Here is a 1,153,433-nt window from a genome sequence, read left to right on the forward strand (position 1 = left end):
AGATTAATAAGATGATTCAGTAGGATATGTTATAATTAAAACAACAGTTTAATTACAGATTAAAAAATGACAAGATTCACACTAACTTACTACAAGCTATCCTAAATCAAAATATATATGTACATAGGTATAAAATATAAAGCACATAGACAAAAATATTTGTATCCAGTGAAATAGACACTCTCACTAATGAAGGCAAATGTGTATACTCAACACATAGGTAAGTAGAGAGGTGGATTGAAGAGGCTACCCTATAGGTAAAATTTCCCTCGAGTTTAGAATAAATACAAAGTGCATCAGCATTCCTCAATGGGTGATAATTGAGATTTGAGAAGGATAACTCCCCTTGTCCTTCTGTCAGCTTTGTTGGCAGACAGTCTGTGAATCTGGTGTCTGAGAGGGGTTCCAGCTCAGAGGAGACACTAGTCACAGCCCACTGTGATCCAGGAGAGCTCAAAGGGTCTTGCTTAGAATTGCTATTTATAGGGTCTGAGATAATTGACTTTTGTCAGGTACTTTTCCATTTCGGACATAATTCGTGTTGGGTAGTCTTGACAACTTTCAGAGTGACTTTCTGTCCAGGCAGGAGGGGTTTCAGAAATTTTTTCCAGGCCACAGGAGTTCCTGGTGCTGTTAGGGAAACCCTATCTGTCTCAACTCATTATACTTGTACCTAGAACAAAAAGGTATCAGACTATTTCAACTCACTGCTCCAGTAGATGACATCAGAAAGTGCCAGAAGGTCCCAGCCCACTGCACTTGCAATTGAAACAAGAACAATGTTGAGTAGTGCTGATTTCTCAATACAGCCCTAGTGGGGTTAGCAACACCAAAAGAGTCACAGAATCATGGAATCATAGAATGGTTTGAGTTGGTAGGGACCTTTAAAGATTACCTAGTCCAACCCTCCTGTCATGAGCAGGGACACTTTCACTAGATCAGGTTGACCAAAACCCCATTCAACTTGACCTTGGACACTTACAACGATGGGTCACCCACAACTTCTCTGGGCAACCTGTTCAGTGTCTCTCCATTGTCATCATAAAAATTTTCTTCCTTAGATCCAGTCTACATCTACCCTCTTTCAATTTAAAAATCTTGACCCTTGTTCTGTCACTACAGGCGTTGGTAAAATGACAGTCTCTGTTTGTCTTATAAGCCACCTTTACGCTCCCTTATAAGCCCTCTGGGAGAATGAAGAACCGCCCACTGTCAGAGAAGATAAGGTTCGAGATCATCTAAAGAACCTGAACATGGACAAGTCCATGGGACCTGATGAGGTGCATCCGTGGGTCCAGAGGGAACTGGAAGATGAAGTTGCTAAGCCACCATCCATCATAGTTCAGAAGTCGTGGCAGTCTAGTGAAGTTCCCACTGACTGGAAAAGGGGAAATACAGCCCCCATCCTTAAAAAGGGAAAAAAAGAAGACCCAGGGAGCTACAGGCCAGTCAGTCTCAGTCAGTCACCTCTGTGCCTGGCAAGATCATGGAGCAGATCCTCCTGGCGACTATGCTAAGGCACACAGAAAATAAGGAGGTGATTGGTGACAGCCAAAATGGCTTCACTAAGGGCAAATCGTGCCTGACTAATTTGGTGTCCTTCTATGATGAGGTTACAGCATTGATAGATAGGGGAAGAGCAACTGACATCATCTACCTGGACTTATCCAAAGCATTTGATACTGTCCCACATGACATCCTTGTCTCTAAACTGGAAAGATGTGGTTTTGATGGATGGACCACTCGGTGGATAAGGAATTGGCTGGATGGTCGCACTCAAAGAGTTGTGGTCAACGGTTCAATGCCTCCTCAAATGCCTGGAGGCCTGTGACGAGTGGTGTTCCTCAGGAGTCAGTACTGGGACCAGAGCTATTTAACATCTTTGTTGGCAACACGGACAGTGGGATCGAGTGCACCCTCAGCAAGTTTGCAGATGACACCAAGTTGTGTGGTGTTGTGGACACGCTGGAGGGAAGGGATGCCATCCAGAGGGACCTTGACAGGCTAGAGAGGTGGGCCTGTAAGAACCTCCTGAAGTTCAACAAGGCCAAGTGCAAGGTCCTGCATGTGGGTCGGGACAATCCCAAGTACAAGTAGAGGCTGGGCAGAGAATGGATTGAGAGCAGCCCTGAGGAGAAGGACTTGGGAATGCTGGTCGATGAGACATGGAGCTGCTGGAGTGGGTCCAGAAGAGTGCCACAAAAATGATCCGAGGTTTGGAGCATGTCTCCTATGAAGACAGGCTGAGGGAGTTGGGGCTGTTCAGCCTGGAGAAGAGAAGGCTCCGGGGTGATCTTCTAGCAGCCTTCCAGTACTTAAAGGGGGCCTACAGGAAAGCTGGAGAGGGACTTTTTCCAAGGGCATGTAGTGATAGGACAAGGGGCAATGGCTTTAAACTGAAAGAGGGGAGATTTTGATTAGATCTAAGGAAGAAATTTTTCACTCAGAGGGTGATGAGGCAGTGGAACAGGTTGCCCAGAGAAGCTGTAGATGCCCCATGCCTGGAGGTGTTCAAGGCCAGGTTGGATGAGGCTTTGGGCAGCCTGTTGTAGTGGAGGGTTTCCCTGCCCATGGCAGGGGGTTTGGAACTAGAAGATCTTTGAGGTCTCTTCCAACCCTAACCATTCTATGATTCTATGGTTCTATGCATTGAAAAGCTTCTTTGGTTACCCTGGAGCCTTCTCTTCTGGCTGAACAACTCCAACTCTCTCAATCTTTCTTCACGGGAGAGGTTCTCCAGCCCTCACCTTATCTTTGTGGCTCTCCTGTGGACCAGCTCTGGTAAGTCCATGCCTTTCTTGTGTTGGGAACCCCAGAGCTGGATGCAGTACTCCAGGTGGGGTGTCAAGAGTGTGAACAGGATGGAAAGAAGAGCAGAGTAGAGAAATAAGGCCCTGTTTTTTGATTATCTAGGCTTTTACAAGAAGATAGGCTATTTTTTGCCTCAAATACTAGTGTCTCAGCTTATTGTAGCTTGTAGGTTCTACTGAAATACAAATAAATAACAACCAAGTTACTAAAATTTTAAAACTTTGCTCAAATCTTTCATTGACGCAGGTAGTAACACATGAAGCAGTACAACAGCTTAAAGGTATGTTTATACAACAAATTAGTCATCTTGTTAACATAATCCCTGCAGCCACCTTTCCCTGCAGCAGCTGTGCCATCACAGAGTTTCTTTAGTTATATAGATTGTAGCAGTAATAACAGGTAGCCGCTGACAAAGACACTCATAGAGAACAATGAACCTCTGAGGTTATGGAAAAGTGGCTAGCTGCTTAACAGGAAATTTGGATGCCAAATGGAAACTGAAGTTACATTTCTGCCTTTAATCTGGTAAAGCATCACCAGCAAACGTTAGATTTATGACTTGTTCTTTCCTGATTTGTTTTTGGGTTTGTGTTGTGGGTCGTTTTTTTTTTTTTTAATTTTCTCTTCACTTCTGTATTTTTTCTTTCTTCTATCATTAATGTGGATACTATCACCTAAACAAACTGTGATATGAATGTATGTTCAAAGCTGTAGTAATGAAATATATTTGTAAAAATACTTTAAAACATATAAAAAAAAAAACAACTGGATTTTATTTGGAAACTTTGACCTTAAGCTAGTGTCATTTCCTTGCAGTCTAGTTTCTGTTTTTAAACTGAAAATGTTGCAGCCTTCTCCTCTTGAGCTGTGAGTTCCTGCTGTTGTCAGAGGACGTACTCAGGACAGGTACAGGGACATGACTTTTACATTAGGGAAAGCTGTTTTGAAGTGTAGCCACCTTTTTACAAGGTCCAACTCCTTCTCATTATGCAAGGACATATTTTAGGCTAGAGTGTCCAGTCCTTCCCTATTATCATTAGGCAGAAGACAACTCTCACCTGGCTGCTTCCCAAGATAATGCTTTATTGTGCCAAAGAGTCGATACAAGCCTTACATGACAGGATGAAGTGGAATTATGACTCTCATCATAGTTAATAGGAGTTTTTGCCATTTTCCTGACTAGACATAACATTTCATCCAAAGATTTGGGGGATTTTCTTTTTTTTCTTGATATCTTGGGGTTTTTTAAACAACGATATATCTTGATTCCATACATTTTCCTGTGTGAAGACGCACATTTCATTAAACTTAGTAAAACAACAACAACAACAAGTTTTAACGGCTACTTTAAAAATATACTTAGGGCTTTCAAGGTGGAATTAAGAAGTATTCGTGTGTGTGTGTGTGTGTGTGTTTTGCTTGGTTTGAGTTTGGTAAAACAAGGGGTAAGTACGAAAAGCATGAAATATTTTTTTTTAAAAATCAGTTTTTTGAATTCTGAAATCAAAATGGTGTTAATATGCCGCAGGGCTCAGTCCTGTGAGAAAATATCCCTCATAAACTGGTGGCTGCAGCTTTCTTCGCAGCCTCCCAACAGATGTGGTGCCCTGAGCAACAGCACAGGTTGGGGTGGGCTGGCTGGGGTGGACTGTACTGAAAAGGACCTGGGTGTGCTGATGGGCAGTGAGATGAGCGTGAACAAGTGGTGCCTTGGAAGTAAAGGTGGCCAAGAAAAAACTTAGGAGGAAAGTAAACCGTAGCCTCCTGATACCAACAAGTAGATAACCAAAGTGATAGAGCCAGGCTTTTTCTTCTTTTTTTAAGATACCCAGTGAAAGAATGAGAAACAGTGGACACAAATTGAAACAGAAGAGGTTCCGACAGCCTAACTGGGGAAAAAAAACCAAAACCAGAACAAAATTAAACCCACTTCACTAGCAGAATGATTAAGCATTTGCATAGGTTGTGCAGAAAAGCTGAGGTTTTTAAGTATTTCAAGGATTTACTGAAAAAAGCCCTAAATATCTTGTCTAAATTCAGTGCTGACTCTGTTTTGAGTAGGAAGGCGGGCTGAGTGACTTCCCAAGGTCCCTTCCAGTGTGAATGATTCAGTGATTGTACAGTTTTTACGGATGTTCAATAAGGCCAATTTGACTCCGTAGCATGAAATGTCAGGAAGTACTGGTACTCTGAATGATTATCAAAATATAAGCTGAAGGAAATCAATGAAAGTTGTATGTGTATATCTTCAGGAATAGCTGAGCCTAATAAAGCAGCATTTATCAATAAGCTCCAGGCAACATGGCATTTTTTTTAATATAAACCTTTTATCTATTCTGTCACCTTTGCCTAAGATGTTTCAATTCAACTAGAATGGAGAATTTGATTTTCATTTCCTCTTCTCACAAAGATTATATACGACTTCCTTCAAGTTTAAAATCATTTCTTATGGTCTGTTTAGATGTAAGGTGACTCATTCTTGACGTTGTAGAAACTAAATTAAATTTATGTTGCCAGTAATCTTTGAAGTGTCAATTTTACTAATACCTCCATATATTTGTAGAATAAGTTTTTTGATTAATTTTTGAATCCTGAGTAAACCTATATCAATGCCAAATGCTACTATGATTTCATACCTGTCTATACTCTTACGATGTTAAGTTAAATACTTAACATATGAACATTGCAAGACTGAAAAACAGTCTTTTGTTCTTTTATGGACTCTACATATAGCAGAGTGAAACACATAAATATGTAAACCCAAAGGGCTGAGTTGAGATCAAGACCCAAAACTTGTGAACATGCTATAAGTTCCCATCTATCTCATCTGAACCAGGAGATAAATTGGCATTGCTTGAAGTTCTTTCACTCAAGTTCATTGAGTCACATTACCTCATGTTCAAGTCCCTGACCTCATTTCCTTTGCTCCCAACTCAGCTCCCTGGACAACCTCTGGACCTGGCTTATCACTTGCCATGTTTGAACCTGTTAATGGGCCCTGTTACCAGTACCTGACACTGCCTGCTGTATCCAGACCCCATGAGACTGTGCTCCTCAGTGAGGGCATGGTCTGAGCTGGGGTTGTCCAGCCCTTGTGGAGCTGCTGGCCCTTGCTACTCCCCAACAACTAAATGCTTAATTAAGTAGCATTTAAGCTTATATCCTGGGTGGCGGCTAAAAACACCCATGAGGTCAGTTCTCAACAGGTAGCACAGTGCAGCCAATTCACAGTTGAACACATAAAAATAGAACATATTTCTGATATCACAGGCTTTCTTCTTTTTTTTTTTTCTTCTATTGGAGACAGTGCCTGATATTTTTGACAGTCGTTAAGTAGACGTCTTGGAAAAAGTGCAGGACAAGGAAGCAGACTGTTACTCTTCTCCTGTTATATCCATGTAAAATTTCTGTTTGACATGCTTGAGACAAAAGTTTCTCTTGAACTTCCTCTGTGAATTTGTTCAATCAATTTTTGAACTCATGTAAACTTTATATGTCTACAATGTCTTGTCATAATGAATTCCATAGTTGAAGAATGTGCACTTTTTGTTTTCAACCTATCACTTGAAAATATGATTTGACTCCTTCCTATTCTTTGAGAAATAGGGAATAATTAATTTCTCTTCACCTTCTCTATGTAACTCAGACTTCAATACATCTGTTTTGTGATAAACAACGAGGTCAAAGAGCTACAGTCTGTGTAACTTCTATTTTCATGAAACCTGCTCTATAGCCCTAGTCATCCCAGCTCCTTCCAGTTACAGCCCTCCACAGTTATACCTTTCTAACAATATTCTGTACTTTCAGAGATTAACTGTCAGAACTGAGCCAAATATTTACTCTGTGATTAATTTATGTACTGGCATAAAGATGTTGTATATTTTATTCTCTGTCCTGTTGTAATAACTGCACAGTATTTACAGGTTCGTTTTTTTTTCTTGTTGTTTGTTTGTTTATTTGTTTTTATTTATTGGGTATTGAACAGTCTTCAAAGAATTATCATAATTTTTCTTTCCTTTTTTCCGTAAGGAGGCAATATCTAGTTCAGAGTATTCTTTCCTCATACACTTTATGTATATTTTTTGGGCACTGAATCATAGAATCATAGAATCATAGAATGGTTAGGGTTGGAAGGAACCTCAAAGATCTTCTAGTTCCAAACCCCCTGCTATGGGCAGGGAAACCCTCCACTACACTAGGTAGCTCAAAGCCTCATCCAGCCGGGCCTTGAACACTTCCAGGGATGGGGCATCCACAACTTCTCTGGGCAACCTGTTCCACTGTCTCACCACCCTCTGAGTAAAAAATTTCTTCCTTAGATCTAATCGAAATCTCCCCTCTTTCAGTTTAAAGCCGTTGCCCCTTGTCCTATCACTACATGCCCTTGGAAAAAGTCCCTCTCCAGCTTTCCTGTAGGCCCCCTTTAAGTACTGGAAGGCTGCTAGAAGATCACCCCGGAGCCTTCTCTTCTCCAGGCTGAACAATGCCAACTCTCTCCGTCTGTCTTCATAGGAGAGGTGCTCCAGCCCTCGGATCATCTTTGTGGCCCTCCTCTGGACCTGCTCAAGCAGCTCCATGTCCTTCTTGTGTTGGGGACTCCAGAGCTGAACGCAGTATTCCAGGTGAGGTCTCACAAGAGTAGAGTAGAGGGGCAGAATCACCTCCCTCGACCTGCTGGCCACACTGCTTTTGATGCAGCCCAGGATACGGTTGGCTTTCTGGGCTGCTAGCGCATATTGCGGGCTCATGTTGAGCTTCTCATCCACCAGCACTCCCAAGTCCTTTTCCTCAGGGCTGCTCTCAATCCATTCTCTGCCCAGCCTCTACTTGTGCTTGGGATTGCCCCGACCCACATGCAGGACCTTGCACTTGGCCTTGTTGAACTTCATGAGGTTCTTAGAGGCCCACCTCTCCAGCATATCAAGGTCCCTCTGGATGGCATCCCTTCCCTCCAGCATGTCCACAACACCACACAACTTGGTGTCATCTGCAAACTTGCTGAGGGTGCACTCGATCCCACTGTCCATGTTGCCAACAAAGATGTTAAATAGCTCTGGTCCCAGTACTGAGTCCTGAGGAGCACCACTCGTCACAGGCCTCCAGGCATTTGAGGAGGCATTGAACCGTTGACCACAATCCTTTGAGTGCGACCATCCAGCCAATTCCTTATCCATCGAGTGGTCCATCCGTCAAATCCATGTCTCTCCAGATTAGAGACAAGGATGTCATGTGGAACAGTATCAAATGCTTTGATAAGTCCAGGTAGATGATGTCAGTTGCTTTTCCCTCATCCATCAATGCTGTAACCTCATATGCTTGATGTTACAACCATCAATGCTTGTAACCTCAAGAATAACCTCAGAATGTCATCTGCTATTTTATTAGTGATAATTATTAGAAGACCTTTCTGCAGCTCCTTATGGCCACCATCAAACTTTATAAACTTGTTATTCCTCACCATTTGCTGGTCCATTTATGAATTTTGTGAATAAATATACTATTCCGTTCTATGAAATGCTTCTTGAACCAGGCATAGTATGAAAATGATAAGAATTTTCCTAAGCCTATTTTTTATGGGTTAAAAAAAATTAACAGTGAGGACTGGCATGAATTTAAACTGAGAGTAAATAGAGTAGGTCTATAACAGGTTATTTTAATTAGTGTTAGTGTTTTAATTAGTATGAGAAGTAGATTAAAATAATTAAAATTATGATAGACTGATTCACAGAAGTCCTTCATTAAATATTTCCCACCGTGAGAAGTACTAATAATTATTGAGAAGTTTTCCAAATACAGTATCAAAAGTTACTTTGTGAGTAAAAATCATTGTTATCAGAAGATGGTGGATTTGGACAGTTCACACTTATTCTGACCACTTTCTCCTTCTGGGTGAGAGGACTTCTCTGCCTTGTGAAGGACTTCAACGAACACTTCTTAATCAGCAGACAGTTCGTCTCATTGAATGGATGAAAGCATGTAAACCTGCATGGAAGTTTAGCTCATTCTTAAAGACTGAAATGCAGTGGGCACATTTCTTAAAAGTGTAAGACTTCTTACTCATATAAGATATGTTACTCATCTTCTCAACAATTCTTATTGTTTAGTATAAAGCCCAATTTGTTTATGTCAGTGACTGCTTAATGGCAGTATCTAATTCTTCAAATACATTGTATTGAGATCCTAGCCACCTAATTCAGTGCTTGTTATTGTAAAACCCAAGCCCTTTAGTACCCCAAGCCTTAAATTTCTTAAGGGTTTTGCGTAGAAAAGAACTTCTAAAACAGAATAATAGCAAGTATTTCCACAGTGGGACATTCAGTATCCTCGTTAAAGAGAAGATACTGTTACAGAATACATTGAGATTATTTTAATCCTCAAGTGGTCCAATTATGGTTGTAATAATTACAATGTTAAAGAAAAATAAAAGAACTTACTGAAAACAACCATAATGAACAAGTATCCCATTTATGAATTTTGAGAATCATAGAATTATTTATGTAGGAAAAAACCTTTAAGATCATTAAGTCTAAACACTAATGTAGCACTGCCAAGTCCACCACTATGCCATGGCCCTAGATGCAACATTTATAAATCTTTTAAATACCTCCAGGGATGGTCACTCCCTGGGTAGCCTGTTCCAGTGCTTAATAACCCTTTCAGTGAAGAAATTTTTCCTTATATCCAGTCTAAACCTCCCCTGGCACAACCTGAGGCCACTTTCTCTCATCTTGTTACTTCGGAGAACAGACTGACAACCACCTCGCTACAACCTCCTTTCAGGTCTCCCCTCAGCCTCATTTTCTCCAGGCTAAACAACCTCAGTTCCCTCAGCAGCTCCTCATAAGACTTGTTTTCTAGACCTCTCACCAGCTTCGTTGCTCTTCTTTGGACATGCTTCAGCACCGCAATGTCTTTCTCATGCTGAGCAGTCCAAAACTAAACACAATATTTGAGGTGTGGCCTTACCAGTGCCAAGTACAGGGGGACAATCACTTCCCTGGTCCTGCTGGCCACTTTATTTCCGATACAAGCTAGGATGCTATATTCCTTCTTGGCCACCTGGGCACACTGCTGGCTCATATTTAGCTGGCTGTCGACCAATACCCCCAGGTCCTTTTCTGCTGGGCAGCTTTCCAGCTTTTCTTCCCCAACTCTGTAGCGTCACATCGGGTTGTTGTGATCCAAGTGCCGGACTTGGCACTTAGCCTTGTTGAACCTCATGCAGTTGGCCTCAACCCATTGATCCAGCCTGTCCATTTGCATTTTGCATTGTTTTATTTCCAGAGTAAATATAAGAGATGATGAAAGTGTGTGAATGTAGGGAGATGTATATAGAAACTAACAGTCATTTGCAAATGCATGAAGGTAGAATCATAGAATGGTTTGAGTTAGAAGGGACCTTAAAGATAATTTAGTTCCAACCCCCTGCCATGGGCAGGGACACCTTCCACTACACTAGGTTGCCCAAAGCCTCATCCAACCTGACCTTCAATACTTCCAGGGATGGGGCATCCACAACTTCTCTGGGCAATCTTTTCCAGTGTTTTATCACACTCATTGTAAAAACTTTCTTCCTTAGATCTAATTAAAATCTACCCTCTTTCACTTTAAAACCATTAGCCCTTTTCCTATCACTACATGTCCTTGTATAAAGTCCATTTCCAGCTTTCTTGTAGGCCCCATCTATGTACTGGAAGGCTGCTAGAAGGTGTCTCCAGAGCCTTCTGTTCTGCAGGTTGAACAACTCCAATGCTCTCAGCCTGTCTTCATAGGAGAGATGCTCCAAACCTTGGATCATCTTTGTGGCGCTCCTCTGGACCCACTCCAGCAGCTCCATGTCCTTCTTGTGTTGGGGACTCCAGAGCTGAACGCAGTATTCCAAGTGGGGTCTCGCGAGAGCAGAGTAGAGGGGCAGAACCACCTCTTTCAACCTGCTGGCCACGCTTCTTTTGATACAGCCCAGGATACGGTTGGCTTTCTGGGCTGCCAGCACACATTGCCGTCTCATGTTGAGCTTCTCATCCACCAGCACTCCCAAGTCCTTTTCCTCAGGGCTGCTCTCAATCCATTCTCTGCCCAGCCTGTACTCACGCTTGGGATTGCCCTGACCCACGTGCAGGACCTTGCACTTGGCCTTGTTGAAGTTCATGAGGTTCTCACAGGTCCACCTCTCAATAATAATAATTATAATCCTGTTGCAATACCAGAAGGAAGTGAAGATCATGTCGATTTGTCTTGTTGGGGTTAAAATTAGCTTCATTATAGAACTGTTTCTGTATTTTGATTTTTTGTAAGATATAGCTTCCTTAAAGTGTCTCTTTCCAGTAATTTTTTGTTATCTTCCTCTAGCGTAATTTTTCTTGGATTGGCAAAATGTATTAGTGGATAACATGCCATATTTCTTACCTTTCTATCTGTTATGGTTTGAAGTGGGGGGAGGAGGTCCGGGTGGCAGAAGCTGCCCATCACACCGGACTCCCATCCCCCTCGGGGCTTGAGCCAATCGGCGCCTCTGCGAATTGCCCTATTTACGTCGGACAAAGGAACCGGAAAGGTGTCCCGGTGCCCAGGAGCAAGGAGAAGGGAGAGGGGGGCACGGCCCCCGCTCCCGGCTCCCGGCCAGGCCGGCGGCCTGGGCCGGGCTGGGCCGGTGCCCGCTCCGTGCCGATGCCCGCCCCGTTGAGGATGGCGGCGGCGGAGCCGCTTGGGGAACTCGGGGAGAGCCCCGCTGCCGGGGCGCCCACCGGGCCGAGTACACCCGGAAAGGACTGAAATCTGAGAAACGGCCACACAGATACAGGAACAACGTGTGCCGCGGCTGAGTCCCCCTTGCAAGCGGCCCCTTATAACAAGTCCTCGGTGGAGCAAGCAGAGACCCACTCGCAGCCCGTGGAGGACCCACGTCGAGAAGAGATGCCAGAGCCTGAGCACAGTACGCATCTAGAGTCCGTGGGATGACCCCCGCCGATGGGGAGGGGTTTCGTTAAAGGAGATGCCTGAGCCTGAGACTGTTGTGAATCATGGGCACAGGTCGAGGCGCATTTTGCATTTACGCATCTAAGTCTGTATGGAGGCGCATTTAAGGTCGATATGCCGACCCACGCCGGAGAGCATTTAAAGTCTGTATGATGACCCACGTCAGAGTGAGTGGCTACAGCTCCTTAAAAGCCCAGGACTGGTAAAGCCCACACTTGGGCAAAGCCGATGGGGTAAGGATTTGCCCCCCAGCGGGCAGGATTCACGCTTTCGCTGTGAGTAGGGGATCCACTGGAGCAAGGGACAATGGTGTAAGGACTCCTTTTCCTTTAAGAGAAGCGGCAGTAACAACATGGAATGAACTGACCTGCGCTCCCCCATTCCCTGCCCCCCTGCGCCGCTGGGGGGAGGAGGTACAGCCGGGAAGAAGAGGCAAAGGAGGGGAGTGGTGTTGTTTTTAAGACCTGGCCTTGTTTTCTTGTTATTCTCTTAAGTAACCGTTTTTGTTTGCTTTTCTCTTTGTAGGTAGTTGTTAATAAATAGTTTTGCATTAAGAAAACAGCCTCTTTTGCCCGGGACTGTGGTTGGTGGGTGCTCCTCTGTTCCTGTCTCGACCCTCAGCTCTTTTATTACATTTTTCTCCTCTCCATTTTACTGGGGTGGGAGAGCTGCGTGGGGTTTAGTTGCCAGATCGGCCCTAACCCACGACACTATCTTTGTAAATATGTGTGTTAAAACCAATTTAACAAGAATAACAACTTAAATTTCATCCATAAATCAAATAACATCCAATGCTTTGATAAATTCAGAGTTATGCAACTTCTTTTTACAATTATCATGTAATGTGATATTGATGCATCATCAGGGTACTCGTCCTTCTTTGCAACTTGCAGCTGCTGCTAGAGCAATCCACAGAGGGCCTGATGACAGAGCACAATTTTCTGTATTTTTGAAGCTAGCTTAGGAACAGGACTCTCCGCTCTCAAAGACCATTTCTCTTTAAACGCCTTTCATTAGCCAATCCCAACATTACCGGCTTCTCCACCATCAACCTGAATTCCTCTCCATCTAGGTGGTTACTGACACTAATGGCTGTTCGTTTACAGTGATAGCTCTCTTTTTCCTGAGTCACTGTCTGGAAAGTGCTTGCAATGCAAAGGTTGCTAATAACGATATTTATTCTCCACTTACCTTTACTCTGTCATGAATGTCTCAGATGAAACCTGAAGAACTAACTGTTAACTTCGAGCTTTTTCACTTTTTGTATTTTATTCATTTTTAACTTATTTTTCTCTCACTTTGTAATTTCCTATTTCCATACGTTTTCCCAGAAATGGAATAATGATCACTTTGAAGTGCTGACTTCTTAGATCCATTTAGCTGACAATGTATAAACATGAGAAACTGTTTGAATTTATCTTTTCACATGATAATTAGGAAAGAAAAGCAGGACTTTTCAATTTTTTTTTAGAGATAATGCCAAACCATTTTAAAAGAGAGAGCGCAGCAGTCTGATTAGTCTTATTACTTCCTTTAAACAGATTTATATTGTGATGTACTGGTAGCCTTTGGTGTTAGCATCAGTCCTTACTCTCAGCAGATGTACAAAGGACACCCTTTGGATTTTCAGATCTTTTTTTTTTTTCTATGGGCATCTATTTTTAGCTTCCAAAGACAGAACTGTTTGTGCAAAAGCTCTTTTAACAACTTTAATGAGAGATGTCAAAATGAAAGGATATATGTGGTGCTCCCTTCTGATAAAGGTTTGACTTCTCTGATACAGAAGTTGTAAAACATCTTTAGAAAACAGACAGGAAAAAAACCTGTTAAGCCAAAGGCAGCATATCATGGACCAATTAAAAACTAAGCTAGAAAAGGAAACCTGAGTTTGGTTGTACAGAAAAACTTAGAGACAGTAGAAAACTGATTTTTATATATGTAATGTGATTTTATTAAAGTGTACATGTGATTTAAATTAGAATGTTAGGTTTGTAACATCCAGCCTATAACATTCAGGAATATGAAAAATCATTTTATCAAATTTACGCTTAGGAGCAAACTTTAACAAGATTATAATTAGTAGTTTCTAGAAACACAAAGAAGAACTTACATAATCTGAGTGGAGAATCAGAGAATCACAATTCAAATAAAAATAAATGTAAGAATGTTCAAAATATTAAATCAGATGAAGGTCTCAATTTTGATATTTGAATACTTTTTTTACTTGGACATTAATTGACAAGTTTTACATCTCTGCTGCCTTGATGATCCTGGAAACAGTCCAATGCTAATATCATGAGTATCGCATAGACAACTCCTGACTTAAGAACACATTTAGAAAACTAGCTCTTGCTAGACAGTTATAAAATTGAGAAAGAAAAAAGCCACAACAAACCTACACTTGAATAATTTTATAAGCTTTCAGGACCTTCAGTTTATCTCATGCCTGCACATATTGTTTCTTCTATATAGTCTGATTTGAGCTTTCCTGGAAAGCAAGAATCTTTTCATTAGCTTTTGTGGGCTTTGATCACTTGGATCCATAGTGATGTTAAAATCAGTTCAGTGTCTTTTAGATTGTTTACTGTAAAAGCTGAATTGCCTATATATGATTTTTTAAAATAAAAACAGTGAAACTGATTTCTTAGAACCTGCAAGTTCAGGAGTTAATTAACATGGAATATTGTCACAACATTCTATAATGTTCCATGTGAGTACACTTACTATTCATACATATTGATTTAATAATCTAGACAAACTGTTCTCAGGGTCTGTTGCATGTGAACTGTTTTTAAATTGTACAAGTTGACTCTGTGTTAGTGATTGTCTTTGCCATATTTTTTCTGCTTTTCTAGAGAATAAATTAACATTTTTAAAGGATCATATATTTCAGAGGATAAACAAAATGGGAAAAATACTTTACCCTGGTGTAAAGCTGAAAGTGTTCTTCCGATCATCATTTCTTTTTGACCACCATATGTTTGAACATTCAGTAACAATTGAGTCAATACTTTTAATAACAATAAGCACAATTTTATTTGTTTCCGATGTATAAATTTTGTTTGCTCATCCAGAAACCTGACTACTTTAATAAACTTAGTCTATTGAATTCCTGAATTGCATTATTTATTTTTTTAATTAATTCTCTGCAAACTCTTTTTCTTCTTGCTATGTAGATCTTTCCATGGATGTCAGCAGATTAGTCTGCAGAGGTATTTTAACAGCAAGGCAGACACATGTCAGTTATTACAATCTGCTGAAAAAATCTTATTTACCCATTTTGTCCCTTAGAAAAAAAAGATCGGGTGTGGCTGAAGCTATCTGAGTACCTACATTAAGTTGGTTAATATTTGGTTCAAAAATGGTGAAGAAGCACAAATGAGTCCATTCTTTAACAAGGCAGAATTTTCAAATATTTCTTTTCAAAGAAATATTTTTCACCATTTTTGTCAAAATGCAATTTATTTTTAAGGAAGATTACCAACAATATAAACCCTCTTTTTAAATCCAGAATATTTCCAGTTAACCAGCAAACCATTTATAACAGAGTACAAACTGCTGTAAGAACAGTCATACATGTATATTGGGTATAACTTGTCTTCATATAAACCCGTACATTTTTGATCTGCTATCTTTTTCAAAGCATAAATCACTGAAGACAAATGTCCACATTTTCTGCTTGGAACTTGGTCTATTGCTTTACATTTCCTACTCAATCAATGCTCCTTTCATCTTCCTTTCACAAAAGTCTCTCCAGTGAGTAGTAAATGTTGTTGATATTATAACACCTGCGTTATACACTGAGCAAATAATAAAACATTTCTGTGGTTCTCAGCTGCCACTATAAGAGCAAAACTACTGAGGAAAATGTGCTTGGATAACCTGAATGTCTCAAATAATTAAAATATACAAAATACACTAGAGAATCAGAACAGTCCAACTGAATAAATACTATCCTTCATAATCAAGACTCGAAAATGCAGGTGATCTTCCAAAAAATGATATTGTGCCGGAACACTTGGAGATAACACAGGAAAGTTAAATAACAGTTCTTTTATGGCACCAAGGGGAGCTTCAAGCCTTGATTGCAAGGCTCATTTTTCTGTGTGTAGGTCCATATGTCATTGACTTAAATTCAGCTTGAGCTCTATCAATTCAGCTATCCATTCTGATGAACGAACATGCACAGAAGCTCTCTATTTTTTGGTGATGATTCATCTGTGCCATCTCACACAGCGTCTCAGTGCCACTTTATTTCCTGTCAACAATTTTGTCATGTTTGCTCTTAGGTGAACTGTGATTCATGGATGTCTTTTTTTTTTTCTTTTTTTTTCCTTTTAGCGTTGTTACTTGCACCTTTGAAAAGCATGGCTATAGCACAGTTTGTTCAGGCAGAGCAGTTTATTGCTGTAGTGTGAGAGTATTCCAGCAAATACAGATAAAGAGTTTCACCTGTTTTTAAAAGAAATAAATAACATACAACAAATTAGTGAAAACTGGCCTCAGGTCCATAAATTTTTCTCCCTGAAAATCAAGATTCTTGAGTATATAATTAGAAGAAGGGCTGTGCTGCAGTTATTTGCCAGTGGAAATACTTTAAACTGAAATTTCTATTGAGTAAAAAATGAAGATTTTTATTCAACAAAATAAAGACATTCACTTGGCCAGAGTTTAAAACTAGAATTTACACAGCAATTATTATATTATGTGTCTTCAGATGCTGGTAACAAAATTTTCTTTCTTCAAATTGGAAAATGAAAGCACAGTTTATGCCTATATATTCAAACTGGGCAATGGTATTTTACATAAATAAACAGAACATGTGAGTCTAAATCAGTACATGTCCTGTACAATAAACAGTATAAATTTAAACTTTAAAGAGCAACAGCGGTGTAATAACATTGTATCTTCAACTTAATTTTTAAACCAAATGAAATCACTTAACATAAGCAAGGCTGCTAACAGAAAAAAGTTTGCAAACCACTATTTCGTGTTTAAAATACAAAAAGGAGAAATTGTATCACTAGGCTACTGAATTCCTAGATATTCTGTTCGTGCTTCTGTTACCACAGGATTGGGTAACACAGAACAAGACATAATTTTTTTACTGTAGCACTTCTGTCTACAAATTGAACATATTCATCTACATCATGGGTGATCTAAGATAATATTTAAAAGGTCAATTGGTGGTGAAAGGCTTATGAATAGCACGGCATTAATAATTCTTTGTTACAGTGTGCAACTAACTCAGCTATGGCTTTCCAAGACCACTTCCGAAACATAAATTAAATGATCAACTTTCTATCTGGAAATCAAGAAAATTCAGTAACAACATATATAAAAAAACTAATTATCTGAGCATTCATGCATATATCATTAATTTGTAATGATTTTGCATATTTCATTGTTTACATTCAGTGATAGCTCTGTAATTAATTAGGATTTCTCTCCAAGAGATGATCTATCTGATTAAATAAATTTCCTATTACCTATAAAAGTAATTAAGGAATGTTTATTGTTTTCATGTTGATATTGTCCAGTTTCAAGAAAGTAAGATGTAGTGTAATATAGGACAACCATTAAAAAACCCCATACGATTCAAGCAGAGAGAAAGAATTGCAAACTAAAAAGAATAAATTTCATTACCATTCCAGGCTGTTATGACTACTCTTGTCTGCTTTTGACGGGAGATTGAAGGCCCCGAGTTAATACCTGCTGGAGTCATCAGAGAGATGTTAAGCAAATCCTGCCTTAAATGTATAACCCATTTTGAAAAAACTAGACCTTTAGGTTGTTTTGTTTTGTTTTGTTTTCCTATAAACTAAAAATGAGAAATTTGTGCACTGTAAAAAGAGCACATACAACTGTAGGCCTTTCATTGAGGGAACTAACTGGATTGCTTCTTCATTTTCTTCTTAAGTGTGGAGATAGGAAGAAAGTAGCAGCACAAAATATTGACTGAAGAGGAATATTCTGTTATTCATCTGTTTTTTTCTCCAGGACAGAACTCAGAGGAGATAACAGAAAAAGATTTTTGGTGTTTCCCTCGCACCGTTGTAGGGGAACTGTCTACACACCACAAACACAGGCTTGTGCCTCATAGCTGCATGGACATTCTCTTTAAATCAATATATTTGTACTAGGAGATTTGAGTTATTTCCTGAGTAAATCTCTATTACTAAACAAAACTAGACTTTGAGTAACAGGACTTGATACTACAAAAGCGAACAAAATCCACGTGGCCAGCCAGAGAATTTTGATGCACAACAAAGCGGTGGTTTACAGTGAAAGGATGCAAATGAGGAGTCTGTTGTGGGGGTCCTCGGATAAACATGCCCAGTGCTTAGAACAAGAATGTGAGTATGTTGGGAAGAGCAGATCCAAAACTGTCTGAAAACACTTTTGCCTCAAATTGGTCATGCTAAAGAAGGTGGTCATCAACTAGATTAAACATTAACTAGGGAATTACAAGGAGACTTCTGAAACAGAGAGGGGTTCACCTTGGAAAGTGATATAAAAGAACTGTAAATATTTTTAATGGGAGAGAGACACAGAGGGAAACAGAAAGGATGAGGGGTGGGTGCTACTGGGCAGTGATGCTGCACCCCTGTGCGGGCTGGGCAGCGCTGCCTCCCTCGGGGTGCCCTGGGACCTGCCTCCATAGGCAGGGACTCATACCGATGTGTGCCCAGCACAGCTGTTGCTGACTCTGCCTGGTGCACCCCTGGAGCCAGAACACCCACATCTCCCGCAGGAGGGAGTGCAACAGGACAACTGCATGCTCAGGGAATTTATTAGTGGTCTTTGAAAGTGAAAGTTGAACTTATTCCATTTACACCTGTGGTGCAATATTTATACTTATGGTAATGCTATAGAGACACAAATACACAAATACTACACAGAAAGTTATATATATAAACCTATGGTTTTCTTACTATTCTGTTTGAAGATATTACCACAAATAACAAGTATTTGGGTAATTTGACTGCATTTCTAAAAATTGAATTAATTTGTGTTACATCATTTTATAACTTAGTTTATTTAAATCAGCTTCCTAGTTTTCTATGATTATTTATGGTTGAGGAGTAGAACAAAACCAAATTTTTAAAGTCAAGAAGATAACATAGTGCAAATATGTTATTAATCAATTACAGATGTTGGTTCAAATGCTGGAGATTCCTATTGATTGCAGGGCCAGAACAGAAAGGTGATTTTTTGAAAAAAGTTATCCTAGGAATACACAAGCGATTAAAAAAAAAAGACAATTAATCGTGACTTAAAAATTTCCTTGAGCTCCCCAAGTGGCACTAATGGTTATTACTTACCTGCTCAGCATTCATTCTAAGCATTATAAGATATGTGTAAGAACTGGTAGGCTAACTTTTTACTCTTTGCAAAGGAGTTCAAGAGCAAGACTAGAACAAGGTAACACTCTGTCCCTGTAAGAATTAAAAACCCTGTGAAATTATATTTTCTGAGTAAATTTTCCCAGATGAAAAGAGAGGCTGTAATTCGTTATATGAACATTATGCAGTGTGATTGTGATGATACTCTATACAATGAAGGACTGGCTCTCAGTTAAGTTAGCAACTTTTAGTCAGGCTATCAGGATAAAATCTAGTTGTTTTTCTGCAATTACTGTGTACAGATAAGTGCTCATAACATCCTCTCACTGCCCCTAACTAAACTGTTAGTAGATGCTGGCAGAATTCTTTGTTCATGTAAAACATATATCTTCCTTAATGGAAGAGAAGAATGACCCCACAGAAGCACAGTGAACAGTACTGGTTTGCATTACTTTCAATTATATTACTCTATTAGTAATTGCCTGCTTCCTAAAATATCATTAGATCTGACTACCAAAGTGTAACTTGAAATTCAGTGAAGATGTATGTTGTTGACGTTTCTAATCATGATGTTCCTTTTGATGATTAAACCTAGAGAAAGGCTTTCTAGTATGTTCTGAAAGGAGATTTTGTTTCCTTATGGATTGGCCTAAGATCTCCAGACATAGAGCTAATAGAATCATAGAATCATAGAATTGTTTGGATTGGAAGGGACCTTAAAGATCATCTAGTCCAGAAATCATGCCATGGGCAGGGATCTCTTCCTTATATCTAATCTAAACCTATAATCTTTCAGTTTAAAGCCATTACCCCTTCTCCTATCACTACATGTCCTTGTAAAAAGGCCCTCTCCAGATTTCTTGTAGGCCCCCTTTAGGTACTGCAAGGCTGCTAGAAGGACTCCCCAGAGCCTTCTCTTCTCCAGGCTGAACAATCCCAACTCTCTCAGGCTGTCTTCATAGCAGAGGTGCTCCAGCCCTTGGATCATCTTCATGGCTCTCCTCTGGACTTGCTTCAACAGCTCCATGTCCTTCTTATGTTGCGGGCCCCAGATCTGAATGCAGTACTCCAGGTGGGATCTCACAGGAGCAGAGTAGTGGAGAGGAATCAATTCCCTTGACCTGCTGGCCACGCTTCTTTGATTACAGCCCAATATACAGTTGACTTTCTGGGCTGCAAACATACATTACCATCTCATGTTGAGCTTCTCATCAACCATCATCTCCTAGTCCTTTTCCTCAGGACTGTTTTCAATCCATTCTGTACCCAGTTTATATTGTGCTTGGGATTGCATTGACCCATGTGCAGGACCTTGCACTTGGCCTTGTTGAACTTCATGAGGTTTTCATGGACCCACCCCTTAAGCCTGTCAAGGCCCCTCTGGATGACTTCCCTTCCCTCCAGCATGTTGACTATAGCACACAGCTTGGTGTCATCAGCAAACTTGCAGAGAATGCACTCGATCCCACTATCCATGTTGCCTTCAAATATGTTAAACTGTGCCGGACTCAATACTGATCCCTGAGGAACACCGATTGTCATTGGTCTCCACATTGACCACAACTCTTTGAGTGTGACCATCCAGAAAATTCCTCATCCACTGAGTGGTCCATCCGTCAAATCCATGTCTCTCCAGTTTAGAGACAAGGATGTCATGTGGGACAGTGTTAAACGCTTTGCACAATTCCAGGCAGATGACATCAATTGCTCTTCCCTTATCCATCAATGCTGTAACCTCATCATAGAAGACCGCTATATTTGACAGGCAGGATTTGCCCTTAGTGAAGCCATGTTGACTGTCACCAATCACCTCCTTTTTCTCCATGTGCCTTAGCCTAGTTGCCAGGAAGATCTGCTCCACGATCTTGTCAGTCACAGAGGTTTCATAGATTTCATAGATTTCTAGGTTGGAAAAGACCTTAGAGATCATCGAGTCCAACCATCCCTAATCCCCATTAAACCATATTCTCAAGTAGCTCATCCACCCTATTCTTAAACACATCCAGGGATGGGGACTCAACCACTTCCCTGGGCAGCCTATTCCAGTGGCTGACAACCCTTTCAGAGAAGAAATACTTCCTAACATCCAACCTGAATCTCCCCTGACTAAGCTTATGCCCATTTCCTCTTGTTCTATCTCCCATCACTAATGTAAAGAGCCCTTCCCCTAACTCCCCACCATCTTTTCTCAAGTATTTATAGGCCGTAATCAGGTCTCCCCTCAGCCTCCTCTTCTCCAGGCTAAACAGCCCCAACTCCCTCAGCCGCTCCTCATAAGTTTTATTTTCCAGCCCCTTGACCAGTTTAGTTGCCCTTCTTTGGACTCGCTCCAGGAGCTCAATATCTCTCTTAAAGCGAGGGGCCCAAAACTGGACACAATATTCCAGGTGCGGCCTCACCAGTGCCGAGTACAGGGGCAGGATCACTTCCCTGCTCCTGCTGGTCACACTATTCTTGATACATGCCAGTATCCCATTGGCCTTTTTGGCCACCTGGGCACACTGCTGGCTCATATCAAGCCGGTAGTCAACCAACACCCCCAGGTCCTTTTCCGCCAGGCAGCTCTCCAGCCACTCCTCCCCGAGCCTATAGCGATGCTTGGGGTTTTTATACCCCAAGTGAAGGACTCTGCACTTGGCCTTATTAAAGCTCATGCCATTGGCCTCAGCCCAACGATCCAGTCTGTTCAAATCCCTCTGAAGGGCCTCCCTACCCTCGAGCAGATCGACACAGCCTCCCAGCTTGGTGTCGTCCGCAAATTTACTGAGGGTACATTCAATCCCCTCATCCAGGTCATTGATAAAGATGTTAAACAGAACTGGACCCAGCACTGAGCCCTGGGGAACCCCACTGGTGACCGGCCTCCAGCCGGATTTAGCCCCATTTACCACCACTCTTTGGGCCCGGCCATCCAGCCAGTTTTTAACCCAAAGGAGGGTGTGCCTATCCAGGCCAGCAGTTACCAGTTTCTCCACCAGAACACTATGAGAAACTGTATCAAAGGCTTTACTGAGGTCCAGGAAAACTACATCCACAGCCCTTCCCTCGTCAACCAGGCGGGTCACCCTGTCATAGAAGGTGATCAGGTTTGATTGGCAAGACCTGCCTTTCATAAACCCATGTTGACTGGGCCTGATCACCCGGTTAACCTGTATGTGCTCATTAATAGCACTCAAGATAACCTGTTCCATGACTTTGCCCGTCACCGAGGTCAGACTGACAGGCCTGTAGTTCCCCGGATCCTCCTTCCGCCCTTTTTTGTAAATGGGGGTAACATCCGCCAGCCTCCAGTCCAGCGGAACTTCCCCAGTGAGCCAAGACTGCCCAAAGATAATGGACAGGGGTTTGGCAATGACATCCGCCAGCTCTCTCAGGACTCTCGGGTGGATACCATCAGGCCCCATAGACTTGTGGGCATCCAGCCGAAGGAGCAGATCCTTGACCCGTTCCTCTTGGATCACAGGAGCTTCGATCTGCTCTCCCTCCCTGCACTCAGATACCGAAGGCCAGCTCACCTGGGAACTGCTGACCTTATTATTAAAGACTGAGGCAAAGAAGGCATTAAGGACCTCAGCCTTGTCTTCATCCCTAGTGACTAACGTACCCCCTGAGTCCAGTAGGGGCTGGAGGTGATCTTTAGCCCTCCTTTTGTTATTAATGTATTCATAGAAAGACTTTTTGTTGTCCCTTACGGAGCAGGCTAGTCTAAGTTCCAATTGGGCTTTTGCCTCCCTGATTATCTCCCTACATGCCCTAACTTCCTCCCTGTATTGATTCCTGGATGCCTGCCCATTCTTCCAAGACTTGTAGACATCCCTTTTTCTTTTGAGATGTTCCCAAATCTCCTTTGTCATCCAAGCTGGTTTTCTACCCCGGCGGCTCGACTTCCGGCACACAGGGACAGCTCGCTCCTGTGCCTCCAGAATTTCCTTTTTGAATAGTAACCATCCCTCCTGCGCCCCCTTACCCTTGAGAGCTGTCTCCCATTGGACTTTGTTAACCAGACTTCTAAACAGCCCAAAGTCAGCTCGCCCAAAGTCCAGCTTGGCCGTTTTAGTGTTCCCCCTCCTAACTTCCCCTAGAATTGAGAATTCTATTATCTCGTGGTCACTAAGCCCCAGGCGTCCTCCAACCTTCACATCTCCCACAAGACCTTCTCTGTTCACAAACAGCAGGTCTAGGGGAGCTCCTTCTCTAGTCGGTTCACTAACCAGTTGTGAGAGGAAGTTGTCCTCCACACTCTGCAGGAACCGCCTAGACTGTTTCCTGACTGCCATGTTATACTTCCAACAGACATCAGGCAGGTTAAAGTCACCCATAAGGACAAGGGCTAGTGAGCGCGAGACTTCCCCCAGTTGTTTAAAGAATAGCTCATCAGTCTCACTGTCCTGATAGGGTGGCCTGTAGCAGATACCCACTACAATATCCGCCTTCATAGGCCCCTCTTTGATTTTCACCCACAGACATTCCACTAGGTCATCCCCAACATTTAACTCTAAACAGTTTAGATCTTCCCTTACATACAGGGCAACCCCACCACCCCTTCTACCTCTCCTATCCCTCCTGAAGAGTTTGTAGCCATCCATGGTAGCACTCCAGTTATACGAGTCATCCCACCATGTTTCAGTGATGGCAACTATGTCGTAGTTTCCCCGGATAGCAAGAGCTTCCAGTTCCTCTTGTTTATTGCCCATACTGCGTGCATTCGTATAGAAGCACGTAAGTTGGGCTTTCGACCCCACGGCACCCCTAGGGGGGGAAGTTTTATTACCTGAGCTGTTATTTTTGGGATTCTCTTTAACCTCTAGGCAACTTGTGTGTTGCTCTTGACTACACATATCACCCCCTAGTATCACTGAGGCAGCAGGCCGAAGGCACCTGCCTACACTCCCTTCATCAGACAATGGAGGGCCGTCCTCGGCTGTTAATCCTCTAAGTCTGATAATACCCCCCACCCCCTTCACATCTAGTTTAAAGGTGAGATTGACTGGCCTGTAGTTCCCTGGGTCTTCTTTTTTTTCCCTTTTGAAAATGGGTCTGTCTTTTCCCTTTTCCAGTCAATGGGAACTTCACTAGACTGCCACAACTCCTCAAATAGTATGGATAGTGGCTCAGCAACTTCATCTGCCAGTTCCTTCAGGATCCACAGATGCACCTCATCAGGTCCCATGGATTTGTTCACCTTCAGATGAAGGAGACCCTTCAGTTCTCAAAATTGACCTCCTACAGTGAGTGGTTCTTCATTCTCCCAGTCTCTTCCTTTGCTTTCTGTCACTTGGGCAGTGCAGCTAGAGCACTTGTCAGTGAAGACTGAGGCAAATCATCTTTGAATACTTCAGTCTCCTCCATGTCCTGGGTAGCCAGGTCTTCCATTTCCTTCTGGAGAGGGCCCACATTTTCTATAATCCTCCTTTTATCAATATAACAAGCATTGTCAAATTTGTATTGATCTGTACATATATCATGGTTTGATGTGGGGGGGGAGGTTCTGGTGGCAGAAGCTGCCCATCAGATTGGACTCCCATCCCCATCGGGGCTTGAGCCAATTGACTCCTCTGCAAATTGCCCTATTTACATTGGGACAAAGGAACCGGAAAGGTGTGTCTTTGCCCAGGAGCGAGGAGAGGGGACGGGGACGCTGCCCCCACTCCCTGGTACCCGCCTGGGCGGCTGCCCGTGCCTGGCCAGTGCCACCCGCTGAGGATAGCGGCAGCAGAGCCACTTGGGGAACTCGGGAAGAGCCCTGCTCCCGGGGTGCCCACTGGGCCGAGTTCACCCAGAGAGGACTAAGATCTGAGAGAAATGGCCACACAGACACCAGGTCAGTGAAGATGGAACGGGACGAGGTGTGCCAGAGCTGAGTTTCCCCTGCAACTGGTGACGAGATGGCAAGCGGACCCCTTGCAGCCATGGCAGTCTTTGGTGGAGCAGGGACCCACTCGCAGTCCGTGGAAAATCCACGTCGAGAAGAGATGCCAGAGCCTGAGGACGGTACGGATCTAGAGTCCGTGGGATGCTTCCTGTCGGAGGGGAGGTGTTTTGTTTAAAGGAGATGCCTGAGCCCAAGGACAGTTGTGACGCATGGGCATGGGTAGAGATGCATTTATGCCTTTACGCATTTAAAGTCGATATGACGACCCACGCCGAAGCGAGTGGCAACAACTCCCTAAGAATCCGAGACTGTGGTAAAGCCCACACCGGAGCAATCTGTTGGGGAAGGATTGCATCCTGCAGGTAGGACTCGCGCTGGAGAAGTTTGTGGATTTTCCTCGTGAGTAGGGGATCCACTGGAGCAAGGGAAAATGGTGTAAGGACTCCTTCTCCTTTAAGAGGAGTGGCAGTAACAACATGGATGAACTGACCTGCCCTCCCCCATTCCCTGCCCCGCTGCGCCACTGGGGGGAGGAGGTAGAGCCGGGAAGAAAAGGAAAGAGGGGTGGAAAGGTGTTGTTTTTAAGATCTGGCCTTGTTTTCTTTTTATCCTTTTAAGTAACTGGTTTTGTTTGTCTTTATTCTTTAAGTAACTGTTAATAAATTGTTTTGCTTTAAGAAAGCTGAGTCTGTTTTGCCCGGGACCACGGTTGGTGGGTGCTCTCTCTGTTCTTGTCTCGACCCTCAGTCCTTTTATTATATTTTTCTTCCCTCCACTTTACTGGAGTGAGAGACCAGCTGCGTGGAGTTTAGTTGCGGGAGTGGCCTAACGCACGACAACATGGAAGGATAAAATACTTGGAGCCATAACAAGGAAGGAAGTAGAGTGCCTGATCAGAGGCACTGAAGCCTTCCAACTCTGCATGAAATGTTTAACTTAAGATATCCGAACTTTGCTTTATTGACTACTTCCCACCTTATCTAACATTGAAGATAAAACTTGCTGGGAGTGCAACGCATGTGCTTAGTCCTTCAAGGCTACAAAAGAGAATTTGCATGTGAGGGCTTGCTGCATGATAGTTTAAAAACAAAACCAAAGCGTTTCTCCCTTTATTCCAGACATAAGAACAGATGAAATAGAAGTAGGGTACCTGGTTAGATGTTTTCCTTAGCCAATGTTTTTGCTTGCCATTTTTTTTGGTGTTCTCCCTAATACTGTGCCTGACAACAGTGTAATGTTTGTTTGGTAGTTGGTAAATACATTAGTAACAAAAGCAATAAAGACGCCACAAAACTGACTAGGTCATGATCATATAAATTGTAAGTTCATGGCAGCAGAATTAAATCAAGAATTGATTTTCCTGAACAAATCAATGAACCAGCTTGAGATAGTAAGGCCTTCCTCAAAACAAAACGGAAGCAAAATATAGAGATGAATCTCATTAAAGGTCCGAAAGATATTTTCTCTTAGGGATCCATTCTCTTCTAGAAGAATAGTCTCAGAAGCTGGATGGAAGCCTGGTTGAGGAAGGTTTCATAGAGAAATAACTTATCTCTCTGATATCAGAAATTTTGTCTATGCTTGTGTTGGATGCAAGAATGATAAACAGAACTAAACATACAGGCTTTTAAATTCAATTAGCAAAGCTACAGTCCAAACCGTTGATCCAAACCAAAGCATTTTCATATTCATTTGTATGAGTTTTATTTTTCCCAGAAAAATAAAGAAAAATACCAATTACTTACATAACATGAATAACTTAGCAAATCACATCTGTGAGAAATTAGGCTGTACTTTTTAGAAATGTATAATTAAGATCTGAAAAACCATCAACTAAATAGTTCAGTTTGGTTTGCCATCAGGAACACATCCTTGTTGCACAGTATCTATTCTTGTTGGATAAGATGTATTTGTTAATGTATAGCAAAATGGAGTCCTACTCTATAACTGAGATGCTAGGCTCTATCAGAAAACAAGTTTCCAAATAAAATCAGAATTAATAGTGCAGAAGACAATAAGGAGGATGTAAAGATGTGATTAGAACTCTGATTTGTTTTGATTTTTCTTTTTTTTTTGTTAATGCATAAGAAAATAAAGAAATGTCGTGTGATGAACTGTTTTACTTCATGTGAAGGGAGATGTTTCTGCTGTTAAATAAAGAAAATTTTGTCATTGCAATTTTTGCTGACTTCTTTGGTTTTTCCTCCTGAGTGACTGATAATTCATCATTTTCCCTTGATGCAATCTACTGCATCTTCCAGAAACTGAAAATTATTTTGCAATTCTATGTTATTATAATCCAGGAACTTTCAGCAGATTTCATGTAAATTCAGAAATAGAAACCTGATTATAAACAAAATTAGTCACAAGTAAATCACCAGTGACTACCAATATATTTAAGGCTTGGCTTGTGTAAGCTGTTTTCTGGTCAATTTTATAAGAAGACAAATGCATGCACTGATAAAGATAGTAATTCATAATTGGAGTCAGTATAATGAAGAGGCAAGATATAGCATGATCATGTCACAGATAGCTTTGTAGAAAAACTCTCCAGATTAAAATGGAGAAAAATGCATTTGTGAAAGCGAAGTCTAATATGGGAAAAAAAAAATCTTTTTCCCGGAAGAAAGTATTCATGTTACTACCAGGTATAAAAAAAACATTGAAAAGAACATTTAGGTATTTCTCTAATGCATACTCTATCATATAGTAGTTCACAACCTGGAAGGCTGAACGTTTAATATCTGATCAGAATTAGTTGTTTAAGAACAATTTGGCTGAAGCAGAAGTTAGCAATTAATTGTTCTCCAACTTTAGAAGGGAAGGATAACACCCCACATACCACCCATCTCCCACTGAATAGCAGAATTATTTTTCTCAATCTTTTTGTGATGATTTGATGTGGGGGAGGGGGTTCTGGTGGCAGGCAAGGGGATTTGCTCCCTGTGCCACCAGATCGGACTCCCATCCCCCTCGGGGTTGAGCCAATCGGCGCCTCTGCGAATTGCCCTATTCAAGTTGGGACAAAGGAACTGGAAAGGTGTGCCTTTTGCCCAGGAGCGAGGAGAGGGGAGGAGAGGGGGGCACTGCCCTCACTGCTGCGCTGGGCCGGCACCACCCACTCAAGATGGCAGCGATGGAGCTGCTTGGGGAACTCGGGGAGCACTCCGCTCCCGGGGTGCCCGCTGGACCGAGTTCACCCAGAGAGGACTAAGACCTGAGAGAAACAGCCACACTGACACCAGGTCAGTGAAGATGGAACGGGACGAGGTGTGCCGGAGCTGAGTTTCCCTTGCAACCGGTGGCAAGACGGCAGGTGGCCCCCCTGCAGCCAGGAATGGACTCGGTGGAGCAGGGACCCGCTCACAGCCCGTGGAGAAGCCCACGTCAGGGAAGAGATGCCTGAGCCTGAGAGATCATGGAGCGTGGGATGCACGACGAGTAACTGTTAATAATGGAGCATGGGATACACGACGAGGTAGTGAGGCATCTAGAGTCCGTGGGACGACCCACGACGAAGCGAGTGGCCACAATTCCCTAAGAATCTAAGACTGTGGTAAAGCCCACACTGGAGCAACCTGATGGGAAAGGATTGCGTCCTGCAGGTAGGACCCACGCTGGAGAAGTTTGTGGATTTTCCTTGTGAGTAGGGGATCCACTGGAACATGGGGAAATGGTGTAAGGACTCCTCTTCCTTTAAGAAAGGAGCGGCAGTAACAACATGGATGAACTGACCTGCACTCCCCCATTCCCTGTCCCCCTGCGCTGCTCGGGGGGAGGTAGAGCCAGGAACAAAAGGAAAGGGGGGGGGGAGGTGTTGTTTTTAAGATCTGGCCTTGTTTTCTCTTTATCCTCTCAAGTAAATCCGAGTCTGCTTTGCCCAGGACCATGGTTGGTGGGTGCTCCCTCTCTGTTCTTGTCTCGACCCTCAGTCCTTTTATTATAAAACCAAGAAACCTTTTTATACAATTGGCCTAAAGCATCTGGCAGATTAAATAAAATATGATGGAAAGTGGAGCAGTGTTGTAAGAGCACTCCAACTATTTTATTAAAATACTCTGGATTTTTTTTTTTTAAATCATGGTAATTATAGAAATGGTTGAGGCAGTTTTGCAAAGGTAATATATCTTTACTGTTTGATATATGGGAAACACAGCACTTCTGTCATTGCAGAATGAGAGCAATTTTTTGTTTAACCAGGCGTTCAGTAACAGGTTTGTTCAAACCTGCCTGTGGCAATCTAGATTTCAAAGTTTCTCTGCCTTTAACAGAACACAGAAAATAACACCACTGTTAAGAACAACCTATGCATTTTTTTTCCTTTGGCATATAATGCAGAATAATGTGAAATGAAACATCATAAAAGGATAAAAAATGACACTTAGAGTAGGACTGTATAATGTGTCTGTCTTCACTTTGCTTTAGAAATCGTTACCGAAAAATCATCATATTTACACTAGGTTGTCTAAATGATGGAACTCAGCACTGCAGTTGAATCTGAAATACTGAAATATTTAAATATCACTATTTCTTTTTGAAACTATTCAAGTGATTCTGACAGAAGATTCTGCATTTAGTGCTGTAACTTTCAGTTACTGTTGTTTGAACTCATATTGTTTGTTTGTTTTCAGGTTTTAGTGAATCAAGTAATGAATAAGCAATGCTTGCATTTTCTTTTGCTTTTAATGCTATTGTCATGCATAATAATAACTCATCAATTCTCTTAACTCCAAATCCAATCCTATTACTCAATTAAGGGAACATATTTTTATTAGCAACACTACATGATGTTTTGCGTGATTAGTAAAGACATTATTTGATTGTCACTTGAAAACAGCACCCATTCCCACATGCTTTTCCAGTTGTACTTATAAAATATACCCAAAATGATTTCCAAATGGATTATTATTGAGTGATCTGGGGCACCGTGTTTTGTAAAAACATGGATCAGAAAGCCTTATAACATTACTTGAAAAGAGAACAGAGTGAAATGTTTGTTGCATACAAGGACTTCCAAACATTACTCACAGTTCAGCTTTAAAGCATGTTTACGCTTATCTCCAATCTACAATATTTTCTGCTGCTTATGGTAAAGATTAATTTTTTCCTAACCTTTGAAGAAAACTGTAGCTTTTCTGTTAGATCAAAATTAGATATCAGAATTAAATTATTATTTACCTCGTGGCATTTGCATGGCATTTTTCCCCCAGTACCTATAAAGGTTTAACACCCGCAGAAAATAATATTTGTTAAAACTGCCTGAGGCAACTTTATACAAAAGTCTGAACTCTAGGAAAGTGTAGACTCAGTTCTCAAATGATTTTTAAAAGTAGGATCTTGGAACAAAGCGACTGATGTCTGCAAAAACGAATCTTAGCAAGAATGCTTCCTCGCTCTGAAGTTTTGCCATTTCTTTTTAACTTTCTGTAAGCCACATCACACACATTATGCCAGGTAGTGTGGATGTCTCAGTGTTTCCATATTTTCAGAATATACAAGAGAGCTTACCTATATAGTCAGATACATAGCAGGAATAAAATGTAGAAAATATTGCACATTTTGGTTTGGCCTTCAAAGTTTTACTTTGGTTTGGTCTTCAAGTTTTACTCCAAATTATTAACTGCATTGCAGTAAACAGGGAAGAGTGAAGGACAGAACAAAATGAAAGATAATCGTGTCCAGTGTTTTCTACATACACATTTAAAATACCTAGGTGACAGCGACATGACTTTTTCATAGACTTGTGAAGGCAGGTAATTTAACCCGCCCATTCAAGAAAATGGATGGATCTGTTAACTGACTGTGAAATATAGTCACTTGAGCTGAGATGGCAGGAATTTTTATTTTTTTTTGTGAACTATTTCAATACTTGGGCAATTTCTTTTACTGAAAATTCCAAAACTGTAAGTTTTTGGAACCTCAGTCAGGTTAGGCTGTTCTAGAGCCATGGATCTTGGTACACTAAAGATCCTATGAGTGCAGAAACACTGACTGTCCATCATCATTTGAATTAATTTATAAAGGAATCAAAAAAATGAATTATTTCACCAGTACTGTTTCAAAGATCTCTAGGCCGTGATGATCATGCAGAAACATCACTAATGCATACCCCTGTGAAATTCTACTATGTCTGATATCCAGGATTCAACAGGCAGAAATACTTCAATGGGCTGAACTTAGTCCTATCAAGTTGTATTCCAATGTAAATTATGTTAGAGCTAGAAACAAAAGGAGAATAGGTTTACAGCCGGTACTTGCGATAGTGTAAATAAGTCACCTTTCCCCTTAAACTCCTTCCTGTCTTCAAATAATACTAGATTAATAAAATGAAATGTTTGCGTCAAATGTTTAAGCAGATGAGTTGTCTCCATCGAAACCAATATCTTGAGCCTGAATTAAGTGGATGAATGTCTTACCTTGTCTCCAACTCTTCAACATTGCATTACTATGCAATCCCTCTGTTTTATGGTAACATCCTTCAGTATATCCATAAGAAATGCTGAAATTCTCTCTAAAGTATGATACTGATTAAGTATGAGACAAAATTTTACTTCTTTGTGCCAAATCTATAGTTTAAATATTTTTTGTCAAATCCAAGAGTTGTATCCTTATTTTTATACTTGTTTTTATGCTGTTTTTTTTTTTTAAACATAATAATCCACTCCGTACATGTCAGTTCATTTATCCTCATCCAGAAAGAGTATAACTTTTGATTCACTACAAGTAATTTCATTCTGAATCCAAAGTTAAGCTTGTTCCTCATGAACTTGGGAGTTTGGAGATTCATAGTATTTAAGGTTAGATGATTAACAACAAGTTTCTTATTTTTATCTCTGCCATTGACTAAATTTTTCTCATTAAAAACTCCAAGTCCTGTCAATGCGTAGCACTTAAACATCTTTTTCACAATTGAGAAAGTTAGAATCTCTAAGTCAGTGAACTTAAAATCAAATAAATATTGATTTTTTACTGAGTGGGACAATTATTCACCAGCTTCAGTTATACGGACGCTGAAACAGATATACGAAATAATGCTGGGCAATTGATACAGACTATTGTTGTGGGTTAGGCCACCCCGGCAACCAAACCGCCCCCCCCACAGTTGTTGCCTCACCCTCCCCTAGCCCCAGGGATGAAGGAGAGAATTAAAGGATAAATGGGATACCCGTGGGTTGAGATAAGAACAATTTAATACAGATGATTTAATACACAGTGTAGATGCTCACCACCCCGTTGTATGCGAAGCCCGTCTTGTCCCGAAGCTGCAATCCCGGACGAACGCGAAGCCCCGAAATAGAGGGGGGGAGAGAGAGAGAGAGAGTACTCCGACAGTGGGAGTACTGGGAGAGAGAGGAAAAAAAAAAAAGGCAATAGAGCAAAAGCGCAGCAAGCGCAAAAGAGCAAAAGCGGCGAAAGAGCCAAAGCGCAAAAGCCCTTCTGTCCACCTGACCCTCACCTTTATACTGGGCATGACGCTTCATGATATGGAATACTAATTGGCCAGTTTGGCCCTCAATCTTAAGTTCCACCACAAATCACAAGGGGAATCGTGACCCCCTTGTCCCGCTGTGCTTCTGCACTCCGGCACACTGAAAAGTCCTTGGAGTCTCACGTCCAACCACAAACAACAGCTTGCTATCAACATTCTTCTCAGAGCGAGCCTCTGAGTAAAACCAAAACACGGAGCTCTTCTGGCTGCTAAAAAGAAGAGCTAACTCTGTCCCAGCTAAAACCAGGACAACTATGTAGATGACTATATATCTATTCAATAAACTATTATATTTTGCAAAGATAACATATTTCTAAACAGAATTTTGCTAAAGAAAATCTACATTATTGGGGAAATACACTGCAAGACAGATGTTCACTCAGTTTGATCAAGAACACGTGCGCTACTTGGCTGATTGAATACTGAAAAAAAATGATTTTCATATAAAATGTATGGCACCTCAATGGTAACACAGAAATTTCCTAGATAAACTCTTAGCTTATAGCTGGGTATGGTTTACTTAAAAAAATGGAATAGTTTCTCTTCAGCATTATAGCTTTAAAAAATATACCTGAATTGTGATGCTTTACAGCATCATTTGAAAAATGTTTAATTTAATTGACTTAAAAATGCAGAGTTCAACCTTTTCCATATTTTGACAGCTAGTCGATTCTGAACTCTTCCATGTGGGGTACTGCCACTGTAAAGCAAGATAGACCCACTGAATAAAACTGTTGAACACTGGAAAAATCAGAGTTTGCTATTAACTGTCAAACAGTAGATGGGACAAGACATTAACATTCTAATACAACACTTCTCTGGCAAACTGTCATGTGGACATGAGGCAGAACAACATCAGCCTATTGTCAGGATAATTAGAATAATGAAAATGGGAAATAATACAAATGTAACTATCATCCATTATAATTCTTATAATGAACTTATAATTTGTCTCATCCTCACTGAGCAGTGTAAAATGTTTAGGGAGATTAAAAAAAAGAAAAAAGAACAATTCACAGCTGTATTTTGTAATGTTTAGTTAGATTGGCATTAAATTTAGAAAACCTTTAATATCATAAGCTCGCACCATGAAATTGCATTTATCAACCTTGTTGTTAGTACTTAATACTGGTATTATATGATATGTAAATAAATTAGCATGCAAGTAAAGAAAATATTTTGCTAATGTTGCAGTAGCTGTAACCATTGGATAGAGTAAAAATGCAGTAATTGTGGGAAAGTTAGAACATTTAAAAATAAAATATTAGTTCAATTTGAAAATACTTGCTGTAGCATTTAAATGAAAACATTGTTAAGACACAGCATCTTTAAGACATTTTTTAAAGAACATCTGTCTATTGTCCAGGGCATAGCTCTGTGTTTCAGTCTTTGTAAAAATTTTTCCCTACTTCAGTACTCCAAATTAATTCCTTCATGATTTTATTATCTGGATAATAAACCCACAGAAATAGCAGAAATTGAGGCTGAAAGACATTTTACAAGAGTTTCTACTCCCTCCTTTGCAAAGATTGAGTCAGCTATATTTGTGCATTTCTGAACAAACATCTTTACAACCTGCTCTGAGAAGCTAGAGCTGAGAGAGTTGCCACAGCCTCCCAACAGACTGCTGTAGTATTCCATATTCCTCTTTGTTATGCACTCTAGCATAGACCATCCTTTCTGTTATTTAAACTCACTAGTCTGATCTGCAGTGAGTTTTGAGAAGGGAATAAACTCCTTAAAAGCTATGTTTTACATATAAGAACACTGCTACTGTCTTTTCCTTTCCTTAATCTAAACATATTTAAATGTTTCATCTTCCCTTTGATGTCTGATTTTCCACACCTTTGAAAAGCTGCTTGGTCTCCTTGGGACTCTCTGTAGTTGAATGACTCCTTTTAACTTGCATTGCTCCAAACTGGAAATGCTATGGATTTATCAGCTCTGGACACACTAAAATCATTGTTTTATACTCAACATTCTTATTTATAGACCCAAGAACGATGTTTGCTGACTAATGCCGTAACCTACCACCCTAGAAACACCTATTCTCTGAATATAGTCAGCTGTTTGGAAGTACCCTGTTTTATGTGGCTACTATCAATAGTATTAATGACAACAAGGGGAAATCTGTTCAGATTTGAATTTCTGTTTTGCTTGCAATAAAATTCTTAGTGGATATGTACGTCCAAACCAGTATTGACTTCTTTTCAAAGCATTTATTAGAAGACGTTAAACTTTCTGTGGCTTTTAAAGCAGTTAATCTATTTAGGTAAGGTATTCTACAAAATAGAATTTTCCTTTAATTTCAAAGGATATGAACAATACAGCAAATAAGTGTGATGTCACAGAGAAGATAACATCAATTTCTGTGCAACATTATTGATTTATTCATATTGTGTCTTTTCAAAGTTGTAGTTGTGAAGGAAAAGAAATTTTATTTAATGTTTTGTAAAAGTTTTCCTCTTTTGAACAGTGGGTGTATTTGCTGAAACCTGTAATGTTTTCTAGTATTAATTCTAGCTGATTTAATCCAAACTAGAAATAATCCTCTTCTGTGTTAACCAAAATTTTGGAATCAAAACTCCAAAGATATAATACCAACACTTGAATGTGTCCCCTTTGTAAATGGTGTAAAAGGCACAGCATAATGAAGAAACACTATCTTCATAAGATAGAGATGTACTCAAATGAGTTCAAACACTATTTATTAAAATATATAGCTAAAATGAGAAGAAAGAAAAGAGAAAAGAAAGCTCCTGGAAACAATATATTAAGTTTCTCTTCATAGTGAGCAAGAAGTGAAATCTTGGATAGAAAAATTTAAAGTGGAGTCACTGACTGGATTGATAGCTTACAGGAACCATTTTACTACAAAAGTCCCAGAGATAATTAAGCTAAAATAGCTGCTATCAAGTGAAATAAGAAAACCTCTGTCATTTACATTCAAGGGACAGGGATTACAGAATGACTCAGCTATCTCTCCATGCCAAACTCATCTTTTTCAGTTCTTTGTTTACAAACTGATTCATCTTCAGGAAAACACACCATAGCAGATCTCATTTTTTAAATTAATGCATGTGGACAGGAAAAGTGATCCCAAGTAGCTACTTTTACAGCAGGAGATGTAAGAAGTGTCATAATTAAGCTTTTCGGAGCAGTGAAAGAGCACTGTGCAGAAGAGGCAGTAGGGATTGCTGCTGATTGTCATCTGACTAATTGAAATTCCTCTGCAATGCCGCTGCTGTTATACTGCTGTGGAGCTGGCCAGCCTCCACTCTTGTTGGTCTAGTAAATACTGCATCTGTCAGTCCGAATCCAAGGGAAGGAAGTTCCCATGAGCCACATCCCAACAGTGCTGCGAGGGCTCAGTGCACTGAAGTCACGGCAGGTATCAGTCTATCGGCCTCGGCCGGGACGATGCTGCTTGTCATACCGGCTGTCTGCCCTGTGACTCAGGGGTTCACTGTCATTGCACGGTCTTCACCTGAGCTGGAAATAGTTGATCTTGCATATCCAGAGATGCAATATAAATATATTTATCTATGTAAGACGCACATGAAACGTTTGGAGTGTTTTACATAAATAGGTTTCACATTTTTATTTATAAATGTCACACGAGCTGACATAGATGAGGAGTCCACTCTAGAAAAGCAAGTGAAAATTTCAAAAGGGGGTTGAAAATAAGTCATCAGCACCACCGGCTTAGAGTTTGTCTTTCATTTGTTTTGATTTAATTCCTTTTCCTTTTTTAACGACTGAATGCTCTGATTTGTTGAATTATAAAAAAGAGAAGACATATTTTGTCTGTTTTAGATTTTGTTCACTTAAAGATGTTAACTGAGACATCAATAAGCATTCATCTCAGTGCTTCTCAAGCATTAATTCTTCGTATTGGTCACAGAAAATAGGCAAGATTTCCTCTTTTCAAAGCTGAGCTCAAGGATGTTCTTGGAAATGGCATTCTATTCAAACATCAAAATTTCATGGAAATTAGTATTGAAATTTTTGCATTATGAAAATTACATTTTAATTTCAAGCATCTGTGAATAAAAGTTATTGACAATGATGTCAAACTATTTTGGATTATAAATCTATACATTCAGCTAGTGTTAATAAAAGTTGCAAACCTGGCTATTTCAATGCAAAATCTGCAAATGTTATTAAAAATATCAGTACTTTGAATAACAGTTTTAGTGTTAAAACGTGTTATTTATTTGAAATAGCAGTAACACTGAATAAATTAATGGGAAAATAAAGATAACGGAATTAGAATTTATATAACTCAATACTATAAAATAATCTAGAACTTGCATCTGAACTTCAGACACCAGGAGACCAAATTCAACATCTTCCTCTGCCAGGAGGAAAATAGAAGCTCTATCCTTCACGGAGGTGCCCTAACAACCAGATTTAGAGCTAAAGAGAGGGCATAAACGTAACACACCATTGAAGCAAACACATTTAAGGATTCATATGACCACAGAGAAGAGATAGGCAAAGAATAATTTTCTATGATCATGCTTAGGGCATTATTTTAGAAATTATGTAATCTTTAGTCTCATCCTAGATAAAAGGAGAGATACATTCTTTAGGACATTGTCACTGGATATAGATATACATATTTGAAATTGGGACAAAACTTACATCTTCACTTTCACAGATTAATATAGTCTAGAAACTGTCTTCTTATCTCTCCTTTTCCTCTGTCTTTCCATATATTTTCCTGGTTTTGGGTTTTTTTTTCCAGATGTTAACCTTTTCCTAAGGAGTTCCAGTCACAGAGACTATAACTTTGCCAGGCAGTCTGTTTAATGGTTACCATCCTTATTATTAGCAAGACTTTAACTGTCTTGCTGCAGTTAAAGCTATTTCTTATTTCCCATCTGCCATGAGAGATTATTGTCTTACTTTTTGAAAGCCTTTTATGTTCTTGAAGATTGAGCATCTTCAGGACTGGAAGTCATCTCTCTGTGTATGTACAATGAAATTTTTGCTTTCTTTTTCTTTCTCCTTCCTTCCTTCTCTCTCTTTTTCTCTCTTTTTTTCTCTCTTTCTTTTCTTTCTTTCTTTTCTTTCTTTTCTTTCATTTTTTCTTCTTTTTTTTCTTCATGATGGGTTCCTGTTCATATGCATGTGTGTGATGCTTGTTTTATTTCTAAACAGCATGACACTGTTGACTCATGACCTAAATTATTTTCTGAAGAACTGCTACCAAGCCAGTTATTTCCTATCCTGTATTTATGCAGTCAGCGCTTCCTGAGGACATCTGTGAGCTGTGAACCCTGTTCGATGGACCACCTGCCAGTAAATTATGTGTTGTAATGTCAAGAATACCAACGCCAAAGCCCTTTTTGGAACTCTGCATGGATTTTTTTTTAACCTCTCCAGATCAACATTGAATTGAATTGTAGTGACAGTATCATTCTGGACCTGATATTTTTCTGTTTAACACGATTTACAAAAGTGTGAGAAAATGAGGCAAAGTGAGATGAATGTCTTTCCTGGAGATATATAGCAGATCCAGAAAATTAGTCACGTTTCAAGTTCTTACTTTTCTAATAGCTCAATTTCCTTCCTACAGAAAAAAAACCTGTGATTTTACAGGTGCAGATTGAGAAGACTAATGCATCACCAGTCACTGGTTAAGGCTGATGCACTCTACTGAATTGTGTAACATGACTCAGTGGCTAAATAGCTTCAGAAGCTCCAGAATCTCCACTAAGGCGGGGCTTTGTAAACTCCTGATGTTTTTTTTTCCATTTTATTTACCATGAAATCATCTTAGTTCTCCCAGAATTTGGGACAGGATATCTGCTCAGTCAGTCTCTGTATATGCAGTGAGACAGAGCAGAATTTCCTGGCTTATGATCACAGATCCAAAACTGGATCATTAGCACGTTCTGACTCCATGATAGTATCCAATTCTTCTGCAAGCAAAAACCATGAGCAGGAAGAGGCTGATGAGACCTCAGTGTTTTCCAAGGGCATGCTGCTTTGCATACCTTCTCCACAGTCTGAACACACCCTGAGCAAAAAATCCAGTCTTTCATTTCTATCGTCACTTCAATAAATGGTATGGATCAGCTCCTTCTACACTCTTCTACTCACTCGGAAACCCAGAAATCCTTTCCCTCTTCATGATTTCATTTGCTCAAGCCTCGACCTTATGCCCAGAAGTACTTGTGACAAAATTGAGAGCACAGCAGGTAGTGACAAGACTAATGCTGGCAAAATAAAACCATAATTACAATTTCACACACAAAAATACAACCTATCTATCTATCTATCAAGATAGATACAATATAGATTGTAACATAGTGCCCTAAGTGTGTGAACATGAAATAATAAGAGCAGCTTTGAGAATACAGGCACAGATAATACCAGGAGCACTGGGGATGTAGCCACAAATCAAAAACAGTCAATTACTGGTTGCTAAAGGAATACAACCTTGAAAGTTGGACAGAGCTGGATTATAGTGTGACAAAGAGAACAAAAATCATAAATGCAGCATATGTAAATCATTCCATGTATGCTGCCAAAACAAAGGTACTAACAAGGAAGTTAAATGATGGTCACAATCTCTACAAGAAAAGGGATGGAGGAAGGAATGAAAGAAGGAAATGCTCTGATATTGCCCCTGGTGTAAGGATGTTATGCCTGATCAATGCCACTACTTGTCTGCAGCAATTCTTCTGTTTCTTTTGGTAGACAAAGATCATTGCTTTTGCATTTGCATGGGACATAGTAGTAGGGGTCTGCTACAGACCACCTGACCAGGAGGACCGGGTGGATGAGGCCCTCTACAGACAGATAGGAGCAGCCTCACGTTCACAAGCCCTGGTCCTCATGGGGGACTTCAACCACACCGATATCTGTTGGAGGGACAGCACAGCAGGGCATGGGCAATCCAGGAGGCTCCTGGAATGCATGGATGATAACATCCTTCTCCAAGTGGTAGAGGAACCAAGAAGGAGAGGTGCTTCGCTGGACCTTGTTCTCACCCACAATGAAAGGCTGGTGGGGAACGAGATGCTCAAGGACAGTCTTGGCTGCAGTGATCATGAAATGGTGGAATTCAAGATTCTTAGGGAAGCCAGGAGGGTGCACAGCAAGCTCACTACCCTGGATTTCAGGAGAGCAGACTTTGGCCACTTCAGGGATCTCCTCAGTAGAGTACAATGGGATGAAGCCCTGAAGGGAAGAGGGGCCCAAGAAAGCTGGATAATATTCAAGGATCACCTCCTCCAAGCTCAGGAGCGGTGCATCCCAACAAAGAGAAAGTCAGGTAGGAACACCAGAAGGCCTGCATGGATGAACAAGGAGCTCCTGGACCAACTCAGGCACAAAAAGAAGGCCTGTAGAGGGTGGAAGCAAGGACAGGTAGCCTGGGAAGAATACAGAGTGATTGTCCGAGCAACCAGAGACCAGGTTAGGAAAGCTAAAGCCCTGATAGAGTTAAATCTAGCCAGGGACATCAAGGGCAACAAGAAAAGCTTCTATAGATATGTCAGTGATAAAAAGAGATCTAGGGAAAATGTAGGCCCTCTCCAGAAGGGAATGGAGGACCTGGCTACCCAGGATATGGAGAAGGCTGAGGTACTCAATGACTTCTTTGCCTCAGTCTTCACTGGCAAGAGCTCCAGCTGCACAGCCCAAGTCACAGAAGGCAAAGGCAGGGACTGGGAGAATGAAGAATCGCCCATTGTAGGAGAAGATCTTGTTCGAGACCATCTAAAGAACCTGAAGGTGGACAAGTTCATGGGACTTGATGAGTTGCATCCGTGAGTCCTGGGCCAACCGTATCCTGGGCTACATCAAAAGAAGCGTGGTCAGCAGGTCGAGGGAGGTGATTCTGCCCCTCTACTCTGCTCTCGTGAGACCTCACCTGGAATACTGCATTCAGCTCTGGAGTCCGCAACACAAGGACATGGAGCTGCTGGAGTGGGTCCAGAGGAGGGCCACGAAGATGATCCGAGAGCTGGAGCACCTCTCCTATGAAGACAGGCTGAGAGAGTTGGGGCTGTTCAGCCTGGAGAAGAGAAGGCTCCGGGGTGATCTTCTAGCAGCCTTCCAGTACTTAAAGGGGGCCTGCAGAAAAGCTGTAGAGGGACTTTTTCAAAGGGCATGTAGTGACAGGATGAGGGGCAATGAAAGAGGGGAGATTTAGATTAGATCTAAGGAAAAAATTCTTCATTCTGATGGTAGTGAGGCACTGGAACAGGTTGCCTAGAGAAGTTGTGGATGCCCCATCCCTGGAAGTGTTCAAAGCCAGGTTAGATGAGGCTTTGGGCAACCTGGTGTAGTGGAGGGTGTCCCTGCCCATGGCAGGGGACGTTGGAACTACATGATCTTTAAGGTCCCTTCCAACCCATACTGTTCTATGATTCTATGATTTGCATTCACTGTATTTTGCTACAGTAGTTATATGCATTGTGGTATTTTACAATACAACTGGATGAAGTAAAGAAGAATTTTTAAAAGATGTATGTGTGTTTTCTACTCCAATTTTCCCACATGACAAGGTGATTGATGCCATAGGACTGAACCAGAATATATTTGGGTGCTGTCCTACAGATAGCTAGATAGATCAATAGCTAGATCGGTAGGTAGATTGATATTCCCTTATGTTTTTGTATTTATTTACTGAAATAGAATCCTACTCTCTATAATTGATGAGCATATCTTCATTGATTTAATAGAGCTAGGGGAGTTTATTAAATGTTGTAGACAAGGAATGAAAACGTAAAACTCAGATATTGTAAAGATATAATAAACATATATCAATAAGAAAATATTATAAATGTTACTTATTCATTATTATAAAAAAACATCCTCAGTATGTATCTTCTTTTAAGACTGTAAACAAACAAAATTTGTTGGAAAATACAAATCACTAACACACCGAAAGTTCATAATAATAAATACAATTTCAAGGATTAACAAGTTCCTAGGAATAAGATATTGCTTTTGCTGCATGAGTATTAATTTGATATATATCATTATCATGTCCAAAAGAATTCAATAGAGAGTGCTAATAAAACCTGAAACATGAAAACACTAACCTGATGGAGCTCGCACTTTGTGAAATACAGCTCTTGCTGCTTATGAAATAATTGTGCAAGATGTTGCTACTGTAAAGTGTGTCCACATATGCTTTCAGTGAGAAATTTAGTATGTAATACTTCCCTCAGCTGCCTTCTCAGGAACACATTGAAACAGAATAGAATAATAGAATCACTTAGCTTGAAAAAGACCCTTAAGATCACTGAGTTCAACCATTAACCTAACACTACCAAATCCACTACTAAATCATGTCTTAAATACATAAGACAATATTTTGATAAATTTGGTATTCTTATGTTTGTAAGATGGGCAGGTACTAATTGATAATGACATAGAATTTCTAATATAAATAAACATTTTATTCTATCATAAGTAATCTGTGTACATATATATGCATACATACTTACATGCTCATGTAAAACAGTGGACATACGCAAGGTACTGATCAACAACAATGACAGACTTCGGTTCCTTACCTCCTTCCTTCATTACAGTACTGCATTCCTTAGAAAACAAACAATTAGGTAGAAAATGCTAGTATGAAATACTAGCAATAAGCATACATTCTCACAAGGGAATGAAACATAAGTAAAAGAAAAGTTTTATGGAAATGTATTTCAACATGTTGCAGAAGACAACATTGTAAACAAGTATGTTAAGGTTTCAAGCAACAGAGATGTTATAGTTACCTGAAGGAATACTGTAACTGTAGGATGGAAAGTTATTGATGCTAACACAAGGTACTTCTTCCAGTATTCACTAGGCATCAACCAAAAAGCAGCAGCAGAACTGATTTATTCATAACACAACTATCAGAGAGAGAAAAAACTCGTATATGAGACATTGGTAACAGACCATCACTTTTTGGACTGTGAAACATCCAAATGAAGTCACTGACTTTTGAACCAACCCTGATTAGAATGCGAAGTGAGCAGAACCTACACCAGTAAATGGGCAATCTGATGCTTATAACTCCTCTTCATTTGATTATTCGAGAGGATTTGAACCCCAGCAAACACATCCTGAGTGATACCAGTGCTTCTGAGGAATTTGAGAATCAAAATGCACAAATTACTTCAAAGGCTATTTTGGTTGCCAAACACTACTTTGGTTGCCAAATTAGCTGTAAAGCTCCGGCCTAAGTAGGAGCTGATTTTCTCAGGTGAGGAAGATCGCTCATTAGAAATACACTTTTTCCATTCCAAACCTGCTGTCTGGAACCGGCTGTGATGTGTGACAACTTCCAACAGAGAGATGTCCATCACCCCCCTGAGTTTTATCATTTCTGAATGATTTCCCCTGTACTTAATATTTCCCATACATCGTATTTTCATATCCATGTGATTAAACTAGCACAAATTGAAAATTATTTATATTCAGATTGTGTTATTTCACTCACTTGTAATTCCTATGTGAAGTAAACAAAGCACTGAAACCATAATTTACCTGTTTGAGCTGGTGTGTTTCACAAAGCCATTCTCTATCTACTGTTTTCAGTTTCACATTTAAGTTAGTTCTTGAGGGCTCCTACAAGCAAATATCTAGATGAGAGCTACAGAAATATTAGCATTAACTTTGGATGTTTTAACTTTTTATGATGTTATTTACAAAAATGGGTAAGTTCAGATTCATCCAAGGTTTTGGCAGAGCTTAGGTAGCAAGAAGAGTATGTATGATCCTATAATATGAGCTACAAAAAATACACTGTGTCGGTCTGAGGATTCTGAGTTGTTTTCTATTCAAAGAAACATACCCTGACCTTTAGCAAGAGCTAAACTAAAACTGATCAAAAACCCTGGAGTACAAATGGTTTTGCAACAATCGTATTATTTGAGCCTGTCTATTCCAATGACTGAATCACTGTCAGAAAGGAAAGCTCTGCAATCTGTCTATGTCTCACAGTCTTCTCTTCACTTGAGTTTAGCATCATTATGATGGTAATAGAGAAATACAAATCAAATGGAGGCGACTACTGCTAGTCTCATTAAACTCTCGCAATAAAATAAAATAAATTTAAATACAATTTGAGTACTAATTGGAAAAAACATTACCAAAACCATAGCCGGTTTTGGGCTGAAACATCAGAACAGCTGCTGGCAATTGCACATTTGAGTTAAGTTAAATAATAGTACAACTCTTTCATGATTTAGAAGGGAAGGAAGAATCTCATGTCTTATTAACTGCCTAAGATCCCTTACGGTTTAATAAAGTGTAACTATCTTTTTTTTTAATTGTTCAATAAAGTGTAACTATATTTTTTACTTTTTTTATAAGATCAAAATATTTTTCTTTGAAACAGATTGATAGGTAAAATAAAACAAATCTGTCTAGTTTCATTTTTTTATTGGAATTGGGAAGACTGATTCACTTTTATTGAAGATGAACTTACGATATAAACTGTATTTCCTGACTGAACCATGGGTCTCACTTTAGAAACCGAACGCTTGAAAAGGCGTCACTGACCTTCTGCCTGCTCTCACATTTGTCTTGGCTTGGATCCACCGTTCATCCTGGAATACGGCCAGATGGCAGAGCAGAAAGCAGAGGTCTAGGTATAAAATAGAGTAAATTTGTACAAATCTAGACCAATTTTGACATCTCTTCTGCTAGTAACATAGAAATTTCTTATTCTTGTCATGCCATTGTTTAGGATCCTGTTAATTTCCTTAGGAATCCATCCCAAGTTTGGGAAAGCCACAGAGGAGGAGACACACTGACAACAGACACTTCCAGCACTTTTGGAATCACATTTTCACTGACTCAAGAAAGATAAACGCTGCCTGCAGTACCCATGCTCTATGCTCATCACCAGTTTCACACTGTCGTTCCAGCCTCTTGGAGCCAAGCTACTGGATTACAGCTAAAGTGAGCTCCAGGTCTGCCATTTGCCTGAAGCCATCCGTACAACTCTTCAGTAGGCTCCTTTTGTCATTCTCTCCTGCTTTTCTCTGAAACACTCTTCTCCAAAAAGAAACAACTAAAATCTTAATTTCCTAGTACTCTTCTTAAAGGCACTATGAAAACTAGAGCCATGCATGATGGCTCTTCTTAATTTCTCTGTGTGTCAGAAATTAATCCAGCAGAATTAATAATGTAAATGTAGTTTAAATGAGCCAGGATCAGGGTTTGTGAACAGGAGGCGTTTCCTGTGTGAGATAAGACCAACTAATGAGGACAATCTTAAACTTGCTACAAGCTACGTGTAAGTTTATGATCCAATACACTTGGATTCACTGTTAACCTGTTCCCAAGTACATACACACATTTTTTTAATAAATTGATTATAACTATAGGGCTATTTTTACGATAATGTCAAAAAAAAAGCAGGATGAACTTTATAGTCTTGCATTCAAAGGTATATTAGCTCAAAAATTCCTGTAACTACATCAAAAGAGAGATGCTTTGCCTATTTCTTTCAGAAACCAACTTTTGGCTTAGACGTCCAAAGGCAGACAAAGCTTAAGAATGTCTGTCAGGAACTACCATTTCTATGGCTGAAACTAGCTAAAATTGCATGTGCTGCCATCCATTGACTCCCAGGTTTTCCTCCTTCACTGTTATAATCTGTCCAGCTTTGCAGTTATTTTAGTACATCTGGAAAAAACAATAAAATTACTATATCATTTTTATGTTTCCCTAGATAACTATAGGGCTGGCAATTTAAAGATGACAATTTTCTTCTTCTTCTCATATTTTCCATCTCACTTCCATTTATCTCTATGAGGATACATATATTCAATCTTATTTTGCTACCACATTCTTTTGCTTTTGAATCAATGGCTTATTTTTCCCTCCAAGATGATCAATTTTGTGAAGCACCTTTGTTCCTGAAAAATAATTTGTTCCATTTTAGTTCTGCCTATTTCCTCAGCTTTTTTTCTATCCCATCTTTCTTACTTTGCATCTATTTTTCCTCAATATTTTTTTTTCTTCTACATCATTCAGCGGCACGATACCCCTGGTTAATTAGTGCTATTGGTACACTGCTTTTATTAACTATTACTCTCCCATGGATTGCAAGCTACATAGTGTTAGCACCATCTGTGATAGTTTGATGTGTGGGGGGTGTTCTGGTGGCAGGAGAGGGGATTTGCTGCCTGTGCCACCAGATCTGAGTCCCATCCCCCTCGGAGGGTTGAGCCAAATCAGCGCCTCTGCGAATTGCCCTATTTAAGTTGAGACAAAGGGACGGGAAAAGGTCTTTTGCCCAGGAGCGAGGAGAGGGGAGGAGAGCGCTGCCCTCGCTCCCGGCTCCCGGCCGGGCGGCCGCTCGGGCCCGGGCCGGTGCCACATGCTCAAGATGGCGCCAGGGGAGCCGCATGGGGGGCTCGGGAAGCACCTCTCTCCCGGGGTGCCCGCCGGGCCGAGCTCCCCCAGAGAGGATTAAGATCTAAGAGAAAATAACCACAACGACCAGGTCAGTCAAGATGGAGCAGGAGGAGGTGTGCTGGGGCTGAAATTTTCCCTTGCAAATCGGTGTGAAGATGGCAGGCGGCCCCCCTGCAGCCAGGGTGTACTCGGTGGAGCAGAGACCCACTCGTGGCCCGTGGAGAAACCCACGTCGGGGAAGAGATGCCTGAGCCCAGGAGAGGTCGTGGAGCATGGGGATGCACGACGAGGTACTGTTAATAATGGGCATGGGATGCACGACGAGGTCGTGGAGGCATCTGGAGTCCGTGGGACGACCCATGCCGACACTAGTGGCAGCAGCTCCCTAAGAGGCCGAGACTGGTAAAGCCCGAACTGGTGCAATCCATGGGGAAGGATTGCAATCCTGCAGGTAGGACTTACGCTGGAAAAGTTAGGAGATTTTTTTCCTCGTGAGTAGGGGATCCACCGAAGCAAGGGAAAAATGGTGTAAGGACTCCTCCTCCTTTAAGAAAGGAGCGGTAGTTAACATCATGGATGAACTGACCTGCACTCCCCCATTCCCTGTCCCCCTGCGCTGTCAGGGGGGAGGTAGAGCCAGGAACGAAAGGAAATAGGGGTTGGGGAGGTGTTGTTTTAAGATCTGTCCTTGTTTTCTCTCTCTCAAGTAACCGGTTTCGTTCCCTTATGTCTCTTGTTAAGTAGCTGTTAATAAATTGTTTTTGTTTTAAGAAGAAAGCCGGAGTCATGTTTTGCCCGGGACCGTAGTTGGTGGGAGCTCCCTCTCGGTTCTTGTCTCGACCCGCAGTCCAAAAACCACGACACTATCCCATCCTGTTTCTTTCTGCTTCTTGTAACGTCACATGGAATGGCTGTTTCATAAGGTCTCTGTCCAGGTAGTGTTAATCATACTTTGCAAGTTTCCACTGTTTGGGGAGAAATTCTGCCAGTTCTTCAGGTGATTAAAAGTATTTTGGCTGAGTCCTGAGACTGTAAGGACCTAGTTCTGTCAGGAACTTACTTGCTTTCAGATGATAAATTCCCATTGATTCCAAAGGGACTTAAGATCAGGGTCCTTGATGCTAACATATTCATCTCTCTGTGTAGTGCCAACAGTTCATGCTCACACCACACAGTTTAAAAGCAGTCACCCAATGAGCTCAATCATCAAGTCAGATCATAGAAAGAACAAAAAAGTGCATCGTACACCAGCAGAGATGTCTAATATTAATGTCTGTATAGAAGTGAATACAATAGGGGATAACAGTAACAGTTTAGAGATAACTAATCTCTGGTGCTACAATACTGGCAAGATCAAAACCTACTTATTCTAATCAGGTTTCTTCAGTGTAAATACCTGATTTATAGACTTTCAAATACCTGTTGTCTATAAGTATATGAATAAAGTAGACAGTATAATGTCACACTGTGAAGAATCAATGTAATGTGATTTCCCAAATCTATTTCGCCTATTAAAATCTAAAAAGAAAAAATTTCATGCCTCGGAAGATTTCAGCTATGAGTGAACGATACATACTATCATCCCAATTTTAGTAGAGATACCAACTCACAGCCCATAGGAGTCACAGACTTTATATTACTAATGTGTAATAATTCTTTTTGCTTCCATATTCATTATTTTGCAGCACAGTAGGCTTGGAGACAGTGATACAGTGTGAGAAAACTGGGAGATGAGAATGCAAGTATCTTTGGAGTACAAGGGAAGACTACATACTACGGACTACATAATTCTAAGAACCAGAGTGTATACACTGTATAGCAACCTTAGTGGAATGATAGAGAAAAAAGTACCAGTTGTGGAAGCAAAAGTGGTTGTAAAGAAACACTAATATGCTGATCTTTATGCACAGAGCTAGAAAGGTATTTACTGACATCATTTGTAAACAGTAAGTTGCTTCTTTTATAAGGAACGGAGTATCATAGAGTATTTTAGGTTACAGAGATGCCTGAAGGTCTTCTAGTCTGACCCTCCACTCACAAGTCTAATTAGATCAGGTTACTCAGGGACCTGTACAGTTGAGTTTTGAATATCTTCAAGGATTGAGATGCCACAACATCTTTGGGCAATCTATTCTAGTGTTTGACAATTCTTGTGGGGGAAAAAAATAATTCCTTTTGTGCCTAATTAGAATTTCCTTGCTCCAATTTGTATTCACTGCCTCTCTTCCTGTCCCTGTGCACCTTGGAGCAGAGTCTGGCTCTGTCTTCCCTTAACCCTCTCATTGGTCGCCTTGTTTTCTTGAGATTGGATAAACCCAGTTCTCTCAACCTTTTCTTCCATGTTGTGAGCCTCAGTCATCTTGTTGGTCTTCCATCGGACTTCTTCCAATCTGTCAATGTCTTTCTTGTGTAGGAGAGACCAAAACTGTACACAATACTCCAGATGTGGTCTAACAAGTTTTGAATAGAGGTGAAGGTTCACCTTCCTGAAGCTGCTGGCAACACTCTTGCTAATACAGCTGGGAGGATGTTGGCCACCTTTGCTGTAAGGGTTCAACTCATCCAACTTGTTGTCTATCAACTCCTTTTCCCTGTCACTTACTTCTATTCACCTGGTGCCCACTCTGAACTGTTCATGTGGTTACTCCACCCCAGATGCAAGACTTTGCACTTGCCTCTATTGGACATCACAAGTTTTCTGCCAACCCATTTCTTCAGCCTGGTGAAGCCATTCTGAATATCCAGCATAGTGGTCACTCCACTCAGTCAGGTTTTCAGTCTCACTTCATCCCATCATCCAAGCAGTTAATGAAGACACATTATTATGTAGGACAAAATATAAAAAACAGTGGTTTGCCACAAATAAACTGATTTAAAAAAAAAACTAGCTATGAAAAGTAAGATTTCCACTTCTGTTCAACCAACAGATTCATTTTACCTGATAGGTATTCCAATGATACTAATATATACAAGATCCAGCAGACAAGCCCAGATAACTGAAACCTTATAATCCATTTGCATAATTAGCAAATAGTTGAAGAAAAATGGAAAAAGAGAAGGGCTTTAATAAGAACCAGCAGTTGTTCTCTGTAGTGAATAATTCTCAAGGATTTATGGACTTTAATTGCCATTTTTTTCATATTGAAAAATTATTAGAGTGTTTAGCCAGCACTGCTCTGATGTACTATGAAAGATAAACACCAGACAGTATTATTACTGTGAAATGGCTGTTTTAATTTAAGTTAAATTTTTGTACTAGGCTTTAACAAAATGTATTAAAACTGCAGAGACAAAGACTGAAAAAGTTCCAGGTGACTTTCAGCCTTACACGTATGACCAGTGAGATACTGCATACTGTTTAGACTTTGTCATCATCCATCATCTTAATCTCCTTATATCAGCTTCCAAAGAACATCTTACTGAGGAAAGGAAATGTTTTTGTGACAGGTCATCAGCTAGTGTTTTTATCCAGTGCTCCCAAGATTTTGTCTGCCTTCTTTCAAGCTGGTTATGTACAAAGCTCTGGAAGATACAGAAATGCCATTCATGTTAGACAGCAGTTAATTTCACTTTTTTTTCTCTCAGTACAAAATCCATAACTTCTATCTAGTTAAATCAAAGAATAGTTGTTGTTTTTTTTTTTTTTGTGAACCAATTCCTTAAACATGAAATAAAGAAAGAATGTCGTAGTGCAGCTCATTCTTGCTGAAAGACACAATTCTACTGATTGCAAATTTACATGTTATATATCTAAAATTAAATGAAATCTATAAGAAAAATAATGAAACATTGACATATCAGTATGTCTTCTCTCTGCACTGCTTTCCTGCTACTAGGCAGGTGCTGTAACCAGGAACTGCAGTTAGAGATTCAGAGGATTAGTGAACACTGAGTTTTCCCAATACTTCCTGGGAAAGCACTGGATCCCAGTGCTTGCTGGGACATATGATTAGAGAGTCATATTTCCTAACTTGTGTGTATTCTGATAAGCTTTGAAGAGTGATTGTTTTGTGATTTTTCCAATGAGATAACTATAAATTCTTATCAGCTATATTTTTCTACGATGTAGAGCGTTTACCCAAGTAATTCTAAAATACGTTTAAACTGCCTGAATAATGCATTAATAGTTATTTATTAATAGAATGAAAAATAAACGATAACTTTCTTTTATATTATAATAAAACCTTGAGAAGAACACAGTTTTCTAAAAAGTATTATATGAAAATAGTATAGTTTCAAAATTCTAATAACTTCAGCTTCATATATGTATGTGTTCACAAATGCCTGTATGGAGAGAGAGAGAGAAGGGAAGAGAAAGAAAGCAAAAATAGTTACTTATTATTTTGATTTAGATGTTTGACCTGAATCAGAATATTTTGCTACATGGATATAGCCTAAACATGCAGTTTAAGAAAATACCTCCAGTTCTGCAAAGGAATAAAAATGGTTAAAATATATTTTTCAAGACCTTATGTCATAGGAGGTCTAATTCAGTTCACTGGTCTTCTATAAATTGTGCTTTTTGAAAGACTAGAATTCCCAAATGTAACATAACTGAGTTAGCAACAAAAAAGATATGAATAGGGTAGCAAAAACAATGTCACACAGCTCTCCCTGTGTTATGGGAAATATAACAGATATGGAGAATTCTTCTTTTGCACTTCTGAATTCTGTTGTTTTGCTATAGCAAAATTATAATCATAACATTTTTTTTGTTCTTTCTATAGATAGTAATAAAAGTTGAGTGAGACAGAATTTTCTTTTTTTTTTTTTCTCAGAAATTCTTTTTGCCCCAAGAAAATCCATTGTTAAAATTACTGAATTTAATAACACAAAGGAAAACCGTGTCTCTAGCCTTACACTGTGATGAATATCCAGAGGGTGGTGATGTGGTCCCTGAGATTACCCATGTTCTAGTCCCAAATATAAACACAAGTACCACTATCTATATACTCTATATCTTAGTATCAAGATCTATCAAAGAATACTTTCACATGGAAAATTCAAGAAGACTGGAAATAGTACAGTAAATAAATACACTAACCTATACAACATATAATGGTGTATTTTGTGTAGCAATCAATCACTTTTGTGGCTGCTCTTCAGGTGCTACTATTCAGGTAAAATTAACTTCCCTCAATTTCTCTAAAAGCTTGCCAACATTTTAAATACCTATTTATACGATATCACTGGCTATCTTTTTCCTAGTATTGTAAGTTGCTTTTGTGGCTGAGCTGGTGTGACACCAAGTAACTCAAACTTCAGGTAAACTAAAATAAACTGAGCTATTTAATAAATAAAAAATAATTAATTAAAAAAATGGATAAAATTGAACCTCTCAAAAGGAAAAAGGAGGAAAGAAATAAAGCAAAAATGAAATGACAAAACCTCAAACCAAAACCAAACTGAAAACCAAGAAGACTCCTTTATTGTAAATAATATACCTTATTATTTACTTATCATAGGTATAAGTGACTTTTTAATCAATAATAACTCAAACAACATTTCTAAGTCAGAAGCAAATTTTTAATAAAATATCTCAATAATAGGGACATTTAGGAGATAACAAAAGATTTTCATAACACCAATTGGAAAAATCAAGCAGTCTTTCTGAATCTTATCATTGAAACCTTTCATTGGGTATAATTTCTCTTCAAAAATTTGTAGGAAATAGGTTATTTGGAAAACTTAAAAAATGACACAGTAATAATATTCTAACAGTATATCTAATAGGATGTCTAAAGTTATTGTACTAATAAATCACCTTTTTACTGGAGTAGTAAGGAAAGGAATTTCAAGTGGTGTTAAATGAACACTCACAGGTGACACTCACCCTTAATGGTACCAAGAAAGATGCTTCTTTGCCTGTCTGGAAGTGTGATAATTTTTGTGGCCCTCCTCTGGACCTGCTGCAATAGGTCCATGTCTTTCCTGTGCTGACGACTGCAGAGCTGAACACAGTACGCCAGGTGGGGTTTCATGAGAGTAGAGTAGAGGGGGGGAATCATCTCCCTTGACCTGCTGGTGACACTTCTTTTGATGCAGACAAGGATGCAGTTGGCTTTCTGGGCTGCAAGTGCACATTGCCAGGTCATGTCCAGCTTTTCATTCACCAGTACCCCCAAGTCCTTCTCCACAGGGTTGCTCTCAAACCCTTCATCTTCCAGCCTGTATTAATATCGAGGGTTGCCCTGACCCATGTGCAGGACCTTGCACTTGGCATTGCATGGTAGAAGTGTCATCTCCAATAAAAGCCAGGGCTTTTAACATGGCACTTGCTGGCTCTTTCACACCCTTATTCTCATGCCTCTGGTGTCACACCCTGGTCGTTCTCACGTCGATCAGATGCTGACCAGCACGTACTCCCCCTGGTGGCTGAATTAAGAAAGGTGGCACCCCTGAGTCAAGAGACAGAGTCCTCAGCCAATGGGACACATTGGCCCAGAGGAGCCTTTGGAACACGACCAATAGAAGACGACAGTTCAGATACGACTGGCTATAAAATGGGGCCCCTTCCAGAGTTCCGCTTGGAGTGGTTCTCCTCAGAGCAGCAGGTCTGTGATCAGAAACTCTCCTCTTGGAATTAAGAGACCATCCAAGGAAACTTCCGAGGACTGAATACCCTCACCTTTCTTTCAGTAAGTGATTATTCCTTTTGGATATATCATTGAGTGAGCCCTCATCCCTTCGGGTGAGTGATTCTATCTCTGGGTACCCCTAAGTGAGAGGTTTCTTTGTGTGTGAGTGAGCGCATGCATACTTTGAGGTCATCACTTTCGTGCATTGTCATGTAGTAATAACATCCCCAATTGATGTGCCAAACCTATAATTTGTTAAATGTTATCAGAGTGTTGTTTAAGTTACCCTCACTGTCTCATTGGTTTTGGCTGTTTAGTTTTAGTTATAAATTAAAGTTTTCTTGAATTTATTATCTGTGTGGAGGACTGTGTCAAAGGACTTAGAGAAGTCCAGATAGATGACATCTGTAGCTCTTCCCTTGTCCACAGATATAGTTGCTCCATCATAGGAGGCCACTAGGTTGATCTGGCAGGACTTACCCCTGGTGAAGCCATGCTGACAGTCTTCGGTCTTGAATCACCTCCGTGTCCTCCCTGTACCTTAGCATAACTTCTAGGAAGATCTGTTCCATGATCTTCCCAGGCACAGAGGTGAGGCTGATAGGTTAGTAGTTCCCAGAGTCCTCCTTTCTACCCTTTTTAAAAATGAGTGCAATGTTTCCCTTTTTCCAGTCACCAGGGACTTTACCTGACTGTCAGGGATTTTCAAATATCCTGGAGAGTGGCTTGGCAACTGATCAGACAATTCCCTCAGGGCTCTGGAATGCATCTTGTCACATCCCATAGACTAACATATATTCGGGTTCCCCAGGCAGTTATGAACCCAATCTTCTCTTACAGCAGGAGGGACTTTGCTCTCCCAGTTTCTGTCTTGCAGTCCACCTATTTGAGAGATGTGAGAAGAGAAACTGTCAGTGAAGACTGAGGTTAAAAATTTGTTGAGTATGTCAGCATTCTCCTAGTCCATTGTTTGCCAGTCTTGTTCATCAGGCAGGGTACACTTTCTTTGACCTTCTTTTTCTGGCTGACATACCTGTAGAAGCCCTTCTTATTATTTACATCCCTTGCCAAGTTCAGCTCTGTCCACACCTTGGCATTTCCTGATCCCATCCCTGCACAACTGGACAGTGTCCCTGTACTCTTACCAGGATATTTGTCCCTGCTTCCACTGCCTGTGTGTTTCCTTCTTGCCCCTTAGTTTGACCAGAAGGTCTTAACTTATCCATCCTGGTATCTTGCCTTCCTTGCCTGATTTCTTATACCTGGGGATTGAGAACTCTATCTCTCTACGGAAAGTGTCCTTAAAGCTCTGTTCTGCTCCCTTGTCCCTGAGGACAGTTTCTCCGGGAGTCCTCTTGACTAATTCCTTGAACAGCTGGAATTTCGCTTTACTAAAATTCAGGATTCTGACTTTACTTTTAGCTTGACCTATATCTGTCAGGACTGTAAACTCCACCAGTGCATGATCACTGCAGCCCAAGCTGCTTCCAGTTTGGAGGTCACTAATTAGCTCACTTGTTTTGGTGACTGACTGTTCCAGTATCACATCCCCTCTGGTAGGACTGTCTGTTACCTCGCATAAGAAGTTATTCTCAATGCATTCCAGGAGTCTCCTGGATTGCCTACAGCTTTCCATGCTACTTTTCCAGCAGACGTTGGGCGGTTGAAGTCCGCCAGGAGGACGAGAGCCCATGAGTGCGATGCCTCCCATAGTTGGAGTAAGGCAGCTTTGTCAACAGACTTCCCTTGATTGGGTGGCCTGTCGTAGACATCAGCCACAAGGTTCCCTTTGTTGCCTTGGTCTCTAATTCTTACCCATAAGCTTTCATCCTGGTCATGGCTATTCTTCAGAGAAAGCTCTTCACACTCTAACCGTTTGTTGATGTAGAGGGCAACCTCTTCGACTCTCCTTCCTTGTCTGTCCATTCTGAATCAATGCATAGCTGCACTGCAGTCATGGGATTTGTCCCACTGAGTTTCAGTAATGGCAGGTAGGTCATAGCTTTCCAGTAGCCTGGTGGCTTCCAACACGAATGACCTAGTGAACTGGATTCTATTACTTACTGTACCATGAACCTTCATGTGATGCTAAGAAAAACAGTTAACTGAATTTTTCTGGGGCCTTACAGTCTGTATGCTGGTTTTTTTTTTTCTGTCAGAAATTCTGAAAAAGCTTGGAGTTGTATAAATTAATCAGAATTGGGCTTTTAACTTACAGATTATATTTAAAGAAAAGTAAGGTGCAAAAAACCCCATGCATAAATTCTTTAAATAGGGACAGAGCCTTGCTGTGTTCATTCTAGCATCTTTTTGCTTACTTTACCTACTGGAGAGATAATGGAAGAGTAGTGTTATGAAAACTGATGCATTGACATCTTCAAAAAACTTCAGCACTCTAGCAAGTGATGAATGATATAAAGGTACATAAGGAAATTCTTATTCCTTTCTTCAAAGCAGAGTTTGGATAACTGACAACAGAAAAAAGCTAGAGTTAAAAACTGATTACTAATAAAATGTAATCAAACATTAATCAGTGGTCTATGTCTCAAGAGCTTTCTATCATGTTAAGTGAATAGGAGATAGGCTTTGTGGAAAAAAAAATGGGACAAAATGTGATCATATAAGAGATGGCTATATCAAATTGTAAGCACATAAGAATTAAGGTGTTTTGTCTGCCATATATATGACATTTCGTAACTTTTGAAAACTTTTGATTATGTTATTTCAATATAGGGCTTTCATGTCTATGACAGGTATTTTTATAAGACAGTATTTTTATAAGAATCTAGTAATAGGCATACTGATCATAAATGAAAGAAGGGGTTAGCTGTTGGTAATGCCTTCCCATGTAGATTCACAGTTCCCCTCTAATAATTTCTCACTTGTTATTTTCAGTATTGTTGCATGTTTACAGATTCATACTAGCTGTTCTGTGCAGAGTTCCTTATGACATAGTGCAAAACATTCTGAAAATGCCTGTTTTGGAGCTGACTGGACGTCAGTGAAAAATAGAGATTTCACATATAAAGTGTTTTTCATATTGTCAAAGCTGTGAGGGAGTAGAAAGTGCTTGTAAGGGAATATGGAAAGCCAGAATAACAGTAACAAACAGACGATGCCTGGCACAGCAACATCTCAAATTTTATCCTTATTTGAGCTTAGATAATAACTATCTCTGTCCATACACTATGCAGAGCATTAAAACCTCTTTGGAAAGTAAATGTCTTTTTAAACAGACCATGATAACACTCATTTTTTACTTAACAGTCATCCAAGAAACAGGAAATTTGGGTTCTTCAAATGAACCATGAACTGTATTCCAGGATAGTATTACAGTATGTTATTTGCAGATATAAAACATAAAAGGAGGAGAACAGGATATTTTTACTGTATAAGAAGGACTACAAGACGAAAAACAGGGAAACAAGATCTTGATTCTGGGAACTAGCTATTCAGACAGCAAATGGCAACTAGGCTTCAATCCCAGGTCTCACAATACTTAACATATTTAACATCATGTGAAAATAGATATATTCAAGTTATCAAGGACTCACAGATTATTATTTCCATCGCAAAGCTAAAGCTTTAAGACTAAGTGATCAGCCTACCTTAATTAACTTATTGAAGGAGATCATTGTCTCAGGAAATGTAGTTTTGAATTCTTTTTGTGCTTAAGAATTTTTATTGCTTGATTCCCAGGAGAGAGTGCTAACCCCGAGGCTGTTGTCCAACAGGTCTATATCGTTCATCCAGCTTAATGAAATCGGCCACATCCCCTGTTCTTTGTGCTGAACTTTCTACTGCTGCTTTGCCATAGGGAAGGATAGGAAAAAACTAATAAATTGTCCATTACAAGGAATTATGGTGTGTTTAGATTAGTTAGGGCGTTGGCAAGGAGCAGAAGTGTTCCTGTTTAGATCAGGATTTTCAGTAGTCACAAGCAGTTAAGTTCTGAGCTCTCAGGTTGACAAGCTAGCATCCTGGTCAGTTTTAGGTGCCTCCAGAATTAGGCAGCAATGCAAATGTGTAAATAAGCATGACATTTTTTCTAGAGATCATAAAAGTTGTAGCCAAAGCCATTGCTACGTCCAGTTTCTGTTCTCAGATTACAACGGTTTGGTGATTATGCTGACTCTCTAAAATATCTATCTATCTATCTATCTATCTATCTATCTATCTATCTATCTATCTATCTATCCATCCATCCATCCATCTATCTATCTACTTATTTATCTATCTATCTATTTCAGTGGGGAATTCATTAATTGACAATGGTATTGAGTATTTTCCCAAATATATAAACCTTCAGCTACTGATAATGCACAAGAAGAAAATGCAAATGAATATTATTCCACTGGCTCTTATTTCTGACTTTTTACTCTGCTATTACAATTCTAACAAGATTTAATTGTTTTGCTTAATTTTTCTTCGTGTGTTCTAATTGGAACTTATTCTGCTGAAAATAATTAATGTCTGCGTTACTTGGAGACATATTTATCTGCATTCATGTAAGAATCTAATGAGTAGATGTTCTAGGCTAAGCAAGTCACCCAACAATCCCTTTGTACTTAGGAGAGAGGAAAAGATACCTTTAAAGTGTGATTCATCTGATCCTAAAAAAACCATCCAAAATAGATTAGATGACTTTTCCTAAAATTATTCTTCTTCCAAGGCCTTTAAAGTGCAAAGTAATGTTGGTTTTCTGAAAATCTGAGCATCAGGAAAAAAGCAAAGAGAAAGTTCTAAAAGCAAATTACACACATACACACACATATCAGTATACAAATATACTAGACTTGAACATGGGCTCGTATTTTTTTCTCTTAGGGAAAAAAAACACTGGTATATTTGTGCATATAATGATATATAGTGATATATATATACACACATATAAAGCCGTATCTCTATTTACAGCTGTACTTTGTGGGTTGTAGGGTTTTTTTGTTTGTTTTAGTCTGCTTGTGTATATATATATACACACTATATAAAATAGTTGCCAAATAATACAGTCTGAGGTATCTCAGTAATAACTAATAACATCACTCATTTAGTCTATAAATTGATATAATCTCACAGCTATGCTATTTCTTCAGACAATAGCATGCTGTGCTCATTACATTTTGGAGAGCGTATAAAGTAAGTTCCTATAGTTGTACACATATTGCTTCTCCCCAGATTCTCACTGTGTAACACCAGTGACTTCAGCTTATTTTAACTGATGTAAATGAAGTTAGAATCAGGGTAATAGTTGAAGTGCAGTTTAGATTGTGTTGTACCTTTCTTAGGTAAGTAATTATCTGCTTCTTTCCCAAAATCTATTTTTAGTGATTGAAGGAGGCAGTTTTACTCTCAACTATATGATAAAATGGTTTCTAAATTCTGAACATGAATAAGGTTGGTGATCACATCTTCCTCAAAGTAGGCTATAAAAATGGTTGTATTTGTTTACTCTTAGCTCTGTGCTGTGGTACACGTCAGAGTCCTAAAATTCTACATAACTTTGAAAGTGCTTTGTCCTCAAAATCAAAAAGAACAAAGGTTGATTTCTATTTTCTTCTATTTAATTTCTGAGTTTCTCATTCAACAAGCTAGTCAAATAGACTCTGCTGCATGAGAAAAACAGATGACAGGGGAACACATCACACTCGATATCCTTGGGCATATTTTGTGGACTTTAAATAGTATCTAGCACTTCATGACAGAAAATCATTTCTATTTCAGAACTTTAACAACTTAAATACCACAGTGATAGGTAGCCTTATACTAGTTCACTAAATATAGAGTTAGAAACACTTCAAAATATGTCCTTGACCAAAGTCTTGCCTGCATCGTTTAATAAGCTGAAAGTCTGACTGAATTACAGTTACTAGTAAACTCTTTTACTTTTATTATCTAGAAATGTCTTGTGTTTCCTCTCCCTTTGAACTATACAGTACCCTTCTAGTTAGGATTATTCACATTTCTTTGGTCTGAGAGAATAACTACAAGAGTTTTCCACAGCATATTGCTCTAAAACTAACTGTAATTCATTCAGTACTCAAATCACATGCATAATCTACATATATATATATATTTGGCTATCAGGGTTATAGTAGGATGGAATTTTCATTCCTTTTTTCTTTTCAGCAAATTTCTTACAATGTGAGATATTTTATCTGATTAAGAGTTAGAAGGATAGTCTTTCCTATGTGACATATGAAATATGTTGTATGTCATCACAAAATGCTATACTTATAATGGTTTTACTACAATTATACCACTTTCAGCCATTAAAGAAATATTTTTTTCCTCCCCATGTTGTCAGTCTTCAAACAAAGACCTTATCTCACCTAGATTTAGAAGATGTCTATATCTAAGACAGACACTTTTGATGCCCTTTAAAGTCACTGGAGAGAACCAGCTCTTTTAAGGTGTGACTCATCTGATAGATGAGTACATTCAGATGACATTACATTAATTTCATCCTAAAGTGTCTTCCTGTTCCTGTTGACTATAAAGGAAGTTTAGATGACTAGTTCAGACACAGCAGCCTATTTTTTAGACTCTACATTTGGTCAGATTAATCCTATTAAAAATGTCCCTTTTCCATCTGTAGAGTCAGTCACAAAGAGCCAGTACTGGAAAAGGACGACAAAGATGTTTGCTGAGAATGGAGCTCGTGATAACGACCTGGCATTCTCTGCCCTGCTTGTTGGTGGAAACTGTTTAAAAAGTGTACACAGCTTTGGAATATCTGTCCTATCACCAGCCGAGACGTTTGCAAATATTCATGTGACTAGATTGCAATGTTTTGAATCCTCACAGACAGAACAGTTTAAAGCTTTGCCCTTTATGACCAATGAGCAGTGAATTCTCAATGTGCTTTTCCTAGATAATGCTTATCTCATTACGGATTAGAAACAATGTCACATGTGATGTGCAAGGGGAGAAATAGTGACTGAGAATGAAGAAAAGACTGAGGCACTCAATGCCTTCTTTGCTTCAGTCTTTAATAGTCAGACTAACTCACTGGGTGATATGCCTCTAGAACCAAATGGTGGAGATGGAGAGCTTTATCAAGGTTTCTTTCAAGAGGAAACAGTAAGCGAACTACTGCACAGCTTAAATGTGCAGAAGTCTATGGGGCCAGATGAGAACCACCCAAGAGTTCTGAAGGAGCTGTCGGAAGTGCTTACCAAGCCACTTTCCATCATTTACCAACAATCCTGGCTAACAGGGGTGGTACCAGCTGACTGGAGGTTGCAAACGTGACGCCGATCTACAAGAAAGGTAAGAGGGAAGACCCAGGGAACTACAGGCCTGTCAGTCTGACCTCAGTGCCAGGTAAACTCATGGAACAGATCATCCTTAGTGTTATTATGCATCATGTACAAGACAGTCAGATGATGAGGCCCTGTCAACATGGATTTATGAAGGGCAGGTCTTGTTTGACAAACCTGATCTCTTTCTATGATAAAATGACCCGTTTAGTGGATGAGGGAGGAACTGTGGATGTTGTGTACCTCGATTTTAGCAAAGCCTTTGACACTGTTTCCGTAACATTCTGCAGAAGCTGGCTGCCTATGGCTTGGACGGGTGTACGCTTCGCTGGATCAAAAACTGGCTGGACGGCCGGGCCCAGAGAGTGGTGGTGAATGGAGTTAAATCCAGCTGGTGGCCGGTCACCAGTGGTGTTCCGCGGGGCTCAGTGTTGGGGCCTGTTCTCTTTAACATCTTTATCAATGATCTGGATGAGGAGATTCAGTGCACCCTCAGCAAGTTTGCAGATGACACTAAATTGGGAGGTAATGTTGATCTGCCTGAGGGTCGGGAGACTCTACAGAGGGACCTGGACAGACTGGATCGATGGGCCAAGGCTAACTGTATGAAATTCAACAAGACCAAGTGCCGGGTCCTGCATTTGGGCCACAACAACCCCCTGCAGCGTTCCAGGCTTGGGAAAGTGTGGCTGGAAAGCTGCACAGCAGAGAAGGACCTGGGGGTGCTGGTCGATCGCCGATTGAACATGAGCCAGCAGTGTGCCCAAGCAGCCAAGAAAGCCAATGGAATCCTGGCATGTGTCAGAAACAGAGTGGCCAGCAGGAGCAGGGAAGTGATTGCCCCCCTATAGTCAGCACTGGTGAGGCCAAACCTTGAATACTGTGTCCATTTTTGTGCCCATCACTTCAAGAAGGACGTTGAGGTGCTGGAGCGGGTTCAGAGAAGGGCAACGAAACTAGTGAAGGGTTTAGAGAACTTGTCCTATGAGGAGCAGCTGAGGGAGCTGGGACTGTTTAGTCTGGAGAAGAGGAGGTTCAGGGGGGACCTTATCGTTCTCTACAATTGCCTGAAAGGAAGTTGTAGGGAGATGGGAGTTGGTCTCTTCTCCCACATTACGAATGACAGGACGAGAGGGAATGGCCTCAAGTTGTGCCAGGGGAAATTTAGGTTAGATATCAGGAAGAATTTCTTTACAGAGAGGGTTGTGAAGTGTTGGAACAGGCTGCCTAGGGAGGTGGTGGAGTCCTCATCTCTGGAAGTGTTTAAAAAATGTGTAGATTTTGTGTTGAGCAACATGGTTTAGGGACCCTGACAGTGCAGGGCGAATGGTTGGACTCAATGATCTTGAAGGTCTCTTCCAACCAGATGATTTTATGATTCTATGATTCTGTATAGGTATACATGTATAACAAATGTATTTATGTATATGGATATGTATATATATACATATAGAAGGAAACTGTTTTTTTTTTGTCTAAATGTAAGGACACACTCAAAACATGAGAGGGAATATTTCTTAACTTCATGTGTTTTAAACCCAGACATAGGCTAAATTTTGCTCATTTAGATCACCTCAGTCCTAATGTCAAAACCTAAACCTGTCCAATACCCCTACTTACTCCTCCCCTCATTTCAGTACTTCTTTTTCTAAGTTGGTGTAAGTCCACTTAACACAGTCCATATGACATGCAAAACTAAAACAGGAAAGAGGGGACAGACTCTAGGTCATCTGCTTTCCACTGCTAATGTTTCATTCTAGCTCTAGAGAACCCGGCCATCAAAATTTCTGAAATCTTTTTTCAAAATAAATAAGAGTGTTCAAGTGTATGAGAAGACAATCTAGTAGAAATAAAGAGACAAATAGTGAAGGACTACATTGTGGTCGCAGTGGGACAAATAGTGTACGACTACATTGTACTACTGAACACCCACACTTTCAACCTCCAGAATTCCTGTTACAAAATGTACAAAGAAGCTTTGCAAAATAACTGTTTCTGTCAGTAGTGGAACCAAAAAGGTTTTGGTTACTGAAGATTTTGGTTCTTCATACAGAGGTTTTGAGTGGATTCTCAAAAGCCTAAAGAACTTTTTCTGTCTTTCACCATTGGCTGTGGGCATTAGTGGATGTCTTCTAAGTATTCAGTTGCTAGTTCTCATAAAACTTATTTAGAATCTAGTCTTTTTCCTTTTTTTCTGTGACCTCTACTCATCTGACAAAACTGGTTCAAACTGGTGCAAAGTTCTGAAGGAAATGGTTTTGTGTGTGTGTGTGTTTTGTGGGGTTTTTGATTTTCTTGGGGTTTTTTATTTTGTGGTTGGTTGGTTTTTTTTTTCAGTGAAAGAATATACCAATGGGTTTTACTATTACACAATATTTTATTTACCAAAGGGAGGGAGGGAGGGAGGGGGACAGATATCCAACCCCCCTGAAACCAGAAAAAATACTCACTGTTATTACTGATGTTCTAAGAGCACTACTACTTTTCTTAAAAGTCTAGTGTGCTGATAGCATAAAGATGCATTTAGAGATCTAACTTCTAGAAACTGCGGAGAATTCTCAGTCATCAGTAAAATTTCTTAAATTGCATAGATACACATGAATCTTTTTTTTCTAAAAACCTTTGACAATATTGTGAGGCTCATTATAATAAATGTAATTTTATTACAGGATGACTTCTACCAAAGGTCCAAATAAAGACAATCACAATGTTGCATGCCTTGAGACCCTTGCCTATCTAACTTTCTCATCTTAAAATAATTTCCCATGCAGTCCTCAGTTAATTCTTATTTTATTTTATAGACAATACCAAAAAGTTTGAAATTTGTAATTAGACTTCTTTAGAAAATTGTTTAGAGTTGGACTCTCCAGAGATGTGACCTAGATATAGGTCATAACATATGGCAAAATGGGATGAGTTGCTAATGCTGTGTCTATTGAGGCTGAAAAAATAAGTAAAGAAGCACTGCCTATCTGTCTGCATCTACTCTTCCCTTCCGAAACTACCGTGAAAGAGACTAGGGAATATTCATACCACAAATGGGACATTGTATAATCACTTTCCACCTGGATCCCTAACATTGGGGACTTTCTTGAATGAGGAGGCAGCAATCCCGTAAGATTAATATAGCATGCATCAGTTGCCAGATTCATTGATGCTATACAGCTGTGCTGTATCATATCTCAAAAATAAGATGAATTAACTTAATTAGTGAGTTAAAGCCGTGTGTAAATGTAAACATACAGTGACATGACAGAGAAAAGTACACAGGGAAGTGGTTAGGGTCATCTGTAGACTGCATCTAGACCCCATTCCATAGCCCAGTTATACTTATGATGCTTTAAGGAAATTTTCAGCTGGCAGAGGTCTCCCCTAAAAATATTGTTTGAACCTAGGAATAGTCGGTGGATTCCTAGAAAACAGAAGACACTGACTTGTGTTCACACAATTACTTAGACTTGGATACTGATTATCTTCACTAGCAGTACTTAGAGTCATCTCTGTGAATCTCTGACCCAATTCATTATTAAAACCAATTGCAATAGGTGTAAGGGAGAGGGACACAGAGGTTGATTCCATAAACTTGCAACTGACTCAGAGAAGGAATCTAAATCTGTTTTCCCATTTTGATTTACCCATAACACAGTGGAGTGTTTGAGTTTGGGGTTTTTTTGTTTGATTTGTTTGTAGGTTTTTTTAGTGTTTTGTTGTTGATGTTATTTGGGTTTTTGTTTGGTTTTTTTTTTGTAAGAATAAAGGGGATATGAAAACCAGAATGTTTCAGGAAACAGTTGACTTTGATAAAACAAAAAATTTTCAAAAGGAGAGAATTTTCTACCCTCTCCAGACCAATGTAGTCATGCGATTGTGCAGACCAATGCAGGCATTAAATGCAGGACTGGCACAAGGAGGACTGGAGTTTTTCGTGCTAGCCATGAACGTGAATATGTGCAGTCCTTAGTCTTTTATAAAAGGCTTTGTGCAATCTAGCACAACCTGTTCTTTAAAGTTATGGTGGTTTCCAAGTTACTGATTAGCTACTCACTGAACCTAAAACTGAATAAAAAAAATATACAGAAAGCTTGTCATCCTTAACTTGGATCTAAACCAAGCTGCAAAACTCTACCTATTTGCTTTGGTCATGCTCCTTTTTTATTTTTTACTTTACCACATGATCTGTAAAATGACAGAAAGCCTAACTCTATTTATAAATAAACAAACCAGTAAATAAAATAAAACAAAACTAGAAAAAACCTTCAGGGCATACCGACCAATGCATGTGAAAGTACGGCAACAGGTCCATTAATATTGAGCAGTGAAATTTTTGGTACTGTTAAATTTTACCCACATTTAGTTGTTGAGTTTTTCAAACATCCCTTTCTAACTCTTGTGACAATGCCAAGACAAACAGGAACAAAATTAATTCCAAATTAAAGTGTTCCAAACCGAAGAGTTTTTTAGACTTAAACTAGAAACACCTAAAAAATAGAAGATATTTTTTCAAGATACATACATATATCAATTGTGTAATTGAACTAAATAAGTAGAATCATAGAATCATAGAATCATAGAATGGTTAGGGTTGGAAGGGACCTTAAAGACCATGTAGTTCCAACCCCCCTGCCATGGGCAGGGAAACCCTCCACTACAACAGGTCGCCCAAAGACTCATCCAACCTGGCCTTGAACACTTCCAGGGATGGGGCATCCATAACTTCTCTGGGTAACCTGTTCCACTGTCTCACCACTCTCAGAGTGAAAAATTTCTTTCTTATATCTAACCTCAATCTGCCCTTTTTCAGTTTAAATCCATTGCCCCTTGTCCTATCACTACACGCCCTTGGAAAAAGTCCCTCTCCAGCTTTCCTGTAGGCCCCCTTTAGGTACTGGAAAGCTGCGATAAGATCACCCCAGAGCCTTCTCTTCTCCAGGCTGAACAGCCCCAAATCTCTCAGCCTGTCTTCATAGCAGAGGTGCTCCAGCCCTCGGATCATCTTTGTGGCCTTCCTCTGGACCCCCTCCAGTAGCTCCATGTCCTTCTTGTGTTGGGGACTCCAGAGCTGAACACAGTATTCCAGGTGGAGTATCATGAGAGCAGAGTAGAGGGGCAGAATCACTTCCCTCAACCTGCTGACCATGCTCCTTTTGATGCAGCCCAGGATATGGTTGGCTTTCTGCCAGTGCACATTGCTGGCTCATGTTGAGCTTCTCATCCACCAGCACTCCCAAGTCCTTTTCCTCAGGGCTGTTCTCAATCCATTCTCCGCCCAGCCTCTACTTGTGCATGGGATTGCCCTGACCCACGTGCAGGACCTTGCACTTGGCCTTGTTGAACTTCATGAAGTTCTCACAGGCCCACCTCTCCAGCCTGTCAAGGTCCCTCTGGATGGCATCCCTTCCCTCCAGCGTGTCCACAACATCACACAGCTTGGTGTCATCTGCAAACTTACTGAGGGTGCATTCAATCCCACTGTCCATGTCTCCAACAAGTAAGACAAATGTTATATGAAATATGCCAATTCTTGTGTCCCAGATAATTTATTCATATCTTATTTGTAACTGCCTTAAATATAAACAAAATATTTAAAAAGTCATTTTGCAATATGGTAGTCTGGATTCACAAAAAAATACACTGGTAGAAAAGCTTGGAGAACAAGAACCATGTGTGTTTTTCTAGAAATATGTTCCTGTAAGACTGTCCAGCATTTTAGAATACTAGGAAGAGAAGTTTCTTTAAAAATATTTATTAAATTTTAATATGAACCCAGAGCATCTTGAAACAACAGTAAGGAAATTCAGGGAACAGAGCTGATAAATAAGTGCTGAGTTCTGTACATAATTCACAATCATAATTTGATTTAAATTCCTAGGGCTATAAGAAACTTCTTACAGGCCTCTCAAACTACAGGTATAAAATAATCTAACTAGATAACCAAAAAGTTATTTGTCTTATTTGACTGTTTTTCATACACACTTCTCGAAACAGCATGATACTCTTCTCGAAAGAAATGTTATCATAGTTCAGGCTGTAATTTTTCCAATTGAAAAACACATTGCAAACTATTTGCTCCAGAAATCAAATAATATTATTTTCATAATGTCATTAATAAATTAGAAACAAATCACTTAGTAACTGTTAATATAAACGTACTAATTAAACCATTAGAAAATACTTTCTTCAGGGTACATTGTACGTTGTCTTCCCTATTGCCTTGATTTCAGCTGGGACAGAGTTAGGGGTTTTTTTTAGCAGCTAGAATAGCTCTTGTGTTTTGGATTTAGTATGGGGTTTGTTATGAGAAGAATATTGATAACACATTGATGTTTATAGTTGGTGCTGAGACATCAAGAATCTTTCAGCTTCCCATGTTTTGCCGGTGTGCAGGAGCACAACAGGCTGGGGGGGAACAGAGCAGGGACAAAGGGTCCTCAACTCCTCTTATGATTTGAACTTAGATTTAGGATTGAGGGCCAAATGGGACACTGGAATATTCCATATCATGCAACGTCATACCCCGTATACAGATGAGGGTTGGCTGGGAAGTTGAGTTCTCTCTCTTCTGGGGAGACTCTCTTGTTCTCTCAGAGTTCCATCTCTCTCTTGCTCTCTTTTTGTCTGTCCTTTCTCTCACTTGTCTGGGATTGCAGTGATGGGACTTACCTGTTTCAGGATTGCTTGCTGGGACAGGACAGGCATTGATCACTGGGTAGTGAACAATTATACTTGCATCACTTGTTTGTATATACTATTATATATATTTGTATATTATGATTTTATTGTTACTTCCTCTTCTTCTTCTTCTTCTTCTTCTTCTTCTTCTTCTTCTTCTTCTTCTTCTTCTTCTTCTTCTTCAATTGTTCTTATCTCAATCCACAGGTCTTCTTCCCTTTTCCCCTTTAATTCTCTTCACTGCCTCTGTGTGGCATTTAGTTACCAGTCAGGTTAAACCATGACACCTATTCCAACTGATCGACAGTTCTTTCTGTAAGAAACTGTTTAAGGGGACTGATTTAATAGTAAAGGGTTTTGTTTTTTTTTTAAAAAAAAACGTTTATCTTGATGTTAAGTTGTTAATTTAAGCATCTAAACTTGATGCATGGGGTATGTCTTGCAGTAACAGAAATCAGTCTCTGCTGTCATTAAATGTATGCAAAGGTTTCACATTCCTGGGAAATGAAAAATAAATATTGATATTTTGTGTCACATTAATCATAGAGTTGATGTATGAAAACTCTTTATAAAAAATATACTATCATATACTGTGTTTCTATTTAATCTTACAGGCATCCCCAGAATCTCCTCAGATTTCAGTTCACTGTTCAGTGTCATGCTAAGGCAAAAGTAAATTGTAATAGGAAGATGCTGAATATGAATTCTGCACCAACATATGCTTGTGGGTTTTTTTTTTAATATAGACAGTGTGAACTAGAATAGTTCCTTTCTGAAAATCTAAAATTTGTTGCCTTGCTTAACTAAAAATCCTTGATCTAAAACATAAGAAAGTTTAATACTCTGAATGTCCCTGTATTACAGATATATCAGTGTCATGGTTTGATGTGGAGGGGGGGTGGTTCTGGTGGCAGGAGAGGGGTTTTGCTCCCTGCGACCTCCCCGGTTTTGGAACCGGGTTAGGCTTAGTTCTGGCCACCAGATCAGACTGCCATCCCCCTTGAGGTTGAGCCAATAGGGCGCCTCTGCGAATTGCCCTATTTAAGTCAGGACAAAGGAACCGGAAAAGGTGCTTCTCCCAGGATCGAGCAGAGAAGGGAGGAGGGCACTGCCCCCGCTCCCTGGCTCCCGGCCGGGCAGCTGCCTGCGTCGGGCCGGCGCCGCCACGGAGAATGGCGGCGGCAGAGCCAGCTGGGGAACTCAGGGGCACCCCACTCTCGGGGTGCCCACTGGGCTGAGTTCACCTGGAGAGGACTGAGATCTGAGAGAAGCAGCCGCATCGACACCAGGTCAGTGAGGATGGAGCGGGAGGAGGTGTGCCGGAGCCGAGTTTCCCCTGCGGCTGATGGTGAGATGGCAGGCGGCCCCCCTGCAACCAGGACGGCCTCGGTGAAGCAGAGACCCACTTGTAGCCCGTGGGGAGAAGATGCCTGAGCCTGAGGATGGTCGTGTTGGGGTGTACGACAAGGCAGAGAGGCATCTGGAGTCTGCGTGACGACCCACGCCGGAGCGAGTGGCTACAGCTCCCTAAGTACCCGAGACTGTGGTAAAGCCCACACCGGAGCAATCTGTGGGGAAGGATTGTTTCCAGTGGGCTGGACTCACACTGGAGAAGTTTGTGGATTTTTCCTCGTGGGTAGGGGATCCATTGGAGCAGGGGAAAAAGGTGTAAGGACTCCTTCTCCTTTAAGAAAGAAGCAGCAGTAACAGCACGGAATGAACTGACCTGCACCCCCCCAGTCCCTGCCCCCTGTGCTGCTGGGGGGAGGAGGTAGAGCCGGGAGGTAAAGGAAAGGGCGGGGGGAAGGTGTCGGTTTTAAGATCTGGTTTTGTTTCTTTCTGTCCTCTCGAGTAATCAGTTTTTGTTTCCCTTTGTCCTTCTAAGTAATCATTAATAAACTCTTTTGCTTTGAGAAAGCCCTGTCTGTTTTGCCAAGGACCATGGTTGGTGGGTGCTCCCTCTGTTCTTGTCTCAACCATCAGTCCCTTTGTTTTTTTTTTTTTCTCTCCTCTCTACTTTACTGGAGAAGGAGAGACTGTGTGAGTTTTAGTTGCTGGATCAGCCTAAACCCACGACAATCAGAAAACAGACTGTGATTTAAGAGTGTTAATTAAGCAAAACTCTTAAGACAAGGAAGTTTATTCACAGCGGTCAAGTTGCTGGCTCTAGAAGGAACAACATTTTAGTGATCAAAAAGTTTCACAAAAGGTGGTTTACAGAATGTATGTTAAATCCTTCTGCACCTGAATACGGAGCCAGAGAATATAATAGATATAAAAGACATCTCAGGTTCATTTATACAGGAATGTTCCTCAGGGGTCAGTACTGGGACCAGTGCTATTTAACATCTTTGTCAGTGACATGGACAGTGGGATTGAGTGCATCCTCAGCAAGTTTGCAGATGACATCAAGTTGTGTGGTGTTGTGGACATGCTGGAGGGAAGGGATGCCATCCAGAGGGACCTTGACAGGCTGGAGAGGTGGGCCTGTGCCACCCTCATGAAGTTCAACAAGGCCAAGTGCAAGGTCCTGCACGTGGGTCGGGGCAATCCCAAGCACAAGTAGAGGCTGGGAGGAGAATGGATTGAGAACAGCCCTGAGGAAAAGGACTTGGGAGTGCTGGTGGATGAGAAGCTCAACATGAGCCTGCAATGTGCACTGGCAGCCCAGAAAGCCAACCGTATCCTGGGCTGCATCAAAAGAAGCATGGCCAGCAGGTCGAGGCAGGTGATTCTGCCCCTCTACTCTGCTCTCGTGAGACCCCACCTGGAATACTGCATTCAGCTCTGGAGTCCCCAACACAAGAAGGGCATGGAGCTGCTGGAGTGGGTCCAGAGGAGGGCCACGAAGATGATCCGAGGGCTGGAGCACCTCTGCTATGAAGACAGGCTCAGAAACTTGGGGCTATTCAGCCTAGAGAAGAGAAGGCTCCGGGGTGATCTTATCACAGCCTTCCAGTACTTAAAGGGGGCCTGCGGGAAAGCTGGAGAGGGACTTTTTACAAGGGCTTGTAGTGATAAGACAAGGGGCAATGGATTTAAACTGAAAGAGGGGAGATTTAGATTGGATCTAATGAAGAAATTTTTCACTCAGAGGGTGGTGAGACACTGGAACAGGTTGCCCAGAGAAATTGTAGATGCCCCATCCCTGGAAGTGTTCAAGGCCAGGTTGGATGAGGCTTTGGGTGACCTGTTGTACTGGAGGATTTCCCTGCCCATAGCAGAGGGGTTGGAACTAGATGATCTTTGAGGTCTCTTCTAACCCTAACCATTCTATGATTCTGTGATTCTGTAAAGCATCATGAAAATTCTTCAAGTTAAAGCTGTAGATTCAAACTAAAAAAGCATTTATTTTTTGACTTCAAAAAAGAGGAAGGTACTGAATATAAAAGAAAAAGTAAGTTGACTAATGGAAATAAATGTATAGAATGGAAATAATCATAACTCAGATGAAGCAAAAATAATTTAATTCATTTTAGTCAAGAAATTTAGATGTTGCTCTCTGAGAATCAGAGATTTATTCAGAATGTCTCTGACTTCTATATTTTGAACAGTCTTAGACGGAAGTATTAAGAATATGTAAAGAATTAATAAATAATAAATTAAATGTGTAGTCTTGTTTGCCAGTCATAACATATGCCAAAATAAATAGCAAATATTTTGGGGTTTTTTTTAGATAGATCAGACTCACAGTGCTTCCTGTATTTGGACTAGAGCAGAGCATTTCTTTCAATTCTTTATGGAAAAAAAATAGTAAGATGAGATTATAGATGAATTAAAAAGCAAAAGAGGAACAACAGCCTGAAGAGAAGATGACAATGGAGTTTGAAAGATCAGCTATCAGTCGAGTGCTGTTTCACACAAAAAATTTTTAGGACAGATGATTTTTAGTATTTTTAACTAAAACAGAAGAGATAGGATTTGACTTAGAGAATTTATGATGAAATAAAGTTGGAAAGTGCTGTCCACAATAAAATAATTAATATATACAGGAAGAATTAACTATTGTGATGACAAGAACTTGAAGATGTAATGCGATTGATAAAGATACAGGATCATGTTTCATATCTAATAAGATAAACTTCTGTGACATCCGTCTAGGAGCTTATCTGTAGAACACCACGTGAAAGGACTTTGATCTGATTGTTGATCACAGAACAATTTCCAGCTGCTCACTTGATGTAGCTGTGTAAAAGACAAATGATATTTTAATACATCAGAACAGAGACTTCCAGCAGAGGCAAAAAGAAATCAATCCCAATCTACAATTCAGGCCAGGTTAGCCTTCTTGCAGAACACATATATTACTGGTTACTCATGTTTATGAAAGAAGAACTCATAATGGGACAAACACAGGAAGGCCTAGGAGGGTATTCAGAGAATGAAGCAGCTACTACTTGACAGGAAGCTAAAGAATGTGAGTTGTTTAATCCATCTAAGGAAGACTAAGAAGTTACTCAGTTGCTCTCTCTTACTATCAAAGAAGTATTTTTAGGCATGAGTGTATCTCATAAGAAAAACTAAATGTAGTGACTAGGGAAGAACTGTCATCTATTGCAGCTTATACAGGGCTGAGAAATGCTAGATAATGTGTACCTTGACAGATCAATCGAAAAAAAAAACCCATGCAATTCACCTGCCCTAAACTGGACTTAGGGAAAACCATGTCCATGTGCCTACATCTAGTTCAAAAGACCGTGTCCAAACTGTGTCCAAGAAGTCAAAGTTAAAACTCCTGATCTGGATTCCTACTGGGCTGTGTAAATACAGTTTGAAGTCTCAAATCTGCAGGCATCTGTTTATATAAAATAGATTGGAACACACGCTGTAAAGAAAGGAAAAATTGGCTAGCCACATTCAGATTATCCTCTCTAAATAGTTATGTGACATTTTTTATCATTTGTCCGGCATTTTGCCAATGCTTAGCTTCGTCATTCTGGCCACATTGCCCCAGTGAAAAAAAACAGAGTGACATTTCTGGTGTCCAGTCCAGTTTGCAGTTCTGGAATTCAAGGTCCTTAACTACTAACTATTGAAACCAGCAGACCCTGCATAAAAGTCAAGCAGTATTTAAGCTGATGAACCATCACATCTCACAGAAGCACAAACTGGTGATGAAAAATTTAATTCGGGGTGAGATGAAAGTTCTTAATGATCCAATCAAAGGTGTTCAGGAACAGCTTGTTGGGGGTGAGAGGAGGCTAAAACTTCACCACTTATGAGATAGAGCTCAGTATGTTCATGAAAGTGATTGTGAGTTGAAGCGGCTAGAATAGCAGGGCACAGATTAACCCATATTTTTTTTTCCTCAGCCTTGCATTTTTTTTTTAAGGAATGAAAGGATGCATTACTTACTGGCAAATGTAAGTTTTCATGCAGTCTCTTCTCCCACCTCCATTTCACATACTGATACATTAATTCTTGTCATGTCCCATTAGACTAGCTAATTTTACTATATTATTAATGCTTCATCACTTTATATATCAATAGACCCTTCAGTTACATCTCTGTCATCACTGAAGTCATCTGCACTTCCTATTTAGAACAAATGAACAGTTCTAAATAGGGGGGGGGAAGAATCTCCCCACAGACCAGCTGTGTAGCTGGAGAAGCAACTCCCGCTTCCCAACCCAAATCATAGGGCTTTTATCCCCTGATTTACATGACTGTGTAGGTACTAAGCCTGAGGGGATCTTTGGGGGTGTGACAGGGAGTTTCCCCTTATCGATCGTCTGAATACACAAAGTTGTCTGAGTACATAAAGTTGTCGGCTGAAGCAGAAACCTTCCAGCTTCCCTTTACCTTATCTCAGGCAACTGGACAATGGTTGGATCGAGACTCAGGGCATACTCTTTGTTGAGGGATTTCAAGGCTCAAATCAAGTTTTGGTTCTTTGTATAATGCAGCACTGACTCATCGAACAACTCAGGGCTGAGCGATCTACACAGCTCCCCGTGGGTCGTCTCTGCCTCAATGCAATACAAAGCTGGGTTGCTTCTACAACCCACCCTGTGTCACCTGTGTGCTGGGCATTGCCGAGAAACTTGATTTGGATCTATGAGCCAGATGATCCATACAAGGCCATATCCAATTTTTAGCAACTCTGTTTAAAATGAGCAATTCTGATATTATTTCTAGCTCAAACTCATTTCCAACAGCAAACTAAAATTCAAACCCTTGGACATCATTCATAGTTGTATAATATGATTTTATAGTCTTCATTTTGGTAAAAAGATTCCTTGTGCTAAAGACAATAGCAAAAACTCAGATAAAGAATTAAATAACATGTTTCTTACAAGTGGATGGACACGCAGGTTCAGCATCAGTTTCCCTTCCTGTGTCTGATACCGTGAATCTTTTTAACTTTCTCTAATTACTTTCTGATATTTGCTAAGCCTGTACAGACTATTGAGACAAGTGCAGTAGGTCTACTAAATCACAGGTTATTTAAGTCCATAATAGGTTAATCTATTTGATCTGTTTGCATTCAGCAAACATTACTGAATCCTAGAAAACTTACAGCTCTGATAAGGACTGTGGGGTAAAAATCTATATGAAAGTTGAAAGTTCCAAATCCCAACTGGTGAAGAATTCCAAGAGCCATAAGCCATGCCCAAAGAGAAGAAAAGAATGGTATTCCAGTATCAGATAGTGCTGACAGATGTTTTATAGTCCTCTTAGTACCTCTCTGCCTCCTCTAAATCTTTACCTTTAATGTGCTATTAACTTAAAAGACTAACAAAGTGTAAAGTAATGGGATAACCAGCTGGAAGAGAATCATGTGGAAAACACATCTAAATCTTATTTCTGCATTAGACCTCACCTTAGCTGGACATCATAGTTCCTGTCACCTCAGAACTTGCATGAAACCACTGTTGATTAATTTTTTCCATGTGATGCATCTGGTGTCACTTAGTTCTCATCTTACCTTCCAGCGCTCACCGAGGGTCTGCAAGTACTCTCATGTCAGTTCCCACACTGTCACCCTCATCTGATCCCAAACTGAGCTCTGAATGTTTGGATGGAGCTTTTCACGTATTGGGCAAGAAGAATCACAAAAAACTTATTGAATACTTTTCATCAGAAAACTTTGAAGAATTCCCAAGGTAAGAAAATATACTCTTTAAACAGACGTTTTACAATATTTTGACTTAGCTACCCATTCTTTTTGACTTCTAATAAGGGAATAAAATAATTTGATCTGTTTTCAGCACTGGATAAAGTAGTTTGTTACTTTGACACGTAGGGAGGAAACCTGAAAATTAAGAGCTCTGGACATTCTGTGACACTACCAATGGACCTGAAAATACATATCTGCCAGCATGTATGAAATGCATAATTTGTTCTTGCAAGGCAAAAGCACCACATGCAAGTTAACCAAATAGCAGACAGGAATACCTAGTCATAAAATAATTTTTAAACTACTAATGAAGCAAAAGAATTTATGTTTCTATGAAGTCTTGTTTGGTTTTACATTCAGGTAAGATGAGATAATATCATTTTGTGCTCTAAATCCTACATGTGTCATATATGCACCTGAAGCATGACACCTGAGTTTATGGACAGATCTGTTGTAAAGCAATTTCATTACTTCTGAGATCTTAGAAAATACACAATAGTTGTGAGTAACACAGGTAAGAAATGCCTCTCGGTATGGCTGGAATGCCCTGAGAATGAATGAGAGAAAGAAGCTGCGAGAAAAGTTTCAGTGATGACTCTTTAATCCCAAAAAGTAACACAGAAGGACTGCAGTTTGCTATCAAATTACAAAGCAGTTAATTCCTGTGTCATACAGTTTGGTTCTGGGGAGCTGACCATGAACAGAAAGAGCACACTAAACACAAAGGAGGTACCATAGCTGTCTTGTACTATTCCTAATTTTCACAGGTCTTTATCTGTAGGGTGTTTACCAAAGGAGACTTTGTAAGGCAAAATCAGTTTAGGAGGCTACTGACCCTCAATTATTCTAGCACAGCAGGTCATAGGGCTTTGCTGTAAGGTCAATCACAGGAAAGGATCATATTTGTCCAAAGCTTGTTTACTGATGCAGTTCGTTACCACACAAAGAGCTAAACTGCTACAGATGAAGGAGATACATGTTGTGACACGTAGGACAGAAACACAAAGGCTGACGTGTTGAGACAAAGTCTGCAATATCATTGTCCATTGCACATTGTATCTACTTCATTTTTTGGTTCACTTTCTACTACTGTTTCTGCTGCAGAAACTTCATGTTCTGCTAAATACAAATGATTTCCATAGTTGCATCAAAGGTCAGAAAAAAATTCTCTGCAGTGAGGGGTCCTCTCCTGACAGTACGTCCTGAAACAGACAGTAAATCTTCTTCACTGGCAGAAATATCTTGAGTTCAAGTAATGACCATCAAGGAATGGAACATATAGCAATAATAAAAACAAAATGGAAGAATCCCCGAAAGAGAAGGGAACAGACAGTCTCAGTTTTGATGGAAATAAAGCTGTTTTCTCTAGAGACCGAGCAGAGTCTACATGGTCCTTGATGTAACCCATGAAGACATCAAAACCTGATGACTAGAGAACAATATCTTAGGGAAGGACTTGCACAACAAAAAAGTGTGGGAAGGTGAAAAGTTTGGGGTTTTTATCCTTTTATTCTAATCATGTGGAAGGGCTGAATCTTCTTTGTTTAAAGAGTTCATAGAATCATAGAATGGTTTGGATTGGAAGTGGCCTTAAAGATCATCTAGTTCCAACTCTCCTGCGATGGGCAGGGAAACCCTCCACTACACCAAGTTGCTCAAAGCCTCAAGTTACTTGTTCGATTTTTGTTTTAATAAAAGCAAACATTAGAATTTCAAAACTCTTTTGATATTTTGAGGTACTCATTACAAAACAACAGTACAGGTAGTTCTGCTCCAGAGATCTGGTCATTTCAGTACTCAGGAAAACATAGCATGAAGCTTTGGAGAGAATAACTATGATACTGAAAATCCTCAATACTGAGAGTCATAGGGTTCCTCTGTAATGCTAAGCATCAGTAACAACAAAACAGAGTACAAGCTTATCAGCAACAGAAATCTCTAAGGAAACATAAATAGAGAAAAAGGAGTTCAAATTAAAAGAAAATCGGAGATGGAAACGCAGATCATTCAGGTGTCAGTCATGGAGAGGCTGCCCAAAGGCATAGACAGCCTGCTCTCACCCTCAGTATTACTGAGAACAGTGTTTCTGATTCTTTCTGCCATTCGTTCATCAAAGAAGGTACATTTTCACAACAGTCTTTCTAGTTTAGTGAAATTACTTTTAAGGGCAAACCTCAGTTTTATTGGAAAATTTCTGGCATTAGTCACAAAGGATTCTCTGTATCTCATGCCTCTAGGAGGCCGAATGCTTGTTGTAGCCTCTACAATTACTGAAACTCAGCCCACTTTTGCTCTCTAAATTCCCAGATTCTCGAACATTTAAATACATACATTTGCCTCTTCTATGCAAAGACTCCCTCCAGTCTGAAAGAGGTGTTGCAAATGAGTTAGCTTTAACTCAATCTGGAAATTTTTGTTGAACTAAAGAGTTATTTGATGACAAATGTAATATCTAATATCCACTTGAAGTCAGATAAATCTTCAATATAGTCAAGTTAATGTGAGTGAAATCACATTTGGATCAAATTATTAGCTCTATGTCTAACAACGATGGCAACAGTCAAAAGCTGACAAAAGGCTTGCAAAATGTTTGGATTTTCAAAGTTTGCTGACTAGACCACAATTTGATAATCATTTCTTGTCATTGTAGCTTGAGTTTACATCTCCCATGCCCTGTGTTCTCATTTCTCTGCTAAACTGTTAGCTCGCCTGGAAAAAAATTTTTGTGAGTGAGACAGACAAGGTGAACTGAATGGAGGAACTGATGGTGGTTGAAAATAGCGCTGTCAAACAAACACTTGCACTGGCACAACCAAGTGTGTGGTTCATGGATGAGTGCAGGATGGCTGCTTTGACAGGCCTTTCTGCCAGAGGTTCATAGCCATCCTTTGCCCTAAGTAAAATTCAAACCCATATTTGTTTGGGTTTTTTATTTGTTTCCCAGCACAAAAAAAAAAAAAGAGCAAATTTTACAGCCAACTTAATTTCCTGCTAGGGAAGTCAATAAAACTAAAGCTAACATTACAGATAGCTAGAGGAAAGAGAAAGCTGTATGTTGTTCATGGATAAAACAAATAAAAATAATCCAGGTTGGGGTAAATGGTGATCTTATTTTTTTCCCCTTTTTCCATTAGATTGTATTTTACTTCCTTATCTAATCCTTTATTTGGTCTAATTTTACATTGATGTTCAGTGCTTTTTATCTTTTGTCTTTTTTCCTCCCCAGATTTTTTTCCATTCTCTTTTCTGCTCTCGTTTCCTCCTCTTTCAATCCAGCTTAAAATGAATACAAAAACATGTAAGACTGAAGCAAGTTCAGGATAGTTTGAAGTCAGAAAAACTAATTCCTGTTTTATTTATGTTCTCTGTTGTCTTTATGATTAGTTATTTGAAATGAACAGTGATTTTTTCCAATAGCACAACCTGCTAAAAGAAAACTTTTCTATAATCATATTTCTCACTGTGAGAGAGTGATAATTCAAAAATCACTAAATTTGATCTGACTCCCTGCCTGTAAATAGCATGAACAGATTTTGATCCATTGCTCTGTTTTTGTAGGAAGAAAAGGAAAACTAGTTATTACGTTGCAATGTTTAATAAAAGCTATCTAAAATTATGTGCATGCATATTTCCAGATTCTGTTTTGTAGCTTGATGCTACTGAACTTCTCATGTCAGTATTTGGTATAAATATGTATAGAATTCACCTTAGAAAAATGGTCTTTATTTACGTAAGTGATTTTGACATAGCTTACAACATAAGATTCTTCGTGAAAGATGAAGCAGAATCTGTGCATCAGGATTGAAATGATCTTTCAGCCAGATAAATGTACAGTGGATGCTATATCTGATACAATAAAACATAGTTTTCAAAATTCTTTCTAAGACTGGAAAGTCAATCTGAACCTAGTACATAAACTGGGAGGGGGAGGAAGTTTTAGTAGTTGAATTGCATTTAACTGAAAAAAACCCAAACAACTTACAATAGCAACCCAAGCCAGATGCACACATTTTATACAGGTCCAACTTCTCAGTCGTTGAATGGTCATGGATTTTCATAAAGAGTTCATTAGCTTCACAGTTTCTGAATTATTATGTCACTGTTTCTTGATCAGTTAGGAAAATAAATATCAAAAGAAAACCAACACACTCACAAAACTCAAAGGTGGACTAGAAAATTCAGCAGTTTTTTAATGGTGCTTTTAGATCCTGACTAAGTAGCTTTTCAAAGAAGCTTAGTGTTGAACACGCAGCCAGTTTCGATTGATGAGGGTTACTAAGTCCTTTAGAGAAATCCAGTCACTTACTGAATGTTTAAGCATGAGTGAGTGTCTTCTGAAATGTGACCTAATTTGTGTATGTTGAAAAGTCAGTGTTCAGTGCCACAGATGTGTTTCAGTCTTCAAAACGGTCACTAGCTAGATATTTAGCCCTATAATTTTGTAAACCTGAAATGTATGAACCTAAGAGATGCCATTTCATAGGATGACACACTTTTAGTTCTCCTAGATTATGTAGATTCACTAGGTGATAGACAAATGGATTTACAATCAATGAGATAAATCTCAATAGCAGATATGGAATTCCTTAGCTATACTTGCATCATTTTTAGAGCTCTCCAGAAAGCTCTTCTTCACGAAAGTCAAACCATGCATCCTTTCTCATGTGAAGTCTTGTATCAGGTATTTCTTCAGCTAGGGAAGGAAGAGTTTCCTCAATTTAACTCAGCTTTGTCAGTTAGAGTGGAGAATGAGAAATAAAATGGACAGGGACAGCAACAACAGATAGTGTCTGTGAGAGAAGATTGAAATAAAACCTCCTTTCACATCATTGTCTGGCTATGAGAGCAGTGGAAACTATAGGCAAAGAACAAATTTATGACAAGGTTATAAGAACACTTTAAATGATGCAAGGATGTTTGGGTAGATTCCTATAATCTGTTAAACCTACATCAGAAGACTAACCACAAAACCTGGTTTGTCTCCTGTTCATACCATTCAAATCCTAAAACTAGACGTGAACTTTCATAGACTAACAAAAAATATGAAAGAGACTGAGGTTGTTTAGTTTAGTAAGGAGATGATTTGGCAGGATGAAGGAAAGCGGGGACAGAAAAAAGTAATAACAGCTTGAACTAAAAACCCAAATCTCACAAATGAAGTTTTTTATTGAAGAATACATGAGTATTTAATGACACATTCAGGTAAAAGCTTTTAGCAAATTCTTACATAGTACAATCTGTGAAACTTATTGACAAAAGTTGCCAGTGTGGTGGAGTCAGAAAAGTATTAAGAAATCTATAAAAAAATGAAATTGATAATTAAGGAGATATTTTTTTCATAACTCTTTTGAGGGTGGCAATGCAAATTTTCTTTCTTGGTAACTGAAAAAGCAGTTGATAAGAGATAGGAAGGAGGTTTCCTCTAAGTGACCATGCAACACCTTGAATTTTTCTTGAAAGTAGAAAAAGGGAAAAACAATGGAAAAACCCTGTCTGCGGCTCTGGCCCTGTAATGGGAATTCCCTCTATTACTGCCTATAGTAAACTCAGTTTTGTCTGTACATTGAGATTTGAAATTAGTACCCTTGTTCCACATTCAAAACCTATTAGTCATACTTGATGAAATATTCTCTGGATTAAATTAAAATTGAAACTAGAAAGAAATTAAATTTTTTTTTGCCTGCACAGACAATTTCTCACTGTTCAAAGATCAAACAAAGAATGAGGAGATTGTCTGATCAGAAGGTACCATTTGCTACAGAATGCCTGTTGAAACTTTTTATTTCTTACAGCAATCAATTTGAACTTTTCTCCCTTGCGGTGACTTTCCTCATAACAGCATTGTACAAGAGCATAACAGCCCAATTCTATCTCTGTTCCCCATGAAACAAGGTCAATATGTCTGTATTACCCAACACACACCTTCTCCTCTTTTCCCTTCTTTCCTCCTTCATTTTTCTTCTTATTATTTCAGGAGATGCAAGAAGCTAACATCCTGGTAGCCATATATCAAACTGATGCCTCAATTTCTGCAGCATGTTTGCACAGTATTTATGATCTTTTCAGAGTTTAATCCAAAGTGTTACATTCTCAGGGAAGAGTGCTTTGAACCATGAAAGAAAGGTCTAAATACTTGGAATATCCAGGCTATTTGGCTGCCCTCTTGAAATGGACAGTCTACACTAGTTGAAAAGTAAATGTGATCCATAGCCACTATTGACAAAAAAAACCTAGAGTAAAACATTAATTTTTAGTAAGTATAGGCACTTAAAAGTTATGTAAGTGTATGGTGATTTTTAGCAACAGGGAAGATTGATACACCCCTCATTGTTATAAATGATAGCATTCCTGGTGATTGTTGAAATAAAACAAATTAATCTGTGCCTTTTTCGGTGCCTCTTTCTAGATGACTGCCGTCATCTCTGTTGTCTGACACATGATTAATACATTTTGAAAGAAACCAATCAATTTATTATCACAGCATTTGATGATTAGAAAATAAGGATGATGGGATTTCCAAATTCCTAGATACAGATTAGAAAGACAAATTACTGTGAGTTAATAGGAACAATTTTGAAGGACCTGATGTTATCACATAAAACATTTAGGAATCAAAAAATTAACATCTAGCTCAGACATTGATAACTCATTAAAGCTTCACTGATATGCGTCTTTACCACTTTGCTATAATTTTTCCAATGTTATTGATTAAAAAAAAATAGGTGGGGCATCTAAAAGAACTCTGTACAACTGTACAGTGCCTATAAAATCTAGTCTCACATCAATTTTATGGCAAATGGAAGCGTAGTAAAATCTAAATTAGACCAAATGACGAAACTTAAACCAAACCAAACCAAACTTCAAACCACAAAACCTCAACAAAACAAATCCCTACAGAAATATAGAAACTTCTATAGATATGTCAGTGATAAAAAGAGGTCTAGGGAAAATGTAGGCCCTCTCTGGAAAGAAAAGGAGGACCTGGCTACCCGGAATATGGAGAAGGCTGAGGTTCTCAATGACCTCTTTGCCTCAGTCTTCACTGGCAAGAGCTCCAGCTACACCGCCCAAGTCACAAAAGGCAAAGGCAGGGACTGGGAGAATGAAGAACTGCCCACTGTAGGAGAAGATCTGGTTCGAGACCATCTAAAGATCTTGAAGGTGGACAAGTCCATGGGACCTGATGAGGTGCATCCGTGGGTCCTGAGGGAACTGGCAGATGAAGTTGCTAAACCACTATCCATCATAGTTGAGAAGTCTAATTTGGTGGCCTTCTATGATGAGGTTACAGCATTGGTGGATAGGGGAAGAGCAACTGACATCGTCTACCTGGACTTATCAAAGCATTTGATACTGTCCCACACGACAGCCTTGTCTCTAAACTGGAAAGACATGGTTTTGATGGATGGACCACTCGGTGGATAAGGAATTGGCTGGATGGTCGCACTCAAAGAGACGTGGTCAACAGTTCAATGTCCAAGTGGAGGCCTGTGACAAGTCGTGTTCCTCAGGGGTCAGTACTGGGACCAGTGCTATTTAACGTCTTTGTTGGTGACATGGACAGTGAGATCGAGTGCACCCTCAGCAAGTTTTCTGATAACACCAAGTTGTGTGATGTTGTGGACACGCTGGAGGGAAGGAATGCCATCCAGAGGGACCTTGACAGGCTGGAGAGGTGGGCCTGTGAGAACCTCATGAAGTTCAACAAGGCCAAGTGCAAGGTCCTGCATGTGGGTCGGGGCAATCCCAAGCACAAGTAGAGGCTGGGTGGAGAATGGATTGAGAGCAGCCCTGAAGAAAAGGACTTGGGAGTGCTGGTGGATGAGAAACTCAACATGAGCCAGCAATGTGCGCTGGCAGCCCAGAAAGCCAACTGTATCCTGGGCTGCATCAAAAGGAGCGTGGCCAGCAGATCAAGGCATGTGATTCTGCCCCTCTATTCAGCTCTCGTGAGACCTCGCCTGGAATACTGCATTCAGCTCTGGAGTCCCCAGCAGAAGAAGGGCATGGAGTTGCTGGAGCGGGTCCAGAGGAGGGCCACAAAGATGATCTGAGGGCTGGAGCACCTCTGCTATGAAGATAGGCTGAGAGAGTTGGGGCTGTTCAGCCTGGAGAAGAGAAGACTCCAGGGTGATCTTCTAGCAGCCTTCCAGTACCTAAAGGGGGCCTACAGGAAAACTGGAGAGGGACTTTTTACAAGGGCATGTAGTGACAGGACAAGGGGCAATGGATTTAAACTGAAAAAGGGCAGATTGAGGTTAGATATAAGAAAGAAATTTTTCACTCTGAGAGTGAAATTGTGGATGCCCCATCCCTGGAAGTGTTCAAGGCCAGGTTGGATGAGTCTTTGGGCAACCTGTTGTAGTGGAGGGTTTCCCTGCCCACGGCAGGGGGCTTGGAACTAGATGATCTTTGAGGTCACTTCCAACCCAAACCATTCTATGATTCTATGAAATGATATCTTAAAAAAAAAAATAAATAAAACCTTCAAATATATGTTAAAAAAAGACAAATAACCAGTTCTTACTGGCTTTGATTTCAGTTCCTTTATTCCTTTGAAATTCACAGTCATAAGAAATGAATAACAAACAGTACTTTTGAAATCCAAAGGATCTAACAATTGCTAATGGAGTTAGGTTACATTTGTGTGAAAGTTATTCTTGGAAACTGCAGAACCTCTGCTGAAGTAACAATATTGTATTATCTATTTTCATTAATGTTCTTGTGAACTATCTGAAATTTATTATACAGCTATAGAATATTTCTTTTAAGTAGTATTTTAAGAGACCAGAGATGAAACCCCCACAAAAATCTCAATGTCTTTAAATGATTTATCATTATGTTGTTCACTATTATATATTATTCTTTGTTTAAAAAGCAAGGTTTATTAAATGAAGGGCAGGAAAAACATATGAAACTTTTGTTGAAAAAGTTATCCTAATAATATGAAAATTCAAAAAGTATAATACTTTACTAACAATCTTCAATTCTTTACACTTGGTCCTTCAAATCATAGAACTATTTGATTACATAAAAATGAATATAGATTATACAAACCCTGAATGTATGTAGACTATTTTTAAAAAGGAAAATTATATATTAAAGTGCTTCAACTTCCCTTTTTCAGTATCAGATTTATATGTAGATATACCAACATTTTAATGACGTAGTCATTAGCTGAGTTACTTCACTAACGTATTCTATTACTGTCATCCCATTCTAAAATAATATTAAGAACAGAAAAATATCTGAAAAATAAATATACAAGCAAGTGACAGTATTCTCCATCTCAAAAGTACAGCTGAGCAATCCAACAAACCAAAAATGTTAAAAAGAGACCAGGCAAACAAGAAGATTTCATTTGTCATGCATGAAGGAATATTTCAATTAGGTTAGTGTGGATTTGTGTTTGCCAATTGTATAAAACTGTATGTGTTTCCCAAGAACATTTGTTTGCCTAGTGAAAAGCCTTACTTCCCAAATGGCAGGTTCCAGATTCAGAGTGTTTTGGAAATTGTCATATGGAGCAGAGACTACAAATTCATCAAATCCAAAGTGTTTCAGGAGACAGTTCTATTTTGACAAAGTTGTGACAGAAAGAAGACAGGTTTCCAATAGTCGTCTGCAATGCTAGCTCACCCACCTGCCTTTTATGAAGGCTGTTGGTGGACTTCCAGGCTCTCAAATATTCAGCAGTCCACCTGGCAGGCTGTTGAGGAGCTGTGCATCCTGGTTCCCAGGTCACTCTGCTTAGCCAAGGCTTCAAGGCTCTTGGCTTGCTTTAGGCTTGCCTGGTAGAGAGTAGAGAAGCCCCCCAAAATTTCATTTCCAACTCCAAGTGCCCAGCTGCTCAGCAGACCAAGCTTTCATGGACTCTGATCTGGGTGTACCTTTCCATATAAGATATTGAAACCTTTATAACTTTTAGGATCCATAGCATGCCACCCATAGAACTTTTATACAGCTGAAACATTTTGCCTTCCAACTCAAACTGAAAAATTCAAAGACATTTATTATTAACAGAAATTTAAGAGCTATAAAACAGAATTAATTTTCTATCCTCAGCTCTTCTGAAATAATGGTGAAAAATATGCTTTTTAAGTTTTTACTTTCCAAAATACAGTTAGTTTTCAGATACATCCACACATAAGATGTTAGAACAGGGGTCTAGAGAATAAAGTAGTTTGCTGAGTTTACAGGCTGCCACTACGGTTTATCATTGGACACTCATCATTTCACTTGTAGCTACTTCACTGGTGTAAAATAGTTCTAAAAAAATGATTAGGCTCTTTTGTAATAGCTCTTCTGTGTCTGCAGTTCATTTTTAAGGGAACACTAAAACATTTTTAGAATGAGAAAGTCTTATACAGAACCTGCATGCGCTGCAGTCAGTGGGAGATTTAATGAGGGCAGCAGCATGTTCATAACGTGAATGCTATGTTGTACAAGGAAGAGAAGTTCTGTGTTTTTCACTGTTATAAAATACTAAAAAAAACCCACTAAAATGCCGTGTGTTCACAAATTCAGAAGTTCTTGGCAACTGAGAATGCTAAAGAGTAAGTGAGTGCAGAAGAAGGTAGGAAGAAAGACAGAGAAGAGGAGTAAATCGGGAGCATGATAAAGTGAATCAAAATGCATAGGATACAAAAGATAATCACAAAATAGAATATTTACAAAATAAATATTTGAACTAGATTCTATCCTAATCTGACATAAAGCAATAAAAACTGTGCTCTTACATAACCTTTAGATGTCATTACCAGATTTTTTTTTTTTAACTTTGTCACTTTAGAAGACGTCAGATCAACAGTTTGGCGTAAGGAAGTGTAACAAGGAATCATCGGAAGGCATAATCAGGAACCAAAGAAATGAAGTGCTTCATGCAGCTGGTACTACTGAGAAGACATCCATGTGTTTTGGCTGAGGGTTTGTGTAATGTAAAAATAGATTTGTGGGTGAATGAAATCAGTCAGGAATAGAAAAATGCTGTGGAGCTAACAATTCAAGTCAGGAAGAGAAAAGAAGTAAGAAAATTAGTCAAGAAATCACTAAGTCCTAAAATAATTAATCAAATATGGCCAAAATCATTAGCATCCCAGCAACGTGGCATAAAAATTGCATTTTCAAATTTAGACTGTTTCAAAATTTTGATTGATTACATGGTCTCTCTGACTGGTAACTGTATATTGGCCACTGTGAAACATATTCGTCTTGCGCATTGAGATTATTTCCAACTTTTCACCTGTATGATATGTGCTATTAAAAAAAAAAAAAAAGGATTCCAGTAATATTTCTCTGGTTTCTGATTTTACTGATTTTTCTCCAGGAACAATTTCTTGTGTTTACAGGAAAAGTTAAAATATTCACCTGTTAAATGGACTATTTTTTGAATGAATGAATGAATGAATGAAAGAAACTGTGGACTGGTTAAATCATACGGGTTTCCATCTCTGAATCTGGAAGTTTAATTGTTTCATCTGATAAGCAAAATAGGCAAGATGAAGATTATACACTTCACAGTTTAGGTCACATTTTACTTCTACTTTATTTTGGGAAGACATACCACAAACCTTCTCTCAGGACCTCATGTTGGGATCTTACCACTTTTCCCGTTCTGTCAAGTATTAAAGGAATATTATTGCTCCCCAGGCGCTGGACTTTTATTTCCCTTTATTGAACTTCATGAGGTTCCCAACAGCCCATTTGTCCAGCCTTTTGACATCCCTCTAGATGGCAGCACAACCCTCTAGTGTATCAGTCACTTCTCCCAGACTTGCCTCACCAGCAAACTTGCTGAGTGTACATTGTGCCCATTTATCTGGATCGTTAACGAAGACGTCAAACAGAATTGGACCCTATATTGAACCCTGGGGTGCACAACTAGTTACAAGCCTCCAATTTGACTTAGTGTCATTGATCGCCAACATTCCTAGCCATTCAGTCAGTTTTCAATCCACCTCACTGCCGGTTCATTCAGCCTGTATTTCACCAGCTTCTCTATGGGAGTTTTATGGGAAACACGTTGAACACCTTTCTGGGGAATCACTTTTCCCAATTTAGAGCTCCACTTCACTATGGATAGGTGCTGGGGTCATTTATTTGCCACCCATCAAAAGTGCATTTTCTCACAGCTGTGCTTTTATTAATAATGCCCCAGTGGATGTGTCCCAGTGACATCACAGAACATCAAAGGCTTAAAATTGCTTGTTGTCATAGCTATATGATTCAGTACAAATATTCCCAGAAATATCTCTCCTGATCTTTTCCATTGTCTGAATAATAGCTTATGACTTTGTCACAATTCTTAGTGACTTTGAAAAATCAAGATTTTATTTAAGGTTTTAAAGAAACCAGCTTCTCTAATCAACAGCATATTCTTGCGCTATAAGTTGTTTTTGCAGTACCAGTCTTTGTCTTAATGACAAGAGAAAAAGCAAACCAAAAACCTCAATTTGTGTTTAGAATTTCATTAAGATTTGGCTTTTTTTTTAAAAAAAAAAAAACAACGAAAACACACCATAATTTAATACTCACATTCTCTGCTGTCTTCAGAGGAGTATCAATTGTGTAGTAATGACACAAAAACTTTTTTACCTCAAATTTGTTTCAAGACTTTTTTCAATTAAAGAACTCACAGTCTGTGAAAGTTACATCTGTGTGTTTAAGTGAAAATAATTTGTGCCTCAAAGCCATATGACAGAAGAAGAAAAAAAAAGCCTCTGATCATTTTCAAATGCCATTGTGGAAAAAAAGTCAAAGGGAAAGAACAGACCTGCTTTCTCAAGTTATGTACATGTACAGTTCTTTTACTCTCGCCCCGCTCCCAATGCCCCTGCAAAAAGGAATGGAGTTGGGACTCCATGCTCTTTCATTTCTGCTCTAGGTATGATGAGAGGGACTGAAGTCTACAAAAGGTTGCAAAAATAAATGGATGCCATAGTGACTAGTTTCTTTTTATCTCCAACAAGGAAAGAAGCATGCCAGGGAAGGGAAAGGAAAGGATTTGGAAAACAAAACAAATCAGAATGTACCCAAAATTAATATCAGATGCTCCTATGTGAACTTCTCTGCAGCAAAAAGCAAAACAGTAACAGCTTACCTGAAAGGAGGGGAAGCCTCAGGTAAGCTGTGGAAAAAAGTAAAGACCATAAACCCCTGCCAGTCCAGAGAACTCACTTGCTCAGTCTTGCATATGGGGAAACCTTCAACTGACCTCAGTTATCAACAGCCAGAGATATAGAGGTTTCAAGAGACTAACACTAATCAGTGATTGCAGCATTCCTGGGTAAAGAGAGTAAACCGTGAATTAATCACAAGGTGTTAACTTCTGCTATAATAATTAAGTAATGGAAAATTTTTATTCCACATCCATTTTCTATTCGTATATATCAAGAACACTTCTTTAGCACACATGATTATACTTCTGCTCTGTGCAATTTTTCTTGCTTCTCATTTTAACTCTTTGCTGAATCAAAAACCAGATTTCTGTTAAAAATAATCTGTCTTCAGGATTATATAGCTATAACTTCTTGACAAATGTGATTATCAAGTCTTTTCAAAACACTTCTTTTTCTTAGTAAGTAAAGATTTAATACAGAAAGAAAATATCGTAAGTATGATTTGGAACACAATGAATCACTTTTAAATTAAAAAATGTTAGGAAGCAAATTTAGTAATGTTCTTTCCTGCACTGCTTCTTTGAAATAAACGACTGACATAATATTTACAATTGCTCACTTCAGCACAAATATTCATTAACTCAGGTCTTTCTCTCTGCCCTCTTTTCAGAAATGGCTTCTGAGTCTTCATAGTCTAAGTAAAATATGTAAAAGTTGTCAACTGGATTCTTCAAAGCTTAAATAAAAATGTGATGGCTTAGTTCTTTTCAGAAGTCAAGCAAACAAATAATCCATCTGGGAATATTCAGATTTAGAAGCATTAACACCTGAAGACAACACACTGTTCAGGTTGCTTGGCTGATATCAGTACAATTCATTAGCAGCCATTTCTGCTGGAACCGGTAAGCTATTTTAATTAGACTGGAAAACTGAAATCTTGGCTATGTTTAGTTATCTAAACATAGGCATCCAGGGCTATTTGAGGTATACAAGGATATCTTGGCTGAGTTCTAGCTGCTTCTCTGGAAGGAGATGGTCATATATCCAATCATATTAATGTACTGCACTATATTTTCTGATATAGTATCTTGGCTACTGTATGGCATCTCAGACAGCATGAGATGATGACATTTAGACAGCTGAACTTAGCTTAAGGAGAATAATTAAGTGCAAGAATATACAGTTACATTTGAGCATCCATCTGTACATATCTGCGTGAGATAGGTTACACCTCTTGGAGACCAAGTCAATACAGTCCATGGAGTCTGCAGTAGTGTTGGATCAGTCTAATGTGAAAACCTAAAACTTGATTCGATAGATCACACAGAAATGTTTAATGTAATTTGAGTTGGCCTGGGGTATTCTCTCTGCTGCCCATTTACCATTCCAGAAGGAAACCAGTCTCCTGCTGCTGGACCCTTGCAGATGTCTCAGATATCCTAGGGTGTCTCAAATGTTGTTAGAAGCTTATATATGCTGTTAGGAAGTATTTCTTCTCTGAAAGGGTTGTCAGCCACTGGAATAGGCTGCCCAGGGAGGTGGTTGAGTCCCCATCCCTGGATGTGTTTAAGAATAGGGTGGATGATCTACTTAGCGATATGGTTTAATGGGGATTAGGGACGGTTGGACTCGATGATCTCTAAGGTCTTTTCCAACCTAGAAATCTATGAATCTATGATATAAGCAGACTAATTAAGGTGCCATTGACTAACTGACTCTTTTTCCACTGACTATAATAGTAGCTCAGATATCTAACTCATACATAGACTTTTACTTGAAGACACCTAAAACTAGTAACTTAATCTCAAATATAATATCACTTGTGGTTTATTTGGGTGCACAGGTGTATGCCTTTGCTAATACTAGTTTTCTCTTCTCAGTTAACTGTTATACAGTACAGAGATAATGATGCTTTCCTCTATTGCATTGGATTATGTTTACAATAAACGATAATTCATAAATCTCCTGCTTCCCAAAATTTTTCAGAAGAAAAGGTGCTATACATATACAATTAAGGTTTTATCTCTCAAAAAGTTTTTCATCACTGCATACTATGATTTATATTTGATTGAAATGGTGAATTTAAATCTAGTCAGCATTTTTCTTACAGGCAAATTTTTAGTTTGTCACTAAAGGGTTTTTACTATGCAGTTTCTAGTTGTTCAGTAGAGGGAAAGCAAAGCATGAACTTAGATTTTTTGGAAATTACTTTAAAAAACATTAACAATTAAATGAAAGACAATCTTAGTCAAACATTTTAAACTCCTATTAAAATGAAATACTGCATTAAGGTGGCACCCACAAAAATCTCCTATAGGAAACAATTTTTTTTAAAATAACAAGATAACTGAGGACTCCAATTAGATCACTTCTGTCTATCACTTTCATTTGGGAAAGTACTTTAACATGTCTTCCTTAAAACAGTCAGATGACAAAATAAAGTGATTAACCTTCTTCACTGTAAAAAGAATAACTCAGTGCAAGGCTTGACAGTATTTTTATTGCTATGGCCTTCATTCTTCAAGGCAGTAAAACTAGAAAAAGTCAGGAAGAACTTATCAGGTCAGCTTTGCAGATCTTAGCAAAACCAACTTTTTGTCAGTATTTGAATTGAAACTGGGAATTTTTCCAAAATACAAGGACTTGAGTTTGCCTGTTCTACCAGCAAGTGCTACAGCTGTTTTCCTCTTTATTCCTTAAGCCCACAAGTGTTTCTTCCATGAACAGTGAGTCCATGGAAAGCTATAGAAGTATATCTCAAAATACTTAGGTAAGTAGACCTCTCAACGTAATGGCACCACTGCATGGCAAAAGTCCCCAGAATATGGTGATAGGCTGTTCTCAAACACATTAAAAGTTATTCAATAAAGATGTACCTGAATGTTGTTCTTTACGTTGGAGCTTTGTGTAACACATTCAATATGACAGGTTTTGACGGCTTTCTTGCTCAGGTGGGACTTGAAATCAGAGAGAATAATGTGAATTATATCAGTCGATGTTCATTTAGTCTCTGGTATCATGACAATAGCTTTCTGTGTTTCAGCGCTTGTGTACTGGATGATATATCTGGATATCATGGATATGACAAAATTCTGTAGGCCAGAATCAGCCTGCCTACTTTTATTCATCACCGCAAAATTTTTTAGAAAGCATGTTTTCTTCATATTAATCATCCATTATTCTGTTTAGCAGTTAGTGTCTAGGGAACAGATGTTACCAAAATGTAGATGAGTTTGCATGAGGAAGTCAGAATTCTCAAGTCACTACAGTAGAGATTTTTAGTTTGTTCAAAAACATTAATTACCTTTATAATATTCAGTAAAATATTTCATAAATAACAAAAATCTTACAGAGAAAACGGCGAAAATCTTGATAAAAAACATAAAAACATATTGTTGCTTTTGCTAGCATTATGTAAAAACTTACTTTTGCAACATTAGAATTACAGAAATGCAAAAGGGGATCCACTGAGCCTGATTGAGACATCGAAGTCAGACATGATATGCCAGTTTTTGGCACCTAAGATGGGCTTTTAGGAATGGATCTTGCTTATTTTCAAGATGAGTGCAATTGGGTGTTTATACCTGAGGTAGTCATCTAGCCTCCTTGTACAGGAGTTGGAGAGCTGTAAGCATTTGAAATACTCGTATGTAGAACACACTTTATCTTACTTGTTTTAAATGTAAGTTGTAGGAATGCACTTGAGTTCCAGGATTCCCTATTACTTTCTATTGACCATGAAAAAGATCCTTGAGTTTAGCTCAAATATAGACCTCTACACTGCAGTCATCGAAATTTGACATACAGAAATGGACATTTGGTTCTCCTAAGGTAAGTACCTAAATTCTTATAAAATACATGAAAAGAAAGTGGGGTTTATGAAGATTTCCAAAGACAGTTCATATCTTTCTTTTCTTTTGGTTGTCTAAGGAAATAAGTGTGAACGGTCATAGAGGAACTTCTTTTTATACATCTACCCAACAGATTTCCTTCTAACAGCACTATGCAACACCCATGAGGTGTTGTAAGCAAGCCATTTATTCTCTGTAAAAGAACATAACTTATAAATTTGAGATTGGCCCTTAATAGCTTCTTTTCTTTCTGAGCTGTCTTCACAAACACACTCACATGTGATAATTGTGACACCATTATTGTTGGTCATAATTATTAATAGTCTTAAAACAAAGTTATGTAAATTTTATTTAAAATGTTATGATTGCTGTGGGAAACAGGGAGACTAGTTTCTACCGTATCGTTCTAAGATTCTCCTCCCCAGTGCACACTGTCATATCTTTGGGAAATGTGGGTTTGTAACAGTAAGAAATGCTGGATACCTTCTGAGAATAGACATCTAAGGAAGATGAAGTAGAGATTTCTTTTTTTTTTTTAATAAAACAAACAAGCTAAAAAAGTCTTCACATTCTGAATTCTGTCTTGCAAACACCTCAAATCCAAGGCATTACATCCCAAAACTCCTATGTATGTAAGGACAAATTAATCAACAACCCCTGTGGGCACTCTGGGAGTGAACCTTTATCAAATGCGACATCTGGACCACTATGTAGCCAGGAATGAGAGAGTCCTGTATCCAAATGTTGAGCAAGCAAGAAAGACAATTTTCACAAAGAGAAGGCATGGTTGTCTAGCCATCCCCAGCTTTTGCTATCTGTAGATGTTTTATATTAGACTGTCTCTGTCTAATCTAAGAGGTGGAAGAAGGTCTTTGCTCATGAGCTAGTGGGATTCATTGACTGAGCTTTAAACAAGACTTGAAAGCGGAGGGGAATAATATCAGGCTTGATCATGACAAGCTGAGAGCACCTGAAGAGCGGCAGAAATGAATTCCAGACACTCCAGTCAGTAAGGCAGCTTCATTGGGGGCCCAACTTGAATGCTTCTATGCAAATGCACGTAACATGGGAAATAAACAAGAAGAGTTAGAAATGTGTACACACCTGCAGAGCTATGATTTTATTGGCATCACAGACACATGGTGGGATGGCTCCTACGACTGGAGGATTGGAATGGAAGGATATAGGCAGGGAAGTCAAGAAGGAGGTGTTTCCCTCTACGTCTAAAAACAGCGGGAGTGCATCGAGATCTGTCTGGGGATGGATGAGGACCTGACCGACAGTTTATCGGTCAGGATTAAAGGGAGGGCAGGGGCAGGTGATGTTATAGTGGGGATCTGCAAGAGGCCACCTGACCAGGAAGACCGAGCAGATGAGGCTTTCTACAGACAGATAGGAGCAGCCTCGTGTTCACAAGCCCTGGTCCTCATGGAAGACTTTAACCACCCCAATATCAGTTGGAGGGAACACACAGCAGGGGATAAGCAATGCAGGAGGTTCCTGGAGTGCATTGACGATAACTTCCTTCTCTAAGCAATCAACGAGGAGAGGTGCTATACTGGACGTTGTTCTGATCAACAAGGAGGAGCTGGTGGGGAATGTGAAGCTCAAGGGCAGCCTTGGCTGCAGTGACCATGAAATGGTGTAGTTCAAGATCCTCAGGGCAGTGAGGAGAAAACAGAGTAAGCTCAATACCCTGGCCTTCAAGAGAGCAGATTTTAGCCTCTTCAGGGATCTGCTTTATACAGTACCATGGAATAAAGCTCTAGAGGGAAGAGGGGCCCAAGAAAGCTGGTTGATATTGAAGGATCATCTCCTCCAAGCTCAGGAGTGACACATCTCAACAAATAGGAAGTCAAGAAGAAAAATCAGGAGGCCTGCAAGGGTGAACAAGGAGACTGTGGACAACTCAATCACAAAAAGGAAGCTTACAGAGGGTGGAAGATGGGACACATAGCCTGGGAGGAATTCAGAGAAATTGTCCAAGGAGCCAGACATCAGGTTAGGAAAGCTGAAGCCCTGATAGAATTCAATCTGACCAAGGACATAAGGGCGACAAGAAAAAATTCTACAGGTAAGTTAGCGATAAAAGGAGGACTAGGGAAAATGTGGGACCTCTCCAAGAGGAAATGGGGGATCTCATTACCCAGGATACAGAGAAGGCTGAGGTACTCAGTGACTTTTTTGCCTCAGTCTTCACTGGCAAGAGCTCCAGCTGCACTGCTCAAGTCCCAGAAGGTAAATGTTGCTCATCAGCCTGGGCTGCGGCACCAGGGACACTGTTGCATCTTCCGCAGCCAGGAGGAAATGGCCTGCCTCTTGTAGGCAGGATAGGTACCTTGAGTTGAGTAGTTAATTAGTAGTTCATTATCTCAACTCAGTCCAGCTGGATAAGAATGATTGGTGCCATAATTCCCCCTTTTTGTTTTACTGTTTTTTGTTTTCACAAAAGGCTTTATGGGTGAGCAGAGACCCGGCTCATTCATCCAACTCCAGCATGCTTCCCTCCCGCAAATACCACGTCAGGGCTTGCGGCTTTACCTTCTTCTCCGAAGGACTCTCGCTCGAGCTCCCGGCTCCGGCTCTTTTGGCTCGGGCTCCTTTGCAGCCAGGGCTCTCGGCTCGGCAAGGGAGTCGGGGCTTCCCAGGGTCTCATGGATGTATCACATCGGGGTCACCAGTTGTTGCTCACCAGCCTGGGCTGCAGCACCAGGGACGCTGTTGCATCTTCCGCAGCCAGGAGGAAATGGCCTGCCTCTTGTAGGCAGGATAGGTACCTTGAGTTGAGTAGTTAATTAGTAGTTCATTATCTCAACTCAGTCCAGCTGGATAAGAATGATTGGTGCCATAGGTAAAGACAGAAATTGGGAGAACGAAGAACTGCCCACTGTAGGAGAAGATCAAGTTTGAGACTAAGGAACCTGAAGGTACACAAGTCCATGGGACCTGATGAGATGCATTCGCAGGTCCTGAGGGAACTGGCAGATGAAGTTGCTAAGCAAATATCCATCTTATTTCAGAAGTCATGGCAGTCTGGTGAAATTCCCACCAACTGGAAAAGAGAAAACATAACCCCTATTTTTAAAAAGGGAAGAAAGAAAAACCCGGGAACTCCAGGCCAGTCAGTCTTGCCTCTGTGTCTGGTAAGATCGTGGAGCAGATGTTCTTGGAAGCTATGTTAAGGCATATGAAAAAAATGGAGGTGATTGGTGACAGCCAACATGGTTTCACTAAGGCCAAATCGTGCCTGACAAATTTGGTGGCTTTCTATGACGGGGCTACGGTGTTGGTGGATAAGGAAAAAGCAACTGACATCGTCTACCTGGACTTGCATAAAGCATTTGACACTGACCCACACAGCATCCTTGCCTCTAAATTGGAGTGATATGGATTTTACAGATGGACCACTCGGTGGATAAGGAATTGGCTGGATGTTCGCACTCAAAGAGATGTGGTCAATGGATCAATGTACAAGTGGAGGCCATGGATCAGTGTTTAATGTCTTTGTTGACAGCATGGACAGTGGAATTGAGTGCACCAATAAGTGCAATAAGTAAGTTTATCGTTTACCAATAAGTAAGTTTGCTGATTACACCAAGTTGTGTGATGTTGTGGACACGCTGGAGGGAAGGGATGCCATCCAGAAGGACTTTGATAAACTTGAGAGATGGGCCTGTAAGAACCTCATGAAGTTCAACAAGGCCAAGTGCAAGGTCCTGCACATGGGTCAGGGCAATCTCAAGCACAAATACAGGCTGGGCAGAGAATGGATCGAGAGCAGCATGGAGGAGAAGGTCTTAAGGGTGCTTTTGATGAGAAACTCAACATGAGCTGGCAATGTGCGCTTGCAGCCCAGAAAGCCAACCATATCCTGGGCTGCATCAAAAGACTCAGCTGCCAGCAAGTTGAGAGAGGTGTTTCTGTCCCTCTACTCTGCTTTCATGAGATCCTACCCAGAGTATTGTGTTCAATTCTGGGGCCCCAAACATAAGAAGGACATGGACCTGTTGGAGCAGGTCCGGAGGAAGGCCACGAAGATGATCCAATGGGTGAAGCACCTCTCCTGTGAAAACAGGCTGAGAGAGTTGGGGTTGTTCAGCCTGGAGAAGAGAAGGCTTCGGGAAGACCTTCTAGCAGTCTTCCAGTACCTGAAGGGGGCCTACAAGAAAGCTGGAGAGGGACTTTTTACAAGGGTGTGTAGTAATAGGACAAGGGGTAATGGTGAAAGAGGGTAGATTTAGATTAGATCTAAGGAAGAAATTCTTCACTCTGAGGGTGGTGGGTCATTGGAACAGGTTGCCCAGAGAAGTTGTGGCTGCCCCATTCCTGGAAGTGTTCAAGTCCAGGTGGAATGAGGCTTTGAGCAACCTGGTCTAGTAAAAGGTGTTCCTGCCCATGGTAGGGGAGTTTGGAACTAGATGATCTTTAAGGTCCATCCCAACCCAAACCATTCTACGATTCTGTGATTCTATATATACTCTAAAAAGTGAAACAAAACAATTTTTTCCATCTGGAGTAGAAAAAATTATGTCTCGTTTTCTATGGCAGATCTATATCTACCCTTGCTCCTCCCAGCTCTTCATTATGTCAGTATGTCCATTTGGCATATCTTTCCCCACAGTGCTGAGTGTTTTCTTACAACAGCTTTTAGCTCCTTTGTTCTCAAACAACCTCTAGTGGTCTCCTGTTCTCAGTATGTAAGGAGTTTCTAAAATCTTAAAAATCAAATTTCTATTATGAATTGTTAGCAGATACACATACTTTAAAGATATGTGGACTGCAAATGTTGAGTGGACAGGCAGATGTTGTCTAAAAAACATGGGAAATCTCTGAATTTTCCCAAAATGAGGTCATAGAAACATATAGATCAAATGGATCTCCAGGGGTTAGCTAGTCCCACTTCCTGCTCGAAGCAGGAGTTATAGCATGTTGCCCAGGGTCTTACCCAGTTAATATTAAAGTATGTCGAAGGATTAAAATTCCTCAGCATCTCTAGAACTCTTTTTTTTGTAATCTTTGACCAGCTTCAGAGAATAAATATTTCCATTCTATTAAGTCAGAAATCCCCTTGTTCCAGCCTGTGACCATTGCCTCTCACCTTACACTGTGAACTTCCGAATGTTTAGTTCTGTCTTTTTCAGTTATGCAGTTGTAGAAGTTGAAGATCACTAATAGAGCTTCTGCTCAAAACTAGAGTTCATTTTTGAAGTCACCAAGTCATTGTCAAAAACTTGGTGAAAAATGCATAAATGCTGAAGTATTTTAAGAGATGGGAAACATGCAGTGTAGCCTTTTTTGTTTAGGAAATCATCACTGTAGATAGGATGAGTGCCAACTAAATATCCTAATCAGTAAGCTGAAGTCAAGTTGTACTTTTTTGGCTTTCATTCTGGCCTCATGTTTCCCAGGTTATTCAGCAGCCAACCTTCACCAAAAGGGTTAACACTTTATTTTTAGGAAGATATATTTCAGGAAGTGGGTTCAAAAATGTCAAAACCAAAGAAGGTCTACTTCTCACATGACTCTTTTCATCACCGGGTTATTACATAAAAGATATACACCATAACTACAAAAGTACGTATATGCTTCATACATTTTATCCTAACCTAAAGGTCTTTAAGACTCTATTTAAATGAATCTGTATTCTGGTTCAGATGTTATGATGAGACAGTCAACATTCAAAGTCCAGATTCAATGAAAAATATAGTTTGTGTAAAAATCTGCAAAGAACTCTCAGAATTAGCCAGTTTTGTAAGCCAATATGAGTATATTCCAGTTGAACCACTGAATCATCACTGCAAGTGTGAATGTCACTGCAAATGACTCAGCCAGCCTTACAGACAGTGGTGTATAGATTAATGAGATTTATAAGGAAAGATTCCATCAGCTTTTGAGTAAAGTGAAAAAGTGATCTCAAAAGCCATGGGTGATTTTAGGATAAAGATATGCAATTTATATTATGGGACCACATACCAACACCATGTACATATTCACAAGCAGACTTCAACATGGTGAAAATAAACACTGCAGCAACTATAAACCAGACTCTTAAGCTCTGAAGGGAAATTCAGAATGATAGGGTAAGTGCCAAAGTTCCTCTTAGATGGAACAAGAGGAGACCTGGAAATCTCAGAGCAGTGTTTTTAACACCACATGGGATACACATGAGCCACCTGATAGGAAAAACTTAAGGCAAGAGCAAAGTTTCTGAAACTTAAGGCAAGAGCAAAGTCTCTGAAATTGCATTGCTTTCCTGGACCTCTATGCCTATTTGACATCCTAGGCAAGAATTTCTTTTAGAATGAGAATGAAAATCCAAAATCTTCTGCTGGACTTAGGGTAATGAGTATAACCCATATGAAATCAGAAAGGAGTGATTTTTTTCTTTCTGAAACAGAAAACAAAGCTTTTAAATGTACTTTAGTGTTCACTTTGGAAATGATGATTTCTTTCTCCTGATTATTTTTCTTTTTGTGTTGGAGGGAATGACCACAGAGGTTTCGTGCCTAACATTATATTATAATAGATTGTCTAAATATGTTATCAAGAGATAAAGCTATGATATATTCTTTCATCTAGTCACACTTTCCTACCTATAAGGAAAAAAAAAAAGTCTAGGGCCATTTAAAAAAAAAAAAAGAGAAAGAACACTAGTCATGTAAGTATTACATATATGAAATTTGATGGCAAGAGGTACAGGCAAGTATTCACAGGCCTGCTTGCTGAAAGAAACAATTCATGCTGCTTGCTGAAAGAAACAATTTCTCTCTTTCAGGAAAACTCAATGATACACAGTCTATGAATAATTCTGAATAAGGACACTTAGGAATATTTTCTATATGAGACTCTCATCTCAATTGTTCTTTATAGGCATCACAGCCAAGGTGACTCTGTTTTAGAGGCAGAAGAGGCAGAACTTCGAAGTCATCATTGGTAAGTTGCTGGAAGGTATGCAGGGCCACAAGCTAATCAATTTAGAGGGGCAAGATCACAAAAGACAGTAAAATAAAGAAAAGAAAAGCTATGGGTTTAAAAACTTACAACAAAGAAAATGTGATTCCTCTTTTCAATAGTTAGAACAAATGCCTCAATCAGCCACTGGGCGTTCTCTTGGAAGCTTGTCCCAAAATGCACTCTAAACTATGTAATTTAGGTGTTCTTTGCTGGAAATTCATAGACTCGTGCTTTTTTCCTATGAAATTTTTTACAAAGTTAGTATCAGGAATAACCATTAATCTCTGAAATAAGGCAATATTCAATCATGAATAAAGAAAAAGATGGTGTTCTTTAGGAATGTTATTGTCAGACACACAGAGGAATATTTTCAGTTCTATGGGAAAAAGACAAGCTGGTGTTTTATCATTTTCACTACCTCCATGTGGGTTTCCTGTGAACTGCTTCTTCCTTTATTCTGTTTTTACAGAAATATAAAGCAAGCAAATGAGGAGTGACAGAAGGTCAGAAGGACAGAGGAGAATGCAGGTGATCGTTTCTGATCACTTTCTGCTTCTCAGCAGATTATCAAAGAATGTAGAATTTAATCAGATTTACTTATTTTCACTAAAAGTTTATTAGGAATTGTTAACACTGCAGTTTTTCTTCTCTTACCATTAATATTAATAATAATACTTTGCTTATTTACTTGCTTGTCTTTAATATTCAGAAATGTTTTGTGGATTCATTGTTTGTGGGATACAATATGTCTGTAGAATATTTATCCCACCTGTTATTTATATCTGTGATTGTTTCTAGCACAGTTTCGAAAAGAATGTACAGATGTAAAAGTTGTAATCTTCTGAGTTCAAATTTAATAAATTATTACAGGCATAAAAATATATAAAAAATTTCAAGGGTTCATGGAAGAATTGTGCACCAAAGAGAAGATGTCTCTAGCTTAATTTTAAATATCTATGATATATACATCCAGAGCATAGCTAATCAGAGAGGCTGTTTTTATAGAAGAAGAAAGAGGAGCTAGTGCTTTTTAGGTTGTGATTAATCTAATCTCTTTTAAGTATTTGTTTTATAATGATGATGAGATATTTATAATAATGATGCAATGAATTAGATGTTTTGATTTATATGCATTTACAGCAAAGGGAACTGTAGGTGACCAGCTAAGCTCTAAAAGTCAGCTCTTTAAATTTTACATCAGATGAAATTCTGCCTCAATTTCTAGTTTCTCTAGTTTCTAACAGGAATGAAATATTTTTTGAACAGAATGGCTTTGAAAAATAGAATTCTGATGATTTTCTATGATCTTCCTATACTCAATATTTTACACCAAGTATGGAACCTACTTTTAAGGTTATATTTGCAGCATCTAATCTACTAGAATCCAAACCATAGTCTTCCTAGCTGAAAAGGAACATTGCTTATCCCTGACTTCTGAGCAGCACTCAAGTCTATATGATAGAAACATATCCAGGATACTTATAGCCCACTTCAGAAATATTATCCTGTCCTTGTGTTCAGAATGTTTTAGGCTACCATGTGAAAATATAAGGATGAGCAGGAAGAGTAAAGTTGCCCCATCTTTATTTTGTTTTGCACATCCATTGAGCCTAAATCTCCCAAATTTACCTTTAGCTATTGTTATACTCCTGTGGGATACATCATTATATTTCCCTTTTAACTTCATACTGAACATCATATAAAACTCTCTCTCAGTTTCCAGGTATCTGTCTATGTGCAATATGAGTCATTTTTCATTGCAACAAAGCAGGTGGCTACATCTTCAGAGACTAGAAGATAAAACTTGGTAATCATAGTGTCTGAGCCGCCTTCATGTTGCTGACTCAACAGCTGGCATTACCTAGTGCTGCGGAAGTTAAAATATAAATGGAGGATCAAATAATGGAGGATAGCGGAATAAAATGCAAATCAAAGACTATATTTCATGGGAAGTAATTTCACAGGACAGAAAATGTCTGCATGCTCTAAGTCTGTAATAACAACTTTAAAGCCATATGCTGCGCTGAATCTGTACCTCTTATATCTTGCAGTAGGGCTGAAATTTGAGATACTGAAAGTTTGAAGATTCTCCTTTTTAAAAAGTCAATATATTTCCTTCTTACAATTTTAATATCAAGGCTCGTGAAGGGCTGAGTTAGTGGGACCCTTCTGGAGTACAGGGATGTATATTTTTGGATCCTTGCCTATAGTTCCTGTATAGTCAGTAAGACTTTATAAAGCTCTTTTCTTATTGTCTGTGACCAGAAAATACCCAGAAAGTAAGATCTCTGCAGTTGCCTTAATGTTCTTTGACATTCATAAACACAGATCACTGAAAATCATCCATGACACACCAAAAAAATAGTGAAAAAGGGGTTAAAAAAAGAGGGAAAAATACACAATATGAAATAACCTGACTTCTCTAAGAAGTTCAGAGTAAGAGGAGAGAGAAGGAAGATAAGAAAAACAGTGTCAAATAGTCATGGCGAACCACAAAGTAATCACAGCAGGTTGCCTTGATATTGCTTTGCAATATTTTCACTGTGATGTTGCATCAATACAAGAGTACATTGGGTCATGTCAGGGTGACATGTTGCAATTATTTTGTAGTTCTCTGTGACTTTATTCATTGACTTCATCATCTCTTCAGCTCTTCGCTGTTGAATACCACTCAGTTAGGTATTCAAAGCACTGAATGCTTCCTAATATGCTTTAGAATCTGGCATTTCTGTGCTCTCAGTTATTTTTCAGACCATTCTTACAGGACTAGTTTTGGAAGAAATTAGCTTGAAGCTTGGGTGAAAAAAAAGATCATCTCATGTCGTGTAGTATAAATCCATGGACACATGAGAAAAAAGGCAAGTATTGGAAGAACAAGGGAAAAGTTATTGAATGGAGTTTTAAAAATTATTTTTTTTTGTCAAAAGGCAGCTCTAGATTAGAGACACTCATAAGAAAAAAAATAACTGGTGGCATTAAGCATAATACACTCTTTTTAAATCTCTTATACTTGCTTTAAATAGAATTTTCAGTCCTAATAGAAAAAATGTGCTTGTGAAGTCCATGAATCAAACCCCTAGTGATCGTATTGATCCATGAGAATCATTTATACCTTATAAGCATTTTGAAATCAAGAAGCCTTTCAGCAGCAAAATAAAGTGAAACAGGTCTAACTGATGACAGACAACGGAACTATACGCTCAACATAATAACTCAGGCAGAATCTTTCCTGACAATGACTTATCCATTCCCTCATTTGCAATGATGATCTTGGCAGGAAACAGAAATTGGGTAACATCCAAACTAAGAGATGTCTCTCAAGAAGTGGCCTTTCTTATACTTAGTAGATCTACAGTTTAGAGCACCGTAATTCCTCTGGAAGTTATGGAGAAATATGATACCTACTGTGTTTTGTTGCACAGACACAACCAATGGCACAACAGGTAAATATCTTTTTTGTCACTCATCAATAGTCCTCTTCAAAATTACATACCGCTGCTATTCCAGCTTCTAGAAGAGAAGGGAGAAAATTTGCTCTTTTCTGCAAATTACTTGGTTAAGACAACCCCTTGATTACATTTTTCTCTTCATAGTGGAAGATATAACTTAGCCATTGCTGCCATAAAATAGATCTAATCAGTGCAAATTATATCAACACAAAGATTTCTATTTTTATTATAGCAGAACTTTCCAAATTGATATTTAGGCTCCTGAAGCAAATATCCTGACTTTTCAAAATGCTAAATAGTAAGCTTAAAGTCACGTTTTTAAGAATTTATTAAGTATTATGGACGACATGACTCACATAACAGATATACATAGAAGTGTTAATAGAAAGTCATTGTTAGAGAGGTTTATAACAGTTAGGTTTATGATTTTTATTGTAATAGAAATATAGGTTCTTATACTGAGAATATAGTGTGAATTTTAATGACAAGATGAATTCCAGGTAGAGAAAAACTGTAAGTTTCAAGACAGGTTAACAGTATATATACAGAGTGCAGGAAAACCTCACGTGCATTAGAAGATCTGTCACACTGCTGAAATATTGAATTTTGCGTATGGAGTGAATAAAAGAAGAGATAAATTAAGTTTCTGGGAGCCATTCACATATGTTCCATCACAGAAATTTTATATCTAATTTATTTTTAAAACCATTAAAAATGACAAATTATAATAAATGTAGCTTTCCCATAGACAATCCTTAACAGGAAAAACTACAATGCAAATTACAATGAAAAACCAAATCAGCTATGCTTATCCTTCAGTGCATGTAACTAAATCCTTTTAACAGTCATGAAAGTGTTGTACCCATGTAAATGAGAGAATTCAAACCTTATAATTTTTTTTAAATTGTCTTCAACATTTCTGTAAATTTTAATGGGGATGCATAATTATAAAAGCAATTTTCTCTTCAATAGTAAATACCCCAGTGAACCAATTCTCTTGCATTATGTTGCACTATTATTAGAGTAGAAATGCAGCAAATCCAGGCCTATAATCTGCCAAAGTTGGCTTTAAGTATGCCCCAAACTGCCAAGATATATTTAATCAACTAACTTACTAGAGATGTTGGGTTTTTTTTTGTTGTTATGTCCCTTTATTGTCTACTTTTTTTTTACTTATCTGAGAAATGGGATTTTGCTTTGGTTTGTATACCACAAGCTGGGACAAATCATTATCAAATTTTCTTTACATTAATTCTGAATTCATTCAACTATGATACATGATCGAATTTGTACTTTTAAAAACAATTTCCCGTATTTTATGTCACAACAACTATTACTTTTTTTCATGTGGTAATTAATAGTAATTGCTGTTAGGCATAGAGAATATTCTGAATACAGAAATAGAAAACCTGTAAATTACTTTGTCAAGCCTCATAAATCATCTGCTGTCCAAAGCATGTAACTCGTGCACTGTCATCTCTTTGTGCTTTGAAACTTCATGTTTCCTTAAAAAAAAAAAAAAAAAAAAAAGACAGTTAGACATAGTACTCATTGATGCAGTCAATTAAAATTATTTAAGGAAGTCATGGATAATCAGACATGAGACACAGACAAGGACAAGGGAAACCGAATATATTCACTGTCTGGACTGAACTGATCAACTGTGTTGGATTTAGCATCAATATAACACTTCAGGAATTTTCCCTAATTGTCCTATGAATTTTGTCACCATTCAACCTCTATGTGTGTCACATATACCTGATTACGTTCATATATGGCTATTTTAATTCTGCTCCAAAATCACCCCTCTGACAGGCAGAAATCATCAGAATGTCAGGATGTGCAAAGGGCATGCTCATTTATTTAGGAAGAATCCCTGTACCACAAACTTTGAAAGATGTTGCACAACTTACCATGCCAATTATCAGGTCCTGCTGGATCTTTTTTAAGAAAGGAGAACATTCAAGGTAAATTCATCCTTAACTGGGCTTTGGTAATGACAAGGGCACAGTTAAGTTTCAGTGGTAATCATAAAACACATTGCCACTGAGTGTGAAATTTCAATTTACATTTTGATCATTCCACATTCTTCTAATTTCAGTGTAAAGTTTCACCTTATAAAAATATTAGTACTTCATATTTACTCTATGCAGGGCATCTGGCTGCAGGAAAGACAGACAGTGAAATGCAAAGCCTTAGGGGAATATTTTGCTACAGGAAATCTGTTGATATCTGATTTTTCCTCAGACCAATGTAAATGTGAATTAACAATACTAGTATAAATAGTTGCGTGATAATATAAAACAACCCTCAGTAAAAGAACAAAGAGGTTCCAGAAAGGCAACTCAGCCTGATTTCTTTAGGAAATTAATCTTACGTACCCTGTTTGTGTATGTGCCGGGTGTCAGGAAATCAACATGTCTGGTCCATCCCTTCTTAACATTCCCTTGCCAGTCTTAGTGAGAGCAGCTCAGGTACCTGAGCCAAAGGGAGAAATCAGATGCAAACATCAAAGAAATGACAGGTTTCTTGTTCTGCTGCAAATTCCGCTGATCTGGTGCAGGGCTGCTCAACAGGGATACCCTACAATCCCAATCACATCATTTACTTTTTTCTCCTCCCAAGTTCACTCTGCTTTACCACCCTCATTCCCTCTCAAATAACAGCCAACCTCTATTTATCCTTTCTCCATTTGCCTCAGTTTTGTCGACTTCATATCTTTATTTGCTATTTATCATATAATTGCCCAGGTAAGCTTTATTCTGATTAAAAAAAAAGTGCACAGGCTTTCTGAATGGATTCATTGCCTGTGCAAGCACTGAATGTGCTTAGGACAAGAACTAATAAGAGCCTGATCCTTAGGCAGCCCACTGCTATTATAAGCTACCTTTTAGACAACAGAGTGCAGCTGGGCCCTAAGCATATGGCAGATGGTGTGGTTTGTGGGAGGGGGCAGCAATGAGGTAGAAAAAGCAGCTGGCTGGAAAGCCCCTTGTTGGATATTGAGCACACAATGCTGAGCTGACCGGACCAGAGGGAGGTCTACAGCTGACAGGGTGGAAGCTACAGAGTACACCTGCTCACTGAGAAATTTTTACTGCCATGAGGCAAATCACCATTCCCATTGAGGGAGGCTGTGTTTAGAAAGGACTCACATTCCCCTCTGTGCACCATGCAGGAGAGGCTTGAGGAAAATGTGATCGTACAAATAATAGACTGCCGTGATCCTTTCTCTTGGTCTCAACAGGAATAAATCTTCAGAGTAATTTTGTTTGTAGAGTAACTGGAGCTCAGCAGTTATGTGTCACATAGTTTGAGCCCTCCTACTGTTAAATATCTAGTACAATACAGTAGTATAGGATTCTTCTACTATTAAGAGGAACATATAGGCAACTCCAGAGAGGGATTCATCTCATTCTAAAACAGGTTTCTGAAATCAATAGGGTGAATAATCCTATGGAAGTACACTTCCCTCTTCATGGGCTAGCTTTAGCTCAGTTTCCTACCACTTACTTAGCTAAAGTTCGTTAAGAAGAAACTTACCCAATGTTTCTTATATCAGTGCAACTGCGTCTATGCCAGAACTTCATATTATAACAACTCCTAAGATGTAGGTAAACATAAAAATAAACATGAATTTGAAAAACAGAGACTGTCAAAAGGAGTGATTAAAATAAGGCAATTATATGGGAATAGATAAAAGAAAGCATGCAAAATTGTAAATAATAGAAAATAACCTCTTACATGAGCAAAGATGTGTTTAATAATGACTAAAAACATTGTTACCCCTTCAAGACTAAATATAATTTCAGCTTGATAAGAAAATAACATTTTTTAAGTGATAAAACCGAGATGTTAAAGAGCTTACATTTCCTTTGCAAACTAGAAAATGAGTTTACATCAATACTTTTTACAAAGAAAAAATATTCATTATTTTAGTAAGGTTAGATTTAACTCCTTTCCTTATACTACATAGTCATTCGTATTTCATGACTGATTACACTGCAGCCTTCAGTTCAGATTGGCTGGTGTCACTGAACCTCACAAAACCAAGCCAGACTGACTAACAAACTAGAGAAGGGATTTATTTTTTGCAAGATGGTAACAAAATCAAACTAAGTTTTATCCTAATCAAAACTGCTTTGAAGCTCCAACAAACATTAACAATCCACAGATTCACATTGTTGTTTGGAAGTTAATACTACACAACTGACTTTAGAATTCTTAAGGTTTATGACCAATGACCCAAAATGCACAATCACTCACCTAAAAAAGGGAGGGCACTCAAACTTGAGGAGTTTCCTTGGGCAGTGTCTTGACCCAAGGGGAGAGTCCCCAACTGCAGATCTGCTGCTCTGAGGAGGGCCAACTCAAAATGGTTCTTGAGCAGGGCTCCTTTTATACCCTAGTTGAATCTGATCTGTGGTCAAATATGGTCATGAAATCCCCATATTGGCTTAGGGTCCCAACTTCCTCACCTTTCAACTGGAATGTGTACATGCTGACCACCACCAGATGGGCATAACAAGACGTGTCAGGAAGTTTTCATGGACTTTTGTCAGGTCTTTGTCAGGGCGGGTGCATCTGCCACAGCTGGTTCTGTCACTATATTATTCATATTAAAATAGAACTTAAGCTTACTGACAACAATGGATTAAGTCATAATCACTCCACACTTTGGAGTTGACCAAGATAAACAGAACCTCTAGATTTAGCTTATCTGTGGAAGAGATTCCGTTGAAAAAAAACAATAGGAATGTCTGGATTACCTTGAAATTTTCAACCACAAATTGTACATGAATGTTGAAAGATTTAAGTATTTATAATTTACTTTTATACTTTTGCACTATTTCTCAATTACTGTTGAATATATTTTATTATTTTATTCTCTAGCTGGAAAAAAATAAATCTGCCACATTTTTAATTTTCACCTTTATTTAGACTGAAAGAACATTTAAAGCATTTGACTTGTCCTATAAAATACGAGATTCAGATATTTTAGTGAGATCTAATTAAGATATAAATACTACCTCCTTATTTTCATTTGCAACTGGTCTTTATTCTCTTTTCTGAGAAGCAGAGGGTAATGTAAGAGGACATAACTTGTTGCTGATTGCAGTTCCTTAATTCTTTGGCCCAAAACATGTAAATATTAATATCTTTATCAAAGTAGCAGCAACTAGTTTTTAATGATGTTTTAATGATGTTGATATAACTAGTTCATAATGATGTTTTAATGTCCTGGACCAACTCAGATACAAAAAGAAGGCCTACAGAGGGTGGAAGCAAGGACAGGTAGCCTGGGAAGAATACAGAGCGATTGTCCGAGCAACCAGAGATCAGGTTAGGAAAGCTAAAGCCCTGATAGAGTTAAATCTGGCCAGGGACATCAAGGGCAACAAGAAAAACTTCTATAGGTATGTTAGTGATAAAAAGAGATCTAGGGAAAATGTAGGCCCTCTCCGGAAGGAAACGGGGGACCTGGCCACCCAGGATATGGAGAAGGCTGAGGTTCTCAATGACTTCTTTGCCTCAGTCTTCACTGGCAAGAGCTCTAGCAGCATGGCCCAAGTCATGGAAGGCAAAGGCAGGGACTGTGAGAATGAAGAACCACCCACTGTAGGAGAAGATAAGGTTCGAGACCATCTAAAGAACCTGAAGGTGGACAAGTCCATGGGACCTGATGAGGTGCATCCGCGGGTCCTGAGGGAACTGGTAGATGAACTTGCTAAGCCACTATCCATCATATTTCAGAAGTCATGGCAATCTGGTGAAGTTCCCAATGACTGGAAAAAGGGAAACATAGCCCCCATCTTTAAAAAAGGGAAAAAAGAAGACCCAGGGAACTACAGTCCAGTCAGTCTCACCTCTGTGCCCGGCAAGATCATGGAGCAGATCCTTCCGGCGGCTATGCTAAGGCACATAGAAAACAAGGAGGTGATTGGTGACAGTCAACATGGCTTCACTAAGGGCAAATCCTGCCTGACTAATTTGGTGGCCTTCTATGATGAGGTTACAGCATTGATGGATAAGGGAAGAGCAACTGACATCATCTACCTGGACTTATCCAAAGCATTTGATACTGTCCCACACGACATCCTTGTCTCTAAACTGGAAAGACATGATTTTGATGGATGGACCACTCGGTGGATAAGGAATTGGCTCGATAGTCGGACTCAAAGAGATGTGGTCAATGGTTCAATGTACAAGTGGAGGCCTGTGACGAGTGGTGTTCCTCAGGGGTCAGTACTGGGACCAGTGCTATTTAACGTCTTTGTTGGTGACATGGACAGTGGGATCTAGTGCACCCTCAGCAAGTTTGCTGATGACACCAAATTGTGTGATGTTGTGGACACGCTGGAGGGAAGGGATGCCATCCAGAGGGACCTTGACAGGCTGGAGAGGTGGGCCTGTGAGAACCTCATGAAGTTCAACAAGGCCAAATGCAAGGTCTTGCACATGGGTCGGGGCAATCTCAAGCTCAAGTACAGGCTGGGCGGAGAATGGATTGAGAGCAGCCCTGAGGAAAAGGACTTGGGAGTGCTGGTGGATGAGAAACTCAACATGAGCCAGCAATGTGCGCTGGCAGCCCAGAAAGCCAACTGTATCCTGGGCTGCATCAAAAGAAGTGTGGCCAGCAGGTTGAGGGGAGTGATTCTGCCCCTCTACTCAGCTCTCATGAGACCCCACCTGGAATACTGCATTCAGCTCTGGAGTCCCCAGCAGAAGAAGGGCATGGAGTTGCTGGAGCGGGTCCAGAGGAGGGCCACAAAGATGATCCGAGGGCTGGAACACTTCTGCTATGAAGACAGACTGAGACAGTTGGTGTTGTTCAGCCTGGAGAAGAGAAGGCTCCAGGGTGATCTTCTAGCAGCCTTCCAGTACTTAAAGGGGGCCTGCAGGAAAGCTGGAGAGGGACTTTTTACAAGGGCGTGTAGTGATAGGACAAGGGGCAATGGCTTTAAACTGGAAGAGGGGAGATTTACATTGGATATACAGAAGAAATTTTCCACTGAGGGTGGTGAGGCACTGGAACAGATTGCTCAGAGAAGTTGTGGATGCCCCATCCCTGGAAGCGTTCAAGGCCAGGTTGGATGAGGCTTTGGGCAACCTGTTGTAGTGGAGGGTTTCCCTGCCCATGGCAGGGGGGTTGGAACTAGATGATCTTTGAGGTCCCTGCCAACCCTAACCATTCCATGATTCTATTATTCTATGATAACATAATGATAAATTTTCTTACATCATATTTACTTGTTATTAGATGTTATTATAAATAAGTCACATTATTATCTACTTATTTTAGAATAATAAGAATCTACAGGAATAGACTCAATCTGCAACCAGGGCGTTTGACTTGTCTAAGTCTTGCATTAGTTTAAGTGTAAATGTGATACATTAATTGCACCAGATTATTTTTCCTTGAAAAATTTGTCCTAGTGGCTCATATTTGAAGTGGCTGCAAATAACGCTGGCAAGGGTGTATTTCATTTGTCAGTATCTGCAAAGACATTTCTTTAGACACAAAAGTATGGGGAGGCAACATCTGTTTTTCAAAATAATTCCTTAACATTTGATTTTACTAAGTATTGGAGATCTAGGGAGGAAGAGAATTTAAAATGGGATGACTATGGTATGAGGAAAACGCATAATTTTTTTCTTCCATACTGTATTCTTCGTGCAAGTTTGTTTTGAATGCACATAACATTGTGTGCAATTTGTGTTGTAAATATGCGGTTGTTAGTATTTTCTATGCTCCAGAGCTGGAGTTTACTGATACATCTTAGTAAGCAGCAACACGATAATAAGATGACAGTGAGAGGAGTCAGACCATATTTTTATTGCTGCTAGGCCTATGTTCTCTTGTAATGAATAAGGATGTACCAACAGAGACTGAAGCTATGTTGAATTAATCTTGTCCGTATTTATGTGCTTAAATGAGGATCTAGATTAGCAGCACTGTACTGACATTTTACAGTCCACCTAACAGAAAGCAACAGACTATCATCTAAAATCCGTGTATCTAAGATCTACTTGGAATACGAGATCCATGTGAATAGTCTATAAGCATTTATAGGATTATAAATCTTATGCTCAAGCATCAATACTCCATGAATATTCCATTTTAGGTAAAGCTAGTGCCCATGAGAAAAATTCTCTTGATTTGACTGGGTTGATGCAACCTTCTGTGTAGAGACACTTCTATTCCAATTTTATTAATTTTAGTGACATTGATAATGAGTTTTCTTAAACAAAATCACTATTAGGCATTCTTTAGCAAAACTGACAGTTCCTACACCCATGCTGTTTCAATGAGTACAATTTTGAAACTCAAACGAGGTTACTTTTTAAATAAGCATACACTGTAAAGTTACGATTTAGAAAATTTGGCACAAAGAGCAAAATGTTTCCCTGCACAAAGCTGTGGATTTCTGTTTTCATGTGCATGCCAAGGCTGAAAGGCAGACCCAGAGTACTCAGTTAAAACAAAGAGATAATTGTAAATTTTCCACTATAATGACAGGTGCAGAGGTGGCGAATGATTAAGGAAAAAACAAAGTTATCAGTGATAATAAAACACAGATAAACCAAAACAACCAAATTCTGGTATTACCCATCACCTTTCCCTGTATAGTTCCCTTATATATTTCTGCTTGAGCTTTTTTTTCTTTTAATCTTTATTAACCTTTTTCAGTAGCTTCTATATTAAAAGAGGAAAAGACTGGCCTATCCCCAATCCCCCTTAAATTATTTCATATATGACCTTTGTCGTGGGTTAGGCTGATCCGGCAACCAAACCCACGCAGCTCTCCCACTCCAGTAAAATGGAGAGGAGAGAAAAATGTAATAAAAGAGCTGAGAATCGAGACAGGAACAGAGGAGCACCCACCAACCACGGTCCCGGGCAAAAGAGGCTGTTTTCTTAAAGCAAAACTATTTATTAACAGCTACCTACAAAGAGAAAAGCAAACAAAAACGGTTACTTGAGAGAATAACAAGAAAACAAGGCCAGGTCTTAAAAACAACACCACTCCCCCTCCCTTTGCCTCTTCTTCCCTGCTCTACCTCCTCCCCCCAGCGGCGCAGGGGGCAGGGAATGGGGGAGTGCAGGTCAGTTCATTCCATGTTGTTACTGCCGCTTCTCTTAAAGGAAAAGGAGTCCTTACACCATTGTCCCTTGCTCCAGTGGATCCCCTACTCACGGCGAAAGCGTGAATCCTACCCGCTGGGGGGCAAATCCGTACCCCATCGGATTTGCCCCAAGTGTGGGCTTTACCAGTCCTGGGCTTTTAAGGAGCTGTAGCCACTCGCTCTGGCGTGGGTCATCAACAAACTTTAAATGCGCTCCAGCATCGGTCGTCATGTCGACCTTAAATGCGTCTCCATACAGACTCTGAATGTGTAAAATGCGTAAAATGCGTAAATGCGTCTCTACCTGTGCCCATGATTCACAATAGTCTCAGGCTTAGGCATCTCTTCCCGACGTGGGTCATCCACTGGTTGCGAGTGGGTCTCTGCTTGCTCCACCGAGGACTTGTTTGCAAAGGGGCTGCTGGCAAGGGGGACTCAGCCGCGGCACACGTTGTTCCGTTTCATCTTCACTGACCTCTTATCTGTGTGGCCGTTTCTCTTAGATTTCAGTCCTGTCTGGGTGAACTCGGCCCGGTGGGCGCCCTGGCAGTGGGGCTATCCCCGAGTTCCCCAAGCGGCTCCGCTGCCGCCATCCTCGACGGGGCGGGCATTGGGCCCAGCCCGGGCCGCCGTCCCGGCCGGGAGCCGGGAGCGGGGGCCGTGCCCCCCTCCCGTCTCCTTGCTCCTGGGCACAGGCACACCTTTCCGGTTCCTTTGTCCGACGTCAATAGGGCAATTCGCAGAGGCGCCGATTGGCTCAAGCCCCGAGGGGGACGGGAGTCCAGTCTGATGGGCAGCTTCTGCCACCCGGACCTCCCCCCCGACTTCAAACCATAACACCTTGAATTTGATTGCAAAAAAGACAAGATCAAATTCCTGATAATTTCTATAAATAGTACTGTATATTATATTCTGAGATATCTGCCCTTCTTTGGATATAGGTGACTGTATTCAGACCTGAAATGATCAATGGGATACCCGTTTTCAGTTTAATATCTGATTTTCTTTCTGTAACAAAAAGGATTTTTTTAAAAGATTAATAAAGGTAAATTGTTCTTCCTTTAGCAGCAAATTCTTTCTGTACAAAATTCTATAGATTCTTTTACATGTGCTTAGGCATTATTTTTCTTATCCATTCAAGATAAGGGACTTTTTTTGAAACAAGTCTAACTGCTGCACAATGTCTTAATTTAAAAAATGTTAATATTTTTTCGCTTCTCTTATTCTTCAGTTATTATGTTTTGTAGTTCATTGGCTCTGTTTATCTAAAGATGTTTTTAATTCCTGAAGCCTCATTTTATCCCTCAGTTTAATGGACTTTTAATAAGTTCTTATACCTTTCCACTTGAAATTCTGTGATAATCAAAAACTTCACCTTTACATTCTTTTTTTTTTTCACGTTATATTTTGTCTAGTACCAGAAGAGACGAGAGAATTAGATCCATTAATTTTCTTACTTTCCCCCCCTCCTCTAACTTTGTACTGATAAAGGCATTAATAAATTATCGTTCCTGCACTCATCCTCGTCAGGAAATATTTGTTTATTCTTCTGGATTTTTCAATTAAGGTATTATCTTAAGTCAAGCACCGAATGCAAAACAAAAATTTAGGTCTTTCTTTTCTGAAAAAGGACAGCTAGTTACTTCTCATATGAATAACCAACTGTCAATATACTTTTCATTTTTACCCTCAGTATTTTTCGTGTCAGCAGACAATGCAATGTAATTGCTGATGCTAAGACTGTGACTTGTTTCTGTGCTTAGCATCTCTACTTAGCAAGAGTAGAAATCCACACTTGACAATATTTTGAAGTAGTGATATCACCTGTAGGATTTAAAAGCTTTTTATACAGAGTAATAGGAACGTTTTCTAATGAAAAGTTACTGCATATGCAAAGTTTTTAATTTTGGTTTGTTTTATTTCCTATTGATACGAATTAATAAAGTCTTATAGTTGTTGATATTGGTTGTACCCTTACAGGTCAATATATTGTAGAAATGTAGAAGATGGATTAAAGGTTTAAAATCAAGTTTTTTGAAGACTCTGTATGCTGAAGGAAGACTCCAACTGATTACAGTAACAAGGTCTTTTAGACCACAGAGCACTTATATGTGACAAGTGGTATTTTAAGAGGTTTTTTTCTCTTTTTCTCTCATTATTCTTACAGATTCTTTCCTTAGCAATTGAGATTTGTGGAGGAATTTTTCTTCTTTCTTTGAGAGCTATTTGTCCAATGAAAAAGCAGTTTCTTTCATAGTCTTCATGGGTACGCTTTGTGAACAAGAAGATTTTTGAATCAATACAATGTCTGATCTTCTGACTTCCAACAACCTGTTGAAATCCAGTATGAAACTCATTTAATCATTTCTGGTGCTCAGGAAATGTTCTTACCTCTTTCAACCCCTCTAGAAGTGGTGCTTATCACAAAGGGCACAATTTATCTAGGTATCTAGGTTGCCCAGAGAGGTGATAGATGCCCCATCCCTGGAAACGTTCAAGGTCAGGTTGGACACAGCTCTGTGCAACCTGATCTAGTGGAAGATATCCTTGCTCATTGTAGTGGGAGTTGGACTAGATGACCTTTAAGGTCCCTTCCAACCCAAACTATTCTGTGATTCTATGATTTGTCTGGTGTCTGTTCTGTGTCAGCACTGAACAGTCACTAATGACGCACACTATAACATCACATTATATTTATCATCCTATTTATTTATGTCTTGCTACAGCTCTTTTCCACAAATATTCTAAGTTTGTACGAAGGGCTTACTATAACATAGTTGAGACCTTTTGGTTCATAGGTTTAAATCCATTGTTCTTCATCTTATTGAGGACACACCAACTATATTTTTTAAAACATAATTTGTTACTTTCTCAGACCATTTCTTCTTACATCTTTCTTCAGGTCTGTTAATCTCACCTGCAAGTATTTTAGGTTTTACCCATATAATAGTAGATGTTTTTTCCTGATAAAGTCCAGGCAACATTTTTTCAAAGGGGAGTCAAAATACAAATACTAAAGAATAAAGGGGAAAAAATGCTTCCTTGAAGGATCTCCAGTTGATATCAAGAATAGCTATATACTAGTCTTTACTGATGATTAGTAAAACTCTAAAATTTGCTGTGTTTTTTGCAGTGAGGTACAGTCTCAATATTTTTAACATTTCTAAACACAAGCCTGAATAAAAAGTGTTGTTGTAATCCATTCACACTACCCCAGAAGTTCCTCTTCATGGATTTGACAGTATTCATAACTAGCTTTACAGTCAGAATTTGAACCTTGGTACCTCTCTTTTTTTGTTTGCATCTCACAGGAAATATCTTTGCCTAAATAGATCATCGAAGATATGTTCTGATACAAACAGAGTGAGCAGATTCCTCATGGTGGTTAGGCATGAGATAGGGTAGTAGTTTGAAAAGTGATAATTAGCATTGCCCTGGCATGCAGCATTCGCTCATGGAGTTCTGATAAAACCATCAGGAGCTGTACTGGTTTTGATAAGGGTACCATCTTTTGATAAGGGTCCCAGCACTTGCTACTTCTGTGTTTCTTTTCAAATGCTGATGTTGAAAACATAATCAAGTGGCATTCACTAATCTCTCCTTCTACTAATTTCTTTTTTTCTGGAGTTTAGTCGTCTCTTGTAGAAAGAGTAGCTCTATATTTACCCACCTTCCAATGATAGCCTTGATAAATATTACTTTGTTACTTGGTATTTTAATTTAACAACCTTTTTCTGTTTTCTCCAAACCCAGAAAATATTCCTTCTTAATTTTACATGACTGCTTTAAGATGATGTACAGATTTTGGCTAGGATAGAGTTAATTTTCTTCACAGTAGCTTGTCTGGGGCTGCGTTTCATGTTTGTGATCAAAACAGTGTTGATAACACAAGGATGTTTTAGTTATTGCTGATCAGTGCTTACACAGAGTCAAGACCTTCTCTGCTTCTCTCTCCACCCCACCAGCGAGTGGGCAGGAGGTGCACAAGAAGCTGGGAGGGGACACAGCTGGGACAGCCGACCCTAACTGACCAAAGGGATATTCCATACTGTATGACGTCATATGCATATAAAGCTGAGGGAAGAAGGAAGAGGGGGATGATCAGAGTGATGACATTTGTCTTCCAAGTAGCTATTATGTGTGATGGAGCCCTGCTTACCTGAAGGTGGCTGAACACCTGCCTGCCAATGGGAAGTAGTGAATGAATTCCTTGTGTTGCTTTGCTTGAAGCATGTTTTTTGCTTTACCTATTAAACTGTCTTTATCTCAACTCGCAAATTTTCTTCCTTTTACCTTTTTTCCTCCCCCTCATCCTCATGCGGGAGGGAGGGGCGCGTCAGGCAGTGAGAGAGCAGCTGCGTGGTGCTTAGCAGTCTACCGGAGTTAACTCACAACAGGTGATTAACTGATACATTTACTGTGTTTCTTCCAAGTTTTTGTTTATTTCCCTCAAAACAATTTTAAATTATCTTTGTTTCCTTCCTATACCTGTTCTCTAAGTTTCTGGTGTGAAAACTTTTCTCTCCATCCTATTGATTTTCTAATGTTATTTTGCTATGTTATGTTACATGTTGTGGTTTTTTTTCCTTAGGATTTGATAGATGATAATGCATCATTATTTTGATCAGATCTAATAACTGTATCCAAGGAGTATAGGTATCTATATACTTATACTGCATAGTTTTAGTCTAGTAAGTAATACCTGTCTAATTCTTTGTGTCTTAACCTAGCACAATTTCTGATTTTTAAGGAAGAAATCTTCATATTATTATTACTGCTTACATTTTCTCTGAGTTATTCTTGAATCACTCTCATGTCTTCAAAGATTTTAGGAAAAACATTGCTTTTTCATTTGAAAGTACTGATAGCTACTCATTCAGGGCTTGTTTTGAAAGAAAGCTTTGAGATTCACACTCTGTGAACACAGTCATTGCCTGGGGCAAAATTTTTGGTTTAAATTGATTGTTTGAGTTTTAATTTCCCTACTTTTCTTTTTCCTGAGTACATTACCATATCTTTGTTTTCTCTTTTTTGCTTGCATTGGTATTGCTGTGTTTATGTAAATCCAGTTATAAAGCGTAGGAGTTGGTTTGTGCTTATCTTTCGGTCAAAAAAAATTTAGCTAGAAAAAACACCTTAGTTTTCATTTATCATCTATCAAGATCTTCATGATGATGCTTGGTATCTGAATGAAAAGTCATTCTACCTACCAGTCCATCTGACTAATTGTATTAATGATTATGTTATATTTATAAGTGATCTCTAGAGGTTTTATCATATATCATAAGATGATCTCTGAAAAGACAACAAAGAAAAATAACAAACGCCAAACATTTAAAGAAAAATGAAGAAAACATAAAATGGGGAAAACAGAGGTAATAGACAATTACTCCAAACATAGGATAAATTTTCTTTTCTTGTTAATAAAAACTACCAAGATGAATAAGATTGTTCTTGTTTTTCTTTCTTTTTATTTTTTCCCTCAAAACCATGATGATCTTCTATTTAAACATTTGAAAAGCGTGATATCATGTATTTGGAATTTCATACACTATGTATCTTTAAAGTGAAAAGCAAACTAAGAGACTGGTGATTCTCAAGATTTTTTGCAAAAGTTTCTAAAATAAAAGTAATCCTGGTGAGTTCAATAACTCTGTTGTCCTTAACTCAAAACTAACAATTTGAAGAATGAATGTCCAAAGATCATAGCTATTTATAATGATCAAGAGAATTTTAGGTATTAAGAAAGGTATTTAGAACCAGGATAGAGAATCAGAAGAGGAAAGATGAACAAAAATATGGTAATAGTGATGATGCTGACAGAGATGGGAAACTAAACAGTAAGAGGTAGAGAAGCAATGGATCCTGAAGAGAAGAGAAGGTTTAAACTTCTTTTCATGAAGTAGAACTAGGCAGGAGGAAGGTAGAAGATAGAGCATGATCTGGGAGTGGACGTGCACAGAAAAGGAACAGAAGCATCCTAGGGGCCTGGTCTGTGAGTCTGAGTGGCAATGTCAATGTTTCTATCACCAGCATAGATCGATATCAAAACAAGGAGTATAGAGATCTTGACAGAGAAAAAAGCAAGTTCAGATTTGACCACATTATGTTTAAACTGAAGAGAGAATAGTATCACATTTTCTGGTGAAAACAATACAAGGATACCAAAGGCTATACAGTGGTCATGCAGGAACACTGCAGGTAGAAAAAATGGTGTGAATGACCAGTGGAATAGACTGTTTAATGAGGCAGAGATCACCTTTTGGTTATGCTAATATATTGTGCCTAGTACAGTTACCTATGGTGGGAGGCAAGACACTATCACAGAAAAAAATAAAATATCTATTTAAAATAAAATTAATTTAAATGGAAAACCCTGCACTTATTTCAAATGTATTGGAGGTACTAAAGAGTGTTTCTTGTAGCCTGTGGTAAAGTCATTAAAGAACATCCTCACAGTTACAGCCTAGGGATTTTGTGGAAGATTTAAAACATATTAATTTCTCTTCTACATTTACAGCTTTATTCTAAAAGTGCATTAATGTCCATTGTGGTACTACTTTCACTTATTGCTATAATGTCTTAAAAGATAACAAAATGCTGTAACAGAATGCCAATAAATCAATACCTAGGCACTCATACTCCAAATAAATAGTAATGTTCTACAAACCTTTCTTTTCGTTTCCTTCATTGCCTGTAAAGCTTAGATGACATACTAGGACTTTTGCTATCACTAAAAACACTAATCAGGAGAAAAGAAAACTTCCAAGACAAGTAGAGGGCAGTTTAGTTGCTGATTTTTTGGACTTTGTTACTTTCGTTCATTCTCCCTGGAGACAATTTATATAATCTTATTTCAATTACTCAGAGGTGTTTCATAAAAAAAACCTATTCTTGATAAAATACATATTTTTCTACCATGTGATATACATCTGTCAAAATCCTGTAGATCTTTCTTCTGACCTGATCTCTTTACTACCTGGCAAAACTTTGTATGTGTCACTGTGAAACGATCAGAAAATGCCCTACATTATTTGTGACTGTGTAACACTTCCTGTATGTAAAGATCTTACATCTGAAAGTGTCATAGCTTAAGATCAAAGTGACTGTATGGAGAATAAGTGGATGAGGATACTAAAACACTTGAATCACAGGTCTATGCAATTTCACAATTCACAAGACTTGCCTGTCCTGTAGGAGATATTATGCAGTCCAGAAGTTGTTCAGGTTAGTGCAGTGATTCCTTGTACGATTTTCCTGTCCCATGGGGCATTAGTCTGGTAGGTCTGCACAGCTCTTCCAACCTTGCAGTGCTTAGTCCAGGACCAGGGCTTTGAGTTTCCCTGAGGTCTTTTGTTCTTTGTTTCTCTCTTCTCTAGTTTCCAGGGCTCTTTTGGGTTTTTCTCCCTGGCATCTCTCTCATATATCCCAGAAATCTCTCCCTATGTGACTGTGGACACTCAGTTACAGGACTGGGTAGAGAATAACTAGATAGAGAAACAGTATTTGGGGTAGTACCAAAAATGTGAAATTAATATAATCAGGTAATTTTCACAGGTAAGGCTGATATATTTACTAAAGCCCACCTTTAGTCTTTTGCCATTGAAATCTGGGTTTGTTACACACACAGGACTTCATTCTTTAAATCAGTACTCAAATTATTACCATTGTTCTAGTTTTGTTTTCCAAGATATTTTTCACTAAGTTTATTAAAACACACATTCTGCCACATTGTATGGATACACATTACAGCTCGATGTTCCAGCATTAATTATAGTCTCAAAGGTTCCATAAAAATATTTTCAAAAATAATGTTTTTGTTACTGAAAAAAAAAAAAAGGAAAAAAAAAAAAAGAGGAAAAAAGAAAAAAGAAAAAAGAAAAAAAAAAGAAAAAAGAAAAAAAAAAGAAAAAAAAAAGAAATAAATCCACAGAGGAGACATTTCAATGCTGCGTAAAATGACTCTTTTAATTATTTGAAGAAATGAAAGAACATTTGAGTACTACAGAATAACACTAAAGGGTGTACATAGATAAAATTCAAGGCTGTATGAACAGTTAGTCATTTGCAGCAAGTATGTTGTTTTTGTGCCTTTTCTTCTTTCTTTCTTATTTTACTTACTGTTCAATGTTTACTTTCAATTATTGCTGCCTACAGAAGACCAGCTTATCCATGCCAACAGCTTTGCTGCAACAAATTGAATAATCAGTTTTCAGAGCAAAAAACAGTTTGACCCAACACTTTTTTCTCAGAGGCTTCAGAGGACTAAACTAGAGTTTAAAAAAGCAGCAAAATAATAATAAGAAAGTCTCCTCAGATCATTATTTGGAATCTAGAGAAAGAGGTATGTCTGTCTCCAGTAGCAATGAACTATGTGTGTAATTATCAAACAGTAATTGATTTGTGCTTAAGGCATTGAAAAAATGAAATATGGATACAAAATAGGTGATATGCCCAATTACAGAGGAAGTTCATGACACAGACTTGAGTTGAACCTAGGTCTTCTGAATCCAAACCTTTTGCCTAATGCAATGACTTACTTGCACAAATGAACCAAATGACACTTGTGCCTAGTTTCTTTATTTCAGTACTCTTATTGTCATAAATAGGCAATCAAATATCTGATCATAATCGAGTAGCTACATCTCTCCTATTTTTCTTCCAAAATATTTCTGGTGTCTACTAACAAAATGCAGATAAGTAAAGATATATTTCCATACTCTGTATAAAAGTTTTCATTATGGAAAACATGGTTATGTGTTTATTTTATTTTATTTTATTTTATTTTACCAAGGTAGCTACAAAACTTAATATTTATTGCATTTGGATGGATCTTTTTATGCCTCTCACTACTTCGGATCTCAGTTTCTTGAAGGTAAGGTGCAAATTCACACAAATTATTAATGATAACCATAACTATTATTAACACAAATAGTGGGTTTGTACTACATTTATAAAATCAGGTTCGGGAACACGTGGGTTATTGAGGTCATTTCATGCATAATGTATCAAGTGATTGTGAAACTAAGTTACATGTAACTGATTTGTTTCACTGTATTAAAGCTGAAGTATTACAACCTAGACAAATATATATGATACTTTTGGCAATGGAAAGTGAGTTTCTTTTCCATCATGAATCAATTTTAAGTTACAACCTTTTATAAACTAGCATCCTTGTATACAGTTCAAACCATTTATCTTTTTTTATTAGCAATATTTTCTCAATAAATTAATTTTATATAACATCCAAGGTGACATGAAATTATTGGCTGTAGCCTGTTGAATTACAGCTCTGTTATTTGGTATAGCTTATTAAAGATTAATAACAGAGACATTTTCTCTTCTTAGACCACAGTTCAGTGGTTAAATCATGCCAATAAAAATGTAGTTTTAAGTAAAGGTAACATACCACTTCACATATATTTTCCTTTCAGAGCGTGTTCTTGAACAAAAGGTGAATTAATTATTCATGTGATCCTGATGTGAAACTACTTCTGTTCTCTATCATAGAGATGAACTAGGTCATGCTTTGTAATGCCAGGTTCATTTAGTGTGAGCTTTCCCTGCTTATCTATTTGTTTTTCATTCACTATTGCAATCTAAATTCTGAGGCAGATTTGAGATTCATGAACCTCTATGAAGTCTAAGGCTATGACAGTACAAATTCCTTGTAATAATATTTAGTTCAGATTGTATATATAAACATATATTTATATATATCATATGGAAAGTTCCTGAATTGTTAGGTATTGATTGTCTAGGTTACTTTTAAAGTGCAGTAATAGAAAGGCAGCTGACTCATTACAGTTGCTCAATAATAATACTATATTCAGCTAGAACTCTTGATGTTTTCTAATTATCAGCTAACTGTCTGATCCAGCTATTGTGTTCACTGGAATACAATGGATCTTGGCTCAGCTTTAAAGTTCTGATGAAGAGGAATATGAAGTATTAATCTATTTCTCTGAATCACATCGATTCAGCAATTAGTACTTTTTCAGGTATAGATGAGCTGTGTTTTCTTGCATTGCAAATCCTTTTCTCACAATTTTCTATTTTACAGAGAACATTTCACACAGATGTCACAGATATATTTGCCAAGATTTAAGTACTTTGAAATATGCACATGTACTTTTTATATGGATTGCTAATTGTGACCATGATAATCATTTTCATTCCCACTCTCTGACTTTTCTGATTCCAGGCTTTCTGCTTGCACATTTGGAATTCTTGGTCTGAGGTGGCTTCTGATTACCTGTTGCTGATTCCCACATTTCAGAAGATCCTCCTATCCCCACCATACCTTGTCACCTGATGCCATCTGACATGCATGTTGTTCAGTAGAGCAGTTCTGGAGCTGTGGAGATGAGGGAGGAGACTTCTTTGGTTCACTTCATCAAATGTTTCTAAACAACATATGTATAAATTACTAAAAATATGTGACTGTTTTGCATGGAACTACATCAGATCTTTCATTCAAAGCTCAAAGACTGTGACTGGATATGGTCCATAGTGTTTTCTTTGAACAGCCAACTGCTAAAATGGTGTGAGGAATGCAGAGAGAGGACAGAAACATGTAAGTATTGAAAAAAAAGCACGTAAGAAAAGAATCAAACCCACAGTCATTACTGGTGTTACTACCTCTAAAAAAGGTGGGTATTTCCACAATGACTTTAAGGGAATATGGCTATACCTTCTCTTTATCATTAAGCAGCGCATGAAAGAACATTTCTTTTGCATTCTTTTAAGACTGAGACAGAGTTTAATCTAAGACATAAATCTTAAAAGGTGGAAGACATCTTTAGACTGAATCAATCACAGTTTCTTCCAGTGTTTCTTGCTGTGTCACTTCGAGTCCCTGTGAGACCTCATATGGCTTCACTCTTTATCCGGCCTTACAGTGTATGATTCAGATTTAGGGTGCAGGTTAGAAACAAGACAATATCAGGGTTAATAGTATAGAAATAGCTAAGTAAGTAGCAATAACAAAAGAAAAAGCCTGCAAAATGCAGAAAATACTAAACTGTTGTGTGCGGGTTTGCTGTAATGGCTTCCAGATCTACGATTTTCTTACTATCTCCTAACCACATAACCACTGTTGAGATCCTACTTTTTACAGTTTACTTTCAACCTTCAGTATTGCATTGCAGTAATTATCTGTTAATCTCTTTACTATCGAGATCCATTTTCCTATTGTAGATTGCTGCTGTGCCAGAGTAGGACAAGAAATGACTGAGATACAGGAAAGCTCATAGGAAGTCAGCTCTTCATGGGAAAAGGCCACCCTTTCCTGGGAATTTGTGGCTGACTCCACTTCAATCCTTAATTTAGGGTCTTTCACTGTTTCATTTTTACATTAATATAGCCCAGGCAGCAGATCTATAGACAATGAGAACAGATACAAAAATGCATACTGCTCAATTTTTTTTTCTCCTGTTTTGGAGTTTCGGTTTTTAAACTTTCTTCCCCAAAATGTACATGAATTTAAAACAAAATAACTCAAAACCAAAATAACTTTGTAGAAAATAATCATAGAGTCATAGAATGATATGATCATAGAATGGGTTGGGTTGGAAGGACCTTTAAAGATCAACTAGTCCAATCCCCTGTGATGGGCAAGGACGTTTTTCACTAGATCAGAATGCTGAAAGTCCCATACAAACTGATCTTGAACACTCCCAGGGATGGGGCATCCACAACCTCCTGGGCAACCTGTCCCAGTGTCTCACCACCCTCATCATAAAGATGTCTTCCTTATGTCCCATCTAAATCTACTCTCTTTCAGTTTAAAACCTTGTTCCTTGTCCTGACACTACGGAACCTCTTCTGGGCCTGCTCTAACAGGTCCATGTCTTTCTTTTACTGGAGACCCCCAAGCAAAACACATTACTCCAGGTGGCATTTAACAAGAGTGGAGTAGAGGAGAAGAATCACCTCCCTTGAGCTGCTGGTCACTCTTCTTTTTGTGCAGCCCAGGGTTGCTCTCAATCCATTCATCCTCCACTCTGCAATGATATTGGGGATTGCTCCAGCCCAGGTGCAGGACCTTGCACTTGGCTTTGCTGAACTTAATGAGGTGCATATAGGCCCACTCCTCAAGCCTGCCAAGGTCCCTCTGGATCGCATCCTCTCCCTCAGGCGTGTCAGCCACACCACTCAGCTTGGCATAATCTGCCAACTTGCTGAGGGTGCTCTCAACCTCACTGCCTATGTCATTGTTGGAGATATTAAATGGTATTGTCCTAGTACAGACTTTTAAGGGAAATTGCTCATTATTGGTTTTGACATCAACATTGAGCCTTTGAATGTAACTCTTTGGATGTGGCCATCCAGCCAATTCCTTATCCGTCTTACAGACGATCCATGAAACCCATATCTCTCCAATTTAGTGGCAAGAGTATTGTGGGAGACCATATCAAAGGCCTTACAGAAGTCCAGGTACATGACATTTATAGCTCTTCTCTTGTCCACTGCTGCAGTCATAGAATCATAAAAGGTCACTAGATCAGATGGGTGTGATTTGCCCTCGGTGAAGGTATGTTGGCTGCCTCTAATCATCTCCCTTTCTTCTGTATTTTTTGACGTATCTTCCAGGAGGATCTGTTCCCTGATCTTAGCAGGTACTGAGGTGAGGGTGACCCGTCAGTAGTTTCCACGGTCCTCCTTTCAAACTTCTTAAAAATGAGTACAATATTCCCTTTTCTCCAGTCACTGGAGACTTAATAGGGCTATTTGAATGCAGGTCTGTTTTGCTTCCTGCCATGTAAACACTAATAATTTGGATAAAATGCAGGTTTTATGTAATGGGAAAATGAGTGCTCATAGCAAAGGTATAGCTTCAAATATTCACCTAGCACAGCAGTAAATTCAGCCGAGTTTTACATGATTTACAGTCTACTTAGCCTAAGACAGTAGGCTAGAAAACCAATGACAGTGGCCATCTAATGGAGAGAGAACATAAAAAGCAAAGAGGATACTCCTTCATTCTTAGATTCCAAAGAAGAAACTCAGATATTCCAGTCTGTGGAGTGTCAGAATAGTCTGAGAAGTTCAAACTTGTCACGGTCACAGAGTGTGCATGACGCTTGTCATACTCTTAAGTGAACATTAGAAAAAAAGTAGTATCATTAGACTAGCCTACTGATAAAGTGCCCTGGAAGATAATAAAATATCTACATTCATACATGTATGTACTTTTTTTTTCTGATTGATCATCTGGTTAATAGTTGGCTGGCATAAAATTTAAACATACCTCTGTGATTCCAATACTGGAAATTAGTGAGAAATTGCCATTAGAGGGAAACTGAAAAAAAAAAACCCAAACACCAATCAAAAACCTTTGTAATATAACTAACTAACCATTAGTATCACTGAATCAATGACATACTCAGAGTAGGAGGCAGCAAAGGTGGTGACTATTGTGTTATAAGGGAAAAATTCTCTAAAATACAGATTTATTTTAAGTTAAAATGCTGTCCTACTAGTTATAAGCACTTCTGGCATGCTGTGTAGAAGCAAATACAAGAAATTGAAAAGCAGAGAAGACAGGAGGTAGATTCAGAAAGAAGACAAGGAAGAAGAATATAATTTCTTACCTCAGATTTTCACCTCCTCCTTTCAGTGAACATAATCTTAATAAAACAAAGAATATGAAGCTGAAAAAAGTTTGTAAGCAAGATACATATTTCTACAGGAAACATATTTGGGCAGACAGTTACACCACCTACTTGCAGGTACTTTTTCTAGCTGCAACAAACTCAGAAGCTCTTCTCCTACATTATTCTCTTCTTATCAGTGGAGAAAGAGGATCCTCCCAGAGATCAAACATTATCCCCAGTCTGGAGGAGTGTTTTCCATCATCAGCAAGATACACATGTTCAAAGCCCAAACGTTACTGTTAGAAGCCTACATATAGGGGATGTGAACATTCTTTTCCTTATATTAGAGGTATTTTCATGATTGAAGCAAGCAGGTAGAATGTTGAAGGGAAGTATCATAATTTTATCATCTCTTCTTCAGTTTAAAATTAATGTAAAGGAGGTACAGCCTTTCAGTGTTCTTTCTCCTTAAGAAATTGATGCACTTGGGGAAAATCTTGTTTCTGTCTTTCACCTTAGTCACCTCAACTGCAATTACAGAGTCAGAACAGTATTTTTGAAGCAGAAAATATTTTACATTTTTTTGTTTTCTGGACTTCCAGTCACATTTAAAAAAACAACTAAACAAACAAAATTCTCATCTTATAGAATCACGGATTTGGTATTGCACAGACCAGATTTTGAAGCCCGTGAGAGACTTTTTAATGGGTAGTGAATATCTGCAATGTTAAAAACTGCTGTGTAAAGGGCACAATCTCATGCCCAAGTAAAACTGTGATTCTATCCACAAATCAAGAAACATGGAGTAATGTTCTTCAGATCAGTTACTTGTATTTCTGCAGTAAAGCAATGACAGGAAATAGAAAAAGTGTATGGAACAATGTTTGCTTTAGAGTATTGAATTTCCTGCCTGATGGAGCTTGAAATTACACGTGCAGAAGTTCCTGCTATGTTCCAGTGAACAAAACTGCAAAGGAATAAATATATTGACATTACTGATAAATAAGTAAATACACAAACATACAAATACAGCATAACATTGGATGTGTCACTCATTGCCTGTTTTGTGGTTACAGATAGCATGTTCTTGTATGTTAGGAATTTGACATATAAGTGAAATAAATACCTATGTCTGCTCTCATCTCAAAAACTGGTTATAGAAAAAATCCTGCTGTTTTCTCCTAGCGAGACTCTTCAAGCTTCACTCAAGATGAGAAATGTTTGCCCACCTAAGTGATCCTATTAAAGTCTATACAGGCAGTTGTGAAGGGCCTTGAAAGCAACCATCTTGGAAAATTAAACTTAGTAGAATAGTAAAGATTTTCCAGCAAGGGGATCTGGAGAGAGGAGTGAGTAGTAAGTAAATGTTGGCTGCAGCTTTGCTGCTAGATTACCAAGCTGGTCTGAATAGCTGACTAAGGCAGGAAGGATTGCTTCTGCTAGGAGGATGAATTGGTTACATACCAAAGACACATTCTCTGCATACATAGTCTTGTTTATTTACAACAGAAATATGAACCAAATTACTCTTTTCTGAAACGCAACTGAAATAAATGAGGACACCATTTCTTTGCTTCTCAGTCTGAGAAGTAAACAACTGTTTACTCAAAAAGCTTTGCACCTCTGAACACTGATGTTGATAGTTACTTCTTCAGGTCTTTCCCAGCTTCCTGTGTCTAAACTCCATCTTTTTGCCATCCAAATGCCTAACGCCTGCAAGTTGGAACAGGCAATTATCACACTTTATCAGACTCATAGTTATATAGAGAGACAGTATTTAGAGCATTAAAAGTGACATAGGTTACACCATGTCAAGTTGTTATGGTTTGAAGTGGGGGGGGAGGTCCGGGTGGCAGAAGCTGCCCATCAGACCGGACTCCCGTCCCCCTCGGGGCTTGAGCCAATCGGCGCCTCTGCGAATTGCCCTATTTACGTCGGACAAAGGAACCGGAAAGGTGTGCCGGTGCCCAGGAGCAAGGAGACAGGAGGGGGGCACGGCCCCCGCTCCCGGCCGGGCTGGCGGCCTGGGCCGGGCCGGGCCGGGCCCGCTCCGTCGAGGATGGCGGCAGCGGAGCCGCTTGGGGAACTCGGGGAGAGCCCCGCTGCCGGGGCGCCCACCGGGCCGAGTTCACCCAGACAGGACTGAAATCTAAGAGAAACGACCACACAGATAAGAGGTCAGTGAAGATGGAACGGAACAACGAGTGCCGTGGCTGAGTCCCCCTTGCCAGCAGCCCCTTTCTAACAGTCCTCGGTGGAGCAAGCAGAGACCCACTCGCAACCAGTGGATGACCCACGTCGGGAAGAGATGCCTAAGCCTGAGACTACTGTGAATCATGGGCACAGGTAGAGACACATTTACGCATTTTACGCATTCAGAGTCTGTACGGAGACGCATTTAAGGTCGACATGACGACCCACGCCGGAGCACATTTAAAGTTCATTGATGACCCACGCCAGAGCGAGTGGCTGCGGCTCCTTAAAAGCCCAGGACTGGTAAAGCCCGCACTTGGGGCAAATCCGATGGGGTAAGGATTTGCCCCCCCAGCGGGTAGGATTCACGCTTTCGCCGTGAGTAGGGGATCCACTGGATCAAGGGACAATGGTGTAAGGACTCCTTTTCCTTTAAGAGAAGCGGCAGTAACAACTTGGAATGAACTGACCTGCACTCCCCCATTCCCTGCCCCCTGCGCCGCTGGGGGGAGGAGGTAGAGCCGGGAAGAAGAGGCAAAGAGGGGGGGAGTGGTGTTGTTTTTAAGACCTGGCCTTGTTTTCTTGTTATTCTCTTAAGTAACCGTTTTTGTGTGCTTTTCTCTTTCTAGGTAGCTGTTAATAAATAGTTTTGCATTAAGAAAAAGCCTCTTTTGCCCGGGACCGTGGTTGGTGGGTGCTCCTCTGTTCCTGTCTTGATCCTCAGCTCTTTTATTACATTTTTCTCTCCTCTCCATTTCACTGGACTGGGAGAGCTGCGTGGGTTTGGTTGCCGGACTCAGCCTAACCCACAACACAAGTCTGTAAAACTAAGCAGACAGTGCATTGAGAAGTATGAGGTGTGTGCTAACTATTCACTAAGAAATGAGCTTTTAAAATCAAGATGCTTAGCCCTCATTTACCTAGAAGTGGTGACATAACTTTTTATATTTTTCACATGTTCATATGTTAACAATCAGGACAACTAAAATTGACATAAATTAATCTATTCATATGTCCAAAGCCTGTGTTAAAACTAACTCTGATCTGCTGTTTGCCTTGGATGATTATTCCATTGCTTCCAGCTATCTTTGATGCATAAAAAGACTTAATTGTTCCTTTCATTGAGCTTGAAACTGTGTTTGACAATCCCATTGACTTCAACAGGTTCTGTGGCTGTCTTTTGGACACTGACTGACTTGCTGACAGCAATTAGGACTCCCAAAAGATATCTGAATAAGCCAAAACCCCAAGAGTTCCATAAGGTTTAAAAAAAATAGGTCCTGAAATTTATTTTTGCTGCAATGAAGCTTAAAATTTCCTGAAAAACAAATCAATCTGAAATAATTAAAACCTGTATTCTTTCACTCCAATGAAGCTACTATTCTGTTGTTAAGAACCTGATTTGAACAGAAAAATTCTGGATTCTATCTCCCTCAGTTAAGTGGGTATTTCTCCTTGGTCACAAATAGTTACATGCTTATTAGGTTAGAGAAAGAGACAGGAAAACTGACGATAAAGTCGCTTTCTTGGACTACATATCTGCATTCATGTATTTGCTCATAATGAATACACAATCCATAGGTTAATTCTGTTATTTCTCTATCAATTTGAGCAGATAAAATGCCTTAAATCCAGAATCTTCCCTTTGAAAGCTTTTAAGTCCAATAAATTCAACTATAAGGTTGTTTCCTCTTTAAAAATTGTGATTAGTTTTGTATACATTGCAGAAGAATGATATGAGAACTAGATAGAAAAAATAAACTGAGAAGGAATAGCAATAATCTCATCAAATTAAGATTAAGAACTCAGGTAGAAGCTCTTAGTAAATGGAAAGAAATAAAAACTTCCGCATCATAATTCTTAGTATCATAGAGTAGGTGTCTAAATAGATTAGATTAATCTAATCCTAATTTCTTTCCACTGTAAGATTGTTTATCCCTGACCAAAAAGGGAGCATGGGATAAATAACACGGAAATACAGCCCTGTGTAAAGAAAGCAGCACCTGAGATGGCTACAATCCAGTGAGCTTTATCCTCAAAACATGAATGGCAGTGAAGATTGCTTTGGCTATCTGTGCGTAAAAGAAGTGAGAGACAAGTTTTGATACGGAGAAAAAGATTGTGTGCACAAAGGAAAAGAGAGATTAGGGTCTAAGACAGTACAGTGTAATTAATTATTACTGCGGGGGCAAGTGTTTTGAAGTGAAGTAATAAAGACTGTTCTGTTTATAGTGAACTTCAATTGTTTACAGACCAGTTGAAGTCTGACGTTAATATATAAAGTTAAAGGTTTGAAGAAATATATCTGACGTAGAGGAAATAATTTAGTTTCATGTTTGTGTTTAAACCTTGTAGAGAGATGCCTAAACATAGATTGCTGTAGTGCAAGTCTTTCTATAGCTGTGTAAGGGCTGGGACTAAGGTTTTTTTCTCTGTTGCTGCATAGATCAAACTCTCAATCATGTCACAGTCTTTTTTGAAAATACTAAAATGTATTCAGTGTTATGAGAAAATGTCAAAATAAATGTTTAGCTACTGTACATTCAACACAAAACTAAGTGCTCTTAAAGTCTGGTATGAGTCTGACTGGGTAAGAATGTTATAAACAGCATTTTTTTCAGGGCTTCAGAACTGTTTTTGCAATTCAACATACTTTTTTTTTTTTTTTTTTTTTTTTTTTAAATGAGCAAGACCTGGCATGTATAATATTTAAGGCTTTGCTCTTAGCATTAAAAAAACAGTTTTCCAAACTCACTGAAGCAAGAACCATCAAAGCATTTGGAAGCTACTCACTAAGGCTACCTCAGAAAATTGAAAAAGACCTGTAAATAAAATTAACAAAGCAATCATTGTGTTTGAAAAGTGTTAACATTTATATAGAACGCACAACACAGTGTTCAGTAATTGAAATAATTGCTTGGAATTAATGGTAATAACCACATATAACAACTGCCAATTATCTACATTCTGTGATATCTGCAATATTAACAGCTTAAAATTACTAAACTATGGTGCTGAAAAACTTAAAAAATAAATAGCTTTTGTAGGTATAATTTTAAAATAAAAACATATGTAAAGATGGAAGGAAATGATGAGCATATAAAAATAATTTACTGTTCCTGAAATAAGCTATACCACAATTAGCAGTCTTCTCTTTCTTCCATTAAATAAAAAAAAAAAAAAATCAGTTATTTCTATTCAGGATCCTAAGGCCACCTGCATAGCAAATTTTCTTTAAAAACATGTTTGTACTGAGTCAAAGACTACCAGTCAGGCATTTTATGTCATCACTGGATGAGCAAGCCTAATTGATGGCTGAGGGATGGTAAGCATTGAACACACATTACGAGTAGAATCAGTAGAAATACTTCTTGCACCTACTGTAAACTATGTAATCAGTGTTTGGTTACAAAGAATGCTGTAGGTATTGCTGGAAAAAAATTCCATTTTGCTCATGAGCTGAATTTGGTAACTGAGGAGATAAGGACAAGTATTTTTATCCTGTATTCATGCACAGAATCATGATTTGTTTCAATTTCTAGCAGAATAGCAAGTATATTTGATTAATGTCACAAAAAAGCAGTGGATATAACACCTTCTGAAAAGAAAGATATCTACACTCTCTTTAAAGGCTTGATGAAATAAAACTATAAATATCTCTATTCACTCTGTACATGGCAGCTTCAAAGTGGAAATAATTATAATTAAAAGAAATAGATTCTATGACTTTCCACTCTGTTTTATAACTGAAGATTTTTGGTCACACTTAACTCCTCATATGATTCAAGTTAAGTGAATGTTTGAAGATTTGAAGTTCTCTGGCAAACGTGTTTAGTAGGAAGGCAACTTTAAATGTCATATACATGAGATATTATATGCTAAAAACACATAGAGAAGCAATCATGAATCATAGTATATGGCATGAGCACCAGAAACACATGATACAATGTGATTCCAGGTGATCAGTCACAGCTAACCAATACCCTTCAAAATAATGTCAGAGTTCTGAATTCTTGAATATGTTTAACAGCCAGAGAGGTAAACCACAAAGAAATTGAAAACATTAAAATAATCTATGGAAGCCTACACGATCTAGTGCACATTAAATAATAAGACATGCAAATCTATTAAATTTGCCAAGCAGCACTGTAACGGTGGTCCTTTGTGATGTATCTCAGCATGTTTACATCTAGGAGTAGATAAATTGTGACAAATTAAACAGTTGGCTTTGAAAGAAGTCACACTCTCAGCATCTGATATGTTGTGGAAAAGAATACCCCCAAATCTCAAGCCTAACGGCTGCTGAAGTGATTTCATTTTGTCTTTTTAATTTTCTTTTGTTGTAGCCATGACATTGTGACGTGGTTCCAAATAGTTCATATTGACAGTCGATGAGAGAATCAAATCTTTCTCTTTAGAGGACAAAATTGCTCATATCAGCCAGTGGTTGATCTGTGAGGACCCAACTGCAATAGTTTTGCTGATAATCTTTAGTCATCTGACACTCTTTTTTTTTTTTCTTTTATACCTTTCATAAGAAAGATATTTAAAATATAAACACCAACACACACGCATGCATGTGCACATATAAAGTGGCATTTATCTTAGAATTTTTGCTTCTAAGTAGTGGCTTCTGATTAGCAGAACTATCACTCCAGACTATATAGGAGATGAAGAGAAGCAGTTCCTCCTAGGATATGACTACGAAACACTTGATCAACTCTGACTGTAAATTATGTCTTAAGTATGAGCTTAGATGAAAAGAGCTGGATTTGATGAGGTAAATCCAACCACTAAAAGCCAAAGATGATGAACAAGATCGTCTCTTCAAATTAATATTGTCCAAGTCAATAAAAAATATACACTGAAGACATCAGAGGATCAAAACAACACATGGGAATAGACATGGAGATAGTCACCCACTGTTACATCACAGAATTCATCACAGTCATTTAGATTCTGATTTCCCAACTCTTACACTTTTCTCGCAGTGAGTAAGATTCTTGTGTAAACACTCATGAGAGTGCTTATGGAAAAAAAAGATGTTGTTCAATGTGATTAGGTGTATAAAAGCTGGCTCTTAAAAATAATTAATGTCAATAACACAATAATCACCCTGTTAACTAACTCTGCAGTTGGCACTGATCAGTAATTTCCAATTAACATCAAAACAGTAATTTCAACTAAAGATATGGTTTCTGTAAACTAACTTCATTATTGGAAAACCATAAGCAAAATATTTAATTTTGATCCAAACAGAGGCGCTCATATTACTTGTAATAATCTTTTCCTGAGTTTGATCTTAACTGCTGCATAACAGTGTTATCACACAATATAGACACTACAGCCCAACAACAACCTACCCCTCTGCTTGTGCAAACCTATCTTTCTTAGGCTGAGAGGTTATATTCAGCACAGACAGTGTAGCCATAATGCTCTCAAGAAACAGTGACAGCAAGTTGTATTTACACTATATTTTGCAGAAGACACTCTGGCCCCACAAAGTTTGACTGATTCAAAATTAAGTGCTTACTATTGCTTAATCCATGATTTCTTTTGTTCTTCCTTCAGCTCTTCACTTTCAAGAACATTTTTCACATTTCATTATTTTCTATTATTTCCCTATCAAGACAGAGGTTGGGGAAAAATGTCAAAATACTAGTATTCCTTGCAGAATTACATTCATTGTAATGTTTCCACTATTGTCTTATATTAAATTGCTTTTATACTTATAAAATGATAACATTTGTTGAAAGAAATTATAAAACATTTAGGGAATTATTTATGAGATGAAAAAGTAAACAAATATTACAAAACAAACTTTGGGAAAGTTTATATGAAGTAATTGCTCTGATCTATAAGCTTTCCTCTACTATAAGTATTATTTTGAGTTTTGCAATATATTTTACAAACAAGGAAATGAAAGAGTGAGACAATGATGGTAACATTCCTTGAAGCAGTATTTAATGGAATGTCAAAAACATGATTTGGTGGTAAGTCATAGATCATAGCAGATCATACAGATTGTTTGAGGTGTAATACATACTTTTGCAAAGAGAGAATTCATATTTTATTTCAAAGTGTCTTGAGTGCACCAATGAAGCAGCCTGATATTCACATAAGTTAACTGACATTTAAGGAAATTCAATGAACATTAATTGGCATTCTAATGTGTAACCAGATAAACTGTCCACTAACAGCCTGCATAACATTTCTAGTTTTACACAAGATATACCAAATCTCATGATGCCAAGCTTGTTTTCAACAGAACAATGGCTTAAACTAATATGCTTGACTCCTTTCAGCTGCTTCAGAAATATCACAATTAAAACATTTTATTAGTCAGCAATTGGCTTGAAATATCAACAGACACCAATTTAAAATTGCTTTAAAACAAAATCAAGCAGAAATAGAAAATTAATTACAATTTATAGCTTCTAATTGGTTTTAATATATATTTTATAGACTAGACTCTCACTGGGGCTGTTGGCAGCTAAATACCTCATTAGACAATGAATATGACCCCTAGGAACAGTGGCAGTCACAGAGACACCACAAACTGCTTTATGTCTTTGTTTTCACCTGTAAAATCCTTTGGATACGCAAGTTAATACATCTGCAGATGTGTGTGACAGCCTTTGTGTCTACACTGTTAGGTGCTCCAAAGGCTGGTCTCCTGCTCTCAGGCCAAGAGGTGCAGGAAGTGAGGGTATTATTATTTCCCAAACATAAGCTTCAAAAGAAATGGTCATCATCTCAACCAGAAGTCACTTTTCATTCTCATATAGTGGAGGCTAAACTCATTAATAATTACAGGATGACTTTTTCTGCTCTAATTTTCAGCAGCTGGGTACTCAAATCATTTGGAGATTGATTCTGAGGCTTTCATTTCTCGTGTCAAGTCCAGCATTCTAAATTTGTGTGCCTGAAGCTAGTCACCTGTTCCTGTATGAATGACCTGGTTTCAGAGAGTTTGGAGACAACTGTCTGAAATATAAAGAAAAATGCTATGACATACTAGAAAGAACGTGCGTTTTCACTACTTTCTGTACTGAGTCTTATAATTTAGGTCGAGGACATTGTATCTGAAAGAACATACTATGTTGCATTTCTCTCAACCATCTTGACCTCCAAGCTAGTTGTCTAGAATAGCTTTGCAATCAGTGCAGTTCATTTGACCTGTATTGGACTTTGCCTTATAAGAGATAAATTGTACTAGAAATGCAAACAGTCTTGACTAGATATGGAAATCATGTAGGGAGTACTAGGTAAAATTAACTCCCTCTCTCTTCTCCTCCAAGGTCTAAAAATTTATTCAGGCATGCCTGGTTTTAGTTGTTGCTGAGAAATAAGGCACTTCTCAACTTCCCTTGCTTTGCTAGTGTGAGGTGCACAAGAAGCTGGGAGGGAGCATAGCCAGAGCAAGAGACCCAAATTGGCCAATGGGATATTCCACACCATACGACATCATGCTCAGCATATAAAGCAGGGGGAAGAAGAAGGAAAGGGGGGATGTTCAGAGTGATGGTATTTGTCCTCCCAAGTAGCTGTTACGTGCGATGGAGCTTCTCTGGAGATGGAATCCTGGAGATCCACTGCCTGCCCATGGGAAGCAGTGAATGAATGCCTTGTGTTGCTTTGCTTGCGTGCATGGTTCTTGCTTTACCTATTAAACTGGTTTTATATCAATTCATGAGTTTTCTCACTTTTACCCTTCTGATTCTCTCCCCTATCTCACCAGGGGGGAGTGAGGGAATGGCCATGTGAAGCTTAGTTGTCAGCTGGGGTTAAACCACAACAGTATTAAACCAAATCTACTGCTTAATTTTCACTTTTAAGGTCACGTGAGCCTGACAGTAAACAACAGCTCCTCAATAACAGTAATAGCGTTTCACACTGAAGCCCAGTGAACAATTTAAGTATAAAATAACACTGGTATAAAACGATGTTCTTACTAGGAGAAACAGTTTGCCTCACCTTTCACTGACAGTTGTTCACTCCCACCTCTGCTTTTCCTGCTTCTCTGTACTGCAACAAGCATTTCAGTGCTATCAAGTGAATTATTCAAAGAATAGATCCAGATGAAAACTGTCCCAGCAAAAACAGAGTTGTTATTCTTTTGCATCAGTCATCCTGATGTGGTTTGCCACAAAGTAAATCAAATATCTGTGGTGGTGTTAATCTGAGGCTAGGAGTAGTAAGATTTAAAATACTTAAAATGTTTATTAAATTACAAGAAAAAAGAACAGTTGCAGAGCTTAGTTATGACATTATACAAAAGATTTTGGTTAGGAAGGTGTGATTGACCTTAATTCTATAAAAGAGTATAATGCTTTCATGGTCACTTCAATAGGAACTTTTTTTTTTTAAGAAACTAATTATTTGTATGGGATAAAAAGAGTGAGTTAAAGTGAATTAAAACATCAAATAAGGCAAATAGTTGATCACAACTACTTTATAATAATCTGAAATAGATTTTTAAAATGTTTTTCTGTTTTGCCCTGCGTACTGTCACATTAAAATTACTGTCACCCATCAGGTTAAACTATAGCAGGAATAGCAGACAAAGTACCTTACTGGTTTTGATCCCGTGACATTTGAGTTATAACTTACTAATAGAAAAAGTAATGCTTTTGGAATGAATGTCCTAAAGAAAATGACAGGAACAGTAGCACGTAACCCAAAGATGCAATGAAAATTAACCAATGTATCATGAGTTTTAAATATGAAAAGTTTTTAAAATCTGCTGCTAGGCTTACCTGCACTTCAATAATTATTCATGGAAGATCTGTGCTTTATATTATAATCTGACAGGGGATATCTTCAAACAAATGAAAAGTCAAAATGTGTCAAATAAATTAAGTTATAAATTATTTTTTTAACTTTAATTTTACTTTACTAATGTAACTTAAAATATGCAAGAATTCTCAATTTATAAAAGCAAATTGAACATACAGGTAATAATTTATCTGATATAAATAAATCAGCTCAAGTGCTATGATGTAGAAAAAGATCTTTTAACAAAGTCATTAACACATCAGAAGGTTATCTGTGTTTTAGACTATGCTTTAATCCATTGTGTAAATCCACATTCAGCAGACACATTATGTGTACTTTATAAGGCCCTTAACAAAGAATTTCGACATTTTCATTGTGAAAAGCATTCTCAGCATAGCAGCTACCTGTTTTAACCTAAGAGTTTTAAAAATAGATATTATTATTATTATTTCTTCTAAACTTTTTAATTTATTTTTATATTCACTGAAAAGAAATATACATTTCTTATAGATACTCTATCACTTCCTAAAAAAAGGATTCTAAGATAAGTGAGAGGACTTATAATTGTTTCTGTCAATTCTCGTTCAGAAAGGGAGTGTACGGGGAATAACTCAGACATTGAGATCTAACTTTAGGAATTCTGAATTTGGGTGAAATGAAACTCATACTTACTTTTCACTGGCATGAATAAAATATAAACATCGCTTCAGGTGTCTCCATCAAAAATCTCAAATAAAACGTATTCATCATTCTCCAGGACAGTTTGACAACATAACCGTTAACATAAGTCATTGAACTTATAACAATCTATTTAGATTAGTCATTTGCAGGTAATATGAGGTGATTTTCTAACATGATATTGCTATTGTTACTCCTTCATATATATATCTGTTATGCATAGCATTTTTTAATTATTATTGATTAATTATGGTTAAAAAAAACCAAAATTCCCTGTGAAATAAAGAAAAGAAAAAACAGTATCATTGTGCTAGAGATTTGCCTTCCAGACACAAAAGATCTTAAAAAAATCATCCTGTTTTAATGGACAAGGCATACAAAATGGACTAGCTACTACTGGAGTACAATAATTTACATAAAGCCTTAGAAAGCTTAATGTCTTGCAATAAACTATTTGTTACAAGGTTACAAAATCTGAATATTAGGCTGTCATGTGCAATCTTGGTAGGCAGCCTTTATTTTGAAACTTCTGTTTCTTAATGGAGACCACGCTGTCACTGACAGTGACTGAGATATTCTCACAGTGGACTCTGTGTCTTTAGAAAACCATGGCAAGACAAAGGTGTTTACAGCAGAACCCCTGAAGTATTTTTACTGTGGCTCTGTTTTTTGAAGGGGGGGGGAAAGAAAAAAAAAAAGAAAGAGATTTCAGCATAAATTCACTGGAAGAGATATTGAAGGAATAATGGTCGTGGTTTAACCCAGATGACCACACAGCCACTTGGTCAACCTCCCCTGATCCCTGGGGAATGGGAAAGAGACTTAAAGAGGAAAAGGGAAGGCGACTCGTGGGTTAAGATAAGAACATTTTTATAATAATAACAATGGTAAACTTTAAACATAATAACTATAAAACAATAATATAAGATTAAAAGTAATGATGAAGTGATATATAATGACAATAATATATACGAACAAGTGATGTACAGTATAATTGCTTATCACCTGGTGACCAATGCCTATCCCATCCCAGTAAACAATTCCAAAATAAGTAAGTCCCGATACCACAATCCTAGATGAGTGAGTGGCCCAAAAAGAAGGTGAGAGGGAGATGGAACTCTGAAAGATCGAGATTCCAAGAAGGGTTCTCAGAAGAGAGTGCCCAACTTCCCGGTCAACTCTCATCTATATACTGGGCATGACATTGCATGATATGGAATATTCCTTTGGCCAGATTGGCCCTCCAAATCATAAAGGGAGTTGTAGGCCCCTTATCTTGTCTGTGCTCCCCCCCAGTGTGTTGTGCTCCTGTACACTGGCAAAACATGGAAAGCTGAAAGGTTTTTGATGTCTCAGCACCAACTATAAACATCAGTGTGTTATCAACATTCTTCTCATAACAAATTCCATACTGAATCCAAAACACAGCGATATTCGAACTGCTTAAAAAGAAAAACTAACTCTGTCCCAGTCAAAACCAGGACAATAATATAAATGTCATTTACAAGCAAAACATTTGAATTTAGTTTATATTAATTTTTAACAAGCACTGCTTTATATATTCATTTTGTAATATAGTAGATGCAGAGAGAAGCTAAAGTCAAAGACAAACCAAGTTAACCTATAGTTTGGTTGAATTTGATCAGATTGTGAGCTTTTAATGAACAAAACAAGGCTGGGTGCAAATGTTACAGGAACAGAATTGAATATAACCTTTGCATGGATGCTGCAAGCCAAAGCAAATGAATATTTAACAACTCTGCTTAAGAATTTGTTTTCTAACAATTCTTCTGGAAGATCATCCGGTTTGAAAGATATTCAAAGCCCTCCTAAATAGTATGTGTGAATTCAAGTCAACAAAGGATCTGCTATCTACTATGTAGTACATTATTTATCTCCTCCTTTAGAAGACTGTTTTCATGCACATGCCTCAGGAGAGGTTTTATATGAGATCAATAATAGTTTTGAATTTCTGAGTGACCGAGAAATCTGCCTGAGTTACTCTCAGGGACAGATAATAAATATAACACTTACGGGAAGAAAGGCATTAAAATAATAGATACGAAGTGAAACATAGCATCTTGAAAAAAACTCTGTCAAGGTCGATATGCCTATATTTAGACTTACCAGCTGTATTTTGGTTTATGGGAGCATGTGTATGCTGCGCTCACCTCAGTCTCCAGCACACATACATACAGACACATTATGCTTTTTTACTCCGTTCTTGAATAGAGTGAAAATGCAGAGGAAAATGATTTCAGACACACCACAGGAAGAGCGGGTAAACAGACTATGAGGAGTGGTGCCTGCCATACTCACAGATCCACTGCCATCCATACAAACCCAGCCTCCTCCATCCAGATCCTCCTGAGCAACTGTCTTGAAAACATACTTGGCAGCTTTACGGTTTGAAATGAGCAAAGTGACAACACTTTTGTGCGTGGTTGTATGGTTCATCTGGCTCATAGATCTTAAACAAGTTTCGCAATGTCTAGCACATAGGTGGCTCATGGGTTGTAAAAGCAACCCAGCCTTGTATTGCCTTGAGGCCCTATCTCTGCAGAGATGGCCCATGAGGAGCTGTGTAGATAGCTCAATTCTGAGATGTCCAATAAGCTTTAGACTAAACAGGGCAGTGTTGCATTATTCAAAGAACCAAAACTTGGACTGAATCTTGAAATCTCTCAGCAAATATTAAGTCTCAATTTAATCATATTTCCTTTGCCTGATAGAGTAAGATAAAGAGAACCTGAGGGTTTCGGTATCAATCAACAACTTTCTGTATTCAGACAACCACAGATCAGCAAAGAGAAGTAAAAAGTAGAGCATGCAAAGTTGAACCTAAGAAAGATAAGGAGTGGCCACACACTTTGGCCACACCACCAAAGATAATGTTATAATCCACTCAGGCATAGCCCTACACACAGTTAGGTAAATCAGAGGATAAAAATCCTAAGATTTGGGTTGGGAATTGGGAGTCGCTTCTCCAACAATGCAGCTGGCCTGTGAGGAGATCCTTCCTCCCTTTACTGGGATGCCAACCAAGGTAATCTCTCTGGGATTGAGAGCCCTTACCTGGAGAGGTAAGTGAATATCTAGCATGCTTTGAGTTTGTAATCACCACATTAACTTAACCACATGATTAACTAACACACGTATAATATCTAGAGCATTTGTGTGTTGTAATAGTGTAATAGTTTAAATTGCAATAGTGCATTCCTGCATTGTATCCGCAAAAGCTGCAATAGTGGCGTATTACTGCAAGTATAGTTCAAATAAACTGTTGGCTTCAACCCTGCAGTTAAATCTGTAAGTGTAGTTCAAATAAATAATTTGCTTGAACCTTGTAGTCAAGTCTCTTTCTGCCACAATGGTTTAAAAGCAATCCCCTCTCCGCTCCCAAGGTGACTTGTTCTTGGATTAATGAATATATGCAAAATGGAGTTGGCTGAAAACAGAAACAAACAAAAGGTCATCAGGAAATGTTAATACTGAAAACACCATTGATCATTTCTACCCATTCCAGGTGTTGGCCACAATGCTGAGTGATGTTAATAGCAAATACATTGAAGAAGAAAGTAATTCAATTTGTCCAGGAGAAAAATGAGGAATGATAACAAATGGATGAGGAATAGGGATTTCTGTGCCTGCTCCACACTGCTCTTTAAGAGTAGTCTTCATAAGAGATGGAAACATGGATTGGCTCCCAGAAAAGTTACTTCCCTTCTGTAGTCTCCAGGACACTAATGTCCTGGTAGCAACAGTATGTTAGAAGTACACTGACCAGTGTGGCCTGTCCCAGAAGGTTGACTCTAACTGCTCTTGCACAATCACTCTGAAGCAAAAGAAAAAAGTATGTGATTTTTAAGAAACTTAAGGGATGCTACTCCAAATGTCAAACAGATAGATTCTCTGATTTAAGATATACGTTTTAGAAAGTTTCTCCTTGAAAATAATGTGGGGACAATAGTGTCTATATAGCTTTAAACTCTAAACAAATTCTTGTTACTTTGTGATCAACTCATGCTACTAGTGCTGAGTCCCAATTATTTCAAGGAGCCAGCACAGTGTGCTCCAACCTCATTGTCGTGGGTTAGGCCGTTCCGGCAACCAAAACCTACACAGTCGTTCAGTCACCCTCCCCCAGCCCCAGGGATGAGGGCGGGAATTAAAGGAGAAAACGGGAAAACAGTGGTTTGAGATAAGAGCAATTTAGTACAGGTGAGTAGTACACAGTGTAGATGCTCACCACCCCCTCTTATCCAAAGCCTGTCTCATCCCAAAACTGCAATCCTGGATGAACGCGAAGCCCCAAAATAGAGAGGGGGAGAGAGAGAGAAAGCACTCTAAGAGTCTGAAAGTGAGAGTCCCGGAAGGGCAAAAGCCCTTCTTTCCGGCTGACCCTCACTTTTATACTGGGCATGACGCTGCATGATATGGAATACTAATTGGCCAGTTTGGCCCTCAATCTTAAATTCCACCACAAATCACAAGGGGAATCGTGGCCCCCTTGTCCCGGCCATGCTCCCCCCTTATCCTGTTGTGCTCCTGCACACTGGCAAGAACCCGGCAAGCTGAAAAGTCCTTGAGACCCCAGTGCCAACTATAAACATCAGCTTGCTATCAACATTCTTCTCAGAGCAAGCCTCTGAGTAAAACCAAAACACGGAGCTCTTCTAGCTGCTAAAAAGAAGAGCTAACTCTGTCCCAGCTAAAACCAGGACACTCATTAATGGGTCTCTCTGCAGAAAGCTACAGGCAGGGTATTATAATTAACTTGTCTGGATGATTCCAGTCTAGTTCATGACAATCCCACAATCAGGCCCCAGATTAAGAAAGTAGTGAATACGTATTCAGAAAGTAAATTTTAAAGCAAAATAAAATTATATTTTTAAAAGGAATTTCATAAGTGGAAAAATGACTTCAGGTTGGTTTGCTGTAACACTTGAGAGGAAATTTTCTAGGGTTTTTTCCTGAGTTTTTAACAAACATTCAATTCACTTTTTCCATTTGCCACATAGATTAGGCTATTGAAAGACATAAAAAGAAAAGTCTTCAATGCAAATGTCAGTTCTGCCTAATGCTTTGCTGATGAAGTCTTGTTTAATTCTAAATTAAATGAGCAACCACAGTAAATCAAGCCAAATATTCATGTCCTCTTCCCTACAGACATAATTATATGTCCCTTATGAGATCACTCCACCCATTGCCAGAATAGGAAATGTTTAAGTGAGTGGGGAAGTGGAAGACTTCTTAACCAATCACAACATTTTGAAGAAAAAGCTTAGTGTCTTAGAAGAAAAAAAGTGAAAATTTACTGAAGATGGTTATGCAATTCCACCCATATCTAGTCTAAATGATTCATGAGCCTGCTAGGCTTTATAAGACAATCTCTTCAGCCATATCATTTACTCTGAATTCACTTAGAGGTTTTGTTGGGTTGTGGTTTTTTTCCCCTGAAAGAGAGTACCATCTTCAAACTAGCACAGCAGCAGATTTCTTGCGAAAGCTATAAAATAGTCTCTGGCACAGTCAGTCCTTTTCTTGGGAAATCAGAGGAAGGAAAAGTAATTCTGCTCAGTTAGTAATTCTGAAGTACAAAGAATTGGAATAAGAGGTTTAGAAGTCTATGTAAATGTGGCCATGTTGATTCTGAATGTGCAACATGCTCAATTAGAAGAAATTAGTGTAACTGTTAGACTTCCCCCTATTCTCTTCCTTAATTGATTTACTTCTGTTTGGTCTGAAACACAAATTTGAATGTACTATGTCCTTGAAGAGTCAGCTGTCGTTCAGTAGAGAGAACAGATCATCATACTTTGGGTAATAATGGCAAAACTGAACAAAACCCTAGGCTATAAACAGGGATGTGCTAAGTGTGCATTCTGAAAGGGATGAAAACCGGGGTGAATAGAAAATTTAAGCTTTCTTACCTAATCTTGAATTTATTTTTTATACTGATGCACTCCACAGTCATTCAATAGCATGACTTGCTGGCTAGGCACAGCACCTGGGAGCTCTTTTTGGAAACAGAAGGCCAGGAAAAATGAGTTGCAAAATTATGAGAAAAAGTTTTAAAAAGAAAGAAGAAATAAAACAATTGCGGTTGATTATTACACTGAATGTTAATTTGCAGCTTTAAATCATTGCTGTCAGGTTAACACTGTGGAAAATAAGAAGAAAAAACACCTCACATGAGTTTATTTGGTTACTTTATCTGGCTGTCGTATTTTAATCCATTTGTAAACATGTACTGTGATTTGGGTGTGCTCATACATGTGCACACTAAATATTTCTAAGTGGTATATTTGAGAATAAGGGAAAATAATAAAATAAAGAGTAAATGTAATAAGAACAACAGTATCTTTTGGATCTCATTTTACCTGAATGAAAACAAGTCCGGGTAGAGAGTGTACGAATGAAAGGTATAGCACAGACAAAAAACCCCAATAAAAATCAAACAAACAAAAAAATCTCAATAAAGTAAAAAAAATCTGAAATCTCAACAATGAGCAAAATTTTCAAGAGTAGCTAACAAACTTAAGAGCCTGGGTCCTGTTTTCAAATATGACATAAATTGTGAGGACAGGCTTGCAATGAGACCTAGGGCTCAGAAATTCCATGGCATTAATATTTCTTTTGTCAGCAAAAATCTCAGTCCACCAGAGACCTAATGTGTGTGTATTAATGAAAGACACAAAGGAACAGATTATCCAAGGTCTTACAACATGTGATAGTTTGCCAATTTGCAGTGGCATAATTAAACGTCTGAGCCCAGTTCCTTCAGTATTTCTGAAAACGTAAATTAGGTTTGTAACTCACTTAGGGCTTCTGAAGATTTTACTCTTTTAAGACTTCTGAAAAAATCACCTTTTTTTCACCTTTCTTACATAATATAATTACAGACTGTTGCATCAGCTACCAACTGTTTCTCAGAATTCAAAATCATGCCTAACAAAACCCTGAAATCACATTAAAGGCACATTCTCTTACATTACTGATTGCTTCATTATTCAGATGAACAGTCTTGCACTTTAGATGTCTCCTTAAATGTAGGACTGTGTAAATAGAAGTGCATGCTTCAGTATTTATGGTTTGTCTAATGTGTCACAGGCTCACTGTAAGTTACGGTGATTCACTTCACATTAGAATGTCTCTCTGAGAAAGCTTATTGAAAAAGATACTTTACATGTCTTGTAGTTCTACTTAACAATCCTATTCTCCTGAGTTGCAAAACTAATACAGATTTTCACACAAAAATCAAAATGATGGTCACTTCCTTGCTTCTAACTTAGAACATGGAATGCATGGATGATAACTTCCTTCTTCAAGTGGTAGAGGAATCAATGAGAAGAGGTGCTTTGCTGGACCTTGTTCTCACCAACAAAGAAGGGCTGGTGGGGAATGTGACGCTCAAGGACAGCCTTGGCTGCAGTGATCATGAAATGGTGGAATTCAAGATACTTAGGGAAGTAAGGAGGGTTCACAGCAGGCTCACTACCCTGGATTTCAGGAGAGCAGACTTTGGCCTCTTCAAGGATCTCCTCGCTAGAGTACAATGGAATGAAACCCTGAAGGGAAGAGGGGCACAAGAAAGTTGGTTAATATTCATAGATTCATAGATTCATAGATTTCTAGGTTGGAAAAGACCTTAGAGATCATCGAGTCCAACCATCCCTAATCCCCATTAAACCATATTCTCAAGTAGATCATCCACCCTATTCTTAAACACATCCAGGGATGGGGACTCAACCACCTCCCTGGGCAGCCTATTCCAGTGGCTGACAACCCTTTCAGAGAAGAAATACTTCCTAACATCCAACCTGAATCTCCCCTGACTAAGCTTATGCCCATTTCCTCTTGTTCTATCACCCGTCACTAATGTAAAGAGCCCTTCCCCTAACTCCCCACCATCTTTTCTCAAGTATTTATAGGCCGTAATCAGGTCTCCCCTCAGCCTCCTCTTCTCCAGGCTAAACAGCCCCAACTCCCTCAGCCGCTCCTCATAAGTTTTATTTTCCAGCCCCTTGACCAGTTTAGTCGCCCTTCTTTGGACTCGCTCCAGGAGCTCAATATCTCTCTTAAAGCGAGGGGCCCAAAACTGGACACAATATTCCAGGTGAGGCCTCACCAGTGCCGAGTACAGTGGCAGGATCACTTCCCTGCTCCTGCTGGTTACACTATTCTTGATACACGCCAGTATCCCATTGGCCTTTTTGGCCACCTGGGCACACTGCTGGCTCATATCAAGCCGGTAGTCAACAAAGACCCCCAGGTCCTTCTCCGCCAGGCAGCTCTCCAGCCACTCTTCCCTGAGCCTATAGCGATGCTTGGGGTTTTTATACCCCAAGTGAAGGACTCTGCACTTGGCCTTATTAAAGCTCATGCCATTGGCCTCAGCCCAACGATCCAGTCTGTTCAAATCCCTCTGAAGGGCCTCCCTACCCTCGAGCAGATCGACACAGCCTCCTAGCTTGGTGTCGTCCGCAAATTTACTGAGGGTACATTCAATCCCCTCATCCAGGTCATTGAAAAAGATGTTAAACAGAACTGGACCCAGCACTGAGCCGTGGGGAACCCCACTGGTGACTGGCCTCCAGCCGGATTTAGCCCCATTTACCACCACTCTTTGGGCCCAGCCATCCAGCCAGTTTTTAACCCAAAGGAGGGTGTGCCTATCCAGGCCAGCAGTTTTCAGTTTCTCAACCAGAACACTATGAGAAACTGTATCAAAGGCTTTACTGAGGTCTAGGAAAACTACATCCACAGCCCTTCCCTCGTCAACCAGGCGGGTCACCCTGTCATAGAAGGTGATCAGGTTTGATTGGCAAGACCTGCCTTTCATAAACCCATGTTGACTGGGCTTGATCACCCGGTTAACCTGTATGTGCTCATTAATAGCACTCAAGATAACCTGTTCCATGACTTTGCCCGTCACCGAGGTCAAACTGACAGGCCTGTAGTTCCCCGGATCCTCCTTCCGCCCTTTTTTGTAAATGGGGGTAACATCCGCCAGCCTCCAGTCCAGCGTAACTTCCCCAGTGAGCCAAGACTGCCCAAAGATAATGGACAGGGGTTTGGCAATGACATCCGCCAGCTCTCTCAGGACTCTCGGGTGGATACCATCAGGCCCCATAGACTTGTGGGCATCCAGCCGAAGGAGCAGATCCTTGACCCGTTCCTCTTGGATCACAGGAGCTTCGATTTGCTCTCCCTCCCTGCACTCAGACACCGAAGGCCAGCTCACCTGGGAACTGCTGACCTTATTATTAAAGACTGAGGCAAAGAAGGCATTAAGGACCTCAGCCTTGTCCTCATCCCTAGTGACTAACGTACCCCCTGAGTCCAGTAGGGGCTGGAGGTGATCTTTAGCCCTCCTTTTGTTATTAATATATTTATAGAAAGACTTTTTGTTGTCCCTTACGGAGCAGGCTAGTCTAAGTTCCAATTGGGCTTTTGCCCCCCTGATTATCTCCCTACATGTCCTAACTTCCTCCCTGTATTGATTCCTGGATGCCTGCCCATTCTTCCAAGACTTGTAGACATCCCTTTTTCTTTTGAGATGTTCCCAAATCTCCTTTGTCATCCAAGCTGGTTTTCTACCCCGGTGGCTTGACTTCCGGCACACAGGGACAGCTCGCTCCTGTGCCTCCAGAATTTCCTTTTTGAATAGTAACCATCCCTCCTGCGCCCCTTTACCCTTGAGAGCTGTCTCCCATTGGACTTTGTTAACCAGACTTCTAAGCAGCCCAAAGTCAGCTCTCCCAAAGTCCAGCTTGGCCGTTTTAGTGTTCCCCCTCCTAACTTCCCCTAGAATTGAGAACTCTATTATCTCGTGGTCACTATGCCCCAGGCGTCCTCCAACCTTCACATCTCCCACAAGACCTTCTCTGTTCACAAACAGCAGGTCTAGGGGAGCACCTTCTCTAGTCGGTTCACTGACCAGTTGTGATAGGAAGTTGTCCTCCACACTCTGCAGGAACCGCCTAGACTGTTTCCTGACTGCCATGTTATACTTCCAACAGACATCAGGTAGGTTAAAGTCACCCATAAGGACAAGGGCTAGTGAGCGCGAGACTTCCCCCAGTTGTTTAAAGAATAGCTCATCAGTCTCACTGTCCTGATAGGGTGGCCTGTAGCAGATTCCCACTACAATATCCGCCTTCATAGGCCCCCCTTTGATTTTCACCCACAGACATTCTACCAAGTCATCCCCAACATTTAACTCTAAACAGTTTAGACTTTCCCTTACATACAGGGCAACCCCACCACCCCTTCTACCTCTCCTATCCCTCCTGAAGAGCTTGTAGCCATCCATGGTAGCACTCCAGTTATATGAGTCATCCCACCATGTTTCAGTGATGGCAACTATGTCATAGTTTCCCCGGATAACAAGAGCTTCCAGTTCCTCTTGTTTATTGCCCATACTGCATGCGTTCGTATAGAAGCACGTAAGTTGGGCTTTCGACCCCACTGCACCCCTAGGGGGGGAAGTTTTATTACCTGAGCTCTTATTTTTGGGAATCTCTTTTACCTCTAGGCAACTTGTGTGTTGCTCCTGACTACACATATCACCCCCTACTATCACTGAGGCAGCAGGCCGAAGGCACCTGCCTACACTCCTTTCATCAGACAATGGAGGGCCGTCCTCGGCTGTTAATCCTCTAAGTCTGACAATACCCCTCACCCCCTTCACATCTAGTTTAAAGCCCTGTTGATGATCCCAGCTAGTTCTGTAGCGAGCAGCCTTTTCCCCTGTGGAGACAAACCCGCTCCATCCCTAGATAGAAGATCTGGCATTAAGGTCAGCCCGTGGTTAAAGAAGCCTAGGTTGTTTTCCTCACACCACTTTTGCAGCCAATTATTTAAATCCTCGATCTTTGTTTTCCATCCCGTGTCACGTCCCAGAGTCGGTATGATAGAAGAGAATATTACTTGGGCCCCCGATCCCTTCAACATTCTTCCCAAAACCCTGAGATCTTTCTTAATAGTCCGGATCACCTCCTTTCTTAATATTCAAGGATCACCTCCTCCAAGCTCAGGAGCGGTGCATCCCAACAAAGAGAAAGTCAGGTAGGAACACCAGGAGGCCTGCATGGATGAACAAGGAGCTCCTGGACCAACTTGGGCACAAAAAGAAGGCCTACAGAGGGTGGAAACAAGGACAGGTAGCCTGGGAAGAATACAGAGCAATTGTCCAAGAAACTGGAGATCAGGTTAGGAAAGCTAAAGCCCTGATAGAGTTAAATCTGGCCAGGGACATCAAAGGCAACAAGAAAAACTTCTATAGATATGTCAGTGATGAAAAGAGATCTAGGGAAAATGTAGGCCCTCTCCGGAAGGAAATGGGAGACGTGGCTACCCAGGATATGGAGAAGGCTGAGATTCTCAATGATTTCTTTGCCTCAGTCTTCGCTGGCAAGAGCTCCAGCAGCATAGACCAAGTCACAGAAGGCAAAGGCAGGGACTGGGAGAACGAAGAACTGCCCACTGTAGGAGAAGATCTGGTTCGAGACCATCTAAAGAACCTGAAGGTGGACAAGTCCATGGGACCTGATGAGGTGCATCTGCAGGTCCTGAGGGAACTGGCAGATGAACTTGCTAAGCCACTATCCATAATAGTTCTGAAGTCGTGGCAGTCTGGAGAAGTTCCCCCTGACTGGAAAAGGGGAAACATAGCCCCCATCTTTAAAAAGGGGAAAAAAATAAGAAGACCCGGGGAACTCCAGGCCAGTCAGTCTCACCTCTGTGCCCAGCAAGATCATGGAGCAGATCCTCCTGGTGACTATGCTAAGGCACATAGAAAATAAGGAGGTGATTGGTGACAGCCAACACGGCTTCACTAAGGGCAAATCCTACCTGACTAATTTGGTGGCCTTCTATGATGAGGTTACAGCATTGGTGGATAGGGGAAGAGCAACTGACATCGTCTACCTGGACTTATCCAAAGCATTTGATACTGTCCCACACGACAGCCTTGTCTCTAAACTGGAAAGACATGGTTTTGATGGATGGACCACTTGGTGGATAAGGAATTGGCTGGATGGTCGCACTCAAAGAGTTGTGGTCAACCGTTCAATGTCCAAGTGGAGGCCTGTGACGAGTGGTGTTCCTCAGGGGTCGGTACTGGGACTAGTGCTATTTAACATCTTTGTTGGAGACATGGACAGTGGGATCTAGTGCACCCTCAGCAAGTTTGCTGATGACACCAAGTTGTGTGATGTTGTGGACACGCTGGAGGGAAGAGATGCCATCCAGAGGGACCTTGAGAGGCTGGAGAGGTGGGCCTATGAGAACCTCATGAAGTTCAACAAGGCCAAATGCAAGGTCCTGCACGTGGGTCGGGGCAATCCCAAGCACAAGTAGAGGCTGGGCGGAGAATGCATTGAGAGCAGCCCTGAGGAAAAGGACTTGGGAGTGCTGGTGGATGAGAAGCTCAACATGAGCCAGCAATGTGCGCTGGCAGTCCAGAAAATCAACCGTATCCTGGGCTGTATCAAAACAAGCGTGGCCAGCAGGTCAAGGGAGGTGATTCTGCCCCTCTACTCAGCTCTCGTGAGACTCCACCTGGAATACTGCATTCAGCTCTGGAGTCCCCAACACAAGAAGGACATGGAGCTGCTGGAGCGAGTCCAGAGAAGGGCCACAAAGATGATCCGAGGGCTGGAACACCTCTGCTATGAAGACAGGCTGAGAGAGTTGGGGCTGTTCAGCCTGGAGAAAGGAAGGCTCTGGGGTGATCTTCTAGCAGCTTTCCAGTACTTAAAGGGGGCCTACAGGAAAGCTAGAGAGGGACTTTTTACAAGGGCATGTAGTGATAGAACAAGGGGCAATGGCTTTAAACTGAAAGAGAGGAGATTTAGATTAGATATAAAGAAGAAATTTTTCACTCAGAGGTTGGTGAAGCACGGGAACAGGTTGCCCAGAGAAGTTGTTGATCCCCCATCCCTGGAGGTGTTCAAGGCCAGGTTGGATGAGGCTTTGGGCAACCTGGTGTAGTGGAGGATTTCCCTGCCCATGGCAGGGGGGTTGGAACTAGATGATCTTTGAGGTCCCTTCCAACCCTAACCATTCTATGATTCTATATATTTGTAGGGAAAAATCAACCGTCCAGAGTATCGTCAAACAGGAGAAGAATCAGATGATTTGAAATGTATGATACCTTGTGTTGAAGCTAGTCCTTATTTTAATGTGTTATAATGCAATTAAAATATACATACATAGCTTTTAAAAAGAATTGGCATTCATTTAGTTTTCTGTTACATTATTTCTCTAATCTCGGAGAAAGATGTTTTTCTATGAGAATTGTGGGTAAATGCTGCATGTGATTAAATGATGATATTTTAACAATTGTCCAATATTTTTCATTTTCAATGGAGGATGTTCAATTCTGTCAGTGATTTATTGTTTCTAGCCATGCTTACAAATACAATACTGTTATCCTTTGAATCATATGCAACATTTCATACACCTGCATCTGTATGCTAGCCATGATAAATGTTCAGTACAAAATAAGACAAAATATTAATCCTGCGAGTATGTAATTGAAACTTCATTTACAGTTCTTTAAAAAATCCAAGCCGTTTTAGGCCTAGGAGAGAAGAGTTTGGTTGCAAAGTAAACGATCCCATATAGTCCTTGGAAGAACAGAAATGATGATCTGCTACAATTTATCTCTGTAGTTTCAATGTAGTATATTACCACCCGACTCAATACCCTTCTCCAGACTTATGACATTGTTCAGATTAACTGTGAATCTCCTCCATATTGTTCACTCTTGCACTTACAAGTCATTTGGGCTGTACAGACAAAAAATAGTTTTGGTTTGGTCAAGCCAATATCTTAAATCACACTTCAAAATCAGTTAAAAAAGTGTAAATTAAAAAAATATTGGTTTAGAGTGTTTAGTCCCTGCAATATATTCAAATGATCTGACCCTCAGGAAATCAGATTTGTAGGCTAAAATCTCAGCAATTAGTCCAAAGTAAAAGCTAGGCACCGGTTTTCAGTTCAAATCTCCTTCATGGTTAAAGAAAAGTCAGAGAAATGTCAAAGAGAGATGGTATGGATCATCCTCTGGAGATATTTATCTCTCTCCATTATTCATGGAGGAGTGCAAGTGACTAAATTAAAGTTCCTAATTGTCAGGAAACTAAAGTTTAAACAAGATGAATCAAACTCTAAACACAAATATTTGCGAAGAAAGAAGGAAGGAAGAAGAAACATGTATGTAAAGTTTTTATTATTGCTTTTGCAGGGACCCTTGTCATCCATCTTCCACGTGTCATTATACCTACCACATCTAAAATACACTAATTATTTAAAAATGATTTTTTTTAAAACACTGATTTATTTCAAACCTGTTCTATTTCTTTTTTCCTGTCTTTAACTACATACAGGTGGAAATGGGGATCATGGGAAAAAATAAGAGCAAGAGTAGTGGTGAGATTTCCTGAGCTTATTGGTTTTACACACTACTTCTCTTATTTGGTTCATTGATTGGTTGATTTATTATCCATTTTATTCCAGTCTTGCTTTAATCCTGCACATACTGAAGACTGAAGTGATTTAATTTTTCTAACTCCATGTTTAGAAAGCCTAAAGCCATGTTACACTATGCTTAAAAATTTTTTCATATTTCTGAGGAAAGACTAGGTCAGAATTCCACACATCAGAATAAGAGCAAGATTTCTGAGATATCTACACTCTGTATGTTTATTTCCATTGTTTGAGATGAACTTAGTGCACAGGCACAACAAAAACTGCTCTATCACAGAATGACACATAAGGTTGTTTTGTAGTATCATCCTAAGATTCTTGTATCACTTCCACCAAAAATAATAACATTTGTGTGAGGCTATCTTCCTGGTAATGCATGAACCTTGACTTCTAGGAAATAGGGATAACTTATCTGATATGCAGCCAATCTGTATATTTCAACCCATTTTATCATCTCTGGAGAGTTAAAACTCTTGTCTTTTTTAAAGTACATCTCGTTTTACTCTGCTAAACTGATTACCAAATAATTGCTGTGTGGATATGAGAAACATGAGTAATTGCTGCTAGAGATATGTTTTTAGCAATTAGAAAAATTTATGTCATTCTTTAGCAGTTTGTCAAAGCAGACTTGAAAAAAAACGACACTGTGAGGATTATTTTAAAGGAGGGAACAGTAGACAGTTGTAAATACGCAATAAATGTATCCTTTTCGTCAGCATTGCTACATGCCTCTTATGATGTGTCTTCACAATGTGGAAATTAATTATTCTCTCAAATTTAACATTTTTAGGGGAATGCTTACTCTTGTTGGCATAATACAAAATAATGCCCAAGGAAGAAATGAACAGGAAAATTTTGCACAAAATCCTGTTATTAGGAATTTGATTGAACTATTGTTACAATACTTTCACTACATATGAGGCTTACTAGTATATGCACAGAATTTGATTCTGAAGATATTAAAAATTCACAATGTTCCATACCTTCAATATTGAAAGAAAAAAGCAACTTGATATTTGTAAGATACATATTTAAAACACATTTGATTAAACTGAAAGGTCAAAATAAACTATAGAACATCTGAAAACACAGAGATCATACCTGAAAGATTTATATGGATTTTGAAACGTAAAACAGTGATAGAGTATGTAAATGCTATAGCATTGCTAATTACAGTAAGAAAATTATGGTCTCCAGAACATTAAACCTGTACACCTTGTTTTCTTCAATGTGTTGGGCTTTGCTACTTCTTCCTTTTGTGAGAAAGAAGTATAGCAAATTTTAAGAATGTAAATGTCAACACAGCACAATTAGGGACCAATACTAGGATCCCATCTATATTTAACAGGATACAGAAATATTTTTAAAAATTTTATGAAGAAATATTACACTTGAATGATTTTTACAGAAAAGGAAATGTTTCCTTCATAGGGTTAGTATTTTATCCTAAAGTGCTTTTTTACTGTTAAAGTTATTTAAACTCTGGCTATCCAAAGATTAATGAATATGTATAATTAGATTTTAGAGATAGCTGGTATTTCACATTTTCACTTGAACTTCTGTTTTATTGCTTTTTTACTCTAATGGGTCAAAAGGCAAAAAAGAAAAATTGTATTTCTTTTTCTTTGGTTGAGAAAAGTCTTGCTTTTTGAAAAAAAAAATACCAAACCACAAACCAACAAAAAACTAAAACACAAAACCACCTCACAACAGAAAAAACACCAAAAAGGAAAAGGAAATTTTCAGTATCTTTTGCTACTCTGGCTTTTCTAGTTCTTTTCCATTTCTTAAATGAGTATTGGATTTGCATGGCAAGTTTTCATAGCAGGTGGGTTACAGCGGTGACTTCTGTGACAAACTGCTAGAAGCTTCCTGAATGTCAGATAGAGTCAATGCCAACCAGCTCCAAGATGGACCCACTGCTGGCCAAGGCTGAGCCAATCAACAACGGTGGTAGTGCCTCTGTGATAACATACTTAAGGGGAAAATATTGCTGCACAACAGCAACTGCAGCCAGAGACGGGAGTGAGAATATACGAGAAACATCTCTGCAGACACCAAGAGCAGTGTAGAAAGAGAGGGAGGAGATGTCAGAGCAGAGATTCCCCTGCAGCGGGTGATGGAGACCATGGTGAGACAAGTTGTCCCCCTGCAGCCCATGGAGGTCCACTGTGGAGCAGACATCCACATGCAGCTCCATGGAGAACCCCATGTCGGAGCAGGTGGATGCCCAAAGGAGGCTGTGACCATGTGGGAAGCCTGCACTGAGGTAGGCTCCTGGCGGAATATGTGGACCTGTGGAGTGACCCTGGAGGGGATCCACGCTGAAGCAGTCTGTTCCTGAAGGACTGAACCCCATGGAAAAGAACTCACGCTGGAGCAGTTTGTGAAGAACTGCAGCCCATGGGAAGGACTCACATTGGAGAAGATTGTGGAGGACTGTCTCCCATGGGAGGGACCCCACACTAGAGCAGGGGAAGAGTGTGAGGAGTCCTTCCCCTGAGGAGGAAAGAGCAGCAGCAACAACGTGTGATGAACCGACCACAACACCCATTCTCCATCCCCCTGCATTTGTTGGGGGAGGAGGTACAGAAAATCAGGAGTAACGTTACTCCTGAGAAGAAGGGAGGGGTAGGGAGAAGATGTTTTAAGAGTTAGGTTCTTTATTTTCTCATTATCCTACTCTGACTTGATTGGTAATAAATTAATTTTCCCCAAGTTGAGTCTATTTTGCCCATGACGATAATTGGTGAGTGATCTGTCCCTCTCCTTATCTCAACTCATGAGCCTTTCATTGTATTTTCTCTCCCCTGTTCAGCTGAGGAGGGCAGGCATAGAGAGGCTTTGGTGGGCACCTAGCATCCGGCCAAGGTCAACCACCCACAAAATGACATCAGACTATTACAAATATGGTAACATTCAATTTAGAGAGTGCTACGTAAAGCACAAAACCAAATAAAAATAAGCAGACAAGATGATAAAATGTAAACATGATACCTGTTTTAAAGCACTCAATCACTCTTACAATAAATGCATATCACCGATGAAAAATGAAAAGCATCACAAACACCTCAAAAAGCACAGAAATCTGGCATTATTAATTGGTAAAATAAAGACAACTATTAGATGTTGAGGAAACTGTTTCCAACAGTGGAAAAATAATATTTAAATAAAGGAAACAAAAAAAAAGCATACCATTTGGAAAGTTAAATATAAGACCATAGTAAAACAGTACAAAAATAGTCTGAAGGACAACTAACAAAATAAATACCAGTGAAAACATTTTTGAACCTGTCAGAAATAGGAAGTCTGCCAGAAAGTCCACTGGGCTTATAGATGATTGTTGAATACATAGGAGTTTTCAAACAAGACAAGGTCCAACCAGAAAAAAACACGTTTACTATTCCCATCAGTGTTCACTACAGAGAAGCCTTAAGAGACATCTGTCATGGTTTAACCCCAGCTGGCAACTAAGCACCACCCAGCTGCTCACTCTCTCTCTCCCGGTAGGATGGAGGAGAAAATCAGAAGGGTAAAAGTGAGAAAACTCATGGGTTGAGATAAAAACAGTTTAATAGGTAAAGCAAAAGCCACACACACACGCAAAACAAAACAAGGAATTTATTCACTGCTTCCCATCAGCAGGCAGGTGTTCAGCCATCTCCAGGAAAGCAGGGCTACATCACGCATAATGGCTACTTAGGAAGATAAATACCATCACTCTGAACGTCCCTCCTTCCTTCTTCTTCCCTCAGCTTTATATGCAGAGCATGATGTCATATAGTATGGAATATCGCTTTGGTCATTTGGGTTTAGGTCTCCCATCTTCTTGTGCACCCCCAGCCTACTCACTGGTGGGGTGGAGTGAGAAGCAGAAAGGCCTTGACTCTGTGTAAGCACTGATCAGCAATAATGAAAACATTTATGCATTATCAACACTATTTTCAGCACCAATTCAAAACTTAGCCCCATACTAGCTACTATGAAGAAAATTAACTCTATCTCAGCCAAAACCAGCACAAAGTCTCATGCCAGAACCCTTCCTTTGGAAGCAGTTCTAAGAAATCTTGACATACCAAAGGTATAGGTCTTAAAACTCATTAATAAAGGAGCAGAAAAAATAGCCAGACTAGATGGTATTCATGAAAACATTCTATGAAGGCGTAATAGTCAAACTAATAAATTATTAGCAGAAGCTTGAAATAGGCATTAAAAATAATCTTGATGCTAAGGAATATCGAGTAGTAAGGTAACACCAATTTGTCTCAAGGCAGATAAGAAGAATTACAGATTGAAAACTCTTACTCCCATACTAGCCAAACAGGTTAATTAAATTGGTAGATGCATGGATGTTGTTCTAATAAAGGGACAATGTAAACATGGACATAGTGGATTCCAGTCATGTCTCACATACAAAAAATTCTCTGAAACTGTCCGTAAATGTGTGAATAAGATTTGATACTGTAAACTTAGTTATTCAGGAAAATTTGTGACAATGCATTTCAGAGAACTTTAATTCCCATGAGTCATAAGAATCTGAATTGTTGTGGGTACATCAAAACAGAAGGTTATCTATCTCAGTGATTAATAATGGAATGAATGGTTAGAAAAGAACATGTAGAAAGAGTTGATCCATTTTCACAGTGAAGGACAAGTCACAGTGAATTTCCAAACATATCTGTAGATACACTGTTCATAAATGATCACATATATATGTAGACACACGAATGTCCATGTGTTTAAGTATTATATTGGAAATTCTGGTGGATTGACACTGGCTGCTGCCAGGCACCCACCCAGCTGCTCTGTCATTCCCTGTCCTCAACAGGACAGGGAGAGAAAATGAGATGAAAAAACCTGTGGGTTGAGATGAAGACAGGGAGGTCACTTACCACTTATGATCACGGGCAAAACAGACTTCATTTGGGGAAGATTAACTGGCGGATAAAATAGAGTTGAATGGTGAGAAACAAAGACAAAATTTAAAACATCTTCCCTGCACCCCCTTTTTCCCAGGCTGAACTTCACTGCTTCATTCCTGACTCATCTTCCTTCCCCTACCCTCAGGGGTGCAGGAGGATGAGGAATGGGTGTCTGTGGTCGGTCCATAACAGGTCCTCTCCCACCACTCCTTCATACTCACAGTTTCTGTCATTTTTGCCCTTTTGTTAATACATGTAAGTATGTTTCCCAGAGGCAACAGCATTGTGGCCGAGAGTCTCAGCTCTGCCCTGGGGTGGGTCAGCTGGAGCTGCAGCCCCCGCTGCCAGCACTGGGGCACCAGCACCAGCCTACAGAAACATATCGTGAAAATGCGCATATTTACAGCAATATTCAAGACTAAAATAAAATTCTGATAGTAGTAACACAGTCCATAGAACAGATGAGTTTTTAAAAGGGAGCCTGATCTGTATTCGATGTTTGGACAAAAAGGTTACCCAGCTCATCATGCCCTGAAACAGCAGAGGTCCTTTTGAGGACACTCTGCTCCTCCCTTCCGTCCTTCCTGGCTCCATGCTAGCACGGGGCTGCGCTGCAGGTCTTGTGGCTCTCAGAACAAGGCCTTTCCCACACTTTGGTGGGATGGCTAAGATTTAAAACTGTAAAAAATATCTAGTGAAAGAACATAAAATCAGTATGTTCGTTTTGCAAGAGAAAACACAGATTGTTATTTCTAGGCGGCTGCAGAAGCTGTTCTGGAAGTAACTGTGACATCATTCCCAAGATTTGTTACCAAGGTTTGTTGTCTCTACTGCCTCTTACATAGTCATTTGCCTCTTCAAACACTTCTCCCAGCTTTAATGTCTTCTCATACATTTTTAAGTTGAAGGAGAACAGTTTTAGATTAGATTTTAGGAAGAAATTCTTCAGTACGAGGGTGGTAAGACTTTGGAATAAATTGCCCAGAGAAGTTGTGGATGCCCCTCCCTGGAGGTGTTCAAGGCCAGGTTGGACGGAGCCTTGAGTAGCCTGGTCTAGTTGAGAGGCGTCCCTGCCCATGACAGGGAGGTTGGATCAGATGATCTCTGAGGTCCCTTCCAGCCTATGCCATTCTATGATTTTTGTGTTGCTTTTGTTTTAGGATTTCCTCTTCACAGGCACCTCTTTGGATACGATTTTTCTCACAGTGCACTCACTCAGGAAAAAAAACATTACCATTAAGTAGATATTTCCGCAATGTCTATCTCTTTAGAACATATGTTCAGTATCTTATTTATTTATGTCATATAAGTTTGTTGCTTTATAACTATTTACTGCATGATCATGATGTGTCATGCTGCAAAGTGTTTCTTAGAATAATTATGGTTAATTATTGCTTGAGGCAAGAAATAAACTTCTTTTCATAAACTATATAATAAAATGATTTACTTAAGTGTTTCTGCCCACTTTCTACGTAATGAATTCATCACAGATAGAGGATCGATAGCTGAAAGGATTCAGAACAGAAAGATCTCTTCACTCAGGCCATGGGTATGAACCACCCACTGAATGGTAAATTTATGATTTGATACCGCTAAAGTTTCCTAACAAAACTGTCTTTATTTTTACGCTATTAAAATTTCAGCCTTACTAGCATCTTTTCATTTTTTTTATTACACAGTTAATGACATTTTGCTCCATATGGTATTAAAAAAGCAGTGAATGTTAAATACATTTTAATATGAAATTTGAGGGATCAAATTGATAACATTATAAAAAGCACAGAGATGTTACTACCTATAATGTGCTTTTTACCAAAGTCTATAGACCATTTCACTTCAGAAACAAGTAATGTATTTCACTGATTTAGAAATTCTAAAGTTGTCTTTTCAAATTCCTAATTTATAAACATTTTAGAAGTTTTAAACCAGTTTTATCACTGGATCATCATAGTTGTTTATATCAGTGTCACATTAAACTGAAGTTTGAAAGTTAGATTAAGTGTTTTTCTGATAAATGCTTTTGTATGAGAAATTCCTCCAGCAATATAAAAATAGCAGAGTAGCTTCGCAGTACATAATTTCCAGGACCATTTGTGAATAAGTAGGTCCCAGAAGGAAAAAGGTATTGCCTTACTATTACATCTTCAGGAGCTATCAAATAAGTACCTTAAGTGTTAGGACATGCACACATAGTACAAACTAGGCTTGCAATTTCTCTAAATTATGCTTCATATCATCCTTCTCTAAGTGCCTAAGGAGGACAAAATGCAAACATGGATATAGCAGAGCTCCCCAAAGTGAGAGTATTTCAGTGGCAGCTAAAGATCTGGGACCAGATCCAAAAAGTACTAGGCACCATTGAAATCAACAGGAATTAGGTACTTTGTGCTTTTCTTCTGAAGTTCACAATATTTGATCTCTGATATTCTACTCTGTGGTGTTTCTAACACTTCCTTTATGTAACAGAATAATTTCTGCTCTTAAAGTAAATTTATAATTAGACAACTTACTAACTGTTGCCTTTTCATGGCCAACAGAAGAATTTTTTCTCCTTGCGCTGTACTTTTCTTCTTCCTTTTGTATTCAAGAACTATTTGCCTTCTTTATGATCTTTACTATATGTCAAACACAATTGTGGAATACATAACATTTTTCAAGCTTTGACAATTATGATTAATGCCATCATTCCTGAGAATTACTTAATACTGATATATCATTGTGTCTGATTCTGGAATGCTGACAATTTGACAGGGTATTGCTCTGAAGCTCTATGGTGTCTGCTACTGAAATCTGTATACAGACATGCAAGTAGTTTTGTTGCTTCAAGGTAAGACCACATCTAATTAACTCCACGCTGAAGTATAAGAAATATTCTCTGAGGTAAAGGGAAGTATAAAATAGGAAACAAAAAACTAGACATGAAACTCTTTCAGAACATGTTACTTTGGGGGAAGAAAACATGTAAGTAAATAGTTTAATTTTTGCAATTGCTCCTTGAGTTTCCCATTATCAAAATCAGAAAAAACAGTTTGGATAACATGCAGCATATCTTGGAACAGCATAGGAACATTGACTTCTTATGGAAGAATAAGGCATAAATATGGACTTAAATGATAAAAAGTTTAAATTAATTTCTTCACAATTTAAAAGTAGATATATATTCATCATTTAATGGACATCCATTATAACAACTTTAAGGCAAAATATTTAGCATTAAATTGAGCTCTCTTTTTATCACCTTATCCTCTTCCTTGCTCTGCTTCGCTGAAGATTACAACCACAGAAAAAATAAAATAAAATAGATTCACATGGGATATCTAAATTATATATTACTGAAGATGACTGCCACTGGACCAGTTATTCACTTTCATTACTTCCTCAGATACCGTGTAAAAGAACAGCACTGTTTCTTTGTTGTAATGCGGAAATGCCATAAAAGTTCTCATAAAATTCATAGTGAATTAGCAGCTACTATCAGATATAAATTGATGTACAGTAGAAAAGTTGATTTATATCCTGTGCTCATGCACTGCAGCTGCCAATAATTTGGCTGGGTTTCTTTCAGGACATTTTTAACATTATATAAAAGAATCTTTTCTTTGTAGTGTATATGTATTGTTTGTTTGAAGATAAATCATATTTCATTGTATGGTTCATTCTCATTTTGTTTTCTTGTCAAAATGAAGTTTGAGAACTGTGTAGTATTCTTTCATATAAGACTCATATACCACAGCTAAATACTTCATCACACAGTACTACTACATGTTTAACACAGGAATTTCCACAGTCATCCAAGAAGAAAGCGTTGGCATCAAAAGAATGTATACATGAACTAAATACCACTGCTTTAGTTGACAAACGATAATCTAGACTAATCACCTTTTAACAGCTGTATATCCTGGGCTAATATGTTAGTTTAAAATCCATTGACATAGGTAAGCAAAGCTCTTCTGTTTATTGTGTTTGAATATTAACTGAAAGCCATGACCCAGCAAACTGAATTTATGGATGATGTCGAAAAAAAGGTACAAGTACTTTGAAAATTGGTAAAAGTACTGTCAGGCAATAACTTACATTTATCTCCAATAATACTGAATGAGAAATGTCACTTCATGATGATTTGCCTTATTGTTTGTTTGAGATTTTTTTTTTGCCCTGGGAAAGCATAAGCAATGAAGAAAAAAAGAGCAGATGACAAGAGATGGAATGATGTAGTAAATCTGTCTTGCTCTTTCCCTTGCTACTTGATGCAGAGTGTCTGTTAGACTAGGCAGAATAAATAAGTTTGTGGGAGAAGGAAAGAACTATGAGAATAAAAAGGAGCAGTGGGTTGTGCTCTACTTATACTCACCTAAGTCCTTGTAAAGAAATTTCAACAGCAGAAGCATTTTTAATTCATTTCTATTTATTTCTAAACATTCCTATTATATTTTTCTTTCTGCGTTTTTAATTAAAGATAGTCTCAATTTACTATGAAAGCAATTAATAAGAGTTGAAAAGTAGAATATTTTTGAGAAGCGTGTTTTGGGATGTTCTCTGTGTTTTCAGTCTGTAACTGAAAGGAGATGGTTGATACTTAAAATGGAAGGATAACGTTGAACTATAAAATTAACAAAGACAATTCTAAGGATTCTTTTCTGTAGAGCTATATGAGAAGTTCCTTTAAATACAAGAAATACCACAAGTACTTTACAATAGAATGACTAGTAAACTATGTGTGAATAAAAAATGGCTGATAACTTTGGTCTTGGATTTAACTGTATAATGTTTCCTTGATATATTATGATATCAGCAATAATCAGTGAACATTGCATATAAGCAGAAATAATTTTGCTTTGTCTAAAATGAATGAAGGATATTTGAGTGAAGATCTTGCAGATCATTGCTACTCTGCCTTGAGAGGTCACCTTCAGAGTTATTTTTGTATAACTTTCGGTCAAAAAGAAATAATTTGATCTCTTTTTGCCATGATTCCCTTCCATTCCTCCCTTTTTTAGAGAAGAGGCAGCATCTAAGGACATCCAGAAGCCTTTATTGGCCGTGATGAAGGCCATATGTTAAGCTATAGAAATCCTTTCCAGCTTTTAGCATTCGGTTCCTTGGCATATCTCCAAGGAAACAGTGTAACAGCTTTGGAGTTGCCTCCAGAACTGTCCTGTGATTTGTCTGTGATATAGCTGGATTTAGCTATATATAGCTGATACAGCACTGTTTTCTTGTTTCTCTGAAAACTAGCTTATTTTCATTTATCTGATCCTCAAGAAAATGTAAAGCAAAAGGTTTTATTTTGTTTCTAGTGTTTTTTCTAAGGTCCCAAATAAAAATATTTTATTTGGTGTAAACCCATGAATGAAGAGAGTAGAGATAAGTGAGGAGAATGGTTACATTATTTCATTTTAAAATTTCCATTGTGTAGAAAGAGTTTTCCTTCCCTATGTTTGTAAGAAATTCTGCAGTTTTAAAACTTTAGATTTTGGGTATTATTTCCCTTTTCAATGAGTGTTGAAGTAGTAGGCATTATTACAAATGACTAAAGGAAATTAATGGAAACTGAGAAAGTAGCTAAAGAAAGGGATCTGGGGAGAATGAACAAACATATTCTTAACATATGAACAAACTGTAGAAAAAAGAACATCAGGAAAGTCTCTACATGCATTTGCTTTTGTCAGTGTTTGGTTTCATGTTTCATCCATTGCAATCAATGTCCTGTATTTTTAATCAAGATTTCATAGGAAGATATACCAATAATTGAATCAGAAAGATTATCTAGTCTTCTTCAGATGGTATCAGCATGTAATACAGAATTTTGGTGTAAGTACACATTTTTTGCTCATACTAAACCTTTGTGAATCATTCTCCTTCAAAAAAAAACCTGCTTAATCTACACTGATCAAACTTCATTTTACAGACAATTGAGGAGAAAGAAAGGAAAGTAAGTTCCCATCTTGTAGTTCAGGATGATTAAAATGAGAAAAAAATCATTAGAATCAAAAATTGATCTTGAACCTCCCCTAAAGTTCAGAATATTGTTTCCTTCATTTATGTCTTCATTCTTTCTGAATCCAGGTAAAAGTGAAAAGACTGTAATATAAAAAGACATATGGTTCCTCTAGTGTTTTGAGAAGTCCAGTAGCTAGAAAATGTGAGGAATTTTGTCAGTAAATAATATTTCCTTTAGGTAATGCACAGTTATCAGGAAAGCATGTGCCTACAACTGGCAGTTGGTGCACACTTTGTTCATAAGGCCAGCACATAGAGCAAACACATTATGTGCAGGCGAATGTAATGTGGCTGTAGGATCACAACAAATCAAACCCTAGTCCTTCCTTCTGTGCCTCATTGGTTAATGACATAGAGGTACATAATAAAAATGAGAAAAAGCAAGATTCAGCTCAGTTGTCTGACCAGAAAGAAGAGTCAAGCAGACCAAAATCAGGATGCTACACTTCCTATACTCAACTGTCTATATTTTCCTCCTGTGCAGACTGTCTTCCTCCAAGTGCTGGATTCTGCACTTGGGTCACAACAACTCCATGCAACTCTATAGGCTTGGGGAAGAGTGACTGGAAGGTTGCCTGACAGAAAAGGGCATGGGGGTGCGTTGCTCACCAGCCTGGGCTGCAGCTCCAAGGATGCCATTGCATCTTCCACAGCCAGGAGGAAATGGCCCACCTTTTGTAGGCAGGGTCTCAACCATAGTTAATTAATTACATTCAGCTTCAATTCAAGCCAGCTGGGTAATAATAATTGGATACCACAATTCCCCCTTTTTGTTTTACCAGTTTTTTTTTTTAGAGGAAAGTAAAGGCTTTACAGTGAGCAGAGACCCAGTCCATTCGTTCCAACTCCAGCACACTTCCCTCCCGTGAATATCACATCAGGGTTTGCGGGTTTACCTTCTTTACCAAAAGACTCTCGCTCCGGCCCTGGCTCCAGCGAGGGAGTCACAGTCTTCAGGGTCTCTCAGACATATCACGTTGGGGTCACCAGATGCTGCTCACCAGCCTGGGCTACAGCCCCAAAGATACCATTTCATTTTCTACAGTTAGGAGGAAATGGCCTGCCTTTTGTAGGCAGGGTCTCAACCTTAGTTAATTAGTTAATTACATTCAGCTTGAATTCAAGCCAGCTGGGTAATAATAAATGGACGTCACAGGGGCATTGGTGGATAGTCAGCTGAATATGAGCCAGCAGTGTGCCCAGGTGGCTAAGAAGGTCAATAGCATCCTGGCTTATATCAGAAACAGTGTGACCAGTAGGACCAGGGAAGTGATTGCTCCCCTGTACTCGGCACTGGTGAGGCTGCATCTTCGAATACAGTGTTCAGTTTTGAGCCTCTCACTGCAAGAAAGACATTGAGGTGCTGGAGTGTGTCCAGAGAATGGTAACGAAACTGATGAAGGTTTAGAGAACAAGCCTTACGAGGAGCAGCTGAAGGAACTGGGGTTGTTTAGTCTGGAGAAAACAAAGCTGAGGGGAAACTTTGTCACTCTCTACAACTACCTGAAAGGAGGTTTTAGCGAGGTGGGTGTCGATCTCTTCTCTCAAGTAAGAAGTGATAAGACAAGAAGAAATGACCTTAAGTTGTGACAGGAGAGCTTTAGTTTGGATATTAGGAAAAATTTCTTCACCAAATGGGTTATCAAGCATTGGAACAGGCCACTCAGGGGAGTGGTGCAGTCACCATCTCTGGAGTTATGTAAAAGACTTGTAGATGTGGTGCTTAGGGATGTGGTTTAGTGGTGGACTTGGCAGTGCTAGGTTAATGGTTGAACTTGATGATATTAAGAGTCTTTTCCAACATAAATGATTCTATGATTCTATAAACAAGAGAAATTAAACACACAGTCTTCACCATGAAAAATGTAAAACATTCTTTGGGCTGTTAATAACATATTCAAAGTTAATGTACTGATTACTGACCAAACGGCAAGCAGCGCAAACTTCAGTGAATGCAGAGCAACTGGATGGGAGAATGGTAGCTACTGTTATTGAGTTTTGAGAATTTCCTTCGTGGAATTATTTTAAATTGAATTTTTTACACACTTACAGACAATCTAATGAATTTAATTTGTATGGCAACTACTAGATACTCAGCATAAATAATACCTTCAGGTGTAGCACACAGCTTCAACAATCAAATTTAGAAACTTAAAACTGTCTTAGATAAGTAAATAACATGACCTCAACATCTCCAATATTTCTATTTTAAGCACAGACTGCTATTTCTCTTTACATATATGTGAATCTCTACAAAGGAAGACTGTTAAATGTTCCAGCCTAGAATTGTCACATATTTGTAGAAGAACTGTTTAATTGATGCATGTATGAGGAATTTGTATGGGGACGCTGTATTGTTTTCCCATTTTACTTAAGCAGCGAGGTACACTGAGGTGTACTCTGAGGTACAGACTTTGATGAGTGACTGTGTATTGCTTTGTTTACAAAGAACCCTTAAATGTTCGTAATGATTGATGTAATAGGGAAGAAATTTGCATACCGAATGATAAGTAGATTTTAAAAAGCTGAGTTTTTGTATATTAGTTTTTTAATTTTTTTAAAAAAAGCTAAATATATAAAAATGTTAAAATATAAATGAAATGAAAAACAAAAAAAATTTGGGAAAAAATGTCCAAAGATGGCAGTTGATGTAAACTTTTCATGTTAATCAGTTTTTAAATACTTAACATCCAATGGATTCACTAGGATTTATTGCCTTTACAGTTTTGTGTTATTGCTACTACAATTTATGTTTAAAAGTGAAAAGTGATTTTGAACTGAAAAATGAAATTTTAAATAACAAAACTAATTTCAATCTCTATATTCTGTAACAAAAATTAAAACTGTCATATTTTTTGCAAGAAATTTACAGCACTGATAAATTTCTTCAAAAGAGTTTTGAGAATTTCCCTAAACAAGTTTACATCTCAGAATACCAGAAAAGTGGTACTGTGTAATTATCTGACAAGTCATGGTCTAGAAACTACATTTCCAAAGAGGGAAGAATTGTCAGGGTAACTAGTTCATGAAAATACACTACTATTATAAATGTAACTGAGTTCTGCTGAGTATGCATTTGTAAGTCTATGTTGTGACGAAGAAAAAAAATACAACTGTCAGTGGGGAGTTTTCTCCAAGGTGTTCAGAGAGGATATCTATAACACACACAGAGAAAAAAACAAACAAACAAGCAACAAACAAAAAATCCACAATCAAACAACAAAACCTGAAAACCTTTTCTGAAGACTTTGAATGGATTTGTCCCATCTAATCTTAGGCTTCCATACAGAACTCCAGATTTGGACTAGCCTGTCCTGAATTCAATTTGTAGTCAAGAAAAAAATAAACACTTTGGAGGTCAACATCTATCGTAAAATGAGAATATGCACACTCCAGAGGTTTCTTTTTCCCTTCACTAAACGTAAAGGGTGGCTAAACAACTAGCATGGATGTAGATGTCTCAGGTATCTATAGTAAGTTGGATCAAGTGTCTCTATTTGTTATTTAGACCTATTTTTGTAAATCCTCTGTCCTTAAAGTCCACAAATGTTCATGGGTAAATATGTAGTGCCTTCACTGAGATCATACGGTTTGTCTTGTTTCCCTGACGCATTTCTAATTTGATCTCATGCCATCTTCATGAGACCTGTCTTCTATTTGATCATTTGCATAAGAATAAGACATCTGTTAGTCAAGTCACCAGGAAACCTCTTTACTCACATTTTTTGCAAGTCAACAGAAATGCTGCCCTTTGAACATTATGGTTTGGGGAAAGTTTGCTACCAGAAGTTTGTTTGCTCAGTATCAAAAAGATCATGTCTGCAAGGAAGGAAATGGTAGTGACACTGAAGATTCAGAGAATAATGGCATACATTACAATGTTCAAAACGTAGAGAGTATCAGCGAAGACCATTCTAACTAGAAAACACTGGTGTTCAATCACAGAGCACTGATAATCATGTTAATCTTCTCTCCATCTTCTCCAAAATCTGCACAGAAAAGAAGTTGAAGGGAAAAAAAAAAAACACAACAAACTTAAACTAAACCAAACCAAACCAAAAAACCAAAACTAAATCAAACCAAACTAAACAACAAAACCCCTTCTGAAACTTAATCCCACAGTCCAAACAGCTGTTGAATGGAAAACTGTCATGAGAGTCCAGGTTTGCAACCTCATAAAAATACCTATGGAGACAGGTCTTTTTATATATTCCAGAAAAAGAAAGATTTTTCTGTCAGTATTTTTATTTTTCTATTTTAGAATATTTACCTGAGTTTATTCCTTTCAAGTTAATTCAGAATGTACTTTGGTGCTCTGAGTGCATATAATTAATTTTGTTATAGGACTATTTCCCTAGATGTTATCACTTCGCTAATTCTAATGAAACATTTATTAAACTTGATATGCCCAGAATCATGCAAACAGATCATTAGCGTTTAGCAGTCTTATTTTATTGAAATTCATGCTTCACACCTTCATTGCATAGATGAAGTGGCCACATCTTTGAACAGAATGTGAAAACCCCTTCAAAATCAAAGGAGGTTACAGAATGTTGATTGAATGAAAGGGTGAGAAAAAAATCCAAAATCAACCACAACTTGACAAATAAATCAGTTTACTATCCATGTTTAGTAAAGATTGTTTCCTTTGCAAAACACTGATCTCAGTGATTCATGTGTCGTTTTGAATTTGCCCCTTAGTTCTAAGACTTCAATCATAGATGAACATCATCTTACACATGCAAGTATAGAACTACTCACAGCTTCTGAGGCTTTGAAAAAAGAATAGTTAATAATTCCCTTTTTTGACAGCAGTTTTGGAAATTGTAACTATTTACAAAAGTATTGCATTATCTATTGTTCAAACTGGCATACTGTATAAAACCACTTTGAGGGGAGAAGAAAGAGAAAGGGAGGTTAGTGAAAGAATTCACAGACCAACGTTCTGCAAAACTGAGTATCAAGGCTTTGGAATAAACAGACTACCAGTAAGGTATCTGGAAAAAACTTATTTTGTTTATTTAGAGAGTAAAAATGATAGTAAATTTTCTGCATAGACAGTGGATAAATAATGTTTTGACTTACTGTAAAATAATATTTTGAGTGGATTACAGAGGTAGAAAAAAGTTATTAAAATATGAAGATCTATTAAAACGAAAGAGTATTTCATAGATCTACAATAGCAATCTAATTATAACTGAAAGCTGTTTCACTATATTGAATTTGTCTTCACAGTAAATATAGCAGCTGACCATAGTGTACTGATGTTACAGGAATGTTCCTATTTAATAAATTTGATTTAAAGCTGGACTTACAAAGTCATGGTAGTACAGACTCTTTAAGATGATAATACAGAAGTTCCACTAAATTAGCTTTTGCGTTTGCTCTGGTCGAGTGTTGACTTTTTGTTCTTGTGAAAGATTGATCCAGAACTGTGCTTCAGCTAGAAAAAATGGTGTCATTGTTTCCATCCATATGCTGTGCAAGCAAATCCAATTGTTTACAATTACCTTTCCAAGCCATTACGATATGGAAAACAATTTGCCGGCATTTACCAAAAGCCTTAGGTCAGTCTGTTACTTCTGACAAGAAGAAATTTATGATGGGAGATTTTGCAAAGAAACTGGCTAGGAATGAATATAAGAGTGAATTAGTATGTACCATAGTAACAAAGGAGAAATAATACAAGATTTCTTGTCACTCAGAAGCAGAATCTACCACTCAATAGCAGAAATTCACTGAGGTACTGGACGCATAAAATCAAACATAAGATTTGTTCTTGTCAGCTCAGCTATCAGAAGTGATGAAAATGTGTTATGTAAAGTGCCCTACAGATGAAAAACACAAAAGGTAATACAGAAAGGGAACAAAAAAAAGGAAACAGTCTTTATGTGGGTGAAAGAGGAGAAAGGAGGCATGGTGTCTGGAGCATTTGCAGAATAGTTTATAATAAAAGATATAAATCCTGTGTTCTGAACAACTGAACAACAAGGACTTGATCTGGCTCCTGTCCTCACAGTGTATTCTATGTAGATACTGACAGAATGACTTTAGCAAAAAATTCTATTTTCTGAGGCAGTTTGTGAGAATGGTTTTAGAGATATAGAATGGAGCATCTAGGTCAGCAGAGCAGAGTTTTGATGTTAATTTACCCTTATTTCAGATGAGATATTTCTGGGTTTTATTATCTGTGATCTGTTATCTATTACCTATCTATAATCATTACTATCTGCTTGCCACCTTGCTTGATCTACTTGTTTGCTATTACAAAGTACATAGATGGAAAATAAAACAACCTGGAATTCAATGTGGTGTTTTACGTAAAAATTTTTGATACATTCAAGAGAAATTTAGAAACCAACTTCCTATAAACAGTTAGAGCTGCATTCACTTTCATGTAGCAGAAATCTGAACTCAGAAGTTTATGAAACTGTAGATATGTTTTAATTTCCTCTTGAGATTTAATTTGATTGTTCGGATTGAGGGACATGTAGAAATTGCATGTAGGATTTGTTAATTGCAATGAGTTGAATTTTGCCTTCATTTCACAGACTGGGGACAGTTGTGGCCTTGTTAAAATTGGCTTCCTGAGGGAAAGTAATGTTTCCTGACAGTTATCCTCACAGAAGATATTAGAGTCAACAGAGGCAGGATTAATGTCTCCCAACAGCTGGCCAAGAAAATACGAGGTCTCTAGACCTAATATAATATTTTATGTATCAGATTGGCTTCCAAGAGTGCGATCTCCCAGTTTCTCAGAGGGGGAGAAGTAATATCTTGTTTATAAAAAACCCCAAATAAGAATATTCTGGCTGTGTTTCCTTGTGAACACTTACTTTAAAGGGAATTTAAATTGTTTGTATGACTAGTTCATTACCAATAACCTGTATTAAGTGCACTATTTTTCCTATTTCCTTTTTAGTATAACGGTCAGAATTGTAATTGCAAGGAGGATTGAATGTCCCACATTATTAAAGAAAAGTTACATGTAATTAAGAAGTTACATTTAATTAAATAACAGAGCTCCATCTTCTCTCAAATTGTCTGCATATTCAGGGCTTAAATGTGATGTAGAATTTTTCTTTTAGGTTTTTTCTCATAGTGTAAATCGAGAATTAGCCAAAAAGGTGCTTAACATTTATCTTCTGTTTACGCAAAAATCATATCCTGGCTTATAACAAGCATGCTGGATTCCTGTCTATTGCCTTGTGGAGCTGCCTAGACAAGACTCCTAAATCAGTATTTACCATGGAGAAGACAAGAAAATCTTCACCTTTGTTCTTGACAAGGAGACACATGACATTTGCAATATGCAATACTGAGTACTACAATAACACCATTCATTCACTGATGTTTGTGCCTTTCTCTCCTGTCCGGAAGCATGTTCATACACAGCAGCAGATGAAGTTAACAACAGCTATGAGGACTCAGAAAGACCTGCAACATGTCTGCAGCCTGGAACACTCCTTTTTAAAGAAAATTCTGGACTCACTGGTTGCACTTTAAAATTATTTTACAGTTATTAGAAAGTTGATATACCGAAACCTATTTGCTTTTAAACTCATCATGTGAATGTGTTAGGATGGATGTTAGAAAGGTTGCTTTGGGCAATCTGGTGTAGTGGAGGGTTTCCCTGCCCATGGCAGGGGGGTTGGAACTAGATGATCTTTAAGGTCCCTTCCAACCCTAACCATTCTATGATTCTATTCTAAGATTCCTGCATTTCTGAGGTACCATGTATGTTTATAAAATTCTTACGCTCTTGATCTGACCTCAGTGAAGAATTCACCTGACTCTGAATCATGATAATAAATGTAGTTACATTTGCTGAAGTGTCTTCTTCTCTTTGTTTTCAGGCCTTCTTCATACTACCCAGTTTCTCAAGTTGGGTTATGATGGCAATGTGCATCCACAATTTAGTTTTTCATCTGCAAAGGCTGCTAGTAACCGAACCAACATTCTTTGATTATGTGTGATGTTCTTTTTCTGTCTGTCCTTCACTGTACCCTGAGCCAGTTCTTAACCATCACATGAGCCAGCTTCACTTAATATGTAATTACTTGTTGATCTGAAAATGCAGGCTTTTATCTCCATCTTGTCTTGTAGGAAATCTCTGTTTTTATTTGGTTGTCCTGTTTTATTGAAATGAGAAGTAAAACACAGAAATGTCAGGCAGATCCTCAGTCAGAGTAAGTTTTTGGAGCTACATCAAATTCCCGCTGTTTTTTCTGCCTTATATAGCTGTTTATGGTCATACAATATTCCCCTCTTAAATCAATTTCATTTCTTTGACAGAGAAAGCTCCACATCCATATTACTGATGTACCAAAGCGACTGGTACTGATTTTCCACTTTATGATGCATTTACATTACTGACACAGAATTTCTACTCCATACCATGCTGTACTTTGTGATTATTGTTCATCAATTGCCTGAAAGTCATTGTCCTCAAGGAATAGTATAACTAAAATCAGATCTGATTTTATTATGGTGTCCTCAAATGGCAGCCAGGAAAATAACCTGTGTCTCCACTTGCAATAAAATTGTGATTTCATGATCTCATTTTATTAGCTAGACTAAATACATACTTCCAGGTTCAATTCTATCTATGGTACATCCATCCATCAAAAAACATGCCTCCTTATATATAAAGGTGTCTTAATCCATTCCACTGAGAACTGTTGCCAACATAGTATCTGAACCCTTAAGGTATTTTTTTCTTTCTTGTACAGTACTTTATACATGAAAGGACTAGCAAATATCTTGAAATTCATGACTTTAAATTATTTTTTCTTTTGACATGGAAGTTTCAAAATATGCACAAGTATCAGCATTCATTCTTCTTCTCTCCATTCCTTTTTTTTTATGGCCACAGATGCTATTTGCTATCTATTTAATAATCATGCATACATGAAATGCAAAAGTAGAAATAAAAAATTATGATATCTTTAAAAGAAAATATTTTATTTGTACATCTACATTTATGATATTTTCCTGAAAATTATGATAAAATTTAATAATTGATATGAAGTTGTTCTTACAATGGGGAGATGAAGAGCTGTATGTTGGAAGTCTAAGATCAACTGCTTTTAAATATTTTCGATCTGAGTCCAGGAAAATGCTGAGCTTGTCTCTCTAAAGAAAAATTGAAGCACTAAAAAATATTGCTCACTGTGTGGATATGAGAAACCTTCGTGTATGAGGTTGGGTAAAAGAATGGATAAAAGTTATTAAATATTAATTGTTCTTTCTTCCTCTTCCTCTTCTTTCTGTTTGTTTGCTTATTTGTTTGTTTATTTGTGAGATTTTAAATATTTAGCCATTCGGGCATAGAAATGAAAGACTGGAAAGAGGTAAAAATCATTAATGCCTTGTCTTCAGTCACCATCAAAAATCAGTGGTTTTCTCCATGTATACTCTTACACTGCCATTTTGTCATTTTAGCCCAAATTCAGTTTGGATTACACTAGCTTGGTTCTAAGAGTGGATTCTTCCTCTGTGTTCCAGATTGAATGAGAAAAGTGAAGTAGAGTATAGATATTTCTTTTGGATTCTAGGTCTTTTGTCATTTTAATTTTCCTCATATAACAGAAACTATGGTTAACATACCTCCTTATCCAGCTGTGATGACTCATCCTCTAGCACAGGAAACAAAACCCCTGGATCCTCAAGTAATAATATGACAGGAGTTGATATGAATTCTTTCATCTATACAATTCCAGAAGTAAAAATCTAAATGTGGGTGAAATATATTAGCTGATTTTAGACAAGGATATTATCAGAAACCCAATAGGAAGAGGATAACCAAGAGAATAAGAACAGGTACTGATCACACAGAATTCTTTCTTCAGGAACCCAGTGTGTCCCTTCAGAAGACTGACACATTTCAGCAGTGTCATGTATCACTAAAGCATAGAGTCAAACAAGACAATTCCTTAATGAATCAGCAAGTAAGACAAACATATGGACCGTATGCATAAGCAGGAATAAAACCAGTGGACAACTTCACTCTCAGGCACGTAAATGGCATGGCATATGCCTACGATGTGTTAAGCAAATCACAGACGCTGTAAGAACAGCAAGCACAGTACTAATAGGAAATCTCAGTGTTTCCATAGAAATGGGGTAATCTCATGATGAGACATAATGCAGAGATTAAATAATCATAAATTATAAGAGGTTTCTTTGTGGAGCAACTAATGAGAAAGTCTGCAGATCTCAATGTACTTAAACTTAGGAGCAGAAAAAGAAATCCAGAGAACCCAACACTGTAATTCTTAACTTCAAAAAGAGTATCTATAATGAATGGGAAAGATGATTGAATAATAATTTAAAATGGGTGCTAAAAGATTAAAAATCCTGCCATCACTCTGGACACTTCAAAATTAATAATTTGCCCAGCATACATAAATATGACAAACTAAAATGGACTTCAAAATGACAACTAGCTGAACTCCCCAAAAGGCTTCTTGACTGAAAAACAAGTTAAAGGACATTGTTACAATTAAAACTACTCCCTTTTTTTAAAAAAAAATGAGATAATATGAAAATTAACAAATAGCATAAATTCTGACAGGTTAAATATAAAATGATAAAAAGGCAGACCAGGAAATGTTTAGCTGTCTGTATTAGGTAAATAAGAACTAAGTATAATAAAAAATAAAAGAAGCTGAAAAATGGATAAATATAATACGAAGAAAAATACTTCATAACAAGGAAGACCAAGAAGGGTTTTATAGAAAGAACCTTTTTCCCCAAAAAATTCCTAAATTTCTTTGAAGAAAGATGATATTGTAAACAGAAATGATCCAATTATTGTGGAACCCTGTTTAAGTGTGTAGTTTAGGGTAAGATGAAAAGCCCTTCGGACTCTAAGATTTGCTCTTCACTGACTATAACAGAAGATCTCATGTAGGTTTGTGAATTTCTGTGTTTTAATGTATGAATTATCCCCTTCAATTTAATGTAATGTTAATCATATCATAAACTGCTGGGAAATTAGACTTCTTGGGTAATTTCCATCAATATATTTGAAAAGATAACATCAGAAAATCTAGAATAGCATTTTCCAGTTGACAAATATAGGGAATAAATCCCACCATACCCTTCTATGAGATTTCTGATATTCAATAGGTTTTTTAATAATAGTGAAGCTGTGAATAACAATGACACAAAAATATCCAGACGTCTTAAATGAAATGTTGACCATAAAGAACAGATAGAAGGATTTAATTGTAATAGACCTCATAATATTGCAGGAGTGGGAAATAAAGTCACAGTCGAAATCTAAATAGTGCATACGGGGAGAAGCAAACTAAAGAAAGACACAAAGCAATCCTAAATATGCCACTTTGTGATGCACTCTAAATAAAACTATTCCAGTACAGAAGGTTTTTCTTTGCCTAATTTTTGATTCTTTACTGACAAACTGATCAATGTTCAGCAGAAATCTTAAGATCAGGAATTATCAACAATAGAATAAAAAATGAAGCAGAAAGCATGATACTTTAGAAATCTCTAGACTATCTGCATTTTAACTGCTATGCAGTTCTGCTTCCCCCATCTGAAATAATTTCTTCTTTGGTAAAAGTAAAAGCAGGCATGGGAAAATTGATAAAAAACTTATAATTGCTGTGGATTAATTTATGTGTTGGAGAAATTGATTAATATTATTTACTGTGAAAACGGGAAGAAAGATGAATCATGGTAACAGTATCAAAACCACAGTTAACAAAGAAAAGGTGAGTATGCAGTGATTATTCATAATTTCTAACAGTGATCAAAAGGTCATCAAATTAAACTTTTTGGTGCAGACTCACACAAAAGTTGGTACATACTTAAGCTGTGGAACTCTTTGCCTTGCAGTATTGGTGAATGCCAAAAGCACAAATGGACTCAGAAAGAAATTATGCATATTAATAGAACAGGATTCCACCAAAGGCTTCACACAGAGATAGATGTAAAACTTTGTCTCTGAATCATGGATTGCTAGAAGCTAGGAAGCTGTTGCTGTATGCTTATCTGTTATGCTCTCTTGCTAGATGTTCGCTATTGGTCATTGCCAGGGACAGGGTATTTGACTGAGTGGATTTACCATTGCCATGCTTTTTATCTTTTAGTTTATTACTTGGAAGAGCGTGATAATCTTACTAGAACTCAATTTAATCATCCTGTTTTGAAGAAAATATCAAGGCAAAATTCAGTGATCTGAATTTAAAGAATCTTTACTATTACTTAAAGATGATTCCTCCAGAATGAAGTTAATGACTTCTATTTTCAGCTGTCTGTTTTTTTTTATTCAGAAATTGTCTATTGTTTAAAGCTATACTCTGACAAGCTGTCTTGGATGCTGTTGAGTTGAAAGAAAAGGCTACTGTCTTCAACACATTGACAGCTGTTCAACCATGTATTGCTGACAGAGGTTACTGTTCTTGCAGACACGCCAAAATGAAGTGTTTTCCTCATTTTGTTGCATCAGAATTATCTGTGTTGGGAAACCCTGATATCACAATGTTTAAATCCGCTTGAAACATTTTGGCACAATTGAAAGAGTCAACATGCACACAGTTATATTGGAGACCTACATGATAAATAATCTAGCAGATACACTGGCACAATCATTTTTGTCTCCTTTCAAGCTACAAGAAAACTTTTGTATTCTAGACCATTTTGGGGAAAGGAAGATGGAGGAAAGAAGGAAGGGAGAGGATAATTTTGTGACAGAAAATAAGTACAGCTAAATTACTGTGTGAATTTATCACTATAAGTTCATCTGAGGGCTCACTCCACATTTTTTGAAACGTCCACTAAAGGTAGTTGTCACGGCAAAAACATTTTTAAATGCCATCTGTAGTACGGGGCTGCAAAGAGTTTTCAATAGCACCTTCTACACCACTGTAGTTAAGTCAAGACAGTGTCTGTGCAGATCAGCCCTTATTAAAAGGGAATTTTGAAACCAGGGTTATTTTCTTCTCTGTGTTTTATGGCATATTCTTTTTGCTTTACTTTTATAATCTACTTAGAACACAGGATCTTCAGGATACAGATAATCCATCACTTTGTGCTTGAATAGCTCTAAGCATCTAAAGATTTTGTTCTCAGCTCTTAGGCGTCTCCACAGTACAAATTACAGTGAGAATAAAATTGCTGATATACTTAAACCAAATAAGATTCTCTTAAACAGAACCTCTGAATGAATGAGGTGATTTTACTAACATCACAAACTGCAGCCCCACAGGAGCTATTAATTCAGTAAATGTACTAAATTAGCAGAAGATGACCCTCCATGACTTTATCCATGGTAATGTTTAATAGACATCTGTTTTGAGGCTCACATTAATCACACTGTGTAAAATTCAGAGGTTTCAAGTGCAGAGGGACCTATTACTCACTTGATTCACCTCCTTCAAAAGTGCAACATGGACTTAAAGCACTTAAGTCTGGAGACGTAAATCTATTTTTATATGACAAGAAATTAAAGAGATTTTTGAGGTTTAGGTTAGAAAAGCATGCAGGACATGATTAAGAAATAAAATGGCTAGAGGTGTGAGGGTTACACAGGAGGTTGATTTTAAAACTCTCTTTAGTGAAATAAGAGGATAAAGCGAAAGGCAAGTACATGTGGAAATGAATTAAGCAGTGCTTTTCATCATAATATAGAGGAATCTGTGTCATTTGCTGCCATAAACCAAAATTATTTTCAAAATCTAAAAAAGTAATAAAAAGTAATTAAAATAAATTCGTATAGCTACTAATAAAAGGTATTTTATTATATCTTTAATTTCATAATGGGGGATAAATCTTTCTATTTTAATGTAAAGGATAGTCAATTAGACAGCCCTTTTTAAGAAAACGATTATTCCACATGTTGTGGTTTAGAGAATCTATGAAAATATGATGTGCTTTTTATTCGCTATCCTTATGTTCATGTCTTCTTGCTCTCTCTTACAGTATTCTTACCTAAAATTCTTTTCCTTATGAGGAACAGGAAGATTTCCAGAGAAAGAAGGACCAACCAAAGCTTAAAGGAATTGCCTGGGGGAGACAGACAGAAAAAAATGGATAAGAGATCTAAGGATTGTGTCTTTGTGGAAGGAAATACCACATGCAGTTAAAGACCATGTACATATGATTCTGAAGTACACTTGACTTCAGAGTGTCAACAGGAAACAGAGGAGAACATCATAAGTGAATGTAACAGTTTTTGTGTACATTAATATATTCTCTCAAGAATTCAATCCAGAACAATAACAATAGTTGCAAACTCCATATAGGTGGCACTCCCAAAACCTTTAAATGTTATGATTTATGAAGAGGAACTTGACATCGTAATTACCTGTTGCAAAGGCTCCACCATTGTCTGCAGTGACTGCTCTGCTCTGTGCTTCCGTGATATACCGGACTGGATAGGGCACCAGTCTGATTCTGTGTCGTACTTTTAACAAAGTCCCAGGACCAAAATGAGTCTAAATTTCACACAGTTCATTCTGTGCGAACAGAAGCTGCTCTCAGATGGTGTTTGGTGATAAAATAGAAAAATAACAAGATCCTTGTTAGATAGACCCTGACACATACTTACAAAAGGCTTATGTCTCTCATCTACCATTATGCAATAGTGCCAAATGTCATGAGGTCAGTGTCAGACAGAGCTGTCTGCCACAACTTTCTAAGACAGGCTTGGTATCAGGCGTTATCAAAATAAACAACTTTTGCAGGTTGAGATTAGGCTGTCTTTACAGCCTTGTAGAGCCCTTAAAGCAAGCGAGATGAGTCCTTTTTCCACTGACGTATATGCTTTCGGGTCTGATCTTGTATGCACCAAATGTGTACACATCCTCCTATCGCTAATCTGCCTTGCAAGACATATGATGAGATACCCATATTGACTACTCCCAAATTTAATGTAGGACTAGAATCACCATGAATCATATTGTAGGGACGCACAGTCAGCTGTACATCAGTGTAAATTCAGAAACAGCGTAGTCCAGTTTACAAACCCTCTTCATTCTGGCCTTGCATGTGAACATTACACTTGCGTAAGACTTGTGTTACTTCATAAGAACTTGCTGGCTTGCTTGTCTGAATCTCTTGTAAGTTCAATGATCTTTTCTTACTGCATTCAGCTCTGGGATCCCTGACACAAGAAGGACATGGACCTGTTGGAGTGAGTCCAGAGGTGGGCCACCAAGATAATCCGAGGGCTGGAGCACCTCTCCTATGAAGACAGGCTGAGAGATTTGGAGTTGTTCAGCCTGGAGAAGAGAAGGCTCCAGGGAGATCTAGCAGTCTTCCCATACCTAAATGAGGTCTACAAGAAAGTTGGAGAAGGGCTTTTTACAAGGGCATGTAGTGATAAGACAAGGGGTGATGGCCTTAAACTGGAAGAGGGTAGATTTTGATTAGATATAAGGAAGAAAATTTTACAATGAGAGTGGTGAGGCACTGGAACAGATTGCCCAGAGAAGTTGTGGATGCCCCATCTCTGGAAGTGTTGAAGGCCAGGTTGGATGAGGCTTTGAGCATCCTGGTCTAGCGGACGGTGTTTCTGCCTGTGTCAGAGGGGTTGGAACTAGATGATCTTTAAGGTCCCTTCCAACCCAAACTATTCTATGATTCTATGATTCTATGCCCTCTATTGCAAAATACTCATGTTCTGAACAGTTCTGTTCCAGGTCTTATTAGGCACTATTTTGATTACTTGATTCTTTATTAATTCACCTGATGTGAATAAGTTGAATAAGTTAATTGTCCATACATGATTCACAGGGTCAAGTATTTCTGTCAGCTCTCTCAGTGATCCACTCAAACTGTTGATCAGAACAGCCATGTGGTTCTTTTCACTATGAACAGACCTAAAGCATTTGAGTTAGTCACTTAGCAATATTTGATGAGAAGCTCTCAGAACGAAAGAAACAGAGCCATACTAAAATAATTTTAGTTATCTGATTAAGGTCAGTAAGAGAGGTAGTCTGAATGTGGTCAATGGAATCTAAGGTCTCTATGTAGGTCTTGTGTAAAAAAATTGCCGAATGTAATACATTGAATAAAGATCATGACTATTTCCTGTGTTTCAAACAGCTATTTCTTCCCCACAAATACTAATTAAAAAATCTTTCTATAAAACTTTTTAAAAAGAAGTAGAGGTTTCAATCTTATGCTCTGTTTAGGAAGCAGCCACAGTGGCACATTTATAAACGATATAGTCAGATTTGCCACTATATTCTGCATGAGATATAAATTAAAACTAGACTGACTAATGATTCTAGTAGCAGACTTTTCTACATCTAATCTAATAGAAAAGTGGGGAAAATGGAAGTATTTTACTATTATTTTGTTAAGTATGCAGTGTATTTCTTTAACATATTTCATAAACATAAAACACGTAAGCCAGCTAGGTCCTCAATCACATAGGATTTTGCAGATAAAGATCAGTATTTGTGACGAAAAGAGACTCGACTACAAGGTCCAAGCAAACGGTCTATTTGCACTGCACTTACAGGTTTAACTGTAAGGTCCAAGATAACAATTTACTCAAACTGCACTTGCAGATTCAATACGCCACTATTGCAGGTTTTTATGGATACAATGGAGGAATGCACTATTGCAATTTAAAACCAAAATATACACTATTGCAATACACTATCACAGCACACAAGAGAGTCATGGAGTATACTATTGCAGCACCGCAGAGTCACAGAATACACTATTACACACACAAGAGCGATAGAACACACAAACGCACTAGACTTAGAGCATGCTAAAAAGAGAATAAAAACGAAATCACTTACCCCCTCAGGTAAGAGCTCTTGATCCCAGGGAAGTTACCTTGGCCGGCGTCCTGATCAAGGGCGGAAAGAATCTCCTCACAGACTAGCTGTGTAGTTGGAGAATCAAGTCCCGATTTCCAACCCAAATCGTAGGACTTTTATTCCCTGGTGTATGTGACTGTGTAGGTACCATGATTAAGGAGGGTCTTTAAGGGTGTGAGAGGGAGTTTCCCCTTATCGATTGTGCCTGAATACCTTATCTCAGGCAACTGGACAATGGTTAGATTGAGACTCAGGGCATATTCTTTGTTGAGGGATTTCAAGGCTCAAATCAAGTTTTGGTTCTTTGTATAACGCAGCACTGACTCATCAGACAACTCAGGGCTGAGCTATCTACACAGCTCCCCATGGGTCATCTCTGCCTCAATGCAATACAAAGCTGGATTGCTTCTACAACCCCCCTGTGTCACCTGTGTGCTGGGCATTGCCGAGAAACTTGATTTGTATTTATGAGTTGGATGATCCATACAGTATTTTAAAAGTATTTACAAAAATGATATTCAGCCAATGTATATCATAAACCAGACTAGGAAATCATACATATGACCAAAAGTAGTGTCAAAATTTTCTGGACACTATTCAGCATAAAGGACCAGCTTTATATAGGTTTTGGAGTATAACTTTGTGGGAAACTATGGCTGGTCCGTGGATCCCAGGACAGAAGATGAAGAAACTGACCTTGGAGAGATTGCTGTGTACTCCTCCAGATCTAAAAACTCCCTGGACAGAAGAAATGGAAAACAACTTGCAGATGCTGGGAGAGCCAGGGAACCGTAAGATAGGGAGGAACTGTAAGATAAGAAACTGGACTGTGTTTCTGCACTAATTGTCTGATGTAATGAATTTGACTTGGATTACATTGAGCGCGTGATCACCAGTCACGTATTAGGCTAGGGCGCGTGAACAGCTGTCATTAACCAATCACCTAATCGCTTATGTTGTGTGCACTGATAGAATTAGTATAAAAGTGTGCTGGAACCTGCAAGAGTTAGATGGAATTAATTATACAATAAATGAATACTACTTGAACCTGTGTATGTCGTGTCCATCTCAACAGTGACATACAGCAACATCACTTGAATAAAATTTGTTATTCTCAAAGAGAAATGTTCATTTGTGAGGTAAGAGAAACTTGAACTAACTTTAGAACTACTTCCTATATATAATGAATGTGAACAAAAATGTAGAAAGATATTCTCAGATATCAAGCCAGATGAAATGGGGATACTCACAATAATTGATCTTGAAATTGTAGAGGAAATTAAAAAAATGTCAGTTTTATGGCTGTCTTCTTAACTCAGCAGCAATGCTATGGAGCCATATTATCAGCCCAGCATTTCAGAGAATATCTGATACTCTGTTCTGAATAGACTAGTGTAGTCTGTCAGCATATTTGTTCACAGAATAGTTCCAAATTCTTAACAAACTTTTGTCTAATAACTACAAAATATTGCCTTGTCCTGGAAAAAGGAACAAATCTTAGTGACATAGGTATCAAAATACAAAGATTTTTTCAAAGTGAAGTTTTTTAGGAAAATAACAGCTTTTTGCTATGGTGATATAGCATAAAGTTAAATCAAGGCAAAATATTATAATTAATATAACATATTCATAATTCAGATCAATGTTGTAACTTCAAAAATCTGGGGAAGACAGCCATTGAAGAAAAGGTAGATTGTATCTATAGTGGTAGACAAAGTACATAAGTAGCAGCTGAAAGTCATTTTAATCAGTTGTAAAGACACTGTTACTTTTTTCAGTTCCATTTCTTTGAAGTGATTGGGCCAAAATCTACTCTCATTCGCACAAACACAATTTTGAGTACTTGGCGCTGAGCTGAAGCCAGTTAGTGAAGTCAGTAAAGCTGGGGATATACTTTAGTTTAATACCCTTAAAAAGCGGGTATCAAAAAAGTTTAGACTTTTAAAAAATTTTTTTATATGCATGGTGATTAGAAGCTTCTATGCAATAAAACTTCACTGCAGAGTTAAAGTGAAAAGAAAGAAACTGTGCAGATTTCTGGTTCAGAAATGCTGAGCATTCCAGGGCAGCAGAAGTCTACTTACTATAATAAATATAAAAATCTGCTTTTAAAAGAAAAAAATATTTAGAAAGGTAAATTTGAAATATGCGCTTTTTACTAAGCCAATATACCCAATAGTGAATTAAGGAAAATTTTACATATTCTCTTCTATGAAAGAACTAATTCTTTTAGATCTTGGTGGGATTTCTCTTCACTGCACACTGCCATAACAATCTGAGGTGTAAATGTGACATAGATTAGAATATAAGTAGAAACTCTCTTGAAACATTTAAAACAGGAGTGGAAGTAGAGTACAGTTAGAGTTGGAAAGTTTAGCAGAAGAAGAATTCCTGCTTTGGAAGAAATATTTTCTGGATGACCTAACATGTCTTATCCCTTCTAAGATTCTGCAAAATGGCAAAATAAAGTTGTCTCTGGTGTGCAGAGTTTTTTAAAGCTCACATTAAAGATATACAGACCTAGAGTCAGAGTACATTTCTGAAACATTTTAGCCAACATGATAAGTACTTTAACAATAAAACCCAGAGGGATGTGGTGTTACCCATGTTAAAATACACGCAGAGGTCGTTTCTTTGAACAGACCTACCTTTGAGGTGATACCAGGACAATTTGAAAGAGAGGTCACCTTTGCAAAGTAACATGTATTTTGACAGGTACACAAAATCTGTCTTTATATAGCCAGATTATAAACTTTTGGCAAATTGCAATTCTGATGTGCTCACTTCTCAGGAACCCCTGCAAATGCCATGGCTTCCCTTCCTTCAAATGGGGGTCACTCACACAAAAAAGAGCAAAGAAGGGTGAAGCCACAGCATTGGCACACGTCACTGTGTCAGGAACATCTGCTCCCAAATTAACAAATATTCCGTCTCCCAAACTCACAAATGCGTATGCCTTAAGCATGTGAAATAGTCTTAGGAGGAAGAGCAACGTCATTCCCTGTGACCCCACTCAGCTGACTTGGGGTACACGTTTTGCCACAGCAGTACTAACGTGAGAGCTAGACTGCTCTTTTTTTTTTTCCAATAAATGAGCTTTATTATTTGCACAGATAGAGAGACTGCGTCTTATGCTAGTAACACATGCAGATTAATACATTTGTATAGTACAAAAATTACTTGACACTTTGCTTGTTTCTCCTCCTTCCCAAGTGAGAATTTTACAGTAATTAGAATAAGCACTATTTTGTCATTTTGAGTGTGTGTTTCTTATTGTTTTGTATATTCTAAAGCCATGTCATCCAAAAGATATTCAGAAAATAAAATCTCAGGTAAAAAATCCCTGTTTAAAAATACTGAGCTTGATTTACTACATACACTAAGCGTAGGAACAGAGACTACTAAGCTCTTCCCTTGAGACTGCTATTCAAGACCTCAATCACTTACACTCACAGGCTCACATAGAGCTTCCATGTGACACATGTTCTAATTTTTAAGTTATAGATATAAACAATTTTACCTGTTATCAAATCTGACATATAAAAAAAACCTCATTAATCTCATTTTTATGTGCTTTAATGAGATTCCTGGGTGCATACGAAATAGTATGACATATATGGCCTATTATGACCTATTTAGATTACAGTGCCTCTGGTAATAATTAGTAAATGCACCTTGAATTTTAAATAAATAGACATTTGAATAGTAGCCAAGGAAGGAAAGGGGAAAAAAAAGCACATATGTCATTTCCTAAAGCAAATAGAAAAGTTCAGTCTGATTATAAACACTTAACATTTGATATGAATGTCAACAGGAATAACAAAATATCTGTACTGGAGTGTGTGTGTCCTTACCTCTCTATACATAAAAATACCCGCCATAGGCATAGACATAATTATTTGAATAAGCCTATTGCACTGAAAGTATTTTTTTTAGCTCTCCAATTCATTATGCTACATTACACACTTAAAATACAACACAAATCATTCACCATCTATACTAGCATGACAGTTTAGAAGAAAAAAAATATCTTAAAATGATTGTGCATGAATACAACAGTCACTAGTTCAGGGCCTGATTAAAGAGAATAGAAAAGATGAGGTTGTTTCTTATATAATTTTTAATATGTGTTTTAATTATGTTGTCATTTTTTTCCTGTTAAAGACATAGACACAGAACAGCAGAGAAAGAAACCCACAAAACCAACACATCAGTCGGTCCTGAAAAGTGATTTAAGGACCAAGAGGAATTAAGTATGGATCTTACATGCTCAAATGTAAAACTGAGATCCAGACTTATCTCTCTTAGCCACTGCCTTACTGTAAAGAAGCCTAAGTAACTTAGGAAGCTCCTCTCTTTACCTCCGTATTCTCTTGACACCTGCAATGTTGCAGTTTGTTCAGACCTGATCAGACCTGCTCAAATCCCAACCCTTTGGCTTCAAAAACCTAGACAGAATAATATTTATGTCTTTAAATTGTAGTCAGTCATGAAAAATAGAAGACACTTGATCAAGTGAGCTGGAGGTCAGCCCCCAGTGTTTCCTTCACTTTATGGGTGAAGACAACTGGCATTTCAATGGCTTATTCCATAGCATCTTCAAACAGCACTTTTAAAGTAGATGAGATACCTTAAAAATGTCTTTTCCTCTCTATTGCCTTTAAAGACGTTCTGCCATGATTAGTACCGAAGTAGCCATCTAAACCTGTTGTAGGTGATAAAAGTAGCTTAAACTGTAAATGCTACAGGCTGCAGATAATTGTCTGTTTTTGTGTGTATGGGCAAATGTCTGAAATTGAATTTTTGTATTTTCAAGCAGAAGCTTTCTACTTTCTAGCTGCAACCGGTGTGAACTGGTTGTAAATTCTGATAACACTTGGACCGAACAAAAGTGTCACATTCCGAATCCTGTAATTAATAGAGACACATGAGCAAGAACCACCAATTAGGAAGCTATGGTTGTGCACATACACTATTTAGATGGGAAAGCTCAGGGTTTGGGCTTCTGGAAAGAAAGCTAGTGTTCAAAAGAAAGGCTCCTGAGAAGTGGTCTCAGAAAGAAAAAAAGGTCTGAAAAGAAGTTGGTGAACGTCCTGACTGAAGAAAAAATACTGAAAGTGGGAGATGAACCTGGAGATCAAAGAGCTGAGTAGAGTTGAATGCTGGGGGATGTCCAGGGACTTGGGCTGAAACTGGCAGCTGCAAGCAGCTGTGTGGCACAAACTGACACAACTTTCTGCCTGACCTTCTTGGGCAGCAGGGACCTCCCTGTGGGGAAGGGAAATTGAGAGCTAGGGAACATAGCACTTTGTAGAGCAAGTGAGTAGGTGTGTGAGACAATCTAACAGGGTAAAAGCCCTAGTATTGAAGGTTCTTAAATAAATCCCAGCATCCAGCTCCACTGCAGGTTGTTGATTATTCTGTCTTACCTGTGATGAAACCTTATGTGTCTGAATTTGGGCAAGGTAAATTGCGTCTAAAATGATGTGACTGAGTCTATCATGAAAAGCAGATGTAACCAGATTATTTTATGTTATACAATCACGAGAAGAAGAGATTACCCATAATAAAAGGGCGTGGACCTCTTCAGGTTGCTGAGCAACCACATCTCAGTACTTTTAGCCTGACAATACTCCCTCCTGTCAGAAAACACCAGCTGCTGTGCAGTTGAGTGTGGGAACACCTACACTTCTTCCTCAAGCTCATGAAAACTGTCATCACATAACAAAGAATGCAACAAAGAAAGCTGGTGACAGAAATCAAACACAGCAGCAAAGATGCATTAGCAAGTGTTCAGGAGAAGGATCCCTATTTCTAGCATCAATCTGGGGTTTTATCTGGAAACTACACAAAAAATTCAAATAGTATTGTAGGAAGAGACAGATGTCACAGATAGGATGTAGCCTGTAAGACTAACTGCAGCTCATCTTTTTTGTCAGGATCCAGAGAACTATATTCCAGAAGATGAATGAGATACCTCAAATGACTGAAGTGGAATTCAAGTGCTTCATTTCTCAGTTATGACACTATTCTCTTTCTGTCTCACCTACTGCTTCATTCCAAACCAGCCAAAAACTTTCATCCTTTGCATTTTCAATGTCAGCATTTCCTTCACACCTGAAGTTCTGTTTATGAGGCTGGTGAGATATGCTTCAGTTTGCACAGTTTTAAATGGATCCATGCCTAAACCATGTCAATGTCCAACAGCTACTTAGAAATTACTTGGTCCTTGTCCATGACATTTAATGAGCTTCACTTTGTGGATAATTACAGAGTATTTTGCATACATTACAGTCCATATCAATCACAATGACAGTGACCTCTGCTATTTACTTAGGAAGTTTTTGAGCAAAAGATTTTGTAAGGACCATGAGAGCATACCCAGGAGCTCCTGGAGATTTGGCTGACAGGGCTCAGGGCCAGCTTGTAGCCAGTGCATCCGAGGGTGTCCCCTTCCCAGTGGTGAGCCTGGGGAGAGGCTGCCAGGTGCCGTGAGGCTGAACTCTGGCCCAGGGAAGTGCTTTCAGTTGAGGCTCTCACCATGGTCCTGCCAGAGCTCCAGCTCCAGCTCCTGCTGTCCTGTAGCCATGTACCTGATCACAGGTCCTGCTGAGCCACAACTACTTGCAGGCCAACATCCCAGTCTTTGAGCCCAGACAGGTGCCTGATGACCTGGGCCAGCCTTGCATTTACTACAAAGACTTCATTGTGAACCTAACTTAAAACACAGAAATAAAAACCAAAAATTCAGATTTGAGTTTGCCTCGTCAGTTGCTGTAAGTAGGGTTAAAATTTCAGATAGAACTCCAAGCTTGTTTTGTCTTAACCCTTTAACTTTTTATAGTTGTGATATCTTATTTATTTCCCTTTCTACTCCAGATGAGTTATTTTTCATCTGATCATTTACTTTCTTATTATTTCATACTCACTTTTTTGTGATAATACATCTTAATGTAATATCCCATAACTTTCATCAGGAAAAGTTCCTTGGATTCAGTAAAGAGTGTATTGTATAAACCAGAGAAAGAACAAGGCTTTCCTTAAAAGGGTGACTTTTCCAGTAGCCAGGGAATTTACCTTGAATGATGGTTACTCTTGTTGGAATCCCTACATTACCTCTGGAAATGCTCAGATGAATGCTCTGCTCACTGGGCTGAGTCAAGTGGATGTTCATACAAGAGGTAGAGCATCCTTAATAGACAAGGGAGATAAATTCAGAGTACCTCAGGTAGTCTTTTCCACAACTTATTTGTCTTGAATATCGAGCAATTCTATTAAATTTAACCTCCTTTCAGTCTGCCTTACTTTGGAACGATTTTATTTTGTATAAATAATTAGCCATTCCCAGGGGAACATGGAGAGGCTACCTTGAATATTTAAATCTTTCCTTCAGTGAACTGTTTACACAGTGGAAGAGCTCCAAGAGAAGTCACTGGGGGATAATGAATACAATAAAATCCAGATCAAAATTAGGAAAGTCACTAGGCATAAAAGAATCTTGGGATCTTGTCAGAGATTGTGGATCAGACACAACTGGAATTTGAATATGGTTAGTGAAAAACAATGAAAAATCTTTGTGTATAAAGTAATAGGTTGATAGCTGACAATCATTAAAGAAAAATGAGATCTCTGAATCATAACAGATAGCTCTACGGAAATGTCACGTCAGTGCAGGAGCAGACAAGAAAACAGATGTAATTCTAGGAATTATTTTGAAAGAAATGGAAAATAAAATAGGAATCCTCTTTATGCTCTTTTTGTAGAAATCCATGGTATGTGTACATCTGAATTTCGTGTACAGTTCTTACTGGTGAAAATTTATAGTAGAACTGGAAAAGCTCTGGAAAAGTGTGACAAAAGTGTTTAAAAGTATCAAACAGTAGAAGAAATTATTGAATAGATTACAGCTTTCCAGCCCAGAAAAAAGGCAAGTGAGGGAGTTACATAAAGATGTGTAAAGTCATGTATGTCATGAATAAAATGCATAGGAGATGAATATTATAAGAACTAAAGAACGTCCCAAAAGAGATAAAGGTTGTATATAAACAATTTCTTCATTCAGTGTATATCCTTGTTACAGAATATTGTTGACGCTAAAAACTTACATGAGTTCAAGCATAGAGTGTGTGAATTCATAGAATCAAAGAACAGCAACTGAGGAGTATTAAGAACAGATTTCCATCTTGTTCAGAATAGGCTTACCCATCTCCTCTTACTAAGCATTGCTGGAAACTGCAGGAGGCACCGGTATAACCTAGTTGCGTTTTTATGTTCTTTTCAATATCTCACATAAACATCTACCAATAGCCATGTTTCAGGTTTGCTGTTTTTTTTTAGTTTTCAATGTTACAAACTGAGGCCCAGAGAGAGAAGGTGAATTCTCCAAGGTAACACACTCAATCAACATCAGAGATAGAGAAAAGAAATAACTGTCTCTTGACTGTCATCCTTGTGCTTCACTGAGACAGAGAGCAAGCCTTGCGTGTTTAGTGGATCTCTAAAGCATGACTAGATATATTCAATTTTCAAAAAAAAGAAATTTAAAAATCACTAATAAAATCTGTATGCAATAAAATGAGTTTTAAAAAATAATACATTGCAGAGGGGAGAAAATCTGACAGCAGGCACTATGTCTCATATCATGTCTTGGAGTGTGTGTATTCTGCACACAAACACTACCATGCATTTCTCTCTGTTTGATTAGGCTCAGCTGGATGCAGTATTCTTGATGGAGGCACAATACAAAGAAATGCTCTTTTCTCTCCCTGAGAAAGTGTCTCTTTTTTTTACTTCTTTTCTTTGCAGCAGGTTCCTAAGTGGTCTGAGCAAAGCCAAAGGTCTTTGTTTCCTACTGTCTTGACATATCAAGGGCACATGAGTATTTATCTCAGCATACTCGGGTATGAAAAAATGCAGTCATAATCTTTCAAGAAGATTTCCACATTTCTTACTTTGCAAGAAACAATTTTACATAGCCCTAAGTGGGAGAAAAGGAAGATAGTGACTATCTATACAAAAATCGAAATCCTAGTTTCCATGATTTGAATGAGAATGTTTGCACCTTACTTTTACCTAATTTCACTCCAGTGAGCACTGAAAGGGCTGCGTTCATGCTAATGTGAAAGAGAATGCAATTGCCTAGTAGTATGAAGGGAAAGGAAAGCCCTTTGCTAATGCTATCAGAGACTGCTTTCTCTTGAGACATCACCAAACAGGATGGCACTCCAAGAAGGAAGAAAGGAATGAAGACATGTAAATGGAGCAGGCTTCATTTTCCTACTAACTTACATACTCGTGTAAATGTTAAGGTCTTTCTGAACGAAACATCCTGTTGTTAAATGATCAAGACCATGTAAAAAAATGTTCTCACATTAAGGTGAGAACATTCACAATAAGGTGAACCATTACTATATCATTTATATAACTAGAACACTTGTCATTGAAGACTGAGGCAAAAAAAAGTGATTGAGTACCTCAGCCTTCTCCATATCCTGGGTAATCAGGTCTCCCATTTCCTTCTGGAGAGGGCCCACATTTTTTCTAGTCCTCCTTTTATCACTGACATACCTATAGAAGCTTTTCTTGTTGCCCTTGATGTCCCTGGCCAGATTTAATTCTATCAGGGCTTTATCTTTCTTAACCTGATCCCTGGTTGCTCAGACAATTTTTCTGTACTCCTAGCAGGCTACCTGTCCTTGCTTCCACCCTCTTCTTCTAACCCTCTTTTGTGCTTGAGTTTGTTCAGGATCTTCTTGTTCATCCATGCAGGCCTCCTAGTGTTTCTGCCTGACTTACTCTTTGTTGGGATGCACCACTCCTGAGCTTGGAGGAGGTGATCCTTCGATATCAACCAGCTTTAATGCGCCCCTCTTCACTCCAGAGCTTTATCCCATGGTACTCTATAAAGCAGATCCCTGAAGAAGCCAAAATCTGTTCTCCAGAGTAGTGAGCTTGCTGTGCTCCCTTCTCACTGCCCTAAGGATCTTGAATTCCACCATTTCATGGCCACTATAGCCAAGGCTGCCCTTGAGCTTCACATTCCTCACCAGCTCCTCTGTGTTAGTGAGAACAAGGTCCAGCATAGCACCTCTCCTCGTTGATTGTTCTGTCACTTGGAGAAGGAAGTTATCATCAATGCCTTCCAAGAACATCCTTGTTTGCATTTCATTGTGTTTGGGAATATTTACAACTCATTCACAAATAAAAATGTTCATCCATCCCTCTACTTCTGCTTTCATATTTTGCTATTCAATTTTGAAAGATAGGCAGGAGTTAATATTTTCATTTCGTAAGACATTTTTAAGAAAAAAACCCAAACTTTGACCTGAAAGAAAAATTCAAAGTTTCCTGAGAAAATTAGATATGCATGATATGATAAAATGACAGAATAACTACATGCATAATACTAACCTAACCTTGAATTTTTCATATTTAAGTAATGAAAACATATTTATAAAATTAGTCAAAACATTATTAAAATTATAAACTCAGATTTCTCCCATTCAAAAAACTTACTTAACTATGTTCCTTTAAATATTCCTTAAGATTAAACTGCATTTGTTCACTCAATTTGTTTCACTCATTCAGTGAAAAACAGTTCTGTCTAAAATATCTCAACAAAAATTGATTGTATCTTCCACAGAATTAGCAACAGAATTGTAGGAAGAAGAGCTTCATTCAGGAGATCTGTATACCATGGAGATGTACAAGAGTTTTCTCTCATATGTGGGAAAAAACACATAGAAGCTAAAACTCAGATAAAAAGTAACCTAAATCAGAGACTATCAGAAGAACAACACAAAAGAAGAATGTAACTCACTGGCAGAATACATGAAATATCCGTCAATATCTGCTGAGGTTTTACATGACCTTCAAGCCAGAAATAGGACTGGCCTGGAATAGTGACAGGTGGCAAAGCATAACTAGCCAAGAAAACAAAAATATCTTATTGCTTGTTTTTGTCCTCACTGATCTGAGAGTAAAGACACTTATGTACTTCACTATGTTTAAGAATATCTCCTCTAAAAGGGAAAAATCAGATTGTCGATTTCTTCCACTACACTTTTGCTTAACTTTTAGTCACATTCTCAATATGCATCTCAATATCTCTTTCTGTATTTTAGAATTTAATAAAAATACACAATGAATAAAAAGACTGGTTATGCAACCATTCATGCAAAAGACTCTCCATTTGTCTTCATTTTAAAAAGCTGTGGAAGAAGTACACTCTGAGCACATACTAGTCTTCAACTACCCCTCTAGACAGAGGCTACTGAAGGAGTCAGTGCCAAATATCCACAAATCACACTCACATTCTATTCTGAGAGTGGAAGCAGAATGATCACTGCTTTTGACAGGAAACCCCTAGAAACAGTAATTTTCCTAGAAGAAGGTATTCTTCTCAGAGGAAAGGCCTTGCTGAGGACCAATTTGTTACCCATCTCAAAGACAATTACATACAAGAGCATACGTGCTTTAATGATAGTAAATTCTGTAATCCTTCTGCGAAATGTTGGGAAGAGGTTGGAATTACCTTTTCAGTCAGAACTGTCCAACCTGGATTTATATATCACTGTAGCGCACTCAAATTGTTTGTGGAGACTGGAAAATTCAGTTGAAATAGATTCATTTTCATGAAAATTTACAGTTTCAAAGAATATCTGTTTTATTGTAGAGTTTCCAGGCGGTTCCGAGAAGAGTAGCGTTCATTTGGGAAAGGCCTACCATAATTATATTTCTTTATTACAAGGCAATATTTGAAGAGTGTTTGGGCTACTATATCACACTTCAGTAGAATATTACTGCACATAATGTTTCTAAACAATAACAGGCACTCTTGGAATGTTTGACACCTCTCTTTCACCTGAACTAGAACTTCTAGTCCCAGAATTACTGGCAGCGTTATTTGACCCTGATCCAAGAGAGTCATTTTGAAACAAGATGAAATGTAATGCAGACTCACAGAGGAAGGAAGTGAGAAGCTGGGGTAATCCTCCCCAGCCCATTTACTGGTGAGTATAATCCCTCTGAGGTTTTGGCAATGTTGCTTCACTGGTACTATATGTTACAATATCTCAGACTAACAGTTTATGTTGAGTGAATAATAGCTTGACTCCAAACTTTTTCATGTACTTTACAATGAAGTTAAACTCTGTAGACTTGTCAAAGTTTTAGTTCATTTCATGACATTAATACCTGCTACTGTCTGTACCAACTGCTTAGCTTAAGATATTTGTCCTGTTCTTGGAGTTTTCAGTTCTGAATTTCTTATCATTATACGTCAAATCATAGAATCATAGAATCATAGAATGGTTAGGGCTGGAAGGGACCTTCAAAGGTCATCTAGTCCAACCCCCCTGCAACAAACAGGGATATCTCCAACTAGATCAGGTTGCTCAGGGCCTCGTCCAACCTGGCCTTGAATGTCTCCAGGGATTGGGAGCATCCACCACCTCTCTGGGAAACCTGTTCCAGTGTTCTACCACTCTCATGGTAAAAAATTTTTTCCTAATATCCAATCTGAATCTACCTCCCTCTATTTTAAAACCATTACCCCTTGTCCTGTCACAACAGGCCCTCCTGAACAACCTCTCCCCATCTTTCTTGTAGGCCCCCTTGAGGTACTGGAAGACCACTATAAGGTCACCCCGGAGCCTCCTCTTCTCCAGGCTGAACAGCCCCAACTCTTTCAGCCTGTCCTCATAGGAAAGGTGCTCCAGCCCTCTTATCATCTTCGTGGCCCTCCTCTGGACCCTCTCCAACTGGTCCATGTCCTTCTTGTGTTGGGCGCTCCAGAACTGGACGCAGTACTCCAGGTGAGGTCTCACGAGGGCAGAGTAGAGGGGGAGAATCACCTCCCTCGACCTGCTGGCCACGCTCCTCTTGATGCAGCCCAGGATGCGGTTGGCCTTCTGGGCCGCAAGAGCACATTGCCGGCTCATATTGAGCTTCTCGTCCACCAGTACTCCCAAGTCCTTCTCCTCAGGGCTGCTCTCGATCCATTCTCTGCCCAGTCTGTATTTGTGCCTGGGATTGCCATGACCCAGATGTAGGACCTTGCACTTGGCCTGGTTGAACTTCAGGAGGTTGGCACGGGCCCACCTCTCCAGCCTGTCGAGGTCCCTCTGGACTAGCTGCCTGCTTACTATCACATAATCTTAATATTTCATTGCGCTGCTTTCTCTTTTAAAAACTCGTATGTATGTTTACATAAAGAGATTCAATATATACTATACATATCATGTCTTTGTATAAATGCAAAATTAAATGAAATATTTTTGTTCTTCCAATCAGTATTTCTGATAGAAATGTTTCTCACAGCAGTAATGTGAAATAATTTCATATCTAGAGAAGAAATTGGAATGGCTGAAGTCCATTCTGGAACTGAGCTTTTGTGCTGTTGGTATTGCTGCCAATGCTTTTTGCAGCAGCTGCCTAGCTTCACTGTACAGTCCTGATACCATCTGAGCATGCTGAATAATTTTTTTTTCTTCTCTCTTTTTTAATGCATTGCTGAAGTACAGGAGTAATTTCACTGGGCTTAGTTTGAAGGATTACTGAGCTTCTCAAATTGAGGTGGACAAATAGACTGCATTGATTTCACAACTGAAAGTTAAAAATATAGAAACGTTTACTCAAGCATCAAGACATTTTGAAGCAGAGCAACAGTTCATGTGGACACATAAGAATAGGAAGAAACCTTTACTCTGCAAACAAGGACAATTTTGTTTGATCACAATCTGTTGTTCTTACCATTCATGAGGGAAATAAAACTGCCACATGCCTCATAAGTGTGTGATATGAGCACATATATAGAAAATAATTTTATCAGTGAATACCAGAGGAGGATTTTTCATTTCCCAGCCATTCTTCTATTTGGTCTTCAGCAGAGACAATTAATGTTAAGTTTGGAGGCAATAAAAATAGTTTCATAAATAAATATTGTGTGTGATGCAAAAAGAAATGGCTAAACCAGATAAAACCCTGAAGTTCTTAAAATAAATCTGTTTAGCCTCAAGAATACAAGGAGCAGGGGGACGACAGCAACAGTGACAGTGACAGTGATGACTTATCCATCTGTATGAATGTCTGATTAGGAGGCATCAAAGAAGGTGGAGTCAGACTTTTTTCAGTCATAGAATCATAGAATCATAGAATGGTTTGGGTTGGAAGGGACCTCAAAGATCATCTAGTTCCAACCCCCCTGACATGGGCAGGGAAACCCTCCACTACACCAGGTTGCTCAAAGCCTCATCCAGCCTGGCCTTGAACACTTCCAGGGATGGGGGATCTACAACTTCTCGGTCATGTCCGTTGAAAGAACAAGAGACAATGGGTAAGAAAGTTTTACTCTATGGGTGGTTGAACATTGTAACGGGTAGCTCAGAGGTGTTCAGGAGTTTGGATTTGGAATCTTCCATTCTTGCAGCTATTCGAAACCTAACTGGAAGCATGTCTCAGTAACTTGCTTTAGATGACCCTGTTCTGAACAAGAGAGGCTAGACTAGACAACCTCTAGAGGTATCTCTGCCAACATCAAGTATTCTATGATTCCTGTGGAAACATCTGAACTATTTTTTCAACTTTATTCTCCTAGAGGTAGACCTTTGCATATGCTCAGAGCTTCACCTGCCTTGACATGCTGAGAAACTCAATAATAACAAGCTTGGGCCAGGATGTAGGTGTTACGCTCCTGTGGCTTGTCTGGCACTCTCTTGAGATCAGTACTAGCAAGTGCATTGGCAATGCTGTTTTCTTTTAAAATACTCTGGAAGACTGCTTTTTTACTCCTTCCTATGGATGCCCCATCCCTGGAAGCATTCAAGGCCAGGTTGGATGAGGATTTGAGCAACCTAATGTAGTGGAAGGTGTCACTGACCATGGCAAGGGGAGTGGAACTAAACGATCTTTAAGGTCCCTGTAAGGTGTCTGTGCTGTGAGCACTGCCCTGAGAGAGGGTTGAGTTATGGGGAAGGGCAAAGTGTCTCTTCTCTTGTCTCAACCACTCCTGGAGCAGGGATAAGGAAAGGTTCCAGAACTCCAGGAACAGAGGGCAATAAATAGGGACAACTCTCCCCCCAACCAATTAGGAACTCTCTTCCCCCATTAGCAAGTCAAATCTTGGATCCAGGATTGGTGATCCTTCTTTCTTTCTCTCTTTCTTTCTCTCTTTCTTTCTTTCTTTTTCTTTTTTCTTTCTTCCTCTCTTCCTCTCTTCCCCTCTCTCCCTCCCTCCCTCCCTCCCTCCCTTCCTTCCTTCCTTCCTTCCTTCCTTCCTTCCTTCCTTCCTTCCTTCCTTCCTTCCTTCCTTCCTTCCTTCCTTCCTTCCTTCCTTCCTTCCTTCCTTCCTTCCTTCCTTCCTCCCTTCCTTCCTTCCTTCCTTCCTTCCTTCCTTCCTCCCTTCCTTCCTTCCTTCCTTCCTTCCTTCCTTCCTTCCTTCCTTCCTTCCTTCCTTCCCTTCCTTTCTCCCCTATCTTTCTTCTTTTCTCTCTTTCATTCTTTCTCCCTCTCTTTCTTCCTTCCTTCTCTCTCTCCTCTCCCTGTGTCTCCCCCTTTCCTTCTCTCCTCTTCTCTCATTCTTCCTCCCTTCCTCTCTCTCCCCCCTCTCTCTTTTCCCCTCTCCCCCTCTCTCCCCACCCCTTTCCTCTCTATGTCTCTCTCCTCCCGCCCTTTTCTCTTAAAGCTGTTAAGTCACATAAGGGTTACCTTGGTTTTCTGTAAAGCTGCATGGCTCCTGCACTAGAGGGCTACTGCACAAGCACATGAGCTTGCAAGAACCCCGTAATGTTTTTATGTGTTAGTAAAAAAACCCAAAAATAAAAGCAAAAGCAAAAGCAAAAACAAAAACAGAAACAAAAACAAAACCAAAACCAAAACCAAAACCAAAACCAAAACCAAAAACAAAAACAAAACCAAAAACAAACCAACCCAAAACACCACTAACAAAAAAACCCCACCACAACTATGGAAATTTGTTGCCAACTATACCTCATTAAAAGCTGTAATTCAGAGGGGATTTTGCTAAGCATTGCCAACAGGAATGTGGCAATTTAAGATGATGACACAAAGTTCACAAATGTTACAAGGTTCTTTACAAGGTCAAGACCATTTTTTCCAATTTCATAGGTACAGCAACTAACTATTCTCGTGTTGTTAGTCTTATCTGGATAGTGAATAATATGTACAGTATTTGTTTTGAACAATCTTGTTCCCTTAAATCTCCATTCATTATGTTGTCACTACATGTCACTGCCAAAAAAATTACGCAGAAAAATTTTATTGAAATCTATATAACGGGCACTGTTTTCCTGAAGAGAAGCACACTTTTATTGTTGCAGGTTTTATTTGCTTTGTTTTGAGCAGTTTAATTAATTCTATGTTAAACAAAATCACTGTGTAAAATATAGAAGTGATAGAGAAATGTAAGCCATTTGGAAGAATGAAAAATTCTACCCTCCTTTGAATGTCCTAATCATTAAGCTTTATAATACGTTACTTCTAGAACAGTTTTTGAGACTCATTACATCTTGAATTATTTCTGTAGTGTAGCCCACAGTCAACAGGAGATAGGAAGGGCTCTATCACACAGAATAGTTTGTGACTGGTGATTCACTCTTCTCAGAAAAGTAAAATAGGTACGTTTTAATTCTCTTACACTGGAAGAACTACATGTGAAATGAATGCTCTAACAGCTAAGGCACTACACAAAAATTGGCCAGTAGCACTGTTTCTCTCGTTCAGCTGTGAACGCAGATAAAAAGCTTGAGTTGCACTTAGCTACTCAGTGCAATTGTAAAGGGCCTTATTTTGAGGAAATATTATGGATATTGCTGTCGTGCATAGAAACAATTGCTTGCAACCTTATTGAAATGTTTCTGCTCTTAACACTTAAATTTTAATACATCTCTGTTGATTAGTTCTAGCATTCTTAAAACAAGGTAAATTTTTTTAATATGAGTTTTCTATCTTTTTTTTTTTTAATTACTTTATCCTTCTCTGGCATTATCAAGACAGCAAGTTCAAAGTTAGGGATTCCACTCATGTACTTAAGTGCTATAAAACATGCAAAGTGTTTGATTGACTGAGGATGTGTCTCTGTGAAAGGATTCAGACAATAACGTTTCTGTCTTATCTTCAAGAAGGTGTGCTTATCTTCAAGAAGGACAAGGAACTGCGTGAGAGAGTCCAGCACAGGGCCACAAAGATGATTAAGGCAGTGGAGCATCTCCCTTATGAGGAAAGGCTGAGGGAGCTGGGTCTCTTTAGCTTGGAGAAGAGGAGACTGAGGGGGGACCTCATTAATGTTTATAAATATGTGAAGAGTGACTGTCATGAGGATGGAGCCAGGCTCTTCTCACTGGCATCCAATGACAGGACAAGGGGAAATGGATATAAGCTGGAACATAGGAGGTTCCGCTCAAACATGAGGAAGAAATTCTTCCCAGTAAGGGTACCAGAACACTGGAACAGGCTGCCCAGAGAGGTTGTGGAGTCTCTTTCTCTGGACATGTTCGAAACCCGCCTGGACACGTTCTTGTGTGATCTAATCTAGGTGGTCCTGCTCCTTCAGGGTCATTGGACTAGATGATCCTTTGAGGTCCCTTCCAACCCCTAACATTCTGTGATTCTGTGATTCTGTGATTCTGTGATTCTGTCTTGGTTCTAAATCAACGTCCCAGGAATTGACATAAATCTACAAGTCATAAAAATCTATAAACTTCAGAGCAAACCCAGGGAAATGATGCCTAAGTAAGGATTATATTTCTTCTGAACTGGAATAAAGTAATACCTGGTCTAGAACATGGGTACAGGGATTGCCAGGCTCTGTCTTCCTCATATTTGTAGACACAACCTTTCCTTTCTCATTTCATAAGGTGCTTATTGTGAATTTCCTGTCCTCTTAAAAAGGTGTGTTTTACTTGTCTGCATCGGTTGAACGTTTATATTTATTACATATGTCATGATTTGATGTGGGGGGGGAGGTCCAGGTGGCAGAAGCTGCCCATCACACTGGACTCCCATCCCCCTCGGGGCTTGAGCCAATCGGCACCTCTGCGAATTGCCCTATTTACATTGGGACAAAGGAACCAGAAAGGTGTCCCTTTGCCCAGGAGCAAGGAGAAGGGAGGGGGGCATGGCCCCCTCTCCCCGGCACCCGGCTGGGCGGCGGCCCATGCCGGGCTGGGGCGATGGAGACGCTTGGGGAACTCAGGGAGAGCCCCGCTCCTGGGGTGCCCACCGGGCTGAGTTCACCCAGAAAAGACTGAGATCTGAGAGAAACAACCACACCAACACTAAGATCAGTAAAGATGGAATGGAACAACGTGTGCCGCACCTGAGTCCCCCTTGCAAGTGGCCCCTTTGCAACCAGTCTTTGGTGGAGCAAGCAGAGACTCACTTGCAGCCCATGGAGGATCCACGTGGAGAAGAGATGCCAGAGCCTGAGTACGGTACGCATCTAAAGTCTGTGGGACAGCCCCCACCGATGGGGAGGTGTTTTGTTAAAGGAGATGCCTGAGCCTAAGACTATTGTGAATTATGGACACAGGTCGAGACGCATTTGCGCATTTATGCATTTAAAGTCTGTATGGAGACGCATTTAAAGTCGATGTGACGACCCACGCCAGAGCACATTTAAAGACTGTATGACGACCCACGCCAGAGCGAGTGGCTACAGCTCCTTAAAAGTCCAGGACTGGTAAAGCCCGCACTTGGGGCAATCCGATGGGGTAAGGATTTGCCCCCCCAGCGGGTAGGATTCACGCTTTCGCCGTGAGTAGGGGATCCACTGGAGCAAGGGACAATGGTGTAAGGACTCCTTCTCCTTTAAGAGAAGCGGCAGTAACAACATGGAATGAACTGACCTGCACTCCCCCATTCCCTGCCCCCTGCGCCTCTGGAGGGAGGAAGTAGAGCCGGGAAGAAAAGGCAAAGGGATGGGAGTGGTGTTTTTTTAGATCTGACCTTGTTTTCTTGTTATCCTCTCAAGTAACCATTTTTGTCTGCTTTTCTCTTTGTAGGTAGCTGTTAATAAACTGTTTTGCTTTAAGAAAACAGCCTCTTTTGCCCGGGACCGTGGTTGGTGGCTGCTCCTCTGTTCCTGTCTTGACCCTCAGCTCTTTTATTACATTTTTCTCCTCTCCACTTTACCGGAGTGGGAGAGCTGCGTGGAGTTTAGTTGTCAGATCGGCCTAACTCTCGACAACATGTGATACATATTCAGAGTACATAAATATAGAAAACAGACAGGAAATACTCTAAATAAGCATAGCGTATCTATGAATAACTAGTGAGCAATAAACAGCAATATAACAGAAATTTAGGCAGATCTGCTATTTAGGTATTAAAGAAGTGCGACTATCTGTCACAATGATGTACTATAAATATGACACATACTGTAGAAATATTAATTTTAGAAATGTTATAAAGGTTCTTTTCTAACTTGAAGGTTAATTATTTTATCTTTAAGCTACTAGGTTTCTAATTTTGCACCCAAACTAATACACAAAAATGCACGAAACTTTACCAAAGGAAATGTCACATCCTGAAATAGTAAAAAGGAGAAAAAACAGAAGTGGCAACTATTGAAAAAAGGGCAGATAAAGAGGCTGCAGGCATTTGTCAAATTTAGTTATCCAGGACCTTTCAAATATATTGTAGTGTTCCAAAATTCAGATTTTTGTACACTTCTGTGATCCTGCTATGTTGTTTGGATCGCACTTTTATTTGAACTAGACATGAGTAGGAAGGCAGTGCTTGAACCTGTAAGGAGTGAAGAAATAATCTCAATAAGCATCCCTTTAAATCTCCTCACTCTACATAAATGATGCCTGATGCCTGTTATGGACTCAGTGACAATTTTGCCTAATTAAGCTGAACTACAATTGTCACAGGGAGACCTGCTCTTTCAAATGTGTTAGGAAAACTGTCTTTCATGATAAAAGAGGCAGCTTTTTTCTTATTTGTAAATAAGCAAGTGCAGCACTGCTGGTAGGATCAAATTTTGAGTGCTTTACCAAAGCTGAAGGATACCTGTGCACCACAATGTGTTTTGATACAAAAGAGAAAAAGTAGAAGCAGTAGTTCAGATACAATAATGGCATAAAAGACTGTGTGAATATGTGTGTGTGTACATGTGCATTTATTTCTGATGCTTATCTATTGATATATACACATTCATATGAAATGTGTATATTTACTATGTACACATAGAAATATCATTCCAGAAAGAAAAAAAACACTAATACTTATCTGAGTTTTCCTTAACAAGAAACACTAAAGGAATCTATGTAAGGAATTATCACATGTGACAGTGACACTTTTTGTTTTCTAATATTCATTCTGATATCTTAGTATCTTTTCCCTTCGTTATCTGTCCATCTCTGTCCGTATCTACTATGGTGCAAAACTGTAAATAAGAATGAAAACACACTTTTTAGTAGCTGCTGTATCAATTACTCTGTGATTTATATATTTTAACATCCAGACATTCCTATCAAATAAGGAAGGACACACATAGTCGCTGATAATTCATTAGACAAGACTCATGAATATCACAAATATTACAAAGCTAGTAATATTTTACAGTCAGGATTAGCATATGTAAAGTATCAGATTTTTAAAGACTGTATAATTATGGTAGATAGTCTCAGCAGATATTCCTTGTCTACTGGAAAACAAACAAGAACATCCTAGTGTAACATCAGTTGAGTATAAAAATCGATTGTATTTCAGCCTAAAGCATAACCTTTGCCTTTTAGCAAAGACATCTTTGAGTCTAATAATAGCGAATCAGTGACATTTTATATACCTAATCACTTACCATGTTAAAACCCACAATATTTTCATAGCTGCAGTTGCAATGTTTATTTCTTTGTTTTCTTCCTGGGTTTACTATCAGTGGAAATACAGGAGTATGGATTCTAGATATCCTCTGACATCTGAACTGGATCTCTTACAGCAGTCATTGCAGAAGGAAGTATCCGTACTCAATTATAATCTTCAAAATAACAAGCTGCAACTTGATTCTTAGCAAACTCTCCCTCTACTCTTAGCTTTGAATCAGGGATGTTTGAACAACATGTAAGTAAATTTGCTGCCTAGCAAGATCAACTGGTGTTGGTTCAGCCCTTGATTATGCAGCCTGACTTTGCGATACACTTCCTTTGATAGAAAAGAAAAAGTGACGTTAAGATAGCTCTGGGCATTAAAGATTCTCTCTCCTACCTGAGGAACACACCTGTTTCATTAAAGGAAAATATAAAAGCACATTCAGCTGCCTGCAGGAAGTAATTTTAAGTGCTCTTTGAGCTATTTCAGTATCGCAAGGCACACCTATTCTGGTGCGTGTAGGGCCATACTATATGTGAATTTTTAGCGTTACAGTTCTATTTAAGAGACTGAGCCAAGTTTGGTTGCCCATTTTGCTGTGCTCGCTTGGGCTTATGTAAAAATCTTTTATGTTGCTCTGCAGCTGTGAAAGAAGGATATATAGAGACACCATAATTTTACTCTTAGAGCTGCCTCATGTTTTGTTGACTGTCAATTGCTAGTTCCACAAAATATTTCTAAGGTTATTGTTAAAATAAGTGTGCATGTTTTTGAGAAATATATCAGTGCACACAAATGTCACAAAGGGCTTGGATGATTATAAAGTCCAAACAAAGCACTGGATGTAGCAACCCTCCCCACTGTTCTTTAGAGCCGAAATTATATCTTACATCTGTATGATATTAATAACTTTGTATAGAAAATGATAATTTTTCTAGTAATGGTATTCCCAAAGGACTAATCAAAGCTAGTGGTTTTCTTCTAAAATATAACAAGAAGAAATTATGTCAGTGCCTTCTTCCTTCTCTTTTTATAAGTATCAGATGGATGCAGCTTTTCTCAAGCACTCAGAGGCTTGGATTCCAAGTCCTTCTCACCCTCATGGTCAACACATGTCCTGGGAGGAAGAGAGCATCCTAACATCATTCAACAGAATGTTGTGTAGCCTTCTTGTCAAAATTGGTGTGCTGTTTAGAAAAGAATGTGTGATTCATGGACTGAAAGGAAAGAACACCAGCAGGAATATAATTCTCTAGCTTGGATGTTCAGTTGGCAAAGTGGAGTCCTGGCTTTTGTCTCTGCTACCACATTTACTTGTGATGTTTATCTGGCAGTTGCTTACTGTAAAATTCAAAGAAAAGAACAGCTACAGTGCATTTAATCAGTGGCCCAATCCTACCAATGTGCATTTGGAAGGACTACTAAACTGGAATAATTTTGATATAGGGAAGAGTGAGTAGCCAGATACTGCAGGATATAGCCATTTAATGACTGTTTAGAAGCAGATCAACAGATACGCAAAGACCTTTCTATGGAGATATACTTGTAAATGGAAAATAATTTTTTTTTTTATTCAAAAAGGGATATGAACGCATTCAAAATAAGACCTATCAATCATTAAGTGCATAAGTATTCATTTTTGGGGCTGTGGCTTTTCAAGTTTTTTTTAACCACATTTATTAACAATGATTCCATTCATTGACTTATTTGTCAGGCTATTTGTTTTGGGTTTTTTTTGTAACAACCATGAAGTCCTGTAAACGATTCAGTCTTATGATGATGATTTGCGTGCATACTCGGGCTAGTTGTACCTGTGATTCAGGTTCTCATTTTATGAGTGTCATCTACTTCTAGTATGCAACAATTTCAACACCCATCAATTTTTAATAAAAAGACTTGTTTATGAGCTTAATAAACACACAAAACACTATGGAATCATGAAACAGCTAATTAACTTAGTGAATTTAAAGTCCTGTCCTTGCACATGAAAACTAATTAGTGATTGTATGGATTCCCGAATCACACTTCCATTCTTTATCTCTTCATGTGGTTGTTAACTTAAGCTCAAGAGATTTGTAGTATTTTTCCCTAACTTTTCTAAAAACGATATTGGATTTTGTAGTTAATAAAAAGATGTATTGTCTACACACTCTGAATCTGCTCATGTTTCATTGTCACCTGTTTGTTTCACACAGTTGGAAACAACTTATTCACATTTTATCTTAGAGTTACACACTCATCTCAGCTTTATTCAGGAGGCTGAATTCAAGCACAACTCAAGCAATAGTTTCTTAGAATTTAAAGCTAGACTGTGCCTAGTCTTGGGACAACCATGTGGGAAAATAGGTCAGGACTCTTCCTTCCCTGACTTTGAATTAAACACAACAGTGGCTTATGCTGAACAGAGCATAATTATGCCTGTCAGAGCGGTGGGAAGTCTGGGCACTGATAGATGCTCCATGCCTTGAGTAAGTGAGTGAGGAACGGTGAGACAGATTTCCCATTTCCTACTGACGTCAATAACTGGGAGTGCACGCTCGAAGTTAGTAGTAAACTGAAAGCATCGATCTATGGCAGCATATTATGACAACTTCAGGAATGGTTGTGCTCCAATAATTTTCTGAAGTTTCCTCATTCCCTCTCATGGATTGCTTTGTTGCCATATCACACTTTATTTGGTACTATGCTTATAATCACAATTAAATCAATTGTGGAGGGATCCCTGCCCCAGACATCGGTATGGAAGTGTGGAAAGTACATTATGATGGCAAGGAATACAGATTCTAGCCAGTGCCATTAAATGGAACAAAGGCATTTGTGAATGTTGGGAAGATAACTGGCACAACACAGGTCCAGACTGCAGTTCTGCCACAAGCTGATGTGGCACAAAATTCAGCAAGGCACATGGAGAGAGACACATGGAGGCCATTCCATACAGGAGCTGCACAAAGGAACGCTGCTACTCTCTGAGGTGGCAAAAGTGCTCATTATGGACAGACATTTGCTGTGGCATTATTTCCAGCTGTATGTTTCTTTATTGCCTCAACAGCTGTTGGGAAAACAGTATGACATGGGAAGCAAAGGTAGAGAAGGTAAATTCAGCCTTCGAATGAGCTCAATTAGAAAGATGTAATTACACATTGAAATTACAGTGAGACACAAGGGTCCTTCATGTAGCTATGTCAAGAGACATGAAGACATGGATCAGCAATATCAAAACAGAGCGAAGATCAGTGGTCCTACTCCTTACAAAATGTCTGTTGCTCCTCAATTCTTGAACAAGAACTTTCATCATAATTTTTTTTCCTTTATTTTTTCTTCAATAAGGTAATGATACACGACAAGTTCGGTGACTTCTTTTTTAAAACGCTATTGGTTCATAAGGAAGATGAAATCATTTCAGCTGGTGGAAATTAAAGGAAACTGAATATGAGTTAGTTGTGTAACTACTGCAGAAAAAGAGACTGCGACAATGGCTGGTCTTAATAGAAGTGAATATAAAGTACAGAAAACAATTATACTTCTCTACTTCAGCCCTGAAGTGAAACATTACATTGAACCAGCAACCAGCAATTGCTGTATAGAGGGGAAAAAAACAAAGTTAACAGTTTTAGAATATAAAACCTTTGAAGTAGAAAGTATAAGAAAACTAAGAATACTCTGCCAAAATGATAACCAACAGAGTATGTGATAACTCTCCTTGGAAATATGTACAGGAGAATCTCAAGAAAGACTCATTAATCAGAGAACAGAAAAGTAGTAAAGAGCTTGAGCTGTGGAAAGACAATCTTAGATTGGATATTAGACAGATCTGCCGAAGTACAAGCTCAGTTAAAGAAAAATCTTCCAGCATGCTTAACACTACTTCAAAAGCCTCCCCACTTTTTTCATCTTATTAGTTGTGATATCTCACTGGTTTTCTTTTTTTTTTCCCCTCCTTTTTTTCTTTTTAATTTCCTTCATTTGCTACTTATGTATTTTATTAATTGTGGGCTCTGCTTTTTGCTTGTTTACTTTAACCTGAGATTCCAAACCTGCCTGCTTACCCAGACCACCACCAATCTTCACTATCATATAGACTGGGATTGGGAGGTCCAGACCAGTCGATACATTAACCTGCTTTTACTGATCCAACCCTATATCCAGTCCTCTCCCTTCCCCTCTCAGCAGCAGGCTTCTCTTTGCTCAGACTGAACAGACAATTTGATACTTTGCACTCATGAATGTCCTTATTGCTCTAACTGTCTTTAAAATATACTGGGCCTTTAATGCATGACTCTGGTAAAAGAGAAAAGTAGAGATTCATCACCTCAGTAGAAGGTTCCAAAAATCATATAGGCAAAGTTATTTCAGAAGATCATCTTCTGAATTTTCTTCCAGGAAGCTGCAAAAGCAGTCACACAGATGGTGATAATAATTCTAAATGAAATGTGAAAACTTGATTTAGAGACTTTATTGATAGTTAGCCATTCTGGTGAATCCTTATAGTGGCAGAGGTATTCCTACATGTTCCTCGTTTATGACGAGTACAAGGATTCATTTGGGTACAGGCCTTGCCTAGAAGAGCACTATATATCTTTGCCCCTCACATCATGAGACACAGCAGAGCACAGTCAGACCTACAAAGTTGAAGGCTGAGGGGCTAAATCTCAAAATCCACCATGAAGTTCTGATTTTGCACTTACTTGAGATCATTCCACATTTTTCTGATCATAGAACTTTATGCTGTAAAGACATAATCCTGTATGCTGCAGTGGGTCGTTTACTAGGCTCTATTGCACTACAGCTCAAGACCTCGGCTGTCCGAGAATAACCTGAAGAATAATATTACTGAGGTGACTGGGAAAATGAGTTTAGCAGTCTGGATAGCACAGAGGACTCTGGAAACCATAGGAAGTTATGGTAAATTATAGTAAATGATGGTGTTTAGTGATGTCCCACTTCTGGAATAGGCTTTTAGATTATTCAGTACCCAACATCTGCTAATACATAAAAGAAACAAACAGGGAAAGTTATAATGAGGCATGTCAGCATATTTATACAGTCTCCTCTGGGTAGTGGGAATTTATCAACAAAAAATTTTTCATCTTTGAAATTATTTCAGTAGCAAAGTTGTATCAATGTTGAAAGAGATTTTTAACTGTTATTTTACAAGATGAACAGTATCTCTCCTCTAACTGTGAAATTAATAGGGAAGGTAGCACTGTAGAAATCTGCTGTATGCTAGGGCTGCTGACATGAGTGGAAAAAAAATTATTGTGATATTGCACTCAGAAGAAATCATACGAGAAAACAGATTTTGTAGCTACAAAACACTAAATGCCAGGTGAACATGACTAGATTCTTAATTGCTTCTCAAAAAGTTTGTTCACTAGACAATAAATTACATTAAAAGCCTTCACAGAAAAAAAAGTCTGCTATGAAAGAATACTAATTTTTCTCCTAATAAAAGCTGTATTTCATTATTAATCTGTAAGTTTTGTAAAATCCGAATAAATTCAGTCCTAAATAAATCAGGAATATCCAGCATTAGAGCTGGAGCTTAGTTATGAAACTGTGTGTTATAAATAGCTTTTAAATAATTTGATCTATGGGTTGAATGACCTACCGATGATTCAATATTAGGTAGTTCAGAAAAGGTCATCTTAGATGTAACAGATTTCAAGATTCTTTTTAAATTTTGAGATGAAAGCAAGGCAGTTTCAGAGCAGACACAATGACAGCAGACACGGATAAGCCTGATGTACTCCTTGCCTTCTTTGTCTCTGTCTTCACCAACAAGATCTCCCAGGCCTCTGTATTTAGAAGCAGGGTTCAAGGAGAAGAATACACAGCAGTGGCTAAAGATCAACTACTTGATCCATGCCAATCCACACGCTGCATTCAAGGAAGCTGAGATAAATGATTCTTGCAAAGCTGTTTTCTATTATTTTGGAAAGGTCATGGAGATCAAAAGAGTTCCTGGATGACTGAAGAAAGCAAATGTTGCACTCATCAAAAAAGGCCAATCACTCCAGGATCTGTGATTGAGAGCAGCAGGTGCCATTCATCATGATTTCAGCAAGGCTTTCAACACTGACTCCTACATTATTCCTCTATCCAAGTTAGAATGCGACTGTCTGGATGGGTGAAAAACTACATGGGAAAAACTGGTTGGATGATTGGGCTCAGGAGGTCATGGTTAATCATCTACCTGGAGGCTAGTAACATGTGAAGTAGTGCAGAGGTCTGTCCTGGGAACCGTCCTCCTTAATATCTTTATCAATGGAGGAAGTGATGAAGCTACTCTTGTCAGATCTGCAGATGGCACCAAGTTAGAGGCAGCAGATGATATGAGGGAGGGTAGTACTGCTATTGAGAGGGACCTAGGCAGGCTGGAAGAATGGGCTAACAAGGAGCTTGTTAAATTCAGGAAGGTCAGATGTGCATCACTGTACCTTGGGAGGAAAAGCCCCTTGCAACAGACACAGGCTTGACTAGATGGGGAGCAGCTCTGTAGAAAAGCCCCTGGAGCTCTGGCAGACAGTACCTGAACATGAGCTAGTAGTAACCTGGCAGCAAAGAGATGTTAACAAGAGCAGAACCTGTAGATCAAGGGAAGGGATTACCCTCCTCTACTCAGCACACTTGGGACAGTGTCTCAAGTACCGCATCCAGTTTTGAGCTCCCAGTATCAGACAAACATCAGATAACTGGACAGAGTTCAGTGTAGGGCCACAATGGCTTGATGTTGGAGCACTTGTCCCGTGAGGAAAGACTGAAGGAGCTGGGCTTGTTCAGCCTGGAGAAGACAATTTCAGGGGGACAGAGCAGTGGTGCCCTATCACATAATGGGAGAAATATTATTTTAATATCTGCGTTGTTTATTTAGTTTTCCTTAATTTCATTTATTTAATAATTGCAAGGATTTTGCAATCTAAATATGCTATCTTTAGAACACAGTTAAGAAAGGGAGGGGAACAAAGTTGTAAAAATAACGACAGCAAATTCTACTCATTCTATTAGATTAAAACAAGGTTTTGTCATATGTTGATTTATTGAATTAGAATGTGAAAGTGGTAAGTAGTAATACTGTTTTGACAGTGAGTGATAAGGAGATTTTTGATAAAATATTTATGAGGTTGTGGGTTTTTGACACCAATGATTGTGATTGAATATTTTTAAGGTCACAATGACACTGAAGAATTTTGACAAGATATTTGTGAAGGCATTGTGGTCCTAAAGATGGATGTAGATAAGGAAGTGATGTAAATTAAATGAATTCATGAAAGACAAATATATCAAGGGCTATTAAGCACAAAGATATCCATTCTGACTCAAGAAGTCAGACAGCTTAAAGCTGGAAGGTTATACCAGAGAAGTATTGTATCTGTTTATGCTTTTCTTAAACTCTTTTTATAAGCACCACAGAATATTTACAGATGAAGAGAGGATATTGTGTTAACTGGAACTTTGATCTGACCTGATATGCATAAGGTAGAAAGGTACCATATTCTGAAATTCTCTAAACCTAAATGAAGACATGGATTGGTTGAGGAAGGTTACAAAAGGGTATGTAAAAGCAATTTATCTTTAGAGCTTTCCTGAAAATGTTACTTTTAAAATCAGAGAATCATAGAATAATTAGAGTTGAAAGGGACCTTAAAGATCATCTAGTTCCAACTCCCTGCCATGGGCAAAGACATCTCCCACTAGATCAAACTACTCAAAGTCTCATCCAACCCTGCCTTGAACACTCCTAGGGATGGGAATCTGTAACTTCTCTGGGCAACCTATTCCAGTCCTTCATCATCCTCATAGTGCAGAATTTGTTCCTTGGATCTAATCTAAATCTTCCCTTATTCACTTTGAAGCCATTGTCCCTTGTTCTGTCACTACATGCCCTCGTAAAAAGTCCCTCGGCAGCTTTCTTGTAGGACCCCTTTAGGTATAGAATCATAGAATCATAGAATGGTTAGGGTTGGAAGGGACCTCAAAGATCATCTAGTTCCAAGCCCCCTGCCATGGGCAGGGAAACCCTCCACTACACCAGGTTGCCCGAAGCCTCATCCAACCTGGCCTTGAACACTTCCAGAGATGGGGAATCTACAGCTTCTCTGGGCAATCTGTTCCAGTGCCTCACCACCCTCTGAGTGAAAAATTTTTTCTAAATCTAATCTAAATCTACCCTCTTTCAGTTTAAAGCCATTGCCCCTTGTCCTATCACTACACGCCCTTGTAAAAAGTCCCTCTCCAGCTTTCCTGTAGGCCCCCTTTAAGTACTGGAAGGCTGCTAGAAGATCACCCCGGAGCCTTCTCTTCTCCAGGCTGAACAGCCCCAACTCTCTCAGCCTGTCTTCATGGCACAGGTGTTCAGCCCTCGGATCATCTTCGTGGCCCTCCATTGTACCCGCTCAAGCAGCATCATGTCCTTCTTGTGTTGGGGACTTCAGAGCTGAACACAGTATTTCAGGTGGGGTCTCACGAGAGCAGAGTAGAGGGGCAGAATCACTTCCCTCGACCTGCTGGCCACGCTCCTTTTGATGCAGCCCAGGATACGGTTGGTTTTCTGGGCTGCCAGCGCACATTGCTGGCTCATGTTGAGTTTCTCATCCACCAGCACTCCCAAGTCCTTTTCCTCAGGGCTTCTCTCAATGCTTTCTCATAGAATCATAGAATCGTAGACTCATAGAATCATTTGGTTGGAAGAGACCCTCAAGATCATTGAGTCCAACCATTCACCCTGAATTGTCAGGGTTCCTAAACCATGTTCCTCAACACCAAATCCACACGGTTTTTAAACACCTCCAGGGATGGGGACTCTACCACCTCCCTGGGCAGCCTGTTCCAATACTTCATAACCCTCTCTGTAAAGAAATTTTTCCTGATATCTAACCTAAATTTCCCCTGGCGTAACTTGAGGCCATTCCCTCTCGTCCTGTCTTTCATAACATGGGAAGTGAGGGGCCCAAAACTGGACACAGTACTCACGGTGTCACCTCACCATTGCTGAGTATAGAGGGACAATCACTTCCCTGCTCCTGCTGGCCTTGTATGTTTCTGATACATGCCAGGATTCTGTTGGCTTTCTTGGCTGCTTGGGCACACTGCTGGCTCATGTTCAATCGGCGATCGACCAGCACCCCCAGGTCCTTCTCTGTTGTGCAGCTTTCCAGCCACACTTCCCCAAGCCTGGAACGCTGCAGGGGGTTGTTGTGGCCCAAGTGCAGGACCCGGCACTTGGTCTTGTTGAATTTAATACAGTTAGCCTCAGCCCATCGATCCAGTCTGTCCAGGTCCCTCTGTAGAGCCTCCTGACCCTCAGGCAGATCAACACTACCTCCCAATTTAGTGTCATCTGCAAACTTGATGAGGGTGCACTCGATCCCCTCATCCAGATCATTGATAAAGATGTTAGAGAGAACAGACCTCAACACTGAGTCCTGTGGAACACCACTGGTGACCGGCCGCCTGCTAGATTTAACTCCATTCACCACCACTCTCTGGGCCCGGCCGTCCAACCAGTTTTTGATCCAGCGAAGCGTACACCCATCCAAGCCATAGGCAGCTAGGTTCTGCAGAAGAATGTTATGGGAAACAGTGTCAAAGGCTTTGCTAAAATCGAGGTAAACAACATCCACAGTTCTTCCCTCATCCACTAAACGGGTTATTTTATCATAGAAGGAGATCAGGTTGGTCAAACAAGACTTGCCCTGCATAAATCCATGTTGACCGGGCCTCATAATGTGACTGTCTTGTACATGTTCCATGATAACACTAAGGATGATCTGCTCCATGAGTTTACCTGTCACTGAGGTCAGACTGACAGGCTGTAGTTCCCTGGGTCTTCCCTCTTACCTTTCTTGTAGATCGGCGTCATGTTTGCCAAACTCCAGTCAGCTGGCAACTCCCCTGTTAGCCAGGAGGGGAGGTGCCCTGACTCATGTGCAAGACCTTGCATTTGGCCTTGTTGAACTTCATGAGGTTCTCACAGGCCCACCTCTCAAGCCTGTCAGGGTCCCTCTGGATGGCATCCCTTCCTTCCAGCACGCCCACAACACCACACAACTTGGTGTCATCTGCAAACTTGCTGAGGGTGCACTCGATCCCACTGTCCATGTCACCAACAAAGATATTAAATAGCACTGGACCCATTATCAACCCCTGAGGAATGCCAGTTGTCACTGATCTCCACTTGGACATCGAGCTGTTGACTGCAACTCTTTGAAGGTGATCATTCAGCCAATTCCTTATCCATCAAGTGGTCCATCAGTCAAATCCATCTCTCTCCAACACAGAAACCAAGACGTCATGCGGGACAATGTTGAATGCTTTGCCCAAGTCCAGGTAGATGATAGGTTAAACATTTTCTTTGGCCAAGATAAAAAAATTGGAGCTCTGACACTGCCAATAAGTAGATAACAAGATTTTGTTTTTCAATTCTTTTTTTAAAATTTCAGTTATAGAAATGCCTGCTTCTCCTCTTCATTTGTGTGACTTTCTGTAGCAATTAAAATGTGACTGGCCAGAACCTCAGCTTAACCTATGGAAAATATTAAATTGAAAAATATCACAATAAAATATTTTATTTCAATAAATACAGTAATAGAGACTTTAACTTCTTTTAAATAGTGTAATACAAATTATTCCACTAAAAAATTGAATCTAAGGAACTCACTTTCTAAAATAACACAAAATATTCTAGATTTTAGGATTGATTTTATTTTGATATTTGGTCTTTTTTAAGACTGTAAAGTGTTTTTTTTTTTTATAATCAACTGTTTTAAATAATCTTTCACCACTAGTATTTTTAAGGAAAGAAATAACAAACTAGTGATGATACTTATTGCAATGTAAAGAACTTGCCTCAAAGAAAGGTAATAGTGTGCAAAAAAATCATGAACTTTTAACTGTGACAGGAAAGCAAGGATGAGGTATGAGGAGATTAATGAACGTGTCCAGAAAGCAGTGTGGAAGAATGGCTTTAAAAATATCCGCTTCTAATATGTGGCAATGTGCTCTGGTGAACTTATGATTAATATCTTGACCCCACAGAAATTAATAACAAAGGTTTTACCAATTCAAATGGAAAATAGATTCCAGCTTCATTGTGATGTCCTAATGTCTATGTTGTTGGCACAGACCACTCCTGCCTTGGCAATATATGAGCTTGTCCCAGTAGTGGAAATCCATTACAGAGTAATGTGTTCATATAAAGTATCTTGGGATTAAAAGCAGCCTAACTGTACTATCACATCATTGTATCTGAGCACTGAAGCCACGCTAAGAGGGCTATGCCAAATCGTATGAAGCTAAAAAAAACCCAAAGAGATTCTCTGCATTGCACTCCAATGCTCAGTTTAGTCATGTCTTACACATGAACTCTTAACTGCTATATTGATCTTTACAAACTCCTCATATCTCTTTTAACTGTAGTGAAAACTGAAATAAATTTTTAGAAATTGCTGACTGTGCTTATACGCTTTGGCAAGTACGTCACTCAGAAAATAGGCCTTCATGAATCACAGAATTTTTGAGGTTGGGAAGGACCTCTGGAGATCATGTAGTCCAATCCCTATGCAGATGCAGGATTTTGTTCTGCTACATGAGGTTCCTGTCAGCCCACTTCTCCAGCCTGTCAGGGTCCCTCTGAATAGCAGCACAACCATCAGCTCCATCGGCCACTCCTCTCAGTTTTGTGTCATCTGCAAACTTCTGTGGGTGTACTCTGTCTCACTATTGAGGGGAAAGGTGATTAACGAGGATGTCAAACATGACTGGACTCAGTATTGACTCTCGAGGTACACCACTAGCGGCTAGCTTCCAGTTGGGCTTTGTGCTCCTGATCACAACACTTTTGGACTGGCAGTTCAGCCGGTTTTCAGCCCACCTCATCGTACATTACCCTAGCCCATACTTCATCAGTTCGTCCATGAGGGTGTTATGGAAAACAGTATCAAAAGCCTGCCCGAAGTCAAGATATACAATACCTGCTGCTCTTCCCTCTTCCACCAAACTAGTCATTTTGTTGTAGAAAGCTACCAAGTTGGTCAAGCATGTTTTCCCCTTTGTAAATCTATGCTAACTGCTCCAAATCACCTTCTTCTATGTACTATATTTGGACATCACTTCCAGGCGAATTTGCTCTATTGCTTTCCCAGGGACTGAGATGAAGTTTACTGACCTATACTTCCTCTGGTCTTCTTTTTCTTGAAGACCAGATTGAAAAAAATAATTTAGGATGAGGATTTGGAGCTCTGAATGAACCGTTACTCCCAAATCTAAAGCAGATTTCAACTTAAAAAGCATGTGGCTAAGCCTGAAACTTCTGCTTCTCTTTTAATTGTAATATATTAGTAATTTCAGCTGAATAATCTAACAGTCAACATGAATGGCCCCTAATTACATAACTATTTCAAATCCCTTATATTGCACAAATAATCCAACAAATGTTAAGTATATGTATTATATAAGCAAATATTTTTTTTTTTTTACGATCATAAGAGTAATTTAATTTAGTGTCACGGTTTGATGAGGGGGGGGGAGGTTCTGGTGGCAGAAGCTGCCCATCAGATCGGACTCCCATCCCCCTTGGGGCTCGAGCCAATCGGTGCCTCTGCGAACTGCCCTATTTACGTCGGGACAAAGGAACCGGAAAGGTGTCCCGGTGCCCAGGATCAAGGAGAAGGGAGGGAGGCACGGCCCCCGCTCCTCAGTGCCCGGCCGGGCAGCGGCCCGCACCGGGCCGGTGCCACCCGCTGAGGATGGCAGTGGCAGAGCTGCTTGGGAACTTGGGAAGAGTCCCGCTCCAGGGCTGCCCACCGGGACGAGTTCAGCCAGAGAGGACTAAGATCTGAGAGAAACAGCCACACAGACACCAGGTCAGTGAAGATGGAACGGGACAAGGTGTGCCATAGCTGAGCTTCCCTTGCAAGCGGTGGCTAGATGGCAAGCGGCCCCCTTGCAGCCAGACAGTCCCGGGGGAGCAGAGACCCACTCACAGCCCGTGGAAAACCCACGTCAGAGAAGAGATGCCAGAGCCTGAGTACGGTACGCATCTAGAGTCCGTGGGACAACCCGTGTCGATGGGGAGGTGTTTTGTTTAAAGGAGATGCCTGAGCCCAAGGACTATTGTGAAGCATGGGCACAGGTAGAGACGCATTTACGCATTTACGCATTTAAAGTCTGTATGACAACCCACAGCAGAGCGAGTGGCAACAACTCCCTAAGAATCCAAGACTGTGGTAAAGCCCACTCTGGAGCAATCTGATGGGGAAAGGATTGCATCCTGCAGGTAGGACTCACGCTGGAGAAGTTTGTGGATTTTTCCCCGTGAGTAGGGGATCCACCCGAGCAAGGGAAAATGGTGTAAGGACTCCTTCTCCTTTAAGAGGAGCAGCAGTAACAACATGGAATGAACTGACCTGTACTCCCCCATTCCCTGTCCCCCTGCGCCGCTGGGGGGAGGAGGTAGAGCCTGGAAGAAAAGGCAAAGGGGGGTGGAGAGGTATTGATTTTAAGATCTGGCCTAGTTTTCTTTTTAGCCTTTTAAGTAACAGGTTTTGCTTGTCTTATTGTTTTAAGTAACTGTTAATAAATAGTTTTGCTTTAAGAGAGCTGAGTCTGTTTTGCCCAGGACCGTGGTTGGTGGGTGCTCCCTCTGTTCTTGTCTCAACCCTCAGTCCTTTTATTATATTTTTCTCCTCTCCATTTACTGGAGTGAGAGACCGGCTGCGTGGAGTTTAGTTGCCGGATCGGCCTAAACCCATGACAAATGTTAAGTATATGTATTGTATAAGCAAATATTCTTTTTTACTTTTGAAGATCATAAGAGTAATTTAATTTAGTACCATCAAGAATAACTTAGTCTTGTAATGTTACTGAGTTCTTTTTTTAAGCAGAGGAAATTTTTGCCAAGAAGAATATGCCTCACAGATAGAGAAGATATGTAGGTCCTGGAAGACTACTGTCCTGTAGCAACAATCATTATTTCAAAGTAATACTTTGATAGTGAAGACAAAAGCCAACATTGTAAGATAATATATATAAATGGACTGAAAATACTGACTCATTTGTACCCTAGTGACAGCAAACAGCAAGATGACAAGACAATCCAGGAACTAAGGCACAACCTTCCAAAATATTAATCTCATCCAGTTTTAGGCATCTGAAAGTTAGGTGTATAGTCTAGCAAACTGTCTAGGCTTTAGATTCAGGAAAAAAATAATTCTCTTTGTCACAGACCCATCTGTTTTAGAGTGGTATCAATCACCTTCTAGCTGAAGTTGAAAGATATAAATCTCAACCATCTTCTGAAACTTTAGAGAATTCTTTGGCATTTCCTTATATTAGATTTAGAGCTATACAGTCAGGATAATATATATTTTATCTTTAAAGATCAGGGGAAAATATGTTAAAATGTGTGAAATATTAGTATAAATATACTAATAATCCCAAGTCGAAATGAGAGCTGTTGTTAACACAATCTGGATCAGCCATTTGGTCTGTGCCAGCAGATCCAAATGCAGGAATAAAATTAATATCAGAGGATGTGATGATACCAGCTGTGTTTTCAACATTTTTGTGGTTACACATACGCAAAATGAGTGAACTCTACCAAGGCAAAAAGTAAACTTTTACGTTCATAACAGGCAACCAAGCGCTCGGACTGCCTAAGGAAACATGAAGTTGACGGATTATGTAGATATTTGACGACAGATGAATTGTCTACATTTCCATTCTAGATTATCCTTCTTAAGTAAATGAGTACTGTCATTGACTTGTCTTATCAATCCTGTTAGTGTGATGGAACCAGACACAGCAGGAACTAACTTGTTGAAATTTTAAAGTTACACCTGAAGCAGGTCGTGCTCTGAGATATATAATTCCCACTGAGTTCTGTGCTGGTTGCTTTTGTGCTTTTGAGGAAAGAATTTTGTCAAGAAGATTTTTCATGAATTGTCTGTGAAGATACAAGTTAATTTACCTGTGTCTTTTATATACCTTTTCAGTGTGTGATATAATCAGATAACATCTAATTCAGAAGACTGTTAGAAAGTTGAAAAAGGTTTGAGAAAGTGTAGACATGGTACATACTAGTGCTTTATTTGAATCTTCTTTTTATCTTAGTGCTCTTTTGGATTTAATTTTAGTAAGCAAGACATGAGCATCAGAAATCTGAAGGGAATCACAGGCACCTTCTAGAGTGACCTTCTCAATAACGTATTTCTAGGTACATCATATATTCATTCTTTCAGAAGAAGCAAAACCAAAACAAAAAGAGCAAGTAATCAAAGCTATACTATACAGTGAAGCAAGTCTCCCAATACCTTCATGTGACTAGCTGAAGCCCTAAGGTGTCATTGCTTAAACACAGAATTTGAAGATAGCTGTGTTATTAGTATGCCCAGGCCCAAAAAGCAAGAGAATACACAGGGGAATTCAGAGAGATAATGAGTCAGCTACATTAAACAAAGAGATTAAAAAATTTATTCCAAAAGTTGGTCTAAAGTATTTTATATTTAGAAAATATATATCTAAGCAGTCCATCCTGATGTGTTATTTCAGTGTTTAACCAGCCTCCTCGCGAGGAAGGTATATTTTGTTTTGAAGTTGAATATTTTTAGACTCTTTTACAAGTCCTTGAAATTTATTTTTAATCCTTTTTCAGTAGTGCTGAAAATCAACAAAGGGCTGCTATCTGCCCCAAAGCAAATATAAAATCTGTGTTCTCCTTCACAAGATCTCAGATTATCTTCTTTCTTCCCCATGTTGCATATCTGCTTCACTTTGTATTTTCTGCTGAAAGTCCTTTCCCTCTGCTCCCTATGTAAGCCTCAGCAGGTAAATCAACCCAAAGTAGATGTTCAAAAGATCAGACAAGCTGGAAAGAGGAAAGGAAACTGTAGGCTGAGTAGATAAATTTTCTTGGAACTGCAGTCCATTATCACTGTTGGTCCCCAAATGACTTGCCTTATTTCCACTGTCAAAACATTTTCTCCATTTTAAGTACCATACCAACAACTGTAATGATTAGTTCTATTATCTTTCCTTTCTTCAGTAAGGTGAATAGGGCCAACTCCTTAAATTCTCCATGATGGAGTCTGTCTTTCATCTCCTTTGTTTCGTGGTCCCTGAACTTGCTTTTGTATTCTGTATCTTTTCATGTCTGTATTGGGTTTACATGGCAAGGTTTTGGTAGTGGAGGGGCTGCAGGAGTGGCTTCTGTGATAAGACACCAGAAGCTGCCCCACATCAGACAGAGATGGTTTCAGCCAGCTCCAAGGCAGACCCACTGCTGGCTAAGGTTTGAGCCAATCTGGAATGTTGGTAGTGCCTCTATGATAATATATTTAAGAAAGGATAAAAAATGCTGTGCAACAGCAGAGTAGAGAAAGGAGTGAGAACATGCGAGAGAAGCAACTCTGCAGACACCAAGAAGGAAGAGAGGGGGTGCTCCAGGTGCCAGAATAGAGATTCTTTGCCTCAGTCTTCACTGGCAAGAGCTCCAGCTGCACAGCCCAAGTCACAGAAGGCAAAGGCAGGGACTGGGAGAATGAAGAACCGCCCACTGTAGGAGAAGATCAGGTTCGAGACCATCTAAAGAACCTGAAGGTGGACAAGTCCATGGGACCAGATGAGGTGCATCCGCAGATCCTGAGGGAACTGGCGGATGAAGTTGCTAAGCCACTATCCATCATGTTTCAGAAGTTGTGGCAGTCTGGAGAAGTTCCCAACGACTGGAAAAGGGGAATCATAGCCCCCATTTTTAAAAAGGGAAAAAAAAGAAGACCCAAGTAGCTACAGGCCAGTCAGTCTCACCTCTGTGCCCGGCAAGATCATGGAGAAGATCCTCCTGGCGACTATGCTAAGGCACATAGAAAATAAGGAGGTGATTAGTGACAGTCAACATAGTTTCACTAAGGGCAAATCCTGCCTGACTAATTTGGTGGCCTTCTATGATGAGGTTACAGCATTGATGGATAGGGGAAGAGCAACTGACATCGTCTACCTGGACTTATCCAAAGCATTTGATACTGTCCCACACGACAGCCTTGTCTCTAAACTGGAAAGACATGGTTTTGATGGATGGACCACTCGGTGGATAAGGAATTGGCTGGATGGTCGCACTCAAAGGGTTGTGGTCAACGGTTCAATGTTCAAGTGGAGCCAGTGATGAGTGGTGTTCCTCAGGGGTCAGTACTGGGGATAGTGCTATTTAACATCTTTGTTGGTGACCTGGACAATGGGATCGAGTGCACCCTCAGCAAGTTTGCTGATGACACCAAGTTGTGTGGTGTTGTGGACACACTGGAGGGAAGGGATGCCATCCAGAGGGACCTTGAGAGGCTGAAGAGGTGGGCCTGTGAGAACCTCATGAAGTTCAACAAGGCAAAATGCAAGGTCCTGCATGTGGGTCGGGACAATCCCAAGCACAAGTAGAGGCTGGGAAGAGAATGGATTGAGAGCAGCCCTGAGGAAAAGGACTTGGGAGTGCTGGTCAATGAGAAGCTCAACATGAGCCAGCAATGTGCGCTGGCAGCCCAGAAAGCAAATCATATCTTGGGCTGTATCAAAAGGAGCGTGGCCAGCAGGTCGAGGGAAGTGATTCTGCCCCTCTACTCTGCTCTCGTGAGACCCCACCTGGAATACTGCGTTCAGCTCTGGAGTCCCCAACACAAGAAGGGCATGATGCTGCTGGAGCGAGTCCAGAGGAGGGCCACGAAGATGATCAGAGGGCTGGAACACCTGTGCCATGAAGACAGGCTGAGAGAGTTGGGATTGCTCAGCCTGGAGAAGAGAAGGCTCCAGGGTGATCTTCTAGCAGCCTTCCAGTACTTAAAGGAGACCTACAGGAAAGCTGGAGAGGGACTTTTTACAAGGGCGTGTAGTGATAGGACAAGGGGCAATGGCTTTAACCTGAAAGAGGGGAGATTTAGATTAGATCTAAGGAAGATATTTTTCACTCAGAGGGTGGCGTGGCACTGGAACAGGTTGCCCAGAGAAGCTGTAGATTCCCCATCTCTGGAAGTGTTCAAGGCCAGGCTGGATGAGTCTTTGGGCGACCTGGTGTAGTGGAGGGTTTCCCTGCCCATGGCAGGGGGCTTGGAACTAGATGATCTTTGAGGTCCCTTCCAACTCTAACCATTCTATGATTCTATGATTCTCCTGCAGCCTGTGGTGAAGACCATGGTGGTGCAGGTTGTCCCCTTGAGCCCATGGAGATCCATGGTGCAGCAGATATCCATCCTACGGTCCATAAGAATTCTGTACTGAAGCAGATGTATGTGCCTTGAAGGAAGCTGCAGCCTGGGAAAAACCCACAGTAGAGCAGGCTTCTGCTCCAGGTCCATATAAAGGACTCCACACAGGAGCAAGACCTGTGACCCAGTGGGGGACCCCTGCTGGAGTAGTCTGTTCCTGAGAGACTGAACACTGTGGAAAGGACTCATGCTGGAGTAGTTCTTGAAGAACTGCAGCCCATGGGAAGGACTCATGTTGTAGAAGTTCATGAAGGACTATCTTGTGTGAGGGATCTCACTTTGGAGCAGAGGAAGAGTGTGAGAAGGAAGGAGTGACAGAGATGAAGTGTTATGAACTGACCACAAGCCCCATTCCCTGTATCCCTACGCCTCTCAGGGGGAGGAGATAGAAGAGTCAAGAGTGAGTTGAGCCTGGGAAGAAGGGAGGGGTGAGGGGAAAGTGTTTTTAAATTTGTCCCTATTTCTCAATATCCTACTCTGTTTAATTGGCAATAAATTAAATTAAATTACTTTCCCCAAGCCAAGTCTGTTTTGTCCCAGACAATAATTGGTGAGTGATCTCCCTGTCCTTATCTTGACCTATGAACTTTCCATCATATTTTCTCCTCTTGTCCTTGTTGAGGAGGGCTTCATGGGCACCTGGTGGCTAGTCAAGATCAAACTAACACAATATATTAAGATTTAAAAAATGCTTTATGACTGCAGACATTCCTGAGTGGAAAAAAGACACTTAGATGTAAGTTGACCTGTATCACATAATCAGAAAACGAAAGAAGGGTGGAGGTTGAAAGGGACCTCTGGAGGTCATCTGGCTGAACTCCTCAAGTAGAATCACCTATCGGTTGTCCGTGACCATGTACAGTCACCTTTTGTGCATCTCCAAGGATGAAGACTCCACAGCCTGCCTGGGCAACTTATGCTAACGGTCAACCACCCTCACAACAAAAGCATTTTTCCTCATGTTCATAGAAAACCTGCAGCTTGTGCCCATTGCCTCTTGCCTGTCACTGGGCACCACTGAAAGGAGCCTGGCTCCATCTTTTTTAGACCTTCCCTTCATGTTTTTGTACGCTTTGATGAAATTGCCCTTGAGCCTTCTCTCCTCCAGGCTAAAAAGTTCCAGCTGTCTCAGCCTTTCCTTGTGTAAGAAATGCTCCAATCCCTTAGTCACTGTAGTGACCCTTCTTTGGAGTCTCCTGTAGCTCAATATATCTCTCTTGTACTGTACAGTAGTTTTTCAAGAAGCCATTAAGAAATCTTGGAACAATTTCCATCTTCTGCTTACAAACAGTCTCTAGGCTCTGAAAATGGGAAAGAAAGTCCTCTAAAGATATCACTGGCATCGTGACCTGATAGTTTGAATCAATAAAAGGCAAGAATAAAATGTCCTTAGTCTTAGGGAACACTATCCCATGCACCCACATTATAAAGCTCTTCTATATACTGTATTCAAGCAATACATGTCTTATAAACCTCTGTTATTACCATTTTCTATGCAGTTTATCTTTCAACTATTAGCTGGTTATAAGTACGAGATGCACTTTCATTTATCTTTTTGTTTTTCTTTTCTTATCTTACTCTTGTACCTGTTCCTATCAATGTTAGGTCCATTCCATCATCTGACTGACTGTTTACTGTAAAATATTCCCTCCCATTGTATGCATTCTGAGAATGTCTCAAGTCTCCAATATCAATCTTCCATCTCCATTTCTGTTAGTAACTTCCTTTACTTGCATTTTGCAAGTGAAAATGAGCACTTCCCCCCTCTTCTTGTTGTTTGGTTTTTTTTTTTTAAATAAATAAATAAATACTAAATACATAAATACTATACACTAGTTTAATCTGTGGCAATTAATCTTCCTTCAGTATATTTCATGTCCTTTAGTAGCAAACTGTACCAGTATTATTTAGTCTGGATCCTTAAAGTTCAGAGGCATTTCTCAGCATGATTAAACAGTGAAATGTATTTCAAACTAATTGCTTCTGACAACTGCCATGAGACACAAATTCACAAATACATTTTATAACTCCTTAATAGTGAGAATTTTTTGTTCTCTTTCTAGCTATTTGGCTCTGTTATGAGCTAAAAAGAAAAAAGGACAATTTTGTTTTAACTATTCAAGCACTACGTAAGAGAACAAGTCATGGTTATAAACTATTGCTATCAAAGGAAGTAGTACAGGTCAAGCAGTGTGCTGATTGTATACATTGATGTTAACTAGACAACAAGAGGTGGGAAGAAATTACATCTACATTTTTACAAAAGGCTGTTTAAAGACTTGCTCAATAAACAAGTCTAGAAATCTCATTTTTAATATTGTACATGTAAGATAAACTGTTTTGCTACTTTTTAGAAAACTAATAATTCATAATACATTATATTCTGATTTCTTGTGAAATAATTACACACCTTTTGTCAGGTGACACAGCAGACCACAGAAAGCATTATGGCAAACATACAGGACAATTAAATCACCAAATGCTTTTTCTCAAATGAAACAATCATGCACTGTATTTTCTGATATGGAATTTTTGTACTTTCCTAATCTCCTGAACTGATCCTATAGAACACTAATTGGTACAGTTACTTTATGACCTCCTCATATTTACCAGTTAAGGTTTGTTGACATAAAGTAGAAAGCATTGAAAAATGCCAACAGCTATCTTGCCTCAAGTTCAAAAATCTAACCAGAAAAGCAGACAAGAGATAGAAAAAAGGGAGAATTGCAATTCCTATTTGAATTATTTGATCTAATGCTGAGAAAGAAATGTCAACATTTGAGATAGAAATAATGAATCACTCTTTTCAGGTGCTTTTCTCTGTCTATTGAGTCTAGACAGCTTTGATTAGATGTCTTACTTTTAGATGGTATTCATTAACTGGGATGCATCTCATTGAGTCATTTCCTCTAAATCAGGAAGTTTCTGGTTTTACCAAGACTTGGTTCAATATCTGATGCAGTCTAGTTCCTTACTCACAGGACTATGAGTCCTACTTTATACAGTGATGAGGGAACGGAATGTCCTTCATCACAACTCCTACTGACGCTAAATTACTCTACAGGCAGTGTAAAGATCATTATATAAAGAGTAATGGTGCCAAAAGAACGTAAAGTGGACCCTTTTGTCAATGTGTACATTATAAGCCTAGTTAAAATAAAGTGAGCATCCTTGCTTCCTGATTTTCAGAGGCTTTTAGCTAGGTCATGTGAAAACTAATTTTCTTTGGAACAAGCAAAGATGACCCCCAATGGGGAGAAATCTATTTCAATTCCAAGGTTCAAGTTCTATCTACAGATATCTAGGCTATTCAAATAAAGTGAAGATTTCAACAGGAAAGATTTATCTCCCTTCCTCTGCATGGGCAGTACTTTAAGTAGCAACTGTAATGAACTTGATGAAGAGATATTTCATACCCCCGTTATGCCCTCATTTTCTATGGCTTTCCAATTCCTATATAGAGGAAAATAAGTTAATATAATGCTAACACTAATACCAGAATCTACTTAAAACTACTTTTCACTTTTAGACTTTCATTAAATAAGCTGTTAACATTTTGGATAAAATGTTAATGTCATCACCACTAAAATGTTTTTGTCCTGTATAAATCTGAATTTATTGTGTGTAGATGTGAATTTTCCAAATGGCCAGTCTCTGATTACTGATTCTAGAATGTAATGTTGTTGAGTAGAGAAAGTTTTCTGTAGGAACTGGAACTAGTAAAGCCCAAAGTATTTACATAGTTATGCCTTTTTTCATCTCATTGGATCACAATATCCAAATACTCATTCCTCTAAAATTTTTTCTAAACCTCTGAATTTTCTCACATGATATTTCCACACCCTCCTTCATCCCAGATTAATTTCTCTTCCTCCCTCATTCCTGGCTTCTATAGCTTATCTCAATTCCATATCTGTCTTTGTTTCAGCAAACAAGTAAAAAAATATGGTATGGCTCCTGTGGAGACATGTGTGAGCTAACTGGTCAGCTAGTATTCTGGCAAAGATCACCAACCTTCCACCTGCATTAGCAGGTGGAATAACAGCTGAGTTCTTTGGACTGTTTCTTCGTAGAAATGTTAATAAAATCTTTTCTTTCTAGCCAGATGCTGACTTTTACGAAATGTATGGGAACTGATATCTCTGAAACTTACACACTAGTTTATTTGAAATTGAAAACAGGTCAAGTGACAGACAAACAGATACTAGTAATGCAATCAGACTAAACTAGTTTATATGTTACATACAAACTAGTAACACATGGGCAACCAAGCTACAAAAAAATACCCGAAAACTCACCAACAAACAAAACCCACAAAACCTCCATAAAACAAAAAGAAAACCCCCCGAAGAATTCCCTGCTAAGAAGACAGTTAGAAGTCAACTTAGCAAAACATAAATGAGGTTTTGAAAATTGTTATGGATCTAGAGAAAAAGATTTCTGTGATTGTTTCAACAGAACCTAATCATTAAAAATATGAAATATTGCTTGGAAGGTTCCCTGGGATAAGACCCTGGCTAGAAGAGGTGCCTAAGAAAGCTGGTTAATATTCAAGGATCACCTCCTCCAAGCTTGAGAGCAGTCCGTCTCAAGAAGTAGGAAGGAAGTCAAACAAAAATGACAGAAGGCCTGCATGGATGATCAAGGAGCTGACTAACTTATGTTTGAGTTGGACAAAGCTTGGACATAAAAAGGAAAATATAGAATGTGCACACCAGGGGGAAAGTCTGGAGCAAGGAAAATGTACTCTTGGTGGAAGATAATCAGGTGCAAGAATACTCAAGCAAACTGGATATATGTAACTCTGATGGGATGTACCTAGGAATGCTGAGAAAGCTGGCTGTAGGATAAAAAGATGATCAGCAGTAGTCAGCATGGATTCACAAAAGTAGACACATGAATGTGTACAAATATCTGAAGGAAGGTTGTAAAGAAGATGGAGCCAGGCTCTTTTCAGTGGTGCACGCCAACGGGACTAGAGACAATGGGCACAAATTGAAATACGTAGGTTCCCTATGAACATCAGAAAATGCTTTTTTTACTGTGAGGGTGACTGAGCACTGGCGCAGGTTGCCCAGGGATGTTGTAGAGTCTCCATCCTTGTAGATATATAAAAGCCATCTGGACTTGTCTTTAGACAATCAGCTCTAGTTGATCCTGTTTGAGCAGAGCTGCTGGTCAAGATGACCTCTAGAGGTCCCTTCTACCTTCAACCATTCTGTGAGTCTAAGATTTCTGAGTAAATTCACAAAGAATGACCAACTGCTTTCTAGCTAGACTGATGTTTTTTCACTTTGTGTGTCTAAGAGTTTTTTTAGCAGAGCTACGATTATGCATGCATTGTAGAAGAGATGTTCAATAAGAGGATTTTAGGGGATTATTTTCTTGTTGTAAAAATAGAATTTTCTCTTCATTACTATATGTTATTCACAGTTCTTAATTGGCACTGAGAGATGGAAACATACCGTCAATGCAAAATGGCCTACAAGCTGAAACAAAGCATATGATTTGATATCTGCGATAGCCAGAGTGGAAACGTCATTTAATGATGACTACCATGTGATAGCCCCTCAGTAACAGACATACATCATATTAGTGTCTGTATCTTGCTGACCAAACAGAATTCTTATTATACTGTCATTAGACTATAAGGATTAGGATCCACATAAAAAGGAGGCGGAAATATCTGATATAATGAAGCCCCAAAAATATGCAATTAAACTTGTAAAATTGAAGAGAAAGTATCACTAGCACAAAAATAACATTTTATCAGAGAGATTCCCATACTTGGCATTTTCATTAATACTTTACTGTCCAAGCATATGAACTTTGTTAACTACACACAGTACTTGTGTGCACAGTCACATATTTGGTGAAAGCAGGAGACAGCCTGGCCTGTGAAATCAGGCATTTGCCTTTATCTAAGGTGCAGAATATTTATCAAGCAGTTCAGCAAAACTAATCTGAAAAAGAGACTAAAAGTCTGTAAACAAGAATAGTAAATGTCACTGTGGGCTTTGAACTACCTGTCCAGTAAAAGATCATGAATGTTTCTTTCTATCAATGACTGTGTTTAGTCAGAATTTATCAGCAAAGTGCTAAGCCAGTCTCCTTTCTCAACATGGAGCCTCAAAGGTGATGGCATCTACAATCTGCCATTTTGTGTGCCTCAGCAACGGTTCCTCTGGGAACCTCCTCACTTTATTTTTCATTCTTAGTTTCCCCTCTTTCTAAGACACTGTTTTGTACTGCTGTCTTATTTTTCACTCCATCATTTTCTGTGAAAATCTTGTCCAAATGTGGTATACAAAACTTTTGTCTCTTTGCTGGCTGTTTCTCTTCAAGTCACACTGGCATTTCGCCTCTCGCTTGTTTTTCTTGCTCATATCCAGTCCTTTTTTCCGACTCTTCTTCCTTCAGCATCCCTTTTTTTCTTTAAGACAGGTTTGCTGGTTTTTGTTTTGTTTTGTTTTCCCCAGGTTTTATTCCCCACATTTCTTCCTGTGTTATTATGATTCTCTTTATTGTTTGCTTCTCTTTAATGATTTCAAGCTGTAGTTGTGTTGCCCCCTCATCAGTCTTCCTGGAATACTCTTGTTTGTCAGTTTACTTCCTTGCTTCCTTCTATCCTTATTATCAAATAGAATTAACATAACAGACAGCCATGTGTATCCATCCTCGTCTTGTCTCTTATTTTTGACATATTTATTCCAGAAGACAAGTAGTAGTTCTATGTCAGTGCATTCTTGCCTTTGTTAAGAATATGCCTTTTCAAGGAATAGCAAATCTGACAGCCTGCTCTAAAATAATCAATCAGATCTATCCTCCTCCAGATATATATTTATTATTCAAATAGAAACAGTGCTCAAGGGCCCAGAATCCTCAGTCTTGACTGTACTGGGTTGATTTTTAAGCAACATAGTATGAAAATACAGTCCTGGTACCTTCTGTGAAGACGCATGAATATTAGCATCACGGGAAATTAAAGGACATGGAAACGTATTACAGGCATATATAAAAGCAGGTACATATACACTAAGGGTTAGTGCCAAATAAAGGTCAGAGATAACAGACCCTGTCAGCACAGTCAGAATTTATCTCAGAGACACCTTGTGCCCTTTACACATTGTATACAATAGCAAGAACTTGCAGTTCTTACATTCCTAGCTCACTGAAACTGTGTCTAGAGTAACAGTAGGTAACCATTGGGCAGCAGGCTATTTGCTGCCATGTGACAAAAAGTGCCAATGCTCCCACTTCTCTGCTTTTCTGAGTAAGGGCTTCCCATTCAAACAGTACCGTAAGCGAGGATATTAACACTACAAGACAGTGATATTAATGCTAGTAAAAATAACTGTACTGCCAGAACTAGGACATATCATGGTAGGCACTCTACAGAATGAGAGAAAACAAGCTGTTTCCTGATCCCAAAAGTATTCATCTAAACATGAAGGGCTGATGAGCAGAAACTAAAGGAAAAACAGAAACAGAGAAATAACAAAAGCCAAATTAGCAGGTAGTTGAAGAAAACAGCAACTGTTTTGCTGAGGGAATACAGTAAATTAGCTTTGTGGATGCATTACCTTGTAAAACGAATGGGTCAGAGGTGAAAATCAGACTCCTGATGATGGATAATAATTGTCAGATTTTTTCTTATTTCTTTCTTTAATTCGTGACTAAGAAAAAGGGGCCTTTCTCCTTTAAAACACAAAGCTATTTTTTAAATCACAATATTCCTAGATAAACCAGATTTTTTTCAAGATAATCTAAAATTGCCCCTTCTCCTTCCATCACAGCCTTGCTTACATCACATCCACATTTACCCTAGAGTTTTGCTGTGTTGTGTTGTTTGTGTGACAGATAGGCATATATCCCAGGTGTTAGCAAAGGTAGCGAAGGTGCTTTAAACAAATATTGCACCTGAGTTAGCCAAAACTCCTTAGGGATCTGCTACCATAATGTGTTTAAAGGTATACTTATGACTCTTAAAGGTTTTCATGATTTCACAAAAATTTGTTTGTGCTGTTCTAATGCTGTTTGGTATTTGTGGTATGTTGATCTGTCTCATACAGGCACTGTTTAGTAGTCTTCCTTTAACACAAAAATAAAAGAATATTTACTTTTATCCCTCAGTTACTCACCAGCAGACATATTGTAAACTGCAGCTGTCTTATAAATTAATAAATAAATAAATAAACAAACCCAAGTAATACTTAAAAAAATTAATCTAATTATATTCTTCTAAGCAGCACATCCAGCTAATCAAGATCATAGTGCTATACTGTAGAATATTAGGGCTGTCATATAGACCTTTAAAATAGAGACTCATGTTTAAACAATAAAACAAGGTAATGTAGAAGATAAACAGTAGATACCTCTTTTCTATGTGCTGTTTAAATGAATTAAAGATGATTTGACCTAACCTCATATCTGCCTTGACCCAAGTTTAGTGGGAGTTCGGAACTGAAATCCAGATGCAAGTTATCAAAAGGATCTCTATTTTTAACAGGCCATTTTCAGACCTGAATATTACCTTTTTAAATTTAATAACTTTTCTCCTCAGGGCAACCGAAGCTATAGTTCACGCAAGTACGACAGATCTACTTACAACAGGAATAGTGCCCCTGAAATATGATGTTCTTCATATAACAAGAATAAGGTCCTCAAGGGGCTATATGATAGCCCATACCTCAAACAAATTCTGGTCTTCATTAACTATTCTCTTTACAAAACACCTAAAGAAGGCAAGTTTCTGAGTAAAACAGCGAATGAATGAACTGAATCAAAACATCTCAGAAGATGCAAGTCTTACTGTTATAACCTAACATTCCAGTCCTTCACATATCCCTCTTTCACCCACTGAATGCAAGTTACCAAACCTCATTCCCCTTTGTTTTCAGGCAGGGCTGAATTCTCTCTATGCCAGGAAAAGTGGCTGCACGTATAGACCCGACTGCATGTATGTACTCAGTAGGAAAGATGGCAACAAGGGGAAAGGAAAGGAGAAAATAAGGCTAACTCTGCTTCCACAACAGCATCATATTCATCAATGTACATTCCCAGTACAGTGTTGTATTTCCCCTACTCATCTCCTTTATGTTCAGAGAGAGGCTGTAACATTAGAGATTTTTCGAAGAGGATGCAACTCTGTTGTTAAAAGGCCACAGCAGAGCCTTGTCCTCATTGCAAGGGCAATACAAAACAGGACAAAGCTCTTTCATTCACAGCAAGGCAAGTATGCTGTCAGGTTTAAAACCTTACGTGAGAAATCTGATGCAATAACATACTGTTAGGCTACAATGTTCTGGAATGACAGGGAAAAAGAACAAAAGAATTAGATGCAAAAGTAGTACTGTGCACTGTTTAGCAGAAAGCTATCACAAACGTATCTAGAGAGAAGGGCATGGTAAAATGACTGTTGATGAAACTGCCTCAATTGCTTCTCTACCCGAAACTGAAACCTATTAAAGAAACGTAAAAGGAAACAAAAATTACTGAGGAGGAAATCCTGTCTTCTCCAACTCATTTCTGATTCTGAGTGCCAGTAGATTGCCATTAGGACATTTCTTGATGTTTCCAAACTGAAATGAGCACATATATAGTACGACCAGAAACTGAAACGAGCACATATATACTACAATCGAGAGGAGTTTGTGAGATTTAGAGGACATTTCTGGAAAGGGGGATAGACAGTATGCCTTCACAGTTTTTCAGTTTTGATCACCAAACACAAACCAAGACGTAGGACCATTACTAAAACAAATTATTCTAGTTCACAGGTTCCTAGCTGGAAAAACATAGAGGCACTTCGTATCAGTGAAGAACTCTTTTCAAAGGCACTCTTACAAGCCGGGTGACTGCAAAATATATACCTGAACAGGGAAGAGAAAGCTCTAGGGAGACCATATTTCAGCTTTTCTATATATAAAGGAGGCTTATAATAAAGACAGAGAAAGACTTTTTTCCAAGGCCTGTAGTGACAGGATAAACTGCAATGGTTTTAAACTGAAGGAGGGTAAGTTTAGATTGGACATAAGGAAGAAATTTTTTACAATGAGGATGGTGAGGCAATGGAACAGGTTGCTCGGAGAAGTTGTGAATGCCCCATCCATTGGAAGTGTTCAAGGTTGGATGAGGCTTTGAGCAACCTGATCTAGTGTAAGATGTCCCTGCCCCAGAGTTGAACTAGATGATCTTCAAAAGTCCCTTCCAAACCAAACCGTTCTATGACGCTATGACAACCATTCCTTTTGCTATTTCTCCTTTGTAAAGCCCATTGTTAGATCTGGTGTAAAGTGAAAACAGACTTAAGTGTGTACAGTACCTGCATATACGTCTTCAGATCTTGGTGTGCTCTAATCACGTCTTAAAACAGGATTTTCCTGCTAACTCTTATCTATTTTAGCTTTATCTACTTAATATTTTATGCCTTGACATAGCAAGCTACCACTGGAATTTGCTTCATGACCTTCCCTGACATCTTTATCCATATAACTGACTCATTCTGTATTTACTACTTATAACTCATTAGAAAATTTCATATTACATTTAGCAAATGTCATGGAGACATTCTCATAGTCCTTCACCAGTCAACAGAAACAACTGAGCCTCAGAATTTTTTCCTGCAATTCAGGTAGCCAACACAATGAAAGAGTCAGTTTGAACTTCAAGGATCACAACTGTAATGCTTGAGAATGGAATGTTTATGGACGGAAAGGCGGTATGTTCAGGTAAACTCTGTGGTGTTTTGGAAAAACAAAGCATGTGAAGAAAACATTTCAATGGAGGAGTGTATCTTTGTGAATGGTTCTTTCAATTGATCCTTAATACACTCTTAAACTTGAGTTACTTGATTAACTGATACCAGTTGTATACAAAACAGAGAGATCAATGATGCATTTAACAGGACTGAAGTTGAACATCTGTGCTTTTTAATTTTAGCTCTCAGTCTCTACAATTTGGGGTCAGCATTTGTGATACAGTAACCCAGGTTGCTGATGCATCATTTCCAAAGACTTCTGAGATTTCATTAAATACTATTTTATTGGTATTCTGCACAGTAGAACTGCTAATAGATAAATGATGAAAAACCACAGAAATAGAAGGAGAGAAGATAAAAGAGAAAGCAATGAGCATGAAAACATTTCTTAAGTCTGCGCTGCAGATTCTGTCTCAATCTCTGATGGATTCCTTTTCTCAGCCCGCCCTAGGGCAAGTGGAATTTATACTTACTCTGTAATCAGCAGTCCTGTGCATTTTTCTCTACCTATCCGGTACAGAAATGTTGAAGCAAGTATTCCCTATTTAGTCAGAAGTAGGAATTTCAGAAATTAATGCCTCAAAAAAGCAGAGAACAGAGGAGAGACATAACAAAAAAGGGCTGTTCTAGAATCTAACGTTAATTTTTCAATACTATACAATAATTGTTTAGACAGCACTTTAAATATACAAGTATCCTAAGATGTCTTAAAATAAAATCAATAACACCAGCCACAAAAATACAGCTTAGCCTTAAGGTAAAATTAAAGGGAAAACTTCAGACTGAATTATCCCTTTGAGAAAATGTGTTTAAAGATTTCTGAAGCAAATAGAAACTCAGCTTTCATAAATAAAAAAAGACCTTACAAAGAACTTTTGAGAGGCACTATTGTCAAGACATACTTGTATGTAACACATGTAGGCGAAAATGTTTGTCTAACAGGAATAATGCATACTAAGCCATAAAGGTGCTCTACAAAATTGTAAAATCAATCTGCAAAATAGCTTAGAGACAAGAATGCAATATGGTAAAACCCCATTAGTCAACCATTGTTTACTGACAGTCTCTGTTTTCCAAAATCAAAACATCACGTCTCAGTCTACACCGTATATATGTTGTGTTTTTTTTTCTTTTATCTCAGCTCCTTATCTCCTGTAGATATTAAGAGTTAAAATATTTCTGTGGTCTTTAATCTTATTATTGCAAAGACACAATCAGTCAATGCATAACTATTTTGATGTGAATACTATTATCTCAGCGAACAGGTGGATGAGTGACTTTCCAGGACAATAATTGCATTTCAGCAGTAAAAGAAAAAAGATGAAATAAGAATAATAATTAAAATGGCTGCCAGACTGGCTGACTGGCTAGATGGATGGATGGATTTTAAATTTTAAAAATTAATCTTAAATTTAAAAAAAATGTAATTTAAAAGGATTTTTTTTTGATTCTGTCAACTTTTTGTTCTGTTCCCTGTTATGTTTGAATAGCAAAGTTTTCAGTCTTAAAATATACAATTTCATTGCTTAAAACAATAAGTATTCGTTCTTGTACAAACTGACAAGCAGTCTCTGTCTTCTGTTCATGGTCATATTGTATTATTCTGAAGGTAAAAGAAATGAAAGGTTTGGCACAATATACCCTGTTATTAATGTAGTTAATTCTATGCAACTGTACTTGAATGATGTTATTTTATATCCATTGTAACATAAGGAATACAGAAGCTCACAGCATGACCTTATGAAAGTATTTCTCAAGTTTATAAAATTCATTAATCAAACACCTTTCCTTTGAAATCACTTTGTAAAATAATTTATTAGACTTTCTGTAACAGTCACATATGATAAGCTCAGCTGTCACAGGTGCTTCCACTACCTACTCTGATTGCTGTTTTTTGTCACAACATGACCTTCTTTCTCCAAAGAGCCAAAGCATGCTAATTAGACCTATGAAAGGGAAATAAATCCTCACTTTAAAAGCTCATAATTTTTACTCTGTCTGCAAACTTAATGTAGCTTTTGTGCTAACCATGTTGCATAAATCTCATAATTTTCATTAAAAAAATGTTGTTTAACTATCAGTAAAAATATGTCTGTATTTTGTTTAGGTTTGTTTGTTTGCTTGTTTTAATACTATGCTGCATGCATGGCATTTCACTCATTATTCAGTGTCTCACTTTTTGAAATGGATGTATTTGTCTTTTTACTCTAAAATCTCTTAAATGGTTAGTATTAATGAATTTGCAATAAAATAGCTTGAAATGACACCTAAATAGGCTGTAATTGGCATGTACAAATGTCTTTTGTAGGAGTGGCAAATTCTACAAGACTGAGATATTGATCATTAGCACAATGTTCCAAGTCACAAGCATCTCAGTTTATCATAATCTCATTTCCTTAATGACATAAGTAAGCATTTTAATTCAGGAGATACTCCAATAAATCAGCATGATGTTGCATCTGAATGCCATCAGAAAGAACATTACTTTGTTGGATGAAAAGGTAAAATATTTTCAGCAAACACTGTGAGAACAGCAGAAAACTGTGTCATGATCTTGACAACATGGTTACTAAGTTAACCCCTAAATTACCTACCCTAGCCAAGGACTTCAGGAAATTTCCCTGATGGTATAACCTAGTTTGTGAGTTTCTTCATCTTGTTTACTTTTTTACTCTTCAGAGAACTTAAAGTTGTATGAATTGGTGCATTTAAATGATAATAGCAAAGTTGTGTGTAAATAACTTTTTTTTTTCTGCTAAAATTGCTGCTCAGACAGTCCTTTTGTATACTGGCTTTGTGTATTCGGTAAAAAAAAAGAGCTGGGTGCAAACAAGCTATCACTAAGAATCAAGAGTGCTGAAAAGTAGCAGCTGCACAAGGGAAAAAAAATCCCTTGTTCTGAGTCACTACACACTATGACTATAACATTGAGTAAAAAGTTGTACTGTAAGAAAGAACAGTCAAACTGACAACACAGAAATGTGTACACCGAGGTGTATGACTGATCAAAATGAAGATTTTTCACCAATGATTCTCTGACAAGCTTCCATCATCCAAGAGATGAGAAACATTAGCCCTGCCAATAGGGAATACTTGGACTGAACTAAGACAAGAGAGGTTAAGAGATGGTATGAGAGAGTGGAAACCACTGTGAGCATAAAAGACATGACTGGGGTAAAAATGACCCAAAAAGCAGATCAAAGAGAATTCTTTTCCTGTTGCAAAGTGATAGTTCTCTGAAAACACTCACTTTCACATAGGTACACAGATTTTGAGATTGGATCTTTCAGAAAGTAAAATTGGTTAAAAATATGATAAAGAGAAAAAGATCTCATTTCAGCGTTTTGAGGGAATATCTTTGGATTCTCCCTTTTTGCATGATTTTTTTTCATTGATTACAATACAATGATACAGTATAATTTGTATTACTTTTTCTTTGTATTGTATGCCACATAACAAAAAAAAAAACAACTGATGGACCTCAAACAATTTTCCAGTCCCTCTTCACTAACTTCATGTATTTTTCATATTTTTTAAAATTTTGAAATTGTAGATTATTTGCATATGAAAGCAAACAAACAATCAATTCACCTTTTCCAGGCAATCCTAAATCTTCTGGTCACTGCTGTTATATATATCACCAAAATATTACTTTTTTATGAGAATCATAAAATCATTTGTATGTTTCTCTTGCTTGAAAAAGTATTAAAATTTGGATTCAAAATTAAAATCAGAGCATACGTATTAAATTAGTCTGCCATTAATATCAAATGACACCTTCCAAACTGCAGAGGAAATCTTGGCTTGAATTGTTGTTGGCCAGTCAAGACCAAAATTTTACTTGAAATAATCTTCCTAGGGTGGATATCTCAACAGTGGGCCCAAATACGGCTAAGAAGTTTTCTAAAATACAGCTCATGAACCATTTAAACATAACATGCTTAGTTGCATGGTAAGTTGTGAAGAGCTGAAAGTCTATTCATTGAATTGTTTCCAATGAGCAGCTCAATAAGCTCTCCTTATGGACTCTCAGCTGTATTATCAACAAGAAAAATCTTTGTGAAGTAGATTTCAGAAAGAAGATAGGTTTTGTAATCTTACACAGTTGAGGGCACACATTTTCAATTTTCTGCATTATATTAACCTCTTTCCTTCAAACAGGCTTTGCGTTTAGGCTTGGAAGATACATGAGCACCAACTGTTTAATGCTTAGAAACTGGAGTTTTAATAATAGAGCTTAAACAATACCTGTTTTCCTTGCTGTTGATCTCTGTGCACTTACACACTCAGACTTCAAGAGTACCTATGAGCTATTGTCATCCAAAGTTCTTTGTACGATTTTGGTGCTTTGCAAGAAGCCCTTTTTAAAATGAAAACCATGAACTTTTGTGGGTAATATTTGTCAGAAACTTGTTAACCTTAAGGGAGAATAATTTGTTTCTCAAAATGTATGAAAAATAAAGTGTAGTTCAAGTACATATTTTAAGTGCCTGGGAAGGACTTGGAACACCATTAAAGTCATGCTTCTGTTGTAAAATGAAAATGGAAATGAGAGACCTCTATTTTCAATTGAGCTTAATTTAAAGATTTGTGTTTTTCTCTGTGTAGGAGATATTTATCTGACTTGACTAAAGGTTGATTCAATTGACTAAAGGTCAATTCAGCATGCTTTTTTTCCTAAGCACGTGAAAAGCAGTAAGTTATATTTGGTAGTATTGCTTTTCAATTAGCCAGTTATTTTGTCTATATTTTTAAAATGGCTTAGATACATTGCTTCTATCAAAGGCTAAATCTTAATTTCTTGAGGTAGATCTTGCTCAATACATTCTTGTTACTCTGCACAAAAATATTTGCTACAAACTTATACAAAGTCTGTTGGAAATGGAATATAGATAAAACGTTCACAGTACAAAAATAGGAATGACCAAGCTACTACAATGACATAAAGAAGAAAAAATGTCTCATTTTTAAAGCTCTTCTAGATCTTGGGAAATATAACAATTTCCTGTTACTCTACTTTGTGTATACATGGGATAAGTAGGATTGGAAATAAGATGTGATCTAAACATTGAAAAGTTTTTCTCCACAGTGCAAGGTAGATCAATGCATTAAGTCTCAAGATTTTAATGGAAAGAAGAGGATACCTCAAAACTGAAGCCCAAAGAGTCCAGCTCGTGTGGAAAGCTAGAGCTGGATATTGGCAAAAAGTAAATCCTGATATTTTAAAATAGGATTATATGCTTAAAATCTCTCAGGATTCAAAGTCTCAGTATTATTCTATTAGTGTGTGCCTACACTTCTTTCAAAAGTGAAGCAGATTGCTGTTTTCTTTAAAATAAGCTTTAATATAAACATTTTTTCTGAATATACACGTGTTCAGACCACTACTCCACAGCACAGGAAACCAGGGTGTTCAGTACTTCACTGCCCTCACTAGTGGCTCTGGGCTGCAGAGGTTAGTTCTTGCAGAGGAAAAAATGTTCAGTTCACATCCTTCAATCCTTCCGGACTGAAGATTTGTATTGATTTATTAACAGCCTACAATTAACAGGTAATAATTAATCAGAGAACTACGCACTTAGGAGAAAAATAAAATATTCAAAGTATAAACCAAAATACTGCACACTTGCAGCACTGATACACATCTGCAAATTTTTGAACACCTTTTGCTAACCAATCCCAAACTGTTCTGATACACACGTGTGCACACACGCACAGACACACACCCAGCTCTCCCTGGCTGCAAGGGTTGCAGCCAACTGAACCCATCTGCCTCACCCACACCCTTTCCTCCCCGGGGTTTCAAATGGTTCTCTAGATCACTTTACTGGGGTGGTCCAGTTGGGATCACAGATAAATGTGAATCTTACCTGCAATACTCATTTGACATGAAGAAGACATTAGAACTAGCTTCAGTTCTCAAGACTCTTATATATTTTATATTAATCACTGACAGACCAGAATAAAAATAATAGCTCCAACAAAAGTTATTGAGACTACATGCACTTAGAATGACTCTCTCAGGGTGAGAGTTTAGCTTGGACACTTCTGTAAAATAAACCCACATGGTTTCAAGGACCATGGAGAAAGGATTTGAATCTGGGTTTCCAACATCCTGGCTAATCACTCTAATATTTGAGCTATTGAGAAGGAAAAGTAGAGTTTCATTTATCCTGTGAAAAAAGTTAGAAACTCTTACTGAATTCCATGCAGTGCGCAATCTCTTAGGCATGCTTGGAGAATGCCTGCATAGATTGCTCCTCTGAGTGTGCACAGGAACAGGACTTAGTGACTGAGTGACTGAAATATCAAAAGCTATAGTGCCTATGGAACTTAGTTTTGTCCAGCATTAGACAGTATATGGAGTACTTTAGTAATGAAATGAAATTCTGCTGAAAATTAATTTTACAATAGATATTAAGGGCTTTCTTTGTTTGTTTTCTGTTTTACAAATGTGGTCTTCAGCCTCTGTGTCCTTTGGGACAACATCTTGAAAATACCATGTGTTTAGAAAATCTAAATCGTTTTGAGTTCTGTAAATACAGTAGGAATGCCCCTTATACTTTTGGGAGATTACATAGAGATTTCAAGGTGAAATATAAATTAATTAATAAAATAAAATTAAAAACTGCTATATATTTTATATTAATTAAGACCACCTGCTGAGGCTATAATTTCAGTACACTCTACTTAAAAATGTAATAGTTATCTATTGGCATTGCCTTGATCAGCATTATAACTGAGATTGGTAGTAATATTCTATACGGATTTTTAGTCATATTTCACAGTTAAATAACACAATAATTTCACTTCATTTGTCAAATTTTCTGTCGAGTTCTTTCATAACATCATGTAGATTAGTGCAGATTATCCTATGTTTGTCTGGATGTATTTTTTCTGAGGTCAGCTGTGGGTGAAATTGTCAGCTTTCAATGTCTATTGCTCTTTATTCTTATGAAATTAAAAAGTTCATAAGACTACTGAAATTATAAAATAAGAGTAGCAAGTATAAAATAATCTGAAACAAAACAAAAACTTTATGAAAAGACAAATTATGCTGTACTCCTAGACTGCTGCTTCCATAAATTAAAAAGTACTGAAAATCAAAGAATTCCAGTTTAACTGATGATCCTCTCTACTCATCTTTTTAACCTCTTTGTTGTAGACCAACTGGTAGCAAAATGTTGAATCCACTCTATCTGGCTTTAGAAGTCTAATCATAGCACGAAATTAAGAGGCTAGTCAGCCTACAAAAGAGACAATCTAGAGGAAACTTATGTCACCTGAAGTTTGAAGCATGCTGTCTCTTTCCTTTGATGACTAGGCTCTTTGATCATTTGTTGCAGTCAAAGGTCTACGTTTAGATAGGGAGAATCTGTGCCGAAGAGCTCCCTAAGTCATTATGGAATAAGCAGTCAAGGATACTTCTTCCCTGGAAAATCTGCCTGCAGCTCTTCAAGAAGTAGCATCAAATAATACATTGACTATTGAAGGTTTCCCTTAGAATATTTCTTAGAAAAAACCTTTCCTGCCTGTGGGAGACAATGAGGACACCTGACACGATCAATGTGATCAAACAAGTGAACCTATCTTTATTTACATTCAGCGTGTTTTATAACCTTGCAAGCAAATAGCCCGCCTCTTAGTGTGATTGGTTGTATCGAAGGAAGCAGCATCACTATAGTGTCCATTTTCAGTTCTGAATCCGGGGGTTGTCCAGTCTCTGCAGCTCTTCCGCATTCCAGCATACGTCATCAGGAAAGGCTGGATTGTTTACCTGTCCGTTAACCCTTAGATGTCCTCCGACACCTGCCTTACAGTCCTCTGCAGTCCACAAAGTCATAAAATATAATTGCATCTCTGTTTAGATCAAAAATAATATATTTGATAAATTATTTCTGTTTTTTTTTTTTTTTTATTTAGGAAATGGGAGGATATCAGACAAGAAGTATTGGGATATAAGCAGCACATTCACAGAGATGCCTGAGATCTTGTTCGAGGAGCTGGATATGTGCAGTCAGCATTAAGGAAGACCTATCTCTTTTACAGTTACTGTAAGTCTGCCTTTTGTCAAGCAAGTATGTCTCCTTTCCTAAAGTGTTTTCCCTAGCTCCAGACGTATTTCCATATGACACCCAAACCCATGAACATTTCATTTTCAATTAGTAAACTTAACTTCACATGAATTTGCTGTGGTCACATGGGCAAACCAGGTGAGATTAAGCCATTTATCTCATAATAGCTTATTTGTTATAAACACACAAACAAGTTACCACATTAGGTAAATTACAAAACTGCAGTTTGGTAAGTATCCTACAATAACAGATTGTAATGGTGTCTCAAAGGAAAAACAAAGTAGAAAACTCTTTTTTTCCCTTGAACTATTTTACTGTCAAGTGGATATAATTCCTATAGACTGGCTGATGTGTTGTAAACTGCCATACTTCTTGATCACAATGTAATTTGTTTATATGCCCATTCTCTTAATTACACTTGGAAAATTTTCAGTACAATTCAAAATCTACTGTTGCCGAAAAAATAGAGAATAGGCTGCTTCTGAGTGAGAACTTTCTTATTATACTTAGCTATAAAACTGTCGCCTTTGAGACTTTGTGACATTGCTGTTGGCACAAGAAAGGAAGTTAAAACTGGGCCAGAGAAAGAGAAGTATGATACTGCCAATGGCATATTTCTTCCTCAACATGTGGCTCATACACCAAGAAAAGGACTCTAGAGAGTCTCTTTTGCTAATCTAACTGATTTTAACTTTCTGTTCTAACACTAGCCCATTTTGTTCTTGACCTCGTTCTCACTCATTAGACTTAGCTGTGAAGATCTCTTAAATAATTCTCCAATGTCAAATAGCACTAGTAGTCTATGGTTTATAGATGTCCAGAAAAACACCAGATGGTTGATTCTGGTCATTTCATTAATCTATATCATATCTGAACTGTCTTACTACAGAGATGCCTTTAGTTTTTTTCTACTTGCTACTGTTCTATTGAATAAACAGATGTTTCGTTTTCAGTAACTCCAGACAAAAATCCATGGCCTGTGCTCAATGAATTCAACTAAATCAAGAAGTTAATAGAAGTCTTTAGGCTCTAACTGCAAAATGTCTGGACGTTAACCCAGCCAGTTTGCTTACCAGAATTCATCCCACTTAAATGGAAATGTTTGAAAGCATCACCTTAACTTGCAACATCATGTATGTCTTGTCAAGCAGAATCCTCAGATATTAACTTGGTTATTTCCTTCTCAATAACTTTGCTAAATCAAATACAACTACTATAACAAAAAAAAATTGCAAACTATCTAACAAACTGTAAGAAACGTTCATTTTCAAGAAGAAAATCTTTCATCAGGTTCCAACACTGAAAGCAAAAGATTTAAATCCTGTAGATACACAACATTTAACACCTGTAATAAACCACTGTAATCCCTTTTCCCCATGAATACTCCTTACCTACTGTTCTGGGGATGTATAATATAAAAACAAGTTTCAAGTCAAGTGGACTAGAAAGATAAACCTGTCCTTAAGTCCCATGGATTTTGAAGTTATTGGCCTAGAACAAAGTCTCATGTCTTGATTCTAGAAAGAAGTCTCATATCTTGACTCTACTTCATCATCAGTTGAAAAACCAGAATGAGCCTTTGCCTCCAGCAGTAACTGACAGTGAAGAACTATGGAGGGAAAGTGGGTAGGGGGAAGGATCATGTGTTTTATGTTATCTAATTCCTAACTTTTTTGCCTGGCCATTACTATTCTGTTCATCACCGGTTTCAGCCCTTCTAATTTACCTCTCTCTCCCTCTCCCTTTGTTTTTCCTTCTTTAATCCCTGCACTAATGAGTCTAACCAAATTTTTTGGTTATTATATTGTTGTTTTTTTTTTCTTAAACTTTACAAGCATTTTAGCCTCCTGATCCCTGTAAGAATATCTGCTTGAAATCTCTTTGCTTGTTCCTTTTCTCTCTCATGCCTGAGGCAGTGCATAAAACAAAACTGAACATAGTTCAATAGTCAACCAGTACAAAAACTTTAAATTCTGACAGGTTTGGACCACATGGAATTATTAGAATCCATGTATCTTCTTTCTACTCTCTCCTGTAATTTCTGATTGAGAGAAATTTAAATTGTTTTGAACAAGAACTGACCCTCCTCTACAAAAAAATGCCAGTAAGTTTATTTTTCCTTCTTTTATTAAATTCTTCTGAGACTACTGTTTTTTTTAACTTTTATTTCCTAAGCTCCTATTTCATATTTGTGAGCTCCCATCACAATGATCAGTTCATAGTTAGTACTTGTTTGTTAAGCAATATCAATCCTTTTGTACATTTCTTTCCTTACAACCATGGCCTATACTTGATCTCATAATTTTAAAACAATAAACACTATTTAAAATTTATGCTTCAGCAGTCTTTAAAATCTGTCCAGAATCATCAGAAGCTTTTAAAAAAGAGGAAAGCTCCTTTTGTGACAACTAATAGGATCTTTTTCTTTTTTTTTTTGTACACCTGAAAGAAGATCCTTTATGTTTTCATAATATTCACCTATTGCTAGCAATATTTTCTTTCCTTTGGACTGCTTCTCCTGAGAACCAAGGGAGAGTTTTTGGTTTGATTTGCTTTGGTTTTAATTATTTTGTTTTTCTAAAATGTTATTAGGAACTACGGACATCAACTGGAAAAAATGGAATAAAATCCAAAAGACATCCTCTGCAGAATGACCAGAATTTTCTTAATAGTAAATATAACTTTTTGTGTTTTGTGGAGCTCCATACTAACTTGTACACATTGATCCCATTTTTGTTTGCAAATATCAAGTACTTGCGAAAAACTATGTAGCAGTTTAAAAAAAAAAAATCTTTTTTGATAGATAAGACGTGCCTAATCTAGTTAAATTCCTCTTTTCTTCCTTAGACTGTATTTTGTATCATTACCTTAAGGTCAGAAAATACCCAGAAAAATTTTAGATGTTTGTTCTAGTCAATAGAACTGTTTCATAGTTTTGTTGAAGGACTGCTTGCTTTCTTTCTTTTTCTTCTGTTTGTTTGTTTGTTTGTTTCTTTCTTTCTTTCTTTCTTTCTTTTTTGGAACCAATCTGTACAATTTCAAAAGATTAAAATTCTCCTCAACAGATAACATCCAGAGCTGACGTCAATCACTGCAGTTAAGTGTGTTTTAACAATTTGGACCTGGTGAAAAGATCCCACTACAATAACATTAAGAAAAACTTCATTCCCTCACTCTGTGCCTTGTATTTCCACTAACAGCAATAAGGATATTGCAAGCATGCTATACTTGTTCTGTCTTAATCTTAACTGACAAGAGTTTGAAATGCTGTTTTGAGGCCAGTGAAGATTTTTTATTTCCTTTTCAAAAAGAAAAATATAAAGATGCCATACAGTGTTCTCTAACTTTAGATTTTTTTGTCTTCTTTCGACTAAAGTTCCGTTCTATTATTTCAACAAGTACCCCACATCCCACTGCATAGTATGAACATTGTGAGGCAGAGGATTGTTAGGATGTTTTCTTTTGAGTTAATGACACATGTCTGCTTAGTTGAGATAATAAAACTCTTTGTATTAGCAGTGAAATCAGTTTCTGGCTGACAGTCTAGTATTAGCTACTTTTTTTTTTCTTAGCAAGTGGATCCATTTCTTCTAGGGCTGCAGCAATCCTGTTCCTGTATGGGTAGTTAAGCAAACCTGCCTTTGCGCTATTAACATTATGCAAATGAGGCTAAAATTCTTAATGCAATGACACTGGCTATAAAATGTGCTGTGGAGAGAAAAAAAGCTGATAATGAAACAAGCATATTCACAGAAAAGAGAGAGAAACAGCTAAATTCACATTTATTTTTGCATACTTCATAACCATTCTGCATAAACTTCCAAACAGCCCTTTGAAGTTATGCATTAGCACAATTACACTATAATAAGTTTTCATGTTGTTTTTGTTTTTCATTAATTTCTCATTGTCTTACACAAAGTTGAAATACACTGGCAGTAAGCACTTTGCTTAGGGTTAGTCCCTCTCCTCACTCCCTGCACTCACATCAAAACAATTTGAGTTCAAAGGATGGTCCTTAAGAGCAGTATGAACAGAAGAATTCTTCCTTCCTTCCTCCTGTGCCTGGCGTGTCTGCTGTGCCGGCGCCTGACTCCCTGCAGAGCCTGCTGCATCCCCCATGCTGGAGGAGGCTCTGACACACTTCTAAGGGGCAGTGGTGATGAGTCTGTGTAGTGGTGTCACAAGCCTCACTCAAGTCCAAGTTTCCTGCTAGAAATAAAGTGCAAAGAATTTCTCATAAAGATTTCCTTCATCAGTCCCATTAGTGCCATTTCATAGACAAAGTTAGTTTTAGCTTTTTCAGTAGTATAATTTTAATGGAACAATTTTACCCTTATCAATCTTGGGGCCTTACGCTCTCTCTATAAAGCAGTGTGTATGGAATAGCAGAATAAGTCAGATTGTGGTATGTGGTATTATCTCTGATGCTGACTGACCAGCCATCTAGTGCTGGTTGCCCTCTGGCTCTTTCTGAAACTTTATAAGATGAAGGCCGTTAGGACTTTGCTCTACCTTTCAACTTCTTCCTGTTTAACAATATCTTGTCTGCATTCAACTGACCAAAACTGGATGTCATCCCTCTATGTGCTGGCTCTGCTCATGTTAACACAGCCCAGGAGGCTGCTGGCTCTCCTTGCTCCTAGAGAGCTCTCTAGGTCCCTCTGCCCTTCCCTTTAGCATACTGACTGATGACCCCAGTTTGGTGTCATCAGCAAACTTGGTGAGAGTGCATTTCATCACCTCATCAATTATGAAGTTGTTATTTAAGACTGATCCCCCGAGGTAGATCCCTGCATTACTCCACTTACTACTGGTCTCTGGGTAGAATAGAACTCATTAACCACTGCCCTCTGAGTCCAGTCATCCAAACAGATGGGTCATGCAACCCATCTGGTCCGTCAGTTGAAGTCTTGAATGGGCCATTCTAACTTGGATATATGAATATTGCAGGTGCTAGTGTTGAAAGACCTATAAAGTTGAGGTAAATGACATCCCCTGCTCTCCCTTCAATCACAGTTCCAGTCCATTTATAGTAAAAGTAAATCAGGTTCATCAGATGCAATTCACTGCTGGAAAATCCATGATTTTCCAAGGGACTGAAATAAAACTGATTCACATCTGGTTTCCCAGATTGGCCAGCTTGCATTTTTTGAAACTTGGTAAAACATTTGCCTTTCTCCAGTCAGCAGAGACTTACCCAGTCTCTACACTCCTCTCATTCAGAAACTATAGAATGGCTTTGCAAGGACCTTGTTCAATTCCCTTGGTTTTCTTGGATGCAGTCCATCAAATCCTGTGTTCCTGTAATAGTCCATGTGAATCTTGCCATCAAAAGCATTTACTATAACGTTAAAGTGGAAACATCCTTCTGAATATTTTCTCAGAAATGTTAAATGATAACATTTTTCTAGATAACAGCGGACGTAAATCCTGACCTGTGAAGCTCTGATATTATTTCTCCATTAGAGCTGGAAGTGAACCCCAGAATGAAACATCGACTGAGGATTATTATTCTGTTTTCCTTGTATCGTAAGAACCTGTGATATGAAATTCGTAGTTTATGTTCTGTACTCACTTTCTGTTATTTTCTAGTTCTTGGTTACAGGTATCAAAATACAGATAGTTCTGTGAGTCTGGAAATACTGTACAGTGTAAGAGTCTGGTTTCACTGAACCATGAACTGATACAGTATTCTGGAACTGACGATTCTCTGTAAAAATCATCACATGAGGTAGAGAGCTCGACAGAAAAAGAACTTTCAAAACCTTAAATTTTGTTTCTGTTCCACTTTGAAATGGCCACAAATGTTCTTTTGAGAGTGGAATTTTGTTGAAAAAGATTTTTTTTTTCAATATAATATCTGAAGTATTTAATTCATCTCTTTTGCTCTCTCTTCCTCATTAGAGGTGACCAGAGAGCATTGGACTGCAGAAAACTTTACTTTGAAAAACTCTTTGAAACCAATAAGCCTCTCAGGAAACATTGTGGTTTCCATAAAATTGCATTTAGTCACAGCTGTTCTAGCCAGGTTTAATTTTGTAAGAATAATCATAATACAAAAGAGCTGCCTAGACCTTCTAGCATAATGGAACTCTTATTTAAAAAAAGTGAATTTCTCAGATTAATGAAAGCACTACAAGTTAGGACAGCAAGAAAAGTAGGTGGACTAAATCTCAAGATTTTCCAGATGCAACTGGATAGGGTGCTAGATAATCCTGTTTGGGCTCCCTTTCCCACAAAAGGATGGACCAGATGATCTTTCAAGGAGCCTTCCAACCTGGGTTATTCTAGGATACCATCGACAGGTTTATATAATCTAACTTAATTTTTTCCTGAAATGTTCCACCTGTGAAGCTCTTTCAGCACTGAAGATTCTGCTTTATTTTTTAAATTAAATAAAAATGAAAAAGTGAGGAACAAAGTCATTACAAGTTTCTTCACATAAATGATAATAGCATTTGAATCATTTGTCAATCTGTTGCATATTGAGAGGTCTGTACACCAAAATACCAATACTCTTCATGATCATATCTGTAAAAGATGTAGGAATGCTCACTTGAGCATTATTACCACATAGCATAACATGTTATCAAATCATACTGATTGTATCACTGGGAGTCTTCTCTCTTATGTGTGTGTTGGAATACAAGTTCATACATTTGAATGTAATTAAAATTTGTTTTTTGTTTTCCTTTCTATATCCACAAAAGAAATCAAATTCAACCCATCTTCAGTTAATGTTGTTTTGGGAAGCATAACTTTCATTTGTTTGCTTGTTTGTTTGTTTGTTTTTGTTTTTTTTTTCCCCCAATTATAATCCTAGTTAAATATTACAATGATTTGAAACAGTTTGTTTTGAAAATATTCCACCTGGATAATAAGCTCATATAGTCACAGCTCTAGCAGTGCAAAACAATGCTGTACTTATGAAGGATTTCTAATTCTTACTTGCTACAGATTTTGGCAAAATTACTTTTTGGTAGGAGACTTCTTACATAAGAAATGAGATGTGACTTTCTTCTATGAAATGTTCAATCAAATCCACTTCCAATTATATGTTAGCCAGTAAACGTGGAGAGTGAGATAAATGTTAACGCATCTTGAAAATGTCAGTGAAATATCTAGGTTATATTATCCATTAGTCTACAACTTATAACAAGAAAAGTACAAATCACTGCTAAAATAGAATACCACTACTAGTGATGATTTTTTTATTCAGTTTTCTCTAAGACTACGGTAATAGAAATTCTGACCCTTAAGACCATTGTATGTAACTCTGTGGTCCCTTTGCATGATATAGTTTTGTCTAGATCCACTCTCCAGATAATATAGGTCTTTTTCAACTCTGAATTATGGTCTCTGGATAAAACTATTGTAAGTTACATATTTAGCTATAACCTTAGTCATAGAAGTTCCTGTTTGACCAAAACAGTGATTTTAACACCTGCATTTACTGATTTACTGTTGTCTTCTGCTTAAAATAATTGAAGTTTGAATTGGCAGTAACACCGATGAAACTATATGTGCTAATACAAGGTTTCATACCAATAAAATTAAAAAATCTATTTAATGTATTTTCTGCATACTTGTAGGTCTGCTGCTCTCGAACTCTGCATCATACAACATGCGACTTTTTTAGGAAAGAGATCCTCCCTGTTGCTGTCTGGCAGACTCTACAGTAAGTAGACATTGTGAAATGATGAAATATTTATCTTGCAATATTCCTATGAATGCTCCCCTTCATTTAGTAAACAGCACTCCTCTTTCAATTAGTAAACAGCAGTTATTTCTTTATTTCTGTCATTTGCTTATTGGCAGAAACGTACAGTTCTTTGCTAGTTGCATATTCAAATACATGTATCTAGAGTAAGCAAATTCAATAAGCATTAGGGCAGTGCATGAGTTCTTGGAGATCAAGAAAAATGATCAGCTTATAATGGTGTATTTTTATATAGAAATAGAGGCCATCAAAAATATAATTTGGGGCAGATTCAAACAAACCGAAGAAGGCTTTTCTTCTAATGACACTACAAAGACTTTATGGCAGTCAGAATTTTACATTGAGTCTGCAGGAATATTGGAAAAATACCACCCATTGTGGAGTTACTAAGTAACAAATGATATCACGCTTAGAAAATCTCCAGAGCAGAAAATAATTGCAGCCTGGAAAATTTGAGGGATAAATATAACATATTTTCTTATTATTTGCTAGACAATTAATAATGATCACCGTTGAGGGAAGAAGTCTTGGCTAGAAGTGTCTTGATCTGAACCACTAAAACCATTTTCGTGTACTTGTGTTCTAAATTAAAAAACTCATTTTCAATTTTTGCTTCTAAGAAATTTGTGAATCTCAGTTTTACAAATCCTGATCAAATACATTTCAGTTTGGGAATTTTTCATGGAGTGGAAAATTCTGAATTACACTCCATGACTTTTTCATTTCACACAATGTTGGGGCTATTTCTGAACAGAAGGCTGAAATAGGCAGATAAATGTTGACAATAGCAACAAAAATGAAATTATTACTTATTACAGGATGCTGTGCAGATAGTGTCACATTGCCACACAGTAAGAGGTCCAAAATCGTAAATATAGTCTACTGAATCTATCTGTTCGTCAGAACAGAGCCAGAGAAAAAACTTGGCTTGGCCAGGCTTGTGTATTTAAATCCAAATAAAGAAGTGAATTAAAATTACAGTAAATAAAGAAAACAGATGCAAAAGAGGCACCTGGATCCTATGAGATTGCTGATTGTTGACTGGATGAGGTTGATGCAAATCTGCAGGACAGAAATAGGTAAATTTTTAGTTGCAAATTGGCTTTTAAATATTTTTTTAATTTATTATTTGTACATCACAACATATAGCAGTGTTGTAACATACTTTAAATTGTGTTTCTGTGTTTAAATTGTGGTTTCTGACATGTTTGCATGTTTACATGTTAAACTGATAACAAATAAAGGCCTGTGTTTTCTTTTTTCCCCTCAGTTATTCATTTCAACAACTCCCTTTGACTTTCAATGAAATTGTGCTGTGTTATACTCCTGCAGTGAACAGACTGGTAAATCTGGTGATCTCTATGAATTCATGAGAAATTTATGTAGTATAACTAGCATATTTCATGACATGTCAGTGACTAAGTACGGCAAAGAGTTCAGAAGAATAGCAAGATGAAAATTTATGTTCTTAATATCTAACATACTTCCTACACTAGAGACAATCAATGTGACTGGGGTAGAGAAAGATGTAAACGAGTACTTGAGGAGAAAGATTATTAAGCTCATTACTAGAAATGTATCAATTTGCTGAAATCACATTCACAGCTATTTCTCCGTTACCTTTGGATCACTGAAGACTTTTCTCATACAGACATCTTAAGTGGTAGGGGGAGGAGAAACTGATGTCAGTCTGAGTCTCTGAGACACCAATAATGCCATGCCCAGGGAGGAGACAGGTCAGCTACCAGTATTCCAAGTTATTTTCTCTCCTCCATGAAATATTGGTTCTTTTCTCCAACAGAAACTGGATATAGGATATGCCATAATCACACCATTTCTTGGAGAATGGAAAGCATGAGGACATCCACCACAGACTCAAGAAAACATCCATAAAATATAGCTGAATTACCTTTACTATGCATTGCAGAAATCGTGTTGGATAGTTTAAATCTTTCCAAGTAAATACTCTCTGGCCTAATTACTCCCGAATCAATGTTAGTTCTTCTTCTTGATAGTAATCGTAGAGAAAAGTTTGTCCTACTTGAATATATAACATCGAAATTTACCTGCCTTTGGACTTGTGAATCTTTAAAATGCATTTCTTCTATTCCTGTTGTTTTTCTCCCAGTTGGGGATACATTAGTGCAGTAGTAGTAGCATTTAAATGTAAATATAGAATTAATTAATGTTGAAAAATGGTTTTGGACACTTAAAAACTTTCAAAAGGCTAAGTAAAATACTACTCTATCCTAGAAGTATCTAAAACAAGCAATCAACATTTCTAACACAGCCTTCATAGGTGATAAAATAAGCTGTCTAAATCATTCTACTTGAGTACATCCCCTTTTTTTATCACCATATTTCTGGAATCTCGCTTTGACATAGATATGCTGTTTTATGTGTATAGCACTTCTTTGTAAGTGGTAGGAAGCAATGCATTTTTTATGTAGTCTGAAATCCTTGCACTAGAGATTAGTTGTAAGGAGTGTGGAGAGAGAGAACTGTGTAGTATGACTACGCTCTTTTCCTAAATATCATCACTAGAATTTGGTGCAGTTGCGTAAAAGAAGTGGAGGATCTTCAACAGGACCTGTAGCATAATCCCTTATAACAGTAGACCCCAAGTAACGTATTGCATGCCAGAAGAAATTAGCATTAGATTTCTCAGCTGCCAGAAGTGAATGTTAACCAGTGTGCTTCAAAACATTACTACAGATTCTCATGATGATAAATTGATTTAATAAGGAGGAACGGCTGACATCTTAACATACTTAAATTCCAATAATTACTCATTGGTTAATGCAATGTAAATACAGCCATCAATCTTTATCTTTCATTAGCTTACTTTTAGGATGATATTGCATTTTAGAAATGTTGTGAATTTCCCCCATATTATCACAAAAAAAAAAACAAACGCCCAACACCACTGTTGTCTTACTTTGTGCACCTGAAAAAAAAGCAGGGAGCAGAATAGCTTCTGTGTCACTGAGCTTATAATGTGATAGTGAAATAACATGATCAGACTGATTTGAATAATAAGATTGTAGGTTTCATGCTGTGAGAAAAACTCTTGCTGTATTCTGCCTTAACATTTTCCATGAAAGATTTTATCGTAAGAATTATTTCTACTCATAAAAAAGAAATGGCAGGGGACAGAGGTAAAAGGATTTTTCTGTACATTTTGCTACTGATTTAATGATAGGCTGCATATTTGACAAAAGCTTTTGAGTAGTACATGAATTTTTTAATGATTCATTTATGAGATTGTTTTTAATTTCTGGATTATTTAATTGCCAATAAGTCACTTGCACAGAGGAAGAGGGATCAATAATAAGACAAGAGCAGAAAACCCACTGTGTTTTAAAGGCCTTGGTGTAACTCAGCTTTCAGGAGAGTGTTGAAAGTGGTGGTTACATTTCCCACCCAAGGAATACCATCCTTTTAAATTATTAATTAGCGTTTCAATTGTTTGGTGTAACTGATACACGCTTTACCCACCAAGGAGCTACAAAAAGCCTTTTGGTCGACATTAAATCAACTGTACTGTCTGGACCTGAGTTTCAAACCAGATTTTTTTTGTCTTTATTTCTTTTACTCTGTAAGTGTATAATACACAATAATGACATGCACATTCTGTGCTTTTCTTACAAATGAGCTTAAAATTTTAATGACCTCCAAAAGCCATTAGAGGACTTTTTTATTAAGCAGCATTTAAATAATACATTAATTCTTATCTTGAGGAAGTTTCAAGGGAAAATTTGGTCTCAAATCTCTTCTACCTCTCCAAGATAGTTTGTCACAATCTAGGATAAACAGTGTCACTATTTCTGAACTTCAGACATAGTAAAGAAGGGTGGGTGAGTGAATCAGATTTCAAAGACAAATTTAGAAATAAAAATAAAATAGTCTTAACTTAAAAAGAAAGGCATAAAACCTTTCTCCCTTTCAAGTCCCCCTCCCCACTAAAAAAAAAAAAAAAAAAAAGAAAGAATATTCCAAGTTGTGTATTTTTAAAAGCAATCTCTATATAGCTGAATTCCTTACTGCGACAAATCCTTTTTAGTATGAGCTGTGTTGAACAGAGGAAGGTGCTAACAGTGGTTTCCTTACAGGCTTTAGTTCTCTTTCCTGTAAATGTCTAAAAGCCATTAATTTAAAAATCTTACTAAACTTACAACATTGTGACTTTCTTTTGGAGTGTTTATTGAATTCTTTTAGGTAGACACAGACTAGTTAGAAAATCTGTCCTACTTTTCTGTAATCTTTTGTCACTTCACAGAAATAGCCTTGCCAAGAATTTAAATCATTCTCCTATTTATTTAATATCTCTAATTATTAGAGGTTTTTTAATAAACACAATTGAAAATCACCTTTCCTGGCATCCTTGTTTGTTCAAGGAGGACCTGTAGCCAGTGGTTTCTCTGGGAAGGTCAATGAGGCACACTGCATCCTGCAAGGCCAGTCTTGTTCTAGACACACAGTGAAATGTGTCACTGGTCTCTGGTCGTGCTCACCCTGTGTGCAGAACTGCAGTAAAACCTCGGCACCTATTCTTCATTTATACCAAAGCAGCCAGTTTAAGAGACAGCACTGCTCACCTTACTTGAGGAAGGAGTTAAAACCACATTAAACATAACTCTATACTTAATCTATTTGCTAGATGATTGACTCTAATGAAAAATGTTCAGTAAATAAAAAGTAGTTAAACAAACAATTCATTAGATATAGCTTTGAGGAACAACTCTGCCTTTTTCTGACTGTGATGGTACATAGATGAGCAAGGTATTTAGTGAAAAGAATTTGCAAAATGTTGTATCTATATAAAGACAATACGTGGAACATTCCTTTGAAGAAAATTCGGTGTGAAGAAAGCTGGTGTTAGATACACTTTTCACTGAATTGACAGAAAAACATCTGTTTGGTTTGGGTTTTGCAGTTCAAATGTCAACTACTTGCTAGGGGAAATAAACAAGTAACTCATAACCTTTACTTAAGTTCAGCACTAGCTTGTTATAAAACCATTTTCATTTTGTTACGTCGTCATCCACAGTTGTATATGCAGAGAAATTAAAATTAGGAAAGCCTAGATAAAAAAGTAAAGATGGTTCCTGCAAACAAGCTTAAATTGTGGATTATAGTACAAGCAGATGTGATCTTTGGAAAAGGTAGCAGAAAATTTCTCTGCACTAACATTTTCTGGGAAAAAGGAATGTAAGTAGAAATATTGTATGGTGGGTTTTTTTTTGGTAAACCATCTGATTATTAATCCTTACTATGAACTAGCAACAAAATAGGAAACTATATGGATAAAACAATGATCAAGTAATTGTCATGTTCTTTTTATATCAGAATATACACAGTATATTCTTTCCATGAGACTACCTTCTTGATCACGATAGTGTCTATGTTAATTAACCTTTAAAATTCTAACTATAAAATGTGGCTTTGAGTTTGTATCTGATTTTGTTTGTCAAGTTAGCTATCTAATCTCACAAACACCCTAATTTACTGTAATTTCGTGATGTGAAGGATATTGAGTCATTCCATCATTTTACAGAGATGCTTCTAACACTCATGCAGTAGTTCTTGTTTCTGTGAAGAGAAAAAGAAACAAAAAAGGTTTGCTGAAGCAATGGTGAGACAAGCCTTCTTCTGACATCTACAACAGTTCAGTATCTGCAAAAAAAAAAATCCATCTGTCTAAAGAAAATTGAAATAATTCTTCTTGGAACAATCATTGTCATAGTTTGCTCTCAGCTACATCTAGGAAGATATTTGTTAGACATTTGCTAAGTTACTGAACTGATGAATTTGTAAAGAATGCATTACATAGAAATTAATATGTTTTCATTCCGAACATTGTTGTGATTTTTCTGTATGTCTGCGTATCCAGGAAAAATGCTGTGAGTATGATCAAGACCTACATACAGTGGGTTTTGATCTCATTAAAGCTTCAGTAAGTCAAAATATTTCAAGGGTACTGCTTCCTAAATTAGTCTATAATAACCATGACAACTTCATTGCTTCTCTTCATACAGGAATGAAGGTTCATGTTCTCAATCACAGAGATGCTTTTCAAGAGCTTCTGCTGCAATAAATAAAGTTAAAGATGGTATGCAATGACTCCCTTCAATTTTCTATAAGTATTCATTAGTATATTTAAAGATATGGATTGTGACATCTACACTGAAATACAAAGCAGACAGAACTTAAACTTGCAATAGGCAGAAAAAATAATTAAAATACAAAGAAAAGCAACACACACCCAGAGCAGTCTATAAGGAATTTGATCAGCCCTGGAAACCTTTGAAAATACTGAATTGAACAACAAGGTTGGAAGAAAGACTTTTCTCTTCAGGACAGTGAGGATGGGGAAGAATTATCTTTCCTTGTCTACCAGCAGGAAAACCTTGTATGTTAACAACCTGAGCAGTTAAACACTTAAGGAGTTATCTTATTCCACTGTGCCACTTTATTTCAATAAAAGATTAGCTTTATAAATTGGATGTCTTTGCTGTCTTCTGTTCACACTTGAAGACTCGACTCAATACTTTCAAACTGAGTGCAGATTATTTTTGGATACGGTGTTTTTCTTGAAGTGAATTGATTTTGAATGTTGTAACATGATTAGCAGTGCTTATGATACTGTGTATGGAAGAGCTACCGGTTGAGTCTGCAAGCAAGATTGCTATTTACCACACTGTTATTGGCATCACTTAATTTTATGACTACAAGACTGGAACAGTGTATTGTCAATATAATAAACATCACAATCCATACAGTCCACATTTTTCAGGAACCAGATAGTCAGTGACAAAATATAATATTTAACATTGAAATATTACAGCATTATAACATCACTGTCATGACAATCAAAGCACAGATCAGATCATGAGATTTTGTAGACAATAAGCCATAAAACAGAATCTTGATGATCAGTAGTTAACGACAGGTCAAAATAAAGCAGGAAATCATTTAAAGGATAAAAACTTGAACATAATAAAAGAAAGAATTTGCTTACGATGACAAAAAAAATTATTGAGCAACAGAGACTAGGAATATTTTCTTTTTTTTTTTAATTTTAAGAAATTATATATTTAAATATACACAATAGAGAATGAGTAGAGATGAAGAAATTTTTTTTAAAAGCCTTTATTCTGGTATCGCCTGATTTCAATTTTGGTACATATGTCTGGTATTGTATAACTCGTGCTAGACTCTGCTCACATCTTAAAGTTCATCTGCTCTGCTCCATTGAGGTGTAAATATACAAGTATCAGAAAAAGTCATCATAGCTTGGAATGATCACCAGCCTTCACCTCCCTGAAACAGTATTTAGTGTCGGGGACTCTAAAACTGAAAGACTTTCTGGATCACTGAGTTCTGTTCTTTTTCTTATTTCTAACATTATATTTCTTAATTTCTCTTATAAATCGCTGATGCATCATCTTAAAAGTAAAAATACATTTTTTTTCCTGCTGAATCATGGCGTGGATCCTTTCTGCTTTAGTAAGTAAAAGCCTTTTTTCACTGTCCTTGATTAAATGTATGCATTCTCATTTTATATATTTTTACTCTTTTACTGATATTTATTTAATTGACATTTAAATAGAGCATTAATATTTCAATATAAACATTATTCTCAGATCACTTCTTAAGGCATGTGCTGAAATAATACCTATTTTTTCAGCATTCACATCTCTTCTCAACATTCACTGTCATAGATTTGAAAGACCAATGTCTTCTATACCACAAAAAGCTCTTCATTGCCTATGTCATTCAAAAAGAACATATTGAATGTGTTTTGAACAGCTTGAGTGAATGATCATGATGACCAGGAAAACAGGCAATGTTCCGGCTGACATCCTATAATACTTTGTTCAAAGAACAAAGACATTGGCACTTCTTTATCTATATTGGAGACTCCTGTAGAACGTCAGGTTTGTCTACTGCATAATTACCACACTTTGGCAACAGATAAACATCTTCCAAGGAGATTGTAGTCACATAAGTTTCTCCTTATTGATCTCCATCTTAAAGATTTCTCAGGTTATAGTCGCTGGAATTAATACAAAGACATTAATGACAGTGAAAATATTTGAGTCAGTTCATTTCTGGCTTATACTCATTAACAAAACTGCTCCCAGGAAACTGACAACTGTCCTCCTAATTCTCTTGCTATTTGCCAAGGAACTGGCAGAGAACTGAACTCTGTTCCAGGCTTCTCAAGACATACATACATTTTTTGTCTATTTGAATGTTCATTTTACATGCAATAGAATTATTAAATTATTTTGAAGGAAATAGGAAAGAAAAAAGAAATAATTGATGGATTTATTTCATAGAAACATAGAATGGTTTTGATTGGAAAGAATCTTAAAGATCACCTAGTTCCAACCCCTCTGCCATGGGCAGAGCCACCTTCTAGTAGATCAGGTTGCTCAAAGCCTCATTCAACCTGGCCTTGAACACTTCCAGGGATGGGGCATCCATAACTTCTCTGGGCAACCTGTTGCAGTGCCTCACCACTCTCAATGTGAAAAATTTCTTCCTTATATCTAATCGAAATCTATCCTCTTTCAGTTTAAAGCCATTGCCCCTTCTCCTGTCACTACACACTTTTGTAAACAGTCCCTTTCCATTTCTTGTAAGCCCCCTTTGAGTATTGGAAGGCTGGTAGAAGGTCTTCCTGGAGCCTTCTCTTCTCCAGGCTGAACAACCCAACTCTCTCAGCCTCTCTTCATAGGAGAGATGCTCCAGCCCTCGGATCATCTTTGTGGCCCTCCTCTGGACTCACTCTAACAGCTTAGAGTCCTTATTCACTTGAAGGCCCCAGAGCTGAGCACAGTACTCTAGATGGGATCTTATGAGAGCAGAGTAGAGGGGCAGAATCCCCTCCCTCGACCTGCTGGCTATGCTCCTTAGGATGTAGCTCAGGATACGATCGGCTTTCTGGGCTGCAAACGCGCATTGCCAACTCATGTTGAGCTTCTCATCAACCAATACCCCCAGGTCCATCTCCTCTGGGTTGCTCTCAATCCATTCTCCTCCCAGCCTGTACTTGTGCACGGGATTGCCCCGACGCACGTACACGACCTTGCACTTGGCCTTGTTGAACTTCATGAGGTTCTCACAGGCCCACCTCTCAAGCCTGTCAAGATCCCTCTGGATGGCATCCCTTCCCTCAGCGTGTTGACGCACCACACAGCTTGCCATCATTGGCAAACTTGCTGAGGGTGCTCTCAATTCTGCTGTCCATGTCACTGACAAAGATGTTAAAGAGCCTTGTAGTTCAGTGTAGTGAGCTTGCTGTGCAGCCTCCTTGCCGTCCTAAGGATCTTGAACTCCGCCATTTCATGGTCACTACAGCCAAGGTTGCCCTTGAGCTTCACATTCCCCACCAGCCTCTCAGTGTCTGTGAGAACAAGGTTCAGCATAGCATCTCTCCTGGTTGGCTCCTCTATCACTTGGAGAAGAAAGTTATCATCAAGACATTCCAGTAATCTCCTGCATTACTTATGCTCCGCTGTGGTGTCCTTCCAACAGATATTGGGGTGGTTGAAGTCCCCCATGACAACCAGGGCTTGTCAATGTGAGGCTGCTCCTATCTATCTATCTATCTCATCCACTCAGTCTTCCTGGTCAGGTGGACTGTAGTAAACTCTCACTATAATGTCACTTGTCCCTGCCCTCCCTTTAATCTTGAACCATAAGCTCTTGGTTGGCTCCTCATCCATCCCCAGGTGGAGTTCCATGCACCCCAGCTGATCACGGACATAGAGGACATCTCCTTCTTGTCTCCCCTGCCTGTATCCTTCCTAAAGAGCCTGTATCCTTCCATTCCAACATTCCAGTCATAGGATTCATCCCCACATCTCCGTGATGCCAAGAAGATCGTAGCCTTGCAGGAGGCATGCACACATCTCTAACTCCTCTTTTTTATCCCCCACGCTGTGTGCGTTTGCACAGAGGCATTTAAGTGGGGCCCCTGATGAAGCTGCCTTACTGGCTGGAGTGGCTGGAATTCCTTTCTTCTGCTCTTTAGCAAGTCTGATATTATCCCACTCTCTTTTCAAGTCTAGCTTAAAGCCCTGTGCATTTTACATGCTGGTCAATGCATAAAAATAAGTAGGAAGGCTTGTCTTGTATATTTAGCATGACTTTGTGTACATCTATATTCACAGGTTAGATAGTGAGAATTCTAGGATCCTAATTTTAAAGATTAGAAAGTAAGTTCTTGTCTAATAGATTTCAATTAGCAATGTAAAATTGGTGACACATTTTTATTCTGACTTTTCCAAATTTTCGAGAAAGTGATGAATGATACAGTGATTCAGGAAAAATAATGTTCCTATGACCTCTTTTGAGGGATAAAAATGCCTAGAGAGTGAAGTCAACAGGCCTTTGCAGACAAAACAGTGAGAATTTAATAATATGGCAGCATAAACAATTACAGGTTAGCTGGGCTGTGATTTAACTATATCTATCCTGAATGCACAGCATTATATAAAACAATAGTCGATGAGAGTCAATGTCTTTCTGTTCTTTTTCTTCATGTCAATGATGATAAACTCCTCTGTAAATTTGATTTAGAGCAAGTTTTGGCTTCATTTGAGACAGCAGCCAGACAAAAAGACATCATAATCCATCAAAACTTGATTTAAGAAGCCACAGTAACACTCAATTCTAGTTGTGTAAAAAGACTTTTTGAAAGACAGACAATACAGTAACAGTACAAACCTCTTGAGACAGTAATTACACAGAGCTGGTAATAAGAATCAGATTTATATGGACAGAATTGGAAACAAGGGCAGACGAGAGGCTGAATGCCTTTCAGTAAAAGGAAATCCTGATCTCCTGATCCTGAGGTTGGAAATAAGGACATCAGAAAAAAACTTTTCTGATGTGCAGTTATAAAAGCTATTAATAGAACTGAATTCAATTAAAATAAGTTCTAAAACAGCAAGTCTGACTCATACTCTGAATCCACATTGAATAGATTTCATCCATATAACTGTATACGGAGGTGAATTCTCTTTTGTGTTATTCAGTAGATGATCTTGAAAATGTATCTGTCTGGGTATTAACGACAACTCAACAAGACATTTCTCAGCCTGAAGAAAATTCTGATACACTTAATAGTGTGCAAAGCTGCCTTATTAAAGCACCTTCTGGAGCAAAAAGGGTGGAATCAAAAACTTGTAACTTCCTGACGTTGCTTCCTCAGATCACCATTGCTAAAAAAAGTGTTGAACTGATCACAGAATCGTAGAATACTTTGGGTTGAAAGACACCTCTGAAGATCATCTAGTCCAATAACCCTGCCCTGGTGAACATCTTTCACTGGATGAGGTTGCACAAAACGCCATCCAACTGGGCCTTGAACACTACCAGTAATGGGACATCCACAGCTTCTCTGGAAATCCTGTTCCAGTGTCTCACCACTATCATAGTAAAGAATTTCTTCCTTATGTCCAATCTAAATCTACTATCTTTCCATTGTAGTTTAGCCCAGCTGGCAGCAAAGCTACCATGCAGCTGCTCACTCACTCACTCACTCACTCACTCACTCACTCACTCACTCACTCACTCACTCACTCACTCACCTCTCCACCCCAGCAGGGAAGGAGAGATGTGACTGAGACATTAAGTCTACCTTAGGCTGTTCTGCAGCACAGGAAGCCAGAGGCACCGGAATTGGTTCTTATGCCTATCTATAAACGTAATACACATTTGTAACAACAGGATTAGAAGTATCCAAAAGTGATTTCAAACCGCTTTGATCACACAACTGACTTCTGTAATCCTGTATGCTCAGTTCAGAGTCATTCCACTGAGTGTTATCTGCCATTGGCAGGTAAGGAAGAGCATCCTTTCCGTTTGCCAACTACAGTAATTATTTACATAAAACAGATTGAGACAGTCTCGCTCTTCAGTAATTACTGTTAAATAACAGACAAATTACGGTATACCTACTACAGATCAGGGAATGGTTGGGTGTGGCCAGAGGCAAGCTGTTTATTTGAGCAGGTAGCTGTATTTTCAATGTTATTGGTAACCTAATTATACATGTATATTTTTTTAATGTATTGGACATATAAGTAATAATGATTTCTTTCCAAACACCCTTTAGTATGTTTTGTTTTGAATTTTCTCCCAAGCCAATTATTGATTGCTACAGTGATTAGAAAGTGTCCCGGTTTCAGCTGAGATAGAGTTAGCTCTTTTTAGCAGCTAGAAGAGCTCCATGCTTCGGTTTTAGTCTGAGACTTGCTCTGAGAAGAATGCTGACAGCGCACTGATGTTTATAGTTGACACTGAGGCCTCAAGGACCTTTCAGCTTCCCGTGTTCTTGCCAGTGTGCAGGAGTACAACAGGCTGGGGGGAGTGTAGCTGGGACAAAGATTCCAAAACTCCCCTTATGATGTGAATTTAGACTTAGGATGGAGGGTTAAAATGGCCAATGAAGCATTTCATATCATGCAATATCATGCCAAATGTAGAGATGAGGGCTGATCAGAAAAAAGAACTTTTGCTCTTATGGGGACTCTCACTCTCAGACCCTTGGAGTGCTCTTGCTCTCTCTTAATCAGATTTATTTTATTATTTATTTCATGTTTAATTACAAACAACATTTCTATTTCTTTTTCTACCATTAGGTTAAGGAATGTGTTTTAGTCTTATGTTTTTACCTTATTTAAGGATAAAAATCAATTTTATCCATTCTCTGTTTGCTTTCACAATTATCATTCCAAAGTGTTTGTCATACGGATTTAGCCTATTCATCTTTTCTCACTTCCAAAAGTGGCTGTATCATGCAAGAAATACTTCACCAGAATTTCTTTGTTTAGAAAATGCTGGTTTATGAGAAGCAAACTCTTTTTTTGTAAGAATCACTTTGGTGTATTTACCGATTACTCAGAACTAAATTTTTAAGTAAATCAATGGTGAAATGTTGACAGTGCCAACATAGCTTCAAGGTCTTTCTGTATTTGACTGACACTGTGATGTGGAATTCTCACTTCCTTCTGAATACCAGCAGAGGCAAACAAAGAAATAAATAATGAAATGTAACTTTTTAAAAAGAAAATTATGAAAATAACCTGAGGAGTAAAAGCCTCAAAAATGTTATGAGACCAAAAAGTCATCTTGGAACCCAAAATGACTTTTATAAAGTGAGGAATTGTCTGCCTGTCAATTTAGTGTCAATGTACCAGCATATGCAAGAAAATATTCTTCTTCTCAGTAGATGTACAGTCACATTACACAAATACACACCAGTAAGTTCAGTAAAGAGGATTGAAAAAGGCCAGGAAGTTTTCAGTAGATTTTTTTTTCTCTAAAAATATCAATTTGTCAAAACCCAAATAATTTGTAAGAGAAGATTTCTTTTTGTGAATTTTCTGTTTAAAATTTGTTCTCAAATTAATTTTGACTTGCTGAAACATCACACCTTATCTGTTTGATAAAGTGTGATTTAGAAAGAGTTTTGATTTTGGAACAAAAATATACATTAAAACATTTATTAAACATTAAAAACATACATTATTTTTAGTGAGGATGAAAAAATTTAAACAAATTAAGTTTCTTTTAAATTAATAAAATAAAATAAATTAATAAAATAAATGTTTTCATTTATCTGAGAGGATGACAGAAGACCACAAAAAGTAGAACTGAACCATGAACTGAATCATAATGGGAAAAAATCTCATGAGATAGGAGCCACTTTTCATTTAGTCTATGATGAACAATATTATGATTCTCAGAATTGCCACTTGATGCGATTGCTGCCTTAGCTTTGGATTAGACATGGAGAATTGACACAATTCATAATTCAATTAGTTGATTTATTTATGTATTGATATACTGATTTTTTTAAAAAAGGGAAATGCATGAAGGTCACAGTTCACTACCTCCAATAAATCCATGAGCTTTTTAAGTAATGATAGATCTGTATAGCCGATATGCATGTTTCCAGGACTTTGGCTTACTAACATCTGGATAAATTGTTGCTACTGATAATAATAGTGGTAGAAAAAGGACAATGAACTTCTCTGGCTTTGACAGCAGCAGAACTACTCGGTCTCTGCAACAGGAATCCAAAAGTTATTCTGCCAATGAAACATTTAAGGAGTTGCAAATGTATGAGAAGAATGAAGCTAAGTGAATGGGAAAATGCTGGGAACTGTAGATTATAAACATTTTGTCATGCTCAGCTACATAATGTTCACAATGGTTCATTTCACTCTTCTCTGTTTATAAGAAATGAATATTGTATGAACTCTGCAATATTTAAAAAAAGGATTTTTAAGAGAGCAATTATCAAGATAGAGTTCCTTAGCCTGTCTTATACACTCAGTGAAAATGTAAACCCTCACTGTTGAAGATTCTGCTTAGTAGGAGTTATCTGCATGAATCATGTATGTAGGATACCTGTGGCTTTCAGTCTTGTATCATTTTGAACACAGAGACCAAAGATTCCACCTGTCCTTTTCACATAAAAAAAACCTCAACAGATATGAAGTCATCAATTTAAAAGAAAACAGTAAATACTGTGAATAAAAAGTTGAAAGATTCCTCTTGAGAGGGTTAGGAGTGAATTGAAGTCAAGAAAATTTTGACAGCTAGGATTACAGGTCAGTAAATAATCCAGAGATTTTATGTAACTATTTCCTAAAATTCTAAGTCAAATGTAACTTAAAGTGAAATCCATACCTCTGGCCAATAAGTCATTTGATTCAGAATTACAGTTATCTAAGAGATAACATTTCCATTTCAAACTTCCATGTTGAATATTAAAACAGATAAAATGTTAACCTAACACACATAAATATTTGTGCATCTTCATGTACAAATATACATATTTTATTTGCATCCAGTCAGAGGAGAGGAATGATGCAAATTATCCATCAAAGTTGAAAGCCAAGGCCTTCTCCTCTCACCTTCATGTTACTTCTGGGTTTTCTCCCTCTTTTTGTTCCCTCCTCCTCCTCTCTGACTCTCTGATTTTTTTTCTTTTTGCCCTTTTTCAGATATGCTTTCCCAGAGGCATCACCATTGTGGCCAAGGGGCTCAGCTGTGCCCTGCAGTGGGTCAGTTGGAACAAAGGTGGCCCTGCAGCCCCTGCTGCTGGCACCAGGACAGGGACACGTAACACAAAGTCTGATAACCTGATTGATTCATGAAAGAGCAATCACTGCCGTTAATTCAGTGTGTCATACTGCAAACATACCCTACTACACACTTATTTTAAAATCACACTGACAGTCACATCTAATTTGCTGCAGAACATTGCACAGAGCTCTGCTATGAGTAACACTTCAACCTTGTGATCTAAATCGCCGTCTGCTGGGACAAAAGTGGCCACTTGCCCTTTTGAAAATGGCTCAATTGTAATCAGCTTGTTAATTTGTTTGTAAACTTTAGATATAAACATTGCTGCTATTAATTTTTTCCAGGAGTAAGAAAGTTTCCATGTCTCCAGCAGGGAGGTTTGTGATAAACCTTTTATAACTCTTGTCCATTGTTATTCTGTGTCTAATCTGGTACGAGAATCAGTAGCCAAGGCGATCTGTTGTTTTTTCAGCAGAATCAGAGATTTTTCCAGAAAAAACACGCCTCCATGGTAATAGTAAGGGGAGGTTTATGTACGTTTTTTCCAAGAACATGTATGATTTTTCAGTTAAATTAACTTTTCTGTTAAGAAATATTTCTTTCTGGTGGAAAATTTCAGTCGTTCATGAAGCTAGAATGTTTTTGGTTGCAAAACAAATCACTTGAAAAAAAACCCTAAAATACTCATTTTGGAAATAGTCTTATTGCATTACTCACTAGACTGCTGGTTATTTTGGGGTGACACTGCAACTTCTCTCTCTTTTAGTTATCACATGATAAATATTAGCTAAATATTAGCTGGTGTACACAATTGAATGATACATTTGAACCTACATTAGTGCAGGGTGCAAAGAAACGTGTCTCAAAGCTGTCCAGATTTGCAGCTCACCACATATGAATGCAGAGATATTGTTATTGCCCTGAGATTTCGGTTTCACTTACTAGGAATTTGATAACAATGTTTATGTAGAAACATAGAATGGTTTGGGTTGGAAGAGACCTCAAAGATCATCTAGTTCCAACCCCCCTGCCATGGGCAGGGACACCCTCCACTACCCCAGGTTGCCCAAAGCCTCATCCAACCTGGCCTTGAACACTTCCAGGGATTGGGTATCCACAACTCCTCTAGGTAACCTCTTCCAGTGTTTCACACCCTCATTGTAAAAATTTCTTCCTTATATCAAATCTAAATCTACCCTCTTTCAGTTTAAAGCCATTGCCCCTTGTCCTATCACTATACGCCCTTGTAAATAGTCCCTCTCCAGCTTTCTTGTAGGCCCCCTTTACTTACTGGAAGCCTGCTGTAAGATCTCCCCGGAGCCTTCTCTTCTTCAGGCTTAGAGAACAATTAAATTGTTCACACCTGTCACGTTTTGAGGTCAAAACGACCAGTCTATCAGCTCCCAAGTCAGGCGAGACCCTTGGGTCCGACTCCCCCTGCCCTCTCTTGGCAGCTCAGCAGGTTGGAGGGTGATTCGTCTGACTTATCGTGGGATCTGTCACTAATAGATGAACAGGAGGTAATTTGGCCAGTATACCAGCTCCCAAGTTAGACGAGACCCTTGGGCCCGACTCCCCCTGCCTTCTCTTAGCAGCTCAGTGAGTCGGAGGGTGAGTCGCCCACTTATTAAGGGATCGTCACTAGTAGTACTATGGGCCAACTCCTTATAATAATTCAAAAGTTTCCGGAAACATGCATATATATTTTATTTGTGACAGAATACAGGTTCGAGGATAGCCGGTGATAGTGACTGACTACAAAAACAACTTTAATTGAAATACTGCAGTGATAATATAAAACGATTACTGATCAGTGATAATACTAAATAGCTAGCAAGATGTTAGTAAGTAATTAAGTAAGTGCACATAACACAGAGTTCTTACCCAATAGGCGTCCCTATGGGGGGGAGAAGAGAGGTTCAGCCCGTCAACTGATCCCAGGCATTCCGATGGGGGGGGCTTCTCCCTAACATCCCCTTTGTTTGTTGCTATTTTATACTTTTTTCATATCTTTTAGGTGGAGCTCGAGTGACTCTAGTCATACATAACTTTTATTAGGATTGGTGAAAATTTCTCTCGTGAGGGGTGTTCACGAATTAGGATTGGTGTAAATTGCTCGTTTGAGGGGTGGTCGCAGCTCGGAGGCGGGTGGAGGTGTGACTTAGTAGCTGAAGGGCGCAATTTCGCCATCACTGCTGAGACAGCGGTTGTGATTCACTTCCCTCAATGGCATTTTTATGGTTATCTTTACCAGGCGCCTCTCATCCCTGATAACAGGGATGAGCCGTGATACCTCCGTACCACTCTACTCCCCATTTCAAGGGTATTGCGTGGGCCTTGTTCGTTGTTTCTCATCCCCGATAACAGGGATGAGCCATGATACCTTCGTATCACTCTACTCCCCATTTCAAGGATATTGAGGCCTTGTTTGTTCCTGAGAGCAGCAGCTGTGTTTCATGTCAGAGCTGCTCTAATATTAGCTGAACTCTGGGGAAAAATATTCTCCCATTCCCCTCCAATTTCAGTCATTTTCCCACATAATCCACCCCGTGACTATAGTCACTCGAGTTTCACAATGCCTGAATAGGTTTGGGGATGCCTATAGTGTGTGGGACATCAACTGTGTTATGCGCACTAGATATGGATTCTAAATAGGTTAAGCTCTTCATCATTGTCCAAATTCTCACGTACACCACTGTCAGTAAAACAAAACAAAGCATAGTTAGGATTAAAAGAACAACAACAGGGTGAAGCATTCTGTCGAGAACTCCTGTAACAGTGGGTGACCATCCAAAAAGGGTATCCCACCATCGGTGTTCTGATGTTGTAGTAGCTTCATTCCAACAGGCACTGGTGACTGCTCCCGAATCAGGGTAAGCTTTGCTTGCAGTAGTTGAGAAGATATGACTGGTGCTAAATAGGTAAAGTCGCATCCTACAATCTCAACAAAATTACACACACAAAGATTTGAATAGATTTTCATATCTACTCCATTTTTCCAGGTCCATACTCTATGCTCTAGAGGATAGAGTATAGTTCCGTTGTGATTTAATTTTAATACAATAATGGGGTGTACCGTGAATACTGAAGCATTGTATATAGTTAGCACAAAGGCTGTGGCTTTGCTGGTGGTGAAGTCATAAGTGAAATTTCCCAAATCACTTTCCTAATTTGAGTGGGTAAGGTGCCTTTTTCACCTTCCCTTATAAAAACTATTGATTAGTTCCCGAAGCCAATAGGGGAAATCATAAAGAATGCTCCAATTTATTCAAGTCACTGATTGTGGTGACTAGTTTGTTCATCAATACTTCAGAATCCATGATATTTAGATGCCGTGTATACAGTCAATGTTTGTGTAGGTGTATCCACTTGTCCACGTGCAGATCATTCAAAATACCTGTAAAAGAAAAAGAAAAACACGCGCTCGGTTGCTAATACAACTGGCAAATTTAGTTAAAATGTTCTGAGCAATGCCAGCAGGTAGTGGTGTGCCTTTGTGGCTACCCACTTCTCTGCTTGCACCAGAGACAACAGGTCTTTGTGGCAATGGGAACCATGTTCACTGAACTCCCATTCTACACAGATAGGATCCATCAGATGGATGAGACCGAGTTGTTGAAATAATCTCAGTCCTTTTATCAGGACCTCTAATGCATCTCCACGCTGGTTGGTCCAGCCCCATGATCTGCCTTTTTTGAGCAAATCATACAAGGGACGAGCAACAATGGAAAAATTGGGGATGCGTTTACGCCAGTAACTTAAAGTTCCCAGGGTTTGCTGCAGCTCTTTTTTGTTGGAAGGATTTTGTCCGTGCTCTATTTTTTCCAGAGCATCCGGAGGGACAGAAGTAGCTCCTTGAATTTGAGTCACTACTTCTGTGATGTTTGGTACGGCTGCTGTTAGAGGCGCAGTGTTGGCATTTACTTGCCCGTAACCAATGGTGAGCCTCCACTGTCCGTTTGGCTTTTCAAGCAGCCAGACAGGAGAATTGTAGGGGGAGTGAGCGTGAGCAATAATAGCTCGCTCCTCTTTCATCACCCCGTCAATTCCTGCCTGCGCTGCAGCTGGCAGAGGATTTTGTTTTGTATTTGTGACTCGGGATGGGGGCAGGGGAATAGACACTTCTAACAGTTTCAGTTTTACAAAATCAGAATCGACCCACAGCCGATCTTCATTACCCCGCCCTGCAAAACTCTTTAAGGAACTATCAGGCAATTTCCATGACCAGCCATATAGCAAATCAAAGCTTAATATGTTAGTGCAGGCAGCACCGACTGGCACTTCAGCACGGGTTAGTTTTTTATCTCCAGGAAGCCACAGAGCTGTTTTTGCTGTTGGTTGTTCTCCTTTAGTCTCAACAACCTTCACTTTGTGGCGACTGGGTGTTATGTTTAGATTCTCAGCAGCTTTTTCAGTTACTACTGATGTTTTTAAACTATCAGGGAGACCACGATTTAGAGGTGTTAATTGTGCTCGATCAATGGGAGCCAACACTGAGGATTTTCTTGTCGGGTCTCTCTCATGCATTGCTTGTGTGCATGCCACCTTTGGCACTGAGGAAGCCAAATCAGAGAACCCCATAGTGGTAATTCTCAACAGATCACCTTTTTTCTGAGGATCTATACCACCTGCCCAGTATGGCACTCGTGTAGTTAAAGAACAATAATGGTTTCCAGGTATAGTAGTTAAAAACACATCAGGACCCCAAAAACCTTCTGCCTCCTCCTCACTTAGTAAAATCCGATCTCCCCCTGTAAGGGAGACTCGCCACACATATTCCGTTTCTGACTCCTTGAGATGTTTGGAGTATTTTTGTTTTAGTTTTGCCAATTCAGCAGGGGACCGGGGGACTGTTTGCACAGTGGCGTGAATTTCTTCACTGTTATCAACAGCAGTTTCGATCTTAATTAACAGTCTTAAAGAAAGTGGCTGAGAGTTGGGATCGGGGGTCCCTGTGATTTCTCCGTCCCAAGTCTCAGCGCCTGTGTACTGAACAGACTTACGGACTTGTTCGACCGAAACAGAGGACTGTTTTTCCAGCACCTCTCTCTCTCTGCGCTGTGCTTCAGCGAGCAGAGTTTTAAGGTGGTCCAATTATGATTTAAGATGATCATTTTCAGTCTTAAGTTTATCATTTTGGTTTTCCAGTTTTTCTTTTGTCTCCCTCTCAAAAGCTAATGATGATTTCAATATCTCATTTTCTGATTTTAAAGCAGTGTATTCTACATCTGCAATTTGTGTGGAGGGGGCAGAAAAATCTTTAGCTTCTTGCTGTACACAAGACAAACAGGCTCCAAGCACTGCACAAACAACTGCTTTACCCTCTTTAAATTGCTGCTCAGCCTGACATTTTTCAATGCATTCTACCACTTTCTTTTTATCCTTCCAATACTTTTGAGCCCACTCCTTCCCAACTGGGGAAGGGGCACATTTATGTTTTCGTAGCAGTTTATCCATGGCTGAGAGCAGCAGCTGTGTTTCATGTCAGAGCTGCTCTAATATTAGCTGAATTCTGGGGAACAATATTCTCCCATTCCCCTCCAATTTCAGTCATTTTCCCACAACACCTTTGTGGTATCACCTGTTATTGTGTTTGCCACATGGTACTAGGAGGACGCAAAAGGGAAACACAGTCATATTTCAGGCCATTATTGTTTTAGCAGTATTTCAAATATGTTGTAATGCGAAACATGTCCTGAGGGCTACATGTCTTGGCTACGTCCATTCTGCAGTATAAAGATACACACAGAGGATAATTTAAGACATATGTACTTTTTGTCACATGAAAAAGGTGAGCTAATAAACCATTATTTTTTTTTTTTGATGGAGCTAGATAAGTTGTCTGCCTATTTAAGTGAGGTTAGTCGTCAACCTAAAGAATTTGCCAATGCAGCTCTACTAGGGTCTTTTATTGAGAGCTGATCAATCAAGGAAAAATGATGAAGTTTGATACCACATTTTTTCTTCAAGTATAACCAAAGTATAATTGTATATTGGAAATGTTCCCAAAAGACATTATTTATTAAAAAGTGAATGTTGATTACTGGAGTAAAAAGATAGAAATCGTTTTCAGCCTCAACTATAGACTCTTACTGTGAAATACATAAAAAGAACATGGAAGATAAAAAGTAAATTTAGCAGCCATTGCAACTCATTAAAAAAAAATAGATATTTTTGCAATCCTGTGATCCATTATTTCTTTTTCATTGTTTGCTATTATACTCATAATCAGAAATAATCAGCTTGTTTTGTTGAAATACACCATATACTACATAGCCAGGACTATAATTTGTTTTCAATCAGTGTTTTTTAACTGCAGCTAATAAAGAATTGTTAATAAAAACAATCTAAGAAAAGATGAGCACTCAACCAGGTTTCGTAATATTCATGAATAATGTGATTACAATTATAGAGACTGATAATCTCCTTTTCCTCTGCAGAGAGAGTGATGGATTGTACCAGTGGTGATTCTTTAAAACTCTAAAGCAGCTTTGTGAAGGACTCATAAAATGTGCTTTCAATAGCTTTATCTATGACCTAAATTATCTGAGTTCCCAGCTGAAACCTCATTGAAACACTACAGGGCCCCCAATGATTACCTGCAAAGAGTAACAATTCTGCAGGGGAAGAATTGTGTGATATGGAAATGTAATTTGCTTAACAATGGTTTAAGATTACTAAGTCATTACAAAATTAGGTAATAGTAGCCATTTCAGTCACACAATATTTGAAGTAGGCAGCTGGACATACCAGTAGTGGGATTCATCTGTTAAAATGTATGTGTTTACATCTCATTAAATAATCTAAGTTGCAACAGAAAGAAAAATAGATCCTTCTACGAAGTGATTGTTCTCACCAAGATGAAAGAGGTTCAGTCAGTTATGCCCTAAGGTTATTTATTTATCTCAGTTGATTATAGCGTGTCTTCAATTAAGTGAGATGAACCTTGCCATTGCTATCACATATCCTGTAATAGTTCAACACCTTTCTAGCAAGAACCGTTTTTGTGGTTTTTTTTCCACTGCTTTTAGATGTCGCATATTTAATGAGTGCTGCTGATGCAGAGGAACCACCGGTTTGCACAAGGGCAAACAGTTCATTGCAGGAGCTCTTACTGTCTTCGAAGCTTGGAATTGCAGGGCAGCTCAGCACATAAAGGCTGGTTACCACCTCTCTGAAGGAGTGACAACTTGGCCTGCAGAATTTCAGCAGGAGCTGGGAGGTGGTGGTCTTGGCTTTTTACCTTATGGGCAATGCCTTTTTCATTTTCATAAAATAGCTGCCTGTTTCACAGTGCCTGCAAGACTTCTGTCTTTGTTTTGCCAGTGTGATAAGCAATGGTTACCAGTGGTTCCTGCATCTTTGTCCGAAATATTGTATGTTACCATTGTACTCCAAATAAAATGCATCAGTGTGAAGAATTGTATTATTCAACTCTAGTTACTGATGGACCCTGCTGAAACTGATAGGACTTTTTTTTTTTTTCAGTTGAGCTTAACGTGCTTTCTATCAGTTGTAGCCAACAGCCAGTTTGTACAGGAAATCAGCTGAGGTCTAAAAGAGATAGCAAAAGCCAGTAAATAGATCACATTTTGCTCATATACCCAGGAAGAAACTGTTGTCAGATTCCTGGTTTTGGCAAAGGTAAGGTCAATGCATGTGACTCATCATAGTTTTAATGCAATTTGTATCTGTATCATCCTTACAAAACTGATGAATTTACAACAGTGCAGAACTGGATTATTGCTGTAACGAATCATCCTCTTAATTATATATAACAACCTATGAAGAATCAGCTCCCTGTTATAGCAGCCACTAGATGAAACTAAAAATTAAACTTCTGCATTAAAGGAAGTAAAAGGAAGTCTCTGCCTTAATTAATAATTCTTTTTTTTTTTTTCTTGGATCTAATTAGTATTTCATTTGAAGAGACAATAGCTTCAAGACAAAAAATAGTATACAGCAGACTAAGGCAGGACTCTGTTTTAATATTTTAGAATTTTTCTTCCTCTTCTAGTTTCATATTTATTACTTAATTCATAATGGAATAAAATAAGATAAAGTGCTAGAGATGGTTACTCGGCCTTCATCATGATGAACACAAGCTTGATTCACTCTCAAGTTGGACTTTTATTCTCTGCTCTTCACCTGACTGCAGGAGAAACACCTGAACTCTGAAGTCACTGAGATGTGGAGCTATGAAATCTGGTCACTTGAGGTAGCTTAAGATAAAAGATTCACCTAAGCCACTTAAAAGATTGAATCTGAATTTATAAGTAAAATCAAATTTTTAATGGAATGGTTGTGTCTTAAATATCCAATGAAATGAAATGCACATTTGGAAACACATGAAATTAATTTTATCAGAGCAGGTAGTGTTTTATTTCTACCATGTTGATTTATTATCATATAGTCTGTTGTCTGATCACAATCAGCAGTTAACTTATAAATAATTTTGGCTATATTAACATAAATATTTAACCAGAATTACTACTGACTTTTGATGCAGAAAGTTGCTAAAACAGGAGCTAAATTATATTTTCAAAGGCAGTTTACATAACGTAGACATTGAGATGTCTGGATATTGTTTCTGCACGTTTCACAATTAAGAAACAATGGCATGCCATGTAGAAAACAGCTTTTACTTGGCTGTAGAGAGTAACATGTACTATCAAGAAAAAAGAAAATCAATAATACATGCTTGAAGCCAGCATGAAAGGCCTCTTTGAAAGTGGTGAACACCATCTATAGAGGTCAAGAAACATACACTTAAAGAAGGAAAAATAACCTTTCGGTGCAGAATCTTAAGAATGCTTAAGACAACAACAGCTGCATAGTCAAGAATAACTCCTAATGAGAGGTTACAAGGTGAGTAACAGAGATCTTCAGAATCTAGAATAAGCATCAGATTAGTGTTTTTTTACACATGTACACCCATGACATAAGCCATCGCTTTTACAGCAGAAAAGACTGAAAAGGGATGAAGGGTGCTCAATTCCCCTCCTTTAAACACAAAATTGCACAGAAATTGTAGATTTTGATATACAACTTTAAGAAGAATAAACTACTTTTAAGTATAATACTTTTAAGTTTATTCGAAGCAGTCTGAGAACATACACAAGCAAATGAGAAAGGTGCAATTAAATTCCTGCTATTTAAATCTGAAAATTTCAGAGTCTGCATATGTAGATAACTTGATTCATATTTGCTCACATTGGTTGTATTTATTCATTGTTCCTATCATTCCAAATCTTGTTTTCTGTGAAATCATGAAGAGGCTTAAAACTGTTATCCCATTTTAAGGCGATTCTTTTTATAATTGTTATTATTTGTATATTTTGATGATTTCAGTATATTATTGTTCCAATTCCTTGTATTGTCTTTTTTTCCTATTAGGTAGGCTTTTGGAAACATTTACTGTGACATATGATCTTATAATCAAATGGTTAGAAAGACTGAAATTACTTTGTGTCACCTGAGACACTACAAAAAGCCTCACGTTATCAAATAGGCATAGTCTATTCTTTAAATATATTTAATAGAATAAATACTAACCAGAATCTTGATTTTAATCAACATGGTGAACTGTTACTTCAGTGCATAGTGCTGTGAAAATGAAATAAATATGAGTTAATTGTACATCATTCATGACATCAGGGTGTGTATATATAGACTCACGCAACACTGAATTTGGCCTAAAGTTTGAATGTAGATTAGGTAGTGTGAATAGTAGTGCAGAATATCACTTTCAGTAACTGGTTCTTAACTTGCAAAAATTGATTCTGAAAAGCAACTTGCTGAATGGAAATCCTCAGTTCAGTTCATTTAGATTTGATGTCTCATATTATTTCTGAGTATTCAGAAGGGCTGTTAAAATTAATTTTAAAGAAAATAGAGTTCTATTTAAAATATTCCATGAAAACAACTGACAAGAATATAAAATCTCAGCTGGTAATAAAAATTAGTTAGAAAACCATGTTGTGTGTTGCAGGCAGTAAACTTTTAAAACCCTTGCTAAAAAAAATTCTGACCACTACTCCCAAAAAGAACAAAACTATTCTGTATAGTTTAAATTTATTGCAGGTAAAAAATAATGTTCTACTGGAGGTCAGATTCAGAATAATCTTATGTAAAAATTGATAAATCCTATAATTTTAAAAAATATTATAATTTTTTTAAAAAAAAATTAAAAAATATTATAATTTTAAAATTATATTATTTTTTTAGAGAGAATGAAACAAAAAAAACTCCACAAAAATAACCATCATCAACTTCCATTGGCCTCTGCTTCAAAACAAAAATAAGTGCCAAAGACAAATTAGTTGATATAGGAATATGAATTATAAAAAGCTTCTAAGGATACAAGATAATTTTGGAACATCAAAAACAGTCAAGAAATGTAATGAGCACCTCAGAAAAGATGTCTACCACTTGTGATATCATATTTAAGCAACGATTCTGTTACTTAGTTCCTTACAGAACAGAGTTCTGTTGACAATGCCCATAATGCATTGTCTGTCCCCTCCTTAAATATATTTTTGATTTACTATTATCTACTGTGCAAGTCTTATACACTAAGCAAGTCTAGTATACTGTGCAAGTATTGTATAATTCTGTCTTTTTTATGGAATATTTCCTTTTAATTTTCCTAACTCACATTTAGTCTTTCCTTATTTTTCCTTCTTTTGTTTTCATTCATTTTTAATTTCAATTTTTAATACTGATCTTTGGCTTATCTCAGACTACCAATGTTTAATTCTGCTGCCAGAAGTGCAGCAAGGATCAGTGACTAGGTCACATGCTATGATGTTCGTATTCAACTGGCAGATTAAAGGTCAGCTTCTTTTTGCCTTTTGGTCTTGTGAAAATGTCGTTCAAATAAATAAATTTTTGGCCTACTAATAGTGCCTCCATATCAACTTAAAATATCGCTGCTTCGATTATAACTTCTAATTCTTTCCTTGTTTAATTTTCCATTATTTAAAAGGGAAGAAATATTTAAATGTTATAAACAGAAATAGTGTTTCTAAGCATTTTTTAATAATATAGTATTTTTATAATATTAATGTATGTATTATAGATGTGAATGTTAGAAAGTTTGCAGAAGCATCATTATACATCTTTGCCATATGTAATATTTTATATGTATATATAAACACACGTGTATATATGTATACATAACCACTCATTGCCAACATTTGTCATAAATGACCACTCGTAATTAATGGCTCAGAGTCTAAATTTTTTACTTAAGTTAGGTTACTGTAAAGTATGTTTCGTGACAAAAAAGTGTTAACAGAACATATTTTAAATGAAATAAAAATTCTGTCTTCTTATCCTAGTGCTGCCATGTTTATGTTCAATTTTCATCATTGTGAATAGTTTCCAAAATCAGGCAAGATTTTCCTCTTTCTTTTCTGTAATTGTTTGGGGAAAAAAAAAAAAAAAAGCCTTTCTAATGGGAAACAAAATGAAGACTCATGGCTGTTTCTGACTTGAGGTACATCACTGGCTGCCTAGCAGGTGCAGGGAAAGAACCACTGGAAGTTATTTTAATCATAGCAGTGTGTGCAGGCATTAAGTAATGTTAAGTAATTAATTAAGTAATTAATCTGCTGTTTGTTGATTGTTTCAAAAGTTTGTCTCAGTTCAGTAAAGGGTTACAAGGTATACATCACCTAACCAAAAACCTGAGGTAAGCCTACAACTGTGTTTCCCAAGTCTCACACCATTTCTCACTGCTAGAAGCTGCTGAACCCAGCAGTGCAACAGATGTGTGATGGTGGCTGGTCTATGTTCCCAGGTCCAGCCAAGAGGGAGGCTGAGCATGCATTCCCAGCAGGCACACACATCCACACAGTATGTAACATATACATTGTCAGACACACAGATCAACACAGAAAGCAGAGCACTCACAAACACTGATTATATACACAAGGTCCATCACTCCAACAACTGGTCTGGGTAGACGGTTTATCTGGCAGTCGCTGGTCACTGGCCACTGGATCTCACAGCTGTCTCACGCACAGACACAAACAAACAAATTCTTCTTTCTGTAGCTGGTCTCAACTTCTGGTCTTACCAGTAGGCAGCTTCCAGAGCCTGTGGTCTCTCCAGGAGCTGGCTTGAACCTCCCTGTCTCTCCGGTAGCCAGCTCTCAAGATTCATCCAGTCTCTCCAGGATCCCATTCAGACTTATGGCTGCTTCAAAACTTGGCTTCCAAGTCTTTTGTTCTACTTTAAAGCTAGTCTGGCTTGATATTTGCTAGCTGTTACATGCTGATAACATGGTAGACGTGCTCCAGTTTCTCCAGCTGCTGACACCCCAGACCCATGGGCCCCTATGTCCTACTGAAGTTGCCAGTACTTAGATCTTTATTCACACATGTGCACACAGAATAGCAAGTTCCTCACCTAAGAAAATAGAAATAGAGTTTAAACAGGATAGACTGCAGTAAATAGGAGCAGGGAACTGTGATACAAGTACACTGTCTAGCAACCTGTTTACACACAACTTACTACCTCTACTCCCCTTTTTCTCTACTTGCCATTCTTGTTTCTCTTACTTTTGGTCCTTCTCCTCATAATAAAAGTCTTGTATAATGCCAAAATATTTTTCCCTTAAAAGTCTCAACCCCCACTCCTGAGACTAGAAGGTGATGGAGTATCTGCTGTTGGCTTGTGTTGGTGAGTGTCACTCCAGGGCCATGGGCTGAAACTCTCCTGGGATCACCTGGTGAGGAGCCAGCTCAGGGGCTCCATTTGATCTGATGGGGTTGTTGGGATTCCCCTGCCTGTTGTTGTTCCTCTGGTCTCCTTTGAGTTGAAGCAGATAGGCATGATAGGCATGTATCCTGACACTCAGACCTCAGACTTTTTTTGCAGAGGAATAGTAGAGTCGGAACGTGTTAAGTTGTCCATCCTGCCTGCAAGATTTCTGGATTTTCTTTCAGGGATCTATTTGTGCAACAATAGTCCTATGTCATGCTTGCTTATTGGAGTAAGGATGCATGGCCTTCCTGGCCCTCGACATGAACTGCAAGTTGCTAGATTGACTCATTCTTTCCTTTCTTTATCTTGCAGCTACTTTTAAGGGCATGGATATACATCTGTATCTACAAGTCAATGTGTGCATATATGTATATTTATACAGCTGGACATATAGCTGTATAAATATACACACACCCACATACATACACTTGAAATGTACTAGGATATATAAGTCTGATGCGTACTATGAATTCAACTGTTCCTGAACAATGTTGCAAGGAAGTTTTAGAAAATGATACTGGCATTTCTTGACGCTGTGGAATGGGTGATTAGTGAAATCCACAGTATTTTGCAAATGTGACTCACCATCTACAACTGTAGGAAGGGAGATTAAGGCAGCTGAAGCGGGAAGAATCTGGTGCGTCTTAGGAAAAAGCAAAGAGATTAGGTGCGGAGCATGACAACAATGTGATAACCATTCTGAGGCAGTTGGCTGATGGAAAACAGTGAAACACATTTAAGTTGAAGTGGCTTTCCATTTTCTTCTTTTGTCTCCTTTTTCTTCTGAGTGGTAAAAATAATGAACAATATTACAGCAGAGAGATATATATTGGGCACTGGCTCACTTTCTCAAGTTATAAATTAAAAAAATCAGAAAATATTTTAAAATTCATTCTCTTTTTGATTCAAATCACTGTCTTTTATTTCCAGTTAGCCAGGACCTGACAATCTTCTAACTGCAGAACATTTTAGTTTAAAAGTCGTAGTCTGGTTCATTCTCCTTTGCTGACCCTTGTCTCTTTGTATAAAGAACTTGAGAGCGATACAGGAACTGTAATGAAATGAAGAAGAGTGAGAGAATGTAGAAACTGGATGTTCTACATCCGAATTGAGTGGCCTAACCCATAGGATGTGCAATCATCCTTAAGCTTGCTCTCCAGATCAGACATACACATAACATTCTAACATGAACTTGCAGTGTTGCCTTTCTATACTCTCTGTTAGTGTTTCCAGCCAATCACACTCGTTTCATCTGTGCTCATATGTTGCTTGTCAGAGTGGGCTATCAGATGTACTTTCCTAGCTTGACCTTTAATTTGGTACATTTCTACACTGACAGTGTTTTTTCTTACAATATTCTGGATATTTTTCCCGTTGCACTCTCCATTCTTTATGAGTTTTATTCTAGGGTTTCTCAAGTTCCATTTCATCTACATTTAATTTTGCATCACCCAGTAATGATATCTCACGTCACTCATGTCATATCTCATCAGACATTTTAATTGCTCGACATCTTCACTCAGACTAAGTATTTTATTTTGTATTGTTCCTGATATTTTAAGGGGTATAAGAATTGCTGTGACTTCAAGCTGCCTGAAATAAATCCTCTTCACTGAACACATTAGGGAAAAGCAGGACATAGATTTCTGATTCCTCTTTGCAGATGTTCTGTCTCCAAGGCAAACCACTAGGAATGGAGTTCACAGTCCGTATCAAATAAAATTTAGTGAAAAATCGACTGGTAAATATTAAAGATAGAAGACATCTGTCCTTACTCAACATCTGGATACCCACGTCTGAGCTAGTCATCTTCATGGTCAAAGAGGAAAAAGCTTGTGGTTAGAAAGTGACACATCTCTTCTGAAAACAGACAAGGAAGAGCTGTTTGAAAAGTTCTATTTATTTCTATTAGCCGTTCAAAGCACCCAAACAGCTAATTCATTTGAAATGTCTAGATTTATAAAGTTAGGTGAGTTAATATTAATCTGAAGAACCTGATGCCAGAGACATTTATGAATATTTGATCCTAACTACAGAAAATAAACTAGCTTCCTATATTTAAAATTTTGCATAATTAACTTTTCTGTATCTATTCATACTGTCTAGCTATTCATGCAGTTCTAATGACCTCCTCCATATTTTTTGAAGTTAGACCTGCCCTTGCTGACCTGCCTGAATTTAGTTCCAGTGATCTAGTAAAAGTGACACTGACAAAAATGTGTCCTCTGAATACATCTCATATTTTAGCCTTCTGTTTGAGGGAAAAGAATTGATATCACAAAGAAAACATTTAGGTAATGCAAATGCAAGATGCTTTGACCTAAGCAAAAATTTTCCTCAAAAGTGTTTATGAATGATAAAATTAATTATAACACTTTTGTAGTCTAACCACAAATGTTTGCAGGGATATGCAACTCTTTGGGGAAAGAGTGGTGGAGGGGAAGGAATACTGTTGATCGCATATAATTTCATAGTAAAATACTCTAAAAGTAGAATGGTCGCAGTAGAAAAATATCTTTTGGGAATTACAAAATTATTACTAGATTTAACATAAGAATAGAAGACAGTGTCTTGATTTTTCCTTTGCCTATGTGTTTATTTACATATTGTTCTATGTTATTCCTATATTATTTTGTGATAACGCTCAATATGTCACTAAATAAATTTTATCTATTTTTTAAAAAATAAGCAGAAAAAATAATAAAAGACAGCTTCTGATGGGTAATGATTGAACATATTAGGTTTTCTACATCAGAAAGTTTTTACTGTTTGATATAATGAGACAATTTCACTGTTCAACAAAAAATAAATAATATTTTTATCTAATTACCATATTTTTCATACAGCAAGCTGTAAATTATTTGAGATAGGAAAGATATTTAAGTTGATATTAAACAATGGCTGGTCTTTCACTATTTTAAAAGATTATGATATTTGAGCAAATATGTATCTCCATATATACTATTTAATGTACTACTATGAAATAGTGTAAAAATAATCATGCAACATAAATAAAAACCATAACATTCAATTGCAATTAAAATACAAAATAATAGTTTGGAAATAAAGACACTTCATAATTTTATTATTTGAAATGTTCATGTTATAGGAAATTTGGAAAGTATCTGTTATGATCCTTGAAAAGAAGAAAAATAAATTTTGAAATATAAAAATTTTCCATGGAGTGAAAACTTCTAGTATTAACATGCTCCGCTTTCTGCTTGTAAAGTAACTTAGAAACAATTTAATATTTTTCACTAGCAAAAGAAGTGAATTAAAAATATATTATGTAAGCCATCTCTATAGTGACTAATCCATGAAAAATTCTTTTACTCTTGTGAGGGTTTTTCCACAGATTTTGAAAATTAACAATATCATCTGTTGACATTCCTGTCATAAGGTACCAGAAGGTTAGTTTGCATCAAAATGTTTAACATGATATTGATTGAAAACTGAATTTCTATACTGGTTGGGCCAGCCTCACTGGAAAGTGGGAAATATAATTTCAGTTTCAGCAAGAAAGAGGATAGAAAATAATCTTACTCTGACCTATCCCATGTAATTTACAACTTTAGCTTAACTGAAGGGCTAATTTTACTAGCACAGTGACTTGAGGTTTTCATATTGTTGGTAAAGGAACGGGTGCTGCTTGTCACTTGCTAGTTGAACTATTCTTTGGAGAGGCTAGCTTTTCTCCATAAGCTCTCTGGGTACCAAAGGGTTAATTTAGCACCTAGAGCTTAACCCCCTCAGCTAAATGCTTTACAGTTAGGTGGGAGGGAAACAGAATGCCTTTTTATCTATCTATGCTGTATTTTGATTGTAAAATAATTGACAGTTAACTATTAAAGATTAAAAAAACCTCTTGCACTTTTTTTTTTTTTAAATAAGAAGGACTAATCATTGTGAACTTTCATGACAGAAGGGAAATGAGAAAGAGATATTATAGGAGATACTGAATTTACTTCTAATCAAAAGACCAAAGAGAATTCTTTTTTTTTTATGTGAAGAAGAAAGAGATGTATGTATAAATTGACATATAAATTGTCCAAAGTCTTTTCCCTTCTTTCTCTTTCCCAGTGGACTTAACAAGCAAATAGAATTAAGAAATCTAAACACATTCCCCAATGATTTGCAAAAGGAAGACATTTTACCAGAAGAACGTTTGAATGCTTGCCAAACTAGTCAGCAGCTTTTTTGTTTTAACATCCTTCACAAAATGTGGCAAGTAATGTCTTTCAAGGATTTTATCAACAAGTGCCTGCATCAAATGGATTAGCAACAGCAATAAATTCAAAACACTCAGAAGTACAGCATGAAGCATAAGGAAGGAATTTCTAGATTTTTGAAATACTCATAAATAAGACTGGTTTTACATTAGTATCCAATTAGCTGAAAAAAAAATTTAAGGGAATGTAAAATTTTAATCTGAGCATTAATTAGACCTGATGTAATCACTTAACGATGAAAGATATTACTGTGGTCATCATGCTCAATTTATGTGTTCTAATGGCCACACAGAGTAAAACATTAATTTAGCTGCAACAGCAGCTAGGCCTGCAAATGGTATCACAAATTACAGTTGTCTGCATTCAGAAACCCTGGTTTGATGCATCATATTGTACTTCTTAGGAACTTGCAGGCAGTTTAATTTTCATGGTTAGCATGAAGGAAAGCTGTATTCTCAAGCAGTCATCATGTTTGTTTGGTGCATAATTTCTGAAAATGACTTCTGATGTTTATTAGTCATCTGAACTTGCTCTGAGTCCAGACTTAATTTTCTGCAAAATGATAGTCAACCAACATGCCTTACTTGTCAAGTAAAGACTGAGATGGTCTTCATAGTGGCAGTTTTTGTAAAAAAAAATTATCTTCCCATCATATTGTGTATTTCCCTGGTGGTAATATTATCAGCATTAAAATACAACAAGTGCCAAATCATACTAATCACATAATTCTCAAAAAATCATATAATGCCTGTAAATACATATTTATAGCCCAGAAAACAGACTGTAGGAGTTCATGTCCACCAAGTGAGATCTATCCCTTCATTCCTAAAATTTTATGAAGAGGCTTGAAAAGAAAAATTAGGAGGTAACACTAAAACTAAGAATAAAAATCTTTAAAGACTGAAGCTTTCTTTTTAAAAGGAAACCTTTTCTCCTTTACATTCATCTCTCCCCTATTACACATAAAAAAGCCACGGCCACATAGTGAACAACAGTGAAACCCATTTTATAAGCTACTCTTCCGGCTCTTCCAGTGTACTGCTTTACAATTTGGTAAACGAGATCATCAAAACACACTTTGTACACTTTGAAATACACCAATGACTGAATCAAACAGATTGTTCAGAGATTCAAATAAGTTCATAGTGCACCAAAAGTGGATAATAAGAATACTGCTCTTCATATAAGATATAATATGACTTTACACATATCAGAGAGAAAAAAAAAAATATTTTGGAAATTAAAAAGTTTTATTTTAAACTATGAAAAAAGTAAAACTATGATTAAGCATTTTAAAATCTTATAGATGTCAGAGTACTCCTCAGTTGCAACATGGATGGGTTTCCTGTAAAATATTCTGTCAGAGTTTTTTGGGGAAGGGAGAAATTGGTAACTTTGGTTTAGGCCTGTAATGTACTGTGCAACTGGGGAGCTGTTTTGAAGCAAACAATATTGTCATTGTCTATAACACTGCAGTGAAAACACTGCCCAAAATATGAGCTGCACCCAAGCAACGGTGAGAATGGTAGAGGTAAAAACAAACAGGCCAAGAGGAAAAGAACAGGCAGTATTGCAGTTTTCAAAAGAATTTCAGTTGGCTTCCTATGGACTTAAAAATATATTCTAACATGAACTTATCCCCCAGGTACTTTCTTTTATCTCTGTGTGTCATCAAGGAGTTCCCCTTAAAAGGTAAAGCTGTTGGGTAACATGAGACTATTTGCTAGCTTGCTTGAACCATGTGATTAGCAAGCAGGGCTGGGATTGAGCAGCTGGTTCCAATTTCTGATTTTCAGGTCAGCTTTCTTGCAGTTCATCAAATCTTCATTTCAGATGCAGACTCAGATTCCAAATATTAATGTCTCCTCCTAGTCAAAAAGGAGAGATGAATGGCGGTCTTTTCTTTTTCTTCTTTCTTTTAAGAGCAGCTGAGTGGTTCATTGTTATATGAGAGTTACATGAAGCCTTTAAAAATCCCGTGGCTGAAAATCAAATTTTGTGCCCATATATGGCTGTATTTAAGGTATACAAATGTTAAACACATTCTTAATTTTTATTTCTCTGGGCAGTTAAAACCTCATTTCTTCTTATTCTCCAATTCCTGAATGTAGTAGAAGAACGAGATGAAGATCAGCATTTAGGTTTATTTCAGTTTCTCTAACAGCTCTCTGAAAATATGTAGAAATATTGTGACTTGCTGTTCAAGAACTTATCTTGTTTCCATTTATTATGCTAATATCCAAACCACCTGGTACAGATTAATTTTTAAGTGAAAATTGACAGCATGGGAGTCAGAAATCCTGAGTGTATGTGTGTGGAGGAAGAGGCAAAACCAGAAGGCAGACAGGCATTTATTTGGGATGAGGGACCACAGTTTCTTTTTGAGCTCTATTCACCGAGCATGACACAATATCATGACACCAATATAGTAGCAGCTGACTAAAGTGTGTTTCCTCTTCTTCCCTCTGCCCCTGAATCTTGTTGCAAACAAATTATGCCTGTAGGGCAGGAGATGCAGATTTGAATCAAGATTCTTGGTTGCTTGCATATATTTGAATCTTCAGTGAAATGGTCTGTTACGTTTTTGTTACTGAAAAGCTCATGTAAATTATACGACGCTTATTTATTTTTTGATAAATGCTTTCCTAGGGTGGTTCAGGGAACCCATCCAGGTAGATGGGGAGTGTTGCACTAAGCATTATATAAAAAGGATAAGAGCTTGATAACTAAGTCTCTCTGGGTTGAAAAGCAAAGACTTTCCAGATCAAGATATGTCAGGTGAAGTAGGAACCATTCAGAATGATTTACTGTCATTTGAAAAGCCAGTTTTTGGATCTCAGCCACTCTGCTATGAGTTCCTTTGAGAGATGAAGGGAAAACGTGTTTCTAAACCTATTTTGTCTACTGAAAGAAAACAAAATCTGTAGCATCATAATCAGCACAGCTCTGCGTTCAGCAATGGTGAGGCTTCCAGTTTATCAGCTCTGCTCACATGAATAAGTATCACTTCAGTCAATGGGAATTCTTATAAAGGCAATCTGCAGGTTTGGAGATAAATCAAGCAGCTAAAGAGGCATTAAAAATGTGCAAGGATGGCAGAAGGATACAAGCAGTTTAGAATACATTTAGCTAGCATATAAAAGAACAGAGCTTGAAGCTGTCATGGTTTTAACGTAATGAATGCTACAAGCATCCCTCTTACACCATCACCTCAGTGATATGGACAGGGAGATTTAAAAAATGATGTTGAAAATAAAACCCTTTTTTTATTATTTGTTTGGGGTTTTTTTAAGTCTGCTATTGTCATTTATGAGATGGCAGGTAAAGCACAGGGGGTTACTAAAAATATAAACAAACCTCTTGTCCTTTTGAAACGGAGTCGGATTTTGACATCAGCGCCACTGTTGGAAATGAATAAGAACTGTGATTTTGTTACAGGTATGAGCAGCAAAAATAAAACCCCCATAATAAAATTAGTGAGTTCCTGTGTATTCCAGTGAAAATATTTAAAAGGATATTTAATAATAATGTACCGCATGAGTACCAAACATGCACAAATTGATCTCCTCTTACTGTATTTAAAGTTATGATTTCTTGTTTGTTTAGGAAAATAAAGAGCTAATCAAAGGAGTTATTGTTCCATTTTTCCCAATATGTTCTTACAGTTTAACTAGAAAGGAAATAAAAAATTGGAAAAAGAGGATGATTTTGTTTTCCACATTAAAGTTCATCTGGTTGGGAACTGTGACTTGTGCTAAAGTGAAGGATCTGAGTAGACCCCGGAGAGTTGTAGGGGTGAGTCACTTTCCAAACCTGATGATGGAAATGTCCCAAGTGATTAGAGGCATTAGCGAATGCTAGTATGAAAAGTAGTTAACAAAAGTTTTTGTTTAGTCTTGATTCTTCCATTGTTGATAGCTTCATATACTGCTCCAGATAGAACCATTTAAAAAAATAAATAAATAAATTTCTAGCTATAATGCACACTTGACAGCATTGTTAAATGTCATAGGGCAATAAAAATAGATTAGTGAGCCAAATAAATTCCCAGTGCAGCTGTACAACCTTTGATAGTTAAACCAGGACTATATTCTTCCAGTTCGCATCTAGAGAAAGATTTATTTTAACTGAAGTAAGCACAAATGAGGCTTAAGCCAAATATCTAGAAGGATGCTTCTGGAGAGTTAGCTATGAGCCACACTGTTAGGCCATGCCTAAAGAAATCATAGAAATGATACCAAAACAGAGATGCAGAAAAACCCACAGCAGTTTAAATAGATGAGCAGTGTCCTCTATAACACCCTCATGGACAAACTGATGTAAAGACTAGGTAAGTGAAAAGTGGAGTTCACTGAAAACTGATTGAACGGCCAGACTTAGAGGGCTGTGGTCAGTGGCACAAAGTTCGGTTAGAGGTCAGTCACTACTTGTTTAACCAGGGGTCCGTACTGGGACCAATACTGTATAACATAGAATCATTGAATCATAGAATGGTTTGGGTTGGAAGGGACCTCAAATATCATCTAGTTCTAACTCCTCTGCCATGGGCAGGGAAGCCCTCCACTACACCAGGTTGCCCAAAGCCTCATCCAACCTGGCCTTGAACACTGCCAGGGATGGAGCATCTACAACTTCTCTGGGAAACCTGTTCCAGTGCCTCACCACCCTCAGAGTGTAAAATTTCTTTCTTATATGTAATCAAAATCTACCCTTTTTCAGTTTAAAGCCATTGCCCCTTGTCCTATCACTACATGCTTTTGTAAAAAGTCCCTCTCCAGCTTTCCTGTAGGCCCCCTTTAAGTACTGGAAGGCTGCTATGAGATCACCCCTGCGCCTTCTCTTCTCCAGGCTGAACAACTCCAACTTTCTCAGCCTGTCTTCATTAATTCTTCATTGATTAAACATCTTCATGAATGTCTTGGATGATGGGACAGGGTACACCTTCAACAATTTTATAAATGATACAGAACCGGAAGAAGTGATTAATACACCAGAAGGTTCAGAGGGACCTCAACAGGCTGGAGAAATATTATGACAGGAGTGTTATGAGGATCAAGTGGAAAAGCCAAGTCCTGCACTTAGGGAGGAATAATCTGATGCACCCGTGCAGGCCAGGACTGGAAAGGAGCTCTTCAGCAAAGGACCTGTGGGTCATGGCAGACAACAGGTTGAACATGAGACAGAATTATGCTGTTAGATCAAAGAAGGCAAACAATATTCTCAAGTACACCGAGAAGAGTGTTGCCAGAGTGTCGAAGGAGATGATCGTCATCTACTCAGCACTGATGAGGGCCACACCTGGAGTAATGTGCCCAGTACCGGGCTCCCCAGTACAAGAAAGAAACACACATACTGGTGAGAGTCATGAATAAGAGATTGGAGCATCCAATCTACATCTCTAATGCATGGAGGGGCTGAGAGCTGGGATTGTTCAGTCTGGTGAACAGAAAACTCAGGGTGAGCTTATCCATGTGTATAAACACCTGATGGAAGATATTAAAGAAGACAGAGCCAGACTCTTCTCAGTGGCATCCAGTGACAGGACCGCAGGCAATGGCCAGAAATTGAAGCATAGGAAATTCATTTTAAACATAATGAAAAAATAAGTCTGAGGATGGTTGAACACTGGAAGACTTTGCCCAGAGAAGCTAGGGAGTCTGCGTCTTTAGAGCTATTCAAAGCCCAACTGGACGTGGTCTTGGGCAATCTGCTCCAACTTGACTTGCTTTGAACAGAGGGTTGAAGCAAAGAATCTCGAGGTACCTACTGGCCTCAACTTTTCTGTTATTCTATGTCCATCTTCAGAGGAACCCTTTCTTCTAGCACATTTTTCTCTGTTACCAGCATGCCTTTGAATATGCTTTATGATGTGTACAAGCCAGCAGGTTTTTTCAGCTAGCATGAATTTTTTTTTTCAACCACAACTGCTCGATCTTCACCAAGACTTTTGAAGAAAAATAAACATAAAACAAGTCTTTTAGAAGGTATAGATGAGTATTTCCTTCTGGGAGTTTGAAAGATCACTCTTTTACCCCTATGTGGGAGAGCTAAGGATAACATGTATTTGCAGTCTTAGAAGTCCAGGGGCTGTTCTTTCATGTGACACTGGGCAAAATCACATTGAATAGGATGATAAAGAGGTAAAATTCCTTGCTATTGCTGTCTTACAGGCAAATTTCAAGAAACAGTAGCTTCCGCCTTTGATGACCTCTAAGAAATCAGTTCAGATAAGTTTTTGCTGAGAGCAAATTCCAGATAGATGGTAGAAATTAGTGAACACTGATAAGTGAAGACCAGTGAGAGGCTGAAGAGGTGCTGAGAGGTACTTAGGAAGAACTACTCTAAGGCAAGTGGACTTATTTGAGAGAATGTAAAGTTTTCTGTTCTTACAATCATTAAGTCAAACCTGAAGAAACTATGTTGTTGTTCTTTTCAGACTGTTATGCTACTTTATATTACTTTTCTCTTTGGTTCTTGTGCTTGGGAAAGCAAAATAAATTCCCTCATAAAAAGAAAATAATGAAAAAAGAAATTTAAACACCTTTACTGTTTTAGACCATTTAGTTTCTCTATGCATGGACAGCAGTTGAATAATGTCTATTGATGTGAATATTATCCTACCATAAAGCCAGTCACAAAGGAAATCAAGATATAAATTATAAATGAATTACAACCCTACTCTAAAAGCATGATTTTGGATTTTTATTTTTTCTTTTTTTTTGTGCGTGGGCAAATGAGTTGGTTATAAAGTGTTTCTGGCTCATATATGCATTATTTCAGATTTAATGTGCCTACCTGATAGAAAGAGAAATGTATGTTAATACAGACTAAAGCTCCTGAATAAATCGTCGCATTCAAAGATACATAAATTCCATTAGAGTACTATGATATTTTTACTTTCAAAATATTTCTTCTTTCTTCTCTTTATAAAACTAAATTATCACCAAATCCCCAAAAAAGTCCTGCATAAAAAAGATCAGTCTCCAATGAGGTGGAATTCCACACAATAAACTACAGCATCTTTCTAACTTTTGCCTGCTCCTAATTAAATTTATATTTATCCTACTTTTGACCTTTTTCATGTTCTACTGTTTTTAAACTTCCTTTTAAAAAGTAGCTTGCTACAGCATGCAATAAATTATTATAATGATATTTTAAAAATACTGTAAAATAATTAATTGTTAAAAATTAAAACTCCTTATTAAAATGGTGGAAAACAATAAAAATTTTCCTTCATATTAAAAAATATTTAATTATTCTATGCAACTTTAAAAAATCATTGGATTCTATCATACTGCATTGTTAAGTCTGGGACTTTATTTTACATAAAGTGAGAATGTACAGGGATTCAGAACTTTGGCAGAATAAATTGAAAAAAAACTTCAGTCAACAATGTGCATAACCTGAGTGCCAACTTCAGGAATTTTATGAACAATTGAGATAACCATTAGTTCCCTTAGCTTATAAGTTGTGTTAAAAATATAAATGAAAGGGTTTATGCTACCTTCCTGAGAGACTGACAGAGAAAGGAAAGCTAAATTTGCTGGTGGAATTTCTAGGACATCATAGACTTTGTATTCAGTGAGATTACTAGACAAGTGATTGATGAAAGATGAAACACGCTGTCAGATACACGTGGTAACCAAGCATGTAAATAAGCGGCTAGGCTTCTTCTGTTTGGACTATGTTTTCTTCCTTCTCTCTAAGCTGAACTGAGATATAGATTGAGGATACTCCATTATTTAAGTGGGCTGCTTGTCTTGTGTCATGTAGGATGAAGGAAAACAAAATATTTTTCTTTCACTTCTGCCCCTATCATTTTAAATTGTCAGTGACTTAAAATATTGTGTTTGTGCCATTAAGAAAATTCGAAGTTTTCAGTTCAAAAGACAGTTTCAGAAGAGCAGCTCTTCTTTATTATCTTTCAGCCGCTTTCTTACCTCTTCCCATTCCCAAAGTTATACTCTTCTTCCTTTGTGTCCACTATTTCATTCTAGCAACTGAAGCCTCTACCTACTCCCTTGAGTTAAACTTCAGCAATAGCATGCACAAGGTATGTGACATTATACTATTAAAAGTGGTAATATTAAACAGTTGTCTCTGTATATAAACTCAGTTCTACTTGGACTCTTTTCCTCCATTCCTTTATATGTTTAATAGCCACTTCTGGTCACTATTTGTATTTCCTTCTCTCAAAGATATATTAGTGATGACAGTTATTATTTTAATCTTTCACAATAGCAAGAAGAAGGATCATATCCACAACCATTGTACTATTATTAAACTTTTGGTCAGGATAGCTCTGGAGGTCTGAGTAGCAATTCCCAGGAACCTTTCCAGTTCCCCAGCTGTATTGTTCTCCTTAGGAAACAAAGACCTCCCTGGAACACTTCATTTCATATTGGAGACAACATCATAAGTTGATGCCAAGGCTTTCTCTTCCTCCACAGTCATCTTTGGATGCTGCAGTCTTTAAGCTGTACAAATTCCCTGTGTACTTCCTTGTCTCTTGAGACACAGTTCAATATGGAGCTTATTGCAAAGAGGAACGGTAGGAGCTGATGGAAGAGACACACCTTAATTTTTCACTTAGTAATTGATATTCAGAAATGCCTGTACTCCTCTGAGTAAGATGAAGTCTGAGGAATGTTCTCTCCTTTCCTTCTCCCCACAGCTGCTTCTGGCCTTCAGGGAATGGCATGTCAGCCTCATGCAGGCTCTTTTCCAGCAGGCACTCAGCTGCCGCTTCCCCTGCTCCCTAATGAATGCATTTCTCAGTTTCTACAGCAGCCAGCTCCAGTCTCATCCCCGAACAGCTGAGAGAAAGTCACAGCAGGGAAAAGATAAAGTCAGCTGCTGCTGGCGCTAAGACCATCCAGGCAATGGGACATGGAGAAAGATGAAAAATGCTATCTCAGTTTAGGACAGCTGTTACTTGCTGGCATGCAGAGTAGCAGGACCATGGGATGTTGTACGCTCCATGATGACTCTGGGATACTAAATGTATTCCAGCCAAACTAGCCGTTTTACAAATGTTAACGCTGTTTTTTTTAGTCTGTGAATAAAGTTAAAGGACATTGACTTTATTCCACCACCCTATGCTGTGTTTCACTGTCATCTGGAAGCAAAAAAAACCCCATTATTTTGCAATTTTAAAAAAGATAAGCATTTTTCAATAAACTCCCAACCCTACCACCCCCCATCACTATATTCTAACTACTTTATTGCATTTATTCCAAGTATTATGCTAAACATCTTAAAACTCCCCCCTTGAGCAGGGCTGGCCTATACTACTCTCAGTTTTTATGTTAGATCTGGGTGTTCTAACTTTAAAATTTTCTGTGGAGGCTGTTATATTCAGGAAGTTTCTGAGTTACTCCTTATCTTGTTTTCATACGTTTTTGTACATCTCTGTGGAAATAGAAAGCATTACAATGTAATCACTTGGTCAAAATGGAGAACAATTTCAAAAGCAATGTACAATCCTGTTTATGTCTACAGCTATTCAATATTCAAGCAGCAAACAGTGTTAAATAACATAAAATAAATACTTGAGAAAAAATAACAAACCTATTTTTTTGATCAAGTGATTAGTGATTTAGAACATTATATTTGAGCTCATAATAGCAAAAGGGGGAATTAACATACAAAGCCTAAATTTGAAGTGTATAGTATGGTACATTCATTTTTGCTACTCAATGCCTGTAATGGTAAAAAGTTGCAGTTCACGTTCCAAACTCCCATTCTTTGATTTTATGAGTCTGAAGGAGAATAATGCTGAGCACAAATAAAATACACTGAAATCTTGTTAGGATTACATTTTATCTCTTACACTTCGGCATCTTCTTTTACATGAAGTTTAACCTAATGACTTAGGGCTAAGCTTTCAAAAAATGTGAATGCCTCCAGATCTAAACTGAGAATTTCTGGAGTTTCCACAAATGATATACATTGGCCATAATTATTCCTGCTTCACTTGACACCAAGCTGTGTGGTGCCGTCGACACGCTGGAAGGGAGGGATGCCATCCAGAGGGACCTCAACAGGCTGGAGAGGTGGGCCCGTACCAACCTCATGAAGTTTAACCAGGCCAAGTGCAAGGTCCTACATCTGGGTCATGGCAATCCCAGGCACAAATACAGACTGGGCGGAGAATGGATCGTGAGCAGCCCTGAGGAGAAGGACTTGGGAGTACTGGTGGACGAGAAGCTCAATATGAGCCGGCAATGTGCTCTTGCGGCCCAGAAGGCCAACCGCGTCCTGGACTGCATCAAGAGGAGCGTGGCCAGCAGGTCGAGGGAGGTGATTCTCCCTCTCTACTCTGCCCTCATGAGACCTCACCTGGAGTATTGCGTCCAGTTCTGGAGCCCCCAACATAAGAAGGACATGGACCAGTTGGAGAGGGTCCAGAGGAGGGCCACGAAGATGATAAGAGGGCTGGAGCACCTTTCCTATGAGGACAGGCTGAAAGAGTTGGGGCTGTTCAGCCTGGAGAAGAGGAGGCTCCGGGGTGACCTTATAGCGGTCTTCCAGTACCTCAAGGGGGCCTACAAGAAAGATGGGGAGAGGCTGTTCAGGAGGGCCTGTTGTGATAGGACAAGGGGTAATGGTTTTAAAATAGAGGGAGGTAGATTCAGGTTGGATATTAGGAAAAAATTTTTTACCACGAGAGTTGTAGAACACTGGAACAGGTTGCCCAGAGAGGTGGTGGATGCTCCATCCCTGGAGACGTTCAAGGCCTGGTTGGATGAGGCCCTGAGCAACCTGATCTAGTTGGAGATATCCCTGTTTGTTGCAGGGGGGTTGGACTAGATGACCTTTGAAGGTCCCTTCCAGCCCTAACCATTCTATGATTCTATGATTCTATGATTCACTTAAAATCTGAGAGCTACTTTAGATAAGCATTGGTGTGATGCATTTTCTGAACGTAGTCTCAAGAGATGGAGCAAAGGAGAAAGAAAAACAAAAAAACAAACAAGTAAGGAAATCTGGCTGATTATGAGAACAAATTATAGTACTTACCAACATACGTATACAAAAAAGCGATAAACAAGCAAGTGTTCTACTGTAACATATTAGATAGGTTTCTCTGAAAACAAAACGTATCATGCAATATTTCAACATTCAATAAATTGTTTTTAGAATTTGCTAAATTGTGCATGAGCTTCTGCATGACACATTGTCACATGAAGTCTTAGTTGAAAAGCTTTGTTCCACAAGGGCTGCTGTCTTGTGGACTATAAACCTTAAGAAAGACTGTAGGGCAATAGTCACCTGTAGTACATGTGGTGGGAGGCTTGTGTGTATTGGAGCAGCTCTGGAGATCAGTCCCAAGCCTTGTTTGGCATATCCATCAATGACTGAACAGAGAGAGAGTAAGTGAAATATTAATGAATTCACACACAACATTGAATTAGGGGGAGTTTTGAATATCAGTGAAGGGAGAAAGGGATACAACAAAATGTAGAGCTGTTGGTACTACGTTGTGGATTCCACTGGTTCACCGGCAAAATTTGGCTCACTGGGTCTTGGTATTTGTTGCAAAAAGTTGTCCAGAGAAAGGCTAAGAGAGGACAAAGAAGCTGTAAGAACTAGAAAAAGAGACAGATAAGGAGAAAGAAAGTGCAATATATATGGGAGGGAAACGATTTATGGACACAATCACAAAAGGTAAGAAATGTCCTGAACAACTCATGTGGAAAAGGCCTGGGTTGGACATGGCAGGAGGATGAAAGGGGAAATAACCTCTAGTTCCATACTAATATGTGGTTCCCTTTCCCTTTCCTCTTGACTACTATCCATCAGGTGGAGTAGAGACCACTGATTATTAAAGTATCTATAACAAAACATGAATAGATAATAACTAGTTCTTCTATATTGTTGAATATGGATATAACAGGAGGAAGAAGAGTTATAAAGGGATGGCCATACAATGGTAGTATAAGAGACCTTAGATGATATCATACAAGAGTGGGGGCTGCACCGACAGGAACTTAACTGTGAAGTACAAAAGGATATTAATTGTGAATCAGTAACGTATTCACTGCAGCTTAGAAGAGCTTTGGTTTCTTTTCCCCCTATTCCAGCCAAACACAACAGGGCAACTGCCATCTGGTTGGTTCAGGACTTAGAATCATAGAATCATAGAATGGTTAGGGCTGGAAGGGACCTTCAAAGGTCATCTAGTCCAACCCCCCTGCAACAAACAGGGATATCTCCAACTAGATCAGGTTGCTCAGGGCCTCGTCCAACCTGGCCTTGAATGTCTCCAGGGATGGAGCATCCACCACCTCTCTGGGCAACCTGTTCCAGTGTTCTACAACTCTCATGGTAAAAAATTTTTTCCTAATATCCAATCTGAATCTACCTCCCTCTATTTTAAAACCATTACCCCTTGTCCTATCACAACTGGCCCTCCTGAACAGCCTCTCCCCATCTTTCTTGACTTAGTCGATGCCTGTGAAGTCAGAGGGAATCACCAACTTCCACTGTCTTTGGAAGAAGTAATTTAATGAAGTCACAAGCAGGGAAAACTGAGGCTCCAGGCAAAAATTTGTTATCCATTGAACACTGTGCAACCTCTCCTCATACTCAGCTAATTTCCCTCAGGTTTGTTCTGAGAACTTTGCAGGTTTCACATGTATCAGCCAGCACACTGTGCTTTTCCATGGCAATATCATAATCTCAACTTCTTTATCAGTATGTTAGATTATGATGTTATCTACTTCTCAGATGATTACACTGACGCAACTGAGAAACGGGTCAGTTTTAATTCCTGTATAATTTCCTACATGGTAATTGTGGTCTTATCTACAGTAATCACTCCTCATTTCTTTTCGTGTAATAAGTTTTGGTATTCATTGTAACTTGATTCTATAACTAAAGATAATGCTTCTATAAAAACAAAATCCTAGAATCATATTAATTTCACAATATCTAATTTAGTTACTTCTGTTTCTCATTCCCATCTTAAATTTTCTTTTCAAAACTGTTGTGTTAAAGAAAAAATCTCTTCTTCAAACTGAATACCAATTATGAGTAAAATAGAATCTATCTAGACTGCTTGATGCTTCTGATTTTTAAATATAGAGTGTAGAATACTAATAAGACCGTGAATGGTCTGAGAATCTCAAGGGATCATGTCTGAACAAAGTAGGATAAGTGTGAAACCTGGCCTTTACAAAGATGACCGCTCTGATGCTAGTAAAAGCAATTAATATTGCATCTCCCACAGGAGTGGAAAAAACTTTCTCCTGAACATCCTCAAAAAACCTTCATGGCCTACTCAACTATTCATGCAGCTGAGCTTTTCACATCCTCCTTTAAGGAGACTTAGATTGACAGATTTTTGCCTCAGATCAATCACCTGGCTGTAGAACAGAGAATTCTGTTCACCTATGCATGGTTTCATGGCTTATGACTTAACATATATGTGGCTGATTCATGGTTATCTAGTTTGTCAGGAAAGGAAAGGAAAAAAAATTCCTTGAGGTTCACAGTATAAGATATTTTAACATGAAGGAATTGCAATGACGCCCAGCAGACAAGCTGAAATATCTAGAGGAATTCTAAGTGATGCAGAGAAGGTATGAAACAGCTCATTGCATTGGGTTTTTTGCTGGGCATGTGGTATCCTACCAAAAGGTGTCCTTTTTGAAAACTCCAAGTTTTGTGCGGTGGGGGAAGGTATTGGCTTTTCAAGACAGGAAAAAAAAATGGAAAAAATGATTTTGCACAGGGAAGAATCAACATGACTGCTCTGAGACTACTTTCCTGGAAGGCTGTTGGCTAAGAAAATCTTACATCTCTAGCAGTTCCCCAAATCTAGTAGCTGAAGAATAATTCTACCCCTGAGTCAAGCAGAAATAGCTGCAGCCTGCAGGATTGCTAACAGACCATAATACTCTCACTAAGGTCATTATCTTTAAATAGATATCTTTTGTTTGTTTGTTTTAATGAAAACTCCTTCCATGGAAGAAAAAAAAAATCACATTGGCTATTTTATTCTCCTGATTAATGATGAAAATAATTTTTAAGTGGTTTAGGAAAGGACACTGCCTCCATTGATCCTACGTTTTAAAATATTTTCAAATTAAGCTGCTAATCTATTAGACGGAAATTTTTTTCAGTTTAAAGAAGAAATAACAAATGCAATGAAAGAGAAAATAACAAAATTAGTACACAAACTTTCTTTTATTTTGACCTAGCTCCAAGATTTTCAACTGAGCTTTTCTGATCTGATGGATTTTTAGCTGAATTTTAAAAAAATTTTTTCGACCTTTTATTGAACGAGAAATCTGTATCAGAGGAAATACATTGTTTAGGGCAAGAGTAATGTTTTAGACTATGGGAGCCAAATCATACTTAACTAGGTCAAACTTAAATTTGTCTTTGACAAAAAAAAAAAAGGCAACTGGAAAGTTATCATTGCTGAAATCTAAGTATATCCATATAAGTATCCTTCTTCTCTAAGACTATAGGGAATGAATCTAGAAAAGAATACATTCATAGTATCAAACTATTCTGTTTATTAAAAACCCAACAAACAATGCAAACCTGGGCCAACTGTCTGCATTTCAAAGTGCGAACACGTCATACATAACCATTCTGCACTGAGAGGCTTACACCACAAATGAATGCACTGTTCTGATTTATTTCATAAACATTTGAGATAATTAAATGAGTAAAAAGATATGCTGTTAACTTTACCCTACAAAAAGGACAAGGCTTAAGTGTCCTAGAACAAATAACATTTACAAATTTAACTCTTTTTTTTTTTTTTTTTTTTTCCCTTGGGAAAAGTAAGAACATCATTTTCTTTGGCCGCCAGCCAAAATTCTAAAACAAAATTCATCATGTTCAAGTTGTAAAACAATAAAGCTTTATTATTACTGAAAAATATGTGGATACAACAGTAACAGTAAAATTAGAAAAAAAAAACAACAGTGGACTTCAATTTTGTTCCTTCTTACACTTATTGTATTGAAGAAATAAAATAGGGTAGGATCTTATTGGAATAGTAATACTCTACTTCTGAAAAAGTCTAATTTTAGATATTTTGGCCAGCTGATTTATAAATTCAATTTCTAAACCAATTTCCTTTCAATTGTGAATAATATGAAATTCCTGACTAAAAGGAGAGACTTTCACTCAGATCACATTGAATTAAAGCGTAGCATTTGTCAAAAAGTGAATCATCAGCAGACAGCAGAAAGCAAGAGCTCACATTTAAAAAAAAAAAAAAAGGAATAATGAATCTTGTGCTCTGTGGTTTAAACTAATCTCTAGTCATTAAAGCCAGAGGCTTACGTCTTGCTGCATGATCTAATAATGGTTTTTTGCACTGGCAAAATTAGTATTCTCAGCTAAATGGATTTGAGATTTGATCCTTATGATAATTTCCAGGGTTTATTTTTTTCAGTTCTGTGTGTATGTATTTTTTTACCTCTGCAGCCAAGACCTGTGCAGATAGACATTAAATGAAATAATTCTTTTCAAAACAGTTATTTAAACCCACAAAGAGAGTTTCAGAGCTCTATGGACAGAATATGAGTTTATAATATATATCACACCACTGTCACTTGCTTATAAAAACTGTAGAACCTTCCTGCCTGTCTTCCATGATGACAGGTGAATGGAGGGATGGTGACACAAAGAAAGTGATTAAGAAGAACTAGTGCTGCTGATTCTCCATTCTTCAGACTTTGACACTTACATATTCATTCACTCAACTGAGTAACCAACCTAGGAAATTCTTACTCCACATACCTTGCTTTCAGCAGCTTTACTTGCAAAGTCTTTACTATAACACAAACACGTTCCCACTTGACTTCTATATTTCTTGTTGAGACTTGGTGCAAGGGAAGAGCTGAATGTTATCAGGTATGACAATGGGTTCTCATATGTACAGAAATGTGACTTTTGTTTGCATTTGGAAACTTAACACACCTAAGCAAGATTTGTCTCTGAAAAGGTAAAATTGTTTTAGGGTTTTTATAAGTATACCTGTGATCAATTCATGGATTTGCAATGCACCTTTAGCACCATTTCACTGGACAGTCTGTTTCTGACCAGAAGCAGCGTTAGACTAGAAGTTCTGACCATGAACAATACCCATTCAAGACTTAGGTGACTGACTGAAAAGGTGCACTGAAGCTTTTTCTCCTTTAGTGAAGACAGTAAGTGGTGTACCTTGTACTACACAGGTAATAAGCCACATTCCTGTGACACTCTCCATTCTCTTTCTCTATCTCAGAATAGATACAAGAGCACCTGGAGACTGTACCCATGGAAACATTGTCACAACATAAGGCAAGATCATTTATTTTATCTTTGATTTTTCTGATCTTGCTTGGATTTTTGACTTGTAGTTGGATACAGTGATATTTTAAGTGATGTGGTAGGTTTTCATTCCTTCAGAAATAAATACTTTGAGGCTTACAAAAGTATGACACTACTGTAAAGGAATAAGGATTTTTAATACACTACACAAAGTGGAATTTAAGATTCTATTTCAGAAAGTTTATTCAAACAGATGAAATTGCTCTTTTTATTCAATTTCTTACCAGAATACTTTTTGTTTGGTGCTTAAAAGAAAATCAGTTAAGTAGAGGGTTACAAACGTTCAAAGTCCATGAAAGTAGAATGTGGGTTTTTTTCAGCCTGGAAGCTCAGCAGAAATACTTTCTACATGAAGTCTCAGATTCACTTCTTTACAAAGTATTTTTTGCTTCAATTCCTAAAGAATACTACAGTGAAAAAAGTGCTAACCTGGTAGGCCTTAGGCACTCCTCAAGCCAAATAACCTGGGCGGAGGAGATTAAAAATGGTTGGTTATTAGAAAGTTCACATGAAACAAGAATTGCTGAAATAAATGTTGCCCAAAGCACTGTTAAACTTTAATGCTTTATATGTGCATGCAGCCTAAGACAAGATTAAAACTCCTGAGACTATCTTTTAGGTAACCAGCATTGACAGCCTAGCACAGCAGACCTCGGGTTCAAAGCCGGCCTTAGAAGCTGAGAAAATAGCCCTTCGCTGAGATCTGCTGTGCCATGGGAACACAACTATTAGTATTTCACACAACCAGGATGAACCTGTCTTAAAATACACCAGATATCTTTAGTATACCATATATAAACTATTAATCAGAAATAATGTCTCACAGGAGAGGAATCATATTACCTAACTGTAAATCTCTGCATTTGAGCTAGCTACCTCATGCTGTCTTTGTAGTAAAATGTAGACAATTAGGGTACAATTAATCAGATTATTTTAGAAGTCTGCTTTAGAATGAAATGAATCTCTGTCCTGAAGTGCCCATTCCTTTCTGTTTTATCAGGGAGACTCGCAGGGTGCCCATGAATGCTGAATGACATGTCCTCATCGAATATGTCTGCACGTAGTTCAGTGACTCCCATCATATCTAGCAGCTGAGAACAGCAGACAGTAAGAGAGAATACAGAAAAGTAATAAAATACAAACCTTGACATATTTTTTATCCCTGGAGATGACCAGGTATTTCAGGAATACTTTTTGACAGATACATTTTGCTTTCTTTCCTGAGGAAGTATAAAATAAAGAGAATCTGCACCCGAATTTATTTATGGTGCAATCTAACATAATCATATTTTTGAGAGGTATTTGCATATTCATTTGCAAGTTCAATGTCTAATCTGACCTACCCATCTTGATGTCCTCTTTAATCAAAGGAAAGAAATAAGTGCATTTGGAAGACAGTTACTCCCACAAATATAAGACAAGTTTCCAAAGGTCTCTGTCGTCTGTAGAGAGCCTAGTCAAATAACTCGTATCAGAATATTACATTTTAGGTAGCTAGATTTGGGGAAGATTCATTCTTCACCTCTTTTTTTTTTAACTACACAAGATTTTATCTGACCTCTAATTTTTTGGTTTTGGACATAAAGTTTCCTTAAGCACATAAAGTGACAAAGAAAAATCTTTACTTATTTATAGCATTCCTTTAATAGCTTTGCAAGTTACATCAAAAAATGCTTGTTTAAACATGTGGACATTATGATGTACCTGTAAATCTTTTGTTTCTGTTGTCAATAATTCAACAGTTTCAGCATTCACTATTCTTTAGAACAGTGTATTAGCAACTGAGCACTGAAAAAAAAGGATCTGATCATTCGCACTCCAATCTTCAAGGACCTAGTAAACCTCTGGATAGCTCTGATTGTGCTTTTATTTTTTTTTTAGAGCTGATCAATACCTATGGTTAAAGATAAAAAAAAGAAGAAAAAGAACTTCAAGGTATTAAACAAAGGGGATGAAATGATTTATTACTCTGTTTATTTGTATCAAATCAATTTCCCACTCAAGAAACAGATAGTGATTCAACATTAAGAGATTCAATAAGCATATAAATGCCTAAGCTTTAGTGACTCTGAAGAGCCAAAGAAATTAAATGGGGGGAAAAAAAAAGGCAGTATTGAAGCTGTTGTCTTAAACATCCTATTAGGAATATTCGTGAATAAGAGTCCAGCAGCAACAAACTTAATGACTAAAATGTCTGAGGTGGTCTATTTCAGACACTCTAGAAGGTCTTTATAGTTGCTATTCATGCTATAAGGCATGACAACAAAGAAATCAACACTGACGTTTCTTTACATTCATTTAGAATATAACTACATTATTTAGAAGAAGGCAGTTAGAAACAGCATGACGCTGCCTTAAAACATTATGCATATGAGAAACAACCAGAGAGGATTGGAAAGTTTATATTAAAATTATTTTCCCCAAATATGTACTATTTAGATAAATCCATTTATTCTAATGAAAACTCATTTGACTAAAGGAACCCGAATGAAATATTTTGAAAACGTCAAAATATTCTACTTTAATAAACATGGAATTAAAGGTTTCTATCTGAAAAAGAGAGAACTAGGAATTATAGGAATGAAGAATTTTTCTGGCTGATCTTAAACATCTACTTTAGATCAAGATTAGTGAAGCCTCAGAGACACCTAATTTTTACCATTGATTACAGAAGCAAGGTAGATGAAAAAGTCAGAGGTACGTATTTATAGCTGTCTAGGTGAATCACTCTCTTATTTTGGATGTCCTAGGACACTGAATTTTTTTTTAAAATGTTACCTGGAGTAGCATCCAAACAAAACTTTGTCTTCAAATACTGAGAATCTTGAAGCAATCCAATGACAGAAGTTAAAAACTGAAAGCTGAAGAATGCAGAATTGGTCATTTTCACACTGTTCTAATTCTTAATTTCTGCTTAGACATAGATTAGGGGGATATTTTCGGTATCTTGTCAAACCTGCAGCTAATTTCTCATTCTTTGTGCTTTGGAGAAATAAACTCTAATCATTTAGTTATATCTGGAATTTTCTCTAGACAGTCCATATGTTTCTTCTAATGCATGTCCATTGCTTACTGAAAACAGTGATTAAAATAGAGTCTGATATTATTTGCATGCTCATTAACAGTTCTTGAGATTATTATGCTACAAATTAATACCCAATTTTAGAAAAAAACAAACTGGAAATTTTGAAAGCAACTATAGAATCCTTGCAGGAACTAGTCAATGAAGATTCCTAAAAACATCTGTATAAAGAAAAATCTGAAAAAGAAAGTACAACAGCAAAAAGTTAAGTGAGTAAGTGATTGCAGCAGAAAGCCACAGCAGGAAGATATTCAAACAAGCAGTTTGCAAAGGTTAAGCTGTATATCAGCATCATTTAGTCTCCTTATTTCCACTTATCCAGGAACATTTGGCATACATCTTGATCTTGAGTAGTTATCTCAGATCCTTTCATTTAATATCATCTGCATGCTTTATTAACATTCTTCTCTTTCTTCCAGTTTATCAATGAGCATATTAAATGGAGGTCAGGACTCTGGCCTCTAGAGTCACCACAAGATACCTCCCATCTACTTATTTCATTATTACTTTTCATTACTCTTTGTTATAGGCATTTAGTCAGATTTCAGTCCATTGACTGTGTTCTCTGCAGGATAATTTAAATGAATTTTTCAAGTGAAATGTGATAGAGTCAATGTCTCTTTTATTGCATGAGTTTATATCTGCAAAAGCTCTTCTAAGATCAACATATACTAGGAAATTAGAACTAACTGTGTCAAACAGTGAATAGAAATGTTAAAGAAAATAATATATGCATATGATGTTAAAATTCATAACATAATTAAAATAATTAACAAGATAGGATGCTTAGTTCTTAAAAGTTCATTGCTTTCTAGGCATTGGTCCTGCATATACTGAGATTCTTCAGCCTGAATTAACCTCCATCGAATTGAAAGTGCTAAGTACCGTATGTTATTAAGCTTTCCACATTTAATGATTTTTCTTTTGGATTTTAATGTAGGAAATAATTTAATCATGTGTGAAATGAAAGAACCATCCAAGAAATGAAAGAAACACCCCCACAGTCTCACTAAAGTTAAGATTCCCAGTTACAAGTATTAAGTTGCACATACAGGTTACAGTCCTGATCTTCACCTGACATAAATCAGTGTGGCTTCATTTAATTCAATAGAACTGGGCCAGTTCACCTCATGTAATAATCTACCAGCTCACACTTTTTTGCTAAGAATATGAGCTAGATCTAAGAGGTTCTACTTTAAGAATCATTCCATTCTTCTTTTTGAAAAATGAATTCATGTATTTGAAAGTCTATGCCATTTTCTTTGATTCTTCAAATCGTGGTATTTGTTTCTTTGTACCTGTTGCAAATACAGTGTTACAAAGTAAATATTTAGTTACAAAAAACCCCAAGCATGCATATTAGTCCTTTTCACAGCATTCTCATTGAGCATTGTGATGAGTTTGTTACATACACTGGGCAGGTTGGATCTGATCCTAACACACAGCACGTGTGACTTTGACATGGATAGATGCCTAACACAGTTAGGATGTGCAGAGGCAAGAGTATCGTCAGTTGGGAAGTGATCAACACTCTCAGCTAGCAGGAAAGAATGGAGAGCATTATCTTCCACAGTCTTGCTCTGACATACTGTTTTTTCCAGATACTTGGTAGTTGCAGTACTTGAGGACCCAAATGAAAAGGATCTTAAATATGTGAATGGATAATGAACTAAAGTACAAATTCTGGCTAAAATATCTGATTCTTGTGGGTTAATGACAAATAAGGAGAAAGTGAAAAGCTAGAAATATATGTCAGATTATATACTTCTGCTGGACATCGCTAAAGAACAGCAGGAAGAGATCTTTTAGTGATTTACACATCTTTCTTTTTACAATGTCGGTTATTTTTTCCTCTCAGCTCTTTTGTTCTGTTTCACTTGCACATCTATGACATCAAAGTTTTGTTTACTGTTTATATGGTGATCATTAAATTAAAAGCAATTTTTTTTTAATGTGCAAATGTGTTCTGTAATTCTCAATTTCTTTTGTGAACTGTGATCTCATGAAGAGTGACTGCACGCAGAAGCTTGGGAAACAAAACTCTAATATGAAGACAGAAAGAAACATTCTTCTTCAATGAAATGGAAGGACATTATAAAATGATATAAAACTGCTCTGAATTTACACAGATGTCTAACAAAATGCAGCTGTCTCCTGATAAGTAAAGCTATGTTTAAACCAGGTAAAACATTTAAGCTTTAGGAAACTCATGCTTCAGATTACAAAGTAATGCTGGCATTAGTTGCAATTTATTTATTTATCTATTTATTTACTCATTCATTCATTTATTTAAGTGTGCTTCTCAGCTTTATCAAGATATCTGGTCTAAACATCTCATGATGCCTTCAGTAGCTTGGCTAGAGCACATTTTCATCACAAACAGGAAGAAAAACTGCTCAGACAATTAAGTACTTGGTCAACACACCTAAATCCTCAAATAGCAGGATCATATCACGAAGTGAATTATAAATAGGATATTTATTAAGTAGCAACAGAATTAAGGAATCAAAAATGCTATAAATGTTCCATAGAATCACAGAATTTCAGACTGGTTTGGGTCAGAAAGGACAATTAAAAATCATCTAGTTCCAACCTCCCTGCTGTGGGCAGGGACATCTTCAACTAGATTAGGTTGCTCAAAGCCCCATTCAAATAGACTTTTAACACTTCCAGGGATATGACATCCACAAATTCTCTGAGCAATCTGTTCCAGTGTCTCACCACCCCCATTGTAAAGAATTTCTTCCTTATGTCCAATCTAAACCTATCCTCTTTTCATTTGAACCGTTACTTCTGTTGGCAGAATCCCATTTCTGCTGGACATGCATGGAAATAGATGGTGCTACTGAAAGGCCAAATGCCTGTTGAAACTTCCTACTGCATAAGTATCATGCATGTAACTTTTTTCAGAGAAATCAACACATTGCTCCCGCATCCTTCCTGATACATGTGGAAGAGTAGGAATTGAATTCTAAATCCTTTCTCGTTGAAAAATGATATTCATTTTACTGATTGCAGAGCTTCCTTTGCTCTTGATCAAAGTCTGGGGAGGTTGCTAGTTGTGATGACATTTATCTTCTCTTCAAGGAGACTCAGAAAGTAGAATACGTGCATAATAGATACAGGAAAATAAACTTCAGTGTGTTCTTCCAGTCACATGTCTGAATGTATTTAAACTAGTGTTCTAGGTGATGAGCTGGCATCTCCATAAATTAATATGATGAGGTCTTCTGCCTATGTATGTGAGGAGCACAAAGTTTTAGTAGCTTTGTAATGTCTCAGATCTGGTGACAAAGATAGGGAGGATGATAAAAGGCCAGAGTCATATTTTTTTATTTCCTCTTGAAGACATATTATATATTGATCTAGAAATCCAATTAAGAGTTAATATAGAAGTCAAGGTTCTACTTAAGAGCAGTGTTATGAAAAGAGCTGAATAAGATATAGTCATCAGCTACTTCACTAGTGCTGTACCTGGTCTTTATTTTTCCTCTACATTTCATCCGTATGGTACTACCCGCTAGAGCAGATAGAAACAAGTATCTAACAGCATGTTAGCCACTTCCCCAGTGCAAATGATCAAATTCTCAAGTTGAATCATCCATTGGCAGTCTATGAAATAAATGACTAACAAGGTTTGAAATCACTTTGCTGCCAGTAAACAGTCAAAAAGCTCTGGTTTTATGCCTTCAAGAACTGTGCGACAGTACTATAATTTTCATACTTTAGTATGAAGGAGCCATACAACTGCATGAAGCACATGCTTCAGTCAATGTATCAGTACCTCTAATTATTGTGTACTGACACCTCTAAAACTGGTGGGGGGGCAGGCAAAATGAAAGAGAAAATGAATTATTTAGGATGGTAGTACAGCTGGTTTAATAGAAATAACCAATATGCATAACATTATTATTAAATGGCATTGTTACAAAAAGATATATTGCCTTACCCATCTGTTGAGAACATCCAATGAGGATATTCCATCATGGATCTTACTAACTTTGTCACTATCCAGGATTTTTCCATTCAAATACTGTTGCTCACCAGATCAGGGGCTGCAACTCCAAAGCAGGTTGCTACATCTTCCACAGCCAGGGGCAAATAGCCTACCTTTTGTAGGAAGGGCCTTCACCTTAGTTAGTTACATAATTACAAATTCATAGCAGCTGGCTTCATATCCCTTTGTTGTTTACTAGTTCAATTCCCCCTTTGTTGTTTACTAGTTTAAGACTTTACAGTGAGCAGAGACCCAGATAAACAGCTTTCCTCTTTCACAAGGTAGCTTTACCTTCTTTGTTGTAGGAATTCTCACTCTGGCTCTTCTGACTCTGGCAGGGTCTCTTTATAAGGAATCACATCAGGGTCACCAGATGTTGCTCACCACATCAGAGGCTGCAGCCCCAAAACAAGTTGTTGCATCTTCCATAGCCAGAAAGGAATGGCCCACCTTTTGTAGGAAGGGCCTTCACCTTAATTAGTTATGTAATTACGAATTCATAGCAGCTGGCTTCATATCCACAAATTACTTCTTACTTGATTTCCCATTCATAATAGACTTACCTTACAGTTCCAGTTACTGTTAGATTAGTTTTGCTCTTACTTAAATACATTTGCTGGCAAGAAGTTGGGTTCAGAAGTTTAGTTTAGAAGTAGAGATATTTTTCCTCTCTACTAAACGTTTTCGTAAAGCTTTCAATAGTTTGTTACCAATAGTTTGTTTTGTGTGTTTCTTATACTTGCAATGACAGTGACCCCTTTGTTTAATGAGATAAAATCTGATAAATTGACCAAAATGTAAAGGTAGTTATTTATATACAGATGAAGGGATGTCAAGTCAGGATGAAGCTAAAAGAGTTCTTAATATATAGAGACTGATCACAAATAATTATTTTGAGAAGAAACTTACAGCTTACGGCTTACATGGTGACATGCTCCAGTATTAGAGAATCCTCTGCTAGAAGACTCATAAAAAGACGTGCCTTTTGGGCTTATTATGTACTCCCAATGACACATCAGTCTCATTCCCAATCAGAAAAGAAGGAATAAAATTCTATAAAACCACATCTTTTCCATTTTTGCAGCTTTTTGTTTGAATAAACTATTTAGAATGCAAACATCAATAATTTGTCCCCACTAGATTTAGACTGCAGAAGGGTACATGTCTTGACAAACTGTCAAACAATAGAGAATCAAACACCTTTCATTTCAATGTATAAAGTTTTTTCCTTTTTTTTTCCCCTCCTTTATCTAGTGATCTTCAGACCGTTGATCCCAGACCAATACAGCAAGTTGCTGTAGAAAATGTTTGAAAATTATTTAGAAAAACATTTGCAAACTCTCGCTTATGTTCCTACAGCCCAGAGAAATGTATGGGCACATTTTCACAAACACTGAGAACATTCGTTCAAAAACTGGAATGTCAGGAGAAAGAAAGTAAATCTTAGGGAATTACTTTGATTTATTCTATGCTGGGAAGTGAACAACAAATTTCACAGAACTGGAAGTGATTCAAACAAAAGAGTTTCATTGGTATAAGAAACTGATGGATGTTGCTCACTCTGTATATTATGATTTATAGATAGCTAGTAGACATATATTTTGAATGTTGAATTTACATTGTCAAAAAATAATCTTAAACTATTGTAGCTGGGAATGGAAATCAAGTAAGGTTACGATCTAACAAAATGACAGTGAAACAACGTCTATGTAATGTAGCACCCAGCAAGCAAAATCCGCAGTTTTACTCTATACACTGACAGATTTTAAGAGCACCTAAACAACATTTTCATGCATGAGAGGAGGAACGGACATACTTTCAATGCTCAGTTTTGACATCAAATACTTATCCTGCTTTTTACACATTGCCATCTTTTATACTTGATTTTTCTCTGTTTGCATGACAACAAGCATTTGTGCATATGCAATTCCATGACACATTTAGCCATCAACAAAGCTTATTTTGATCCATTTATAGAGAAGTGGTATTGCTGTAAGAGCACTAAAGGCAGTGTGGAATAGTTTAAATGAAAATTGTACTTCCGAAGTCACAAAAACTGCTCCCGAGTGGCCAGTAGCTTTTATAAGCCCTTGCAAATAGGCAGCAGGACTGTTAACAGACCATGATGACATGAGAAACATATTGTGTAGTACACTTACTTTATGTTAAAACAATGATAATTCATTTTAATAACAAAACACAATATACTTCTAATTGATAGTTCATTAGCTTTTATAGGCTGTGAAATATAGAAGTGATGAGAACAAATCAAGTATATGCTATTTTGCTGTACACTAGCTTCTGCTTAGCATGTAGGAAAGTGTATAAATAAAAGCTCTCAATTATAGTAAAAATGTCAATACTGCTTCTGAAAAGACTGTGAAATTTAAAATATCTTTTTAGTTCATCTGATTTTATCATATTTTTTTAAAAAAACCTACTGTGTTAATTCTGAAGTTCTTGAAATACTTTTATAGTTATTATAAATAGCTAGTCTCTCGTTTTTGTACTGGGAAAGTATACACTCTTAACAAGGGCGTGTGCTCAAAAGGAGGACTTGCAGTAAATCAGACTGGTATTACATATGGCCAAAACTTAAGTTGAAGTTTATACATCAAGTTTCTTGAAGCCTAGTAAAATGACTTACTGGTTTGAAATAACTGTCTCTGAAATACCAACTTGTCTGTCACATTTAAGTTTTAATAACCAAGTGCAACAGCTACATAACAAGTGGCATAAACAGATATGTAGAAAAACATACTAAATATTATGGAATTAAAATTATGGCTGCATTATAAATAAATGAACTAATCTTGCAGTTCTTTAAAGGTAATCTTTTTAAAATAAAGCCTGTGATCTCATGTATTTCTTTATTCAGGACTGAAAAGAGTGGGAGCACTGGGAAATGAATGTTCCTTGGCTCTGCAACAATTTGTCCTTGTCTCAAGTTACCAGAATTTACATGTGTCTTTTCGTGTAATAGGGTCTCTTCAATTTAATGTACTTGTTGCTTTTAGACACTATGACTCCTCTCATTTAACCATACGGTATTTACAACTGTAGAATCTGAACACACTCTGCATTTGGATACACTTAGCCTGCTTTCCTGTGCAAAGTAGGGAAATACCATGACACCCCTTTAAAAATACAAGGAAATTCAGCTGAGAGAGAAAGGCTAAAGGAGGATTTTTAGCATAGCTTTGCCATGCAGAGATGACTTGTATGATTCAATCAATGTCTTTGCACTGCGCTCCTCCTAGCTCCTTGTTCAGGGATTGTTATGGACAAAACCTGATGGGTTGCCTCTGCACCCACCATTGGAGACGTGTGTGAAAATCTAATGCGGGAGGGAAGTGGATAGAATTTTAGGTATTCAACCATATCATATAATGCAGTAAAGACACTATTCATCAAGATCATCTAAACCTGAAAAAGCATACGCTGGTTAACCTCTCCCTTTGCCTTCTGAGGGACGAGTCCCTCCTCACTGTTACTTTACCATACCCTGATCTTTCTTCATGAACTTAGCTCCATTTCTCCTCATGCCCTTCACCCACCATTAGAAAATATTGCTTGGATTACTGAGTGCAGTGCCGAAGTTTTAGATGTCCAGCCCTGTTGCAGAACCTGGAACCCGGGTTTAGGTGGCTATATTACATAGTGCTTTTTATTTAATAGTAAGGTGATCAGCTTCATGAATACTTAGGTCTATATAAAAAGCCAGTGGCACAGTTCAGCACAGAACAGACTAGTTGCTCAAGTCTAAATGTATTAGCTGCATTGTCCTGGTAGTAGCGTGATATTCTTTTTAAATTAAAAAGCCCTGGCTTTCAGCTTTATTACATTGAATGCAGTAAAGCATTGATATGGCTAGATTGGAAGGGTAGTTGTGGTGTTAAAATTTGCACTCTACAGTCACAAGGATTACTTGGGAGGTGCTTTCTCCCCTTACGTGTCTGTCTCCTAAAAATACAGAAGTAGTTTTATGAACCAAAAAAATTAAAAAAGATGCCTATACTAGGGCGACATAACTGCTAAACTGAGATTTTCAGGGTTACAGCTTCTGATTTAGGCATTTAGTATCTAAGTTTCAATTCACTAGTTTGAATTCTGGTTTGGTTTTTTTGTTTTTTGTTTTTTTTTTTTTTTAAATCTAGTCCTAGAAGAGATTGTAACGTACAGCTTGCAAGAAAGTTAGTGTAATTATTGATGGGCATAAGTTGCTAATTTTTCCTGACATAAGCCTGCTGCACAACATCAAAGGCAACAAATAAATGAAAAAGTTGGAAAAAAAAAAAGATTAATGAGGATGTCACTGCATCAATCTTGTTTGCAACCAACTGAGCTTCACACAGACAGGAAAATTCATTTTAGGATTTGGCATATGCGGCCCGTGAATTCATCTGGATCCCAAATAAGAACCTGCAATTTACTGCTTCATCTGATCCTGACTTTTCGGGAAATGATTAGATTTTCCTGACCCTTCCTGCCAGATCTTAATTGTGTGGTCGTTAGAGGGATAAATGTTAATTATGAGTGCTGTCTGCCATCCTCATTTCCCTCTTCCCCTCCTCCTGTTCTGCTTAATCAAGCTTTAACTCTGGTTTAATTATTTTGTTACCCATTTTGGCACTACTTCACTGTGAAGAAAACCCAACAAAACACACCTTAAAAAAATCATATACTTAGCCTGCCTTAGTAAAGTAATACTATCAATTTAAAATGTATTCACTTTGAAAGTTAAATAGAATTTCAAAAACTAGGAAATATGGACATAATTACTGAAGTGATACAGTCACAGTTTCCAATTTTATTTTTCTTTCTCCTGTGATAGAACCTTGAAACTCACCTTCCCGCACTCAATAAGCTAGGTATAACTCAACCATCTGTACGTGGCAGTAGATGCAGTCAGTTGCAGCATGCCATTGTTGCAACTGAGTCCTTGTAAGTCAAGATGTTAATTTGCAGTAGTTGCAGGGAATGAATAGGTAAGAATAACATGGATATTGAAAGAGATATACACTTTAGAAGTAGTAGTAGTAGTAGTAGTAGCAGTAGTATCTGCTTAATCAGATATTGGTGCCAAACCTTGTTGTAAAATCAGGATAAAAATGTCCAGAAAAAAAATATTTATGCAGTTTGAAGTTTACCTTAGTCACTACTGATTCAGAAATTGTTTATTAATATTTTGAGGTTAGTAGCCTTCTGACAGTCTCATTGTCATGGTTTTGGACTGAGGGTCAAGACAAGAACCGAGAGGGAGCACCCACCAACCATGGTCCCGGGCAAAACATGACTCAGGCTTTTTCTTAAAACAAAACAATTTATTAACAGTTACTTAACAAGAGGCAAAAGGGAACGAAACCGGTTACTTGAGAAGAGAAAGAGAAAACAAGGCCAGATCTTAAACACAACAACCTCCCCACCCCCTATTTCCTTTTGTTCCTGGCTCTACCTCCCCCCCAGCGGCGCAGGGGGACAGGGAACGGGGGAGTGCAGGTCAGTTCATCCATGTTGTTACTGTCGCTCCTTTCTTAAAGGAGGAGGAGTCCTTACACCATTTTTCCCTTGATTCAGTGGATCCCCTACTCACGAGGAAAAATCCCCAAACTTTTCCAGCGTAAGTCCTACCCGCAGGATTGCAATCCTTCCCCATGGATCGCACCAGTTCGGGCTTTACCAGTCTCGGCCTCTTAGGGAGCTGCTGCCACTCGCGTTGGCGTGGGTCGTCCCACGGACTCCAGATGCCTCCACGACCTCGTCGCGCATTCCATGCCCATTATTAACAGTACCTCGTCGTGCATCCCCATGCTCCACGACCTCTCCTGGGCTCAGGCATCTCTTCCCCAACGTGGGTTTCTCCACGGGCCACGAGTGGGTCTCTGCTCCACTGAGTACATCCTGGCTGCAGGAGGGCCACCTGCCATCTTCACACCAATTTGCAAGGGAAAACTTCAGCTCCAGTACACCTCCTCCTGCTCCTTTCTTAACTGATCTGGTCGTTGTGGTTGTTTTCTCTTAGATCTTAATCCTCTCTGGGAAAGCTCAGTCCGGCGGGCACCCCAGGAGTGGGGCGCTTCCCGAGTGCCCCATGCGGCTCCCCCGGCGCCATCTTGAGCACATGGCGCCGGCCCGGGCCCGAGCAGCCGCCTGGCCGGGAGCCAGGAGCGAGGGCAGCGCCGTCCTCCCCTCTTCTTGTTCCTGGGCAAAAGACCTTTTCCCGTCCCTTTGTCTCCCTTAAATAGGGCAATTCGCAGAGGCGCCGATTTGGCTCAAACCCCCGAGGGGGATGGGACTCAGATCTGGTGGCACAGGGAGCAAATCCCCTCTCCTGCCACCAGAACAGCCCCCCACATCAAACTATCACACTCATGAATCTCTTTGCTCCATGTTTTAATGAAGTTAAGAACTAGCAGTGTGATTGTAGAGTAAGAGTGGTCGTGAGCTCTGATTTCAAAAATAAGTTGTCGTGGTTTAGCCCAGCTGGCTAAACTCACTCACTTCTCTCCCTCCCTGCTGAGGTAGAGAGGAGAAAAATGTAACGAAAGGCCTGAGGGTGGAGATAAGAACAGGGAGGGATCACCCATCAACCACCACCCCAGGAAAAATGGACTCAGCTCGGGGACAAATCAATTTCATTTGTTAACAGTTACTTCAGAGAGGATAATGAGAAACAAAGCCAAATCCTAAAAACACCTTCCCCCCACCACTCCCTTCTTCCCGCTCTACCTCCTCCCTTCAGTGGCCCAGTGGGATGGGAATAGGGGTTGCAGGTCAACCTGTCACATGTTGTTTCTGCAGCTCCTTCCTTAAGGGGGAGGACTCTTCACACTCTTCCTCTCGTCCAATGTGAGCCCCCTCCTCAATAAAGACAGTCCTCCAAGATCTTCTCCAACGTAAATCTTTCCACAGGATGCAATCCTTACCCATCAGATTGCTCCAGCACAGACTTCTCTCACAGAGTCATGGCTTCTTATGGTGCATCCACCAGCTCCGGCATGGAGTCCCTCCTCAGGAACTTCAGATGCATCTCTGCTCCACTGTCAGTCTCCAGCAGCTTTAGGGGTCCTTCCCACAGAGACATTCCTCTAGAACTCCTCCAGGCACAGGCATCTCTGCTCCAGTGAGGAGTTCTCCACGGGCTGTGGGGGCATCTCTGTTCCACTGTTAATCTCCATGGGCGGCAGAGGGGCCGCCTGCTATCTCACCACCAGTTTCAGGGGAATCTCGGCTCCAGCACATCTCCTCCCACTCCATCGTCACTGACCTGGTGTCTGTGTGGCCGTTTCTCTCAGATCTCAGTCCTCTCTCTGCTGCAGCTGCGCCGGGCCCTGCCGGCCTGGCGAACCCCACAGCTGCCTGCCCAGTAGCCCAGGTCGGGAGGCTGCTCACCCACCTCACCCCTTTCTTCACTGCAGGTCCCACTTGGCTCAGATTGCTTTGTCCCTTCTTAGATATGGCATTTTCAGAGCTGCTGATCATCTCAGCCCTGGCCAGAGACCAGTCTGACCAGTTTTGGAGCCCGGGAAGCTTCTCGCAGCTCCTTACAGGGACCACCTCTGCAACCCCTCCCCTGCTACCAAAATTCCACCACACAAACCCAGCACATGAGGCCATACCATTTGCTGTGCAGCGAAAAAGACTGAACCAAAATTCCAGGTAGGATTGGAAGACTATGAGTTTTCACACAACCAGCCAAGAGCTGACAGGCATGAAGGCATAGCTATCTAAATCACACCTCAGCAGTAACTGGTAATGTGAGCATTCCCAAGAAAATGAAGTAGTAGAGTTAAAATCAAACTTATTTATTTGAAGTCTGAATTCACACGCTTAGCTGCGTTCTAAAGTGAAGTCTCTCGCACTGTCTCCTGTTTAGCAAATCTTTTTTGCTGCTTCACCGCTGCTATGTGTCAAATGGCAGCTAAGACCCGGTGTCCTCCACCATCGGTGTTCTGTCTCCTCCAGAAAATCAGCCATTTCAGCTGAGGCAGAGAGCACTACCTGACCTATTATTTATTGATGTTACTTAGTTCACTTTTTCCTACCTGAGATCCTTGTATAAACAAGACATTTTCCTTCATTCCATTGCAATATAGGCTGTTAGCAGAGTGGTGAACAAGAACTTCCCTATGTATGTAATTAATCCTGACAGGGGAGAGGCAACACACAGTAGCAATGTTATCTGCCTGTCCCTACTACCATGTATCGGGGATTAATGTCTGACTTTATGGTTTATGCTGGAAAAGAATATATACATGTAGCTAGAATTTCTGACCTGGTACCTAAGCATCAGAACATTTTAAAAACATGTTCTCTACCACTCTTCTGCTGTTAGTGACTGTATCACAGCTTAGTTATAGGAGAGGCTTACTGTGTGCTAACTTACTGAATGCAGGAGAAAATTCGACATTTCAGGAACAGTTCTAGAGCATCAGTCCAGCATCTCAATCCCAGAACTGTCTGTGTTCCCATCCTGAAGAAGATGTCTTGAATGCTCCTATGATTTCATGGTGCTATGAGTTCTCCTGCCTTGCAGATAATAGTTATTAAAAAACCTTACAATATTAATCTCTTAACTGTATAAGCTAAGCATCACTTCATTGGACAAGGTTTTGTACCGGAAAGAAACAGGAAAGAAAAATCTGATGCATAGATGTAAGACGCCTTGAAATAATAGTCAAACAAATTGATCAGCTCCATCCTAATACACAATATGTCCTTCAGTCAGCATTTTAAGCATTAGCAGAAATTTACTCCGAAGAAAATCCCAATAATCTCATATAACGCACTTCCACTGTAGTGTTACAATTTGTTCAAACTCCACAGAGTTTAGGGGTTTTGCACTGAGGTTAGCCTTAAACATAATCTCAAACATCTGCTTGCCAACATCTCAGTGACCCAAGCTAGCTTTCCGTATCCTGTCAAAGTACCCCTAATTAACCTCTCCTCATTGTAGACTGACATGATGCAAGACACATCATAACTACTGAGAAGACATGGTAAGGTGCTTGACTCTGCTTCATAGTTCATGATAAAAATACTGAATGATGTCAATTAGGTCTGTCTAGAGATCGTTGTTTCAATTTAGACTGGTGCCAAGGGACTCCTGACCATGAGTAAACAATTGTTCTGATGAGGTTATGCTAGTGACATAGTTTAGACTGTATCATCACCCAGCATTCTACATGAGACAAATATATGTACATTCAAATCCTGCAAGTAGTTGTTCTTTAGCCTTTCTGTGCTTCCACAGACGGGATAGTGAGTGATATTGGGGAACCAATTGTTAAAGAAAGCAGAAAACTACAGAGTGTTCGGTTAAAAGAAGTGTTTAAAAATAAATATATGTGCATTAAGCAAGATTAATAAATATTTCCAGCCTATGCCATTCTATGATTCTATGATTCTATGATTTAGTGAGCCATTTATGGAATTGTTACATAGAAAACTGAGAATACATTCTTCCTTGATGGTAAGTGCCATCTAGGTTTGAAATTAGATCATCTGTTTTATTACTAATCTTGTCACTATTCTAATTCTGTAATAGTTTTAAATAATTTCAGAATAGTGCATTTCAATGATGTAAACTCAAATTAAAACACCTATCTTGAGTATATACTCTCTTATGCTTCTCTACAGTTTGGGTTTTTTTTTTCTTCTTTCTCCTTTGGCGTCTTTTATTCAGCTTCCTAGTTCAGCATTTTTCTGTCTCCTTTATTGACAAACCCTGACTTTTCCGTCCTTGTCAAATGGAACCAGCACTTTTTCTTCATTTCTTCACCGCCATTTTCCTTTGTTGCTTGTGTTCTTCAACTGCAGATGGACAGTTGTATAGTTCCTCAATTAGGGGCTATCAGTACCAAAGCAGGTAAAATACATTTTAGGACTGCACAGCAAAATATGCTGTCACCTAAATTCTTACGTAGTTCTGAGACATTTAAGAGACAAAGCAGTGCTGATGAACTGAAAGCAAATTACTTTTGTCTTAAAATTGAAAAAACTTCAGCAGAAACTTTTTCCTTAACTTTTCTTGCACACTGACATCTTAAAAATAGCATTTCCATAAGTAGGTACAATTTCATATGTATATGAATACGTGTTTTAGCAAACATTAACGAAGATGAAACTTCAAATCTTAAGCTGAAATGACAAATGAAAAACAGTGATTACAATTTGTAGTTGTAAGACTGGAAGCAGATGGACAGCCATGTGGTATATTTCACATTGTTCGTTGTAACACATTTTCTACCAGCATTTGTTTTGGCAACAGCACAGATGACACACTAATAATATTTGGAATATTTCACACGATGTGCAAGAAAAGGTGTCACTTGATTGTGAGGACAAGACTGTCCTTCACAGATTGTCATAGAAATCTTAATCTTCCTTTCCTAAGTATCTCAAGACATTTAAGAGTATGCATCTTTATTTTCCTCTCACTTATCTTGATGTCTACTCTGCACATAATTCATTTATGAAGTTCTTCAGGGATAGTACCTAAACTGTGGCTTCAAAGCTTGAAGGAAAAAATGAAGAGAAGCTTGCATCTTCCCAGTAGTATTTCCTGCCTTGACCAACTGAATTAACTTAGTTATAAGAAATACATCTTTTGTTTTCCTCTAAACTCTCTAGGTGTATCAAAACTGGTCCAGATATGACAGAATAAATGGATTCTGCATGCTGCTTACCCAGGAGTGGGAAGCAGAAGTGAGAAATCAGAAGTGAGTGAACTGACTAACTGAGCTGAACTGGGATCTGAGGGTAAAGATTTGTCACTTATAATTGTCATGTTCTCTGCTAACGTGACAGAGGGAGAGATACTGGTGCTTCTGGGAGAAAGGAATATTGCACCACACATTTCAATTTGTGTTATCTATAGGTTGATATATCTAAAGTCTTCAATTTGAAATGTTTCATACATTAAAAAGTCAATGGCCTGGTCACATGATGAAGCCTACCTGAAAGCACAGCTCAGATATAAAACGAAGGCTATCTCTACATCTGGCATGCACTGGAAATACAAAGAAGCACAGATGATTATCACGAGGGAGGCTTACCTGAAAGCACTGCTAGATGAGATCTGAATTACATCTGCCCTCCTGTAATGGTTTAGACATGCACTGGAAAGAATCAGAGATAAGTTCTTAACCACTTTGCATCCTGGTAATGCATTTTGGGCAGGAGATCAGAAGGCAATGCTACCCCAGGCAACTGCTAATATACTTTAAACAGAGTGCAAGTAAAACAAACTGGGGATATATGACCAAGAAGGTTATTGATGGGTACTGCTGACAGTTCAACTTAAAAAATAATAGTGTAAACAGCAGTAGTCCTTCGGTGAGGACATGTTCACAGAGGTCCACCACCCTACAGCAGGCTGAGGACAGCAATCCTGGGGTGAGACAGTAACACACAGCAGTGATACCCTCTCCCTCAACTCAGGGACCCAAATGGTTGGACGCTGCCCCTTTCCTATGCATCAAGGGACACGGGCGCACTTAGGCCCCATAGCAGGGGCCTTGACTGGTGCGCGTCCGGTGCGTGTAGCAGGACAGATCTCCAGACCAAAATCCATACTCACCTGCTACACATATCCCCCTTAGAAAATTAACTTCAGGTTTTATCACTACGTTGACTGATTCTGCTCTTGCCGTTTCCCTCACCCCACTCACACCCCTCCAATGACAAGCCTAAATAAAAACAATGTCTCTGCTGATAAATATGATTTTGTTGAAACAGAGGGGAAATGGGTTTAAGTTGAAGGAGAACAGGTTTAGATTAGATCTTAGGAAGAAATTCTTCAGTACGAGGGTGGTAAGACTTTGGAATACATTGCCTAGAGAAGTTGTGGATGCCCCCTCCCTGGAGGTGATCAAGGCCAGGTTGGACGGAGCCTTGAGTAGCCTGGTCTAGTTGAGAGGCGTCCCTGCCCATGACAGGGAGGTTGGATTAGATGATCTCTAAGGTCCCTTCCAGCCTATGCCATTCTATGATTCTATGATTCTATGATTCTTATATTTTTACCTCTCTTAATCTTTCACCTGGAGAGAAGGACAGAAAAGACAATTCAAGTGGAGTTTTTAATATATTGCCATTGTGACTGTGAGCTCAGTGTTGCAAACAGGTCCACCAACCTCTCCTAATTTAGCATTCAGTATCATATCCTGCATATTTCCATGCAGTAAAGAGGACTCGGGTATTAGTGAAGCTTCTACAATATTTGTTTAGTAAAACTCCACAAAAATCTTTCTCACATCTTCAGTAACAGAAATTGCATTGAAGTGGAAGGGTGACCCAGGTTTCAGGCTTAGCCTGCTTTAGTTCCTCAGGATTCCTGAAGCTTCAGAGACGAGCTATGCCACAGAAATGCATAGTTACATACATCTTTGTTAGGAACCTCTGGATGTTGTCTCTATTGCTAGCTACAGCTTGGGAAGTGGGTGTGAGTTCAAAAGTGCAGGCAGAGTATAATAAACTAAGGAGGAGAAAGATTTTTTTTTTCAAAAATACAAACAGAAGCATAAAAACTTCTAAAAATCTGAACTAAACAAATAATTGGTCATCAACCAAAATACAAAGAGATCTTCACCTGGCATTTTCCGGGAAGAAGCTGTGCATGACTATCATAATATTATGTCAATCTGTATTCATTTCCTGTATTCATGAAACAAGCATTTTCTCACCGTTATCCAAGCCTCAGTGATCCAAACAAATCTAAACATTCCAGGTATGAGAAGAGGGCATTGGCGAAGCCAACATATGGAAAGATATTGATGCCCACAGAAGAAGAAAGAAAATCTGAGAACATTTCTACACTGCACGTGGGCAATAGCACTGACATATCTGAACTAGCTCTAGAACCGAAAACAAATGTCTTGATGCTGTATTCGAGGTAATATTTGGGTGCTGTATTGTGCTAATATAACCTTATTTCTTGCAGGACTGAGCTATGGTCTCAATACAGCATTAGTCTAGCTTGAACAAAGCTTGAACAGTTCTTTATTTCTTAGTATAGACATATCCTTAGGAGCATTATTGGAACAAGAAAGAGGCTATTTCACAGAATAAAGACACTATATAACAGACACAGCCCTGCATAATTGTTACGTACAATCTTTTCCACCACATTATAAAAGTGTATGAGGGCAAGACGTAAAGCAGCATTTAGAGGACGCAACATGGCACTTATGACACCACTTCACGCATTTCCATCTCTAAAAACTCTTTGTAATCCACTACCAGTTTAGCTCCAGAACACACAAAAGACATAATTACATGTTACTTCCAAACACAAAAATTCCGAAAAGTGAGTAATTAAAGGATAGACATTCCTTCCCAATCGCAATTAGACTGCTCTTTGTTTATAGCAATAGCAGATTCTTTCACTTCTCTGCAACACTTACCTGACACATCAGAAAAGTTAGATTTATTCATTTTTCTCCCACCTTGAGTGAAACTCTCATCCCATGATTCCTACTCTCTGCTGTCTTCCTTGATACTGTGGTCTGACTAAATTTATCTTAATCTACGGTGTCATAAATGCAGTTGCTGTCCTGATTATAGGTCCAGGTTCATCTCCATCATTTAAGTAAGAAATATGGGTGTTACTGGCTCTCGTCATAGCGAAAGAAGAGAGGCAGGCACTTCTGTGGGCAATTCATCCTGTCTAAAATCAGAATCACACTGAATAAGTACTGGAACAGGACCTCAGATGCATACATTTCCAGCTTAGCCACTGCCATTGCATGTCTGAAATTAGATTTGATTAATATCAGTCTTAAAGTGATGTTTGTCAAAAGTCTAAAAGAAAAATTCTGTTGGAGCTAAAGGAAAGACCTCAGCTAAATTGATCTGAAACTTGGAATTTACATTCCAAGGGAAAAATTAGTTTCTTAAAATGTGTTTTTGTTGTGTATTGGAACAACACAAGAAGATTCTCCCTTCTAATTTAATTACATGTAAACAATTACCTAATTTCTTCAGCCAGAGTTCCCATGTTCACATTTTTTTCTTCTTCAGCAGCAGCTCACTACAAGCATCTAATGTCTATATTATGTTTTACATTATTTGTTGCATTATCAAATTGAGATTAGAAACTCCCTGAGATAGAAGGTTTGTCATTTTATGTTTTAGGAAACAGATGGTGGACCTGTCAGATTGTCACTTCCTCTGAATCACTGAGGATGTCTCTTTACAGTGAGGACTATTAAAAGAGAGAATTTGCTACTTACAGGAGGTGCCTTTACTGTGACTGTGTGGCATTCTCCATTTCTGTATTGTGAAAGAAGCCAAACAAGCAATGGCACAGCAAAAAGTGATTTTTTTTTTTTTCACCCAACAGCAATTTCACAATGGTAAGAGCAATAATATATAATTCAAATTAAAATTGTCCAAATAAGAGTCTTCAGTTTATTTGAAGTCCATTTTCTTGCTACTGATCACACTTATACATGATGTGCAGACTATATACTATTATTACATGTCTAGTCTCATTTAACAAGTGAAGTAACCTTGTTGATTATTTTATTTGTAAATCATTTCAGGAGGAATCTTCTGGTGTCATCTACAAGTCACGAGGACTAGTCAAATGGATGCAATATGTTGCTGAAACTTTCAAAGTAATTATCATCAACACTTGATCTTACTCCATTACTCTGTAAAATATTAACATATTAAATCTAAATCTAAATTAGATGTCAATATAACTCCAAATTTAATCATCATGAGGGCTTCATCTGATTTCACTGATATGTTCTTGTTTTATAAGTAGTAATAGCATTCTACTGCTGCTTCTGATTAGCATAAATAAATTAAAATCAGCTTTCAGAAAATATTCTTATCATTCAGATTATAGGGAAAAGCCACAAAAATTGTAATGTAATCATATTGACTTCCAAAAAACAGCAGCTATTGTTTGAAATTAAAATATTAAAAAATATGTTTGTTACACCTTGTATATGTGTAGTATGATGTAATCATATTTTGAATACAATGTGGTTATTTCCTTACTTTACTTGATTATTGTCTGAGACAAAATTTGCCACATCAATATCTATTTAACTTATACAAATATTTTTATTTGTTTATATGAATATTTATTTGGGTTCTTTTAATTGCAGCACAATTTGGGTTTATGATCAGCTTTCAAGCCGACTGCCAATAGGAATGAATCACAAATATGTCACAAGATGTAGCCCATTTAAACGTTTAACAAATATGTAAAGATGCAATGTTTCAAAATATTTATTTTATTTATTTTCTCAGTATTCTCTTCCATTCTTCATTCTATATGTCTGACAGGATCTTGTATGCTGCTTGCTACTTGCTATGTTTATTATAGTTCATCCAATTGTTAGGAAGTTATTTTTTGTAACTGTTCAAAATACTAGAAAAATGGATTTTTTTCTGCCTATTCTTTCAGAACTTTCACCAGGTTCAAGATGACTGCTTACATGACCAAAGTTTGACTGTAAAGGCTGCCTGTCCTTCTATAAAAAAAAACAACCAAACAAAAAAACCCCGACCAACAGAAAACAAATCCCAGGCTGTAGGAGCAGGATAGTTCAAGCAAGGAACAACACTTCCCTCTATATCTCAATCTTCAAAATGTAATAGGATAAATTATCTCCAAAAAGACAAGTAGCAAGGTAGTGGTGATGGTAGGGAAACTTCAGAGAAACATATGTTTATATGAATTTAAATTCAGTTCCTCAGTAGTCAGTTCTATAAATGAGGAGACACTGAGTAATTTTGTTTGCTAAGATTTCAATTTAGCACACTAATCTATCTGCTTTAATATGCAAGACACCAAAGCCCAGTGAGGCAATTCTGTAGTAATGAAAGAAATCTCCTGCTTGTGAAAGTTTCCATTAGGGCTGGAGGAGCTGGAGGAAGCAGCTAAGACAGTTATTTTGGAGGAGAGTCATCCACGTGTGTTTAAAGTTTCTGCTACCAAAATGCAGAAACTGTAAACACACCTCAATGGTTAGGTGCAAGTGTTACCCCAGAAGTAAAGCATAATAAAGCCTTAAACCTCTGAGGTAATTTTTAAGTGCGAAGTCCAATCAATTGAATTAGAGTCATTCAACTATGGATAAGACCTGTCGTTCTGTCAGAACTCACTAATTCATAATGGAGCAGAAGATGACTGTTGTAAGTCAGGGGAACACATCTGTCTGGTGAACTGCAGTGAACACAGAGCCTCTAATTTAACAGCTAAAAAGCGATAGACTCTCAAATGTGACTCTGGGTTGCATGGATAAGGAGGCTGCTTGCACAGTGAGACAGAGGGAGGGGACTGGACGGATAGATATCACAAAATACAGGATTGTTGCTGTTTTCTCAGGTTTCTTTAAAGAGGACACCTTCAAGCTTTGTTCCTAATCTTGAAGCCCTTGCTCTTACTGAATAAAAATAATACTCTTCCACAAGATCATCAACCCAATCTGCCACAGTAGTTGTGGTTCTACATCAGTCCAGTATAAAACTGTGTTATGTCTCCAGGTCAGTTATCTGCCTTCTAGAAAGTAACAAAGCAGTAATTTGCAAAATATTCAAACCGATTCTGTCTTCAGTCCTCAGTTACCTACATATGTGACAACCATGTATGATCAGATTTCTTGTCCTGCTGAGACATCACTAGCAGGACATATGATACAAAAAGTAAGTATCAGCTATGTAGATATGCTGACCTGAGAAGGCCTCTAACAAGCCTGTTTGCTATGAATATATTCAATCCCTTTTTTGAATGTTTGGACTTCTAAACACCCCGTGGTAATGAATATACAGTGCAGAGATATGCATCTGACTACCTATCCACACTTCTGCCATAGCAATATTATTTAGAATGCAATACAACTCAGTCTGAACCAGGTTTCTAAAACAAATTCCTATTTCTCCCCACTGGTAAGCGAAGATGGGAAAGGAATCCTAGGAGATATCATAGAATCATAAAACGGTTTGGGTTGGAAGGGACCTTAAAGATCATCTCATTGCAATCTCCCTGCCATAAATCCAGGGTTATTTTTGTAAGGTTCTGACGCACCTCATTTAGCACAAAATGCTTTTGAGGCTGCTGTCATCCTATGATACAAGAGGACTGAAGTGCCAAGAAATTTGTCTTCAAGATGGGCATAGATGAACTCGTCCTTCTTGAACGTATGTCTTCCCTTTCCGATCTTTTGGTTTCCACAGCATCGTCCTTCTTGAACGTATGTCTTCCTTTTCCGATCTTTTGGTTTCCACAGCAGCCTGTGAAACTGTATTCCAAATATTCATTAGAGAAAAAAAAATCCAGACAATGAACCAAACAAAATCAAAAGCCCCTCACTTAAAAATTCTTCCTCTTTTTAGGAGAGCTTGTGCCCTAATTATTTCACTTGGTGCCCCCACTGCCTGTATAGGGAGTTAGAACATACGTATATATTCAAATTGGTTTTAAATAGAGTGACCAGAACTGCACACCATTACATTAGCTGTAGGTGCTTCAGGGATTTACGCAGTAAAATAAAACAACCTGTTTTGTCTCCATTTCTTTTCTAGTAATTTGAAATATCTCTGCCATTTTCAACTGTTAATGTTCAGAGAACAGACGTTTTCAGGGAAGCATTCACAGTGGCTGAAAGACCTTCTTCCCAAGAGGTACTAGTTAATTTAGAGCCTGCTGATGTGTAAACGTGGCTAAGGTCGGTTTTTCCCCCTGCACATTCCTTTGCATTGCTGACGTTGTTGCATCCATCATTTTATTGCAAGTCATTCTGGTTGAAGTTTTAGATCTGACTGTCCTGAACATTTTATATCATTTACAGACCCTTTACAGTTCACTGCCATTTTCAAACTGATTAAGGAAAATAGGAAGAAAATGAATAAAAACACTGCCTCTTCCTACAACTGTTAAATAGCAACTGGTTCACTGACAATAATCACTTTGAAAAAAACAATAGTTTTACCTCTTCATTGTTGTTTTATGACGTTCCTGAAAGTGTTATCACATAGACACTTTTTATGCACTGTTTTTTCCCCCTCTCCAAAAGAGGAGCTTATTTCTCTGGAGGTCAAGAGTTTTCACACAAGAACAGATTCTCCATGTAGCATAGATGTATCCCTATTTCAATCCCTTATTTCCACATCTCCAGAATTCTTGGAGGGATTTAACTGTTCTTGGACTCTTGTAAGGAGTTACTTACAGCCCTGTGAGGTAATATAACATTATTCCCCATACATATTTTTTTTCTGCTTCTTTTTCTTAACATGCACAGTTCAATTAAATATATTCCAGGGTTTCCAAACCAATGCTGCTTTAATATTGACTTGTGTTTGCATGAGTTTATATATACAGGTGGAGAGGATACATCACAGGTAAATTTCAAGAGCATATTAGAGATCTTTGATTTTTATATTTCATCCCAGACATGAGTCACTTTTAACAAGTAAGGAAAAATAGAAGAAACAATTCCACTGCTGGAGTTTAATGTTACATTTTTCCTTCCTATTGTCTTAAAACAGTCTTGCCATAGGATGGTGACTCATGGGATTTTCTCCTATTCACCCACAGGAGCTAATCCTCCCCTAAGCTGCTTCATATCTTCTTACACCTACTACCTGTCAGACCTCTCCCTTCCTAAGCCTGCCATCCTCTCTTTCACTCGCCTTCTCAGCTTTCCTGCTACCTTCAGCTACTTCCTTTGGTGTGCTATCTTTGGTGACCCTATCATCTTCATGACCTCCCATAACATATTTTTTCAATTCTCTTTAAACATCTGATAATTCTTACCAGTCCCATTGCAGAGTCTGCATTTTGTTTGGGAGGTCTATGCCTTTAAAGAAAAACAGAGAAAATATCCCTTCATTCCAAACGTGAATTTAACACCCTATCTCTCCATAAAAAACTTGTTTATGTGTCTGTACATTCAGATCTTTTGAAACTAGAGAACAAATATGAAAATGGAGATGTGAAATAAAATAAAATTTATTTCTCTGTATTTGAATTACAAACACAAAGACTATTTAGATCCTTTAGGTCCCTGCTCATGATCAGAATATAGTAATTTTAAGGTGTTACCTAAAGAGATGGTCATTCCTACTATTTATTTTGACCTTCTCTATTACCTACAAATTCACCCTCTAACATGCTGATAACAGTAGATGATGCTAACTCCAATCCTGGTTCATTGTCTCCAAAATTAATACTCATGGACAGATGTAATTTTTTTGCCAAACAGTACTATTTAATACTGTACTATTGTCTATTTAGTAACCATAATCAAGGGCCAGAGTATGCTTGAACTGGAAAATAGGTTGCTTTCTGTTCTTTTCCCTTCTCTGTATGCTTTTAATGGAATGAAAATTCTCTTCAAATAAAGGAGAAAAGCTTCAGGGATGTTTTAATCTGTTTCCACAGATAATAGCTGACATGAAATTGCTGTGCCAGACAGTATCACTGGTGTAAATTTACAAGCAGTCAAGAAATATCCCAAGGAATTCAAGACAGCACATTATTAGAATATAAACTGCCCAAATGAAGTAAACATACTATTTCTGGGCCTCCAAAACCCTTCTGATCTACTGTCATATTTAAAATCTGGTAGTCAAACAAGATGATCGTTTTTACTTCAGGATTATTACCGTTATTGCTACGGTAATGCAAAACATATGGAAATTTTACCACTGAAAATCAAATATTTTCAAGTGCTTTCATGTAGAAATGGACTGGGCTTTCTGGACACATGCAGTATGTAATGTTCTTAAATTATTTGCATATGTCAAACTGTAGCAATAAACTATTTAGTAAGGAGGAAAAAAGAGACTTTTTTCAAAAGGTGGTTCAAACATTTAAAAATTAGTTCAATTCAGAATTCCAGCAAGAAAAAGACACCTCTTCAATATACCCTTCACAGGATGATCACTGGAACATTGTTCCTCTGTAAATATTTCTTCTGAGGTGATAAAGAGGATGTTTTATCAAGCCAGAAAGAAAAAAAAAACCCAAAGGATCCTGGGAAGGCCAAGTCTACATACTTTTAACTCCTAAAGGAGGATCCAAAAGGGAACTGAATCTTAAATTAGATGAAAAATAGCTGGTACTTGATTTGAGTTACATGGTTTGAGGTACAACTAAGTATGTGATATTTTATAAAGAGGTTAAGGAATGGGTTAGGTAATATATGTTGCTTTTTTCTTCCATCTATATTCTACACATACACTCTTATATGTCTGGATCTGACTCTTTCCCTTGGTAGATCTGACAGAAAAAAATCTGCTTTTATAAACAACATTAGTAAGATAAACTCTACTCAGCTGCCCCCAGAGTTTTCTTAGAATTGCATAGCAACATATTTCCCAGTGTCACAAAATACTTTCTGCATTCTAAGCCCTGGAGTGAGCACATCAAATCAATAATTGCTTAAGCATATGCTTAATTAGGCTAAAAAGCATATGCATTTTGAAACTGCTGCATGAATTCTTTAAAAAACTGTTTAGTGGTTTTTAAGAGCATTACCTCCCCCTGTCTCTCCCCTACGCTGTTTTCTGAAGCACAAAAACTGTTCATCTTAAAATTAACCAATGCATCTGAGTCTAAACATATTCATTGTCTGGATTGCAGCATATTTTTCTCTGTGGTAAGGACAGGGTTTTTTTTGTTCTATGTTTATGTAGCACCTGATAAAATAGTAGATGAAAAGTTTTGTCTTCTGGCCTTCAAATCCATCACAGCAAGTTGTGAAAGAGATTAAGAGACTATATGGGTATTATCTGCTCGCCACCTCTTCCACTACAAGAAAAAGACATCAAACGAATTCACCAGATTATGAACACCAAAAGAAAGTGGATCCTCAAGCAAACGTTTTCATTAAATGGTTATGATCTGATTTCAGAATTTTTCAGGCCTTCCTAGACACTGAGGAAAAAAAAAGAAAGAATAAAAATCAGTTATTCATATCTACCAACATATAACAGAATTTAGCTAAAAGAAATCACTACAGAAGCACTATTTCTAAAATATGATCTGAATTGCATAGATTGATTGTTTTTTCTTTTGTTCCAGGGTCTGAAAACCATAGAAGCTAATCTGAGTTTCTCTCTAGCTCTGTATTATAGTCCAATGTGAGGGAGATTTCAGCTTCCTATGACCTGCTTCATTATGTTACTTCAGATTTTCTCTAGGGTGTACATCTTATTTTAGGGGGTTCTAGGAGTAAGAATCAGATTTTTTTTCTTCTGGCTCCTATTTTATTAAGGTTGTTACTGTAATTTACTTGCACTTGACTTGTGGCTTGAAGCTTATGGCGATCACAGTTTTGTTGGCCAGGCTCTCGGTTTTGGCAATCAAGAAGGCGCTAGGGGATACCAAGTGGAATAGTCTGCATGCTACTTATCAGCCTGAATAGATCTTCATGTTCTTTAGCAAAATTAACGATTTCTGACTTATGACCATTGTACCATGTTGAATGGAACATCTTTGTGAAAAGACTAAAGCAATTTATGATCTCACTTTTTCTCTCTCAGTCTGACTTGTGGTCTGCCCTAGATGTTGGATTTGCTGCACTATCTCAGTGTCTTTGCAGAAACCATTTTTTTCCCTTAGATCGTTCCTCAGTTACCTGTATCATATCTAGAAACAATACACATACTGATAATGTAAACTGTTGATTCTTTCAATTGCTCTGAAATCTATTCTTAATTAACTTTCTATTAGAGGCAATTTAAAAAAGACAATCATGTTGTATCTGGAAATTATACTCTAAGAGCAATATTCTGATTATAGGTATTATATATTTATTTCTTCATGCTTGAACTTCTAAATACATGTGCTAATAAGAATGAAGTTGTATACTGAACCGGTCTCGGATGGAGATCCTAGAAATAAAGACTCCCATTATTGACCTTCATATCCTTCGGGTCTACTTTGAAGATGGTCCTGGTTTGAGCAGGGATTTGGACTAGGTGGCCTCCAGAGGTCTTTTCCAACTTAAATTATTCTGTGATTCTATTTTGTCTTTATAGAGCTTCTGGACAAGAGTCTCATGAATCACAATTGTAAATAAAATGTCATAGAAGACATAAACTGTCTTCCATTGTTCATGGTACAGAGGTGAAAGTGGAAATAAACACCTCTAGCAAAAAACTCTTGAAAACAATAAATACCAACACTGTCAACAGCTCGACTCTTGTCATTTTTCAGGCCATTACATAGATTTTCTTTTTTTTTTTTTCCTTTTGAAAGTTTTCTCATCAAATGTAAAATCGTCCTGGTTAGGTCTTGTGAATAGGTTTACTTACTTGATTCTTCATGTTAAACCATTTTCTAACATCAGAGGAAAAAGTCTAGCCCGGTATTTTGTGCCTCAGAGGAACCAAATTGTAACAGCTCTCAAGAAAAGATAGAGTGTCTTTGAAGAAGATATAAAAATAATTTATAATCATAATTGACATTCCACTCTCCACTGACTAGAAGAAGTGGAACACAAGGAATTTCACAGATTGTGTTGCATCTCGAACCAGGAAATTTGATTAGTGCAGCAGCATAACTAATTAGAACTGGACAAAATATTTTTCATCTGAAAATGCCAATTCATCAGTAAGAAGTACTTTTACAAAATTAAAAGTTTTTGAAGAAACTTTATTTGAGGAAAGGAAATCCATTTTTCTTGAACCTTAATGCTAAAATAAAATAAAATAAAATATATATGTATCTCCTCATACTCTCCTTCTTATATAAACTTAAAATTATCTTTAAACCTTCTAGTCAGCCCTAGATATCAGTTTGAATATGAGTTCAATTATGACTATAGGATGAATTAAAATTAAGACCTTTTCTATTAACCAAGGAAAACAAATTGAATGCAGTAATTCATTTTAACTAATCCCCACTCATAAAGACTACATATAAAGCTGTCAGATGTAACTGTCGCACAATCAATTTACTCATTCATTCAAAAACATCAAGTCCAAAAGTTAATTCTTTTTTTCCCTTGATAAGAAGCAAAACCTAAATTTGGTCTTCCCTAAACTCAGCTGTATCTAGACCTGAGAGATATTCTCTGCTGGGAGAAGGACGTGAGAAGCTCAACATGAGCTGGCAGTGTGCACTTGGAGCCCAGAAAGCCAACTGTATCCTGGGCTGCATCCAAAGAAGCGTGGTCAGCAGGTCGAGAGAGGTGATTTCAGTATTCCCATCTGGAATACTGCATTCAGCTCTGGAGTCCACAACACAAGAAGGACATGAAGCTACTGTAGCAGGTCCAGAGGAGGGCCACAAAGATGATCCAAGGGCTGGAGCACCTCTCCTATGAAGACAGGCTGAGAGAGTTGGAGTTGTTGAGCCTGGAGAAGCGAAGGCTCCAGGGTGATCTTCTAGCAGCCTTCCAGTACTTAAAGGGGGCCTACAGGAAAGCTGGAGAGGGACTTCCTACAAGGGCATGGAGTGATAGGACAAGGGGCAATGGCTTTAAACTGAAAGAGGGTAGATTTAGGAAGAAATTCTTCACTCTGAGGGTGGTGAGGCACTGGAACAGGTTGCCTAGAAAAGTTGTGTCTGCCCCATCCCTGGAATTGTTCAAGGCCAGGTTGGATGAGGCTTTGAGCAACCTAGTGTAGTAGTGGAGGATTTCCCTGCCCATGGCAGGGGGGTTGGAACTAGATGATCTTTGAGGTCCCTTCCAACCCAAACCATTCTATGATTCTATGGTTCTATGAATTGTCTCTGAACTTATAAAAAGAAAGCCTTTGCAAAATGTGTGCTTTGGAAGGATGAGGAAGTCCACCTGAGTGCTATGGGAATGTGGCAAGTTTGTCTGAACATAAGATCATGTTGGTAGATTTTATGATTCTACATTGGGTTTGACTTGCATATGCATACAAACACCACATGGTCCAGAAGAAATTGCAATATGCTCACACTATGATTAGGATTTTTGGTAATATCATTAAGCCATTTCAGAAAAACATTGGAACATTTATTGGTCAGATATTTTGTTTTAAATGACAGAAAGATGGAAACCACGTTAGAATATTTTCAAGTGTCTAACAATATGTTTTTCCTTAATTTAAAATAACTGTTTCTTTTTTCTTCTGTTGTCTGAGGCATTTATTACCCTACTGCTGATTAGTCATGGCATCTCCTTTGCTGTCAATATAATTCTGTCAATTGCAATTGGGGACAAATCAGTTTAATTCATTAATGGCTCATTCAGAGAGGATAACAAGAAACAAAGCCAGATCTCAAAAACATCTTCCCCTCACCCCTCCCTTCTTCCCGGCTCTGTCTCCTCCACCAGCAGCACAGGGAGATAGGGTGGTGGTGTTGTAGGTCAGTTCATCACACATTATTTCTGCCTCTCCTTTCTTAAAGGAGGAGGACTCCTTACACTCTTTTCCCCCTGCTCCAATGGATCACCTCCTCACAGGACAGTCCACAGACTTCTACAATGTGAGTCCTTCCCACAGGAAGCAATCCTTACCCATCGGATTGCTCCAGCGTCGGCTTCTTCCCCACAGAGTCACAGCTTCTTAGGGAGCTGCCACCCACTCTGGCATAGGGTTCTCCACGGGCTTCAGATGTCTCTCTGTCTCGTCGTCAGTCTCCAGCAGCTCACGGAAACCATTCTCTATGACCTCCTTCATAGACTGCTCTTTCAACAGATACATTGCTATGTATAACACTGCAAAAAGAAACGATGCGGTTTCCAAGCTTTTCACTGACCATCAGAGAAGATGGGAGTGATCCATTTTTTTATCATACTATTTCCTGCAGTACTTCTTTAGCTAAAAATTAAAAAAAAAGGCTAAGTAAATTTCTTCATGTATAAAACTACTGATATGCCAAAGGTTTGAAGACAGTGTTCCTGTCTCGAGTGTTCCATACACAAAACTCTCCAGAAAACTATCCAGTGTTCCATACATGAAATAACAGAATCCATGTGAAGATAAGATTTGTTTTTCATTAGTTTATTTTTCATCTATTAATACTGTGGAACAGAAAGATCACCAAACTAATTAAAATGGAAAGCAAAAAAATGCAAAGAAGCATTTAATTTTTATCATGTTTGAATTGCATTGTATGTGTGTTGCTGAAGATCTTTAATAATTTAGAGGAATTGTTATCTGTGAATTTTCTAAAGCTGCCACATTAATACTTCCTTCGCAAAATAATGGAGTGTTTTTTGCCATGACGAATATGTAATTTTTTTTTTTCCAAGATAAACCGCTATTTGACCTCTTTACCTCAAGAATTGAAGGTAATAGTGTACTTATTCAAGATTTCAAAGACCTATACAGATAATGTGTTAGTAGCCACATGCTTGACAATTTTCTGCATCCTTCCCACTGCATACTAAATTCTATTCATAGTTTCATCAATGTCATGATCCAGTTTTGGCTGTTTCCCTCTCTTATTCCCTCATCTCTTCAAGTATTACCTTATTTACCAGAAAATATTTTCTTTTTTTTTTCTTCCCACACGTCACCTTCCTTCTCCTTTCTCCCTCTCCTTTATCTCTTTTGGGGGGAAAGTAAGAGGAGGCACAAGAAAGAGAGAAGAGAAATTATAGTACTACTAAATAATAAAACTTATTTATAATTTTTTTTTTCTATATTTTCCCTGTGTGTTATATTGTATAAATACAGCAGACTGGGAGATAGTTTTGAACAGTTTGTTAGTCGTTTATGTTTATGAACTTTGGTACAGTGCAGGGGCATTCAAAATGCCTGCAGAAGTCTTTATGGAAGACCTATGAACAGCGTAAAAAGGAGGAAGAATCTGGCACAATACAGTTTGAGGGGAAGCTCTATACAACTGAAACACCTATAAAGCCATAGGATATAGGTCTGGACAGGGACTCATCTAATTTCAAAACTCTAAGAATTAATCATGACAGAGTATCCCTTAAGCAATCTGTAGAAGCAAGGGACAAAAATAAGCAGTTCCAGCCAGCAGCTCATCTGCCTACACACCTATTCTAAGGCAAAATAAATTATTTCCTACTTGTACCTTCTGTTAGTTTTATCAGTCAATTACAATGGACTCTAGCTAAGGAACAGAAATCTAAAATTTTAGACATCTAAATGACAGCAGATGAACCCTTCTCTAAGCCTCAACTTCCCAACACAAGCAGAACTAACTTACTAAAGCATTAGCTGAAAATATTTTTCCCAAAATCCTGTATTTTCTCTCAGCATTTTTCCCAATGTTTGATCATCGTGGCCTTCAGGAAGATTCTGCCACTTTCCAGTCTGTATTTCTTTATTTGAAGTCCTCTGTTACAGTCTAAATTATTTTTTATTGTTTTGCTCCTGCCTCAGTCTAAATTAATTTTAATGTTTCTTCTGGTACTTATGAGCTTTTCTTATTGAACAGAGTGGACCATAGATAAGACATGCGCTCATTGTATTGCGTACACAGTATTTTGCAAGCATATCAAACATACCAAGCCCCATCCCTGGAAGTGTTCAAGGCCACGTTGGATGGGGCTTTGAGCAACCTGCTGTAGTGGAGGGTGTCCCTGCCCATGGCAGGGGGGTTGGAACTAGATGATCTTTGAGGTCCCTTCCAACCCTAACCATTCTCTGATTCTGTGATTCTATAGGTCAAATATGAAATCACCTTGCCGGACAATGTGATAGCATTTTTCCAGAATTAATTAATAACTATATTTTAAAACACTTGTTTTCAAATGCTGGTGTTTCCTTATCTGTGAGCACAATCAGATCATATTTCCACAAGTTGTTCATAAGAATGCCACGTGAGACAGTGTTAAAAGCCTTACAGAAGTCAAGAAAAATTATCTACTGCTCATAACTATTCATATGGCTTTAACTTGCCATGAAAATAAATTCAGACTACCTTGACATGACTTGCTCTTGATAAACTATGGTGACCGTAACACGTTTCCTTGTTATGTTGCAAGTGCGTTCAGATTCCTTCTTTAATTATTTGCTCTGTTCTTTTGTTGTTGTCGTTGTTCTTAAAACTGAAGTAGGCAGTCAAATCTATAATTGCCTGAGCTTGTCTTTCTTTACATCTGCCTTCTCAACGAACAGAGTGAACACAACATTTATCCTACTGCAATTTCAATGAGAAATAAATAATATTAACTGTAGTTGTACAGAACCCTGGAGCACACTCTTACCAAACCTTTTTTGTTTTTTTTAATAAAAAGAGAAAAGGGAAATCCATCTGTCAGAATAGTCTGGAGCATTCACCTGAAATTTTAAAGAAAGTTTCATGTAACTCAGATTTTTGCCATAATCAACAGGTTATTGGTTCTTGGACAGTTTGAATTTTTCTTTTCTTCCGCGTTGTGCCAAGTAAAGTTCTCTTTCGCACCGGGATCTCAAACAAGTGCCTCACAAAACAGGTAAATTAGAACAGAGCCCTCCTACTTCACTGGAATGATATTGACTTGTATCAATTGAGGATCTAGATCAGTCAAGTTATGCATTGATTACTAGTGGTCCTCAGAGGTCTCCATATCATGAAGTATTTTTCAAACAATTATATCTAATCTTCTCTGTCATTTAGCAACACAAAAAGTATAGGATAATTGTGTATCCTTGATGTTTATTTACAGCCTGAAGGTTGAACCTAGGTTTTGTAAATATTTGTGGTTATGAGAAGAGTCAGAACTTAGATCACTTCAAAGATATTTTGGTCTTAGTAGAAAGGCCACAAGGTAGCTTCAACAGAAGTAGTCATTCACCTGACATATAAAGCTTAAGCTGATGAAAATCTCTGACTAGTTTTCCTTTTTAATTATACTTTTCAATATAGTAAGTAACTGAAAAAAAAGACATTTTTACATTTATAAATATTACTATGTGTGACTAACTCTGTACTGAAGGAAAAAAATCTCCATTTTGTTTAAGAGAATACATAATGTCAAAAAAAAATTAAAACTGACTAATTTTGGGAATGTTTTTTTTTCTGGCCTTGGAAAACCTCTTATCCCTGCTAAATATTATTTATATCCTTTAACTGATTTGCTAGAAATGTCAAATAAGTGTAAACTTTTCATCTTAAGTTCTTTTTGCTCGTCAACTTCCAAGCTTCTTCTATTTCAGCAATTCACACAATTCCGTAAAAGTGTAAATTGGGGAAAAAGGCTGAACTGTTCAAGCAGCAGGAAATTGCCTGAGAAATATGATGTCTCACAGGTGAAGACAATACAATTTTTCCCCCTTCTGCGCTTTGATAGAATTGAAATTGATATCACAGACTGCATATGCCCTTACAAAATGCAAGTTATTATGTCACTATTTTAGTATCAAATGTTATATTTCATTGTCTTAGTGAAAGAGCAGCGATCACCACTGAAACTAGAACAGTCCAAGAAGTCATAACTTGTTCAGAAAAACAATTTCCAACTTGATTTGGCTTCTGACCTTAACATAAAAATAAAGCTTTTGTGTCTTTGGAATAATGTGCAATGTAAGTGTGGTGGGTTGACTTCTGCTGGCTGCCAGGTGCTCATCAAGGTGCTCTATGGCTCCCCCTCCTCAGCAGAAGAGGAGGAGAAAATACAATGGAAAAACTGAAGAACAGGGAGATCACTCACTGGTTTCTGCTATTGGCAAACAGACTTGATTTGGGGAAATTAATTTAATTTATTGCCAATTAATAACAGACTACTACAGTCACAGACAAAAGAGACAAGAGCTTCTTCATCCCCTCGATCGAAAAGTCTGTTCCTCAAACTTTCTAAAATATTGTTGGATGTATTTTTTGTTTCTCCATTCCTTTGTATATGAGTAACCATGTAGTTACATTCTCTTTTTGTCACCAAGTCCCATGCTTTAGATCTTATTAATATTTCAGAAATTAATTTATCCCAAATAAAACTTGGTTTATGGATTGCAGATGATTGCAAAAAGACATGGCTCTGATTTCATTTCTTCCTTTTTGTCCTAACCTTAAGACACTCAGTAGATCAGAACACATCATCCTCTCTTAGCATGTAAAAAAATTTTTTTTTTTCACCTGCTTCATTCTCATTGAATAAACAGCAATTTTCTATATCAATGTTCTGGTTTCATGAATGAATCAATCACAACTCAGTTACAAAAGATAGTAAATAATTCCAATCATGTACTGAAACTCCTTTCTTCTTTTTTCATTACTTTTAGAAGTCATACATCTAAAATACTTAAGTTGATTTGACTCACCTTTTTCTCTATTTGATTTAGTTTGTGAGTTGAGTATTAGGACCCATCCACACCCTCCAGGTCATTTAAAAAGTGTCATTATTTATACATCTCTGTGAGCTACATGATGCCTCCTGCCTATCCTATTGCAAGGTTCTCCTGAAGGTTCTCACAGAGAGTGTCAGTGACCAGGACCGTTCCTTCCTTGCTCCTGTTCCTGGGTGCCAAAACTGCACAATAATCTTTTTTCCCAGAAAAAGTGTTCTGGAGACATGCATTCATTTTTTTTTTTTCTGCAAGTTTCTACTTTCATCTTTGAGATAGTATTTTATTTGGGTTGTTTGGGTGGAGTGTTTTCTCTTCTAAGAAATTTTCTGTGAAATTTGAGTGAGAACATTAACATCTACTTATCAGAGTTTTAAACACAGTAGGTTTGAGATTTAATGTTCTATAATCCACTTTGAAAAAACAGATTCTTGACTTGTGTCTTTTGACATTTCCATATATTTAAATCTTACAAAGGAAATTTTGTTTCCCACAGAACCCTTGCCTGTCTTTCAGTGTATTACTCAAGTACAATCATGACTATGTGTAGAATTCTTATCACATGGATACATCAGTTATTTTATATCAGTGAAAAAGGAGCAAGTTCTTAAGTAATGCATAAAATAAGACAAATTTAAGTGGATGCAAATATCAGAAAATAGCAGTTTTTCACTTAAAATAATTGAGAGTGCAGAAATCAATGAAATACTGCCATCAAGTATATTGGAAACTCTTTTTATATATCAACTAATATATTCATATGTATATCAGGTCCTAACTTGTTTTAAAAAACTAATGAGAGGACACAGAGAAACTCGGACAGCAGACAATCAACAAATTGTGATAATTCAGATGGTATTAGGACAAAGCTTCCTGAAATTATTCATTAGGAACATGAATTTGCAAAGTAAGCTTTTCCAAAGTATGATCAAATAAATGGAAAGCCTTGATAATTTGTAAAGTATTAGGCATTAACATAAATTGAATTAGAGGATTCAAGACACCTAATAATTCCTTTAATATTAAAAACTTTTCAAGTATCAATAGACTTTTTTACAGTATATGTTGATTAAATTATAATGTTTTTCATTATATAATTTTTCATTGTCTTCACCTCCCCAAGAAATTTAAACAGATTATTAAATTAATACATAATGAAAACCTCTTTAAAAATCATACAATGAATCTGAGACTGAGTTGAGAAGAGAAACTGCATCTATGCTTGCATGTCATTATATAGTATTTCCAGAAACCTCAGTCAAAAACTTGAATTAGAGAACTGAGGAAATAAGTATGAGTTGAAATGACTTTTGTACTTTCTTCTAAAAGAAATAGCTTATATATCTAGAAGCATTGTTCTTTTTGGCTGGTGGCTGGTGAGTGAAAAGAAGTTGTTTAAAAAGTAAGTTTAACTTGAATAAAAGGTAATAATTTAAAATTAGTCCTTTGATGTTTTAATATGAATCCATTGGAAAGAAAAATAGTATTTCAGTTGAAAGGCCTGATGACAGGAAATATTTGACCATTTGTTCTGAAAATTGACACAATTACTAACAGATATTGAATAGTTGCAAGCTCTTCAAAAATAGATAAAGTTTTCTGAAATAGTATGTATTATTTGTTAGAGAATTATAACATTTTGTTTCATGTTTTTAACAAATTTAAAAGCAGCAGCCAGAGGAGAGGTGTGAGAATATGTGAAAGAAACAGCTCTGCAGACACCAAGGTCAGTGAAGGGAGAGGAGGTGCCCCAGGCACCAGAGCAGAGATTCTTGTGCAGCCTGTGCTGAAGACCATGGCGAGATGGCAGGCTGTCTTTCTGCATCCCATGGAGGTTAATGGTGGAGTAGATATCCACCTGCATCCTGTGGAGGACCCCATGCTGCAGCAGGTGGATACCTGAAAGAGGCTGTGACCCCATGGAAAGCCCACACAGAAGCAGGCTTCTGGTAGGACCTGTGGACCTGTGGAGAGAAGAATTTATGACAGAAGAGAGAGCTGGTTTGCTGACAGGACTTGTGACCTTGTGGGGAACCCATGCTAGAGCAGTCTGTTCCTGAAGGACTGTACCCCATGGAAAGGACCTGTGCTGGAGCAGTTCGTGGAGAACCATCTGCCGTAGGAAGGAGTCATGTTGGAGAAGTTCATGGTGAATCATCTCCCGTGAGAGAGACTCCATGCTGGAGCAGGGGAAGAGCGTAAGGAGGAAGGAGTGGCAGAAAGCGTGTAATGAACAGACCACAACCCCCATTTCCTGTCTCCCTAAGCCACTCAGAGGGAGGAGGTAGAGAAAATCTGGAGTGAAATTAAACCCTGGAAGAAGGGAACAGTGGAGGGAAGGTGGTTTTTAAGATTTGATTCTATTTCTTAATACTCTGATTTGATTGGTAATAGAATAATTTCCCCAAGTTGAGTCTGTTTTTCCTGTGATAGTACTTGTTGAGTGATTTCTCCTTGTCCTTACCTCAACATGAGCCTTTTATTGTATTTTTCTCCCCCTCTCCAGGTGAGGAAGGGAGTGATAGAGGGGCTTGTTGGGCACCTGGCATCCAGACAGGGTCAATCCACAAAATGTTCATTTTTTGGGGAGTGAATCATATCATATTCAGAAGGGCCTGGCCGTCTCCTGTCTTTTTTTAATTTCTCAGGGGGTCTTCATACTTAGGATGAGAAAGAACGAAGAAGATTTTAGATTCAGAAAATCAGAAAGTATTTTGTCTTCTGCAATAGGGTAAGGGAAAAAGTTAAGTGAGCTACAGTACATAAATTACTTTCTATTTCAGTTTTACAATGAAAACTGAGAACAAATGCTGTATTTCTTACAAGTAACAGGTGGGAATATCTTCGTATATTTAGCTACAATTTTTCTTATCATAAAAATCTCCTGAAGGTCATTTTAATGTTTTCCATTTAATGAAATGCAATTGGGCTATATTTTAGCTCATTTTTTTCTCCTTTACTATATGTCATTTCAATAATGAATATGAGATTATTAAGTACAAAGATATAAAATATCAGTTACTTTCTGTTAAAAGCTGCTATCAGCTGAAAGGAGACTTCTGTATCAACCAAATAATGTAGTCCTTTTCTCATTTTCCCGAAGAGTCATTCTCCTCTGTGAATATAGTGTGTGCGTTCTGTGTGAATATAGCCTTTAATGTCACGTAGGATGTCCTGAGACTTATTTGAACATTGCCATCTTAATTATGCTATTATGCTTTCCTACTCTTGTTTTCCACTTTTGACAGTATCACCTGCTCTGCCTTTTCACCATCTTTGTGATTATCCTTGAGAGATGATTAGTAAAATGTGATTATTTCTTGATTCTCCTTCATAAAATTAGTTTCATTGTTCTTTGGTTTATCAGCTTTTCTCTCCTTGGTATTTTTAGCATCTATATGGGAAATTTCACAACCATGGTCAGCAATAAGCAAAATTCATGTTTGCAACTGCCTTTTGTGGTGTGGTAACTAAATATTTTTCATTTTTTCTCTCTCCAAATGATATTCAATTTCAAACTATAAAATACTTTTTTTTTTCTTTTCTTTTTTTTTTTTTTTAAAGAATCTGTCTCCATCATGTTTTTGACCATCTCCCGGCCAGGCAACAATGACTTATATGCATTCTTAAATACCCACTACTTTGCCGTCTGGGTTTTTTAGATCATGATCAGATTCCATGAAACTACTTTAGTTCCAGTCATCTGTCATTCAATAGCTCTGAAACAGATGTCTCAAGTTTTCTACTAAAATTTAATTATCACTGTAACAGCTTTCAGGATCTCTTTCCAGGTACTATGATCTATACTATTTAAAATATTCTATGGTATTGATCCTTTTGTCTTTCCAATGCAACATATAATATCTTCAGTTAGATATGCTTTTGTTATCTTGTCCTACTGATAACATTCATTTTGACCACATTCCTTGATGATGAGATTATTTCTGCAATTCTCATTCATGGAATATACCCAAAGACTTCCTAGGGAATTATGTCTAGAGAAAATAAAGTATGTTAAAAATGCTAGTAATACATCTAATTCTAAAAGTTTAATGAAGAAAAAGGCAGGAGCATTCAGAAAATATAGACTCCTACTCAAAAGATTATAGCAAATGAATTATTTGGTTCTATTTTTATCATTGTGTTAGAATTAAGCCCTTTGTGAACCATGCCAGATAAGTAATCAATAAGGTCAATGACTTTCAGAGTGAACACTGGAATCGTAAGTTTCTTTGTAGTTCATCCTTTTTGCTCTATATTTTGAAAGTAACAAGGCATCTGATATTGTTATCCGTTAACATAATAAATGAATATGAATCAGAGAAAAAAATCAGTGATAAATAAAACTACCTCATACTAGAATAATAATTCCTGTGAGATTTCTATACTGGAAAAAAAAGTGTTATTCTCTGGAATTAGTGTCTTGGTACATAGATTGTTTGATATTCTTATTATCGATCTAGACGGGATAAAAAGTCAGCTTTGATTAAATTTGTTAATGACAACTGACTCTTACGTGAAATACATCAGCATACTCGTAAATTCCTGAATGCAAAATAAGACAGATCCACACTGCAAATGATCTGAAGATATGAAAGTAATAATTATTTGCATTTGAGAAAATGCAATGTAGTAGTATTGCATGTTAAATCCTAATCCTGAAGGTGGGAGAAAAGATATAACAAAATTAATGAAGAAGAGAGAAAAACCTTGGAAAATAGCAAGTTACAATAAAAAGGAGTCTGTCAATGACAACAAACTAAAGATGTAGTTTGCAACATGACATCATGATAGAGAGGGTAATGGTATTGAAAACACATTTATAATCTGAATGCAGATCTAATATTAATCCGTGAGATATTTATGCATTTTATACAGCCTTGCTGGAAGATTATCAGAAAAATTATACTGAATTGTCATTCCTTTAGTATAAACTCTGAAACTAAACCAAAGCAAACCAGAAAACTACATCAAAGGATAGACGAAGCTATGTAAGGAAGGGAATATCAGATATAGGAGTAAAGGTTAAGTAAAACTTATTTATAATCTAGGAAAGAAAAACAATCACTAGAGGTTTAATTATCCATCTGTCTCATTCTTCAGTTTTAAGTACTTCTGAGGATTTGATTGTTGTGGTATCCAAGGACTGTATAAGCCTTTATGATCGCATATCAGTGCTTTCAAAGAAATTATAAATGAAAGAAAAAGATGTTGTAAAAACTTCCCTGACACCGTTTTGTAAATCTAGGTAAGCCCATTTTGAGTAGTGTCAGCAGAGCTGATATGTCTCCCATTACAAGCCCAGTCGGAGCTGCTTTGGAGTCCCACCACATATTCAGCATACGGTTTCTGTGGTTACTTGCATTTTGTATTTGGAATGCTTGCCCTTAGAAACTGACCATTGTTTAGGGCCCAACCACGTTTTAATAAAGTCCATAGTTTACCACATGCTTTACAGGTTGCTGTATCAAATACTTAACAGTAAACTATCAGCAATCCATTTCTGGATTTATTGTACTGTATTAATAATTCCGTGACTAATTTTCCATCTATCATTTCTGGTAGCAGGCAGTTGTTATTCACCATATGCAATTTATCATGGAATTTCATATTATTCTTTAGTTGTAGCATCACAGAATTCAACGATTCCCACCAGATCAGAATCCATTTGCATTGTAAAACACAGAAGAAGGACAACCTCTGCCCTGATTAACCTATTAAAGGTGAAAAAGTCAAACACAGAAAGATGATTGAAAAGTTAGAGTGTAAGTTTTGGGAAATTTAACATCAGCAACAACAAATCAAAAACCAAGAGTTCTATTAGCATTATTTTTGCTCAATATCTTCTTTTAATGATGAGATTGATTACATCTAGCCTAGGTATAAACCCTCCATATTAACTATTACAGTTCACAATTACATTTTCATGTGTTACTACTGGCCGGCACAATAATGTCTGCAACTTGTTCAGGCTGCCAAAAGCACTTCAGAGGCCTGCTCAACCTATAACAATAGAAAGAATATTTTTTCATCCTTGCTGTATATTATGCTCTAGCGGTCACGATGCATATGTCCAAAACTTTCTTCTTCCTAACAGTCTTTTTCTTCTATCTTCCTTTGTTCTTCTTGCACTTTTTTACAGGCTGTAAAATTTTATCTGATATCAGTTGTTTTTATTTCTACTCATGGTTTCCTTGGAATGTAAGTCCTTGTAACAGCAGTGATTCACACTCCATCTGTTCCCAAGGCTCATTTGCTAGCTTTTGTTTCTGACATTTGTCTATGTCATCTCTTTCATCTACTTGCTCATTTTGGTGCCTCTTGTGCCTCTTGATAACATACTCAACACTATCGAAGATTTACATGGTTGGATAATGGAATTCAGTTACATATTTGAGCAATGATCAATCTACTTGTGATCTGTACTATATCAGCATCTAGCCATGTTCTTGATTTGTTAAAACTGGATTTCCATCCTGTTTTTATAAAAGGATGTTAGCAATGTGATTCAAGTGAGGCTGATCTAGAAAGCGCCACATATGCTTTCTCATGCTATGGTATTGTAACACACTCGTTTCAAGGACGAACTGAACTGAATTGCATGAGCTCATTGATTGCTCTCGAGTTATGTCTTTCTATTCCATTCCAGTCAATAACCTATTTTCCCACTTTAGCACTGTAATCTGTAAAACATGTTTTTAACACAGCGTTAGTTAATTCTTTCTGTTGCAGTTAGCACTCTTCAATGTCAATATTCATGACTGTAGTGCATTTACACAATTGGGTGATCACGAGGGGGATTGAAACAAAAAGCAATGGCTGAATTATTTTATTCTTTTGTCAAAAGGAGTTCAGATCACAACTTTCCTCATCAAATGTTTGCCTTTTTTGGATACAGGAAATCCTTTCTTGGAGATCAGGTAGTGAGAGCTTGAAGAGGAGTGCAGAAGTCCATGCTTTTTGGTCTGTCTCCACAACAATGAGGTACAGTTATTGCACAAGTAATTGTACATTAATTTAGTATAGATCAATGAGGAGGCTAGGCTTCCTAGGCTATTAGTGTAATTTTCATCACACTCACATCTAGAGAACAGAGAGATCCAACTACATAAATTTGGCTTCTTAAAATGACACACATGAATACACTACTGTGATTTGTATTTGGGCATTACAGATTTTAGTTATTATTGCTTCTGACATTCATAGAATCATAGAATGGCTTAGGTTGGAAGGGACGTTAAGCATCATCATCTTGGTGGCCCTCCTCTGGACTCACTCCAACAGGTCCATGTCTTTCCTGTGCTGAGGATTCTGGAGTCAAACGCAGTACTCCAGGTAGGTCTCATGAGAGCAGAGGAGAAGAATTTCCTCCCTCAATCTCCTGGCCACGTTTCTTTGGATGCAGCCCAGGACATGGTTGGCTTTCTGGGCTGCAAACGCACACTGCCGGCTCATGTTGAGCTTCTCATCAACCAGCACCCCACCAAGTCCTTCTCCTCAAGGCAGCTCTCAATCCATTCTCCACCCAGCCTGTATTTGTGCTTGGGATCGCCCCGACTCATGTGCAGGACCTTGCACTTGGCCTTGCTGAACTTCATGAGGTTTACATAGGCCTACCTCTCAAGACTGTCAGGGTCCCTCTGGATGGCATCCCTTCCCTCCAGCGTGTCCATCACACCACACAGCTTGGTGTCATCAGCAAACTTGCTGAGTGTGCATTCAATTGCACTGTCCATGTTGCCAGTAAAAATGTTATAACAGTCATAGAAGGCCACCACATGTGCCAGGCATGATTTGCCCTTAGTGAAGCCATGTTGGCTGTCACTAATCACATCCTTTTTTCCTATATGCCTTAGCCTAGGTACCAGGAGAATCTGCTCCATGATCTTGCTGGACACAGAGATGAGACTAACTGGACTGTAGTTCCCTAGGTCTTCCATTTTTCCCATTTTAAAAATGCAATATATTCCCTCTTTTTCCAGTCAGTAGGAACTTCACTGGACTGCCACGGCTTCTGAAATATGATGATAGAGGCTTAGAATCCTTAGATGAAGGAGAAGTGAAAGAAGGTAATGTCTACATCTGCATGCAAGACTGTAAGTAGATGTATTTTATCAGCACTTTAACACAAAATAAACTTGTATCTTTTTGGCTCAAAGACACATATTTCCTTATTTAATGTCCCTCTAAGTCTTACACTCCCAGTTGCATAGCAGCCCATATCAAATAAGAGTGATGAAAAGCCCAGTGCAGTTTAACTCTTGGGCTTTAGAGCATTTTGCTAGGAGGTAAAGAATGTATGCTGGACCATTCTGCTGCCAAAGGTGTCTGTCCATGCTTCCACTTTTTTTTCAATGCAGTGAAACCAATAAACTCAACCAGTGATGAAACCAGTGGAGATGGCAACCATCACTTTCCTGTCCTCATTTAATTAAATATTTTTGCACATATCCAGGTAAACACCTACAGAGGATCTGTGCCTAAATCCATATTGTTTATCTAAGTCCAATCAGTTTAATCTTGGTATAATTTTGTTTATTTAATCTAATTTATCAGAAGAAAATGAGTCAAACAATAAATCACATTTTGATTCATGGATTTGGATGATAGGGATTATTATGAGTTCTGTTTTGAATAAATATATCTTTATATGGTTGATCGCCAACTGGAAAAAGCTTTGTCCACTGACAAGAATATTTTGTGCATCTTGAGGCACTATTTAGCCCAGTATCTCTAAGTACTCATGCTGAAGTTGTGCATGTGTGTTTTAAGCAATTTTTGTGTGTCTGAGTGTAACATTTTTCAAAGGACAAAATCTGGCAATGTAATAACAAAAAATCAATCTTTTGTTACCCAGACACTGAAAAAAAGGCATGTTAAAGAAATATTAACAGCATTCTTGATCTTGAGAGTTTAAATTGATTTTTCCACGGTGAATTAATATCCAAAGTGCTGGAGAATGGAATATATGGTTATGGTTTTTACTTACTTTTTAATATTTAACATACAGTCCATTTTACCAGCTTTCTGCATGCATAATAACAAGACTATTTCCTTCTAAAGGCACAATATATTATAGACTTTCTCTTTTTTTTTTGTCCTTTAATGTAAGTCACTCTTCTAAGTAAGCACACAGACTTGCTCACCAGAAGTCCTATGGATCTATCTAGAAGACCAGTTTGAACTTCAGTAGTATTGATTTATGTCAGTAGTCCGATTTCAAGGTCTAGTCAGTGACGTGGCATTACAATAGAAACACTGGACCAGTATCCAGCAATTCTTGAAAGTATCACAATGGGTAGGAGGACCCTAAATATACCACCTGATTTTTCCTATTCTTATTTATTATAAAGAGACAGGCGACAGTTTGGTATAGCTGCAATCACGTTTAGAGTGTTGCAGAATATTGAAGTAGATGAGGTTGATTTTCCATCATTCACAAGACAGAAATAATTTAGTTTGAATGCAAAGATAGTAGCCATGTGCTCCTTGCACAGGTGCAAACAGACTGAAGAAGTTGAAAGTTAGTTATTGTCACCCAGACAGTGCTCTACCTCCAGGATCTGTCAGAAGTTTCTTTTTACTGAAATAGTTCAGCCTGCATTACCTACATTCTCCGCTTTCAGTCCATGGAGTTGTTTCTCCATATTAGAATCACTGGATAATTCAGGAAGGACCTGAAGATATGTCTAGGCTAACTGCTTGCTCAAAGCAGGGTCAGCTGTAAGGTCAGACAGGTTGCTCAGGGCTATGCAGCTGGGTCTTGAAAGCCCTGAAGGATGGAAAGAGACAGCAGAAATTCTCTGGGCTACCTCTTCCGCTGCCTCACGATCCTCCAGGAGAAAAAGTTTCCCATTGTTTCAGCCTGAAAGCACTTTTTTTCACGCCCATTGTTTCTCAGTCTCCTGTTGTGCATCACTGTGAAGAGTTTGCTCCTGTTTCCTCGATGACCTCCCCATAGGTAAGGGAGGCTGTTGTGCTCTTCTCTAAGCTGAACAAGTCCAGTTCCTTCCGTCTCTCTTCATAGGTGAAAGTACTGAAAGTACTCTGGCTCCTGACCGTCCTGTCCTGGTGATTTTATGCTGAACTTGCTCTGGTTTATCAATGTCTTTCTTGTACTGGGACGGGGCGGGGGGTGTGTGCAAAACTCTAGATGTAGTCTAACAGATGTTGCTTAGAGGGGATAATCACTTCCCTTGACCTATTGGCTGTGCTCCTATTAATAAAGCCCAGGACTGACCTTACTTGCTGCCCAATGGAGGATGCATGCAAGCACGTTGCCTGCTGGCTCATTCCCAGCTGCTGTCAGCCAGGACCCCCTGGGCCTTTTCTGCAAAGCTCCTCCCCAGGCAGTCAGTTCCCAGTCTGGGTTTTCGCAAGGTATTGCTCGAAGTCATGGAACAGACTGAAGAGCTTCTCAAGTTCTGTATGTATTTAGGCAGTGTTTCTATATTGGGCATAGAAATTAGTTACAAAGGAGATGAGATTGCTACTCAGCTGGCTGTTGACAATGGAACAAATAATCCAATATATGGCATCTGGTAGAAAAGCTGAATAAGAAGGCAAGATTTTATAGTGAAAAAGTGTGACACTTCTACAAGCAGCCAGTAGCTGGATGAGCAAAGTAGGCAATGTAGTTATCTTTTTTAAGCCCCACCACGAGCTCACAGTAAAAGGAGCATTCTCTTTGAATTCTTCAAATACAAAACATGCAAAGATCTGTGAGGCTGTCCAGGGACTTACTCATTTGCTTGGCATTTGTTTATTGTTCTGTAGTATGTAGGTGCTCATTCTTACAAATTTTGCAGAAGTTCAATGTCATCTGTCAGTCACACAAACCAATATTGCACAGTTAACTGATAATGTTCATGTAGAAACATATTCTCTATTCAGACTGTTACTAAGTAGGCACAGTATCCATCATATTATGGTCTGTGATGTTACAATCATTATATTTAAAATTTCGAATAGAAAAGGCAATGGTTACACTTGGTGAAAAAGAGAGCTATGAATAAAAGCAAAAACCACAAGGCCATTCACATCTACAAACAGTACGATGGGTCCTGAAAGTTGAATAAAAAAGAATTAATTTGCTTTGAATAAAAAATTAATAGTTTGACAGAATTGTTTCATAGTAGAAAGCAAGTCTTGCAGGATATATTCTTTACAGTGCTAAAAATACAATAAAAACAGGAATGAGTTTGTGTTAGAGCTAGATGGAAAGTAATCACAGCAATCCACAGGTTATATTTTCGTATCAAAAATGCAGCAGTGTTCTACACACATAGCATAACTAATTGCTCAAGACTGTTAAGCTAATTATTATGATGATAACAGATACCATATATGTAACAATCTGGTTAAAAAAAACCAAACCAAACCAAAAAAAAAACCCAACAAAACATCAAAAGAGTGAAATTTTGCTGTCTTCCAAAAGACAAAATGCTGAAAAGCTGAAATCTAAGAAAATTAGGAAAACTACTGACTTTACCACAGACAGTCATTGTTTCAGCTTATTTTGTGATTCTGATAAACTGTATAATCTTACAGCATTTTTTTTCCTTTCCTGTAAAAATGGAAATAATAGGTCCATCCTATCTATTCAGATTTGGTACTTGGAGTGGTACAGGATTTGCCCTTTAGCACGCTTTAACATACGGCTGGTGATATTTTTACTATGATACGCACAATGACATAGTAGTTATTAATAATCATCATTCTCAGCATCTCCTAAAAAAGAAAACAGTTCTGTATAGCCTCAGAAAGGTAAGTAGTTAAGGCGTACGGGTTGATAAACTCCTTACAACTCCTTTTGAGAGGAGATAAAACAAGTTAAAGGAGCATAGGTTCCAGGGATTCTGATCTAAGCTTTCCTTGCCATAAGGCATTCACTGCCGTGGGGTAAAGGTCCTTGTGTAGCAATTACAATAGCAAGCTGGATGACCTCTGGGTGGATAAGAATAATCCCATGTAAGCCTGTATTGCAGTGAATAACACATATCTACAGTATTAAAATGCTGGTTTAAGTTTGCTGGTCTGGAATTGCCCCTCTGCATAAAATTTGCTTTCAGTTCTTATGTACCTTATATAATGATGTCAAGTTTTATTTCCTGCCTCATACTCATGATTTCAGGTTTCATTACAGGGATTCAGTTTCTGCTCTATTGAATAATCAAAGCTAAGAAAAACTGAGATAAAAGATTTTGCACGAGAGAAAAAAACGTGAATGTGAAACTAACAAGCTTTGAAGTGTTGACATTAGGATGACTGCTGAAAGAATCCCTGAATTCTTCAAGCCACAATAAAACTTGTGCTGTCTATGCCATAGGATTTTAAGTCTTTTTCAGGTTTAAAATATTAAATCTTTTGTCCTGTTACAAATGTAGCAAGAAAGAAAGTGATGGTGTCCAGATTATAAGTACATCATTGCTCTATTCATCCCAAATGCCTTTTATAAATGCTCTAGACTTGATCAGACTGAACTGATGTTATCTGAGAGCTTGACTTCCACAGTCAGTGCTGGGATAGAACGACAATGCAGACAGATTGGGATAAAATAAGGCAACTACTTTGACTATTTTACAGTCTTCCATCATCAAAACATTAGAATTCCTCAGCATTTTAATACATGTATTAAAACAATCCTAGTTGGTGGTTGAGCAAATTTTGTTATGTACAAATCGTTAGCTAGAAAACTGAGGCCAAAATGTACAAAGTAATTTTATGCTGCCACACAAAATGTCTATGACAGAGGGGGGAAATGGAGTTCGTCAAAGAAGCTAGTAAGGATAATAATCATTATCTTATCCTTTCTCTCTGCTGTAAATGCTGGTGAGAAGAATCAGCTACTGTTCTGGAGAGAGGACAGCAACTGTAACAGATCAGCTCCTGCAGGTTTCAGATGACTGTCTTTATGACCCTTCTCCTGTTTAATGAGACACATTCTGGGGATGAATCAGGAACTGAGAGAATATCTGTACTGTACCTCGGTGAGCAGACCTGAGAGTGCCCCTAATAAAAAACATGATTAATCATTTGCATTGCACAGCTCCTCCACAGGTATGGCAGACTAGATCCTCTCCATCACGCATTTGATTCACAATCTTGTTATTGAGATACACAGCTACTTCGTGGCAGCAAGATAAATCTGACAGATAAGACTAAGTAAGCATAAAGGTTTCTAAGCTTCTGTAAAATTCATACCTCTTCCTAGCTATCCTCAGTAGGTGAGCAGTACTAAAACCTCTCATTTCCAAGGAGCGTTGTGTTTGTCCAGGCATTATGTTAATGTGAATTGAGACTATGAAAAGCTACATGTAATCAGTCTTTACCAGACTGCATTTTACTGAAAAGGCTTGGAAAAGAATATCACCCGTGAGAGGAAAACACTGGAACATAAAAAGGTTAACTGCGTTGTTGCAGGGATGTTTCCTACCTGCTGCATGCACGCTTATATGTAGCATTAACTTGCTCCATGCTACACCTAGACAGCTATCTTGAGAAGCAGCATTCCTGTTGGCATGCTGTTAACTAGTTAGGTATGATTCCTGGGAAAATGCTGGCACCCCCATAGCATTATAGCACAGCCCCCTGTATCTGATCACACAATGGTGTGATCTCCCTCACTACTACATGGGTTCAGGTTTGGCAGCCAAGGAGAGAAAGAGAGCATTTCATTTTGTCTCACCTCATCAAAGACTGAATATCCCAGCACTGCTAGGGACAGAGGACAAAGCAAAGAAGGTAGAAAACTACATATAACAGTAAAGACAGTAGAGACTGATAAATATATTTGAGTGCCAACTTACTCGATACTGTTTTCTACAGGATTGATCATGGTAGCTGTAAAGTTCTCAAATTGCATGGGTATAATATAAATTTGTAGAACAAAGAGCAGATTGAGGAAGAGTTTGCACCGTGATAATTTTACTCACCTCCAGTAGGTTCTACAACTACTAAACCTGAAATGTTAAATTTAACAGTAGCTCTGAGGTTATGAAGTCTATGTGAGCTGAATTTGTTTATAACCAAATTGAACAGGTATCGAGGAGAATTTCCCTCTAATAATTTACTTCAGTAAATCTTTCCATAATGGTGTTTCTCATATATAGAGATAATCCATGAATTTTGGTCTGAAGAAGCAAATATTAGTAAAGATTGTTATTATAATAGTTATACTTGATTTTTCCATGTGTTCTACAATCTTAATGATGTGATTGCAAAATGTTAAGATTGGGATAATTTTATAACAGAGAAGAAATTCCATTAGGTATACTTTCCCATCTGTAATTGTTTTAGAAATATCTACTTTGCAAGAAAACCACTTATAAAGCATGTTTTATGTTGTTAATTACTGGCTGTATTTCTATAAAGCGAAAAGCCAAGAAAGCAAAGTGCAGAAACAAAATCAAACTATGTCCTGAAAAAAGCCTATATCTTTTTCTAGCTACCTTTAACATACAGAAAGAAACAAGATTGTATTTCAGGGACTCAAATTAATTATTTATCAATACCTACATCTGCTCTTCTGTCTGCCTATCAAGACAAGATTTTGTTGTTTTTATTTTCCCATTCGGTTATTGCCTTCAAGTGATGAATTCATTTCAGTGTTGTTACTTTCAATGTATATATTTCCTTTGAATTTATAAATCCAGGAAGCTTTTTAAACAAATAAACCCTTATGATTCAGATGAGTCTTGTATTTTTTTTTACAGCTTTGTGAACTTAAGGATTTTATTTTTCAGAGCTGATGCTAAATAGAGGGGATTTTTAAAATTAATTTAATTAAAATATAATTAAGTATTATCAAATGAGCTAACTAGGAATTACAGTTTGGAATTTGTTAATGAGCCAAAGTCAAGTCAGAATGGATTCTGTGCCCCTCAAAATGCAGAATTTCAGTCAAAGTTAATATAAATCCAGAGTGATTTTTAACTTGAATTTATCTTAAAGTATTAGAGAAAAGTAAAAGGCAAAAGGCTTGAAGCAATGTTAAACATATCAAATAACTGCAAATGGCGTTATGAACAAACCCGCTCTGAAAAGTGCATGTTTCTTTAAAAACTCAAAAAGTAACAACTATTTTAACATTTGCTGTTATTACTAACATTGAAAAAAAAAAAGAAAAAATTAGTATATTTGGTTGTCCAATTAAATATAAAAATGAAGTTATAATTTGCAAATTCAGTCAACTTGGTTAAAGCAAAATTATGTATCCTACTTTCTGGTTCCTTAGTGTCAGGCAGTAATCTATGTTCCCCTTGAGACATGATGCATAGGCATGGCTCTTTGAAGAAATGCTGTATGGTACATTATACTTTTTCTAATGCTCAGAGGGTCCTTTCTTGATAATGTAGGACATTCGTATTTGACAATAAGCATGAGCCCCATTTTGAATTCAGAATATCTGACTTTGCCTTTTCCAATATTCATTTCTCAGAGTTCTAAGAAAAAAAGGTATTTTTGTCTCTACGGACCATGAAAATTCACCTACAGACAAGTGAAACTGATGGTTCGTAGAAGCATAGAATCATAGAACGGTTTGGTTTGGAAAAGACCTTAAAGATCACCTAGTTCCAACCTCCCTAACATGAGCAGGGACACCTTTCCCTAGATCAGGCTGCTCAAAGTCTCATCCAACCTGGCCTTAAACACTTCCAGAGATGGGGTTCTAGAAGAACTAATGGGAACAATACAGGAAGGGGACAAAACACACAGATAGTCAGTGCAGGTTATGAACTGGATCATGTGATATGGTTGCTTAAAATAGCACAAGTCTAGATCTTAAAGTCTCAGGATCATTTTTCAGCCTTTGTTGCTAGGATGTCTAGCTGGTTTATGTTCATGCTGATGCTATCAGGACTGGGCTTAATGGAAACCAACAGATTCAGTTTCCAAATTATTTTTCTACTCCATGCAGGTATCTATTGATGACACCTACATCTGGTCGGATGAATACTTTTTTTGACTCCATCGGTTGTGTTCGTGGTGTATTGACTTTAATGACTCACTTGGCTCCCGTACGGACACCCATCTGTGAACACCTAGACATCAATATTTTAAGATGCAGCTTGAATTTCAGTCCTATGGTCACAGAGTGAATTTGACATGAAGGAGCCATGGGATAGGCTGTGCAAATCTCAAGTGTAACTTGTTTAACAACTTGGCTAGTCTGTTTAGGATCAGGGTACGACAGCAGTGCAAAGTGTAACTGCAGCTCATATAGAAGTATTCTGAACTAGCTAGACCTGATTGCAGGAGCTGTGTTACTAAAGCAGTGAAAAATCACACTACTCTTCTGACTTAGCCTGAGTAGCCTCTCTGAAGTATACAGTTTCATAACTTTACATGAGAGAATGGAAAAAAAAGACGTGAGGAGACACAGAAAGGGCATAACCCATATTACTATGTAACCAGCTGACTCAGATGTTTCCAGTATTTCACTAGAAATACTAGAAATATAGCAGGTGCACCTTTGCCAAATTTGATGAGACAATTTCTTCTCAGAACTGGTTTGCTTTAGCTACTTTTGACCAGAAGTTGTGTAGGGTAATTTGAAACAGTATATTGGAGAGCCTGGAGACACTTTTATTGCTAATTAGAAAACATTTCTAGTTTTTAACATCCTTCTGACCTCTCTTTTCGGTTTTATAATACTAATCCTCTTTCTTCTATTGTCAGCTAAATTAGAATATTTTTTCCCTCCTGCTTTTCATCCAACATACACAAATACACTTGACCGCAAACAAAAGTATGCTTGACCAAACTTACTAGTGCTTTTAAAAAACTGATTACTTTAAGTTAACATTAGAGCCTCAATTAAATCTTGCCCTCAGATAATTTGACCTAGTTCTATAGTTCAGTGATTCTAATGATGATAACAAGAGCCTTTGTTTAATTTTGACTGTTCTCACAGCAATGACAAAACAACCCATCTAAACAATCCCTCTACAGGAATGTTCAGTCAATTGAATGCCAGCACTGAATGTGTTCTAAAGCTTCTGTTTCTTTGTGGTTTTATTTATTCCTGACACCTTAATTTTGCTTTGTTTTGTTGTTGTTATTTACGGTAATATTTATCTATCTCATTTTATTTGTTTTTCAGAAAAACATTCTGTTTTCAAATTTAAACTGACTCAAACCTCTTTTCCTACTTCTATGTTCTTCGATAGATACAGTTAAATCATCACATAGTAAAAATTCTTAGTGTAATAACACTAACAATGTTCATACTAATATTCTGAGATAAATTACTTGAAGGCTAAAATAATAATTATTTTATTATTTTAAGAGTAGCTTAAGCAAAAATACACAGTTCAGCATATACTATATTTGTATCCGCTTCTCCGAATAAGTTATTGGTACCAGCTAGCCATTGATCTGTTGAATCTTGCAGATTCAGGGAATCGACTTTAAAAAAAAAAAAAGCAAACACAACAATAGCAGATCTTGTTCTTGTCTAACATGCTTGGTTTCTACTCCAAGTGTTTGAAGAAACTCACTATTACATTTTTTTTTCTAAGCTAAGTTGCTTACATTCTTTAGATCATACATTTTTTAGAACATAAAATCTTTATTTCTTGATCGAATAATAATAGAATGGATCATATATTTATTCAAATTGAGTACATATCCTTGAGAACATTCTTATCATTAATTATAAATGCTGAATACACAGCAAAGTGCATATTCAAAAGTGACTGATTCAGTCCAACTAGGAATTTCCTTTCCTCAATGTCAGTAAAATTTTACTAAAAGCAATCACTATTAATAGTCAGTTCTATTAATGTCTTTTTTATTTTCCAGTCAGTCTGCACTGATGAAGTATGCTTGGGCATTAAGTATTCAGAATGGGAAAAATCCAGTTAGAAGGGACTACTGAGGCATATCTTCTTGTTAACACATGCAATTACTGAAATATTTGTCTTCCATTGTTTAGACTGGCTTCACAAACATTCGGTATAGATCAAGATCTTAGTTCTTTTCCTCAGAGCATTTGATAACCTGGATCTTACTTACCTAACATCTTCAAAGAAGAAACAGAAGGTAAGAATTTTACTTCTCTAGTGGTACAACACTGTATGCAGTAAAGGAACATTAATCTCTTCAGCCAACAGGATTTCGGAGTAACTCTGAGATTCTGGAAAAGGAAAGATGGACCATTACGGATGACATTGCCTTCTGCTCCTGGACAAAAACGTATTTATTCATGGATCATAGGACAATTCAGGTTGGAAGTGACATCAGAAGATTTCGAGTCCAACTTCCTATTCAAAGTAGAGTCAGCTATGAGATCAGACCAGATTTCTCAGGGTTTGATTCAGATCTTGAAAACCTCCAAGAATGGAGAGACCCCGTCACCTCCCTGAACAGCATGTTGCACTGCCTGACTGTCCTCATCAGGAAGAAGTTTCTCCTTATAGCAGCCTGAACCTCTCTTATTTCAATTTATGTCTGTTGTCTCTCATCCTTCTGCCATGCCTCACTGTAAAGATGCTGCCTCCGGCTTCTTGATAACCTTCCCATAGGTTCTGATGTGTTGCTCTTTGGTACACAAGAAGTCATCTCTACTCCAGGCTGAACAAGCTCAACTTCCTCAGCCTTCCCTCACAGGGCAAGTGCTTCAACTCCCAAACATCACTATTGCCCAGTGCTGAACTTGCTCCATTTTATTACAGAATGATAGAATGGTTCAGGTTGGAAGGGACCTTCAAAGATCATCTAGTTCCCATCCTCTGCTGTGGGCAGAGACATCTTCCACTCAATCAGGTGGCTAAAAATCCCATCTTGAACACTTCCAATGATGAGACACCCATAGCTCCTCTGGGCAACTAATTCCAGTGTCTCACCACCATTATAGTAAAGAATTTCTTCCTTATGTCCAATCTAAATCTCTATTTCAGTTTAAAACTGTTACTGCTTTTCCTGTCACTACCAGCTCCGGTAAAAAGTCTTTCTCTTTTTTTCATATAAGTGTCCTAACATGAAGCCTTCTCTTCTCCAGGCTACACAACCCCAACTCTTTCAGCTTCTGTTCATAGGAGAATATCTATCTTTTACTGGGGGGCCCAAAACTGAGTGCAGTACTCATGCTGTGGACATCTGGCAGTTATTTAGAGGGAGGTAACTACTTCTGTCTACTCAGCTTAGCTTTTTCTAATATTCTTGAGCAGGTATTCTTTACCCAGTGACACTAAAAAAGATGTGTCCTTTGACTGTATGTACTACATCTCCTAAATTTTCTCATGTAGTGATAAATATATGTTCTGTCCCCTACCTTTTTAACTAAGGAAATGGCAACACAAGCTGTGGTTAGTTTGGAGATATGTATAAACTAATTGACCATATTTTAGATTATTGTTGGCTTAATCTCAGCACATCCTAGGTCACACTCTAAGGTGATAGTACCATCTTTAACAGATTTAACAAAACCAGATATGCATAGCTGCTGAAAAAGCAGACGCAGAATGTAACAAGAAAAGCAGCAGGGAATAAGAAAAAGAGATCCTAGCTGTATAAGCTTCAGTTCTAGAAAAGTGCATAATTCACCCTTCCAGCACAAGGAAGAAAGCTTAGTGTGATCTTCCTGTTCATTGTCAGAGCCGATCATGAGATACATCCCATTCCTAACCGAGAAAATCACTGAGACATTTATAAAAGCTGAAGCTACTGTTAAGACATAAGACCTCCTACCTTTTGGTCACTGTATAATGTACTGATAGCATAGTTCTTGTCAAAAGCTGTATTTCAGCATCAGATGAAATAGTAGGATATCTAAACCAGCAACAACCTTGCTTCTCCTCAGTGTCTCCACCAAGTGCATTATAGATAAATAGCATATTCAGCTACACAGGGAGAGGGGAGGCTGGAAACTTAAAATTAACTCAAGTTTCTGGAAAAAAAGTGGGGTGCAAACCAATCAAATTTCACCTCAGGAGTTTGTTTCATCACCATAAAATCTGCCTATTAACTGATTTCTGTTGTGCAGTTGGACATAATTTGTTATTCACACAGTTGAATTTAACACAGAAGCGCAGGGTAAGATATGTTATTATAGTATAAAAATCTGTTGTGAATAACTATGAAGTATGTCTTGCCACACTTTTTTTGTTTTTTCATATATAAATAAACAACTCCTATTTTTGTTCACCATATCAAAAAAAAAATGGTTTAAGTTGTATAAAATTACTTAAGAAAAAATGTTTTTTAAACTCAGAGCATTTATTTTTATAATGAACAACTGTTTATCACTAAAGAACAGAAAGATTTTGTTTGACCCAAACTTCAATATTTCCTTTAGTTATCAAGCTTTAACAAAAAAAAAGTTAAAATGCAAAGTCCATTTAGAAGCTTCAAAATTCTTCAAATTCTGTAGAAGGTAACGTATGCTTTGCTCATTTCCTTGCTACTTTCTTAGGATATGCCAAACTGTTTAGTCAGTTCCTAAATCCAGAGTGAAAACAAATGTTTAATACCTACATTTAGAAGTATTCGTCAGTTCCTGATTGATATTCATTTTTCTATTTTGTCATTTCTATATCTTCCAATAAACAAAAGAGTCATGTTGTGATAGATCATTAAATCTCTTTAATTTTCATGTACAAAAACAGCAGTATTCACTCTGAAAAAAATCTCACTTCTTGGCATAGGCTATGGTTGATAGACTTCCTCTTTATACACAATGGGAGAGTTAAAAACGATTGAAGTCGGAGATAATACTATCTGCTCTTGATTGAAGATTGTGAAGATCTAAGGACATCAGTAGTAAAATTACATAGGAAAGTGGACATAAAACAGAAATTTGAACTGAAAAATAATATATTTTAACAATATTTTCCTGTTGATGAAAGGATGAGAGCAGAATCAGGCATGATAATTTATGTATTTTAGAAAGTACATAGAAATCATTTTATACTAATTTAATTTTTTACTATTTTTAACTAGAACAAAACATTATAGCTGATTTTGAGACATGCTGGAGAGCCTCTTCTACTATATACTGTTAATTCTACACCACACAAACAGATTTAAGAGATTTTTATTCTGGATCAATTTCTTTTCCTCTTCTTCAAATTTCTCTAATTTATTTCAAATAGTGCGAAATTAACTCCCACTGCTCAAGACTGCAGTAAAAACATGTCATTCCAAACTACAGCATGTGTCTTCTGAGACACATATTTTTATGAACCTGTAGCTGATGGGCTGTAACAGACAATAATTGACACACTTTTTTGTGGTTTTACATTTGGAACATAGGGCATAGAATTTAATTGGCCTCCTGCATTGCTCTTTGTAGATATCTATTATGACAGAAAGCCACATTATATAAATGTACATACATTTATGAAGCTAAGTACTGCAGAGAGTTCTATAATTTTGTCCTGTTGTTGGACTGACATGGTGAAGTTGTACTGCTCTAGTGGTTAGAACCTTTTTTTCTAACTTTCAATCTAACACATTTATATTTCTTTCGGTTTAAGGATAATATTAATACTAACCAATACTGCTGTTTAGAATTTCTGCTTTCTTGGTATTTACCTTTATGGTTTTAGAGAGACCATCCATTTGAATAGATGTATTGGGTTTGTGTGACAACGTTGTGCTGGCGGGGGTGCTACAGAGGTGGCTTCTGTCAGAAGCTGGTAGAAGCTTCCTCCGTGTCTGATAGAGCCAATGCCAACTGGCTACAAAACCGACTGGCCACTGGGCAAGGCCGAGCCAATCAATGATGGTGGCAGCACCTCTGGGATAACAGATTTCAGGAGGAAAATAAAAAACAACTGCACTCGAGAAGCTGCAGCTGAAGAAAAGAATGAGAATATGTGAGAGAACAACCCTGCAGACACCAAGGTCAGTGAAGAAGGAGGGAGAGGAGGTGCTCCAGGCACCGGAGCAGAGATTCCTCTGCTGAAGACTGTGGTGAGGCAGGCTGTCCCCCTGCAGCCGATGGAGGTTAATGGTGGAGCAGATATTCACTTGTAGCCCGTAGAGGACCCCACGTCAGAGTAGGTGGATGCCCAAAGGAGGCTGTGACCCCATGGAAAGCCCACATAGGACCAGGCTCCTGGCAGGACCTGTGGTCTCACAGAGAGAAGAACTTACACTGGAGCAGGTTTGCTGACAGGACTTGTGACCACATGGGGGGACTCACACTGGAGTAGTCTGTTCCTGAAGGACAGAGAAGTTTGTGGAGTACTGTCTTCCATGGGAGAGACCCCATGCTGGAGCAGGAGAAGCGTGTGAGGAGTCCTCCTCCTGAAGAGGAAGGAGTGGCAGAAATAACATGTAATGAACTGACTGCAACCCCCATTCCCCATTGCCCTGCACCACTCAGAGGGAGGAGGTAGAGAATGTGGGAGTAAAGTTAAGCCCAGGAAGAAGGGAGAGGTAGGGGGAAGGTGTTTTAAGATTTGATTTAATTTCTTACTTTCCTACTCTGATGTGATTAGTAATAAATTGAACTAAATTCCCCAAGCTGAGTCTGTTTTGCCTGTGACGGTAATAAGTGAATGATCTCTTCATCATTTTATTGTATTTTCTCTCCCCTGACCAGCTGAGGAGGTAAATGATAAAGTGGCTTTGTTGGGCACCTGGCACCCAGCCAGGGTCAACCCACCACAGCAGGCTAGACGAAGCAAAGTTTTTTTCAGATTTTTTTCATTTGACATGTTTTCCAGTACTGATAATATAGTAATTTCCCTTGCAATTGATGTCATTTTTGTTTTGCTCAAAAGAATATATATTCCAACTGAAGCTTGCTCAATCACAACTCAATCACATTTCCATTTGCCTACTGGTAATAACTTGAATGATACAGGCTAGGATTACATCTGCCTTTTTAGACTTTTTTTTTCTTTTTTTTCAAATTGCCTTTATAATTGCAATATTTCCATCATGTCTTTCGTGACAAGACAGAAAAGTCAACAACACATTATTCTTCTGTTGAAGATGAGAAATTAAAAATGAAGTTGTTTTGTATACAAAAGTGTGTATAGTTCTGTGCTTATATGTATATATATGATATCTGTGAACATATTCACAGGAGAAAACTGACATTAGTATTCAATTTTACTTTTATGTTTTAAACAAATTGCCATATTCTGATTTATTTTACAGAATGCAATACTCGTGCCAAAGCCAAAGAGATTCCAATTTTATTCTGATTCTATAATCTGTTTTTTGAAATGTTGCAGAATGTGTATATATATTTATATCTATAGAGCTTGTTTCATAGTATTATCCAAAATGAAATAATTTTACAAAAAGTATTATATAGCAATTATATAAAACATAAAATAAAGGTCCATCTTAGATGTGCACTTCACTGTTTCGAAAAAACTGAAGGGACTGTACTAAAACATATGTGCAGTTCTGAAGGGCAAACGAGTCCAGGAAGACTGGACATTCCTCAAGAAGAAAATCTTAAGGTGCAGGAGCAGGCTGTCCCTACATGCTAAAAGATGAGTTGGCAGGGAAGAAGACTGGCCTGGCTAAACAGAGAGCTTTGACTGGAACTCAGGGGAAAAAGGAGAGGTTATGATCTTTGGAAGAATGGGCAAGCAACTTAGAAAGACTATAAAGATGTCACAACGTTATGCAGGGAGAAAATTAGGAGGGCTAAAGCCCAATTAGAACTTAATTTGGCTACTGCAGTAAAAGACAACAAAAAATGTTTCTATAAATACATTAACAACAGAAGGAGAGCTAAGGAGAATCTCCATCCTCTGTTGGATGGGAGGTGGGAACATAGTGACAAAGGATGAGGAAAAGGCTGAGATTCTTTATGTCTTCTTTGCCTCAGTCTTTAATAGTAAGACCAGTTGTTCTCTGGGAACCCAGTCCTCTGAGCTGGAAGACAGGGAGCCGAATGAAGCCCTCATAATCCAGAGGGAAATATTTAGTGACCTGCTACACCACTTAGACACACACAAGACTATGGGAGCAGATAGGATCCACCCAAGAGTACTGAGGGAGCTGACAGAAGTGCTCACCAAGCCACTTTCCATAATTTATCAGCAGTCCTGGCTAACCGGGGAGGTCGCGGTTGACTGGAGGTTAGCAAATGTGACATCCATCTACAAGGAGGGCTGGAAGGAGGATCTGGGGAACTACAGGGCTGTCAGTCTGATCTTACTTCCAGGGAATTTATGGAGCAGATCATCTTGAGTGCCATCACACGGCACATACAGAACAACCAAGCAATCAGGCCCAGTCAGCATGGGTTTATGAAAGGCAGGTCCTGCTTGACTAACATGATCTCCTTCTATGAGAGGCTTACTTAGTGCATGAGAGAAAGGCTGTGGATGTTGTTTTCCTAGACTTTAGTAAAGCCTTTGGCACAGTTTCCCATAACATTCTCCTGGAGAAACTGGATGTTCATGGCTTGGATGGGCATACTCTTTGCTAGGTAGAAAACTGGTTGAGTGGCTAGGGCTGAAGTGTTGTGGTGAAAGGAGTTAAATCCAGTTGGTAGAAGGTCACAAGTGGTGTTCCCTGGAATTCCGTATTGGGGCCAGTTCTGTTTAATATCTTTATCAATGATCTGGAGCAAGGGATTGAGTGCCTCCTCAGTAAGTTTGTAGGTGACACCAAGTTGGGTGGGAGTATTGATCTGTTTGAGGGAAGGAAGGCTCTACAGAGGGATCTGGACAGGCTGAATAAATGTGCTGAGGACACAGAATCACAGAATGTTAGGGATTGGAAGGGATCTCAAAAGATCATCTAGTCCAATCCCCTTGCCAGAGCAGGACCACCTAGATCAGTTCACACAAGAACGCGTCCAGGCAGGTTTTGAACATCTCCAGAGAAGGAGACTCCACAACTTCTCTGGGCAGCCTGTTCCAGTGTTCTGGTACCCTTACTGGGAAGAAGTTCTTCCTCATGTTTAAGTGGAACCTCCTATGTTCCAGCTTATATCCATTTCTCCTTGTCCTATCATTGGACACCAGTGAGAAGAGCCTGGCTCCATCCTCATGACAGTCACCCTTTACATATTTATAAACATTAATGAGGTCCCCCCTCAGTCTCCTCTTCTCCAAGCTAAAGAGACCCAGCTCCCTCAGCCTTTCCTCATAAGGGAGATGCTCCACTCCCTTGATCATCTTTGTGGCCCCGTGCTGGACTCTCTCAAGCAGTTCCTTGTCCTTCTTGAACTGAGGGGCCCAGAACTGGACACAATATTCCAGATGCGGCCTCACCAGGGCAGAGTAGAGGGGGAGGAGCCTTCATTCTCTGCCCAGCCTGTACATCTGCTTGGGATTGCCTCGACTCATGTGCAGGACCTTGTAATTGGCCTTGTTGAACTTCATGAGGTTCACACAGGCCCACCTCTCTAGCCTGTCAAGGTTCTTCTGGGTAGCATCTCTTCCATCCAGCATGTCAACCACACCACATAGCTTTGTGTTACCTGTAAACTTGCCAAGATTGCACTAAATCTCACTGGCCATGTCACGGACAAAGATGTTAAACATCACTGGTCCCAGTAACGACCCCTGAGGAACACCACTCGTCACTGGTCTCCACTTGGACATCGAGCTGTTTTCCACAACTTTTTGAGCGTGACCATCCAGCCAATTCCTTATCCACTGAGTGACTCATCTGTCAAATCCATGTTTCTTCAATTTAGTAACAAGGATGTCATGCAGGACAGTGTCAAATGTTTTGCACAAATCCATGCTGCACAATATTGTACAAGTCCAATAATGATACATTATTTCTATTTCTATAAAATTCTCCACTCATTGCCCATTCATTTAGCATTTTTTCTTTGAATTCTATGGGAGATTTAGCTGTACATTCTCAGCAAAGACATTCTGTATTTTATTATTATACTGTAAGATATCCTTCATGGATATAATGACTGTAAAAAAATATTTACTATGTATACTAAGATTCTTCTTCACTTACAGTTCTGAGAGGTTTCCAACTCAATATAATATACAGTGTTTCTATGTGTATAGGGCAAATAATTCTGTAAGAAAAGTGTCATTCCAAGAACTTCAGGTGTTAGAACAAAACATAAATTTCTGTCAACAGTAAATCTCTGAAATCTTCTGTTAAGACTAGAAAATATGTACTTTAAACCAATTTTTTTCTGACTGTACAATTTTTTCTCTATTGAAAATTTTGTTGATTTATTATTTCTGTATTTTCTTTCTTTAACTTTCTTTATAAGCAAGTCAGCAGTAAGCATTAAAATACAATTGGATTTCCAAGTAGATCTCAGTTCACTTTACCAATATTATGGCTGGGCACAGAACATCTGGACATGGAGAGGTTAGATGACAGAGAAGTCTCTGAACAAAATAAAAGGTAACTTTATCCTTTAAAATGTGATACAACCTTACTTTACTGACTATTGAAATTTAGTATATCTATTTCAGAAGTGGATGCAAAAGATGTGCAGACACTATGGAATATGGAAAGGAAATGACATACAGAATCTGACACCAGTTTCTTAACTAGCAAAGAAGTAAGAAAGTTGCTCTGAATGAGATTTTGTTCTTATTCTCCTAGCAACTTCGTTGCAGCAACTGAAGCTGAACAAAGCTGGAACTGAAAACAAGCATGCTCCAAAATATCAGAGAAAACCAATTAAAAAATGAAATCAATGAGACTTACAGTCATGAACAGAGACAGCTCAAGGCTATGCAGATGTGTAGAAAAAGATGACACTTTCTTTCCACCAAATGAAAATGTAGGGGTAGACTATATGGGGAGGGATGAGGAGCTAAGATGGAGTGAAAAGATGAGTAAATGGAGGAAGGGGACAGCGATTGATACCACCTTTTCCTGACTCCAGTACCCATTGCTCCATCGCTCTCCAGAGTAACAGCTTCTTCTCCAGGATGCAAGCATAGGTAAAGTAGACTGTAGGGGTGTGGTGTTTTGCCTCTCAGTAATAACATATTCTAGACAAGGGATTATTTTGCCTGTGCTTAGAGCTGCTTTAGTCTCGAAGACAGTGACATGCAAATAACGAACAGTTCAGAATGCATTTCTAATAGCTGCATGTGAGAAAATGAAAGAATCATTAAAAAGACCTCATCTGTGGAGGGTACATAGAGAGGAAGGTGGTCAGCAAAATTAGATGGGAAAATTACCTTCCTTCTTTAGCTTTAACTGGTCTAAAAAATCATTTATAGCTATATCATCCAAAATGTTATATTTTCATATTTTAGGATGCAGCCTAACATTCACCAAATTCTGGATAAAATCAAAGCATGAATTACTTTAAAAAACTTGAAATGCTAAAACTTAAACAAATTTTTACAGTATTGAGACTTTCCAGGGACTGTGTAAGGACAGGTTGGTCAGAAGGGAATCAAGTTCAGTAAAGTCTTGAATCTGGTGGCAGCTGCTATAGGTGAACTACCCAATCTCAAACATTAGGTCACTGTTTCCTTTTTTTTTTTTTTCCCTTTGCATATTCTTCAACATTAAAGAAATCAGCCTAGATGAACTGAATTTTTAATATGATTCTTCTCTTTTTATTAATGTGCTGATAGGAAACCTTTGCAAACTATACTTGAAAGACTGAGAAGGAGACCCAAACGAAAAAGGGAACAACCTCCACACAATGCACTACTGTCAAGTGCTCTGAAAGAGAAACCAGCATCAATGATATGACATTTTTTTCTCCTCTCTGTAGTCCAAAAAGACAACAATAGTGCAATTCTGTACTCACTTAGAAGGAAAAAACAATGAAGGTACTAGAGAGAGTACATACGGAAAAACTCTCTGATGGCAGTTGTCACAATGAGATACGATGTTGGGTTGATAGACGATAGATAGGGGAGCTACCTCGAACGACCATCCTACCAGTTTCCCAAGAAAGACAAGACCCTTGTATCCAACTAGCCTGCCACTCTCCATTTAAGGAGAAGGGGAGTTTCCTTAAACCCCTTGCAATTTGACCAGCCTGTCAGGCTTACGCTGACAGTGTCACTGGGACAAATGCCTCTAGACAGCCCGTCAGGTTGGTGAGTGGTTGTGTAACCTGTTCAGGGACTCTTATGGGCAGCGACACTGAGACAGATCTCTTATATCCGCTGTATCAATTGTTGAAGTTTCCAGAAACTCATATTTATAGATGAACCAGTTTAATTATATATGTTCGTGACAAGATAAAGATTCCAAGATAGCTGGTGATAAGATACTGACTGCAAAAATGGATTTGGAACGATATAGAAACAGAATCATAGACAAATGATCATAGACAAATCACACAAATGATCAGTGATAATTTTAAATAGCTAGCAAGATATTAGTAACTAAGTGCACATATCACAGAGCTCTTACCAAATATGTGTCCCTACAGGGAGGAGAAGAGAGGTCCAGCCTGTTGACTGTCTTCCCCAACACTTCCTTCTCTTAAGCCATTTTTATGCTGTTTTTTACTCTCAGGTGGAGCTTGGGTGACTTTAGTCATACACACCTTTGTTAGGATTGAGGTACATTTTCTCACTTTCTTTTAAAGGTATAGACTTGAAGAATTTCAGAACACATGCTCAGTGAGGGGTGGTCGCAGCCCAGAGGAGGTTAGCTTTTGAGATGGAGATGCGTTTTGGTATTATAATGAGCAAAGTTCACCTAAAGGACAAGAATTTTGCAGCTAGTTAAACATTTGCATGGCCAAATTGCCTAGATCTTGGTACAGTAGGATGTGTGGCTCCTTGTTTCTGAAATTCAAATACTTTGCTAGGTCTTGGTGACCTGACTCCATCATCAATCTGGCAATCCAGAACAAGTTCAGCTACAGGACACAATTTCACTGTCATTGCTGAGGCAGCAGTTGCGATCCATCCTCCTTGATAACAGCTATGAGATTATCTTTGCCAGTCATTCCATGCCAACTGCATTCCATTCCTGGGAACAGCAACTGTGTCTTGCCTCAAAGCTGCTCTAATATTACAGCTTATGTTAAGATGTAAGCTGAACTTTGGAGAAGTGTTCATCCATTTCCCCCCCACCCCTGTTTTCTGTGATTTTTCCATAGCAGTTGAAAAAACAGAAATGAATTATGTACTGTAACTACAAGGATTCAGCCTTCTCCAGAGGATGCCTTTGAAAAAGATCATAAGGATCACAGAAGAGACAAAAGTGGGTTCCATGTAGAAACTCAGCCATAGTGTCTTACTTTGAAAATGTTCTTAAATATTTAGCAAAAAAGTGATGTCCAAATACATACAGGGTATGACCTTATCGAAATTGGTCTAGTACTTTTATGCCACCAGAGTCTTAACAGTAATCAAAGCTGTTCTAAGATATTCTTCAGGGTCAGAGGACTGTGACTTGAAAAACACATTTGAATTTGGAACTGGTATATTAAAACAATACGATACTATGTGAACATAACACATGCTTGTTTGGAGTTTAGTTTTGGCTTTTAGAACCAAGTACATTTGTCACCCACTAGAAAATGCCTTTCATCAAAGACACTTGGCTTTGAACAAAGCCCGACTGCCCTGGAAATGTCATCAGAAAACATAACAGCTATGTTGTTTCCCTTTGCTCTGTTTCTCTTTTATGTTTATTTGGGAAATAACCACATTAGATGAGAAAGCAAGTGATTCTACTGATCATGGCTACAATATCAGTTTGTTCCTTCTCAACTACCTCTTAAGCCCTCTCTCTCTTTCTGAGTGCAATATTCACTTTTCTCTTGCATCCCAAAAGCTATCACAGACCTGTGAAGCATTTCAATATGATCCAACTTTTGGTTTTCTGGACTGAAATAACATTTGTGTAAGTTTTAGAAGTTGATTTTGGCCTCCTTCTCAACACAGAAGTCCACTTGCTAATCTTTCCTAAAACATCACTTGTGACACATCTTCTTTAAGCAATTATTCAGAATTAAACCAAGTAACTGACAAAAATAGCATGTTCCTTATTTTCCTGAAGAATCATGTGATTCCTTCTTTATAATTCTAGCCTAGGTCACTTTTACTTCCATCTTTAATACCTTATTTTGTCAAACTGCATAAGATTCACTGAACTTAGCTGAAGGTTTCTACAGTAATTATTTCCACATATGAGATATAATATAGGTTCACTTCATAGATGTAGAAAAGTAGGCAGAGATAATAAAATATTCAGGGTACAATTCATCTGCCTGAGATTGAAATTACTCATACTTTAAAAGTGTCTATTTCTCTCTTTCTGCAATTATGGCTACTTAGACAACTATATAGCTTGTACTATAAAGGCATCAATTAGATTTTAAGATCTATGAGGTCTATGTCACAATATCATGAAATAAAATGAAATAACATTAAATATTGATAAAACTTCTGACATGTTGCTCCTCTCAGTTAATCTGGATCAGATAGTCGTATACACACACTTTTTCTTTGGAATCAGATCCAAATTCTAAATAATCTTTGCCATATCTAGGTGAAAAGTCAGGCCTTAATGAAATCCATAGTAAAACTTTCCCAGCTATATAATTAGGGAATAACTAGGTATGACCTAATCCTTCAAAGCATCTAAGCACCTTTTTCAATCATAGGACAGTAACAAGGGTACAATTAGTCTGACCTACATAGCAAAGGTGATTTTTCTTTCGTGTTTGTTTTTCTTTTTTTTTTCCCTCTTTTTGAGCCTGATTCTAGTATAAACTACTTCTAATTTGAATAAATAAACTCTCATTAGTCTCAGCTTTAGACTGCAACTTCTTAACAGGATTCATTTTGCTCCTAAATGCAGTCTTCTATTTATGATCTAATAGTTTTTTTTCAATGTTTTGTCATACATTTTCCATCTTCTTTTCTTCTCCAATTCCTCACTTTATATCCGAACGACATATTTCTACGTCTGATACACATTTTTAAAAATCATCTGAGCGTTTATATTCCAATATTTTTGCCTGTTTCCTTTAATGTAGTCATCTTTTATTCACTGCAGTTTATCCTTCAAGGAAATCAAAACAGAGGGTACCGTTCAGGTGCTGCATTCTCAAATGTCTTTGTGAACAGCACAGTCATTAATGATTTTGCAATTCTGTAGAAACATAATAGGTCAGTGGCTGTATGCAGCATCTGCTCATTGGAGTGTTGTAAAAACTTATGATCCGTCCTGAGACATATTTTAGGTGGCTATGCAAGGGGCTAGATAAGATATAGGTATTCTCAAATAGGTTATCCTCACTGGTACCAAAATAAAATACCTCAAAAATAATGTACTCAAATCTACCTCTGCAGTTTCATCGCTATGATTTAATACAGATGTTTTTCAACCCGCTACACAAAATTCAACTTTAAAAAAAAACTTTCTAAAAGGCACATTGTTAACTCACTTTCTTCTGTTTCCACTCCTTGGAGATACAGCATGACGGGGAAAGAAAGAAAGAACTTCACCTCTTCTCCTTCTCTCACCTACTGTTTGAGATGATAGGTATATTCTCAATATTGTGAAGAACTGACATTGAATGAATTCTGACAGGAAATTAGATTTAAAAAAAAAATTAGACTCAGATTTTAAGGTTTCAAGTGAAACTTGAAACATGCACAGAGTTTTGGAAATAGCCATTTTACAGACAAGTAACAGAGAGCTGTTTTCCTTCTGCACAAAAGATCAAGTCTCTTCCAAGATGATTAATCAGTCACATGCTGTGCATGTGTCCATGAAGTCTCTGTGATGACTGCAGACACCTCCTTGCATAAAGAATAACTCTGAAAGTTGATTATTCTGAAATTGGTCTCTATCTCTCTCTTCCATCAGTAGTTCCATACTTGGAAAGTTCTTCCAGTTCATCACAGACAGTCTTGACTTAAAAAGAAGACATCAGATGAAGCAGTTGTTCATTTGGTTCATTTTACAAACTCCTTCATTGAAAGATTTCTGTGTGGTTTTGCATTTAAATGTTAAGGCAAGTAGGAAAAGTTTCCCACTGGATATATTTCCTCTTTTATCAAGATGGTTCATTTCAAAGATATTCATAAGAAGAAAAAGATATTGGGTTGTTGCTAAAATATTGTAACTCAAAAGAGGCAGTTGCAGAACATTTCTTTTAAAATTCTGTGTGCTATGAAACTGGTAACAGCTGAATGAATGAAGCATTACAGAATTGTGGTTTTCAAAGGGCCGTACTTCAGAAGTTCTTCCTTCTCAAATCCCTATTCCTACAGCGCTTTCATGGAAAGGACTGTAACACAGACAATATTTTTTTATTCTGTGTTACAGATCATATTTACCACGATTTATAGGACAATTTATTCTCACTGGTCTGGTTACAATACTGCAATTTTCAGAGTAAGTATCCTTAAAAACGTCTGATCATTTAGATAAGTAATAATCACTTAGACCAACATTCTGCTTAAGATGTAGCATATTAATATACCCTCAAAGAAATTTTCTTCTTATCGACATCTACCATTTTAGTGAGGCAAAGCCATACAAGTAATTTACTAGAGCAAAAAGTTGTGTCTCTGCATCCTTAAGGATTAATTCCTCCACTTAACTTCAGCTTTCTAATAAGGAAAACAAAACAATGTGTTTATCTTGTTTTTCAATACACTTACACACATTAATAATATCCAGCAAGTATTACTGCAATGAGACATGGAGGGTCAGCAGTTACTACGTATTTTATTTCAGTAGAAATAGACTAATTTTTTGTTGTTTTGCTATGGCAGTTGTTGAAAACAATTATGGAAAAGTATTGGTTTATACTTCCTAAGAATCAATCCAGCAAACCTGTTTCTGTGGCCTTCAAACAACTAAAATCAGTAAAACATATTAAGGTACCAAAGTCAAACACACTGTATGAGACTTCAAAAATTACGCTTGTGATAAGAGAAAGACTCAAATCACAGATTCCAAGGTGGTTAAAGAATGACAGATACTACTGTACAATGAAGTCTTAACTATGTCTTTTGTTGTTGCTGTTGTATAAGATCTATATAATTGCTTTTTTCAGTGACTTCACTGATGTTTTAGTGTATATCTCATAGTGACAGTTCAATTCTGATACTGAAATCAAACTATCTGAACCAAGTTTCCTTGTGTTACTTAAATTCAGCTAATTTATTATCAATATTTATGGTTTAGTTTAATTAAATATATATTATGTACTATATTGATATGATTGATATGATATGATATGATATGATATGATATGATATGATATGATATGATATGATATGATATATACACTTTTTCTCATAAAACCTCTGTCTTAGGACAAAATGGTCAGTGCTCACAGAATAAGCACAGAATAAGCAACTTCTTAATATTTTTTTTTTTAGACTCACATTATTTATAATTTGCTTTTTGTTTCACTATATTATCGGAATAGTCATTATTGTCACATATGGAGTGAGGTGATGGTATTATAACCACTGAAGCATGGAGTCATTACTGTAACTAGCATTAGTTATTCAATTTAAGATGCCTATGTCCTGATAGTTCAGAGGACTCACAGTTTTTACAATATTTTACAATGAAAGAATGCATTTTTAGCGAACACATAGGGAAAAAACCACTACACTTCCCCAGGTTACAAAGAAATTTAATAAAACAGGCAGAGACAGAACTGATTTTACCAGGGCCATTAGAGTTTCCAAGTCATCAGATCATTCCTCTTCATCAAATCAGTTCTTTTTGTTTCCTGATTTTTTTATCACTCTACTTCCTGTCATCTCACATTAAGAAAGAGGCTGAGCCCTTGTCCTGTACAACCTTGTTTCATTCCCTGGCTATATTTTGTCCTATGTAATGAAGAAGGCACAGATTCTGTAGGAAAAATGAAATATTTAAATCATTAAAGATTGCTACACAGGACCTAGGTATGTGGGATATTTTAAGTGCTTGATTAATAATGTCAAAATTGTTTATTTTGAACATAGTTTCTAGACTGTTTTTAAAGAAGAAATGTAACTTTCTCTCTCTGCAAAAATGCTATTGTTGATTTCCCTCTGTCGTTAATCATCTGAGTTCCTTAAATATGGAGCAGAGATCATTCAGTAATTAGTAGATGAAACAGTTGAATACCTTTCTTTCTTTCTTTAGGGCTAGATAGTAAAGGAAGAAAGGGAGGGCTGGAGAATTTCCCATTTGCCCCTTTAAAAAAGACATTCTGTGTACCCTGAGCTCTAATGTAGGTTTTGATCCTAATATTATAGAAGGAAAGACTACAGACATTTGTGTCCCTCTCCCCCTACAACCGATGCCTTTTAGATCTTGAAGCACACACATTGAGAATGAATCAAAACTCACTGACAGACGGATTTCACATCTGACTAAGTCAGATTCTGAGTACAGTCATTCTCACTTTACTATCAAGTGAAAACAGTGCTTCACCATGAGAAGTATCAGGCCACCTTTAAGTACAGAAGGTCATGACAAGGCTGATAATAAACACCAATCCTAATAATTTCTTCTACTTGTTTCCTCTGTCTGCTAAAATCGTATGAAAAAAAAAAATGGTTTATTGAAAACTACACACTACTATGGCAATAAACCAGCAGCCTATTCCCTGCTAAGTAGCCTCCAATCTTGATAAGAAACCCAGTCCAGGTGAATTCTTCAATGCCTTTAATTTTAAGTTCTCGTATAACATGAGACGTGCATTCTGCCGCTTTGCCCTGATGCATAGCTGTTTTTCTTGGTATAAAACTGCTTTATTTATCTGTTTATTTTAATTTTTCATATTTTACAGTTTTACTAATTTTCCAGACTGCAAAATTAAAAAGTCCTTCTTACATTAAATTTCGATGTAGAAATTCTGCTGTAACCATAAGAAAATGTTTTAAGGAATCATAAATTGAATGCAAGCTTTTTTCCCCTTGTACTTACTTGCTTTTGACTGAAGAAATCATTAGTGTTTCTTTCAAGAAATTGAGTTGTTTGTCTCTCATTTTATACACACACCATGCTATAAAAAAGGATATAGAAACTTAAATCCTCCTAAAATTCTAATTCTCTTTTTTTTTTTTGTCAACCAGACTTTAGGTAGTACTTTCACAACTGCATCTTGATATATAAAATATTTTCTAAGTTTTAACTTTATTTCTTTGCCAGCTCAGGGTTTTTTTGTCCTAGTATCTTATCAGTTTCAAGATGCACTCCAATGTATCATTCACTTACCTTTTCTCTAAGGCAGTATGTCTAGAGAAATCCTGTCCAGTTTTTGTATTTCACTATAAATCAAAACCGAAGACCCACTTATTTCTGATTTGCTTTCAGACTTATAGAATTTGACACTGGAGACTATGTCACAAAACAATTTTTTAAAATGTTCTTTCAGATATCTTACCTTGAGAAAAAAATGACATAAGTCAAGATGATGAGGTAGGAATTGAATAAACAGAAATTTTCCATGTGTGATCTCAAATTAAAATTTAAATGCTACCAAAAGCTATACTGATAAAAACTATTAAAAACTTTGAATGTCAAGCATAAAACCTGCACTTATTTTCCTTTATTTTTGAAAATATAGTTGACATATTTTTGTTGCCAATGTCATTAGACTTTTCAGAAGCAGGAAAACATTATATGCCCTAAAAAGTAAATTGAATTTTCAGATATGTTTTCCACAGAAACTTTTTTACTAAACCTCTATTTCTACTCTATACTTTGACTATCGGTAGCACACACTCTCTATGACATATTTTCTCTCTGGTTTTTGAGGTAACTTAGTTTTCAAATCAGGTAGTTTTAAACAAAATATGTTAGTTAAAGGCTGCTCTTCTCCTTCCCTATGATCTGTCCTTGACTTCACAGTTCCACTTCTGCCTCAGAACTAGAACATCTTCTCAGCCTCCATGAAGAATCAGTGTCCTGTTGCATTGGGCATAGTCTTGAGTTAACTCTTCAATAACTCCATGGTCATAAGGAACCTCAGGTGCATGCTATAAATCTCAGAAGACATGCAAAACACACATCTGTTTGCAACTGTAGAATGCATGATGATGTTTAAATGAATTATCATTTACATTTAAATGAGTATCTGCTCATGTTTTTCTTGTATTTATCTTTTTTTGCTTTTGACTGAACAAACGAATAGAAGTTGTTACAAGTAATGAACTGACAGATCATCTTAACATGGAGATTGCAGGACAAAATTTTCATCCTACTGCAAAAAACAACATAACCATAAAATACATTTTAAAATCCTGTGTCCATTCTGTCTTTAGCCTGCTGTTTACTGCTGTTAATAGAATAACACCTAAGCAGGTCTGTGTGAACAGATTTGCACTTTTTGTTCTCTAGATCATTTTGAGTTATAAAATACACACGTTGGCTGGAAGCACTCTGCCAGCATGTCTTCAAGCACAAGAGCGCTACATGTTTTCATACAAAACTGTGTGTTGGCCTATGTCCTTTGAAGAATGGCAAATGACAAATTCATGTTACTGTAGTGGACCACTTGTCTCTATGGTCATCCAATGCAATTTACAGTTCTCAAAGTAAAGCACTCTTAAAAATGACGCAAGCTCGTATACTAAAAACAAAGGATGAAGTAGAACAGCAGAGAATTAATTTAGTCCTTTTAACACTTAGAAAGAAACTACTCTTTACAGTCATACCTATAAAAGGAAAATTAACAAAAGTAATCAGCTTGCACTGACAAGCTCAAAAGCTGTGAAATAATATTGCCTTAGTGTGCAAGGAAAGTCAGATACAATTGATATGTACCATGCACATGGTATGGATTGGCAAACAAATAGAAATAAAAACATCTAAGAGAATAGTTAGGAGAATGGCTGATTATACATTTTTTTTAGACATGTGCAAGCTATTTTACGATTGATATCACGTTTCATTCTAACCAAAACAGTATTATAAAATTGAAGTACAGTTTAATTTGACACAGCCTATCAATTCCTAAATCAAAACAGTTAGACATATTTTATTGTAAGTGGAAGGAAGTTCTTCCAATTTTCTCACTACCTAAAAAAAGGATACAAAAATGTTCTTCGAATTTTGCTTCTTTTATTAGAAATTTCATTAGTATGTCCAGAATTATTCTGTCTGGCTTAGGTAGACATTTATTAAGACTCATTCTTCAAAAACTGTTAGTGACAGTAAAGCAGCAGTACACCTATTTTGCAGATAAGATTCTCCATTCAACAACTGAACAACCGCAACTGTTTAATAGGTTTTCTTCTTTTAAAGAATTCGCTTGTAAGAGCTACAAATGTGTTCAGCTTTTGACTAAAACAACCTTTTACAAGATTTAAAAAACCAGACAAAAGACAGAAAACTTTATATAGGAGCCAAAAGAAATGTTTATGGTCTTCAGTTTCTGCTTGGGGTCTTCTGAGATCTTCATTTAATCTCTCATCCATTCTTCTCTAAGGTAATGTAGAGTTCCCTTTTCAAGATATTTTTCTCTTTTTTTTCTTTTTTTTTTCTTTTTTTTTAAAAAAAGAGAATTGTGTAATGATAATTTATGCCTAACTACCATAAGACTAAGCAAGAACAATATGCTCTAAATTTATGGGATTCGTTTTACTCCTCTGGAAAAATGCTATTAAAATATACAGGTTTGGAACGTACAGACATAAAATAAAAATACCACTTTACTAATCTTCCATGGTATAGATAATTACATATCTTAAATATGTCATTGTTATGCATCTGATATTTGTGTAATCTGAAATAATGTCATCAGTTATAACTGTGAAGTACGTACAAATTTGTTGGGATGAACTGCTTCTGAGCTTGGAGGAGGCGATTTTTGAATATTAGCCAGCTTTCTTGAGCCTCTTTTCCCTCAAGGAATTTATCCCAAAGCATACTCTCCCGAAGTCTAGGGCAGTGAGCTTGCTGCGCACCCTCCTCATCACCCTAAAGATCTTGAACTCCATCATTTTATGATCACTACAGCCAAGGCTGCCCTTAAGCTTCACATTCCCCACCAGTTCCTCCTTGTTGGTGAGAACAAGGTCCAGCATAGCACCTCTCCTTGATGGCTCCTCTATCACTTGGAGGAGGAAGTTATCATCAATGCATTCCAGGAACCTCCTGCATTGCTTCTGCCCGGCTATGTTGTCCCTCCAACAGATTTTGGGATGGCTGAAGTCCTCCATGAGGACCAGGGCTCATGAATGTGAGGCTGCTCCCCACACGTCTGTAGAGGGCCTCATCCACTTGGTCTTCCTGGTCAGCTGGCCTGTAGCATATTCCCACTGTAACTTCACCTTTCCCTGCCGTCCCTTTAATCATGACCCATGAGCTCTCAGTTGGCTCCTCATCCATCCCCAGGTGAAGCTCCATGCACTCCAGTTGGTCATGGACATAGTGGGCAACACCTCCCCGTCTCCCCTGCCTATCCTTCCATTCCAACACTCCAGTCATAGGAGTCATTCCACCACATCTCCGTGATGCCAATAAGATCATAGCCTCGCAGGTGCACACAGATCTCTAACTCCTGTTGTTTACTCCCCATGCGGTGTGTGTTTGTGCAGAGGCATTTAATTTGGGCCCTCAATGAAGCTGCCTGACTGGCTGGAGTGGCTGAAATTCCTTTCTGCTGCTCTTCAGGTGCTCCCATCTTGTCTTGATCAAGCCTGATATTATCCTCTTTCCCCTTCAAGTCTAGTTTTATGTGATGATATGTAGGCTGATCCTGCCCAGTTACATCATCTTAGAAAGTTGAAGTGACTGACTTTATCACTTCTAGGAGACTACCATCATCTGAAGCAATAACAACCTGCATACTCAAAATCATACAGTCAAGCTTATCACTTCGGTTTGTTTTGCATGTGGTTTACATTATTTTACTGAGATGGAAGTTTACTTATTAATGGAAGTTAAAATCCTTTGGAAGTCATCTTTCAAGTCATAATAGTTGTTGAGTGGAGAATATATAGATGAAGAAATACGTTGGGAAAGAAATTAACCCAGGGTCTACTTTATTTAATGGCTACATATTTTGCTGTAAAAAGTACTTCTCTCAGCCAACGGGGACTCTAGCGTCTCAATATTCATTAAAACAAAAAGAAAACTCATTTTTGTTTCTAGCCTTCCTTGCTATAACCTTTAAAGCATGAGCATCGCCTGTAACCAATAGAAGGTGTCAGAGTGTAACCAAATGTATTCTTGAGATGAAGAAAACTTGAAATTATATCTCTGAGAGCTGTGAACTTTCCCATTTATCTCACCCAGGGCTTTGTGGACTCCACATTCCCATATCTACAGATCATGTCATTTTTTCATAATATTATAGAATATATCATTTTATTGTAGCCAGTCACCTGGCTGGTTTTCTGTTTTTTTTTTCTGCCCATCTGGGAGATTCTGTTTAGCTGTTTCTTATTCTGCAAATTCTCCAGAAGGGGGAGTTAATCAGATTTCATGCACATTCACTGTTCTGTTTTATAGTATATTTCTCTTTTACCTTGTTCTTATGCCATCATATTTAAAAAAAAAAAAATGCTATTTCTGATAATATAGGCTTCCAGCAAATTTCAGTTTTCCCACTCATATGTCAAGGATTTTCTCCACACTTAAATGCTCAAGGAAACCCCTAAATGCTCAAGGAATAAGACAGTCACCAAATCTCACTCAGGAAGCTTTAATACTACCCAGAGAGCAGTCCTGAGTCCTTATCCTACAGCCATCTGGGACTCTTTAGAATAGGCCAGTTAAGAAGCTACTGCCTGGAGTAAATTGATTACGAGCTCCATCACTGACCATGAAGCTGACTTACCCTCAGATAAATATCACAAGCTCTCAAGTGTTTTTAAAATGAATACTATCGTGCAGCAATTACTATAGTCCTTCTACACATGAAACATAAGAAAATCAGTCAGGATAATAAAACTGATCATAATTGTTGATTAAAAATATAGCCTCCCCTCCCCTCTCCTCATATTACTGAACAGACAAAATCTCTGACTTCTCAGATTCTCCTGAATCTTCTGCCTATTAGAATATGCATGTGTTTTTCACTTTTAATTTCCTTGCACATTCCTATACTTGAATAGCTAAAACTAATTCATCAGTAGAAGGTATTTTGGACAACTCATTCTGTGAATACTAACGTGATCATGTGTCCAAACTTCATCACTGTTTTACCAGTGTAAGAATGAGGTTCAGATCTGTCCTGAATTTCTGATTCACTCAGTACACTTGGTTAGTATCTGCATAATATGAAAAATAATTTTTCTTGTGGCTTAACTACTTTTAACTTTGTTGATAAGTTCTTTTGAATTTTTTAAACTATTTTTTAGGTTTATTTTTTCAAAGAAGTATTTACATTGAAGATTTAAAGTAACAATTACATTATATGGTAGAGTAACAACTACATTATATGGCAAAATCACATACAAAGACAGCAGTGTACAAATTCAGTTGATGACTCTTAAATTTTGCGCCAAAGAAAATACAAACTGCCACGTACCTGTGAACATAGAATCATAGAATCGTTAGGGCTGGAAGGGACCTTCAAAGGTCATCTAGTCCAACCCCCCTGCAAGGAACAGGGATATCTCCAACTAGATCAGGTTGCTCAGGGCCTCATCCAACCGGGCCTTGAACGTCTCCAGGGATGGAGCATCCACCACCTCTCTGGGCAACCTGTTCCAGTGTTCTACAACTCTCATGGTAAAAAATTTCTTCTCATGGTAAACATCGCTACATAATACGCTACAGTAAACTGAAGATTCAGACATTTCGGCCCACATAATTTTATTCTACTTCTCTCTACAGGAGCATTGGTAAGGTTGATGTTTCAAAGCACTGTCAAGAAAGACAACAATGTAATTCAAACCACTAGATATTAAACTGCTCAAATTAGTTCTTTTTGCCAACAGCGGGGTGCATGCTTTTCTCTCTGCCTGTCTTATCATTTATGGAAGAATAGTTTTCACGGGAATTCAAGCAGATTATACATTACAAATAGGACCGCTATCCACATAAATTTTGCAAATCACTTTCACTCAGAGAATAAAAAGATTGGACACAACATGCAGATAAGACACATGAAGGAAAACTTACAAAAACTTACACTGCAGTAGAAATGCTGAAGAGAGGAAACTCCATTAAAACCATGTCCTCCTATCTTGTGAGAAAGAGTTGTGCTGAAAGCTTTGTGGAAATCTTCTTCAAAGGCCACCTCCTGAGGGCTCGCACAGAGCACCACCCTTGCTGGCACCCATCCTCGTGAAGCACTATGGGTGCACAAATCAAAATATGCAGTACTCACCAGTAAGGCAAGACCATTTACCTTTGAAATGTCATAAACTCTTATCAAATTCCAGTACCTTTCTTATAATCTGGTCCATGACATTGCAAACCCATCAAAACTCTGCCAGTTTGGCTTCCCATATCTGCAACAACTGCCTAAAAGGGAGTTTCTGTAGAACAGAAACCTTTTATGATGAAATAACACAGTTTCAGCTTGGAAGGAAAATCTTCTGACTATGGGGTAAAAAGACGTATCCCAACTGTACTGAAGTACTTCCCATGTCATATGGAATGCATGGTCCCTGTTGCAGATGTGGGGAATGGGAGTAGAAGATAATACTCTCTGTTACAGGACAGCCTGAGACACTGTCTTCTGTCTCTGAAATATGATCTGTTCCAGAACTACAAAATTTATCTTATTCCAATGGTCATTAAAAACTGACAACAGTTTTCAAATTATTGTCAGCACACTCTTAAATGGTATCAGCAATATACTGTTTAAAGTGTTTATGTGAAATTCATCTTCATGTAGATCTAAGACAGAACGACATTAACAGTAGTTAGACTAGGAAACATAACACTTTTTAAAAAACCACAAACTTCTCTTTTTCTGCATTTAACCAAATAATGTACTGTAGATATATTTTAAAAAATATGTAAATTTTTTCATACTAAAATATTGCAATTTTGCCAAGAGTAATACACTTCTTGGGCAGAAGATGAGACATATTTTAGTAAAAGATATTAAGAAGTTACAATTTTTTTCCCAAAACTATTATAATTTCTTTTCTTTTGGGTGGATTTTTCTCAACTACTCAGTTTAAGTTAGATCATCAATACAACAGCACTTTGAAATATAGAAAATGTAAATTTTAAGGACAATTTTTAAAATGTCACTATTTTATTCTTTTACTACTTAATATGAATTGAGAGCAGCATGGAGGAAGAGGACTTGGGAGTGCTGGTCGATGAGAAGCTCAACATGAGCCGGCAATGTGCACTTGCAGTCCAGAAAGCCAACCGTATCCTGGGCTGCATCAAAAGAAGTGTGGCCAGCAGGTCGAGGGAGGTGATTCTGCCCCTCTACTCAGCTCTTGTGAGACCCCACCTGGAATACTGCATTCAGCTCTGGAGTCCACTACACAAGAAGGACATGGAGCTGCTGGAGTGAGTCCAGAGGAGGGCCACAAAGATGATCTGAGGGCTGGAGAACTTCTCCTCTGAAGACAGGCTGAGAGAGTTGGGGCTGTTCAGCCTGGAGAAGAGAAGGCTCTGCGGTGATCTTATTGCAGCCTTCCAGTACTTAAACGGGCCCTACAAGAAAAGTGTAGAGGAGCTTTTTATAAGGGCGTGTAGTGATAAGACAAGGGGCAATGGCTTTGAACTGAAAGAGGGTAGATTTAGATTAGATATAAGGAAGAAATTCTTCACTCAGAGGGTGGTGAGGCACTGGAACAGGTTTCCCAGAGAAGTTGTGGATGCCCCATCCCTGAAAGTGTTCAAGGCCAGGCTGGATGAGGCTTTGAGCAACCTGATCTAGTGGAAGGTGTCCCTGCCCGTGGCAGGGCGGTTGGAACTAGATGATCTTTAAGGTCCCCTTCCAACCCAAACCATTCTATGATTACAAATTTATTTTTTTTAGAAAGAGATCATATTTATTTTATTAACTTGCCATTACAAAACTCCACTGTAAAAAGGTTTACATAAATCTATTTTTGAACTTCACTGTAATGAAGTTGGAAGCAACTTATTTTTAAATTATAAATATACTTTACAGACATATATTCTTATTGATAATGATAACTAGATAGGCAAATGAGAAGAGAAAGAAGCATAAAGAAATATTCATTTAAGAATGATCTTCCTAAAAATGCAGAATAAAATCAGATTTACCTTCTTTCTGATCCTTCCAGAACTTTTGAGCTTCAAATTTGTACCAAATTTCTCACTGAAAAGCCTATGGCAACTTAACAAAACAATTTGTCTTCATTGTGCTTATGATTCTGTTATAAAACCACCGAGCACAAAGGTCTTAATCTTCCTCTTGAAATTAATTTAGGAATATAGTAGAAACTATTCTGACTTGGTTAGGGAAATTAACTATTGTTGATCCTTCTGGAAAAAAAAAACACAACAACATAAAATACAAATAAAATCCTACTTAATTATTGCACTGCTTGCAGCTGATACTTTCTGGGTAAAGACCAGGTAATACATACACAACTAAAATATCCGGACTCAGTATCCTAGTCCACCATAGCTGTCTGATCAATGCATCAATGGCCAGTACTTGGAAATTCAGGAGGTTAGCCTCAGAGCATGTACACTGCTGAGGCTTATATTCAGGCACGAAACTGCAGCATTGAAAGTTCTCGATTTCGGCTCCATTCCCACATGACAATACAAGTTAATACCCACATAACCATGAGAACAGTGCTCCATTTCGTTGCTTAGTCTTATTTCTCTGATTTCAACCTGGTGTGTCTGAATGTTGTTTGATCTAAACCTGATCTTGTTTTCATGAAACAGGCAGAAAACCTTTATGCAAGCAAAAAGAACTTATGCTTATACTCCCCCTAGGGCCATTCAATTAAATTTCTCAATTCTTGAAATCATGCAACACACAATCACTAACAAAATGTGAAGGAGGGGTGAAACTCAGTTTGAGATTGAGGATGCAGAAACTAACTCCTGAATTTTAATCTCATCCTAAGGCCTCCTAAATTTATATCAGCATTCTACAAACCCTCCCAGCTCTCACATCTCCTCCCAACCACATAACACCTGTCATTCATTTTCACTCTACTTCTCTTTTGACTTCGTACTCTACCCTTGTATTCAAGCCACACAGTTCTTGGGTGAAATTTCCTTAGAGCAGGAACAGAAAAATATACAGCATCTGAAGGGCTAAATCTCTTGTGCCTTGCCACTCTACTCCCAAAGCACTAGAGGAGCGTAAAGAAAGGGAGATCGACACAAAGAAGAGGACAAAGGAGACATCTGCTTGGGGGAAATAGTAATAGATTGGAGGCAATCCTTTAAACTAGGGAGGATTGCTCTGAGCCCAGTGAATCATGCAGTGATGTCTGTGAGGAGGGGTCTTCCTCCAGCTATGGACGAGATAACTCATGGAGATGTTCATCGCATTCTTCTGCAGCTTCCATCTCATGACAGCTTCCCTATGGGACTTTTCTTACTGTCTATATGGTATTTTGCTCTTCAGGCCTTATTTAGAAGAGCATTATTTGAAAACACGTAACATGAACTGAACCTAAGCAATTGACATCGCAAATGATTGACCAAGTTTCTTGGAGTCCTTTGCCAGACCTAATTGTTTGTGCTTTGGTTTATGGTTTATCCTGATTCTTTTCTTGCAATCGTTCAGAGTAATTGTGCTGGTTGTGGCTGGGATAGAGTTAATTTTCTTCATAGTAGCTAGTATGGGGCTATGTTTTGCATGTGTACTGAAAACAGTGTTGATAATGTAGAGATGTTTACATTATTGCTGATCAGTGCTTACACAGAGCAAAGGCCTTTTCTGCTTCTCACACCATCCCACCAGCGAGTAGGCTGGGGGTGCACAAGAAGCTGGGAGGGGACACAGCTGACCAACTGACCAATACCATATGACATCATGCTCAGCATATAAAGTTGGAGGAATAAGAAGGAAACGGGGGATGTTCGGAGTGATGGCATTTGTCTTCCCAAGCAACTGTTACATGTGATGGAGCCCTGCTTTTCTGGAGATGGCTGAACACCTGCCTGCCGATGGGAAGCAGTGAATGAATTCCTTGCTTTGCTTTGCTTAAGTGTGTGGCTTTTGCTTTACATATTAAACTGTCTTCATCTCAACCCACAAGTTTTCTCACTTTTACTCTTACAATTTTCTCCTCCATCCTACCAAGGAGGAGTGAGCAAACAGCTGCATGGTGCTTAGTGGCTGGCTGGGGTTAAACCACAACAGTAATCTACAGTTCCCACCTTATCTTTGTTTATTTATGACCTTTTTACCTCAGGTAGGAGGATACAATGACTTTTATTAGATATTTTAACAATTTACTTGCTGAACTATCACTGTTGTTCACTGAATTTTCTAAATATATGAATACAAAAATAAAATCAGATAATACAAGCAAACAAGAAAAATAGGAAAGAAGATTAATATTCACTTATCAGACAAAACAGCACCCGTACCACTTTCCAGTCTTCCAGGGATCGTTTTTCTGCAAGTTTTCTCCGCCTTGTAATTCCATAGTGCTAAGTCAACCACTTATAATAAGCTGTCCTGGTTTTAGCTAACCCGGTCCCAGCTAAAACCAGGACATAAGCAAAGTTTAGATTTGAGAAAACATCATCTATCTGTGTTCTACAGCTGGAATAAACATGGAAGCATTAACATTTCAACCTGGGCCAGAAAATGTACCTTTTCAATACTGAAAAGTAAACGTTGGCCCTTGTGTCTAAAAACAATGTAAATTTCCTGAGGTGGCAAAAAAGTAAGGACAATTAATAACCCAGTCTTTTTTTTTTATTTTTAAAGAAAAATCTTATTATAAAATTTTCTTTTTTTTCCTCCTAGAATTTCATGGTCTATTTATTTTCAGTTTCATATCACATCTTTCTACTACTAAAATTACTGTATTCAAATAAGATCTTTAAATGTATTAGGACATTTTCTGAAAAGATAACAGTCCCATTTCAAATGAATATAGAAATGAATTTAAATAGGCTTAGACAATTCAGATTAGAATGCATTTTACATCAAATTGAATGTAATATTAAACAGTTTGCAAAATAAAGTAAAAATGATAGAAACATGATTTTTAAAAAAATACATAAACATATCTAAATCATCCTTTCTAAGGTGATAATCATCTTAAAGGATTTTAAAAGCAATTATCATAAAAACAGTGTTAAAGAAAGACCATTATTAAGCATTCTAATACAGATATCCTCCAGTCAAGTAGTATTTTTTTTTTTTTTAAAAAAAAGAAAAAATAGAAAAGACGGTTGTACTTTTCTTAATCAGGATTTAGGAGATATTAAGAATAGAGTCCTGTGCATTCACAAACTGTCACATTGAAGGTGATCTTACAAGACATCTCCATTTTCTATAGATGCATTTTTTTCTCATTTCTTTCCCACGTGAATTTATATGGCAGGCATGAACTATGCATTTCAACAAAGGCTTTTATTATCTGGAAATCAGAAATGAAAATATATTTTTTTAAGAAATTAGATATTGATATTCTGTTGACTGCCATAGTTGCTGATGGAGAAATATATACAAATATATCCACTTTATGGCTAGTGTACAGAGAAATAACATTAGCTCAAACAAATAAATGTGGGCAATAGTTTTTCATAACTGCACTAGGATTGCTGTGGAGTAACATATCTTGGTAAAAAACGTAACTTGAGGAAAGGCTTATGTAAAATATAAAAATATCACTTTTTTTTTTGTCCAATATTGGCAGAAATATGGGCAAGCTCATGTTCCCAGACCCATTTTATATTCCATTTTCACATGTTTCTTTGTACACATACAAAGGCTGGGGATATAGGGAAGGATTCTCTCTTTTTTCGCTCGTGCCTTTTATATGTCACTCAAATTCAGCAAAGACAAGACTTTTTTCCTGGCTTAGCTTTTATACAAATCCAGGGGAAAGCATGTTGCCACACTGTGTCTACTGCAAACTCCGCCGGGAGTCTTGCTTCCGCTCCTTAGCAACATCTATTTTTGTATCCATTGACTACCTAACATGAACCACATAAACAGTCCACCAAGGCAAAAATCTTATTAGTAATCATCTAGAAGGACTAGGACACAACATGATGCAATTTCAAGCACTGAATCCCATTTCATTGAGGTGTGTGACTGTATGTACCCTACTAGAAATCTGAGCTCAGGCAAGTGACAGAGACTCTTCTCTCTAGATCTTTTGACTGGTCTAGGAGTTCCCATGCTGAGCACACCAGATGCTATAAAAATAGATGTGTAAACAAGCATCAGAACAGCTACAATGTTTTAGAACAGAGTTCTGTCCATCCAGTTTCCTGGTTCCAACAACAGCTGTAAATGAATACTCAGACAAAACCAAGGAAAGCATATAGGATGTTTCCTGTCAGCAATCTCCCAGTTAGTTATATTCAACTTCTAATCTATTCTCTAGTACCCTAATGTTTCAACAAAATGTTTGGAAACCTGAGTACTGAGTTTCTATTCCAGTCTTACCGACTTTTAGACAATGCAATTGGAAGCAACATTCTATTTAAGCCTCTTTGTTTGAATGAAATTAATAATATTTAATGGATTGTAAAAAGTTGTTATCCATATGGAACCAAGGACAAATTTCTAAAATATGGTGTCACTTTAGAATCATTTAGGATATACTGAAGAAAATGTTGACTCAGAAATTGTTGTTCATTGATTTCCTTTAAGACAACGTGGCCTGAGAAAAGAGCTTGGGGCCAAAAACTCCATGCTAGAATGAAGATGGGCACATCAGGTTCTGCTGGAAAATTCCTGAGTCCAGCTTTTACCATGAGTTCCATCTGAATATCGCTCACTAGAGTTTGGTTTCACAATGATTCTTTGAAAAATCCTGTCTTAATATTTCATTGTTCTAAAAATTATCATTTAAAACATGCTGTTTAAAATTATTCTTCCAACTATTCAAGTCAGATTAGCCAGTAAGTACGACCAGAAGTCTGACATCCATTTACAGGAGGGATCATAGGTCTTGGCCACCTACTAGCGAGATCTGCAGGTGTGAGATTTGTGTGTGAGAGATCTGCTAGTAAGCTTTGAGCCTCATTAGCAGGATTAGGCTTTTTGCATAGTTCATGTTTATAAGTGCTGTGTGTGGGGTTGTGGTGCCAATGTTGGCTTGTTGATTGAGAATGTCTGCATACTGTACGTGTGCATGTGTATACATGTGTGTGCACATCTGTGGGATGACATGCTCAGTTTCACTGCTGACTGGATCTGGGAAGAGAAAACCACAGCAGCCTCATATCTGACAGGCTGGGAAAGCAGAAACCCCTTGGGTATTGGAGGCTGTCAAATTTGGCTCCATTGGCCTGGGAAAAAGAACTTCCCTGGGTCCTGGAGTGAACTGAATCCAGCTTCCCCTAGTTACATATGCACATGCATCTTTTTCATTTCATAATTGAATATTGTGTATAACTGATGCTAGCTATTCTCATAGTCAAGAACCACATTTTGTGCGTTTGTTTTCAGAGATTTTTCTGTCTAAAAGCAAATAAATATTTATGGTGAATTCATTTATTTGAACAAAAGACAACTAGTGTATTTGAAGGTTCTTCCAAATTGTTTTAACACCAAGCCAATAACATAACCTCAAATTTTACAAGGGAAAAAACTACTATATAGATTGACTCCAAATCTCTGTCCATCTCCCAGCTGCTGATGTTTCTTTCTCTGGCTTCCTATTGATTTTCCACTTAGGTACAACAGCCTTTTTAACTAAAAGCAAAAAATTTCAAAAAGAGACAGTACAGTTAAAGTGGGCCTATTTGGGGACTCTAAACTCAGTAAATTTAATTACAATTTTTCTGTTTGAATATAACAAAGAATGATTTGATTAATGATATATTTAACTAAAGAATTAAACAGATTTGGTTTAGCCCAGAAGAAAAAGAGAGAAAGCAGTCACTATGGGAAAGATTTCTATATTTTCTCTGCACTGAGGATCAAGAGTGGGAGTATGAATGGCTTAAGAAATTGAAACAGATATTCAGCTCCAGTATCATTCTTTTGCTCAGATCTGTTTACACAAAAAGATAGTCAAATTTTCAATTGTTTGGTTAAAAATATGTAAAATGTCTAATACATGAAACTATAGTTGTTACCACACAAAGAATATTTTTTTTTTTAAAGTAGCAGTTTAGATATAGACACATGGTCAATTAGATTGCTCTCACGGCTAAAAGTAAAACAAAGCCAGGAAAAGAAAAGCTTAGATAGAGCAGACCTGACAAGTCTCAGCCCTGCCTGAGGCCTCACAAATTCAGTACGAAGCTTATGGCCTGTTACGAGAAATGTTAATATATCACAGGGCCTGGGGTTACAATTTCTAGTAAAAAATGATCTTGAAAAGTGAAGTAAAGAAGTGTTAATTCAATTTAAATAACCATAGGAAATGTATAAAGGCAAAATGTAACTACTGCTTTGGAATTTGGTCTTACGTTCCTATTCTTGTAAAAATGATTTAACATTCTGCAAATTAATCTACAGAAGCACAACTACTTCTTCTTGACCATAGCCTATGTCTCTACTGTCTTCATAGACCTTTTTTCAATCAGACTGTCACAATCTATGCAGAAAGAATGTACTCTTATAATGTAATAATATGGCAAAGCCATAGCACATCTGTTCAGAGAAGCACCTCTTTTTTTGGAAAGAAAAAAAATCTTTTTTGGAAATACATTCAGAATATTTACCAATGCACTGGAACTAATCTTAGAAACACATTAGAAACACTAGACAATATCTAGGGAAAAATTAAAATCTTTGTTGTTTCATATCTTAGACCTATTCCCACTGTGGGGTAGTAGATTAGAACTGATCTCTCTGCAAACCATACACGAAATATGATATTCTCCACTCTAGACCTGCATGTGACTCATATAATAATTAATGTGTCAAATTCTAATGTACCTGTCAATAGACCCCTCCTCTGTAGTCAGATTTCCCTATGCTACAGAAACCTGCAATTTATTCTGCTTACGTTGTTGCCTTTAAATCCTAATTAATATTTAGATTCACATTTAATTGAATTCAGTAATGGTTGTCTATATGCTAATTTGTTTGTAGTTGCAGGCCATCTGTTGTGGTGTAGTAGCTTCCCATCTGTATTTAATAATTTACAGACAAGTAGACTTTCCTTTACTTTTAATTTCCCTCCTTTCCATTTCTTTGCTTTAACTCATAAAATCTGAACTAAAATTAAGTGACTGAGGTACAACTTTACTTTCTTACAGAGTACATATATAGTTCCATAATATTCAAATAAAAAGAATAATCTACATTGGAAATATTATCTAGTTATTTTAAAAATTATTATAAATATTCTCTTTATATTGTACAATTTACTGCTGATTTTGTGATCTAGATTACATGATTTTTATAGCTTTACCAAATGTTTTAATGATAAAATTTCAAAAGAATTAAACAGGTGTATCCCAATTTCTTGATGAGGAGGTGCTTTTTTGAGTTACCACCAGTATTTATATCTTTACTGATTGAAGTTATACAGAGTTCACTCATACTTCACATGTGTTCTCTCCTTTCTTAAATTTCTGTACATTTATCTCTTAAATGAAGAGCCTTTGGGGTGACAGGGCAACCATGGGAAAAGTAAATGCAGCTTCAGCTTCAGGTTCACTGAGCCCATATTAGTTATGGTGCAGATAGCATGCGAAGTGCTTTATAAAGAACTAGAGGAAAACATAATTCAGAATCTATTTTTATCCACATAGGACCTAAGCCCTAATTTATTTAACCTTGCTTCTATTCCACTGTGCCATATTACCCACCACCTCTGGGTGTGCACTCTGCCCAGTTAGATATCCACAGACTAGAATAAATAGGGACACAAAAGTCACTTCCAGATGCCCTGTTTCTTTCACAGAAAAGAAATTTAGGCACGTGGTTGGGCAGGAATTACCAAATACTGTGAATAAGCACTCGTCCAAAAGATCAAGGAATCAAGACCTGAAAGTGTGGTAAAAAGTGGGTAGGTGTATCCTTAGGAAGAAACTGTTCCCACATTCTTGAATAGGCTCAATCACTCTTGAGGAGTTCCTCTCTCTCTCTCTCTCTCTGAACTCTAGGTAAATAAAGATAAATAAAGATACTATCCTAATGAAGGACCTAAAGTGAGATGGGAGTAATTTTGGCCTAAAATGGTTCTTTATTTGTTTTCCATTATCTCTTGGCCTCACTCATTTAAAATTTCCAATTTTAATTGATCTGCAAGGACTAATTTAAATGCCATGGACCGTTTTTTGGTGTCTTATATACTGCCCTTCATAATTGGTCCTAGATTTAATTTGAGGCTCCTGGACACTGTTGTCATGCAAATGAAGAATCATGATAATAACTATGACTCAAGGATTTGGCCAGTTATTAGAACAGCTCACGAAGCTTAGAATGACAGAATGGTCAGGGGAATCACTCTGGCTACCAGATCTTCACTCTACATCCATGGAGCAATATGGTCTTTCTCCAGTAGAGAATTTGGCTGTTTATTTTGAATATTTATGTTTCTATCAGACAATATGTTTTAAGGAAACTCTTGGAAAAGGTTAGAAGATACATTTTTCCTGAAATGACATTCTATTATCTTCTGTCTGTGTGACACTGGATCACTCATGATCCCTTCGAAGGCAATGCAGAGGAACAAAGCTATCTACAAGAAAATAAACAAAACAACAGGTCCTTGTTCTCAGCCTTGTACTTGCAGGATTAAAATGTTTAATCAACTGCTTATTTTCTTTCCCAACTTTCAAGGTAGAATAAAACTTCTTTTTAATCAGATATCTCACTTTTATCTTTATTTTTATGTATATCTTCAAGTTATTTAATAGGATAAAATACATCACATTTGTATTTTACCTTCATTTTAATTTAATGCCACTTTATGATATTTTATTTGTTGGTTTTAATTTTTCGGTATTTTATGTGATACACTTTGACCCATCAGTAGAGGCTAGGCACCACAGAAATGAAATTTGTTCTTATTAATACCTTTTCTTGCACATTACAGTGGCACTTCATAAGCTTCAGGAGGTGATGGCAAAGAAACCTAACCTTCAAGAAAATATCACAGCAAGAATGAGAAGCATAAAAACATGACATGTGACTCTGCTCACCTAACACATTCACTGACCTTGCACCTATATCTCAGTTAGTTCTGCAGACTTAGTTTTGAGTTAATGCACTAGTTTGATTTCTAGTCTATGGAAAGTTTTAAGTGATTTTCAGCTCTCCAAAGAAAGATCTGTCCATCAAACATAAAGCACCCTAGAAACCTTTAGAAGTTTCTGCTTCTTCCTGTTGGCTGGAGTCTCATGACAAGGCTCATTGTTATGCATTTCAGCCCCAATAGACCAGAATAGCTATTTGGCCTAAATGTAAGCTTCCTGTTTTTCACTTCCTCCACAACCCTGCTGGTTGGAGAAAGTACTATGTTCATGGGCAAGTGCAGCTGTTGAATGGCAGCAGCCCTTAAGTTTTGTGTAACAAGAAGGGCTACTTCAGCTTCACCTAAACTACAAACAAAAGTTCACTGTCTACAGTGATGATGACTGTCTACAGTGATAAAACAAACAATGCCAAGATGCACTAAGAGAATACAGCGTGATAAGAGACAGAAAAGACTTCATGATTAACTTAGACAAGGAACTTGACAACGAACAAAACAATGCACGTTGTAGATAAGATATATTCTGGCACCAGCCTTTCTCATTGTATTAGATCCAGTGAAGCTGACAGGAAGTAACTGTTTTATACTCCATATGTTTAAGTTTTGTAAATTGCTTTCAAAATCTACCATGAAAGGAAAATCCTAATGAGAGCAAAAGTAAATGCATGTTTGTGCAAATTGTAAAAACACCTACAGTGGCATTTGAAAGAAGCCCACGCAATATGCTTGCACAGACAAACAAGATACCATAATTTTCTATTATGTGAAAGGGTAAAACCCTGATTTATCCAGAAAAGACATCGGAAATGTGACAGCACAATTCTCAGGCTCTTACTCCATCACGCTCCATACCAAGACACAATTGGTATGTCTGTTAATCTCATGAGGGTAAAGCAGAGAGTTGTCCCAAACCTAGAGCCTTTCTTGAGCATTATCTACTTCTGCGTCATTACATCAATGTTGTGTCTGTCTCAGTGGCCTTCCCTATCACATAAGTTAGTGGTATTACAGTTGATCATTCCATTAATTTAATACTTTATTTTACCTCTATCAAAATTTCTTCTGTATCTGCTTTATGTTGTTCATGAAATGACATATCTTCAGGTTGCTGGGCATAAGGTAACATTAACCGGAAAAGATTAGGAATTATTGTTGAAGTTATAATGATTATTCAATAATGGATTTTTTTTTGCTCTACTTTGAACAACGATGTTCAGTCATTCTCCGAGACAGGTTGAAGACCTAGAAATGCATCAGCACTGTTACGAACTTACTGTGATTTCCATATGCTCAATCCTTCAGCACTGAAGCCAATAGGAAAGTTTCCCACAGACTTCATAGAGGAATTTGGTCATACCATTTAAATGCTATGCATGTTCATTATTCATAAAGCACAAATTTAAGCACTTACACGAACCTTAAAGCTTAACTAAATTTTAGCTGAGTGTTAAAACTGTCTTTGAAAAGATAAAAAGTAAATGTGTGTAAAGCAGTAATCAAGAGTCAGAAATAAATCTCTCTGTTTTCTTCGTGTTTTTCCATAACAGTCATCTTTCAGAGTATTAATTAACTTTTCTATGGGACTCAAAGATGAGACTTAAATATCATCTGATAACAAATATCAGTTAAATACTTGCCAAATCATTGTATTCTGAAGATCACTGGATATTCTATGAGTGAAAACATGCACTATTTAGCACTGCTTCTGGTTTAATTGACGCTTCTGATAGTTTCAAATTATGCTTATGTTCATGCTAGCATTTATAGCCACATTTCTTACCAAAAGAGGAGAAAGGGAAGGAAATCAGTTACTGATTATTATTTTATTTTATTTCCTCAGGGAATGCAGACTTCTCCTTCTGATTAGCCCATTATTTTAACTTAACTTTCTCTGCTTTAGGAATAGATTCTTGCTTGGCTGACTAGCACAGCTGAGCCCTTACTGCTACTCTGAGCCTCAGCACTAGCTCCTGTGTAGCTGGCAGGAGCAGGAAGTGATGACAGTCTTTTAATGCTTTCTGCCAATAGGATAAACAGCATGCTCATCTTGAGAGCTTCATCAGATTAACCCTGGCGTAGCAGCTTCAATAAGATGTATCAATATCTCTGCATTACCAGCTGTACCTAGTAAATACTGTTATCTCAATTTTTTTTTCCATTTCCATCCAGATGTATTTTGATTGGTATACAGACAGAAATCAGATGTGAAAAGAAATGACACCATGCTTGTTCCCAATATTATTTTTCGCTACAAAAATTAGACAGTAATTAAAAATAAATAGATCAGTTAAAGTAGTAATTAAGCCTCAGACCCAGGAAGCTTACACAAACAATGATCACTTGGGGTTTACTGGCAATGACGTCATGCATAGGAGACTTTTCAGAATTGTGCTCTAGCTGCAATTACCATGCATGTACATAAAGATGTCACATTAGTAAAGACTATGGTATAGAGCTTCGGATGGTGTAAATAATGAGGATAACAGTGAACTCAAATCCACTGATTTACACCAGCAAAGATTCTGATCTGATGTGCTTCAAAGCCCTTATGGAAAGAAAAATTTCCACAGAAAACTTCTGCTGTGATACAGCTTTTGTGTACTTTAAAGCTAGATTGATTTCACCAAGCTTTAACATTACTTAATAGCCAGTAAGTGTCTAGCCTAAATGAATCAAGGTGTCTGATTAGAACCTGGCTTAATACAGTGTTTGGTCAGATAGGCGCACAGTACAAGCTACCCTTTAGCCATAGTCAACTGAGAGAGAAGAACCATCTGTCTCTGTCTATATTAAGATGGAATAAATCAATTTATGAAAAATATGTATTTCCTTCCCTCCACTGAATTTGGAGGTTTACACTAAAAATCTAATTTTTGACACCTCAAATCATATCACATGAATCTTGTTAATGTGGCAAAACATTAACACCATACAGTGTACATATGCTGTACTTCATATAACACATTGATCTACATATATTTAACCACTGATGTGTACATGTTGTTAAGTACATTGCTGAAGGCTGATATTCAGTAGATTGTAAGGTAACTATTAGAGAAATTGCAAATATTTTCAAGAAGGAACAGTATTGATGCACACTCCAGTATCTGAACAATGAATCTGTTGTGTTTCTATTACTTTTACTTATTATGCTTTTTATATTCAGAGTACTGAGAAACTAATCTTTATCCATTAGTGGTTTTAAATGTGTGCCTAGACTGGCACTCAAATATTGAGTTGCTCAAAATCATTATTTACACAATATTTCAGATTATCTCCAGTCTCTTCTTACGTCACTGTTACCTCTTCAGAGGTCTGTTTTGGCTCAAAATCAACATTTCCACGGATGGACAATGAAATTTATGTCCTGTAAATGTGGCTTTTTATTAAAGGAGAAAAGGATCCCTTTCAACTAACACAAAGCTTGAGAATCCTTATTATCATTAGAACTAATCTTGCTTCTCCTTCCACCTTGTGCATTCTGAGGACCCAGACAGCAATACTGATTGAAAAGGCAGGAGCCCATGCAATGGTTTTACGTGCAATGAAGCATACAGCCATTAAGTCTCCTCTATAAGTCATACTTATGCTGTACAGGGACTACTTAACAATATTATAGGAAGTATTTTTTAGAAACTGACATAAGGTTTGGAATTTATAATATGGCATTGATCAGTTGATGCTGTGAAATCTTTGAAGAAGATTCTCTGTCTCCTTGAGACATCCTTTGCACATGCTGTCTGCTGAAGGAGAAAGAATGATCACAGTCTTCAAATATGGCAAAGATTTTTTCTCCATGTCCATTGCTGCTTGACTATTATGGAGGTGAGAAAATTCATCAGTCAATTACTTCTTCATCTTTATTTTAGCAATTGTACAAAAATTGCTCTTACAATTTTCCTTGATCAAAGAAAAAAATGTGAATTATTCTTTTTTTTTTTTAATTATATACAAGCCAAGGATATTGTAAATTTTTTTTCAAGGATTTCTCTAAGAACTTACTTCCCCTGATGTCTTGTTGAAAATTAAGTTCTAAAAAAGTTGAGACCTACTTCTTCCACCAAAGATCTTTATAAAGTTCCCTTCAACATTTGTGCGTCTTTCATCAGTTGTCTTGTCATACTGCTCAAAAGCAGAGGAAATCTATACCCTGCTATTATTCTAATTCCTTTTCCTTTACACCTGACTGTAGGTATACAAGTGTATATAGGCCTACCATGCTAGGAAATACTATTAGAATGTCAGAAACTAGCATCTATCACTTCACCACATGAATGGTGATGTAATTATGATTAGAAATCATGTTCTAAATAGATCATAGAATCATAGAATCATAGAATGGTTAGGGTTGGAAGGGACCTTAAAGATCATCTAGTTCCAACCCCCCTGCCATAGGCAGATGTTTCATATCTGCCAGGTTTTCATTTGAGTTGAGACCATCATCTGAACTGCGCACACTGCTGTATCTTCATGTCTCTTAGAGAAAGTGCAGATACCATTGATGGATATATGTGGCAAGTTTATACAGGCTGTTAGAATGATTCCCTTACTCATGTCTTGCTCTTCCAGGTCCTGCACTTTGGTCATAACAACCCCATATAATGCTACAGGCTTGAGAAAGAGTGGCTGCAAAGCTGCCTGACAGAAAAGGACATGGGGGTGTTGGTGGACAGCCAGGTGAATATCAGCCAGCAGTGTGCCCAAGTGGCCAGGAAGGCCAATAGCATCCTGGCTTGTATCAGAAATAGTGTGGCCAGCAGGACTATGGAAGTGATCATCCTCCTGTACTCAGCACTGGTGAGGCCATACCTTGAATACTGTGTTCAGTTTTGGACTCCTCACTACAAGAAAGACATTGAGGTGCTGGAGCAGGTCCAGAGAAGGGCAATGAAGCTGGTGAAGGGTCTAGGGAACAAGTCCTATGAGAAGCAACTTAGGGAACTGGGGTTGTTTAGCCTGGAGTAAAGGAGGCTGAGGGGAGCCTTATCACTCTTGACAACTATCTGAAAGGAGGTTGTAGTGAGGTGGGTGACGGTCTCTTCTCCCAAGTAACAAGTGATAGGATGAGAGGAAATGATCTCAAGTTGAGCCAGGGGAGGTTTAGATTGGATATGAGAAAAAATTTCTTCACTGAAAGGGTTGTCAGGCATTGAAACAGGCTGCCCAGGGAAGTAGTGGAGTCACCATCCCTGGAGGTACTTAAAAGACTTGTAAATGTTGTACTTAGAGACGTAGTACAGTGGTGGACTTGGCAGTGTTAAGTTGATGGTTGGACTCGATGATCTTAAGGGTCTTTTCCAACCTAAATGATTCTATGATTCTCATTTTGCATTTCCAGAGTCAAGGTAAAAGATGTAAGGATGCTCCAAGTACAGTACCTACATAATGATACAATACACAGCTATGTAGCCATATGTGATCTTTTTATATTCTCCATAGGCAAGATATAAATCATTTCAAGCAATATCTGGTTTAAATAATTGTCATGTTAAACACTCTGCCTGAAGATCAAAAGCAAATTAGTTACTCTCTATGCTGACCAGAGTATTCTATACCCCTAGGAGCATTGCAGATACAAGACACCAAATATTGGGTTGCAGATCTTCCATGAGGCTTTGTGCTGTTAATCATTACATAATGAATGTCTGACAGTGCAGTAGGGATTCACAATCAGAATCTATACATCTAAAGAAAGTATGTAGAAAAAATCAGATGTCTGTCAAAGGCACAGGTGCTACATTGACATTATTAAAGTAACAGCCCTGCTCTCGGTCTCCAGGTCTGCACATAATCATTTACATTGTCTGTTGGAGTCTGGTGTGTTTCCAGTCTGCACCAATTAGTGATCCCCCAGACATTGCTCAACCACAACCCAGAGACTGTTTCCAACAGACAGTATAATTGAGGTCATTCTTAGCAAATTGAATATTATCGTATACTTTTCTCAAGGTGAAAGAGTAGATCCAAGTCCATTTTATTTACAAGCACAGTCATAGCATAGCACAGTATAGCAGCTGACATGATGAGCAGTAGGATATCTACATCAATTAATAAGGATCACTGAGAGAGGGTGATGTTATTTGCCTATTTGCATTCCCCACTGAAGTGAATTTTGGGACAGAGTTTGTCAGCCAAAAAACCACATTAATTTGATGCTTTTTAATAACTTTGTTCTTGCTAGAGACTATTTTATTTTCCTAGTTCCTGGTACCACTGCCCAAAAGCACATCTAAAAATAAGTGTCCTATTAAAAAAAACCCCAACATTTTGGTGCTTGATTGATCAAGCAATCTTTCAGGAGGAAAAAGTTAAAAATATCACTTTCAAAGTAAAAGGAGAAAACTAAATTTACTGCTAACTTTATGCAAAGTCATATACAGTTTTCTGCTTGTATTACTTTATGCATATTATGTGAGAAACATAAGTATTAATTCATTTCCTCCTTAAAGATGATAGAATTTGGAAGTTTCTCTGATTTCTGTCATCTTTCTTCTATCATTTGTTACAGCAGCTGTTAGAACATAACCATTGCGAGAAAATATACTGAAGGAAAAAGGAAGTAGACATTCTGAGGCAGTTATTATGCATGTGAATTCCTAATGGCATCCTCCAAAGGGAAGTACATTATGAAGGTCTGCGAAATGGAAATTCTACCATTAATTCCTACACATAAAGAAAATGTTTATGTTCAGATCTCCCTTTCCACATTTTGTTTCTTCCTGAAACCTGCTCCAAACACGTCTTTCCAATAGTCTATGCAGTAATTTATCACCAGCTTCAAGGTGTCAGTATTTCACCGTATGTCCTGTGCTGTTTTATCTAAGAAATGCCAAATTCCAAGTATGTACCTCTTTGAGTAGAGCACAAACTTAGGTGGCAACATCCCTTTCCTACAGTAGATTTTAGGTGCCTAAAATATCCCTCTTTTTGATATAATAAACTCATTACTTACACTACATTACATTACAGCCTTGCTGTAAATGAATTTCACCCTTTTGTGGAGTGTACCAGCTGAGTTCTATTTAAGCTCTCGGAACAAGGTGTAGGTATCAGATCTCCAGTCTGAATTAAATTAGTCTTTTCCTATTACTTTCAGAGGGCCTCAAATCACACTTTGAATAGTAGTGAATATTCCTTGAAATTGTCACTCTGGATTATTTCTCTCTTATGCTACATCATAGCATTACATTTCATCCTTCTCTTCAAAGTACTCACGAGACAATAGTTTTACAGTAACAAATAACAAGAATTAGCTGTCTGACTAATAAAGATAAACAAGGTATATTCTAAACACGGTCCTCACAAACACTATTGCATTTTAATCAGATTCTGTGGCATCTATTTGTTCTGTGGTTCAGTGAATCACGTTATACACGATGTGCTTCTCAGTCTGCACAAATGACAACTCAGGCCTCCTCCACTTTGTTAGTGGTAATATAATTGCATAGGAGAGCTAAAAAATCAAGGTGACTTTTGTACTCTGAATACAAACCATGTAATTTTAAACTCCTCAACCATTCTGCATTATGTCACTATGTGCAGCACAACTGTGGAGCACAATGGGTGGTACTCATGAAAGATAATGGACGTGATACTGTTTTGACTAGTCTGATTTTCTTTACGTTCTTGACAAAAGTCATCCAAAGAATTCATTTTGATATGCTCAGAATAATTTTCAACCTTCAGAGTTTGATGTAAGGTTTTCAAAGTCTGGGGCAAATACATTAACAAACCTTAGAACCAGCTAAATTACTTTAAAGAACAATATTTCATAGAAATATATTATTTACATATAAATATATAAATATAATGTCTCGAAGTATCATGTCGATTTCCATTAATTATGTGAATATATATATATATGACTTATTTCCTCTTTATTCTGATGAGGTCAAAGCAATCTTCTAAAGTATTCATTTGTATATTCTAAATAGATAGATAGATAAATAGATGTATACATATATACACAGATATATATAGTATTTGATATATTATGCAATATATATCTGAAAATTAAATTCATATTTAAATGACATTATATTAATTGACATTCAGTTTCATTAAATTAATAAAACACAAAGTGATAATATTTAGCTTGGAAGGGACCTCTAAAGGTCCAACACCCTGCTCAAAGCAAAGACATTTGGATAATGTTGCTCAGAGCCATGTCCAGCCAAGGCTGGATTATGTCCAGAGATATAGATTCCACAATTTCTCCAGGTCACCTATCAAAATATTTGACTACCCTCTCTACAGAAATGCTTTCCTGCATGGGGACTGCAGAATGGGAGATTAAGAATAACACTGCACGTAGAAAGGTACTCTTACTCTTACATATACTAAATAAATTTTTAACAACTTGAGACAATTTTAAGATGGACCACAAATATTTTTAATTTAGATTTTAGAAGTAGCAGGAAAAAAAAAAGGACTTTAAAAAATATTCAATCAAGGAGAACCTAAATGTTCCAGCACTGAAGGAGATACATGGCCTGAAAAATCTGAAAATGTTTTCCTTAACAAAATGCTACATACCTAACAAGAAGGTACAGAGTAATAAGTGCATTTTCTTGTCATCATTTAGGTAAGCAAAGGGTTAGAAAGCCTTCAATGAGAACTTGTTCTAAGTAGAAAAAAGACAAATGTGAACTTACCATCCAGTCTCTTATCTCTTCTGAGAAGAAGAGGACTAAAGGTAAATCTCACCAGAAAATGGAGAACTTAAGAAAAAAAATGTTTTCCTTAATTTAGAAAAAATATTTTGAAAATTTACTAGTGCCTCATTCTTTCTCAGTCACTTCTTTAGCCAGAATGCTCAGAAACTAATGTATGTTTCAGATTACAGATTCACCCAGGGTATGCAACTTTCATTATTTTGCAGACATCTAAGTTTTGAGCTGTCATGTTTTATCTATGACAAATTAATGATAATTTAGATTTATCCATCAAATCCAAGCATGGCTAACGTCTTCAATAAAAGTGGGGACTATGTTATGTGTCTCTCTGTAACCGTGACTATAATTCAAAAATGATTTGGTCTACTGAAGCCATTTTCTCCTTTAATACTGGCTGTAGTAGCTCACTATAACTATAGAAAACACTAGAAACTTGAGAAATATGTGAATTTCCTTCTAAGAAGTATCTAACTACTTCAATAATGAGATTTGACTTTTCTTTCCATTTCTCCCATGTGTACATGTTGTCATCTGGGAAGTAAGAGGCTTCACTACTATGCTACTGAAAGGTAAACTTCTGCAGATGTCTGACATTTCTCTAGACAATGATCCCTCCAAACCTATGGATCAGATACTGGGGAGCTTCCAGAGACACTTCAAAAGGGATGGAGCTTAGTACTAATGTGACATTCCAGCCCTCCAGCCCTTAGACCCAGAGCTGTCATCCTGCTCACCTGCAATGTGTTTTCTTAGGTACATGAATTGATCCCAGCACTACAAACCCTAGGGAGCAGCCACAGCACTTGAGAAATGCACCAGTAGACGCACTGGTAAATAGATGAAAATATTAGTATACTCATCCTATATGTTTCTCTTCTTTTCACTGTTTTGTTAGTTTGCCTTCATTTTTCTCCTGTAATTACAAAACGGTAGTTTTTCTTCAAAGGAACCCAGTCCACCAAGAACGGTCTAAGCTTGCCTGCCATTTCATATATTCTGTTGTAGTGATATTTTCCCTCAGAGTAAGGAACTGGCTACTCAGTGAGCAGTGCCACTGTGTTTATGTCAAGTTTAGGCAGAGAATACTGTTAAACGTGAAACTGGCTGACTGACAAGACATCTGGCACACCCAAAATTACAACAGTTTCTTTAGCAGTAAGTGGGACACAGTAAAAAAGCATTGTGCATTGCTAAGGAGCCCATATGGTCTGTCTGCTTTAAAATACCATGCCAAGTGTTTTGGCGTGTCTGTGCATGTGCGTGGCTTAATTTAACTGTAACATTTGGGCACTTTTTTCATGCATTTCTTCTGTGTCCAATATAATTGAACTGTCTCCCTGTGTATGTATCTCCTTCTCTCTGACATTTTAAAAAGGGTCACACAGAGCTTAGCAGTGTCCCTGTGTGCAAGTCTAGACTTTCTGATGATCCTTGCTACCTGTAACTCTTTTGTCAATTGAAGTACGTCTAACATTAAATGTAACTCTTGCCTGTATGAGCCAATGCCATTCGAACAAAAAGAGACCTCCTCATTTTATATACAATTTAAGTATCAGACATGAAGTCTGAAGGCTGCAATCTGTCTGTCATCCTTACCCAAACAGAACAAGAGGTGCTGTGATGTGCTCCTGTATGTATATAACCTGGAGCAATACATGTCCCCAGCAGAACGCCCATCCTATACCAGTCATGCTTCATGGACATATGTATTGCTTTATAATACTCCTTCTCTTCAGCAGCGTTTAAATCATCAGCAGAAATGTCTTGGCTACAAGAATTCACAGAAAATTTTTCCACTTCAGGAGTTAAAGGACAGAAAGAGGAACAGAGGGATGGTCTGAAAGAAGGCTCAAACTCTCACAGGAAAATCCTAGAGAAGCATTGCTATGCCCAGAACAACCACTCTGTTCTTTTTACACGATATAAAAGACCAAAAGTGCAACATGAACCAGCCATAGCAAAGCCAAGAAAGCTGAGCTCTTTGTCACACGTATCTACAACTTAGGTCAGGCAGGTTTTACCCGCCTGTGTGCCACTTCACTGCTGGTTGAGGACACACTTTCAAACCTCAAGGATGTTACAAACTGTTCTCATCAAAGAGAATACTTGGGAGGCGTGAGGCTTTTTAGAAATGTCACTAAAATAAATGGGCTTGTTAAGTAATTTTAAAATCACATGTTTTTTAAAAATCTGAAATTTTAGGCAGGCTGTGCTTGAAGAGTCCTTTTATTCTAGAAGAAACAGTAGGAGAGATTTTCACTATATCTTCCAAAAACCAAGATGGAGAATTTTAAGCCTAAAACACTGCAGCTTTTTTTAAAATTCATTTCATATTACACTCTCATCCATCTCTAAGTAATATTGTTTTGCCATTCTCTCTGCTTTGTATTTCATTTTTCATCCTGACTTTGTTTATTTGTTTGTTTTCTAGCTGTTTTTTTTCTCCTTTCTGCTTCATTATCTATAGCAATCTTAAGTGCAGCATAAAAGACAGAATTTGAGTCTAATTTTCAAACCCATTGTGGGAAAGTAATTAAGCAAAATATGTTTCTGCATTCCTAACAGTATAACTCTACAGACATTAACAACACACTGATATTGGAGAGTGACACCTACGCATAATGGGAGAAAGCAAATCATATCACAAAACCTTTGTGTCTGAAGCACAAGACTAGCAGAGTCAGACCTTGAGGGCAAGCTAAGCTTCAAAGATCACAAGCAGAACTGATCAATACTGTAGCCACACCACTTTACCCTTTAAGTTTATAGTGTGAGTGGGTAACCCAGGGAGGTGCTACTGGAAGCAGAAAAAATTGTGGCTAAAGAGAATACAGAGAGTCTGGCATTTCCACAAGAATGCTACATTTTTATTAAGAGTGTACAGGACATTATATGTTTGTGTATTTGTATATTTGTTCCAACAGTAAAAATTATTAAACAATATGTGAAGAAGAATGGAAACAGAACAAAAACTTTCAGGACTTAGGTGGGGAGAGGGCATTCTGTGTCATAAAGTTCTAGTTTTCTTCTGTCTCATGTAATCAAATAATGTAATCCAGTTCTGCAGACCCATATCAGATTTCTTTTCAAGACTGTTAAGGTTTATTTCCCCTTATTATTCTTTTGGAAAATCACATTCTTCCAAAACTTATAAATTTTCTTCTAATTTTCATAATTATTCCTGATTTATACTTGTACTTCTGTTCGTGTTTCGGTATCTTTTTTAGATTACATACCTCCTTTATTTCCCTGGAGTTGGCCTACGTGATGTATTTATACAGGAAAATCCTCTTTACTGTCAGTCTTTATTTTGTTCAGCTAAACAAGCCATGATCTTTTAATCTTCTTTTTTTTAAGATGCTACAAGCAATGGTTCTTCTAGCAATATTTCAATGCTGGTACTGCTGGTATTTTTAGTAGTCTTACCAAGACATGTTTGTTATTCAAGAGAAACTGAAACCCCAAAATTCAAACAAGGAGGCCAAATTCATTACTGACTTTATAGAGTGCATTCTTAAACCTTCAGATCTATTGCTTCAAGTTGCTACAGTTTAGATGCCAATTTGTTTTAATTTTAGTAAAAAAATATAGGTATCGTAGTAATTTCTTTCTATATATGTCTATATTGTCTATATTTACATATATATATAATTCATATATTATGTGCAGAATTACATAGATATGTGAATGTTAAATATACATATACATAGCCATATGTGTATGTACTTGTACGCATAGATGCATACATAAACACATATATAACTATAAACTCTCTCATATCATTTGCATTCTGTAATCCATGAGGAACGACTGGCAAGGACTTGTCCTAAAGGTCAGCGCCCTGTCAGTGCCACATGTTGCTTCATAGCAAGGGTCAAAGCAAAATATCATGCTGTGTCTTCTCAAGGATGGCTTCTGCCAAGAAAAGGGGATGTGCTTTTTATATGAAAATGGATCCTGGGAGAGTAAGCCCCTGGAGAGTCATGCAGAAGGTTACTCCAGTCCCCACTAGAAGTAGGTATCCAACAGAGCTAACAAGGTAAGGGTCCTTAAGCTGTTAACCACTCTTAGATTTCAGGTTAAATCATAAGGAATGAGAGCACTGAGCACACTATCACAGTGAAATGTTAGGCATGCTTTACTGCAGAGTATTACTGTTGTCCACAGTAACTATCATTCTCTTAGAGATTACCTGTAGGACTCTGGGAGCAAAAAAATGAATCATGAGTAAAACTCATGAACTTTTATAATCATGTAAGAATTTAGAGAATCCTTATGAGATTCTCCCAGTAAACAGATGCTGTTTAAAAACATATATCATCTTCTCCATATTAGCATGTCTGCACTCCTATGTAGAGTCACTGGGCACATTTGTGACAAATAACAATTTAACTTAGTATATATAGAATCATAGAATCATAGAATCGTTAGGGCTGGAAGGGACCTTCAAAGGTCATCTAGTCCAACCCCCCTGCAAGGAACAGGGATATCTCCAACTAGATCAGGTTGCTCAGGGCCTCATCCAACCTGGCCTTGAACGTCTCCAGGGATGGAGCATCCACCACCTCTCTGGGCAACCTGTTCCAGTGTTCTACAACTCTCATGGTAAAAAATTTTTTCCTAATATCCAATCTGAATCTACCTCCCTCTATTTTAAAACCATTACCCCTTGCCTATCACAACAGGCCCTCCTGAACAGCCTCTCCCCATGTTTCTTGTAGGCCCCCTTGAGGTACTGGAAGACCGCTATAAGGTCACCCCGGAGCCTCTTCTTCTCCAGGCTGAACAGCCCCAACTCTTTCAGCCTGTCCTCATAGGAAAGGTGCTCACCTATCCTGCTTACATTAACTTCTGAGCTTATAAGTAAGGTGCATGCAAGTATTAGAGAAGGAGTTTATATAAAAATTTTGGATTCTGACCTTTTGGAAAACTCATTGCTATTTTTCCATACAATATTTTGACCTCCTACAATTGATTAACTTCTACTTCATAGGAGTGCATCATTTCTGGACAAAAGTTCTGTGTGAATACATGTTCACAGTAATCCTTTGACGCTTGTTCTATTCTGGAAAAATAAAAAGGGCTATTCAAACATTCATGCAAATATTTCAGGAAAGAATTCTGCCATAATGATTCTTTCATTATAGTGACAGAACCTCTTCTATCCAGGAACATTCTTTGGTATCAAATTTAATTCGAATAAATTTAAAGACCGGGGTCAAGAATTACACAGAAGCATTAGGCTGGTTTTATTTGCTGCAATATTGACATTCCATAAGAATAACCAAAATTTAACCAAGTACTTCCATGGACACTTCAATATCTTTAAAGGTACTCTATTTTTCCTACCAGAGAATTTAGCCTGTTTGTCCACACCTTTGTAACACTGCTAGTCTTATTTCTTGTCTAAGTTTTCCAGACTTCTTTTCTAAACAATAGGAAAAAGAGAAGCACTTGTATCACATGGCACAGAAGAAATGTACTCTTTGTTTGAGTAATATTTCCTGTCCTTTCTATCCTTTCTCTGCACAGTATAGCATTTTTATATTTTTTCTATACTGTTACAATATACAGTTCCTCTAGTGCTAAATGGTTCAGTTGTAAAAGCTAAGACTATGCAACATCTTCTTATAAAGAGCAGCTTGCATCCAGAACAGGGCAAAGTTGATAGAGCTGGCAACCATGGAAACATGCTTTGCTGGAAGAGTCCTGCTACCAGTGACACAATTCTATGTCCAAACTCAACTGTGCAATTAGCAGTGCTGCACATAACTCATCTGTTCATATATCTATTGCTGACAGGAATGTAAACCTCTAATCAGAAAATTCTCCTTTACTTTTGGAAAAAAGCCCTAGAAAAACTCCCTAGGTACTGACAGGCAGCTTGTTGGCTGAGTTTAGCAGGAAAGAAGCCTACATTTAATCAGTTCTGCCCTCATTACTGCATTCGGTGCAAATTATTATAGTTGGCTGCAGGGGACAAGAGGATAATTTGTCCAGCCAAAAAAAGAAATTAAGCACTGAAACCCCCAAAATTGTAAAATTGCAATATGATTATATGAGAAGATTAACCATCTCAAAAATAGGACAGAAAAATTTAGTAGGACTGAAAAGAAGCAAAACAAAACACAAAGGAGTGGAAAAAATACTGGGTTTTATGTACCATTTCCCAGTTCTGAGGCCAAATCCTTTGAAGGAATACCTATTATGAACTTGCATGTATATTTTGCTATAATTCTCCATATGCTTTATATTCCTTTATGTTAACGTTTACACACACTGTTCAGCACTCCATTAAAAAAAGCATTTACAAAACAGATATTGTTTGTACCACTTTCTGACAAGCTGAAATGCCTGAAGCACTGCACTCCATTTGGTAGATACATAATAATGTGTTTTAATTTTTACCTGAAATAGATAACCCAAAGAATTAAAATGCCATTGGGATCAATCTATTGTTGAAATGTACTTTTAAGATAGGACCAATTAAGAAGAGTCATGCCATATAAACTCAAGGATTTCTGAAATAATATTAAATCATAAAAGCTGTCTTTGGATTCTTTTACGGACTTTGGCAAAAACAAGTCATTTCAGAGTTAAGATGGAAACTATGAAATTCTGTAGTACTACATGTTCATGTTAAGATCACTTGAAGAGTCCTTGGTTCTCAGAGACATAGATGTCTACAAGGGCAAAGTGATGATAAATAGAAAAGAGAGTGCCTTAAGAGCGTAAGGTAGGTAACAAGATTTTTTTTTAAAAGCGGTATTCATGTACTTAAGTATATACATACAAATGCAAGGTATTTGGGCCATATGATGCGCTACCAGTAGTGATTGCTTTGAGGTGTAAAAATCATATTCAGATGCTACATGCGCCAAAGTTGAGGAGTCTTCAGATGTTACTTCTGGGGTGAGCTTCATCAGTAACAGCAGATGAGCTAAATGACAGATGGCCTGAGCTAACTGAGCCCAGATGAGAAAGTTTAACTAAAAATATGTCTTTAAGAAGATATTGTATAGAAGAAACAGAGGATAGACAAAGAAGGAGAGTGTTGCTAAGTTACCTTGAAGGCTATTCAGACAGTTTTTTCTCTGCAACGAACACAGTATTATTGCAAAAATATCTCTTTTATGAATCCTTTGGTCTGTCGAAACTGTTTAAGCTTCCCTCTTGGTATGGAACATAGATCGCCTGCTGCTAAACACCGCCTAACTCCTCAATGTCAGGTAAAGGGCTATGCCTTCATGTTCATGGAATGACCTGGTGCTCTACCCCCCCAGCCAAGGCTAGCCACCTTGGCTACCTCTGTCCCCATGGCTGCCCATTATTAATTGTAATTGGCTTTTATTATTGTCCATTATTATTGTAATTAGAGTATTGCAATACTCTGAATGGCCACCTCCAGAGCCTGCCTCCTCTTCAGAGATTTATCCACATGTCCCCTCAGTGACAGCTGCCAGACAGCTCACTGAATTGTGCTCAGGCAGCCAGTCTCCTAAGTCCTCGAGAAGACTGTTTCCCCTGTGGCTGCACTGATAGGTTTTTGGTCTGCAGTCCAGACAGGCTGGTATTAAGTGAAATACAAATCTGCTCAGGGGTGAGTAGATTTTCCTGGAAGTTTCTTTTAGCTAGCCTGGTGCCAAGATTTTTTTCAACATGTTCTGGTGCCACTGCATTTAGACACGATCCTGTGCATAGATGATTAATCATTTACAGGGTGGCAGAGAAGCTGTGTTAAGGATGTGCACTTGCAGTCAGTTACAGCATGAGTTCCTTCAACTATACAGTTTCTGTTTCCGTGTCTAGTGGGCCATTCTGCTCTTGCTAGCCCTCTTGACAGTGAACTCCCTGTACCTGCAAGATGAGCACCTAGACTAACTCCTGACATGGTACTTACCCTACAGACATTTGGGACTAGTCATCCAGAGGCCTCCTGACAGACATACATTTTTCCACTTACTAATTTCTGCAAGATTTGTCTACTTATTCATTTCTTCTAGAGGAGTAAGCTGATTCTTCTCATATGAATTTATTTTGGGATTTCTCTTGCTGACTACATAATGATATCAGGGGATACTCGTTATTCCTGCAATGCAAAGCACTCTGCCTTAGCTCTTTAGATGATCAGATTCTTCTCATGAAACCAGTCCTTTCTCTGCCCCTACCTTAACTCCATCTGTAAGACATGAGATACCTCAAAGTGTCTATGACTCCTCTGGGTTCCATGTGGGTATCTTTGGATGAGGTTTATTTTACAGACTTGATTAAGATGCCTCCTTATCTGTTCATAACACACCCAAGATAATGAAAAGTTTCGCATAAGCTGCAGTAGCTGTGCTCTTACAGTTTGATACTGAAGCTACAAACGTTGTTCAGAGGGTGTAGCAGAAGGGTATATGGTCTGTTGGAATGCTGCAGGAGCATCGGAACAAGCAATGCGAGTACAACCTCTAAGAAATCCAACTCCTTCCAGGGTTAGTCTGCAGTGAGACTTTGCCATCCACTCCAGATGGGAGCCCAGGAGTGATCCTACAGACATGCAGAATTAACACAGAATTTTGATGTGCAACAGAGACTGTTCCAAGCTAAACGTCAACCTGCGCATAGTCTATAATGGGCTGCAAAACTCTAGCTGAAATTTGTAATGCAAGATGAACACAGAAGAGGCTTTTCTCCCTAATGCTTTTTTCTATTCTTTTTTTTTTTCCATATGTGTTTAGGTAAATATTTTAAGGATATAACCCAAAACTTCATCATGGCTAAAACTGTAACAGAACTCCTTATTCTGTGGCTCAAACCTAGATAAATGGCCTTGATCAATGCCTTTGGTTACTTCACCATTGTGCATTTTTGTTTTGCCAGAAAAAATCTCAAGAAACTCACAAGTGAAGACACTGAAAAGTAAAAGGCATGATGCTTAATAGCGTAACTGAAGAAGGCAAATGCTCTCTGATTTCAGTGACCTTTGAGCATCTTCTATCTATTTTGACATAAAATATTATTTTAATTAATGGTCTAAGTGAAAAGCTAAATGCAAACAGGTTACATTCTAAAACAGTACAAAACTGGGAGGCATTACAGACATCAGCAAGCAGAAAGAAAAAAAACAGCAACAAATTGACAAGAGAGTTTTTAACTCTAAAATGTCTGCAGGTAACAAACAGAAATTTTTTCAACCTTTAAAAATGCAAGCTAATGTGTCTGAGAAAAATAAACTCAGATACAAGTATTCAGTAAAAGGAAATAGCATATTTGAAGACCAATAAAGCATAATATTCTTTAGGGAGGCAGTGGACAGCAAAATAGACATCATCATGCAATCTAATATACCGAAAAAGGAAGACCAGACAGTTTGAGGCTAGATTTGCAAGTACAGAAAACCTGTAGACAATGCAGCAGGACTCAAAACAGCTGAACTAGCCAAGGGAGTATAATTAATGGAGGTTGTTTCTCTACCCCAGGGCGTTCCATCCTGCCTTCACTGTGGCAGTGAGTATGTTGCGGCATGCCACAAGAGAGAAGGCACATGTCAGCCCCTGGAAAGAGATGCCAGACCAACAACTTGCCAATGGTACAGGTTTGAACCACACCTACCCTGCTCTCAGCTGTCTTTTCTACGACTGGTGGTAAAATTTGTAAAAGTATAAAATAAATCCGAAAGTGAAATAGCAAAGCACTAAATCTTTTGTTAAAAAGTACTAAATGTTGAATATCAAATATTGAATATCAAAGTATGGGCATAGTATGCATTGTTGGCATGATGCAGCTCATTTAGTGCTAGCCAACTGATAGGCTACAGTAATGTAGTTTAATAATCAGGTTTCCACTAAAATCAATGCTAGGAGACAGGAATGTGCAGAATGTGACTCATAGTCTGAAAAAGTTTCTTACAGAGGTGAAATGAATTGCACAGTGGAGGAACACTACGTATAAAAATTATTGCCAAAGAAGTTTGGAGAAATTAGAAACCCACTTCAGCAAGTCTAAGTTAAGGTAAATTATTCATATTCTAAGAACATTCCCATACTAAACAGTATTTACTCCAGAACATATTAATTCTGTATTTCATTTAAACAAAAGTTTTAATATGTATCCATCCATCCCTTTTGAAGCAAACAATAAACTACAGAGAAAAATAAAGAAATCGGTTTTTAATATACAAGTCTGGAAAATTGTGCAATAAAAACAGTTCTCTTAAGTTTAAAAAGGGACCTGCCATACACTGAAAATATGTATTTCCACAAAAGTATATGTGGCTTTGCTAGAAATTCAGGTACTTTCAAGTTGTACAGCATAACTTGATGCATTGAAGTCAGTATTCGCAGTCTCTTAAGTCTATCTGTTTTAACTAGCAATGAGATATTATAAAGATGGGGAGGAGAGGGAAGGTAGAAGAAAAAGAAGCTATTCTGGCAAGGCAGTCAATGTCAGAAGATCATCTAAAGCCAGTTTCAGAAAAAATAGAACAAAGTGCTTGCTTGACTAAACCACACAACAATATGTAGCCAGTTGAATGACCTGAAAAGATGCTTTAATTAGTTGCTGAACTGTTTCAGACTAAGATATACAGAACAGTCAGATGTGCCTTGTTGTAAGAAAATACAACAATACGAACTTTACAAAGGTAATAAAAAATTACCTATCTGTAGAACTGTGCTGAGTGCTCACCATGCTGGCTCTGATCCTGAAGAGCATTTAAGCATGTAATTGATTTTAATCATGCAGGTCTCCATTCTTGTGTAACATGGCTTGAGTCTCAAGCTCGTGTCTTTCAATGCTTTATGGAATCAAGGTCTTAAGTAACATCTCTAAGTAAATGACAGTAAAACATCACATGCTTTTGTTTACATTAAAACAAATACAGTTTTGGTAACGAATCAAATTCAACATTATTATGAGACTTTCATTAAGTGCAATTGCTTTCAGATCACATCCAAGGAACTTTAGGGAAGTGTCAAACTAGCATTTGGGATAAAACTGCGTGGCAACCAAAGGCTCTCAGATTGTCAAAGCATATTACGTCTGGTAAACCATTCAAAAAAAAAAAAAGAAGTTTTTATTGAAGCCTTGGGGAAGTGTCTTTAAAATATCTCAGCTTTCCTTTTTGTGAATACTTTGGTAAATGCCAGCTGAAATTATTACATATTTGAAATTGCATTTGTTAACCCAGGCATGGCTTTTAACTTTTTTTCCTCCCCATGGGCATATGATCTACATCCTCAGGCATCTTATAGTCTACCATGGGTTCAGTAAGTTCTACTTACGAGAGTCATAGTTAAAAAAGGATAGCTTCAGTCTCATACTTAGCTACAAATGCTGATTTTTACCTCTCAGATGAAATGGAGGTGGGATAGTCTCTCTTCAACAACTTCAAAGTCTCCTTCTTCTGACACAGCTCCTTGGAAAAAAAGAGAAAATACCTCCTTTTAAAAGGTTACGCTCTTGAGCATTGAATGTATACATATATGTATGTACGTATGTGTGCATCAACTGATTTTCTTTTCTCTTTTCCTACCAAATTTTTTGTCTCTTGTTTTTAAGCCTAGCATATGAAATAACAGATGTTTTTAACGGAAAAAGAAGAAAGAGCATACATATATAGAAGTCTGTAATTTAGAAACAACAAAACAGCATACGTAGCGAAAAAGACAAAATAGTTGAAAATAACAGAAAATGCTATTGCTTTTATTTTCTAGTGGTAGAAACATGTTTTCAGAAAAAAAAAATCAACGATTTTCTGAGATTGGCAGCTGTATGTTTGAAAAATGGTTAATAAAGAAGATTGTTGCTTTCATTCAAACAATGCTTAGGCATATTTAAATGACTAAGTAGACACACTTCAATGAAAAAGTCTATTAAAAGGTATGTGGTCAATAACAAAAATCCTCAGGTCAAGTAATTAACTTGTTTCAGAACATTCTAAGCCATTAATGCATTACAATTCTTATTCATTCTATTATTTTAGACATTATGAAAACCATATGCAATTTCATAAGCCACTTATGGTTATTTGCAAATCATACATTGCTACAGAATTAGCAAATAGACATTGCTAGGGAGCCAAATTTCAAACTATTTATCAGGTAGACTTGCTCCACCCTGCTGTCTTTACATGCAGGCATTTAAATCAGATACTTCTGTCAGATTCCCCTGAACATTTTTTATATCACAGGGAGGTGGATATAATTGATTAACTGTTTCAGCCTAACCCTCACAATCAGATGCTCTGGGTGAAGAAGTATATTTTCTATAATTTCAACAGCCAGTCCTTTTCCTTTCCCTTATTCTTTTCTTAATTAGTGACAGCTCTCATTCCTAGTTCTGTGAGGTATCCAAGCAAAAGTAACATGTCATTTATTACTATCTTTCTTGTAAAAATGTGGAAACTTTAAGCACTGAAGATCAATCTTCCTTCTTTATGTTCTAGTGGGTTTAAATCAACATCTTCAAAGACCCAACAGGATTCAGATAATTGTGGAGACAATTTGTCCTGATTACCATACAATAAAATGTGTCTCTGAATTTATTTGTTCTTACATGTTTTCATTGAGGTCAGTTACATATGTTCATTTCACTTATTAAAATTTGATCAGTTTTCTCAAAAAATTCCCCCTCAAACTGAAGCTGTAAACAATTTTTTCATGGAATCATAGAATGGTTTGGGTTAGAAGGGACCTTAAAGATCATTTAGTTCCCACCCCAATGCCATAGGCAGGGATACCTTCCACTAGATCAGGTTGCTCAAAGCCTCGTCCAGCCTGATCTTGAACATTCCCAAGGATGGGGTAGCCACAGCTTCTTTGGGCAACCTCTTCCAGTGCTTCACCACTCTCACAGTGAAAAATTTCTTCCTTATATCTAATCTAAATCTATCCTCTTTCAGTTTAAAGCCATTACTTCTTATCCTATCACTACACGTCAGTGTAAAAAGTCCCTCTCCAGCTTTCTTGTAGGTCCCCTTTAGGTACTGGAAGGTTGCTAGAAGGTCTTCCCGGAGCCTTCTCTTCTCCAGGCTCTCCAACTCTCTCAGCCTGTCTTCATATGAGAGGTGCTCCAGCCCTCGAATCATCTTTGTAGCCCTCCTCTGGACCTACTCCAACAGGTCCATGCCTTTCTTATGTTGGGGACCCTAGAGCTGAACGCAATACTACAGGTGGAGTCTCATGAGAGCTGAGTAGTGGGGTAGAATCACCTCCTTTAAACTGCTGGTAATGCTTTTTTTTTTCCTACATATTACTTGTTGTTGAAAGTAATAGCTAAAATGGATGTCGTAGACTCATTTGGCCCTTAAAAATCTGAGGTCAAAGAAACTGAACAGCAGCTTTTAACTCCATATAATATGACTGATATGTATAGGGATCTGAAAAAAAAGCAGATTTTGGTATGTTTAGTATAATAAACATCAGCTTGTATCATATGTCTATAGACATTACCACCCAGATCCTACTTTCAGCATCAGTTTGCAGTTACACTAGGTTATATGTAATGTTAAACTGCAAGCCCAAGCCAAAGTTTCGGAGTTCCTTTAAGCACGCAACCAAGACTATGAAAAATGAGAAGAAGCATTGGTCCTCAACCACTGCCAACACAGGTCCTCAGGCAACCACTCAGAGACCTCACTCAGAAAACTTTTTCTAGGTAAAAAATACAATTATTTAATAACAATAATAACAACAACAACAACAACAACTACTACTACTACAACAACAACAACTACTACTACTACTACAACAACTACTACTACTACTACTACTTCAACTCAGTTCCTCCAGCTTGTTCACCACACTGTCACATTAATTCCTGCATCAAGAAGGAGGAGGAAATCCGTAGTTCAGAAACATCAACATGGAAAAGTACACAGTCTTCTAACAGCCCATTCAGTTCTTAATACTATAGCACTAGTTACTACATTAGCTTTCATTTAGAGGAACCGTAATGAAAACATTGAGAACAACCCATATTAATACTAGTTCAAGTGACCAAAAATGGTCTCAAAATCATACACTCTCCAAGAAAAAATTGATCTTCATTTTAGAAGGTAAATAATACCAGTGTTTTATTGTTTTTTTGACCTCTAAGCCAATTTTCAAGGATTTAATCTCTCTTTTGTTCATATTACATAGACCTGCTCAGAGAACAGATATTTATCTTGTCCTGAAAGCTACTATGTCTTTAGAAAAACAACAATCTATTAGAAAATCTCAGTACTTTTTGAAAAGATCTGTTCACAGATGATTTGACAAGACAATTCATGCTTTAAATTTTTTGTCTTTGGCTCCCCTTTATATACAGTCATATTATTTTTTTTTTTTGACAGTTAAATAAGTGTCCTCATTTAACACACAAAAAAATAATCCAGAGCACATATTACTTAACAATTTTTAAAATAATTTTAAAAGATAGTAGGTGTGATCATAAGTGTTCAAGAATTATCCTGTGACACAGGCTGAACATAGTGTGTTAACTGAATTGTGCACAAAGGAGTGAAGACAGAATTGAAATTTTAGCATATCTTATATTTCCTGTCAGAATTGAGAGGTTTTTCCATGTGGCTTGTATGGGTTTTTTTAAACCTGTCTGAGATGTTTAGGTGTCCCAGAATCCCTGTGACAATCATATGACAGTTAATCAGCTTCATAAGTTTCATCTTTGGGTTTCCTTTTGATCTTCGGATTTCCTCCTAGCTAACAGCTCTTTGGGGAGCATTTCCCTTAAATACTGAAGACAGAAACCTAAATTTTCTTTAAGGATTCCTCCTTTATCTGTTTTCTGTAGGCCTTCTGCTAACATAGATTAAACTCAGTAATCTAATTTATGGGATTTCTACAGACTCACAGGGAGGAAGACTATAATAGGATATTAATGTTTTCCTCATATGCAAATGCAGTAAAATGAGAAGATTGATTTTCTTTCTTTATTCCCCTTTTTTTCCAGTGTCTGCTGTAGGAGGAAAGCTATTTGATACTATAGTTTTGTATGATTCAGGGCTATGACTCACCTGGAACTGAACTCCTTAAAAAGCTTCTTATTCATGAGACTACTGTTGTTTATACACCCAGAGAAATCTCTAGATTTGAGGTATACATAAAAAAAAAAAATCTTTATGGTGGACTCAAGGGATTTTTTCATTTTATTTATATATTTATCTTTGTTTCAGAACATTATTTTTCACTTCTGCTACCATTTTCCATAACAGCCATTGCTGTGACAGGATGCTAAACCAGTTAATATTGAAGAAACAGAAAGCACACTATACATTAACACATAAAACCCATAAAATGTCGCAATTAGAAAAAGACCAGGCAATAAAATCCCTTTTTGTTGCCTCTTTCTGTAAATGTATGTGCAGTTTACTTTTTCTTCCTCAGGAAAAGCTAGTCACTAATCTTAATTACATTCCTTAAAAAGACTGTTATGGAAAACCAGAGTGTATTAAATGAAGCAGACTATCACATTCTTTCATAGGAACAAAGAAGGATTATCCACACTTCATCACAATGTTCTTCTCTGTACCATATTATGTTGTAATGATTAAAATAAATTTCAGTATGCGCTTGATAGAACCTTAGAGGTTGTGTTAAGGGTAACAGTAGGAAAAAAATCCTGATAGCCAGATTAAGGGGAAGTATAATCTCATAGATCAGGCACTGAAATGAGATTTGGAAGACTGCTTCCATATACCTTTATTCTTCCGCGTAAAACTGGGCTCAAAAGCAAAATCATCTCCATATCCTTTTCCATTTTGTTTGTGTTTTCTTTGACACAAAAGCTATTTGCATTTAAAATCTTAGCAAAGACTGAGCGAGCATCAGGCACTAAACTTAAACGACTGTCCATATTTTTAATTATAAATTTGAATTGTTAGATGGCCTTTTGTATTACTGTTGTCCATTATATGTGCTGCACGAATGTGAACTGGTTGTATATTGTGCTCTTCAGCAGGATTTTAATAAGTTCTCATTTAGTTTAACTACACAGACTGTGGGCTATCTGAAAACTGGACTTCACTTCTTAAAACTGAATTCAAGAGAAGCCTGTCTAAATTCTTTCATAGTGTGAACTTAGGTGAGGGTGAGGTCCCTATTCCACTGTAGTTATAAATCACAGGAGAGAGAAGCAGCCCTCTATGGATGAACTCCAATGCAGAGAGCTCATTTTCTATACCCTGGTCCTGCTGACTTTGGAATAAACAAGTGGGAGTAGGATGGGGTAGGACTGGAAGGTGTCATGGCAGGTAAAGGATGTGAAGAAGATACAGGGGCGACAGAGACTCTGAACAGAGGTTTCTTTCTTCTTTCTTTCCTACAGCTCACTCCACTCAGTTCTCCTGCCCTCAGTCATCCCAGGGCATGTGGGAGCAGTCATAAATTCCAGGAACTACCCAGCTGATGCTACATAAGTGAAAATACTGCAGTTTATTCGCCTATGTCTTGAAAACAATGCTGGCTGATAGACAATACTGGGCTTTGAGCACTATGGTCTGTACGGAAGTTACAGCAAGATCTGAAAACACTACTGGAGGCAGAATATAAGGAATGAAGATTATAATAAAGCACTGTGTTTGCTGGCGTGGCTGTGAAACTTCATTCTTACTTTTTTTTCTCCAATTAGAACAAACAATCCTACTCCTACAGAGTCCATGCACTCTGACTTCACACAGAATCCAGAATTTTTCCCTCTGAGAAATCTCTAAACTAATGCAGTTATTTATTTTATGTTCTGTGAAGCAGTAGCTACTTTTTAATGTGTTACATTGATATTTTTTTCATCAACATATATGTGATAAAAAATAAAAACACTTCCTTTTTCTTTGGCCACAATGAGGTATTTTAATGATAATTTTGGAAGTCCGATGTTACAGCAAACTTCCAGAAATGTCTATTAATGCAGAAGTTCCATTAATGTGATTTCTTTAAAACCATTTGACCAACACCTGCTTTAAGATTTAGACCTATGACTTTACCACAAAAACATTTTTTAATTCTGCATTCTTATTCATGATGACATGGAAACAATAGGAAAAGTAATTTCATAGATAGATTTCATAGATTTTCTAGGTTGGAAAAGACCTTAGAGATCATCCAGTCCAACCGTCCCTAATCTCCCATTAAACCATATCCTTAAGTAGTCCATCCACCCTTTTCTTAAACACATCCAGGGATGGGGGCTCAACCACCTCCCTGGGCAGCCTATTCCAGTGGCTGACAACCCTTTCAGAGAAGAAATTCTTTCTAACATCCAACCTGAATCTCCCCTGACTAAGCTTATACCCATTTCCTCTTGTCCTATCACCCATCACTAATGTAAAGAGCCCTTCCCCTACCTCCCCACCATCCCTTCTCAAGTATTTGTAGGCCGTAATCAGGTCTCCCCTCAGCCTCCTCTTCTTTAGACTAAACAGTCCCAACTCCCTCAGCTGCTCCCCATAAGTTTTATTTTCCAGCCCCTTGACCAGTTTAGTCGCCAATGATGAGAGGCCCTCGACTAGAAATCTTCAGAGAATCCACGTTTTTTCAGTGAGTTATCCACATCACATCCCTGAGAGCGTACCAAAACTGACAAATATGAATGAATAATATCTGTGTGTTACTAAGCAATGTAGTAAGAATTCAGGAGACAAGTGTCTTGTAAAATTAAAGCTCCAAAACTCATCTGTAAACTATGTAGACAAACTTTCAATTTGATATGACTGAAGGCAGTCTGGAGTTTACTCTGGAATAGCATATTTTGATTTATTACATTTGCAGAATTCATTGGAGTTAAAAAAAAATGAGATTTGGGTTATTTTTGATTCTTGGTTTATTCAGAACTGTTATGAATGGTTGATAAAATTGAAATTTTGCTTACTGATGATGCAAAATCCTTTACAGTGCTGTATAGAGGATTAAAAACATTATATATAATTTATTGTGAGGATATGGCATGTGAGGTTTGGGACTTATTCAGGACAGTAATATCACCTGTTCGAGAAGCCACAACAGGAGGCAATGAACAGGTTGAAAGCTATGGGTAAAAAAAGAGACCAAGACAACAAGGAAACCTTGAGTTGGTGTTTACTAAAGGATACCTCATCAAGGGGGTTCTGCTGACAAAGCATTCTTGCTTCAGTTTTAGGAAGCATCATGCTTGCAGGCCCTGATCCTGGTAGGGGACTTCAGTCACCCTGACATCTGCTGGAAAAGCAGCACAGCAAACTGTAAACAATACAGGAGACTCTTGGAATGCATCAAGGATAACTTCTTAATTCAGGTGATAGGCAGTCCAACCAGAGAAGCGTTACTAGAACTGTTGCTCACCAACACAGATGAAGGAATTAGAGGTCAAGATTGGTGGCAACCTGGGCTGCGGTGATCATGCCCTGGTGGAATTCACAGTCTTGAGGAATATGGGCGAGGTGAAGAGTAAAGTAGTCAAGACCCTGAATTTTAGGAGACAGAACCTCCAGTTCTCTAAGCAATTAACGGATGGGACCCCCTGGGAAACCGTCCTCAGGAATAATGGAGCTGAACAGACCTGACAGCTCTTTAACAACTTTTTTCCTAGCGTTTTAAGAGCTCTCAATTTCCATGTGTCAAAAGTCAGGCAAGTGTGGTAGGAGACCAGGACAGCCGACTAAATACCTCCTGGTCAAAGTAAAGTGTAGAAAGAAATGCACAGGCAGTGGAACCAGGGACATGCATATTGGGAAGAATATAGAAACATTGCCCAGACGTGTAGGGATGAGATCAGAAAAGCTGAGGCACAGCTGGAGCTGAATTTGGCAAGGGATATGAAGAATAATAAGAAGGGCTTCTACAGAGACGTTGGTAAGGAAAGTAAGATTAAAGAAAATGCACTCCCCCAATAAATAAGACAGGAGAACCAGTGACAACCGAGATAGAGAAGGCTGTTACTCAACTATAATTTTTTTTGGCCTCAGTTTTCAATGGTAGTCACTCTTCCCACATGTCTCAAGCCCTGGAACCTCAAGGCAGGGATTGGAGGACTGTAGTCCCTCCCATCCTAACCTATCAGGTTCGAGACCACCTGAGCAACCTGAACATACATGGGATGTGACAAGATGCACCTCAGGGTCCTAAGAGAATTGGCTGATGTCACTCAGATGCTCTCTATTATATTTTAAAAGTCTTTGCAGTCAGGCCAAGTCCTCAGTGAGTGGAGGAAAGGGAATATTGCACCAATTTTCAAAAAGGCTAATAAAGACTACCCTGGAAACTACTGACTGGTCAGCCTCACCTCCATGCCCAGTAAGGTCGTAGATCAGATCCTCCTGCAAGATATGTCAAAACATAGGGGAAAAAGAGAGATTATTAGAGGCAGCCAGCATAGCTTCACCAAGGGCAAATTATGCCCCACTAATCTAGTGGTCTCCTATGGAGTAACTACATCAGTGGATAAGGGAAGAGCTAAGGATGTTATCTACTTGGACTTCTGCAGGGCCTTTGATGTGGTCCCCCACAACATTCTTGCTGCTACATTGGAGAGGTGTGGGTTTGATGGATGAACTGTTAGATGGATAAGGAATAGGTTGGATGGCTGCTTCCAAAGAGTTGCAGTCAATAATTCAATGTCCAAGTGGAAACCAGTAATGAGTGGTGTCCCTCAAGGGTCCATACTAGAACCAATACTATTTAATATCTTCATCAACAACATAGTGAAATTGAGTGCACCCTCAGCAAGTTTGCAGATGACACTAAGCTGAGTAGTGCAGTTGATCCATTTGAGGGAAGGGATGCTATCCAGTGAGACTTTGACAGGCTTGAGGAGTGGGTCTGTGTGAACCTCATGGAGTTCAACAGGCGCAGTGCAAGGTCCTACACCTGGGTCAGGGCATGACACAGTATCAATAAAGACTGGGAGATAAATGCGTTGAGAGGAGCTTTGCTGAGAAGGATTTGGGGATACTGACAGATGAGCCAAGAATGTGCATCTGCAGCCCAGAAAGCCAATTGAATACTGTGCTGCATCAAAAGAAGTGATGCGAGCAGGTTGAGGGAGGTGATTCTCTGCTTTATTCTGCTCTTGGAGACCTTACTTGGAGTACTGCATCCAGCCCTTAGGTGCCCAGCACAGGAGGACGTTGACCTGCTGTTAGACTGGGTCCAAAAGAGGGCCACAAAAATAACCAGAGGGCTGAAGCACTTCTCCAATGAGAAAAAGTAGAGAGAGGATTCAGCCTTTGTTCAACCTAGAGAAGAGAAGGCTTCAAGGAGACCTTATTGCAGCCTTTCACTGTATAAAGAAGGCTCATAAGAAAGGATAAAGACTTTTTAGCGAGGCCCATTATGACAGGACAAGAGGCAATGGCTCTGAAGTGAAAGAGGGTAGATTTAAGTAAATCTAAGAAAGAAATTCTTTCCTCTTAGGGTGGTGAGACACTGGAACAGGTTGCCCAGAGAAGTTGTGGCTACCCCATTCATGGAAGTGTCCAAGGCCGAGTCAAATGGGACTTTGAGCAACGTGATCTAGTGAAAGTTATCCCTGTCCATGGCAGTGTGGTTGGACTAGATGATCTTTAGAGGTCCCTTCCAACTCAAACCGTTCTATGATTCTATGATATTAGCACAAATTATAACAACAGTATTGTCATTCACCTTATGAAAGGAAAATTCCCCTTCCTTTCTAGGAAGGGGGCAAACATCAGAAACAAATCACTGTTCATGAAAATGGTGATCCAATTTTGGTACAAAAACATACAAGGGTTAAGAAGGAAAAGTGCCAACTGAAGAAGAATGTTTGATCTGTAAGTTGAGAAATAAAAAACAACTGAAATAAAAAGCGGTTCAGTGAATCAAGCAAAACTGAGATTACACTGCATGTAGCCTGTAGCTAACATGTCTAAATGCACTTCTATGGTAAATGGATGTAGCTTTCCATATTCTCATCCTTTAAGTCCAAGTCTATCAGTTTTGTTCTCCACCCAAAACTGTCTTTTTTATTGTTTGTTTTGGTTAAGTTTGCATTCCTTCTTAAATTTCAGAAGAAAAAAAAAATCTTTCATAAGATTATTTAGCATAGAAAGTGCAACAAGAAATAATCTTGTAATAAGATGTTGAATAAGTTAAAGAATTCCTAAAACCAGTGCTTATTGCAAATACAAGCACATATACTACTTTCACTTTTTTTGCTTTTTAAAAGCACTTTCAATTTGAACGGAAGTGTAAAGTTGCAGTCGTTGCAGGATCTCCGTTGGACCGTAGTAGAAAAATTAAGATTGACCTGGCAATTGAATTGGACTAGTAGAAGATCTCTCTTTGTATTGGACTTGAGTGGGACAGTCTTTTCTCACAAGAGATTTAAAAATCTTTATTCTTCTGCACTGAAAAAAAAACAAAGATCTTGTGATGTTTTTTTAACACTTGCTTCACTCTGCATCTGCAGCTGTTCTACGAATTACACAATTTAGCTAAAGATCATAATGTTTTATTTATCATGGTATTTTTGTCCTGTGAGACATTTCCCAGGATCTATTTCCTTAAAAACAGGAGATGTCAGGGCTATTTATCACTGATTATTCATAATTAATTAGTTTTAATAACATGACCACACATTTATTAAGTCACTGTCAGCTCCATACATAGGAAACTTCTAAATAAACTGAGGAAGAAATTCTTCAGTACGAGGGTGGTAAGACTTTGGAATAAATTGCCCAGAGAAGTTGTGGATGCCCCTCCCTGGAGGTGTTCAAGGCCAGGTTGGACAGAGCCTTGAGTAGCCTGGTCTAGTTGAGAGGCGTCCCTGCCCATGACAGGGAGGTTGGATTAGATGATCTCTAAGGTCCCTTCCAGCCTATGCCATTCTATGATTCTATGATCCTATGATAAATATTGCTTATTCAAAAAAACCCAGTCCATTTCTCAGGTGGCAAGAAGATTGTTTTCTGAAAGTTTAACAGAATATTGTTGTTTATCTCATATGAAAATTATTCTAATGTGCTTGCAAATGGAAATCTATTTTTCCATAGAATAAGTGAAATTCACACCATCATTTCCCTCTAAAGTTCCAAAAATATCATGAGCAACTTCACAGTAAGAGTTGAATTTGACATTAATAGAATGCATAGCATTTTATTTCTAAAATTTTAAATTGAATTTTGTTTTGATTTGTTACTAACTTGAGTCTTTAAATGCTATCTCAGAAGTAAATAATGACAAGCATAATAAAAGCAATAGTGTTTTATGTCTTGGTTTAATATTAAAATTCTCTTCTCAAATTAATCTTTTACTGCTTTAACACTATGCATCTTCTAAACATTAAAGTATGGAGAGCTGAACAAATCTGAATATGTTGTGCTATAATTTAACAGGCACAGTGAGTACAAAAATCAGAAAAATAACGTAAATGTTTCACGTATGCATTATAAATATTTATTTCACTATCTCTGAATCTCTGCTTGCATTCTCTTCTCTAATGCCCCACATCTTTCAGGTCGCCAGAACATTTACCCCACTTACTAGGCCAATACACTACTCTCATATACTAATAGCAAGAGGGGTTTTTTACCCGACCATGGCCTTTTTTCCAATATATTATCTTTAAATAATGCCAGATTGTGGAGGAGTCCTCTGGTTGCTATGTGTGAAGAAGCCTTCCGGTTGCTATGAAGGCTAGATAAGAAACACCTGTGGCTTGTTAAACAGGTGTGGTAAATTGGGGAGGTGGATGGTCAAGTGGCCAATAGCCTTGACCCATCCGGCAACCCACATGACTTGTGGATGGTTAAAAGAGAGGCACCACCTCCCAGGGGTGCGGCATTTCCTTCTTGGATGTTGGAGAAGTGTTAGCCTGCTGAGAGCAGTGGTCTGAAGCTCTCTTGTGACATCCAAAACCTTCTGATTGCAATACATTGTGACATCTGGTGACCCTGATGTGATCCATCAGGACACAAGCTTCTGGACTGCAGGGTAAAGTGCGGTGGATATGGAGCCCAGTGTACCTTGAGAGCAGCAGGGAAGCTCTGATGTGATCCAACTTCAACCAGTACCAGAAGGTATGTGCTTTCTTGTGCTCACATGGGGCTCCAAAGACAGAGCTTAGTGGAAAAAATGGGACAAAACCTGGCAAAAGAAAATCAGACCTTTGCCACCCTTAAATCTGTGATAATGGCTGCAGGAGCTGGTATAAGTGATGAGGCTCTTTATAAATTACTGAATTGGGCAGTGGAGCATGAAGGCCTAGTGGATCTTAACACTGCCTTCAGCCTAAAAACCTGGAAAAAGCTAGGAGATAAGTTATTCCTTGAAGCTGTAGTTGAAAACAAGGATCTGACCAACCTGCTGTGTACATGGGGGACCCTGGATGATATAATACAAAAATGGGCAACAGAAGAAGAAGAAAATGAATTCTTGGATTCTGATGCATCTGTGGGTAAAGGTTTTGAGGGGGATGATGAGCTATCGGAAGGCGGATTGGCCCCAGATAGCATAGACAGTGCATCTCTCATATCTCTACTGTCCTCAGAAACTGAGAAAGTCGCAGGGACTCTATCCCTCCCTGTGAGATTATCTCTCTTCGTGCGATATACCAGAACACCCCTCCGCAGAGGGTGAAGCATTGAAGTGTCCCCCACCCTCTACCCCAACAGCCCCCCCTTTCCTCCTCAGTTACTGCGGCAGGATCTGTCTTGCCTACGGCTCCGCCACTCGAGCAAACAGCCCCATTATTGGCAACCTCGTATGGCTCAGCATCCAGTTATCCAGTACAGGTACAGATGGTGCAGCTGCCAATAATGATACATCAGATTATGACAATGCTGCAAGGAGTTTCCCAGGAACTAGCAGTAGTGATGCAAATGTTGCAGCAGGCTATTGCTACTGGACAACCTGGACTGGCTGTGCCAACTGATCCATAGAACATAAAATGACCATGCTGACCACCGCCCTAACTGCCTCACATGTTAAGAAGCAGAGACGTTATAGATGTGGGAAAGTAGGTCATCTCGCCAAACATTGTAGATCAAAGGTTTATACTAACGGCCGGTCAAATTCCAGAAAGAGCAAAAGAAGAACGAGGAGGCGCATGTCCTACAGTCCTGACAGACCCTTTGCGGGAACAATATGACACCCACAAACCAATCCTCAGACCAATCCCCAAACAGATCATCAGGAAAAACAATCGGAGCAGCCAGGATGGATGTATCCATCTCCAATGCAGGAATGAATATATCCACCACCGACATGGTATCATAAGTAAGAAGGCTCTTCCATAGTTCTGCTTCAAAGGCATTTGACAAGTGGTGACTGAATCTGGAAACAGAATGGTAGAACCCTTAAGGCTATTTGGGTTCTCAAAACAAAAAAGGGGAATTTTTGGAGGAGTCCTCTGGTTGCTATATGTGAAGAAGCCTTCTGGTTGCTATGAAGGCTAGATAAGAAACACCTGTGGCTTGTTAAACAGGTGTGGTAAATTGGGGAGGTGGATGGTCAAGTGGCCAATAGTCTTGACCCATCCGGCAAGTCATGTGACTTGTGGATGATTAAAAGAGAGGCACTTCCTCCCAGAGGTGGGGTATTTCCCTCCTGGATGTTGGAGAAGTGTTAGCCTGCTCACAGCAGTGGTCTGAAGCTCTCTTGTGACATCCAAAACCTTCTGATTGCGATACATCGTGATTCTGACAACTTTTTGTTGCAATTCATTGCGACACCAGATATTCAAGCATAGTGTCACTATAAATAATAAAGCAAAAAATTTACAATTTGCTGTGCTATTTACCTTCCTGATAGCAACCCTTGCAAGATACAGTTACCTCCTCCTCTCAGATGCATCTAAAAGTTGTTTTTCCAAAAACAATTACAATATAAAGAGCTCTAAAATAGAGCAGAGAAGAGCTGACCACTACAAGCATCAGCCTGTGATGAATACCAACTAGGGGTAGAAAGGCCTTTATATTCCCAGCTCTTATTGTTACTGCCAAGAGAAAGAAGCTGTAGGTCAGCATGGTCAGAGGAATAGGACACAGAAAGAGCATTAATGACTTAGCAGGAGAAACGAGATTACCCTGGAACCCAAATGTCTCTCTTGGTAAATGTTGGACATTAACTTTTTCTGTTGTACAATAATTTAATTCCAGTTGTTAAAGATCACAGAACAAATGAGATGCCTTTGCAAGTAAGGAAAAAAAAATAATTGTGTGTATTCCTCTTTCTGCCCTTTACAGGAAATTCCCACAGCTGCAGCATTATGTTAATAAGAGCCACAGGGCCATTAGGAGAGCAAATCAGAGGAAGGTAACTCTAGGGCTTTGTGATTAGGGAAATTACCCAGGAATAGCAACATCTTGCTTCTGCTTTCTGGTCTTCAGGCAATGAAACTCTGTGATTGGCATAAGGCCTGAATGCTGCCATTTCTCAACTTTCTGTTGTCTTTTAAGCTTAATTGTAATCACATAAAAAAGTCAATCCTTCTCAAGATATAGTGCAAGCATTCCACTTATTCCCACTGCTCTGCAGAATCCAATACTTTTACCACACAGAGGATATGCTCTTCCTCTGTGTATCGTTTAAAAAGGAGAGGGCCTGCTAATGACTGCCAAAAAAGACTCAATGGTAGTTGCAAGCCACTTACTTTATTTTGTTGGGAAGCATTCAATTGTCTTAAATGTTTTTTTCTCATGTAGGAAACTTCAGAACCTAGTTTCTTGCATTACCCTAGTAGGAGCTGATCTCTGTGCTTTAGGCATGAGGTGTTGTAAACTGGAAAAAATACATCACTTTTCCTCCTGGATAATCACTTTAGAATGAATCTTGACTCTCAAGGTATTTCCCTAGATTGGCATAAAATATATTTCATCATCAAATATAAGATCTTACTCAAAACAAGCTAAGTCAGTGAGACATATTTCATTTACTTCATCTGGCTCATTACTTGACTGCTGGTAACAACAACTGACAATCAGAAATAGTATAACATGTCAATTTAAAAAAAAACAACACTTTTCAAACTTTTTAAATATCTGTTCATTCTGTTCTGCCCATCATGGCTGTCAAGTTCAGTAGACTTCTCTCAGCCTTAAAGCACAAATTATAAATAGCTGATAATGTATAAAGCTCTCTTATTTTTCAGTTATTCTGTCAAATTATATTTAATCTTTATTGACCAAGAGCTCTTCAGCCAGCAGAAGAAAATTTGCTTATAAAATTATCATAGCGATGCTAAGCTCAAAGGTATTTCTGAAGTATACATCCAAGCTCATGGAATGCCTCCTTTTTGTTTTGAAAACTTAATGGGAAGCCTACGTCATCAGTGAGCCCAGCATGGCCCCAAGCAATAATACTTGCTTGTAAAAGTCACTGCCTGTTTCTATCTCATCATCAGGAAAGGTAAATATTCTGTGCCACAGAGAAACATAACTAATGGGAACGGACTTTACCTTGTGAAGCTAAAGTTCAGTAATATGATTCTTAAAAATAAGATCCTCTTTGGCTTTCCTGTAATGATCTCAATTTGTAATGCCCAATACAGAGCTACAAAGCCATCTCTACGCTGTTAGAAATATCTTCTGATCACTACATATGGAATCAGAAACATGTAACTTATGTTGACTCAACTATCTTAAACAATCAGTTTAAATGACCATGAGTCTAATAGCTTCTTCAAATGCAATATTTGCAAAAAAAACGTCATTATCATGAAAACATGATAAACAAAATGCATAAACTCTAATATGATTCAGATGGTGTACAAATGCAGCTCAAATATAGTCTTTTTAAAATACTTCTGAAGATAAATCAGTCACAGGGCTCTCAAAATTATGTCAAAACTCTCATAACAACTGTGTCTAGTCTCATCATTAAAAGCCTGTGGCTTCACGAGAGGCAAAAGGATCATAATAAAAGCCTGAGGTTGCTTCATAATGTTCATACAAAAACTAGGAAACCTGTCAGAATGATCAGCTCAAAAAGCTATTAGCATGTTGTGTCAATCTGGATTCATGAAATATTGTTACCTGAAAAAGTCAGACCAGATAACTTATAATATTCGTGTGACAAACTATAGCTCTAGGTCTCAGACTGTCTTGTGCATAGCCTCAGCACATCTTTATACAAATGATAGCCAAAGTCCCAGACATCAGTGTCAGACTTCTGTTCAAATGAATATGATACCAGAAACAAAATGCATGTGAAATATTCTCAGGTAAAATGTAAACAAATAATATTCATATATAGATCAAATTGAAATTATGATAATTGCATAAATAGTTTTTCTTCATTCCAGTAAAAACATCATTAGGTCATAAGTGTTTTATAAACAAGAGAAAGCAATTTCAAGTCTCTGTTTTTGCCAATATATATCTGCCAATTCTATTTCACCTAACAAATACGCATAGCAATATTAAAGAATCATGCAAATTCCACTATAATGTTAGCATACATAGCAAGCATTGTAGAACAAGACTCGACAAGTGCCAAAGACTGTTATTATTAGACAGAGATTCACAACAGAGACTTGTTAACGTATGTAAAAATCTTACAACCTTAGGCAAATGTTATCAACACATAACTTTTTTAATATACAAACTATTGAATCGCATGGCTTACTGTGGCACAATTCCAAAAAATATTGTCCAAGGTTATTCTTCATGAGAATGTATATTAGATTTTCAAAGGGATTTTGATAGCTAAATTGCATAACAGCATTTTGAAAAGGAGACTCATCTACAAGAAGACTATCAGATTTTTCTTTTAAATAAGGAAGATTTAGTGAAAGCTGCTATAAGGCCTTGAGTAAATAAAATATACTATTTCACAAGAAGATAACGCCATATAAGAACTAAATAATGCAAAGTCTATGCTTAAGACTGAAAAACATACTGTTCAAACCCTTGCTATTTTAAATACATGAAGTTTAATGAAAAAATCCTTATCTTTAGAATTGCTTCATTTGTTTTAAAATTATCATCTGTCATTCAAAGTATAGCAATATGCTAAGTAGTAGTTAATAACATCACAACGAAAAAGCCATAAACAATATTAAAAAGTGTATTCAAACAGGCAAATGGGTATGTCCATTAAAATAGCATAAATAATCCTGTTCCTCCAAAGTGCTAGATTTGCAGTTGCCAAGGTACTCAAGATCTCAGTTTTATCTTTCATCTAAAAATGGCAGCCACACAGAATTCGGACGGATAAACAAAGACATAAAATTAAGTTCATTGTAAACTAGACTTCTCAATTATCTATATAAATCAAATATGTTAATTTTTCACTAGAACTAAACTTAGCTTAACTTCTAGTGAATGCTATATTCACATTGTCCTCCGAGATCTACCACCCAAATACTGCACATTGTCTTCCAAGATCTACCACTCAAATACTGCATACGACCAAGTGAGAACATTTTGAGCACTTAGAAAATAAAACAAAAAATCTCTATGCCATTTAGCTTGCGAGATGAAACAAAATCACAGTGTGTGGTGATGCTGAAAAAAAATCCATAAACTATCTATAATTCAGCAATAGAACAGCAGGAATACCTAAAGCAGGATTTTCAAAAGAAAACAGCTCAATATTTTCCTATTTAAGATAGAGGAGACATATGAAAGAGAGAGAGAAAAGGAAGAAGCTAACCTTCAGAAAAAAATGTATCAGTGTGACAGATGGGAACATTTAAAATGTGAGAGAACTTGTGGGGCAGAAAGTAAATTCATCTCCCATGTTGCAGGAATGTTGCAAAAAGGAAAAAAGTTGTTTGAAGCTTTTATACTCTGAAAGCTTCTGTAGTAAAAGCAAGAAAGTTCGAGAAAATGTGATGCCTATATTTCAAGCTGCTAAACATATGTTGGGTGAACTTTTCAACCTTAAAATAGTGTTCTAAAAACTAGAAAACTACTGGATAAGTAACTCCCACATACACAGCCCACCAAAACACCCACATCTTGCTTTTCTAGCAGACACAGTGCTTACAGCTCCTGTTCTGATGGAGAGAAATAGGGATTTAGACAATTTCTTAATGACAGAACATTTGGTAATGGTGGTTTAACAGATGAGGTTTGTTGAGGTTTTTTTTAAAGTGCTTTCAGAGGGTCTTTTTTTTCCCCCCATTCTCCTATTGCCTGTAGAAATTTGCAGCAACACTCAGAGAAAATAGAACAATAATGCAATGAGAGTATCAACTATAACATAATTTTAATTACAACAGAACTGCAAAAATAACAAAGAATTAGAATAGTTTAAAAGTTTATTTAAATTAGACTATGCTTTGGCTTTAATATTATGTAGTCAAAATATGTCATCTATGTGCTCTATGACAACGACCAAGACAGAGCACAGGGAATATCATGTGACGGTGGACCTCTCAGTCATGGGATAGAGCACTGAAAGGAAAATAAACTATGGACATAAGTATAGATGTTGTGGTATAGCCTAGCCGGCAACTAAGCATCACTCGCTCACTGCTCTCCCCGCTTCAGTAGGATTGGGAGGAGAAAATGTAGCAAAAGACTCAAGGGTTGAGACAAGGTCAGGGAGGGATCACTCGCCAATTATGGTCACAGCAAAACAGACTCATCTTGGGGAAAAAAATAATTTTCATTTGTTACCAATTACATCAGAGAGGATAATGAGAAACAAAGCCAGATCTTAAAAACACCTTCCTCCTACCCCTTCCTTCTTCCCAGCTCTACATCCTCCCCTGCAGCGGCACAGGGGGATGGCGAACGGGGGTTGTGATCAGTTCGTCACACGTTGTTTCTGTTGCTCCCTCCTCCTCAGGGGCAGGACTCCTCATACTTTTCCCCTGCTCCAGTGTGGGGTCCCTTCTCATAGGAGACAGTTCTCCCTGAACTTCTCTGATGTGAGTCCTTCCCACAGGCTACAGTCCTTCAGCAACAATGCTCCTGCATAGGCTTCCCAAAGAGTCACAGCCTTTTTTGGGAGAGCCACCTGCTCTGGCACGGACTGCTCCACCATTAATCTCCATAAGCTGCAGGAGAGCAGCCTGCCTTCTCACCATGGGCTGCAGGGGAATCTCAGCTCTGGTACACCTCCTCCCACTCCCTCTTCGCTGACCGTGGTGTCTGCAGAGCTCTTTCTCTCACATCTCACTCCTTTCTTCACTGCAGCTGCACCAGGCACAACCAGCCTGACAATCTCAGGAGGCCCTGGCAGGACGAGCTCAGCCCTGCGGACACCCTGGGAGCAAGGAGCTATGGAGAGCTCCAAGCCATGGCCATCACTCACCACCCCTGCAAGGAAAGAGGGAGTGGGAGGGTGACCCAGTGCAGACAGCCATCCACACCTCCCTCCTCTCTCTGCTGCAGGTCCCCCATGATGAAGGTTTCTCTGTCCCTTGTTAAATAAGTTTATTCACAAGGGCACTAATGGGCTCAGCCTTGCCCAGAGGCGGGTCTGACTTGGAGCCAGGGAAGCTTCCAGCAGCTTCTTACAGTGGCTACCTCTGTATCCCCTCCCTCACTACCAAAACTCCACCACATAAACCCAACACAATAGACAATGTTGGAATTGCAACAGTGATGACTGCAATTCTTCCTCAGATGTGTAACCAAAGTACAGAAAGCTTTAATGAATCCTCTTATTGAATCCCACGATTAAATCAGACAACTTTTGTTCACATTATATAAATTGGGAAAAAATATAAGATGATGAGAAGGTAGGAATTTATCCTTAAGAGGGAGCTGTGATACCCTAGAGTAGCTGTGCTGTACTTCTAGTACCTAAACAAGCTCACTCGGAGTTGCCCATGTGTCACAGCTTTGTGCTATGACATACAACCTTGCAGGATTCCTCCATCAAACATACTCCCTCTGTTCTGGAGGTTGCTGATATTCCCTGGTCAAGAAATGTGGAGCCCCTGCACCTCCAGCAACAATGCAAGGACTAATCATGTATGAAAGCTTTGAAAGAAAAATTCTGAAACTGAGCCTAAATTTAGTGTTTTCACTTAAGTTGTGCTCAACAGCACAAATGCAGAACAGAGTCAAGTGAGATGCTGCCTTGTTGGCATGGCATTTACACTAACATCAGTGTGATGCATAAATATCTGCATTCTCCATGCTAATTGCACTATTGTTATAACAGAAAAAAAAACTGTCAAAGAAAATTTTGAAGAAAACATGGGGAAGAAAAGGGTGAAGGACAGGAAAAAATAATGACAATGTTTAGCAGAGCAGGGTATTTAATGATCAGTGAAGGAACACCAAAACAATTGAGAGGTAAGTGATGGATAGTCTTGCATTACCGTATAAAATAATCAGAAAGGGAAAAGTAATGGACATGGTTGTTAAGGATTTAACATCCTAGCAATGACGTTGTAATTGCCTGTAGATAATAGAACTTTCTAATGGCCCATCACCTTCTCGAGGAAATTTAAAACACTGGTATCCTAAATGACTCTGCCTGGGTAGAAAGAATAGTAGAATAAGAGAAATGAAGGTTTCACAGAGCCAATGGTAGATGCTGGAAAGGGAAGATGAAGGAGGTAAGAAGAAGCAGTTTTTGAAGAGTTTTTTCCAGAGCTGGGAAATAAGGGAGCTTGGGAAAGGGGGAGGGAAAACATGCACAACTTCTTATGGAAGGAAAACCTAGAAAAATTGGCAAGAGGCTGGTCCAGATTCCTAATTTCAAAAGGCAAAGAGATTAGGAAAGAAAAAAAAAAAAAAACGAAATGGAAGGAGAGATCCAGAGAATGCTGAATAGAAAATATAGGGGGAAAATGTCCTCAGGGAGTCTTTCATAGGAGACTATAAAACAATGGAGAGTGATAGGGGTCAAAGATAAAGCTCTGGTATAAAAACAAACATGGGAATTGAAAGGATCCTATCACTAAAGCATGGGAAGGAAACACATGAGGAGCCATTGGGAAAATAATAGACCAGCAGCCAGGATGTGTACTGAGCCTGGCTGGCAGGAGCGGCAGATTGCTCTCACCAGCATGGCTGGTTAATGACGTGGCTGTAGAGCTTGTCTTCAGTTCTCTCTGGGAGAGTCTACTGGTCACAGACTCTATAACTGGAAATACTAGGCTTCCTAACCACATGTTTTAAAGCTGGAAAGGAGTCTACTGCTCTGGAAATCATGGGGAGGGGATTTAGAAGTGAAAATTAAGGACATCACCCAGTTCCAACGGATTTTCAGAAACAGCTTTGAAAGTAAAATTCCCCAAAATAAACAATGTGAAAAGCACATAGATTTATTTTCTTCATTCTATCTCCCTTCTGCCCCAAACAAAAAGAAAAAAAAAGATATAAAATCAAAGTAAAAGTTCATTGTTCAAGCCAAAAGATACTCTGAAATCTAATAGTGCAGAATGATCATGATTCAGAGCTGATGAAGAAAAAAAAGGTATAGATGTAATTTCAGCTTTGTACCTATGTAGTCACCACACTGAAACTTAAAAGTCTTATTGCCATGTCACTATTCATGCTACATTTGTATCTCTTGCTTCCATGCAGTGCATTACAGCACTCCAAGTCTGTCTCCTTTAAGTTCTAAAAATCTGTTTATTTTTTCATTGTAAACTGCGCAGTAATCTTAGGATCTGAGCTGCCTCCCTGAAAGCAATTACTTCTCTAACTTCATTTCTCAGCCTACACACTAGTCTTTGTCTTAGAACATCTCCCTTGAAAGCTTCAGCCTGGTTTATAAGAGTAGCTGCCATAAGTTTCTTTTTTTTAAAAAAAAAGTAAAACCAAAAAATCATAAAATAAAAAAATCTCAGCAATAAACACAAAGTTAGGAGAAAAACAATAATATAAAACCACCTAGAAGTTTTCTCTCATGTACTTTTCTTGGAACTGCTGGAGAGGAGGGGAAAGTTGTTTCCATGTAACAAGCAAATTTTCCTCAAACATGATAAAAGCATTTTGCAGTTAGTTGTCCATAAATTCTGCAATGGAAGACTTTCCCACATTAAAACATTTATTTGCTAAAACTTAAACACTAGGGAATGTTATGATATCTTTGATTTAAAAATGAAATACTCAAGATCTCATTAGATAAGATCCAGATGCTTTGTCTTAAAACATGTTATAAAGCAAAATCCTTTCCTTCTGAATGTCATTTTATCGCCCTTTCCAAAATTTTCCTATTTTATTCTGAACCCATACAAAAGAAAAATTTGAAACTGAAATCCACTTACTTTCTGAAATAGCTTTAGTATTTTAATTTGTCCTTATAAACTGAAAATTGCCTTTTCCATCAGGCAAAGAGCATTGGATCAACTAGCGGGCTTTGTTTTATTTCTCCAGAAAATATGTAATGTACTCAGCCAATGCAGTGATATATTAAAAAATATTCTCACTTTGTCATGCAGTATGAATAAGGCTTTAACTACCAAAAATTAGAGCCCCAAGTATTTATTACGTTAACTCAAATCAGAAAAAAATAATTCATTCAATCTGTTGGTATACAGCGCTAATGCTATTTTATGCAAAAGTAAAAGCGAAGATGCAGAACTTAAAATACCGAAACATAGAAAGAAGAAATTAAGCAAGCAGTCAGTAGCCACTGTATTATCTGCTAGCTGCAGCCCAGCTCTTAAAGACACTTGACTGAGAATAAGTGAAAAGCAAAGATGATCTTTTACTACACCAGTAGGATTCAATTCTTTTAAAAAGTAGGCCCCATAGACTTCAGCTGGGAAAAGGAAGATTTCTCCTGAATTTGAAGGATACTTAAAACCTCACTGGGAGGACATGGGAAGCAACTTTGACTATTTTATACATGAATGAATCTTTTAATGATATCTAATAATTGCTGAAAGAGCATATAAAAAATTTGCATTAGCAACAATCTAGAAATAAATATTACCTTTCTAGGATACTTTCACATATTTATAACTGATTGCTTGTGGACTGGTCAATTTGATTACCAAAAAAAAAAAGAAATTAGGCATAGAGAGAAAAAGATCTACTTGAGAATTTTGAAAACTGCTTCTCAGGGGTGTTTGAGCCATATACTATTTACTTTTAATGACAGTCATTTAACTGGAGTGAGATTGAATGTAAATAGGATGTAAAATATAAATAGAAAACTGAATGAAGAACATATTGGCAAAAGCAATGTTTCTAAGTGCTACTTAGTTACCTTAATTTCTGCATTTTAGTTTGGGTTGAGTATAGCCAGGAAATTGTGTATGAGTCCACAGTGAACTCAGCTCGTATTGCAGGAGTTGTTGTGTCTCCATTTAATTCTTCTAGTAGAAATTTAAAAGGTACTTCAACATTCATCTTGGGAAACATAAAGTACTACAAATTCCTATTGCCTTCCTTAGAAATTCAGAGCAGACAGCTACTTGCTCAATCCAGCTGTCTATACACAGTGTTTATGATTCTAGAAAGTTAATACCCACTTTTAATAATTTTGTACAAAAAGTTAATAGGTGAATATTTGCTAACTAGATTATTGATTCATTTAAGCAGCTATAACCTCTAAAAATCTGATGATCTCTTTTCCATCTGGTTCTTCAGCACAACCCTATTAGAAGCCACAGACATCATCCTTTCTTCTGTTTAAAACTCTCCCATGCCCACTTTCTTGGTTTTCCACTATAATCTGGATGTCTCCTGGATGAGCTTATTACTACATTCATAGTTCGTATAAACTCTTCACATTTCCATGCACACACTCACAAAGGAGACTGAGATTGAGGCTCTTAAATTATTGACCTGGCAATGATTTCAGTTTCCTGTTCCTCAATAAAATTCATATTTTGTAATCAGGCCAGTTAGTTAACTCATGGGAAATGTTGATACAGTCATGAATTTTGTACCTTTTAACCGTACCTGTTGTACTCTAGCACATGCCTGAGCTTTAAAAGCATAACATGGAGAAATTCAAGAATTTGGTAATCTGTGAAGAAAAACAATTGACATTAATTTTCATACAAAATGTTTTTTAAAAGGCAAAAACAGTTCTTTAGGTCTCATAATTAAAAAGAGTTAGAGTGAAACTTGGCAGGCTACAGCACTTAGATGGGAGCTCTCCAAGGAAGTGATACCCGAGTGATACACATCACTGCTAAGCCACCTACGTGTTCTACTCCTTTTGTGTGCAGTTTTACAGTAAAAATTACAGTAAGAGTCACAAAATATATGTAATTGACTGTGATTTTGTTGCCTTCCTTATATTAAGTAATTAAAACATAATGATGACATTTCTGTATTACTCCTACACATATACAATTTGAAAAATTATTGCAAGGTAGCTTTCAAAGAAACTATCACAACAGAAGTTAATTTTGCATGAATTATAGAGAATTAGTGGTAGTGCACATTGACTATAAATTAGGCTTTTGGTTTCCAATTAAACAGGAAAGGAGGAAAGAAATACTACAAAATATCCTTTGATACCTTGCTGTGCCCACAGCCCACAGCTATTACAGGGAAGGCCAAAATTCAGCAAGGTGTATTGATACATGCAATTTAACCATATTTCACCTCTGAATTTGGCTTTGTATCATTCCAATTTCACAGTTAGCAACATTATGTAACAGAGAAAGGAAAAAGACAGTGATCCAGCTCTCTCCAAGCACACCAAAACCAAAAATAACCAGTAATATCTAAAAGACACCACATCATACCCAAAAGAACTGCTGCAGAAAAATGCCCTCCTTATCTTTCTAGCACTTATGCTAAAATTGACTCAGCCAGTTCTGATTCACAGAGCTGTAATCTCTGTTTAGCTCTGAAACACATGCTGATGTTCGGTGGCAGTATGGTGTCTTTGGTTGCAGAGCAGCTTTTAAGAAGCACTGAACCACCTTATTTTAGACTAATTATCTTGTTCTGTACCCACACAGCAGCCATGCTGGTGTGAACTTTCAGGGTAACAAGAGAAAAGAAAAGACAGAAGTGAGGTAAGTTGGCTCCTTTTGAAACCACAGCCCACAGATATTTTTTTACATCTCATTTCAGCCTCATTAAAAAAATCTGTATCCTGTTAAACCACAGTGGTCTTTTTTTCTCAGTCAGCTTACTACAACTGAGTAACACAATGTATTTCACAACATAAAGTCCAGTTAACTAGCAATTAAAGAATCTTTGATTAATCTCCACTGCTGATACCTGATTAGCTAGTTTTGAAGGTTGAAGCAGCTCTTTTTAGCACATTTTATTTTTCTCTAATAGTAGGTTTTGTTATGTGGCATGAAACATATGTAGAATACATCAGGGTTAATTTGCATTTAAATCCCTTGAAGACATGTTCACAAAATTTTATAATTTTTTCTGTGTTAGGAATTGTTTCCAAACACAAAAAGTCATTTCTTCGCCCACAGTACAATAATTGTGTTCCTTTTCCTTCTACCATGCAATTAAAACAGGTTATTACCAAATCAATACCTATTTCACACCAATGTCTCTTTTGTCCTCCTCATCTTAAAAGTCTAACCTGTATATTTATTCAGCTTGTACCTTTGCAGTAAAAAGCAAAATTCTAAACCAAAATGAAGCTCAAGCACAATCTCTTAAGCACAGCTGCAGGCTGAAAATGAACAGAGCATATGCCAATCTGTCTCAAATACCACAGTGTGCTAAGGGCTTTGCAGTCTTTACAGGGATGTTAGGATGTGAAATACCTACCTTGTTTTGAGCAGGGATATAGAAATATGAGCAAGAAGTTGAATTTGTACTCAAACTCAGTGTGAAGTCTAGTACTCATTTTGTTATCTCCACAGGTTTTATTATTAATATTTACAGGAATTATGATATTTCTCGATCTCATGTTTATTTCTCTTGAAATTAATCAAGTATTGCAAAAGGTAAAAAATGTCAGGCAACTCTGATAAAAATGACAATAATTGCTCATGGTGAATGATAGTTATTCCTCTGTACTCTTCCTCCCTTTCTTTCTCCCTGCTATCTACTTGTGAGGAGTGCTGGAAGATGGACTTCCAAAAGGAATACTTGAAGGTCACTGAAATGGGGATACATGGACCTGTGTTGAATGAGTAAGTGCATACATCTGTAAGGAATCTCATGAAGGAGGACATGTGGGATGAGAGGAGGATCTGCAAAGGAAGATAAATTGTGTTAGTTGGGAAAGGTGAAAGTGAGAAGGACAGAAAATTAGGTAAATGCCAGTCTGAAAGACAGAATGAACTTTCGATTAACACAGAGAAAAGGAAGGACAATAAGCAAGTCTAAGGAGGAGAACGACTTGGTCGAGGTTGACACAATAAGTGATTTTGTGGTAGCATTTATGAGCTCAAAGTAACATGAGATAGAAAGCAAGATGTTTAAACAGTCATACAAGAAATATAGGCAAAATTTTCAGCAGAAACAGAGAACAGCAGATAATCTTTAAATGCACGCCAGAGAAAAAGAAAATTAGAAAAGTCTGGACTTTTTTTTTCTTTATCTACTGATTTCAGTTATTTCAAACTTCACAGTGTGTGAGCATGAAGTGGTTACAATCCTAGCTAACACACACTGAAAATTCAAAGTCCAAGCATTGGCTAAGAATAAAAGTAAAGGGAAGAGAATTTTCTAAAATACGATAGACTGATTAACTAAGAAAAAGTCAGCAAAGCCTATGTCATTGTGGCACCATATTCACTCTTACTCAGCACTTGTTGTGTTCTTTGTGATCGTTTGGCTTCAGAACCAAATCCTTTCTTCAGTTGACTTGATCTGATTAGATGACAGATGCTGTAAGTTTTTGGTGTATGTTTACATAATGATATAAGCTATTCCTACTGTCATTTAAGATATTTCATTAGTCTGCATAAACAAATTCTGATATACAAACTATGTGCGAGCATTGATCTTCTTTCCTTATTTTAAGGGAAGCCATTTATTTACATTTTTTAATGAAAAACTATAAGTTTAAAGGAAGTCCAAACCAGTCTTTGATTGCTTAAGTGTGTCATAAAAAGAGGTTGCAAATGTACAAACTCATAGGTCTTTGATATGATGAAATACATTTAATATAATAAAATTGGTGCTTGTTTTGCTTAGGTGGCAAATATTACAGAAAACCAGAGAATTCCTCGTCCCTAGAGATTTTCTTATAAGCCATTACCCAAATATTCTTCCTTTGATGTGTTGCTGGTATTTACACTCAGCATCTTCTTTTACTCTGAGTTGTCTCCCCTGTTTATCCAGAGGAGAAAACACACAATTTATTTTGCAAATTTAAAAATCTCTTTGTTGTCTTCCTGTCTTCTGGTATATACCTTGTACAAATTTGCAATTCATATGCACATTTAGATAATTCACAAGTATGAAGCTGTGAATCATTATCATGGATATTTTTTCCCCTTTGTGGTATTAAAGGTTGTTGGTTGATTTTTTTTTTTTAATTGGAAAATATCAGAACATTTAAAAAAAAGGAATTTTTCTGAGAAAACATATCAAGTGCCAAAAAAAAAGTGAAAGAAATTGGGAGGTTTTTTTAGATAAAGAAGTGTAGAAAGCCATGTACATAAGAACAACGATCTTCCATTGCTAGAGATCCAGATCCTAGTCTAGAGCCTGCAGTTCTGTCATGGTAAGTATTAGCTACACTGGAGAAGGAATTCCCTTGTGTGCTTTGGACCATATTTCCACAGGCTTTGACTTCACCTATAAGCACAATGGAAGCTCTTTTGTGTCGTGGTTTAGCCCAGTTGGCAGCTAAAATACCACACAGCTGCTCACTCATTCCTCCCTCTTGGTGGAATGAGGAGGAGAAAAATGTAATAAAAGGCCTGAGGGTCAAGATAAGAACAGGGAGGGATATCACTGACCAACCATGGCCCTGGGCAAAACAGACAAAAATGTTCTCTTGTAATTTTTAAGCAATTACCTTTTTTATGTGACTATCATTATGAATTGGGGCCACATTATTGTATGTTCTGAAACGGTAATTACACCTGCGTTTTTTGATGTAAAAGAGTAAGCAGTATTTAGCATATATTTAGTATAAAAGAACAAGCTCAGTTATTCTGTGATCTACTCTTAACATAATGAGTTCAGGAAAAAAAATATATATAGTAATACTCTTGTAAAACAAGGTCAGTTGTCTAATCAAAATTTCAAATTTCTGCTTCTAAAGATATAGCTGAATCAGCTTTGCTTCTTTATGACTATCACTGCCATTTATATTCTGTTGTCTCATTACTTGAAAATGTGTTCTGCTGAGTTTTTGTAACATTATTCTTCTTGTATAAGAACCATTGACAAGATTTCAGGGAGGAACAGTAGACTACAAATTTCTTCCAGGCTGCGACTGAGCATTAGTCTATGCTGTAAAAGATCCTGGTACAGATCTCTCCTTTGCCAGAATCAGCATTTCTTAGAGGAAAATTCAACTTTTTAAAGCAGGACATTGCATCTGGACATTCCATTTCCCAGCCTAATATGCCAATGGTAGGTACTCAGGAATTTTCTCAAATGAAAGAATAATCACAGAATTTGAGACGAAAGGAATATTCTCACCAAAAGAAAACAAAACAAAACAAAACAAAACAAACTGCAAAACTTTGAGTTTCCTTTTGATATCTTCTCTTTTTTTCCCTTTCTTTTTTCACCTTGATGTAAACCAAAAGATGAAAGAAAATAAAAACTAAGACCTTGGAAATTCTATAAATGGAATTGCTGTTGGCTGGCCATTTTAAATTTTACAAAAAGAAGTCAAATTGCTAAGAAATTATAAGCAGAAGTTTAGCATTAAATCTTTTGTATTTCGATTTACATGCATCAAAAAAACCTTCACCATCTTTCTAATATATACAGTTTATGCTAAAGATATTTTACTTATGAATAGAAAGAAATAGAACTGAGAGAATTTAATTACCTTCCTGTGCTTTCCAATATGACTTTTTTTGTCAAAAAGTACTATAAAATACATATTAGCATAATTTTGCAATTGATGGTCTATCTCACTATCAAATGAACATAGCTAGTTGAATATCTCACCAATAATTGGGATCTTTAAAACAATCATGTTTAAATTCATACATTGTGTTAGGAATTGCTAAGTGCTTGCACTGAAGAAACAAGTATATATATATTATATTTGAATACATGTCAGATCACATGAACTTTCTACCAGCTATCATTTTCATAATCCTTCTGGTGATCAAGAAAAAGACAAATGACAAAGTTTCAAAATCTCAAGCTCTCCTTTCCTGTCTTTTATCCCTTAAAGCTTTCACTGTTTAAGCACATTTATATCATTCTCGTTTTATATAATGATCAGAATAAAAATGGTGTCAAACATTAGTGTTTCAAGCATTTTCAAATCACAACCTTCTAATCATATATGAGACTAAAAGGTTTTTTCACAAATATTGCAAACTAGTAAGTTTATTGGCTAATACAGCAGAGAACATGTATTTTTTCCTATATTAAAATAAAATAATATACTCATGTTTTGTCTTTGTTTCTGCTTTACTAAATTCTTGTATCTGTCAAAAAAATAATAAAGCTTTTGATTTCCTTCAGTTCTTAGTTTTGTGTAAAAATAATATCACTAAACTCCATACTTTAAAGCCAAAAAGTACATGAATGCTCAGATAACCTAGGCGCTTGCTTGTTTTTATACCTCTAGAAACATCTTTGCTCAGAACTTTCATATAGAGAACAAATAGTAACACTGTCAAAGCAAGTTAACTTATTAACCCTATCTCCTTATCTTCTGCTCATTTTCAGAAACATCCTCAGCCCTTGCACTGGGATGATGTTTTCCTTTACAGTCAATGTCTGGTTATTCCAAAAGACCCTAACTCAAGGTAGTAATTTAAGAGAAGTATAAATATATACTCTGATTTACACCATTAGCTTTACTGTTTTGCTGATACTGTGTGCATACGCTTTAACTAGTAGGGAAAACTAGGACCTAACCAAGTCAGCTGCTGTCACATAAAACGCTAGTGACAATGCAAATGACATTAGAACAGTAATAGCAACAATGTAAAATTACGTCTCACCAGTTGATGCCTTGGCTGCTATTACTCCAAGAATCCTGTATCTTATCCAAGGCAAACTGTCAAAGGCAGAAAGAAAACTTAAGCTTCTTCTATTTGCTACTAGGGATCTAACTCTAAAAGGAAAATGAAATCTCCTTTCCCAAATCAGTTCAAAGCCACAAAAACAGCAAAAGGTGGAATCTCCATTGTCGCTATTTCCTCTAGTCTCCTGGCTCAGTAAGAGAAAATCTTAATATTATAGTTTATTTAACCAGCGACTTTCAGATGATCTAAATTAGTTTAAAATATAGCTCACAAAATTATTTTATCATGATTTTACATATTTTTGTTGTTTGTAGAAACATTATCCAGAAGTTCTAACCCTAGTATCTTAAGGAAATTGAAAAGAAATAATAGTCAAAACATAAAACTGAACTCTTACGTTAGTACTTTGGCTTTGCACCTTGTTAATAATAGTATAACTAATCATCAAATTTAAATGTACAGGTTCTGCATCAATGTCAACCACAACTTGCTACAGCTGTTGTCTTAAATTTGAGCAAGCTGACAAGTAGCTTCCAACTACAGTCAGAAAGACTTACATTGGAGGAACTTGTAAATTTTGATCACTGAGTTGAGTGCATTTCTGAAATAAAATTTACAATGACTCTGCACTGCACTAGGTCACCTTTCTTGGTGGTTAAAAAGCATGTTCAAAAGAAGAAATAGCATCCTCTTATTCCTTCTCTATGCATGTGGTGGTGAAAATATAGTAAGTATTATCAATACAGCAAATGCAGAGCCAAAGTTTACCAAGATTTATCCAGAATTATATCTACGGAATTGTGATATGGTTCTTGCATTTATATAAGCATTTGTGCCTGCTGTTGACGATACACAGACATGAAAACTGTCATCTTCATGATTAGCAAGAAAACATGTAGAAGGCGACCTTCTACATATTACTGCTCTTTCTAGAGATTATTAAAATTACAAGCAGTTTAAAACAAGTAATTAAACCAAAATTGTCTGTGATCTTCCTATTTCCTCTCCATCATCACACTGAGGCTCAGAGAGAGTGATTGTATTTTTCTCTAACTACTCCTAAGATAAAAGTGTAAATGCCACTCTTTGCTCTCTTCTCTTAAACTATTTCATTGTACCACATACGATCGAATGTACAGGATATATTACACATTAAGGTCAGAATTTAAAAATTATTCCATGACTATTACACCTGTTTTTGTCACGTCAAAAGACAACGTGGGATTATTTGACTTGATTTTTAAACATAGATTCTCTCTCAGTTCACTTCTACTTAAAAGCAAGAATATAACATTTTAAAAAATGCTTGCAATTTAAAAAGTATTAGTGACGAACAATCTGTACACAACCATCAGGGAGCAACACTCATTGTTATTTTATATATGATGGAGGAACTTGTCTTGGATTTTTTAGGTGCCTGTTTTTGCCATTTCTTTTTCCCTTAGACTGATACATCCTCTACTATAAAATAGGGAAATCCTTAAGTTACATATTCAAACAGAATTTAAGTGCCTAAAGTGGGACTTAGCATTTAAATGACCAGGTCCAGAAGACAGAGGGTATACTGGGGAAACATTGTTCAATATTATTTCAAACAGCACCTCTGTCAAAAGCGAACTCACAAATTAGTGGCCTGTAGCATGATCTCTGAGGACCATTTTTAACTCATGTTTATCCATGTAGCTATTGCTTTGCTCTAAAAGGGCTGACCTCTCTGCCTTTGTCTGTAAAGGTACATTAGACAATGCCAGGTAATATTGCAGCTGTCTATACTTTTTTTTTATTAGAACAAGTCCCATCAGTCTCCTAAACAATTTGCAGGCACAGTTTGGGACCTAACACAAGCAAAGGACCATTAATTTTCTTGACAACACACTGCTTTGGCAGCAAAAGTGTTCAAGTGCTGCAGAGAGAAGTCCATGATTGCATTTTTCCTCCTGTAAAAAAATATGGTTTTAATGATTCTTTAATATAAAATGAATAAATAAAGCTCTTTGTTCAGATGCTTCAGTGTTGGACGTTGTTGAGCTTAATTGACTGCCTAACTTGCAAGTACCTTTAAACCTTCTACTGGATCTTATTCTAGGTCATCTATAAATCAGGTCCTAAATATTACAGATCTGTTGAAACTTCCTAACACAAATAATTTTTGAGATATTCATGAAACAGGATGTGGACACAAGAAGGTGAGGAAGATGGAAGATATTTGATGACCATAGGTATTACTGTGAGAAAATAGAAGTGAATATTGAAATAACTTCCCTAAAAGAGCTTAAAAAAAAAATAATCTATTTTTCCAGTGAAATAAGGAATCTACATACTGCCATCAGGCACTGAATCACTTATTTCTTCTTTCAAAGAGGATATTCAATTCAGTAAGCAATGCTTAATTCAATCACAGATTCATAAAAAGACATCAAAGAGGTAATAATCCAAGTTGGGAAAGGAGTTTGAAATTGCTAATGTTAGAGTTGTGGAGGCTGAAAAATGAACAGGTTACACATGGGATAAAGTTGCACACTTCAGAAGAAAACATCTACCATCAGAAAATTTAGACAAGTAAGAAAGCAGAAACAACTGTAATAACGTTCAAATATTCACCCTCAAAAGACACACATTTCTTTTATTAAACAATTATTTGGGCCTTATTTTTATATGATCGTTAAAAATTCTTTCTAGGTCAGCTCTGTATCAGTTTTCACTGAAGCTACTTAGATATATATTAGAAATGGAAAAGGCGCTAGAAGATAAATCTGAAGGTTAAAAAAACTACACTGGCAGCAGAGTGAGTCAACTGACCTTATTAGAAACGTACACAGAAGTGTAAACTTTTTCAATATTTCTTTTTTAAATAAAAATCCTGATGGAAAAAAAAAAAACATTTCTGTAGGTATGAAACTAAGCACAGCAGAAGTCACTGTCAGAACAAAGCACAACTCAAATAATAGTTTGTGAAATCAAAATTAAGCATACACTTAGATTCCTCAGTGAAGTGGAGAAGAAAATTGTTGAAGAAAATGATCACGTTTACACTGATTTATGGCCTAACGATCATAGTCCTCCACTGGGAGTAAATGGGCGTCAAGAATGTTTCAGTACTCTTGTCCACTATGTGTAATGTAAAGTATATAATCTCCCTCTATATTGAAAACTAGAGTACAGATTTTGCCGTTCCCATTGGTGTCTTCTATCACTTCTGTTTTTGTCTCAACAGAACCATGCTTTTCTGTTTGTCCTCATGAATTTTTTTCTTTTTTTTTTTTTTTCTACAAAGTAAATCACTGTCCAAAGAGATGGGAAACATAATTATGCCTCTTTGCTGGGGAATCTTCCCCAGTGAGCACTGTACTCACAAAGCTAATGCATGAAGTTCTGAATAAAGTACCTAGGAGCTAAACGGAAATGAGATTTGTGCCATACTTTTGATCTCAACATTATATTGCTCTGCAGGTTCTCATTTGCATGATTTTTGATCTGTGTAGGTAACATGGAGCACTGAAAGTGTCAGGCATAGAAAAGTTTGTTACAGTGTGTTCTGTTGCTGAAGGAAGATTAAAATGGCTTTCTCTACACTTCTTAGTTGACCACTATAATATTTAGGTAATGAGTCTTTGCTGGATTACTTGAAATGCTGGGAATTGGTCTCTATACAGCCAACAGAGAGAGAGCACCTCTGAAGTGTTATTCAGAGAAACTAGACATATCTTCTCTCCTTCCAGATCCAATGGACAACTTTTGTAGGGTGATTCGGTAATCTTTGGGGTGAGTAGCCATCTACTTGGCTGATGGCTTCACAGTATACATCTCCACAACTTAGTTTTCAGAACGTAAAGGACTTCAGCAGAAACATAGAGTGAATGCAATTGGAGTAACCTTTTTTACAATAGTGAAGTAGCAAGGACCTTCTAAGGCCTCCTTGTCTGAGGGACTTCGATCTTTTCATGATCACTGTATCATAAGGCATTCTAAGACAATCATTTTTGCTTCCATTTGACAACTTATACAGTTTTGGGGCCACAGAAGTACTTAACTGGGCTGCCTGACTGCATAAACTGTAGAGAATACACATTCAGAAAGAAAGGAAGGGAGGTATGTTTTCTGCTTATGCATTGTCCTTTTAAGAGCTGTTAGATAAAATAGCAAGCTGTCACATGCGGATAGTAGTATTTCCCCAACTGCAACAGTATTTAAGAAAAAATGTTTTCAAATTATGACATCCTTAAAGATTACAGTTACATGAGCTATGTATTTCAGATAGCAACATCTGACACCAAGTCCCCAGAAGTTACTGCAGAGTAACTAAAAGAATTTAAACAGAGGGGAGATAATTTTATCTACAGGTAGACAAGTGTCATACGCCAAAATTCTTAAACCATGACTGATACATACGAAATCTCTGATCCTTTGAGATTTCTCAGTTATGGAGTCAATAATTTATTCCCCTTACTCCTCCTTCACACATGTTTCACACTTGAAATACACTTACCTCAGGTCTTATTAATATGCAGCTGCTGTATTCAACATCAGGTAATCAGAAAATCTTTAGGTGATTCACATTGATTCAGGTTACAATTTATAAAAAAGAGCACCTTTTAGTGATCAATAGTCTGAACTCTTTTAAGAAATACAGCTAAAAGTAACATCTAAATACTAAAGCATTTGCATGGCTTCAATTTTGTTTCTCAGCTTTTTGCGAGACAAGATCTTCAGAATTAGGAACCATGAGTCCTATTGATTTCTAAGTTTTGTGGTTTTAAAGTTTCCATGACTGAATATTTACAAATATTCCTTAAAATTATTAGTTTTGAGGTAGAAAATACAGGAGTTTATTGTTGTCTCAAAAATCTTATGAGAGCTCCATGATTCATTTATCTGGGTGGAGAAAAAGTAACAGTCATACTTCCAACACAATTAAAACTAAAAAAAAAAAAAAAAAATAACACAGTGAATACTAATGAAACAAAAAATAAAGGATTTTTTTCTACATTATATATCCAAGCTTTCTATAGGTACCAATATGATGGAAATAAAATATTAAGACTCATATGTACAATGTTTTCCACAGGAGGAAAGAGATTAAAAAAAATTATCAGGAATCTTTAGTTGCCTTCACTTACGTAGATAGTAAAATTTGCAGTTTCAATTATGAACCTTTAAATTGTAGCAGAATCTAATCTTACCGCTTATCTAGAAATAAAACTGTATCTTTGTAATTATATTCCTAGAATTCAAGTCCTGTTTTCCCCTTAGTAGGAAGCAGTTTTACAAATAGAGTGGTGACTTCATTTTATTATAATTAACACACTGCTTTCACCTAAACAGTTTTAGCACTTTATACAACCTGCTGCACAAAATAGAGAGAGGATTCTGGTCAGTCATGCTGCAGAACTACTATATTAATTATGTCTTATCTGAATACATGTATATCTAGAACTTTCAACCACAGGTGTACAATTGGATTTTTCAAAGCCTGATACGATACAGTTCAGCTCTCTTGTTCTTTTTATAAAACGTGCAGTGCAGATTGCCATAAAAATGCAATAACAGTTTTAAGAAATTGAGATCTGCTTATGGAGATCATATTTAAACAATTCTCGGATGCAAGAATATAATATATTTTATCAAAGACTTTAAACCTCAAATATTTTGTTACTTAAGTCCACTACAATTGCACCAAGGAAAAACTATTTAAAAACATAGTCTACAATCTGGAATTATTTTAGTGCAAGAAACCCCACTGATACTAAAAGAACATTTTCCATTAGGAGAAAGATAAAATGTGGCTACAGACAGAGAAACCTTTCTCTCTGCCTGGAAGATTATGATGAAAAAATCTTTTCTTGTCTGGAATCATTATCCATCCTCTTCAGTTACCAAATTTAGGATGAGATTGACCAAAGTTTTAGAGAACTCCTTTTCTTAACATGTTCACCCATAAAAGATATGAAACAAACTGCAGGTTATGAACGATCCATGTAGTTTAAACAATTTTTACCAACCCACGTCTTATTTCTTATTCTAGTGTAGTATTGTGATATTCAAATGCCAGTTTCAAGAGACATAATGGAAAAGTTACTCTGGGAAATTTCTTCAATGTTTAATAAAATCTGTCCCTAAATTGTACTTTTTAAGTCTTTTTAAGCACACAATTACACTGATCTTTGGTTTGAAAATACTGATCACTGTCAATTTGGAATTAGGTTTACTTAAACTCTTTCTAAACATGAGATTCTTAGTCAAAATAAGTACTTTCATTCTTTTCGGAGAAAAAAGCGAGGTACTATGACTTTTCAGTAAGGAACCTTTTAGCCTAAGACCATTCACAGCACTAATCAACAGAGATTTAACACTTTTCTCTGAATTCCCTGCCTGCCTCCTGCACAAATTCACCGTTAGAGCTGTGAAGCAGTAGGAGATTGACCACAGCTCCCACCATCCACAGGATTTGCTGAACCTAGTTTTTCAGACTTGCACAAACCACTGTGCGTTTCTACAAGTAAGTTTGTAAAGGTGCCCCATAGGGAAAAGTTTTATGAAAGATGAAAATTTTGCATCAATTCTGGTAGGACCAACAACTGCAACATTTGTAAGTCATACCATCAAACCAACCATCATTAATTAGAAAAGTGAGGTACTGATGTGTAGTTAATTGCATATATCAAAAGGTATGCACATTTTGTAGGGACACAAAATGGTAGGTAACATAACTGGTCTTGCACAAAAAGTCTACATTGGCAAAATTTTGGTCCGTGCTTCATACCACCTTCTTGTACTCTTTGGTTGATAGTTTTGTGCCCTTTCATTTACAGGGTATATCTTCCAAATTACACCTGTGTAGAAGGCGTAGCCACACAGTCTGTTTTAGGCGTGATCGTGAAAATCAGAGTAGGACACTCTATGTACGGTATGCAGACAGATGACTGGACCCTGGCCTGAGATTTAGCAAACTGAACAGAACATAATACACTAGTGAATGAGAATATAACAAATTGTATGTAATAAAAAAGAAAGTGCAAAGCTGTCAAAAGTTACAGTTAGTGCCATAGGGAATAGCTGGATTTCTCAAGTGATTAAAGGGGAGTTAGTGAGAAATAGCTGAAGTCCAGCTATGCAGTTCAAAGGGCAGTATTAGGGTCTTTTTGAGGAGCAGAATCTGAAGTAACAGTATCAGCAGTGACATTATAAGGCAAAGATTACTTTGGTAATCGCATGAGAAATGCCAATTTAGGGAATGGTGTTGCAAAACTTGGACCAAAGGGGAAAAATTAATTACTGGTGGGTTATGTGTCAGGGAGGAAACAAGTGCAAAGGAAAAAAGAGATCAAGGTGGATGGGGACAGGGAACACTGTCATAGTTTAGCCCAGGTGGCAGCTAAGCCACCACATGGCCACTTGCTCACTCCTCTATTTCGGTGGGGCCAGGAGGAGAAAAATGTAACAAAAGGCCTGAGGGTGGAGATAAGAACAGAGAAGGATCACCCACCAACCATGGCCCCAGGGCAAAACAGACTCAGTCTGGGGACAAGTCAATTTCATTTGTGACCAGTTATTTCAGAGAGGATAACAAGAAACAAATCCAGCTCTTAAAAACACCTTCCCGTTCCTTCTTCCTGGCTTTACCTCCTCCCCTCCAGAGATGCAGGGCAACAGGGAATAGGGGTTGAAGATCAGTTCACCATACGTTGCTTCTGCTGCTCCTTTCTAAAGGAGGAGAACTCCTCACGCTCTTCCCTTGCTCCAATGTAAGGTCCCTTACCACAGGAGACAGTTCTCGATAAACTTCTTTGCTGTCATCACACCATGGGCTGCAGGGGAATCCCAGCTCCGGCACACTTCCTCCCTCTGCATCTTCACTGGCCTTGTTATCTCGTAACTGTTTCTCTCAGGTCTCAGTCCTCTCTCTGCTGCAGCCACGCCAGGTCCCACCGGCCCGACGAATCCCAGCAGGATGAAGCCCGCCCAGCGAGCACCCTGGGAGCAGGGCGCTTTGGGGCTCTTCAAGCCATGTCACCACAGCCATCTCCTGTCGAGTGTTGGGCAGCTGCTCACTCGAGAGGCTGGGGGCTAGCCCCCAATCTGCCCCCTCTCTTCACTGCTGTCTCTTGTGGCATGGGTTTCTTTGTCCCCTTCATAAATATGTCATTCACAGAGGTGTTGGTTGGCTCACCTCTGACCAGAGGCGGGTCCAACCTGACCAGAGACAGGTCTGACCAGCTTTGAAGCCAGGGAAGCTTCTCACAGGGTCTTACAGGGGCCATCTCTGCAGCCCCCTACCCTGCTTCCAAAATCCCACTACGCAAAGCCAGCACAACCACCATGGTAAGTGGTCACATAGGTAGTGTACCGGGAAAAGAGAAAACCCCTTTATCCTGAAATGAATCAAATTCACCTTCCCTTAAGACCTGTAATTCTCTCCATGTCCTGCTGGCAGAAAAAAGGGCAGAGTGAACCTCACACATCCAAGTTAGACAGAGAAAGTACATGTTGTGAAAGGGACACTTCTATTAGAGAGCTGAACAAACAAATGTTCTGTTCCCAGGCATGCTGGTATATAGAAAAAAGTATTTCCTTCCTTTTACTTCAGCTATTTTAGGAGAAGATTATAAAAGATTTTTCTCTCTTTCATTCAAAACAGACAGATAGATAAATGCTAATCGAGAATATTGGAGGATATATTTACCCATCTTTCTCTGTGAAAACCTTTTGCAGCCTAAGATACATTTAGAATTTTGAAATAAACTTTTAAAGCCAGCAGACTCTTTAACTATTTTGAAGTCTTCTCAGTTAAGTTTTCCCAGTCAAATAGAAGGTGACATAAAATGATATTTAGCTGTTTCCTGAAGATAAAGCTTGTGTTGCTATCATGCATCAGTCTTGAAATTCCCTCTAGTAATTTACTGAAATTGTAATGTACAAGAACATGAAGACTAAGTGATAAATCTTTTGCAGAGAGCAACTATCATGGAATAGGGTAGGCTGTCATTTATTCTCGTTCATTTGGCATGAATAGCTCAATGCTCCTGCATAGCAAACAAATGTTTACAGTGTTTGGTGAGAAGCTATTCAAAGCCACTTTGGAGTAATTCAGCTAACATGCACTAAAGTTGCACTCGAAAAGCTAATCTGATTTTTAATGTGCATCTATTTCCAGTAGATCCCCACACGGACTCTCAAGTTGGGTATTTATTTGCTAACAATGAGGAAATGCTTATTTTCTGCTAATTAGTACATTTTTATATGATAGTGGGGTTTGATATGTATTAATCGCTTAGTTAGAGATTAAATAAGAGGACTGTCACACTAAGTTCACAGGAGGAGGAGGGTTCATAATACTAACAAATTGTGAGTGTGATGACACTGTTATCTCCATGATGAGACCAATTTGTATACCATCTGGCACCAGAGAGTTTAGCTACTTGCAGTTATAATGGAGATATTTTGGCTACAATACTAAATGGGCAGGATAATAGCTATTTGGTGAGTTAAGTGGTTAGTACAGATATCTTGATGGAATTCAGTGCCATTGGATAAGAGGAGACAGAGTAGTATCATTTTGTTAGTTGCAAATATTGGTGGCCTAACTGTTTGAAAAGATATAAATTGAAAATTCCTCCATCGTGACATGAAAAACTGATGTTTCTGGTTTACTTTTGTATTAGTCTTTCCAGTGGAGTCCATAATTTTTTGTCTAGTGATTAAAAATGCATGCAGCAAAACTCTGTCCCCTAGACAGAAAAACAGGGAAGAGACTATTTTAAAGGTGCAGCATACTGGGTCTCTAAGTAACAGCTTGAGAGAAAATTACAGTCATTAGGGTGCAATGGTAAATAGCTTTTATTTCTATTTAAATCAAATTAAATCTGATCCAGAATACATGTGGAATGGTGAATACTGTTGCCAAGAATGCTATTACAGCTTTTGCCTATCTTTTCGGCAGGCCTTTTATTAGAACGAAAGGGATGCTTTCTAGCATCACCATTATGAATTATTTTATTTTTGAAACATATTGAAAAAAATATCAATAGTGTAGAGAAGGCTTTATAATATTTGACAAATATGTTTACTTCCCTGTCCTATTATTTTAACATCTGGTCCACAAATCAGGGACATGGCACCAGCCTAAGCCCAATTCAATGGCTATCTAGTTGAATATATTTCAAGGAAGTATATTCCGCAATACATAGTAATCCAGGAAATTTTATTCAGTTCAATGATGACCTAGAAATATTATGATCTGAAATTATGTGACAGTTTATCTGAATTAGGCTGGTGGTGTGAAATACATCACTAAACAAATATCACAAAGATCTTCAGAACTATCACTGTTCGCAACTGAGAGTTGTCCACACTCATAAACAGAATCACAGAATCACACAATGTTAGGGATTGGAAGGAACCTTAAAGGATCATCTAGTCCAATACCCTTGACTGAGCAGGACCACATAGATCAGATCACACAAGAACACGTCCAGGTGGGTTTTGAACACCTCCAGAGAAGGTGACTCCACAACCTCTCTGAGCAGTCTGTTCCAGTGTTCTGTTACCCTTACTGGGAAGAAGTTCTTCCTCATGTTTAAGTGGAACCTCCTATGTTCCAGCTTATATCCATTTCCCCTTGTCCTATCATTGGATGCCACTGAGAAGAGCCTGGCTCCATCCTCATGACAGTCACCCTCTAGATATTTATAAAAAATTAATGAGGTCCCCCCTCAGTCTCCTCTTCTCCAAGCTAAAGAGACCCAGCTCCCTCAGCCTTTCCTCATAAGGGAGATGCTCCACTCCCTTAATCATCTTTGTGGCCCTGCACTGGACTCTTAGAAGCAGTTCCCTGTCCTTCTTGAACTGAGGGGCCCAGAACTGCACACAATATTCCAGATGTGGCCTCACCAGGGCAAAGTAGAGGGGGAGGAGAACATCTCTCGACCTACTAACCACACCCCTTCTCATACACCCCAGGATGCCATCGGCCTTCTTGGCCACAAGGGCACATTGAGGTTTATTAAATTGAGGTTTTCACAATAAATTGTCATTCCATTTCTACTGAAAATAGTAATTCAACAATATGAAACTAATATTCTTTCTGATCTAGTTTCCAATGGAAATGCACCTTATTCAGCTCCATGATGTATGTGCATGTGAACATGAAGGTCTAACTCTTCCCAATTAATTTTGTTGCTCTTGACTATGTGAAAAAAAGTTAAGTTCCTACAACTTCTGTGAAAATAAGCAGCCAGGTGACAAATAGCCCATACACAGGACAAACTTCAGTCCAGAGCTCACACATTTTTAGAAAATCTAACTACAGAACACAAATCCTTAAGAAGGTAAACTTTGTTAGTTTCATCAGTCTTGAAATGGTTTGTTTTTCTCTGCTTATTATCTTTTCTATTTGTCTTCCTTCGTGATAAATCTGAAGACAGTAAAATTGAATGATTTAAAGTAACTTAAGCCACAAATTTCTTTATAACAAAATACAATGTTTTTCTGTTAGCAGATGGCACAGGGAAGATAACAGGCAAACAGCTATTCTTAGTCTATGATGCTTTTCTCTCGAATGATAATCAAAGTTTTTTCTTTATTGTGAAAACTACTTATTAAGATTCTGCCATTGACTGTCACTATCTGACAGATCTTGATCCACTGCTTGCTGAACTAAAAGAAAGCACTCATAATTAATTACTCTTCAACAAGAATTCTAAATTCTTATTCTCATCAGCTAAGCCTTCTACTTCTGCCTTGGCTCAAGTGCCAGCTAGAAATATACGACTCCATAGGTTCTTCTTGCAGGTGCTGTGAATCATACAGGCTTATGAGTGAAGAAATATTGTGGTGGTGTTCCTGTATGAGTTAGCACTTGGTATGTTTGTACAACTAATACCCAGTAAAGTAGCTACTGAATACATGTAGATAAAAAGCAATTGTCAAGTTGGTTTGATGTCACCCTAGCTTCAGAAGGTCCTGCTTTGCACCTCTTGCGCTTGTACTTAATTTGGACTAATTCCAAACTGCACATGACCTGCAGAATAAGATCTGTCAACACAAGTATTTGAGACAGAAGAGTCTCATTTCCAGAGCTGATCAGTGTAACACTACTCACGAACAATGTTTTCAATATTTAAAACAACAAGAAGGAAACCACACATTATAGAAAACGAGTGATCAGAATAAGAAACATAAATTAACATCATTTTTTCAAATGCAATTCAGTGACACAACTGATCAGATGGTTAGCTATGCTAAATTACCACCATGCATGGAAAATGTAGACTTCTCAGGTAACAAGGACTTTCAGAAGCCTCTAGGAAAATCTGCAAAATTTTCTGCTAAGAGACCATCCTGATCCAAGAAAGAAAGTCTAATAGTATTGCTGTCCACCCTGTAAAGCTGTCCAAGTCCTGTAGGCTGTTGAATAGGTGGTGGCCAATGAGCCATTCATTTACTTAATGCCTGATCTCCCTGTGAACCTTTACAAACATTAAATTATTTTCAGAATAAACTGAAGAGTAGCTCTTTAGGTGTGATACTGGGTAGAATGTGAAAATATATTCACAAGGAAAAAAAGCGTTGATTAAATGTATTATTTTAACTATTTGTTATTACCATTCTAGATCAATATATTTACCCTCATCATCTGTTGCAGGTTACCCAACACTTTCCAAAATTTACCTAATTTTTAAAAAACTAGCAAGTTACTCAAATACTTTTAAAATACTAAAATACTCATTTCCTTCTGCATTACCATCCCATGAGATGTCAAAGGATAATGTATTTCCTTGACCAAATGTAAGAGACATTGTTCAACAGGGCTAACATGATAAAGGCTACAGAGCTACTACTTGGATTTTAGTATGCTGTAATTTTCTCCCTGAAACAGTAAACGACAAGATATAATTTTATCATTAAAAAAACCCATACCACTTTCTGAAAGACACAAAACTTTGCTCAGAAGAGCTGCTGTGATACTGAAAGCTATTGCTAGTACTGCATAGTAGTTACTAGCATCAGTACTCTGCAGTTATTTACCAATTTTCATTGCCAACGTATCACTCTATATAGCTCACAGTGCGTCCTCTCACCATGAGAAGGGAGGGGGGTAAAGAGGAGTGATTCTGTCACAATGGGCAATCTAGATTCTTAAGGTATTTTGGCATTAACAGTGAAGACTGGAAATTGTTCTGAGGACATGTTCTGTCCTGATGGTAAACTATTACTATATTCATTTCGGATAATAGAATCTAAATATTAAACTGTAACTTACAAATAACTTTCTTGTTACATACTCAAAACTGAAACTGTTAGGCTATTAAACTAATCTTATTTTAAGAAGCAAAATAAATTATAAAGGTAATAGTATTGTGTTAATATGTTATATTAATAGTATTGTGTTAATATTTCTGCAAGGTTACTTAGTCCCAACATAAAAGAAAGTAAATACAAAAGTATATTAAAACTGTGCTAGCATTTATAATACATGAGAAAATGCAACTGTGAACCAATACTTCCTGTATGTACTCACAATGACATTGCTTAGGAATTGGTTTTGGGCCCTATCCTCTCTGATATTTCTAGCAATAACATAGAAGAAAACACTAACTCATTGCTAACTAAGTCTGATGTGAAACAAGGATTAGAGGAGTGCTAAGTGGATAAGTGATGCTAAACATATCAAGATCATTAAACAAATAAGACAAAAAAAAAAACCAAACATGTTTTATTGCAATGAGGGTAATGTCCTACCCTCATGGGGAAAGAAATAGTGTACCTGTACTCACCAGCTAGGTGACTTCATGCGGCTGGATGTAGTGAGGAAAACATGTTCTACAGCCCAAATTAGCAAGGAAAACCTTCCCAACAATAATGCTTTTATAGAATAAAAATCCCAATATATTAGTATCTTTCATTTGAAAGAAAGGCAAATGTTCAGGATGAACCATCCGAATTGCATTAGCATCAACAGCGACAGCACATTCATAGGAAAGACAGGAAGAATGGGCTAAAAATATGAAGCTGTGGCTTCATTGTCCCATGTCCTGCTACCAAATGAGCAGGGCATACTACTGCAAAGGATTATACTTGTCATGGTTTGATTTGGAGGGGGGGTGGTTCTGGTGGCAGGAGAGGGGTTTTGCTCCCTGTGACCTCCCCGGTTTTGGAACCGGGTTAGGCTTAGTTCTGGCCACCGGATCAGACTGCCATCCCCCTCGGGGTTGAGCCAATAGGGCGCCTCTGCGAATTGCCCTATTTAAGTCAGGACAAAGGAACCGGAAAAGGTGCTTCGCCCAGGATGGAGCAGAGAAGGGAGGAGGGCACTGCCCCTGCTCCCTGGCTCCCGGCTTGGCAGCTGCCTGCGTCGGGCCGGCGCCGCCCACGGAGAATGGCGGCGGCGGAGCCAGCTGGGGAACTCGGGGGCACCCCACTCCCGGGGTGCCCACTGGGCTGAGTTCACCTGGAGAGGACTGAGATCTGAGAGAAACAGCCGCATCGACAGCAGGTCAGTGAGGATGGAGCGGGAGGAGGTGTGCCGGAGCCGAGTTTCCCCTGCGGCTGATGGTGAGATGGCAGGCGGCCCCCCTGCAACCAGGACGGCCTCGGTGGAGCAGAGACCCACTCGCAGCCCGTGGGGAGAAGATGCCTGAGCCTGAGGATGGTCGTGTGGGATGCACGACAAGGCAGAGAGGCATCTGGAGTCTGCGTGACGACCCACGCCGGAGCGAGTGGCTACAGCTCCCTAAGTATCCGAGACTGTGGTAAAGCCCACACCGGAGCAATCTGTGGGGAAGGATTGTTTCCAGTGGGCTGGACTCATGCTGGAGAAGTTTGTGGATTTTTCCTCGTGAGTAGGGGATCCACAGGAGCAGGGGAAAAGGGTGTAAGGACTCCTCCTCCTTTAAGAAAGAAGCAGCAGTAACAGCACGGAATGAACTGACCTGCACTCCCCCAGTCCCTGCCCCCTGTGCTGCTGGGGGGAGGAGGTAGAGCCGAGAGGAAAAGGAAAGGCGGGGGGAAGGTGTCGGGTTTAAGATCTGGTTTTGTTTCTTTCTGTCCTCTCGAGTAATCGGTTTTTGTTTCCCTTTGTCCTTCTAAGTAATCATTAATAAACTGTTTTGCTTTGAGAAAAGCCCTGTCTGTTTTGCCCAGGACCATGGTTGGTGGGTGCTCCCTCTGTTCTTGTCTCAACCCTCAGTCCCTTTGTTTTTTTTTTCTCTCCTCTCTACTTTACTGGAGAAGGAGAGACTGTGTGAGTTTTAGTTGCTGGATCAGCCTAAAACCACGACATACTGCATCCAGGATTCCTCACAATCATGTGGCATTGAGTCTTCAGAAGGTCTTGACACGCACCATGCATAAGAAACAGCACTCCTCACTAGCACCGGGCAAAATCCTCCTATGACCTTTCCTTTCACCTAGAAAAAAGGCCAGTTTTGTCAAAATCTACATATTCTGCAAGAGTATGTCAATTTCAATAAATTCTTATGGCAGTAAAACACTTGAGGGGAAGAAAGAACTTTGGTAAGGTCAAAACAGAGGCTTTTGTGTTTTTCTAGTTCAGATTTAACCAGAATGGAATTATTCTGATTTGGATATCCATTTTACAATTTATACAATATTTTAAGCTCCTTTTCAGAAAATAATGCTGCTGTTGTTTTTAAAAGCCTGAGGTGATTTTTAATGGATGTTTTTTTCCAGGGACCAAATGGAGTAAAAAACACAACAAAACATTAAGAAGGTGAAATTACTCCTATGGTGAAAATGAGACTTCAAGCACTTTTATACTCTGCTTCCCTAGACCATCTGAGGGTGGTCACTCAAATGACTTTTAAGGAATATTTCATTATGCAGTTCTAGCCAGTTCCTCTGCTGACTACACACATCATGCATAGCTGATACACTCTTGTAACATTCCTACTCAACTGACTTTAAAAGATCATTGCTGTCTCACCAGTAACGTTATCTATAGAACTACGCTTCATTTCTAATTAGTTGATTTGTTTAGGGCCTATCTCAGGAGCGGCCAAGCCCTTCTTCCTCATACTTTTATTTTTTTTAACCTACAGCTTGTATTTAAAAAATAGATCAAAACCCCAATTTCTGTTGGAGAGAGTGACAGAAGGGTAACTCTTCTATCTTTCTGAAAGCAGCTTAAAACTGCTGGGCCAATAGCATCCAATTCCACCACTATTCCAGACTAGATACATATTTTTCACTGCTCTTGGCTGAGATCTGGAGCATACAGGCCTGGTTTTCCTGGGATATTTTGTGCTTTGGGCAAGTTGCTGTATAAAATGTTTTCCCTCTTCTCAAGTCTGAGAATACGCCTTTCACACTTCTTTCATATTTGCTTTGGGTAATTCATTCCCTTTGCTCTTTCAGTTCTTGATCTTTGATCTTTAAAAGTGCCTACAAAGATACCAGCTCGGCAGAGTTTTGGGCATGTGTCTAATAGAAACCGGAATAAGTACAGCAATATCTTTTATGTAGTCCCTCAGTCATTCTTACAGTACCAATAGTTTCAGACAGAATTATGACAGACTATTAACTTCAGTCGAAGAGAAATTTGTTCCAGAATTATCATTCAGTTTTGTTTGCTTATATCTCACACATTTCACTTTAACATCAAGCAAATCTAAAATTTGTGACACTCTTGCAAAGGTACACATATCTTGGTTCTTCCTCAAATACTATATGAAAATCCTACATACATCTTCTTCCCAAAACACCTGTGAAAAAGAGCTGGTGTTTTAGTTTTGGGATTGTCTCAAAATGTATTTCTATGTAGCTTTACATGTCACAAATTTGATTGGCTTTGATTTAGGACAAGGGAGTCTGTAAGTGCTTATTTTTCCATCTAGTATTCTCCTGCCACCTATAAATTAATCAGAATAATTTTTACATTACTTTAAAAGAAGGCATCAGTTATGTGATATTCTCCCTGTAGTAGACCCAACGCTTGTTGCATTCCCTAATGGAGTCTGGCATACCCAATGGCATAGCAAGTGTTGCCCACAGGCTGCCACTACCTTCAACTGCCAGGTCCACCCAGTCTAAGGCAGCCCACTCAGGTGACCTTCAGATCCCCACTGCTCTCACCATAGGCAACACTGATAGCCCTCTTGGAAAGGCAGTGAATGTAGCTGGTTACTAAAAGAAGTGACACGTATCTGGCTCATTCTCACTGTACAAAGATAGCCATTTGGCCCCAAGCTAAAGGACACTGAGAACCCAAATGGGCTACTCAAATTTGTGTCTAAGGTACATAGTCAGTAACTGTACTTGAACACAGACCTGAATTCGAGCTCAATATAAAGTGTATATGCTGGATTACAAGAATATGGTCTTCTTCAACACAGAGACAGAGGTCAGTCATCTATATGGCCTGGTCCTCTTTCAGTTACTGTGTATTCTCCTTTTCTGGAGGGAGATGACCCTGCACAGTCCCTATAATGAACAGAGCTTCCATTAGCATCTGCCAGGCTTTATGCACAGTTCCACAGATTGTGAAACAGTAATTTAATCTCTATAGTCTCCAATCCACATCACAGAGTTGGGACAGATCTCTCATTAAGAAATCGAATAAACAGTTGCTTCATTTTAGTTCTAATGATGTAAAAATGCCTTTAATAGATGTATCATTTGAACCAAACTCTTGGTTCTCTACAGCTTTATGATTAGATGCCAAGACAGTGTAATGGAGACGTGAATTAAAAGCCATTAAAATCACTTGGTTCGTACTCTGGTTACAAAGCCAATATTCCTTCTTATGCATCATTAATGGGAGAGGCTTTTGACTTCCAAATTTCTATCTTATGCATTTAAATTTTTAAAAAATGGTTAGGAATATGGGCACAGATTACAAGCATCATGTGAAAAATTTCAGAGGGACTAGAGCCAATAGAATTTAACTTAATGACACACTCTCATTATTCAATTTCATTGCTTCTAATTTTAGTGACTAATATTAAATACATTTAGTCAGACAGGTTTTATCCAAGAAGGTATTTTAGAAAAAGATATAAAAGGTAGATATGAGGTAGACTCTTCGTTACAAATCTTGTCAATGCTACTTAAGAGTAAGAATGCTGCAAAAGTATAGTATTCCTTGTTTTAATAACTGAAAGCAAAACTGATGCTGCATCATCACATTAACTTTCTCTGCAAACAAAATTTATTATTACACTCTAAACCTGAAGAGATTTACGGTGAACTGATTATTGATGGTAGCTATAGTGATGTACACAGCGTATTTAGTAAGAGGAAAAATTTTATTATTAATATGCCAGAAACAGCTCAAATCAGCAGCTCTATGTCAATTTTTGACAGCCGATATCTGACCCATTACAACATCTAACAGTTTCTTAGAAACTAAGACCAGTGGATACAATTAGATAATCTACTGTGACCTTTTATTTTCTATTGATGATGCATTTCATCCAGTTATCTTTGCATCAAGCCTAATGATTTCTGTGCTAACTAAAGCATAACTTGCATGAGCAAAGCATGTCATTCTCTATGACACTTGGTCTCAAATCTAAAATACTAAGAGATGGATACTCTACCAATTAATTCAACAGTTTGTTCCAGTGTTTAATTACTTTTTCAGTTAAAAAGGACAATTTAATTTTCAAGTTCAAATGCATCTATTTCAAAGTCATAAAATCATAGAATCACAGAATCATAGAATGGCTTGAGTTGGAAGAGACCTTAAAGATTGTCTAGTTCCAACCCCCCTGCCATGGGCAGGCAAACCCTCCACTACAACAGGTTGCTAAAAGCCTCATCCAACCTGGCCTTGAACACTTCCAGGGATGGGGCAGCCACAGCTTCTCTAGGCAACCTATTTGAGTGCCTCACCACTCTCGAAATGAAGAATTTCTTCCTTATATCTAATGGAAATCTCCCCTCTTTCAGTTTAAATCCATTGCTCCTTGTCCTATCACTACACACCCTTGTAAAAGTCCTTCTCCAGCTTTCCTTTAGGCCCTTTTTAAGTACTGGAAGGCTGCTAGAAGATCACCCTGGAGCTTTTTCTTCTCCAGGCTGAACAACCCCAGCTCTCTCAGCCTGTCTTCATGGCACAGGTGTTCCAGCCCTCAGATCATCTTCGTGGCCCTCCATTGGACCCGCTCCAGCAGCTCCATGTCCTTCTAGTGCTGGGGACTCCAGAGCTAAATGCAGTATTCCAAGTGGGGTCTCACAAGAGCAGAGAAGAGGGGCAGAATCACCTCCCTCGACCTGCTGGCCATGCTCCTTTTGATGCAGCCCAGGATATGGTTGGCTTTCTGGGCTGCAAGCGTACATTGCTGACTCATGTTGAGCTTCTCATCGACCAACACTCCCAAGCCCTTTTCCTCAGGGCTGCTCTCAATCCATTCTCTGCCCAGACTGTACTTGTGCTTGGGATTGCCCCCAAACACGTGCAGGACCTTGCACTTGGCCTTGTTGAACTTCATGAGGTTCTCACAGGCCCACCTCTCCAGCCTATCAAGGTCCCTCTGGATGGCATTCCTTCCCTCCAGCGTGTCCACAACAACACACAACTTGGTGTCATCTGCAAACTTGCTGAGGGTGCATTCGATCCCACTGTCCATGTCACCAACAAAGATGTTAAAATGCACTGGCCCCAGTACTGACCCCTGAGGAACACCACTCGTCACCGGCCTCCACTTGGACATTGAACTGTTGACCGCAACTCTTTGAGTGCAACCATCCAGCCAATTCCTTATCCACAGAGTCATCCATCCATCAAATCCATGTCTCTCCAGATAAGAGACAAGGATGTCGTGTGGGACAGTATCAAATGCTTTGGATAAGTCCACGTAGACGATGTCAGTTGCTCTTCCCCTATCCATCAATGCTGTAACCTCATCATAGAAGGCCACCAAATTAGTCAGGCAGGATTTGCCCTTAGTGAAGCCATGTTGGCTGTCACCAATCACCTCCTTATTTTCCATGTGCCTTAGCATAGTCGCCAGGAGGATCTGCTCCATGATCTTGCCGGGCACGGAGGTGAGACTGACTGGCCTGTAGTTCCCTGGGTCTTCTTTTTCCCCCTTTTTAAAGATGGGGGCTATGTTTCCCCTTTTCCAGTCAGTGGGAACTTCACCAGATTGCCACGACTTCTGAAATATGATGGAGAGTGGCTTAGCAACTTCATCTGCCAGCTCCCTCAGGACCCACGGATGCACCTCATCAGGTCCCATGGACTTGTCCACCTTCAAGTTCTTTAGATGGTCTCGAACCTGATCTTCTCCTACAGTGGGCGGTTCTTCATTCTCTCAGTCCCTGCCTTTGCCTTCTGTAACTTGGGCTGTGCAGCTGGATCTCTTGCCAGTGAAGACTGAGGCAAAGAGGTCATTGAGTACCTCAGCCTTCTCCGTATCCCGGGTAGCCAAGTCCCCTGTTTCCTTCCGGAGAGGGCCTACGTTTTCCCTAGATCTCTTTTTATCACTGACATACCTATAGAAGTTTTTCTTGTTGCCCTTGATGTCCCTGGCCAGATTTAACTCTACCAGGGCTTTAGCTTTCCTAACCTGATCTCCGGTTGCTCGGACAATTGCTCTGTATTCTTCCCAGGCTACCTGTCCTTGCTTCCACCCTCCGTAGGCCTTCTTTTTGTGCCCGAGTTGGTCCAGGAGCTCCTTGTTCATCCATGCAGGCCTCCTGGTGTTTCTACCTGACTTTCGCTTTGTTGGGATGCACCGCTCCTGAGCTTGGAGGAGGTCATCCTTGAATATTAATCAGCTTTCTTGTGTCCCTCTTCCCTCCAGGGCTTCATCCCATTGTACTCTACCGAGGAGATCCCTGAAGAGGCCGAAGTCTGCTCTCCTGAAATCCAGGGTAGTGAGCTTACTGTGCACCCTCCTTGCTTCCCTAAGAATCTTGAATTCCACCATTTCATGATCACTGCAACCAAGGCTGTCCTTGAGCGTCACGTTCCCCACCAACCCTTTTTTGCTGGTGAGAACAAGGTCCATCAAAGCACCTCTTCTCGTTGGTTTCTCTACCACTTGGAGAAGGAAGTTACCATCCATGCATTCCAGGAACCTTCTAGATTGCCTATGCCCTTCTATGTTGTCCCTTCGACAGATATCGGGGTGGCTGAAGTTCCCCATGAGGACCAGGGCTCGCGAACGTGAGGCTGCTCCTATGTCTGTAGAGGGCCTCATCCACCCGGTCCTCCTGGTCAGGTGGTCTGTAGCAGATCCCTACTACTATGTCCTCTGTCCCTGCTCTCCCTTTAGTCCTGACCCATAAGCTCTCAGTTGGCTGATTATTATTATGGATTTATAAATTTAGTAACTTACATTTTCTATCTCTAACTCTACTTACACAAAAATTTTTAAAGAACAATAATTCCATCTTCTTTTAGAAACATTACAAAAATCAACCTTTTTAAGACTCAAGGATATCCAACTTTTTAATCCCTTTTATGAAACTTTTTAGAATCTTCTTCAGTTTCATAAAGTTACTTTAAAATTGAGAACAGTAGAATTTCATACATCTTCCAGTATCACTATCAGAAAAATACTGCAGTTAGATAAAATCATCTTTATATACCTTTCCCTTTAAACCTCTTTCTACACTTAAAAGTCTGCATTCTCTCTTCTACCTCAGCATCACACTGGAAACTGAGATTACATTCTTCATTAGAGTCACTAGTTTCCAAGATACAGTCATCTGGTATCACTAATTTCTTGTTTCTAGATGTAGTATAGATGTATTTGATAGCATTTCGGTGTCCTCTTTTTTATATGCTGCAGTCATTCACTCAATCAAAAACATCCTGAATGACTCCTTTTCCATTATCACAGGACACTTTTACATTGGTCGTGATTTTCAATTTACTTTCAGATACTTGATGAAGAAGTTGAACAGCGTAGAGTCTAGCCCAATCTTAGCATATCACTAGGAGTCTTATGAGTCCCCTCCTTTTCCAGGGAATTCCCTTCTCTTGATTAGAAATAAACTCTTATCTGCTAAAGTTCAAGTCTGCACATAAGGTGGTAATTGATGAGGAAGCTGCAGATTGCTCCTCTGTTCTCTCATTCATTTTTGATCTAACACTTACTATGCTTATTGAACTTAATGGCAAAGATAACATTGACTTTAAACATGTTATTTATTTCATTTGATTCCAGATACCTAAAATACAAAGATATGCCTGTGTTAACTGAATAAATTAAGACCAGTTACTAGTTCCTGGCTCTGATACCACTGACCTGTTCGTATCTGCTCTGATCAGGATAAACTCCCTAAAGATGCACTCCAGCAACTCTATGTAGCCCCTGGTTCTGGCTCTCATGCCCTGTATGCTTACTGCATGCCATAAGACATAATTATCACATTTTCTGTGCTTCCTTTCAGTTTACAACATTTGTTGATTGCTCTGAGAAGAATAATGTTTTATGGAATGTCTAAGGGTTTGCAACCTTCTTGAATAGTGCTGTAAAATTTCACAGGACAGAGAGATAGAGCTGTTTCTCTCTCATTCATAATGCCTTTAAATAGCAATGCCCTGGTGCATTCCATCATCCCCAACTGAACACACGGATTACCTTTTACTAAGCTAACAGGAGCGCTCAAAGTAAAAGTGGCGAATAAATATAACGATATGAACAGTGTGATTGATCAAGTGTCCCATGCTCAGTCTCTCTCCCTAATTGTCTGTTGTTTAGCGATATAAACATCATAGAATCATAGAAGGGTTTGGGTTGGAAGGGACCTTAAAGATCATCTAGTTCCAACACCCCTGCCATGGGCAGGCACACCTTCCACTAGATCAGGTTTCTCAAAGCCCTATCCAACCTGGCCTTGAACACTTCTAGTGACTGGGCATCCACAACTTCTCTGGGCAAGCTGTTCCAGCATCTCATCACCCTCAGAGGGAAGATTTTTTTCCCTAGATCTAGTCTAAGTCTACCCTCTTTCTGTTTAAATCCATTGGCCCTTATATTATCACTACATGCCCTTGTAAAATGTCCCTCTCCAGTTTTTGTCTCTTGCTAGGATTCAGTTCCAGGTCATGGCACCTTGATTTAAGTGTCTTCCCTAAGTGTTTGAATTCACAGGATCATCAAGAGATATCAAGGAGATGATTCAGTTATCTGAATGTAGGTGTCCAGTGCCATCTGAGATACTCTAGGACATCCAAGAGACCTGTACAAGGCTAGCAGGTATGGCATAGGATGTGCAGAATATATTTACTTACAGGAGATGCAGTCGAAGGCCCGACGGGGTATTATACTGTCGGACTTGGCACTGGGTGACAATGTATAGGCAGCTGAATCCGTCTACCTATCTCATGCAGTCAGTGAGACGCACTTCATTCTAAACCAGGCCTCTAGTGGGTGGTCAGTGAGCACTTTTTCCAACCACAACTGACGAAAGGATTGATTTCTGTCTTTAAACATAAGTATTTAGTCCTATTTGAGGTATCCTTGGTATTCTACCTGATCTCTAAGTGCTCCCTGAAAGATGTGACTTCTCCCTTACCAAAGCTGTCATCTCCCAATGTATGCTTCAGATAACCAAAGGGTCGCAAAATGATGCTAGGTGCCTTTGGTTCGGCATAAGAGTACTAGCTTCAGTGTGTGCATCTAAGCTGCTCATTTAGACTGAGAAGAAAGAAACAATGTTTGAATTAATCTCAACTCTTTGAGATATCTATATTAAGACGAGCTAAATTATACCTTTTAGATGTTTATTTCTTTCTATGCATTTCAAAGAAAGTTGTCCTAGTTTCAGCTGGGACAGAGTCAGTTCTTTTTAGCAGCTAGAAGAGCTCTGTGTTTTGGTTTAGCTTGGGATTTGTTATGAGGAGAATGCTGACAGCGCACTGACGTTTATAGTTGGTGCAGAGACCTCAAGGACTCTTCAGCTTCTCATATTTTTGTCAGTGTGCAGGTGAACAGTAGGCTGAGGGGGGAGCACAGCCGAGATAAAGGGTCCACAACTCCCCTTACAATTTGAATTTAGATTTAGGATTGAGGGCCAAACTGGCCAACTAAGTATTCCATATCATGCAACATCATGACCAGTATAACCTAAAAGAAAGGCTTTTGCTCTTCTAGAGGCTCTCACTTTCAGAGTACTGTCTCTGTCTCACTCTCTTTTCGGGCCTCTCGCTCATCCAGGATTGCGGTGTCGGAACTTATCTGTTTCAGGATCATTGGTCCGGGATGGGACAGGCCTCGGTCACCGGGTGGTGAGCAATTACACTGTGCATCCCTTGTTTGCATATATTATTATCATTAAACATATCTATATTTTCATATATTATCAGGAGTAGTATTAAATTGTTCTTATCTCAACCCACAGATCTCTTTCTCTTTTTCCCTTTAATTCTCTTCCCCATCCCCTGGGTATGGGAGAGGGTGAGTGAGCGGCTGTGTGACGTTTGATTTCTGGCCGACCTAAATCACAGCCAAAATTTAGATGACTAGCTCACGTAAAAAACTTCAGACATCTAAAATTGGGTAAGATGATCTGTTTAGTGAGAGTCTGTGTACTCTCCCTGTAGGCAATGACTACGCAATTCTCTCTTAAAAAAAGGTCTAAAATATTAGGGGTCAGTGATTCTGCAGAGGTGCCTCTTTCTGCATGCATAAAAGAACATACCAGACATATAGCAAAGTTAGACTGGATGAATCCCACCCTTGTGGGATTCACCACATTAGAAAGAGAAATTCAAATAAAGCCATGTATGGTTAGTATGACATCTCAAGGTCTGTAGTTTGGGGTTTTTTAACTATTAGTTTAACATAATAACACTAGCACTCCATTTCTTCCTGCAAATTGGAAGTAATTGAATGGATTTTCCAAAGGAATCTTGAAAGTATTATAGTGTCACACTATAAACAGTCATTCTACTATACTTGTGTATCACAATGCAGAGCACAGAGACAGAGATAACTTTTTATAGCATGATACAGAGTTCTAATGATTAATCCATTATGTTGTCCCTGCATGATTTCTTTTTACTTTACAGCTAAACCTATGTTCCAGTGGCTTCAGAGGAAGCCGTTAAAAGGTTATTTATATGCATTACAACATTTATGCAGAATAACACTATTTTTTATATAATATTGTAATGTTGTAAGAAGTAAATGAGTATAAACAGTTGTATTATAATTCCTGGATCTGGGAAGAATTGAGGAAAAGCAATCTAATTTTTATTTCTATAAATATAAATAAGGGAAGTAAATATGGGGAGCTTTCAAACTCCTATCTAGAAATTAGTAATTGAGTGAGTATCTGGAATCGTATATTTGAAGAAGTAAAATCGATAACTATAACGGAATTTAAGAAAACTGGGACCTATGGAGCTTTGCCAAATGCATCCCATGTCTAACTGCAAATAATGAAATAATGACTGGCTCAGGGGAAAGGCTATATAATCCCCGTCTCCTCCTCCTGTAGCTGATAGAGATTTTCTGTTTGTTTTATGGAAGTTTTGTTTGCATAAATGCTTTCCTTTCTAGATGTGAAAACTTGAATTGCACTCTTAAGCCATTCAACACTCTGGAGAAGTAATCAGAAGCCAAGCTTTTATGTCTATGCCCTTACTTTCACCAGAGCAAAGTGAGCATTCAATGCCACCATTCTTTATCTGATAACATTTTAAATTCACTTTGCAGAGGATAAATGGCAGCCATTTGAGCCCCAGGACTCTTGCTAGAAAGAGATTTGCGGAAATAAACTCTAAAACATGAGAAATACATCCATGAGAAAGATGTAAAATTACTCCTGATAGCTGAACTGCGAATAATACCTCTCATTCTAAATAATCTCAAATATTTTAGGGTGTTTTAAAATCAATCGGGAAATCTTGCATTTTAGGACTTTTATATCAGATGGAAAAGAATTTTTTTTTTTAATGTTGTGAACAAATAATTGCAAAAAATTGTCTAAGGGTGTTGAGAAACTGATGACTGATTTGGAAATTCAGTTATAGTTATCAAGATTGATTTTACTCCATAAAACATATGATTTCAGATATTTATTCAGTTATTAATTTCTTAATCTGTTCCAGGACTGTTGGATATGAGCTAAAACTGATACAGATTAATTGGTGACAGAAATATGTTGTCTAAATGATAGCATTTTGAATGATGTCTTCACAATCAGCTAGTAAATGCTTAATTTGCAACCTAGTAGTATAACATTCAGAAAGTCCAGTGTGATATGGACAAAAATTGCTTTTCAATAGCTGTGTAATGAAGCTTTTAGAAATTGTTTGTAGTCAAGATAAACTTTTGTACTGCCACTTTTTGATCTTTCACCCAGGAGAGAACTAGCCAAACAAAGCCACCTTAATTTTTCCATATTCTTGTAATAGAACAATCAAACACCATCAGTCACTCTCACCTCTGCAGATTTGGCAGAGTAATCTGATCCATTTCAAATTAAGATGTGTATTTAACACAGCTTAATGTACCTAAACCTGGGGTTAAATTTTACTAAATTAATGACTCACTAACACTTGCATTATATATGGTTGTTATTGTCTCTCTCTGCCTAAATTCTCTACTTCATTTAACATGCATCCACCATCCCCTATCTAATTAATGTCTATACTCAATGATTTTTAAGGCTTAAAGACCCGTGTAACTTTGAGTCATGTTGCTGCATACTGTAAAAGTATATACACAAATGACACAACAATGACGGCAATAACATTTTTGCCTGTAGAAGTCTTTTTTTTTTTTCCCACCTGAACTCGAACCTGTGATCTTGAATCGGGAGATCTTCCAGATTCACATTATCTCAAGGACATATATATATATATGCCTACACCGGTTCACAGGGTCTTGCATTCAATGGGAATATGTTGAATGGCAACAGATTGTCAGCATGCAGACAGGTGAAGGCCTGAATATTTTCTGAGCACTCAGGGTGTGTTCCTCTTTTACAGCTCAGGCCTTAGGTGATGGGCAACAGAACATCTTACGGGTCACTGACCCCTGCTAGAAATGCCCTAGGCAAACCCGTAAGAAGCAGAAGAAAGAATTTTCTTAATCTTTACACACGGAGAAGTGTAGTCAACATAGCCTTATCCCCCTACTTAAAGTAACAGTAGCTGAAAAAACACAGTGAGTCGTCAGGTTTTGGTAATTTCAGCTGACTACTTGACCAATCAGCTATATTAGTTAATGTAAGTCCTGTGAGCAATGGCTAGGAGTAAAGATTTTGAATTGCCTTCAGGAAACACTAGACCATTGGCTTGCTAAATTCTATGCATTCAAAAATATTCCTTGCTTTCGTCCCAAGCAGAAAGACTTAGTGATTTCTAAATTTCACTATAGAAATAACAATGTTAAAAGAACATTTTTTACTGTGAGGATTAGAAGCTTTGGTAATGAGGATAAATTATCAGCCATGACTAATTTTTAATATATTGGACCAGATTCCCAGCTGACAAAACTGACAAAGCTCCTGTAGCCTTCAGTCAGCTTCTGCCATCTGCAGAGTAATCACTCATACAGCTCTCCGAAACAGAGGTATGCTCATCACTAAGAATAGACTCATTATTCTCTACGCATTTCATATATGCATTCAGTATGTCTATTGGAGAGGATTGTTTTATATTTTTCTAACAATATGTGAGGTTACAATGTTATTTAGAACCTGGATGGCAACTTTCATGTCTCATTTTCTCAGCTGATGGGATTCAGCTCCGCACTGGACATCCTCACTGAAGAATATCTTGACACATAAAATCTTAGCTGTTCTCAAAGACAAAGGAGGTTTTAGGTACTCTCTCTTCTGCTATTACAGAAACAATTCCAGTTAGGAGCAATTCCTATATCAATTTCAGCAAGAGTAATAAAAAATTACAAAGAAAAAAAGTATAATACCTTCAAATGCTGATTGTTTTGTAATTCTATTACTATAATTTGTGAAAAATGACTGAAGAAATCATGAAATGAGAATAATTATTACACAATGGAAGATAGTTTTGTTTGGGAAAGAATATTTTTTTTAATTATTTTTGAAATAATGTCTTTGGTCTTTGAAACAATGTAGCAGAAAGCAGCTTACTGTTTCAAGAAAAGATTGCACTGTGAAAAACTTCATACAAAAAAGGAGGGAAGGAAAGAAATGGAACAGAGCTGCTCATCTGCTGGAGAAATAAATCACTGTCCTTGGACAACTTGGAAACCGAACTGGATCTACTGCCAAACACAAGAGTTCCCTATCAAATAATCTCTGATTTTAAAAAGGCATCAACTTCCAAGTCCAATAGATGACGAAAAGAGACAATACCTTCTACATTTGGGCTTCTAGGAGCTATTACTTTGGCTTGCAAGCACAACAAAGAACAGTCCCATTCTTCCATCCGAGATGGGTTGACGTAAAGGGGTTCTAGTGGCAGGAGAGGGGATTTGCTCCCTGTAACTTCTCTCGTTTTGGAATCGGGTCGGACTTGGTTCTGGCCACCAGATCAGACTGCCATCCCCCTCGGGGTTGAGCCAATTGGCGCCTCTGTGAGTTGCCCTATTTAAGTTGGGACAAAGGAACTAGAAAAGGTACTTTGCCCAGGAGTGAGGAGAGAAGGGAGGAGGGTGCTGCCCCCACTCCCCAGCTCCCACTTGGGCAGCTGCCCGCGCCGGGCTGGCACCACCTGCTGAGGATGGTGGCAGCAGAGCCGCCGGGGGAACTCGGGGAGCGCCCCGCTCCCGGGGTCCCTGCTGGGCCGAGTTCACCCAGAGAGGACTCAGATCTGAGAGAAATGGCCACACGGACACCAGGTCAGTGAAGATGGAGCGGGATGAGGTGTGCCGGAGCTGAGTTTCCCCTGCAACCAGTGGCGAGATGGCAGCAGCTCCCCTGCAGCCGGGACAGACTCGGTGGAGCAGAGACCCACTCGCAGCCCGTGGAGAAGCCACATCGGAGAAGAGATGCCTGGGCCTGAGGATGATCATGAAGCATGGGACGCACGACAAGGTAGAGACGCATCTAAAGTCCATGTGACGACGCACGCTGGAGCGAGTGGCAACAGCTCCCTAAGAATCCGAGACTGTGGTAAAGCCCGCACTGGAGCAATCCGATGGGGAAGGATTGCATCCTGCAGGTATGACACGCTGGAGAAGTTTGCGGATTTTTCCTTGTGAGTAGGGGACCCACTGGGACAAGGAAAAAGGGTGTAAGGACTCCTCTTCCTTTAAGAAAAGGAGCGGCAGGAACAACATGGGATGAACTGACCTGCACTCCCCCGTTCCCTATCCCGCTGCACCACTGTGGGAGGAGGTAGAGCCAGGAAGAAAACGAAAGGGAGGCGGAGGTGTTGTTTTTAAGATCTGGCTTTATTTCTTTTTATCATCTCAAGTAACTGGTTTTGTGTCTCCTCTCAAGTAACTGTTTTTGTTTCTCTTTGTCCTTTTAAGTAACTGTTAATAAAATGAATTGTTTTATTCCCAAGCCGAGTCTGTTTTGCCTGGGACCATGGGTGGTGGGTGCTACTTCCCTGTTCTTGTCTCGACCCTCAGTCCTTTTCTTATTTTTTTTTTTCTCCTCTCCACTTCACTGGGGAAGGAGTGAGAGAGCGGCTGTGTGGAGTTTAGTTGCCGGATCAGCCTAAACCACGACACCATCTAGAAAATTGCAACCCATAAGTTTATTTTGCATGAGAATGCAAGCAATTATCTTGGCTTGAAGATGTAAAAGCTGCATGCACCACTGCTCAATGTTGTGTCTTTGGTAGGCAGTAGCCATTGCCAAGAATGTAACATAATTTCCACGCTGACATTTAATTTTGATTTCCGTATCACATATTAATAGTTAATTTATTTAAGCTTATAAAGCAGCTGAAGCAAAAGGTATTTGGTTGCTGTTCTGTTTTGTTGCGCCAAATAGTTCCATTACAAATTATCATGCTATACCCTTTATGGTCCCTTTAGACTCAGAAAAGAAACTCTTCTAAAAGAGATGACTGTCGATGCATTAGGTTGTCTAATTAGGTTAGGCAACACTATGTAAGGTAGATAAATCTTTTCTTTCTTTTTCTTTTTTTGAGAAAGTGAAAATCTGTCCCATGTCACTTGAAAATTGCAAAGAAGTAAACACTTCTGAACAATATTTAGAATTCAGCAATATGTAAATAAAGGCCATTTGTTAAAGTACTTAAAGTTGTCTTGAAAGCTGTAAAAAATCCATATGTTAGTGCTTAAAAGTGGTCTGGTTTTCCAGGGAATTAGCAGTTTTGAACAGCAGAGCAATTCTCTGGGCACGACAATATTGATTTAGGGTTAGCTGCTTCTTTCTTAAAGTCATGGTGGGGAAAATGATCTGATGATTAGAAGAAGTAAAAATAAAGGAACAGCTCAGAAGGCAAATGATTCAAGAAATGGAAAGCCAATGAACAGCCATGTTAAAAACCTATATACATAAGTGATTATTTTACAAGACTTCCTTTTTTGGTGAATAAGTAAAGATAAGTGGTGCAGTTTAAATTAAAAAACAATCACATGATGTAGAATAATACTTTAAAAAGTCACTGACGAATAGCATATCACACAACCTTTTCAGAGGACTGAAGTTTATAACATTTTGGTGCAAGTAGCTGCTGTCCCTCAGATTCCTTTCCTGAGCCTTACCACAACTGGTTTTCCTGAACTGATCAAATGGTCAAAAAACTGCATGATTACCCTTTGGTTTTCTCTATTTTTATTTTTGTTTCAACCAGAAATCCAACTGTGTTTTGCAATGAGTTGGAAGAATAGCATTTGACACAACAGTTAATTTTACTAAGACCTTCAATTATTTCACAGTCTGGAGGCTGACCACCAACTATTGCCTATGAGAAAAAGTCTTCAGTACAGTTAAAACTTATTCAGCTTCCTTAAGCAGATGTAAGAAAGACTTTTGGTCAGGCCAGCATCTCCTGTAACAGTTACAACTCGCTCATTTTGTACAGATGTGGAGGACTCTGAGCACCTGCATGTCAGGGTGTCACGAGTGCTGGACGAGGATCAACCCATGGCGGGCAGAAGGCCATTCCTGGCACCCCATTCTGTCCCAAATCCCAGCCAGGGAGCAGGGCAGCCAGGGGGCAGCCGAGGGACAGCCGTGGACAACTCCATCCTCCATCACCAACTGTGTCTGTGGTGCTGGGCTGGGCTTAAATGAGATCCTTGGCCCCAGGGATGTTGGTCATGACCCATAAGACCTGGTAGTGCCTCAGGACCCTGACACTGAGAACAGCTCTTATTTAATTTTGTTCGTAGCAAAACTGGACTCCCTTGCAGAGAAAGATGCTGTTTAAACGATTCAGTTCAATTTATTTAAATCCAAAACAAACATTTAAGTATCACTTTTACTCCCTCTCGGATAAATAACTCCCTGTCTCTTAAACAGTTAGTAGCCCATTCCCCAAAGCGTGTGGCAATGGGTCTGTTGCAGTCACACCTCCATACAGCAAAATATAAAAGATATTCTCCATTCAGAAATGCCAGACAAGCTTGAGAACACAAGTCTCATCTTTAAATTATACATAGAGTGATCACTGAAGACTCACCAATAAAATTTGATTGAGGATTTGCGAATGATGCAGGAAAAAAGATGGAAAAATCTGGATTCCAAAGCAGTGAAAAATAAGTAGCATTCACCATCTGTGGTCCTTGACAACAAGCAGATTATCAACAGAACCATACAGTAAAAACATAACTGCTTTTACAAGCTTAAACCATCTGTAAAAACAGAGTGCTTTAAATGCTAAACTTAAATGGTTCAAACAAAAAAAAAAAAAAGCACAAAACAAACTGCATTACTGTTCCGGGATATTAACATAATATTAAATATCTAGCACAAATCCAACAAAGCACAGCAATTCAAACTTAGCAAAAATCAATATCCAAGACAACCTGGTGGGCTTATCTTAAATGACCATCTCTTGTGAACTAGCTAACAGTCATAAATCTTCAAAATGTTGCTCACTTCACTCAAACATTTATTCTGGAAATCCTTAAACCCTACATGCTGAGTCTTTGAAAATAAGCTTTGACATGTTTGTCTTTTTCTGCATTGCAAATATCATCAGCTTTTAATATTTTTAAGGTAACTGTAAATGTATGTGTAACCAGGCACTTGCAAAGGGAGAGCATTCTTTGATGGTGAGTGGTAAAACAAACAAAAATAACTCCATGACACAAATATGTGAAAGAAACCAAAGCTCAGGGCAGAGTCCTTTCTGGAGAAGCCTCTGAGATCACTACTGCACATTTAAGCAACCTGAAGGGCTCCCCAGTTTATGGGCATTTTCTGTGTGGAAGAACCACAGGACAGAGCCTGCCTTGCTGCAGTATTTCGTTCATGGCTGCACCTCTGCTGAAAGCCGGAACCCAAAGTCATCCCAGACTCACTGCACAGCTTTTTACACTCTGTGGCTCCTTCTCTGCGCTGGCTTTGTTTTAAGGTAGCTGAATTTTACCTCTGCGTTCCTTTCGAACACGTAGCATTTTACATCCAGGAAGACTTTGTTATTTTGAGGGCTGTTGTTTTTGTAGGTGCTGCATGAGTCTTTACAAAGCATGCAGAAAAAAAATGAAAGGTGAAACTATTCATTAGTCACATCTCTTGTCTTTGTGTCCTTAGTATGAGATAAGTGTAGTCTTCCAGCTTTGACAAACTTTTGGTCCTTTTTCACTTCCTACATTAGAAGTAGCATCTTTGCCATGATATTGCTACCTCTAACATTTTCAATAGACTGACAGAGCTTTTGCATTTCTCAATTCCTTATCAAAATTTTATTAACACATAAAATAAGCAACTAACAGGAAGAAATTTTCTGTTTGCATAAATTTAAAATCTTATTCTAACAGAACTCGTATGCTACAGAGCTAAGATTTTATGCTGAGACAGTATATTTAATATAAATAATTGTGCTGGTTTTGACTGAGATAGAGTTAATTTTCTTCATAGTATCTACCTATGTTTTGGATTCGTGCTGAAAATGGCTTTGATAATAAAACACTGTTTTCGCTATTGCTGAGCGGTGCTTACACAGCATCAAGGCCTCTTCTGCTCCTCACACTGCCTGTCAGCGAGTATGCTGGGGGTGCACTAGAAGCTGGGAGGGGACACAGCTGGGACAGCTGACCCCAACTGGCCAAAGGGTTATTTCATACCACACGATGTCATGCTGAGTATATAAACTAAGGGCAGTTGGCCGGGGGTAGTGATCACTGTTTGGGGACTGGCTGGGCATGAGCTGGAGGGTGGTGAGTGGCTGTATCGCTTGTTTTTTCTAGAGTTTTGTCTCTTTCTTTTTTTGTTGTTTTCTTTTTCATTACAATTTAGTATTAGTATTAGTATTGTATTAATATTGTATTTTTTTTAATTTTATTTCAATGATTATACTGTTCTTATCTCAACCTATGAGTTTTCTTTTTTGCTCTGATTCTCTCCCCCATCCCACTGCAGGGAGTGGTGAGCAAGCGGATGCTTGATGCTTAGCTGCTGACTGGGGTTAAATGATGACAATAATCCTTTTTCTCGTCTCTGGTATTTAAGAGTCTTTCTTTATCTGCATTAGTTATTCTGACATTTCAGAATAATTACAAATCTTCTCCCTTCCTCCATACTGATGACTTAGTTCAGTGCTTTCTTAAAAGTTTTTTTCAAATCTCTTTTGGCTAATTGTTTTCTTGTGAGTCCTTCAGTGCTCCTTCTCCTTCCACTAGCTTCAGCTAGTCAGTTCCTCAAGGACAGAGAAGGGAGAATTACCTGGAACTACTATTAGAAAATGTTTATACTTTGCTGGCTAAAGAAACCAATCAGCTACCACAAACTAAGGATCTTTATCATCTCTCCCCATACACTAAACAGAACACATGAAACCTATTCTTATCCCCCTAGTCTGTAAGGAATTGAGATGCTGCCAACTCCTGCCATGCAACACTTCCAAACTTGCTCTTCAAGATTCTTGCAGAACTCTTCCAATACACACACTATTAATTTCAGTAAGAGAGAAACAATGCTTTTGTGTATTTAGAAATCAAAGAAACTACCAGAACTTCAAATAGCTTCCTAATTCAACTCTTATTAATTTAGAATATCTGTTTCAGGGAACTGAAACCACGACACCTCAAAACATCAGTTCCCTCTTACTGAAATTAATAGTGTGTCTATTGGAAGAGAACAAATTAGAATAGAACCTTCCCTCTCCGCCCCCATCAAACCATAACATTAGGTAAGTAATTTCTATTCTAATTTGTTCTTAGCATGTATTTTTTAATATTACAGTTTTCACCTTTTAACAGATTTTTAGAGGTTAACACGTTCTCCTCCGGGCTGATACAAGACCAGTAAGGTTGCATATTAAAAAGATTAAAAACCAGACATCTGTTCTATTTGGTAAATTGCTGAGTCTGATTTTTGTAGCATATAAATGGTATCTAACCAGGCAAGATTCAATAAAATTTGATGCCAGTTTTAGAAACTGTCCCTTCGCTTTATCTCCATGTAGGTGATTAGATACCTTCTCTGGGGCATGTACACGGGCAATTACAGTCAGATTTGATTAATCTACAATGGTTTACAATGATATTAATACAATTTTTGAGAGAGAAAGAGTAAAAAAAAAATTCTATAGGCAATTTGCTAAGCACTATTCAGATAAGGAATTTTAAGTTATTAAATATTCAGATTAACCAGAGATAATATCAAAATTTGATTATTCTATCTTCCTCTGAATTGCCCTGTGATATAAGTCCCCTGAATGCATTAGCCCTTTGTTTTCTCACATGTAAGATGGGAATAACAATACAAAAAAAAAATGCCAATCCTTTAGAAGAATCTTCTGAAGATTAATCAAAATTTCTGAGATTCTTGCATAAAAGAAAAAAAAAGTCAATAAACTTGGCCATTCTGCTTCAAATATTACTTATTCTTATTTCCCTTTTTAAAATTTTTCTACATATGAATTATAGAATAGTATTTATTTATCGATATATACACAAAATATTCTAGACATCAATCTCTGGATATTACATCCTAAATTAAACTTCCTAATCTGATTCATCAGAAATATATTTGCATTCTGAAGTTTGGCTATTTTGCAGGAGATTCCAGTTTTGAAAAAAAAAACTAACAAAACAACATTGAAAGAGCTACAGAAGACTTTTAGCCAGGAGAAAGTGGTGATATAAAACAGACAAAATAATTCACAAACACATTCTATGAGAAAGCAACAAGCTCCCTCTGTAGTTAAATATGAAAGCATGAGGTAGAAAAAGTTCCTGAGGCTATACTGTGTTAGAATGCCAAATGTACTTAAGGTGAACCCCAAACTCTGGTGTTCCTCCTTCAGTGTTTACAGTCTCTTTTAGCAACATTACTGCCTTGAAGTTAGGCTTGATGGATCAAATGGGTATGGAGAGTACCACAATAATACCATATGCAGCCTTTCCTCCGCTGTATACAATAACGTTTCTAGCTGAAGCAGCATGTAGTTTAGGAGACTGGTGAGAAGAGACACATCTGTGGAAAAGACTGCCTGAACTCCTGTTGAGATGCAAGACCATAGTGAACAAACACTGGTGCCAGCAGTGTTTTCAATTCTTATTAAGATCTATCAGTTAAGGATAAGTATTTAGTCACAGCAAGAATCAAAATGTTGAAAGTCTATCAAGAATAAGGGCAGTGTTATGCAACCTTTTACTTACAGTTCTTGTTTTATCCTCTCTCAGATGGAAGAATATGGAAAAAAAAATCCTAAATGAGAGCTACTTCAGTTTCTCAAGTACTCATCCCTAGTCTTTTATGAGTGCCTTTAAGGTGTAAAGCTACCTATAATATCTGTTGAGTAGAATTCTAGATGTCATTTTTGTAGTAGCCTGCTCTGTTCCCTCTAAATTGGCTATTCATTTGCAAAGGAAAGTATTAATTTAAAAGCTGCATCCATTCATTTAGCATTTTATTGTGGTTGTATATTGTATTTAAAATGTCCACATCATTCTTTTTCACTCCATCTGTTTCTGTCCCTTTCTCATATACATAAACTCACTTTGAGTAAATACGATTTTATTGTCTCCATGCATTAAGTTTCATACATTGCTTGGTACAAAAATAATATACAATCACTGTACATTGGTAGTGTGTGTTCCCTGGAGGAAAGGAAATGATTGGTGATGAGACGAGGAATTTGGAAGTGAACATGCATAGCTGAAAAACATAGGCACGGTCATCACCATTACTGACTTTTAATTTTCAGAAGAAGACTACTTTTTCATAGTGACTGATAAACAGAAAAGGGGATGACATACAATGCCTTCCTTGAGTCAGGGAATTTTAAAATCCGTGATCTAATTTTAGCTGTCTAAGCAAACACAGCATCCTCCACTAGTTGCACAAACAAGGCAGCCAGTGGAAGAAAAGATGATGTATCAGTCCTGTCACTGACTACAACTTGCTGGTTTTCTGAAGGAAACTAGTTTTAATTTGTGACCACCACAGAACTAAATCACATATGACTGTCTAACCTGTTTTGGGTGACACACATGCAATAAATACATTAAATACATAAAACTTCATAGACATTCCACTTTCCATTCCAGATTCCGGAGTTTTCTCAGACTTGTATACCAACTCCTCCTACCGTTGTCTCTCCCACTGGCTCTTACCTGATCTCCAAAGATATCAGGGATGTTAGTCACTGACTGACTCTTGGCTGGTCTACTGACTGATGACTCACCTGGAATTTCACCTTCTGCAGAGGCCACAGACATTCAGGCTTATCTAACCGTAAAGTTTGACTCATCCCTTGATTTGCTGGACAGATGTCTTTATTTGGATAGTTTGATAAGTAACTTCTTCATAGTCAAGCAGTAACAAGGTAGGTCTAACTGTCTAGCAGTTAGAATTCAAAATGTTTAAATCATAGCTTCCTTTATAAACAATATAGATAAACATTCACTGCAGTATATTTGCTGATTTGCTATAAGGGATATATTTACTTATCCAACACGAAGCCTTGCTCTAACTGATACTCAGATCATAAGATTATTAAGTGAATCCTGGTTATACTTAAAGCAATGCTGGTTTGAAAATAGCCTTCTGTACCAATTAGTATAGAAGGCTTTCTGCAAGGATATCTTCTGAACAGCAGACCTTTGCTTCTCTTAACCCAGCAATATCTGCCTTATCCAGCATTATTCACCATCACTCAGCCCAGTATGGGCCGGATTATGGTTTTCCTGTTAGTTGTTCATAAATTTTAAAGCATCTGGAACTAAGCCTACATCTTAACTCTAATCTTTATGTACGTTTTTCAGTTCAGACAAAACCATCCATTTGCACTTACAAAGCAAATGATGCAAAATTCGTGCTGGAAAAACTGAGTATGTACATGAGTGAAAACAAGCTTATTGGTATCTGAAGTAAGATTTTTAAGAGCATTTATGCATTTTAGCTCTTGATACCCTCCCAAGTTCAGAATAAGAATAATTCTTATTTGACAAGTAAGGAAGGTGAGACATGAAACAGATATGGATCAGAAATACTAAGGACATGGATTTTGAATCTATATATTTAATGTCTCCAACTTGAAACTCCTTACCTGTATGGCCTTGAGACCTGTGGGAGGGACAACACATTTCTAAATCTATTTGCCTTGTGAAAACACTAGTGGCTTCACAAACAGCCTTCATACTGCCTCCAGAAAGGCCTGTAGGCAGCCTAGAGTGTACACTGGCCATGTATCAAACCACCAAATGCCATAGGAAGTTGCTGGCTGATTTTTCATGCAAGATCCTTTTCACTCCAGAGATTGGAATGAAACCTCAGGCTGAACCTTGAGTCGTGCTATCAAATTTGTTGTTCAGTCAGTCAGAGAAACTGATTTTGAGAGTATTGGGATATTCCTGGGGATATTCCTCAAAAATGTAAAGGCATATCTGTTGAGGTTGATTTGAGAAGTGACACAACCACACAACATTTAAGGAAATCAGTGGAAACTCTTCTGAAAAAAAAATCCATATATAAGTTTTAGTTCAGTTACTTCAGACTTAACAAAACTATTAGTTTCTTTTGAAAATTTAGGGCTTAAATATCTTCTCCAAAGTCACGAAGCAACTAAATTCCAGAGCTGGGAAGAGAATCCATATCCCATACCCCTCTTATTGTATGTCTAACCAGTTATGGTTTTTCTTCAATTTTAGCAATTGCTATTAAAAAATGTTGGTCAAAGGTTTCAGCCTTATTTTCAGCTGGGAAACCAAAGAGTTACTTTAGATTCTTTTATTTCTTAAACATATTCAGCTAACTTTTTCACTGAATCACTGATTTTAATAAATTCCCAGAAGAGATCATTTGGTCCAATGACATTTATTCATGGATAGACTTAGGTTACAGTTTAGCTCAGACGTATTTACAGAGTGTACTATATGGAACAAGGAGATGCTGCCACTGTTTGAGCTCAGCTAAGCAAAATGTTACAAAAAAGTATTATTTAAAAATTGGTGGGTGTGAAAAGAAAATAACTGATAGTCCTAGCAGGGCTTGTCATATCATGAAGAGGATTTTCTTGAGATAGCATTCATGTCTGCGGCATTTTTTGAATATTATTTTACAGTGGTTCAATAGCACATGAATAAATCTTCCAAAATTACAATATGAACCAGACAGAACATATCAGTTGCTCTGTTACTTAATTGTCTTCATTAAAAGGTTTCCTGAAGTGTTTGACCCAAAGCCCAGGAACTAAAGCTTGGAATGAGTGCTGCCCTGGTAAAGTGATTCTTGAATCTTGCTGATTCAAGAAAACATAACCTCAGTCTACACAAAGTGTCTAAAATCATCACTGGCAAACTTGTCACTGAATAGCAGCCTTGCCGGGAAGTTTATGCACACTCAGTTACTTAAAATTTCAGACAGCTATCGGTTGCTTAACAAATGCCAAGATCATACAACCTATTCCTCCTGACAATTCACTGCCCAAATACACAAGAGCTTTGCAGCCAGAATTAGTTCAGGAATTTGGTTTTCGTTTGTGCCTCCTGTCACAAATGATAAACACTAAACGTCTTTGTTACAGTATGTTTTGATGGCAACCAGAGGAAACATCAATGAGAGAGAAGGAAACTGGTAAGTAGGGGAATGTGTGCCAAAAAATTGATTTTTCAGCATGCCATCATTGATTTTCAGTTTAAGAAAGCAGTGAGCAACAGTGGAGATGTTTTTCAATACTTGATAGTGTAGTAATATTAAACAAAAAAAATAAACTCTAACATATATCGAAAAAATTACTTGCAGGTCTAACAGGTTGCCATCTTCTACATATACTGAACTAAAATAGTTAAAGTGCCTTGTAGTTCAGCAGAGTGAAATTTCAAAGTCAATGTCAGAAAATATTTCCTCCAGCAACAAGATTCAGGCTGATAAAGAACTTCTCACTTCAGAGAACTGCTAGGATAGACTGAATTAAAGTCCCTCTGTATTGTTCTCTTCTTCCATAAGTTCGTCTCCATTACCATGCAGTTTGAGTAATTTCTTCTAAAGTCATGTATTGCTGTTTTATGAGTGGTATCTTGAATCACACGTAACCAGAGGTGACAGTTCAATAAACTAATCATCATGCAACCCCAGCACTATTCAGACTTGGTTCACAGAAAAGAAATGCACAAGAGCTGCACAAAAAGCAGGAAATGCTTTTGAAACAAAGAATAATAGAAGGGTCAGAAAAACAGATATTAAAAACACCTTGGCAACTCTGAATCAGGTTGGCATAAATCAATCACATCTTGCTGTTACCAGGATTCAGAGACACTTAATTTGCCCTTGCCCACATTGTTGTTATAAGATTTATTCTTGGGTCAAGATAAATCAGACTTGTGTAGAGCTCATATCTTCTCATTATCAAATCAATAAAGATGGGATGAAACATCCCCTTTTCAGAAGGAAGAAAAAGAAAAGGCGATTTCATTATCAGAAACTCACTGCTGGCCTAAGCAGTAAGTCTAGCCAAGTTTTTACAAAATAACCTTTCTTTGGGGACCTCTTTTTCATCAATGGACAGTGTTACTTGATAAAACTGTGCATGTACATTGATAGCTAAAATTTTGCTTGCCTGTCCTTTGTCTCCCTCTATAGGGTTCTACTTGGTGTCAATATAGCATTTCTAAACCACTACAAATGTTGGAATGAGCAGGAGAAACAATTCTTGTTCCAGACTCTGTTTTCTCAGATAGTCTCATAGAAATACACACTTGATTATTACGGTGTTAGTGAAATGTTAAGGATTTTTCCTTAACATTTTCCTTTTCTCTAATGCACTGTGTTTAATAAACTTTTATGAAGATCTGATAGCCACAGAAGAAGAGGAACTAATGGGAAAGGTGCTGTACAAAGCTGCTCATACAGCCCAGACAGCTCTTACTAGTCCTGACTTACCTGACAATTTACAACTACCAAAGAAATGCTTACTGTAAGGATGAAAGTGTTTTATACTGATCCTATAAGAAAATCAGCTTACTGTTTTTTTTGAGAGTAAATCCAGACCCTTAGAAAACTATTATTTTGATTTAGTCTTGGAGATGTAACTTCAAGAACATTCTTTTCGAAGATGTGAAGGTACACAGGGTATCACATTAAAAGAAACATATAGGAAGGCTGTTACACAAAACAAAGAATGCAAAGTGGAAGATAAAGGAAAATGTGGGACTATGAGTGTTTCCAACATTTTCTGGCTTACGTTTTTTTGAGAACTATAATTGTTGTGCTCCATTGGTACAGCAAGTCATGTAAACATCAGCTATACTAAATACTTTCTCTTGCATAAATATTCCATTGTTGATAACAGACCAGCTGTGATGTCAGTTCTCTTTCTTTTTAGGACTAGATATATTCTGTCCGGTAATACAAATTTAGCACCTTAACTACGTATAAGTATGAGTAAACTTTTCTTAACTTGAATTAAAATGATCTCAGTTTCTTTCTTTTTATATAGGTATTAGAATGAAGATATTTTATACTGCTGACTCAGCCACGGAAGTCATGTCTATCAAATCAATAAGAATAAATTGAAAAACTAGGACCAACAACGAAAATACAAATAAATCTAAGTATTAAACTAGTTTCTGAAGTAATACTTTCATAAGTGCTAACTATATTACTGCAATATCACCTTTCATTGGTAAGTGCAAAAGGAGTAAAACCTGTTCATCAGAAGAATTTAGGCTCCTAAATCCCACTAGCAATGGGAAAAGTTTAGCAGTTTCATGAGGGTGGTGAAGCACTGGAACAGGTTGCTCAGAGGAGTTGTGGATGCCCCATCCCTGGAGGTGTTCAAGGCCAGGCTGGATGAGGCTCTGAGCAACCTGATCTAGTGGAAGGTGTCTCTGCTTACAGCAGGGGCGTTCAGACTAGATGAACTTTAAGGTCTCTTGCAACACAAACCCTTCTATGATTCTATGATTCTATGCTTAACCTGTCCAGCAACTAAACACCATGTAGCCGCTCACTCACCCTCCCCGACTCTGAGGACAATGAGAAAGAGAATTAAAGGGGGAAAAGGGAAGCAGACTCATGGGTTGAGATAAGAACAATTTAATAATAATCACAATATTATATTAAAATTATTATAATGATAATCTTAATAATATATGAATATACATATATATATCGGTAATAATATATACAAACAAGTGATCACAGCATAATTGCTCACCACTCAGTGACAAACGCCTGTCCTGTCCTGGCAAGCAATCCCAAAACAGGTAAGTTCCAATGCAGCAATCCCAGGCGAGTAATAGCCCCAAAGAGAGAGAGAGAGAGAGAGAGAGTGCGTGCACTCCGGAAGGTCAAAAGTCCAAGACAGCCCTCAGAAGAGAATTCAATGAGAATTCCCAAACTTCCCGGTCTACCCTCATCTATACTCTGGGCATGACTTTACGTGATATGGAATATTCCATTGGCCACCTTCGCCCTCAATTCTAAATCTAAGTTCAAATCATAAGGGGAGTTGTGGGCCCTCTGTCCCAGCTGTGTCCCCCCTGTCCCATCATGCTCCTGCACACTGGCAAGAACACGGGAAGCTGAAAGGTCTTTGAGGTCTCAGCATCAGCTATAAACATCAGTGCGCTATCAATATTCTTCTTGTAACAAACCCCATACTAAATCCAAAACACAGCACTATTCTAGCTACTAAAAAGAAGAGCTAACACTGTCCCAGCTGAAACCAGGACAAACAGATAGTTCATGCAAGCAGACCTCCAGAGGTTGTAGTGAATTCTCATTGAAAATAACATGATATAATTGAAAATCAAGGCTTAGAATTTTATTTTAAAAGATTTTAAGATAATTCCAGTGAAACAGGCAGGAGCCATTTGACTTGTGGGTTCATGACTCTCAGAGCTCAAGTCTGACAGCTCAACTCCTGCAGCAATGAATACATGAAAAAAATGGTTAAACATATTGGATCAGCACTGGCAGGGTTGCTAAGATCCTCTTCTCTAGCATAGATAACCAGGAATCTAGACCTATGATTGTGTGATAAATCAAGTAGAGGAAGAACATGGGTTTTTTGTACTGCTACCACACTGATCACTGTACTAGTAAGAATATTAGATATTAGATGTCTCCTCTCCTTCTAGGTGCAGGTTAGATAGGCAGCACACACTTGATTAAACCTTAGAAAGAAGTGAGGTAGGAGAGAGACTGCCCTCTGTAAATCCCATGGACCACTCAATTTCCTCTAAACTATTGGATGCTGCCATGAAAGTAACTTCACATACCTACACCAGAAACATGATGTAGGAGCCTATTTAGTGTTAGGAATCTAACAAATACGAAAATGCTTCCAAAATTGGTGGTGGCTAAAAATGTTGATAGTGTTTTAGTATTATATTGGCAGTCATATTCAAGCATTTGAACCCGTTTTGGCTCCATTTGCTTCTTTCTCTTTTGGTTTTACACATATCATGAACTGCAGTCTGCAGTAAAATCACTGCAAAGCCAGGTTATTGCTGAGAGATAGATCACGGACACGCTCTGTAAGAAATGACTGGAAGCGAACATTAAGAGCAGAGCGAATCTTTGAGTGGCATCATCTCTACAAGCACTGAAGGGCTAGGGATGACAATTCATCCCTGTCGTGGGTTAGGCCGCTCTGGCAACCAAACCCTACACAGTCGCTCACTCACCCTCCCCCACCCCAGGGATGAGGGAGAGAATTAAAGGAGAAAACGGGAAACCCGTGGGTTGAGATAAGAACAATTTAATACAGATAAGTACTACACAGTGTAGATGCTCACCAACCCCTCTTATCCAAAGCCCGTCTCGTCCCGAAGCTGCAATCCGGACGAACGTGAGGCCCAGCGAGAGAGAGAGAGAGAGAGAGAGAGAGAGAGAGAGAGAGAGAGAGAGAGAGAGAGAGAGAGAGCACTCTGAGAGTCTGAAAGTGAGAGTCCCGGAAGGGCAAAAGCCCTTCTTTTCAGCTGACCCTCACTTTTATACTGGGCATGACGCTGCATGATATGGAATACTAATTGGCCAGTTTGGCCCTCAGTCTTAAGTTCCACCACAAATCACAAGGGGAATTGTGGCTCCCTTGTCCCGGCTATGCTCCCCCCTTATCCTGTTGTGCTCCTGCACACTGGCAAGAACCCGGCAAGCTGAAAAGTCCTTGAGACCTCAGTGCCAACTACAAACATCAGTGTGCTATCAACATTCTTCTCAGAGCGAGCCTCTGAGTAAAACCAAAACACGGACCTCTTCTAGCTGCTAAAAAGAAGAGCTAACTCTGTCCCAGCTAAAACCAGGACAATCCCACATACCAGCAAGAACAAGTTGATGGGAATCCTTCATGCACTTCATGGGAACTATGATACAATTCTTTCCCTCGGATGTCTGCTGGGCTGAATGGGCTCCCAGTTTGTACTGCCAACAGCATGAACATTATAATAATGCAATTGCTATCTTTCTCTTTCCTTACAACACTTACAAGGCCCCACACTTACCTATTCAGTTACACACAAAATATTCACATGTGTACACACTCGTGCACATGCAGATGCTGCTCAATCAGTAGTTTCAACACAAATAGGCTGGTATTAAACTCATCCTGATTTTTTTTTTTTTCAGCAGCAATAGTAGTCTGAACAGAGGAAAAATACACATACAGCAAAGCTCTTTATCTTCTCTGCATATTAGGCTGCCCCCTCATTTTCTTTGTAGTCCACAGCACTGGAGGAATTCCTATGCAGAGGACAGCATTTGCTAAATACTAAGAGGAACACCCACCACAACTCTGTTTTTTCTCTTTCTAAGCTTCTTGACTTACTGCTTCTTTGCATTGTATTATATTTTAATCCTATTGAACTAAGCAGAAAAGAGAAGAACATACAACTAAGTGAGCACTAATAATATTTCTAATTATATGATTAAATGAACCACTCATTACATTTCATAGAAGAGGAGAGATTGTGCTGCAGCATATAGCAGATGATTTCTGTATGAAATTAAGATTAAGCTTAAGTACACATCCTTTTAAAAAAATTTGTCTAAAAGGAAATTGTCTCCTTTTGAAAAAGTATCAAACGATGATTTGACTTATGGTCTAGAAAGACTTAGGATTCAGGTTTTCTTACTGAGTCTGTGTTCAGGGAGAACAGGGACACTCTGCTGTTGGAACTCTGTATCTGCCTTTCACTGGAAGCTCTCAAGTCCTCTCTCAGAAATTCAGAAGCATTCTTGCCATTTAAGCAGAAACTCCAGACAAGTCACCTTCTTGTCTTCATATTAACTCATCACCAGGCTTTCTGGTGCCAGATGGGATTCATCTGTCTCAAAGGGGGAAGAGAGTCTTTGCTCACAAGCTGGCAGGGCTCATTGACAGGGGTTTAAACTAGTGTTGAAGGGAGAGAGGGATAACATCAGCTCTGAAAGCACCTGAAGAGAAACAGAAAGAAATTTCAGCCCATTTCAGCCACTCCAGCCAGTAAGGCAGCTTCATCAGAGGCCCAACTTAAATGCCTCTGCGCAAACGCACATAGCATGAGGAATAAACAAGGGGAGTCAGAGATGTGTGCACATCTGCAGGGTTATGATCTTACTGGCATCACGGAGACATGGTGGGATGGCTCCTATGACTGGGCTGTTGGAAGGATATGAATGGAAGGATACAGGCTCTTTGGGAAAAATAGGCAGGGGAGATGAGGAGAAAGTGTCTCCCTCTATGTCCATGGCCAGCTGGAGTGCATGGAGTTCTGCTTGGGGATGGATGAGGAGCTGACTGAGAGTTTACAGGTCAGGATTGAAGGGAAGGCAGGGACACGTGACATTATAGTGGGGGGTCTGCTACAGGCCATCTGGCCAAGAATACCAAGTTGATGACGCTCTCTATAGACAGAGAAGAACAGCCTCGGATTGACGTGCCTTGGTCCTCATGGGGGACTTCAGCCACCCCAATATCTTTGGAGGGACAACATAGTGAAGCATAAGCAATCCAGGAGGTTGCTGGCATGTGTTGACGATAACTTAATTTTCCAAGTGACAGAGCAAACGAGGAGAGGGGTTATGCTGGACCCTGTTCTCAACAACAAGGAGGGGCTGGTGGGGAATGTGAAGCTCAAGGCCAGCCATGGCTGTAATGACCATGAAATGGTGGAGTTCCAGATCCTCAGGGTGACGAGGAGAGTGCACTGCAAGCTCAAAGGCAGAGACTGGGAGAATGGAGAACCACCCACTGTAGGAGAATATCTAGTTTGAGGCTATGTAAGGAACCTGAAGGTGTACAAGTCCATTGGACCCGATGAGATACATCCGCGGGTCCTGAAGGAACTGGCAGATGACGTTGTTAAGCCACTATCCATTCTATTTGAGAATTGGCAGTACGGTCATTTTCCACTGACTGGAAAAGGAGAAACATAGCCCTCATATTTAAAAAGGGAAAAAAAAAAGACCCAGAGGCCAGTCAGTCTCACCTCTGGGCCTGGCAAGATCATGGAGCAGACGCTCCTGGAAACTATGCTAAGGCACATGGAAAATAAGGAGGTCATGGTGCCAGCCAACATGGCTTCACCAAGGGGAAATGTGATGGCCTTCTATGATGAGGTTACAGCATTGGTGGATAAGGGAAGAGCAACTGACATCATCTACCTGGACTTGTTCAAAGCATTTGACACTGTCCTGCACGACATCCTGGCCTCTAAAATTGGAAAGACATGGATTTGATGGATGGACCACTCAGTCAATAAGGAGGTGGTGGATGGTCGCACTCAAAGAGTCATGGTCAATGGCTCTATGGTTCCCTCTACTCTGCTCTTGTGAGACCCCACCTGAGTACTGCATTCGGCTCTGGGATCCCCAACAGAAGAAGGACCTGTTGGAGGAGGTCCAGAGGAAGGCCACAAAGATGATCTGAGGGCTGCAGCACCTCTCCTATGAAGAGAGGCTGAGAGTAGTAGTAGGCTGTAGTGATAGGACAAGGGGCAATGACTTTAAAGTGAAAGAAGGTAGATTTCAATTAGATCTAAGGAAGAAATTCTTCCCTTTGAGGGTGTTGAGGCACTGGAACAGGCTGTCCAGGGAAGTTGTGGATGCCCCATCCATGGAAGTGTTTAAGGCCAGGTTGGATGAGGCTTGATCTAGTGGAAGGTGTCCCTGCCCATGACATGGGTGTTGAAAATCTTTAAGGTCCCTTCCAATCCATACTGTTCTACGATTTTAGGATTCTATAAAAAGATGCTCGTTGGGAAAAGATAATAATGGAGGAAAGAAGGATAAAAGGATTCATCAGATTGGAAAGAAAGTGAAAAAGCTATCAGAAAACAAGGTATAGGATAAAATATAGCAATGAATAAAATAAATGTATTTTGCTTTCATAGTTCAAGTTTTCCCTGACCTGTGTTTAATACACATAGAACATTATTACAGACATGTCTCAGCCCATAAAAAATTTCCAGATTTCACCATAATTCCCTGAGGAGCTGCCCTTGAGAAAACTAGATACATAGCTTTTATTTGAAAAACTCAGAAAAAAACCCTACCATTGTTGAAGCTCCTCCATTCACACTCTCCTCTCTCACTTTAGTGAAGTGTGGCTTGGATTCATTATCTTTTGGTTATTATGCAGATAAAAACAGAGTGCACATTTCCTGAGTTACAAAAGCCCTCAGAAAATAGCTTGCAAAGATGAAATAGGTACGTCTATACTGGGTACTGTGCGCAGACATGAATTCCCTGTGCCTATACTTTAATCTAGGACAATGCAAATCAGCTCTGCTCTGAGAAGTATGTGATCAAATATTTCCTGCAACATTATCTACCTGAGACTCAGAAACACCCATCATATTCTGGTGTATTTGGGGACAAAATATCTCTTTTCTTGTTCTACTGTGGCGATATACTGAGAGAAAAATACTGACCTGAAAGGAAGAATGAATTCTCTCCACTGATAAAATATTTGTGCTTATTTTTTTTTCCATTAGCTAAAAGCATCCCTTTTTACTTTTTCTTTTATCTCAGCAGGTCTATTTCACCCAATAAATCAAAAATGAAGGAGCAGGAGTAGAAACGTCATATTACAGTAACCTATATGACTCATTGTACAGAAGGAAAAGTACTTTGAATATATTAGCTAGACTAATGGTAGTTAACCTGCTCATTTTCTTCTCAAAACTGCCTGCTAGCTTTCTTCTGTTTCCCATTTCTGCTCATCCAGGCATGAGAAATCTAAATTTATTCCCAGACTTTGGTTTCCCGTAAAGAGTTATATCTTCTACTATCAGTTCATCTAGGATATTTATTTTACGGGAGTATTTATCAGGCTACTTTTCTATTAGAGTCTTACATACTTGTAATAATTTCTCTAATTTCTAGTTTCAGTTATAGCCTAGGTACTCAGAATAAGGAACAGGTTTCAAACCACCTTCATTCTTACAGCTCTTTAACTTTTTCAACTCCCCAGATATGACTGTTTATTGCAGATAACAAAGAAAAAAATATCTTCTGGAAAGCATTTGTACTGGGAAAATTCAAAGCATAGTTAAAAAACAATAGTTTGTCACAATCTGCATAATGAATTGTTTCTACAATGATGACATTATAACAAGAAAGATTTTGTGTGGCTCTTCAAAATTAGCTTTCTGGAGGAAAACCTCTTTGTAATTTTGAAGATAATTATTGCTATAAAGCCATGTTAGTTATAAAATAAATGTGAAATTGACAGTGTGATTCAAATACAGAATTAAAAATGTTTTGAGAAGTAAACGTCAAGAGATTCAGCTCCTGTTTATGAAACAATTCAGCAGAGGTTGAAATAGTTGGGTCAGGGTGATTTCAGCTGCAGTTACAAATTACTTTGTCAAAAGTTGGAGGGGTTAATTTTTACTTCTTTATGAGTATCTTGACATCTATTTTGCTACTTCTTCATGTATATAGACCACAGTTAAGAGGGGAGTGTTTTATGTAGGGCACTGAAGCAGACATCTAGAAGTCCCCTGTCCAGAATAGGGAAAAACTAAGGCTTTATGGCATTTTAAAGGGACTGATCTAATTCCCTGAGCCTTTTTTACCAAAACTCTATAAATTGGCATTCATTCTATCCCTAACAAATTCAGGAAGTATCCATTTATCTTTACTAGGGTAAGTGATTAACAGGAAAGCAGTTCTTTACTTTTTTCCTGTATAACTTCAGTTTGTGAGGATCCATTATCTAACACATCTAGTACATGTTACTTTCTGTTACAGACATTTGGCTACCATGGTGACAGGTACTACAAAAAATAAAACTAGCTCACTGCAGATTTTTGGTGCTACTAAATGCATAATTTTCTGCATAGTTTCAGGTAACATTTTTCTGCTTATTCTTTCTTACTGTTGGAAATAATATTTCTTCTGTTAAATAAAAACCAAGAAAAATAAGGATGACTGCTTGAGTAACTGTATTCTGCTATTACTTAATTGTACCTTGTTTCTTCTTTGCCATGTGTAGAAGGCTTAGGTGCTGACAGAACTGAGATGCTGTCTGTATGATTGTCAGCTCAGGGACCATAGGTGAAATCCTTCGAATTCAGTCAGAACTTTGCTGGCAGCATTGGAAGGTTACAAGATTTTTTCTCATGTTTTTTGACTTATTTTGTGCGACGACAAACAGATTCTAGCATGCTTTGAATTTCTAACGACTAATGCTCTTACACCAACCACTATCGGCAACTTTTTAGGGTTTTTGCAAAGAGAAAGGCAGATACAGTTCTGAGGAATAAACACCAATGGTGGGATTCACATCATGATTGAAAGCACTTAGTTATTCAGTTCTCCCTAAAATACACGCCTGAGGTAAGAGTCAGTCATAAGCACAGGGGCCTAATGCCACTGTAGACAGTAGACTATGCGAGACAGGCAGCTGACTGGCAGATATGAGACAGGACTTAGATAGGATAGAAACTTGTAAGGGAAACAACTATTTCTTTGAGCCTGCAGTCATCGCGTGTATATGGACTACGCTTTGCTCTGATGGATTTCCCAAGTATTGCATTCATTCTTTTTCTTTCTGACCTCTCCTCTAGTTACACAAAGAGTTGAACAGTCAATCAGATACTCTATTACTATGCATCGTATACTATTATACAAGGAGTTAAACATGAGACAATGTAAAATAAGGGCAACTGATAGTATGCCAAAAAGAAGAAAAAGTGTTGCAGACTCAGAATTTCTCAGGGAAGAAACTGAAGCATAAATATAAATATGTTTTCCTTGAATTCCTCCATGACAAAGAAATTTAAATAAAGTCTATTAGATGTTGTTGATATTGTTATCTGGAGGCAAAAACCCAATACAAAATAAGCATATGAACAAACCGGATGGGATCTGAAGTCTGAAAAAACACTGTGCAAACTGCAGGAATTCACCTCATTAGAGTAGAGCAAGCCTGGCTGGTGAGGTCAGGAACAAGAAAATAGTCATCATCTGGATAAAGTACAGTGCCTTGTTATTCTGATTTTTATATCTGGCAATAAAGTGAAATGGTCTTGTGAATTGCTTGTTATTATAAGCACTTGTGATTGTTGGAAAAACAGCAAATAAATGTCCCAGACAATTTCAAAACATGCGAATGACATCAAATGACAAGGACTAGATATCTTTAGCAGCCGATCAGCTGTATTTCTTTCAAAGATCCATGGCTCCATTGTCTATAATGGGACCTCACACACCTTAGTCATGCGTAAAGGTGTATAGTTAAATGTCTTAATCTCAGAATGTGTTTTCAGTAAAGAGACTTTCAACAGACGCAAAGAGAAAAAGGAAAAAAAGGTATGACAAGGGACAGTGGTCTGAATTGTCCAGTCTGAATTGACAGTGGGACTGGGACTAGGGAGAAATCTTTTACAAAAGAAAAATCTCAAAGTTATTAAAGAAGAAGAGATAGAGATGTGTATCCTATTAAGTAACTCTTTACACAGACACGAAAATTCAGGCAAATTGGGAACCTAACTCTCATAAAACCCAGCCACTGCTTAGTTGTTGATTAACCCAACAGTCACTTTTTAAATCACTTGAAATCATTTCTACAAAAAAAAAAGTTGATTGCAAATTGCATCAGAAAAGGAATAAAATTAAAGAGGATGATTATATAGGAGCTATGCCATTTTTAAGGTTCCTTTGCAAGAATCAGAAGGGGCATGCACCACATAGGGAAAAGGCGACACCGATGTCAGGACAGTCAATCAAATGGCAAATTGGTGTCGCTATGGCACTTTGGTCAGATTTAAATCAGCCTTCAGTCAGCATGCAGGTGTTTTGTTGTATAGGAAACAGTCTCCAGATGTTATATGGGAAATCTAACTTTAGGAGCAGTGTCACGGTGTCACAAGGTCCTGCAGCTCCCTGGGCAGCAGGAGCAGCGGGGAGTCCCCATGGTGTCTGGCAGGGCAGAGTCTGGCAGCGAGGACCCATCCCATGTACCAGCCAGGGAGTAGGGCAGCTGGATTATCAGGGCGGCCACAACCCTGGCACCTCCCTGGGGACAGGGACAGACCAAGGCCAGGCCAGGCGGGCCTGGCTCAGGGGAGTCCATGCCCGGCAGGGCATGGCTATAGAGACCTGTGGACCAGCCCTGCTGCGGGGACACTGGGGCAGGGACTGACTGACCCAGGGGGCTGAAATCGGGTCCTGGGCCATGGGCAGGGGAGGGGGGGTGTCCTTGGCGGGACGGGCAGGGACAGTGAAGCCATTAAGTGCCCTCAGGGCCCTCACAAGAATGAGACAGAGATCCTCTGCAGAACGGTAGGGAAATTCTTCACTTAAGATCTCTAATTCCCAAGTTTCAGTAAATGCAATGAAAAACAGTAAACCATGCTTTTGACAGCCTTTGCATATGAATTGAAACGAGTTTTAAATTAGCTAAGTAAATTATCAACCGTAAATAACTGTCTTAGCGTTTTCCTTCAGTTTAATACATACTCATAATATTTGCAATTCAACAGGAAATGCGCCAGAGGAGTAAATACTTTGAAAATGTCTCGACTGCAAGGATTCTCTTGGGCCTCACAGAGACTTTCTAAATTTGGATGGGACTCTTCTCACCTCACTTTTGAGGTGACAGTGTAGATCTAAACTGCCACGTAAACTTTGAAGAGAGCTATATCTAAAACAGGATTCATCAGAAACAGTTTAGGTATCTATGTTAATATGAGGTGAGTTGTACTCTAGAAATGCCATTTTTAGTTTCGAGATTGTAAAGTGGCCTGGAAAACTTCCTAAGATGCAGCCATCTAAGGGTGGGAGAGATGAATCACACTCAGTTAAATCACTTAATGTTTGTCCTTCATCTTCCAGACTGCAAAATGAAGAAATACTCTGCCCCAAAGAGGTTGTTTTGACAATATGTTACCTCTTAGTTGTATGATACACAGCTAATTACATATCTTAACTGAAACTTGACACTTTTCTAGAGGATTTTCAGAATCTCTTTTTTTTTTCCAGATTATTGTTTAGACTGTAGATACAGAATCACAGAATGGTTGAGGTTCGAAGGGACCTCTGGAGGTCATCTTGTCCAATATCTTGCTAAAGTATATCTATCATATACTTGAGAACATGATACCATATGCTACTGTATCTATCACTGAGTTCATATGACTTTGATCAACGCTACACCATGGTCTTGGCAAATAGAGTAATGAGGTTTTCAGCTTACTTCATCGAACTCTGAATGGTGCGGGTATATATACACACAACACTGCAAAAACTCCCTAGTTGCTTTGCCTAGGAGGATGAGAGGAAAACAATGGGTATGTTTGCATTACTAAATGACATTGCAGAAAAATAGAAGGAAGACTTTGCTGGAGGACTTCCATCAGCTTTGCAAGTGAGGCACTCAAGTTGATGTCCTAATGTACAGTTTCAATTATGGTATTTTTACGAGCGTATAACGAGACTCCAGTATAAAGTTCTCACTGAAAAGGACTCCTGCACACTCACATTGCTAACAGACATATTCAACTGTACCCTTACAGAGCACACTGAATCAATGTTTGGATAAGGTTGGTGCTTGAGTTTGTGAGTATCTGTATACCCCAAGACTCAGTTTTACTTTTTATACTTCTAATTTATAGCTCCATAACAATTGAAGCGCACCGTTTCTTAGAAAGAAAACGTATCTGCTAACAGTATTATTTGCGCACAAAACACCGGATTTGTAATCATTAAAATGACTATCTACTGTTATAATACTATTAATCTTGCTCATATTGGACTGTTTCCAAGGTTTCACAAAGCTTCTCGTCCTACCACACACAACAATGTAGAAAAATCATTTTTTCTATTTCTTTGCAATGTCACTTGCTTCAAGAGATGCATGTAAATTCTCCATCTGTCTCCTTCAATATTTTGCCATGTTTATTTCTGTGCTGAAGAGTTGGTTACTGGAGTTTTTGCTAAAGATGCAGCAGTCTGATATTTAGAAGAGATTGATTCTTATTTTCATTCTTAGTATGTGGTAATAATGACAAGGGAACTTAAGGAAACCAATAAAAGCTTAAGAACTGTATTCTTCAGTCTTGGAATAAGCTATTAACTTTCTCAAGAACCCAGAAGAAAAATTCCATGAAATCTTAATGTCTAAGAAATTTGATTACATTTCAGCAAAGCATACCCACATTCAACTATTTATCCGTAAACTAAACACCCAGGCTACTGCTCTATTGAAAGTTACTTCATACAAAATTTAACTTCAACAATGTATCTTCACCCTCTTAATCTACATGTTTAACTAGCTTAGTGAAAAAGACCACTCAATCTTGCCTGTTTTTTCTTGGTAAAAACATATATCACATGCAAAAGTGCAAAGTAGTCTTGACAAGACCATAAAAGAAAACGAAATGTAATTGAAATATAATCAAAGCTTTTCCCCATTAAATTATCCATGATTATATTAAAATGTATTTTATAATAAAGTCTAATGAATACCATTAAATATATCTGAAATCACAGAATCATAGAATGGTTTGAATTGAAAGGAATATTAAAGATCATCTAGTTTCAAACCCCGTGTCATGGGCACGGACACCCTCCACTACATCAGGTTGCTCAAAGCCTCATCCAGCCTGGCCTTGAACACTTCCAGGGATGGGGCAGCTACAACTTCTCTGGACAACCTGTTCCAGTGCCTGAACACTCTCAGAGAGAAAAATTTCTTCCTTAAATCTAATCAAAATCAACCTTCTTTCACTTTGAAGCCATTGCCCCTTGTCCTATCACTACATGCCCTTGTAAAAAGTCCCTCTCCAGTTTTCTTGTAGGCCTCATTTAAGTACTGGAAGACTGCTATAGGGTGTCCCCAAAGCTTCCTCTCCTCCAGGCTGAACAACCCCAGCTCTCTCAGCCTGTCTTCATAGGAGAGGTGCTCTAGCTCTCCGATCATCTTCGTGGCCCTCCTCTGGACCTGCTCCAAAAGGTCCTTCTTGTGTTGGGGACTCCAGAGCTGAACGTAGTACTCCAGGTGGGGCCTTATGAGAGCAGAGTAGAGGGGTAGCATCACCTCCCTCAACCTGCTGGCCACATTTCTTTGGATGCAGCCCAGGATATGGTTGGCTTTCTGGGCTGCAAGTGCACATTGCCGGCTCATGTTAAGCTTCTCATCCACCAGCACTCCCAAGTACTTCTCTATACGGCTGCTCTCAATCCGTTCTCCACCCAGCCTATATTTGTGCTTGGCATTGCCCCAACCCATGTGCAGGACCTTGCACTTGGCCTTGTTGAACTTCACGAGGTTTGCATAGGCCTACCTCTCAAGCCTCTTAAGGTCCTTCTGGTTGACACACCTTCCATCCACCGTGTCGACCACACCACATGGCTTGGTGTTGTCAGCACACTTGCTGAGGGTGCACTCAATCCCACTGTCCACATCGCTGACAAAAATGTTAAACAGCACTGGCCCCAATATGAACCCCTGAGGAACACCACTCATCACTGGTCTCCACTTAGACATCAATGCATTGATTGAGACACTTTGAGTATGACCATCCAGCCAATTCCTTATCCACTAAGTCATCCATCCATCAAATCCATGTCTCTCCAATTTAGAGACAGGATGTTGTGAAAGACAGTGTCAAATGCTTTTAACAAGTTCAGGTGGATGATGTCAGTTGTTCTTCCCTCATCCATTAATGCTGTAAGCCCATCATAGAAGGCCATCACATTTGCCAGGCACAATTTCCTCTTGGTGAAGCCATGTTGGCTGTCACTAGTGACTTTCTTATTTTCCATGTGCCTTATCATAGTTTCCAGGAGCATCTGCTCCATGATCTTGCCAGACGCAGAGGTGAGACTGACTGGACTGTAGTTCCCTGGGTCTTCCTTTTTTCCTTTTTAAAAATGGAGGTTATGTTTCCCCTTTTTCAGTCAATGGGAACTTCACTGTACTGCCACAACTTCCCAAATAGGATCAATAGTGGCTTGGCAACTTCATTTGCCAGTTCCCTCAGGACCCGCGAAGGTACCTCATCAGGTCCCATGGACTTGAGCACCTTCAGGTTCTTTAGATGGTCTCGAACCTGATCTTCTCCTACAGTGGGCAGTTCTCCATTCTCCCAGTCCCTGCCTTCGCCTTCTGTGACTTGGGCTGTGTGGCTGTAGCTCTTGCCAGTGAAGATCGAGGCAAAAAAGTCACTGAGTATCTCAGCCGCCTTCATATCCAGTGTAACCAAGTCTCCCGTCTCGTTCTGGAGAGGGCCCACATTTTCCCTAATCCTCCTTTTATCACTGACATATCTATAGAAGTTTTTCTTGTTGCCCTTGACATCCTTGGCCAGATTTAATTCTATCAGGGCTTTAGTTTTCCTGACCTTAGCCCTGATTGCTCAGACGACTTTTCTGTATTCCTCTCAGGCTACCTGTCCTTGCTTCCACTCTCTGTAAGCTTCTTTTTTGTGTTTGAGTTGGTCCAGGAACTCCTATTCATCCATGAAGGCCTTCTAGTGTTTTTGCCTGACTTCGTCTTTGTTGTGATGCACTGCTCCTGAGCTCCTGATTTTACTGAAGCCCCTAAATTATAATTCATGTACTCCAGATCTAATATAACCTTGGACAACTAACGGATGTGCACATCCAAGGAGTGCACTAAAAACAGAAAACACTTAAAGAAATAATTATATATCTTTTTCAGAGAAGATTTATCAAATACCATTTGTCTTAAGCAGAAACATCTTTAACAATGGAACATCTCTCATAATGCAAACTGCTGTCATGCAATAAAATATAGGGAGGTCTATGTAAGGAACTGAGTTTAACAACTGTGTATTTCTTTTCTTCAGAGTAATTTGTTATGTTTCTGCCTCACTTTGAAAAGTGCAAAGGGAAAAGTGTATTGTGGTAATAAAGGGAAGTAAAAAGATGAATTTGTTTCAGAAGGGACATAAAAGTGAAAAAAAAGAGACCAAAAATGTACAATTTAAGATTTTCATTACTTGTGCATAAATTGTTAAATAATAGTTAGCCTATGAATTAGCTACTGACTCATACACCAACTCTGTTAGAGAGTATAGTTATTGCTTGACACATTGAGAAAGCATAAAGTGTGAAGAAGATTAGACATTAGCTTATCTTTTTAGTCTGTCATAAGTAAAGGTTGTAAATTCAGACTACTTTAGATGTATTATGCTGTGAAATGCAAACAGAATGTGGCCAAAAAATTCTGATTTGAAAACTAGTGAAAGAGATGATGCTTCTTTGTTGCAGTGTCATCAAAACATTGCTTCTGTTTTACTATAATTGCTCTATAAAGCTATGATGTGAAAGTTGCTTTTAAGCTTAACAAAATGGAGCAATATATTCTCCTCAAAAAAAAACAACACAAATGGCTTTGTCTCTTTAAGGATTCAATAGTTGTTTATTCCATTCAGTCATAACAATGTTGACCATTATTGTAAAAATTTTGTTTTCCATCCAAAGTTTATGTATGCATGAACATGGCTTTGCATGTTACTTTAAAAACTAAATAGGTCTGAAAAGTCATACTTTTGCATCTTTAATATAATAATACAACACCAACAAGAAGGTTCATACAGTGATATGTGATGTATAGTGAAACATAGTGAAAATATGATGTAATAATAGTTACATTAAATATCTGATCCTACTCTGTGGTTCACATAAGTTCACAGGTAACTGCTGTCAAGTTTTTAACCTAGTTCAAGCAGAGTCAAGGCAAGCAGGGCTTTCTAGCAGCCTGAGCTGTTCTGGGACAAACTTGGTGATAGAACTGCCATGTCTACTGCACTCTGACCATTAATAAATAGGAAATAATTTTCTTTATTTGTAGTGTGCAGGTAAATATTTCATTGATGTTCTGAACACTCCAAAAGCTTTCTCTCTCTTATCACATATCTGTGAAACAGAAAAGGGATAGAGAATTTTCTGTTGTCCTCGTGCAGCTGCTATGCAAAACAATTAGGGCTACAATCCAGATAGCACTTTAAAGAAGTTTTCTTTTAATCTTTAGATGTAAAACCAGTGGAGAATCTGGCCTACAATGTTCAGCCGGAACACGAACAAACCACATAATAATAAACAGTAACATTATAAATATTTCAAAAAACTTTTTTTTTTATAGATTCGTAGATTTTATAGATTTTCTAGGTTGGAAAAGACCTTAGAGATCATCCAGTACAACTGTCCCTAATCCCCATTAAACCATATCCCTAAGTAGTTCATCCACCCTATTCTTAAACACATCCAGGGATGGGGACTCAATCATTCCTTATATCTTAAAAAAAAACACACAAGAGATCAAGCATAGCCATTCAAGCAATGATTATGCAAGATGGAAATATCAACCTTCCACTCATCCTCATGCATTCCACATTCTTATTAGTGAGGATTCAAACACAGAATCATAGAATGGTTAGGGTTGGAAGGGACCTCAAAGATCATCTTGTTCCAACCCCCCTGCCATGAGCAGGGAAACCCTCCACACCAGGTTGCCCAAAGCCTCATCCAACCTGGCCTTGAACACTTCCAGGGATGGGGCATCCACAACTTCTCTGGGAAACCTGGTCCAGTGCTTCACCACCCTCAGAGTGAAAAATTTCTTCCTTATATCTAATCTAAATCTGCCCTCTTTCAATTTAAAGCCACTACCCCTTGTCCTATCACTACACACCCTTGGAAATGTTTTTATTAGTCTGTTTTTTATTAGTTCAGCTGTATCACATCACAGCTGCTTTCTAAAGAGACCTCAAGTATTAATGTAATTAGAAATAATAAATATACATTAATTGAAAATTGTCATTCCATTTAAAGATGGAAATTTTTTTTAAAAAAAGTTGTGACTATCCTTAAAGGTGAGATTTAAACAATGAGAGGCTTGTTCATCGGCTCCAGACTGTCTCACACCCTGTATGATCAAGATATGCCATCATCTGATACCTGTTTCAGAGCATGGGAGATGTGCATATGAGATGTGATGCCTGTGACCTTTAGTACTGTTGGCAGTAGACAAGTATCTACAACGCCAGCCTCCAGCCCCTAAACAGGTGATTAATGGAAGCTAAAATGGAAGAATCACCTTTCACAGTTTGGGTTTTTTTTTATATATATATCTCACAAAGCATCCTGGAGGAACCCCTTTTGGGAACAGCATACTTGGTTAAAAAGATCTCTGAGCAGACCCAGCATGGCAGCTTCTAATGTTTATATATTCACACATTTATATGTGTCTTCCCTTTACTGTCTTCACAAAGTCATGCTGATTGAAAACCTTTCCAGGACATCCTTTTGTATCATCACACTGAGGGATTTCAAAAGAAGAGCTAAAACAGGACCTCCTACTCCACTCCAAGAACATAAAAGAAAGGCTTATTTCCTTTTCTAGCAGCCTGACTGTTTTACCAGTTGCCAAGAAAAAAGGAAAAAAAAAAAAAAAAAAACAAAAAACAAAACAGGAACAATTTGCTTTTCAAAAGCTGAGACACAAGCAAATAGAAAAACAGACTTAACAGGTTTTAAGATAACTGCACAGACCCTTTCAACACGTTTTAGAAACAGAATGAAAGCTTTTTACTTTGATGTGTCTATTACAATGCTTTAATTAATTGCAAACCTGTGTATCACTCAAAAACGTGCACGCTAAATATTATATTCTATCCCTGAACAGGCACAAACATATAGGACACATACACAGAAGCAAATCTATAAACCTTCATATAATTTCCTTTGAGGTCCCTTCCAATCCCTAACATTCTGTGATTCTGTGATTATGTTTCTAGACTCATCTAAAAAGCATGCAGAAACTATTTTCTCTGTTTTTTCATCTCAGATTCTTCACATGGTCTTTACATAGATTTCTGTGAGCAGTGAATGTAGTTAGAGCAGGTGGAGAATAAATGTTGTATGTGATGCCAGCTATATAGAGCAGTCGTGACTAGATTTAGCAACGTTCACTACAATTGATGTTCAGAAGCTCTGCTGCTGTATAGACATTTTTCCTGCATCTTCTTATCAGTTTATATTGAGAAAAGCAAGCAAGTGAATAAGAGTACTTTAAAGAAAACGTCTTTTTTTCTCTAAATAAAGGATAAATAAGTATGTTTAAAAGTAGTGTTATGATCCGGGAGGTGTATGTTGTTTTGCAACATTCCACTAGCAAAAGGGAGCTGTGCAACATTTGTCTCCATATTTTTCTTCTACTTCTAGGCAATGAAATTGAGGTATACTTTATTGGATCATGCAGGCTTTTTAGAAGTAGAATCAAGGATCAATTTCTGTATCAGAAAAAAATATTCTGTCACAAGATAAGAAATTAAGCGTTATTTGTCAATGTGCAAAAACTGACTTTGGGATCTCTAGGGCTGAACTCAGGCAGGGTTACAGCTGAGTCTGTAACACCACGGCCTCATAGTTTGTGAGTAGCAAACCATAGATTTGGTGGATTAGAAACAAGGAAGATAAGAAACATAACCAACCACGTAGATCAAAATCAGAAATTAAGGGCATTGTAATTCACAGGCCTATAGTGCTTTAAAGGCAAAACAAATAGTGCTGGGGAAAGAGTACTAAAGACTGAAGACTACAAGTAATCACAGAATTTCCATTAAATTTCCATTCATCCTGCACAGAAAATGTACCATGCTGAGACACTCAGGCTGCAGGACATGGACCTGTTGGAGTGGGTCCAGAGGAGGGCCACTAAGATGATCTAAGGGCTGGAGAACCTCTGCTATGAAGACAGGCTGAGAGAGTTGGGGCTGTTCAGCCTGGAGAAGGCTCCGGGGTGATCTTATTGCAGCCTTCCAGTACCTAAAGGGGGCCTACCAGAAAGCTGTAGAGGGACTTTTTACAAGGATGTGTAGGGATAGGACAAAGGGCAATGGATTTGAAGTGAAAGAGGGTAGATTTCAATTAGATATGAGGAAAAAATTTTTTACAATGAGGGCGGTAAAGCACTGGACCAGGTTGCCCAGAGAAGTTGTGAATGCCACATCCCTGGAAGTGTTCAAGGCCAGGATGGATGAGGCTTTGAGCAACCTGGTGTAGTGGAGGGTGTCCCTGCCCATGGCGAGGGGGTGTCCTAGTTTTAGCTGGGACAGAGTTAGCTCTTCTTTTTAACAGCTAGAAGAGGTCCGTGTTTTGGTTTTACTCAGAGGCTCGCTCTGAGAAGAATGCTGATAGCAAGTTGATGTTTGAGACTCCAAGGACTTTTCACTGTGCTGGAGCGCAGAAACACGGCAGGACAAGGGGGACACGATTCCCCTCGTGATTTGTGGTGGAACTTAAGATTGAGGGCCAAACTGGCCAATTAGTATTCCACATCATGCAGCGTCATGCCCAGTATAAAAGTGAGGGTCAGCTGGACAGAAGCGCTTTTGCGCTTTGGCTCTTTCGCCGCTTTTGCTCTTTCGTGCTTGCTGTGCTTTTGCTCTGTTGTTTTTCTTTCTTTTTTTCTCTCTCCCAGTACTCCCACTCTTGGAGTACTCTCTCTCTGCCCCTCTCTATTTCGGGGCCTCGCGTTCGTCCAGGATTGCAGCTTCGGGACGAGACGGGCTTCGCATACGAGGGGGTGGTGAGCATCTACACTGTGTATTAAATCATCTGTATTAAATTGTTCTTATCTCAACCCACGGGTTTCCTGTTTATCCTTTAATTCTCTCCCTCATTCCTGGGGGTGGGGGAGGGGGAGTGACCGGCTGGGGGGGGGGGGGGGGGGGGGGGGTGTCAGCCTAACCCATAACAGGGGGTTGGTACTAGATCATCTTTAAGGTCCTTTCAACTCAAGCCATTCTATGATTCTATGACCTGATGGTTGTAGTACCTCAGAAAGTGATATTTAACCATTTAGCCATTGGCTACTAAGATTCAGCCAACACTCAATAGGGACTCACTCCTATTAAGACTGGCTGGATGCGCAGAGAGCTTGGAACCACTAAGCAGTCTTTGCCCCAAACTAGTGGGGCAAATAATGCGGTGATTTATGTTTTAATTGGCTGTTGCTTTCTGTAACAAGATATTTCTTTAAGATTTCCATAGGATCATGTCTCGGTTTGAAAAGACAGGGGTCTGCAAAGGAAGGCAGGAGCCTTCCTTTAAATGAAAAATGTAAACCCCCCTCCCTCCGAATTACTAGAATTTTGAAATTAAGGGGCTCTCAGGCAATGATATGGGAGTAGGAATCACAGTTCTTTACCAGGAAAATTAAAGAGAAGGAAAAAAAAAAAATACAAATGCAATACTACACAAAAAAAAACCACTGACAGAGTCAGAATACGACCTGACATCCTGCTGGTCGAGGTGTTGGCAGCAGTCCGATCAAATGGTGGCTGCAGCCCTCCTGGAACGGCAGACGTGGCTCCACGGAAGCAGCGATCCCGCCGCAGGGCGCGGGCCTCCGCCGAAGGGCCGGCGGTGCTGCGAGTGGGCCCGGCCTTCCTCCGGGAACCCGGCGGGGAAGGAAAACTGCTCCTCTGCAGTGTCAATGCCGACCGAGCCAGGCCTCCCGGCTCCGAGAGGAAGGCACCCAGCGAGCCTCGAGTAGCTGCTCTGCCCCAACTCGCGACCCGACAGCGAGCAGCGCCCGCCGGCCCCGCTGACCGCCAGAGCCCGACCGCCGCCGCCGCCGCTTTCCCGCGCGCGGGCGCAGTCGCGAGGCGCCCCCTCCCCTCCCGGCTGGAGCATCTCCCAGTGGGGCTGGTGTTGTTCTGGGAGTCTGGCGGTGGGTCCTTGATTGCCCATTAAACAGAGATCGCTCCTGGAGGGAGTTATCCATGAGTCATGGGCAAGGCATTGATGGGCCATTAACAGAAGATAGTCTGGAAGGAGGAGGCAAGGGAAACATTGCCCCACCTGCTCTCAACAGATGGTGATAGAATGCATACTTTTGGGCACATCTTACATTGTAACCTAGGACAGATCACAAGCCTTAGGATGAGAAAGATGCTGGAGAATATTTCAGGTTAAGGATATGAGAACTAGTTTAATCAATTCAGCTTTACCTTTTCTTCCTTAAGTAGCGTGTAAGAATGGCCATATTCCTTAAACTGAAAAATAATACAATTCTTTTGCCTTGGTTAATATATGCTATCTGCCTTATTTATTTAGAACTAGCAGTATTTCTGTGTAGGGCTGCATCAAATAAAGAACCAACCTGTATGATAATCACAAAGCAGTAGAACTGCATTTATTGGAATGGTTATAATTGTTACTATAAGCTTACAGGGATACCAGCACCGATCCATAAACGTATTTATATGCTAAACTCCCACTCAAGTCATAAATCGTTAAGGGTCTCTGCCTTGGTACAGTAAAAGACAACGATGTTGTTATTGTTGATTCACAATAAAATCACGCTGTCGAGATTATATTCCTGTTGTCAAGGTTACATTTTTGTCAGGACTTCTTCTCTCAAAAATCCCTTTGAAAAAATTTAGTTCTTAACATTTGCCTGTTACTGCATTATTTAGCCAAAGGGAGAAATAGTAGAACATTTATGTTTCGGCTTTGTCTGTTTTATAGACTTCTTAACTTGAGAAAGAAACCTACTGTTTTTTTTCTGCTTTCTAAATGAAAGAAAAGCTATGTATCAGTAAATGCACAAATTAAAGTTCAATGTAAACCTGCAGTGAAAGGCAATATCTTGCAGTGTGTGCTGAAATTGCAAATTAAGCTGAAATCAAGCATTAATTTAGTCACTGGAGTAAACATTTTGAGATGTTGAAATGAATATGCTGTCTTTACTAATAAATTGTTACTAATATTTTGCAAATGTTTTTTGTTATATGCTTTATTGAAACTGTGGCCCCTGATAACATTCTAAATAATAGAACATTATGAAGTGGGAAGAAAATGAGATGCCCCAGGCTGGTAGAGATACATAAATAGATATTAAAGCAGCAGGAGCTAGGATCAGGAAAGGATCAAAACATTTTGACTTGTATGTAAACTGGTAATATCACAACATCTGTATTTAGCACCCTACTTTTTCAAAGATCTTTCAAAAAGTTATTTCAGAGTAATGGTGTCTCCTGTTGGTTTTATCTAAGGCTGGGAGCACTGAGAATGCCTGAGTACAAACCTTCTCTTAGGTTTTTAAATGTAACCACTGACCAAGCTTTGACAATCAGGCTCTAAGAAAGCAAACTTTCATGCCCTTCAGGACACTTCTGCCAAAAGGGGCTCTGAAAGCAGACTTTTCAATATTCCACTGCAGGCACACACATGCACAGACACTTATGCATAGTTTCATACTGCTGAATACATATACTGGCAAATTTCCATTTTTGTTTTGATTTCAGTGAACATTTTTTTCTGAAGACCTTGAAATTAACAACACCCTTGTCCCCAGATAGTCACTTATTTAACAGTATTGTAATATTTTCTTCAAAAGATGACATTGCTTCATGTTGCTAAAATGTACTATCACTGGGTTTTATTCCAGATTTGAATTTGGCATAGAAAACATTTTTTATGTAGTGCTTCTTCACTCCTTAAGTTCTCTGGTAAAAAAAATATAATCATATATACAAACTCCAGCAAATTAACTTAAAAATCTCCACTGTCTAAGACTTAATCTGTGCTGTCTCTTTCCAATTCATATCCTTTTCTAACATTTGACGAAACAAATTTCCATTTCTGCTCTGCTTCTCAAAGCCTTTTAGAAAACTAACTGTCTAATAGTAATTTTATCCAGCTTCCTAGTCAGATGCATAATCTGTTACCACATAAACCAAGGACAAATAATTACAGGAGAGCCCTAGGGAATGAATGACCCTTTATAAAAGTGTAGTTGCTTTGGATGAAAATCTGTACAAAATAAGTTCATGATTGAAAGCACAGGCTGTATTTTTTTTGAGCTCTAGTGCAGACAGTGGGAAAATCTCACATAAATTTTAAAGGTAGCCATATATTCATATATTACAGAAGATATCGAGCTGGAAATGGCACTCATTTTGTATATGTTCTTTCAGGCTAGTACTTTCCTAACTGAGCCTGCTCCCTCAACCTAAAGAGGCTTAGAAAAGGCTTTTCCAGGACAGTTTAAAGCTGTGGCAAACAACTACCTGAGCCTGTGAAATCCTATTAGTGAAACTCAGTTCTTCGTTGGAGACATCTAATCAGATGCTGTCTGTTGCTTGCGCTTTCTCACTCTCAGTAGTTCTTTCTTAACAACACCCTTCTAACAATTTCATTTTTGGACCAGTGTGAGAAAAAACTTTGCTGTGCTTTCTTTCTAACACTTTCAATAACTTCCCTTTTTTTTTCAGTCCTTGTAGACAAAAAGAGAAGCATTAAAAAAAAAACAAAAAAAAACACACAAAAAAAAAACAATCAACAGAAAGATCAAAACCATTTTTAAAGTAATTATTATTAACATGATCTAATTTATGTCAAAAAATATAATAACTCAGAACTAAAAGTGAACTTCATCTGGATCCCAGACTTCCAGTTTTCACTAAGTGGTTCTTTCCACACATTTTTCAAATTCATTTTACAAATTTAAAGCTTGTATCGAAAGACTGATACTTTCCATCCTCTCCACAGAGGTGTGTTCAACTATAGGTGTCCCAGGCTGGCAATTTGAAGTTGATTAACCTTGGGCTTTTTGTTCAGAGTATGGATCCAAGCCTGTAAATATGCATGTGGTAGTGCATTACTACTTTAAATTGAGAATGAATATGAATAGGAAAAAAAATATTTTTTCTTAAAACCTGAATTTAGAAGAATGTCATGTACAGATTAATGGCTTCGTAGACATGATGACCTGTGAATTAAGAGACTGCAGTGCCATCTGCGGAGCTGAACATAAATGCTGGCTTCCACAATTGAGTTTTCTTGTAAGTGTCAGTGTCAGTTGATTTCTTCCTCCAAGAAGAACAAATGTGTGCAGTCTGCAAATTAGAGAATAGGGAGCAGCTATCGTTCAGCAGCAGCACTTATAAGAACTCTGAGGCTGGAAATCAGATTGTTTTAGGCTTCTAGTTAGCTGTGCCTGTCAGAGTAAGTGTGTTTTAAAATACTTATCAGGGAAGATGAGAAGCTAGTTCAGAAGACAAGGAATTGCTACTTAAAATATGTACTTCTCATCTTTTTTATTTGATATCAGACTGGAACATTCCACAACATTATTTTCTTCCTTTCTTTACTGACATTGTAGGCATGTTTTGCCATTAGAAGTATTTTGCAATTTTCTCCAAGACCAAATCAACCATTCCTTTCCTTTCATATAGAAACAATCTTTCTGGCAATACTAACTTTCTCTACCTTTGCAAATAAAAGCTAAGGAGAGTCCCATTAAAAAGATTATTTCTGCACATGCGATTAAAACAGTGTGAAATAGATTAAGCTTTTAAGAACAAGCAGCCCAAAGATTATTTCAGCCTGTTCATACAATTTGCTGTCACCTGAACATATCCACAGCATTGATTGAGCAGTTCTTAGTGATCTACAAGATAGTGAAAATGGACCAATTCTGGTGAAGAAGCAATACCTCCTTTTGACAACAGCAAGATACCTATAGTTCCCATTCAAAAGAGAGAGTGATATGTTTCTACTGGGTAAAAAGGGATCAAAAAGGAATAGAAGTCAAGGACAAATAGATCTGAAGAACTAGAAAGTAACTTAATCATGCATAAACCTAGATAAACCAACTCTCAGACTAACATTCTTCGTTTTTTTCTTCTATATCCGTTTTTCACTCTTTAGGTGGTTAAATTTCTCACAATTTCAAAGGAATCCAATGATTTTCAAATGAACCCTTCACTTATGCTAGTTTTAGCATTTAAGGTCTTGCTAGCATCCAGTAGATGACATATATTGATTAACTAAGCAATGGAATGAAACTGCATCAGTGGAAGTTCAGATTGGACATTAGGAAACGGTTCTTCACTGAGAGGGTGGTCAATCACTGTAACAGGCTCCCCAGGGAAGTGGCCATGGCACCAAGCCTGTCAGAGTTCAAGGATAGTCTGGAAGATACTCTTAGTCCTATGGTTTAGTTTTAGTTAGTCCTCTGAGGAGCAGGGAGTTGGACTTGGTGATCCTTATGAGTCCCTTTAAATTCAAGACGGTTTATGATTCTATGATGTCTTAGATAGATTATCTGAAAGGGTCAAGTTTTTTAAGCTGTCTGGCTCAGTTCAAATACTGTCTGGCATTATCTTTAAAATAAACATATTTGAAGGAATTGGAGGTCGTGCTATTTTTCTCACTAATTACAATTGATTATGATTCTGGAGTTAAAGTTTGCATGGTAGTGTTGATGTTAAGCACATGCTTAAGTGTTTCCGGGGTTTCAAAGGATGTATAGGTAGACTATATTTTGGTTTTATTTCATCTGCACCACGGCCAAGATTTTCTTTTAAAAGAAAAATAAGAGCAAAATTGTGTGATCAAAATCTTTTTTTTCCCTATTATCTCAGTGACGCTTTTTTTTTTTTTAATTTATATGTCCATGTGTCATTTCCTTGACTCATGGACGTATGGTAATGTTCTAACCTCACTAAAACCAGACTGAGGCTGAGTAATATTTCTGTATCAGGTACTGGTGACTATAGAGTGAGATTTGTGCTTTCACTATGCAGGCATTTCATATCTTAAATATGTAAGATGAAAAATGGCATTTTTTTATACTTAGGATATTGTTTGGCATGAATCTGGGAAGATCTCCAGTGTAATGATAAAAATATATATTGCTAATGCCAGTTCCATGTCTAAAGCTATACCCTGTACAATCAACTCTCATTAAGTCTTGGAAAATATACAAAATTTACTTAATTAATCCAAATGAATTCATTGAACACATACAGTCCTCCAGAAGCCTTGGTTAAAAAATTTATTTAAACGTAATTAAATTATTAGTGACATTAGTTTCATCTTCTTGGCCAGTTTTCTAGTGAAATACTGGAAGCACAGAATTACTGTAGAATTTGGCATGATTAGGACACACACTGGTCTAGAATGGTAATGTTAATAGAGGGCAGTGGTGAGGCACATGAGGAAAGCCTGCAAATATCTGCTGACATACTTGTTAATTCTAGAGCATACTCTAGCATTTTTTGGGCCACTTTTCTTATATCATCCTTTAAATAAAACTGCAAAGTAATTTGGATATTTTCCTATTTCCTATATGTGAAAAATAAGACCCAAAGACACTGAAGTCACTGTAATAATGTTGGACAACTAACCTATTATTTAAACATAGATCTTACAGTAAAGCTGTCTGATTGTTTAAATGGTATTGCCTCCCAAAATATGCTGAAGTCCCAAATGAGAGATACTCTCCCTGCACACCCCTGTATTTGCACTAAATTGATGAAATGGATATTCTGTAGGCACAATCACTTTGGGAAACTTTTCCACAACCTAATAAACTTAATGCCAAGATAGTTCCCTGACTCTTTAAATGTTTCCATTACCTCAGTTTAGTCTCATTGCCATTAAATATTCCCTAAACTGTTTATGTCTGCTTTGTTGTGCCAAAATTCAAATCCTGAACTCAATTTCACAGGTCTGTTTGTGACAAGTGTAGTGGGGCAAGGAGTTTTTAACAAGGTTGATGGTCCAAGCTATGTACAGCCCAAACAGGGGGAAACAGTTCTTTCTGCAGTGAAAAGAGAAAGATCAAGTCTTTTACACAGAGCCGTTCATATTCCTGTATATAAACTGGGAATTATAAACTGGTGGCCACACTGTATAGAAGGTCAAAGGGCACTTTTGAAGCATAAACTGACAACCTCTGTAGGGAGCCGATGGATTCCACTTGTAGGGATCTTTTTTATAAAGATAGAAATGATTTGATAGATAATGTGGCAATTCTTCAAGAGGAATGAAAATTTTCCTGATGTTCCATGAAGAGAAATGTTCTTGTGAAGGCATGTTCAATTGATTCATGAATGCAGAAATCAATAAGGGTCAACTGCAAGAACGTATCTGTGAGTTTTATTTTGTTCATCAGTCCCAAAACTCTGCTACCCTTTCTGACCTCACTATCTCTTTGCATTTGCCTTCTCATTTATTTTCAGTGAGAACTTTATGGAAACGCCTGTAGATGTTCTTGACTATTTTGTTCTTCATTTCATAAAGAGAGAAATATGAGCTCATGTGCTTAAGTATAAAAGTTGCAGAGCTGTATCATAGAATTCAGTTATTTCTTTGTGAAAACAGTTCTCTACTGAGCATTCATCTGGAGTTGATTAACACTACCGTACACTAATTTGGTTGCTGGATGGTGGCACAGCTGAATAATCCAGATGTTTGATACTGTGAGATGGACAAACATGACTGAAGGCAACTGTTGTTTAGATTTAAGTATTTTCTGTGAAATTACATTGTTTCCCTGTGTTTCTTTTATAAATGTTCATGTGGAAAATGAGATTATTTCTATGAAGTGTTATCTCAAATTCTTCTACATGAAATTCTCTAAAAACAAATACAATATTTAATATACAAAGCCCATCTTGTCCTCTTTTCAGTATAGGTGAAATTGAGGTTTTAAGATTTTAATTAAGATGCAAATTTTCTCAATATAATTTATGTTTCTCCTCTTAAATTGTAATGCTGTTAATGACATTTTCAGATTCTGGATCCTACCATGCCTTTATTCTCTATGTCTGCACTGCCTTGACCAGGTTGGATTGAGACCTTGCTAATGGATGGGATGTGGATGCTAGATTATAAGAACAATCAGTAAGACATTTTGAGCAGTTTAGTCGTCTGTGCTTTACAAAGTAATGTCTTGATGCTTCTAGTACTGCTTATGCAAGAAAACCGCATGTATGATATATTCGGTACATGTTCTTGCCATTTTCAAGCTGCATCAACATATGATTGAAAAAGATCATATGATCATGGATCATCTTTGTTAATGGACTTTCTTGAGCAGTTTCACTTGGTTGCTGCTGGGTTGCATTACTAATGTGCCGCAAAATCTCCTTATCCCTGTATTATCTTATTTGCTAAAGTCTTGCAACTACATATTGTGTTGATCTCTACACAATAGCCCATATAAGATCTTATTCAAAGTATTCTATATGTTCATTTATTGTGATTTAAATTATCTGTTGCATTATCTTTATCAGCAAGAGGAGGAATAATTTCATTGGTATGTGCCTTGGAGCTTGCTAGTTGTTCATAGCCATAATAAGTATTGCAAATGTGGGATCTGATAGAGATGCACATCACTGTGATGAGATCTTCCTGTGTTCCCTTTAATATGTACCAAAATTTCTAATGGAAGATGAGTTCATGGTAGGTAAACATGCATTTTGAACATATTAACATGTCACTCATTCTCCTTGAGATTCTACGAAAACAAACACCGGTTGGAAGGATCTGTGCCCTACTAAGAAGTTCACCCATTCCACAGGTGTCGGAGTGCAGATCCTTGAAGAGACTGCACGAAGAAAATCCTGTGTAAATAGAGACTGGAGCTCTAAAGTTAGGCCTCAAGGGCAGAATGCCCTTGAAGTTAAGGATAAGAAAACTATGCAGTATGATAAGGGAGTAGTGTTTGCTTAGAGCAGAGCTTCGCTAGGCGGGTACCTGTTTGAAATAAGCTGTTAAATATGACAAGCATATGTATCATCCAATAATGGTGTAGAAAAGGTGTGGTCTCAGGATTATTGGCAAATACTGTCTATATAAGCAATAAGAACTGCGCAATAAACGAGACTTCCTGCAGCTAACTCATATTGAGTCGTCTCAGTACTTCTCCAAATCCCTTCTCCGCACACAGGTACTTATGACAGACATTATATTAATAGTTTCTCCCAAGTGAAGTTTCTGAACCGTGCTTTATGTATCAGCATTTGACTAATTAAGCTTCATCTCTTCTACCCTTAAGTTGATGTCAAAAAGAAATATTTTGTCTTTGTTAGAAGGCACATACAGAAAGCAATGGAGGAGAACATCTCAAATAGTTGAATATATAGCCAGCTGCATCTGTTGAGAGTTTAAGTGTCTTAAAAATGGATCCAAATCAGTCACAAGAAAGAGGCTGCAGCAGCAGCTATGAAAGGCAATATGGATTAATTAGAAGCACAAATTGTTACAGGCAATTGCTTAGTAGTCCAGACAGAAGATGATGTGGGATTGATCAGTAGTAGAAGGTAATGTTGGATTGATATGTGCTCGCCTTTTAGAGCCTCATGAATGGGAAACATCTTTCACAAATATTTTTTTGTTCTCTACACAACTGACTCGAAAGACTATATGCTCTTTTTAAAAGTATGTCTGGCTTTTACTGTTGCCTTTGAGATGAGAGATTGCTAAAGAAAAACATGAACATGTTAGTCATAGGTGTAGAGACATCAAGAAGCACAGCATTTGCTGAAATCATAAAAAATAGATTGTTCCTTCCAGAATAGATTAGTGAGATCCCAGCAAGAACTAAAGGTGTTTATTCAAGGAAATCTCATTCCCTCAATTAAGTTTTACTTTAAAGTGTCATACATGAGAGTAGTACATGCAAGGTTAAACATCCACCACCAGATGAAAAACTATTGTAGACTCTGGTTATAATTCAGTTTCAGACCTAGAAGAAAGCGTCTATAGTGTGTTTGCATTGGAGCTAGATGGTCATTACAGTCAACAAACATCTAGTCAGTACAGTTAGTGGACCCCAGAGTTCACCAAACATCTATTTTTCCATCTAGATCTCATCCTAACTGCACAGAATTTATGAGCTAAATCGCCCTGGGCTATAGTGGAATCTCAGGCACTGACTCACAGGTAGACAATCGAAAAATAAACACCTACAAATCTGGGGCTGAATCTTACCCAGTTTTGTTGGAGTCATATCAATTTTCTCTGCAAGCTAGAGTAAAGAGCAAAGACTTATCTCCATCTATGTATTTTCACTCAAGCATAAAGAGAGGAACAGAGAGATAATAAAGATTTTCTCTAGAAGACAGAGGCATTTAATTCATGTTCCTTGTGAAACTGAAAGGTAACTGTAGTTGAGATAAAGGAATGAATGATAGCGACATAGCTTCAGCCTCATTTATTAGGAAAAATGCCGAGAATAAGGGCTAAACTGCTGAATCAGAGATAGGTAGCTGAGGTGTATATGATTGCAAATAAGTCCAATTTCTATTTCTTTGTGAAACTGTACTGTTTGTTGCCTTGTCTGTCCGCATTAAAGTGATTACAAAGTACAGATTAAATATATATCTTGATTGCAACCCTTTCTAAGTTCTGTTAAATATCACTGAGACTTCAGAAATATGAATCACTTAAGATATGACTTGTGATGATATAGTATGGTTATATATTTTAAACTATTGCAGCATATATTTCAGCATGCAAGAGAAATATTCATTAATAAGAAAATTATCTCACAAATATTAGATTACTATATGTTCTTGTAAACTTGGCTGAAATGATGACTTTCATGTATTTTGAAATCTTTACTTTAAGAATATGTATGTATAAATATATATTGATGTCTAATAGTAAGGCAAAATTGAGAATGTCTAGCTGCTATGTGAAGTGCACCTAGAGAAAGGTGACTAACTTTCTATCAGTCACCATATAAGGCAAATTTTTATAGTAATAAAAACACCATAGATCTGTTCATCTCAACATCTTTACAAATTTCTTTCAGCTTTAAAGGTGGTGCACATATATAGTAGTAGCTGACTTGAATCCAGACATATTTGAACTTTGGAATTTTTTTGATTTGGTTTTGAGGATGTTTGTCTACTTTCTTGTTTTCTGATAGGTAGATTCCAATATTGGCAGTTCTGGTGTGTTACAGTTAATGTTTTTAAAATTGCCTTTTTTAAAGATGTGGTTGTCTCAGCTTTTTGGTACTGTAATTGTGTTTACTCTTGTTTTCCAAATCACCTTATAGTGTCATTGCAGTTTGTACTGAATGTTATTTTATATGAGCTTCTTGTACAAGCCAAGAGGTAACATTCCGTATTTCAAGAGTATAAACAGACAAAAAAAATCAGAATTAATAGGATCTTTACAGATACAACATTTAGCAAATTCGTTTTGCTCTGTTTTAGAAGAGTCACTAGATTTTTAGAAACAATCCTTTTGCAACAAAACTGGAATTTTTGGTATAAAATTGTATTGCTGAAAGGCTTTTTAACCAGCCCTGTTTAAATTAAATAAATGATGATGTTTACGTTACCTAAGTGAAATTTCAGAGTATTACAAAAACCACACCTTGCTTGAGAAACAAAATAGAGAAAACCAAAGGTGGATTAGGAACGGATAGAGCTTGTGGAATTACAACTGAAGAGATGATCTAGCTTTCCTATATACCTACATACCTGAAGTGCCCCTGGAAAGTAGATCTATTTCCACCATAATAAAAGTTATGCCTGATCTCTGCACATAGACTTAATGGACAGAGTTTTTTTTTCTTTTCTGGTAACATTTTTTCCAACTTGAAAGGAATTCAAAAGCTTTAAAATTTCATATACTTTCAATATATTTTACTGTATTAAATATTAAACATGAAAAATTTAAACATCAGAAGCCTGTCTCTTTCTCAGCATTGGATAGCCTGGAAATGCTTACTTTGAAATATATTGAATGAAAGGACTGGAAAGAAACAGAAATTGAATGAATGGCTATTATGTAAAGCAGATTTTAATAATGGCCAGCACAGGCCATTTTTACTAAGATCTGTCCTCAAAGTACTGCAAGTAAATCTCTTACCAAATGAAACCCATTTACTCTGATTTTCCACAAAACAATCAATATATCCTTAAGGTTTTATGTCAACATCATAATATAGAGCTAAATTGAGTAATCTTTTTTCTTTTCTTTTTTTTGACTATTCTTCAAATATCTTTCTAAAAATGCCTGAATATTGAGAAAACTGTTATGGGCCATGCTTAGAGCATTCCTGTAGCTAAAGGAAACTAAATAAAATGGTTAATCCTGAGGCTAAAATAGTGTGCACCATGTACCGCAGTTTGCGGACTGATTCTTGGTTTAATTTGGCATTTTTTTCTTAACCCAAAGGTTGTTTGAGACAAATTACAGAAATAAGGACCAGAATCCAAAGTTCAGAGGAATACTTTTACAACTGGGTTATAAAGTTAGGCTATGCACACTTTTTCCCACCAAAACTTTAATGTTTTCTGACCCTGGGTATTGTTTCAACAGCAGTTAAAAACGTCACAGACAAAGAATACTTTGCTATTCTTTTGAGGCAACAGGATGTCTGTTCCTCAACGAGATCTCTATAGGCAGGCTCTATACAGGTAGCTTCTACTGTTGCAGAAAAATGGGAATACACTTGAGATCGAATCAGAAGAGAAGCAGTTTATTGCTATGGCTGTAGGAGAGAACACAGAGCAGCAGCAGATTGGAAGGCTCTGCTGATACAGACTCTGCCCAAATGGAGCAGCTACAGAGCTTTAGGATGTACAAACAGTTCTTCACCAAAACTGTATCACATAAGCAGGACTACAGTAAAAACAATAGTGATTGGAATTCTTCAGGTAAGAAGGCTCTAGGCAATATATCATTTTACAATTCACTGTTAATTAAATCATGCTGACTGGCAAAACCATAAGCTGCAAATGTTTCTTAACTAATGATGATTTGTTAACTATGTTGCTTCAACAACTAGAATCTTTTATGGCTATACTCAAAAAAGGAATACTGGCAAAGCAGTATCTCTTCAGAGGACTTGTACTGTCTGTGACAGACCTTCTCTGAGTGCTTGTGTCACAAACTGAAGGTATCCTCACCACACTGAGTCGCAACCAAGGGTCATTGCTATCACAACATATCTCAGTCAGAAGGCTTTTGGATATTACGAGAGAGCTTCAGCCACTGCTCTAACCTCTCCAATATCCAGGAGGGAAGTGCCCCACCTTTAACCAGTCACAGGTCACGTGGCTTCCGGCTCCCAGGGTAACTCACAGCACCTGTTTAATGAGCCACAGGTACTTTTCATTTAGCCCGCACAGCAGCCAGAGAACTTCTCCGGCAATTCCCCCTTTTTTTGTTTTGAAAGACACAATAACCTTAGGGGTTCTATCATTCTGACTCCATGTTTAGTTGCCACTCATCGAACATCCTTGAAACGGAACCATGGGGGAATCTTCCTTTACTTTTGATCGTACCATGTCGGCGGTGGATATAGCCATTGCTCTGGTGGCGATGGATATATCCACCCGGATATATCCATCCTGGCCGTTCCGGCTGCTTTTCCCGATGATTTACCACCAGATTGGTCTGCGGATCTCGCAATGCTCCCTCAAAGGGTTTGTCGGGACTGTAAGACGCACGTCTCTTTGTTCTTCTTTTGTTATTTCCCCGATTTGGCCGGCCGTTAGTATAAACCTTTGACCTGCATTGTTTAGCAATGTGACCTATTTTTCCACATTTGTAACACCTCTTCTTCTTAATATGTGAGGCAGTTAGGGCGGTGGCCAGTGCAGTCATTTTATGTTCTATAGACCCGACTTTAGCGCACGCAATAACCATCTCTTCTAAAGAGGGGTCCCCCGGCAATGTTTCAATAATTCTCTGTCAATCGGGGTTGGCATTATCCTTTGCCAGCTGTTTTGTTAACAGGGCCCGTAATCTGCTGTCCAGTACTTGTTTTTCTATCGCCCCTTGTAACCTTTCCACGAATTGCAGGAAAGGTTCTCTGACCCCTTGTTTAATTGTAGAGTACTTCGCCTTAGGCGCTGCCATTTCCGCCATGCACATCAATGCCTGCATCCCTATTTGCTTAACTTGCTCAAGAATCTGGGGATGCCACTGTGCTTGAACTGCTGGGTTACTAAATACCTGACCCGTTCCCAGCGGCTCACCCGTCCCAGGTGTCTAGGTCAATCTGGGTCGATTCACAGCTTTCCCACTGCTCTCAAGCTACGCTGGGCTCTGTCTTCACCGCACTTCACCCTGCAGTCCAGGAGTTCGTGTCCCAACAAATCACGTCGGGGTCACCAGATGCCACAAACTGAAGGCATCCTCATCACACTGAGTCACAACCAAGGGTCATTGCTATCACAACGTATCTCAGTCAGAAGGCTTTTGGATATTATAAGAGAGCTTCAGCCACTGCTCTAACCTTTCCAATATCCAGGAGGGAAGTGCCCCACCTTTAACCAGCCACAGGTCACGTGGCTTCCAGCTCCCAGGGTAACTCACAGCACCTGTTTTAACAAGCCACAGGTGCTTCTCATTTAGCCCATGCAGCAGCCAGAGAACTTCTCCGACATGCTTGTACTGGATTAGGCCCATGGAGAGTCTGAAGCAGGTGAGCTCCTTAAAGAAGAGATCAGTACTGAGCAAGGGAGATCTGCCTATGTCCAGAAGCAAAACCGTAAGTGACTAAGGAGATTTAAATACAAATTACTTAATGAAAGTGTTGATCCTTGTGTTTGAGAAGCAGTTAGCTGAGGGGTTAATGAATTGCAATTAACCAGCATCTCAATTCCACCAGTCATTCTTCAAACACCTAAGTCAGCCCTTTTTGGATTTTGCCTTTAGTGACAAACTGACTCCAAACACAGCTAAATTCATCTTCCAAGGTCTGCAATGGCTTCCAAGATTGCAGAAGGGCATTTTGACAAATGACTGTAGCTTGAGGGGAGGTTGCAGAAAGTCAACTTTCTTCTCCAAAGCGGACTGGAATTCCATTTCATGCAGCCGCTGCTTATTTCAATTCCAGTCCATGCCTGTTAGATAATCTCTTCTGGCAGGGCTATTCTGGACTTAGGGGACAGCCTTACAAGAGAGATATTCTGCATTTCCCTGCATCAGCCAAGTTAGACTGTTATTCTCATTTTTCTTTTTCTTCCAGATATTTTTGTCTTATATTAGTACCTTTGGAAAAACTGAAGAAAATAGTTTTGAAATGAAAGTGATTTCCATGCGTTAAATGTGAATGGCAGAATTTCAAACGCTAATGTATAAAGAACGATTGTTTCTCTACACTTGAAAGTCAAGACAATACACAGCAAAATGCAGTTATCTTCCAAACCTTAGTTACAGAAGAGCTATTGTAGAACACACAGAAGCATGCACTTTTTTTTTTTCATCAGAAAAGCAATAACAACCTCTTTTGCTAAATGCCAAAAAAAAGAAATATTTTTTTATAACCAATACACACAAGGTCAGCCATATCTGGAAGGTTACTGCTAACTCACTGATGAAGGTGAAAGCAATGTATCAACCATGTTGTGATAAACTGTCTGTTTGGCATGCACCAGAAGAAACAGATTTGGAGGTGTGTGTATTTTGCGTAAGAAAACTCCTGTGCTCCATTTGAGAATTGATCTGTGAATGACACCTCTCTACCTTTCAGACCGAGATGTGCAAGAATGAAAAAAAAAATAAATCTGGAAATAACCCATAAGATTCTCTGATTCTAATAAGCTAACTGACCTCTGAACTACCTTTAAATATACGGGTCAATTGCTCTCACCTCTTATCAATTTCCCAGTCAGCACTATTTCAGAGTTTCCTATAGACGAACCCAGTAACAAGCCACAAAATAGTTTCTGACCAAATTCTCTCATTTAGGTGTTCCACTCAGCCCATGCATGGGAATGTCTGCAAAGAGTGTATAGAAACTGGCTATGATATGCCGTGCTGTTGCGCTAGGATATTGTGTTCAAAGGAACAGAAATAATTTACATTTCCATACCTCACAGTTCTGGATCTATGAATGAGATACCTATGTGTCCTTATAGGCAGCACCAATCAAATTAAAGAATCTGGATGTACTTCATAACTAAATACAAATTACCAGATCATCTAGGGGAAATCTCACGAATGTGCTGCCACATTTCAGTATTGCACAACACCCCATGAGAACATAAAAATTGACCAAAAGCAGTGGACAAATCATATACACTAAAAAAAAAGCTGCAATAAAATTCTCATTTTAAAGTAGAAGGCATAGCCAAAGACTGACTGCACTTACTTTACTAACATTAATAATGTACATTGACATACAGTAACTGTGAATCAGTATACACAAGTGGAACTGAAATTAAACTAAATAGAACTTAGAGGAACCAATGATTTCTCTAAGCTTCAAGCTTTAAGTTTGCATAAAAAGAGAACTGAAATGATACTGAGAGCAGTGAACTTTCATCCCACCAAAATAAAGCTTTTTGATGTATACATCTCCAAATCCAAATAATTTAAAATCTTCAGTAATCTAAGCATTAGGAATGGCATCCTTTTTGGGTGGTCACAAGGAAAACCAGACAGGGCCAGAAACAGGCAAATAAAGGGTTCACTGTGCCAAATAAGAATGCTAAGGAAAAAAAAAGCAAAGCATCTGGAAGCTCAAGAGCAGTCAAAATGTCTGGAAGCTCAAGAGCAGTCAATCCCAACGAGCAGAAAGTCAAGAAATTATGTCAGGAGGCCTGCATGGATGAACAAGGAGCTCCTGGCAAAAATAAAACATGAAAAATAATTATACAGAAGGTGAAAGTATGGACATGTAACCTAGGAAGAATACAGAGACATTGCCAATCATGCGGAGGTGTGATGAGAAAAGCCACCCTTGGTGGAAGAGGCTTAGTTAGGGAATACACAAGCAAAATGGTCATATACAAATTCATGGGTTCTGACTTGATGCATCCATGAGTGTTAAGGGAGATGGCTGATGTCATTCTGAGGCCACTCTTGATTATCTTTGAATGATCATGGTGATTGGGAGAGGTGCCTAAGGACTGGAGGAAAGCAAATAACACTCCTATCTTCAAAAGGGCAGAAAGGAAGACCCAGGGAACTACAGGCTGATCAGCCTCACCTTGATGCCCTGGAAAGGTGATGAAAAAGCTAATCCTGGAAACCATTTTCACACACTTGAAGAAATGAAGGTAATCAGGAGCAGTCAGCATGGATTCATAAAAGGGGAAATCATACTTCTCCAACCTGATAACCTTCTATGATGAAATGACTGGCTTGGTAGGTGAGGAGAGAGAAACGGGTACTGTGTACCTTGACTTCAGTAAGGCTTTTGACTTTGCCTCCTGTAATATCCTCATTGGCAAGCTGCAGAAGTATGGTCTGGATGAGCAGAGTGAGGTGGACTGAAAACTGGTTAAACAACTGAGTCCAGAGGTTGGCAATCAGTGGCATGAAGATTAGTTGGAAGCCAGTAACTACTAGTGTACCCAATACTGAGTCCAATACAGTTCAAGATCTTCATCAGTGATCTGGACGATGGGACAGAGTGTACCCTCAGCAAGTTTGCTGATGACACAAAACTGGGAGGAGTGGCTGATACACCAGATGGTCGTGCTACCAACCAGAGGGACCTCCACAGGTTGAAGAAATGGGCTGACAGCAACCTCATGCAGTTCTACAAGGAGAAGTGCAAAGTGCTGCCCTTGGGGAGGAACAACCTCACGCACCAGTATATGATGCGGTCTATCCAGCTGGAAGGTGATGCTGTGAGGTGATCCTTCCCCTCTACTGAGCACTGATGAGGCCATACCTTGAGTAGCGTGCCAAGTTCTGTGCTCCCCACTACAAAAGAGGCATGGAGCTACTGGAGAGAGTCCAGCGAAGGGCAACTAAGATGACTAAGGAACTGGAGCATCTCACATATGAGGAAGGGCCACAGAGCGAGGACTGTTTAGCCTAGAGAAGGGCAGGCTAAGAGGAGAACTTACTAATGAAAGGAGGGTGCAAAGAGGATGGAATTAGGCTCTTTTCAGTGGTGCCCAGTGACTGTACCAGAGGCAATGGGCACAAACTGGAACACAGGAGGCTCCCTCTGAACATCAGGAAACACTTTTTTACTGTGAGAGTGACCGAGCACTGGCCCAGGTTGCCCAGAAAGGTTGCGGAGTCTTTATCCTTGGATATATTCAAAAGCTATCTAGACATGATCCTGGACAATCAGCTCTAGGTGGTCCTGCTTGAGCGGGGGGTTGGACCAGATGTCCTCCAGAGGTCCTGTCCAACCTCAATTATTCTGTGATTCTGTGAGTGGCAAGGCAAACAGAAACATTTGCAATTATAACTGTATCTATGGTGATCTTTTTCATTTTTTTCACCTAAGGGCAGCCCTGATCTTCCACCACAGTATTGAATAACAAGAAAGAAATGAAACACCACCCAGAGCATCAAATGTCTGCTCTAATCGATTTAGATCACCCCAGAAAAAATCTACATTGAACTAATATCATTTAACCTGGACAAACAAAACGCTCAGCCCACATTTTTGGGATTTTTATTGCTCTTCCAAGGAATTAATACACTGAGGTTCTATCATATTATCTTGTGACGATAAAAATTTAGAGCAGCACAACAGACAAGTACACAGCAATATTAAAACAAAAGACAAATCTTTGAGCAAAAAATGGTCAATACAGTCACTGAATAAAAACAATACTATAATTTGAAAAGATGTGTTGAGGACCAACAGCCTGCTATTTAATGAGAAAAGGAAAAATAGCTTTATACATCAAAAACTGAGAGGTAGACAGGAAAAAAAAACAACCACTTACACATGGTCTTGAACCATTAGTGACAATAAGAGCTTTGCTGTCATGCTTACAGTGTGATCATCATCTTATAAATGAACAGGTATTTGTTGCATAAATTTGCTTTTTATGTTGCTGAAGGATACAATGTTTTTTAGCCTTTACTGTGGTAGTCATATATACATATGGTTAATATCTGGATAGGTTCATATTTATCTTCTACATCATATTGTTTATATTTTATATATAAAAGCTGAAATATGTAATCTGTAAAGCATACCTTGCAATAATTTTCTCTCTTTTATTGCCAACTGGAATATTGGTAACATCCTTGCAATAAGCATGTCTAAAGATTTTAGAAATCTGATTGTAAATAATCAATACTTCTTAAACAACATCTTCCCTCCTCCCACTGAACACAGTGGACATAAGAGCAAAACCACAAAAGATCTCTGCAGGCAGATTGAATGAATTGAGGCATATAAACAAAAGCTTGCTAAGAAAAGCCAGTGGGCAACAAATTTCTATTGTTTTTCAATTTTTCAAATAAAGAATTGACAAAAATTTTATAAGACTATCTTTGCATATAATCAATTCTCCTATCTATGTAACAAAAGTCTTAAAGGGGCAAGAGATGTAGCAAATAAAAGAAATATATCCATGGACTTACCTAAAAAGAGGGGAACTAGGAGAAATGATAAAATTGAATAAATTGTGTTTTGCAATCGTTGTGGGTCTTTTCCAATTTTTCCTGATTTAACTGTCACTTTCATGAATAAACACTTATTCATTAAGATTTTATATCCCATTTTAATCCTATTGATATTTCATTTTTGGCTGAGCTAGAGCAATATAACGAGTTTCAAACAGCACTGTCAGATTAGTATCTCAAGAATTGGGATGTGCTGTGTCTGAGTTTAGAGAATTAGGACCTTAGCAAAGTACACCAGCCAGAAATACAAAGTTAGCTGTCACAATGCAGCTGACTGCTCCTCTGTTCCTTCAGCTTCAGATGTAACTGCAGGCAGCCAGATTTCACTGCTTTTAGTGCAGAATTCTCTCATTAACTTTAATAGGGTTATTTCAGGAATACCAGTCTTGAGCAATGACATAAATATCTAGCTATATGCAGGTTTGTTCATTTCATTTAAAGGTGTCTGACAATTATCAAACCAACACAAAATGCAATCAGAGATGCCTACTTATTCTGTTGTACAGAGGAAACAGTCTGAGTCGTATAAGTAAACGTCAGCAAATATCAAAGTACTCAGTATACTGTACCATAAATTTTGCCAAAAAGTTATTAAAAAAAATATTTTTCCATAATTTGTCATTAGTTCAACTTTGAAACAAATACATTGTTTAAAGACCTTGATTCACTATCAAAATACAGTTTACATCTATGTAATTAATCCAAGAAGATTCTCAAACCCTAAAAAAAATTTGGTCTTAGCTGTTTTTTTTAAAAGTAAAGCACATAAGGCTTCCCAAAGGCAGTGTGAGTCAGGGTCCTGAGGACATTAATGGCCATACTGTCCCTGCCCAGCCTTCTCTTGGTCTCCTCCTGCCCATCCCATGGCCCAGGACCCATTAGAGCCCCCTGGGGCCAACAGCTCCTCACCACAGACCCCCCCACTTCAAACCATGACACCCACTATGGGATGGAGGCTGGGACTCATACTTGCCAGGGATGAAAGCAGAATTCTTATTCACCAAATAATGAAATATTAGAATGATGATGCATTCTTTGAAGCTAGTAGATGATCTCTAAAATCAAAATCTTACACTGAGGTTAGTGAACTCCTGCAGTTTGTTGCCACAGAAGGCAGATACCTTCAGCTACCTCTGAAGAGATTCTAGAAGTTCATACACAGCAAGTTTTTAAACACATATCGATGAGATTGGGCAGAATTGCAGCTGGTGTCATTCCTAATTGCTAACATCTCTGGATTGTGAAGTATGACGGAAATGAATCATAGAAAATAGCAAAATTTGTGTCATCTCCCTAAACAGTATCATGTTTTGTCACTGCCAGAGGTAAACTACTGGAGTAGATAGCACTATCTTTTATGTTCTAAAGATTTTAGCTCAAACTTATAATCTGTAATAAAAGCCAAGGAGTAAATAGAATGAAGAAGAGTATTCTCTCTTTTCAAAATCTGACCAAAAACAACCTTTGGAGAAGCAAATGTTGTGACTACAGTTCATGTGTGCATGTTGTTTGTTTGTTTTAAGGTAGATTTCCATCTCACTAGATCTTGTCATCCAAGAATGTTTTCTTGTACTTTGGAATAACAAAGAACTCTTTCCCTCTGATCCACTAGCAAGATTGCAAGGCAAAAACGGGAGACACTTCAATGAAAGACTCAAATCATCAGATGGGAGCAGAAGAAAGTTCCATGATCTTTACTGATAGGAAACTTCTCTCCTGGTGGGAAGGGAGAGGAAAGATGATTCCTAGTGATAAAAGACTGAACATGGAAGAAAGCAAAAGAAAAATAGATTTAAAAATATCCAGATGTACCAAACCCTCAGACAAATTGGCATTTGCTAACTTCTAGATCAGTTTTCTGGTGTATATATTTCCAAAGAATCCAGCCCAATCAACGGCTTTCTGTGGAGGTGGTAACTGATAGTCTGGGATCATGCAAGACTGGGTTTGCTGTGTAATTACATTCCTTTGGAGAAGACTATATCAGAGCTGTGCACTGCTTCACTCGTATTTGATTCCCCTACAGGACAATTAGATCTTTGCTTGAACACAGCATTAATGGAAAGGTCTTGTCCAGCTTGGGAAATATATGCACATAGACATTTTTAAGGAGTTCTGTCAAAACTGATTCAGCAGCACGTTAGTCTCTACTCGCTTCTTTTGCAATATCCAGAGAGTGACTGTCTCTGAATTGTACCAGTGCTGACTGTAACTGAAGCCCCCAGAACTACCAAGCCTCAGCTCTTAGCATAAGCTATTTGTTTTTTCTACAAATGTCACATGTGATGCAGCAGCCTTCTGAAATGGCCTTTACACCAGCCGGCTTGTCCTTATTAAAGGTGGTAGAAACACAAACACATCTTATCTGTAGTATTCCAGTAATGTTTACCACAAATGTTTGTCTCCATGTAAAGACAAACCAGAAATTTAGCTTCCAATCTTTTTTGAACATGGCAATTCACTTGGGGATGCAAGTGGATTCAGTACTGCTTCCTGCAGTGTGCTTCTAACAGACCACTCACATCCAGTGAGAAATGTGTTTCCATCATTTACCTTAATAAATCCCCGTTCCGTGGGGAACGGGAGAGGTACCTGAGGACTGAAGGAAAGCAAATGTCACTCCGGTCTTCAAAAAGGGCAAGAAGGAAGACCCAGGTAACTATAGACCAGTCAGCATCACCTCCATCCCTGGAAAGATAATGGAACGACTTATCCTTGGTGCTGTCTCTAGGCATATTAAGGATAAGAGGGTCATTAGGGGCAGTCAACATGGCTTCACTAAGGGGAAATCGTGCTTGACAAACCTGATAGCCTTTTATGAGGACATCACCCAGTGGGTGGATGATGGTAGAGCAGTGGATGCGGTCTATCTTGACTTCAGTAAAGCATCTGACACAGTCTCCCACAGCATCCTCACAGCTAAACTGAGGAAGTGTGGTCTGGATGATCGGGTAGTGAGGTGGATTGTGAACTGGCTGAAGGATAGAGGCCAGAGAGTAGTGGTCTCCTGTTGGATGCCTGTATCCAGCGGAGTCCTCTGGGTCGGTACTGGGACCAGTAGTGATCAACATATTCATCAATGACTGGGATGAGGGAATAGAGTGCACGGTCAGCAAGTTTGCTGATGACACTTAACTGGGAGGAGTGGCTTAAACATGAGGAAGAACTTCTCCACGGTAAGGGTAACAGAACACTGGAACAGGCTGCCCAGAGAGGTTGTGGAGTCTCCTTCTCTGGAGATGTTCAAAACCCACCTGGATGCATTCTTGTGTGATCTGATCTAGATGGTCCTGCTCCAGCAGGGGGATTGGACTAGATGATCCTTTGAGGTCCCTTCCAATCCCTAACATTCTGTGATTCTATCATTCTGTGAATAAAGCATTAGCAATAACGATTGATTATCACCAAGTACAATGAACTTCTGCATTCAAGGAAACAAAAAGCCCAGATGGCCAGGTGGAATGCAGTATTAATCAAAACAAGGTGCTCATTCAGGGGCATTGACACGAGTAAGTGAAAGACATGGGCAGAGATTATTACCATACTAAAAAGTACAGTATGGGGAATTTTTTGAGACTCCCTGGACTCTTACAATACATTATTCAAGATTTCTATGGAATACATTTTTATGTCTTAACTTTTGAAAATTCCTTGTAAAATTATGTCTTTGTTCCTGAACTCACAAGGCATTAATTGCTACTGTAGAGCATTTCTTATCAAGTTTGGCATGACATCCTTCAATGGACTTTTTTTCTCTGCAAGCTCTTATTACACTGGGAGTACTAACACTTAATATGACAGCATTGCTTAGCCTGCCTTTCCTGCCTTGGCAATTGCCAAGTGCCAACAAAGCACAATTTATTAAATTCTTTTCTGAAAGAAACTGTATCCTCCCTTCAGAGAATAATTCAGACTTTCTGTATGAAAGCATTTGTGCTAACTGTGCTCTAAATAAAGGTATTTACAAAGCCATTTTGTGTTGTCTATAATTCAAGTATCTTCTGTTAAACCAATTTATTCCCAAAGCACACCACAAATGTTTATGTTTTAAGAATAAATGCATGAAGAATGAAAAAAGAAATCTGAATTTGATTTATTGCTGTTACTGTTTAACTCTGGTTCATTGGCAATTTTCTTGTCATTTACCTTCAGACTACTAGTCTCTCACTGTGATGATAAACTAGAAAGAGAGAAGTTAAATGCCTTACTCCTCAAATGAACAGCAGAATAAAAGTTTTGTGAAAAGACTCTAATTGTGCAACTATGTATCCTTAAAATCAGTGCACACATAATCTAATAGAGCCTTCATGAATATCACTTTCATAAATTTTTGATAGGGTATCAATAAACGACCTGCGGCATGCTAAGCACTTCATAGATGTGACTATGATAAATATACATCATTATTAGACTATGGGATAAGCCTTATCTGGATATTTGGCATCAAAATTATAAGAAGTAGGACCCTATCACCAGTCATTCATCATTTATGGACATTTTAGATTTATAATCTTCAAATTCACATATAAATGTCTGTAGTAAAAAAAACCACCTGTTCCATACGCTAATAAGAAAAACAACTCTTTGTCTTTCTTTGGTCAATTGTGGGGGTATTGCTTAGTCAGCAACATTTAAAGATCTTTGATTATGAGGCTGGGAGTTAAGATACTATATAAAGAAACAGTGCACAGATGGTCACCTGCTGACATTTCTTGAAGAATACCCATGTCTTTTTGTTACTTACACAGAAATCAAGAAAGGTTGTGGAATCCCTATTTTTATATACCTGCTGTGAAAACAAATGAATTACTCTAAATTATTTCTAACCCACATACCCTTTGGTTATATTGGTCTCTTATGGTGGAAAACAAGGATAAAAACAAATATTCACCTACAAGTGGATTTGTTTTTCCATCTGTATGTCTTTTCCAAGACAAAGGAGACTGCCAATACTTTAAAAATCTTTCTGTAACTATATAGAGTAAAAACCTCAACCTTCTTCTTACCTTTCTAAGGAAAGCAAACAAACTAGCATAAAATATTAGATGATACGTATGCTACACAGAATACTTAGACAATTTCAACAAACAGTCTTTACTGATGGCAAGAATAAAGAAAAAATCTAGTAATATGAAGAATGGCATTAAACAATAAAATTATGATACCTTGAAATGTTTAAAATAAGTGTTATTTCCTTGGAGATAAGTTAGAATTATATTTAAAATGGAAAGCAAAAACTATCCCAAAAAACCAACTCCCAACAAACCTGGAATAGCTTTAAGCTTTAACGGAACTGGGAACTTAGTTTCACTCCAGACACACAAAGTATACAAAATTGCTGTGCATCCATGCATCCTATCCAACATATCCTAGAGTTTTTCCCAGTGACAAGGCCAGGATTGTAAAAGATGTTTTTCAAAATAAAAACGCAGAACCTTAACTCTACCTCTTTGTGAGAGATTCTCATGTCAGTTGAGTGCTATGCCTACAAAGATTTCATATCTCAGAGGTAAAGGGTTCTTCCAGCCTCTTCTCTTGGAGTGATGTTATTTTGCGTATTTTTTACTACTTCTCAATTTATGCTCATAAGAGAAGAAATTAGAACATGGCACTCCTAGATTTTAGGTAAGCACTCTAACTAAACAGTTATTAATTTAATTCCTGTGTGGAAAACGAGTAATCACTTATATAAAGTCAAATAATCAATGGAAAATTACCTTACAATATCCAATAACCTACTAATATCTGAAACTATCTGAGATGTGAGAAAGCAAGATGCAAACACTTAAATAAGAACTGTATAGCAAGGACTAATACTTGTCTTCTCTATATTGTAGGCAAGTGCCCCAAAAAATAGATGGTCCTGAGAAGAAAATACTTCTCTTTTGGTACTTCTATTTGAAATCCTATTCTGAACTTAATCCTGTCCAATGAAAATTACACATTCCATGAAACAAATGTCACTAAACTCAATTGGTACATGACAGATACAGAGAAATTAAAATAGTCCTGAAAAAACATGAGTGTAAGTCCCTTTCTTCCCCAAAAACCCTGATCTCCTGGTACAAACAATTTTTAAAATACTTGGGCTGTCCCTTTTATTGATCTGATCCAGCAGAGCACTCAGCTTTCAGGCCTTAGCATCAAAAGCACTTATATTTGTGTTTATCACTTATCACACCAACAAGTTCTGAATTATCATGAAAGCAGTATCTTGTATTGCATGGAAACCAAACACACTTTAAACACTAATCTTAAAGTCTCATCATTTTTTAAGAAAATTTTTTCATCTCACCACCCAGCAAAATCCTTCCTCATGTTGCTCCTAACACAAATATCAGATTTTTTTAACCCAAATTTCTCAGATAGGTTCAATACCTTGTGAAATGAGCCACTCACAGTGCTGAAGGTGCGTGCACAATAGGTTCGAAAGACTACAAAGTGGTCACATAGTTTTGCAAAAATGGATGCAGCTGTTTGGGTGCACTTACTGACCATAGAATCATAGAACAATTTAGATTGAAAAGACCTTTAAGATCATTGAGTCCCATCGTTAACCTAACACTGCCAAGTCCACCACTAAACCAAGTTTGGATCTCGTGGGAAGAAGAGACAAGTGCACACTGTTCTTTTCTGATCCTCAACCTGTCAGAGAACCAGGAGGGCATCACTTGTCAGGTCCCTCAACTTGCACACTTCAAAGGTAGGGAATGCAAGGAATGTGACAGACTGCATCTGCATGATAGTTGAAATACAGCTAGAAGAAGCCAAAAGCATATCAAAAAATCTTTTCCTTTTAATATTTTTTCTGCTGTTAGCGGGAATTACCTTTTTAGTGCTTTTTTCCCCTTTCACTTTTGTACCAATGACTTCTTCATTGCTCTCTGTTTAGCCACTGTTAATTGCACATAAAATCAATTATACATTCAAGAGTATGTTCTTAGACTAATCAGTACCTCTGTATGTAGGTGACATACTGTTAACTAATGTACCACACAATCCTTATTAAGAATTTGTACAATCTGGAAAAAAAAAAACCACAAAAGCTTCTTCCTCCGTGGTGTTTTTAACTCTCTTGCATGACCAACAATGTGTTTCTTGCTTCACAGCTCTCTGGTGGTGGAGCCTCACTTGCAGCTTCACACAAGGATTCCATAACAGCATGACCATGAATTTGTCACACTTTAACAAACCTCCAGATCTTGAAAAAAACTTGGAAATATGCAAGGCCACAACTTACTACTGACACATCATCATTGGTGTGCTGCTGAGAACAAAAAAGCGGAAAAGCTAATTCTTATGCAGAAAGAAATTGAAAGAGGATCCCTTCCAGTGTAGCTAAACTATCCACAGAGAAATAATCTTTTCCATGGTGTGATATTTCTCAACCTGATATCAGTTTAATCGTATAAATCCCATTTAATCATGTGAATTAAGCCCAAATCTTTCCATGTGTACAAGGGCAGAGAAAAATGGCACTGTAGAAATCTAGAGTTAGGTCAGATTACCATCCTGAAAGACAATATAATTATATTATAATAATTATATACAAAAACCACTTATAAAAGTGGTTTTTACCCTTTTTTTTATTTTATTTTAGACATTTATCTATCTGTAATGGACCACTTAAAAGCAACACAGAATATTTGGCCACTCTGGGACTCTTCATTTTACAATGAAACAGACTGACATTATGCCTTGTAAATCTAGCCAAGATTGCTAACTAAATCAACAAGTAAACCAGGAAAAACAATGTGCCAAAAAGAATGTCTTAGGCATCTTCCCAGCGTCTTTCCTATTGCTTTGCGTTGAGCATGCAGTAGCACAAATTATTGAAATTCAGCACACACAAAAATTGACCCAAAATGTCACATGCATTTATTCCCTGTGCAGCTGTTCCACTAGCAGGGCAAATATTGCAAACACATAATCAAACAAAAACAATTTCTAACCTTGTCTATTTGACATAAAAGTTTTATTGCTAATGATACTGTTGATGTGCAGATTTCAAGTCATGTCATTAATTATATGTTATAATTTCATGATCAACTCAATTTTTTTTGTATATAAATACATATATTTTAAAAAATGTATATATATGAGATAATATATATACAGATACTTATATTCAGGTTGTGCTTGTCTGATGCAAACAGATCAGCAGCAGTATTGGCATGATGGTGGGTATGCATCTTTTCAAGCTCGCCCTTGCAAAGCATCATCTTTACAGCTCTGCCTGCACAGCTGCGGGTGAGCCCAGGACTCCCACACCTGAAGAAGAACCTGCCAAAAAATGTGGATGTTTTAAATTTAAACCCAGGTCATGTTCTGCAAACAGTGATATCATGGCAATGAAGGGAGCTGAAAAAATGTCACCAGCACGAGGACAAATGGAACACCCCAAGCCACCAACACTCCAACATCACTGTGCACAGCCACAGCCTGCACCCCAGGGGCTCAGACTGCTCAAGCTGCCGTGGGAACGACACTGCCAGATGTCCCCCAGTTCATTTAAATGGCCTTAGCACAGATCTTGATCTGAGAAACCTCTCTTAACTAAGTTTTCACAAAACCTGGCATTTTTTTTAAAAAAAATCCAAGCTTAGATTCTGACAAACCACCATTTTCCTAGGAAAATCCATTTTGTTAAAAAAAAAATCTTCCTCTCTGTAGCCGTAACACTTCATAGGCTGTTATTTATGAGAATGGTCTAGAATATCGTTGTCCTTCATCAGAAACCCCTGCCAATGTGAAGCACTTTTAGAAGTACTGTATGTCTGATTCATCAGAGAACACACAGAAGAACATTTTGGCTCAAAAAGAATAATAATCTAAAAAAAAACCTGCAAAAAAATATTTAGCTTTTTCAGTGGACTGCATTTGTTACGCTCTGAGGAAATGTCCTTCTTATTTCCTAGTTGCTCAGAGTGAACTAGTAATGAGACAGGGAGGGATTTTTTTCCTCTTTGCATTCCCTGTGTCACTTGTCCCTTTTTCTCTCTGTCCTTTCTTTACCATACGCTGTGAACAAAAACACACATACGCATGTATGACCTATAGCTTCATGCATTCCTTTTCCTCCTTCTCCCTCCCCTTCCTTCAAAAATTATTATCATTGTAACATCTCTTAAGTTCCACTCTTGTTATCTTTGCAAAACAAAATACGTTCCTTCATATGATAGAGGATCCTAATTTCTTTGCCTGTTCATACCATCACTCACACCTTCCACCTAAAATTATAGAATCTGAAATCAGTTACATACTGCAGTTGCTGACCATATACCTTGCAGTATATTTTCAAATTCAGTTTGAACATATTATCCCATTGCTAACCCTAAAAATCTATTTGGTCCACAATATCAAACCTTCTCTTCTGAATCTGCAATCGCATCTGTTTGCTGCAAAAAGGCATCTTCAAGGCATGTTATCAACCTGAGGGGCTTGTCCACATGCATCTATGTATAGGATTGGGTCTGGGATACCAGGGCAAACCTTGTTCCCATCCAGATAGGTGTAAGGGTGTTGTGTGATTGCTGTTGTGCTATTTTACTGTTTGCACTGCTGATGATCGTCAGACATGACTTATCAGAGAGAAGCTGTCAGTTTTAGTGAATGCATGTGGGTGTTGAAAATATGCAGTTTGTGGCCAAGCAAACAGCAAAGATTTTTATCTCAACAATGATTATATAAAATATCAATAATAAGTCTAGCAGCGTAGATTATGCAAACAGATTTATAAATGCTCATGAATGCTTATGAGCAAGTCCTAAAATGAACTGATATTTTTGCGAATTATATTGAATTATTGAAATTCTGTGACAATCTGATGAAAAATGTATTGCATGTATTTGCAATGAGTTAGCGTACTGTGTGACACTAACAAAAAGTGCTGTTCCTAAGAAAAATTCTATAACTGCTACGATAAAAATGTAAAAATGTCACAGACTGCAAAGGAAAGATAGATACAGCAGTCAACTTTCACAAGCAACACTCTTTAATTAAACCAAAGTGAACTGCCTTTGGAATATTCACTGTGTTGTGAAGAAAATTTAATGGGCCACTATAATAGGAAAGACCACACATTGCATCTTTCTGGTCCTACAGTATGAGTGGACATAGACAGATTAAGGTTTTCACACAGGTCTAGCTAGCATTTCAAACAGCAAACATTCTAAATGTGCTAGTGTGATAAACTTGCACTCCTCACCAAGACAGCAAGAATTCTCTTACTCTATTGATGTAAATATTGTCGTTCATTTTACTGGCTCCAAAGTCCTGCTTTTCAATGTTTTCCTTTTTTTGTTACTAGGCAACCAAAGCAATACTGTTTCACACTGAGAGTGCAGCTTATCATTTATTTTAATGGGAAATATATGTGAACAGAAATAAAAGATTTTGCTCCGATATTTTGACAAGTGATATATAAATGTACATTTTAAAAATGAAGAAAATTGGAATTTTGTACCTCTTGTATGGAATGGAAAAGTTATACCTAAGCCTTTTGGCTAGTCTCAAAGTTGGGCTCTCCAAATCACCTCTTTTGGGTCACTGCCAAAATATCAGCTAGTTTTAAGGGGAGTAGTCTTCGGTCAACTGTGAAAACTCTTGGAAAATTTCATGCATTTAAAAAGTAATGTCATGAAAGGCAGCTGAATCCAAGAGACAGTCATCATCCTCTGGTATGAGCTAAAGGTATTACAGGTAAAGGACAATAGCATTTTTTCTTAACACATAAAGTGCTTGCTGGCATTAGTTTGGTGAGGAGTTCTGAATGCTTTTGTTATAAAAACATCTAATTCGGTGACTGGTTTTTATACGTTAAATTACAAGATTTGCAATGAAGTAGAGAATAAGTATAGTAAAATATTATTGGAGAAAATATTAAAATATAGGGTGAATATACAGACAGAAACAGCATTTTGAATTTCACCTCAAAATACAGGACCACTTAGACATTGCACTTGAGCGAATCTGGCAAAGAGCCTAAAAGTTCTCTGTAATACTGCTGCAGGCCTGTAATACAAGGCATCAGGGTAGCTCTTTTACACCTAGGATATAAATTATGATACCTTTCACTCAGCCTTTATTCTTCTAAAAATATGCTTAAGCCATACTTAAGCCTGCAGCAAGCCTCAGCTGAGAATCAACACTCTCTAAGTGCTCTATAAAACACTACCATAATTCTAACTGCTAATTTCTTTGTCAGCTAATTCTTTTGAGGAGGATTTCCCTCTACAGTCCAGTACTCCACTGTACAGAGGCACACTACAGTGATCCTTTTCCTGCCATACAAAGGAACCTAGTTCACACAGTTGATTTAGATCAAAAATCAAGGTTGGATTAAATCAACGCATTTGAAAGTACAGCATAAGAAAGACGTATCAGGCCTATCTTCCCACGTCCAAAATGGAGCTGTAGGAGCAGTTATTTTACAGGAGAGAGCATCAAAGTCACTATAAGCCTGTTTTTTTTTTCCCTTTGGCATGGCAGCAGTTATCTGTCTCCCCCCTACACCTCCACTGGAAGAAAGATATAACTTCACAAGAACATCTAGTGGATTTAGCAAGGACCAGGACAATGCATTGGTTAGATGGGCTAGAATTGCTGCCTCCTTCTACTGCCTATCCAGTTCTTTACTTCGTAAGTGTTCCAAGACATTTTCTTTACCTTTTTCCAGATTTGAAACTCCAGTCCTTCTATAGCTCATAATCCTTCCATACATATTTTATTGTGCATAAATCCATTATTGACCAATCGACCCTCAAAACTGTAAAATATATGAATATAAATTTGTTGATGACTACAAAAGCTCATGTGATGCTATTTGAGGGAAATCTATACAGAGAAATCTAACAACAATATCTCCTTCTTTTAAAATTCCCCAAATCAAGGAGTTGAATTAATCCATGTTCATTAATTTTTCATTTAATTTCAGACCGTTGTTATATATTAAAGTCACATTTAAGATATTTTAACACTATAAAGAATTTTCCCCATTATTTTCTTTGACATAAGAGCTTAAAAATCTTTTGTCAAACAAAGAAACATAGTGCCAAGAAGTGAGAATACATTTTCTATTTTTACTTTTTAGAATGTCCAATTTGTGTGGCTTCTCTCACAGGATGTGGATAACAGTCTCTTATAAATAATCTTCAAAATAACTCAGCAGTTCCTAAACCTCCCACTTGTAGGAATTTTGGAGAGATTTATATAACAATATTAATTGGGAAAATATGCAATCATGCTGGAAGCAAGCATTTGTACCAGTAAAGATGCCTCTGATCTGTAAGAATCATAGAATTATAGAATGGTCTGGCTTGGAAGGGACCTTAAAGATTGTCTAATTCCAACTGCCCTGCCATGGGCAGGGACACCATCTAGATCAGGTTGCTCAAAGCCTCATCCAACCTGGCCTTGAACACTTCCAAGGATGGCACAGCCACAACTTCTCTTGGCAACCTCTTCCAGTGACTCACTACCCTCAGAGTCAAGAATTTCTTCCTTAGATCTAATTGAAATCTACCCTCCTTCAGTTTAAAGCCATTGCCCCTTGTCCTATCACTATAAGCGCTTGTAAAAAGTTCCTCTCCTGCTTTCTCGTAGGCCCCCTTTAGATACTGGAAGGCTGCTAGAAGGTCTCCCTGGAGACTTCTCTTCTCCAGGCTGAACAATACCACCTGTCTCAGCCTTTCCTTGTAGGAGAGGTGCTCCAGCCCTTGGATCGTCTTCATGGCCCTCCTCAGGACCCACTCCGACACTTCCATGTCCTTCTTATGTTAGGAGCCCCAGAGCTGAAAGCGGTACTCCAGGTGGGGTCTCACGAGACCAGAGGGGTAGAATCACCTCCCTGGACCTGCTAGTCACACTTCTTTGGATGCAGCCCAGGATATGGTTGGCTTTCTGGGCCACAAGCGCACATCACCAGGTCCCTCTGGATGACATTCCTTCTCTCCAGCATGTCAATCACAACACACAGCTAGGTGTCATCAGCAAACTAGCTGAGGGTGCACTTAATCCTACTGTTCATGTTGCTGATAAAGATATTAAACAGCGCCAGTCCCAATACTGACCCCTGAGGAATACCACTCATCACTGGTCTCCACTTGGATATCAAGCCATTGACCACAACTCTGAGTGCGACCATCCAGGCTGTTCCTTATCCACCATGTACTACCCTCTTACTATACTCTGACTTCTTACTAAGATAGGACTTCATTCTTATTCTTTTGCTATCACAGAGAAATGCAAGCAATGAAGACCCAAATGTCATCTTCTTGCCCTCCCAAACAAACACAGCAATAAGGATCCAAATAGCGGCCAAGCACACAAACTCAAGAACAGCAAATCAGCAATTATATGTACTTATTTTTTAAGGATTACCAAGAATGAAAGACAGAATCTTAACTAGAAACTAGATCCTTTGCTTTTGTGAGGGAGGGATTTGGATTGCTATTATAGTAAGGGCTAAGAAAATCCATAGAAAAGATGTAAAAATATGGGTTAAAAGGAATTGTAAGGGCTATCGAGCTTATTACTTTACTTGCTCTACAACATGAATTTTCACAGCAAGGCTCAGGTTTCCATGAAGTATTCCTAAAAATTAGTATTTTAATTTCTATCTACCACTTCAAAAATTCCCTATTCGGTGGGCTATAAAGGCTTTAGTTAACAAAATATTTCCTAATGGAGATATATTATGAGTGTTTTAGAGGCCAGAGACCAAATGATTGTAGCTTATTGATCAATACATTTTGAGGAGTGTGGAAGATGGTTGGTCAAATCCTCAAGTAAGTAATGAAAGATAAAGTTTGAAGAAAATCTTTCATATCCCATTTAATTCTCTGGTAGCAGGGTAGAGTTAGGCTGTTAGAACAGGTCTTCCAGTGGTGATCAGTGATTTCAGAATCTTCAGAAGCTTCACCCAGGAAAATAAGCAGGTCTTCCAGTCTTGGAAAAACAAAACAACACAACATTTTGTTAGCAGCACTTTGTTATATTTTTATTTCTTGCAACATCTCTCTCTTCTTACCATCTCGATTTGATTTGAAGTCCTAACATCCCGATAAATGCAATAAGGATATTTCAGACAGAATATATGTACAGTGTTAAAATATAACCTCTGTCAGAGTCTGTGTATTCGGAGCTGTGTGTCCCAATCATAGAATGCAAAACATGCCAGAGCACAGCTGCAGAAAAGCCTTGCGTAAATTTTGATTGTGATGAAGTCTGTGTCTGTTCAGTAATGCACTCACATGGAGTGCAACGTGCGATCAATGATGAAGCTGACTGAAGGACTGTTGCTCACCAGCCTGGGCTGCAGCACCAAGGACACTGTTGTATCCTCCACAGCCAGGAGGAAATGGCCTGCCTCTTGTAGGCGGGATAGGTACCTTGAGTTGATTAGTAATTAGATTAGTTTATTATCTCAACTCAGTCCAGCTGGGTAAGAATGATTGGTGCCATAAAGGACAATGTTGAAACATACAGGCTAAGACAGCTTGAGGGAGTAGAAGAATATTTTATCCACATAAATTAGCTTTCCACTAAGCTCAGACGTTGAGTTCACCTCTGAATTTTATTGCCTTGTTTTCAGTATAAATAGTGTTAATGCATTATGTTCAAAAGCAGTTGTGTTAGGGAAAGGGATTGTCCCAGAAAAACTAGAAGTGTTGAGTAGTTCTATATTTTTCCATCTGATTCCATATTCATACTTTCTATATAAGAGGAATGCCATATGCTATCAAGTGGGAAGTTTGAAGACCCTCTGACAAATGGAAAAATATTTTAAAGACTTCTATTGTAGCATTAGCTTATCTTTCCGAAAGATGCAGAACACATTATCTACTCATAAAATCATCATTGGGGTAGCTGATTTATTACCAATTGTCAGAAGACGCAGGACCAGCATCAATAATATAATTCTAGTTCAGTTCCCTAGCACAATGTTAACTTGCACTGAGCAAGATATGCATATTGGTATGTTGTTCTTCATCTTGTCTTTATGGACATCCTTTGCTTACTTCACCCTTTTCAGACAGTTAATGTTTGATTCTGACCTTTTTTTCCAACCTCAATTAGGCAGAAGAATTCAGTCACTCAGAGAATGCATTCTTCATAGAAAAAAACATTGAGATGCCTATCAAGTGAAGGAGCTTTTAAAAACAGACATCTCAAGGAAGAGGAAATTGCTTGCCCAACTGTCTTATGTAACAGAGAGTGGATAGTGCAAATCAGAGATAGGAGAGTAGGGATCAGTCTCACAGACAAGGAAAAAGCTGGAAGAACTATAAGAAAGGTGGGACTGTAGAATGATACAAGGAGCTTGGTGCAGTAAAAAAGCAGGAAGTCATCAAAAACTTGAAAATCAGCTGTCCTCAATGTTAGCAAACTGGTTGCACTGCTGTGGACTTACTGGACTCTTAAAAACAGAGTCTCTAAACATAGTTTATAGTTTGTAGCTTTCATACTCTACTAATGACCCCTTCAAGTTCCTACAATCTGATACAGGACACTGAGACAAGAGACACCTTTGAAGAAGGAAGCACTTTCATAATGCTCATAGGTGAGTATCTTCGTTTGGCCGTGAGGTATAGCCAGCAATAAGAATAACAAAACCCTGATGAAGAACAGTATTTTGGAATGAGAAGAAACATACAGGGAAGCCAGAAAATAAGAGACAACCAAAGTTTTTACAATGGAGAGCAGTGTCTTCCTTGGAGGAAGAAATAGGTAGAATTTTCAAATCTTAGATACTTTGAATGAGAAGATAGAGTTATACATGGAAATTTAATTCTTCCCAACACTCAGGCTGTTTTTGCAGAAAGAAAAGATTTGTGCCCATCTGTCTTATAGGGCTAGTAATAAAATAAAAATCAGATGTAGTAAGGCTGTTCAAACACAGACTTTATCTGTCTTTGAAAGAAAGAACAGATATTTTATGGCTGCTCTGTGCCTTATGTAGAATCAGTGTCATCGTCCTTGTACACTGTCCCTCTATTTTTGTTGAAAATATGTGAAGATCTGAATGACAAAAGAGTTATTCCTAAATGTGATGATGTATGTGGGTCAGCATTTAAGTAAATTGTGTGTTAAATTTTACACTGACTTACAGTACTTGGAGTGTTAAAAGCTCAATGTGATCTGTCTAAAATCTAAGCATTAGTTTTGGAGAAGGTCTTAAGTATTGCTTTGCTTTTGAAACCATGCCAAGCCTTTACTCAGACCTTCCAAGGCAGGTGCACAGGATCGTATTCTCTAGGCATTAGAAAAATTGAAAAATTTTGTTGCTATGGCTACACATCTTTCACAATCAAAGATTTATTTATGAATGTTGTTAATTTTACCTCTTCAAAGAAGTGAAACTTGCTCTCTGCAATTGCTAACACACCTTGTTTCACTTATGAGACCCCACCTCAAATACTGCGTCCAGTTCTGGTGTCCCCACCATAGGAGAGACATAGATTTGTTGGAGCGTGTTCAGAGGAGGGCCACAAAGATGATCCAGGGCCTGGAGCACCTCTGCTACGAGGACAGGTTGCGGGAGCTGGGATTGTTCAGCCTTGAAAAGAGAAGACTTCAGGTGACCTAATAGCTGCCTTCCAATACCTGAAGGGAACCTACAGGAAGGCTGGGGAGGGACTTATTACAAGAGTGTCCACTGATAGGACAAGGGGAAATGGGTTTAAATTGAAGGAGAACAGATTTAGATTAGATCTTGGGAAGAAATTCTTCAGTACGAGGGTGGTAAGACTTTGGAATAAATTGCCTAGGGAAGTTGTGGATGTCCCCTCCCTGGTGTTCAAGGCCATTTTGGACGGAGCCTTGAGTAGCCTGATCTAGTTGAGAGGCGTCCCTGCCCATGACAGGGAGGTTGAATTAGATGGTCCCTTCCAGCCTATGCCATTCTATATGTGAATCCTAAAGCAAGTTACAAGTTTCCGTGGTTTAAGCCTTTGCTGCAGGTGACCAGTAGCTATTAGTTTTGTTGTCAAATATGTTTAGTTATAGACAGTCAAAGTACATTGCATCGATCATATCAAGTTTTTACCAACACAAGCCACCTTTATTTAACAATCAGGTTTAAATTTCTTTCTGATTCTGCTTTTGCAATGAAGTGCAACTTTATTACTCCATTATATTCTTCTACTCATAGTTAACATGTCGGGTACTAATTCATCAGACACATACATTTCAGGGAAATTACATACGTGCTGTCCTTCTGGAAACCTAGGTTTAGTCATCAGGCTGTAAAAACTTTCATTGCTATCATGTCTGAAAGAATACAAGATGTATATTTGTCCCAACCTCATGAATGCAACTAATTCCTTACCTATAACAGAGAAAAAAAAATCTCTGAGTCTTTCCTGTCTGCTGATGAAATTATCCACTGTAGTGCTCAAAATTCTTCAAACAAGGCTTTTTACTAAGCATGATTTCATTAAATAAAATAAAATAAAATAAAACTGCAAACATATGGGTAAGTGCTGGGATGCCAATAATCCAAAAGGATTACTTTCCTCGTGAAAAACCTGCCAGGCTAAATTTTCAGTATCTTGAGGAAAAGGAAAGATGCTATATCATAGAATCATAGAATCATAGAATGGTTAGGGCTGGAAGGGACCTTCAAAGGTCATCTAGTCCAACCCCCCTGCAAGGAACAGGGATATCTCCAACTAGATCAGGTTGCTCAGGGCCTTGTCCAACCTGGCCTTGAACGTCTCCAGGGATGGAGCATCCACCACCTCTCTGGGCAACCTGTTCCAGTGTTCTACCACTCTCATGGTAAAAAATTTTTTCCTAATATCCAACCTGAACCTACCTCCCTCTATTTTAAAACCGTTACCCCTTGTCCTATCATAACTGGCCCTCCTGAACAGCCTCTCCCCATCTTTCCTGTAGGCCCCCTTGAGGTACTGGAAGACCGCTATAAGGTCACCCCGGAGCCTCCTCTTCTCCAGGCTGAACAGCCCCAACTCTTTCAGCCTGTCCTCATAGGAAAGGTGCTCCAGCCCTCTTATCATCTTCGTGGCCCTCCTCTGGACCCTCTCCAACTGGTCCATGTCCTTCTTATGTTGGGGACTCCAGAACTGGACGCAGTACTCCAAGTGAGGTCTCACGAGGGCAGAGTAGAGGGGGAGAATCACCTCCCTCGACCTGCTGGCCACGCTCCTCTTGATGCAGCCCAGGACGCGGTTGGCCTTCTGGGCCGCAAGAGCACATTGCCGGCTCATATTGAGCTTCTCGTCCACCAAATCATTATGGCAACCAGTCATTATTACCCAGCTGGATTGAGTTGAGATAATGAACTAATTACTAATCAACTCAAGGTACCGACCCTGCCTACAAGAGGCAGGCCATTTCCTCCTGGCTGTGGAAGATGTAACAGTGTCCTTAGTGCTGCAGCCCAGGCTGGTGAGCAACAACTGGTGACCCTGACATGATACATCCATGAGACCCTGGGAAGCCCTGACTCCCTCGCTGGAGCCGAGAGCCCGAGACGAGCCTGAGCCAAAAGAGCTGGAGCCGGGAGCCTGAGCGAGAGTCCTTCGGAGAAGAAGGTAAAGCCGCAAGCCCTGATGTGGTATTCGCGGAAGGGAAGCGTGCTGGAGTTGGATGAATGAGCCGGGTCTCTGCTCACCGTAAAGCCTTTGTGAAAACAAAAAATGCTAAAACAAAAAGGGGGAATTATGGCAACCAGTCATTATTACCCAGCTGGATTGAGTTGAGATAATGAACTAATTACTAATCAACTCAAGGTACCGATCCTGCCTACAAGAAGCAGGCCATTTCCTCCTGGCTGCGGAAGATGCAACAGCGTCCTTGGTGCTGCAGCCCAGGCTGGTGAGCAACATATCATAGCATCACCCTAGAGGCCTCTTGATTCTAATACTGACTCTGTAGAAACAATGTGGTGAAAAAAAATAAAGAACAAAAGCCTGTAATGGCTTCTTTAAAAAGGAAGAACAGAAAATAAATATAGCATCTTAAGGCAGAATGCAAAAATTTAAATATATCTTGTCTCTCCACTAATAGTGGTAACTTTATAATCAGTTCTCAATCTTAAATGTTCTTTAATTTTGCTAGATAGAATTCATGACTATAGTTATTGCAAGAAGAAAATTGAGATATCTGGAACATCTCTGGTTTCTTAGCCTCAAAGAGCTCTCTCACGTGTCCCAAATCTGCCAGTTAAACTCTTTCATGGCTGCTGTCTTCTAACATAGTTGACACTAATGGTCCAGTCAATTCCTCTCACCAAACAAGCTGGTATAAATAAATTAGTGAGCAATGCATCCGTGTGGAGCAGCAAAAGGGCAGCAGCAGATTTCAGGTCTGTCGAGTCCCCAAGGGACACCCACACCAGCCATGCTCCTTTACGATGCTGCAGTGTGAACCCTGCCTGCTCTGTGACCGAGTGCACTGGAAACAGCTGGCCAGCCTGGCAGCTGGGGAAGGAGTCCATCCACTGGAGCCCTGCTGTCATTGGAACCTTGCTGGAAGGTAGAGATACGGACTTACCCAGGCATCTGACCTGCCACCCCCTCTCTGCCATCTGCTCCTTCAGCCTGACAGCTTGGGAGAGAAGAAGCTTCAGAGATCTGCAAACATAATTATGCAGCAATAGCATAGTCAAGGGACCAAGTTTGGAAATCCTGCTATTCTAAAACCTCTGCAGCAGCTCAAATTCTTCATGTTCTAAAGTCAGCACTTAATTTAATTATTACTGCATGAAATTTTTCAACACTCCCTTATATGAAAATCAGCCTGGCCAAGTCCTGTCAAGTAAGATACCGGCAATTAAGATAAACTCCATGCGAGGCAAAGTAATCTTTACTTTGAGTGGCTCGTAGTAGATAGCTTGGTCAGGTCAGGAACAGCAGCTACAGCAATTTTTAGATTTTTCAATTTAAAAGAACTATAGGCTATTGGTTCTACACACATCAATGTGAAAAAAAAAGGAATTCAGTGGAAATTTAACAATGTCTCTGAGCATTGTGGTAGGTATTTTAAAGTTCCAGTTGCCCTGATATCTCAGCACATGGCCAGCAGCTACTGGGTGCGATGCTACATATTTGACGCTTCTGAATGGTGGTAAAAATAGCAGTCTGTTGGTTCAGAAGAAAAGACCGTCTGTGATGGTGAGTCACGGCATGACACATGACAGTCAGCTGAAGTACTGGAGGTGGGATCCTAATTGAGTTGTGCCTAACTGTAAGAATTGAATTGACAATCAAAAGCCTAAAATGTATGGCCCCGACATGGTCTGAGGGAGAAGAAGGTGTCTGAGATGAATTAGTGAAGACAAGTACACCAACCAAAATCAGCATCAAAGAAGGGGAAGGACAGGACCCCTTCTCTCCCTCTCTAATTAAAAATCAAATTGTAGATGTGGTGCCTGCATGAGGCTTGGATTCCAGCTGCTGTCCTGGGCTTCAGTGGCTGAATTGTCTGATTAAAGTGGACAGAGAGGAGAGGAAGGGAGACTGGGACGGGGAGGGCAGAAAGATAATAGTTTCCTAGGAAAGTTGGCTAGTGTTTACTAGTATTTCTGTTTCTAAGAGAAATGGGAGCTTTTGGGGTAAGGACAAATCCCTCTGCAATATTTCTTGATAGTACACAGAAGCGCTTGAAAAGATAACACAGTAAAAGCTCTTGGCTCTTTGGTACAGAGGCTTTCTTGCCTCACTTTTGAAACTGATAAGGAAAATGTTAAGACTAAGACCTCTAGTAAAGTTGCGTTTAGAGTCAGGACTGGTATAGTGTTATTCTAATTGCAGCACTGCAGGCAGAAGAACCAATCAGCACAACCTAGGAGAAGCAATTATCCTTGTGAGGAGCAGCACCTATTTGGATGGTAAGGGGGCTGGTGGAATTAAATACAGTAAACATAGTCTAAAAATACTCCGAAACTACTTTACAGAGCTCAATGAAAGTGCCTGAACCTCATAGCTAGGTCTGTGCTTTAGATTTGTTGTAATGTTCTGGTGTGCCTATGTTCCTGTAATCACTGCAGGTCCCAACCTGGTCTCAGGTACTACTGTTGCTGGGAGTGGTTTGGACATGAAGCAGGATGCAAAATGTATCTTCCATATTATATTATACAGGAATACATTACATCAATTTTCTAGCTTTACACGAGAAGGAGGATTAAGTAATGCAATAAATAAAACAACTCACAAGCAGACCCTTCCCACCAAAAATAATCACATTCTTCTAGAAATTCAGCTTTTCCCATATGATTTCCCAAGCAAGAAGTGACGGCCAAAAATCCAGAACAGTCATAGGTTTTTGGTTTTACGTATCTCCTTTCTTGCCACTAATACCAGAAACAGGCAATAAAATTTGAATGCAATGTTTAACTAATTATATTTCATTATTATTAAATTATAGATTATTTTTAAAAGTCCAAAATTACTAAAATTACAAGTTGAACTCCCTCTAAAAAGTAAATTGTAGGCATTTCTCTCTACTGTGATTAGTCTTAACAGACCTAAAGAATAAACACAAAAGGAGAATAATCCTAAAGTACATCAAAGAATCCTACAAAAAGTCAATGCTTGGGTGAATATTTATGTTAACCACTTCAATATATTCAAACTAATACTCAATATGTACTTTTTGAGAACATCCTTTGGTTTCCTCCAAACTAAAATTTTGTTCTGCAGGTTTTAGCCATACGTTGAAAATACCTGGGCACCTGATTTTGTTAAATATTTAGGCAGACCCACTGAATTCAGGAATGTGCTTGTGTATCTTGTTTTGTTAGGGGAATGTTAGCTCTAACAGTGGCAGAAGGTTTTTCACTACAGGACCATTGGACAGAGCTTAAATTCTCAGTTCAGGCTGTATGTTTCTCGAACAAAAGATATTGCATTACAAAACAAGTAAATGAGAAGAAGTCCTGCAGATCGAAGTTGCCGCTCTTCATCTTGTGTGTGGGAGGGCTGCCAAGTGAACACAATTCAATAGTCCATTTGCATCAGCCTGGCTTATATATCCGCTGAGGGAGGCAGGAGCTTGGCAGGCTGTGTCAGCAGGTTACCTTGCCATTGTGAAAAAGCAAAGCAACAGCATGCTAGGCATCATGAGACAAATGCTGTGCATTCAGCTCTCTGAAGTCTTTTCTTGCTAAAAGAGAGGAAAAGAATGGCCTGTACTAACACTGGTTATGCTTCTTGTTTACACAGCCTTGCCTATTGTGTTCTCCGCATTGAGGTGTTTAAGGCGCATTTGTGAATGCGCTAAATCTGACCTATGAAACAGACAAAGTCCTATTTCTTGCATATTTTATGTCCCAGAAAAGAACATGTTGAGAGTATGAGTGACCATTGTCCGTGATTCATACTGTGACTGGAGCAAAAGCAGCTCAGTTCGCCGAATGGAAATCAGCTATACCTCGCTGCTGATTTCACACCGCAAGTGCGCAGTGCCGAGGAACAGGAGTGACATGGAGGCACAGGTGAATAACACAGAAACATCTTGATTCTGCAGCACAAGCGGTTCCACATCGAAAGGGGATTACCTGAGCAGCAACAAAAAAGGAAACGGTGAGTTCTGCAAACTTATAAGAGCCTGTGAGCCATCTCCTGCAAAGCCTGGAGCAGTCCCTAAGAGTTGCTACAGACAGCAAAGCTGGGGCGAAAGACCGGCCTGAAGAGTGCCTCACAGAAGAGGAGAAGCATGTGAAATGGGGAGAAAGTACATTCAATCCCAGCAGCCTGCTGTCGCAGTGGCCACCACTCATGAAGAGGGTAGGCATGGTGCACAGCGGCATCCGGCAGGGCCAGGGAGGAGGAAAGGGAAGATAGTGGACAAAGTGCAGATGTAGTGTGATGCTACAGGTCTGGTTCAATGAAATAACCTGAACTCTCTCGCTTTTTATAGATCCAGGCTCTACTTTTGCACCAGTACACTCAAAATTGCTGCCATCTTTCTGAAAGCAAATGACAGTAACCTCAGTATTTTATTTAGCTGATACAATGGATTTATGCATATATACAGACATCGTATCATTAGCACTGGTTTCTCCAGAAGCTGTAGTGTTCTTATGTCCCTTCCTCTGCTAGAGCTGATAGAGTAGCCTTTAGGCTGATCTAAATTACTGCGCTCCAGAGTTGTCATGGAAACAAGGACTGGCTAAGCAACCCAGGCATTTTATCTTTTCCTTGAACATATTTTGAGCGTTACGTTCAGAACAGTGATTGCAGCTGTGCCATCCTCATGGGCTTCCTTTCTCTTGTAGAGCACCCTCAGGTGCCCAGCTAAATCAGCCTCCTCCCTACTATACAGCACATGAGTGGCAGATCTCTGCCTAAAGAGTTTCCAGAACCTACTGCATTATTTTAGTGGTCATAACTGTCATACTACACTTACTATATCGACATGAACTTCATATTTCCTTCACCTGGGTCGGGCCAATCCTAGGCACAAATACAAACTGGGCACAGAGTGGATTGAGAGTAGCCCTGAAGAGAAGGATTTGGCGGTGTTTATACATGAGAAGCTCAACATGAGCCGGCAGTGCGCTCATGCGGCCCAGAAGGCCAACCGCATCCTGGGATGTATCAAGAGAAGCGTGGTCAGCAGGTCAAGAGAGGTGGTTCTCCCCCTCTACTCTGCTCTTGTGAGACCCCACCTCGAATACTGTGTCCAGTTCTGGTGTCCCCACCATAAGAGAGACATAGATCTGTTGAAGTGTGTTCAGAGGAGGGCCACAAAGATGATCCAGGGCCTGGAGCACCTCTGCTACGAGGACAGGTTGCGGGAGCTGGGATTGTTCAGCCTTGAAAAGAGAAGACTTCGGGGGGACCTAATAGCTGCCTTCCAATACCTGAAGGGAACTTACAGGAAAGCTGGGGAGGGGCTTTTTACAAGAGTGTCCACTGATAGGACAAGGGGAAATGGGTTTAAATTGAAGGAGAACAGATTTAGATTAGATCTTGGGAAGAAATTCTTCAATACAAGGGTGGTAAGACTTTGGAATAAATTGCCTAGGGACGTTGTGGATGTCCCCTCCCTGGAGGTGTTCAAGGCCAGGTTGGACGGAGCCTTGAGTAGCCTGGTCTAGTTAAGAGGCGTCCCTGCCCATGACAGGGAGGTTGGATTAGATGATCTCTGAGGTCCCTTCCAGCCTACGCCATTCTATGATACTCCCTCCCCTAAAAATTCGACTCATGTCAAATGACTCTTTTGTGTTTATCTTCCAGAAGTATTTAAATGAATCATTCAATATAAAAGTGTTTTAGAATGCGAGGAAAAATAAGCAACAGAGAGAGAAAGGAAACCTTCTGGCAAGAATTTAAAAAATGTGAATTCAGCAACCTCATTTCTGGAACCTCCTGTTCCTACCACAGAGACATTCTTTGAATGGACTTTAATGTTGTTTATTAATGTTGTGCAAGTTGTGTGTTCCTTCACTTGGAATTTGTCTGCCCTGAAGGAGGTAAGTTACCCAGAGAATAAGGAAAGATGAACATGACCATCCTAGTGTTTTAGGTAGCAGGTTGTGATATTAGAACGGTATGGAGTTCGACAAAGGGAGAACACAGAGCTCCATGTCTTGGCCAGAAGATCCTTCTCAAAAAGCAAGGAGCTGCCTATGGCTTTGCCTTTGATTCTTCATGCTGAAAGTCAGAAGGCATAAATGTTTTCTGTAAGAATTATATGGATGAGGTTCTGCTGAACATAGAAAAACTGTGCTGGATTAGCCTTCAGAGCCTGGGTGGATCAGTGGAGAATGGGCTTAATTTTGGCCGTTTAACAGGATCAATGAGACAGATAACAGAGAGTTGAATGGCACATGACTGTCAGCTAATGGAGCATCACCTGCACAGCTCTGCTCCACAGTCACAGCTGAGGATTAATATATTCACTGCCTGGAGTGGATGAGTGGAGAAGAGCCATACATGATGCTACCTAAATAACAATTTTTAAGGTGTCGGGGAGATGGAGGTTGTTATGACAGGCTGCACAGTTCACTTTTACACAGAGTAACTAATTCATGGAGAAATAGGTTCGGTCACACTCCTAACACTAGTATTTCCTTCTTTTATAATATACAGTGTTTGTAATATTAGTCATTTCTTCCCATTCAGTTAATACATTTCAGCTCCATGTTGAAGAATTTAAGTACATGAATCCTTAGAAATAAAGAGTAATTATTTAAGAAAATGACCTAGCAGGTTATTTTTCTCCCTCATACCAGCAGTAATATAGCCTTTGGTTACTGTTCCAGCAATAGCTTTGTTTCAGAACAACTCTCCTGACAATACATGCTCAGCTATCATTGTTTCTGCCAAAACCAATATAGTTATAAAGATTTTGAGGAAAAAAAAAAGAAATATTAACAGTCTTTATATTACTGGAGCATTGAGAAACATAGCCAAGTATTCACTGTACCCAAAATAAACCCAGAACATACAGAAAGTATTTCGTATCTAAACACTAAGCAAATTAATTTAGTTAGGGAGAGCAAAGAGCAAGGATACAATGCAGGTTTACAGTTAGGTATATAAACTTTGTCATTCTCATTCCTCTGTGTTAGATATCTGAAATTATTTTAAACCTGCACATTAAGAATTTTTGGTTAGAGAATGGCAATGAATATTCTCCAAGGGCAAAACAAAGGAAGTCTCAAGCTCCCTGAAGAAAACTGTTGAAGCAAAATTCAAGTGAACAATTTTATGTGTGTAGCTCTTCCAGAGAGAGGAGGAGGAGGAGGAGAAGAAGGAGGAGGAGGAGAAATCACGTAGACATACTTTTCATAGTCTAATCTCATAAATGTGGTAGCTGGAAGGAGAAATGTCATTACTCACGCTTAGTTTCCTTCAGAAAGCTCCCTTCCATAACTAAGCACAACAGCCCTTTACTTTTGTGTGCACAAGGAATGGTACCGTCAGACTTCTGCTGTGTAGAAAGTTCCGTCAGTGTAGTTTCCTTTTATTGGTTTGTGGATTGGGAGGCTGGTTTGATTAGTTGCATAGCGATTTATTGAATGACAAAATCATGTCTTCCAAGGTTTGCTTTTTTCGTAACAAAATAAAGAATAATTGCCATTTAAAGCCAACATCTAAGAGGCTTACTTGCAGACTGAAATGCAAATTCTAATTGCTACATCCATCTAAAAGCTGTCCATTTTCTCTCTAGTCCTCTAATAAAGAAAATAGCAAGTTACCTATTGATCATCTGATGACTGACATTTCTCTTGTTTTTCCTGTAATTTGAGATACCAAGGCTTTCTGATATAGCAGTCTACAACGTAAAAAAAAATTTCTATAAAGTGCCATAGAAAAAATGTCTTGTTAATGTCTCTTGGGAACTTACTTGAAGATCTTTCAGAGAATAGACTAGAAGAGTTTCCAAGCGAGTACACAGCAGAAGCAGGAATTTTTTGGTTTCTCTGACCAGGAAAGAATATACACTAGGTACTCATACAGCATGCAATAAACAACATGCTCAGAGATGTACATGTATATATATGCATAGATACATTTCCACACACGTATGCAAATGCATATGTATCAGGTCCTAATTTGTCTTTATTCAAACTAAATTAAATGGGAGGGAAATTTCTGAGCTCCTCTAGGCCTGTTTTATGCATATGCAGTCCTCATTCACATACTTAGTGAAGTGAAACACTTTGAAATATAGCGACCTGGTATGGTTTCTGCAGACTACATTCTTAATCCTTGCAAATATAAGACACACAAGCTTTACTTGCCTGATTATAACATTAAAGAAATGTAATTATTCTATGGGTTCTTCCATGTAATTCTAAAGTTAATTTTTCTAAGTGTGATTATTTAGCACATACAGCTCTCCTGATTCCAAATGGTTTTCTGGGGTTATTTGACATCTAAGAAATCTTTATCTCTGCATTCCAGGGACACAGACCACAGGGACTGAGGCCTGATATATCCTCAGGTGAGGTGACAGCTCCCAAAGACAGGTACATTTGTCTGATAGTCCGTCAGCTTATTTTCAAAATTTTTTTTTAAGATGGTCTGTGAATCAATAAAGTAAACGTATTGGGATGGCAGTCTGTTACCAAAGATTTTCTTACTTGCCTATTTCAACACTTTTTTTAGGTAATGGCTTTTATGCCTGAGAGGAACAGGCATAAGAACATTTCATATTCCTCCTCCAACTTGAAACAAAAGTAAGTGCTCCGGAAAGCTGTTTACAGTATTCTCCGATTAGTGGGCTACTTTTTGGTTTGATTTTTTTTTTTTCCTATTCACAATTACACTGTGCTTGAAATCTAAACAATGGGAAAAGGTCAAGAGATAAATGAAATTGCCATTAGACTCAACTACTTTTCTTCTCCTCCCTGAGAAAACCTCAAAGTTTTACAGTAGATAAAGACCTCAGTATACTTTGACACTTGTTTTGGCTATAAGTATCTTGAACGTGTGGGCTCTTTGTAACCCAAATAAAATCTTCCATTTCCTAGCTAGATACCCTACCTCCACTACTACAGAGGCAGTACATTGCCCAGTGAATAATGCACGAAAATAGAGAGACTGAGCTGCCTAGTCAGGATGGTAAAGTGTCTAGAGCATGTTTTGGATATCAGAGACCTATGTTCAAATACTTGATCTCAATGCAGAGCAAGAAGATACAGCTGGGTCTCCTAATACTATGTCTGTCTCTGGACTAGTGTTTCTTCTGATGCCCTACTCCTTATAACCACAGACTCATGACTGGATTTTGAGAAACTTTTCTCAAATAAGAAAAAAAAAGGAAAAAGAGTTAATTTCCCTCAAAAAGCTTTGGTTTCCTTAAAAAAAAAAAACCACAAACAATTCTCTGTCAACGCAGCGATGAGCACCCAATGCCCCACAAAGTCCTAAAGGTCTAGTTTGTTTGTTCATTGCCTGACCATTTGGATCATAAGAAGATGTAATAGGGAGGGGATATGGAAAGTGTTTTTCCCTAAAGCAGCTTTCTCTCATTTTCTAAAGAGTTCTGTAACCAAAGACTATAATGTCAAGAGCAACTACAGTCCTCAGGGAAAAAATATAGCAGGATTTTCAGAGTTGTTTCTGAAACCTTTCCTCTACTTATACATACCTGACTTTTGCAACTCTGCTGACTCTTTGCCACATGGAATATGCAATTTCCTGCAAATTTACTGGTAGCTTTGCTGGCTGGAAGGGTAGCTAGGCAATGGAACTGATGTGTTGTTTTAAGAAGAATTTTCTCATGAAGATGTATTTATTTTATTTAATTTCAAGACACAGAGGAAAATTCAATATAATAATGGTTCTGCTTCCATTTGATATCAAAAGAATTTATGCTACTGATTTCTTCTGGAGCAGAATCAAACCCCAGAATTTTCATTTTGCTTAAAATCCTTTTCTTTCTGACAAATTTCAGTTTCAGGACTGGAATCAACAGTTAACCACAACTGCAGTCTCCTGTACCTCCTAATCCACAGGAATGCTCAGGTCACAGCAGTCCCTGAAAAAGTTCAATGCACAAATATAGACAGAGCTCTTTAACAAATAATACCCTTCCCCTGGCTAAGCTGAAAGGAGCTATCAATCACCCAGAAAGCCTGATACAGCTGTTCACTGCCCGGGAACATCAAGGTCCAGAAAAGAGTGCCTTTATGCTGTAGCAGTAGAACAGCTACTGTTAAAAAACAGCTCTCAGACTGTCTCCCCTCACCATGCCAAATTTCTGTAACTGTTTGAGCTGAAGCAACACAGATCCAACAAGTTCAGTGTGAGGCTGGAAAGGAGGAATAAAAATAAGACTGTATGTGGAATATCAATCAACAAGAGTGAAACAGCCACCTCGGAATGAGTTGTTTGGATAATGTCTTGGGAGCTGGCACTGCATGGAGGTAAATTTGAAAAATAAATGATGGAATGAGATTTCTTGATGAGCCTTCTGGGTACACTGGAGGTACAGAATCTAAGTCCACTGGTGCTTTAAGCATCAAAGCTCAAATACTTCTAATGATCAGGAGCCTCAATTAGTTATTTTTATTACCCTATTTTAATTCATAATAATTGTAACACTATTTGCATACAGAATATCAAAAGAAATAGGCCATTGTAAATCGACATGTATACTTTTTAATTGGCAAAATTCTTCTGAACTGTGAGCTTAAAAATGCAACTAGAGCTATTTTTTAGATTATGAAATTTCTTATTTACCTATTTCTAGAATAGAATGGAAAACCTCTAGGGTCAATTATTTTAAGCAACAGTTTCTGACAGGTTGTGAATTAACTTGGATTGCAAAGTCACCTTGAAAATCTCATCTCACTAGTTTTGTACAAAAAGAAATAAGGAATGAAATACTCTGGGGAAAAAAAAAAAGGTGCTTTCAGTAATTCTTCTGCAATATGGCCATTAGAAGCCTCTAGAGTTCTCATATCCTGTTGTGTGGACATACCCTTCTGCTCCCCACTCTCTTCAAAACATTACAGAACAGTATGCATTAACTGAGTAGGATTCTCCTGTCTAAACATCGATGTCTAGAGAACCTACACAAGACTGGTAAATATAGTATAGCTCCTGCAAGACGCACATCCCTCTGGTGAGCCATCTGGAATACAGGCAAGATGCTTTTGGCTTTCCAAAATGTCACTAGATGCTGTGTTCAGGCATCTGAATCCTGCTCGTTATCTTGCTAAGTAAGGCTCTGATCCTGCATCTCTCTCACTACCTTCCAGATGCAGACTTTGGCAACATTAGCTGTTACGATTGTGACATGCAGATGATGATGATGTAAAACTTCTGCAGCACTTTCCTGAGCAGATGGGAAAGTGTCTAGATGTAACTTCCCTGCACAAAATCTCAGGAAGTGGGAGAGCTGTCACAGAGAATAAAAGCTGGTGAATGGAAGACAGGACTGTGTATGTATGTATATATACATCTAAGTAAAATGAAATCTCCAAGTCACTTCCGCTAAGTAGATGAATCACAACTTACTTGATGCATTCAGTTAACACTTAATTCCAGAGAATTCTTTCTCTATGTTCACTATATGGAAATAAATACAACAGTGAAATAGTTGTTTCTTCTTAGACTACAAACTAACAGAATCAGTCTAATATATCTGTGAAAATTTAAAATCAACAGAATATTTAAGACAAAAACAAATCAACAGATAAATTATTTGGTTCCAAAAATATTGTTACATTTTTTAAATTTCCATCTAAGTATAAATATTTTAAAAAATCTATCAGCAGTGCTATATGCATTTATATGCAAAAATAGAGGTTAAGATAATGAAATTAAGAATTTAGCATCCAAATTCTCTTAAGCCATGTCACTCTGTCTGATGTTCTGAGAGGTACTGTTGTAATATACCTTTGATATAAAATACCCATATTGACTACTTTGTGTATAAATAAATACACTAAGCCGGCACATACTTCTTGCATTATGAAAATTCCAGTTAAAAGTATGTATGTGCTCAATAACTCTCAAAAGAAATTTATTGAGAGAACTGGAAGTTAGGATAGAGGGGAGAAGTATAGCAGGCAAAAGAGGAAGAAAGAGCTACTTTTTGTTGGGAGATTTTTGAAAGCATTCGTTTTCGAATCTACACTTCTCGAAGTTGATGATAAAACTCTTACGGATTTTGGCAACAAAAAGACCAGTTTCGAGACCTTTTGAAATTTTCTTCCCATCAGTATGTCTCTCTCTACTGAAGTGTTGCTTCTGTGACTTCACGCTTAACTGAACAAAAGAAAACACTATTCTTCTGAGACTGTGAGAGAGGAGGCAAAATGAGTAAAAGAAATAACAGAACAAGAAATAAAAGCTAGACTTTCTGTTACTGTGCAACAGAAGCCAATGGAGCAACACATGCCACATAAGAAGGAAACCCAGAAAGTTTGGTAATAATTTAGGGATTGTGTATTAAGTATTCTAGAAATATATTCACTGTATTATTTTGTAGCCACTGCCCTCATTGTATAGTGGATCCAAAAGTGTCATTAAAAAAAAGAAAAAAAATGGATGCACAGAGAAGCAGTCACTCAGATCTTTACCTTTCAGTTCTCAGGCTCCAAGAAGAGTTGACATATTGCTGTAGCTGCTGCTTTTAGATAAAAAAGGCTGATGCAATTATTCTCTAGAAATAACATAGGGGGTTTGAGGATACAAAAAGTATCTTACCTGTTTTTATCACTCTGCTATTACTTTCATACTAAAATGAACTGTAACTTGCTATGTTTGAATATACTATAATCTGAAAATAAAAGTTTTCTGATCCTGTATACAGGATATCATTCTCATCAATCCTACAGCTTCTGTGAAGACTTTTAAAGTAAATAGTCTTTGGCACAGACTTTCTAATTAACAGTTAAAAGGGAACTGAATTAATGCAATAAACACAATGACTTGAATATCTCAACATTTACGCATCCCTTTTCTAGAACCAGCTTCTCCCTTAAGGACTAAATGTCCCTGAAAGTCCCACTGGTGTTGATGCTTTCTGTGTCTTTCATACATGTGCTGAAAGTTTTCCCTTTTCCTCAAATCTTAGCTACTTCAAAACAAAGTTGCATAAACTAGCAACAATTTTCATGGGTCTTTGCAATCTCACAGTCTTTTTGGGTTAAATGAAAGAGTTATGTATAAGCATCATAGAATAAGGAAATATGGTCAGCAAATTCATAGGCACACACAGACAAACAAACCCATTTTCAGGGTGACGGAGGTATCCTGGCCAATGTTGCTGCATGATGCTACAGTGGTTTAGAGATCTCTTCACTGGTCAACTGCTCCCATTAGACCATGACAAAACATTCCATGACCTTAGCAATTAAAAGTTAGATCAATGAATAATTTTGAAAGTCCCATTAGCAATTTCTAGTTCATTTTTCAGTATTAACACTGATCAAAACCTGAGGATTTTTATGAGAAAAATGAGAAAATTCAGACAGTTGATACATTTTTATAATATCTTTTTTTAAAAAGTCACTTAATCTAGCTTTTAGCTTGATTATAGTCTCATAGCTAAAAGAAAAAAAAAAAAAACTAACAACCAAATCAGCTCTAACTTATGTTTACTTCATGCTTAAATGTCATAAAAAATGTCTTTTAAAAGCCTGCAAATTCTCATTTTCCTATGTTGTGTTTCATAGAAGATCATATTTAAATGCTCAAGTTCTTTTGCAATACATTAGTATAACCATTTCAAATTTGCACAGAATATCTTCATAGAGCTCAAGATGTTGCTTCTGTAACTGTCCTTAGCATCACCAAGTTTTCAAAGCTTATATTTATATAATTATAACAGAATTTTATTAATAGATATCTGGCATATGGCAATAATTCCCTATACTTAGAAAGTCAAAATAATTACTCTCATACTTTTAGAACTTATAACCCAGTGTACACTGACTTTCAATAGCTACTTCATAACTGCACTTTACAACATAAGTACTTAACCAGAAAATAGTATATTTTAACTACATAGAGTGTCAGAAATACAGCTGCATGTGGTTTTGTTTTGTAACAGAGAATGGCAGTGCTAATGCGAATATGCAGCTGTTGAAAAAAACCTCAAGACAAAAAATTGCTTCACTATTACTATGTTCAGTAAGGCTGGTAGGAGTCTTTCGATGTAAGCATTTACATTTAATTAACAGCTGGAAAGAATGTAAACTTTGACACTTGGTCATTGCTGAAATGTTTCTCAGTATCACCTCACTTTATTTTGATATCTTTCATAAAAGACCTTGTTTTAGCAAGGCAGAGCATCATTGTCCAGATTCTCAATGTCGTATAAAAGGGATATGCTAAAATGGGTAGGAAATTCCAGGGCTAACATTTTCTTTTTTTAAATCATGTCTATATGATCATTTTTTTATTTCTGGAAGTACTGTCCTCAAAGTGAACAGGACTGTCCAAAGTATATGCAGTGATTAGTCCAGAAACCTGCTGGCTCTGGCCCAGCAAACTGATCCTTATGGAGGAAGACCGAAAAGGAATTCAGGGAAGAATCTCAGCTTTTATTGCTACCTTGTGAATGAGTTCAAGAGGAATATGCAACATATTCAGCATATCCTAAAGTGATTTATATGTTTCTGATATTATTATTCCCATTCCAGTAAGGAGAGCAATTAAATTCTACAAGGGAAGTAGAACATTTTTTTTCTTTCTTTCATTTTTCTCTCATTAATAGTTTTCATAATTTTCATCTCATTAATAATTTTTCTCTGCATGTAATAAACATGCAGACTACGTTTCTTGAAGTTTCCCCCAGCTGATGGGGCACTTAAGGACCTGTGCAGTTTTAACCAAGTGAGAAAGGATGACTGGGAGTCCTGGCAGACGGTGTGATTCCCTCAGGCTGTAAGGAGTTCAGCCTCATGGTAGAAGGACAGAAAAGCGATGCTTTCTGCTTTTCCTCAGTAAGCACACTTGGGTTTTAGTAACTGCTGACTGATTCTTAGACTTCTTCCCATGGTGGTGATTGTTTGCACTGGACATCCTTCTGCATCCTCCAAATCGCAGCTCATGTTCAGACCACCTTACTATTGAGGAGTCAGATGTTTAGAGGGAGGTGACTGCCATGTGGATAAAAGGAGATTCTGAGTAGTTAAATTGTCTGTTCTACACCTTCAGAGACAAGAAAAGGCATTAGTGTATTAAGGTTTTGTTCTCTGTGTGTGTTCCTTTCTTTTTTTCTTGAAAAGCAATTCTTTGAGAGGAATCAGCCAGACCTTTACTCCTTTAAAGTTAAAGGCAGGTCTTAGATTTAAAAGCTGAGTATATGCTAACTTTGACAGGAGGAAAAATACAGATCATTCAGCAATCAATAGAAGAGTCTGGCCTTCTGCGTTTGAATCCTGTGAGGCATCGTTGCCAGAAAGAGCTCCCTGGTTTGTTTTTAAAACACCTCCTTCCTTCTGTTCCTTCTTCCTTTGAAGTGAATTTCTTTCTCCTGCCGTTACTGCTGTCACTGCTAAATTATATATGCCCTTGTGTTCTAAAAATTCTGCATCAGACACAGTATTCAAGCACCACTTTCTTCTGTGGCTTGCAGCTGTATGAAACTCAGGTTTTCAAAGCAATTCTGTCTCCTTGAAAGCCTCACTACGCTCTTACTATGTATCCTCCAAAAAGAAGGAATATCCTTCACTCTGGGTGTAGGAATGAAGCAGGCTTGTTTCAGTGTTGTAGTATTAGCCCCTGCACTTCTTCCGCAATAGAAAGATTTTCCATCGTCCAAGATCAGATTTAGGAAGATCAATCTAATTAATCAATGTAGAATTACACTGTAAAATTAGGGTTATCTCCAGAATTGTTTGAATCTGCTGGAATATCCAGCTTCTCTCCAGCACCTATAAAGATCTTCATTAGCTGAGGTCCCAATAATATGAAACACTGGAGGAAAAAAAAAAAAAAAGAAACAGAAAAGAATACACTGAACTGGAAAGGAAAAAAGGAAAAGTCATGTTTCTTGGGCCTAAATATGATCTCAAGGTAACCAGCTAAAGTCCATGGTAAATCCAGTGAAGTTTGACTTAATAAAGTGGCAGTGAACAACCTCACAACCTTAGAAATAAAAATGTTTTGGTTTGCTTTGTTTTGCTTTTCTGTAGTAGTTCACAGCCTAGTACAATAAATACAACAAAAAGATTTGGAAAAATGCAATATTTATTCTTCTATAATCATATGATGAAAAGAGGAAAAACAGGATAAAAGAAATATGTTTCCCTCTTCTGCAGAAGAATGGACTCAGTTTTGTGTTGAAACCAACCAGAACATTTTTTAACAATTCTTTTCTAGATTGCTGCAGTTTTCCATTTCAAAGTTAAGTAAATAAATCTAAAGGCATCTCACAGTATGAGTCTGAGGTCTGTTAGAGGTGTATTATTGGAAATTGGGCAATTCAAAGAGAAGTTCTTTGAAAAGAGGAGGTTAAATGAGAAGTGTCAATATCCATCTACAGATCTGTTATTGAGGACTCAAAAAGCCACTTTGTTGCAAAAACCTAGCAATGTCTCTTTTTACCAGATCCAAATTCCACCAGTCAGTAACAGTTTTTGGGTTACCCTAAGTAGGTTCTATATCAGGCCCAAAATTAGGGAAAGAAGCACACTCAGAACAGCCATCAGTACAAAATGCTCTCATGTTGGCGAAAGCGTTCTTTTGGGCATACAGACTGTATTGGTGCTCACCAATACTGACAAAATGGTTGCAACTTTTTCCAAAATATGGCCCTAGTGTGGCTGAATAAAATGGCCTTTTCTCTGCTGATTTCCCAGAGGAAAGAAGAAGTATGTCTTTCTTTACTTGCAAACTGTCAGTCATGCTGCGATGAGCACAGACATCATGAGTCACTCTTCTTTGAGCTCTAATCTCTGCTCATAGTGACAAATGAACCTTGAAAATCAATCCAGTTCTGACTCCTCAAATCTTTTGGGAGTTATTTTTTTTAGGAAAAAAATAAAATAAGTATATTGCACGCTTAGGTTACTATATTACAGGATGCAAAACTGTGAGTGTATTTAAATAAAATGTCGAAGAGCTTGCACCTGGAATGGTCTTGCAATCTTGTAAAGAAAACATAGGCTAATGGAGCCTTTTTTAAATTACCTTTTTAGGCTTAAGGCAGCCTAGCTATTGTCTTTTGTAGGCTACCACAAGCTGCAAAGCAACACAGTGCATATTTCTTCTACAAATTAGCAGAAGATGCATACAATATGAATGCCTTGAATTATGATAAAAGGATCTACAATCAACAACTTGAGGTATAATTCCTTCCCAAAAGGACTGCTATCTTCCTACATTCATTCTGATATTGTCCAAGATGTACTACACAAAAATATTACCTCTCTTGTTTATCTTGTTTATCAGAAGCCTTCCTCCAAAAGAGTAAAAGGGATTTGCCAAGACAGAATGATCTTCCAGAGAGTGTCAAAGGTAAACATTTGAGAGAAATTAATATTCCACATTCTAACAGATTCCTTTGCTTAGTATCAGAAGAACATTTTTTTTCTATAATGACCTCTGTCGTGAGATCCACCATAGTCTGCAACATTACTATCCATTTTTGTTTTGTTTATATTTTCAACAAATCCTTAAAGATCACCAACAACTTAAATACTCTCCTCCTGAAAAGTTTCACTGATAATTTTAAAAGCAACTCTGCACAATGTTGTAACAGAAGAATACTAGTACTAATTACTGAATACTAATATTGTTCAACCTGGAGAAGAGAAGGCTCCAAGGACACCTTCCAGCAGTCTTCCAGTACCTAAAGGGGGCCTACAAGAAAGCTGGAGAGGGACTTTTGACAAGGGTGTGTAGTGATAGGGCAAGAAATAATGGCTATAAACGGAAAGAGGGGAGATTTCAATTGGATGTAAGGAAGAAACTCTTCCCTCTGAGGGTGGCGAGGCACTGGAACAGATTGCCCAGAGAAGTCGTGGCTGCCCCATCCCTGGAAGTGTTGAAGCCTGATTGGATGAGGCGTTGAGCAACCTGATCTAGTGGAAGGTGTCCCTGCCCGTGGCAGGGGAGTTGGAAATATATGATCTTTACGGTCCCTTCCAACCCAAGCTATTCTACGATTCTATGATTAATCTGTAGATTTGCTGCTTTTGTAACTATTTTGGTTGAGGATAAAATTTTGCTTAAAAATAGAAATAATTATATCACTGAAACTGGCACAACTCTTTCTTTGTGAACAGCTACATCAGAAGAAAAGCATTCCTGTAAAAAACATTCCTTCTCTTGCTATCTTTTACAGTGCTTTCAGTGCACACTTAGCAGATGGCTTACACAACTTTTGCCACTGCAGTCACAGTTGTACAACGTGTTGATTCTTTATTCTCATCCTAGCCTGGCTTCTTGAATTTTTTTATTTTATAGTATATTTTCTCTATTTCTCCTACGCACGGTCTTTCACTTAGCCAATAAGAAAGAAAAACTACTTCTAAAATAAGGCTAAATTGATGGAAAAGCATCAGTTCCATCCAAAAGTACCACTGATATAACCAGTACCAAAAGTTGTTTTTAAATTCCCTCTGAATTTGACTAGCTTTCGATTGCACAATATTTCTTCAAATAAGCAAGGGATATTAAGAACGAACTAATGAAATCTAGCAATGAGTGCAAGGGTGGGTTTTATTTTTATGAGAGGTGATGGCAGCATTCATGAGGTGGGAGAAATGCATGAGAAGAATGCTACAACCCTTATAATTACAGGACTTGATACTGCAAATCCTGCCAAAAATCCCTCTACTTGTTACTCATCCTGCAAGATATTTCTAGTTTGGCAAAGGCAAGAAAATGCGTAGGGAAAATGGTAAGGTGCTACTCTGTGCTTGCATTAGGGCTTAGACTACAAGAAATCACAACTTTAACCTCCGCTAAGGAGGCTCTTTAGAAAATTACAGGAGAACTTAACTATCCACCAGAAAAAATTATATGGTTATGCAATTGCAAGATTGACATAACATTAAGACACTGCTAGAATGTGTCAGCACAAATTTGAAAGCCATAAGTAATAAAAGCCTCAAATAATAATATGTGCACTCTCTGTCATCATTATGCACCGTCATTTACAGATGGACAGAACCCGCATTCCTGCTGAATCCTCTGGCATGTGTCCATTAGGGCCATTTACTGTCAGGTAAGTATTCTCCTTTGCAATAGATGTAATCCTTTCGTTGCTACTCAGAGAAGCCTATAAAAAGATCCAAAGCTAATGGAATTTTTGGAAACTTATAGTAAAAATAACTCTAAAAAGAAAGAAAATGAAAATTACATCATTTTTATGTCTTTATAAATTAATTTCAAAATTTGAAATGCAAGCATGGGCTTTCTTTTCATATCAGAAGACAGTAGCAACAAAACTGAAACCCATAATCAGAGTACAGTTTCAGAGTGTATGATAGAGGGTGCACTTGGAAAATACACATGGGTGCAGGAAGGTTATCGAAAGTTTTGACTTGATTCAAGACGCATAACCTCCTATAAAATCAATACAGAGCAAACAGTAGTTAAGCTCTTCATTCAACAGTCTAACTTCCTCTCTGAACATGGTCAGCTTTTAATCTTAGGAGATACTTTTCCCTGTTCAGTGGCTTGAGAGGGCACAAAGGTGCCAAAGTAGCATATGTGAGTCTCCAGCCTTTATCCATAACGTATAGTACAACTGTGAAAACTTTTAAGTACATCCACAGAAGCATACTGCAAAGAGAAGAGATTGTAGGACAAAATTGCTATTGTCTACCACTGCTTTGCAAAGTGAATAATCCACAGAGTAGAATTGCTGTATTGTGACTGATACCAGGGTAGACTGCAAAAACATTTATTATTTTATTCATCTCTATTAAAAGTAAACATCTCTGCATCAGGAGAAGAGTGATAAAACAAACACACACACACTTTCAGTTTTGAAATTCAGGCCTAAAGTGACTTTCAATGTAATCCAGGCTGATTGACAAATTCAGTGAGAGCTATTGACAGACTGATTGCACAAGCTGATTAATTTTCATACAGACAAAAGATGTTTTCTTAAAATAGATGAAAAAGGCAATCCTGTCATACCAAGCAACCTTCAGAGGTCTGAATTTCTTCAAGCGCTGTGTCAATGTGAGAATTCTTCAGTGTATTATTCATTCACTCTCAATAACACTATGATGAATGATATGGAGTAACATAATCTGTATTTTATGATTCCTCCATCTAGGCTTGACACTCATGGAAAGGTTATTTTAATTTTAAGTGGAAAACTAAGATATGGCATCAAACATAAAATAATAACAATTTTCTTCAAATGCTTTCCAAGTTACATAGCTGCCTTCCTAAAATTTGAACTTCATGCTCATACTCTGTTGTGGTCGCAGCTTATACTAAAGAAGCGTGAATCAATGTTGTGCAGAGAGATTCGATCTTTTGTTCACAAACTCTGTTAATAAGATTTCTGGATTTATTCTGCCTAACTTTACCTGTCTTAAAGTTAGAAGTCTAGTCTAACATCATTATCTATCTTTCCTTCATGGTCAATGCAGCAGGAAAGACAAAGTACATTCATAGCCACATTTCTCTCACTTTCCACTGTCGCCTGTCTGAGGTGGCTTATGTCAGGAGAAGTGAAGCCCACCTGCTTAGCAGTTGTCAGAGACGTCAGTGAAACACGGTCGGTCTGACAGCCATGCAGCTCTGCGGAGCCCAGCTACGCTGCCTTCCACCCCAGCCCTACCCCACCGCAACCAGGAGCACAGAAAAAGGGTTTGAAGTAAATTTCACTTACTTTGCACGTTTGCCACTCCATATATCCTAATGAAAGGGCAAGTTCTGGCTTATTCAGGAATGTCCAAAAAATTTAGAAGATGGAGGAAGAAGAGAGTTTAAAATATAAGAAACTTTAAAATATCTGAAAATATAGTTAATATATACCATGCTATTTTTCAGATTTACAGGAGCAGACTATAATCTTTACCTGCTAGAAAATGTATTTACTAAGCCTTAGTAAAAAGCAAATGGAAATAATTCTTAATGTTTTTCTAAAGCTTTTCTATGCAATATTTTATTTTTTCAAATGCCAGCATCATGGTTTATTAAAAGAGCTCCATCTGCTGGCAGCTGATAAAGAACAGATCCTCCACGGGTGTAGAAAAAAGGCTTAAAATCATTTGCAGAATTTAATGAAAAATTGATCCTGAATAACCAATGTCTGCGGCTACATTCCACAGAGACTTTGTGACATTTTTATTTTAGAGTAATTTGTTACTTGTTAACCTTGTTTTCTAACCTTTTGTCAGGAATCTTAGTGGTTATCGAATTAAAATAAAAGGGCGACATATTAGAACAATCCTGAAGAAAGGAAGTAAATGTATGTGCTGACAGCAACATAATCACAGAAAGACAACTTGCTACCTCGCTTTGTGTCAGGTCACAGAAGAACGAATGTGAGAAGTACATTCTTCCACATTTTGTCTGCCTGCCTTCCCAGTAGGTCAATATTTTAAAAAGATATGCAATGACAAAGAAGGAAGATGGCATCCTGCGCGTTATCATTTTTAGCACTCACTCACCCTTGATTTTATTAATAAGGGGCTTAGCCTCAACTGTTCTGCCTTTTTTTAAGGGGGAATGTTAGAGGAAAAGTAAGCTGAATCCCCAGGCTCTTCTCACATGTTCTGCCAAAACCAGCACATCTGCTTCGTGTTGCAGCGTTACAGATCAGAGGAGAAAAAAACTTACGAGATTCATCACTCCTCTTTAGCATATTTATAAACAGAATAGTCAGCCTCCATTGCATTAACAGATTGAGGGTTGCTCTACTGAAAAGTCTTCACATAAAGACAACTGAAATGGTGACTAAAATGTCAACTTCCATTTTTTTAATCAGCCCTGTATGAAAAGAGATCACCTGAAAATGGAGAGAGCTGACTGCAGAATCAGTTCTTCAGAGACTTTTGAAACACTGATCCTGCGTAACGACTTCCAAATGAAAGGTTAAATATTTTAAAGCTTGAAATGAAATATCTGGGATCTTTCCTCTTGCAGGGAAATGGGAAAAAAAAAAGCAATAAAATAGCAATATCCTTTGTTTTGTAGTGATTTCATCATTAGTAATTAATTGCACATTCTGACAAATAGTATGAAAAGTGTGTTTCAGTGAAATAATTGTTGAGTATTCACCCTGCAATAATATTAGAAAAACAGGCAGGGAAAAAAACGTAATATATATAATCCATCAGATATTCTTGCTTATATTTTTCTTAGCTTTATATTAGTTTGTCTCTGAAGCTGTACTTAGTAGATTTACTTTAAAAAATGAGCCACTTCGCAATGACACCTCTAAAATCATATTTAGACATATTACTTTATTGCAGATAAACTCCCCATAAACAAAACTAGGTCGGAATTCAGAGGACAATTTTTAAAAGTCCAAGCAGTAAAGCCCTTCAGTTGGTGTTGCTGTTCAAATATCTCACCATTTCTAACTTCTGCATGATTATATTTGCAGACCCACATGCTGGTAATGAAGGTTATTTAAAGTAGTCTTGCTGAAATTGTGTTAGATTTAGTAAAAAGTACACTCATTGCTGCTGCTGAGAAATACTCTCCTTTGACACTGTTTGAAACAAGTCCATCCAAAGAACTGCAACATCTGAAGTCCCCATGCTCTTTTTGCAGAGGTGATCTGCTCATGGCTTGACCCAGAACGTGCATGTAAAATGTGAGATGTTATTAGTCAAATCTGAAGGGAATGATCATAGTAGGTTGCCTAAAAATACAGACTCTTTTGAATTAACAATAATCAAAGTACATCCTTGTCACTATTATTATCGGTACAGGACTTTCCTGACTGCATATATAATATTCATGAAAAGCTCTCTGAAGACTGAAGGAGCCCTCATTATCCTGGGTTTTGCCGAGAATATTGGAGAAATCAGAAGCAATGAAATTCTGACCTCAATTTGGATTCGGATTGCAACTGCCTTTAGAAGTCCCCGTTTATTCTGCTCAGTTATCCTCATCTGGGGCTCAGCTTAAGTCCATTTCCAAATATACTGTGTCTACTGCATAGAACAAAAAAGTAGCAAACATTATTAAAGCTGCAGATTATTCATTGTAGCATTCTTTAGCAGCTACTTATCTGTTCTTTTCACTCTTTGTACTGAAATTTTCTTCTCTTCTCACCTATCAGTAAGCTTCACGAAAATTAATTTGAATAAAAGTGACTTGGTTATTCCTGTGTACGTTGAAGACATACAAAAATATACACATTCTTCTATGTATTTAAAGTCTTTCAGGAAAAACTAGTGCGTTTAAAGTAAAGGGATATTATGTAGGGGTATTTCTGTCAGATGTTGGTTGTGTTCTTTTCCAAAAGAAAGTTGCTTTGGTTTCAGGAGGTTATTAAAGTCTGAAAACTGAATATCAGTGAAGTATGTAATCATCTGGAAAATACTAGTGTAATGAAGAAAAGACTTATTGTTCTAATAAAAACTTAGGCCCAGAATACATACCGGATGTAAGAAAGATCACATTCAGGAAAACGAGATTCCAGTGTTTTCTCTATTAGGTGATCACAGACATGTATTTAATTTTCCCTACTTCAGTTTCTCCACCTGAAAAATGGAAATAACATAATTTCTCTCTCTAAGGATAGTTGTGCGCTCAAAAAAAAAAAAAAAAACCCAAACAAAAAACCCACCAAAAAACAAACAACACATTAGAACATATCACTACTTCAGTGGAAAACCAAGTCTGCAGGAAATGCAACAGAGGGGTCAGCCTAGATTACTAGATAAATAGAATATTTGGCAGACCCTCTGAAATCTGGCCATCACTCCTTACTTGATGCTTCCCTGCTGTAGAGCTTCTGTTTGCTCTCCTCCAGCTTGCTTGAAATATCCTGGACATAGGCATTCTCTCTTGCATATGGCTTGAACAGTGCCTACTACTGTGGAGCCACCTGGGTCCGGAGTGGGCTGCTTTACATTAATTGTAATTCGAATAATGGATCACAATAAATAAACTTCCCATTAAATTTCAATTATGTGGTTGTATACATAGTCAGAAGAGTTTAGGTATTCACATAGCTAAAAATCAGGAAAGACGACATCTCATGGCATACCTAAAAAATGTCAAATGCATGAGGAACCTAGTTTCAGCGAAAATGATGCTGCTACAACATAAAGAAGAAAGAGACAAAGATCCAAAATTTTGTCATAAATCACATTCCATTAGATGTGTTTTTAATTGTATATAAAAATATTTTCAGAGACAGAGGGAACAGCAAGCTCTCAATCTATTAAATATATCAATTTTTCACACAAATTACCTCCGTAAAATATTATACTGTGTCTTAACACCCCATATCGGTTCTAAATCATCTTTGCTTCTAAATTTGAAAATGATTGTGGAAATGTCTGTTCTCCTCATTTTCCTATAATATAGTTGTTTAACTCATTACTGCTACTGATTCCTCTTTACGGAGCTGTGAAGGTGGCAGGGCAGAGCTGATGCTGTGCCAGGACAGAGGAGACCTCTCCTGAGGCAATCTTGTGAAAGTGATGCTTTGCTCCAGTGCTGTGTCCAGCCGGAACCTGGGAACCATCAGCCTATTGTGCATAGATATTAAGCAGCCGTGATTAAGCATCCCTCAGATATATATGATCAACAAGGAATAATAAATGACAATAACACATATGAAGTGACACACAATCCTTCCACGACTCTACAGGCCTTATCATGAGCCTGCTGTACCCAATGTAGAGTGAATTCCCTTGTAGAATAAACAGGCTAAATGGGCAAACAGGATCTGTTTTTAAAGATTCACACATCATAGGCTTTCCCAGATTCTTCTGTGGCACTTAGGTGTGACTCCCACTACTGAGAGTCTTAAAAGCAGGTATGTGATTTTTCTCTGCAGATGGAAAAACTGTTGCACAAATGATTAAAAATCAGGAGTTTAAGAAACTATCATGTTCTGCAGAGCTGCAGTACTATGGCTTCCTACAGTAATATACAACTTCTGATTTGTGTATCTTTGATTAAATCAGTATGAAATCCTAAAGAGGGACTGATTTGGCTATGTTTTACACTACTTCTCTGAAGTTTTCTATCATCATTTCCCACCTCCTTTTTCAAGGTGGTGTCAAGAGGACGTTTAGAGTTCTCAAGATTCAGGAGAAAAGCTGGAAGAGGACAAGAAAATGGTAAAAAGAATGGAAAAAAGTAAAGGGAATAATTTGTGCAGTAGATGGAAGCTCCTCAGATAATCATACAAAATATGAAACCTGCTCTGAGAAATCATCCCAGGCAAAAAGAGAAATAAACTCTTTTCCTATATAGTCATTAAAGAGCAACACCTCTATGCACGTCCAGAATCACACATACTCTTCTGCATGCTTCAGAAACAATATAACAGAGCCACCTACTGAAATTTAGCATCTCTTTTCCATATTATTTATTTAATTCACATTACTGAAGTAGCATAATAAGGACAAATTAATCATAGAAGCTTCAGGGACTAATTTCACAGTGTATTAAGTATTACATATTGAAGGCGATGAAATAATAGTATCTTTGATGTAACTTCCCACCTAGGACCTGAAAAAGAAACAACTAGAACCTAGAAAATAAGAAAGAGAATAAAATTAGGGAGAAAAATAATTATAAAAGAATAGTCAAAACTACGTTACTGTAATGTTCTTTTCTTCGCATTCTTAAGAAATTCAAACTGTTTGAAAAAAACTAGCAAAGATCGGTCAGAAAGGGCAAATGCGGGGGAGAGGGTTATAGTTTTTATTAAACAGGAAGGACTTACGAAGGATTAATATTATTGTTCATTATGCACATTAAAATATACATGTGTAATATAATTTAATTCATTTTAACTTTCCATTCTCTTCCTATCCCTCTGTGAGAGAGGCTATACACTGATGATTACAAATACACAGATGCTGCAAATAAATTGTTGCATATCTGAACAAAATAAACATAAGGCTAATGCCAAGAGGAAAATATTAATTTGTCAGTAAATGTGTAATTGTAACTGGCCACAGATTTGGCAAGGAGGCAAAAAACCATTCACACAGAGGAATTCTATGCCAGAAAATAAAGAAACTAAACTGAAGGAGATAAATTACATCCCATCAACAAGCTGGCCAGCTGTAGCATCATCTCATGCTCTCTGGCTAGCAGGAACTCAGGGCCAGCCCACAGATTTGTTCTATTTTTGACAATGGTACATCCCTCATAGAAATCAGAATACAATAAATAAAGAAGTAAACATATTAAGAGTTACAGTCAGAAAACAAAGTGCTGGCATTTTGTTAAAAAGTAAAATGTGGTCAGCAGAAGACAGACCTGCAATTGTCTTGCACGGCCTTTACAGATCTTTGTAGTACTTTGAATATCAAACAGTTTCAAGGAAAAAAGATATTAATTATTTGTAATGGCAAAACTGCAGCTACACTGTCTCCTATCCATGGTTGTACACAGGAGGCACAGGGAAGGGTGGTACAGATGTCCATCTGCTGACTTCTGCTGTGGTGTAAGATTTCGAGCCCATAGGGACAGAGGGAGCTGCTTTCAAAATCTGGAGAGCACAGTAGGAACATAGCTATCCCCCTCACCTCAGAGATGAGGGATTATGGCCCAAGTACATAACTAGCTCTCAGTGTTGAGACCAGAGTTTTGCAGGAAAAGTAAAATACAACTACAAGGATCCCAATCTTTTTTTGAGTATGAATATCTTCCACTTACTCTCCTTCTGTATGCTGACAGCAGTTACTGCTAAAGCCACACAGGTATTTTCTGCTTTGTTTGTGGTAGTATCTAATCTATTTTTACTCACAGATAGCTACTCATGTCTTTCTGTAAGGGACTAAGCAGGGTTTTGTGCCATGCACATCTATACTCATCACTCAAAAGTGAAGAAGGTTAACAGAATAGCAAAGAAAAAAGATCAAAACAGAATAATCATAACCACCCACAGCAAACTACTGAGCCCCAGCTATATGGGAGTATTATGTGTGTTTCTGGGGGACATAAAGTGTGATGTGGAGCCCTATACTACCTTCTAAGTAATAGAATGTCCTGGTTTTAGCTGGGACAGTTAGCTCTTCTTTTTAGGAGCTAGAAGAGCTCCGTGTTTTGGTTTTACTCAGAGGCTCACTCTGAGAAGAATGTTGATAGCACACTGATGTTTATAGTTGGCACTGAGGTCTCAAGGACTTTTCAGCTTGCCGTATTCTTGCCAGTGTGCAGGAGCAGAACAGGGTAAGGGGGGAGCACGGCCGGGACAAGGGGTCCACGACTCTCCTCACTATTTGTACTTGGACTTAAGATTGAGGCCAAACTGGCCAATTAGTATTCCATATCATGCAGCGTCATGCCCAGTATAAAAGTGAGGGTCAGCCGGACAGAAGGGCTTTTGCGCTTTGGCTCTTTTGCCGCTTTTGCTCTTTTGTGCTTGCTGTGCTTTTGCTCTATTGACTTTTTTTCCCTCTCTCTCCCAGTACTCCCACTCTCGGAGTACTCTGTCTCTCTCCCCCTCTCTTTTTCGGGTCCTCGTGTTCGTCTGGGATTGCAGCTTCGGGACGAGACGGGCTTCGCATAAGAGGGGGCGGTGAGCGTCTACATTGTGTATTAAATCATCTGTATTAAATTGTTCTTATCTCAACCCACGGGTATCCCATTTATCCTTTAATTCTCTCCCTCATGCCTGGGGCTGGGGGAGGGTGAGTGAATGATTGTGGGGGGGCAGTTTGGTTGCCAGAGCAGCCTAACCCACAACATAGAATTACCTTCTATGTAATATTAGACTCAGAAACACTGCAAAATGCTGGGACATTCCTCACAAGAACTTTTTCTCTAACAGTGATCTAGGAAGTTAGCACTGACCTTGCCACCATGCACTGCAGATGCTAAAAGGAAGCCTCTGGATTTTTTTAATGGATCAGTCCACTGAAAGACCAGTAAGGAATGTTCTCTTTTTTAAGTCTGATGAGTACTGTACAGTATTAGAATATGAGTTAATTTAGATAAAGATGCTGTGTTAACTTCGTCTAGCAATGTAGAGTTAACTTCTGCTACTATTGTATTAGCAAAGCGACTTAGCAGAGAATAGAAGAGGACTGACGTCCTCTGCTCACTCTGTCTCCATGCAAAACTCTACTTTATATTTCAATTAGCAAGAAACTGCAGTATTTGAGTCATATAAGGAAACTATCCTGCAGCACTGATCCCCATGGTGGTATTTTAAGTTATATTCTGTTGCTATGCTGGCAAAAGCTTGGGCACTGGTTTCATTTAGAGCTTACATTTTCACCAGAAATATCAATCACAGTGCAAGTCAGAAAAGGTAAAGCTGCTTGTACAGTGTATTGATAATGCTTTTTGTCTGGACACCTCTACATGTGTTATTTCTGGTTTCTAACTATGATGGCCACAGAAGAGAAAGCCACTATCAAGCACCAGGATTCTACTGACTTCTACCAGGACACACAATTCTTTGCACTGTAATATATGCTGAACAGAGCTGAGTAAGACAGGAGACCTAGGTACCATGACGATATATCAGAAGCCCAATTATCTTTACTCTGTACCAGTAGAGAACATCTAGATTATTTGTCTACAGGTGAAATAAAAATGAACCTATATAAATTTTTAACACATTTTGCAGCTCCCTCAGACACAAGAAAAAGTAAATTTACAGTAAGTATAACATGCTATATAGCAAATATTTGAGTTAAGCCAAGTTAGCGATTGAATTTGTTGGAAAAAGATTTCATTAAAGAAAAAAAATCTATAACTGAAGTTGTTAATTCTGCAGTGAACTACTGATGCTTCCATATTTCATTGTAGAACTGAGGCCATAGTTATAATATACTTTCACATTGTATTGACTCTAGATTTAAAGAATCATACCAGACTTCATTTTTTTCTCACTATCAAACTTTCAGCTGTAATAATTCATTAAAAGTAACACAGTCTTCTGTAGTACCTGGTAGGAAAAAAATGTATCATAGTTGTTATCAGTCAAAGAAAAGACCACTATTTTCTTCTGTATGTTAGTCTATGCTAACTTAATTAAAATTCTTACTAGCTTTTTGAGTTAAGAGTAGGCTTAGATCTGCTGGCTTCATAGTGGTTATCTTGGTTCAGTTCTTTCATTTTTTGACTCCTTAGATTACAAATGCACATTTGAAAAGGCTATTTTACACTAATATCTTCCTCATAAATGAACCCGATAAAAGCAACTGTTTCTCAGGTAAACTCCTTTCAGTACAAGGATGATAAAGAAAATGGAGTAAAGGTAGCAAAAGTATTTGCCTTTTACTTAGCTGGAAGTGACATCTAGCAACTTTGATGACTTCCCCTTCCTTTAAGTCCACTTATTATCCATACCAGTGATTTAGTTTTTTACTTTGGGTAATGTTACAGTCTTGGAAATAATCACGCAAAATATATTTACACTGAAGTTTGTGCAAGTATTAGTATACTTGTTTCAAATCCTTCTGGTATTCCCAGAGCCTTCTGTCCAGAATCTGCAAGCATCAGCCAGGACTTACGTCATAGTCAAAGAGGGGGATCAAACTGTTGACTGAAACATGGTCTGTCTCTCTATAGAAACAAGATGAGGCAGTTTGCCCCAGTGAAGACATTACAACAACCTACTCACCATACAAACTACAAATACAAGATTTATACTTTGGGAGAAGCAAGCTCTGATGCCCTTCTTGGAATTCTTCTGGACAGATTCTTCTTTCAGTTCTAGCCTTGAGAAGTAGAGATTGCTTGAGAGATGTCTTGAACAAGGGCATCTTTGATCTTCTGCTAGGCTGGCCTCCCTAGCAGTGGGAAATATCCTCAGAAGCTCTGGGCCAGGTGTTTCCTGGCAGTATGGGCAGTGCCTTCTTTGTAGCACCTCTTTCCCTTCTGGGACCCACAGGCTGCCTTCTGCTGCCACCAACCTGCCACTGTCTGAATCTGGTTTGCAATTTTCTGTGTTAATAATACATGAAAAACTAAAAGGACAAAGTTCTACCCCTAAAGTGTTTTCTATAAGTAGACTTCTCATCACAGGTGCAGATAGATAGCATACAGCCTTCCCTTCCAAGTGTCTCTGGTGTCCCCTGTCCTTCCCACGTGATTCATCAATATCCCAGCCTATTCATATTTAACATTTTCATCCAGTCATTGCCAAATTTCTCTTCATATAAAATGCTTTCAGTCTTCATTCATTGGTGCACCAAATCTTGCACTGATCTTCTTTCATTCATTTAAAAGTCCTTGTTTATTGGTCTCAGGAGTAGTTTTTAAGCAGCCTCTGAGCCCTTCTGCTAGTTTTATTGTTTGATGTTCCATGCTTACTACATTCTATGGTGAACCTTTAAAATGTCACAGTTTAATCAAGGTCATCATTAAATGGCAGGATTCCAGAAAGTCTGAATATTTGAGAAATACTGCTTATATTCAACGTACGTTATTTATTCCCAAAATTAAAAACCGAGTACCTGTGTCGTGGTTTTAGGCTGATTCAGCAACTAAAACTCACACAGTCTCTCCTTCTCCAGTAAAGTAGAGAGGAGAGAAAAAAAAAAAACACAAAGGGACTGAGGGTTGAGACAAGAACAGAGGGAGCACCCACCAACCATGGTCCTGGGCAAAACAGGCAGAGCTTTTCTCAAAGCAAAACAGTTTATTAATGATTACTTAGAAGGACAAACGGAAACAAAAACCGATTACTTGAGAGGACAGAAAGAAACAAAACCAGATCTTAAAACCGACACCTTCCCCCCGCCTTTCCTTTTCCTCTCGGCTCTACCTCCTCCCCCCAGCAGCACAGGGGGCAGGGACTGGGGGAGTGCAGGTCAGTTCATTCCGTGCTGTTACTGCTGCTTCTTTCTTAAAGGAGAAGGAGTCCTTACACCCTTTTCCCCTGCTCCAATGGATCCCCTACCCACGAGGAAAAATCCACAAACTTCTCCAGCGTGAGTCCAGCCCACTGGAAACAATCCTTCCCCACAGATTGCTCCGGTGTGGGCTTTACCACAGTCTCGGGTACTTAGGGAGCTGTAGCCACTCACTCCGGCGTGGGTCGTCACGCAGACTCCAGATGCCTCTCTGCCTCGTCGTGCACCCCAACACGACCATCCTCAGGCTCAGGCATCTTCTCCCCACGGGCTGCGAGTGGGTCTCTGCTCCACCGAGGCCGTCCTGGTTGCAGGGGGGCCGCCTGCTATCTCACCATCAGCCGCAGGGGAAACTCGGCTCCGGCACACCTCCTCCCGCTCCATCCTCACTGACCTGCTGTCGATGCGGCTGTTTCTCTCAGATCTCAGTGCTCTCCAGGTGAACTCAGCACAGTCGGCACCCCGGGAGTGGGGTGCCCCCGAGTTCCCCAGCTGGCTCTGCCGCCGCCATCCTCCGTGGGCGGCGCCGGCCCGACGCAGGCAGCTGCCCGGCCGGGAGCCAGGGAGCGGGGACAGTGCCCTCCTCCCTTCTCTGCTCGATCCTGGGCAAAGCACCTTTTCCGGTTCCCTTGTCCTGACTTAAATAGGGCAATTCGCAGAGGCGCTGATTGGCTCAACCCCGAGGGAGATGGCAGTCTGATCTGGTGGCCAGAACTAAGCCTAACCCGGTTCCAAAACCGGGGAGGTCGCAGGGAGCAAAACCCCTCTCCTGCCACCAGGACCACCCCCCCCCTCCACATCAAACCATGACAACCTGAGATAAAAAGGGTACTGGGAGAGGAAAGGATAATGTATGTGAACTGGAATAGGAAAGAGGTTGCACTGATTTGCAGTTAGCTGGAATCTACTGGTGTTTACAGTCTGTCTACCTAAATGTTTCAAACATAAATGCCATTATTCATTTCATAGTAGTCTGATTTCAGTTTTCACAGTGTCTAGTCCCCCTGGTGACTGCTACTCGATATTAATTCAGAGGAAAATTGAATGTCACTCTACTGTCTGTTCTTAGCTGCTGCATGCCACTCTGAATATGGTTATATTCCTGTGGAGGGTGAATAAATCCTATTTACCTATATCTCCATGGATTTGCGATACCCAATTACTGCTTGAAAAGCTCTCTGAGATTATTGATTTTAAAAAAGTCCTTCAGCCATCCCAAGAATCATAATACAATGCTCCTAATAATACCTTCAGTTTGAAAGTCCTGTAGTACATTTTCTCTGAATAGAGCTGCAAAAGAAAGAGAAAGAAGTCATCATTATGCTTGCTGCTTTATTTTTTTTTTTGTCATCTAGGTCAGTCAATTCAACCATCATAGTAAAACATATCAGGCCAACTCCAAACACATCCTAACATTCCAGAATCATGGTTTTCCACACAGAGTATTCAGTCATCCTTAAAGCACAAATTCACTTCCTCATAATATCAGTCTGTTACCAAAATCAAAATAGGTCTTTGACAGAAAATACGTATTCTGTATGAAGTCTATACACAGACTGTAGAAGCACTTAAAAGTCACTGTAGTTTGCCTCTTGACAATCTAGAGACAGGCATTTGTATAATTTTTTTTTTTTATTTTACATACTGAAACATCTCTGCAGCTGGGATTCCAGAAAGAAAATCCTAAATTACCTCAAGTGAAGTACAAAGAAATCCAAGATGAGACTTTGGTTCCACAGCTTTACCACTAGATCTCATAAGGCACTGAAATGGTTATGAATTATTTCCAAGATTTCTACTGGGCGGCTGGAGAAAGAGTGGAAAGAAAGACAAAAAATTATCGTTCTTCTTGTGGACTATCAGAATGAGGTGCACTATTGTCAAAAGAAAATAATGCTGTGCATCCCTAGAACTCCCTGCATGGAAAGAAACTAAGACACCAGGGTGTAATTTTGGCATTATTGGCATTGTAACAGCTACAGACACCGTCATGTGTTGGAAATTTTGAACCACTCAGTAAAAGATTTTTCCAGTCTTTTTTCTTCTAATCTATCAAGTCCTCAGCTGCTATTTCTAAGAAGCACACACAGTTTCACTTTATGCCATTCCAGATTCACCAACAGGAGACTTATTTCATGTATCTCCAGAATCATGAACGGTCATCAACTTTTCTTTATTAAAAAATCAGTTTGTTCCCATAACTTGCAGTCCTGTGGTTTACTCTAGATTATGATCTGTACTTTAATCTCTCACATCAGCAGAAACAGAATGCGGGCATTTATTAGCACATCTGTCATTTGTTCAATTTAATAGCATAGTCCATGTCTTATTAAAGTTGGTACTGATAGATAGTCTCCAAAAATTTAGAGTCAGAATTCTTAATATAAAGATATTTTCCCCTAAAAGTACTTTAAACACATAAAATTAGATTCTTTGTCCTAAATGAAAGTTATTTTCAATCTAAAGCAACTAAAAAGAGGATATTTCTTTTTCAAAATCAATGCCCATGTCTAGTTCTTCTAAATATACAAAGTCGTATCTACAAAATATTATAATGTCATAAACTCAGTTACAAAAAAGTGAACTTGTTTTCTGGTCTGTCACCCCACCTTCTACTGCGCTTCTTTATCAGAAGCGTTAAAAGTAACCTTTTGTTTCTCAAATACACCCCATGGTGTTGGTGACTTGACTGCCATCCCCAGTGATTTCCTGTACTGTCGAATTATTCTATTTGTTGTGGTTAAGCCCAGGCAGCAACTAAGCACCATACAGTCGCTCACTCATTCCTTGCCCACCCCAGTGAGACAGAGAGGAGAAAATATAAGGAAAGGCTCGAGGGTCAAGACAAGGACAGGGAGGGATCAGTCACCAATTATGGTCACGGGCTAGACAGACTCAACATGGATAAAAAACAATTTAATTCGTTACCAAGGACACCATAGAGGACAATGAGAAACAAAGCCAGATCTTAAAAAAAACCAGCTTTCCTCCACCCCTCCCTTCTTCTTGGGCTTCTTTCTGCCACTTCTTCCTCCTCAGGGGGAAGACTCTTGCCCTGCTTTAGCATGGGATCTTTCTCACAGGAGACAGATCTCCAACACGAGTCCTTCTTACAGGCTGCAGTTCTTCATGAACTGCTCCAGCGTGGGTCCCTCCCACAGGATGCAGTCCTTCAATAACAGACTGCTCCAGTGTTGGCTTTTCCCATGGAATCACAGCCTTCTTCGGGTGCAGCCACCTGCTCTGGTGTGGGGTCCTCCACAGCCACAGATCTTCACAGATTTCTCCACCGTTAAACTCCACGGGCTGCAGAGGGGCCGCCTGCCATCTCACCACAGGCTGCAGAGGAATCTCAGCTCCAGCGCACCTCCTCCCGCTCCATCTTCACTGACCTTGGCGTCTGTGTAGTTGTTTCTCTCACATCTCACTCCTTTATCTGCTGCAGCCAAGCTGGTACCGATCGGCCTAACGAACTCTGGCAGCCCCGGCAGGACGAGCTCTGCCCAGCAGGTGTCCCGGGAGTGCGGAGCTTCAGAGTGCTTCAAGTCGCTCCAAGCTGCGGTCACCGCCCCAACCACCAGGCAAGATGGGGTGCGGGGACCAGTGCAGACAGCCACCTGTGCCTCCCCCTCTCTCCGCTACAGGTCCTGCATGACGTGAGTTTCTTTGACCCTTCTTAAATCTGTCATTCCCAGAGGCACTGGTTGGCTCAGCCCTGGCCAGAGGAGGATCCAGCCTGGAGCTGGGGAAGCTTCTCGCAGCTTCTTACAGGCATCACCCCTATAGCCCCTCCCCACTACCAAAACCCTGCCACACAGAACCAACACACTTTAAAAGACTTTTTCTTAGTATCTAATTTAAGCTTTTCCTTTCCCACCTTCAGGCCATCACTTGTTGTCATGCCATCTTCTGAGACAGTGTAATTCCCTTCATTCATTTTTATTGTTACCTTGATGGTGTTTATAGACTGTGATCATGTTCCCACTGAACCTTCTCTTTCCCAGACTATAAAATGTTGTTATTTCCTCTATGCTTATCCTTGGACTGGATTATTTTTGTTCAATCTCACTGCATTTTCCAACTCCCTCCTTGCATTCCCCTACTCTTCAGTATCAGAGGTGCCTGCAGTTTGTCAAGCAACATGCCCAGTGCCACATGAAGTTTCTTCACTGGTGCATCATAATGATGCATGAGCTTTTTGCCTTGTTAATAAAAATATAGAATCTACTGGAGTTTGTAATTATAGAATCATAAAATAGTTTGTGTTGAAAGGGACCTTTAAAGGTCATCTAGTTCAACCTCCCCTGCAACGAGCAGAGACATCTTCAATTCAATCAGGTGGCTCAGGGCCTCATCCAATCTGACCTTGAATGTTTCCAGGGCTGGGGCAACTACCACCTCTCTGGGCAACCTATTCCAGTGTTTCACCACCCTCATTTTAAAAAATTTCTTCCTTATAGCTAGTCTATACCCTCTTTTAATTTAAAACCATTGCCCTATGGCATCCAATCATTATTAGCCAGCTGGATTGAGTTGAATATAATGAACCTACTAATTAACTCAAGGTATCGATCCTGCCTACAAGAGGCAGGCCATTTCCTCCTGGCTATGGAAGATGCAACAGCGTCCTTGGTGCTGCAGCCCAGGCTGGTGAGCAACAATTGTCCCTTGCCAATTTCAATAGACCCTGCTAAAAAGTTTGTCCCCATGTTTCTTATAAGCGCTCTTCAAGTGGTGAAAGGCAGCAATAAGATTTGCCTGGAGCCTTCTCTTGTCCAGGCTGAACAACTCCAACTCTCTTATCCTTTCCTCATCGGAGAGGTGCTTCAGCTCCCTGATCATGTTCACGGCCCTCCTGTGGACTCACTCCAGCAGCTCCATGTCCTTCTTATGTTGGGGACTCCAGAGCTGAACGCAGTATTCCAGGTGGGGTCTCAGGAGAGCAGAGTAGAGAGGCAGAATCACCTCCCCGACCTGCTGGCCAACTGCAGTCCAGGATACAGCTGGTTTTCTGGGATGTGAGTGCACATTGCCAGCTCATGTTGAGCTTTTTGTCTGCCAATAACATTTGGCTGTATTCTCACTTGCTGTCCCCAGGACAGGCAGGGCAGGACCCAGCAGCCAGGGCCCATTTGGTGGTGGGATGGGCCCTGTCTGTGGGGTCCTGCCCTGTCAGCCCCCAGCCAGGAGCAGGGCAAACCAGGCGGACAGCAAGCAGCAGCCTCAGCCCCTGGAATTGGACGCCTCCCTGGGGACGAGAATGCGCCCTGACAAGCAGTGTGCTTCCTACTGTCCTGCCCTAGAATTGACTTGTTTATGATTTTTGGCAGTGCATTTCATACTTTTACTCCATTGGTATGGTCAGGTCATTTTCCAATTAGCTTTTGTGTCTCAGTGGCTTTCCTACCTGGCTGGTATTGGTTTTCAGAGAATCCTTCCATTTGCTGAAAACAAGTCAGGGAACTCTGGGGGGCACAACTTAGAAATGAAGTACTGAATTGTGCTGAGCTGGGAATCTCAGTCTCTCAAATCAAAAAAAGTACTTCCAAAAATGTCGAAATCAATGTTGTAAACAGATGATACATTAAAACATCACTTTTTACAAAAGCTCCACTTCTATCAAATTAGATCCTTCTTCCAAGGAAAAACAGCTTCACTCAGAAAAAATTATTTTTTCTGCTTAAGAATAGTAAACTGTTAGAAAAAGATGCAGCAAATGTTGGATAACTGTAAAATAAACTCTTAACAATTACAGTTGGCTAGATCTTTCTGATGTAGTCATTGTTAAGACTACAGCATGTTATGGTCATCTAAACTAATTTGAAGAAAAAAAACATCCTTATAAAGAAGCAAGCCAGGAATGGGAAATTAATTATGAAGATAAGCAAAGAGTGGGCATGTTCCTGAGCATTGTGTTATCTTTATAGCACAATAGACATTATCTGCAAACATGATCATGATTTAAGCTACACTATATTCTGCAAAAGTGCAATTCCTTTTACTTCAGTAATCCTATTCCCCTTTCTAACCCTATTAGGTTCTTCACTTTGCTATTTCTCTGATAGACATCAAATCCATGCTATAGTATTTTGGTCCAGCTGGTATATAACTGATAGATAGAAATCGCTTACTGATCTCACTTTACCAGATAACACAAGATATTGAGGACAAGGGATCACTTTCCTTTGGAAAAATCACTTTAGTAAACCTGTCTAGCTCATTAGCTACCAATGGCCATTTTCCAAAAATCGTCCATTTTCCAAAAAGAGGTTTATGTAAGTGATCATTTGCTGGGTCTTAAGGCAGTGATGGGAAGCTCAGTGTCCACGTGCCAGTACAGCCACATAGTGCCAGTGGGACGTTCACAGACCCTTCCCCACCTCCCCTCTGTCTTTCCTTATTTTTTTCTTTTTGTATAGTCAGTTGGTAAGGGTTAACACAGCTAATACAGAAATCATGTGGATTTGTGTAAACAAAATAAAAGATTAAGCTGATCATCTTTATATTTCCCTGTGTGTGTGCCCTACCAAAGGTGGATTTGCTGAGGGAAGGAGAAATATTGAGGTCAGATTATATAGTGCAACCACACAGCCCTATGCAGAAGAGAATGACATTGAGCAGTGTGTGTGTGTGTGTATGTGTATGTTTATTCACTTCTGTTTTTTTTCTAAACTTAACTTACTGGAATTGAATTACACTGACCTTTCTCTAAGTCCTTTCTGACTCTCCTCAGTATGTAATGTATGTTTGTGTATATATACAGAGTTATATATTTCAATTCTAATATCTAGAAGAAAAGAACAGAATCATAGTTACTTGTACAATTCTATTCCATGCCTGTTGTTTCAGTAATACAAACTGCATATGTCTTTTTTTCTTTTTTCTTTTTTTTTTTTTCACCCCACTGCAATATGAAACAAGATAGAGGAAAACACATTTCCACACTGCCATCCACTGATTAACTCACTAGGACAGTTATTAGCCAGATTCCATTTGCAACCCATGTGGCATGCTGCTGGGAGAGCTGACAGCCAGAAGAAGAACGATGGTAAGGGGTCAAACGCTGCTCTGCTACCCAGGAGGAACCTTCAAAATAACTCCACTGGCTTTGAAATCAAAAAGTAAATGTGTTGCCACAAAATTCCAACGCGTAGTAGGACACAATGTAATCACTGAGCAGAGCACCTCTCTTCGGTAGATATATACTTAATGTTTCTCTGAAAATGTTTGAGAAAATGCTTTCATCTTCTGTCAAGTTAGGCCAACTCCAGTGCCTATTGAAGTCCATGACAAGAGTCCTACAAGAAGCCAGCCTGAACTTTCCCTGTTATCTGTTATGTTCTTATGTTGAAGGCTTTCGAATGTTTCTCTCATTATTTCACTGACTTCAATCCAGTTTTATAAATAGTTCCCTGTCGTACTATAAAAGTTGAAGTAGAAACAAAATTATTGTATAGTTGCTGTATAAAAGAAAGTGGGTCAAAAGAAGAAAGCTGCAGGCCAGGGTCTGGATCAGTTCCAGCAACACTGCTCTTAGCTCTGATCTCTTGAAGTTTTTCCTCTGTTCATTCATCTTTGGCACCATTTCAAACATAAAGAAATAAATATGAAAGTTCTCTCTTTAATAAAAATCTGATTTATAGGATATCCATGTATATGTTTGTGTCTCTACATTTTGTCCCCAATAATTTTTACTTATTCAGCCTATGACTATCTGTTTGAATATACTGATTTAAAACAGCAGCAAAACCAGCCCACCATGTTATTTTGCATTTCTAGTAGAGTTTTCTTTTTCATTTATAGCTCATTTTGTTTCTATTCCAAGATTTATCTACAGTACTTCTTGCAACTCGCTATTATGTGCAAAGATCAACATCCCTGTGGGGCAGTGTTGTAATGAGGATCAAGAAATTCCATTTAAAAGATCAGGAAGGGGAGGGAAGGGGTGGTTTTTACTTTTACTTAGCACATTTTTACTTTTAAAGTTCCTCCTCTGCCAGTCAAAGGATATCAACCAATGTTACTTTTTGTTCTAAAAATGTATAAAAATTAATGGTAAGTAAAGCATATTTTTTACAAAGGACTACCTTTAAACCTTAAATTAAACAGATTTAATTATGAGGAAAGACTATGACACTTATGGAACAAATATGACACTATATTGAAACGTTTTATGTATCCATCATCCACTAGAGATTGCTGAGCTGACCCCACCGCAGCTGAGGAGTCAGAAATTTGATTTTTAGTGTCATAATCATAGCAATTAGTACATAGTGTCTGGATTTTGACACATCAGGCAGAGGCAGAAGAGTCTGTAATATATGGTCTACTGAGGAAAAAAACCTAAAACCAAAAAAGACACACACCCACAAAAAAAAAACCCACAAACCAAACACAACACCACAAAGCAAAAGAAAACCCAGATAGAATTAGAGCAATCCTGCCAAGATGATTCTGAACAGGTGGATGAATCAGTAACTCCAAGTGGCTCATGACCTGTAGCGCAATCAGTAAACCCTGGATGCCAAATCCAGGTTTAGTAAACATTTTAAGAAAGAGTTGTCTAAATGCTGAGTTATTTAATTTTCATCATAAAATAAAAATATGGATTTGGAGGACAACATAAAAATTACTTGCAGTGTTTCTCTGTGGGAGAACAAGAATTACAGCAAGGCGTCAGGGGCCACTGAGAACTCTTCTTTTGGATTCGAGGTGCTAACGGGGTAGATAACTTGTTGCAATCTCTTTGGTTTATCCTTTCCTCCATCTGATGAGGTCATTTTCAGTTAGAGGAAAAGGCAACTGCATGACTGAATATAATATTTATAATAGGATTAAAAAAAAATCCCTTATTATCCAAATGAGGTAACAACTCCTAATGTCCTATGATATATCACAAGTGGGATCAGCCACTTCTACTCCATGTTGTTATTTTGAATAAAAGAACCCATATAGGAGCAAGCATGTATTAAAAATGCATTTTAAAGTGTTTCAGTTTAAGGGAAATTGCAACAGATGTGGCTATAAAAGACCATATTATCTGTTCTATTCCATCTATTTTCTCAGCATCATGCAGATATACGCCTATATAGCCATCTCTTGCTTATTTTTCCTGCAGGCTATCTGCTTTATGTGGAGAGGTGTTGGAAGGCTACAATGTTAATGCAATTTCTGACTGTTTAACAACCTCTTAAGGCCTATTATCACCTAGCATAGATCATTTCAAGCCCAAGGTTAAACTATGCTACGCAAAGTCTGGTACAGAGCTGACTCGGAAATAAGGGAAAGAAAGTGAGATCCTTCAGTCTTCCTGCTTTATCTCTTTCTGGATACAATGGCGAGAAAGAATCAGGAGACCTGAAACAAAGTGGTGTGTCATTAGCCAAGATATCTTCTTAGTTCTCATCTGTTTCAAAGCATTGCCGCTCTTTCAGCTTCTGCTTCTCACTGGGAAAGGACTGAGTATAATTTGACATCATTTAGGGTACATTTTCAAGAGCTTTTTTCTTCTGTGATGGAAAATGGGGATAATGGAATGGCCTCCATGTCTAAAACATTACCTGCTTTGAAGTTAATGGGACTGGATTTCATCAGCTGACTGTAGTAATGGGAGTACACTACTCAGCATGTGCTAGTGCAGAAGTTCCGCATCCCTTCTCCATTATTAAGCAGTTTCATTTTACAGCAGTTGCAGATCCTACTTTCTGTTTAACACAGAACAGAATTTCATTTTCAATGGTCAATAAATACATATTAATGAAATAATGTAAATAAGAGGTTGTTGTGAACAAATATCTCAGGACAATATATATTCAAACTAATTTTGGAAGGGCAGCCAATTAAGTTAAAATTTCATTCTCTTCTTTAAATAAATATGAGTTTCATTCATTTAGTGGCAGGATTTATTTCACTGAACTATGTGCCTAGTTTGGGTTTGTCATTGTTCTCTAACCTGTGGAGAGAAACGCGCACACTCAGAGAGAAATTAATTTCATTCTGTATTAGAAATCTATTTCTGGCTATAATGACCCACACTCTGAACACATCTCCACTAACTAAAGAGTCATCTAGACAACTACCTTAGGCTAAAGATGTAATTTTCATATGACTAAAGTTAGGCGAGACATATCCTATTGAAGTGGCAATGAAATTAGCTTTATACCGTTTTCCAGGCTAATAGAAAATGGTTATCCACAAAATCCACATGTACAAATCTGTTTTATCAACAAAGAACATGTTTTTAATTGAAGTTTTCACTAGTTGTCAAGGAAATATCAAGCCACCTACTTTCATGCTAGCATCCATTTCAGAAACGTGCAGTCCTCCACCAGCAATAGCCATTGCTTTGTGGCTATAGCAAATTTATAAAAATCACTGCTCTAGATTCTTAAAATGTAACTTATATAGTAAGAAATCCTTCTAAACAACACCTTGATTCTTGAAGGAGGGCAAGTGATATATTTTGTTGTTACAAGTGGACCTTAATTACCTTCTCGTACCTCCTTTTGTACAGTCATTATGGAGAAAGGCTAAAATATTTGCTTTCAGAAATGTAAGCCAGGCAAAAAAAACCCTCTCGATTTCCCCTTGAGTTCACTTCAGTATTTGTAGAAATACGAAGTATAATACAAATCTATTGACTGTGTATTAAAGAAAATTAATTTATTCTGCCACTAAATCATCCAAGCAACATACAGTAACTTCTAGCTGTTAAGAAAATCTGGAGATATCTTTTTCAAGTGTCATGCTTTTCTGTATGCAAGCAGTGTGTAACGGCGGTTCAAGGTACTTTGTTCTTACTGCCAAACACAGAAAAAGCTTCTTACATTTTCTCCAACCTGGTTTTACACAGAATATCCTCTTAAATGAGACTAACACTATCTGAGACATATTTACATTTATACCACAAGATTAAAGATGCAATTTGTAAATGAAAAGATTTTTTTAAATTATCTCAGTGTTCTCCAAAACTATCCCAGAGAGGTCGTGATGCTATTTTTATTCCAGTTCCTCTGTCAAAATCATTTGCACTGTCACTATGAGATTTGCTGCCAAAAAAGAAGGCAGCAGATACAGGACTTTTTTGTATGTGACAGCCGCATCGCAAACCTGCTTCTTAGCTTCTTAGCTTCATATGAAATGTTTGCATGTTATTGGCACAAATGCGTCAACACAGTTCTGCAACGATGATGGCACATGCTATGAATAATTTCTTTTTCTGTTATGTTTTCTTGTTATCCACTGGGCAATATGTTAGGTAGTGCTTTCTGTGCCTGATCTGCATAGTATTTAGAGTTGTTACAGCAGACAGTTAAGATCAAGTTGTATTGATTCATGACAAGACATCTGGAAATCCTCACTTTGGTTTTTAGTGTGCCACAGAGTCATGGCTATGGCAACACTGAGGAAGGAGAGGACAAAGAACTGGGGCTTTGAAAAGCTTGGGATGAGATTTTGCAAAGAGAGAGTGATTTTTAATGTTTTGGAATTGCAAAACCTACTGGTTAGAGCCTTATTGTCCCCTTCTGTGCCTACTTGCATGCTGTGTGTAAAAGGCTTACTGCTGTGAGAGACTACACCAAGGGCTGAAAATCTTTTCTTACTCTTTTAACCTCATGTACCTACTACAATACTTGGTGTGTTAATTCCAAAAGGCTGAAGACTCTCAAAAGAATGTTCATGCATATTTCACGCCTGGTGCTGTTGAGAGGTGCCTCCTATCTTCTGAAATTGTATCTGCCCTGAGCTACAGAAGGGCAATTTCCATTTAGTTTATCTGAGACCGTTAAAAGGGTATAATGCTACATAGTGCGGAACTGGCATGCACTGTATTTCATATACTCTTTCCTTTCATAGAAAAATCACACAGAGTAAATGTTTTTCTGTTGACTTGGGCTAGTGAGAGCAAACTAGACACATAAAGACAGACAAGAGTGTGCGTGCACGCTGTTGAAGGTGAACGAAGCCTCTTCGTCAGTCACGTCCTTTTTCTTCTATCTCCTGGTCATTATGCAAGGAGCAGACATATCGCACTGATGAGCACAGTGTGAATGCTGATATTAATGTGGTTTCCTCCAAGTATACTCTCAAAAACATTCATTTGCTCAAATTATGTGTGCATAGGGTAAACCACTTTAACAAACTAAAATCCTGCAGAGTTTCACTCAAAATCCTATCCTAGGTCATATTGACAACAGTTTTAAAAGGGATACAATTGACACAAACAAAGTGATGTCAACAAAGTGATGTCAGCTTATATCTGCTGAGGAATGAGAGGTCTCAGTACGGTTTCGATGGATATGGCATACCTATATATTAACAAATACAAACAGAAAGACGCCCCAGTGGCAGTCCTTCCTTACAGTGGTCAGAGGAGGCTGAGTACACTTCGTAAGTCTTTTTAATGGCTAAAGTGTCCTGCAATTATAACAATGACACTATTTTTAACCGCTTCCACAGAAGACACTCTTCCTATTATAAAGTTGTGGCAGTAGTATTCTTCACAAGTTGCATTATTTGTGCTCATGTGATGCAGGCACTGATGAGTTTAAGACAGATTACAATTTAAAGGACAGAAACATGCTTTTTTTCAGTGTTTACATGATGCGTAAGTTTTAGTCTGTAGACACAAGCATCTGAATATGAAAGTTTTGTCACTGTATCCGATCATGTGCATTTATAATGTGATGTGCATTCCAGCTTTTTGCAGCAGAGAAACTCATCATTGTAACAGAACCTAAAGATAAAGCTATGACATGTGGGAAACACAGGCATTTTCATTATGTGTCTTAATGTTAAAATAGAGCAGTGTGTTCACAAATAGCTTTTCTATTTGGTTTCAAGAAATTCCCATAAACTTTAGCTACCTTTCACATATTTTTTATTTTAAGAATAACATACTACTTAAAAGACACAAATGCAGATGTAGATGTAAAATATTAATAGTATTTTTAATTATTAGTCATATTACAATGGATATTCCCAAAATATATTAAAGTACTTAAATGAAACGACGGCCGGCAAGAACAAGAACCTGAATGTTGTTCCTTGGGGACAAAAAAATTATTCTGGTCTGCGTCTTGTTGATTTGTTTAGTTGCAGCTGATGGTATTGGCGACTTGTTCCAGCTTGGAGCTTATGAATTTGAAAGGGGGGGCAGGAGGGGCTGTGTCTTGAAAGCCGAAAACATGAATGAAACTTCTTGCATTTCACCACAGCTGATGGTCAGCTTGTCAATCCTAAATGACAGTTATACTAATCTATAGAAAAAGTAAAGAAAAAAGGTAAAAAAAAACCCCTCCTTAAGGTACAATAACCAAAAGGATTTAGTGTTGGAGATCTGTAGACAGAAAGAAACCTGGATAGGAGAAGAACAGGAAGAACACTGACACTTGGCAGCAGCATATCTACATGAGTGAAACTTCACATTTGGAAATAATTGATCAGCTTGTCACTATAATGTTTCTAAAATTACTTGTTGCTTACCAGGACCAAGGACATGAGATGTAGATGAAGGGGCTGAAGAGAAAGGTAACTACAACTGCCAGTGTCCCAAGGGAAGGGTGTGTGGAGGATTACACAGATCTGCAGAAGAAGCTTACAGAAGTGCAGGCCAAGGAGCTTTCTTCTGGAGAAGTAAGGCTAGGATAATGCAGACGAAAAAATGGTTCAATCATGTGAAAAGCTTGGGATGTCTTAGCACTAGGAGAAATTATTTAAGGACTAATTCTCTCAACTGATAAAATCTATGTAGTAGCTGGGAAAATACACAGGTAAGACAAACTTTCAACTGCTAAATTACTGAAGAAAGCTGTAAAAAATCATGTAGTGTCCATGCCTGATTTCAGTACAAAGGAAAAGAAAAATCAGGCAATCAAAGACATAGAAAAGAGAAAGACTGCAAGAGGAGCAAAATCGTAAGATTTATAGGAAAAAGGCACTAGGAACACAATCATTGATAGAATGAAACCTAATCTACTTGGAAAATTTGGTGAGGGCAGTAAAAAGCTCAGAAAGCTTGTGTACTGTTGCAAGGAACAAACCAGAAGACTCTGAATTACAGCCATAGGACATAAAAAACTTATATTTTACAAGCGGCAGACAGGCAAGAATAATAAAACATAGTGTCTGAAAGATATCTATTATTAAAGATAGCTAGAAATAAAAGTGCTGAGGAAACACAGAGTAAATAATGTTACAGGGAAAAGTGACAGAGCAGATAAAACGGAGTCAAGCACTGGAAAATAGTATGGAGGAATTTGCTTCAAAGTCCTGAATCAACTTTTTACATACTGATGCTGTCTTAAATCCTATGACTGTATTCATTTACATTATGCAGAAAATTGAAATAGTGCTGAGAACTCAGGCTGGAACCCAGATATCTTATACTGCATTTGAGCATTCATTTCTTTCTCCTTCTCTCTGAAAAGCATTCACTTTTTTATACATTTGCTATGCTCTGAGGCTCTGTCCACTGGTTAATCGGGGGGCTCTGGACAGGAGCTAGACACTGGCCTGCTTCTGTGCATAAGCATAAGCAGGAGTCTCAGTTCACAAACCTGAGGAACTCTAAAGTTAATCAAATTAAGTGATGAGTCTTGGGGACTAAGCTTTCTTAATAATTGTGTTGCATATTCCACCAACACGTCCATGTGCCACCAAAAACCCATTCCAGGTAACAAAGAAAACCTTCTGAAGGTTATCTGGCCTCAGCAAGATTTTAAAAAGAGAGTTTGCTGAGACCTTTTGTTTCACAAATGTCTTTTGATCACAACGGAGGCATTTCTTACAAGTTTAGGCCATCTTCTCTTACTGGTAAGCATGAAGAAAGCTAGAATTCATTTTAATTTCATATACTGTTCCCTTAAGCCAATCTGCACTGCTTGTGGAGAGGAAGAGTCTGAAGCAGAAGGAAGATAAAACAAATCAAATGAGTAGTAGCACATTCTATTAGAAAAGTCAAAGACAGTCATCTACAGGAAGGGCTTAAAGGAGGATCCAGGAAATTATAGGCCCATGTCTTCAGTCCCTGGAGAAGTTACAGAACAAATCCTCCTGGGGGCTATCACAAATCAAATGAAGCACATGACTGGGAAAATCCAGCATGAATTCACTAAGGGTAAATTGTGCTTGACAGACCTGATTGCCTTCTATGATGAAGTAACCTGCTCAGTTGATGTGGGCTGAGCAGTGGACACTGTCTACCTGGATTTCTCCAAGGCTTTTGATGTGGTTTCCCACATTCTCCTCCTAGAGAAACTGATGTGTTACAGTCTACACAAGTCGTCCGTGCCATGGGTGGGGAACTGGCTGACAGATCGCACCCAGAGGGTGGTGGTACATAGCTCCTTTTCAAACTGGCAACAAGTGGAGTCCCTCAGGGATCAATATTGGGTCCAACACTGTTTAGTATTTTCACAGTGATTTGAAACACGGGATCAAGCATACCTTGATGAAGTTTGTTGATGATACCAAACCGAGTGGGGAAGTGGCACTTTGGAAGGCAGAGCCATCCTGCAGGAAGATCTGCATAGGCTGGAAGAGTGGGCTAACAAGAACCTCATGAAGTTCAACAAGGACAAGTGTAAGGTCTTGCACCCAGGAAAACATGATCCAGGAGTGCAGCACAGGTTGGGATCTACTCAGCTGGGAAGCAGCTCTGTGGAAAGTAGCCTGGAGGTCATGGTGGACAAAAGGCTCAACATGGATGAACAGTGTGCTGCTGCTGCAGCAAAGAAAGCCAACAGGATGCTGTGTTGCATCAACAAGGGTGTCACCAGCAGAGATAAAGAAGTCATCCCACTCTACTCAGCGCTTGTCAGGCTACACCTGGAATACTGTATTCAGTTTTGGTCCCTGCTATACAAAAAAGATATAGACAGGCTGGAGAGGGTCCAGAGAAGGGCCACAAAGATGATCAAAAGACTGGGAAGCTTGCCATATGAAGAAAAGCTGAGAGAACTGGGCTTGTTCAGCCTTGAGAAAAGAAGGCTGAGGATCTTATCAGCCTGTTCTAGTATTTAAAGGGTGGCTACAAAGAAGATAGAGACTCCCTTTTTACAAGGAGTCACATGGAAAAGATGAGTAATGGGTACAAGCTACTCCTGGGGAGATTCCAGTTGAACACAAGAGGAAACTTTTTCACAGTGAGAACAATCAGCCATTTGAATGATCGTCCCAGGGAAGTGGTGGATTCCCCAACATTGGACATTTTTAAGATTCGGCTGGACAGGGTGCTGGACCATCTTGTCTAGACCGAGCTTTTGCCAAGAAAGTTTGGACCAGATGATCCTTGAGATCCTTTCCAACCTGATATGCTATGATTCTGTGATTAAGGAAATGTGTTCTGCTCCCCAAATACCCTAGCTTTCTACTCCTGGCCAACTGTTAATGAAACACCTGGATAATTTATTTTTCAAACCATAGAAAAGGAAGTTACACCTTTATGGATGTGATGCTCCTTTCTAAATTCATTTACAAGTGTGTCTATACAAATTTGAAGATATGTAAACAACTGTGTGTTTACCTGAGGTGAAGCTTATAAATGTTTAATGTATTCTAAAGCAAAATAACCTTTTCAAGCCAGTGCCACAGCTGAGTCTAATGCTTGCTGACAGAATCTATTTTGGCAATTATTTTTAAAGGTCTGTTTCTCTTCATTTTATTAGCGCATGATAAAGTCAAGCCCTAAGGCATCCAATTTCTGAGTTAAATGATGAAATACAGTAGTTACTGAAGAGTACTAAATTAAAAAGATAAAAATGATATTATGTTGGAAAAAAAAAAATCTCCATGCAGAGTGATTTTTTTAGAAACTTGGGCTCTTACAAACTAGTGAATATGTAGTGACCATATTTTATTGACATCCCATGCTTTACAGTTCAGTTTCTATTCCTTTCAGTTGTACTAGGTGGTAAGGTACATGTTGTTACCAAATGCCGGAGAGAATATTAACCCCTCTGACTTTGTGCTGTTCAGAGTCAGTTGGTTGTTAACAGACTTGGTAGGAAAGGTATTGACAAAACTACTGAGAAAGGCAGCAAGCTGGCAAAGCAGCAACAGCTATGCAGGTGAGAGGATGCAAGCTATCGATTAAAAGCCTCTTCACTTTGGAATTGCAATGATAGAGGTAGAAATGTGAAGAGAAAAGCTGTCTATCATTTCAAATCATACCTTTTTGTCCAATAAAGAAGCATGAAATAACTAATCTAAGCTCAAAGCCATGTTTCACTAATTGTCCATACATTTCTAGCACCAGGGGAAAAGGATTTAAAGAAGAATACTGTTTCATCTTCTTAGGACTGCTTATTTACATTTTATGGAGAATTCTTAGGACTGAATGGTGTGGTGCAATATAAGGATGCAAAGAGAATTTGACCTATGTCTTTTGGGATATGTGAAATACATTACAGTGCCAATAGGAAACCAGTAATCAGTATACATAAAAATCTTCTGAATTGTAGATGTGAGAAAGAGGCCTGGGACAGCAGCAATAATACTAGATTACATAAGCTATTCAAAATAAACAGCATCTAGTAACAGCATTGCAGCATGACTACTAAATGGCCTGTGAGTCAAATAAATACTGTGTTTAGGGAAAAGCAGCTTATTGATTATCCTGACCTTTATGGACAAGTATTGTTAGCTGCTGGTGTACTGGAAGTAATCAGAAGCATAGGAGATGAGAAGAATCTGACCATGTGTAAATTCCTTCACTGTCTATATATAAGCCAGTAATTTTGACTCATTTTATAATCAGTGGTGAAAAAATGGAAATTTGAGATTATGGTATGTGCCATGTTAGGGAAGGTATCTTAAAATAAATCAGATTAATAATTCTTGTGTTTTCATTTGATGGTAATGGGATACCTGCTGTGGATACCTATATCACAAATGTACCTAAAGAGAATGTGATTAATTCTAACTCCAAATAAAACAGAAATGAGTGGTACGGGCACATATATATGTGTGACAAAGCAAGAAATAGAAAACATATCTATTTTAGGAAGCACACACTTTCACAACATGAACACCGGTTCATGCTGAGTGACTGGTTTTCTGCAATTCTGTTAGTATGAATGTATTTTTTAAAAGCTTCTGCTACTTCACTGTCAATTTCTAGCACCTATTTTACAAGTAAACAGAAGTATAACTTCCACACTATATGAATTAAGCCTTCCAGTTTGTTCAATCACGAAAAGAATTCAGCCATAGTGTGATGTTCTGGTTTGAACATTGTGCTTCAAAAAAAGATGGAGACCAGCCAAAGAGACAAGAGAAGAATAATGAGAATATCTAGAAACATGCCACATGTGCAAAAAGTCTGAAGGACATAGGATTACTTAGATTAAAAATAACTAAATAAAAAAAAAAGACCAGACATACTTGCAGACTTTAAATACATAAAACACTTGAGAAAAGAAAGGAAGTAATTTATTTTCTGTTTCTACAGAGGGTAGGAATAATGGGATTCAGTTGCAGCAAGACACATTCAGGGTAGACAGTAAGGAAACACTTCATAACAATAAAGACGATGTACTGTCAGTGTAAACTCAGGAATCTTCATCACTAGGGGTTTCTAAGTGGTCCATCAAGCCATTGTCAGAAATGCTTTAGCTCTAATTGATTTTGCATTGTGGATAGTAGCAAAATAATTACATGGCCTCAGTCCTTCCAGGTGTATCATCTATGAGGCATATCTGCTAGACCCTAGACTTCACTTCCCAGAATCAAGGAGAATTTACCACTCACAAATGGTTCATTTTTCATCTTCTGATCTTCCAGTAATTAAACTGTCATCCCAAGGACAGACTGTGAATGTACTTCAATAAAAATAAATAATCTATTTGAAGATGAGGAAACAGGATTTGACTTATCAGTCATGGAATCCTAACATAATTCAGGTTGGAAAGGGCCTTTGGATGTCATCTAGTCCAACCAACTCCTCCAAGGAGGTACATACATGCACCAGAAGGCTCTAATTGCCCAGGTGACTCTGTAACTGTCATTCTCTGTAACCTCTTTGCCCAAGCATCAGCTACCTGTTTCAAAGTCAGCTATGACATAGTAAAATTGTGAAACCCCAGTTCAGAATTCTTTGAAGATGACGAAGCTGTGAAAAAGAGCAATGAGAAGCCTTATCTGGGTTTTCTAACCATACATCTCGTGCACATTGACTCACAAGCTGCATTTAACCTCAGGCCCTTGCTTTCCATCCTTCCTTGAGCTATAATGTACGCATGCTGCGCATGGTTGTGAACCTTGTTGATCTTGGCCTTGCTGGCTTGACCTTCTAGCTTACCTTCAAACAAGTTTTGTCACTACAGTCCTCCCTGGTGATCACTGGATGAACCTGGTTACCATCACCAGATCTGCTGTCCTGTTCTCATTTGAGTACTGTGGCACTGTCCCCCCTGTCTGCAAGGAAACAATTTGTCTTCAAGAGGCAATTTGTGTGCACTGTCTCTTGTCCTCTTGGTGGGTACCACTGAGAGGATTCAGTGTTGGCAGTAAACATCAAGACAAGGCCACAGCAGTAGAAGGTGCTCCACAATGGAGGTGGTAACACCCTCAGAGGGACTGCAGCCCATGGATAAGACCATGCTCTAGAAGGTACAACCATGAGGAGCCTGTGGACCATGAAGGACACACACCAAAGGAGGTATATCACTGAAGGGACTGTAGACTGTGGAAGATCACTGTCACAGCAGAGAAAACCACTAAGAAGGAAGGTACAGTGGAAAAGAAGCGTAAGGAACAAGTAGCTGCAGAATGAAATGGTTACATACTGACCCCAACCTCTTGCACTTCCCATTGCCTCAATGAAGGGACTGAGGGGGCTGGAGACTAGGAAGGGGACAGAAGTGAAGCTGAGCACGGGAAAGGGGGAGGAAAGGTGTTTTCTTTAATTGTTTAAATGTTTGTCCTCTTTGTCTTCCAATAGTGAATCAGCAATTAAATGTTTTGAATCGAGTTAAATTTTCCAAATCAAGTCTGTTTTGTCCATGACAGTAACTGGAGAGTGATTGCACTGTTTTTATTTTGATCCATGAGTTTTCTCACTCTGCTTTTTCCTATTTTTTCCCGTTTCACTGCATGCGTGCATGGGAGGAGCGAACATGCAGCTGTGCGAGTGCTTGGCTGCTAGCCGGGGCCAACCCACCACATTAACGTAGCCCAGGATGCTGTTGGCTTCCTTTGTTACAAGAATGCACTGCTGACTGATGGTGAGCTTGTTGTTCACCAGGACCCCAAAGGCCTTCTCTGCAGAACTGTTTTCCAGCTGGTCAGCTCCTGTGTGTACCAGTACATGGAGTTATTCCTCTTCAGATCCAAGTCTTTGCAGTCTCCTTTGTTGAACTTTGTGATATCTCTCAGCTCAGTTTTCCAGCATGCCCAGGTCTCTCTGAACGGCAGCACAACCATCTGATGTATCAGCCATTCCTCCAAGTTTTGGATCTTATTCAAACTTGCTAAGAGTGCACTCTGTCTCATCATCCAAGTCATCAACAAAGACGGTAAATAGCGTTGGCCCCAGTATGCTAAAGTACACCACTAGTCACGTTCCTCCAACTGGACTTTGTGCCCATGATCACAACCCTCTGGGCCTGGTGGTTCAGAAAGCTTTTGATCCACTTCACTGTCCACTTATCTAACCTAAGTTTAGTTTGCTAATCTATCAGGATATTGTGGAAGACAGCATCAAAAGCCTTACTAAAGTCAAAGTAAACAATGCCCACTGCTCTACCTTCATCCACCAACCTAGTCTCCTCATTCTATGATGCTATCAGGTTGGTTAAGCATGATTTTCTTTTCATAAATCCATGCTGACTACTCCCAATCACTTCCTTATGATGCATCTTATGGTTCTATTGACTTGGTGCTTGTGGCTGCAACCCATCAGGCCCCACGGATTTCTGTATGTTCAGTTTGTTTAAGTTCTCCCTAACACGATCCTCCTCCATAAATTCTTCCCTGTTTCAGACTCTCCTCTGGTCTCAGGGGCCTGCGATTCCAGAAGGTTGGTCTTACCAATAAAGACTGAAGGAAGCACTGATCTTTTCCATATCCTTTGTCAGCAGTTCTCCTTCCCTATTCAGCATTGGGAACAGGTTTTCCCTAGTCTTCCTTTTGCTGTTGATGTACTTGTATAATCCTTTGTTTTTGTGCTTTATATCCCTTGCCAGATTCAATTCCAGGTCAGCCTTGGATTTCTTAACCCCATCCCTGCACGATCATACAGCAACTCTTGCAGAGTAGCCTGCTCATGCTGCTTCCTGGCACAGAGCTAACTTCCAAGGTTGGAGCAGGTTGTTCAAGGACTTGCCCACTTGAGATTCTGCAGCCTTTCTGTGCAACCTGTTCCTGTGCTTAACTGCTCTCACTGTGAAGAGTTTTTTGCGCATCTCCAAGAAGAGTCTAGCTCCATCTTCCCTAACTTCTCTTCAGTAGAGGAAGACCTTCTTAGCCTAAATGAATTCAGCTTCACAGCCCCTCTTCCTATGTTATATGCTCCAGACCCATAAACACCTTAATGGCCCTCCACTGGATCCTCTCCAGTTTGCTGATGTTTCTCTTGTACTCAGGTACCCAAACTGGGCAATTTTAACCAGTTAATAACAGAACATTTAAAATGACGGTCATCTTCAAAACTTTCTCCTCTTCTGAGTAATTCTTTTAATGAAAGAAAATAACTTCTCACATTACTAAAGGAAAAACTATGCTGACATACAACAATAAAAATTTAAACAATCTAATCCTTCTAGCTAGCCATCCCTAATCTCATAGGGCTGGGATGAGATGGGTTGAGAAGAATATTGAAGGAACAACAAAAATAGGAAACTGAATAAACAGTTTTAGGAAACTGAAATTTGTTAATGGGATTAGGGCAAGGCTGAGATATTCTCCTTGTTCAAACATCCTTTCTGCCTTGTCTGACTGTGAAATTCTTGTACATCTATTTTGTTTATTCTTTCCTTTCCAGCAACCAAAGAAGAAAGGAACAGACTGCAGTAATTTAATTTTTCGAGATGCTTTCAGTCAATGCTATAGGTTTCAGAGTCAGCATTTCTATTTCTCTCAACAAAAACCACAATAATCTAACACAGCCTTTTTTTAATATGATCCCTCTGAAAAGTTGATATGAAAATTTTAGGCTGATTTCTGAAACTCAAAGAAAAGAACCAGGAACAAAATAAAGGAAAGAAAAAAAACAAATCTATGTCATTTACTCATATATAAATGTCTGACAGCATTATTGGTAATGTTCTAAAGTATAATAATAAAATTCAAATGAAGTCATAAAAATATATGTTTAAATAACATTTAAAGCTTTAGTTAGCCCTCATAAGCCAGATGATGGAAGCTTTTACATATTTCCTTCTGATGTGTTACTACTACATTTCCAAACAGGAGCTGCAATATTTTAAGGTTTAATAGGCAGAGACAATAATAAAATGGTTAAAGAAAGGAGTTTAAAATGCTCATTTTGCATTCTCGCGCTTTGTGTGAAGCGGGCCCCTACATGTGATATACTTATGATGAGAGAGTTTCCTGACAACAAGAAAGATTTGCCTATTTTTTCAGAGGTGATTAAGAAACAAAGCAACAAACAAACAACATTAGTATCATGCAACATTTTCAGCCCCTAGTCTGAGGAGAGCTACTTCTCTTCAAATATAATTATTAGTTATGATTAATCATTCTTCCATTCAGCCTGGTTAGGATCATTGATTCACTTAAGAACTTTTCAGTTTATTGTCTCAAAGGAGGACATTTAAGCTACCAGCAAACAGGAATGGTGCTGAGATGGAATTGATGTCAAAATATTTAAACAGAAAATGCTGAAACACAAAAATATGATCAAAGCAAAAGGGCAACATGCAAAATTTACATGTTCTCGCCTTTCAGCAAAGAAATGTGATATAACACCTGTCTTAAAAGTCTGCTTGCTCCTTCCATTAGCTTTGCCTGTTTGACTTTGTCTTTTAAAAATAGATCTGTTGAAGAATGACTCCATGCTTAGCTTTTTTTCTGAGCAAATTGTTTTGTTTGTCTTGCTACAGAGATTGTCACATATAGACAGTCTGGTTAAAGGATACACGTACACATTCACCTTCGTACTTCTACCATCCAAATTAAAGTTCTTATTCAGATCTAGAACAGATTATTCAGAACTCTGTTTCAGACCCCTGTGCTACCACTACCATCTGTTTGATCACTTAAACTAACAGGTTACATGACTGCTAGTAGAGATGAAGTCTTCAAAAGCACACAAAACTTTAGCTTATATTCCCATTGAAACAACAGGTATTTATCTATCACAGATACTAGTGGGTGCTAACCTGAGGTCTTTTTTCAGGCATTTGGTGGTTAAGATAAATAATTTTGTAATGATAAGCTACAGGAATAAGAGGCCATTGGAACAGAATTCTGCAGGGTTTTAATCTTAAAATGAAATGACAGAAGTGAGATTTGAGATGTCTTCCAGTCCAGATCCCTCAGCCCTCATGATGTGAGTTCAGCTCACACTGGCAACCCAAACACTCTGGGGGTATGCGCAGATCTACCAGGGTGCTGTAGGCCATGCAACCTGTTGACTTTACCTTGACAAGACTAGAATAGCCACTGAATTGACAAAGGTGCCCAAGAGTAAGCCCCATTCCTTGCCAAAACTATTGCTGGGAAGCAGCAGGAGGCAGGCTGGTGAGCAGAGCAGGGATGCCCATCCCAATTGTTCCCACCCACAGTCTGATGGACCAGGCAAAGCTGAGGTAACGAGTCATGCCTAACATCAGTTCAGGAAATCTAATCAACAGCTCAGGAACGGCAGTGGACAGGGCAGGAGAGAGGCAGATGAGGCAAAGACTGGGGGCGCAGGCTTGAGCTGAAATGGGGCTCCTGGCCCATGGACAGAGTGAGTGGGTGGGGGTCCCAGGTGAATCTTGCCAGGGTACTAAGAGTACTTCACAAAGAGATTCAGGAGCTTTAGCAGAAGAGGTTTTCCCTGTTAGGAAGAGGAAAATGCTTTCATCAGGGCCTCTAAGCTGTCCTCCTACTTCTGTAGCAAAACAACCCAGTCTCATTAGAGTTAGAATTGCCTTGGGTAACTGACTGTGAAGGAAAAGTAAATGACTGTAGACAGGCCTATAAAACCAAAGAAATAATTAAATAGATCCTTGTGGATAAGTAGCATTCCAGAACACAGAGCAAGGGTTGAGCCTATTTATTATCTGGTAGATGGTGTTCTGACTTTATGGGGAGAATTAAAGCTGCTTATTACTTCTCCCATTTTCAGTATTGATCCTGCAATCATAAAAAATAGTGCTTGGATTATGGTGCCAACTGGTTCCTGGGAAGGTAGAAAGTACACAAACCATATATTCTGTCGGGGGAGTTTCCTGGCTGCTACATGGGAAGCACCTGTGCCTTGTTGAGACAGGTGCTGCAAGTCACGTTGGCCAGCCGGAGACCACGTGACCTATGGGAGGCTTAAAGGTGGGGAACTCCCCTCAGGGAGTGGAGGTATTTCCCTCCTGGGTACTGGAGTGGTAGGAGCCCCTGGAGAGTGGTGTATTGGAGCTCTTGGTTGAATAGCCTTCTGATTGAGAGAGCAGTAAGTTGAGGCTCTCTGTTGGATAGCCTTTGATTGGGTCCATTGGGATTGAGACCCTTAAGAGTTGAGATAAAGCCTTCTGATATATGAGGGGAATCACAACGGCCTTTTGGGTTGTGATTCCTGAAGACGAGATACCAGCGGTCCACGACATATTCCACATTTCCCTCCTGATGCAACATCATCACCCATCCCGCCTGCCTCACCCATGATTAGTGTTAGTTAAATTTAAAATTAATAAAACCCAAGAAGTATAGATTAAAAGAGATCTTCATTGTGTCTGATTCTGGTCCTTTGCTTTCGGTTCTATAATACAATTAATAAATGACTAAGCTGGGCATTTGAAGTGGTTTTGCTATCACCGTTTTTTTTTCAAAGGCTACTCCAAGCTATTTTGTTGCATACCCTGTAGTCAGGATGCGCAATTGTCAACACTAGTAGGTCTTACAATAAATGTTCCTGACAGATTTTAAAAAGAAATGGCTAATTTTATGACTGGCAGTGTCAAGTTACTTATTTTATCAACAAAAATGGATCAATTCTTATTCTTCAGTGAATCTGTGAATGGAAGAGGAAAGACTGTTACACAATTGATAAATAAACAATGTCCCAACCTGGAGGGCAGAGATGGATCATCAGATCATCACAGTTTTCTCAGAAATATCACTGAGCCTCTCTCAAAGGTGTTTATCAAACAAGTCGAATAAATGGCCTGATCAGAATTAACGGTTTCATTTGACACCCATACAGCACTGAAGTGTTGCAAACAATTGTGGTAGAGGGAATCTCCACTTGACAATAATTCAAGATAGTTCAAGCTATATAGCGAGATTTTTCTGTTTATCAGTTTTGCTTCATTTTCTATCCTTTCCCTCATCTTTTCTCCAGTCTGTGGCAGAGACGCGAATATTTGCCCAATAACGGAATAACATTTAAAAGAATGCCCTTTCCTCTAGCTCTGCCAGTTTTTTCAACTATCTGACTATTGCAACTCTCTATTTATCGTATATTTCATTTATCTTTATACTACTGTGACTACAACAGAATTACTAACGGTGAAAGAAAGTCATCAGAGCAGCCTTAGTATTGGCAAAATAGTTTCAAGTGCTGGAGTAGTGGATTTGCTGTGTAAATTTGGATAACCTCACGCTACTCTTACATACGAAAAGTTGAAGTGGCTCCTGGCTCATCAGGACGATGGGAACAGAAATCTCATTTTGAACATAGTTTGCCAGAACTCAAGGGAAGATGTTTGCTCACTGGTCTTAGCTTAGTGTCTGAGTATTATTTAATTGTGGGAACTACGGCTGGTCCGCGGATCCCAGGACAGAAGATGAAGAAACTGGCCTTGAAGAAATCGCTGTGTACCCTTGCAGATCTGAAAACTCCCTGAACAGAAGTGGAAAACAACTTGCAGGTGCCTGGGGGAGCCAGGGAACCGTAAGATAAAGAGGAACTGTATGATAAGAGACTGGACTGTGTTTTTGCACTAATTGTGTGATGTAATGAATTTGGCTTAAGTTATGTAGAGCGCGTGATCACCAATCATGTATTAGGCTAAGGCGCGTGAACAGCTGTCGTTAACCAACCACCTAATTGCTTATGTCGCGTGCACTGCTAGAATTAGTATAAAGGCGTGCTGGAACTTGCAAGGGGGAATTAATTAATTATATAATAAATCAATACTGCTTGAACCTGTGTATGTCGTGTCCGTCTCAACAGCGACATACAGCAACATTTAATATAGCTATACAGAATTTTTTAAAAGTAAACATCCCATGGAAAAAGGATAGGTTCTTCTACTTCAATTGCCAGCTTTAACTTTGGATATTTTGAGCTGGATCCATATCTCTCTGAACACTTGGCAATTGCTTTTCTGTCAGGAAATCTGGTAAAGTGAAAAAAAAAAAAGAAAAAAAACGCTCGGCTAGCCAGAAGAGCTTGTAATAACTTACATCTACTCCTTAATAAAATCCTGATGTTTTCCCTCGAGGGCAATGACAATTTTACAGCATAAGAATCCATCAACTACATTTTAAAAACCTGAGGTAAAATTCTGAGAGGATAGTTTTTTCTTTCTTATATGAACTTTCACTGGAAAAGAGAACCCAAAGTCGCTACTTTCTTTTAAGAGAGCTGACCCTTGGGGTTTTTTTTATTTGTGGTCATGAAAATTGCTGAATTTTTTATTAAGTCTGCTCCATCTGACTATGGACTTTTTTCAAAAAAAAAAAGGTTTTATTTTACGCATATGTGATGCTGTTGCAATTACCAATGTCTGTCCTTAATATCAGTAATTGTGAGATGTCCTACTGACTTCACAAGGATTAGTTATGTCAATAATATCAAATGCATGCATCTATGTTGACAGAGTTTAAAATAACGTAGTACATGAATTACTGTATGCCTTTAAGCACTTCTGCAGTTAATTTTATGTGCATCTTGCCTTTTAGTGACATTTTTTATTCCAAATCTTCATTGTATGAATTCTCATGGCTCATGAGGGGTAAAAATATTAAATTCCTAGACCTAGGCAGTTGCAGAGAAAAGTTTGAGCATCTGACTATAACACTTATGGTAACTTAAAGCAATAAGAGAAACTTTAAGTTATTTTCTTAATCGACCTTTCAGCCAGTTTCCTAAGTATGAAAGACCCAACTTACTTTTTCTGAATGCAGTCTCAGTAACTCTGGGTTGTAAGAGATCAGAGAGAGTTTTATGGAGATCAAGTAAAAATGAAGGGGGAAAAAGAAGTTAAGATACCTAAGAATTATGCCAGTAAATTAAATTTACTGAGAGTACTCCTGGGTCTTGAAACCACCTGGCACAGAAAAGCCTGTTTCTACGCTATTAATTGCTGTTATCCTGGGAAATCAAGTGGTTGCATGCAAACTATTGGCAGCCCTCACTGGAATTTTCCAACTCCAGTATCATGCCCAGGAATTCTTTGGATAAGTTACTCCTGGCACATGAAAAAAATCATGCCAAAACCACTCGCTAAAAAGCTAAAAAGTTTACAAGCATAAGCAGTTGTGTTCCAATACTCAGAAACATCACTACACACTGCATAAAGAGCTAGTAGTTTGTGTCCAGTATTAGGATTGTATGAAATATATATACATCACATTTTAGATATACATAAAATAACCCTATAAAACACAAATGCTGTAGCAGCCATATAATCTGACAGCTCCTGTGGTTTCCTGTGTATGTTACAGTCTCAAGCACTATGTCTGCTCTCTAGAGACAGGTTAATATTGATTCGACTTTAAATCACGTCCTTATATTGAGTTAATCTAATACTACCTTTACTTATTCACTATTGATCTTATATGTTGTTCTTCTGCTCCAAGTTACAGCTAACAATCCCCTAGCAAGGGAACCCTCTGCATTTTCAGTGAAACGACCTGCAGAACATAGCATGGAAGTGAGACACAAGATGTCTGAAGTGCACGTTCCTTTTGTCACATATTTTCTGACATTGTTTATAGCTCTGCCATTCTTCAAGAAAATCCTCTGACTCACTGTGCTGTGATCACAGAGCACTCTCAAGCTGGTTCAGCTGACCCTTCCACCATTCAGTAAAACGGCATCTTACATGGATGAGACTGGAGTATATCGGAGATGATGACCAGTAGCTATTAACAGGCTCCACAATAAGTACAAGCTACGACAGCATACAGCAACATGGAATTCCTCCTGTCTAGATAAACTCTGTTGGTGTAAAGTTAGAAAAAAGATGTGTGCAAAGAGCACAGCTGGACTAGGCAAATAAAACTGTTGGCATGAGCTCAAATCAAATCTAAACTGCCTTGACCTATGTAGCTGCACTGCCTACTTGCAGCTGACTTGTACTATTATGTCCAAACTCTAGAAGGTATTTTGGGTGCACAGACCACGACCTCAAGCTGAGGAACCTTACTGCAGGAGAATACCAAACACTCCTACTTGGTAAGAGAAAATACAGGGGAGAACACTAGGGCTCTTTTTGGCCAAAACCAGCCATGATCACCTCTTGTAACTTTTTTTCAGACATTAACAGTGTGAACACTGTCTCAAAGCACAAGGAATTTTTGAAGGGTTTTTGAACAAACTGCTTCACAAATTGCAGGCTGGAACAAATGTCTTAGACCCAAAGAAAGTCAAAAAACATGCTCATATTTTGGAACATTTTTCATCTCAAGGACAGAATATCAGCTTTTGGGAATTTACAAACCTGCCAGGTGAAACAGTAAATATTATTTCCAGAAAAGTGTTTTGAGCAAGAATGGTTTGATTTTTCAAGTTTGGTAGTTCTCTCTGCTGACAGAGAAAATGTCAGGTGTGGTAGCACAAATCAAACTACCTCAAGTAATGTTTGCAAGCACGTAGCAAGAACAAAAGGGTTTTGTTATTACCCTGGGCTCTCTGACATATAACAGGCACACCAGAGCCGAGCACGCTGGTTAGTGCTGAGACTGTGAGGCAGAAGCAATTGTATAAAAGATTGAAAGTCGCATTTCCAGTCCTGTTTGTGCCATACATCCTCTAAGGACTTTTGTGATTTTGTGAATATCAATTACACATCTCTGCCCACGCATTCAAGTAATCTCGAGCTCACACTTCTGCCAACAACTGCGAGTCCTGCTGCTTTGGCCAGCACTGAAAGACCACTTCTCGTCCTCTGAAGCAATGCCATATATGTTGTTCTGCTAAGCAACAAATCTGCTTTGTCTTTGTTCAAAGCCTGCTATTGTTATTCAGAAAAAGCCAATGCAGTTTTCAAACGTCGGAGATTAAATCAGCACAGAAAACAGTAAAAAAATTGAATGTCTCAAAATTTCTACATCACATCATGCAATAGTACTATGAAAAGTCTGTATCATTTGATGAAGTACAATGATACGAATGAAACTTAATTCCAGCTTAGAACTTTTAGAATTGTTTTATAAGTTTGCATTCTTATTTTCCCTCTTCACTCTTTTTTTTCCCCTAGTAATTTAGATAGTTTTGCTTCTTTTAACTTGTGCATCTGTTAAAACATGGCAAAAATCAATTTCACTAAAATAACACAAATCACTTGTGTGAAAAGGAAGTAAGAGAGAGAACTATTAAGATCCAACCTACCTTTTCTTCTTTTACTGCCATATATATTGTTAACAGCTTAATACCCTCATCTTCTCTGCAATTGGGAAATAAAAATAGTAAAAACTATTAAGTGGAAAACTTCTTTGCAAATGTAACTTCAAAAGGATAACAATATTTGAGGAATGAAGGTCTTGAGTTGTTTATCCAGCCAGCGAAAAAAAAAAGAGGGCTTTTTGCTCATCCAACTGCTTACAGGTTGTATTCTCATCGGTTTTATAATACATACTCTAAGAGCTTATAAATATGGACCACATACTTCCTCAAGGGAAGCACTGAGTTTTCCCAGTGAGATTTTTCTGAAACAAATCTTTGCTGTACGGCAAACTCTCAGATGTTGTTAGATAATTTTCAATAAAGCCCTCCTGCTACCTTCCGTGCTCCTTTGTTTTGTTGAGATTTAAAAATATCTTACACTATTTGTAAATTAGTCACACTTGAAGCAATCACCAGGGGTTTCCTTGCAGGTCTCTCAGAATCGGTTGCTTCACAGAAATGTCGACTTTATGAACTGTGAAAAGATTGGAGAAACTGACAAATTTGTCAAGCCTGAACCAGAATTTAAAGACAGACTGCTTGATGCAGTAAATCATGTGAAAGCTATTTCCAAGGAGCCTTTTGACAAGCTGTCAGGACATTGGTTGGACAAGCACCAGGTAGCGCTACTCAGGAGTGAAACAGTGACAATGGTGGGGAAACTCATGTCATTTCAGCTCTGTATTCCACTTCCTGAGAACCACTTGTCATATGATAGAAAACATCTTTCCTGTCAGATTAATTTTATATGCGAGGGCTCTACAAGCTGGCCTCTTAAAAGGTGCATATTCACAAAGTGCAACTTCAGGCACAAGAGCCTAAACTATGAAGGTTCCTCCTTCCTCAGCCAGTGGTTAGGGACAGGCTCTTCCACAGATTCCTTCAGAGATCACAGGTGAGGCTCCTTTCATGAATTCACTCTAAACCAGCCTGTCTCCTGGGTTCTTGTCAACCGACTTCTCTCACCTGTCGAGGTAGGTGTTACCTACCTGAAGGGTAGGTAACACATCCATTGGCCGCTCCTCCTGGTTTTGCATCACGCTCAAACTCTCTGAGGGTGAACTCTGTCCCATTGTCTAGGCCATTAACAAAGATGTATTTGCCCCAGTATCAACACCTGGGGCACATCACTAGCCACTGTCCTCCAGCAGGACTTTGTTCTGGTGATCGCATCTCTTTGAGCCCATGTCTTCAGCCAGTCTTTAGTCTACTTTGCTATTCACTTATCTAGCCAGTACTTAATCAGCTTGTCCTCAGAGACAAGCTGTTATAAGAAACAGAGTCAATACGCTTACTAAAATTGAGATAAACTGCTCACCCCTCATCCTCCAAGCCCGTCATCTGTCACAATCTAAAGGATTACCCAGTCTGCCGCTGTCTAGACATTGTGACTGTGGGTTCTCAGGATTCCACAACAGACAAGGACAAGGAGGCTTTATCCTCTAAATATTTCTACTTTATTACAGATTATCACAAGATCCACAAAAGTCACCACTAGCCAGTATACCTATGATTAATAATATATACATATTTAGATATTGAGCTATTATAAATTATTATCAGTAATACACTATCAATCAACAGTATGGCACCAATCATTCATAGTAACAATCAATAATAGCAGCAATCAATAGCAGAACAACAATTAATCATAAAGCAACAATCAATACAATAGCAGCAACCAATGACAGCAACAACCAAGTGGGTATATACTGTTACAGCCTACTAGAAATATCATTAGTGAAGCAAACTTATCAACAACATAACATTCATGTTCATATACGTACGAAAGATTACTTATATGGATATATAATACCTGTATCAAGCAAGTTAGATTTCAGAAGGAGGCAAACCATCCCAGGGAGGGAATCAACCATCTCAGAGGTGGGAGGACAAACCAAACTGACCCCAAAAGCGCGGGACCAGAGGAGAAGCAACAGAATAACAGACAGAGTCTCACTGCAAAGATGATCCATGTCACAGAGTCTGGAGTCAGCCAGGCATCCTCAGTGAGAGTCTAAGATCCTGTAGAAAGTTTGTGTGGAAAATTCAACCTGTTTAGGAAAGGAAAATATGTGCAGCATGGGAAGTTCTCAGAGAGAGGTTCCATTTTGGGTAAACATTAACTCATTTTTATACCATAGAGACATACGAGAGCATAGGACACCACCGCTTCAAGCAGGCAATAGGTGCAGTTAATTTTTATTTTTCATCTGGAACAGAGATCAAATTATTATGTTTTTAATTCTCACAGACCAGTTTTTATTTTTCCAGACTGTTTTCCTGATCTTACAGTTAGAACAGCCAATGGCAGTTACTGCTTCTTACTTTCTGAGGATGTTTCCCCTTCTTGTGGAAAATTGCAAGAATTTCCAGTAGTATTTTAAAAGAGTGTATTTATTACTGCATTGATTTAAAGGAAAAGTATTATGTCAGACTCATAACTCCACCCAATGAGCTCTGATGCTTCACAAGATCCAAAAACAACTGACATTCTTTGGCTTTTATAAGAGCCTTCTAAAATTTTAAAGTCTACTATAGGGATACTTCTTATTTATCAATAAACCTAAGACCTAATTGTTAGTCTCCTCTTTCTCAGAGTTCTTAATCAATCTAGTTTATGCCGTAAGGGAGATGGTATAGATTTACGGTAAGTTATAGATGTCTGGACAGATAGTAAAATGTTAAATGTATCTTTTCTTGGTTTTATAGCCTTTTTTCTTGTCCTGTTCATTTTCTATCTTGTTTTCCATCTCAGTTCTTCATGTCACCTCTCTCTGGTCTTCTTTGTAGATAGGTCTATGACAGTTAAATAATTCATATAAGGATCGTTCATGACTTTCCATAAATATCTATTAATTTCCAGAATGTCACTCTATATAGAGAGTCCACACAAATTCTCAGATGGTTACATGCAACACCTGCTGATATCAGTGGAAGCTGTGCTCTGTCATATGTTATCATTTGAAGAGGTACTAACAAAATTTTTCCATTTTACCTGTACCACCTGATAAACATTTCCAGAACAATTTGATTCCCGACATCTATATGAGAAAGGAAGACTTTTTAATATTCTTAACAGTGCATGATACTTTGTTTTGCAAGCACATCATGTGAGAGATCACTTCGTATTTCAGCAACTATTAAGTTTAGAGTGAGATTACGATAGCAAATTACCATATCAAAAGACTACCAATTAATCAATGTCTTACTATTATCTTGCCTACAAACTTCATGATTGTCATCTCTGCACTTGTGAGATGTACCAAACTGCAGTACTACTGTCCTAAGAAAACTCTGTCGAAGCCCTCTTCATAGAGGCCAGAGGCACTCACCAATGGAATACAGAAACCCTCATCTCCTTGATTTCTTCTTTTGTTCCCAAGAGTTTCATGAAACTACTATGAAGAAGGGTAGTTGAGAAAATAGTTGAGAGTTAATAGGTAGTGATGGCATTTTCACAGTTTAAGAGATGTACAAAGTAATTATCTTTAATCACTACTGCAGTCTTTTTTTGCCTTTTTTTTTTTTTTAATTATCTCTGCTTGTGATTTCTACTATCGTTTAGCCAAATATACTAGCTGTGGGATATTTGAATCCTCGGGAATGATTATGGGATATTACTCCAATGAACGTAATGACCTACACTGTTCATCATGATCCTTTTTTTAAAAACTTGTCCACCACAGTTCATGCCTTCTGGCTTTTTTTCCCCCTTGACTATTTCTCACATGTGGAGACTGGCTTCTGCCAGACCAACAGGAAAATGAACAAATGACTCACTAAGAAATCGGACTGCTGACCTTGGCAACACTTAATTTGCTGCTGTGCTAAAACTACCTCTCATCAGGCTGACCTTATTACCTCGCTGGCCTTCTCGTGTCTTCTACTGGTTGGAAGCACTTACTGTCAGCGGCTGTTGCTCTGTTCAGCACAATGTGGTGTTAGTTCCTGATAAGGCCCCTACCTGCTGCAGTAATAAACCTACTAAATTAGAATAAAATTTGCCCACTCTGAGAGAAATTTAGAGCTGGATGGCAATACAAATGATAAATTATCTTTGTCGACACATAGCATAAGTCAGACTAATAGCTATAAAATACACATTTTGTATATTGTTTAAATTAAAAGCCAAGAGGCAGGCTGAGAAGAAAGGTAAGAGAGTATGCAGAACTCGAAATTTCTGATGATTCTATTCAGTTCTTATAGAGAGATGATCGGATATAGATTTTTTCCGTCTGGAAAAGCAATGCGGATTGAAGTTTCTGTGTTGGTGTAGCAAGGTTTTGGTAGCAGGGGTTGCAGGGGTGGGATCTGTGGAACAAGGCTGGGGCTGTCCTGTGCGGGACACAGTCAGTTCCAGATGGCTCTGGACCCATCACAGGCCAAAGCTGAGCCCATCGGTGAAGTCGGCGTTGCCTCTGTGACAATGTATTTAAGAAAGGTCAGAAAACTCCAGAGAGAGGAGGAAGGAACATGGAAAGAACAAGGGAACAGGTAGGAGGAGGGAATCCGAGGAAACAGCAGGAGAACAACGAGGTCAGAGCAGCAGGAGGTGCTCCACAGCAGAGCAGATATTTCCGAAGGGACAGACCCTGTGGAAGACCCATGCCAGAGCACAGGAAAAGAGCAAAGAAGGAGCAACAAACAGAAGCCACTATGTCCTGACTGCAAACACCACCACCCCTCCACCATTCCTATTCCTTGCTTCACTGAAGGCAGCGAGCGTAACTTGCGGCCATAACAAGGTGGGAGAAGAGGTGTCTGACATGAAGTCGAGCCTGGGAAAGGAGTGGTATGTTTTTCCCTAAATATTTTAATGCTTTTTTTCTTGCTTTGGTTTTTGTTTCTTAATACCTAAAAGAGTAATTAAATATTTATATTAATTTTCAACAAATTAACTTCCCCAAGTAGAGTCTACTGTGCCTTCCACAGGAATTGGTAAGTGACCTCCTTGTCTTTATCTAGACCCACGAGCTGTCTCACTCCTGCTCTATTTCCCCCCGTCATGCTGAGGGTGGGGAGAGTGAACAAGCAGCTGGGTGGGTGCTTGGCTGACAGCCAGGGCCAACCTACCACAGACTTTTTTGGTAATTATGTTTTTGGTAATGTTGCTGACCTCTTCAACAGTCCCTATTCTTAAAAAGAAATGAACCTTGATTAGAAGTATCCACCTGTCTGAGACACAAAGGAACTACAACTCCTGCAATCCTCACTATTGTATATACTTCAGAGAGAGCTTCACCTTTGAGAAGACACGTTCAGATATATAGTGTTTGATCAATTGTAATGCTGTCCTGTGAACAGAATCACACAAAAAATTCAGATGAAACTAGCAAATAAATATTTGTATTCACCAAGGTTGAGACAAACATGATCTAAATGACTCTTCCTAATGTGTCTTCTTGGAAAAATGTCCTGTTTTCTTAGAAAATGTCACCTTGGACATGCTCTCTACAGATATAAAAGATATCAACATTAACAATCATATGCAAATAAATTGATCTTCTCCTCTAAGAAAAGACTTTTTGTATTAGCAAGAGTTGCAAGCTCCAAATTTGGTGTGTTATTATTCTCCTTCATGCTTAACTGCCTTCTTAAAGATGCAGAAATAAGTATCAGGAAGCCTCGTCTATATTCAGTGCAAATGCAGCATCCAACCACAATTTTTCAAGATAATTAGATGCTTAGTTGAGCACACAGTTTTAGTCAATTCAGTTGAATGCACGTGTAATTATGACCTATCAGAAAACACTGTTCATAGTGTTTATTTCTTTTTGCTACTAATCAAATTATCAAATAAATTTTAAAATTTATTTTTGAAACCACTTAGCACTTCTTATGAGTTACCTAAAAGACAACAATGAAATCAATAACTTTAAAATACACAAACCACAAAACTGAATGACACTGTCAATATACAGAAGAGAACAAGGAACTAACGTGGCATGAAAATGTGGCAATGAACAATCACGCAAAATTGTGTAAGACAAAACTAAATGACAGCTTTTAAGCACGTATTAACCACATCCGATCAAATACAATGAACATATAGTAAGCCACAAAAAAGCAACACTTTGTGAATATTTATTTTGCAGTCTGCATACGAACAGACTTCCATCCCTGGCTAGTGATTGATTTGGGTTCATGTAAACAGCTTAGAATAATGCCATCTAACTGAGAAAAACACAGCTTTAAGAAGTGAATAAATTTAAACTAAGAAAAAGTTTCATAACAAATCTTATAGAACATAGAAAAATAGAGTTGAAGGGACCTTCAGAATGTACCTTACCCATCCACCTACTCTGACACAGATCAGCTACTTAAACTAAACATTTTATTAACTTGGTCCAAAAAAATCCATTTGGTAATAGAGATTTCAGGAAAATTATTCCATGCCTCAACAGTAGGATGTTTTTTTGTCAGAAAGTCTGTCCTATTGTCTAATATGAATTAGCTTATTACTTCATTTCCTACATACCTTGGACACACAGAAACAATTATTTCTTCGTTTCTGTTTTTTATATACCACATGACTCCATATGAGTAAAACATACTCTTGACTTTAGGCTAAATAACCTCAGGTCCTTCCATCCATCTTTGGAGGTCACTTTTCCCAAGCTTTTCATCATTCTTGCTGATGTCCCTCAGAACCTCTCCAACTGACCTATGTTTTTCTTGAAGTTTTACTACAGAAACTGAACACATTACTTCAGCTTATCAGAGCTCTTGAACAGAAAGGTTATTTTATGTCTCTTAATGGTTATTTATGTATTTTGTTCTTTTTCAGAACAGAATGACATGGCTGACTCACAATCAGCTTGTGATTCATACCTTTTTCTCCAAAGAACTGCCACTTAGCCCATTGTTTACCCTCATGTATTTAAGCACTTGACTATTTTTGCTTAAGTGCAGTATCTTTTGTCTCTGTTGACTGTGTCTTATTTTTTAAAACCATTTTCTTCAATTTGACAAAATGCTTTTCTAGTACAACAAAGAATCAACATCCTCGATATCTGATATTATTTGAGTCTTTCTTCATATTACCATGCTTCCCAAGTGTGCTATATTTTAGAGATCACGGCAACAACTCCATTGCCAAGGTTGTAAGAACATACCAGAATAATTCTGCAGATCCTGAATATCTGTTCTGACACTTTTATGGAAATAGAGCTCATGCAGTACCTCTCAAGAGCTCAGCAGTCTGTTAAATAAGATCTTAACACCGCTGAAGAATCCTTATTTCTGAAAAATTCCATGTGGCTTTAAGTCCCATTAAAGTTCACAAGAATGTAAGACATCAAGCACTACACAGGAGCACTCAAAAAAAATGTGGCCAGTAACAGATAAAATCACAAGCACTCTTGAGTTAAGCAAACTCTAGAAACAAAGATAAGTGCAAAATCGTCACTAAACTGTTACATCAGATACTACCTCAGAGGTTAGAAGTTTTTCCTGTGCTTCCTCCTTATTCAGTTGCTGAGAGACACTTTTTCATTTCAGTTACAGTCAAAAATCAAATGGCATATTTTGCTTCAGTTTGAATACTTTGGCTATTTCCAAATGTAAAAAAAAAAATGATTATGTTTATGATGTTTTGGAAAATGCTGTTTCTGTTTTTCTGTAATACAGAAGCTTCAAAAGATAATCATCTCGCCTGAGAAAATAAACAGAGAAAAATGTTTGGAAGATTAAAGACAAACATATTCAGAGTTATAAAAGCTTTAAAATAAGGTGGTCTGTCATCCATGGTAGAATAATATCTGTTCAGTTTTCCACAGAGCACTGAAACTAAAGAGGTTAAGAGCACTGGATGCTGATGCTTTAGCTTCAGGGTACCCAAAACCATTTAAGGCCCTTTGAGGGGCCTGAATTAAGGCCTGAATTAAGGACCTCTTAGAAAACACTCAGGATACTCTGGATAGAGGTAAGCATGACTAGTGATAAAGTCATTCTATTCAGGCCGCAGGTCTTTCCCCTCCTTTATTTACTTAATTTTGATTGTCATTTAATTTTCCTTTTACTTTATCTTTTTGAAAGCTGAAAGAAATCAACATTGATGCAAAGTCAAAGTGAGAACTAAATGTAAAAAAGCAGGGGAAAAAAAAAAAGAAGAGCTATATATTTTGAATAATCACACTACAGACCATGAAGATAGAATTATCAGAATTGAGTTTTAAAAGCTGAAGTTTTTTCAAGAAAAAGAACAAATGCTTTTTGTGCTTTTAGGGTATTAGATGCATACCAAAAAGTTTGGGTTTTCTTAAATTATAATTCATTTTATGTATTGAAGTTTTCTCCAGGCTGGAGAATGCAATGATGTCTAGAAAACTGGCACTATTATCACACTAGTGAAAGCTAATTAACTTAATAGGAACAGACTTCCCAGTAACATCTCTTCCCAAGTCTCCTCTTGCTTCCTGATTGTCGTGGGTTAGGCTGAAACCCCACACACAGCCGGTCACTCCCCCACCCCCACCCCCAGGAATGAGGGAGAGAATTAAAGGAGAAACAGGAAACCCGTGGATTGAGATAAGAACAATTTAATACAGATGATTTAATACACAGTGTAGATGCTCACCACCCCCTCGTATGCAAAGCCCGTCTCGTCCCGAAGCTGCAATCCCGGACGAACGCAAGGCCCCGAAATAGAGAGGGGCAGAGAGACAGAGAGAGAGTACTCCGAGAGTGGGAGTACTGGGAGAGAGAGAAAAAGAAAGAAAAACAATAGAGCAACAGCGCAGCAAGCGCAAAAGAGCAAAAGCAGCGAAAGAGCCAAAGCGCAAAAGCCCTTCTGTCCGGCTGACCCTCACTTTCATACTGGGCATGACGCTGCATGATATGGAATACTAATTGGCCAGTTTGGCCCTCAATCTTAAGTTCCACCACAAATCACAAGGGGAATCGTGTCCCCCTTGTCCCAGCTATGCTCCCCCCTTATCCCACCGTGTTTCTGCACTCCGGCACACTGAAAAGTCCTTGGAGTCTCAAACATCAGCTTGCTATCAGCATTCTTCTCAGAGCGAGCCTCTGAGTAAAACCAAAACACAGAGCTCTTCTAGCTGTTAAAAAGAAGAGCTAACTGTCCCAGCTAAAACTAGGACACTGATGTATTTTCTGGTTTCAGACTAAGTATCTCACTGCCTTATAAATTGATTCCAATTCTATCTGTCTCAGTGTATTTTGACTGTAAACCTAGCAAGGTGGAGACTAGCTTTTTTTGTTCACCATCACACTGTTAAACACAAAAGGATTCCAGTTCATGATGGCATCTCTAGCTTTCCACAGGGAGGACAATGACACCTGTGATAATAACCAGTTAGACTTTCATTCCTGAAACTGAAGAACTTGAATTTTCCAAATAAACTGATTCATAAGCAATTCTATCTAAAAAAATCAGAAAAAATAATCTTAGGCTTCAGTAGAAAAGCAATTGCTACAGTTAATGAAAATAACAGAGCAAGAATTACTTTACTATTTTACAAGTATTATTTAAATAGCTCTTACAGAAATAGTTCTATTTATCTGTTCTCACACAATTGTGCCCTTTAATAAGGTCCTTTAATGACTTCTTTGAAAATATAAGCCCAGGTTCCTGTCCACTGTTGTCTACAATTGAAGCACACTTAGCAAAATTCACCTGCAAAGAATGGACACACAAACTATTGTTCCAACATTAAGTACAAGCATTTAAAATATTAAACACCGCAGTGACACTATTTTGGTTTTAATTACCTTGCAGACATGAATGTTTTACTTTTCTCACAGAAATATCTTAAGACATTCCTAGTTTTATTTCTGTTTTTGCAGCAAAAGAAAAGACCTAGTGCTTCTGAAGTGTTGGGGTTTCTTTTCATTATCTTACTCCCAGGATATGTGTCACACTAATGCATAAACTCCTTGGGAAATTATATAAATTAGATTTATTTTTGCAGTAGCCTTCTTAGCCAGTATAAGCTTATACACATCAGTGAAGGAAGCAGAAACTTCTATAGCTAGTCAGACAGCTGAGGTTTTAGAATAAACAACAATATTTCAACATTGTTAGAGCTGGGGAGTATTTAATTTAAAATATAGAAATACTACTATGCAAAGAGATAACAAATATCTATTATTGTTCACTTCTACAGAAGGCTTTTGAGTAGCTGCTTCATTAGAAAATAAAATCCTATTGCTAACCAAATTAGCTAAGAACACAACCACAGAGCAAGCGTACTTAATGAGTGTATTAAATTTGGAAAAGAAAAATGTCTCATTTTAAACACAGAAGCAGACTTAATGCTGGCAAACGAAAATCTAATTTGCAGTGTCTGTGATGATTCAATGAGTGGGAAACCCTTGAAACCAATGGAAAGATTAATATTGACTTGAAATAGCTTTGGGTCAGGCCAGGTTCCAAAATTTACACTGACCGTAATAACTCTTTATAACACCTTTACTAACATCTCTTTTATTAATGCTCAGAACCTCAGTAAGTTTTGAAGTAGCCAGTATGCACAAGACCTATTCCTTTGTTAGAGACGCCACATCATCATGTATCACCTTCTTTTACAAGAAAACTTGGGAGATTTTCAGACATATTTTAGAGTTGCTGAACCACGAATTGTCACAAGCAGAGATGTCTCCAGAATCAAAATAGTGGAGACCTCCTTCACACATTCTGTCTCTTGTTTTTCCCTAGATCCTCTCCTGTTTCTTTTCCTTATCCCCTAAGTATAGAAGAAACTTGCCTCGTGCCCAGAGTGAGTCTTTCTTCACCCACTACTCCATTACTGAATTATTTAAAGCTGGCTCCTACTGGCCAGGGAGCCAGTCATGTATGTGCTCTGCGAGTGAGCTACTGAAATACCAGCACTAGTCTGTGAAAGTGTTCCACTGCTATCATATAACTTGTACAATCTCTAAGCTACACAATTTGGTCTAATAAAAGATTTATCCTGCTCTGCAAATCTTGCTTCTGAAATTATCATAATGTACTCATTAAATACTTATTAAATGTATGTTCTATTTATTTTTACATCCACATAAGCTGTGTCCCTGTAAGTGGAGCTCCAATTACATAGAACACTAATATAATACAAATAATGAAGAATTACTTATTTCAGTACTTCATATATACTTATTTCAAAAGACTAATTCTGGCCTCTACATTTCAGGTTTGCCAGCAGTGATGACAAAACCTCATGGATCTGACTGTCCTTCACAGAAGGAAAATCCTTTAAGCATAGCACTTTGTCGTGAGAAGCAGGCTATAATCATATGATTTCTTATCGATTCACTGCACATGCACCATGTTTATAAAGAAGCAATTAGTCAAAATGCATTCTTGTAAATCATCTAGAAATTATTAAACATTTATACTGTAATAGTTTCAGTAACTTTAATAAATCTGGATTTTTAACTTCTCTTAGTCTATGAACTCTGACAAGCAACACATCATTTCAGGCGTACTGCAAAGGATCTCTGCCCCGTAACTGACTGAATTTGTCCTGGATCCATAAAAGTCTACTAAAAAATCAAGTGCTGTCACCAAAACAAAGTTGAAGGAGTAGAAAAGGACTGCTTTTAGCTGTGGAGGTATTTAGAAACACTTTTACGAGAGCTTTCAAATGAAACAAAAGCTGATCCTTTTTGAGACCTACATTATTTAGAATCTGAATATAAACTTCATATTTAACATCGTTATCAGCTGCCTATGAAATGTCTCATACTGAGCTCAGAAAACATTATACCAAGGCAATATATCCTAGCTGCTAACGGAGACAGCCTGTGTTCCTATAGGACAATTCTCTTGCCTCTTGTTTGCTAAGATATCGGAGGAAAATAAGATCAAACAGATGGAATTTTCAATATTGCTTATGGGCTTGACTGCCATTGCAATGTGTGTTTTGCAAAACACATTTTAAAATCTTGCCCAGTATTTTGAAACAGCTCTAAAAATTTGGAAAAAAATCCATGAGCTTGAGGCTAATTTCCCAAACCCATATTTAGTTTCCTGCCTCGTTAAGAGAACAGTCCTCAGGAGCTCCTGTGACTAGATATTGATTTAATGTACAAGGTTTCTATTTCTGAAAGCTTTGAGTCAATGTCTTATGTTGCATATATTTTGATGCGCAGGGCGAAGCTGGATGTTTTGGTCTTGGTGAAGTGAATGGAAAATTCTCATTATTTTCAGTGGGATCAGAATTTCAGTTGTATTTGGCGCTTTCAGGAATTCCTAAACTGGTTAGCAGCACAGACATCAGTTACCTGTGGACTCCCTTTGCAACCACCCATTTCAAAACACAAGTTCAAGAAATAAGGCCACCGTGTAGTCATTTATTTATGAACTTTCATTTAGTAGTGAAAGCTTTAAACATGATTTATTGAAAGTAATGTCAAGATCAGAATTCTGTTTTTTTGGGGGAGGATTTGCTGTTTGGTTTTTGTTGTGGTTTTTTTTCCCTCTGCTGAGGTATTTTTTTCTACTATGATACATGTAAATTGCAGCACATTTCAAGATTACTGCAAGTAGCACGAGAACATACTACAGTACACAACTACTGGAACATCAAAAATGACCTTCTGATGTGATGTAGTTCAACATATTTTTCACCTAACTTCTCACATTGACTGTAATATTCTACTGGCAGAAACTGGATAATTTCTTGAAGAAAAAAAGAATAACTGAAAAGGAAGATGACTGTCATTAAAAAAAAAAACAACCAACAAACAGTATTAGAAGTTAAAGAAAACCAGATTCCAGGCTAAATTTATGACAGACTCAACAGTTTTGTTGACACATAAAACTGGGATATATCTTGTTTCATGAAAATTCTGCTTACATACAGCTTCTCCTTTGTTTTTCTCTTTTGATTATACACAGGATAGATAGACAAAGCTCAAATTCCTCTAGGTTTGAGGAGACTTTATAACGAATTTAAGGAAAGATAGCTGGAAACAGAAGCAGTAAAAGATGAGAGATGTAAGATGGGAAGAGCAAGTAACCATTTAAATTACTCAGGAGTGTAACTTGATGTTTCCAAATGATTTTAATTTAATTAATCAATAATGTATAAGCTTTCCATGATTTCACTTCACTGTAGTTATAATTGCTAAGCTGATCTTTTACAGACTTGAAAAAAGAAACAGAACAGAAATGAGAAACGCATCAGTGGATTAAAGTAGAATTCCTTCACTTCGTACTCTTTCAAATTTTCCAGAGGTTTTGTTACTCAATGATGAGGGGCTGTAAAAATGTTACATTTCTGATTGTGTCTTTCACTGCTTTATCAACTGTTTTGCTGATTAAATTTTTAATTGTGATCAAAACTGTTGTTTTCAGAACGTAGATTTTAAAATAGAGGTCATGAGCAAGGACAGACAATATTCCATCAGAAACGCTCACTTGCCAGAACTTGAGTCTAAAAACAAGGTTGATTTCTCCAAACTTTTTGAGAGGGCAAGTGACATCTATCTTCTCAGACTATCTGCTCTGCTGTAGTGGGTTCTTCAGATGGCCAGATCATAAGTCCTCCAGGTTATCAGATGTGTTTAAATTTCCAGCTCCATCTTAGCTCTGACGGTGGCTTATTTTTATCATGCCTGTATAACATGGTCTTAATAATATTTTCGCTTAACCAAGCATGCTACATTAATACCCAATGGAAGGTATAAGATTAAAATTTATTGAGAATAGTGATGATCAAAGAAAAGAAACTTGATTCAGAAAAGGTTGTCAACAATGAAAATGAGTACAAAACATACATGTCAGTGAATCCCCCTCCAGAGACTTCCTGAAGATGGATGAAGTTCCAACTTTTGAACTGAATTTGAATTCAAAGTGTAACTAAAGCACTTTAGAGAGTTAACTAAAGAAGTTCCAAAATAGAGGAAGGGTTATGAAGGAAAAGATTTAAAGGTAGCGGAAGGAGAAAATGATTTCCAGTGGGATTTCTTTAAAGTCACTAAGTGATGAGAAACAAGAAAAGGAAAGCTGTCCCAGATATCCAGGACTGCAGAGATGAGAAAGGGGAGAAAGTGAGCACAGGCTGGCAGAAGACATCTCTCTGAGGTACTGGAGAGAGAAAGCCGAAATCTCTAACTGAAGCAGCCTTGCTGTTGCGATGTTGAGCCACGTATGCTGTAATTTCTAATTGGCAAGCAATACAAACAGGATCTTGGCATCCAAACATCAGCCAGCCTGAGGGACCCTGTGTCTCTGACGACTGATACGGGTTTTCAAAGCCTGGTCTCATCCCCTCTGCCGTTTAAACAACAACAAACAAACACTAGTAAGCAGCAGTTGTTTTTTTTTTTCTCCCTTTTTTTTAACCTTCTGCAGGTGACAGCTTTTAAGTACGTCCGAATCGGGTCACGGCATCCACGTCTTACCGGCCGCTCAACACGGGGCCGGTCTCTGACAGCACTTGTCACCCTCTTCCAAGAGGGCTGGGAGGCGACGCTGCCTCGGGCCTTCCCTAACCCGCCGGCAGCCGGAGCACAGCCTGCGGCCGCCCTCAAAGCCGCTGCGGCTCCTGCAGACGGGCCTGCACCGACGGGCCGCAGGCGGCCTCGCCGCTCCACCGCGGGGAACAGGCCCGGGACGGCGGGACCCGGGCGCGAGGACGCTTTCTTTCTCCCGCTTTTCCCTGCGCCATCACCGCTCCCTCAGCCAGCCCTGCGCGATGCCCGCTCCCTCCACCCTCTGCCCGCACAGCCAGTGAGGGCAGCGCCTTCCCACCTGCGCACAGCGCATGCTCGCACCGCCCTCCGGGCGTGCCAGCGGCGGGAGGGATGGCTGGAGCCGCCGGTGCGCATGCGCCGTCCCCCGGGGCGGGCTCGGTGGGCGGAAGGCGGGCGGTGCGGGCGGAAGTGGGCTCGGCGGCCGTTGTGGTGCTTTCCGTCCGCGCTGCGCTCGGAGACAGGTACCGGCGGGCCCGTGGGCCGCCCTCCCCGACCCCGGCAGCGCGGCGCGGTGCGGTGCAGCAGCAAGGCGTGGTGGGGCGCGCAGCCCCCTCCGTAGGGCTGAGGGGGCGGCTCGGCTGCGGAAGAGGGTCTCTCGTCGCCCGGGGGTCCCGCCGCCTCGGTGTGGCCTCCCGGCCGCCGCCCCGGCGAGGCACAGCCCGTGTCGCTGCCGTGTCCCGCCCTGGCGCTTTGCTCTCCGCTGTGAGACCCGCGGTTACCCTGCGCCGTCCTTCCCGCCCGGAGCTGCCCCGCACGCGGTTCTGCCTTGGGAACTGAGTCCCCGCTTTGGCAAACACCGTGCTTTACCGATTAAAAGTGCTTTTCTTTTTTCTTTTCTCCTTTTCTTTTCTTTTCTCTCTGCGTAGGCACTGAGTATACCGAAAAAAACCTTTTTGTTAATACACCTATGCTAACACGTCTAAGCTCATGGTTTTAAAGATCTCAGCTTCTTGCAATTGCTGTGTTGACTCTGCAGTGATTGCAGTTCACAGCCTGAAAGGATCTGCTTTACCGCCCTGTCTTCCTGAGGTCTCTTTGTTTTGCTGCTTTCTAGGTGGTGGGTGGCTGCTTTCTAGAGTTGAAGTAGTTGATGTAAATGGCAGTGTAAGAATCCATTTTCTGCAGGCAACGTTTGATTATGGCCTCTTTTGCACAATATCAGATTAGTAAATTTTAATCTAAAATTAATAAAGTAGATTTGGGTTTGGATGTTGGTTTTTTTTTGAAGAATTTTAATCGCATTCTAGTGGAAGTGAGTACCAGCTGTGCTCTTAAGAGTAAGAATAGCCTGGGACTTATTTCCAGAAGATAAATGCCTAAAGATGTGTAGCAGCAGCAAGCTGAAGCCTTGCAGCTAAGGGAATAAGATGTGTCACACTGCTGACTTAGTTTCTCCTTCTGTTTTAGTTAGCTGATGTCATGTTTTCTCCTCCTGAGAATTCTCAAGGAAATCACAAATTGCAAGATCAGACTATTATAAAAATTCTTGACTACAGACTTTGTTATTCATGAATGGTCCTCTTGATTTCATGAAGGCTGCTGTATGATGAAAGTTTTCTCTTGTGACTGACTGCCAGTAGAGTTTATGGTAATTCTGTGCTGTCTCCTTTGTTCGATTGTGTAAATGTTCAGTTTTATGAGAAAACTTCTTATAAACTATATAAAGACTGTTTGGCTGTGTCTGCACATGTGTACATGTTTAAAGTGAGGTATTACCTATTTCATAATTGTCTTAACTTTTACACAATTAGCTCAAATACTGCGTTGACTAGTATTTGTTTTCACAGGGGCTTCAGATATCTGCCATTTTGACTGACCACATCAATAAGATGCTGATGCTCTTGGCAGTTCCTTCATTCTTCATGAAACTTTGGTGAGGTTTCTTCCAGAGGTCCACACAATCATGTTTTGTTCTCTGATTTGGAGAATGAGTTTACATGTCTCTTTGCAAGTACCATCTGCTTTGATAGATAAGGAATCTCCTTGCGCCTCTGACTGCTATAGCTTCCTTTTCCCAAAATGACATTAATCTCTTTTATGTCATTTTTGTTTATCACCTAAGTATTTCTTGGTTGTAGAGAAGGAAGTAATCTTTCCAGTTTATCTCTTGCTGCTTCTGTTTTCTCTGCTTTTCTGCTCCAAAGCTAATCTCTCATTAGTTCTTGAAGAAAAGTTGTGTTCTAGAGGAGGCTGCAGAGGAGTAGGCATTTGTTGTACTGAGAGCTAGTCAGGACCCAGTAGTGTGTCAGGCAAAGAGGTGTGCATTGCTATCCTGTGCACTGCATTAATGTACTATGATGATAAACCATAACAGAAGAACAGATCCAACTTTGACTTCCTTCTCCAATAAATTTATTCTGAAGTCAAGATGAAAAATATAAATATGCTTATTTTTCAGTCCTGTTTTTTTTCAGGATTAAGGACTTGCAGTTTTTACGATTTAGTTCTGTTGTCTATAATTTTTCATATGTGTTTTGAGGTCTTGGCAGTATGAACTAAAAGTGGTAAAGCTTGTCTTGCATCTTATTTATAATTTAGGATGCTCAGTTTGATTTAAAAAATTTATTTTATTTATATATTTAAAATTTTTAAAATATATTTAAAAATATATTTATTTTTTTCTTCTTCTAAATATGTCTTGATGAATTTACTGATGGAAATAGCAGAATTGTAATTTATTAGAGAACTAGAGGTGGAAGACAAATATAGTGGACTTGTTCATTAAATAGAGACAATGGGGAAAAGTCCTACTTTCTGATCTCTTTGTCCTCTTCCAGAAAATACTTGTTACTCTTGATCTGGGAGTTAAAAAACAAGATAGTAACTCTGACTATCATTACCCTGTCTTCCTTATATTGTTCTTCATATGTCTTAGATACAAGGTCTATGGGACATGATTTCATTACCAGTGAAATGAGTTTTCTTTTGATTTCTTATCATTTGTGAAAGTTCAGTTGATCATTTGTGAAAGTTCACTGAGTTTTAGAGACTGTCCTTGCTCAAAGGAATTCAGCAACTTGTATGTTCAGAATACACATGGAGTGATTCCCAGTTCTAACAGGAGGTTGACTTGATCCGTCTTAGTCATGGCTAATAAGATGTTTTCCACTGATAGAATGTTCCCTGGGGCTTTAGACTGTTATGAAGCATATTGATACCTTTAGTTTAACATTGACAGTGTATGAGAATGGTTTTGCATACTGAGCTTGGTGCCTACAACTTTTTGTACTGAAATCCTTTAGAAAGTTTGTACTGCGTTGCTATGTTAATTGCCATACAAAATTTGACTATTTCATGCTGCTTAGAGAAGCATGGAGGAAGGAGAGAAAGAGTGATGAATTGTCTTGATGATAAAAACAAATTTGCTTTTCCTATGTGGCTTATTTTTCTTTAGTTTCTGTCTTTCAGTCATGTTGCGCTGGGATTCACGTGAACAGTTCTATATTGTTTGTGGCTGTGTGGTGTTAACTTCAGTTGCAACTGCAGCTTGTGGTTTCTTAATAATTTTCAGTGTGCACTGAAGGCTGTTATAACTAGTGTGAGAGTTTAAGATTTTTTTTTTAATTATAATTAAGGTTTCAAAAGCCTAGATAAAAAATATGTAAAGCTTTCACAAAGAGGCCTGAAATGATCACGTTCTTCCTACCACCCTATTTTGCAGTGCAAAGCTCAAAAATTACTGTCTTTAAACCTCTTGTAGAGCCACTGCCTGATTCTATAAGTGCATAAGCCTTTGCGTGTATACTTAAACACTGAAGTTCCTAGGCTCGCAGATCTTTTATCTGGGGTGTGCTGCATCTAAAAGAAAATGCTAATTACTTTGCTTTCTGTTCGAACTGATGAAAAGACTGAGCCTGAGAGCTTTTCTTGTTTTTTTTTTGTGCATGCACCCCACACCATACCTAGCTGCCTAATTCAAGTCTGTGGAACTCTGAAGCTGCAGGTGAGAAGGATGAGGTAAAATCCTTCAGATATGTATTAGGGATTTTTCTCTTGCTTCTGGACCTAGAGATATTGCAGTCATTGAACGCCTCTATTTTGATGGAATAATGTCCTCATTCCAGAAGACAAAAAATCTAAAATGACTGCTTTTTTCTGTTGAAGGTTGTTAACCCTTGCTCAAAGCCGTTTCTACGAGGCAATTGTTTTCTGATGTGCTGTGGTTTAAGATGGGTTTTGTGCTTTTGGAATACATGTTAATATTCCACAGACAATTAGGACACAACTAGTGGGTTGTAGTAGATCGTTCCACTATCAGAAATTTAAGGTTTAGAAAATTAGTAGATAGAAAATCAAGGATAGGGCAGAGCAACGCATAAATTTCTGCTCATAGCCATCCTCAGTGTCACATTTTACTTGCTTAAGCAGGTGATATGTATCGCTGTCTCTTCCAGGGTGTTAATTCTGGGATCTCATAAGTGTACATCCTTTCTGGGTTCTCATACAGTGTAGATCCTTTCATATAATTCTTTGCTTGTTAAAATTATTAGGCTTTTTGGTTACTCTGTCTCCATATTTTTGTTACTTTCAGCTATTGGAAGGCAAAAGGTGTTCATAGTTCTCTGCCTTCCTCCTTCTGCTGTGTGTGCGTGTTGCGTGTCACTCCTGTTCCAGGAGTGTCCCGTGGTGCTTGACTAGCTTTCTTGCAGCCTCTTTTTTAACCACCCATCCTTATGAATAGCTCTGTTTACACCACTTACAGACTTCTTGAGCAGCAGACTCAAGTTGGAATGATTCTTGTCAGTGTTCTGAAGTCAGCCTTTTGAGAACAACAAAGATACTTGACAGACTTATTTTCACTTAGTTGCTATTCAGGAGAGCTGTGAATGCCAAGGACAGCACTAAAGATATCTTCATGTAGATTTGGGAAGCCAGTGCTCTATCAGTTTAGTTTTGAAAATATACTTTTGTAGCTATTAGAGCTGGATGCTCATGTCTTTTTTTTTTTTTTTAATTGCAGAGAACAAGAATCTGGGAACTTCAGTGGTTAGTAGTTAAAGCACATGACCTTAGTTTTATGTGTACACAAGTTTAAGATCTGAAAAAATTATTTTCTACTTGAATGTTATTTACATAAATGTGCTAAATTGAGCAAGTTCCACTGCATCAGCCTACATGTGGCTCGTTTTTAAAAATTTTCCTTTGTAACCTTGGAGGCACATATGGAATATTTGTCCAATTGAAATAAATGGCAAAGGCTCTTTTCAAATGAAAGCAAGGGAGCTGCAGAATTTGAGGGTAGTCATCAGAGAGATGAGTTTTTAAACCTCAGTTCCTTTCTTTGTTTTGTTTTAACAATGATGTTTGAATTGTAACAAAATGCATCTTGCTGTTAGACATCTTTGTGGGAAGAAATAAACCAGAAAAATCTATTTAATTGCTCAAGTACCATAACAGAGAGAAATATATATATATATATATATAAAAAAAAAAGAAGTGTTAATCTGTTATGTTGTGCATCTCCCTAGCTCGTTATAGTGTTGCTGGATGAAGATCAATATTGCTGATTAACTTTGAAGTTGACTGTTTCTGGGTGGAATAGATCAGCTTCTCAGCCTGCTAGAATATGTTATGAAGTAGGTACTTTGAACTGGAAAGATTTGTAAGACTTCAAGTCACTCTTCACTAAAGGCTTGAAATCCTGGTAAGCTAATGACAATACTATCCTGGTTCATGTTTGAAAACATGCAGATAAAGGCATCATTTTTAGCATTAGTTAGCAATATTTTGTAGAAATTCTAACTCCTAGTACTTCACTAGTTAAAGCAGTCAACAGAGACAGAACAGCATCTGCATCTCTGCACCAGGTTTTTGTCTCTGCTTCAGCTCAAGTAGAAATTGAAACGTGTCTGGTGTTGTATCTCCCAGCTCTGTTCTGTCATGGGTTGACCTTGGCTGGCTCCCAGGTGCACACCAAGCCACTCTATCACGGCTCTCAACAGGACAAGAGAACAAAATGCAATGAAAAGCTCACAGGTTAAGGACAGGGAGATCACTCACCAGTTACTGTCATGAGCAAAAGAGACTCAAACTTGGGGAGATTGATTAAATTTATTGCAGATCAAATCAGAGTAGGATAATGAGAAAGAAGAACAAATCTAAAACCACCTTTCACCGTACTCCCCCCCCATCTTCCTGGGCTTAGCTTCACTCCTGACTTGTCTGCCTCTTCCCTCTGAGTGGTGGAGAGGGATGGAGAATGAGTGTTGTGGTCAAGTTCATAATGCTTCATCTCTGCCACTCCTTCCTCCTCATGCTCTTTCTCTGCTGCATCGTGGAGTCCCACCCACAAGAGACAGTCCTTCACGAACTTTTCTAGGTTTTTGGCCATCAGGTGTTATGAAGGAGAAGGTTATTGAGTTTCCAATTAGAGATTTATGAACCCTTTTAAGAATTTAGTATCTACTGTTTCATATAAGGTAACTGGCATTTCATAATACTTCAGTTTTACCTCAGTAAAAGAGTGAGAGTTTGTTAACATTTTATGTGTTGATGCTCCCTGCCCTGCTGTCCATTCCAGGTAGTTGATCTTCATTGTTTGTGTCTTCTGGGTTTCCTGAAGAAGAGTAAAATTCTCTATGAGGCAAAAGACTCTCAAAAATTTAAGTTATTAGGCTTAAATTTGTCAGTTGTTTGTTTGAGGTGTAAACTAGCATGTTCTACTTCACAGTTGGGATGAGTTAACATTGTACACAGATAATTACTGAGGTGAAGGTTGGTAATTTGTAGCTGTAACTAATTCTTGTCCAGTTACCTGTCCCTATATAAATTTTTCTGCTTGTATCCTGGGTAATGATCTTTTTGAGTCATCTCTTCTTAGTAGTCAAGTTCTTAAATTAATTCATCAGTATTTGGTAAGCCATGTCTGTTGCTCAAAATGTATGGTGTTTTGAGTAACGGTGCCTCCTGGAGCCTCTGTGTCTTCTGAATGTTGCAAGGCCTCTTTATTTCATACCCACTGAGGAGGAAGTTCCAGAGAAACAATTGCTTGTTGACTTACATTGTTAAGTAGGGAAATATATATTGTGTGCAGGGAAGATGCATGGCAGCGTGACCTTGTTACTCTCCTGTTACTAAGTCTCCTGAGTTCTTGGGGCTGCTTAGTATTTTGGAGGAGATGAAGACTTGTTTTCAAAGTCTACACTACAATTTAAAATAAGACCCTCAAGTCAGACACTAATGTTTTTCCTATCTGAGATATGATATTTATCAGACTTGCTAGAATGTATTTTGCTTTTAAATGCATACTTTATTCCCTGGATAACAACACCTTAAGAAACCAGAGATTCTTCTGCTGTTACTGCTTTCTAACTCTTAAATGTTAAGAAAAACAGCTGATATTGCTAGTGAAAGGTTAACTAGTCTTCTAAGAATTGCAGATTTAAAATTTATATATCTTGTGCCCAGTTTTTCACTGGCTACTGTATATAGCAAAGTAAAAGGTCCAGTCTGGGACAAGTGACGAGAGAGACATGTGAATTGGAAGCTAGGAGAGAAACAAAAGCCAGTCATCCTACGTATAGTCGTTTAGGCTGAGAGCACCTCGAACCAAAGTATTTTATTTTGTAGAATTCTCATTAGTGAATGTGAATTCTTGATAATATCTGTTAGACAAGAATAACATTGCCGGGAAGTGTCCTGGAAAACGAGGAAGGAGAAAGGATGGACATTCACAACTGGAGAATTACGCATGAGTAATAAGTGAAGTCAGATATCTTTGGATACCGGAGACACAGTAGCGTGGAATTTTGATTTTTCTAAAGAATAAGGTATTTTTTTTTAAAATATCTATAATATATTGCTGAGTGTCTGCACCTACATGCATTGACTTATGTTTACAGCTAATGATCCAGTGGTTTTCCCATTTCGTAATAGCTTCCCATTTCCATTTAATTCTAAGGGAATATTTTGTAAGAGTTTAGTCTGCCTAGCACTGAAAAAGCACTTCTGAATTGAAATGAAAATGTAGTTTAGGCTTTTATTTAGTAGAATACCAAGTTTTTTTTACCCATCTGAAAGTATATGAAATCCTTTTTTTTCTTTTGTTCTTCACTGTCATATAAAAATTGGTAAAACTGTCTGAGATTAGAACTGTGACTCTAATACTGCCAGCTGGGTTTTTAGAAAGTAGAAGGCATTTTTTTCTTAGTTTATTAAAACTTAGTGAAAGCAGAAGGTTGATAATCCTGAGACTTTTCTGTAGATACATGCTCTAAGTCAAAATCGTACAGCAAAAAAACAAAGATACCTCAGGAAAAAGGAGGACCATGTAATGAGAAAATATAGCAGTAACTGCTTATTGCTAGATCGCTTTCTTATATTTCTCATATGTGTAACTTCACTATAATATACTACTCTTCCGCTCCCCCATTCTCAGTATTGTAACAGTATATCACCAAGAATTTATTTCATTGACTTTTAGCACAGTGAAAACAAACAATAGACAACACAGCCATTAGTTTCTTAGCTTTTTTCCAGTGCATTCAGTGTTTAGGATTTGTAGATGCCCATCTTACTTTCTTTATTACTTTTTGCTTACTGGATTCAATCAAAATTTTTTAATCTATACATAAGGATTTTTTGTTCATTGTAAGTTAAAAGGACAGAAGTTTTACTTTGATGCAGTCAAATTGTCTTTTAGGGAAACAGCTGAATGTAGAGACTGTTTATTCGTGACCTATGCAGGGGAAGGAATCATTCAAAATCTCTGCTTGGTTTTTAATGTGCATTTCTGTACATAGAATATTCACATTGTTTACGTTGCCCTTTACGTTCATATATAGAAGAATAGTTTGTTGCCATTTTCAGTATTTTTGGAATGTTTGCAAACTAAAGCTATTTGGATGACTGTCTATTGCCAAGAAAATGTTACTTTCTCTCTTCTTGCTTTTCATGATACTAAGAGATGAGGTCAGTCCCTCTGAAGATTTTTAGTCTTACGTAATTAAACTTTCTTATTATGAAATAAATAGATAAATACTGCCCTTCTGAGTAAATTGCAACCTCTAGTAACTCTTAATTTTAACAAGATGAGTAGCTTCAAGGGTCTGTTTATCCTTTTTTGTTTAGATAAAGCAGCTATGCCTGTTCAATTGCTGAAGATCATTAAAGGAAAATCTGAGACTTCGCTACCAAGCCATTTGCAGAAGGAGGCTTTGAAATATTTGCACGAAGGCTTTGATCATACCAACAAATACTTTAAGGTAACTTATGATAAAAGAGTTTTGGCTTACTTTGAAATAGCTCCTGGTATATTTTTAAGAGGCCTCCATATTCCTGCTCAGTTGGTGACTTGCTGCAGTTGTGTGTCTTTGTTTGCATCTGTTGGATATCTTTAAGCAACACAAAATTATGACCCTGTTGAACTTTGTTGCATGTTGCCATTGACTCCATTGATTCACAGTTCTGCCCTTCCCTCTTACATTGTCATACTTCAATTTTATAAGGGGTTTTCTTAGTTTCTAAACTCTGGACTCATTTAAAAACACATTAATATGCAGAAGGCTGTGCCGAAAATGGAGGTATTGGGGTAGGTCAAGTGGTATTTTATTTTTAAAAGAATACTAATAAGCACCACCATCTGTTAAAGATCAGATTTCAGAGTAATGACTTCTAAAGCAGTTTTCCTTTCTTGTATGAAGCAATGCAATATCCAGTTTTATGAAAAGAGAACTCTAGCAACTACCTGCATCAAGATACAATTAAGTTTTTTATCATTATCTAATGTGCATTTATGTTTTACAATAGTCTCAAATACATTTCAGATTGGAAGTACAATCCTAGTGTACTAGGGAAATGCAGAATTTTTTTTTTTTTATCTCTACAACAAGTATACTCTGTAAAATGCAGTGTTAATTCTTGAGGGTTTTCTTTTTTTAAGCTGTTTAATTTTTTTTTGGTAAATGATTCTGAAAATCCTTTTAATCATCCCTGACACTTAAGTGGCAGGAAATCAACATCATCCCAGACTTGCCTTCAGTCTGTTACCAAAAAACAAAGGTTAAAAAAAAAAGGCAAGCTAACTCTGTAGAAAACATTAGGTCACTTAAATCCTTAAAAAATGGCACAAATATTTTAAAAATATGAGCTGAACTGGCCTAATGATTTTCTGTATCCAAAGAACGTTTTTGCTTCCCCAGCTGTATATTGCCAGTCCCAGCTCTAGTGCTTATGTGACCCTGTGATTGAGTCCATTCATGAGAAATAAACTGGCAGAAGACTTTCTGTATTGATGGAGAGAGGGTAGTTTTCTGCTGCTCTCTTGTTCTCTGTACTGGTTCATTATGGGTGTCAAAGAAGTGCCAGGAGTAGTGCAGTTAGGTAAAGCAAAGGAGCAGAATGGCCCTATTTGGAAGCAGACAGCAGTAGAGTGTGATAGGAGTTGATTTGATTGAGAATGATCCAGCCTCCCTTAGGCCTTGTAAAGGGACAAATGGAAACATCAATAACCGATGCTGCTAGTAAACAGGGGTTTTATTCCTCTGGGTGTAGTTTTCTGTCCCCATTCACCTGCAGGGCATATAAACGTTCCTGCTTTTAAGAGCTGTGTCTGCAAGCACCCTAACAGGGAAGAACAGGGATTCTTGTTCACAAAGGAAATATTGAAGCAGACAAAACCAGATTATAAATAGAAAATGTTTCTGCCAAAATAAATGTTTTCATTAGGAAAGCAGAACAATTATTACCAGACTGACTTAAAGCATACATGCAGTGTTACAGCTGATTGCTGAAAGAGAAAGCGTATCGAATCTCTTTCTCAGAGTTGTGCCTTATGTTAAGAGAACTTCATGCTGCTGCTGAACATGGATTAGTAGGTGACTAAAACAGCTTGACTTAAAAACAGTGCAACTGGAGAGCTGATAAAGCTGGTGCTAATGCACCATTAAATATGTAGGAAAATTCAGTTTTGCAGGCTGAGCTTGAAGCGAACCTTAGAATGCACTGATGTTAGGTTATCTTAGCAGTGGCACAGCACATTATCGCACTAGACCTGCCAAAATAGGGATCAGGTCTTGCTTTGAGGAGGGAGGAAGGGGAGAGGAGAATTTTTATGAAGTGTATTCTGAGAAAAAGCAACAAAAATCATCCAGGATGCTTCTGTCTGGCGTGTGTGCCTCAGTTCTTTCATTCTTCTGAAACTTTTGTTTTCTGGAATCCCTCTGAACAATACAAATTTTAATTTAAATTTGTGGGGACACAGCACAAGTAATGTCCGTACATCCTCAGTCATGATATCCATTAACTGAACCTGATGCCTTTTCCAGTTAATTTATAATCCTCTGGATTTGGCTGTAGCAAAGCTGAACCAAATCTGAAAATCAGCTGTTGGACCAAACTGAGGAATGTGGCAGTGGCAAGGAAGGAGACAGATTCACTAGAGGAGTTGCACATAGTCAGATTGTGAAAGAGCCTAGTGGCATATAGAATGGGGAGGGTTTTGGAAGTTTGTCTATAGACTCAATAAGCAGTGCAGGATTTGTGGGGGAGGAGTGGATTTGGGTAGATTTTGCTAATAAGGTAGGTTTTGTTGATGTTTGGGGCCCAAGAGCTTCAGGCATGTTGAGAAAGCAGTGTGGGTAGTGTTTATACTGAGAAAGAGAACTAAAGTGGACGTGTTTGGGATACAAAGGAAAGTGGTGGGGCCAGATTATTACAGCAAAGAATGCAGTCCCAGAATTTGAAAACTATTTGGAAGATACTGGGATGTAAACAGAAAAATAAAAACTAAAAATGCTCAGAAATCAGTCTTTATATCATCAGTGTATTCTGCTTTTAAATTGCGTGGTTATGCGGATTGAAATTTCTTTGGTAAGCAAAAAATATATATGTAAATACAGAGTGTTCCTGACTTTGCTTCATTGTAAAGACTTTATTGCAAGAAAAATTCTTTAGTGTTTCATTTAACTGTGAGTACACTTCAAGACAAATAATTGCAGCAAGAACAATTATATGTAACACTTGAAATTTTAAGGAAAGTTGTAATTTTGAAAACAAGTGGCAAACCTTAGTACTTAAGTATCCTTACAAAACTCATTAGTCTTCCCTGTGAAAAGTAGGAACTTATTTGTTAAAAAAATATGTTCATAGATTTTTGACCTTCTAGTTTGAAATGAAGCATTACTACTGTCTCGAAAACAATAAAGCAATATGGTACATGTTAAATCTAATTAAATGTGGGTATTTTTTTAGTGTAATAAAATTAAAATATGCTTTGGGTTGGAAATGGATGATTTCTGGAGTCTTAGTATTTCTTTGTAAAACAGATAATAAAATAAACTGTTGAATTTTACTTAGATTCCTCCTCAGTTAACATGTTGCAGGAGTAATTTTACTCTGAAAAGCCTCTACAGTAACAATTCATTGCTGTGTATTTTATCCTAATTTGGTTTAAGACGTGTTTACTAACATTTACATCAAGCTTCCTGCTGAATATGTGTAGTGTAAAATTGTTATGATATACCTGACTATGTTCTTAATGTTGCTTTTGTGCATTTGTAGACATTTATAGATTGCCCCTGCTGTGTCTTTACAGGAAACTTTTAGTTTTATTTCCTGTGCTGTTTGTGTAGTTCTCTTAAACACTTTATAGAGTCTGCTTTCCAATTTTTGTGTTCTTATTTATTGAACCAATGTCTGTGTTTTCATCCTTGAGAAGGATACAGTGCTTTACCAGCCTTATGGAGTGCATGGTCAGCAAGTTTGCTGATGACACTAAACTGGGAGGAGTGGCTGACACACAGAAGGCTGTGCTGCCATTCAGAGAGACCTGGACAGGCTGGAGAGTTGGGCAGGGAGAAATTTAATGAAATACAACAAGGGCAAGTGTAGAGTCTTGCATCTGGGTAAGAACAACCTCATGCACCAGTACAAGTTGGGGACTGGACTGCTGGGGAACAGCACAGGGGAAAGAGACCTGGGGTCCTGGTGGACAGCAGGATGACCATGAGCCAGCAATGTGCCCTTGTGGCCAAGAAGACCAATGGCATCCTGGGGTGTATTAGAAGGGGTGTGGTTAGTAGGTCAAGAGAGGTTCTCCTGCCCTTCTACTCTGCCCTGGTGTGTTGCTCACCAGCCTAGGCTGCGGCTCCAACGATGTCGTTGCATCTCCTGCAGCCAGGAGGAAATGGCCCGCCTTTTGTAGGCAGGGCCTAAACCTTAATTAGATAATTACCAATTCAAGCCAGCTGGGTGATATCCATACTGGTGAGGCCGCATCTGGAATGTTGTGTCCAGTTCTGGGCCCCTCAGTTCAAGAAGGACAAGGAACTGCTTGTGAGAGTCCAGTGCAGGGCCACAAAGATGATTGAGTGGAGCATCTCACTTATGAGGAAAGGCTGAGGGAGCTGGGTCTCTTTGGCTTGGAGAAAAGGAGACTGAGGGGGGACCTCATTAATGTTTATAAACATGGAAAGGATGACTGCCATGAGCATGAAGCCAGGCTCTTCTCAGTGGCATCCAATGATAGGACAAGGGGAAATGGATATAAGCTGGAACATAGGAGGTTCCGCTTAAACATGAGGAAGAACTTCTTCCCATTAAGGGTAACAGAACACTGGAACAGGCTGCCCAGTGAGGTTGTGGAGTCTCCTTCTCTGGAGATGTTCAAAACCCGCCTGGACGCGTTCTTGTGTGATCTGATCTAGGTGGTCCTGCTCTGGCAGGGGGATTGGACTAGATGATCCTTTGAGGTCCCTTCCAATCCCTAACACTCTGTGATTCTGTGGAAGAAAACATTTGACTGACATTTTCGCTGCTGTTGAAAGAGAACTTTTTTTTATGAGATACCATCTTTCTAACAAAACACATTTGTTCCAAAGAGATGTTAACATCACTGAAGTTGCTGGTCTGTGATATTTGCTTCATTGTAGCTTCAACTTCACTATAAAGAGAGTATTTTTACAGAGTTAATAGAATCTTTGCATCTTTTAGAGCATTTGCATTATTGACAAATTAATAGGTCACTACAGTTTCAAAACTTTGTAATACTGTTCTCCCAGCTGTACCTTTTATTTATTTTTCACGGAAGATAATTTGTCTTCATATACATCTTTTATCTCTTGACTGTGATTTTTATTTTGATGTTTATGTTGTAATCCTTTGCCAAAATTTTTGGAGAAATTGCTGTGTCTTTTAAGATTTTGATTGCCCTACCTTTTTAGCTGCCTTTCAGATTTTGTGCTAAAACTGTAGCCTTTGTCCTGTGATTGTAACTAGTAAAAGGTACTTCCATAGCTACTACTTCATTGTTTAGTCTAAGCTTATCATCTAGTCAGTAGTATTGACTTATAATGTTTCCTTTGTTATATCCCAAGAATGTTGCTCTTCAGTGCTGTCTTTAGCAGTTTTTACTCATTTTTTTTTTAAGAACTCAGATGGTAGTGTGCACTTATCACTTTGATTCTACCTTTTTTAGCTTACAGATGTTTTAGCTGCTATCAGTGTTTCAGTAACTTAGAGACATATAGTCTTAGTTCACAATATTTTTTTTTTTTTTCGCTGTTTAGGGAATAGTTGCTCTTTCCTACCCATTAACAAAACTTGGAGATGGGACAAACTTTTTCAAGATTGTTCTTCAAGGTACTACTTTTAAGTATACATTTTAAATGTATTTTGTTAAACTTCTTGACACTTTTTTTTGACATCATGCTATTACATCGCTAGTACCTGCTTTTTTAGCGTTCAGTAAATGTTTTATTTAAAATACTCTCTAAAAGTATTTGTTCTCTACAAAAATAGATTGCTTTAAACTTATGCCAGGTAAGTTAATGGAAACAATACAGTCTTTTTATTTCAGTAGACTTCTTGTTGTAGAACCTTTTGAAATAGTCCTGGAAGTGCATTAGCTAGCTTTAATAGTGTATTTTTAAACTGCTTTTCGTAAAGAAGGACTAAGAAAATTGCGCACTTAATGATTACCATATAATATATACTATGTAAGTGCATATTTAATATAGGTCAGCATGTCGATTAGCAGCAGAGTATTTATATTTGGTTCTGTTTTGATCTAAGCAGTTAAAAAATGGAATTTCACGTGATTACTCAGGTATTCGAATATCAGTAGACACATTAACACATTGAAAGACTTAAGTAGTTCATCATGTAATAAATGATGCTAAAGTATGAAATGTCACTTTTAAGTCCAAAGCTCATCACCGTCTCCAGCCAGGAAGGACGAGGGTGTTGTTAGTCAGGAGTCTATGTTGGATTCAAAGAACTTTCGGTTTCTTTCCATTTCCTTCTCAGCATCTTCCTTACATTCTGCTTGACATACCTATAGTTAGCACATAAAAGCAGTTGTATAACTATTTGAAAAGATTTTCTGTTTGTAGATGAATTGAAATGAAAAGTTGTAGACTCTGTAGATTAGCTTATTTTGGAAATCTCTTCTCATTGCTGTTTTGGTGTGGAGAAGGTATGGTGATTGGAATCACTTCTGCTTTTTTTTCTCTAGATTTAGATGACTTATGTTCACGGATCAACAGCATCAATATTTTAATATATGGAAAAATGGCAAAGGAATGTGCAGAAATTATACGCCATGGGGTAAAATAATTTTTTTTCCTTCTTTTAGGAATTGTTTTCCACAGATGTATGTTGACTTCATGTCTTTGTATAGCTATCACCAAAATTAGAAATAATCTATTCGGTCAGCTCAAATCTACAAATATGACCTAGAGAAAACCAAAAAGTATTTGCTTATGGAAATTCTTTCTAAAAATAATATCTAAACAAAGCAATTCTTTTTGGCGGTGCAGTTTACCTAGCAAGTAAAGAATTGTGAATATAGATAACAGAGAAGTCATCCATTTATGTTCGTAATGTGAATGTCTATAGCCACTTGATAACATAGATTTTAGAATTAAATTGATTTAAAAGACAATTACGCTAAAAAACTTTATTTTTAAAACCAATTAATTCAAAACTATGTATAGTTTTCTTTGTTGGCTGGGTGCTGGTGTCCTGCTTAGGTGTGCAAGCTTGGTTTGATTAGCTCCAGGGTGAAGGACACGGGCATAAAAATCTTCTATAAGATCAACCATAAGGTATGTATAAATTAAGAAGTGACAGTCTATACAAATTTCTTGATTCCTCAGAATTTTAACAATGAGTCTAAGATGGCAAGTTGCTGAACTAATTTGATGAATATACAAGCAGCAGAATCATTTTAAATTTAGAGAACAAATCAGTTTTATTGTCCTGATAAAAAATACAAATAATGAACAAGGCCCTGAGCGGCAATTAGAAGACAGAAAATCAGTACTAAAGAGCCAAGTAGGAAACCACAAACCACAGGCAACAGCCCTTAGTCAGCCAGAGTGCACTAAAACTTGTGTTTGGTCTTCCCCAGTGAACTGAACCTTCATAGTACTTTCCACATGTCTCAAATGAGATTTTAATTTCTGAAGAATCTGAATCTGAGGGAGCAGAATAATTTCTGAAACTAGCAGAGTTGCAGTTTGGCAGTGATGAAATAGATTTAATTTTTTAAAACCCAAAGCTTTAGTCATTAAAGACTAAATTCAGTAAGATCCAGTCCTTTTGATTTGCTGCTTACCACAGTTTTGTACATTTCCATATCGTACTTCCCATACTGTAACAAATTTAGCTAGTTAGCTGAGGAGAGAAGCAGACTATTCCCAAAAAAGTGGATAACCATGTTGTTCTTGTCTCTTGGGAGTCTTCTGGTTCTGTAACAGAATAATCATCAGGGAAAATATTGTCTTTCCTTTATTTCTCACTTCTTTTGAATGAGAGGAGTAGGATTTGTTTTTACCGTTGAAAAATGGTGGTCGAATCTTATAGTTTGTATATATATGCAATATAAACCACTTCTTTTTACATGAAAATCCACTAATTTATGTAAATGGGTTTGATTCCCAAGCCAATTGTAAGAGAACTTCTAATAATTACTCTTAGCTAAAGGTGAAATAGAAACTAATCTTTTTCGAAAACTAGTATAGCATTAGATTTCAAAATGCTGTGCAAACCTTATGTAATTTCTTGCATGCTTAGCAACGGCAAGTCACAACCTGTCAAAGTTGACCATGAATTTGTAGCAAGTCTGAGTATATACCTGTTCTTTCTGTCTTTAAAACTAGATTTTTGACGTTAACACTGTCTTCTTGCCCCGTTGAAATTGCACAGTCCTTTTGCAGATGTGTTTCGAATTCATGTTATGCATTGCATATTACATGAGAGTAATTACCAGTGGTCTAGTAATATTCACAAGAGTTTCTATTTATTACCAACCTGTGTAGAGGCTTGGGTCTTTATAATTCTAAAATTCCTTCTGACACAGGAAAACAAGGCAAGTCAGCTGTACAGAGCTCCAATCCTGACTCAGCAACCAAGTCCCAGAAACTTGTGCAGCCTGCAATCTGATAAAATGCTGAAATGGGAATGATGTATGGCAGGGCATAGCTGTTTAGATGAAGGTTGATTCCACTGTTGAAGGAACACTATGAGTAGCATCAGCAACAGTGAAAGGAAAAACACATACTAACACCTGGTTTCTGCAAAATAGCTGAGTTTCCTGAAGCTTATGTTTGTGTGTGTATCTGGAAAGAATAAAACAACTTTAATGTGTGTTAGCAGGGTGGTGTGTTCCAGGTGCAAGGAATATTGAGTTATCTAATTGTTTTGGCCCGTTTCAACTTACTTAGCTGTGAGTATGACTTACACTTAGGTGACTTAGATATTATCTTTTAACCAAAATATAAATTGTATTCCTATTCATGATACTGCCTGAAAATCACTATGCCCTAGGTATTTTTATTTTGTATTAAACTGATTAAGCTTATGTTTTCTGCAGTGATTTTTTTTTTTTCCCTGCAAATCCTTTAATAATTAAATATATCACTGTCACTTAAGGTAGCAGCCTTTCTTTTTCTTGCACAAAACGTTTAAGTTTTGGATCTTAAATCGTTTAGAGTAGCATTGTCAGATTGCTGAAATAGCAAAAGAGAGACATCATAGTGCAATATTTGGCTAAAACTGCCAACTTCAATCAGAAAACTCTTCTATTTGTTGTAATCAAATAAACACATGAACAAAAGTCATTCAGTAAAAGCTTATGGAAGTGCTTTTTGTAGAAGTTCAAATAGAAATAGAGTTCGGAGTCTAATATGTTTATTGGAATGGATCATACTGGTATATCCCTGCTTCACAGTTCTGGTACCAAAGGAGTTGACTGTAAAGGAGCTTGACATTATATCAAAGTTCGCAGCATTATCTTTGGTCACATACCTTTCTTAACAACATCTCTCTCTTCTAAATGTATTATTTTTTTTTTTTTGTAAGGTTGCTAAACCTAAAAAGGTGAGCTGCTGCAGGGACTTAAATCATTTGCACCTTAAATCATCCTTTTCTTATTCACTTTGTGGTATCTGAGGAGCTTTATACCAAAGTGAAAGTGCAGTTGCAAATGCAACTGCTTCTGTAACAGAATCTCAGGAGTGACCCCAGAGAAGTTCGTGATGTCTCTTTTGCTACCAAAAACCTACCTATTGATTGACCTACCTGTTTGACCCTTGAGGAAGAAATTAGAAGATGTCAATCCAAGCAAGACAGAAAATGGCTAGAAGGAGAGTACCTTCAAAGTGCAGCTGTAACTCAATAAGAAATAACCTCTGAGAAAAGAGTGTTTTGTCACTGCTGATCTGATGTGTGATTCCCTTTCTACCTTAATTAAGCTTAGCCAGAAAGGAATTGGTTTTCCGTGGGAATGACTCTTTTGCTTTATTCAGTGTGACTCTTCCCCTCTAGCCCTTGTCAAAATTAGCACTCAGTCACAGTAGCATCAACAGTGTGAGAATTTTAGCATAATTTCAAAAAAAAAAAAATGTTTACTGGCATTGGTTGGAAGTACAAATTCCCTGAGTAGAGAACTAAATAAAGAAACTTACAGGAAGTGTTTAGAATTTGTTCAGGATTTTTCTTTCTTGAATGTCTTGAGACTTCAGGGTGAAATTTCACATCACATATTCTTAAAATAGAGTACATGAAACAGCCAGTGTAATCATCTGTTTATCGCTCTGTCCCTATAGGACACCACCATAGTTACAGGATTTAAGTTGGCAAAATCGCCTACAGCGAAAGAGGATGGTAGACATAGTTGCCACCTGGAGATGTCTGAAGAAGCTGGATCAGCCATTTATGTACGTGCGTACCCAACTTTTTTTTTTACTTTTTTTTTCCCCCCAAATACCAACATTAATGTTTTGCTACATAGTAGAAAAAAACAGTAAGATCTAGTAGAGTCTGAAGTGCTACAGATTATTTTAGTGTGTCCATCAGCAAACAGTCAGAACTCATCTCTGTGTGCGTACATACAATTTTATAATACCCCTATGCAAGACCCAACTTACCTGAGGCCTCCCAGGTGATTTCGTGCTGGTTGAGTGCAGAAATTTTACCTTAGTTGGCTTTAGATAGATCCCTAGAGCTGTTTAAGCCATTCTTGTGCATAACACAGTGCAGTAAGGTAGAGGGTGCAAGACAGGTCTTAGGTCTATCATTTTTAGTTTTCTCTGGGCTGTGAGTTTGTGCTCCTTTGACTTGCATCTTACACTTTGCCTTTGAAATACATGGATTCCTAGATTCTTAATGTTTGAAAGAGAAGTCCGCTCCTTTTTTTCTGAGGAAAATACTTGTTCTTTTGTACTATTCTCACATCAGTACTGTAAATCTTAAATGCTTCCATCTGTTGAAATTTGGGAGTGTTCTGCTGCAACTTACCATTTGTCTGTGGTAATACATTAGCAGTGCATGTTTGTTGTGGTCACTGTCATTGCTTCAAGAAATTTTTGCTACCGTTTTAAGCCTAAGCATTGGTGTTTTTAAAGTTATAGGACTTACAGAAGATTTAGGATATTATTCTACATTTGGAAACCTGTAGTTTGGAGGGGGTAGGAAAGGGACTGGGTGTGGAATGAAACTAAAGTTTCAAAAACTTTGTTGAACACTTCAGTGGGCTTCTGGTGAGAAAGTGTTGCATGTTTTTGATTACTGTAATTATCTACTATGATTAAAAAGTTTGGCGGCATTGTACTAAACTCTCAGTGACAGTGCTGCAAACTCCATTCTATAGTCAGTGAAAAGGAGACGGCACATTCATTGGAGAACAATATAGCATTACACTATATGGTGCTTCCTTTGAATCTATCCATCAGATTTTAAAACAAACTCAGAAATCATTGTAAAAACTGAAACACAAAATCACATAGAAGAGAGACTTATTAAAATCAATTGTGTGCCAGTGTCAAGGTTTGAACTTTTGTCTGAATAATTGTTATCTGAGAATAATTTTAAATTTAAGAATTTATTTTTTTTTATATTTCAGAAAGGTATCTTTTTCCAGAACTAACCTCTTGAGATCATGAAAGCTTGTCATGCAGCTCAATGAGAAACAACATGAATTTAAATCTAAGTTATAGTTCAGACTGGTTTATGACATGATCTCTAGATAATGATGATATATAGGTAGAAAAAGTATGTTTTATTGAAGATAATAGGTAGCAAAACTGCCCTGAGTCTGGACAAATGTGTCTAAACTGAATGTACCTAAATTTTAGACACTGGATGAGGCACACAGTTGAGTATTGGCAAGACCTCACAATATGCAATCTAATCCCAAGGAAGATGTGCAGCTCACTGAATGTGCAGGTTTTGCTGAGGAGGTGTTTGTCTCGTCATTGACCACGGAATGGAACCTGTGGCGCTTAATGTACTGACACGCTCATTGAATGCTTTAAATTAGCACAAATGATCTGAGTTCTTTGTGTGCTTCACTTTCTGAATTACAGCTGTTTATGCGACTATTTCAAATAAATAAATGAAAGTAAAACTAGCTTCGGGAATGCAGTTGAGGGTGGAGAGCAAAAGCAGGTCCCTAGCAGGAGTCTGCACTGTTGAGGCAGTTGGGAGCTGTGACGTGGGACCCTGTGTCCAGCAGACAGGCTGTGGTGTTGCATCAGGACGGCAGCTGAGCCCTGCGTGTCTCGTTATAGGGTGGATATGTGTAGATGTTGTGTCAAATCACCATGATTAGGTCTTTGAAAAACCTTACGCTGAAGAGAAGTCTGGCTTATAAACATGACTCTAAAAGCTGAAGAGCTACCTTTAAATAGAATTTCCCATTCTGGTGAATTTTCCTTGACCTTTTTTTTAAAAAAAAAATTTTTTTCCCCCCGCAAAGAGCAACGAGTCACTGAGAGTAGACCTGCTCTAAGCATTGACATATACAAAACCTAAGCCCATTTAAGTTCTCTGTGAAGCAAGTCACTATTAGAAAGTACAGTTTTAAATTTGTGGCCTCAGACTTTCAAATGCTGACTCTACTAATGTGACCTGACTTCTGTTCAACTAAGTGTGTTTCCACTTTAGAAAATGTGTGTGTTTGTTAAAGTAGCTTTTATCTGAGTGTAATTGGAGTTAATGCTATTTTCTTTTTTTTGTAGGATAAAACTTTGCTAGTTTCAGAGGTCGTTAACATAGCAAAAGTGTCTATAGTGCTGTTTTGTATATGCTTATAGCATTATATTTGCTTTAGTATATATATATATATCTTGGTATATTTCAAGGCTTTCAATTCTGTAATCAGAGTGTTTGCTATTTTTTCCCTCCTCAGATTTATACTATACCAAGAATAACTGCAGCTTCAGCAACTGCATCTGTGGTGAGTTTATATTTGAGATGTTTTTAAACCATGTGAGATTAACTGCATGTAAATAAAAATGTATGGAACTCTCTGCTGTTTATTTTAATTCCATACTCTCATCCCAGCAGGCATTTGTTTAGCTTTTAATTTTGCAAATGATATGCCTGGAAAACAGAATAAAATAGGAAAAAGTAGTAGTTTTTCTATACTTGCAGAATAGTTCCCATTTCAATGTCAAAATAGGTTGCATGTTGGTGTAGGAAATATGAACTAGAAAAGTAATTTCCATTCTAAAGAAGATCATCTGCTTGTGCTTTAAACAAATGAAAATATGACTCTTCCTTTGATTTAAAGTCACACTTTATGTACTTTTCTTAATATTTCTTTTGATTACCACTTGGAACAAGCCTTTATGTGTCTAAATTAAAATTCTACAGGAAATAGTATATTAAAGGCATAGAAATTGGTATATGAAATTTAATTGTTCTTTATCATAAGATTAAAGATTTAGTACTGAAGATGATACAGATTGACTTTGTGTTAATTTCATGAGGAGTTTCTTTTTTTTTTCCCCTAATAGACTAATTGAAAACCACAGTTTTCAAGTTTGGCAGGATTTGTATTCTTTAAAAGAGAGTAATCAGCATGTAATGTAACCTTAAGATGACAGGAGGATAGTCCTTAAATAGTAGAAGATAGTCTTTAATTCTTTATTCCTCCAACAAGTGTGCTACTTTTAATAGGAAGACTGATATAATGACGGTAAGAGATCACCTCTGCCCCCCAAGACAGTGATTCTGTGCAGTGACACCACAATAAAAATGACAAAAATTTTTTATGTGCTTTAAAAAGCCCTTTGGATGGATGTGTTAACATTAGTAAAAAATTACTCTCCATTGTTCTATATTATAATGACTTTTATTCGTCTGTTTCATGTATTGAAACTTTCATGTATTGAAACTTACTTAAACTGGTTAATTTATTGTAAGGAAGATGAAATGACAAAAAGAAATGGAAATGAGTCTTGTCTGCTTTAGTGCCTATGAAAATATATTTGTCTTTAGAGAGTCTAGGTGAATAAGATAGAAAGAAATAGATAAGATTTTTTTCTTTTTTAAGATTAAATAAAGCATATCTGAGGGTGGATGATGTTAAAAGATGAAATTCTGGGTGAATGAGTGATTTTTTTCTTCTATTAATTACTTAATTTTACCATGCCTTTCCAGTCTGTTGCACCAAAATATGTGTATACTCCTCTAAATCACCTTAAAGATGGAACTATAGTGAATTTGTATGGCATCGTGAAATTCTTCAAGCCTCCATATGTAAGCAAAGGAACTGGTATGTACTATATTCAAGAGATTTAAATTTCTACTCCAAACGGAACTGTTCTTATTATATTTGTTAAAACTTAATTGGAACAACAAATTCAGGTGATCCTTTCACCATGGTTCTCAGCTAACATCAAGGAAACAGAACAGCAAATAGGTAAGGGATATCGGAGTCAGTTTTGGCAGACTGGTGGAGACAGCAAACGAAGAAAATGTTTATTGAGCTAATACTATCAGTACAAAATAGGGAAAAGGATCCATACCATTAAAAAAAAAAAAAGGACAAAACCCCTGCACCTGTCCTTGTGGGAAAAGATTATTGTGTAACTATGTGCAATTCTTCCCCGAGGTTTTGACAACTAGTGTTATGATATGCTATAAATGCAGTGCCAGCATATTCGTTACTTGTAGAAGCTCAATCACTTTTTCTCTCTATGGAGTGAACACTTACTGATTGTGCTAGTTTTGCTAGAAGATTGTACCATTTCACTAGATGCTCAGCAAGTACACAGCTAGGTAGTATCCCTGCTGAATTCTATTAAGTAGTAGAATTTCTTACTTCATTCAGAATGAATCAAAACATTTTCTGCTTATTACAAATTTACTGTGCATTTTAAAGTTGAAGGTTTTTTCCGTTCTAAATGTATTTCTAATCAACAAAAAAATAGATTGTGATGATGACTGTTGATTTTTGTGATCTTAATTATGCATGCAAGTTCCTTGAATAATGTCAATAGCCAAGAGTTTGGCTTCTAAATACAGAAATTTAAGAAGTGAGCATTTAAATCAGAACTGAGAGTTAATGACTTGTCTGCAAAACCTTTTGCAAACAGATGTGTGTGATCTTACTTGCTCAAAAACTGCCAGCTGCAGTCTGAAGGTGATGCACTCAAAATGAGGCAGTAAATGCCTTTGTGAGAGCACAGTGCTATACTTGCAGTACCTTGGCTTCCAGCATGAGGTTTGCTTACAGTCAGGTGGCTTGAAACATAAGTGAAATAGCTGAAAGCTGTCCAGACATAGAATCATAGAATGGTTAGGGTTGGAAGGGACCTCAAAGATCATCTAGTTCCAACCCCCCTGCCATGGGCAGGGAAACCCTCCACTACACCAGGTTGCTCAAAGCCTCATCCAACCTGGCCTTGAACACTGCCAGGGATGGGGCATCCACAACTTCTCTGGGCAACCTGTTCCAGTACCTCACCACCCTCAATGTAAAGAATTTCTTTCTTATATCTAACCTAAATCTGCCCTCTTTCAGTTTAAATCCATTGCCCCTTGTCCTATCACTACACACCCTTGTAAAAAGTTCCTCTCCAGCTTTCCTCTAGTCCCCCTTTAGGTACTGGAAAGCTGCTATAAGATCACCCCGGAGCCTCCTCTTCTCCAGGCTGAACAGCCCCAACTCTCTCAGCCTATCTTCATAGCAGAGGTGCTCCAGCCCTCGGATCATCTTTGTGGCCCTCCTCTGGACTCATTCCAGTAGCTCCATGTCCTTCTTGTGTTGGGGACTCCAGAGCTGAACACAGTATTCCAGGTGGGGTCTCATGAGAGCAGAGTAGAGGGGCAGAATCACTTCCCTCAACCTGCTGGCCATGCTCCTTTTGATACAGCCCAGGATACGGTTGGCTTTCTGGGCTGCCAGCGCACATTGCTGGCTCATGTTGAGCTTCTCATCCACCAGCACTCCCAAGTCCTTTTCCTCAGGGCTGCTCTCAATCCATTCTCCGCCCAGCCTGTACTTTTGCATGGGATTTCCCCGACCCATGTGCAGGACCTTGCACTTGGCCTTGTTGAACTTCATGAGGTTCTCACAGGCCCATCTCTCCAGCCTGTCAAGGTCGCTCTGGATGGCATCCCTTCCCTTCAGCATGTCCACAACACCACACAACTTGGTGTCATCTGCAAACTTGCTGAGGGTGCACTCAATCCCACTGTCCATGTCTCCAACAAAGATGTTAAATAGCACTGGCCCCAGTACCGACCCCTGCGGAACACCACTCGTCACAGGCCTCCACGTGGATGTTGAACCGTTGACCAGAACTCTTTGAGTGCGACCATCGAGCCAATTTCTTATCCACCGAGTGGTCCATCCATCAAGACCATGTCATTCCAGTTTAGAGACAAGGATGTCGTGTGGGAACATGGTGGCACACCCAAAAAAAAGTTCCAAGTCCAACTAAGGCTCAACTAATACTTTCACTTTTTGAAGACCAAGCAGTCTTCAGCCTTTGTTCGAATCAGTTTAGAGTGTATGAGTGGGATGTCTGTGGAAATGTGTGTATGTTGATTTCAGTATGTTCGACTGATATAATCTATATGATGGACATACTTCATTAGTTCCATTTGGTGCATGTAGTATTCTTCTAGATAAACAAATATACTGGCAAGAAAGACCCTATTGACAAGAAGTTTTTGCTCTCACTTGTAGCTAAAGTGTGGTCTAACACTTACCCACTGAAAAGACAAGACGTGCATGTCCTGCTCTCTGGGCTGTTGTACTAGAGGCAGCCACTGGCCTAGTCAGCAGTCACAGCTAAGTTATGCAAATCAACATAGGATTTTTCAAGAATATATTAGATAAACTGGGTTCACAAGCTGATGAATAGCTTTTGGGAATTCAACAGCTTTCTTACATATCGTTGACCATGTTAACAGAAGAAATAATATATCCCCAGCACTAGGTCTCAGTGCCCTGGCTTTGGCAGGAGAGCAGTTCTGTGCTTCCCATACAGGTAGTTGTCGAAATGTATCCCCATTGGTGAAATTGGAGAAAACCTTTTCTCTCTCCATTCTTACTCAATGTTGAGAAGGCAGTAGTGTTCCCCAGAATAACTCTGAAACATAAACAAAAAACAAGCCTGAAGAATATGGGATAATCTAATTTAAATGCTAACATTTAAAAATAGATGTAGTCATTAAGTTGGGAACTGAGCCAGTAACGATCCATCTGTTTTTGGAGCAAATATAGTGCATGTTTGCTTTTTTCCTCTTGAGACTAAACTAAAATGAATATTATCATATTCTACATAGTCATTGATACACTAAAGTTATTTTGCTAAACAATAAATTGCAAATCTTTAAGATGAAATATTGTTTTGATTGGTTTATATAGGAAAAAGAAATGTTGTTAGAGAAAGCTGTGGAAAAGCTGGATGTCACTTTTTTCAGAAAATAATTGGGTTTTGATAATACTGTAGCCCTGTAAAAGTGGAGAAGTGCAAATTCCAATCGTTTTATATTATTAATGTTACAACACAACAGATATTCCTAGATATAAATGAGGAATAATGGTAAGTGAAACTATCTGCAGGATCTCAATGCATTTAGATTGGAAACAGAAAAGTGTTCTGGCATCTAATTAGAAAAGCAAACATTCATAAAATACTAAATTAAGTGTGTGCATGTTTGCTGTGTGTATAGACAATCAAATTATACTGCTAGCTTAGAAGTAATAGCAATAAAAATTATTCTGCCCCTAGAGCTGAATACTTCTGGAACTGTCATGTGATTTAGCTACAGTTAATACCTAAATAATACTTACTATTTAAAAAGTTATTAATTCACAAAAAGACTGCAGAGAGAGCTCTTCAAGGGTCGGAGATAGATTGCCAGCTAGTAGTGAGTGGGTGGTGTTAGGTTGCTGGGGGCTTATAGAGAAGGATTTGGGACTGCCAGGCATGAACAAGGATCACAGATGGGAGAGCGAACTGTGCCGGGTGCAGTGCCCGGGTGCTGCTCACAGCAGGCTGCAGGGCGGTCTCTGGCCGGCTCCAGCTGACCCACCTCCGGGATGGTGATGCCTCTGGGAAAACTAAGTTAAGGGCAAAACACTGTGTAGCAGGTGAGGAGAGAAAGTGTGAGAAACAGCCCTGTGACACCAAGGTGAGAGAAGCCAGAGGGGAGGAGGGTGCTCCAGGTGCTGGAGCAGAGGTTCTCCTGCAGCCTGGGGAAGAGACTTCAGATGAGGAGATTCATCTACACTGCGACCCGTGGAGGATGCAACTTGAGCAGGGTTATCCCAAAGTACTGCAGCCCATAAAAGACCTATGCTGGAGCAGGAAAAAAAAAAATACGAGAAGGAAGAAGCAGGAGAGAACAGGAGCTGTTATGGACCAACCACAGCCCCTCATTCCCCTTCCCGCCCTGTGCCGCTGGAGGGAGTAAGAGAGGAGGTAGAGATGTTGGGAATTAAGAAGGGGAGCCTGAGAAAAAGGAGTTGGGGGAAAGGTGTTTCAGTCTTTGTTTCTTACCATCCTGCCCTATTTTCATTGGCAATAAATCAAATTAATCTTAGAATCATAGAATGGTTAGGGTTGGAAGGGACCTCAAAGATCATCTAGTTCCAACCCCCCTGCCATGGGCAGGGAAACTCTCCACTACACCAGGTTGCCCAAAGCCTCATCCAACCTGGCCTTGAACACTTCCAGGGATGGGCTATCTACAACTTCTCTGGGCAACCTGTTCCACTGCCTCACCATGAAAAATTTCTTCCTTATATCCAATCTAAATCTACTCTCTTTTAGTTTAAATCCATTGCCTCTTGTCCTGTCACTACACACCCTTGTAAAAAGTCCCTCTCCAGCTTTCCTGTAGGCCGCCTTTAAGTACTGAAAGGCTGCAGCAACTGGCACCAGATGGGACTTGCCTTTCTCATAAGGGATCAAAGGTCTTAGCGCAACAGCTAGCGGGGCTCATTGACAGGGCTTTAAACTAGATTTGAAGGAGGAGGGGGGTAATACCAAGCTTGATCAAGATATGCTGGAAGCACCTGAAGATCAGCAGAAAGGAATTCCACCCACTCTAGCCAGGAAGTTATGACGATTCATCTGGGGTCCTACTTAAATGCCTCTATGCTAATGCATGCAGCATGGGGAGCAAGCAAGAGGAGTTAGAGGTGCATGTGCGCCTGCAGGAGTACAATCTTATTGGCATCACAGAGACATGGTGGGATGAATCCTTTGACTGGAGTGTCAGAATGGAAGGATACAAGCTCTTTAGGAAGGGGAGAAGAGGAGGAGGTGTTGCCCTCTATGTCAAAGACCAGCTGGAGTGCATGGAGCTGCACTCCATAACTCTCATAACTTCCCCAAGTTGAGTCTGTTTTGCATAAAACAGTAACTGGTAAGTGATCTCCCTGTCTTTATCTCAGCCCACGTGCTTTTCCACCTTATTTTCTCCTCTGTCCTGCTCGGGCAGGGGAGTGCAAGAGCAGCTGGGTGGGTGCCAGGCAGCCAGCCGAGGTCAACCCAGCACATGTGCTGTGACTCTCCTGGTTTTTCAGGCTTTCCTGTTTTTTTGGGTCATAATAAAATGAGGATAAATCTGGAGAAGGGATCTTGAGAAACAAGTTTCCTTTGAAGATAAGAATCTCGGGGGAATGAAAAATCTCTTTAGCTTAAAAAGAAGCACAATAATAACACATAGTCTTTATGCTTTCTCAAATGGAAGGGCCAAATTAAAAAGTTTAGAAAACACTGGGTTTGATGGGAGATCTCATCACTGATATTCTTTCCTGCTCAACGTGTCACTAAAATCTGTGAAAAAAAAAACCCCAAACTTCATTGTAAAGATGCAAGTATAATCTAGACCTGTACAGAGCAGAGAACAGTATTTTGTTTTTAATGTAAAAGATTGATAAATTATTTCAATATCAATTTACTCTATTTGATCTCTTCTGCACAGGCTGCCAAACAACATCTGTCTGTCACTGTAGTGAGCTCAAAATCTTCACTTTGTGTTGGTGTCTGGTGATATGCTAGACCTGATAAGATTCTATCAGTCTTACAATATCAATATAGTATATGGGTATATAGAATACATTTATATACTTATTTGAAAATAAGTTTGACTCTCACTCATATTCTCACACTGCATTTGTAATAGATTTTTTAGCTGTATTTGTAAGGAACTGAAAAGATTAGCTTTATCTGTAATAATTCAGGATATCACCAGTGGTGAATGGAAGTACTTTCTTCTTGAAAAAATATTGTAAGTTTAAAACTCAGGCTTAAAAGCAAAGAAACAAAACAAACCCCACAAATCTTTTAAAGGTTTTGTTTCCTTTGTTCACATTACTGACAAGAAAAAGAGAAGAAAGAAATTAATCAAATGTAGAAAGTACTGCTTTTACTCTCTGAGTAAACCATGGAAGGGCAGTTCTTGAAGGATCATGTGGTCTAGATTTGTCTTTTGTCTGTCTGCTTTAACAAGACTCTGTGGACCTGAGGACTGCGAATATCTTACTTAGACAAGCATTGATTGCTGGAAATAATTAAGACAGCCATTCTTTCCAGATATGTTAAAACAATAAAATTAAGTGCACAGACTTTCAAGGTAATAGGTCTCTGGAAACAACTAGGACAGATTTTTTGAAACGGAGTTATTTGATGAGTTAATTACTTCGGTTTCATACGTAGTAGAAATTTAATAGGGAAAACGATGATTTACTTAACTAGTCCTGTCTAAGTGTCATTAATAACTTTCTAATATATCTCCCCTGTATATTTGCAGTAGGTAATATTAAAAAAAAAACCAACACAACGGTATCAGTGGAGATCAAAAACGCAATTTGAAGAGTTTCTTATTTATGAAGATAGTTGTGATTCACTTGCTACTTTATCATTAAAATCTTTAAAACAGTTTTAATTTATTTGAGTTTTAGTGTAAAAATAGTCACTATTCAGTTAAATATTTCAATGTCATTTTTTGGGGTTTTTTTACGCAATCCAGAGTTTATGTCTGCTTGAGAAGGTGCAAAATGCTCAGTGATTGCTCTGAATTGCCAAGGCGCTTGTCAGAAAATTCCGTAGTCGCATTAGATCTGGCACAGTCCTACATTAATATATTCTCTGTCTGACACTGTGTTAATAGTTTCATACAGCTTTAAGCTGGTACCTGCTGGAAACATGGGCAGTGGAGCCACTGTACTTAATCCATATGGGTCTTTATTCACTATATAGATATACCCCTAGATATGAGATATTGCTCCCTCTTACATATATTAAAGCTTAAGGCTGAAGCTTTGTACTTTGTTCCTGCTGAAAGCAAGTGGTACCTAATTTAGCCTTGTCAGTTTATATAATCTTTGATTAAATGTTCATCATTTCGATTACCATTATTGCATTAAATGAATGTTAAAACACTGCTGAAAGAAATGAGTTTTCAGTATGATCATAAATTATTAGTTATTCCAGAGAAAGTTGTTTTAACTAAGCATGCTTCAGCTCAAGAGCTTGTAGTTCAGAATGTCTATACGTGAGAATTTTATGTGTTCTGAAAACTGTCCAAGCAAGCACTTCAGGTCTTTCTTGTTACAACAGACAAATGGGTTTCTGCTTCCTGGAAGGTCTATTGGAAGTGTTCAGAATTATATTCTAGCTTTCCTTCCCCAATAGTTTAAGAGTCTTAGCTATTTTAAATTTTTTAACAAAGGTGTTTCTCTCCTCTCTCCCTTCCCTGAAGTCCAAGGACATCTCAAGTATTTAGCCTGAGTAAAACCAGTAAATATAAAAGAAAACAAGCCTCTATCTTTGTAGTGTCCAATTACAGACACATTTTGCGCTTGACCATGAAACTTTCAGAATGTTGCACTGTGATACTACTGGTTCCCCAAGTCTTTCTCTTTTTTTTTTTTTTTTTTCCCCTGCAGATATTAGTCAGTGTTTTCCATAATGCAAGGAAGAATTATGGGAAGAAGAATCCTTGCTGCTGGTTAACAATAAGTCATAAGAGTAATGTCCTATTTTTCTGGGGAACCTCCACCTAGCTTGTTCTCTTAGATATATGCAGTGTATTCATATGTCACGTGTTGAATTAAAATCTCATTTTAGCCTACCTAGACATGCATGTAAATGGTAACTATTTTATTTTCATGAAATATTTTTTAGAATCAAAATGAATAAATGTAGCATTTTCAGAAAGTACATGTCTGAAAACCTTGAATAGTTCCAGGTCAGCAGTTCTACATGCCCAAAATGCAATTAAGGACCATAAATCAGATTCTTAAAGGTATTTTGAAGCCCTAAGTTTTATTTTCAATTTTTATTTGATCTTGAGCCAAGTTCATCAACATTTTTAGCTCAGAATTTGTTTAAAACTATGTACCTGAAAAAACATTCAATTGTATCATGTGGGCAACTTCAATTAAAATAGTAAATTTTTAGTAAGTAATAGCGAACTAACATTAGAGTGCAAAACAAACCAATCACAGACTATTGTGGTATCTGATGGTCTATTTCTGAAGAAGCAGACTCGGAATTAAATCTGCAGGAGTTTTGTTCTTCAAAGTATTGTGTTCTCTTGGTTTGTTTTTTTTTTTCTAAATCAATATATTGAGGATGTATTTAAATTTTACAGAACAGAATAAAAACTGTTGCAGAGCTAAGGATAGTGATTTCATTTCTGGAGCCTAAAGATGAGAGTAATGTTTTTTTCCCTTCTATTCACAGTTTTTCTTTTTTATGTGTTTTTTTTTTAATGTGTTTCATTTTTAAATAATTGCAGTTTCCTATCATCTAATATTGAAGATAAATGTAAGTTAAAAAACTTCTAAAAGGAAATGAAAAATTAACTAGTTGAATAAATAGTTAATAGAAAGAAATCTCAAGACAGTTACTTTGGTCTATGATTTACAAATGATGTCATTAAAGCATCTGTTTAGCCAGATGCTTCTGGTAGTTACTGAATTCAGTTTGATTCTTTAGAGGTTTTGTTTTGGCCTTCTACAATATCTGTGTTTGTATGTACGTATATATACACACACTCACAGGAGCTTGTGTGCATTCATATTGGTTTTCTTCCTGTGTTTTGTTGAACATATTTGCTAAGTTAGATGATTCAACTGCTTGATTTTAGTACAAAGATACTTGTATTGAATGGCCTCAGTAATTCTTAAAAACAATGTTTGGTGTAATTTTGAAGACAGAGTAATTTGCTACAATAATCTCTGTCTCTTTTTTGATATGTATTGAAATATAAGAAACAGAAGGCAATCTCTAATTAGAGTCCCTCATTGACAACAACATTGCTGGAAAGCTTTTTATCTCTTTGCAGGGGGAAGTTATTGATTTGGGATAGTGAGTTTTTCCACTTAAATGTTAGTCAGGAATACATATGTGGTTGCCCAAAAGGAGATTCATAATTAGATTGATGCTTCTATCTTAAAAATTTATACAGACATATTTGTTAGGAACTGCTGAAGTCCCCAGTAAAACTACAATAAATGTTTAATCAGTAAGTATTAAATGACTTCCTACAACATCAGTAACTACTAATGTGGAAAGCTTTTGTAGCAATTTTGATTTTCTTGCGATGACTGAAAAATAAATCTGTAAGTGAAGCTGTGGGGTTTGGGTTTTTTGTTCGTGGTTTGTTTTTTTAATATAAATATATCCGTACGCTGTGGAGAGATGCTGACTTTCTGAGCATGCTAATGACTGATGTAACAGTCCAGAAAAGAGTGGAAATGCTATGGCATTTATAAAGAGAAAGCTGTAACCTGAAGAACGAACATAAGCTGTCATCACAGTGGAGGAAACTTTATCATTTCAATGACTGTTACAGGGCTACAGAACATTCATATTTCAAACAATTTGAAGTCAGGACCTAGAAGCTTGGAGATTAGCGTTCTCCATGTAGTTAATGTAACCTTCTACTGATCTTGACTTGGAATTTTATTGATTTTAAGATTGTCCTTGCAATAATAATGAATTATTTTGTTGTTAAATTTCTTTTCTAAAAAGCTGCTTCACCAAATAGCTGTGGAGTTTTTTATGAGATGAAATAAAAAACTAAGTAACATGTTTTATTGTATTTTTAAAGAACAGTAAGGCGTAGTCTGAAAGGATATAAGAAGCATGTAAGACATACTTCACTCTGTACTTCTATTTAAACTGAACATCACTTCTCTCTCCTTGTTGTTTTCATAAACACCAATTCTGAGGTGGTATAAGCATCCTTACAGATGGCTCTCCATTGCTGGTGATGCCTCACACGATGTTAAGCCTGAGTGGGAGTAACTTTTCATAATCATAGAATGGTTAGGGTTGGAAGGGACCTCAAAGGTCATCTAGTTCCAACCCCCCTGACATGGGCAGGGAAACCCTCCACTACACCAGGTTGGCCAAAGCCTCATCCAACCTGGCCTTGAACACTTCCAGGGATGGGCTATCTACAGCTTCCCTGGGCAACCTGTTTCAGTGCCTCACCACCCTCTGAGTGAAAAATTTCTTCCTTATATCTAACCTAAATCTGCCCTCTTTCAGTTTAAATCTGTTGCCCCTTGTCTTATCACTACGCGCCCTTGTAAAAAGTCCCTCTCCAGCTTTCCTGTAGGCCCCCTTTAGGTACTGGAAAGCTGCTATAAGATCACCCTGGAGCCTTCTCTTCTCCAGGCTGAACAGCCCCAACTCTCTCAGCCTGTCGAGAGAGTTATATACAATAATTATTTTTTATATATATTATATACAATTATTATACAATATAATACGTTATTATATAGACTTAATAATAAGTATATTTAAAAAAAATGTATAGATGCAGTTTGGAGTTCTGTGTTGTGTCAGCCTAAAGCCAATGAGTCAATCTAGTATGAAAGGAAAAACTCTCTTTTATAGTGTATAAATTTACTGAACTGTGCATCCATTGTGTCATATTTTTAAGCCAGATTATTTCATGTAAAAATTACCAGTGGTGAAGTTTCTCTTCTTTAAAAAAAGTTAATCAGTGGAGTAATTTTATCTAGTAAAAGACAACTGTGAATCTAATATATAAGCTGTCATTAATTTTTTTTTTATTTTTTTTTTTTTTTAGCTTGGTTGCTGAGGGATTTGGCTTTATTGAAAAGTTTATTATGAAAAATCAAAAGTTTAAGCAATGACATTTTTATATCGTTTTTTATAACACTAGGACGTTATTTAAATTCAGCAATTCTATTTAACATTTGAGTCCTATTATTTGTGCAGAAAAGTGAATTCAGTCACTGAACTATAATGCTGATGTGGAAAACAAAGCGATTTTCACATTTCAGCTGGAGAAGGAAAGAACAGGTGGCTTTTTATTTTTAACCTTCAAGAAGGACTTGCTGGATGAGGATTTCTTTAAAAGATCAATCTTTGTGCTTTGTTCTTGAGGAGCTCTATTTTAATTAGGTTTATTGTAGAAGTGATGTTTTGAGTTGATAGTTAAGGATAAGTCTGAAATCACAGAGCCAGAGAAACTAAAATGTAGAAGGTGTTCCCTGACTATATAAAGCAAGTAAAATATTTTATACTACTATGAGTAGGATGATTATTAGTCTTTTGAGTACACTAATTGCACAGAAAATGGAGGGAGTGTGTTAGCATCTTCCCCCTTAAATAGGCAGCTGCACATGTACGAAGCTGACTAGGTTATATAATCACAGCATCAAAGAATAGCCACATTTTTAATGTGGAGCCTTTTTGTTATTTCACTCTTGATTCCTGTGTTGGATTAAATCAATGCTGCACTGTGATGTTATCCTCTGTCCTCAGTGGATTGTAAATCTATGAACCATATGATTTTTTTTCTTCTTAATTGCTCATTTTGCTCATACCGCTTTGCAGCTGACCTGTTACATTGGCCTCTAGAATTCACACCCAAAGAAATACAATGATCCAACTTTGGATTACAGTAGTCGATACTTGCAGTGTTGTCAGCCACTGACTAAACTTTATTCATGTCTGCCTGTCCTAGCATAGAACGTCAGAATAGGTGCTGTGTGCCTTCCGTGGGAGTGTGCAAGAGAATGATGCTTAGCAACTTCTGAGTGCAACGATGAGAGTTTATCATTATTGAGTCTATGTAAAAAATATTGAGGAGGAAGAAGAGTAGTGGGTTTATAGAAATAGTGTAGGTTTTTATATCTGTAGGAAAAGTAGTTTTATTTTTCTTGATGAGCCTTCATTGGATTTCTTCTTTCAACACCTCAGTCACTCAAATTGTTAGAGAATTTAAACTTTTAAGTTTTAATGATGGTAATATTTAAGGGTGTATTTGCTGGAAATGATAGAGTATTTCTTTTGTAGGCAATGGCAGTGCACATACAAGCAACTATTTTAATCCAGTCTAATGTATGTCTTTATCTTAAGGTAATCTGTTCACAGTTTACATATGACAGTTGTCTTGTTTTGACTTTCAATATATATCTTGCATATTTCATTGAAGTGAAAGATAAGTAATTTATGCTTTAATTTGATTTTAGAACTTGTAGAACTCACTACCTCTTCAGAAGGCAGTGTAAAAATAAATCTTAGAAAAGGATTGTACAAGATTGTACATATGCTCCTCATTTTATAGAGGAAGTAATTGGAACCTGAAAAAATGGCATGCCTGTTGCAGATAGAAGAAAAAGTTGTGTGTTCCTGGCTCACAGACCTGTTTATTTAACCCATTTCCTTTTCTGTTATTTGGGCTGATTATCAGCAAGATGGGTCACACTTCAGTTGTTACGCTACTGTAACTAAATGGACTTCAGATGAATTACACAGATCATAGCAGAAAAAATTGGCTGTATGGTTTTCATTCCAACTTTAAAATCTGTGTATTAATAACTCCATAATGCCTATTATTCATTCAAACACTTTTATATTTTACAGATTATTGCTCAGTTGTAACACTTGTGGACTCATCAAATGTGAAGTTAACTTGCACTCTTTTTAATGGAAATCTAGATTCCCTACCAAAAATTTACAAAGTTGGGGATATTGTTCGATTTCATAGAATAAAGGTATGTACTCATGTGGGGGGGTTGTGTGCTTGCCTCTTTGCAGTGAGAGGACTGTAGGAATAATTTAATTCTTTATGTACTGAAATTAACACATGAAGACATTGGATAAAGCAATTTATTGATAAAACATCTTGGTTATGATGGACCAAAACTGGAAGTAAACTATCAAATTTTTTTAATGACAACAGAGCACTAAGCTGATACCTCTCTTAAAAAAAGTGTTAGATGTGGTTATGACAACTCCAGAACAGCATCATTTCCTTTGAATGTTTGTTAAACTACTTGACAGAAATCACGTGGTAATACTTTTAGGTGAACAGAATTTAACTGACATAAATGTGCACAATTTATTCCTTTTCAAACTAATGGAATTGAGGGATTACTTTAGAACTTCTGTTGTGGAGCAGTTTAAATCAGCTGGAGAGTTACTCAGATAAATGTAGTCTACCTGGGGTTGTTAGTGTGCAACAGGCTCTAGCTGCTTCTTTGATATTTTCCTGCCTTACACTGTATTTCTCTCTATGAAAGGCCATGGAGGAAACTGTTTATAGCTTTGGTACTGCTTCTGCTGGATGTTTTTCTTATGCCTGCTCAGCTCCCCTGACTAGTGACAAAATGCAGTGAGGAAGCAGAAAAAGCCTTTCGTCAGTGCCGAGCTGTGACAAGCTCTTCCCTCTTCCCTCGCTGCAACTCTATAGGGAAGAGGAACCACACTACAGAGACTGAATGGAAGTCTTGTAATGCTGGGCTGTACTTAGGGGTGCAGAATAGTACCGAGGACATGATTTTACCATGTTACATGCTAATTTGCAAGTTACCCATACATAATTTCATTTTTTGCTTAAAATAATCATAGCGGAAATGAGTGAATGTCCTGAAAGAGGCTAGTTAAAAAAAAACAAAACAGTTTGCATATTTTAACACTCTTGAGAGATCTAGGAAATTTAACATTGTACAAAAGGGCGATGAAAGGGATAAAGATCAGTAGTACTAAGCATGTATGTTTTGATATGCTGTAGCAGGAGAACAAAGAAAAAAACCCATGACAGTAAATGTAAAAAGTGGTAAGATTTATCTGGTAATTGAGATTTGTACCACTGAGATTATTAAGAAAGAACTTGTTAAGATTCAGAAACAGTCTTCAGTTATTCATGTATATTATAAATATTTACAATCAAGATAGAAATTAGCTCACCTATTCTGGGTTAGTATAAAGCTTCCTTATGGTAATCTTTATGTATAATTAAGAGTGAAATGAAACAATATTTAGATTTTGAAGCTTGTGTTGCTAATCAGTACCTGAGATGTGTTGTTAGTCTTGGAAGTTTTGTTGATTTGACTTCAGATGGGAAAGTCTTACTCTAAATTTTAAATTCTTTCTGAATCCAGCAGGGTGAGTGTTACACAGATGTACTCCTTTTTGAAATTCAGTGAAGGTAGAAACATGTTTATTGCTTCTGAAATCAAAATACATACTTTATAATATATATGTGAAAAAGAGAAAGTAGAAGGGAGCCTGATTAAAAAAGAACTGAAAAGTTGCATGTCTGTGATAGGTTAATATTGGATTTTTTTGAGATGTGGGAAGTACAGGTTAAAAAACCAAATGAGACTACTGTCAGGGAACTTATGTATACACCCGCTTTTATGCCAATAGTGTTGGAGGAGATCATTCTAAAATCCTTATCAATTGATACTTCATCATTCTCCAAGATGATGTTGCAGTATTTAAAGATAAGGTCTGTTAATCCCCTCCTAGTGTACACTTTTTTCCTTTTTGTCACAGCTGAGCTGGTTTAAGTGGTTTCCAGCCCTAACTGGCCTCCAGCTGCTCACAATCCGTATCTTCTCAGATACATAAACTGACAGCTTGTTTAATTACTTTCTAAGTTAGAATAATCTAGAGTCACTAAATTGTCTTCTTCTGAATGGGAATGATTTTGACTGCCTCAGGCTAACAAACTTTGGAAGTTTTCATATCTGATCTGAGCAGGTAAAAATCTGACATAGAAGCCTAGTGCCAACTGCAGGGAGTGAACTGGGAGCGGGGTGACCTCTTCGTCTCTTTCACTTAGAACCAGCAAAAATATATGTGGTTGCTGTGCAACACAATTTTCAATTAAAAAAATAAATTATCTATAATTAGAGTCAATTACCCTGTCAGCAGTTCCTTCTTCACTCTTTTCTACTTTCATTTTCAGGCTTTATCATCAAGGGTAGCAGAGGCCATAGTCTGTCAGAGCTGTGCTTACCAATAAGGAAAGATACACATAGCCTGTACAGCATGTATTCACATTTCCCTGTCCCAGATATGCTTGTGAGAAACTTCCAAGAAGTTAACATTCATAGCAAACATGTTTTAAAAATTACTACTCCCAACCACACTCTCAGCTTCTAATGAATTAACTCCTCTTCATAGTAACAGGTGTCAGCAAGGTGTGATGGTTCAGAGCTAATAAGAACTTAATGGAGAGGATTCTGTTGGGATTACTTTGGGTAGAGAGTGATTTTATTTGCTCAGTATTTATTGCTGAGAATGAATATTTTAAGTGTCTTAGTTACAGACCTGAAAGATTATCCAGTTTTAATTACATTTCTGTTAATATTTCTTGAAGTGCATTTTTTATTACTTCTGATGATTTCTCATGAATTATAGTACTTAGTGATTTACAGTGCTGTATCGGGGCCTTCAACCACAGTCAGTGCTCTGCAGACGTGACAGTGGGGGGAGATCCACCCAGCCTCCAGTATAAAAAGGAGACTTGTGATCTGGTTGTCTAGCCTCCCTCATCTTCATGGCAAAGGAGGAGTTACATCAAGTGGAATTTTCTTGGGACTCTTTTTTTATGTTTCACTGCAAATGCTCTTAATATCTTAGACTTAATGCCTAATGTTTAAGCTGTTAAAGAGAGGAAGAGGCAACCTGCTGATACTCACTAAATCTGCAGTATTTTATCCTCACTTAACTTGAGACTTTCGGCATGTATTCTCCCTTTCTTGTATTACTCAAACCCTGCTATGATGATGCAATTGTTAAATTCCTCATTGGCTTTTCTCTAATATTCCTTATTACCTCTGAGTGATTCACAAACAAAAATGTATTTCCTTACTCCCAGTGAAGTGAATTGGTATTTGATTTCCATTTTAATGTTAGAGAATTGGAGAAAAGTGAAACACATTCTTATTCAGGTGTTCATCTTGTTCAGCATATAACAAGATAAAATCACTGTCTAGGGTGTGTTTCGGTGTGTCTTTTTCCAGAATACGCATCATTATAGAGCTGTGTGGCTCATGTGGAACACGTAGAGAATGAAGACCAAAGGAGTCACCTCTCATTGTAAACTTTACTTACATGACTTCATCAGCATAATACAATCTCTGTAGCAATTGCAAAGTCTTAATTCTGTAGCTTTTTGTTATACTAATCTTGATACTATTCTCCTCCCTTTTGTACTGAAACGTTTTCTGTTCATGGGCTCCAGTTGCTGTACCAAATGAAGTAGGAGTCTTAAAGATGGCGGCTTCTTTGTTACACAGCACCAATTCATCACCACTGCACTTCTGAAGTCATGCACTGCATAGGAAAATGTCCTGTAGAAAAGTAGGATAATAGAATTGGGGTATCATAGTATAAACGTACCACGAGCTGAACTGTGTTTGCCCAGAAAACAGTAACTGTGTCTTCTACTAACTTTGGAATAGTTACAGTTTATAGTTCTAGTGTTCTAGTCTTGTGTTAGATGCAGCATCCTAGAGATTTAGAATAACAAAATGGTGAAAAACAGCAAGAAAAAAAAATTCCTTGCATGCATGCTATAAATTGCATATTCATCTGGTTCAAACTCTTCAGATTTGCAATATAAATGCATTGCTACTTTTAGCAAAAGTACTTTATAGCCATGATGTAGATGGTTATTCCCTCTGTAGGTCAGTCAGTTTGCAAGTATAAGATGTATGTTTTGCTAATGAGTCTCTAAACTGTTTGATTGTCCACAGATGAGTGGGAATCTGAACATCAAGCATATGGAGCGTGGCTTCGTAAAAACACAGAAGGATCAATCACACTCCCTCTTTTGTTATCCTTATAAGTTCTGTTCTGTCTCTCTTCTTGTGCATCACTCTCTTGAACCTAGTAATACTTAACATGGCATTTGTTCCCCTGTATTACCTACTCTGATGGTTAAAGCAGTCTGTTGCTATTTCTAGGAGCAGTCTTCTGCACTTGGCTAGTGGTTTCCTTGTCTCTGTGTATTCCCTCTAGTTTAATCCAATTTCTCCCATGAAAGTTGATTCCTTTTCTTCCTTTCTGCATGATGCTATATGGAAGGCACTGAGAGAGAGACACAGAAGTATCTGCTCACTTCTTATTCCTAGGCAGCTCTGGCCATGGCTTTCAGGATAAGGATGACAGGAGAAAGTCTGGAGTTTAGGCATAGAACATACTGAGTGAACATTAAACTTTGACACAGTTTAGTTGCCAGACTCTTAGTGTGCTCTGAGTGAATGTGATCTGAATACATGAACTTGGCCAAAGTTAGGTTTGAGACTTTTAGCTAGAAAGGATGTCAAAGAACATGTTGTCTGTGATACTGCAACCCTGTTTTCAAATTCTTGCTCTGAAGAGTGGAAGAAATTAATTTTTTTTTGGTTTAACATAGAGAAACCAACATTTTTTTTCTCAGAAATATCAGTATTACTGTTGCTTTTGGCTTCCCTTCAAAAATTATGTAAGGTGTGCAACTCTGAAGTTTTGATGGAATTTAAATTAAAAAACAAATATTTGTCTTGTAGTAAATAATGTCAGGAAATATTGACTGTAGGCAGTGATAGAGTTTCTGCATAATTCAAAGTCTTAGAATTTTGAATGTATGTTTTCTGAAGTTTACATCTGAGTATTTTTGGTCAAGTTACCTGATGATGTCTTAAATATGTAGGAAATAATCCAGAAATAATCCAGATGAGGTGCGGCCTCAGCAGTGCCGAGTACAGGGGCAGGATCACTTCCCTAAAGCAGTATCACAATGCCTATTGGTTTTTTAAAATTATTGTCAAACCAGAAATTATTTTAGCTAGTTTGTTATGTATACTTTTTGCATACAATTTTTTTTTCCACAAAATAGTTATAATATGTTCAGGTGAACTGCAAAATGAAATATACAATGTATTGTGTTCTTTTTTTTTGCACCATCTCAAGTTCCTGTCTAGATCTTTTGGATGAAGTTTGACTTGAAATATAATCCATGTGGAGGTATTTTCCCCAAATTCCTACAGATCTTTTTAAACATTCAATGCAATAAAAATATTTAGTAATCAGTGCTGGGGAACCTTATGGATCTAGAGATGATAAGACTTAGTATGTTAAAGGAGATGTTTACAAAAATTGTTGTGGACTAAGAGAGAAGGGCCCTATTGAAAGAGGTTACCTGGGGAGGTTCTGGAATCTCTGTGCTTGGAATTTTTCAAGGCTCAGCTAGCCAAAGCCTCATGTGACACAGTGCTGACCGTAGCCCTGACCTGAGGAAGAGGTGGGACTTTATGATTTCCTGAGGTCCCTGCCAACCTGTGGTCCTGTGACTGGCCCATACTCTTCTAGTACTTCGACAGTATCCCTTTTCAGTACAGCCCTTTGTAATCCTGTCTATACCTTCCTGAAGTTTTTTGCTCTTGGAGGCTTGTGATCAGAATCTGTGTTTGAGAAGGAGGGTTTTTTTTTGTCACTGCTTATTTGCGTAAGGTATCTTGCTTCCGTGTCAGCTGAACCCTGTTTGTGTCGCACAGAGTGGCATGTACCTTTATGTACATGTGTTTAACTGAGGGGAATACATTGCTTACCACAGTAACTATAATTCTTGCAGATACGTTGCCTCTAGACAATTTTGCACTCTTTCTTTCCTTTTCAACAGCATCTCACATATACTACATTTCTGCAGTTAAGGAAAGATTGGGTAGCAGCATGTGAACATTGATCCTCTTATTTATATATTGTCAAACATGAATCAAAGATATCATAAGTTTTTGACTTCTGCTTAGGTAAAAGGCACCTTACAATGAGGTCTTCAGCTGAATGTGTACTCAAAATGGAATAGAAGTTTGGACAGTACATTTCAGATGATGCAATAATTTAAGTTTTAAAAAAAAACAAAACACTAACAGAGCACAACACAACTTATATCTTGAAATAATTTTATATATATAAATAATAATCAAGTTTTAAGCCTAATGTACTCATGTTTCAAAATATTATCTTGAATTCCTGATCCTTCCACAAATCAATAGTTAAATTTATTTTAGGAAATCTTCCTTCTTAGTACAAGAATATGTACATGAGCTTAGTATATGTTGTTTTGCAAGGCATTATTTTGATATTCTAAGATGATCTGTGACTGCAGTGGTTTCATAATAGTCTTTTGCTTCTGCAATTTAACAATCAGTTTTGATGGAAAGCTACCTTGGAGATGCTATTATTCCAGCTTTATACACTATTTACTATCACACTCCTTGCTTCCATTGAGTGAGGTGAATAACACCAGCTCCAGTTAATAAAAGAAAAAAATAAAATCAGGTGGTTTAGATTGCTGTAAATCTATTCATGCATTTTTCAAGATTAGCTTCTTTTCAATGAGCATATTCAGGGTAGAGTTGTACCCCATGAAAATCACTGGAGTTTATTGTCCACACAGTTTGTTGAGGTGACGTTTCACTTTATCTGCTCTAGTTTTGTCCATTTTTTACTAAATTTGTTTAAAATACTCAGGGAATTTTTAAGGTGCTAGCTGTCTGTCCCCTTGCTTGTTCTGACCACTACCCCCACCCCCAATTTGTAAAAAGTCCCAAAACCTACTGAGGGGGAACTGTCATCATATACAAAAGTCTCAGATTATTAAATTTCAAAGTTTTTTATATGTGGAAAATATAACTAGTTTACTGTATCAGTGCTTAACTTGATCTGAGATCTACTTAGAGTGCCATAATGAAACAACATTTGCCCATGGGTTTTGTTCATTTTACACTCCAGTGATTCCTCATCACTTTAGCAATGATTTTTTTTTTAAAGGACAAGACTGGAGAATTTCTGTTGGCCCTCAGAGGTTCTGCGGGTCTGACGTAGGTAAATTTCCAGCTATGATATTTTTGTTCTGTAACCCATTCTACATTTACTTTTCCTGTTTGTTCTGTTCACTGAATAATGTTGAATGCTGTTTACCTTTGAGACTACTCAGTGGCTTCTCCACATACCTATGTCTAAGGATGCTTGGTTTTGCTTCAAGATCATTGGTAACTTTCTCATCATGACACTTCAGGTTTACGTTCTTACATATTTTATTTCTTTTTTTATTTTATAACGGCCTTTCCCTACATTAAGGCTGATTTAAAATACACTAAATGATGGTACTAGGAGATGTCAGAAGTATAGTATGTTCAAGCACAGCCTCATGAATGCTCTAAATATGACATAAAGGATTTGGGAAATGGGGAAGGTGGTCTGTGACGAAATATTATTTGAAGCCCTGGGAGACAAACTAGTTTCTTGAACTGCTTTCCTTAAAGCATTAGAGCCCTCCTAAATTGGCTAGAGGTCTAGGGCAGAATTTTTATTAAGAAAGAAGTCAAGATATTTTGATAATGATTTAAAAGAATTAGTGAAGGAAGAAATAAATAAGTAGGTAAATCGGAAATTAAAACACTTTGAGAAACATTTGACATGATACTTAAAAATATGCTTGAAGTACCTTTTGATAGCAGATGAATGAGTAAAAGTGATGAGAGTTTTCCTCCCCTCTGGATGTTACCTATTTTGAGAAACTATGGAATATAATGCCAATAGCAGCAACTAAAGTAAATCTGTGTACTTATATTAGATAACATCTTAGTGTTAGAGTGGACATTTTTTTCCAGATCACAGGTAATGAGCACAAATTCTTTATGAAACTGTCTGTTTTCCTGATTTGTGCATTGTCTTTTCTTGTATTTTCAATATTGAAACCTGAAGGTTAAAAAACTAAAGCTTTTCAGTGTTACAACGAAGAAAAATGACATCATGGATTGATGTCCTCCATTGGTCAGGTCTGGAGAAAAGCTAAGTGGATGAAAGTTTGTCCTAGAGATGATCCTTAATGCATTTATGCATTATGTCAAAATAGCAGGGGTTAAAGGAGTTCCTGTCACTAAGATTAAACTGCTTTGTTTATGAATTTCCAAGGAATACTTGATTTGTGTGTTTTTTAAATTTCAGTGTGTTTATAAAATACAAGCCTAAATCGTTGGCCATGTTTTAATAAAAAAGGTTACTGTTGAGAGCTTATGTCACATCTTTCAGATTTGGCACTTTTGAATCAGTAGGATTTTCAACCATTTTAATAGTGAGTTCTGGGAATCCTAAACTAGATTGTGTCACAAGTGCTATATTTGGAAGTCTTGTTGCTTTTTTTGGTAAGCAAATTTTAATTAAAAATGGATGGATCAAAGCAGCTGGTTTGAGATTTCTGGATAGTGAGTCATGCAGTGCTTTGATACATATATAAAGTACAGGGGACAGTAAGACTAGACTAGATCCTTGAAGGAATGCTTCAGACTTTGAACAGAGTTTTATGTGGTAGCAGATACATAGCTAAATCAGCAGGATGCAGGGGACCTGCCACATACAGGTCAGTAGACATAAGAGTAATTATGAAAGCTGTATTTGTAATTCAAGGAATGAAAGCTGGTCACTGTTTGCTTTATAGAAAAAAATAGCTCCTAGAACTGATATTTTATTTTTCAGTTCCATAATATCAGGAAATGGGGCTATTATGAGAGGCGGAAAATAGGAATCTGTAACAACTTTAATCTGCCGTTACTGCTGTGTGACCCCTAAAAATTAATTTCTTTCATACCTCAGTTTCCCCATCTGTAAAAGTAATCCTGATGAGTTCCCCACACAAACTTTTTGAGATTTGTGAATAAAATACTCTGCAGTGATGCTGTATATTTACAGGAAGGTATTAGTCTGCTGCTTTAAAAAATTTTTTGTCTTAGATTGTGTTTTCTGCTTATTCACTTTTTCTTGTTAAGGTTAATTTTCTTTTTTTTGTTTTATTTTGACTCTGTTCTCCTAATAGTACCAGGAACAAAAATTATCAGTGGTCCGTTCTTCATGCACATGATAAAACAGAAACGTATGTATATTTCAATGCAGTGCAACTGTTTATTTTTTTCCTCATATTTTGTTACAGATCAGGGAATACAATGGACAGATGCAGGGAATTAACAGTGTGGGATTTGCATCCTTGACATTTGATGGAACTGTAGGAGCACCAGTAGTTCCTCGAACCTCTAGCAAAGTGTACACTTTCATGGATGAAGAACTGAAAACAATAGAAGAATTACGTGTTTGGGCAGCCAGTAATCTTTCCATTTCTGGACCAGCAGCAAAATTGTCTGGTGTTCAGCCAATGCTGTTCTTTGATCTCACTTGCCAGCTGGTAGGAAAAGCAAAAGTGGATGGATCTTCTTTTCTCCTAAAGGCAGGTATTTTTTTAAATTTGTTAGATTTTTTTGTTAAAACATTGAGATTCAGATAAAACAGACATAGTCATTGATTTAAATGTTAAGTAGATATATATTTGAGATTAAATAAATTTATGTTCTTGACCATTTTATTTCTATGAAAACAAAACAAATCCCAATTCTCTCTAAAGTTGTTTATCTGATTTATTTGTTTAGAGAAGTTTTGTAAGATGACACTGGTATGGATCATCGTTTCACAAATGTTTGTAGATACATATTGCAATATTTCTTAAAGTTTAAAAATACTGTCAGTTTTAAATTTTAACCTTTGTTTTTAGTTAGCAACAATTATTGCTCATTTTTCTATATCTGCTGGATATGATTGCTGCAGTAATTAGCATTATCTAGAAAAAGAATGAATGGATTATGTTATTTATCTTGATGGATTTTGGGTAGCTTCTTTTAATTATACATAAGCACTTTGCTTATGTATAATGTGCTCACTGATTTTTGTACTGAAAGTACAAAATGCCAAGTGCCGCACAACAGGAGAGTACTTTCCAAGGGTATTCCCTAACATCAGCTAAATAAATGGTGTGCATAATTTTCCACGTTTTCACTCCAAATATATCAGTCTGGTGTTATTCTGAAACTACTCTGTATTTCTTTCTCTTTCTTTTATAAGTTGATAGTTAAAATCTGAGTGATGAAGAGTCAGTTATTTTCCATTTTATGACTTCATAAAATTTTTCATTGGTTCTACTGTATTAAGCTGTATTGTTACAACACTTTTAGAAACAGGACACTGCATTATCCCTTCTTTAAAGCCGCGAAAATTTTTCTCGTGCAGAGCAACGCATGTGCTATACAGAAACAAACCTTAAGTGTCAGCCTGTAATATGCTTTGCAGCTTTTCCATTTAATTATCCCTTATGAAATCCTGTTGTTCGTAGAGCAACGAAACTAGTGAAGGGTTTAGAGAACTTGTCCTATGAGGAGGGGCTGAGGGAGCTGGGACTGTTTAGTCTGGAGAAGAGGAGGCTGAGGGGGGACCTTATCGCTCTCTACAATTACCTGAAAGGAATTTGTAGGGAGATGAGGGTCGGTCTCTTCTCCCACGTTATGAATGACAGGACGAGAGGGAATGGCCTCAAGTTACGCCAGGGGAAATTTAGGTTAGATATCAGGAGAGGGTTGTGAAGTATTGGAACAGGCTTCCCAGGGAGGTGGTGGAGTCCTCATTGCTGGAGGTGTTTAAAAACCGTGTGGATTTGGTGTTGAGCAACATGGTTTAGGGACCCTGACAGTGCAGGGTGAATGGTTGGACTCGATGATCTCGAAGGTCTCTTCCAACCAGACAATTCTATGATTCTATGAAATAGATATCAAATGATACCCAGTAAAATTTCAGAACTTTGTGGACTGTAATGAAGTTGTTCATTAGTAAGTATATATTCAGCATTGAAGGTTCCTTTGCAAGGACAGAGACAAGTCCTTTATCAAATTATTGATACTTCTTTACTCTCTTTTCTGTGTTGTAAGATCTGAAGTAGATTTTGTCAGTTTTGTATAGTAAAGATAATGAGTTGGGGAAAACTTAGGATGAACTTGGGAAGGTAAAAGTTTGAAGTCAAGTAACCGTAGATCAGTTTTTCTGATATGTGACTCCTTGGACAGTATATTTATTTTTTTTAGTAGTATAAAATATTAAATATTTAAATCCGTATTAAAATACATCAGATAAGCTTAAAAATGGTAGATTAACATTGGTATGCTGTTGCTAAATTTCTCCGATTTTTCAAGCAGGGCAAAATCCCTTTCTTATAATAAATGTTGGTCTTAACAGAAGAGAAACCTCTTTTAAAAATTGTAGACTTTAAAAAGGATTTAGAATTTAAAAATTGATTTAAATTCTTCAAAAATAATTTTAGAATTTAAAAATTGATCTGTAGACAGATCTCTGATTATTTTGTTGATTCAATAAGCAAACAAAAAAACGCCAAAATTTAATACCAGCTCAAATGGAGTGATCATTAAATATTATTATATTATTTTGATTATATGTTTTATAATAATTATTTACACTTGGAATTACATGATAAATTTATCAGTTATATTAACGGTTGATTATACTGTAAAATATAATTATTATTTTAAGTGAGCTCATATAACTAGTGGGGATTGCTTCAAACACAACTAAACTGAATTACAGTGATTTTGTGCATCACCCATCGCATAACTTATTATTACGCTTCATAAATTAATGGGGACATGCACAGCACCTGAGGCTGACATGGCACAAAGACAGTGTTGCTAATTTGTTAGTGCTTACCTTTTTCTAAGAATTTTATTATTCAAACTTACGTAGACGGAAAAGCTTACACTAGAAATTATTCTGTGATTTATGCATTTTGTAACAGTTTTACTATTATTCTCTTCTTTCCTTTTGTCTGTCAGTTAAATTGTCTACATTAAGCTACGTCATACAATGAGCATACTTGGCTGAAGAGAGAAACAGGTGTTATTGTGTCTCTCCCATTTCAGTGTTTTGCTAACCATGGTGATCAAAGGTTCTCACTAACTATTCCTTAATTCCAGTCTGTTCATGACTAGTAATGGAACCATTTACTGTTTCTTACCCAGAATTAATTTAATCAGTGTTGGTTTTTAGACCAGTGTTGATTTTTGAAACCAAGACTTCTGTGTTTTTATCCATAATTTTAGTAAAGTGAAGCTGGCAAGCTCCTGAGGAAAGAGAGCTTGATCTGTTTTCATATTTGTGCAAGTAGGAAACAAAACCAGCTGCTTTTCTAAGTATTTTTTTTTTCTTGTAAGGAAAGTTTACTGGCTTACAAATTCCTCCAAAAGGTGCCCTGATGCTAGCCCCATTAGTTACCCTGGTGAAGGACATTTTAAAGCTAAGTAGTCATCCTCGTATCTGACAGAGGACATTCAGGTTATTTCAGTCCATTTGTCAGATCCATTTAAGTGTAGAACTACCAAAGTGTCTCAAGTAAAGCCAGTTGAAAAGTAATGGTAAACTTGACAAACTTGCGGTTCTTTATTTTGTCAAAGTGACTAAATTCATGATATATATGTACTAAATCTGTGTTTCTCAAGCTCAGTTCTGGAAAGGGTTTGATAATTCAAGCAATGGGCTATCTCTTTTCAGAGGTGGTTTTAAGTATTTCATGGTACAGGATCAGACGGTAATAGGCTTTTTTTGTTGTTCTGTGGCAGCATCTACCACCTCATTATCTGGGTCCTTCAGAATACACCCTTATTTGGGAACATTAATTTGATGTTATGGGTCATTCTCACTGTGAATGGATTTCCCTTTTATCTCTTTATTTGGGATGAGTATTTCAACTAGGAGTTGTTCTCAGTGTATTTACACATGGCTTTGCTGATTCTTAGATCTTTTCCTGTGGGTTCTTTGATCCATAGCAGTTAAGCATAAGCAGTAGAAACCCTTTAAAAGATAAGCTTTGGTGTGTGTTTTTTATCCTCCTCTGCAGTGCCTAAGTCATGGGACAACATGCCTTAGTATCACTGACTGCCTGAAAATTGGCTTCTGTTGAACGCCTCTAGATTTTTCTTTTTCTATGCCAGTATTTCAGACCATTATTTCTGTTGTCTTTGAGGAGAGAGTCATTTCAGAAACTCAGGAAACCGTAGTTTACAGAATATATTGTAAGCAGCTATCACTGAAATTTTAATGTTTTATTTAAGGAGTAAGATTTTTGTTCCAAAGTGCTTAAGTCTGTTGATAGTCTTACTTCATAGATCATAGAATGGTTTGGGTTGGAAGGGACCTTAAAGATCTCGTTCCAATCCCCCATGCTATGGGCAGAGACACCTTCCACTAGATCAAGTTGCTCAAAGACTCATCCAACCTGGTTTTGAACACTTCCAGTGATAAAGCATCCACAGCTTCTCTGGGCAACCTGTCCCAGTGCCTCACCATCCTCATCGTAAAGAATTTCTTCCTCTGTATGATCTAAATCAACCCTCTTTCATTTTAAAACCATTGCCCTTTATCCTGTCACTGCGGACCTTGGTAAAAAATCTCTCTCCGTCTTTCTTATAAGCCCCCTTCATATATTGAAAGGCAGCAATAAGATCTCCCTAGAGCCTTCCCTTCTCCAGGCTGAACAATGCCAACTCTCTCAGCCTATCTTCATAGGAGAGGTGCTCCAGCCCTCTGATCATCTTCATGGCCCTCCTCTGGACTTGCTCCAGCAGCTTCATGTCCTTCTTGTGTTGGGGACTCCAGAGCTGAATGCAGTATTCCAGGTGAGGTCTCACGAGAGCTGAGTAGAGGGGCAGAATCACCTCCCTGGACCTGCTGACCACACTTCTTTTGATGCAGCCAAGGATACGGTTGGCTGCCAGTGCACATTGCCTGCTCATGTTGAGCTTCTCATCCACCAGCACTCCCAAGTCCTTTTCCTCAGGGCTGCTCTCAATCCATTTTCTGCCCAGCCTGTATTTGTGCTTGGGATTGCCCCGACCCACATAAAGGACCTTGCACTTGGTCTTGCTGAACTTGAGTTTCACGTGGGCTCACCTCTGAAGTCCCTCTGAATGGACTTTTTCTCAATAAATTTGACTTAGGCCTATCAAGAATTTAGCTTTAGGCAAACAGTTTTTAGAATCCTCATTATTAAGTATATATTAAATACTGATGTTTTTCTAATACATTCTGCATAACTAGCAGTGTATACTGATGTAGGAGATCATCAGTAATTAAGGGAGTATATGCCGTGTACTCAGTCTTCACATACTGTAACTGGAGTGGTTAAAAAAACCTATAGCAGGATCAAAATATTAGATATAGACAGTTCTTCATGTGATGAATTATAATAGTTGAAGTTTTGCTAGCACTAATTTTTATTTATTTATTTTTTAATATTAACAAATCCCAGGTCTTAACACTTGATCATATTCCCTATAGAGGTTATTTTATGCTCTGTAAGGAATACTAATAACAAAAAAAAGAAAATCTCATAAAATCTAATTTGAGTAATTTAAGGACTTCAAGACTGAGACACCAGTTAAGATTTCTTATTGTTATCAATTTTTAATCAAACAACAAATTTGTGAAAAAAATAAGTTATTTAAAATCTCGATCTAAAGTATTCTAAGCATATTGAAATAGTTCATTTGCATTGCGTGCTGATCTCCTCTCTCTGGTGACTACAATAGGGCAGGAGAAAATGGAATGATGCTGCATCAGGGGAAGTTCAGATTGGACATTAGGAAAAGGTTCTGCACTGGGAGTGTGGTTGGTCACTGAAACAGACTCCCCAGGGACGTGGCCATGGCACCAAGCCTGTCAGAGTTCAAGGAGCGTCTGGATGATGCTCTTAATCATATGGTTTAGTTTTAGGTAGTCCTGCGAGGAGCAGGGAGTTGGAATCCATGATCCTTATGAGTCCCTTTAAACTTAAGATATTCTGTGATTCTATGATTGCAGGTATGGGATGGCACAAAATGTCCCTACCCAACATGGAAGGTGCCTGTGGAAGCAAGAGACCTGGAAGGAGACAAAGTTCTTCTTCATCAGCTGCGAAATCTGACAGTGGACATTCTAGTCTACGATAACCATGTACAGCTGGCAAAATCACTTAAGGTAATGCACAGTTTGGTATTTGTAACTGTCATTTTGTGGCCTGTGTTCTCCTCAGAACTCACTTCAGAGAATGTATCAGTTCAGTTCTGCTGTTCATTAGTTTCAAGTGTTTATCTTTCACTGTATTTCCTACACCTTTTATTTGAATGCAAAAACTCCTTCAACATGTGTAAAACAGTCTCATTACCCTAAAATTGCCATGAAAAAAATTCTTCCGATTAAGCAGTTCTCTCCAGACAGTGTAATATCATATGTAATCCTAAGAAAATAATGCACTTAGAAAATATATTCTATGCTTTAGAGTTATTTTTTAAATGATATAAAGTGGGGTCAAACTTGTAATCCCATTAAAGGCTACAAAGTCAATTCTAAAGTCAATAAAAGATTTTCTGTTCTGTAAACTTCTGCAATTTGCAGTGTAGTCTTCATTTAGTGGGTCAGTAATGTTGATTATGCTTAGATGGAGAAAGCAACAACATAATTAAACATTTGATCTTCACCAATACTGCCATCTTGCTTCTGAATATGGTAAAGTAGCAAAGAATGCATCTTTCATTTTATGTCTTGCCCTCTTTTCTCAAGCATCATTTTTAAGAAAATAAAGATAAGTGATAACCATTTGTTAGCCTGGGGCTATCAGCAGACATGACATCAATTTGGTATGTTAATGCCCGTTCGTAAGTAAATGACAGATAGCAAAATAACTTGCCTTTGTGCAATAATTCGTAGCAAAACTTACAGAAATATTTCATTACTTGCAGGTTCTCTTCCAGAATTTTTCTCTTGCTAACTGGTGTAATCTATTGATATAAATAACTGCTGATATTCCAGTGAAGCAATAAAACATATTTTCTTGAATAGCTGATGATACTCCCTTTATTACTCTCTCCCATTTATATTCAGGCATTCCTATTGAATATGTGGGATGTCTTCATCAGTGCTCTCAGGTTTTTTCCTTCTTTTAAGCCCTTTCTGTCTTATCTCTAAAGCATTTGTGACTTTGCTGGATACTGCACTGTGTAGCAGAAGCTCTAATGTCAAAGGAAGCTGTTAAGAAACCTGGTTTAACCTACTGAGCAACACGGGCTGTTTTTCTCCTTCTAGCTATGTCCAAAGTTGCAGTAGTTTCACTCAGGCAAGCTGCAGAAGTTTTGAGTCAGATCATTTTTGAACACCGTTTTTTGGTGAATTGTCCTAGTGGAGTTATTGAAGAAAAAGTGCTGATATGCTAACAGTTGAACTTCAGGAAGATTTATTGAGCAATTAATTTTATTTCCCAGAATAATCTAAAGATAATAAAATTTTGGGGGACTCTTACTAAGAAGGAAGATTTATTAAAAGGTTTGTTTTTAAATACTAGTGGAAATCATGTCATATCATAAAAAACTATAATTGTAATACTCTATATTAATCTATATAATATTTTATTTAGTTCAGGGTCTTGTTATACAAATTTTTTTTTAAAAAATCATTTATGTAGAAGTATAAAACTGGAGAGTGTTTAGTGTATGCATGTGTACTGTCCCGAGTGTGAACACGAGAACAGTGTGGACAGAAGCTGAATTATTAGATGTTTTTCCAGTTTATGGTTTCAGAAACAATAAAAGTGCACTATTTTTCAGCTATCTCATCTGCATTTGATGGTAGCTTGGAATTGCATTTTTTAATGTAAATTGTTATGGAATTGTTAGGGTACGCTCTCTCATGTTGTCGTGTACCATTTGCAATGATAGTCGCAGCTCTGAAATGATGTATTATGTGGGAACAATCTGTTTTATGCAGCCTTGATACCAAGAAGGGCAGATGGGAGAGAGAAAAAAATATTTGTTCTTATTTTAAAATTGTATCTGTAGGCACATATTCAGACAAGGAAGCTTTGAGTAAGCACTATAGTCTAGAGAAAGTGTGTGATGTATTACAGTGAATTTTTAGCAAATCCTGGAGCGCGGTGTCGGGGATATTCCTGCAAGAGTTTGTTAAAAGCTCCTTGTTTGGATTGTCTGTCTAGAGAACACTGATGATAGGAGCATTTTATCCCTCTTTCCAAGACAGTCAAATAATATTTTTAATTTTCAATGGAGAGAACTTTAGTAATATTGAAGGTGTGCTACAGTTAATACTGTAAGTAGACTTTTTGTCCCCTGTATTTATTGGCCTCCCTTTCCTGCTGGATAGGATTATGGCTTTTCAGCATTTGCTGCCTTAGCAGAACACAAACAGAATTTTCAGAAATCTCATCTATGAAGTAGATTATTTCCTGGGGCATAAAGACACAAGCAAGAGCTACAACTAAGCCAAGACAATGATGTTGACTGCTTTTTCCCTAATTTCCCTCTTCCTCTGGCTACCTGGGGTGCATGAGGCTTTCAGTCAGTGCATGGTAGGGGAGATTTCCTTATGTGCTGTCATTCATTAAATATGTCGTACTGTGCATTCCTCTTACGGCTTGATGCCATCAATTTTGTGTTGCCATGTGTTTTCAGGATAGTACAATTAAAACAGTTAACGTTGAGCATGCATGAAAGTCTTAGTACATATTTTTACAGTATTTGCTTCATGTTTTGTATCTTCAGATGTAGAGTTTGAGCATTTTCAGCTGTTCCTCCCGCTGTATAGAGTGTTACGTCTTTTTTGCTAGTAGTTTGAAATAAGAAGTCCTGCTTGCTTTTCTAGTGTCTGAGTCACATTTCCAACCTGGAACTTACATGAATTGCATGGCTGTAATATCTACCTTCGTATTTTTCAGGCCCGGGTAGCATTCCTTTGACCTGTCAGTGGTATTTTCCCCACTTCTGTCTTTGTTCTCATTAAAAGGGGAAAAAAAAAAAAAAAAACAAACCACAACAACTCCCATCCCACTCCCATGTCCTCCAAACCCTTTAATATATTTAAGTTAGTATTTTTTTATTGTGAGGGACCACACCCAAATGCTGTGTATATGCATCCTCTCATTTGCACAAATGGTTGTGCACAATTTACTTAGTAAAATTAGACTTTTGATATGATAAAATGATGACAAAGAAATCTCAGTGAACATCATCAGCCATAAAATGGGCATAAAAATTAGTACAGTTTATTTTGTTAAGTGATTCCTGTAGATAAAGACAGCCTCTTGTCATGAGTGTCTTTCTGGCCAGACATGAGCATTTAATTGCTATGATAAATGACCATTCTCAATTCATCAGTGTTTTAAAGGTGAACACAACCCTGTGTGTTTTGAAATAATTACAAGAATTTACTACACTAAAAAGTTGGTTTAGTTGGCGAGTTACAAGGAACTGCATATGTGACTTTTTCATTTTAATTCTTTTTAGCCTTAATTTGTATTTTTAAAATAGTCATATTTGAATTAGACTGCAAATAGGGTATATTTTATATTACTGCAAGAAATGTGTTCTTATTGCTTTAATTTCATATTAAATGAACTTGATTTAAATGAAGTAGATAGTTTAATAAACAGAGCTCCTGTTTATTAAGGACCTGATTTTGCACTAGATTTTAGTGACGCCGCTGTAAATCATGGTGTTTACTTTAATGTAGATTATAATTTCTTCTCAGTCAAGCGTATAAAATGTGCTCGGTCTGCAGGAGTTCTGTAAACAACAGAAATACAGTAACATTTTTAGCTGTGACTCCCACCTCGCTCGCCGCTGTTAACAGTGGGCAATGCTGCCTCCCGAAGGAATTCACGGAAGTTGCACTCCGTCTGGCACAATCAGAGCTGGTGGTCTTGGTTGTCATTCGTAACCTTCCAGATTTCTTCAGTATTTGGCAATTCTGATTATAATGCACTTCTTTAGTATACTTCTAAGTGATATTAAAATATATAAAATAATAACATTTTCAGAAAAAGGATCTAATGAAATGCATGTGTAGGAAGATATATTTTTATAGTGATAATAAATTTTGGGAAGTTGAGTGTTCCACTAAAACATGTAATTCAGTTGACTTTTGCATGAATTCCTGCTCACAAGTTTAGAAAGCAAAACCACTATTTTGTATTCTTGGTTTCTGGACTCTTCTCTCTCATGTCTAATGTTTTATGTTTGTACATGTAGTAGATACTTAGGTTTTTTTCATACATTGTTTTTGAAAGAAAAAAATTCTTCAGTTAGTTTACTTTCTCCTGCTTATGTACAAAGTACTCTTAAAAAAAAAATAGTATGACACTGTTATATTGACATAAGGTTATTTGATAAGCAGAACTTAGCTAAGAACTTTTTTAAAAAAAAACTTTCTCCAAAAGCATTTCATAATCATTAGATTAGTTTTATGATATGACTATCCCTTGTATTTTTGGATATTCAACATAATTAAGTGAAATTTAACATCTGGGAAGAAAACAAAAAAAGGCTCTAGATAAGCCACTTCAAATGCACAAGCTGTCCTGTTGATATGCTTTTATTGAACAAAATGGGCAATCCCCTAATTTTGCAGATAAATTAAAACTCAGATAAGAGCTCCATGCCAGAAGCAAAATAGGTGCAGGCTGAAGTGCACTTTTTATGTCCTTGGTACCTGAATTTGAAAATATGCTGCCTTTTTCATGATTATTGTTTAAAAGAGCAGTTTGATACCAGCATTATATAGTCATAGTCTGTTCCTTGATAACAGAGGAGAATTCCAGAATCAAGATGCTGCTATGTCTGCTTGTATGCATGTATACATACATTCATAAGTGTCGTACTAAGACCTGGTCAGTGCAGTCTGATAGGAATACTTTTTAGGTTTTTACTGGTTGAAGCAGGAGCTGAAGCTGAAATAAGACTTAGCAGACTGACTGTTGTAATATTAATGTTAATTGAAGTCAATGTAAAATAATTTATCATTTATATAGGGCTATTTAAACGATACTTAGAGTGAATATAAATCCAGGTTAGTGCCAGCTATCAGCTGGATCTTAGGTTATACTTCAAATAAAATATTTGGGTGCTAGTTAATTTGATTCAATTTAAAACACATCAAAGGCAAATTATCTATATAATTAAGTCTCCAGATTATCTGCCTTTAGAACCTTGGTTTTGGTTTGTGGTTTTTTTGAGGAGTGGTATTTTGAAATAAAAGCAAAGTTACAGAGAGATGTTCGACGTTCAGCACTCCTTAAATTCTTTCTTAATAGGTACTTGCATAAATTAGCCTAAATCCATTTGTGTAACTTGACAAAACTGTTTCAGAGAACAAAAAAATAATGTTAAGCAAAACAAAAAGCGTATTCTCCATGTACCTGAGGAGAAGATCTAACAGCATTAGGAACAGTGCCAAAATCTTTAGATTTCTAACAGGTGTTGCCTTTTGTCCTAGTGCTGAAAAAATGTTATCTGTAATGTTTAGAGTAAGATATGATAAGGAAATCTGCGTAAGCAGATGTGTTCGCATGTGTACATAAGCAGATAATATGCCATGCATGATGATGACATGAGGTCAATTGCTGAGTGCTATCATACATGGACAAATCCCAGCACGTCGGTCTCTGGAGGGCTGTGTTGTGAATATAGAAGACAAATTGTGCCCTCAGGAAAGGAATATATTGGCTTGTTTGATCTGTCTTCTGAAGTCTGCTTGAGAATGAGATTTAGTAAGAAGGCTTACGCTGGTTCTGAATCAGCCTTTGCTGCCAGTAAAGTTGTCTGGAAAAAACAACCAAACAAGTCATGCAGAGAGATTTTGGAGTCTCCATCTTTGAAAATACTCGAAACTCAGCTGGAGACAGACCTAAGAAACCTGCTCTAGTTGACTCTGCTTTGGGCACGAGGCAATCTCCAGAGGTCCCTGACAACTTAAGCTGTTCTGTGATTCGGTGAAAACAGGGAAGAAGCTTTATGAGGCCTAGAATTTTCCAAGAAAATAGCTGACTTTATCAAATTTATTTATGTTTTTTTATTTAAGATTGGAAGTTTTCTGAGAATTTACAGTGTTCATACGAAACAAGCAAGTGCGGACAACGAAGATGTCTCACACATAGAATTTCATCTTCATGGTGGCACCTGTTACGGTCGAGGAATAGGAGTCATACCAGAAAGTAACCCAGATGTTAAGGAACTAAAAGCGTAAGTTCTATATGTAGGGTTTTTTCTAGAAGCTTCTGGAAAACTCTGGGCTAATTTAACAACTGTACAGTTTAGAATTGTAGGCGTATGTAAGAACCAGAAACTCTGGAACAGAGTATGTCTTTAGCACCACTAAGATGAAGAGTAAGTATTTGGGGAGAAAGGTAAATAAAGGCTAATTTTTTTCAAATTTAAAATACAGTAGTGATTAAGACTTCTATTTTATAGTGCCATAATAATAAGGTCTGGCCACATTAACATACTTATTCTGTTTTATAGCGGCATATAATCTTTTAATGATAAAAGCTATGGTTAAGCAAATAAATTGAGCACATTTTAACCATGTGTATACGTGTTACTTGGAAATGGTGAGACTTAAAGATACTCAAAATAAAGCATATAATAGAAATGCTTTACTGAACTGCGTTATATGTGTTAGGAATCATAGAACAGTTTAGGTTGGAAAGGACCTTTAAGATCATCAAGTCCAAACATTAACCAAACACTACTAAGCCTACCAATAAACCGTGTCTCTAAGTGCCACATCCACACGTCATTTAAATAGCTCTAGGGATGATGACTTCACTGCTTCTGTGAGCAGCCTGTTCCAATACTTGACAACCCTTTTGGTGAAGAAATTTTTCCTAATATCCAATCTGAACCTCTCCTGATGCAACTTGAGATCATTTCCTCTTATCTTACCGGTTGTTACTTGGGAGAAGAGACTGACACCCACCTTGCTACAACCTCCCTTCAGTTGTAGAGAGCAATAAGGTCTCCCCTCAGCCTCCTTTTTTCTTGGTTAAACAACCCCAGTTTCCTCAGCTGCTCCTCATAAGACTTGTTCTCTACACCCTTCACCAGCTTCATTGCTCTTCTTTGGACATGCTCCAGCACCTCAATGTCTTTCTTGCAGTGAGGGGCCCAAAACTGAACACAGCATTCGAAGTGCAGCCTCACCAGCGCCGATCACTTCCCTGGTCCTGCTGGCCGCACTGTTTCTGATACAAGCCAGGATGTTATTGGCCTTCTCGGTCACCTGGGCACACTGCCAGCTCATACTGCTGACCAACACCCCCAGGCCCTTTTTGCGCCAGGCAGCTTCCCAGCTGCTCTTCCCCAAGCCTGTGGTGTTGCTTGAGGTTATTGTGACCCAAGTGCAGGACCCGGCACTTCGCCTTGTTGAATCTCATACAATTGGCCTTGACCCATTGATACAGCCTCTCCAGATCCCTCTGTCCAAGCCATGAGCAACCAGTTTCTCCAGGAGAATGCTGTGGGAAACAGTGTCAAAGGCTTTACTGAAGTCTAGGTAAAGAACATCCATAGCCCTTCCCTCATCCACTAAGGGGGTCACCTTGTCAAAGGAGGAGATCAGGTTAGTCAAGCAGGAGCTGCCTTTCATAAACCCATGCTGACTGGGCCCGATCGCCTGGTTGTCCTCTACGTGCTGTGTGATGGTACTCGATATGCTCCATAACTTCCCTGGCAATAAGGTCAGACTGACAGCCCTGTAGTTCCCCAGATCCTCCTTCCAGCCCTCCTTGTAGATGGATGTCACATTTGCTAACCTCCAGTCAACTGCGACCTCCCCAGTTAGCCAGGACTGCTGATAAATGATAGAAAGTGGCTTGGTGAGCGCTTCTGCCAGCTTGGGTGGATCCTATCTGCTCCCATAGTCTTGTGTGTGTCTAAGTGGTGTAGCAGGTCGCTAACCATCTCCCCTTGGATTATGAGGGCTTCGTTCTGCTCCCTGTCTCTGTCTTCCAGCTCAGGGGACTGGGTTCCCAGAGAACAGCTGGTCTTGCTATTAAAGACTGAGGCAAAGAAGGCATAAAGAACCTCAGCCTTTTCTTCACCCTTTGTCATTATGTTTCCCCCCACATCCAATAAAGGATGGAGATTGCCCTTAACCCTGCTTTTGTTGTTAATGTATTTATAGAAAGGTTTTTTTATTTTCTTTTACTGCAGTGGCCAGATTAAGTTCTAGTTGGGCTTTGACCCTTCTAATTTTCTCCCTGCATAACCTCATTGCATCTTTATAGTGCTTTTAAGTTGCCTGGCCCTTCCTCCAAAGGTTATAAACTCTCTTTTTTTCCCTTAGGAAAGGCTAAGTAACCAAAGTCCGCATTCCTTTATCAGGAATTCCATTTCCAGTAGTATGGATTTCTTTTGACACTATATTTTGTTTAAAGTTCCAGAAGTGATTTGGAGAGGAGTTTCTCATCTGCATCATTAATATACACTCCTGCAACTTCTGAGTCAGTTGAGTTAATTTATGTCTCTGCTGGAAAATTTATTTCTGAATGTTATACCTGTATATTGATAAATAGTAGGTTTCATATAAGTGTATGTATAGTCCCATATGTATGTGTGCGTATGTGTATATATATGAAAGACTTCTCTAGGTTATAAAATATTTAGTCATTTATTTTTAGATTCTTAGAATCTGTGGACCTGGCAGAGAGTCAGAATATGGGAAGCACGTCTTCACAGGAATTAGATGTCACTTTTAACAATGTTGCAGGTAAGAGCAATTGAAGGCTGATTTGCTCTTTCTTCTGATGTGTATATGGTCCAGATAAGGTCACAGTTACTGCTTCTCTAAGTGTATAATGTTACTTTTACATACAAAGCCTTTGAGAATTCTTTTGGATTATACTGAAAATTGACTTTACTCTGTCTTTATGTCTCGTAGAGAAGCCTTTGATATACATGGAAAAATACTTTCATAGGAGGTAGTGAATAAATTATTAAACACAGATGGTGTTCTTAATCATGCTATATTAGATCATAAAGTGGAGTGATGTAACTCCCTCTGTCTGAAGGGCGATTCCTCAGAGACAGGCACTGAAAACAGCTGCTTGCTGAGGAGCCCATTTGAAGCTGTTGGATGGAAAGTTGTGTCAGTGGCAGAGCTGCAAGGTGCAGCGCCATGGAAAAGTAGTTTCTTATAGACGCTTCTACAGATCCCATATTATTCTTTGAATGGTAATTTTAGCCCGCAATAAGAATAACTGAAAGTGAATTAAACTCTAAAACTTGTTGGACATAGTCTGCATCTCTGCATCTTTGCTTCTAGCTTTTAAAATCTCATATTAACTTAGCCATTATTAAATACTGTAACAGGATATTTCTAAAAGGATGCAAAATTCAAGAATAAATAAATGCTTCATATCTAGACCATAATACTGCAAATTTAGAAAGAATTTTGCACATATCTGCTGCACTGTGTATGTGTAGTAGAGGTTGTTCAGACGATGGGTCAGTCAGTCCATACTGGTTTTAGAACAATGTATTTACGCTCTTGTCCAGAAAGATTACAGGGGGATGAATACAGCATACATTTGAAAAGCATTCATTTTGATGAGCGTTGCTATTTAATGTATACACTAATTTCTCCTCAAATATATTAACTCTTGGGATCCCATGTTTGTCTCCTACTTACTTTTCTTTTTCCTTTTACTATGTTGTTTTCAGATATTAAGATTTTCATTTTCCTTTGTTCAGCTTTTGGTTTTGTGTGTGTATCTGTCTGCCTGTCTGGTTTTGTGTATCCATATGGTAAAGAGAAGGAAGGAAAATAATTAGGAAATTCTTCTTGATTTTTAGATCTTGAATCACACTTACAGAGATGTCAGCAGTTATCTGTTACAGGTAGGAAATATTTTGACCTCAAGGTGAATTTTATTTTTAATAAAGAACAAAGATATTTTTGAGATATCAGCTCAAAGGATGATATAATGTCTTCTACTTATTGTAGAAAGAGCTAGTCTAAGGGTATAAGTTTATGAATGTTACATTGGTTTTATTCCTTTTTTAAAGGAATAGAGCGCATTTATGTATTCTACTTTCATTTATTTTTTCCTACATGTTTAATTTTTGTACCCTGAAGTACACCATGCTCCCACAACCTATTGTGATTTATCTTTAAAGACTGTAGTAACATGTTGTATTGATAAAAATGAGGCTGCAACTAGGAAGGGAAGAGAAGCTGAGAATTAAGGGAAAACACATACCTGCAATGGATGTTTACCATATTCCAAATATTATGGTGTTTAATAGTTATGCATGGCTTTTTTTGTGTGTGTTTGTTGTTATTTTGCAGTATTAACAGATCATCAGGATTTGAGTAACACAGAACTGAAAACCATTCTGAAGAGCACGGCTCCTCAACAGTACCGCATTAGAGCAAAGCTGAGAACTTATAAACCCCAGAAGCTCTATCAGTCTATTAAACTTCATTGTTCCAAATGCAACTCTTTGTAAGTGTTTCACACAGTAAATGTAATTAGGAATTGTTCTGTATGTTTTGGGAAGCCTAGATTTTCAGTGTATTTTCATTTTTTGTGTGTGTGTAAAATGAGCTGAATGTAAATATATGTCACTGAGCAAAGATTTGAAACTCACTGCTAATACATAGAAAAATTTTAAATCATCGAATGAGTTCCATTTACAGAATCCTTTGACTGCTTTCAAAACAAGAATTTTTCTTTATTTACAAATTTAGCAGAGTGGTTTTTCCCATAACGAAGTTGTATTTAGTACCTGTTTCTGTATTGCAGTTTTAAAATAGGATATGTGAAAAGATATGATAGTCTTCAAGTGAATGAATAAAATATCTTTAACTAAAGTGTAACTTCCAGAAAAGGCATCTTTTCTGGATTTAAAAATATCAGGGAAACAGCATTCACCATGTTTTTTTTGTCTTTTTTCTGGCCTGAATCAGTTCACTGACCATTTTATCCCTGTTATTTCCCCTTTACTGCTGTTTGAGCATTATTTGATACAATGATAGTCAAATAATTGTATGCCATTTCTAGTGTATGTTTATCTAAAAATGAAAGAAAATATGTTGGAAATGGCCTATTTTTGATTAAACTACTGAGTGACATGTATTACAGTGCTATTCATGATCATCTGAATCCTGTATCACTGGGTTTTTTGCCTGACTTAGGCTAGCAGCAGTTCCAAGCAAACAGCTTTATTGTTACTGGTGTAAACTATTGCTTTCTTTAAATGGTGGTACATAAGCATTCTCCTAGCCTTTTGAAATTTTTTACACAATCAAAATTTATTAGATACAGACATCACCCAGACAAGAAAATGCCCCTACTATCCTTCTCTTACAGCTTTTGGATGCGAAGTAGCACGCTTGCAGCTTTAACAATATTAGTCCTTATCAGAGGTTGTTTAACCTTCTCTTGGTTGCTAATGTAAGAGGAAGTACTTCATCATCTTTTTCACAATATAAATTGTATAATCTTTATTACCAAGTATCTGCCACTTTTGTCACTTCTTTGATGTATTTGCCAACTCTGAGTAGTAATAAGCAGATAAAATTCATAGAATTTTATTTGTTCCTTATGAGCCTTATCCTTATTCCACAGTTTTCCATTTCCACTGTAGGCTTTTTGTATATTCTTGATTTGTTAATGTCTTCATTTCTGTTCATTGAGTCTCCTCCTGTTTCACATATTGCTGCCTTCTCTTTGCCACAGAATTAGGGCAGACTTTTAACCAGATAGATTTGTAAGGCTTTAGTTAGCATATTTCCTACTACTGCTGCAATGATGGGACTGCTTGCGGTGCTTTCCCAGACATTTAGTTTTTCTTTTCTCAACTGTGTGCATCAGGTGGGAAAAAAAAAAAAAAAATCTGTAAAATATAGTGGAGCTGTACTGCAGCCTGCACTGAGTTAAGAGGCCGAGGACGGAGACGTGATTTAGTGGCATCTTTCTCTCCTACATGTTCTGCTGTGGCAGAAGTTGTTCCGTGTTTTAGCATATGCTGAAAAACCTGACTGAACAAAGTTCAGTGCAAGTTTGATCCCTCAACGCTGTATGCAGTAAGATGCATATAATGCTTGGGATATAAAATCTTTGAGAGATGTATTTTATTTTTTTTTTTGCTTCAACTGGAAGCTTCTCTGTAAATAGCAAAATATTGATATACGTAAATGTAGTTTTATTTGTGTATCCACATTACAGAAGTTTCAACCCTCATGAGTATCTTAGTTCAAAAACAATTCATTCCATTCCTGCCTCTGCAGGAAATCTACAGGCAGGCTGGAAGAGTTTAATGGGTATATCTGGAAAGATGATGTGTTTTGTTAGGTCCATTGCTTTTACATTTGAAATAGTAATCCAGGAACACAGGTGGATAGAGTTCACGTGGACAGCACTGTGTTCATAAAATGAAAGTTCAGGTTCAGGAAGACCTCTTGTGTGCCAGTTCTAAAGTCATAGCAGAAGAATATCAAAGTTTGGTTTCATAGGCAGGAATTGTTCTATTCACTGATGGAACCAGCTGCTCTTGGGTTTGAAAGTGAAATCGTCAGAACAATCTGCAAGAGTTGATGGTATTTTTTCTTTCACTCCACTCTGAAGCTTGGCACCTACTTTCTTTCAGTGCTTTATGAAATAGCCCAAGCTTTTGCTTTTTTTTTTTTATTGTCCTTTTTTTCACACTTCATATTCCACCTGAAGCCAGCAGATTTTCTCCTTGCTTAGGAGAAAACATTCTAATACATTTTTAATTTGTGTGCCAACCACTGGCTTTTTGCCTTTAATTGGTAATACTGGTAAAATTTGAGTGGCCTGCGTTACTTCTCTGTGGAGAACAAGTGGAAATGCACGAGTGGTGCACTCGAGCAGGACAGGGAAAAAAACTGTGTGGTGCAGAGTTGCAGATTTTCTCTTTACAGTACATATGTGAAGCTATTCTGCTCCTGCCCTTTTTTCCTTTTTTCCCTCTCAAAATATACAAAGTAAAATAGGCTAGAACATAAAACTTGAAATTATATGAGTTTATATGCTCTTTTCACTCTCTCAAACTGGTATGCAGTTGTGTGGCCCTTTTAAGGCCCAGCTGAAATCACATAAAGCTGATCTATTTGTTTTTCCATGGATTTACTACGTATGTGTATGTGAAGCCACTAGATTGCCTCTTCTCCTAGGTAAGCTTAGTTTACTTAGCATATTTATTAACATAGAAATAAATTATCTTGTCACAATTTGCTATACAACTCTAAATGCTCAAACTGATATAACAACAAAGTTGTTTTTCCTGTATATACTTTAACTCTCATTGCTATATTTTAATACTTTTTTGGAGTACTGTCATCTTTGTTGCTAGATTGCTAAAGGAGAAGCTGTTAGAACTTACTTACTTGCTCATTTTGGAAATGATTTTAGGCGAGAAGTTCCAGATGGAGATGACTTTGACTTTATTTTACAAGGCTCTGCCGTTACTGCTCCAAACCCAGAATTACACAATACGTCCTGGTATGATTCTGTAATGTGGACTACACAAGACCAGAAACAGAGGAAAATAGCTATCCATTTTGTAAAGCATGATGAGATGCTTCAGCAGCCTGAAGATACTTTGATTATGATAGAAGGTAAGGTAAATGGCAAATACACGGCTTCCTGTGGCACAGTGTCCACTCTGAGTATCTACAAAGTTAAGATATGTTGAAGTTGTATTTGCTGTAAGTAGTGATGATCATAAAGGCATCTTCAAAGAAAATAAAAACTCAGCTGAAACTTTAAGTTACTGTTGTGCAAACAGGAAATAGTCATCTGTGAAGATCTTGTAAGGTGCTTCTGCCTATTTTAAAGCTATACCAATAAGTTTATTGTTGATTCTGCTAAAATTACCATCTGAACATGTGTTTTTTTCTACGTATGCTTACTGATTTTTCAGTTCTGATTTGAAAACTTGCTGAATCTTCCAGAAAAAAAAAACTGGTTTTAGTCTTGATGTGGAAGGGTTTTGGAAGGCTTCTGATAATACACGCTTACAATTAACTTTGTCAGCCTCTGGATGTCAGTGTTGTTTCAGAGTAATAGAGCTCACAGCATGAAGATTTTTTTGGTTTTGTTTCTTTTTTATCAGATTTCCTGAGGGAAGAAAAACAGCCGCTCAACTTTAAACAGAGCAATTTAGCACCAATACTAATAAGGAATGTTTTGAATAGAATAAAAGTAATAAATAATTGCATATAATGTCATTCCAAGTTTAAAACAAAGTTTTCAGTTGTGCTTAAGTAGTGATGTGAATGAGCAAATGTAAGTCAGGTGATCCTTTGTGTAAGGGTCGATGACAAAACCCCTTCTGTTTTCTGCTTTGTTTTGTATTCAGCTAGTTCTGATAGCTGCTTTTATTTCTGACATGTTCCAAACTGGATTCTTTTTTTTTTTCTAATATAACCTTATCTTTGTTGAAAACAAAAGAAAAAAGAATCTATTTCTACTCTATTTTCCTACAATAACTGAACGATATAACTTGGTAAATCTTTTCCAAATATTGAAGTGCCAGCAGCTAAGTGTGTGTATATGTGGATGTATGGCTTCATATTGGAGGATAAGGAAAAGGCATAATCAGTGTTTTAGGACTTTTCTCCCAGAATATTGATCATGAACCTTGCCAAAGCTACATGCTATTTTAATTTTTACATTTAAGTTTTTGGAGGTGTACGTTTTGGAGTCTCCCTAGAAATTTTTTTTCTCCTCCCAACACTTTTCCAGATACAGACAACCCTCAACGGCCAAATACATTATGACATTTATTAGACAGACTTCGTCTAGATTCTTCTCATTTATTAAATGCAAGCAATTTGCTCTTCTACAACACAGTATTCTTCCCTGTAATCATTATGCTGAAGCAAGGACTTCTTTTTGAGTGTTTGGCATGTATTGGGCTGGAATTGAGTAAATAGTTGGATAATGGACAAAATTTACATGACCCTCCACAGGGAGTTAGGGGAATCCATAACCGTTGCTACAGATCAGTTGAACTGAAGAGGGAAATGTTATGGTTAACAGGTAGGTTAATACTCCTTGTATATCCTCACTATTTGTACATGAAATCACTGACTCATGTCATTGTCAACCCCTGGTAATTCTCAATGTTTTATGCAAGAATACATTTGCTCGATGTAACTTCCTATTACAGCAAAGTTGAAATTCCGGAGACCTTTTAGCAATGTCAGTCTAACTACCCTGAATTTTGTATGTTAGTCCCTTGAATGAGAGTTCAACTGTATAGGAGAGGCTTTATCTGTGTCACTGTACTTGGAGGACCTTTGTTTTCTAACCTTTCAGGAAGCTATTTCAAATATCTGTGCCTCTATTTTCTTTTTTTTTTTTTTAATAGAAGTTAAGTTCATTGAGGAAGTTTCATGTCATTGTGCATTTTTTCATCACCAGTAATAGTATAATTTTATTGATTTTATTTTCTTCTCTAGTTACCTCTGCAATACAAGTAACAAATATATGTAATAAATGTTTTACAATCCAGTGTCATAATTACTTTTCATAGAGTCTTTGAAACATCTTAGTTATAGTTAGTGGTAAACAACACAGTTGTAGAATGTAGTTATATTACAACAGTTTGCTCACTTTTTCTTATTGCTCTTCATGAGCTTATTAAATTATATATTTTTATTGAACTATTTCCAAATAACTGTTCTCTGTGTGTTAAATTAATAAACGTACCCCATTTCCACTGTAAATCTTTCCACGTCAGAAAGATTCTGTAATCAGTTTTGCAGTCCATACGACAGAGACTGAAGGCAGGTTATCCTGTGATTTATAATAAATTTGAAAGAACTTTTTCCTGTCACTGGGATTGCGAAATCTCGGAGTTCCAACTGTAATATATCAAATCTCTGCTGTGTTCCTAGCATGGTCCCAGTTTCGTAGCACTCAAATTAGCATGACGTTTGGGGTTCTGCATTTCCTACCTCATGTAAATTATGACATGGTTGAATAACTACTTCTTCGTAAACTGCTTGTTAAAAATTAATAAATTTTTCCCACTTAAAAGCTGAAAAAACAGTTACTTAAAGAGCAATTGTAAAAGGTCAGTTTATTCTCCCCACCCCCAAGAAAATTGCTAGTAAAGTCCTAGGAGAAATTATATGAAAATGATGCTAACTGAACGTGACTTCATGGTTGTAGTGATAACTACAAGGAAGATATTAAGGCATCTGCTCTAATAAATGTCTATCTTTGATTCTTATTGAGTCTGTTGTTGAGTAAGAGTGAGAAGGTTATGGACCATTTTTTTCAGTTTTCCATAGTGGGTCTCAATTTTCATTGAAGGTCCAGAAATCAACATCTGATCAGCCAGTGAATGCAAGCTGTTCAATGTATTCCTGATTACAGTTTAAAAAAACATGTTTTTTCTGTTTTTAATAGGTGGAACTCTAAAAGAAGTCTGGAAGCTTGCAAAAAGATTTAAATGTGTTATTCCTGTGAGATCCACAGAAGATGATCTTGAATTATTAGATCTTTCAGCTCCTTTTCTTTTACAAGGCAACATAAAATATTATGGGTAGGTTAAAAGTATTTGTTGATATTTTGGTAGTTGCAGTAATAGATAGATAGAATTTTCTTCAGTAATTCAAACCACAGTGCTCAAGGGATAACTTACCCAAAGATTCTTTGATACAACATACATATCATGATCAGGAGTACTGAGATCAGGGATGAAATGCCATACTACTACCTCATATCTTGCTCTGTAAATCTTAGCCTTTCATTACACAGCACCCCAGGTTCAGTCTTACCTGTAGTGTATGGGTAGTGCAGTATACTACAGAGATGGAAATGTATATACGAGTCTCTTTAGACTGCAAAATGCCTAAATCTTCCTCTTTTAGTCTGTATCTTCCATTTTTTTGGCCAGAAAAATACCATTTTATGGTCTTATTCATTAGACTCAAGTCAAAACATATGTTGCTTTAAAACTGTGTTCTGTGTTTTTTGTACACAGGTAATATTTAAATAGAGACCCAGAAAATAATTTCAGGCTTTCAAGCCATACCTCATTCTCTCTCTCATTTTTAGTGTTGGGAAAGCTTAAGTTTTGGAAGGAATAAGGGATTTTGGACAGCCTTTCCTCACCGTTTGCCGTTTATTGAGATTCACAACACTGCAAAGTGCCTTACCTATTTGTGGATGTCACTCACTGTAGACACAACTTCAACGGCTTTCTGAATTCCACAGTTCCAAGGCTGTGGAATGTGGTACACACATCCAGGTCTGGTATCTGCACTATGCCATGCAATACCGTGTTCCTCCTCAATGAGAGCCAGCAGCAGTATGTTCTCCCAGTACTGCACCGCAGCACACAGTTACAGAGCTCAGAAATACCAGTCTACTTCATGCCAGCTATTGAGTCCTCCCTCTCACCAGTCCTAATAAGTTCAAGCAGAGTGCTGTGTTGTACTACTTCAGTCCTGTAGGCAGGAAAAAAAATTTCTGTGCAGAAATATTGCATGTTTCGCGTGAACCTTAAAGTTTCCCATAAGGGCCTGATAAAATGAAAACAGATAGTTATTTCTCTTTGTCATATATTTTTTTGACCTTTCCAGATATGACTGGCCACAGATTTTTTAAATAAAGGCAGTATATGAGTATTCCTACAGGGATAGGTTCTTCACCAGTACGAAGTGTTTCCCCTTGCGTTTTCATAATCCATGTATTTCCCCAGCTACTCACAACTCACCTTCAGACATCATTCTCTGTTTAAATGGCTGCCTTTTAAAAGCCAGTGCTCTATAAGATATTCCAGGATTGTTTATAGGGTAGAAGGAAGGAACCTCGCAAGGATGTTGACATTTCAGAGATTTGTTCCGCGTGCTTTTTTAGCAGTAGCATATACTTAGCAAAGTCTAAAAAAGATTCTGTATAGTACAATGAAAAGCAAAGTTGTTGCTACAGGAATGAGCTTGAATACCTGTATAAATATTTTTATATGTCCATATGCATGCATATGCTCATAAATATATACCCCTATATTCTCATATATATATATATATAAAAATAAACACACACACACTTGCATGCAAACACCAGAATTCACAGCTAAGTTACTTTATTGGAGTCTGGATGTATTTTTTTTAAAGGAAAAAAGTAAATTCATTGAGCTTAGCTTTATGTTGCTTGAACAGAACTAGTGCTATTGATTTTTATGACAAGTTTTGCGTGTAATTCTGAAAGGTAGTAAATGTCTTTTTTAAGTTCTAACTGTAATATACTAGCACAGAAGCTTATTTTGAAGAAAACGTTCTATAATTTTATTTCTTGAGGCAAATGAGAACAATTTTGAAAACAGTTCTGCTGTATTTTCATCCTCTTGCAGCATTTTCTTACTATGTCACATGTAAAATTTATAATTACTGGTGTAAATACACCAGTAATAAAAGAAATTGTTTTAATAAGTCATAGTTAATATTTTTCAGCATAGTTAAAGCCAAATTTCTCCTCTAACCCTGTTGTGTATTCGGAATGTTCTACAAGTTGAGATTCATTCTTGCTTTTACAAAGTGAGATGATGTTTGTATTGTTAAACAGCAAAGTAGTGACATATGAATGTATGTTTAGCAATGTAGTGATCTTAGAATTGTAGAACGGTTTGAGTTGGAAGGGACCTTTAAAGATCATCTAGTCCAGCCGCTGTTCCATGGGCAGGGACACCTTCCACTAGATGAGGTTGCTCAAAGCCCCATCCATCCTGATCTTGAACACTTCCAGGGATGGAGCATTCACAACTTCTCTGGGCAACCTGTTCCAGTGTCTCACTGTCTTTATCATAAATAATTTCTTCTTCTGTACAATCTAAATCAACCCTCTTTCCGTTTAAAATTGTTCCCCCTTGTCCTGTCACTATGGGCCTTAGTAAAGAGTCTCTCTCCATCTTTCTTATAAGCCCCCTTTATATACTGAAAGGCTGCAATAAGGTCTCCCTAGAGCCTTCTCTTCTGCAGGCTGAACAACTCCAGCTTTTTCAGCCTTAATGTGCACTTTTCCTCCTTCCTGTTCACTGAGGGAGTCTTTCCAGACCAACATGATTGATTTCTTTTCAGGGATAATTCAAAAGCAGCATTAAGGGTTCTGGTGTGATCTAAAGCTTGTGCATCTGGTAAAAAAGTTATTTTAAACAGCAATAGAAATACTTTTGCACTCCAACTGACTAAGGAAATCAGAATGGTTGGGGTTTTTTTTCACCGTTGCAGAAAGCTTCTGGTGTAAATATATCAATGTTTGGTTAGTCTCAGTATCTTGTTTTAAATACTAGATGCAAGCAGTGTTCAACTCCAAAGCCTATGAAGAGTCTAAGCTTCATTGCGGCAGAACAACGACCATCATGGGAACCAACTGAAATAGCACAAGGTCAGCTGACGTGATATTGTCCTAAAATACTTTTGTGCCTTGATTCTGAAGTGTTTATATGAAATAGTTTGGTTTCTGGGTTGCAGTTTTGTACAGAAAGCATGTAATTTATGGTTTTACTTGAGTATAAAGCTGTAAAATTTATTCATCTTTTACCAGTTAAAACAACATACTTACTTTCAAAACCATTAGAGTATGAATTAAATTATTTTATATGTTGATTAGTGTTTTCTACCATAGGTATCACTAGTAACACATTTCTTCTGCCGTAGGTATCATTAGTAACACCTATTGTAGTAGGGATGTGATGAATTTTTAGTTGCAGATGTCATTTTTAGACTGTGTACATTCTTGCTAGAAGTTAGTCTTGCTTTTCTTTTTGAAGATACAGTTTTTCTGACCTGAACTGAAGAGAGTCTTGTTTAGTGACTAGTTAGACTTATCTTCTGTAAGTCTTATCAATGCTAAGCGTATTCCAGAAAGCCTGCAAGAAATAATATTCAAATGAAAGGAATTATACTGTAACTTATACGTGTGTTTCATACTTTTTGTGTTCCTTGTGTTACTTCATGTAGTTAACACATTCAAATTCTGGAGGTAAAATGGAGCTTAAAACTTTGTGACACATAAAGGAAAAAGAATATTTTCATGTTTACCAATTCATGTTCTAACATATTAAGTTGGAATATCTAGCAGTATCTGAGCTTGGTAAAGACTTTATAAAAGAAAAAACTATTAGAGCAATATAGTGGTTCTCTGAAATAAACTGCCATAGTTATAATCTTTTAAATAAATGTAAAGTAATATATGACTGACAGTGTTACAGCACCTGTGATTGACATTTAATTCTCAAAGTGAAAACAATATTCATTAAATGCTTTCTGGCATTTGAACTGCTTTATGTGTATTAGTCTTTTATCATACATATCATCAGACTAAAGAGTAACTTGCAAGTATATCAGATCAGTTGAACATAAAATGACTGGCTAGTAGTTTAAGCAGATGTGCCCAGAAAAGACTAATGCAAAGTCGCAGTAACTTTGTATGTTTAAAGTATTTTATATTTGCAGCATAACAGTTACTGCTGCCAGTGAGAGAATGACTGTAGTCATTTACTTATGCTGCAATATTTTCAGAACTGCCAGCAAAGTTTTTCTGAATAAGACTTTGCCTGGTAGCTTTTACTACATCATATGAGAACAAATTTCCTCAGCAGACGTATTTTCAGATGGAATGCTATCTTATCACTGAAGTAAGAGCAAGTCTCCTTTTTAATCTTCCATAGATGAAAGAACAGTAGGAGGAGGGTCCTACCAAAGTAGGATCTCAGATCTAAGCAAATATTAGCATTTTTTTTAGTAGAATGAGAATAAGTACTTAAAAACCTTTCTGCATTTTTGTAGGCTCATCTATAAAAGTGTTTCTAGACAAACTGCCATGTGCTCTCAAAATACGAACCATATTTTGCTATTCAGAGCCTCTCGTTTTTTAGCCTGTCAATTTATACTTTTAATGACAGTATACAAAGTCAGTTGCTATTAAAGGAGGGATGTTGTCAACTTGAGTTGTTATGGTTTATCTTGCATATTCACTCTAAGAAAAAGATAATTTTTTTTTTCTTCAGTTTTAGGTATTGAGCTGCTCCAGTATGTTTTTATTATGAAGTTTACACTGGTTGATGGAACAGGAGCACTAAATGCATACCTTTTTGATTATGTAAGTAAATCTAGCTTAAAGGTAGATTCTACAGATTATGTAGGTTTGGATTTTACTTGTTTTTAAAATAGCAAATGTATATACAGACATATTCATTCTGTGTTACCTATAGTGTTTTGCTGAGACAGTTACAAGTGCTGTAATGTTATTAATACTGTCCATCAATGAAAACGCACAGGATGAAATTTTTAGTAATTTTTCAATAAAATAACAGAGTATAGAATATCAAAGCATACAGACGAAACTAAAGCTTGTACATAGATTATTTGGTATTTCCGTAGACTTTTATACATTTCCATGGCTTAATTTCTCTTTTATTGACAATGTTAAATTATGCAGCCAGGATGCTATGAATGATGGGAGTGTTTCAGGATTTATGCAGGTAAATTCTGGATTAGTTCAAAATCTCATTACCTCTTTTTAACTCTCAGTATCATCTATCCATCCAGTAATTCTTGATTTTTGTTTCATATGACCATGAGGTAAAAGAGGCCTTCCTTCCCCTGAACCTAGGCAGGACTTAGCTATAGCTATACAGATATTTGTCTTTGATTTCAAGAGCAGTTTATTCAACTACTTTGCTAACCTTAGAATTAACCTATCATCAGTTTTCTCTGAAGCAACTTAAGGCCAGTCCTGCCGACATGTTGAAGAACGGATGGTTTTCCTGTCACTCTACACTGGATAATTATTTTACCTTCTGAAGCCTAAAAAAACACCGTTTATTCTATCTTCTTCCATATAAGAGGTTTTTTTCATATCAGAGTCTTTCATCTATATCCAAGTTCTTTGAAAACTTTGACCATCCTCTCTGCTGTTCTTCTGGATTCTTCCCAGGTGGCCCACATCTTCGTTGAAGTTCTAAAACGATACCCTAGCATGAGGCATTGCCAGATAATGCTTCTATATGTATAAACCAGTATGATGATCAGTTAATTTCTTGCATATTGGTTCATGGTATCATCCCTTCATCTCTGAGTAGAACCTTGGCTTTAAGAAATTATTTCTTATTCTTTGTTTGAGCAGTTGATTTGGCTTGCTTAAAAGCAGAATTTTATACATGTATCTGGTGGAAAGTGTGTGAGGTTTGGTTTTTTTGCCCCACTAACTCTCAAGTTTGTAAAAAATAAATTCTAATTCTTTACTCCTGTATACTTACAGTTCCCCCAGCTTGATTTTGTCTGTAAAGATAGTGGGCCTATTTTGCTATTCCATAAAGCATGTCACTAATGAAAAATCTCAAATTCACCAGACATAAAACAATCCCCTGCAGAATCTACTTTGGACATCTCTCATTTTGACAGTAAACTAATATCAATAAATTACTCTCAGGATTTTTTTTATTTCTTTTGTTTTTACTCTAATTCATAACCTTTATTATTAGATTAGTGGTTTAATGCACAAAGATGGTTTGAGTAAGAATTTTTTGCAATGATGAAGGTGGAGGATTTCTGACTGACAAGAACCGTTCGTTGGTTCTTGTATCTTCACTTTAGGGCTGAAGAATCACATACATCTAGCATCCTCCTTAATGAATTTACTCCTTTACGTGCATTTTGTGTGCAGTAGAAATATCTGTTGCTTTGTACTTTACAGGTTTTTCCCTTTTCTCTTACCTTTTGGGGTTTTTTTGTGTGGTCGATTTGTTTTTTACGTACACATGCACACACTCAGTTATTACTCTGAATTTTGAGATGGTATATATGATTTTGAAAAGAGAAAATTATAAAAAAGTGAGAACAACTTGGTAAACAAGAGAATTATAATCTAAAATAGATTAGTATTACGTTGTACTTTTTGTCCTCCTGTAAGTGCATTTGTGTGTTTTCTTATTCCAGCGATTCATCGCTGGGAGTATGAGGATCTCACAATACACATTTGGAGTAATCTGTCTACCCAAGTGGAAAATAGTCAGTGTAGTGGAACTTCAGAGTTATAACTTTGTCCAAAATGGGACAGAGAAACAATTTAGTGGGATTTTTTTTTTTTCCCACAGCAATGCTATTTCATTTGTATATATCTGCATATTTTCTGCCATTGTACTAAATGGCTTTGAATGGAACTTTGGAGGCAATACTCTTCCTTGTTTAATTTTAAGACTGTAAGTAAAAATAATATGTAAGTGTATTTTCTTCAAAATACAGAGCGTATTAGCAGCAAAGGAGGTCAAAGACTGCGATCTCCTTTTCAGCTAGTCATCTTTTCCTTCTTCTGTCCTTTTTCCTTTTTATATAGAGAAACTAAACTGTGAAAGGAAGGTGAGGGAGAGGATTTTAAACTATCTCTTGATGCAGAATTCCAAAAATCTCTACCTCTGAGTAGCTCAGATTCTTATCAAATACTGCTCAGGACTGCAGCTTAGCTGCAGGGGAAAAACGCCACAGTTTCTTCTGAAGTGTCAGCTGCTAGCATTCCTGCCGGTGGTACTTTAAAGACAAGCCAATACCTTCCAAGCCTAAACTCCCGTCCTTCAGCACCACCTGAGAAGGAACTGGGCTATTTTGAAGTGCAGCTTTACGCTGATTTCCAGTCACGCTTCTGTAGGAATGCTCTCAGTTCTTTTATTTCCTCTCCTCTTTGTAGGAAAAGTCACTGAAGGAAAAAAATGAAAAGTTTTACAGTCAGAAGAATTGGAACAGTGAGAGAAAGTAATCTGTGTAAATTTTGCTGCTGGATTATCCGCTACCTTCTGATCACTTCTATTAAACATGTCATACAAAAATCATACTAAGGCAGATTATTCTGTATTTGTATCTTTTAACAAAAATGAGAAATTGCCATTGAAAACCTTAGTTCACTTTGAGAAGGTATAAGATGATGAGCCTTTAGAGATACAAAATCAGGTAACAAACTTGGAAAGAATAAAATGGGAGTTTTGTGAGTCATGCTTACTGTATATGGTGTAAAAATACACAGAAAAGGTTTATTTAACATTTCAGTGTTCCATTCTTTATTTCACTCCTCCATTCAGAAATGTATCCCATAGTTATAAGCCTTTCTCCATAGTTTCTAAAACTATCAAGAAATGAAACTCAAACTAAGGGAGTTCCAGTTGCATATAGGTTGCAGTATTCTCTTGTTTTCAAGTGACTTTGTTTCTCTCAAAATCTTCTGCTCACTGCAGTGAGGGACTGTTGGGGAAGACTGACCATCCACTCCAGCTGTAACATTGTCTGGTAATGGAGGCTTATGTGGAATATCTGCCAGTTAAATACACAGACCTACATGCTTGCTTTCTGGGTCTCTGTAATCCCCGAATACTCAGGGGTACTGAAATACAGGCTATTAATTTTTTTCAGAGTTTCTTTTTTCTATATCTGAAGAGTTTTGGAAATAATACAGTTCTTCTGTTGTGTTACCTGTCTGGAAAATTTTAAGTTCCTTAAATGATAAAAGAACATGCAGTCAGGGTTCTGGATAATGATTTCTTTCCCCTCTTGTAACATCTCATACTTTTCTGTTCTCTTCCAGGAAAAGTTTTTCCAAATTCCTGCCTCTGAAATCTTAACTAATAATTTTCTTCAGCAAAAGATGCAGATGACCATGAATACACTCTGTCCTCCAGGAAGAAAATTAGGTCAGCTTACCATTATTTTAAAAGGGGGATGGGAAGGGAAAGGGTCTTTCAATCTGCTGTTGCATGTGAAAAGTCTTAGAATTCTAACTTATGCATGGGCAAAACTCAGAACAGAGAAATGCAGGAGACTGTAAGGAGAGTTCTAATTAATTTGTTTTGATACGTTTCTTTAATAGTAGAACTCCCTTTTGAGAAAGAAAAGTAATGGTTCAGTAGATTTTCATGTAGCATGCAGTGATGCGTGAATACAGTCATGTCTATGCAGGCACTAACATATAATTTTTATTCATATGGAAGTTAACCAGAACACCCTCATACTGAATGTCACACCACATTAGGGAAAACCGAGAGGGAATTCAGCATATGGCACATGCTTTGGGTGAGATTCTACTTTTGAATGCACATGCTGATTTAAAGCATCTCTTGCTACAGGAAACATCCATGGAAATGGAGCAAAGACTTAATCCAAATCCAGTCACAGAGGGTTTTGTACAGTATTTCTGTTGTGGCAGAAAGTAGCTCTGCCTAAACTATACACGTCCAAGGTAGATATATCTCTCTGCCACAGCTCCAACCTCCAGTGGCTGTCAGTGACCACCACGCTGGAGTCTCTCACTTACAAAAAGTGGCCCTATTGTAAAGGCTGTAAAGGATATTCCCTTTGACACTGATGAAATTGTCTCAGAGACACAAGGAGATGAGGTTTTATTATTGGAAAGTCTTTATATGTGCTATACTATGGTACAACTACTGGTATCAAGTGTTTTGAGAGGGCACTGGGGTGGGGAGTGCAAGGCTTGAAAGATTGTCACTGAACACCATTTCAGATGGTGCGGGAAATTTTAAGATACAAATTGGAATTTAAAAATTAGTAATTCATTTTTCTTCCTATTAATTGCTGTATACATTTAGATATTCTAGTTAAGAACCTGCTCAAGTTATACTTTTCTCCTATAAAAGTTAGAAATGAGTATTAAAAAATAATTTGGGTTTTCTTTGTAGCTGACCTGCCATGGCTGGAATGCTTCATCAAGTCTTATAATGTCAGAGATGCGACGAAACAACAAGTTTGTTACCAAATTTTTGACACTACAGTTGCTGAAGACGTTGTATAGTGATGTGTCGCTAATAGAAATTAATCCAGTAACGATCCAATTTTGTCAGGTTTGGGATCAGAGACTTTATTAAAAAAAAAAAAGCACCTTTGTTTCTTTCTTAGGAATTTAACCTGTATGTATGAAGTTTTAGTTTGTATATTAATGCAAATAGGAGTTATGCTTTGATCTATTTACTACTTTCCTGGCATACAGCTTTATGATCTGAGTGGAAGTGGAGGTGCTAAGCTTTTCACTGGAGGCTGCTTGGCTCAGGCTGATGGAAGCAATCTAGTGTCCATCTGTCCTTCAAAAAGCAGTGATGAACATACTCTAAACTGGTGAGTTTTACTCAGAAAATAGTCAAAATGATGCTGCTTTGTTCATTTCTGAATTGAAATAAATGATGTCAGCAGAGATAGGGAGATGGAGCTCTTCAGTAAACTTTCAGACTACATTTTGCAAGCATATGTTACTGTTCTCAGAAAGCAAGTTTGACAGGGAGGTTGTCTGTTTTTAGAGACTTCTTTCATTTTACACTGATATGTACATTTAGACAGAACTCTTCCTGTTCGTCGTGCTAAGGTAACTGCCATGTGTACCAATTACTATGGATTTTGGTGGAACAATGAATGTGACCATGTAATGATTATCACTAAAATTAAAGTCAAGCCAAGAAGGTAAGGTAGTATAAAATTGTAAAATAAATATTGACATTTGCTAGGTTGTGATGATTTTTTAAGGTGGCCCTAGTGGGTACCAAAGCATGCTTATTAGCTGTGTTTTCAAAGGCTCATGTATCTGGCGAAATTCACTGTCAGATTACACTGCCCACATCTGCCTTTTCTATCTTATATAATCAGATTGTATGACTAAATTTAGAAATACAGAACTGATCTAGTGATATCATGCCTTGAAAATACTGCTGGACTAGAAAAATTACTTGGTGGTTTTATTTTGCATTCTGAAGTCCGTAAGACAAATTCAGGACATGTTTCTCCAAGGACAATTAATGTAGAAATCCCTGTCAAATCAAATACTTTCCATCAGAGCAAAATTACTTAATATTTACAACAGCTGTTTTAAGGAAATTCAGAAGCAAGATGGAATCTTGTAAGTAGATTATTATTTTAATAGTAGATGACATTTTATTTTTTTATTTTTAGTAGATTATGCAATTCGTGATTTAAATTTTTCTCCAAATATCTTCTGATAATTTTCTGGTACTCTAAAAAATTATACAGACTCTATATGTCATAAACCAGGAGATTGCTCTTTATTGATTGATATATAGAGAGAACTACTATTAGAAGTCAATATTTCCTTTAAAAAATATGAAAAAAAAAACAAATAAACTTTGGAATTGAACAAGCAGTTTACCAAAGAGCAATACTGGCTTATTAGAGCTTGCCTGAATATGCGAATAAATGCATAAGCAAAAAACAGTTATAAAAAGTTATTTAATAAATATGATAAAACTTTAGACCCAAATTATTTCAGAAGTTAGGGATTAAACTGAAGGCAGTCTTTTTTTTGCTTTTCTTGTATATAGTGTATGAAAACATTGGAAGGAAATATTTTTATTTTCAGAATTTTGTTAACAACTCTGATATTGATATTGTACATATTTTCTAAATAATTCTTTGTAAAGTAATAAATATGTTTTGAACTTTGATGTAAACTAAATTTCACCACATCCCTTGTCTAGATCTCTGCCAAAAAACTCTGCATATGCATCACTTGATTTTTTTTTACTATCGAATATTGTATTAAAATGTTTAATAAAGATTTTTCCAGATAGTAAATTTTCCTATTACTTTTTAGTTCCTAGTTCGTGTGACTGTAAGAACTTTGTCATCAGTAGCTTTCATCCAACAAAATGCTCCAAATGAATGTTTGTGTAGTTTGTTGGATTGAAATGTACATGTTTAATTTGCTTTCTAAATACAATTCATAGAAAGAATTTTAATTAGTAATTAAAGGTTATGTATTTGACAATACTAAAGATCACTGTATAGAAAGGAGTTAGTGCACAGACAGTCGAAAATGTCTGTGTCTCATTGATAGACTTGTAGCAATGGAATTCACTGAGATGGAACTCAGACCTTTATTTTCTTATCCTGGTGAAAGCTGAGGCCTGTGAATAGCTGACTGATGGATGGAAATCTTGAGATTGCTGTGTCCTGAGCTTACAGCACCAACAGACTCCCATTTCTGAAAGCTGAGCATCTCAGGCAGCAATGACTTTTAGCCATTACTAGCATCCTCCTTAACAGAAACAAAGTCATGCTTTCATTGGTCAGTTTCTTAACCAGGTAAGAGATTTAAATTTCTAAAACATTAATAAAAGGTCAAATGTCTATTTCAATAGTTTTAAAAAATTGCTGAAATAGATCATAATGTATTTAAAGACACTTCAAAGTTGAACCAATAGATCAGATTAACATTGGTACACTCAGATCCAGTGGAAACTCCAGGCATGTCTCCCTGGTGTTTTATCTTCGTCCGTCCACATACATCCCAGCATCCGGGGTAACTGGATCAAAACATCAGCTTCTTGCTAGAAATGTGGGCTAAATGGCAAATATGCATGGAATATGAGGTATATAGCACACAGCAATATCACCACAGGCAAGGGCAAAGAATATCTGATTGAAAAGGAGGAGCTGTGAGGGAAAATAATAAAACAATAAAAGAACATAAATGCATTCCCTGTCCCCCCCTCCCCATCTAATTACACAGGTAAGTGCATAAAAGTTGTAAAATTGTAATTAAAAAAAGAAAAACATAAACAAAACAAAATAAATGTGAAACAGCGTTTTCAGGGATGCCTGCATGATTGGTCTCCTTGAAGTTGTGATTTTCAGGAGACTTAAAAAAAAAAAATTAAGATTGGAAATCTCTCCAAAGTCAGTTGAATTTAAACTCTAGGATGCCTCATGCTCTCTTGAAACTCCAATTGGAAAGACAGAATATAAATAAGTAACATATATTGCAGAAACAAGGAGGCATTCCTGGTAGATGACCTGCTGTTCAGTGGCGATTGAACTTTCTCATCAGCTTTTGCTGTTACGAGATCCAGAGATTTACAGACAAGACTTTGAAATCCTTTGCTTGATACTAATCCTTTGGCTGCTGGACAGCAGGAAGTGGGATTGCAAAACAGACAGTAGAGCCCACAGGCTAACAAGCTGAGGTTTGCCATAGCAGGAAGAGAGTTTGTTTTGTTAACAGGGATGAGTGCCTAGCTCTTCAAAACCACGATGTTTTACATCACAAGAATTTATTTAGTCACGTTATGTCACTTTTTGGCCAAAGCCATTGCATTAATACATGAATGATTGTTTTGTCTCATAACTGTTCCATTATATACAAAGCTTTGAGCATAAATTTGTTCTGTACCTTTTCTTGTGTGCAGGCTGTGGACTACCACTGTTAGAATAAATACAGTTTTCTGAAGTGCAAGCTACATCTTTATAATTGAGTCTGTCTAACTGTTGTTTTGAGGACTGGCTAGCACGTAGCTTTGAATTATGGAGGTGTTACTTTGCTGAAAAGAAATCTCTGAATGATGGCAGTTTAGAAATACTGCTTGACTTCTGCGACTTAAAGAGTGGAAAAACTGAACACTGAAATCTGCTGATCGGCCGGATTTAAGTACAGACTTTATTTCTTCTTCTGTCTGCAAATGATCCCTTAAGCAACTCAAGCCCCTCTGAAGCAACGTTTCAAATGACAAATATGATCAGTCACAGATGGGGGATGTGTATTACCAGAGGGGCTTTGTCGTTTTTAACAGGGAGGTGGGTAAGGGGCTTGTACCAGGCAGCAATGTTTAACGCTATTTTTCTGGCATACATTCATATGATACTCCATCTTGAGGGATACTCTTTTCCTGTCACCATTTATCGTGATAAAAGTGCAAAATCCCATTAAAAAATGAAGTAGTTGCAGTGATGGAATTTGACATAAACTTACAGCATAAAGAGATGTCAAAGGTCATCTTGACATGCTGCCTTTCGGTTTCTCATCATACATAGATACCCTGGTACATACAGTGATGTGCATAAGGTCTCTTGCTCATAAAGGTACTGCTGTCTGAAAGGGAAACAACTAGTTTACGCTTCCAGTATTTGCTGTGTTTTGTCAAGGGTAAACCAACTAACATTAAAAAAGTAAGGAGAAAGGTGAGGAATTGCTTTGCCCCAGTGTGTTGCTGTTTGGATCCTTCTTGCAGGAAAAAGAAGCGAAAAAGAAGCAAAATTGCACACTTGAAAAGCTTCGTTTGAAGGGATAGGAAAGGTCAGAAGTTACACATGAAAGGACAGTTAGGAATGAGAAGTGCTCCTTAAATATCTAATACTGCACTTCTAAAAAACAAATATTGTAGCTTGAAAATCTGTTGACTGCCATGATTATATGATTTGATAAAGAATAACCTTTTGAGTATTATTGCAATCTGTATGGAAATGATTAACTAGACTACTAACTATGATTCTAAACAAGTTTAATTTCTCTGGATCCAGTTAGTGGAAATTATCTGATGTGAGAGAGATCAGTTGTTTTTCCTTCAAAAACAATATGTGGAAAAAACCTTGGCAAAATTACAATAGACTTCCTGAGCTAGGTGCATTCTTGCACTGCACCAAGTGCTAGGGCCTGCTCACATCAGGTCATTTTTTCTGGCAAGGACTTTATTGCACAATGATACCTCGTAAGTGTACCTTTTCACAGCAAGCTACCAAGGCATTGTAAAAAGTAGTAATAGTTTTCAAAGCTCATTTAGCTCTTCTGTACGGCTTGGAAAAATGTGAATGTCTTTGGCCTACTTTTCAATCTGGGTAAAGAGGTGGCTGATCTGATGTGATGGTGCAGGGAATTCTTAACTCATTTCTTAGTGGCTATGGCAAAGGTATGCAAGCCTCATTTTAAATATTGAGGTCATCGGCTAATATGTGTCAGGAAAGCATAGAGCTGTACCAAATACTCCTGTCAAGAGCACGTGCAGCAAAGCAAATCAGAATTGGAAATCAATTCCAATTGAAACTGACACAAGGAAAAATATGACGGTGATATATTCTGCTTTTGGTAATTCAGCTTTGGTAAAGAATTCTGGTCTGAAACTTAAACCAAATAATAAATAAAAACTTAATCTGATGAGAAGTGTAATGAAGCTACTTGCTCAAATAGAGCAGAGACCTCAGAACAGGCACTGTATTGAGAAGCACTTTTTTTCTTAATGAAGATCAACTTATCTTCCTCGAGTGTTTCATTATTTTCTACTCATAGTCAGTATACTTAGGTTCCAAATCCAGTCCAACCAACCCTTGGATTTTCCAGCTTGTTTTACTACAACTGAAGTCTAACTATGTCAATGTAGAAACACCATCTCTTGGAGACTGTCATTGCTTTGGGATCTAGGAGCCTATCCTGAACGTATCAGGTGATAAGAAATGTCACTAATATTCATTAGCAACTCCTGCATGCAGTCTTTCCTATCTGTAGTGAAGTGAGTGGAAGACTGCTGTAGAAGGAGTTGGAGATCTGTGTGCTAGCTGCCCACTGATCTATACAGGTGCACTCTGAATGGCCTATGAGTGCTTACCAACAGAGTAATCCATGATTAGTCACATGTATGCCTCTTTACCATGGATAACATGCAACTGCTTTATACAATAGCATAACTGATCAAGGTATGCATAATGAATTCATAAGTAACCGATTTGTATGTATTCAATATGTATTCAATCATAATTATATGTACAGTGTCTTATCTTGTGCACTTCAGATAATATATGCACCTCTTTGGGAACCACACTTTCATTGAGACAAGAGTGTTGGAGCGCACTGTCCAAGGGACTCATCCAAGCTGAGTCCAGATTCTGAACCTGACAGCTGTCTGTGGCTTATGAGTCTGTACGTAAGACTGTCAGCGAACACGGAGTTGGCAAACCCCACCATGGATCAAAATGCTGTGCAGCATGCCATGACCCACACGGAGGGATTCATCTGATTCCACAACAGCTACACTTTCCAGCTTCAAGAGGGATGTAAGATTGCTGTCACCTTTTCTATAATTTCCATTCTTAATTAATATCTAACGAGCTTTGAGTGTTGGTGCTTTTCTTACTGAGATCCCAAAAGAACTGGCACCTCCTCAGTGCAAAACACCATCACTTTTCACAGAACGTATCAGTACTCTGATTTTCCTCAAATTCATTCATGAAGGCTGAATGTTAAACACAACAGTTGGTCTTGAACAAAAGGAGAACACTGACAAATTCAAAATAGCAGCAGCAGATTAAATTGCAGTTTACAATAGCTGTGTCTGCACAGTTACAAAACACGTATGGACAAGCGTGTGTAATGCCAGGTGGTACTGTGGTAATATAGCCCTTAATTCTTCCCTTTCAATTTGTACTTACTTCCAGAGTTTATTTCATTGTAAAAGAAATTTCTTCTTGGTTAAAAAATTGCTTTTAACCAATTTCCTTGGTTAAAAAATTACATTTTAAATCTTTGCATAGGGAGTACAGGAAGACAATTACTGGTTGGCACTGTTTGAATCTTGATAAGTTTATTTTTTCAGAATACTGTAGAGAACCAGGTGCCATAACAGATGGGATCAATGGTAATGGATATATTTTCAATAAGCCCACCCACTCCATATCCCACCATATTTCATTGCAGACTGCAGAGGAGGGATGGGCCACATGCAACATTTTTACTGCAGGCAAGTGAAACTTAAGCCCTACAATATTATGACTTATTCATATTTTCTTAACAAATTTATTTCAAGCCAGGAACGGACCAGTGCTTCCTGTCTCTCACAGTAATGTCCTGGCTGAAAGAACAAATGCTTCCCCACTGTCTCACACTACACTGTAGTTGCACTTTTTGTGATTACAACATCTCTTCTTTTAATGGTGCTGCAACTACTGCAGCCCCAAAAGTCTATGTACTCACCAAAAGAAAATACTGTTTACAAATGTGTAAAAGAAGGAATTGGGAAATTCTCCAAATTTCTCTTAATCTGGATTTTATTGTTATTTGCAAATATTGTATAAGTAGTGCTTTTCATGTAAGTAAGTTCTTCATGACAAACCATCTAGCGTGAGCCTTTTACTCTTCCCTTTATTCTGCAATGGACTCTCTTTGGAATATATCTGGAGGATGTTTAAACTTTTCTTGATTAGGCTTTTTGTTCAGGTTACATCAAGATGCTTTCAAAGGGAAACTGTCTTTAAAGATCACAAATGGTGGATGACGACTGAAAATTGGCTCTAGAGAAGAGAAGAAGCAAGCATAGATATAATTCTAGCAAGCCTTTTGTGAGACCTTCTGCAGTACTGTCCAAGAAGACTGGCTTTTAGGTTTTGCCATAGGCTCATTCATTTGGCTAGCCGTGCATCCACTTAGATAAAATCCAAAGACAAAACCTATGCAGTATTAAGGCAATGGCCATCATCTGGGCAGTCTAGTCCATTTATTCAGCTACTAGCTTTTGCAGACACTTGAGTTACAAAGAGCGCTTTGTGAACCAGAGCAAGAAGCTTTGAGGTACACCAGTAAATTCAGGTAGTTATTCAGTACAGATGAATGAAACAAGCAGTCAGGTGAAACTATTGCTCAGCATCTGAGGAAATTACTAATATCTGAAGTAAACAATAACATCTCTGATTGAAAAATGTGTTAGACGTAATACTATTTGGGAAGTAAGATTTTTACTTGCCTTTTTTTTCTTTTTTTAACCAACATCTGCATAGTGATAGAGGAGCATTTTAATTCACTATGCTTATACTTCAAAGTTTGGTAAGAACATCAAGTGAGATTCAAACACAGAACAGGAATAAAAAAATAAATTCTGACACAAGAAGCTGAAAGGGAACAAGGATTAGTCAGAAAAATTGCCTTTAGACAATCACAATAGCAACCATATTTCATTGTAATGCACTTAAAAGAGTAAGACCTCAGCCTGAGCAATCATATTATCTTGTTAGAAGTGCGTCTGAAGTATTTGCTATTTGATCTCCATCGACAGAAAACATCTGACTAATACACATTATTTTTAAGCCAATCAAGCCAGGGACCACAGCCAGAGTTGGCAATCATGCGTGTTATGCCCCTCACGGACAGGCATATGGAGCAGTCCTTGTTGTAGATGGTGCATGTTTATGATCAGATGCAACACATAAACGGAACAGATGAATGAGGGGGATGTGAAAGAGGATGTCAAGATAACAGTGTAATTAACAAACTTGCATTGCAGCTACAGGCATACCCATTTTCCCAGAATGGGAGTAATTCCATTTCAAGTCCACTGAGTACAAGAGATTTCGTTTCCTTTCTTAGCTTTGCTACAGGTCATGGTTTCAAATACTTGTCATCTCCCACTTGAGAAAGTAACTGGGTTTTGAAAGCACTTTTTTGAGAGGTGTTCAGCTTGTCTTTTGAAAAGCTGGAAAGGGTTTTGCCGAATGACTGTTAGAAGCTTTCATTCAGAGCTCTGAAACATGAGTGAAATATTCCTTTTTCTAAGGAAACAGACTCAAAGCACCAGGGCATCATACACAAAGTATGAAATGGACCTTTCCTCTTTGTTAAAAATATAGCAGGAAAACTATTATATACAGAGGAAACCAAATCTGATCAAAGTTCATCACTTAATATTTCTAAAAGAAATAGAAGAAGCTCCTACCTTCTGGGATTATACACCAGAGTCTTGATATTGTGCATAACGCCATGTGAATGAGAAAAGTAGCTAAGAACTGGATCTTCACAAGTTCGTGATCATTTTTTGTGCACATCCAACTGAGGCAGGAATCAATTTTTGAATGTTTATCCAATGTATCCAGTGCTGGTTTTCATTTTCAAGCGAGTTAAGCACCTTTTTATGCCAGCAGTTTTAGAATTCGAGTTGAGATTGACATAGCTCTTCTTTGAATGCTGATGAGTGATCACTATCTTTAACATTTTATCTTTGGAAATATGGAGATGAGTCCTCTTGTTGCTTCCTTAAACTCAATGAGCCTTATTCATCTTATTCATCCCTTGTGTAATTACGGCAATTTCAAAGCAGTTACACTACAGATAGGTTGGACCACTCATGTGAATCAGATTCCCCAATGTATGGCTAATAATGGAACGAAGACCTAAACGTATTGCACTTTATAGCAAAGATTTACTGTTGGCTTCAGACTGCTCCAGCTGATTGCTAATTAGACATTCAACCTTCAAACAAAAACTTTATGTGAACATACAGAAAAGCTTTCGTGATTATGATCGTTGATCTTGTTAGAGTGGCACAGTTACCAAAACCATCATGGGAAAGTAAATACAGTTATTATGTCACTACAGGCAAAAGACCTTTAAAACCTATTTCACTGGCAAAAAGCTAGAGCTCAATCCTTTCCAATATAGAAAGCAATTATTGTATCTCAAGCCCTCTTGTTTATTTTGTTGGTTTGCTATATGGAAAAGAATTCCTCTAACAGATTTATCCCTTTAACAGGTAAGCTGTCCATTACATTCTAGCATTCTGAGGAAAAGGAGCTTGCGTGTATATATTTAATAGGTTTAGTGCTCCTGCAGAAATTCATTTAAAATTGCTCTATCTGTAACAAAGAACATGGATTGAATTGGTGCACCCGAATGCAAGAGGAACAGCCCTGGCTTGATATCGAGCTCTGTGGAGCTGCCTCTGTGTCTGATTTACCTGACTGCATTCTGAAATGCTGCCCTACTCTGAGAACTGATCTTGTGGAAGTGTAGCAGTCACTTCCCAGTCTGGGAAGGACAGGGTGGGTTCAAGAATACCACACTGACAGTGTTTAGATTCAACTAAACTTAATGTTAGATGGTAGGTCCTTCAGATTTCATTCAGATTCTGTGAATCCAGCTTGCTGCTTTGCTCTCAGACACCACCACTGATACTCTGAAATCACCACTGGATTCTGAAAACAATTGTTGCCCTCTCTAAAATCCCCATGGAAGGCCCTGTGCCACAGCAGGCTTTGCATAGACACAATTCTTTCTGAAGGCGCAACCTCATAAATCCCTTAGGTCCCAGCAAGTCTATGATGCCACCAAAAAGATGAGTCCTGATTTAAGCAATTAAGAAACCTATGAACCTGCATCCAGTCAGGGGTGATTATAGGAAAAATAGTACTAATGTTTGGCTCTCCAGAGCTCCTGGAAAAAGCTCAGGTTGGCCTCCTCTTGCTGCTGGAAAGATTTGCCATTCACAGTGGACTGTGCAAATCTTGCAACATGATTTCTCCTTTTAGTGTGATTTGATCAACAGTAAAGTCATTAAAAGTATGACCACAAATTGATCTCATTAACTTGTCATAGCCAAGATGAGTGCAGCTTACATGTCTCAGGACTGTTATTTCATGTTGTGTCCCTGCAGATTGAGGGAGCAATTCCTGTCCTGCTTTATATCCAGCTTTCACTACCCAACTACAGTGTCTAGATATTTTATTTTCTTTATTATCTATCTATCTATCTATCTATCTATCTATCTATCTATCTATCTATCTATCTATCTATCTACCTCAGCAAGTTTGCAGATGACACCAAGTTGTATGGTGTTGTGGACACACTGGAGGGAAGGGATGCCATCCAGAGGGACCTTGACAGGCTGGAGAGGTGGGCCTGTGAGAACCTCATGAAGTTCAACAAGGCCAAGTGCAAGGTCCTGCACGTGGGTTGGGGCAATCCCATGCACAAGTACAGGCTGGGCGGAGAATGGATTGAGAGCAGCCCTGAGGAAAAGGACTTGGGAGTGCTGGTGGATGAGAAGCTCAACATGAGCCGGCAATGTGCACTGGCAGCCCAGAAAGCAAATTGTGTCCTGGGCTGTATCAAAAGAAGCATGGTCAGCAGGTCGAGGGAATTGATTCTGCCCCTCTACTCTGCTCTCATGAGACCCCACCTGGAATACTGTGTTCAGCTCTGGAGTCCCCAACACAAGGAGGACATGAAGCTGCTGGAGCGGGTCCAGAGGAGGGCCACGAAGATGATCCAAGGGCTGGAGCATCTCTCCTATGAAGACAGGCTGAGAGAGTTGGGACTGTTCAGCCTGGAGAAGAGAAGGCTCCAGGGTGATCTTATAGCAGCTTTCCAGTACCTAAACGGGGCCTACAGGAAAGCTGGAGAGAGACTTTTTACAAGGATGTGTAGTGATAGGACAAGGGGCAATGGATTTAAACTGAAAGAGGGGAGATTTCAATTAGATATAAGGAAGAAATTTTTTACATTGAGGGTGGTGAGGCAGTGGAACAGGTTGCCCAGAGAAGTTGTGGATGCCCCATCCCTGGAAGTGTTCAAGGCCAGGTTGGATGAGGCTTTGGGCAACCTGGTGTAGTGGAGGATTTCTCTGCCCATGGCAGGGGAGTTGGAACTAGATGATCTTTAAGGTCCCTTCCAACCCTAACCATTCTATGATTCTATGATTCTATGATTCTTTCTATCTATCTATCTATCTATCTATCTATCTATCTATCTATCTATCTATCTATTTAATTTTTGGGATAGGGAGAAGAATGTAAGTTTTGGAAAATAACAGGCAGCAAAATACTCTTCTTGCATTGTCCTTGTTACTGTACATTAACTCCATGTCCTGCAATGGCTTTAGCAGATATCTACAAAGCTACCTGTTCTCTTAAAGTCCGCTTAAAGCTTCAAGATTCCAGTTTTACAGTTGCTTTTCAAAATCAAATAATGTTCTAACCTACAGCAAATCTTTTAGTACTGTCCCAGCTTCTTATTCAGGACATCATAACCACCTAAGGTGTTTATCCTGGTGATGACAGATGTCCACAGGAGATTCAGCACTGAAATTGCTGAATTAATTTCTGCAATGTCATTAGATACAATATACCTTAAGAACAGACTTCTCAAAATCATCACCAATATAAAGAGAGAACTTGGTTAATAGACAAATAAAGTCCTCTTGTAGGCCAAAAGCAAAGCTGTGCTAGAAACTCTCTCAACATCCTGATACTGAATGTCAGAGAAAACTTTTGTATTCAGATGTTGACCTGCAAACAGGAGCACAAATATTGTAAAACTAAGTTCAATAAGGAATCTAGTACTATGTATGCATATGTGTTGAACAACTATTAGTTAAAAACCAGGAACAGTCCAGAGAGCAGAGATTAGGACCCTCTTGGTCCTGCACTAGGAGAGTAGGAGGTCACATATAACCTGGTTCTCATCGGCTGGCTGCAAATGCTGCAACCCGCACAAGTTATTTTGAGTTGAGATTGCAAGAATGCAGGTGTTTATACTGGGCTGATCTTGAGGGGCTGAAGGTCCTTATTGAGCCTAGCCCTTAGCCTCTGAATTCTAGCTTCTTCACATTGAATCTTCTTTCTTTCTACCTCTTCTTCTCTCCTTTGCTGCACAGTGAAGGGCAAAATAGCACTTCAAAGATCTGTTCACTTTTCTTCATTGTTGAATAGAAAATGTGACTCTTTTTTTTCTTAGTTACTGTTATTTAGTAGGATTGTCCTGACAATATGCGGAGAAAGAGATTTCATCTTTAGTAAGTCTTAGGTTCATTCATCAGCAGAACCTGCTGGATTATTTCTCTCTTCCAGAGGCCGTTGAGAGCCTGGTAGCTCTTCCTTACTGTCCTGCTCTGCAAATTCTTTCTGAATTTTGAGGATTTCCCCATCAAAACCTGATAAAAAGAGAACTTAACTGAGAATTTTCCATTTTTAAGTTACAACGAATTACTAGCTAAGGGGAAGCAGCTTTCTCTCCACACAAGCCGCTATTTTATTGGCAGCAAATCCACTTCCAGATTTATATTTGTACCCAGCAGTGTTCTCCTACATCCCCTCTCCAAAAATTTATCATCTCCTTTGGATTTGTGCATGGCAACTCTCCAAACAATTTTTAAATGGCTTGGCTTAAAAAAAAATTCCTTAAAAAGAAATGTTAAAAGTGATCCTTTTAGTTTATGTTATTCCACAAGTGCAGCTGTGGGTACAGTCACACAAAAAGTTGGGTTACCAGAACTAAGAAGGAGTGGAAATAAGTAACAGAAATGGTGGAGGTAATTTCTTAAACTGGAGTTGCTGATGAGCATATAGTGAAATGTGACCACAGCTAGAAAGACCAAAGAGATAGGGCAAGCCTTGGGTAGTGTACCACAAAGTATTTGTCCTAGTTTTCTGTTTTAACTCCTGATTAGTTTTTAAAATCTGTTGTGTTGGGATCATGTTTGGAGATTTGTTCAAGTTTCAAAATTGTGTCCGTTGATTTCAGAGTGGTTTTCAAAAAGAATATTCCAGGATAGTATCAACTCTTCTCTTCAGACTGAAAAAACACAAGAGTTTTCAAGTGTTTCACAGGCTATACACCACCCTTACTCTGAGCTGGCCAAAAGCCACAGGAATATGTTAGGACAGTAAATGATCAGACCAAGCTCAGAACTGTACTAACCATGCCAGCACGGGTTTCATTCAGCTCAGAGCACTGGCAGGATACGTTTACCTTTCCTATGAAACACCTCAAGTGAAAGACTGATTCTTCTGCTGAATAATTGCAGCACGTAGTGCAGAGAGCATCATCTTTTTTAAGACATGGGTAGCCTTGCCCTAGGAAAAGACCCTTGTTGCATTGAACTCTGAAGTAGAAAGAATGAGATTTCACCCAGATAAGTACATACAAGGAGAAAGTAACCAAGGAGAGAAAAGCAACTTTCTTAAGGAGCATCTGTGTCCTACAATAATCAAGTAGGCTACACCTCAGAGAAGCTGACTGAAGTATAAACTGTACAAAATAGACAAAACAGAGGAGACAGAGGAAAAGAGAATGTTACATTTTACATGCTTGTGATTCGTCTTCCAAAAAAGCTTCTTAACTGCAGCCAATGACCATAGCCCCAGAGGTGACAAAGGGAAGGAAAATGTTATACACTGATGGAGTCACTGTATTTTTGCTCTTGATTTTGTTGCTTCTTCTAGCTGCTCAGAGGGGTTTCTGGCAAATCTCTGGTACTTGATTGTTAAGTGAGTTGGGTTTGGCTGTGCTCTTTCATGTTTCCGAATTAAAACATCCATATTTTCCTTCTGAGTAACTTAAAACATTTTCCGTGTTACAATTTTTAGCCTTGTCTCAACTGTAAAGTCCTCACAATTACAAGTTTGCTTTTTGTACGTTAATAGGGAAATAAATGTTACTACTTTCTAACAGAGATGGATGACTTCTGAACACGGGAAACCACAAACGAGGTGAGTTCCAGTCTAAATAATTTACAGCCAGTTAAAAAAATCCACAGTTGCAGCGGCCTCAAAATCCATGTGACAGAGTCCTTACTCTAAGAGTACCTTCAGCTGTTTTCCAAAACACACAGATGTATTTAAAAATTACAGAGTGGAGCAGTGCTTTCCAGGTAGCCCCATATTCCTACAAGGATAGAGCAATGGGCAGAAGGCTTGTTGTCCCAATACAAATATGAGCTGTGATGTGGCAGAAGTAGGCTAAAAATTGCCTAGTAAAATGCAAATGCCAACTAACTCTAAACACAAATATATTGCAGAAACACATCCCGTTCAAATTCATCTACTGGTATATAGACAATGCTCAGCTGGAGGCTTGCCGTCTTCCTGGCACCACCAGATGTTGAAGAGCTTTGGTTTTCAGGGTCTATTGCTTTAGGGCTGCATCACCATGTGAACAGCTCTGGGCCTCTACGGCTCCCAGGTTATCTGCTTCCCATCATGGAATCTGAAAATCAAGAGAGCCTTGACCTGAAATGAATGTCTGAAGGATAGGCTTCTCGATCCTTAGCAGGAAGCCATCCATCCACAGCATCAGCATCGGTGTTTACTTCAGCGTTTCTTCTTGTTTTTAAGTCAACATTTTGGAATTATCAGCACATCTGAAAAACTTCATTTGCTTATAACAAGCAGATACTTGCACAGGCTCCAGTGGAAAATCCGATTTTAAAAGGCCACACAGTCCTTCTCCCACCCCCAGGTAGAACTAGCTATGCCTAAACCTTTCCTACAAATCTTTGTTTCAACCAGCTGTAACTGACCTTACTGCCTATGGCAAGGTCAAGAAAAGGACTTGGACAGTGAATACTGCAAGGTCAAGTTATGCAGCACGGCAACAGTTAGCATGTACGTGTTGCTGTTGGAGGCACAGCATTTGTAGAATTTCTTTTAAGTTTATACCACTGCATAGCCAGAATGACCTACATTTAATTAACACAGCTTCATATTTCTCCTGGGAAAGACTGAGTGAGCCACCTCACGATGTATATGTGGCCATGAAATCTGCAACATGGATTGAAGTTTGTAACGGAGATAATCCAAGCTGAATTTTGTGTAAGTAATAAGCACTGAGCAATAATTATCTAATAAAAAAAAGGAGGTTGAGGGAAACAAGGAAAAGGGAATCACAATATTAAAAAAATGCTGAATAACGTTTTAATAAGCAGTGAATATTGCATGTCTTTTTCTTAATAATCCAGGAGGAACTTATATATAGATTTCATTAACACGTTCTAAAACTTGGCATATTATAAAAAATTGTTTACAGAGAAAAAGCAGCCTTAGTATCTCTCTCAATCTGTCACTAGCAAACAAAGCTAAATCACTAAACAAAAATCTTACTTGGGGAGCTTTGCTGTCTGTCTAACCAACACCACTTGTGATTGCCTCACATTTGACTCATTTGACACATTCTTTTTGAGATCAAAACTACGTATTTGGAAGTAAAAATAAGAAAAATGTGTTAACGATTTGCATAAATCCTGATTTCAGACGAGACAGTGCAAATTTGTCATGTATCATAAGAAAAAAACACAGATTGAAGTGGATATTTCAGGGAAACAGGAAAAAGCAAAAATGTGAGAAGCTAAAATCTTACCAGCCATTTGTATTTACTTTAACTGTGTGAGACCTTCCATCAAGTTAGTAATAAGCACGCAGGTCATTAAACAGCTTAATTGAATCTGACTGACAGCTGCTTTTGAACAATTAGATGGCACAAGGTATTTTCATAATGAAAGAATTGACTTAATTTCCCTCTTCTCTCACTGAAAGTTTATTAAGTGATTCAGCTATTAAAGTGCTTATTTATCAGTGAAGCCCAGATGGCCAACCACTATAAGCGTAAAGAATAGCTGAGCCATGTCAGACCTTGATTAAGTGCAAATTAGAGGCACATCACTCAAACCATGGAGGCTGAAATTATACTTTCTACCATTGTCATTCCATAAAGATTTGTGGAGAGAAAAAAAAAATAAATCTAAATATGACTTATTCAGAAAGCCATAAGGAAAATTGTGACATCCCTGGTGCCACCCCTGTTCTGAAGCTCTGTCTGAGCTTGCAGCCCCTGAATATTCTTTCTTACGTGCATTTGCATGGTGCTGTCGCTCCTTTACTTCACATGCCCTCAACGGGAACTGAGGGTACGCAGGAGCTGAAGGATTAGATGAGAAGTCTGTCATACGTATTTAGTTATAAATCTGTCTTGTTTCCTCACTCTGAAAGGAAATGAGCATGTAATAGCCACACACAATTTTTTTCTAAATGTAAATAGAGGCGAAGGAGTGCCACGGAGGATGAGATAGGTGTCTGTCTTCTCTGATTTGACTGGTTCATTTAACATATGCCAGCTCCCGTGGGACTGTTTTCTTCGATGAACACAAAGTAGAGACCCATAGCCCTCCCAGACCCCATCTTAGCAGTTTTCCTGTCCCAAAATACCTCTTTACATAGGATGGAGAACAGAGGTTTGATTTAGACTATAGTGGATTTGCATTTCCTGATGATCCACAGGTCCCACTCAGGCCAGTTTTCTGCCTGCTTTGCACAAAGCTGGTGGAAAAGACATCTGAAGACCAATTTTATTAACAAAGGATTATGGCAAATTTAAGCCCTTTATAAATATAGATTTATAGTCCCATGAGATGTGGTTTTCGGCAGCTGGATTTTTCTGTGGCTCAGCTGCTCTTCTCCTTGCTTGTTTTTAAGCTGAATACTCAGGCAAAACTATCCCAGCTTCAATAGCAAAAGCAAATTGTGTTCGATGTTCGAAGTTCCCCAGTAAGTTCCTCTCTCAGAAGCACAAGAAGGGTTTCCATAACGAAATATAATTCTAAACCAAGATAGGAACCGTTGCAACCTAGGCATTCAATACTGTCATTTAAATAATTGCAGGTGCTAATTAGACCCACTGTCCAGGCTAGTGGTCAAACACTGAAAATCAATTTAAGCTTAATGTTGCACATAACTCCTCCCAGTATAAAGACTGTGAAAAATCTCTAGCACATTTCACTTTTCCTTTAAACATTTTAGAACTTTCTGGATGTTGTCATCAACAAAACAATTATAAGACAACAATATTTAGTTGAATGTAGTCATGACACAAGCCCACCAGTCTTTTCCCAGCACAATGTCCTTAGTCTACACAGTGTCACAGGGAATGATTTCTCAGGCAACGCACCAGAGGTGACATCATTTTTAAATTCACCCTGTTCCTTTTGGTTTTATTTTTTTTCTGTTCCAAAGGCCACGAGCAATGAAGATTACTTCGCAGCCAAGGCTGGTGTTAACCCATTGCAACCATACCGTGCCACCTCACTGCAGGAGACACGAGTTAAATTTCGCCATGGTTTTAGGCCATAAATTGAATCTTCTAAAATTTTGCTCTATGAATTGAAAAAGCTGCTGGTCACACCACCTTTCTAGCATGAAATGGGAGGTGAATTTCACCTGGATGCATTAAGGATAAGAAAAGCAAACAGATCAGGGAGAAAATGGCTGACAAACTGGTAAATGATGCAGGCAATACATCACTGGTGCTGCTGATATCAATAGGTGTGTTTTGCTTTCAGTTTCAAGAAGGGCTGCATTTCACCAAAAGCTTGCCTGTCCTTAAGTTCTAATGGGATTTATGCCCACAGTTAATTGCCTAGCAGTTCCTTCTTCCAGGCTATTCTTGGCTAATTAGAAATATGAACTCTCTGGCACAGGACATCCCTAAACCACTAAGGCACATCAAATGACACTATTCATCAGTGCTATTTCTTACATTCTTCCTCAGCTTTTGTCAGATGGGAGAGACAAGGCTATATCTTATCAGATTTTTACAGTTAATTGATTTGAAATTATCTTGCAACTACATCTGGAGGAAAACTGGAAAAGTTCGAGAGTTTACAATTCCCCTTGTAAATTTGTGATGAGTGTACCAACTGTTCTTCTAGCTCACATTGCTTACAATCATAGAACATCTCAATTTGGAAGGGACTCATAAAGATCATTGAGTCCAACTCCCTGCTCCTCGCAGGACTGCCTAAAACTAAACCATATGACTAAGAGCATCATTCAGACGCTCCTTGAACTCTGACAGGCTTGGTGCCATCATCACTTCCCTGGGGAGCCTGTTCCAGTGACCGACCACCTTTTCAGTGAAGAAACTTTTCCTAATGTCCAATCTAAACCCACTTGATGTAGCTTCATTCCATCTTCTCCTGCCCTCTCACTGGTCCTCAGAGAGGTAACCAGCACCTCTCACTCCTCTGCGCCATATGAGGAAGTTGTAGGCTGCGATGAGGTCACCCCTCAGCCTTCTCTTTGCCAAGCTGGACAAGCCAAGCAACCTCAGCTGCTCCTTATAACTCTCAGCATATTCCATCATAGTTTACCATTGAGTCTTGTATTGCAAAATAAGATCATATTCATGAGATATTAGTCTTTTTTTTTTTTTTTGCAGAACTATAGTGTATTTATTCAACAGTTAATGAACTAAACAGCCATCCATCTATTCAATCTTCTTAAAAAAGTCTTCCCTTGTACTATAAAGTGTGCTTGGCTTCTTGTAACTGTTCTCACCAATTTGTGTTTGCTGGAGGGATATCTTTGAAAAATCAAATATAAAGCATACTGTCCTCAGCTCTGGGCCAGTGTGTCATCTGAAAGAAACTCAGACAGCATAATTGATCTCAGTAAGGTTATGCCCTTTATTGTACCCAAAAACTTAGACTCCAGAAATGTGATGTGCAATCCACCAAAATAGCGCCAACCACACTAAAAAGTAATTGTGTGTTTTAAAATATTCGCTGGATGAAAAAGGGAAAGGAAACAAAGAAAAGTGCATCAAGAATTCCATGTTACTAATTCTGCCAGGTTTACTTCTCTTATTCCACTAATAATTTGTTAATGACAGTGATCAGGTCTTAGTTCCTATTACAACTTTGTCATCTAGGAAGTAAAGAAAAGTCGGAGAACGCTACATGTCAGCAGTGACAGGTGGAGACCTAATATGCTTTATATCCTGAACCCTGCCTAGTGGCCAATTCTTATGGAAATGAGAATACAGATGAAACTTGTCAGTTCACCACCATCTCTTTGTTGTTCTTAAAACAGTCTGTTTTCTTCTGCCAACTTCTCCATAAATGTGTGTTTTACCAATTGCAAGAGTCAGGATTTCACAAGGACTCTTGTGCCACATACCACGGTCAAAACTAAGAAGCTCAGCAGTTTGCTTTTGCTGTGAACATGACTTGGCATTTTGCTGATCAGACGGTGGAAAATGATTGACATTCATATTTGACAGACAGTTTTAATGACTTCTTATTAAAATAGCATATGTCTGGATCTACTTTTTTAGTATTAGTGGGTTGCTCATTATTTTTTATTAAGTGTATGTTGAGAGTGATGTATGTAAACACTGTGAAGATTCTCTTTAGAAAATCTAGCAACAGGGCCTGAAATTGGCATTTATTAAGTGTTTTTAATCATAGAATCATAGAATCATAGAATCGTTAGGGCTGGAAGGGACCTTCAAAGGTCATCTAGTCCAACCCCCCTGCAAGGAACAGGGATATCTCCAACTAGATCAGGTTGCTCAGGGCCTCATCCAACCGGGCCTTGAACGTCTCCAGGGATGGAGCATCCACCACCTCTCTGGGCAACCTGTTCCAGTGTTCTACAACTCTCATGGTAAAAAATTTTTTCCTAATATCCAACCTGAATCTACCTCCCTCTATTTTAAAACCATTACCCCTTGTCCTATCACAACTGGCCCTCTTGAACAGCCTCTCCCCATCTTTCTTGTAGGCCCCCTTGAGGTACTGGAAGACCGCTATAAGGTCACCCCGGAGCCTCCTCTTCTCCAGGCTGAACAGCCCCAACTCTTTCAGCCTGTCCTCATAGGAAAGGTGCTCCAGCCCTCTTATCATCTTCGTGGCCCTCCTCTGGACCCTCTCCAACTGGTCCATGTCCTTCTTATGTTGGGGACTCCAGAACTGGACGCAATACTCCAAGTGAGGTCTCACGAGGGCAGAGTAGAGGGGGAGAATCACCTCCCTTGACCTGCTGGCCACGCTCCTCTTGATGCAGCCCAGGACGCGGTTGGCCTTCTGGGCCGCAAGAGCACATTGCCGGCTCATATTGAGCTTCTCGTCCACCAGTACTCCCAAGTCCTTCTCCTCAGGGCTGCTCTCGATCCATTCTCCGCCCAGTCTGTATTTGTGCCTGGGATTGCCATGACCCAGATGTAGGACCTTGCACTTGGCCTGGTTAAACTTCATGAGGTTGGTACGGGCCCACCTCTCCAGCCTGTCGAGGTCCCTCTGGATGGCATCTCTCCCTTCCAGCGTGTCGACGGCACCACACAGCTTGGTGTCATCGGCGAACTTGCTGAGGGTGCACTCCATGCCACTGTCCACGTCACTGACAAAGATGTTGAAGAGGGCCGGGCCCAACACGGACTCCTGAGGGACGCCACTCGTGACCGGTCTCCACATGGACATCGAGCCGTTGACCACTACTCTCTGAGTGCGGCCATTGAGCCAATTCCTTATCCACCGAGTGGTCCATCCATCAAACCCATGCCTCTCTAGTTTAGAGAGAAGAATGTCGTGCGGGACAGTGTCAAAAGCTTTGCACAAGTCCAGGTAGATGACATCCGTTGGTCGACCCTTGTCCACCGATGTTGTCACCCCATCATAAAAGGCCACCAAGTTGGTCAGGCACGATCTGCCTTTGGTGAAGCCATGTTGGCTGTCACCCACCACCTCCTTGCTCTCCATGTGCCTTAGCATGGTTCCCAGGAGAATCTGCTCCATGACCTTGCCAGGCACAGAGGTGAGGCTGACCGGCCTGTAGTTGCCCGGGTCCTCCTTGTTCCCCTTTTTAAAAATGGGGGTTATGTTCCCTCTCTTCCAGTCATCGGGGACCTCGCCAGACCGCCACGACTTCTCAAATACAATGGCCAGTGGCTTGGCAACTTCATCCGCCAGTTCCTTCAGGACCCGCGGATGGATCTCATCAGGTCCCATGGACTTGTGCACCTTCAAGTTCCTCAGATGTTCCCGAACCTGCTCTTCAAGTACAGTGGGCGGTGGTTCATCCTCACAGTCCCTGCTAGTTCTTTCCACAGCTTGGGTGGTAAGACAAGAGGCTTTATCAGTGAAGACTGAGGCAAAAAATTCATTGAGTACCTCAGCCTTCTCTATGTCGCGGGTGACCAGAGCACCAGTATCCTTCCGGAGGGGGCCTACATTCTCCTTGGACTTCCTTTTGTCCCCTACATACCTATAGAAGCATTTCTTATTGCTTTTTATATCCCTTGCCAAATTCAATTCCTTCAGGGCTTTAGCCTTCCTCACCTGATCCCTGGTCACTCGCACAGCTTCTCTGTATTCCTCCCAGGCTATCTGTCTCCGCTTCCACCCTCTGTAGGCTAACCTCTTCATTTTCAGTTGGTCCAGGAGCTCCTTGCTCATCCACGCAGGCCTCCTGGCCTTTTTGCCCGACTTGTTCTTCGTCGGGATGCACCTCTGCTGAGCTTGGAGGAGGTGCTCCTTGAATGTGGACCAACTTTCCTGGGCCCCTCGTCCCTCCAGGGCCGCCTCCCATGGCACTTTGCCCATCAGGTCCTTGAAGAGGCCGAAGTCTGCCTTCTTAAAGTCTAGGGTACAGAGCTTGCTGAGTGGTTTCCTTGCTGCCCCATGGATCTTGAACTCCACCGTGTCGTGGTCACTGCAGCCAAGGCTGTCCTTAAGTTTCACCTCACCCACCAGTCCCTCCCTGTTGGTGAGCACAAGGTCGAGCATGGCACCCCTCCTTGTCGGCTCCTCTATCACCTGCAGGAGGAAGTTGTCATCCACGCATTCCAGGAACCTCCTGGACTGCCTGTGCCCTGCTGTATTGTCTCTCCAACAGATGTCAGACTCAATTCTCACTTGTGTAACTCTGAGGAGGATGTTTTCATAGCCAGTGTTTAAATTTCTGAAGGTAAAGAAATGTTTCTTTATGATCATACTTTCAGAATCAAAAGAAACATGTTAGTGGGAGTAAAAATAATGGGCTCTTCAGTAGGTGCGATATAGCAAGGTTAAAGTTGTATGACTATGGGCCTGCAAAATACATTGGATCTGGCAAACTTACAATATCATATTAATTTCTAACTAAGGTCAACATATAAACTTATTTGTTTGGTTTCAAAATTCAAACATCTCACTCCTTCCACTCACTTTACACCAGAAGGGGACCATTTTGATTCTTGAGTGAGCAGGTTTTCATGCCACACAGCCAGACGTCCCCGTTTACACCAGGGCTCTGGCCCTTTAGGATCTTAATCCTGGTGTTATTGGAAGTTAATGGCAAATCTTCCCTAGGTATCAGTGGAGTATGCTTAAGATTACAGCTTTCTCATTTAATTTCCTAATTCTGGGAAGGTCTCTGACATGAGGGACTAAACCTGGATCAAGAATACACTGAACTAGAATAGTTGTAGGTAAGCAGTTGGCTAGTACCTTACAAACTCTTTCCCCAGACCACACGCTAGGCACCTGAATTTAGCTGTGGGGTACTTACAGTGTAATCAATGCATGTGGGAGGAGAAATGTACTCTTAATGTTATGTTTATTAACACCAGCAGCAGTCTAAGATCAGATGTACCTTAAAAAAATGGACATGGAAATACATCGTGACCTAAAGAATTGCCAGATTATGACTGGCAAACCTCTGAAAATAGCCTCCTCTCAGCTGCTGGTCTGAATCTGTCTTGGCACCTTTTGCTGAGCATTAAAACATCTTTACAAATTTACTGGATAAAAACATATAAGTTTATTACTGTAGATATTATTTAATTATTTTTTTAAAAATCCATTCTAGTGTTTCCTTTAATTTCATACTTCTAATCTTAGCACTAGGGATCAATGCTCACATTATATTTATTATTTCTATTGCTGTTGCACCCAGGGGTCCCAATTAGTACAGATATTTCCAAACACCAGTTAAGCAAATGCAAGCAGAAAATATTTCTCACCTTTGGTAAACCCATTAATTTACTTAGAGGCCTCTGTTAGAGGCCATACCTCTTAGAGAGGGTGCATAATCTGTTAAACTATTTCATACATTTTCCTGCAAACACATGATGCGTTAGAATTCATGAAAATGAACTCTAAAGCATCAAGCCCTGACCTTGCAGCAAAGTGGGTTTTTTGGGCGTTTAGGGTGGTTTTTTGGAAACACTTGTTCTCTGTATGTTAGTCTAACACTATTCCTGAAGCATTGGACATCAAATACTTTTTGAGGCAAGATATTATGATAGATGGACTGACCCAGCATCTGCAGTTCTTGTAGTATTTGTATTCTTACACTATGATACGGTCTACATGCTGACTATGAAACAGATGCTTCTTTTTTCTCCTTTTTATTGGAAGAACATATAAGCCCTCCAACCAGTGAAGAGAAGTCTAAGAGATGTGAAGTTTGTTTATTTTTAGGGAAGAATTTCTTTAATGAGCTGTTTCTATTGTGTTTCTTAAAGACTCTTATTATATTTGCAAATGAATTTACAACCTAGATATCTGACTATAATTCACAAATTACATACTCTAAATATAGCAAATGCTGTACAAATGGATCAGCAAGTGCAGTTTACCACTGCAATCTGATTAAACATGCTGATTTTCCCTTTAATGCTTGAAGGAATAGGTAGAAGACGGGTCCTCTGGCTTGCAGCAATGCCTCCTATTTTGCAGGGGAGGGAGCTATTCCCTGTATATTTTAGGATGTGGATGTGTAAAATCATTCGGTGCGCTAAAGAGAAACACACAGCAAATGCAGCTATGCAGTATAGGCGAGGGGTGCCTGTAAAACATACATTGTTTTGTTCTGTCTCCAAGATTAAATCAGATAAATAGAGATGATAAGAACAGAGGAAATGCTCTTTCCCGCAGGTCTTCAGCCTGACAGCATGTTCCAGCCGCTTGCTTTGCCTCTACATCCCCACCTTCTCTAGGGAGGAAAGAATATTTAGCTGAGCCTTCTGCTCTGTTTATAGGTAAATATGATGGTGTTAATGCCACAGTCTTTTTTTTGCCAATATAAATGAAATATAATGTTAACATAAATATTATTTTACCAAATCCTGGCTATTTGTTGGCAAAAGATTTCCATCCCAGCTTTGTGCCCTCTCAGCCTGTCAGTCCCAGCAGGGAGGCTGCACTAAGGGCCCTTGAACTGTGAGCTGGAAAGTCACAAAGTGCTGAAGGAGAAGCAGTCTGTATATTGGTAATGTCTTTATCTGTAGCATCAGCAGCACACAATTCTTTGGGCAAATTACAGGTGTTTCTTGCAGGGCAGACAGCAAGTGCCTTCTGTGCAAGTCAGAACGTGGGCAGTGCTCATTGAACTGTGTGTATGTACATCAGCTTGTCCACCTGTGTGGTACCTGGGGGAGCAAAATCAGAGTCAAAAATCCTTTCCTGTTGTATCCATATATAGCCCCAAACTAGTATTTAAAATGGGAGAAGGATGCATTAAAAAAAAAATCAACATTTGGAAATATTGATAGTGACAGCCGGAATTATCTCTGCCTCCTTTCATTTAGTTCCCAATTCAAATTTCTGTGCAGGCCCTATTTATGCTGCATAACAGTTAACACTGCAAATTGATGTATTTCAACATCGCCTAAACCATGCAGATAAAACATATACAGAAACATATTCACTACATTAACTAGTAGCATCAGTCCATCACTTGCACTGTAAATTGTAAATCACAATAGGATAGATGGTATTGGCTAAACGCTTTCTGAAAAGCACCAAACACCCTTGGGATGGGAGGCAAATAGCTTCTTAGGGTTTATAGCATCCCCCCATCCCTGTCTTCCCTTCCTAAGATTGTGTTCATTAGTACAACATGCTCATAGAGGACAGAATATTCCTTCACACCTGCCTCTTTGTACAAAAGGTCAAGCAAAAAACCAAACGTGACTCAAGTCCATAGAACCACTGCAATTTCAAATTAGGGAGATGCTGTTGAAGCTGGTAGGGCTGAAATGTCACTTATTCTGTTCTCATTTTTCCCCTGTAATGTTAACATAATTTTAAAACTCTTTTTTTTTTTTTTAATTAATCTTTTCTCTTTAGCTTCCAAAGGGTAAATGTGAGTGCCAGAAAGCCAGCAGTTTATCTCAGAAAGCCAACCTGGACACAAATTGGAGGGGAAGAATTGTAATAAAGAACAGATTCACTTTCATATTGACTGATGGTTGTTATGGAACATAGAGAAAGAGCAGTTTTTACAGTGATTGTCATAATATTGAATGTTGTCTTCTTTATCCTTTTTCTGTCTTCGGCAATTGTACTTATGGATGTTAATAGACTTTTTATTTCTGTGCAAATTCTCCTCTTGCAAAACCAGCTACAAGTACCACTATAAATTGCCTGCAAAATCCTCTTTAAAGCTCAATTTGTGTCTATATTGAACACACTGATGTTGAAGAAAAACATGAGAATTGTACTTATTATTACACAGAAAGCTTCTTCAGGCTAGAGAAATAGCTGTCCCTTGCTTCTGCCTCAGAGCCTAATGTTGTTTACCACCTAATACTATTTATTACCTATATACAAATAATGTTGATATAGCTTTACATTTTAAGGCCTTTACTGACTGAATAAAAAAAAGTATATCCTTATAAGACAGATTCATGATCAACATTTGCATTTTAAAAGTGATATTTATGTGCCATTCTTGGTACAGTATTTTTCTGCAAGTATCGCTGTAATTCACTCAGTTTTATGACAAATATACTAGAACAAACTCCTCTGCATTTTATTTTTGTATTGTAGTTTTTACTGGCTGAGAAAAAAGAGCCTCAGGAGCTTCAAAGTCCTCTAATATATATGTCTGAACCCTTTTTTTTTTTTTTTCTTGGTATGAAGTTCTATTTATTTCCTCCTGTCAGTCAAAGCAATAACAGCAATATGATAAATAATCATATGCATCCATCAGTTTTGGGGTTCCACAAGCTGGACAAATAACTACATATGACTGCAAAAACCCATCTTTTTGGCTAAATTTGAACAGCTTGACTCTGATTTCATTCATGGTTATTTGCCTGAGTAAAAACAGGAAAAATAGCCTGGAGGCAACAAAAAATAATATCAACGACAAACAAGTGTCAGATCAAGTGTCTAATCAGTCAAATCTTTTTCTAGTTTTTGTGTGTTTTTCTGGCACTGGGAAACGTCCATTTAGAGTGAAGAGGTACTGGCCTGAGTTCAATCCAGACGCAAACATCTGAATCTTTGAATGGAGACTTCCAGTCCTCAGAAGAACCCCAGGAGCTCAGCAGAGCTCCATCATTCCTAGGGTTTCTGGACTGTCAGGATTGCAGCTCCCCATTTTGGAGCACATCTGACAAAGTGTTTCATATACTCCATCCCAAATAATTATCCTTTTCCATTGATGTTATGACTTCTGTTGCCAATAATGCTCAAGAGGTGCTTTCTCCTGCTAGAGGCTAGGCAGCAAGCTGCTCCACTGCTGCTTGTCACAAGCAGGATTCTACACACAGGTTTTCACCTGGCTGCTCAGGATTACTTCTCAGTGAGTAGATAATGTAACGTGCAGAAATGCCCTGGGGAGCTGAGCTGTGTTTGCTTGCTTCCTAGGAAAGTCCTAGCCTCAGGACACAAGGTAGACAGGAGATAGGTGTCTGAATGACTTCAAGGAGGGAAATGAATGTAGATTATTTCCCCATGGAAGGTACTAGTCACTAACCTGTTATGGAAAAGATGAGTGTCTAACCCTCAGTTCTGGAGCCACTCTTTCCTCCTCTCTTTTTGTTCCTATAACTCCTGACTACACAAAGGAAGGAAAAAGCTGCACTGGTCTGAAAACAGTCTTCCTGGCCAAGCACCTTAACCATTAGAATATAATAGAAAAAATGTCTGCTACTACTACAATATAATCAACCTCAATCAGTTTGGATGAGGCATTTAATGCTTTACTACCTATCAGCTTCAGAGCTACTAAAATCTCTTGTCCCTTCAGTAATTATCTATCTTAGCTGCTTCATTTCTTTTGCCCTCCATTGTGCCCTCCCCAGCATTCACACTGCATGCTTCTCACTAATCTCGCTAATACTTGTTGCTGCGTTCTCCGTTAGTTACAGCCATGAATTGCTAAGCTGCAGCATATTCGAATAGTTCACTTGATAACTTATTGTTAAATACTTAAGTTGCAGCTCATCAGTTTAATTTTTATGCTGCTACAGCAGGATTGCGGAGTTTTCAATGGTAATAACAGTAGCATCCTTAGAGGATATTCAGAGACGGTTATTGTTAACTGTACTCAAACTTCATCAGCCTTGCAATGAGGGGAGTATATATTTTTAGAAATGCCAAAGTATCCCATGAAACATCATTTATTTTTTTAAAACACATCCCAGCAGGTATGGCTAAAAACTCTCACTCTCATTCTGACTAAGCTGCTGTGGGATTTAAAAAACCCTTGTGAATTAATTGCTGTGATCCCAGGGAAAGAGAAGAATGTGTTGCCCCTCCTTTCACATTTTAATAGTAATTTTATGTCAGACTTCTTTTTTTTTTCTTCTTTTTTCAATCATGCCAAATCACGTTGGGTAAAAAATTCAACATCATGATCAGTAAGTAGGAGCATCTTCCGGTAGCCCTTGAACATCCTTGATTGCTTGTTAAGAGAGAGGTCATCACTTTTCAATTTATTGTAGCCTCAGAAAAAAATGCATGTAGGGTGGAAAGTTTTCTGCAGGTGGATGTATTATGTTCTCTCGGGACTGCTATCCTTACTTGGTCTTTACCTTTAAGCCATCCAGAACAGGTTTCTTTGACATCTCAATGTAAAGCAAAAATCCTGTATTTTCTGAGGCTGTTCCCACAGAGGCTGGGAGATCTTTGCTGGAGAATTTTAGAAATGTGCTACTACATAAATATCTGCTGGAGATAGTCGTTATTTAACTCACTTCATTGCTGGAGAATGAGGTTTTTTGAAGGTCTTTCTCCAGCCTCCAACTCTAGAGAAGAGGATGTTATACTGGTATCCCACCATGGCAGCTTAGGACAAGACTGCTTTGTCCCATCTTCCCTTACAACATCTAGATGTTAAGATGTCAGAAATAGCAATATTCTGGTAACAGGAGAGAAAAATAGCTGCTTCTACGATTCTTGTGATTTTATGTGGCAGGGGAAACCAGCAAGAAAAACTAGGAACTTGGTGTGTCAGTTAGACAGAGCCATGTACCAGCAGCCATGAACAACCTAAAATGTCACAGTTAGAAGAAATATGATAGACATATTTCTACAGGGGCAACGCAGCGTTCATAACTATGAATGTGGGTATTTGTGTGTGGCCAGTAGTGTCCTTAAAAAATAAAGCACTAGGGCACGTGTTAATGAAATGACATTACCATTCCTAAAAGTCTTGCCACGCTGAGCTGGATTGTCCAACTTGACAATGACTCTCTAGGGAAACAAATTACCAACTGCACAGTTGGTACCAGGATGCATCACAAATATATTTTCAGAAATTTCTTGTCAAGCACAAAAGTAAAAAAACATGAGTGTTCTGAAAAGTGTGAATTCAAATTTCATCAGTAATAACATCAGCTGGAACACTTTGTTATGTGAAAGTGCTGAATATTTGCCCTCTGGGTCTTTTGTGAATTACACAATTAGCATAATAGCAAGTATTCTCACATTAATAGGCATTGATAATTTTCCCAATTGTTGTCTGCTTGCTCTGATAATCTATCAAGCTATTAGTCCATGTCAGTCTGATAAAAAACGCACTCTAGAACATGTGGATAGAAATATATCAAAAAGTGGTTCTCGGACACAATAATATATTAGATATATTAGATATATAGTAGATAAAGTGGTCACTCGTTTAAAAAGCTGGTCTGTAAAACGCTAACAGGACTCCTATTATTTTGTCCAGTGCATCGTTTCAGTAAAGTGCTGTAGGAGGTGTTAATATTCCAATTTTTAAACACCTCTTGCTGCAGCCAAGATCCTGTGGCTTCTCCCTCGTGCTGACAGCCAAGACCAGTCCCCTCTCTTTCACTTTGTGAATACTAATCATAGACACTCAAGAAAAAGATCTTTATCAACATCTATGGCTGAGATGGAGAGGCGTTTTGCTCAGAAGGGACAAGATGTTGCATGTCACACGACTCACAAGCCATTTCAGTGTGTATTCACTGTATGCAGCAGGTACGGGGTTAGAGGAGCTGCCAGTCCTCTGGGAGAAGCTGCTAATTGCACCTTCACAGCTTCAGCAGGGTACACGGAACAGCCTGCTCGATAGCAGCGCTGCAGTGCTCACTGCCATCGCCTCTTCTGATTTCACCTGCACCCCCTCCTCCCCTATCTTTGGTGAGTGATACGCTTGCTATCGTTACCAGCAGACGCGCCGAGTAATGTCCTGACAGACTACGTCAGGGGCAAGACACCCAAGACAGCATGTGTCCCTGGGGCTGTGCACATGTGTGTGCAAGGGGAGCACTGCAAAAGCAGCCCTGCCAGGGGCCTGCGGTGCTGCAAGGTCCTGCCCTTGCACCAGCAAGAGAGAAGAGCCCAGGCTGCCCCTGCAGCGTGTGCACAGCTCTGCTGACAGCAGAGCCTCACGATATCCCCTCGGGATAGCTCGTGCTGAGGCAGCTGCCAGTCGCTCCCAGGGGTCTGTCACCGCCCACCTACAGCAGGTATTCATGGCCCACAAGCTATTCTCATGCCTCTCTCCCCACTTCTGCAGTAGAAGCCCAGACCAGGCTCTTGCCACTGACAGACTAATAGATATTACACTAAATATTCCAAAACAAGAGGAGATTTGCCTCTGGAATACTTCTGTATCTGTGGAGAGCTGCAAACAATATTTTTGGTCGAAATAATTTCTAAGTGAAGTGTTTTCTATGTGAACCTTTTTAATGTAAATACTTGTGCCTTTCTTCAGCAATTCAGAGACCTGAATAGAGAGTGAGGATGCAGAGTGGCCACAGGGTCACAGGATGGGTTAAGACTTAGGAGCTCCTATTTGTCCCCTGTGATTTGGTGTAAGTATTGGACAGGACTGCAGTAGATTTTTCTTTTCTTTTCTTACTTCTCCTCTGTGCCTGGTATCCCAGCTCCTTTTCCTGTGTTGGTGACTGAAAGTGATGTCCTGGCCCTACTTCTTTGCCATCTTCTGACGATATGCCTGTCTGTGAGTGGCAAATGATGAATTATACCTTCCTTCTGAACATATTCCCATTCAGTATAGGTGTGGTCATCCCTCCACTACACTTTGCATTTGTGTTATACCATACTGTGCATGTTGTAACAGCTCTTCTTATTAACCATGCCATGTGGCTTTTGTTCAAGCTTGTCTGCTGCATTGCTCAGAACTTTATCTCAAGCTCCCTTGAATTTCAGATCTGCATGGTCTGTCTCCACAAGAAAGTCTGGAAAGCTGAAGCAAAATCAGTTGAACAGGTTTTGATTCAAGCAAGCCTAAAAATTTGTGGTCCCTGATCATAAATGTTGCCATGCCTGACCAAAACGTGGCTGAATCTAGGTATGCTAAACTTGGCACCATCTTGCTCATCCTTAAAAGACAATTTCACTTCAAATGTTGCTTCAAAAGTCTGAAATATACGAACGTGTGTGGCCACTGCCAGGCAAAGTCATTTAAGTTTTAGCAGACTTTGCAAGTGCTGTAAACTAGCTTCATATCCAAAGTGGGTCTCTTCTAGAAAGGTTCTTCTGAGCTCCAGAAGTGACCTACCGTAAGAAATGAACTGTTGGAGCATATGGCCAGGTAGACTCATGAATGAGCAGTCATCGTTTAGAGAGTTTGCTCTTTCTAGAAATGCACATTTAAGTGTACAACCAATTTGGAAAGAATCTTTTCAAATCTCTAGGTCAAAGAGTTTGAGAAATTTGGAAGGTTTCTGGCAAAATAAGCCAAGTTAATTTTGCTCCCCAGTCTGTAAATACATTAAGTAGCCCAATAATCCACAGGCAGCAGGTGGTTAAGAGTGGAGAAGTTGCTTTCATTGAAATATTTTTTGAGCACACAGTTTATAAATTGTCTGAATACTGTCCACAGTATCTTTAAGACACTAAAATGATCAGAGAAGGGAGGGAGGATTCTTCTGACAGCCGTTTGATGGGGGATAACTATGCTCCTGGCACACTTCTCTGGCCTTTGATGAGTGGGTAGCAGTAAGAGAAGGCCTTTATCCTCCTTAAAGTTTTTCCACTAAAAGGATGTTTAAAAAGCAGTGCTTTGGACAGCAAAGGGCGGCCGAAATTTGGGATTCCTGAGCTCAGCTTCATGTTCCAGAGTTTTTTGCCCAGCCTCTTCCCACCCCATCCAGGCCTTTTCTATCTCTTCTTTCATCTGCCAGCTCCCAGTCTCCTGCCCCATTTCCCCCTGTTCCAGACTCATCAGTTGTCACTCCCTCAACCTTATCCTCACTCCTGTCTCCTTCCACCTAGCTCCTCACTCCCTAGGTGCCTCTCCTGCAAAACTCCTGTCTTCCTTCCTTTCTTTTCCGATGCTGAGATTCTTTCTGATTCTTTTCTGATCTCCAGCTAGAGCAGGGAGATTAGTAAGAAGAGGAATGGCAGAAAAATTAATTTCCTTCCTTTTGTTCACTGTCTCTGCAGCCAGATGCATCTCCATAGCACCAGCAATTGGGATGAGCAATTACAAAGTCCTGATTTGGTGCTATTCCCTTGGAATACTGAGTGTTCAATGCAAAAACTGGCATGTGTATGGCTTGGTCAGAGTGCTGGAGCACCTGCGCACCAGGCATCTCACAGAGAGAAAAAACAGCTCGAGTGCAATAATGTTTCAGGGAAATAATGAAAGGGAATTTCCTCTTCCTCTGCCCTTCTGCAATACCTTTCAAGCTTCTGCCTGAAAGCTTCCAGAGGAAACAGGTGTCAGCATTTCATAGTGACCAAAACAATAGATCGTTTCCTTAATACTCTACCCAGAAACTTTCAAAGAAAATAGCCTAAAAATTCAGCCTGAAGCAAATAATCTTAGTAAGTTTTTCCAATTTCTAGGAAAATGGAAAAACTCTGGAATTAAATGGAAGAGTAGCATTAATTACAGATGTTATTACCTGTTCTATCCATAAAAATGTTTAGAACTGTTTAGATTTTTCTGGAATTTTTAATTAAATAATATTTTTAATCCATAATATTTCATTTTAGCAATCAGAGGAAATAGCTGGTGTTTCTAAAGCTGTTCTCCTGTAGTCTTATTCACCATTCATTATTTGCAGCTTGGTACTGCATACAGGTACAAATAGCATTGGAACATTGTGTGTTTGACATTTTATAGGTGTTTTGCTGCAACTCAGTCACATCCCCAAGGGCCTAGAAATATCAGGACAATTAGAAGACCAGAAATAGTGATCCTCTTGTAAATAAGGGGTACCAAATAGCAGCCAGTTAAAGCGCTAGCTCAAGGGCGCACTAAAAGACTTCTCCCAGAGCCCACTACTAAGGTTGCATCTCCCAAGGCCTTACCTATAAGAGCATCCTTCCTTTTCCACCTGTCTAAAAAATGGGAGATAAATGGCTCTGCTCGGTGTCAAAGTAAAGGAATTTGAAATGTGGCATCCTTCAAGGCGCTCTTCCTTTCCCATTTCCCATGCTGTAAATATCAAGTCTTGGTGAGATCATTACTAAATACACAGGACAGAATATTACCATTATGCTGATGATGCAAGATAGATTTTTCTGGCCGTGTCGCTGCAGGGCCTGCTCCATGGGAAATTTCAAAAGATACTGTTAACTGAATGCGTCACGATTTTTTCATCTCAAAACCTGAGAAGATCCGTGTTCTTGGCAGAGGTCACACATCTCAAGAGGGTACTCAAAAGTCCTGAGCCTATCACCATACTGCATATGCTAACAGAGCCTTTTTCATTATTTTTGTTCAGTTGCATTATGCCAAGACCCCATCACAGGACTCTGGATAGGGCAGTTTACATCATTGCAGCTGTACATTATCTCAATGTGATGGGCTATTGTGACACATTATGTCTACCCAGCAATTTTTTTTCATCAGCTGCTGCTTATTATTTCTAAATCTTTCACCAGGCTTTACTTTGGCTGTATTTAAGAATTACTTGCGGAGCTCTAAACTGGAGTGCCTCTGTGCTCATACACCACCCACTGTTGAAAGTTTCTACCATTGAATATGAAGTCATCTGGATAGCTTAATTCTGTTATGACAACCCTCCAGAATAAAATTCCTTCTACATCACATCTGTTCCCATTTATCCATTCCCAATGTTACGAAATTAGCCTGAAAATATGCCACTGCTTTCTTGGTTTTAACATTAACACACAACACAGAATAGAAAGTGTGACATATACACTTTAGGAAGTGTATGACAGAGCTTGTGTTTCTGTGGAACAGTACGTGTGCATATGTGCATTTACAACATACAGTATTATTAAAATGTAATTAATATTAAATTGGACTACGCAATCTGTAAAAAAAAAATCTATTACATGGATTTCATGATATAACTGTTATGCGTTTTTATATTCCCATAATAATTTTGTGAGCACTCTATGAAATGCTGTGTAACATTTCTATTTGCTCTTCTATGTGCATAATTGCATTCCAAATGCTTTTCAAGATTATATTCTCTTGTACTATACAGATGTCACGGAATATGTAAATTTTTTATTGTAAAATGCACACATTGTGACTTGTGCCTCAGAGAGTATCCCCTAATTTTTAAGTGCTTGATGAAGATGTTTAGATTTTATTTGATATTATTTATTTTTGATAGCATAGCAGGAAAGCTACTGTGCAGGGCATAATCTTGATGGATTTGCTATGACAGATCTGGTGTTTTATAAAATATTCTACCCCAAAGAAATCAGTTCCCTGCACTGATGGCTCATGGGAAACTCAGTTCACTTCCATTAGCAACGATGCATTGGTAACATTACCGTCTTCAGATGCTGGGAACTCATTTTAGCTCAAGGTTTATACAGTAATCATAAAGAAAGCACAGGGTTTTCTTGGATGGGCTCAGAGTAGCTGTTGTGCATTACTTCCCAGCACAAAGATACTTGCAATATTTATATTTTTCCTTCCATTTTGCCAGCCTTCCTTCACAGTTGCTCAGTCACCACCCTGTATTTTTCAGGGAATAAAGCGACTCCTGGCACCAAGAACACTCCGGGGCCCTCCGATGAGAATCCCCTTCCCCCACACGTGGCCTCGGAGTCTCACATCTGTCTGTCTGAAGTCATTAATCCAAAGACTTCAATGACGGCGGGATTCTCACGCTAACAAGCTGGCAGCTTGGGTTGTGTTCTGTTTTCTGGCTCCAGCTAAAACCTTCCCTGCAAGTGGGTAGAAGGAGCAGCCTTCATTTTAAGCAATGCTGAAATGGGTGACTCGAGCTAAACTCTGAGTGCTTTTCAGAAACGCTCAGTCTCAAAACCAGAATGAAGGATCTTCATGGACATAAAAGCACTGCCCTTTCCTATTTAAAATATTAACTAAAAACATTTTTTAAATTCTTCACATAAATCACTCCTGCTCTCTCTTACCTTTGTAATGTTGGAGGGGACGTGACAGAAACCTTAGCTCACGGTGAGGTATGATTCAGCCAGGCTCAGGGTATATGATGCATGTGTGTTTCACTCCACAGCAAGCTAAGATTTTGCCAGCACCCAAATGAAATACAGTTTGACACTTGCTGCTAAGAGCAAAAAAAATAAGCATATCAAAACAGATAACATTCATTTCACGAATTAAACCGTAATAATTTTTAACTTACAGCCTGTAAGTAAAAATATATAGAGAAAAATAAATACCATTAGCTTTCTTTCAAACCATAGTTAGTTGAAAAGGGATTGCAAATTATTTGGTGGATTTTGAATTATTTTTTTAAAACAATTTGAAACACCTCTTCCAGACAGTAATACATTTTTCTTCTGGAAAACCTGTAGCTTTCTCTGTTTTTCAGGCTCTCATAGAATCCTTTGAGAGGTCAATAATACATTTCTAAAACTCTTTACAGAGACCAAACTGAATCCTTGGCCTTTTTTTTTCTGGTCTCTTTATGCTATGAAGTACACATATTAAAAGGCAGCTAAAACAAGGCAAGTGGGACTTTCCTGATTAAGAAAATTGCTGATTGCCAAACGCCATCTGGGATGGCTCTGTGACACCCCTCAGGAGGAAAGAGGGCTGCAGATAACAGTCCAGGGCATTATTTCTGTGAACATCCCTGAACTCCAAAGCAGTTTTTTGAAGCTTTAGGATCAAAGTAGCTAAAAGGCAATTGACTTGAACTCTGCCCCTGTATCTTTGCTGGCCTGATTAGTAAAGAACAGCCAGAGCTGAAAATTTGCCCCACTGTACAAGTCATTCACCCACCACAAAATGAAGACATTTCTGGTACGGGAATAACTGCACTTTGGATGTCAACAGATCCTCGGTCTTGTAAAAAGCATCCTGAAATGTATTAATGGGTATGGCTAACAAGTGCCTCCACATAATATTTCATTTCGCAGAGACATTCTGGTAACAATGACGCTTGCTTAAATTAGAATATTCACCCATGATTTTAAGGGAAGAATATACTAGCTCATGCAGCAAGCTGGGGCTTCCACCTAAACAGACCTGAGTGCTGATGCTATTTAGGTAGAAAAAGCCCAGCCTAACACAACATGACCACAAGCAGCTTTTACCAATGCCCTCAGAAGCCTTGTGTGGTCCAGGACATGGGTGATTCATAAGACCAGTGACAGAAGAGCTGGCTCCTGACTGTCTCTTCTCCTCAATGACCTGCTGACATTACCAGTGAAGTTATACTATGTCCTCATTAAGAGATGCTGGCAAATTGGAATAATGCTACAGAAGGCAAGAATTCCAGTCTTTAAAACAAATATGGAAAACTATGACAATACAGAAAATCAAGCTACATCTAAAAGAAGTAACAGATATATCCCTCACAAGGGCATAACGTTAAAATGCACAAAAAATAACCCTCCAGCTGCTGAGATGCAGTTAGTAGATCTCCCTATTCATTGTTAACCTTTGGAAGCTATCAATTTATCATGGGATATAGAAGTGGAAGAGAGGGAAAAAATATAAGAGAAGGAAAAAACAAAAAGAAACAAAATAATAAAAAAACTAAAACAAAACATGAGATTTGACAACGAAGGGTGTGGTCCAAATTCATTGCAGTGAATTGCAATATTCCCACCAACTTTAATATACTCTGGATCTGTGCTTAACTGAGAACAAAGATGACATGAAAGGGAGAATGTATATGAAATATATGATACAATTTTAAATAACTCTTCTCCCCAGGGTGGCGTGTTTACTTATGAAGAAGAAAGTAAACAAAATATACAGAGTGGGCTAGTATTCAGGGAAAAGATGAACTGTAGATGACTTGTATGAGCAACAGCAAAGCATAAAATCTTGTCCTTAACCTGAATGTATGAATATTCTCAAAAAAGGCTTCATGATGACTTCAGTGATGAAAAGTAAATATACTTTTACAATTTCATTAGACCATGGTTGAAGTGCTCAACAGCTTTCAGGATAAAGCCAAGAACAAGTTAATAATACCAAAGGGGATTTTTGAAAGATATAAAATAAATGCAAACACAATCCAAAAGTAGGGCTACTTTGGTAGGAGAGAGGTGGGCAAAACTCATGATTCCCAGATACATGCATTTATTATTTGTTCTTATTGAAAGCAGAAGTTTTCACAGAAAATAAGAAATAAAAAATGGCTATCGATAACACACAAGTGAGAAAACCAATTGTATCCAGTCAATTAGTCCTAGTTAAAGGCATCCCTGGGTGCATACTGAAAATACTAAGCCCACAAAAACTATTTCTGAAAAGTCATATAGCATAGCAAGTACAGCCTCAGACATCCAGGCCCTGCACTTGGGTCACAATAAACCCATGCAACACTACAGGCTTAGGGAAGAGCAGCTGGAAAGCTGCCTGGTGGAAAAGGACCTGGAAGCACTGGTTGACAGCCAGCTGAATATGAGCCGGCAGTGTGCCCAGGTGGCCAAGAAGGCCAACAGCATCCTGGCTTGCATCAGAAATAGTGTGGCCAGCAGGACCAGGGAAGTGATCGTGCCCCTGGTGTGGCAGCACCTCAAATACTGTGTTCAGTTTTGGGCCCCTCACTGCAAGAAAGACATTGCGGTGCTGGAGCATGTCCAGAGAAGGGCAATGGAGCTGGTGAAGGGTCTAGAGCACAAGTCTTATGAGGAGCGGCTGAGGGAACTGGGGTTGTTTAGCCTGGAGAAAAGGAGGCTGAGGGGAGACCTGACCGCTCTCTACAATCTGCCTGAAAGAAGGTTGTAGCCAGCTGGATGTTGGTGTCTTCTCCTAAGTAACAAGTGATAGGACAAGAGGAAATAGCCTCAAGTTGTGCCAGGGGAGGTTTAGATTGAATATAAGGAAAAATTTCTTCACTGAAAGGGTTGTCAGGCATTGGAACGGGCTGCCCAGGGAAGTGGTGGAGTCACCATCTCTGGAGGTGTTTAAAAGACGTTGCGCTTAGGGACATAGATTAGTAGCGGACTTGGTAGTGCCAGGCTAACAGTTGGACTTGATGATCTTAAAGATCTTTTCCAACCTAAACAGTTCTATGATCTATGATTCTATCAATAAAGAGAAGAAGAGTGGTTTATTAAACAAGGCATCTAATTTCAAGCATATTCTGTAATGCGAAAGAACAGAACAATTGCTGAGGGGAAAAAGAAAATAAAAGGGAAAAAAATGAAACAATCCTCTAAACATTCAAAGGATAATGGAACAATAAGCAATAAGCAGCATGGGTTCATAAGGAACATGTCGTGCCAAGGAAACGTGATTGCTTTTTTGATAGAATTGCAGAAATCCTGGATGAAAAATACACGGCATGATTTTAATAAAGGATTTAATACAGTGTCTCACTAAATCTCCCAAAATGAATTCAAATTGCTTTGGACGCAAGCACTGTCATGTAAATTGAAAACAGGTTGAAGGATCACAAACACTGGCTGATGAGAAATGGCGATGGACTGCACCAAGTTGTGGGGAAGCATGCAGTGGGTCTACTGCAAGGTATAAAGTTGTTTCTTGTTTTAATAACTTCATTAATAAGCTGGAAGGAAAGGTAAATAGCAGGTAAATGAGGTCTGCAGATTAATCTACAGTTGGAGGAATGTTAAAGTGGCAGAAAATAACAAGCTAAGATCTAACTTTAAAAAAAATGAGAGTAAAAAGGCAGCAGTAAGCCACTGCATTAGAGAAGGGACAGCTGACAGCAGAAAAGCAAGTATCTTGTATAGCAAAGCAATGGCCGAGACTTATCCGTAGGAACGCAGGGCAGCATACACATGAGGCTTTGGAGTGCACTTTATTAGGCACAAAAGGTAATCTATGTTTGGTCTGCATGTTTTAATGTGGCACAGGAAGGGAGAAAATCCTTTGTGCACAGAGCAAACATAAGGTTTTAAGTATTTAGAGTATTTAAGTATTTTAAGTATTTTAAGTATTTAAGTATTTAGAGTTGGGGCTGTTCAGCCTGGAGAAGATGAGGCTCCGGGGTGACCTTATAGCGGTCTTCCAGTACCTCAAGGGGGCCTACAAGAAAGATGGGGAGAGGCTGTTCAGGAGGGCCAGTTGTGATAGGACAAGGTAATGGTTTTAAAATAGAGGGAGGTAGATTCAGGTTGGATATTAGGAAAAAATTTTTTACTATGAGAGTTGTAGAACATTGGAACAGGTTGCCCAGAGAGGTGGTGGATGCTCCATCCCTGGAGACGTTCAAGGCCCGGTTGGATGAGGCCCTGAGCAACCTGATCTAGTTGGAGATATCCCTGTTCCTTGCAGGGGGGTTGGACTAGATGACCTTTGAAGGTCCCTTCCAGCCCTAACGATTCTATGATTCTATGATTCTATGATTTACAGTTAAATACATGTTAGCATTCTAAACTAGAGAAAAATCTTGAGGGGCACAGAGGAGGGAGAGATGGAGATCACAACATGGGGAGATAACAACAGGAGCTAGGGACAAATAATCTAAAGTTGTCTTCTCCATGTTTTCAAGGGATGAGGCAACCTCTACACTATCCCTGTATGCTCCCCTTCTGCGTTTTATTCCTCAAGCTGTTCTTTTTCTCATGTTCTCTCAAGAGAATCCCTTCTTCCTCAGTCACAACTCTTTTTTTTTTTGTCAGCCTCCTTGACATCTCTCCCTTTTTGTCCTACGCAGAGTCTTTCTCAGCTCCCCTTCCCCTCATTTTCTTCATTTCTCTTTATAGCTGCACTGGCTGCTTAAAACCAACAACTGAGATGTCATTCAACTGCTTCTGCCACCCTGAGATATACGTTATCACCCTGTCTGGGCTGGACTGCAGGTGGTGTTGGAGGAGGTGCTGCTACGCTGGGCAGTCTGGGCCATCCCAAGGAAAGCAGCTCTTCCATACTCTTTTGGACCTATGAACTACTGCCAACTCTTTGGAATTTCTCAACAGAGTTTCAACTGGAAATGGTGAAGCTTTCATTCTTCCATCATATTCTCCATATCAGCTGTAAAATCTCTGCTATAGCCTCACAGATCTTCCTTAGTTCATGGCCACAACTTAGAAGTCACTACAGTTCACGTCTTAATTTCTCTTGAACTTCAGTTTTGCATTAAATAATAAACTAGTGCAAGTAATGATTAACTAGAGCAATATTCCTAGTGATTATCTGTATCACAAGGGCAGACTGACTTGAGGCTCTCAATACTCGTTTCTGCTTTATAAGGTTTATGGCTCCAATCCACATGAGTTGAAATAGTCAAACTAGATCAAGGAGGTGAAGCACCATGGCCTTTTTTCTGCATGGGGAAAGTAAAAGATCATGAAATGAATAGGAAAAAATATCTTCTATAAAGAAGACAGCAAAAAAAAAAAAACACTGCAAAAACAAGAACCCCAAGAAACTTCAAACAAACAAAAAAATCAAAGAATTCTCTGAAATTCAATGATCAAAAGAATTTCAGCATGGTGGACACGGTAGAAAAATCAGGTTGAAAACTGAACCAGCTACCACCTTAAAAGTCTGTAAAGGGTTAATCTGTGTCTATAAGACTCTTATTGCCCTTCTACATTTCTTACTGGTTAAGTTGGATAAACTTTAAAAAAAGGAAAGGTTTCACTATTTTTTTCCCTGATCTGAATTTTATTCCAAGGCAAAGAAAAAAAAAAAAGACTTTGCATCTCACCTCTAGTATTGCAGATTACTGAGACTTTTTATCTGTTTGAGCACTTTCTGCACAGAAATTTGTGAAGATGATCACAGGTAACACTGATGATGCTAAACATGAGAGCCTGAAATAGAATGATTTGATGTGGATGGACATGACTCATGCGGCTTCACCCTCTTTGTCTTAGTCTATGGTCTATCAAAGATGCTCGCTAATAATAGATACTCTTTCTTTTTCTTTGTATAACTCCACGTTATACAAATATAATTCATTCCCCAAGTAACTCACCTTAAAGAAAGTATTGAAGACTTCTCTCTCCAACAATCGATGTTATTAGATATTCTATATAATATTCTGCCTTTTGGAAAAAACAGGACAGAAAACCAGCAATGCAAGTATCAACCACTTTTTAGTTTTCCATGTAATATACATCACTTGTCTTTTTATTACTAATAGCAACAGAAGGGTTGCTGGTACATACCTTTCAAAACAAAGGGAACTTAAACAACAAATCTATTTGGACTATGTGGTACAAGAAACTGATGCATATCTGTCATGGTTTGATGTGGAGGGGGGGGTGGTTCTGGTGGCAGGAGAGGGATTTTGCTCCCTGCAACCTCCCCGGTTTTGGATCCGGGTTGGGCTTAGTTCTGGCCACCGGATCAGACTGCCATCCCCCTCGGGGTTGAGCCAATAGGGCGCCTCTGCGAATTGCCCTATTTAAGTCAGGACAAGGGAACTGGAAAAGGTGCTTCGCCCAGGATCGACCAGAGAAGGGAGGAGGGCACTGCCCCCGCTCCCTGGCTCCCGGCCGGGCGGCTGCCTGCGTCGGGCCGGCGCCGCCCACGGAGGATGGCGGCGGCGGAGCCAGCTGGGGAACTCGGGGGCACCCCACTCCCAGGGTGCCCACTGGGCTGAGTTCACCTGGAGAGGACTGAGATCTGAGAGAAACAGCCGCATCGACAGCAGGTCAGTGAGGATGGAGCGGGAGGAGGTGTGCCGGAGCCGAGTTTCCCCTGCGGCTGATGGTGAGATAGCGGGCGGCCCCCCTGCAACCAGGACGGCCTCGGTGGAGCAGCGACCCACTCACAGCCCATGGGGAGAAGATGCCTGAGCCCGAGGATGGTCGTGTTGGGGGCACGGCAAGGCAGAAAGGCATCTGGAGTCTTCGTGACGACCCACGCCGGAGCGAGTGGCTACAGCTCCCTAAGTACCCGAGACTGTGGTATAGCCCACACCGGAGCAATCTGTGGGGAAGGATCGTTTCCAGTGGGCTGGACTCACGTTGGAGAAATTTGTGGATTTTTCCTCGTGGGTAGGGGATCCATTGGAGCAGGGGAAAAGGGTGTAAGGACTCCTTCTCCTTTAAGAAAGAAGCAGCAGTAACAGCACGGAATGAACTGACCTGCACTCCCCCAGTCCCTGCCCCCTGTGCTGCTGGGGGGAGGAGGTAGAGCCGGGAGGAAAAGGAAGGGGGGGGGGGGAAGGTGTCGGTTTTAAGATCTGGTTTTGTTTCTTTCTGTCCTCTCAAGTAATCGGTTTTTATTTCCCTTTGTCCTTCTAAGTAATCATTAATAAACTGTTTTGCTTTGAGAAAAGCGCTGCCTGTTTTGCCCAGGACCATGGTTGGTGGGTGCTCCCTCTGTTCTTGCCTCAACCCTCAGTCCTTTTGTTTTTTTTTTTCTCTCCTCTCTACTTTATTGGAGAAGGAGAGACTGTGTGAGTTTTAGTTGCTGGATCAGCCTAAAACCACGACAATATCCTTTGAAAAAGAACTGAAACTTCAGCAAAAGAGAAATGCTAAAAGGAATAGTATTATAATTTAAAATGTGAAACTAGACAGGAATAGTAATCTATACTCAGGAGTCACCATAATCTTTCCTAATGGACCTCAATAAATGCAGAATCAGAATAGTAATTACAAGAAATTCCCAATATTATAATTAAACTTTGAATTCCTTTTTGAATTTCAATTTCAAACATTTCAACATTTATTTATAATTATAGAGCCTGACCCAGCCATATGAGCAACTGAATTCAACCACAAAAGTCCTTCCATTGATCAGGGAATTTTGGTCTGTCTGAAATAAAAATTCCAATGACACCACATCACAGAAATTATGTTCTCTATGAACTCAGATTTTTCTGACAAGGTAACACACATCAAAACCCAGTGAGATGTAAGAAAACAGTGTAAACAAATCAGTCTTTTTTCTATAGGAAAAAAGCTCTCCTATTACATCTACCTAAACAAAGAGGGAGAGTGGAGTGTAAGGCAGCTGAGCACACCATAGTTTAAAAACAAAAAAAAAGGAACAGAAGTTATTTTGGGAAATTTACTCTTTTTTCTTCTTCATTGATGAACTGTTGAATATGAATCCTGTGGATAGCTAAAAAGGACAGCAATAACCCCTTTGTGCTGCAACACAGTAACACATTCAGGCTAAGAGTATCATTTATTAAGATAACTAATATTGGAGATGCCAAAAAACAACATTGCAGGCATTGAAAGCCTATTGATTTCTTTATCGTAGTTGCAATGTCGTAGAACACCAACAAAAAAGAATGAATATATTTGGAAACCTTTCAAATTCCATCATTTCTTTTTTTTTTTTTTTTTTTTTAATGTAGGAACATGTTTATTGGTTTTCCTTTTATAGATTTTGGCTGCAAAAACAACTCTGAATTCTAGTTCCCTCATCTAACAGAGAAAAATGCTTTTTTTTTTTTTTTAAATGTGTTATAAATATAAATGTCTGCTTGTGGCTTGTGAGACTATTTCTAGGCTGATGCATGAATCGGTAGAAAGACTGTCAAAACACGTACAACTCCTTCAGAAGCACACTGAGTTGTGAAAGCCTGACTGAACTTGAGGCTGTATCAGACTGTGGTAGAGTAGGAGCTTTATCCTAAAGGAAGATCTTATCATCAGAAGCATCAAACTGATTTGAAAGACACAGGACGTATGCATCACCCACAAAAAAACCAAACCAAACCAAAACAAAACAACACAAAAACCAAACAAACAACATCCCCACCAAAACAAAAAAAAATCAAGCCAGAAATTGTATGGACTGCAGTAAAATTCTAATTAAATATTTCAGACCAAATAAACTGGGAAAAAACTACCGTCAGGCAGTAGGTTTCCACATCTAACAGGGCAGCAATACTAAACAAGGACTACCATAATGGCAAAATAACTGTTTCTAAAGCCAGTAAAGAAGACCTTGTTAGATTGGCAGAATTAGGTAATTCTGGTGAGGTGCTGACACACCTGGCTCTACACAAAACTATGTCTCGATGAGATAAGAAAACTCTAGGAAATATTATTCTCTGGTTCCCTTCTACATAAATGTTTGAGCAAGACAAAAGCCCAGAAGAACACTTCCATCATGCCTATATAAATACAAGCAGCTCCTCCACTCCAGGCAGAGGTGTTATACGGCTACAAGCTATGAAATCCAATTTTTTTTTTTGCATGTGTTGTTCTTCATAACAAGCCAAATACTTACCGAAGTAAGAGAAATGTGACAAAATGTAAGCAAAGAATAATAATTTATGAGACCTTTTTGTGTTCAGAAATCAATTTTCTCTATTATAAAGCAGGTGGAATGATGACATTGGAAAACTGATGCACGACTCGGTTCTTATCTCACTGTTAAAGGATCAGTGACGTAAACCAAACACTGCTTAACCTTCTTCTTGGTGATCCATATTTCTTGTAGAAGTATGCAGGAGGGCAACATGTCTGCTAAGTGCTGTCTGCTCCTTCCATATAAAAGCCAGAAGGAATATTCCTCAGTATCTTTTAAGAACAAGCAATGAATTTATCATATCTGTTTGTAAGGCCCTTTGGGACTCTTCAGGAAGAAAGGCGCAGTAAATGTAAGCTCATTATCATCATTAACTCCTTTTATACACCAGCTGAGCTCAGAAGAAACAAATGAGAGAAAAAAATAAGGGAAAAAAGGTAAAATACATTTACCATTCTCTTCTTCTCCTGTTAGGTTTTGTTGTTGTTTTTCATTCATAGACACCTTTATTAGACAAAACTTATTATTTATTAGGAAGTCTTAAAATTAGCTTGATCATCTAACTCCACGAGATGACACTTTGCTAAGGAAGAAGAAGAATAAAATGGCCTGACTTATATTAAAGGACATTTAACTTAGCAGTGCCTAATAAGTGTAATTTATTACACTTATTCTCATAAGCTTAGAAACACCTTGACCTTCTCACAATCACACCCTCACCTATGCGTCTCAGAGAACGATTTCAAGAAAAGGAAAATGTTTCCGCTTGTCCTGTTTGTGTGTTTTCTGGGTAACGATCAGGGCCAGGGGAATGGCACTACACCTAGGTTTGAATGGGAAAGGACTCATGAATTTTAGCCATTGAAAAGTCACATTTTTAATCCAAAATAATTTTCTAAGCTCCTTCTGGATAGACAGTATACGAGCAGCACTTCCAGACAGCAATTTATACCACACACATTGAGCATTAATATCAGATAAATGACCTCAGGAAGGCACTTCTCTCTCTCCGTTGATGGCAAGGTCAGCTTGGTGAGTACCTTCACGTGAAGCCCACCTTTCTGCCAGCTACTGAATTCGTGCAACTGTGTTTTCACAAATAAACAGTGATTAACAATTCATGCAAAAGAATCCTTTTGATGCCACAGCTTGATTTAACCCCACTGAGAAAAAGTGGTAGTAACCTTGTCTCTGTTACTGCCTCTGACAGACTGGGGTATTGCATGAGTGCGATGGGCATTTTCTATGACTATAGATTCACATGGTTTTCTCCATTGATCAATTGAATACAAAATTCAATATATTTGATTTTTTTATTTATGTATTTTTGAACACACACACACACAAAAAGATGGGGCCCCAATATGCAAGCACAGCTGGCGTACTTGGCATCTCAAGATGATAAAAACTGGCCCACAAGGAAAGAGCTTACAGAACTATTAGATCCACACTCCCTAAGATGGGGAGCTCTGGTAGCTTTGAATAAATTTCTGATCTTTACTTCAAACGGGTTAAGTTGGGGGAGGAGGGAAGAATGCTTCTCAAACTGCTTTAGGGGAAAAGTTTGAAAACTTTTAAAACTGCTGGGAATAAGCTACACTAAAGCTCTTAAAAATGGGAACAAGGGTGATAGCGGACCCTTAAGGCTACTTCCAGTGAAATACTTAATGTACTCGACTTTGCTAAGCTAAGAAGTCACCAGAATTAATAAAAGGGAAAGAAGGAGAAAGAGCTGTGAAGTTTATCTGACTGTGTAAAGGCAATAATAAAAAAAAAAACAAAACCACACACAAATGTTCAAAACAGGAAAAAAAACACAGACCTGCCTCTCCAGGCATTGAAAACGCCTGGAGACGCTTCTGAAGCTGCTGAGCTGCAGGGGTGATGTTTCAAACACCATCTCCTCCAACGGCACCCTTGTGCTTCTTTCTGTGCCCTCATCTGGAGACGCCCCTTTCTCCCCGCAGCTGTACCCTCTCGCCCCTACAGCAAAGTGCCCTCGCGGGCTGGTAAAACCTCTCTTCATCTTCCACCCAGACGCCGACAGCTTCCCCCCATCACCTCTCACCCTCTGTTCCCATCGCCCGGGATTCGTGCCGGGCTGCGAGACCTGCCGTACCGGCGCAAGGCGCCTCGCTCGCCTATCGCTCCCCCGGGCGCCGCTGCCACCCGCGAGCCGAGGCAGGCAGACAGGCCCCGAGAGCGGGGCGCTGGCAGCGGCGTGGGGACAGCCGGCGGGCTGCAGAGGCGCCGGGGACGGCGGGCCCCGGGCTGCGAGGGCGCCGGCAGCGGGGAAGCGGCTTCTGCCGGCGCATCCCCGCACGGAGAGGCTGCGGGAGGGCAGGGCAGGGCAGGGCAGGGCAGGGCAGGGCAGGGCACGGCCCGCCTGGCCGCCGCACGCTCCCCTCGCCCCACCGCCCGGCTCCCCCGGCGGGCGGGCGGGCGACGCCTCGGCCTCGGCCGGGCGGCGGACCGGCCCCGCAGCGCCGCCGGGCGGCGCTTGCGCACTGCGGGCCGCCGCGCTCCCCGCCCGCCTCCCCGGCGCGCCCCCGGGAGCCGCGGCGGAGCGGAGCCGAGCCGAGCCGCACCGCACCGCACCGCACCGCAGCCGCGGGGAGCCGGGAGCAGGATCGGAGCGGAGCTTGCCGCGGCCGCCCCGCTTCTACCGCTGCCAGTACGGCTCGGTGAGGCAGGAGCAGCCCCGAGGGGTCGGTCCCGGGGCTGCGCCCGCCCGGCGCCGGCAACAACTTTGCCGCCGCGGCCGTTCTCGCCGCTCTCCGCCGCGGTGCGAGCGGTCAGGCGGCGGGGTGATTAATCCCGGGGAGAGTTTTGCAAAGCTCTTAAACACCCTAAGCTGCGCGCAGCAACCTGTTTTCTCTGAGGTTGCTGGAGAAGAGGAATGAGTGCTTGCGATTATCCGGAGAGGGGAGGTGTTTTCCACAAGGGACCTTCCTCGCCAATAAAGCCACCAACTGCCCGCAGCGGCGGGAGGATGTAAATGGGCAGCACGAGGCCGGTGCTGCTGCTGGCGAGGAGGCAGCGGTCCCGGGAAAGGGCGGAGCGCCGAAGGGGGGTCCTCCCGGCGCAGCACTTGCTACATTAACTCGGCGCGTCGGAGACGGCGACACAACTTTCCGGGTCTGCCCCGGGAGGCGGCGAGAAGAGCCTCCCAGCTGCTCCACTCGCCGCGCCCCCAGCACCGGCCGCTTCCCGCGGCGGACCCCGGCGGCAGCGGGAGCTGCACTCCGGCCGCAGCGGCGTCGCCCCCGCCCCGGCGAGGCAGGCTGTCCCCGGGAGCCGGGCGGGCATGTCTCCCGCTCCCAGCCCCGCCGAGTGGGGCGGCCGCCGCCTCTGAAGGGGAGTGGGTGAGCCCCGCTGCCTCCCGGCCATGCAGCCCCTCCGCGCGCCCCTCGCCCTGCTCTGCCAGGTGCTGGGCGCCTGGGCTGCCTGCGCCCTGGCCCCCGCCGCGGCCGCCGGGCTACCGGCGCCCCCGCAGCGCGCCCGCTCGCCGCCAGCCCCGACGCCCCTCGCCCCGGGCCGGCGGGCGGCAGCGGCTCTCCCCGGGCGCGGAGCCCTCTCCCGCGGGGCCGACGCCGCGCCCGGCGCAGCGGCGGGGCCGGCCGGCAGCTGCGCGCCCCGCGGGGCCGCGGGGACCGGGCGGCGGCGGGCGCGGAGCAGCGAGCGCGGAGCCGCCGCGGCGGCGGGGAGGGGCGCGGCGGGCGGCCCCCGCTGGCTGCCCCTGAACGGCTCGGCCGGCGGCGAGGGCAGCGCCGGGGGCCGCGGCAACGCCACGGGGCGCCGCGCCCGCCTCCGCAACCCCTTCTACCCGCTGACCGAGGAGTCGTACGGCGCCTACGCCGTCATGTGCCTTTCCGTGGTGATCTTCGGCATCGGCATCATGGGCAACATGGCAGTGATGTGCATCGTCTGCCACAACTACTACATGCGGAGCATCTCCAACTCCCTGCTGGCCAACCTGGCCTTCTGGGACTTCCTCATCGTCTTCTTCTGCCTGCCGCTGGTCATCTTCCAGGAGCTCACCAAGAAGTGGCTCCTAGAAGACTTCTCCTGCAAAATCGTCCCGTACATCGAGGTAATGGCGGTGGGTAGGGATGCGCGGGCCCCTGCGCCTCCGCGCAGCCCCCGGGCGGCCCGGCCGCGCCCGCCCGCCCGAGGAGGCGCGGATCCCCGAAAACTTCCCCCGTCGCTTCTCCGCCACCGGCCTTAGCTACTGCGTGGGGTCCGGCGCTGCCCGTGTCCATTGCTGCCGGCCCGGGGACGTCCAGGTGCGGCGAGGTCTGGGTTCTCCGGGCGCTCCGGAGGCAGAGCGGGGCCCTGGCCCCGCCCCGGCCCCGCGGTGGCAGGAGGAGGCTCTGGCCCCATCAAGTCCAGCAGCATCGGGATTTCTGCAGCCTCAGACGGAGAGCGTCTAGCTCTTCCTTCCACTCGTGCGAGTTCTGCCAAACTTTCCTTGCTCCTTGTGATCCCTAAAAGGCGACGAAGTTAGATTTCAAGTTTTTTGTGGTTTTCGTTTTCCTAAACTGAAGTGATTCAGGAAAGTGGAAGGAGAGGGTGACTGGGGATAGGATCTAAGAAGGTGATTGTAAAAAGGACCATCAATGCCATTTATGTGCTCTTAATTTATACTTTGGCATTCAAATCTCACACTTATTTATTTCGCTTATCTTTATATATATATAAAAAAAATCACCCCAGCTCCGTTTAAATCACAGCTTTTTGGCAGCTGTTCAGAGGCTCTGTCAAAGAAGCTCCCAGCCAGCTGGCCAAAGTCCTGCCAGCAGCGCTCAGGTTGTCCACTTTATTTATTTACTGGAACTGAAGACTGAGGCTTGTTGGTAGGGTGGTAGCCTGTAATTCTGGCTGGCTCTGCTCTATTCCCAAACCCTTATGTTCAACATTATTCTTTAACTGAAAGCCGAGGAAATAACTGTTGATTCGCTTGTCCTAAGAATGAGACCTTAAGAAAGAAAAACAAAACCAACAAAACCACAACTTGTTATGAATGCGCAGAATATCAGTTTCGACAGCACATTGATACACAGTAATACATAACTGACTGTCAACCCATATTTTTAAGAAAGTGTTTATGAAGATGTATGGTGTGTGTAGCCACTAAATTGCCATTACTTCTTTCATACGTGATACACTTTATTACTGGTGGTATTGGACAAAGGGTGGAGCTGTGCTACACTTAGATGAGTTCAAGGCCAGTAGCATACCACTACCTTTGAAAAACTCCGAGGACGATTAATCGATTTGCATTTAAGAAGACATGAAGGAGTAAATATATATTTGTTGAGAAACCGATAGTACTAGAAGTTTTCAATATTTCTAAATTGGGTTCTGGGGCTTCTGTGTTAACTAATAAAATAAGTAGTACTGTTTCAGTTAAAGTGTAACCATTTCAATTAAAGTAGCTAGGGTAGTTTCAGTGTGTTCAGGACTTTCCTGTAGTGACATTTCGCGCTTCCTAACCTTTTTGTGGTGCATCCGCACACAAAATAGACATAATTCTTTGTAATGCTGATTCTAATTAAAGATCAGTAATTTAAGTGATTTGCATGGCCATGCTGTTCTTCAAAATTAGTTGCTTACGCTGTGCAGCTTTGGACACTAAAGAGTTTGTGAGACTGAAAGTAGCTTGTCTGAAATGTAGTTGCCGAAATTCAAAATTGTAATCCTGGAAAACATTCAGCTGCTGCTATCCCTACTTTATACTTCAATGACACCTTGTTTTTTTTCATTTTGACACCTTATTTTTTTTCCACTTTAATGTTCTGTAGATGTTTAGAGTTTAGGTCTTATTCAAGAACTGGCACCAATCCAGTCATCATGGACTGGTAACATGGAGCCTGTCCTAGGCTTAATTATTACTGGGGTTTAAAAGTGAAACATTCTCCCAGTCCCTGAGGAAATTTAATTAGTTTCTGTCTAAGGTACAGATCTAAAAAGATATAGCCTTGGGGTTCTGTTTTGTTCCCAGAATTGTATATTTTTCATTCAGTAGTCATTAAATATAATACTCATGCATATAAAATGTATTCATCACCCCAGGATCAGTAAGTAGAAGTCTAGATTTCCCCCTCCTTTGTAAACTGTAGCCATGAGTGGCAGATATTGAACATCACTAATGGATTGTGCCTCTCCACACCTTGTCTCGAGCTTGGTGAGGAGGAAACTGTCCTGGAAATCAGGATTTGACCTTCCTGAGACAGAGAAGGGGGTTAGAACAAAGTTTTGCCACTTTCCAAACATCGTTCAAACCTCACGGGTGTTACACAGGGTCACTGACACCACCAGCAGCAATGCAGATGTGGAGCATGTCATGAAATCTGCCCTGTGAGCAGCTGCTGCTCCGTGCTCTGTCCAGGATTGCTCACAGCAGTGGGCTCATTTGACAGCTCAATGACACTGTCTTCTCCCTTGTTATAACTCACCTGGGCAGGCTCATCCCCTTTGCACACAATGGGAGAAGGATGAAGTCTTCTTAGCTCCTTGAGAGGAAAGTTGTAGACAGCTATCTTCAGGAGAGGTTTCCAGACCTTCATGGAATATGAATAGAAGCATCTTCCTGAAGATGGACAAATTTTAAGCTGTTGTCTATATTTTCTGTAATTTAGCCCAGATTTTTGTTCTTTCAAGTGTCTCTGTTCTATGCTTTGTATCTCTCTTTTTAAAAAAAAAAAAAAAAAATTTGTATGCCAGTTTGCCAGTTCTCCTCATATGCTGTTTAGGGAGTTATGTGTCTCACCTGGAGTTGTAGATCCAGAAATAGGTCACTTTCGAGCACCAAAGACCCTTATTGGATTGAGCCCTCTGTCATACCAGCTTATACTTTCAGAACCAGGGAACAGAGGATGTCTGATTATCCAGAGCAAGTGATATGGTGATCACAGCATTTTAACATAACTCAAGCATGCTTTGTATGATGTTTGAAGGTTTCAAGTGATCTCAGTGAGGAACCTTGAGTTTTCTTAGGTTAGCCTCTTGTGGCCAATTGTTTTTTATTTGTGCTGTTTAATGGGTATTGTGCAGAATTTCAACAAAGCATCTGTTGCTAGTGATAACACATATGCACACAGTCTGGGGAAAATGTTTTATGATATCTACAAGCACATTCGTATAGGTAAATGTTGAGCTTCCAGCAGTGGAAGGTCTCTGCAGTATTTAATTTAAAGGACAGTTTTCCTATACCTAATAAAGATCTGCTGTGACCAAGTACATTAAGCAGTCAGTTCAGCCATATATTGTATCACAGTTTGGTCACTTCTAACTGTCTTTTAAAACCATGTCATGGCTATGCTTGCATAAGGAATGCTATGCACATGACAGGGAAAGAAATTAAGCAAATTAATTCTTCTGTACTTCTCATGACGTGTTTAGGTGATGATAGTAAAATTGCTGGAGAATGAAGTTAAAAAGACAAATGGTTAGTAGAAGTGGATGAAATTGTCTCCACCAAGAACTTCGCTTGACCCTGATGATGGCACTGGCCTGGAGGAGCAGGTTTGAATGCACTGAGAGGAAATTGAAAAGGGAATTAGAACAACTGGGGCAGCTACTCTGCCTATAAGGCGAGAGTTAGGTTTGTTCAGCCTGGAGAAGAGAAGGCTCTGGGGAGACCTTCTAGCAGCCTTACAGTACTTAAAGAGAGCCTACAAAGAAGTTGGAGAGGAACTTTTTACAAGGACATGTAGTGATAGGACAAGGGCTAACGGTTTTAAACTGAAAGAGGGTAGATTTTGATTAGATTTGAGGAAGAAATTATTCCCTCTGAGGATGGCGAAGCACTGGAACAGGTTGCCCAGAGAAGTTGTGGATGCCCCATCCCTAGAAGTGTTGAAGGCAAGGCTGGATAAAGCTTTGAGCAACCTGGTCTAGTAGAAGGTGTCCCTGCCTGTGGCAGAGGGGTTGAAACTAGATGATCTTCAAGGTCCCTTCCAACCCAAACCATTCTATGATTCTATGATGTGTGGAGATGTGCTTCTCCTTTGCAGTTTTAATCCTCTGCTGAACAGTTCTTAAAATTTTGCCCCTTTTCTACAGATGGTTCAGAAGTCTTACTTTAGGGATGCACGTCTGAAGCGTTTGCCTGCACACTGTGTTTATGTTTTCTTCCATATACTTTTCTCAGTATTGCTCAGAATCAGGAGATATAGTGTAAATGACAAGGCTTCCACAAGCCCTGCCAATGTGGAACCCTTTCCTTTTTGTTTAAGCACACATAGTCTTTTCAGAAAAAAATGACTGGCGGGAAGGCGAATAAGGAGTACAGAACGATATAGTTCCAGGTCAAAATCAGTAGATGTACTGTGCTTCTAAATATTTCATAGCTGTTAAATGTAACAGTCCTGTGAAGCAGCATCTTTATTTTTTATTTTAATGCTGGAAGCCAATAGTGAAGAAGTTAAGTTGTTTAAGGTCCAAAGCATCTTGCTCAAGAGGACAAATAGATTGTATCAACTAGGACTGGAAATTAGATCTTTTGGGCTTGAGTTGTGTGCATTCTGCTCCTGGAAGTTACTCTAGAAGCTTGATGAATTTGAGGGGTGTCATTGGAAGTAGGCGTCACTTTCTATGCTGGTGGATTGAGACAAGCTGCCTATAGTGGAGTAAGGATTTAGAATTGGGGAATGGTCCAGAATGAGGGTTTGCAGAGGCTGATTTGCCATCCTGTGCAGTCCGGCACAGAGAAGAAGTTGCCGAGTCCAGTGATGGTACTCAGCCCTGCACTCAGTGCTAATAAACATGAGCCTCTCTGCCTTTATCATACCCCCTGTCCCTGCAAAGAAGAGAAAGACGAAGTTTCTAGTGTCCTCATCTGGGCCATATCATGCATACGAGACCGACTTGACTCTGGAGCAGTCTGACAGTGAAAGCCTCTGAAATCTGGTGCCCAGTTTCTGCATGTGCTTTTGGCAATCAGTTTGTGGCATCACTCCTGTTTCTGGTGGGTAACTTCCAGTTCAGGAAAGCTATCAGAATTAGTATTCTTAGTGGAAAGCATAAGGATTGATTTGTCCTGGAATACGAATTACTCTCTTTCCCTGGAGCTGACCCTCCAGGGCAATTTGAGCTGAGGCTTTTCCCCTTTTGTCTTTTTTACTTGGTAGAGGCAAGTGAGAGGCACAAAGAAAGTGGCCGTTCCCTGCCTGTTCCAAAGCTGTCAGAAGAAATCCTTATTTTAAGTTTCACTTTAGGGAAGCAAATACATTTTTTATGGGAGTTTATAAAAGCTGTGTATTATCTGTCTTTTCTGTATCTTTTGTTCTGCGGCATCTTCTTTGTGTCTCTTCTTTGACTGCAGTCCAAGCTAGGCTCCTGAACCTCCAGTGGGTCCTCTGGGTCATAGACAAAGATCCTCAGAGAGGTTTGTAGTTTCAAAGCTTCGTACTGAGAGTTTTCTAGGGCATTGGCTACATGTGTCTTTTACTGGGCAGAATATCATCAGCACGTATCACACAATAAATAATTATTTTAAACAGAAGTATTAATATATCTCTGCCCTTTAGGTATTAACGGCATGATAACAGTAGCTGCCATGTTGGCTGTTCTGTCAATTTTTCCTCTGCAAACTCTGTCCTTAGGGGCTTATAAGTTGTCCATAAAAATTTGCTTTTGGCTTAAACTTTGCATGTGGCATTTCAGCATGGAAATGAATTTGTGTCAGACTAGGTTTAAAACTGGGTCAGTAATATTTAAGTTACATATGTGTGGAGAGAAAAAGGCAGCATCTGCTATCCCGGCACCATTGACTCTACTCTGAGCACTGGGATGTCATTTCTCCATATGACAGGATTTTTCCTGCAAAGGAGGAAAAGGCAGAATTTTAGCAGCAGTTCCATGTGATTAATATGAAGAATTAGTGCAGGAGTGCCTTGTGTAGCGTGATGAGAATTTGGTTCTCAGTGGACAATTACACTAATTTATTTATTTATTTGTTTTTAAAAAGTAAATTAAATTTACTTCTATGGTAGCATGGTAGATTGCAAACAGGAAAATAACCACAAACTAAATCCTTTTGTGTTTTGCAATTTTTCCAACCTTCTGAATAAGCATGTGGTGTATTAATGAGTATTTCCAGTGCCCTAACGATCTGGTTGGCTTTCACTTCCAACAGAATTCAAATGCAGCTCTTGGAAGTGGATTCTGATCTTGAACACTGTTACTCTTAGGATATACAGAAGGATAAGAAACATAGAAAGTGTATGTGTTCTGTGTTTCCCTGATATGAAAGTTGACAGCACTACAAAGGAAACAAATGTATTGTAACTGTTGTTCCACGTGTGTAGGACATCTTCATGATAGTAGTTTCCAGAATTACCGTCTTGTCCTTTAGACAGTAAAGGTCACGTAGATTTTCACCCAGGATGCTTAAGTTAATTGCTAATGTCAGAGGGGTACCCTGGCCCCAGTACTCCTTAGCTACTCATTGACTTCTGCCACACCACAGTAGTGTTTTAACTGAGTGACTCTCACCTTTTTTAAAGCATAAAGCCATTAATGTTTAATAGCACTTCACGTAAGACATATAGGGATATTGTGTTTATTTATTTTTGTTCTTTTATAGTAATGACTGTCATTCTTGTGGTGTGGGTTTTTTTGTTTGTTTGGGTTTTTTTGGTTGTGTTTGTTTTGGTTTTTTAATTGAAAGAAGTGAAACCAGAAGTCTAGATAAACAATTAAATAACTGTTTGCAATGGGATGACCTTCTATTTTGTAGTAGTCCAGTCTTGTTACTGGAATCTGTACTGTAAGTGTAGAGTAGCACAAAAAAAGTGTTGCAGTCTATACTAACTTTATCTTAGGCAAAACTGACAAGTCTGCAAGAGCCACCATGATATGTTGCATCAACATGCTCTAAAGCTATGAAGCTTGATGTGGATATTGAAGAGCTATAATAAGATGATAGACTATAATGGCTTGGGGGAAAAAATTAGTTGTTTATATGATATAACAGGAATGGATATAAAGAGTCTACAGAGTGTCACTGAGAGCTCAGAGATAGCTTGGCTAGTAGTTGTCAACCTTTTCTGTAGTTCAGCTTTCCCGTTACAATGGGAAAATGTTTTGAATACCCTTCCTGCCTTGTAACAAAGGAAGGAAGTGTGCCATGTAGTTTAAGAAGCCTTGTGTTATCAACATAAAATATATTCTGTCTTAGAAAATCCAGCTTCAGCTGGTAGAAGCAGTCACTTCTTATAATTCCTTTATTTTATCTTGTTCCATAAAAACTGAGTCTACATTGTTTCCCCTTGCTTCTCCATCAGAAGGCGTGCTCAAGAACGTGATGCCTGGGATGATTAATGATCCCTCTCATTTCTAGCCTTGAGTTGCTTACGGCTGGTTGATTCCCATTCTGTTGTATTCACTGTCCTTCAGCTTAAGTAACTTTTGTATCTCAAGGTAGACTTATAGCAGCAATATCACTTCTTGGTCTTCATCTTACTGGACTGAGTGACTCAACCTCTCTTATATATTCACTCACAGAATCTGGTCTTTGTTGACCTTTTCACTCAAGTCACCTTTTCTGATCTCATTTCTAGTTTTGTTCTCATTATCATTATCTAGTCACGCTGATAGTGAGAGAGAATTCAGTGTCTTATTTCCACTGGCATTTCTCACCGTACTACATCTGCACTGCTTCTCTGGTCAGCCAGAGGCTCTGCTCCTAGAGGCCAGGGCCAAGAGCTGTGGGACCACAGCCAGGAGAAGAAGTAGGACAGGCCAGGGAAGGCCTGGGAACATTTTGGTAATTGTTAAAGTTCATGAAAGGAGAATGAGTATGTTGGAGGACAGAGAGGAGAGCTGATGCAATTAAGCTGAGCGTTTTGTGAGTTTACTATTGTTCTCTCTGGCCTCAGTTCCCCAAATGAATGAGTTTTGACACAGTTGACTAACAGCTGGTGAGCTAATGACCAAAGGTTTATGCAGTGTCTCGAAGGAGCATCACGGTGCCCGCTAACATCCCTGTCAATGCTTTTGAAGGAGCAACAGTATGAAAAGACTCTCTTGTAGCAATAACATCTTCTTTCGTGCGTGTATGCTGTAGCTGGTAATCCCTTCAACAGCAGTTTTCTGCCCGAATAGTGTGGGCACCTCCTCAAATCGGGGGTTACTTCACCATCTCCTCAAAGCAGGTTTGGCAGTCATTCAGTTAGAAACGTGAGGACTTTTCTGATATCATCTAGTAAGAGAAAGATGTAAACTGGTGTCATCCTGAACATCTAGAGACTGGAGGAACATCTTCATAGGGACCATATGGAAATGAATAAGACAACTAAGTGGTGATCAAAAACTACTGAGCCTGACTCGCCCTTGCCTTGCCTCATTTCCTGCCAGGTTGTTGGAATTAAGGCTGCAACAGCATATCAGCGTGTCAGAAACTTGACTGTTACAACAAGAAGAGCACCATTAAACTCCATGCAGCTTTGCACCACTTTAGAATTTGTTAATTTGTCCTTTACTTACTCCCCATCAAGTGAATGGTTCTATGATTCTATGAATTATCTTCATTCTGTGATTATTTCAGGGCAATGTAACAGATTAAAAAGGAAACTTCTCTGGCTTCTTCTACATTTTCAGCTTAACCCTGATTATTGGTATGACTGGTATGAAGAAACACCCCTAAACTGAAATTGTGTGAACATGCAGAATGCATGTCCCAGATCTCGCCCACGAAGGCTGTGAGCAGCACCCATTGATTTTGCTGGCTATTACTCATAGTCTGCAATGTGGGGTAAGTAATCAGCCCCTTAAATCGCTACACTGCCTCCAAGCAAGTCAGCTGGAGTGAATTCCAGTTCATCTCTTTGGGAGGGTTTGATTGTTTTTTGCAAGCTTTTCCATAGCATCACTAACTCCGTAAATCTACAGAAAATAGGAAACCATTGCCTTTTCCAGAGGAACTCTGGCTTTGTTTAGCCTGTTTCATCAGTAAATCCATGGGAGAGTTTTCAAAGCCGACTTCCACTGTTCTTAGTTGCTTCCTCTTGCTCTGTTTCACTGTCTTAAACCTCCAAGTTGTTGGTCAATTAATGTGACAGGAACCCCGTAGGTTATGTTTGTTCGTGGTAGGCATGTCTTCTTTCATTAGTCCAGCCTCAACAGCTGCAGTTTTAATGTCTCAGCCACTGCAGAACAGCCTGTTTGCAGCAAAATGCTAAAGCAATAAAAGCATGTGCGTTGGGGTAGGGGAGAGGCTCACGCAGGAGCTGAGAGGGAAAATGTTAATGTACAAACCCTCAGATTTTTCTTCTGTTCTGCTGATTTTTATTTCAAACCCTATTCATTCCCGAATCTCAGTTATTTCCCTGTCTCCCGTAATTGTAGGGAGCTGAGTCCTGACCCTTTTGTTATTCATGTTGGATGTTCTGGCTAAAGGTTTTGCTGTCACTCTAAGGAATTTGAAGACTGCACACACATTTAAATGTTTTGGAAACAAAGTCGCTAGTCTTGAATTTAAAAATCTGACTCTCAGCAGCGATACATGAAAATTATCTTTCATTAGCTAAGTTTATCACTGTTCATTAAGATTTCCCTGTAACTGTAATTTTTCCTTAATTGTTTTTACTTATTGTTGCATTTACCAAGCTTTCTTTGAATCTTCCCAGACAGTTTAACTTCTTAAATCAATAGGTTTGCCTATTAAAAATGTTTACGGTACTGCTTTGTCATCATTAAATATTCCTGTATGTTAATTACTAAGAGATTGCATCTTACTCATTTCATCTTTAAGAAAGCTGCTTCAAAGAATTCTCCAACTAAGCCAATGCCTGACAGTTCTAATCCCAAGTGCCTAATTTTTTTCAGTGATATTCAATTTTAGCCATCTGATATGGCTATTAAATATTGAAGGCCAAAATTAATGATACATTTATATAATTGTGCCTAATCGTACTATCTATCTTTGCAGAAATTTTTACAAGAGTTGCATAAACAGGAATATTTCAGAATTATAGTGGAAGTCAGAAAGATGTTTTTTTTCTTAAATCTACCTGTATGAAATTTAAATATATCATTGTACACCAAATTTGAGTAAGCAAAATTAAAGTGTACTGCCTAATATTACCCTAGATTTCCCAATTACTTGCACAGACATGTGGTTTATTCATGATAAAAGTAAATGTTCTTTACATTTGTTAGGAATGTTATTCAACATTTTCTTTTCTTTTGCATCAACACATTTTCAGCATAACACAAGCGTGCAAACCCAAGAAAATAAATTAATTAGAATGCAACAGGGCACCTAATCTTCCTCCAATTGAAGTTAATGAGAGTTCTGCTTTGAATTTGAACTGAAGTTGAATTTATTGGAAATAGAATTAGGCCAAAATGCATATAGTCTTCTTGCAGATTTCTTTTTAGGAAATTTAATTATAAACAGGATAAACCGATAGGAAATTATGTTTCATGACAGTACAAGATTTCCATTCATGCATAGAATGATGGTTATTGAAGCTAAAGAACATATGCATTGCTCTGTACTTGCTCCTTACAGTATGTAGTTGAGAGGTCTGTTCAATCCATCTTTACATCATTTAAACAACAAAACTGCCATTTCTCCTGACCTGCAGCACGCTCTCCCACAGGATGTTTCCTATGTAATTAAACCTAGATTTTCCTGTGAATTTTTTCTTAATGAAATGTTGAAGATAGATTATGAAAGCCTAACTATTACAGTGAAGGTTGATTTTGCAGAGGCTCTGGAAGTCTGAAGACTTCAGATATAATCTCTTTGAACTCACAGTATGGGAGACTTTATATGCCTACATCCCATCAAAATTTCACTTGAAACCCTAAGTCCACAAAAAACCAGTTGTTGGATCCTACTCCATTCAGTAGATGCCTTATGCACTGTGTTCCTAAATTTTGTAGATATAGAAGGTTTGGATGTTATGATCCCCTGCATGCTTGATGAACGTGTGATGTGGGCATAAGTTCGTACTTTTGCTGAAGAAAGATTTTCCCATCTCTCCCCTTTAGACTTAAATTCCAGCCCCTGTGGTGGAACTGATCTTTCTAAAACACCCTTTTGAAAATGAGGGGGAGGAAAGGGTTTAGGTTTACATGGGTCAGTTCTTCGATTTTTTTTTGCACAGTGTTGCACAGATGCTTGCATGGGCCTCCAGGAGAGGATGGCACCAAGCTGAAATAAATATTTGTAGGCAGGAAAACAGAAGGATGTACTCTTTTGGAATGTATGCCGGATGATAGTTCAGCAAACACTGGAAGCCAAGTTCTGTCTGTGATAGTTCTTCTGATGGTGCTCCCAACCGTGGTGCTCAACTGTCCCCTCAACTGATACTCCTAAACTAGGTTTTCCTTCGCTTTTGTCAGTCAAGGGCGAGATTTGACCGATGTTTCAGAGTGCAAATTGAGCTACAAAAGAGTATAAACCTCTTCCAGAGAACAGCTTAATGGTAAGAGCCTTCATTCAATGTACAATAAATTAATTCCCTGTTCAGCCTGTGTCAGTTCAGACTTTCGTCTTCCAAGTAGACTGCCATCACCAGGGGACTTTTGAAGGAGACAAAGTTTTCTCACTCGCCATTGAATAATGGACTATACCCTTGTAGCTGCCCTTTTTTTTTCCTTTTATTTTTTTTTTTGTTCCCCCTTACAACACCCATATTAACATGCGTTCCCTTTTCTCCTCCCCAGGTGGCCTCTCTTGGAGTCACCACCTTCACGCTGTGCGCCCTCTGCATCGACCGATTCCGTGCTGCCACCAACGTGCAGATGTACTACGAGATGATCGAGAACTGCACCTCGACGACGGCCAAGCTGGCTGTCATCTGGGTGGGTGCGCTGCTGCTGGCCCTGCCAGAGGTCGTGCTGCGGCAGCTGGCCAGGGAGGACCCTGAGTACAGCGGCAGCCCACCGGGGGAGCGCTGCGTGGTGAAGATATCCACCGCCCTGCCCGACACCATCTACGTCTTGGCGCTCACTTACGATGGGGCGAGGCTCTGGTGGTACTTTGGCTGCTATTTTTGTTTGCCGACCCTTTTCACAATTACCTGCTCCCTGGTCACGGCCAGGAAGATCAGGAGGGCGGAAAAGGCTTGCACAAGGGGCAACAAGCGACAGATACAGCTGGAAAGTCAGATGAACTGCACAGTGGTGGCTTTGACCATTTTATATGGGTTTTGCATCATTCCTGAAAACATTTGCAACATTGTGACTGCCTACATGTCTACGGGGGTCTCGCGGCAGACTATGGACCTCCTCCATCTCATTAGTCAGTTCCTTTTGTTCTTTAAGTCCTGTGTTACCCCGGTTCTGCTTTTCTGTCTCTGTAAACCTTTCAGCCGGGCCTTTATGGAGTGTTGCTGTTGCTGCTGTGATGAATGCATCCAGAAGTCTTCAACAGTGACGAGCGATGACAATGACAATGAGTACACCACAGAGCTGGAGCTCTCTCCTTTCAGTACCATCCGTCGCGAAATGTCCACTTTTGCCTCCGTGGGGACTCACTGTTAATTGACCTTAGGACTTTATTTCTTGTATCTTTTTCCTTTCTTCTTTTTCTTTTTTTTTTTTTTTTTTTACTTCATATGTTTCTTCTTAAAGCAAAATGAAAGGAAAAGAAATTATTGAAAACTACTCTGGAAACCAATCTGCATATTAACAGCAGTGCTTTGGAAAATAATTTGTTTGGTTATTAAAAAGAAAGAGAGAGGGAAGGAGAGCCAGCATTCTGTTTTAAATCATGGTATTTTATATGGTGCTAGGATTTTATTGTTTGGGGAGGAAAGTCCATATCAATCCACTTTTATTTAATTTTGTAGCATTTTTTTTTGATAATCACTGTAAAACGATTATATAGACATTGTGGGTTTTGCAAGATGTTTCATGTAAAAGATGTGGTGGAAAGTATTTGAAGGTAGTTTTAATCCAATTCTTGTACACTGTTGTGAGAGGACTTGGACTTCAGAAAGTTTATAAAGTAGCATAAAAATAAATGAGGTTTTGTTCTTTAACTTCACCGTCAATCTGCATTTAACAGACACCTATAAGTAGTATTAAATTCCTTTAATTAGTAAAAAAAATCTTTGCTTTGCATATGATAATTTAAAAGGCCATACTTAATTTACCATTTGTGTACTTACCCTTGGAGACTGTAATTACAGTGTTTAAAGGAGGTGGTTATAATGGTATTAGATTTACATGAGTGGTTTTTTTAATGTACATTGCGAAGGTTCAATGTGCCTCATTGAAAATTTCCTTCTTAACCTGCAGGTACACAAAACCTGAGTTATTTTGTACTTCTTACAAAGAAAGATTTACTTTCTCACTAAATTTTGTCTCGTGTCGTTTCAAAATCAAGTTTCTTTCCAATTTGTCATTGGTTTTCCATTGAGATTATGTCCTCAGTCTCTGTATATATAGCTCCTGCCGGCTTCAGCGAGAGTCCCATTGCAGAGGAAGGCATTCTTTTGCCAGAGGTTTACTGACAATAAATATGAGGGACTGAAACATGTGGAGAGTGAATTCCTTCTTTTTTAAGAGGTATAAACACACTCGGACGCTTGGGGCTTGACCCAGAGCCCATTGCAGTCAATGGAAAGGTTTCCATCAATTTCAGAGGGCTTTGGATCAGACTGGCATCTCCTATTTATCCTGGGATATGTAGCATGAATATTAATCACGGGGGCTCTGTATACTGATTATAAATCATGCTGCTCTCACAGAGACTGCTATTCACTAGCAGCTTGCAGCTTTGAAGCTGGTTTTGAGAACCACGGTGTGTTTTGCTGATGGCTTCTTGCTGTCTGCAAGGTTATTAAAATGAGGGTATGTCAACACTGCCAGCAACAGTGTGATATAGTAAAATCTAAAGTTGCTATAAGCGAGCCAGGTTGGAGACTGGGAAGTGCCTATCCATAACAGCAGAGCTTATTTGCCCCACTTCTTGGCTGAAGTAGACAGGCTGTCCTTGGCAGGCAAGCTGGCTCATATTTACACCGGGCAGCAGGCTGAAATGTAGACATGCTAAGGAACTGAATTTGTTATAATTAGCTCATATTTTAACACTAATTAAATAAATAATACAATTGCAATAGTATGTGCAGTAGTAAAATCACACAGGTTTGTCATTTGAAACTAATAGTGATTGTAACTGATGTAGTCTCACTTCCCGATACCTGCCCCTAAGTGTGTTAAAGAACTTGCTGTCACTTCTGGAAAGGAGTCTGTTTGCTGTTTGCAGATTCTGAAGTTAAAATGTTTAATCTTTGTATCTGCTTGGGCAAGCGGTATTTCTTCTTCTTCACCTTTTAACCTATAACAATTTCAGCTGAAGAGAAGTTGAAATTAGTTAAACTGGATATGAAACTGAATATTTATGCATTTGAGTTCTTTTTCTGACTTTTGAATCAGACATAGGGCCCTAGCCAAGAAATCTATTATTTTAAGCACAAGACTAAGTTTAAATATTTGTTTCTGTTTAGGCCTTACTAAATTACCTAAGTTTTAAAAATCTTTTGTAGCATGATGAATCACTTTTGAAGACAGGGGATCTGTCCCTTCTTTAGAAACCCTTCATTAACTTCGTATTGCTTGATTACATTCAATAAACTATGAAAGGGATTAAAGAGAAAAGATAAAACCAAAATCTCCTCACTGTGGTGCCTGTGCCTCCTCAAATACTTATTCCCATCTCTGCATTTTGATTTGTACTATTCTTTTTTAGGTTCCGATACTTACAAAGAAAGGGAATAAACCCTCCCTTTTTATTCTTTGCTATATTGCTTCTCTCAGTTTGCTTTTCAGTCACAGCATGAGCAGTGGCTCAAGGACCTGAGAAACGAACAGCAGAATGGGAGGAAGCACTTTTTTAAAAAAAAAAAAAAAGAAATAGAGAAATTACTTGGAAATATTGAATGATCGTATTTCGCTCATTTAGGTGCAAGACTGAACTGAGGCAGGAGAAGTCCCCATTGTCTTGGATGGTAGGTGCTTCCAGCTTTCCAGTCTGCAGTGGGTGTGTGCAAACTCTGCTAAGGACTGCTGCTTGCTCCTGGGTCAAATGCTCTGTGTCTCAGAGTGGTGCAGTTCACCACTCCATTGAAACATTTCCACTATATGTGTATGGTAATTCTACTGGGGGAAAAAAAATCAGAAAAAAAAAAAAGATTTAACAAGTCATTGGAGAAGGTAGAATTTGAAGATCAATAATGTTGTATTTGGAAATACATTCTCCTGCTTGTGTGGTGGAGCATTCTCCAGCCTTGTATTCAGCGGGGCTTCTTTGTACCCGGTGTAACCTTGCCTTTTCTGCTGCTGAAAGAGCATTTTTCACAGCTATTTCTCCCCACTGCCTTGGACCTCCATAGCAAATGGAAATGTAAGACATCCTTTTGTTCTAATTTGTTCTCTAAATGGTGAAACTACTCCCACATGAGCAGGTTTGCATCATCACAGCCATTCTGATGCAGGCATGGTTTGTTAATGCATTTAAGTCTCATGATAAATTATTCCTTTTGTTAAAGACAGGGTACAGCATTGCTTTTCTTCCTGGTTTTGAGACTGGTGCTCTTGAACTCATGAAATTTCCTGGTGTTTGCTTTTCATACTTTCTTTAATGTTCTTAGAAGTGTATCCTGTCTGTTTTGAATCCAGTTCTGTAAGAGATTTGTCTATTAACAAGAGGACATTTAATAGACTGATGAATGAGGATTTGGAAATGTTTATGGCAAGGATTTAATTCTTTTACATAAAATAGAGAAACATGCAGAGCATGGTGATTGACATAAAAGAGTGATGGGATGGAAAATCAGATTGTGAAGTAGAAAACGCTTATACCTCTCAGGTATGTAAACCTTTGATACATTAACACTGATCATCCCGGCTCTGGTGCCATTAATAAATTAAAACCCATAAAACTCTTGTATGAGTTCCAGTATGTCCAATGAGATCACATTTCATGACCTGTATCAAAAATATGATCTTTGTGTAGACCAAAGTACAAATGGTAAATTATTGAAAATACTGCTCAGTTAGAAGAAATTCCTTATTTTACTCCCTCTAAGATAAAGTCCTGCATCCAGCCTTAAAAAACTCCTCCCCTTAAATGACCTTAGTAACTTACTCTGCTCCTGTTCTGTGACTGGGACCCAGATATAAGCTTCCACAGCTGTTGATCCAGCAGCTCTGGGAATGGCTCCTAAAGACAATGTAGAGGTTTCCAAGCATGTTGTCCTACATCATAAGAAATTGTATGATGTTAGGCTACATGGTGAGACTGCCATATTGTGCTCACGGCACTCAGAAGCAAACTAGTTTGAGTTTGCTCACTATGAGTGAGTTGCTATTGAAACTCTAAGTAGCTTCTCCAAATTCCTTAAATACAAGAGTATCCCAAACCTCTCCTAGGATCTGTGAGCTGTTGTCTTAGGCACTGTACAAATACATGCAACTTGCCCTGTGGGTGCCTAACTGCTGTTGATGTTCTCAGATACATCGCTGAGCTGCTTCTCGGCTTTTTTTGCCTGGTGACATTCACAAAATTCCCAAAACACTTGAATCGTCCCCTTGTTACTGTGCTGGAATTAAGACTGAAGGCAAAACCTGCTCAAAATGAGTCTACCTCCTTAGCTGGGCCCAGTCGTGTGTATGTATGGAGAGCACATCTAAAGTGGCTGCGGATTGCCTGTAGACACAGGCTTAGCACGGTAGCATCAGCATATAAATGTTTGTACATGTTCTGATGAATCAAAAATTGAAATTCTGTAATTTCTAGGATGGAATAGATTCAAAATCCTGCTCTACCTAATTTACAGCTGAGACTTGAATTTCGTGGTTCAATATCCCATCAGAAAGGCATAACCGCTGTGGTAATGGATGTGCTGGTGAAAAGGTTTTTACCTCTCCTGTTGGAGCTGTTCCAACTATTTTGGTAATTAAATATTGAAGTAGAGACTTCAGCCTCAGTACCAACACTGCTGACCTAAGCCTACAGCTGTAGAAACAATCTGCTTTGTTCACTCTCTGGTCCAGGGAATGTTTTCAAGGGGAACAGCTACTGTCAGAAAAGTGGATAAACCATGACTCAAGAGTAGCTGGCAGGTTAGTTGATAAAGTGCTCAGGTGAGAAATGAGCAGTGTTCAAATGCCTGCGCTAACTCAGATATTTGAACCCAAGCCTATTTTGGAATACATATGCTACCAATGGCCTTATTGGTATAGAGTTGTGGATTTTTGTGTCTCCTAGATAGGGAGCTGCCCACCTACCTGAGCAAATTGTCCATTTCAAGTGACTAATAGGAGAGCAGTCACAGTGGGTGAGCTTAAGCAGAAGAAAATCTGATGCCTTGATCATCTGCATTTCTTTTGCCCAGCTCTTTCTTCTCCATCTGTTGGTTTCTGAGAGTCTTTCTTCAGATAAGGATGTTTTGCAGGCCGTGTGGCAGCACTCCTGAAAGTTAAGCAGGGCAATGCTGGGCAGATGCCCACATACACACCTTTGAGTCTCTAGGCTGCAGTCCCACTGCCGCTGGAAGATTATAGCACGCACGGATGAGGTTGTGTATTGCCTTTATTCCAGAGGGGAGAACCTCTGAAGCAAACTGCCTGCAGGAAGCTGGTTCACTTCATCTACATAAGAACCTAGACCTAAGGATTTGCCTGGATTAAAAAGGCAAACTAGGACCTTGAAGTAGCTCTTTTATTTCCTAACTTCTTATGTCTTCATTCTGAGAATGCCCTTCTTCTTTTGCAGGCTAGAAATATAATAAGTGACAAATAAGGTCTATTTTCCTAATAGCACTGATAAATGTCATTAGGAGGAGTCATACCAGGCATTTTCTGTGATAATGCCTCTTTTCCTTTTCTTCTTTCCAACCTTTCATTTTCCTCTGAAAAGCTCAGCCAAAGTCAATGTGAGCAGATGATGTGCAGTATTAAAACTTAACGGTGCCCTACATGCACTGTCTCATGTTTCAGGAACTGTATTTATTCACTACTGTTTTGTATTGTGTGGAATCATTTAACACTTATGCTTAGAAGACGTAAAATTTTCAAAAACTGGGTATGTTTTTTAGTGAATAAGAAACAATGAAAAAGACACAGACTGAGATGCTGCAGGACACCCAGGCATGTCTCCTGTAGAAACACTGACTCACACTGAGAGCTGCAGGTTCATCCAAAAACCAGGAGGAGAGCTGTATTTAACCATGTACTGCATTTAACTCCTGAAATCCAGACTACTTGCTTTCATTGTGATAGGATTTGGTAGGTTCAATTTTTGTTTTGAAGAAGTAAAAGTTGTGACAAAGACTCTCTGGCATTTTCACCGTGTCCATGACAGCACTGAGAGCCAGTGCTGTGTCTCCTACTGGTGACGTGTTCCCTATGTTGTGCCATCTGGAGGGCCAGAATCCGTATGCCTAGAGCTGTTCCAGACCCTTTCAAGTATGAGGTCGAAGACTTCTGTCCTTGCGCACTGTAGCTTTAGTTTTGCATCACAGCTTCTTATTACTGAAAAGTAGAAGACATTATTATCCTGAGTACAACGTTTGTGGGGGTTTTCTTCAACTAGAAATCTGGCCTGTAAGAGTTATAGGGCTCTCAGTTTAAAGTATTTAATAAAAGTGCTAGTGGTAGCATTATTAATTAAGGTAGTAGATTGTTTATAGCTAAAGGGAAAGCTTTTATTTTACTTCCAGGTTTTTTATTTTTTGTCTTTTATTTTTGTGTGATTACAAAGTGTGATTTTTTTTTCTGAAACAAAATGCAAAAAACCCTCTAGTTAGATAAATTCTATCCTTAGCTTACACCAAGTGTCTTCATTTATATCCACAGTGAATTTAGCCGATTATTCTTTGAGAAAGGAAGCCAAAATACTCACATTAGAAACATACTCATAATTAACGTGATTGTGAAGAGATTACATTTGAATAAACTTTGAAGGCTGGGATGGTAATGTAAAGTGAGGATTGTATTTTTTTTAATAATTATGGTCTTGCCAGCCTAATCTTTTTAAAGGGATGGGAGATACATACAGTTCAACAGTAACTTATGGTTGAATTTCATAACTGTCACAAAGGACTCCAGAATACATATAGTCTGGAATAAAATGATCTAACAGCAGCTGGATATGCATGTGATAATCCTTACTGAAGACAATACAACCATTTAAGTGACGAAATACATTTTAGCCTGTTAGTTATTATACCAGAGAACTAAATTCTTCCCTAAGATGTGCTTATTTGTATTAGATGAAAAATCTATTTAGTGTTTTTAGTGTTGTACAGGGAACACAAAAGCTTAAGAAAGAAGGTATCCCATCCGTAACTGTAGCCAGCAGTTATACTTCAGATTTTTTTCTTCTAAATTCTTTCCTTCCTCACTTTTGAAACAATTTCTGCTGTCCGTTCTTATCTATCTTTTCAATGTCTTATTCAATTTACTGACTCTCCCCTGAGCAAAGGAAAATCCTCTTTTGTTTTTCTGATGATCAATTCTTTTAAATTGAGCTTGTAAGTCAGTCTCATTCATTTTGCACAATCTACCTTCTAGAAAACTTGAAGGTGAAGAGTCCTTCTCCCTATGGAAAGTATTTACAAATAAGGAAGCTACAGTCTTTCTTTCTCTAAGCTCACAGAACTAACAAGAAATCTCATCAGTCTGCATGAGACCTGTGGCCAGAGTATCAGCACTACAGCATGAATTTCTGACTTAAAATTGGCTTACCTATATGCAAATCGTGAGGCTCTGCCAACAAACTGCACTGTCCCCTTGCCGAAAAACAAGCGGTTCCTACATAAGATACTGCTGGCTCAGGTATCCTTATTTCATATGGCGATTCTCTACTGGATCTCTCTTTTCATCTATAAAGGATCCTCTTGACAATCATTAGATGCCTTTGTGACCTCTGAGTAAACTATTTCTCGTTCAGGGCTTCATTTAACAGATATCAGTCATGATCTTACATTAAGGTTTGTATGATTAAGCTGGGGATTAACATTAGTTGTTGAGCTATCTATGATATAAGATGTACCCGTGTATGGATGACACTATTTGTAGCTGCATCTTCAAGTTGAAGGGATAGGGATTTCTCATAGGCAACACAGTACATCTGCATCCAGCCTCCTGGTAGTTGATGACAATTTGGTGACAAGTCTGTCAACTGCTGAAGCTAGTTTTGAGAGGTCTGTGTAGCATTGTTTTTAAAAAGCTTTAAGGGGTAGCCAATCTCTTAAACTACTCCTCCTTAAGAGGCACTGGAACAGGTTGCCCAGAGGAGTTGTAACTGCTCCATCCCTGGAAGTGTTCAAGGCCAGGTTGGATGAGGCTTTAAGAAACCTGGTGTAGTGGAGGGTGTCCCTGCCCATGGCAGGGAGCTTGGAACTAGATGATCTTTGAGGTCCCTTCCAACCCTAACCATTCTATGATTCTTAGCTTCCCAGGGTTAAGGCAGATTGGACACTGAATCCTAGACTTTAATATAGAACTCCACACTGCTGCTGAGGATAGAGCCAGTGACCCTAGTAATGGAGCCCCAAGACCCCAGAGAGTGTACTTGACATTTTTCCCCAAACATGCAAGCCTATTCGAGTGGTAAGTCTATTCTGACAATCAAAGCACGGAGAAGATGCAGGTTAGCCTGCTTTTCCTGATATCTCCACTTGGTGTTGAAATGGTTAACAATGTTAGCATTTACTCTAGCAGAGCCTGGTTTCAGATGAATAGGGGCAGTTTGTGCCTTCTCAGTGCCTGTTTCAGGCTGTCCTCATCCTGCACAAGGCAGCACTGTATGCTTCAGATCCTGAAGGTTCCACTGCCTGCAGGGCTTGGCTTTTTAACTTTTTTTTTTTTGTAAATAAAAGGAAGGAAATAAAGACATGATTAACTCTTTGAGGTTTGAGGACTTAGCTTTGGATATCTTCTTCCTCCTGGAGTAGCCCTGCAGCATAAATCAGAATTTGCCAATATGTCCACACTTAGCAACTATATTCAGAAGCAACTATAAAGTTTTGAGCACTGCAAATTATATAAAGGAATGCAAAATTGTGGGGTTACATTGAATCTGCCAGAAGGTAGCCAGCCAAGTGAAAACCCACCAATGCTTTCAATGCACCACTCCTCAATTATAGAGTAATATTTGTTTTACTGTCAATCACAATATTACTGCTTAAGAACTCTTAAAGTTTCTTATTCCTCCTTTCTATTTGTTTTATTTTCATTTGTCATCTTCTTTCATTCTATTCTCTGTTGCTCACCAGTCTAGGCTGCAGCTCCAAGGACATGTTACATCTTCCACAGCCAGGAGGAAATGGCCCACCTTTTGTAGGCAGGGCCTAAAACTTAATTAGATAATTACAAGCCAGCTGGGTGATAGCCATAATTCTCCATCTCTGATTTTGTCACCCGGAGAATTTTAATTGGTTAGGCTGTGCTTTATACACCTCACAGTGGCCGCTGTTTAAACAGAGCTTGAGTTCAGTGAGTAAAAGGTGAGTTAGAGAAGGCAATAAGCTCTTCCACCTCACTACATCACCATGTACATATGTGGTTTGAGTCTTAACTGAAAATGACTTGATATAAAAGCCAAATAAAGCAGCCTGCCAGTAAACCAAAAGCTACCAGAACTTAGAGGCTGGTAAAATGAGCAGTACTGTGGGCTTCTCTGCTTCCGTTCAGCAGCCAGCTGCAAAAGTCTGGCTTGGGATGGTCCTGTCAAAAATGCAGATGGGAGACCCTTGTAACTAATCTTAAACATAGTGAAAATTAAAATATGAGATATTTTAGCATGCCATGTTCAGCAAAGTAGCATTTGAAACACCAAGGCCTGTTTTGTCTGACCTGCTCTACCCCCGAGGCACTGTCAAGCTTTTGGCCCTGCTGGAGGACAAAAATGATTGTTGATTCTGTCATCTAAACCAAATATCAGTGTCAACCTAAAAGTATTAAAAGATGAGATTCCTTATGGGCAGAACTAATTCCATTTTGACACATTCCTAACAATCACTAGCTCAGGAAGGACGTTACGAGGTAAGATTTATGTTTGCCTCTGGAGAAAGCTTCTTTATTCAAATTAGGAAGAAAGATGGATTTGAGGCAAGGTTTGAACTTCTTTGTATATGCTATAATACATATGCTAACTAATTTAATGTATGTTGTATAGAAAAGAGGAATGTATCTTGCTTTACAATAGGGCAAAATACTCAGTGACATAAAAACATAAGTACAGAAAAGTGATAAACTAGGCTAACTGTTGCATAGCAAAACCCCACAATTTCATCCAGTTACTTCAGTGTAGAAGCCCTGGTTCAGTTTTGCATATCAGAAACAGATCTAATTGTTCAGTCAAGATGAGGAGTTCTCCAGTTCCATTTGCTTCTAGTGTTAATTATGCTCATTAAGAAAACAGCAACCCTATAACTTCAACAAACCTTTCATAATTTTGATAGTACATGTTCAAATAAATCTAGTTATTTAAATAGAGTTGGCTCCAGTTACACTGGAATAATTGAACACAAGATTGGATCTCTTTCACACTCAATTTCTGAAGCTAAACAGTTTTCTAACCTGAGGATCCATAAGCTCATTACTGGATATTTACATATGGGTTTTGGTGACAGTGCAAGATAATTACCAGTAGTTCCTTCCTCAGCTGAAACTCTGTTAGCGTTCCCTCCTCCTCCCTCATAGTCAATCCTCTTACAAAAGCATCAAAAAAGTCTTGTGCACATTGCACCATTTAGCATGTGCCTCTTGTGTGGTCTCAGGACAGCACAACATCGTCATTTAGGCAAAGTATTCCTTCTGACTTTAAAGCTATCAACTATAGATAGTCCTGATGTTTTATACACTCATTTCCTGTGTATAATCCTTTTTCTACTTCCAGTGTTTATTTTTAAGATGAAGTTCAACAGTAACTTTTCTTCAGTCATCTATAGAAGATTGCTGAAAGGCAACATTTGGTAAGTAGCAAAAAAGCTCTAGCTGTCAATAAGCAGGTTAATATAAATTCATCAAGTGCATTTACTTTTTTCAGAACATTACATAATCTATAGTCTGCTCTCTTAAAGATAAAGTTTACTACATTTCAGCTGTCATTTATGTTAATAATAGGGCTTAGAACCAGAGGTTGGTCTCAGTTGTGTGGGTGTATGCTGTAGGGTTATTACTCCAAGATTGTTCTCATGTAAAAGAACCCTCGTGTACTGAAGGATCAGCACCAAAAGCCCTTGGCAGAGTGTCTAGGTGGCTGCAACCACATCTCCACATCGAGACCAGTTCTCCTTGCGGCATCTGACAAAGCCCCTGCTGCATCCCCTGCCAGTACCAGGTGCTGCAGCGCAGGCGCGCGGCTCCTGCCGATGGCAATGCTGCATACGGATACAGTAAAGCACTTCTGATAAAAGCAGAAATACTGTGTTTCTGTGGCGTGAATATGCTAAACCACAGCAAGGGAAAAAAAAATAGATTTTGCTGTTCAATCTGCATCACCGTTAGGGTTTTCCGCTTAGGAACAAGTCCAGCCCTGCAACTCGTGGAGTTCCCCCAACTCCTGTTTGGGGAAAGGAAGAGAACACTTCTGACTGAACAAGCCGAGTAATTCCACAGTCTATACCTCAGGTATTTTAGGCCCTTGGTGGAAATAGACACTCAATCCTCTTTGACTCCTCTAATCTCCTTAGGCTATACTTACTTATACAGAAGTTCTCGGCAGAGAAGTAGGTGCCTTGTCAGTCACCAAGAGCAGTCATAGTAAAATTGAATACATTTTCCATCAAGGAGATACCAGGTCTCAGAGGAGGAAAAAGTGGTGCAAGTGGTCAGGAGCAAGATCAGTGCAGCGGGTTTCAGTCGACCTTCATTTGCATCATAAAACCATGGTCTTCCTGAGCACAAAGGAACAGCAGGGCTGGCAGTCTGCTCAGCCCCACAGCCATAGGCATGGTACAGGTTGGGAATTGGGGCCACTGGCTTGAGCTGGTGAGGGATGTTTCACACGTGGCCTCCATCCCTGCAACACTTAGCTCTAGATGGTGCTGTTCGTCTCACGCTTTTAAGAGTGCTAAAAGGTTTTCTCTCCTCTCTGTGGGGGGTGACCAAAAGCAATTTAAGTAAGTGTGTTTCTGATGAAGAATCGATATTTTTTGGTTGCCATTCGTTGTTCTCATCGTTACAAAGAACGATCATTCTGTTAACCTAACCTAAATGATCACTTGGAGGCTGCAAAACTATATGTCATTTTTAAGCTACTGTGTCATGATAGCCTTAGGGAAATTCTACAGATGCCTTGCCACAATCCATTTCTTCCCCATGACTGGCCACCAAGCTAGTTGCTTGGATTCATTCACCACAGCTGTTTACCTCTTTGACCTCAAAGCTACAAAGGTATGGTGCCAATGAAATACAAAGGAGGCTGCCTTTTCAACTGCTGATTATAAGAGCTATTTTTTAAAGTAAAAAGGGACAGGAGATGGTATTTTTCCAACTGAATGGAACTACTTGGGTGAGTATTTTGTCTTCAACTTTTAATAATTTTCTTCTTTCTTTCCTGTTTCTGTTAACCTGGAGACATAGATAAATGAGGAACACAATATTAATGTGCTTATTAGTCTGGAGTAATTTAAGATAGTCTAATATCTCCCTGACAGAAATTTGTCAGCTCAGGTCTAACATGGCATCAGTCATTGCAAGCTATTAAATTTCTGCGGCAGAGCTACTAGGTAGATACCTCATTTTATTTATTTCTGCAGTTCAAATGTACCCCATTTCCATTTTGACCACAGTTGTTCCTATCTGGTAGTGCTTATTTATTTGAAGATATTTATAGGTGATACTGTCCCCAGCTAACAACTCTGCATGCAAAAGCTGATGAATATTAAATTATAATTTGTCTAGAAACACTAAGGCAACAAATCTAGGTCAAAGATATCACCTTGAGCAAAGTCCACACAGGTTCTTTTGCATCACTGAATACTACAGCTCCTGTCTTTCCGTTTAAAAACGCTTATACCTGATCAGGCAGGTGTCTTTTTATGCAAGGGGCATATCAGTTAAAAACATCTCAACAGGTAAGTGTGCAAGTCCTGGGCTATACGTTGCAGAGAAAAACGAAATGTTACCCCAAAATATTCATTAACTTAATGACTGATCTTTGAGAGGTGCGTCTGAATTTGTTCCTTGTTCAGTATTGGGGAACACGTTTGTTCCTAAACACTAGGTGACTGATCTAAACAAAGAACTAAGGGAGTTTGCAGAGCTCCTCACATTCTCATTTGTTGATGCTGTTACTTGGTATAAAAAAACACTAAACGCTTCTATTCTGTTGTTTAACTTTTATATCTGTTTTGCTGCATAACTGGTAGTTTCCTGGTCATCCATGCTGTGCTTACACCACTCTTTCCAAGGTCTCTCCTTTGGAGTGAATTAGTTCCCTCCTAATACAGGTTAGTTTTCTTCTGGGTCCACAGAGAGTGTGGCTGAAGTCAGCCTTCTGCTGGAGGTGCTAGCTTTGAACAGCAAGAATGTGGACACATTCACATCAGGTGGCTTAGGAACCAAGATTCATTCCTTCACAGTCTACAGAGACCCTGTAGGTACACCCAATGAACAAAGTGGATAATTTCAGAGCCTGATTGCAAGGATATTAATCTGGAAGATAAAAAACCTGAGGTTCAGATTTTTTGCAGATGGCATTGATCAAGTAGAAGAGCTGCAGCAGGAGAAACTGTCCACTGCCTGCCCTCCTCCCTCTTCTCTTAAAAAAAACACTTAGTAGATATGGTTTTGGCATTTGTTTAAATGGAGAAGAAACCTGCATCCATGCAATGAATTCGTAGAATCATAGAAGAGTTTGGGTTGGAGGAGACCTTAAATATCATCTCATTCTAACCCCACTGCTGTAGGCAGGGACACCTTCCACTAGGTCAGATTGCTCAAAGCCTCATCCAACCTGGCCTTGAACACTTCCAGGGATGGGGCATCCACAACTTCTCTGGGAAACCTCTTCCTGCGTTTCACCATTCTCATTGTAAAAAATTTCTTCTTTACATCCAATTTAAATCTACCCTCTTTCAGATTAAAGCCATTGCCCCTTGTCCTATCGCTACACATCCTTGTAAAAAGTCCCTCTCCAGCTTTCCTGTAGGCCCCCTTTAAGTACTAGAAGGCTGCTAGAAGGTCTCCCCGGAGCCTTCTCTTCTCCAGGCTGAACAACCCCAACTGTCTCAGACCGTCTTCATAGCAGAGGTGCTCCAGCCCTGTCATCATCTTTTTTGCTCTCTTCTGAACCCACTCCAGCAGCTCCATGTCCTTCTTGTGCTGGGGACTCCAGAGCTGAACGCAGTACTTCCGGTGGGGGTCTCACGAGATCAGAGTAGACAGGCAGAATCACCTCCCTCGACATGCTGGCCACGCTTTTTTGGATGAAGCCCAGGATATGGTTGGCTTTCTGGGCTACCATCACACTTTGCCGACTCATTTTGAGCTCATCAACCAACACCCCCAAATCCTCCTCAGGGTTGCTCTCAATCCATTCTCTGCCCAGTCTGTACTTGTGCTTGGGATTTCCCCAACCCATGTGCCAGACCTTGCACTTGGCCTTGTTGAACTTCATGAGGTTCTCACAGGCCCATCTCTCCAGCCTGTCAAGGTCCCTCTGGATGGAATCCCTTCCCTCCACCATGTCGACCACACAACACAGCTTGGTGTCGTCAGCAAACTTGCTGAGGGTGCACTCGATCCCACTGTCCATGTCACCAACAAAGATGTTAAACAGCTTCCGCCCCAATACCAGTCCCTGAGGAACACTACTCGTCACTGGTCTCCACTTGGACATCGAGCCGTTGACCGCAACTCTCTGAGTGTGAACATCCAGCCACTTCCTTATTCACTCATTGGTCCGTCTGTCAAATCTATGTCTCTCCAGTTTAGAGACAAGGCTGTCGTGTGGGCAGTGTCAAATGCTTTAGACAAGTCCAGGTAGATGACATCAGTTGCTCTTCCCTTATCCACCAATGCTGTAACCCCATGATAGAATGCCACCAAATTTGTCAGTCACGATTTGCCCTTTAGTGAAGCCATGTTGACTGTCACCAATCACCAACTTGTTTTCCACGTGCCTTAGCGAAGTTTCCAGGAGAATTTGCTTCATGATCTTGCCGGGTACACAGGTGAGACTGACAGGCCTATAGTTTCCCAGGTCTTCCTTTTATCCATTTTTAAAGATGGGGGCTATGTTTCCCCTTTTCTAGTCGATGGGAACTTCACTGGAATGCCATGACTTCTCAAATATGATGGATAGTGGCTTAGCAACTTCATCTGCCAGATCCCTCAGGACCTGCAGATGCACTTCATCAGGTCCCACACACTTGTGCGCCTTCAGGTTCTTTAGAATATCTCAAACCTGATCTTCTACAGAGGGCAGTTCTTCATTCTCCCAGTCCCTGCCTTTGCCTTCTGTGACTTGGGCCATGTGGCTAGAGCACTTGCCAATGAACACTAAGGCAAAAAAGTTAATGAATACCTCAGCCGTCTCCATATCCTGGGTAATCAGGTCTCTCATTTCCTTCCATAGAGCCCCACATTTTCTCTAGTCCTCCTTTTATCACTGACATATCTGTAGAAGCTTTTCTTGTCACCCTTGATGTCCTTGGCCACACTGAATTCTGCCAGGGCTTTAGCTTTCCTAACCTGATCCCTGGTTGCTCAGACAATTTCTTTGTATTCCTCCCAGGCCACCTGTCCTTGCTTTCACCCTCTGTAGGCTTCCTTTTTGTGTTTGAGTTTATCCAGGAGCTCCTTGTTCATCCATGCAGGCCTCCTGGTGTTTTTGCCTGACTTCCTCTTTGTTGTGATGCACAGCTCCTGAGCTTGGAGGAGGTGATCCTTGAATATTTCTTGGGCCTCTCTGTCCTTCAGGGCTTTTTCCCATAGTACTCTACAAAACAGATCCCTGAAGAGGCCAAAGTCTGCTCTCCTGAAAGCCAGGGTAGTGAGCTTGCTGTTCTCCCTCCTCACCGCCCTAAGGGTCTTTAACTCCACTATTTCATGGTCACTGCAGCCAAGGCTGCCCTTGAACTTCACATTCCCCATCAGCCCCTCCTTGTTGGTGAGAAGTAGGTCCAGAACCTCGTTGGTTCCTCTATCACTCGGAGAAGGAAGTTATCGTCAACACATTCCAGGAACCTCCTACATTGTTTATGCCCTGCTGTGTTGTTCTTCCAACAGACATTGGGGTGGTTGAAGTCCCCCATGCAGATCAGTGCTTGTGAATGTGAGGCTGCTCCTATCTGTCTATGGAGGGCATCATCTGCTTGGTTTTCCTGCTCAGGGGCCTGTAGCAGATCCCCACTATAACATCACCTGTTCCTGCTCTTCCTTTAGTTCTGACCCATGAGCTCTCAGTTGGCTCCTCATCCATCCCCAGGTGGAGCTCCATGGACTCCAGCTGGTCGTTGCTACAGAGGGTAACACCTCCTCCTTGTTGTCTCTCCTTCTCATCCTTCCTAAAGAGCCTGCATCTGTCCATTTCAACATTCCAGTCATAGGAAGCTATCCCACTGTATCTCCACAATGTCAGTAAGATCATAACCCTGCAGGTGCACACAGATCTCTAACTCCTCTTGTTTAATCCCCATGCTATGTGCATTTGCACAGAGGCATTTAAGTTGAGGTCCCGATGAATCTGACTTACTGGCTGGAGCATCTGGAATTCCTTTCTGCTTCTCTTCAGGTGCTCTCAGCTTGTCATGATCAAGCCTGATATTATTCCCCTCCTCCTTCAAATCTAGTTCCTTGGTTGCAAGAGATGATGTTTGCCACACATAGGTATGCTGAAAAATTAATGCCCCAATGAGGAATTCTTTCTGTTCCTTGGCATCCTTCAAAGGTGTAGAAAAATGTCAGTGCCTTTCTATCTTATTATGGATTTTAAACTTTTCTTGGTTTCATGCCTTCAGTAGTAATTCACAATACAATTAACTCTTTATTTTAAATGGATAGCATGACTGGAACAGGGGAAAGCAGACAAAAAAAGATCATGAAAGTGCAGTATAATATTTTTGCCGCTGTAGTGATATTTTTATGGTATGAAGCATTACCACAGTGTTGAATTGTTCCCTCTTTGCTGAAAGGTGAGGGGAGACTATCATTTTCTTGTGCTTGAATTATGTGTTGCTGCCTAGTGAAATATGCAGTAGTAAGGTTCTGAAGATGACTACTGTGATTTAGTCTTGACAATGAAAATAAAAGAACTGCAGCTCTTAAAAATATCAATAAACAGTTTTAAGCATCAGCTTCAACAGGAAAGTGTATCTGTCGTGGTTTTAGGCTGATCCAGCAACTAAAACTCACACAGTCTCTCCTTCTCCAGTAAAATAGAGAGGAGATAAAAAAAAACCCAAAGGCACTGAGGGTTGAGACAAGAACAGAGGGAGCACCCACAAAGCATGGTCCTGGGCAAAACAGACAGGGCTTTCTCAAAGCAAAACAGTTTATTAATGATTACTTAGAAGGACAAAGGGAAACCAAAAAAAACCCAATTACTCGAGAGGACAGAAAGAAACAAAACCAGATCTTAAAACCGACACCTTCCCCCCCCTTCTTTCCTTTTCCTCCCGGCTCTACCTCCTCCCCCCAGCAGCACAGGGGGCAGGGACTGGGGGAGTGCAGGTCAGTTCATTCCGTGCTGTTACTGCTGCTTCTTTCTTAAAGGAGAAGGAGTCCTTACACCCTTTTCCCCTGCTCCAATGGATCCCCTACCCACGAGGAAAAATCCACAAACTTCTCCAGCGTGAGTCCAGCCCACTGGAAACAATCCTTCCCCACAGATTGCTCCGGTGTGGGCTTTACCACAGTCTCGGGTACTTAGGGAGCTGTAGCCACTCGCTCCGGTGTGGGTCGTCACGCAGACTCCAGATGCCTCTCTGCCTTGTCGTGCATCCCAACACGACCATCCTCAGGCTCAGGCATCTTCTCCCCATGGGCTGCGAGTGGGTCTCTGCTCCACCGAGGCCGTCCTGATTGCAGGGGGGCCGCCTGCTATCTCACCATCAGCTGCAGGGGAAACTCGGCTCCGGCACACCTCCTCCCGCTCCATCCTCACTGACCTGGTGTCGATGCAGCTGTTTCTCTCAGATCTCAGTCCTCTCCAGGTGAACTCAGCCCAATGGGCACCCCGGGAGTGGGGTGCCCCCGAGTTCCCCAGCTGGCTCCGCCGCCGCCATCCTCCATGGGCAGCGCCGGCCCAACGCAGGCAGCTGCCCGGCCGGGAGCCAGGGAGCGGGGGCAGTGCCCTCCTCCCTTCTCTGCTCGATCCTGGGCGAAGCACCTTTTCCGGTCCCTTTGTCCTGACTTAAATAGGGCAATTCGCAGAGGCGCCCTATTGGCTCAATCCCGAGGGGGATGGCAGTCTGATCTGGTGGCCGGAACTAAGCCTAACCCGGTTCCAAAACCGGGGAGGTCGCAGGGAGCAAAACCCCTCTCCTGCCACCAGGACCACCCCCCCCTCCACATCAAACCATGACAGTATCACACATGGTGTCATATTGTGTGTCACAGGATGGCACGCATTCCTCCATGTTTCGTTTTCATTCCTTGAAAAGTCTTTGCAAGTGGCTGTAAATGTCTTCAAGTGCTTATAAAAGAAACATGTATGTATGCATTTAAAATAATTTTTATATAATAATAAACCATATTTATATTTATTGAGTATTTATTATACATGTCCTGCAAAAGTGGCCCAAACAAATGCAACCTTCAGTTCTGTGTTTAATTTGTTTTGCTTCACTTCCCATACAGGAGTTCTAGCTCTGTGCTGTAGTCACCTGTATTTATCCTACCATTTCCTTCTATTGAATCACAAGAGAGGAGGCTACCACTTAAAACTATCAGAAAGATCTGAGTTGACTGACCCTAGAAAATAACTCCATGTTTATTAATGATCTTACAGATCGTGACAGAATCGTAGATCGCAGTATGTAAGCAGTGTCGCCAGGCTCCATAAATCTCTGTAATTTAATTTAATCAGTCTTCAGATACCTTCATGTTGAATTCATAAGAGTGAAAGAGAATGGGGAGATAACAATTCATAATCACTTGATGGATCTCTCATGAAACACATCAGAAAATACTGTGAATCATTTTGAAAGCCATACTAAAGGCAAGGCAGGAGCTAAGAATTCATCCAGCTGTTTCGCATAGCTTTCAACATAAGCCTTTTAACTTTTGTTTTTTCCTGATGTTACCTTTTCACGAAGCTTTCATGCTTGGACACAAATTGAGTCATGATATGTCACTTTGAATTTAGCATCACGTGCCCAGCTACTGTGTATTAACACCATACACAGTGCTACAATCAGGTGTTATATCTCAGCACACATGTGGAAGATTCTTACACTACCTGATTTTTAAACTGCTAGACAAACATATATGGCTTATACATAGTTAGGCTAGAGAAAAATATACAAAAATCTGGTCAAGACTTATGCTTGAAGTAGATTATGTGAAGATGAAAACAGGAGTCTTAGGTTTTTGCATGGTGCAGCTAAAGTAATGGGATGTAAAGAAGATGACTGAAGTAGATAGTTGAACAATCCTCATGTCTAAACAGGATGACTGTGGTTTGCCCCTATAGCTACTGATTTAAGGTAGCCATAGAAGGGAAGTGAAGATACAGAAAACAGTTTAGAAACTCCCTCAACTTATGAGCTACATGACCTAAGGTATAAATCAAAAACATAATGGTGGTAGTGACTAATACTTGAGTGAATGAAACTACAAAAGCAACAAGTTCAACAATACTTGATACAATTGAAAAGCACCTATTATGGTGCCTAAAAACTGATAAGTGTATAAGAGAGTCATGAATATGTCATTTGGCTATTGGATGGTTTCATCCTCTTAGTCACCTAGCACTTAATTGCTATTCTTGCTACTTGCCACCTTACTTGAGACAAGCTGCCTGACTGAAGCTGCTGAAGCTCTTGAATGGTGAGAGAGTCAGACTCTAGAGCTGTTGATACTGAGTAGTAAATAAAGGCGACGACCAGGAATGACCAAGGACCCTGGAGTGCCAGTGGTTACTACTGGGAATGACAAGCCAATGCAGAGGTAAAAAGAAACCAGCAGTGAAAACCACAGCTATCCTTGACTGATTGCAAACTCCAGCTGAAGCTTATCCTGTGAGCAGAACATTTATTAGGTAACTTATTCAGTGTAGATTCTCTAGTGTCTAGTAAGATGAATTCACACGATAGCCTCTTTATCAGCCACAATCAGCAAGATCACTCCCATTTACAACTTATTTTCATGGCTTTGTTGCTCTGTCAAATTTTATCGAAATTATTAGATGGATTGAAAGATGAAACATTGGTTGGTGGGAGGAGTGAATATGTGGACAAGTACACTTACTCAAGCACAATCACATAAGTTTTGTTGCTTTCAGAACTTAGATTTAATAGGCTATTTAAGAAAAAGTAAACAGAATCATTCTTGGAAGTCTGAAGTATTCTGTTTTCTCCCAAGATAGCTTTTTAGTGAAAGGCTTCTCTTTAAAAGGTCATAGCTAATGTCTGCCATAGAAATTGCTGAGGTCACCAAAGGTCCTTTCAAGCTGCAGACACTGTGAATGCTTTGGTTCTCTTTAACTAAACATATTATTTACTCACTCTACTTTTTCTATAATGTGGATCGTTAGATTTTCTGTAGCATTTATTAAATATGTATAGGTGATTTTTAAAAATTCCTGACTCCCTAAGTAACCATAATAAAGAGAAGCAAAATGCATATGAAAAATGCATTAAACCATAGAGAAAGACTTTGGTTGATCCTTCAAATCACACATATCTTTTTGACTCTCACAATAAGTTTTATCTACATACTCACATTTTTTCTATGCATCCAGATTTGGACATTGTGGGATATAAAGAGGAAATCTGTGGCCGAAAACTTCGACTTTTAACATAAAAAGTGAGTTTCTTTGTCCTTTTTCTGTTACAGAACATAACAAATGAAGCTGCAGAGATCTAATCGATCAGATTCCTATTAATGAGAAAAAGGACTGAAGCAAACTATTTAAATGCATGTCTACAACTTTCCTGATTGTACTTCCAATAATTTAATGTATTTACATTCTTTGGTGATGAATCATCCTCTGCACTCACCTACCTTGGAAGATCTATGCTGAACTGTTTTGTGAAATAAACAGACATCAAATGCCTCTTAAATGCATGTCTAACTATAGGAGTAGGCAAAAATTTGGGAGATTTGATGAGTGTCACGCTCAATTCTTATTTGCATGCCCAGGGACATACCGAAGTGAAACAGCCTCCTGTCTTGTGAGCTAAAACTGTAGCATGTTACCTTTCTATTTACAGCCTATCACCAGCATTGCCAGGCTTGCATGTCTCATCCAGATCTTACCTGTGGTCTTGAAATACAGTCACATCGGTGTCTCCTGCAATTCCTGTACCACGAAGTGAAAGAGCTGGAATATCCTATGCCCTGGCCAGACTGTCTTTTTGGTCTATCATAAATTGGTTGTTGCACAGGAAAAATCACATGTTATGTGGCAGAGAAGAACTGCTCTCACTTGTTTTTCCACACTGTTTGGCTGGCTACTGTCCTACAGAGGATATTTTCCTTTTAAATAATGCATTTAACATTTACTGAGAATGACATAAAAAATCCATAAAATATTTTGTACTGTAGTTAGTAGTCTCAGACAGATGAAGCAGATATATTAAGATATTTGAATATTGCTTAAGAATGTTCAATCTGTACTATATATCTTGTAATTTTAAGTTACTTTTGTTATTCTAACTCTCTACTGAGAATAAAATTACATCTGTTCCTCTACAAGCCCATTTGTTAGTACACCTGTCAACCTTCTTCCTACTAACATATTATTGTGTTTGTTTCCTCATTAAAATTGAAATAAGCAGCAATAATTATGTCAATATACTTACTCTTAATACATTAAAAGCTGGTAGTTTAGATAGTAGATATGACTTTGTAACATATGCACACTTTCAGAATTGTAATCACACTACTTCTCCCATTCCCATTATTTACTACAGCATATATTAAATTCAACATCTTAAAGAACTCACCTTTTAATAAATGAAAAGCTTTGTCATGCAACAAAATAGCAGGTTGTTTTCTTGTATTAAACCTTTTGTGCAGAGAAAAAACATGTAGTATCTCAATATATCAGATGCTGATGAAACCGTGCAGGAGAGTTATATCTAATGAAAATCACTCTTCCCTAAATTTCTTGCCTCAGCAAAGTTAATTTTTTTTATGAGGTAGAAAACAAACCATGCTTAGATAAGTGATGTGTTGATAATGTTGGAAGGATATAAATGCAGGTTAGAGAACTACTTATTTTTACCTCACACAGGCATAGCTATTTATTAATTTTTACTTGTTCAACTCATTTTTGCATTTATAATTCCTGTGATAGAGTGCCATTCCCAAATTGTTTAAGCACATGATTGAATACCATTAAAAATCAATGGGACCCAAATACATAGTTAAAGTTAAATATGTTTAAGTGTTTTTCTTAAGTAAAGCCAGCCAAAAAAATATGCCTTTGATAGAAAATCAAAACATTAACATCTCAGTGGTATAAATGTTTGTTTCTCTCCTGATTGTTGATTGCTTGAATCAGTTCCTCGGCAAATCAGCAGCAGAACTGCCACTCACTTTAATGAGGCAAGATCAAGGCCGTAATTTTTACCAAGATGAACACTTTCCTTATGTGTGTACCTGCATTGCCTGCCACATACAGAAGTGTAGCAGTTTAAATGATTAAACCCATGGATATTTAGCAGTGGTCATGTCAAGAATGAAGATGCTGATGGAAGAATTTTTCCGACCCATGAGAGCTGCCAGAAATCTATGTGCTCTGCTGCAACAAAAAAATGTATCAATACACACATTTTTAATTAATTATTTTAAAAAAAATCATAAACTACAAATCTATCTTATTTCCCTGAGAAACCTCTGAATAGGGAAATAAGTGAAAATATAATATTTCCTTGTATGAGTGATTTCATCATAAATGGAAACAGAATTTTACACTTACTCTCCAAGAGCAATCTTGAAGAACAGATCTTTGTTTAAAAAATTCTGACTCTGAAAAAAGATATGAAGAAAAAAATGTCATATCATTGATCACACACTCATTTTTTTCCTAACAGTAATATGTAGGCTGACATCCGCAGATTATCTGCTATAATACGCCATGTCAGATTATATCTGTTCGAGCTTTGTACACTTAAAATTGTATTTCTCAAAAAGTGGCTTGAAGTTTGTCAGCATTAGAAATCTTGTGACTCTGATTCACCACTCTGAGGATGAAATTCTGACACATAAAGCATTTTCTTATTGATGATAATCTGGTTACTGTTTCACACTTGGAGCGTATTATTAATATCAATGTTAATGTTAATAATTATTTTGTCCATAGTATTACCATGTATTATTGTTGATACTTTTGCTATAATGATACATTATAATCATAATATCCAATAATGTGTAGTGATACACAGTATTATAATAAAACAGCAGCAACAGTAATAAAGGTAACTGGTAAATAATTGAAAAGATTTTTGTAATACTCAAAGCCTCCAATCAGAATTGAAGTCTCATCAGGTTCTAGAAGCACTTAGAAAGCCACAGTCTTTCTCCCTATTGTGGTTTAACCCAGCTGACAACTAAATGCCACACAGCCCCTCACTCACCGTCCCTCACACCCAGGGAATGGGGAAAAGAATTAAAGGGGAAAAGGGAAGGCGACTTGTGGGTTGAGATAAGAACTTTTTTAATACAACAACAACAACAACAACAACAACAATAATTTGAAAGTAATAATTAAATAATAATAATAATAATAATAATAATAGTAATAAATATGAACAAATCTGTATCTAATAATATATACAAACAAGTGATGCACAGTGTAATTGCTCACTACTCAGTGATCAATGCCTGTCCTGTCCCAGCAAGTGATCCCAAAACAGGTAAATCCCAACACTGCAATCCTAGACGAGTGAGAGGCCCAAAAAGAGAGATGGAACTCTGAATGACCGAAAGTCCAAGAGAGCCCTCAGAAGTCAATTCCCAAGCTTCCTGGTCAACCCTCATCTATATACTGGGCATGACGTTGCATGATATGGAATACTCCATGGGCAAATTTGGCCCTCAATACTAAATCTAAGTTCAAATCACAAGGGGAATTGTGGACCCTCTGTCCCGGCTGTGCTCCCCCCTATCCTGTTGTGCTCCTGCACACTGGCAAGAGCACAAGAAGCTGAAAGGTCCTTGATGTCTTAGTGCCGGCTATAAACATCAGTGCACTATCAACATTCTTCTCATAACAAAACCTAACATACTAAAACCAGAATACAGAACTACTAAAAGGAAAAACTAACTCTGTCCCAGTCGAAACCAGGACACTCCCACAAAACATATATGTAAATTCTTTTGAAACAGGGAAAAACATGCCCATCTATTGATTCCCTAATCACTGCAAATTGCAAATTTGTTAAGGAAATTTGTTAATTGCTAAGGAAAAAATATCTCTGATGTGATGCATATTGTTGCTAACTCTCATCCTCATGTAGTTTGGTTTTCCTGAGAAATGGCATTAATCCTGCTCTGAGGATGAGGCAGCAAAGCACAGGGAAACTGTTCCTCAGGGCCTTTCTGGAGCACTTGTTTCTCCTGTTCAGCCACTGCTGATAGTCTCATACAGTCTGTCTCTACCAGGTAGCCTCTTGGACTTACTGAATAATTCTGATTGCTTTTTTACCACCCATTTTTGGACTGGATGATCTCTAAGGTCTTTTCCAACCTAGAAATCTATGAAATCTATGAAATCTCTTGCTTTCAAAGATAGCTGCAAACAACTATATTACGTAGGTGTTGCCTTGGGAGTAAATATAAAACCTCTAATCAGAATTATAACGATTTTTTAAAAGCCTCCCAAACTCTGCCATGTCTTCAGGCAGCTAGGAAACAAAAAGCTCACAGCTTTCCTAATTGGGATACTAGAATTATTTAAAGTGAATACAGCTCCTGGGTTTCTCCTGCCTCAGTGTACATTCCTTTGAAAACCTCAGCCAAGGGCTTTAATAATTTAAATACTATCTTCCTTTTTTTTTTTTTTTTTAAATCCTGTAGAGTCAAAGATCTCAAATATCAAAATCAGTAATAGAGAGCTGATGGCATTGTGAACACATGGGCCTACTTGACCTTAAACTTTGCTATTTAACATTTCTTACATGCACAATGTGTGAGGAGGATTCGTTTTCCTTGGTATAGCTGGTTAAAATGGCTGAACAAGGAGATGCAGGGGAGAGCGACAGTGTGCCTGGCTCAGGTCATTAGCTGCTCTCTACTTCACCTCAATCACAGCTCAACTTAAAAAGAATCGACCTTACAGTCAGCTCCCATGAGAGCCCTGGGAAAAAGTGATACTCATGGATCTCGGTATGAATGTCCAGCTGGAAGAGCACTGCATTTCAGAGAGGGGGAAAAAGCTGAGATGTACACTTCATTACTGGGGCTGCGTGCTGTTCTGACGGCCTGCAGAGGACACCCAAGAGGAAAATGTTACAGCTAAACTATCTCACTTCCTTAATAAATCGGGCCAATAGAGAATCCCAGCCCACAATTCTAAATCTTAACTGCCCAAAGATCTGGGGAAAGTTTATCCCTGGATTACAAGACTTGGAGATGCAGGTTTTCCCAGCCCACAGGACTGATGTGAATCAGAAATACTGTCATTTGTATGTCAGTCTGGAGAGTCAGCTCTAACTCAAGAAAACCACAAAAATTTCTAAATTAGGTTTGTTACAACTCAGCTACAGTTCTGGGAAAGAAAATACACTCTTACGATCTTAGATGAAGCAAAGTAAGCATTTTCTTACCTATGGGAGTAACATATGCCTTCTCCCTGAGCACTCTAGGCATTAGTATCCATATGCTACGCTGCTGTATTTTCAGAACAGTCCTGGTCATAGTTATCTTCCGAACTTCTCCCCGGGATGACTAGGGAATACTGTTCACTGATCATTTCCGGATGCCTTGCACACATTTCTGCTTTGAAAATTAAAATAGTTAATACTATGGACAAAGGTTGTTCCATGCCAGTTGGCCTCATTGCCAGGGTGTGCTCATCCTAGGTGTCTTTATTTTATTCGTATTTTGTTGAAGGAGGCTTGCTAGTTGAGCTGTTCAGGAGGAAGCCATGTCAATGGAGGTTTGGAAGGAATCGAAGCTCTTGGTTGGTCATACACATGCAACTTTGTAGTCACAGCTCATGACGTACAGGACTGTAGCCGAATGAGGAACATCTTTGTCTCCAGCTTTCGAAGTTTTTACAAAAGTGCAGATGAAAATGAATACATATTTGTTGGATCCTCTGTGGCTTTCCCTTTTCTTATGACTCATTCTGTTTTTCACGTACAAAGCAATACCTGGCAGCCTCACATGGGATTATGGGATGTAATTGTATTTTCTCCCCCCAGCTATTTGTAATGGATCTAAAGGGAGGATCATTAGATAGAGGAGGAGAGGCGTTATGTTGGTTGTGCCAGAAATAAGAGAGACTGTATTTCTAAAAGTGGAGGAGAATGAGAATGCTTTCACTGCTGGGAACGTGAATGTCTCTCAGCCTTGCACTTATGTGATCCAAGAGCAGAGGAGAAAAGGTTCATCAGAGCTCCGACACAGCTGGTTGTTCTTCCACACTGAACACTCTGGAGATTTCATTCCAAAGCCAATTTCACAACATCTGGATTAGTTCAGCATTCACTTGGATTCATTCTAGCAACCTTAAGAGATAACCTGGGGAGGCTTGGAAGTCTTCACCATTGGAGGTCTTCACCACAACTTAGACAAAACGCCTGTTCAGGACTGACTTAGGTTTAACAGAGTCTGCCTTGGGCCAGCTGCCGGACATCTCATCATTTGAGGTCTCTTTCAGCCTTGTTTTTCTAAGTTTCTATGAATATAACAGCTGGGTAAGAACATGAAAAGAATGAGGCTCTGGCTAAAGTTTGAAAAGAAACACCTTTCTATGTTCATTCTAGAATCCAATCAGAGTTTAATGGATTTATATGTACATCATACAATATATTAATAGCAGACCATTTTTATAACATGTTGACATTTCGTGGTATCAGCAAAGTCAGAGAGTCCATCCCCTAGCTCTATAACAAAGAGCTTACACGTGGAAGAGTAAGATAACCACATAAATTTTAACGACACAGTAAAAATAGCTATTCACAAAGGTTCAGAAGACTAGTAATTAATTTGTACACTCCCTTTTCTTGCTTGTTTTATAAATGGTAGTATCTTGCCTCTATTAGACTACCCTCTCCTAGCAAGTGATTTTAAACATTAATTACCTGAAAAATTCAGGTCAAGTGCCTAGCACCTATCTTACAAGACATTTTGAATTGAAAACATCTTCATCCAGTGTTGTCAGGTGAAGGATGTGAGATAGAGATTGCATTGAGGTTCACAGAAAGAGACTGTAATATTAAGAAGTTATAAAAGTTTCTGAACACAGTTGCAGATTCTTCTTCTGTTGTGAAAGTTACAATCACTTTTGGCAAAGCTCTGCACCTTGGAATAGACTTTAAATCTTTAAAAGCCATGTAAACAGGCAACAAAGTCAACAGTTATGATTAAATCATTTGAAAGCATGTATATGTCTGTCTTCTTATCTGTCTGTGTGTGTAAATATTCTGTATTAAGAATTATCAGTATTAGAATTCAGAAGGGTGATTAAAAATATTTGAGGATAAAGACAGTAAATAAAAAATTATGTGTCTCATTTGGTGTGAAACAGTAGTATCAGGAACAAGTTTTGTCCTTGCATTTTAGAGGAGATTAAGACTTTTAAAATAATATTCACTCATTGTATTACAGTAATGAAAAAGAAAGCAATGGAAACTTTGATTTGGCACAACTAGAAGGACAAAGCAATCATACATACTGAGTTCAGTAATTCCAGTGTCCATCCATGAAAGTCTCTGGAAAGACATCTTGTGAGTCTGCCTCCCAGAAAGCCATATATCAGTGCTAGATTTGAGAAAATCAGTAACAGAAAACTTATAGCCTCTAACTTACTTCTGAACCGTATGCATATGGTCCTTGCTTCCCTTTATATCCACCATAATGACATACCAATCCAGCTGTGGCATCAAAAACATGGCAGGCATAGGATGAAAAACACTGATGTGGTATATACTTATTTTGCTGACACAGCTTTATTTTAAAATATTAATAAGCTAACTTCATATTGCCAGGCTGCCTGTCAGATCAAGTATTATCTGTCTACATCTCTCTAACTTTATGCCAGATCAGGCTTTTTGTCTTCTTTTCTAATTGGCATAAAACCAGCATAAAATGACATAGCCAGCACAGATCCTACATGGAGAGGACATTTGCCCATGCATGATCCCAACCAAAGGTGTGTTGCTGTATGGGGTAGATCCAGTTCAAACACATGTAGGAACTAACAAACGCCATCTAGAAGTCTCCACAAGATACAGCTGCTAACACTGAAGGACTCCAGCAGAGCCCAGGGAGCTAGGAAAGCCCCAAAGAGGCTATGGAAAGAGACTTCTGCCCCAGGGCCCAACCCGCATGTAGTATCCTTGTTACTTCAGTTTTGAGACCTTTGTGTCATGACAAGCCAGAGACTTCTGCAATTCAAATCACGATTCTGATGAGCAGGATCATAGAATCATAGAATCATAGAATCATAGAATGGCATAGGCTGGAAGGGACCTTAGAGATCATCTAATCCAACCTCCCTGTCATGGGCAGGGACGCCTCTCAACTAGATCAGGCTACTCAAGGCTCCGTCCAACCTGGCCTTGAACACCTCCAGGGAGGGGACATCCACAACTTCTCTGGGCAATTTATTCCAGAGTCTTACCACCCTCGTACTGAAGAATTTCTTCCTAAGATCTAGTCTAAATCTATTCTCCTTCAACTTAAACCCATTTCCCCTTGGCCTATCAGTGGACACTCTTGTAAAAAGTCCCTCCCCAGCCTTCCTGTAAGTTCCCTTCAGGTATTGGAAGGCAGCTACTAGGTCGCCCCGAAGTCTTCTCTTTTCAAGGCTGAACAATCCCAGCTCCCGCAACCTGTCCTCGTAGCAGAGGTGCTCCAGCCCCTGGATCATCTTTGTGGCCCTCATCTGAACATGCTCCGACAGATCTATGTCTCTCTTATGGTGGGGACACCAGAACTGGACGCAGTATTCAAGGTGGGGTCTCACAAGAGCAGAGTAAAGGAGGAGAGTCACCTCTCTTGACCTGCTGAAGACGCTTCTCTTCATACATCCCATGATGCGGTTGGCCTTCTGGGCCGCATGAGCGCACTGCCGGCTCATGTTGAGCTTCTCACCTATAAACACCCCCAAATCCTTCTCTTCAGGGCTACTCTCAGCCCACTCTGTGCCAAGTTTGTATTTGTGCCTAGGATTGGTCCGACCCAAGTGAAGGACCTTGCAACTCAGAAACCTGAGTTAATTTCAAACCAGCCATCTTGGATACCACTAGCAGATTAGCCAGATTTCTGTCCACTCTGATGTATATCCCAGGCCCATAATATACCTCTTTGCAGTCTGAACCTGTATAATTATCTGTAACTGAGTGAACTGGTGTAAAGAGAGCTCAGTATGCCTACATGAATGGCAAGTCATCCCCCTGGATTTCAGTGAAGTACTCAATCAAGCACAGCAGAGTCGTATGACTCAGTAAAGTGAGCATAAGAGAAACAAGGTGAAAGCCCCAAGTGCCCATGAGTCCTATGTTTATTATGTGGCTTAAAGTCCATTTTGCATGAAGATGGAACCTTTCAAAAGTACCATGTGTTTGGGGGAAAATTGTAAATGTTGACCTCCTACAATATGAGATGCTAAAAGTCATGAACCACAAAAGCATCTAGGTCACAGAAATGGTGCTTGTTGTTAAATTAAATGTTATTATATATGAATGTAAATAGAGCTATACAAAGAAATTAGCTAATACTGCTAAGATTTAATACCAATATACTGAATAGTCCCATATTTAGGTTTATTTTATGAGTTACATTGGTTACCACACTGATGATGCAAAAATATATAGCATATATATAGCATTTCAATATTCTAATAAATTTTATATAATGTTCAACACTAATAAAGAAAGTTTGTCTCCAGAAACAACGCAGGTTTCTGGCTTTTTTCTCCTTTCTTTGTTTCATTACAGTGATGTTGTCAGTTAGATTCGGTGACAGACATAGCTTATGCATTCCAGGCCAGAATTGTTTTAAATTGTGGCTACAAAAGCTGTCATTGGTTAATGTACTAAGAGACAGGTAACCTGAAGTATTAGTAATAAAAAGTCTAAAATAGTCTTGGAAAGATTTTTCTCAATTTATTTCCCTGTGAGGTAACAAGAGGCACATTTCCTGATATTTGACTTATCTGTTAATACAGAAGTGACTAAGTACCTTTGAAGACAAACATTCAGTTGGAACTTAAAATTCAAAAGTTTAGAAGAAAGTTTAACTAATGTGCAACTGTACTGGAATAAATATTGCCCTCTGGAGCTGCTACAGAAACATAGCATTGCTAGAGGGAGAATTATTCAAGGTAAAAAGTTCTGCTTTATTCACCAGTCCTGTGAAAGAGAAGTGTGAGAATGGGTGCCTTTTAAAATGAAAAGCTGCAACTAAATTTGAGTGAATGGAAGGTGACACAGGAATAACTGTTTAGTAAAAGACAAGGAAACTCCATTTTAACAAGGCATCAAATATAAAATTAGAACACCATAGCACTAAGGAATTCAAGTTCCTAATACTGCTAACATTTTAATATATTCAGAGCTGTGTGACTGTCTTGTCTTTGCTGTATGGCGTGGCTGAGAATACAACATCAGCATTAAGCAAATAATGGGAGTGTTGCTATGGGCTTCAGTGACAACGGGCCTTAGTTTAATGCGTTAAGACATCATCCAAGTAATTTTCTTCTTGCCATCTTCAATTTGGTGTAATACATTATCATAATAAGGGATCCGGGAGCAGCAAGACTTGATTAAGTGTCAAACCGCTCTTAGAAACTCAAAAAATTGAGACTTTTAATGTCAGGTCTTGGGTTTTCAAAGCAGATAATAGTCTTAAAGGACAAAAGGAAAATGAGCAAGGAGCAAGTTGGAATATTCATATTTAAAAATAGAAATATGAAATGAGGACCTTGAATTCCTGCTGTAAGCAACTCAGGGCTGGGAGGCATTGATATACACTGCTTTGTACTGTTGAGTCTCTGGTCAAGACCCTGAAAAGTGACTAGAGGCTCAGTGTCCAGCTCCTGCTTATTTCAGTTACGCTGGTAGCTGAACGCAAGAGTTGGGATCTTCACAAGTTTTTGCCTCTGCATATCCACATTAAAAATAATATTTTACACTAGAAGTATTCAGACTTCATTTGAAAGCTAAAATAAAGATTCTTAAAACCATTTTTTGTGAATTACCTTGCTATATTATCTCCATTTTGCTTATAAAAAAAATAGAATTATAGAGCAACAGTGACTTGCTTAAAGTTACATGCATTATTTTTTTTGACCACTGCCCCTGCTGAGGAATACTAATATCCCCTATCGGCAACCAGCACTGGAGGGATAAATTAATTAATATTTGTAAAGAGCTTTAGAATCCTAAGCTGAAAGGTGCTAGATAAGTGTAAAGAATTATACTGTAAATTATGCATAAGTATTGTGAATGCTGTTTTTTCAGATGTGTCTGCTACAAGATCACTCAGTAGTTCAGACATCTAAAACATGGATGATGCAAGACTGTTTAAGAATTGATTAGTATACCTTTAGGAGTATAAGAATGGCAGTCTACAGCAATGCAGGAGACAACAGCTCCTATATCATGAGGAAAATGACATTTCGATACCATAAGAAGTTCCTTATGCCTTTGAAGTTGCATCTTAGTTCAAAGTCAGTCAGTATTCTTTATTTTTCATATAATTAGGAAAGTAGTTTCATGTCAAGAAGTGCTTTTTTCAAAGTGAAAACAACCCAGATAGAGCAGTCATAAATCCTAGGAAAACTCTCTCTTCTCTGTTGCCATCAGCCACAATTCAGTTTGGTGTTCCCAGCTCTCCTGAAAGCTGCTTAGGAAGGTTCTTAAGCAACTAACCACAGTTGTATTGCTTTGAAATCCGGGCTGAATGTGAACGATAAAGTATTCTATTCTTCAAAGGCCTGGAGAAACAAGACTGCTAATGAGACAGAAATGACAAAATAAGGAGCCAAACGTGCATCTGGGCAATTAATGATGAAGATCTGCACTACAGGAGTGGTCTAAGAGCCCTGGGTAAAAAGGACAGGTTTTTGTCTGAGTCCAGGTCTATGCAGTGAGCAACCTTTTTCCAGAGAACCACTGACTACATTAACTACCATCTAGACCAGACAGTCCAAGCAAATTGTCTAGGGCCCTGACCTCAATGTTTCTGTTGGGATTGGCTGGTACTAAAATGGACTTTACACTCCTGATATGTGATTTTCATGCCACAGCAGGAAGAAAGGAACTGTAGGTCTACTGATTATTCCATTGGCAAAACACATTTCAGTAAATAATCTTCAGAAACTGAGACTATTACATTAATTAAGAGCAAGGAGGATGAAGAGATTTGCCAGTATTTTCTTTTCCAGGGCACTGGACGGATGAAAATGCCCAGTTGATCTTTGAAATATATCTTTCTCAATGAAATATCTGGATAATATCTGGTTAAAAAAACATTGTAAAGCATCTGTAACCAAAACAAGAAGAATTCAATTTCCCCAATTTAAAAGGCTCCACAAGCAAAGCTATCCCGTTCCCGTGGCAACCTCGTCTCTCCTCTGCTGGCAATGAACTTTCTTCATCTCCCCAATTAACACATTGGCTCCTGTGCCTATAGGGCTGTCATCTCCTGACAGCCGAGTGGCACAAATTCGGTGTCTTTAACACAGTCCTAATGGATGTATTCAAGCTAATAACAAAAGATGACCTCCTAGGCAAGTAGCAGAATGTATATAGACTTGGAGGACTGTGGTGGTCTGAGCTGTAGCTAAAGCCTAGGTTTGAGTTGGAAAATAAAATTTGTGAAGCTGAACGCTAAAGTGGGGAAGAAATACTAAAGATAGAAATCCAAAGCAAAGGAGAGAGAGAACGTTACAGCAAGAGTGTCAGGTTAAAATAAAATCTTTGCTGTGGACCAATAGTTAGATAAGAAAGGAGAAAAGAATAGAAAACAATATCACAGAAAAAGTTGAAAAGAAAAAGCCCGAAAAAGAATTGGGTGGAAGCTGGAAGGATGGCAAGAAGGAGTCTTCCTAGGCTTACCTTTCCAATGCTATATTCTTCATGTAATGATGTGTCACTGTACGATTTGAAAAAGAATATGTGTCTTGTTGGCTTTTTTATTTCAAAAACAAAGAGAGAAAGTCTGAAAAACATGACCTTGCCTGTGAGGTTGCAGCAGCTCTGTGGCCTGCATGAAAAAGATCACCGAGCTGAGAGTGAATTTCTCATTATGCCCTGCTGTGTCCAATAGCTTTCCACCAGCCTTCCATCGATATCGACAGTGTGTAACAACCCTTCAAATTTCTCATCTCCTACCTGTGGTGAGGTAACTTCTTCAGAGGATTTGAAAGCCAGCCCAGAAAATGAGAAGCAGCCTGAGTCTTGGGTCAGCCTTTCATCCAAACCGTGTGTGATAACCCTGGCAGAGGTGAGTACAGGTTATAAAACCCATCTTGTAAGGCGATTGTGAACACAGCAGCATTTCCAACTTGGGAGATTCAAATTGGTGTCTAAATAAGAAGTTAGATTCTTTTTTTCAAAGATGCCAAGCAAAGGCAAGGTGGTGAAGCATCATATCCCTGACAAACAGGCCAGTTGTATTTAGCTTGTTAAAGGGATGATGTCCACTTGTTTGAATCAAATTCAAATTGTCTAACTTCAGCAAAGAATTAGCTGTGTTTTCAATATGAATATTTTTAAGTAAAAAGAAAACAAAATGTGCAATATTGTTTTGCCATAGCCTTTTCAAAACAGAAAAGACTTTGTCCTGGGATCAAATGGGCATATAATTTTAATGATCTGCATAGTAAGTGTGACCTGAAGGAATTTAGAAGGGAAACAATGATTATGCATGAAGTTCTTTCAAATGTCCTAGGAAAGAAATTGGGACAGAAAAAACACATCCCTCTCATTTCTATTTCCCTTCACTAATAGAAACTTTTGGATTACATGTGACTATGTTAGACTAAGTCATACGCTAGCTAGACATTGCTGTTTCATGTATTACGTAAAAATGAAAATTGGTTGAAAAAATGATGATTATCACTAAAATGCTTTAATATGATTCCAGCTTAATTTTTAAAAATAATTATCCATAGAAAAAGTTATCCACATTAGTGAGCTTGTTAAGAAATTATCAGCAGATGCAGACAGAGTGAGTAAGATATTTTTTTGTTATAGCAAATATTTAATTGGCCTTAAACTGCAATTTGTTATTTCAGACGTGTATGTGAACTGGAAAATCATATCCCCTTGCCACTAATTTACACAGGAATTTAAAATTAATTTTTCATGCAATGCCAAATGCCTTTGTGTGTTCATAAACTATTAGGCCATATGCCACACATTATTTTGCCAGGTGTTAATATGGTACAGACAAATTACATGCTTCCTAAGATATTTGAGAGATTTTAAGAGACAAAAGTGAAGGAAGATTATAGGATGAAAATAACAAGATTGAGTAAGATATTTTTAAAGACTTGAAAAGACTTAAAACCAATGTACTTATAACTTCTCAGTAAGAACCACCGCATATATCTTAATCCACAGAGTTTAAAAGATACAGCAGATGGAGTGTTGATGAAAGATGTAATTTGACCTACCTTGTCCAACACAGTTCTCACTGAATTACCGTCTTTGTTTGAAAAATTTCATCTTTAAATGCTTAAAGTGGAATAGATTGTATAAAGTCCAAATAGATTGTACTAACACAGTAAATTATTATGTTGGGATAGTCTCTTCTCCTCTTCTATGGTTTTACCTGTTAAGTATTACTGACAATTCATGCAGGAGAGGGAGAGAAATGAATTGTTTTGGTCTGTTATGTGTTAGAAACGAAGTGCAGTTCAGTAGTCTATGATCAGTCCTAGAGAGTGACTATCAGATCCCCCATTCTCATATAATTTCTAAATACCAAAGTCAAACAAAATATTGTTTTAATTCCTCTCTGCCTGTAGGTCAAATAAAACTATGGACATAAATCCACAGGCAGTGATATAAAAATACCATGCCTTTATTATTTTCTCATAACAACTTGATCATTTGAAACTCATGTATATTTGCATGAGGCCATTTAAAAGATACTAACATGAGCACTGTAGCGTATTCTTAAAATAGGAAAACAGAGAAATATATCCTTCAGGCATACAACTGGTAACAGACACACAACCCATCAGCAGAGGTGTTAAACAGTTCATACAACTGAACAGATTTTCAGCCCGCTTGAATACTGTTCTCCAGCTCTTGCCTAATCTTAAATTATTCTAGTTGTTAGCATATAATCATTTAGTTGTACCATGCTGTGTTTGCCTGCTACTGAAAAGCCAGAGAGCTACTCCATGAGCAAATAATTACTAGGACACTGGTTCACTGTTCACTTAGTAACATCTGCTGTCAGGTTTGAATCACTTTGTCTCCAGGCAAATATTAGTGGTTAAAGGTGAGATTCACAGCACTGACTGAGATACAAGTAATAAATACTTAACAGCAGGGACTTTCTTCAGCTCAGACCTCTGCTAATTATTCTGTGTGTGTGCCTGCCAAATCTCACCAGGTTCCACCTTCTTTCCCCACCATTAGTTCAGAAGAGTTACCTTCAGTGCCATTATGAAGACTAAAGGATACTAAATGTCTCCTTTATGGCATTGGCCATACTGCTGTATTATCAGCTGCTTGAACACACTTTGGGCTGTGATGCTGAGCAAATTGCTTCAGCTCAAGCAGAGGTTATGAGTATGATGCCATATCTCTGTGTAAAATTCTGTACTCCATGTGGTTTAAGAGCCTTCTGGGTTTGCTTCTGGGAATGTCCCTACAAAAAGAGTTCCACAGTCTGTGAACCTCATTGTTAGCCATCCTTGTGAACACTACTTCACACAAGCTCCTCTGCTGGGTACTGCTGTAAATGAGTAACAGGTTGCACAGTCAGACCCTACAAATTAGAACAGTAACACAGAAAAGTGCTTTACAAAAATACTTATTACGTGATGCTTTCTTTTTACTCTTGCTCAGAAATTGTAGATAAAGGTTGATGCAGCAGATGGTACTAAACAGTAGTTACCATATAACAGAGAAACAAGCAATGGCATTTATTTTCTAGGAGTCACTGAGGAGAGAACACATTAAAATTTGGGGGTAGGTTCAAGTCAATTTTTACATGGGATTTGGGAGTGTTTTATGTGCTCAGAGGTTGCCATTACCAGTGAGGTCAAGAAGCCAGTCACTTTCCACAGGCATAGCTTGGGCAGTAGCTTGGCTCAGCCCTTTTACTGAGCCTTGCTTGCTGCTCTGCCTTCACACATGGACTGAAAAGTCCAGTTCAGACCTAGGAAGAGATGGTATATCAGACTTGAGACATCTTCACTATATCTCCAAGGAGAACGAGCGCCACAGAAACTTTGTGAAATTTGGTAAGAGCACCACAAGGTAGACAAGAACAGAATGGATAACCTCGCGTCCAAGCTTAGATCTACCTGTCAAGTAACTAGAGTTTTATCAATCAGTGACAGCGGTTTTGCTGAGAATTCAAGAAAGCATGAGGGGACAGCTCATTTCAAAATATATTTTCTTCTTCTAGCACTGAGAGTAGTAGCAAAAGTGCTATTTTTGTAGTGTGAGGTTCAAATCTTTCTACAGCTGGCAAGAATTTAGAGAAGAAGAAAAATATGTCAATATTCTCAATCACTTCTTACTCAGACCTGAATAGCTATTGACTATCATTCATTCTACCTTTAATCTCTCAATCCAATTAAAAGTTTTATAAAATGACAAAATGCATTAGATGAAGAATAATTTACCAGGGACAGTCCCATTAATTTAAAAGAAGACTTGGTACTCTCCTTTATTATGTAATTTTGGTCTAAAATAGGCACTTCATGAATCATGAGTATATTATTTATTGGGCAAAAGCCCAAACAATTTTGAATAGGATTTCAAGAGAATCACTGGAAACAAAGAGGACTAGATCTTGTCGAAGTTCTCTGCAAAGAATGAAAAGTGCTTTTCCCATATTTTGTGTTCCCAATTATGATAAAAATAGCTGTATGTCACATCATATAACATTTTATTCATAAGGTCAAACTTTGCTGAGAAATCTCTGTGCTTTGACTTTGGTAGGGTCACCATAGGTATATGTCAAGGTACAATATGTGCTTTAATATTAACAGCTGAATTTCCCCCTGCGTTTAATATAATTAGGTTTAGTATTACAATATCTTTATATCAGCAAAATGTCACTGGGAGCTAGGTCCTCATGCTCTTATATACAGTGAATAGAACAAGTGCATTGGCACTTGTTTTAAAAGTAAGGTACAATTAACTGTGACTTCAAATATGAAAGTTTGAGTTGAGCCTTGGAACAATGTATCAGTGATTCTTTTTAAGCTGAACATGAAATTCATGAATTTCAATACATTTATTTTGTAAAAAACCTTTTAATGTGACGTTATCTTCAGGCATTATTGTTGAGGAAAAAAGTTCATTATTTAATATATAGGGCTATTCTAGCTTTGGCATCTGGAATTCAACTGCATAAACTTAGTGGTAAATTGACAGTAATGCCTGAATTACATCAAATGTTGCCTTTTTTACATTTCGACATCTTCTATCCTCAGAGAACGTTCAACAAATAGAGTAACCATTGTCAACATTTTCCTGTTCCTGTCACTACTTAATAACAATTTTAAGACACTGCGCGACATCAAAGATAATTCAAAACCAAAAATCCATCTTCAGAGATGCATCTGAATAAATATAAAATATAATTATTATACTCTTATACACTTTTATAATCTTATAAAATTTTGCATATCCCATGTACCATATTGTCTAAGCAACAGCTGGTTCCTGAAATTCATGGGGCAGAAATTCTGAAATTTGAAATTTCAGGAGATAAGAAAACCATCAGCTGTCATACTATAAGGTGATTTTTCTAAGGTGTGGTTTCTTCCATTATTCTCTCGTATTGCTTGTTCTACTGACAGTCAGATTGACAATATGGACTAAAATAGACCATTCTTCTCTTCTGCTTTGGCAATTCCTTTGTTCTTCGGAGAATCTTATGCTTATCTTAGATGTCCCATATTTGACATTGTACCCATCACTAAACTTCCTTGTAACCTCTGAGAGACCCCTGTGGACATTACTTGTGATGGTCACCTTTGGAATCTTTCTGAAGGGATATGCTCTAAAAGAACAATTTGTTTTGTGTAAAGTGTTACTGCAGGGGCTGGTCAACGAACAAACTGTGATTCAGTTTTAACCTTACTTTCTGAAAGCTTTAATGTACTTCAGTCCTTCATTGAGTAAATTACTCAGCCATGTGTGCCCACTCACTGTCTCTTATTTCTCAGGGAGAGCCTCTGCTTTTACCACATTCTACATAAACCAGACAGCTCATGTTCTTTATCTTCCTTTCTTTCTTCTTTTTTTCTGGGTTGCGTTTTTAGCATTTGTTTTTTGTTGTTGTTGTTGTTACTGATAACTGGAATAACTAAGTTCTTTACTTCTCTGTGTCTTAATAGATTCGGTAACACTATACAAGAACTTTGGTCAGACGGCCTGCAGAGGCCAAGGGCAAATCAAAGCTCATTGTCAACAGAGCCTGCCCCTGCAACCCTGAACATACCTGACTTCAGAAATACTTAATATTTAAGCAACACTTCCTGAGAAGACTCATGCTAAAACTAGAGTTGGAAAGATGACTAAGACATGTTTTTTGGGAAGTTGGTACTAGTAGTTGGTACTACTTATTCCAGAGTGTTTACTTATTTAAAATAAAATACCCGACTGAAAGTATCAACCTATGCCTCAAGTTGTTCACAGTATCGGAAGTGTAAACTCTATCAATTGAAAGTATTTCAAAGGGAGATATCTTTAAGAACCAAACCAAGTCTATATGTTAGTGTAGGTAAGAGGAAAGAGATACTCCTGAAATGAACATGCAACTAAGAAATTCTTTGCGTGAACCCAGTTGCTGTCTAAGTGCGTAGCTGTCGTCTTTTTCAGTTTCCCAAAGAATTACTTCTGAAGCCCACTTAGACAGCAACTGGAGTGCTGTAAAGCATATGCAACATTTATACACGAAATTTAACATTGAAATGGATCTAAATTATTTTGGAGGTTAGGGTTAAAACATGGAATACTCCTCTTAAACTGCAGCAAGTGTCTAAAATCAATGAGGACATTCAGTAAACACAAATGGAGATAAATTTACACATAGGAGAGTAATCAAATTCAAGAACATGGTTAAACTGGGTCCATCAAGGACTGTGTAAAGATTAAAGTAAATATAAATTGGGGATAAGTCAGTAAATATAAAAAAGGCAGTTCCTGTATCAGGTTGTATGAATAAGATTATTGCAGTAAACCAAGTTTGATGGGAACACCTGTATAATAGTGCTGCTTTGGCTTTGCTTGAAATAACATCCGCATTTTAGGATGCTGCATTTCAAAGAGAATAGAAATCTGCAGAGAATCAAAAGAAGAGCAGCAAGCTCTTCTTGGGCTGCATCAAAAGAAGTGTGGCCAGCAGATCGAGGGAGGGGATTCTGCCCTTCTACTCTGCTCTCATGAGACCCCACCTGGAATACTGTGTTCAGCTCTGGAGTCCCCAACACAAGAAAGACATGGAGCTGCTGGAGCGGGTCCAGAGGAGGCCCACGAAGATGATGTGAGGGCTGGAACTCCTCTGCTATGAAGACAGGCTGAGAGAGTTGGGGCTGTTCAGTCTGGAGAAGAGAAGGCTCCAGGGTGATCTTATAGCAGCCTTTGAGTACTTAAAAGGGGCCTACAGGAAAGCTGGAGAGGGACTTTTTACAAGGGCATGTAGTGATAGGACAAGGGGCAATGGATTTAAACTGAAAGAGGGGAGATTTAGATTGGATCAAAGGAAGATATTTTTCACTCTGAGAGTGGTGAGGCACTGGAACAGAGCAATGAGAGAATGTGAATACCCTATGAAAATTATAAAAAAAACCCACAATACAAACAATACAATTTTAGAAGGAGGAAATCTTACATGACAAGCTATTATCATTTGTTAGAAGAAGAGAAGAAAGGGAGTTGGGCCCTCGCATGGGAGAATGTGATTAAGTATTAGAGGATGCTTAATAATTATTTCTGGCAGAAGAATCAATTTCAAGGAAGCTGACTGAAGTAAACTCATTTGAAATATTCACAGCTAGTCCTGGGACCACAAAGCAATGTTTGCATCAGTTCTACCATGACTCAGGAGGATGAGCTACTACAAGTGACTCACTTGAAGTCTCTTCCCTCTGTCATAATTGACAGAAACTCATTCCAGATTGTTTACTTATTTAAAACAAAATACTAGACTGAAAGTATCAACCTATGCCTCAAGTTGTTCACAATATCGGAATTGTAAACTCTATCAATTTAAAGTATTTCAAAGGGAGATACCTTTAAGGACCAAACCAATATATATCAAGGTTTTAAAAGCAGATGGCAATGGTAAAGAATCCTGTTTTTTTCTCCTCCACTCCCTACTAACCAGATTTTCCCTTCTAATGTAACGCAACATCTGTTTCTGATTCCAAAGCAGACCAGACTATTGTGGAATGATAGCTGATGTACTATTTTAGTACAGATTACATCTTACATGATTTATCAAATTTGTAGAGTGGCATCTGTAATACTTTATTATCTAGGAAATAGTAGTAATCAGAAAAAACGCAGTTGCACCAAAATGATTTTGAGCTTAATGTGAATAGACAATCCAAATAAAGGGGTGATAGTCCAAAGTCATTCAGGAATTTAACAGCAAATCAAGAAGGAGGGCAAATATCTTAAATATCAATTGAATATTTTATTCATTCATGGTATAGCATATCAAATATGCTCAGTTGAAGAACTGCATGATGTGAAATCATAGAATCAGTTCTTTCACACTGAGAGAGGAATCATGGAGAAATGACAGGGTTTCATGTATCAGAGACAACTTATAGAAGGTTGGTCTCCCTGACTACTTATCAGACAAAAATTTTAAAAGATGTAGCAATAAAATTGTATGAATAGGGTTAGATTCAACCTATCTTAAGAACCAAATGTAAGAATCAGGCATAATTTAGTTGTCTTTATCCAGAATATAGGTATTCCAACTCCTTTTTGCCTGCCTTGGAGGTATCAAAATTCTCCAGGCACTACAGATTTTAAGTCTGAATTTTTGTAGAAATTGTACTTCTGGAATCTTAACTTTTACAGAGCTGAATAGCTCTGCAACTGTCTTATGATTATACATAGCTGAGGACTACCTAATACTCATTTTGGGCACTAGCTAAGCACAACCCCAGGACCATGCTCTTTCCAAAATACACAGGTTGTTTCTGTTTTCTTTCAAAATGTTCTCAGAAGAGTATGCACCTTCTTTGTTGAACTATAAAATTCCTCATTATTAAAAACATGGAGAATTATTCCTCTAAGAATTGATTCATGTTCCTCTCAGAAGAGTTCTCTAAACATCAGGTTACATTAAAGAGCCTTTTTCTAAGTATTCTCTTGAGGCTGGAAAACAAATCAAATGGAAGGCAACTGTCATGAAGCTGGATAGGGAAAGTTAGTGTCAAGGAACATGATTTAATATAAAAGTAGGTAAAGCATTCTGCTAAGAGAGACAATATGTGTTTCTGTTGTTCTGCAAAGTCTATTCACGTTATTGGGGTGAAAGAACTTTTGGAAAAAGCATAAATCACCATTAGAAGAATGGTGAGAGTTTTCCTCCACCACCTTAGTGCTTTATTAGGCTATAGAATTTTTAGGGTTCTTTTTCTAGGATATAAAAAAATCTTTGTGGGCATGGAACCACAGTTTAAAGAGCGACTTGTCAGGACAATCTTATAAAGCTGCAGATATGGTTTTGAATAATTTCAGATATAAGCAATATTGGGTTTGTAACATCTTGGACAGGAAATGCATTGCTATCAAAAATACAAACAAACAAAAATGATCCCGCTTCAATGAAGGAAGTTGGTACCCACATGGAGAAAGTCAGTTATGCGTTCCAGATATACTTATGTATCTTTCTGTACGTCTTTGAGCTCACCTTTGAGTTTGCCTTTTTGTTAACTGAAGGTGACAGTACATGTACACTGTTAGGCAGGTATACATCAGGCAGGTCCTTGTTCAGTGTTTCTTGTTTTGACTTCCCTTTGGAGATGCTGCTGGACAAGCCTACGTGCAGGAGAAGAAGTGTTCAGGAGCGCTTGCCATCATTCCAGTCATCAACAAACTCTCCCTGCATTTTAACACTACCTCAAGAGGAGACTGGGTTGTCTGCACATCTGACTCTCTTTGCTGTCCTTGAAAAGGATCATTGATGGATGAATAGCATTTACTCAAAAGTAACTTTGTCACATATATTCTGAATCCAGATCGTGATGTGATCTGCTGTTCTCCTGGACTACTGACCAGGTCCAGCTCCTTCTCTGTTCCACAGAGAAAGGCTCAGCTGAAAGGCTCAGCTCCAACAAAATCTTCAGAATTTTATTTCCTAAGTCCTGCTTATTTTCCTGTTCAACAGAATGTGAAGTTAGGAATTTAAATGTGAGTTAAGGAACTGTGTATTTTCAGTTTGTACCTAAATGAAAATGTTGCAGTCTTTAACTTTCAGGTGCACAAGGCTTTTATTGCACTGATCCATTAGAGTTTTTCTTTATAACTATCAAGCATCTGTTCTGAATTAATTCTGGAATAGTATGAAAAATGAAAATATTTCTCCAAAGACTCTGCAAGGAGCAATCATATTGATAGACTACAATTAATTTTCTACTTGGATTTTTAAAAATATTTTAATATAACATAGTAGGGGTCCTGGTAAATACTGGTCAAAATTAACAATTTTTATAGAAAATATCAGATTTTTCAGCTTTTTATACTTTTAAGAATTCTAGAAGGGATCAGTTGACTTCTTTTTTTCAAAAATATTTATGTAATTTGCAATATGTGTGAGAAAATTAGTGAAATATTTGCCTATTAAAAAAATTGTCTAATGAATAAAATTTGCAGATAGGAGTTTCATCCTCATTTTAAAAATGATGGAATTTATGAGTCTATAAAAATTGGTGTTAGTATTTAAAAAAAATCCCTTCCAATAAAGTATGCCAATGAGCTAGTTAGGAAGAGTAACACAGTAAAATATTTCAAGCAAAAAGTATTCATTACCTATAGTGTCAGACTGACATGTGGGGATGTCTCTGTATATTCAGATGTAAGAGTCAAGATGCAGGAAGAAGGGAATTTGAATATCAAAGCTATTCCATAGACAAAACAGTAAATTTATTGTTTTTCTCAAAATATTTGTTTCATTAAGATAACATGAAAGTAGTCTCTTCTTTTTGCTCGGTGAGTGTTTTTATAGTCTTCAAAATAGTTTTTTAGTAGTCAGACTTGTGGTCATCAACTCTGTCACTGAAACTGCGTTGATAATAATGTAATTCTCCAATTTAGGTAGCCACTCAAGTTCTATTGTTTCATTATTTTTCTTAAATTGTAGGTTTAAGGTAAAGGCAAAGCCATCTCTCAAATCTAATTTCCTTCTGAACTAAGGACTTAGATACTTGTATGACTGCATCCAAATTTTCAAATACCTAATCATTACTAGTGGAATTAATTCTCAAAACTGCCTAATGGATAGGCAAATAATATCCTTTGGAAGTAATGGATCAGGCAAAATAAATGATTTAGCCAATGTTACATAGGAAGACAAAGAGGCCTGGGAATACAAAAACCTCTCATTTAATCCAACACCTGTTCCACAGGTTGCTCTTTCTTCCTTAGAAGATTTTGTGGTGTTCCTATCAACATACAGTACAGAAGAGCATTGCACACTGATAATTGTACACCAGCTATCATACCTGTTTCACCTTTCACCAAACCACATTTTTGGCTATAAATGCTTCCAATTTCTTACTATTAAGTATTTGTTAGTAATTAAGTTTCCCTTTTCAACCTTATCAGTTTACAGAAGCACTGTTATGTCTCAAAAATTTCATCCACCTGACATATTGACAAGTTTTCTATGAACTCAGGACATCTGTTAGTTTAGATGGTTGCTTTCTTCAAATCTTACAATACTCTAGAATTCATGAGTCAAGACTTTTAACCATTCACACTATGATGCTGGTGCAAATGTTATGGTTTGTCACCTCCTAATCTGGTGACATGCTCAATGGACTATATATGTGAAGGCATGGCAATAAAATTAGACCACATATATAGAAATATTTGATGAAGAATTTGTGGAGTTCTCAATTGACTCAATTTCACAAAAAATGATGGTAGCTTTATTACGGTAATAAAACTAGAATGTAATTTGACTGTCATTGACAATATACTTTATGGTGGGAATTGCTGAATCTAGCAAACCGAGACATGCTAAGACCCAGCCTGTCACTAGAAATTCAGAAACACAATAACTTCTTTTAATTGTTGACATTGAGACAGTTAGCTATTCGAACTACCTGCTTGGCATGTAGTATTTACATGTAGTTTCTTTCTACTTGGCCCTGGTGAGGCTCCACCTTGAATACTGTGTTCAGTTTCGGGCTCCTGACTATAAGAAAGACATTAAGGTGCTGCAGTGCATCCGAAGAAGAGCAACAAAACTGGTGAAGGGTCTAGAGAACAAGTCTTATAAGGAGCAGCTGAAGGAACTGGGGTTGTTTAATCTGGAGAGAAGGAAGCTGAGGGGAGACCTTATCACTCTTTAAAACTACCTGAAAGGAGGTTGTAGTGAGGTGGGTGTTGGTCTCTTTTCCAAGTGATAGGCTGAGAGGAAACAGCCTCAAGTTGCACCAGGGGAGGTTTAGATTGAATATGAGGAAAAAATTCTTCACCAAAAGGGTTGTCAAGCATTGGAACAGGCTGCCCACAGTAGTGGTGGAGTTGCTATCTCTGGAGGTATTTAAAAGACATGTATACATGGTGCTTAGGGACATAAATTAGTGGTAGACTTGGTAGCGTTAGGTTAACGGTTGAATTCAATGATTTTAAGGGTCTTTTCCAATCTAAATGATTCTATGATTGTATAATTTTCTTTGTCAAAGGATGTCTTTTAAAAAGATATGTCCTAGTCATTCAGTTCATATAGTTTTGATGTCAAAAGCCACATGGTGCCATTTCCTGTATGGTATTTTGCAAAAAAGGATAGGTGATTGTATCCATTTTTTGTTTGTTTGTTTTTTCTGCGACATCTATCAGAGTGAAATATAGAAGTCACAGGAATAATCAGACAATCAAGGCATGGCTGAGTGCCTCATAGTGAGAAGTGGCCTTTATAAATACTACTACCTGGAAAATAAGTCAATTCAAACTATCACAGCTGAGCTGCCAATCCATCATTCTTTCTGGCCTATTATATTCTTACATTCTGCTAAGGTGTCAATTCAATATTGTGCAGATGTGTCTGCTCAGAATGAAGTCTTGTTTGCAGATGAACTGAACCATATTAGAATGGGGTAAGATCTGATCCAAAGGTGGCTCTCCACAAACTTTCCAGTCTTCTCTAATTCCCTACTGTCTTTGCTATATTGCTGCCATTTTCTACATTCACTTCTCCATTCCTTAAGTGAGATAAAAGAAATAAAAGAACAAGTGCATTTTGTAATAAAAACAGAAACATCATTTTGAAAAGCAGTTTATAAAAAAAAAAAGACTACATTTCAGTTGCTTTGTAAAACCTCATGAATCCTTTGATAACAATGGAAGAGATCTTATTTTTGTTTGCTATTTCTATTCCCTATCCTGGCATACTTTTGATCTGAAATAGCTGTGCTGAAGAAAGGAATCATAATTATTGAACATGAAAAGAAGTGTCCAGACTTGGAATAATTGTATACCACAAGCAATTGTAGATTACACAAAACTACATGTTCAGCTTGATAAAAAGGTGACCAGAGAGAAATATTTAATGGAGTAACTTGTTAAAGCAACAAGTATGAAGGTCCCAGATATCTCCTGGAAATAAATATCTAAGAGGGGTTTACAGTTCTAGACACCACTTCAGGCTGTCTATCCATGTGATTATTAATGGCCAGGATATTCTAAGCTGAGATGTCCTTACTACTATTGAAACATTTTATTGTTACTTTTGGAGTTTTGGGCATTTCCTTAACAGGAGACTAAGTCAGAATTAAGGACAAATGAAGGCAGAAGTTTCATATTATTTACAGTGTCAAGAAAAGGACCTATAGGTATGTGGGCATAGTAGGAATTTTTTACTAAGATTTCTCCCTTATTACTGCGGGGTCAGGGCCACTCTTACCCACTCAATGAGGAAATTCTGACTTCTATAGACATGTAGGTGGTTGTAACATTTTAAGCACCGTAAGTAAACCTTAAAAAACATCTAGTTACTTAAATTAACAAAAGACATTAATTTTGAAAAGTTATTATACATACACTGACCCAAGGAAGTCTTCCTGACACAAATCTTGAAAGTCTGGTATCCACTGATGCTTTATCCAGTGCTTCCATACATAAAACTTCATGGGGAGATTGCGGGTTTCTTAGTGCAGAAAGAATACGAGCTGTGATTCATTGGACTACTTTCAGCAAGTTTGTAACTTGTCCATAGCTTTATAGTACAAAATAATGTACATTCTGTTTCTATATTACTATAAAAGTTCAGGCTGTAAAAGAGAAAACTCTGAGGCTATCTTTGTGATGGAAAGATATTGTTTATCTGGGACATTTTCATAACTCCCTTTGGCTAATAGGTACATAAGGGCCTATCAAAGTTACTATTCTCCATATGTTGACTAGATATCAGTCCGTCTCTTACACCTTTAATTCACTGTCTAGAATCTGAGCATAGAGAAGAGCATCAGTTTTGTATCAGGCTCTAGACTTCTCGTACCAAAGCTGTAAATTTTTCTCTTATCCTTTTAAACTAAAACTATTTAAGCCTGAAGAACATGGAAAAGGGGTGGAGGAGAATAAATGCATCGCTCAATGAAATAGTATGGTCTACTGTGGTAAGAACCTGGTCCTCCACAGTAGTCAAGAGGAACTTTTTTGTAATTTGATAAAAAGTGATACTTCTATGTGGCCCTGCAGCCAGTCAAAAGAGTGGTTGTGGCAATGTCATTGGGCATACAGAATATGAAGTGAAACTCAAATGGTTTATGTCATTTGAGAGCAAATTCGCTTAAGACTCCTCCACCAAGCACCTGCCTGTTGATAAGCTACATGAAATCCCATCCTGATGAGACCAACTGGAATCCATTCTGATGTAGATGTACCCAAAATAACTTGACAGTACAGTCAGTTCTTGATTATTTGTAAATAGATTACTTGGTTTGTAAATAAAAAGGGTCAAAAGAATGATTTTGCTAGCCTGACTTATTAGCTCAGACACTGCTTTACTAACATGCCTACACCACTTCCTGATCTCAGCTGGCTCCACTCGGCCCCAAAGGGCTGTGGTTGACCTAATCTTCTTGGTATTTTTGGAACTGAGATGGTGTTGCTGAGATCTTTATACTGATTTGGGACAATTTGCGCAGGTTGGGAAATAGTAATAGTCGTACTAAACGAGTCTTCCGTTTTCCAGGGTATCCTGATCATGAATACGAGAGGTATGACTATGATTCTGTCGTCAGTGCTTCTCAGCCCCAAAGCAGAACAGATCTCAAAGGCTATTCAAAATTAGGGTAAGCATTTGAATTTCAGCTCAGTCTGACTTGTATACAGCTGTGTCTAGCTGCTGGAAGTGGTTAGTTTAAAGACAGAGTAGGCACAAGTACCATATACCTCAATCACAATTTGGCAGTATATCCATTTTCTATACTACACTCTTCTATTGTCCTAATACAGCACTTTGTCCTTTAAATGTTCATGCTCAAGAAAGGGACAGAAAAATACAGCGGCAGTGAACATGGGAGAGAAAAGATTATTTTACTATGAGCTGTGAAGAAAAACCTTTTTCCTTTAATGATTCTCAAGGGTCATGTTTATCTCAATGGACATGTTTGTTGCTTTTATCTGCTGGTGGATGTTTCTAAGACAAACTCATCATGATCTCAGAAGAGTCTCAGCTCAGAAATATATATAATTCTTACAGAGTCAATATTATAGAATTATTGTATTATAGACTATAATAGTTATTACAAAATCTGAATATTATATAGTCAGAATACCTTCAAAAGCACTGTCTTTGGAGACACCCACTATCATCCCTGGTTTTCAGACAGGGAATGGAAGCCTATCCAAATTGAAGTAGATCAGCTAAAACCTTCAAGTCAGATAAACTTGATCTGGAGCTCAGAACCAGTTTATCCAAACTGCAGGTGTCTTCATCAATGGAGGAAAATGGAGTTCAGACACTGAAGGAAAGTCTGAGTTCTTTTTCTTGCTGGCAGTTACTCCAAATATCACTAAAGTATCAATATTGTTACAAATACAACATAAGAATCTCCTGATTAACAAAACTATTTATAATTTATCCTAGATCACTATATTTGTAATACGGATTGAATTGTTCTACATGATTGTGTCTGAAAAAAGGAGGCCCTTGACCTGTTGTGAAAGCAGTTAAATGTTGCTAGTAGAGTATACTAGTACAAAACCGGTATGAGAGGAAAATCAGGTCCTGTGAGAATATGACTTGTTCTAAGAAGTGTTTGTGTTTAAGCATTCACAATTTTCCCAGAAATGTTGTATCATTAAAGAAAGAAATCTGCTGCTATAAAAAGCCTTATTCTGAGTTTTATCATGCATTACTTCTCTCCATATGCTACACTGGAAGAAACTGTGGAAGAACTAGCTTATGGTAACTTGCATAAAAGAATTTATTACCATGCTTTTCTTTGGTTCCGTTGAAAACATGAACATTTTTGATCTCATGAAGCATTAAAGGGAGTCTCACTCAGAAACTTCAAAATGGAAAACAAGAGAATGTGGTTACTCTTTCTTATTATGTATTACTTGCAAAGCATGTGGTTGATTCTTAATAAAAACAGTTTTCATAATCAATAATTCGACTCTGAAAACTAAGTATATACAAAAACTACCAAGCCATAATATTCAACTATCATACTACCATTATAACCTGCCTTGCAAAGATCATCTGCCTCTGGCTATTAGATATCTATTAAAAGATAAAATCATTCTCATACGAAAAGAAAGAGAAAACTGGAAAGAGTCTGTCAACAATTTCTTCAGGTTATAGTGAGATGTGCAGCTGCTGGAATAATACAAACAGTATTTTCATAGGAGTTTTTGGAAAAAAAGTTAATTAAAAAATTTCCTACATCTACTTATGACAATTCAAAATTAAAATGTTCATTTTTCAGAAAAAAACAAAATCCAAACCAGCCAAACTCAAGAAACTTACACACACACTTTTTGTTACTTGTTTCTTTGGAAAACATGAAGGGAAGTAATCAAATGAAATGAAAATTTCCAAATAAGGTAAAAAAGCACATTTTCTGATTAACACAATTTTGACAGAACATTTTCCAATCATCTCTATTTATGTGGAAGATTAGCTCATTTCATTGCTATTGTTCTGTGCAATCCTCCATGGAAATTCAACCAGAGACATGGAGAGGTAATGTTATTGCGATCAGTAATGTAGCTGCCAAAATGATTTTCTCACTTATTAAAGCAAAACATAGTCTATAATTGGCACTCATTTTTCTGCGTAATGGCTAAACAGATGTGTCACAGGATAGTAAAGGTGCTGGTAAATATGGTGTTTGAGTCATTTGAAACATGTCTTAAAAATGAAAGCTTTCCAGTAGTGTAGGTATTCAGCCAAAAGCAACTTTCTTTAGGTCCCATGCCTACGGTGTTTTCAATGTTTTTTTTTCATCTTTCAAATTTGTTACTCAAAATACGTTAAGGTATTTCATAAGAAGGTATGAATGTAACATTTAACCAGCAATATAAATTCATCTTGCTCATTTGAATTCGAGAACAATATAGAAGTACTTACCACCCTCTGCGCTCTCTCTATACTACTACACAAAATACATGCCAGTCCTCCTTCTCTCCACCACTATCAAACTGACTGTGACCATACCAGTCTCTTCTGACATCTCCAAACATTTGCTCATTGTTCTGAATGATTAAAATAAAGTATTTGTGCATTAACTGTTCAATAGTGTCCTATGTGTTCTGTTTTCCTATTCATGTACTGTAATAGAATAGCTGGAGCTTTTATGGTAGGAGAAAACTAAACAATTTTGGAATGACAGCCATGCATGCAGGACACCGTTTAATACTAGGATGTAAAAAGGCAATTTAATCACTATTTAAATTGATCTTGACATTTATAGCACACATATTATCCATAAATAGGGAAATAATTGAATACTTCAGGTAAGTAGGTTAATGTGTTTTCATGAATATGGATGATCATATTTTGCTTATTCTTTCACAGTATACATAGTTTTCGTTGAATGTCTTTTGATTGCAGGCTATTGAAAAGTCATGTTTTCCTGCACTCCATTAGAAATCTATAAATCATTTGCTGGAAGAGACTTTCTCTGCCTCTATATGCCAATATACTCTCAGTGGTAGAGCTGGGACCAGACGTTGCGAGTGAAGGTTCAATAAGTGCTCCAGCAAAGAAGAATTATGGAAAAACTACACAAAGGGAACTGTCATCTGTTACAGGTTAGCTTCTGCCTTGAAGCCAGTTGCATTTATATTGCTTTCAAAATACTTTTTGTATTTTATTTGTTTTACCCTTATTATTTTAACATAGGGTGCTTTTATTATCTAAGTAAATGTCTAGCCCTTTAGAGAATATTATTAACCTCATAATACTTTACATCTGGCTTTGTAATGTATGACCATTAGTAAGAGAACTTAATGGTCCATTAAAATGACAGGGATCACCAGGACTCCATAGCATTGTAAACACATCCGTTCCTCTGGGCAGAAGCCTCCTTGACATCTTGTGCAGAAAAGATTTTAGAAAAAGATGATGCCATTTGGCTTGGGCTTTGGTTTATGCATTGATACTAATAATTTTTCATTTAAAAGGAACAGTTTATTTTTTTTTTTCAATAGCCTTTTTGGGCTAGCTTGACAAGGAGTTGCTGAAGTGGGGAAAAATAGCCTCCTTTATTTTCACAGTTTTTGCATAATTTAATGCAATTCTTGGGAAGTGAAATAAACATCTTATGTCAGTATTTTCAACTTTTTCCAGTAGAAACCAGAAGAGGAAAATGGTGCAACCATGTTACCTGCATTCAAAATTCCAAGACAAAATTCCAGTAATCTCTACAGAGTCAGAAACCTAGGCAGGAAACAGAGCCAATTGGGAGATCAACCTTCATGCAAGTCCAGTATTGTGAATGCTATGGATTGTCCCTTGTTGTGCTGACTTCCTTCTGCTTTTCTCAAGGTTGCCTGAAAAGGTTTTCTGTCTTTGGCTTTTCTGTTTTCAGATAAATGCTGAGAGAAATGGTATAATTGGGAAGGGGAATAATATGTACAAAGGAAATAGAAGTCCTTGGTTTTGCTGCAGGTGTCCAGATGGAGTATTTCATGTGTATTCTCGTGTTAGGCTGATACAGGAAATGCTCCTCTTTACCACAGGATCTTCACTCTAGCTATCCATACCATTGTCTTTAGAAGGAGCCCAGGGTTACAAGACTGGATTTAAATTTAGCTTAGATTTAAGAAAAGTGAGTCCCAATTTTAATTACCACCCATGCCCTTAAAAACATGACTTGCCCAAGGTTGGTGGAATTGAAGCAGCTCACAGATCAATGCTTCCAGTATTACAGAAACCTTCCTCTAGTCACATCTCATAGTCTACAGCACACCAAAGATGATGGCATCTGACTACAAATTAGCTTTATAATACTGATTTTGTGGCTATACATTGGTTTTTATTCTGCATAGTGTTTTTCAACCACAACAGCTTTCACTTCACCCAGAGTTTCAGGTTAGATTATGGTTACATCCATAAAATGGAGAAGCCATCTTTAGGATGGGCTCAAAATCATATTTGTTTCCCATCTTCATAATCTATCTGCAAAGTAGACTGCAGGGCTGGCTTTAAGCTGACCCAGCTGGAGTGTCCCTGGAAGAAAACCGGAGATAAATCAGGAGCTTTAGAGCACACAGGAAAGCAATTTTCTTTCTCATACAGAGACAGATTTGGAACAGCTGTGGAGACTGCTGCTGCGGCACTGCGCCGTGGAGGTGGCAACGGAGGGCTGTGCAGAAGCACTCTTGACATTCTGCCTGAAAATGCACTGATTCTACCTGCCACAAAGGCAGGTGGGAGTTACAGTTGACAGATTTAAGGCTGATTGCAAGCTACCTGTAAATGCAAGATGTGTGATCTGGAGAGCTCCACTGATTATCCAGCCTCTATACAGCTCCAGCATGGGTAGTATTTAATATTTCGCATTCTTTCTTCTTTTCTTCATATATCATAAACATCTCTGGGAATGAAATATTGTTGCTCCTCTTCTTCACTGGAAAAGATCAGAGTATTATCAAGATATAGGTGTCTGACGAGTCATTTTGGGATACTTATACATGGCTGAAACTCCTGCAAAATTCAAAATTAATTAGACAGTTTCATGCTTAGCCTTGTCACTTCTTGCTTCTAATCCTTAGACTAACTAAGGGTGGGAGGAATATCAAAGTACAGGTCAGGTCATGGTTCTGAATCCAGAGTTAGACATCCAGAAGTCTCAGGAGTGGCTGCGTTTGGGATTGTGATTTGAGTCGCAATTAACATAGCAGAGCCAACAAGTGTAATGGAGGAGAGCTGTTCTTTGTTTTGCTGTCAGATAAACTTGTCTGCACCAGGTGAGAAAATAGAACTGACTTCTGTGAGTTTATCTCATAATAACATGAGAGTGCCTGTCTTCACTCAGCACTCTCACCCTAGCATAGTTAACACTCCTGAGGAGCCCTGAGACAGGAATTCACAGCTCTTTTAACAATGAAGACAAACCTGGAAGCTGGTATACGAGTGTGTTCTCCCATCAGGACTTTAAGAGCACTTCAGAACACATTTTGTGACTAACGTGGTAACGGAGGAGCCTCCTCAGTGTCATTTTGCATCAACGAAGGTGGCTGCAGACACGTGTCATGCACCTTTTGTCTACTACATCAGCCCGTTGATCAACAGCTCTCCCAGCAAAACTCTTCAGGAGGAAGCTTTAATTGGTACTGTCACAAAATATGTCTTGATGCCTTTCTCATTCAATGAAGGTGCAAAAAGCACTAAAAGCTTCAGAGCAGCAGAAAGCCACATCATCAAGATTATGGCATTACAGAAAGCTGTAAATGCAAAATAAATCAACCATGTTCAATGCAAAACAGAGTATTTAATGCAGTGTTTTGAATCTACTGGTTTAGGGACGTTAAATAGATCTGTCTACAGCTGCCATTGCTTTCACCACCTTTCACATCTTGTTTTTTCTCACCTCATGTATAAGTAATATTTTCCTTTCAGTGGCATTTTCCTTCAGTTGCAGGTTAAAGGTCAAAGACATTTCAGACCATTCAATGTTCAATTAAATTTTTAATTTTAAAGAACTTTGGCTAAAGAGTGTGATTGCTGACATCTCTTGTTGATGAAAGATCAGCAAAGCATGCCTGGATTTTATAGATGTGCCTGCATCCAGGTCATTGCTTGAGAGCAAATTCATGTCTTTGCAAATATTGATTCTTTCAAATTTTCAAAGTTGCTGAAATTCAAGGTAGCCTGGTACACCAAAGATGCATGTCAATAAACTTCAGAGTGCTTGAGGAGAACGCCTCATGTAACTCCCCTGTTTGTAAAATTCCTTTCCTATCTTTTAATGTCTGCATAGGCCAGATGGCTATCTACTTTCTAGAAATCTATTGAAAAGAATTGTAAAAAGGCTCATGTTATTTGAAAGGAATGGTGTGTGTTATTTACTCTTACTCAGTAAATGTGCTTGGGAATCTATCCTGATGAAAACATCCTACCAAGCAACCAGACAGAAGTGTCTATTGACAGAGGAAAGTGTGACTAAGACTAGTCTGAGTTTAATTCATACCTTCTTATACTTCCCAACACTTCAGATATATACCTGATGGCTTAGGATTTCAAAAGTGGTCCTGCCTGTGTATCTTTCCATGTTGTCCAGCTTAATCTAGACAAGTACCTGGAACACTCTCACCTCGATGGTCCTCGTAACAGCAGTCCACATGCCAACTGCATAGCGGTAGCACTTGAGGACCATAAAGGTGGTCAGGTGTTCTGCTGCTGGTAGTGTACACAGACAGAAGAATCGCTTTTAGAAAGACTACTGTAGAGGTTAATCATTATGTATTCTGAATTCAGCCAAGTATAGCCAAGAGTACATTGATCTGTGCAGGTATCTAGTCTTTAACAAAGAGCTTTCTGCTAAAGTGATAGCTTGTGGTAGTTTCTGGTATATTAGCATATGCATTGAACAATAAGTCAAAAGCTGATTATTTTTTGTCTCTAGAAATATACGAGATCTTTTTTACTGTTTAAATGACATTACAATGAACCATTTACCAACTTATTGTTTCTTAGACTTGTAGCAAAAAGAGCTGAATGACTGGAAGTGACAAAGGCTGCCTTTGAAACAACTTATTTTTACAAAGAGTATGCAATTAATAAGAAATGAAAAGAGTGAATATTCTGACTTTGGTAACAAAAAATGGAACTGCATTTTTTGTTATATAGATAAGGATAACAACTGTATAGAAGAATGTTTACTATTGAATTTTGATCCAATCATCTGTGTACCTACAATATCACACCTGCAGGAACCGGTTAAAAACCCTAGCTCTTGACTAAATATTGTGGAAATGAACATCTATGTGATTTAAATAGGACCTCCAATTATTTTAATCCAGAATAGCGATATTCAAAATTCTGTTTCTAGTTCTCAGAGAACACAAAATTAGACCAGAATGTTTCATTTATTCTCGGGTTTCCTGATCCAATACAATGTTTTCAAGTTAAAAAGTTCCCTAGTGTCAATCAAGGAAACTAGATCTCAGTGATTCATGAAACGTTTTTTAACCTGCCCTGATTCTAGTGAGCAATCTGCTGAAAATAACTCAGACATAGCTTTTGTAGAATGGTAATTTGGATGCTTTCACTTCTGAATTGGGAATCCAGACTACTGATGCATCCCCGAGGAATACACATCTGTGTCTGAAGCTGTAATGTGCTATAGGTTGTTTTTCTTAGTTTAAATAAGGTTGAATTGTAATAGGTAAAATTTACCCTGGGGTAGCATCTTTGCAGGCAAGGGCAATGAGTTTGGCCCTAAGTTCATGGCTGTGGGAAATGTGACTAGCAATTCAGCATATTTCATAGTCATTACAGACACATAAAGTAAACAATTGCTTTGACCTAAATGCCTAACTGAAGCAGAATACACTTAAAAGGATGACTTGATCTGTCTCGACTAGGCAGAAGAGGAAAAGAATTCTGAACATTCATAATCCTCTTGCTTTGTGATTCCATTAGGGAATAAATCTATTAGCTAAATAATTAAATGTATTGTGTGCCAAATCCTGCGTAAGTTATGACAGCAAATAGGCCAGTAAACCATTTACTCTCTTAGTTACACTGGTGTAATTGTAGCAATAGATTAGTATCCTGGGTTTGCACACTGTGGCATGTGTGGGACAGAGCTTGTGCTTTCACAGGCTGTACAGTGACAGAAACACTGTCCATTGGCAAAGATTTCCACCACTGTAAGCAGGAGCAGAAATAATTAATTTGAATGGTAATGCTTGTGCACAGTGTAAGGACAAAAATAATTCAATGAAAGAAAAAAAAAACAACACCCAACCCAAACAGACTGGAGTGTCCAATCTAGCCTAGGTGCAAGAATAGGCAAAGAAAGAGCTTGCCTTGGGCAGCAGCATGTGGAAAAATGTTTGTGTCCTGCGTAGTTTGTGCTATGAGGGTTCTTCTGCTGGCGGAGGTGAAAGGAATACGGGTGAAGGGGATTAAGCTGTTCCTTACATAGTTGCTCTCTGCCTCATGACTATGTATTGCACTGCATTCGGTTTACAATACCAGCTCACCAGGGCTGGCCCCTTCTCTCTCTAATCCCATTCTGCTCCATACCTCTACTTCATTTTTTCCCCTGGCAGGAGTAGCCTGGTGACCTGACAACTCCATCTAGGGTAGAAAATTCAATTTTGTAACACTCCTGACACAACCGAGCCATCTCTGAGGAGTTCCAAAATACAGCGTAGTTGTTGAAGTTATGTTTGTTCACAGGATGCCCTAGAAAACCCTGAAAGAAGTAGTAAGAGCTGAATAGCCAAATAATTTTTAAAAGACAAGAAAAACCTTTCAAATACTTCAGCCAATCCATCTAATTTTAAATGGAAAATTTAAAAAAGAGTCACTTTTAAATTTTGTTTATAATGAAAAATTACTGAGGAATTTAACAGCTAAGAAACTTTACAGGTACTGAGGACTTTGACACTCACCTCAATTAGGATGCAATGATTAAAACAATTAAAGAATATTTCAGAGTGTCTATTTAACACTTTGCTGATGTAGCAAAACATTGTAAGGTCTGAAAACAGTAAACCTAATCCAGACTGCTCAGCTTTCCCTTTCATCTTCTCTTGCAAAGAATGTAGAAAAGTACAGTGGAGTAATTCTAGATACCAATAAAATAGTACTTTATTGTTCTTCATGGAAATTAGTGATGCATAATAATGTATGTCATTACTGCTAGTGAAAGCCATAGGAGAAATCATTATTGAATTTTAATGAATGAGTTAACTGCTTGGGATTGTCAGACACATAATTATTGGAGAAAAACTAATTCTGGCATTCTGTAATTACTACTTCAAATATTGTCAGATTTCACTGAAAGGACAATCTGAAATATTTCCTGTAAAAAAACCCAAAGGCTGTATTAGGAAACATATATCTGCAGGACATCTGATTATAGCAGTATGGATGTGATGGCAGCATAGTACACAAATACGCTCTGAAAATAAATATTCACCTTCTTACATCTGCAGTTCTGCTAGAATAATATGAGTAAATACAGGTGAATTCTGCATGGAGATTTCTTAGCGTCACTTCTTACTGCTCTGAAACTGCTGTTATCCACAAGGAATTCTTATTTTATTGTTGGTACAACCCTTTGCAGTCTCATTTCCACCCCAGGATTTCCTTGTTACGCACCTCTGTTCATTCAAAGACATATTGATAGTTTGCCTGATTCCAGAGCATACATAAACGTGTTTAGAGTAAGCTCCAACTTGCAATGAAGTCAATGCGGGGGAGAGAAGCAGGCTGAGGGCCAACCCGAGGAAGAACGGGTGGTAGCGTGGGGCGGTGAAATGGCCCACGGCCAGCTGCCTGCTCCGCCTGTGCCAGAGCCTGGCTTGCCGCGCTCCAGCTGCGGGGGGAGGTTTTACCCAGGTGCTCTGCATTGACTCATGTTATTCTATGACTTTAGAAACACTAAACCACAATTTTATCTTGGAAGCCTAATATCATAATGTCTGCAAAGGTAACTCCATGTGTGCTACTCAGACCTCAAGGAGAGGTCTTGCAAGAGTGGGCCAAAAGGGCTGCGAAAACTGCTGCTAACACAATCAACTCAGAGGAGGCTACTTCTCCACAGGCATACGAATGGAGAAAATACGAATGACAGAATACAGGCAGAAAGTACATGCAAAATATACTCCCTCCCATGGCATGTCTAACTAGACTGGTGCGGCACGTCTTTTCAGAAACACAGCACAGCACAAAACAGCACAACTTAGACAGGTATCCGAGAACAATGGCAACCTCATCACACACTTGTGATCTCATCTTTTGGAAGACGTATGGACTTGCAAAAACACAAACGTCTTTTTTGACTAGACTCATCATCTTTCTGCTAAAAGGAAGACTTTCATCCCTATAGCTGTTTCCTTCTGGCATGCTGTAATAGTGCTGCATTTGTGGTCTTCTTAGCCCAGAGGTCTTCAATGTGATGCTGTGATTGTAGACTTTTAGTGCACTCTCACCTCCTTTTGGCTGCTTTCCTCACATTTCATAGACTCATTAAATGGTTTGGGTCTTCAGGAAAGCCACTATGCAGCTGATGGCCTGGGGTTTGATTACATAGAAAATGCAAAGCCATAAAGGGAGACAATCCACTTTAGGATATTTCTACTCTCTCTTTATCGTTGGGCACCTTACCTGGTTATGTTTCTAAACATACTTAAGCATTACTGGAGAATGTGAGTTAGGATGGTGTCCCATGAACAAGAAAAAAATTATTTGGCTCATGAAGACGTGTTTCTTTGCAGTGAGTGGGCTTTTGGATTTGAAATTCTGACCAGAACTGGGGAGTTACAAACTTCATTACATATAAGTACATATATTTATGCATACAGGCTGGGCAGAGAATGGATTGAGAGCAGCCCTGAGGAGAAGGACTTGGGAGTGTTGGTTGAAGAGAAGCTCAACATGAGCCGGCAATGTGCTCTGGCAGCTCAGAAAGCCAACCATATCCTGGGCTGCATCCAAAAAAGCGTGGCCAGCAGGTCAAGGGAGGTGATTCTGTCCCTCTACTCTGATCTCGTGAGACCCCGCCTCGAGTACTGTGTTCAGCTCTGGAGTCCCCAACAAAAGAAGGACATGGAGCTGCTGGAGCGGGTCCAGAGGAGGGCCACAAAGATGATGTATGGGCTGGAGCACCTCTGCTATGAAGACAGACTGAGAGAGTTGGGGCTGTTCAGCCTGAAGAAGAGAAGGCTCCGGGGTGATCTTATTGCAGCCTTCCAGCACTTAAAGGGGGCCTACAGGAAAGCTGGAGAGGGACTGTTTACAAGGGTGTCTAGTGAAAAGACAAGGGGCAAGAGCTTTAAACTGAAAGAGGGTAGATTTAGATTAGGTCTAAGGAAGAAATTTTTCATGCAGAGGGTGGTTAGGCACTGGAACAGGTTGCTCAGAGAAGTTGTGGCTGCCCCATCCCTGGAAGTGTTCAAGGCCAGGTTGGATGAGGCTTTGAGCAACCTGGTGTAGTGGAGGGTTTCCCTGCCCATGAGGGTGGCTGGAACTAAATGATCTTTGAGGTCGCTTCCAACTCTAAACATTCTATGATTCTTTGATTCTATGATTCTATGATAAATAAAATGTTTTCTTTTGGGAGAATTGAGTTTGTGTTTGAATTGAATTGCTGGTGTCATGCTGCTTTTAAAAGTTTCACCTGTCCTATTTTTAATTTGAGAAGAACAACTGGAAGTTAAGCAAGTTTCTAGGGAAAATTCAGCACAAATAGCTGATGTGACTAGAAGAAATGAAGTTTCTAAAGCAGCAAAAAGAGAAAAGTCTCTATTCCTCAATGTAATTTTTTGGATCAAGCTACGGTCTCAGTTTCAGATCAGAATATGTTAAGTACCTTCTTTAAAGTAACATTTATTTCTGGGACGGCAATATCAATACTGTAAAAAGGTCCTATGTAGCTTCAAGAGTGGTCATTAGTTCTCATTAATTTCATTGCACCTGTATTACTACATTCTGGGTTTTATCTGGTGATCTCTGTGACTGTAAAGAGTTAACAGGAAAATGCAGATTTATACATAGCATGAAACTGGTGATCCAGATGTAAGAAGACAATGTTACCCTTTGTTACAGAAACTGCCATCTCATTACTTTATTCCCACATATTTCTGGTGACATATCAGTAATTGGATGCGTAAGCTGTCAGACACCAGTGTTCCCAAGCTCCTTTTCAACTTGGTGTTTCACAGAATGTCAAGGTTTTTTTCTCTGTTTTAATAAAATATGGTGTTATATGTAACACTGTTTCATTGCATTCAGCATCATGCTAATATTACTCACCAAATCTGTATTGAAAGTGAGCAGAGCCACCTTCTTATTTTGAAGGAATAATGAGCTCAGTTTATATTCTCCTTAGTGACAAATAACAATATTCAGCTGTTTATAATCTGAGAAATACTAAAAAATAGACTCCAAAATAACAAAATTGCAGACCATCCCTGAAAATACTAAAATCCCATACATTTTCCTATTAAATAAGGTATCTATTAAAGCAGATGAGTTCTAAAAAAAAGTTTGCATTCTTGCACTGTGCCACTGTGTGTGAGAAAAACAATGCTTTCTTCACAAATTAGATAAGAATTAAGGCCTTTTGAAAGAAAAGCTGATTGTGTTTTCAAACCATGGAGCTCCTTCACATTGTATTGCACTCAGGAGATTAGTATTTATAGCTGATGTAAAGTGACCTCCACTTTTTGCTTATTCATTTCTCTCGAAGTTTGTTTTGTAGCATGAATAATCAAACATGAAAAGTGATAGTCTCAGGAGGAGATTCTCATTTCAGTGTAATACACTATCAGTATTTTTCTAGCAGCCTTAGAAATTGTCAGTCTGGTAAATACTGAGACACTGGTGAATTTGGAGCATTATCTGCAAGCTTTGATTCACTGACTGCTCCAAAACTTCCTTGGAGAAGTCTTGCCCCACATTGTCCCAGAGTAGGGAATAGAAGCTGCAATTCACCAGAGGTCACAAAATGTCATTAAATCATTATTGTGTTTGAATCAATCCTTGTGCTTGTGTAACTCGTAACTTCCAAAAAAAAGTAGCTATATTCTACATCCCCTTGGTTAGTTTATTCAGAAATTTATCACAATTTCCTTTATAAGTAAGAGCAGACTAGTAGTTCGATGGAAAACTTGGAGAAGCTTGACACAAAACAAGCTTTAAAAAGAAACTATGTTTCTGCTCATGGAAATCTTATACATAGGACAGAATATTTTTCCTGAACTGAGACATCAGGGATAGATGCTGTCATCCCATAACATCGTCTGTAGCTTATGAATACGCAGGAAAAGTGGGAAGTGGGGAGCAAAGGAAGTTTTCAGGTCCCTCAATAGTGCTTAAGTCCTCTACAGTAGGTGAGTCAAGACTCTATGCGCCTGAAGAACACTTCAGAGTATCTTGTCTTCCAACATGGTTTTCAAATGAGTAATTTCTTTTTCGTTTGTTTGTATGAAAAAATATCCGAGCACTTAAGATTTACCTTATCAGCTTCGAGCTTAGATGGAGGACGTCACCCAAAGGAACTTCACCCAGCTAGGAGTGTGGATGAGAAATATCAACTACATAGGTCTTCCCTCTTGAAAAAATACCGTCTGACTTTTCTTATGAGGAAAAAGGAAGGTTAAAGCACTGATCCAACAGTTGCAGTACCATCCAGCCTTGCAACTGCCCCCCAAAACCAAGAGTGAACCAGCTACGGATATCAAGTTTGGAGCTCTTGAGTATTAATTGCTTTATTTAGTTAAAGAATAAGTAATGCAGGAGTAGCAGGTACTTGCAGATTTCTCAACCCTCACCGACAGAGATCTTCAGAGCAAGAAATACTGGCATGTTCCCACAGCTGCGCATGTGACAGCCTCTTGTTCCTCTGCCAGCAGCCCACTGGGTACCTATCAGCGTGCCCATTTCACTACAAATACAGTATTATACACCAAGGAAAGAATTGCTCTTGTTCTTTCTTCCAGTCAATATCAACTTTAGTAGGACTAAAAACAGACATAGAGGTGAAGTGGTCTAGCAGTGTATTAGCAATGTAATTTGCCATTATTGTGATGGAATAGTTATTTATTTATTGCTGAGGCTTTGACTACAGCTCAGCAAATTGTATATAAAAAATGTACTTTTGGGACAAATAATTCCTTCCAATATACAGCTTCAGCGACAAGAACACACCAAGCTCTTAACTGTAGGATTATCTTCATCTGTCACAGCTGAAAGTAATCACTATACGAGAGCTTGTAACTGTGGTGAATCTAAGCAATTAATTTCACACCAATCATTGCTCTTTTACACAACTGTTAAATTTTCACCTTTTTGTCACAAATCGTCTTCCAGCTGTTCAACAAGCAGCTACTTCTCTTCTGCTAATGCCCTCCCCCTGCCAGCCTCAGCAATCCAGCTTGACAGCTTTATTTTTATAACAGGGTGCAATTTTAAACATACCCCTGGTTCATCTTTATGTATTATTTACTAACCGCACATCACTGACAGGAAAAATAGAAAGGATTCTGTGCTGTGCTAGAAAATTTGTGGCTTTCAGTGCTGATTCAGCAAATCGCCTCTCACCCTTTCCCATGTGAGCAGATTACTGAAGAATTTTTCCTTTATTAAATCTTAAGATTAGAGTGTTCATTAAATCATGCATGAAACTTCCATTCAATGCTGAAATATGGGTATTGTTGAATGGAGCCTGTGGGTTAGACCAACACTCCTTTGATGGGTTTGCTTAACCCTAATAGCTGAAGTCACGTATAAAACCACAGAAATATCTTGGGTTAGATGCTGTCCTAGTTTTCCTGAATGTCGTCCCTCTTACAACAGTGTAGTAATACACAATGCAAAGAAGTTCTGGCTTCTCTGCTTGTCAAAGAAATCAGCTGAGAAGATGAAAAACTAGATGATTTGGAGTTTCCCCTACAACCCTTCAGAGGCAGTCAACAGTAAGAAATGCTTCTCTCTTACCCTGTCCCTTCTCCAACCCTCCATCTTCAGTTTAATTTTTGCTACAGAGATATTTTTAAGGAGAACTAGTAAATCCTCTGCGTTTTCTTCCAATACTGACTAATGCAGAGGTGAGCTATGGGATGGGAAGTAGCCTGTAGCTACTTTTTTCCATCTGATAAGCACAGGGACAAAGGGGAGAGAAATTATTTCCTTCCCTCCTCCTGCCTCAGCATAGTACCCTCTCACAGCCAAGGACTGTCCTGTCCTCACTCATTTGTTCTTCTTTGCCATAAGATATCCAAAAGGGTGATGCAGAATATTGTTTGCCCTCTTTCAGGTGACTTTGTTAGGAGAAACCTGGCTTTGTACGATGCAAAGTAGTAGAAGACCATATTGCACACAAGTGACCTGGAATGCCAGCACAGGAGCTATGATACTTCTGGTGTGATTGTCTGTAGAAAATTGGCCAGGGACCTACTGAAAAGTTTTATAAGAGTTGCTATCAAAACTCTGATTGACTGAAAGGCAGGCTGGAGAAGGACGTGAAATGAAATACTAGACTACACGAATCTGTACAGCACTTTGCAGCTTCCACAGGCTGGTTGCCTCCTCTTTGACAGCAGCCAGTTACCTCGTGCCTGCCAGCCTACCCATGCTGCAGCTTCAGGCTAGCATCCCAGCTCCTTCACTGTGCTCTCTCTGCCTTTCTTTTCTGACCTAGATTGATCTTGCCCCAGGGGACTGTCATCACCACTAAAAGAAAGAGAAAAGACAAACCAAGGGGTCTCAAATGAGTGTCAGTGGTTTGCGGTTGCGCTGATTCCCCATGTTGTTGAAGGAGACAAGGGTCCTGCTCAGTGGGTCCTTGCGTGCAGATATGGTACTCTCGACACAGAAAAGTTTTGAGAATAAATATATTTAGTTATTTCAGATTCTGGGGAAATAACATCTTTTTTTTTAAACTTATCTCTTGTTAACAACATGGACCCTTTGACAAGGAACCAAATTCAGTCCTGTAATGTGTACTGTACAGCTCCCATCAGCAACACTACAGCACTTGAAAAGGAAGACACATTCTTCTTAGACTCATTGGAAAATGAATAAGAAAATATTTATCATTCTGAAGCTTTTTCCTACAATGCAAGCTCTATTGAAAAGATCTTCAGTCATGCACCTGAGGACAGAATTTGCCCTGTTGAGTTTTAGTGTTTTGTGGCTGACTAGGATCGAGCAAACTCACGCCTTCCAGTGCAAAGCAAAGTGTGCTTTTGTAAAAGCAATTACAACAGCTGAATACGCATCCAAGCCAAAAAACTTAACAATCACAGGTTCGTGGGTTGTTTAATTTGTTTCTTAGGAGTAATTTAAAATAAAATTAAATTGTTTGCTACAGTGTTTATGATTTTGATTATTCTGAACCGTGCTACTTTCCTTCTCTTTACTCCTTTCAAGATCTCCAGTGGTTTTCTCTGTCTTTTGGCATTTTACTTTAACACTGTTATTCTGAAAAAAACATCTCCAGTCTTCCACTTCATCACTTTCAATTATGCGGAAATATTACAGGGCTAGCTTGTTCGCCTAAGGCATTATGAATTATTTGGGAATACCACCACATTTTTATATAAGCTGAAAACAAATACAGTGCCAGGTAATTAGCAATTTAACATGGATTCCTTTGTTATTCTTTAATACTCCCATGTTCCTGGCCTACTTCCTCCAAGCTGGAAGTTGTTAAAACCAGATGACACATCTATTACTGTGTTTAAACCAGAAACAAATATAAGAGTGTGCTGAAGAATTTTGCACCAGGACTTAAACATACGGCCCCTCTTAGTGAGTCAGTAGTCACAAAATGACCACAGCACATTATAGCTAGTGTTGCCTCACCACCATTCAGCACCAGAAAAGAAAGGGAAAAAGTAACATGGAGAGAAGAGGTGTATGAGACAGAAAGCATCACTGAAAGCAACATAGTACACTTATAAAAATTCCTTAATATACTGGTGAGGCCAGAGTGGTCATAATTCTAAATTTTGTGAGAAAAACATGCTAAGACTTATCCTGGTAACATGTGAAAACAGAATCCCTTAAGTTAGTCTGCATCTTGATTTTATTCCGGATTCCCTATTCCTAACCCATCCAGATATTATTCCTCCATTTAAGCAGTAGGGAGGGAACCTCATAAGTGTCTGCTGTTGGACTTTTCTACCAGCTTTTATTTTTAAATAAAATGTCACACCATTTTGTGACAAAGGCTTTGATCAGGCAGGTCTCTGATCCCTACACAGCTGAGCGTTGTGTTTCAGCGTAGAGTGAGAAGTCACACAGTTCTTTGCAGTCACCAATAGTCTCCTATGTTCCTGTGGGCCCAGTTCACCCCATATAACGTCACGCTCATAAGTGAGGCACTTACACTAGCAGCCGTGGCGCTCAGTCTTCTGCAACAGCTAGCGTGGAGAAGGCAAAGCAGCACAGAAGGCAACACAACTCACCTGGCTACCCATTTGTTTCTATTTATCATCGAGGCAGTTGAGGGTCACCTGGTTCCTGAATTTATTCTCTCTGCTGAGTGAGGTAAGGTAAATCCAAGCTTTCTAAATGCACAAGGCATGATTGAAAACGAGCTGGCATGAGAAGACATGAAGCCAAAACTAACTGTAAGTCACTTTCTGACTCCTTGCTGTTGTCTTTTAGTCACTCTACTGTAACATCACTCTCTGGCTTGTTCATCATTTTCTTTATTCATCCTTGCAGAACAAATCCATTATACTTATATCATGCAGGAGCAAACCCAAACTATTTCCCAATCTCTGAAAGGACTTCTCAAGAGAGCTGAGAATATTCCAAGAAAGGAAGTTGATAGATATATTAATAATATCATCTGGTCCTCATCTTTCTAGACAATATTTTGACTTTGCATCTTCCCTTCTTTTTGATGTAAAAGGTTCTCATCTTCTCTTCCTCAAGAAACTCCCCTCTGCTATCTCCCGTCATATCCTTTGATCTCATACTTCCACCCATCCCACCACATTCTTCTCACATCCATAATCTGCCACACATCCTCTGATGTCTTGTCTCTTGCGTATCTTTTGCAGCCACACTTCTCAGGACAGGCAAGCCTTTTTTTCCCTGACATCCTGATGTCATGTCACGCACCTCTGTTCTCTAGCATTTCCACCAGCTTTCATTCTTTCCCTGCATCAAATTCAAACTCATGTTCCTCATTCTCAAGACTCAGCACAGGGCTGTCAAGCTTTCACATGCAAGGCTCTGCCTTGCTTACTTTTCTTACAATTCTCTATTGTATTTCATAATCTTGCATAAAATTTAATTTCTCTATCACATATCAACTAGATGTTTCCTGAACACCACATAATGTGGCACTTTTCCTTCAAGTCCATCTTGCTTTGGGGTCTTTCACAAAACGTATTGTTCCCTGCCTTCTCCTTCTACCCCTCAATGAGGAACTTGCCTCATGACACTGAAGTTAGCTTTTGTTAAATCCTTCACACACTCAAAAGTGACTACAAAAACTTTTTCAAAGATTAGTACTGTAAATGCACTGCGCTAAATGAATCCATTCTTACTGATTCCTCAGGTACCTCAGACGTAACATTAGGATTAATCTGACTCTTTGTTTCAAGGCAGTTTCTAATGAGGAAGGCGAGATGGTCCTTTTGTAACAGGAGTCAAGGATAACTGGTGGGCCCAGTTATCCTTGACTCCTGTTACAAAAGGACCATCTAGGAGTTTAGGTGGTTGTTCAAGGCCAGCTGCATTGACAAGGACTTCTGTAAAGAAAGCTAAGAACCCTCAGTAGGCAATCCTCCTCCTTTCCTCAGGAGCTGCTTTTAAGCTGTTGCCCTGGGTGCAACTGAGCTACATCCCCAGCTGCTCTGCAACCTTGCTGTCCTGGGTGAGCTCCATGTCAGCAGACTGTAGCCACCTAAAAGTTTAGTGGGTTAATCTAAACTAGTTGCCCTATTCCCTTCACAGTCAGAGTGCAGTTTTGAAAGGAGCCCCCAGCTGTAGGACAGCATCAACTACAGGAAGCACCAGTCCGTCCCTGTTGTCTGTGGAAGGATCCTGACTTAAACTTACCAAGTACATGCTGGAAACTAGCTGAGATGCTTCCCACTTTCAGTGACAGGTACCTCAAGCAATTCAGTAGTATCTTCTCTTTGTTTTCTTGTTGTGTTGTTCATCTTTCTATTTAAATCTTTCTACACAATGCAAAGCTCTCTAAAGAAGGTTACTTCGTTTTCCCTACACAGGGAGAAATGTTTTTTAAGTGTAAACAAGTGCTTTTAAGAGTAAACAAGTGCTCATATGTTGCTCATTTGCAGTGACATAAGCCATTAATACCTTACTTCATGTGTTTAGCCTTTTACTTATGATTTTTTTTTTTTTGGTTAAATATACAAGTGAACTGTCTGTGAGTCACTGTCTACAGCTGTGAATTTCACACTGTACATTTAAATTAACTATGCCAATGTTTACTGATCTTGTTTTCTGATTTAGCCTGAGTTGTAATTTGTATAAACTGATTTCTCCTTGAGGGGTGTTCTTCACCCATTAATTCATTCATTCACTCATTACACCCATTACACAAGGCAAGCCAGCAGTCTAAATCTGAGTGGGCAAGTATCTTACAGTCATTAAGAGGATATAAGCATTAGCACATTGCATTGTGACTTGTGTAATACTGATTTCCTCTTGGGAAGCAAGAGGACAGAGAGACAGTCAGGACATTCACAGCTACACAGTGCAAGCCATGCTCAGATTGACAAAAAAAACTGAAGACTAAAGCTCAGCTAATAAATTTCACAAATTCTCTCTCTCTCTCTTTTTTTTTTTTTTTCCCTGAAAAATATGCTGAAACCTTTAAGGAACTCAAAGTTATGATGTGCGCACTTCTTAAATGGATTACTTGAGGTCAATAGTCTTTTACAGTGTTAAATACTTAGACCTTTAAAACTTACAATTCGTCAAAAGAATTATGAAGGGCTCTAACACATGTATCAGCACAGTAAAGTGGCTGTTGCATGATATCAATATATTCTGACAGGAATAACCTCTTAGGAGGTCACTAACATTCAACCTTTTTTAACTTTGCTCTTAAAAGTTGGGGGTGGGGAGATACTAAGGAGCTTTTTATGAGTTACTGCATTAGTACCACCCAGAACTACATCACAAAAGTTTAGAAAGTTCAGCATAGCATCAAAACTCAGACAGACATGGCTTTTCTGCTTGAACTCTGATAGTGTAGTCATGATTAAAGGCTCTTCAGGAAACTCAAAACATTCCCCAAGCAGAACAGAAGATAACATAGAAAACAGGGCCCCAAGGGATAATAAAGGTAGATGAACATTGACAAATGTTGCCAATCTGTTCCTCCTCTTACTCCTCACAGCTATTCTTCAAAGAAGAATAACTTAGCAGAGAAAAGAATTTGTTCCTTTGTGATAAAGAAAGCAATGAAACAAACTAGAAACCCAGTGTTATGAACAAAGAAAAAGCTAAAATTATCTAAACACTTATTTGAATATAAATCTCTTCAAATACATGTGAGTGAGGGAAATTCTGAGCCTTTATTAACTGATGTAAGTCCCTTGAAATCAATCATGATTTAAATTGGCTAAAACCCTGGCCTTAGATTCATTTTTTTTTCCCTTTACCTATTATCAGAGAAGACATTCTACTGGAACAATTTTGTCTACCCATCCCCCCTTCCCTCCACACACCTCCTGCTTCTTGTTTTCTTACAATTCAAAAAACTGGAAAGAAAATATGTCTTAGGTTTGTTTGTTTTTTTTCCTCTGAATTCTCCTTGGCTTCCCATTTTCATAGAAGAAGAGCTTTTATGTCTTTCATCTGCTCCTTCAGAAGCTAACTTGGTGACTTATTCTGGAAACCTCCAGGCATCAAAGGGATATGGTGACGATTTTGTATGTACAGTGATTGATATCCAAGGACTGAGGTGCTTGGTTCCTTGCTAGTTCAGGTTTTCTATGGTTTCTCTGGAGATTTTTGTTTGTTTTCTTTAAACCATGCAATAAAAATATCTGCAACTGGGTAATATTTTTGTGTACAACATGGCATCTAGCACGTAATTCAATATTTAATGCTTCAATTCCTTACTAGAAAGGAAACAATGCAGCCAGGTGAAGATTATTTTTTTTTCTTTTCCTCCATACTTTCTCTGCTTTACACACAAATCTGGAGAGACAAGAATACAAGTCATTTTTACCTTTTGGAAGTACATTGTGGAAGACTTTCTTCTCTCTAGTCTCTATTTTCTCTACCACGCTGACTTCTCATAGACTTCCCAAACTACATAAGATATAAGAAGTGTGGAACTGAACTGGAATCTCACCTCTCCCATGGATTTGGGAATAGCCCTGCAATGTGGTGTTACTGGAAGCTTTTTTAAAGACGTCTCCTTCAGCCTTTGGACAGAGATAACTACTTCATTCTTACCTTGTAAATTTTTCCATAGAAGTAGGACTTAATTTTTATATAAATACCCATACTGTCACCCATGTCTCTCCTTTCCCAAAACGGTGCCCTAGAGCACCTGGCTTTTAAACTAGATAGAAGTATGGGAGAGAGAGGAGGGGAAGAGGGACAGACTTCCACAGCTCATGTGAAAGCCATGCCACCTCACAACAGAAAATGAAAGATTTTGGCGGTCGGAAAAAGAGCTTGCAGGCAACGAAGGACATAAATCTGTAACTTAATAATTAACCTAATGATTCCCAGGATTCTATTTGTCTTGGATAGCTTATGCATTTTTCGTTAGACGCTCACTGGATGAAATGTAAAACCAATCAAAGGAGTGGGCTGTAGTTACCTCTGCTAAGGATTGCCTTGCTCTGAGTTTTCTCTGCTGTTTGTACCACTCTTGCGTTCCCTCACTTTGACTCTGTGACTTATTTGTGTTTTCTGATGCCCAGTTTCAACAGGCATCGATATGGGCCACAACCCAGCCCTACCTCTACACTGGTGATTGCAGCACTCACCTGTGAATGTCAGCTGCGAGATACCCTAAGCCAACTGTAGCAAATGCTAAAGAGAGGACCTGAAATCATCTGGGTTTTGTACTGAGTCAGAGCTGTAAGTGCTTATTACCTCTTGAACCAACACAGAGGTGACTCGCTTGCACAACCTGACCGAGTTAAATGGGGGTTAGGCACTGAGAGGCTCTGCTTTTCCAAACTGGGGACTGTTCTTGGCAGTACCAGCAACCTGGCAGTACCCTGCAATAACAGTAAACTAATCGTAACCCAGGCAACCTGAGAACATTAGTAGCCCACTAATTAGTAAATAATAAGCAGTTATAGCCTTTCAGGAGCCTCAGAGTGGTTACTCAGGGCTTTCATTAACAAAAAAAAAAGTTGTCTCCTGGGTGCTAAACTTAAGTTTTAGGTGAAAGTGAGATTTAGGGCTTGTCTGTTGGGAGACTAATCTGCAGTGAGACAGGGTAGGAATAGATGCTCTTCTGGCTAGCCCACACCAATGTGACCTGCAAATTCTCTCACTGAGCCCTGCATCCCGGACTGGTTCTGCCGAGCATTTGATGCCTGGTGGAGGTGCCCAAGGCAGGAACCTGCTCAGGCTTAGACCCTCCAGACTCAGCAGAGAGAGAGATGGGCACCATCAGGTGGAGCAGGGGGACGCTTTCATGTGGGAAACAAGAAATAAGTAATAAGCAATGGAAAAATTACTGCTGGTAGTTTACAAATGAGTACAATTAATTGAATCGCACTCTAATTAATTTGTATCCATTGCTTCTTTTGTCTCATTTCCTGATATTTTAAGGAAAAGTTTTCATGTGACTCAGTAGGATGCTTGGTGAGTAAGGACTAATAAACTTGGTCTTATGAACTTGTCTTAATCAAGTGGAAATCCATACTTCTTAAATGATTTATAGTGTGATTTACACAGGATTTGTCTCTCCCCTGCTCTCTGGAATATACCTGAAAGCTTTGACTAGTTAAACTACAGTGAGTCAATGACAATTTTCCTCTGGTTCTGAAAATGTTTTGAGTTTGTTGTTTTGGTTTTTCTCTTCCAAAATAATGTTTACAGCATAGAAATATTCCTGCTGTATTCTGCTATGTAGATAGAGGCTTTACATTTTCCAGTGTTTCTAAATTTTTAAAAATACTGGGGGAAAATTTCCCTCCAAATCATAAAAGCTCCTACTTTCTGCTTTGTTTTGATTTTTTTATGGTGGGGTTTTTTTTGTTTGTTTGTTTGTTTCGTTTTTTTTTTCCTTTTCTGTGGCCGCTGTGTTGTAATGCAATTACTTCAGACAAGGGACAACAAGGCTGTTTCTCTGAGATGTTGGTAAACTGATGATGTCAAGTGAATACTAATTGTTCACTGAAGCGTAACTCTTTAATTGCCTTGTGGAGACTATGGAAATCCTGTAATTGGTCATAATCTGCAAAAGAGGGTGTGGCATCTGCTTCCTCTCTTGTTATATTGTCATTACTGTCATTTTTATCCCTTCTCTTTGCCATTTCCATGACTGCTAAAGTAACCCCTTGGAGATGTCTAGAAGATACACAGTTACTTAGCAGCAACCAACATTTGGACTTTCTTCATTGCAATTATTGTGTGTGTGTGTTGGGTTTGTTTGTTTTTTTGTTTCCACTTGCCTTGCTAATGAGGCAGTGACAAAGCTGTGCCACTCACAAATGAAGGTTTGCCCCAGGCAGCTGCTTTGCCAAGTCCTTGTGCTTCCTTAGGTCACCGTCATGTTTGCTGTCTGCCCTTTTGAGCTCTTTTTCCCAGACATCCCAGTCTGACTGTACACTGCATGCATCTTAGATCATCTTTTGTGCCTGTCAATATAAAACAATTCTAAACTAGATTCACTCCAAAATGTCACAAGCGCTGGTAGCAGCATTTCCTTGTTTTCCTTCCCTTTCCTTTCCTTCCCTTTCCTTCCCTTTTCCTTCCCTTCTACCCTCTTTCTCTCTAGAAGTGGAAATGACCATAAGGACCAGAACTGTCTAGAACGAGCTCTAACTTACTTCTTCATGTTGATTGTTAATGCATTGAGGGTAGAGACAACACAGGATTTATACATCTGCTCTGGTTGTGAAGCAGGTCGAGGGAGGTGATTCTGTCCCTCTACTCTGCTCTTGTGAGATCCCACCTGGAATACTGCGTTCAGCTCTGGAGTCCTCAACAAAAGAAGGACATGGAGCTGCTGGAGTGAGTCCGGAGGAGGGCCACAAAGATGATCCGAGGGCTGGAGCATCTCTCCTACGAAGACAGGCTGAGAGAGTTGGGGCTGTTCAGCCTGGAGAAGAGAAGGCTCCGGAGTGATCTTATAGCAGCCTTCCAGTATTTAAAGGGGGCCTACAGGAAAGCTGGAGAGGGACTTTTTTCAAGGATATATAGTGATAAAACAAGGGGCAATGGCTTTAAACTGAAAGAGGGTAGATTTAGATCAGATCTAAGGAAGAAATTTTTACCTCAGAAGGTGGTGAGGCAGGTGGAACAGGTTGCCCAGAGAAGTTGTAGATGTCCCATCCCTGGCAGTGTTCAAGGCCAGGTTGGATGAGGCTTCGAGCAACCTGATGTAGTGGAGGGTTTCCCTGCCCATTGCAGGGAGGTTGGAACTAGATGATCTTTGAGGTCCCTTCCAATCCTAACCATTCTATGGTTCTATGATTCAGAAGCCAGCTTGAGGAGTGGTCGAGAAAAACCCTAGAACTTCTGTACCTGAACTCGAGCTTCTCTCCAGGACCTGTACACGTGAATCAGACTTGTAAAGAGTCACATTTACATTTGGAAACTGTACCTCAGGTTTTTTTTTGCCTACTGGTGCAGATTTTTATGAGAAAACAAAGCAGGACCCATCATTTTGGAGGTTTTGGGTCACCTTTTCATGTAATACTCTGATCGAAGACAACTCTTCAGTGAAAACAGAAAACCATGCTACAGACATTTCTTCATAATGAAGGCCTATGACCTGTAACCACTAAATTATGGGGCATGAAGAGGCAGCTCATGTATTCTGTAAAAAATGCAAGACTCAAGGAGTCAGACAGTAAACGGAAGCTCTCAGCAGGAGTCCTGGATTCTGCTCCTAAGTCCGCTTCTGTGCTCGCTCAACTACGGACTATAACTTAGCTGAATATTTTTGAGAGCAGAGTCTAGTACTCCCTTTTGTAAAGGCACCACAGATACCGTGAAGCTACTATGCACTGCTACTGCTCGCTGCTTATTTGTGTGACCACATAACTTCTGTGCTGCAACTTTATACATATATTCAGCTCTAATGAAAAGCAGAGTGATCCCTTAACATGTTTTGGATTACAGCAGGTGGCTAGAGCACTCTCCTGACAAAAGTTTGGTTCAAAACCCTTTGACTGACATGGATATAAATTCCAAGGTTTTCACACTCTACATATTTGGTTGCATCGTCAGTTTATTATGAAATATGCAGGTAGCTGCATCACCTTTTTGACACCTGCTTTTATTTCTGCTATATTTTTCACAGTCCACTACTTTTTCAAAAAGACAAATATGAGTATGTATTATACATAACCATTCATCTTTAACTGTTATTATTTTGGCTGCTTTTCTCCTGACGTTATTTTCTGTTTTGTAAATACTCATTATTTACCGAATTGTTTTGTCATGTATGTTTGATCATTCATATTGAGGAATCAGGTTAAGATTATTAGCTGTAGTGGTCAGAAGTTTGAGATAAACTTGTTTAGGAGTAGTACATCAACTGACAGTATGCTTGACTGAGTCCAGCTATAGCACTATTAATGCTTCAATTGCTTTGTAACATTAAAATGTGGATTCTGTCTAGAAATTTTATCATGACATTCTTGATAGAGAAGTTGGTATAAATATTTCTACTGTAAGTTCATTTAACTTGCATCATATAAAAGTGCTGTTATAAAGAGCTATGGGCCAAACTGAAATAACTAAGATAGGAGTTGGTTAGCCTTCAAGGACCTCTTCTTCTGAGCTCAAGACCAGTGCATCCCAACAGGCAGGAAGTCAAGAAAGGGTACCAAGAGACCTGCATGGTTAACCGGGGAACTGTTGGGCAAACTCAAGTGGAAAAAGAGAGTGTACAGATCATGGAAGGAGGGGCAGGCCACTTGGGAGGAATATAGGTCTGCTGTCAGAGGATGTAGGGAGGCAACTAGGAAAGCTAAGACCTCCTTGGAATTAAACCTTGCAAGAAAGGTCAAGGACAACAGAAAGGGCTTCTTCAAGTACATTGCAGTTAAAACTAACACTAGAGGCAATGTAGGCCCGCTGGTGAATGAGAAGGGTGCCTGGTGACAGAGGATAAGAAGAAGGCAGAGTTACTGAATGCCTTCTTTGCCTCAGTCTATACTGCTGAAGGCTATCCTGATGAGCCCTGGAACCCTGAGGCTCCTGAGGAAGTCGAGATAGAGGAGGAGTCTACCCTGGTTGATGAGGACTTGGTTAGGGACCAGTTAAGCAACCTGGACATCCATAAATCCATGGGTCCTGATGGGATGCACCCATGGGTGCTGAGGGAGCTGGTGAATGTCATTGCCAGACCACTTGCCATCATCTTTGCTAAATCATGGGGAACGGGAGAGGTGCCTGAGGACTGGACGAAAACAAATGTCACTTCGGTCTTCAAAAAGGGCAAGAAGGAAGACCCAGATAACTATAGACCGGTCAGCCTCACCTCCATCCCTGGAAAGATAATGGAACAACTTATCCTTGGTGCTGTCTCTAGGCATATCAAGGATAAGAGGGTCATTAGGGGCAGTCAACATGGCTTCACTAAGGGAAAGTTGTGCTTGACAAACCTGATAGCTTTTTATGAGGACATCACCCAGTGGGTGGATGATGGTAGAGCAGTGCATATGGTCTATCTTGACTTCAGTAAAGCATTTGACACAGTCTCCCACAGCATCCTCACAGCTAAACTGAGGAAGTGTGGTCTGGATGATCAGATAGTGAGGTGGATTGTGAACTGGCTGAAGGATAGAAACCAGAGAGTAGTAGTCAATGGGACAGAGTCCAGTTGGATACCTGTATCTAGTGGAGTCCCTCAAGGGTCAATACTGGGACCAGTATTGTTCAACGTATTCATCGATGACTTGGATGAGGCAATAGAGTGCATGATCATCAAGTTTGCTGATGACACTAAACTGGGAGGAGTGGCTGACACACCTGAAGGCTGTGCTGACATTCAGAGAGACCTGGACAGGCTGGAGAGTTGGGCAGGGAGAAATTTAATGAAATACAACAAGGGCAAGTGTAGAGTCTTGCATTTGGGTAAGAACAACCCCATGTACCAGTACAAGTTGGAGACTGAGCTGTTGGGAAACAGCATAGGGGAAAGGGACCTGGGGGTCCTGGTGGACAGCAGGATGACCAGGAGCCAGCAATGTGCCCTTGTGGCCAAGAAAGCCAAGGGCATCGTGGGGTGTATTAGAAGGAGTGTGGTTAGTAGGTCGAGAGAGGTTCTTCTCCCACTCTCTTCTGCCCTGGTGAGGCCGCATCTGGAATATTGTGTCCAGTTCTGGACCTCTCAGTTCAAGAAGGACAAGGAACTGCCTGAGAGAGTCCAGCGCAGGGCCACAAAGATGATTAAGGGAGTGGAGCATCTCCCTTATGAGGAAATGACTGGAAGAGAGGGAACATAACCCCCATTTTTAAAAAGGGGAACAAGGAGGACCCGGGCAACTACAGACCGGTCAGCCTCACCTCTGTGCCTGGCAAGGTCATGGAGCAGATTCTCCTGGGAACCATGCTAAGGCACATGGAGAGCAAGGAGGTGGTGGGTGACAGCCAACATGGCTTCACCAAAGGCAGATCGTGCCTGACCAACTTGGTGGCCTTTTACGATGGGGTGACAGCATCGGTGGACAAGGGTCAACCAATGGATGTCATCTACCTGGACTTGTGCAAAGCTTTTGACACTGTCCCACACGACATTCTTCTCTCTAAATTAGAGAGTCATGGGTTTGATGGATGGACCACTCGGTGGATAAGGAATTGGCTCAATGGCCGCACTCAGAGAGTAGTGGTCAACGGCTCAATGTCCAAGTGGAGACCGGTCACGAGTGGCGTCCCTCAGGGGTCCGTGTTGGGCCCGGCCCTCTTCAACATCTTTGTCGGTGACGTGGACAGTGGCATGGAGTGCACCCTCAGCAAGTTCGCCGATGACACCAAGCTGTGTGGTGCCGTTGACACGCTGGAAGGGAGGGATGCCATCCAGAGGGACCTTGACAGGCTGGAGAGGTGGGCCCGTACCAACCTCATGAAGTTTAACCAGGCCAAATGCAAGGTCCTACATCTGGGTCGTGGCAATCCCAGGCATAAATACAGACTGGGTGGTGATTGGATCGAGAGCAGCCCTGAGGAGAAGGACTTGGGAGTACTGGTGGACGAGAAGCTCAATACGAGCCGGCAATGTGCTCTTGCGGCCCAGAAGGCCAACCGCGTCCTGGGCTGCATCAAGAGGAGTGTGGCCAGCAGGTCGAGGGAGGTGATTCTCCCCCTCTACTCTGCCCTTGTGAGACCTCACTTGGAGTACTGCGTCCAGTTCTGGAGCCCCCAACATAAGAAGGACATGGACCAGTTGGAGAGGGTCCAGAGGAGGGCCACGAAGATGATAAGAGGGCTGGAGCACCTTTCCTATGAGGACAGGCTGAAAGAGTTGGGGCTGTTCAGCCTGGAGAAGAGGAGGCTCCGGGGTGACCTTATAGCGGTCTTCCAGTACCTCAAGGGGGCCTACAGGAAAGATGGGGAGAGGCTGTTCAGGAGGGCCAGTTATGATAGGACAAGGGGTAATGGTTTTAAAATAGAGGGAGGTAGGTTCAGGTTGGATATTAGGAAAAAATTTTTTACTATGAGAGTGGTAGAACACTGGAACAGGTTGCCCAGAGAGGTGGTGGATGCTCCATCCCTGGAGACGTTCAAGGCCAGGTTGGACAAGGCCCTGAGCAACCTGATCTAGTTGGAGATATCCCTGTTCCTTGCAGGGGGGTTGGACTAGATGACCTTTGAAGGTCCCTTCCAGCCCTAACCATTCTATGATTCTATGATTCTATGAAAGGCTGAGGGAGCTGGGTCTCTTTAGCTTGGAGAAGAGGACACTGAGGGGGGACCTCATTAATGTTTATAAACATGGAAAGGGTGACTGTCATGAGGATGGAGCCAGGCTCTTCTCACTGGCATCCAATAATAGGACAAGGGGAAATGGATATAAGCTGGAACATAGGAGGTTCTGCTTAAACACGAGGAAGAACTTCTTCCCGGTAAGGATAACAGAACACTGGAACAGGCTGTCCAGAAAGGTTGTGGAGTCTCCTTCTCTGGAGATGTTCAAAACCTGCCTGGATGCGTTCTTGTGTGATCTGATCTAGGTGGTCTTGCTTCAGCAGGGGGATTGGACTAGATGATCCTTTGAGGTCCCTTCCAATCCCTAACATTCTGTCATTCTGAGTAGTATAGGGTCTGCAAGGTTAAAGTTCTGGAGAAGCCTTTTTAAATACAGATTTTTTTTTTTTTTTTTTTTTGATCTTGGAAGAGGAAAATCTGAAAAGTTTTAGAAAAATTGGAGAAGATTCAAGGTCACAAGCTAACTGGTTTACCTGTGTGTTTCATGCTCTTGTCTAGCTGTGTGCTAGAACATTCCATTTCAAGCAGGCTCCTCCTGCACCCACGTGACTCATAGGATTTCTTTGAGCTATTCTAGCTGCCGATGTAAATAAGCAAAGCATCAGGACTGAAGTTTTCTGGTTTGGAGGCACTTCCTCAAAGTTCCAATAAGAGCGTGAAGTCTGAGTTTGGTCCAGACTGCTCCAGTACCAGCAGAGGCTGAGCTTCATATTTCCTATTTCCGAGTGCCCTGTTTGTGTGTCATGGCCATACGATTTAAGCATATTAAACCTCAGATCTGAGTCTTTGTAGTTCAGGTGGCAAGTCGGCTGTATAAAGCACAGTAAAGCAGAAAACCTAACTTAGCATGTGCTGAAGCAGTCATTTCCATTGGACTGTCTTTTCCAGCAGAATTCTGTAATGTACCAATTCATAACAACAAGAGTGTTCTTTGGCATAAGAAAACAGTAAACAGAGCAAACAAAAAACCCCATCCTTCAGGAAATGGCAGTGTTGGTAGTGTAGGTAGGCTGCAAAATTTCAGTAGGCAGCTGCAACTTATGCTGAACAGCAATAAAAAATATTATTCAAAAAGCTTTGAATGGCTCCTGAAACATTTTAACTTCTGTTTGTTACAAGCAACGAGAAAGCAGTGAGTAACAATCCAGTCACAAGGTCATTTTTACAGAAAACCTTATTTGCAAAGCTGAGCTGCACATAGAATCAGATGTCCGTGGGAACATTTGACTTGTGTGTGAAACAGTTTGTGAGATATTTGTAATGCAAGTAAATCATACATTTTTGTTTCCTACTATTATTGTTATAGAAGCCAGATCGTTATCCATTCTTTGTAACATTGCTGTAGCAGATGTGTACAAAAGTCAGGGACCTACCTAATCTACCTACAGGATCTAAGATATCACCCCAAGTTTCAGAATGGTATGGTTTGCAAATATTATTGCACTTTGTCATTTTATTGCACAAGCTTTTGAAGGGAGAATTATGTCAGATATCCTTTACAAGTCTGTTCTGGCAATTGGTGTGATTCCCCATGGGCATTAAAAGTAGCAAAATGTTCTTACCATCTTGAAAAATAAGTCTGGCATTTTGTAGAATGGGGCCTTCAAAATCCATGCATCCTGACTATTTTATTTTTAGATTTAATTTATGCATTTGATTATTTTTTTCATGATATTCCACAGAAGAGACATATTATCACATATCATCAGATTTGATTTTTTTAAACAGTGATGTAATAAATCATTGGAAGATGCTAAAAAGGGATACTGTAACTTTTCCAGCACTTTCACTCTTTAAATGAGATAATGTGTCAATCTGTACTCCAATCCACAGTTTTTCAACAATTCTATGTAGACAGATACTTATTAAAAAATGTGCAAACATTTGTAATATTATATGTATGGTCTCAAGAAAATGATTCTGGAAATGTTGCTTTCCTTTGTTTTCTTATTTTTCTTAAAAGTAATAATATTTTACAGGTTTCCTTACGTTATCTGCTGTGTTTCCCGTATTTTGGGGAGGAAGGAAGGGAATCAAACACACAAGTTAAGAAAAGCTTCTTCAACAGAATGTTGTCAGTCTATTTGCTCAAATCACTGGTTCAAACTCAGACTTTTTATGCAGTATATAAGAGTTAACAGCAGTGTTCTTTTAGATTTTTAATATATTAAGCTTCTCTGAAAGATCTGGAGAGTGCAGAAAACTTAAGTTTACTGCTTACCATGCTGACTATCAAGTTTCTTCATAGAGAGAGAGTAACAAAGGCTTGTGTTCCTTATACAGTAATCAACTATAATTGTAAAGATGGAAATAATTGACAGGATCTGTTAGCTGATGTAAGAGAGGGTCAGTTAGATTCAACATCATATCACATAATTTAAATTAAGCCCTGCTGGAACTAGTATTTATGGGTATCACACTGACATGATGCTGAACTCAATTTGCTTTTTATTTGTTTTACAAAACCCCTCTAGCAGACTGTGTCCAGGTCTGGATGTAATAACATTGTTGACAAATAAGAAGGGAGAAATTCACATGCCCATAAATGGAATTACTTTCTAACTACAACAGTAAAGATTGAGAGCATATTTGGTTTTGTCTCAGTCTTGTTAATTGGGAGTGATACTGGCCAAAACCTTTTTCTGTGTTTAGAAATCTGGAAATAAACTCTTTTCCGGACAAGCACATGTCCTGCCCTCCATCACCATTGTTTTAGGCAAATCCATCCATCCTGTCTTCATCTGACGCTTGCAATCTCACCACTTCCTTTGCACATAGGCTCTATCGACATGACAGATGTCAAGCGATACCCACTGAAATCAGTGAAGTGCCTGTCATGGGGGACGTAGTTGCCCCAGCACAGACCCCTTAGATGTTGTAGGGTGCTCTGCAAACCCCCAACCACTGCCCTGGGAGAGGAGCAGTCTCCAGGCGGTTCATTGTCCTACTGCAATCCACACCACCCTTGGGCACTGAGGTTAACACTAGCTGTCTTTAGACTACTGATTCCACCTTCTTTGATCCGTAAGGGGCTTTGCAGGTCAGAATTTAAATATCATTTACTCTGTATGTGTCTTCTGTGCAGCTTTGTTGGAGCGCAGCTGGATTTTGTGACGTTTACATATCTATGCAGCAGAACAGAATTTGTTTCACTGCATTAAAATGGGTGTACACTGTAAATCCCCAGAATCTCTTTGGCACAGCTTGTGAAGCTGTACATCTCCGGGAATTGCTTCAGATCTGTGTCAAGGTTTCTGACTCAGAAACCCTCACACAATCACAAAACTCTATAAATTTCACATAAAATAATGCATTCTGTTTCTGAAGGTGTTTTTTTTTACCTAAATCACATGTTTGTAAATACAGCTTTACAAGTCAGCAACCTTGATATGCCTTTGAAAGTTTTCTGAAACTTACAATCCTAAATCTTGGTCAGAAAGAACTTAATCATTCAGTCATTTTTTACTTTCATCTTTTTTCTTAATGTCTTCCCTTTCCCAGATGCTCTCTGGTGTCCAGTTTTGTGTTTCAAAAGAGGACCAGAGAGAATGATGATGCAACCAGCCCTGTAGATGTCGATGTTCTTGGCAGAGTCTAGTTGGACTTCTGATGCAGATAGGAGTAGGTGGGACAACTCTCAAAACAGCCTCAAAAGCAGACATGTGGGAGATGGAGATGCCTTCCAAGGTGAAAAGAAGAGGTGACACAGTTTTATTCACAGCTCTAAACAACAGTAGGAAAGGCAGATAATGTTCCCTCAGAGACTTTCCATGGAGACATTCAGGAAAGTTCAGAAAGATTAACTAGAGCTATGAAGTTAGATCTCCTAAGTAGAATACAGAAATTAGGAATAGGTTTGTTTAGCTGAAAGAGCACATGAGAAAGCAGGAGGCTTGGCATCTGTTTCTGCCTCTGGCAAGGACCTTCTGCATGTCCACCATGATTGGGTGTTGTCATGCTCTCCTCTTGGTAAAAATGTAATAAGGGTATTTGCCTACTCTGAAAACAGTTTGATATGACTCTAACGTTATTACTGAGTGTTTTTTTTATGGGTATTGTTATTCCGAAATGATTGTGCTTTGGAACTTTGAGACGTTCTTGTCTCATATGAGGGAGAAAGGAAAGGAAACTAAAGGCCGTCCTGTTTCTGAAGGAGATGTTTACTTCTGGATTTGTTTTCTGAGTTCTTTTTACTGATAATGGAGGCTTCTGTGGTTCAGTTAATCTTCCCTGAAAACAGATGCCTTAAAAACATCACAGCAGGCATGACTGTAAAGAGCATCTAGAATGACCAGCTGACATTGGATGTTAAGCGAAATGAATCTCACCTTCTGAATTATCTTTACCAAGCGTGTCAAGACTGACAGTCCACATAACACCAAAATTAATCTATTTTCCAGGAAAATTTTGCTACCTTCTCTATCAACTCCCTAATTTTGTCAAAAAAAATGCTGGGAGAAGATAGGTAGTTGTTCATCTTAACCATTTTAAAGTTGAAGAGTGTTTGCCTTTCGAAATTTGTTTAATTATGTGATCAACCTATTCTTCCTTCCGGCCTCCAACCAAATGTATTAGGTTACACACTGTGATAGATTTCTACGTGTTTTATTTACTGAGGTAATGAAGAATTGTTTAGCCATGAGAGGTAACATGGAAAGACTATCAGAAAAAAAGTATTTTCCATTTCTTCTTTAGCTTGACTGGACTAGCAAAATGGATCAATAAAAAGTGCTGTATTATTGTGTCCAAGCCATATCCAGGACAGAGGTCCCTACAGTGTTTAAAACGATAGTGAATATTGCTACGATGTTGACAATGCTGGTTGTGAGGAGGTATTTTCAAAACTATCAAACCTCCCAGTGCTGGAAAAGGAAAGGTACCTTCTCACAGTGGATCGTGGACAGATCGGTCATCTTATTCTTTGTAGTCTTTTTTCCTCCTGTTGTCATAGCATTTGCCTGGGGGTTGTTGGTAATGCTTTTGGCTGCAGTGCAGGATTCATGGTTACGTGTCTGCAAACCTATGTTTTCCCCTAATGGCTGTGTGCCTTTATTCTCTTCTGCTGACATCTCAAAGCTCAACGTTCAGTGGAAGGTATTTTACCTATCGCTTCTATTGCGCTGTCTCCTCACTGGAAAGGATTTGAGATGTTGCCAGAGGGAGATGCCAGTTTCTACCCTGGACCATCAGGCAAACTGTTAAAGCAGAGGAACCTCCTCAGACCTGCTAAAAGTTTTTTTATGTTCTGTGGTTCATCAAATTCTAATATTTATGCCACTAGCGTAAATTCAGTGCTGGTTTTTTATGCTGTTTGAAATGAGGTCATAAAGCTGAATTCTTTTGTCAGTTGTGGTGTCATTTTTCTATTTATAGATACTGAGATATAGCAGTTTTTAAAAAGAGCACTAATAGTGCATTTGCAGCATGCGCTATAGAAAAGGTTGCATTGCAGAGGTTCAGAAGCATGGAAAGATCAAAAGCAGCAGCCAGCCTCTCCAAAGAGAAAAGGTTAGCTAAAAGTGCGAGTTCCTCTCATTGCAATACCTTGCCAACAAGTCACAGACGCAGAACACATGAACAAGTGAAAAAGTGATTATGAGGATTATAATGGCAGCCCTGAATCCATAGTGCATGATGCATTCATCCCAAGGCGCATTTGTGCATCTGTTAAGGTGTTTTTACAGTAGTGTAAGAGCTTTCAAAGCCATTTTCTGAACTGTTTAGCAGTGTTTAATTGATATTTTATATTTTTGTCCTAACTACTTTCTGACATTAAGCCATGACACAATGCATGAATATATTATAGTGACAGCCATTCTGGCTTCCCTCTGTGATTCATCCCTTTGGACCATGTTATTGTTTTTGCATATTTCTTTGTGCCCTCTCCTGCTTTTGCAGAGCCCTCACGACACGAAGTTGGCCCTGGCTAGGCACGGTAGTGTGTCTGAGTCTGGGCTTGTTTCCCTAGAGGCTCATATAAGCCAGAACATGGCCTAATGTCCTTTCCTGAGAAATAAAGTAATTTCTGTTCTTCCTCTTGCCATACAAGCAGCGTTCTGCTCCAATTTGTCTTTGATCTCTCTGACACTCAAGTAACACCCAGACAGTTCCTCACTGAGCTTATTTCTTCCCTTAACAATTTCATACAAAATAAAACCTGATATTGTTCTTCGTCTACAGCAGCGGGAATGAGAAGAGATTCTGTCCCAGTGATCCATTTCCACCCTCACCTATTTAGGTGCTGTTCATGTTGATTTAAATGACAACTGAAGCTGGTCTTTTGCCATCTGAAATCTAACTGCTGTTCCAGCCCATCACATCACCCTGCTGCATTCACAGGGAACACTAAGCCCTACCTGCTGCCTTTGGCCTTGAGTTCTAAAACTTATCTCACTTTCAAAATTAGCCTTTTTCTTTGTGTTTCTTTTTTTTTTTTTTTAATACTATAGTCTCAAATTACCAGACATCTCATACAGCAATCTATACTGATGACACACTAGAAAAAAGTGGATAGGAAAAGCTGAGTTATTAGAGTGACACTTGCTTGGCTCCCGTATAAGGTGCTCTATATACGGTGGAAGTTAATGGAGATCCTGTCAGCATGATTAAGTCATTTGTAAGTGGGGAGAAAAATACAGCTGTATAATTCTCCATTTATCATCTCCCTGAGCTGTTACCTCCCACAGCAGTGATATCACCAGCACAAAGCCTTTCAGACAGATCATTATCCTGACCAGAGCGGTGATCTCTGAGCTTATTGCTAACCCCTTGTTTCAGTCTCCTCAGAGGTGCAGCTTTTTTTTTTTCCCCAGTCAATGTAGATTGTGTTCACACTTTCACATCTCTCAGCTTTATGAATTATTTCCTTTAAAAATAGCTCCAGCAGATATGTCAACCATGATTTATTCTGTATGATATTATAACGAATTTCTTTCCTGTGCTGATACTTTGCCAGATATTTCATGGCTTCCAGGCCTGAGTCTCGCTGTGTTCACCCCAGTGTAAAGCAGGCACCACTGAATTCACTACTAATAAACACGTTGGTAAAAAAAGCACCTTTGAAAACAGAACAAGATCTTAAATTGACTTTTTGAAAGGTGATAAATGATTTGGGGAATAAAATTTGAGGATGCACAAGTTGGGGCTGTTCTAGAGAGAACAGCCTGGAGAAGAGAAGGCTCCAGGGAGACTTTCTGACAGCCTTCCAGTACCTAAAGGGAGTATACAAGAAAGCTGGAGAGGGACTTTTTACAAGAGTATGTAGTGATAGGACAAGGGACAATGGCTTTAAACGGAAAGAAGGGAGATTTCAATTAGATATAAGGAAGAAATTCTTCACTGTGAGGGTGGTGAAAGCATCTCAAAGCAACAACACCTACACAGTTGATGGCATGCGTAGATGCAGCTCTGAGACCCTCTACAGAGTGTCTTTAAGTTTACGGTGTGATGAGATGAGGTCTTTGCATCGGGTGATGTATGCGCTGTGACTATGTCATGGTGCCATAACGTACCTTCCAAGTAATCTGAGCAACCTGTCCAATCTTCTTTGCTACTGAGGGAACACAAGAAGAGGTGGTGAAAGGAAGAGTGTGAGAATTAATGGGATGCCAGAAGACTCCTTTGGCCTTCCTCTTAAGTTTGTTCTTCACTGGAAGCTCTTAGCTGCCAGAATGAATATTAAGATAACCCATCTGAGACAGCCTGAGACCTACCTGAGGCAGTAATGTGTTATTTCTTCTGTACGGAGTGGGGAGATGCAGAAAGACTAGAGGTCTGATTCAGTATAGTTATCTCTCCTTTAGAAACCTGCATTTTACACTAACAATTTACTGGGCAAAACACAGAAATAAGAATCGAATTGTTCCTTAAACATCTTTAAATACATAGTCGTTAGTATCTACCATCCTTTTACTCTTCATCAATGTTTAAATGATGCTCTCATGTCCTAGACTATAGAAAATATTTTTAAACAAACCTCACAAGTTTATTCCTCATTATATCTTTTTACAATATCCAGTAACGTTATTTGCTCGAAAATTGTCCTATTAAAATAGAGTGAATAGCCTTAATAACCTCTGCATGAACCCTGATCCTTATTATCTTGCAATTTCAGTTGCTCCAGCGTACCCCTGCTATCATGTCTGTGACTAACAGCAGTTTCCTTTGAAACCTGCTCAGTTGCTTCTCTCTGTGTAGTCCTTTATTTCGGAAGAAAATGCATCTGTTCTCTTCCATTTGTACATGCAGTGTGGAGTTGCCATCCACGTGCTGCTGGTGCTATGACCAAGGGGTAAGAGTGGTCCCCGCCACTCCAGCGTCAGTGGTCCCCACTCCATCCACCGGGTCAGGAGTGGTCTCCCAAGCCCCATGCCCTTTCTCAGCTCCTCGGCTGGGAAGTGAAGAACATGGCAGAGTGTTCTCCAAGGTGCTGGCAAAGCACGTCACTAATTTTACACCACGAGCATCTCCGCCATAAGGCTAGAAAATTGTTTCAGGAAAAAAAACATTGCCAGAAAAGCTTTTGCAGTAAAAGACAGGCAGAATCTTATTCATCCATCAAGTCGATTTGGAGGGATTATTTCTCAGTAAGTTAACATTCTCTGTTGAATGCATCTGTACTTGAATAGTTTTACTCCTATTTTTATACCCCATGCTATTTTTATACCCCTTTTCTCTCTGAATCTTTATTCTGGGACATCCCTGCAGAACCTTTTCCATCTTTTCTCCCTGGAATGTTTAAGCTTATGTCTACTAGTGTACTACATGCCACCATTTATCATGAGAAATATCTTTACCCCTGTATCTCGTGATTGAAAGAACAAAAAATAAATGAAAAGTGTGGAGGCCCACAGTGACGGGGGAAGTCAAGTTAATTCCATTGTTTCAAAACACAGGAAAAGAGATGTGCCAAGTCCCAGAAAGATTATTATTTTGATGGGTGCTGGTGGAGCACAACATACTGATGTTAATAGGTGGAAACAAATCCTGTCTCACAAAGCTCATTTTGCTTTAAGCAGGAGCTGAGGAATTGACCCTCTTCTCTCTATGCAGCTTTCATGAGTCTGGAATTGGCACAGGCTCAAGCTCCACTTCTAGTCCCAAAACAAGATTTTGAAAGCAACATAGCCTTTTGGTTTTTCATCGTCAAGGAGACTGGGCCATTTCAAGACCCATTCCATAATAAATTACTGCTAACTGCCAGCTGTTAACAAACTCAACATTGTCTCCCTTCTGTATAAACAGCTGTGTTACAAGAACGAAAGAAAAAGGGAGAGAGGAAAGTGCTTGTTACAGCCCCATGGTGCCAGTGAACTTTGTGTGCTCTGATTTGTGAAGAATTCAGTGATTTTGTTTTGATGGAATATGAAAGTATTGGAACAGGAAAGTGAGCAAGCATTAGATGACCCTTTATATTATGATGTGATTTCTTGCTACGTGGCAGAGCTTGGGTACTGAGCTATTCAGAAAAAACTTCTTGCATCCCCAAAGTACATACAATGGCAGAGTGCACTGCTCATTGGAATAACTTATTTGTCCTTTTAGTACCCAGAGTTTAAGAGTTTGGTAATGAAGCCTCTGGGAACAGTATCAATACAGTCAATATATTCAATATACACAATAAACCCTCAATATACACAAAGGGGGGTTGGAACCAGATGATCTTTGAGGTCCCTTCCAACCCTAACCATACTATGATTCTATGATTCTATACTTCTTCTGAAACTTTGCAGCAAAAATCCTTCAACATACTAGAGAAAAAGGAGTTCACTAAGTTGCCTGCATACTTCAGTAACTCAGAATTGCTCAGCTCTAATGCAACACTTAGTTGCCAGGTCAATCTGGTAATAGTCATTGTGACAAAACACATTTACATATGTGCATCAGTGAACAAATTTAATGATGTTGGATAGCACAGTAATAAGACGTTGTGCAAAATGTTTTGCTTACGACTACAATGAGGTGGGCTGGGGATAAAATATGAAAAAATCCTAGTATTGAAATTAGGCTTAGAAAAAAGAGTTTGAAAATACAAACCTCTTTTGTGCCACTAGAAATGTACTCCGCTGGCAAGTACAGACACAAAGCAAAGCATTCTGAGGCACCATCAGGGGTTTGTTAAAATATGGCTGGACACTGAAGCAAAGCCAATTTACACAGTACCAGTTGGCAAGCACAGAGGTGTTTATTCTGCTTGATAAGCATCTCCTTAGTAACTCTATGAGTCAATAAATTGGGTTGATGAGCAGCATGTGGGGGAAAAAACTTGAGTGCAATAACAGTACAACATGGAGAATGTTAACCAAATGTTAGGGATAGTAAATTGAAATCAAGGCTGCAGAGGTTGCTTTTTGCAAGGGGATTCGGGGTAAACACGTGAAAGGTGAATAATGAGAAGTATGCAAGGGAAGATAATGGACCACATTAGCCTGCAGCTCACATCCATGCTTATTTCCCTCTGCTTGCTCAAGTTAGATCCTGAATCAAAATTCCCTGTTTGACAGTCCTTCATTTGAATTGCTGTTGACTGAGTGCCAGTAACTGTGAGTGGTACAGAGGGGAAAATGAGGTCTTTGTTCAGATGGGGTACATCTGACCCATAGGCAAGCTAACATTTCTAATTGTAGCTTAAAGGACTTCTTTAGATCCTAAGGCTGGTTTGGTTCCTCTCCCTGAACAACTACTGTATTTGATGCCATTTACCAATGACAGACAAGGAACAGGTAAGAGCAAGATTAATCAGGGAAAATCTCCATTCCCAAGATGAAGTTGCATAAGCATCCCTAGCACAACCAAGGCAGGCCTTCACTGTTGATCACAAATCCATAAAAACCTTGATTCTTGTTATGCATCTTCCCTTTCCCAACCCCTTATTTCTAGGCCAGCCTCTCTGGAGAAATTTCAGATGAGGTAACACTGCCTGAAATGATCAGCAATAGTAATAGCATAGAGAATGGAATTTTAAATTCCAGCCATATATTTAATAATCTCCATTGCTGCCTAAGGGAGCCAAGCATATTTAAAATCAAATGCAGAAGGCCTAATGCATAAGATGAATAGCCTATGAGGTCACAGAGAACAGTTATGATTATCTAGTCTGACCTTTTGAATAACTCAGATCCTGCAGTTTCACCTAATCATCCCTACACCGAACCCATAATTTTTGATTACACTGTGACAGATATTTCAGAAAACATCCAGAATGGATTTAAAGAATTAAAGTGACAAAGAATCGATTGTATCTTTAGTAAGCTGTTCCTGTGGTCAATTACCAAACCTGAATCACAAAAAATGTTGACAGAATTATTCCCGCAAACAAAGTGCTCTCTGATGAAATCAAAGTGGTTCACAAAACACTGTAGAGTGATGTAGTTTTGCCTCAGGTAAGAGAAGAGCTTCAGGCAGACACATTTAAAGTCTTTATGTTTTGAAATGGCTTCACTAGAAATTTGTGTTATAATATAACAAAGTGAAATAAAAGCATTCCAACTTCCTGAATTTTTCTTTACTAAGAAATTTGAATTTATGGTCTTAATTCAATCAAAATATAGGTCTATATTAAAAAGAGAGATTATATAATCTTAGTTGTTGCAGCTATTTTATTAAATACCCTCAAAATTCAACTATATCAAAACCCAGCCTTAACTTGAGCTGAACGAACTTTAGCTCCAGACAGAGAATCTTATTTTTTATATAGTAGCATGCCTGATGACCAGCTATTACAATTTTCTTTACTTCTCTTTCATGAACAAGTTAATTTTTTAACTATCTTCTGGAAAATAAGATGGATTGTGGTTCTCTAAACTCTCACCATAAAGTGGTTTTTCTACACTTTTAATCCTTATGGTGGCTTTTAAAAATCTCTTTCTGATTTTCAGCATCCCATCTAAATATGTGACTACATTAAAACAACAACCACTAAACTGTTGACACTTTTTACCTTCAGTGTGTAGTCACTGCCATTAATATCTAATAAGCCCCTTAGCCCTCTCCAGTAACGTATTAAGATTTGCATGATCAAACTTAGGAGCATTGCATTTCATCCTAAGCATGCCTAAAATATGGTGGATGAATCATGCCCCAAAAGTGCTGACTTCTTTTCATTGACTACCAGTGGAGCCTTGATAACAGCTCAAAAGTAGACATCAGCACTGTAGATATTGAAAAGTAGGTGGGATTAATTCCTCTGCAAGAAAGCAACAGTCTGAATCAGCTGTTGGCTCAGAGACATACAGTTTCTAAATCTTTTTTGTATTATACTCACAACAGTTTTCTTGCCTTTGTATAAATTGAAAACATATTCCAAGGTGAAAATGATGACTCATCCACTCATGAGAGTTTCTATCATTGATTTAAAATATTTTTTTTCTGTGTTCAGAACTGAAAGTTGATAGAGTCATTCAGCCTAAACAAAGGTTAAATGGTGAAATTAGTATGAGAATTATATTTTAAATTCAAGTCTCACCAAAAAAGATAATGTGATGGCAGGGGGATAAGTTTCTGTATCATTGAAAATTCTAAAGACACCTTTAAGTTGCACCTGAACAGTAAGTGGGCATAATAATTTCTTTGTCTTACTGTTGCTACTGCCTCCCGCTATTACAGTGTTTTGTTTCCTACATCTGGACACAGCATTTCTGCTTCACAGAAAAGACAGACTCATTTCCCTGACTCATACAACTTAAAAGGTTTATCCTTAAAAGGGATTTGGTCCACTCCATTATTGGTCTCTCTAACGAGAGGGTCAATAAACATCCAGGCTGGATGGTGAGTCAGGAAATTTGTGATTTGTTCTCACAGAATCATAGAATAGTTTGGGTTGGAAAGGGCATCTGAAGATCATCTAGTGTAACCCCCTGCCATAGGCAGAGACACCTTCCACAAGACCAGGTTGCTCAAAGCCCCATCCAACCTGGCCTTGAACACTTCCAATGATGGGGCAACCAAAACTTCTCTGGGCAACCTGTTCTACTGCCTCACCACTCTCATGGTAAAAAATTTCTTCCTTGTGTCCAATTTAAATTTACCTTCTTTCAGGTTAAAACTGTTGCCCCTTGTCCTGTCACTATGGACCTTAGTAAAAAGTCTCTTTGTAAGCTCTCTTTAAGCATTGAAAGACAGCAATAAGGTCATTTTGTGGTTCAGTCCCAGCTGGCAACTAAGCCCCACCCAGCCGCCTGCTCTCTCCCCCTCAGTGGAATGGGGGAGAGAATCAGAAGAGTAAAAGTGAGAAAACTTGTGGGTTTAGATAAAAACAGTTTAAGAGGCAAAGCAAAAGCTGCACATGCAAGCAAAGCAAAGCAAGGAATTCATTCACTACTTCCAGTTGGCAGGCAGGTGTTCAGCCATCTCCAGGAAAGCAGGGCTCCATCACACGTAACGGTTACTTGGGAAGACAAATGCCATCACTCTGAACGCCCCTCCCTCCCTTCTTCTTACTCCACTTTTGTATGCTAAGCATTATGTCATCTGATATGAAGTATCCCATATACCAGTTTGGGTCAGCTGACTTGACTATGCACCCTCCTGGCTTCTTGTGCTCCTGGTAGAGCATGGGAAACTGAAAGTCGTTGACTGCTTAGCAACAACTAAAAACATCAGTTCAGTATCAGTATTGTTCTCGTACTAAATCTGAAAACATAACATTATGCCAGCTACTAAGACGAAAATTATTGTAGTATCACAGAATCATAGAATGGTTTGGTTGGAAAAGACTTTAAAGATCGTCTAGTTCTAAACCCCCTGCCATGGGCAGGGAAACCCTCCACTAGATCAGGTTGCTTAAAGCCTCATCCAACCTGGCCTTGACTACCTCCAGGGATGGGGCATCCACAACATTGCTGGGCAACCTGTCCCAATGTTTCCCACTCTCATTGTAAAAAATTTCTTCCTTAGATCTAACCTAAATCTACCCTCTTTCAGTTTAAATCTATTGCCCATTGTTTTATCACTATATATCCTTGTCAAAAGTCCCTCTCCAGCTTTCCTGTAGCCTGGAAAGTACTTTAAGTACTGGAAGGCTGTGATAAGATCACCCTGGAGACTTCTCTTCTCCAGGCTGAACAGCCCCAACTCTCTCAGCCTGTCTTCATAGCAGAGGTGCTCCAGCCCTTGAATCATCTTCGCGGACTGGACTCTGGACTCACTTCAGCATCTCCATGTCCTTCTTGTGTTGGGAACTCCAGAGCTGAATGCACTATTCCAGGTGGGGTCTCACGAGATCAGACTAGAGGGGCAGAATCACCTCCCTCGACCAGCTGGCCACAATCCTTTTGGTGCAGCCCAGGATATGGTTGGCTTTCTGGGCTGCCAGTGCACATTGCCGGCTCATGTTGAGCTTCTCATCCACCAGCACTCCCATGTCCTTCTCCTCTGGGCTGCTCTCAATCCATTCTCTCCCGAGAATTAATTCTATCCCAGTTAAAACCAGCACAGGTCTCCCAGGAGTCTTCTCTTCTCCAGGCTGAACAACCCCAACTCTCTAAGTCTTTCCTCATAGGAGAGGTGTTCCAGTCCTCTGACCATTTTTGTGACCCTCCTCTGGACCTGGTCCAACAGGTCCGTGTCTTTCCTAAAGCTGGAGACTCCAGAGCTGGACACAGTGCTCCAGATGGGATCTCATCAGAGCAGAGTAGAACAGTAGAATCACCTCCCACGACCTGCTTCTTTTGATGCAGCCCAGGATATGGTCAGCTTTCCGGGCTGCAAGCTCATATTGCAGGTTCATGTTCAATTTTTCATCCACTGATATAACCAGGTCCTTCTCTGCAGGGCTACTCTCAATCCATTCATCCCCCAGTCTGTATTGATATTGGAGATTGCCCTGACCCATGTGTAGGACCTTGCACTTGGCCTGTTGAACTTCATGAGGTTCTCACAGGCCCACCTCTCCAGCTTATCAAGTCCCTCTGGATGGCATCTCTTCTCTCGGGCATGTCAACTGCACCATTCAGCTTGGCGTAATCTGCAAACTTGCTGAGGATACACTCAATCCCACTGTCTATGTCAATGTTGAAGATGTTAAACAATATTGGTCCCAGCACAGACCCTTGTGGGACACCACTTTCTACTGATTTCCACTCAGACATTGAACCATTGACTGTAACTCTTTGGATGTGGCCATTCAGCCAATAAACTACTAAACTTCTCAACTACATCATTGTCCTATGGATGGAAGTCTCTGACTAAAGCACTTCATCGCATTTACTTTCTCACCTTTCGTCTCTCACTGTAGAGTCTGGAAACTGGGTGCGTTTCTTAATATGCAACAGCCTAAACCAATGGGACTTTACTCTAGGGCCTCTAGACTTATTGAGATGAATAAATAGGTAAATAGTATTAACTGTTGACTGAGAACTCACTTTACAGTCATAATGCTCATAATTGTCAATAAAGGAAGAGTAGAGATCCCAGACTGAGTAACTTCTGTGCAGAGAATTCCTCCTGGCTTAATCAGGACTTCTCCACACACAGAAGAATTAGAAGACCAGATGTTTGGGCAGGATCTGAGCTGGCAAAAAAAGGGTAAAAAGCTGTGCAACTCACACTCATTTGTGCTATACGGTCAGCTTGTCTCCATCACAATCAAAGCTTGTTTGTCTTTCGTGTCACTAGAGAATTATTACTTTGTTCCATGCAAAAAGGGCTGTATTGTGTAGTAATAATAGGAATACCTTAAAAATATTTTTCATCTTTTAATCATTTCAAGTATGGAGGATGATTTGTCTTCTTCTATTTCATTTATTTTAAAAATAACTTATTTTCAGGGTTTTTTATTGCATTAAACATATAATAAGTATAGAATGAAATCATCAGATCTTTTGCTTTAGTCTATTATGCTCTTCAACAGCTATTTCACCCTAAGGCATGGATTAAATGGTGTCCCATGATGATATTTCTTCATTCGTTGTTTATATAATCGCTTATGGTATTTTCTAAGTCTACCATTCTTGTTAGACCAATATATTATTCTATTTTAGACAGAGAAGTTAATATTTTCCAGTTTCTTGTGACAATATAACTCAATTTGAGAAATGAAAAATGTATTTATTTTTCCTCTTTAATGAAAGACTGACTTTTATCCAAACTGTACTAAGTTAAAATAAATTTATAGCTGAAAGTCTAGAATTTGCTACACTTTAGTAGATATTTCATGGAAAGCATTGTAAGAAATAGGCACTAAGAGCAGGATTTTGAGATACTGTTCGAAGTGCCCTATAGTATTAAAGATTGTAACGATATCCAAATCTGGTAGGTATAACTCAGGACTTCTAGAAAAGCCAGACATTACAGGAAGTGGAGCTGGGTGTGATGTCTTAGGGCATCTCAGATGGCACAAATATTTACAGAATCACTGGGCCTCTGCTTTAGGATGAGCTGAGTTGCTCTGTATGGTACATTGATTGTGTCAACTGAAGCTTCATTGACTTTGACAAGAGGCTAGACACCTAATGAACAAGGAGACATCTACATTTAAATGACTTAGCCTGCAAACTGAATTCTATCCTCAGCCAAAAAGGATTGTCTAGGCTTCCACTATTGCCAATAAAGTAGCACCTCCTTAGGTAATTCATCCAGTCTAGACCCCATGACTCACCTCCTACAGATGCCTCGTTTACTTATACCTACTTTAGTTTATGTGCCATAGAGGCAATATGTAGTCATGTCAGCAGAAAAACATTTGACAAGAAATACTGTGTCTACCTTAGAGAATTTTCATTACAACTGTGCCCAGTAGATGATCAGCAATACCACACAAACAGAGCCTAGTTCTTCCAGGCAGTATTTGGATGTCTTAACTAAAAGATCTCTTTAGGCAATTCCCTACTCTTATTCTCTGCATTGCCTCTGCATTTCCTCTTGAATGAAACAAAAGATTTTTGAACAAATATTCTTTACTGTGCCACCTTATTCCTCTTAAAAAAGATTTTTAATTTTTATTTTTAAATTAACTCCTTCAGAAAGTAATAAAATATCATTTTAAACTTTTTATCAATAACGATAAGGAGTGATTCTTTCAGATCTATAGTGCAGAAATTTACTGCTTGAGATAGCAGTTACTAGAAGCCATAAGAGTTTAACTTTCCCTTTGTGGGACATCCCTTAGAAAGAATATCTGATGCAGGACATCACAGCAGCAAACAACTGAAAGAAAGAGAAATCACTGGAAAATAGCTCAGTCCTTGCTTTTGTGATATGGAGTAAGCTCCATTTAATACACAAGCACTACAAGAGGACAGAGTATGTGCAGTATTGTTCAGTGTGTGGTCCTGTCAGGCATAAAAAAAACACTTTTAAGCATATTTAAGTTATGCTTCCCAGAGGTTTACAGTTAACGCTAAATTTTGTTTAGTTTTGTTTTATTTTTCGAATAGCAGGGATAGCAAAAGGCTATTATTCTTCTGGCAGTTTCCAGCCAAAATGTCAAATCTTTGTGGGCATCTCTTAGAGTGGTTATAATAATTTGTGAGCAGGAGAACTTATCATTGGAAAAGATTACATAAATGTTATTTGAACATTTCAGATAAAAGCTGCGGATGACACCAATTTGGGAGAATGTCTAATTTTGGCTTAAATTATTAAGAAAATGAAAAAACAATGTGTTAATAGTTTACATTAAGAGGTTACAGGTGCTGATGTCTGTGCTATTCACTGCAGTTTCAGTCATGGTGTAGTCATATGAGATGCATGTCATTTCAGCATAATTCTTCTGAAGACAACAGGGTAGGTGGATTTTACGTGTTTTGAAATTGATATGTGCTTTGTCACTCTTGAATCTAAGAATCCTGAGTGTGAAATTGAATCACGTTGAAATGTACCTAACATACAATATTTCAACTGTAGTAGCCTTTTAGCATTTGCTGGGTATAAGTAACAGAATTTGTAGGATTTGGTACTAAGGAGCAGCAGCACATGCTGAATGAATGTTATATAGTCTCATTGTATAGCAAATCTTGGAGTATCAACTTCTTTTCAATTCCTGCATCCTCATTTAAATCCACGACTGCATGCTGGGATTTTACACTCTGGAAGTGTTGCTTTTCATTTATAGAACCATCACATCAGTGTTGGATGCTCAGAATTGGTCGTGCAGAGCAACATGGAATTCATGCAAATTCTTAAAGTTAATAAAAGCTACAATACAGTTTTCTGGAAAAGAGGGTTTCATTTCCCCATATTGCTTTTTGAGGAGTTTGCTGAGCCACTTTGCTGATGTCACATTGCTGTCTAAATCACCCAATAAACTTACACCTGATGTCACCATTTGATCTTGGTAAGATGCATCTACTTGCTGTGAGAATGGAGAATCAAGGAATGGCACAGTGAAAGGTGAGGAAAGTAGCACAACAGCAGTTTGGAGTTTTGAAATATCCAACTGTTCTAACACATGCAATACCCACTGTAAAACAATCATGCTTCATAGTTGTTTGTTTTTTTTAAATACTGACTTAATCCTTGCTTCTCTAAAACCAGCTCCTCCTCTTCTCCCAGCTGCCTGCTTAAGCCATCTATTATGTCATAAAAGCTCTTTAAAAAAGCTCCTCCTAAATGGGAGATGCACAACAATCTGGATTTAATATTCTTAGTCAACTGAATGTTACTTGGTTATTGGCATGAGACAGCTGACTCCTGACAAAGGTCATGCTGGGGTTGGACAATCTACTTTGTATAAAGGATTGATGAAATAAGAACATCACTGAGGAATTATACGTTCCAGTTTTTTACAGACACAAATGATTGCATATGCAAAAGAGCAAATCTACAATTAAAAGCAACCTTGAGACATATGTAAACCTTGCCCATATGTTAGTCATAAAATTCATAAATAAAAGCTCTAAAATTAGTTTTAAAATTATAAAGCTGTCTTGTAATAGCATTTTATTGCTCTAGGGTTATAATAGCATTCCATCAAACTATACCATAGCTGGCTTAGAATGGACTCCTGAATCACAGCCTGCTATAAGTGAATACTACTATTTCTTAGAAATTACGGTGTTTAATAAGAATTTATTTTTCTTGCTCCTCCTTATGCTTTTCATCACCCCTAGAAATCTCTTGCTATTTATAGACTGAAATTCTCTATAGGAGAGCTTTCTAGAATTTATAAAGGTTGTTTTGACCTGATGTAGGAGTCTTTTAGAAACCAAAAAATGTATTTTGAGGTTTAACAAAATGGATTTTCTGACAACATATTTGTGGTTTACTTTGAATATAGCTTTAAAAATTGTTACGTGTGGAAACCTGATGATTCTGTCCTATTGAAATCCAAAATCCTGCCTCGTATAGTCAATGTTAACTTAACCCAAAACCAAATACTTTCTATGAACATGACAAAAGGCTAAGTAGGCACTGACTACAAAAGAAGTTTCAGTATATTGTGAAAAATATTCTCATCTCTTAATGGGCTAGAAATGTTACTGTTGATTTTTGTTTTCTAAAATCATTCCTTCAACACAAAGGAAAGGCAAGTTAACAGTGAAGACTTCTAGCTCCCTTTTTAAAACGCATATTGTGTCACTGCTGTTGCACACCTTTGATCTGTGGTTGGTTTGGTGTCATGAGAAATCTTTTATTGTTGAATAAGTTTCTTAACAATATGTATTTTCAATAGTGCTCTGTCATGGTCGACTGGATGGCCCAAGACCAGATCACATTTTAAGAAGCTTCCTCTGTTCATTTCTGGATGATTATCTTGGGGAGATATTGCATTTGTAACCATGTTGAGTTATTTTGTTGCACTAAAATGTCTAAAAATATAACATATTTGTGAAATTAAGGCTGGCAATGAGTGAAAAACTGACTGCAACAGAGTCAAACACCCCACCTCACTCCCAATCCCTGCAAACTTTAATTACCAGATTATAACTTGTCTGTGATTTAAATGTGGGCCTTTAGATCTTTTCTTGGTGCATGTTTAATATTCATTTTATGCTGTCTCAGTAACGGCCTTCTAGAGTTACCGGCAAAGTGATATTACTTTTGTTGGCAAAAAAATTTCCAGTCTACGCAAAGGAATGAATCCTAGGGAATCCACTGACATTTATTTTGATTTGCTAAAGCAAATTTTTTGAAGCATGAAGATACATTTCCCTGAAAAATGCCAAATCTAAGTTTCTGTTACTTAAGTAAAACATCTGAAAGGATAAAAACAGTATGAAAAAGCTAAAAGAGCTTTGAAGGAAAATAAAACACACCTACAAAGGAGTATTTCATCAGTAGGGAAGCACTGCATCTGCTTTGTTCAGCTCACCTTTACTCAGTGCTGGGTCATATCGTATCATACGCATCACACAAGACATCAGACACCAGGATACAGCGGTAAGCATTGGCAGGGACTCCACCTGCGTTATTCTTCTTCCCTGCATGTGAGCACCTCAAGGGTGCTTTAAGGTGCAATTTAATACTCCAGTATTTATTCAGGATAATTTTCCTCCACATAACCTGCCGAGGTTGGTGCCTGTTCCCTGCACTCTCCCATCCCACAGAGCCAAGTACCAGAGTTCAACAGCCCTCACCCCAGCTTGCTCCAGTTTCAGCTGCATCTGCCCCTGCTGATGCCCTTGTGTCCATGGGAAGGGAGAGCTGCCTTCTGCCCTTGATGAATCTTCTCCTTGTCCTGCCTATGAGGCAATGGCAAAAGTATCTTTTGTTTCTTTCTAAGCACTGCCTGCTTCTGGGTAAGCCTAAACAAAAAAAGGCAGAAGGAAGCTTCCTGACATGCTATGGAAGGAATAAGGAGAATCTGGACCTCAGACTATGAACCTGACTTATGTCTTACTAGACCATTTTAATTACTCAGCATGAAAACACATACCAGAAAGGAAGTACAGCCTGAGCCTATGTACAAAGTAAGATTCAAGTGAGGAAAAAGCCTCAATAAACAGGTGCTTCTTCTGTTGCTGCTAAGGTTCTGTGGATGCTGTTTTTCTACAAGTCTTTTTGTAAGTTTTGAAAACAGAAATAATTTTTGAGATAAACTTGAATTTAGATATATGGATATACAATCTGTATATATTCTTATACATTATATATACATATCTTTATACATATATACATTGTGCATGTGTGTATATATATACACATACATATATACACACACTTTGTCATATGGCCCTCATCCTTGTAAGCTGAAATACTTTGTAAGTTCTGGTGCTTTCTGTGAAAAATTTCAAGAGATCCTGGCTTGACTTCTCTTCAGTAAGGGGTTTTTGTAAATCATAAAAACTAGCTTTCTCACTGTTAACCACAGCCCCTCTGCATGTATGTACTTGAAACATTTAATTCCATGACTACACAATAACATAGCTTCTAAAACAATGGTAATAATCTATACCCAGGCAGGATTTTTCAATAACTGCTTTATGTGAGCTATAGATGTAGCTGGGAAAATCTGCATCTTCAGAAATGGTTTTCATATAAAATATATCATACATGGAAAAGATAATAATGTAAAAGTGTGTTGGGGTCCAAATGACTTCTCACCTGATTATTTCTACCTGTGGAATAAACAATAACCTAATCTCAATCATGTTTCATTCTCCACTCATCTACCAAGCTAGACATTTATGTCAGGTGCATTACATGTTTCTTCCTTGCTCAGCAACGCTGCCAAGAGTAAACCCAACAACCAGACATTAAGAAGGGAACAGAAAGTCATAACATCACAAATGCCAAACTCAAGGTTGTTTCACAGAGTATGTGCTTAGTATCTAACAAACAAAGAAAATACTCAAAAACCAGAATAGGACAACTATGGCTGAGAAATAAAATATTTAATTGGCATCCTGTTTAAGTGGATGCTCATAAATGACAGTTCTGTATTTAGTTCTGAGTTCACTAAATATACAGGTGTACCTTTTGCTCTTCCTTCTCCACCGAAAATCTCTAGTGAAATCATAGAATCACAGAATGGTTAGGGTTGGAAGGGACCTCAAAGATCATCTAGTTCCAATCCCCCTGCCATGGACAGGGACACCCTCCACTACACCAGTTTGCTCAAAGCCTCATCCAACCTGGCCTTGAACACTTCCAGGGATGGGGCATTTACAGCTTCTCTGGGAAACCTGTTCCAGTGCCTCACCACCCTCAATGTAAAAGATTTCTTCCTTATATCCAATCTAAATCTCCCTTCTTTCAGTTTAAAGCCATTGGCCCTTGTCTTATCATTATATACCTTTGTAAAAAGTCCCTCTCCAGCTTTCCTGTAGGCCCCCTTTAAGTGCTGGAAGGCTGCAATAAGATCACCCTGGAGCCTTCTCTTCTCCAGGCTGAACAGCCCCAACTCTCTCAGCCTGTCTTCATAGGACATACATTTTCAGGAAAATGTATCTTCCATGAGATATTCTAAATTTAGGACCTGAATTTAGAAGACCTCAATAAATAGTAGATCAGACTCCTTTAGCAACGAAAGAGCACAAAATTGAAGGTTGCTATGACAATACTTCAGTTACTGTGCTCTTTGGATTGTGCATCTTCCTGGATGTTCTTCAGCCGTTGGAGTAGGTATTGCAAGATTATTTCCCATTCAACTTTGTTTCAGTCAGTCATTTTAACTTATCCTATGAGATATGTGAAAAAAGACTCATACACTTTTAAAGGATTTGTTAACTCTTTGGGGAAAACCAAATCACTCAGAATTCATCCTATCACACAGATTTCTTCAGCTAGTGGGGAAAAAACTACTGCAGCACAGCAGAGCAGCTGAGTATGAATGCCAAGTAGTAAGCAAATCTATGACTGCAGCTAAAAGGAAACAACTGTTGCTAGCGACAGCTGCTTCCTTATTTTTAATTTTTTTAAACCTCTTTTAAGAGTCATAGTAGATTCTTGTCAAGGAAATGTTTTTTCCTTAATTGCAATACCCAGTTACTGATTTGCTAGTCTGGAAATGAGAGCTTTCTTATATAGTGTATTTGATTTTTTTCCCCTCTCATAAGGTAATGGAGCTAAGTCATGTTTGTTTGCACTGCAGCTTCTTCCCTACTGATGCTGCCTCTTCTCTTTACCCAGTCCCCTTTCTGCTTATCATCAGCAAATCTATTTTTAGGTGCTCTCCTTGAGAAAGGGGAATGAGGAGGAAAAAAAAAAATGTGGATGATCTTATTTAGGAAATTCAGTGCTGCATGAAACTGTGGAATGCAGTGAAAGAAGAGGGGAAAGGGAAGAATATATTCAGCTGTCAGTGGTGCTAAGGAGGGTATGAACTTTGCCTTCTTTGTCTCACCAGTAAATCTGTTTGAAAAGCATTTGTAAACATCTCATGTATGGGATAGCAAAGGTTTCCTATCGACTTTTACTGTTTATCTTCTTACAACACGAGATCTTAGAACAATAGAACTATTGTGGGTCCAACAGACATGAAGATTTCCTAGCAAAGCTAAGCAGGAACATTTGTATTTTTCACATACTTTCTTTCCTTTCTCCTGATATAAAGTTTAACTATGGTAGAACTACTCAAAAAACTAATTACTCACTTCAAAAGAGGCAAAAAGCCATACTAGCCTCATGACAATAGATACATTGAACGTGCTAGAGAAGCTCAGTACAAACTCTTCAAATGCCAATTAAATATTTTTTAAAGGATGCTGGTCCCTGTGGTCTTGATCAAGGAGCATTTCCTGCTCAAGAGTAGATCTAGTGACATATAAGATGCTCTCAGTATTCTACCTGACCTTCAACTGTCATTCTGGACAGCATGTGTATCCCACAGCTCCTGGGCTGTGGGATCTACCTGACCAGGTAAGTGCCTTAGTCCTAAGTAAACAGGTATGCAGGGGTAGGCAAATGAGCTGGAGACTAAAAGCCAGTCCCTGGACCTCTCATGGGCAATGTGGTCTACCAGTAGCTGCTGAATCCCTGGGAAGGGCAGAGATGAGCCACTTCATCACCTTCTGCATAGTCAGCTGCAGGACAAGCCTGGGAATTTTGAGATATCTGGTGCCTTTTAGGCAGCAGGACATTCTGAAAGGGAAGAACATAGTTCAAAATCATCTGAAAAGATTCAGAGAGTTAGGTTATGGAAAGATGTCTTAACAACACGTTTATTCCTTGGCAGTGCCAGCTACAGGTAAGTACGGTTAAATCTCTTTAACCCCTTAAAGTTAAAGAATACGTCACTGCTCTTTGAAAAAAATATTTTCTGATTATCTGATGGAATGTATTATTTATGCAAGAAGTCTTTTTAATTATTGCATTATTATTAAACTCCAATCATTTTGAACATTCATGGTTCCGACCTCTTCCTTCCTGTCCCATTTAGGCAATAAGTTTTACATTTCTTACAGAAATGTCACATAATATTCTCCTAGCAGAGGCAGGAATGGCTGTTCCTGCAAGAGAAGAAAACGTTCTTGGTTGAAGCTGTAGTTGTCAGAGTCAGCAGATAAAAAACTACCACATGAAAGTTTTTCTTCACTTGCAGATGTCTTCCTCGTATATACTTAGCCAACTTGTCAAATTAATGTCCATCAGATACAGATTTTCTTTAGCCATAGTGGAATAACTCTAGAAAAAGTTTTGTTCATTCCTTTCCTTATTCACTCCCATTATTCAAAATCCATAAATTTCCAAGAACACTCTCATCAGCTCTTCTGATCATTGTTATCTACAGTTTTCTCAGTTCACACATAAACTAGTAAGGTCCTACATCTGGGTCGTGGCAATCCCAGGCACAAATACAGACTGGGTGGTGAATGGATCGAGAGCAGCCCTGAGGAGAAGGACTTGGGAGTACTGGTGGACGAGAAGCTCAATATGAGCCGGCAATGTGCTCTTGCGGCCCAGAAGGCCAACCGCGTCCTGGGCTGCATCAAGAGGAGCGTGGCCAGCAGGTCGAGAGAGGTGATTCTCCCCCTCTACTCTGCCCTTGTGAGACCTCACCTGGAGTACTGTGTCCAGTTCTGGAGTCCCCAACATAAGAAGGACATGGACCAGTTGGAGAGGGTCCAGAGGAGGGCCACAAAGATGATAAGAGGGCTGGAGCACCTTTCCTATGAGGACAGGCTGAAAGAGTTGGGGCTGTTTAGCCTGGAGAAGAGGCTCCGGGGTGACCTTATAGCGGTCTTCCAGTACCTCAAGGGGGCCTACAAGAAAGATGGGGAGAGGCTGTTCAGGAGGGCCTGTTGTGATAGGACAAGGGGTAATGGTTTTAAAATAGAGGGAGGTAGATTCAGATTGGATATTAGGAAAAAATTTTTTACCATGAGAGTTGTAGAACACTGGAACAGGTTGCCCAGAGAGGTGGTGGATGCTCCATCCCTGGAGACGTTCAAGGCCAGGTTGGACGAGGCCCTGAGCAACCTGATCTAGTTGGAGATATCCCTGTTCCTTGCAGGGGGATTGGACTAGATGACCTTTGAAGGTCCCTTCCAGCCCTAACCATTCTATGATTCTATGATTCTATGATTCCTTGAAGAGTAACCATTTGAAAGAGGAAAAAAACCAGCTGTTGTACCTCTATATTGTATAACCAGTTTCAGTCTTCCATTGCCTACTATATTCAGATTTTTTTATTTATTTTTTTAGTGTGTTCCTGATAGAACATCTATTAAACAAATTCTGAACAGTTTTGCCACCACCCTGGTCTTCTCTCCTTGCTGCTGGACTGCACCACTACTACTCTCTAGATCACTTCCTAAAGTAATTTCCTACCTGCATCCAAGCAACTTTTTCAGTACTCTCAATTTACTCAACCCTAACTCTCTCACATTGCTCCAGCTTTCATTCTGTGTGACAGCCTAGAGCCCTGATTTCCTCTGGATTTTCCTTATTGTGTGCTGCAGTAATCCTGCTAAAACTGGATCTCATTACCTAGAAGTTGAAAGAACTTGTAACAGCATTTTGATGCATTGTGCATGGTTTATAACTGCCTTCTTGATCATGCTTTTTACTTGCAGAATGGTAAATTTCAGATTTTTGTAGGAAACTAAAAAAATCTTAGTTTGCAGGGAGAAAAGTCTTCACAGATAAATCTAACAGCAGCATTCTATATTCCCTTGGGTTTTCCATTATTTCTATTATTTCTAATAAGTATTATGCAACTTATTACATTGCCAGAAATATGATCCAATATGAACAAGGAAGCCTTTATTATTCATTGAAACTAAAGCAAGCTTCAGTGATATGGAAATTCAGCATCAGGAAAATTACTGTAAGAAAAGCTGGCTAAAGTCAAGGTTAGTCATAAATTTCTCAGTCTGATACAGGTTTAACTATTTACATACCCACAGAGTCCATCAAGATAGTTTCACATTATCACAAATTATTTTTTCTTCCATCCAGATTTCTTTAGAGCTTTTATTGTTGTTGTTCTTTCATGATTTTATTTCAAATGCCATGAAAGACTGTTCCTAGACATGCTTGAGAAGACAATTTCTATGTGTTTTGTCCGTATTGTCTATCCATTCTGTGACTTTTCTTCACCTGATAGTTCCTGAAGAGGTCCCTATGGAAAAAAATGACTAAACTGTAATCTATATAGCACTTAATTTATCAGTGCTGTATAGAGTCCATCACAAGGTTTATTCAGCTTTAGAATCTTCTTCTGTCTTTTAAAACTGTGGAACCAGGCTAAGTCTCCTCTCTTAAGAGCTTTTCCACATGACTGTACACCTTATAGCCATTTCACTTCATTAGAGTGGACTAGTAAATTCTCTGTAAGACGGTTCTAGCTTTTTTCAGATTTACCTTTGAATAAATCAATGGCAAAGATACCTATTCTACTCCAGGACCTCCACAGGAGAAGCTACATTAGTCTTCAGCTCAAGGCCAAACATGACAACCGTATGACAACCATTTTTACTGATTGCTGTTTCAGAAGTCACTGAAAGGCACAGGTTATGCTGATCCTTTTTTAATTCTACAAAAGTAACCAGAAGCTCTTCGCCCTCCTTCTTGGTGCTGTAGGATTTCTTGATCTCCATTGTCTCACTCACTTGCCAAAAAATTGTGAATGTGTAAGAATTTTTTCCCCATGATTTGTGCGAGTCTCATTAAGACCTTAGAGTGGTCGGTTATAATTCCTGCTAGAGCCACAACTTTTTAATTTCTCGATGGATGGTCTTTGGACTTGATGTTAACCCACAGCTTACACTGAGTTCCAGCTTGTGTTCCAGGCACAGGCTTAAACACATCCACTGTGATGCACACTCTCAGTGTCTGGAAGGGATATTAATATAGCTTACCAATACAGGTACCACACTAGGCATAATTTCAGAATCTTATATTTATATAATATAACATAAATTTTCTCAAAGCTTAGAGTTAATAATTCCCAAAACACTCAGTGAGTTTAAAATCATCGCTCCATCAGAATGTTTAATTTTTCTAATTCATTAAGCTGATACCCATGATTGCTTCATCTTCACCATAGTGGAGTATTTCTTTACTCTCTGATCTTTTCTATTTGAGAAGTCATAGCAGTCTGGTGAAGTTCCCACCAACTGGAAAAGGGGAAACATAGCCTCCTTTTTCAAAAAGGGAAAAAAAAGAAGACCCAGGGAACTACAGGCCAGTCAGTCTCACCCCTGTGCCTGGCAAGATCATGGAGCAGATCCTCCTGGCAACTATGCCAAGGCACATGGAAAATAAGGAGGCGATTTGTGACAGCCAGCATGGTTTCACTAGAGACAAATCCTGCCTGATTAATTTGGTGGCCTTCTATGATGGGGTTACAGCATTGACGGAGAGGGGAAGAGTAACTGACATCATCTCCCTGGAACTGTGCAAAGCGTTTGACATTGTCCCACTCTCTAAATTGGAGAGACATGGATTTGATGGATGGACCACTCGGTGGATAAGGAATTGGCTGGATGGTCACACTCAAAGAGTTGTGGTCAACAGCTCAATGTCTAAGCAGAGACCAGTGACAAATGGTGTTCCTCAGGGGTCAGTACTGGCACTGGCACTGTTTAACATCTTTGTCAGCGACATGGACAGAAGGATCGAGTGCGCCCTCAGCAAGTTTGCTGATGACACCAAGCTGTGTGGTGTGGAAGACATGCTGGAAGGAAGGGAAGGGACCTTGACAAGCTGGAGAGGCTTTAAATGCCTAAGCACAGAATACACATTAGGACTTTAGTCTTCTCACAGAGTCTATAGAAGTGCTAGATATATCCTATAATCATCCTTCCCACCTAAGGTCTAGATCACTTTCTGCAAATAACCTCTTTTCTCCACTCACTCTAGCTGATGTTAAGTATTCTGAAGTCCATGTCCACTGTGTCAGTGCCTAAAGCTAGGTGAAATAAACCTTGGCCTATGTGATTTTATCTGAATTTCTCATGTTTCAGTTTTACACCTAAAAATAGATTGGAAGTCCTCCAGGATGAGATTTACTCATTCATTATTTACAATAATTCTTTAAAATAACATGCGGCATTTTTGGAGGAAGGGACGAAGGGAAGGGAAGCAAAGACAACACAGGAACTCAATAAGCCTTTAGGCTGGGTTCTGCTCTGCTACTGGATATTATAAACTCCATTCCATTTATTAATAGATTTGCTTCGGTCTATTCTCTTAGCTACTGTGCTTATTGTCTGCACAAATTTCTCACCTTTTGACTGACAGAGTTCCAGGGCTAAAAGATGTAATTTTTGTATGTTTAGTTAGATTCGCTTGCTGCTTATCAAACCAAGAATCTATTTTATTATTTTAATAAGGAAAAGCTTAGACAATGTCTTTTATATATAGGTCTTTTGCTTTATGCTTTTTAACTATAGATCGTTATAGCTCCTAACCCAACCAGATTAAAAGAGGGATATCACAAATATTCTGCTACCAAAAAATACACTGAATAACTGTGAAAACCTCATGCATAGCTAATGTTTAGGATTTATTTGCCTTACGAATGTATTACATTCCAAAAAGAAGAACAACTTTTGGTTTCAGTAAGGTAAAGGGAAACTACATCCAGGATAATTGGCACAAGAAGGACACCAATAACAGTCTGGTATGACTGGTGGTGAGTAATAAATGTGACTTTCTCCTAGATTTTCAAATGAGAAGCAACCACAGAAGTTTGGTCCAAGGCATAGTCTCAGAGGCAGCAGTCTGCACTGTCTCACCAGAAGGCCACTACGTTAGTGGGGTTTATCTGAGCATACCAACATCTAACCACACTCCTTCCCAGGCCACCGGCCCAGTGTATGAGCAGAGGAGACAGATACACTGGGTTAGCCAGGATTCCTACACAACAGCAGCAGCCTCAACGCCTGTCTCCTCCTGTACATAGTGTCTTCTCACAGCCCATGACTCCCCTCAGAGATGGGAGCAGGGGCCATCTCTAGTGCCACAGTGGAGACTCCAAACCCTGAAACCTTACTAGGGTCACTGCTAGTGATCTGAATTTTCTGAAAAGTTAATGTTATTGCTAAAGGCTCTTGCATTGAAAACCGAATTTGAATCAAGGATTTGGGATAACCCCTGGCACAGTGCAAGGCATATCATGGATCCAATACTGTCTTCTTCTCAGCTGAGGAAAGTGCTGACACAAACAGAACAAGCGGTAGAACGTGACCCTATAATACTGTATGCTTTCTCATGCAGAAAATGCTGTGGCAAACCCCTCACAGTGGCAAATCACAATGAATTAAGGGGCGAGCAACCTGACAGCACACGAGTGCCACTATGGGCTTCCACTCCACACAAGCACCATGTTAAGCATCCTGGCAGCCTCACAGCAGATTTTTTCACTTCTGCAAAAGTGCATTTCTTGATAAAGAGGCAGAGTTGATTATTTGAGCTGACAATTCTAAAACACATTTACCAACTTTTTTTTCAATGGAGCAATAAATATTTAAAATAAACGTTTCACGGTTCACAGCACAGAATTCTAACGTTCAGTTAAAAGCATTCTGCTAAAATACTGCCATCTTATGATAAAATCTGGAGGTAAATGGACTGTTATGAACTAATCTAGCACATTATAATTTTGTTCTACAACTTTGTTCTACTCGTATTAGCTCTTTCTCTTTGACTGTTGAGGGAAAAATGTGTAATAGTGAATACTAAGAATATATGTGATGTACAGTGAGTTTGATACATCAATTTTCTTTTCATAGCATCCCTTCTTCCCTTGAAACAGTGACTTCAACTTCTATCAGTCTTCAGGACTGATTTACTATGTCTGGTTTAAGCTAGTGATAGCTTAATTGCCAAAGGTTTAGAAGTTCAGACAGGAGAGCAGGGGGCGGCTGGCTGAACTGGTATTCATATTTCCACCGTCTACAAATTGGCCTTGAAGAATTTTGAAAATCCCAGTATTTCATGAGTTTTGGAGAATAAGTGGCACTGAATGCTCTACATTTCTGCTTCAGATTCCATCCAAAAGTAGGCATGCAAATTTGATGAACCAAGGTCAAAATGACCGTATTTTTTTAAAATGACAGATCTCTAGCTCCAGTTTAAATTTGCAAGATTTAGTTCAACCCTGTTGTGGTGTAAAATATTCACAAAATACCACACATACGTATTGTAGATGAGCTTTCTTATTAGCTTTGTAAATGTCAGTGAAATACCCAAGTTCAAGAGGCATTCAAGAACCCAGGCTGACAAGAAGCGCTTGAGCTATTTTCTACTGTCTTATCTTTGCAAACAAAGATATTCCTCCTGTTTGCAGAAGCAAAGCATCTTCCCTTTCTAGAAAGTCTTAAGGAGTAACCATCTTAGATACTCCTGTGTCGAACAGATGGGAAGGAGGTACATTGTCCCCATAGCCAGTTTTTCGCCACTGAAGCAAGGTTTTAGGGATCTTTACTGAGAATTTTCTTCCCAGTTAACACATTATGTTTTGTATGCGATATTATATGTGTGAAATCTACACTATACCCTCAGAAAAGGGAATTACATTTCTTTGTAGCTAGAAGAGGGAGCTATCTGAGTGAGGATCTTGAAATCTACCACCACAGTCGATCCAAATTTCTTAGCCCGTAAAATCACTGCCTGGAGACATTTTCAATCTTTCGCAGCCACAGAAAACAAATACAGATAAAACCATCACTAAAATAATTTAATAAGCCAGTATAAACTGATACTTTAAAATGAGGAACATTAAAAACATAGAAACCCTTCTCTGGGGCATAAGAATTTCAAATATTTTCCTGTTTTGGTACTGGTGTATTTTGTAATTTGAGTGAATTTTAAAGTAAGTCAATCATTTGAGAATAGGAAGTTTAATTTTCACAAGCAAAGAGCAAAAAAAACCAAATCAAAACTAACCAGTGTAATATCTACTGTCTAATAATTCCCATCATTAAAATAAAATAAATATCAATGGGAGGGGTAAGCAGTTTCTTTCTGTTTTCCAAGAGACTTCCACAAAAAGGAGTAAAATACATTCAAAACATACAAAGCAGAAGCAGTGTAAAGTAAAACAACACCATGTAGCAGTACTCAGATAACTTACTCTTCATACAAACACAGTAATGAAGAAAACACACCAAAACCTCTTCACAATTAGTCTGTGGTTTTGCTTTTCTTCTTCTTCCTATTTATCAGTTTTTCTCCTCTCTGCTAGTCTAGGTAGGCTTGCTAACAAGTAATGCACTCATAAGGAGGCCACAAACACATAGTTACTGAGCAATTCTGTCCTAGTTCCTTGTTTCTGGTCAAATTTGGTGCTGTTCAGATATTTCTGAGTAAATTTCAGCCAGGAGAGTCTACATATATGCTCAGAGTATGCCTACCAGAAGTTCAGAAGTTGGTGTTGTCCAAATGGATAAGGTTACTAAAACGCAATCCAAAAATCAGGCTTAATAAATAGCTTATGTTTTATATTACGACCAATGCCACTTCCACTGCGAAACACTCTAGTGCTTTCTAAGTGTAGACTACAACTTTGGTATTCTGTGTTGTTTTTTTTTCTCCTGTCAGTGAAAATTGGAATTCCCCACTTCATACATAATAATACAGATGGAAAAGGAAGACACTCTCTTTCTGTTCTCATACAAACACACGCGTTAATCAGATTTTGTGCAAAGAAGTACCAAATGGCAAAAAATAGAAATATCAACACCAGATCATGTGGACAGATTAATGATGATTTTAACACCTATATTAGGTTGGGATGGTCAAAGGACCTTTGTGATCATCTAGAGGAAATTCCATTGTCTATATTACTGAATATTCTTTGTTCAAATCCTGCACTGAGCTCATTTCAACAGGTTTTTGTCTGGAGATCTATGCATGGCCAGAACAAATGACATCTGCAGGGGTGCCTAAGTGAGTCTGGGCATAGATCAAAAAAGTGCTGTATCATTTCAGACAAATTTGAAACTAAATGTTTAAAACCTCATTGGGTGGCATTGGATTGATGGGTGCAGCTCTAGCAATCATCATGCCCTCTGATTTCACACTACATCTATCTTCATCCCACCTCAGTCAACACTGGATATTGAAACCATCCCAACATACCTGTCTTTAATTTGCCACAGACGCCTTTAGTTCAGATAATTATTTTCAGTCTTCAGGTCAGCTACCTTATATATAAATGTTAAAACTTTAAAATATGCCCTCCAGTAAGAAACTTGCACGACTTTCCAGAATAAGCAAGATTTATCAGACATGATAATTATGATAATAAATGTAATACTAACTTATCACATCATATAAATTCAGCTAAATGAGCTCTGTGGCACTAGCGGTTAAGAATTAAGAGGAAAGGCAATGACAACCTGCATTATTGAAAACAGACCCTTCAGAGGCTGAATCAAAGCCATTTTTCATAGTCTGTGTACAGCTCATCTTATCTATATGCTCTGCATGTTTGGAGGCAGCAGAAACACATGAACCCTTAGGTTCGACAAGTTAACCTTGACAAATAAAACTTTGACACAGCCTAGAAAAGAGTAAGGTAGGGAATTATTCTTATTCAGGCTTTCTTAGAGTATGTGCTTTTCCTGACAATATGGTATTAAATGCTCCGTTAGAGCTCTGACACCTGAATTCTGGTTCAGCCAATAGGCCTCACTTAATTTGTAATTTCACCAGTTTAAATTGCTTAAAACTATGCCGGTTTTGATTTCAGCTGCCTATACGCATTTCAGCTTGTCTACTGCAGATACACTGTACAAATATAATGTCAATGTGTTTTCTAATTGATGACACTGGAGCCATGGGAAGCAATGTATGGCATACATTAAAAAAGCTGAGAGATACCCACTCTCTGGCCCTCATAATCCTCTCAGAAAAGATTAGCTCAGCTTCTCCAGCCCTCACACCTGATATTTCTTACTCTAACCCTATTTTCCAGGTGATCAATTCAATTTCACAGCATTCTACAGTCGTCTTTGGTATTCTCAGTTGGAATAGACTCTGTCCATCAATTGTTATCTCCATGTCTTCAATTTCTATCTCCACTTCATTCAATTTTACAGTCAAGCTTTCGAAATTCTTATCAGCTGTAGGTTGTCCAGCATTTTATTAATCTCTGTCATGTCCTTAATAAATAAAGTCTGACATTGTGCTATAACTCAAATTCATAGACTGTGAAAACTATGGAAACTGTAAAAAAAAAACAAGGGAAAATTGCAAAACCCGACTATTAGAAGGTTGAAAGTAAACTCCTTTGAGAAGCCAGTTTTATTTATTCAAGATATCAGTGTCTAATAAAAATAAATTTTAAAATATCAAAAGCAAACATCAAACCTTACCAAATTAAGAGAACTAAGAACAGTTCATCCTTGGCTGTGTTGAATTTATCTGAGCAACCTAATAATATAAATTTACTTAACAGAAAAAAATACAGTATAAGTGTCAGTAGGCCACAATTTTATTTTACTTGATTAACTGAGCCTCCAGCATAGAAAAAAAAAAAGTTGATTCAAAAAATAATTTTGAAATGGCATCTTTAAATTAATTACAACTTGTATTCATTCTCACTAACTTGTCATCAGGAAGTGAGATTGAAATATTTTAAATAGACTGTTTGGAATTTTATTTCAATGTATTTTATTTAAGAAATGAATATTTAAATTTTCAGGATTGAAAGTTCTGTGCAAGATAAAAATGGCATTTTCACCACTTGAGTTTTTATACTGTCAAAAGTTTTGAAGAGTGTATAAATTGTTTTCCCTTTCCAATTACATCAAAATCAAAACGTAAAATGATAACAAGACATCAGTTAAGTAAATTTGCTCAGATTCATCCCCCAAACAGATCTGCTATAGTTACAATGACCAAAAACTGAAGACCATGTTTCTGTTCACCACTACCTCCAAAACATAAAGAGGTTCTGCTTTCTTGATGTACCCCCTTCCTCTCCACTTCAGTAGCAGGGAAGAGATTGGACAGAAGTGTGGCTGGGCCATTCCCCCTCTTTATTTCCACGGGTCATGCCAAGCCTTCAAATGCCCTCCACCCTGTCCCAGCCGAGAGGGGATGCCATGCAGCAGGCAAGCAGCCATTCATCTCTGGTGAGGGGGATGGTAAGCGAGTTCATAATGTGTCAAACATACAACATCATCAAAACCTATTATTCTCAGGCTAAGTGCAGCTATTCTGTATGGGAACACTGCATATTGGCATGCTTGATTGATCCATCTATAGATTGCACATTGGCACTGCAAACAGCTCCATGGCCAGAGGCGATACGTCAACCACTTGAGAAAGCTGTGGAAAGGTCTTTGCCTTCATTACTATAGTAAGGCAATATCTACATACTATTACATATACCAGTCAACCCATGAATGTCAATATTAATGTTTTCAAAATTCAATATGTCAAAAGGATGTCACATATCAACATGTTTTGTAAAAGGAACATTATAGAGTGAACAAAATGAAAATTATGCTGAGAAGCAACAGAAAAACTCAACAGCAGTGGTGTTTTTTCATGCAGCTTGCACTTCTTAGGAGCAACTCATCATTCTGCCCTAATCAAGGAGGAAGCTTTGCAGTGTGGTCAAGATGATGTAGCACTCCTTCACTCTGAAGCTAGCAAATAAAAAAGCAGCAAAAACTAGTATCCTGGAACAGTCACATAATATCTTTATCTGTGTGTTTGTTTTTTCTGCTATGTCATCTATGAATCTGCTTCTTGCGTTTTAGTTTTGAGGGTGAAAGAATATATTTTTTTCTGTGCTACCCACCTCTTACATAGCCTGTGACTTCAAACTGGAAATAATCTAGTGAGATAGACAACACCAGCCAACCTCCAACCCCAGAAGTATTTCTATTTTTATTAAAATACTTCTGAAAATTATTTTTGTAATTAATTTCTAATGGCATCATTACCATTTGAGTGGAATAAAAGAGCCAAATCAATTTTTCTTCTCCAAAATGAAATTTCAAAAGCTTTGGCAAACTAGGAAACATCAGGTTCTGTTGCTCTAAGAGTTCTGTTCTGCTCTGAGAGAGCAAAAGTGCTACGTAACTATCTGAAGCCTTTTGGTTTGATATTTTGCGCTTTAAAAATGTTCAGTATTTCAAAATAACATAGCTTCTCATGTAATGTCTTTACATTCACTAGTGTGTTTGTTTTAAAGAGCTAGGGATTTAACCAATAATTTTGTGCACACACAGACCATCCCTGCTCAGCAGAGCTGATGGAGCCGGCATGGATGTCTGCAAACTGACAGAGCTGTGCAAGAAAACAAGGAGACCGTGGTGGCCAGTCAAACAGTTCCTACGGTCTCTCACTTCTTGTAGACAAGGAAATCCATTTCCCTGGAGAAGGACCATCCCTCCTCTCGCACTAAAGGAAGTACCACAGCGAGGTGTTCTACCTCTGGACTCCCCCAGCCGCAGGCACCCCCCACTGCCACAGCAGACAAGAGGACAAACAACAGAAAGTGGTCTTCATCAAGCTGGCAATATCAAAACAACTGTGAAAGCTTCACAGCCAGGGAAAGATGATGTGATTCAGCGATGTCATGCTCACTTTTGAAAAGCAAAAAAGATACAGATCCTGGGGACTAGAGAGGTGCCTGAAGCTAGAAATTCAGTGAAAGAAGAATTGCAGCTAGCTCCTGGGAGCCAGAGAGGAGAATAAGCCAAAACGGAACAGTGACAGCTTTTATACAATTAATACAGGCTCTTTTCCAACAAAATAACCTTTTCTGTTTTATTTAATCATCCAAATGAAATGAATAGTAAGGGGTGGGGGAGGAGAATTGTTTGGTTCAAGAACATCCTGGATGATGGAAACTCTCTGGACAATGTCGCTGCTTTTTTCTTTGTAATTTTCCTCCTCTGAGGCAAGAATGGAAGAAGAAAAAGGAGAGAATCAAAATCAAGAGAGCTTAGGAGTGGACAGCTACTTGCCGTTGGGACATTTTTGTGTCTGCATGGTCAAGAGAATGAAAGAGTCACATTGAGCATTGAGGGGGGAAGTGGGAGAGGGACTTACTAGCCATTAGGGTCATTATTTCCACCTTCGTGATGAATAATCAGGGTCAGTAAAAAGGAAAATAGTATGAAACCCCCATTGTTGTGCAAGAGCAAGGCAGTAAGATAGATGAGCTGGCAACAGCTAACACCGACCCTGCTGTCAGGCAGAGAAAGTGGTATGCAAGTGTTCACAGCTGCTCAAAAATATCACGGCAGCAGCAGCAAGAGAAGCAGTAGTTACTTCTTCCGTCTCTTCTGCCTTAGCTGCTGAGAGCACGAAGACTGAAACAGCATTGAAATAGTATGTGTAAAGGTGTAGAGAAATAAAGAATGAACTCCTGCAAGACAAGTGCTGAAGAGTTAGTACATGCTAAAATGCGTGCTTTATTCATGTAAATATTTTCGGTGGCAAGTTCTGATGCTATTGCTCCCACTTTCCCTTGGAGATTATTGTATGAACTAAATAACTCTCAAAAGGAGAGCATAGATACATCACATCATCATGATTATGTATGTAAAAACCATACTATCTTGGATCCACGGTTTCTCGTGCTTGGAATTATTATAAGTAGAAAATTTGAGGCATAAAATGGGAAAGCATGTAGAAAAGAAAATTAAAAGACATATTAGGTCCTAAAGAGGGATTTACTTCACCTATATTTAAATGTCTGAAAGGCTGAAATATTGAATCCCTCTATTCTCAGAGGTACTGCAGGAGACAGTAATGTCATAGGGTAAGTGTCTAAAATGGATTGGATTAATTGAGATTAATTGTCTCCTGGAGTTGCCTATGTTTATCCAGTGGTGCCAGAGGGAGAATACACAACTAACCAACTAACTTTTAAATGGATAAAGTTATGTGAGTTATGTGTTATACCAGATAAAGGTATGTTATATATATTTTATATATAAAGTTATATGTCATGAGGGTCAGCTGAGTATTACGTGCAATGACACATCTCAGAGAATCTTATTCTTAACTCATCTATGTCACCTTCTACTTCCCACAGAAATGGTAATACACTAGTTCTATATGTAAATATTGAAAAAGAGGAGGAGTGGAAACAATCATTGCCTTTACAAGAATAGAAATAAGAAAATAAGAAACCAATGTTTGTTGTACTAAGTAAAATATTAAAATTACATACTTGCAAAAGTGCTGATATTTACTAGGCATCTTTTTAGAGTAAAAATCATTGCCTTGAGGATAAAATTACCAAGTACTGCCTAACTGAGCTCTAAATTACCCAAATGCATAAGCAAACACTACTGTGGGGTTTTCTGGGCATAGAAGCATATAGTACTATGGCAAAAGGGGCATATAAACTTGCGTTCTACCTGTTTTGAAATAATATTATTGCTTCAGTTTAGTAAAATTCAGTGCAGAATACTTTTGATTGCATTCTTCCTTAGTAAGACCCTCTCTGTGCCTCTTACAGCCAAAGTAACATGATTCATCTGTACCATTGAATTATTTCTAGCTCACTAAACAAAGTCACTGCCTTTTTTCATGTTTATACACTCTTCAAAAGCCCCTGTAGATCATTAAGAGCCTTCTTCTTGAGTCTCACAGTAGCCAATATGTCTTTTGTTTGAAGAAAAACACACAGTCCTGATTGTCAGTTTGGGAACAGGCATCTCTTTCTTTATCATCATGCCCAGATACTATTGCTCATCTTTTCCAAAGTGTTTTGATCCAAAGTACCATGTGGGAGGAAATAAAAAGGCACAGCAGGAGACGGATGTTAAGGACCGAGTTTCAGTCTTTGAATTTGCTGTCTTTTATAAATTCAAATAAGATTATTTATACAGAGTGATCAAATGATGGTCAAACATGGAAGCACTTGGAAGTTCAGTTAGGGTCGGCTCCCAGGATTTGCTTAACCAAATAGCTAATAATTCGTCTTTCCCATGTGACTTTTTTCTGAAATACCATACCAGCTCTTTTACTCTCAGCTTCAAAACCAAGTTTTTCTTCAAGGGGACCCTTTAAAAGTTTCTTTTAAAGCTTGTAACTCCTCTAATTCCAGTGATGATATCCTTCACGATGACAGTTCCTAGCTCCATACTCTGGACAGGCTTTGTCATTGACTACAACCCTGCTTTGCTGCTGCCCTCACTCCTCTCTTCATGAGTCCCGAGTGGTGGGAGGTGATCTCTGTGCTGGCAGACCCAAACTCTCTCATCTGAATCACAGCATACACGTGTCTTTTTTATTTCTTCTTCAGTGGGGATCCAAACCCACCTCAGTAACTCCCAAAGTCACTAAGCCATGTAAACTCACTCAAAAAGAGAGAGTGAGAAAGGAGCTGGGGATGGGAATTGAGGTTAGAGGTGTTCTTGACCACAGTCATTTTTTATATAGCCTAAACACGTGACACAGTTTGACAGACAAAGGTCTGCCTTGGTTATTCAGAAAATCATGCTTTGATGTATATATCCATCAGTCTGCTCATTTAAAAAATCTAGTGATTCAGCAGCAGTGCGAGTTATAGGAACATGCAAACAATAAAAGGAAAACTTGACTTCTAATTTTTCTGTTCCTGGCTAGTTCCCTCATTTGTTCTGCCTGTGCCTGCCCTCACCTGTACCTTCTGACTCAGCACCTTTTCACTTCTTTCTACCTCTGATCTCCCCAGCTTGTTCCTCTGATTTTTGTGTTGATTGTAAAACGTAAGAGTTATCTGAACACTTATCTCCAAGGAGCAGTACTTCTGAAGGAATGCAAGCTACCTGAGGTGGAAATGATATAAGTGAAAAATCTGATCATTCCATCACTCTGGAATGTCTCCCTGCAGTTTTTAAAACTTGTTATGAGTTTTTAAAACTTGTTATGGCTTTAAGCAACCTCACCTAAATTCAAATTTAGGCATCCTTTGAGCAGTATTTTGGATTAATGATCTCCAGAGATCCCTTCCAACCTAATTTTTATCTATAATTCTAGAAATAGGGGTTATCACTCTAGTAAGTAGTTGCTCAGCAATATCGCAAGAACTGGAACCACACTGTTTTGTCAGCAGTGTGTGCAACATTGGAGCCATTACCTTAGCTTTACTTTTTTGAAAGATTGATGTGCACAGCAATTTCAAAATAGAAAAATAATATAAATTTGTCGTTGTAGAACAAAGCAATGATTCACTTACTTCACTGTCCCAGTTGTGACACTGGGTAGTAAGTATGTAGTAGCGTGACTGCATGAAAAGTGACTTCCTACTTCTATTTTTGTGCTTCTCAGATTTGAATTTATACTTCTAAGATATTTTTCTTCAGTCTTTTATAAATGAATGTTATAGTTATCCATGTAAAAACATGTAAATTTCAATAGAAGCCTCATGTTTACTTACATTAAAATAACCTGTTTATGGCAAAAGTCAAGAAAAGATTCAATAAGCTCCTAAATAATAAAGCAATATATCCCACAGATCCACCATGCAGATTATGACAGGTGGATCAACTACTTAGGGATATGGTTTAATGGGAGATTAGGGATGGCTGGACTGGATGATCTCTAAGGTCTTTTCCAACCTAGAAAATTTATGAAATCTATGAAATCTATGAAATTCAGCAAAAAAGGTACCCCGAAAGCCCAGGATAAACTCAGCAACATGATGTCTCTGCCTGATACAACAAAAAAAATTTTCACCAAAAGCACTTGTGTGCACTTTTGTATGCAAGTGCAAAGAGTGGCGACCATACGGATACTTATTCAAAAGCTGCCACCTTACAAATTTTAATCTCAGATTCACGCAGCTGAATAAAGGTAACTAATGAAAAGTAAACTTCAGGAGATTTCATAATGAAAGGCTCATTGCATTTGCCCAGCAAATCTCATCAAATGAGCTCAGCCTGTTTTAAGATGATGATGCTTCATTTATCATGTAGTCAGGTAGCAGGTGCTTTGCTATCTGAAGAGATCCTGAACACGAGCTCAGAATTAAAAATGTAATAGACTGAGAGTAGAAAAGGTAATACTGCCATGGCTCCACCATGGAAAAATGATTTAGGGAAATAATTTGTAACTTGTATAACACTCTGAAGTAATTCCTCCTATTTTATGTGTAGTAGATAATACTTACTGCCTTTTATTTTGATTTACCCAGTCATTAGACTCTGATAGCGGTTCCTTTGATACCCTTTTCACATGCCTGCTAGCTTCCTCTAGTGTGGGCAGGCTCCCTTTTTCATAGAGACAAATCTCTCCTTGCAACAGCTGTAAAAAGGGTATTCTTTCCCAGGAGCAAAGTTGATGACCTTGCCCCAAGAACGTTACCCCTTGGAAATTAAGTGAGATTGGTGCAAAAGCTCAGAAATTACTGAGAAGACTCTTACAGTCCTTATGCTGCTAAAGTTCTGTTGCTGAAACGGTTATTGGGACATAATATTAGCTCTGGTTCTTTATCCAAGCTCCTCTTCTGTCATCACATAAAGAGGAATCTTACAGCTCTGACACTCCCAAACTGTCTGTTTTGGTCACTTCTGCTGAATCGTATTCAATCTTGTCCATGCCATCAACAAGTTCCTGTTTCACTCTATGACAGCACTTCCCAGAATATTCTCCAAATCCTGCTTCAGGCTGCTTGCATGCATAGAGATTTCTGTTCAGACAGCTCCAGAGTTCCTGATTACGCTTTTCCTTTTCATATCCTATCTGAACATCCTGTTTTGCCATAACCTCTAGAAACATCCAGCACTGAGTCCAAAGAACACTTAATGCAAAAATTTAAAGTTTTGAATCAATAGAAAGCATAACATTGTGTAAACACAAAAATTTTAAACTTCATTATTCTGCAGAGAACAATACAAAATAATTCATCGGATAGGGGTGACATGAGACTTTGTTCTCTTTGCTAGTTGCAGTAGTTTCTGTTAATTCTTTTATTTACTGTGTCCTTCAGCATCATTGCAAATCTCTCAAAAATGGAGGTTTCTGCTACTTTTCTGTGAAGTTTAATAGATTTTTTTCTCAGGGATGCTTAATGAATTATGATGTCTCTTTCTTCTCACTTTTTTTTCCTTCTTCCTGCATGCCATGTTGGACAACTCTAAACAACTAGTAGGTCCTAAGTTTGACACCAATGAAACATGAACAGCCAGCATCAGTACACCACAGACTTGCCTAGTCACACTACCTAATGTAGCACGAATGACTGCTGTCCAAATATTCAAGCCACACTTGCCATCAAGTACTACACTTCTGAAGAAAAGCATTATGGATATTTCACTTCTTGGCTTTCTAGCAGACTTCCTCTGAAACTTTTGACAAATCATTTACATCCCTTACAGGACTATGTTTCCCTGTATTTCATCTTTTAATATAATTTTTTTCAGGGAATGATCAAACTCTTAATAGATTTACATAGGATCTAGCTCAAGAAAACTAGTCTTGATTGCAGTCAATAGGTATAATTTGTACAATAAAAATATGAATATTTTTAATGCCTAAAAGTTACTCTCTATTTTCACTTTTACAGTTTTCCTTCCTTGGTCTCTCTGTTGACATATTTACATCCCTCCAAAATTTCCATAATATTAGATACAGAACTGCAGGCATCTGCCTTAACCTGGAGCGGGGTGGCTATGTTTAAGCCTCACCAAGTGCTGAATTGCCTTCAGAGGAGGTTGGGTAAACACATGACATGCTCTGACGTGACTTTCTGCACTCTTTCTTCTGTAGTATCTTCTATGAATTTGTGGTGTTTGTTCCATCTCTCCTCTGTTTCTTTTTTGATTCACTATATTATTCTCCACAGCTCAGCTGGCTCAGCAAATGTTTCATGATGCCTTTCATACTGAAGTGGGCAGTGGATGTACCCTATAGCTGGGGCAACACACAAGCAGCTACTATCTTGCTTCTTGTCCTTGTGTGGAAACAAAGAAGGGAATGCAGGAGCACAGACAGCTTGAAAATGGGGAGAGCCACCTTTCCCTGGCACTGACAGTTTCTCTTTATTTCCCGTGGGCGATTGCAAATACTTTACAATCAAGCAGGGACTGGAGAAGGTAGCAGAAATTTTGGGAAGTTTGACCTTAGCACCAAAAAAGTTTCCCTGTTTAAGCTGCTTGCTTTTATTTTTCCCCATCAACAGTGACAATGTATTTTTGCACTAGGGGCTTTCAACTGATGGAAATCAAGCTTGCTGGTGAGACTGGTCAGGTCTTAGCAAGATGTATGAGGTGACTTAGGAATTCAGGAATATCTGGGGATACCACAAAATCACAATTGGGGTTAGAAAATGACAGACTTTTAAATAGCTTTTTTAAAGGAAAAGGTCTTAGGTAGAGAAAATATGTATGGCCTTAATAAGCACTTTAAGCTATTTCCTGTCACTGTGAAACTTGATGATGAGTGTAGACACTAACGCAAGCCTTGTCATCATTGCATTTGAACACCTTCCAGCCTGAAGCTGTATTTCTAAAGGCAATAGTAGAATTTGATAGAAACAATAAGAAACAAGAAAAAATGCTTCGTAGCTGGAAACCAACCCACTTTTATGATTACCAGGAACATTGTTTATCTGTTTGTCTGTTAGAACTCTAGAGGGTCATAATATCGCCAAGGTAAAAGCAAAATGTAAATGGTTAAGCTGGTGCTGCTTCCTTTTTCTGTTGTGTTCTGTGATGTGTCAATGAATCACGCAGTTATTTTCTCCCTTTCTTGTCACATGAACAAGTTTCTGGAACCTCACACAGCCTGTGAAGGACAGCAATGTATTGACTCCTCTGGCCTTTTACTTATTCTAGACTTTGATCGACTAGTCTCCTCTCTTCTTGCCGTGTTGGCAGCTGCCAGAAAGAACCACAGCCTCAGACAGTGGAATTACTGAATTTTGAAAAGGTGAAAGCAGCACGGCTTAGTTATTCTGTGATATCTCATAGCTCATGTTGAGTGTTGAAACTCAGATGTCTAGTTCTTGTGACAAAGGTAAGTGCAAGAACAGGAAGATGAACAAGAATATCAGAAGAATGACTATTCTTTTGATAAAGACTTTAACAAAACACTGTGATAGTACAAATTTAATTTGCCTTGTTCCAATAGTGTAGTAACTGATCTCTTTAAGATACAGAGCCAAATTCTTACTTTTCATTACTATACAACAATGACATTTTTTACAATTCTTATACGAATACATATATTGATTGAGTCAATATTTACCTATTTCTTTTTAACAAATACAGCACTTTTTAAACTAAAAATGGACTAGTAATGGAATTGAGGCCTAACCCTTTTTCTGCTAAATACTCAATTTGGTGACACACCAGCATAACAGAATATTATGAAATATCTGGAAATCTTTCTTTCCTTTGAAATGTGTAGAGTTCCAAGTCTGATCTTATCTTCTACAACAGTTGCATTGTTGTAGTTTTTGATAGCATCTTCACTCATGCTGCAGCAAAAAAACACTAACTTCGGATTCTCCAGCAGAAAAATCTCCCCCATATATAGACAGTACAAATAGGTCCATGCAGATGATCCCGTTGTTAGTGCTCAGAAAGCCGTCTGCAGTGTATTCCAGCATAACATACAAGATAAGGAATGTTTAAAAGTCCGAAGATGTTATGTAGTCTGTAACATGTGAAAAGGCTGTAGAAAACTGGGTAGAAGACAGATGTCCCAGAAGAGGCAAATTTTGTGGCATTCCAGTAATGAATCCTGAAAGACAGTTTTTAGTAACATTGACAAGCAAGCCTGAACTATACCAACACCATGAGTAATATATTAATAAAAAAATATATATGTAAACATCATAGACTGGTACAATTGTGCCAAATTTCATGGCATTCTTCAACCTGATTAACAGATAACTCTTTAAATTACATCATCCTACTTAAGTAAATGAAACGTTAAAAATGAACAATAACCTCCAGTCCAAGAACAGCTAAAGGTAGTTGGATTGACATTGGGGTGTAGGAAGCAATGATAGAGGTAATCATGGCACCTCTGTGACCTCCTAAGGGGGACTTCTGCTGATTGAATTAACTCATGAGCAGTCTGCAGCTTAATGTTGCTCTGTAGTGAACATTATACAATAAAAGGTCAATTAGCAGGTAGCAAGGAAAGCTTGAGAATATTTTTAGTTCACACAGGTCTATTCTCAATCTTATTTTGACATGAATTACTGATTGCTGTTTGACATTTCAGAGAAAATTACCCACCCTCAACTTCTCTATTCCCTAATCCTTTTCTTCTAAAGGAAAGCTGCTTATTAAACACTTCCTAGTATGCTTTGCCAGCCTTTGAGTCTCTGCATGTTCTTTCTGCTTGAGTCCTGTAAGTAAAAAGCTTGGTCAGGAGCTACTTTTAAAAGGCAAAATGCCCTCTGACAACTTCCAAGAAATATTTTTCGTACAACAAGTGTGAATGACAAGTTAAGAACGTACGAGTGCTACCGCAAGTTTTCTGCAGGCACATAAATCCTCACAAATGCCTGTGACTTAATCTTTGAGGATCAAGTTATTGGAGCAAGACTTTCAAGATAATAGGCATAGTCTTCCTGGACTCACAGACTTCATGATTGAGGCTCCTACAATTAGTGAAAACAAAACTGTGTGTGAGTGTTTGGGTGTGAAGATGGTATAAAATAACTTAGAAGCTACATGATTTTGCAGACTTCTTTACTGATAAACTGAAGTCAGGTGAAAATCATTAAATAAATATTTTTTAATGACTCATTCCGTGATAAAGCTTGGCCACCTTCTTATTGTACTTTGACATCTGTGAATAAAAATATTTTGCATAAAATTATTAACAATAGTAACAGTGATAATTCACTGAGCTATTAGGCTGAAGAAGAGATATTTCCATGACAATGTCTCCAGGAGCATCTTGATTACTCTGTCTCATTGACTTTCAATGACTTTCAAGGGCCACAAAGATGATCCAAGGGCTGGAACACCTCTGCTATGAAGACAGGCTGAGAGAGTTGGGGCTGTTCAGCCTGGAGAAGAGAAGGCTCCGGGGTGATCTTATTGCAGCTTTCCAGTACTTAAAGGGGGCCTACAGGAAAGCTGGAGAGGGACATTTTACAAGGGCGTGTAGTGATAGGACAAGGGGTAATGGCTTTAAAGTGAAAGAGGGTAGATTTCAATTAGATATAAGGAAGAAATTTTTCACTCAGAGGGTAGTGAGGCACTGGAACAGGTTGTCCAGAGAAGTTGTAGATGCCCCATCCCTGGAAGTGTTCAAGGCCAGGTTGGATGAGGCTTTGAGTAACCTGATGTAGTGGAAGGTGTCCCTGCCCATGACACGGGGTTTGGAACTAGATGATCTTTAAGGTCCCTTCCAACCCTAACTAACCATTCTATGATTCTATGATTCTATGACTCTTGCGAAAAAGTTAGATATGAAGAAGTTGGGCCGTGGACAATATTTGGATCAGGCTTCAGGTAGTCTGTAGCCAGATATAATGTAACAACACTAAGACAGAAGTCATCTTTTATTTCTATGAAAACCTGAGAATGAGGGAGTATATATATATTTACAGTGTCAAGGAAATCCTTTATGTTTGGTGAGATTTTGTGAGCTACAAGTAAAGACATATGGTTGGAATATAGCTAAGAAAAGGAAAATAATTACGTGGATGGTCATCAATCTGTATTTTTTTGTTTGCATTTCTTATCTGACAGCTTTGTTTTGGAGATTTTTTGCAAAAACATTGAGGGTAGGTTTCAGTTGTCAGAAGAAGAAATCTACTTTTCCTTACCTACAGCTGCGTGAGGACACTTAAGTTACCACTACAATCACTGAAGATCTGGACAGTACAGCCATGGTACCTAGAAAAATGACTTCTCATTCAGACAAATTAGACACCACCTTTGGTAAGCTATGTCCCTTCACAGATTTCATTAACTTCACTGCCGATAAACTTGACCCAGTTGCCTGCAGGAAGGTATCTAGGGTAGGGCATCCTGCCTGGACTCTAACTGTTTCTACAAAAGGAAATAGGCCTCCCACTGATCCTTTGCCATCTTTATCTGCAGTGCATCACATCACTAATACCCCATAGTGCCTCGAATGGCTCTAGAGACCTGAGTGTGGACACCTTAAGAAACTTCTATCTCTCCACTGAATATAAGCACCTAAGCTTATATGTATGACACTGTGAGATAAACCCCACCCCAGATGTCAATGTTCTCTACATGCCGTAAATTGACAGGACAAAGACATGAACTGGCAACATAATCTCACATTCCATTGAGTAATGAACTGTCCTTCTTATCATAAGATTAAGATCAAGAAACTGCTCCAAGAAGGCTGGGAAATTGTAGAGACTTCTGTAGGAAGAGGGAAAGTTCTTCAATTGTTAGAATTCAGGTACTCAAGAAAAAAATGAATAATTTATTGCAACCAAGGCTGAATTGTACTGTCATTTATGTTTAATGTCTTTCATTGTAAAGAGCTCCTACATCAAAAGAAATACATGCCTTACAATTGTAACACAATTACCTCTCTACAGGGACAGTTTCAGTTGAGTAGCATATAGGGTATTGCTAAAGCATCTAGGAAGAAAGCAAAGTTTGACAGAGGACACTAGGATATACTCTTATTTTTAGCAAAAATGTGCCTTCAGGCTGAATTTTCAAATAGAGGCAATTGAGTAACTCTCATAACTGCACAAGACACAGTGATTTGAAATGTCAATCAGGTAATTTCACATACAAATGCAGAGTTCAGTGCTATATGCATATGTATAAGCTGTTTTCCCTGCATAGTTGTGGAGAGTACGCGGCATCCATGAATAAACATTTGCAGGCGCTTTCAAAAAACACTTCAGCCTTGTTGTCTGTCGCTTGAAAATTGTCTTTAAATGTTCATGCAGTGAAAAGAAGACCTCAGTTTTTCAGGAGCTGAGGGTCTTTGCCCCACTGTGTGAGATTTATCAGATGATTAGTCCATAGCTCTTCGGCCTCAGAAGAATCATGTATTCTTGTAATTATTCCAGTAAATATAGCTGCTGGGTTTTTTGTGGGTTTTTTTGGTTGTTTGTTTTTTGGTTTTGGGGTTTTTTTTTAATGAGTATGGATAGATCACACACCCCTGAAGCAATCACAGATGTAAATATTTCCAAGGAACTGCTTAAGCCTGACACCGAAGTTCTGGTTATCCTCCTCTGATTTCCACCCTTAACTCTCTTCAGTCATTTATTCCGTGCAAAGGAATGAAAATTGGTACTTCCATAGCAAGGAGGATTCTTCACACCTCTTTCTATAGTGTCAGAAGATGTCATGTCTGAAATAGTCCTAAGAGACTAACCTTCAGAAGTAGTAACATTAGATTCTCTTGTATGCGTAACAAATTAAAACAGATGAATATTCACTGAGTTAAGACGTCAGTTGCGTGAGGTACTAAACAGGAAAATGGTAGGGCGAATTTTTTAGTTTGTTTCAGAATTAGCCTTTCAAGGTTGCTTAAATGAGATATAGTCATTCACCAGTCAGTATATATTGCAATCCTGCAAATTGGGAGCCGATTTGCATAGCTCTTCAAAGTCTCGGTGAAAAATGTAGCCAGAATAGTGAGGCTGAAACAGAGTAGTCAATTAAGAACATAGACAATCATCGCTTTTTAGCTTTGCATATGTTGAACTCCAGCATAATGTTGAGTTTTTGTTAATATTCAAAGAGTATATGAAAAATGGAATAGTTTTGTCACTGTATTTCTCAAAACCTCACTTCTAACAGGGTTTTTTTATTATTTATTTTCCCCTGAGACTTTTAGAACTGTACTGCAGCGAATAGCTTTTTCTGGTTTTATAATTTGTTAATTTATCATTCCCACAAAGAATCTAAAAAATACAAAATCAAGTGCCTATAGTAGCAACATAAAAAGCTAAACAAAATACAGTAGGTGACAATTTCCTGCACATACAGAAATATCCTAAGAGAGCGAATTAGAAAATTCACACTTAGGTGTATTTTTCAACAGCCACAGTTTGTCTTTCTTTTCAGAGGATATTCTAATTTTTTACTTATTTACAGAAGAATCTCAAATGTCTCTTCAGTGACCTTCATCTTCCTCTTGAGTTCTCTATCTTAAATGTGATATTCTTTGAATCTGTAATATAATACATATTTCCTTGGCTGGGTGTGAATTATAGTATCAAGAGGGTAAAACAGTGCCGTAGCTCCTGCTATTAGCCAAAGTTCCATCCAAATGTGCTTTGTTTGGGAACCACTTTTTGGTTGGAAGAATCTATCTGGGTTTTTTTTAGTGTTAAATGTAATGTTAAACATAAAGGTAGTTCTCTTTTGCTGGAAGACCTTCCCTGCTACCTATGGACAAAGGAAAAGGGGGAAAATGCCATTTTTAGGTAAGTTTTGTACCTTTGCTAAAACGCCACAGAGCAAAAGTCCAGCTTGCTTTCAGAAAAAGGAAAAAAAATAAAAAAGAAAATATATATGGCAACCAGTCACTATTACCCAGCTGGATTGAGTTGAATATAATGAACTAATATAATTACTAATTAACTAATCAACTCAAGGTACCTATCCTGCCTACAAGAGGCAGGCCATTTCCTCCTGGCTGTGGAAGATGCAACAGTGTCCTTGGTGCTGCAGCCCAGGCTGGTGAGCAACAACTGGTGACCCTGATGTGATACATCCGAGAGACCCTGGGAAGCCCCGACTCCCTCGCCGAGCCGAGAGCCCGAGTGAGAGTCCTTCGGAGAAGAAGGTAAAGCCGTGAGCCCTGATGTGGTATTTGTGGGAGGGAAGTGTGCTGGAGTTGGATGAATGGGCTGGGTCTCTGCTCACCATAAAGCCTTTGTGAAAACAAAAAATGGTAAAACAAAAAGGGGGAATTATGGCAACCAGTCACTATTACCCAGCTGGATTGAGTTGAATATAATGAACTAATATAATTACTAATTAACTAATCAACTCAAGGTACTGACCCTGCCTACAAGAGGCAGGCCATTTCCTCCTGGCTGTGGAAGATGCAACAGTGTCCTTGATGCCACAGCCCAGGCTGGTGAGCAACAAATATACTCTTCTTTCAATCAGCCTAAACTACAGGTAGTGACATGACACACATTTCATAATTTCCTGTTGTTATGTTTCCAAAGTAGAAACAATGTAATAATGCCTTGAATCTTTCTGTTTCTCCTCTTAGATAATTTGCCTGTCAAGTTTTGCCAGAACTGGTTTATACCAGAGATTTGTCTTCTAAGTGCAGTTGGTCAAGAGTACCAAACCACACCATATCTAACATCTTGAAGAGGAATGGCCGCATTCAAGCCACAGTAAGAAAAATTAAAAACCAAAAACTTTCTCCTGCCTGTATGTTGATTATGTCTCTGTTAGTAAGCAGATTTGCCTGAAGCACGTCTCTGGCACCGAGACGAGGCATAAAACAGCCCAGTTTCCTGCTATTGAACTCACTCTCCAGAACTGGATGGCTTCATTCAACTTGTTTATAGGGAATGGTTCCGACCTGTTCCAACTCCCTGAGACATATCTGAGAAAGTGTGAGCTGATGAGCCAAAACCACATAAAGAACAAATCCATCCACTTAGAAGCAGAGACAGTGACAGGCTGATGCATGGGGATGTTTCTTGGCTACAATGAATTTATGAGCATTGATGTTGCCTTGGAGTCTAATACTGCCAGCAACACCATGGTGATTTTTTTTGGTCTTTGATACATTTCTAACTATTCTTTTAATCCCAAATGTGCTACATCAAGATAACTCTGTCAAGTAGAGGTAGCTTTTTAACTGATCTGTTTCTGTAGCTACTTTGTAGTGCGTTATATTTGCTTTGAGATAGCACCTAAATACTTTTAGATCAGAGCATGGTACAAATGCAGAACAAAACAGAGGGCTGAGACTTTTATGCAGCTTCAATAAGAGGTCTGGCAGCCATTTTTTAAAGCGTTGTAAGGAACAACATATCAATAAATTATCTTTATAATTCTCTAAACAAATGCGTCTCAAGAATGACTCAAGGGCTCAAGAGGGTGTCAGAAAATGGGTCATGGAAACAGAAAAAAATGTCAGCCCTCTAGCACAAGCAAGTAAACCAGGAGTGAAATATGAAAGATAAATGAACATTCATATTTGGATGGTAAATGAAAATCATGAAGGTAAGAACTGTGTGAGATACTCAGCAGGTGTTATTTCAGACAGACGAGGTGACCGTTGTTCAGGAAGTACTGCTGTAGGACAAGCAACAACATTAGTTGCTGTCCGTGAAAGCTTAAACTATGATACCTGAACAGCTGTTCCCTACTGGAAGCCTTTAGGTTCCAAGTGCATGACATACTGCTGAACTATATCAGGCACATGTGACTTTATTGCAAAGAACTAATACACACGTATGTCCAGAGATACTGGCTAGGCTTTCAGAAGTACCTTAGCTACACTGTTTCAGGAAGCTATCTTATACATTATCATGCAGGGAAGACATATATCAACACCTTTTGAAAATCTACCAGTCTATGACCAGTTTGACCTTCAATGTAGTATGCACATGATCTTTTCTGCTTGTTTCCAGGTAGAGGCCTCTGACAAAGGTCTCTGGGGAGCTTCTGATGCAGGAAGTTTTGCATGCCTCTGTATTTTGTGCAGTGCTATCTCTCAGTCACGTTCCCAGCTTCAAATATTCCCAAGTTTAAAATGGGAAAAATAAAGATTAAATAAAGCCACTAAATCTGCTGCCAGTAAATACACATACTATAGAAAAGGAACTTCACAGACTTTCTTTTCCTGCAGGCATGGAGCAGTTGTATTGTTCATTGGATTTCCTGAGAGCATCATTTTCTTTCCTTTCTCCTGTGTTCATCTATCATGCTAACTGCTGCTTGGAGAAAAATAAAGAAAAATATTATACTAGGCATGATCTGTTAGTACTGAGAGGGAAAGTTGTTTTGTAAAGCTGTAGAAATCAAAGGAGATTCCAGTGTCACTCTCAGATTTCATTAATTTAAGTAAAAAATCAGATATTACTGTCTTTTTTTCTGTCAGTGAAGCAGACATCTGTAGCAAGTGAATGGCACTTTTCCCTTTGGCTACACAATGTTTACATCTGTTACAGAAACAGATGAAAAAATAAATCTTTATTATCAGGTTAGGATAGCACAGGGAGGAAGAAGAGGTCCAAGATTTCTAAAGAAGGAAAAATGTATCAAGGAAATACAATGCCATTAACCTATCTTTACCCTTGTCCTCTCTGAGCCCTGAAAAAAAAAAAAAGAGTTTAAATTTTTGCCTGGGCAAAAAATTATGTTTAGTACAGAAACTTTATATATTCCTGTAAGCTAAAGAAATAAGTATGATGTCATGGACTGACAGATATCAAATTACTTTATCAGCCAGATTTTACTCATCTTTTAAAGTCTCAGTGGGATTCATCTCACCTGGGTTTAGCTGTCTGCGCTATAGGCTTGCAAGTTAGTCATTGAGGTCCCCTTAGAGACAGTGGAGAGAATTGTATTCGCTGGTCTAACTCAGTGCTTTCCAGAGGTAACTGGGTGATGCAGCAGTTTAGGTTTGGTCAGAGGTTTTAACTGCTAGTAAGTGACAATTTTTTGCCACTTTTTGTCCTGAATTTCTGAAGGCAGTATCAGGGAATTGTTGCCTTGAAAGAATTAAGATGTCCTTCTCCTACTCTTAGGTGATGCAGTGGCAGTGACAGATAAAGAAAGAGTCTTCTTTTTATGAAGGCTTATTTTCTTTTTGACTGCCTGTCTAGAGTACATCTCTATACTAACCTTGCAATGCAGCCAAGGTACAGCAAATGCAAAATAAGAAAGGCATTTTAATATGGCTCAAAAAAAACCTGAGATAGTTCCCTTCAGATATCCAATAACTGTGATCTCACAGATCTCACTGATCTGCAGATCAGTAGCCTCTTACGCTAAGCTGTAAGCTACAATGCAGCTCTCTTTTTTTGCACACCTGTCAAAGACCTGCCTTTTCTTCTGTCGCTGCTTAAGGCAGCATGTGAGGCAATGCGCTTGACAGGAATTATGCTGGGCAATGTGGCTCCTTCACTTTTTTTTCTGTTTTTTTGACAGGTTGTGGTAACCCTGGCAGCCACCACGCTGCACTGTTAGTGCCCACGTACAACGTGTTGGTGCACGTGCCTGAAGGGTCCTAAATGTCGTGAGAGGGTGAAGGAAATGCTGCTGTGGATTCTCTCTCTTGCTTTGCATTGTCCAAGGGGACTGCAGAAGTTTGGCAACAAAACACTTATTGTGTAACAGTGGAAAGTCTTTTCACCTCCCAGTGAATGAAGAACAAGTGTTTAGTAGTTTTGGTTGTTTTATGGGGATGAATTTTTACCCCCCTGCAGAAGGCTACAGACAGAAGCACCTACCCCTAATCTCTGCAGTTATCCTGCCCAAGAAGTTGTACCGTTGACAGTGCTACCAAGCACAGTTATTGCACTTGCACGTTGGGATGCTGTGAGACAAGCTACCCCCACTCTTCCCAGAATAGGCCATATCAGGAAAAAGACCGTGGCTGAAACTGCAGACCTATGGGTCCTTCCAGTAGCCTGCAGCCTTTAGAGAACCAGAGGAGTGGAGGGAGAGAGCAAAAAAATTAACAGTCAAATCAAATTTAAGCTTATTGGTGTGAGTTTTATGGTTGCTATTATATATTTGAAGAATAATGGCTTCATTGGGCAGGGTTTCTTATCTACTGTTCTGTTCGGAAAGGGATTCCCTGAGCCACAACTATATGTCTTCTCTCATGACGATGAATGAAATAGAGAACAAAGTGGGGTAATTTTCTTGTGGCAGAGAGGCTAAAGGCAGAAACGGAGTTTTGTTTTCACTTACAACTTGAATAGCTAAGACTGCTCATCTTCAGAAAACTCCATTAATTGTGATGGGTAGCTATAGCAACACATCTACAAAAACCAAAAGTATAGCTTCCCAAGAGGCAACAACATACTGTTGTATTCTTATGAGAGTATGGATGCAGGTCATCATAATAGGTACTTGGGGAGCAATTAAGATGTTTATGGTCATGGTCTCATTGTTCTTGTTTTGCAGGACAGTGGTATATTGAACAAGAGATATCTCCTTTTTCTTCATCTCCCCTAGTTAACTTTCCCAAATTGCATGGTTTCCATATTTTAATGTTTCACTAAGTTTTCCTCCTATAGAAAAGAAAATGACTGTGTAACTAGCATGATGGTTTTGAGTTCCTTCTTTTCCCTAGCCAGACAACTTGTTATTCAATCTGATTTAAGCTTAACATCTCTACAGTGTATTATGCATAAAGGAGAAATCTTAAAACAGAGGTTCCATTAAAAACATCACAAGATTCACTAAAATATGTAATGATAACCATACCTGATGACTGATTTTTTAATACAGAAATTCAAGACTTCTGAGATCCAGAACTAAATGTATCTCAGAGAAAGGAGAGGTTTTGAAAAAATGAAGTCCAAGTTTTCTAAAAATCCTCTTACAACTATCAGTACTGATCAACTTATTTCCACAACTGATATTACTGTGATAGAACATGACCACTTTCTGAAAATTAAGATAAATGGGAGTTCTGTCTTCCTAAGAGTGTAATTTTGTTGCACAAAGTCCAGTATAGAATAGGGCTCTGCAGAGCTACCTTGCCCAACAGTGGTAGCAAGTGAGAGAGGCAGAAGTGAAAACTTAAAAGGATGTCCAAACCTACAGAAAAATGATGATGCTATTGCTACTCCAGAATACTGAGTGTAGCTATCTTGTCAGATTAGACCAAGTCTATTGGCTTACCCAGAGAAAGCAGAGCTGTGGTCCTTCCCCTTTAGGGTTACGGCAGCAAGGAAAAATACAGTAAGGAAGCATAATTCTACTTAGACTTTGTGGACTGCTTGAGGGAGTGGAGTAAAAGGCATATAATAAACCCCATAACTCTGTATTCACATCATGTCCATGCTGAAAACAAGGCTTTAGCATATGCCTGCAGCTATAAACAAACAAACAAAAAAAGAGGAAAACGTCTAACAAATAAATAATAATCTTGTTCAATTAAAAATAAGATTTGTGCTTGAATTTATACATTTGCTTTTCCATATATTTTCTTCTTTGATATCCTACTTCCTTCTGAAGAGTGTGAAGTATGGGAATTTCAGAAGCACTGTCTGTGCCTTGTTTTTCAATTCTACTCTGTCTTACTATGGAAATAGCTATTAGAGCGCTGACCTTTTAATCCAATTTACATGGGATTGCTATTAAAGTCAATGCCAGTTCCCTGGACAGAGAAATGTTTTACAAGGCTTTCCAATAATACCTTTCAGAGCTGTTTACTGTTTTTCCACCAGTCCCATTAGGGTGGGACAACGAGTTACAGAATTTTAGCCAGCTTTGTATTCTGATTCCAGTATAGTAGAAAAATTCAGTGCCAAAAGTTCATTCAAATTCAAAAAAACTTTTCTCCTTAATGCCTTAATATCAGACAAATGTGCACATGAGAATGTCTGCTTTGATTAAAAGAAGGGAAAAAAAAAAACCAGCAAGACACTCTTATAGCTGGTTTGGTAAGAAAACTTTGGCTATGTGCACACAAAAAAAGCTCAGAAGAGAGACTAAGTAAGAGAGAAATCTGTAAAAGCGTATGCCTTAATATTAATATTCGTATCTTTAAAATACTTTCAATGTAAGGAAGAGAGCAATAAAATAGGCTTTTTAAGCACAGTGGTGGTATTACTTTGTTGATACAGGGATGAAACTGGGAAAGCCAAAGCTTGGCTGGAGCTGAAACTGGCAAAGGTTGTGAAAGGGCAAGAAGATGAGCTTCTGTGAGTACATCAGCAGAAAAAGAAGAACCAAAGAAAACATGAGCCTGCTCGTAAGTGGGACAGATAGCCTAGTGAGGAGGAACACCAGAACAGATAAAGTACCTGATGCATTTCTTGTCTCATTGTTTATTAGAAAAGTCGGTTCTCAGGCCTCCCATGTCTCCATGCCTCATAGTAAGGTCTGGAAGAGAAACATACACACACAGTAGAGGAGGTTGAAGCTAGGGACTACTTGGTAAAATAAGTTGGAGAGAAATACATGAGATATGTGGTGGACAACTGACTGGACAGATGGGCTCAGAGTGTAGAGATCAGTTGTTCGAAGTCTAACCAGAACCATGTTATGCATTATCCTCAGGAATGATACTAAGGACATTGTCAAGAACGTCAAGGTGATGGGGAAGAACGCTCCTTCACAAGAGCCCCTTATCTCAGTGACTTCAAATTAGGTCTGAGAACTCTTTCTGAGCAGAGGAATGCCATCATTTATAACTCACTGCACAAATATCCCAGGATGAAACTCTCAGTCTTTCCTTGTCCCTCTTCAGACTTCTCTGACTATCTCTGGTTTCACATAAAGAGTTCCTACTCAAACCGTTCTTTCAACATGATCTTGAAGCCTTCTGTAAAACCATTTCCATTCAGACTTGTACATACAAAACAGGCAGGTGCTACATTTGAATTTTGTACCTTTATCAGAAAATCTATTAAAGGATTGGATAACAAAATGCTGTTAATTATGTTAAAATTTCAAGAGGCTCTGATAGTGACAGTCATTGTACATATAATAAAAAGATAATAACTGGGAAGTGGAATTTTCCCTCTGATAGACACACTGAACAATCCATAAACATATAGTAAGGGGAAGAGACAGCGACATATCCTCAAAAATCTCTAATCCAATGATTCTGAGGGCTGGGAAGGTACAAGTAAAGCAGACCACAGACGTGGCCAGTCACACACACTCTCCATAAATAGTATCTTTTATTAGCACTGATATAGAGAGGCTACAAGTCTAGGTGGGTCATTTGCCTTATTCTTTTGTTTTTACAAATAAAAGTTAAATTAGCAAAAGTTTATAAGAAGTCCCAGCTATCAAGTAAGTCTAGAATTTACAGCTAAGAACTTTTGTGTCTTCTCAGGCCCTGAGTTTTTGCTCTGAAAAACTGATGTGACCAGGCTCTGAACCAATTCTTTGCAAGAGTTATGAGTCATACACAGAAATGGAAGCAATCAAATCTGTAAGTATTTGTAAAACCTGCTGAGTGGATTAATGGAGTACTGTTATACTTTTCTGTCATGAAACATCACGATAAATCCAATGGTGAACAGATCTTTGCAGGCATTGATTATCGCTCACTGATTATCCAAGTCCTAAAGCCTACAAAATGGAATAATGGAATTTTAATCGAAAATAATAGATATTTGCAGTCTTCTTTGTCACAGAATCACAGAATCACAGAATCACAGAATGTTAGGGATTGGAAGGGACCTCAAAGGAATCACCTAGTCCAATCCCCCTGCCGGAGCAAGACCACCTAGATCAGATCACATGAGAACGTGTCCAGGCAGGTTTTGAACATCTCCAGAGAAGGAGACTCCACAACCTCTCTGGGCAGCCTGTTCCAGTGTTCTGTTTCCCTTACTGGGAAGAAGTTCTTCCTCATGTTTAAGCGGAACCTCATATGTTCCAGCTTATATCCATTTCCTCTTGTCCTATCATTGGATGCCAGTGAGAAGAGCCTGGCTCCATCCTCATGACAGTCACCCTTTACATATTTATAAACATTAATGAGGTCCCCCCTCAGTCTCCTCTTCTCCAAGCTAAAGAGACCCAGCTCCCTCAGCCTTTCCTCATAAGGGAGATGCTCCACTCCCTTAATCATCTTTGTGGCCCTGCGCTGGACTCTCACAAGCAGTTCCTTGTCCTTCTTGAACTGAAGGGCCCAGAACTGGACACAATATTCCAGATGCATTTATCAGCCAAATGTTCACATTTCTTCACCTATAGGCTTAATTTCTTTTTCACTTATCTCTTAGAAATATGCAGTCAGTCTTTGTTCAAAGGAAGAAAACCTTCCAATAATTGTGGCACATGGCTAGGCAAGTGCAAGAAACAAAGGAACTGCTGAAAGAGTGGATAGTATTTGGAAATGAGAGATTGAAAGCAGTCTTGAATGCCTCAGGTCCTTGATCTTCAGAGATCCAGTGCATAAGGCTTGCCCACACTTGTTTGATCCAGAAAACTATGCAAGAAGTCAGGTGAAAGTGCACTATCCTCAAAACCACAAGAATTTTACTACTACGTTATGGTCTGAAGGGAGATATTGTTTAATTCTCTGTTTCAGAGCCTTTATAGACTTCCCTTATTATGAAATGATCCAAACAGTTTAGTCCTTTCCTATACAGGTTCCAGCCCAGAAATGTAGTTGAGGAAACAGTGAGAATAAAACATTTTATCACCATCAGATGAAGTGATCAAATAGGAAGTTTTTGAGAAGGGCTAGTCTCTCTTATTCTGACTTTTCTCACATTCCCACTTTCAATTACTTGTCCATGACAAGTGCTCACAAGCACTGTAAACATAGCAATAATCAGTAATAGTTTTAAAAAGCCTTTTACCTCAACAGTTATTCACCTGCAGAAATGAGTTCTCTCTTCCAAAAAGGTGATTGTATCAAGGTGGAGGTCAAGACACTGGAATTTTTTATAACCTTCCACATTAAGAGTCTGCCATCTTCCACAGAATGGAAATAATTTCAGTCATTTAATTGAGAAACTAGCTGTAAGTATAAGACAGGTAGACGATCAATTGAATTTAATCTATGCATACAGCACATCTTTGAACACAGCTTTTCCACAAATCACTGCTTGCTGGAATTTGTATATATAGTATATTTTTATGGCTTTCCCCACCCAAAAAAAAGTTTCACTTTTTGTACAACGAAAACAAACTGTGGATAGGATTATCATTTCAGCTTTGGAGATCTGTCCCAAAAAAGCATTTACAACACAGCAGTGTCATTATAATCATAGCAGACAAAAATTTCAACCTTTTTGCCCCATTTCAATCTTAATGTGCCTGAACTATAACACCATATAACAAATATTTGCGTGAAATTAGACTGTTACCAGAAAAATATTACAAGGTATATTCGTCTTAGAATACTGTGTCAACCTTTGAATAGACTTTAGTGTAAAATCTTGTCAGTGATATAATCAAAATATGCTTTAACTGACAGCGAAAGCAAGTATGCACAATAGATATAATGTTTGCAGTATTGACATAATGACGAAGCCGTAGCTGTCAAGACTTTGAAGGTTTCGTGTGACATTCCTACAGGCGCTAACATCTGTTGCCTCCTTGTCGTCCTTCCTATTTAGCATTCAGAATCCTCAATTTCCCAAGTCTGCTAACAATGTTCGGAGCTTATTGAAGCTTCACTGCACTGGAGAATAGTGTTTAAATAGTGTCATCAAGCAGTGCAGTACACGGATCTTCATTGCCCCCAGCTAGTCCCAGCTACTCACCACAGGCTGTTCTAGATTTGCTAAAGGAAATGGCTCTTAATAGAGGCAAATAACCTTTTCTTTTTTTTTTTTTTTTCCCCTTCCTGTTATGATGTAAACTGGAACAATGAAGGAACAGAAGCATTAGGGGAAGAGGAGAGGAAGCGTTGGGGCTTGAGGAGGGAGAGGGGAAATGTCAGGTTTAGGACAGAGTAAAGCTCCCAGGCTCAAATGCAAATTCAAAATTTACCTTGCAATGGATTTTAGAAACACAATCTGAGCTTGAAATACAAATGCACTCTGTGGTATTTACAGTTACAGACAGTTTCTCTAACTATCTGTTTGGGAACAATTCAGAAGTCCATGAGTTCATTCTAGTCACTTGTTCTGGTGAGAGGAAGCCTCTGGGTGACTGAAAGATGTCCACTGTCTTATCTTCCAGTACCCGAAAGCATATCTCCGGCTATAAAAGTGCTTCCTATTACCCCAGTCACAGGAATTACTCCCTGCTCCATTAGTTGTAGCACAGCTGACTCCAAGTCATGTCTTGATATCTAGTCTAATTTTATCACCTGACTAGTAGTGGAAATGTGGGCATTCAATTTTCAAACATTGTCAGAAAATGAAGACAGGAAAACTGGTAAAGATATCTTTTTCTTTCTTCCGTATTTCCCTCTATGTAGGAATAAAGAAAGGTGTTTTCAGGTACACTAATGGGAATTAGTTATCCAAAGCATCAGATTTTGATAGGAGGCAAATGCTTAATTGTTTCTTTTTTTCTTTTTTTTTCCCCATTTAAAAAACCTCCCCTAAACTAATAAGCTCTTCAATCTACATTAAGCTACACGGCACAATGACTGAGTGCATCCAACCATTTCTCCACTACCTTCCATGTAAAAAAAAATAAAGAGGATATTAGCTACAGGCATTGAATTTTATGACCGCTTTTCCCTTAACAAGACTGGAACCTGGACTCTCACTTGTCTACCTTTACAACTGTACAGCTTTCATTACTGTACTGCTTGAGCTGGTCACTGTCATTAAAAGCATTTTTAGTCTGAAAATTTCCCTGTAGCTGAGGGATGTAAGGCCATTATACTGAGAGCAAAATGCCAGAAGTCGCACAGGTGTCTGAGTTGGGAACTGTATCAAAATCTCCTGTCACACGGCTTGGAGCTCCACATACCATGTTCTTCTCTCCCTACCAAAAGAAGCTTTCCAGGTGTCAGTATTTCCATTCCTCTACTCTTTGGGAGAAGGGAGCTGTATCATTTATCAAACTAGGCATTTAATTATGTTTGGCATAAGGTGTTTAGCAGCCAGAGCCTTTCCCCGCCATCAGCAGGGCTTCAGCATCATGCCAGGCTCCCTGAGGACCTTGAGCTGCAGCCTCTCCTTGTACCCACGCAGGGTCCCTCAAAGCACAAACATGACCTCCTCACTGCCACCCCACACAGTGGTCCCACACTGACCAAAGTACCCCATCCTCCTCCCTGCCAGCCACAACACTCCCTTGCTCCTCATACTGACCTCTCCTGCCTCAAACCTGAACACATCTCCCTAATCAGCTTCAGCAGACTGGCACACCACCAGTCCCCACATCCCCAGAAAATTTCTCCTGGCCTCTTTGGTGAACCTCTCCCTCTGCATCGCTCCTGACATGCAATAGCATTACCATAGCATCTACTAGTGCTGTCTTCCTCCCATGAGAGCATGGAGCCAGCAGGAGTGATGCGGAGTGAGATGATAAGGAACAAAGCAGCTCAGGCTGGAACACCGTGGAGAAGTGCATGGAGACATGGGGTCTGAGAGAATGGAGGGCTCTGGACCAGTGGAGAGGAGGGAGGAAAAGAAGGCTGCAAATGGACACATGAATACTAAAGTGAAGAGGAGGAAAGCTGGGGTTAGTGTGGTGGGTTTATGTGGCCAAAAGCTAAGACCTGGCACACTAAGGCTGATTCTTTGTTTTTCTGATTCTTCGGTTTTCTTTTTCTTAATAAATTCTGACTTTACTTGTCACATTCTTTTGTTATATTTTCCTATTTTTCTTACCTTTCTGTAGTTACTTAAATTTTCACCTCTCTTTCAGCTAGTCCTAGACTTTCTCTACTCCCTCTTCCCTCTCTTTCTCTCCATTATAACCTTCCTCTTATTCCTGTTAAGGATTCCTGTCCTTATCCTCTGTGCCGCTCCTTCCTACCCCCTCACATTTTCTTCATCCTGCTAAACTTCCAGCTGCCACTAACATCTCTTCTGGTCTTTCACGTGTCACATGCGATGATTAATTTCCATCCCTGCTGTTGAAGCAAACATGCTTCTCAGGAACCACTCTTCCTATAGCAACCTGATTTAGGAAGCAATAGAGACAGACACAGCTGCTGCTGTGCCTGGGTGGGAGTGATGGGTGACCCCGAGCGAGCAGTGGTGAAGCGGTGTTTGTGCGGCTGATTGAAGGAGCTGGAGGGTGGCGTTAGCACCGGCTGAGTTGGCGGAGAATTACATCATGTAGGAGAGAGGTGCTCCACCAAAACTCTTTGCCTAGGGCCGGTCGGGTAGGTGTGTTTCCACACAGACATGCTAGAGAGGGAACTGTGAACTCATTTTCTGAAATTAATGATTAACAGATTAAAGGCTGCATTTCAGGCTTCTCCTGTCACTTAGGGGAGATAATGCCTGACATTTTAATGGGCTCGCCAGCTGATGTCTTAATTCTTCTTGGCCATGTCTTTGAGCCAATTATTTTCCTCAATCCTCTAATAGAGCTCTGGGGCAAGAAGGGGTCTTGGCACAGACCCCTCTTCAGTTGTGGAGTTCAAGGAAAATAAAAGAAGTCAAAACTTGGTCTTATATAGTAGGTAGAAAATCTAGGGCAGGCTTGTTAGGGAGAGAATACCTGTCTCTGCCTTTATGAAAAATCACCCTTGAAGTATTTATTTATTTAAATATATTTAAAATATTTAACCAAGAATTGTCTGCTGAACATAGACCACCACATGTTCAAAGTCAGGAAAGCTGGTATAAGCTGTGCCACATTTTCATGTTGAGAGAAGAGAATCACACAAGAGCAGACTGAAATAAAAAATTGTGCAGTTCTCTGGAGCCTGAACCCAAACACAAACAAACTCTGGGGAAGTCTAATTTCAAAAGAGGACAAAAAAATCCTTTTATGCTTCCCTGCAAAGCATAATATTGTAGGTATAGATCACAGCATGTGAGTCTTTTTATCTAATGAAAAAGCTCCTTAGTTGCTCAGTCCTGGTCACAGATCACAAGTATCAAACAGGAAGACATTAAAGTAGAGGCTGAGTCCAGTAATCCATCACACTTGGTGTGACCAGGCTGCTTTCAAATGCAACATTAAGCTTACAATAAAATCTTTCACCACTGTTCTTTTCGTATAGACTTTCACTTTCGAAAATGTACTTTCTAGAGCTCACGTTTCCATCCTCTGAGTTGAAAGACAAAGAGTTTCGTCAAATTTCTTTGATTAAAGAACATTTAGCTCTCTTACTGAATATAAAAATCCCAGTCATTTATTTCTGTACCATGAACACTGCTAGAAAAATCTAGGACATGTATAAATAGTTAGCACAGATAGAATACTATTTCAAAAGTATATACCCCCAAACTGTTTTAAACTTCATAGCTAGGATAAATCTGAAGGAAATCAGGCATTTGCTTCACTTCAAATAACATTTCTTTCATAACAGCATTTTGCAAGATAGACTGGGCACGAGCAGTAGAAACTCATATAATGAATTTACTACTGACTGCACATTTAATTCAAAATTCTTTCCTTCTCTTGTACAACATGACTAAGAGCATTAAAGATTTGATTTCATTTGTATTGATAGTGTAGGAATGACAGCTGACTAGCTTGTTCAATCAGCATGGTAAAAAAAAGTAAATACATAAAACTACTGATGAATTTGATGGAGCTAAATCCTGAAATCCGCATATTTCAGTAGGCAGACTAGAACAAATACTCTGAAAAAAAAAACCAAACCTTGGAGTAGTATTTCCCTTAGTTTTCACAGTATAAAGGGTTTTGCAGTTGTGATTATACTAGAAAAAAAAATAATTAAACGCAAATACTTACACACACATACATACTATTGTGTAGTTAGGTGATGCAATACTCAAAATTGAGAAATTACTTCTGACCTTGATATGCAATTAAACTAGCTAATTCTCTTTCTGCTCTGATTTTTTTTTTTTTGTAAATGTAAAACTTTGTGTGTTATTTTCCATTTCTGTTGCAAGGTATAAAATATTCTAGGTATGCAGTGTTATTGTTTATAAGCAAGGAGAAAGAAATTCTGGTTTATGAATTTTTAAATAAATGAACTGAGAACAGTTACAAGCACTTACCTGGCATGATTTTTGAAAAACTGCATAAAAGAGTCCTCGTCTTGGAAATCTAGCCCCCTCTTCGAACATAATTTTTACTTTTTTTTTTTTTAAACCAAAATCATGTTTGAAACAATGCATTACAGTTTTTTTCCACTTTTTATATATATTGCTACAGAGAGATCTTAGAGATTATTTTCTAATTGTCATTGATCCATGGTAAAAAGATTAGCAAACTGACTTGAACTTTATTAAAAAAGAATGTTGTCTTGATCTACTAAATTACATTAAAAAACTTTCTTCTCCTAAGCACTTCAACAAGATGCAAGATAGCCTGCCTGCCAGTGCCTATAACATTGTTGTGCCTCTGATGTGAGTTATTTCTGATTAATTCTGCCCTGACTGGAAAACTTGCTCAGTAACTTCTGCTCCATCTCTGTGCCAGAGCTCACCACTCCCAGGGCAGGTGGGAATGCATGCTTGTGCCTCAGCTACTCATGTTCACAGCCTGGTGAATTGATTTAAGGTAAATTCATACAAAAACAGTGAGGGATGCGGACAGTAACAAAAATGGGAAAATGGCAACACTCTGAGTGTGGCTCAGCCGGGACAAGTCAGATCTGTAAAAATGAAGATCCCCAAGCATCAAGGACTGGCAAAAGCACAAGGGCTGTATAGAAGAAAGTTATTGAAATCTATAGCTGGATGTACAAGCTTGATTTCAGAAGAGTGAGAAATTACAGAACATTTTCATATCCTCCCTGGGTGAAAGGGTCTCCTGCTGTCTCTGTGAGAAAGCCTGGGCCATGATGACTGTACTCTCAGCCTGCCTACATTAGGCAACAATCTCAGTATTAACTCAGTAACAACATATGGGTAAAAATATGGTCCAAGCAGCATATTTTTGTTAGCCTATATCTGTCAGCAATTCTTATAAAGCTTTCTAAATTCCTTCCTGCTCAACTTTTTGGGGGATATGTAACACAGCCCCAATCCTGAAGACACCTGTTTCTTATTCTAGCTTAACTCACCATTTTTCATTATAAGGATCTATGTAAAAATGTTGCCTACTCATGAGGTAGACTGTGGTGGGATGTTTATGAGTGAATCCTCTTAAGAATGTGCTGACTGAATCATAGAATCGTAGAATCATAGAATGGCATAGGCTGGAAGGGACCTTAGAGGAGTAAAACTGATTATTTTCACATCCCTTTTCTCAGTGCCATAGCAATTGGCTTAAGAAATCCCTGTACATGATTGCTCCCTAGCACCTCCGCTGGTAACTGGGCAGATCACTTTGAATTCTGCCCTTGACGGTTCTCAGAGGAATTAAACCATATCATTTCTAAGTGTTGTAGACAAAAACATAAAGAATTCCAAATAGTTTCATGAATTTGGTCTTTGATCTACTCCAGGACTCTTATTCCTCCTGACAAAGGCAAAACAATGATCCACAAATGAAAGAAAATCCTTCTTTAAGAAAGTTGTCATCAAACAAAACATGTCTTCAAATTATCTAATACAAGACTGTGGTAGTTTCCTTTCTGAGAACTTACTTAAGCACCCGAGACAAGTCACAAATGACAACTGAGAACAAATATTTATATAATGCATATGTATGCCCCAAGTGTACCAGCCTATTTAGGGATATTAGTTTACTGATCAAGTTTCTTCCATAACGATCGTTTTCATAGGACTACATGATCCCTTGTGATTTGAGTTAGTAGGAAAAGTTTTAATAGAATTAAATGTATTTTAACTCACCTCCTGAGAGAACCATGTATCATTCAAAAAGCAAACTCTTTCAAAGTGCATAATGTGCTCCAGGAAATTGGCTTAGTGCTGAAATCTACTAAAGCTGATGTCCAAGAGAATTCTGTGATCCCTACTGATCTGTGTAGCTGGGAAATGCCAGTTTGTAGTAGTTATTTTTATCTCTCCAACAGTTGAACCCTCCCTCCACAAGGGCAATGTATTTTTAATGCATATGATGTTATTATGTAAATTGGTTTAGCTGTGTAATCTACTAAAGGTGATTTCTCTGTCCCATGTGAACAACAAAGCCAATGATCACATAATATTCATTAAAGATAAAATTGTCTTACTTTCCATAACCAATTCCCAAGTGCATTGCTCTGACAGCTTCAATTTTTGTTCAATAGTGAACCTGATGCTCATTCGCAAAACTCTAATGAATGTACCAAATAAGAGGTAATGAATTTTTCCAGCTTGCAGTCCCAAGCAGACTATAAATTATTTTTCAAGGAGCAACAGACACAGTAATTAAAGAACAAGTAAGGTCCCATCAAAAGTTCCATTCGTTTTTTTACTGCATCAACCTGTAAATCGATGCTAATAGTGAAGCAAAAATATTCATTTCTGAAATAAGGTAGACATCAACCTGATTTCAATCTATAAGTGGAAGTGCAAGGGCATGCCCATGCAAGTGAACCTACAAAAGTGTACAAATGTACAGCTAGGCTCTCAAACAAACTTTATGATCTTCATACATGGATCTACATGGAATCCTGCAATTAATTCATTTAGGAAGGCACTAGACATATTTATACGCAAAATTAAATGACAAGAGTTCCTTTGTTATCAAAAAATCAGATAACACCAGTGGCTACTGCAGTTTTATATCTAACTACTGTGGTCTGTATAGAGAAATTAACATGTGCAAAGTAAATGTCTGGGTAAGTTCTCTTTAAAATATAGCACTCTGGGTTAAACTGTAATTGTATCTCCACCCCCAGGGGAAGAAAGTAGTTCCTAAAAATGATTAAATGTATTTACATAGGGTTTCTTATCTGGTAACATATACATCTTTTAAAAACATGAACAAAAACTTGTGAATAAACCCTTCACAAGACTGCTGAAAGATTAGACAGTAATAAAATCAGTATTATCTAAAAGATCGATAGAAATAAAATATTTTCAGTGAAGACTGAACAACTCAGAAGTTCAACATTTCAATAAATATTTAAAGGCAAGAGACAATGTTGTCTGAATAGTAAAAATGTGTTTTCCAAAACAGTTTTCCAAGAGCAGGTTCCCTCCCTGCATGACACTCATGTATTTTAAAAAGGAAAACATAATTTATTCTGAACAGGAGGAGACTTTAAATTTTGAAATTCAAAACAAGTTCTTGGCATTTTTTCTGTTGTGAAAACTGCAGTTTTGCAGTGACAGAAAGTGAATATAAACATTTTTATGGAAAGTTATTTATGCAATTTCTTTAACCACTGTCATAAAACTGCAATATAGTCATTCTCAGAAATGGATATCCAGAGAGAATTTCATTCAGCTTCCACTGATTCATTCTGGACTGGTTTTTAATTTAGAAGATGCGAATTAATGCTTTTCTTAGATTTCAAGAAACTGGGGCTTTTTGCTTTGGTGAAAGTATTTGTGAGGATGTACTCCATGAGAGATGCAGGTGTGGAATAGATTAGCTAATACTCATTTCTTATGTTCCTGAATTTTTTGCCCTTTTGTTCCTAAGTGTTGGTACACTATTCAGTGATGTAAGACAAAAAAAAACCAAAAATACAATCATATATATTATGAGAATATAATCACATAATCACATATGTATGTATTAGATAGCATAAAAAGCAGATGAGAAATTCGTTTCAGTAGTGAGTCTCCTGGCTCACTGTCATGGCTAATGTGGAAAATGCAAATCTTTGGAAAGATTCAAATGCTTGGAGGATGGTGGTTATGTGGAAAGGAGTGGAGCAATCACAACAGAAAAAAAGGACAATTTTACCCTTATTTTGAGACTTGAACATTCTGTCCCACCAGAGGAAAATATTGATTAATAGAGACTTATTAATAATTATTATAACAGTCCACTTGTGAAGCATTGAGTTAGTCAATCATGGAATTAAGCTAGTGCTTGCATCACATAGCCCTCATTAGACTGCTGAAAGCTAAGATGTTCACTTTTTTGTTGAAAGCTTTTTCCTTTGTTGACACACCCCTACGTTTTAGCATTTTACAGTAGTTGTGCTGTATTTTATACTCTTTTTCTCAGCTTTTCTATATCTTAAGCACTATAAGGATAGTCTTCACTCACTAAATTGTAAGGAAAAAACATTGTTTCATCGGATAACTTTTTACTATTTAAACCAGCTGAATAGTGCTCTGTATGAAAGAAATTCATCACAGCAGACCAAAGTCTGTGTATCAGCCTGCACAGTCTTTAAAATCAAAAGATGAAATCCGGTTCTTGGCTTAAATTTCTGAGCTGTAGAAAACAGAGTAGAAATGGTCATAGGAGACAAAAGACAAGGAAGAATCCTCCTTCCATACCCTGTGAAGATAGCATGGGCAGAGGCTGCCTTCTCATCTGTCTTTTCTTACACATAGTGGATCTGGTAGCTGCTGAAAACTGTCTCACAGCAGATTTGCTGACCCTCTATGTCCTGGTGACCTGACACAATGCGGGCGCTCAGCAGAAATCTTCCTCCTCTTCTCTCCATGTCAGCTAGTTCCATCCTTCCTCTTCTTGAAAGTGGGTATAGTAGCATTTATCTCCTTCCTAAAACTTTGAGGTCTAAGTGCTGGATTTTAGTATTATTATTTATGAGGTGTTTATTCTCTAACGGAGCTGCCATAAGGAGCTTACTGGAGTTTCCTGCTACTCAGGACTGAGTCCTGGAGTTTACATTCCTGATGACGGCTGTCATGTCCTCTTTTTGTGCAAAGCCATAATTTTGCTTTTCCAGGATGGATAAATATCACTTCCTTGTGTGTGTCTTCTCATAAGATGTAAATTCTTGATTCAATTAATATTAAGCTATTGGCTCCATCCACAAATCACAAGACATATCTTCCCCAGCAGCTTAATGGAATATCGCAGTCCGAGAATGCAGAATCCGCATTTTAATTTCCATTTGTATTACTTCTGTTTCTTTCCCCTAATTATTTGGTTGCTACTCCAATGCTGAACTGTAAACATTACAGACAACTGGTATAAATTGTCTGAGAAATTAGATGTAGCTAAAATGGAGGGGGGGGAAACCCAACTAAACCTAATGAAATTAAATTCTAAGGCTTCTTAATTCTTAGTTTAATTTTAATATCTTAAGAGGAGGACAAGATGTGAAAAGAATATTAAAGCAAATCGCATAACCATGAAAGTATTTTACTTTTTCAAACTGAAAAAGACTTCTTCACCTCCTGGCTAAACTTAACCCAGTAGTTATGATGTAATTCAAAATATACGGAAACATTCTTTTCTCTCTAGATCCACATGTGGTTACTCTATGGTGCTATAAGAAAAGAAAAATCTGTTTAGAAAGACCTTCAGGAAATAGATCACTACAAAAAATCTACATATTACTAAAAGCCATGGGGAGGTTCTGACCAAAACTTTTGTTGGTATTTAGTTTCCTAAGTACAGGCTTTAGAGACCCTCAGTTAACCCTTCTGGCCTCCAGCTGCCTTTTAAGAGGTGTATAGTTTTCCTGTATGTCTTGTGTGCTAATCGTAAGCATCCTTTATGTCTAAATTCTCATTATCTGAATATCTAAAAACATCACCAAAAATATATATTTAGACAGCTTTTTTTCTGCCCTATATTTGTCACTTTGAAAGCCTTTTTAGGTGTGTTTTCAGTATCCTAGATTATACTGAATTGCTTGACAAGTTTGTGAATGTTTTCAGGGTCAGTTGTACATAACTGTGAGTAATTTGTGTCCAGTACTCATGCACCTAACATAAGCCATTTGTGACCCTGAGTCATCTAGATATACTTCATGTATTGAGATATTACTGTGACAACCAGGGCTACATGGATTTAGTCTGCAACTGGTGTGCATCATGCTGGATGCAAGATTCAAGAGATTTTAGAAAGGATCACCTTGAAGATCATCCTTTGTTCCAAATCTTTACTGGTTTAGTTATTTTTTTAATTTAGTTATTATTTTATTAATCTATTTTTCTTACTTTACATATGTATTACTTATTTTTAATGTTCCTGTAAGGGAAAGAATTTCCAAATTAATTTTCACTTATTGATTTTTTCCTTATTTAAAGGAAGAATCCTAAAAGACGTTGTATTTGATTGCTGTGAAAATTAATGTAAGATAGCAGAGGCAGCTTCAGTTTACATACAGCAAGCTAGGGTTTGAGTTGCTTACTCATGGTGACCTGGCTAATGCTCATCAGAGGCTCCCTGTATAATCATATATAAACCACAGTCTTTTAGCTATTTTTGCATAAATAACAAAACTTTGGTTTACACCTTAACTTTAAGCCAAAGTTTTAAGCACCTAGATACATTGATGAATTTTCAGCCCCATGCTAAAAACCCTCAGTCTGGTTTCTGAACGTGTTGGGAACCTGACAGTAAGAGCCGTCCAGTGCTGGCTGATCCAAATCCACATGCTGGAGGAAACCTGTGGGCAGCTTTTAACGTCAGGTTGCAGCCTACAGCTGAAATAAGGCATCTTAGAGCTTTTTGTTTCATGAACAGAACAGGACTTTTGAATGTTACATATCTGCAGGTTCTAGCTATCAAGCAGCAGTAGAACATCAACTTGGAAAGTCTATTTGTCATCCTCAGGTTGCAGTTTCATTTCTGATTGGAGCAGAACACAGAGGAAAGTACAGGCACTGTGATCTCTTGGGTTTTTTTCTTTTTTTCTTTTTAGTGAGGTAACTGGAATACAGAACTTGCATGACTAATTTTTCTCTATTGAATTACAATGCTTCCTACATTATGGGAGCCTTTTTGTGCTCAATATGTTCGCATTTCGGCATGGTGACAGTGACTAGGCAGCTGGATCAGCTGAAGCCAGGAATCAGTCACCATGGTTAGCATGTTTCCTGGGAAACATATGCAGTATTTGTCCTGCAAGAATGCAAATAATGCTCAGAGCATCATTAACTTTCAGTCTGTGACTTCTGCCTCCTGAAGGGCTCAGCTCAACAACTCTCTCTCTGAGTAGCACCTATTCATATGAGTAGGTCGATTACTTTCTATCCTTCTATTAAGCACTTCTCAAACAGACCACCCAGCTGAGGGTACAAGTACTTAAGACATATTTTCATACATGCCATGTATCAGTGCTGTATAAATCATAAAAACTTGCAGGTCCTCAAAATCTCAAAGACAAATCTCTTTCCTACCTGCATGACCAAGAATCCTCCCTTCCCAGCTGCTCCCTCCCATAAGGAGGGACACCAGAACTCTGGGACGGGCACTTACCAACATTTACTGTTTCCATTATGTGAATTTTTCTTAAGCTGAGTTTTAATCCTTTTTCAAATTTTCTGCAGCAAATAAACAGTATTCCTATGCTATTCCATGCAAATGCAGTACTGCATGGAACAAGAAATTACCTAACTGACACCCTAAATAGCCCCATCCTATTCATAAATTAACCAAATTCAGTTTTTTAAAGTAATTAGTGTGCTCTTGCTCTCCCACTCCTATTATTACTACTGGAACATGGTGCTAGTATTTCAGTGGATGTCTAGACTCTCCTTCAAGTAGTTTGTCTTGGGTTTTTTCCCAACTATCATGTTCATTTTAAGTCATTGGCATTTGAAAATGCTTCTTACATTACTTCAAGAGGTGTGCTATTAGCTGAAATCTCAAGCTCAATTAAAAATAAAGAGAAAATTTTAATATACAGTCTCAAGGGGAAAAAGAGCTTGAACATCTTAGAAGAACTAATTTTGAAGACTCAAATCCCTACTATAATAAAAAAGAACCCAACCCTATATTATTATTAAAACCTAATTGGATTATTTCTTAGGGCATGGTTTGTGATTTCAGATGGTTCTGAATTGTCTAGCTTCCTATTGCCTTCAAAATTGCTGCAGAGGATAACTGTGAGTGTGAAATACAAGTATTTAAAGCTTTTTACCTCAAACCGCGGAACTGCTCAGACTAAAGCAGAATTCAAGGTGTGGTACATTCTCTAAGCTTGTGATGAGAACATCTTAAAGAGCCATTATGTTGGAGTGTATATAACCTGACAGCTCATATTTTGTGTTGAATGATGCATAACTCTTGCTAATTCAGCTAGAGTGCTGTCAGGGGGATATCGGCATGTCAGGAGGTATCAGTGTCCATCCTCTTCCAATAGCAGGCTGCAGTCATGATGCTGATAAGGATGATGAGGACACCAAACACTTCAAGAGCAGCTTCTCTTCCCTCTTCTCATCAGACAAAACTTGCTCCACGTCAGGCTGTGTAAATGGGGAAGAAGATTCTGTTCCCTTAGGCTGTCTCCCTTCTTGTTCGGTTCATTCCTGCTCCTAACAATTCATTTCTTGTTTTGAGGAGAACAGCTCTACTGAGACAGTCGCTTACCAAACGACATTTAGAGTAGCTCTAGTGAATTACACTAAATATTCAGCTCAGAAAAGCAAATGCAGGCCAGGCTAGTGATGGAAGTACAAACAACACTTTTAGGAATATTCTTTCTCCTTTTTTTTTGGCCTCGCCTGGGCATTGAAATCATAAGGATTTTCAAAGGATTAAAAAATATCACTCCCAATTAAGCTCAATAAATTCACCTTATATATTGGAAGATCAGAATCCCATGGGACTAAAGCCTTTACTTGCAGTGGAACATATGAAAAACAAGCACACCATTTCCTTGAAGAGCTGTACCTCAAATACATCAGTACTATGTAGGATTCTGAGAAACAGACTGGCATGAGCATGTTACTAATTAAATAACGAAAGGGAGAAGGACAAATCTTACCATCTTCAGCCTTGGAGAAATGCCAAACGCATTCCTAATTAAAAAATTAAAAAAAATCCTATTGGTAACTCACATTGAAATTTTAATTTCATAGAATCATAGAATCATAGAATCATAGAATCGTTAGGGCTGGAAGGGACCTTCAAAGGTCATCTAGTCCAACCCCCCTGCAAGGAACAGGGATATCTCCAACTAGATCAGGTTGCTCAGGGCCTCGTCCAACCTGGCCTTGAACGTCTCCAGGGATGGAGCATCCACCACCTCTCTGGGCAACCTGTTCCAGTGTTCTACCACTCTCATGGTAAAAAATTTTTTCCTAATATCCAACCTGAACCTACCTCCCTCTATTTTAAAACCATTACCCCTTGTCCTATCACAACTGGCCCTCCTGAACAGCCTCTCCCCATCTTTCTTGTAGGCCCCCTTGAGGTACTGGAAGACCGCTATAAGGTCACCCCGGAGCCTCCTCTTCTCCAGGCTGAACAGCCCCAACTCTTTCAGCCTGTCCTCATAGGAAAGGTGCTCCAGCCCTCTTATCATCTTTGTGGCCCTCCTCTGGACCCTCTCCAACTGGTCCATGTCCTTCTTATGTTGGGGACTCCAGAACTGGACGCAGTACTCCAAGTGAGGTCTCACGAGGGCAGAGTAGAGGGGGAGAATCACCTCCCTCGACCTGCTGGCCACGCTCCTCTTGATGCAGCCCAGGACGCGGTTGGCCTTCTGGGCCGCAAGAGCACATTGCCGGCTCATATTGAGCTTCTCGTCCACCAGTACTCCCAAGTCCTTCTCCTCAGGGCTGCTCTCGATCCATTCTCCACCCAGTCTGTATTTGTGCCTGGGATTGCCATGACCCAGATGTAGGACCTTGCATTTGGCCTGGTTGAACTTCATGAGGTTGGTACGGGCCCACCTCTCCAGCCTGTCGAGGTCCCTCTGGATGGCATCCCTCCCTTCCAGCGTGTCGACGGCACCACACAGCTTGGTGTCATCGGCAAACTTGCTGAGGGTGCACTCCATGCCACTGTCCACGTCACCGACAAAGATGTTGAAGAGGGCCGGGCCCAACACGGACCCCTGAGGGACGCCACTCGTGACCGGTCTCCACTTGGACATCGAGCCGTTGACCACTACTCTCTGAGTGCGGCCATTGAGCCAATTCCTTATCCACCGAGTGGTCCATCCATCAAACCCATGCCTCTCTAGTTTAGAGAGAAGAATGTCGTGCGGGACAGTGTCAAAAGCTTTGCACAAGTCCAGGTAGATGACATCCGTTGGTCGACCCTTGTCCACCGATGCTGTCACCCCATCGTAAAAGGCCACCAAGTTGGTCAGGCATGATCTGCCTTTGGTGAAGCCATGTTTGCTGTCACCCACCACCTCCTTGCTCTCCATGTGCCTTAGCATGGTTCCCAGGAGAATCTGCTCCATGACCTTGCCAGGCACAGAGGTGAGGCTGACCGGCCTGTAGTTGCCCGGGTCCTCCTTGTTCCCCTTTTTAAAAATGGGGGTTATGTTCCCTCTCTTCCAGTCATCAGGGACCTCGCCAGACCGCCACGACTTCTCGAATACAATAGCCAGTGGCTTGGCAACTTCATCCGCCAGTTCCTTCAGGACCCGCGGATGGATCTCATCAGGTCCCATGGACTTGTGCACCTTCAAGTTCCTCAGATGTTCTTGAACCTGCTCTTCAAGTACAGTGGGCGGTGGTTCATCCTCACAGTCCCTGCTAGTTCTTTCCACAGCTTGGGTGGTAAGACAAGAGGCTTTATACCTGTAAGCAGTGATGGCAGCACACACAGACTTGTCTGTTTATCTTGTGCTGTTTCTCAAGCCATGTCTGGTAACCACGGGGATATTCTGAGATTCCTGTTCAGGAGTGGGAATCGTTGGCACTAAATTCTATGAGACTCCTACCGTGGGGGTCACAGCTCCTGCATTCAGGACGACACATCCATTGAAAAGGCACGACTGCAAAAAATTGACTGTAGTCAATCAGTTCAATGAACTTTCCATTCCAGCTCCTCCCTTTGCTTTCTTCTAGCGTAGTTTGAAATGATCTCTTTCTTGGTCGCTACGATTATTTTCTATTAGCAATGAGTCTCACTTAACGCAAGGCACCAAGAATTGAACCTCATCTATCGTGACACAAAGTCACTTGCCTGCTCAGACACCTGGGCCTCTCTTCATCCCCTATCAGCACAGTCACTTTTCCCAACATAAATTGTACCTCTACATTTTACAGTAGCTCCCGAGCAACTGTGTTCAGCCTTCTCTAATTCGAAGAGACAGGCTTTTAGGATGTGTAGCACTATTTATGTAGAGAGAAACCTGACTTGTAAAAGTACTTTACATGAACCTTAATCTATGTCCAAAGAACTCAGTAGCGATTTCTTCATTTATCATTTATTCCCTGAAATTAAAGTTCAGAAGAACAGGAAAAACATTTCAAGAGAAAAAAAAAAGAAAAAATAAATTATTTTCCCTTCTGCTTCGGAGAGCAATGAAAAAGGAAGTGTAACAGGCCTTTAGGTGAAGAAGAGATAAATAACCCTCTGTAGTCTAACCTTCTGTAGACTAAAAGATTGTGGAAGAAAAAGATCTGGGTAATCAGAATGTCTAAGATATAAAGGAGTGATTTCTAGTGGTAAAAGTTCTGCAGCTCTCCGTGGCATCCTTTTTTTTCTTGGAAACTTTGGGGTAAGGGATATGGGGTTCAAAATACTGTAAGACCATCTTAAATCACTATTACACATCCTCGCATTATAGGTAAAAAGGGGTATAAGTATAAGCTTGCTTGAAGGTGCTGTGTTCAGCAGGCATGCTGCAGAAGTACAAATACAGTAAAAACAAGAATCAGGTTAAAGCTTCGTTACTGCTTATGCTATTTTGATAAACTTGATCTGCACTGCCCCAGTACCTGACTGTTTCTTATAGTCAAAAATAAAGCATGGGACAAATTCCTCAAAAAATACCCCTAAGTTGTCAATGAATTCCCTCTTCACTCTGTAGATTTGTTTCTTAAAAAAAACCCACAAAATAAATAAACACAAGACAAATATTTTTTTTTTAGGACAACACAAACAGAAAAATAAAACAGTGATCTGTTATGAAATCATCAGAAGGCATTGCATTCATTTATATTCATATCACTACTGGAAGAGAGAGAAAAAAGGAATAAAGGTTTATGGTGAATAAATACTGCCTGAGCCTACAAACACTTAATTTCAATGGGAAGGCTTTTATATGTGTTGATGATTCAAAAGTAAAAGCTAGCATAGTCAGGCTGAAATTGAATGCTAATGTTCCATGGAAAAAAATCAAAGACTTATCTCCACTTCATACCGCATTCCTGGTGTAGTGGCCAAAGCCACCAGTGAGTTGCATGTATAGTTCAGGTATGTGAGAAACGCACATTGTGTGGTGCGTGTCAGAAAACTCTTGACAAATGGAAAATGCCAGTTCGTCAAAACCTAAACTCCTTATGGTAACACATGTTCTGTCTTCAACAAGGACAGAAATGAAGGTCAAAGCGGAGAGAAGGAAGACACCATCCTTCCCTTAGGCTGGAGCAGTCAAGAGCTCCAGAGTTAGGACCACTTAACTGAGATGTGATAAAGTGAATTTCAAATCTGTATCTCAATCAAACAGATCAGGAAAACGTATTTCAAGAAACAGATCCAAACATTCGTGAAGCAGACACCTGTCCCAAAAGGAAACATTTAGGTTTAAGGTGACAAACCATCACATTTCAATTAATCCAGTCTGCTGATTAAGTTTCCCATGATATATAAAGATTATTGATAAAAATAGTAAAATGTAAGATTTTGATTTTAGATAACTCTAGTTTCAGCTAAACTACACTTTCCTGGAGAACTTTCAGCTTGCAAATGTGTATACCATAGTGACAACGTTTTAAGTAAATCATGGGGAAAAGGTTGAACAAGAAGAGCAAGTGAATCAGAACTTAATATACACTTAAAAATCTCCCTTGCACACTTGCAACACTAATCCTGAATATCTTTCTATATACGTTTACTTCTACATCTTTGGCTACTCAAGTTTCATTAAAGTTTCCTGTTGACTCCCTGGTACATGCAAGATCAGGTTTTAAATGTGGCTCAAATAACATGAACAGACAGTAGAGCTATTAAGCTGCCTGGGATGTCAGACTGCAGTTTTAAATGACAGCTCGTGCTCTCATCTTATGTTGGAGTAAACACAAGCTGAGTTGCCAGAGCCCTCAAAGTTTAGCCCACAGCAGTCCATATCAAGATAACGAAGTTTACTTTCTCCTGTACATGTAATTTTCTTCAAGAGTCCAGAGTTCTAGAAATAGATTGTAGTTAAGAAAGCAAAAAAAAGACAACTTGAGAAGTAAACAAAGACACCATTTTGGATTAATGAAGATCTTCTGAAAGGTGACTTGCTACAGGACTTCATATTCACAGTCTCTTAAGAAATTACCATTAGTGCAGAAGAAAAATCATGTAGATCAGGAGTTTTAAGAGTAGACAGAAAGCCAGCAATGTGCTATATTGATTCCCAAGATGTCTATGATAGAGAAGATATAGAAATTTAACAGCTGCAAAACTGTGTAAAATCAAAGAGAGGGAAAAAATGACATAGAAGGTGGCAAACATTCACCTTGGCAACCATCAAGTTCACAGACTACAGAGTCTTGAAAGAAACTTGGGAGGGAAAGGTGTCTGCATACATTTCTTTATTATTAAGATCATTTTAAGCTACTGTAATATATTCTTTCTATTTGAATTTTTATAAACAAGTAAATAAATTGGTTGAAATTTGACACTTTTGCCAGAGCCTTCTGCAACGTTCTCTTCCTGTAAAAGAACTAGGAGGAAAAAAAGAAGAAACATAAGAAAGAACAATTTAATGATCTCCACATAACAGGCTGACTTTCCATTTGAACTGAAAAAGCAGACAGTTAAAAGAAGCTGATTGGCAAAGCAGAGAGTATGTCAGAAGAAGAGGCAAAGAAGGTTATAAGAGGCCATAGATGCCACTGACAGTGGGAAGAGACAGGAAAATCAGTAGGTTTTATTAAAAATGAAATTTAAAGATTCCTTCTTCCCCATTAGTTCATGTTTAGTACTTTATACACATGAAAAAATATAAGGGAGAAATACAAACTGCATCCATCAACAGATCATGACTGACAAGTATGAGAGAGAAGAGTTTTAAGAGAAATTTCCTTTCTTATGAGACTTCTCATGAAAGAACAGATCTAAAAACATACAGAAACAGTAGCAAGATATTAGATGCTCATTCAGTCCCTTCAGAAGGATGAATCAAGGTCTGGGCCTGGTTAGTGAGTGCAGAATGGACTCTTTGCTGGTCTATGATTAACCAGGTTACCTATAAACAAAATCTTTAGTGGGAATCACTTCATCTTCTTTCTTTCTTTCTTTCATATTACAAAGTTTCTGCATCTGTAACTTGATTTATCTCTGGACATTCTTCCATTTAACTTCAAAAACCTTAAATTTCTCACGTAACTTCTTGCCCAAACATCTATCTTTTCCAAACAGCTCGTATAGCCAGATACAGGAGACCAACTGTGCCTGACAAATAATGCAGCACCTAAAAATAAGTTGGGAGCTCTGAACTGATCTCTTGTCAGCTGGATAAATAAGCTTCCTTTCAGTAGGTGTAGAAAATCAGACACCTCTGAATTGTTAGCCAGCAGGTAACACCAAGCACAGGATTAAAAAAGATACTGTACCTAGAGCTCCAGTCCCCAGTCACCTTCTGAATGCCTACAGTATGTGTGCGTATGGTGAAGAACGTCAAGACACACAATGATTTGGTACCTTTAGTTTTACAAGAAGCTGTAGATAGTACTGGTATTGCTCACCTTTCCCATAAGAGCTGACCAGCTGGAGCACTCGCCTCACGAACAGGTGAACCCCTTGCCTGAAGGGATTCAAGCCCATGCAGGACAAAACCTGTTTTCTGTTGAAACTGAACTACCATCAGCCAGGAATGTAAAACACTGCAGCTAGAAGAGAAAGCGAGGAGAATGACTGCAGCTCAGAGGTTAGGAAATTCATCTGGAGAAACAGCAAAGGTGTATTACCGTCCTACGCATAAGGATAAGGCTGTAAAATATACTGTACTTACAGCATTTTTCAAGTAAGAATAACTCAGATAAAAACAGCTTCTAACCATTCTTATTAACACCACCAAGAGGAGAACTTCTCCCAAATAATTAGCCCTAAGGAATCCACCTGGCTTTAAAGATTACTTCTTTAGCAGCATCAAGGAGGAACGAACAGTCCATCAAACTAAAAAAAAAAAAAAAAAAAAGCACAGCAACTAGAATAGGAGAGAGATCTTAGGAAAGTTTCTAAAATTCAACCATCATTGCAAATATAATAAGACAAATAATAACAGAATGCTACATTCAAAATACCCTTCAGAGAAAGCAAAAGAGATTATCTCCTGTGGCAATTTCAAGTCCCATCACTGTAGTATCTCAGCATGTACCAGTGACTTATTTAACAATAAGCAAAGTAGAAGAATCTGCTTACAAATGTCAATTTCTGAAAGAAAGGTGTTTGCATTTATGCAATTAATTCAACATCTCTGCTTCTACTCATCAGTCTACAAATCTTTCTTCCTGCATTGGTTCAAACATCTGAAAAGCTGATGCACCAAATGAGCTACTCACTCCCTCCCTCCCTCCCTCTCTTCCTCCCTTTCTCTCCCTCTCCCTCTCCCTCCCCCCTCCTCCCCCTTTGGTTACCCATGAAATCTGAATTTGCTTTCTCCATCCCCTTAACAAGTAATTCCTTTGGCATCTTTTTTTCCTGCCCTGCTCATTCTCTTCTTTCTCAGTCCAAGTCTAAAAGCAACAAAAATAAACTGTTCAGATGTCAATAAGCCTGTCATTCGCGTCTAAAGCCAAACTCCTGCTGTTGTGTCCATTAACTACAATTAGTTGGGAAGCTAAACCATTGTTTCCTCCTTTCCTGTCCTTCCCTCCTCCTTTCCCTGGTGTGATACATTAGGTGTATTTCTGCACATTTCATTTAATCTTTAATTGTATGTCAATCTCCAGAGCCACCCTCATTTCCTATACAGGTTTTGACAAGAGAAGGATTGAGCTCAACACACAATCCCCAATCTCTACAGACCTGCATAAGGTGTGCTAAGATGTGGAAAGCTATTAAAATTAATGACAATAAGGCAGTCTCCTGCTGCTTTACCAATAACTGGCAGGGAACAACCAACATTGCTGAGACGGTGGTCATGACAACCAATATACTTGCCCTTGCCCAATTTCTAAGGCTTTGGAACTAAATGCTGTTGAACTGATATAAAATGCCAAGACTGATGTGGCCATTTGTTCTGGCTGTCAACAAATCTTTTCTTCAAATACATCACTACAGCTGACTCATGCTACTGCTATGGTTCATCACATATTATGTGTCTTTGAAAGACCTAACAGGGTTGTAAAAAGCAGCACATATAAGATCCCAGGAAAGGCTTCGAAAAGAATTGCAAATGTCACGTATGTAGGATGTTTATTGTAGCACAGAATAAACTAAACCTTTAGTTCTTCACAAGTTCTGAAAATAAGAGGTATAGAAGTGCCATGTCTCATTGGTAAGTCACAAGGCAGACCATCCTTACCAAAACTTATTCACTGGGTGTTTACTGGCAATAGTGTTCACACTAGTGCTTTTTAGATATCTGTTTTTAAACTGCTAAATTAAACAATGACTTCCAATATTTAGTACATACAGATTCAGATCTAGATAATTTCTGATCCATCCAGGTTGGGAAGTGATGTGTCAGTGGCATTTCTTTTGATATATTTCAGAATTGTGATGCTTGGATCCACTTCTATTTGAGGCTTAACATGTATTCTTCAAACTAATTTTTATCCTTTGCTCGGAGAAGAGTCATAAAGAGTGAATAATCACTAGGTCAGAAGGAATGCTTACTTGACATAAGAAAATCCTTCTTATTCTGCTTCTGATAAGAAGTCAGTCCAACATCCATTTCATAAGCTTTTTGCCATGATTTCAGCTGGTGGTGTATTATCTGCTGCATAAGAGAAGCCTGCTTTCCTGACGATATAGAAGTTCAAGGTAACAAAGAGTAGATATGACTAAAATAAACTACTAAGGAATTTTTAATGCCATGTAAAAGTGTCTTACTTGTGTGGTCACCTTTTTTGTATATCAAGAACTTTCAGGGGATTCAGGAGATGAAAACATCAGCATACACTAATGAAGTCAGAATACAATGCATGAAATGAGTTTTCTTTATATCCTAATACACATCCTAGAATGAAAGAGATAGATGATTAGTAATTATTTCTTCTAGAAGTCTCACCAAATAACAGAAATATTAGACACTGAGGGGCCAAAAGTCAACTCTAGCAAGGATGACAGAGAAGCAGCTTGTCTGTAACTCTTAGATTTCTCTTTTCAATAATCCTTTCTGCAAAAGCACCTCATAACAAACACTAAAGAGCATTTCCAAAAAGAAAGCTTGCTGGCTCTTTAAGGAAAACTTCCTGGAAGAGAGCACCACCAAGATTTATTTAATATAATGAACACTGACAAAATATAAATTGTTTTTTCCTCTCACAAACACGTTTGGATTGCATGCAGAATCCTTGCACACTTCTCTCACCTTCCTCAGTTCCCATTTTTCACTAATGTAGTAGCACATGCTCACTTTTCTACTTATCATACTTGTAGTGACCCTAACATCCCAGAAATGATTTTTAATTTTAACATACTTTTCTAGGTATGTCTTACAGCATGTGGAGACAAGTCTGTGATATTGAAGTGGATGTTTCTGAAACTGTTCTGGACTACAGTTCTTATGAGATTATCTGCAATTGCTGGGAATTCAATGACTCAGATATTCTGATCCAGTTCTCTATTCAATGTATGCAAAATATGCAAAACTAAAGACCAAATAATGGATGTGAGTAACGTAAAGTAGGGAAACGATGACTTTATAATGCAGTGGAATACTGATTTCAAAACTAGTATATATGTCTTAGTGAAACTCCCTTAATTCCTAAAGCAGATAAGAAGGAAGGGGCTGTAAATGTATTTGCCTTCACCACCCAGTTTCGAGTTTTTTTATTGTGTCTTCTTCCTATATCCTTCTTCTTCTACATCCTTCTTGACACCCTTGTCACTGCTTTAAAGTCTTGGTAGGAGTAGAGATGAAGTCCAAACCGACCTATCAAATCTTTCACTTGCTGTATTTCAACAACATAGACAGCATCCCATTCTCTATGCTGTTCAAACCTTCTCAGACTGTTGCACATTTAGCCACAGTCCGAACGCTACCGGTCTTCCCTCAAATTATTTAAGGTGATCTTGCATTAATTGCATTTACATAGACAAATATCCAGTAACATTTTTGATGCACATACTTGCCACTAGAGTTACAGTAGACTAACTAGTAAGAGTAATATTATTAATATAGCACCACGTGAATGGTTTTTCTTGCAGAAGTCTCAGGTATAGTTCCACATGAATTAGATATGTTAGCTTCCATGTACACACTAAATCCATGGGTATGGCATGTGAACGCCTCATCTGTCAACTGTCCCACATTGATTTTGTAATAAACGTGGACCTCCATCTGCATGATCAGATAGACAAAAACATTCCTCCATTCATGATTGCAAAAGCATTTATGATTTCACCCTGAGCAGCCCAAGGGGGCATTGGTTTAAGGTACAGATAATGCAGGGCTTTCTATCAAATGAAAGAGAATTGCATTTTTACCTGATAGATGTTTACCTGCTCAGCAGTAGAAGTTCTGGAACTGGCTGTAAAAATACCTGTTAAGAAATAGTTATTGATTATGGAACTATATTCAGCTACCTCATGCTTTTCAAAATAACTACTGTCCACACATTTGGCAATGACAATTCTGTAAAGTGTTGCTTCAACAAATTCACTGGAAGAACTAAAATATTTCGAACAGATGAAGTGGACCTCTGTGATTGCTTAACCCCAGCTGGAAGCTAAGCCCCGCCCAGCTGCTCACTCACTTCTCCCAGGTGGGATGGGGGAGAGAGTTGGAGGAGTAAAAGTGAGAAAATTCATGGATTGAGATAAACACTGTTTAAGAGGTAAAGCAAAAGCTGTGCACACAAGCAAAGCAAAACAAGGAATTCATTCACTATTTCCCATTGGCAGGCAGGTGTTCAGCCACCTCCAGGGAAGCAGGGCTCCATCACACGTAACGGTTACTTGGGCAGACAAACACCATCACTCTGAACACCCCCTCCTTCCTTCTTCTTCCCCCAGCTTTATATGTTGAGCATGACATCATATGGCATGGAATATCCCTTTGGTCAGTTCGGGTCAGCTGTTCCAGCTCTGTTCCCTCCCAGCTTCTTGTGTACCCCCAGCCTACTCGCTGGTGGGGTGGTGAAAGAAGAAAAGGCCTTGACTCTGTGTAAGCACTGCTCAGCAATAGCAAAAACATCCCTGTATTGTCAACAGTGTATCAACAGTATCATCCCTGTATTGTCAACAGCACCAATCCAAAACATAACCCCATATCAGCTACTATGAAGAAAATTAACTCTACCCCAGCCAAAACCAACACAACCTCCAACAGCTTCAACATAATCATACGGCCTCTCTGCCATATCTGGCTGGGATATCTTCTAGATCTAGGACAGATGTCACCATCTCTGTTATATTTGGGTCCTAAACAATTGGTTTAACTTCCTGATGTGACCTCTACATGTTTGAAGCTAGATCCTCTTCTCCATCTAAACAATGGGAAGAAGCTAACTTACAGTCACATTTGTGTTTGCTAAACCTGAGACTAGCTGGAAGATGAGATAGCCTCAGGCATACGTTACACCAGAGCCATGTCTGGTTTAACATATTGAACTGGTAGTTGCATCAATTTTACAGTTCGGAAGAGACACCTCAGAAAGAAACGAAGACTCAATCATTTGCTTCAATCTCTTAATCTAGGACAAAGAGGGCAGAAGCACAATGATGGCACTTTTCCAGCCACTGTGTCTTTTTGGAATAACTATCCAAGTCCTCTCAATAACTCCTTTAATTATAGATTACTAACAGACATTGCAACATAGGCAATAGGAAACACTTGAATGGATGACAGACTTCATATCCAGGATGTCATGAACTATCAGGACTAATCACAGATGTACTAAACCTTTGCAAAACTGAAAATCTTTCTCCTTTCTGGGCTCAGTAGATCCTAAGGTGACAGATATGAGATGTTGACACTTACATATATGAAGAAAAATGGCATATTTTAGATTGTCAAAATGTGTTAGTAGATAAAGTTTCTCTCTCCTTCTGGTGTCTGATATGACCAATTAGAATGGTAAAGGCGCCTGACAGAGGTGTAGTCTGTATACACCAAGTATTTTGAAATAGCTTTAAAAACTTTCCTATGGCAGCTTTTCTCAAATTATGGAAAGTCCATTGTGAATATGGTGCAGAAAAGAGTTTGTTGATGTCTTCCTATAAAAGCCATATCATTCCCAAGGTCTCACAGCATCAGACAGTTTTAGTAATTTCAGACTTTTGCATCATTAGAAATTCTAACAGCAATTGCTGATTCTCAAGTACCACCATGCTACAGTTGTAACACTGCCTACCACCTCACCACTTGGGCTCTCGATAGCAGCAGTTGCTGGAAGCATGGCTTTCTAAAACTTTCAGAGTAGTCAGGCACACCACAACTACCTTACCACTCTTGGCAATCTGTTGCTCCATGTTACTGTCTGTTGTGCCTCTTGAACTTTTATTCAATAATTACTGAAGTACGCTCTGGTCCTCAGGGACTTCTCTACCTTTTTAACTTTATGAAGTTAGTTTCACTGAAGTAGTCTAAAAAACAAGCACAAGTGTAAATTTCTGCAGGACTGGGATCTTTAAATGTCACCTCCTCTCAGTAGGAAATGTCACCCTACATAATACAACGTGATACAACAGCCTCTTAGTCAGAATCAGGTCTCTGGAAACTACCTTAGAGAAAATATATTCATCCAGGAGGCAATGGAGCAGATAGTTTCACTGAAGTATAATTAGATAATATGTTCTAAATTTCATTTGTTTTACAACAGTAAAAATATGTCTAGCGAACTCTTCATGAGAGACTGAGACAGTACAGTGCATTCTGTATCAATCCAGACCTTTCCAGCCACAATAGTGGTATGTTTTGGTCAGAAGATAGAGCTACTTCTACCATTAAGTATACCAAAGATAGTGTTCTGGGTTATAAAACAGATAAACTGTTGGGGTGGGTTGACCTTGGCTGGCCTCAGGTGTCCACCCAAGCTGCTCTATCACTTCCCTTTCTCAACAGGACATGGAGAGTAAAACACGAAAAAAATCTTATGGGTTGAAATAAAGATAAGGAGATCATTCACTAATTACCGTCACAGGCAAAACAGACTCAGGGAAATTAATCTAATTTATTGCAAATTAATCAGAGTAGGATAATGAGAAATAAAAATAAATATAAAACCCCTTTTCCCCCACCCCTCCCTTCCTCTCAGACTCAACTTCACTCCCAACTCTTCTACCTCTTCCCACTCTGAGCAGCACAGGGGAATGGGGAATGGGGATTGCAGTCAGTTCATAGTGCTTTGTCTCTGCTGCTCCTTCCTCCTTACACTCTTCTGCTGCTCCCCTGCTCCAGCGTGGGTTCCCTCCCATGGGATGCCATCCTTCATGACCTTCTCCAGTGTGGGTCCTTCCCACAGCTGCAGTTCTTCAAGAACTTCTCCCATGTAGGTCCTTTCCATGGCATGCAATCCTTTAGAAATGAACTGCTCCATTGTGGGTCCCTGTTGGGTCACAGGTCTTGCCAGCAAACCTGCTCCAGCACGGGCTCCTCTCCACAAGGCCACAGGTCCTGCCAGGAGCCTGCGCCAGTGGAGGCTCTGCCTTGCTGCAGCTTCATTCAGGGCTCATCCACCTGCTTCGGCTTGGGGTCTTCCGAGAGCTGCAGTGTGGATCTCTGCTCCACCATGGACCTGCATGGGCTCGCAGGGGCACAGCTTGCCACACCATGTTCTTCACTATGGGCTACAGGGGAATCTCTGCTCTGGCACCTGGAACACCTTATCCCCCTCCTTCTTCACTGATCTTGGTGTCAGCAGAGTTGTTTCTCTCACATATTCTCCCTCTTCTGTCCTGGCTGCTGTTGTGCGGCATTTTTGATGCTTTCTTAAATATGTTACCACAGAGGCACATCTAATGTCACTGATGTGAGCCCATCAATGGGTGAGTCATCTCAAAGCCATCTGGAACTTGCTCTGCCTGACATGGGGGCAGCTTCTGGCATCTTCTCACAAAAGCCACCCCTGCAGCCTCCCCGCTAACAAAACCTTGCCACATAAGCCAAATACAACTGCATAGATCCCGGTCTGTTGGTGTCAAATCCTTTCTGTTCTATCAAAACACTCAAGCCATAGCATCCTTTTCTCTGTGAAACTTCCTTTAATGTTTCTGTCCAGAAGGAACTGACCGTTACATGAATTATTTTTCTTGTAACAGAGATCAACCTGACCGTATAAACCTTGTACAAAGACAATTGGAAAGTTTTACCCAAACGTTTTCTTTTACACTATGTAGTATGTATACTGCCACTGAGTGACTAATATTATGTATGTGAGTATGTACAGCCATCAGATACTCCGGTGTGAAATGATTTAAGTAAAATATGCATTATTTCTATACCATAGTTAACAGAACTAATAAATAAAGGAATTGGGCATGTAGGCATTTAAGTGAAATATTATTCTTCAAAGCAGGACCTTGACACATTAAGTAATATCAAGTCCATGATGTTATGCTCAGCATATGTATTACAATTCCAGTGTGGGATGTTAAATACTACAAGAAAAATATTGGAGTGGAAGTATAAGTGAACTTATTTCAAGTTCCAGTTGTTGAAGTATTTAGTTATACAGAGAAAGGTGATGTTTCAAGGTGTTGGTATAACCTTTTATAAGTAGATTTCCTTAAAAATTTAAGTGGCCAAAGAAGCATTCCATTCTCTTTGATGCTTTTTTTTTTCCCCTCAGATCTTATTATAAAAAAAAAAAAAAATGAAGTGAAAAACTAAAAAGATTAAAGTTCGAATAATTCTTTCTTATTTCCTACTCCTTTCACTGTCTTTAAACCTCAGTGGTATGGTTAGATGTGGTAAGGTATGAAACTTTGCTTGCTTGCTAAGATCTGAAGCAGCCTTCACGATATCTTTTCTTACTTCTTGGATATACAGAAAGATTAGCAATTACTGAATTGAGGTGATATTTCATATACATTGGCAATAAGTATCCCTCTGATTTTTTTTTCTTTTTGCAAATTATTATTTTTCATGGGTTTTCTTGACAGTCTTTCATTCCTACAATTGAGCAGAAAAGTAAATCATATACAAAATTTTTCATAAGTGTAAGATGGTACATGAGACCTTTTCAGGAAACATAGCATAGTTCCTATCTATTGTCCACTCATATTTTTCATGGAACTGGACAAACCTCTGTCAGTTTAGCTAGTCCATCTTGTACCTGAAATAGAGAGCTCCACACACCAGGAAATACTAGTTCTTTTGGAGGTGGTCCAGATTGATCACACCCTGTGCCCTACACACAAAAATTCTCCCAGTCTAACATTTAGAAATAGATTACAGGCGACATTAATTTTTAGGACATCCTGTGACACATGTGAAGGTTATTCGAATAGATACAGATGGAGATCATAGTCACACAAATTGCCTTCCATTAGTATTGCGTCTCTTCTGACAGCTATCATGTCTGCAGAGCCCACAAGACAGAGAAAAAGAAATAGAAGGGACACAGAGTTTATAATAGAGGACAAAAGATGACATAATGGTTAGACACAAGAGCCTTTAGGTGACATAATGGTTAGACACAAGAGGCTTTGGAAAAGTCTGAACAATTTATATAGACTCATGCAGAGATCAAAACAAGTGTCTTTTTTGTACCAGAATTTTTCTAGAGAGGCAATTCTCAGAGCCTTTTGTATGATATCTCTGTAGAAAACAAAAAGACTTTGTAAAGAGTTCACCTGTAGGTTTGTATTTAGAGAAGATCACTCCAAAATATAATCACTCATAACACTAGCACCAGACATATCAAGCAGCATAGTCTGTATTTGTACATTCAAACCAAAGAAAGAACTTCTGTAATTAATTCTCACTGACTTTGCAGAACAATAGCTTGTTAGTACTGCCGTCTGTCTATCTGTCTATTAGCCTCGGTATCAAGCTAAAACAAACAAAACAAAATAGTACAGCCAACAACAAAGCAAGAAGGCAGCTTGCCTAGATGTCAAACCTCTACGCAGTGAACTACAATTCTTGTATTAATCAGCTCGAATGACATCATACTTGGGAGTTAGAGATGATCATGGGTTAGTTTTTTTCATTCTTTCTCTGTTCTGGAGAAGTGTCCTCCCTTTTATCAAACATAGATTATTTCGTCAGGTACAGGAATAATACTGAAATCTGACACACGTACCTTCAGTAAGCATATTCTTCAATTTGTTCAAAGCCAGAATATAAATTAGCAACTATTTGAAACATTTTTCCTTATTCTGTACCACAGCCACTTTGGTGTCCTGCATCTGATATCGAAGCACAAGCTGCACCATAGGGAGCAGAAAGAGAAACCTCATCAATCTCAGCAAATCTAATCGAGTCATATAACAGTTTCCTAACTACTCCAACCACAAGGTGATTAATACACACTATAAGCAGGAGAAGTTATGGTCCTTGTGAGTTTCATTTTCTGCTAGGTGTTGCTTCCCTTTTAAGTGTATGTTTGTTTGACAATGTTGGGTAACTCCAGTTCCAGACCAAAAAGACTTCTTCACATCTCAGAATCAGGGTGTACAGAACAGTGTAAACCCACCATGCTTCCAGCTCTTAGGGAAGTAATGAATTGGGTTTGCCTTTCCTCATCTCTTATTACAGTAACGTGCATTCTCTCTCCTGCCTGAAAGTGCTCTCATTCATACTTCATACTCAATTACTCTGAACCCTTGGAGATCCTGTACAGTCTTCTGCTTACAATTGTGCATATTATAGCAATCAGCCACCTCAGGCTGACACAATTAGACTTAATTAGTTGAAACATTTATTTCTATATCTCCAGCTCCAAAGAGAATTTATTTTGGATTGTAAAACTACAGTAGTAGTAGCTGTATGTGCCAAATCCATCTGCAACACCGTATCAGCCAAAGCAGAGTCCCGACTCTTACATTTCAGTAAGATTTTACCTCTTGGTAGAAGAACCAATGAAGGTGAGGAGGAATTGCTGCATTCTCAAGTGACAGCCCAGTTCACTTTTTAAGTGTTGGCCTGCAACGTTCATTTCATTTTCTGCCAAAGCTTAGCTGCAGAAAATCTACTTAGATCTTGCTATCCAAGTTCTTGATGAGCCTGGCTGGAACAACATTCTCAACTGCTTTTAGAGGAAAAATCAAGCCAACAACTCACAACTGTTTTGTTTTTCCTCTGAAGTGAGGAAGAGTACTTCTCCTGTAAATCAGTCTAAGACTGAACCAATCTGAGAAAACATGATGAAAAGATGCACGTTCTACTAACTCACTAGAAAATCCCTAAAATTGAAGTGTTGAAAAGCTGAACTTCAATTCAGCAAAATCCTTATTCTATAGCCCAAACAGTAAAGAAAAGAGTTAATATGCTGAGAAAAAGAAAAATATTAGTTGTCTCCTCACGGCTGGTCAGTCTCTGCTACCCGTACTTTGTAGGTAGGTTTTTGAATTCAGTTCTTTTTATCATCCCAGTACAGATGTCATCATGTCAGCAACATAACGACGTTGTTTTCTCACCAAGCCCATGATGTAGATTTTGCTTATAGACTGCTATCAGACACCTGCTTTTCTGGGGTTTTTTAATCAGTTCTGCAGTGGCTGGCTGTACACCTGCAATGAGGAAGCCCACAGCTTTTGCATTTCAATAACTACATACGTGACAAGCACCTTCTTGTGCCTTCTGAGCCCATTTTGACTCCTTTTGACTCAAACCATTCCTTGGCTTCATTTCCTTACTGGTCACCTGAGCCAAAATCCTGTTTAAAATTTCTTTGCTGATTCAGATGCTTAGTCTGCTTTTTGTTACGTCATCTCCCTTTAAGACAGAATATGAACAGAGAAATAAAAATACTATGATATTTAGGTCTGTAAAACTTAGAAATCTGCATTTTTCAGCGCTGTTCTTCCCATCGCAGGTATGAGCCCCCTTTCAGCCTTCCCAGGATAGACTGTTTCCTTCTAACAAAGACCTCTCTAGTTTTTGTAAGCCTAATTTGCTCTGTAGCTACTTTGAACAGGTTTCAAATATTTGCAGCACTTTAAAACATGAGCTGTAGCCTGTGCAGAACTTCATCCTGCTGGGCTACAGAGGTTCCCTTGACAGAAACCTTACCTGGATGTTTTGAATACTTGTTTTTAATACTGTCTTTTAAACCCAGCTGTGTTTCACAAGGCTCACCAGGGAAACTCTCTTCTCATAGGTTCTTCTCAGGTTTTCACTTCAATTAAGCTAATTGTCAGCAATTTAAATTCCTTCCTTAATTGAAAGTGCAAATGTTTTGGAAGAGAAAACTTCAGAATTTTAAAACAAACCTTCTAGTGACAAAAAAATTCTAAACATTAAGCACCTGAAGCAGAGATTGAAATCTAGTGCTGACAAAACTAGACTCTTTAAGTCAAATGTTATATATGAATTTATAGCAATCCTGCCTCCTTTTTTTCTACAAGAGTTTATTTCAAAGGTCATATCTCCCTCTCTCAGAGGCCTATTAATAGTCCATACTTCACCCACCTGTGAGCTCATTTTTCCAGGCTCTTACTCCTTGCTGTGCTGACCTCTATCACTTCTCACTGCCACAGTTCCCTGATTTTAATGAGCTTCTGACAGTCTTGGAAGCTGCTTGGCTTAAGGAGAACCACTACATCTTTTTACGTGTCACTCAGGAACTGGGGGTTTCTGTGTATGTGTGTTTGTTTATTTTCTTTTGCAGAAGGCTGTGTAATGCCTCTCCTTCTTGCACTTTGTTCTCACATTATCCTCTCTTAAATGCAGAAATATATGGGCCTTGGAGATCTGTTGCTACCAAATCTGGATGTTATGGTCTCTGGGGTTATACACTGCAAAGCACACTGCCTGTTCAGTAGCCTACATAGTTTAATGAGCATGCTGCCTGGGAGGTTGCAGGAAAGATGCTGTAGATGCTAGGTGACACAAAAAGATCAATAACAGGTCAAGAGAAAGCAAGAGAAGTAGGTTAAAATGCAGATGCTCTGTGGCTCTTGGAGGAATCATGATGGTGAATGTTTACTGCTGACTTGGAAGAGCAGAGGAATAAAGCGGTAGAAGAGATACAGAGAATGCAGAATTATTTAAGCTAATTGAGTCTAACTAGGCAAATCTAACAGGGAAAATGAAGAATATCGGAAGGATTTAACACAGCGAAGAAACTGGAAAACAATAGGAAAAGAATCTCAGTGAAGACAAATGCAAATAATGTACAGATGAGAAAAATGTGAACTAATCATACACAGAGATGGGTTTTGACTTCAAACACTCAGCAAAGATGCTTTCAATTAACTCATTTGTATGCTGCTGTAAGTATATGTACACAAATGCAAGGCTGTATTAAGAAAAGAATTCATTGCAATATTCTAAAAAACTGCAGACAAACACAATATCATACTGAATTATTTCATTTTTTTGTCTAGAGGTTGCAGCCATAATCTAGAAAGCACCAAAAAAAAAAAAAAAGAAAAAAAAAGAATCATATTGGAGAACAAGTCTACACCTTGGGTATCAATAGGCATAGTCTGCCCACCTGTTATAGACACATGGCTAAACACTATCCCACTGGAGACAAAAGTTTGGAACTTGGTGATTTGCGTTACCTGAAGAGGAATATGGGTTTCTTAAATACTGATTAAAAAGCACCAGTGAAGAGCAGCCTTGATTTTACCTTGAGTATCCCTGACTGTTTTCTGGTGATTTCATATCTTCACCCTCCCCCTTACCTTGCCTAAATTTGGAATTTAAGTCCAACGGAAGGATGAAAGGAACTTGCATTCCTAATTTTGTCTTACTTGGGTGATGCTATATCTTCTTATATTCATATGAGTGATTTTTTCCCTCTGGAAATTTAAAAAAAAAAAACATTCTTTTTGCCAACCCTTTTGAGAGTCTGGCGAAAAAATGTAAAAAACTTTTAAAAAGTCTTTTAGTGTGTGGCCATTGTTTCCAGGCCCTTCAGTTCGAAAGGTCTTTTTATGTATCTGTTTTCTGTTGCATTGCTCTGCAGAAAATTCCTTCAAGGGCAATCACCTACCTTCTAAGATATAGTACCTAACAGTGCACCTACATACACAGATGTAAATCAATCTCATCAGAGCCGTATCAGCTTTTGAGTTATAGGCTGGCCCGCCTGTACCTTAACACCTGTTTGTTTTCTACAGTACAGTGAAGGGAATAAAAAGGAGAAAAGGAAAATTCCAAAACTGTTTTTGCAATATCTATTGGGGGACTTTTTTGAACAATGTATATTTGTTCTAGGCCCAGTTAGTGCTTACGTTTGCTCTTTGCTCAAAAATATTCTGATTTCTAGCACTATTTGATCTGTATTTATGTGGTAGAAACCTTACCATAAATTTTTGGTACTCTGATCACCAATTCAGTATTTTATGCTGAATAGCCTACTTCTCTAATGAAATTTTGCAAAGTGTGAAGAATACATCTGTTCTACTCTTGGATTCTGAAGCATATGTACTAGATATATTAAAAAAGGATTAGAGAGCCAAACACGTGAAAGACGGGAAATGGCCATGCTTGTATCAACTATTCAATGTTTACGTAATAAAAAAATCACTTTTTAGTATCTGTGAAATATTTAGATTCAGTGATGAAAGCCCCTGAGCATACTAATTCTCTCTTCACGGTAGTGTGCAGTGTATACCCAAGGGGTCGTAAACTAAGACATTAAGTAGCTGCCATCTATCCTGTGCATTGAATAAGGATGAAAAAATAGTACAAGAAAGTGTAATTTAAGACTTTTATAATTGGAGCTGGTCAAGAGTTAGACTTTAAAATAAGAAAATAACTACTCCTTTTTAAAATACTTAAATTTTCAAAATTCCTATGAATGAGAAAATCTGAGAGGCAAGGAAAGCATTTAATGTTAAAGCTTTAAAGACATTTGCAAATACGTTGATCCCAAGGTGACCCCTGGAAGCCTCAGCACTGGGAGCTGGAGCTGTTAGACTCTTCTCTACATAGCAGAGATACTTCTTCACCTTTCCATTTAAATTAAAGCTTTTGCGGGTGTGGGCTCAGGGTGCCCTGAAGAAGAGGCATGGGACCCCTGAGTCTGGCATCAAGAAATGAGGAGATGGCAGACCTGAGAGGGCCTGGGAACGCAGGCGCTGAGACAAGCTGCATAGCTGGCCAGTCACAGATTTTTCAGATGTTGAATCCCAGGATCCTACAAGCCTGCCCGTGAAAAGGGTGTGAAATATTTCTGACTGCATTTTGGCTTAATGTCATTCAGTCTGATAGGGCTCTATAAATCATTTCAGTTTTGAGGGATCAGCTTTTTCTGACACTATCTCATTAATTATATCCTGGAAAATTACCAGCTTTCTGTAATCATATTGCATGCTCATCTAGGGATCGTTGTACACACCCAAAGGAATTTTCGAAATTCTAAGCACTTAATCTTGATGCTCTTTTAGAGTGACTTTAGATTTTATTGTGTCTTTACTTGTATGTGTGTGCTTCCAGTTTCCTTTAAAAAAAAAAAAACACAAAGCAAAACAATAACAGCAACAACTAATAAAAAAACTTAGGAAAAAACCCATAACATGCACAGGCCACAGGAGAACTTGTGGAGCTACACGTCCCTTTCCAGGCTCTGGGAGACTGTGTTCTTTAGCAACCACAGGCTCTTTCCAGCCAGTTCCCAGCAAAGACCTCTTCTGTCATCCTTTCAACCTGTTCCTGTACAGCCACCTTCCCTCTTTTCCCTCCCATCTATCATTCCAGCTATGGTCTCTTCCCCTTCCACTCCCAGTTGGCAGGAGCGGTTTGGCTCAGCTCAGCTTCTCCTCCCTGCGACACTACCTCCGCCTTTGCACACACCCATGCTCTTCTCACTCCTTTCCCCATTGTTACTGGCCCTCTCATTTCCCAGCTGCTTGTCCAGGCAGGTGACTGATTTCTGTGGAGGGGTGAAAAGCAATTAAAAGTGCTAGTTACTTAGTGAGTCAATGTCCTGACTGAAATGCAAGCAGAGATCCAGCTCCTTCTTTGGAAGGACTTTGTTTTTGTCTGGTAGTAATTTACCTGTTCTTACATTAAAGCCTTCTCATAAATCATCACTGAAAAATACAGCAGATCACTAAAAGAGCAACAAGTTTTATCCTCAAGCTGATGAGCAAGTCATATGAGCAGTTGATCCAACCTTTGGAGAAAAGCGAGATCTGAAAGAGTGAGTGTTGGATGGCCAGAATGTGGAAATGGACATTTTACTGCTACCAAGACTGCTGGGATTTTTAATTAGGATGCATTCCAGGTCCCAGAGCTCAAAGGGTTGTCTTCAGCAGTGGAGCTTTACCTACTCCTTTCTGGGGTATTATTTGTTCGACAGACACCCGGAGTATGCTGAATGCCAGCCACCAGCTCCTGAGGAACAGCAGTTTTCTTTGGATTTCTTCCAGTTGCATCACAAACCCAGCTATTCTTCATTTACACTGCGTGCTGAGATTGCAGCTTAGGGCTGAATCATTAGTGTGCAAGCAATTTTATCAACTTGAAGTTTTGTGAGCCTGGACAGAGAGCCAAATGAATGTCTGGATGAAGCTAATGGCAGGATCCCCTACATAACGTGCATTTTCAGAAAATCTTGAGGAGACTGATTTGTACCCTTGCTATCTCAGCCTACATGGCTAGGTGGCTGAAGCTACAATAATAACTCTTTTAGCCAAGGAGTGATTATTTTACTTTCCATTATTGTAAATGATGTTCTTTTAACCACCACTTCGCAAATCCAAGGCTGCAAACCAATCTTTTCTGAACAAGAACATATTACGGCTTAGGGTGGAGGGGCTTAATTTTTGTTACTAGAATTGAGCTATTTAAGGTAGAGCCTAATAATTCTTTTAAAAAAAAAAAAAGTGGTTTAGCTAAAAATAGAGGTGGTTTTTTTCTTTTTAACCATAAATCATAGAATCATAGAATCATAGAACCATAGAATGGCATAGGCTGGAAGGGACCTCAGAGATCATCTAATCCAACCTCCCTATCATGGGCAGGGACGCCTCTCAACTAGATCAGGCTACTCAAGGCTCCGTCCAACCTGGCCTTGAACACCTCCAGGGAGGGGGCATCCACAACTTCTCTGGGCAATTTATTCCAAAGTCTTACCACCCTCGTACTGAAGAATTTCTTCCTAAGACCTAATCTAAACCTGTTCTCCTTCAACTTAAACCCATTTCCCCTTGTCGTATCAGTGGACACTCTTGTAAAAAGTCCCTCTCCAGCCTTCCTGTAGGTTCCCTTCAGGTATTGGAAGGCAGCTATTAGGTCCCCCCGGAGTCTTCTCTTTTCAAGGCTGAGCAATCCCAGCTCCCGCAACCTGTCCTTGTAGCAGAGGTGCTCCAGCCCCTGGATCATCTTTGTGGCCCTCCTCTGAACACGCTCCCACAAATCTGTGTCTCTCTTATGGTGGGGACACCAGAACTGGACACAGAATTCGAGATGGGGTCTCACAAGAGCAGAGTAAAGGGGGAGAATCACCTCTCTTGACCTGCTGATCACGCTTCTCTTGATACATCCCAGAATGCGGTTGGCCTTCTGGGCCGCATGAGCGCAAGGCAAGTTTATTTGTGTTCCTCAAAACATGATTGAAAGATACTTTTTTATTAAATTCCAGCTGTTTCTTAGTTTTTATTTAGTTATTCTTGCATTGGTTTCTTGTCATGTCTATGCAGGTCAAAATGCCTTCTTGCACACAAAAATTTCATTCACGCTGGCACATTACACTTCAATACAAGCTGTTACAGACAGTTACAAATACTGAAAGACAGAATTTAGGACTCTGAGGCAGAACAGCTCCTGCAACTGTTAGATTCAGTGTGACAACTCTCAACACCTTTCTGTGCAAGGTCAGTTATAAGGTCGTTAACTATCTTTAGCATGTCACAGAATTTTAACTGGAGCGCAGCAGTGGTGCCCAGACATGGTCCTGGTTAGGCTGAATCTGGGGTAGAGCCAAAGCTGAGACATGGCACACTGAAGAACAGGAGTAGCCAAAGATTCTTCCGATGCAAGGTCTGGATCTTAGGGAACTTGCGAGCCAAGGAAAAAAGCAAGAAGATGAATCACACTGAAGAATAAAGTAGGGCCATGCTCCAAAGCCACATTGAATACTGTGAAATTATGGAACCTATGGAGGTTTTGAGATCCAGGGAAGAAGAGTGTCCTGGAAGAACACCAGGAATAGGAATGAAAAATTAGGCTTGTGTAGACAACAAAAATTATCAGAAGAGATTGCTGAAACTCAGAAACTAGACTCTGGAAGGCTATCCAGGCAGACAGCCTTTTGCCCTGGTGTCATCAGGTGTTACACACAGCATGGTTGGTTGTATGAATTGATCACCTTGGGGTAACAGTTGACCTACTGACTTAGCTAAATCTGATGAAGATATAGCTAGGCATAAGCTACAGCATTCTAGCACGAAACTCAAGCCACATAAATGAAAAACTCATTACTCCACATCTTGTTTCATACTCTTACACCCAATTTTAGTATGCAGAATTTTTCAGCATCACACTCAGAGAACAATAAACAGTCAAGATATTGACATACACCAGTGAGATCAGGAGTTAGGCATGGTCTATAGCCCATGGAGAGTGACAGACACCTCCATATCAAACCTCTTGTATCTAAATAGCTTCAGGAAGTATCTGTCCCTGTGGTTACAATACTAATTTAAATGCTGAGTGTTTAAACATAGATTAAATGAATCTGAGCTTCAGACTGCTGACAAGAATGCTGACAAATGAGGACACGTTTAAGGAGGTGTCATGTCTGACATTGGCTAACACTATCTGGTCGTTGCTTGAGAAGATTTCTACTGCCAGGGTCTAGAGCAGACCCCTGGTTAAATTTTTACAGTCCAGCTGGCAGTGGTTCTGTCAACAGGTTTTGCTCTAATATACATCGCAATTTTTCCTGTTAATGAAGATTTCATATTTCTTCTAGTTTCTAATGAAGGTAATGATATTTTAATTAAATTGCTTGGCAAGCACTGATATAAAATAAACACAATTATTTGTAGAGTTTGGAACTATATTTTCTAAAGTCCAGCTATCTTGTAGTCTCTTGAACAGTTTTAAAGCTCATCATGTCAGAGTATGTGAGAACAACTGGATTTTTCTTCCTGGATAATGCTTGTAGGAGATTATGCAGATTCTGCTTATGTTTGTTTTATTTGCATCTCAAGATATTTTGAGGTCTTTATCACAGAGATGCTTATTTCCATTTTTCTTATATTAGTCTCAGATGCTTTTATGATTAGTGTCTAGCTGTAACACTGATTAACGAAAAATGTAGATCTTCTAAAATAATAAGCCACTAAAAATGATAAATCATGTTGTTTTCAGAATATCAAAGGGAAAGTATACTGCAACTGACATTGAATTTGCAGGAGTAATTCTCTGATGCGCTTAGTGCTTAAACTTTTGTTAAATTCACTGGGAATTGTTAAAGCCAAACATCTAGCTGAAGCTACTACTACTGAGTAGCTATACCTCGTACAAAATAAATTAAACAATAGATAATTAGTGAAATTTCAGAGTAAGAAGCAGTATAACACAGTTGTGAAAGCAACAGTACAAACCTCCTTGATTTTGTCTAATGTTGAGTCTTTAATAATGTTTTTTAAATAGCTACCATACCCTATTGTTATTATTGAATTCTTATAATTATATTTTAAGAATTTTATACCTCTTTTCTTTTATAATGCAGGGAGGTCATACTGTCCAATGAATTGTGCTGTCCAATGAAATGGCTGGTACCTAATTTATTAACAGTCTGATGGTGGTACCAGAACAGTTTAGGAAGTCGGTCTGGGACTGCTTCCATTTTAATGCAGAACACACACAGCTCATCACTGGACTAAACTCATTTTTCATTTTATCTTTCCGTTCAGCACAAATTCTCCCCCAGATGATGAAAATAACATGGAATAGTAATAAGAGTCTGATCAATATCTCAGCGCAATACCTCAAAGGTTTCATCCTAGTGAGGAAAAAAAAAGTCTCAGAATGAAACATCCTAATAAAAATCTTTTTAATCCCTCAAAAATAACAAGTACAAAACCCTGACAAAAGCACTTTTTGGTGGAAACACTGAAACCGAGAGCAAGTACTTCTGAACATCAGTTAATAACTTTTCTTCAGATGTGTCATTACATTTTCCCTAGAAATTACCCAGTTCCTTTGGATTTTTTCCAGTCCTTTTTGACCTACAGGGTGAGCAGTACAAAGCAGGTTTTATAGCACAGTAGTGGAGGAAATATTTGCTGATATTGGCTGGTTGAATGCCACAAAGAGGTAGACAGAAAGACTCTTTGAAATGAAGCCTTCAGACTTGCTTTACAACTTTTTATGCATACGTTGTCGGTTTCCAAGATTGCGTGTACAATGGGACAAGATCCAGGAGATGCATATAAATAACAATTTGCAAAGATACTCTAATTAGAAGTTCTCACCTAGTAACACTGAATGTGTCTAATGACTTGAGAACAGAGCAGGGCAGAGTAAGTTGGCAAAAGCAGGGATGGATGCAGCCACAAACCAAAGAGTAGAGCTGAAAAGACAAATAGCTACTGCTTGGGGGAGAGAGGAGGAACTATTACTCTCTGTGATCCCACAAGAAATCTAAGCCTTGAATTTGGAAAAACAAACAAAACTTTCTCTGAGAAAGGCAACTGCTGGTGAAGGATGAAGTAAGTGTCCAATATCAGCATCTAAAGACAGTTAAAGCTAAAGAGTTCATGACAGTGAATGAGATGAGGAAATAAATGAGTAGTACTGAAAGTTTCTGTCGGTTATTCATGTGAGCATACGAATCTACCACGGCACAGAGCCCAATTATCACCTCTGTCCTTGACTTCCTGGCCAGTCTTGGTCAAGACATATTTTTATTCTCTCTGTGGCATTAGTGCACATGTAGTCCTTATTCAAATTAAAGCATCAATGACTGATACAGGAGAGAAGTGTTGCTGCTTGGTATGGATAGGTTTTGGACTTAACTGTCATGGTTTGATGTGGGGGGGGGAGGTCTGGGTGGCAGAAGCTGCCCATCAGACCGGACTCCCATCCCCTTCGGGGCTTGAGCCAATCGGTGCCTCTGCGAATTGCCCTATTTATGTCGGACAAAGGAACCGGAAAGGTGTGCCTGTGCCCAGGAGCAAGGAGAAGGGAGGGGGGAATGGCCCTCGCTCCCCAGCGCCTGGCCAGGCGGCGGCCCGGGCCGGGCAGGTGCCCCCCCTCTGAGGATGGTGGCTGCGGAGCCGCTTGGGGAACTCGGGGAGAGCTCCACTCCCGGGGCGCCCACTGGGCCGAGTTCACCCAGAAGAGACTGAGATCTGAGACAAACAGCCACACCGATCATCCAGGTCAGTGAAGATGGAACGGAATGTGTGCCACGGCTGAGTCCCCCTTGTGAGCAGTCCCTTTGCAACCAGTCCTCGGTGGAGCAAGCAGAGACCCACTTGCAGCCCGTGGAGGATCCACAACGAGAAGAGATGCCAGAGCCTGAGCACGGTACGCATCTGGAGTCTGTGGGACAACCCCCGCCGATGGGGAGGTGTTTTGTTTAAAGGAGATGCCTGAGCCTGAGACTGTTGTGAATCATGGGCACAGGTCGAGGCGCATTTACGCATTTTAAGTCTGTGTGGAGATGCATTTAAGGTCGATATGACGACCCACGCCAGAGTGCATTTAAAGTCTGTATGATGACCCACGCCAGAGCGAGTGGTTACAGCTCCCTAAGAATCTGAGACTGTGATAAAGCCCACACTTGGAGCAGTCCGATGGGGTAAGGATTGCCTCCTGCGGGTAGGACCTCACGTTTTCCCCGTGAGGAGGGGATCCACTGGAGCAAGGGACAACGGTGTAAGGACTCCTTCTCCTTTAAGAGAAGCGGCAGTAACAGCATGGAATGAACTGACCTGCACTCCCCCATTCCCTGCCCCCTTGCACTGCTGGGGGGAGGAGGTAGAGCCGGGAAGAAAAGGCAAAGGCGGGGAGTGGTGTCGTTTTTAAGATTTGAGCTTGTTTTCTTGTTATCCTCTCAAGTAACAGTTTTTGTTTTCTTTTCTCTTTGTAGGTAGCTGTTAATAAACTGTTTTGCTTTAAGGAAACTGAGCCTCTTTTGCCCGGGACCGTGGTTGGTGGCTGCTGCTCTGTTCCTGTCTCGACCCTCAGCTATTTTATTACATTTTTCTCCTCTCAATTTTACTGGAGTGGGAGAGCTGTGTGGAGTTTAGTTGCCGGATCGGCCTAACCCGCGACAATAACATTTTGAAAAATTAGGCTTTAAGAGGAATGTAGCTGACCATTGTCTATACCAAAAGAAAGGGAAGGAGCTATGGCTAGACTACTGCTAATTGAAATCCCAGAGGAAAAATTACTCAGGTAGAGTACCGTTGCTCACCTGTATATGAGGACAAAGTTCCAAACAACAGATTACAACAACAAATATCACTGCTGAAGGCTATCAGAAAGCTACATGAATCTGCATTTCCTTGTTTGTGCTTATCACATCACCTGAATTTAAATTCCAAAGGAAGATCTTAAGCACAACTTAGATATGCCTTGTCCAGAGATTCCGTAGACTTAACCATCCTCCTCATAGGTTGGATGGTTCAGTTAGTATTTGAAATCTCTTCCAGACCTACTTTCTAAAGACTCTGATTTTTTTTGATGGCGTGCAAATGCTGAGGAAGACACACACCTAAACCCATTGAATTCCTCAATAAAGAGAAAAATGCATTGGCAGCCACAGGGAGATGACAGTGTGATGCCTCTTGCTCCAGAATAGCTACTTTACAACAAAGAAACCTCTCTCACAAACAGCACCATGGAGTGACACCCAGCGCATGGAACCGTATGCAGAAGGAACTGGGGTCATAGAATCATAGAATCATAGAATCGTTAGGGCTGGAAGGGACCTTCAAAGGTCATCTAGTCCAACCCCCCTGCAAGGAACAGGGATATCTCCAACTAGATCAGGTTGCTCAGGGCCTCATCCAACCGGGCCTTGAACGTCTCCAGGGATGGAGCATCCACCACCTCTCTGGGCAATCTGTTCCAGTGTTCTACAATTCTCATGGTAAAAAATTTTTTTCCTAATATCCAATCTGAATCTACCTCCCTCTATTTTAAAACCATTACCCCTTGTCCTATCACAACAGGCCCTCCTGAATAGCCTCTCCCCATCTTTCCTGTAGGCCCCCTTGAGGTACTGGAAGACCGCTATAAGGTCACCCCGGAGCCTCCTCTTCTCCAGGCTGAACAGCCCCAACTCTTTCAGCCTGTCCTCATAGAAAAGGTGCTCCAGCCCTCTTATCATCTTTGTGGCCCTCCTCTGGACCCTCTCCAACTGGTCCATGTCCTTCTTATGTTGGGGACTCCAGAACTGGACGCAGTACTCCAGGTGAGGTCTCACGAGGGCAGAGTAGAGGGGAAGAATCACCTCTCTCGACCTGCTGGCCACGCTCCTCTTGATGAAGCCCAGGACACGGTTGGCCTTCTGGGCCGCAAGAGCACATTACCGGCTCATATTGAGCTTCTCGTCCACCAGTACTCCCAAGTCCTTCTCCTCAGGGCTGCTCTCGATCCATTCTCCACCCAGTCTGTATTTGTGCCTGGGATTGCCACGACCCAGATGTAGGACCTTGCATTTGGCCTGGTTGAACTTCATGAGGTTGGTACGGGCCCACCTCTCCAGCCTGTCGAGGTCCCTCTGGATGGCATCCCTCCCTTCCAGCGTGTCGACGGCACCACACAGCTTGGTGTCATCGGCGAACTTGCTGAGAGTGCACTCCATGCCACTGTCCACGTCACCGACAAAGATGTTGAAGAGGGCCGGGCCCAACACGGACTCCTGGGTCCTCATGAGGTGAACACAAACACACCAAATGTAAAACATGAGTGAAGATCAAGTCTTGGAGGGATGTCCCAATGTAAATGAGGCCTGATGGAAGATGTAATTGACAGCTCTTAATATCACCAGTCAATGAGAGCAGAGAATTACAAAATAATTACCCTATCATGCCAAGAAGTTCAAGACTGAACAGCAGACCAATAACCTCCACAGTTATTTTCATTTTGAAAAACATAATAAAAACATATACATAGTTGTCATGGATATTTATGTCAGGTGGTAAGACAGAGGGCATATGACAAGCACTTCTGTTGCTCAAGGCTTGTCTGTATCAAATAAGTCACAAAATATGTTGTTTTTTCAGTGTGAAAATATATATGGACCTCATATTACAACATCCAAATGTTCCTACTCAACCTCTTACTCCAGCTAATGAGAGAACCCCAAATTTAGATAATCCATTTGAAGGAAATACTTATCTTATACAGTGTTTCAAGTAATTGCTCCTTTAAGAATCATTTCCTGGGAGAATTTTAGCAAAATAGCTGCTCAATACTCGAAAATATGTTACCAAATATGTGATGATACAAACACTCTGTTCAGAAGACCACAGCTGGCTGACTTTAAAAACATCATTTTGAAATGATATTTGACTGGCTTTGGTCAGAGCAAGCACAAGAACTGAATGAATAAAAAATAACTAACAAACAAAAAACAGTTCAGAACTGCTGGATCTCAGTGGCAGAATGCCTTGCAAAAGGAATTTGGGGAGAAATTACACAGAGTCAGATAGGAAACTGGTGAAAAGTTCTGTTAGGAGGGTGGTGGAATGAGTAACGTACCTGGAAGGAAGTTAGAAGATATGACAATGAATATGAAAGTTCAGAAAAAAAAAGTAAAAGTGTAAAAATCGATGCATAGAAACGTCAGTGAAAAGAAAGATTCATGGGAAACAGAAGCAAAACCACTTTTTTGGAAAGTTCCTTCCAGTTTCTTTACACTAGGACTTAAGACCATTGCTGCAGATATGAATAACACAGCCAACCCTTTTCTAGCCCTCTCAAATTCATTGTTAACACAGCGAAGTGTATTAAACAAAACTGATAGCCTCAACAATGTTCTTTATGTAATTGTCAGCCATTCAAATTAACAGGATACATGATGCCACATTACTACTCACGTAACCCAATTAGCATACTCCAGGATGCTCAGAGTAAAGCCACAAGGAGTAACTTCTGATTAGCTGATAAAGCTTAAATTGATTTGCACATGGGATCTGCTTTCTAACTACAAATAGGAAGCACATTTATAGAAATGATGGTGTGTTACAGACAATTCACACATATACACAAAGGAGCAGGGCATATTTGCTGAACAAACTCTTGTTACCCAGCTGTAGAAGTGATGAAGATGAGACCTGAAAGTCTGGACTTCTTTATTCAAGGCTGGCTGGAAGGAAAGAGGGAAGACGTTAAGGAAGCAGCCTGTTTTGCAGCCTGACAGTCATCAATAGCAAAAGTCATTGTATGAATCTATTTTTACTGATCTAATATATTTTTAATTACATATACAACAATTTCATAGTCCTTTAGTTATTTGTCTTCCAATCTGCCACAACCTGAATGTGGGTCAAAATCTAGCATTGGGAATGTGAGAAAAATATGACAGTAAGAATTTTAAAATCACAAAAGCCTTATCTCAGTAGCCTGAACATCACAAGCAGGAGGTGAAGGTTGAAGTTCTCAGTTTAAAAGTTCCTTCTTTGCATTCTGCAGACTCCCTGGGAGAAAATCTGAATGTTACCCTCTTCAGATTGGCAGAGCTAGGATTCATATCTCTAAAACTGGTGTCTTTTTAATGGATTTGAAGAATTCCACTGGACATAAAGAAATAGCATCTGTTTCTGCTCTGGCCAAGTGGCCCCCTAGTACCCCTTAATTACTATGGCTTCTGCAGAACTGTCCTCCTTGTGTTGGGTCCTACCCACTGGAAGAAAGGAGTACTTACAGCAAATCCATGCATCATAGAGTTTGTCCTGAGTTTTCAGTAGGGCTGTTGATGTGCCATATTGTTTTATGGAGGAAAGAATACAGAGACATTTGTGTCACTTCTCAGATCCTCCAGTTTGACAGTGTCTGGTTGAATAGGATAAAATGGGAAGAGGAGAGAAGGAAAAGGTAAAATAGCAGGAGAGTCAGCAGACCTTTTAGTGCTCTTCAGTGGTGATAAAGGACAACACAGAACTAAAGCTAGGAACCAGTCTTTATGACCAAGGTGAATTAATGAACATGGGAGGAGAAAGCTAATGGAAGAGGCAGGGAAGCCTCTTTGTTTCTCTCTCAGCAGGCTGCCAGCCAAGCTGATAAACAACAACAGGTTCAAACTGGAATGTTCCAGGGAGTATTGCATTTCACCCCTATCCTCTTACAGGGCCTCCTAAGCCTTTGAAGCAAACAAGAAATCATTTCCCTTTGCATTTTCAAATTCTGAGCCACCAGAACTGTAGAGACAGGCATTTAGTTAAAGATGGTGCTCCACATCCTTGGAACTATGCTTTTTTTTTCAGCCAGACTGAGGACAGAATTATGAATTGATTCATTAAGCTCTTTTCCTTGCAGAATTTGAGCTGCATAGATTCTATGGAAGAAGCTCATACACAGCTTACACCAGTTGTTCAGCAGCATCCTTTCAAATTCTCCACTATATACTCCATATACATATATACTCCATATATATATATACTCCATATATATATAGACACGCACACACACTTGCTGAGCATTTTCCTGCCACCCCCTCACTTGCATCCCAGGAATCTGTAGTGGTGTTAAAGAAGCTTTGCAGCAGCCTGCTGCTGCTTTGCTACAGCAGCTGACTGAGCTGACAGCGTTACAGATAGAGTGAAAACATGAAAACTTGTCAGTACTAGTATTTAATGCAAAGCCTCAGTATCAAGGATGTGAGTCTAAGAGTTCCTAGAGCCTCTGCAGCTGTCAGCCTTAAAACGTGAAAATGCAGATTTCGGTTTTAAGGCATAAGCACCCAGATAGGAAATGTTATTCCACTGCATAATAAAATCTATATCTGCTATATTTAGCAGAGTCAATGATCGTGATGCATGGAGTAAAATGATTTCCAAGTCACAGTCAACATATATATTAACTCAGATTTTGATTTCAAGACATAAGCATTATGTCTTGAACTTATATTAATTATTCATTATGCATAATAAAATGGCTTCTGTGTTTAGGACAGTTGACGGAATTGAGACATGGAACAAATGAGTTCTCCCTTGGAGAGGAGGCATTTTTCTGTGCTTCTGAACACATATTTTGATCACATATGAACTCATTAATAGAGTTTCTTCTTTGGGGTTCATTCTGAACATTTTTTCATTTTCTTTTCTCTTTATCATTTTGGAGAGTGAATCCCATGTCCACATAGTCCTGACTCTTTCTATTCCTTGAGCACATTCTTAGCAAGTGTATTATTAAGTTAATAAGGTTTAACTTTGATCCTTTTTCTGAACAAATCAAGCTCTGTGCTCAGTTTCCTTCCATTTTATGCTTTCTCAAAAGCTTTGGCACTATGAATAAATTTATTACTTCTTAGATATGTCCCTCTAGCATTTATACTATGAAATGTAGCAGCACTGACCAATGAATAAGCTTTCCTAGTTCCTTTCCATCTAGGTCTTATTTCAGGAGAGAAAAATAGGAGCAATATGATATAGTCTCTTTCCCCTGCAATGAGGGTTTGCATGGATAATACTTATGAATTCTAATGTGAGTTACTTATTGTGCAGAATGACATCACTATTCAAAAATGTATCTGACAGAAAGCCTGTTCAAAAGACTGATCTCTGTTTAATAACTACAGAGAAAAATCCAGTGAAAAAATAAAGCTCTATAGTCTTAGCAATATTTTATTAAAAAAAAATCAAATTTTGTTTTTGATTCTACACATCAAATATCTAAATTATGTAGAACTTCTATTATAAGCATTAAGTAATTTTGCTTATGTTTTAAATAATAATTCCAAAAGCTGTAAAACTGTCTTTTCCTTGAATAATATTGCCTGTTTCAGACTATTTCTATGATTTTTCACTTGGGCACGATTTGGGGTTAATTTGGTGGTATACTTCTTCATTTGGAAGATTTTCCCTTAAGCATCATTTCTAATATCAATTGTCTCTATTTTGTTTATGCAAGCACTTTCTTAGGAGGGATGAGGCAAATAAGAATGGGGAAAAAAAAAAGAGGTAGATATTGCCCTTCAAAGGAAGTAAACATTCCAGAAAAGATTAAAACAGACAAAAAGCAAAGAGAAAACAATAGAAAGTTAAGTTCTTAGTAAAATCTTAAAGCTGATCTGAACATAACAAAGATACACAGCTTACAATAACAAAGTCATAAAATATGCCTAAACATTTTGAAGGGGGCTCAAACCCTCCTATTTCAGGAATGGTCCTATTTATAACAAAGAGATGAAGCTAGGAAGATGGTTTTCCAGAGTATATCCTTCTGTCACTGACTGCTGATGGGATTCTTTCAAATCCCTCTGTGGCACAGAGGAGTGAGAGCCAGTACACAAGACTAGCTGGGCCACCAGCTGTCTTAGCACAAGAAAAATACCTGCTTTGCTGTGGAGTTGATCTGAAGCAACACAGCGAGAATTAAAATGAAGAACAGAAAATATTATTTTGCAGGGAAAGGATGTAAATATTTCAAGGGTTATTGCTGAAGGGCATTTTCCCTTCCAAAATCAGAAAGAAAATATTTATAGGAAATCTAAGGCTTCTAATTCCCACTGAGCTCAACGGGACCTGTGACATGGGAGCTGCTGCCTCTCTCAAAATGTCAGGATTACTGACATTTCCCACAGATTTCCCAAGTCAACAGAAGCTATGACTTCACCCAAAGGCAAGACAGTACTCTTACGTTCAACAGTACATGAAAATAGATGTACTGTGTAGCTCAACACTCCATCCCAGCTCCCTGGTGGCAATAGTGGATGCCAAGAGAGGAATACAGTAACACAATTAAAATAAAGTAACTCTTCTTCAGAGTATTTTCCCATTGTCCAGTGATTTGTGACTTAGGAAATTCCTGAGCCAAAACGTTAACTCCGTAACTGTTCCCGCTGTGAGTTTTCCCTCCATGAATCTGTCTAATTGCTTTATCTGCAACATCATGTGGGAAGATATTCAGCAAGTTACGCAGCATGAAGCTGTATTGTCTTTTGTTTGTCTGAGACCTGGCTTCTACGAGTTTTGCACCATAAATAAGAATCAAGACAGTATTTTTTCTCTCCTGTGGGAGCAGGAAACTACAAGGCCATACTGACCACGTGCAGCTCTCTCATTGCTCAAACAATCCCCCCTCCAAAAACACCACCTTCCAGGTGTACTGGCTTGCCACAGCTTCGGAAGTGAAGTAGCCAAACTAAAAGGATATATAAGCACTTCGGAAGTTCTGACACAAGTACACATTCATTTTAAAGAATATATGCAGTGAATAATACAGGAATTATTACACAAAATATCAAGAACTAAATACAGCAAGAAAGTGTCTATATGGACTGTTTTGAACTGAGTCCAAGGATACTAGAGGAGGATGGAACTGAGGCAGAACATTTTACAGCTGTTTGGAAGACTTCCTTTTCTCCACAACACACTCTTTTTCAAGAACATGGAGGATTCCTTCCCTCCATCAGCCATCTTTCTGCTTTTGGCCTCTTCCTCCAGGCCAGTAACTCCTTCCTTCTTTTATAATCCTCTGTTACAGCTCAATGTCATCACATGATCATTGCATAATTGCTTTTACTCCCAGGTTACCTCAACCTTGTTCCAACTTCGAGTGCCCAAAGATAGTCACTGCTTTTTTCACTCTGAACTTTAACCTGCTATTAATAAGAAAAAATAGCATGGTACGCAGGTAGGCCTCCCTTCAGAACGAAGCTTGCAGTTTAACATTGATATGGGAAGAGTCTCAAATGACATCTAAGAGAATTTACTAGCTCAAGATCTTGCAAATCTGACCCCATTGTCTTCTGTGTTTCAGAAGCTAGAAAAGCTGTCAGAGAAGCAGTGTATAAATGCAGCTCTTGCATTTGTTTAAGTAATAGAATTATTCTGAGTCCACTTTTGATTCTGGGTTTCTTTCATAACAAAGGAAAGCAGAGAGAGAATTCTGAAATACTATGAAGTTTGAAAGAGAATCTGAGATGTATTGAAAAGAAAAGAAAATTAAGCATGCTGCTATTAGGATTATGAATAACCTGATGTAAAGATGTTAAACATTGTTAAGAACGTCCAGGCTCAGAAACGAGAGGACTGAGAGGACTCATTCATCTAAAACAAAGAAATAGAACAAGATTTGATAGCATACAAGAGGAGAAAAATAAGGTAGTTTTATTGGGGATATCTTCTAAAACCTGTAATTTGTTTAGCTTAACAACCTCTTTGAAACCATTATATAGATGTCAGGACTGTGGAGATTTCACAGAAACATTTATCCCAAAAGCCGGTGATAAATTCCCATGTCACTCTAGCTCTTTCTTTGTCTTGTGCTCATTACCATACACCAGCCAAGTGCCTTTCTGTAATGCATTTACTAGTGGATGGTCATTTGCCAAATGTAGTTCATTCCTTCTCTCCTACCCTGGAGGACTGTTGTCTTTAGGCAGAGTTTTATTCTAAGTTTATATGCTCTTACACGTCACTATTTGCAGCCAGCAGACTTGGAAATGAACTCTATACAAATACAGTAAGATGGAGAAGTTTTTCTCTCCTTATTTATATCTTGTCAGGGGAGTAGTGTGCACTTTTCTCAGGAGCAATCCAGCAGAAGTAGGACAAGTTGGAGTTCACGGGACATCAGATTACTTTCAGGACAAACCTAGTGCTTGTTGCCCAAGCACAACATAAATACATGGATGGAGTTTTGCATCCTTCCAAAATGATCTGAACTTTTAGAAAGGGGAACTGATGTTTTTCTAGGATAGCATCAGCATGGAAGAGTTTATCATTACAGTTTGGTAGTTTGGAACTGAATAATTAAACTGTCTGGTCTTCATAACAGAGTTTCAGTGCTGAAACTTGGCAAAGTAAAAATTGTGCTTGGAAATAAAGTAATATGCCCATCTTGAAAACCTCCACTATTACTTTCTGTGATGCGGCCAAAGGCAGAAGTGGAACTGAAACAACTTCCAGATCTCAAATTATGTCTAAGGTAAACTGAAGTGAATGACAACCACTGTAGTTACCATTAAGAAATATTAGAGTTATTTTGTGTCTGTGGTTTCAAAGTTAAAAATAGTCACCATTGCATGCAAATCACTGGCCTCTACCAGGAACACAGGATATATTTCCCTTATTAGCTTGTGGTAAATAGAATGTACACATTGACATAAGGGCTTAATTAAATATAACAAGCCAGTATTAATAATAATATCCTCATCTGCAGTTTGAGACCTGGCTACGGACCTGCTTTACAAAATATTCCTAATATTCAGAGTTAGGGCTGGTCTACAAGATACAAATGCAGAGAGAAAAATGCTCCAGGAAATAATATTAACTAAGATGCCTCATATTATTTCTTTGCACTGAGGAGATTCACATACAGTAGCTTCATCCAAATAAACAACTGGCTTTTACTTCCCTGGAGTTCATAGCTGCTTCATTAGAAGAATTCGTCAATGAGTTAGGATTTCAGGTGGATGTTTTTATTCCTTTTGGCCTTATGCATTACAAAAGTGTTCCACTGTAAAGCAGGGCACGCTTCCTACTTCAAATGGCCTCCAAGTCCTGTTATCATTAGAGCAATATCTTCTGAAGCTTACTGGGCTGGAAAAACATTGCCACTTATTCAGAAACATGGACAAAGAAGTCCTGTCTTGCAATGTGACAGCTTTCCTGGAGCATAAGATGCAACTTAAATTGTGTTTTATACACACTGTACATTTGCTTTGCCATTAACGGCATCATGCAATGAATTTCAGGCATATTTGAAGGTAAAACAGTGCTGGTGGTAGTTAAGAGTATTCATTACATAGACATGGCTCTCTGCTGCAAGGTAGTTTTATTATTAGTCTTGAACTGACAAAAGTGACTTGTTAAAGCTTTCACTGATATAAAAAAGTGGCTTAACAAGATCTGCACTGAAGGAAAAAAACTTGCTAGAATTTCTTTGGAGAATGCATACTTTGTTGAAGTTCGTTATTCTAAACAAATGCCTTGCTAAAACTCATACTGACTAAAAATTACATGTATTGACAAAGTGAATTCATTTTTATATTCATATAAATAGATATAAATACATATATATGAGCCATTGAATGCTCCGCTGTCCATACATGCAACTCTGTATTTTCGATTAATGTGCCACAGACAAGACACAACCACATAGCCTGGGACTAGATAGGGCACAGACAACCAGTGTTAGGATGGGACAGAGCAGTCAGCAAAGAAGCCACGTATGGCAGAATAACTATTTTGAGCACAGAGTTCTGTTGCTTTGATACTTGATTTGCAAAAGCTTTGAAACGTGTTTACAATGGTGATGCATCTGTAACTTTCTATGTCCTTTTACAGCACAAATTGGAACAAGACTACAGGTTGAGAAATCCTTCTTAAATAATTTTGGAGCCCTCTTCTTTCTCCCAATTTTTGGAAGGTGCCATCAACCTGCTACAGCAGCAGTGGTGAACAGGTTACATTGGTGAAAAACACCATGGTCTTGAGTGTTCTGTTGAGTTTACCAAGACATTTATGCTACCTTACCTGCATATAAGCCACCTATGGTTACATTAGTGAACTCTTCTCCAAGAGAAGAGAATGACTGATTAAGTGACACTTTATATCCTGTTAAAAAAAAAAAAAAAACACACAAAAAAACCCCACACAATAAAAGGCAAAGAAGCTGCTGCTGAAATTGTAAGGGGTTTCTGGTTTATATTGACACGATATTCATTCCAAGTGTATAAACTGACGTTGTAGGTGCTCTTGTATCCAGTAGCCCACATGGCTCCTTTGAACTTCTAGACCCTTAGATGAGATACCTTCTCTTTTGAGGAGATTAATTTCACTGTAAAATACCTTTCTCAGTGAAGATAAGTCTATGTAGGAGATTTTTGATAACTAGATTACCTATGGACAGATACATTGTCTGTATCTTGTTGAGATGAATCCCAACCTTTTTGCCAAGATGAATAAAAATGAAAATAAAAAGAGTAAGAGCCATTATACTTCTGCTTCCCACCCATGTCCATTTTTCATGCTGAGCAACCTCAATTTCCCTTCAATGTAGGGATCACCAGAATAAAAACAGGTAACAGAAGGATTTATTTCAAAAGTATCAGGTAATGTTTTCTTGCCTGTCTCTGAGACTTCCCAGAGTCAGAGGTTTTGACACTATCTATACTTATTAGAGATACACCAGAAGTTTCACTGGCAAAAAAAAAAAAAAAAAAAAAAGTGTCTTTTCCTTAAATAAGTATTAATTTATTACAAATTCACACAGCAAAAACAGAACGAAGAATTCAATAAAGAAGACATGATGCACCAAACCTGTGCATAAGAGCAGAGAATAAGCACTCCCAAGATAACCTTCTGTATTGGAGCCAATTTGCTGTGCCTTCTTATGCTCATTTTTGCTGCATAGGGACTCATTTGTTATATCATTGTCTGTGTACTTTAGCAGTGCTGAAGCTTCTTTACAGCACTGCCTCATCTTTAGTGGTAACAGTAATGCAGAGACTGGATCTACCTGATCTTTTTCTAATGATTGTTTTTATTTTCCCCATCATATTCCTAGTAGTAGGGCAACAATTATTGAAAGAAGAAAGAGATTCTATTGTTTAAGTATGATCAATGTGAAACTAAAATCTGAAAAGTATAACTTACACATATTTTATACCCAAGTGCTCCTATGGAATTTGAACTTCAATGCCCACGTTTAATCAGTCTAGATAAGGAATTTCAAAACCCAAATCCTCTGAAATAAGCTTTGTGCAAAAGCACAGCATCATTTACTTATTTTTACTACAATTCTACAGTGACCTGACACATCCTTACACGTGTATAAAATAAATGTTTCATAAAGACTAGAGCAGTTTATTGATTGCTGATTCTGATGCACAATCTTCTTTCTTTTTTTTTTCTTTTAATCCATCCCAGCATTGAGAGCAATTATTTTCACATTCCATTTTTCTAGAAACTGAAATACGCATTTTTAAAGGCGCATTACCGGTTTGTGTCTTTCTCCAAATTATTCTTAAATCATTCTCTTGATGAAATAATTAGTCATAAATAGTCTGTGATTTATAAATAATATCATCGCTTTCCTATTATTATTATTACTACTACTTTTAGAGAAGAAAGGAGATCATAGGTGTAGTGAAATGAGAAATTCTGCAGTGTATCACTCTGAAACCGAGCATGGTCCCGAGGCTAGAGAGATAAAGACACAAGATAGGATACTAATTAGAGAATATGTAGTCCTAAGGCAATGTAGGGCAAATTACTTAGGTGTGCTGTAGAGAAAGTGTCAATGCCTGTAGTAGCATAAAGAAGGCCTTAAAGGATTTTGGGATAATACACATCCATGCCAAATGGTTAAAAGTTAGAGGCAGAAACTGCCTTGTATGTCAAATGTTAAAATGCAGCAAGCTCAGCCCACAGGTGGGGAAGGCTGGTGACACTAAGCCCGTAGGAAGCTGTGCCCAAATGAAAGCATTAACTTTTGAGACTTTTCCAGAACATAGTCTTATTGCTGGCATTTGCTTTTGATGACAGGCTGGAAAGCACAAACAGCAGGGCCTCATTAACATGCAGGCATTGTAATTAAAAAAAAATAAAGATGAAAAATACAGGGAACATCTCTTATCTTCATAGTAAGGATTTACCAGCAAAGCACTGCAGATTGAGATCCTACTCAATCTACCAGCACTTCCTAAGACAAAAATGGTATTGTGCAATTGCCAAGATAAACAACAAGGCATGCAACATTCTTGACTTTTACTGTGAGGCCATATACCTGCTAATACGGCAAATTCAATTTCTCATTTAGGGTTCATGCAATTATAGCTGAGCAGTGAGGTTGTATACCAAGCACTGCTAACAACTTCAGAAAGCTTGTGCATTCTGTTAGCATACCAAACAAAAGACAGTCTAAAGGGCCAACATACTGTCGCCCTCTTAATTAAATATGTATTTCTATTTCCTAGTGGCTCTAGTCAGTTTACAGTGCATCCGCAATGTGATTTTGCATGCAGAGCTAACAGAAAGAATACTCAGGAATTATGACTCTAGTAATAACTCTAGCAACTGCCGCCTTCTGCAAAATCCTTCTCCTATGAGTCATCACACTGAATCCAAAGAGACTGCTCATAAGGACTATTCTTACAATTACATGGTTTCACAATTTGTTATAACAGTGTTATAATCTACACTGCAAATGCATTACTTGGTATTTTCTTTAATAGCCATGTGGATTCTCTGTTTCTGATTTACCATTTATTGAAGTGTTGATTTGTTCAGAAGAACAGTAGTCATTGTGACTCAGTACGAGTTTTTAGAAACTGGTAACTTCTCTGAAATGGAGACTTTATACATTTTGTTGACATGAGACATTTAGCCATGGAGTATGCCAGTGTGTGAGTTGTCTTTGGAAACTTCAAAGGAATGTGTGAAACTTTAAATGATACAAATGTGAGCTCAGAAGATACTTGTTTTGGTATCAGGTCTGAAATTGCAGCAGTCAATTCAAGAGTGGTCTCATATTGGAAATGGAGTTTTTTTGTGGTGTTTTTTTTTTTTTTTTTAATACAGCTTTAAATGGGAAAAATCCTGGGAAAGAAATGAGGAGCACAAAGAGACAGAGGCAGAGAGAGCACTCTTGTACTTGAACTAAATGTGACTTGTCAGGATTATAATCATGTATGCACTGCATTTGAGAAGACAGTGTTAGGGGATATTTTCACAGCTCGAAAGAGAAAAAGAAAAAACTCGAAGGTCAGTTTGAATTTACAAAAATTGAAAAAAGACAAAGTTCTGCTGGTAGCTCATAGCACATCAAGAGGAGGAAGAAGTAGCTTTATGTACCCCTCTCTTTTGAAGGCAATTCCATCTAGAAGTTCTGCACAGAAGAGGCCTCTGGGTTTCCCTTTCTGCCTGTGACATGGCAAAAGTCACATTTCAAAGTGCAGAAAAAAATGCCCTCAAGTTCTCTGATTTCAAAGAAACTTTAGATATTTCTGGGGTTCATGCTTTTCCCTTTTCTTTCCGTAGCTCCACAGCAACTCAGTAATGACCATCTCTTACCTTTCAAGCAAGACAGAGACTAATGCAGGGCACAGTTAGGCAAAATGCCTTAAACAGTCCAGCCCACAGCAACCAAAAATGTTGCAAACAGCAGAAAGTACTGCTCCCACAGGGGTTGCGTTTAGTATGCAGTATTTCACAGGGATGTTTCAGAGCTGTGTGCTTGTCATGGTTGAATTGAATGAGATGGACAATTTACAAACAATCCACCCCTCGTCCCTTCACCACTGTTACAGCAATCAAAGTTCCCCAGGATTGTTCTGCTCTCCAACACTGTTGAGTCCATGTTTTGCCCATTGCCCCTCACAATCACTATTCCTATCTCAAACTCCTCAGCCCCATGTTGGGCACTATTAAGGGACTGTCATGGTTCAGCCCAGCTGGCAGCTAAGCCACCAGGAGGTAGCTTGCTCGCTCACTCCTCCTCGGTGAGGTGGAGAGGAGAAGAATGTAACAAAAGGCCTGAGGGTCAAGATAAGAATGTAGAGGGATCACCCACCAGCCATGACCCTGGGCAAAACGGACTTGGCTTGGGGACAAAAACAATTTAATTCATTAACGGTTCATTCAGAGAGAATAACAAGAAACCAAACGAAGCCAGATCTCAAAAAAACACCTTCCCCCACTCCTGACTTCTTCCCTGCTCTACCTCCTCCCCCAGCTGCACAGGGTGACAGGGAATGGGGGGTTACAGGTTGGTTTGTCATACAGTGTTTCTGCTACTCCTTTCTTAAAGGAGGAGGAGTTCTTATACTCTTTTCCCCCTGCTCCAATGGATTCCCTCCTCACGGGACAGTCCACAGACTTCTCCAATGTGAGTCCTTCCCACAGGAAGCAATCCTTACCCATCGGATTGCTCCAGCGTGGGCTTCTTCCCCACAGAGTCACAGCTTGTTAAGGAGCTGCCACCCGCTCCGGTGTGGGGTTCTCCACAGGCTTCAGATGCATTTCCATCTCATCGTCAGCCTCCAGCAGCTCACGGAGACCAATGTCTACGACCTCCTTCAGGCACAGGCATCTGCTCCAGCGTGGGGTTCTCCGCAGGCTACGGGTGGATCTCTGCTCCACCGTTAATCACCACAGGCGGCAGGGTGGCCGCCTGCTGTCTCACCAGAGGCTGCAGAGGAATCTCAGCTCCAGCACACTTCCTTCCACTCCATCTTCACTGCCCTCGGTGTCTGCATGGCCATTTCTCTCAGGTTCTCTCAGCCCTCTCTCCGCTGTAGCCGTGCCATGTCTGACCAGCCTGAGGAACCTTGGCAGTCCCAGCAGGACGAGCTCCATCCAGCAGCGCCCCAGGAATAGGGCACTGCGGAGCTCTCCACGCCGCACCGCTGTGGCTATCTCCAGTCAGGCAGCAGTGGCCCAGCGTGGGCTGACTGGCTCGGCCCTGGCCTGAGGGGAATGGGGACACAGGGGAGAGACAGGGGAGTTTTGGAGACAGGGGAGCTTTGCACAGCTGCTTACAGAGGACATTTCCGCAGCCCCTCCTGTCCTGCCGGAACCCTATCTCGTCAACCCAGCACAGTGTTGTAGATGGGATACGTGTTTTGCAGCCCTCCTTTTGAGCACAACTGATGCTAACCCCCAACTAAACAGGAGAAGAGATGACTTTGGCTAAGCAGTTTAAAAAGCCTTTCATTACAGCCAAGAGCTTTCGATTCTTTTTCAAAAGTAACTTTCTCGGGGCTTGCATATGCCACATATCTCTAGAAGGTTAGAAGATCAATGAGAGGCTTCGCTGCACATTTAAATACCGTTTCCTTCTCCTTCAGACCATTCCATCCATATTTGAATACAAAGCATGATTAGAGGTTAATTGCTGCATCCTATCAGCAAATCATCTTTAAATTCTTCCTGAGAAAGATATTTTGTATAGAGCAATTGTATATTCTGTGCTTTTCCGATCAGTGTGCCATAGTGTGTTTCAGCATATTCTTTGGTCTAGGAACCCACAGCAAACAACTGCTTTTCCATAGTTTACCTGTGTCATTTCATCAGTTGAAAACGCCTCTTTCAGAGCTTTTTTTTCCTCAGAGCAATACCACATGGTGTGCCCTGTGCACAGAAATCAACATTTAAAAGCCCCTGCTTCATTATTTTGCCTTATTTCCTGTCCTGATTGAGCGAGAAGGGCAAAGGGCAGGGAGCCTGACGGCATGCGATTATGGGCAGATCCCAGACAGCAGCGGTGAGGAAGATCTTCAGAGGATGTTGCTAAAGAATGAATATTTATGATTTCTTATCCTGTAACCTATTTCAAAGCATAAAACCCACAGCACAATAACGCTCAGGGCTTGGCAAAACCCACAAAGCAATAAAAATCATTTATTCTGTGAAGGGGGAGACTTGTGTGGAGGTAATTGAAGGGAGATTTTGACCATGTCTTTGATACTGACTCTGACTTAACTCTAAATCTCAGGGCTAAACTATGTGTGCAGCTATCCCTGTAGTAAAAAAACCAACAGATCTGGGTGGATGTAGATAAGAATAGAATCTATCCCATGATGGGAAGTTCTGAAAGTAGATTCACTTCCTGGGAGAAACACATATAGAAAATCACCCTTATGTTTTCATCAACACCTTATTAAATTTTAGCTAAGAATAGTTGAGTTTATAATAAAATCTTTTAAAAAATTGAAAATATATCTTATTTGAAATGTTTCCATTTTTTTTAAGTCCCAAGTACTTAGCTTACAAGGATGCTTTTGTGGCAAAATGTTCTGTTTCATCCTTAGAGTCACTTGTCATCAAAATGCAGCAGATCAAAATTGGTCATGTTTTTTTCCAGGCATCTCTAGCCTCAGTTCTCAAGAACATCATCCGGAATGATATTCAAGGAGTCCTATTCAGAAACAAATCAAATGCCTCTCATGGGAATTTTGTATCTCAGAGACATTTGTTTAAAGGAGATGTCCAAAATAGTTTGGATGAGTTACTGTCTGGAAATAACTCTTTCCTGCACCTCTGAAGGAAATCTACAGCGACTGATACACACTTTGGTTTTCAGCAGTGTTCACCTCTGCAGCTTTAGAAGTATCTAAGTATAGGCATAGCTGGGCAGTTGAGCACCTGCTTCAGGCTGAGGAGGCAAAATCCAAATGTCTTTCCACTTGACTCCCCTCCCTGGCTTATTCCACTTTAATTTTCAAAGGATCTGCAGGCAGACCTGTTCTTAGCACAGAGAGGTGTGGTGGCTACCATTTTCCTCACGGTCAAGCCAGAGGTGGAGACCCATCATTGAACATAATAACTTCACCGTACAAGAAAGGAATAGGGAAAGCAAATTCTAGTGTCTTCCTCATTCTGGTGTCACCCCTGGAGAAGGTGAAGTCACCTGTGCATTAGGCAGTAGTTATTCCCAGCAGTCCTTGGCAATGGGAGATGTTGAAAATTTAATGCCCTGGTTGGCAGTCAGCTCCTTCACAAACATCCCATTTATTTGTTGCTTACTGAGAGAGGTTTGGGGTTCCTCCTCTGAAACAACAAGCTCACTCCTTCAACTGAGTTCAGGACTGCAACACCTATGGCCTTTTTGGTCTCCCTGCTTAAGTGCTTTGCATTATTCCTCTTTTCCAGGTATAAAAATTATGAGATTGCTTCTTGTCAGTGGTAGCACTGCAGCAAGGGTCAATAAGCCAGTCACGCTTTATTCACACAACTCCCCTTCGCAGCTTTTGCTCTATAAATTGTCAATCCACTTCAGGTTCTCTAGAGAGCCTTTAACATAAATCTTGCCCCTGGGGTTGGCTATTTTGTGCTTCTGGGTGCAACAAAAGAGATGGAATTGAGTAGAATTCTTGAAATTTAACAGAGGAGATCTGGGGGACACGCCTTCTCTGGACATCTATATATACTCATGATGACACCACACATTTGAATCTTGGCAGCCTGGAGTTTTGCCCCTTCCCTTGTGCATGGAGGATAGCTTTCATCTGACCTTCTTCCAGGAAAGAGAGGTGGGAATGCAGTGGCTAGAAAATTTAAGACTGGTAGCAGTTTTCCTCCCCTTTTTCAGATGAATCAGCTTTTATCTCTGTAGTCTGTGTGTGTGTGATTGAAGACTGTGCTTCCAAAACATAGGTGAAATACAGAGCTACACAGGGAAGAGAGCAACATGGCAACATGGCTTATAAAATTATCTTAACCCATCCAAACTGAATTTGGGCAATCAGATCTAGCAGATGAGGCATAATAACATAACCTATCTTCTCAGTCTGCCTGGACACTCACAAGATGTAAACCCTGTTTATAAAAAACAAAACAAAACAAAATAAAAACAAACAAACAAAAAAACACAGCCTATTTTCAGAAAAAAAAAAAAGAAGAAAAAAAAACAGAAAAAAAACAACCGAACAAACCAACAGCTTCCAGATTAATATTCTTTCTCATCTTCCATCTCTTGCCACGTTGCATGACATTGCATGCTGTCCTGGCTCTGCTCCTCACCACCCACGAACCAAGAGACTAAATTCATTGGCTTCGGTCTCCCCATGAATCTGTATGAGTTATCAGGCAGCTCCAGCTACCCCTTCTGCATTATTTTTCACTGTAGCTTTGGCTTGCTAGAGCAACAGTAAATCTTTAGTTCATTTCTCTCCACATCCCCTCGTTGCTTCCAGGGTCAGAAAGAGGGAACCTCCAGCCCTACCAAACAGAAACTACTCTCAAGATGACAAATGCTCAAGGCATAAGCATCCCCACAGACTCTCAGGTGTTATATTGTAGTGGTGACTGGATCAGCCAAGATACCAATAAGACAGTACAGACTTCTGGCTTGCTCATCCAGGTGAAAAAAAGTAGATTATTCTAACAAAAAGCCTGCTTTATTGATCTGTGTACATTCCTTGATAGTAATTAACTGTGAAATGCTTCAGATTACTGTAATAAAGTCTGTTAACTCTTTTGCAGTAACAGGAAGGCACATCCCTCCTTGCATTTCAAGCACCAGCAATTCCAGAACAACAAGGAGGTTTTTATGCATGTATAAAAAAGCTGCTCATGTATTATTGGGAATGGCATTTCAAAGAGTAACCTGCTTATATCCAAAGTGAACTGAAAATGGCTCAAAACAAGAATGTCTTGCTCACATCTGCCCCAGTTCTCGAAGCACCGAGGCCATCCCATCCAAACCAGAGCATCTCAGCTCAGTTTCACTTGTGTGCCACACTGTGAAGGCATTCATAAAAATGAAATTTACTCACAGGTATACCTCTCTAAATCAAATATCTATGATACCTCCCTTCAATATCCTAGCCAAAAGGAACAATGTGTTCCAGCTACACTCACTTAAAGAAATGAAGAGAGAGCAATAAGAGAAAGATCATTTTCTAGTTGTAGTGACTATTTACAAAACACCAGTTACTGAGGATCCATCTGCACCATGTTGTAGTGGCCACATACCTTTACAGCACAAGTTCCTGGTAACGTCTGCCTGCATGTTTGTAGCACAGCTCTCCATACTGTGCCAATGCTAAACAACTGTGCTACCTGGCAGAGAGTTTCTAAAGCTTCTTAGGAAATGAAAACGCTTAACCAGGTCACTAAATGGAAAGAATAGGCATGGAGTCATTCAAGCACAAATGCTGGCCGTGTAAGACCTTTGCATATATATGCATTTCTAAATCTAATTCTTGGCAGCAGGAGGAAAGTCCTTGCATATAGGCACCCTCATTTGTTCCCAATAGAGGGTAGGACCTGCCTTAGAGGTTGCAAGAACTTTCCCTTCAATATGTACTTAAACAGAGAGCAAACACCCCTGGTAGAATATAGCTGTGCTTCAAGATAGCAGAACTATGGCAAGCAACAAACTATCCTAGGTGTGAAATATTTCAGTGTAAATAAAAATGTATCATATAAGATCTAGACTTATCCTGTCCTTCATATCACAATGCCTGGCTCCTAAATCTCCTCCTCCCTTTGCCGCAGGAAAACTTTTCTAAAAAGAACTAGTCAAGAAAGAAAACTGTCCCTGTCTCTAGAGACATTCTTCTTCCCAGCATCTAACAGACAGAGAAAGCAACTGATATGAAAAAAAACTGTAGAGTTCAAGGAGAAGAGCAACCTCTTGTAGCTGCCAATAGCAGTTCCAGAAACACATCTTGAATTTGCAATGCTATCTATAGAGGCCAGAAAACAAATTTCTGCCTGCAATCTCCTTCTTTGGCAACAAAGGTCAAAAGAAAACCTTATCTAGTGCTGTTCGTATTTTTATTTGATTTCTCTCCTGGTGCAGCGGGTATACATCTTGCAAAAAGTACAGTTTAGCAAGAAATGATGGTTATACACCTCAGATTGTTTTGGTTTACCAACCTGCATTAAGAGGGCATAAAATGGCATGAAAATATAAGCAACCCAGAATGTCTTTTCTAAATTGTTGAATTGTGGGGTTTTTGTGAAACTGATGCCTAACATTACCTTCATGCATCACAGATGTTATAGTATGTAAACTATCTGTGTGTTCACAAAATCAGGTGGTAGAGGATTTATTTCCCTTTAAAGCAGCACAATCACAGTTAGGCAAATATAACCCTCACCATGCACTATATTTGCACATGTTTATAGTGTATTATATATAGTGGACCTCATAGCTGTGTATGAGACTATAACAGAGGTAGAGGTATCCCGCTGTCATGCAGTCCTTTTCTGAAGAATTATTTGCAAGATCAGGTGAAGCTATTCCACACCTTTTCCCAGGTGCCAGCTGGGAGTTGCTGGCTTTAGTATCTAGTGGGTACAAAATGAACCCAGTCAGAGACCTGAGAATTAATCATAACTTACTAAGCAAATGATATTTCAGTTGGATAAGGTCTACCCAAATTGTGTGGGCGCTAACGAGGTAAGGCAATGCATGGTTGGCTTTTAGCCAGTATGGGCAGAGGTCAGCCCTTTGGTAGTACTGCGAATTTACATTAACTTAAACTTCTGGTAAAACTCGACCATAAAGAAAATTAATGGAAAAATTAATTTTGCCAAAGGAGAGTAACTGGGTGTAAAATGAATGTTTTTGGATGACTAAGAAAATGTTTTTTTGTTTTGATTCATCTTTAATTAGATGAGAGACAAATATGGCATCACATGCTGTTAGAGCTCAATACCAGGCAATCAGCAATATAAAGTTCAATGTTGTTTATATTTATTTTCTCTCCCCCTCACTCCCAAATGCATTCTGATCTTCCCACTCATTAAACAGTCATATATAGAATTGTTCTCAGTTTATTAAAATGCAAAGGAAATTTCTGCATCTATTCTGTACGCAAACACCTACTAAAATCTTAAGATTCACCCAACTCAGGATTACAGGCTATCATCACCACTGCATTGAGCCTCACGTTGGCATGTCACTCCAGTAACATGAGAGAACACAGGCATCTGCCCATCATTATAACCGAGCTGCAGGATGCATCCTCTGTTCCCACTGTAGCAGCCTGTTTCAGAATTAAATATGTTAGGTGGACCTAAAATTAATGATTTTGCCCTGAGATGTAGAGTCCAGAGTTAGTCAAAGCTCCATATAGTGTCCCAAAACCAAATCATGAATTCCACTCAGGCAAAAGATCCTTAAATGGGAATAAAATTATTTCACATTTTATCTCCTAAGGTGTATTTTTTATAAGGACATAAAACAAAGATGGTAAAACAGCTTCCCCTGGTCTGATGCTAGCATTCTGGCAGAGAATCTCTGGATGTGTTATAGATAGGTATAGGAAATCTGTAATATTATTAGAGAAAGAATTATTGCCCAGAATTGTTCCATAGAGGACATTAGTAGAAACAGCTTGGGAAACATTTTCATGGGTGTGACAGTTGTCAGATTTCTTCATTACATAGTCACTGAAACAAGAAAAAAGATGCTGTTTAGACTTGATTTTATCAAGTAATAAGACCATTCAAAAGCCGTTGTAGAAAATAATCTTGCATAGAGAAGTACAAGTACATACAAACATAGGTCTACAGCTAAGACTGTTTTGAATAGCCAAGTATTGAAAAGTTAAAGCAACTACAGAGTAAATTTGGATGGATGAAGGCACACAGACAACCTTGAAAATGGACTTTCTTCATATCAAAGGAGCTAACATGATCAGGAGCCTGTATTCCTCAATGAAGGAAAACTTTGGACAAAATGCTATCTGAACCACTGAAACATTTAGGGAAAAGAAGTCTGAGAATAAACATACTAAAAATAAGAAGAGAATAGAAAAAAGTACAGACATCTATATGTTGAATGTCAAGTCAGGCAAAGTTTGCTGTGGGAATGACCAAAAAATCAAGCTGAATTCAACTTTTTGAAAAAGAGCAGAGAGAAAATTTGTCCCACCATATAAATAAATTATTATAGAACAGAGACACAATTCTAAAGAGGTAAAGAGTCAGATAATGTTGGTGTGGTCGAAAGCTAAATATACTCTGGTTAGATTCCAACACCGACAATGTTGAAAGCTACTGCAAAATGAAACCAGATAATGGGAATGTGTATTTAAAACTAGAAACTGTCACAACTGCAGTAGAGAAAAATATTACAGAAGATCGGTCAGGTAATGAGATAATTTCCTCGGAATCGGTACTGAATTTGTAAATCCCACAGCAAGTATTTAGCAAGTCCTTCTGCATAATTGAAGATAGCAAATGAGGTACCCATATTTAGGAAAGTGATGTGAGCAATTTCAGGCCTCTCAGTCTAAACTCCAACATAGCAAGCTGGAGAACAGACTTGGAAGGAAGGGATAAGTGAAAGCTGAGAGGTAGATGAGATGAAACGTAACATGATTTGAAAAGGAGCCTTCTTGACAGATTGACCTGGAAGTGTTCTTTGATGGTCTTCAGCCAAACTAAATTAAATATATCTCATTTATCTGAATTTCGGTAAATATTTTGATATTCTTCTCTAAATACGTAAATATCAGTTAAACTGGCAAACACAGAGATTAACAAAGGAACCATAAGGAATACATTATAAACTGTGTATTATTTATTTTAATTATTTGTTCTTCATTTATGCTATAGTTTGCTAAAAAGTGAGTAGATGAGGTGCAACTCTTGGAAAGAGCAGAGGCTTGTCACTTCCTTTGGAGACAAACAGATACACCTGAAGGTCAGCAGCTTTGAGAGGCTACCGTGAGTGACAGGCCAAGGAAGGAGAGAGACAATACACAGGACTGGGAGCTGGAGCTCAAGCAAAGAAACAAATGTTTCTGGAAGGGCGGGAGAGGACAGGTAGGTCTCAGAGGGGACAGAAAGAGTTTCCAGTCAGCCAGAGGTGACTGGGCAATTTGCTGCCACTCAGAAGTCATTGAGCTAACTGAGGGCAAACACAAAAGGAAAGAACTTTTTGCAAGGGCCAAGTGGGCAGGAGGAAAATATCAATTAGCCCTTTTCACTACTCTGTCTTGCCTAGCTACATTGCCTTTTCTCTGTTTGGAAGTTAATTATTCATATCCTAATTAAAGCTGATTTTTTGAGTTCAAAATTTTGTGACCTTCTTGGGGCAGTTTGCAACAAGAAGGTCTTGCCTACCTCATTTCAAAGCTGTAGCTGACTCAGGGTCCTGTCAGGCTGGGGAAGAGAATGGCATAAACAGTAAATTAAAATGGATAGGGCTGAAGGGAGGGATATTTGGACAGAAAAAGGTAATCAGTGCAGTTCATCAGGAGCCATTGTTTACATCAGTGACCATAAAATACTGCAGTCCACGCTCATGAAATCCATCCCTGGCACAACACTGAAAGTAGCACCAAGCCAGGGAATGCTAAATATCACACAAAGAGAAAGACATGTTTAAAGGGGTAGAAAATATAAGGTAATGAAATAGTGTAAAATTAACTATCAAGATTGGTTCTGAACTCACAGGAAAAACAACAGTAAGTTGGGAGCTCTCCATGTAGAAACAAAAGAGAAGGATGATGTGAGTGTTTTCGAACTCAAGAATAACTCAATGACCCATGTGATGTGGCCAGAGTAATATAAAAGTGAGTCTACAATGTTTTAGAAAAGAGATGTTTAGAAGAACAGGAAAATTGCTGATATTTGTCCCATTGTACAATGCATTGCTAAACCCTTGCCTACAATACCTAGAGCTTGTCTGATCCCCTACGTCAAAGAAAGATGAGGTCAAACAAGAAGAGACACAGAGAAAGAATATAGGGCTGAGTTTCTATACTTTGTGAGAAAAATCTAAGTAAGCACAACAACTTGAAGCCTGAGAGGGAAATTCATGGCTTTCTATAAATATACGAGGCAACTAAATGGTAAGCATGAAAAAAAAAAAAAGTAAGAGATAAGAGCAAGGCAGAAGTAAGAGTTATGTCTGGAGTGTTCCCACTAACATATTTATGGAAATTAGAAGGTTTCTAACAGTCAGAGCAAAAAACAGAATTTGTCTTCTATTACAGAATTACAGAATGTTAGGTATTGGAAGGGACCTCAAAGGATCATCTAGTCCAATCCCCCTGCCTGAGCAGGACCACCTAGATCAGATCACACGAGAACGTGTCCAGGCAGGTTTTGAACATCTCCAGAGAAGGAGACTCCACAACCTTTCTGGGCAGCCTGTTCCAGTGTTCTGTTACCCTTACTGGGAAGAAGTTCTTCCTCATGTTTAAGCAGAACCTCCTATGTTCCAGCTTATATCCATTTCCCCTTGTCCTATCATTGGACGCCAGTGAGAAGAGCCTGGCTCCATCCTCATGACAGTCACCCTTTACATATTTATAAACATTAATGAGGTCCCCCCTCAGTGTCCTCTTCTCCAAGCTAAAGAGACCCAGCTCCCTCAGCCTTTCCTCATAAGGGAGATGCTCCACTCCCTTAATCATCTTTGTGGCCCTGCGCTGGACTCTCTCAAGCAGTTCTCGGCCCTTCTTGAACTGAGGGGCCCAGAACTGGACACAATATTCCAGATGCGGCCTCACCAGGGCAGAGTAGAGGGGGAGGAGAACCTCTCTCGACCTACTAACCCCACCCCTTCTAATACACCCCAGGATGCCGTTGGCCTTCTTGGCCACAAGGGCACATTGCTGGCTCATGGTCATCCTGCTGTCCACCAGGACCCCAGGTCCCTTTCCCCTGTGCTGTTCCCCAACAGTTCAGTTCCCATTAAACTGTTTCAACATCTTCCCCTTCTGACTATACGAGATAACATGGAGTTATGCAACAGGTGCTAAATTGTATCTACCTAAAAGTCTGTGGAGACTAAAAGTGTTTTGGGTTTTCTCTTTTGCAAAATATCAGCACTACTGAAGAAAAATGCTAAATGAAAAGACTCCATAGTAACAATGACAATGACGATTCAGAAAAGAAATGTAATTAAATTTTCATACCTCTCTTTTCCCAGGTGTTTTCCCAGGTGTTTTTGCTTTAATGAGAGGCCTAACATTTTTATCCATGTCTGACCAAGCCTGTTAGGTATCAGGTCTAATAGCAAGTGCAGTTATAAAATTCTGTAGTGTGCCAGTGATTTCATTCTCATATTCTTGACCAGCAGAACTAACATTCGCATGTTCATGTCCTCCAAAGGCAAGGTACATTCTTCAGCTGGGTTTTGACTGGCACAGACAGTTGGATGTACACTTTAAAAATAAACTGCTATCAAAAATCACTGCTGATACTGCATGCGTGAGAGGATGAGGAAGAGAATTAACCACATGAAACAGATGGTTGTCATGTTGCTTAATCAATTACTAGAAAGTCCTGAGATATTATGAAGATGGAACTATAAAAGAAACCATGCCAAATAGCCAAGACTGCTACTTAATGCCTAAATAAGAGATTAGCGACTATCTAGGGCATATCTGCATTTCATCACACTTTAAAATATGCCTTGTAAATTTCACTTACAGCGTCATGGCCTAACAATATTTGATAAAAAATGGTGTGTTATCATCTTCAGACTGTCGAACTTGAATCTGCAGCATCAAACAGTACCACAAGCTTTACTTAAATTATGAATTGCCCAACAAACCATGATTGATTCCTTAATTTCCATTTTAATGGCACTACAAATGGCAATATTTACACCCTTTTTGGCATTGCACCTCATTTTGGCACCACAGAGACTGATAAATAGCATTTTATGTCCATTACCAAGAACATAGATTGCTTACAATTTACTTAATCTCGACAGTTTAGATTTACATGAGCTAGATAGAGAATAAATTTATCTAAAATCTAATATTTGTTTTCTTCAGTAGTTCCATCTTCAGAGTTGTACTTGGATCACAAAACTAAATAACAGGAGGAGAAAAAGTAGATTAAACCTTTTGGGACCAATCCTGTTGTTTGCTGCAACAGAAACAGCACCGAATCCTTTATGAGGAGATTAACATGCAAAGTAGAAGAGAACAACGAACTTTTATTGTTAACGTATACTTCTGAATGTTTATTTTTACTACATTGTGGAGACTGAGAATCCAAAAGGGCTATGGAGACACAGAATAAAAGGACAACACTTCTGAATTTTTTTATTAGTGATATTGACTTTGACCTAAGTTTTCAAGACAGGTTTTTTACAAAGTCAGTGAGTAAACGGCATAATACATATGCCAAATGGATAAAGAACTGATCAAAATATGTTCCTTCTGAGTTTACTGTTAAATAAATAAATAAGATTAAACCCATTCTGTTAATGTTTTTTTTTCTGCAGTATTTACTTTTCAACACTTCATAGAAGATTCTTCATTTTTGAGATGCCAAGCATACATCAGCATGCTTTTTCTTTATTCTGACCATGCAATGATCCATCTAGAACTTTTATGAATGTTTAACACTAAATTATCATCACAAAATCAGCAGATTTAAAGAATCCCTTACATAATGTCAAATTGCAAGTAGATGACCAGTGAATAAACATTTACTCAGAGGTGTCAGGTTAATCGCATCAAGACTGAGTTAAAATGAAGTTAGCGCAGTGCAGTCAGGGGGTGCAGACACGGACACATAGATTCAGCTTACTGTTGTGTTAGAAATACCCAAAGCACAGGTCCCTGGCCATTGGAGACTTCTGTCATTCCTCCCAGGTCATCTGTTGTTAGCTTTCAGAGACAGGACACTGGGAAAGATGGACCTTTTCTTGGATTTATCACAACCACTTTTTTGATATATTCTTATATTAAAAGCTAAATGATGCCTCAGAGGGTTTTAGTGGTGAAAAAGGGAGGATTCAATGACAAGGACTCTTTCAAGGGTGTTCCTTGTCAAACAGAGAACTGAACCTACCACAATCACCTATGCAATTCCAACAGCTGCTTTAATGTCTCTTCTGACATAGGCACTAAAGTTTAGTAAGCAGCTCAGCACCATGCTAGAGATCATTATTCACATAAGGGAGTTCTATTTTCTGTTTTATAATCACCTCCATTACTATGAAGATTCAAAAGCTTAAGGGCTATTCAAATGGAAATGAAACACTTCTAGGCTAATGTTCTTGCTTTTTTGTCCATTGTGTTCTTCTGGATTAGCCTCCCTAAATGTTGCCCTTAGACTGGTCATCTCTCACTGAAAGACACTGCTCTGTGTGACATGAGCTTCAAAGTTAACGTCCTTTTTTTTCCTTTATTTACTTCTCAAATAAGAAAACCACAAGTAATAAGGCTCCTCAAGAGCAGTGACTTCCCAGTATTTCTCCACAGAAATTATCAGTTTCGTGTTATTCTTTAAAATATTCTTAACTTAAAATCACAATGGAGAAAAGACATTTAAACATTTGCTTCTTCATGTAAAGTTTTAATAGGGGTCCCTGAATCCATTAGGAAATTTGAAGTTTCAAATAAAGTCACTTCTAGCTACAGTAAGAAAAGCCCTTGCATATATTTGACCACTGGCCAAAGAAATACCTTCAGGTTTATTGAACAGTCAGTAACAAGATTTTTTATATTGCTGCATGATCCAAATTTTAGAACATCTGGAAGGGAGATAATAACATGATAAATAAGAATAAAAATGTGCCTATTACCTGGATCCAGTCTACTATACATAAGACATTCAAAACGGCCAGCAGTAATAACTCCTAGCAGACTGGCATGTTGAAGACACTGTACAGACATCCATTAGTCTTCATAACACCTAGCAGGCAAGAGGGCAAATAGCTATTGCCATTTCACAGATAACATAAGAAAAATCAAGTCCCAGCTTGCTGAAGACTGTGCAATGAGCAACAGATAGAGCGGGTATAGACTAAGGGCTGGAAGATCTATGTGCCCTATTATGCTCCATAGCAAGCCCATAATTAGCAATCAGGCTGTAATAGCACTGGCATGAGGGGTTCTGCCTGGACTTTCTCATGTTACTTAGTTTCCACAGCATCCCCTGTGAGGCCTTTCAAAACGGACCTTGAGTCCCAAAGTGTTAGGGAACATCTGTAAGCTGATCTGAAATCCTTCAAAGGACGCGCTGCCTGAAGCCTGTCCTCAGCTAATCCATCAAGTCTTTTATTTTCTCATGCGAAATGAACACGTGCTTTACCAGTAGGGCTGGTCGATCCCGAGCAAGTGTGCCATACAATTGTTACCTGTCCACTCAAATCACGGTATGTTACCAAAGCTGAGGTGACTGGATTAGTGGGCTGCCAAAGAGCACAGCCCACCAGCACTCGGGCAACTGAACTCAGTTGCAAGTTTTCAGCTGTTTGGCTCAATGAATATTGCTTTCCCTCTCTCAGCTGCTACCGAATTGAGACTTACATAGCTTTGTGTGGAAGAAGAAAATGCTGTGCCATGCCCTGTTATCATGGCCAAGGCATGGCTTTAGAGATTCCCCCCACTGAATTGTATGGAGGGCAAATTTGTTTTTTTAAAAAACAAGACTATTACGTAAACATAATCAGAGGGAAAAAAATCCCACTTTTTGTGAAACTAGAGACAATTACCTTCTCTCTCAAGCTCATTGATGTAGGAAAGAAGCAAGTGCACAGATTTACACCATGCTTTCACGAGCCAGCTCAGTTCCGCAGGAAGAACACTTTGTCTTCCTGCCCTGGATGCCCTGCTGATGGTAAGGGAGAGACAGATAGCGCGGGAGGATAAAACAACAAAATTTAAAAATTTAGAATCGCCTATTAATTTAGTAATCCTATAAAAATTGTCATCTTTTTTGTCTCTATGGACAGGTAGGATATGGTTCAGGTTCTGATTTTTACGATCATTTTTAAAGCATCACTTGCATCCAGTGTAGGTTTCCCAGACACTTGTTTTGTCTAAATTCATTACTGCAGATGAGGTGCTGTTCTCTGTGTGTTGACATAAATGCATATAAAGTTTGAAGTATCAGTATGGAGCATTTGGCTTTATTGCTTCATCTTTGTCTAATCTTATCTAGCTACTCTGAAGTGCTGGACCTTGGCAAGTTTGCCACAATTGTTTATCACTTAAGTACACAATGGTACTTTAAACTTCTCTGCTTTCAGCATATTCACATTTATGGCATTTGTAAAATACTATTATTCAACTGAGAATGGGCCTTTATTGCTCAGAACAGACAGAGTTTACCTCATATGAAATATAATAATTTTTACAATTCTGTGAAAGCCCGATTTTTTGTGATTTTTCTTTTTCTTTTCTTTTTTTTTTTTTTATGATCCAAACAGTAAAATTGCTGTTGTTAGGGAATAGAGTTAGGAAGTTGCGTGCTGAGTAACATTCTTTTTAGGTGATACATTAGAAATTGTCATGTTTGTGCTTCAAAACATTATGTCAATCTATCTTTTCCTGTCTTTAAAAACTATCAGTGAGTACTAGCACCATGGACTGGCTGTGTCTTGCAATATATGACAGCATGTCATATGCAGAGAGTGCTGTATAACCAGACCTTGAAACCTGGCCAAGCTCCCAAATGAAAACTTCAGTGACTAGTCACATTGCAGTCCATAGTTCTTAACCATGACAAATACTGTTGTCCAGTTTGGATCTACTGAGAAATGAACTATAAATCAGTATATTATATAAAGTGTATAAACATATACAGTGATCCAAGCCCTGAGTATTTGTTCATTTAAAACTCACCAAAGACATCAGATCTGTTCTGCAGTGAGGTGTGGACAGTGTGAGGGGACAGACCCCAGCGCAGGGAAGGAATCGATGTCAGTGGCCCATTTCTGGTCAGTGGTGCAGCAGGGACAGCCAAGGGGCAGCAGAAGGCAGCCAGATCTGGCTGGTTAGGGCTGCGTGTTCATCAGTTGCTTGGCCCGGCAGCAAGTCGCATGGGGCACAGGTGAGGCAGGGCCAAGTACTGATGGACCTGGGGCCAAGACGTGACTGGACACTTTCCCACTCTTTGACCACTGGCAGGGGAAATGCCTGATTTGCAGAAAGGTCTTCCTGGCTAGAGTGGCACTTTCCCCGTTGAGACCCCTGACCTCTGTGGAGATGTGAGACGCAGGAAGGACCCACTTCTTGTTCCTGCAGCCCCAGAAGCAGGACAAGCATGTCACTTCATGCAGCAACCCACGAGTTGGCACTTTGCTCCTTTGATTAGTATCATCGAGCATCACATCAAAGGGAGATCTTTCCTTGGCTCCAGAACAGCTGTTTCGCTTGTTCTTGTTGCATACAAACATCGAGCTTCTACTGCACTGGTCTTCACTGGTGTACAATTCACAGTCTCCTATCTCCACTTGTTTCCATTTAAGACAGTACCCTGAACTGTTCAGTATATCTTTGCATCAAAGAGTTTGTCTAAAAATTCCTTTTGGGACCAGTTTTGGGGATTGGAGCCCTCCATATGCTTTCTTTCTGCTTGCAGCTGACTGCTGAGGACAGCTGTCCTGCCCACCTCAGGGCACTCCGGGCCACAGCATGTCCCTTTTCTGTGCCGGTGGGACAGACAGATGGCTGACATCTGCAGGCAGCCAGCGTGGTGGACGGCGAGAGGAGGGTGGCAGCATTCCCATCTGCTGCCCTATGGATCTAGTAGCTGCACAGGGTAACAGAAACAGGATGTAATTCTTACATGAAAAGGAGAAGGTAACATCCAGGATCTCTTACTTGCCAGTTCTGAGACTGAAAAGGGTGAAGGAGGGATATATCTCCCTGTGGATCTAATCAGTAAAGGTATACAGTTCAACAGGTAGTTAAAATTCGCATATTTTCCTTTTCAATTTCTTGTATTGTTACTTGTTCCTTAAACAATGAAAGCTGTCATCTTCTACAATTTGAGGAAATGCATTACAAAAATTAACCTATCTGTGGCAGAAACACTCTTCCATTAGTGGGGTTTTTTTTATTATTATTTGACTGTTAGCAACTACAGCTCATTGAAAATACCAAAAATAAAAACTTCTCAGGATAATCTCAGCGAAAGCATATTGAACTTGTACTTCTGTACTTTGGACAGGAATCCAACACAAGCCTTCCTCCTTCCATCATTGTCATTCAGTGAATGTGCTATGGAAAGTCCGTGGAAATGAGCTTTTCCCTCTTCCAGAGTAATTTCTGTCTTGGTAGCTGGGTTGTCTGCTTCTTCATCAAATAGTAAAACTCCTGAAGTAACCAGATAACTTGCATCTTATCACACACCAGAACATGGTGAGAGCTCCCACTGGGCCTACCAAACTCTATTTTAAAATTGAAAAGATCTCTCTTGTTTGCCCATAATTTACATTGTAAAGTGTGTGACAAAGCTAGAAAGTCCCAGAGGGCAACGCTGTCTCTCCTGTCAGGTTGGATACATTCTCACATATCTTGTGACTCTCTGGGATTTTACAGTTACACTGCATATCCCAGGGCAATTTTTTAAAAAAAAAAAAAAAAAAGAAAAAGAAAAAGAAACAAAAAAGGAAAGGTAACAGAGAAATCTCATTGTGTCTGTGACTCTTAAAGAACAATCTTGTCTCTTGTATAGTATTTTTGATTTTCAGTGACTCCATGTAGACATATCAGACTTTGGATGACCCTTCCTCTGGCCAGCATGAGAAAGATCCCTTTACAGGAGAATGAATAATGCTAAGGTGGGGTTGTATGTGTGCCAGAATAAAGAATTAAAATGGTCTCTACTGCCTCTCTTCTGCACTTTTCCAATAGAACCAACTCATTAAAATAACAAGTGTGGCTTTTCAGATCTTTGTTTCCTCTCTTCTCCCCATAATTTTATGATGAGTGAGGCCAAAGTGACAATAATGCAGACAGAAGGGAAAAACTGTTATGGCATGGTTAACAGCAGCACAGCTTCTCTCCTACTGCTTCATCCATACGGTTCAGAGATGAAATGTAGGAATCACTTTTCTAACATAGTTGAGTATATTCTGGTTTTTTCCTCTGTGTTTAGGTGTCTAGCAAACCTTGCCAATCAATTCCTGGTGAGAAAGATTTGTCTTATGGGAACACATCCACTTGGAAGACAGTTTTCAGGCTACCAACAAGGTTTTAAATAGCATTCAGGCACGGGAATCTATAGGATGTTGAAGTGAGAAGCTCAAGGGGCTTTCTATCAGAGAAGTATCTGTCCAAGGAGTTCTGCACAGGACAGTAATTCTGTACCACTCATTATTTTCCTTGCTGGTCTGGAGTCATACAGAAAATAGTTGCTCTTACAGTGTCCTGATGCTGCAAAAGACTGGAGGAGTCATCTTTGACAGTGAAGAAAGGAAGACTCTCATGAAACGATGTGAATCATTTAGCAAGATGTACTCCTGAAACTAAACATTTTTTAACACAAAAAAAATCAGAGCTGCTTTATGCAACTTAGTGGTTTATGCTTGCTTTTAATTTTTATGTAACTAACATTCTGTATTGAAAAAAGTGCTCCTTTCAACTAGAAATTCTTCATGAGCTTGGCCCAATTTCTCCAAACATTTGTAGCCAAACAAATGTCTTTGAGGGAATGGTGTTATTACCATTCCTTTTTATCCACTAGCTTAGGCGCTTATTCACCGCATGAGGGACCAGGGATCAAGCCTTTCTGCCTGACGGGATCCGAACTCACATCTGCCACACACCAATAAAGTACTATCAGTCTGTTAGAGCTGTTGTGCTCAGCCTAAACTACTTAAAATTCATTGAACCCTCATGTGAAGGAGTGAATTATTTCACAACCCAGCTTGATCTGCCGGGTGTTCTCATAGGATGTAGGACATTTTCATCCCAGTTCCCGCTCCAGTGAGTCTTTTAATATTAATATGAAACAGCATATGACCAACGAGGCAGAAGAAGGACACCTCACTGTAGGATGATGGTATTTATACCAGCATGGTAGGTGTTTAGGGAAGCTTTCTGAGATATGTTGGTTTGAATCTGTTCAAGTAAAGCACAGAAACGAACATGAGCCTTTGGCCTTCCTGAGAATTCTGCTAACCCCTAGAAATTGGATAAAAGAAGATCAATGACTAAACTATCATTAATCAAATATTCTGTTCATGTTCAGTGTAATGCTTCAGTAAACGTGACTGTTTTTCACTTTTTTTTTCTGGTTTGCAAAGACAAAACAAACCAAAATATAAAATTTGTTGAACTAAATAAATTTTCACTTATTGTTTTATTCAGCTGATGAAGAGAAAATAACTACCTAGAGATCTTTAGTTGCATCCATTTTAGGGGGAAAGGATCCTTAGCACTCTATTCAATTGTCACCTAAAAACTTTATCAAGTCTTTAATGTGCACTTGCTGAAGTCTGAATAATTGCATTGGTGGTGACTGAAAGCTTATTATGTGATTTTAATTACTGGGAGGGCTATCAATCTCTGTTCCCTGCAGCTATTACCGCGTGAAGTTCTATTTAGCACCCATTTCCCTCATTTTCTCTTTTGGGTAAAGGAAAATTGACTGGATTAAGTTTTTTCTCTACTGGTAAAAATATATATTTCATTTTAGGATTTAATTCTAGTAGCTTTACATAAGCAAGAAGAGGACGTAAGAGAAGTGCATTTCTCAATATCAGTATAGGAAATAACATTTGCCAATAGCTCTCTATTTGATTGCTCAAAGCTCTGTTTTGCATAAGCAGGTTTACTGGCTGGATGGCTTGTTGCATAGTTGATGTTAGGAACTAGATTGTCTAATATCAAAAAGAAGTTGCCCGATGTGGTGTATCTGGGCAGGGGGAGATGGGGAGATAAAATGTTTTCCAGTTTTAGATTCTGGAGAGTTTATCTCCTTCACCCTTGAGTCACCTGCAGCTGATGATGTCAACAGGAAAAGGATGGGAAGACTGGAAGTCCTCAAAAACCTCTCTGACAAAGTGATATGTGCTGTCCAACTCTAAAGCCTCATTCCCCAAGTTATACCCTTGTTGCCATTTATTCTGTCACATCCCTATTCTGCAACAGTTTCACAAGTACCTCACTGAAATCACTGTTACCACTCTTGCTTAAATTCCAAACTTTTGTAATCCTGGGGTGTACCAAGATCGAAAGATCATACAACTCGCTTTGCAGTATTACCTCTCTGTCTTGGAATAACATACCCAAATCCTTCGTCTAAGCTGATTTCTGGTAGGTGTTTGACATGTTCATTTTTCTTAACATCATGTAGCATCTGACCTACCAACCAAATCATTTAATCTACTCAAGTTTCACTGTTCTCACTGTAGTTAATGAGTGAGAGCAGCAGTTAAAAATATAGTCTTTTCGCTTGGACACTTTCTCTTGGCTATGATTATAAAGAGGATCTATGGGATTTGCTGAGACCTTTAAATAACCAATATTCGTTGAGCTGAATTCCATATGGCATTTAAATGAATTAAGCCTACCTCTCATCAGTATTAGAGTTTGGAAGTCACTGCTGTTTTTCAGGCTTCATGATCTAGCCGTTTTTATATTTCTATATGTTCATGAAAATATTTCCCTAGTATCTGGCGTGGCTGCATTTAAATTAATGATATGCAGCACAAAACATTTTATTATCTTGAGAATAACAATTTAAACAATTCCAAATGCCAGAACTTATTCTTTATATCCAGTGGATTACTTCTGCAGTAATGAAAAAGTAAATGATAGAATGAACTCAAGGATGTTAAATTTTTCTGTACTGGGAAATCTCTATTGCCAATTTTATGTCATGCACCTAAGTCAGTTCTTTATAAAATAAACAAATCTGTTGAAAGATAAAAATAGATCAAAAATCACTTTGGCTTAGGAGTCTCAGTGACATACAATCATCTTAACTTCATCTTCCTGTAGAGAATACTTCGATAAGCAGGACAATGCAAAGACCTATTAAAAGTTTTGTGGAGCTTTGAAATGTTACAGAAATCAGTCCTGGCATGAACCACAATCACTAAGATTCATTCCTTGTCAGTACTATTTTCCCTTTTCAAGGAATGACTACTTAAAAACCCTTCCACAGCAAAATCTACAGTTTCTGAGTTTCATTTCTTGTGAGCAGCAGAACAGAAAAAAATTATAAAGAATTGAGATAAATGTAGAAAAATATTCTGCAGATGATGGTCTTTCTGTATTAATGGACAATTTCTTTGAGGATATTATATATACTGTGCTGACATATAGTTTTTCATTTGTACTTTTACTGGCTATAACTTCACAGTTCTTCCAGTCTCATCTCACTGACTCTTCATTCTCAACTCTTCCAACTGAGCTTATTTGAGAGCAAGAGAGGAGGAAAGAGAAAAGACAGCTCAGAAAGAAATCAGCCTGCGAGAAAGTGCAGGAACATGATCTGAAAATATGATTTAAACTGTCACCATGATTAATATTTTTGGCCTTCCTCTCATCTTCTGCTCATCAAGACTCCTTTTGCCTGTGGTCTGGGCACCAGCAGTATCACTTACTCTTGGTTCTACTTTACCTCCAGGTCTTTTACCCTTTTGCTTCATCCTTCTGAAGTTCTGCCTTGTTTTTTTTCACTCTTATACTCTCCACCTTTCCCTTTGTCATCACCCACAGGCCATTTTGGTGAGTTTGTTCTTCAGCACCATTCACCTGAGAGAGAAAGGTAGCTTGGGTTAGCCACTTGCCATCACCAAAGACTCTACTGAGCCTGGAGATCATTTTCCTGCTTATGCACAAAAACCACATCGCCTTCCCCAGATCCCATTTCTGCAGAAAGCTGATCCTCAAGGTTTCACCCTAGCCCGAGTAAATGTACTCTCAACAACCAAAATACACTCCAGACTAAACACAAAACAGAACAGTGGGTTTGGGGGTTTAAATCTAATTTTCCTGATTTTATCTAATTACTCTAATTCTACTTTGGTAAATAAGAAAGATGATAGAGAGAAAAGATTCCGATCAAGTGTGATTTGCAGATCTGGTCTACAGATACAACCCAAATCAAATCTCAGAAAAACAAAGGTGAAGTTCAGACCTGCTCTGAGAACAGCATAAGAAGATAGAATAGCATGACTGAAGCAATTTTTCCTAACACAAATTTTTAATTTTGGTCATTTGTAACATTTATATTAGTATGACGTATCAGATCTTGCATATCAAGGAATCATAGCTGATTATTGCATTCCGAATAAGAGAGTGGAGAAATGCCATTTTAAAGATTTACTTTTCTAATTTATCACTTTTTATTATCTTATGTTATTTCAAATTTTAAACATGAAACTCACCAATTTTTCCTAATGTAATTTCTGATCAAGCATGCCACAGCACAACTAAAAATGTGGATAATCAAAAAATTTATCTACTTGCATCCATAATGCAAGGTTAGGAATTAATCTCCTAATATAATTCAACCTACAGCTAGATAGAAACATTCATCAGAATTCAGTATTACTACCAATCACTACAGTATTTAGAGTAGGGGAAAAAAATGGAACAACATACATAAAGAACAGAAAGGATGATAAACTTCTCTCAGGCTATGGGCTTCTTACAATCAATTTTTGCTTTGTCTCAAAGGGATTTTCTTCTTGACAAATCTGAAATCTAGCAAGTGCTAAGGTTATCTTCTACAGCTGAATCAGCTGCGCCACCAATTCATCACAACTGCACACATCTGGCAGACTGTTATACAGTTAATATGGTTTATTTGTTTGCTAAGGTAGCTAAAAAACAAGTTTTTACTTGAAGGGATTATCTAAAGATGTTCCCTCTGATACAAAAAGTCTATGTTTCCCAGGAGCTGTCTTATTACTTAAATGGGACTGTATCAAAAGCTGTGCATTTAAAATCAGAGCGCTCAGCACTAGACAGTCAGGTTATTCTGGCTGAAAAAAGTGCTACCAGCTGTGTTGAATAAGGCTGCAACTGAATACTAGCTAGTAGAAGAAAGCAGGAATTACTTTTTACTTTTTTATTGGTTTGGGGTTTTTTTTGTTTGTTTTGCTAGAAGTCCAGCCAAAACAAGTTTCTTAGATCTCTCTATATTAAAGAGCTCTCTTTGACACTAGAACAACAAATAGCTGGACTTGTTCCATAATGTACTATTTTCATAAAATCATAGAATGGTTAGGGTTGGAAGGGACCTCAAAGATCATCTGGTTCCAACCCCCCTGCCAGGGGCAGGGAAACCCTCCACTACACCAGATTGCCCAAAGCCTCATCCAACCTGGCCTTGAACACTTGCAGGGATGGGGCAGCCACAACTTCTCTAGGCAACCTGTTTCAGTGCCTCACCACCCTCAGAGTGTAAAATTTTTTTCTTATATCCAATCTAAATCTACCCTCTTTCAGTTTAAATCCATTGCCCCTTGTTCTACCACTACATGCCCTTGTAAAAAGTCCCTCTCCAACACAAGTTCCTTGTGTTCCAGGAAGATATTCTGTTCTGTGAAATCATGACATAGTTCATTCAACAGAGCCCCCTCTCTCCACACTTCTGTGGCTGAGTTGATACACCAAACTTAGCACCAGCTAGCATACTCTGACAGAAGATGACCCTATTGCCTGCAGTGCCATTTCTATCTTAGATCTTAAAGTCAGAAAGAGAAAATTAGGGGTAGAATCCCATTTGTATAGTTCATGTCTCAACTTTCAATATGGTTTCATGTTGGCCTGGATGAGGGGAAGGAGAGGGCCTGTTTTCCAACCCTTCTCAAATAATTGTCCAAATTCTTGCCCAGTTAACGGAGAAAAAAAATTAACTGCAGAAGGCCCAGTCTGCCTTGTAGGTGTGGTGCGTAGGAACACGGTTTAGTGGTGGACTTGGCAGTGTTAGGTTTATGGTTGGACTTGGTGATCTTCAAGGCCTTTTCCAACATAAATGATTCTGTGATTCTATGAAAAGTGTGTCTCTTCTCCACAGCTACATGACTGAAGAGGACAAGTCCTTTTGCTTAAGTTTGCAATCTACTACTCTCACTGTGAGTACAAGTGACTCAAATGGAAATGTTAGATATCTTCATCCACCCAGCATCCAATTCAAAGGGCTTTCTTACAAAGTTAACTGGATAAGAGCATAAGGGGATGATAGTAGGGCTTGAAAGACACATTGCTTGTAATCTCCCCAGTGAAACAGTCTCTTTAGTCAGTCTGAGGAGATTTGTGTCCACAAGTCTCCCGTTTCACATGAGTACCTTTACTTTCAAGACATAGGATGCAAAGGGTAAGGGTAATCTTTGCCTGCATCCCTGAATAGGTGTCACTAGACAGGAAGGATTGCACACCATGATACCAAAGAGAAAGAAGAGAGAAGGGAGCCAGACTCCTTCCTGGGAGAAGTCTACATGGTTACAGGATCCTTCACAACTGTTTTTAAGGAAAAAATAATGCAAAGTAGTAATAATTTCTGGCAAAGGGAGGAAAATCCTCCCTTCACCTTCCCCACCTCTTCCCAGTCAGGTACTAAATTATCATTGATTTACCTATTAGCTGACCTCCCTCTTGCCCTGACATTGACGTGTTTTTAGATAAACATAAAAAGATGAGAAAAATACGTTAGGTGTAGGAGAAAGAAACCCCAGCCTGTAAAACCTGCCTGGCAGAAACAGCTCCGAGAGACACTGCAGGAGAGTTGAAGAGCACCTGTGGCACATCAGGGCTAGGGCAGAGGAAAGTTGTTAATTGCTTGCTCTACACTTAGTGCTGGTATCTCTGGCCAAAACAGATCTGAAGGGGACCTCTTCTCTTTTAGCAGTTTCCCCATCTTTTCACTTTGAGTATGCAGCTGCATGCATTTTGGCTCTAAATGGATACCTATGTTTTGATTCCTTTGCATTTTCCATTCTAGGCTTCTCAGCTAGTTATTTGAGGCCAATTTGCTTACAGTTGTTTTAACTCCTGGCAGCAAAATTTGTTCTGACACCTAAAATCTTTTAGAACTTAGAAAGGGAGAAATGATAGCACTTCACACTTTCTGGCTAAACTACAATTCTTGAACAGTTAAAATAATAATCCTTTAGATATGTGCAAGTGTTTAGTGCCCACAATACGGAAGTGAAAATTGTTTCTATTACAATGATATTCAGTTTTCTCATTTGGATAGCTGAAATTATTACCCACTTAGGTTTTCTGTTAAGATAAATAATAATCCTGGTATCTACCACAGCTATTCACTGCTACAATCTTAAGGGAAACCTGCAGGCAGATGAAAACGAGAAAAACTGTCTTTGTGGGAAATAAAAAAATTTAAAAAAAGAGGCCAAATGGCCTTCAAGAGAACTAAAACGTATTTATTATACAAGAAGCTTTTGAGCTGCTTTTATTCAGCATGACACGACAGTAGAGAATTGTAAGTTCCAGCTGCCCTTGAGTTACAGACCTTGACTCTGCTGTCATGCAAGAAGATGAGGCTGCAACAGGTAGTCTTACGGCAGTACGGTTAAAAAAGTCGATTCAGTCACTTGTGCCTGAGCTATTTCTGATGCATTATCTATAGGCCTAAAGTGGTCCAGTATTGCACATTTCTCCCACTACCCCTTTGCTTTCTCTTCAGAGTGTACTTACTTCTGCGGGGAAAAAAAATGTACAGATATGCTGGCAGCTGAAAAGAAGCAAACTTGAGGGTTAAGAAAATGAGTCACAGCGGTGTTGTGGTGACAGGTCCATTTGTTTCCTAACAGAACCCCACATGATATGTAAGTAGCACAATTAAGCCAATGAATTAAAATTGCACAGAATATGTTAATATTCCAGCCTGAAGACAGCAAAGGCACATGTGAACGCACACCAGCTGCAGGTTAAATGAAGTGACTAGGATGTCTCAAGAGCTTCAAAGTTTGAATGCTCATCCAGACTTTTCCAGATGTTTCATTCCCATGCATATTCAGCTCTTGGATGCTGTGAAAAAAGCGCCTCTTAGGCAAAGTGTGTCGTGGTTTAACCCAGCTGCCACACAGCCGCTCGTTCACGCTCCCTCACCCCTGGGGAATCAGGAAGAGAATTAAAGGGGAAAAGGGAAGGCAACTTGAGCGTCAAGATAAGAATAATTTACTATTAAATTATTCACATCACCCCAGAGAAGTTGTGGATACCCCATCCCTGGAAGTGTTCAAGGCCAGGTTAGATGAGGCTTTGGGCAATCTGGTGTAGTGGAGGATTTCTCTGCCCATGGCAGGGGGGTTGGAACTAGAGGATCTTTAAGGTCCCTTCCAACCCTAACTATTCTATGATCATTCTATGATTAATATTAATAATATAAAATTAAAAGTAATAATTATAAAGTAATAAAAATAATAATATATAAATATATAAAATTATTATAATATATACAAACAAGTGATGCACAGTGTAATTGCTTACCATCCAAGGACCAACACCCATCCTGGCAAGTGATCTCGAAACAGGTAAGTTCCAACACCACAATCCCAGATGAGTGAGAGGCTCAAAACAAAAACGAGAGTGAGATAGATCTCTGAGAGTCCGAGAGTCCAAGAAGAGACTGAGAGAGTCCCTCCCAGAAGAGAATAATTCCAATGTCCTTTCCAACCCTCATCTGTATACTGAGCATGATGTTGCATGATATGGAATGTTCCATTGGCCAATTTGGCCCTCAATCCTAGATCTAAATTCAAATCCTAAGCTAGAAGTTGTGGGCCCTTTGTCCCAGTCATGCTCCCTGCCAGCCTGTTGTGCTCCCGCACATTGACAAAACATAGGAAGCTGAAAGGTCTGTGCTGTCTCAGCACCAACTATAAACATCAGTGCGCTATGAATATTCTTCTCATAACAAATCCCGTACTAAATCCAAAAACACAGCGCTATTCTAGCTGCACAAAGAAAAACTAACTGTCCCAGCCAAAACCAAGACAAGTGTTTTTTTCTGAAATGGTTTTGAGGTTTGCTTTTTCTTCCATCTTCATATGATGGACACACTGGTCATTCCTACCCTGGCAAACCAAATCCAGTAGAGTGCCATCACCCTCTCTTGCCTCTTTAATATGATATTGTAGAGTCCTCATAAAGGTTGCTTCTGCCAATTAGATTATAGCTTTACTACTCTACTCCAAATCCAGTGATTATGATGTTGTTGACTCATACAAAAGAACAGTTCTGTAACATCATGCTTCTGTTATCTTCCAATTTGCAAATGTCTTAATACATCTACAGATTTTTTAACCATACCATTTTATTAATATCACACAGTAAGTATTCTTAATAGATCTGAATGACTTTTCTTCACTGAATAGTGTTGAGCAGAAGAGATAGTAGAGATACAAGCAGCTTGTAGCTATTGGGTTCTAGAAGATGCACTTTCAAGTTCCTTCAGGTAGTGTTGAATTAACCAGTAGCTGAGTAAATAAGTAGCTGAGTAAAACCAGTTTACCAGTAACTGAGTAAAATACTAATGTTTCCTCATTAATGATAAATCCAGCTTTGTCTTTAATGCCTATGTGAGAAGTGCTTGGAGACAAAACATGGTGGGGGGGCAGGGGAGAGTTGACTGAATAGAGTATTTCATCTGTATTTTTTACTATTTTGGCAAGGAAAAAAGAATTTCTTATTGTCATTAAATTTGACCTGAAGTCTTCACTTTCTCTTCTCCATTTAAAAGCAAAAATCACATAGATCAGTATTATTGAATGGAACTATAGTTTTAATACAATAAGATTAAAAAAAACAGAATTACAGAGGGATCAGAAGCACTGGTCAGGCATAGGACTAGTGGAGTCTAGTACAAGCACATCTAGGGGAAGAGAGTCTGTGAGGATTTGAAGAAGCTGTATATGGCATAAGACTGAGGTGAGGTGTTGTACAATTGTGTGAATTCCTCACATAGTCTGAGCAAGACCAGAAACAGCATGGAATCTGAAGAAGGAGCAGTTACCAAAAGCATTACAGATGCAAGAAAGAACTGAGACTAAGATGTGTTTTCAATGGACTGATGACTTTATTACAGATGCTAATTTGTGTTATGTTAGAATAACCTGATCACCCATTTTATCATCTTTAATGTGTGTGAAGACATAATCTGATAACATAGTTTTACAACAATTTAGCTATGACAAATTACTACTTTCCTCATGTTATACATTGCTATTTGCTTATTTAACACAAAAGGCAGGTTCTTTAATTTTCTGAAATGTATACCATTTAAGCCATTTACTTTATCATCCATTATAAACTGTAAGAACCTCTTCTGAAGAACCACTGTTTAATCAGGTACTCCATGAACCATACCTTCCTATTGACTCTTATGGTACTCCCATGTGAAATTTTTAGAAAGAACAATTCCTCTGCTGAGATGTTGCTATGAAACAGATAATCACACAGATCTGTTGGAGCAAGTCCAGAGGAGGGCCACAAAGGTGATCTGAGGGCTGGAGCACCTCTCCTATGAAGACAGGCTAAGAGAGTTGGGGTTGTTCAGCCTGCAGAAAAGAAGGCTCCAGAGAGACCTTCTAGCAGCCTTCTAGTACCTAAAGAGGGCCTACAAGAAAGATGGAGGGGGACTTCTTATGAGGGCGTGTAGTAATAGGACAAGGGATTATGGCTTTAAACTGGAAGAGGGTAGATTTCTATTAGATCTAAGGAAGAAATTCTTCCCTCTGAGGATGATGAGGCACTGGAACAGCTTTCCCAGAGAAGTTGTGGCTGCCCCATCCCTGGAAGTGTTCAAGGCCACGTTGGATGAGGTTTTGAGCAAACTGGTCTAGTAGAAAGTGTCCCTGCCCATGACAGGGTGGTTGGACCTAGATGATATTCAAGGTCCTTTCCAACCCAAACCATTCTATAATTCTATGACTGGAGCTGGAAAATAATTCTCAGTTCCTCTTTACTCTTTGAATGCAGTTCCTCTTCCTAAGCCTCTTCTGATTTCCTTTCATTCTCCAGCTTTATCTGACACTTGAGCAATATGATTATGTATATCTATGTACATATTTAAAGCTTAGCGAAGTCATGGGACCCTCTCCTCTAGCTGAAGTGGGCACTGGATCAGGATTCACACGGGTCAGCATAAAATCACCAAGGGATCCTTACTTATATGCAGACTCTTATCTCATGATCTGCCAAGAGAAGTGAAGAATAGCACTTATGGGGTAAAACTCTACCCACAAAGGTGATTCAATACTTCTATTTATTAATGGGAAGGATACATCTAATCCATCATCAATACCATAGAGCAAACATCCTTACAACGCTCTTACTTGGCAATCTTTCACCTCTATTTCAAAGGTTTCTTGAGTCTCCCTGTACCAAAGTGGAGCTGGAAAATCTCTGAAGTTCTTAATGCTGCTGGAAAAGCTCTGGAGCTGACTGGTGGGCTGCCCACAGTATTTGTGCATAAAACAGGCCATCCTGCCACAGGCTGGCAGCTATAGGAACTGCATCTGATAAGCCATAAGTGTTTCTATTCTTTCTTGTTTTCAAATTGTTCCTTATTCTCAAGACAGTCGTAGGCTTTTGCTTCTGGGAGTGCATGTCAGCCATAAAATTGGTCAGAACTGCTGCCCTGAAAGAATGAACAGTTTAAACAAATAAAAGGGAAGTAAAGTGCCTGGCCAGAAATCACCCAGAAGGCTGGTCACAGGATTCAGGTTGCCTCAGTCCTACACCACTGCCCAATACATGATACTGTTTTGCCTTTTATCATTAACGCTCCCAAACCCTCATCTGTTTAGAAGGAAATGCCGTTCATCCAACAAATTACAAAGTGCAGGCTGCACAGTCCTCAGCATCTTTACATACACTTCCCTCTAGTGTTAAAAGGGAGCAACTCAACGTGCTTCCTGGAGCAATTAGCTTGCCTTTGATTGTTACACTTAACGCGAGACCCAAATTTCTCTCTGCAGTGAAATAACACCAAAATAAATAGTGCCATAAGTATCCCAGTGTCCTGCTTTTAGCTGGGACAGGGTTAGCTCTTCTTTTTAGCAGCTAGAAGAGCTCCGTGTTTTGGTTTTACTCAGAGGCTCGCTCTGAGAAGAATGTTGATAGAAAGCTGATGCTTGTGGTTGGACGTGAGACTCCAAGGACTTTTCAGTGTGCCGGAGTGCAGAAGCACGGCGGGAGAAGGGGGGAGCATAGCCGGGACAAGGGGGCCACGATTCCCCTTGTGATTTGTGGTGGAACTTAAGATTGAGGGCCAAACTGGCCAGTTAGTATTCCATATCATGCAGCGTCATGCCCAGTATAAAAGTGAGGGTCAGCCGGACAGAAGGGCTTTTGCGCTTTGGCTCTTTCGCCGCTTTTGCTCTTTTGCGCTTGCTGCGCTGTTGCTCTATTGCCTTTTTTTCCCTCTCTCTCCCAGTACTCCCACTCTCGGAGTACTCTCTCTCTCTCTGCCCCTCTCTCTCTCTGGGCCTCGCGTTCGTCCGGGATTGCAGCTTTGGGACGAGACGGGCTTCGCATACGAGGGGGTGGTGAGCATCAACACTGTGTATTAAATCATCTGTATTAAATTGTTCTTATCTCAACCCACGGGTTTCCCGTTTATCCTTTAATTCTCTCCCTTGTTCCTGGGGGTGGGGGAGGGTGAGTGACCAGCTGTGGGGTTCAGTTGCTGGAGTGGCCTAACTCACAACACAGAGAAAAAAAAAAAAAAAGGAAAAAAGCAAGATCCTATCATTTACTGTCTTTCTAGAGATATTGCAAGTCATGAGAAGAAACATTAAGTCACCGTAAAAGATTGAGAACCATAACATATTCGTTAAATTCTGTCAGACATTTGTGCACTACAGCTGTGTATTAATGTCGGACCTGAATTTCAATCATCACCTAAGACAGCACTGCTGATATTAGGAGTATTCCTAAAGTAGAATGTGTTTGTGTCTGAAGATCAAGAAAGGACATACTGACAAGTAATGCCCTTCAGCATAACAACCTTGGCAAGCCACATTTAGAGAACACAGTTTGCAAGTCTCTTATTCTAGCCGTGGCCAAAGAGGTCACTGAGTTTGTTAAGCCATATGCTGGCTTAAAATCTGAAACACTGTAGGATAGTCATGCTAACCTGTGAACATAAAGTGAAAAATTTTTTGTAACCAAAAACTGTACTTTTAAAGAAATTTGAATATTGTGAATAGAGCACTTGAGATAAAAGAGCATCTGTCTGAAAACAGTCAAATATTCTGATGGGTTAGCAAAATTAATTCAACAAGATCAAAACTTCCTCAATATAAAAAAAAAAAAATCTTTGTGCCTGAACCAGTGGGTGTATGGTTTGGCTGGTCACTTCCTGAAACCGTTTCTACTTAGAAAACAGATTTCAATTAACTAACATGACAAAGCTATCATCTTAGCTACTCTAAACACTATACTTATGCAGCTTGTTCTATATTTTTATGTGTTAATAAAAAAAATGTTCTAGTTAAACCCTTTAAAAAGTGTCCATGGATGCATTTTAAGCAATATGAAGGCTCCTGAAATTCGCCATGGTAAGGTCAATATGAAGTTTCCAGTATTATCCTGTTTCTTTCTTATTAATATTTTCAGCTCCTATTTGGATTCCCTATTGTCTTGTATCCCTGCAGACAAACGTGCTGATGCAAATAAATGCAAACTATTACTATTCTGATTAGCTAGTGCTTGCTCCACCTACCTCATATAGCTGTGAATGTCCAAAGAAGATCAAAAGAACAAGAGATTTAGCTTCACTATTCATGGGGCTGTGTTGTGATATATTCAGGAACCTGAACACAACAGCTGAGTAACACAATCTCAGAAGTCTTCTGGGATTCATTTAATTAATAAGGCTATAGCCCTGCAATTCTCCCTGCATGGATGCACTTGTTGTAGCTTCAACCCTATGAGAAGTCACATACATACTATTTATTTGGTTCACAGTTCAAATCGGGCAATGAAACATGCAGGATCAAGTCCTGAGTTTAGATGATTTACCTCATGTGAAAAGCTGAAATAGACAACGACTAAACATGGATCTTCTGAAGAAAGGCTGGGCAACATTTCTTGAACTAATAATTTGTTGAAAAAAAAAAATCAGAGAAACTGAAGTTACTAGGGTTAAATTAGCAAATAGTTTTAGTCATAAAAATGAGGGAAGGGAGTTGAAACATTTCTTTTCAAGAATTCCTGAATTAAACAAGTAATGAAACCTTCTTGTCTTCCTCTCACTTTTCCAGGTTTTGGTTTTGATCACAAAGTCAGAATGCAACCCAGGGCTGTAACCACACAACTACTCCTGTTTCTAACCTTCTTCCTCTTATGTGGCCCTCTAGACTTCCTCAGTAATTGGTACCTCCAAACAGACAAGTCTGAAGTTTTTGTTTGTGTGAAGTATAAAATACAAACTTCTCTTGAATTTTGCAATCAAAGAAAGCTGCTTAGAGAAAGAAGGCAGAGCTAGAAAGACTCATAAGATATATTTATATTTTTATATGCATATTTATACATGAAAGTGGAAAGGAACTAGTTGACTAAGGGATATAGTGGTATCAGCTGGAGGAAAACGGAGATTTTCCCTTCTCAATCACTTTTATAGATGCTGCCTAAAAACACTGTTATCATTTCAAAGTTTTCTCTCCTTCTGCAAATTGTGTGGCATTTTACTCCTTGAGTAATTATCTTCAGAGGGGCATCACTTGAAGTAAAACGCTTAGTAATATGACCCAAAGTAAAACTTGGTGACCCACTGGGCGTACACATTAACCGTCTGCCAAGAAAACTCCTGTTGGTAATTCTCCTGCAGACTTGAAGTCTCTAATTTTAAGAAGTTTAGTAGTTAAGCAAAAAATCTTTGGGTGGGATACATGTGTCCTAACTGAAGTCCTCTAGCCATGACATGTCCAAACCTTGCTAATCATCATCTGTGTAGTCAACAGAGTGAAAGAGCTTTCAGCAGATGATTCATGTGTCCTGTCTTCCTTATGTGTGCTAGACAAAATGACCTTTGAGAGGTTAATATTTCTCTCCACTGTAAAAGGAACCAAGGTTAACAAAATCAGATATACAAGTATAACTGTTAGATGTCAAATTTAGGACAGATGAATTTTCCCATTAGCTCAGCAATGACAGTGGTTGCTCTAGCCAGGTGAGAGACTACTTAGAAAGGTAGTATCTCTTCCTTGTGATGCACCAATGAGTTTGTGCTACAGTGGTCCATCTAGGTGGGGAGTTAAGTCACAACAGATCTCATAAATCCAAAACAAATTAATAAATTATTAATTAATTCAACTGACAAGGAGTTTTTAGGTGACTAGGGTTAACTTCAGGAGAAAACTTGCTGGTTTTTACAGGTGGTTTTGGGGGGAAGGGGCTAAACTATTGGATTTTAGAAATCTGAAAAACAGTTTGAATAGAAATAAAGACAGCAAAGATCTTCCAACAATACTCTGCTTGTGATGTGAGTCAGAAAGATTATAACACAGATTTTCTTTTCTGTTCATTCAAATTGAAGAGCAGAGAGCATGGCCCCGTTAACACAATTGCTATTCAGATTCATTGCAGATCTTCTTTTCCGGTTAACCATAAAAGTTTTGGCCTTCACTGCAGCTACCTGAGTTTTATGTGATGTACTCTGAATTCATAATTTATGAACTGCTGCACATAATTGCAATCGTCAAAACTCAAAAATTTGTTTGATGCATCTCGGAAAAGCTGATTTTTTTATCTTTTTATCTTTTTGGTTTTTTAATTGCATTGAGGAGAGGTTCAGAGAAGCTAGATGTCAGTCTGTTTTTATCAAACTTGTTCAGATCATGTCTGCAGCTGCATTTTGCTTAAGACATTAGTATGTCAACGTACGGGATGCTTCTGGGTAAGAGAGTATAAAAGTAGGTCAATATACGAAGACGTCCTCCAAGTGACAGTTTTATGGCTTAAAGCAATAGAGCATTTTTTGTTTCGAATTCTAATATTGAATTTCCAAGTAAAGATACAAAATCAATACGTAATCCTTCAGCATTTGGAAGCAGTAAGTTCTCTTCATTTAAATCTTCCAATGGACATTTCGATTCTAGGTAAAATCTTTTCTAGAATTTCCAAGTTAGTGGAATCACTGAATTGTCTTATTACTTCTTCTTAAGAGAAGTTCTTGTACCTTTGCATTGTAGTGAATGGTGCTATCTCTACAACATCAAAGAGTTGAAAATGACAAGTTTAACTATCTCTGCAAAAACTGACAGAAGTACAACTTTTGGGCAATTAATAAGTAAGTTAGTATTCATTAATGTAGACTCATACAGGTGTGGAAAAGGAAATATAAGGTTCTTGAAGGCTGCAATAGATACAGTAATAAAAATGCTTAAAAGTTGGGGCCAATGGAGAAACAAATGGTTAAATTACTTGCTTATTAAAGAATGTTGAGTTTTATTTCACCTTTTATTTTATATTTGCTAAAAATTTGCAATGCCATCTCTTCTCAGCACCTATGGCTTATTTTGATGCATTACTAAGGGATTAGGTTTTGAAATTGTTGACTGAAATTATTCATTTTAATTATACATTACGTTACCCAAGACTGTTGGTATTGTTCTTGCTTTCTGCCTGTGACCAAACCTTTTTTCCTGTTGAATAATGAATAATGAATGACAGGCACAAGTCCAAGATTTTAATCACTAGCAGAAAAATAACACTGAAGTGTTTGAGAGATTCACAGACATTTGCACACAATAGACTCTAGTCACAATGACATTTATGCACAAAGGACCATATGACCCCACAAAAAGCCACAAACTTGAGGTAGCACCAGGTATTATGGGAACACTGCAGTCTAAGCTACTTCTCGGGGAAAACGCATTTCTAGAGAGTGTTACTCCGCTTGGCCACTTTACCCACTTTTTGGGTCTCTTCAGATCAGTGAATACTATAAATGAAAATATCAGTAGTATAATACCATTCTCTTTCCTTCAAAACTCTCATTAATAAGAGGTTTCTTGCACAGTAGGAGAAAACTAAAACCTCAAGAAAAAGCTGTTGTCATTTCCATGGTTATTTTTTACATTGCATCTGGGTCATGCAACTAGCATGATCTGTTTTCATTCATTATCTGTAGTACAGTAAGTTCTTAAGGCTTGAAATAGAGCATAATCCCACTATGCTGAGCATAGCACAGACACAGAAGACAATTGTTTCACTGCAGAGCTTACAATATAAAGAGGAATGTAATTGTGAAAAAAAAACCAAACCTCACCAACAGCAACAGTTATTGAACAGTAACAGTTTTGATTTTGATTTCCTACTTTAGAAAAAAAAATGTCAATAGTCAGAAATTCCTCCGTTAAGAACCTTAAAACTTAGATGCCTATAAACTTTACTTTTGGGAAAAAAAAAAAAAAAAGGGAATAAACCATACTACAGTATATAATGTGGTCCTTTTTCAAAAAAAGAAAGGCCTCAGCTGGAGCACTCTGTCCAGTGTGGGCTGCATCACTGCTGGGCACAAGAAAGCCACAGACTATTTAGAGAGAGAGAGTCCAGTGATAAGTAGTCAGAAGGAAAAATATTATAGAAAACATTTTTGGTAAAAGTTAATTGTTAAATTGACGCTGATGATCATTTTTACTGTCAAGACATGAGAAACTGCTTTGTGAATTACACACCGGCTAACATACCATTGCCTCATAAAATGACCTCCCCAGACTGAGAAAGTACAGCAATAAAATGAATACACAGAATGGGAAGCGAGGAAGGCAGGAAAGCAGCAAGCTGTTACTTTCAAGAAGAGAAGAAATAGGCAAAACATTATGTTGTGAAATCCTAGTGGCTCAGCTCGCCTGTCTGAGGAATGTAGGCACAGGCTCAGGAGACAAGAAGCCAGAAAAAACCTTCATAAAAAATGCATTGAACTGTGATGCCACAAGAGGTGGAACTGGAAAAAAAGATTAAAAAGCAAAGGTTAAGAGAAAAGTGGTTTCCTTGCATGCTGTCCGTTGATAAGAACGTACTCTGGCGAACCGAAAGTCTGTGAACTCCGAATGTTTTTTTCCCATAGAATTGTATATGTTTAATGCTGAAACAGATAGGAATAACTGATGGATAGTATAAATGCAGCAAATAAAGTAAATAGCTTGATAATAAAGGTGAGTTTCTTTTGAAAATGGAAGAAAGGGGTCAATATGAGCAGAATGTGAACAATTTAGCTTTGAGACAGTACCTTGTGAGGCTGAAAGACTTCTTGCCTGAAGTTTTTGCTGAGGATGCTCTTGGGTGAAGAATTACAGAAAATAATCCTGGAAGGAACCTTAGGCGATCCCTTAGTTTTCCCTCTGTCATGCCCAGTACCATGTTCTTTAAAACCATCAACAGTGGTTCCACAGCCTCCTTATACATTCTATTGAGTTCTTAACTCTTCTGCCTGTTAGAAGATTTTACTCAGTATCTACTCTAATTTTTCTTTGCTCTGGTTTAAGCTTCTCAGACCTTGTCCTGTCTCCAGTGTGTATGAGAACAGTTTATTTGCTTCCTCTTTGCAAAACTGTTGAGATCGTTTTGAATTCTAGAACTCTCCTCCAGTGTGCCCGTGGCCCCTCCCAGTCTGAAGTTGTCTGCAGATTAATAGACAATCTCTCAATTCCTCCATCCACAACTTTAATGAAAATATTGAATGGACTCAGGATAGAGCTGCACGGAACTCTGCTTGATATGAAAATTTTCCAATCTGACAGTTAACTATTGACAGTTGCTCTCTGATGACCTAAATAATTTCATTTTAGACAAATTATCAGAGTCTGACCAGTGTAGGGAGAATTATTGAGCAGATGCTGTGAGGAAGATACTAGCCTAAAATTTTAGACATATGGGAAGAAAGTTTTAACAAGAAACACAAGTTGTTATTTATAATGTTTTTCTGTAATTCTCGTTTTACATCTCTCAGGTGTCTTATTTGCGTTACAGTTAAGAAACAGTAATCTGAAATACAATGTCTGAAATGTCATTGAACAACCTTATTTTCAATGCAATTGCGCACTGTACGTATGATAGCCAGACTTTTGTGATTGATGACGCTTTCTTTGGTGGGTACAGCTCTGCAGAGAACAGAGCCGCCAGCTCTCCTATTACTGTTCTATCAGACCTGTTTCCAGTGCCACAGGGTGGAACTCTCACAGGTCCCTTAGAAGGTGACAATAAGATCATGCACTAGGAACTGCACTTTTTGAATGAGCGATCTCTACGTAGCCACAGCCCTTACCTGACCCTCTAACTCGTAAGGGAATCTCTCTGCCTTGTTATAGTAACTGAAGGGCGCAAAATGGATGAACACAAAAAAACGGAAAGATGCAAAACTGACGGACACAAAAAAGCCTGACTGAAAGTCATTCAGTATCAGTAGGTGATGCTCAGCCCCAGAAGGCAGTACTTTCCCTAAGTCCCAAAGCTGAGTGCTGCAAGGCACCCATGTCCTCCCGAGTCCAAAAGCCCACTCAGAGTAGCAGAACTTTGAACTTCAAAACTTTTATCAAGATGCGCAGAAAACGTCCATAAGAAAATGCAACTCAGATAAGTGAATTTTTTTGAGCATGTATTATTCCTCTGAGAGGTTTTTGTTCCCCCTAGGAGAGAATATGGATGAATAAGAATGATCAGGATTCAGACTAATATAATTGCAAGTCCAACTCAGCTGTTCCTCTTTTTCCTTCATATGGCTTCCTTCCTTCCTTCTGACAACCAGATAGCCTTTTTTACCCATCCAACACTACTCTTCTAAGATAAAGCAGTATGATTGTTCCCACTAAGAGATGGGAACTGAGATATTTATCTGGAAATGGCATTAGGTGTTGCAGTGCTGAAAGCCACAAGGCTCTTGTAAGTCGCCTGGATCCCCGACAGGAATTTGGTGCTCAGAAGTGCCTGAGCAGTGTGTGGACAAGGTCAAGCATCTCCAAATAGGGTTGACAAGATTCATTATACTGAATAAGGGAGCTGCCTTTCCATTAGAAAATGCTGAAGAGAAACATTTATCTAAACTCCAACCCTTTCTAGAGTTTTGATGCCTAACTCCAGGCTCAGGGCAAGGACTCGAAGTCCCTCCAAACTAGAGTATCTATGTCAGAACAGCATTTAAGATCTAGAACTCTCTTTCAAGGGGCTATCTCATCCTGCAGATAAGAACTGGATGACATGGATTTGATGCCCTCCTTGACCAAGGGACCCCAGTGATTTGGGAAGAGAACCTGCCAGAACAGGACCGTAGGGGCCTGGGAAACGTCATAATTGAAATCTGCACTTCTGAGGGTTTACCTAAATGTTTTGTGGCTTACACCCCTAAACTAATATCGAGGTTTAAAGAACCTTATATTAGTGCCAGTGGCGTTGATGTAACTTGGTGCTTCTGGGTGTATGTGACTAGCTCAAAGCCATGCAGCACAACTTAGAAAAGGCTGAAGTGAGTGTCGTTAAGACCAGCAACAGTGCCCCATCCTGTCTGGCATTAGTTCATACCAAATAGCTCTTTCTGGGAACATTGTGAGTCGTGACACACACAGTGCCTCCCAAGTCAGCAGTGTAGATGTAAGGGACTGCCTACAGCCAGACAGGGTCCCGGTCTGCACGACACCAAGCGTCTCTCCAGAGATGAAGACAACTGGAAGAATTTCACAGGCCTCGTTTCATACAATTGCACTCCGTTAGTGGGGTTGGTTTGCTTCCAGATGCTTTCCACTATAAGACTTATTGACTAAATAACAAAATGTACATACATGAAACATAACGGTGAATAATATAAGTACAGTTCATACAGCACCAATTAATGCGAGGGCAGCATCAGCAACGCATGGTTTAATGTTGACTGCAGATAGGCACACCTCTGGAAGCTCATATCGGTGATTTATCTCCAGATAATTCCCCTCCTTAATTACCAATATAAAGTACAGTAAGACATATATGGAAGTACTTCTCATGTCCAAATAGATTCCTGGTGGCTAGATGAAGGTTAAAACTCCTGTTGGCTAATTGCCTCAATTTAATACTGTTAGCAGATGCATTTATAGTTTTAAAACCCTTTTTATGATGTCTGAGTAATTGCATCAATTTGGCAACCATCTACTTAATTTTAAACAGCTTTAACAGAATGCCTACAGTTGAAAACAATTCTTGTCAATGCTACATAAATTGGCTCATTTTAACTGCTTTTTTTTTTGTGAAAGGAGGCAATTTGAACAATTACGCTACATTGAAAACAGCTTTTGTCACTGCTAAATTGAGTCACTTGAACTGTTATTTACATGTGCTATAAAATTTTATTTACTGTCAAAGGACTTTTCTTGCAATTGAATTTTCATTGTAAGTCTTACATTTTGTTTAGAGTGAAACAGTTAATCTATTGCATTTTATTATGCATTCCTAGTTGTCAGCAAAGTGATTAGTAACAGACTTTTTTTAATAAAATGAATTTCTACCCAGCACTACTCAGGTAAAAATCGTTACCATTATTCACTTCCAGCAGTAAAAGGACATTTTTTGAAAGGTGGGAGAGTCACTGATTGAGGTTTCATCATCTTCCTTCTCAAAGCCCAGCTTCCCTCAGCACTTTGTAGCCATTTCCTTTAGACAGCCCTTATATGCCAGGATAACTGTAGATGCAGTAATTAATTCCAGACAAGCTGCAAAATATCCACTGCTCATTAGTGACTAGCTAGTCCATGAGAAAAGACAGCCCCAGCAGTACCGCCATCAGTTGTGTCACTGATATCTTACGTTTTCACAGATGAATTCTAGTGGCTCTCAAAAGTGCCAGCTTGCCAGCTCTGAGGAGTAAAGTCTTATTTGACCAGAAAAAGACGGGACACTGGCTGTTTTCCCGGCTCTGCTCTTTCAGCCTCCTTCGTGGATCAGTGGAAAGCTCGCTGACGATGAACAGTTTGTCCTCTGACTGCTTCCTCTGACGGAAGGAATCGGCTCGTGTCAGTCACGGTGGGGCTGCGCACGTGGGCTTGCCCGCATCAGGAATGGACATTTGTCTGATGAGTGGTTATCTTGTCTGACCTCGGAGCTGGAGTCAAATTGATAATTCACAAAGTGAACGGTCCTAATAAAGAGAAGGACCGCAGTAGCTGTCTGACATTTTAAAATACCAACTAGCCTCCACAGTGGTGCAAAACGATCGTATGTGGTTCAGCGAAGGAGCTGGGATTTCACATGGATCTCGGCAGCCTTGCACCCACGACAACAACGACTTTTTTGCTTGTCCTGGAAGGCAATGGGAGGAAAGCTTGATTGTGCCTTGGGCTAGTGGGTGGATTTACTGACCTCTCTAGATCCCCATCAATCTGATTTTCTCTGATAATTCTTCAGACTATTCTACCTCCGTCCTCTGTAGCGTACCCTGTCTCTTGCAACTTATCCTCAACCCTCGGAGTGCTTTAGCCTCTTTGCCTTGAATGTGGTGTGAGCCCACCTAGCGCACAGACGCTCTACCTCTTCTGCTTCTGGTTGACAGTTTCTTGGTTTCTTTCTTGCAGATCTGCATGCTGTTTCATTGATTTTCTCATCACACGCACACGTTCTTTTCACGCGTATTATAGGTGCAGCTTGTGGAGGGCATTGTCAAGGTCCTTTGTCCTCATCTTCTTGAGGCTGCTGTCTCAGGGTTTCGCTGCAAATTAAGTACAGATCTCTGTTTGTTTTCTTTGATGCTGTGGTATGAATGATTCTCTTGTGCTAATGGTAGAACTGTCACAGCCAGAAGAATCCGTTGTGTTTACTGAGCAGCAGCGGTAGCAAATTGCTATTATTCGGGACAGTTTTACATTTCTTTAATGCCATTATCTGCTTTGCTACCAGAATCCCAAATGTTTTTCATCTTGGTTCCAAGGACTTCTCTGACTTTCTTTGACTTTTTTTTCTGTGTTTTTGCAACTGTGGCAGCAGAAGAGCCAGATGCTCTCTCTTCCTTTCAGTTTAAAGAACCAGCTTTTTCCTCTGTGCCTGCCCATGCATACTCACTGTGTAGGCATTCAGAGACAGGTAAGCTTCATTTTTACAAACTAACGACTTATTCTGCACATTTGGGAATTTTCCAGTGAGTCAGATTGATATAAAGTGGGTTGTTTTTTTAAAAAAAATCTGTTTACAACCAGATCAGAAGTCAGTCTTAAGCAATATTATACATTTAAAAAAACTGTTCTCTTCATAGCCACTCGCTGAAGCCACCCTACACCAAACAGTGAAGATAGTTGACATGGTAAACCAGTCCATTAATTCAGAGACCTTAAAATGTTTTGCAGTTCTTGCCTTCTTCCTAATTTGCTGAAAATCTGGAGCACGTTTGGGAAGCCTTCCTATACATCACAATCTGCTGTCCATTACAGGATACCACATAGCCCATCTGCATGTCTGGAGTATACAGACTCACAGTACATACTCTTCAACACGAACTGGTCTCAGCCAGAGGCTGATTAACCTCACATCTGGTGTTAGACAGAGGGCCCTCAGCTGAAGTCTCTAGGGGCTGACAACGAAGTTTTTAGCTCCCAAAATGGGAAAGGTGATTTTATTTAATACGAGAATAAAAGAAAATCTTTCAAATGTTTTGATAAAAAGGGAATTGTGCTGAACTGTCCCTCGACATGGAATATGATAGTCATGTAGCCATAATATTGATTCAAAGTAATTTTTCTTTTACTGCCCTGATCACTTTCAACCAGGGAGATTGGGAAATTAAAAGAATTCTTCCATCTCTTCCCCTAATGTCCAAATCACCAGGCACAGAATCTCTGAGGAAATTTTTAAATGCACTTCTATGAAACATTTTGGCTTAAATGAAACATACTTTGGAGACACTTCATCTAGCAAAAATGTTCTGAACTGCTCTGCTCACCTGGCACCCCTGTGACTGGAGCTCATTCAAGTGGGGAAGCTTATCTTCGTCTTTCGAATGAGCAATATAATCTCTGAAACTCAAGAAACTCCCCTAGCCACCCTGGTGCTAGTCATCAGCTCCTCTGTGCCGTGCCCTCTGTTCCTAACCAAGTGCTTACAAAAGCAACGGACCCTTCTCTGTTCAAATCTAATAACCTGTGTTTATGCTTGGCTCCATCTGGGTGCTGGCAGGACAAGATACTCAGACAGCTTTGGTAGCACAGGAGGATAATCTGCAGCTGCCTGCAGATATTGTGCAGACATCCCTTCCCATCCTACTGGCCTTCTGCACAGTTAATACTCTCAGCATGAGGATACCTTTGCCTGGCATGAGAAAGATTAACAGGCCCAGGCATCACAGGCCATTCCCAGTGCAGTGTTCATAAAGGTCCTCTAAAAACAGTACGTGCTCCTGTAAGCAAAGACTGAACCATAACATCCCTGAGCAACTGGGAGTGTGTAGGTATCCTTGACACCAGCCACTTCAGAGAGCTTGATTTCATAGATTAACACTATTAGAGTATTTCTTTGTCTTGTATGATTAGATCTAATTTGGATGAGACCCTTGAGGATTTTTTTTTTGTGAGATGCTGTGGTTATTTAAATATCTTTAAATCTTTAGTGAAGTGGTGTTTTAGTTTTTGCAGCAGGTGCATAAATTTCAATATTGGCAATTAGCATGGAGCCCTTGTCAGGCTCCTGAGGCTGCATTTCAAAAACAGCAAATAGCTGAGAGATAGGAAATGAAAGACTTTGATTATTGAATGGTTTCTCTGTGAGCATTTCCATTTGTAGCATCTATATTTGAAAGTGACGTTAGTCAAACAGGTAATCTAAGAACATCCTGGAAAATTCAAATAAGGACTGAAAAGCCCAAAGTAAAGGACAAAAAAAGTTACAGGAATAGAAGTCCTCTCTATGTCCTTGTCATAGCCTCCTTAAATGCTAAATGCTTCTACATCTGCATGAATGGATTTTAATTAAATGTATTCATAAATAGAATACTGAGATGACACATCTTGTTGCAAATACAATCTGTCAGCAAACAGCATCTGGAAGAGATGGTGCTCTGTCAGCTAAAGGAGATAGAGTAAGCCTGAGCCTGTTTCCCTGTGAAGATGAGAGGAGTGCTACCTCCGCTAACTGAAGACATTCCACATGGTCCCTTATTTCTCCAAGTTACACTGAAGGACCAAATCTCTGATCTTACAGCCAGGCTGACTAGATTTCAGTTAACAAATTTCTGATACTCCATGTTTGAAAACTATTCCAAGAGACTGTCCCTCTATCAGCATCCATCAGCTGAGGTAGGAAGCCTCTCCTCCCTTCATCCTTCGCCAGAAATGTCTTCATGGCAAATAAAAGAAGATACAGATACATGCCAACAAAAAAGTAATACAGACATCTGTTGTGGGCCTCCTTGCATTTTAACATCATGGACACCTGTTAAAGAATAGGATCGTTTTGATTAATAAGCTTGAACAAAGGAAGGACAGCACACGAGAAGGGTGGGCTGTGTGCCAGTACCGTCACTGACTGCCACACTGTGCACACACAGCCACCTGCTGTGTGTGACGGGGGTGTTTTAAGCCATGCCAAAACTATGGCTATTTTCAATATTTTTTTTTTTTATGTTCTTTCATGCAATAATACCTTTGACTGACTACTTTAAATCATCTCCAAAAATGCAATACCAGCTACTGCAAGTCATTCATTCTTAAGCACATATATTCCATTGGGATTTTTCCTCAGTTTACATATCTGAGACAAAGTCAATTTACCTGTTAGCAGGTTGTAAGGTGTTCACCTTGGTACCTGGTGTGCTCTACAGCACACATGACAGCAGGGATTGCAGATCGAGGCCTCTGAGCTATACTGTCCTGTAATGATAGCAATCACCATGTCTGCATGGGAATGGGAGAAGGGAAGAAAAGCATCAATCTGGGCTCAGCAGGGATCTGGCAGTTTTTTGTGTAAGACACTAAGCAATAAATAGTGATACAAGGGTTTCGGAGATTACTTTGGAAATAAAACAACTGCAGCTTTTGGTAAGCGTATTTAATTAGCACAAAGTGACACAAGCAGTAGGTATATGTTTTCGAGGAAAGCGCTATTTACTCGGCACACCGTTTCACATTACACTAAATCTGAGGGAAGTCATACAGACTCAGCACTGCATTCCTCCATTCATTAAGACCAAGCAAGGCCCTTCCTGAAGTCTGACTACTTTTCAGCAGTTTCTTTCTTCATAAGACAGTGTGTTTACTTATCATCAGTGCTTTCACCTCTTCTTAAAAATAGTTACTGTCTCTTAAACCCTTTTGGACTTTACTCAACTGCCAGCCTTCTTTGAATGTCTTTCCTAAAATAACAAAACAACAACAAAAATTAATTTTTGTAAACTAGAATGCACCATACATTCGGACCTTCAAAGATTGCCGTATGTTTTTGAAAGCATACACAGACTAATAAAAAACAAAGCCAAATACATAAGGAAGGGATGGGAAATCCCATTCTGCAGTCAGCGTCAGGACAGAGATAAAATATAATCCCAGAGACTGTGATGCATTTTAATGAAGTTCATTTCTTAACAGTTATAGTGTTTGACCCTTAGCCCTTTATTAGTCTTTTATTATCCATCTGGAGTGCTAATTATCTGTAACATTATCTCGAGTCTTAAATAATTCCAGCTGATTTGTCTCTGTCTGAGAGCATATTCTTGAACAAAAAGGAGAAAAAAGCAAAACCAGGAACCTTGAGCATTTTTACATGAGTGCAATCATGTGTTGTTATGTTGTGTCCATCCTTGCAGTGTGGCACAGTGCAACTTAGTGCCAGAGTAAAATGCAAGAGTATGTGCTGTAACTTTGATATATGTTACTGCTTGGGTCCTGCATTGCAGAGCTACTGACCACATGAAACTGCTGAATTGGGCTACAAATTCAGAATTTATGAAAACTGAGTCGCAGAATGTGTATTCTTATTCCTACATACGTAGGCATATCCTTGGGGAACTAGCACCTTCTATATTCTTTGTTCATCTGGTGAGCTGCCAATTAGGTTTCTGGTTCCTATTAACAAGTGCTAAATGGCATATGTGATGTTTCTCATGGAAAAGATTGCAGCGAATACAGCCTGAATAAAGCGGTTCCTTTCCACAAATTTTACATTGCACCAGTAGCCATAGATTTGTACTCATATTCCTGTTACGTTTCATTAAAGGCACAGAAAAGACATAGTTGGACAAAACTGCTCAACTGCTTTGGGCATTAGGATTAACAGAAAGATACAGCCCAGATGAGCTGGGGATGTGAAGGGGTTCAGTGTCTCAGCTGTAGACATCAGCATAATCGGAGGCACATCACTCTTAATATATACAAAACTACACAACTTCCATGCAGAGTGTTGTCATTTCCATTCATAGGTAGAAAACATACACACAGTGAACATTAATTGGATTGCAGCCCACCCCAAGCTTATGTCCAAACTAAGTTCATCTTAAAATCAGGCAACCCTCCTTTTAAATGTAAAGCAAGCTGAGCAGAAAATATGCCCAGCTGCTTTAAATGCACAACAGACAGAACAAGACAGCTCTGAACACCTCCAGAGAGCAATTCAGAGAGCCTAAACCAGGAGTTTGCATCTCTCAACTTCTCAGTGTACATAAAGACTCAAAGCACCACTTGTCCCCACACGGCTGAGCGGGCAGCCAGCTAGAGCTGAGCAATAGCAAACACTGAGCCCAGGGCCTCGGTATGACCAACCAGCTTTACAGAAGCTCCACTGAAGAGGGAATTGAAAAGAAGGCCACTTTGATAAAGAAAACTTACTTACTTATGATCACTGCCATTAAACAGAAAAAAAAACCCAGCTGTGATTATTGCAGAGGAGCACAGATGGTAACCAGCAGTTGCTTTAAAAGTTGAACATGAATTGAAAAGGAATCTGGTTGCTTTTTTTTTTTTTCACATCAAAGTTAGTCTATTTTAATTTTAGGCTTAATACACGTATACATTTAGAAGTCTACAGAATGGTAAGAACTTAATAACTACTTAATTAATATAATAAGACTGGAGAGCTTCATTTATCCTTGTAGTTCTTTGATGATATTAGTTTACATAACTAATGGCAAAACTTTGAACTTTGGTGCATACCTTTATGAAATGAGATTTTTCTTCCCCTCTTGCAACATTAACTTAGTGTCACTGACTTCTCAGAGAAGGCAGAAAAGTTAATTTCTCACTAACAGGACTTTAAAATACCATATTCTGTCTGTCAGTACTTCACTGCCAGCTCATCTGGGCCAAAAATAACAGTGGTATATACTGTATTTTCTGGAGCTCAAGTTATTGGAAATCTAGGAAGACTCAAGTCCTATCCACTAACCTTAATTATTCTATCAAATATCTTCTTGCAATATTAGATTATATGAATTAATTATAAATAACAGTTTAGGTTTTGCTGCAATGCACACAGCCTGATGTACAGATTAACAAAAAAGGAGGCATGATGGCACTTCAATACAAGTCAAAATTTTTCAGCACTATTTCTGACACTGATAGACTAGCTGATTTTATCTCATAGGCTGATCACTGGATATACCCACCAGGAGAATATTTTTTTTTCCCAGTTAATTAGCTGTAGAAAACAGGAAACATATTTTAAATATATATGAAAGACTAACCGAAGATGCCTCCCAGATGGAAGCTTCTCAAATTCTCTGATGTCTCTTAGTTATTGGCAACTTGTCCATTTTACATTTTAGAACAATTTCACATCTTCCCACCCACAGCAAAGAATTGATCTCATTTTGACACAGATTATTAAAGATGTTGTGGATGAAATTCTGGCCTTATTGAAGTCAGCAGGCATTTTGCCAGTTATTTAAGCAGAGTCAGGATATTACCTGGCTGTCTACAATGCCTGGAGCTTTATAGTAAAACTAAAGTTGTTCATTTCTCCCATCAGAGATAAATCTGCTCCCTTACTCAACAGTCCGGGTCTTTGAACCATGTAGTAGCTTTTGAGATAAAGCTCCCCATGACAAGAGAGATGTATTGGTTTTTAAGGGCCCCCTCCCCCAACACATCATTAGTTGGTGGAACTTAACCTTACAAGGCTCTGCTGAACTTCAGAAAACTACTGAATAGTTACAAAGTTGACAGGAATATCCATAATAATTTTAGTTAAATAAGGAAAGTTTGGAAGAATCTAAGCTTTCAGGCTGTGGATTACAGAGAATATTGGCAAAGGTAATTTGATCACAGTATAATGCTGGGTTTCACTGCATCTTGTTGAGAATCTGCACAACTGAGAGGATTGTAAGTAATTGGAAAAAGTATTAGAATTTAAATCTGCAACAATTATTCACCTATATCTCTATCGCTCTTACTTACCCCTTTGAGGTTTAATATCCTTCACTGGTTTTTTGAAACAACACATTGGAAACACATAGATTTGAAATATATACTCATCTCCTGAAACTGGATAATGACACAGTTGCCATTATTATTCCTAATAATACATTTTTTACTTCTATTCTGACAAAAAACATAAGGAGATGCAAAAGCTTTTAGCCTGTAGGGAAGATCGCTAAGTAGATGCAGTTGGAAAATGGTTGACTAAAGCAACAAAAGAAAATAGAATCATAGAATGGTTAGGGATGGAAGGGACCTCAAAGATCATCTAGTTCCAACCCCCCTGCCATGGAATACTTATGGAATACTTATGAAATACTTATGAAATACTCATAAGACAGTTGAGTTCTCTCCCTTCTTCAGTCTCTTAATAAAACTATGATCCTCAGGAGAAGACTTGTAGAAAGACATACTGAGGCTAGGCTCCATGACCAGGTAACTTTCAAGACAGTCTAAATATAAGTTAGTATTTCCCTCTGTCATTTTAACACCTGTGAAACTGGCTCAGGGTCCCTATTCTGCTAGGCATCGAATATGCAGGTAACAGAGTGCTAATGTGCTTTCAGTACAAGGCTGAATGCCGGCTTGGAATGGTCACCGGAACACATTAATCAGTACCAGAACGGCTGTTCATCCCAGCTAGCATCTTACATGTAATTCCACAGCCATACTGACTGTGGTGCATTTCGGAAGCGGCTACTGCACATGAACAGATAAATCATCCCATTCCCTCCATCTGTGCAGGCAGACAGTTGTTGCTATGCCATATGTTCAAAGATTCTGACTGGATTTTACTGTGCATGTCATATAACCATCCTGTGCACATATAGGGTACCTGCCTGGGATGTTGGAGACCCCTCCAGAAGAATTGTGCCCATGGCCTCCAAAATCCTGATGCAGTCATGACAGCTCTTCGGAGAATTTACAGCTCTCTGTGGGTAGTCAAAAAACCCCCAAAAAACCAAACCCAAAACAAAATAGATGAGATGCTGGGGCAGGAAGATTAAATGTTAAAAAACGTAATGGAATTTAAGGGAAAAATTAATCTTTGTCCAACTTGTTTCTGACTAAAGGATTTCAATTTTTTCATTATACAACAGGCGGAGGGAAGGTTGTTAGCTTAAATACATCAGTGATTATAGTCTGCAAAATGGCAATAAAGAAGATAGCCAACACTTTTTATTTGTGTTTATCCAAAATGCGCTAGAGGTATTCTAAATAAATGATTAACATCTTTGTCTGAAACAGCATGAGCAGAGACAGTATTGATCCATCCCAAACCTGTGGGCTCTTTCATCCCATTACGCCCGAAGCGCCAGCAGGATCTGCCTGGTACCTGCTCTATAAAGTCTGCCTCACAATCAATTACATCCTACACCAAACTTGTGTGTCACTGTCACACTGCAAACAAAGTCAGCTCTATTGAAAGCTACTCCTTTTCCCTTTCTTTGAGTGTTGCAAGATCCTCATTTGCATTGCAAGAAGGGACAACTTGCATTCTACAAAGGTATTTGCTAAAAGCCACCATTCTAAGATTATGTATAAAAAATAATCTGATATTTTCAAGGAATTGTGACGAGCTAACGAAGTCCCTGTTTTCACTGCTTTTATCCTATTTGGTTAAGATAGGAATGGACTTTTCATAGAGTACAAAGAGTTCAATTTTTTCTCTGTTTCTCCCAAATGTTAAATATAGGCCTACAGAATGATGGTTCCTGTTATTTTCACAGAAGAGACAGCATTTCAGTAAACTTGCTGGTCTGTCCAATAATGACCATAGTGTACACCGTAAGAAACTGCCAAGCAGAGCCCAGGAAAGCCTACAGGAAAAAAAAAAAAAAAAAAAAAGTAGCCCCAAGCCTTACCAGAGATTTATGTTGTTTTAAATAGATTTATCTTGTTGCAACACCTGATATTCAGCTCAGGGTCTTTCACAAGCACAAAGACAATGGCAAATCTCACTATTAGTCTCAGGGGAGAATGATGAAGGTACATCAGCTGGTGGCAAACGGAACAAGTGAATGATTCTGGATAACCAATTTATCTTTCTGCCACTCAACCCTCCTAGCTTGCAAATATATAGCTGTAGTATCCATCCTCAATGCTGATTGCATTATCAAGAGTCAGATGAAGTTTGCTTTGCGTAACTACTAGATTTTGACACCTATATATATATATTTTTCTCTCAAAACACCTTAGTTTATTTTTCTTCTCCTGAAAGGAGAACAAGGCATGCATTGCATTGCTTATTGGTTTTGGTATAGTGCATTTATCATGAGAATTTCTTCAGATTAAATTTTGCTTTATATTTTTTAAATATTCAGCTTCTAACAGAGTAGGAAGGAAAAGCAATAAAACTAGCAGCTTATTGACTTACAAAGCAAATTTCATTTCTCTGTGACTGCAAAATAATATCAGCTGAGTTTTCTTTGATCCACTGTCCCTATGTGTAACCTCAGCTAGAGCAAACGAGTGGTAAAAAATATCCTTGGTACATACATATCCCCTCGTTATCCCAAAGCTATCTATTTCAGCAATACCTAGGCCAGCAGTTTAATAAACACAGCAGGACACAAATGCCTCTAGGTGCCAAAGAAAAGACACTTCTTCAACAGACAGAAAAGAGTTCATGGCTAGATCAACTCCATGTTATACGCATGTTAAAAGGATCATCGCTTGTTGAAAAAGAATGAATCAAGTGGCTAATGCTCAAGGGACTGTCAGATAACAACCCCAAAGGTATAAATAACAGCTTATGCTGAGTTGCTGAAACTTCCCAAACCAAATGATGGATTGATTGTAAAAAGCATGTGCAATTTATGCACGTTTTGATTTTGTAATCTGCAGATTCTGAAGTCTTTTTCCTTGAGGCAGACCTGCCAAGGACCCAGGCAAATGTTATTCCACACATGTAGATTGTCAATGTTTCTGTTTCTGTGACAAAAAAGTATGGATTTGGTGAGATTAATGAATAAGAGCTTTTTTCTGTGGACAGGTAGGTTGTTTTTCTTCTCACCCACTCAGTATTTAACATAAGTCTTTGCAAAGAGAATGGACACAAGTTCGCGGAGAGTTTGGAGATCTTTTGGAGATCTGAAAATATTTTTCCCATTTCCAAATCTTTTGCGAATATGGACAAACTCTTCAAGTTTATTCAATAGCAGATTTCGCAAGCCTCCTCAAACCCCTAACAGTGTGATTGCCCTAACACCTTGAAAACTCTTGCACTTTGCATGCATGGCTCACACACTGCTATAGGTTAGCGAGCTTCCCTGCACTCTGCCGATCACGTCTGCTTCTCAGACTCCCACACCAGTAATTTTCAAACCAACCTGTGCAGCTAATATGAAAACATGTCCACCACTCTCAAACACCCCACAACCTCAAGCAATGCTCGGAGGAGTCAAGGAGTTGCTAGGTTTCCCAGTCTCCTACTTCAAAAGGTGGTAACATATGCAGGGAAGGGATGACTTGACATTTGAAAGTGACCTTAAAAATAGCTTTATCTCATGGCAGGCTAAGGTGAAAGCAAATAAAAGTGCTTATTTGCTAAACACAAAGCAGAAAACACCATTTGCAAAATACAAAGCCATAAATGTGCAGAAATGGAAATAAATGAGAACTTATTTGTAAATTATCCCATACTTGAGTAAGGAATTTAGCAAATATCTAATACTGATGTTTTTCACCACAACAGATCTTCACACTGCAGTGAAAAGCTCAAAACTCCAGGCTGAAGCTCATTAATACATTACATCTTATATTTATATAAAAAGTGCATCAACTATGATACTGTATATATGTGTACACGTGTGTATGGGTACCTGCACATGTATTTTTTACATATGTTCTGCTGCTTTAGATTGAGAGGAGATAGGACGGTAACCAGCCACTTTGGAATAACGTTTGCAGTGAGCTGTCCCTGAACCCTGTCTTTGAGGGACAAGGGGACAATGGCTTGGTTTTCCTCAGTTCTCTTCCCTTTCCCTACCTTCTGCTTCGTTCTTTTCTCAAACAGACCCAGCATTATTTTCAGAGAAATCCACCATACATCTCACTTCATCGAGTAGGCTGTCTGTTGCCAATTGCCCCTCATCCTCAGGAAGCAGCTGAGCATACTGTTCCCAGAAGGAAGTAAAAAGCTCTAGGGTTAATTACTCTCTAGTTAAGTGCAGAAAACACATTTCCTATGACATATTTATCATCTCACAACGTTCAAAAAAGCTAGTATCTTGCACTCTAAATGGAAAGCCAGGGACTGTATTCTAAGAAGCTTTAATCTCATTTCAGATGCAGTAGAGCAGAGATGATAGGGAAGGACTATAAGAAGGAAGATGGAAGCAGAAAAAGGTGATCACGTCATTTCTGAGCAGAGCTTTGTGTACAATGTGGCAGGACAGAAGTGAGGGCTTGACTCATGTTTTGCTCAAGCGGATCTCTTTATTCTTTGTAATTTTCACAGCAGAACTGAGTCTTGTAGGCAATCTAAAGAAAATGTCCTGTCTTCATTAAAAGCATAGGAATCTTCCCGCGGATCTCCATGGACTTGGGCTGAAGCCCTGCTCTGCCCCATCGTTTCTGTCAGGCAGGCAGAGGCCAGCTGAGGATACAGTAAAACATACATTAACTTAAAATTCTACCCATTTCTGTTGAGTGCAATACTGAGGCTACGATCTGCCACAGCAGCGAAGGGCTGCCACCCATCCTACCGTCTGTGCTGCGGGAGACCGAGTCTGGCAGAGAGGTGGCATGAAGAGCTGGGCCGAAGAGCTGGGCCAAAGATCTTACTCACCCAAAAAAGCCAGTGAGGATCAAGAACGAGAGGCCAGCAAGGTGCTCCATCACTGGTGGAGCCCTGCACTCAAGGCGTGGCATTGGAGGAAGGGCAGACAGCGGTAAGTGAAGCAGACAAATGAGCATCATTAGGGAACAGCACAAAAAAAGGAAGCCAGATGAGAGGGATGAAGGAAACAGTCACATAAATCTTCACCCCCTTTGTGTATCATATTAATTTGCATGGTTGTTATTTTTATGAGGAGATTTTTTTTTCCTGAGGAGTAATCTGTCAGTTTTCATTAGCCCCTGGACCAGCAAACCTCAGCCAGCAATGATGACCTCCAATTCTCCTCCCCGAAAGGTGCCATTCCAGCACTTCAGGTTTTGCACAGCATGTTTCACTGTTTACACTGTCAAATAGAGCAGATTGGCTGCACTTGATGCAAAATAAGGTCTGGAGCCTCAAACAGTATTTCTGTGATTCCACTGACTTCACTGGCATTTTACTGATTTATGACAGCTCGGTATCAGCCATTGAATTTTATTGCACTAAAAACTAATGGCAAAGATTTTACTGTGCCTATTAAAAATCCTCTGTTAAAAGCTTAAAGTACAACAATTAAATGTAACTAAAACTATCCACCACAAATATCAATACATGTTGTTCTATACAGTGTGAAAATATCTCTTGCTGTTCCCTCATCGTTCATCTCTTGTTTTAAAGACATTGATTTATTAGTTTACAGCTTCAGAAAATTGAGAAAGCCTGATGCTCAGACTTCTTGCATGTGACTTTTGAGTCTCATTTCTCAAATGCACTGCACGGTTATTTTGACAGCTATGCTAGATTTAATTAGGAACAGCTCAAATACTGCAGCATTATTTTGTTAGTGTTTCCCTCTTTTACGCTTAGTTTAACATAGACTGAACTACAACTTTGAACTTTGTTTTGGTACATGTAAGGCAGTGTGACAGTTTTGACGTTATTCTCAGTAAAACAATTAATACGCACTGGTAAGAAGATTCTTGGAAGGAAAAAGTCCTTTTGAATTATAATCCCTCCTCTCGATAAAGCCTTCTTTGTTCATCAATTCCTTTAATTTGCCTTTTCACAGAGACCTATAAACCCACTTGTAAAATATTTCATGATGATCATATAAACATAAAGGTAAAAAGGACTTTAATGACCTTACTATAACTGACTTCAAACAAAAACTCTAAAGCAAGTTTTTAAGAAATGAAATTGCAAATGTGTATAGATTAATTGCTAATCTCCTTAGCAGTATCTTTAAAATGTAAGTCATAAATGTATTCTATGCTCTTTCTCCATTCCTATATTTCCAAATCAAAATGTTTTCAGAAAGAATAGTTGGTTCTAGCACTACAGATCTTTCTGAGTAGTCTTTATTAAATATTGCTATCTCAAAGCCTTAAAGGCACCATTCTACCTTCACTTACAGGTCGTCAGTTCTGATTTTTGTGTAGTTCATGCAAATGAAATATGTAATCGTGTTTTGTCAAATGCATGAAAAACAGCTTTAGGACTTTCTAGTTATAGGAGAAATGAGAATGATGGGAATTTGAGAAGTTAAAGAAGGTTAAGAACATGTTGGGTGATTTCATTCTTTCAATGCACAAAAATACTTATCCCTTTTCTACCTCCAAGCATGAATGGATATGTTAACCTTAAATTTTTGAGGATAAAATAGCTTTCCTTCCTCGACTACTCAACAAATAGACCTAGTATATTAGCATCTATATGGATGAATCTAGAGTAGGTCATGTACGTTTGCTGATGGTTGTGGGCAAAACACACAGTACTTCTGAGTGTTAGGCATGTATTTGAGCATCACTGTGTTAACTAAAAGGTATCCCCAAACACAGAGATGTTATGTTATACCCATTTCTTTTTCATTTAACATATTTACAAAAGAGGCAGCTGCTAAACCCTAAGGTTGAAACTCACAACTCATAAGGTTTCAGAAGTTCAGCACAGGTTGGGCTGTTAACACTGAGAAAATCTCAGAGCACAGGGAAGACTGCGTAGAGTCAAAGAGGAAGGATCTGAGGTAATAAAGAGGTTAAAAGGCTCACTGCCTGGAATATCTGGGTTCCTCACAAGCAAAACTAAGAAAATCAAGCTCTCGGGTCCTGGAAATAGAAGACAGCCCTCCTGAGTAGTTCATAATAAAAACATGTCTTTTTCCATTTCATTTCACGGCAGACTTGCTTTACAGTGACAGTAATTCACCTTTGTCAAAGATGATGCAGTTTTGTATGACAAATAAAACCTACTTTTTGACCAAGCCATTTCTACACTCCTCAGGAGGCCGTCCAGCAAACAGGTCCTGTTTTCTGTATAGTACAAGGGAATAAACTGTCTGATAAACAGGTGCACGATAAAACTGTTTTCTTTCACTCGGTAAGGAAGTTGAGGTTGTAGAAACATGAAAGGTGTTTTAATGTGGCAGTCTTCAGATTAACATTCAGCCCCAGGATGCTCAAGGCATACCAAGCACCAAGGAAATGGGCAGAGATAGTTTGGAAGCTGAGCTTTCAAGTGGTGAGGAATGAGACTTTGATGCAGGATGGCACATACTGAAGGCTGTCAGATGTGGAGCGGTATCACAGGCTCTTAATTAATCTGATCTGAAAGTTGAATTTTGTGGCACAGTATATAATAAATATTGAAACAGACCTGGACCATCTTGATAGGTTCTTTGTGGAGCACTTACAGACCTCCATACAGCATGAGTACAGCAAAAATACAGTCAATCTTGATAGAAGAGAGGATGTGTTGGGCTCTTTCTGGTGACTAATGACCTATCCTTCTAAACATCTAATTAATTTTGACCTTATTCAAATGGGCAGGTAGCAAACTAGCCACCTGCATGTACAACTGCATGTAAAGTACATGGATGGACACTTGTACATCCAATTAAAGTAGCTGCATGTGCATTTGGGGTTATGCACGGATCAAGACCTAGTGTGTCAATTTGGGCTAAAGGTTTAAAAACAAAGGTAAAGCATAAGTTTTCAACACCCAGTTTACACTTCTCTACCAACTGAAAACGAATGACTGTTTTCCTAAAGGTCTCATTTTAGCTATTTTTTGAAGAATACTCTTACATATTGTCCAACAGATGTCAAGAAATCCTTTTTATCTATAACTGATTTACATCAGTAAATGCTGCCTTCTGAACTGTAGAGGCATCAGATCACCTCTTCGTTAGCCAGAAAGTCATATTTCTGGGCACAGAAGCAGCTCTTTATGTGAAATCTACTAATTCCTAGGATTTCTAGGATTTCTGTGTCCATATGCGAGTAGAAAGGGGAAGAAAAGCTGACACAGTATCTCTCCACTAGGCTTCACCACACCTGTCAAAAACAAAATACAGCTATTTGAGTGTTTTAAAACACTCCATTCAAGTTCTACTGCCATAAACTTGAGGGAGAAGACAGCTGAAGGAAGGTACAAGATACTGCATAATGGTCTTGATTGCCTTGGGAGTCTACTCCAGTCTCTTTTTCAGATTGGAGGACAACCTCTACATAGCATGCAAGGGGGAGAACCTTGCTTAGGGATTACTTACAATGCTATCAGCATTAGAGGAGACAGTCTGATTCAGATCATAGAAGCCTTTTATTCCTGAATCTCTCTAACAAGGTTCTTGGTCCAATATGGCTGTACTCTGCAGTCTCCGAATCAAGTGACATGCTACAAACTTGCATTCCTTGTCCTTTAATTGGTAAATAACTTTAAATACCAGCAGTGCATGTGCATGCTTTTACACTGAAGGATAGATTAGGGAAATGTAGTGACTTGTTTTCCACTTCAGTGAAAACACTTCCCATGCAATCTATAGATAACAATGAGCAAAGAGTCTGGCAATGCTGCTTAACAAACCCACCTACTTTAAGTGCACTTATCTGTAAATACCTTCCTAAAAAAGTATGCTGCCTACATTTATGTATCATAGTGCTTCAATTTTTGAAACTGGAAGGCAGATGAGCTACTCTCCTTGGGGACCACTTTGCAAAATTATGTGCACTAGGTGCAATCTGGTCCACTCAGTCAAAAAACAAAAGCATTTTCTAAATGCCTCTCTGTAGAGCCCCAGGGATGAGGTGTCTCTGGCAGCAAGGATTAGGTATTCAGAGACAACAGAGAAATCACTCTCCTCTTTCTTCAACTCATGAGTGCCGAGCTTCGACTCCATCACAGGATGTGCCGGACACTGCAGCCCAGCCCAGGAAAAGCAGAACCATCCAGAGCAGCAGTTCTCAAACAAGGGCTTAAGTGCCCAAAGAAATATTTGAATTGCTATGATGCCCCATACCTTGTCCACACCATTGTGGCCTTGGAGAGCCATTGGGAAAACCTACGCAGAGGCGGCTAACCCTTTGGAATGTGTTTTTCAATGCAAATTCAAATGCTTGTGCTGACACAGCCCCCTCCAGAGGGGGCCACTGCCACAACCCACCCTCAACAGCAGCAGGGCAGAGCCTGTGCCACCGGATGCCACAGACTACCTATCCACCGTCGTAAGAGCTGTGCTTCTGCAAAATCTCTCCGACACAAGCAGTGATCCCAGCCCTTTCCTTCCTCAGCCTGACCATGCTCCTGTGCCAGCAACAGCTGCTGGCAAGAACTGCCAAACCATGCCACGAAGAGCCTGGCAGCCGGCTCGTCCCAGGGGACGTCATGCAGCAGGGCAATGGCCTTCCTCATCCTGCTTCTTCTCCCTCTCAAGAGAAGAGCAGAGACCTAGAGATGGCTGCCGTGAGCTGCACATCTCCTGTCCTTTGGCCTTTCCAAGCCAGCAGGCCTGTGGGGTTTGGCAGTGTTGAGCTGTGAAGGGCTGCCTGGCCCCCACGCTCTCAGGTGCCATATGTCCATGGTGGCATCAGCTTTCTTCCCTTTGCCACTGACCAGAAGATATAAGCTCGGCAGCCACACCTGGAAAGGCAAGAGAGGCAGCATTTGCCAGAGACAGTCGGCACAGAAAACACAATCACACAGGCAGAGAAACGGCTAAGAACAGTGGAGGGGTTGGACACTGTATGCAGCACATAGGCACTGCCATTGCCTGCTGCTTGGCTGTACCCCGGCTCTGTCTGCTCTTCCCACCCTGCTCCCACGGTTCTCCTTCAGGCCAGAGGTGCTAACATGCTGGGCACTGGCTACAGAGACCATGACCATGAACAATCCCCACAGGAGTGCTCCGCTTCCAGTCCAAGTGCTGACTACTTCAGACCACATCAGAAACAGAAAGCACAACACTTTGAGTCATCAGGGGTTGGCTTTATATCCCTTTTAGAGGAACTCAGGGGACAAGAGACAGCATAAGGCACCTCTTTACCTCAAACATTCTGCCTGCTGCCTTGTACCTACTTCCTACCTGGCTTAGCCACATCCTCACGCTGATTTATGAGAGTCTTCCTCCATGGAAAGTCCACTTTCCAAGAAACATTGGGCTACTCAGCATGCAAGTGCTCATATTGCATGGATAGCTCTTGGAATGTATCTTCTTGCTTAACTGACCATGCTGACCGAGGCAAAGGACACAAAGGACACATATTCGGGCTGAGAACATCCATAATTGTCAGTTCATGCCATGGGTCAGCCGTGTTGCTCGTGTTTATCCATTTTGAGACTGCTGTGACAGAATAGTGCTACTAAAATAGGATGTTGCCTGCGCAATCTTCACATTCTTCCATGGTAGACGTATTTGCAAAATGTTAATGTAATGACCTTTCCAGCATAATGCTTATGATCTGGGAGAGAAGAAAAATGCTGCAGGCCATGCCATGAGGCACATCAATAGTCTTGGCAGAACTGGGGCTGGTGAAGGGACTGTCTCTGATGGTATACCACAAGCTCTTTTTTTCTCACATACTCATACCACTTGGGCTGCATCTCCTCTTCAGCACTCCTTGTTAGTGCAGTTCCGAACTCCCTTTTCTTCTTAGGATCTCATGTGTGATGCCTCAAGGAAGATGGAGTGCTCTCAAGAAGTGGGGTGTGATGTTTTCTTTCAAGGTGACTTTAGCACTGAAAAGACTCTGTTGACTATGTCCATTTTGCCAGGAAACAGTTAAGTGCAGACAGAATGCAAATAACAGAACAGACTGTTAATTTTGTGCAAATCCACACAAAAATGAGTCCAAGACCTTCCCAGACCTACCTTGGAATCGACTTCAATTTGAATCTGGCTCTCACACAAGCCCAGACATGTGAAACGTGGTGGATCCTGCTAGTGCTGCAAACAGCTCCTGAACAAGGGTTAAAGCCAGGATGGACGAGCGTGAAGTCACTTGCTTGAGTTGCAAGCGAAGATGCCTGTTTTGGCAGGGGGGAAACTGCGAAAGGCAGAGCTCAGTATTTTTGAAGGCAACACCATTGCCAGTAATCTGGCACACGAATAATCTGGACAGGCTTCTGTTGAAAGCTCAAAACAGTACAGCATCCAGTCTGTCCAGACTTGACAGACTGCAGTCTGTCATGGAGTCCATGAGAGATGGAGTGTCTCATGGAGATCTTGTGTCTCTGTTGAGGGAGTGGTGTGTGACTCCTCACAGATGTCCCATATCAGTGTCTTCTGCAGTGGAGGAAGAAAGTTGTTCCACCCTGTCCCATGTCCTGGTGGGTTTTAGATGACCACAGCTTCTGAGAAGCTGCAATAGTTTTCTTTTTGTTTACCACTGGTGGTCTATGCCTCTAGCCTGACTATGTGATGAAAGATGACATGGATCATTTGATTCAGACCATAATGAAACACCATCTCTTGCCAGGGACAAAATTTGATCATAGAATCATAGAATGGTTAGAGTTGGAAGGGACCTCAAAGATCATCTAGCTCCAATCTCCCTGCCACAGGCAGGGAAACCCTCCTCTACGCCAGGTTGCTCAAAGCCTCATCCAACCTGGCCTTGAACACTTCCAGGGATGGGGCAGCCACAACTTCTCTGGGCAACCTGTTCCAGTGCCTCACCACCCTCTGAGTGAAAAATTTCTTCCTTAGATCTAATCGAAATCTCCCCTCTTTCAGTTTAAAGCCATTGCCCCTTGTCCTATCACTACATGCCCTTGTAAAAAGTCCCTCTCCAGCTTCTTGTAGGCCCCCTTTAAGTACCAAAAGGCTGCTATAAGATCACCCCGGAGCCTTCTCTTCTCCAGGTTGAACAGCCCCAACTCTCTCAGCCTGTCTTCATAGCAGAGGTGCTCCAGCCTTCGGACAATCTTTGTGGCCCTCCTCTGGACCCACTCCAGCAGCTCCACGTCCTTCTTGTGTTGGGGACTCCAGAGCTGAACGCAGTATTCCAGGTGGGGGTCTCATGAGAGCAGAGTAGAGGGGCAGAATCACCTCCCTCAACCTGCTGGCCATGCTTCTTTTGATGCAGCCCAGGATACAGTTGGCTTCTGGGCTGCCAGCGCACATTGCCTGCTCATTTTGAGCTTCTCATCCACCAGCACTCCCAAGTCCTTTTCCTCAGGGCTGCTCTCAATCCATTCTCCACCCAGCCTGTACTTATGCTTGGGATTGCCCCAACCCATGTGAAGGACCTTGCACTTGGCCTTGTTGAACTTCATGAGGTTCTCACAGGCCCACCTCTCCAGCCTGTCAAGGTCCCTCTGGATGGCATCCCTTCCCTCCAGCGTGTCCACAACACCACACAACTTGGTGTCATCTGCAAACTTGCTGAGGGTGCACTTGATCCCACTGTCCATGTCACCAACAAAGATGTTAAATAGCACTGGCCCCAGTACTGACCCCTGAGGAACACCACTCATCACCGGCCTCCACCTGGACATTAAACCACTGACCACAACCCTTTGAGTTCGACCATCCAGCCAATTCCTTATCCACCAAGTGGTCCATCCGTCAAATCCATGTCTTTCCAGTTTAGAGACAAGGTTGTCATGTGGGACAGTATCAAATGCTTTGGACATATCACATTTGATGACACATGATGTTGGTCTCATTCATTGCTCCACAGATCTTACAATCATCCTTCCCCATAAGCAGGGAGACTATAGGAACATTTCTCCTCACACTTCTTTGCTTTCAATAGCCTGCCCTGCATCACTCCATGCTGATGACGTCTGGCTCTAGACCAGGTTTGCAGGCACTCCCCGTAAGAAAGGGCATTGATGTCTTAGATCCCAAGCACAAAAACATAAAGGAGAGGTATCATGGCTCCTGTCAGTGTATCTCAGGATCTTTGAAGGGAAAACCTGCTCTTTGAAGGCATTTGAGTAAGACCAATCCATAGGAAGAAGTGCTGCACAGACATACTGCATAGACTGCCGCATGTTGACTCCAAGGCATGGACTGGCCTGGAAACCATGGTGCAGAAGACCAATAGCCAGAAGCCAGCCCTTCACCTGTATCCCACTCCCCTTACATGCCTTTAAGACATGATGTCATGGCCTGAGCTAGGCAGAGGTCCTTACGCAGCCCTTGTAGGACCACAGTGTGCGTGTTACAGACCAGACTGGGTTACAGCCAGAGGCAGAAGAGCTTTGTGGGAAATGCCAGCCGAAGGTAGAGTCTGTTCTGTTCCACAAGCTTTAAACTTTTTGGGTTGACTCTACACAATTCTGGTATATGCTCCACCGGTCTGCTTGAAAGTCTCATGACAGCGGGTCCGTACGCCCTGTCCTAAAGCACAGAACAGAGGTGTTCAATTTAGCATGCTGCTCAGATGACTGAAGTACCGGTGTTTTACAAAATAGCTTATTCAGGAACAAATTATGTATGTGTCACTGCTCTCTGCAATAAACGTAGAAAGTTTTATAGAGCATTTGATAAAAAAACTCGACTTTGATTCTTTTTTTTTTCATATCATTTGCTAAAATTTTATATGTCCACGATTGCTTTCTGCACTACACAATGCAAATGGAAAAGAAATATGGGGAAAATTACAGGGCTAGCAGGAAAAAAAATAAATAAATAAAATGTGCTGGAAGTAAAACAGATGGTTGGCACCTGGTGGTTCTGCACAACCCTGGGTGACAGTTAAGCTGTTCCTACGCTTGAGAGAAGTAAAAAAAGGAAGAGAAAACCATGTGTATCACTGTTGCACTCATGGTGTTTCAGGGCTCTTGACGTTGTGGGGTCTGGGGTTACAAGCTGTGCCTAAACTGAAGGTCAGTCCTAGTTGCTCAGCCACCCACATCCTCCAACGCTGCTCTTTTCCCATAGCCTGGAGGATGCCGTGCATGTAGGCCAGGTTACCACCATCACGCGTGCCTAAGGATCAGGACTTCTGAGCACAACACGGCATTTACCACCTCCCAGGCAAAGCCGGAGCACAGCAGCAGCCTCTGCTGCTCTCTCTTGGCAGTCAGCTTCTCAGGAGTGCCGAGAAGCAGAGAGCAACCACAGCGTGGTCACTCCACATATCTCCATGTCCTCCCTGCTTCTGAAACACACCTAATGTCGATTCATGCAAGGCCCTCCATCACATATTCCTGTCTGAGCAATGGGACACTCCCTGCACAGAGGCTGCCTTGCAGAGAAAGTTTGTGATCTCTCCAAACTTGGCTGCAATGCTGTCTCCAGTGGTCTAGACCTCTGTAAGGCTTTGCGGCTATGTGCAGTCTCAGAAATAGGATGTCAGAGTTGTCAGTCAGCTACGATTCATCTTCCCCACAAAGCTATTGAGTGTGACAGTAAATACTCATCTTCAGCTAAGCCCTTTTTGAAAAATTACTTGAAGGCAAGTTGTTGAAAAACAGGCTTTCGAATGGGAACAGTGAGGGCAGTGCCTGTGCTGATTCGCCTTAGGTTCGGATACAAGGTCACATAGCAGGAGAAACGAGAAAAAAAAATCAGCATATGCTGTACAATGGGACAATTTTAATAATAAAATTGCTCATTCTCATCTCTTACTCACAGAGATTCACTCAGCCAACCTGGAACCTAACCTCCTCCTTCCACAAGTTGTCTTTAGTACTTGGTGACACGTATACCACATATAGGAAGTTAAGTTCTTTGGTCATCACCCAAGGAAATGATACATTGAACAAAGCAAGGGAAGGATAGGAGCCAGCATCACTTTTCTCACTGGTGCTGTCTTGGAAAACTGGCTGGTTCCAACCAGCCTGCAAAGAGGTGGCTTCCACCCCCACAAAACTCCTGCAGCAAAGGGGCAAGAGAGGTTCAGATTAAGAAGTGATGCAGTAAGATTTGATATGGAGCTCCTAGGCCAGAAGCACAACCTTGCATGCCATGAGAGTACGTTGGAAGGAGAGGCACTACTATCGAAAAGCCAACTGGAGGAAGGAGATCGTGACCATCGGTTCAGAAGTAGCTCTTGTCTTGCGTTGTATACATAATGACTGCAATTCCAGTGCATTTTGCAACGGCTCTACTATTTCAAAAGAACACGAACAACAACAGTGTTCAAAATTCATCATCTCAGCTATCTAATGCTGGTTTTTCAGCACATGAAACGTCACTAGATGGATTACATGTCAGATTTTGGAAGGTCATTTCCAACACCCTATTTCAGAAACATCCACTATTTACTTATCTACTGAGCACTCAGCACTTAACCACAGTCACATTCTTTTCACGGAACTGTAGAAAAATTAGGCCCCCTGGACAGACTTCTGCACGTAATACTGCAAACATGTAGGAGTAAGTGCTACAACCCAACTATCACGCTTGTAGTAGCATTCCTGTGACACTCAAGAATGATTTTATCAAGTCCGTGCAGTATGTGTTTTAAGCAGCTCATCAGAGCCACGAGCCTAAAAGCGTCCTCAGACCTGACAAAAAACGTTGCTATTTTTATAGTTCATGTACTTAAGTACAAGAACTGTGGAATCGACTTAGAACCTTCTTAACACTATAGCAATCAGTTGATTTACCACATCTTTAGACCATCACCTCAGAACTTCTCCTAGATCTGCAAGTGTCCTTGAAACACTTGGCCACTGAACATCTACCCTGCATTAAATTTTAAATCTACTGTTTCTTGACATGAACTTTGCGCATTTAACGGAATTTCCAAACTCACAGAAGAATTTCTATCAAAGTGCTTCTAAGAGAAGCACTAAGAGAAGCTTCTAAGAGAAGCACTCGGAAGCCAATATTTGTAAGATGTTATCAATGCATCAAGATTTAAAAAGTGAATTGCTCCTTTAATGTGATTCAGAAGAACTAGTCTTACTTCAGAGCCGAGCTACATTAGGCTGTTTACTTGAAAATTCTGAAGGTTCGGGAATGGAAGGAATAGTCCAGAAGTGCTGTGAAAATTACTTCATTCACAATAAAAATGCTTGGGAAATCCATGAATTTCGGGAGTAATAAGGTTGGAAAGGATGCACATGCTCTCACCTGCTCTATTTCACTTTCTGTTTAAGACAGAAAGCCACCCACTGCAATGCCAGGCTCCTTCCTCTCCCAACAGAGAAGGACAGGATTGTCTAGAATTTGTTTCATTTTTGAATTTCCAAAGAATATTCATATGAGTCATTGCATGGGGTTTGTGTGGTGGGGTTTTGGTAGAGGGAGAGGGGCTACGGGGGTGGCCCCTGTGAGAAGCTGTGAGAAGCTTCCCCAGCTCCAAGTGAGACCCACCTCTGGCCAGGGCAGAGCCAACCAACGCCTCTGGGAATGACACACTGAAGAAGGGACAAAGAAACTCGCACCATGTGAGACCTGCAGTGAAAAGAGGTAGAAGGCGCGGGTGGCCATCTACAGTGCCCCCCACAGCCCCCTGCCCCTCGCCTGGCAGAAGGGGGTGGCAGCCGTGGCTTGGAACGCTCCAAAGCTCCCTGCTCCTGTGGCACCTGTTGCAGGGGGACTCGTCCTGTGGGGGCTGCCAGAGTTTGTCGGGCCGGTCAGGCCCTGTGCAGCTGCAGGGGAGAGAGGAGTGGGATGTGAGAGAAACAGCTCTGCACACATCAAGGTCAGTGACAATGGAAGGGAAGGAGGTGTGCCAGAGCTGAGATTCCCCTGCAGCCCATGGTGAGACAGCAGGCGGCCTCCCGGCTGCCCGTGAGACACGGTGGAGCACTCTGTGAAGATGTGTGGCCCACGGAGGACCCCACACTGGAGCAGGTGCCTGCACCCAAAGATGGTTGTGACTCCATGGGAAGCCCACACTGGAGCAGTGTGAAGGACTGCACTCTCTGGGAGGGGCCTAAACTGAAGCAGTTTGTGAAGAACTGCAGCTCGTGGGAAGGACTCAAGTTGAAGTTCATGGAGAACTGTCTCCCATGATTAGTGACCCTATGCTGGAGCAGGGGAAGAGCATGAGGAGTCCTCCCCCTGAGGAGGAAGGAGTGGCAGAAACAATATGTGATGAACTCACCACAACCCCTATTCCCCATCCCCTTGCACTGCTGTGGGGAGGAGGCAGAGAAATCAGAAGCAAAGCTGAGCCTGGGAAGAAGGGATGGGGTGGTGGAAAGTTTTTTTAAAGATCTGGTTGTTTCTCATTATCCTCTCTGATGTGATTGGTAACAAATTGATTTTTTCCCCAAGTCCTTTTGCCCGTGACCATAATTATGAGTGATCCCTCCCTGTCCTTGTCTCCACCCTCGAGTCTTTTGTTGTATTTTCTTCTCCCCATCCCACTGGGCAGGGCGCAGGGGGGCTGAGGAGTGACTGAGCAGCTGCGTGGTGCTTTGTTGCCCACTGAGATAAACAAGGACAATCATTTACATAAGTGACTGGAGAAACTAGGTAACCACAGATACATGACTTTTGTAGTAACTCCTCACCAATCAGAGCACTTGAAAGTGTTGTAATTGATGGTATTTTGTTCAAGTAAGATGCTTTTAATTATGGTTTTAATTGATTATTGACATTATAGGTGTTCAGTAGGAAAACATTCTGTATGAAAAATTATATGGTACATTCAAAAAAACCCAGTCATATCTGTTTCCACTGTGCATTTTATTCAGTTTCAAATTAGAAAAAAATTACCAAGTATTTGACAATTCACATGCATAAACTCAAAAATTTCAGCCCAAAAAAGTATTGATTTCTTTCAGTGTTGTATTAAGGCGTTCAGGAATTTCACCTAGACAGACTAGTATCTGAATTTTTTTAGAAAGAACCAAGATAGAGAGACAAGCTATAACTCAGTTTTACTTCTGTTAACAAATACGATCAAAGTGAGTCCTGGTAGTATGCAGCTGCATTCTTTATCTTTTCACTTGGGTATAGCTGATAGGAGTCAAAGTGATTGGGAAAGAGTTATCTTCAGCAAAAGTCTTCTTCTTCAACAGTGTCTTGATTTGGAGTGCTGAATAAGCCATTGTAATGTTATGTCTGCCAGGACAGATAAAACAAAAGGCAAAACTCAACAGCCCGTTAGCAGAGTGTAAAAGGCCAACAGAACACCAGTAGGTTAATACAAGCAGGAAAATCCCAAACAAACAGAACACAGAAACTACAGGTTCTCTTTCACACCTAATTAAAAATTCAGTACTTAAGACTCCAAGCGGGCTTTTTTTTTTGTTGTTTTTTGTTTGCCTTTATGTACATTTTGTATTCTTGAAATATGACTGACATCAAATTCTCTAAGCCACAGTTGAAGAACTGTTGGAAAAGCAAAGATTTAAGACGACCAGAGAATGAATTGTAAAATCCAGACTGGAATGAAACGCACTGTGACAACAAAGGCAGAAATACATGACCAGAAGGAAACAGAAGGGCACTCATCGACAAAGCATTAAGAAGCCATTTAGGCAGGTTGTAGGAGTCCATGGTCTCTGAAAGACATGCAACACTAGACTAAAATTTGATAGCTGAAATTGGTACCCCTCCTGATACAATCTAATGCATTGGGCTGAACACTGCAGCAGTTCACAAACTGATTCATGAGCAGATTAGATGTTTTTGCCTCAAGGCAGTAACATCTGTCAGGGAGGTAGGAAGGCAGTCAGGGGGCAGCAACGGCTCCAGCCCTCAAATCTAAATTTGTTGCCGCATCTGTCCTAAATTGAAGACGGCACTCCATGAATATCCTGGCAGACCAGCTTAGGCATTGAGACTGCAGAAAAAAGCATCCCACGGAATCTAAAACAAAGCTTATAAATATATACTAATCTCCCACAGTCTCTCTGGACACAGAAACTGGCAGCCTTGCACCTACACCTCCTGATGAGACCAGTTAGCTAGGTGGCAGTTTGCACTGAGAAACTCCCATCACCTCATTCAACTGCATTGACATCAATCAAAAACGCAGAGGAAGAAGACAGCTCTCAGTCTTCTCCTTAACAGTTTTCTAAGTTTCATCACTTTAATAAGCTAAACATATTTTAATTATAGTTTTGCATTATAAATCATATTTTCCAGTCCTTTGATTTCCCTAGGTTTGCGCTGGAGCAGTCTGTTGGTGAAGGACTGCACTCTGTGGGAGGGGCCCATGCTGGAGCAGTTTGTGAAGAACTGCAGCCCGTGGGAAGGACTCCTCAAGTTGGAAAAGTTTGTGGAGAACTGTCTCTCGTGAGAGGGACCCCATGCAGCAATAGGGGAGTGTGAGGAGTCCTCCCTGTGAGGAGGAAGGAGCAGCAGAGACAATGTGTGATGAACTGACCACAACTCCCATTCCCTGTCCCCCTGTGCCACTTGGGGGAGGAGGTAGAGAAATCGGGAGAAAAGCTGAGCCTGGGAAGAAAGAAGGGGGTGGAGGAATGTGTTTTTTAAGATCTGGCTTTGTTTCTCATTATCTTCTCTGTAACAAATTAAACAGATTTGTCCCCAAGTCAAGTCTGTTTTGCCTGTGACCATAATTGGTGAGTGATCTCTCTCTGTCCTCATCTCCACCCTCCAGCCTTTTGTTGTATTTTCTCCTCCCCATCCCACCAGGGTCAGGAGTGAGGAGTGGCTGAGCAGCTGTGTGGTGCTCAGTTGACAGCTGGGCTAAACCATGACACAGTTGCACTCCAAACTGCAGCACACCTAGGTCTGTCCTCCTTCAAACCAACGTACCCAAATGCTGTACACCACTTCCAAGAGAAGCCCTCATTGCCTAACACGTCCCTGCATACAGCTGACATCTCCCCCAGCCTCCTGAAGCCCAGGTTTCATGGCATAGTCTTCTCACCACCTCCGCTACCTGGTCCTTTCTGCCTAGGATGGATATTTCCCCTGCTACTGGGAAAACTGGCTTTTCTCCCACTGCCACTCCCACCATCTCTCATTCAACTGAGCCCTACAGAGCTCTTCTAAGGAGTCTGGCTTCCTCAAGAAGCAGGTATAATTATCTGCCCAGGTTGTAGTCAACCTATCCAGTACCACTTGTCTTGGCACAGAGGCAGCATGCCCCCAGGCAACTGCTGGTGCTCCTGAGGGAAGCTGAAGGCTCCTAAAGCCTGTGCTTCACTCCTTTCTCCTGCTCTGGGGAGGGAATGGAAGGGGAGAGCACGACAGAAGAAAGGGACAGGACAGTGGAAGGAAGGGGGGAGAGAGAGGAAAGGGCAAAAAGCAAAGGCAGATGGGAGACAATTTCATGGGCCTGTTATAGGTCCTCACTGGCTTCAGGATACACTCTGTGCGTCTCCAGTGGCACAACAGCACTGGTCCCTCAGTTTGAGGAACATCGCCATACAGTCACACACACGTAAGGCCTCCTGACAAGGCACAATAGTGTATGGAGCGAAACACTTCGAAAATTTTTTAAGTATTACTTAATAATTGGAAGGCTTTCATATCCAGTTACTATTTTTTTCAAAAGTAACACAGTTTTTGGGAAGGATTCTATTACTTCAGGTTTCAAATATGCTTTTCCAACAGCCCTATCAAATTCATTTCTTAACTTCTCATGAAACTAAATAATTCTACAAGTGACTTTTAAATTACATATAATTCTATATTAAAACAAATACAATTGCATGCCATATTTGTAATAAAACTTTTCAACGTAAATAGAGATTTTCAGTTATATATTGGAGTTAGATATTCAAATCTCATTAACGTTTTTAACATCTGATCCAAAATACAAAGTATACGTTGATGATGCTGTACGAAAAAGCTTACCGATGTTATCCTTTTCTTTACAGGAAATAGAATAGCAACAGATTTCTCTGTCTTGAATAGCTGAAAGGTTTCTACAGAAAAAATAAAATAAAATAAGTAGCGTTATAACTCCACAAAAACTGACAACAGAAATTTCCACTAAATTACATGTTTTCTGCTTTTTACTCAGTGGGATCAATTCTATCCTCAGATACTGAATTTTTAAAATATGCTACTGCATACAAAAATCCCGACGTTTCTTAAACTATAAAGATAAAAAGGCTGTAAAGTCATCTTGCAAAAATTCAAATTTCTCATTAAGTCAGTGTAATACTGAATAATAAACCCACAGAAATCCATCAGCTGAAAATAACATCTTCTAGGAACAACCAAGTAACATTACCATGTCTCAGCATTCATCTTTTACTCTTTTCACTCAGAATTCAGAGGTTTTATCTCAAATAAGTCTTATAATCAAATTATAGTACTCAAACGATCACACCATTAGTCTTCAGGATGTTTACTATATCATACTTATTTAGATGAGATCTGATTCCTACTGAAAGAATGACTCTAGATTTAAGAAGAAACTGATTCTTATTTAACTTGTTTCTTTCATGGAATCTCACTATCCCCATCAGAGTTCCTGAGCACTTTGTTATTTTTTCATTTATTTATCCTCACATAAGTGACACAGACATGCAGGAAACAGATTACATTCCTGAAACAGATGAAGAGTGGAGGTACCAAGAAGGAAAGAGTCTTGAGATCACACAAGAGACTTTAATAAAGAGAACTAAATAGTGACCTCCCTGGATTTCAGAACAGCACACTTGGCCTCTTCAGGGATCTGCTTGGAAGAGGTTCATGTGGTAAGGCCCTGTAGTGAAGAAGGGCCCCAGAAAGCTGGTTAATATTCAAGGATCATCTCCAAGCTCAAGAAAAGCCCATCCTAATGAGTCCAGAAAAAAAAAAAACAAAACAAAACAAGAGGCGTAAGTGGATGACGGAAAAAGTCCTGGCAAAAGCCAGTCACAAAAAGGAAGCATACAGAAGGTGGATGCAGGGACAGGTGACCTGGGAGGAACACAGAAACACTGTCCAAGCATACAGAGACACAGTCAGAACAGCGAAAGCCCAACTGAAATTGGATCTCGTGAGGGACACTGTCGTGGGTTAGGCCGCAAAGGCCAAAAGGAGGGCTTCTGTAGGTACGTAAGTGACAAATGGAAGATAATGGCAAATGAGGGCCCATTGTTCAATGAGACAGGGGACCTGGTTACACAGGACACGGAAAAGGCAGAAGTACTGAACATCAGCTTTGCCTTCATATTTACTAGCAAGATTAGCCTTCAGGAATCCCAGGCCTCAGAGACCAGGAGGAAAGTTTGGAGCAAGGAAGTTCTACCCTTGATGGAAGAGGGAAGAGCAGATACATAAGCAAACCGGACATAGACAAGTCCATGGGCCCTGATGGGATGCACCTACGAGTGATGAAGGAGCTGGCTGATGTCATTGTGAGGCCACTCTCAATAACCTTTGAATGATCATGGTGTTTGGGAGTGGTGGCTAAAGACTGGAGGAAAGCAAACGTCACTCATCTTCAGAAAGAGTAGGAAGGAGGACCCAGGAACTACACTACAGCCAGCCTCAAGCAAACTAATCCTGGAAACCATCTCCAGGCATGTGACGGACACCAAGGTGATCAGCAGTAGTCAACATGGGTTCACAAATTGGAAATCACGCTTCACCAAGTCGATAACCTTCTACAATCAAATCTACAGGTTGGCAGATGAGGGGAGAGCAGCAGATATTGTGTACCTTGACTTCAGTAAGGCTTTTGACATTGTCTCCCATAATATCCTCATAGATAATCTGAGGAAGTATGGGCTGGATGAGCAGATAGTGAGGTGCACTGAAAACTGGTTGAATAGTTGGGCTCAGAGGGCAGCGACCAGTGGCATGAAGACTAGCTGGAAGCCAGTAACTACCAGTGTATCCCAGGGATCAATACTGGGTCCAATACAGTTCAACAGCTTCATCAGTGATCTGGACGATGGGACAGAGTGTACCCTCACCAAGTTTGTTGATGACACAAAACTGGGAGGAGTGGCTGATACACCAGAGTGTTGTGCTGCCATTCAGAAGGACCTCCATAGGCTGCAGAAATGGGCTGACAGGCATCTCATGAAGTTCAACACAGGGAAGTGCAAAGTCCTGCCCTTGGGGGGGAACAACCCCATGCATGAGTACATGCTGGGGCCAACTGTCTGGGAAAGCAGCTTTGTAGAAAAGGATCTGGTGGTCCTGGTGGACAACAAATTGAACACGGTACCTAGGCACCTAGCAATGTGGCAAAAAAAGCCTCACATTATCGAGGGCTGCAATAGGAGAAGAGTTGTCAGCAGGTCAAAGGAGGCGATTCTTCCCTCCTACTCAGTATTGTTAAGGTGATAGCTGGAATGCTGTGTCCAGTTCTGAGATCCTCAGTACAAGAGGGATGGGGAGCTAATGGAGAGAGTCCAGTGAAGGGCCACTAAAACAACTAAGGGACTGGAGCATCTCAAATGTTAGGAAAGGCTGAAAGAGCAGGGACTGTTTACCCTAGAGAAGAAAATGCTCAAGAGGGATCTTACTATGTGTACAAATATCTGAAGGGAGGCTGTAAAGAATATGGAGCTCAGTGACAGGACAAGAGGCAATGGGCACAAACCAAAACACAAGAGGCCCCCTCCGAACATAAAGAAACACTTTTTACCTCTGAAAGTGACCAGCACTAGCACAGGTCTCCCAGAGAGGTCTGGAGGAGACTGTGGAGTCTCCATCCTTGGAGATACTCAAAAGCTGTGTGGACACAGCCCAGGGCAATCAATTCTAGGTGGCTCTGCTTGGGCAGGTGGGTGGACAAGATGACCTCCAAAAGTCCCTTCCAACCTCAGCCATTCTGTGATTCTGTGTTTCTCAAGTTCTAGTTTAGTTGCTTGGCCTTTGAACCATCCTATTCTATACTGGAACATCCAGTTCTATACCGGAACTTCACTTCACTTTTCACTTCACTTCTTACTGATTAAAATTACATTATTTGAGACACAGAATCCTACTCTGCAAAATTATTGCTATACTGGCCATTTTTACAAAATTGTTTATTTTCTTTACAATTACAATCCATTTAAGTTAGTTTCAGTAATCCCTAAGTATGTGCTTTGGATACTGCCAGAAATATCTGAATTGCTTAAATTTACAGACAGTAGTTTGAAATGGTTCTGTTCTAATGCCACTAGAGCACTAAACTGCCACTGCAATATACTCTGAAAAGTGTAAGTGAGCCTATTACTATCTATTGTAGTTGTATCTTCAGTGATGGGAAAACAGGACTATGTGAAACAACTTAATACAACCAAAATAACAATCAAGATTGGTTCAAATCTACTGCAGTCAGTTATCAGCCTAGATTGCTATTTCCACTGCTGGCAGAGCTCAAAGTGGAGCATATGAGAATGTAAAATGGAATCTGTTATAGTTGGTTATTCCCACAGACTACCCACTAGTTTCTCTTACATATCAAATTTGACAGTGTCTCAGCTTTTTACACAGTCCAGCTACTTACAATTTCTCAATTAACTGCTTTTCATCCAGTGCACCTGGGAGGTCTCTTTTATTTCCAAGGACTAACACCTGAAAGAAATCATCCATGCCCATGTTAAACCCAGGAATAATAAAAGTTTATTTTGGCCTTTAACCATTTGTTGGCATTATTTTGCATCTTGCAGCTAAGTATCTAGAACGCAATAGCGGACATGTTCAAAATGACTAGTGACTGTGGGAGCATCATGGAAATCCTGCTCCTAGTCAGGGTCAGATGCTGGAGATACACTCTCTGAAAACTGGGTACCATTATTTCTGGGTCCATCAGATACAGAAATGCAACTAAACCTGAAGGAGAATATGCACCAGGTGTACTCAATCTATCAATGAACATTCAATACTCAGAACCAGACTAATGTCAATCAAAAGTAGGGCACCGGAAGTAGAGCCTGAGTCCTCGAGACCCAGACACAATTCTCTCTACAGTTTTGCTGCCCTGCTTCTTAACGTTGACATACTGAACAGCCAGGTATTCAAACTATGTACCACCCAAGCACCAGCCAAATGACTGATTCCCCTCCCTCCCCTTTGAGCGTTCACGGTAGAAATCAGAAGGTCAGCCATTAGGAATTAAGTCTGAGAAATGCAGAAAATGTACTGAATAGATGCTGGAACTTCAGAGTTCCTACGCAAAACTTAGGTCTTCAAATATAAATTAAGGTCAGATGAATGGGTTGAGCACATTCTAAGATAAAGTAAGCAATGGAAGGTTTTTCTAATTATGATTGCATTATTGGTTTCCAGATGCGTCACGATTCTGAGTCAACACTGTCCCATTATTTCCCATGAATCTGGAACACATTAAAACTCATTACTTGCAGTCTCAGATTAACAAAGCTACTGTAACATCTATAATGTCAAAGCCTGAGTACAATAAATTGAAGGACGTTCAATACTAGTTACTACCTACGAAATAAAAATACGTAAAAAATACAGTAGTGCACCTTAGAAATTACCATGCTAGTCATGCTGGGCAACTGGAATGTGAATAAAGATTCACATTCCAATGAAAATAAAGAATGTTAATAAAGAAAAGGAAAGGAACTTAAATACTCCTGAAGAGCTGAGAAACCTATTATTTCAGGAAGGAAAAGTGAGAAGTAAAACAGGACGTGAAGACAGTACAAAGGACAGACAATGTCACTCACCATGAATAGCATGACTGCAGATTTCTGTAGGATTTGTTCAAAATGTACTTAACATATAAAAATGCAACAATAATAGTAAACCTTATAAAAAAGATGGAGAGCCATCTGAAAAATTCTCCTTCGAGAATGGATGTGTGAGAACTTTATTCTCACAATGATTTCATGTTGGTTGTCTGTCGACTCATCCTCAGATGACTTTGATCACTTGCACTGGCCAAGTGTCCAAATATTTGCTTACAAAACAGGGGCCAAGCAAGAGCCATCAAGTTGTGAGTAACTTCTTCCTGATTTGTACGTACCATTGTTTTCCTTCTTATGATCAACGGTATGAACTCTTCCTTGGTGATGTCAGCATCAAAGATCAATACTAACCTGATTGATTCCTACTAGGTCTAAAATGGCACTTTACATTTAATTAAACATTAATCTTCACCTCCATAATTCCTCCTTAGAAATCCAGCAGAATATACTATTCTTTGACACTTCCTACTGGAGAATAGATGCATATTTGCATTTTTTCCATACTTTGAGATTTCCATATTTTTTCCATAGTTTGAAAAACTAAAAAGTCAAGAAAAAGAAAAAGGACACAGAAAAAGTCAAGCTCCTCCACGATCTCTGGAAGCAGAGGACACTATTTGATGTTAGTGTCTGCCAACCTTCAGAAAAACAAATCTCACGTGCCTTAAGATACTGCCAGAAACTTATCTGGGTTACTGGTTCAAACCCAGCCAACAAGGGGACTGACTGGAAGTAATTACTATCTGATAATGCCACATGTGAAAATGAATTTTTTCCAAATCTATTTTGACCTTTAGACTAGAAAACATACAAACACACTGCAGCACTGATAAGATCCTGAGTTCTCTGAAAAAAAGTCACAGTAATTTTTCTAAGAGTGCTAAATGTATCAAGGCTGCGTCACATTTAAGCCAGTATTTTCAAGAGTCCAGAGGAATTAACTCATGAGGATTTAGGCTACACTGCCTATGTTCAGGTAAGAATAATAATCAAAATACTTACTGGAATTCCATGCAATTGTGGCTTATCTATCAAACTGTGTAGCTCATTCTTTGAAGCTTCTACTTTTTCTAAGTCTGCTGCATCCACCATGTAACTGCAATGGGAATATAGTTATTTATGGTATTGTCCATTACTCACAGAAAGTTGCATTAAAACATCTGAAATGTGACAAATGTGTTCACATTACAACAGCATTGAAACAGTCCTGAGTTGTATAAGCTCTGCCTTTATTAACACAGGAAGATACAGAATTAACTGTGGATTGCAGGGAAAAAATGGTCTGGAACATGCAATTACTTATGTACCTGGGTTGCTGGATGTGCGAAACACACTACTTTTATCGTGTTGAGTCTTCTTATGTGAGGAAGGTGGACAGGAAGAAAAGCATATCTATATTAATAATACATATTTTAAAATACATTTTGTATGGGCATACACAAGGAAACTTACACAACTGCATTGACTCCTCTGCAATAACGCTCCCACATGCTTCGAAACCTCGGCTGCCCTCCAATGTCCCATACCTGGAAAAGGTAAGAACACCACAACCCCAAAACTTTTTTGAACTACACAGTACTAACAGAACAGAACTGAACAGAAGAACTCTTACATGCAGCATGCAGGTTCTATTGACAACGCCTAAATGTAGGCAGTTTTTTAAATGATCTTCCTCAAGAGACTGGTCTTCTCAGACCCTTCCAGTCAATGGAGGAGGACAAGCACATTCACAGGGCAAGTCAGCCCTGTGACCTTAGCAGCTCCAAATGTCCATTTGGAGAACTCTACCCCTTCCCACTCCCTGCAAGAAAAGTCTTACTGAGATACCAAAGTGAATTCTGCAAATACACAGTCTAAAACCCAGCAAGAATAGCATCATTGTATAGAAACAGTTATGAAGTTGCATTTTTTGGGAGGCTGGAGAGACCTGAGTTAAGAATGCATCAGGCCTTCCGCAGGATAAAGAAGGATATTAAGTAAACAAAGAGTTGGTCGGAGAGCAGATTGTGCCCATGTAAAGGATGATATACCCTAGGGAGCTGCACTATCTCCACAGCTCACCCATTTGTTCATCAAATGCGCTTTAAAAGACACGTGGATTAACTGATCAGAACCAGAAAGGAAACAGTAGTGTAGAGCAGGTCTGAAGTGATTAATCAGTGAATCTTAAGGAAAGGAAGCTCAAATTCTGCTCAGGATTTTATAAAGCTCCAATCCTGCAAATACTTAGGCATGCTATTAGTGCCTGGCAATCCCACTGAACTGCTTATCATTAAAAGGCTAGCACATTATTTTTCTGTACAGGAGTTACTTATTCTGCGTTGCTTCCAAAAATTCAGTATTTTTGGCGGACAACGATAATCTTGTTTCAAAACTGTTTCCAAGATCGAAATACCAGGGAAAGGATCTAAATCCTGCAGGCAACGGCTGCGTGATCATATAGCTGTTGCAGCTATATCCAAAGACAGTTGTGCTACAAGTGACACACTTATTAAAATAGTGATGAACACTGAAAAATAAAAGGAATGGTTTTGTTCCTATGTCACAGACAAAGAGAAGTAATTATTCCTTATTTTAATCAGACTTATCTATCAAAAAATATGTACCATACACCAGATCTAGGAAGCATATCCATTACAACACAAACAATTTGGAAGTAACATACACAGAAGCAAAAATTGTTTTCATATTTGTACTTTATAAATCCAAACATATTAAACCTGCTGTGGCACCAAAGACTTGTACAGAAGAGCAAGACCCTTGGGATAAGGACTTTTTCAACTAATGTGGACTAGATTTTTAATTCCACAATCCATAGATCATATTTATGTATCAGTTTCTTTATAGTTTTCAACACCTTATCCTTATATTTTAGACAGAAATACTTCCTAATTCACCATTAAAATCATTCCCTGATTGGTATCTTACAGTTCCTTCTAGTACAAAGTTAGCGTGTCACATAAACGTAGATTGCCTTTGATGCCCTTCGTAAGATCAAGAATTTTACACATTACAGAGTTGAATGAACTTCTGACCACAAACTGAGTATCAATTACTATCTGCACTGACATTTGAAGTGCTGTTTCAAGTGTCTTAGTGAAATAAACCTTTTATTTTAAAAGCTTGAAAATGATGACTACACGGTTCAGTATTATAGGCAGATGACAAACCTCACACCAACACTAATTATTCCAATAACTCATCAGGACCTTGAAACTATCAGTAACCATCTGGTGCACATCTGTGTGTCTGGAAGAAGAAACTGAATTATTTTCTTGGTAGATCACAGAAGAAAGAAGGGGAAAGAGGACAGGGAAGGCCAGTAGTAAGATTAGATTTTTGGAGACTTGACAGCGATTATTCCTGCTTGCCAGAAAAATCTACTAGATGATGTAGCCTGGACTAATCACAAAATAAATAACACAAGACAAAGAAATATTGGTTTCGTCCTTCTTTGATGATATACTATATCTATACTATATTAAATTGCACTGCAGAACAAGTATTATTCTCATTAGGAGAAAAAGTCACCTTGAAACAATGGAAAGATAAGTCATTTCCAGCCAGTTTCCCTAACAAGGCTTACAGCTATTCATTAAAGTACAACATGAAGGACAGAAGATAGACTAGGTGTTTTCAGTAATGCTTGGGAACCCAGTTGAGGTCAACATATTAAGTTATAATTATCTGAAATATGGAAAGAAAATAAATGCATGAAATAAATAAAAAAGAATCCTCATCTCTTTGCCTATGAAATTAAAATGATGTAGCAATAACTTTCTAATACTCTTTATTATGTTGAATAGTCAAAGACAGAGCAAACTACCTTATTCAAAACACAAATCTCTGCCCCAAACCATTTCCACTGTGAATGACTGAATAGACAGAACTGTGAGAATCCAAGAGACATCCAGGAAGGAAAAGGGAGAGGCTTTAGCATTAAAGATGTTTTCTTACATGAGCCTTGCTCGTTTAGTATGTCACTTATTTTTGTATCCCACTATTTAATACACAGGTAAAAAGTATATTCTGGATGTGAACTGGGAGAGGCAAGAGATTACACCTTAACAGCAGAATATACAGCCAGCTATAAGAAGTTTATTTTGCTTGAGTGTTTTTAAAAAGAGACTGGACTTCGAATTGCTCCCATGGCTTTCACTGGTCTCTCTGGAATAAAATTTTCATAATATTTAAAAAGTAATTTTATCCCTAGAAGACCAGCTGATTTTAAGAATCAGAAAATGCCTACAGAATGACCAAACCAGAGAAGTTTCTTTGATACCCAGTACCTCACAGGAGATTAAAATGTCAATGAATTGTTGTTTAGGCTCAATCTCAAAGGCACACATCTCATTTCTACTGCATTTTATAAATCACTATTTTATGTTTTCCTGTCTACTCCTATAGAGTAGTAATTCTTACCATGCTTGCAGGTCTACACTCTCACAAAATAATGCAATGTTTACCTGTTAAATCAAATTCTTCTAAACCAGGAATCTCTGGATACTTATCTTGTTCAATTTCTCCACGTGAATCTAAGGCTCTTTCTTAAGACTGCAGCTACCAGCTATGTTGCAAAAGGAGCAAATCCTTTTCTTTTGCACAGAGGTGCAAAACCATGACAGTTCAGCCAAAATGCAGCTGGGGAATTGGTTCAAAGGTTTTCAAAAGCTTTCAGTTACACTCTAGCTGTGTTTCTTCTAATTAGCTTATATTGTGGGAAGGGTTGACAGCTAATGAGAAAGTTGCAGGAAAAGTATTTTCTCAATGTCAGTTTTACACTTTTTTAAAAGTGTTTAAAAACACTTTTTTTCAGACAGGCCGAGTAGGATATCTCTTGTGGACAGAGATGTGTATGATGACACATTTGCATGTCGATGTCAATGCCCGGGTTCAGTACCTAAGATTTCACAGTAGTCAGTGACGCCTAGACAGCTATTCAGCTGACAAGATGTAACATCTTCCTTAGGATGACAGAATTATGCTCTAGGCTTGATGGTACTGACTAGAGCTCCTCTATTATTAAAGGAGCTTAACTCTTATTGCAGACATATAGCTGTTTACACTCAGGCATCTTAACTTGCAAGCTAAATTCAACACTACAAATACTTGAACTCAGAAATATATCTTTCGGCTTGGAAGTATTCAGAAAATATTAGCCATAAAACCTAACCTGAACAAACAGGTGAGGAAATTGTCAACACAGAAGAGTATTTGGGCAGACTAAGGTAGCACCAGCAACATCCAACACCACGTTGTACACAGACAAGTCCACGTACAGTGAGATGTGACTAATGAGCTCATGTACACACAGCAAGCAGTCACAGCATTCATAGCCCACTCAATGCGTAATGACAGAGAGTAACTGGAAAGCATGGGATTTATTTCTCTCAACTTGAGCCACCTAAAATGTAGGCATCTAATCCAAGTGACTAAAATTTCTGTGTAGCTACTGAAGAGCTCAGAGGGCACCCATAGCAGGGAATGATTGCATCAGTCTTACCCACCTTGCCTGCCAGGTGAACCATTCTTGCAGAGCACTCACTGCTTTCCATCGAGTTTAGACAACTGGCTCAGGCTGGCTCCCTCCTTTTTACCTGGCTACATTCAGGGGAGACAAATTCTAAATAGTCACCTATTCTAGACTGGAATCTTCAACCAGTAATGTTTAGGTTCCTCGTCTAATAAATGAGAAGAACAAGAAGAGCTAAACCAAACAACCTTATTTTTTTAATAAATTGCCCAGTGATACAAAACTATAGAGCCTTACTTGTACTTACTACCTATGTATTATCCTGTATTTTGGAAATACCTTTACAGTTGCTCTTAAAGCTGAAAAAAATACACCACGTGGCTACATCTTCTGCAGGCAATACTTTCCAGAAGACTACGTCCTTTAAAAACAGTCTTGGTCTTTTAAAGAACCTTGCTATCACTCCTCACTGGTGATAACGTCCAACTTTTAACCATTTTTGCAACTAGATATTTTATTTTGGTCACGTCAGACAGAAAAAACGTTATATGCACACGTCACAGTTTATAATCATTTAATTGTAGCACTTTCACTAAAGAACTGGAAATAGACTTGCAACACAAAATGACTGAATATCTTCAACTCCTGAAAACAAGCACACAGGCATTTTAATACGAGGGGATATTTCTCAGTGATCAGGGTGTATTTGCTATTTTCCTGGAGTCACAAAGTACAATGTTGGAAGGATCAACAGGAGGATTTTAAACAGGACACAAAAGCAAAGTCTGTTCTCAGAAACCACTTTCTGAACCTCGTGCTGCTTATCTCCACACTGTGTCCTAAGGCAGGAGAGCACCTGGGAGCCCAGCTTTAGAGATAAGACCGTAACCCTCTCAATCAAGACGTAACACACCGCTAAACAGACGGAGCCAATCCATCCTAGCCTCAATATTGTGTCCTCCCTGAAGTAGAAAGCCCTCATTCTGCATGAGCATGTGCAATCCTTTGCACCCTCTTTCCATGTGATCATGAATCAGTCTCTAGACAACAAAATCCAAGAGATTCTGGTGAAAGTAGGCATAAAGAAGTTATAAGTTGTAGGCAGAACTTGCATTTGGAAGACTGAGGGCAAGGAGGCCAGAGGCAAGGACAACACTAGCTCAAAACAGCCGATCAATACCTACTGTACTGATTATTAATTTTGCTTGTCCTTGAAGAACATGTAACCATGAAAGCCAAAATGAGTATTTGCTCAATGGCAGAGAAAAACCTGTGGGATGTGCAACAGTGTGTATGCTGGGAAAAGGTAATCTAATATTGGTAGGTTAAACAAGGAAAGGACATTCTCCCATGACAGATATAACCTCACAGAGTAGCTCCCTGGCACTCTCTTTGTGTGTCCTTCTTGCCCTCTGCCTCTCAAGTCTGAGTAATCCTGACAGATTCCCATCGTTTATCAATGATGCAAAGCTGCCAAGGACAGAGTTAACCATGGGCAGCATTTATGGTTCCCAGGTGTCCCCATAGGATGTTCAAATAGAACGTATGTATGTATAAGTTGCAGATAACTTCAAGCTGGGAGTGGATAAAAAGGTCAGAATCCTTAAGTATTTGGACCAACTAGAGCATGTATGGTCTGAAATAAAGCAGCTGAAATTTAACACACACAAGTCCAAAATGCTACATTTGGACAGAGGCAATCAAAAGCACTAGCACAAAATGGGTAATAAGCAGGTAAAGGTACAGGACAAAAAGTGTGAGCACTCCACAAACTAAGAATGCATTTCAAACAGTGTTGCAGATCTTCAATCAGCGCATACTAGCAGAAGTAATGATTCTGTATGATTTCGGAAGTATGTACTGCCCTGTCCTCCGTGTCAGCGAGGCTCCTATATTGGTTTTGAGCATCAGTCTATAGAACAGACATGAACAAATTTGAAAAAGTCAAGATGAGAAAAGAAAGAATGAGTAGAGATTTTGAAAATATGAGCTATAAAGAGGAGGGGGGGGTGGGAAGCAAAACCATAACATTTCCCAGGAAATGGCTGCCAGATATAGAAGAGAATAAAAAAGCAGCTCTATTTGTGATGATGGCAACTCATGTTAGATATTACGAAAAAAGCTTTCTAACACTTAGAGTGAAAGAACATTGTACAAAACAAGGGATATTGTAGAACCTTCTTCATGGAAAAACAAATTTTACGAAACAATTACCTAAGATATTTGGGTAAATATCTGATTCACCTCAAAGCACAAGTTTGGTTTACATGAATCCTTGAGATCAACTCTTGGTCCTCATTTTTAGGAGTCCTAACAGTTCCTCTGAAGGACTGGTGAGACATTCAACACTGCCTGCTCTGACTCAGGACACTGGCTTCTGGCCCCATGTGTTTGTCCCAAACACCGTAGAGGTTCCTAATAGAATAACAGAACAGAATCACAGGATCCTTTGGGTTGGAAGAGACCTTTAAGATCTTCAAGTCCAACCGTTAACCTAACACTGCTAAGTCCACCACTAAACCATGTCCCTAAGCACCACACCTACACATCTTTCAAATACCACCAGGGATGCTGACTCAACCACTTCCCTGGGCAGTCTGTTCCAATGCTTGACAACCCTTTTGGTGAAGAATTTTTTCCTAATATCCAATTTAAACCTCCCCTGGTGCAACGTGAGGCTGTTTCCTCCTGTCCTATCACTTGTTACTTGGGAGAAAAGACCGACACCCACCTCGCTACGAACTCCTTTCAGGTACTTGTAGAGAGCAATAAGGTCTCCCCTCAGCCGCCTTTTTTCCAAGCAGTTCCCTCAGCTGGTCCTCATAAGACTTGTGCTCTAGACCCTTCACCAGCTTTACTACTCTTCTTTAGACACGCTCCAGCACCTCAATGTCTTTCTTGTAGTGAGAGGCCTAAAACTGAACACAGTATTTGAGATGTGGCCTCACCAGTGCCAAGTACAGGGGAATGATCACTTCCCTGGTCCTGCTGGCCACACTTTTTCTGATACAGGCCAGGATGCTGTTGGCCTTCTTGGCCACGTGGGCACACTGCCAGCTCATATTCAGCTGGCTGTCAATCAACATCCTCAGGTCTTTTTCCACCAGGCAGCTTTTCACTCACTCTTCCCCAAGCCTGTAGCGTTGCATGGGGTTGTTATGACCAAAGTGCAGGACCTGACACTTAGTCTTGTTGAACCTCATACGATTGGCCTTGGCCCATCCATCCAGCCTGTCCAGATCCCTCTGGAGAGCCTTCCTACCCTCAAGCAGATCAACACTCCCACCCAACTTTGTGTCATCTGCAACTTACTGAGGGTGCACATGATCCTCTTGTCCAGATCATTGATAAAGACATTAAAGAGAACTGGCCCCAGTACTGAGCCCTGGGGAAAACCACTTGTGACTGGCCACCAATTGGATTTAATTCAATTCATCACAACTCTTTGGGCCCAGCCACCCAGCTGGTTTTTTACCCAGCCAAGCGTACTCCCGTCTAAGCCATGAGCAGCCAGTTTCTCTAGCAGAAAATACATGATCCTGTCTCACACTCTGCAGTGCACAACTCCCAGCACTGATATGATTTCCAAGGCTTCTCTTCCCTAATTATCAGATGGAAGAATGCTTTCACAGAAGGGAGGGGTGAGGGGGAAGGTGTTTTTAACACGTGGTTTTGTTTCTCCTTATCCTCTCAAGTAACTGCTAACAAATTAAACTGATTTGTCCCCAAGCTGAGTCTGTTTGGCCTGGGGCCATGGTTGGTAAGTGATCCCTCCCTGTTCTCACCTTGACCCTCGGGCTTTTTGTTGCATCATCTCTCCACTCCATGCAGAAGGAGTGAGCGAGCGACCACATGGTAGCTTAGCTGCCAGCTAGGCTAAAACCACGACAACTGTATAGTCCAGTCTGCCCTGATCAAAGCAAGGTCACCTAGAGCAGACTACCCCAAGGATGGAGACTCCAGAATCTGCCTGGTCAGCCTGTTCCAATGATCAATCACCCTTGCAGTACAAACACTTTTTCTTATGGTTTAAATGGAATTTCTCATATTTCATTTTGTGCCCATTGCCACTTGTCCTGTCACTACGCAACACTGAGAAAAGTCTGCTACATCTTCTGGCTACATTGATGAGATCTCCCTGAGCCTTCTCTTCTCTAGGATAAAGTGTCTCAGATATCTCACCATCTCCTCATATGGGAGATGTTCCAGGCCCTTAGTCATCTTCATGCCCCTTTGCTGAACTCTCCCAGCAGCTCCACAAGCTCCTTCTTGTACCAGGGAGCCCAGAACTGGGTGTGGTACTCCAGGCATGGCCTTATCAGTGCTGAGTAAAAGAGAGAGATCACCTTCCTTGACCTGCTGTCAAAGCTCTTCCTAATGCATCCCAGGATGCTGTTGATCTCTCTGCTACAAAGGTATACTGCTCACCAATGGTCAACTTGGTGACCATCACGACCCACAGGTCCCTTTCTACAAAGTTGCTTTCCAGCCAGTCAGTGTGTAGTAGTGCCTGCAGTTGATCCTTCTCAGGTGCAGAAATTTGTACCCTCCTTTTTTAACATCATAAGGGTCCTGTCAGCCCGTTTCTCCAGCCTGCTGACGTCCCTCTGGATGGCAGTACAACCCTCTGCTGTATCAGCTGCTCCCTCCCAGTTTTGTATTATCAGCAAACTTGCTGAGGGTGCACTCTGTCCCATCATCCAGGTCAGTAATGAAGATGCTAACCAATCCCTGAGGTGTATCACTAGTAACTGGACCTCTTGCTGTGGCTCACATCCCTTTTGAACCCAGCAGCGCAGTTTTTCCTTACACACAACTATGATAAATCACTTGGACATCCCACAAAAATTCTTCTTTATAGAAATAACCACTCTGACTTGAAGCCCAGATACGGCATGGCCTTTTCAGAGTGACCCAAGTTGTACGGAATAGCCAGTACTTGCTGAAACACTGCTGGAGCTAGACAGGCAGTACACACAGAGGCTTGTATCACTGCATGACGTGCGAGACGGTGGCATGAGAGATAAGATGTTTTAATTGCTGCTGAATAGCAGAACGAAGCATGACAAAGCAGGAGGATTCTGTTTCTACAAGGATGTCTGCAGACTTGCGAACTCTACTATCCAGAGGCGGGAGGAGCACTGCACCCAAGGAAGCTGGAAGAGGAACGCGCAGAGCCGAATCCCCCTCCTCCCTCCGCGCCACATCAGAGTCAGTAGCACGAAGCTTTCCTCCGCCCTCCGGCCGCCCAGCTCCCCGCTCCCCGATCCCGCGGCGGGCGGGGGCCTCTAGCGGCGGCCGCCGGGCTGACCGCGCTCCGGCCCCGCACCGCCGGGCCCCGCACCGCACCGCCGGGCCTCCGCGCTCCCGCCGGACTGCCGTACCGCACAGTAAACCTCACTGAAGCAGACAGATTACTAATACTGAACTAATCCAAAATTAGGGCAATCCCATCAAAATGAAATCACTCGGGAAACAAAACTTGCTTGGAATTAAAATGCCAAACTAATTCACTCATTGATGGTTTTTTTGGTCATAAAAAGGCAATCGCCATCAGCTTCATTATGAACTTCATCAAAACAGTTGTGACAGATTCGTAATTTGTAGTACATTAGGTATTTTGATGCTGGAAATCATCCTGAAATTTAATACCTCAACCACAACCTCAAAATCCATCAAGCTTCCTGCTTAGATTTCAAATGCTGCCCAGTAAAATCCTTCCTCTCTGCCTCCGTTTTCGGAAATAATAGGTGACAAGTTTTATGAAATATATCGGCAAGCCAAAATTTGACCATTCATGATTAGAGCTGACAGCTTTACATTTTTGATCATGCTCAACTTCAATTAAAGAGCACATAAAATCGGCATCTTCTTACAAAATGTTTAGGGCTGCATAAATCAGTGTTTTTCTTTCAGTGTGGTTCAAATAAATACTCATGCACACAGGCATGCCAGTGATGACACTTTTATACTCTAGGATTACAGACTAAATATGAGAATAAATCTCCTGGCTTCTGGAAACAACTGCCAAAATAGGAAGTAAAGACGACTGTGGGCTCCTTAGTTCTTGTCGCCTCCTGGAATTGCATGTGACCTACAGATAGAACTGTAGTCAGAAAACCAGACAATGACGCTGCACTACCACAGTACTTCCTTCTTAGTAGCCTGGCAAAAACCAGATAAAGGATTAGGATCACCTACTTGTTGGTGTTGCAACTTTCTGTGCCTAGGTTGATCAGGCTTAGCCTTTTGGAGTGCCGTTTTTTTCACTTGATGACTTGACGACTCAGACAGGTTCTTAGCCTCACTCGTATACTAAGTTTAATTGATTCTGTTTTGCAGTATCCCCCGAGACCTTTGAAAAAGGTCAGAAGCGAGATCTATCTGCTTACTATGAAGATTGTTCCTGTCACCTTTGAAGATTCTATGATTCTATTACTTCACAGGTTTAGTCAAATAACACTTCATCCAGGAATTTTAATAGCTTATAGTTGAAGAGTGTAATATTTCTATGAGAAAGGTAACCTGCATTGTTGCGATAAAAAGGTTAAAGAATTTCACTCTGAATCCTTGTTGACTAGGCTGCAAATAGCTCATCAAAGGATTCTAGCAGGAGGTATCACCCTCACTGTTCTTCAGTCATCAACTTACCAACAAATTATGTCATTCTTCTCACACCAAAATAATTTTGGAAACTTTACGTAGCAATTAGGCTGTAAGATTTTCATAGCTTACCCAAATACGGGAATAGCGATGTGCAAGTACTTCATCTTGACAGGCTTTGAAGGAAAAAATCATGAATACGTAAGAGCCATATTCCCCTATACCTCTTATTTTCATTATATGCTGTTGTAGCAAAGAGACCATGAGAACTGGTCAAGATAAATTATTTCCCTGTGCAGACTGGCTTCCAAACCAAGTACCGTTTTCTAAACTAATAAACATGTTAATAACATTAGCATTACCCCCTTATTCTTAACAACTCTATTATAACGAATCTATATATAAACATGACTTTTGAGACCAAAGTGTAAAACAAGACACAGTTCCACGGAAACTCACGCACCTCCTCCCTGCATGAACTCGATCTTGCAATTCTCACCTGTGCAGACAACTCCAGTACAAACTTACTAGTCATTTCCTTCACCTACTTGAACTATCCTAGCTCAAAAAGCACTTTATTTTGAAGACTCCATCTACTTGTAAATGATTTTTGTTTGTCTAGTTGAATGAACCATCAACAGCTTTCTCATTTTCTTCCACATCTGACAATTCTGTAGCAGCATCAGCACAGCACTCCAACTATCCTTACGCTTTCTCCACATGAACTCTAAATCACGGCCTCATTGTTTCTATGCGAAAGAGAGAAAACAAGGCAACTGAAAGGAAATTCCTATTCCTGTGGATTATTTATGAACTATGGTTGAATGTGGTAACTTTTTCATTGACTGTGGCATCCGTGGATTTCTTTCGTCAGTGGTAAAGCAAGGCAGATGTGATGAAAACTGCATGAAACTGAGAATTAATAATAATTAAAATAGAATCCTCTTCTGGATGAATAGAGAAGCATTGCTAAAGCTCAAGCGGAAGGTACCGCTTCAGTACAAATGTACTCTTCTGAAAGAGACGGGAAGGCTCAGGCAGGACAAAGAACACCTGCATGCCTGAAAGAACAGTAAGAAAAAAATATCTATTTGAATAAGTGAAAACTTAAGACAGTTTGACTGCTTAAACTGAAACGAACAGCTTTTGCTTGTGAATCTGCTTTTGCTGCTTCATACCGCAATGATGATCACAATTTTGTCACTGGTTCCTTTCTCCTACACATCTGCCATGGATATATAAGAAGAGGTCAAGAAAGCATGGGATGGCCTTAGGATGCATTTGCACTTGTAAGGCAGCACCTCTGATGTTCTTGCTGTAAATACACTATTTGATTTGCTGTCACAGCCAATGTACATGTTAATTTGTGTATAATAAACAGAATCTTGGGGGAGAAAATCTATACAATTAGCACAGCAATCAAATTGCTCTTCTGGTATCAATGCCAGATAAATTCTCTTTCATAACTAATATGAATAATGAATTAATCATAAGGACTAATAAACTTAACACCATCCAAAGCTCATAAATCCTAACAATATAGCATTAAACATATATTTTTTAAAAATGTTGTCACTGATTCATATGAATCCACAATCAGTCTACGTGTGCATACTGAACACATCATTCTGGCAGCCCTCCAGCAACAGGCTGTGTTAGTTGTGCTTAGAAGTTTGCAGCTACTAGAGCAGAAAGATGAAGGAAAACTTCACTTTTCTCACCAAACGCAGAGACTGCTTTCTTCCTCTCCAGATTCTACGCTCTGAAGATGGTGTTTTGCAAATAAGTCAATCTATCCAGGCTGCCCCCAAAATGCATCATTTTGCCTGCGTCTGTATCCTGCTTTCCCTCACCATGGTGGCACCAGCAATCACGCAGCTGTTTGGGGAGCATATTTCTCCGATAATCTGGGGAGAAATGAGCATGACACTGGGTTTGGTTTTCTTGGTTGTTGCATGTTTTTTCAGAGGTGGCTTTCATCTAGATCAGCTCGCTGATCTGACTACTGCTTGCCATGTGATCACTGGTGCTGATGGAAAAGGGGCGCAACAGTGCACGGCCAGGCTTAAAGTAGAACGTAAAACCTCACACCGTGATCTACTTAAGCTGATTGCAAAAGCTGACCTTTAATCTCTGCCACCTTCACTAGGCTGCCCTGATTCCTTCCTAGGTTACCCAGAAGGTAGGTCTAGTTTGTCTCTAGCATGAGGAACATCATACTGAGGTTTAGAAGGGCTACCATGGCTAGAAAACCAGGTGTATTAAGAGGTTATTTCGCGACTTTTTTTTTTAAGAGGGGCTGGTTTTATTTCCCTTTACAAGAAAGACTCTGTTTGGAAAGTAGAATTTGGACCCCAAAGGAAAACGTATTCAGAAGTTCTGATTTTGGTTTAAAAGGCACTCTTTTGGGAGAAGATAAACAGGAATGTACCAAGCTACTGTTAGGCTGAAATACGTTCTTTCTATAGCAGAGTTCAGCTCTTTGCTCAGCAACACATGGAGGGTTGTTGAGAAACGTTCAACAGAGGGACCCAAGACTAGAATTTCTCTTTTTTTCTCATTTGCTAACAAACTCACTCCTGGATGAAACGAGGACATTTGTTACTTCCTCTTTTAAGGGACAAGAGTGGGTATTTTGAGGAATGAGATATTTAGGGTTTGGCCTTTGTACACATACGCAAAGCGATGAGGGACAAAGAAACCAGGCATGACAGAGGGGAACACGTTTGATGAATAGAGGCTAACACGCATGAGGAGAGCTGGAGGGAAACTCCACAGCAAGGAAAGAGGAAACAGCTCTCTGCCTATCAGTGTATTTCCTAGTTATGCACCATAAATACTGCCCTACTGCAATCAAAGCAGATTTCCTGTAAATTGAAATTTCCCCTTACCAGCCTTACCTCACGTCGTGTATGCACTACCACAAGAAGAGCTGGCCACAGAGAAATGAACCAGCAGAGATGAGGGAAAGCTTGGATGATCTTGTATGTACTGAGAACAGAGATGAAGAAGGGCCAAGATCAGAAGTTAAATCTCATCATTGATGAAATTCTGTGGTTAAACCTCATCATCAATGAAATTCTGTGGGGTTTTTACCAGTTTCAAACATGGCATTCATAAGAACTAACAGAAAGAACAATGAAATAACAGCATCCATTTACAAGAAGTTTCGTGACCGTTAACTCAGCAGAATGGAGACCTTGTGCGCTCCTTCTGTCTCCTGGAAGACCAGTTACCTTTTACTCTTTCTGATTCCTGGGTCTCCAGAATAAACTCAGCATATAGGGCTGGCTCCAAGAATTAGTGCTGAGAGGCTTTTGATTCTGGTTATCTATGTTTTCCCTAGATAAAGTCCAACTGATGCAGGATTACTCATATTGCCATATAAATTCCTCTGTGTTTTCAGAGAGCTGCCCGCTGTATAAAGTAACGATAATCTTGACTACCTACTCCAGTAGACAAACTCCAAGGTTTAACTGGATTTCACTACCACAATGCCATTAGTTCCTACATACTTACCCTACACTAGGCAGCAACACATGAATATAACGGTTTGCTAGACATGCTACTAATAGTGAATTCCATGAAAACAATGCTGAAAATCTTGAACTTTGAGAATAAACTGTAAAATGAGAGCCACTGCACACTCCCAATTGTGGGTGTTAGCGATTCAAGCAGCTCTCAACTCATCCCTGAACAATTTATAGAAAGTAAGAAATTGAGATAAAAACTCTTTCTGCTTCCATTATGTCTACAGAGGGTGTTCTCCTCTCAAAATTTCAGAAGTTTCACTCCTGTAACTCTTGCAGTATGTGCTTTTCTTGCTACATTATATTTTAAGCAAAAAATATAATAAAGGTATAGTAATTCGTATTTATTTTAAAAAATAAATTGGACATTTTCTCCTACTATCACACAAAAGCTGGTTGTTCAAGGGTACAGAAAGGCATACACTACTGAAAAAATTATCTACTGAAATTCTGTATCCCAGGATGCTATCATGGTTTTGCCCCAGGCAGCAAATAAGCACCACGCAGCTGCTCACTCCCTCCTTCCCACCAGTGGGATGGGGAGGAGAAAATACAACAAACGCTCGAGGGTCAAGACAAGGACAGGGAGAGATCACTCACTAACCAGGGTCACGGTCAAAACAGACTTGACGTAGGGACAAATCAATTTAATTTGTTAGCAATCACATCAGAGAGGATAATTAGAAACAAAACCTTAAAAACACCATCCCCCCACCCCTCCCTTCTTCCCAGCTCTACCTCCTCTACCAGCAGCACAGAGGGATAAAGAATGGGGGTTGCAGGTCAGTTTGTCCCATACTGTTTCTGCCACTCCTTCTTCCTCAGCAGGAGGACTCCTCACATTCTTGCCCTGCTTCAGTGTGGAGTCCCTGCCCACAGGAGACAGTTCTCCATAAACTTCTCTGACATGAGTCCTTCCTGCAGGATGCAATCCTCACTCATCAGACTGTTCCAGCACAAGTTTTTCCCAGAGAGTCACAGCTTCTTAGGGTGCAGCCACCTGCTCCAGCATAGGGTCCTCCACGGACTGCAGATGCATCTCTGCTCCACTGTCAATCTCCAGCAGCATGGGGGTCCTCTCCCACAGGAGACAGTCCTCTACAAACTACTTCAGGTGCAGCCTGAAGCTGTGCAGCTCCAGTGTGCTGCTCCAGTGTGCAGTCCTTCACGGGCTACAGGTGGATCTCTGCTCCACCATTCATCTCCACGGGCAGCAGGGGGCCACTGCCATCTCACCATGGCCTGCAGGGAATCTCAAGCTCCAGCACACCTCCTCCCACTCCTTCTTCACTGACCTCGGTGTCCGCATAGCCATTTCTCTCAGATATCAGTCCTCCCTCTGCTGCAGCTGCACTGGGCCCAATTGGCCCAGTGAAGCTTGGCAGTCCTGGCAGGATGAACTCCATCCAGTGAGTGCCCCGGGAGCGGGGAACTTTAGAGCTCTCCAAGACATGACGCTGCAGCCATCTCCAGTCAGGTGGTGCCAGGCCAGTGTGGGCAGTGACCCACCCTGGAGGCTTGGAGGGGGGCAGCTCCCCCACCTTCCCCTTCTCTCAGCTGCAGGTCTCACATGGCATAGGTTTTTGTCCCTTCTTAATATGTTATTCACAGAAGTGCCGATTGGCTCGGCCCTGGCCAAAGGCAGGTCCAACTTAGCCAGAGGCAGATCCAACTTGGAGCCAGGGAAGCTTCTAGCCGCTTTTTACAGGGGCTATCCCTGTAGCCCTTCCCCCGATACCAAAACCCCAGCACATAAACCCAACACAGACACATGTTTTACTTCAAAGAAGAGTTTGACCATGTTGCATTGAGTATTGCAGTGCTCATCCTGTGACAGTTTGATTTTTTGAAACTCACAAACACACACACTATGCACACTGAAAAAAGTTTAGGTTTCTGTCAATCATCAACCTTTCAGGAAATTTGTGAATTAAAAAGGGTTATATGATGCTACTTTGTCATCGTGCTCATTTGCTCTGTGATAGGAGGTCAGATTCTCTCCCAAAGTAGGCTCTGCTCATGAACTTATCATAATGATCATGCACAAAGTTACGAAGCTGAGGTTACCAAGGCAATAATGATTCTCCTCCACTTTATCTTTACTCCATTTTACATTTTACTCCATTTTCCTTTTAAGTCTTTTACAGTCTTTACCGTCGACCTAGTTTTAAGATACTCACCATCATTTATTTTTGGCAATCTGCCAAAACTTCCTGGGAGATTAAAATAAGACCAAATCATGGGTAATGTTAAGAGAATCATAGAATGGTTTGGGTTGGAAGGGACCTCAAAGATCATCTAATTCCAAACCCCCTGCCATGGGCAGGGACACCCTCCACTACATCAGGTTGCTCAAAGCCTCATCCAACCGTGAGTTTTTATTTCAGACAAACCTGACACGAATTTCAAGAGGGTATATGGGAAGGAGAGTTGGGGTGATGAGAGGAAATATGTAACATCAGACTTTCCATTTCAACAGATTTCAAAAGACTGGCTTATTAGGCACTGTAACATTCAAGCAGTTGTAGAGGAAATTATTGATTACTCTGGAAGCTTAGAACAGAGAAGTAGATACGCAAGCAAAATGTACAGCTGAAGGTCCTATGGTCATGTGAAATTCTGAAAAAGCATAGCAAGATAACAAGACCAGAAACAGACAGGCAGTCACAGTATCTATATCCCTACAGTTATTTTAGGTTTAGTTTTTTTCAGTTCAGCTTTAACATCTCCTAATCAACAGAAGTCAGTTATCCCTTTTACCACTCTTTACCTGCTCACTGTTTAAAGGGAGTGGGTAGAGAGTTAACAACTGCTTATATTCACATTACAGGTCGTTTCAGAAAATCCTCCCAAGGTTTAGGAGTCATACCAAACCAGAGCAAAGAGTATCTTGGAGAAAGGACAGGAAATGAAGGAAAAGGAAGGAAAAGTCAAGGTAAAGGCAAAAACCTATATTCCCTTCACTTAATTTTAGACAGAAGTTATAAATTCGATCTAGACTAATCAACCAGGCTCCCTTCATAATGAAACAACAGAGAGCACCTTAATGCTACGGGAGTGATTTATCTCTATTTTGATGCCTATGGCATGAATCACAACCAAACTGGCACCATCTATATTTCTCTACAGGCCTAAGAGATGGTTCCCTGACAACTGACTTATAGTAGATGTTCTGTTTCTATATAGCTCACATTCATAGAATCATAGAATCATAGAATCGTTAGGGCTGGAAGGGACCTTCAAAGGTCATCTAGTCCAACCCCCCTGCAAGGAACAGGGATATCTCCAACTAGATCAGGTTGCTCAGGGCCTCATCCAACCGGGCCTTGAACGTCTCCAGGGATGGAGCATCCACCACCTCTCTGGGCAACCTGTTCCAGTGTTCTACAACTCATGGTAAAAAATTTTTTCCTAATATCCAACCTGAATCTACCTCCCTCTATTTTAAAACCATTACCCCTTGTCCTATCACAACTGGCCCTCCTGAACAGCCTCTCCCCATCTTTCTTGTAGGCCCCCTTGAGGTACTGGAAGACCGCTATAAGGTTATATTACATATAATAAATGTGAGAGCTAATTTATTACATATAATAAATGTTGGGAGCTAAATCACACTCCCAACTGAGACGCCCAAGTTAGGCGTGAAGTCGCTGCAGAGCCGGAGAGAGAGAAAGAAAAGAAAGGGGCACCTGCAGGAGTCAACTCAGCTCCCTTAGTATCTCAGAATTTTATGACCTTTCTAACCCAAAAGAGTGCAACAAAGCTTCTTCCTGGTATGCATATCATGAAATCAAAGAGATTAATGTAATGGAGAAATATATGACTATATGCTTTAAAAAAGTCATTTCTGAGCTAGAAAAACAGATAAAAGATCCTATCATCTTAAAATCAATTTCCTACACTTTCAAGTTCCAAGTTGACATCACTTTGTCTCTCAGTTATTCACTCTGTATTAATTCAAACATGCACACCTACCTTTATGGTAACGTTTCCTTTTGTTATTTTTCTCATATTGAAGCCTACTGTAGGAATCATATCTTCTGTGAACTGCCCTGACTAGAATACAAACAAACAAAAAGAATTATATTTATTATAAAATAGTTGATACACAGCAGATTGGTTTCTCATTTGCAATCCAAAATTTTTATCTTAGAACACAGTAAAATATCACATTAATTTTCTACAAGAGCACTGGCCAGCACTTCAATTAATGCATTGTCACGCCAAGAAAGACTGTTCATTTCAGTCCCTTTAAATGATCTTTTATTCTCCTCAGCGAAAAAGATCACTCCAGAAACCACGAGACTTAGATAATTCTTCATCTGATCCCTAAGCACACCAGAAAGCAGCATGATCAAAATACAGCATCATAGAACGGTTTCGTTTGGAAAAGACCTTTAAAGGTCATCTAGTGCAACCCCCAGTATGATACAATATGATAAAACTGACTATACCACTATTTTCCCCTGTAGTTTCTCACTACTGTTACCAATGACTTAACTCCAAATGTAATAAACGGTGAAAGAGTACTTATGTAGGGAGTTACTACATGCAGACCCTTTCCTTCTGAGCAAGTGACAGCAGAGGAGTCCTACTGTGGAAGCTAATAGAACACCATTAAGACAGAAAAATAAAAGGTACTAACTCAGCACACCATAAACCCAAAACATAAAACCAAAGTGCTGCCTCCTCCCCTAGTTCAAACGTGCATTTTTAGAAGACAGATGCTTGTCACCATGCCAACAGCAACCTTACACACATGTACCCACTACAGAAGACAGCTGTTGAGGAGAAAGGTGAAACTCACATCTAAGTAGATAACTCATTATTAATTCTTGCTTTTCAAAATGTATCATTAATACAGCACTGTGTCTCCAAGGAGTACTGCATTAAGATATGCAGATGGTTACTTAAAAGTTACATCTATATGTAAGCCCAGGCACTCTCTACAACACACACAGTAGTCCTGGTTTTCCAGTCATCCAGAAGGGCGAGCACAACCTTCTGGACTTGCCATTGTCCTTCCCTATCTCTCTGCTCACATTCCCTTCACCCATCTCATCATCCCATGTGCCCTGGGGTGTTTTTGGAACAAAATATGGCTATGTGGACCAGGAGGGAAGCAGTCATGCTCCAACAGGTCCCTCCCATCTGAGAAGCGGATGAGCAGAGCTTCAGGGTTTACCAGAGCAGCTACGTGCCTCGCAGCGCACACACTGCCACCAGCTGCTCCTAGTGCTATTGCTGGTCTCTCTATGCTTTCTGCAACTTTTCTTTTCACCGTTTGTAGCAGAATGAGTAAACACTATGACTCCAGTTTGTGTTCACAAACTAAGATTAATTATTTTTAATCTGAGACTTTAAAAGCTATATAACCTTTGACAGCTCCTTGATCCTCTCACAAGATTTTGGGGTTTGGAATTAGATCCTTCAGGCAAGAAACAACTTCCATCAATTACTTGTTCAACCCTACCTATAGGAGTCTTCTTGCTAAATTCCGTACTACATATCTTCCCCATCTTTTGTTTCTGAAAGTCTCTTTTTCTCCTCCTCTTTCCTTGCTTCCATGACTTGTCAACAGCAGTAGAAAAAAAACAGTGAAGACAAATGCACACGCAGTTTCATACAGATAGACGTACCCAGCAGTTACAGAAGTTTTAACTGGACAGAGTAAGACAGTCTATCAGTAACAATCTCCTGTAGCAGGTACTGGCCTAATTTGTTAAAATATATAGTACATTTATTTGTGGAGGACAGACATATAAACACATATGAACACATAGACTCTGGGAATGTAGCATTGTTACTCCAGCACAGGAATGCCTGGAAAAACAGCCAAGTCGGGGTTCTTGTTTAAACAAACTCATAGAAAGTCAGGACTCTACTTTTGTTAGCAAATTATACACCACATGCAATATGCTAAACTGGAAGACAAAACTATAAAAAATTCATTAACTGCTCTGGTATTGGGGATAGAATGCAAAGAATTAATGTTCCTTTTATTGGTCTTTAGTCTCTTCCTCTAAAAATTTTCCATTCTGGTTGAATGGAACCAGCTACAAAGAAAGTATTATGTTTACAGTTCTTTATTTTCCCACACAATGAAGAAAAGAAAGTAGTATGCTGATTCTTTTGCCAGCATTAGTCCAAAACCTCAGATCACTGTTTTTTGTTTCAAGTGCTGTAAGCACCATCAAGCAAAAAATCTGTTCTATTTTGCTTGCTAAGAAGTTTTACATGACAAATTACCTATTTTTGTGAATATTCAAGATGTGCAACCAAGTTTATTGTCATATGTCAGTAAAAAAGAGATTATACTCTGACACAGATGAAAACAACTGATGCTAAGAAGTTTGTAATGTCCTCTTCAAACGTTGCTGAATATCGAGCTGATAATGAACACTGCCATAACGCCTTACCATAATGACCATGGGCCAGATTCTACTCTATTACACCAATGCATATCCGTAGCAAAAGGCAATGACATTATCCAAGGTTTCCACTGGTAACAGAGGACTAAATACAGCTCAAACTCTTTAGGGAAGAGACTATCTCAAAGGGTGTTTATTCAGTGTTAGCACGATAGGATCTCTGAATACTACTGCATAGTGGAAAAAACAGTAACTTCCTACCATTTGTTTTTATGATCCACTGCAGTTTGCATTTTAAGTAGCCACTATTCTCATCACACTCTAGCTACATACACACAAACGCCCATAGAGTTCCCAATCTATTTGCCATCCTCACATCAACTGTGTTCAGTAGTAAGCTACTATCCATTGTCTTACTCCCACCCTTCTTCCGTGATTATTCAGCCACCTTTCTTCAGTGATTATCATGGCGTGTCATCTCCATATCCAAAAGTTACAAAACCTGCAATGTGACACTCTCCAAATCAGAAAACATGAATGCTTTGTACAATATTTTTAAGTGATACGTTTGCTGCCAAAATCAGTCCTGTGGTAAGAGCAGTGCTCTGGTACGCAAGGTATTAGCACAAGAGAGACAAACACGCACAATGCCATTCCACGGGTAGTGTAGCATAAATGAGTGGACGAAAACACACACAAAGTCACACACTACTGTTAGAGGTCTCTGAACTGCTGTGTTCTTCTTTGCTCCGTTTATGAAATCAATCCAAGAAGCAATATAACTTGTCATGCGTCTTCCCTCTCCCTCAGCAAAGCCAGCCCTTGGGTGATGAACACTTCCAATATTACCAAGATCATCTGAGTGCCTAACAAACTAACTAAAATACCAGTTCCAGATATTTTCTATTTATTGACTGCTGCTGTCCCCCAACACATACTTTCACTGCTTTCTGTACTTTCCCTACCCCATTCCTTTTTCTCCTTCTCTCTCCACTTCTTCACTCACTCTCATCTCCATAATCTTACATGAAAGCAAACAACAAATATCATATACTCATGTTCTCATTGTCTCAATCTCCTTGACTTCAAGCCATACACCTCCCACTCTGGTTTTGATTCTTGATCCATTAACTTTTCAGGATAAAGACTGAAGAACATCTGGAAGCCCCTATCTCATGGCTGCTGAAGCGGCAATACATCTAACAGCACTGACCACCTCACCGAAAAGGGTATACACTGAGAAGTTTCATGATTAGTACTAATCATATTTAACAAATATATCTGTTTCCATCTTCAGATACTCTTCAGATGGAGAGTAAATCTTCGGGGTAGACCCAAATGCAGAAGGGCTGAAAGCACAGCAAACCAAGATGAGGAACGTATTTCAGCATGGTGACAAAATGGAAAACATCACGGTAGGTGTCAGTGTTCGAGAGGAACAAGGCTGCAAGGCCATCACCACGGGAAGGGAACGCCAAAATCAGACTTCGATGCTGGGGAACAGTTGTCAAGGAATTGTGGGAGGCATTAATATTGATGCAGCTGATGGGAAAGGGGAATTCAGTGACAGAGGAGTTGTGATGCACAACATACTCTTACTTATTTTGGGATACACTGGCCATGAAAAGCCGACTCTGAATCACGGGCAAGAGTCCATGCCCAACAATCTGCTTTGAGGTGGGCACGCTTCGCAGTCAGACACAAGCGACATTTCCTTTCTCCCTCTTGAAACGATTTCACGCCCGTCCGAGCCCGCTGTGAAATTCTCGAGGCTGCAGAAGACGCAAGAGCTGCCTCACGCCCCGCGCCCGCCCGCCGCCCCCCCGCCGCGCCGCCCCCCCGCGGGACCTCAGGGCAGGCGGCGGCTCCGCCGCAGGCCGCGGCGGCACAGCCCGCACTTGTTGCCGGGGGAAGCGACGCGAAGCGGCCGGCTCGAGGCGAGCAGCCGCCTCCCGCCACCCAGACCGCCGGGCCGCCGCCCCCGCCTCACCGCACCGCGGCGACCCCCGCGCCCGCCCGCCGGCCCCCGCTCTGAGCGCCCCCCCCCGCCCCCGCCCTGCGCCGGGCCGGCGGGCGGCCGGGCCACGGCAGCGTACCGCCAGCACGGTGAGCAGCGTGGTCTTGCCCGAGTACTGCAGCCCCACCAGGGTGAGCTCCATCTCCTCCTTCCAGAACAGCGAGCGCAGCCACTCCAGCAGCCGCGCCACCAGCCCCAGCATCCCGGCCAGCGCCCCCGACCTGCGGCAGGCGCCCAGCCCCAGCGGCACCGCCTCGCTGCTGGGCATGGGGGCGCGGGGCGAAGCGAGGCGAGGCGGCGGGGCTGGAGACGAAGACGGGGCCGAGGGTCGGCGGCGGCGAGGCTGCGCGGGGAGCCGAGCGCCAGGCAGGGCCCTCACGTGATGGCGCCGCCGCCCTTCTCCCGCTGCCACTTGCTGCAGACAGGGGAGGGGTTTGGGTCGGTCTGGCCTGGCTGCGGCGGGGGAGCGCGGCCGGGGGCCCGGGGGCTGGCCGGAGGCGGGCCGGGAAGCGCCCCTCGTGCGAGGTGACGGAGCCGCATCCGCAGAGGGGAGCGGGCGGGGCGGGTCCCGCACGAAATGGCGGGCGGGACCGGGCCCGGGGCGGCAGACGGGCGTCCCGTGAGCCCTGAGGGCCTGAGGCGGTCGCAGGGAGGCACCGCCAGCCCCAGGGAGCGGCAGGGTGGCTCCGGGCCGCGGGACACACCGATGTGGCACCTCGGGGATCGTGCGAGGTGAACAGCTGGTCTGTGGCGGGAGTATGGCGGGGCGGCATGGCGAAGGTGCCCTCCCGCACCCAGCAAGGCGTGGCCGAGGACCGCGTTCCCAGCACCGGCTTGTGAGAGGTGGTGGACTTAGGTCTCCTTGGCAGGACCAGTTTTGTAGGTCCTTCACCTCTAGTGATGGCAATCCTCACACCTCTAGGACCTCCACTCTTCTGGAGTTGTTCATTGTGTAGGGACAGGCTTTCAGATCCAGGGCTTACTGTGGTTTTATTTGGGTTCTTCTCTGACAGTTTTTGGAGCATCTGCCTTAGCGTGCTTCATTGTCTCAACAAGAGACACTTGTGATGGTGCTTTTGTATAGGGGACAATGACAGGACGTGCCACTTCAACACGAATCTTCTGCCTGCACTGAGTAAGCAGCATTTAGCATACCGTCTTGACACATAGCGTTAGAGAAAGGCTTGTTTTCCCCATAAATACAGAGCTAGCTCTTAACTTGGGTCCATTTGCCAGTCTCTGAAGTTGTCACTGAAATTATACGTGATGCTCTAGAAGGTTACAGTGCTGGCAGAATTGGTTGATGAAGGACTTTTCATACAGGTATAAACAAGGCACTTCAAAAATTCTGTATGGATACTCCTACTATTGAAACAAAGCAAATTCATCAAAACATTTTGAAAATTGTTTTTCATGCTCTTTTTACAGAGGTAGTTCAGCATTTTAGAGAATGCAATTCATGATAAACCTCACTGATTACATCAGTCAGACCACAAAAATTGGAAGCTCTTGTGACTTCACTGTCAAGAGCTATCAGTTCTGAGCTAGCTGTAAAGGTGGAAAACTATGCTTTTTCATGCCTTGGTTGTAGACACAGTCAAAATTACTCATAGTGTAATTCTAAGATTTCTTAACAGATATTTGTTTACCCTTGTAAATTTCATTGAACGATTTCCAGAAGGAAATTGGACACTGGGGCTGGCCCTGCCACCCAATGGTAATGTTGGGGAATTATTTTTCATTGCTTCTCTTAACAGAAAATCTAGAGGAAAGCAAATTTAAGTGGCGAGTCTCAAACAAACAAAAAGAGACTTCTTTTGTTTTTTCCCAGTAGCATAAAGGAGCCACCCTTGATACAGGTAGTCTCTTTGTCCTAATGCTATTCCCTAGTATTGATGTTTTGGGTTAGAGTCTGAATTTTGGATGCCACTCTTGAAACTGAGACAGTGATGGTGTCTTCAGCAGTTTCAGAGCATGGTACAGCTCTCAAAGTTTCTTGAAAATTGATGGCACAGTGAAAGGGAGGAACTTGATCAGATCTTGCATTGAAGAAGAGTGTAGCAGAACTCTTCTGTTTTACTCGTCTCTTAGTAGCAGCTGGATGGCCACTCGGTACATAAGTACATCCTTGCCTCAGTCAGCAGTCACAAATTTACCAGCCAGTTACCATTTATGCTAAACATGGCTGCAGGGATCACTGGAGACATGGGTGGTAAAGTTGGCATTGAGGAAGTAGGTTATTCTGGTTGGACAGGTAAAACGACCGGGAAATAATTCACAGGCAAAACATTGCTTTTATTTTTCTGCTATGTGTCTTGTTATTTTTAAAAACTTGTTTCAGCCAAAGCAATAATTGAATTTTAAGTGAATAGGTGAAATGTTTCTGGCTACCTTAAAATGGAAAAATTTATACAAGAGTTTCTCCCATCTCCACATGTCACCCAGCTGGCGATGTGTGAAATAAAGACAGTCTGTTTGTGACAGTGGTTTCTTGGTATTGAAGTGGTGCTGATTACTGCATGGGGGAAAACTCACATAAAATTCAGCAGTCTCTATTTCTGCAAGAGTTTTTGCAAGAATTTGTCAATTCTGCAGTAGTGCTTAAGGCTCATAGTGATGGAAGCTTAAAGAAACAGCATATTGCAGATACAGTAACATATTCTGAAAAAATGCATGTCAGTCATATCTTCATAAAAGGCCAGAAGAGGATGGACAGGTAAATTCTGAAACATTATTTCAGCTGTACACTGACTGAAGTCTTTGCAGTGTCTAGGCAGTCAAAATATAATGTGTGAAAGAGTCTTGGAGGGTTTGTCCCAGTTGAAAGGTCTGTTATATTGTTCTAAAATTTGTTGTATCTTTTGAGAAACTATATTATTATGAAAGGCAATCCTTCATTTTGCAGACAGTTTGGTAATAGAATATTTTATTTAAAAATATTGCTACCTCTCTACAATTAGCAGCTCAGAGGACATTTGTTCTTGTAGGTAAAAGCCTGAGCTGGGGCACAGAAAGCCACAATTCATTATCCCATGTGGCCGTAGACAAGCCACTTAATCTTTCTGGGAAACATTTAACCACTGATAAGTATTTCACTTTTCTGTCTTGTCTCTTGAGATTTACACACTTCAGGACCAGTTTAGCAGTGTTGGGGAGCCATGCAGCGCCACGCATAGTGAGTTGGAATTCCAAGTGCTCTGTCTCTGCAGTGATAGTAAAGCAGCTTACTCCATTGCAGAGTCTTATCTCTGCTGTAAAAATTTATAACAATGGATGTTATATTTCATATGACAATGGTGGTGATGCTATCTATAAACACATGGTCAGCGAAACTTGACCTGAACCAACACTGCATATCCAGGTATTTCCACATTTGGGGAGAAACTGGGTGTTTGGGACTCACATCTCTAGTTCGGAGTACTACCCAAAGAGATCAGATCGCATTATCTGTAGGTTAAGCATGGATTTTAGTGACAGCTGAAGATCTTAATGAGAAGAAGCCTTCAGATGAATGAAATCTCCAGAGAGGAGAGCATGAGAAGAAGTGATGTCTCACTCCAGTATTTTCAGGTTTGTCCTGATACACCAGGTGTTTGGGGAAAAACCCCTGTAGAATAAGAATACATCTTTTCTGCTAACGAGGCACTGCATTAGGGAGAGACTAATCATATTTTCTGTTTGTAGGCCAGAGTCAAGCGGCTGCTTTGCTAAAGAGAATAGAAGAGGCTAAATAGACTGTGTTGAACTTCTCAGGGAAAGCATTGTAATGTACCCGCCGGCGCCTGTGTGCGTCGCCCATGCCCTCTGCTGGCTGGAGTGTTGGAGGCTCTTTAGTATATCTTAAATTTTTGTCATGCTCCAGTGAGGGAAGAGGTGGAAAAGGATTTCTGTAGGGATTGTTACACTGGCAGAATGGGGCAGATTAAGGTTTTTAGCTCAAGAACTCTGCGTTTTGGATACCTATGTTTGGTATATGCAGCACATACTGAAACAATGGGTAGGATTTACAGACAGCCTAAATCTATTATTAATCCAGTGCCCCTAGTTACTAGCTGTCCCAGCAGTAAAGTACTTCGTACTTTGTTCTGACATTAACAATATTATCATTATGGGGACTGCAGGGTGCCCTTAGCCTCACTTTAGATGGGTGGTTGTTAGGTCCCTGCCTCAGGAAATCATCACTTGACACTGGCAAGCTATCATCTTGTCTCAACCTGCTAGTAGTCTGAGGGAACAGTGTGCAGAAGAAGGAGACTGCCAACATATGATATATTTCTTCTGCAGGGTCTTGAAGTTCTGTTGAATAAATATATTTTCTGAGATGAAAACAAAGGCAAAGAAGAGTGTCTGCATATTGTCTGATGTCTACATGTAAATGTTGCTGAACACAACACTCTGGAATTGTGTGCACAGAAACAAAATGTTGGCTGAATATATAAAGTAGTGATTCACATTAATTTTCATACTGTCTGTGTCTGATTACTAATCAATAAATACCTTATCAGTTATAAACCAAGAGTTACATAAGCATACACTGAAAAAGTCATCTAATTACTACTGGCCAAGGAGAACTATAATCAATATACCATGATGGTGGGAACACATTAGTGAGCATAATGAAATCCAAAGGTATTCCCTTAAGGATGCTAATATTGATAGGTGCCCTTTACCTCCTTGCCCTTTACATTCCCCTGTGTAACAAGGGGACAACAAATGCAGGAAGATTTTGCAGTCCTGAGTGCTACTGATAGTGAAAAGTATCAGCAGTGAAAGGTTCAGAACACCTACACGAGAGACCTGTTCTCTAAAGACCCTGATCCTTGACTGGTGTACACAAAAACTTAGGATTGATCTCGAATACTGCATGTTTACATGACTCTGACATAAAGAAAAATACCATGATGCCGAGTTAAATTTCAGTAGAGTCTTTTCAGAAAAACAGACAAAAGGGTCTGGGATAGCCACATGGTGGGAAGCATTCAGAAGTGTTAGAGAGTGAAGTTAGACCGATAAGCTTTTTGAGTCTGTTTCCAGCTACCCATGCAATGGTTTTCAGTAGGACAGGGAAAAAACTGCCAAGAAAGAACGACAAAGAGATTTCTTTAAGGAAGATGAAGTCATTGTTAAATAAAGCAGTTTTGTTTTGTTTTGTTTTTAAGCCATGCAGTAAACATTGTTTTGTATCAATGTTGTTCCTTGGAGTTGAACTCATGACTCTGCCTTGAAATCTCAGACCCTGATGTTGCAGGCCGTTTTGCTTTGGGTGTCTGCCAGTGTAAAGGGGCTTGCACAAGCACACTGTGAAAACCCTTTCAAGTAAGTTTTAAGTGTGTATGCTTGAAGGACAGAATTTAGTTATCTTCTTAAAAAGGTCATCAGTGTTCCGTAACTGAATATGTTTTAAAATTATGTAACTGTCTTCGCTGTCTTGTTGTTTGTATTGAAAAGTGATGGATAGGTACATGTACAAATCTGATCTGTGTCTGGGAGTTGTCTGGTGCATATTGCACAGGTCTGAAATCTTCCACGCAATTCTTTGCTGATGTGTATACAGCAAAGGGTCCTAGTGTGATGCAGGGATTAAAGCAGATTTCGCTGGACTCTTTGGGATACTAGTCACATCCTAGGCTGTCTACAAAGTGGTCTCATTGGCCTGTCTCTAAAAATCTCTCTCCATGTTGTTATTTTTAATACAGAGAATCAAGAAACTGTAAGGCAGGGACTAGACTGTGATTTCAATTCTGTTCAGATTCCGTAAGTGCCAAGTCATCTCTTAAAAGGGCCAATGTCTTTGGGTGTCTCCGCATAAGCAACACAATAAACCAGGTCCAGATTCTTCAGACAGAGAGCAGAATTTCAATTAAAATTTTAGCAAAATTTCTAGACATTGAAGGAGGGCACTGGAGGTAGTTAAACAGCTTTCGTTTAGACCACTTCATCAAACCCATTTTAGCGTTTCCCAGTCCCTCAGTATTGCCAGACTGAATTCTGCGTGGAAGGAAGAAGTACAAAATAATGAATGGCAATCAAAATGAAATGAACATTCCTCTAGTATTTAATCTTTGGAGAAATACAAGAACATAAGAAACTGCAACTGTAAGGCTACAGAGACAACTAACGATTACAGGAAATGCAGGGAATGGAAGGTGCATATATTTGGGGGGGGGGAGGTCTGCTTTAGAGCAATGGAACAGTGCAAGTTTGGCTTTGAACATGAGTCATCGGCAAGGCATAGCACCTCTTTTCCTTCTTTCCTCCTTCCTTATTTATGGTAAGACTTGGAGATTTTGTGAACCTGCAAGCTCTCTTATCACTAACTCCGTAGTGACTCTTTAGCATAGAATATAGACAAGACAATATAATACAGAGCAAATAATACATTTGGAAAATACTGTAATTTTACATGGCACATAGCTGGCCTGAATCTCACTGTGACAAGTGTATAGGATATAAAGCATGAATTGCAGGTACATGTAGGTAACATAAATATTAAATATCCCAAATTATATTTATGGATGGAGCTTAGGAAGACACATTTCTCTGAACAGTTTAGTGCAATAGTCTGCTTTCCTCTCACCTTCTTTGTACTTTTCTGGTCTTGGCTGCTCTCTATAAAAAAGAGATAGGATCAGATGAATAAGTTTAGTCTAACTTATCAGTTACTGTGTTCCTTCAGCTTTACGGTGGGCCTCAGGGAAAGGTGGTCTGTATTAAATGCCAGGTAGATAAAAACTGTTGAATGGGAAGAGACTGGTCTGTCCACATTCCTTATTGCTCCACTCTTTCACTTCTGCAGTTCACTTTCTCTGCATCCACTGGGAGGTCCTGGGTGCTCTGTTTGAACTCTTCTGTGATTTTGACTTCTCATTCCTCCTTTTCTGGTGATTTCACACCTTCCTTGTCACAAATGCTCTGCTTGCTATTGCTTGGCTGATAGTCAAGAAATATTTATGGTAAGACTTGGAGATTTTGTGAACCTGCAAGCTCTCTTATCACAAAAGTGCTAGGGATCCAGTGTCTTTCAGAGCACTAGATACAAACAAGCCTAATCTCAGGAAACTTTGGCAATTTTTGATTTAACAAAGCAGTGCAGTGTTTGAACTAGAACTCTGTGTGTCAACATAAAATTTTAACCATGTTGAAGCATTCTGCTGAAAAAATAAAACTTCATATAAATCATGCAAAATACACTAAGACATTACCAGTGATGTTTCCAGTTTTCAGAAACTCTTTTCTAGTTACCACAATCCAGTGTGAAAGGGAGGGACCTCAGGTATAGGAATTATGCAGAAGACATACCATGGCTTTTGTTTACTGAATTTCAATAACCAAAATCAAGCTGCAGTGAAGAAACTGTGTTTTTACAGAGGTGATCAAATCAACTGGCTTCTTTTGCCGGACAGCCCGCTACATATATATTTTTTATTCATTATTCTACTTGGGACATTGATGGCAGAAATAGCTTTAACTTGTGGACTCAACACCATAACTGCGATGAGAAAATTGTCGCTTCCTCTTGATAACTTGTCCAGAAGCCATGAAGCATTATCTCTCCATGTTAAATCTAAAGCCTTTGTCTTTTTTTTCTGCACATATCTTAATGACTTGACAACCTGTAAATTCAAAGGCAGTAAGCATTATCTTTTCTTAAATAAAGGGCTACTATATTGAAATCCCAGGAGTTTCCATTAGTGAGGCAGATTGTATCTGTGGGAGGTGGTGATTGATTTATGCAGATCATGCCTAGCTTTAGGGAGACTTTTTTAATCTATCCATGCCAGCAGCCGCTCTTCACCCATCAGAAGTCCAGCTGTCTATTAAGCTTCTGACCTAATAATCTGGAAATGATATTTTATCAAATGAACTGGAGTTAATTGCTTCTAAATGCTTAAACTGGCTATACATAAATCATACTGGACTCTTGATAGGAAACTGAGAGTGGTTTTCTTCTGAGTTCTCTCTACTACTTTAACGTTGCTTTTGGCAGTGAAATAGTATCAAGCAAATAGTCTTAGTTCCATCAGCAGACTGGATCAAATTGGTGGTCCTGAGGTCAGGGATCACGGGCACTGGAGGTGAAGAAAGGCAGCCCCAGGTTCTCAGCATCACTGCATCTCGCAGTCTCCTCTGCTGAGTTTTCCTAAGAAACAAACTGGTTTCCACCAAAGAAACTGCTCTGGAAGTAGTCAGGAATAGAGAAAGTCCCACACTCACAGTTTTGTCCAAATGGCATGGACACTCTATCCAGTTGCTAGGGCTGGCTGGGCGGGGAAGCTAGAACTGGTGACCAGTGCTGGTAAGCAGTGCAGAGGCAGATCAGATGAGGTGTGAGTATTGGCCAGACAAAAAAGCTGAAAGCCAAGGAGTGGACATCTGAAATAAGGGGGAGGGCTTGGGAGAAGAGGAGAAGAAAGAAGAAGGATAAACCACTACAGCTCAGATTTTAAATAATGAAGCTGTGATATTTGAAGTCAACATTTACATAAAAGTTAGAATGCTTTGAAGAGTTATGAATGTTATTTAATTAAAAGAAAAAACACAGTGTCCCTGTAGATATTATGAAAAGTGGAGAAATATTACATTAATCAGATAAATTTTATGCTGCAAGTCCCACAGGTCTACAGTTAAGCCAAATATTTTTAGAGCTAATTTTCATCTGGAATGAAATTAATTCCTGCATGGAGCATCAAACCTGTTGACTGCCGAGACTCAGTGAAATCCAGGTTGAGATATATTTAACTGGCTTAACTTGAAGTATATGAAACGGCATCATCAACAAATATTTTTTTCAAATATAAATGTTAAAAATGTGCACTGTAAAAAAATGTTCCTTATTCTGGATTATCCTTTCATATGGTAAAATCAGTATATACATACCAGTATATCTTTGGCACAAATAGTAGTTTATAGAACTAAACTGAAAAAATACATTCAAGCTGAAGTGTCACCTACGGAATAGAAAAGGTTACCTGATACAGATAAGACCACGGAGTTGTAGCTGGTTTATGCCTTTCAGAAATGATTTTTCTGTGTAAATAAAACCTTTAGAATTTCAAACACAGCCAGAGAAAAGAATATTCTCACTTTTGTGGGTCATTTATATTAAGGTTCTCAAAATTAGAATTAAACAAAACAGATTAAACATCCTTATCTTACAGGATGAAGAACTACTGAAAGCACGAGTATTATTTGCTTCTACATCATATCCAGTGGCAGCTGTGGCAGAGTTATATTCTGCAGTTGTTATATTGAGTATATTAATTCCAAGGGTGGATTGAAAATCTTCTGTTTCAAGATGTGTAGATAATGTCACCTTACTCTGAGAGGTGAGTGAAAATACAGTTCTGTTAGACAGGATTTTTTCTTCAGAGGCTTCTATATTAGAAAACGAATTTGAGGATATGTGAATGCAAATGTCTTCTGAGATGCAAGCATGGAGGTAATGGATGTCATTTATATCAGCTCTAGGTTCACAACTGTGCCCTGCGTAACAGTGGCAGTCAAATTTCTCTATGAATGTTTGCAGATCCTGAAATGCTGGTTGCCCTTGCAGAGTGTATTTTCCATCTTTTGTCATTTGAATGACAATGTTCTCAGGGTTCAAGTGAAGATAGTCACTGGAATTCCATTTTTTTCCGTGCGCAAGCACCAGAGTCTTGGCATAACACTTGGCTACAGATTCTGGCTGCCATCGTGACATTGATGAGGTATGGGATCAAAGTCCTCCTAAGGTAGTTGTCCAGAGTCCTACAGGTGTTCTGTGAAAAAAGCATCATATCTGTGGTGTTTAGTACGGAAACCATTAAAATGCTGTTATTCTAATAAGAGTACCGTAGTGGATATCTGTGAATGTTTCTCCTGAGGTTTTGATAATAGTTATAACTGATTGTTGGAAGCAAGTTTATCAGAGAAGTTGCTGTATAGCTCAAGGATCACAGCGAATTTATGTTGGGTGGTTTCTGGAGATATTATAAAAAGCGCTTATACCAGAAAGCAAATGACTTGAAGCTTTCGTTTATCTGTATGTTTCACGTAGCATTTTGAATCAGATGCATTTAAAAAAGTTATATGAAGGATCAAAGTTCCTTTTATGTGTCTTGAATGGTTTGAGGGGATCTTGAAAGAAAATCTCACTTCTTCAGCCTGAACAAATAATTTTTCTATCAAATCATCTCTGTAAGACTCTTCAATTTTTCCTTGACCTGAATAGCTAGGCTGCAGGAGTAGGGAGCTCTCATGGCATTTTTGAATGGAAAGCATTTGGGGAGGATGGTCAAATGTTAAGGATGCTAAGAAAATTGACCGTTCTGATTGATCATGAAGTTGGCATGTGTTCTATGTATGCTTGGCACAGTTAATAACCAGAGGCTTTGCCAACTCTTTCTTTGTTTCTGACGCTGTGTCTCCTTAGGGCATTTGCCTAATACCACACATAGATAGAGCTAACATTTACACCCATGGAGATCACTTAAGTGAACCTCAGGTATATGTAGGGTTTTTTGTTTTTCTTTTAAGTATGTATGAAACCCCTGCCTGAAAATGTTGGTTGATGCAATTCTTGCAGAAGTGAAGCTTACAGTAATATTTCGTTGCTGAAAGGCTATTGACTGTGATAGCTGTAGAAAAAAGTGTGATTAGTTCAAAATACTTAGTCTGACTGGGGTGTGGAAAATTCTATTTGTTTATACAAATCTCAAAATTCAAGCAATAGAAGTTATTGCTCCTCTATGGTATTGGTGTAATGGGCAAAAAAGCAAGTGCAACTGATACGCTTTCTCAAAGGCAGGTATATGCAAAGAAGAATCAAAGTGGGATGCTTTGGGAAATTTGACCCTTCCAGAGCTGTGGGGGTTTATTTGGCCGTGACAGGAGCCCAGCTTCTGTGACGGGAGGCCCAGCAGTGCTGACAAGTTTTAGTTCTTTGCTCTTAGAAGACTTCAGAAGAGTCTTCCCATACAATGGTTCATTATCTCTAGCTTGCCTGGGTATGAATAGCTTGTTTGAAAGATTTATTTGAACATCCTTATAACAATGTTTCTCAAACTATGTGTTGACCTTCCTAAAACAAATCAGATTTTTTTGTCCTCTTCTGACTCAGACCTTTCTTACAATGAAATTACTCAAAGTACTATTTACAACACACCAACAGGATAGAGCTGAAATTTCCCAGACTTGACTCCTCCTTGTGCTTTAAATACTAATTGCTAAGTGCACCGCTTTAAAAAGCAGAAGGGTCTTCTTGTTCTAGGTAAGCATAAGTAATTTTTTCTGTACCTCATGACTGGAATGTAATGAAGATATGGAAATTATTTCCTTACATTAACTAAACCAAGTGCTACTTGCCTATAGTTACCGTGGTAGCTTGCCCAGTTACTCAGAGCCAACACTGAATTTTAAAAGATTGAACTCATATTCTGTGTAGTCAGTGACAATATTTCATAAGCCTCAAATGTGCGTTGTTGTAAACTAGAGAAGACTGCTGGCAATATCGAATCATCATTTTAAAAGTAGAAGCTATGATGTAAGTAATCATTATGCTTTTTATCCTTTTCACGGTATTGCTCTCTAAAATGTCATATAGAATTAATCTGGCATACCTTATTTTGTGTTAAATTCATATCACCCCAGATCACAATTCCAGAAGCACCCAGTGCAGCAGATTCTCCAATGGTGTTTACCAGGTCATCCTGAGAGGAAATGTGCAAAGAATCATACTAATGTAAGTAAGCCTATAACATAAGGGCAAAAGGTATAATGCATAATGCATATTGTAAATTACGTATCCAAAATAACTGCTTTGAAGACAGCATGCAATTACATACTATGCAAACATTCTTGTCTCAATTACACTATTTTATTCTGGTTTGGGTTGCACAGGTGATGCCAGAAAATGTTGCCAACTGTATCCAATTTATGTGTGTCATCTGGTTAAAAAAACAAGGCTGTAAAAGTGAGCCAGTGGTTAGGCATATGGCATACACTTCTCCAACCTTTTAAGTTTTATTTTGCTGCATTGCCTCCTGGCTGCTCAGAGTTGGCAGTGACTGGTTTCAGTAATGCTGCCCTGAAGCAGAGGCTGGAAAGCACAGCTTTTTTTTTTTTTCTTATTTATTTTCCTTTTTTTTTTGCCTCTTTTTCCTTTTTTTGTCTTTTTTCTTTTTTTCTTGCCTTTTTTCCTTTTTTTTTTGCTTTTTTTTTTTTTTTAAAAAAAAAACACACTTAATTTCAGTTACCAGAAAGTGCTAAAGCAGAAAAGTATCTCAGGAATATGGGAATCTGTCTTCTCCAAAGGATGTCTCTGGCCTTTTATAGAGATTGATTTGGGAAAATTTGTCTGTTCAGTTCTCCTTTTAGGGTCAGCAAACAAAATCTTAAAGCCTGTCTGGGATTGGAGAGGGCTATGGGTAGAAAAGAACAAGGGAAAAACAACTTACTGCAGGGCGGAACACATGAAAAGGAAGAATGTGTGGATTACAGGGTTAAATGATTAACTAGGACCCCAGCAGGGACCTGGCAGCACCCCTTGCTCCGTGAAGGTATCCTACGGAGCTGAGGGGCAATGCCTGGTGATGCTCTGTCCAGGATGTGAGAGGACACCAGACACAATGCAGTCACTAGGACCACAACCTCTAACTTCCCCTTCCTTATGGTCTGGATGACCAGGAAGAGATTCTCCAGATTGGTGGTATCTGTGATAGGGTGGTATATAGGTATATGAAATGTGAAAGGAAGAGTAGCCAGAAACTGCAATATGGTGATTAGACCTTACTCAGAGACTGACCTTGACTAACTCATGAGATGCTGAAATACTGTTTAGAAATGGTGCAACTCAGGTGCAACTAAAGACAGAATTTTCTTACTAGCTTTTAAAACTTTTTTGAGAAAAAGACAGACTTCCTTTTTTGTTTCTCTTATAATCTAAAAAGCAGATATTAGGCTAGCCCAGTTTTGCTAATTCTCCTTGGAAGAGGTTACTCAAATTTCTCTTCTCTGAATTCATGTACTAAATGTTTTCTAACTTTGAAATATTTTGCTACATGTGAGAACTACTCAGAGATTAAGCCACTACTTGATAAATATCATGAGGAAGGTTTGAAAATGGATCTCTTAGGGTTCCATTTGATCAAATTTCTTTGACAGATAAGTTTTTATACAAAATCTACACACTTACACACTTTTTTTGTGATATGAATGAGCATATTTGCTAAATAAGTGTCACCTGGTAATTTCTTTCCACTTAAATTTGAAATATTTAAGGTCTAGCTTCGCTCACCTGGGACAGATATTCCTCACTGACATCTGTGAATACTGGTCGTGTATATACAAAACTGGAAGAGGATGAGTTGAATTAGAGACATACGAAATTCTAATGGCTTCTTGAACTCTGTTGCGAACAAAGAGTTGGGCATTTCTGGAAGATCTTAAGGCTGACTCTAGATAGACAGATGGATAAAGTGCTGTGCTTTCCTCCCACAACCAGGTAAGCTCATTGTTTCTTTCTATTTCAATATCTAAACAGGTTCCTGTATAATTATGTGGGTTTTGCTTGTAATCATAGTTATAACAGTCTGGATAAAGGTAATATCCCCACAGACGATTCGGCTTCATTTCTATGCCCAGCTTTAAAGACTCCAACATAATGGATTTTGCTGCAGCTTCAAATTCCATTTTAGCTATAGTCCTGGCTTCAGCTTCTGATAGACTGAGGTCTCTCTGCTGAACCAGTTCAATGGATTCCTGTCTATAAATGTCTTTTGATCCCCAGTTCCTTATCCACACAGGTCTCCAGTTTTCCCAGTCGATGACAGCCAATCCAAACTGTTCATCCGAAGGAATATAGAACTGAATGTCCTCTTTGGCTTTTTTTAAATGATTCTCCAGCAGCGAGAGTTGGGGAGTCCTCCGTTGAATGCTCTCCTGTGACTTCATTTTTGTAAGGATAGTAGCCAAGCCTGTCTGGATAGAAGAGAGTGATGTTTTGCCCAATGGATGTCTTCAGTGTGCTTCCAATGAGAGAAAAAAATGTCATATCCAGCTGCACTCCAGTCCTTTCAGTACACAGTTCTGTAGGAGCATTCCAGATAGAAAGGAAAGGTGAATTAGAAACAAGTGGACGAGCTCTTATGTTCAGAGATGAGCAGCAAGAAACTAGAAGAGTGGCGAAGACTATACCAGATGCTATAGGATACGTACAGGTAACACAGATACCAAAACTTTGTCTTAGAATTTCCATTGTAGCATGTGCAGTGACATTAGGTGCTTCTGATCAGACAAAAATCAAACGCTCTCTGGTTGTTCAGAAGGTTGGTAGTCTGTCAAAAGCTTTACCATCCAATATATTTCTTCAGATTAATACCTATTAAACAATATTCCTTAGGTGTAAAATAGGGGTGTCCTTTATATGAGACTCTCTGTCGTTTCAGACTGCAGGAAACCTTTCAACAACTTCTGAGACCTAATGCAGAAAAAGAAACAGATGTAGATAAAGTAAGACATGATAAATATTTAATTTCTAACCATGAAAGAAATATCATTTGTGATTTTGAATACATTGTAGTCTGTGAATAAAATTCCCTTTGAAGGAAAAGCGCAATGTATAATCCTAGAGGAGGTAGACTCTCTCTATATAAAATTGTATAGATATAAAAAGTAGATAGAAAACTGACAGTGGAATGGTATCCAGTGAGTCATGGATCAGAATGAGTCTTCTCTGTAGTACTCGTTATTGTGCCAGTGACTGATGTCTGTAAACGTGAGCAGTCTCACAGTGCCTTCTCTTAATCAACGGTAATTCATAGATTCATAGATTCATAGATTTCTAGGTTGGAAAAGACCTTAGAGATCATCGAGTCCAACCATCCCTAATCCCCATTAAACCATATCCTCAAGTAGATCATTCACCCTATTCTTAAACACATCCAGGGATGGGGACTCAACCACCTCCCTGGGCAGCCTATTCCAGTGGCTGACAACCCTTTCAGAGAAGAAATACTTCCTAACATCCAACCTGAATCTCCCCTGACTAAGCTTATGCCCATTTCTTGTTCTATCACCCATCACTAATGTAAAGAGCCCTTCCCCCACCTCCCCACCATCTTTTCTCAAGTATTTATAGGCCGTAATCAGGTCTCCCCTCAGCCTCCTCTTCTCCAGGCTAAACAGCCCCAACTCCCTCAGCCGCTCCTCATAAGTTTTATTTTCCAGCCCCTTGACCAGTTTAGTCGCCCTTCTTTGGACTCGCTCCAGGAGCTCAATATCTCTCTTAAAGCGAGGGGCCCAAAACTGGACACAATATTCCAGGTGCGGCCTCACCAGTGCCGAGTACAGGGGCAGGATCACTTCCCTGCTCCTGCTGGTCACACTATTCTTGATACACGCCAGTATCCCATTGGCCTTTTTGGCCACCTGGGCACACTGCTGGCTCATATCAAGCCGGTAGTCAACCAAGACCCCCAGGTCCTTCTCCACCAGGCAGCTCTCCAGCTACTCTTCCCCGAGCCTATAGCGATGCTTGGGGTTTTTACACCCCAAGTGAAGGACTCAAATAATCTATATGTAATGTTTCTCACCTATTTCAAAATGAAGTTCTAGGTCTTAATTCTCTAATTTTGCAGAGCACTTAAGGGAAGATATAAGATAACGCAAAACTGGAACCTGGACTGTTGTACACATGCAAGAAAACAATCCATGTACACTCATTTAACTCAGTGAGGTATGCGAAATACTGTAGGCATCTATGTTCTGTCCAGAGCTCTTTCAAACAGGCTCAAAAGCTGTGTATCATCTCGGTATATGGCCGTCTGTATGTTGCTTGAGTCCATTTGAGATCTGCAGATTAAGTGACCCTAAGGCCAAATCTGCCCAGGAGTGCAATTCATTAGGAAAGCTGAGGTTGTCCATACACCCACAGTGAGCAATCACACTATTCAAGAACATAATGGTAGTGGTGGTAATCATGGTGCAGTCAGCAACTTTTACACAGTAGCCCAGTAGCTAAAGCATTCCTTGGTGCAGTAACTCACTTGAATCCACTTTCCTCCTGATTTTGAAATGGTTCAAACCTGGATCTGTCACTTTCAGTAGAGACCTCATGATGAGGCCATAGATTATCTAAGGAGTATGTAAGAGTGTGCACAAAAATAGGAGTCACCATGAGGTGGACCTCAGGGTGGCTGGAAATGTAAAATATCTGAGGACAGCTTAAAAAAAAGCAAACGACATTTTGGTTTACATTTACTGAATTCAGCAAGGAGTGGAAACTGCAAATCTCTGGTCCCTACGCCTTGAATTATCTTCTCCCTCTGTTTATGTTTTCTATGATTACTTAGTATAAAATTTATAAGCAGTGTGGGCACAGAATCATAGATCTCTTTTTCCCCCAACAGCACTTACAGACAACAGGTTGCAGTCATTATCTATTTGCATATTATTCATCATTGCTCTGGCTGCATGATTTTTCCTTAATTTGTTTCAATAAAATGGCAGAATGTCTCCATCCGTCAGATTGTTGCATGCCCAAAATAGCTTGACAGTATAATGAGGGGATGATGGAGACTTGAACCTTCCTAAATCCAGCCTCAAGCCAGATTCACAGCAGATTGTTGTAGTAGTAGTAGAATGAGATTTCCCATATGTTCACCAAGTTTGATCCCATCTGAAGTCTACTGAAAACTCCAGATTTGCTTTGTGACAGGAGAAAAGCATGTGTGAAAGGAACTTTATGGGGGGGAAAAAAAAAGGAGGAAAAAAAAGGCAGAGTACTGTGAGTGATAGCATAGCTTCTGCCCGAATGGTGAAATCTAGACCTTTGGGAGACCAAAACAATGAATGAACTTATGTTAACAAATGGACTAGATCCTGCCTCTGGTCACGGACATAACGCTGTCTAGAGACAATTCTGGGATTCTTCATTTGAGAGTAGTTTGCCTCTTCTGAGATCTAGGAGGAAATCAAGGACAAACCGAAAAGTTGTACTGAAGGAGGAGATCTCTGGGAGTTGAGTTTCCCAGAGGAGAGGTCTTGCTCTTCAAAAAAATGCCAGAACCCAGACTCTTAGCTTCCCAGACTAGCAGGTCTATTTAGCAGACCTCACTTTACTTTTTCCTCATCCATCACTTTGGATGCCAACAGGCTGTAGGGATGTTTTCCCTTTTATTCTTTTTTATTCTGCACTTTTACTTTTCCAGTTGTCTCCCCTATCCCATTGGTGGGGAGTGGGTGAGCAACTGGGTGGTGCTTAGGTTGCTGGCTGGGGTTAAACCATGACACTGTGATGTTATGTGTATATTTGCGAAGAGTTCTCTGTGCTCTTTCACAAATAGCTGAGCTCTGGTCAAATGTAGTTCTGCACATTTTTGTTTGGTTTAGGTCCACCCCCACCCTCCCAACCCCCTTCTCTTTACAGTAAAATTTTCACTCTTTCTTCAGTGGACAAATTTTCATCAACATTTTGGAAGAAATGGAAACCAATGGTTTGAAGGCTAAACTACCAGTCAGAAAGGCCAAGAGCTGTAAAGGAAAAGTGAAACTGCAGATACCTGAGACCCTTGGATCAAGAGGTGTATATGATGACTGCTTATTACTTTGTATTAACTTTCGTATTAACTAAAAAAAAAAAAAAAGTTGGATCCCCTTTCATGATCAAGCTCTTTGGTTCTCTTGGGATGATGAATAAGCAGCAGTAGATAGGAGTTCTCACAGTTCTGTTTTAGATTCTCTATATAGCCTTTGATGGTCCATTTCACTTCCATCTTACAAAAGCCTTATCAATCACAGGAGGCAAACAAGTTCTCATTAAAGAAGCAGCAGTTGGGCTGAAGTCTAAACATCATACAGACGTTTCACCATTCCACAGCTGTTGATACGATAACTAAAGATACCCCGCCAAGAAGCAGTTTCATAAGATAGATTTAGATCGTAGATCAGATTACCAGGAAGGAACGTGTGCTCTGTTCATTTAAAGTGCTCCAAAAGCAATGCCTCATTTGCATGGCATCTGCTTGATGAGACTTGTAGAAAATAGGGCTTCATGCACTTCCCTCAACTGCCCAGAGATGACAGTAGGAAAAACCCATTTCTCCTCTGAGCTATACAATCTCTGCTCTCAGCCTCCCCTCATATGATAAATGCTGTAATCCCTTATTCGTCTTTGTAGCAATTTACTGGACTTGCTGCAGTATGTCCATTTCTTGCTTGTACTGGGGAGCCCAGGAGTGGACACAGCACTCCAGGTATGGCATCAGCAGTGCTAAGTAGAGGGGAATAAGCACGTTCCTTGACCTGGTGGTGACAAATATTCTTGTTAATGCCACCCAGGAGGCTGTTGGTCTTCATTGCTGGAACGACGCACTGCTCACTCTAGTCATCTTGGTGTCCACCACCAGCCTTTCCTGCAACTGCTTTCCAGCCAGTTGGCCCGCAAGCCTGTACTGGTGCATGGGTTATTCCTCTCCAGATGCAGGACTGTGCATTTGCTTTTGTTGAACTTCATGAGTTTCCTGTCAGCCTCTTTCTCCAGCCTGTGGCAGTCCCTCTAAATGGCAGCAAGATCCTCTGGGGTATCGGCTACTCCTCCCAAGTGTGCGTTATTTGCAAACTTGCCAAGGGAGTACTCTGTCCCATTGTTCCGATAATTAATCAAGATGTTAAATAGTATTGGACTCAGTATGAACCCTTAGCGTACATCACTAGAAACAGGCTTCCAGCTGGACTTCTGGCACTGATCACAACCCTTTGAGCCTGGCAGTTCAGCCAGTTTTCAGTTTCACTGTCCATTTATTTAGCTGGTACTTAATCAGTGAGAATTTTACGGGTGACAGTGTTGAAAGCCTTGCTAAAGTCAAGATCAACAATATCCACTGCTCTCCCTTTTCCACCAAGCCAGTCATCTTTTTGTAGAAGGCTATCAGGTTGGAGAGGCATGATGTCCACTTTGTTAATCTATACTGAGTACTTCCAATCACATTCTTAATGTTTGGAAATATTTTCCAGAATTATTTGCTCTGTTAGCCTCCCAGGGATTGAGGTGAGGCTGAGCTGATCAGCCTATAGTTCATGCATCCTCCTTTTTTGTGCCAAACACACTTGCGTATGTCCAGTTTGCTTAAATGTTCCCTAACCTGAACCTCCTCCGCTGAAGGTAAATCTTCCTTCCTCCACTCTTTCCCATGGGTCTAAGGAACCTGAGATCTCAAAAGGTCAGTCTTTCCAGTAAAGACTGAGGTGGAAAAGCCATTGAGTACCTCTGCCTCTTCCATGTTCTTTGCCACTAGATCTCCTGCCCCATTCAGCACTAGGCCCACATTTTCCCTGGTCTGGCGCTGCTGGTAGACCTGTAGAAGCCCTTCATGTTGTCCTTCACATCTCTTGCCAGATTCAACTCCAGGTGGGCTTTAGCTTTCTTGACTGCATCCTTACACATTCAGACAGTGTCTCCGTGTTACTCCCAGTTCATTTGTCCCTGCTTCCACCTCATGTGTGCTTCCTTTTTATGTCTGAGTTTTGTCCTGAGCTCCTCCTGCCTTTAGTTGATTTCCTGCATGTGGAGATGGACTGGTTTTGATCTTGAAAAAGCAGATTCTTGAAAATTAACCAGCTCCTGGACCTCTCTTCTCTCCAGGGCTGTCTGCCATAGCATCCTTCTAAGCTGATCCCTGAAGACACCAAAGTGTGCTCTCCTGAAGTCAGTGGTTATGATCCTGCCATTTGCCTTGTCCTTCTTTTTGGGATCCTGAACTCTATCATCTCATAGTCACTGCAGCCAAGATTGCCCTCAACCTTCAACTTTTGTGTTGGTATCTATGAGGTCCAACAAAGCATCTCCCCTTGCTAGCTCCTCAAGGTGACATTTCCTGAGATGGTACAGACTGAGACTTCCAGGACAAACTAAAAGAATTCCGTACAGAAATTCTGGGGGGAAATATTTTCCACTTATGCAAATACAGCTTATTAAAATGAAATAAAATTATCAGAGCTGAGATAATACTGACATTTGCTAGGACAGTGATCCTTTATGTGACTGATTTTGTCATAACAAAATGGGATCACCTCAGAAGGGAGTCGTAGGAGTAGTTCAGCTTTTACTGTGCCTCTGGCTCTGATTATGAAAGATTTCTTGCCTCCATTGAAGTCAGAAAACTATAGGACACACATTTTATTCTTCGTAAGCTTTTTTTATAAGTGGATTTCAGGAATAGGCTGATTTGGTGCAGAAGAAGAGGAAGGCATTGTTTTGAATACTGTATTTACTGGCTTAGCTAGAACTCGTTTATTATTGGCTAATCTTGAAAAGTTTGGTTTAACTGATTGCTGGGAAATGGTTCTCTTCTAAATCTTGCTGTAATGTACTCTGCTGGGTGTAAGTTAATAGATTATTTTACTTGATAGTTTCCAGTGAAAAGGATTGCCTTCGGGCCAGCCGAACCATGACAGCTCTGATAAATGTTTTTCTTTTCAGTCTCCTTGAATGTCAGTCTAAGTGAGCAAAGTCATAAAGCTACCCTTGTCTTTGTCAAAAAGTCAATATCTTTACAATATATTAACACTAATTGCTCTGAGGCTATCTGACTAGAAGTACATACTGATGGATCTAAATGCCCTTAGTCTAGGGAAATAGCTTAAACTTTACATTTTCCCAAATTTGGCATTTGTAAAGGTTACATACTAGAGGAAATCATATGAATTTCTTGGTTTAATTATTTCATCGTTTTTCACAGCCTAAACTGGGCTGCAGAAACACATGGTTGAAAATGCAAGTATGCTCCCATGTTGTGGTAGCTACAGAGTCATAGATCTGGACCATGCCACGTGACCCTGAAAAAAATGCCACGCTTGGCCAAAGGCAGTTGGGAAATAAAAGGGAGAGGAGCTATACATATGTTTGAACTTCACACAAATATTACGCACCACAACCAAAGAATGTATCCCATCAAAAATCCTTGATTATGCTGTTTGGCATGTATTCAAGAAGTGCCACTCAATGTTAGAAGAATTCCACTTTGGGTTTTTTATGAAAATTAGACGTGAAAGTCCACGTTTAGCCTTGAAATAATTAGACATCGCTTAGTCGAGTCAGATCTGCTAACATTAAGAATAAATTTAAGCAAATAAGCACAACCAGTATGTGACATTCTTTTGTTAATAGTCTTAACCACACTTCTCAAATTCCAAGCAAAAGTCTATAAAATCTCACACTTTCCCTGTTTTAGTTTTAACACTGAGAAAGCCGGGGTGCTCTTCATGACTTGTAAGGGAGAAGATGAGTGTTGCTGAACTGTGGTATCTGGTTTCACAACAGCATGTAAGACCACTTCTCAGCCTCAGATCATATAATTATAATTTTAAATTATAGATGACATAGGTTTCAAGTGTTTATTGTTTCTTGCATTGCAAACAACGTGCATGTTACTGCCTATTAATGAATGACACAAAATAGTAACAGAAAATACTGATGTGAAAATTGGTTGGTCTTTTCCCTGTGCTGACGAAAATATGGATACAGAAATTTGCATGTGGAACTGCTTTTTTGATAGGGCAGAGGAATCTAGCCCTTTAAATATTTACATTTAAGTATTTAAGTCCCTGTAAAGCTGTGGTGTAAAATGCGTCGTCAAATGTGCAGATGGGACTGGAACATTGAGGGTTTAGTCCCTATTCTTTTGTTTTCACACAGAATCACAGAATGTTAGGGATTGGAAGGGACCTCAAAGGATCATCTAGTCCAATCCCCCTGATGGAGCAGGACCACCTAGATCAGATCACACAAGAACGCGTCCAGGTGGGTTTTGAACATCTCCAGAGAAGGAGACTCCACAACCTCTCTGGGCAGCCTGTTCCAGTGTTCTGTTACCCTTACTGGGAAGAAGTTCTTCCTCATGTTTAAGCAGAACCTCCTATGTTCCAGCTTATATCCATTTCCCCTTGTCCTATCATTGGATGCAAACATTAGCTACATTAGTGTAAAAATAACTCCCAACATCACCCACAAAATATGGTACTAAACAGTGAAAATTTATAAGCTCTTGGGATGAGTTGCTTTGTATTTTCCTTTATCTGAAGGCTATGAAAATACAAAGTTATGAAAGATGTCTAAAGACTCAACTCCAGCTTCTGATTAAGTCATAAGGAAAAATAGAAGAGACTCCTAAGGAGCAGAGGAACAGACTAAGGATAGGTTTAATTAAGTGTTAACATATTTAAACTTGAAACCTGAAGCAGAATCTAAACTTTTTTTTTCTTTAAAAAAAAGGTACCAGCAATACTGATACAGTCCATAGTGTTAGTTTCTCTGAATAGGATCAAAGCAGCCCGCGCTGCTAGCAGACAGCTGTCTGAGGTCAACATCTGTTTTTTTGTGGATCAGTGGAAAATACTTAATGTGTCTGACTCCCTGCCCTGTCCTTGGGTGCCCCGGCTGCGGTCTTTCTTCTGGATGAGTGGTGCAGTATTGCTGCTGGAACTGTAACTTAGAGAGGCTTTAAACTCTTCTGCTCTTTTTAGAGGTGCACGTCCTGGGTTAGAGGCTGTTTGTTCATTACAAACAGGCGTCAGAGTCATGAAACAGCCACAGAAGAAAGGGAAGAATAACCTTGTAGTTATTTTGCATTCCCCACTTGAGTCATTTTGGCATTTTTAAAAGAGAAGGCAATTATATTTAATTAACACAAACACACTCAGGTGTTGTAGGGATAACAGTAACACTTACTAGGCATAGGAAGCTCCTCAGAAAGAAGGTCCACCTCTGGAACTGTGAACCATCTGTGCTGCACAGTTGATGGCAAATTTAATCTGATGAAACCTTAAGTGTGAAGGATGTAGTCTTTACATGGTAGGATTTAGCCTCGTTATTAATGCATTAAGCTGCATTTGTCTACAGTCAGAATTTGTTAAGCACTTGTTTTGACAGTGGTTTCTAAAACTCCACCCTCACTTCAGTGTAATCTTCTCAGTTGGGCTAGGGCAACTGTTTATGAGGCCACATAATGAATTGTTCATGTTAAAAGTACCTCAGACAAAATAAAAGAGAGGAAGGGGTTTTTTTATGACTAAGTAAACGAACCAGCAAAACTGGCTAGTTTAGCCAGCATGTCTGATTTAAGGAATGCTTGTCAAACTACACCCCAGTGCTGTGGCTGTCCTTATCATCAAGAACTGCCAAACCATCTCTTTCATCATTGCTCACTCCCATTCTTAAGTTCTGTTTCTGAGTATAGGGCAATGAGTGCGTGAGGACCTGAAGCCCGAGAAAACCTCCGAACAAATTCTCTGCTGGCATTCCTGACTGTTGCCTGTGGAAGAAATCAAAATATGCCAATGATGTAAAGGTCAGGAGCTGAGCATCCAGGTTGTAGACAGCTCTCCTTAAAACTGTGTATACAAAAGATTTAGTCAAGCTAATGTTCAATTATTTAAATGTGAGTCTGCTATATGTTTTTAGTAATATGTCTCAATCATTTTTTATAGTCTTACAATGACTACTGCAGTGTTCCATGACTAGTTTCAAATGTTAGGAAAAACTCTACCCTCTTCATTCTCTTTTTTTTGTTTTGTTTTTTTTTTTTTCTCTTACTAGTTCTCAGTTTTATAAAAATTCTTGATATCCTAACAGCCTGCTTATTGATTTTCTAATTTGTTTTTTAGCAAGTTAGCCAAATAAACTGAACACATTTCCAAGAGTATTTGGAAAACTTCCTTTGCTGTATTGTGTGTAATTAGGCTTGGCAGAACTCAGATTCTGTGATGACAGTTTCCATTGCAGAGAAATCAAGGACAAGATAAAGAGTTCATGTGTCACTTTGCAGAGTATTCCATCTCACTAAGGTTATTCTGCAAAGTGTTCACTATCTGCTGAATCTCTAATACTTTATGGCAAAAAAAGTGCAAACATATTTCTGTAGCAAGACATATACATTACTAGTCAATATAGTATTAAAAAATATTATCATGTGTCTACCACTGATATCAATTAGTATACAGCTAATTAAAGCACAGATCCACCTGGGAGTATTTGGATCACATTTCTGTACTACACTACTACTACCCTAATGTAGAACATTGGGCAAATCACAGCCCAATTTTTAAAAGCAACTAGTGGTTTTCTTTGGTTTGTTTTTAGTTAAATATTTTTCACTGTATTACACTGAACCCTCTTGAATAATTCTGATTAGAAGCCTTCAAAAAAAAACAAAACACCAAAACTAAAAACCCAGCCCGATTTTTCTTTGATTTAGCCTTTTATATTCAACCTGTTATTCCTTCTGACTCCTTGACGATGTTGTAGATAAAACTTTCGTAGAATGGTTTGGGTTGGGAGGGACCTTGAAAGGTCATCTAGTCCAACCCCTGCTGAGGACTTCAACTGAGTAAATTAAATAATCTTTGAATAGTTTCATCAAGATAATGCTTTGAAATTCCACCTAACATGCCCAGTGTCAGGTTTTTGCAGCAGTATCTTGTATTCCAGTATCATTTTGAACTCTTTTGGATGCAATTTTTACAAATTGCTGTAGTGCAGATCACTGCGCACTTGGAGTTGCGGTACAAGAATAGGCTTCCTAAGCAGTTATTAGATGTTCTTGGTGAGCTCTTCCAAACAAGACAATGTTGTACCTATAAGTGTATAGACAGTAAAAGAGAGCCCATAATATGGAGGATTATCATATGCTATTAATAAATATGTATGATCATAATCTCCCATAGGAATATTATTTTGAAAACCAGAAGTCTGAACTGAACATAAAAATATACAATATTTTTTCCTTTCTAAGCCTTCCTGCAGCACAGAATGACTGCAATACATTTTCGGACAAAGCAGATGGCATTTCACATCTGTGTTAAAAATACATTTTTCCCCCAGCAAGTCATTTACCTTACTCTAGGGATTAATATGAAAAATGATCTGCACTGTACAAAAGTAGCTGTGCCTTTCGAAGAGGTGGAATTGCTCTGGAGAATGTCTGCAGAAGAGACAGAACAGGCTTTTGCTTAATCCTTGGAAGTAACGTGGTGTTAGAATTAATGCAGCAGCCAATTCTGAACGTGGAACTGTTTCAGTCACAAGATTGTGTCCTCTTTTTTTTTTTTTGAAAAACCAGAATCTTTCAAGGAAGGTGATAGCGAAGTTCCCTTTTAAAAGTAGAGGAGCAGATATACTCCTGGAGTAAACCCAACCTGCATGGATGAAATTGTGCCTGGATTTTTAGTGGCATCATTTCATAGCGAGAGCAACAGGAGGTGGAGGCAGGGGGTTCCTCAAAGCAAGTTATCCTTGGAAATAAATATGTATTATTAACCTCAGTACCGGTTTATATATTAACATCTGTCTTCACAGTATGCGGTGTCAAGCTCTCTCATGCTTTACCTGAATGCTCTCTCTTTTTAACTTCCTCTCCTGGGACTGTAATTCATTCCATGTTCCTTTCTCCCACATGATTGTGTATAAATAAATACAATCTGAGGGAAATATGAAACTTCAGTAAAGCAATGAACCTCCCTCAAGAATAATTTATCTTTCCTACCATGTCCCTTTTCACCTGCTGTTTTTTCACCATCCTCATAGTCTTTTGTTATTTCGATAAACCCACTAATACCGAGGAGCCAGTGTAATTGCCACCCATCCCTGGAGATAAGCGAGAGAGATGGGTAAGCAGATGTCAAAGTCTCAAAAGGAAGGTGAGTGCAAAGCTATGCAGAACCAGTTGCTTTGTAAAGGAGACATTAGCATTATAGAGCACTGTTTTGGGAAACGGTTAGGCGAAGAATTAACAGTTTCAACTGAAAAGAAGAAAGGAGCACAGTTGGACCTGCCTGAGCAAGGACATTAGCATAACCCTTGGAGAAAGCCTAAGGAAAAGGATTTACACTGAGGGAGCTGGAAAGCAGAGGCTTGCAGCTGCGAGCAAGCGGCGATTGCTGGTTGTTTGGACCTGCTGCTGCCAGGGAGGCAAAGCTGGTGCAGTCCTTGGGAACGAACAGCCGGGACACCCGGCCTCACCACCATGTCTTCTTCTAACTGAAATAACCTGCAAACCCTCACAAATTTTGGTTAAACAGCGAAACTGAGAGACACAGTGAAGTCATCATCAAATCCCACTTGCCATGGGAGCTGGGACTCGGACAGCGTGTGCCGTGCAGGCCTGGCTCTCGGCACCCGTGTCCTCACCATCTCCAAGACTTTGCCTCCTTGGAGGCTTCAGTAGAGACCCACACCACCCCACACCTGCGTGGGGACTGCCCGGCGTGCGCTCGGTTGTTCATGAGCGACAGTGACTCAAGCCTCTCACCTCAGATGCTTTGCGGATTGCTTTGCCCGTCTGCAGCTCCATATAAAAAATAACTATTACACTGCAACGTATAATTTAGCCAAGTTGAAAGGCTGAAAACAGTCAGGTGTCTTTTCTTTCACCCCTGACTAGAAGCAGTCACTAGGGACAAATAACTTCTTATTAAGTTCCCCAAGCATAAGTTTATTCCAGTAGGCTCCTAAAGAAACAAAAATCCGTGTTAGGGTACTCTTCCCTATTCCCACCTCCAGAGAAAATTGCCTAGACTAACAACTCCACTTAAAAAGCTTGAAACAACTTGTTGTTTAAAGTAAGATTGTTTTAGCAATTTTGTCAACATGGAGACATAGATTTTACTCAATACCTATGACAGCTATATAGTTACAGTTTATAGTAATCTTTTGTGTGTGTAATAGTCCAATGAATCATTTGGAATGAAGAAAAGTTAAAACATGCTGAGAGAGAAATAAGTGATGGTATCACACATGGTTCGTAACAGTGGCTGTTACGCCTCATCATTCCTGATAATCTTTCTGGAAAGTCCTACTAAAATTTCCTTCCCTCACTGAGTTTTAAATTTCAAAATAGTAAAAATGTAAGCAATATAAAATAAGCAGTAAATTCTCACCTACATGATTCCACAGGCCAGGGCTTGCTGGAATGAATGAACGGGTGAGTGGACAAAATAATTAGCCTCATCTGAAAAGGCAGGGCTCTGGCCCAGCCAATGGGGATTTGTCATTTGGTGAAAACCTTAGCATAATTACAGGGTAGCTGGTTAAAGGTGTCTCCTGCCACAGCTGATTGCAGTAAATAGTATAACAACACATTACCTGTCAGAAGTCTTACACCATGTTTTACAGTCTACTCAATAAACACCAACAAATGCTTCCAAAGAGATCTTTTTTTTCTAAAGTAAGAAATATTTTGTATTTTGACTTCATTTTGCTTTTTGATGCAGCAGTGGTTTGACCAATGGAGGTAAAAGTTTTTTTCGTGGCTATGCAGAAATGGGGCAGGTGGGAGCAAAACTGTGTTCTGCACTGCCAAAGCCTAGAGTAGCCCCAGGCGGTGCGTCCACGCTAAGCGGGAAACAAGGTCTCAGGAGGACATCCTCCACTGGAGTGAGTACTGAGGTTGCTAAGCTTGAAGATCACTGAACTAAGCACCACGTTTGGCCCTCTGGTTGCATGCATAGAGATTTGGGCAAGATCACTGGAGCATTCCTAGTGGATGCTGATGTAGGGTTTGTTAACACCCGCACAGAATGGAAATGGAATGGAATGAAATAGAATAGAATAGAATAGAATAGAATAGAATGAATAGAATAGAATAGAATAGAATAGAATAGAATATTTTCAGTTGGAAGAGACCTACAATGACCATCTAGTCCACTGCCTGACCAATTCAGGGCTGACCAAGTTAAAGCGTGCTGTTAAGAGCATTGTCAAAATGTCTCTTAAACACTGACAGTCTTGGGGCCTCGACCACCTCCCTAGGAAGCCTGTTCCAGTGTTTGACCACCCTCTTGGTAAAGAAATGTTTCCTAGTATCTAGTCTGATCGTCCTCTGATGCAGCTTTGAACCTTCCCACGGGTCCTGCCACTGGATACCAGGGAGAAGAGACCAGCACCTCCCTCTCCCCTCCCCCTCCTCAGGAAGCTGCAGAGGACAATGAGGTCGCAGCACAGCCTCCTTTTCTCCAAATTAGACAAGCCCAAAGTCCTTAGCCGCTCCTACTCGGACCTGCCTTCCAGCCCTTCCATCAGCTTTGTTGCTTTCCTCTGGATGCATTCGAGAAATAAAGGTAATTAACCAACCTTCCACTATCATTTAACTCCCAGCCCTGGTTATGCGCACTCAGCACTTGGAGTTGAGAGCTTCCCACAGCACTGGGATGGCGGGCAGTGCCACCCGTTAGAGCCATTTGGAGCTGTGAATCCTCTGTTACACTTGCAATATAGCAATTTAAAAACTTTCTCTTCTCTCTCAGCATGCAAACAATTTTGTCTTTGCAATCAATTTCAGTCTCAAGACTTTCAATATTGAAACATTTCTGTCATTCTAGATGTCGTACAGCATGTTTTCTTTGTGTGATATTTTTGCTAAGTTTTTGGTACTCCATGGCATATCCTCCTTAAATGTGTATAATGATAAATCCCCAAAATGACAAAATAATCAAAATATTGTTATCTTATTTTTAAAGTCAGCTGTAGAACAATGATTTAAAAATTATTTAGAATAATTTAGAAAAAAAGTTTTAAAAAATAGTTTATAAACTATTCTAAAATTATGGAAAAAATACTCTAAAGCAAAGTTTGTTATGATGAAGGAAGAAGATGGAATAGAATTTTAAAATATATATATTTTCACATTATCATTTCTCAGTAATATGCTACTGTGCATTACTTTTAAGTTACATAAGAATTTTAAAATAATATTCGTTGTTAAAAGTCTAGAAAAAAGGAAAATAAAGCTTCGGAATTTTAGATGTTAATGCTAAAATTTGTTTTTGTCTGAGTTGAATTCTTCCACCTGCTATTTCTGTCAAAGAAAACACTGTCCTTCTTCATGGAAAAAACAGAGCCAGCTTTATGTATCAGAAGAACAAGGACAATCAGATACACCATAATGAGACTGTGGAGGTCAAATTACTGTAGAGAGCCTTGCAGTAGTCAGCAAAAGCCGCTGCCGTTTCAGCCCAAGCTGTAGACTACAAGGCTTTTCCACTTCACCTGTAGCAGCAGTTTTCTCTCCTGTGACATTGCATTTATGGTACAGGATCCACTCCACAGGACTCTTACAGCCAGAATCCCACCCAACATCTGTACCACTCATTTCGTGGTCTAGCATTCACTTTCCTAATCAAACAGGAATTTCCTCCCAGAATAAGCCAGCTCTTGCTGGCTGCAGTATTAAATAAATAAGTGAAATAATTCTCAACATTTGAAGGAAGCGTTACTGTGCTTGGTGGAAGTGATGGTGCGGAATAGAATAAAATGGAGAAGCCTGAGGAGGTCTGGAAATGGGTCTGCAGAGGTGTGGGAAACAAAAGAAAAAGGAGAAGTGCAGAGAACTATGACCAAACCATTCTTCACACTTCATTAACCTACTGGTTTGTCTCAGACGTCCAGCGACATCCTCTCTGGCTTCTCTCACCAAACTGTTTTCTTTCAAAACAAGACCCGCAGTCACTGGTGCAGAAGGTTCATCCCCAGAACAAGCCCAACATGGGAGTGGTCTGCAAATTATTCACTCCAGTACTCTTGGGCTTCTCTGTGGGCACTACTCAGCATCAAGGACAGCCTCACTGTCCACTGAACGTGTCCCCTGCTGAGGCTGCCAGCAAACGCTTTAATTATGGTTGTGTTGTTACAATGTGGACATCTGTCCATTAGCAACTGGAGAAGAGCCACCAGCATCACGCCCCACAGCTGCCAGCCTGTCAGCAGACACTCAAAATTTCCAGTGGCTGCTGAATGAGATGGATTCAACCCAATAATCTGATGCTAGATGTTTCTGTGCTCCTCCGAATCATAAGGGTATGGCTGTTGGGTGGCTCCTGATTGAACTTTGATCTAACACAAACTGGGAGGTGTTCCGGATGGGGTAGCAGAAGAACGTGGAAAATAGAAAAGCCACAGCTGGCAACTAATAAGAGAGGAGATGTCTGCAGCCAGACGGGAGGAGACACTGGTAAAGATATGCAAATGCTACCCAGTTTATATCACTGAACACTACAAATGAAAAAATAGGGCTTGTAATGTGCAAAGGCAGAGGTGGCTGAAAACTTCTAAGCAGTGCTGCCCCAAGAATGAAGCATGGAGGAATTGCTCCCATTATTAATCAGCGGCGAAACATACAATTGTCATTTTGGCAGAATGGTTTGCAAGGCTAAGGGCGCTGGGTGGAGGACTCCCCACCTCCAACCTTCATTTCTCCAAAGTGCCCATCTTGACCTCCACATCCCCAGGCAGAAGGATCTACTCTACAGTGTGCTGTCGTGGGTTAGGTTGAAACCCCCCCCACACACACACAGCCGGTCACTCCCCCCCCCACCCCAGGAATGGGGAGAGAATTAAAGGATAAACGGGAAACCCGTGGGTTGAGATAAGAACGATTTAATACAGATGATTTAATACAGTGTAGGTTCTCACCACCCCCTCGTATGCGAAGCCCGTCTCGTCCCGAAGCTGCAATCCCGGACGAACGTGAGACCCCGAAATAGAGGGGGGAGAGAGAGAGAGAGAGAGAAAAAAGTAAAGAAAAACAACAGAGCAACAGCACAGCAAGCAAAAGAGCCAAAGCGCAAAAGCCCTTCTTCCCAGCTGACCCTCACTTTTATACTGGGCATGACGCTGCATGATATGGAATACTAATTGGCCAGTTTGGCCCTCAATCTTAAGTTCCACCACAAATCACAAGGGGAATCGTGTCCCCCTTGTCCCAGCTATGCTCCCCCTTATCCCGCCGTGCTTCTGCACTCCGGCACACTGAAAAGTCCTTGGAGTTTCACTTCCAACCACAAACATCAGCTTGCTGTCAACATTCTTCTCAGAGCGAGCCTCTGAGTAAAACCAAAACACGGAGCTCTTCTGGCTGTTAAAAACTCTGTCCCAGCTAAAACTAGGACATGTGCTTACCCACCACATCTGTGGGACAGAGGCTGTCCTCCAACTTACACTCCTCAGGATGCTCTTTTGCTTCAGCCCTTGGCTACATGGGGCTCACTCCCCTAACTGGCTCCCAGGGTTCTTGACGTTGGGGTGCATTGCCCTCACCCACAGCCAGACCCAGCAGCGTTGTATCCCTTGCAGGCAAGCTATGGGAGCTCCAGTCGCACCGGTAGTTTGGTTAGCACCGTATATGTTTGGCATGCCCTGTATGCATCTGGGATTTGCTTTCCCCATTTAGACATGACTTTGTCACGTGCCTTTGTCACGATTTATCACTTCTTTCTCTTTGGTCAAGATTTTCTAGATATTTTCTGCAGTGCTTCATCAGCTCCAACCTAAAGAATTCAAACTGTTTTTGAAGAACTATGGCTTAACTTCACCCAGACCCCCCATCTGTTACAGGGTTTAGCTACCCACAGTGTTGGGCCATCGTAAGCAACTGTCACCTGTGTTCTCCTTCTCTTCAAGGAGCCACTTCAGGTGCTAGCGAAGCTGTAAGTCTTACTTTTTCTAGGACTGAGGTCTGCATGCGATCTGATCAAGAAGCATGTACTATGGATATCATCGAATCTTACTCTCTGAGCATCTGTGTCAGGGATCTGACCCGAATTCACATGGTTTCATTCTGGCCTTTGTCACCAGGTTTCCCTATGGTAGAAAACAGGGCACTGGGGAAGAGACATGGAAATCGGTGCACTTCCAGGCCTTGCCCCAGGATGTAGGTCAAGCGTATATCAAAACCAGAGAGCTTGGGAGCATACTGTCATTTAACCTGAGAGACTATTTTCCTTCCTATGTGTGCATAAGCTTTCCAGGTGGAAGTATCTCCTGAATGCACCAGAGCCCTCTATTGTATCACAGCAATTCAAATCACTCTGAAAACCCCCACTGCCACTGTGGCCCTTGACTACTCTGAGGTATGTCTGTGTCATGTCATGGAGCCCAAAGAAGATTTTCCTCTTACTTCCAAATAAAGCATGAAATTTACAAATAAAGAATGAAACACAGAGACACCAGCTTGAATCTTGAAAGTCGTAAAGCATGAAAAACTGCAGTGTGGTTATTCAGCATAGAACATTTTTAGTTTATCTGGACTACTTTGAGGGCCTGAGCTGTCAGTGGGATAGTTCTGCACTGCACCTTCTAAGCCTAAAAGCCCACATGGATAGTGGCAGGTTTCAGTCCCACCCTCGGTCCTACAGAGCAGCTCTGCTGTTGCTGCCTCTGCAGAGCTTTTCATCTGGACACAGCACCACACTCCTGCATTTCTGATTTTTCCTGTTCTGGTAGTTCACATGCGTACGGCTACTCGGACTTGTGCTCCTCCGTGGAGGCTAAAGAAACCCTTTGATGGGCAGCACAGCTCTCTCCCGAGAGGCCTCCTGCACTGTGGCTTGCACTCGGTGCCTTCCAGGACTCAGATCTAAGATTTTAAAGGCAACATATAAGGCTCTTTTCCCTTTCTTTTTTTTCTTCCCCTCCCTACGGTTTCGAATAACTAACTCATTTCGCTTTTGAGAGTGACAGATCTAATTTACATAAATCTTTCTAATCCCTCACCAAGCTGCCGTGACAATAGGCACTGTAAAAATTAGTAAATAAGAATTTTCTTATTTACCTGATTGCCTTTCATGTCTCATTGTCTTTTATGTCAATCTATGCCAAGGCACTTTCAAGTTATGTCTTCAAATGTAGAAGCTAAAAGCAATCTGAGTGAAATGGTTTTATGTCAAGAAAGATATATTCCTGTGTCATGTGTACATATTGAAAGCAGCAGCTTTAATAAAGGAGTAAAGAAAGAGACACCCTTCCCTCACCCAGCCCAAGTGCAAAAAGGTTTGGGAAGTTAAACTCCAGCTTAAACCAGCAGCAATAGCACAGGAGGCTTCTGAAGCTGATCTAGTCCCGAATTCTCACCGATGAAAATCCATACAGTGCAGGTAGCTCTGGTGCATCTATGCAAATTTATACCAATGAGCCCACATTCATTAATATAGTGGACATTTGGGATTGTGCCTTTAGCAAGAGCAAGCCCACTGGCCTATTCACGTGCACTGATGTGGATGTCTAGAAAAGGGTCCTTTCCACGTGGACAGGTTCAAAGCACACATGGGGGAAAGAGACAGAAGCACACATCCTCGCCCGACAGCATGGAAAAGGAACTTACCCACCCTGCATCCTTGCCATTGTAAATACTGGAGAGTACAAGAAGCACTCAACCTGTCTTCCCTCTACTCCTAAATTCTTGCCCTTTAGGATACCAGGACCACTGGATCCCAGTTAATCCTACTGCTTGTTCTCAGCTGTCAGACTTTACTTTTTTTGTGCTCGAATGTGTCTTATGGGCTAGAACCTTTCTTTTCTCTTATGGAAATACAATCCACCTGGATGTCATCCACGTGGGAGACATGCAAAATCCATGCTAATGATCTCCATCTACATTTTTCTAAAATAATAATGATATGATGCTGACTAGGAATAAACTATCTTTGGTAAATAATCTCGACTTTCACCCCAAACATCGAGATATATCACTGCCCCAAGCAAAGACACATGGAAGGCTGACGGTGGAGGAGGCTCTGTTTCCTGGCTATTGCTTTGTGCCAGGTTGTGTACGTGTGTAAAAGGGGACAGATGAGAGGGCAGGAGAGGAGGAAGGAGAGAGCCTGGAGGTAAGCTCTGGCAGCGGTGACTGAAGGTGTCGCAGTCCCGTCCTGCCCTCCGATCCCTCAGCTGGAAACTCTTGACGGGTGACACAGATGTAGGCAGCATTCCTCAGCCAAAACCTCCTTCAGCTGTACCTCGCCTGAACGCAGCAGGCCCTGGACGGCGGCAGCTGGGAGCAGGCACCCCAGCACCTCTTCTGCTGCAAATATGTGTTTCCTACTGTGACGAATGATACTTGACTACTCAATGGGGACTTACGTGAATTTCTTTGAGAAGCCTATGTTCCCTACTAGTTTCTGTTTGGCCCTCTGGTTTTTAGTTGTTTGTTGTGTTTTTTTCTTTTTTTTTTTTTTTTACAACACATTGGTGTTCTCTGTCAAAAAAATAGTTTTATCAAACGGTTCCCATCTAGCAGTACCTTGCAGTGTGTTCGACTGGGAGGTTTTTGTTCCCTTCACCTTTGCATGTATTGAACTTGATTTGGACTTTAATCTCAAGGATTTTCTTCTGAGACCTTGCAGTTAAATTAGCTCTTTCTCCTGAGCATTCAAAACTTCCCTGCTGAGTTTGCTTTTTTTTTTTTCCTCCCCACCCTGCTTGCGAAGTCAAAAACTCATTACAGCTTTGCTGTAACTATTCGTGACCTGGAACGCAGTTCTGAAATGTAGGTGCTAGAAGGTTATGATCAATCTTTCCCCTGTTTTGCAAGAATCTCAAGGGCTCCAGAGCCACCTCTCAATTTTTTGTTTGTTTTATTTACCTGTTGCTGGCTTACGTATTACTACTGCAGAAATCAGAAACAGATTAGTACTTATTTCTAACTAGATCTATCTAGAAATAGTCTTGTCCATCTTGCACAAACTACCAGAGATAATTCCTTATGTGTTTCTGCCAGAGTGATAGAGAAATCAGACTCAGAGAATTTTCGCTGTGATTTCCATATTAAGAGCAATAATACAAGTAATTGTAAATCCAGTCTGACAAAGTCTTTATGCACTTCGTATCACTTGGAAAAAATGTATTTATTAGAATGCTTGAAGAAAGAGATCCAGCTGCCTGTTACCTTCAAAAAAATGAGTGCAATTTACTAAGTCTGTTGAGAAAAGTGCTAATTAAAGTACATCATAAACACTCTGTGTCAAGACGACTACCTGAATTTGCATTAAAACCAAAAACGTCAAGGCTTCTCACAGAGACTGGGGTAGGAAGTTGCTCACCAGCTAGCTCTTACACCGGTGAGTTTCCACGCAGCTGGAATGTGGGCTTAAAGAAAATTTGCATTATAAACTGCCTCTGAACTGCTTCACCTGCTTGTGAAACGAATTTAAATGACTTCGGAACGCTGCAGAGGTAGCAGTTCATTTGGATTGCAAAGCAGTAAAGCAAAGGTAAGTATCTTCCCAGGCTAGCGATCTACATATTAAAGGCATAAAAAGAACTACTTGGAGTCATAAAGATCTGTACCAAAATGAATTCAGGAAGACCCATGGCAAGTGAAGAAGTGATTCTGGGCAGCGGTGTCAGTGTTCACGGGCTATTTGTCTTACATAGTCTTAAAATGTTGTTGTATGTTATAAAAATTACACTACGCTTCGACAGGGCATTGCCCAATGTTTTCAGGCCCTGAAGGAAAAGCTTTGGGAAATGGCAATTTCCGTGAGAACTTCATGTCTAGACTACATTTGATTTTCAATAGTTTAATTCTTCGCAATATAGAGAGAGAATTTCTGGAGGGTATTTTTTATACACTTCAACTAGTCTTTTGAGAGCCATTACTGTTTCTTCTGTGCTTGATTCTACATGGAAACTGCCTACATAAAGATGATGTATGAACTTCTGGAATGCCTGTATGAAACAGAATGAATTATTTCCTATTCTGTCTTTCAGACCCCAACTACAGGTATTTGAACTTGCAAACAAAATCACCTGTAATTAGATCATTATGAAACAGACGTGAGAGGGAGATAGAGATTAAAAAACATTCAAAAGCTTTTTGTAGGATTATATTAAGCAGAAATAAAATTTCCTATTTTCTTGCTTCTATGTTGAGCAAACAGACTAGATCTAGGACAGGTGTTCTTTGAACAAAAAGTAATGACCGGTTTACTGAAAACAGGGAAAAGATCTTGCAAGCTGGGGAAAACCTACAAATGTAGGAACTCTACTCTGAGCATTGTATCAGCAGTGAAAAAATGTTAAGAAGCATCGCTTTCTCTCCTGTCATATTGCTTCTGAATTCATGTGCTCCCAGGTAAAAGAGGAACTTAATAAAGGATTAGGCAATAGTTAGTCTCCTATTTCTTAAACTGGGATTTTATCATACTAATTTTTCAAGGAAAGATTAGGGAAAAAGAATTCATTTTCAAAATTAGTTTTCAAAAAGCCAATCACTTTCAATTTCCACAGGATATACAACCCTTTTCCTAGCATATTTAGTAAATTATCTTTTATTTGCTACTTCAAACAGCTTTAATACATAATTAACTATAACCCAATGCTGGATATCTCAGGGATAGATTTAGAGTCAATTAATGTATATATAATAATTAATATATAATGCTGATCCTGTCCTAAAAACCTGCTGCAGCTTTGCACATGAGGAAGGGTTTACATGGTTAATACTTTTATTAGGACTTGTCCAGAGCTATTGATTAACTTTCTGTAGACTGAGTTTGTGTCACCTTCTTTGGGCCAGAATAATTGTTGTGAATCCAAAACATGCCACTCATTTTAATTACAAAATTATTAATTTATAGCTTTCCTTTGGCCTAAAACAGCTTCTTCTTGTTTGCAAATATTCCATACTGGTTAGGTAAGAGCAGAAAGATTATGCTGAAGTAATTTGTTGCCAAGAAAATACAGAAAGATGATCAAGAAATTACACTGGTATCAGAAAGATGTGAAAAAGCCCTCAAATGGGAATGCCCAGTTGCCCGATTGTTGGCAGTCATTTAGGGACATGCAGCAATAGGATCTTCATTGGTGTGATGTGTACGTGTGCATCACAGGTAAAATTGCAGGAAGGTGAATATATTCATATGTGCACATGTGTTGATGTGTGCTAAAATTACGTGCCAGCTCAGCAGGCGCAGCATCTTTAAAATCCTACCAGAGGCCTACCTGTATCTTCAGACAAGTGTTTATTTTTCGCTTAGCATGGCCCATAACACAGATGGTCTACAAGTCTGGCCTAGGATGCAAAAAAAATGCAAGTAAAATAAATTTCTGAATGGAAGGAATGACCAGGAAAAAGTTGGATTCGACTCAGTAGAGACATATGCAAAAACGTATACTTAGCTAGAAGAAATCAACCAAGTAGAATGCCAAAGATGCAGCAGAACATGGAAATGAATAGAAATCTGGGAAATACAGTATGGTAGGAATGAAGGACATTTCTTTAAAGGAGATTATTAGGAAAACATGGTAATAGTTTCTATAGACATGAAACGGGGAAAGGATTAAAAGGGATGAATGATGCTTACATTCTCCATGTCCACTGGGGGTTAGACAAGGACTAATGAATCTCAATCACATTAACGAAGACTTAAATTGAATATTAGAAAACTTTGTGGCAGTAGGAGCAGATAAACAGTAGAATACTTTGTCTAGGAGAGTTAGGAAATCTTTCAAGGAAGTTATAGACATAATCAATCCTAACTTTGGAAAGCAAGGGATAATTAGATGATCACCAGAGGACTCTTTCAGGACTGTATTCTTTGAATTCTGCAGTATTTAAACATCTCTTTGACTTAGAATTTTTTTCTTTAGTTTGGCTGATACATAATACCTTTGGCTGCAGATATGTCAGACAACATTATAATTCAGGAGATGAGACACATTGCAGGACTTTTTGCTAGATAAAGCCTTTAAAGGCTGCTCACCTTTTCATTGCAAACCAGTGTAGAGACATGGGAACCAAAGTCCCCGTTTCCAAAGCTCCTTCCAGTTTCTGGTGCCAGAAGCATTAAAAGCTCCTTACACTGCCTTAGCCAGTGTAAGGCTAATTCAGAAGTTCTAACTTGTAGAGTCTCAAGATAGATTCATAGATTCATAGATTTCTAGGTTGGAAAAGACCTTAGAGATCATCGAGTCCAACCATCCCTAATCCCCATTAAACCATATCCTCAAGTAGCTCATCCACCCTATTCTTAAACACATCCAGGGATGGGGACTCAACCACCTCCCTGGGCAGCTTATTCCAGTGGCTGACAACCCTTTCAGAGAAGAAATACTTCCTAACATCCAACCTGAATCTCCCCTGACTAAGCTTATGCCCATTTCCTCTTGTTCTATCACCCATCACTAATGTAAAGAGCCCTTCCCCTACCTCCCCACCATCTTTTCTCAAGTATTTATAGGCCGTAATCAGGTCTCCCCTCAGCCTCCTCTTCTCCACACTTAGACATTGTGCCACCCAGAATTAATGTCTCAGTTTAAAAATATAGGCCTTTTTTTGTTGTTTTCCAATTGCCCAGATGAAAACATGAGTTTTAAAGTCATTTATTTCCTCTTTGAGCAAAACCAAACCTTGAATTTCCACACGCTGCATCCAGTAACACTAGAATGAGCTAAACTTTAAACTTACACTTGATCTTGCCTCTGCACTGCAGAACTCATCCAAGACTGCACAAGCCAATACTAAGCAACTTGCCCAGGCTGGTTTACATCGCCTTGTGAGTAAATTTTCAGCGCAGCAGCCAGTTGGTCACTCTTGCATGCAATATGATTACAGAATCATTAGGACTTTCAAAGGACTTTGAATGCTATAAACATAAGATAGAAAACCCACTAAAAATTCATTGCAGGCATTGGTATAAAAAATAGATGATCAAGACTTGAGAACAGTAAAATTGTCCTGCTATCTATAGTCTTTCTTCCATATTTAAACAACACTGGTCCTTTTTCCATCCCTTCTCTAAATGGATTCAAAGTATCTACAGTTAAATCTATTTTTACCTCTATCATGGCATCACAACTAAACTGGAAGTTCAGTTCCATTCTATCCAGTTAGTTTTTCTTAGCTATCTGCTGCATCCCATAAAATTGCTATAGTGACTGTTCAGCACTCTGTCATAAAATTTGCAGTACAGCTGAAAGTAATTGAGTTAAGGGCAATGAAGACTGAGCTATTTTCCCACTCTTCAGGCAAATCCAGAGCCTAATAATCTTCAATGATATTCACAGAACATTACAAGGAAGTTTGCATCCTGCTGCCTATTTTATCCTACTGGATAAGCTAAAAAGACGACTATAGTCTATTGAGCTGCCAAATTGATACTTTATCACTTAGGATGCGATTTCTCTCAGCCATCTAAAAGTTACGTCCCTGCTCCAAGGTAGTTATTCCAAATACGGTAGTTATTCCAAATACAGTAGTTATTCCAAACACTCTTTATTATTGACAGAAAAAGACAGAAACCCCTCGAGCATGACTCACCCGTCTATATACAGCATCTATCTAGTAGTTATCCTTGCCAAGGCAATGCCTTCTCCCTCTAATGACTGAGAAAATCATGGATACACAGCTGGGACCACACACCTAATGCATAAATGGTTAAAATGGGAAGAATTGAATGCTACAGTGCAGTTTACTCAGATAACTCTAGGCATTTTGTGGAGGTGCCTACTTGAGGAACGCAGTCCTCATAGACTCACTTTGCAGGAACCTCTCAAGTTAATCTCAAATCCTGAACGTGGGGGAGGGGGGAAGAACCACCTGCATAAGTGCCTGTCTTTCTCCATTGCCTGCAGATGGTACCTAACAAGAGCAGGCCTCTAATTAGCACATGAGAGGTAAGGTACGTAGATGAATTCAGGACCTAAATAGTCAGTTATTCACACAGAAAATGAAAAGTAATTTCCCTCCCTAGGAGATGAAAGCACTTTCTGCACTATATCGTGCTACTGAGGATGAGATAAAGGACACTGTGAATATCATCACACAAAATTACTCAATATGAGAGACAGTGCACAGTCTGAAGGCGTGCTAGGGACAACTGTGGCAGCAACTGCTCCTTGAGAGGATCATCTACGTTTTCTCCAAGATACTGCATCACTGAATGCTCGATGTTCAGCCTAATTTTCAATAAAATTATATAAAGATAAATTCTAATAATTATCTACTTGAAAAAAAAAGATAAAAAGTGAAATGAAAACAAGGATATTGATAACTTCTCCAAAGAGCTTACAGCATCAAGCAGTTTAATCAAAGCATTGCCTGCACCAAGTTAGCTGCAAAGAGACCTACTATATAAACAATTATTATCAAATTACTGCAGTAATGCACCGGACAAGTTTTTTTTTATAAAGAACAAATGTAGGACATCAGCATGGTCATCAACAGGGGCTGAGCAGCAACTGAGGTGGATGCAATAATGAGTGACTGAAACAAGATGAACGGAGACATCACTACATGCATGAACATGTACAAACCCTTTGGTTTTATTAGGTATAGTAGTGGGGCTAGAAATCTAGTTTTCGAAAATCTGGAACGCTAACAGATCCTGAGTACTTCACGAGTACAGTTGCCAAGCACTTGTTCATCTCCCCATAACATCAACTAAAGGAAACAATTCAAATTGGTCTGTCAAAATTGGACTGATTACCCAAAGCTGAGCCTAAAGTACTTTGCAAGTAGAGGAAGCACCCTCTTAACTTAATTACTTTGAAAAACCGATACTAAAACAAACCAAAGTAAAGGAAATGCTCAGAAGAAATAGCTGCAGATACTGTCCTGATCTGTATGGGGCAGCTGCCCTTCCGTATGATCGTGGCTGTGGCATGTGCATGAATGCGTGTTGTGTCAGCCAGCCATAAGCAGGAGGAGGAAGAGAGGAGATGGCATTTCTTCAGTCTCTTCTCTGCTCCACCACAGGTAAACGCGTGCCTGGGAAAAAATCGCCCTATTCTACTACCTGTGCTTTTTCATCAGTGCTTGAAAGCACAGTATACATTTGCTGTGGTATACATTGTATATCACAGTGAAGTAATATATCTGCAAAACAGGGAGAAATACTACCCTTTTTTTTTTATTATTATTCAGCTAAGCTATAAATTGCCATCTGGAAGCAGGAGTCGTAAAATGTAGCAAAATGGGTAATGACAACAGACAAGCTCAGGAAGAAAAATTGCTTGTACCATCCTTGCTGTTGCTCCCAGGCTGGGTTCCATATCCCAGCAAGGTGGAATCCGTCTGGGAGCTGTGGGAGCATGCACGACTCTCTTATGGCAAATTCTTCCTTTAAAAATTAGCTCACTATCCTGGATTAACAGCTGGCACTTAGCAAATAGTGTCCATGCTCTACTGATTTTACCTCCTTTATAGCTTTCCCTGTGACTAGCCTTGAGTTAACGGTTACATCACGCATTAGTAGGGTAGTGCTCATCATTTGTTTCCCAACATAATGAGCTGATCCATCGCGTGCTGGATCCCGCGCAGGTCTAAGCCAGCCGAAATCTTGTGTGATTAACTTTGGCCCAGCACATGGAAATGTGTTTGACAACGAGCATCACTCTCCCCATCAGCTCCGCAAAGGGAGGATGGGAGAATTCGGATGGATCATATGAAACAGCCTGGCATCTTTTTTTTCAGATCATAGCGCTACAGTTGCAAGTGAACGTCTCTACACCGTGCTGCAGGGATTAGAAAACTGCAGAATGAGTTGTGATGGCCTAAAATGCTTCACAGTTCTTTTAGTTCTCATCCAAAATAATTCAGACAATGATAATTTGCATATTAAATAAAATATTTTCTGTTTCTCTTACACAGGAACAAGGTGCCAGATTAACTTGTTTTACTGAAAGTATCAATGATATTGAGGTTAATGAAATTAATTCATTCTCCGAATATAGCTGTCAGAATCTTACAAGTGAGATAAAGTTTAATAGGTCACCTGATGTGTCCTTTAAAAATTCACATATTCTTTTCAAATACTTCCCAGAGAACAAAGAATCTTAAAACTTTCATTTTACCCTGATATTCACCAAACTTTCCCTCCTTTCCTAAGTTTGGTCCACTGTATTTATTTATAACCTTTGACATCACAGAAGATAGATCCTCCCTTTCCTTCTATCTACAGCAATTTTTATTAGAGCCTATGATTTTGTTCTCTTTTACCATGAATCATTATGTAATCATCATTTTATCTTTTTTTTTAATGTATATGATGCTCTTTAATTCCTGTTCATGTTCCTTTCCCTAGATTGCTTGTAATTCTTAATGTATTTCTGAGGTGGGGTCCTGCTCAGATCAGCGTGCAATATTGCAAACGCAGGGATACTGCTTCGTGATATCCCGCTGCTACGTAAAGTTTGATTGGTCTTTTTTTGCAGTTAGAGGAAGGCGCTAGTTTGTCAGCCACAGATATTTGTCATTCTCTGTTAGCCTTTCTTTTCCTAGATACAATTCTTCCACTGAGCAAATGCTTTGTGCTATTTTTCTCCAACTATCTTTCTTTCCTTGAGGAAGAAAGATTTTTCCTCCTCTGATGGCTACTGCGAAGTTTACTCTATGCCCACTGGCCTGTGAAACTTGAGCAATTTACTACAACTAATTCTCTGAGAACTGCTACTAACTCAGAGAAGTTACTTTGGTTCTCAGCGAATACAATTTACTTATTCAGTGGCTCTTCTGTCTCCGAGGGAAAATCAAGCAGATAGATCTTTTCTTGCTTTTATTTGTGAATAACTCTCAGTCGCAAAGTAAAACTAAAATAGTGCAGAATGGAAATATAGGTTGAGAAGAATCAGCACCCACATATACCACAAATTTCTTAATAAAGAGGAGAAAGGAAGAGAATGTGGCCTTACATGGGACAATTAAGGGCAATGCAGAAATAGAATGGAAGGGTAAAAAAGGCAACCAAGTAGTAAAAAATTATAGGTAGCTAATAGAAAGGAACAAAGGAAAGAGAATAAATGTGTCTTGACTGAGAGGTCAGTAAATATATTTATTTACTGCATTTATTACCAGTTCTCAAAAAAAAAAAGCTCATAAAATGCCTTGCCTAAGGATCTGATCCTGTGCCATCAAAATTAACATACTTTTTTTCATTGACTGTACTATGAGTAGCACTGAAGACTACTATAGTTACCCGAAGATTCAGAATGTAAAGCATTTAGTGGAATAGGGCTGTTAAATTGCCATGAGCTGAGGGAGAGGATTACTTTTTATGGTGAAATTTGGAGAGAAAATCTTTTCAGGAGCCACAGGAAGGCAGTGTGTAACTACTTCATTGTAGCTTTGAAAGCTTCATGTCCGATATCTGGGGAAAGGATGGTGATATCTATCAGTCCTTCTACCTAAGCTCAGCTTAGTCGGTCAAATATTTTTCAGTGACACATTATTTTCAGGCAGAAAATGCTGACTTTTGACCTTTTACTGAATTCTGACCTTATCATTTTGATTACTATAGTGTGAGTGACTGATACAATGTAAATTTGCATGTAAATAATCACAGGGGTGTTTGACATTTATAACATCTCCATCTTCAAAGTGGAGGCAGCGTTTGTGAATGCCCTGAAGCGACTGCAAAACAAGTGAATTTAGGTCAGTAAAAGATGAGATGTGTCAGGCAGCAAAATGCCTGAAGCCACAATCATTCAAGCATCCTTCATAGTCCACCTCTGCTGTCCCTGGGTGAGGGACAGGATGCTCTTTGAAGTTTCTTTACGATGAGGAGGCTACCCAGGACCCATGACTATCAGACAAAATCCCAGCTCTTTCCTGCCCTTTCAGGGTCAGAAGTGTAAGATATTTTGAAGGGAACCATTCCAAACCTGCTTCAACTCCTCTTTTCTGGTTCCGCTTGTCCTCTAATTTTGTCATGATTCCATCTTTGTCCTTGTGGACAGTTCCCAGACTAACAGCAATGATTATTCCACTGGTGAACAGTGTGTGATTTACATTTATGGAGGGAAGTGATGGGGCATTCGTGTGTGAAATCCCTCAAATATCGGTACTGAGTGGCTGGCATGAGTCCTGGTGCAAGAGATTAATCTAGTTGTCCTGTCCCCAGTGCTCACTCTGTGCTTTCTCTACCTATAGAAATCTGGCCCTACCAGCCTGCGGTGCTGGGTAAGCTGAAGTCCCTGCACAGCTGACAACCAGGTCTCTGACGTGTCTATACAGAAATTAAAAGTTTGAAGATTTCTGCAAAAAGAATACACAATATTACTGGATCCATTTTCAAAGTTTCCTAACGTTTGACCTACACTTTTCTTTTGGATCATCATGTTTCATAATACAATAATATTAAATTTTCCCCCCACCTTTAGCCTGGTACTCCGCCTTTTTTGGCAATAAAGTGACCATACGAGCTTTCCACATATTTTACTTTTCCAAAGGGAAGAATGTATTTTCCTTCAAACATAATTTTTCCAAGGTAATTAATTAACATTAATACAGATTTTTCTTTATGCAGACCAACTTATAAGCCCAGTAGCTATTGTGGCTGTTGTTGTGTCGTGGTTTTAGGCTGATCCAGCAACTAAAACTCACACAGTCTCTCCTTCTCCAATAAAGTAGAGAGGAGAGGAAAAAAAACCAAAGGACTGAGGGTTGAGGCAAGAACAGAGGGAGCACCACCAACCATGGTCCTGGGCAAAACAGGCAGCGCTTTTCTCAAAGCAAAACAGTTTATTAATGATTACTTAGAAGGACAAAGGGAAATAAAAAACCGATTACTTGAGAGGACAGAAAGAAACAAAACCAGATCTTAAAACCGACACCTTCCCCCCCCCACCTTCCTTTTCCTCCCGGCTCTACCTCCTCCCCCCAGCAGCACAGGGGGCAGGGACGGGGGAGTGCAGGTCAGTTCATTCCGTGCTGTTACTGCTGCTTCTTTCTTAAAGGAGAAGGAGTCCTTACACCCTTTTCCCCTGCTCCAATGGATCCCCTACCCCCCCCACAACCCACCCCCCCCCCCCCCCCCCCCCCCCCCCCCCCAACCCCACGAGGAAAAATCCACAAATTTCTCCAACGTGAGTCCAGCCCACTGGAAACAATCCTTCCCCACAGATTGCTCCGGTGTGGGCTATACCACAGTCTCGGGTACTTAGGGAGCTGTAGCCACTCGCTCCGGCGTGGGTCGTCACGAAGACTCCAGATGCCTTTCTGCCTTGCCGTGCCCCCAACACGACCATCCTCAGGCTCAGGCATCTTCTCCCCACGGGCTGCGAGTGGGTCGCTGCTCCACCGAGGCCGTCCTGGTTGCAGGGGGGCCGCCTGCTATCTCACCATCAGCCGCAGGGGAAAGTCGGCTCCGGCACACCTCCTCCTGCTCCATCCTCACTGACCTGCTGTCGATGCGGCTGTTTCTCTCAGATCTCAGTCCTCTCCAGGTGAACTCAGCCCAGTGGGCCCCTGGGAGTGGGGTGCCCCGAGTTCCCCAGCTGGCTCCGCCGCCGCCATTCTCCGTGGGCGGCGCCGGCCCGACGCAGGCAGCCGCCCGGCCGGGAGCCAGGGAGCGGGGGCAGTGCCCTCCTCCCTTCTCTGGTCGATCCTGGGCAAAGCACCTTTTCTGGTCCCTTTGTCCTGACTTAAATAGGGCAATTCGCAGAGGCGCCCTATTGGCTCAACCCCGAGGGGGATGGCAGTCTGATCGGTGGCCAGAACTAAGCCTAACCCGGATCCAAAACCGGGGAGGTCGCAGGGAGCAAAATCCCTCTCCTGCCACCAGAACCACCCCCCCCTCCACATCAAACCATGACATGTTGGTATTCTTAACTAGCCTAGTCCTGTAGGACGATGTGGAAAGGACTCACACAAAGGTTTTGCTATAAGAAAGAAAATCCTGTTGTCCCACACCTCACAGGGATATATTTCAGCCAAGGAGAATTTCAGAAGCAGTTGTATTTGCTGAGGGATGAATGTCTGTCGTTGAACTCGGCTGGATATAACCTCTTGATAGGGGATACAGAGAATTCTTGCGATAGTAAAGCAGAAAATTGAGATGGAAGGATAGTTTTGCTGAAGCAATAGCAAAAGCAACAGTAGCAGGGTATAGCCATGATTTGTTGAGTTTTGCGGCTTATATGTGGTAGAAAGGAACAGTTGGCTTGTGACTCTTAGAGGAGAAGTTTTTGAGGTATTTACTCTTTGCACTGTGGAAACCTAACAGCATTCAAGCCCCAAAGGGAAGAACCTTCAATTCTGCCCAAAGCCAGTAAACTCAGTGTCTGGTTTTGTGACCTTTTTACGTTCTAGACTTTCTATGTTGCCTAGATTGTGGGCTAAAGTGTAAAATCTGGTGTTTATATACATAAATAAATATTAAAACCAATGTTTCATAAATAAGAGGAAATTCAGAGACCTGAATATTCACAAGCTTTGTTCAGTTTGCAAAAAGCTGTCCAAGTGTAACTGAAATTCATCCGAGTTTCCTGAACTAGGCAACTTTTCTAGGTGAGGTTTTATAATGCAATTTCCAGTAATTTCTCTGTTCTTGGGTTTAGTAGGATATCTTGTGGCAGTTTTTACTATTTCTATTTCCAGTTTAAAAAAAAAGAAATTATTGCAAAGAGCATGGACTGTGACAGGCTGAAAGAAAACTCACAATTTCTTTTTTTTCCTAAGCATTCAAACTTAGTTTTGTTTAGGCTTTGGGCAAGAATCACTGAAAGGTGCAAGTGACTGTTACTGAACTCGCTTCTCTAGCCCCAGTTCTCACTCGAATTTGGATGGCATTTCTTGTTTCTATTTCAGTGCTTAATCCCTGAATTACCAGTATCAATATGAATTAAACCGGAGGGAGTAAGGTTGAGGCCCACAGAACCACTTAAGCATTTAAAGGATTTCAAAGCCTGAATTCTATTTAAATCGATTGGAACTGGTTGTTAAATACGTTCTTAAACACAGATCATAGAGTCTGCAGTGTAAATGTTAGAAAAACTGTCCCCATTTCGTGTTTATTTGCATTCTAAACATCTCTGGCTTTGAGATGTTAAAGACCTTCTGCACGAGTGGAAATGACCAAGTGATACTTAGTGTTCTGCAGAATGCATGGAGCAAATGTTTTAAAGAGAAGTTTGACCTCAGTATTTAAAGTTCAGGAGGTAGAGCTGACGGAAAAGCTGTTTTGCATTAAAAAGGGCACTACTTTTAATTAAACATATTTCTGAGATGTATGAAATTGTTTACTTTTTCTCCGACATAAAACCTCCGTAAAAGCAGAGGAAAGTTCCAACAATATAAAAATATTCTGGAAAAAAAAAGTTTGTTTGTCATTTTAAATTACTTTTCATTTTCATTTTGATTTGGTATTTACTTAAAAGTGAAAAAGCTGAAGGCAAAATCATTTGTTGAAATGAAATGGTTATAAAAGGATTTTTTCATTTCCTGACTGAAAAAAACTTTGGAGTACTTAAAGTGATAGCCAGAGAAGCATCTGGGTTGCATTATCTGAATCCCTTGGAAATAAGAGGACATTAATGCTGGAAAACGCAGTTGAAAATTAAGATCTTTCACAGTTGTTCCAAATCTTTTCTTTTTTTCCCCCAAAAAGCCCAAAGACCTTTTGCCTTTTCTTTCAGAAGCCCCGATGCTGCGCTGGCTCTGAGGGTCGAACCTGGCCCAGGGCACCGACACCTCATCCTTAGCAAGGAGGCAGGATCAGCTCCTCCTCTGGGCTGCTGCTCCGCAGCTGGTGGATGCTCTGAGCTGGGGTCTTGCCATGGCCAGAGCCTTTCCCTTCAGGGCATTAATCCACGGGAAAAGACACCAAATTCCTAACCTATCACCTGCATTTCTACCCTACCTGTTGCACTTTTCTCTTTTAGAACTCATGTCCCTAGGAAAAGAGGAAAAGGAGGAGGTATTTTGACAGGTGACATTTATTTATGATTTAATAAAAAAAAAAAAAACAAAAACAAAACAAACCAACTTGCATTCTCACTTCTAAAATCGTTTTGTTGATTTGTCTTAAGGGCTGCTTTATCCTGCTTACAAGTTGAACTAATGGTAAAAACAGATTTATCACAACCTGTGCCCACCCAGTGCATTGATAAACAGGGATACAGCAGGCCCTGCTCAGGCTGTAAGGTGTCTTCTTATGTCAAAAATAGGAGTTGTCGTAACAGCCAAAAAACTATTCTTTTTCATACATCGCTCAACTGCATAAAAGATGATCGTAGTACTGATATTTCCAAGTGACAGCACTTCTTTATTGCCACTGGTATGGGCAAACACAATGAGCTGGCAAAGATTAACAGGCTCTACCATTTTGTACCGACGGAGTTTGTTTACCTGCCAGCATCACTTTCTTTCCCTAACTGTGTCTCTCTAAGAGAAGAACACGAGTTTTTGAAATCTCACTACCATTACTACTGTCATCCATTTAGTAGGAAGACAACATCTTGAGTATGTGTCAATTCTGATAGCTATTTTTGATAGTGTATTCCCTGCTTATGGTCTGTGAAATAGACATTTTAATGCATACAATGCCAGACCGGTGGGAATTAATGTACACAATAAAACTCAAACACACGGTCTTGTTGTCAACACTAACACTGTTAAGAGCTGTAACCAATGTTTATAATGTTTATAGCTGGCCTGTTTGTGTACATGTAAATAAATTTGACAGATTGAGCAATATATTTGTGAAATGATGCTCAGTATCCTCCAGAACATCTTTCAGTAGATACTTCTCATATAGTTCAGCTGTTTGTTTTTTTTTTCCCAAAGGGAAGCAATGTATATTTAAGTCACTTGATATGTCTGTGCATAAAGCTCTTGATTTTTTTTCCTCACTATTTACAATATTAGAAGCTTTGTGCTAAAACGTGTTAAAATGAGGGGACTGTGCATAAAGAAATGGAATTTTATGGGTTATAGATGCTGAGTGATTTGGAGGGGTTTCCCAGCTTGTCAGCAGAGAATCTGTGTGGCAGAGCTATTCTTCGTCTTAATTTAGCTTGTTACTAAAGGAGATTCCCACAAATCTGTTTTCATTTTCCTTGGATTTCTATTTCCCTACATTCCTGACCTCTCTTATTCAATCCTAAGGTTAAATGAGGCAGTCAATGCTTTAATAAATACGTAAATTCCAGTCAGAAAAATAAATTGTATGAACAGTAATTGATGCTAAATTTCCACAGCAGATCCCATGAAGATGGTGAATTAAGAAACTGTTTGAAGGTGAAACAGAATCATAGACTTTCATATGGCCACAAAATATGTTAAGGACAGAAGCCAAAGCAGTTCCAAGAGGTCTTAATGCAACACATCGTCTATGGCCACAGAGCCCTCACCACACAGGAGGGATCTGGTTTAAAATGTATTATTTGTAGGTTTCGAAAAAACCTCTCGCTTTGCCTTTCTCAACAAAACACCCAGCTAGGGTGTTACTCCATTGCTAGGAGTTCAAGGAACCTGAGTCTTCTTCCTGCTGCACCAGGATCTTAGGAGATGTACCTAGGTCACAGCGTCCAAAACTTCTTGTGGATATGACTCACCTAGTGCCTGAAGCCCTTATCTTCCATGTCTTGGTGACTGTTCAATAAAACAGGTTCAGACATTTCTCTGTGGTGGCCCTGAAGGCACTGATGGCCTTTCTGTCCCTGCCCAGCCTCCCCCGGGGCCTCCCTGCCCATTTCAGCTTGCTCTGGGGCTCTCTGTCCTCGCCCGAGTGAGGTCACAGGGGTGCCTGTCTCCAGCCTTCTCTCCAGCCCTGTCTGCTGGGTGAATCCCTTGGCTCCATGCTGTCATCTCATCTCCGGCCTCATCCCTGCTGCTCCTGACTGGGCTCTCGGACAGCCCCCGGACCCAGCTCATCACTCGTCCCCTGAGGCTGCCTGTGGGCCCACCAGCCACTGGCTCCCCTGCCATGTCCTGCCGTGGGGCTGCTCCTTCTGGAGAGGGCATGGCTCGTGCTGGTGACATCCACAGCTGCCCGTCCCTCCCGGAGCAGCCAGCCCTCACAGCCCTGACACCCTTTGGAATTGTCTTTGGATTTCTGTTCTGAGCAAATGATCACGTTGTATGTATAAAGAACAAAAACTCTCTATTTTTCTCACCACTGCGATGTTTCAGCACTAAGTGTTCAAGGCCAGGTTGGAGGAGGCTTTGAGCAACCTGATGTAGTGGAGGGTTTCCCTGCCCATGGCAGAGGAGTTAGAACTAGATGATCTTTGAGGTCCCTTCCAACCCAAACCATTCTATGATTCTAAATAGTTCTTATTTTTCACATCATTATCTAAAGAGTCGCCGAGCTTAGTCAGCAGTTCAGGAGGCCTGGGTCTCAGTTTCTGCTCCCAAACAAGAGCCGTGAACAAGTCCTTCACACGCATTTCTTACAGTACAAGGCTGTTGAATAAAATGAGATACAGCTGGTGTTATCGGTGTGCTGGCTCTCCCTCAGGTGTCTGGGAGATAGGCTTGAAGGACACTTAGCAAATCACCCTCTGGCAGTCAGATGGATGAGACTTCTAGAGAATCCCACCAAATTTTAAGTGTGAAATAGATCTCCAAGTAGGCAGGCAGCAAGAAGAGTCAGGTGGTGACAAGACATTTCTAGCCAAGCCTGATGTGCTGAAAGAACGTAGAGGTCTAGAGTGCTAGGAACCTGAGCAAAGGTTTTTTAGAGGTTTGGTAGCATCTGCATGCTAGATGTAAGCATCTTAGCTCATGGTGATTTACCAGTTCGCATCTATCAGTAAGCATAGCAAAACAAACCATCTTTGTGAGAGTCCCCATGCATTAGGACACAGACATTTCTTTCCTAAACACAAATTTATGCAGACTAAAACCCCCAAAAACACAGTGCAAACAGTCGTAAAAACATTTGGTGATGATACATTTGTCTATGTAAAGCACATTGCAACTGCCCTGCTCTATCCCAGGTATCTCCATGGTGTTGGTGGGTACGACGCAGGATGTGCAGGAGTCCCATGTCCCTCTGGGACAGCAGCTGGAGGCCAGGTGGGATATACCTGAATCCCACCCTTAGCTTAGGAATGACCCAGCTCAAACAGTAGCAGACTTAAACCAAAATAAGCAAATTCATGCAGAGGTTTTTTTACCTGGTTCTGATGAGATCTGCTGCTTACAAGGCTCTGCAGGAGAGAGCTACCAGAACTGCCTGTTCCCAGGCTATCTTACCTTTATACTGGCTGGCAGAAATCCAGTTCTTCCAGTCCTTCCTTAAGTGGCATGGAGTGAAGTTTGTGGCACACCACTTATGCCCACAGTCACTTGTTACAGCATGTACTCTTTGGCACGGTAAACAAAGCGATCCCAGCCTCCTGCTAGTGTTTGAAGTCAGGAGGGGTGAGGACTCTCGGTGTGCAGACAGGAGCACTCGGTGCTTTGTAAAGACTGAAGTCCCTAATCAGAGATGTAATGAGAACGAAACCCGGCCATTGGAAAAGCTATAAGCTTCTGAAACGTCGGCACGAGTCTGAAGTGTGATGGATGGATGGATGGAGGCTCGAAGTGAGTGTGTTTGTACTTTTTACCAGACTCCTCTTGAAATAGTGCACGAGGCCTCCTTAGTCAAGCTGGACTTAACTCATTGGTAAGCAGTGCTACGGAAGAACTGGCTGTGGGGATGCCTGGGCAGCCCTAGCACGTTGATGAAAGCCCTGCCCATATGCCCTGCTGCCGCAGACCCAGAAATGTTCGTTTCTGATTACTCCAAAACCTCCTTGTTCAGTAGAAGCACGGCAAAGCTGCCAAGGAGCTGTATAAACCCTGCCCCTCATGAGCAAGAGTGAAGCAAATGGGTGCCCACCTCTGCCAGTGTACACAGGCTGCGTTTCTGATTCCTTGTCCCCGTGTGGCCGGGCTAATCGCATGGAGGAGTTTGGTTTGTTGACCCTGTTGCTGTGCTGCTTCACCAGCTGCCCGGGCTCCTGCCCGCAGCCCAGGAAGAGACTCGAAGCCATTCAGAAAGCAGAACCCTGGAAGCCAGCAACGTGACACAGAGTTGCCAAGGCAAACACAGTCAGAAAAGATCTTTTTTTCCTTATCACTTGAGTCATTCGGAAAAAAGATTTGAATTGCATTGCGTAAAAATATATACTCAATAGTGAAGTCTGGAACCAGGAAATGTGATGTCACTCTTCTGCTTTCAATCACCTGAAAGGTTTTCCTTATTTTGGAAGTGGTCCTTTCCCAGGAGATTATATGAAAAAGTCATAACTTCCCCTGTATTTGCTCATTTCTACACCAGCAAATCTTCCACTGAGCAAAGAGAGGATCAGAAAGGCTACCTTGCCGTGTTTTCAATGCAATGAGTTGATCGGTGCTGCAAAGTCTGTTTGAGAAACTAGGTAATCACATTCCTCTAGGCAGATTTCAATAGATCTGTGACTCTGTTCATGACCCTGTTCTGTCTGTTTCCAATTAATATTTTAATGAGCAATTTTTCTTTGAAGAACCTCTTGAGGAAACAGCAAATTTTATTTGACAGGAGAGAAAATGTCTAAAAAGTAAATTTTACTTTTTTTCCCATTAACACTTGCCTTGAAGCTTGATTGAAAGAATTTGATTGTTCTGGTCAGAAAGATCAAGTCACTCAGATAACATCATAAAATCGTGGGTATCATTCATTAACCTATCCTGGAAAAGGACAGAACAAAAATGCAAAGATTTTAATGTAAAATTCAGGTACGGTGTTGTACTCAAGAAGTAGGCAAATCGTGTAAATAAAGCTAATCTGCTACAGCTAAAGCAGATTTCTATTTCATAGGTTTGGTGGCACCATAAAGAAATAGCTTTTCATGGACTGTAGTTCCTTTATACTGATTTCTGTATATGCATTAACATTTTCAGCAAGTAGACGAGACAGTTCTCACAGTGCTTATATGTCTATAGCTCAGGTTTTAAGACTGTGGACTAAATAAACATTAACCAGGCACTACATGGGGGGTTCATAGCTCTTCTCCCAGTGGTGCCATGCACCTGAAGGTGTGTGTGCTCAGGGGTGCTTTGATCCCACCACGGCAGACTGGGCTGCACAAAAGCAGTGTTGATCCTGTGAACAGCTGTGACAGCAAGGCAGGTCAGCAAAGCTGCTCACTTTACAGAGATTTTAGATATGCTTTTCAGTTGAGTTCCTGCTTGCTTTCTAGGTCTTGAGCCTGAGGTCCATCTTTTGAGACTTGCTTCCACAGGCTCAGGAGTTGGTAATTTAGGACTTTTCTGTTCTGTGGCTGGAACTGGGAGCGGGTGGATGGTGAGAGCTGAGGGTGGTGCTGTGGTTGCTAAAGGTGTGCGCTTAAAGTGAGTGGGACCGACTATATTGAAATTCTTGTGGCATTTTTATTCAAAGTAGACCTTTGCTCAAGTTTCTTTAAGTCACACTAGAAGTAAAGGGAGATAGGGCGAATTAAAGCTACTTTTACCTGTTAAAAAGCATTCAAGACAGGATACTATGTAGTTTAGCTAAACCAGTGAAGACAGATTTTTTCCCTTGGCAAACTCTGAAAGCCCCTGCTGATTGTAGTTCACGTTTATAGTTCTTTTTAGGCAAGTCTGTCTGTGATTATTTTTGAATGAATGAATCAACGTTCCTAGTACAGCTACACCATAGGTCATTCTGATACCTTTCCTCACGTTTAGCTGCTTTTGGTGAGAACAGATAGGATCAGGAGTTCAACAGATGTAAGCTGCCATAACCACACTGGCTTGACAAGAACTATGCCAGTGCTTTTAACTGCAAGCACTGAAAAAAGCGTGAGAAAGACCCCAGAGGGAATATTTCAGATTTCTGAGACAAAGAAAGGACCATTTGTCTATTGGGCCCTCCCTGTGCTGTGCTCAGAGATGTCACCTTTCACAGGATGTACAGTGGCAATAGTCTGTGGTAAGGAGGAATCCTGTTCATCCTTTGGCTTTGAGGGTAGGACATGCATTTGGAGTCCAGTGGCTCCTGTCCTGTTCTTGGCTCAGCCATCAGCCAGTTGCAAGATGGGCCAAAATAATGTCTTTTTGATCTACAGTTTGACTATGTGTAAAATGGTAGTTTATAGCCTTTGTAAAGCATTTCAAGATTCACGGGCTGGTCATACTATAAAAGAGCAGATATTCACTGGAATCACTATGCAAGTGACTTAAAAGCTACCAAATGTTAAAAACAATAGGCATTGAGCTCTTTTTGACATTTGGCTTTATAATTTTTCAGTCTTTTCTCCACACCACATGAGTTAAACTTGGTGTGGCTTTAGCAGTGGTCCGCCACTTCTGGGAAGCATTGGCCTTCTGGAGCAGAAGTTTTATAGCTGATCTGCAGAGAACATCTACTGTGTTTGAGATACATTGGATCTGCACTATGCACAAAACAAATGGGCTGTTTCTTGAAAGGGTGAGATTCAATGCTGAAGAGTCACTTATCTGATCTCATCTGTAGCCATGAACATGAATAGAAATCTCAGACAAAATTTTCAGCCAGAAAAAGATGGCAAGCTAACCCCAGCCAAATGCTCGTCTTCATAAATGAAAGAGATTATTTCTTCTTTACTCTATATTTTGCCAGCCAGCCCTGGAGGAAATCCTCCAGGTATTGAAAAGCAATGATAAATGTGCAGCAGTCAGCAAAGCTGGCTGCCAACGCACCAGCCAAGGAGTTATCTGATGGCAACCACCGATCAGCCCAGCAAGTCACCTACCAGTGCTTCAACCCTCTGCAGACCAGACAGAGCCACAGAGCCCAGAGGTCACACCTCACCTCACCTTCCCCTTTCCTCCAACGCTTTGCACTGGTCAGACACTCCATCTGGACACAGCTCGGGTGCGAGTCATGGCCATGCCTTTTCCTGCCCAGGGGCTCACCAGCACATGGAGTGTGGCAGTGTCCCAGAGCAGGGTGCAGGCAGCCCAGGGTGCCGGCAGCCCTGGAGAGCAGAGCCTACTTGCAGCACTGGACCCAGTGCCTGGCTCTGCGGTGGTGCTCCCCGCTGCTCTGCCTTTAAACCCCACCACCACAGAGAACGTTCCCGGCACTACGAAGCTGTGAAGCAAACGTGTTTCTCCAAAGCTCTGTCTGCCAAGACTGCACAGGGCGAGTTGTGCTGACAGTTCGTTGTAAAGCCCTAATATATATTTAAAGACACCAAATTCTCTGCAATGCTATTTGATGTTTTAATAGCTTTAATAACGGCACATATTAGTAGCATTATTGCCTACTTGTGTAACACTCTCCACCTTCACTGTGCTATGCCAGCAGTAACTGATGAATGCACATTCTAGGAAATTTATCCCCCTGGAGCTGATTTCTCTGAGTAAAGCTTCCATCTCAGGGAAATGGGATGTGAGCTTGGTGTGGGAGAGTGTATGGGAGGGATATGATGTTCTTGCAGAGTCATAGATTGGCTTCCAATTTCTGCTGATGCAGAAATCAGTTTAAAAATAGATAGTTCTACCTGGGCCATTTCTGTGCCTGCTGCTCTAGACCCAGCGAAGAAAGCAGACCTACTTCACAAGCCAAGCTGCCAAGAGGCAGGGATCCGAGATAGGGAGATACCAATATGCCATCTTTCAAAGTCTTTTCCATCCATCCTTCATAGGGCTAAAAAAAATTATTAGCAAGAACAGATGAAATTAACAGTATTACTGGGTTACTATATCAGTTTTGGGCATCTGACAAGAGCAGCTCACCAGCAGCCTCATATATGCAAAAGTTGGGGAAAAGCAGGCCAAATCTATCAAGCCGGCAAGATAAAATGTAGACACCAGAAGCAAGAAGGAAGACAAATGCTATGGCTTGCTGCTGAGATCGGCCCAACACCCTGGGAAAATGCTATTACTAGAGGGCTGTCTCTCCAAAGACGGCCATCAGCAGCCCTGATAGAGCCTGTAGTCGGGTGATGCTGTGGACCCCAGTAGGGGCACATGTTGACCAGCCTTGCGCCAAGCACTTGTTCAGGTTGAGTGTTTGACTTTCGCTATCTATTTTTATATGCTTGGTCCACACACTGGGCATCAATACCTTTATGTCCTACACAGATCGTCCTTCACTGGCGCTGTCCTTCCTGTGCCTCTTTAGCAATCTGGGTAGCATCAGAGAGCTGGTGCTAATTTTAGGCACCCTGTTGTGCTAAGTAAGACCTGTTCTGAGTCATAACACCTCCCAGGATGACATGGGTGGGATACCAGTTTGACACAGTCACCCAGACTCCTTCCTTCAGCTCCATGTTGACAGTCAATCCTTTGCCTTTCCCCCCCATCTGCCGAGAGAAATGATCCCAGCACACAAGTCTCATGTGGCTGTATTCCCATTTCTCCCTGTTTCACACACTTCCTGGCTCCTTACTCCTCACCCCAAAAAGACGTGACGCTGTTGCAGCTGCTTTGAGCAGGACCTGTAACTGCTATCTGGGCAGCCACTGAAACTGTGGAGACAATTTTCTTTGCAAAAATTCCACCAGAAAAGCCAGGGATTGAACTGGCAGTTGAATGCTATTTTTCACATACCAACAGAAGTTTTTCCTGTTGATTGGCAATTAGCCTGTTCTAAAACACTCAGGGTCAAATTCCTAGCTGGTTTAAATCAGAGAAGTCCCACTGAAGTCTCTGATTTATTTTCCAAATGATTTAAAAATTCAGCAGGAGCTTTAAACTGCTGATGTTTTACATCAAAAAGCTGGATAAAATTCAGAAAGATAGCACATTTTCTGTAATGCTTCTTGACATTAAGTACTCCTTATGGACCAGATATAATCAATACAATTGCTAGAGAGAACATTCTGAAGGTTGTTTTTTTTTAGGGAAAAAAAAATCCAGACAAACAAAACCAAAACAAAACCTAAAAAACTCCAATCTGATCAACATAAATTTTAGATGAGGCAGTCAAAATGCGGAATGAAATTTTACATTTTGAGCATTTGTTATCCTTTACAGATGTGTGTTAGTTATCACAATGAATCAAAATTAAGTTTTAAGTGTCCTGGACTCCTCTTGGATGGAAGTTTGACACTCCTGTCAAAGTGACTGGAAGGATTTTGCTAGTTCTCAGAGGGAGTGGGCTGCATCCCTTGTGAAGCCCAGTTCCCCAGCAGGTGTGGATATCTCCTATGGGCATAGCACAGTTGTTGCATTTTTGTTCCCTTTCTCTTTTCAGTTCTGCTTCTTGAAACATTCAACACATTGCTGTCCCTGACAAATGTCCTAATGAAACTGAAGGCCTGGGAGCTGAATGGCCTTGGGAGAATTAAGGTGGTGAAGGAAGGTGAGGGAACCTCCAGAATCTGTGTTTTCTCTGGTAGCAAACAAAGACTTTGTCTTAGGAGATAAACAAACAAACATTGCCTGGACTTGTTTCATAACTTCTGGGAAATCTAATGTCAGGCCTGCCTCTAACACCTACCTGTTTTAGGAGACTTTTGTAAACCTGGTAATTCTGACTGCAATTTTTCCTGTTACCTTCAGTTGCCTAATGAAGCAGAACCGGCTTGAGGCTGCTGTTCTTCAGTGCACACAGATCTTATTTCTGGACATAAGTTCAGCCATACTAAGTTTTCTCCATCTGCTCCACTTTGTGTGCAAGCAAGACACTGTTACTGAAGTCTATATTGTATCAAGATGAGACCATGATATATGTGATGTAGAGTGATGATATTTCATTTCACCAGCCAGAAACTCTAATAATCATTTAAATGTTATAATATATATATATATAATCATTTACAGCAAGACCAGGCTGAAAATTACACTCTTAAAAATCCTGTATTCATCTACAACATAATCAAAGCCTTTTCTGATTTTAGCAGAATCGGATCCTTTACTATATTTAGAATACAATAAATCACAATGCAGAATATAAAAAAGTGTAAGAAAATGTGAATTATTAAAATAAAAGCAGTATACTCAGAAAGTGGAGAAAAGGGAGTTACAAGTAAATCTTTTGTATTCATGTCGCCTTAGCTGAATGCTAGTTAAATCTGTGTTGCTTTCTAATAAAGGGTGATTTTCTTGGTGGCAGAGGCGTGTAGTAGTCTTTATTTCAGAGATCCAGTCTTTTAAACTAAGGACTTTTCCCTAAATGCACAGCCTTCCTCCCACTTTCTGGGAGAAATGGGCCAGTGTCCCGTTTGTTTAACACAGGTGGCTCTGATAGATGCGGCGATGACGGGAAAGCCTTCACCTTCAGAGCAGTGAGCGTTTCAATGGCCTGTGCCCAAAGATTTGGGAAAAGGTTAGGCTTCTCTTTGCTGAAGAGCAAATTCCCCATGCAGCAGGAAACTGCAGAGCTGCTCTGGTTCTAGACAATCTTCAGACAATCAACACTCGGGCCTTCGCCGACCGCATCCAGTGAGGATTAAGGAAAGAGCCACATTTTCCGCAGTCACATCTCAGGTGTAACTGCAGCCAGTCCCGGCAGATTTCAACGTAGTCTTGCTTGTCTGCCAAGAGAGAATCCTTACAGAAACACGGATTTCAGGAAGAGCTAATAAGCTCCTGCTCTCAAGAATTACTCTTTACCCAGCATCCTAGCAGAATATAGATTCCTTGCCATCTTTAAGACATATGGTTTTACAATTATTGGAATAGCAGAATGTTGACTTTCTGTTCAGGAGGCTTACCTTTACTTTATAGAGAGGCAAGGGCTGAACTACAAATCTTGTTTGAACAAGGACCTGAAACATCTTTTTTGGGTAGAATGGTGGTGTGACACTTCCATCAAAACAAGGAAAGAACTTGAATCCGAATGTCCTGCTATATGTGTTCATAGGTGATTATCAGCTGTTCTAGTTCATACTGTATTTCTCCTTTCTCTCTCTCAAAATGTGTTTGTAGGCAAAACACATACACAAATTCCCAAACAATTAGAAGAAGTCTGTAACAGCAGTTATATCTCACTCCTAAGTACCGAGGAAGTCATGTGTAGCTGAGACTTCATTTTCTGTAAGGAGTTAGTAGAGTATATCAGTCTGTGAAAGGTGATCTGAGTAAGCAACCCCATTGACTAAGTTCACATAGCAGACAAAAGCCACAATACCTCTGAATCTGCTTTGAATATTTCTATTTTTTTTTAAGGACAGACCTGTTCAGAAAATCCTGCACTCAAGCGGGAGCCCAGTAGAAAAATCAGGTACTAATTCAGTAGGTTAGGGCTTAAGTTATATTAATATTTTAATTTAATTCCATAATTTTCAGAAATTGACACACCTCAGACTTCCATCAGTGGAGCACAAGGTGGAAGTATATGCAAAAAGATACAAGAGATCTGTAACTAGTTCTCCGGTTCTCAATACGATGACATGGTGATTAAATTATTCAATATAAGCATAAAATAATCTGTCATAACAGAGTACTAGGGCTTGGGTAGGTACTTACTCTTTAATCCCCTCTACATGAAAATGAGAATAATAGAAACAAGCTCCTAACTATTGATCTGACTCATTAAATGTACTTAAGAGCCCTATTCCCATCAATTTCAGTAGAGAATACAATTTAAAAATGAATGTGCAATACAATCTGTACAGTGTTTAAAATGTTGTATTTAACAGTGTTATTGCTGAGTTTAGCCATCATTTCAGGGAGTTAGGCACCTTAATTACGTCAAGGCAAATCTATTTTGCACTTGACTGTCAAACTGATTTGCAGCAAAGCCCCAGTGGGATTAAGATCAACATCCAGACACTTGGAACTGATGGAGTGATAAAGAAAAATCGCTGTCTGTAAAATCGAGCAGCAGAAATGGGGAAGAAGGTGCAGCATTACCCTTCAGCTGCCGTGAGACTAAGGGAGGAAAATAGTTTAGTGCTGAGTAAGTTTGGATGACTGGGACAAGAGCTGCCTACGCTGGATCAGAATTTCTGATTTCGTTTGAACACAAACTTAACCTTGCTGTCACTTGGATCTGTACCTCCTAGCTGGCAGATGGGGTTTGCCTGATTGAATCTAGATGAAGGAACAAGGCCATGAATTTTACAGATACTTGATGGTGTGACTGCAACCAGGTGCCAGCTTCAAACACCTATCCTTTGCCAGGATGACAGTAAATAGAAGGAAAAAGAGAAGATATCTTTATCAGCCTAAAACTGTTGGGAAATGTGGTACAGCATGTCAATCTCAGAGAATACTACAAATGGAGGTTCCAAACTACCTGAAACGCACTATTATTTTAGTGTCTGATTTCCCATTTCAAAGTCACAGAAGAGCCTAGGAGAGCGATCAGCGGGCAATAACATCAGAGCAGTTTTCCTTATGTCATGTTCTTATTCACAACTACAAAACCATTTCAATAACCTTAGTTGCCTCTGCTAAAAGACTAGATGTACTGAAAATTGTACATGGTTTCAATTGTTAGTGAGATGCATGCAGATTTTTAGCTGACTGTTGAGCTTTTGACTAGGTGAAAGAACTTTTACGGTTATTCTTGTATCTTATACCAATAAATATTGTTAAATACCAAATCACATAGGATATTTATTGGTTATCTAAACGTTTAGTAGCTTATTGAAATCTTTAACAACTTAGATAGTAAGTTCTTTTAAATGCTTTTTAGATATCTTTTGCATTTAGATACCTTCACAAGCTTCTTCCAACCTTGTTTTTCCTTGTAATGCGTGCCTTCTCGTCTGTTTTAGGAATGTTCTAGCATGGAAGAGGCACCCATCAAGGTCTCAGGACCCTTTGGTGTAATTCCCTGAGAAGCATCCCAGCTGGATGCAAAGCCTGTTGAAAGGGAAACTTATCATTGGCTTCATATGGCTTTGGGTCAGACCATCAAAAGCAGACTGAAACATTCCTGTGCTTATCATCTGTCTTCTGATTTTTAGTTTCATATATTATTAATTTCACATGATATTACTAAGAAATGTTTAGCTTCACAAACCATGAAAGGAAGAATGACGATTTGTACTATAATAAGAGAAAGTGTGTTTATTATACTTAAAAGCATCCATTCTCATGAATTTACAGAGATTAGTTATCACTACCATTTAGTAGCTATAATAACATAAATTGATAATCCTTTGCAGGGAAAAAGTCTACAGCTAGAATAATTTTTTTTTGCCATCAGTTTTATTATGACATGCTTCATTAGGTTCTACATACCAAGTGTGACAGTTTTAGCCATGCAGCTGCCGAGAGCCCAGGTGTGGATTCTCAAGCCTGTTTAGGTGCCTAACTCCTTCTGAAATGCATAAAACCATTCAGTCACCATAGCACTCAGTTTTGGCATGCCTAAATCTGGTATAGACACCAGAGAGGAACTCACAGTCTGAAGTTTCAGCAATTTGATTCTTTATAAGATGCTCTATGACAGTTAGATCCTGGGAAAAGTTTGCAAATACCAGGGCATCAGTTGAGGATCATGAAACATAGTCAACAGGAAACACAAAGTGAAGAAAATAGAAATCCCCAAAATTATAAAACTGGAAATCAGAAATGCTTTTCACAGGAGAAGAGGATTGGTTTGATCTTAGAGGTGCAGCTGATACGTGGTCTCACACAGCCTGAATCTCAGTCAGAAAGAGCACCTGGTCCAGCTTTCCCCGTGAGAACGGACTCTGCGTGTGGGGTACTCTGCTGTGGGGGGTAACCTGCTGTGGTTTGGGAATTATCAGTGTAGCATCCTGCAGGTCATCACTGGCACACTGCAGATCTCAGCTTCTTTAACCTCACAAAATTATCTGGCCTGCCAAAACCAGAGAGAGATTGAAACTTGATAGATACTTCTGAAATATCTGAAAGCCCAGTTTCACTGTACTGGCCCATGTTTTGTTGTTTAATAATTAAGAATTACAATTCTCAGTGCAATCTGGATTTTGAGGTCTTTCTTCTAATGTAGGATAGCAGGAGAGCTCTTGAAAAAATGAGTCACTGCAAAAAAAACGCCAGACATCTGTGTCTCAGTGGAAGGAAGCAATATGACAGAGCTATTTTGTGCTTTGATAAAAAGCTGTTGTACCTCTGCCTACAGAGGAAACATGGCCCAGATCCAAACCAAGACTTACATGCCTGGAGGGATACTGAGGTGGGATATATACTGATATATACGGGATATATACTGACCGAAACTGCAATCTCCAACAGCGACTGCCCAAGTGCTACTCACCTCAAAACCAGCTAAACCCCACTGGGCCTGAAGTGCTCCTCAGAGGTGCCTTCCCCCTCCAAATGGGTTAGATTCTAGTTTAGTTGCCCCACTTTTTGATAGATATTGGGTGAGAGAAATCTGGGCCTGAGTACCTGGATCTATGTTTGGATTCCAAGGAATATCATAACATTTATATAAAAGGTGTTAATGTATTATAGGCAGTTGCTAATTGAAACATTTGCAGAAGAGTTTGAGATATGATTGCATAAAACACTGGTTTCATTCTTGTTTAGTTACTACGAGCAGTAAGATGTGACCTCAACGATGACAGCAACAAGAGTCAAAACTAACATGTCATCCTATGCTGCTAAAAAAACTTTAAGAGACATTTTGTTTCCTAATAGTGTGTGCTTCAGTCCTACAGCACAAGCAGAATGTCAGATGAATCATTTTTACACCTTTCTCTTGAAAAATTCACCACAATCAGCACTTTGATTTTAACGAACTGCATTTTTCTGAGACAGCCATTCCATCGAAAAAAAAATTTAAACCAAACCAGGACATCTTTAGTTTTCTTCACTATAAAAATATACTTTAGAGAATTTTTAGTAGATCTCCTTGATTTATTTTTTGAAAGAAATAGCCTGAATTTCTTTATATTTTTTCCTTTAAAGAAGGATCATTCTAAATTCAATTTATTTCTTATTGATTGGCTGTGTTTTAGTCACAGTCTCCTCTAACTTAAACAGAATTTAAAATATTTCTTTCTACAATGGAGTTCTGTCAAAAAAATAATGAAAGTTTTTCTCACTTGCCTTCAAGAGCTTTATTAACAGTGCTTGTTCATCTTACAATCATTTGTTTAACACAGTTATTATGGCAGTAACTCACTGAGGTTAGATATGAGGATAATAGCATATGTTTGAAAACGACAAGCTGCTAAGAGGTGCAAAATCATAAAAGTCTAAGCCTAATGAGATCTTTAAGTTTCTGGGACAAAGGGAATAACAGAAGCCAGTGGGGGCTGGATGGTATGTTTCACATTTACCTGGGTCAAATAGAAAAAAGCAGGGAGCTCAGCATAAGTCTCATAAGCCGTATTTGTCTTATGGCTATTTGTCTGTTCTTCCCCCAGCTACAGAGATTCTAATACAAAGACACAATTATTTCACACATATATTATATGCATGCAGGTATATTATCAATAACTAGTTTGTAACTGTTTCGTTCAAGTAAATTCTCTTTGATGAATACTTAACCTCTGGGAAGATGGAAAGCTGAGAAGCTGGAGGTTCACAGAGTGCCCTGGAGACACACTAAGTTTCTTTCTAGTTATGTCTAGAAGAGCATTCTTCTCCCAGCTGACTGGAAGGAGAGCCCTGGGAGTCTTTCCACCCCCTCCAGAGGATGGGTCTCACAATGGCCGTTGGAACATAAGTAAGTTTCTTGTCAAAGTTGATAAACTTGCCTGATCCTTGTTGATTGCATCTCTATAATAGCCATAGAGCACTTTCATTAGCTTTAAATTTATGAGTCATCAGGTATTGTCACAGATCAGGATGAAAGCAGACCTGGCTGAGATGGAGTTCGTGTTCCCAGAACTACTTACTGATTTTATTTTAAATAGTAATGCCATAAAAACTGACAGGGAGACCCTTTGTTGTTGGAATAGGATATTTACATTCCTTTCTTAGTAAACACACTAATCAACAGAGTGTGGCTTGTCCTTTTTCTTCCTGACTCTTTCATTCCTTTCTACCTAGTGGAAAGCTCAAAGCATGAATACCTCCATCACACGGGACATGAAAGTGGAAAACATGGGCTTGAATTCATTCAGATGGAAAAGAAACTAGAAACCTCCCCTTATCTTTCATTTTCTGGGAAGATGCTCTATCCAGTATGTCACCCAGTAAGAGATAGGTACAGATAGACACAGGGAGAAGTAAACCTCATGCTGTTTTTTTTAGTAGTAGTAGGCTTCTGCTGTCTTGGTTGTGGCTGTCAGCTGGGCAGAAACCTGAATTCTAGCCTCCTAAACAACCTAGTATCAGAAGATGGCATCAATGGCCAGACATATTCCAATGACCTGTGCATTTTTGACTCTTCAAGGTGCCCCACTCTTTCCATGCCTTATGGGCGTTAAACCTCAGGGCACAGCTGCAGGGTTTGGATTACGTCTTGGACCATGACAGGTTTAGTCCTCAGCTGCAGAACATGTGAGACATTTTGTTGGATCCACTTTACCATCCCTCTGGCCTGACTGAAACCAGCCCTTCGACTAAGCAGTAGTTAGAAAAGACTCATCAAAGGCAAAGGAAGCAGGCAGATCATGCAAATCTTCTGGGTGAGACAGAGTCTGCAGAGCTCCTTGGATGGTCACCAGCAACTTTACCTTCCCCCAGTCAGTTTCTTCATAACCCTGAAAACATTGGCAAGCAAATGTCTCTGCCGTTATTTCCAGGTCTTCATTTGATGCTTCTCCTCTCACAATAAATCCTTGGTCCTCTGAGACATCTATCTGGAAGCTCTTAGAATTCAAATGTTGATATGTCAGGGCTCTCCAGGTTTTTTGCACACAACATCCATTGTCCTGACAAAGATGCTTACTGTTCACCTCAGCTGCTGCTGTGACATTGGTAACGTAAGGCCCTAGTTCAGAATCAACAAATCTTTGCACTTCTGTGCAGTTGCTCTGTAAATGGCAGAAAAGAAATTTTATCTTATGTGAAACTAATCACTCTGTTTTTTCCTTTTACATTCTGAAAAATATGCAAAATATAAGCAGCCTGCATTAATGAATTCATTCAGGGTAACTTAATTTTGACTCATTTAAAGGATTATTAGGAAGTTTTATACAGAAAATATAACCCAATTGATGTGCAAAGTGCTTTAACAACTTTCACTCCCCAAAAACCACCTCAGTCTATAGATCTACGAAGAAGCTATGGTGTATACTAGGAGCATGGGTGATGACAGCATGGCTGTTTCACGAGAGTGTGGGAGTTCGGAGCTGATGGAGATGCTCCAGGGGCTTGCCTTTGTCACTTGACCAAGTTAGAAGGAAGTTCACCCTCCTATTCACATTGAATCTGACAGAAACCACAGTTGAATATTTACAAAAATTGGCTGAAGTAATCAAATTTGCTGAGGACAACTGAACACTTATTTTCAGCCAGTCATTCTCATGGCTGGGTTTTCTATACTACCTGCCAGGAGAAAAGCAGCCCAGAACACCCCTTTCACACAGCTTTAAGGACAAAGTCTTTTCTCATGACAAAGTTTGATGTGTGGCTGTCTGAAAGCATCCATCTTTGATTTTAAAGTGGCTAAGTCTGATACCACTTAATACAAAGCCTCTCCATCTGATCTCAACCACCTGCTTCACTTTACTTGCTCACACACAGGCACAAATAGAGTTCCCATAACAAGACAAATTGCTGGGCACCACTAGTATACATAATCTGCTCTGACTGATGTGCTAATCAGGCTCTAGCTTATTTCCTGGTGTTTTATCCAGCTGGAAAGACATCCAAACAGGATGGTAAATATTGAGGAACTGTCTTCCAGAATGCCTGGTATTAGCCATTGGCTTTTTCCTACCACTGTTTGCCTGTAGGCCTCACAAAATGTTGATCCAGGAAGAACTGACCATGTTCCATGCTCATCCTGACCAGGGGACAGCAAAGACTGGTTAAGCAGTCAGCTCTGCTGGTACCAAGTACTCAGAACTGGTGCAGTAGGACAGTGTCTACTAATAGGATAAAATAAGGATCTTATTGCATTTAAATAAGGCACAGGCTGACTTCTGAAGAGGTTAAATTCATATCTCCGCAAATAACAATACCTGCAGCTCCCAGGGCAGCACTCTCTCCAATAGTGTTAATAAGATCTTGCTACAGTGAAAAGAGTAAAGACATCACTGTCAGGCTAATTCATTCAGCATCTCACAGCTCTTCTAAAGCAGCCCAGTGCTTTGCTATGTGGCTGTCCTTTGGACCACATTTTCTTTTCATTCTGGTCCCTATGAACTTACTTTTTATTGTGGCTCAAAGTTTGCTGTCTGGAGTGCAAAGATTATTAAATATAAGTTGGTCCTTGGAAACTTAGGATGTTGGTAATAAGCAAGTGAAAAAACATGAGAAAAAGAAGGCATTTTAATTCACATTGATGCAAAATTTATTTGTAACTATTTGATATCTCATTAATTACTAAACCAACTAAAATATTTTCATTAAAGTGCTATTTTTAACATGAGAATTCCCGAAAGCATTCCCTCTGTTTTTGCTGATAAGGGGAAGGAGAGAGCCATTCTGCTGTGTCAATTAGCTGTTTTCCAGCCCCTCTCCAATCTAAAAGCTGTGATTCCAAAGGCATGCATTGTTCTTGCTGCTTTCCCTAGGAGCTCTCTCAGCTTCTTGTAAAAACCTTAGAAAAAGTGTCCATAAATAGACACACACTATAGGAGGGAAAATGCTGGCGTTGTGCAACCTTAAATGCAGGAGAAAACACAACACTTGGCAAGTCTTGAGAATTTCAGTTTCATTTTTTGTGCTCTTTCTATGTTTGTTTCAGAGAGATGTCTTTCACAGTATCTTTTCCTCGAGTCAGGGTCTGTAAGGAGAGGGTATTCGGTGCTTGGATGTTTACCCTTAATCTGAACAGCGATTAAGGATCAGCAACAAGTGAATTACTATGCCACAAGCACTAAAGATGAAAGACCATTGATATGCAAGTGACTCCCTAGACATCATCATCGATTTGAGGGAGATTGAGGGCCATGGCACATCAAGAATCAAAGCAGAAAAACTTCACAGGAATGGGTTGCCTAAGGGGGAAAAGAGGCGGAAACTGGGCATAAAATGGCAAAGGGGATGCTCACCAGCCTGCAGCAGTTATTGATGTCCATCTGTTCTCTTCTTGCAAAACTAAGGAAGGGCAAGCTGGATAAAACCACCAAAGCAGGTGCCTACACCTCCTTTAATGCCTCAGAGTAGGCACTGGTTTTCAAGTCAGAAGAAGCGCAGCCCCTTACTGGGAAGTACAGTGGGTGGTGGCAGTGCTAGGGGAGTTGTGGGACCTAATAGGAAAGGGAGCTAATGCTCCTTTCCAGATATGCTGTCAGCTTCAGACTCTGTACCTGGGCTGAAAGATTCGACAAAGCCTTCAAAAAGTGAATAAAGCTCACTTGTTAAACTCTAAAACACAGCCTACTGGTAGTACCATCACTGTCTACAGAGGTGAACAAAGCCAGGACTGTGACAGATAGGTTATGCTGCTTTTCCACAGGAAACCTACTGTCTTCATCCAGTTTCTGGGAGGATGTCCAGAATCATATAAAGAAGGACTAGGGTAAGGCACTTATCTTGAAAAGACTTGTGTGTGTGTATTCAGCTGATGTGACCAGAACTCTTTGGTTCTGGTGCACTGTTTGCCTGCTCTGAGGTAGATATGGGACTAAATTAAATGTTTTTGAGATGGAAGCATGCAGAGAGACTGCTGGCTTCAATTTCCCATTTTGATGTAACACTGAGCAAATTACTAACATCTCTGCCTCAGTTTCCCATCTAGAAAAGGGGCAGCTATCTATGGATTAGTTGATGATTGCATACCTGAGCAGAAGAAAGTATATCAGGCAGGATTAATGTAATAACCGCCTCCTACATACTACATAAAATTGCTGAAATCCTTCTAATCCATTCAAATGCACTTTTGAGGACAGTGATGAACTAAATAAAAAAAAAAAGGTATTCGAGGCTGCAATTTTATTCAGAACATTGAGCTCTTTAAAGCATGAGGACAATTAATGGGAACCAGCAGAGCTGGCCCATGTAGGAGGTTTTCCATCCTGATGCACCATCTGCAAGAACGGTTAAAGCATAAATGTAGCCCACATTGTTCCAGCAAAAGCTTACCATAGAGACAAATTAATTAATGTTCATCTATAACCTAGTCAAGTATATGCAAATATGGGCAAAGCATAATCTTGGGATGTCATAGAGGAAATCCTTATGGATTCATTCACCCTAAACTGAGAAAAGTGCAAAATGTTTTGACTGTTTCCAAGGAATTTTTTAATGCCTATGGAAGGATACAGGGCTGCACTGCTATCCCAGAGCCAGGAAAGTTCATTGTTCCTCAGAACTTCACTCTGGGCAGGAACCAGTGTAGTTCTGATCATGGAAATTGTAATGGTGACAGTCAGGGTATAAATAGCATTCCCACAGGCCCTTTGGTCTGCTTTTCATTCCTAATGCAATTGTTTCCTTCACAGAAGCTTTTGCACTTTTCTTCAAAGGAAAGTCTGGCTAAATTTCAATATCACTTCTGAAATATTCCCTTCCATCTCAGTTAGGATTTTCCTGGAATTTCTTCTGTAGACGTCTTTTGCATTCCAGTTGCAGGCCTCTGAGGTCTCCAGTGCTCCCAGTGTATGACAACTAACCCACTGAAGTCCTTAGCTGGAATGTAATAGTTAATGTCACGACCGGCTTTTTCCAGATGAGTTTGCAAACCAAAGTTCTGGGGCAGGCCACCACTAACAGGGACTTCCTGTGATGTGTACCAAGGATAATAGCCAAGCCTATTAAAAAAAAAAAACGGTCATGTTCTGCCCTCTTGCTTTAGCTAACGGGCTTCCAATATATGGAACATTTTCAAGTTCAGTACAACATCATACCTCAGGTCTGTAGGTCATTCCAGGCAGCTGTGAAAAGCTTCCTTTCCCAAACTGGTGGTAGGGCTGGTTTCATAGCAAGGAAAGTCCAGGTGAGTGCTATCCACAGCTGTGTCAGGGGCTGAAAGGTGAATGATGTATTGTATCGTCCCATTTTCACCACTCAAGAGACAGCATTTGGCGGATCTCCCAGTTTGTCTGTAGGACATAACAGAAAAGGCATGAGTACTTTTTCCATATATAGCTATATGAATACCAGCGAGTTCTAAGGTATCTACTATGCTAACACTAAAGAAACAAAGTGGGCGCAAGCTAATCTAAAGAAAGGGGCAGATTCCCAGCTGAAGTAAATCAGTGTGAGTCTGTGGAAGCCAGCGTAACCACAGTTGCTTGTCTCATCAGTCCAGGTCTTACTGAAATCACCAAGGATGTTGCCATCACTTCAGTGGGCCTCAGGGTGTCTTAGTGGCTATTGCATTTGGTAAGGTTGATGAAGAAATGGCTTCCTTATTCCTCAAGTTCTCTCAATAATAACAAAGGTAATTATAAAATCAAACCTTGACTTCTATCACCATCTTCACAGCTTCATGAACATCCCTGACCTGTCTAGTACAGTGTCAGCCAGATATACTCCAAATAGCTCTAAACAGGCACACATATTTCACTGTCATTGTGCAGTACCATAAAGGGATACAAGTTCAAGCCCCTGACGGCAATAAAGCAGATCCAAGAACGCTTACCCTGAGCTATTTATTAGCCTGCTACACTATCACATGGAGCAAGTGCCTTCCAGATCAGCTCCCATAGCTCTGCATAGCACTGCATTGTGCAATATGGATTTTGATGCTAAGGCCCGTGATCAGTGCTACTAGCAGAATCATTAGTCACAAGGTCCCTGCTGATTGTGCGTATTAAGCAGAAAAGAAACCAGATGTACAGCAAAACCTATATATTTACCTTACATGTAAGAGAGAGAGTCTTATCGACCTTCCAACTCCAGGCTCCCCCCCGCATCCAAAACCCTGGGGAAATCCCATATAGCTGTACAATCAGACATTAGGGATGATCATGGATTTGTATATGAGTCCTACTTGTTCTTCTTCCTCAGTCCTTGCCTACCTGGTTATCTCTCCTGGGATTGTGACCTGCTGGAGATGAGGATCATGGGTTTCATTTGGCAGCCAGTTTGTTACATATACTAATGGAAATATCTCATCTATGTTATCCTTCCATTCTCTCAAAAGAGAAAAACAATCAGTCATAGCTATGTACCTGGGGTACTTTTCTGGGCCTCTCGACTGCCCCATTTCTTGCTATTTTAGGGTAGGACTAGCATGACCTGATTTCAGGTACATGCAGCAAAAATATCAACATCCAAAGTAGCCAACCTAGGTTTTAATAAACCACGGATGCTTTTAGGATACAGTTGTCTGACAGTGTGAGACACCAGAGTGCTCTGAAGTGTCCAAGATGTGCCTGTTCCTCCTGCTGACCAGGCAGGCAGGCAGTCCCCAGGACCAGTGCGGTACAGTGTAGACACTACAGAACTCAATGTTTCCTCAGAGAAGTATCACCCTGAGACTCACAATACTTTGCGTTTAGTGAAGAGGAAGCCCAGGTCTTCAAAGCCCTGTCCACATATTCACAAGTGCCATATTGGCGTTAATGGGCATTTTGGAAGACGCTGTTAATGGAAATTAGCCCGATTTGCTGCATATCTCTCAGAAAGAGTATACCATACCAATAAATCTAACTCAACAAAGCTGCTCGAGGCTTGTCAGCATTAGAGGCTAAACTGAATTTTCTTGCTAGAAGCATGAACAGCTGAAGCTAGAAGATGGCGAGCTTGCTCTTGTGAGGAGACAATCGACCAAAGCACCAGCTTTAGCGAGCCAGGCTTGGCGCCCCTTCTCCTGGAGAGGGATGGAGAGAAAGGATGGGGGACTCCTGCTTGCCCAGCAGCTCTGCCTCTTACACCAGCCTCTGCCTGGGATCAGCATGGGCTTTCCAGGAGGGTTGCAGGGAGGCCAGGGGTGCCCAGTGATTTGCTCTGCTTTGCCTAAAACCAGCTGAGAAATACAGGGTCTTGCTGTGCTGGAGCATCGTTGCTGAGCACGGCTCTCGCAGTTCACAGAGAAGCAGAGTTGTAAGAAAGTCCTGCCAGAGGGCAGCAAATCCCTACAATTTTTTTTTTTTTTTTTTAAATTGCAGGATGTCGAGTTCACCCTGTGAGAGCTGTACCACCATCCTGCCTCTCTGCTCCTGCACCTGTCACAGTCTGGACAGGGAGGTGTCATTAGCTGGGCTGGGCTCATCCCTCAGGTGTTCTGCCCCAGGTCTCAGGGAGCACTTTCCACGCAAGATCTGTGTCGTTTGGCATAACGCCCCAGCAGCGTGCGCTTTCCTGCGTGCTGGATGTACCGATTTGCTGCCCCAAGGCTCTCTGAGCTGACACATGGGAAAGGCCGTATCAGCAAGCTGAAAAAAAAAATAGCAACAAGAACAAGAACAATATCACTATAGGTTATTGAAGACTGCAGGGAAGTGGCAGATCACCCCGTCCCCTGAGAAAACTTGTCACGGGGGACTTAACACAGAAGATATTTGTAGTCACTCTATTATTTAGGAGGAAACAGTTACCATTTTATATTCCATGTAAGGGCAAATCACTGAGATTTACTGACTTCTGATTTTATTTTATTAAATAAAATATGTTTATTTATTTTATTATTTAGCCATCACATCAGCACACACATGCTCCAGCTGGGAGCAGGCTCTGAAGTCACTTGTTTGCAGCATGCGGAAAGGATGTCCTTACCCAAGCTCTGCTCAATATTTTTCCCTTTATCCAGGCTTTTCAAATTTGCTTTTAGTCAACCAGGATTACAACACACTAAAAAGTTCTCCTCCTCTTTTCGCTAGGCATTTCTTCCATTTGTATCTGTCAATAGTTGACAAAACCCGGAATGAATATATCCAGTTATACCCCTTCTGCTAATTATATTTTGCTCTGCAAACCAAGGCAACACGAAGGCAGCCATCTTGTCCAGCTGACTGAAAATTCACAGTGGGCAGTAATTCCCAGCAGAGAGAAACTAGAAACCGTACATCTCTATTAGACAGCAAACAGCCTTAGCTAAGACTAAGCAAAATCAGCTTAAAACAGGCAGTTCTGAACGGATAGACATAGAGAGTGCTTGAACTAGATCACAGCCCACTGCTGAAAAAATATAGCTGGCTAAATGATAAGAAAAAGACCAAGCATTCATCAGATGATAAAAACCCTGTATCCCTCTCTCACAATTAATCTAAAGCTGAGGAATGTACTTTCAAGCTTTGGCATTTATCTTGTAACAAAAATCCTCCTCCAGTGACGTTACACTATTCATATCAAGGGATTAGGAAAATTGCAAATGATGAACAAAGAAAACGATCTTTTCTCCTTTATGGTTAACATTGTTACAACAATATGACATTGACGCAGCACAACCTTGATGGGCTTAGAATAGGCTGTCTCAACAGGCAAGCCGATCGCCAATACCCTTATCAAAGACGTACGTGGTTTTGGAAACAAGAATTTTCACACCCACAGAGATCCAATAAAATCCCTGGACTTTTACAGAATAATCCTTTTGTTGACTTTTTATCAGCAAAGCTAGAGCTGATGCACTCAGAAGTCTGATGGACTGGAAGAAGTTTTGTCCAGCTGAAGTCATGCCGTCAGCAACAAATCTAGCTCTCTGTGCCGGATCTGGATTTGGAAGCAACATGCTCAGAGGCTGGTGACAGAGATGACCCTGAGAGCTTCAGAGCTGGCAGCAGCCTCAGGGAGGACAGTATGGAAAGATGCATTGCTGCTCTCCCTACCTTCCCTCCTATGGAAGGGGATTCATTAGACCAGGGCATCCTTTAGCATCTGCCTCGAAGACGTTTTGCAAAGGATCTCTGTTATGTAAATGCAGAGAACTGAATATGCAGCATAATGAATATAAAAATGCAGGACCTCACCTCACCATTATCCGACCAACCCAGTGACAGTGATGTCTTATTATAGTTGATATTCAAACCCCTTCAGTACGGTGCTTCACTGATCTCCACGAAGGTGCTGGGAATCCTGAGCAGCATGAGCTGCCAAGGGTCATTTTATAGTGTTTCAAATTTAGGGCAGGGCACCCTCAAAATGCTACAAATTTCAGTATGAATCTGTTGCAGCAGAGCCATTTCCCGTAGCATCTGTAAGGAATACGGTGAATAAAGCATCAAAAGCTGTAATTCAGCATTCTAACACATGTATGGCAGGTTGGAAGGCAGGTACTCATAGCAATTTTGTAGTAAAGTTTAACATATTATGATGAAAAATTGGGACTGCTGGACAGAGGAGGGCAGATTTTAGCAGATGAGCTACAAATCTGTGTGGGGCTCATCAGGACAGTCATCTGGCCTCTATCAACCAGCTCGTTTTGCCACCGTAGTGGACCTTTCTTATTATGCACCTGAGAACACTTGCATTCTGGTGGCCTACTAGAAAGCTGGACTCCTGAATATGGAAAATGAGGAATATTGATCAAATGTCCTTGTGCTAGTTACTTTTCCTCCACTTCATGCTGTGTAGATGTCTCTCATCTGTAGGCTATTACAGCTGACGGTTGTCCAGCCTGGGCGATTAGACTCAGAAGCAGCAAAAAGGCAGATGGTTTGATGGATTGATTTAATGGCCCACTGAAACATCCATAAAATCAGTCTTTGTGCTTAGCTTGTACTTCCCTCATGCTCTTGATGCCAGCGACTGGGTCATTTTCTGGCACACACTGAAATAATCACAAAGCTTTTTTGGCCTGTGTCCAGCCTGGCAAGGTTCTCAGTGCTCCATACCACAGTTTCTCCCCCTGTTTTAAGTCCAAAGGTTTTCCAGTAATCCTCCTTTTCCAGGAGAGTACCTTTGCACTGAGCTATATTTTGAATGCTTGTACTATAGGATGAGTATAATGGCCTGAATCCTGAAATAACCTGAGTGGTCTTTATTGCTGCCACATTGTCTTCACGTGACAGCATATTAGAAGATTATATGGATTACACCACAGGCAAAGCATGAAGATTCACATTTTTTGAGGGTACGTCAGCCCTAAGACATGAAGACTATGTTCAGGAGTGGGCTTAAACTGACTGCCAGGATGCCCAAGTTTCCTGCCACACTGCTCATTTACCTGTAGTTCAAAATATCCCACCCGTGAAGAACTGCATTTCGGAGATGTGCTTAGAGGACCACAACACAGCGTAGCCAGAAACCTGACTTCAGGCTGTGTTAGGAAAAAGTTGGAACCCATTCTAAGGCATCAGAACTGCTTGGGCTCTCCCTCTCCAGGGAGCCCCTGAGCACATGGTGTGTCCACGCAGCATGGACCAGATATGGGCTTCGTGACACGTCATTACCATCCTCTTTTTCCTACATTTGTGAGGTTACAGATAGCAAATATAAACAGATTTGTGCTCTTACTCTTCTTCCTTATAGCATTTTAAATTATGTTGAACGATTCTTTTAAGAAATAACTTTCCTCTCTATTTGCCTGATTCACTCGTATGATAAATCCTACCAGAACTAAATAAAGGATGCTTGATGTTCTGAGCATATTCTTCTCACAGAAATTAGACAAAAGGTTAGTCTTGCACAATAGGAAGGAGTTGCCTTTCCTCCCACTAACTTTCCTGGGAGTCCAGCAGAGTTACTTCGCATTTGCACTAGGATAAGATCGTGTCCCCAGACTGCGCAGAACAAACACCCACACGCGCACAGGAGCGATTACAGCTCGCACCCAGCACCAGCAGATTCGGGTGACATTCCTTTCTTCCCACTCCTACAGAATAGCTGTAACACAACAACAACAACAACAAGCATTTTATTTCGCCCTCCCCACCAGCTGAGTATTACATTAGAACTAAATGTTATTGTTGGAGGAAATACAACAATTCAGTGTTGTCAGTCTAAGGGATTATTGCAATTATTTTCAGCCAGGAGTCATGTAAACCTCGTAAGCCTCATGTATGGACAGAGACTTCGGACAAACCTAATGAGCCTCACTCAGCAGCCATGCCCCAGCACAGCCTCTCCATCCGCAGCCTCTCCATCAAGCTCTCACTAGCCGCTGCATGACCCACTGTTTCCCTGGGAGCACAGGGGGGATAATTTAGGACTGCTGCTGACTGTCCTTGCAGCAGCTGGTGGGTGCTGGGAACTAATGGACAAATGCCAACCTAAAAGGAAAAATCCAAGGGTGAACAAAGCAAATATGAATATTTCATGCTTGGTTTTCAGCTACTGCAAATCAATAAAGATACGCCATCTTACATCAGATAAGGCTGTGCCCCTTTAAGAGAGGAGAAATCACAACAGAATTAAATAGTAGATTGCATTCTGGAAAATGACAAATCAAGTCCTTCCTGTCAAAAGTGAGGTAACTCTGCCACTCACATTCACATCTTCACTGCAGTCAGGTCAGTTTATTATTGGGTTTTAATCCAGGTATAGTCAGACCTGAGTCTTGCTGCTGAGATATGAATGCAGCAACTGTGTTTACACATCACTGTCCCTTCCAAATGAAGGTGCAGCAGTACCTGAACTCCTGCAGAGGCCCAGGGAGAGCTTGTCTTGTTCCTCCCTACATGTAGATTTAGTAGAATTGTTATTTCCAAGTTCCACAAAACAAAGCTTGATGCCGAGACTGAAGAAAGAGTACTTGTCTGTGGAGCAAGCCAAAGTTTCCAAAGGGCTCAACTTCATGCTTGTGCTAATTAACCCCACAAAATCAGTACTACTTACCGTTGTAGGCACTCAAGGACTTTGCAGGATCTTTGTGCATGACTCGGCTTCACCAAGCTCAAAGAAGCACCTTCAATAGAGCCGCAAAGAGTCATGCCCTGGCCCTGCCAGCTTCCATCTCACCAAGGGTCAATGCTTCCCACAGCTCCCAGTGCAGCCTCTGAGGGTAAGGAGGACCAGGAGGAAGATCAGCATCACCGCTGGGGCCTGTGCTCTCCCGTGTAGCGAACAGCCCCCACCAGCGCCTCAGGTCCTTCCCATGCCCCCAGAGCCAAGGCAGCCCAGCGCAATGGAGGCGATACCTGGCGTGAGCCTGTTTGAGCATCCCCATCAGGAGCCTTGTGCATAGCGTTAAGATGCTCACTTCCACTCTACGAGCATCCGAACGGGATGGGCAGGGATAACTACACAAGCTGAACGCCAGCTGTCCTCTGCATACAAGACCCACTGCCCAAAATGCCATTGAAGAGTGAGGTGACAGTCCCATGGGGCTTCCACAGCACATAGGGCGACGGATACAAAGTCAAGGTAAGGAGCCACTTCAGTAAGGGGAAAACTAAATACTTCTTGTTCTGCCCTGGAAACCTACATCTGAAAGAGTAATATAAAAAATGTTCTTCATAATCTGCTGTCTAATTGGCTGAGAAGGTTTTACTAGCATGGAAACAAACATCATTTTTCCAGAAGCTGCCCACAAACGTCAGACTGCTTGGCTGTCTGAGGAGGAAAAGCAGGACTGATACTCTGGGCTGCTTTGCTTCTCATAGATATCAGAAAGCACTTTAAATTAAAGCCAGGAGGGTTCTTGCTGTAATGGAAAAATGAGAAAGGAGCTCTGACTCTCTCTGAGAACACTGGCTGCCAGCATGTTAAAATATCATCCTAGTCAAAAAATATATAAAATGTCTAAAGAGCCCGTTTATTGTTGAAATAGGAGCAGCAGCATGAACGAAGTTTAAAATATTGTCCTTTGAAATTATAGCAGCCTGCTTATTTTTAGCTTGTCGATGCTGTTAATTTCCTGCATAAACGCGGTTACATAACAGACATAATCCGCGTGGCAGCAGAGGCCGTACGTGCCAAGATATAGGGTTACGCAACTGGCTCCGAGCTTGCTCCCACCAGGCAGAAACCAAAGCCTCGTGCCCCTTGTAGCTGTTCTGCTGCTTCTGGGCCGAACTTCCAGACCCATGCGTTACAACATACAGACACGTGTGCTCATTCATATACACATGTACATGCACACGTGCATACGTACGCATATTAACATAGTATCATAGAATCATAGAATCATAGAATGGGTAGGGTTGGAAGAGACCTTAAAGATCATCTAGTTCCAGCCACCCTCATGGGCAGGGAAACCCTCCACTACACCAGGTTGCCCAAAGCCTCATCCAACCTGGCCTTGAATGCTTCCAGGGATGGGGCATCTACAACTTCTCTGGGCAACCTGTTCCAGTGCCTCACCATCCTCTAGTGAAAAGTTTCTTCCTTATATCTAATCTAAATCTCCTCTCTTTCAGTTTAAAGCCATTGCCCCTTGTCCTATCACTACATGCCCTTGTAAAAAGTCCCTCTCCAGCTTTCCTGTAGGCCCCCTGGAAGGCAGCAATAAGGTCTCCCCAGAGTCTTCTCTTCTCCAGGCTGAACAGCCCCAACTCTCTCAGCCTGTCTTCATAGCAAAGGTGCTCCAGCGGTCAGATCATCTTTATGGCCCTCCTCTGGACCCTCCAGCAGCTCCATGTCCTTCTTGTGCTGGGACTCCAGAGCTGAACAGAGCTGAACATACACACATATCCCTCATTTTCTTATTACAGCTTAAACAAGACATTCATTGGCTCAGAAAAAGATGGAATTACTCCGGTGTCGTTAAATGAGGGATAAACCAGTGCATCACAACTATTAAAAGCAGCGCTTAAATCTCAAACGTGCTTACTTTAGAATCTACTGAAGTAGTTCTCCCCTTTTTCTAAGTGACCTCTGACTGCTCCTTACTGCTGCGTGCTTTGGTGTGCCAAAAGCACGCGGTGCTGTTGCCGAATTAGGGGCTTTAATCTCATTAAGCAGTATGTTACATCATTGTTTTTCCTTGTTTTTTCTGAAGGACTGGACATCTGTCTCTGAGTTGTGCTGTTCCCAGCCGATATTGTTCCTCGAAGTGTACAGAACTATCGTTCCCGATTTATTTTTAGAGTAACCTGGGTTTGCGAATGCTCCCACTCTTCGAGTCTGGCCCAGATTGACAGGAAATTACTTTTCCTGAAATGTAAACAAGAAGAAGCTGTGGTTGCCACAGCATCTTAACCATATCAAAGTTTCTTTGGCAAAGTCGTGTGTCTTCGTGTTACTCATGATGTGCAATTTTAATTCATTACCTACAACAAATGCTTTCACTGCAAAACTGAGGCAATTTTTAATTTAGGAAACATTTTTTTATTTTAGCAATTTTTAACAGAAAACAACACCACATGCATATTTATGCACAGTGTTACAAATTCAAACTAGCCTGAGATTTTATTCTGTTGATTTTGTCTCTGAGGGCTGTTAGCAATTTTTTTTCTATAACGATATCATTTCCATTTTCACAAAGCCACTGAGCTTGGCACAGAATATCGCATTTGGAAAAAGTTGATGGAACACAAAAATGCCGGTATGATTATCAGCCAGTGAGCCTTTCTCATCTTTTTTCACATTTAAGACTCAGTGGCAAAAGAGCACTTGAGAAAACATGTAAATATTCATGTTCACGAGCTGCGCTACTCCAGGCAAGATTTACCTACCCTGCCTTTGGCATCTGGTGAGGTGTCGAGGTCTGGGATGGTCACTGCAAGCAGCTCTTGGCTTTGGGAGAGCCCAGGAGGTGCCCTGGCATGGCAGTAGCCCTCATACGATGTGCCACCTGCTGTCCCCCATGGACTGCCAGGCGCTGCCTCTCCCCTGCCGCATGGACCCCGGAGTACGGGTTGGGTGAGCTGTGACCGACCAATGCTGCCAACTACATACCGAGGCTTTTGACTCATGATGTATCGTCTTGAGCAGCAATACTCGACTTATGGCTTTGCTACCACTTCCCTATGGGTTTTATCCACTTCCTCAGCCCTGGCTCAGCTGTGAGCAGTGCGATGTGAGTCAGACAGAGGAATTAATCTGACTTTAGGAAAAAAGCACTGGGGGGAAGCACTGTTTTTTTAACAAGGGACTTTTGACTGGGATGGTTTCCCAATCCAGGCCAGAGCAAGGGCACCCAAACTGCTGTACCAGCACAAGCAGGGGACAGCACACCATGACACAAGGACGAGTGTGAGAGGAAAGGTCTGGAGTAGGAAGATCCCGGTGGCACCTAAAGCTGGTCACACAGGGACTGCAGCCCCACATATCTACCTGTTGGACTGAAGTGGAACAAAAGAGTCCCAGCCTTCATACATTCATGGGTTGCTCAGAACATACAACATTTATTAAGTGCAACACCCAGCAGTGGCGAGAGAGAGAAAAAGGAAGTGAATGCAACATTTCCCAAAATTTCAAAGTTTTGGCATGCTAAATCATCAAATTTGAGAAAAGCTGGAAGCCTGTCAGTCGTGCTTCTGTTGATATTGTTTATCCTTGGAATGAGAAGCAGAGGATAAGAGGACTCTACAGCTCAGCATTTGGGAAGAGTAAAGATATGGGGTCTGAGTCCATATTCATCTTGAAGCAGAGGTGGTTCAGATGAAACACAGCAACCCTTATTCCTATTATCTCCAGAACCAGAGCCCACCTCCCAGGATCAATTATACTTAAAGTATAGTTGTAAAGGTTGTAAGGTTATAAAGGTTGTAAAGGTTATAGCACAGTTCTCTGATGCTTCAGATTCTCCCTCCTCCAAATAGTTCAAACACAGATAGAAATTGGATCATGTCTCTCCAAAGACTGGACCATATAACCAGACCAGAAAAAAAATCTTTATAAAATTATGTGCACCAGAATGATTAGGCAAGACATACAACAATATCAAACAGGCTGTAATGAAAAATGCACTCTGCAAAGCTTCCTCTACTTGCTATTTATTATGTTACTACAGTAGCATCTGGAGTTTGATTTGATCCAAATTACCATCAAAGTCAGAAGTGCACTTACAAGGAAATAAGTTGTCAAGATTGTAGCTATATGATATTGTTTGGGAGGATCAACAAAATAGGAAAAAAAAAAGACACATCTCCCCTACCTTCCAGGTAGCTGGGCTTTGCAAGAAAGCCTATTCATTTGAGCTTAAGCTTCTACATGGATGAATCACTGCAAAGGTTTATTCAGCTTTTTTACTCAGGTGAAGCTTCCACTGTCTCAGCAGAATCTTTATCTGTTGAAGGTATGAGTAAAACATGAGTTAAAAGTAAGGAGAAGGTAAAAAAGAGGGAGCTGCTTTCAAAACATTTAAAGTCTGAATCAATTCCAGGAGTGGAAGATGAAGAAAACAGAATAAACTATTTAATCAACAATGCTTTTCCTTTGTAGTAAAAATTTGCTAAGAAACAGAAGTCTTAGTGGCACCATGTCTCATTTCCTTGCACTGCCTCAGAAGACTTCAGTGAGCAGTATGAAGCAGAAGAAGCTGTATGGCTCCTAAGAGGAAGACATAAAGCTTTTGTCTTCTTGATCTACTGAACACAACGTGAGCCCAGCGCTCCATTAGCCTTTGGTCAGGCAATTCACAAAATATTCCGGTCCAGCCCTGGTAACACTGACACACAAATCTCTGCCTCATGGCTTCAATACTCTCCAGGCTGGGTTCACCAGTCACCTGGAACCTGGGGCCCTTCCCTGAGTGACGGGCTCGATCTTAAAATCAGTGGGTGACAAATGGAGGTAAGCAGAAGAGTCGCTGTTTTTGCGGATACATCTTCCATTCTTCTTGCACAGGACTTTGCTACAGAGTTTGGCTGCTGAGGTCACATTAATGACGTAATGTCCTAAGGGTCCATCAATGTACTGCTTCACGGTTGAACAGCTCTCCTGTAGAAAATAAAAGGCCACGACAGATCACACAGTAGCTAGCGTTATGTCCAAACTTGCTATATCTAAGAAGATACTAGGTACAAAACTGTTCTTGGCTAAAGTAATCTGATGAGATAAATTTTGTTGGATTTACATACTGAAGTGATCTGTTTGGTTTAAGTGAGTTTACTTCCATGGGTAAGATCAGCAAAACATAACCTTTACTGTATTGTCTATTTGTGTGCTTGGTAGCAACATACAGTATTAGACTAGGGAGAAGTCCTAGCAAACAGAAGGAGGGTTTATATGCTAATCTGAGCATAAAGAGTTCCTTAAGTAGGGATTCCTGGTAACTGCTGGCAAGGAGCAGTGCCTGGGACTAACAGGTTTTAAAGCACATATTTAGCCACTGCTTTGGTCCTGATCTCTACAACTCCTTCAATTTACTAGGAGCCACATCATTTTCAGAAATCAGCACAGAATTTACTGCAACTGCTGCAAGAATGTTCCAGTTCAGATTTCCCTCTTCCTCTGCGCATGTCAGTGGTGCTTTGCCACGGACTTGAGGAGAGGGAGGAGAGCAGATGGTATGAAAAGCAGCAGGCACCAAAGCCCAGCCGAGGTTCAGGAGCTGGGGCCAGCCTGCCATGCCTCCCACAAAACCCCAGTGCGGCCTCCTGCCTCCTCCATCACTGCACAAAGGATTTTTGTGAAAGCCCGAGGAACTGGGAGGAAGAAACAGGCCTTCTCTTGTAGGAGCATCATTTCCAATCTGTCATTTCAACACACCCCACCAGCGAACAGAGAAAATACCCGCCTCTGGACTCCATTCCTTCTCTGAATCTGTACAAATGACCATAGCTACAAAGTAGAACACTGTAAACAAGCTGTGCATATAATTGTACGTTATTGCTTCAAAACTTGTCTTTCTTCTATCCTGGACTCATTATTCCAAGCTCCTACAAGTGATCTGACCAAAGCAAGGTGCTCTGAAGCAATTGGACTTCTCAGTCTAACAAAAGTATAGAACTAACGAGATCTGCAAGCACGGAGCCATCGTCCTCAGTCACTGGCTGGTGACATGGATAAAGAACGATAGGTGCTACAGAGGGTGTGGAGGCAGAGAAGAGGTATGGAGGTGATTCCTAAATACCAATAAACCAATGCGACCTACCTTTGAGCTGGCATATTGCATACTGCCCCAGAGAACAACTCCAGCTGCTCCCAAAGCTGCACTTTCACCAATGGTATTGACCAGATCCGTCTGGAAAAAAAAGCCAAAATCAGACATCGGAAGACGAAGATATAGAATAAAGTAAAAAAGCACTAGGACATGGGTGTCACTTTTTTTTTTCCCGGGAGGCATGACTGCTGCAGTATATCCTTCACAATAAAACCACTATTTCCTCTAGAAAGTTCTTCTGTGTAGGTCCAAAGGTTCACAGTTCGCATTCATGAGTGAGACTACTAAATAATGAAATCATCGTATTTTTTTCACAAGGGATCCTCCAACCAAACTGGTGGAGTAAAATTGCATGATCTATTTAATCTACCAGTCTTTGAATGATTACCAAACCTATGCAGGCACCATTTTTGGCAAGTGATGATAGCTATAATCACCCATCATTGGATCACCCTTACGTGTGTCTAGTTGCAGTTGATAGGCTCTAGGCAGGTGTCTAAATTGTGCTGGTTTAGCCATGCCAACACAGTTACAGAGCTGTTGTTCCTATCAGTGTGAATGCCATTATACCAGGAAACACAACTTTGAAAAATGAGCCTCTCCCAGTGCTGTATAGTGTCACATGGGGGAAAAAAAAAGGCAATATTTTGCGTACTGGCTTAATCATGTCCTCTTTAAGAGCTGCACCAGTGAGTTGTAACAATAGCAGTAAATCAGCTCTACCAGAGCACAGACTATGTGTAGAAAGGAGTCCTGGTGCCTTGCCAACAACATAGCAACGTGCCTTGCCAGTGTCTTAAAGCCGTTCTCTGTGACCATGAATGTTGTGTTAAGAGAAATGCAATTAAATCTTCAAAATATGGAGGAAGGACCTTCTTCCACCCCCATACTTCAGGGCATGATAAATTACATCTAAACCTGATTCTACCTACAATAATTGATTAGAAAGTAATTCCTAATCAGTTGTTTGTAATGACAGATGTGACAGTATTTCTTGATTTGATGAAGAAACAGTAAATTCCTTTAAAAAGTTAGTGATGGTATTTGATACAGTCTTTTCACCTCTTTCAGGAGAATCATAGAATCATAGAATCATAGAATCGTTAGGGCTGGAAGGGACCTTCAAAGGCCATCTAGTCCAACCCCCCTGCAAGGAACAGGGATATCTCCAACTAGATCAGGTTGCTCAGGGCCTCATCCAACCGGGCCTTGAACGTCTCCAGGGATGGAGCATCCACCACCTCTCTGGGCAACTGTTCCAGTGTTCTACAACTCTCATGGTAAAAAAATTTTTTCCTATATCCAACCTGAATCTACCTCCCTCTATTTTAAAACCATTACCCCTTGTCCTATCACAACATGGCCCTCCTGAACAGCCTCTCCCCATCTTTCTGTAGGCCCCCTTGAGGTACTGGAAGACCGCTATAAGGTCAACCCGGAGCCTCCTCTTCTCCAGGCTGAACAGCCCCAACTCTTTCAGCCTGTCCTCATAGGAAAGGTGCTCAGCCCTCTTATCATCTTCGTGCCCTCCTCTGGACCCTCTCCAACTGGTCCATGTCCTTCTTATGTTGGGGACTCCAGAACTGGACGCAGTACTCCAGGTGAGGTCTCACGAGGGCAGAGTAGAGGGGGAGAATCACCTCCCTCGACCTGCTGGCCACGCTCCTCTTGATGCAGCCCAGGACGCGGTTGGCCTTCTGGGCCGCAAGAGCACATTGCCGGCTCATATTGAGCTTCTCGTCCACCAGTACTCCCAAGTCCTTCTCCTCAGGGCTGCTCTCGATCCATTCTACCAGCCCAGTCTGTATTTGTGCCTGGGATTGCCATGACCCAGATGTAGGACCTTGCACTTGGCCTGGTTAAACTTCATGAGGTTGGTACGGGCCCACCTCTCCAGCCTGTCGAGGTCCCTCTGGATGGCATCCCTCCCTTCCAGCGTGTCGACGGCACCACACAGCTTGGTGTCATCGCGAACTTGCTGAGGGTGCACTCCATGCCACTGTCCACGTCACCGACAAAGATGTTGAAGAGGGCCGGGCCCAACACGGACCCCTGAGGGACAGCCACTCGTGACCGGTACTCCACTTGGTACATCGAGCCGTTGACCACTACTCTCTGAGTGCGGCCATTGAGCCAATTCCTTATCCACCGAGTGGTCCATCCATCAAACCCATGCCTCTCTAGTTTAGAGGAGAAGAATGTCGTGCGGGACAGTGTCAAAGCTTTGCACAAGTCCAGGTAGATGACATAGATGACATTTATTGGAGAAATAATCCAAAAAAACAGCCAAATTATCACAGTATGGTGGTGGTACCTTAACCTTAAAAATGCAAAATGATGGAGTGGAAGAATCACATTATTATTGTTAATTACCACTAATAGTTTATTTCACTATGTAAGTGGGCCTGTTTGATTTACCAATGTGTAGTTAAGGAGTCCTCGTTCCTGAAACATTTATCGCCTGAGAGATATGAAGAAGGCACAAATAAATGCCTTGGGAAAGGGAGATTCTGCTGAAGAGTCAAAGACAATTACAGAGAAGTCAGAGCAAACAGTGACTTTGACCTTAGCTAAAAGGTTGAACAAAACAGTGCAGGCAAACCTGTGGAAGTCTAAAATTAGAGTAAGCTTGCCTACTGGCTCTTAGTGTAGGTTTCAGACTGATGTAAAGTATAATTGGTCCCACCTGAAGTTTGTGTTGCTGATGATGATCCAAGCAATCTTTTAGAGAAAGTCATTACTCTTAAAGTACATAGTCTATGCTAGATTTATAAAGGATAGTGATGTGGGCTGCAGGTGTTACTTTCATGTGGGAATGGTGGGGTTTTTTTCCCTGGGATTAATTATCAGTTAAAAAAAAAAGTATGTGAATTAAAGATCAAAATATCAAATGTTAAGATATTGAAATAACAGCCTGACCTCTTGGTAATGAGGGTTCCCAGGCTTTCCATCTGCAAAGCATTCTATGAAGATTGTCCAGATACAACGCTGGACTGTGATTCCACATTAGCCATGATGGTTGAGTGATTTAGCATTAACACGTTCAAATGAATGAAATCTTTTCAGACAGCTAAAATAAATAATCAATATATATTTAGCATTGCTGGTTGAACTAAGACCTGAGCAAAATCCAAAATAAAGATTTTGTTAGAAATATGCTTTAGGAGTCAGAGTGCTTGACCAGGAATCAGTAAATCCGTTTTTATTCCCTCATACTCCATAGCTTTCTTCTGTTACTTAAAGAAATCATTTAGATTCAGATCCACAAAGGGATTTCAGCACTTCATGTCTAATTCATATGGATATAAAATAATCAAATCCAAGAGCATAACCCTTAAAGTTCACCCGTCCTCTGGATGTTTGAAGTTCAATGGCATTGATAATTTCACAACTGAAGTTCCCGAGGCCCCTAAGCTTCCACTTTTGAGCATATCTAGAATCACCCCCTTGCCGATGCCGAAAAACTCAGCACTTTTCTCAGGCTAAGGCCAAGCTCTGGCATTTGATTGGAAGATACATTCCCTAGGGATGCTTGAAGGACACTTATAGCACCTGCACAGGGGCTGGATGTTGGTGAAAACAGCAGCTCACTGCAAAAAAAAATTGTAAGAGATTCATGTAAACACTCTCCTTCCACCTTACTTTTTGTCTTTTTGTATTCCTTAAAAAAAATCATATGCTCAGAGTCCTACCCGGAGGAAAGAGAATCAGAAAGACATTGACCGAATTTTCCTCTCTTCCCCCATGCTTAAAAGATACATCACCTCCAGGTAACCCTCCACGGGGATTGTCTTCACCGTGAGGTTAAAGACAATGTTTAGAGGTGCTATTTCTCTTCGAGGCCACTTCACTTGTACCAATTCAATGAATGTTCAAAGGTGAGCGAGAGAAACAGGTGGGGGCCTGACTACAGCTTTAGATTAATTCAGCTAATAATCATGATAAACTTACCACCAGGAAGGAAATAAGGTTTCTGACTCAAACTTCTGGTGTAGTATGTTTCACTAAATGACTGACTGATGTTCAGTACCCTCAAAAGCTGTGAGCACAGAAGGGCTCTTCCCTGATTAACCTATGAACAGGAGTTTCACCCTCTCTTTTATTTTATCTCTCTCCTAAGTTTGTTCTTCGTGATCTGTGGTTCCAAATTCTTTCCTAGTGCCTAACAGAGGGTGCTGGATTCATCTGAGCAGTATGGGAAGACATCTGAGTCGAGAGATCTTGTGCCAGAGGTGAGTGCTCTGACCACCTGATGGTGGTGGTGATGTCTAATCCTTCATTCAGGTATTCTGAGAAAAGGAAACATAAGTGCCTCTCATAACAGCTGAGTGATAAATCAGGAGCAGAGACAGGGAGGTGCATCCCGAAGCCTTGAGTGAGGCACATGAGCTCCACCAGTGGCCTCAGGCACATCAGTCCTGGTTTGGTGAGTGAACTTAGCACAGCTCCTCACACAGCCTAGCTTGGCATTAGTAGGGGCTTGCTGGCATGGTTTCTGCAGTGTGAGTGGTAAGAAGTACCTCATATGGAAAAAAATCATGCAAGTTTTAAAAATTTTAGTCATCATTTTAAATATAACTGTCTTGGCATTTGTCTAGGTGGAGAATCCTATTTCACTCTTTGTATCAGATCCTCATTCACACCCATGTTAGAGGACTGTCCTGAAGAGACAACTGTATGGTCAGCCCGCCCCTTAGGCATCTGGTATTTCTCCAAATGACAAACAAGTCAACAAAGCCTCTTCCCTTCTGATGCTCATTCTCGTTCAATCTTTTGGGGGAAGTGGTGCAACAAACAAAGCTCCTCAAGATTATGCTGGGCTATCTCTGAGGGACAGCTGATTTGGCAGAGAGGAGAAGGCTCTAGATCCTATCGATGCTTCTCCATTTTTGATCAGCCAAGTCACTGCATTGGACATTAGAAAAAAGGAGGTGAGCTAAAGCTGTTTCAGTTTTGCAGCTTGAGAGGAAATGAGACAGTCAATTCTAGTTACATGTTGAGGAAATAAAAATAAGTACATCTGGAATCTGTCCTTTAAATTTTGAACAGTCTTAGTTTCAGACATGCTTTTTCTGTAACGCAGGAAGGGTAGTGCAAGCCTGGCCTGGCTGCAGGGAATGGTCTCGTACACCCGCACACCTGGTCATCAGAGAAGACTCTGTGTAGGTGAATGAGAGAAGTGTTATCCATTATTCATCATTTATTAGTTGTCATCCTGCTTATAATGACTTCAGCCATCTCGTCAGGAAGCACAGATGCTACTGTGCAACTTCCCTCTCCACACAGCAGTGAATTGTCAAGGCAGATAGTTTCGAAATACCCTACAGATGGCAAACTGCTTATATGCATCTCTAGCAAATACAGAAACTTCTTTTTTAATAGTGATTGGGATCCCACTTCAGAATTTAGAAACTGTTTCCAAGAAAAAAAAAGCACGATGAAGTTCTCAGATACCTTCTGCACAGCTCACCTGATTTCCAGGTGCAGTTGGGGTGAAAGGTACAGCGGACATAGCTACAGCATCTTGGGTCTTTCATCCTTCTGAAGGTCTGCTAGACTTATGTCTCTCCCTCAGCGACTCTGACTCACAACTCTTCTTTCTATTTTCTTCCACTGTGATATTTACTGTATTTTTCATACTGTGTACAGAAGGGCTTACACACAAGGCTTGAATGTGTCAGCAATTAATTTTGTTGAACCAAAATGTCACTGCTGTCGCACAGCTTGATGGAGCAGGACAGTGCTTTTCCTGGCCCAGCCCTTGTCAGAGCTCAAGTGTCTATTAGCCTGCTATCCCAATTTTTCTATAGCCATTTAATCTGGAATGTCATTGTACTACACTGATTCCTTTCCTTGTCACATTTACTCACATTGCTGCTGGAGCTCAGAGTTTTCATGTCTTGTTTGCAGGTTTGTGAGCTTTGCTTAGGGGCATGTCACAGATCAAATGAGAAGCTCCAGCCTAGTCCTAAAATCTGAACACAGAAAAACATATTTAAAATATCTTGTGACTTCAAGGCTATGAAGGAAAACAAGAACATTATTTTCCTGATCATTCTTATTTACAGTTTTCTTAAGTGCAACCCTGTGAGTTCCTGGCAGTGCCCAAGCTGTTTGCACAGACCATGTGTATAGTCTGGAGACATGTCAAGCCCTGTCCCCATGGCTGCCAGTGCAGCCAAGTACTGTCCTTACTAGAAAATATTTAGTGGAACATAACCCAAAGATGTTTCTCTGGTTATGCACGGTTCTTCACTGGCTGCAGAGCTGTATAGTGATCTTTAAAGCATCCAAAAGCAAATGGCTACACGCAATTGAAAAACAGGCCAGTGACTTAAAGAGTATAAGTTAAGAGGAACATCATGCCAAATTGCCAAATTGCTACTGCACTGTTTCAGAAAACAGCTTAAGGTTAAAACAGTAACTTTATACCACCACAGGTTTGAACTCATTCGTAACTGGCAAGGGCATGTTAGTTTAACAGCTTTCAGTAACATTTGTGGTATTTTTATATGATCAAGGGACTGATTTAAGTTATAAAAATGTATTATTACAGCCTGTATTTGAAGAATGCTCATTTATTTCATGGCCCCCAGTTCTTCAGTGAAGGCATTTTGGATGAATCCTGCCTGTACCAATCCCAGTGCCCTTGCTTTTGGCGAGACCCCTCCTCACCTGTTTGCCCGTGATTAGGGCTGGCTGGACTCACAATTTCCCCATCACACAGAAGACAGCTCCAAAGAGTCCCTGATTGCTAAAAATGAGTCAGACCGAATTCATGAGTGTTTCTATGTACCATTGGCTTCAGGGGCAGCCAGAAACACTTCGAGGCTCTTGGGGCTCCACACACCTCCCCAGCTCCCCGCTCCAGGCTGAAGCCATGTGTGGTCTGTGGTTTGCTGGACTGAGCATTGCCTTTTCCCTTGCTCCTTCTGTCCCTTTTGCTGGCCTGGTTTGAGTCAAGAACTTGTCTCTGGCAGCAGCAGAATTGAGCTCTCATGACCCCAGAGGGCCCTTAACCATCAAAAGGTTGTTTCCATAAGCTCCCTGCCCCTGATTTCCTACCCTCGTCCTCTCTTGTGGAATTGATAGCAATCAAAGCCAAACTTTTGATGCTTGGGAAATCAACTCAATGACTAGAGAGATCAATAAGCACTTGTGTATCCCTATTATGTGCATAAACAAAGTCAGAGCCGTAATCATCATTATATATCCAGAAAGTCTGGGATTTGTATGCATATAGCTTTACCATCAATGTTGTGTCCACTATATATTTATTGCACTTTATCATTTGTTGAAGGAAGATCGCATGACTCAAAAACTTGGTTTCTTTATTAAAAGGACTGCACAGAGCTAGCACTAAATGTTCTGTCACAAAGATATTTGAACATGTTTTCATCTTTTCGGAAGAACTTCTTCCCAGTAAGGGTACCAGAACACTGGAACAGGCTGCCCAGAGAGGTTGTGGAGTCTCCTTCTCTGGAGATGTTCAAAACCTGCCTGGACGCGTTCTTGTGTGATCTGATCTAGGCAGTCCTGCTCTGGCAGGGGGATTGGACTAGATGATCCTTTGAGGTCCCTTCCAATCCCTAACATTCTGTGATTCTGTGATTCTGTGATGTTTTACCTCTGAAAAGCGAGATGGCCAATGCTCTCATGCAGGAGTTAGGAACTCCAGGCCGAACTAATGTACTTGGCTGCTTTATTTCTATACTGAATGAATTTACATTTGGATAAAGAAACTAAAAAGCCCTGAGGCTCTTTTCTCATGAAAGTTTATCTTTCCATTACACTAATTATTTGAAACTTCACGAAAATTTGCGAAGTTCATTCACAAGCTGTCCTGAAGAATTGAAATATCAGAATGAATTACTTCCTTAAGGAAATGATTTCTTTGTACTTTCTTTCTAAATTACCCTCATTAAAAATATACAATGTTATCCTACAGAAGTAGACCAAAGCACTGCAATGTTAACTATTGAAAGACATAGAGTTTTGTACTGTGGCTATGATACTTTCTTTTAGAGGGGCTGTCTTAAGTATTAAAAACAAATGCATAAATGCTTTATACAAGAAAAACTTTTAGAAATACTTTTTCTAAGAGGCTGTTTGTAAACTCTAAATTTCTAAAGAAGTCTGTCCTGCTTACCTGTGTTAAAACAAGAAAAGTATAGGCATAAAATGGTCTGGAGTAAACAAAAACAGGCAAAACATAGTCTTTTCTAGCAATTGAGGCAACCCGTATTGCCTCCTTAAACCCGATAGTGAACAAATTTTAGTGCGTTTGGACTCGACTTCAGTATATAATCCAGGTATATAGAAGGGTAGAGAGCAGTGCTTTCCTTCCAGAGCCAAGCAGGAGGTCATTGCGGAAAGACTCAATGGCTGGGCATTTCCCCGTGTATGTTTGGGGGTGTTCTTTGTAATCATAATTGTAGCAGTCTGGGTAAAGATAGTAACCCACAAACCGTTTGGGTCTCATATGCTCAGCCAGAAGGATAGTGTTGTTCATAAAACTCTTGCCAGCATTTTCAAATTCCTCCTTAGCCACTTTCCTAATTTTGTCCTCTGACCACTGAGGATGCCGTCTCCTAACCATCTCAAGAGATTATTTCTATAAATGCTTTTATTGCCCCAGTTCCTATCCCACTGGGGCCTCCAGTTTTCCCAGTCGATGACTGCGAGTCCCTGAAATTTCTTCATGGGTATGCAATAGTCAATGTCAGACTTTGCTTTATTAAGGTGTTTGATAAGACTCTCGTTCTGGGGCACCCCTCCATTTACAGGATCTCCGTTATCTGAGTAGTAGGGATAGTATCCCAAATGAGTGTGATAGAAGATTGTCACATTGGACCCACTCAGAGTCTCATTGGTGTTGGATGCAATGTCAAAAACACTGAGATCCAGGTCCACCTTGTACCGTAGCCTGCACTGCTCGGTCGGCGCATTCCAAACAACCATGAAAGGCTTGTGCAGAGCCAGAGGGGCCCGTGCAGGTTTCAGCAGCCGAGCATCAACCATGGCAAGCAGCACCGTCACTGCCAACCCTTCAACGCAAACATCCATGGTATGCTTTTTTCTGGGAAATTGTTACGATATGTCCTTGAAAACAAAACGAGGAGAACACATTAGAAGTGTTAGAAGTAGCCACCCTGGAAGCAGATGAAATGACAAAGGGATGCCTTTTGGTTTGATTTGTTTTGCTAACATTATACTGGTGTGAACAGAGATAAGCACAAAACTGTGATTTTGTAAAAACTAAGTCTAATTTCAAATGCTTTGAAAGATTTTTTGATAGGCTTTGCTGTGTGGAAGTGTGTTCTGATGCTCAGCTTTTTCTCATTTTCTTCTCACTTAGACATCTCCCACAGTTGATTCAGACCTTTCCTTAACACTTATTTGCTTCCTGATATCTAAAAAAAAAGAGTTAATAAAAGAATAACTCAAAACAACAGCATGAAAAAAGAATGTGCTGCTTATTTGAAATTCCAACTTCCAAGCATGTTCTGCTACAGTTAGTCTGACTTGTCTAGAACATCACCAAAGCAGGGCTAAGGCCTTCTTTACTATCTGTATATGTTAACGGTCACAACAGGAAAAGCGATTTAAACAAAAGGCAGACTCTTGTACCTCACATAGATTGATCAAGAGAACTCAGAAAGGCTGCAATTCTCAGCATATCTGAAAAAAAGTGTATTGTTATCTACTCTTGAATTTAATTTTCATTTTCTAAGCAAATAGATGCAAGAGTGATAATCAGTGAGCAGGCTAGAAGGGTGATGCTGTTAATGACTTCATGGTTTAAGCTACCTGTTATACTGAAAGGAAATTAAATATCAATATGTTAAAGAAAATACATTATGTCAAGCAGATCTGAACTAGCCAGAAAAGCATGCTGGGACCAAGGGACCAAGTCTATAGAAGTGGGGGCTTATTAGTATTAATTTTTCCTTTCAGGGTCTGCTGTTTTCCTTGACAGTCGTACTGGCTTGGGGACTACTTGTACTCCCTGGAAGTGTTCAAGGCCAGGCTGGATGAGGCTTTGAGCAACCTGATGTAGCAGAAGGTGTCCCTGCCCGTTGCAGGGGGGTTGGAACTATATGATCTTTGAGGTCCCTTTCAATCCAAACCATTCTATGATTCTATGATTCTACTCCGGGAGCTGCCAGAGCTGCAGGGCTGCTGGCACCCCAGGCACCCACACCCCCAATTTGCACCCCATGGGGCAGCTGTTCACCCGCTGCTCACAGTTGGCTGCTCCAGAATCTGCCCCTGCTCATATCCCTTTTCCAAGAAGCACAGCTCAACTCTGTCCTTGGTTTGTCACTCAGGTCTCTTTGCTGGGGAGTACCACACCTATTACTGGCACTGATGAGCAAACAATGCATAGTGGGGTCCAGCTGATATACCAGCTTGAATCCAGAGATGGTAAAAATTGTTCGCTCTTATGAACATCACTGCATCTATAGTATGAGATGGTTTATGCTCTCATTTGCTATCTTCTATCATTCAGCTGTCAAGTTTCCACATTTTAGTCCCCTGCTAAATCACTGCAATCACTATCTGCACTGCAGATTCAATTCATGCACCGGTCATGTGAATTTGAAATGTCTTGAAACTGGATATTTCCCTATTTTTGCATGCATTTTTAATTATTTGCTTTCTTGCCTGTAAAGTCGGACCCAGGTTATTCTAGCCCAGCTTCTCTTGTCCTCGGTAGTTGCTCACTCACTTAACATCAGTTAACTGATGTTGGAGGCCTGTATTCAGTGGAGTCCCTCAGGGGTCGGTACTGGGACCAGTATTGTTCAACATATTCATCAATTACTTGGATGAGGGAATAGAGTGCATGGTCAGCAAGTTTGCTGATGACACTAAACTGGGAGGAGTGGCTGACACACCTGAAGGCTGTGCTGCCATTCAGAGAGACCTGGAAAGGCTGGAGAATTGGGCAGGGAGAAATTTAATGAAATACAACAAGGGCAAGTGTAGAGTCTTGCATTTGGGTAAGAGCAACCCCATGTACCAGTACAAGTTGGAGACTGAACTGTTGGGGAACAGCACAGGGGAAAGGGACCTGGGGGTTCTGGTGGACAGCAGGATGACCATGAGCCAGCAATGTGCCCCTGTGGCCAAGAAGGCCAATGGCATCCTGCGGTGTATTACAAGGGATGTGATTAGTAGGTCGAGAGAGGTTCTCCTCCCCCTCTACTCTGCCCTGGTGAGGCCGCATCTGGAATATTGTGTCCAGTTCTGGGCCCCTCAGTTCAAGAAGGACAAGGAACTGCTTGAGAGAGTCCAGCGCAGGGAGGATCTCCCTAATGAGGAAAGGCTGGGGGAGCTGGATCTCTTTAGCTTGGAGAAGAGGACACTGAGGGAGAACCTCATTAATGTTTATAAATATGTAAAGGGTGACTGTCATGAGGATGGAGCCAGGCTCTTCTCACTGGCATCCAATGATAGGACAAGGGGAAATGGATATAAGCTGGAACATAGGAGGTTCCGCTTAAACATGAGGAAGAACTTCTTCCCAGTAAGGATAACAGAACACTGGAACAGGCTTCCCAGAGAGATTGTGGAGTCTCCTTCTCTGGAGACGTTCAAAACCCGCCTGGACGCGTTCTTGTGTGATCTGATCTAGGTGGTCCTGCTCAGGCAGGGGGATTAGACTAAATGATCCTTTGTGGTCTCTTCCAATCGCTAACATTCTGTGATTCTGTGATCTTGTAATCACTTAACTCCTTTCCTAGACAAGGAGAGCTCTTGACACCTACCCGTCCATTAGCTCACAGCTGGGATCCCTTGATTTCTGGCTTTCCAAATCAGTATAGAAAACACACTAAATACTAGATTTTGTAATTCTCCTTGGATATTGCCTTTTAATCTGTAACGGGATGCCAAATCTACCGGAAGGCTGCAGGTATCCCTATGCAAATCTGCCAGCAGAATTTATTAAAAAAAAAATCTTTTCCATTGTTTGAAAAATATTGAAATGTTGAAAAATATTGTGCATTATATAATCCAGGATTTCTTCCCCTGTCATTTTTCCTTCCTTGCCATTTTTCCATCCTCTGGGTTTGGTGTTTCTCTTCATATCTGCCACTGCTCTCCTGATCTTCTGCCTTTCCCAATACGGTGGTCTGGTACAAGAGCACCTTCCCAGGAGGTGGAGGAAGGCAATTTGCCTTAAGCAATAGGTAGGGGCAGTAAGTGAAGAGCAGGACTGCAAGAAGCCCCAATGCAGGACTCCCCAGGGATGAGCCCTCATTAGCAAGCTAGAAATGTATGTTCCTGTTATTTCCTCACCCATTCTCTGGCTGCTTGCTTTGCATGCCTAAATATAGATTCAGCACCTATGTTTTAAAACTTTTCTCACAATCTTTTAGATCCTATTAAGGAGAACATCCTTGAGTGAAACGGGCCATTGCTACAGGCCATCAAGCTGGTGCTATGTACAAGTGTGCCTGTTGGAAAAGGATGCCAGATTGTTTTCACTCCACTGATCTCCTGGAAGTCTTACACTTGCAACTGGTATCTTTTTCTCTGTTTTCCTGCAGAGTTTTGCATAATCATCTAATCAATGTCATAGGCTGGGGAAATAAATAAAATTTTTAAAAGCCACGAAAAATGCCTTTCCCTTCCCATTTTATACAAACTGATGAATGCATCATCGTATTTTGCATTCGTTTTTTGTTGCAGCAAACTGACTTAGTACATTTGTAAGTGCTTTCTAATCATTTGGACTGGATTGCTTTGCAGTGCATGAGAACAAGCCTACACATCTAAACAAAGATTTTCTCAAAAATTGATAGCTTAGATGAAATGGGAAGAGCACCAGGAGAGAAAGAAAAGACCTTTAGTGAATTTCTTTGTAAGAAAAGGTCTGGGAAAAGATCCCAGCAGCCCATTCCCACAATCCAAATGCTGATATTGTTCAGCCTTGTGTTATTATGTATATATAATTAGATCATTTTGTCAGGTATTAATGACTAATACAGTACAGTCCTTGTCTAGATCTGACAGCCCTAGGCACTATGATATTGCAGATAATAAATCATAACAGAGATAGGCCAGGAAATAACAGTGCAGGATAATTTTAAGTTATATCTTTAGTTCCTGGCCAATTCTTGTCGCTGTCCCTGACAAGGTTTTAAATCACAGAATGGTTGAGTTTGGCAGGGACCTCTGGAGGTCATCTGGTCCAAACCCCTGCTCGAAGAGGACCACCTAGAGCCAGTTGCTCAGGACTATGTACAAAACACCACAAGCGACAAAATAAAAATGTTTTATCTTGGGACATGTTGAATCATTCTCAAGGGTCTTTTAACTGGATTGACCAAATGTTCGTTGAAGCTTTGAAGAAGCCTGGACACCTTGCTCAACTCTAGTTCTGCAGGTGTCTGAATCTGCAAGCTGAATCCCACAAAAAAAAGACAGGAATCTGTCTAATCCTGTTCAAGCTGTGCAGAAGTTAGGAGTCTGGCCAAGGACAGTCCTTCAGGGTCCTCCAGCAAATACTGGATATCTCCCAAAGCTACTATGAATTTGCTATTTAAAGCTATATGCAATTAGTAACCCAGCTAGAAAACGAGGTGATAAGTGCCCAGATAACATGCCTACCTTTTAGATGGCTAAAGCATCTCTTTGCAAAGCATCTCACTTTCCCTACTACTGTCTATTACACACAGGTGACATTCCCATATACACAATTCTTTAAAAAGGAGACAATTCCAAAAAATTATCCCTTGAAAAAGTTCTGATTCAGTTACATTAATCTGCAATTAATTCTGATGTTATTTGCACATGAGAATTTAATTACAGGTGCTAACTTTTCCTTTAAAATGCCATCAGAATCCAAGTGAAACAAGTTTTCAAAGAAACAGGTAAGCCTATAGTTCTGAAAGAGGGGAAAATAAATTATCTGGTGTTTCACAAATGCACTAAAGAACCTCTAAAAAAGAACAAAACGTCTTTTATTACAGTTTCCACTGCTGTATCTTTAGACTATGGCCTTTTCAGTCTCATGCATGGGCACTAATTGGACTGCTTGAATCTCTGGTTTTTAATGACCACAGACAGTAACGATTCCTCCTTGAAGCTCATTATCAACCTTGATTCAAATTCTCCCATTTTTCTGATTCAATGACGTATTGTCATGGTTAATTTAACTTCTCAAAGATGCACATAGCTTTCTGAGGCACTACAGTGTTTTCAGAGCAGAATCTGTTCTCAGAGTTTCTGCTCTATATTCTAAGAACAAAAATTAATTCATCGTAAGTGAAAGAAGAGGGGCTAGATCACAAATGCATTGAAGTTGACGGGATATTTTTTATTGTGTTCAGGAAATTTTGGATCTTGTTCTCATTGCACAAAATAACATGTAGTTTTCTATCTGCATCAGTTTCTGCTATGCAGTTTAGGATGAAGCAGACTATGGCTGGATTTCAATATATCCTTTAATTAGTGTGGCGAAACTCGCCATTTCTTGAATACAAAAGTAGGTTAATTTCCGCATATTCGTTTCAACATTTTTGTAAAAAGAAACAAGAAAATGTTTGCTTTTCCCAGACAAGAAAAATCCTTTTGCTTTAGGCCGGGTTGGATGAGGCTTTGAGCAACTTGATCTAGAGGAAGGTATCCCTGCCTGTGGCAGTGGGGGTTGGAACTAGGTGATCTTGAAGGTCCTTTCCAACCTAAACCATTCTATGATTGTATGATTCTATGAAACGCTGTTAACTTGCAGTTAATCTATATTTCAACGATGTTTATCGATCAGAATTCCATCCAGAGAGACCTTGACAGGCTGGAGAGATGGGCCTGTGAGAACCTCATGAAGTTCAACAAGGCCAAGTGCAAGGTCCTGCACGTGGGTCAGGACAATCCCAAGCACAAGTACAGGCTGGGCGGAGAATGCATTGAGAGCAGCCCTGAGGAAAAGGACTTGGGAGTGCTGGTGGATGAGAAGCTCAATATGAGCTGGCAATGTGCGCTGGCAGCCCAGAAAGCAAATCGTATCCTGGGCTGTATCAAAAGAAGTGTGGCCAGCAGGTCGAGGGAAGTGATTCTGCCCCTCTACTCTGCTCTCGTGAGACCCCACCTAGAATACTGCGTTCAGCTCTGGAGTCCCCAACATAAGAAGGACATGGAGCTGCTGGAACGAGTCCAGAGGAGGGCCACGAAGATGATCCGAGGGCTGGAGCACCTCTGCTATGAAGACAGGCTGAGAGAGTTGGGGCTGTTCAGCCTGGAGAAGAGAAGGCTCCAGGGTGATCTTATAGCAGCTTTCCAGTACTTAAAGGGGGCCTACAGGAAAGCTGGAGAGGGACTTTTTCCAAGGGCGTGTAGTGATAGGACAAGGGGCAATGACTTTAAACTGAAAGAGTGGAGATTTAGATTGGATATAAGGAAGGAATTTTTCACTCAGAGGGTGGTGAGGCACTGGAACAGGTTGCCTAGAGAAGTCGTGGCTGCCCCATTCCTGGAAGTGTTCAAGGCCAGGTTGGATGAGGCTTTGGGCAACCTGGTGTAGTGGAGGGTTTCCCTGTCCATGGCAAGGGGGTTGGAACTAGATGGTCTTTGAGGTCCCTTCCAACTCTAACCGTTCTATGATTCTATATTTCCATTTCCAAATAGTTGATAACAGCTGAAATAGACATCTTAATTGCACAATTTTATTCCAAAATAAACAGCTTAAAATTAGTAAAAATAATAGACTTTCACCCTACAGAAACCTATTTGCACACCATGTGTTCTAATACAGCCCAATGGTGTTCTCCAGATGGCCAGTTCTACTTCTCTGCTGGGTTTTATTGATTATCCCGGCGTTCTTTGCACTGTAACACACGATGTTACGGCTGGTACTTTTGGTTATGATTCGTATGTGGGTCATACAGCCAGCCAACACAACTTCATAATAGCCAGCAAATGTATCCTCTCACTTTATATTCATCCATATGCTGACTTTTAAGGAAGTATAATCCATACATTTAGCTATAATACCATTCTGTGTTTTCATCTTCTGCTGAGTTTAGTTGTTTTTAATGCCCAAGGTTTATAATCTCTTTGGGACGAACAGCTCATTCGTATGGACATACTCGCTATTCACTTTTATCTTGCAGGAGTGAGACATTTTAAGTGTTTTGACTGCCTATGCAGTTTAATGTCAATAGGCAACAAGATAAGAAGAATCTTCTATCAAATAAGCATTTAATAGAACTTAATAATATTTCACTGTATACTTTACTTAACAGTTGTTGTTCTGGAGATTCTATTTCATTATCATTCTTTAACTGCCAGGTGAGAAACTCACAGGATATTTATGTAATTTTTGTACTCATTCTGAAGAAATCAGTGTAATTTCTCCAGAGCTATGACAAAGTATGGCATAAGAGGAAAGAGATTTTAAGCGGAAGTTGCAGTGAACCAGAGAAAGTATGTAGATTTAGACCTAATTTCAAGTAGAATTTAAAAAGGTTGTTTAGTTGACATTTCAATCTTTCTGAAATATCATAAAGATGATCTTAGAAACTAAATCACATAATGATTGTAACAGCTGGAAGCCTGTATGCTATGACTAAGTTGGGTTTATCTTACTTCTTCAGTTCAGGCAGAGAAAGGAAAATTACAATCTTAGTTTCAAGACTGTTGAAATGTATGCAATGTCACGTGCAGCAGGAAAGTAAGAACTCAGAGGGATGTGGTTTTACAGGTGAAGTACGAGTTAGGCTGCACATCTTTCATTCTGAATAATCTGTCATTATTCAGAATTCACAAATATATTTTTGAAAAAAAAAAAAGATGACAAGAACCTGAAGTTCCTACAGTAACAGCCACTTATTCCCTTATTAACCAATATCTGGCTAGCATAATATAAAATCCAGAATAGGAAAGAGGTACAATTAAATTTAGAGGACAGGTGATTTTTTCCCAACTTATTTGGCAGAAAAGAGTCATGCTTTGTGGCCTAGACTAGGTTTGAAACACTTCACCAAGCTTGCTTTTGGCCTCTCACATGCGCTATTGACTCCTGTCTTGCAACTGCTGAGTCTGACACTGCACTTTCTTTCGTTGCAGACATACATTCATTTTAATTAATATTTCTTATATCTGTAGGGTAGCATTTGGCTTGGAAAATAAATTAAATATGATGGCACTTAAAAAGGAAAATAATGTAACTGGCTTGTTTGCGTTCCACTGAGGAATGTGCAAAATTGGCAGCGAAAACAAATGCCCTTTTTGAACATAGGTTGGACACATTCGGGGTAGAAATTATTATTGTGGCTAAGAAATACGGACATTTCAACTGTATTTAAACATTTTTTTCACCATAGAATCACATTTAAAAGCAGCTTGCAAATAAATTGAAAAATCTTGTACATCAATACTTCATTCTCTATGAGATGTGATTTACAGGCACACAATACGTATTTACAAGAGACCATGTATTTAACTACTCATGTATGCATATTTCTTTGTTTTCTTAGGAAATAAAAGAAAGACCAAATCCGTCCATCCTGTTCCTGTCTCGCTCCCTCTCCACTGTTACTCTTCTTTTTCAAAATTATATCAACAGTCTTGCTTTTCCTGGTTTTGTGAAAAATGGCTTGCATTAGATAAGGTGGTAAGGTGGACACAGACTGCTTATCTACTGTGGATCCTTCTATGGTCCAAAAATGTAAAACTGCATTAGAGAGACATTAATGATCTCTTAAAGTTTCCTGACTCACATCATCCTAATTCTCTAGCCATATTTCTCAGACTAGATTCCAAGTTAAAAAGTGAACATAAGAAGAATAATACTAAATTTTTTGGCAATCTTCCAATAAAAGTACAAAACAGACATACAATTTATTTTTCCTTTGCAATTCATATAACAGTTCACTTCCAACAGTTGAACAGAGATACAAGAGGTTGCAAGGCATGAAGTAGCATCCCTTTATTTTTGTGCAAAAAATGTGAAAAGAAATTTGAAGACCAAGGAGTTGGGGATTCAGGCCTATGCTATCACTACTGACATTTTCGTAAACTGTGGATTATCCATTTTAAAGCAAATGGAAAATGCCAGAGGACATTCCTGGGTGCGTATCACAGTTTTACAATAAGTTATATTCGGGCCACGGATCTGCTTAGGCATTTCCTGTTTAGCTTTATTGTTTCTGTTATGTGCAGCTTGTGTCATGCTTTAAATTAAGAGAAAAATCTGCAAGGAAGCATGGAAATGAAAGAGAAAAAAATTGGTCTTGAAAAGATATTCTTCCCATGGAACCCATAATTATTTTCTTCTATGAAAAATAATCATTTCAGTACTTTCTGTGTCCTGGTCTATCCTAATCTACCCGTAACACCTTTATTGGATGGTCATTAGAGGCCAGGCTCTTACATCTTTACACACATTGTTTCTTCTGCCAAGTCATCGCATGAGTGCCACCAAGACTGAGGGCTATTCAGCACGATAAACAGGGATGGTGTCCCACCCCACCCTTGGCCATAGGACTGGTTCCATAGAAGTACAAATCACTGCTTAAACTACTTTCACCTCAATATAAACCTCAGTAAAACCAGGAGACTTACAACTTTTCGTTTAACATTTAATTTCCAGAACAACAGGTTTTAGGTGTGTTCAAAAACAAGAAGCGATGTTGCAGGTTAGCGAAGAGCAGAGAGGTCGGGCTACCCCAGCTCCCCAGATCCCATGCCAAACCATGGGTGTAGGCTGCAACCAGCCATGTTTGTTCTGCTAGGCTTTGCCATCAAAAGTGCTCTTCTGCCCATGCAGTTAAGGCTCTGCTTACTTCCAGATGTCACAGACACAGATAAAGACACCTGAATCTGTGTGTTGTCACCAAAGCACCACTGATAAAGTATTTGACCTTTCCCTTCCACGTATGCAATTTAGTCCCCCTGAACATCTACTGCTCCAGTGCTGCAATAGCTCTGTAAATCGTCCCAAATGCCTTCACATTGCATTTTTGGAACCTGCACCCTCTTTCTTTCTTGGATCTGGCTGTTCAGGGCTGGGTACAGCCTGCTCAATCACAAATGGGTGTGCTGGGGTCAGCTTGTGCTTGCACACAAGCAGTGGAGACTGCCAGGGCAGGGGATGTCCTTCCTTTCTGGCTCTTCTCCCTCACTGACCCACTGCCTCTGACACAGGGACCTCTAACTGGTGTCCAAATGTTAATTCTTAACTTCCTGCTGGAAAGAAAAGCGTTCCCAATTGGGATACTGAAACTTTTCAGTGATTTACGAGCAGAGCAGTGACAGAGGGAAAATTAAGATACAGGTCATGGTTCCCAGTACTGTTTTAGTTAAAAGACTGTCCTGTCATTTTAAATCACTGCAGATTATTGATGACATTTTGAATATCAGGGAAAGATAAAGCAGTATGGTTTAAATCTGTGCAATAGAGGGAGATTAAATATATATGTGTCACAAACAATTTTTCAATTGTTGAAGGGTTGGGTAAAAGTAGTATTTTTTGAGTGACTGAAACTATATAAAATCTAGAGTATTATACCATTTTATGTATCTAATACATGAATTTAGATTGCATCTAATATATGAAGCACTGAGTTGATTTTTTACGAAAAAGCTTGACGTATTGTTATTTTAAATTCCATTCTGTCTGTTTCTATTGCATTACAAACTGGAGTCAAACATATTTTAGAAAAAAAAATATTCTCTAATATTTAAAGTTGTAAAGTTTATGCTAAAAGTATAACTTTTTATATGCAATTTTAGTATGTATTTCTTCCCCATATGCAAGGAATAAAGAGGAAAAAAAAATTGTATTTTTTTGCCTTCTCAAGGAACCATATTGATTGTTAGAGCTGTTAAAGCCTTGCTTCCCCCAGTAATTAAGACTAATGTCCTCAGCAGTATTCAATACACTGCTCTTCTGGCTCTGTCCCTTGATGGGTGAAAATAGAAGTGCCTACCAACAGCATTCTGAAAAGAAATTCTTACTGTTTTATAGATTTTCCTTTTAATTTATTACTAAATGCTTTTAACTGGAGATCATGAACGTTAATTGACGTTAACAGAATACATGCTACCTTCTGGCATGCAATTTTAATAGCTTATAAGAATGTATGAATGAGTAATACTGTACAATAAATAATACATGAGTTTACATTTTTGCAAAGCATTTAAAATAGTTTAGCTTCTTTCACATCATCTGCTTAATTCACACATTCATTTTCTGAAAGGCTTATTGTTATTAGAGGCACTTATAAAAGAGAAAATGAAGTTGAATTGATAACACAGAGAATTCCTACAATCAGGCCTTGGCTTATTCTTGAGAAAATGCTATAAGCTAAATTAACTTCGGCTCTCTCAAAGATAAATTCTGCTTTCAGATGGTGTAATTCAAGAAAATTCAATTGAAATTAATTGAGGGGTGTAAATCTGGAAATATTCCAGTTGAATCAATGGAGTTATTAAGCATTTATAATCTTGTGAGAGGAAAAATGTGTCCTTTAGTCAGCTAAAATACCCTAATGTGTTGGCAAATGCTTAAAACAGTTGTGTATTTCCACTGTGAATTTCTGCTTGAAATTAATAATTCCTATTCTTTGGATAAGACAAAAGGAAATATTGCACTTTGCTGAACAGAAACTCAGGACAATATGGAAAATATGCGTAAAGCATTTGAGGTGAAATTAACTTCAGACTTTGTTTGCACACCAATGCACAGCTTGCCTGGAATCAACATTGTCTCAAATAAATGAATTAAAAATATCTCTAGCTCTACAAATACCCAGCACAACATATTAATACAAATCATTAATAAACAGAACTCATTGTCAAACAACTAACTAACTGCATCCTCTTTTGGGCTCCTTTTTAGATTAGTTTAAAATACGCTATTTGTAGGTGATGGACTGCCTTTACTATGAGTCATCTTGAAACAATTACCCTGAATGTTTTGCTTCTAATGAAAGAATTATATTTTTAATTTTTCATATGGGATGAAATACACAACCAACATATGATTAGCTGCTTTCTAGGTGTGTAGTGTTGCATTGCACAGCCCAGTGCATTATAGTATTAGATTGATTAATCAAATTCTGAAATACTTTTAAAGTCAAAACATTACTCTTGTTTTTCAAACATGAATTTTATCCACAGACAGCATTTCAAGATCAGTTTTCTCATTTAAAATTGCTGTTACACATTGGAGTGTAAAGCACCAAATAGCTATTTGACAGAAAAAAAAAGGAATAAAATAGAGTCCAGAATCGACATGCCTCAGAAAATAACAAAACCTTCCTAACTGATAGACTAAAAGCAGAAGTGAAAACTTTACTGATTATTAAGTAAGTAAATAACATGGCACTTACCTCTATGAAATCAGTGAACAGCAGAAAACTTTGGCGGAACAATTTACAACAGCTGATGCGTTTGTCCCGGGAATGTGCTCTTCCTAATGAATGGGCTTTTAACTAATGAGAAACTGAGGGCGTCTGAAGGTAAGGCAGAATTTTACCTAAACGGTCATCATGTCATTGCAAAATAAGTAAATAAATTCATTACAAAGTTAGCTGTATCACTTCTAAGCAGCCTGGCTCTTGCTATAATATTTTTTTATCACCTACTTTTATGGCCTGATAAGAGAACAACCGGACTGGTGTTTGAAAAGAATTAAGTTGTGTTTTGAGAGTTGCACTCTCTGTACTCAGCAGCTACAGGCATTAACATCAGGGACAGCTCGGCCACTGCGGCACAGGGAGAAGCAAGGATGCTTGCAACATCAAGCAAACAAAATAGTTCAGGAAGAGCTATTTTAAAAAACTGGCTGGATGGCCAGGCCCAAAGAGTTGTGATGAATGGAGTTAAATCCAATTGGTGGTCGGTCACAAGTGGTGTTCCCCAGGGCTCAGTACTGGGGCCAGTTCTCTTTAACGTCTTTATCAATGATCTGGATGAGGGGATTGAGTGCACCCTCAGTAAGTTGCAGACGACACAAAGTTGGGTGGGAGTGTTGATCTGCTTGAGGGTAGGAAGGCTGTACAGAGGGATCTGGAAGGGCTGGATCGATGGGCCAAGGCCAATCGTATGAGGTTCAACAAGGCTAAGTGTCAGGTCCTGCACTTTGGTCACAACAACCCCATGCAACGCTACAGGCTTGGGGAAGAGTGACTGGAAAGCTGCCTGGTGGAAAAGGAGTTGGTCAACAGCCAGCTGAATATGAGCCGGCAATGTGCCCAGGTGGACAAGAAGGCCAATAGCATCTTGGCTTGTATCAGAAATAGTGTGGCCAGCAGGACCAGGAAAGTGATTGTGCTCCCGTACTCGGCACTGGTGAGGCCACATCTCAAATACTGTGTGCTGTTTTGGGCCCCTCACTACAAGAAAGACATTGAGGTGCTGGAGTGTGTCCAAAGAAGGGCAACAAAGGTGATGAAGTGTCTAGAGAATAAGTCTTGTGAGGGGCAGCTGAGGGAACTGGGGTTGTTTAGCCTGGAGAAAAGGAGGCTGAGAGAAGACCTTATCGCTCTCTATAACTACCTGAGAAGAGGCTGTAGCGAGGTGAGTGTCTGTCTCTTCTCTCAAGTAACCAGTGATAAGATGAGAGAAAACAGCCTCAAGTTGTGCCAGGGGAGGTTTAGATTGAATACAAGGAAAAATTTCTTCACCAAAAGGGTTATCAAGCATTGGAATGGGCTGCCCAGGAATGTGGTAGTCACCATCCCTGGAGGTATTTAAAAGACATATAGATATGGTGCTTAGGGACACGTTTTAGTGGTGGGCTTGGTAGTTAGCGGTTAGGTTAACAATTGGACTCGATGATCTTAAGAGTCTTTTCCAAAGTAAGTGATTCTATGATTTGGACTTCACCCAAAGTGCTCAGTCTTTGCTATTCCCTGAACATGACACCTGCAAGCAAACCCCAGGGACTGCTGGTTCCGGATCCCAGAACTGAGGGCTGTGGCATGGTGTGAGTAACCAAAGCAGGGCAAGAGGGACCAGCAATATCACAGCACTCTTATGTGCTCTTCAAAGAGGCTTTTAAAATGACTCGGCATGACAACAGCTTAAACAGCTACATTTTACCTCAACAACCAGTCAAAAATCCATCAGATGTATGGGGATGGATAGAAGGAGTCCCTACATATGGGAGTATGATGATCAGGGACATTTGTGTATTGTAATGGTGCAGACAAGGATGTCAGAAACATCCACATCCCCATGTGGGAACTGTCAAGTGTAAAAGAAGGAAACTGGTCAGTACTGGAACCAGTGCTATTTAACATCTTTGTTGGAGACATGGACAGTGGGAGTGAGTGCACCCTCAGCAAGTTTGCAGATGATACCAAATTGTGTGGTGTTGTGGAAACACTGGAGGGAAGGGATGCCATCCAGAGGGACTTTGACAGGCTGGAGAGGTGGGCCTGTGAGAACCTCATGAAGTTCAACAAGGCCAAGTGCAAGGTCCTGCACGTGGGTCGAGACAATCCCAAGCACAAGTACAGTCTGGGCAGAGAATGGTTTGAGAGCAGCCCTGAGGAAGATTCTGGTGGATGAGAAGCTCAACATGGGCCAGCAATGTGCACTGGCAGCCCAGAAAGCAAATCGTATCCTGGGCTGTATCAAAAGAACTGTGGCCAGCAGGTTGAGGGAGGTGATTCTGCCCCTCTGCTCTCCTGATACCGCATCCTGGAATACTGCATTCAGCTCTGGAGTCCCCAACAAAAGAAGGACATGGAGCTGCTGGAGCGGGTCCAGAGGAGGGCCACGAAGATGATCCGAGGGCTGGAGCACCTCTGCTATGAAGACAGGCTGAGAGAGTTGGGGCTGTTCAGCCTGGAGAAGAGAAGGCTCCGGGGTGATCTTCTAGCAGCTTTCCAGTACTTAAAGGGGGCCTACAGGAAAGCTGGAGAGGGACTTTTTACAAGGGCATGTAGTGATAGGACAAGGCGCAATGGATTTAAACTGAAAGAGGTCAGATTTCGATTAGATCTAAGGAAGAAATTTTTTACATTGAGGGTGGTGAGGCAGTGGAACAGGTTGCCTAGAGAAGTCGTGGCTGCCCCATTCCTGGAAGTGTTCAAGGCCAGGTTGGATGAGGCTTTGGGCAACCTGGTGTAGTGGAGGATTTCTCTGCCCATGGCAGGGGGGTTGGAACTAGATGATCTTTAAGGTCCCTTCCAACCCTAACCATTCTATGATTCTATGATTCTATGAAACCCTGGGTTTCCTCATCTTGTCAAGTATGACTATTGCCATTTAAGTATTAAATCTGAAATAAATACAGGAAACAAGTACAGAGAATTATTGGAACAACTACAGACATTTTTGTTGTCGTTGCCACGTTTGTCTCCAAATCTGCATGGCTATTTGAATTAAATAGGAAATAAATAGGTCCCTGAGCCCTGGAAATAATAAAGGCAAGTTTCTTATGGGACTGTGTTTCCTCCTTCACTGAGCTCCAAACTGAGCTTTCCCAAGGCTGAGGCATGCACAGAAGATCTCTCCTGCACTGGTTCTCCAGCTTGCAGCATGACTGTCTTTTTTTCTTGCCTTTTACTCAGCAGGTTGTTTCCATCGATGGGTAGACATGAGATGGCCTCTGAGACCTGAGCCCCTCCTGAGTGTCCGGCTGGCAGTTGCTGTCGGGGAAGGACACGCAATTACACAGACAGACAGAAAGACAGACTTGTGCCCATGTCAACACGCTCTGTGAGGGCTTTGGCATCCCTTCTCCAATGAGAAAGGCTGAAATAACCTCTCATTACCTACTCCTGACCAATGCCTTCAGCAGATATGCTAGAAGGTGCACTTAACAGCTGTCCCATATGTGCCTTGGGTCAGACAGTGCACCCCTGCCACGCTGCTGAGGTGTCCATCACCGCCCGTCCGTAGTCCAGCAGCCCTGTGCCACAGCCCTGCGCTTGGCGTTCCCATCCCGGCGGGCAGCACGCGGGCTCACCCAGCCGGCACGGCTTTTACTGAGCACCCACCAGGACTCAGCAACAGCTTATTGAGAACAAAGCACAAATTATTCACCTAAAATAGAACACAGGACAAAGGGTAAAATTAAATAGCTCTTTATATTTGGCCTTATATCCATTTTCCTTTTTAAGCCATCGTAAAGGTCTCTTCAGCCCACTTATCTCAGTCTGTAGTCTCAGGGGCGTAGACCAACCTGACGTATGTGTGAAATGCCTCTTTCTCAGTGTGTTTCTCGCTCCATCTTTCCCTTGGACGGTGGCTGCTAACTCACCTCCATCTTACTACACCCTTACTCTGCTTGTAAGGGTTAGCATCCCCTTAGACCCTCAGCTCTGCACAGCTCTGCCTTGCCAGCCCTGCGGCGATACTCCCCTTTACTTTCATTCTTGTCTGAGCCTCATTTCACTCCACTCATTTTCCTTTTTCTTATCCTGTGCTCAGGTGAATATGAAGCAAACTGAGGCATAAGTCACGAGGAACTGATTTCCATTGTTCTTTTTGTTCTATCTGTTCGAATGTACCACGCAAAGAATAACTTTCCAATTAAATGCTATTAAAAATATCAGTATGTAAGAGTAAAATATATACATGCTGTGCACATGTATTTGATTTATATACATATGTAGGCGAAATCTTTGATATAGTCAAAAAATAGATCTGAACACATTTAAAATAGAGCAGTAGGATGGAAAAAACATCTCAGATAAATCAGTAGAAGGTATTGCATTTCTTTGACTGAAGTGGGAAAGAACAACAAATTCGAAATAAATGGCTGGCACCTACCAAGATACCACCCACTCCAGGGTTTTACTCAGAACCGCACGAAAAAGTGAATCCTGCAGGGTGAGCAGGAGGCAAAGACAACTCAAGGACTCTCTTCTTCAAGACATCACAGAGTCATTTAGGCAGCGCTGTGAGCTGCTGTAGTGAGAGAAATGCCTCCAACCATTGGGGAAAAAAAGCCAACAAGAGAAAAAAGCATGTGTTCCGGGTGATGAAACAGCACCCAACAACCCAGAATGGAAGAAAGAGCTTTGAGAACAAGTCGTTTCTCTTTCACAGTACTGCTTGATGGTAATACTAACACTTAATAATTAAGTCAGTGTAATACTCCCACCCACCAAAGGTTTTGAGTTTTCACCTTTCTTTCCAACTGCGCTTGTGTGGGCACTAAGATCTCAGGGTGTTTTGTTGCTTTTGTTATTTTTACTTGATACCGCAGTTACATTTGGTATTTGAGAGACGGAGATCACGAGGGAGGTGCAACAATTGCCATGAGTCAGCAGCTATCCATTCCTGCCATCTGACAACGGGATGCCCGTGCGTGTATAAATATATATAATTCTGACAGAGAGGAGGAGAACAACACCAGGATTAGCAGCCCAGCTCCTGCCAAGCTCCCCCTGTGCCATACAAAGCTTCTACTTAAACTGAGAGCCCGGAGCAGCCTTGCTGGGTCTCCCCGGACTCAGCTGGTGGGTGTCTACATCAGGAGCCTTCCCAAGTTCTGCTCCTTCTCAGCAGCCGGACCTCAGCCTCAGCCACACAGAAAATGTTCTGTGGGACAGAAGGAATGACGGGCTGCAGAAGAAGAGAGGGAACTGTAGGGAGAGACTGTTGGGGGAATAATTCTGGGAGAGGCTCATGCTTTGGTTTTATCTGAATTACAAATGAAACTGAGATGTTTAATGGAAGGAATCTGAGGAAGAAAGCTGTACTTTACTAGAGTGGTATTTGTTTAGAGTCAGAGAGGAAGCTCAACTATTCCCATCTAAAAATAATGATATTTTTATTTTAAGTTTCATTCCTGATAAATATAATCCAGCTTCCTATGCATCAAGAGAGAAACGCCTCAGGAAATCACGATATGAACATGGGTTGCCACTTTAATAAACTGTAGTCTGTTCTCAAATATAGATCTGGTTGGGGGTTTGTTTTCAGATAACTGACAAAATAATTAGAACGTATGTTTCCTAATTAAATACCAAGCAGTTATTAATATTAATGTTTAAAGAATATAAGAAAAATATGGAGTCCAGATATGTATTAAAATCCAGGTTCTGCACCATGTCACAGATGCGTTCTGAACAATAAATTGTTCTTAAAAACTCACATCTTATTAAACAACTGGACTAATATAGCAATTCTATGAAGAATATAAGTTTAATAACAAAATTACTTTTAAGAGTTTTAGACAAAATTAAATTCAACACTGCCTACAGAATAACTCTTTATGCTCCATACGTAGGAATAAAAGACTGAGAAGGTGTCTAGGAATAATTCAGTATCAGACTGAGTTTTAATACTGATTTTTAAAATAAATGTTGTCAAGTTGATTAGACCTGTGTGCAATGGGCTTAGTTTCAAGCCCAAACATGTACCTGGACCAAAATTCCACTCCTAAGGGTCTATTTTATTTAAAGTTAATGTGAATTAAGAGGCCTCATACCTCTGTGGTCAGATTTCCAAGTCACATCATTGTCTGAAGATGCAAACAGGCACTTACTGACGTTAAAAGCAGTTGAACAGATTTGGCTTCATAGGACTAAGGGCTCGCAACTGTAAAATTATTCAAATTCCTGTTTATTGGTGATTTCAGTGCAGTCAGGCACCTAGCTGTCTTTGGGCATAAGATTGAGAGCACTGAACCAGGTTTATTGCTTTTGAAAAGATTATTAGATAGTTATCTGCACTTTAAGCCCTTATGTAATTTTATAAACCTATTGCTTCAAGGGTTAGAGGGTTAAAGGATTAGGTCTCTCTCTTGTATTTCTAAACACATTTAATCATAAATACTGGACATTTGATTTTACAGATAGATAAACTAAAACTAAAACGCACACTAAAAATATCTGGCTAACCGTGAGACAGAATAAGCTGCCTCTCCCAGCTTTCTGTTCAGACAGGGACAAGTTTGGGATGCTGATACTGACTGTTAGCTGCCTTTTTGTCAATGTGTATCACCGACACCTTTTTGGGGAGCAGCACTCTGGTGTAACAGGCTTTCAGTGAGGATTGGCCGAAGTTAAGGATGCTCAGGCCACCTCTGCCAGAAAAGTGCTTGGCCCCCGTTGCCAGCACTCAGCCTCCTCCCTCAAGCTGCAGGATCAAACCAATCTACCCCACTTATTTCGCTGGGAGGCATCAAGCTGCCTGCTGCTGAATTGCCAACACAACCTACAGATGACAAACCATATATACACACACATACACATATATTTATATATAAAAAAATATAAACTCTTCTCAGTAGGAGCATCTCTGAGTAACATACGTGCAACCTGCGTGTGAGTGGCACTTCTGCCATGCAGGAAAAGATAGTGGGTGTGTGCAACTTTAGGATGAAACAAAGGCCAGACCTGTGAATACCAAGGCAATTACAAATCAGCCAACACCAAGGTGAAGTTCAGGCTAGCGATCTGGTTTCGTTAGGAGAAAGATCAGGGATTTAGCAGTGTTACAAGGAAATTTTGCAATAAAGTTAAAGGTTCTAGCCAGGGATCATCTAATGTTCCCTTCTAGCCTAATGCAAAACATAGGAAATTAAGGACAAACCCCCTTCACTTTCTCTATGTTTTCTGAAAAACATAAAAATCCAGTATCAGTACAAGTTGGGGACTGAACTGTTGGGGAACAGCACAGGGGAAAGGGACCTGGGGTCCTGGTGGACAGCAGGATGACCATGAGCCAGCAATGTGCCCTTGTGGCCAAGAAGGCCAATGGCATCCTGGGGTGTATTAGAAGGGGTGTGGTTAGTAGGTCGAGAGAGGTTCTCCTCCCCCTCTACTCTGCCCTTGTGAATATTGTGTCCAGTTCTGGGCCCCTCAGTTCAAGAAGGACAAGGAACTGCTTGAGAGAGTCCAGCGCAGGGCCACAAAGATGATTGAGGGAGTGGAGCATCTCCCTTATGAGGAAAGGCTGAGGGAGCTGGGTCTCTTTAGCTTGGAGGAGACTGAGGGGGTACCTCATTAATGTTTATAAATATGGATAGGGTGACTGTCATGAGGATGGAGCCAGGCTCTTCTCACTGGCATCCAATGGATATAAGCAGGAACATAAGAGGTTCTGCTTAAACATGAGGAAGAACTTCTTCCCAGTAAGGGTAACAGAACACTCGAACAGGCTTCCCATAGAGGTTGTGGAGTCTTCTTCTCTGGAGATGTTCAAAACCCGCCTGAACGCATTCTTGTGTGATCTGATCTAGGTGGTCCTGCTCAGGCAGGGGGATTGGACTAGGTGATCCTTTGAGGTCCATTCCAATACCTAACATTCTGTGATTCTGTGATTCTGTGATCCATTTAAGACAGAACCTCTTACAGCAACGCCTCTGCATTTCCACAAATATTTAATTCTGTGGGTAAATGCAAAAAGCATGCACTTCAGTAACATTATCTGAATGTATCCAGGGGTTTGGTCAGTCTTACTTTTTAGATGTTCTTGCAAGGAGCTCCTGAGATAACACTCAGCATGCTTTGCACTGAGATAGCTGAAATCTTGCTCTAGCGATGGTTATGTTTACATTTCAGACACAACACAAAGATAGAAAACGTGTTTAAAGCTCAAAGCCTGCAATCATTTATAAGCTTATCAACACTCAGAACATAGTTTTGGAGAGATAAATGCTTTATTAACAACTCTTACAAAATCAGATCTGTGGCTCCCCAACTCAATACCTCCATCCATCAGAGAAAAGTTGGGCTGTCTTGCTGAACACGTTTCCCTAAAGATAAGAGTCAGCAAGTCTGAGATGCTGCTGTCTGAAGGGATACTTTACTCAAAGAGTTTTTCCTAATTTTTTTTTTTTTTCTGTGATACCACCATTATTTTGGCACTCCTTTAGAAAAAAACCTTGTGCGTTCACTTTTCTCTGCACATAGATTAATTTTTGTTGTCACACCAAAGGGCATTGGTAATCTCATCACACAGAAAGAGAATAAGTAACAGACCTCATTCCTGATTGAACAGAAGAATGAAGCTATATTTAAAGTGTAAGGAGGAAGAAATGGAATTTATTGTTCAGCTTCATGCAGAGAGGTGGCTGACTCACAGGCCTGTATGGCTGACGATACTTTCAAGCAACAGCAGGAGATAAATGAATAAGGAGAAAAAAATGTCAATTTAAGTTGACTAAAGAGGAAGCTAAAGAACTTGACTTCCCACATACTTCTGCAAGGCAACTTTCTTCTGTTTCTATTGTATAGCCAGAAAGCAGAAGCTGGGGCCTGTGGCTAAATCACATCTCCACAATTTCTGTAGATTTGCTAACATGGTATGGAAACAAGCAGGCTCATAGGAAACTCATGAGATCAGGTTAGTCCTCCACATTGAAAAAGAAGATTTTTCACTTCCACAATAAGTATTTTTGGATGCTAGTAAAACACTTTTTGCAGAAAAGAAGTCTTTGCTTATCTATGTACATATATATACATATATATATAGAAATCACAATCAGAAACCCACTGCTCACAAAATTCACTTCAAATTTTAGACTCATTTTCTAAAGTCTGTACTGTGCACTTGGTTAAGTGGGGATGGTAACAGTAAGTTGCTGATAAAAACAAGGGATCTGTTTTTCTGAAATTATTTAGCCCTTTTCTTTGTTGAACACTCAGGCTCATGAAATGTTGTCAAAAAGTTGTTTGTCAGCTGGTAGGAATATGATAAACATAGATATTTGCAGAAGCATTCACTTTGGTCATGTCGCTCGGCCTTTTAAAAGCTCTTTGTGGGGGAGAAGTGAAAGAGGAAAGACTGTAAAAATGCTGAAGATAAAACAGGGATGGGGGAACCGTGAACCATCACCCAGATTTCCACCAGCATTGCATACATCCGTTACACCACACTAAAACAGAGAGCAAATGGGAGACGTTCATCGCACACTGGGGCAGCGGCGTCTGCAGGGGCGGCGATGCTCAGCGCCCCAGGCACCAGAAAGGCAGCCATGGGGAGAGAGCCATCTCATACCTCTGACACAAGTCCTTTCTAATAACCATTCTTCTAATGTATGAACGTCCTTTCCAGCTTCTTTTCCTTCTTTCCATTATTTTTTCATCAATCCTTTCTGCTTTCTGTCTCAATGAGAACCCACCTTAGACTTTAGCCAGGCAGATCGTCTTAACCCTGCTACATTTAGCTTAGTGCAGCAAGCTAAAAAACAGCCCCAAACAATCAGATCTAGTTCTTAAAAAAAAAAAAAAAAAAAGTTTTCCATGAATTGTAGAGAGGAAAATAAGAGCAAAAAGGCAAATGTTTTTCCTGGCCAGAAGAACACAGTTTGGATCATGTGCTCCAAAGCTACCCAGATACAGAAGCTAGATTTTCCTGCCTTTGCTATTCCTTCTTCCTTCCTCTTCCTACCAGAGAGCTTTGTTTTGCTTTAGAAGGAAATATGATTCAATTTTAACTTTGAAACACAAAAGCCACCATCTGAAATCAACACTTTTTTTTTTACAGAAGAGGCATTAATTACGACTTTAAAGACTACCAAATGAGAGGTTTTTTTCTCTAAAAATATAGTATAATATAAAAAATATGATAATATAAATTAGAATTATTTAGAAAGATGATGTACAGATGTTTCTAACAAGATTTAACCCAAATTATATCCACTTATTTGAAAATCTTAACCTTAATTTTGCATTTTTTTCTGTTTTCTTTCTCCCTTCTCTCTATTCATCTTCTTTTTTTTGGCATTTTAATAAAAAAGATATGTAATTTTGTTTCTCACATAACTAGTGAAAACCAAGGGCCTTGCAGCATAACCTCGAATCCAGATTTTTGTGCAAATTAAGGAAGTAGTACCGTCAATTTCCATAAGTTTGTGTCTCATCTTTAATATTCATTTTTCAAGTACAGGCTGCATGTGCATATAGGGAACTCCCATAAGGAATCAGACTACCTAGGAATCGGAGAAACATCCTGTGTGACTTGGGCTGGGACACATCCTTAGGCTTGCAGCTTGCCTAAACAAACCAGGTATGGAGCTGTCATACTACCTGAGTCATGCAAAGTCCCATACTTGCGCAACATGAAGTAAATGATCCCTTTTGCCACCCATGGGGATGGTAACGTGCTTCAGGTGGTGAATAACCTGTTCCCTCCAGAGTCAGGGATTACTGTAGGGATGACACCGTATCACCTGGGCCAGGCAGAAGCCGGATGTGACGGGGAATTACCTCAAGATAATGACTTGCTTCATAGTTGGGAGGTGAATTCATGCTTTGTCATCAAGATACTTGTATTAGGGTTTCTATATTTCAGAAGAGTATGTTGGGCAATAAAACCACTTGAAACCATTTCAGTCGTTCACCTGCTGTTCCTAACTGTATGAATAGAAACAGTTTTGAATTATACTCTCAAATCAAATTCACAAGGCTGCCTGAGATCAGTAGGAGCCTATGTGTTCTGAATTTTGGTAGGAATCAGGCACACAATTCATTTGAATAAAAGGCTGGTTTTTCCATGTTAAATACAGATTAGGATTTCCATGATAAAACATAAAATTATGCCTCTATACTTAGCAAATTAAAACATATTCTCAGCATGGGTTGGACTGGCAATAATGTGCATGGTCAAGTTTGCTTAATGCTTTTGCATCATTAGACACTATTTTTGGGGTACTTGAACCTCAAATAAAACCAGGGTGACCCTCCAGGCTGTTTTGCTCCCCTGCACTTTTTTGGGTGCCCTGCAGAAGAAGCAACCAGGGAAGCGGGTAGGACATACTGCTGTATGGATGGGAGAAGGTCAGAGCAAAAGCCAAGGCATCCAGAGGGACTGGAAGGGCATGAGTAAAGGGGAGCTAAGGATGGGGACAGACAGCTGCCAAGGGGCTGCCTCTTTTGCCATGGCCTACTCTTTCAGCATCTGACTTTAAGATAATTTTACAGGTGAAGTGTAATACAAACCCATAAATTCGTTTCTTACTCTTTCACTTTTTCACCTGTAAGGAGGTGAAAATAATAATGAACAGCAGTTACCATCCCAAAAGTTCTTCTGAAGTGACTATAAAAATGGTACTGTCAATGTTCTGCATTTTTTACTCTTTCTTCACGTTTAGTTTAAAAGTTAGAAGGGTTTAGTCTTCTTTTTCTATTTGCCAATTTTGTAAAGCCAGCAGCAACCTAAAGGAAAGCTGGTAGCTGGTAGCTTTCCACCCAATTAATCATTCCTGGCAACAAAGGCTCTCAGATGTGTCTCAGCCACACATTGGCAACCCCACTCTTTTTAAATTAAACAGTTATATCTGTGCAGATCGCTCGTCTTCAGCACACTTCCTCAGATATAATGTATTGAAATTTCCTAAATAATTGTTTTTACAGTGCACAGAAGGAAACAGAAACCCACTCAGACCAGGCGCTGTGACTCTGAAGAGCTGGCAGCTACAATATGCACTAACGGGCTGTTTCTGCCACGCAGATTAGAAATGTGTCCCTGGATTCATGCAGGATTGTATCTTACTCTTGTGAAGAGGGCCAGCACAAGGACCGTATGTCATTTAAATCACATTTCAATGCTATTTTAAAGGCACTGGTAGGACTCCTGTGCTCCATCACCCTTTTCATGGGGATTGATTTCCCAAGTGTCAGTTTTGTACTGTTTTCAAAGGAAAATCGCACTTTAAGTTGAGAAGTGGCACCATCTTGTGGGTGAAAATGAAAGTGTTTTTTCCTTTAGTAAATCTAGTTGGTTTTCACTTTTCTCCTGTTACCCCCTCCCCCTTTTTGTTCTCATAATTGTACAGAGTAGCCTTTTGAGTCTAAAAATAATCATTGTTTCAGAAGGCTTTAGAGCAGAGTTGTGCTCCATGATGTAAAAAGTGCGCAATATTTTGATAACATATCATGCTACATAGATTTCTGAGACATCAGCTAATGTCTATGAATGATTTTTGAAAAACCCTTCTGAGGTCAGCCGCAGAATTTTTTTTTTTTTTTTAAAAAGGCAAGTTAAAATACGTCTATCGAGAAAATAATGGCTACATTTGCAGTGCCCATGTCTTACTCTCAGAAGTGAGTCAAAATTTTTCAAATCAACATATAGAGGATTTCAGTTTGCTTAAAAACTGAGATATGTGCCTTCAGTCTGAGAATTGTCAAGACCCAGACTCATTTTTCTCAGTCTTTTTTTTTAAAAAAAATGAAAAATCTTGATTTCTTCTACTTTTAAAGGACTAGTCAGGCTTGTCAGCAACCTACTGTGGAGACAGAAAAGAGAAGAACAAGAATATTGTTGATGATAGAGTATTACTGTCTTGTTTAATATGCCAACAGCTTTAGGGCTAAGATGTGTAGTGCTTGAGCTAACTTATTTAAAGGCATGCCCATAAGTACTGTCAGTCATCTCAGTGGGATTCATGTCTCCTTCGATACCACCAGCGCAAATGTCTACACCTGAACTGGTCACCAAGGTTCCTTTTGAAGTCAACAGGGAGTAGCAGCTGCTTTTAAGGTGCAGTTTATCTCACCGTGTACCAGATATCTGAAATAGATCAGTTGACTCATACCCTTAAAGTGCTTATTTCTCTTCTTTGGTTATAAAGGGAAGAAGATGTGATTAGCATGGACGTAGGTAGCTCCTGGAGCCATCTGCACAGTCAAATGGATCCCACCCCTTGTGCCTCATATACACGGCATCATCAAGATTTTTTGAGCCCTGTGGATGATATTTAATTCAGCACTTCAAATTACTTAGTACAGACTATCTTAAATATGGATTTCCAGAAGAAGCTATTAAAATAGCTTAATGTAGGGCTGCACACACTGTGTCAGGAGGTTGACACGATCCTTTGTGATGAACCTATGAGAGGAACTACATACTATAGCACTGGTTGCTTTACATTTAGATGTTTTCAGTACTTTTTGCATTTTATAAGTGCATGTATAAAATTGCATTAACAAAAGTTAATGCACAAAGTAACAATAACCTCTCTTTTTAATCACTGATATACAAGTTAACCCTAAGATAGTTGCTGTTAATTACAGCTGTTTTCCAAAATCAGTGCCAGAATATGAGCTAGACTGTAAAGCAAAACCTAGCATAAGAGTATTCTCCTTCCAAAAGCAGATACTTCTGCAAAGAATGTGGTCCTGCCTTGGCATTACCCCTTGCGAGCAAAGCTCGGAGGCTGTTTCCCTGTTACTGAACAGAAGGCTGAACTTCACAGTAGCTGGGTACAGCTCCTTTCCTTGACCCCGTTACAGGACTAGCTGCGCCCAGAAGCATGGGGAGAAACAGGAAGGCTGTTCGGTTTTGCTGCCAGGTGTGGAGATCATCTCTGGTGAGAGGAAGAGGTGGGACAAGTCTCGTCCGTCCTCCTGGTTTGACACAGGACAGCCGTTCAGAGTCTTCTGCTGCCTAAAGCTCACGCAGGAAAACAGACAACGTCCGAGTGTCTCCACCTTCAACCCCCCAGGACCAGGACTCTGCCCTTCTCCTGTGTCACCACCAGCTCTGCTTCTCTGTCAGGACCAAGGCACAAGCCTCGTTGGACACACCTGGCACCCACGTTTCTGGACACAGCTCTCAGAGTTTCCAGTTCTTGAAGGTTAAGCTGCTAGGGCATTACCCACCCGGACTTTATGCCACATCTTACCCTCAGGGAGGTGAAGGTCTCCATTTCAGAACTGCTGACTCAGAAAATACCCGCAGGGATTCCAGGTGGGATATATCCTCTCTGAGATCTCCTTCCCATGATCCATTCTTCTTTTGAGAAGGGATATTCCAGAGCACTACAAGGATGCACGTTGTAAAATAATGGCAGCATTAAGAAACATAAGAATAGAAAGAGATATACTTATATAGAGAAAGAGTTGTAAAGGCAAATCATAAGAAGATGCTTCCCTGAAATCTTACTGAGTAAGACTGTCATTAGCTACCTGTGAATTTCTAGAGATTAAGCAAAACAGATTTAAAGTGTATACAGCAATCCAGCCTAATTATTCACCTGATGAGGAAAAACACCAGAACCTCGTGCAACAAACTGAGAACATATTAGAAAAACGAAAAGTTACAGAAACACAGTACAGACATAATTTGAGTAAGATACACTGTCTAGAAGTTACCTGTCCAACGTTTAAGGAAAGAGGACAATTCCTAGCCCAACACAAAGCCCTTGGCAAAGTTAAGAGTTTGCTCAGGTTCCCTGGCTCCACGTTCGTAGGAAGCATTTGCATGGACAAAAATCATTAGGGAAATATTGCCTTAGGCAAGGCAAGAATCTAGTTGACCCTTTGGCCAATTCTTGGACTGAATCTCTTTCATGTTAGAAGTAGTCTGGCTCATTTAAATGTTAGCCACTCCACCCACTTTTTCATCTCCTGCTGTGTTTCTCAGGTTGAAAATGTCACTGAGAGTAGAAGCTGTTCCTGCAGCACCCTGGGCCAGACAGCGAGCGTGATGCAGCCAGAACCTTTCCCCAAATCTCTTCTCCTGTCAATTGCAGCCCATCACGATGGGTCTGCAATGTCTCAGAATAAAGACAAGTGTATAATTTCAATGGAAAATCCTCTAAACTTTGCTTCATCAGTTTGAATAAAATTTCAAGTGAGACTGAGAGAACCCAGCGCCGGTTTCATAATTGCAGAAAGCTTGGTCACTACCATTTGTCATGCTGACTGCCATGTTAATTGTTGCGTTCTCTGCATTTCCTTGATCTGCCTATATTAGAATGGGCAACACCTTAATACAGCTTCTCTTTTTCAGCATTTGTGACAGGGCAAAATGAGGGAACATTAGAAACACCGGAAATAAATTTAGGGTTACAAAATGGAAGACATCAGAAGATTTATCCAGATCTATCATCATCAAAACTTATAAATCAAAAAAGATTTAACATGCAGATAATAACACAAGACACAATCAGAGCAGGAGAATTTGAAATTTATTCATTCAACAAACATATATTTTTAAAATCTTAATATTTATTATGAGGTGTCTATACCTTCACTATCTGCCATTAAACTCAAGAGGTGCAGAAGTGTTTTCAGTAATACATCAAAAAGGGCTTTGATAGAATAGTTTAGGATTTTAAGTGTTAAAGCAGGCAGCAGCCAAAGAGAGAATACACAAGGGCTGAGAACTGAGCTATGGCTGTTTGGACGTCCAGGATTGTTCCCATACCTTCCATTAGTGGAAATCTCATCTACCTCACTGCAGATAAGACTGCACACTGGACAATCGCTCAGGTTTGCAGTGTGTTTAAATTCTCATACATCTACTAAACTCAGCTTGCACCCACTACAGATCTCTTTGATTCCTTGTAAACGTTTACCATAGGAGGAAGTTTACGTTTACAAGCCTGCTGCTTATAAAACCCACAAATGCCTCAGCACTTTGAGAGCAGGAGCTTTTTCACATGATTTTCGATTCAAATTATCTTGCATGACCAGCAGCGACTTCAAAAAATCCATGTCAGGAAGCACGGCTATTCAAAGCTTTCTGAGAAAACGCTCTGTCTTCTTGGAAGTCCTGCCTCTCCTCAGGCCCTGGGCTATAAAACCTCATCCAGACAGTGCAGCCGCATTAAAAGCTCGCTTAGAGCCTTAGATTGTGCAAAAGCTCCAGTGTAACACGCATTTGAAAGGCCAAAGACAAATAATGTTCTTCAAGATCGTCGAAGGCAAACGGTTCTTCTCTGGTGAGAGTTTTCCTTTACTCAAGTAACATCAAGAGGATGCATCCCTGTTGGAATAGCGGTGCAGGACAAGAAAAATCAGTGACGATATATGTACTAATACATATATATATAAACATATGTGTGTGTATGAGGTTCACACAGGCCCACCTCTCCAGCCTGTCAAGGTCCCTCTGGATGGCATCCCTTCCCTCCAGTGTGTCCACAACACCACACAACTTGGTGTCATCTGCAAACTTGCTGAGGGTGCACTCAATCCCACTGTCCATGTCTCCAACAAAGATGTTAAATAGCACTGGTCCCAGTACTGACCCCTGAGGGACACCACTCGTCACAGGCCTCCACGTGAACATTCAACCGTTGACCACAACTCTTTGAGAGCGACCATCCAGCCAATTCCTTATCCACCGAGTGGTCCATCCATCAAAACCATGTCTTTCCAGTTTAGAGACAAGGATGTCGTGCGGGACAGTATCAAATGCTTTGGATAAGTCCAGGTAGATGATGTCAGTTGCTCTTCCCCTATCCATCAATGCTGTAACCTCATCATAGAAGGCCACCAAATTAGTCAGGCAGGATTTGCCCTTAGTGAAGCCATGTTGACTGTCACCCATCTCCGCCTTATTTTCTATGTACCTTAGCATAGTCACCAGGAGGATCTGCTCCATGATCTTCCCGGGCACAGAGGTGAGACTGACTGGCCTGTAGTTCCCTCACGAAGCTCAACAGAGCCAAGTGCAAGGTCCTGCACGTGGGTTGGGGCAATCCCAAGGACAAGTACAGGCTGGGTGGAGAATGGATTGAGAGCAGCCCTGAGGAAAAGGACTTGGGAGTGCTGGTGGATGAGAAGCTCAATATGAGCCAGCAATGTGCACTGGCAGCCCAGAAAACCAACCGTATCCTGGGCTGTATCAAAAGAAGTGTGGCCAGCAGGTCGAGGGAGGGGATTCTGCCCCTCAGCTCTCGTGAGACCCCACCTAGAATACTGTGTTCAGCTCTGGAGTCCCCAACATAAGAAGGACATGGAGCTACTGGAACGAGTCCAGAGGAGGGCCACAAAGATGATTCGAGGGCTGGAGCACCTCTGCTATGAAGACAGGCTGAGAGAGTTGGGGCGGTTCAGCCTGGAGAAGAGAAGGCTCTGGGAAGACCTACCAGCACCTTCCAGTACTTAAAGGGCCTACAGGAAAGCATGATCTTTAAGGTCCCTTCCAACCCTAACCATTCTATGATTCTATGATTCTATCTATATACGCGTGCAAATGCTCCCGTCTCTGCAATAGATGGCAATTTTAAGGAAACCACCTGTAGATGAGCACGCTGCTTGCCGGATTGTGGGCTCCCATTGAGACACGAAGTACTGATGCATTACAGACTCGTAAAGCACCTGTTCTGCTGCGGGGACAGGGGTTACCCCCCAGTGCAGCAGCACTGCTAATCTCTAGAAGGTATATTACGGCTGATTAACTTTATGGACTGCATTGGTTAACAGACGAGTTTGTTTCCAAATATTTTAAATTTCTGATTGCTGGCTCAGAAGCGTGTGTTGAAACACAACGCGCTTGCGTAGATCGTTTACTGGGTTTTGTTTGTTTGCTTGTTAAAACTTTTGGCATCACTTTAGCTATTCAGTTTCATCAAGAGGAAAACAAGTACAGCAAAGCACAAACTTTGAACTTCTATTAGTAACTGCGCTTTTGAGGGAGAAGGGAAAGTTAGACCAGCCGGCCGCTAACAGAAAGCAACCGTTTGCTTTAAATTGACAAAGAAATAACACGTAGAAGTGGAGATGGTGAACAAAATTACTGCTGCAAGACAGAAAGTGTTGACAGCAGTAGTATCTAACAGCAGCAGGGCCTCACTGCGTTTCGTTTCTCTTTTGGCACTCCTCTCTTCCGCCGAGCTGTACGGGGTTTGCGTCCACACATACAGCTTGCCATCACCTTGAGATGCCCCTCCCCGGGAAGCTAATACCAGGGCCACATCTTAAGCAATCTAGAGGTTGTGATAGCAGAAGGGTGAAAACAAGAAATGACTTGCACGGCATCGTATGCATGATCAGCCATCGGTAGGAGGGATTACGTTGGGAGTGGTGGTTCTTATGCTTGTGTGGCTGTGTGGGCTTTGAGAAGTGCAGGGAGAACTGCCCATCACCAAGGAGTGTCTGTGCCCAAAGACTTCACCATGAGCCCAGCCCGGTGACTAGGGGCAGCTTCACGGTAGTGTGACCGTGTGCTGGGATTCAATCAGAACAGGAATCTCACGCACTCCCAGCCCGCTGGTGGTGTCTTCTCTGCTGTTCCAGAAAGCTGTCCAACATCTTCACATCTCTGTTTTTCAGTGTTTTTCCTTTGCATCATTACAATATCATCCAAGATTTTTCTAGTTTTTTCCTTGGTGTGTATGCTCAGCATCCTGAGTAGGTTGACCGCCCCTTTACGTTCGCCAAATGATTATGTTTAATATTAGAAAAGTTAATTTCCTCTATGCATATCTTATTTTTCTGAGACAAGAGTGGTGTTTGCATTTTTTATCATTATTACCACATCGACATTTTTCACTTATAGATTAGCCAGAGGTTATAAGGGTAAAACCAGTTGCATGAGAGTGAACTCAAAATGAAGTCAAATGGATAGTTACCGGAGATAGAGCAAATTTTGATGAATCCACAAAGTAAGATTAGAGGAAATTATTTTTCTAAATTTTGTACATTTAAAATACACGCCAGGAAATATTGCGATAGTTATTTGTATTTTATTGACATACTTGTTTCAAATGATGCTTGCAAGAACACTATCCAGCTCTAATGGGATACTGAAAGAAAACTCAACAATTTTTTATTTATGGGGCTGTGACTTTATTCCTGTGGGCGAACACCATTTAGATAATTGCTGCTGGCTGGTGGCTCCTGTACCATTAGATATCCCGTGCTCCTGATGGGATGCTAGAGGTGTTCTAGCCCAGCAGTTTCCAGCCTTATTGCTTTTCATAGCTACACAAATTCTCTACAAGCCATTCTCCGAGATACTGCAGCTTAGTGCCCCCGCACCCAGTGAAAGAAATCTATCCTTCAGCATTTATAGAAGTGTATTGTTTAGCAGGATTGCGTTTAAATTTCTATAAAGGTTGTCAATCCAGTCCAATCTTATGACTCAGAATGGAAACTTCCTCCCAGAGAGATTTTATTTAATCACTGACTCCTAGATACACAGAGTGAGTCGTACACTGTAACGAGAGGTTATAAACTTTTTTGGTTTTGAACTAACCAGCAAGCAGTTCTGGCTTCAGCAGTTTTACTACTTTTTATTAGATGCAGTAGAGATTGACTGTTATTGGAGAGTACTAAGTAGAATGAAAAAGCTTTCTGACAAGAGCCGTTAGACATATTTTATCATGTATTTTCTATTCAGAGCAATTTCACTCCTGCAGACTAAACAGACTTAAATTCAGATTTGACAGATTTGTTTAGAAGCTACAGTTCTCCCCAGAACCCAAATAATTTATTAGTTTTACACAACTTAAGACAGAAGGATTCTGAATTCCTTCCATAGCAGTGACTGGTTTTATTATTACTTTTTAGATGGTAAGATACCTAAAAGACAAATATGAACAGAAAAACTAAGGGATTTTCTGAATTATTGAGTCCTGTCTCTTGGTGCTAAAAGCAACACTTTATGGAATCACTTTGATAAATGTCTTAAGCTCCAGCTTAAAAGCAGTTCAATTTTTTGCCCCTATTTAATCCTTCTGGTGACATGTTACAAACTATCCTTACAATTAGCAATCTGTAAATTTCTGTCTAAATGTATCCATTACTAATTTCTAAACATTTTTCTTGAGCCAATGTTGCCCTTTCCTTTAAAAAAAGGCATTTCTTCTCTGATGTGTTCCTCGTGAAGTCCCTCATCACCTGATAAATGAGGACACAAACATCACGGATTGTTTAGAAATTACGTGTATGCATAGAAATTATATTTATTCAACAGAAGTTGTATCTATTCAGTGATCAGGAAGTACACTACATTTAAACAGCTAAATCTTTTTTCAGGTCTTCTGTCATTTCGTTTTGCCATGATACCTCATCTTCTCTTTCCTGGTCTCCCAGACACGCTCTCTTTCCTCTGAAGCTGTTCCAATCTAAATTCATCTTCTAGAAAATGGGCAGAGAGAATCATACATATTTTTTCTGATAAGGTGCATCAGGGCCCCGCACAACAACACTAGCACCTCCCTAGCTTTAGCGGGAATCTCCCCCCTGAAGCCCCCAGGACTTGCATTCACCTTTCCAAGGCCACACTGCCAGGGCAGCTCCCAACCATTTTTGGCCCCCCCCTCTCCCCCCCCAGGTCGTTCTCAATTGAGACACTTAAGCACAGCACTTTTTACTACTGAATTTCATCTCCTTCCTATGACTTATCCTCAAAGCCACTGTGCTCTTTCCATCTAATATTCTGATCCTCCTCATATTCGAGGACAATAAATAGTGGATAAAGACAGCTCATATTGCAAAATGAAGGAGGCTGCAGGTTATGAATCATATCATACTTGAAATAAACCACACGGTTATAGAGACCTTGGCAAACATTCTATATATTCAAGAACTACATTAAAAATAGAGTGGGTTATTGTTTTGTCAAAAACATTCTTTCAGTGTATATACGAATTGATTTTTGTCTTCTCTTTTGAAAGTTTAGAGTTCATGCATTTATTCCAGTCCATCTGCTTTGTACCATTCCTTAGGTAACCAGCTAACATCGGATTATTTCAGCGTGAAGGAAGTCTCCGCATGACACAGGCCTGTGTAATACTCTCTTTCCGCCTTGACCTTGCACACAGAGATAGGCAGAGAAAGGAGAAGTACAGATACAGCGCAGCAGTTGAACACACCTAAAGCTGCTTTTGAGATTGGAACTGATTCAGCTGTACTCGATTAGAGATTTTGGGTTATAGAACACCATAAAACTTGTAAGACCACCCATATTCCCACAGAGTTACACTACAGTTACAACCATGAGCAATCTAGAAAAGAAAGGGAATTTCTTTCTTGTAGTTACATGTTGGTGATCTAGATGACATTCTCAAGCAGAAGAACATAATAACTAAAGGTTGTCCTTTCTGCCATTAAGAACATATCTCATGTTTTCTTGTTCTGAATTGATCACTGTAGCTAGTAGAAATCAAAACACCTATCCAAAATAATTGCCATAATGTATCATGGGAATAAACCTATATTGTCTATATATACTGAAATATCATGCCTCATCCTACGGCAGGGTGTAGGTAGTATTTAAATAGCATAAAAATCATACCGAGACTTATTCCATCTGATGTGAACAAAAGACTTTCTAGCACAGTTAAAAACGGCCTTGCTTTTAGGAAGTTTAGTGAAAAATTAACACCCCCCTTAAGCAAACACTCTGCAGGCTATGCTTATGGAAAATTATTCTCACAGTAATCAGCTGTACATGCTGACAAACTTGTTCTTTTCTGGTTGCCTAGCTGTCTACCACCCTCCTCTGGCTCCCTGCCATGACCTCTGTGAAAGAGCTGCTATAGCAGTAGCAAGTATTTTCCCAGAAAGCCTTATTAACTGTGCTGTAGGTTTCTAGTTTTTGAACAGTAACTCGTTGTACTGTTAATTATTGTGAGGGTATTTTAAATGAAGACGTTTAGTTTCATCTTTTAAATACATACGAGAAAATTCAAGGCCAGGAAACCTAACTGGACAAAGCACGTCAGCATTGCACACTGCACTGTTGCAGCAAACACTGCAAGACCAAGTCTAGCGTTCAAATAAAATCAGTTCTGGCCCTCTTAAAATCCACAAAAATATCCTCTCAATCAGCTGAAAAATTGTCGGTCTGAAGTAAGATATATATATATTTTTAACACATATGATGGTAGGCTAGAAGAACCATGACATCTACTAAAAAAAGTTACACACCTTCCAAAATGTATTTGTCACAAAGAAGTCTAGAAAGAAAAATGATTAAAGGAACTTAACTAAATTTCTCTACTTCAGGTTGTAGCAAATAGAATTAATATTTATTCAAGGACGGATAGTTTTAGGAGCTGGGCTCCTGTGGATGTTCTCCAAGTTTAACGTCGCCTCCCTCCAGGTCAGCTGCTGGGTTCTCATACATGTTTACAAGGCACCTGGGCACCAAATCTGCACGGGACTTCAGGCACTGCTGTGCTACACATGCAGTAGTATCTTAGTTAGAAATAGAAAAAAGCAAAAATCAGCCAGATTAGTTCTCATAGGACAACTTCTCCTTCAGATTGAGTTAATGAGCATGAGCAAAGCAGATACCCACATAAAGCACTGATATGATTTGTATGTGCCATCTTAACATACCATGGGAAGAGTCCTTAATTGAAAGTAATAATAGGGTAGCCCGGAAAACAGCAATTAAAATAACTTGGGTGTCTGTGCTAAATTTGAGATATTCCTAAGGTCTTAAGGAAATTTGATTATCTTTACTTACTAGGATGCAATCAAAACCAAAGATTTAGACACTTATCTCTGAGGTGAAACAACTGGACAGACTGCAGATTTTCTTGTTGATGCATGATACATGTAAGTAACAGTCAATTGACTGCACATGTAGTTTTGAAAAAAAAAAAATCCAAACGACAAAATAGATGGGTTTAATCCATCTTCTCAAGCCCGTTTGCAGCATGTTCAGTTTCATTTTGTTTGTATTTGTTCAAGCTCCTACAGCATACATTTGTTAAGTTTCTAGACTTGTTAAACATACTCTCTTTTTCCTATAAAAACAATATAGTTCACCGCACCAGTGGCTCTAGTTGGCCTGGAGCTGATATAAATAAACTCCCTGAACACAAAAATCAGGCTGATCAAGATACACACGTTCTCAATCTTGCTTTACGAGGTGGGGCCATATGCCTTCAAGAACACTGATGCATAAAGACTGTCTTTTTTTTTTCTCCCTAAATATTTGCATCAACTAGCAGAACCGCACAGAAGCGAGACGACTGAAGAAGTACTAGTGCACCAGACAGTCTGATGCAACAGAGGAGCCCCAGGTCTGGATCCATCTGCCAGAGAAAGGCTGCCCTTTGATGGGATCTCACTCTTTGGCCGCCTGGAGGGCACCAGCAGCAGAACAGGACTAGCAGGACATGGCCAGCCCTGACACAACAAAGGGCTGCAGCGAGGATCTGGTAGCGTGAGCCCCAGCGCAACCTCAAGAAGAACCAAGGTGCAGTTCATGCCTGTTCCTTAGGGTCATTATATGCCAGATATAGAATTAAATGAAAAAAGAAAGAAAGAAAAACTACATCAACATTATTAAGTTATCCATCAGGATCCAAATTGCAGCCATTGCTGAGTTCCATTACGTATTTGCCAGCTGTTCACTGACCTATCGGGAGTAAACTACTGATCTGAAGCCAGCTCTTAGAGGGAGCGTATGTACTTCCTACTCAGCGCTCGCAGTAAAAAGGGTGCATTTGGAATGCCCCTGCCCGTGCCCCTCTCCGCTCAGTAAGGACGAGGCTTCCTGGTCAGAACCACGCTGGTCAGGGTGAGAGGGCAGTCACGCTGCAAACAAGAACTGATGTTTAAAAGCCAGAGCAAGATTTCTGTTGTTAAGGAAATGTGCTCTAACAACGGATTTGCAGATCACAGTAAGGAAAGAGCATTTTTTCTTTTTCTTTTTTTAACTGGTGAAG

General features: G+C 39.2%; 6 protein-coding genes across 12 annotated transcripts; 2 read left to right on the forward strand and 4 right to left on the reverse strand.

The window, feature by feature from the left end:
• The first annotated feature begins 125,889 nt into the window (after positions 1-125,889).
• POT1 (protection of telomeres 1) lies at positions 125,890-681,369 on the forward strand. Of its 6 annotated transcripts, XM_086610452.1 has the most exons (21): positions 125,890-125,960; positions 126,437-126,497; positions 612,206-612,339; positions 617,641-617,713; positions 618,588-618,679; positions 622,183-622,293; positions 624,765-624,812; positions 626,021-626,135; positions 638,743-638,873; positions 648,086-648,376; positions 653,839-653,994; positions 659,881-660,041; positions 662,480-662,568; positions 663,654-663,698; positions 664,150-664,306; positions 667,238-667,443; positions 670,247-670,382; positions 673,131-673,225; positions 674,850-674,941; positions 678,413-678,518; positions 679,521-681,369. In XM_086610452.1, exons 3-21 carry the CDS (start codon positions 612,217-612,219, stop codon positions 679,631-679,633), a joined length of 2,340 nt encoding a protein of 779 aa, XP_086466578.1. In that variant the 5' UTR covers positions 125,890-125,960; positions 126,437-126,497; positions 612,206-612,216; the 3' UTR covers positions 679,634-681,369. The 6 variants fall into 6 exon arrangements, with proteins under 6 accessions (XP_086466578.1, XP_086466581.1, XP_086466580.1 ...); XM_086610455.1 differs by lacking the exons at positions 125,890-125,960; positions 126,437-126,497 and adding an exon at positions 196,554-196,573; XM_086610454.1 differs by lacking the exons at positions 125,890-125,960; positions 126,437-126,497 and adding an exon at positions 603,556-603,597.
• A 45,718-nt stretch (positions 681,370-727,087) lies between these two features.
• GPR37 (G protein-coupled receptor 37) lies at positions 727,088-740,202 on the forward strand. 2 transcript variants are annotated; one of them, XM_086610787.1, is made up of 3 exons: positions 727,088-727,196; positions 727,272-727,792; positions 739,384-740,202. In XM_086610787.1, the coding sequence occupies exons 1-3, from the start codon at positions 727,088-727,090 to the stop codon at positions 740,200-740,202; spliced, it is 1,449 nt and encodes a 482-aa protein (XP_086466913.1). The 2 variants fall into 2 exon arrangements, with proteins under 2 accessions (XP_086466913.1, XP_086466912.1); XM_086610786.1 differs by having other exon boundaries at positions 727,088-727,792.
• A 255,153-nt stretch (positions 740,203-995,355) lies between these two features.
• LOC104383308 (ADP-ribosylation factor-like protein 8B) lies at positions 995,356-1,027,172 on the reverse strand. Its single transcript, XM_086610224.1, has 7 exons — positions 1,026,984-1,027,172; positions 1,022,492-1,022,572; positions 1,004,363-1,004,436; positions 1,003,913-1,004,006; positions 1,001,704-1,001,771; positions 998,118-998,188; positions 995,356-995,405 (listed from the first exon to the last, which is right to left on the reverse strand). Exons 1-7 carry the CDS (start codon positions 1,027,170-1,027,172, stop codon positions 995,356-995,358), a joined length of 627 nt encoding a protein of 208 aa, XP_086466350.1.
• Positions 1,027,173-1,035,956: 8,784 nt separating this feature from the next.
• Positions 1,035,957-1,041,137, reverse strand: SPAM1 (sperm adhesion molecule 1). The gene is given in 6 exon segments (XM_009991655.2): positions 1,035,957-1,036,538; positions 1,036,540-1,036,662; positions 1,038,502-1,038,591; positions 1,040,178-1,040,233; positions 1,040,236-1,040,816; positions 1,040,818-1,041,137. Coding segments are annotated over 6 exon segments (1,752 nt in total).
• Positions 1,041,138-1,090,784: 49,647 nt separating this feature from the next.
• Positions 1,090,785-1,095,333, reverse strand: HYAL4 (hyaluronidase 4). Its single transcript, XM_086609901.1, is given in 9 exon segments — positions 1,090,785-1,091,198; positions 1,092,310-1,092,427; positions 1,094,446-1,094,652; positions 1,094,654-1,094,831; positions 1,094,834-1,094,911; positions 1,094,914-1,095,100; positions 1,095,102-1,095,148; positions 1,095,151-1,095,198; positions 1,095,201-1,095,333. Coding segments are annotated over 9 exon segments (1,410 nt in total).
• An 11,221-nt stretch (positions 1,095,334-1,106,554) lies between these two features.
• On the reverse strand, positions 1,106,555-1,117,168 carry LOC104382313 (hyaluronidase Ccc Hy-1-like). Its single transcript, XM_086609902.1, is given in 7 exon segments — positions 1,106,555-1,106,802; positions 1,106,805-1,106,982; positions 1,108,139-1,108,228; positions 1,116,297-1,116,401; positions 1,116,403-1,116,503; positions 1,116,506-1,116,757; positions 1,116,760-1,117,168. Coding segments are annotated over 7 exon segments (1,383 nt in total).
• Positions 1,117,169-1,153,433: the final 36,265 nt, after the last annotated feature.

The sequence above is a fragment of the Tauraco erythrolophus genome, chromosome 4, assembly GCF_009769465.1.
Source record: "Tauraco erythrolophus isolate bTauEry1 chromosome 4, bTauEry1.pri, whole genome shotgun sequence".
NCBI lineage: Eukaryota > Metazoa > Chordata > Aves > Musophagiformes > Musophagidae > Tauraco > Tauraco erythrolophus.

Bases quoted from the DNA above. Each gene is read 5' to 3' on its own strand.
- GPR37 (XM_086610786.1), top strand. From the start codon at position 727,088: ATGCAGCCCCTCCGCGCGCCCCTCGCCCTGCTCTGCCAGGTGCTGGGC. The intron at 727,793-739,383 runs GTAATGGCGGTG...TCTCCTCCCCAG, and splicing joins AAATCGTCCCGTACATCGAG to GTGGCCTCTCTTGGAGTCAC.
- LOC104383308 (XM_086610224.1), bottom strand. From the start codon at position 1,027,172: ATGCCCAGCAGCGAGGCGGTGCCGCTGGGGCTGGGCGCCTGCCGCAGG. The intron at 1,004,437-1,022,491 runs GTAGGTGTGCAT...TACCTTTTCCAG, and splicing joins AAGGAAACGTTACCATAAAG to GTATGGGACATTGGAGGGCA. The intron at 1,001,772-1,003,912 runs GTAAGTATTTTG...GATTTCTTTCAG, and splicing joins CACAATTGCATGGAATTCCA to GTGTTAGTCCTTGGAAATAA.
- POT1 (XM_086610452.1), top strand. From the start codon at position 612,217: ATGCCTGTTCAATTGCTGAAGATCATTAAAGGAAAATCTGAGACTTCG. The intron at 662,569-663,653 runs GTAAGAGCAATT...CTTGATTTTTAG, and splicing joins CACTTTTAACAATGTTGCAG to ATCTTGAATCACACTTACAG. The intron at 674,942-678,412 runs GTAAGTAAATCT...GTTCTCTTCCAG, and splicing joins ATGCATACCTTTTTGATTAT to GAAAAGTTTTTCCAAATTCC.